The sequence below is a fragment of the Eumetopias jubatus genome, unplaced genomic scaffold (assembly GCF_037043125.1).
Source record: "Eumetopias jubatus isolate StellerSeaLion01/CBP00866 unplaced genomic scaffold, mEumJub1_p1.0 scaffold_5, whole genome shotgun sequence".
Classification (NCBI taxonomy): domain Eukaryota; kingdom Metazoa; phylum Chordata; class Mammalia; order Carnivora; family Otariidae; genus Eumetopias; species Eumetopias jubatus.
In genome coordinates this window covers 30,148,216-31,266,274 of record NW_028274811.1, presented here as the reverse complement: position 1 = coordinate 31,266,274, position 1,118,059 = coordinate 30,148,216, and the positions used below count along the sequence as shown (strand labels likewise).

Here is a 1,118,059-nt window from a genome sequence, read left to right as displayed (position 1 = left end):
TGGGTGATTCTTAGGCATGCCCAGGGGCTTCAAGATACAGGAGTGGGAAGTTTGAGTTTGCCAAGTGGTTACTTATGAAAAGAAATTCTGTGATGTTGCTCAGTGTGAAAATTTAATGGTTGTAAGATTAGCTTTTGCCCACAGGGTACAGTTTCATTAACCAGAGAGATTTAATGATTTAAATTATTAGCAGTTAAATATCTAACATGTCAGCTCCCATTCTATCTGAATTCTTCCCATTGCTAATGAAAAACAATGAATAGCTAATATACACCAGTTAATTAACGTCCTGGTGATCGGGGATGAATGATGTCTTGGTAAATCAAGGGGTACACTATGCTTTTTTATAAAGAACGTGAACATCTGCATTTACTCCTTCAACCTTCCAGAATTTCGTAAAGTAGAGGGAACATGTATAAATTGTTGTCAACTTTGAGTGTATTTTTTTTTTTTTTAAGATTCCATTTATTTATTTGACAGAGACAGCGAGAGAGGGAACACAAGCAGGGGCAGAGGGAGAGGGAGAAGCAGGCTTCCCACCGAGCAGGGAGCCCGATGCGGGGCTCGATCCCAGGACCCTAGGATCATGACCTGAGCCAAAGGCAGATGCTTAATGACTGAGCCACCCAGGCGCCCCTTGAGTGTATTTTTTTTAACCTTTCAATGCACTGTCTCTTTTTTTCCCCTTGATTCCAAATTCACCATAGTACCAAACCAGATGATAATTAAGGAGTGTATGTGTCTTTCTGTGTGTATGTATGTTACTGACTGTATTCCAGAGTGATATATAAGTTTTTTGTTATTTTTAGATTATACTATCTAGTTATTGGTGTTGATAGTCTCTTAGAGTTTTACTTTTTATTATTTTTCATATTTCATATGCATTTTGGATTAATTTGAAACTGTTTTAGCCTCTCTCTTTTTCTTTTGAAATGGCAGACAAGGATGTACAGAAGGAAGTAAGGCAGTATGAAGCTAGTTATGCCTTACCAGAAAAGATGGTTGCCATTTCTCTTAATTAGCTCTGCATTGGTTCTTCTGACTTCCTATAATAGATTCCAGTTTTCCATAGATGAATTTTTTGCCCCTAAAATCAGCCTTGAAGGGTTATATTTGCCTCTGATTCTCCCATTAGTATGGTAAATCTAAGCAGAACTATATACAGACATTACACACACAGACTAGCCCTATGAATTGTGGCATTGGTTCTGTCTTTATTCAAAATGTCAGGTAATTTAGTTCAAAATATATTTAATTTTACATAGTATAAGCCAACTCTGAGGTAATGATAAATCAAACTATTAATTGATAAAGTTACCCAAACTGTCATCATCAAAATGAAATCTTAAAATTGTTTAATTTCCTGTATTGAAGAATGTATCATTTTTAATGAAAAAATTCTAGACCAAATAACTTTATCTGAAGGCTGTGCATGTAGTTTAGAGTGAAAAGGGATGCCTGGGTGGCTCAGTTGGTTAAACGTCTGCCTTTGGCCCAGATTGTGATCCCAGGGTCGTGGAATCGAGTCCCGCATCGGGCTCTTGGCTCAGCGTAGAGCCTGCTTCTCCCTCTGCCTGCCACTCACCCCTATTTGTGCTCTCTCTCTTCCTCTGACAAAATCTTAACACACACACACACACACACACACCCCTCTAGCAGTTTTAGGAAAGAACAAATACTATTAAACAGCCAAGAGAAAGATTCTGTTGAAAAAGGACACTTAAAAGGCCATGTATTCCTTAATTTCAAGTTTATGAACACAAGCTTGTTCAACTAGAGTGCATTTTAGTAATTAACTATATTAGGCCTTTAAAATGTTGGAGGAAAACATCCAGAAGGAGCTTTAATTAGATCTTCTCAAAAAAGGACTCTATTTCAAGGCAAGTAGTTTTGTAGTTATGGGCTTATTCATTCCATTGCAGAAATGAATCCAAATTTGGTTCTTAAATTCCCTTTTAGGAAGGCAAATTATTCAGATTCATTTCATACAGCAAGGAATAAACTGTTAACAAATAGCCAGTAGATATTTTCCAAAACGTTCTGTTTTTCTTTACATATGTTTTCAAAATATCTACTATCTTGTACATTTTGGTATCAGCCTACATGGTTAACAACTACTGTTATTTTTCAAAGCTCAATTGAAAATATGTTCTTTCAAAAGTTTCATTGTTCTCATGTCTCAACAAAATTTTATACAGTTCAAACAGAACTCTGAAAAGTTTTTCTTTGTGTTTGTAGTTACTGTCCAACAGTTTAATTCTATAATAGATTCTTTTATATGACACTAATATTTTATTCCAAATAATGTTAAATAATTTACAAAGATTTTATAAGTAAAATACTATGCAGGTTCCTATTTAAAAAATCTTAACTTTTTTCTTTCTATCTCTAACATAGCACAGACTTGCACAAAAAGCTGGTTGAGGATATTTTGAAGCTCTAGGACATTACCACAATTACAATCAGACCAAGTGTGCCTTTTCAAGGAAAAATTATGATTTAAAAATATTGACACACAGCCCTCTTTCCTTGTACCCTTTCTATAATGCCTTCCAGTTTCAGTGGAACAAGTAAGTTACTTGCTCGTTGATTTTGTTATAATAACATGATGTTGTGACTTTCAAAGTTTTTATGTGAAGATCATCTTTATACACGTTCCTCTGATTTGGACAAAAAACAAAAACAAAACCCAAAGCTGTAGCAGAAATAAAGATGGGACTTACCCGTTGTTCCAGAGGGTGCCAGCTGGGTTTAACCCCCCTATTGAAGGGAAGGAAGAGGCATCCCCTTCCCTCACAGACTAATCTGGTGGCTCTGTGCTTAGTATTATAGCACCACTGACTTTTATCAGCTGCCAGACAGTGACATCTGATGTGCCTGCCTGTCCATCTACCTATGCTGGCGTGTCAAAGTAAGAGTCCACAATCTAAACAATATCTCAGATGTCTTAGTGATATTTAAGGAGTGGGATTACATGAGCTTCTCTTGCAGGCCTCTTTATTTTAGATGTGAATTTTGACTGTAAGCTTTTGTAAGCTCATGCAGGAGGAAGAGCAAAGAGTTGGGAAATAGAAAAAAGTATATAGAAAACTCAATTTCTTTATCGTGGTGGGGGCTTGGAATCTTTCCTGTTTAAGAAAGGACTAAAAGGGAAACTGTATTCTGAGACTGATGTTCTATCCAGTAAAAATTCTCTGGAAATAAGACCAGTGATTGATGGTTCCAAACTGATTTGTATTGGATAGTTGTTCATCTGAAGCCTTTTTTTTTTTTTTTCTTTCCTCCTCTTGCCAAATACAAGTAGGGGTGGAGCAGAGTTCAAGCACTTTGTTTCAGGAGACAGGGTGTGGTCTCTGCAAAGGCAGGAGAGCAGGGTGATGGTGACGTGTCACTGGGAAGGTGGGGAGGTGGAAAAACATTTGATTTCTTAGCAAGTTTTCTGAATATGTATGGCATACGCCTCTTTGATCTTGTTCTTTTATTCTTCAAGAGTTTTGGAACACTTAAGAAATTACCAGACAAATAAGCATTCTGTACATTTAGGCCTTTATACTGTCAACTCTTTCCTTCATCTCCCTTAACTCTTAGCAGTTTTACAGTTTCCTTTCTCTTCACTAAGGAGACTGTCTTGGTATTTAGGTTTCCATTTTTGTGCGGGGAACTAAATAATTACAGAGGAAGAAACCTTCAAATCAACAACAGAAGTAATAAAGAGGGGTAGGTGGCCTGACGATCAGGTCAGTTGAGTGGAATTACCACCATTTAGTGGTTTCAGTATTAGTATGTTTCTCCTGTTTAAAGCATATCTATTACCCTCCTTCATGGGTGCTCCAGTATTGATTTAATTACCATATACATGAGGGTCCATCCAGTAGATGTTTGAGCACATATGAGCCATATAAAATTCTTCACAGCTGACCATATACGTGTATCTTCCTTTGGTGTTCAGAGAAAGTTTGATAATTGTTTCCTGGGCACACAGCCATTACTTAGTGGAAAAGGCATACTAGACTGGATGAGTAGGTGTTTGCCTACCAAGTCTTACTTCAGGAATTTCCCAAAGTATTTCTCTACATCTGCTCACTGATATTTCAGTTTCCATTAATAGGGACAAAGCCTTTTAATCCAAATTAGGGACACATAAAATGTAAATGCAAGTGACAATAAAAGTAGCAAGAATAACCAACAAGTATAGCATTTACTATGAGTAGGGCTCTATTCTAAGCACTTTAAATGTGGTATATGTGACTGATACTTGGTTCTTCCAGAGAACAGGGTTTGATTAGGGCAAGAAAGAGGAGATACTAGATTTGAGGTCTCTTCATACCTAAAAGTTTAAGTTGTTATCCTACCAGGAAAGTAGGGAAGATGCCCAGGACAAACTATGAAGTCCCCCAATTTTGCCTCGGGCAGATTCTAAACATACCATAGTTGAGGAGGAATTTTAGTTCCATTTACTTTTTATCCTTTAAGCTTTATCTCTTTTCTCTCCTATGCCTTTGTAAGATGTAACATTGCTTACAGGGTAGTAGCTCCGTGGTACATCAAGGCAAAGGTTCTTGTCCCAGTAAGGGGATTAACGGCTGATTTCGGAAAGGAAAGGAAGGTCTTCCTTCATGGCCCCATTGTCAGAAGTTAATAGTCTATATTTAATAATATATTATGAATCTATTTTTCTACTTTTTTTAATGTTTGGTTTGCTTTTTTGAATGATGTTTTTTGTTTCCTCACACATACGGCTATTCAAATGGTTTAGTTGCTTATTTGAAAAAAATTTTCCTAAAACTGGAAGAATCCATAAGATGGCAGGTGAGTGAATTATATTCCAACCTGTCCGCAAAGACAGCCTTTTCCATTTATTTCTCTAAAATCAGTAAGGGCCTCTGGTGAATCATTCTAGTGCCTCACAGTATGTGGGTAACTTCCCACTATGTCACTGAACCATTTCCTGCTGCACGCTAGGGGAATTCTTTCTTGTCCTATCGTCAGTGGAAGGGCGGCTTGGCTATTTAGCTGTCACTCATTCATCCTTTCTTCATTTATAGCTCTTATTGTATTTTTTAAAAATGTAAACTACATATACTGTTGTAAAATGGTGCTGTGAGCTTTGTCTAAAACCTGATGTCAGATATATGTGATGAAGCCAATTTCTGCTGTATCAACTGAGAAGGCAAATGCCACATCGAGGATGGAAGGACTAACGAGTGAAGAACATTTCATTTATTTTCAGGTTATGCATAATTCACAATGATTACTGAAGTTTTGTCCCACTGTAGCACTTGTAATTTGAAATCTCCTTTTGAGTGCTTAATTTGGTCTTATATTCTTTTCAAGAGAGTAGTAATAATGGACATTCCACTAGGTTTGGAGTCAAACAGTAAAAATGATAACATTAATTTGGTTAATGTTCTACAGCTTTGTAGACACATTAACCTTCTTATCTGTTTTGGAGACCTGAGTGTGAGTGCCCACTCTGCCATATACTTGCTGTGTAACCTTAGACAAGTTGCTTAATCTCTCTGAGCTTTAATAATTAACTGAAAAATGAAGATAGTATCTGTTTTACTAACTTAATCAGAGGAAATCATATGATGGACTCTTACATGGTGTCATTTGTCTCCTCAACCAAGTTAAATGTTTTCTGAGGGAGGGACTGTTTATTTTTTATCTTTGGGACATTGTGGCTTATAGTTGACATTCAGTAAAAACTTGTTAACTTTTATGGAACTTTCATTGAAAATTTTTCTCAAAGATGATTTTTTAAATGAAAAAGATGGTAATCTCCTGTGAAAGATATTGTATTATAAATTCAGTGCCTTTTTAAGTCTTAAAGGCTCACTGCTAAACACAGGTACTCATGGAGAAAAGTTTTAGATATCTGTATTGGCAGTCTCCCCAGGGGAGTCTTCCACAGAAACTGACATAAACACATAGGATGTGCTTAATAAATGCTTGTTGAATAAATTGCTGTCTTTTGTCCCACGCACCCATTCTTTGACCTCATGAGAAATCTTTATAAGTGTAGCTATATCCAGGTAACTAGAGATCCCAGAAGCTAAAGGGGTTCCAGAAGACTAACTGAGAAATTATAGTTATAGACTGTTATTGAAGATACATTGATCCTAAGAAAAAACAGTGCAGGGCGCCTGGGTGGCTCAGTTGATTAAGCGACTGCCTTTGGCTCAGGTCATGATCCTGGAGTCCCGGGATCGAGTCCCGTCGGGCTCCCTGCTCAGCAGGGAGTCTGCTTCTCCCTCTGACCCAACCCCCTCTCATGCTCTCTCTCTCTCTCTCATTCTGTCTCTCAAATAAATAAATAAAATCTTAAAAAAAAAGAAAAAACAGTGCAGTGAAGTAATAGCCACTATTATGAATTCCTATTATGTACTTGACATATGTTGTTCCAGGTCTGTTAATATCCAAGTTCAAACTCTTTCCTTCACTGTCTTCATTGTAAGAAACTCTTGGAGAAGTACTTATCCCAGGGTCATAGAAGCATGAGGAAGCAGCCCTCAACAATATTGGTTAGTCATCTACAATTTCAGTCATTTGTAGAATGAGGAACTTCATGTAGGTGACCTCTGATTCCTTCCATCTCTAAGATAAATTTATTCACTTGATAGACCCAAATACTACTCAAGAAATCTCTTCTTAAAAGAGATTTCAATATCTTTTATTTTGTAATTAACAGAGGCTACATTTAGTTAAACTAGAAAATAGTCAAGAATGTTCATTTATTAAGTTTTATTAAAGGTGTTTAACCAAAATTTAACCTAAAGGTAACTTCAGATTTGTAAAATATTTAGTGGACTCTGTTAGATATTAGTAAAATAAAAAAAATTTAAATGACTCTTAGTATCAGTTTTTAGTTTCCCCCCACCCCTGTGACTATTTTGGTTTGAGGTTTGTGTTTGGGGGCTGGGGGATGATGGCAGATTTTGTTTTGAATATAGCCTGGTTGGCAAATTCACCTAATGAGCTATCTTTCCATTTATACACTTGCCTTCTAAATGCAAGGACAATTTTGTCTGTATTCTAAGACAACAAGAAGAAACCTGTATCACAATGTTTTTTGTATTTACATTGAGATAGGACCCTGAATTCTTTTGTGGAAAAGATTCTACTTCTTCAAAATCTTGTGCCATTTCAGCATTGTGGATTTTTTTTTTTCAATGTCTCTAACAAACCTTTAGATGTGGATCTAAGTGCTTGGTTTCCTGTTTCAGCTCTGGTGAAAGATATGATGGAGGGCAAGGGAGAAGTGACAGAATTAAGTGACTCACCTCAGAATGCAAGTTCCCTAAGGGCAGGAACTTTGTCATGTTCACTGTTCTGTGTGCAGGACCAAGAACATTTGTTGAATGAGCAAGTGTTAAGTCTGTCTGCCCTTACCATTGTGGTTGTAGCTCAGAGGAATTTTCATTGCAGAAATCTTCCTTTGGAACCTGGATCTCATGTTCATTGTGATGGGCTGGTTCGGGAATAGTTGAAATAACGTTCATTGGGGTGTCATCTGGATTTTTGTCCTTTGTGTGGCTATCACTGCTCCAGGGAAAGGTGGCCAGTTTTGGAGAAAGTTTACTCATGGGTAACTTTGGAGAACTCTCTGATTTCTCTGCTTCTTTTCCTCCTGAAAAATATAATTATTCACCACCTGAGATAGAAGCAGAATCTTCCCCCTCCTCTTGGCTGAATTGGAGCAGGGAGATCCTGAAAAGAATTACCTGGGGAAACAAAGAGTCTTGCTGTGGAGACTGCAGTCCCAGCCTCATTTTCTGCAATGCACTTGAATTCCCCAGAGTCTTCAGGAAATGCTTCTGTGATAATCAAGGTGCAGACTTCCTCTGGAAAAGCAAGAGATTCAACTTGACCAGAGTTTTGGGAGATCCCAAATTAATAAATAGTGTGGGAGGATGTCAGGGAAAGTAGGTATTAGGAATAAAGAGTATTTCTGAAATTTTTTAAAAAATCCATTGGATTAGACTTTTTGTCTTTGAGTGGGCTCCTGAAAAATAAAAAATGCAACCTAAAATAATCCCAACAGAGTCCCTATCACCTGTCTCTTTGACACATCTCTTTACTATACTGTGAGTTCCTTGAAAGCAGGGATTACACTTTATTCCTTGACTTCTAGATTTCTTTAGCTTTAGTGCTTAGCATCAGGTTCCTGTAGGCAGATATTCTGAGCTGACCTAAAAGTTATTATTGCCAGGATAGTTCGATAGTGCAGTGATAGCCACATTGTGATGGGCACTATACCTACTTCTTGGACAGTCAACAACTTGGTTGTTTGATGTCAGCACACCTCCTTACTGCCTCTCTGTAGAGCTCATGAGTCATAGATCAGAGGGTGGATGCATGCTCTGCGAGGGCAGGGACCTTCTCAGTGCCCACAATGGAACGTGGCCATTGTCTGTACTATGTTGTGTGAATGAATAGGTGAATAAACACACTGACAAATCCCAGTTATCTTGCTGCTTTTGTTCTGTCAGCTCGAGTTGTTACAGGGTAGCCTCAAAACTGCTCATGATGGCAAAAGTGATTTAGGAGACAGTCTTCTGAAGGTAATCTTGATTTAATCATTTATTATCAAGATGTTGAAAAATTGGGGGTGCCTGGGTGGCTTAGTCAGTTAAGCATCTGCCTTCGGCTCAGGTCATGATCTCAGGGTTGTGGGATCGAGCCCTGCTTTGGGTTCCCTGCTCATTGGGGAGTCTGCTTCTCCCTCTGTCCCCCTTCCCCTGCTTGAGCTCTCTCTCTCTCTCAAATAAATAAATAAAATCTTAAAAATAAAGATGTTGAAAAATTGTGCTTACCGGGAATGGATGATAAAGAAGCTTCTGGAAGATAAAACAAGGGAATAGAGAATTTAAAAGATGACGGTTAATTTAATTGGGAGAAGGGTCCATGTGTATATGATAATAAATAAAGCACATACAAGGTTGACTGTAATGTGGAGTTACATACTATAAACTCTGTAGAATCCTGGAAAAGATACATGATGGAATGAACACTTAGCAGGGGGCCAGAAGAATTGTATTTTTGTTCTCTTTAGCCCTGAATTGCTCTGTGATTTTGTGAAAATTCTTCTTTGGGCCTTAGTTCTTCATCTCTAACATGAAGAAAGTATCTGTTCTCTGAATGAGAACCATTACTGAACCCCTGGTCCTGTGGTGCTCTTTCTCCCAAGGAAATCTTTTTCTTTTAGTCTCTCTCATTAAAATAAAGTTGAATATTACATTATAAACATACTGTAGTATTATTGTAGAAAAACACACAAAAGGATAATAGTTTGGGTGGTATGGATATGGGTGATTTAAAATTTCTTCTTTATGCTAATGCCACATTGTGTAGTAGAGGTTTTTCTTCCTGGATGTGATGTGCAAGTGTTCATATGTGCTGCATCAATATTTAAATATATTTTCTTTGCTTGGGGCAAGAACTGTTTTGGACTTGGACCCTGGCTGCAGAATTTATTAATATTGTAACCTTGGGCAAGGCATTTAGTATTTCTGATTTTAGTTTTCTTATAAAATGGAAGTAACAATGCACACTTCAAAATGTTGATGTGAGGATTAAATGAAAGTTTGCTTATAAACTCAATGTTTAGCATGAAGTAGATCATCATACTTGTTACCCTTCCCTGAGTTTATTATTTGGTAGGAAACAAATAATAAAGTATTTAGAAAGCTGTACATCATTATTAATTTGTTTTATTCTTTAAAAAATATGTTTATTCTCACATTTTTTTTCTTATTTGTATGCCAAGAACTCATTAGCAAGATAATTTATGAAAACAAACCGGTCTTTTCACAGCTATTAAAACTATTGTTTCATCAGAGAAAAACAGCTGTCTTTTCTTTTTTGTTTGTTTCGAGGAATCATTTGAATTTGAAATCATAATTGTTTAACAATAAAAATTTCTGAGCCTGTAACAAGTCAGCTATTAAACTTTGAAACATGAATTAGATTTCAAGGTTAATTGAAATAAAAAGCAAATCGAAAAGCTTATCACAGTACTTCTCCTCAGAATCTGGAAGTCCTCAGAGTCTGCTATCTGCTCTTTCTCTCTGTACCAGTGAATTTGAACTGTGGTTGTTGCCCGGACTCGGCATTCAAATGCGACAAACTGACCGTTGGTTGTCGAAATGTCTTGAAGATGCTGAAGAACAAATACAGAATTCACAGAATGGAAGAAACTTTCACCATATGCAATGCTTTGGGATGCCATTGGTAGTAAGTATGCTTTTTGCCATAATTATTGACAACTGACTGTACTTTAATCAGAACAAGGAGTTGCTGGGATTCTTCCGTGCTTTATAGTGTGCTTTACAGTCATGTGTTAGTTATTTTTATCTTAATTTCATAGAGAAAGTTGTTGCTCACTTCACCAAGAGCCATGTTCAAAATAGGAAACAGAGTAGTTGAAAACTCTTGTCTTTGTTATGTGATTTTGTTGAGTACATGTAGAGTCATAGATTTAATCTTTATTATCAGTCAGATAGTGTGGGCAGCATTGTATTTTTTAAGGATTCTGAATCATGACTGAGAGGACTTGGACCAGAATCTCAACTCTGCCACTAACTGGTTGAAGCTGATCACAGGAACTTGGAAACTCTTAACCTCTGGGGAACTCAGGTATTTTATCTGTGAAATAGGGCTAGCAAAATGCTCAGCCTTTTTTGAGGTTTTGAGGCTCATTTCCGATAAATTGAACATTTTCTTTAAAGAGTGAAGAGTTATAATGTTATATCAAATGCATAAAAATAGGTGGTTTGGTCTCACAATGCATTGATGAATGGGTGGCATTTGTAGTAAATATCCCCCTTAAACCCTGATCTCCCTTCTCTCCTGTTTTCAGCTAGAGTCCTCTAGAATCTAGAATTACATTTCAAGTTATAACTTGGCTGAGAGGGAGTGTCTGAGGTCCTTCTATCAGGTGAGATACAGTCCAGCCCTTGCGGCCTGATGCCCAGGGCTACATGTCTCCGGGAAGGAATGCAGCAGGAAACTTGTAGAAATAATAGACCCATGTAGCTGACAGCCTGGGTTGTAAGCAAGCTTTTGGAATCTATAGTAGGGCTCCTTATTCTTAATGACATTTTTTCCTATGACTCCCATCTTGTACTTGGTACAGGTTAAATCTTTGTCCTGCTTCTCATACTTTGGGCCAGCAAGAAGCAGTGGTTCCAGTTCTCTCAGGTTTGGAAACTGGGGGACAGTGAGCCCAGAGATTTCAACCTTAGTTTGGTTTGACCTAGTTGATTGATTCCTGCTCTCTCCAGTGGATGATATGGGAGCCTTCTTAATCCTGATCACTCTCTGTTACCCAAGCAGGAAATAGATATTACTTTGCTTATTGGCTTAGTCAGAAGGGCATCTTATGACTGGTTAGGAGAATCAGATGAACCTTGAGGTCAGGTAGAGCATAGTCTACTTGGAAAGGACAGTCTGAGCATTGCCCTTGAGAGCTGGAGATTGTTGTAGAACAAAAGTCTAAAGAGTATAGGAAACTCTGAGTTGCTCTGTGACATTGAACAGTAATTCCACCCTTTCTGGGACTCACTTTTCTCATACATAAAATAATAATTTCTGAGGTTCTTTTTAGTTTCCTCTTCTCCTTCTCACCCCTATGATGACACCTACAATTTATCTATAAAATCCTAACTCTACCATGCAGTATGCATAGGTTACCTTGGTGAACGCAGGGGCTACAACACAGGTGGGTCCGGACAGGCTGCTGCAGGGACTCTGCATCTGGTTTAAGAAATAGAAGAGACAGGGGCGCCTGGGTGGCTCAGTCGGTTGAGCGTCTGCCTTCGGCTTGGGTAATGATCCCTGGGTCCTGATCCCCGGGTCCTGGGATTGAGCCCCGTGTCCGAGAAGTCTGCTTCTCTCTCTGCCCCTCCCCAACTCATGCTCTCTCTTGCGCACGTGCTCTTTGTCTCTCACTCAAATAAATAAAATCTTAAAAAAAAAAAAAAAAAGAACTAGAAGAGACACTCTCATCCATACTCCCAGGGCCCTGAAACCTAGAAGCATGGTGCCTGTGAACCAACAGAATCAGTTTTAGGTGCTACCAACCACACCCCAAGTGTCCTCTTTGAAAAGGATAATGCTTCTAATTTAAATGTCATTTTGGGTATCTGCTCCAATGCCACCCTTTTTTTCCTCTGTCCTCCAGCATTCCATCAGCTGAGATGGTGAAATACAGGACCAAGCAATTACACTTGAGAGATGAATTTTGACACTTATTTAGAGACTGTATATAAAAGGCATAAATAACTTGTAAATTTTACTGACTAGATTTTTTTTCCCCTTCTCTATACAGTTGCTCTTGTCTGTTAGGTTTTTGTAAAAGCATCCCCCCCCCCCCCGCTTTTTAATTAAAAGGCAATTCATTCCATGGATAGTTGGAATACTCTATTATGGGACTGAACTCCTAGAAACCAACTGTCTCTATGGTTTGGCACACAGACAAATGGCCAATCCACAGAACTACCATGGAGTTATTTCTGAGACCCATGGATTTCTTTTCTTGTTCTATTTGAGGTTATGTAGTTGTAGGCTCTCCTCATGTATACTTTCAAGAAAGTTGCATTGATTCCTTTTTCTCTGGGCCTGTGTCTCCACGCTGGAACCCCTAAGAAGGCTTTTAAGACTGAACATACCCTTTGGGGGTCAATACACAATGGTTGAACTAAGGTAGAGTAACTTGATCTGATGTTGGAGGTTTCGTTAACCAGGGAACCGATGGTCAAAGAAACTCTAGTGGTTTTCTTCTTTATCCTGTTGTGGAAACAAAACCAAACACAGTCCAGTGAAAGAAAGATTAGAGTCAGCTTTGATAGAAATGCCTCACTGTATTCGTTTGGCATGTATCACATTTTTACTTCTAGTCCTTATTTTTTCTTGATTTGCATAATTTCAGTTTTTTCCTTTTGATCAGTTAGTGGATTCTGGCTCCTAATAGTTTTGCTTTAAATTTCCTTTGTCTTAGTCTGATAATCAGTGAGCTGTTACTAAATAATTGCAGAAGAAATAACTTATAAAGCAAATAATCACTTTAAAATTTGGAAAATTTTAGGGGTTTTTTTTTGGTGTATTTTTTAAAGTAGAATTTCCCCTATATTCATATGGCAACAAATGCACATTCACATGCACATTCTGTACTTACTCTGACATTTCTGTAGCATATTCCAAGCACAATCACAGAGAGAAATGTTTTCTTCCCTCTTCCCTTGTAAGAAAGAGAAAAAAGAAGTTCTGTCTAGATCTCACTGGCATTTAATAAAATTTAGTTCGCCTGTATTGTATGCACAGTAGGACCAGCAAATTAGTTAGTTATGGGCAACAGGTCAATCCAAAACATCTGAATTCTTGACTAAGTGTGGAACTACTTTAATATTCTCAGTTTAAAAAATCCAGACGTTTACCTTTACAGAGCTATAGTGGTTGCACCCAGAAGAGCTACTGAGTCATTTTCCAAAAACAACATTTTATAGGACAGATATTGTTGTCTTGTGAATTTGTGTTTTGGTCGGAAGTCTTCAGCATATTTGTTATAATAATCTGTTGACACATTGCTGTGTTGAAGGTTGTTGTCAATGTTCATATTATCTCTATGAGTACTTAGTAGAGAAGTCTCTTAGTTCTTAGTATCAAGAATAATCAGGGGGTGCCTGGGTGGCTCAGTCAGTTAAGCATCTGACTCGTGGCTTCTGCTCAGGTCATGATCTCAGGGTTGTAAGATCAAGCCCACGTTGGGCTCTACGCTCAATGTGGAGTCTGCTTGAGGTTCTCTCTCTCCGCCTCCCTTCCCCTATGCACCTCTGTGCACACACACACTCTCTGTCTTGAATAAATAAGTAAATAAAACCTAAAAAAAAAAAAGAATAATTGGGCTTCTGTGTTACTACTTTAGTTTTTTCCCACAGATACTACAAATCTTAGTATTGGTTATATTTCCTCTGTGTTAGGTATTTGAAAGTCTAGTGCTCATTATATAGCCAGGAATTCAACAGAGTTTGGAGTCAGGATCTCCTAAATTTGCAACATGATATTTTTTCCGCATTGTGTCTGTGATGATTTATTTACCCAAACCAACCTTTAGATCACATGACCCCATGGAGAACTTTTATGTTATTTCCAGGTAGAAGAGAGAGATTGGAAGATATAGATTAGGCTGAATAACAAAATACTATAATTTTCAGAAAGCCATTGTCTTATGGAAATAGAGTATTTGAAATTGTAAATATTCCAGGAAACCCAGTCTCTAGGGTCACTTTATACTATATGCTTTAATGAAAAAAAATTATTTCCTGCTTAAATCTTTTACATACAGTGTTTGATACCATGCTTTTGGATTAATCTTTTAATCTTAGTATATAATCTCATAATTCTTAGTGGCTTTTTCAATCTTTAAAAACTTCCTTATCTTGAAGTTTTATAACCATTTTGTGCTTAATTTGCCTTAGGCTAAAATTTCAGCCATGTAAAAGATTTGCTAATACTATTTCATGCTTCATTTCTTAAGGTGGACAGTGGCTACAGAATGTACATTTTATTTATTTAAAATGTCCAAATACGCAGGTCATGATCTCACGAGTCGTGAGGTTGAGCCCCACATCTGGCTCCACACTGAGCGGGCGTCTGCTTGAAGATTCTCTCCCTCTGCTCCTCCCCTTGCATGTGCTTGCGTGTGTGCACACACACACACTCTCTCTCTCAAATAAATCTTTAAAAAAATAAAGTGCCCGAATACGTTATATTTACTCATGTCTATGTATATAGTATTTCATAATTTGTAAGATTAAAAAAATCTGTGAACTGGAACTGCCCCCCCCCTTTTTAAGGGTAGTTGTATTTTTTATTTTCAAAGGACAGATAGAATTATTCTTTGGTAGTTCAGAAGAAGATAGCTTCTGTCGATGTACATATGCTAAAGGAATTGCAAACATGTGTAGATTTACATTTATGTCCAAAATTGGGCAGAGAGTCTGTACCTGCAGACTCTCTAAACAAGGTAGAATCAAACTTGGAAGTGTTGGCTGTATTCATTTGACGTGAATCATTTTTCTAATGAATGAAAACTTCACTAACACCTCAGCTTTTGAACTGTTGAACACTTCCTGATGTCTCCTTTGCTAGGTCCTCAGGAGCAACACAAAGAGAATTACAGTTAGCTGACAAAATGAAACCGTATGAACAGATGAGTTGTGCAAAAGACACATAATAATTATATAGAAACTACTTCAACAGTGTTGTAAGACCTCAGAAACTTTAATGTCATAGACATTAAATAGTGCCAGGGACATCACAAGACAGCACATCATCACCCAATAGGCTGTCAGAAATAAGTGCTATGACTGAAGGAGACAGAAGCTTGACTGGTCTAGGAAAACTTCCTGCCCACAGTTGACCTTTAGCTGAACTTTGAAAAATGTTAAAATTGCAAAATCAGAGGTGTGTAGGTTTGTGAGTTGGGGATGGGAGTTATTAGTGGTGGGGTGAATAGTGGTGGGGGATGGATAGAAAAAGGAAGTAAATAACATTTAGGGAACATTAAACTGTGTGCCGGATACTATGCTGATCTCTTTATATCACACGTGGGGAAAGCATCCCATAGTCATTCAATGGTGAGGAACACCCTGGAATCAGAATGTCCAAATTTACCATTTATTAAGTATTTTAGACTTCCCTCTAAGCATCACATTTCCCATTCTGTAAAATAGGCACAATAATAGTATTTATTTGTAGGGTGGTTTTGAGGTTTATGCGAGATAGTCCACAGAAGCACTTAATGCATGCAGGTGCCATGTATCAGGCCCTCAGTAAATGTTAGCTACTATTATTATTGTGATCATGGTTGTTATACATAGATGCAGGTGAATTTCCACCTTTCCTCAGAGGTTGATTGGTTTGTTTGTTCCTTCCCTTTTTTTTTCTTAAAGGTTTTATTTATTTCAGAGAGAGAGAAGGAGAGAGAGTACAAGCAGGGGGAGGGGCAGAGGGAGAGAGAGAAGCAGACCCCCCCTGAGCAGGGAGCCTGATGCAGGGCTAGATCCCATGACCCTGAGATCATGACCTCAGCTGAAGGCAGATGCTTAACCGACTGAACCACCCAGGCACCCCACCTTAGAGATTTCTAATTTAGCTCTCTTTGACTTTCTTCTCTTTTGCACTTAAAACCTTTTTCATAGGCTTTTAATTATTTATTATTGTGTACTTTCATTAGGAAGCTCCTTAAGTTTAAGGATCTTTTCAAAAGTGTCCTATCCTCAAAGTATCTAGTCTAGTGTCCAACACATAGTAGGTGTGGAGATGATTGATTTCATAGATTAATGCATAGGGAGATGCTATTAATAGTCTTGGGAGATGTGTGTTGTTTTGTGCTGTTTCCTTCAACCCCATCCTACAAATAAAAGCAATTGAAATAGATTCCTCCTCTTTTGATGTTGGCAGGAAGTCCTCATACTACAGTCATCTTAGGTGGTGTTAACCAATCACCCATCACTGAAGACCAAGAAGAGACTTGGGAATTCTTGTCTAACATCTTCGAAGAACAAAACTATTATTTGCTCAAGTTCATGCAGTCTGTTGGTACAAGAATCAGGATTAGAATACAGATCTCCTGTCTTCTAGTGCAATCCATATGTACTTCTAGCAAATGGATTCTGTATTACCAGATAAATGTAAAACTGTGGATATTAGTCTGAGTAGTTGAGACTGTACTGATTTTTTCTTTTATCAGGATACATTGTATTTATGGTTCTGAATTCAGTGGGTAATGAAACAGTCCTTTTACTTTGTATGTAAGCTCCATGAGGTCAGAGACTTAGTCTGTTTTGTTCACTCTTGTATCCCTAGTGCCTAGTGTAGTGGAGCCGGCTGAGACTTCAGTTGAGAATGTTTGTGAGGCTTCTAGAGATTCTAACCTTGGAGTGTTAGACCCTGGAGAGAAACCCTGTATACATCAGGGACACTCTGGCTGTGGTAGGAAGAAAAAAATGAAATGCTTCCCCTCATGGGAAGAGAAGGATCAAGTGAGAGAGTGTGTATGAAACTTTTGGAACTTCTTGGAAGAAACATACCTTATAAATAAATATAAAGTCAGTTGGTTCAAGAGGCTAGAGTTTCGTCTAAGCCCCTTGGCGTGTGTCAAAGGAGAAGCGGGAAAATATCAACAGAATAGTTTTGGTGGTGGATGAGATTTAGGTTTTTGCCCACCTTGAAACTGCCTGATGTCCCGAGGCTAATGAGAACAAAAAAGAGAAGGCCAGTCCTTATAAAGGAAAGGTAATACTGGATCTTCTAAATTCCATATGCCTCCTGTTGTAAGTAGGAACAATCAAATTTCCTGGGCAAGGCGCCAGACAGCCCATATTGTCACTTAATCCATGGCGTGACGAGGCCTGGCAGGACTTCCTCTGTCCTGTCCCTGTCTTGCAGCCAATGAAAGGAGATAGTGGTAACTAATGGAACCAAGAAGTACCCTGCATCTTACTTTGGATATGCCACTGGTTAGCATGAATTAAATGATCTGTGTCTGAAGATCATAAAGGAAAGGATGAAAATATAGACAGGCCACGTAGTTTGGGAGAGAGAGTGCTAATTCAGGATTGAGAAAATCTAGATTTTGATTCTAGATCGGTCATTAATTCATTACATGACCTTGGGGAACACCCTTTAGGGTCTCAGTTATTGCATATCTAATGAGAAGTGAGAAGGGAGATGGTCCCTAAGATTTCTTCTAGGTCTGTTAGCTCTTTCTGAATATTATTAAATTCTCAGAGTCTGTGCTTTAAAATCTCTGATTTCTGTGATTACCAGAGCAGATGAAATTCAGAGGATAAGAGAAAGAAAGATGAACATTGGACCTAAAAGCAAAAGTGGTCAGTGCTTAAGCTGCTCTAGCACCCTGACGTTTGAAAGATGAACTGAGCTTTAGAAATTACTTAAACAGTTAAAATGTTACTTATTTATGAAAGCAAACCTTTCAGAGCTCACATTGGTTCAGTGGTAAAACAAAACCAAATGTGAGAACTACTACTTCTTCCCTACTTCAAGAAAGGGAAGAATTTCTTTTTTTTTTTTAAAGATTTTATTTATTCATGAGAGAGAGAGAGAGAGGCAGAGGGAGAAGCAGGCTCCCAAGGAGCAGGGAGCCCGATGCAGGACTCGATCCCAGGACCCTGGGATCATGACCTGAGCTGAAGGCAGACGCTTAACCATCTGAGCCACCCAGGCGCCTGAAAGGGAAGAATTTCTAAAAAAAAGTTCATTTTGGAATATTGACTTCTCTTGCTGAAGCTACTCTACTCTTTACATTCAATTCTCATGTATTTTTCTTTAAGGGATAGAAAAGGAGGTTTTTAAAGGAAAAAAAAAACAACAACCCTTAGCTTGACTGCTGTGAAATAATTCTACACTCCAAATTATCAGAATGAAAATGTGACCTGTCCTGAGGTGTTCCTTCTTGATTTTAGGTAGCACTCGGGATGTCCTTGAGAGAAAAAATAGCTGGGGATTTTACTTTCATGATGAGTTATGCTAGCAGGCTTCATGGCTCACGTAAATGGTAACCTTTGCTGAGTGTAACCCTAGCTCTTTGTAAAGAGAACAGAATTAGACTGCACCAAATGAAGAATCCAAGACCTTGGCAGTCTTACTCTGGAAAGATTACAAGATACATAGAGATCACACAAATGAACAATGCTGATGTCCTTATAACATTGCCTGGATAGCTAGGATGTCTGTAGCATTATACTAGCTTCATGGATATAATATAGGTTCAGTGGTCTGAAAAATAGAACATTAGAGCTATTTAAAAGTGAACAACTGAAGAATCTGGTAGTAGCTACATTAGGCAAAAATTGGGGAAAGAGAAGTGATGTAAGGCAGGTTAGCAACATAAAATGTGAGTTGTGGGGGAGGGGCAGAGGGAGAGAGAGATTCTTAAGCAGGCTCTATGCCCAGGGTAGAGCCCAAAAAGGGGCTCGATCTCACAACCCTGAGATCATGACCTGAGCCTGAATCAAGAGTTGGATGCTTAACCAACTGAGCTACCAAGGTGCCCCTCAAATGTTTTAAATGTCACATTATAGTGAGAAAACTTAAGAAAATTCACACAATAAGCTAAAGTTGGTGCATCCTTATTAAGTGTTACTTATTTGAGTTGATGGAGAAGTTTATTTTGCTGTCTTTCTTTTGTTTGCCTATTTTATGATTTAGTGTTTATTTTAAATATTTATCTTTTGCTTGATAACAAATGCCATACTAAGTAACCTATATTCACAGAAAGCTAATTAATTCGCATTGTCCACAAAACACGAGATACTGTGGAAGACACAGTTTTCACATTATACCTAACACAGCAAGAGGAAGAAGAAATAGTTGAGGAAAGAAATACATGAGTTCAGTCGGAAAAAGAATTGTGGGTTTCATGTATGTGTGACGATTTCTATCACTTTTTGAACAGGGCAAGAGCTTCTGCTCTCTATGGCCCACCAGTGTCAGTCCCTTTGAAAATGAATGGATTTGACTTGTGAACATACTTAGATTTTAAGAGAAGATGATACATGACATCTACTGAGTAATTTTTTTTTCTTTTATAGAGGGAATGAGTATGTGTGTGAGCTGGTTGGGGGACACAGAGGGCGAGGGAGAGAGAGAATCTCAAGCAGGCTCCATGCCCAGCATGGAGATCAAGCGGGGCTGGATCTCATGACCCTGAGATCATGACCCGAGCTGAAACCAAGAGTCAGACGCCTAACCACTGGAGTACCCAGGCACTCCAACTGAGTATTTTGATGATGGTTTTGAAAAGTTCTTAAGGAAGTTTTAGGATATAGGAAGTTCTACAAATGCACCATATCATTTCTTCCCCAGTTTTTCTATACCACTTTTTTTTGTTTTGTTTTAAGGATTCTATTTTTTTTTTTTCATTTATTTGTCAGAGAGAACTCGAGAGAGAGCACAAGCAGGGGGAGCAGCAGGCAGAGGGAGAAGCAGGCTCCCCGCTGAGCAAGGAGCCTGATGCAGGGATGCAGGGCTCAATCCCAGGACCTTGGGATCATGACCTGAGCCGAAGGCAGGCGCTTAACTGACTGAGCCACCCAGGCATCCCTAGACCATTTTCTAGCAACAGTGGGTTTTTATTTTTTCCAGGTATCTTTATGCTTTACCATACTACCTTCATGTTTGGCTCTCTCCTTCTTTCTCTTGCTTTTCAGAAAAAAGAAATAACCTGTTCTTATTTTCAACAAGTTAAACTATTGTGATGGGTGGGCTGTTATTTTCTATATGACTAGAAAATTTATTTGATTGTACTTGATATTTTGCTTCTTCCCCAGAGTTTGTCAAATTTCTTGATTTTACACAGTGCCAAGCAGGAGATCTGTATCAAGGGCATTATCAGTCATGTCTCTCCATGTTAGAATAAAATACTGGTCACTGTTATTTGACTATAGTTGACATATAATGTTACATTAGTTTAAAGGGTATAACATAGTGATTCATCTATATAACATTTTTATATGTTATACTCTTCTCATCACAAATGTAGCTACTATCTGTCACCATATAATGTTATTACAATATCATTGACTGTATTTTCTATGCTGTCTCTTATATTCCCATGACTTAATTAATTTATAACTGAAAGCCTGTATCTCCCACTCCCCTTCATCCATTTTGCCCATTTCCTCACCCCCCTTCCCTTTAGCAGTCAGAGGGAAGTTCTCTGTATTTGTAGGTCTGATTCTGCTTTTTGTTTGTTTTTTTATATTTTATATTTATGAGTGAAATCATATGGTATTTGTCTTTCTCAGTCTTATTTCACTTAGCATAATACCCTGCAGGTCTATGCATGTTGCCATAAATGGCAAGATCTCATCCATTTTTATGGCTGTGTAATATTCCATCATGTGTGATTTGTGTGTGTGTGTGTGTGTGTGTGTGTACCATATCTTCTTTATCCATTCATCTATCTACAAAGCTATTTTAAAAGATAACTGCTATATTCTAAGTGGCATACAGATTTCTGTTTGGGTATCTATGTGTCTCAACCTTTACTGACTGGTTTTCCTGTTGTCAGAGTCCACATTGGGCATGGCCTTTCTCAGGATGCTTCTCTGTCAAAAGATAGGATGCCTAGTCTTTAGGAACGTCACTATTTCCTCTCCCTGATGCTGAGATCCTAGTGGGCTTGGAAAAAAGCAGGACATATCTAGGAGCTCTTTTGGGGTGTATGGTCTTTCTCCTGTGACTTGCTGTTTTAGGTCAGGAATTTGAGAAGCATTAGGTGGGCGATTCATTTCTGATCAACTGGGGTAACTGAGCCTAGAAAGTGCATTTTTCCAAGATGGTTTGCTTACTAACATGCCTGACACCTTGATGCTGCTTGGTGTTCATCTGTCTCTATTTTTCTCTCTCCACATGGTATCTCATTTTCCAGGGCCTCTCCATGTGGCTTCAGTTTTTCGTACCACAGTGGCCCCAGGGTAGTTGGATTTCTCACCCTGAGGCTTAGGGCTCAAAGAGCAAGTGTTCCAATAATATTCTTTCTCTTTTAAGGGAAAACTTCTCTTTGTTCTGTTGTGATTCTTGGACCCTCAGCTATGGCAGTACAGGAACTAGCTGCCAAAGACCCAATTTATACAATTCTTTTTATAAAAAATTCAGGTCTTAGGGCTCAAATATCAAGATAAACAGCTGTTTGGTTTGAATCCTGTGGCAAGCTACTTTTTACTTTGTTTTTTTTTTTAGAGAATTTTCAAATTTAGCTCAGGATTGGCTTTAGTAGATTGTTTTTCTTACCTGAGCTTAAAATATTGAACTTGAACCAGCCCTGTGGCAAAGGAGCAGGGGTGGCAGAGGCCTAGACTCTAGGAAAATAATCTTTAATCCTTCCCGGTCTCATTCTCCAGCACTGGCAGTGACTGTGCTAATGAGAGATGTCAGGAGAAAAGTTAATGTCTTAGAAGCAATAAACCACCTTCATTCCAACTTTAGGCAGAACCGCCAAATAGATGAAAGTTTGTATTTTGTAAGCTCTCCCCACCTCTGTCACCCTCTTGTTCTCCAGAACCCTTTCCTGTAGGTACAGTGTTTTCTTTGTTTAGATTGAACCCTCGAAAGCTATCATGTCCTCAAGCCCACATCAACACTGGCTTGTTTTATATATGTTAGTCCTCTGAAAGAGCGGTTCAGACAAAGACACCAATTTGTCCATGGATGTATTCCGCCCCTTCTTTTCTCTTTAAACAGTAAGAGCCATTACTTCAACCCAGATGACACCCTCTCTGGTGGGGGCACTCTGAAGCACGTAAGCTAGTTGGCAAGCCGTCTAGGAGGTAGGGGAGATGAGATTCCTCTTAATCTCTTTCACATCCTGCTAAGTTCAGAAGAGACTGGTATTTAACCCTAAAACTTTCATTCCCTTTTGATATTTACCCTAAAATAGAGGATATTTGTCTTTTTTGATGCCACTGGCTCAAGTATGTGAGTTTTTATGTTATAAGATCAGGCTTGATTTTTAAAAGTGTTCCTTTTCTATTTGCCCTGTGCACACATGTAGAGTTATTGCCAAGAGGAATACTGTGTGCACAGGACAGCTAAGACCACACACTGTCGTTAGCTGGGCGTCAGGTTACCCACCACATGGCCAGCAGCATGTGCTAGAGCTCTGTGTAGCTAGAAGAGTCCTAGAGAGGAGAATTTGTAGCATTAAGCAGGCTTTGCAAATTGAAGAAAAAAAAAAGACCACGTACAGTCCTCTCTGAGCTTTGATTTTTAACAATCATAAAATGAGATTAATGCCCAGGCACTGTATTAACCACTTTATATGCATTTTGTCATTGATTCTTCAAAAAACCCCAAGATGTAGAGATACTGTTTTTCTCATTTTACAAATGAGGAAACATAAGCTTATAAAGGTTACCCAAATTGCCCAGAGTCAATAGCTAGAAAGTGGTGGAGCCAGGAATAAAAGCCACATAGTCCATCTCTAGAGCAGAGAGCCCTTTACCTCTGTTATAAGAAATATACTTCCTTGACCTGTGTATTTCTTGGGAAATCAGAGGAAAGGATACCCAGGTTCTAAGGGAAAGCCTGAAGTTAACTTTATAACTAGCTTTTGGGTTCAGGAGGGACCTTATAAGGATATGAACAGAAATGTTCATGAATAATCTTCTCATACACTGGACATTGGGTCAAAAACGTAACTCTGACAGTGGTTTCTGTTTATTGCTTAGATGTATAAAAAAATATATCTAGTGTTGAAATAAATTGAACTGGACAGTGTACAAAAATCGAGAGAGATGTGTGGTAACTATATTGATTGCATTTTTGAGATGTGAAATAACTTTGGGTCAAAGCCCCCAAGACCCACATCAGAGACCTTGGCAGAGGCAGAACTGAAAGTGTGTTCAGTGAGAAAATAACAGATCCAAAGGGCAGATTCTCACTAGGTCCTGCCCCTTCACTCTAGAGTATGATATAATGATACCCCACTACACTTCTTTCCAGAAAGTTCCTAAGGAATTACACACGGGAAGGAGAAGAGGATGATTAAGACAGGTTAGCGGAACATCTTTCTCTCCTTTCTTCTTTAGCTCATTGTCACTTTGGCAGTGTTGACCTGTGTGAAAGACTGAGAAGCTAAGTACAGACTAGAGGAGAGAAGTGTGACAGTGACAAGCTCATGGAGGCAAGGGGCAGTTTGAAGTGCCAGGAGGTGGGGGGGGGCAGGGGTCATGATAACAGACACATGTGCAGAGCAGGAGCTTTTCAGGGAGTTTTCAGAGAAGCTGGGGTTTAGAGAGAACGGAGAGAGGAAGTCAGGCTTTGCAGCTTCAGACTTAATCTCAGGGCTCTCCCTGGTCTGTCCAGTCACTTCTGGGACAGTGCAGAAGTGATATCCCTTCGAATCAGAGAATCCTTAAATATTAGAGTCCAAAAATTAGAGTCCAAAGTCCAAAATACTAGAGTCCAAAATATCAGAGCCCATCAAGTAAAGCTAGGCCTTCAGTTTTAGTTTAAAGGAACTTAGAGCGATTGTCTAGTTGACCCAAAAATAGTTTGGATCGTTATGTCAGGCATGAACATCACTTTCTTTTTTTTAAAGATTTTATTTATTTATTTATTTGAGAGAGTGAACATGAGCAGCGGGGAGGGGCAGCGGGAGAGGGAGAAGCAGACTCTCCGCTGAGCGGGGAGCCCAGTGCGGGACTTGATCCCAGGACCCTGGGATCACGACCTGAGCTGAAGGCAGACACTTAACCGACTGAACCACCCAGGCACCCTGAACATCACTTTCTTTTACAATTTTCTTTCCTGTTAAGAATCCTATCCGTAAAAGACTCTGTAAGCCCATGTATACTTGTGTGGATATGATGTCTGTGTTTGCTCTGATTTGTCAGACCATAGAATGAAGGCTGCTGGTTTTAGTTACCTTTTTAGCTGCAGAACTGAAACCAGTTAGTCAATCTGTAGAACTTTGTTGAGTACCCACTTAGTATATTCCTTTGTTTCTGAGGGTTCAGTAGCATATCTTAGGTACATAATTTGGATAGCCCCTTGCTTTCTAGGTGCTCATGTGTTCTGTAGGGAGATAAATAATGTTAATAGTTTCAAGCACCATGGAAAAGCATTTGATAGTTTTATGGTGGTTCTCAAAATTTAACACGCATTTGCATCACCTGAGAATCTTTTTGAAATGCAGATTCTGACTCAGCAGGTCTGGGTTGGGGCCTGTGATCCTTCATTTCTCACAAACTCCCAGATAAGACTGATGCTGCTTGTCTACAGACTACACTTTGATAAATAGCACGGGCAGAGTCTTAACATTGGCTAAAATGTGAGGCATGCGTAGGGCATAGCAAGTAAGTCAGTTTGACAGGAGAGAGAAGGTTGGAAAGATTGGTTAGGATCAGATCTCAAACAGCCTTGAGCACCAGGTTAAGGATTTAGATGATATATGTGTTAAGGAATCATTGCGGGTTTCCGTACTGGGTATAGAATGACATGACAGGACCTGTACTTAAGGGAGATTTATCTGTCATCATGTATGGGACAGGTGGGTTAGAAGTTTTGTATTAACTGTCAAGTAGCAGAGACTCTACTTCTGGCCCTTAATGCCAAATGAGAAGAAGTTGCAGAAAGGAGAGAGAGGAGGAGGCTGGCAACCAGGAAGTGACCTGTTTTACAGAGTGGCCCTTGGGTGGGGGCTGGGGGAGTTGTTTAGATCACAAATCTCTTTAGTCTGCTCAAATTCTAAGAGATCCCTTGTTATTTAAGGATGCAGTCATAAACTGTGTCCTTGGTAAATTTTTTTTGCTAGATCCAGTTCATCCAAAATGTATTGAGTGTCAGGTACAGTGCTTTGCTCTCTCAGGTATCTTGTGTTTTTCCCAGTGTCCGGTGCAGAGTCCTGCCCTTCATCAACATCATTGTAATGTTCATCCTGTTTAATTCTGGCATTTTAACATAAGATAGTTAACATAGTCTACCCTTGATAAAACTATGTAAAAAACCCCACAAAAAACAAAGATATGATAAAACACAAAATAAAGGATTGTGGTTAAAATTGAGGGAAGGCTGGTAGGGGTTAGATTTAGGGAGGAACACATAGATACTGTCAGTTATTGGTATTGTTCCAGTTCTTAGGTTGAGTGATGGGTTCACAGGATTCATTTTATTTCTTTAAAATAAATAAGGAAATGAAGCAGGAAATAAAGTAGAGGACGATCAGGTGTGTTCATTTATCATTCATAATGTAAATTATTATATGTGTCATGAAGCTGAGGTCCCTTTTAAAAAAATCTACATGTGTAAACTTAAAATACTCAAAAGTAATATCATGGAGAATCCATCCTAAGAGAAGGAAATTAAAGTCACCACCTCAGCCTACATCTGTGGAAGGCTTTTCTATGCAGTATGTCAGAATGCAGATAATTTGAGTAGTTATCTCCAGCCTGAGGTTTGGTGAGATCAGGTGAGGTCGTAGTCCTAGCAAATATACTGATACTCTACTAACCTAAATTTCTCATCCATTACAGAGTACTTTCCCACATCAGAACATGCTTGCTTGTCATTTACTCAGTCTTAGGTCCTTGGATTCTTAAACCTGAGGTCAGAGGTCTTTGTTTGTTTCTATATTCATTCATTCATTCATTCATTCATTCATTCGAGTATAGTTGACATGTTACATTAGTTTCAGGTATACAACTTAGGATTTGACAAGTTTATACATTATGTTCACCACAAGTGTAGCTACCATCTATCTCATTATTTTGCTATTACAGTATCATTACTGTATTCCTTATGCTCTGCCTTTTATTCCCATGACTTCCTTACTCTTAACTGGAGGCCTGTATCTCCCTTTTTCCTTCACCCATTTTGCCCAACCTCTTACCACCTTCCCCTCTGGCAACCATCACCTCATACCTTTTAGAACGGCTCAAATCCAAAAGACAAGAAACAACAAATGTTGGCGAGGATGTGGAGAAAAAGGAATCCTTGTGCACTGTTGGTGGAAATGTAAATTGGTATAGCCACTGTGGAAAACAGTATAGGGGTTCCTCAAAAAATTAAAAATAAAAATATCGTATGATCAAGTAATTCCACTATTGGGTATTTACCCAGAGAAAGTGAAAACACTAACACTGACTAAAAAAGATACATGTACTCCTGTGTTTATTGCAACATTATTTACAAGAGCCAAAACATGGAAGCAACCTAAGTGTCTCAATAGACGAATGGATAAGGAAAATGTGACACACACACACACGCGCGTGCGTGCACACAGAAGAATATTATACGGCCATAAAAAGGATGAGTTTGTGCCATATAAGACAACATGGATGGACCTAGAGAGTATTATGCTTAATGAAATAAGTCAGACTGAAAAAGACAAATACCATATTATTCCACTCATAAATGGAATCTAAAAAAATTATCAAAAAGCATGATCAGACCTGTAAATACAGAGAACAAATTGATGATTGCCACAGAGGTCCTTTTTATGAATGTCTTGGAGGACTTTAATGTTCTCAGAGTATTGTCATACTTAATATTCTTCCAACATTAGATCATATGGCATTAAATATTTCCAAATCATTGAAATGACACCCAGGTATGAAGAAATATATCCTGGAAAGTCAAATCCATTTTCAAAATAAAAGAGATGTGTGAAAGCAGTTTCCTTTTTGTTATCTGTCATAGTAAGTGAATGGAATTCTGGCCAATTTAACCAAACTTCAGGAATTACCAGTTTTCAGAGAAACAAAATACAGTAAAATATAGTCAATGTTATAAACTACTCTGAGTATAATTTAATTCTTTTGATTCATAAAGTACTTTTAGGGACTTGGGATGTTCCATGCAAATGAATTTTCCAGAAAATTGAAACAAACTTATGAATGCCACAGGTTTTTTTTTTTTTTGCCAGAGACTTTTAAAAATAAAAGTAGCAGATGTTTAAGGCAAAAATTCTAAAAATTCAGAGTGTAAGGAAGGTATAAAGTGAAAAGTAAAAGTTGGCCCTTTCCAGTCTCCAATTTCTACTATTAACAATTTCTTAATATCCTTCCAGATATACAGTTATATACATGTACAGCTCTGTATATAATTTTATTATTTCATAAATGCAACCATACTATATATATATTATACCTTGCTTTTGCACTTAATATATCTGGCTCATCATTTGATAATAGCACATAAAAATCTAACTTATTCTTCTAAATTTCTACATAGAATTTTTTATATGGTTTATAATAATTTATCAGTTCACTGTTGAAGAATATGGGAGTTGTTAAAAACAATACTTAAGTGAGCATCTTCATGAATACACCTTTGCATCTTCTTATAACTATATCTGTAGCAGTGGAATTACAAGGGAGAATAAAGCACATACATTTTACATTTTCATAGTTAAACAGCCGGATTGCCCTTTCGTGAAATAGTACATTCTCAATAGTTATTTGAAAATAACTTCCTTATAATCCTCATAATGTAGTATCTCATTTTATAGACTTGTATTTCTTTATTCATAAATGAGGATGTACATCTTTTGTGTGTTTATTGATCACTTTTGCTTTTTCCTCTTATAAAATGCCTGTTGAGAAATACGATCTTTTAAACTGAACATAAAATGTTAGCAATGTATTTTTACAGCTACACTGTTACAGTTAGATTTTAGTCAAGGTGAGTATTTGACAAATAATCTTTTAGAATCTTGAGATTATTCTTTCTTCTTCTTCTTATTTTTTTTACAGAATACATTGTCATCCCAAATATCTCACACTGAAATGATGACATTTGGTCTTTACTGTTTGATTTAATGAACATACCTTATCCAGACTTCAGTCTAATTTGAGTCTCATGTGTGTTTGGAAAATTGCTATGGTGGAAAACTCCAGAATAAAAGGGTGGTGGTAGAGTTGTGATAGTTGACTTCACTTACTCCCTGCTCTGTTGAAACAGTACATACTTTCCTCCCATTTGGGTGAGAAATAATCTTGGAAATAAGTTTGTACCCATGGGTATAATTCTATATGTTTAGGGTTCATGCCTTTTTTTTTTTTTTTGTGATACATGCAGTTTCTACCACACTGTGGGTGCTTAGGAATTGTTCAAGAAAAACAAGAATAATGCTGGTATTTGGTTTGTCAGTTGTGGCTCAGGGCATCAGTGGGACATAGAGCAGAATTCTTGCAGAGAAATATGATCCTGACTTGATTCTAATTTTATCTTTGTGGTGTAGCTTTTAACTATGAGGACAGCTGGTGTTGGATAAATCTGTCCTCACAAGCTGTATGAGGTTGAAATAAAATTAAATATTTGGGGTTAAATCCAAATGCAAAAATGTGGAAATGTCTGATGAATATTTTGATATTTCACTTTCTGCATCTGGGTGAAAATACTCTCTGTTCATTGTGAATTCCTTGCAACAGTCCTATCTGAAGCTTAAGATAAGCAGAATGTGTGCCTTAATTTAAGATCTAACATTTCATGAAAGGTAAAGCTGAATTCTTGCTTTTTGCCCTATCCTCCACCCTGCTGATAAAAATGGTAGACTGTAGATAGACCTATTTTTTTAGCAATCTCTCTTTGTCTTTCTCCCTTGAGTCAAAGATTGCCACCAATGATTACTACCATGCTTCTACTTGGGTTGGGAAAATAATCCTGTGTGTTCTCTGAAAGTTTGCAAATGATGGGACCCCAAGTTCCTAGTAGGTTCTCCCCCAGATGACTAAATGTCTTGCTGATTGCTAAGAGATAAATAAGGGTGGTGAGCTCAGAGAATAGTCAGGTTGCTGGCTTTTCGTCAGCTTACTGGATTACTAAGGTAAAAAAGCACTAAAAATAAATCAGGGCACAAGTTCTCCTGCCAGGGGTTGAGTATTAAGATAACTTGTCTTCTCACTTGGTGTTGACATCATCTGTTCTCCTAATGCTCTGTGCAAATGAGAGCCAGAGTGAGAAACAGGTTTGGCCATGAACTGGTGTCGGCGAAAGTTTGTAGCCTTGTCCTGATATACTTATTGTTGGTTCTTGTCAGGCTCAGGTAATTAATTCCTCCAGCTCCTCTAGGAAGTAGCTAAACACATCAAGGTGAGAACTTGAAACCAAACTTGGGACCAACCTCAGGGGAAGTCACTTGATATCTTCTAGTTTCAAATATATCTTTGCTAGGTCTTTTCACATCAGTTGGGTTTCAGTGCTTCCCCCAGGAGGTCAGATTCTACCAGAACTGGAAAGGTAGGAAGATCTCTCAGGAGCTCAGTTCTAGGACCCGAAGATTTCACAATGATAGAAGTTAATCTGATATGGAGTAAAGATTCTTACTGCTGAATTTCAGTTTCTGTTGTTGCTTCAGAATCTGTCCTGAGCAGAGTGCCTTTGCCAGTCACAATTAATCTATGGATCTCATTGGAACTTAAATGGAGGGGAAATACATTTAAATACCTTCTTTATGTCTATCCCTACCCTTCTTTAGTTTTCTAGAAAGTTGCCTTTAACTGGAATAATACTGTCTCATACTGATTAAGTGTGTGACACTCACAAAACATTTTCAGACGTTTATCTTTTGACCTTCAGAACTAGTCTGTAAGGAAGGCAGATGTTATTATCCCCTTGCTAAATAAATGCTGGACTCAGAAAAGCCAACAGATTTAGACTTTGGCAGCAGTTGGTGTTAAGCCCTGGGACCTCTGGGATTTCTTGGTCCACTCAGCAATGTCTAGCTGACCAGGGCCCTCTCTCCCAAATCTGGAGGTTTGTTTTATTTTTATAAGATAATTTATTTAAATATATCTATAAGTGTACATTCAAACTACAGAAAAGTTGGAAAATATGGCAGAGAAGTGAGAGCAAAAAATCAGCCACAGACTTAAGTACTCAAAAACAAATTCCTTGGGTTTACTTAGGTTATTAACTGTATCTGTGAGATGGAAGGAGAGATCAAATAGGTCTTCAGTAATGCTTATTTTGTCTCTGTTTCCCACATTTTAGCATAATGTGTATCATAGATATTTCAGTCTAGCCTCCTCTAGAGGGGTACTTCACAGGTAGCTTGGCATTGACTCTGGACCTTCAAGCTGAACTCTAAAAGCTGAACCAAAATCCCACTGCCATTCCTGCTAGAGGTCAACTCTTCACTGTTCTTCTGTTATTCTTCTCTTCCCCCCCCGCCCCACAAAACTTATTTCCTTTCCTTGTGGCTCTTTCAGTATAGTTTCTCTTGATTTTTTCCCTGCAACATGTCATTTCCTGTCTTAAAATCACCAGCAGCACTTCCTGCAGATCTTAATTCAAATTCTGCTCAGCTTTCCTTGTGCAGAGTCAAGGGCTCAGAGAGCACGGAGGGGAATGAAAGGCCTGCTCTTTCTCGAGTCTCCCATGTACCCAGCTTGGCACTCAGAAGGTATATCTGACCAAAGAGAAAAGTGCTAGGAAGTGCAGGCACGTTAGCTGCTCCAGATATTTGGATCCAGGAAATAGTAAATAACAGTGTATCTTTAAATCCCCTCCTGCATTTTGTTTAGTGCTTTAATAATTGACATTAGGTAAGTGTTAACTGATGAGTGTGTTTATGTGAGTGAGTGTATTTGGTCCTGAGAGTGGAGGTGGGAAGCCGCTGTACTCACTTCCTATAAATTAAAAGCACCAGGAGTGTATTCTCTGTCCTACACCGAAAGAATTTTGGTTTTCCTTATCTGTAGGGTCACTATGCTATGAGAAAACCCAGCCAACCAGCAGCTTTGGTGTCAAAGGTACTCACAGCTTCCACGTTGTCTGTCGGCTTTCCAGGTCCTGATATCCTCACAGAAAATGCCCCTTGAGGCTGGGTTTGTTTGAGGTAGATCCCTGCTCTCTGGCAAGGAGGGGCATAAACTGGAATGACAGCTGTGTGCAAAGAGGCTAGGCTATCAACTGGAAGGGATGGGGAAGGGTCTCCCTGTTCCACTCTATTTCGTGCAGCCCCAGCTTTCAGTTAACCACACTTGGGGAGTGCGCATGCTTATGTGCGTTCTCCCAGCAGAAGGACAAAAATTACATGACCCTGAGCTAACCACTAATAATTACACATTGAATCTAAATGAAAATGAGGAGAAAAAGGCAGGGCAGAAGCCAAAGTCTCATGGTAAGCAAGGCATTTTTAGCTGGAATGTAAAGAATTTTGGTATGGGCATTTCAGGGAAATTCAAGCTGCCCTTTCTTTCAATCCAGAAGACAGGAGGTAGCTCACAGTTGCTTGGGTCAGGATTACAGTTTTACTGATTTCAGAAATCTAATATTAATCTTGGCATTGGCTTTGGTAGAAGATCTGTGCAGGATTATAGATCTCTATGGAAAATTATGTGGAACAGCACATTTTTTTTTCTTGGAAGCTTAAGACTTCTGTTTTACATACCATTGGTAGATGTGCTTGCTTTGTGCTACATTGGTCAATACACTTAAATGTAATAAAAATAATTTAGTCCAATAAATAGAGAAACTTGATGTTATCATGAGTAAGCAGAATATTTCTGTGACAAGTATAGACTTCCACTCTCTGTATGATTAAACAAGTTTTGAGGACCTACTGTGTGCCCAGTACTGGGCAGCTGGATATCCATTGCTGCAGAAGAGACATGTCATACTGCGTTTACAGTAAACTAAGTGTGTCCTCAGTGTAATTCTTAGTAATCCTTAGTTTCCCTGAGTCAGTAATCCCTAAGTAAGTAATACACCATTGCTGTAATACAGTAAACTAAGTGTAAGTGATCACAGTCCCTTCTCCCCGCCAGTGACAGAAAAATTTTAAAAGCCATTCAACTCAACCAGTATTTTTTTTTTTTTTTGACATCTCATGTAGGTCAACTATTTTGTTTTGTTTAGTAGGTCCAGACTACTTCTCACTCTGGTTTCAGTCATTTGTTTAAAAATTAAATGATGCTTGTTGGTCATGGCAGAACCTGGGGGAATTCAGTATAACCGTGTTTCCAGTAATAGTGTAAAAAGGCAAATTGTCCTGGAGTGGTTCATTAGAAATATGGTCTCCTTCATCAAGGAATGGCATGTCCCATCAGAAGAGAAGTAATTTATGCGATGTGATTCTGCGTGATGATGACTTAGAGGGCTCTGTTACCTGTAGGAATCTCTGACTCAGCATCTGGCCCTTAGAAGTTGGTTATTATCAAACTGTCAAAGATCAAGACAGGCATTAGGTCATTCAAGCCAATTCTTCCTTTTTTTTTTTTTTTTTTTTAATAAGGCAAGGACCTGAAGTTCAAGAAAGAGAAGCCATTTGCTAAGGTAGTGAATTACCTTGAATGCCAGAAGAATGTCAGGAAAAACTGAAATCTAGGGGTAGAAAATCACTGGGTATCTTTTAGAATGCGAGGCATTGACTAGTGCATCCTTCCAAGTTATCTGGTTTATCTTTCATTATCTTTGAGCTATTGAAAACTCTGTAAAGTTGTAGAAAACTGAGAGTAATGCAGACTATTCTTGTCTGTAGAAAAGCTGTCAAATTTTGTTTTGTGGAGATGTGGTTGATCACCCCCCAGCCACTACCCTAAGAAGCTAGTTTTCTATCTATTAACAAATATACTTCAGTGTTTCTCCTTGCCTCTTGAACCAGTTTTTAATGTCTTACTGGTTCTGTCTTAAATTAATGAGTTAAGTAAAAATCTTTGACATGTGTTCATTTTATATCTGTATGACAGTCGTAGTTTTACCTTAAAAAATTACTCTTTAACGGGAAGAAGCCAGGATTTTAGTAAGAACAGTCTGTTCCTTCCTTTTCTGTGAATAAATAGAGGCTCTATTTACATGGGTTACTGAGACAGTTAAACAATCACTTAAAATATTTTTCTTATGCTTTTTAAAAAACATTTATTTTTTATTTTATTCTTTAGAGAGAGTGAGAGCAAGCAGGGGCAGAGGGAGAGGGAGAGAGACAGAATCTTAAGCAGGCCCCACGCAGGGCATGGGTCTCAATGTCATGACCCTGAGATCATGACCTAAGCTGAAATCAAGAGTCAGATGCCTAACTGACTGAGCCACCCAGGTCCCCAATATACTTTTATATGTTATAGGACACGTGGACAGTATCTTTTTTTTTTTTTTAAACTTACTGAGATTAATTTCATGTAACCTAAAACTAACCTTTTATTTTTTTGGAAGGTTTGTTATAAAACTGTTCTGAAGTGAACAATGCAGTGGCATTTAATACATTCACAATGTTGAACAACTACATCTCTGTCTAGTTCTAAAACATTTCTATCACTCTAAAGTAAAACCCTTTATCTGTTAAGCAGTTTCTCCTTATTCTGCCCTCCCCAAAGCCCCTGGCCTCTACCCCATCTGCTTTCTTTTTTTATGCATTTATCTATTCTACCTAGTTCATATAAATGTACTCTTACAGTACATGTGATCTTTTGTATCTGGCTTCTTAGTGTAATATATTGGAGATCTATCCATGTTGTAGCATATATCAGTAATCCATTTCTTTTTATGGCTGGGTAATACTACATTGTATGTATATACCACATCTTCTTTATCATTCACCCATTAATGGACATCGGGCCACCCATTAATAGATATTTCCACTTTTTGGCTACTGTGAATAGTGTTTCCATGAACATACATGTACATCTCGCTTGTTGAAGTACCTGTTTTCAGTTCTTTTTGGTTTATATCTAGAAGTGGAATAGCAGCCTTATATGGTAATTCTGTGTTTAACATTTGAAGAACTGCCAAATTGTTTTCCACAGAGACTAAACTATTTTATGTGCCTATCAGCAACATACGAGGGTTCCAATTTCTCCACCTCCTCTCTAACCTTGTTACTTTCCATGTAAAAAATTATTTGCCATCCCAGTAGGTGTGAAGTGGTACCTCATTTTGGTTTTGATTTGCATTTCCCTCATGACTAAGGATGTTGAGTATCTTTTCATGTGCTTGTTAATCATGTGGTACATCATTTTTTTAATATGTTAAGAAAGCTGGCCATTGAAAAGATGACTCCCATTGTAATATAAGTAATTATCTCTTAGTTTATGTTTCTTGATTTAAGATTTTGTACATTAAGGTTTATCAAATGATTCTATAGAGGAAGTTATCTTTTTCAGACATAAACTGGAGAGTATTTTCTCCACCTACTATATGATGCCCTTTACATGGGGTTTTCAAGACCATGCCTGAACCTTCCACAGCATCCAGCAAGTGTTCTTAAGGAACTCAGAAAAATATTGCCATGGTGATATCTGTCTTTGTGAAACACTGCCATGTGAGCTGTTTTATACCCTCAAATCTTGCTTGGAGCTTTCAGCTTGTAAGATTTATTTGCTGATTTGCTTTTTAAATGTGGATATACAATACATTTTTAATAATAATGATAATAACAAGTAGCATTTATTGAACAATTCTTAGGTGCCAGACTCTGTACCGGGCATTTTATTTGGATATATCCTTTAACCTAATAGAATGATAGCTCCTCGGGGTATGATCTTTTATTTCATGTCTGTTGTTGTATCCCCAGCATCTACCTGCTTAAGAGCAAGTGTTGAACCAATGTTACTGAATGAATAAACAACGCTTTGACGTGGTTTCTGTGATTACCTTCATTTTACGAGTGAGGAAGCTGAGACTAAGAAATGTAAAGCAATTTTCCCAAGGTCATAAGGATGGGCAGTGGCAGATCCCAAATCAGAACTCAGGATGCCTACTCCAGAGTCCATACCACACTGCCTTTTAAGCCATAGCATTCAGAACAGCACTTTAACCCCTTCCTTCCACATTATGCGGAGTGGCCAGGTAGTTCTGTCAAAGAAGAAGAAATTAAATTCACTTCACTTCAAGAAAATATTTGTTAATGGCCGTCTGTGTGCCCAGACATTTGTTGGGTATAATGTTGAGAACTGGGAGTTAAGAAAAGGAGATTCTTTTATGGGGTCTGACACTATCTGGGTGACCTTGAACAAGTAATACACTCTCTCTAGACTTCAGTTCTCATGGGTAAAATGGAAAAGTTGGGCTAGATGATCTAACTGAGTTCCAGCAATAAAATATTACTTTAAGAAATGGCATGGATAAGGCCACCTTGAACTTGTTTGCTGGGGATGGGGTGGTGGGTGGTGAGAGATGTCATTGGTTTATATGTCTTAATCTTTGATCTAGAAGGAATGAAGAAGAGGAAAGTGCCACAAAGTGGTAAATATACGATGACAGTGCTACAGTGTATCATCTAGAAGGGAAAATAAAGCAATTGGATAAGTAGCAAGGAAGCCTCAGCTCATCTTTAATTTTAAAGAAATGAGATTTACTTCTATCCTGGCGCTTACTTTTGAGAAGTATAGTAGCCTGAAGTTATTTAATATTTTATGGTTTCTCAACTCCTCCCTCTCCTTCGTGTCCTATAAGTCTGCTGAGAAGTAGTTTGGGGATATTTGGAAAAACCAAGGGCTTGGCCAATATTAATACAATTGTCTAGTGAGTCTTGATTTTTTTTTTTTTAATACCCCAGTCTGTCTTACCCTGAAATTTGAAGAAAATGTAAAATTACTATTTTTTTTAATATTGTGTATTTTTCTCTTGAATTCATTTCATTAAGAAAATACATATGCCTCATGACAGTTTTTCCTTAGGTTTCTAGGAGTAGGGGATATTGTCGAATAAAACAGATAATAGTAAAACTTCAAAACAATATGTTAATTTTTTAAGGAAAAATCTTACAGGTAAAACACACTTTTAAAGGCTCACTTATTTTATATTTTAAATTTGGTTGAATGATTATACTTCTTATTCTGCCACGTTTAGCCAGTAAGTGCACAAACACTCATTAGTTGCCTGGTGGATACAAAGCACTATGCTGGATGCCAAAGAAATTCAAATATGATTCTTGCCCTCAACCTTGTAAAAATTGTGAAACCTATACAACCAACCACACCGTCTGATAGATTATTATGACTACCTCAAGCTAAATGTAAAGTGTTAAAGGAAATCAGGAAGATAATCCTTTCAGCTACAGTGGTTGAGAAAAGCTTCATGGGAGAGGGGATGCTGAAACCAAGTCTTGAAGGATGTACATGTTAAGAGCGAAGGTAAGGGAGTTGGGGGAGGGATATTAATAGGTGGAGGGAATAATTTGAACACACCATCAGAAGGAAGAATATTTGGCATATATTTGGGGAACTATAAGTAGTTCATGGGAGTGGAGGAAAGTTATGAGAAGATGAGTAGTGGGAAATAAAGAGAAGAAATGAATTGGAAGTTATGAACAAGTTTGTACTCCCTGATAAAGACTGTTAGAAAGATCCATCCAACATTGGTTTTCTGCATGTCTATCCATGTTCCTTTCCTGTTTCTGCCCCACTCCAAATAAAAGAATAGACAAGTAATTTCCTCATGCAGCAAGAACTGAGTACCTGCTCTGTCCCAGATACTTAGCTAGGAGCATAAGCTCTAAAGATAAACTAGACACAGTCCTTGTCCTCAAGTAGGCCACAAACTGGGAGGGAAGACCAACTCTTAGCTAGAAAAGGGATACATATAAAGTGCCCATTTTATTTGAAATGGGGCCACCTTGAAAAAGAATGATCTTGGCTGCAATGGGCTGATCGCCTGAGCTCTGTTTTTAGCCCTTGGGAGCAACCTCAGGATGTGTGGCATACCAGAAGAGCAGCTGCATACTATATTCTGAATATGATGAAAGTGGCACCTCCGTTTTTCCAGGCCCACAGCAGTGACTCTCCCTGGGAAGGAGAGCCAAGCTCTTTCTCTCCTGGCTTGTGCCATTGGGCACATTGTTCTATAGAATTTTAGAGGGAAAGTTTCAGAAAGAAGATATGGAGAAGGAAGGGATAAGAAAGTAAAATATAGAGTAATTTAAAAAAGTGTACAGAATTCAACCATTAGTATCTTTTAGATGCAGCAAGATAATAATAATACTAATAATGATAATAGATGATAATTACTGAGTGCTTACTTTGTACCAGGCACTATGATGTGGGCTTTAACATATATTACCTAACTTAACCCACATAGTAGCCCTAAAAATTTGCTACCACTTTCATTGCCTTTTATAGGTAAGGAAACTGAAGCTTAAAAAGGTTAAGTAACTTTCCCTTATCACATAGGTCATAAGTGGATATAATGGAAAGTATATTGGGATGGGTTTTATATGTCATATTTTATAGAGAGAGCTGAAGCCTAGAGAGAAGTGAGTAGTCCATAGGCACAGAGCAGAGTGGTGTCAGAGCCAAATTTAAAATCCATACCTCAATTTTATAACTCTTGAATAATTTTTAAATTCTTTTATAATAGAAAATTTCAAATGTATGTATCAGTCAGCTTCTATGATTACCTATATGTGACCTGTCTTATTAAACATCATATTATTTCATCTATAAATATGCCAGAATGTTTCTCTAAGAGAGAAAATAATAAAAAAAATTGGAATACCATTACCACAAATTAATAATGATTCTTTAATACCATCAACTAGCTTGTCTGGTTTGAATATGAATTTCCAGTTGTTTCATAAGTATCCTAAATTTTTTCTCAGAGTTTATTTGCTTGAGTCAGTATCCACATGAGGTCCACACATTACATTGATATGTTAAGTCTCTTTTAACCTATAGCTTTCTTTCTGCCTTTTAAGTTTTCTTAGAATTTAAATTGTTGAAAAAAAACTGGTTGTTTGTTCTACAGAGTTTCCTGCAATTTTGATTTTGTTGATTGTATCATTGTGGTGTAGTTTAAGATATTCCTCTGTCTTCTGTATATCCTATAAATTGGTAGTTACATCTAGAGGCTTGATCAGATTCAAATTTGATATATACTTTTTTTGCAAAACTACTTCATAAATGATGTGTCATCAGGAGGCACATGATTATCTCTATCTCTACAAATGATTTCCGATTATCTAATTTATTGTGATGTTAGCAGTCATTGAAGCTTAATGCATTAATTTACTTAGGGTTGTAAGGCCTTCCAATTCCAGCCATGACAGAGTATCAGGAAGAGAATTTACTTCTCACCTTAAATGACCAAAAAAACCCAAGAAGATATATAAAACAGTATTTTAGACATTGGACAACAGTTATCACATGATTGTGATCTCTAAAGGAAAGGAAATGACATAATGTCTGGCTTCTAATGAAAAATTACAGGACATGCCAAGAAACAGGATCATACATTCATAACATGGATAAAATTCCATTAATAGAAATAGAATTCCAGAGATGAGAGCATAGAATGAGTAGACAAAGATATTAAAACAGCTATTATAAATATGCTTCACTTGTTAAAGAGGTGGAAGAAAAGGTGAGTATAATAAGGAGAAAAAATGGAAGCTATAAAACAAAGACCCAAATTTAGGAAATAAAAATATTTGAGATGAGAAGTATGTTGGATGGGATTAATAGACACAGTAGAAAAACAGATTAGATACTTGAAGGCATAACGATGGAAGCTATCCAAAATAAAGCACAGAAAAAAAAAGACTGAAAAAAGGCAAAGCAAAACAATGAATAGAGCATTAGTGGTAAGCTGTGGGACAATATCATGTAATTGGAGCTGGAGAAGGTCAGTGAGACCAGAAAAATATTTGAAGGAATAAAGGTACCTTAAAAGGATTTGGAGACTTTTTTTTCTGTTGTGATGAAAGATAAAATTGCTTCTCAGCAGATAAAGAATGGTTTCATCACCAGCAGGCAGAAAGCTCTAATCTAGATTGACTCTTCTAGAGTACATGATGACCTTCTACATGAGAGGTTGTATTGTCTTCCTTTTAGGACCTTGATGGAAAAATTGTGATATTTCTCTTTTATCTTCCTCTTTTTTTCCATCCTTCAATCTCTCTCACCCACTCTCTTTTTTTTTTTTTTTGGTCTGGGTGCAGTATATTTTATTGATGGTACATGACAAGTTAGGGCTCCTCAAGCCACTCCCCTTCTTCAGGGTGTCTGGGATGGAAATTGGGTAGAGGTTGGGAGGTTCTCAGTGTGTTAGGGGATAAATTGGGGCAAGAACTCTACAGCAGCTGAGGTCCTCTCTCTTCCTCTTGTTCTCGCTGAGGCTGGTGGTCTGGGGGCTCTTACTCCTTGGAGACCATGTGGACCATAAGGTCCACCGCCTAAGTGCTGTAGTCAAATTCATTGTCATACCAGGAAATGAGCTTGACATAGTAGTCATTGAGAGTAATGCCAGCTCCAGCATCAAAGGTGGAAGAGTGGGTGTCACTGTTAAAGTTGCAGGAGACAACCTGGTCATCAGTGTAGCCCAGGATGCCCTTGAGGGGACCCTTCAATCCTTGCTTCACCACCGTCTTGATATCATCATATTTGGCAGCTTCATCCAGGTGGCAGGTCAGATCCACTACTGACTGGGTGAGGGTGGGCCACTGAATGCCATGCCAGTGAGCTTCTCATTCAGTTGAGAGATGACCTTTGCCCCAGCCTTGGCAGCACCAGTAGAAGCAGGAATGATGTTCCGGGTAGCCCTTCAGACATCATACCACAGCTTCCCAGAGGGATCATCCCCGGTCTTCTGGGTGACATTGATAGCTTGGACTGTGGTCATGAGTTCCTCCATGATGCCAGAGTTGTCATAGATGGGGAGCCAGAGGGGGCCAAGAAGTAGGTGGTGCAGGAGGCATTGCTTATCATCTTGAGAGAGTTGTCAAACTTTTCATGGTTCATGCCCTTCACTGACATGGGGGCATCAGCAGAAGGGGCAGAGATGATAACGCTCTTAGCCACACCCTTCAAGTGAGCCCAGCCTTCTCCATGATGGTGAAGACCCCAGTGGACTCCACAACATACTCAGAACCAGCATCATCCCATTTGATGTTGGTGGGATCTTGATTCTGGAAGATGGAAATGGGCTTCCCATTGATGACAAGTTTCCTGTTCTCAGCCTTGACTGTGCCATTGAATTTGCTGTGGGTGGAATCATACTGGAACATGTGGACCATGTAGTTGGTGACAATGAACAGGTCATTGATGGTGACAGTACCGACTTTGCCAGAATTAAAACTAGCCCTGGTGACCAGGTGCCCAATACAGTTAAATCCCCTTACTCCAGCCTCCACCATTGTGCCTTAGAGATGTGGTTGGCTCTACACCAGAAGATGTAGCTATCTTTGAATGGGGAGGAGCGGAGGACCTCTCTTATATACTCTTTTAAAAAAATTTATTTATTTGACAGAGAGAGAGAGAAAGAACAAGCAAGGGGAGCAGCAGAAGGAGAGGGAGAAGCAGGCTCTCCACTGTGCAGGGAGCCCGATGAGGGGCGCAATCCCAGAACCCTGGGATCATGACCTGAACCGAAGGCAGACACTTAACTGACTGAGCCGTCCAGGTGCCCCGTCTCTCTTATCTACTCTTAAAGTGATTCCTTTCACTTCCCCACTGAATGCTCCCAAAATGTCCCTGGCTACCCAAGGAAGTCCTGCACCCGTTTCCTGAGCTGTCACCTGGGTTCCAGGATCCTTTCATTTATCCACACATCCACCCCAACCTCCCGTAATAAAATTTTGACCCGCTTATGTCCAGTCAGTTCATATTAGAGGTTAATCCTTGATAATCAATCCTCATGGGTTCCGGTAATTTCATGTACAACATTAATAAGTTAGTATTCACATTCAGAAAGCCATCCAAAGATATACTTTAATTGCTATTTATTGATTTAAGGTTTAGCTCATACAATTTTTTATTTAATAATAATTTCATATACTGAGTCATATACTATTGTTAGGTGCTAGGGCAGAATGAGTAAGACCTAGCTTCTGTCCTCTGGAGTCTCTCAGACCTGAAAGACAGACTTACAAACAAATACATATTGATATCACATGAATACAGTAAAGGAGATGTGAACAAAAGTTCTGAGCACTCACGGGGAGACAGCTAGCATAACCTGAGGCACTCAAGTGAAGAGACTTGTGATGGCTCTAAAGGAGAAATAGGGGTAAAACAGTTTGAGAAGGTGAAGGGAATGTCTGGCAAAGGAAACATGATCAACGGCATAGAGATAATGAAGAATATCAGTGGCTGTTTATTAAGTCTTTACCATGTGTTGGGCACAAAGCCAGGTGCTTTGCATACATTTATATCACTTGACTCTCACAACCCCCCCCTTTTTTTTTAAAAAGATTCATCTGTTAGGGAGGTGGGGGAGAGGCAGATGGAGATAATCTTTAAGCAGACTCCCCAGTGAGTGCAGAGTGGGACACCAGGCTTGATCCCAGGACCCATGAGATCATGACCTGAGCTGAAACCAAGAGTCAGACAATTAACTGACTGAGCCACCCAGGCGCCCCTCAGACACTTAATATTTACATCTCACATGCAGTTATAATGATTTTCTTTCCTTATTTCCCTCTTTTCACCACTAGGCAACAAAGTCTTAAAGGGTTTGTCACAGTGTCCTTTTCATTTAGTGAATGTGCTCTATTCACTTAGTGAATGAATAAATGAGTGAAACTAAAGGAATATCTATGGTAGTGGGAAGTTCAGGCACTGGGCTTTGCAATTCTATATCAGAGAAGTTATGGTTGCCTTGGAGAAACTGGAAAGTCTCAGATTAATTTGAGGCCATACCTATATGCCAGTTGATGAATCCTACAACCCCAACTTTGCCCTTCAGGTTTCAGTGAGCATGACACCATTATGGGACAAGCCAACTGGGCTTCCCTCTGAAACACAAGAAAATTTGAACTGAGCCACCAATATTATGAGCTCTAATGCAGGAACAGAACAGCACTCCCAGTAGTTCTTGTGGATTTCTGGGTGTTGTGACTCCCTTGACTGGGATCCACTTGGTGTTCAGCTTTTAGCTATAAATAAGTCTTGAGCCGCCATGGCTGGTCTGGGCTGGGGAGCCGAGGAAGGTGGAGCAGCTGGAGAGGCCCAGAGATGTTAGCCAAGAATGTGCTACTAGGAAGGAAGGCAGGAATCCAGGCTTATTTGGATGCCTTTTTCTATAGACATGCAGCCTAATTACGGTCTTTGGCCAATTGAGCTTTCCTCTTCATAAACCTCCCTCTCTCAAATTCCTAGTCCTAGAGAGAGCATACCTAAACCTGTTTCATCCCCACCCTGCACAATGGAGTCAACAAATCGCCTGATTCAGAGTCAGGAGGTGTGGGTGCAAATTTTACCTGTTAGTAACTGTGTGACTTTAGGCAAGTGATGTAGTTTCTTCTTTCTTAAAATGGAGCTTTAACTTCTTCCCGCTGTTCCACATAGTTTTTGGGAGAATGAAATGAGATAATAGGGTTGAAAGTGTTTCCATGAGTTATCAGACTCTGTAATTGTAAGGGAGGAGGAGGCTGTGGTCTCCTGAGGGGCATTTAGACTGGGGGACCCAGATTAAGTAAACCCTTCTTTCTAAACTGCCCAGTATGCCACAAGGTGGCAGCAGGATCCTGTCTTTGCTCCTGTCTTTAGCACGGGGGGAAAAAAATAGGAAAGGGATTTGGATGCTGCTTAGCTCTGCCCTGCAAAGGTGAACAGGTTTTATTCCTTTGCCACTGCCTGCATTTCTCACTCCACCGAATCCTTCAACTCCACATTAAATAATTTCTCAAAGGACTCACATTCTTAACTCTGAATCTCAGGGCACTGCCCCTACTGTGGGAGTTAATCCAGCCCTGGCAGGTCTTGGTTAATGGTTGCAAATCTATTCTGAGCTTTGGGCTTTCATACAACTCTTGCCCTCCTGGGATTTCACTGCTATAGACTCCAAGTTCACGTTTGTTTTCTTCCTTGAATCAGAGCTCTTAGTGGCCCTGGAAAACCAGCTAATCCAACTTCTCATCACAGGAGAGGAAACTGAGGCACAGGGAAGGGAAATAATTTGTTCATGATTAAACAATTAGTTCATTCAAGAGTTAGGACTTTAATCCAGCTTTCTTCCTGTGGGTTCAGTCCCTTTGCAAATGTGAATATTTTCAAGGTGTTTTGGGAGGCTTGAAACAGCTTTGTTTCTCCCACTGGTGAGAATTTTGAGGGCTTTCTGAGGCACTCCAAAAATCTTTTGAAGCAGCTTTGCCAGAAGAACCTCATTAGGAATCGCCAAGTATCTGAAAGGTAGGCATTAGAAACTCTGAGGGATGCATGCTAGGACTGCAGCAGATAATGTGTCAGGAGAGGGAAAGAATCCACTTAAAGACACCTTTCATTATATGGGCTTTTGCATGAGGGTTGTCTTCCCAATTATATTCTTCTCAGAGGCAGTGTTCAAATGAAGCCATTCTCAGTTTACCACAGCTGAAGGCAAAAGAAGGTGGGAATGAGGGAAGCCAACCTTAAACATTTGCTATCTTGTGCAGGGTGTTCTCTGTACAAGTGAATCCATATAAAGGTGGCAGAATAAGAGCTTGTGACTTGATGGTCTCACAGATATTGGTTCAAAGCTTGGCCTAGTTACTTACCTTTACAGGTAATTATCATAAGTCTCAGTTTTCTTATCCATAAAATGGGCATAATGATACCTACCTTATTGCTATATAATCTTGGACAGGTTATTTAACCTTTGTGTGCCTTGATTATATTGTCTGTAAAATGAGAATAATAGTAAAATGAGAAGTCCCTTTTCACAGGTTGTATAAGGATTAATGTTATTACCTAGAACCATGCATGACACATAGTAAAAGCAGTTGGAAAGTATTAGCTGTTGTTATTACCACCATATAGGGTTGTTGTGAGTCTTAAATGGGACTGTGTATGTAAAGCTTTTAAAGAGAATAAGCACTCATTAATATGGTATTTATTTTTATTTATATGTAATAACCACAGTGATGTGAATAGTATTCATAGTAAATGAAGCTGCTTACTTATAATCTAGGTAAAAGTATTATTTTGTCATTTGTTTTATGTTTATTCTTACTCTGTTATTTGAGGATAATTCTTGGCTTTTTGAATTATGATTCATATCCTTTTTAGTAATCTAAAGACAACAGTGATTAGCATTTTTGAGCACTCACTTTGTGCCAGACCCAGTGCTTTACGTACATTGTCTCAGAAGGGTTCAGTAACTTGTTTATGTCCACACAGTAAGCAAGTGATAGAACTGGGATTCCTGGAGTGTGCTTCCTTGACTATTTCTTCCTAATCTGCCTGCCTTAAAGAATGTTTACCAGGAGGGGATTCCATTTTTAGCAGTAGAATTCTAATACCCCAGAGCCAAAAGATACTGAAGAATTCATCAAGAATATCAGGCATAGTAAAAATGTTTATAACCTTTGACCTGACAGATCCACTTTTAGGAATCTGGCATAAAGAAATAATCCAAAGTACAAAGTTTTATCACAGTGCACTTATAATATGGAAAACTTTGAGGCAGTCTAAACATCTAACTACAGAAATGATTAGTAAACATATTGTATATCTACTTGATTTTTAGTTTTAGTTTTTAGTTTTAGTTTTTACTAAGTGTAAATAGTGATGCTATTTGGAATTAATTAGTCAATCAATTAATTCTTGGTGAAAAGACATTTGAGCTATTTTTCTCCAGGGCCTTCCTTTCTTTTCTTTTAAAAAAAATTTTTTTTCTGAGTTTCTGCATGTGTTCTGCTTTTTCTTTTTTTTCTTTAAATTTTTTATTGTTATGTTAATCAACATACATTACATCATTAGTTTTTGATGTAGTGTTCCATGATTCGTTGTTTGTGCATAACACCCAGTGCTCAACGCAGAACGTGCCCTCTTTAATACCCACCATCAGACTAACTCATCCCCCCACCCCCCTCCCCTCTAGAACCCTCAGTTTGTTTTTCAGAGTCCATCGTCTCTCATGGTTCGTCTCCCCCTCTGATTTACTCCCCTTCATTCTTCCCCTCCTGCTATCTTCTTCTTCTTTTTTTTTTCTTACCATATATTGCATTATTTGTTTCAGAGGTACAGATCTGTGATTCAACAGTCTTGCACAATTCACAGTGCTCACCATAGAACATACCCTGCCCAATGTCTATCACCTAGCCACCCCATCCCTTCCACCCCCCCACCACTCCAGCAACCCTCAGTTTGTTTCCTGAGATTAAGAATTCCTCATATCAGTGAGGTCATATGATACATGTCTTTCTCTGATTGACTTATTTCACTCAGCATAACACCCTCCAGTTCCATCCACGTCGTTGCAAATGGCAAGATCTCATTTCTTTCGATGGCTGCATAATACTCCATTGTGTATATATAGCACATCTTCTTTATCCATTCATCTGTCGATGGACATTTTGGCTCTTTCCACAGTTTGGCTATTGTGGACATTGCTGCTATAAACATAGGGGTGCACATACCCCTTCGGATCCCTACATTTGTATCTTGGGGGTAAATACCCAGTAGTGCAATTGCTGGATCGTATGGTAGCTCTATTTTCAACTTTTGGAGGAACCTCCATACTGTTTTCCAGAGTGATTGCACCAGCTTGCATTCCCACTAACAGTGTAGGAGGGTTCCCCTTTCTCCATATCCCCGCCAACATCTGTCATTTCCTGACTTGTTCATTTTAGCCATTCTGACTGGTGTGAGGTGGTATCTCATTGAGGTTTTGATTTGGATTTCCCTGATGCCGAGCGATGTTGAGCACTTTTTCATGTGTCTGTTGGCCATGGGATGTCTTCTTTGGAAAAATGTCTGTTCATGTCTTCTGCCCATTTCTTGATTGGGTTATTTGTTCTTTGGGTGTTGAGTTTGATAAGTTCTTTATAGATTTTGGATACTAGCCCTTTATCTGATATGTCATTTGCAACTATTTTCTCCCATTCTGTCGGTTGGTTTTTGGTTTTGGTTTTGGTGGTGGACTTTTTGGTTTTGTGGACTGTTTCATTTGCTGTGCAGAAGCTTTTTATCTTGATGAAATCCCAATAGTTCATTTTTGCCCTTGCCTTCTTTGCCTTTGGCGATGTTTCTAGGAAGAAGTTGCTGCGGCTGAGGTCGAAGAGGTTGCTGCCTGTGTTCTCCTTTAGGATTTTGATGGACTCCTGTCTCACGTTTAGGTCTTTCAACCATTTGGAGTCTATTTTTGTGTGTGGACCATTTGGAAATGGTCCAGTTTCACTCTTCTGCATGTGGCTGTCCAATTTTCCCAACACCATTTGTTGAAGAGACTGTCTTTTTTCCATTGGACATTTTTTCCTGCTTTGTCAAAGATGAGTTGACCATAGAGTTGAGGGTCCATTTCTGGGCTCTCTATTCTGTTCCATTGATCGATGTGTCTGTTTTTGTGCCAGTATCATACTGTCTTGATGATGACAGCTTTGTAATAGAGCTTGAAGTCTGGAATTGTGATGCCGCCGGCTTTGCTTTGGTTTTTCAACATTCTTCTGGCTATTCGGGGTCTCTTCTGGTTCCATACAAATTTTAGGATTCTTTGTTCCATTTCTTTGAAAAAAGTGGATGGTATTTGAATGGGGATTGCATTAAATGTGTAGATTGCTCTAGATAGCATTGACATCTTCACAATGTTCTTCCAATCCATGAGCATGGAATGTTTTTCCATTTCTTTGTGTCTTCCTCAATTTTTTTCATGAGTATTTTATAGTTTTCTAAGTACAGATTCTTTGCCTCTTTGGTTAGGTTTATTCCTAGGTATCTTATGGTTTTGGGTGCAATTGTAAATGGGATCGACTCCTTAATTTCTCTCTTCTGTCTTGTTGTTGGTGTATAGGAATGCCACTGATTTCTGTGCATTGATTTTATATCCTGCCACTTTACTGAATTCCTGTATGAGTTCTAGCAGTTTTGGGGTGGAGTCTTTTGGGTTTTCCACATAAAGTATCATATCATCTGCAAAGAGTGAGAGTTTGACTTCCTCTCTGCCGATTTGGATGCCTTTGATTTCTTTTTGTTGTCTGATTGCTGTGGCTAGGACTTCTAATACTATGTTGAATAGCAGTGGTGAGAGTGGACATCCCTGCCGCGTTCCTGACCTTAGGGGGAAAGCTCTCAGCTTTTCCCCATTGAGAATGATATTCGCTGTAGGTTTTTCGTAGATGGCTTTTATGATATTGAGGTATGTACCCTCTATCCCTATACTCTGAAGAGTTTTGATCAAGAAAGGATGCTGTACTTTGTCAAATGCTTTTTCTGCATCTATTGAGAGGATCATATGATTCTTGTTCTTTCTTTTGTTAATATATTGTATCACGTTGATTGATTTGTGAATGTTGAACCTTGCAGCCCACGGATAAATCCCACTTGGTCGTGGTGAATAATCCTTTTAATGTACTGTTGGATCTTATTGGCTAGTATTTTGGTGAGAATTTTTGCATCCATGTTCATCAAGGATATGGTCTGTAATTCTCCTTTTTGATGGGGTCTTTGTCTGGTTTGGGGATCAAGGTCATGGTGGCCTCATAAAATGAGTTTGGAAGTTTTCCTTCCATTTCTATGTTTTGGAACAGTTTCAGGAGAATAGGTATTAATTCTTCTTTAAATGTTTGGTAGAATTCCCCTGGGAAGCCATCTGGCCCTGGGCTTTTGTTTTTTGGGAGATTTTTGATGACAGCTTCAATTTCCTTAGTGGTTATGGTCTGTTCAGGTTTTCTATTTCTTCCTGGTTCAATTTTGGTAGTTGATACATCTCTAGGAATGCATCCATTTCTTCCAGGTTACCTAATTTGCTGGCATAGAGTTGCTCATAATATGTTCTTATAATTGTTTGTATGTCTTTGGTGTTGGTTGTGATCTCTCCTCTTTCATTCATGATTTTGTTGATTTGGGTCCTTTCTCTTTTCTTTTTGATATGTCTGGCCAGGGGTTTATCAATCTTGTTAATTCTTTCAAAGAACCAGCTCCTAGTTTCTTTTATCTGTTCTACTGTTCTTTTGGTTTCTAGTTCATTGATTTCTGCTCTGATCTTTATTATTTCTCTTCTCCTGCTGGGTTTAGGCTTTATTTGCTGTTTTTTCTCTAGCTCCTTTAGGTATAGGGTTAGGTTGTGTATTTGAGACCTTTCTTGTTTCTTGAGAAAGGCTTGTATTGCTATATACTTTCCTCTTAGGACTGCCTTTGCTGCATCCCAAAGATTTTGAACAGTTGTGTTTTCATTTTCATTGGTTTCCATGAATTTTTAAAATTCTTCTTTAATTTCCTGGTTGACCCACTCATTCTTTAGTAGGATGCTCTTTAGCCTCCATGTATTTGAGTTCTTTCCGACTTTCCTCTTGTGATTGAGTTCTAGTTTCAAAGCATTGTGGTCTGAAAATATGCAGGGAATAATCCCAATCTTTTGGTACCGGTTGAGACCTGATTTGTGACCTAGGATGTGATCTATTCTGGAGAATGTTCCATGGGTCCTAGAGAAGAATGTGTATTCCTTTGCTTTGGGATGGAATGTTCTGAATATGTCTGTGAAGTCCATTTGGTCCAGTGTGTCATTTAAAGTCTTTATTTCCTTGTTGATCTTTTGCTTAGATGATCTGTCCATTTCAGTCAGGGGGGTGTTAAAGTCCCCCACTATTATTGTATTGTAGTCAATGTGTTTCTTTGCTTTTGTTATTAATTGCCTTATATATTTGGCTGCTCCCATGTTAGGGGCATAGATATTTGTAACTGTTAGATCTTCTTGTTGGATAGACTCTTCAAGTAGGATATAGTGTCCTTCTTCATTTCTTATTACAGTCTTTGTCTTAAAATCTAATTTGTCTGATAGAAGGATTGCCACCCCAGCTTTCTTTTGGTGTCCATTAGCAAGGTAAATGGTTTTCCACCCCCTCACTTTCAATCTGGGGGTGTCTTTGGGTCTAAAATGAGTCTCTTGCAGACAGCATATCGATGGGTCTTGTTTTTTAATCCAATCTGATAGCCTGTGTCTTTTGATTGGGGCATTTAGCCCATTTACATTCAGGGTAACAATTGAAAGATACGCATTTAGTGCCATTGTATTGCCTGTAAGGTGACTGTTACTGTATATTGTCTGTGTTCCTTTCTGGTCTATGCTGCTTTTAGGCTCTCTCTTTGCTTAGAGGACCCCTTTCAATATTTCTTGGAGGGCTGGTTTCGTGTTTGCAAAGTCCTTTAGTTTTTGTTTGTCCTGGAAGCTTTTTATCTCTCCTTCAATTTTCAATGATAGCCTAGCTGGATATAGTATTCTTGGCTGCATATTTTTCTCGTTTAGTGCTCTGAAGATATCATGCCAGTCCTTTCTGGCCTGCCACGTCTCTGTGGATAGGTCTGTTGCCAATCTAATGTTTCTACCATTATAGGTTACATATCTCTTCTCCTGAGCTGCTTTCAAGATTTTCTCTTTGTCTCTGAGACTCGTAAGTTTTACTATTAGATGTCGGAGTGTTGACCTATTTTTATTGATTTTGAGAGGGGTTCTCTGTGCTTCCTGGATTTTGATGCCTGTTTCCTTCCCCACATTAGGGAAGTTCTGTGCTATAATTTGCTCCAATATACCTTCTGCCCCTCTCTCTCTTTTTTCTTCTTCTGGGATCCCAATTATTCTAATGTTGTTTCGTCTTATGGTATCGCTTATCTCTCGAATTCTGCCCTCGTCTCCAGTAGTTGTTTCTTTTTCTCAGCTTCTTTATTTTCCATCATTTGGTCTTCTATATCACTAATTCTCTCTTCTGCCTCATTTATCCTAGCAGTTAGTGCCCCCATTTTTTATTGCACCTCATTAATAGCCTTTTTGATTTCAATTTGGTTAGATTTTAGTTCTTTTATTTCTCCAGGAAGGGTTTCTCTGATAACTTCCATGCTTTTTTCAAGCCCAGCTAGTATCTTTAAGATCATGATTCTGAACTCTAGGTCCAACATCGTACTAATGTCCGTATTGAGTAGGTCTCTGGCAGACGGTACTACCTCTTGTTCTTTTTGTTGAGGTGATTTTTTTCGTCTTGTTATTTTGTCCAGAAGAGAATAGATGAATGAGAGAACAAAATGCTAACAGGTTAACACAACGTCCCCAGAAAATATACTCTAAACAAATCAGAAAAGACCTGAAACCAGGGGAAAAGAAAGGGAAAGAAAGAAAAAAGAAAGAGAAAAAAAAAAAAGATAAAAACAAACAAAAAACAGAACAAAACAAAAAAACAGAATATGATCAAATATGATCAGGCTGGTGCATAGATCAGTGCCACACACTAGATTTTGGGTGTATTTTGGTCTGTTAGAAGAAAGTGCCTCCTAAAATTTTAAAGAAAGATAGACTTATATGTATACAAAATAAGGGTTGATACAATGAAGGGATGGCATATGAGTATAAAGATTAAAATTATAAAAAATTTTCAAAAGAATTGAGAAGGTGCTTGAAAAAAGAATGAAGAGGATTAAAAAAAGAAAGAAAAAAAGGGAGAGAATGTGATCAGGCAGGAGACTAGAACAAAGCCATACACTAGAGATTTAGGGTATATTTTGATATGTTAGAAGAAAGTGTATCTCAAAATTTTAAGGAGAGAACAACTTATATATATATATATATATATATATATATATATATATATGCCAAAAATAAGGGTAACTACTATGAAGGGATAGAATATGACTCTAAAAATGAAAAATAAAAAAAATTTTTTTATAAAAGGGATTGATAAGACGTTGGTTGAAAAATGGAAAAAGAAAAATTAAAAAAAAGTTAAAAAAAATTAACTTTGAAAGACTAATGAATCATGGTAAAAAAGCCATGAATTCTATGGGCAGTATTCCCCTAGCGCTGGAGTTCTCCGGTTCTCCTTGATCGGTAAACTTGGTCTCAGCTGGTTGTTCGTGCTGATGTTCTGGGGGAGGGGCCTGTTGCCGTGGTTCCCAAATGACTTTGCCGGAGGCGGAATTGCTCCGCCCTTGCCCCTCCAGGCTAAGTAATCTGCTCGGGTTTGCTCTCGGGAGCTTTTGTTCCCTGCAAGCTCTTGGTGCAGGTTTGGAGGACGAGAGTGAAAATGGCGGCCTCCCAATCTCCACCTGTGAGGAGCCGAGAACTCGGGCCCCACTCCTCAGTGCACCCCCGAGAAAAGCAGTCAGTCACTTCCTCTCCCCTGTCTCCGGCCGCACTCTGTGCTCACCCGGCCTGTGACCGAGCGTTTCTATTTCTGGCACCTGACCCCGTGTGGAGTCTCCAAACCCAGCAGATCCCTGTGGTGCGCTCCCGCACTGCTCCTCCCGGGGGAGGAAGGGGAGTCTCCCCGGATCTGACGCTTGTTGGGTCCCTGCTGGAGGAGGAGTGGCCCAACTGTCACCAATCACAGTTTATGGCAACCCCGAGCTGAGAGCCCGCACCTCGGCTCCGTCTCTGCAGCTGGCTTCCCCGCTCCGATCCCTGGGAGCTCTGCCGCACTCAGGCACCCCCGGTCTTTCTGTGACCCCGAGGGTCCTGAGACCACACTGTCCCGCGAGCGTTCCACCCCCCGCTTAGCCACTGGAGCGATGTCCCTCAGCGGAGCCGACTTCTAAAAGTTCCGATTTTGTGCTCCGCGGCTCTCACTTGCCAGAAGTGGCCTATGGAGGCCCTCCCCCCCCCCCCCCCCCCCCGCCGTCTCTCCTCCCGAATATCACCTCGGATTCACTTCTCTGCCCGTCCTACCTTCCAGAAAGTGGTCGCTTTTCTGTTCAGAGAGTTGTTGCTATTTTCTTTGATCTCCTGTTGAGTTCGTAGGTGTTCAGAATGGTTTGATCCCTATTCAGCTGAATTCCTGAGACCAGACGAAATCCAGGTCTCCTACTCCTCCGCCATCCTGCTCCACCCCCCTTCTTTTTAAAATTTTTACTTTAAAGTAATCCAAAGTGGGACTTGAACTTACAAGCCCGAGATCAAGATTCACATGCTTTACTGACTGAGCTAGCCACCACCTCCAGGGCCTTCCTTTCTAACAGCATGGTTTTTCTTGGTCAACTTATATATATGACTTTCTTGTGTGAATCTTCTCGATGAACTTGCAAGGAAGTTTTCCAACACTCAAAGGCCCTCAACCTGTTTTGTTCTAGCTGCTGAAGTAGGTGACATGGGCTACCACTTTCTGTGAGATCAGTCTGGGTTCTGGTCCCAGTTGGGTTCCATGTTGTGGAGCTAGGGGCTCATTAAAGGCCCTTGACCATGGCCAATCCCTTCCTCTTGGTGTACAAAAGTAAAAGGGTCAGAGTGGGGTGCCTGATCCAGGCTGACAGGGAAAGTGGAGAGCTGGTATTCACCTTGGTGGGCAGCCTTGAGCCATAATCCTTTACCTCCCCCACAGACCACCTGCAAGCCTGGGTGGAACACAAGGACACTCCTCTTCTCCTCCTGTCCTGTTGTCAGTGACTGTGAGATGGGGTTTAGCTAAGGCTAAAACACTTGGATGTGGCTTCTCCATGTGGCTTGAGCTTCCTCACAACTGGGTGGATGGATTTCAAGGACAAATGTCATATACTCTTGGAGGAGCTGGGACCCCCTGCCTGGTGCTGTTTTGAAGGTGTCTGGTGAAGCCACTTGAGGCCCCTCAGGATAAATCTGGAAGGCTTTGGGAAGGCTGAAAATGATCTGTCTCCTTCTTTCTCTACTCTGCAAGATTTTCTGGAAGCCTTTCCCGAGTGTGAACTGCATAGGATGCTGTTGCTCTCAGCTGCCCTTATCCAGAAGACAGGGCCCTGTCTCATTTCATCAGACAGGACCTACAGAGTGTGGGAGCATAGCTGTCATTCTGCTGATCAGGAAATTGAGCCAGAAAGGGGCTGTCATACATTTCATGAAGGTCCAACCATGCACTCTGTGCCTAGGTATGGTTAGAAAAGCAGTAGGGAGCTTTCTCCTAGTGTTACGTTGATTATTTGAGATAATGTGCTTAAAACAATTCACCGTGAGTGGCTTGGTGCAGTGGTTAACAATGTCAGTTGCAGTGGGTAGGCGGGCTATCCTGTGATGAAATGAGCTGGTAAGATGCCCGTGTGATCCTGTTTGGAAATGTGTAAGAAAACAGATGCTCTATGTGAACTCACGAGAAGATAAACCAATAACACATACTTTCTTGTTTTATTCTTGGTTACTAACCTTCAATTTCTTCACTCTGGCAAGATTCATAGGACAAAGGGATTCTCAATCCTGTTTTTATATGTGTGTGTGTGTGTGTGTGTGTGTGTGTGTATTTATTTTATTAGAGCGAGAGAGAGGCAGAGGGAGAGGGAGAAACAGACTCCCCGCTGAACAGAGAGCTCAACTCGGGGCTTCATCCCAGGACCCTGAGAACATGACCTGAGCTGAAGGCAGCCGCTTAACTGACTGAGCCACCCAGGTGCCCCTCATCCTGTTATATATTATGATTTGAGGAATTTGGGTAATTTCTGAAGGTTAATTTTCTCTAGCTGATAGAAGGTCTCTCAGTAATCTTATCTTTACTCATTAAGTAGATTTGGCCCTGTGCTGGTCAGAGATGTAAAGGCCTGAGTCTGTGAGTGAGGTGCTCACAGTTTTCTTGGGGACAGGATGGTGGCCTGGAAGTACGGTACTATGTGTAGAAATGGAGAAGGGGTGGGCAGTGGGAATAGATGACTTTGTGCACGTGTGCTGAGCCGGAGACACAGTGTGAGTCAGGGCTGCCAAGAAAAGGCTCTCTAGGGAAGGTGAGTCTTGGACGAAGGAAATTATGGATCAAAACTGGTTGCTTTCCAGACCAGAGGAAGAGATGATGGGCAAAGGCCCAGAGACTGCAATGACCATATGTTGTGGACAAAATAAATGACTGTCTTAACTGGAGTGGAAGGGCCACCTTGGGAAGGGCAAGGGGTGAGGTTTGCTTTGTTTTTTATTAAAAATACAAGATCATTAAAACACACATAGGGTAGACCATTAAAAACACAGAGGCTGATCATCTTGTTCTGGCTTTCTGGCCCAGATTCAAGGATAGTGAATTTTATTTTTAGTTATCTTTTTCTCGACCATTTTTAGGAGTGTGTGATTGTGGTGGTGCTGTGCCAGGAAGGTAGGAGGACGAAAAAGAATAACAGGATAGAAAGAAGCTTTTTCATTATGTTAGGAAGAAACTGTAAGGGAGTGTTTTGGTCAGTTAATTGGTGGTCCTATGAGCACCAGAGTGGGAGTCACTTGGAACAAATATTCATGAGAAGAGTCAAGGCTTAAGGACTGAACAGCAAAACTGTCATCCCTGGAATTTTAGAAAATGAAAAATGATAGAATGATACTCAGATAATGATAAAGTCATTTTCTCTTAGAAAATGGAGAATGATAATCATGAGGTATTGTGAGGCCCTTCATGACCCCTTGTAGAGGCTGTGAGCTGACTTGTCTGAATCAAGATACTAATAACTTCAGATCTTTTGTGGTGGAGACTTCTGGTGTTCACCCATATCTGGTTCTCTTCTTCTGGGCACACTACTGGGTTGTATTTTTCCCATTTCTTGCATTTAGGTAAGCACATAGGAATATTTCTGGCCAATGAGTTGTGAGCAGAAATGGTGTGTATGTCACTTTCAGGCCAAAGCATTTATTTTTATTTATTTTTATTTTTATTATTTTTTTAAGATTTTATATATTTATTTGACAGAGAGAGACACAGCGAGAGAGGGAACACAAGCAGGGGGAGTGGGAGAGGGAAAAGCAGGCTTCCCGCGGAGCAGGGAGCCCGATGCGGGGCTTGATCCCAGGACCCTGGGATCATGACCTGAGCTGAAGGCAGACACCCAACGGCTGAGCCACCCAGGCGCCCCAGGCCAAAGCAACTGCTGCTGTGAGACTCTTCAGCTCCTTCTGTCCTTGCCTTAGTAACTGAAAGGGTTGTGTATTCCAGATGGCAGAGGCTAAATATCTTGGGTCGTTGAGTAATTATGTATAGCAGATCCCTCCCCCTTCCCCCGAATCCCAGGCCCAGTCCTAAGAGATTGGGTGTTGTTTATTACCGTACAAGTACTGGCCTATGCGGACAAAATAACCATTCCTGCTCATTTCTCTTATTCTTTTCTCCATTCTTGGGACTTAGAAGATGCATGTCTTCACTCCTAGGGAGTGGGGTGAATGAGTTGTATAGGTATGTTTGGGAGGGAGCGGAGAAGAAGAGGGTGGATTTAGCTGGAAATAGTGATTATAGAATTGCTTTTGGTATGTGTCATGAGGCCAGGAGAAGGAGGAAGAAAGGGAGAAACAGAGATCTGTTGTTTGTTCATCATCTCTGTGGGTATTATAGTCTGTCTTGGGGAGATCACGAGCCACAAATGCTGTCTGCACAGATTTGCCCCTGTTTACCCCTTGACCTACCTGCAGAGGCCTTCCCCTAAGAAGGCTTTGAGCGGTGACCGAGCTGAAAGGAAAGTGTTCTGGAAAGCTTGACAGTTAAATCCATGGTCAGCTTTAAAGGCTGAGGTTTCACATGCTCTGAGGCTGATTGTTCATAGACTTTCTTTGAAGACTCACTATGTAGGAAGAAGTCAGCTCATGCAGCTTCATTCCATTTGAGGCCTCTGTGTGAATTTGAGAATCCTCAGCCATTAATCACTGTCAGTTCAGTTAGAGAATACATATTGTCTTAATGTAACTTATTCTAAAAATACTTCTCACCAGCCTTCTCATTTAGTTCTGCTACTGACTAGCTTTGTGGTGGATAGCAAGTCCCTTTCCCCCTGAGCCTCAGTCCTCTCTGTAAACTGTTCTAGCCCTGACATTCTAAAGTTCTGAGACGGGAGAATAAGAATGTTCTCAATTTGTGGGTTGAAGATTCTAGGGTGAGAGAGGGAAGGGAGTTAACTCTGATCCATGTTTAACACTCACAGAGGCTGTTCTTGTTCCCTTCCCCATAGGATGGTGATAGTGCAGGGCGCATGGGAAATTGCTTTAAAGCTTCCTCACTCGAGGCTGTCAGTGCCTTGAGGTCAATAACCTGGTTTCATTTGTCTCTGCCTCTCATGTACCTGACGTAGCTCTTGCTGCAGGGTAGATGCTTAGTAAAGTTTGCTGACTTGAGCTGGAGTAAATACTTTGTGTTTCTTAAAAAAGTTTTTTTATAGGGGCACCTGGGTGGTGCAGTCAGTTAAGCATCTGATTCTTGGTTTCAGCTTGGGTTATGATTTTGGGGTCTCGAGATCAAGCCCTGCGTTGTGCATTGAGATCAAGTCTGCTTAAGATTCTCTCTCCTTACCCCCTCTGCCCCTGTTCCCCGTGTACTCTCTCAAATCAATCAATCTGAAAAACATTTTTTTACAGCTTTATTGTGGTATGTCGACATACAATAAACTGCATATTTTAAAGTGTATAATTTGATAAGTTTTGACATGTGTATGTGCTTGTGAAGCCATTACCGCAATCAAGATAATCAACATATCCATTACTCCCAGTTTTCTCACGTCCCTATGTAATACCTCTCTTACATCCTCCTACCCTTGTCTTCAGACAACCTCAGATTTGCTTTCTGTCCCTAAAGATTAATTTGCATTCTCTAGAATTCTATAAAAGTGACATATGCAGTTTGTACTTCATTTTCTTTGTGGGGGGGGTGTCTGGCTTCTTTTACTCAGCGTAATTATTTTGAGAGTCATCCATGTTGTATCTATAGCTCATTCAGTTTTATTCCTGAGTAGTATTGCATTATGTAAATATACCATGGTTTATTTATTCATTTGCCTGTTGATGGACCTTGGATTGCTCTGGTTTTTGGCTATTACACATAAAGCTGTTATGAACATTCATGTACAAGTCTTTGTGTGGGCATATGCTTTTGTTTTGGGCAGGTAAACGCCTAGGAGTAGAGTAACTGGATCAAATGGGAGGTGTCTTTTTAATTTGTAAGAACATGTCAAACTGTTTTGTAAAGTGGTTGTGTTATTTCTGATCCCATCAGTATCTTATGAGGATTCAATTCTTCTACATCCTCGCCAATTCTTGGTATGTGTCAATCTTTTTTAATTTTAGCCACTCTAATAAAATGTGTAGTAGTTAGTATCTTGTTGTTTTCATTTAGATTTCCCTAGTGACTAATGAGCCTGAGCATCTTTTCATGTGCTTATTTGCCATCTGCAGGTCTTTTTTGGTGAAATGTCTTTTCAATTATTTGCCCATTAAAAAATTGGGTTGTTTTCTTGTTACTGAGTTTTTAAAGTTCTTTATATATTTTGGACACAAATCCTTTTTTTTTAAAGATTTTTTTTATTTATTTGAGAGAGAGAGAGCACAAGTCGAGGTGGGGCAGAGGCAGAGGAGGAACAGACTCCTAGGTGAGCAGGGAGCCCGATTTTCAGGGCTTTGACCCCAGGACCCCGGGATCATGACCTGAGTTGAAGGCAGACACTTGACTGACTGAGCCACCCAGGAGCCCCTTGGATTACAAGTCCTGTATCAGATATATGCTTTGCAAATATTTTGTCCCTGTTTGGCTTGTCTTTTCATTCTCTTATTAGTGTCTTTCAAGAGCAGAAGTTTTAAATTTTGATGAAGTCCGTATTATCAATTTCCTCCTTAAAGGACTATACTTTTGGTGTAATATCTGAGAAATCTTTGTGTAACCCAAGGTCTCAGTGTTTTTTGCCCTGTATTTTCTTCTGTAAGTTTTATAACTTTATTTTTTTTCCTCGTTTAATTGCACTTTGCTTTATTGTGCCTCATAGTGCATTTTCAAGCAAGTCTATTGGTCTTTTTTCTTTTTTTTAGTTTTATGACTTTAAAATTTACATATAGGTTTATGATCCATTTGAGTTTTTATACTGTATGAGGTATGAATGAACCCCCCCTTTTTTTCATATGGATATCCAGTTGGTCCAGCTATTTGTTGAAGAATACTTTATATATAATTTTCAGATTAGAAAAATATCTATTAGCCTGGATCATTCCATTTTACACGTAAGAAAACAGGCTTGGAGAAGTGAAGTGGCTTTTGCAAGGCTACATAGCTCATTTGTGTTAGATCCAGGTCTCGAACTCATGTCTTCCATTTCCCAGTCCATTAATTTGTTCACTATGTCGTCTTTTTGTTTTACCCTTTTCAAGTACCTTGTTCTTGAGTATTATCTTTCTGCCTCATTTTTAGAAGGAAGAACTGAGGCCTAAGAGAGGACCATCACTTTAGAGACCATATTGTGAGGTCTCTCACCTCTAGGACCTCATCCTCTATTCTCCCCTCACTCCCACTGTGTCAGTCTCCCTGCAATTCCTTGAATCCACCAGGCTCACTCCTACGTCAGGGCGCTTGAACTTACTGTACCTTCTCCCTAGACTCTCTTCTCTCAGCTGTCCTCATGTCTTGTTTCCTTACCTCCTTAAAGTCTTGGATCAACTGTCACCTCAGGGAAACCCACCTGAACCACACATTTAAAATTGCAAGCCCTGGGGCGCCTGGGTGGCTCAGTCAGTTAAGTGTCTGCCTTTGGCTCAGGTCATGATCCCAGGGTCCTGGGATGGAGCCTTGCATCAGGCTCCCTGCTCAGCGGGGAGTCTACTTCTCTCTCTCCCTCTGCCTGCCGCTCTGCCTACTTGTGCTCTATCTCCTGTCAAACAAATAAATACAATCTTAAAAAAAAATTGCAAGCCCTTCCTCCAACCATCCACATCCCCCTTCCCCACAGTATTCTGTAGTCAGGTTGTGAAGCCAGGTCCCATGGGGGTGACAAGAGATTTCCTGTCAGAACGACACCAAGGCTTTCGCTGAGTGAAGCTGGAGCATATTTTTCTACATGACCAGGATTGAGGAAGGATGCTGAAAGCAATTTGAAATCATCTCATGTTTTTCTCCTATCATCTTTAGGAACTTAGAGTTTTCCATAGATTTTCAGCCTAACTCTGATCTGTGGGCTGGGTCTAATGCATGTAAATTTATAGAAGAGCAATCTCCTCAGGGCTTATGTTGGTGTCAGAGATTTTAATATTATTGCTATTTCTTTAGACCCTTCTGGGTCCAGCTGCTGTACGTACATTATCTTCAGTTTTCACAATGGTCCTGCAGGGTAGGGATTACTCTCTCTCTTATGGATATAACTTTAGGGCCATAGATGTTAATGAAGTTTGCCTGTGTTCACACAGCTAGTATCTGGAAGGGCCAAAACCTGAACTTTTTGCACTATGCTTGGGTAATATGTTTCCCTTTCCTGCCCATCTCTCCCCACCTACAAGCAATATCATGAGGTAACTATTGGAACATGGGGGTACAGAGGGAATGCTGTTCCAGTATCATCTCTACATCTCTTCCAGAAAGGAGGACAGAGGGAATCCCTTTTCATAGATGGCAAAACTGAGGCACAGAAGGGTTCACATGCTTAGGGCTACAAAATAAGTCCATGAAAGAATTGAGATGAAAGTCCCAAGACTCCTGGCTTCCAGGGACATTGCTTCACAATCCATGTCCCACTAACACCAGAGGCAATTTTATTGTAGGTCTGAATGTATGAGCAAGTGGATGTGTCTTGTGGCCTCTCAGAGGGATGAGTAAACACCTGAGATCTTTGAGCTCTTTCCCTCTTTTGCTCTGTGGAGGAATTGAGGTTCCTTGACACAATGCTGTAGGTCTAGGTTCTACTGAATTATCGTAAGATATATCCCAGATTAATTCTACCAAGCTACATGCCTTGCATTTTTGTTAGACTATGAAATTAGATATAATACCTGTTTCTGAGAGCTACTGGTTGAAGCTTTTCCAGGAGCAACTCTGAAATCTTGGTTTTGTACTTCTTTTCTGAATTCCCAGAAATCAGAGAGAGGGGTGTTCTTCAGATGACATTGGGGTAAGGAGGTTTTGTCTGAAAATTTTCAGGAAGTGTCCCATGGTTATAGCAGGCATTATTTAGCTTATGCATGTCTTTTTTAGGAGTCTGCGATGCTACTGCTGAAGTTCTTCATCAGTTTGGGATGCCTGAGAGCATGCTTATTCTTCATAGTAAGATGAGTGGATACCATTTGGACATGCATTCCCCTGGAAGGTTTACAACTAAACAGAGTGGCAGGGCCTAATGGTACAGCAGACAGAGCTGTGGGTCAGTGCCAGTCAGGGATGCTGGGCTTCAGCTACAGCTTTGCAAATTTCCCAATTTGTATAGTGTTTGTCAGTGATCATGTACCTCCTGGGTTTCCTAGGGGAGGTAGGGAACTTGATTCTGATGAAAAGGCATAGTCCCACTCTGCCTCTTTCTAAACACATCACGATGTTGTAATTGGCGACTTACAGTCCTCCCTCAAACAGTGCATTCCTCAAGAGCAAGGATTTAGTCTTACTGTTCTATCCATCTCCAGTGTCTAGCAGGGAACTTGGCGGTACTTAGTAAATGATAGTTGAATGATGAATGAAGGAGGATGGGATTTTAGATTAGATAGATGAGGATTTACCACCGTGTACCTTCAGGCAACTTGCTTAACTAACACCTTCCTCGCTTGTAAACTGAAGTAACGTTATCTAGCCACAAGAATGTTTTTAGGATTAAGTGAGTTAATAAGTAGAGAGACAAGATGAGTGATAGATGGTCCTTTGGACTCTGTGATTCAGTAACACAGCTTAGAACACAGAATCACAGAATCACAAGACATTTAAGGGCATAACCAGCGTCATCTCTCCCTGGCTAAATCCTAATCATCCTTTAGATCTCAGTTTAAAAATTATTTCTTCCAGGAAGATTCCTTTATCTTCTTTCTGTCCCCATTCTTCCCAGGTGACATTAGTTTCTTCTGCTAAATGCCTTCATAATATTGTATTTTTTTCTGTTACTTGCCATAATTTACTTTTTAGAAAAGTATCATCTCAGTATTACTCAGCCATCAAAAAGAAAGAAATCTTGGGGTGCCTGGGTGGCTCAGTTGTTAAGTGTCTGCCTTTGGCTCAGGTCATGGTCCCAGGGTCCTGGGATCGAGCCCCACATCAGGCTCCCTGCTCCGCGGGGAGTCTGCTTCTCCCTCTCCCACTCCCCCTGCTTGTGTTCCCTCTCTCGCTGTGTCTCTCTCTGTCAAATAAACAAATAAAATCTTTAAAAAAAAAAAGAAAGAAAGAAATCTTGCCATTTGCAATGATGTGGATGGACCTAGAGGGTATTATGCTAAGCAAAATAAGTCAGTGATTCTGTGTTCTAAGCTGTGTTACTGAATCACAGAGTCCAAAGGACCACCTATCACTCATCTATCACAATGGAGGGAGAAAGACGAATGTATGATTTCACTTATATATGGAATTTAAGAAGCAAAACAGGTGAACATAGGGCAAGGGAAGGAAAAATAAAATAAGATGAAAACAGGGAGGCAAATCACAAGAGACTCAACTATAGGAAAGTGAGGGTTGCTGGAGGGGAGGTGGGTGAGGGGATGGGGTAACTGGATGATGGGCATTAAGGAGGGCATGTGATGTAATGAGCACTGGGTGTCATATGCAACTGATGGATCACTAAATTCTACCACTGAAACTAATAATACACTCTATGTTAACTAACTTGAATTTAAATAAAAAATTTTTAAAAAAGTATCATCTCTAATAGACTGCCACAAAGGCAGGGAATTATGTCAGTCTTTCTCACTCTTGTATTTACTGACATAGTAGATACTTGTTAAATATTTTTTGAATGAGTAATGCATTTTGTAGATGAGGAACCTGAACCTTAGGAAGGATAAGTGATTTGCGCAAACCTTGAGCTAGACCCTTGTTTCTTGACTTCTTGTACAACAGCTGCCTCATGGTCAGGCACTTTGGATTTGGACTCTTAGGTTTTTTGTTTGTTTTGTGTTTTGATTTTTGCTTGTTTTAATCTTTTTATCTCCCATTTGAAAACAGTATAAAAATAATACATGTTTCTTGTAGAATATTTAGAAAATATAGATAAGCAAATAGGCAAAAAGAATGAGAGAGGAAGAGAGGTTAGAAGGCAAGATGAGACAAGGAAGAAAGAAGTAGAGATAGGTCACCCCAAAGTCCTGTCACCTGGGCATAAACACTTAACATTTTGGAATCTTTCAGACGTTTTTCTAGGTGCTATGCACAAATGTGCACACATACACACACGTTTGTCTTTGTTTTTAAACTGAGAAACTTTGCAGGAAGTAGAAAGGTGTAAAACTTGAATTACCAGGAGATAGCTGTCTTGTAACTGTGTCTGGGAGTCAAGGACTCCTGCTGTAGAAAACGAGAAGGCGTCTAGATGAGGAAGACTGCCTCCAAATCAATAACTCAGTAGCTTTTGTTTTTAGATTCTATGTTCCCTTAATGGAGAAGAAGAATTTGACTCACTGAAAAAGACAAAGTTCTGTCCTGCCTTGGCCTTTTATAGAGAGTCTGGTTTTTTCTTCTGATAGAGTCATAATGGGGCCTACTCTCCAGGAGCCTGGTTGCCCTGGAAGACTGGCCTTTGATTTCTTAAAAGTGTTTGCTCCTAGAACCTGTCAACTTAGTTAATTGGAAGTTAATAGAACATTTTCTTTCAGTCCTAGCATCTGCCTAGTTAGCTGACTCTTACTGGCATAACTGTTATTGGCAAATAACATATGAGCCACGAATAAGTACACTTTGCCCTTGAGCCTCCCCTGGAACCAAGGTGTGTTTGTATTTGTCCTCTTGCCATTGCATAGTTCTGAGCACTGGCTATTATAGTTCATATGGAAGTTTGGCATTCTGCTTCTCCAGGTACTGAGTCCAGGGAGTACAGGCCCCATATACCATTCAGATCCACATACCACTTCCAAGCAAAGATTTGTTATCCTCAGATTTATTCTGTTCCTACTGTTTGCAAATATTAATTGATTCCCCACTTGGTGCCAGATGCTCTGGTTGACACTGTAGCTACTACGGTGAATAAGACCCAGTCCCTGCCTTCAGAGAGTTCATGTCCTGTGGAGCAGGCACACATGTAAATAGGCCTTCAGGGTTCTGCGTGGTAAGGATGCATGGGGTGCCATGAGAACAGTGACTAGGGGATCCTCACAACCCTAACATTTTAAACTGAGTCCTGAAGGACTCAGGGTTTTGCAGTTTTTTGATATTACCATAATCTCTGTGTAATTAGGATTATGTCTTTCTACTCTCATTGGATAATTAATAAAACATAGGTTTGAAAATATTCAGGTATTCATTAAGTGAGTAATTACTGCCTAGCTGGTTTTTTAACAAAGAACTTTCTTTTCTTTAAATTTTTTATTATGTTAATCACCATACATTACATCATTAGTTTTGGATGTAGTGTTCCATGATTCATTGTTTGTGCACAACACCCAGTGCTCCATGCAGAACGTGCCCTCTTTAATACCCATCACCAGGCTAACCCATCCCCCCACCCCCCCTCCCCTCTAGAACCCTCAGTTTGTTTTTAAGAGTCCATCGTCTCTCATGGTTCGTCTCCCCCTCTGATTTACCCCCTTCATTCTTCCCCTACTGCTATCTTCTTCTTCTTCTTTTTTTTTAACATATAATATATTATTTACTTCAGAGGTACAGATCTTTGATTCAACAGTCTTGCACAATTCACAGCGCTCACCATAGCACATACCCTCCCCAGTGTCTATCACCCAGCCACCTCATCCCTCCCACCCCCCACCACTCCAGCAACCCTCAGTTTGTTTCCTGAGATTAAGAATTCCTCATATCAGTGAGGTCATAGGATACATGTCTTTCTCTGATTGACTTATTTCACTCAGCATAACACCCTCCAGTTCCATCCACGTCGTTGCAAATGGCAAGAGCTCATTCCTTTTGATGGTTGCATAATATTCCATTGTGTATATATACCACATCTTCTTTATCTGTTCATCTGTCGATGGACATCTTGGCTCTTTCCACAGTTTGGCTATTGTGGACATTGCTGCTATAAACATTGGGGTGCACGTACCCCCTTGGATCCCTACATTTGTATCTTGGGGGTAAATACCCAGTAGTGCAATTGCTGGATCGTATGGTAGCTCTATTTTCAACTTTTTGAGGAACCTCCATACTGTTTTCCAGAGTGGTTGCACCAGCTTGCATTCCCTCCAACAGTGTAGGAGGGTTCCCCCACAAGAAAGAACTTTTAAAAATCTATATGTATTAGGGATGCCTGGGTGGCTCAGTTGATTAACTGTCTGCCTTCAGCTCATATCATGATCCCAGGGTCCTGGGATCAAGTCCCACATCAAGCTCCTTGCTTGGCAGGAGACCTGCTTCTCTCTCTGCCTCTGCCTGCCCCTCCCCCTGCTTGCACGCTCTCCCTCTCTCTCTCTCTCTCTCTGACAAGTGGATAAATAGGATCTTTAAAAAAATAATAAAATCTATACGTATTAGGGTGCCTGGGTGGCTCAGTTGGTTGGGTGACTGCCTTCGGCTCAGGTCATGATCCTGGAGCCCCTGGATCAAGTCCCGCATCGGGCTCCCTGCTCGGCGGGAAGTCTGCTTCTCCCTCTGACCCTCCCCCCTTTCATGTGCTCTCTCTCTCATTCTCTCTCTCTCAAATGAATAAATAAAATCTTTAAAAAAATCTATATGTATTAAATGTTTTTTCCTTGCCTAGTCCTATCTTAAATACTGAGGTGGGCAGTAGACTGCTGGTACAGGAGGAATAGTGGATGTAGGTCAAGGTCTCTGAAAGTTCCCAATCCAGTTAGAAGAACAGATCTAAAATAGAGAATCCCAGCAAACAGTCCACAACCAGATGTCAGATGGATATGTTCCTGTCACCAGCACCCCCCATCCTTTCATGTCTCCAGCAGGGGAAACACCATCCCAGCTTCAAGAAGGAGTTTGATTTGGGCATAGAAACAGTGGAAAGGGACCTGCTTGCCTTCCTTGGCCCACTGGAATTATCTGTCATCTTCATTCTCCAGGTTACTGCACGAGCACATGTATTGCATAGATGACTTCAGGGAGGATTGTAGGAGTTCCTGAGCACCTCAGCCTTGACATACTCCCCCCTTCCCCTCATAGGGGATCCTTACTCTTCTCTTGCCCAGTATATTCTCACTAGGGGTATAGAGATAAATCGAGGGCTCCGTTATTGTTAAGTCTGCCTTCAGTGACTCTCTACTTTCCTTTAGGCAGCTTTCACCTTAGCCAGAAGGAAAGCCTTCAGAACCAAGACCGAATTACCCCTCTGATGTATTCTGAACTCTGACAGTTCAACTAGATTGTAAACTCTTCAAAGCTGTTTCTTACACTTTTTCTATATCTAACACAGTGCTAAGTATATAGTAAGGACTTTCTATATGTGTGTGTGTGTGTGTGTGTATAAGTATGTATGTGTGTGTGAGGGTGTGTATATATATATATATATATATATATTATACATATATATACACTCTTCAGCATGAAGTGGGAAGGGAAGCAGCCTCTTTGAGTTGAAGCCTCATGCATGTTGCTCTGTCATGTTTATACCTTTTTCAGAATATCGCATCTTCCATTGCAGAGAAGTACACATCATACACATTTAAACCACATTGGGGTATTCTTTATTTTAAGTTATTTATATTGTTGATTCTCTCTGTTAGAGATTGTTTGGGTATTATTCCTGGGGGAATCTTTAGAAATAGGCAGAGAGAAAACTTAGGGGACTTGTTGTAAGGATGTTTTAGCATTTTTCCATTCAACTCTGGTGCACTGGACAGACACATTCAGAATAGTTACTTTAGTAATTGAGGGCATAAGTATTTATTCATCTCACTGATATTCATCTTTTCTGAAAAACAATTAAAGATATGAAACATTACTCTCAGTCCAGAATGATTTGCGGTCAGGAGATGGAGGAGCAGATTTTTGGATCATCGACCACAGGACATTGTGTTTCCAAGGCTATCTGGGAAACATCATGAGGTTCCAGTCTCAGATTCCTAGAAGGGAGAATACAGGCCCATCAGGCACGTGAGAAAAGAAAGCCTTATTTCATTCACAAGTGGCTCAACAATAGACGAGACTGATGGGCCAGATCCACAAATACTACAAAGCAGGAAGTTGACTTTCTTGAAACCTTTCCTTGTTTCCTCTCAAAAACAATTTTTACCTCTGTTGGGCCCCCACAACTCTTGGTTTATACTTCCATCAAACTTTCTTTTCTTGTCTTTATTTTTTACTTATTACTATTTTTTATTCAGTAACATGTTATAACTTGGACATTTTACTTTTTTAAAATGTATTTTTTATTGAAATATAATTAATATGCAGTGTTATATTAGTTTCAGGTGTACAATATAATGATTTAACAGTTCTATAGATTACTTAGTGCTTATTATGATAGGTATACTCTTTTTTTTCATAGTGCAAAGAAGCCAGAAATACATTTATTGAAGGATGAACCATTTGCTTTCACATAATTGTCGGAATTATCTAAATTACTTATGTATATATGTATATTTTAAATTTTATAAAAAATTTTATTTATTTTTAAATTCCAGTATAATTAATATATACTATTACATTAGTTTCAAATGTATAATATAGTGATTCAAGAATTCTCTACATTACTCACTGCTTATTTTGATAAGTGTACTCTTAATCCTCTTTATTTATTTCACTCATCTCCCCACTCGCCTCCCCTCTGGCAACCAATAATTTGTTCTCTGTATGTAGGAGTCTGTTTTTCTGTTTGTTTGTTTAGCTGTTTTATTCTTTGTTCATTTGTTTTGTTTCTTAAATTCCAAGTGTGAGTGAAATCATATGGTATTTGTCTTTCTCTGGCTTATTTCACTTAGCATTATATATAACCTCTAGGTCCATCCATGTTGCAAATGGCAAGATCTCATTTTTTTTTTTTTTAAGATTTTTATTTATTTGAGGACAGCGAAAGTGAGAGAGATCACAGAGGGAGAGGGAGAAGTAGACTCACCGCTGAGTGGAGAGCCCGATGCGGGGCTCAATCCCAGGACCCGGAGATCATGACCTGAGCCCAAGGCAGACGCCTAACTGACTGAGCCACCCAGGTGCCCGAAGAGCTCATTCTTTTTTATGGTTGAGTAATATTCCATTGTACATATATACCACATCTTTATCTGTTCATCTGTAGACAGATACTTGGGTTGCTTCCATATCTTGGCTATTGTACATAATGCTGCAATAAACATAAGGGTGCATATGTCTTTTTGAATTAGCATTTTTGTTTTCCTTGGGTGAATACCCAGTAGTGGAATTACTGGATTGTATGGTAATTCTCTTTTTAATTTTTGGAGGAACTTCCATACTGTTTTCCACAATGGCTGCACCAAGTTGGATTTCCACTAACAAGAGGGTTCCTTTTTCTCTACATCCTCACCAACACTTGATATTTCTTGTCTTTTTGATTCTAGCCATTCTGATAGGTATGAGGTGATATCTCATTATGGTTTTGATATGCATTTCCCTGTCCATCATACTTTCTTAAGTAATTGCTTATAGACCTGTCCTGTCCTGCTTGCAGAATGTAAGGCCCTTAAGGGGAAAGGCATGAATTAAAAAGTACATTTAATTCACTATTTTTTTGAGGTAAAAATAACCGCAGGAAAAACTATTATTGGGGCACCTGGGTGGCTCAGTCAGTTAGACGGCTGCCTTCGGCTCAGGTCATGATCCCGGGGTCCTGGGATCGAGCCCCACATGGGGCTCCCCGCTCAGCAGGGAGTCTGCTTCTCCCTCTCCCTCTGCTGTTCCCCCTGCTTGTGCTGTCTCTCTAAACATATAAATAAATAAATCTTTAAAAAAAAAAGAAAAACTATTATTGACAGTTATATATTAGTGACTTTCGTTTCATTAAAACTCAAGGTAAATTTAGGAGAAAGACAAAACAGTTTAATAGAAGGAGATAGCTCTTAGCATGGAGCCAGAGATACCACCATAATATTTAATCATAGATTAGAGATCTCTTTTGAATGCTCAGGGTGGTGGGGGTCAAGGTTAGAGGAGCCTGAGTGCATGTGTGTGGATGAGGGGTTGGGGTGATACCAGAGTTTGATGAAAGCCTTTTTTTTGCTTTTAGTGGTTTGGTCAGAATCATTTTAGTAATGGAAACTGGAATTAGTGTGTCTTTACCAAGTAAGTAAAATAACCTATTAGATCTTAATTATAGGACTAACCACTATCTCTCAGGAGAGATAGAAGGGGTTATCTAGGTAGAGTTGACTGTTTTCTGGGCCAAGAGGTCATAGTCCTGTACCTTTAAAATTCTAAGCTGTACCATTTGAAGTTGGTTTTTATTTATTTTATTTTATTTTAATTAATTAATTTATTTTTAAAGATTTTATTTATTTGACAGAGACACAGTGAGAGAGGGAACACAAGCAGGGGGAGTGGGAGAGGGAGAAGCAGGCTTCCCACTGAACAGGGTGCCTGATGCGGGGCTTGATCTCAGGATCCTGGGATCATGACCTGAGCCGAACGCAGATGCCCAATGGCTGAGCCACCCAGGTGCCCTTGAAGTTGGTTTTTAGACAAGAGCTTTTATTTGCAGCTGATGCTGTGAAACTGTTACATTTTTTTTTTTCCATTTGGGTGTCCTACAGTGCTTTGTTGTTCATTTTTTTTTTCAAATGATAGAATAGGAATCCTAAAGGAAAGGAAAAGGTAGGGAGAGGGACGGAGGGAGAGGAAGAGGTAGAGAGAAGGAAGATATTTTTCAGGAGGGGAAAACATAAAGGCTAATGTGCAAGAAAAAAAAATACAATAGGAAAATCACAGGTATTCAGAGAAATATTACCTTTTATTCAAAAGAAGATACGGTTACATTTTTAACAGATACATAAGCTGTAGCTCAAATGTGATAGTATAAAGGAGATTTATCCAAGGAAGAGATAAAGCTGGTCATGATTTAGTAGAAATTCCTGAGCTAATGGTGATTGAACACTAGCTTAGTGTTCTTTTTGAAAACAGTCTAACTGATTCTTCTATGTGACACTGTGGGGATGAGCAGTATTTTTTAAAGTTTAAGTCATAAACTTAAAACTCATAAGATTTATGAGAGGTTTAAAAAATCTGGAGCTAATTATAAAAATGCTACTGATGAAGTCCCTCAGACCCAATAATAGATGCATCATGACCCCTATCTAATACACAGAGAGAATTCGGGATAAAAAAGCCATTTCATAATTAAAGGTCTATATACATTGGCCATTAATAAATTAGTTAATGTGGGGGCGCCTGGGTGGCTTAGTTGGTTGAGTGTCCATCTTTTGGTTTTGGCTCAGGTCATGATCTCAGGGTTGTGGGATTGAACTCTGTGTGGGCTTCATGCTCAGTGGGGAGTCTGCTTGAGATTTTCTTTCTCCCTCTCTGCCCACTCTCTCTCTCTCTCTCTCTCTCTCAAATAAATAACTAAATCTTAAAAAAAAATAATGTGATTTCTGGCATCACGTGAGTGCTAAAGAGTTTGTGGTCATTTCTAGTGGTGCTAATAGCATTGTTAGTGAAGAAAACGTACTGTTACCATAAACTACAGAATTGGATTCAAGCATGGGAGGTAATTATAATTACAATACTTTTATTTATTTATTTATTTATTTATTTATTTATTTATTTATTTATTTTAAAGTTGGATGATACTTTTATTTTTTTAATGTTATGTTAATCACCATGCATTACATCATTAGTTTTTGATGTAGTGTTCCCTGATTCATTGTTTGCATATAACACCCAGTGCTCCATGCAGAACGTGCCCTCCTTAATACCCATCACCAGGCTAACCCATCCTCCCACCCTCCTCCCCTCTAGAACCCTCAGTTTGTTTCTCAGAGTCCATCGTCTCTCATGGTTCGTCTCCCCCTCCGACTTACTCCCCTTCATTCTTCCCCTCCTGCTATCTTCTTCTTCTTTTTTTTTTAACATATAATATATTATTTACTTCAGAGGTACAGATCTGTGATTCAACAGTCTTGCACACTTCACAGCGCTCACCATAGCACATACCCTCCCCAATGTCTATCACCCAGCCACCCCATCCCTCCCACCCCCCCACCACTCCAGCAACCCTCAGTTTGTTTCCTGAGATTAAGAATTCCTCATATCAGTGAGGTCATAGGATACATGTCTTTCTCTGATTGACTTATTTCACTCAGCATAATACCCTCCAGTTCCACCCACATTGTTGCAAATGACAAGATTTCATTCTTTTTGATGGCTGCATAATGTTCCATTGTGTGTATATATATATATATATATATATATATATATATATATATATACACCACATCTTCTGTATCCATTCACCTGTTGATGGACATCTTGGCTCTTTCCACAGTTTGGCTATTGTGGACATTGCTGCCATAAACATCAGGGTGCACGTACCCCTTTGGATCCCTACATTTGTATCTTGGGGGTAAATACCCAGTAGTGCAATTGCTGGATCGTATGGTAGCTCTATTTTCAACTTTTTGAAGAACCCCCATACTGTTTTCCAGAGGGGTTGCACCAGCTTGCATTCCCACCAACAGCGTAGGAGGGTTCCCCTTTCTCTGCATCGCTGCCAACATCTGTCATTTCCTGACTTGTTAATTTTAGCCATTCTGACTGGTCTGAGGTGGTATCTCATTGAGGTTTTGATTTGGATTTCCCTGATGCCAAGTGATGTTGAGCAATTTTTCATGTGTCTGTTGGCTGTTTGGATGTCTTCTTTGGAAAAATGTCTGTTCATGTCTTCTGCCCATTTCTTGATTGGATCATTTGTTATTTGGGTTTTGAGTTTAAGAAATTCTTTATAGATTTTGGATACTAGCCCTTTATCTGATACATTTGCAAATATCTTCTCCCATTCTGTCAGTTGTCTTTTGGTTTTGTGGACCGTTTCTTTTGCTGTGCAAAAGCTTTTTATCTTGATGAGGTCCCAATAGTTCATTTTTGCCCTTGCTTCCCTTGCCTTTGGCGATGTTTCTAGGAAGAAGTTGCTGCGGCTGAGGTTGAAGAGGTTGCTGCCTGTGTTCTCCTTTAGGATTTTGATGGACTCCTGTCTCACGTTTAGGTCTTTCAACCATTTGGAGTCTATTTTTGTGTGTGGTGTAAGGAAATGGTCCAGTTTCACTCTTCTGCATGTGGCTGTCCAATTTTCCCAACACCATTTGTTGAAGAGACTTTTTTCCATTGGACATTCTTTCCTGCTTTGTCGAAGATGAGTTGACCATAGAATTGAGGGTCCATTTCTGGGCTCTCTATTCTGTTCCATTGATCTATGTGTCTGTTTTTGTGCCAGTACCATACTGTCTTGATGATGACAGCTTTGTAATAGAGCTTGAAGTCTGGAATTGTGATGCCGCCGGCTTTGCTTTGGTTTTTCAACATTCCTCTGGCTATTTGGGGTCTCTTCTGGTTCCATACAAATTTTAGGATTATTTGTTCCATTTCTTTGAAAAAAGTGGATGGTATTTTGATGGGGATTGCATTGAATGTGTAGATTGCTCTAGGTAGCATTGACATCTTCACAATATTTGTTCTTCCAATCCATGAGCATGGAATGTTTTTCCATTTCTTTGTGTCTTCCTCAGTTTCTTTCATGAGTATTTTATAGTTTTCTGAGTACAGATTCTTTGCCTCTTTGGTTAGATTTATTCCTAGGTATCTTATGGTTTTGGGTGCAATTGTAAATGGGATTGAAATCAGTGGCATTCCTATACACCAACAAGACAGAGAAGGAGAAATTAAGGAGTCGCTCCCATTTACAGTTGCACCCAAAACCATATTCATTTATTTTAAAGATTTTATTTTTATTTATTTGACAGGGAGAGAATGAGAGAGCACAAGCAGGGGGAGCAGCAGAAGGAGAGGGAGAAGCAGGCTTCCTGCTGAGCAGGGAGCCCAATGCGGGGCTCGATCCCAGGACCCTGGGATCATGACCTGAGCTAAAGGCAGATGCTTAACTGATGGAGCTACCCAGGCGCCCCTACAATACTCAGTTTTAATGTGAAGTTAAAACTATTTCTTCAACTTCCAGTCCAAACTTATTTTGTTGGGTAATTAATCAATTATGAAGGGGGCTTTCTGATTTTGCTAATTAATTGAATGGTTACTTGATTGAAAGTTACAGTTCTCAAATATGAAAAAGAAATTTTTTTAACACTAAAGTGGGATAGCAGTGCTTTTACTAGACATATGGTCAGTAATAACTTTTGTGGGTGTCCCATTGAACAGCAGCATCTGGGACCTTGTTCCCCAGCCAGCAGTGCTGCTTACCTCTGTGGCTTTCTCACTGTTATTCTTTGTCCTAAGCAGTGAGGTTGAGTTATTAAGAGTTACTCTCCTAAGAGAAAAGGGCTGGTGTGTATCTGTGTCTGTGTTTTGGTCAGATATATGGCATAGACAGGTCTGGCCTAAAGCAAAAGTCAGTAGTATAAAGTTGCTCTCTTTTTTTGGTTCTGGTTTCTTTTTTTGTGCATTTTGTCCTATTGCCAGCCATTACCTCTCAATCTTTCATTCAGGAACATTTTTACCATTGTTAACAATTTTTATATACCTGTTGATGCAAGAGCCAACCTTAATGATCCCTTGGATTCATCTGTGTGCATAGTGGAGATGGCAGCATTTTCTATATCTTTCCTGAGGTGCAAAGCACCAGCAATGGTGAATAAGCACTACCAGGTCTTTCTGGAAATTTTTGTTGAGAAGGCCATAAAATAGAGGATTTATGCATGTGGAAACTATAGCAGTCAAGTGGCAAATTACAAATATCAGGTCACGGTGACAGCTCATCAGCACCTCATGACACCAATCAAAAATAACACTGAAGATGTTCAGGGGCAACCAGCAGGCTCCAAAGGTCACTACAGTGGATATCAACGTTGTGTTGATCCTCTTGTTCTCATTGAGCGGGCTCTCAGTTTCCCTCTTTCTGTCTTCCTTCTCATTTCTCCTGTGGAGGCAGATAACAGTCTTCAAATAGCAGATGAGGATGAAGTTCAGAGGGACACAGTACTGGACCATAAACATGAAGCTGGTAAAGATGAGCTGCTTCATTTTGGAGGGCCAGTTCTCTATGCAGGCCACACCGTGGGTGTAGAGGTCACTGGGGAGAGAGAGGTTCTGAAAAGTCTCATTGGTGGGTGGTAGTACAGGAAGAAGGGCATAGACAACAGAAAACAGCCAGATCAATGTAATACCCCAGTAGGCATGAGGTACACTGGGTTTCCAGCCATAGGGGTTCACAGTCATCTGAAACTTTTTTTTTAGGATTTATTTATTATGTTGGCTAATTGAATTTAAATAAAAAAATAAATGTGAGGGGTGCCTGGTTGGCTCAGTCGTTAAGTGTCTGTCTTCAGCTCGGGTCATGATCCCAGGGTCCTGGGATCGAGCCCTGCATCGGGCTCCCTGCTCGGCGGGAAGCCTGCTTCTCCCTCTCCCACTCCCCCTGCTTGTGTTCCCTCTCTTGCTGTCTCTCCCTCTCTCTCTGTCAAAATAAATAAATAAAATCTTTAAAAAAAATAAATGCGAGAAAAAGAAAAAAATAAAGATTATTTATTTATTTGAGAGAGAGAGAGAGAGTAGGGGCAGAGGGAAAGGGAGAGTGAGAATCTCAAGTAGATTCTGCCTTTGCTGAGCGGGGTACCTGATGCGGGGCTTGATCTCAGAACCCTGAGATCATGATCTGAGCTGAAATCAAGAGTCAGATGTGTAATTGACTGAGCCACCCAGGCACGCCAGCGGATACCTTTCAACAGCAATTAATACAAGTGAGAATTATGGATAGAGATGGAGATACTCTGCTGAGTTTGCACATGGTATCCCCAAATATCCAGTGGCCCATCAGAGTGTAGATGACAGTAAAAGGTATGCACATTACATATATGAAGATGTTAGAGGAGGCAGTCAGTATAATGATGAGAGAAAGGTTTACAAAAAGGGCTCACTTTTTTTTTTTAAGATTTTATTTATTTATTTGACAGAGAGAGACACAGCGAGAGCAGGAACACAAGCAGGGGGAGTGGGATAGGGAGAAGCAGGCTTCCTGCGGAGCAGGGAGCCCAATGTGGGGCTCGATCCCAGGACCCTGGGTTCATGACCTGAGCTGAAGGCAGACGCTTAATGACTGAGCCACCCAGGTGCCCCCAAAAGGCTCACTCTTAAGACCACACTATATACTATGAGGAATAGGAGCAAGGCTAGAGAAGGGGGTCAGTAGGCCTCAACGTAGAGAAATGCAGAGTTGTTGCTTTCTGGCATTGGTTTTATTAGATGCTGGATAGTTCTGGATAGAGAAAGTTCCATTTTGTTAGTATTGTAAGAAGAGCTTTTTCTAAGCTTATTTTGGCCATCAGTTCTTGGGAAGCACTTGACTCTGAGGCTTCCAGTGAGTAATTAGTAGGGTTTAATCTTCCTTGATTTTTATCTCTGCTCAGTGGAAATGCACCAATGACTTGAGTATCAGTCTGAGATCCTAAAAAATTAAAGAGAACCCAGATATTAGTGCAAGTTCTTAACAACCTGGACAAGTCTGTAGGGGAACAGTGTCCCTGAGAGGACATAGAGAGATGGATCTCTCTGCCCTTGCCCTCTTTTCATCTCAGGGTGCTTTATTTGTCCCAGCCATTAGTCTTTAGAGCTAATAAGGAAGGGAATGTGATAGCATTCTGTTAACTATATAAGGTTGCCCAAATATGTTTCCATTCCTGTCACCTCCTGTGTTTTGTGTGGGTGTGTGTGTCTATGTGTGTGTATGCCATCTATGAAGGCCAGAGTACCATGTTTGGTTTGGAGTTGAGTTTCAATTTGGAGCATCACTATTTGGTGTCTGTGTGACTTTGACACAAGTCATTTGCCCTTCCTGCTTAGGGTTTTTTTTTTTTTTTAAAGTAGGCTCTATGCCCAGTGTGGAGCCCAACGCGGGGCTTGAATTCATGACCATGAGATCAAGACCTGAGCTGAGACCAAGGGTCAGATGCTTAACTAATCGAGCCACCCAGGTGCCTCTTCCTGCTCAGTTTTCTTATCTGTAAAATGGGGATAAACAGTGTCTGAGTTGTTGTGAGGATTAAATGAGATCATGCAACTGCATTTGTCCCTTAGCCCCAACGTAGAGCACATAGTAGTGTTCAGTATTTATGTCCTGAATAAAATTTGTCAGCTCCACTGCCCAGAGCTAGTCAATAGTCTTTAGTCTGGAGGCTAGAATCACAAATCATGCCTGCTGTGGAGTAGCACATGCTGTCTCCTCTTTGTACTAGTTATATTCTCTGGGACTGAAGCCATACTCCGCACAGGGGGTTTCTGGGTATGATGCTCAGATTCTGGAGATCCAGGTGAGGATCTCCAGATTTACCTAGTGAGCCACTCCTCAGAATTAACTTTATTTAGGAAGCATTCTCCCTTCCTCTGGGTCCCTTCCTCTGACTTCCAGAGGAAAGGGGAACACTGATCCTGTGGTTCAGCATGGCCTAGGGTGGTTATATTCAGTGGAATTATTCAGACCAGAATATACAACAGGCATGATGAACTCCCCACCATTTTAAGTCCTGAGATTTCTGACCCAAGGAGGATAAATTGAAAGAAAGCAAAGAGAAAAAAATACCCTTCATCTTGGTTTATTCTTTAGGAATTTGAGGAAAACAACATAAATAACATTGATAAAGGAAGCTGAGCAGTAGGAAAAAAAAGAGAACAGATGTTTGTTTGCTGTTTGAAATTACCCTGGCCTGCTCTCACATCCTGAGTTCAAAGCCTTAGCAGATTCTTACTGGAAAGAAATCACCTTAAGAATACTTGTTACGTCTGTCACGGTTTTAACAATAGATACTTCAATGCGGAACACCATAAAAATGTCATGGGTGGATAGCAACTGTGGACTAAGACAGTATATTTTGTAAAAGACCCAAGGAACTGAACTGTGGCTCAGATATGATGTAGTGGCAAGTAGAGAGAGCGAAATTGATCAACAGTGGTATTGTCATGTTTTAAGGCTTGCATGATTCAGGGGTTCAGCAGACCTAGAGTTCACAGATATTGGCTGAAGGGGAATGTGAAGACAGATTTAAGCTCTTTATAACAGACTAGAACTGTAAATGAGACCTAGAAAACTTTGATTAAGATACCTTCTCCTAAGCAAGCTTTACTTGGAGGAGGAAAGGCATGAAAAGGAAGTAGGCGATAACTTCATACACAGGTGCACGTCTGCTGGAGTGAGTGCTAGACTTCCTATCAGGAGACATGTTCTGCTGCTAACTAGGTCTTTGATCTTGGGCAAGTCACTCGGCTACTCTGGGCCTCAGTTTCTTCACTTGCCAAATGAAACCAAAAAACGGCCTCCCTATTTCACACACCTTGGTTTAAGGGCTAATGAAATAATGTATTTAAAGCATCCTATAAACTATTAAACACTGTGCAAATGCACATGCTTGTTATTGTTGTTGCTGTTATACTTGTTGAATGTTTCAGACAGAATTGATCTAATCCCCATCCTCTAGAGAGCTATAAGTGCTTTCCTATCCACTGTACTATTTATTTCTCCAATATCACGGTTGCTAGAAAGAGGTGGGATTGTTATATTTCCATTTCATAGATGGAAATCAAACTACAGAAAGGTCTAAGGGCTTAGCTAAAGCCAAACAAGACCAGCAAAATCTTGTGCTTGTTTTCTTCCCAGTTCTTTTTGTCCACAAGAAGGGAAAGCTTCCTATGAATCCTTCAGAGAAGGGTGTGAATAACAGTTTCCTCTTTACTTATGTGGAAATTCATACAATTTGGTAGAGTTCCTAGCAGATTGGTAACAGAGATGGGAATACACATTGGGAATCTGTTGTGTTGCCTGTTCTGTTTGATGTGGGTTGTCTGGGCTGAGTGAATGGTGGGTTACTCACCACCCTGCAACAGCTGGTCTGAAGCTTAGCAGAGGTCTGTCTACGCTCCTGTGTTGATTAGTAGCAAAGTGCAAATTAACTCCCCAGTCTATAAGTTCCTATAGAGGCTTGAAGCTCAGAAAAGCCAGAAGAAGGTCAGATGGGCCTCATCTGGGAGGAATTCAAAGGGGAGTGCTGGAGTTACATTATCCATTGCCCTCTACACGAGACAGAGAAGATTAACAGGAAAATCCCCAGTATGGATGTTAAATGGCAATGTGGGGCTTACACTTTACATAATTGGTAACTATTAAGTTAAAGTATTTAAATCCTGCATATCTGGAAGCAGGATCAAAGCTAAGCTTTGATGCATAAAAAAATTCTTGGGATACATTTCTATTTTAGGAAAGTTCATCTTTGGCTTGTTTGGTTGGAAATGACCCAGAGCTGTGAAATCTCAAATTACTGAGTCACATTTTGCCCAAAAATATGAGTAGGACGTGACAGAGGTAGGTAATCTTCAGTCTCTAACTTGACTGTATTTGGTTCGTGGAGCACATGCCTTGAACTGGTGCCATGTATGCCTTTTCATGCCTTAAACATTACACATTTTTGATAGTTTTGTGTTCAAAGGTTTTAGGATGAACAAAATAAATGCGTTATTCTGCCAAAGTATCTCTATGCACCTTCATTTCTGTATCTACTTTTTTTTTAAATTAGTGTGTCTTTCTCTTTTTCTCTCTTCATACAACTCTTATTTTTTGGTGGGGGTTTGGGAGCAGAATTCGTGTGTGACTGCCCCTTGGTCTCCGTGCTTTTTCCTTACCTTTCATTGTCTTCCTCTTGTGATACCTGTCGCATTGTCTCCTCTGTTTCCCCCTTTCCCTTAATTGTCTATAACACAGAAAAATTGAAGCATATTTTAGACTATGTGTTATATTTCATTTGGTGCTATGGTGTCTTGACCTGGAGAAGACATTACAGGTATTCTAATAGACCCCTCTCATTTGACACTGTTGGTTGCAGTTTTGCAGTTAATTACTGGGAGAACAGGGACCAGAGCCCAAGTCTTCTGGCTCTCAGATTTCCATGCTCTTTCCACTATTTTCTGCTGCCTCCTGTTTGTTTGTTTGTTTGTTTGTTTATTAAAGTAGGTTCCCCGCTCAACGTGGGGAGCTCACCGTGGGGCTTGAACTCACAACCCTGAGATCAGGACCTGAGCTGAGATCAACAGTTGGATGCTTAACTAACTGAGCCACCCAGGTGCCCCTGTTTTATATTTCCTGAATAAATTTCTGTTTTTCTTATTTTTAATTTTAAAAGTAAATGAGTAGAACATTTTCCAATTCTTTTATATTCAAACAGTTCCCTTAATGTAACTTCAGGGAGTCTGTGGCCATGGGCAAAGTGAAGTTTTGCCACACCTGCACACCCCAAATGTTTATGTGGGGATCCTAGAATAGGTCAGGGCCACACTGCATGCATCTCCCCCATCGAACTCTTTCTCCTTTTCCTTAAACCTCAAGGAATACAGATTGTGCTGCTGTGTTGATGCAGATAACATCTTGCATTTGTTTAGGGCTTGATGATTTTAAAGTACTACCACACTCATTAATTTATTCAAGAATTTAAGTGTTGACAAAGTGGGCTGTCTTATTTGAGCTCTGTAGCAGTCGTGTACTCTAGATAGGAATGATACTTTAATTCTCATTTAAAAACATGGCATCCAAGACCCAGTGACTTGCTCATGGTTGCATAGTTAGTGGCAGAGTGAGGAGGAAGACTTCTACTTTCTAAACCATACCCAAAGCAATATTTCTAGTTTACTGGTCATTTCATTTTAAAGAAAATCAATCAAATTAATCATTTGCACCCCACGAAAACAAATAAAACTAGAAGTTCTGTAAAGACACATCTTAGAGCTCTCCCTAAGAACAAAGTACTGTATTAACCAACCACAAGAAGCATCAAGAAACAAATGCCTACTCTTTCATAGCCTTATTAAAAAGTATAATTGGCGGGTGCCTGGATGGCTCAGTCGGTTAAGCATTGGCCTTCAGCTTGCGTTGTGGTCCCTGGAATACTGGGATCGAGCCCTGTTGTCAGGCTCCCTGCTCAGTGGGAAGCCGGCTTCTCCCTCTTCCTCTGCTGCTTCCCCTGCTTGTGTGCTCTTACACGCGCACTCTGTCTCAAATGAATAAATAAAATCTTAAAAAAAATAAAAAGTATAATTGGCCTGCTTATTCTAGACCATGGAAACTCCTATTCGACTATTCACCCATTCCAAAAAATAAAATTTCACATCTGTCTATTGCAGAAATGTGTGCTGTGTTTTAAGATTTGGGGATAACATTTGACTCATCCATTCTTTTATTACATGTATTTTGATTTTCTCTGCTGGAAATGGTTTATCTGTTTTTCCTGAAACTTGACAATTGCCTGAGTCCATGTAAAGTGTAATTGGAAAATATACACAATCATTTCCCAAAGCCTAACAGTTACTTTTAAAGTCAAGCCAACACAGATTGTCTGAATTGGCTTTAATTTTCTGTGAAGGTTAATGACTGGGTTGTCATTATAGGGATGTTAAGGTTTTTAATTCTTTAAAATAGCAGTATATTAAATGTATCAAGAAAGGAGAGCTATACTCTGCCAATAAAGGTATGTATACCAGGTTTTTAAGTTTATTTACAAACAGATAAACAAAAAGTAATTGAAACTGCATTGTACCAGTACTACCATTTGGTGATTTCTTTTGATAATTTTCTTTCAGTGGTGCATTCTAAAGCTGCGGGGTTGTTTGTACGATCACATAAGCAAGAAGACATCTGGTATAATTAGGCCTGAAAGCATGACAGTTCTAATTTTTAATGATCTTCACATTTTAAAACTGGATTATTTTAACATGAAATGAACATTTGAAAAACACATTTGCAAGATTTTTCTTTGGCATTTTAGAGGTTTGTTTCCCAGTTTCTTACCTGTTGGAAATTTCTAGTGCTATTGCTGTTCTTTTCATCTTGTACAGGTTTTCCTTCTTCATTTCCATGATTATTTTTCTATGTTTGTTACTCTGTCACAAGATGCCTGGTGAGCCGCCTCTCCAAGCCAAACAACCCCCTCTCCCTTCTTGGCTTATCTGTCCACCAAACAATGAGTAGCTTCATTTCACAAGCTGCTCCCAGATTGAAATCACCACACAGAAGATCCAGCTCTGGAATCTAATAGGATCTGAAGGTCGCTGAAGAGCCAGATGGGAGGAGTCAGAAATCTCCATAATGGGGCGCCTGGGTGGCTCAGTTGGTTAAGCGACTGCCTTCGGCTCAGGTCGTGGTCCTGGAGTCCCGGGATCGAGTCCCACATCGGGCTCCCTGCCCAGCAGGGAGTCTGCTTCTCCCTCTGACCCTCTTCCCTCTCGTGCTCTCTATCTCTCATTCTCTCTCTCTCAAATAAATAAATAAAATCTTTAAAAAAAAAAAAAAGAAATCTCCATAGTAGCAGTGATGTTAGATGAATCTGTTTGAAGGATGTATTAGAAATGTCACTTTCCGTCATCTTGTAGAGATGGTAATAAGACTGTGTCTTGAAAACCTGTGGCATTTTGTGGCATATATATTTTTATACTTTTAAAAAAATTAGTGGGGCTCCTGGGTGGCTCACTTGTTAAGTGTCTGCCTTCTGCTCAGGTCATGGTCCCAGGGCCCAGGGATCGAGCCCTGCATTGGGCTCCCTGCTCGGCGGTAAGCCTGCTTCTCCCTTTCCCACTTCCCCTGCTTGTGTTCCCTCTTTTGCTGTCTCTCTCTGTCAAATAAAATCTTTAAAAAAAAAAATTAGTTGTGCCCAAAGCAGACATTAGTTTTAAAAATTTCCTGGCAAATTATTAGTAAAGATGAATTTACTATCAATTAAGAGATAGGTCTTATTTCTGATTTTGCTATAATTTATGAGATTAACAAAAATGCTTTTAAGATTAAAATTAACCCCAAATTCCCCAGAAAAATATGGGTTATTATATAAGATTTTCGTGAACTACTTTGAAATTGATAGCGTGTGAGCTGCTGAACTAGAAGTAGGAGCTGAAAGCCCTCTCCTGTATTTGAGAAATTATCGCAGGAAGGAGGCTATTCCTCATTGTTACAAAAGACTGAAAAAGTGAGATTTAGGTGAAATAAATATTTCCTTATAGTGGGAGTGTTTGAAGGCTTTGAGAAACAAGATTTTAGAATATTAAGTGTGGTTGAAGATATTTTTGGCATGTCGTAGTGGATAGAATGGCAACATTTTGAAATAATTCCTAACTCAAAGATTTAGTGATGGAGCCCCAGCTTTTTTTTATTTTTTAAATTTTTTATTAACATATAATGTATTATTTGTTTCAGGGGTACAGGTCTGTGATTCATCAGTCTTACACAACTCACAGCGCTCACCATAGCACATACCCTCCCCAATGTCCATCACCCAGCCACCCCATCCCTCCCACCCCCCTCCACTCCAGCAACCCTCAGTTTGTTTCCTGAGATTAAGAGTCTCTTATGGTTTGTCTCCCTCTCTGGTTTCATCTTGTTTCATTTTTCCCTCCCTTCCCCTCTGATCCTCTGTCTTATTTCTCAAATTCCTCATATCAGTGAGATCATATGATAATTGTCTTTCTCTGATTGACTTATTTCACTTAGCATAATACCCTCTAGTTCCATCCACATTGTTGCAAATGGCAAGATTTCATTCTTTTTGATGGCTGCATAATATTCCATTGTGTATATATACACCACATCTTTTTTATTATTTATTTTTATTTATTTTTTAAATATTTTATTTGTTTCTTTGACACAGAGGGAGACAGCAAAAGAGGGAACACAAGCAGGGAGAGTGGGAGAGGGAGAAGCAGGCTTCCCGCCGAGCAGAGAGCCCGATGTGGGGCTCGATCCCAGGACCTGAGCCGAAGGCAGACGCTTAACGACTGAGCCACCCAGGTGCCCCTACCGCATCTTCTTTATCCATTCATCTGTCGATGGACGTCTAGGCTCTTTCCACAATTTGGCTATTGTGGACATTGCTGCTATAAACATCGGGGTGCACGTACCCCTTCAGATCCCTATATTTGTATCTTTGGGGTAAATACCCAGTAGTGCAATTGCTGGGTCGTAGGGTAGCTCTATTTTCAACTGTTTGAGGAACCTCCATACTGTTTTCCAGAGTGGTTGCACCAGCTTGCATTCCCACCAACACTGCAGGAGGGTTCCCCTTTCTCCGCATCCCCGCGCACATCTGTCGTTTCCTGACTTGTTCATTCTAGCCATTCTGGCGGTGTGAGGGAGCCCCAGCTTTTAAAAAAAAAAATTATTCTTTTAAGTTTTTAATTCCAGTTAGTTAACATACAGTGTTATATTAGTTTCGGGGGTACAATATATAGTGGTTTAGCACTTGCATACACCACCTGGCGCTCATCACGACAAGTGTGCTCCTTAATCCCATGACCTATTTCACTCATCCCCTCACCCCCCTCTCCTTGGTAACCATCAATGTATTCAGTATAATTAAGAGTCTCTTTCTTGATTTGTCTCTCTTTCTCTTTTCTTCCCCTTTGCTCATTTGTTTTGTTTCTTAAATTCCACATATGACTGAAGTCCTATGGTATTTGTCTTTCTCTGATGAACTTATTTCACTTAGCATCATGCTCTCTAGTTCCACCCATGTCACTGCAAATGGCAAGATTTCATTCTTTTGTAGGACTGAGTAATATTCTATTGTATATATGTACACTACACCCTCTTCATCCGTTCATCAGTTGATGGGCACTTGGGCTTCTTCTGTAAATAATGCTGCAATAAACATAGGGGTACATGTATCCCTTTGAATTCGTGGGGTTTTTTTTTGTATTCTTTGGGTAAATACCTAGTAGTATGATTGCTGGATCAAAGGGTAGTTCTGTTTTTAACTCTTTTTTTTTTTTCCCAGACCATAATATAGTCACAAGAGAAGCCAAAACCAGAGAAGACAAAGTCAAAGAGAAAGAAGGTATCTGTTTCTACAAATCTCAGAAACAACAGCAATATACATTTCTCATAGGTAAAGGACACCGTATGAGTCAGAGTTCTCCACAGAAACAGAGCCATTTGGATATTATATATATAGTACATATTTAATAAATATATCTATGTATATATGTATACACACACACACACACACACACATACATATAAAGAGATGTAATATAAAGAATTAGCTCCTGCAGTTACGGAGACTAGCAATGTTACAGGATTTCCTCCTCCTTCAGTGCCCGTGGTTCTTGGTTACGCCACTTTGAAGAATGAAGAGGTAGACCAGACAGAGTGCTGGGCAGCAAAGCAAGGTTTATTGAGCGATAGTAAAGTGATAGTACAAAGCTCCTGAAGAGGGAGGGGACCTGAAAGGGTTGTCCTGTTTTTAACTTTTTAAGGCACCTCCATACTGTTTTCCACAGTGACTATACCAGTTTGCATTCCTACCAACAGTGAGTTGATGAGTGATCAATAGCATGAGTGATCCTTTTTCTCCACATCCTCACCAACACCTGTTGTTTCTTGTGTTGTTGAGTTTAGCCATTCTGACAGGTGTGAGGTGGTAGCTCATTGTAGTTTTGATTTGCATTTCCCTGATGAGCACCTTTTCATGTGTCTGTTGGTCATCTGGATGTCTTCTTTGGAGGGATGTCTGTTCACGTCTTCTGCCCATTTTTTTTTCCTTCTGCCCTTTTTTAAATTGGATTATTTGTTTCTTGGGTGTTGAGTTTTATAAGTTCTTTATATATTTTGGATACTAACCCTTTATCAGATATGTCATTAGCAAATATCTTCTCCCAGTGGAGCCCCAAATTTTAAAACTAAGCTATGCAAATCAATTCTGTTTCCTCACCCAATTCATGAAACTCGAAATTCCCAAGTGGTTAACAGCCTTGATATTGTGTATCTGTTTTTTATAGAACCCTGCCAGGTCACTGGATGGTTGGAGTAGGTGGCAGGGAGTGGGATGTCCACGACAGAAGTGGAAGCCAGTCTCTTCCTCTGTAGAAATTTGAAAAGCAGTTGTGGTCACAGTGGTTCAAGGTGCATCCCTCTTTTTTTTTTTTTAAAGATTTTTATTTATTTGAGAGAGAGAGAATGAGAGATAGAAAGCACAAGAGGGAAGAGGGTCAGAGGGAGAAGCAGACTCCCTGCTGAGCTGGGAGCCCGATGTGGGACTCGATCCTGGGACTCCAGGATCATGACCTCAGCCGAAGGCAGTCGCTCAACCAACTGAGCCACCCAGGTGCCCAAGGCGCATCCCTCTTATTTTCCCAGTCACTTTTTAGTGTTATTCTGGTACTTACTTACCTGTTTATACTTGAAGTTGTGAGAGTAGCAAACTTTGGAAGAGTGTAAGGCTTATTGAGAAACAAATATCTTTTCCATGCATAGAATACTGGCAAAAACTAACAATGTCCACATGGTTGGTAGATACTAAGAGATCATCTTAGTTCACAATTGTCTGTGATATTGGTGAAGATAAGGCAGTTTGAGTTGGACAGACCTGGCTCTGAAACTGGATTCGCCTATATTCCCTAGCTGAGTCACCTTGAGCTTCTCTCTGAGCTTTTGAGTCCTTTGCTATAAGGTGAACATTACCATCTATCTGGCAGGATTATTTTGTCACATAGTAGATATTCAGTAAGTGGTAGTTTATATTATTGTTTTCTGTAGTATTTCTTAGTATAAGTATATGATCCAGGTTAAGAGCAGAGTTAATTGTTTTTTATTCCCACACCCCTTTTCAAAGAAAGAGTAGAATGAGTGTGAGAGATTGAGAAATGGTGAAACCGGAGTTGTTGTTATTTATTTTTTTTTAATTTTTAAGGGGATATTTGGTATAAACCTGTCCTTACTGGTGATGAAAATTTAGTGAGCATTAGAGTTTTGTTTGCCTCAGTTAAAATTCATTGTTTTAATTGCAGAAGCTAGTTTATAGACTAATAGCCTTGGACAGCAGGCATTAAAGTTGATAGAAGTATCCAAAGAAAGAACTAAGCCTCTGATTTCTCCCATCTCTCTAGAGCCCTACAGCCTTGATATTTGCATTCTTGTTATATTATATACTTTATTTTTAGTTATGAAACATGTTTTATTGTCTTTATACCTTGATAAGCATTAATTAATATAGTAGGTGATTCTCTGACCCCATACTTTCACCAGCTTAGGGGAAATCAAGATTGAGGAGTATCTTGAAAAATAAAAGGAGCATCTAAACTCAGAGTCCCAGTCATCTGTGTTACAAATATAACAAAAGCTTGGTAAAGAAAGGCTTCCTTTTTTTTCCTCACCCTGCTGCAGCTATCTTTACCTCTCTCAAGGACTCTGTTAACTGCTCTCTCATTATGATAAGTTGAAGTAATTGATTTTTCCTTTGATTTCAGTAGATCCTAGATGACTTGTTTACTCCCTGAAGCTTACAGTATTCTCTTAAGACCTGAGCAAGAGGATTCTCTCTCCTGGATCTTGTATGTAGAGGCCTCAGATATCACAAACTTTAAAAAAGTAAGTGTCATTTGGGATCCAGCACTCAGCACTGGTAGAGCAACTTGTAATCCAAACATTTACTCTAGTGACTAACACCTGTCAGGCCCCAGATACACTTCTTTTTTAAATTTTATTTATTTATTTATTTATATTTTTATTTTATTTATTTTAATTTTTTATTGTTATGTTAATCACCATACATTACATCATTAGTTTTTGATGTAGTGTTCCATGATTCATTGTTTGTGCATAACACCCAGTGCTCCACACAGAATGTGCCCTCTTTAATACCCATCACCAGGCTAACCCATCCCCCCACCCCCTCCCCTCTAGAACCCTCAGTTTGTTTTTCAGAGTCCATCGTCTCTCATGGTTCGTCTCCCCCTCCGACTTACTCCCCTTCATTCTTCCCCTCCTGCTATCTTCTTCTTTTTCTTTTTTCTTAACATATGTTGCATTATTTGTTTCCAGATACACTTCTCTTCATCACTTGCCCTGATGCCCTTGAAACAAATGTCATGAAAGTTATGGGCTTTGGTGCTGGTTATGGACACTGCTTTGGTATGTAGAGAGGAACCAAAGTGGCAGAAGTTCTTAGGTGGAAGGACAAATTAATTAACATAAATGCAGTAAATTCCTGTTTAATGAATTAATCACTTTCCAGTACTGCTAACCATCCATTTTCTTGTTTCTTTTTGTATTCCAGGTTGTGTTTCTACTTAAAAATTAGGTTGATATTTTTAACAGTGGTCCATGGCAGCTGAGGAATATTTTGCAATATTAAGCAATTCATATTACTCTTAAACTTTATATATGAAAGTCCAGATAAAACATATGTGATATACCTGTTGTTGACATTAGCAATGGATAAAACTTGATAGACTTGTGAGTTTTTGAAAAATACATAACACATAGGGGCACCTGGGTGGCTCAGTCGTTAAGCATCTGCCTTCGGCTCAGGTCATGATCCTGGGGTCCTGGGATCGAGCCCCGCACGCATCAGGCTCCCTGCTCTGTGGGAAGCCTGCTTCTCCCTCTCCCACTCCCCCTGCTTGTGTTCCCTCTCTTGCTGTCTCTCTCTCTGTCAAAAATAAATAAATAAAATCTTTAAAAAAATTTTTTTCAAGGTATATAGATTAAACACTTCTCCAACTTTATTTCATGTCTCTGTGTCTCTCCCCTTCCCCACAACCTATCAAGTTCTTCCCAACTCAAGTTTTTTAAAAAAAATTTTTATTTTATTTTTTTAAAGATTTTATTTATTTGACAGAGACACAGCGAGAGAGGGAACACAAGCAGGGGGAGTGGGAGAGGGAGAAGCAGGCTCCCCGCGGAGCAGGGAGCCCGATGCGGGGCTCGATCCCAGGACCCTGGGATCATGACCTGAGCCGAAGGCGGATGCTTAACGACTGAGCCACCCAGGCGCTACCCCTCCCCCGCCCCCCCCCGCCAACTCCAGTTTTAGAGAGAAGTTTTAGTAGGGAGCAGTGGGATCCTCTTTACTCTACAGGAACTCTGAGCTGGTGGCTCACTTTTATACCTGTCTTAGGATCGGACCTCACCTTCTCTTACGTCTCTTTCATGATGGCTGATCAGGTTTGGTGAGGGAGGGTAGAGGTAGAGGTGGGAATTGGTAATATTAGCCAGGAGATATTTCAAAGACATCACTCCTTTGATAATAATAACTTATGGATAAAACAATTTAACAAATTTCCTCTCGATGCTCTACCCCCATTACAAACAGTATCACATTATCAACAACAACCTCATTTGTGAGTCAGTATTAGCCCACATTCATTTCTAGGAATTATCCTAGGGAAGTGACAGTCTGGGACACAGTGATGTTTGGACATGTTGGGTACACCCTCATATCCAGGCCTAAACAGTGTACTATGATGGTATGGTGGATAAATGTGTCAAAGCATGAAAACCTCCGAAAGAACTTTCACTAGAGTTTTATTTGAAATGTTGAGGTCAGTTAATTCCAAATATTCCTTTCATCTCTTTCGTCCTTGGGTATTCCTCACAATGCAAGGCCTTGCAGGTACTGTTCCCCTCTTAGACCCTCTTGCCCATTTCATTCAGAACGTCACATGGTCCTTCTTACAGATGGTGTACATTCAGTTGATTCTCACAGATTCCATATTGTGAATTCACTTGTTCACTGGTGGGTATTGGATTTGGGGGTTACAAATAAATTTTAATGGCTGTTCGTGGACATATGCGGAGTGGTGAAAACTTCAGATCACCCAATGAGCACCACGTTGAACAAGGTAACTATTCTGACTCGCTGTTTCAGCTTTCATACTGTATTCAAGTGTCCTTTTTGTGGTCTATTTAGTGCCATATTTTTCGCATTTTTATGCTTTTTGTTGGTGATTTCACTGTTTAAAATAGTCCCCCATCTATAGTGCTGGAGTGCTGTCCAGTATTCCCAAGTGCAGGAAGGCTGTAATGTGCCTTACAGATTAAGTATCTGTGTTAGATAAGCTTCATTCGGGCGTGAGTTATACGGCTGTTGCATGAGTGTATTAAATAAATATCTTTAAACAGAAGTCTCTTTATTTTTTTGTTTTGTTTTATTTTTGTTTTTTACATGTTGGGTATCCGGTTTATTCAAACTGTCAGCAGAGCCCCGCCCCCAAGGAACAGGAAGTGAGCTGGGAGCTATGGGGCTGAACAGGGCAGGGCTGGGCGGGTATCAGAAGGTAAAAGGAACTCTGCTGAGCAGCCAGAGCGGCATCAGGGCCAGACTGAGCAGGAGAGGCCAAAGCCCACAGAGCCCAGCCCCACTCATGGCCTCAGCATAGAACCTCGCCACGTCCTTGTTGGGGTCGCGCTGGGCTGGGTCAAGCCACATCTGGATGCAGCAACTGCTCCCTCAGCTGTAGTTGCTGAGTTTGTAGGAGTGGCTCCAGATCTCACTGCACAGAGCGGCAGGCGCGGGGAAGTAGAGATGGAAGGGGTAGCAGGCAGCTCCCACTGGGCACCGGCTATACCCTGATGTCTGTCCCAGCCCTTGTGCCAGTTGTTCTTGTAGGTGTAGGAAGTGTGGCAGCCTTCCCACCAGTGCTGACAGTCCTCTTTGCACAGGGGCATGTTCATGTCACACTCTTTGTGCCAGCTGTGGCTCACCTGCTGGCCCCAGGGACCCCAGGTTGCGGGAGCACTCATACCAGCAGGTGTCCTGGATGAGGTGCCGTCTGTCCGCAGTGGTCCCAGTTGAATCTGTACAGGTGGGAAATATCCTTATGGATTTCCCAGCTGGTGTTGGCAAAGCAGCAGGAATTCTTCTTCCAGGGGCTGCACTGCTTGTGCAGCTCGTCCTCCGGGCTTGGCTTTTCCTTCCTGGGCTTGGCATCTATACAGACATTGAGAAGCTCAGTCCTGGGCTGGGTTGCCCATACTGCGGCTGCCCCCACCCGAAGGAGTAGAAGCTGTGCTATCACTAGCTGGGCCATGTCAGTCTCTGAATCCTGTGACAACCAGGGAGGGTTAAGCCCTCCGAAGACCTCAGCAGGTAAAGGACCACTGGACCCCTCAGAGCTCTCTTCTGGCTTTATAAGCTAAACAGAAGTATCTTTAAGCAAAAATTCAAAACAAGGTTATGTATTGATTGATATTAAAAACGTGACTAGAGGCTCACAAGAATCTAACTCTGTTTTTCCTAGTGTTCACTAATTCACTGTTCATGGCAAATTTATAGAACATAACTATTGCACTTAATGAGAATTCGCTTTATCTAGCTATGGCTGTCTGTCTGCCTGTCTATCTCAAGTTCCCCATTGCCATTTCAGATCACTTCTTTTCCAACTTTGTGGAATTTCAGTCCAATTAGGTGTACCCCTTTAACCATTTATTTTGCTGTAATTTTCTGATTCAGTTCATTATATTCTTTCTCACCTCTAAGTTCAACAAACATTAATGCAGTTGAACTGATTGATCTTTAGTGCTTTTTGCATCTTACTTAAGAAATTCTTCCCTGTCCTGAATTCATAAAGATATTCTGCTCTACAGTCTTTTAAAAGCTTTTTAGCTTTTTTTTTTTAAGATTTGTTTAGTTGATAGAGAGAGAGAGAGAACGTGCGCATGCATGGTGGAGGGAAGGGCAAAGGGAGAGAGACTCCCAAGCAGATTCTGCACTGAGCATGGAGCCTGACATGGGGCTTGATCTCACGACACTGAGATCATGACCTGAGCTGAAATCAAGAGTCGGACGCTTAAGTGACTTGAGTCACCCAGGATCCCCAAAAGGTTTTCAGTTTTGACTTTCACATTTAGGTTTACAATCTATTTGAAATCGATATTTTTATGGTGTAAGTTAGAAGTATAATTTCATTTTGTTCTCATAGATACTTGATTATCCCAGAACCTTTTATTGAAAAGACCATCTTTCTCCCACTACTTTGCAGTGGCATCTCTGTCATTTATCAAGGGCTTACATATGTATAGTTCTATTTATTTATTTATTTATTTTTTACTCCCCTGCCTCTTTTTTTTTTTTAAGATTTTATTTATTTATTTGACAGAGAGAGACACAGCGAGAGAGGGAACACAAACAGGGGGAGTGGGAGAGGGAGAAGCAGGCTTCCTGTGGAGCAGGGAGCCTGATGTGGGGCTCGATCCCAGGACCCTGGGATCATGACCTGAGCCAAAGGGAGTCACTTAACTGAGCCATCCAGGTGCCCCCATAAATAAAATCTTAAAAAAAGAGGAATTATGGGCATGGCTATTAATATAGGGAGCTGATTAAAATAAAATAAATTAAAAAATCAAGTATGTTTTTTTTTAAAGATTTATTTATTATTTATTTTGAGAGTGAGAATGAGAGAGAGAGAGAGAGAGAGCGCACACGAGAGGGGGGAGGGGCAGAGGGAGAAGCAGACTCCCCGCCGAGTGGGGAGCCCGATGCGGGACTCGATCCTGGGACTCCAGGATCATGACCTGAGCCGAAGGCAGTCGCTTAACCAACTGAGCCACCCAGGCGCCCAAATCAAATATGTTTTTGAGAAAGAATTTCTCATCAAAAGTACCACCAGCCTGCATTCAAAGAGTCTTCTGCAGTTGTTGGCCCCATAATTCTATCAGAAGGAAACATGTGGAGAAAGCTGCTAAGTCCCCAAGCAGGGCATATTTTCCAGGGCCCTCTTCAGAGTGACTAATAATAATTGAAAAGGAACACCTTGCCAGAGGGCAGAACCAAGGGCCACAGTGAGCAGTGTTTTAGGGAGTCACTCTAGGTAGAGAAAACAAGACCCATTCAAGAAATAGTCCACTTTCCTAGAGTAGGAATGCTTATAATTGTCTGCCCAGTGGGATTTTGAATTGTGTCTTCCATCTTTCTCCTTTCCAAATGAGAGAGTTTATTGTCATTAGCCTGACACTGTTCTACTATCATGTATATATTTTGGAGTGGGGTGGAACAGATAACTTGGATTACTAGTTAACAGGTATCTAGGTTAAAATGAACCTCTTCTAGATCTGATGTTGAAATGAACACATATCAGAGATCTTGGACTTTGAGCTCAAAGCAGTGACTGTGTGGGACTGGTCTTCTCCCTTGGGGAGGAGGTAAGTATTTTGTATGTGATGGGGTGGGAACTGAATATTTAATATTTAATAGTAAGAAGCATGGGCTGTGATGTTTTTTTTTATTATTATTTGTGGAATTTGGTGCCCACCTTTACAAGAGGATTGTACTCAAAATAAGCAGAGGTGATGTATATTGCTTCTTTTAGAAGATTTAAGGGTTACCTTGTGCTTGGTCATAAGTCTCTTTGCTTTCTCCCATGACAGGCATTAATGTTTCAGGTAATGGCTTATCTGTTATTCTTGGTCCCATAGCAAAGAAGATGTGGGTCAACACTGCAGCTGACCCAAAGTGAACATAGAAAGCACAAAACAAATGTCTGTAGTTTTTTTTTTAAAAGATTTTATTTATTTATTTGAGAGAGAGAATGAGAGATAGAGAGCACGAGAGGGAAGAGGGTCAGAGGGAGAAGCAGACTCCCTGCTGAGCAGGGAGCCCGATGCGGGAGTCGATCCTGGGACTCCGGGATCATGACCTGAGCCGAAGGCGGTCGCTTAACCAACTGAGCCACCCAGGCACCCAAATGTTTGTAGTTTTAAGCCATTGGGATATTTGAGTCATTTATTGTTGCCACATAACGTAGTCTTCCATGGCTAATACAGCCATGCTTACAATATTTAAAAAGATAAAATACAAGCCTAAAATTATCTTCAGGAAATAGAAAATTATAAAAAGGAGCAGAAAATATTTGAAAAAGAACCAAATAGAGCTCTAGAAATGATAAATATATAACCTAATAAAAATTCAGTTTAACGGTTTGACAGAAGATTGATCAAAGCTAAAGAGAGAATTAGTGAACTAGAGGATAGATCTGTAGATACTATCAGGAATGCTTTCAGGAGAGACAAAAAAGATGGAAAACATGGAAGTGGAATTAAGATGTGTGGTGGGTAGAGTAAGGATTTATTTGGGGTTACGTAAGAAAACTTGAGAAAGAATGGTGCAGAGGCAATATTTGAAGATGTAATGACTGAAACTCTTTTAGAATGAATTAAAGAAGCTCAATAATCCCAAATAGGGCCAATAAAAAGAAATCCACCCAAGACATATTATAGAAACTCAAAACAAAATCTCGGAAGTACCAGAGGAACAGAGTGGATGACTTTCAAAGGAGCAGTAGTTGGGTTAATAGTTAACTTCCTAACAGCAACAATATAAATCAGGTGATTGTGGAATGGTATCTTTAAAGGGCTCACGTAAAATACCTGCCAGTGTAGAACTGGGATTAAAAATATCTTTCAAGAATGAGGGTGAAAGAAAGACTTTTTTTTCAGACAAACAAAAAGAATTGATCTCTAGCAGATGCTACCTATTGGAAATTCTAAAGGATGTACTTGAGACAGAACAAAAGTAATCCTTGAGGGAGGAGCTGAGGTACAAGAAGGAAAGAAGAGCAAAGAAGGTGGCAAATGTATGTGTAAACACTGATTTTATAAGACAGCAATAATAATGTCCCAGTATGGTTAAATAAGTAAAATACACAACAGTAACAACAGCCATAATTTTTTTTTTTTTTAAAGATTTATTCATTTAATTTTGAGAGAGTGAGAGACAGAGACAGAGAGAGCACATGAGAGGGGGGAGGGTCAGAGGGAGAAGCAGGCTCCTCGCCAAGCAGGGAGCCCGATGCGGGACTCGATCCCGGGACTCCAGGATCATGACCTGAGCCGAAGGCAGTTGCTTAACCAACTGAGCCACCCAGGCGCCCCACAACAGCCATAATTTAATCCAGGAGGGGGATAATGCATTTTAAAAGATCCTCATATCACCTGGAGATAGGGTAAAGATATTGGCTTTCATAAAGTAAGTATGTACACAGTCATTTCTGGGATAACTACTGAAAAGAGTAAAACCACTGGATTATTTCCAAACCAGTAGTGAAGAAAAAGGAATGCTAAAATACTCACTGTTTGCAGGTGGAAGTTTATCAAAGCAAGAAGGATGACCTACAGGTTTCTGAATTTCGCAACCAGGTGGATGATAATGCTCTTCACTGAAGTAGGCAACAGGAGGAAGAGGAAGTGTGGAAGGAGGATGGTGAGTTCCCTGTGTGGGACAAGTTGAATGTGAGGTGTCTGAAGGATAACTGAGTGGGGACGACCAGGGGTCAGCTGTTGAGTTTCCTCAGGGAGACACAGGGCCAAGGCAGTGGGTTTTATTTTTTAACTTTAATTTTTTTTGACCTTTTTATTTGGTTTTGGGAGCTGCTTCTTAAGTATAAAGTGATTCTTAGTTTTTTTCTGAACTTACAAATTTGCTTAACTACTTTGAGCTAATCTTGGCTACGCTGTCTTGATACACATTTTTAACCGATTTTTCCAGTATCACCTGGAGGAAAATTGTGAAATTGATGTCTCTGGAAAACTTTAAAAAAAGTAAGGTGCTTTTCTAACTTAAAATGTTTGAGTTTGCCTCCCCCCGCCACCTCCAGAGGGCTGAATTTTTCCAAGTATAAGAAAAGTTTTTTGGTTTTTATTTTTTTGGTTTTTAAAAAATTATTGGATTTAAGAATTTATTTTCTACTCTTCTCTGCCATCTGGTGGCTTGTGAATGGTACATTGCATTTGGAAGGAAATCAAGGAATTTGAGCTATTTTGAGATATGTAACTTACTGAAGAGAAGCAATATATGGTTGTGTGTGTTTAACTTTGAAACCACCAAATCGCAGTGATAGTTTTGGGGCACAGAAATTTGTCTCTGGTATTTTCTGGATTCGGTACCTACTCTTCTCTTTACCTCCTGTGCTTTGCTTCACCATCTAGAATTTTTGACCTCCTGTGTAGTGCTAAGTAAACTGAGTAATCAAAGTTAAAAGTTTCCTTCTGCACTTAATTAAATCCTTGTTGGTTTCATGACCTGTATGAGTGTATGGTCTCCTTTAGTTCCCATCTGGGCATCATCTCCTATCTCTGTAGCCTTGTGCTGGGCAGAATAACAACCTCCACAAAGATGTCCATGTCTTAATCCCCAGACCTGTGAATGTGGTACCTTATGTGGCATAAAGTGCTTTTAGATAGGATTAAGGCCAAGGACCTTGAGAGAGGGAGACTATTTCGGACTATCTGGGTGGGTACATTCTAATCATAAGGGCCCCTCTTCTGGTTGCAGTCAGAGTCAGAGAAAGGGGAGTGGGGAGAGAGATTGATAGGTGGGAGTGCAAAAAGGAACAGAAATTTGAAGTGTAAAAGAAACTAGACTGGCTTTGTAGATGGAGGGAGGAGGCCATGAGCCAGGGAATGTGAGTGGCCTCTAGAAGGAAACCATCTTTCCACTATAGCCTCCAGACAAGAATGCAGCCTTGTCAATAGCTTAATTTTAGCGCAGTGAAACTGGCACCAGACTTCTTACATATAAAACTGGAAGATAATTCATTTGTTGTTTTAAGCCACGGGGTTTGAGGTAATTTGTTATGACTATGATAGAAAACCCTCCATGTTTTGTTAGAATTGGGTCTGGAAGCCTGGATTGGGAAGAGTGCAGAGCTAGCTTGAATTCTATCTAGTGGCAAACCTAGAGAACTGGTTGGTAATAAACTAGTTCTTTGGCAAGTTTAATGATGCTCTTCTCTTTCCAAGTTATGTTGTGACCTGGCAAGTTCCCATCTACTTTACTGTTTCCACCCTCCTCTGTTTCTGGGCTGTGTTGCAGCTTCCTTTTCCATCATGTGCCTCCTCTTTTCTTGACTAAAGGCAGGAGTTTGAAACAGATTTAATGATTTTACAAATATTCATTAAATGTCTGTCTTGTGAGGGTGAGTTCACAGTCCTTGACACTGAAAGTCTCATAATTTCTGGGGGGAAACTGACAAGTAAACAAATACTGCAAATCTGTCTGATAAAAGCAATAGGAGTGAGCATGGGATAGAGGCATCTAATCTGGCCAACAAATTCAGGGGGCTTGATTGATCCTTTTAATTCATTATCACAGATCGTAACTGGGAACTCCAAATTTCCTTTAAATACTCCTAAATTTTCTAGCAATCTTAAATTCATTCCACCACTCTCAGAAACAGCTGTTTCTCATCTCTCTCCACAGGCCTTCTTCATTCGTCTTTATGGTGGTTTAAAATATGTCCACAAATTCTTTAACAATCTTCCTTTCAAGAGGTGGAGATTAAGTCCCCTCTCCCTTGAATATGGGCTGGACCTGGTGATTCATTTCAAACAAACTAATATGGCAGAAGTGACCACATATATATGAAATCATCACGTTGTATGCTTCAAATATATTGTAATTTTATTTGTCAGTTATACCTTAACAAAACTGGAAAAAAAAGAAGCGACTACGTAGGACTTCTGAGACTAGGTCATAAAAAACATTGTGGCTTCCCTTGCTCTCTGTCCCTCTTGGATCACTCACCCTGAAGGAACCCAACTGCCATGTAAAAAGCATTTCTATGGAGAGGGTCTTGTGGGAAGGACGAGGTCAAACGCCAAAAGCCTTGTGGGTGAGCAGTCTTGGAAGCAGATCCTCCAGCCCTGGCTGACATCTTGATGACAACCTCTGGCAAACCCCGAACCCCAGTCACCCAGGTAAGCCTTCTGCGAATACCTGATTCACTGAAACTATGAGATAATAACTGTTTGTTGTTTCAAACTGCCGAGTTTGGGGGTGATTTGTCATAGGTAACTACTATAGATCTTGGCACTTGAAAGTGGAATTCGTCTATAACAAACCTAAAAAATTCCAAAAATTTTGGAATGAAGCAGTAGGCAGAAGCTGAAAGGACTTTGAGGAAAATGTTAGAGAAAAATTGAAGCATCCTGAAGAGTCTGTGAGAAGAAGCTTCCTGGCTTTTCAGGAGACTGTGGGTGAAGGCTTAAAGGAAAGTAACAAACATATTCCTGGAAACGGAAGGAGAAGGGATCCTTTTTGTGTAGAAGTGGAAAGTTTAGCAACACTGTCTGTCAGCTGTGTTCATGTGGAGAGTAGCAAATGTCCATAAAGAACTGGGTGGTGTAGCTAAGGAAATTGCCAGGCGGAATGGTAAAGATGCTGCCTGGCTGCTTCTTATAGTTTCTGCTTATGGTAAAATGTTGAGAGAAGAGAGAGACCTGTTAAAGAAAAGATGGTTAAACACAAAAGAACCAGGAATTATTAGTCTAAAAATTTCCCGGCATCTTCAGAAAGCAAACAAGGCTAAGTTTAAGAACTGGCTTCTGGGCAAAGATGAAAATCCAAGAAACTGTGAGGAAACAGGGTCTCATGAGCTGCTAAGGTTTGGGGGATGATTTTGTTTTATAGCAATGTGATTGATAGACTCCATCGTCCTTACTTGAAGCTGATCACCTTGCTTGAGACTCCGTGGAGAAAATAGCAGCCCTTTCTCATCTTCGTAACGCTGTATGCGGTGAGCCGGCATCGGTGCCTGGGCACTCTGCCTCCTTTGTGGTGAAATGAATATGTACCAGCCTGTCCATTAGTGCTTTTTCATCCGTCCGCATTTCGAGGACTTTAATTCAACAGCAGACCTTCTCTCTCATTGTCAGTTTCTCCCACTGTACTGATTCCTTCGCATCAACAAACATGGGCTATTATCTGTCATCTTATGAAAACAAACCCTCTTTTTATTCTATATCCCTCTCTCGCCGTCACCCCATCTCTGCAGCCCTTTACAAGAAAACTTTTTTTTTTTTTTAAAGATTTTATTTATGTATTTGACAGAGAGAGACACAGCAAGAGCAGGAACACAAGCAGGGGGAATGGGAGAGGGAGAAGCAGGCCACCCGCAGAGCAGGGAACCCGATGTGGGGCTCGATCCCATGGGATCATGACCCGAGCTGAAGGCAGACGCTTAAAAGACTGAGCCAACTAGGCGCCCCATAAGAAAATTTCTTTGATGCTACTTCATTTGTCATTCCCTTTCAGTCCACCCCTTTTGTCTTCTGTCTCCATCATTCTGCTAAATATTTGTTGGTCTGCATCACAAATCACCTTCCTCCTACCCAACCCAGTGGTCTCTTTCTAATCTTCGCTGTTGTGCAGCCATGACCACCGTCTAATGTTAGCACATTTTTGTCCCCCCTAAAAGAAACCATGTACTTGTTGGCAGTCACTCCTTATTTCCCCCTCCTTGTGTGTCCCAGCCCTACGCTACCACTAGTCTGCTTTCTGTCTCTGTAGACTGGCCTCTCCTGGACATGTCCTATACATGGAGTCCGACAATATCTAGTCTTTTGTATCTGACTTCTTTCACTTAGGAAAATGTTTTCAAAATTCATCCATGTTGTACCATGTGCCAGTATTTTATTCCTTTTTACTGCCAAATAATATCTCATTATATGCCACATTTTATTTATCCATCCATCCATCAGTTAACAGACATTTAGGTTGTTTTCACTTTGGGGTTCTTATGATAATAATGCTGTTCTGAACATTTTGTGTTTAACTTTACATGGACATATGTTTTCATTTCTCTTGAAAAAATCCCTAGGAGTGGGATTGCTGGGTCATATGGTAACTCTATGTTTAGCTTTTTAAAGAAACCCCAGACTGTTTTCCAAAGTGGTGCATCATTTCACACTTCCACCGGCAATGAACGAAGGCTCCAATTTTTTCACATCCTTGCTAACATTTGATTATCTTTTATACTGTAGCAATCTCCTATAGACTGAATGTTTATATCATCCCTCAGATTCATATATGGAAACCCTAATTCCCAGTGTGATGGCATTTGGAGGTGGGGCCTTTGGAGGTAATTAGGATTTGTATAGGTCATGAGGGTAGAGCCCGCATGATGGGCTTGGTTCTCTTATAAGAGGATGAAGAGATCAGGGCTCTCTCTCTCTCAGCCATGTGATCTCAGAATTCTAGTCTCCAGAACTCTGAGAAATAAATTTCTGTTGGTTAAGCTACCCAGTCTATGGTATTCTGTTACAGCAGCCCTCATTTTTTTTTTTTTAAAGATTTTATTTATTTGACAGAGAGAGACACAGTGAGAAAGGGAACACAAGCAGGGGGAGTGGGAGAGAGAGAAGCAGACCTCTCGCCCAGCAGAGAGCCCGATGCGGGGCTCGATCCCAGGACCCCGGGAACACGACCTGAGCCGAAGGCAGACGCTTAACGACTGAGCCAACCAGGCGCCCCACAGCAGCCCTCATTTTTGAAACACTTTCCTGTTTTGGCTTCTAAGACATTATACTTTCCTACTTTTTTTTCTATCTCACTTGTTGCTCTTTCTCAGTCTCTTGTGTGTGTTTACCTCATCTTCCCCTTCATTCTCCTTTTCTTTCATCAAGGTATTAAATGTTGGAAAGCCCCAGGGCTCTTTCTTGAGATATTTTCTCTATACACTCTTACCATGTCATCTTGTCTTCTGTCTTTAAATACTATGTGAAAATTGCTTCCAAATTTCTATCTTTAGCTCTGACACTTCACTTATGTCCATACCCCTCTATCCAACTGTTTACTTAATCACTCTTCCTAGATGTCTAATAGGGATTTTAGACTTCACATGTCCAAAACAAAACTTGTGGTTTTCACCCATGGAGACCTGCCTCCTCTCCCGGTCTTAAAATTTCAGGAAATGGAATTGCTGTCCACCTCGTTGCTCAATTCGGAAGCCTGGGAGCCATTCTTGATTCCTCCTGTTCTCCTATACTCTGTATCAAGTTCCTCAGCAAGTTTTAACCTTGCCCCCCTAGTGTATTTGAGTTTATCTACTTTCTCTCATTGCTACGAGCTTAGTTCTAGACATCATTATCTGTTCCCTGGACTACTATGGTAGACCTCTGTTCGTTTCCTTGCCTCTGTCCTGCAGTCCACGATTCATAGATCAGCCAGTCATCTTTTAAATTTTAAGATGTTACATCATGTTACTTCCTTGTTTAAAATCCTTCAGTGGTTTCTATTGCTCTTAAAATCTACATTTGTTTGCCTGGCCTATGAGGCCGTGCATGATTTGGCCCTTGCCAGATCTCTACCCCCATTACCTACCATTCTTCTCTGTCAGTATTATCCAACCCGGTGGTCTTCTTTCTTCCTTGGGGCTTTTATACTAGCTCTTTCCTCTGCCTGGAAGATTGTTCCCCTAGATCGTCACATGGCCTACTACTTGTCATTTATCTTTCAGTACCTGTCATTCCTAATTTTTTGTGTGTGTTTGTTTATTTTCTGCTCTTCCAACACCCCCTCCACCAGCTATAAAATCCTTGAGATTGGGGCTTTGTCTGTCTTGTCAGGGATGTATTTCTTGAACTTAACACGGTGTCTGGTAGACTTTACTTAAATATTTGTTTAAAAATTTATTATTATATTGAGTTATAGTTGACATTTGTTTTAGGTGTACAACATAATAATTTGACTTATGTATATATTGTGAAATGATTACCACAATAAGTTTAGTTAACATCTATCACTATACATAGTTACAATTTTTTTTTTCTGTGAGAACTTTTAAGATCCACTCTCTTAGCAACTTTAAAATATACAGTACAGTATTGTTAACTATAGTCACTATGTTATACTTTAAATCCTTAGGACTTAATTTATCCTGTAACTAGAAATTTGTACCTTTTGGCCATCTTCATCTATTTCACCCCTCCCCCTCCCACATCTTGTGTCTAGCAGCCAGCCACCAGTCTCTTCTCTGTATCCATGAGGTGCCTTTTCCTAAGATTCCTAAGATTCCACATACAAGATAATACAGTGTTCTGTGTGTGTGTGTGTGTGTGTGTGTGTGTGTGTGTGTGTGTGGCTTAATTCACTTAGCATATTGCCTCAAGGTCCATTCATGTTATCTCAACATAATATCCTTCTTTTTTATGGCTGAAAAATATTCCACTGTGCATATATACACCACATTTTAAATTGGGGCACCTGGGTGGCTCAGTTGGTTAAGGGTCTGCCTTTGGCTCAAATCATGATCCCAGGTCCTGGGATTGAGCCCCACATTGGGCTGTCTGCTCAGTGGGGAGTCTGCTTCTCCCTCTCTCTCTGCTTGTCGCTCCCCCTGCTTGTGCTCTCTTTCTCTCTGTCAAATAAATAAATAAAATCTTAAAAAAAAAATCCATTCATCCATCAGTGGATGTTTAAGTTGTTTCCATGTCTTGGGTATTATAAATAATGCTGTAAGGAACACTGGGGTGCAGATAGCTTTTGGAGAGTTCAGATAAATACCCAGAAATGGAATGGCTAGATTGTATGGTAGTTCTATTTTAAATTTTTAAAGGTACCTCCACATTGTTTTCTGTAGTGGCTGCACCAATTTACATTCTCAACAACAGGGCACAAGAGTTCCTTTTTCTGTACATCTTTAACACTTGTTATTTCTTGTCTTTTTGATATTAGCCATTCTAACAGGAATGAGATGATAGCTCCCTGTGGCTTTGATTTGCATTTTTCTCATCATTAGTAATGTTGAACACCTTTTCGTATGCTGTTCATGTGCTCAACAAACACCTGTTGGCTATTTGTATGTCATCTTTGGAAAATGTTTATTTAGATTCTTTTCCCATTTTTTAAAAGATTTTATTTATTTATTTGACAGAGAGAGACACAGCGAGAGAGGGAATACGAGAGGGGGAGTGGGAGAGGGAGAAGCAGGCTTCCTGCGGAGCAGGGAGCCCGATGTGGGGCTCGATCCTAGGACCCTGGAATCATGACCTGAGCTGAAGGCAGACACTTAATGACTGAGCCACCCAGGAGCCCCTAAAAAAAATTTTTTTTTAAATGTTTTATTTATTTATTTGACAGAGACACAGCGAGAGAGGGAACACCAGCAGGGGGAGTGGGAGAGGGAGAAGTAGGCTTCCCGCTGGGCAGGGCGCCCGCCATGGGGCTTGATCCCAGGACCCTGGGATCCTGACCTGAGCCGAAGGCAGACGCTTAATGACTGAGCCACCCAAGCACCCCTAAAATTTTTTATATGAAAAGTTTAATTGCATTTGAAATCCTTTTGCATTAGTACAAGAAATCTTTCCTAGCACTGACCTCTTCTGTCAGTAATTTCCTGCCTGCTTGATTTCTTTCTTTCTTGGGACCTTTGCACTAGATCTTCCCTCTGCCTGGGATGCTTTTGTTTGCCAATAAAAGAAAAGAGTCTTTAGCTATAATTTCAATTGAGGTTCATTTTTGGAATGTTTATAAAAAACTTTAAAATTTTCATCCACCTATCTATGAATAAAGTTTCTTGTGGATGGTGAATGTCAAAACTTCAAGAGATTATCATTAAAAATTCTCTAGCAGAAATTGCATGTAGCCTGTTTCCATCCCTCTTTCCTTTCTTCCTTTTTAAATAATTCAATAAAAAAAATTAGGGCTGAGCAAAGTAGGCATTTGCATCGAAGTTGGTAGGGGAGCAGCTATCTGTCATATCAGAGTCTGAATGGAGAGAGGAGGGAGTCTATGAGGGGGAGGATGGTAGCAGCTTGTATGGTTGTTGTGAGCTCGAGAGAGGTGAGGAGGTTTTCTGCACAGGATGATGATAACAGTAGGGATCTGGCACAAGAATCTGGACCTTGAGGGAGAAAAAGAAGGCAGTTAGGTTGGGAGGCGGAGTTGGTAGCTCATTGATAAATGTTGGCTACTACCTAAGTGGGGTGAAAAGGGTGCTTGCCGGCCTGGCACCATGTGTTAGAGCTTGATTGGGGTGGGGAGGGAATCTGTGCAGAAAGGTGGTGGTCACCTGGCATGGGGTATTGAAGCCCGGTAGGATGAGGAGGGCATCTACATGAGAGGGGCATGTGACAGCAGTGATGGGCCAGCAATGTGTCAGAGTCTGAATAGGGTAAGGAGGACTTCTTTGTGAGAGGGTGGTGGCAGGGCAGGAAGTTGATTACTCACAGGCAGGATTGAGTCAATAAGTAAATATATTGAGGATAATGGCAGCCAAGTTTTTCACTGTTAGAGGAGAGAATTCTAAATATGGAATAGGAAAAAGAACTGTAATAACTGTGATATTGGATTGGAATTGGAAGTAGTGACATGAACTCAGGGTTTGATAGCTAAATGAAGAAATGTTGGTGTATTATGCAGCCATCAAAAGGAATGAGATCTTGCCATTTGCAACGACGTGGATGGAACTGGAGGGTGTTATGCTGAGTGAAATAAGTCAATCAGAGAAAGACATGTATCACATGACCTCACTGATATGAGGAATTCTTAATCTCAGGAAAGAAACTGAGTGTTACTGGAGTGGTTGGGGGTGGGAGGGATGGGGTGGCTGGGTGATAGATATTGGGGAGGGTATGTGCTACGGTGAGCGCTGTGAATTGTGCAAGACTGTTGAATCACAGATCTGTACTTCTGAAACAAATAATGCAACATATTTTAAGAAAAAAGAAAAAGAAGATAACAGGAGAGGAAGAAAAGGGGAGTATGTCAGAGGGGGAGATGAACCATGAGAGATGATGGACTCTGAGAAACAAACTGAGGGTTCTAGAGGGGAGGGGGGTAGGGGGATGGGTTGGCCTGGTGATGGGTATTGAGGAGGGCACGTTCTGCATGGAGCACTGGGTGTTATGAACAAACAATGAATCATGGAACACTGCAGCAAAAACTGATGATGTAATATAGTGATTAACATAACAATAAAAAATTAAAAAAAAAAGAAATGTTGGTGTAAATGCATGGATAATATACATATAATATATGTGTATAAATAATATACTATGTGTATGTATACATACATATATTCCCCATCTCTGAGAACAGCAGTACCCCAAAATAGGACACATCTAGTGCCCTATTTTGATTTCAAAGTACCATTCTCCACTAAAAGGAACCAAGACTCCTTGGAGATGTAGCTCATTTCAGGACAGGGCGGAGAAAGTCCAAGATGAGCCAGAAATATCTTATTAGGCAAGAAAGTAAAAAGTGCTTAAGGAGTTATGGGAACATATTAAAAGAATGCAGATGTTAGTTTGAATGAGTTTCCGGTGGCCAAATCTGGATACTTTTGAGCATCAAAATAAATAATGATAATATCAGATTATCCCATTGAATAAATGGGATATAATAATACCCATTGGATAAAGTAGGAACCCATGAGTCCATACTGATATAAACAGTTGAATATGGGGCACATGGGTAGCTCAGTTGGTTTAGTGTCTGCCTTTGGCTAAGGTCACAATCCCAGGCTTCTGGGATCAAGCCCCATGTGTTGGGCTCTCTGCTCAGCAGAGAGTCTGCTTCTCCCTCTCCCACTGCCCCTCCCTTCTGCTGCGTGCTCTCTCTCTCTTGATAACATCATAGTAATAATTAATTCAGCCAAGAAGCATCAGTGAATATTAAAAAGTAGTGGATGAAAGTTTGGTAAAGAAGGGAATATTTTGTAGTCTCAAAATACCTCCCTATAAAATAATTAGTAGTTACAAAAGGGTAAAAAGGAACTTTATGGTGGATAAATCTGACAGATACCATCTTAACTGAGTGATCAAAGTTAATATTACCTGTAATGAGACAAATAGAAATCATGTGCCACCTGATAGGTACACATGTCACCTCAGTGACATTCCTGCCCAAAATAAATAATCTAATGATGAGGGAATATCTGACAAATCCAAATTGAGGGACATGATACAAAATAACTGGCCTTATGATCTACAGAAAAGTCAAGTGCATCAAAGTCAAGGAAAGATTGGTATACTGTTATAGACTGAAAGAGACTTTAGCAGACATGAAAACTAAACACAACGTGTGTTCCTGGCCTTGAACCCTTCACATCATTGGGACGATTGTTAAAACTTGAACTGGGCTTGTGGGTTAGTTGATAATAATGGATCACCATTAGTCCTGACTGTGATGGTTGTCTTGTGGTTATGTAGGAGAATGTTCTTATTTATAGCAATTATACACTGAAGTGTTAGCATGGGCACTGGGGCATCCATCATGTTGGAATTTTACTGTCAGCTGTTCCAGGAAAAAAGTTATTTATACTATACTATTATTGTTGCAACTATTAAGTAAATTTGGAATTATTTTAAAATAAAAAGAACAGTTATGTATAAATGAACAAGCTAAAGTTTCTCATGAAAATGTTTTGATATCTTATTCTATATCTTCTCTACTGAAATTTTTTCTACAAGGCCTATAGATTAACCAGATCATTTCCAGTTTATCACTGCATGTTGTACAACTACTATCCTTTTTTTGTGTGTGTACTATAGTATGAAAAAGCTGGTGTCACATTATTTTAGGCAGAGGGAACCACATATGCAAAAGCCTGGAGCTCAGAGAGTATGTCTTTTAGGAGAATTGTAAGCAGTTCAGCGTGTCTGGAAAGTGTGGAATTGGCGGTGGGCTAGCTGTCAAGAGAAAAGATGTGTCAACTCTTAACTATAGGAAACAAACTGAGGGTTGCTGGAGGGGACGTGGGTGGGGGGAATGGGGTGGTTGGGTGATGGGCATTAAGGAGGGCATGTGATGTGATGAGCACTGGGTGTTATATGCAACTGATGAATTACTGAACTCTACATCTGAAACTAAAGATGATTGAATTTAAATTCAATTTAAATTGAATTTAAATTAAAAAGACAGAAAAGACGTGTAGCAACCTTAGCTAGATGGTAGTCTCATTCACTGACTTAGGAGACATATGATAATTCACTTCTAGGTCCCTAAAACTGATAAGAGCACAATATTAGCAAGGATGCCCCCCAAATGTCTAGAACCTGCCTGAAACCATTTGTCTAGAAACTGTCCCAGGATGCTTCTTGACCTCAGAGTTTAGTCACAAATTGCTTTAAACTTGTGCCTGGAGGAGGCACACCTCAGAAGCGTGAAGAGGGATGGAGAAAGTGGCCTCTTCTGTATCTGCTTTCAAATAATTTAGCAAAAAGACACATGTGGTAGGATAATTTACTGAGATATTAATTTGCCTTTTGTTCTGTTTTCCTGCCCTATTCCAAGAATGCTTTTCTGTTTTCTTTCTTTGAGTTTTTGCTCAGTAGGATCAAAGTAGTACAACTGCATTCTGTTTTTCAAAGGTAAATTCTTGGAAGGGCTCATGCCAGGTGGTCTCAAGAGGGGAGAGAGGCAAGAACCCAGGAGGGAGAGTCTACCATGGAAACCTCAAAGAGAGATTATTTGGGGAGGAGAGCTCCATGGAGTAGTCGGGACCAGGATCCAGTTCCTCTGTGCTGCTCCATTGTAACCTCCTAGGGATGTGGCTTGTCTTTAGTGTGGAATGGCTTTGTGGTATAGTGGGTACCTGAACCTTTGTGTTGGGGGTCCTAGCCTTGGTAAGGAGCCCCAGCTGCCCCTGGGAGGTAAGTTTCAGGAAGCAGCAGAACCACCTTCCTGCAAGTGACCCTGTCATCTTAGACAAAGAATCTGTCAGCAGTGACCAAAGATCAGAGAGTTGTCCGTGAGTATTCTGGACTGTGTAAAACCTGAAATTGTTGTTTTGGGGACAAGGACGTGGCCCTACTGTTGACTGAGGTTAAATTTCCATCAGCTTAAGGAGTGCTGGCTTAGGATGAGATTTAATTTGTTAATAAAGAACATGGCTTTTCTTTTCTTTTCTTTTTTTAAAGATTTTATTTATCTATTAGAGAGAGAGAATGAGAGAGAAAGGGAGCACATGAGAGGGGGGAGGGATGGAGGGAGAAGCAGACTCCCTGCTGAGCAGGGAGCCCGATGTGGGACTCGATCCCGGGACTCCAGGATCATGACCTGAGCTGAAGGCAGTCGCTTAACCAACTGAGCCAGCCAGGCGCCCAAGAACATGGCTTTTCTTAACACCTACAAGTATGGAGTAAATTTCATACTTACCATACATATTTATAGCTCCCAAGATGTAGGAGAAATTACTTGCACATGAAAAAACAGGTTTGTTTTTTTTTTTGCCGAAAAAATTCAGCATAAGTCTTTAATTGTACCCTTTCTGTAAGAGAATGGGATATTCTGGTTTGATACATGCCTCCAGAAATTAATGCCAGATGAACTCAGGATGCCTCAACAGTTTTGGTTTTCTTTTACTCGTTCTAACCCAAAAGCTAAAGTGTAGTGGAAAGGAAGGAACAGGCCATTCTGACATTTGGTAGATGAAGGTGCCTTTCTGCTCTCTCCCCTTCCCCAGGGCTCCCTGAGCTGAGTGAGGGCTGGGAGCAGGTCTGGGGTGAATACTGGTTTAATTCCAGTTTTCTTGCAGCCTTATCTTCTAGATGCAAAATCTCATTCAAGTACCCAAACCTCATATTTCTTTTCATCTTATTTTGAGTCAGGAGAAATTGAGCCTCGAGACTTCCTTTGTGACAGGCGGTCTGTAGACTTCAGACAAATAATAACTGCAACTATAGAATGATGACCCAACCCCTGCTTTAGCAGTGTTTTTATTTTCTAAATAAGGAAGCCTACCCAGAAGCTGTACCAGCAAGAGTGTTGTGGGCTTAGCCATGTGTGACAAAGTTGTTGACTGCAGGTGAGGAGTTAGAACTCTGCCACCAGCTGTTTATGTGGCCCTGGACATATCATTTCAACTCTCTGGGCCACATGTGTCACACGAAAGTTTTGGAACTGGATGACCATTAATGGGTGTGTCCATGCTCTATCTCACTAAGATTCTAAATGTAGAATAAGAAGATTCTTTGAGGGCGCCTGGGTGGCTCAGTTGGTTAAGCGACTGCCTTCAGCTCAGGTCATGATCCTGGAGTCCCAGGATCGAGTCCCACATTGGGCTCCCTGCTCAGTGGGGAGTCTGCTTCTCCCTCTGACCCTCTCCCCTCTCATGCTCTCTCTCTATCTCATTCTCTCTCTCAAATAAATAAATAAAATCTTTAAAAAAAAAAAGATTCTTTGAAAATTGAAATTCAGGGTAATAAAGAACCCTGTCAACAGTAAATGCTTAGATATAATGGGACTTAACTATTTCTAGTAGAATTTTTGAATGTGCCAATAAGATCAATGCATTGTTTTTACAAAACCATGCTCAAACTTGTGACGAAACTTAGAAGATGTATTGCTGTCTGTTTTGGTTGGATGCTGTCAATAAGCATGTCAGACCCAGGTTAAAAATAAATCCCCCAAAGCCAATGGAAATTAGATGAGAATTAGCACATTACTAGAATTTGAACAGAATTATGTGCAGTTTTGATCCTTGAAAGAAACTCCTTAAAGAATACTGATGAATGAAAAGTGCTTTATATATTCACTTCAGAAGCTGGAAAATAGACCAAATTCAGAATCCTGGGCAGCAAAGTAAATTCCATGTAAATTAGGCTGTGCACATGGCCAATCCCAAACAAACAAATCACTGCTGTATATGCTGAGAGAGCTCAGCCAGTGAGTCTCATATGAAATAACTTCCTCAAGGAGCACACAATTCTTAATTTCATAGCTGCTAATCATCATTACACTGTTGCTCATATAAATCTTGCCTATTTTTCTTTTCCCACTGTTCTTCTCCTGGTTTTAGTTGAAAAAATATTTTCTCTAATATTAATCTGCTGAAATTATGATAATAAATATCATTTAACTAAAAATGTTCAGATCCTGAATGATCCAGAAAGACTTTACATATAATCTGAATTCACTGAGCAATTGCAATTAAATACTCCTCTTGCAGTTTACTGAGTAGACTAACCTCTTCTCTGCTCTGTTCAGTATGTTTTAGAAATGAGGTGGGACCAGATTCCTGAGAACTCAAAATGTGTATGGTGTGTCAGTGTTACTTCATTCACAGATCTGAGTATAGAACACTTTACCAATTAAATCTCACTCTGTATTGTCACTCTTTAGGTTGATGGAAATTTGATCTCAGTGCACAAGTTTTCTGTATAAGTGAGGAAAAGAAGCTTTATAAGTTGTCCACATTCCCAACTATACTACAGGCTGAAACCAGAAGCCAAAGATGGACTTAACAGGTAAAACTAAAAACTCGCTTTTCACATTGATCTGACACATGCCTCCTGGAGAGTAAAATATTCAGTATAAAATTTGCTGAAGGAAATAAATATTGAAAAAAAATTGAAGTTCTTACTGGACTTAGTAAAAACAGTATATTAAAAATGTAAGTTTTTGGGATAATATAAATATAACTCAAAAAATTCAAAACCAAAAGTTACATAATTTATGTAATTTTAAGGAATGTAATTCTCTGACCCCCGTATGGAATTCATTAGTAAATCACTAAATCTGATGTAATTTTACCTAGAGAAATTCAGGCAAGATATGTACAGGGAGCTTTGTTGATACAAATGAGTGAGGTCTTATACACATGGGTACTTCTAGGTGGCTGTATAACACACTGCCATACACTGGGTGACTTAAATAACAAAGTTTTATTTTCTCATAACTCTGGAGGCTGGAAGTCAGAGATCAAGGTGCCATAGGGGTTGGTTTCTGGTGAGACCTCTCTGGCTTTCAGACAGCACTTTAATCCTCTGTTCAAACATAATCTCTTTGCTGTGTACACATGGAGAGAAAGAGGTCTCTGGTGTCTCTTTCTCTTCTTGTTTTTTTTTCTTTTTTTTTTTTGAGAGAGAGAAAGGGAGAGCATGAGTGGGCTTTGGGAGGGTTGGTGGGGGAGGGGCAAAGGGAGGGAGTGAATCCCAAGCAGGCTCCACACCCAGCATGGAGCCAACAAGAGGTTTGATCTCACCACCCTGAGATCATGACCTGAGCCAAAATCAAGAGTCCGATGCTTAACCGACTGAGTCACCCGGGTGCCCCTTTTTCTCTTCTTAAGAGGACACCATTCATACTCTAGATTAGGGCCCAACTCTTATGACTTCATTTAACTTGAGATACCTCCCTGAAGATGCTCTTTCTAAATCTAGTCACATTGTGGGGTTAGGGATTCAACATATGAATTTGGGTGCCCAGTCCCTAACAAGGGTTTATATCCTTTAAATTTTTTTTTTTTACTGTCATTTAATGGATTTTTAGGAAGAAACTATAGAAAATGTGTTTAGTTTGCCACATTTTAGTTTGCATATTCATGAAACCCTTCTGACTAGTTCCTGAATCACAGGATAAAGAATAAAAGTTCTAAGGCCTTCCTCATCATTCAGGGCGGGGGGCCGCATCTCATCCCTCTTCCTTCTTTCAGTGCAGGGCTTGAACTCACAACCCTGAGGATAAGACCTGAGCTGAAACCATGAGCTGAATGCTTAACTGACTGAGCCACCCAGGCACCCTGTCATCCTCTTCCTTCTGACTCTACCTTTTGGCCTTCCATTTTTTGGTTTTCCTTTGTGGTTCTTCACACTGAAAGATTCAGATTTCAAGTAAACACTGTTCTCTGCTCAAATTGTCATTTGCAACTATGACAGTCTGTGCCCAGGTAATGTTAAGTAGACACATTAATGATGTGAAAATGGTAATATCGTCCCTGAATTTTTAAAGAATTTTTAATTTTTGAGAAATACAAGCAAAGGGATTCAGAAGGATATTAATGTGTTTCTTCTCTTCCTCCTTATTCTTATACCTTATTTTTCCTGTTTCTAGTCCATCGCATTTATATCACCTGACATGTTGGTAACAAACTTTTTGTGTGACGGAAGGCTGCGTAGTAAATAGTTGGCAGACCATGGACAGTGTAATATCCTAAAGCCTCAGTTTTTTCAGCGGTAAGATTGGTATAATAATAAAATACACCTCTGAAGATCCATGTGAGGACTCATTAAGATAATGTATGACACTTAGCATCAGGCATTGAATAACATTGGTGGTCCGGTGGATATTTGTATCTCGACGAAAGTAGAGATCATGGAATCCTCTTGTATGAGTTAGGATTAGTTTAAATAAGAGAGGCTTAAAAAGGTAGATGTTGATTTCTCTCTGGCCCACAAAGCCTAATGATAGGCAGTTGATGGCTGATACAGCAGCAGAAGCAACAACGGCTGTAAACAGAAAATCCCTCTGACCTGTCTCCTCTTCAAAATTCACTAGTTTGGTGAATGAAATCGTGATCTACCTTATCATAAAATAAGAAACTTAACCCACTAAGATGAGTTGATCACCACAGTGGGTCAGTTCCAACTCTTAATTACCTCTCTAATAATTTATCCTTCCCACCCACCCCTGCTGCCTCTGCCTTACTTCTGGCCTTGGAGATGCTAACCAGTATTCTGTACCACACTGGCATTCTACATGGGCTCTTTCTCAAGTCATACCCTAACATACCCTGCTCTAATCTCTCTTCTACACATTGTTTATGGGATAGTCTTTCTAAATGCAAATCTCTCTTATCCTTCGCTTTAAAACGTCAGTGGCACCATGTTACTTATAGAACTGAAAGCTGGGAATTTTTCTAAGGACATCCGTGATCCTTCTGATCCAGCCCCTGCTTACCATCCTAGCCTCATTTTCTTCTATTCCCATCTGAGGTGGGCAGAATAATGGTTACCTCGAAGATGACCACATCTTAATCCCTGGGACCTATGTATATGTTGTGTTTATGACAAGGGGGAATTAAGGTTGCAGATGGCATTAAGGTTGCTAATCAGTTGACTTTAAAGTAAAATGATTTTTCTGGATTATCTGGGAGATAGAAGAGTCAGTGTCATAATGATCTAATGTGAAACTCAACTGGCTATTGATGGCTTTGAAGGTGGAAGGGTGCCAAAAGCTAAGAAATAGGGGTTGCCTAAAGAAGCTGGAAAAGACAAGTAATCAGATTCTCCCCTATGACTTTGAAAAAGGAACACAGCCATACCAACACCTTGATTTTGGCCTCCTGAGAGTGTATTTGATTTGTGACCTATAGACTATAAGATAATGAATTTGTGTTTTTAAGTCACTAAATTTGTGGTAAGTTGTTAACAGCAGCAATAGGAAGCTAATACACCATCACACCCTTGATAATTTACTTCAAACACAGTAGGTATATATACGATTTCCTGTACTTGGAATGCCAATACCTTTTTGTAGGCCTTTATACCTACTTCTGAAGTTAATTTCTATCAGAAGAATTTACTGATTGGATTTCTGCTCATTTCTGTCCTCACACATTATATTTGTAATCTCTCTTGTACTACTACTTCTTTTAAGACTGTTGAGCTGCTGGAGGCCAGGGACCTAGCCACAGTACCTAGCCCATGAATGAATTAAATATGATGAATAAATGAAAATGGGTGGTCTGAATGCTTTTATTTTATTTTTTAATTGATGCAAGGCACTTTTTTGGGCTTCATTTAGAAAAAAATAGTGCTACATTGGTTATTCTACTTAGAACTGTTTTGGACAAAGAAGAAATGGGCTAAACAACTCTAAAAAGAACAAAGACAACATTTGGCTCTTAAAGAAAAAAGGAAAGTGAATCAAAAGTCTAAAACTCCTTGTTTTTTAGTATCTGGTATTACCAAGCAAAATATCTTCCTTTGTTCATTAAGCGTTTTTTTTCTTTAGAATAAACAAATTAGGAAGATAATAGGAATGGAAGCAATACTTGGATCATGTTAAAGTAAGAAGAGTTAGCTAATGTCATGATTCAAAGATTATTAATAAGGTATTAAGTTTAAAAAAATAAAAGGGTAATGAAGCTACTGAAGTACACTAAAACAGAAATGTGGCAGATTCCTGTATTTGTTAATGTTTCCATAAGAGGTTCCATCATAAAAATGAACTGTAAAATTATTTTTAAAATGTGATATATAGAACACAAAATGAATTTTTAGCAAACTTTAGGAAATTCTTGTTATAAATTACCCAGATTTTATAAACACATCCCCCCTAACTTGCATTTTGTTTAAAGTAATAACTTTATATCATACAAATAAATTTCAAGTATGAAAAGTGCATTATTGCAATAATACCTCTTTGAAAGTCCAAAATTCTTGGTTTATAATAAAATGTAAAGAGTAAAAAAAAAAAGAAAAGAAAAGAAAATGAAGAAAGGAGTAAAACCATCAGGGCCATCTATTGCAGAAGTCCAACATCTTCTTAAAATGTTGCTCAACAAGTTCCAGAGAAACATGCCTGGAAGCAACATATAATTAAAAAAACAAAACGACTTGTGTTTTTACCATTTTACATTATTATTGTCTCTAGTATTTTTCTCCTTCCCAAATAGAAATTTACATCCTCTCTAATGTTGCTCAAGTGAGCCATTCTGTGCAGTCACCACTTGCATGTTTCCAAAATCATCTTCTTCATGTTTTCTCTTCAAACTGCCTCTGGGTCCAGAATGAACAGATGACCTTTCTATCTGGAGTGGTGACATCATCTGTATTGTTAATTTTGCTAACTAGATGGCTTCATATTCCTGAAGTTGAAGGACAAATCCAGCATTAGGATTAATACAAAACCTTCTTTCTTGAACATAAGTGTCTCTGTACTTCATTCCAAATGTTTCCATAATGAATGCAATAACAAAGGCAGCACTCCTGGAGATCCCAGTATTTCCATGGACAAGAACTTTTCTTCCAGTTTGTAAGCTTCCATCAATAAATTCTTTAGTCATGGGAAAATAATGTATTATATTTTCAACTGGATTATCTGCAATATCCAAGACTAAATATCTAAATAATTGTTGAAAGTTGGTTTAACAAAGTTTTCTTCAATATTTTGTCTTATGCATATTATATGGGTTATTCCATATTTCTGTAGTATAGGTAGCTTGCTTTTCATAGCAGAAGAATATGGACCTAAAAACAATCCAGGTAAAATTTCCTGCATCTCTCGTCTCATAGGGTAGGTCCATTCTCAAAGTAAGTCCTCGATGCCAAGCCTGGGGGAGAAAAGCTAATGCTTTTATTTTAGAAGGCTCATATTCTGGTGTGAGTCTGTGCATGTGTTTTTGTACTTGGGTATGTATATTTTAGGGCAGAGATATTCTGAGAAATGTCAAATTGTTAAGTCTTCTGTCCTAGTTCATTCAGACTGCTATAAGAAAAATACAGAGACTGGCTAGCTTATAAACAACAGGAATTTCTCAGGGTGTCTGAGGGCTCAGTCAGTTAAGCGTCCGACTCTTGATACTGGCTCAGGTCATGATCTCAGGGTTGTGAGATTGAGCCCTGCATGGGCTCCACGCTGGGTGTGGAGCCTGCTTATGATTCCCTCTCCAATCTCCCTCTCTTTCTCTCTCGTAAAAAAAAAAAAGAAAGAAGGAAAGAAATTTCTTTCTCACAGTTCTAGAGGCTGATAAGTCCAAAATCAAGGTCCCTTCCAGATTTGGTGTCTGATAAGTACCTGGTTCTTGGTTTGTAGTTGGCCATCTTCTCCTTGTGTCCTCATGATGGAAGGAAGACAAGAAAGCATTTTGGGGTCTCTTTTTATAAGGGTACTAATCCTATTCACGAGACATCTACTGATTTTCATGACCTAATTACCTTCCAAAGTACCACCCCCTCAAAATACCAGAAGATTGGGGATTAGGCTTCATCGTATGAATTTTGGGGGACACAAAACTTTAAGTTCGTACCATTCTCTGCTTCTGATAATCTACCCCAATCACCCATGCATCTGGCTGTAAATTCAATATCTGTTATTCCTAGAGTTTTACTTGTAAGAATTCCAGGTTCATTTGGGGTCAGGAACATGTATCTGGTTCCAAAACCAAGGTAGCTTACCTTGCTTTCAAGATAATTAGTGTTCAGCCTCCACCGTTACCTGTGTGTGTGTGTGTTTGTGTGTAGGGTAGGGTGGAATGGTAGGGCTATACACTGGCTGGCCCATGGTTTCCTCCAATGGACAAAAATACAGAAGCTTCTGGTTACTTCTTTTTAAAATATTTTTAATTTTAAAAATTGAGATTTTACTGACCTATAACATTGTATTAGTTTTAGGCATACAACATAATGACCTGATATATGTATATATTGCAAAATGCTTACCACAAGTTGAATTAGCATTCTTCACCATACATAGTTTTTTTCTTGATGAGGACTTTTAAGATCTACTCTCTTAGCAACTTTCAAATATGCAGAACATAATTGTTAACTATAGTCACTATGTGGTTCATTACATCCCCAGGACTTACTTATCTTTAACTGGAAGCTTGTAACTTTTGTTTGGTCACTTCTTCTAAACTTGGGAAACTGTCATTTTTTTAATACCAAGCCCTTCTCCTTTCATATCTCCTCTCATGTGAAGGAAATTGATATAATTCCCTTCTGAAAGCCTACATTTTGTACCCAAGGAAAAGGAATACACAAGCAGTCAAATAAGATACAATTAGTATATCCACAGATTAAATAGGTCTGTGTATTATTTTGCCTCAGGACAGTCCCTTTTAAAGCCCATCCTCATGGTGGCTTTTTTAATATATATATTTTAATTGTTATTTTATTATTGAATATAATTATTATCATATGAACTAGCATGGACCCCTTGATTCTTCAACATGTCAGGTTCTTTTTTTTCATTATATTTTTAAAACAAAAAGCATTTTATTCAGAGTTTTAGTCTTAGATTGCCCAAGAGGGGAAGTGGAGAAAGGCAAGTGCCTTTGAGTGAAAAATGTGAGCGGAGCCCCAATAATGACATTTTTGCCGTTCTGTCAACTGTGGGGTTCAGAGTCAGACTAAATTTGGTAAAATAAGTAATGTGACCTTTCACACATCATCATGATGGTGTAAGATTCATACCAAACACAAGTCATTATTTTTCCTCTATAATATCAACTTAAGTACTTCATAATATTTTTAGCTAGAAAATGATTATTTTTTAATTAACCCATTTGAGGGAAATTAGGTAGTTTGTAAATTTTTTTTCTACTATGAACAGTATTGAAATCCTTGTAGCTAAGTCTTCACACAGATCCTTACTTATTTCCTTAGCATAAATGTCCAGAAGCATAATAACTGGTTGGAAAAATGGGTCATATTTTAAGGCTTTTGATTTGAGTTGTAATAGAGTTCACTAGAAGGACTGTAGCTCATAGTAAATGACAGAAAGTACCCTTTTGGAAGGTACCTTGAGTAAATAAAAATGGAACATATCTTAGTTTTCTAGAGCTTCCATAAGAAAATACCACAGAATGCTGGTGGCTTAAACATCAGAAATTAAAAAACAAAACAGAAATTAATTTTCTTGCAGTTCTGGGGTCTGGAGGTCCAAGATCAAAGTGCCAGCAGTGTTGTGCTCTTCTGAGAAGTCTCTCTGGCTTACAGATGGCCATCCTCTTGCTGCCTCTTCATGTGGTCATTCTTCTGTGCACATGTACCCCTGGTGTATCTTTCTGTTTGTATAAGGACATCAGTCATATTGGATTAGGGCCCCACGCTAATAGCCTTATTTTAACTTATCACTTCTTAAAAAACCTTCTCATCAATTACAGTTACATTCAGAAGTATTGGGGGCTAGGGTTTCAACATATGAATTTTGGGGTGGGGACACGATTAAGTCCATACCAGAACCCTAACTGCAAAAAGAGACTCTTGGATGTCATAAAAAGTTGGTTAAAATAATTGGAGTTGCTGCTTTCTGGAAATACAGGTTATCATAGTTTTCCCTTTCTCCCCTAGTTCATCCTTTTCTCCTTTCTCCCATTCTCTTTCTTTTTCTAGGTATGATTTAGGTACAGTAAAATATACCTAAAATATACCTTTTTTAGTGTGGAGTTGTAGGAGTTGTGTAACCACCACATTCAATTAGGTTTCTGTAATCAAGCTTGCAAGAGGGATGGATTTGGAAGGCTGAGACACACTGGTAAGCAAGGTAAAACCAGGAAACAAACTCAGGCAATGATCTGAAAGGTAAAATAGGAAAAAAAAAAAGTTTTTCTTCTTGAATGATCTGAGGGGTAGGAAATTGACTGCTTCATTTAAGTCTTTATATAATACTCCATATTCACTGTGTCCACCTTTACCAATCTAATCTCCAAAAAGAATCCAACATCCCAATGATCTTGCATTTATCCTGGCTTCATAAATGTCTCTTAAACATGCTTGTGTTGCTTCCCATCATCTCCTAAACTCTTTCTATATATAAGAGCTTTTAAAAAAAGATTTATTGATTTACTAGATAGAGCGAGTGAGCACAGGCTCGTGAGTGCTTTTTTCCCCTATACTGAGCCACCCAGGTGCCCCAGGTTATTGGCATTTTTATACAGTCCAGAGCCCCTATATGTACGGTTTTTAATCAGACATATGCCTCTGTGAAGCTTTCCTAGTCTGTAGAAATCAAACCCATAATGGATTCCCAATTAGGTGGTATGGAGGATTTTTAAAAAACAATATAGGAGAAAACTGTTACTTTGGAATTTATAATTTGGATAAGAAGATAAGTTATGGTCTTAATCACTTTCCTTCAGAAATTCATCTTTTACTGTTACAACCTTTTTCTTTTTTTTTTTTTTTGAAGGAGGGGTGGGAAGGGCAAAGGGAGAGGGAGAGAGAAAATCTTAAGCAAGCTCCATGCCCAGGGTGGAGCCCTAGCTAAGGTTCAGTCACACAACCCTGAGATCAGGACCTGGGCTTAAATGGGTTTGATGCTTGACTGACTGCGCCACCTAGGCGCCCCTAAAATACATTTCTTAAGGTCTAATCTTTCACGTGACGTGTAATCTTGGGCATCCCGGAAAACAGTGCCCTATAAATATCGCATTATCAACTATGTTCATCATCTCCCCCACTCCCTCCAAAATAGTTTCCTTTCTTAATTTTGTAGTTCTTTCAGGCTACAATTATAGTGTTCCAGATTTCAAACACTGGCATGCTTTTGTTTTCTTCATTCTTTATCATCAGTCGGTTAGCAAATTCTGACATACCTGAATTTTGTGGGTTTTTCTGTAACAAAAAGGTAATAGCTTCCTACTGTTCTCTTTTAATCAGGAGCACACTGATCACTATCATGCTGTGTATCATTCTTGTTACCTGCTTCTCCCCATTAGAATGTAAGGTCTTTGAGGGCAGAGAGTTTTGTCTGTTGTTTACTGCCATATTCCCAGCACCTGGTATATTTGTTGGATGAATTGAGCACTTAGTATGTACCAGGCACTGTGCATTTACATACAGAATTTCATTTAATTTTTACCACAGTGGGGAGGTGTTAAATTGTTTTGACTTTCAGATAATAAAACTGGCTAAGTTTTAAAAAAAGGTTAAGTGACTTGCCCACACAACTGGATGATCACACAGTTAGTAGGTGGTAGTACCAGACTCTAGTTTGTCCTCAAGCCATGAAGCTTAATTTATATGCCTTTGAACTAATTTTGACTACTGTCTAAATTTCAAGGCGTTCCATAATGTCCAAGACTCTAAACCTATCTTACCCATTACTATTTTCTATCAAAAACCTCTTGCTCCAAACTAGTCTACTTACTACTGTTCCTTGAACCTTATGTGGTTTTTTTGTTTCTTCTCTATTTTGCTCATGTAAAGTCGCTTTAGAAATTTTATCTAGCTTTTGAATCTGAGATTGAGCGCATGTTCCATCTCTTTCACCACTCAATCCTGAATACTCCAGGATGCAGTGAGGAATACCACATCTTCAGTATTTACCACGTCCCGCTCCTTGTATCTTGCTTGGCACACAAAGGTTCAATAAGTGGAAGCTGTTACAACTTGCTTGCATTTGCACCTGAGTGAGGGTCGGTAAGGCACTTACCAGGGGTGCGTGATATTGATGTATGTCTTTGTGTTTAACTCCTTTGGCCCCCGGTTTGTTATAAAATGCTTGAAAAAAGCTAACGTGTTGGGAAGGAAGCAACGCATAGTTAACGTAAACCTATAAAACGATGTGTTCCCTTTAGTAAAATGAAAATGCCAGCTGTCGGAGTGCGCGAGGGGAGGCTGAGAGGGGCGTCGGTAAGGGCTTCACAGATGGCCGCAGGGTGGCGGCGAGTCTCGCGCCACGCCTCGGTCGGAAATTGGAAGCGCTTGTGGCACACCGCCGCCCTTCACCTGGCCTCGGGCTCGCTTTTGCGCAGGGCCACGTGCCAGTGTTTTAGTTTAACCGCGCGTCGGGCCCCCAGTAAACGGTTGTAACTGCCTTTCCCGACCAGGCCTCTACCCTCCATCTTTGTGCGGACGGGGGGGGGGGGCGGAGAGGATGCCAGGTGTGGCAGCCCGGCCGAACTGCGGCGGGTAAATCCAGGCCCCCAACCCCAACAGTCAAGTTTTCAAAAAGCCCGCGCGTGGCGCCCCAGGCCGCATCCGTTGGGAACGGCCCCCTGCGCGCCCCCGCTCACCCCCCCCTACCCCCAAGCCCAGGGCGAGGGGGAAGGCGTCGGGGTGGCAGGCAGGTTCTCAGGTTCTGCACACAGGGGGCGCCGGGGCCAGCGCGCACCGGGAAGCGCGCCCGTCCAGCGGCGGCCGAAAACGGAAGTGGGCACGAGCGGATCGCAGTGATTGGCTGAACCCACATGTCTCTCAAGGGGCTGGCGCGAACGCCACTGCGGAGTTGGGCGAGGGGATACGGCAAGGGGAGGGGGCAAAACACTGGGAACAGCCGCGGGGCTGGGAGGAAATGAATTGCGGAGGTGTGCGGAGAGCAGGGAGAGTCCCTGATCAGGGAACACGGGGGAGCCAGGGTGTGAAAGCGGGGCTGTAGAGGCGGTGGCGGGAGCAACGCAGGCCGAGGGCTTGAATCGACCGCGGAGGGCGGGGAGTCTGTGACCGAGAGCGGCGCTGCGGCGCGGTAGGCGGGACTAGGGAGAGCGACGCAGGGATTGGCGGGCAGCTTTGGGTTGCCGTACGTCGGCGGTGACGCACGCCTCGGGGAGGGTGCGCGCGCGTTCAGCGGCCTCTTTGTGTGGTGCCCAGATAGGGGAGCGGAGGTGGCGGTGGCGGTGGCGGTAGCGGCGGCTTTGGTTGACTTCCAGTCTTCTCGGCTCGCCCTCTAGCCGGCACCTCTCCCCTTCCCTCCCCCTTCCTTTTTTCCTCCTTCCCTCCCCTTCCCTTCTTCCCTTCCCCGTCGGTGACCGGCGGTGGCGGCTCCAGCAACGGCTGGGCCCAAGCTGTGAAGAGGCCTTAGCCAACGATAACGGCGACGGCGAAACCTCGGAGCTCGCAGGGCGGGGGGAAGGCCCGGGCCGTGGAGATGGAGAATTCCCAGTTGTGTAAGCTGTTCATCGGCGGCCTCAATGTGCAGACGAGTGAGTCGGGCCTGCGCGGCCACTTTGAGGCCTTTGGGACTCTGACGGACTGCGTGGTGGTGGTGAACCCCCAGACCAAACGCTCCCGTTGCTTCGGCTTCGTGACCTACTCCAATGTGGAGGAGGCCGATGCCGCCATGGCCGCTTCGCCCCATGCCGTGGACGGCAACACGGTGGAGCTGAAGCGGGCGGTGTCCCGGGAGGATTCAGCGCGGCCCGGTGCCCACGCCAAGGTTAAGAAGCTCTTTGTCGGGGGCCTTAAGGGAGACGTGGCCGAGGGCGACCTGATCGAGCATTTCTCGCAGTTTGGCACAGTAGAAAAGGCCGAGATTATTGCCGACAAGCAGTCGGGCAAGAAGCGTGGCTTCGGCTTCGTGTATTTTCAGAATCACGACGCGGCCGACAAGGCCGCGGTTGTCAAGTTCCATCCGATCCAGGGCCATCGCGTGGAAGTGAAGAAGGCCGTCCCCAAGGAGGATATCCACTCCGGTGGGGGCGGAGGCGGTTCCCGGTCCTCCCGAGGCGGCCGAGGCGGCCGGGGTCGCGGCGGTGGTCGAGACCAGAACGGCCTGTCTAAGGGCGGCGGCGGCGGTTATAACAGCTACGGTGGTTACGGCGGCGGCGGTGGCGGCGGCGGCGGCGGCGGCTACAATGCCTACGGAGGCGGCGGAGGCGGTTCGTCCTACGGTGGAAGCGACTACGGTAACGGCTTCGGCGGCTTCGGCAGCTACAGCCAGCACCAGTCCTCCTATGGGCCCATGAAGGGCGGCGGCGGCGGCGGTGGCGGTGGCAGCAGCTGGGGCGGTCGTAGTAACAGTGGACCTTACAGAGGCGGCTATGGCGGTGGAGGTGGTTATGGAGGCAGCTCCTTCTAAAAAAAAAAAAAAAAAAATCTAAAAATGCCTGGGAGTGGCTATAGGGGTAGCTCTTTTCAACAACCCAGCTAGGGTCAACTCCTAAGTTCCTTCCTCTCCCACCGCCTTCCCCATTTTTCCCTTGGGGGAGCCGCTTCTAAGGCTGCTTATCCTTGGGGGTGTTGCCCTATTTGCCTGCCACCTCTCTTGTCTCTCCCTCTGAAGATGGACTCGGCCCCACATACACATTTTTGTGTTACAGTCATTGATGGACTCTATTTTTTTATTATTACTTGGACCTTGGTCGTTTTTATACTAGCAAAATGTCTTGTTTTAATTTGTGTTTTTTGGGGGGGAGGGAGTGAACTTGCTGATTCTGTAGCAAAACCTGGGCGGGGGTTGGGGTGGGGGGGTAGTTTACTTTGTTGTAAGGACTTGATATCTGGCTACAGCGTTTTCTATGAAATCTACTTGGATTCCATGCCTGAAATTTGAAAGCATATGTACAAAAATCATTTTTACGTTTTATTTTTAATAAATCATTGTGTTTGACCGTATATGTCTAACATTTTTTTTCTAGGATCCATTCCGTACCGTTTTAAGGGATATTAGTTAAAAATTTTTCGTGTTAATTCTTAATTCTTGTTGTGTACTTAGAGAAACTTAAAAGGTCCTTTGGTGGTTTTTTTTTTTTTTTTTCTGTTGCCCTTCTAGTGACGTGTTGAATTTTATCCCTTACAGGCAAAACTTCTGAAGTGGTGGATGTAGCTTTTTAAAATCTTTAAAGTTTGTGTGCATCCATCTCTTGTACTAAGCGATTTGCTTATCATCTTGACATGGTTGGTCCTTCTTTCTATGAGAATTTACTTCAAAGTATGTACTGTGTAGTCCGAAAAGAAATAGTTTGTGTTAAGCATGTGTTTTCATTCATATAAACTGTTTAAAAATTTTCAGATGGCCTAGTTTCATCCCTCTTACTGGTTTGTCTGTAATGAATGGTTACTAATAAGGGTTATATTTTACCCTTAAACTAATTGCATTTTTGTATTTTCAGAGCAGGTTTAAACGTTTTTTCCTAGAGCTGAACTGTTGTCCTCTTGGAATTCCTTCCCCCAACGTTTGTAGCACCATCTACTGGCAGAATGGCAGTAAATCTGCAAAGCAATTTGTTTAAAAAACTTGTTTAGGATAATTGCATCAGATTTAGAAATTTTGCCATCAAAACCCTGTGCAGACTTTGGTTACACATTTACTTGTAACTAAGATGGGCTTTATGGGAATGTAGTTAACAGTCCATATCACAATTGCCCTTTCTACAAGAGATTTGAAAATGTAAACTGCTATGCATAGCTTGGGCAATGGCCCCAAATTGCTATGACAACTAATGAACCAGCTACGTGTACTGGTATCTTAGGTGCAAGTTGTAAAGCAAAATATTTGTGTATTCTGCTTGGTTAACAAATGTATATTTGTAGCCCTTTCATGCAGTAGAATTCAAGTTGTTGTTTATAAAAAACAAAACAAAACAATGATATAGGAGAAAATTGCCTTCCTGGATAGAAATATAGAATAGCAACGTTTATGGATATCACAAATAAAGAATTCAATTCTTTACATGATTGAGTGAGAGTATGTATAACCTGGTGGGTGGGTTCAGAGTACCTATAAAATAGTAAACTTGACTTAAATGTTATGGTAAAATTTTTAACTTGAATATTGCATTTAAAAGCCCGTATGTATAGTAAGCTTTCTGAAGGGGAGGTTAATGGGCTTTAAAGTAAAAGACTATTTTAGCATTGATTCTCTTAGTTCTTTTTACTGTATAGTTCTTAATATCTAGTTCTTGCCAAATTTTTTTATCTTAATTGCTAAGGGTTTTCATTTCGAGAGATAAAAAAGGTCAAGATTTTGAGGCGAGATTATGGCTGCTCAGTAGTCACTTTGACAAAAAATAGCTGATGTTTGGTACAGATAACTTGAGTATACCTCTATGACAAATGGGATAGGTGCTTTTGCACGAGTAAATATAGTCAAATGTTTCGTTTTAAAATGGTTCTGCAGTTTCCTTAAATTTATTTTTCGTTTTTAGTGAAACACGATACTACATGTGGGCTTCTTCATTGGGTAGTCGTATTTTGAGTGCCTCTAAGATACAGAAAATGATATGCTTAAAGTTTTCGTTATAATTATTACTCTGCTTGCCTTTTATTCAGCCTTAGCGGGAAGATCTAATTCTTCTGGGTCAGTTGGACTAGTCCCCTTTTTGGAGGGTTTCCAAAGTCTGATAAGGTTATTGTTATTTTGTGTTCCCAACATAGTGACTTCTAAAAAGTAAATTGAATAATGTAAAAGGACTATTAGAAAAGCAACTCAAGGTGCTGTTTATGGTATATTAACACTTCATTGTTGTGTATTTACCTTTATAGATTCCTGTAATCTGGACTGCTGTTAAGTGAAGGCAAAAGCATAGTGGTATTTAGTCTTTCTGGAATTCTTGTCAATTTCTATAGAAGCATTTTTGGCATACAAGTTTTTTTTTCTTTTGGGGGGCCACCAGGTGTATTTTTTAAGTCCTTTCACCTTTGAGAACTATCTGAACCTTGTTACTTAAAATTTAAGAATTCATGAGAGGAGGTGGTACAGAATCTAGTCTGTACTGAATACAATTTTTGTGCCATGCTTGAATCTAATTTGAAAGATTATAAAAATAAAAATGAACCTATTTTTTGTCTTCCTCTTGTGAAGAACTTTTACATTTACAGGATTTTTAGGATAAATTCAGTGGTAATTATTAGTTGAACATGCTTTGAAAGATTTATGTATTAAAGATTGATGGTAGGTTTATAAATCTTAAGCTCGCAAATGCTTAATGTTTATAGGGATAACTATAGAATGCTATACTGATTGTTCCTATAATTTAGTGATTTTCAACATAATTTCTTAATGAAATCTGCTTCACGATAAATTTTTGCATTTAAGCAAGGTTTAAAGGGTTTGAGGATACTTGAAAATTTGGTGTTTATGATTACTCCCCTCAAGACCAGAAGTGACAGTGTCTTAATGGTAGGCTGCTGTACTTTTAAGTGCTTGCTTTTCTCAAATTTGAGAATTGGTGTTTTATGTTAAATTTTGTATGCCTGTATCTTTGCTGACTGAAAGTGGACTTTTGGATGTTGGATTGCTTTGAGCAAAACTGCAACTAGACAGTATATGGATTTTCCCTAGAAAGATAACATTTGGTAAGTCTCTTCTATTTTAACCACCATAATGAGTGTAAGATTTTGATTGTTGGGAAAAATTCCTTCTATTCTGTTCCAGAAGGCCCTATTTTGTTTCCATCTGAAACAGGGCAACAGAAATTGCCTCTAAACCAGAGTAGGACAGTGCTTTTTTCTTAATGTCTCTTTGCAGGTTACTTTGATGTGCCTTTGTTTCATGCTTTCTATTAAAAGTGAAAATACATTGTAAGATTTTTTTCAATAAAGAATCCCTTGAAAGAATAGGTAAAGCCTAAGAAACATACTTTCTGCAATATGTTATTTAAAAAATGTTATGTTGCATAACATTTGGATTGTCACAGAAAATAGCATTATTACTAGGAAATAGAAAATACAGAAATCTTGCTGAATCTTGGGGCTGGTGTATTTTAAAAATAAATTTACTAGTGTTAAATAACTGGTTATAAGTCAAACTAAATGAAAAGTGAGTATTCTACCAATATGACTGAATCCTCTTCTCAAGGGTAATCATTAATAAGTTTATATTCAGCTAGCTCTTTTTTGTAGGCACTTAAATTAATTTTTTAAAATAGGATTATATAGTTTTGCATTTTTTATGTATATCAATAATATACTCATATATAAAGACAAATAGACCTTCCTCTTTCTATTGTCTATACAGTTGACCCTTGAACAAAATGGGGGCTGGGGCACTGAACGCCCCCCCATGCAGTTTAAAATCTGTATAAGTTTTGACTCTCCCAAAACCTAACTACTAATATCCTGTCAGCTGGCTGTCTTAGCTATAACCTAGTCAATTAGCACATATTTTGTATATTATATGTATCATATATTGTATTATAATGTAAGCTAGAGAGAAGAAAAACTCACAAGGAAGAGAAAATGACATTTACAGTACTGTACTGCATTTAATGAAAAAGATCACCAGGTGGACCTGTATAGTTCAAAGCTGTGTTGTTCAAGGGTCAACCATAAATGTTCCATAGTTTAGTTGTCCTATGACTTAAAATACTCCTTTTGATGGAATGAGGTTTTTTCTCTTGATCTGATGAATGATGCAGTGATTATTATCCTTGCAGATAAGTTCTTGCTGATCACATGTGTATTTAGTTGATTAGGTGGTTAACTCAGAGTTAAATGTGCTAGACAGAATGCAGCAGTTTTGTGATTTCGTAAGTATTTTTCAATTCTTTGTAGTATACAGAGAAAGGTACGTACTTGCAGTTTTAAAGCCTTAGGGTAAATTCAGTGTTTAGAGAAAATTTTCAAAGCTGGATTATACATGATAGAACAGTTAATGGCCTTATCATTTCAGGAACATACTGCTCTCCTCCCCTTTTGTTTTCTCCAGTGGTTTTTATTGCAGAAGTATTTCACAGTTTTTCCATATGATGGCTACATACTATCCCTTAAGACATTTCATTACTGTCTGAAATAAAGGTACCACTGATGGTGTTTCCTGTGTGCCTTGTGCTAGGTACTCTGCATCATTTATTGTAGTCCTCAGAATATGAGGAGATCCTGTTGTCTGTGTGTTGTGTATTAGCTACAGGCTACCTAATTTAAGTAATTTGCTGAAGATCATGGAACTATTGAGAACAAGAAATAGGAATCTTTTTGCTTATTTTTAAAAAGCATTGTAAAGGTAAAAAAAAAAAAAATTGCTTCTGTTTTCTCCCAGTGTCCAGAGATAAACTTTAACAGTTTGTCTACTTCTAGATCCTTTTCTTTGCATGGCAAGATAGATACATATGCATATATATGAATTTTAACATCAAAGATATTCCTCTGTATTGATACATATATCTTATATGACTTTATGGTGTACTATAGTATAGGCGCACATAATTTATTGATTAGCATATTTCCAGTTTTTCTTCTGTTTTTAATTTAAAACTTTTTTGCAGGCTTTGTGTTGCCATTTACAACATATAAAAGAGGAAAAAAATCAAGTACAGGAGCCTGGCTGGAAGCTTATTTGTTATACTAGTGTATAGATCTCTGAGAAATCTGCTAGAGCCCTAGAAGGATTTTTTGGATATTTAGTCATTTTTTCTCCCAGCTTTGTGTTTTAGTTTATGAGAGCTGATTAAAAAATATGTAATGTATCTACATTAAAAATAAGCCTTTATATTCTAAAGGGACTATACCGTGAAGTCGGGGAATTTATTTATAGCAATAGACAATTTTTGGTTCTTTTCTAGTTTATTCTACCTAAAACTTGTACCATCGTATTTCAGGTGTGTGTGAATAGAGGTTTTTCAGTGCAGAAATTGTTTTTAGTTGAATTAAGCGATTTGCTAAGTGCTTCCTCAAGAAGCTCTTGAGAAAGCAGAGAAAATAACAGACTGGAAAGGGTATGCTGGGAGAGGTTTACTCTGGATCAGAGGTGGGCAATACCCCAAATGGAAATTTCCAATTGAAACGTGAATTCAGATCTTACTATTTAATCTCGGTAAGTCAACTTATTTTTCCTGGACTACTTTTTCCTGTGATGTGAAGACTAATTGCTTAGAACCTTTCCAATTTGATACTGTTAGTTTTTAGTCCTATTTGGTAATTCAGTAATGGCCTTCAAGAGGAACCCTGGCACTAGTTTATAACTAATTAAGCAATTTATTGAGCATGACTTAGCTAAATAATACATAGGGATGAGCCCTTGCTCGCAAGATACCCACAGTTTAGTTTGGGTGGTGGGAATTTAAGCATTTATGATAGAGTGTGGGCATTTTAGTCAGAAATATATATGAGCAGTGTGACTCTGTGTGGGTCAAGGGAAACGTTAGAGAAGAGACATTGGCACTAGTCTTGACATTTAGAATAGGTGGATGAGGTGGCCAAAGGCCATTCCACAGCTTTTTTTTTTTTTTTAAGATTTTTATTTATTTGAGATAGAGCACAAGCGGGGCAGAGAGAGAGGGAGAAGCAGGGTCCTTGCTGAGCAGGGCGCCTGCCATGGGGCTCGATCCCAGGACCCCGGGATCATGACCTGAGCTGAAGGCAAATGCTTAACTGACAGCCACCGAGGCACCCCCTGTTCCACAGCTTATACCAAAATGCAGAGCCTGATGTATTGGGCTCTTTACATTTTTTTCTTGCGTTACTAGACTGCAATGTAGACCTTAAAAGCACATCATCCATTTTTATTTTTTGCATTATTTTAAGATTCAGGATTTTTGCCAAGTATTGATAGCAAAATCAGAACTTATTCAATGATAGAAATACAAAACAGTCGAAGTGTTAAGTGGGAAATGATAATCCTATGTATTAATGAATCTGTCCATAAAGAGTGTAATTCACCTTTGGGAGATCCCTTTTATTAAGCTGCAGTAAGCAGTATGCTCACTGCATTTTCATCTTATAAATATATTTTGACTTATTAGCTGATTTTAAAATATAATTTTGTTAGAAAATAACTTCTACAGTGATTAAGTCAGTTTGTGATGCAAAATTTGCCATAATTGAAAGGTCATATGTTCTCTACATTTCATTTTAAAAATAAAGTTAACATTTGTATAATTTTGGGGGAGGCAGTATTTGAAAAATAAGTGGGCATTATTAGCCTCAAATTGAATTTGACTTTAGCACTTCATGAATGTTCTTGATGTTTAAATATAGTCTTTTGCTAATTATAATGTGTGGATTTTAGTGGGGGAATAGAATTTATTACTCATTTCAAATAGAGGCACACAACTGGTTTGAGAACATTAGTCTTTGACATTGGAACTTGCTTTTTGGGTGAACTTCACATTCTCCCTAAATGAGAATTTAAATGCTACAAGATAAAATGTTTCTCATAAAAGGGAGATATTTGAAAGCTGCTTTAAAAAAAAAAAATCCCAGAGTAGAAAGAGGGCAATTGAGTCTCATGTACTTACTTTTTCCACCTACTTTTTTGCTTGCACTTGGAGCTAGATGAGTTGAATATTCACAGAGGGAAAGGATTTGTGAAAAAACCTTCGTAGGTAGGCATTCTTTTCTTATCTGTGCGCCTCCTCTTCCCAGGCAGATTCTCTTAGGCTCCTTTGATTATTTTACCAATTTGGTTTGCTAAAAATAAACCCCCCAAAAAACCTACCTGAAATAGGTTCGTGTCATCATCTTTAAAATTCTCTGATGTGAACTAAAATTCTTTGATGTGTACCATTCATTTATTTATTTATTTAAATTTTATTATGTTAGTCACCATACAATACATCATTAGTTTTTGATGTAGTGATCCACACTTCATTGTTTTTGTATAACACCCAGTGCTCCATGCAGTACGTGCCCTCCTTAATACCCATCACCGGGCTAACCCATCCCCCCACCCCCCTCCCCTCCAACACCCTCAGTTTGTTTCTCAGAGTCCGTAGTCTCTCATGGTTCAACTCTCCTTCTGATTTCCCTTCATTTTTCTCTTCCTTCTCCTAATGTCCTCCATGCTATTCCTTTGATGTGTACCATTTAAATGACATGCTTATTTCCCAGTGTTTACCGTTTTCATCAGGTATTGATCACCTTTGTGCAAAAGACTTCTAAAATCTAGAGATAGATAGCAGTGAGACAAACATGGTTCCTGTCTTCAAATAACTTGCATTCTGATTGAAATTCATTTTCTTTTGAAATGATGGATCCTTTCCTTTTCAGCATCACAGCGCCATCTCAGATTGTTAACACCATACAAACAATTTGGAGTTCGGCTCATTGTTATTTAGTGTACATGCTCTGATTATATTAAGGCTTCACTCCTTCACTGGTTTCTTGTTTGGATACCATATGAAAGGTGCATTTTTTTGATGCTCATGTTGCAAATAAAATTTGCCTCAGAGCAAGCATCTGATTTAATATTTCATAGTCCTTAAGGACATACATTTTGGCGTCAAATAGTCCAGATTTCATTCCTGACCCTGTCACTTTCTAGTTCTGTGACATTGAACAAGTTGACCTGAACCTCAGTTTCCTTGTCTTTAAAAAGGAGAGACTATTAGTAATACCTGTCTCACAGGGTTGTTGAACAGATTGAGAGAAAAATGCTTTTAAAGGACTTAAACTATATTCTCTGGTACATAGTAATGTTAAAATTATGACCTCTGATAAAGAGGCGTGACTGCCTAGTAAAAGGTATACCTTTATTTCACCTCCAACCCCCAACCATGTGGTATTTGCACAGTTAGTGAGGTGAATGAATAACTGTCTTGAAAAGGGTAGTGACGTGTATATAGTCTGTAGAGCAATCTTAGTACTGAGTTTTTTTTTTTTTAAGATTTTACTTATTTGTCAGAGAGAGCACAAGTAGGAAGAACAGCAGAGGGAGAAGGAGAAGCAGGCTCCTCACTGAGCAGAGAGCCCCAGGACCCTGGGATCAAGACCTGAGCCGAAGACAGAGGCTTACCTGACTGAGCCACCCAGGTGTCCCCTGAGATTGGTTTTAAACTAGGCTTTGCCCTTGACTTGTTGGGTGAGCTTGGATGTGGGAACCTCCTAAACTTCTGCTGTTTCAACTGTAGTAGGAGAGGTATAAGCCATGTTTGCTATCTGTAAGGGTTTAAGTATTTGTTGCTATGAGGAAGGTATAAATAATGTGTTGAGAAATATCTTTCATGTTGGAAGAAAGATCAAGAAAAGCATTGTAGGGGATACAGCATTTGACCTAAAAAAATTGGCCACATAGAGAAGAATGGGGAAAAAAAGATAATTTCAGGTAGAGGGACAAACTGACAGAGACATGCAGCCTATGTGCTAAACATTGTCCAAGTTACTTTTACACATGTTCTGACTGGATCCATTCGCTAACCCTCTGCTTCATAGATTGATGGCTGAAGCTCGTCTCAGAACGGTTCAGTAGCTTTTCCAAGGTCCCCAGCTGCTTGAGCTGGGAGTTGAATCCAAGTCTGACCGATTCCAGTGGTCATACTCTTCCCACTAAACTTGATTTGCTTCCAAATACAGGTTGCTAATTTGTACTAAGGGTAAAGGGGATTTGTGGGAAATAAATTGGGAGAAGTTGGAACCACATTACTGAGGTCTTTGAGTAGTATGCTAAGGAGTTTGGGCCGGGCCTTATCTGGCAGGCAGTGGAAATCACTAAAGGTTATTGAGCAACAGTAGTGGTAGTGAGACTTAATTTAGGAAGATTAACTCAGCGCAGAGTAGAATAGATGACAGTACAGTGATATTTCTGGTGACAAGGTTGTTAAGACCGCTCATGTTAACCAGGTAGGAAAATGAGCATGAACAAGGAGGTAGCGCTGGAAATAGGGAATATGAGGGAAGTTGAGAAAGTCTAATTGTCAAATGACTGGGTATGTGGGAGGAATAGTTGCATCAGAATTACTGTGTGACTAGGAGGATGGTGATACACCTGGGAATGGAAAGAAGAGATTTAGATTTAGGTTTGGAACATAGTGAGTTGAAGACGCTGGTAAGCACAGTGATGTATTGTGTCTTTTGAGGCTAGCTTTACAAAGTGATTGCTGGGTATTCTCTTTTTGCCCCTCCTGGCCCACTCTCCACTTTTCTCTTTCTTGTGTTCTTGGGAGCTTGATTTTTTTTTTTTAAAGATTGTATTTATTTATTTGAGAGAGCCAGAGCCAGAGCCAGAGCGAGGTGAAGGGTAGCGGGAGAAGCAGATTCCCTGCTAAGCAGGGAGCCTGATGCAGGGCTAGATCCTAGGACCCCAGGATCATGACCCGAGCCGAAGGCAGACGCTTAACCGACTGAGCCACCCAGGTGCCCTGGGAGCTTGATTCTTAAAGAACTACATATTTCTTTGGCTTCTCTTTTGGGTTTGGGCAGTGGGAGAAACCAGCAAGAGATCTTAAGGGTGAGAGAAAGGCGAGGTGCATGTATTTGTACCTCCTGTTCCCCAAATGCACATACTCAGCAAACAGGTTTTCAGTGGCCACAACTCTGTTCCAATGGCCCTCTCTTAGAGCTCTAGGTCTTTTCTGGTTTCTGGTAACCACGCCCTCCTATAGCTACTTCAGACTTGCTGTTGCTGGCCCCAAGATGTTTGTCAGACACTATGGATTTTCCTGTGCCTAAACCCTTGTAAATAACTCCTTTTATTAACACTTCAGTAACTCTGAGTGTGCCTTCTTTTATCTCTTCAGGGAAAATTTTAAATCCCTTCCACATTTTCTAATGACTTGATATCCCAGGCACCATCACCCTTGGAGAAGACGTAGCTATTTGTAGTAAGTTACTTTCCTGTCATGAGTTTTCTCACATTATTTGAAATTTAGTGTCTCCCTATTTCTTACTATGTTAGGTTAAAATTATGACTCTTTAGCCTGATGATTCAGCTGAAAGTGGAGTAGTGAACAAGAGACAAAAATCGCTGCCCTCAGTAGAGCTTATTATTTTAGTGGAGAGAAACAATGAAACAATCAATTATATGGTGTGTTGGAAGATGATGAGTGAGTGGTATGGAAAAATTACGTTAGGGAGTAGGGAGTGCTGGGACGCCTGAGTGGCTCAGTCGGTTAAGTGTCTGCCTTTGGCTCAGGTCATGATCCCAGGGTTCTGGGATCGAGTCCCATGTTGGGCTCCCTGCTCAGCAGGGAGCCTGCTTCTCTTTCTGCCGGCCACTCCCTCTGCTTGTACTTGCTCTTTCTCTCTCTCTCTCTCTGACAAATAGATAAAAATCTTAAAAAAAAAAAGGAGTAGGGAGTGCTGTAAGTCAGGATATTTGTGAAGAGAGTGCATTTTAAAATAGGGTGGTTTAGGTGGGTCTCTCGAGAAAGTGACATTTGAGGAAAGACTTGAAGGAAATTGGTGAGTGAGCAGTGTAGATACATAGGGCAAGAGCATTCCAGGTAGAAGATTAGGAAAGCAGAAGCTCTGGGTTGGGACTGTGCCTGATACTTTTGAGGAAAAGTAAGTTGGTCATGGTGGCTGGAGATGGAAGAGGAGCAAAGGAGTGGCTGATGAGATCAGACGGGCCAGACCATGGAGGCACTTATAAGCTGTTGTAAGGATTTCGCCTTTTACTGCATGAATGGTGAACCATTTCAGAGTTTTGAAGAGAGGAATGTCATGATTTGCGTTGAATTATAAAAAAGTCTTTGCTTTCCATCTTTTAGAACAGAATTCCTATTCCTTTGTTGTAGTTGCTTTCAGTGAGGGTTAATGAGGAAAGCAATGAGAGCAACTTGCCTGAAGGTGTAAAAGACCCACAAGCTCTTTAATTCTGTGTGTGTGGGCATGTGTACACCTACATACATATATACATATGAGAGAGAGATTGATTCTTTTTGGCTGAAATGAAAATTGCTGGTGGGCTGTCTTTAGAGGGGCTGCCTGCAAGATTGGCCCTTTTTGGGACACTTGGATTTAAGTGTTCTTAACTGATAAGCGTGGTTCATTCTGTCTAGACTGTGCAAGCAATCTGATTTATGTTAAACACCTTTTTTCTTTCTGGGAGTCTGGAATTTTGATAAGTAGTCGGTAGTGGGTACCTATAAAACATTGAGTAATGAGTCCTTGGGCAGAGATATCACAGAGGAGAGAGCATGGTAGGGAGCAAGCATAAAGAAGCTTGTACATGGATTCCTCCAGACTCTGCCTGTGTCTTTTTTTCGGTATGATTGGACTGCATATCCTTAACTGCATGGCTCTTAAACTCTAGTTGTGAGTACAACACTTAGTGTTGAGTTGAGTTCTGTGATTTCTTCTAGCTAGTCTCTCAATGTTGGGTTGGTCTTGGCAACACCAGTTACAGCCAACTTTTTTTTTTTAATGTAACCAATTTAAGTGGAAAACATCAGTTTGTGGGTAGAAGGTGCAGTTTTGGAAAACCTGTCACATTGGTCAGCCAGCTCTATGTTAAGTGGAAGTTAACTCGTCTGGGAAGTTTCTACTTTGTTCATTTCTTTTCTCTAAAAGCTCTGCGTCTTTTCATTATTGCGTCTTCTAGCAGTTTTGAGCAGCTTCTGGCAGTATTGAGCCTGGGGAGACTCCCTGCCATCATGTAAATCCTTTGTAAGCAAGTTTATAAAAAGGACTGCCTTATGTTGGTCTTTAAAATGATCTAAGTGAAAGAAATTGTTGACATAGGTGCCATAAATAATTCCTTAGGGAGAAAAGAAGTATAACTATTAGAAGCAACAGCATAACATGACAGATGTAGTTATGTCAGTATGTTAGAAGGATCACATTTTGTTTGCTTGTAAAGTCTCTGCAGTGAAATGTGTAGCAAGCTGGTCTGATTTAACGACTTCATATCACTCCCTTGGGAAGGAAGTTATTCTGTCCTGATCTTGTAATAAGAAGATTTTGATACAGAGAAGATGAGACTTGGGTCACAGAAGGGAGATTGTGGCAAAAATGCCCATGTGACATCTCTCTTCTCAATCTCTACTTTCTTTCTGACTTCAGAGTCACAGCTGGTTGCCCTTAATTCTCTGGATCCATATAGCTATGAGCTTGAAAGCTTTTATTTTCAATTGGCAGAACTGTTTGCCACCTTCCAATTGATTTTAACCACAGTTTTGGACTTTCACAGTTGAAATTGCAAGACAGTAACTTATCCATAGGCTGGGAAAGATGATGAATGAGGGAGGCAAATATGGATGTATTTAGTAAGAACCATGAAATTATTCATATCCTTTGGCTCTAGTACTCTAATACTAGGAATTTAACCTAAGAAAAAATGAAAACAGTTTTTGCGTGAAGATGGTTATTATAACATTGTCTATAGCAAGAGATTAAAAACTAAAAATGTTAAACATTAGGGAAATGTTTACTAAATAGTGCTCTGTGAAAGGTGAAATGTTAAAAACCTGGTGTCCATCAACAGGTGCATGGATAAACAAAATGTGGTGTATACATATGATCGAATATTATTTAGCTATAAAAAGGAATGAAATTCTGATATATGTTACAACATGGGTGAACTTTGAAAACATTATGCTAAATGAAATAAGCCAGACACAGAAGGACAACTGTATGATTGCACTTCTATGAGGTCTCTAGAATAGGCAAATTCATAGAGACAGAAAGTAAGATGGAGATTACCAGGGGCTTGGGTGAGGAGAGAATGGAGAGTTACTGTTTAATGGAGTTTCTTTGGAAATGATGAAAAAGTTCTGGAGATGGATAGTGGTGATGGTTGCACAACTTTGTGAATGTACTTAATGCCACTGAACTGTGCACTTATAATTGGTTAAATTGGTAAGTTTTATATGTATTCCACCACAATAAAAAATTATAACAAAAATATGTTGTAACATGTATTATTTAATGTGGTATAATATGTAAGTATATTAAAGTAGCAGGATTAAACCAACCTTTTATTTTTTTAAATTTTAAATGAAGTCATGAGAAACTGAAATTATCTAGTTGCAACTATTTACATTGATGAATACCTTTTTTAAAGCTCCACAGAATTACTTACTCAACGTGCCAGTTTATTTCTGTTCCTTTTGCCCTCCTACCTCCCCGAAACTGAAAGTTGTGTTCTCCTCCACTGAGTTCCCATAGTTCCTTTTCTGCACCTCTCTTTTGTTGTTGTTGTTGTTTTTACCACTATTTATATGTGTCCGTGTGCAATTTCCCCAACCAACTTGTAAGCTCTTTGGCATTCTGTTCATGTAGGATTTGTTTTGTAGCTCCCTGGTACACCCGTTGCATAGACAAAGTAAGATGGTCAACGTGACTGAATTGTAGGAATGCAGTTGTAGAGAGTAACCGGAATGTTTGAACATACTTGCTCATGAGTTTTACATTATGTTAAGCGTGTGCCTGCCTCCGTTCTCTGTATCCGCCAGGTGTGCAGACCTGACCTCATTCACATACATGTCACTGTATTCTTGATTTTGGTGCTATGTCTTATCTGTATTTTACCTTTTCATGTACAAAAGCCCAGTTTTCTTTGTACCCAGAAAGGAAAGAACCAGAAAAGTGAGACAGGAGCAGCAGTTAGAGGGCCGTGCAGTAAATTTAAAGTTACAACCACCTATGAAAAAGACCGAATGTTCTCTGAAGGAGCATATTCCTCACCCCCGCCCCTTTTTAAGCTATTCGGGGTAGTAATTAGGTCTTGCTTTTGTTATGAAGAGAAGTACATATTTACCAGCAGAGGGCACCAGCTGCAGGTTCACGACTGGAGAGAGGAAGGAATTTTTAGAAGATCCTCAAAGATGAGTGTTTGCAATGTACTTACCTGTGTGAAGCACGCTGCTTGCTGCTATAGTTGGTCTGGTTTTTCTTTGAAAAACCAGGTTTTTTGGGTCCAGTGGTGTGCCTCTAACTTTCCCCAAGACCAGTGTTTGGTTAAGCCTGATTAGTAAGCTAAGGGACCAGAGGAGTCTAGAGTGAAGGACTTTATAATAGTAGGTGTTTGGAAGCATTGGATACCATCCTGTATTAATATCTTTAGGGGGTTCAAATGATGTTGTTCCCCATCTCCAGGTGAGGTGGAAGGCAGGCATTAGGCCGGGCATCTGAGAATCTGGTTCCACATCCCACTTAGCTTCCTACTTGCCTGGGTGATCTTGAGCCAGTTGCTTGCTTTTTCTCAGCCTCAGTTGGCTTATCTCTAAAATGGAGGTAGTTCCTGCTGTGTCCAGTAGTTAGTAGTGGGATTTGAGGTCAGGCAGACCTGGGTTCGAACCTGTGGGGCTATGGTCAAGGGTCATTTAACTCTCAGACCCTTTGTTTCCTCACTTGTATGTATGTATGTATGTATGTTTGTTCTGGTGGAGCTTATATTTATCTGATTACTTTTAAAAATAACTTTTTTTATACCTGTTGACCCCCTTCACCCATTTCTCTTTCCCCCAACTCCTGCTTCTGGCAACGACCAATCTGTTCTCTGTATTTATGAGCTTGCTTGCTTTGTTTTATTTTTAGATTCCACACGTAAGGGAGATCATATGGTATCTGTCTTTCTCCATCTGATTTATTTCACTTGTCACAGTGCCCTTGAGGTCCACCCATGTTGTCACAAATGGCAAGATCTCAAATTTTTATGGCTGAATAATATTTCATTGTATATATACACACACGAGAATTTTTTTTTAAAGATTTTATTTATTTATTTGACAGAGAGAGAGACAGCGAGAGCAGGAACACAAGCAGGGGGAGTGGGAGAGGGAGAAGCAGGTCTCCTGCTAAGCAGGGAGCCTGATGTGGGACTCGATCCCAGGACCCTGGGATCATGACCTGAGCCGAAGGCAGACGCTTAACGACTGAGCCACCCAGGCGCCCATGAGAATTTCTTTATGCATTCATCCATTGATGGACACTTAGGTTGTTTCTGTACCTTGGCTATTGTAAATAATGGTGCATTGAGCATGGGGATACAGATACGTAGATATCTTTTTGAGTTACTGTTTTTATTTTGTTCAGAAGTATAATTGGTGAACATATGGTAGTTCCATTTTTGATTTTTTGAGGAGCATCCATACTGTTTGCCATGGTGTCTATACCGATTTACATTCCCACCAACAGTGAATAAGGGTTCCTTTTTTCCACATTCTCACCAACCGTTGTTATTTCTTGTCTTTTTGATACTTGCCATCCTGACAGGTGTGAAGTGATATCTCATTGTGGTTTTGATTTGCATTTCCCTGATGATGAGTGATTTTGAGCATATTTTCATGTACCTTTTAGCCTTTTGTATGCCTTCCTTAGAAAAATCCTTTTCACATCCTCTACCCATTTTTAAATTGGATTGTTAGGGGCACCTGGGTGGCTCAGTCGTTAAACATCTGCCTTCAGCTCAGGTCATGATCCCGGGGTCTTGGGATCGAGCCCCTCATTGGGCTCCCTGCTCATTGAGGAGCCTGCTTCTCCCTCTCCCACTCCCCCTGCTTGTGTTCCCTCTCTTGCTTTGTCTCTCTCTGTCAAATAAATAAGTAAAATCTTAAAAAAAAAATAAATTGGATTGTTAGTTTATTTGCCATTGAGTTCTGTGAATTCTTCATTATTTTGGGTATTAGCCCCTTATCAGATGATCTGAAAATATTTTCTCCCATTCAGTAGGTTACCTTTTTATTTTGTTGACTATTTCCTTTGCTGTGCAGAAGCATTTTAGTATGGTATAGTCACATTTATTTTTGCTTTAGGTGTCAGGTTTTTTTTAAAGAATTAATTAATTAATTTTGGAGAGAGAGAGTGTGAGAGTGCAGGCAGGGGCAGAGAGGGAGAGAGAGTATCCCAAGCAGATTCCACGCCAAGCATGGAGCCTGAGGAGGGCTCCATCCCATGATCCCTTGATCCCTCGATCCCTCGATCATGACCTGAGCTAAAATCAAGAGTTGGATGTTCAACCAGCTGAGCTATCCAGGTGCCCCTTTGGTGTCAGATTTTAAAAAAAATCATTGCCAAGACTTGTATCAAGGAGCTTACTGCTCATTTTGTCTTCCAGGAGTTTTATGATTTCAGGTCTTACATTCAAATTTTTAATCCCTTTTGAGTTGATTTTTTGTGTATGGTGTCAGATACTGGTCTAGTTTTATTCTTTTGCATGTGGTTGTCCCGTTTTCTCAACACCGTTTATCAAGGGACTGTCCTTTTCCCACTCTATATTCTTGACTCTTTGTTATAAGTTAATTGATCATATATACATGGGCTTATTTCTAGGTCCTCTATTCTGTTCTCTTGGTTTATGTGTCTGTTTTTATGCCAGTACTATATTGTTTTAATTACTAAAGCTTTTATAATATAGTTAGAAATCAGGGAGCATGATGCTTCCAGCTTTGTTCTGTCTCAAGATTACTTTCCTTATTTGGGGTATTTTGTAGTTCCACACACAATTTAGGATCGTTTGTTCTATTTCTTTGAAAAATGCGATTGGGATTTTCATAGGTATTGCACTGAATCTGTAGATTGCTTCAGGTAGTATGGTCATTTTAATGATACTAGTTCTTCAAATCCGTGAGCATGGAATATCTTTCCATTTGGTTGTATTTTTTAAAATTGCTTTTGTTAATATCTTATGGTTTTCAGTATATAGGCCTTTCACCTCCTTGGTTAAATTTATTCCTATGTATTTCTTTTTGGATGCAGTTGTAAATGGGATAGTTGTTTTTATTTCTCTTTCTGATAGTTCATTATTAGTATATAGAAATGCAATAGATTTTTGTATATTGATTTTTCTCTTCCTGCAACTTTATTAAAATTGTTTATTATAACAGAGGGAGGAACTCTTCCAAACTTATTTTATGAGGGCAGAATTACCCTGATACTAAAACCAGACAAGGATGCCACAAGAAAATTAGAGGCCAGTATCCCTGATGAACATAGATGCAAAAATACTGAACAAAATATTAGGAAACCGAAGTCAACAATACATTAAAAGGATCATACATTGTGATCAAGTGGGATTTATTCCATGGTTACAAGCATAGTTCAACATCTGCAAATCAGTCAGTGTGATACCCCACATCATCAAAATGAAGGATAAAAATCATACGATCATTTCAATACATGCAGAAAAAACATTTGCCAAAATTCAACGTCCATTTATGATAAAAACTCCACAAATTATATATAGAGAAGAAATGTACCTAAACATGATAAAGGCCATAAATGCCAAGCCTACAACTAACATCATACTCCATGGTGAAAAGCTGAAAACTTTTCCTTTAAGATCAGGAACAAGACAAGGATGTCCACTGTCACCACTTTTATTCAACATAGTACTAGAAGTCCTAGCCACAGCACTCACACAAGAAAAAGAAATAAAAGGTATTGAAATTGGAAAGGAAGAAGTAAAACTGTCCCTATTTGCAGATGAGATGGTATTATATATAGAAAACTCTAAAGTCTCCATCAAAAAACTGAATACATTCAGTAAAGTTGCAAGGTATGAAATCCATCTACAAAAATCTGTTGTGTTTCTGTACACCTCACATTTAAAACAGGGATAATGGTTCATTCTCATAGGTTTGCTGTGATGATTAAACGAGAAGGGTACCTATAAAGCCTTGACTACAGAGTCTGGTTCAGAGTAAATTGTCCAGGGTTGGAAGCTGCTATTACTTTTCAGGGCATGTAATCTTAAGTCAGAGGTGTTGAGGGACATGAAGCACATTGTAAGCTTTAAAGTGAGACGCAAGTGCCATGTGTGATTATATTCTTGGAACTCTTCAGGACATGGGTTCTTCTACCTTCAGAGGAGTTCTGAGGGAAGCCAGGTATTCCTTGGGATAAGGTGCTGTTCTGTTTACCTTTTGACCTTTTTATTCTTCAAGTTCCTTTTCAGTGTCTGCCTGGCTTCCTGGGGCAGTGAGAGCAGCTCAAGGGGGAATGTACTCCTCAAGTGGTACAGAATCTTAGGGGGATGTTCTGGTGATACAGGTGTGGTTGGGCCTTAATTTAGCTCCGGTTTTGCTTAGCTCTTGGTGGCCTGTTGGTAGTAGGGGTCATTGGAGATGTGGACATGGCTCCAGGGGAGGCCTGGGTCCATGTTTCTGGCACAAGGTACCTTGGCAGACTTTCTTCTTGACCTCAGAGCCAAAGACTCATAGAGCTGTAGTTTGGTAACGTCAGCATAGGCCATGAAATGAACCACCACTAATGGTTCCTGGGTGCTCATTGCAGGCAGGGCCGTCTGCTGAGTGCTCTGTATACTTTCTTATTGAGACTCAGGACCCTCAGGGGTCGGTACTATTATTGTCTTCTTTTCGCACTTGAGGAAATTGAGACTTAAAAAGTAGTTTGCCAAGGGTTATGTTTCTGGTAAGTACATTTGGATCCTGGTCTTTCTCATTCTGATGGTTTGAGCTCTTTTCGTTGTTCTAAGTGCATGAGAGTCACCTGTGAAGTTCATTGAACTTCCTGGAGGTTTGAGGTTTTTTTGTTTTCTGTAGTCTGTTTCCCCTGATTTATTGAGGTATAATTGACATAAGATAAAACTCACCCATTTTAAGTGTCTGGTTTGATGAAGCAGTAGTTGTATACAGTCACCTAAGTATCACTGTGCTCAAGATGTGGAACATTTCTGTAACCCTGAGAAGTTTCACTGTCCCTTTTGACCCCATGATGTGTACAGTTTTAACCATCTAGGCAGATGGTTCTAACGCGTGGGGAGGTGTGGGACCGCTGTACTGGGTTATGGTGCATGCAAATGTGAGAAACTGAATGCCTGTAGAAGGAGGGTAAAAGTGACAAAAGAAAAAAGATACTTGAATGGATGGCTTATCAAAAAGAATGGAATCTTGCCATTAGCAGCGACGTGGATGGAACTAGAGGGTATTATGGTAAGCGAAATAAGAGAAAGACAATTATCATATGATCTCACTCGTATGTGGAATTTAAGAAAGAAGGCAGAGGATCATAGGGGAAGAGAGGAAAAAATAAAACAGGATGAAATCAGCGAGGGAGACAAACCCTAGGAGACTCTTAATCACAGGAAACAAACCGAGGGTTGCTGGAGGGGAGGTGGGTAGGGATGGGGTAACTGACTTATGGACATTAAGGAGGGCACGTGATGGAATGAGCACTGGGTGTTATAGGCAACTGATGAATCACTGACCTCTGTCTCTGGAACCAATAATAAATTATGTTAATTAATTGAATTTAAATAAAAAAACTAGTTGGGTTTACTGTCTCTAGATAAGCTATGCTGTACTGGCTCCTTGGGGAGAGATGGAGTGTGGAGAAAACTTTGTAGACCAAACCCAGTTAAAAACAAACAAAAACAAAAACCAGTTTCTTTTACTAACAGTTTCTTCCTGAGCCACATAAAGCTGAAGAATTCTGCACAGACTTGGTGTGGATGGCTGGATTGATTGCTTTGGGATGGAGAGTTGGGGCCACAAGGTACTATTGGTAAACTGTGGAAGAAGCCTTGGGTGTGGGAAGGAGGGCTGGGAAGTGGGGGTCAGACACTACTGCTGGTCAGTCCAAGGATGGGACCTCTTCCTCCAGGCAGACACCTCTCTGGTTCCGTTGATTTTCCTCTGCCACAAGAATCCAGTTAGTATTTCTTCTTCATCTGAAGTTCAGTCAGGAAAATTAGCCTAAAGCAAATGAGTTCGGGCTGTGGCCCAGAGAACATTTGGATAATAAAGTAGAAAATGGAAAATGTAGCTCTGAAATGAGAGACGATTAGGGCGGAACTTTGTATGAGGAATCCTGAGACTTCGATTCTCGACTCAGCTCTGTCCCTGGTTTTGCTCGATGAACTTCCCTGAGTGTTCTCTGTTCCCGGTACCTCCATGGATAGAGCGAGTGGTTAATAAAGTGTGTAGGTGGTAGTATGGTTTCAGCACAGACACTGTAGTGACACTGGTTAGGTTAGCACAGCTAAAGTAGGTTGTGAAGGCAATGCTATAAAATTTTTATACTGGCTGTCAAATAAAATCTGTATATCCTCAGCCTTAAGTAGTTCCTTTTCTGACCTTTTCCTTTTCTCTCTGGTTTGTTAGATGTGACATTTCCCCCCCTTTCCTGTATGGTGAAGTGGTGAATGAGGGTATAAAGTCATAAAAGAGAGACTTATCTTAGTCTCATGTCCCTTTTATGAATCAACCAGTTGTCTTCCTGGTGGATGCCTGCACTCTGGCACGGATTCTGGGATTCAGTTTCCTTATTTGTGGTGTTCGGCTTCTCCTGGTCCCTGTGAATCACCTCAAGAGGAAATATCTGGAGCAGAGCAATAAGGCTGATTAGAGGAGGAAGGGACAGAGGGAGAAAGATACGAGGGGTATTGTTGTGGAGAAGAAGTGGTGATCCGGGGCTGGCTGGAGGATGTAAATAAAATAACCCAGGCATCTTCTCATTTAAGAGAGTTGGGGTAGTGCTCCCATCTCAGAGGACCCTGAGGGTCCGTGGGAGGTAATCTTTGAGAATAACACCCTGCCAGTTTGAGTTCAGGGAGGCTGTATAAAGTTTCAGTGACTCCTACTAGTTTCTGTTACCTCAGTGTCCCCCCACACCCTGTTCCACTGTTTCAAGGCTTTGTAGCAGTGAAGAAATTTAACAGGTCCCAATGATAATAGTCATGGATTTAATGATCATCTCTCCCACTTTCATCCTCCCTGAAGCCCCCTACAAAATATTAGAGGCCAGTAAAAACTTCTTCTTAAGCATTCTTACAGATGAACAAGAAAAATGGAGCATTTCAGACATTTTCAGAATCATGTGAGTTTTAGAGCTGAAAGGACTCTGGACTGATCCTGTGTTATGGATGAAGGGCTGAGGTTCAGAGTAGGGAGAAGACTTGCTGAAGGTCACTCAGCTTGCCAGTGGTAGGTAGTATAGATCCTGAAAAGCCCAGGTATGACATGGATGGTTTGAGAATAGAGATACTAATGTATGATTTTTGAGGCATTAAAGAAGCTTCTGAACCCATTTCTGTGGCTAACCAATCACCAGTGGCTGATTGCTTCTGTTTCCTCTGAGCCTCTTGGCTGTGGCTAGGAGACACAGACTAGCCTTGTGCCTTCCCAAGATGATGCTTTAGAGTTAAGTAAGTCTAAATTGAGGCTCAGCAGCTGGAGATTACAGGGTATGAGAGATCTTTGGCTGGAGATGGGGGTTTGGTGGGAGACTTGCTAGTTGGAGCCACAGCTGAAGTTAAATTTCAGTGCTTTAGGAAGATATTTTAGGGTTGTGCTATGAAATTTGTGGACTTTCAGTACGGTGTAGGGAAATCAATGTGTGCAGTATTCATTGTCATGCCTTTGCTGCAATAGTCTTTGGCCCCTTGAGGCAAAAGAGCGTTTGTTTCAGTTTCACCTCTGTCTCCTGTTCTCTTCATAAAATTTCTCTCCGCATTCTCAGTTCTATCCGGCTCTTTTTCCCCTAACTTCTCTCCATCTGTCAGACTCTCAGAGCTACCGTAGATTTTGTGAGGCGGAATTGGAACGTGAGCTGTGACCTACAAGCCAATTTCCCCAGGTGGATAAACTCCACTACAAGCCACAGAGGGGCCTCCTCATTCCAGCGATCTGGCCGGGCTGACGGACTTGTAGCCTACGGGGGCTGGGGAGGGGGCGGGGGCCAGTATTTCTTGGGCTGGTGAGGAACTGCCTGAACCTTTGCAGAATGGGCACAGGAGGCGGGAGCCCCCGGGGTGGGCTAGTCGCCTGAGCTGGGGATGCCTGGGCAGATGTGGAGGCAGCTCGAAAGGTGGCACCGCACTTGGGTCGCTGGAGCTGCGCTGTTCCTAGGAGACCGAGGAGCAGCAAGCCTGCGGGGGAGGGGGAGCAAGTGGGTTGCTGCTTTTAGCTGCTGAAAGGGCTGCAGGGAGCTCTGGGTAAGACATTTTCTGCTGCTGCTGCTTCTGCGGTAGAAGCTGCTGGGAGTAAGTCAGAGGAAGGAGGATCGAGAGGGAGGAGGCTTCGTTTGCAGCCATGCTGAATCACTGTTGCTGATCAGGATCTCCTGTTGGTTGGCCAGGAGATCGGAGAACAGAGCTAGGATCTCCGGGTGCATGCACAGTTCAGCGGCTGCCACCCTGGCTGGGCCTCGCACAATGGAGGGTGAAAGGTATGTATGTATTAAATGTGTGTTGGGGTGTGTGTGTGTGTGTGTGTGTGTGTGTGTGTGTGTGTGAACGTGTGCTTGTGGTGCAGCTTCCAGCTTTTGTATCTGCATTGGCGAGGCAGGGTCGGAAGACCTGGCCACTGATGTATCCCAGTGGGTGGCAGAGTCAGAGCAGGGAAGCCCCCTTTTCCAGAGATCTGGCTTCTGCCAAGGCAAGTCTGGGTTTGCTGGGCATTGGAGCCCCCTGAAAGAAGGGACTTCCTGGCTGGTGTTTGGGAATAGTTTTGCTTTCTCAGGCTGTTTCAAGGAGGCGTTTCCCTTTCTTGGGTACTTTCTGGGGGTGGTTTTTCTTTGGTGGGGGGTTCCTGATGTCACAGCAGGGCTGGCCTGGCATGGACTGCTTACATTTTCACACTGGGGTGCTTAAATCTTAAGCGTGCTGTGCTCATGTCTATCCTAAAAGGATGTGTGTGTGTGTGCCTGTACACACGCACAAGTTCAAATAAGAAGGAGAGAAACCCATTCAGATGACACTTGCTCTGAACTGACTTTCATTTTCATTGAAAAGTTTATGAATGATCCTGGAATGTATATGCTTTAGAGGAACTCTTGCTCCTTCTGTCAGGGATTCCTTATGAAATAGGAAATCCAGAGAAGGGAATTTAAGTACTTCTGCTGAGCTGGATCTAACTAGCAAGAGTTTATTTTCTGGCAGGCACGTGCATGTACGTTTTAAACTATTATCTGAGGGACCTGATTCTTTTATTTTGGAGGTGCTTGATGCAGTGTGGGGGCGGGTCATTCCTCTGTGCTAAAACGTCTCCTCCTGTTGTGTCAGCCTCTTCGTTCTGTGCGTCTGTGGCTGGTGGAGAACAAGGCTTGCCATTTTCCTTGAGGTGGGGCAACAGCAGGAGGCATTAGGCAGGGAGGGGTCAGGTGAGGCAGTGCACCACTGGAGGGGGGGGCGCTGCTCTGAGTGGCCAGTTTTGATGCAGATGATAACTGGCTGGTGAAATGATGACTGTTCACCTAACTCAGCATACTTTCCTTTGCACATACTGTCCCGACGTCTGCATCTCACGGGGCAGGGTGATGCCATTAAACATCTCTAGACCCTGTTAGAATTGGCGCGGTGGTTGGGTGTCTTCCTGTCTGAAGAGGCCCCAGAGACTGCGTTTCTTGCTGTGACTCCCACAGGAAGAGTCTGGGACTTTTAGTCTGAATGTGCTGCAGATGTAGCTTTTCCCTCAGTGCTGTCTGCAACAGGAGCTTAGATGTTGGACTCCATTTGACCTGCTGGGCAGCAGAGCATCTGGAGCCCTGTCTCCTAGGCTGGGCACAGAGATGCGTAGTGTCTTCACCTCCTGTTGGTCTGATAAGCTAGCAGAAGGGCAGGGGTGATGTGAATGGCGCTTTAGAGATTCTGGATCAGGCTGATTCTGCCACACCGGTGGCATGTCGGGCCTGAAAGGTCCTTGTGAGTCGAGCAGCAGCGGATCAGAGTACTGCTTCCTGAGCATTTTGGGGCATCTACTGTGTTCCTGTTCTCTTTTCAGAAATGTAATGAGCCTTTGCCCTCTAGGAGATCTCTTGTTTTTCGACACTCTGGTGCCTCTCTGCTGGGATGGCTGATGTCCTGGCCTTTATGACCCCTGGATTTTGTTTTTCCCTTACTGGAGGCAGAGAGTAGGCAAGCAATCCAAACTGAGCAGCTTCCAGTGTTTACCCCGTCACCCATCTCGCTACCTTTTGTTCCCAGCTTGCCATGTCAGGCATTCACGTCTTCTGAAATCTGGCCCCGTCTGCATTCCCTCTGCTCACCCATACCCCCACCGAGTGATGTTCTGGTCTCTTTTGTGACCACACATCCTGTATGCTACTCTATCTGGTCCCAGATCCTTTTTTCCTGGAATTCCTTTTACCTGGAATGCCTTTCCCTTCTTCTTTTCCAAAAGTTACCCATCTAACAAGGCTGTTATTTAAAACCCTACTTTGTGTTGATAACCTCAGCTTTTCTAGTTTGAGGTGATGTTCTTCTGAATTCTAGTTTCTCCAGTTTGTAGCCGTAGTTGGATGCTGAATCATAGCCCTCCTCCCTGCCCCCGACGTTTTTCTGCTTTTGTTTCGTATCTTAGAAGTCCCCAGACTCAGAGACAGGTCCTCAAGGTTAAGGACCGTGCCCGTACCTCCGAATACTCCTTACTCATTGCTGTGTGGCTGCATGCATAGTAGGTGCCGCATAATTATTTGGCAATTAGCTGATAACTTTTGAGGGGAAAGTCTGGTAACTAAGAAGAAAGTTGGTGAGAGATGAGATTGAAACCTTTGGCCAATAGGTTCATCTCTGGCTATCGGCCTTATTATCTCAGCACGGGTCATTGACCCCGTGGAATGCTTTGTAGGCGGAGAACAGGGGAAGCGGCCTTGTTTTACAAGTTCCCTGGGAAACCCAGACTCCCCCCCACCACCCCAGAAGCTGAGGGACTGGCCTAGGATCACATGTCAAACCTCCAGCGACTGGAGGAATCCTGAATCTGTGCTTGTTCCACACTTAACCTGCTGCAGCTTAATTGGGGCTGTTTTTAAGCATTAACATTTTTCAGCCAAGAGATTTTTAACGAACAATTTTCTTTCTTTGCCACGAGGGTATGAAAATAACTTCTCCCTTCAAAGGCTCTTAATCGAAAGCATGGGATTTAGAATAACATAGACCTTGTCATGAATCTGCTTTATAAACCGTGTGACCTTGAGTGTGTCACATTGTTTTCACAAATAATTTTTCTTTTTGGTATAAAGGGAGTAATAACAGTATCTCTCACGGAGTTGTTGTCATGATCAAATGAGGTAATATGTAGAAAGCATCTAGTAAAATTTTTGTGGCACAGACTACCAGGTAAATGGTACTTGTTATCTCTGGTGTTCATCTCTTGCCCTCTTGTACCCCATGACTCGTGCTGGGATTCTAACTGAAGCTTATTTTAGGGACTTTCTATATTTATCATCTGAAGCAGACTACATGGGACTTTTCCCATGAGAAAATTGGGGAGAGCTTATCAGGCCCATTCTCTTGCTTCTACCTGAACCATCCATCTCCTCATAGTGAGATACCACATGGGGCTTGGCATTTCCTCTGCTAGGTACCCCCCCCCCCCGGCACCTACCTTAATCCTCCTTTTTATAGACATCCTGAGGCATCTGGATGCCTTAGTGGTTTGGAATCATGAACCAGATATACTTTTGTTCAGCCAAAATCTCAAGAAGAACCTATGAATTTGCTCTCACCTTTGCTATATCCTCCAAGCCGTCCGGCTCTCTAAAGAACCTGCTGATGCTAGGATTGCCATCTCCCTTTGTGAAGAATCAGTGTTTCTTCATCAGTCAGAGGAAGATGACCCTGCCTTCTGTTCTGTGAAGAAGGGTCTCTGGCTCTCAGCTACTCCAGTGATAAATTGTGTGTGTATATGGGCCTCTGTGTTTGTAGAGCAGATAGTGAAATTGGCAAGTGCTGTTGCCATTAGGATTTTATTTCTGTTCTTGAAATCAGCCTTGTGGGCTAAGCAGCCTTATTTATACTCCAGAGATGGATGGTGGTGATAGTTGCACAGCAGCATGAATGTACTTAATGCCACTGAACTATACATTTAAAAGTGGTTAAAATGGAAAATGTCATGTTATGTATATTGCCACAATTAAAAAAATTTTTTTCCAGGGGTGCCTGGCTGGCTCAGTTGGTAGAGCATGCGACTCTTGATCTTGGGGTTATGAGTTTGGGCCCCCCATGGGGTGTAGAGATTACTTAAAAATGAAATCTTAACAAATATTTTTTCCAGGCACATATCTGCAAGACTTGCAGAGAACAACAACTTTGGGAAGAAGCATCATAAAAAGGGGGAGTTAGTTGTCCATTTTTCTTAAAATTGAGGTTTTCTTCATCAGAAGCAATGGGATGCACCTGCTTGAGAGGGGCACCGTGTGCCCAGCACTATGACATGATTTGGTGGGAGCAGTTCCCAGGAGAATAGTTCATCCTTACTAAGGAGAACTTGTTCTGGACTTCAGGGAGCTTCAGAGCCAGAAGAGCTTTTTTTCCACCCTTGATCGATGAAGAGAAAGATCATATTTCTTGAGAAGACATGACTTAGCTGATATTCTCCAAATGCTGAGTTTTGCATTGCCAGGTAAAATGCTAGCAAGACCCAGGGAAGAGCCAGCACTGAGCACTCTCACCTTTTCTCTCTTCCCATGGCATGTCCTTGAGTCCTTTCCCATCCCGAGTAGTCATGGATAGAAACTTTCATAGACGTTTTTGGGCATCACTGCTGCCTGAAGCAGATGTGCATTTCAACCATGGTAATTGAAACCAAATTTTCCATTCTGAAAATATTTATTGGCAAAGTAAGGTTTTTAACTGCAAAAAACAAAGTCACTGAAGCCACTTGATTTCCCCATATCCAGATTTGGATTTTCAGGATTTTGTTTGCTAGGTTTTAGATTGTTCAGACAGAGGCAGGCAAGAACATTTTGGGGTAAGTTTTCTAAAGTGAGTACTTTATTTGATGAAGTTTGCCATTGTAGAAGTGACCTAGTTCTTTTCAGTTGCTGGATGAACCCTAAAACTAGGTTAGACTGAAAAGAGCATTAATAAACGATAATAAAAAATAACTTGAACATACCTTATTCTTAGACTTTTTCCCGTTAAACAGGTTCAGTTGTTGTTAAGCTAGACATCTGTAACTTTTGATCATTTATGAGGATTTTCAAACTCTCAGCACAACTCTCCTGGACTTTTCTTTTTAACATATGAAAATCTGTCATAGCCTCTATCAAAACCACACGCCTGGAAGAGCTCGGCTCTCCTGTTCAACCCGAGTAGAAGCTTGGCTCCCCAAATTCCACATAACAAGGGGTGTTTTTCTCTTAGTCTTCCTCTCTCTTTGTCTCATTCTGTCTGAACACAAGTGTTTCTCTTGTGTTTTACACAACCCATGTAAGAGACGCCCCCCCCACCCCGAACCGCCACCCCCGCCCTCGGTTTTGAAGGAAACTGCCTATGAATTGGGCTCTTAGGAATGTGATTAGCAACATACCTATTCTTGAGCTGGTTTAGCAAGGAGCACATCGTAGGAAAGGCAGCAGCTGCTCGCCAGCTTTGACGAATCACGATGGACTTAGGTGAATGCTCCAAGTTCACTATGATTAATAAGATCAACTCTAATACACACTGCAGTTTGCCTGCAGTCAGTGGAGTGAAGTAGTGCTATGTCACAGGTCCTGCAGGGTCCAGTCCTTTTTGTTTGGCCTGGTTGGGCTGCACAGTGAAGAACCTCAGAGAGCGGGGCATAAGGATTGAGCTCTCTTGGCCAGATAGGCTGTGGACATTGTCCCAGGTCAATGAACATTGCTGTTAGGGGCATAGGCCCTGCAGTTGGATAGATCTGGGTTTGAGTGTTAATTCTCTGCTTAGTAGTTACGTGGGACTTTGAGACAAGTTTTATCTCAGTGCTTAAGGAGATAATAAGGCTGTTTTATTTTTGTATAGATTCTATTAATTTATTTGACAGAGAGAGAGAGCGCACAAGCAGGGGGAGAGGCAGGCAGAGGGAAAGGGAGAAGCAGGCTTCCCGCTGAGCAGAGAGCCTGAAGTGGGGCTCGATCCCAGGACCCTGGGGTCATGACCTGAGGCAAAGGCAGACGCTTAACCGACCCAGCCACGCAGGAGCCCCGAGGGCTCTTCTGAAGATAAAACGAGATCATGGAGGCAAAGTGCTTTAGCATATTATCAGCTTTCAGTAAATGCTGTTATTAATTGTTAGCCAGGAGCTATAGCTTACAATGCACATCTTCCATGTGTCCATGTGGGCTGTTGCAGGGTGCTGTGAAGAGAGGCGGCACCACTGAAAGGGTATGAAGAATAATGGGGCTTTATAGTGGCCCATGTGTAGGTGGTGGTTCTTGATGCTAGGACTGCACAGTCTAGTCCTGAATCCTGCTGCCTGGACATCTTCAAGTGACAGGTCCTTTATTAGTGCAGAGGTAGAAATTTAAATTTGGTCATTTTGGCCTTGAACTTTAGGATTGGGATACCTGCTAGATCTGTAGTTGGCCCTGAGCCCTGGAGATACAGAAATGCTGTTTTGTCACTGGCCCACTGCTGCCCAGACTTGGAGAAGCAGAGTCATGCTGAACTCTTCATGAGAACTGAAAGTACAACAGCCAGAAAGGCACTTTATTAATTTGCAGTGAAGACGACTGTCAGGATGTTCCTGAGGGCCTGCTACCGCTTCCTCGCTTCCTTCCTGGAGGAGGACCAAACTGATCAAAGGCTGCATAGTGAGCTAGGGACTGAGTTATGGCATTCGAATGTTTATAGTCTTCAAGCTCTACAACATGGATCCGACCTGAGGCTGAACCAGGTCAGACCATGATGATTAAATCATCTCTTTCCTAGATAGTGTGCGATGAGCTTGACAAGGGGCTTTCTCTGTCTGATTCTTGTTTTTCAGTTTCCCTTTCTAAACGACACTTTCTTTGTTGGGGGATTTTAGTGATTTGACATAGTCTTACTCTGACTCAGAGCAATGTTTTGTCTTCTTTAGGTGACTTGACCTCTCTTTATTCTCTCTCCTCTGTAGCTTGAACATCATGTGCTCGGACTCTTTTTGTGTGCCCAGCGTCAGCCCACACTCTCTGACCTTCCTTTGCGTCTCTTGAAGGCTTTCAGAGGGGATGCAGTTCCTAATGCTCAGCTCAGCAGCATTTCTCGGTCTCCCCTTTCCTCTCCTCCCCACTCTCTCATACCCTGGATCCTCTGGAGCTCCTCATTTGGCAGATCCCCCGAACTCCCTGCACATCCGGCCAGCTCAGAGGCTTTTCCATCTCCTGCCCTGATAACATGCTTTCTGTAGAAGTGTCCTCTCTTTTCTATTCTTTGTATGAATTTTCCTCAGGAATGAAAAGAGCCTAAGAACTGACACAGTAAGTAACTACCCTTCTTGCTTTCTTCCCTCTTCTCTAGTTGATGATGCCTTTCTCTCTCCCTGCATCCTCTTTATTCCCTATCACCAAGGCAGGGGACTAGACTAGCTAAGAAAGAACCCCACCCCCTTCTATGGGGGTACAAAGAGGGGAAGCTGAGAGGGACAAAGTCATAATTATTTTAATGAGGAAAAGTGAGGAAAGATTGGAATAGCTGGTAGTTATACCTTATTCACTTACCTATCCAATCATTTACTCAGTGATTATTTACTGAGCATCTGCCATGTGCCAGAGGCTCAGAATACAGAGGGAAATAAAACACCATCCTGGTTCTCATGGACCTCAAAGTCTAAGGTTGGCAGTGGTGTGCTGGAACCAGCACTCACCCATTTGCAAGAGCCGCTTTTAAAATTGTCAGGAATTTTGTGAGTCATTCTATGAAGTATAGCCTTTATTAAAAGATAAATTCTATAACTTAAGAATAAATTATAAACGAGTATAATGAATACCCCAAACTCATCTCTTCCTAGTTATTTTACTGTGGTCTATGCCTTTCAGATTATGTCTCTTGTGTCTCTGTGGTGGAAATACTGTATAGTAGTATAATGGTGTGGTTACACATCTTTTTGTAACTCCACATGTTCAGTAAGATCATGTTGTTAGCTTGAAATCTGCCACAGTGGGAGTATTGACACCATGGAAATTGGCAAATGTTATAAATCAGGGCTCTCTTCCTCGCAAGTAACTGTTAAACACGTCCCAGCAATGCGCTGTGTGGGAGAGACAGAAAAGTAAGAGGTAATTACAATATTACATGGAGGGAAGCACCGAGTACTGTGGGAACACAGAAGGGAAATTAATCTAGTGGGTAGTGGAGAGTGATAGGGAAGACTTCCAGCAAGAGGCTTGAAGGGCTGGTAAGAATGATAAGAATTAGTAGGGTAGGGCAAAGGAGCCTGGTATACATAGGCAGGTGCAAATATTTTAGTAGAATGGTAGCAAGAAGTCTTCAGGGCAATGATAGAGTTCTGAAGGGCCAGGCTAGGTCTCTGAGATTTATTCTGAACCCAGTGAGGAACCAGTGAGAGGTTTCGCATAGAACATCCCTTGCTCACACTGACATTCTGTAAAGGTCACTCTGGAGTCAGGGAGCAGGTTATCTTAGTAAGGCAGGCAAGGGATCACGATGGCCTGGGCTATTGTTGTGGTTGCAGTTGCTGTGAGAAGGGAATGGAGTGGAGATAGATTAAAGGAGCACTTGGGGCTGTATGTGAGGGGTGTGAGAGAGAGAGGGAAGAGGTTATCAAGGATGACATCCCAGTTTCTGCCTTGGATAGGTGAGTGGGTGGTTGGTTTTAGCTCTGAGTGCAGAAAGAAGAGTAGCCTTGAGGAAGAGTAGGGATGGTTGAGAGCCTCCGTTTTGGATAGGTTGAGTATGAGTTGCTGTGCAAAATGTGAGGGAATCAAGGCAGACATTGGGTATGTGGATCTGGATGGTAGAGGACAAGGGAGGGCAGGAGAAAAGGCTGGGGGAGGTGGTATGCTGAGAGGGCCCATTATTTAGAACTTATATATTTTTATAACTTCTGTAATTAATATTTTATGTGTATTGACTGTTAGTTTAACTATGAAAACTGACCCCACTTTTGCTTTTTTAAATCGTTAGCCTTGGAGCCATTGGTTGAGGCAGATTCTTCCACTCTGCTCTGCCGTTTATCACTTGTAAGGACAAGCGAAGGGTTTTCAGGTCAGAGTTCATTGATGACAAATATGTAATGAGGGCCTGCTGTGGGCATGGCCCTATGCTGTGCAGGCTGAGCCATATAAAGAATCCTTAGCCCCATGTTCCTTGCCCACCAGGTATGTTGAGTCTAGTGTGAGAGGAGTGGGTTGTTAGATAGGTACCATGAAAACATAATCAAATACAGGGGAGTATTCTTTATGCCAGTTGAGTTATAGGACAGAAATACTTGAGGAATTTAGGGAAGACAGAGATCACTTAGGACTGAAGGATTCAGAAGACTTCATAGGAGAGGCAAAGCTTAACTGTCCTGGAGAAGAGATATTTAGACTATGACAGAAGAGAAGGGAGAGAGAATCTGCCTAGAGTGGATGATTCATCTGCAGTAGAAAATGGGTACTCAGTAAATATTTGAGTAAGAGATAGGGCTGGGTTTTAGATTCAGTCCAGGTCAAGGAGGACCTTGAATGCTAAGCAAGATATTATGACTTTATCCCGTAGGCTGATAATGTTTCAGTTTTTTAGCTATATAGTCCTTTGAAAGGAAATCCTACATGGACACCCACTAGGTAGAACAAATGGAAGCAGGGGCTCTAAGTGAACTTCTAGCTTGTGATCTTCATGGCCCCTGAAGAGACCTGTGGGCAGGGGGAATCTGAAAGATGTGATCAGAATGACCTTTTAGGGATTGATTTTGCAATGGTGTATAGGAAGCACTTGCAGGGAGGGCATCTAGACTGGGGGACAGCCACTGTAGTAGGACAGAGGGGAGAGACACTGTCATAGGCTAGACCAAGGGAAAAGAGAATTGGAGAACCAGGAAGGAAAAGCCAGCTGTGTTCATCCCTCTTTTTAATATATATTCTTAAAAGGTTTATTTATGTGTTTGAGAGAGAGAGTGTGTGTGAGCAGGCGGGTGGGGAGGGGCAAGAGGGAGAAGGAGAATCCCAAGCCGACTCCCTGTTGAGCACAGAGCCAGAGGCAGGGCTCCATCTCACGACCCTGAGATCATGACCTGAGGTGAAATCAAGAGTTGGATGCTTAACCGACTGAGACACCCAGGTGCCTCTGTGCTCATCCTTCTTAAGGCTATGAGTCTTGACTATCTCATATGTATGACTTCTTGAATGACATCAGTGAGAATGTGAATTAAGTCTCGGGCACCTTGTAATACTCTCTGTGGGTTTTTGAAGGGGTTGTTGGCCTTTTTACGTGCTGGGCTAGAGGAATTATTCATGTCCTGTGTTCACTGTGGCACCAGTGGTGGTTCATGTAAATATGTTTAATAATAACAGGACATTATATAAAATTAATTAAATTATTAAGCCAGATTTGTGGTAGTCTAACAAAGTTGACTAGTCTGTTTCTGCTGAAGCTTAAGTGGAAAATGGCTTTGATGACCATTTCTGTATAATCCTATAGGAAAGAACAAGGATTCTGCCTGGCCCATACTTTCTTGCCTCATCTATTGTTGCTGGTGCATTTGAGTCTTAGATATGGCTCAGCTTGAGTGTCACTGAAACTCTGGACATCTCAGCACAGATGAATGCTCCTTTGTTAAGCAGCCAGAGCTTCAGATCTTCTGGGAGGGGCATATATAAATTAATACTAACTATGGAGAGAATTTGGTAGGCTTTATGTCTCTTGCCAGATGATGAAACATTGAAGGCCGACTCACCTCAGTTGGACTGGGTGGGAGTTCTTAAAGCCTGGTATGGTTTTAATAGGGACTGAAACTTGGGGGCTGGTCAAAGTTGAGGCCAGTCTTTGCTCTTGAAGAAATCAACCAGTTTGTGCTTAGAGTAAGGGAATTTGCTAATAAAAGCTTTTCAGTAGAAAACATTTTGTGGCTGAATCTGCCTAGAGAAGCACGCGTGCATGCGCGTGTGTGCGTGCGTGTGTGTGTGTGTGTGTGTGTGTGTGTAATTTTGGCTAGGTCTGGCTGGAGTGAAAGATCTTATAGACCTTGAACATGGACAAGAGAGTGGGAATATGCCTCTGTGTGGTCTGTGTTTCACAGGTGGGGAGGGAGATCTATACCAGCCATGTCTAGGATCATGAACTGAGCATATTGGGGCCTTGAGAGAGTGGGAGTAGGCTATCTATGGGGGCTAACTAATGAAGATCTGGTACAGATGGAGGGAGAAAGATTTAGGGGAGGGAATGATGGTATCTAACAACTCTTACTGAGCATGTGACCCTAGACTGAGGCGTGTGTGTGTGTGTGTGTGTGTGTGTGTGTGTGTGTGTGTGTGTGTATACACACATGCTGGAGAGTGTAGGCTGTGGTGAATAGCTTGGACTGATTCAAGTCAGACACCTGAGCTCAGCTTCCATCCCTGCAACTTTCTATCTCTGTGATCTTGTACAAGATTCTTCACTTCTCTGAGCAGTCAACCCCTCTCTTTCCTTACTTTCCTGCTCCCTGGAAGGTCAGTGAGCTACCAAGAAGCTTGTACCTTCCAGAAACCAGGGATCCATAGTCTACTCCAGACTTCCCATGTTATCACAGAGGCGCATGGCAGGGTAAGAAAGAGGCCTTAGGATCTTTCTGATGTCAACCCTTGCCCCTATATCAAGGGTGGAAAGGGCTGTGGATGGAGCGGGGAGATCAGACGCCCATTCCCTAACCAGCCCAATGGTCAGGCTGGCTTTGGTATGAATTGCTTTTTGCTGAACTTTAATCCTTTGAACAGACAATCTGTGTTTGAAACCTTTTGGTAAACACAACATTGTATTAACAGGGCTACATCATTATTGGACCATTTTGGCAGGCCAGAAAGTGCAAAGAGCAACACAAGGAAGAGCAAGCCTTCCTGTTCACTAGTCACACTGGAGAATGTTTCCAGTGCTTCCAAAATGGCCCTATTCCGTCTATGTGAAACAGAACTAATAATATCTGTCCACTGGGCTTTTAGAAGCTTTAATCTTATTAGTTCCCTGTCAAAAACCTTCAGTGGTTCTCTGATCAATACCAAATTATGTATTTTTCCCCTTGGCTTTTAAGTCTCTTTACAATTTGAAGACAGCATTTATAATGAATATTTGTGAAGTCTTTTTATAGTTTCTGGATTTATCCCATGAATGCAAGTATGGTTTAGTTTTAGAAAATATATTAGTATCATTTACCACATTAAAAGATTAAAGGGGAAGGGATACCTGGATGGCTCAGTTGATTAAGTGTCTGCCTTCGGCTCAGGTCATGATCCCAGGGTCCTGGGATTGAGTCCCACATCAGGTTCCTTGCTCAGTGGGGAGCCTGCTTCTCCCTTTGCCTGCTGCTCCCCCTGCTTGAGCGTGCTCTCTCTCTCTCTCTGACAAATAAATAAAATCTTAAAAAAAAAGATTAAAGGGAAAAATCCATATGATCAGCTCATTAGATTCACAAAAATATTTGATAAAATTCAGTGTAACTTTATGATTAAAAACAATAAAATACAAGGGAATTTTCTAATTTGATTAAGGTCATCTGTAAAAATCCTACAATAAACATGAACAATGGGGAAACATTAGAAACATCATCTTTAAAATCAGGAAGATGACAAGAATATTTGTTAGCACACTTTCTGTTCAACATTGTGTGGCCATCCTAGCAGGGCAAAATTTCTTAAAAAAAAAAAAAAATTAGAGGCCTAAGCATTGGAAAGGAGAGGAAAAAAACCCTCTGGCAGTATATGCAGGTTAATACGATTGTTTACAAAGAACACCTTATTGACTCTTCAGACAAAGAAATAGGAACATTTGGTAAGGTGGCTGGATAGTAATCTGCAGAAATCAATGGCATTTTATAAACTGTAGCAATCAGAAAATACAATTCAAAGAAGACACCATTGCTATTGTAAAAAAGCAACAAAAATCTTAAAGTACTTAATAAATTTAATCGAATATGTGTAAGGTCATCATATAGAAAAATATAAAGGTTTGACATTGAAGAAGATGAAATAAATGGAGAGAAATATTCCATGTTAATGGATCAGAAGACACAATATCAGAAAGATGTCATTTCTAATCTAATTGATCTATAAATTCAATGTGGTTTCCTTCAAAATCCCATGAGTCTTGCATGGAGTTGAACAAACCGATACTAAAATTTGCATGAAAGAGTAAAGAAGCTGGAATAGTGAAGACACATTTGAAGCATAATAGTAGGATTGAAGACTTGCCCTGTCAAGTATCAAGCCTTATAATGAAGTTACAGAAATAATGTGGTACTGGTATAGAGACAGATAAACTGACCAGTGGAATAGCTTAGAGAGTCTGAAAATAGATCCCTGTATTTGGAACTTTGACATGTGACCTAAGGTGGCATGACAGATAAGTGGGAAAAATAAGTATTCAGTAAGGGGAATGTATGGGAAAAAATTAGATCCATATTTCACATCGTGACATAAAAATCAACGTCAGATAAAATAACCGCCGTTAGTCAAAAGCAAAATTTTTAAACTTTTAGTAGAAAATAGAAATTAATATCTTTCTAGCCTTGGTGTAGGGAAAGACACTTTTTAATTTAAATTTTAGGTAGTGGACGTATAGTGCAATACTGGTTTCTGGAGTAGAAATCAGTGATTCATCACTTACATACAACACCGGTGATCATCCCAAGTGTCCTCCTTAATGCCCATCCCCCATCTAGCCCATTCCCCCACCCACCTCCCTCTGTGAACCCTCAGTTTGTTCTCTGTCTTTAAGAGTCTCTTATGATTTGTTTCCCTCTCTCCTTTTTTTCTTTCCTCCCTTCCCATATGTTCCTCTTTGAAAGACACTGACTTTACTTTTATTTTTTATTTTATTTTATTTTTTTTAAATACATTGACTTTAAAAGAAATAATGCTTGTGGAATTTCTCATAGGAAAATTTTCACCTTTACTGGGTATTCCTTCACCTTGATCATATCTTCTTCTGTTTTTGAGAATTTTTTTTTACCTCCTTAAATATATCATTCTAATCATATGCTTTTGTGCATCTCTTGATATTTATCTTCCTGTGCTCAGGTAACCTCATTGCCCCCAGAATTTGAATAGTCCCAAAGTTCAGATGAGTGTGACCTTATATTTGTATGCTGAACTGAAGGTGGGGAAGGAAGCCGTCGGAGTCTGTCATGGTCAGACAAACTGTAGGTCTTGCATGCTGGTTGTATTTGTTTTTTTGTTTTTATTTTATTTTTAAAATTTTTAAAAATGTTTTATTTATTCATGAGAGTCAGAGAGAGAGAGAGAGGCAGAGGCAGAAGCAGGCTCCGCACAGAGCAGGGAGCCCAATGTGGGACTCGATCCCAGGACCCTGGGATCATGACCTGAGCCAAAGGCAGACACTTAACCGACTGAGCCACCTAGGTGTCCCTGCTGGTTGTATTTGAATGTTCCAGTAGTTCCAAATTTCACTGTAAAATCTGTAGAGATTATCAGGTCTCTGGAACATTCTCTTAACCACAGAAGCCCCTTTCTCCAGTCAGTTTGCAAGTCTAGGTGGTCGCCTGGAAGGAGGTACACCAGGCAAAGGCAAAGCAAACTATCTTTAAGCTAGAGTTTGAGTGAACTGTGAGTCCCCAAATCTACACAAGTGGAGAAGGTTCTGTTTTCCTCTTAGAACAGAGGTAACTCCAATGTTCTGGACTTGATCTTGGAGCTGAATAGTTTCATCAGTTTGGGAAAAAAAAAGTCCTTTTTTGGGTGTTCATTCTTTTGCTAATTTTTTCCACCCCCCCCCATAAAGCTGAGACATATTGCTCAGAAGTAGTTGGGCATCTAATTGGCATCTCATAGGGATTTGAGTGTTTTGTCTTCAATACAGAGGACTTTGAGGTTATGAATGACTCTTGCTAGTCCCTACCTGCTCACTTAGCCCACACAGATAGCCCTTCTTTTCATAACAGTGACAGTCCCTTGTCATTCTATGGGATTATGGTTTCCCAGAAGCTTTCACTTCTGTGCCTTTGTTCTCCATACCGAAGCACAAATGTGTTCATCTGCTTCCTGTCCCACTTCTTTCTCCTTTTGATGGCTTCTCATTGTCTCTGAAACCACTCAGAAACCCAGACTCCTTAGCTTTGCTAATATGACACTCACAGGACTGCTCCATCTTCTAGCCTTTGCTTTTTGTTTTTTGATTTGATTTTATTATGTTATGTTAGTCATCATACATTACATCATTACTTTTTGCTGTAGTGTTCCATGATTCATTGTTTGTGTATGACACCCAGTGCTCCATGCAGTACGTGCCCTCCTTACTACCCATCACCGGGCTAACCCATCCCCCCACCCCCCAAAAACCCTCAGCTTGTTTCTAACAGTCCAAAGTCTCTCATGGTTGTCTCCCCCTCCAATTTCCCCCCCTTCATTTTTCCCTTCCTACTATCTTCTTTTTTTTTTCCTAAGGAAATGTTCATTTTATTTGTAATAATGGTTTTGCAGTTTTTTTTTTTTTTGATGTAGCGTTCCATGATTCATTGTTTGCATATAACACCCAGTGCTCCATGCAGAACGTGCCCTCTTTGATACCCATCACCAGGCTAACCCACCCCCTCCCCTCTAGAACCCTTAGTTTGTTTTTCAGAGTCTATAATAGTGTCTCATGGTTCATCTCCCCCTCCGATTTCCCCCGCTTCATTTTTTCCCTTCCTACTATCTTCTTCTTCTTCTTCTTTTTTTTAACATATAATGTATTATTTGTTTCAGATGTACAGATCTGTGATTCAACAGTCTTGTACAATTCACAGTGCTCACCATAGCACATACACTCCCCAACGTCCATCACCCAGCCACCCCACCCGCCCCCCACCACTCCAGCAACCCTCAGTTTGTTTCCTGAGATTAAGAATTCCTCATATCAGTGAGGTCATATGATACTTGTCTTTCTCTGATTGACTTATTTCACTCATTTCACTTAGTTCATCCATGTCGTTGCAAATCTAGCCTTTGTTTTTGAGACTCCTGGTTCTACTGAACTCCCTTGACTCTTTTCCTTTAGGTCTCTGTATCTCCTCTTTCCTCTGCCAAGATGCTCTCCATCTTCCTTTTATCTGCCCTTTTTTGCTCTTCCTTGAGATTTCTGCTGTCCCTCAGCTTCTGGGAAGTTTCCCCTCATCCTGCCAGCACTGCAGTCGTTGCCCATCCTCTGTGCTTCTCTACCTACTGTCCAATCATCATACGTAAGATAGGATGTTTAGGTTGTATAAGATGGATGAATCACAGACCTGTACCGCTGAAACAAATAATACATGATATGTTAATTAACTGAATTTAAATAAAAAAATGAACATAAAAATGATAGGATGTTTAGGTGTTTACTTGGCTTCCTCCTATGCGGAGCTCTAAGCTTTGTGAAAGCAGCTGTCTAGACCTTTTTGTTGTTGTGTTTCCCTTAAATTTAAATACAGTGCCTGGCGCAGGGTAAGCTCCATTAAATGTTTGTTGGATGAACAAATTTCCCTGTGAAGTGAGTGGAATAGCACTTAATCTCCTCCCACATCCTCACCCCTTTAGGGCATGGTGGGTGGAGGATAAGGACTTCCCACAAAGTCACACAAGTGCTGGTAGAAGCTGACTGAGGACCTGGCTTCCACCAGAGGAATGTACGTTGCATTGGAAGATCCTGCAGAAATGGCTGACCCAGCGCATTTCTTTCCCTGCCGGGTCTGTGATGAAGAAAACAAGCTGACAAAGATGCTTCTGGTGGATGGGCAGTTATATACGCTGCGTTGTGGCAGCGGGGTGAATGGGTTTATCAACATGTGATCCTCTTTTCACCCTCCTACTCCCTTCCTGTTCACAGCATCAAGACGAGCTCCCAGCCCCCGGTTCAGGCTGGAGATGATGAGAAGAACCAGAGGACGATCACTGTCAACTCTGCCCATATGGGGAAGGCATTCAAGGTTATGAATGAACTGCGGAGGTACTTTTCCTCTTTTGCCTGTGCCCTTTTGGGAAGAACTTGTTGGGTGAGCGTCATCAGGGACTGAGAGCCGAAGTCAGAACACCACCACCTTGTGAATTCTCACTCTTCCCCACCTACTCTCAGTCACTTGGCTTCCCCTCCAGGCTAGATAGAAATGGCTTTCAGAAAGTGCTCCCTTTTCTTTGTATTTATTTAACACCTTTCATTTTACTCCTTAATCACAGGGGAATAATTTTTTTTATGGTTGTAGCAGCTCTGCTCATAAACTTGGTTTCCAACCAAACCAATAATAGGATGATTGCAACACCGTTATATAGTTGCAGATTAAAGATTGTGGATGCTACACATTTTTTTTTGGCTTCTTCTCATTCCTTTGTCTGAAATTAGCTTATTACGACAGCTGCGTAAGTGGAAGAATACCTAGCTTCTTCAATGCAATTTAACTCTCCAAAGAAAGAAATGAAATGCAAATGGGCTCATCCTCTGTGAGCTAATGTTGAGGGATGTGCAGGCTATTTATAAGGCCGATAAGTACATTTGGTGAGCTTTGTGGCAAGGCAGGTTCAGGACACTGAACATGTTTTTCTGTACAAAGGCTGTACACCCAATCTCCTCACCAGAGAACCCAGAAGCCTCCTTTGCCCACGGCATTATTTACAGCATACTTCACCCTATTGTGAGCTATAATTGTTAATCTCCCTCTTTTCTCTGTCATTTATGAGCTCCCTGAGGGCAGGGGCAACTTCTGAATCATTCTGATATCTAGCACCTGGTACTTCATGGGAGCCTCAAGGCATTTACTAAGGATGCCTAGAGGCACTGATGAGGCTCTGGGATGGATATGAGTGACAAATGTAAATAGTTCAATGAAAATAATTTTCTTGTAGTACGGAATAGTTGTTATGAATGAGAAATGCATCAGGTGCTTGTCAGGTGACAGATGTGCAATAATTATTTGTTCCTGAAAGGCTGCTATGAAAGCAAGTATGTCATACTGCAGCTTTGGAGAACATTCTCTAAAGGGGATGATGTTTGAGCTAAATCTTGAAAGATAAATGAGAGTTAAAGAAATGACAAGTGGTGGGATTAGAGGGAAGTCTTCCAGGCAGAGAAAATGGCATAAGTAAAAGGTCATATAGCTAAAGATGTGTTTGTTGAGTAGGGGGTTGAACTACTTTTAAACAAAAATTCTATCTGGTTCTGTATTTGTTTACTCATTTCCCCTTTCTGCAGGACCCAGTCTTTGGCATTAAAAACAAGTTAAATTAAATTTGTCTTATGCACTACTGCTTGGTTTTTATTAGGCCTCCTGCCAGATTTCCTGGAAGCTCTACCTGCAGTTGTCTGAGGCAGTGGGCAGTGCTGATGTTCATGCTTATGGGCACAATTCTCTGGTCACTGAAGACTTTGTGTTTTGTTCCATGGAGACCAGTGACCTTCCTCATTTAGTTCCCTTCGATATGGTTTGTGTCGTTTGTCTGATGTAAGATTCCAGGTCTCCATACAAACAATCTAAATTTACATTTCAAGGAACTAGAAAAAGAAGAACAAACTAAGCCCAAAGTTATCAGAAGGAAGGAAATATTGAAGATTAGAGCAGAGATGAATGAAATGAGACTGGAGAGACAATAGAAAAAAAAATCAATGAAAGTAATAATTGGTTTTTTGAAAAGATAAATATAACTTTAGCTAGACTAACCAAGGAAAACAGAGCAAAGACTCAAAATTAGAATGAAGGAGGATATTACAGCTGTTACCATGGAAATACAAGTGATCATAAGAGGCCTCTATGAACAATTGTATGCCAACAAATTGGATAATCTAGAGGAAATGGATAATATCCTTGGAATGTACAGCCTACCGAGACTGAATCGTTAAGAAATAGAAAATCTGAACAGACCAATAATGATTAAGGAGATTAAATCAGTAATCAAAAATCTCCCAGTAAAAAAAAGCCCATGACCAGGTGGTTTCACTGGTGAATTCTACCAAATATTTAAAGAAGAATTAATGCCAGTCCTTCTCAATTCTTCCAAAAAACTGAAGAGGAGGGAACACTCTCAAACTCATTTTAACAAGGCCAGCATTACCCTGATACCAAAGCCAGATAAGGACACTACCAGATCAGGAAATTACAAGCCAGTATTCCTGATGGATATTCATGTAAAAATTCTCAACAAAATACTAGGAAACTGAATTCAACAGTACGTTAAAAGGATCATCTACCATGGTCAAGTAGGATATATCTCTGTGGTATAAGGATGGTTCGTTCAACATATGCAAATCAATAAATGTGATACATCACATTAATAGAGTGAAGGATAAAAAATCATATGATCCTCTCAGTAGATGCAGAAAGTGTTGGACAAAATTCAGTATCCTTTTATGATGAAAACTCCCAAAAAATTGGATATAGAAGGAACATACCTTACCATAATAAAGGCCATATATGACAAAGCTACAGCTGCCTTCATACTCGATGGTAAAAGGTTGAAAACTTTTCTTCTGAGGTCAGGAACAAGACAAGAGTGCTTACTCTCACCATTCCTATTGAACAAAGGACTGGAAGCCCTACACAGAGCAGTTAGTCAAGAAAAAGAAATAAAAGGCATTCATATCAGAAAGGAAGAAGTCAGATTGTCTCTGTTTGCAGATAACATGATCCTATTTATAAAAAACCCTAAAGATGCCACCAAAAAACTCTTAGAATTGAGAAACAAATTTGGTAAAGTTGCAGGATACAAAATCAACATATAAAAATCACTTGCATTTCTATACACGAACAATGAGCTATCTGAAAAAGAAAGAAAACAATTCCATTGACAGTAGCATCAAAAACAACATATTTAGGAATTTAACCGAGGAGGTGAGTGATGTGTACACTGAAAACTATTATACATTGTTGAAAGAGATTGAAGAAGACAAAAATAAATGGACAATATCCCAGTTTTATGGATTAGAAGAATTAATATTGTTAAAATGTCCATAATACCCAAAGTCATGTATAGATTCAGTGCAACCTCTATCAAAATTTGAATGCCATTTTTTTGCAGAAATAGAAAAAAGTTCTAAAATTGTATGGAACCAGAAAGGACCCTGAATAGCCAAAGCAGTATGGTAAAGGCAGAGCAAAGTTGGAGATACCACATTTTCTGATTTCAAACTATATCACAAAGTGTAGCAATCAAAACAGTATGGTACAAACACTGATGAGGAACAGAATTGAGAGCCCAGAAATTAACCAACACCTATATGTCAACTAATATTTGACAAAGAAGCTAAAATACTTAATGGAGAAAGGTAGTCTCTTCAATCGCTTCTATTAGGAAAACTGGACAGACACATGAAAAATAATATAATTGGACTTCTTTCTTACCCCACTCACAGAAGTTAACTTGAAGTGGATTAAAGACTTAAATGTAAGACCTAAAATCCTACCTCTCCTAGAAGAAAACAGGAAAATCCCAATTTATACATGAAAGCATTAGATACCATTTTTAAAAATCACAGAATCCACAGAAGTAGTGTTTTCCCAGTGATTTGGTCATTCCTTAGCCCAGTTAATTTTCACATAAAATTAACCATTGCAATCTTGTTCTTCCTTTTTTCATTTTTTTTTTTTTTTTTCAAATGGAGCACAATCTGTGTATGTTTTGCCAGGAAATCTCTAGTACGGGTTTAGACAGATTTCCCTTTTATTTTTCTTTTAATTTTAAAAAATTTCCATTTTTCTTTTTCTCTTTTTTGGAAAAGGAATATATTATAGCACACTTAGAAAGTACGGATGAGCAAAAAGTCACCTATAATTTTTTTTTTTTTTTAATGAGAGATAGCACGAGAGGGGAGAGGGTCAGAGGGAGAAGCAGACTCCCTGCTGAGCAGGGAGCCTGATGCGGGACTCGATCCCGGGACTCCAGGATCATGACCTGAGCCGAAGGCAGTCGCTTAACCAACTGAGCCACCCAGGCGCCCCACCTATAATTTTAATATCCAGTGGTTACCATTGTTAACACTTGGGAGAATATTTTTCTTTAAAACATGTCTCAACCAGATTTTTTCTCTTAACACTGTATTGAACAAGTTTTTTTCCCCTTAAATTTCTTTTTTTATTTTAAGTAAATTCTGTGCCTTACCTGGGGCTCCAACTCAAAACCCTGTGATCAAGAGTCGCATGTGCTACCAACTGAGCCAGTAAGGCACCCCTATATTGAACAAGTTTTTCTATGTTACTCACTGTTCTACAATGTTATTTTAAGTGGATGAATGATTTTATATATTTTTGGTTAATTTTTGAAAAACAGTTCCTTGTTGTTAGATGTCTAGGTATTCCAATCCCTCATGTAAATAGCACCTGCAGTAATTATGTTGGGAGCAATACAGCATAGTGGTCATAAGCATAGACCCTGAAGGCAGGCAGCCTGGTTTCAAATTTTGGCTCCAGGAGTCCAGTTCTGTGACCCTGTACAAGTTAATTAATGTCCCTGACCTCACTTTTGTCAACCATAAAATGAAGCTAATAATAGTTCCAGGGTTGCTGGCTTGTTAAGAGGATTAGTAAGTCAAGTGCTTAGAACTGTGATAGCACATATATTACTGTTGTTAAATACTGGTGCACGTTCACAGTTATTTCTATAGAATTAAGTCCTTACAAGTAGAATTGCTGATTTCAACAGCATGTAGCCTAGTAATCATAATACCTGTTCCTTAGATATTGTCATGAAGCCCTGGCACGTAGGGAACGTTCTGTATCTGTTAGCTATAATTATGATGATGTGCTAAGCGCTGTGCTCAGTTGAAGGAATATGGCAGTAGATTAGAGAGTGAAAGTTTTGTTCTCAATGACGCTTGCATTCTATTGGTGTTTAAAGATTTTATCAAATTCTATATATCGTGGCTTTTAAATTCTTTTAATTTCTAAGGTATTAAAGGTATGGCTAATTTTTAAAACTAGAGTGGAATGGGTGGGTGAGGGAGAGAAAGGGAGCCTGAGAAGACACTTTATTGATCTGGGTGAGTTTAATGTGAACTGGAGGGAGTGAGTTTAATGTGAACTGGAGGGAGTTTAATGTGAATTGGATAAAGGCCTGGTAAAGCATCTTACCACCCAGGGACTAAGCTAATGAAATGTTACATGATATTCCAGGGACCTGGGGTTATTTCTTGCACTGTTTTCACATCTTCCTCCCTCAGTTTTAAGCTATTTTAGTTCATGTACACATGTTCTATGCAATTTATGAATCACACAATTCATGAGTTTCCTATTCTTTTTACTTCCATGGATGAGAATGGGCTGTTGGCATGGTAACCACCTCGTCTTCCTCTTCCTTTTGCATTTTATCACTCTACTCTCGTCAGACCAATAGCAGCTTCTGGGCAGCAGAGTCCTAATGGCTCTTTGGTTCCTGATTTACCAGCCAGCCAGCAAGAGTGGGGATATGGTTCTTTTTGGAATAGCACCCTGGTTCATTCCTGAAAAGGAGAGACAGTCTCTTCTAGCCCATTTTGACAGTTTTGACCATCACAAACAGTTCTCTGCCCTCATCCTTTTTTTTTTTTAAAGATGATCTGCCACTATACCTGTATTATTAGTAATGAACCATCTTAGCACATTGCTTTCTGTTTCTCTTTTTTTTGGTAATGGCTTTATTAAGATGTAATTCATATGCCATACAATATGACCCATTTAAAGTGTCAATTTAATGGCTTTTAGTATATTCACAGAGTTGTGCAACTCACAGTTGATTTTAGAACATTTTCATCATCCCCTCCAAAAAAAATCCTGTATATTTTAGCAATAATTGCACTATTCCCCCATCCCCCCTCCATTAATCTATTTTGTCTCTATGGATTTGCTTATTTTGCAATTATGTAATACATGTCTTTTGTGACTTCTTTTTTTTTCTCATTCAACTTTTGTTTTGATGGTTCTCAAAATTCTGTGACAGATTCTTGGTCAGGTTATTCCCATTAAAAAGTACTGATTTTAAAAACTAATAACTAATTTTCTTATTATGTTCAGTTAGCCAGCATATAGTACACCATAAGTTTTTGTTGTAGTGTTCAACGATTCATTAGTTGTGTATAAAACTGCCACACACACACACACACACACACACACACACACAATAGATGGTCCACAAAATATTCTCCTTTCCTTCTGAAGGTTTTATGATGCATTATTATCATTAACCAGTCTTTTACTATTAAACTTAAAAGGCCAGGTGACACAAACAGTTCTGAGACCATTCTTCCACCATTGATTAAGACTGGGGTGGCAGGTATTGGGGATAATATTCATTTAGCCTTCTGACCTTTCTGGGCAGACTTGGTGACCTTGCCAGCTCCAACTGCCTTCTTGTCCACTGCTTTGATGACACCCATAGCAACTGTTTGTCTCATGTCACGAACAGGAGGATGGTCCAGAGGAGGGCAGTCAGAGAAGCTCTCAACACATAGGCTTGCCAGCAACCGTATCAATGATGGCAGCATCACCAGATTTCAAGTACTTGAGACCATCTTCCAGGTTTTTTCCAGAATGACCATCTATTCCTTCAGCTCAGGAAACTTGGAGGCGGTGTGAGCTTTGTGACAATCCTGCAAAGATACGTATCCAGCACTGATTTGGCCTGGATGGTTCAGGATAATCCCCTGAGCTGTGAAATCAGCTGCTTCCATGGGTGGGTCATTTTTGCTGTCACCAGCCACATTGCTATGACGAACATCTTTGACAGATATGTTCTTGACGTTGAAGCCCACATTGTCCCCAGGAAGAGCCTCACTCAAAGCTTCATGGTGCTTTTCAACAGACTTTCCTTCATTTGTAACATTGACTGGAGCAAAGGTGACCACCATGCCAGGTTTAAAAGCACCAGTCTCCACTCAGCCCACAGGGACAGTACCAATACCACCAATTTTGTAGATGTCCTGGAGGGGCAAACACAAGGGCTTGTCAGTTGGATGAGTTGGTGGCAGGATGCAATCCAGAGCTTCAGGCAGTGTGGTGCCACTGGCATTCCCATCTTTACGGGTGACTTTCCATCCCTTGAACCAAGGCATGTTAGCACTTGGCTCCAGCATGTTGTCACCATTCCAACCAGAAATTGGCACAAATGCTACTGTGTCGGGGTTGTAGCCAGTTTTCTTAATGTAGGTGCTGGCTTCATTAACAATTTCCTTGTATCTCTTCTGACTGTAAGGTGGCTCAATGGAATCCATTTGTTAACACCAACAATTAGTTCTACACCTAGTATGTAAGCCTGAAGAAGGGCATGCTCATGGGTCTGCCCATTCTTGGAGAAACCTGCTTCAAATTCACAACCACCAGCAGCAACGATCAGGACGGCAGTCAGCCTGAAATATACCTCTAATCATGTTTTTCATAAAGTCTCTGTGGCCTGGGGCATCAGTGATGGTCACATAATACTGGCTGGTCTTGTATTTCCACAGGGAGATATCAGTGGTGATACCACGTTCATGTTCAGCTTTCAGTTTATCCAAGACCCAGGCATACTTGAAGGAGCCCTTTCCTATCTCAGCAACTTCCTCAAAATTTTTGATAGTTGTTTGTCAATCCCACCACATTTGTACATCAGATAACCAGTAGTGGTAGATTTGCCCGACTGTATGTCCAGTGACGATGATGTTGATAGGAGTCTTTTCCTTTTCCATTTTGATTTAGGTTTAGTGGTGGTTTTTCATGCCGCCTGTGTTCTGGCGGCAAACCCATTGTGAAAAAGCTTTGTGACTTCTTTCTCAGGATAATGTTTTCAAGGCTCATTCATGTTGTAGCATGTCTCAGTATTTCATTTCTTTTTATTGCTGCATAATATTGCATTGCATGGGTATACCACATTTGAGGCCAGCCATCTTGTTGTTATGAATAATGCTGCTATGAACATTCACATACACATTTTTGTGTGGATGCATGTTTTCATTTCTTTTGGTTGTATACCTTTTGGTGGCTGGGTCATACGATAATTACATGTTTAACTTTTGGAGGAACTGCCAGACTGTTTTCCAAAGCACTGCACCACTTTACGTTTCTACGAGCAGTGTATAAAGGTTTCAATTTCTTTATATCCTTGCCAACACTTGTCATTTTTTTGTGTTATTGATTGTAGCCATCCTAGTGTCTGAGGTAATATCTCATTGCGGTTTTGATTTGTATTTTTCTCTTGTCATTAATGATGCTGAGCATCTTTTTATATGCTCATTGGCCATTTCTATATCTTATTTGGAGGAATGCCTACTTAGATCCTTTGCCCATTTTTAAGTTGGGTTATAGGTCCATTTTTGAGTTAAAAGTGTTCAAGTTCTTCAGACATTCCAGATACAAGCCTCTTATCAGATATATGATATGAAAAGCTTTTCTTTCGTTGTTTGGGTTCTCTTTTCACTTTTTTGATATCCTCATGGTGTGTTTGGAAGGACAAAAGTTGTAAATGTTGGTGTCTAATTTGTCTGGTTTTTTCTTTTGTTGTTTGTGGTTTTGGTGTCCTGTGTAGAGAACCATTGCCTAATCAGAAGTCATGAAACTCTACCCCTATGTTTTTTTCTAAGAGTTTTATAGTTTTAGCTCTTATATTTAGGTCTTTGATCTATTCTGAGTTAATATTTTTATATCATGTGAAGTAGGGGTCCCTTACTTTTTGTATATGATATCCAGTTGTCCCAGCACCATTTGTTGAAAAGACTGTTTTTTCCCCCTGAATTGAATAGTTTTGGCACCCTTGTCAAAAATCCATTGACTGGGGGCGCCTGGGTGGCTCAGTTGGTTAAGTGTATGCCTTTGGCTCAGGTCCTGATCTCAGGGTCATGGGATCCAGTCCCGTATTGGGCTCCCTCTCAGTGGGGAGTCTTCTTCTCCCTCTCCCTCTGCCCCTCCCCCTGCTCATGCTCTCTCTCTCAAAAATAAATAAAAAATCTTAAAAAAAAATCCATTGACTGTTTTGTGCAGCAAAGGGTATCATCAACAAAATGAAAAGCCACCCTAATGAGTGGGAGAAGATACTTTCAAATGATATATCTGTTAAGAGGTTTATATCCAAAAGATATAAAGAACTTCTACAGCTCAACACTAGAAGAACAGGATGCCTGAGTGGCTCAGTCGGTTAAGTGTCTGCCTTCAGCTCAGGTCATGATCCCAGGGTCCTGGGATCAAGTCATGCACTGGGCTCCTTGCTCAGCGGGGAGCCTGCTTCTCCCTCTACCTGCTCTGCCTGCCACGCCCCCTGCCTGTGCTGTCTCTCTTTGACAAATAAATAAATAAAATCTTAAAATAAAAAAAAAGAAACCAACACCAGAAGAACAAATGATCTGATTAAAAATGGGCAGATGATCTGAATATATATTTTTCTAAGGAAGATATACACATGGCCAACAGACGCATGAAAAGATGCTCAACATCATTAATCTTCAGAAAGCACAAATCAAAACCGCAATGAGATATCACCTTATACCAGTCAGAATGGCTAGTACCAAAAAAGACAAGAATGTTGGTGAGGCTGTGGAGAAAAGGAACCCTCGTGCACTGATGGTGGGGATAGAAATTTTGCAGCCACTGTGGAAAGCAGTGTGGAAGTTCCTCAAAACATTAAAAATAGAAATACCATATAATCCGGGCGCCTGGGTGGCTCAGTCGTTAAGCGTCTGCCTTCGGCTCAGGTCATGATCCCAGGGTCCTGGGATTGAGTCCCACATCGGGCTCCCCGCTCGGCGGGAAGCCTGCTTCTCCCTCTGCCACTCCCCCGCTTGTGTTCCTGCTCTCACTCTCTCTCTCTCTCTCTGTCAAATTAATAAAATCTTTAAAAAAAAAAAAGAAATACCATATAATCCAGTAGTTCCACTACTGGCTATTTACCTATAGAAAATGAATACACTAACTTGAAAAGATATGTGCACCCCTGTGTTTATTCCAACATTATTTACAATAGCCAAGATATGGAGACAACCTAAGTGTCCGTTGATAGATGAATGGATGAAGAAGTGTGTGTGTGTGCATTCCATTATGCATATGTATATAGACTGGAATATTACTCAGCCATAAAAGAGAGATGTCATTTGTGACAACATGGGTAAAACTAGAAGGTATTATGCTGAGTGAAATAAGTCAAACAGAGAAAGCCAAATACCATATAATTTCACTTATATGTGAAATCTAAAAAAAACATGAATTGAAAAACCCCTCAAAACAGACACAGGCTTGTAAATACAGGGAACAAATTGGTGGTTGCCAGAGGAGAGGGGAGTGGGGGAATGGACGAAATAGGTAAAGGGAATTAAGAGGTACAGACTTCCATTTCTAAAGTAAATTAGTCATTGAGATGGAAGGTACAGCATAGGGAATAAAGTCAGTAATATTATAATAAGGTGTATGGTGATAGATGGTAGCTACAGTTATCATGGTGAGCATTGTGTAATGTGTAGAATTGTTGAATCACTATATTGTATTCCTGAAACTAATACAACATTGTATGTCAATTATGTCAATAATAAGCATTTAAAAAATAAATGATAAAATTTTTAAAAAAATGAATTGACTGTAAATATGAGGGTTTGTTTCTGGATTCTCTATTCTATTCTATTTATCTATATATCTGGCCTTATATTATTACTACGCTGTCTTTAGCTTTGTGGTAAGTTTTAAAATTGGGAAGCATGAGTCCTTCACCTCTGTTCTTTTTCAAGATTGTTTTGGCCATTCCAGGTCCCTTGCATTTCCACATAAATTTTAGGTTCAGCTTGTCAGTTTTTGCAAAGAACCAGCTGGGAGTTTGATAGAAATTGTGTTGAATCTGTAGAACAATTTGGGGGAGTTTTGCCATTTAACAATGTTAAGTCTTTCAATCCATGAGCATTGGAAGTCTAGGTCTTCTTTAATATCTTTCTTTCTTTCTTTCTTTTTTTGTGGTGGGCAGCAAAGGAAAGTTTATTGAGCGATAGTACAAAGCTCCCAAAGAGGGAGGGGACCTGAAAGGGTTGCCCTCTTCTTTAATTTCTTTCAGCTGTGTTTAATAATTTTAGAGAATAGGTTTTGTACTTATTTTGTTAAGTTTATTCTTAAGTATTTATTCTTTTTGATGCTATTGTAAATGGAATTTTTCTTAATATCATTTTTTGTTCATTGCATGTTATAGAAATACAGGTGATTTTGTTTATTGATATTATATTCTGCAACCTTCTTAAACTCATTTGTTTTAATTTTTTTGGTGTATTTCTTATAGGATTTTCTATATATGAGATCATGTCATCTATGAGTAGAGATAGTTTTATTTCTTCCTTTTCAATTTGCATGTTTTTCATTTTCATGTTCTATTTCATTTTCTTGCTTAATTGTCCTGGCTAGCCATCCTAATCTTCTCTTACTTATCAGTAGTATTTGGTATAGTTGGTATTCCTTGCTTTTTTGTAGTCCTCTCTTCACTTGTGCAGACAGGCTTTACTATTCCCAGGGAAAGCCGACATTGAGTTTCTGGCGAGTTTGTCTTGGTCACTTTCCTAGGTTGCAGTTTTTCTAGCCTTGAGATACACTTCCAGTCCATCAGAACCATTCTCATTCATTTGCTTAACTGGATTCTCCACCATTATTCCTCATTCCTTCTTGTCTCTTTCCCATTTGTTCATGAACAATCAGCTCCTCTGGGTTTGTGTAAGACATCCCACTCTGACATTTCCCTTTTTAGCACCTGGCTCAGCTTTTGCTCACCATTTCTGACTCACCTGTTTTACTTTTCCTTATTAAAATACTGATTATGAGAACAACAACAACAAAGTTGTACTTTTTTGGTCAGTTATTTTTTTTAAATTGAAGTATAGTTGACAAGTTACTTGTACTTTTAAATAGTAGTGATAAGAGAACTCCATTGTCTCCTTAAAATTTTTAATGAAAGTGAAGTGAAAATGTTGGGAATACATTTTTATAATAAATTTTGGCCAGATCTGTAAAGAACTTATCAAACTCAACACTCAAAGAACAAATAATCCAATCAAGAAATGGGCAGAAGACATGAACAGACATTTTTCCAAAGAAGAATCCACATGGCCAACAGACACATGAAAAAGTGCTCCACATCGCTCGGCATCAGGGAAATCCAAATCAAAACCTCAATGAGATACCACCTCACACCCGTCAGAATGGCTGAAATTAACAAGTCAGGAAACGACAGATGTTGGCGGGGATGCAGAGAAAGGGGAACCCTCCTACACTGTTGATGGGAAGGCAAGCTGGTGCAGCCACTCTGAAAAACAGTATGGAGGTTCCTCAAAAAGTTGAAAATAGAGCTACCATAATGACCCAGCAATTGCACTACTGGGTATTTACCCCAAAGATACAAATGTAGGGATCTGAAGGGGTACGTGCACCCCGATGTTTATAGCAGCAATGTCCACAATAGCCAAACTGTGGAAAGAGCCAAGATGTCCATCGACAGATGAATGGATATATATACACTTATATATACAATGGAATATTATGATCATCAAAAGGAATGAGATCTTGCCATTTGCAACGACGTGGATGGAACTGGAGGGTGTTATGCTGAGCGAAATAAGTCAATCAGAGAAAGACATGTATCATATGATCTCACTGATATGAGGAATTCTTTTTTTTTTTTAAAGATTTTATTTATTTGAGAGAGAGAGAATGAGAGATAGTGAGCACGAGAGGGAGGAGGGCCAGAGGGAGAAGCAGACTCCCCGCCGAGCAGGGAGCCCGATGTGGGACTTGATCTCGGGACTCCAGGATCATGACCTGAGCCGAAGGCAGTCGCTTAACCAACTGAGGCACCCAGGCGCCCCGAGGAATTCTTAATCTCAGGAAACAAACTGAGGGTTGCTGGAGTGGTGGGGGGGGTGGGAGGGATGGGGTGGCTGGGTGATAGACATTGGGGAGAATATGTGCTGTGGTGAGCGCTGTGAATTGTGAGGACTCTTGAATCACAGACCTGTACCTCTGAAACAAATAATACGTTATATGTTAAAAAAAGAACATAGTAGGAAGGGAAAAATGAAGGGGGGGAATTGGAGGGGGAGACGAACCATGAGAGACTATGGATTCTTAGAAACAAACTGAGGGTTCTAGAGGGGAGGGTGGTGGGGGGATGGGTTAGCCTGGTGATGGGTATTAAAGAGGGCACGTTCTGCATGGAGCAGAACACCCAGTGTTATACACAAACAATGAATCATGGAACACTACATCAAAAACTAATGATGTAATGTATGGTTAATAACATAACATAATAAAAAAAAACTAGCCTGTTCTCAGATGGCATTTGCAATCTTATTTGGTCCCCATGGCCAATGGACATCCACTAAGAAAGATGAGAATACTGTGGTGAGATTGTTTGTCCATGTTCTCATAGCCAGTTAGGGGCAGAGCCAGTTCTCTTCCCAGCTGAGCTGGTTTATTCTGATAAAATTTATATTTAGAGCCTGCTGTCCACTGTAGGGTGAGGTCTCATCCCCAGGTTTTGCCTCTTGCCACTCAGAGGTCTCACCCTTCCCAGAAGCCCCCTCATGGGGACTTTATTCTTTTTACCTTTCCCTCTTGGGGCTAACTTATCTTCTGTTGTTTTCCCTTTCAGAGTATCAGCCAATCATGAGTCATTATGGTAGTATATCCAGAGTCAGAACTAGATTCAAGACTCAGCCTTCTGTGGTTTTGGGCCACCTCTCTGAACATCATAGATCATCTGGCATTTATAGCTCCAGCCTTTTCAGGCCTTATGATTCTATTTCTCTGATAAGCAGCCTTGGACTAATGTCTGAATAGTTGGCAAAGGTTTAATATGCGACACCAGGGCTGACAAATAGGTAGCTTCTATTCCATCAGTTGATCCTGGCAGACATTATATTCATCTTATTGGTCTCACATGGAACCTAGTCATGACTCAGACTTCTCAGCCTAGTGTAGTGCACTAAGTAACCACTGCCACTGGATTGCAGTTGACATGTGTTTGTCCTGTCTTCCCTCCCACCTCCAGTGCTTCACTCTGAAGGAGGGATTAGTGGTGACCGGGTTACCTTGGATGTTAGGAACATGGGTTCTGGGATTTAGCTACCTCCATTCAAATCTTGTTTCCACTACTCCCTTTTTGTATGAACTTGAGAAAATTACTTAACTTCTCTGGGCCACAGTTTCCTTTTTTGTAATATGGAACATGATATAACGCTATCTCTTGGGGTTTTAGAGAGGAATAAATGAAATATTAGGTATAAAAAAGTGCTTAGAACAGTGCCTAGCACAAATAACTTAATAAATGTTAACTATTGGAAGGCTGGTGGAAGAAAAATTCTTGGGTTGAAATGGTCTTGGGGAACCCTTTCAATCCTTCAAAGTAGTCTAATATTCATTCTGTCTATGAGTGTGGATTGATCCCTTTTCAGAGTTTATTCATTTACTCATTTATTTAGTAAAAACTTAGGGCTTTCTATATGCTAGGCTTGCAGCCAGGTGTTTAGGATATAACAGTAAACAAGTCCTTTTCAGAGGGCACAGTGTAGTGGGGATGACAAGTAAAAAGGCACTTATAGTATCCTTAATAATTGCAAGGATTGGAGTTTGCACAGGGTCTTCAGGAGTAACCTTCTTGGTGATAATGTTAAATCTGGGTGGGAAGCTGAATACTTGAGGCCTCCAGACCTGGCTCGCCTCTTACCAGTATTTCATAGATATTGGATCCCCTGGGGGATTGTTAATACTTGTTCTCATTGGTGGCACAGCTCGGTGGCATGCTCCTTGGCATTCAGCCAGTCACCCAATGCATAGCCCCAGGCTTTCCCCCTTGCTCTCTGAGCTGCTGTCCTCCCCCGCTCACCATCTCAGTCAGAGTTGCTGGAGTTGAGGAGCAGAGATGTGAAGACAAATGAAGGAGACCTGAATTGGCAGCTACAGGGTAGTTGCATCTCTGTGTGTGCCTTAGGAAAGCATGAATGCCCGACTTATCAGGGACTTGGAAAAGTCGATGAGTTCATCCCCCTTGCCTTAACTCGGCATGGCAAATGTCTGTGACAGCCTTGTATGTATGGTGGCAGCGTGGAATCTGGGTGGAAGAAAAACATACCCTTGTGTGGCTGGGGGTGGGCATTGGTGCTGTGACCCATGCTTTCCCCTCACTGGTGTTTTACAGTAAACAGCTGTTGTGTGACGTGATGATTGTGGCGGAAGATGTCGAGATAGAAGCCCACCGTGTGGTCCTGGCAGCCTGCAGCCCTTACTTCTGTGCAATGTTCACAGGTATGGTGAGGGACAAACAATAACCCACAGTTTCGGGCCCGCAGCCCCGCTGAGGGATATTTCGGGTGGTGGCATGAGGGGAGGGCGGAAAGAGAATGCTGTGACACTATGAGGAGCTTCTGTGTGCCAGAGACTATGTTTTGCACCATGGAGGACTTGATGCAACCAGCCTGGCATGCAGCCCCTTGCCCACTCTGAGGAAAGAAGAGGTAGAATCAGAGGTTATTAGTTCTCAGACTTTGGCATGCACATCATAATTGTGTAGGGGAGCTTTTCAACGTGTAGGCTCTTGGGCTCATCCCCATGCCTCTGATCTTCCATTTTGCAGATGGGAAACACTAAGGCTGAGAAAAGGGAAGGGACTTGCCCCAGGTCACACAGTAAATGAGTGGAACTTGGTTTCTTGATGCCTGGCCCTATGCTGGACTAGCTTGTCCTTCCCTAGCCATTCCTACCAGACAAGGTCTTCGAACCTCCTTGGGCCTTTATAGGAGTATGGAAGAGATTTGGGAGAAGTGATGGTGGGGCTTGGAGGGGAGAGTAAGACAGGAGTTTTCATCATCTGGCATTCAGTTTCAGCACCTTTGCCAACTTTCTAGAGAGTCCCTGCTTCCTGTACATGCCAAATAGCCCTGTCCAACTAGTTCACATGTGAGACTGAATTCCTTGAAACCCGTGGGTGGAACTTCCTGTCTGTAGTACCTCACAGTACCTCCCCTGCGCCATAAATCACTGATGACTGAGGGCCAGCTGGGCTGGGTGAGACCCTCGGACTGGGTCAGGTGTCCCTTCCCACGATCGCCAAGTACCCAGTGCTGCTTTTGAGCATGGTCACCGTCCCTCTGTGTTCTTGTTTGTTTCCTGGGGTCTGCTGTGCCCGTGCTCGGGCGTTTGGTGTATTGGCTGCTTCTCATCCTGCAGTTTTTTAGTTTTTAATTTTTTTTAAAGATTTTATTTGTCAGAGAGAGAGAGGGAGAGAGAGTGCATGCACAAGCGGGGGGGGGGGGGCGGCAGGCAGAGGGAGAAGCCGGCTCCCCTCTGAGCAAGGAGCCCAGTGTGGGACTCGAACCCAGGACCCTGGGAGCATGACCTGAACCGAAGGCAGATAGATGCTTAACAGACTGAACCACCCAGGCATCCCTCATCCTGCAGTTTACTGCTCAGGTGTCTCCTCTGAGAGGCCTCCTCCGACGACCCTTGCCATAGTTCCCCACTATATATTTTTTCATAACATTTATCCCGGTCTGAAAATCCTGTTGTTGGTTGTTGATGTGTTTTTTTATCTTTCTCTCCTCACTAGACTGTAAGCTCCATGAAGACAGAGGTGTTGTTTACTATCACATCCTAAGCATCTGGTACACCGTAGGAGTCAGATGTTTTTTTAAATGAATGAATGAAATGTCTCCACAGTTGTTGGGTGAGCTTTGAGCATTTGAGCACCATGCCTTATCACAGTTGAATCCTCAGAGCCAACCCCAGGGCATGGTGTTTAGGAGAAGTAAATAAATAAAGTTTGAAAGAATGAATGTGGGCTTGCTAAGAATGGGTGAGTGCAAGCACCCAATTTTTGCTGAATCCTGGGTGAGAGTGGTTCTAGTTGGGGGTGACTTAGCACTTGTGTTTTGAGAGTTCCTCGCCTGGGGCTCCCTGTTGGCTTATTGTGTGAAGGAGCTGGTCTCAACTTGGAGCTAAGCCTCTACTAAGCAGACCAAGACACTCTTACCTCACTGTGAGCCTTGGGCTGGGAATTAGTAGCCTGGAAAATGTGGCTTAGAAAACCAGCTAATTTTACTACCTGGAAGGTTTGAGCTGCATTCTCTTTGGCATAGTTTCATACTCTAGTAGTAAGGTTTTTATTTCTTTGTTCCCCTTTCTCCTTCCTCCATCTCTCTGTCTTTAAAATAATTCATTTTGTTTGTAATAGTTACTTAGCTGCCCCTTCACTAAGTAGCTCTGCCAGTCCTTCTTCTCTTGCCTATGTGGCTTGGAAGGTCCAGTGTTGAGAGAGGAAATCTGTTTGGAATTGTAGTTTTGGCTCCACTTGTGGCTAATGAGCTTGCCTCTGGTGTAGTGGAAGTGCCTAACCAAAACAAGGTGATTCTGTTAACAGATAGAAAAGATACTTCTGGAGCAGATCTTGGAGTTTAGTCATTGAAGGGAGGGAAAAAATCAAAAAGAAAACAGTCTAATGTGATGCCCAGCTCAAATCTTCTGTTGAATCTGGTTACTGTCCATCCTTGTATCCTTCCATATTCTACCCAGCCAGCCAGCCAGCCATCTGCCCGTCTCTCCACCCACCCATCCATCTACCCATCTAAATACTACTCACATATGTTCATTGCAGGAAAAAAAAAAAACAGGAAAAATGTAGACAAGCCAAAAAACAAAAATAAAAAATTACATGTAATACAACATATAGATAAGATTATAGTTTATATCCTTTCAGACTTTATATTTGTAAATATATACAGATACAAAATCATTTTTAAAATATTGATTGAGAGAGCATGAGTGGGGGGGTGGGGGCGTGGAGAAGCAGGCCCCCTGGTGAACAGGGAGCCCGATGTGGGGCTCGATCCCAGGACCCTGAGATCATGACCTGAGCTGAAGGCAGATGCCTAACTAGCTGAGCCACCCAGGTGCCCCCAAAATAAATTTTTAATATAAATTCATTTTGTATATACACAGTTGATGTAATGTGTATACTTAAAAAAAAAATTGCTGTTCATCACCCTGGAATGTTCTCCCCACTGCCTCTTTGCCTGTCTAACTCCTTTTCATCTTTCATTACTCTTGAAGCAGCACTTCCTCAGGTCGGCTTTCCCATGATCCCCTTGGATTAGGTTAAATTCTTTTGCTATTTATTCTTATGATACTTTGTGCTTGTCTTTAGTATTAGTGCTTATCTCATTATTTCCTCAATATCTGATTGCCCTGGTCAGTCAGTTAAGAACTGTACCTGAATTCACTGCTGTGTCCCTACTGCCTGACATGATCTTCCATGTAGTAGATGCTCAATGAAAATTTGCTTATTTGAACCAGCAGTATATGGTCAATATATTTTCACGTCAGTGAAATCACATCTACATCATCATTTTTTTTTAAATGTTTCTTTTTCTTTTATTATTATTTTTTTTAATTTGAGAGAGAGAATGAGAGATAGAGAGACAGAGGGAAGAGGGTCAGAGGGAGAAGCAGACTCCCTGACTAGCAGGGAGCCCGATGCAGGACTCGATCCCGGGACTCCAGGATCATGACCTGAGCCGAAGGCAGCCGCTCAACCAACTGAGCCACCCAGGCACCCTCTACATCATCATTTTAATGGCTTCATAAGATTCCATCATATATATCCTAATTGAAAATCCATTTCCTCTTTGGTTAGAAAATATAATTCTTTCTAATATTTTGCTATTGTAAATGATACTATAATGGGTATCTTTGCCTCTTAATCTTATTTACCTTCTGAATATTTCCTTAGCATAGATCCCTAGAATAAGGGTGTGCACATTTTGAAGACTTGTGAGACACATGCCAGAAATCCACAGTTCTTGGAACAGTTGTACCAGCTTATACTTCTATCAGCAATATATGAGATTTGTGTATTTTTCAAGGCCACTTGATTTTGCTTAAACCTTGATAAACAGGTACAGACAAAAAGTAACATTGTAAAATTTTGTTCTGATGATCAGGTTCAGCTTCAAAATCCATAAATTTAGTCATGAAAAGGCCCAGCTGACTCTCATTAAGTCCATTTCTATCAGCATGTTTAAGGCCAAAATGAAATACTCGTGACATTCTTCTGACTGGAGTAGTGTGATTACGATCTTTTTACTCGGGCTTAACGTGTTTTTATTTTTTTGTCCTCTGAGTTCATATCGCCCAAGTGTCCCAGATATCAGCTCTGTTCCTTGACCATGTCCTGCCTAGAATAACATGGAATAAATGTGAAACAGGTCTGAGTGCACACAGGAGAGTGTGGAGAGGCAATCAGCTTGTGGGAAGATCTGGGATGGGCCGTCACTCAAACGGTCCAGCACTCCTTTAGCATAGACATTGGAGAGGCCAGAGATGCTGCATTTTGCCCATCTTTGTCCTGTGAATATGGAATACTTTAGATTCCCCTGCTTCTTCCCTATGTAGTAACTCCATTCCCAGGGAAGCTAATTTTACCCAAACAGCTGAGTCAGTTTTTGTCTTCTTTATTATCATGCCCTTAACTATGGGTTTTATTTACTAGAGTATTTGTACTCCATGTGGGTCCCTACATGTCGTCCAAGTACATTAAAAACAGCCCCCTCTTACGGTGTTAAAGGAACCAAGTTTTATTTAATTAATTAATTAATTAATTTATTTTAATTTAAAAGTCTTTTTTTTTTAAGATTTTATTTATTTGACAGAGAGAGACACAGCGAGAGAGGGAACACAAGCAGGGGGAGTGGGAGAGGGAGAAGCAGGCTTCCTGTGGAGCAGGGAGCCTGATGTGGGGCTTGATCCCAGGACCCCGGGATCATGACCTGAGCCGAAGGCAGATGCTTAACGACTGAGCCACGAAGGCGCCCCTAAAGGAACCAAGTTTTTTTTTTTTTTTAAGATTTTATTTATTTATTCATGAAAGAGAGAGAGAGAGAGAGAGGCAGAGGGAGAAGCAGGCTCCCAAGGAGCAGGGAGCCTGACGCGGGACTCGATCCCAGGACCCTGGGATCATGACCTGAGCCAAAGGCAGACGCTTAACCATCTGAGCCACCCAGGCGCCCAAGGAACCAAGTTTTAAAGAATATGTGGGCTCAGGGTATGAACCCCCATTGTCACTTGACCTGATAGAAGTATGGGATTGCTTGCTGTCCTGGGCTCTCTGTGGTTTTTGGAGCTGTCTAGGGACTAGGTCCTAGGGTACAGCCTGAGGATTTAAAGAAGTTTAAGACCTAGTCCTTAAGTCCAGGCCAACATCATCTTTCATGTAATTTCCTCCAGCAACCTTTGAACTGGTCAACCTGCCTCCTGTTTTCTTCCCTCACTCCTAGCCCATTTTCTACACTATAGCTATCACATCTAAAATATCAATCTGATGTATCTCTTAGCTTCTTACAATCTGTCAGGGGCTTTCCATCGCTCTCAGGATGGAGTCTGAACTCCTTGGCATGGCCCACAAGGCCTCCAGTGGTCCAGACCCTGTTTATACCTCCAGCCTCGCCTCCCCATCCCTTCCTTTGCATGCTATACTTCTACCACATTCAACTTCTTAGGGGCCTAGAACAGGTCATGTTCTTTCTTACTTTTCTTTGCCTGGAATATATATTCTTCCTTCATACTCACCTCTCTTCTGAATAACTATGACTCCTTCTCCAGATCTCATTTTAGATCAACGGTTCTTAACCATTATGAATTAATCTGATGAAAACAATGGACTCTGCCCCCAAAAAACGAATATGGGCTTTTATGTGATCATTTTGATTACAGTTCAGGGTGCAGGAATCCTGCTTAAGGACCCTTTAAGCTGAGCCTTTTTTCTAGTATTTAACATACTTTGTAATTGTTGGTTTACTTGTCTCTTTCTCCACTGGATCAAGCTCCATGAAGGTGAGGGCCATAACTTATTCATCATGGTGTCTTCTGGCCTAGCATAGTGCTTGGCACATAAGGACTGTTTGATACACGTTTGTTGAATGAATGAATGAGTGGGTGAATGAATGAATGAAAGAACAAACAAAAGAACGAACAAATACTTGCCCTGGCTTGGATCATGTTCTTTTTGGAAGAACAGTACATACAAGGTACAGATGACAAGTAGACATGGAGGGAGCTAAAAATATGTGCAACTAACAGACATTTTCTGAAAGTTCAGAAACTGAAATTTCTGGGCTGGGCCTCTTGGGAAAAACAGAGGAGGAGGGCTCTTGGGTTGACCTTGAAGATGGAAGGACTTACAGGGTTCGTGTTTTGTTTTCTAGAAATATTTTGTCAGAGTAGTGGAAGTGAGGAAAGGAGCAAGAATGACCAAGCCTTTGTTGGTTTCCGCCCCTCAGGAATTGCTGGAGTCCATGGAGTTATGAGATATCAAGAGAAAGCCCCTTTTCTTCCTTCTTTTTTTTTTTTTTCTCCAACAAGTATTTTTTTTTTAAAAGATTTTATTCACTTATTCATGAGAGACAGAGGGAGAAGGAGAGAGAAGCAGAGGGAGAAGCAGGCTCCCAAGGAGCAGGGAGCCCGATGTGGGACTTGATCCCAGGACCCTGGGATCATGACCCGAGCCGAAGGCAGACGCTTAACCATCTGAGCCACCCAGGCGCCCTCCAACAAGTATTTTTTAAGTGCTTGTTATACGCCAAGAACTTTGTTTGGTGTCGAGGATATTTTGGCAAGTAAGCTTGACAAGATCTCATCCCTCTTGGTTCTTACTTGCCTAGGTCTTACGTACTAAGTTGTCCTTAGAGTTTGGACCAAAGCCTTGTTTGGGAATACTTTTATCAAGGTCATTATTTAGGGTGAGGTTTCAATTACACAGGGATTTATGAGAAATGAAATGCAGTCTATAGTTAGGCCAAGATGCAAATCCCAGCCCTGTCTCTCGCTAGCTCTATGCAAATACCTTTTGAAATGCCAGTTCTTTAATTTGTAAAATGGAAATAATATCTACCTTCTGGAGTTGTTACAAGGATCAAATGAAATAATGTGTGTAAACCCTTAGCAGAGGTCCTGACACACAGTAGTAGCTATTATTGCTACCATTTTCAGAGTCTGTTTAAGCTGAAGCCTTAGTTTAGTGCAGTAATTTCTGCTGGTCTGTAAGAAATACTTAAGATTGGATTTGACAAGTCTGCGTGACTTATACAGGTTTCCAATTTCCTATAAGGGAACTTTCTTTTTTTTTTTTTTTTAAAGATTTTATGTATTTATTTGACAGACAGAGAGAGAGAAAAGCAGGGGGAACAGCAGAGGGAGAGGGAGAACAGGCTTTCCGCAGAGCAGAGAGCCCAACACGGGGCTCGATCCCAGGACCCTGAGATTGTGACCTGAGCCGAAGGCAGACGCTTAACCGACTGAGCCACCCAGGCGCCCCTATAAGGGAACTTTCTTAAAACATAGGTTTTGTTTTTGAGGCCATGGTCTTTCTTTCACATGTTTTTTTTTCTCCCTTGTTTATTGAAGTTCTAAGTATTTAATACAGAAAATTAGAAACTTCAAAGTCATGTTAAAGAAGCAGGAAAAATATCTCCCAAAGTTCCACCATCTAGAAAATTGTGTCTTAATGTTTGCTGTACATTTGACTAATAAGAAAACCCCAGAAAAATAAAACTTTTGACCATATATACTAATATTTTCATATAATTTTAGGAGTTTCCACTTGTTTACCTCAAAGTTACAAAATTGACTGACTAATATGACTAATATGACTCCCAAGTGCAGATTCCACAGAGAGAAAACAATCAAGCCGGGCTCTGTTTTCACACTCATATAAGGGCTTCTGAATCTCTTGGTTCTTGTGTTCAGGTGCTTCTTTTTTCAGTCTTTATTCTAAGGCCCAAGTTCTTAACCAAAGAATTGACTGTCTGTAATTATCTTTTGCATTACAATTACCAACTGGACTCTTACTGATGAACTTCTTAATAGCTATTTATATATTTATTTAAAGATTTTATTTATTTATTTGAGAGAGAGCAAGCGCACGAGTTTGGGGGAGGGGCAGAGGGAGAGGGAGAAGCAGACTCCCCACAGAACAGGGAGCCAGATGTGGGACTCGATCCCAGGACCAACTGAGCCACCCAGGTGCCCCCTTAATAGCTATTTAGAGAGATAAGTTGAACTTCTGACTTCCTTGGGTGTGTGTCTTTATTTATGTGTCTTGGAGTAAACTCAAGAGGGAGACTGTGAGAGCCTGTCTAGTGGGTGCTGTAGAAATCCACTGTCCTCTCCTGTTTCCTCTTAGCCTCTTTGTGCTGCCTCAGGGCCCTTTATACTTTATACAGGCCTTTTCACTGGCTTCTACCAGCAATCAGAGAGAAGACAGAACAGAGTGGAGGGTTTCTGGTCTACCTGATCTGGCAGCGGAGGGAATGGGCAGGATTTGGAGTGGTTTTCCTCCCTTTCCTCCCTGTTGCAGACTCATTCAAATCTCTGTGTCAGGATGGGAATTGTGGATTGGTGCAAGAATCATGTGCAGCTCTTGCAGCTTGGAAGTGGGCGTCTGCAGCCCACACGCTGTACTGTACTTTATTTTCTTGGCTCCATTGCACAAATTCCACAGAGAGAAAACAACTACCCAGGCTCTGTTTTTGTACTCACACAAGGGCTTCTGAATCCCTGTTTCTTGCAGTCAAGTTGCCCTTTATTTCAGTCTACAAAGACTCATGTCTAGCCTGTCTCTTCCTTCTGAAATCAGCAGCGTTTGTTGAATGAGCCTGGCTATAATAAACCCATGTGCTGTCTAGAGAGCACAGGCTGAGCTAAGGGTCCTCAGGACTGCAGATGTGGTGCCACGGCTGCCCTAGTTCACAGGCTCTGTCCTTCCTTTGTTGGATTATTATCAGGGCCTCCCAACTGTTTTCCCTGCCTCTGATCCAGCTTCCACCATGTGTCCAAAATTTCATTCAGAAATGCCCATCTGTTGATGTCATTCTCCGTTTATAACCTTTCAGTGGTGCTACACTTAGGAGAAAGTCCAGCCTCATTTGCATGGCTTACAGGGCTCTGCAAGGCTTGGCCCCTGGTTACCTCTTCAGCTTCCTCTCACTGTCACCCCGGACCAGCCTCTCACTGTTCCCCAAATTTATCCTTTTGGCACTTTCTTGCCTTTACACCTAAGGTTCTTACCTCCAGCTCATGCTCCCTCATCTTTGCTGCCTGTGGAAATACCCAGCTTCAATGTGACCTCCTACTAGGATGACTTCCCAGGGTTGGCTGCTCCATCTTCTGCATTCTTGGGATTTATTATAGAGTAGTGAGTATGAGTGTGGGCTGTAGGGTTCTACTCCCTGGGTTCAGTCCCAGCCTGGCCCCTTCCTAGATGTGTGACTGTGGACAAAATGAATACCCACCCTCCTGTGCCTCAGTTTCTTCATCTGTAAAATGGGAGATAATATTAATGAAATTCATGAGTGGTTGTGAAGATTGAAAGAGGCTCCACTTTTTTTTTTAATTTAATTTTATTATGTTATGTTACTCACCGTACATTACATCATTAGTTTTTGATGTAGTGTTCCATGATTCATTGTTTGTGTATGATACCCAGTGCTCCATGTAATACATGCCCTCTTTAATACCCATCACCAGGCTAACCCATCCTCCCACCCCCCTCCCCTCTAGAACCCTCAGTTTGTTTCTCAGAGTCCATAGTCTCTCATGGTTGTCTCCCCCTCCAATTCTCCCCTTCATTTTTCCCTTCCTACTATTTTCTTCTTTTTTTTTTAAACATATAATGTATTATTTGTTTCAGAGGTACAGATCTGTGATTCATCAGTCTTACACAATTCACAGCGCTCACTGTAGCACATACCCTCCCCAATGTCTATCACCCAGCCACCCCATCCCTCCCACTCCCTCCCACTCCAGCAACCCTCAGTTTATTTCCTGAGATTAAGAGTCTCTTATGGTTTGTCTCCCTCTCTGGTTTCATCTTGTTTCATTTTTCCCTCCCTTCCCCTATGATCCTCTGTCTTGTTTCTCAAATTCCTCATATCAGTGAGATCATATGATACTTGTCTTTCTCTGATTGACTTATTTTGCTTAGCATAATACCCTCTAGTTCCATCTACGTCGTTGCGAATGGCTAGATTTTGGTTTTTTGATGGCTGAGTAATATTCCATTGTGTATATATACCACATCTTCTTCATCCATTCATCTGTTGATGGACATCTTGGCTCTTTCCATAGTTTGGCTGTTGTGGACATTGCTACTATAAACATTGGGGTGCACATACCCCTTCAGATCACTGCATTTGTATCTTTGGGGTAAATACCCAGTGGTGCAATTGCTGGGTCCTAGGGTAGCTCTATTTTCAACTTTTTGAGGAACCTCCATACTGTTTTCCAGAGTGGCTGTACCAGCTTGCATTCCCACCAACAGGGTAGGAGGGTTCCCCTTTCTCTGCATCCTCGCCAACATCTGTCGTTTCCTGACTTGTTCATTTTAGCCATTCTGACTGGTGTGAGGTGGTATCTCATTGAGGTTTTGAATTGAATTTTGATTTTGATTTCCCTGATGCTGAGTGATGTTGAACACTTTTTCATGTGTCTGTTGGCCATTAGGATGTCTTCTTTGCAGAAATGTCTGTTCATGTCTTCTGCCCATTTCTTGATTGGATTATTTGTTCTTTGGGTGTTGAGTTTGATAAGTTCTTTATAGATTTTGGATATTAGCCCTTTATCTGATATGTCATTTGCAAATATCTTCTCCCATTCTGTCGGTTGTCTTTTGGTTTTGTGGACTGTTTCCTTTGCTGTGCAAAAGCTTTTTATCTTGATGAAGTCCCAATTGTTCATTTTTGCCCTTGCTTCCCTTGCCTTTGGCGATGTTTCTAGGAAGAAGTTGCTGCGGCTGAGGTCGAAGAGGTTGCTGCCTATGTTCTCCTCTAGGATTTTGATGTATTCCTGTCTCACATTTAGGTCTTTCATCCATTTTGAGTCCCATTTTTGTGTGTAGTGTAAGAAAATGGTCCAGTTTCATTCTTCTGCATGTGGCTGTCCAATTTTCCCAGCACCATTTGTTGAAGAGACTTTTTTCCATTGGACATTCTTTCCTGCTTTGCCGAAGATTAGTTGACCATAGAGTTGAAGGTCTATTTCTGGCTCTCTATTCTGTTCCATTGATCTATGTGTCTGTTTTTGGAGGCACCACTTTCAAGTGCTTAGTCACAGCACTCAGTAAATGTTACTTTGTATTGTTGTTATACTGGTACTTTGTATATATCTCTATTAAGCTCAAATCATCTCATATATTTTTATATATCTGCTGTGCTAGACCATGTGCTCTTTGAGGACAGGTGCATCTCTTGTTTACTTTCCCTGGCCTTGTGTATATAAGCTTACAGGAAATGTTAGTTGAATGAGTTACTGCACACAGATGTGCTTCAAAATGGAAATGGGTGACAGAGTGGGGTATGTTTCAAACTGGTTTGTGGATGATCACAGACCCAAAGTTGGTGTGAACCAGATGTCAGCTGTTTTATACTCCTCTGCACCCGAATCCTTTCTGCTGCCTGCTGGTGCTTTTATGTTGCTAAGACAGGGCAACTTTCTCTGTGAAAGTTAAGCACCAAGTTTGTGTCCGTTCTGGTTTTGTTTTGGACTGTAGGTGACATGTCTGAGAGTAAAGCGAAGAAGATAGAAATCAAGGACGTGGATGGGAGGACGCTGAATAAGCTGATTGACTACATCTATACGGCAGAAATTGAGGTGACCGAAGAGAATGTCCAGGTAAACTCAGCCCCAGCTCACAGCTCATCCCACACTCAGGGACACTGCCTCATTTCACTGAACACTCGAAACAACTCATTTGGTACCTGGAGAGGAAACGAAAGCTCCAAAGAGGTTAGGTGACTTGCCTTGCATCACATGGCATGTTGATGGGTGAACAACCCTCAAACTCATGCCTGCCTGACTGTGGCGCCCATGCCCTTAACCGCGAAGCTGTGATGCCTCTGAATGAGCTTGGGCCCCGAGCACAAAGTATCTCATGTTGGTTCAGACTCTGGGTGAAGGAAGAACTAAAAGCCTGATTGACCCCACTTATCCCCAGTCATCATCTCATCTCAGGGATTCTCAGTACGGATTGTGAGGCTGTTAAACATTTTTCCTGTTTCAACATTAGTCAACCGGGTTTCTCTGAGCGCTCATGCTCAGAGATGGAGGCGCCAAGCACCAGGTCTGAGCCTCAGCAGGGGTGTGTGGCTGCCTTTTCCTCCTTTTGCTGCCTCGCCCTCATCCTTGGCAATCTGGAGCCTTGAAAAGAGGAGCCAAAGACACTGTTTCACCCAAAGATGTGCATCTTTACTGTGGGGACACGACGCAGCATCGACATGCTTCAGTAGGGAAGATGGTTGAGGGTGTGGCCCACTCTGGAGGCCTCCAAAGCCCTGGGTTAAACCCAGACACAGGACAGACTTTCTTGTCATTAAGGGCCTTACTATTTCAGTAAAGTGCTGGAAGTTGCAGGGGATATGAAGGATTTTTCTTTTCTTCTTCTTTTAAAAGCACAGTTCTACCTATTCCCCTTATCCAGAATGACCACCTCCTTTACCAGGATTATGGTTATTTGGGAGGCTAAATTGGTCATCATTTATTCATTCAATTCAACCCGAATGTTTGAGTACCTGTTATATGCCAGGCACTTTGTTGGGCACAGTGATTGTGACAGGAGCAGAGGCTACTCCATTGCCTGCTGTCATGCAGTTTGTGGTCTAGGGGTGAAGACAGATGCTCATCAAATAAGCACACAGTAATGTCTGTGCACAAATTGTGATAAGTCCTTTGAAGGAAGGGAACATGATAAACACTATCAGGGGGACTCAGTCTGGATGGATGAGGTGATCTGGAAAGGGCTCTTTTGGGAGATAGGATTTAAGCTGTGGCCAGCCCATGAGTGGGAGTTAGCTTGGTGTGGTGCAGGGTACTGGTGAGGGTGAAGGGGACATGGTGCAGGCAGGTTGGGGGTGTGAGGTGCCCTGCATTTGGTCCTGCAGAGCCTGCCTCTCAATAGAGCCTGCCTTGTCTCTGCCTCTGGACAGACTCTTGGATTGTTCAGTGATCTAATAATCCCCTGCCCTTTTAAAAATTGAGGTATATTTTATACACAATAAAACACATAGCCATCCCCTTTTGTTTCTGGTCTTTTTCATCCAGAATGGAGTGGGCAACGGAGTGCTCACATCTTAGGTCTAGGAGCAGAATTGAAACAGCAGAATAACTTTTGGGCAGTGAGTGCAGAGTTAATTTGGTATAAAATGAGTATAGTGCATGTGCTGGAAAAACATGTTAAGTCGATGATGGTTATATCGTCATCACATTAATGTTCACTTGGATACTTTAAAAAGTTCTGTAAATATTGAGATTTACAAGATGCAAAAAATTACATCTTTTGCAACTATGAAAAATGCTAGATGTCAACCTAAAAATGTGCAGGGGGTAAATAATTTTTAAAAATCTTGCATTAGGGTCTAATCAATAACTTTAATAAAAGATTTATTTATTTTAGAGAGAAGAGGGCGAGAAGGACAGAGGGAGAGAGAGTCTCACGCAGACTCTGTGCTGAGTGCAGAGCCCGATGTGGGGCTCAATCTCATGACCCCGATATCACGACCTGAGCCAAAACCAAGAGTCAGGTGCTCAACCAACCGTACCACCCAGGCACCCCTAATCAATAACTATTAATCCTATAGTGTGGTAGGCAGAGTAATGACCCCCCCCAACAAATGTCCTAATTTCTGGAAGCTGTGAATATGTCAGGTTAACTGTCAAAGAGGAATTAACCTTGCAGATGGAATTAATGTTGCTGATCAGCAGAATGGGGAGATTACCTCGGATTATCCGGGTGGGGGGACGTGTAGTCACAGCGGCTCTCTGAAGTGGAAGGGGGAGGGGGGGTAAGGAGAACCAGAGAGATGTGACCCGACAGAGGCTCAACTTGATGTTTCCATCTCTGAAGACAGGGGAGCCATGAACCAAGGAATGTGGGTGGCCTCTAGAAGCAGGAAAGGCAAGGAAACATTCTCTCTTAGAGCCTTCAGAAGGAATGCAGCCCTGTTTTTTTTTCCTAAGATTTTATTTATTTTTATTTGAGAGAAAGAATGAGAGAGAGAGAGAGAGCACATGAGAGGGGGGAGGGTCAGAGGGAGAAGCAGACTCCCTGCTGAGCAGGGAGCCCGATGTGGGACTCCATCCCGGGACTCCAGGATCATGACCTGAGCCGAAGGCAGTCGCTTAACCAACTGAGCCACCCAGGCGCCCCGGAATGCAGCCCTGTTTACACCTTTATTTCAGTCCAGGGAGACCCATTTGGGACTTAGGACTTCCAGAAGTGTCAGAAAATGAATTTGTGTTGTTTTAAGCCACTAAGACAAAATCAACCTCCCCCTCACCCCCCAGAAAACCCACAACACTGTGAGGTTGTAGATTGTAAGATTGGAACCAGCTTTTTCTTCCCTTTTTATCATATCACGAGTAGTACCTCCCCCCACCCCGTGAAGAACACGTGAAGAACAAAGTGTTTACAAACTTGGATTATTAGAAGATGTTCCACTCTGGATCCTTATTGCCTGGCTGGGTGTTGATCTTTGCAGCGTTGGTCTAACCCAGTGGTAGTGTGTACAACACGGTGTTCTTAAGGCAGGAGCAACAGACTCACGAGAGGACTGTGTAGAACCTGCCTTCACTGTTGCTTCTGGTAAAACTACTTTATAGGGGGAGGGCAGGGGGCCAGAGTGAAGATGTGCAGGTTCAGAGGGAGAAGTAGAAGTAGTGATGAGGCAGGAGTTGAGTACGGATGGAGGCCTGGCTCCACGCCTTAGCCCCGCCACTATGGGCAGAGTGCTCTTACTGTAGCCCTGTCCCCCTGCAGGGTGTCAGTTTTCCCAGCTATACAGTGAAGGCATGGGTCTCAGCGAGCTCTGGCCAGAGGAGACACTTACTGTGTCAGCTTCTGATTTGTGTTCCCTCTTCTACCGGAACCTCTCTGATACCCCCACTAATAGCCTGCCTCAAGGATCAGTTTTCATAATAGTACCCATTCTGTTGGGTGGTCATGAGTCAGACTGTCTGCATTCAAATCCTGGCTCCACCATTTTCTAGCTGTGAGACGCTAAGCAAGTTACTTAACCTTTCTGTGCCTCAGTGTTTTCATCTGTAATATGGGCATAATACTAGCACTTAATCTCAGAGGGTTGGTGTGAGGATTAAATGGATTAATACAGGTAAAAGCCTTAGAACATTGCTCCTCTGTGCTGGCAGAGGTATGGGCACTCTGAGCACAGAGACCCTGTCACTAAGGAGCACATGGTCTGAGGCTGGAGACAGATGGCTAAGCACCTTGGTCCTCTCCGCTGTGGTAGGGCCAGGGTGGAGGTACCCAGGACGCAGGGAATGGCCAATGCTACCTTGGTGAGGATCGTCAGCAGGGCAGCCTCACTGAGGAGGTGTTGTGTGGGCCCCATCTTGAAGGAAGACCTTGAGGTCAGGCTTTCCTCCTCTGCCCACATGTCTGTGTGCCCACTGGTGTATAAGCCCCTTGAGGGGCCAGCTGTGTTCATGTGTGTGGGGGGCGTGGGGAGGGGGGCATGTGCAGGGGCTCCACTGTGGGGCACAAGGCAGAACTCAGGGAACCGTGCATTACTTGGCATCAGTGAGGTATACTAACTATTCGTTTACCTTGTTCCTCCGCACTTTAAAATGTGGTTTGGTTGGGCTGACCTGGGGGAAAACGAAACTTAAAAGGTTGAGAAGAGAAAGTTGGGATCAGATTGTGGCTGCTTCTTCATGCTGTGATGTATCTGCTGAGGCAGTTGCTCACAAGCTAGGAAGACACCCTTTGTCGAGGATTTGGTGCACTGCGGAGGAGAGCATGGAGGCACCGGGGCTCCCCTGAAAGCCTGAGAAACAATGGTCAGAGATTTGGGGCTTGGTTAAATGGCTTGCAGACCTCCACCCTTAAGTCCTTCCCAGCCACTCTTACCCTGGAGAGACGTCATTGCCCTTCCATGGTGGAGGTAACTGCCATCAGAGCTGACGCTTAGTATTACTGGTTGTAAGCCAAGCATGTGTTGGTCACTTCATGTGCATTATTTCACTTAATTTCATCACTACCAAACGAATATTCTAATATGGTCCTTCTTTTACAGTTGAAGAAGCTAATGCTCCCGAGTGGTTAAATAGGTAGAAGCTTTGGGGTTTGAATCCTGCTCTCTCCACCTCACTGTGCTCTGTTGATGTGGTGAACTTGAGTTTCTTTTTAAATCAAGGATCAGAATCTTGACTCCAGCTCATGATAATCAATAATAATAAAACCTGATTCAACTGAGCCCTCCCTGTGCACCAGGTTGCCTGCTTTAAATGTATTATCTCATTTGATTCTTGCAACAAGCCTTGAAGGCAGTACCATTATGGTCTTTATTTTATTGTCCAGGTGGCAGAGCACAGAGAGGTTAAGTAATTTGCCTTTAGTCACATGGCCCGTAAGTGGAGAAGTCAAGATTCTAAGGGACACTTTTAATCACAGCAGTGCTAGTTTGTTAGCTCTCCTGCTCATCTCCGGACCGCTTTCCCTCTCCCTCCTTTCTTCCCTCCCTCCTTCTCTCTCTCAATCTCTCCCTCTCTCTTCCCTCCCCCACTTTCTTTTTTGTTCTTTTTTTTCAACATATTTTTATTTAACAATGTTTCTGTGCCAGGCCTCATGCCTGGTGTTGGCAGAGACTGACCCACTTTGTGGCTGGAGCCTTAGGCCTGTCACCTGGCCCTCTGGTTGGTGTCTCCCTCCCTCTAGGCATGGCCCTGCCTCCCTGAAATTCCAGGAGTCGGTGCTTTCTGAGGCAGGGCATTTCCTTTTGTTTTTGTTAGAGGAAACAAACTCAGTGACGGGATATCCTCTGCTGTGTTTTCATGTTATCCGAGGGAGAGAAAAAAAACAAAATGGGGCCTGCTCGTGGAAAATGGAGGGGAGGCCATTTGCAAGCTGGAGAGAAACCTGTAAACATTCTGCTGAGGGTCATTCTAGAGCCTGTCTTCCCAGAACTGAAATGCTGGGGTGGCAAGGGGCAAGCTGAAAGCTTTTTGACCTCGAGTCTTCTTGCATCCCCGTGGTGGTTCCAACCAGCAGCTCCTCCAGTATTGGCCCCCTCCTTCCAGGCGCCAAGCGGGACTGCCCCAGTGATTCCACCAAGCTGAAGACCTGAGCTTGGCCTCTTGCTCACAGCCCATTACTGCTGCCCCTCAAGGGAGTCAAGTTGCACTCGAGATAAGAGAAGAGGAAATCCTCCGAAAGCCCTTGTTGATGTGGGAGAGGGAAGCGAGGACAGCCACCTTATGGATGTTTTGTTCTCTTTTCTTTCACAGCCTCTGGGGATTTGTGTCTGGTCGCATGGTGTGCAGCCCCCAGAACCCCAGCGGATGGGGCCCCCATTTATCCCTGAGACACAGAGTTGGAGCAGTGATAAATCTCCCAGCCTCCAGACCTTGCCCTCAGCTTTCTGACTTACTTTACTTTTCTTCACGCCTTCCTGTATGAAGCAAGTAGTGGGAAGAAAAGGCCCTTTGAGTCATAGCTAATCACAGTGTAAGATCAAAGAGAGGGAAGGAGCAATTAGAGAAACCACAAGCCCCTGTTCACTTGAGGAAGTCATCTTGGGAATGCTTTTGGGCAGGAGTGGACCTATACAGTATGGGGGGGTGTAGAAAGGTGGAAAACTTTTGTAATTTTTGCCTGCTAAGTGTGTTCTGTGAACAGTAGGGAAAAGCTATGTGGGTAGCTCTATCCAGGGACGTTTTAAAAACTGAAAGTATAACCTGAGGAATATGTTCAGGACTTATTTATTATTTAATTTCTTTGGCCGATTGTCACGAGCTTGAGAATTTAAGCACCAAACCGTGCCGCTGTCTTTGTGGGGAAAAGGAGGGGAAGGGCCGTGTTTCCCTGGCATGCTGTCATCTTGGCTTGGTTGGGAATGCAATCTGGGGGCGGACTGGACTCTCAGAAATCCGCCTCTGTGGGGCTCAAAGGGCTGCCTCTTCTCAGCCTGACCCTTTTGGGGCTTGCCCCACCCCTGAGTAGAGTGTGTGCTGGACAACATTTGATTATTCCTCTCCACCAGGGGTTCTTGGGGTAGCTAGTTAGATGTTCCTGGCCCCGAGTGTGATCAACCGCCGCAGTTTGCCAAGGACTGAGGGGTCTCCCGGGACAGAGGACTTTCAGTGCTGAAACTGGCAAAGTTTCAGCAGACTGGGATGATCGGTCAACCGGTGGCCCCAACTGTAGAGTTTGTAGCTAGTGCGGGTCCAAGGGATATCATAGAGGTCATTTGGGGATTTGAAACACAGCTTTCCATTCCTGCTATGTATTCAGCAAGAATGGTTAATGGTTGTCTACTTAACTAGCAGGCCGAGACTAATCTGGTCCTAGAATCTGTTTGGCTAGGCTGAGCAAGCTCACAGGTTAATTGAGGTTCCCACTTTATAGTTGCTTAGTGGCGATGGAGCTCAGGTGGTCAGATTTGGAGCTACCTTATGGTCTAAAACTCCCAAGAGTGCGTGCTTTTATCTTTCTCCGTCTCTGGAATGAACCAGTGGCTCAAAAAATACTAAGGACATGATGTTAATTTACTCTTGGGGACATAGAGTGGAAGAGAGAAAGGAGAGGAGCATGCTTTCTTTAACTTCCTGGAACTCAGCTGCGTGAGGGAGGAAGTTAAACTCATAGGAAGGAAAAACTCGCCTTGTGGAGAGTAGGTGCTTAGCTCGGGAGTAGGACCACGGGTGTTGGAGGCTCTTGGTGGTTTCTGCAGGTGGGCAGGGATGAGGAAGGGTGACCAGCTGCCCAGGTTTTAGCACTGAAAGTCCTGTGTCCTCAGTCCTAAGAAAACTTAGCTGCTTACTGTAGTGGAGGGACAAGGCCCAAGAATGGGCAGTGGAGCAGGGTTTTTGGCCTTATTGCATGGAGGCATTCAGATATGTTTTGGGAGAAAGTCAGGGTCTAAAATTTAAATTGCTTAAAAAAAAAAAAAGACTTTTGTAGTGCCCTGAATCAAGAAAACAAATGCATCTGTAGCCCATGTCTTCCTGGGCAAGCCCTTGTGGATGAGAACAGCCGGAGTCTAGCTGGTCCAGATGCTCTCTCTGAAAGTCAGGGGAGCAGCTGAAAGCAAAGGCCTGGGATGTGGGGGTTGTTTTGGGGTGAAATGGGTGCTGAGAGCCCTGAGCTCAGCAGCCTCTGAGAAAATATAATGCTCTGTGATTTTTTTTTTTTTTATTTCTTTTTGGAAAGTCGCTCTCAGACTGTCTGCCCCTTCCCTAGGGTGGGGGTGGTAGGGAGCAGAGCTGGGGTCTAGTAGGACTGTGCCATTTCTTCTGGATTTTTGATCCAGGGGGCAGGTTTTGGCAGCTGTGGGAAAGTCCTCGGGAAACTAGAGTGGGGTTGGCGGTCTGAGCACCCCTCTGGCCTGCTCAAGCCAGTCTTCCCTGGCTTTTAGGAAAAACACCTGAGCAGGAACTATTTCTGTTTTCCAAGATACAGTGTAAACATCCATGTGTTCTATGACCTTTTAAAAGGAAACTTCTCTCTCCTTTTTCTGAGGATGTACCCGGAGATGTTCTTTACCATTTATCTGTTGGATGGGAGAATACAGTGTGATTGTCTTGAGTCTCGAGGGATTTGAGGGTCACTCTTTTGTTCCAGTAGATTGTAAGCTCCATAAGAGCCGGGGTCTGGCTTACTGCGCTTACTACTAAACCCCAGAGCCTAGACCAGTACCTGGCATACAAATGCTTAGTGATTAAGTGGTGAAGGCAGTAGTGAACAATTTAGTAAGCACCTGAGTGAAAATGGTATGCTAAAGGCTGTAGGGAAGTGCTTTCTCAAACTTGGCTGCACATTAAAAACACCTGGGGAGCTTTGGCAATGTCTCACTGTCCAGGCCACACTTCATACCTATGAAGCTAAAATCTTTGGGGCTGAGACCCAGACATCAGTATTTTAAAAATTCTCCAGGTGATTCAATGTGTAGCCAAGTAGGAGAACCAATCTATCTTGGTCGGCTTGGGCTGCCATAACAGAAGACCACAGAATGGGTGGCTTAAACAACAGAAATTTGTTTTTCTCCTGGTTTTGAAAATTTGACGTCCAAGTTCTAGTTGATTCAGTTGCTGGTGAGACTCTTCCTGGCTCTCAGAAGGTTGCTGTCTCCCTGTGTCCTTACATTGTAGAGGGAGCAAGAGCTCTGGTGTCTCTTTCTCTTCTTGCAAGGGCCCCATCTTTATGATCTCGTTTAACCTTTATCACCTCTTCATAGGTCCTGTCTCCAGATACAGCCATATTGGGGTTAGGGTTTCAACATACACATTTAGGGGAGGAGGGCACAAACATTCAGTCCGTAAGGGGCTTGTTACTCAAAGTTTGGTTCTTGGGTCAGTAGCTGCAAGCATCACCTGGCTTTTCGTTAGAAATGTAGGCTCCCAGGCCCTACTCCAGACCTCTTGAATCAGAATTTTAATAAGATGCCCAGAGATTTCATATATACATAAGTGATTGGGTGGCACTGCTATGGAATGTAGGGATACAGAGACTCTGCTGGTGCTTAGGGCCACGAAGTGGAGAGTCGTGTGAAATAGGGCTCGGCTGCCCTGAAGGAAGTTCGGACTTAGTTGGACAGGCAGGGGAGGGCCACGCAAGGACCTTGAGCGAGGGAGTGCTCTGATTGGAACAGTGCTTTAGGGTGATGAGGGCCTGCTGGAGGGGATCTGGTGTCTCAGCATGTCACCTTCTCCTGTAGGTGCTACTCCCAGCGGCCAGCTTGCTGCAGCTCATGGACGTTCGGCAGAACTGCTGTGACTTCCTGCAGTCTCAGTTGCATCCCACCAACTGCTTGGGCATCCGCGCGTTTGCAGACGTGCACACCTGCACCGACCTTCTGCAGCAGGCCAACGCTTATGCAGGTAATGGGGAGCCGGGTGCCGCCCCTCTCCTGAGCTTGTGGATTTAATCACCTGGTCTGCGGTGGACTCCTCAGTTGTGGTGAGAAGCGCACTTTCCCGTGAAGCAATCGTAACTTAGGGACGCAAGACATGTGGAAAGATAGAAGATAGAAGAGTTGCGCTCATCGCCAAGTGGAATAGGATTAATTGCCAGACGGATGGTACCGACAGTCATTTTCACAGGAGATCTGAGAAAACTTTGTGGAGGGAGGAGTCATTTGAGCGAGGTCTTGAAATAGTCTTTGTTGTTGTTTAAGAAAATTTCATTCTTGATCCAAGTGTTCTATAGGTATGATTTTAGAAGTCAAATACTACTGCATGTCTTCTAAAGGTAAGCCAGAGGCCCTGTTCTGCCTTTCCCCAGCAGGTCTTCTTCTGCAGGGCCACTCACTCACCTCCAGTTCTGAGAGAATTAAAGTGTGGGTTCTGACGCCACGGAAAGCTGCTTCATCTACTTTTTACCTCCATTTATCTAAATAAAATGTTTGTATCACTATTTCGGACTTACTAGTTTGAGACAGATCTGTTGACTTTTCACAGAAGTACAAGATTGAGCTTTCACGGACTTTCCCTCATGGATACATGCTCTACGCTCATCCGCATTGTATTCTCCTAATACCATTTCTACAACTGAGCTGAGTAATAGATTATAATTAGTTTTTTTTTAAATCGGAATTTTTTTTTTTAATCAGAAAGGCAGTTAATAATTGTCTTTTTCAGGCCACAATTTTATTCAACTTATAATCTCGCGGACATAAGAAAACATCTAAAGAGTGCTGGTTAATAGGGAATGAAGGGTAGCAGAGTCGGTACTAGGCATAGACTGTGAGATCACATTGTGCTCCTTCGCTGGGGAGTATGTATATTCAACAGTGGCTTGGATGCCTACTGCTAGACACTTTTTAGGTGCTGGAGAAATGAAAAACTAAACAATTGAAGTCTCTGCTCTCATGAAAAAGAAATTGCCCTTTTCTTTTTTTATAGTGAGCGTCCCTACCACTAATTCTTATAAAGCAGATTTTTGTAAGAATTGAACAGTAACTGTTCATCAGATAATGTGCTGATTCCAGTTTGTTTCTCTGCTAAAGCTTGTCATTCTCTTATTTTTTTTTTATTTGAATTCAATTAGCCAACATATAGTACATCATTAATTTTTGGTGTAGTGGTCAGTGATTCATTAGTTTTCTATAACACCCAGTGCTTATAACATCTCATGCCCTTCTTAGTGCCCATCACCCATTTGCTCCCATCCCTCCCCACCTCCCTTTCCACAACCCTCAGTTTGTTTCCCAGAGTCCAGAGTCTCTCATGGTATGTCTCCCTCTCTGATTTGTTCCCATTCAGTTTTCCCTCCATTCCCCTGTGGTCCTCTGCGCTATTCCTTATGTTCCACATATGAGTGAAAACATCTGATAATTGTCTTTCTCTGACTGACTTATTTCACTTAGCATAATCTCCTCCAGACCCATCCATGTTGATGTAAAAGTTGGGTATTCATCCTTTCTGATGGCTGAGTAATATTCCATTGTATATATGAACCACATCTTCTCTCTCCATTCATCTGTTAAAGGACATCTTGGCTCCTTCCACAGTTTGGCTATTGTGGACATTGCTGCTATGAACATTGGGGTGCATATGGCCCTTCTTTTCACCACATCTGTATCTTTGGGGTAAATACCCAGTAGTGTAATTGCTGGGTCATAGGGTAGTTCTATTTTTAACTTCCTAAGGAACCTCCATACTGTTTTCCAGAGTGGCTGCACCAGCTTGCATTCCCACCAACAGTGGAGGAGGGTTCCCCTTTCTCCACATCCTCACCAACATTTGTTGTTCCCTGTCTTGTTAATTTTAGTCATTCTAACTGGTGTAAGGTGGTATTTCATTGTGGTTTTGATTTATATTTCCCTCATGTCATCCTCTTGTTTTTAATGGGGGTTTGGGAGGGAGTATAGAGATGGACATGAATGTTTGGTCCACCATGTTTAGCTGGAAAGAAATCTTCATTTTTTTTTAAAGACTTTATTTATTTATTTTAGAGAGAGAGAGAGCACAAGGAGGGGGAGGAGCAGAGTGAGAGGGGGAGGGAGAGAATCTCCAGCAGACTCCACACAGAGTGCAGAGCCCGATGCAGGTCTTGATCCCACAACCCCGAGAGTGGACCTGAGCCAAAACCAAGAGTCTGATGCTTAAACAACTGAGCCACCCAGGCCCCCCAGAAATCTTCATTGATATTTATTTCAACTTGACAACAAAGAAAGATCATGAGTGGCCCAGGTAATGGGTCTAGTTCTTTTAAACAATAGATTCAGGCAGGGCCCCCTCCTTCCCTTGCAGTAAGGCATCTCATTCTTCCCCTTGCCCATACAAATACTGTCGATCTTCTGTTCTGTGTCTCCTGTCCAGCCCATGACTGGAAATAAGCCGAGGGCCTGCTGGCTGTCCACCTGCCAGCTCCCTGTGCTGTGTTAGCCCCTTAGTCCATAAGACACTGAGCATGTGCTCTATTTCTTAGAATCCTTGTATTCCTTTATCAACCCCCAGACCCCAGGAGCCTGCATAGATTCTCATTTCTCCCTGAAGTTCTGTTTCGGACCCAAACGGAGCTAGTTGTGAAGATGACGATTTTTGTGAAGGACGTTCCCCAGTTGGCCCAATTCTGAATTCTGATGACTCTTCCTGACTCTGACTCTTGACTCTCTTGTTTCTCTGCTGTCCCTTCTCTGCCTTCTTTTTCATTCCTCTCCCTCATTTTCTTTCTACTTTTTTCTCAAGGAGCCCTTTCTCTCCCTGGACAGGGCTCCCCAGCCCAGCCTTTGAAGAGGTCACTTTCTTGAGGGACGTGTGCAGGCTCTGCTTTAGTAGGAGCCAAGAGCTTGGCCAAGGCCCAGGTCAGCTTGTGAGCATCGGCTGGTGTGGGGGCAAAGGGAAAGTACTTAGATGCCAGGAATTCTCTTTCTCTCTTCCCTGTCCCGCCCCCAGCCTTCTTCCTCTGCACAACGTGTACATGCACGTAGGGTTTTTTGTTTTGCAGTTGGCTGATGCAGTTTTCTGAGGTTTGGCCTCTGTCCTGAAACCCCAACTTTGACAAGGCTCCCTGTTTCTTCTAGCCTGGCTTTCCCATACTTTCACAATCTGTGTTTTCTTCCTTTGGCCCTTTCACTGTCTGATGGTGACAGACACCAGTGGGAGAATGGGGAGGATATAGTTAGAACACATTGTGGGTTTGGTACTCCCTGGTCCTGATGCTGTCACGGGGATTGGGTGCTGTCAGCGTTGTGGGTGTGTGTGCACACAGATGCGTATGCAGATACCCTGATAAATTATTTTTGGTTGGCATTTACTGAGCCGTCACTATGAGTCACCCCCTGCTAAGCATTTTAGACACATCATCTCATTTAATGCATGCAGCGGCTAAGGAAACTAAGGCACAGGGAAGTGTAGTAATTGGTTGGGATCACACAGCCGGTAGAGACAGAGGCAGGGTTCAAACCCAGATAGCATTGACTCCCGAGCCAGTGTTTATAACTACTACATTCTTTGGCTTCCAGGCTCCATTTGGACACACGGCAGCCCTGTGGATTGGTAACCAATGAGTGTTGGTGCCTAGAGTTGACATTTTTCATGGGAAGTGTGAGCCTGGAAGACCATACCATGTAGTCACCAAATCCCAGCAGCCAGACCATGTAGACAGATGACCAGCTTCTCTGCTAAACTTGGGGGGTTTAGTCATCTTTGGGTGGGGAAGTGAGATGTAGATGTCTTCTGCTCCCCATTGGCAGGCTGCCCTCTCATGGCACATCCTCCTACTGTCCCTGGCACGGCTAGCATGAGTTCAGATTGAGAGTCTCCTCCCTTTGGTGTAGGCCCTCTGTGGAGCCCGTGACGATCTCCTGCTCGTAGCTTTCTCTGTAGCCCTCTGTAGCCGTGCACATCGGAGAAGTCATGGTAACGCAGAGGTTGGTAAGACCTGGATGGGAAGATTTTAGGAGAAGCAGGTGAAGGTGAGATTGTGAAGTGTTTAGAAAAGGATATATAAAATGATTATCCACACTTAATCCCTCATGCCTACCCATGGATGTGAGTCTGCTTTGTTTTTCTTGGTCTTGTACCTCCTGACTTGAGATGGAACCTGGCATTCTCTGCCATCACTGCCTCTTGAGACACAGCTGATGGCTTGTCTCGTCTCATTATAAGTGTGGGGATGTGGGCACTGACGAGGGTCACATACAAGGGGCAGGCAGTCAGCCCTTGTGGTCACAGGCTTCCCTGCCCTATGTCTTGCATTAGGAGGTGTTTTAAACCAAGAAACTACAAGGAGACCTTCCACTTCAGAACTAGGGATCAGACCAGCCAACACTTGGAGCACAGCTTCCTCTCTGTGATGGGGGTAGTATATCCATCATGCTGTGTTTCCAGGACGGCTTGGGGGATGGGATGACAGGGAGGAGAGCTGCCTGCAGAAGTAAGTGTCCCCAGGGGCTATGTCCCCAGCGCTCCCTGCTGGTCTCATGATCCGCAGTGAGAGGGCCTCCCATTTGGGTCTTGATGGACAGATAAGGCTCCTCAGGTCACCACCCCTGCTGCTACTTATGGCGAGAGCCATTTCCAGAGCTTCTGATTTTGGTTTCTCTTTATCCAGTTGCTCAGGCAGGTATGTCCTGCTTCCCACGCCCTCACTGGTCTCTGACTAGCTGGCCTCTGCCTGTACTTGTCCATGACCCACAGCTCTACTTCTGAATTCTATTCTGTTTTTCTTCTCTAACAAACTTTCTTTTGCTCTCGTTATTGCTTTTGTTACTGCTGTCTTAATAGTAAACCACCCCTGATGGTTATAGAAAAAGCAGACAGGCAGAAAGAGCAGGAAAAGCACCACAGTCCTACTCAGAGAGAACCACGGGCAGCATCTTGATATAGAGTCATGCCCATCCTTACCATGGCATGTGTATGTTTTCCAGCTTAAACAAAAATCTTCACATGGGGCGCCTGGGTGGCTTAGTGGGTTAAGCATACAATTCTTGATTTTGGCTCAGGTCATGATCTCAGTGTTGTGGGATTGAGCCCTGTGTTGGGCTCAGTGCTCAGTGGGAAGTCTGCTTGAGATTCTCTCCCTCTTCCCCTCCCCCCCCCCCCGCTTGCTCTCTCTCAATAAATAAATTAAAAAAAAATTAAAAAAAATCTATCTTTAAAAAAAATCTTGCAGTATATTCTGAACACCCTTCCATGTTAGCAGATACGTTACTATACCGTTATTATTGAAACAAATTTATTCAATAAAATTCAACATATACTCATAATAAAAAAATTCAAACAGTACACAGACTTATAAAATGCAAAGTTAATCTTCTCCCAGGCCTTCTCTCTGAAGGGGACTGGGGGACAATCTTGGGTAGCCCTATGGAATATATATATAATATATATATATTGTATTTATATATAATGCTTTTTAACATACCTAAATAGAAGCATTCTGTACTCATTGTACTTTTTCTTGGCTTAATACAAAATCTTGGAGTTCTTTCCAGACCCTTGTGCATGACTGTATCTTACTCTTTTTCTCTACTGCATCAGATGGATGAACTATATAGTTTACTTAACCAGTCCTCAATTGATGGACGTTAATGTTACCAATTTTTGCCTTTATAGAAAATGCTTAAGTGAGAATTGTTATACATGCTATTTTGGAGAACACTTCCTAGTTTTTAAGTAGTAGTATGATTGTACCTGTAGAGTAGTACCAGCTTAGTAGCATAAGGCAGCTCAAAGAGAGTATGCACTAAAAAAAAAAAAAAAAAAAAAGGATTTTGCCAAATTGCTCTCCAAAAAATGAAACTATTTTTAAGGCGAGCTCTTGCCTTCTGCTAATTCATCAGCCGTCTGGTGAAGGCACTGAGAGGTAGACACAGTACAGCTCTGGGAAGACTGGAGCACCGCCTCTCTCCACCCTGCTGCCTGTTTGCTTTCCTGTTTGGAACGGCCCCATCTCTTCCTGCTGTGGCAGTCCCCTTTGCTTCCTCTGGGTCCAGTTTCCCCCTCAAGGTTATGCCCCCAGATTTTTTGCTGTGATATTTTATTTTGGGGTGGGGGAGGGCTGTCGCATGTTTAGAAGCTGACTGCTTAGACCCTTGCCCCCAGCTGGTGGGGTCGCGAGCAGCTGGGAAAGGGACCCTGGCCTTTTATGCAGCCTGTTTCTTACACCTCATTATTGTTTCCAGGACCGCTTAATCTTTAACCTCACCGGCCAGGGCCCAGGTTTATGGGGACTCTGTTGCTTGATAATTGGGCAGCCCTGTACTGGGCCATCAGCAGAGCTGGTTGGGAGGGATGTTAATGGGACCCCATTAATGAAATGGCAATTAAAATTCTTTGGCCATGTTGTTTACATCAGTCTGCCAAAGCTGAGCTGAAGCCCTTCAGCCATGGGATGGAAAAGCCATCGGATTTCATGTGTTCGTGGAGAGAAATAGCCTTCTTTTGACTGAGTCACTTGAGATCGTGGAATGAAGTGATTAAATTAAGGGCGACAAAGATTGTTGACAAATCATTTAAAAAACATGAGCCTCTGACTCAGTGAGGGTTGTCTTATGAAATTGCCTCCTCCGACTTGGCATCATGAAATGATGACAATGATGGGTAATGATGATTGTAGGAGTTTTTCACCCTTTCTGAACACTTGCTAGGTGCCAGGCATGGTGCTGCACATTCCGTAGGCATTACTTCATTTTGGCCACGTGACTGTGAGAGGTGGTTATTATTTCTCCAATTTATAGATGAATAAACAGAAATGCCAGGAAGCGATTATTGTAACTTGCCCAAGATCACGTAGTTTGTGAGTGGCAGTGTGCACATTCACAGGGAGGCTGTGATACCAGAGCCCAGAGCACAGGCTCGGACAGCTTCTCTGTCTGCGGCGCCTGCCTCACCCCTGCCTTCCCCTGATTTGCTGCTGCTAACTCGAAGGTGGCAAATGAAGCAGGAGTGCAAGACATAGCTAGTTTTTGGAGAACAAGTTTCTTTTAGGAAACTGCCCTTAGCCTTCTATTCCTGGGTAACAGGGAGCTCTGGTGTCGAAGCAATAACACTGTGAACAGCGCAGTTTTGATGTAGCTCTTTGGTGTGTGTGTGTGTGTGTGTGTGTGTGTGTGTGTGTGTTTGTGTTAGAAAGGGGGAATTAAGTCACCCGGGAAAGAGAGCTCATATGCCACCATCCCCAGGGAGGGGAGAGGTAGTAATATTTAGGGTCTGAGGGCTGGTGGTTATGACCCTTGTGGGACATGGTCAAGGTGAGAGCCCTATTATTTTCTGTGAGACTTTCCCTGCAGCAGGGAAATGGTGAACCCTGAAAGCCGAATCCTAATTCAGGAAAGCTTACTTCTGCCTTCCAAAAATAGGGCAGTAGGGGACAGAGAGATTTAAAGCAGTTCTGTTTTATTGTGTTACCTTACTAAAATGTTTTGATTCTGTTTGTGTGTCCACCTGTGTCAGCCTGTCTTTCCTTGGTGGGCGGTGGGGGTGGGGGAGGGGATGGTGACCAGTAGTTAAAGTCAGAACTACTCATTCCTATTCCCTGGGGCTGTTGGCTCTGGAATAATGGGGTTCATTTCATCTGTGCGGGTCAGAGAAGTTATAGATGGGCTTAGTTCCATTTGTTCTGGGCTTTTAGTTTAGATGAACTTGATTAAAGGCTTAGTTTATTTCATCCCATTAAGAGGGAGGAATGGGTTTGGGATTAACTTGGGAGGTTGCCCAAGCCCTAGGCATTCCTGAAGAACGGGCAGGGAAGCGCAGGACATGCAGATGTATGGACACTGAGAATTCAGCTTCGAGTAAGACATACTCACACAAGATAGACCCTGCCCTCATGGGGTTCACAGCCCCAGTGTGAAGGAAAGACCTCACATGATAAAACAGCCTGATTAGGGCGATGATAATTTTTATTTTCTGTTTTGGGTTCTTTGGAAACACAAGAATATCCCTTCCTCTAGCCTGGTGGGCAGGGGGATTAGGAAAGAATCTCAAATTAGGGGTTAGGTCTAAGATTTGAACCCTGGACTGATGCCAAAGTGTTTAGAACACTACTCTTCTAAGGTTTTGTTTTATTTTTAAAGAAAGGTTTTTAGATTCATATATATATATTTTTTGTCTCTCTACAATAATAACCCTAAGAGGGATTCTTAGGGTGCTCTGACACCTATATTGAATTTTACTACCATGGCCTGCTTAGGATGAATTATTATCATCATGGGGACCAAGAATGTTTGTTGTCATCATACAGCCTTGGTTTCAAAACCTGGCTCTACCACTTAACTGCTTTGTGATCCTAAGCACGTGGCTAAATAACTTTCTGAGCTTCCATTTCTTGATTTGTGTAATGGGGATATTGATGCTTCAGTAGGACTTTGGGGAGAAGTGAGTGCCTAGCACAATGTTAGCTGCTATTAGGAAATGCCCTCAGCTTTCTCCAGGCCTGCTTCCTTGAAAAGGTAGAGCTGTGCCTCCGGAGCTAGCCTATTCTCATCCTTTCAGCTTTGGGAAGATGTGTGTGTGTTGGTTGGTAGGGAAAGGACGTCAGGTTATCATCTGGTAGTTTCCCTGCCCCCCCAACCTCCATAATTTCTCATCCAAATGGACAGGAACAGACATACAAAACTTGGAACTTAAACAGAGCTTGTTACTTATGATAAAGGCTGGTTAATTAGGACTCTTAACCAAAAGTCTTAAATGGCTTTTCCCCCACCCCTGTTCCCATTCCTCTTACGAAAAAGAAGCCAAAAGACTAGAAGGGTTAATTATTGGAGAGCTCCCCTTCAAGGGGCTAGTCCATGGTTAGAAGATACTGTGCTCCCTGTACACCCCACCTGTCCCCTAAGATCTAGCCTACCTGCCTCTGCATTGTATCTCCTGGAGCCTGGCACAGTTTTTCAGTAAACATGTGTTAGAGGCATGAAGATATAGCCTAGGCGCCAGCTAGACTGGGCTGTTGTTGTTTTTCTAGACGTGCTCTGCATTTTCCTGCTTCCATGCTGTCATTTATACCTGGAGTGCCTCTCCCAGTTGTGGCCCTGTGGACTTGGGGTTGGAGTTACTGGTGCCTTGTCTTATGCCTCTTATAAGCTAGTAGGCTCCTTGTAGGCATCAGCTCTGCTTTCTTCATTTTTGAAGAAACACTGCATCTGGTACACTATACATTAATGGTTATTGACCATTTGCTGTGATCTCAGTAAATGTGAGTTACTTCTATTTGCTTATTTAGTGCCCATACACCTTTATGAAACAGGTACTATTATTAGCCCCATTTAACAGATGAGAAAACTGTGTAGCCTTAGGAAATTGAGTATCATATCACTAGAAAGTTTGTTGAACTTGATGGAATTAAAATGGGTCTCTAAGGCCTTTGGGGTCCACAGCCTTATCCACAGGACCTGCAGTCCCCAGGGATGTCTCTGATGAAGTGGAAAAACTTCTCTCTTGGCGAGCAGTGCTGCCCACAGAACTGGACTTTGTGAAGCAGGAACATGGGCTGATGTAATATTCATCTTTCCTTTCTAAAGAGTTTCTTAAAGAACTCAAAATGGTCTCATCAATATACATATTGTCGTCTCTGAGCTTCCAAACAAGCTTGAGACCTAGGTCAGCTATTACAGTCCCATTTTATGGACAATGAAGCCAAAGGCTGGAAAGAAGTGACTGTAAGAGGTGGAGTTAGGACTCAAACCCAGGCCTTCTCACTCTTAGCCAAGGCTCTTGACTGCATTCTCCTTTAATACACCAAAGCAAACAAAGAATCCACAAACAAACAAGTATTAAAGGTAGAGGATTCTCAGGGAGGTATCTTCTGGGAGCAGAGGTGTTCCTTTCTGGGAAGCGGCTGGGGAGAGGGCTGACTTGAATATAAAGTCTGCTGGGTAACTTGTGTTTCCCAGGAAATCAACTTGGCCAGACAGCCTGTTCCTGCTTTTCTATCTTGTTGAGTGTTGCTAATAGAAAGGGGGCTCTGGGGGCTCCACCCTGTCTCCTCAGACAGAAGGGGAAGGGAAGGAGTTTCCCTCTTTGCTCCCTTTCTCTGTGTTTCCCTGCTCAGGAATCTCCTGGGTCCCAGGGTGCTAGTCCTGGATGGGAATCTGCTGCCTCTCCCGACTAGCTGCCCCCTCCTCACCAGCTGCTGCTTCCTGGAAAGATTTCTGGAGGGATTTCAGTGGGAGGTTCTAGATGGGCAGGGCAGCAGCCCACTTCAGAAAGAAGGGACCTAGGTTCAAATTCTCTGGTGCCCCAGAGACAGAGATGGGGAAGCATGGGGGCTGTTTCCTGCCTTGATTGATCTTTGAGAATTTCTGGTTTGTTCACCAAGCCACTTAGAATACATATCGCTGCACTTCATCTTCCTTTGCAAAATCCAAGCCCATCTACTTTTGGCTTTATGAGCTTTGTGGAAGTACTTTTCACACCTCGGATTTTAACTTCTTACTTCCCCCTATTCTCTCATTCTTTTCCCTCCTCCAAATGTCAGGTTTTGGTCAGCCAAAGAAAAGGCAGGGAGGCTCTGTGTGGCTCTGAACCACGGGGATGTTGGTGCTCGTTTGCCTGACTCTCCTGCCGAGCTCAGCCTTGGCAGGTCCACAGAGTCTTGATGTCCATTGTGCATTATGTTTTGGTGTGGTGACTCCACACCAAAATTTTCTCTTCACTATTTCTTGGTGTTGCCAGCAGATGGAGGTCTCTGGTCCAAAAACTTCTTGGAACAGAAAGGGCATGTAGGGAGAATCCTGTTACTTTCCCAGGCCTCCAGGCCAAGAAGGCATTCCCATCACCCAAAGGAGATTGTTCACTTGTTTTTATTTAAAAATTTTTAGGAATAGACGCTTTAAAAAATAATATGATCTACTCTTAAATATTCCCTTCGTTAGGGAAGTCTTTTAAATGTCTAATCAAAAATCTAACCAAAGGCCTTTTCCTGTTCACATATGGAGAAGCACGACCAGCTTTTTACTTTATGGCATTTGCTTCGCATTGTAAAGGATCTGCCTTTTAAATTTGTTTTTGTTATGTCCAAACATTCCTGAGTTTCGTGGTGGACAAGGCTTAATTGTGGGCCCGGTGATCTCAGTGGGCCGCTGGGGAGCAGGTGGGGAGCCCTTTCTGTCCAGTGAAAGGCAGACCAGGTTGTTTGTAACCAGATCTCTGAGAGTAAAATACTGACATTTGGAGGCTCTGGATGAAGGGTATATGGGCATTCTTTGGGTCCAAAAGTATTTCAACATAGAGTTTAAAATAAATTTTATAAGAAATGATTTAAGTCTTCTTTGGCTTTTAAGAAGCCGATGAACGTGAGAGCGGAGCTGAGCATGCTCTGGTTTCCCTTTCCACTGTGCAGCTAGCTACGGCAGGCCCGCTCTGTCCACAGCTTCCGGGCACGGAGCACTCTGAATCTCACCCAGGGGCTGGCCAGGCCGCGTGGGGGTAGCCGTTACTGGCAACTGGGAGGTGTCACCTCTAGAATTATCCAAGAAGCTACGAGGCCAGAGAAGGGCCACCAAAGAAAGAAGAGAGGGGGCCAGGAGGCTGGAGGGCAAGGAGCACAGATGCTCCTGGGGTCCGTGGGGCAGAACCATGAGAGAGCCCCAGAAAGGGGCATATGACAAAGGACCCTGTGATCTCCAGAACCCGCTGCATCAGGAATTGTCAGCTCTTGGGCCACTGTACCGTGGCATAGCTTGTGAAAATACTTTCACACTTCCTTTCCCATCACAGCATGGGAGTGAAGCAAGATGAGCCGTTGTATCCCCATTATATAGAGGGACAGTGAGGCCTAGAGAGGTGAGGCCATTGGCTCAGGGACACGTCTTGCAAATGGCAAAGCCAGAATTTGAGTCTAGCTGCCTTCTTTCTGAAGTGTACACTCCTTCACTGACATTCCACTGTCTCTGTAATAGCAACATGGTGGCCTGGGCAAAGGTCAGGGCAGGAATTGCACTTGGCACTTCCCTTGCGTGGACATCCGGCCTGTGTGTTTTGTCTCGGTTTAGGTGTCCCCAAAGTCCCCTCCATCTTAATGGTTCCCACTGGCCTGGCTGTCATGGACTGTTGCTAGTGGCGGTGGGGGGGCAGCTGTGTTGCTTTGATGCCTGGACAGATGCTTAGTTGGGCCTCCTTGTGAATCAGAGACCGTAGTAGGCTTGACTTTGACACAAAAGGATGATGTCTTCCGCCAGCCGTGAAATGTTGACTTCGTACCAGAACCCCCGGAGACTTCCAGCCACACAGCAGTTCTGACCCACTTTTGTTTGGCCGAGCTGCAGGGGGCACTGTCTACAAATCTGCCAGCTTGCGCCTTGAGGGGAAATGAGCTCAATTAAGTAGGCAGGTCCCAGTGAGGCTTTTCTGCAACGCCATTAATAATCGCATGGAGCATGGAAAAAATATAACCTCACATCTCTCTGCCCCATTTTCATCTGTGTCGATGTTCAGGGTGGAGGATCACACAGAGGGATGCCTTTGCTGCCAAATTAAGAGGCTAGTTTCCCTTCAGCCAGGATGTGCTGTCTTTCTGTCTGCCTCTCTGTCTGTCCCTTTTCCTCATGCCCACCCCCAAAGTGCCCAAGACTCCGCTGTGAATTTCACAGATTGCCAGGGCCATGGAAGGGCAGCAGTGTGTTATAACTTTGTTTTCTGAACTTCTGCCTTTTTTTTTTTTTTTTTTTTGGAACAGAGCAGCACTTTCCAGAGGTGATGCTGGGGGAAGAATTTCTTAGCCTAAGTCTGGACCAGGTGTGCAGCCTGATATCCAGTGACAAGCTGACCGTTTCTTCAGAGGAGAAGGTACGGCATGGCCCCTCGGTGAAACAGGACCCTCACATGTGAGGCGGCCATGGGAGGGACAGTGAGACCTTGTCTCTTTTTCAGCGGAAAAAAAAGGAGCTCATTTTTTTTTTTTTGTCCCTTTAAATAATTAGAAAAGGACCTTCTGGCCCATGTTTGCTACATTTGTTGTCTGGACACTCTGAGGAAGAAATAACGCTGGTGAAGATGATGGTGACAAAGCTGCCTGCATTAACTGGACATTTACAGTTTGCCAAGCACTCTGCTAAGTGCCTTGTTCTCTTCAGTTCCCTCAGCCTTCACCACAGCCCCATGAAGCAGGCATTGCCCTTGTCCCCACATTGCAGATGAGGAAAACTAACTTGGAGGAGTTAATTAGCTTGTCTGCAGTCACTCAGCTGGTTACTGCAGAGTTGCGGTCTTCCTGTGACCTGGTCTTAGTCACTGTCCCACATGGCCTCTTGGGAACATCATTGAGCATTTAAGCCAGAGCTGACCTTTGGGAAATGTCTATTCTAACAGGGGATTGGAACTTCCACTGTTGAGAAAACTGAGGCTCAGAGAAGGGATAGGATCTGTTGAAGGTCCCACAGTGAGTGACCGTGGCAAAACTAGAACCTGGGTCTCTTGACACCTAGTGCCCTAACTCACCGACTCTACACCACTTCCTTGGTGCTGCAGGCTTGATTTCTGCCCACTGCTTTAACTGACCCGTGAGGGCTGATCTGTCCCTACCTCTAGGTCTTCCTTCTCACTGACCTTCTGCTTGGATTATTCTCCCTTTTCCAACGTCACCTGTTGGAAACCAGTTCCCGTTCCAGTTCTATCAGGAAGAGCTTCTTTACTCCAGGAGATGTAGTCTCCTATATTGAAAATAACATACACTTTGGTGTTGGCCAGTAGGGTCCAAATCTTATCTCTAGTATTTACAAATTAATTGGTGACCTTGGGTGAGATAGTTTGCTTCTTCATCTGTTTCTCATGTATAAAGTGAGAATGGTAATAGGACATACTCCAGGGGTGGTTGTGGGGATTAAATGGGATAAGGTGTTTCAAATGCCTGGTGTCATACCTGGTACTTGGTAGGTGCTCATTCGGAGGTAGCTGAGTTTATTATTGACCATGTGTCTGGAATTTATTCCTTTCTCCTCTGTGTTCCAGGATAATATTCAACTTGTTTTACTGCAGTTAGTTTTGAGCCCATCTAACCTCCTCCACTTGACCATGAGTTCCCTGATGGTAGCAACCACATCTTACTCTTCTCTGCATCCTCAGAGATGCTCAATACATGTTTCTTGGATTGTCTTAGTCCGCTCATTGTGTCCCAGCTTGAGGTCCTTTTCTGAGGAAATATTTAAGGAAAAGCCTTTAAGAGCGATCTTACATTGGAGATGAGTGTCCAAAGCCACATGTCCAGAAAATGGGATGGCATCACAAGCCCCCGCCTGTTGTCCTGCAAAAATTTGATCCAGAAGAAAAGCAGTTGTGGATTGGAATCATGGGCTGCCCCAAGACTTCAGAGGGATTTCCAGAAGGTTGACTGGCACAACTAGCTGGATTGTCTCTTAGACTCAGTGAGGCTCTACTTTCATTAACTGATGTGAGATATCACCTGCAGGGTAAAGGATGCCTCTGGCCAGGCCATGGCCTCTTCCTGCTCCAGCCCCAGCAGCAAAGACTCCCTAACTTCTTGCCAAGCCCTGTTTAGTGTCTTCTCCAGATGGTGCTACTAAATGGGCACAGTTTGAAGGAAGGAACTAGTTAGTTGATTGACCATGTGGTAGTTGGTGCAGTTGGCCAGTTTGGGGCCTGCTTGAGTGTATCCTCTGGTGTAGTCTGAGAAAATGACAACAGCCATATAAGCAGCAGGATTTGGATCGTCTTGGGGGTATTTGGGTTGAGAGGGGGGACCCTGCTACCTTTAACTCCTGCGGGCCCATCCTGCTCTGAGATCATAGTAAGCTTTCCTCAGGTGAGGGCTTGTCTGTGCTTGCTGTGTCAGGGTGGGGTGGAGGTGGGTTGTTAAGAGGGAGAGGCATTTTAGTGCCCTGGAAACCACTTGGGCTTTGGACTCAGGAAGACCTGTTTCCATGCTCCACTTGATGCTTACTGGCTCCTTGATTTTCAGAAGTCACTGGTCTCTTTGAACCTTGATTTTCTTACATGTAAAGTGGGACTGCTAAGAGTACCTCCCTTATGGAGTTAGGAGGATCACAGATACTGGGTTTAAAAAATCAAATATAGTGTTCGGTAGGTGCTAATAAATGGTGGCTGTCATTGTAATTACCATAGTCCTCTGTTTTGAGGCACCATTGACAATGGTCATGGTATCAGTGTTGCCACTGATAATGGTAAAATAAGCCATGGAGTTAATTGCATCTTTCCAGAAGCAAAGAAGCATGACATTAAATCTATGTGCTTAGAACATTGTAGTGGCTCTCATTCATTCATATGCTTACATAGGAGTTGCTTGTTCTGTGTAATTAGAGTTTAGAGTAGAGGTATTTTTTTTTTAAGATTTTATTTATTTGAGAGAGAGAGTACAAGCAGGGTGTTGGGGGGGCCCCTGGGTGGCTCAGTCGTTAAGCATCTGCCTTCCGCTCAGGTCATGATCCCAGGCACCTGGGATCGAGCCCCACGTCGGCTCCCTGCTCCGCGGGAAGCCTGCTTCTCCCTCTCTCACTCCCCCTGCTTGTATTCCCTCTCTCGCTGTCTCTCTCTCTCTGTCAAATAAATAAATAAAAATCTTTAAAAAAGAAAAAAAAAACAAGCAGGGTGTTGGGGGAAGGCAGAGGGAGAAGCAGACTCCCCACCGAGTAGGGAGCCTGATGCGGGTCTCAATCTCAGGACCCTGAGATCATGACCTGAACCGAAGGCAGATGCTTAACCGACTGAGCCACCCAGGCGCCCCAAGAGTAGAGGTATTTTTCACGTCAGCAAAGTTGTAGATTATATTTGGTTCTCAGAAGTTATTTGTAACTTCAGAGTTGCGTGATGCTTTTCATAAAGTAGATTGCTGATGATCTTGATCCCTTTGGTACCTTTAAGGTTGGCAGTATAGTTTTTTTTTAATTTTAAAGGTTTTATTTTTCAGTGACCTCTGTACCCACACTTGAACTCACAACCCCTAGATTGAGACGCATGCTCTACCGACAGAGTCAGCCAGGCGCCCCCTAAGGTTGACAGTATAATTTTGAGGCTTATCAAAGAATAGTGGGGTTTGGCCTGTGTTTTCTATTTCTAATTTTATTTCCCCTAATTGATTACATATTTCTGGAAGTTAAATAGCTGGAAGCTTTTGACAATTGGATGTTTGTTGTTTGAATGCTAGCTCTTGAGGCTTTGAAAATTCTGTGATGTGTTCCAGGAGATTTTGTGATTTCTACTTCCTTTAGTTACATTTCTTAATAAGTAACCTCTTGCATATACAATAGGCTTTGCTTTCACTATTGCATTGTAGTGAACTTAATGGAGATATATTTGAAGTAATATAAGGGATCTTAATTTAAGCTGAAATTCAACTGCATTTGATGTTAACATTTGTGGGGGCTGCGTGGCTCAGTCAAGCGTCCAACTCCTGATCTCTGCTTGGGTCTTGATCTCAGACTCTGTTCAAATCCCACATCAGGCTTCATGCTGGGGTGGAGCCTACATTCAAAACAAAACAAAACAAAGAAAAAACCCTCCAAAAACATTTGCAGAAAACTGAACTGCACTGGTAATCAAATAACCTGTATTGAGCTAACTCCATATTTGAACAGTAAATCAGCTATATTATGATTTACTTCTTTGTCTACAGCCCACAGATTTCTTTTGCAGCCAGACTTCAGATATTAAAATGTGAAAAAACTATGCATCTGAGAATAGAGGAAATGTGGTATTTTAGTAATGAGGTTTATAAGTGGCTGTGGCTAGGCCCAGGCAGTTTGCTTGCTGGGAGTTTGAAAAAGTAGAGGTTCTGTGGTTGAAGTGGCTGAGTTCCAATTCTGCCTCCACTGGTCTAACAGGCTGAGTGACTTTGAGCAAGTTATTTGTCTCCCACCAGAATGGATACACCATACACAGTCATGGATTTTCTCCGTCTTACGGTTGCTGCCAGGGTGGTGTTGGTATCAGGTTCACGGTAGACACATAAACAAACATCATTTGTTGAATGAATGAGTAAGAGAACTTCTCTACATCTCAGTCTTCTCATCTGTAAAAGGGGGGCAATGATAGTAGAGTACGTATCTGAGGATGAAATCAGATGACACCTGAAAAGTTCTTAGCCCACAGGAAGTGTTCATTACTGTAAGATATGATTACTGCTGCTATTATTATTACCACTATCTTCCTCCTCCTCCTCCTGCTCACTGTTGACTGGGGGCATTTCTCAAGGGGAAGCTCTTCCCAGAGCCCATGTTAGTCTGGGTGGTTGTGTGACCTGGGGCTTGGTGCCAAGCAGGGACAGAGAGTGGGAGTAGCCTCTTGCTCTCCAACATTCCCAGCTCCCTGGGCCCCTCTGGGCTTCTCCCAGGGCTCAGATACTGTTCTTCCTCCAGCATCACTTGCTGTTACCCATACCTCTGTCCTCCACTATTCTTAAGCTCCTGAGGGCTGTCCTTGTGCCACGGCAAGCTGACCCAGAGCCCTCGGCCAGCTCTGTGGAGCTGCTAAGCAGATATTCCCTGAGGGAGTGAAGGGGCAGCCTGGGGCTGGATGCCGCCCCGAGCCAGCTGAGGTTGTGGGAATAATTGTCACATTTTTTCGGGGAATAAGGACAAATGTGGGAACTAGAGGTCAGAGGACGCGTGGATCCCTGCCATTTTCTCTCCTGTTTTTTCCTTCATGTAGTTTTGGTTTTAAAATTCCTGGTATTTGAGGGAAGACAAAAGGACCTGGTAGGAGTTACAAAATCATGAGTTCTTTGGGTGGGACCCCTTCCCTCTGCTGCCGCTACCACTCCCCTACCCCAGGGCAGAGCAAAGGCACACTGGAGTAAGCCCTTCACAGTCACCTGTTTCTTCCACAGGGAGTTGTCTGGGCTCACAGCTCAGCCTGTGAGTAGATAGTCTGTTTATTGTATTCGCCTTTGAGACCCGGAGTTCACCCCTCACCGTGGACAGCTTCTGGGGCCCAGGGGCAGGCAGGGTAAGCAGCCCTCCAGGGCAGATGCACTCCAAGGAGAAGAGTGGTGACTCTCCAGTTCTAGTGCAGTTTTGCCACGGAATTGCTGGTTCTGAATCTGAATCTTTGCTTTCTTAGCTGGTATATATGTCTCTACTTCTCAGGAATTCTCTGCCTCCTTATGAAACACTATTGAAGTTTTCAGAATGAGTACTAACAGGGAAATGGCCCACAGTTTAGATACAGGTCAGGAAGACATTGGTTAGGTCTCTTAAAAAATTAGTGTCAGGTGTGTATTGTAATGAGAACTACCACTTAGTTTCTCTCTGCGAGATCATCTGTTTGATGTGCTGTTGTCCCCTAACCCTGTAATCAGAAGCCAAATTCTGTTATCTTCTGAAATGTCTCCCAGAATCATTGGTGTTGCATGCCCTCCTGTCTGAACTCCTAGCCTCTCCAGTCAGCGGTGGGTAGAGGATGCCGGCTGGAGCTCCGTGACCACTAGGTTAGACTTGAGTGCTTGCTGCCCAGGTCTTACCCAGTGATTTAGCGGGTACATCCTGCTGCCTCGCCAGAGCTGTTGGAAGCCCCACCTTCCTGTGAGGTCGGTAGTTAGAGTTGCCAGCTTCTCGGCTTGCAAACAACCATCTGGCCTGGTCCCTGGTCACAGCATTATTCCTTTCACTGTTCTCGTTTGGAAAGTGCAATTCAGTAAGCACCTATGAGCAGAACACCACAGCCCTATGACCAGAAATCTAACTTGACTGCCCACCGTTCCCCAGGTGCATTTCACATACCATTTTTTTTTTCAAAGTGACATTTGTACTGAAGTAAGTTCACTGGGACATGAACAAAGTGAAATAACCACTGAACTAGCTCACAGATCCAGTAACAGAACCTCAGAAGTCTCTTCGTGTCACTGCCTCCCACCCCGAAGAGCATGACTACCATTCTGACTTCTCATGGATCAGTTCTGTTCGTTTTTGAACTTTATGGAAATGGAATGCTGGTGTATGTATGCTTTGCATGTGACTTCTTTGGCCCAGCACGCTGTGCAGCACATCATTTCTACTTCTTGCACAAACTCCCAAGTCAGAGATTATTGTCCCCATTTTGCAGAGGAAGAAACTAAGGCATGTTGACAATAAGTAGCTTTGTGGTTTGAAGCTGACTGTGTCTGCCTGCCAGACCCCTGCTCTCTATGAACACATGCCCACCCTGACCGGGAGATGGGGGTGAGTGGCCCTTAGGACTGTTTCAGAGCTTACAGTCTGGATACGAAACATGTATCCTTATGTGGCCGGGAGAAGTAGTTGCCTGTAGTCAAAGTTCAAGGAAAGCACCCTGGAGTGTTTTATTCCAAATTGTTAGGTGGGGAAGACCTCCTGGAAAAGGGAATATTTGAGCTAAAATTGGGGACTAAGAGTAGGATTTTGCAAAGCCATTCAGGTCGAAGGGATTGTAGGAATCCAGACGTGGAAATTTGGGATATCTTATTCTATGTGGGGGAACGGTAACCGATGGGATGAGCGTCCAGGGTCTTTGGTGGGGGTCGTGGGAGATGGGGCTGGAAAAGGAATAGGTTAGGGGGTGAGGACTTTCTTCTCTAGGTCAGTGTGTATCCCACTGTGTGCGGTAAAATGGCAATGTTTGTGAGATGTTCTCAGGTCTGACGCGTTTAGGAGACAGTGACCAAACACAGGAACCAGGTTAAGAAACTGAAGGACTTGTCAGAGCTTTTATATGTTAAGGAGTTCTGTGAATCTCTGAAGGAGATTTGGGGGTGTGCGTGATGTGTCCTCCAGGCTCATTTGGTTCCAGAAACTCCTTTACTACAGAATGTCTCCTGCCCCTAGTATTCTGAGGACCACATTATGGAGAATAGTTTTGAGGCTGATTTTCTTTGGTTGCCCCAAATAGTCTATGATTTATTGATTTTCCTTTTTTGTAGTTCTTTTCATTAGGGATGTATAATTTTTGATTATGAGACCATCTTCAGAGGATGTTTTGTCCATGGGAGTCTGGATTGCCCTGGGCTGTGGCATTGTCCCTCAAGGGCAGGTTTACTGGCTTAGAAACTGTTTCTGTATTCTTTTTTTGTCTTGAGTATCCACTGTCCTATCCGGATAATATCACTTCAGACCCCATATCTGTATGTGGTGTGATCCTGGGGTTTTGATTTCTTGAAGATACATGGTTTTTAACTTCCCAGCCTCCAGGAGATGGTGAGCTCCCTTCCTTCTTCCCAGAGCAGATGGTTGGAGTTCATCTAGTCCCAGTACATGGGACTGTAGGTGGATAGCATTGTCCACGGAGAGCCTATGGCATAGACATTCTACCTGGTAAGATATCAGTTCTGAACCATTCAAGTCCATGTCTGAATTGTACGGGCCTGTGACCCATTTTGGCCTTAGCTTCCATTCAGCTGCCAGACTTGCATAATAAAAATAAAAATAAAAAAATAAATAAAAGAAAAATAGGAAAAAGAAAAAAAAAACACTCAGGCACTTCCCTCTTTCTTTTGACTATGGCTCAAAGCTTTATTTGTTGGTAATATGTCACTTTTATGTGTTTGGAGCTGTGGGGAAGATTCTTTCCAACTCAGCACCGTCTGCCATATTGACTGCAATGCATTCTCCATCCCTGTGTCACGCTCCATTCATTTGTAGGATTGGTGCCATGAAGTAGTCTTTCAGCTTGCAGGCATTCTTCCCAAATCACTGTGCTCCAATCCTTCTTCTTCTCCTTTGCAGAATCAGACTGCATGTCTTTATCTGGGCTACAGGCGGTAGTGGAAAGCTGAACAATTTCCAGGCAAGGCGATATCCCTCTTTTAGTTTTGTCATCATTTTTGTTGTTTATATGAAGTCACATATTTGGCAGTATGCTGTCATAGGGAGAGAACCATACACGCAATCATTCCCACTTTGACTAACTTATTCATTCTCTCAGTAAATATTTATTGAGTGCCTTTCTGCGTGGCAGATAGTATGTTACTCACACGAGAGACATTGGTGAACAGATCAACATAAGATCCCTGCCTTTGTGGAACTTAAAATCACATGAGGGAGATAGATTTTATCAAAAATGTATAGAAATAAATATATAGCTACAAACTATGAAATATGCTATGGACGAAGTGTGGATTGAAAGCCAGGGATTCTCATTGCTGCCCCGTTACCAAGTAGCTGGGTAATGTTTGGGCAGACCACTTCCCCACTGTCTGCCTCGCTTTTCTCTTACATGAGTGACTCTTGATGTTCCCGGGGCCCTTGTGGGTCGGAGATGAAGCAACTATAAGAAGGAGCTGTTAAGTGCCCTATAAAACCTTAAGATGATGGGACTGTCAGAAAGATGAGTGCAGCTGAGTAGGTTTTCTAGAGTTTGTGGAGCCTTCAGACCAGGAAATCTCCCAGCCAGTGTTAATGCTGGTAAATGTTTAACAAGGGGCTCTGCAAAAAAATTCTGAAAGCCCTGATTTGTTTACTGATTCATTTGCCAATTTCCATAGTGTAAATATTTCCACCAAGGCTGATTCAAACTGCCAGTGTAATGTCACTAAACACCAAGATGGGAAGACACATGCACGATGAGCTCCAGCTCCAGCACACCACTGCTCCTGAGGGTCCCTGGTGTGGTGTGGGACAGCAAGGCGGGGGGCTGGTTCATAGAAGTCCCGTTAAGCTTCATTGAAGAAACAACACAAATCTGACAGAATCATTCTTGTGTCTAGTAGTGCTGTCTTTTTTTTTTTTTAATTTTTAAAAAGGATTTTATTTGAGAGAGCGAGAGAGCACGAGTGGGGGGAGGGGTAGCAGGAAAGGGAGAAGCAGATTCCCCGATGGGCAGGGAGCTCAATTCAGGACTCCATCCCAGGACCCTGGGATCTTGACCTGAGCTGAAGGCAGACGCTTAACCGATGAGCAACCTAGGCACCCTAGTAGTTCTGTCTTCTTGATTGAAAATCATGGCAGTTCATTCACCAAATGCTATTGGCTCAATCCCTGGGAAAGAAAAGAATATCTGGCAGGGGGGGCGGGGAATGTCCTAAGAGCACATGGGGGGTATATTTATGATTATGGGTTTAGGAATATAGTTCCCCAACTCACTGGTCTGTGCAGGTTTTCTAACTGTGCCTCTGAGATGGAATATTGCATAATGTTAGAACTTGAGTTTTTGGAGTTAGAGGTGAGTTCACATTCCAGTTCCACTACTTCTTGGGAGCGTGACCTTGGACACTAACCTCTCTGAGGCTGTTTCCTCTTCTATAAAATGTGAACACCGATACCTACTTCACAGGATTTGGGGTGGAATAAAAGAGATCTTGCGTGTAAAATGCATAGCACCGTGTCTCTTGTCATTTAAAATTAGCCTTTCTCAAATCTTGAGTAACAAATTAAGTCCATGTGCAAAAACCTAGTTTTTTTCCCTGATCTTGTCAAAACTGGCTTCTTTTCCTCCATCTTATGCTTTGCTGTGCATCACCCTCAACTGGACCTTTTCGCTTGCCAAGTCCCCACCGCCCTGCCTATTTTTCACTTAGGTCCCCCTTCATGATTTTCACAACACATTTTGAAAGCAGTTGTAAGTGCTCCAGCACTCTGCACTCTCTTCTCCTGGTGCAGCTACAGTATGGTGCGGCTGCCTCCCTCGCTGGAGGGGTGGTAGGTATAGGGGGTCAGCTTCATCTGGTGTTCTGGCCAAGGCTTGTGCTTACATCAGAAGTGTGGGGAGCCAGGAACTGTGAAATTCGATTTTCTCCATCCTTTTTCCACCTAGCAACCTTGTGGCACTCAAGAGACTGGTTTTGGAATATAAAGCAGTGAGGAAATGATGCTCTTCTTTGTTGAAAAGTAAAATCCTAAGCATGCCTTGCGGCAGCTGGTTTCACCACAGGATGCATAAAAAGTGTTTTCATCTGAGTAGACGTCACCCTGTCCTGTGATCAGAGCCACAGGGTTTCTGCTTGGATTTCATAGACCAGGAGTTGATACCCTTTTCCTCTAAAGCACCCGATAGTAAATATTTTAAGCTTTGTGGGCCATAGAGTCTCGATTCAGTTCCGCTGTTAGAATGTGAAAGCAGCCACAGACAGTATGTAAACGAGTGAGTGTGGCTGTGTTCCAGTAAAATTTTATTTATGAAAGCAGGTGGCAGGCTGAATGTGGCCTGTGGGCCGTAGTGGGCTAGCCACTGCTGTAAGCCCGTGACAGACAGCTGAGAACAGTGGGTAAGAGCATGAGTGCTGGCGTTGGGTCTGGGTGAGTCACTTCATGCGGTTTCGGAGGATCTGCTCCCTGCACTGTCCCTGGAGTCCAGGCTACCAGCATCCACAAAGCGCATGGCTCAAAGCTTGGCGCCTGGTAAACATCGGCTCCTGCTGCCAGTCCCTTAACAGGAGGTGCTCTTGGGAATGATTTTAGGCACATTAAAGCCTAGAGCTAGCTGCAAGTTTATGGAGCCTCAGTGAAAAGAACCCATGGCCTTCTCTAGCTGCTGAGAAGGTCATCGTTGTTGCTGAGCACTGGTGGCTTTCACAGCTGAGTGGGTCATTGGTGCAGCTGAGTGGAACCAGTGAGACAAGCCAAGCCAAAAATAAAGATAAGGTTAAACAGCGACTTTATTAGACTCAGCTTGCTTTTTATCTTTTATAACGAAGGCGAAGCTGGTTGACGGGGAAGGGCACGATCAGGAAATCTCAGCTCCTCAAGGACTTGGGGTTCATTCTTCAGCAGAGATTTGTCACCTGGCCGCCGGCTCTGTGCCCGGTGTTGTGCTAGGCAGCTTGCAAGAACTTCCAGTCTAGTAAAGTGGAGCAGAAGGAAGTTGGATAACCACATTGCAAGGCAGAACAGGACTGTGGTTGCCCACCAACTCATCCGGCACGGTCTGACTTCCTTTGGTCTCCGGCTTCCTTTGGTCCCTGCTCTGATTCCAGTCCCCCTTTCCCCAGCCTGGACAGCTTCCACTGCCTCCGTACATGCTTGTTCTGAACTTATCGATCCATTCATTCATTAAAAGAATATTCGAGTATGTATTATTTGCCATTAAATAAGACAAGGTCCCTGTTCTTACGGATCTGAAAGGCTAGTTGAAGCAACACAGTGATTCACAAACTAATGCTATGAAGGTGAGGGATAAAGCTCTATGAGAGTGAGTAAGCTAAAAAAATAAACTGGACAGGGAGGATTTCCATGGTATGTGAATGTTTATATTTGTGCACATAGAGGTTATGTTTTGCAGAAGTGAGGGCATACTATCCAGAGATAGTGCTCCTTTCTTTCTGTTCCATTCCATTCTTTTCTTCTTCCCTTTCTGATCAATTCTTTGCCTATTTTGAGTATGCCCAGCCTGACTTAAGTTTATATTTAGGAAATAGGACCAAAGCATCATTAACATATCAATACACACAAACTATTCTTAGGGTTAGAAAAATTAGAGATTTTTTCCACCCCTGGGAGTTAGTTTTCATTTCAACTTTACGCCACATAAATTTTGTTGTCATATTTTCCTTTTCCCTTAGAATTTCTTTTCCTCTCCCCTCTGCTTTTCATTTTGAAAAATTTCAAACCCTTATTAAAGTTTGAAAGCATGCATGCACATTCATATACTCTTAACCTAGATTCACCAGTTAACATTTTGCTTCATTTGCCTTATTTCTCTCTCCCCATATTTAAACTTTTATTTTGCCGAACCATTTGACAGTATATTGGAGACATGATAACACTTCATCCCTGGTATTTGAGTACGCACCTCCTAAGAACAAGGAAATTATCTTTATTTAGCCATAAAACCATTATCATACCAAAGAAATTTAACACTAATACAATGATATTAGCTAATACATAGTCAGCATTCAAATTTCCTAACAGTCTCAAAACAGTCCTTTATGGCTGTTTCTTTTAAATCCATGATCCAATCAAGGATCATGCATTGCCTTTAGTTCCCATGTCTCTAAATCCCCTTAATCTAGAACTATCTCTCTGCCTTTTTTTTTCTTTTATCTTTCATAATATTAATGGTTTTGAAGAATTCAGGCCAGTGTCTTGCTGAATTGCAGAATGTTCCAAATAGGGAGTTGTTTGATTTGTTTCCTTACTATAAGATTCAAGTTAAACATTTTAGGAAGAAACTACTTTAGGGAATGCCGTGTCCTTCTCATTAAGTCACGATCAGGAAGATAAGTTTGTCCTGTTATTGGTGGTGCTAACTTAGGTCACTTGTTCAAGGTAGTATCTGTCAGATTTCCCCATTTGAGGCTGCCCCCACCCCTGCCATCATGGAATTAGTAAGTCATCTGCGAGGTGATACTTTGAAAACTATCCTGTTCCCCAACAATTTTTCATGCAGTGATTTGAGCATCCACTGATGAATTTTGCTGAATCAATTATTACATTTGTGGTTGCAAAATGATGTTTTTTTTTTCTGTCATTCCTTCTTCCTTTATTGGCTGGCATTTGTCTGTGAAGAATAGCCCTACCCACCTTTTTAAAAGTATCTTTGTGGATTCATGGATTCTTTTTTGTTCATTGTGTTATGATCCATTACTGTGTTCTTCTTTCATTCTGAGGTTTTATTTAATTAATTAATGAATTAATTAATTTATTTATTGAAGTAGGCTCCATGTCCAATGTGGGCCTTGAACTCACAACCCTGAGATCAAGAGTCACATGCTCTACCAACTGAGCCAGCCAGGCGCCCCTCTGAGAATGTTTTAAACTGAGTTGTGACTTAGGCACCATGAAACGTACAGATACTACGTGTACAGACTAATTAGTTTTCACAAACGCATATGTACATGTAACTCCCACCTTGTCAAAATACAGAACATATCCATTCCCCCCAAAAGTTTCCTTTGTCACCTTCCTAGTCATTCCTCCACCCCACTTCATCAAGAAGCACTAATCTGATTTCTTCATTATTCTCTTTGATGTTTTGTCCCAGATGTTGGCAACAAAAGCCCCGTTTGTTGGCTCTGTTCACTTGACGTGTCCATCTTAATCTTTGAGCACTTTCTTGGTTTCTGGCACAAGAAGTTTTGTTTTATTCTTTTTACCAGCTGAAAATATCCCATAGTATGTATACTAGTTAAATAATTTCTCCATTAGTGAGCTTTAGGTTGCTTCCTTTTTTATTTTGTTACAAAAATGCATCAGCAAACATCCTGGAACACATATTCTTTTGTGAGCACCACCTTTGTGAGTATTTTTGTAGGCTAGATCCTAGAAGTGGTATTTCTAGGTCAAAGAGTATGTACTTTGAAATATTTGATTGATATTGCCAATTCTTCCCTCCCTTCTTAAAAAGTTGTGTTAGGTTTCTAGAAATAGTGCTGGTTTCCCTGCAGCCTTATCAACATTGAATTTTATCCATCTGTGTGTATATGATTTTGGACTTCTTCTTGAGCATGGTGAACATCCAAACCAGAGAGACTCCTTTTTGGTTTCGAGCCCGATTTTCATCTGTAGAGAAATGAAATCTTTCCTCAAGGGAGAGGTTAAACCAAGGAGAAATTTTTGACAGAGAAATTCTCTGTCATTCGCTGACCCACTCACCATTTTACAGCCGGCTTTTGGGCAGATGATATTCTTATTGTCTTGATTCTGCATTAACCGCACTTGGGAGATGAATGAGGAGAGGGATGTATGCGAGGGGCGTGGTGGCCTTGCCCCAAAGTCTTCTGGTCTTCCTGTGCAGTCTTTGGTTCAGGGTTCCTGCTCTGTCTTTCTATCTTTAAATAACCATGAGACCTGATCTTTATTTTGCAGTGAACTTGGTGATTCTGCATTTGGGGTAGTAGGTTTATTATAACCCGTGTGTGTGATATCACTCTGAAGTCAGCTAGCAGACAAAATCTTTCCGTTTTTCTTTTATTGTAAATGTTGAACCTTAGGTTAACGACATTTGTGGATGATTTGGACATTGGACTTCTTTTTTTTCAGATTGAGGAAATTGGAAGCTCTTCTCTCTGCTACAGTTACCTGTGTTGATTTTCTTGATAGGTATTTGAAGCTGTGATTTCGTGGATCAATTATGAGAAAGAAACCCGTTTAGAGCACATGGCAAAACTGATGGAACATGTCCGTCTCCCTCTCTTACCGAGGGATTACCTGGTCCAGGTGAGTGCTGTGTGAAGAACCAAGGGCTTTCCTGCTCCCCCAGGCCTCTTGGAATAGCTGCGGGCAGCCCTGGTTGTGTGGGGTGGTTGAGGAGTGTTATGGGTCTTTTGTACAGGTTGAGAGCACCAACCCACTGGCCTAAGTGTGAATGAAGCATGGTAGTGTAAGGATCTTTTTATTAATTTTTATTATTGAAGTATAGTTGACATACAATGTGTAGTTCACATACAACACTCTATGAGGTTTAAGATTGTAGGTTTGAGAATAAGGTACTTAGGGTTTAGTTCCTGCTCTGCTACTTGTTAGCTTTGAGTTTTTATTTAACCTCTTCAAGCCTTAGTTTCTTCTTTGATAGAAGGGATATTATGTGAAAGCCCCACAGGATTGTTGTGAGGACCAAAAGAGTTGTAAATATGCAAGTCAGGTGTTTAGCATGGAGCTGGACATAGGAAATGTTCACTGGAAGTTAGCTGCTTTTACTGTAGGGAACCTAAGCAAGAAGGGTCATTTCCATGTTGCTATGTTCTCTTTACCTTCATGTTAGGCAACTTGGAGCCCAATTCAGGACTGCACAAACCAGTTCCTCATAGGTGCCTGGGATACATATTGCTTCTACTTCCTCTGAGGAAGGAAAGAAAAATTAAGAATTATGGGGTGCCCCTGTGGTGCCACATATTCAATTCTTATAATAACCCTGTGAGGCAAAGATAAATAACCTTCTTTTTACAAGTCTGGGCCTTGAGGTTTATGGAGGCTGAGAATTATTTGGCAGTAGAAGGCAGGGTCAGGATTCAAATCCAAGTCTGTTGACCCGGAAGCACCTACCTTTCACTAAGCAGGCTGTCACCTTTAATACTCTCTGTTCTGTTGATCCATTGGCTTTAGATACTCTTGTAAATGGGCGGAGGGTAAAACTTAAATATATGAACAAAACAAAACACCAAGGCAGTAGGCCAACCCTCATCTATTTCTAAGAAGTTTCTGGAAGGAATGGAAGGTGTGAAGCCAGGATAAGAGAGATCTGGTTTAGCAACCCAGTGGCCTAGCTCTGTCACTTCCCAGCCATCTAACACTGGGCAAGTGCTCAATCTTTCTCAACCTCAGTCTTCTCATCTGGTAAAAATAGCACCTGTTCTTATAGGATTGTTTGGGGATAGAATGAGATAATGCACATAAAGCCTACAACACTGTGAGTGAATGCTAGCTGATATTACTACCATCTTGATGACCATGGATGCTATTGGGAGTAGTGGGAGAATATTGTGTCCTCAAAAACACTTGTAAAATCATCAGCTTGTGACTCTGTTGACCAGAGGTCTAATGGATCAATGAGATGTTCTCTGAATCTCTGAACCTCAGTCATTCTCAGGTGCTGAGGCATGCACTTGCCCGCACTTGTATGCGCCCTGTGTTTTACACTTTGGATGGTACCACTGCCCCCTGGTGGCAGTGTATCCTTCCTGTAGGGAAGGTTCCCTAAGCAGAGGGACTGAACTGGCCTGAGCTCCCAGGGTCGGAATCAAACCTCCTTCTGTCCTATGGGAAACTGACCAAAGGTAGAGGTAGACGCCTGGCCTCCAGCCCAGCATCACTTGCATAGGAAGGTAATCTGTGGACCTGGGTTCCAGGGAAAACTAAAGAGACCTTAGAGACCCTTGGTCATGACCTCGATCTGGTGTCTACAACTGAAACTTAAAGATAGTAGAAAATAGTTCTTAGGTTAGTATGGCAAAGTAGGGCTTAGATCTGGAGAAGAAGGGGGTCAGAGGCAATGGGCATGAGCACTGTTGTGTGGGACCCCCCCCCACCTTTTCAAAGGACTCTTTGCAGAACACCCCTGGAGTGTTTCATTAACACTCATTTGACCTTGAAACTTAAAACTAGTATAACCTGCTGCGGGTGGTTGATCTTGGTGGGTGAGGACACAGGGAAAGCCCGGGGCAGACCTGCACCAACACTGATTTCTGGGGAAGGTGTTTTTGTTTGTTTGTTTTTTAACCAGTAACATTTATTAGGCTTTATTAAATATTGTGAAATGTAGATGTAATGTGCTATATCTTAAATTTTTTAAACATTGTGTTTATATATATATAATATAAAGTTCATCATTTTGACCATTTTTAAGTGTACAATTCAGTGTACTAATTGTATTCGTCATGCTGTACAACCATCACTATATCCATTCTTAAAACTTTCTTGTCACCCCAAATTGAAACTCTGTATGGTGAGGCATTAACTCTCTGGAGGAACTTTTCGTTCAAGCTGAATGCATTCTTTGGGAGAAGTAGCTGTTTAGGCATCATTTCACCTTCCGTCCAAACTTTTGAAGCTATCTTCTCTTGGGGTGCCTGGGTGGCTCAGTCAGTTGAGCATCTTGACTCTTGGTTTCTGCTCAGGTTGTGATCTCAGGGTTGTGAGATTGAGCCCTATGTCAGGCTCTGCGCGCAGCTGGGGAGTCTGCTTGTCCCTCTTCCTCCCCCTCTGCTCTTCCCCTTGTTTGTGCTCGCTCTCCCTGTCTCTCAAATAAATAAATAAAATCTTTAAAAAAGAGAGATATTCTCTCACCCCTTTTAATTTTTTTAACTGATCCTAAAAGCTTATAATTTGTACCAACCTGGATCAGTCCTTCAGTGAGGGTGGGGTGAGTGGGGAAACCATCCCCGAAAATGGGAGTGTTCGTGGGGATCACCTCTGGGGAAGGAGGTGCCCAGTGGTGACAGGGGCTCTATCGTGCTAGCCCTTCCTTTCCTGCCAGCTCTAATGCTTCCGGGCAGGTGATGGCCTGGCCACATTTCTGTTCCTAGTTGAGGCTAGTAGGCCTAGTTGAGGCACCTAGTTCCTAGGTGAGGCTCAGTGATGCCTTGTGCATGACCCGCTTGAGGGCTGACGTAATTGAGGTGGGGAGGCCCTTCTCCTTCTCTGACTGGACTTGAGTGCCTCAGAGTCACAACCCTTGTCTTGTTCATCTTTTTCTTCCCAGAGTGTAGCACCGGGCTGCCCAACAATGAGACATTCGATCTTTGTTAGTGTTGAATGAACTTGATCTCTCCTGCTAGCTCCTAAACACTCCAGCAAAGAAAATGTGAGGTGGCCTCTGAAGACCACACTTCCCCTTGTAGATACACCACACGGCAATCTGACCTACGCCACAGGACAGAGATTTGAGAGTCAGAGCACCAGCATGGTTTCACCCTTGGTCTTGATCATAAGATATTTTGGCTTATACATGCTGAGCATCTGCTTAGGTCCACATAGCTCTGCAGTATGTGAGGAAGCCATAGTTCCAGCTTAGATAGGGTCCAAGATGAAGTCAGTAGGTGGGACTTTGTGCAGGACATTCTTTCTGTTCTGGTATTACCACTCTGTTATCGAGCACCTCGTTGACCAGTTTTGCCCCTGAGGCTTTCACTGTAAGACAATGGATATGAATTCTTTTTGACTCTCATCTTGACTCCATGCCTCCAAAGGTTGGCTGATGGATCCTGCTCTCTTCCTCTTTCCCTCCCTCTCCTCTCAATTGTCTAACCATTTGCCCAAAACATTATAAGGCACTCAAACCAGGAGGAATGTGGATGAAGCCTTCAAGACAGCTAATTGTCCTTGTTTTGTGTAATTCCATTTAAGCCTACAAACTAACATACCAGTCAGAGACAGCCAGTGAGGTTATATTCCTGTCTGTTTGATGCCAGAACTTAACCACTTACTCTACCGTGCTCTTGAAATGCAGGAGGTAGGCACTCAGTTGAAAGTCTGTGATCTTCCTTTTGGGGTCTGAGATGATATGGTGCGGGTTTAAAAGAGTGTGGGAATACAGAAATGACTCAGCCTTGGAGGGGGGCAGATTGGGAAATGCGGCTGAGCTCTGCTCCTGGATCACCTGTGGGTTGTTACCTCCAGACGGTTGAAGAAGAAGCTTTGATAAAGAATAACAACACCTGTAAGGACTTCCTCATCGAGGCCATGAAATACCATCTGCTCCCTCTGGATCAGAGGCTCTTGATTAAGAACCCAAGGACCAAGCCCAGGACTCCAGTCAGCCTGCCCAAGGTAAGCCCCAGCCCAGTCAGTGCCAATGGGCGGGACTGTGTTCTGGGCAAATGGCCTTCTGCTCCTGCCTCCAAGTCTAGCCTCACCCATGGCTGCCCTGCTTCTTGGTTGCATTTACGACCTAAGAGATGGAGTCTGCTGGTTCCTTTTAAATTCTGCTGGTACCTCTCTCTTCCAGGGTCTTCCTTTCCTAAGAATTTCCAGGTAACCTCCAGAGTCACCAGGGAGTTTTGAAAATAACTCAGAGCTCTTTCCGCTCTCCTTCTTTGTCCTGGGTTCTATTTCTTTTGGAAGCAGAGGAATGGCTGGGTGGCTCTTGACTTAGTGATGGTCCTACGAGTCCTCTTTCTAGGCCATTATTTGAATCAGAATAGTTCTAGTCTGGTTCTTTCTCTCACTGCAGAACCCTACAGAACAATTAGGGCCACCAGATGCGTACTGGCTACCTTGGTTCCTTGCAAGGTCCTTCCTCTCTCTGGGTCTCCTGTCCTTCATCTGCAGAATGAAAGGTCCTGCACTAGCTGGTCTCTAAAGCCCTTCCCACTTTGGCATTCCAGTAGGCTGTCTAGGAGCCGAACATACTGACATCTCAGGAAAGGTCCTAGCCACCCGAGGAGGAAAGGTGAGCAGATTGGAGGGAGTTGTGTTGACTTATTGCACAGCAGGCAGCACCAGGGAAGTATTTAGGCCTTTGCTTTGTCCTCCTCTTCCTCCTCTTGGTGGCTGGCTGCCATACTCCTTGCCTGCTGCTTCCAGGAAGGTTTTCAAAGTGCTAGAGGAGCATGTTGTCCAAGACCAGATGTTTGGATTCTCTGCGGTCTGTGGTTCCTGTCTCCACTCTGCTCTGTGACTCTGGGTCACGGAGAATTTAGTGAGTGCCATGTGAACGAAGGTTGTCCATATCCCACATAAGAATACAGGCCGCTGACATTTCCTGAGCGCTGCTTCTGTGTCAGGCAGTAAGCTGAGGGTCTCACACGTATATCCTCGAAACAGCCCTGTACGGGGCAGGGATCCTAGCTCTACACAGAGGAAACGAGGTCAGAGAGATGAAGTGACTTGCCCAAGGTCAACACAGCCAATGTAGGAGAACCAGGGTTTGAGCTGGGTCTTTCTCCCCCTCCAAACCTGTTCTGTGAACCCATACCATCCTGTACCTGGTTTCATCTTTGTAAACCTGAGCCTACATACCTACCTGTCTGCTTCCTGTTGCCTCCTACAGGTCAGAAGGGGCAGCCACAGGGCAAGGGCCTGGGTCCGGCTGGCCATTTGCCTTGTTGCATGTTGACACTTAGGTTTTATTTTATTGAAGTATTGCATTGAAACTACTCCATATTTTTCAAAATGAAAATGACTTCAATTACAGAAATATATGCTCATTGTAGACTATTAAAAAGATACTGCATTTTTGACATATAGTAAAAATCACCGGAAACTCCTCTACCCAGGGGCAATCACTGCTGTTCCCTTGGTGAATTTTCTTCCAGACATAGCTCTGTGCGCCTATTCATAAACAGATAAAAATGTACCCTTTTAGATAAATGGAATCTTGCTCCACAAATTGAAATCATTTTTTATCTCCTACTCAACAGACTGCTTTCATCGTTATCAGTATGGGTGAAATCAGCATTGAAATTATAATAGGTACATGATATTTAATTCTATTTATGTACCATTATTTATTTAACTGCCCTCTGTGGATGGGCCTTCTAATAATCTCCTTTTTTTATATTATAAACATTTCTGTGTCAAATATCCTTTAAAAGATGGCATCTTGTTTTAGTTTGCACTTCTTTCGTTGTGAGTGACACTGATCTTGGTTTCCTATGATTATGGCCTCTGTATTTCTTGTTGGGGAAATTTTCTGTGATGTCCTTTGCCCATTTTTCTATTGGACTATACGTTTTTTATTAACGGTTTTTAAGGGCTCTTTTTATTTTAAAGAGGTTAGGCCTTTGTATGTATTTCCAATATTTTTTCTTCGTTTGCATTCTTCCTCTAAACTTACAGCATTTTTTTTTTTGAATCCCTAAAAACAATTTTGAGTAGTCAAATTGATGTTTTTCTTTAGAGCTTAGGTTTTACATCCTGCTTAGAAATGTTTTCCCTGCTCTGAGATAAAAAAAAAAAAGACCCCTGTGTTTTCTACAAGTACTTTAATGATTTCTGGTTTTACATTCAAATCTTTGATGCACTTAGAATTTATTTTAGTGTAAGGAGTGAGGGTAAGAATCCAGCTTTATTTGTATGACAAATGATGAGCCAGTTGCCCCCAAAGTCATTTTATTGAATAATCTCCCTCCCCCACCATTAATCTGAATACCACCTTTATTAGGACCTAAATTGCCACAAGCTTGAATACTGAGGTCTTGAGCATACGCATTCTGAGGTGCAGGGCTGTTCTATGTGGAGGAGGCTTCTTCCATGCCAGGTTCTCAGCCAGCACTGTTGCATGTCTTGGTGACTTTTTTCTTTGGAAAAGGAGGTTCTTTTCTTTTATCAGGTTACTGACATCTTTTCCTGGGGAGTGTGTTCTAGTGCTAAGGAAAGGGTGCACAGCTGGCCCAGTTTCTCTGTGTGGAGACCATACCCGGTGACCTTTCCCTTTCTAGATTCCACATCTAGCTTTTACCACACATACCTGCAAGAAGACAGTTTTAAAAATCAAAGCCAGATTTGTGCCTGAGTCCCCACTCAACATGCTGAGACTACTCCCCCCTTTCCAGATAATGAATCTATGGTTGAGAAACATCCACCCCTCTGTCAGGAGGCCAGACTTGTCCTGCTGTCATCTCTACTCCTTAGGAACCACTCTTTTCAGAATGAAAATCTTTAGATTCTTGGGCACATAGACTTCTGCTGGCAACCAGAACCAAGACTTCTTGCGAATGAATCTGTTGGAGGGATTTTAAAAAAAGACATCGCTGCTCTTTGCCTCACTGTCCCCCCAACTTTAATCCTTGAATGGTTTGGGGTTATGTTGTCCAACCTGCTTCTCAAACTCTACTCTGTCACCATTGTTGAGGCACTTAAATTAGTGAGGGTATCCCCACTATGGGTTTGAGGAGTGGGGTATGCTAAGGGAAACGATCACTTTGAGGATTATCAGGTGGTACATTATCTCATTAGATCATCACACTATTAGGGTGTTACTGTTCATATCCCTGCTTTACTAAGTTTACTCAGAGAGGTTAAGTAACTTGCCCAGTTACACAGCTAGTAAGTGCAGAGCTGGAGTTTAAGCCAAGGTCCGTTCCACTCCAGAGTCTGTGCTTTTTCTCTTATACCAGATTGCCTCCCAGGGACAGGTTTTCAGGTTTTGGTGGCAGATGAAAAAGATCCTTTTCTTTTCTTTATTATTTTTTTTAAATATCAAAATCTAGTTTAATTGAACCCTGTAACATCCCGTTCATCTCATGAAGAGATGCATTTCCAATACATTTACTACTTTTTATTTTTGAATTAAGACTTTATATTTTTAGAGCAGTTTTAGGATCACACCAAGATTGAGGGTAAGGTTGAGAGATTTCCCATATACCTTCTGCCCCCACACATGCATAGTTTTCCCCATTATCAGCATCCCAGATAATTTTCTTTTAAATTTAGTTTTATTGAGGTATAATTTATACACAATAAAATTCACTCTTTTTAGGGATACAATTTGATGAATTTTGAGAAACGTATACAGTTATTTAACTACTGTCCTAGTCAAAATATGGAATATTTTAAGCACTCCAAAAAGTTCCCTTGTGCTGCTCTATAGTCAAGCCCCTTATACCCCTAGGCCTTGGCAACTACTGATCTGATTTCTGTCCTTACAGCTTTGTCTTTTCTAGAATGTTATATAAATGAAATCATGCCATATGTAGCCTTTTGAGCTTGCCTTTCTTTTAGCATAATGCTTTTGAGATTCATCCATGTTGTTGCATGTATAAAGAGTTCATTCCTTTTTATTGCTGAGTAATATTCCATTGTATGGACGTACCATCATTTGTTTATCGTTCACCTGTTGATGGACATTTGGGCGTCCATTTTTGGCTATTAAAATAAAGCTGTTTGAACATTCACTTACAGATCCCTGTGTGGACTTATATTTTAATTTCTCTTGGGTAAATACCTAGGAATAGAATTGCTGGGTTGTATGGTAAGTATATGTTTAATTTTATAAGAAATTGCTAAACTGTTTTTCAAGACAGCTGTACCATTATGTATTCCCATCAGCAATGCATGAGAGTTCCAGTTACTCCACAGCCTTAACACTACTTTTATTATCTATTTTTAAAGATTTTTGCCACTGCAGTAGGCATGCGGTGGATCTCACTATGGTTTTAATTTACATTTCTCTAATGACTAATTATGTTGAGCATCTTTTCATGTGCTTATTTGCTGTCTCTATATCTTTTCTGGTGAAGCCTGTTCAAATTTTTTTCCCTTTAAAAAAATTGTGTTGTTTTATTCTTACTGACTTCTCAGAGTCCTTTGTATGTTGTGGATCGAAGTCTGTTATCAAAATTGTATTTTGCAAATATTTTTTCCCAACCTGTATCTTGTCTTTTCATTTTCTTAAAAGTATCTTTGGGAGAGCAGAAGTTTAAAATTTTGTCAATTTTTTTCCTGTTATGATTTATGTATTTTGTATTTTATAAAAAATTCTTTGCATAATCTAAGATCACAAAGATTTTCTCCTATGCTTTTTTCCTAGAAACTTTAAAGTTGTAGGTTTTGCATTTGGGTCTGTGATCCATTTTGAGATTTCTTTTTAATATGGCGTGTGAGGTAAGGGTCAAGGTTCATTTATTTTGTATTTGAATGTCCAGTTTTTTCCACAGCATTTATTAGAAACATTCTTCTTTCTCCATTGCGTGGGTTTGGTACCTTTGTTGTAAATAATTGACGACACATGTGTTGGTCTGTATCTGGAGACTATTGTGTTCGTTTTATCTATTTGCTTATCTCTACACCAATACCATGTGGCTTTGATTACTAGCTTTATAGTGTCTCGAAATCAGGTAGTATGAGTCCTTCAGTTTTTTCCTTGGAGCTGTTTTGCCTATTCTAGGTACTTTGAATGTTCATTTATCTTTCAGAATCAGCTTGCCTATTTCTACAAAAAAGCCTTTGATAGGGATTGTGTTAAATTTTTAGGATCAGTTAGGGGGAATTCACATATTAACAATACAGTAGTCCCCTCTTATCGTGGGAGGTTATATTCCAAGACCCCCCATGGATGGCTGAAACCGTGGATAGTATGGAACCCCATATATACTGTTTTCTTCCTGTACCTAAATACGTCAGATAAACTTTAATTTATAAATCGGGCACAGTAAAAGACTAATAGCAATAATTAGTGATAAAATAGAATAATTATAACAACATACTGTAATAAAGTTATGTATATATGTGGTTTCTTTCTCTCAAAACATCTTATTGTACTGACTCACCCTTTTCCTTGTGATGATGAGAGATGATAAAATGTCTGTGAGGTGAGATGAAGTGAGGTGAATGTGTAGGCTACTATTGACCTTCTGACCATACGTCTGAAGGAGGATCATCTGCTTCTGGATCAAGATTGTTCATGGGTAACTGAAACTGTACAAAGCAAAACTGTGGATAAATGGAGGGGGGGTCTGTTATACTAATCTGATCTACGATCACAGTGTATATCTCCATTTATTTTTGTCTTTAATTTCTCTTAGCAACATTTTACAGTTTTCAGCATATGGATCTTGTAGTTCTTTTGTTAGATTTATTCCTAGGTATTTCATAGTTTTTGATGCTCTTGTAAATGTTTTATGTTAAAGTCTAGTTTCTAATAGTTTATTGCTACTATGTAGAAATACAATTGATGAGAAAGACATTTAATGGAGGGGAGGTCAGGTTGGTGATGGCTTCATTGGTTTCTGAAAAGCAGGGCCAGTAGTTCCAGAATGTGACCATATGCCCTGGGCTAACACTTCAGGGAGGTATTCAGGGTTCTCTTCTAGTATATGTGCTGCCGAAGCGAGCACTTCAGGGTTCTCTTCTAGAGTGTTACCTCCTTCACTAAACTATAGGTTCCATGATGGCAGGCATTACTTATCTCTGTCCTTGGCACATAGCCTGGAGTCTGGCACAGAGTGAGCAATAGTAAAAGTTTACATGAATGAAAGATATACATATATATATGTGTGTGTGTGTGTGTGTGTGTGTGTGTGTTTGTGTGTGTAATATACATATATGCATATTAAGATTTTATTTTGAAGTAATATCCACATCCACTGTGGGGCTCAAATTTACAACCCTGAGATTAAGAGCTGCACACTCTACTGAGCCAGCCAGGTGCCCTGAAAGAGATATATTTTTATTTATTTTTTATTTTTATTTTAAGATTTTATTTATTTGAGAGAGAGAGAGAGAATGCTCTGGTGAGGGGCAGAGGGAGAGGGAAAGAATCTCAAGCAGACGCCGTGCTGAGTGCAGATCCAACATGGGGCTCGATCCCATGACCTTGAGATCATGACCCGAGCCAAAACCCAAGAGTCAGATGCTTAACCAACTGAGCCACCCAGATGCCCCAGGAGATATATACTTATTTTATTATTTATTTATTATTATTTTTACTTTATTATTTTTTTTTTTTGGAGAGAGAGAGAGAGCACGAGATGGGGGAGGGTCAGAGGGAGAAGCAGACTCCTCACTGAGCAGGGAGCCCAACACGGGGCCTCGATTCCGGGATCTGGGATCATGACCTGAGCTGAAGGAAGACGCTTAACCCACTGAGCCACCCAGGTACCCCAAGAGATATATTTTTAAAGAAGAAATAACCTCATAGAGATTTAGTACTGATCATTTCTGTCACCCCTGGTTGTTTTCTAATCCTGTCAACATTCATACATGTGTTTTGCATGGATGTAGTGAGGATTTATGCCTTACTTCCTATTCTCCTTTGATCACTAATGTAGATTGACCCTAGGACATGTGGCTCAGCCCACAGGTCCAATATCAAATGAATCTGGTTGTTGTTCCTGGGGAGTTAGGTAGATGGTGAAGCATTTAGATTAAAAAAATACCACCAGCAGTAAAGTAATAAACCACTGATCCATGCATTAGCTCATTAATTTATTAATTCACTCATTCAGCACACTTCCACTGAGAAGTCACTGCTTGCCTGGCACTGGGCTTGGTGCTAGAGCCACAAAGCCTCATGTGAACTGGTCCCTTCCCCACAGTACTCCAGACTCAGGGGAAGGAAGACAGATGTCAAAGGACAATTACAGTGGACCATGTAAGTGCCACAATGGAGGTTCAGGCAGGACACTCTGGGAGCATGGAGAGGGGTGAGGGTTTGGAGAAAGCTTTCTGCAGGAGCTGACACCTGAGCTATCTCCAAGGTCAAAAGGATGTTGTCTATGAGAGTGAACATCCAGAAACTGGTTTACAAGACTGCAAGAGAGGTAGGCTAGCTTATCACCTCGGATGGCCACTTAGAGTAAGTTGTACTTGGTGCTTTTTTCCTTCCCTGGGTTACTGTCCTTATCACCCAAGAATAGTTTTAGGATTGTTTAAATATGGTTTCCTTGTGTTTTAGACAAAGCACTTTATATACATTATTTTATCCTCCTAACAACTCTGGAAGTTCTAATGTTGGAAGAAACTCCATGTTGGAGATTCAGTGGGATGGAATGACTTGCCCATGGCTCCACAGCTAAGTGGCAGTGTGAAGACTCGATCCAGGTCTGGCCGACTCAAAGCCTGTACTTTTTGACCACTACACAATACAACTCCACAATGATGAGAACAGCAGATAATGATGATAACGCCCCCAAATGTGAGCCCTCAGAATGTGCCAATCCCTGGGCTAAGTGATGTACATTTATTATCTCATAGGATTTATATAATTTGTCCCCATTCTACACATGTGGAAATTGGATCTTGGGTTATGTCACCTACTCATTATGTATTAGTTATGTATTTCTGCTTTACAAATTACCCTAACCTTGGTGGCTTAGCACAGTACATGTTTATTATCTCAGTTTCCGTGGGCAGGAGTGCTGGAGTGGCTCCGCTGGGTCATCCTGGCTCAGGGCCTCTTGTAAAGTTGTAGCTGAGCTCTTGGTTAGGACTGTAGTCATCTCAAGGCTTGTTTGGGGTTATGGGGTGGGGGGATCTGATTCTATGCTCACTGTTGGGGTTGCTTGTAGGCTGAAGTTCCTTACCCTCTGGGCCTCTCCATAGGCCGCCTGAGTGTCCTCACGACATGGAAGCTGGTTTCCCTCAGGGTGAGAGATTCTCTGGGAGGGCAGTGAGAGAGCATGCCCAAAACAGAAGCTGTAGTATTTTTATGACCCGTTCTCCAAGTGATGGGACATTGTATCTGCTGCATTTTGTCTGCTGGGTGCAAGTCTGTAAGTCCAGCCCACACTCGAGGGAAGGGGAAGTAAGTTCCATGTCTTGAGTGGAGGAGTGTCAGATAATTCGTTATATGTCTTTAAAGCACAGCTAGTAAATAGCTGAGCTGAGATTCAAACCCAGGAAGACTGACTCCAGACCCCGTAGTTTGAGCTGTTCTATTATATTGCCTCCATATTTCACAAAAGCATTTTTGCTGGGTACTCTGTGGAAAGAAACTCGATTCCTGCCCTCTGGGGACCTTTAAGAAGTCCTCTGAGAAAGTAAGGTAGAAATACACAAGTGGATGGGGGGGCCTGGGTGGCTTTGTTGCTTTAAGCGTCAGACTTTTGATCTCAGCTCAGGTCTTGATCTCAGGGTCATGAGTTCAAGCTCCATGCTGGGTGTGGAGCCTACTTTAAAAAAAAAAAAAAAAAGAAATACATAAGTAGCCAAATAAGTAGAGGAAGAGAAGTAAGGAGATAATTAGAGCAGTTGAAGGAACAGCTACAGGAATTGCAAGGACTGGCTAGGTTGGGCTTTCATGAATTCAGTCCAGATAGGCTTTCTGACCAAGCCCACTTTGCGAAACACAGCAGTGGAGAGAGAGTTGCCTTGTCTTCAGCAATTCTCAGCGGCGAGCTCTGTTTGCCAGCCAAGCCCCCTCCTCAAAAGAAATGGGACTCTGCCTGGAGATAGCTATAGAGACTAATGAGAGTGTTTTTTCCTGAGCCACATACGCGTAGATCATACTGACACGCTCAAGACGGAACAGCTAATAGCATCATCTGGGCTCCCACACATTCACCACCCAGCACTTCCCTGAGCCTGGGTTGCCATGGACAACCAGAGGCTATCTCCCAGTCTCTCAAAACACTCCTACGTAACCCTGTTCCACAGATGGCAGCATAGAAATGAGGTCCCAGCAAGATGCAAATGAACCTTTGGAGATGTACTGAGCCTGGCACTTTTCACTGTCATTTCAGTTCAAGTGACATCTCTATTCAACTCTTTAAAAATGACACTGAAAAGCCATTTGGGCCAGAAGTAGGCGGCTTCCTCCTGAGTTGGGCTGTCCTGCTTTCAATAGACGGTGTTGAAAACAAGGGTCTTGACAGGGTGGGTAGCGTGACTTCTCAGCTGGGCCAGGCCCCTGGGTGGGCACTGCTCCTCTTCCATCATGATCCTTCAGATGGAACCAGGCCACACCTAGAAAACACCCCGGGGTCCCGAAAAAGCCCCATCATCACCCTGGAATTAGTGGGGCTCAGTCTCCTATTCACAGATCATAGGTGTCCTTTTCTACCATTTATGGGGAATCTGTTCTTTAACAACTGCTTTAAACAATACTAATGATGCTCGTGTCAATTGAATAATAGAAGCTAACATTTAGTGTGTGTGATGTACTGAGCTGTGTGCTACGTGCTTTGTGTCCTTTAAGGCTCCTGACACCCATGAGAGAAACATTCTATTTTCCTGATAATACGGGTAATGAAAGTGAGTTTGGCAAGGTTTTCTCTTGCCCATGGTCACACAGCTATTTAGTGACTGCGCTGATACCTGAGCCCAGATGTGTCTGACTCCAAAATCCATATTTCCACTCCTTCTCCCTCCCCTGGGTCTTGCTCCCACATTGCTGGTTCTCCACCTGCCACACTGTCTCTGCACTTTGGCTGTCGGTTCTTGCCTCGAGCACCTGTTGCTCAGGAACCTGCTGGGACAAGTCTTCTGCCTCGACCTCGACATGCTCCTTCGGATGAATTGGTGTTAGCCCTGCGGCCCCACGCACCAGGGTAAGAGAGACTCTCGCTTCCTGCCCTGGCCCGAGGGACCGACTGGCTGGGCCTGCCTTCTGCCCAGCTCACCTGTCATGGAAGAGAGTTTGGACACACCCTCCACTCTTGCCTGATGAAAAAAGTTTACAGAGCCCAGGTCATTCCTCTTACCATAGTGGAGAGTCTAATGACTTAGAGGTTAGGGTCATGACTGACAGGTGAGCCAGAAAGCTCTGCTCTGGTCCCCTACTGCACCTGTCCCTGGCTAGTCTCGGGTACCGGGTACCTCATGGCTCTCACACAGACTGGTCGTCATACTCATACATGCCTTCGCTTCCCCCGGCATGGTGCTGTAGTCTAAATCCTCCATGGAAGGAGACGGCCTTATGTATTTATTTAAAAACCATCTTGTTAGGTTGGGAGTGAAATTTCCTTCCTAAGGAATCAGGTAGTCTTTCCATGGTCTCACTAAGCTCCCTACAATAAATGGCCATTGGACTTTCCAAAATGAGTGTTTCCCTTGGGAGTTGTCCAATGGCCTTGCCGCCCACAGTTGAGTCTGGCTCACCTGTATTCTGTCAACCAGAATTCTCCATCCACCAGAACTTCTGGAGCCTTCAACACCGTGGCTCTTGAGACTCGGGGTTTGGACCCTGCGGTGTGCTGCCAGACTCCCAAGTACACTGCACTTCTTGAACATGAGTAAATTGTGTTTGGTCTAGCATAATTGTTAGCCTGGAACCAGTTCTTTATTGTGATGCCTGTATGACCCCTGGTAGTTCTTTCTCAGGTATTACCTTAAAGGACACATGTTAAAAATAGCAATCATTTAGCTGATCGGACTCAGTAATTTCTATTATTGGCATTACAAGTCTTTAGTAAATTGGGACTCAGGGGTGTGAGGGAAAGAAAGAAATATGCTTGTGAAACATCCTGGGCCTGAGTTTTTCTGGAAATGTAAAATGAGGGTTTGCAGGAAAGAACTGTTTAAATGTCTTCCTGCCCTGACATCTTACGGTCTTCCTAAGTAGCTAGAGGTTTATAATTTTAGAGATGTCATGCATGTAGACTCGGGGAATACTCATTTTTGTCTAATTGGTTGTTAAGTTGAGGTATCTATGGAAACAGTCTTCCGTTAGTATTCAAGATAGGAAATGTATTTCTTTTACTCTGCACGATTACACAACGAGTATAGCGTTCCTTGTGTGATGGCTTCTTGCAAGGCCTGCCATAGAAATTGGATTTCTTAGGCCTGTGAGAGAAGCAGAAAGTACACCTCCTCCTCCCCCTGCCTTGAGCTACCTCTCCATCTTCAGAAACCAATGGTCCTACCCCACAAAACCTCATAATTACTCTTCCCAGATTATTGTACAAGTTGAATATTAAAGTCGTGTCTCAACAGTGGCTTTATAAGCTCCAAGGCAAGTTTATTTTCAAAACCTTGTTCTGTATTACTTTTGTCTTTCTACTCAGGTTTTACCTTACCATTGACATTTTTTGCATTTGTATGATGTGTTTCTGTGTGACTCTGAAAATTCTCAGAGATGAGTACTGGATTTTCTCCAGTACGAATATACCTCCCCACCCCTGGCATAAGATGGTTTCTGGGGCATGGCGAGGTTCCTTGAAAGCTTTGCCTTTATTTTGTTTTACTTTTTTAAATTTTATTTACAGAGGAAGCCTGTTAACTTGAACAGGGAATCAGCAGTCTTTCTCCTGGTGGTTGAGTGAAAAGATGGGAAAAGTTCTCTTTTTCTCTTTTTATTTATTTTTTTCCTCTCAAATTCTATCTCCAGAATTGTAATCTAGTGTCCAACATATCTTAATCCCAGAAAGTGACGTTCTGGACTGTGTATTTTCTTCCATTCAACTCTGTATTTTTTGGTTTGGCTTTTTGCATATGCTACTAACCATTCGTTCGTTCCTTATTCCAAGTATCTGAGTCCTACTTTTACCTGGCACCATGAGGCCCTAGGGTTATCTTGGTGATTGAGGTAGATACATTTTCTGTCCTGGCCAGGGTCACCATCTTGCCAGGAAGACAAGGTAGCCAGGCAGTTACAGCACAATGTGGGGCAGTTTTAATGAGAGAACCCAGAGCATGTGTGATCTCAGAGAAGGGACAGTAACTCAGAGGTGAGATCAGAGAAGTCCTCTTGGAGGAGGTGACACTTGGTCAACTGAGACCTGAAAGACAAACATGTGTTAGAGCAGAGGGATACAGACAGGGGCAAGAATGTTTCATGGAGAGGGGACAGAGGGTGTTGAGTGCCTGAGGTGTTTGCAGAAAGAAAACTAAAACCTGATTTTATTCTTACTTAGTCCCCCAAACCAGATTTCATAGAAAATTATTCCAGTATTGTGCCTTTGCTTTAGTTTTGCCACCTCAAAACCAGAAGGACAGTGCACGTTCTAGGCATGTTTAAGAATGTGAGGCAAGTCACTGGGCCCCAGAAGAGTAAGGTGGGCATAGTCTGAGTTTGCCAAGAGGCTGTGTTCATTAACATCCCCCTTAAACTGTTCTTGGATGCCTGTCTAAGCAAAGAATTACAGAAGGGAAGTAATGTCAAATTCAGCTTTTCTCTGAAAAGGGCCCCTCTTGACACAGAGCAGCAGACCCCCTGAGCTGCCTAATGGAGGTTTATTTCCAGAAGTAGTTGCAGTAGCTCTAAGCTTGGACTGTGTGTCCTGGGTTCCTTTGGAATGTTCCAGAAGTCAGAACTGACTTCTGAGTTTTTGAACATTGGACACCCACATTTGACCACAGATGGCTGTGACCACACATGTGGGCACTGGGTGAGCCTGGATCTGGAATTTTGGGGTGTAAATGATGGATGAGCAGTAGTTGTCGGCCCCAGTTCTGCCTCCTGGTGTAGATGCTGTTCACCTGAGGCATGTACTCTTGGGAGCTCACATAGATTTTGATCATCACTCTTCTCCTCAAACATTTGTTGTGGAGAAGTAAAAGTACTATGGTAGTTCATAATGGCAGAAATTGTTAATGGAACATCAGCAAACCCTGGGGTCCAAGGGTGAAAACAGTAGTTATCAAAGTATGAATCTTGGAATAGCAGCATCAACCTCAACCGGGAACTTGTTAGAAATGCCCATTCTCTGTCCCACTCCAGACCTGCTGAATAAGCACCTCTGACAGGGGCCCAATAATTTGTGTCTTAACAACCCACCAGGTGATTCTGATGCACACTGAAGCTTGAGAACCATAGGAGTAAATAATACAAGCTACAGGTAATGAAAACATCCTGAGACTCCTACTGATGGGCTACCTGTGATTTCCACCTCTTTCTTGCCACAGAAGAAGGCATCTTGGAATGCCAGTGAGCGTGATGTCCTAGTAGGGATGGCCATGAATTTGCACAAGTTTATTAAAATGTGTACACTATTGTTAACTTGGCTCCTTTTTTTTTTTTTTTATTGATGAATAACGTGTGACAAAAATCTCGGCAACTGGGATACCACAGTTAAATGCTGTGGTTCTGTTACTATAGCTGGACCAGTGGCTTTCATTCTTTCTTTCTTTCTTTTCTGATGATACCGTACAATAAGAAATATGTTTCAGTTGTTATCCAGGAGACACCTACATGTGTGTATAACCCCAACAAATATTTCATGAAGTAACACCCTTATTATATTTTCTGTGCTGCTCTGTTAAAAGTATGCCGGTTGCAATGCATAAAATTCATCTCATGACCCACTCATGAAATGTGACCTACAGTTTGAAAAACATGGATATAATGAGCTGTCTTTGCGTGGACCCTGTCTCTGGAGCAGGAGAGGGGTGGGGCTGCCTTCACCTCCAAGTCAGGTAGACTTGGTTTTTGATCTCTGTTCTGCCGCTCTCAGCTGTGTGACCTTGGGTGATTTACTTATGTTCTCTGAGCTTTAACTTCCCCATCTGTCAATATGGATAATATCTCCCTCATGGGGTTTTGGTGACACATAAATAACAACACATTTCACATGGTGACTGGCACTGGTAGCCACTACCATACTTGTGGGAACAGTATTGTTAGCACTATTTTTCAGAGCATCATCAGTTACATACATTTCTGTGGTCACTACCCCAAAGCAGTCTTTCACAATTTTGCCCCAGACTACAATGAATAAGTGCTCCCTGTAGTCTGTGTATTCAGAAATATTTTTGAGGTAATTTTCTCCTTAAAATGCATCCAAGTTCTGCACTCCATTCCAAAATAGATTCAAGTTTTGATATATATTTCAGAATATTATGTTTTGATACAAAATTTCATCCCCCCGGCCCAAATGCTTGAGGGCAGCGAGATTGTAGAGCATGCCCTGAGTGGCTACACATACCACCACCATAGCCCTGAACATAGGTATTTGGGAAGTGTAGACCTTATGATGGTGTTTCTGTGGCAAGATGTCCTTGTTAGACTTTTCTTGATCGTCCTGTTGGTGATTTGGGGTAGCATCTCCACGTATTTAACTCTGTAAACTGGCATGTCAGGTCACTCATGGACCCTGGGCAATTGGTGTGTGCACGGACCAGGGATTGATCATGCACGCATCCATTAGCTGGGGAGACCCAGCTAATGTCTGTTTGTTTTTCTGGAGGTCATGATTGTGGTTGGTGGCCAGGCCCCCAAGGCGATCCGCAGCGTGGAATGCTATGATTTTGAAGAGGACCGGTGGGACCAGATTGCTGAGCTTCCCTCCAGGAGATGCAGAGCAGGTGAGCAGCACCATCTGTCATTTTGCAGCCTGCCTTTCCCCAGCTTGTCTCTGCTTACTGCCGGAAACCCTCCCCTGCTCCTTGTGTCCACAAACATCTATGCATTTACAGACTCTCCTCCTCTTCCTTCCCTACTTACCTGATTTCTGGCTGCCCCTTCTGGGGTCGGTTCTTACGTGCTTAGGGACTTCACGCTAGGACAAGTATTTGCTTGAATCAAATAACATTGGAAAAGCATATATGAATAGAAATCCAGTGAGTCCTATGATGACTTCTGGTTCTGTAAAGTTGGAGATCACTGTGGTGAATTATTCATGTGACTGCCTGGCTCCCCTCTTGTCACTTATCATCACCGCATGAGTCATCAGCCGCCTGAGATGACCTCCATGCCTTGGTTTCCTGTGCTGCAGGTGTGGTGTTCATGGCTGGTCACGTGTATGCTGTGGGCGGGTTTAATGGCTCACTGCGCGTGCGGACCGTGGATGTATATGACGGTGTGAAGGACCAGTGGACGTCCATCGCCAGCATGCAGGAGCGCCGGAGCACTCTGGGCGCGGCCGTACTCAATGACCTGCTCTATGCCGTGGGGGGCTTTGATGGCAGTACTGGTAGGTCTGGGATGTGGTCCCCACTCCTCCCAGCCTGAGATATGCCCTCAGTGCAACCGTGGTTTGCTCAGTCAGTTCTTGGGCCAACCTTCTGTCCATCCATAGCTCCTTCCTCAACAGCATACTCATCCTGCCTCATCTCCTTACCTTGCTTGCCAGAGCCAGACCTTCCTATACACAAGATACGTAACTGCCCACATGCTATCATTTCTAGGACTCTAGGGAGCGTCCTGCACTCAGAAGAGGTCCTTTTCTCCTCTCTATTATATGGGAACCCATTTTTTTGAAAGACAAGACTTAGAGAGCATGCTCAGCTGCAGGGCATCTCAGGACTGTCCGAAGCCTCTGCTGGATGGACAAGGGAGCTGGGGTTCAGCCATGGGAGGGACCTGCCTCGGGCCCTGCCATCTTTGTCCATTGCCTTTTTACTGCCCCAAGAAGCTTTGCCTGGCTGTGTCACTGCGGGAGCGTCCCCTTGCTCCTGGCTTCTGTGTCACTTCAGAGTTTAAATCAGAAACTATGAATAGATGTGGACTTGGAGAGATTATCTCATCTCTCCTATGCCTCCAGGTGAAAGTCTCTGTAGACAGTAACTCTGTTACTGAAATGCCCCCAGGGATATGGAAAACAATATTTTTTACTTCCCTGAATTTTCATTTGTGTCTTTACCACTTGGTAACCTTTTCCAGTCTTCTCTTTGCCTCTGTCATAAAATTCCAGGGTCTGCAGCCCCTCCAGGGGCTGCCTCTAGTGGGTAGGACCTGAGTAATAAAGAGAAAAAAAGGGAGTGGAGCGTTGTTTCTTTTAGAAATTGCTCTAAGCTGCAAGTAGAAAACCTCACCAAACTGTGGCTGAAACAATTGAGAGGTACTGTTTTACCCATGAAACAAGGAGTCTGGAAGTTGGCAGTTGCTCACTTCATCCCCTTGCTCGAGAATATTGGGGCCAAGCTCTTTAAACGTCCCTTCGCTATATCCTCCTGATCATAAGATGGCTGTTACAGCTCCAGCCAGCACACTGGTATTCCAGGTAGCAGCAAGCAGGTTGGTGTTGGCACCTATATCAGAAAAACAAAGACTATTTCAGAAATGCCCATGAGACTTCTACTTGGGCTTCACTGACTAGGTCACCCCTAGGGAGTCTGAGAAGGTAAGTGTTGAGCTTTCTAGCTTCTAATGTAGAGGAAGAGAAGGGAAAAGAAGGTGTTTGGTGAGGCAACCTCCTATTTTCCCTTCATCCTGTAGGTGTAACAGTTTACATTTGCAGGGCAGTTCTGTGGTACCCCCGTGTCCTCTCATGACCCGCCCTGAGTCAGGCCTCAGTGGGCCTCTCAGGTAGACTCACTGTAGATGTGCTCAGGGAGGTGCCCCAGACCACATGGCAAGGGGGAGGTGGTGCTGAGCCTCACAAGTGGGTTTCTCACCCTCTCCCAGCCTCACCTGGGCACACTGGGTGAGGCCTGGCAGCGTAGAAACCTCACGAGTCTCTTGTCTCCCAGGCCTAGCGTCCGTGGAAGCCTACAGCTACAAGACCAACGAGTGGTTCTTCGTGGCCCCAATGAACACCCGGCGGAGCAGCGTGGGTGTGGGTGTCGTGGAGGGTAAGGAATGGCGGGGGCGGCTGCCCATCCGTGCCCCAGCCCGTGGGTCCTGTCGTAGCGTCCTGGCTCTATTCCTCCCACCACGGCTCTGAGCCAGGTACTAGCATCCCGACAGAATGGGGGAGGAAGGTTGACGTACAGAGAAGTGCAGCTACCGGCTTGAGGCTAGCAGGTGGCCAGGCACAGTGGGAAGAGTAAGAGGAGCCTAAGGGGGGACACTGGCCTGTCCCTTTGGCCACTTGTCACCAGTTTCGTTGCAGGTTGAGGAATCTAGAGTTAACATATAACCTGGGAGTATAATGTGGTGGGGGTCAGAGTTCATTTTGTTTAATTTTGTCCTCCTCTTCCTCTGTTGACCATTAACACATGAACAGAGCCTTGAGTGAGGTGGGCATTTCTTCCCAGGTCTGATTACTGTCACTGCAGGACAGGTGGGTGGTAGAGTCCTGCTCTGCTCAGGAAGAGTGTGTGGGTGAGGCGGGTGGGAGGGATGAGGTCTGGGGCCCAGTTACACAGGGCTCTGTAGTTTATAAAGGGCTCCTTTATGTACAAATTTTGTTCCCTAAACCTTTTGAAGGAGATAGGCAGGGCTTAGATTTTCTCCATTCTGCAGATGGGGACGTGGAGTGCCAGAGGGGCACGTGATGTGCCCATTAGTCAATAGCACAGCCAGTCCTTAACCCCGGGTCTTCTGACTCCCAACTCAGGGCTTTTTCCATTATGCTACACTCTTGCAGACCATTAGCAAATGCTAATAGGGAGTTTTATAAATATGTGTGAATTCAGTGTATTAAAGCATAGAGTATGAGTTAGACAAAAATGTTATCCTTTGTAGGACAACACTGATTCATTAGCCTGTCCTGAAAGAGGGAATTTAGTTGGAATATCTGTGCATTTAGACTTGTATGCAGACATTCCCTTTCTCTCATGTGCGCCCCCAAGAACACACGTACTTGCTTTGGGGAGAGTGTAATGTGCAGCGATTAGACATTAACAGAAATATTCTTTTCTCTCCCTGTTCTTGGTTTGTACCAGTATTACATAAATTTCCATTAAAAAGTACATATCATTCTAACATACTAAGTAAGTCATCTTGGGGAGTGCAAGGATTTTATCCTCCTATCAAGATAAATTGTTTTTTTTTTTGCGATCTCATCCTCCTGGTGGAACAGAAATTGATTTGTCTGCCAAATGTAAGTGCTTTGTCTAGCCACCTTCCCATTTCCCCCCTTGTTCCTCAGCCAGGAATATCAAACAATAGAGTAGGGGTTAAAAATAGCAAGTCCCTGTTAATAGACTCAAGGAGAAACCTTGAGTGGGTATTTTTTCAGCTGACGCAAGGTTGAGATGGTTGATGGGGGTTCGAGAAGTTGCCTCCATGGTAGTGCTTTGAAATACTCCCCTTGACAAGGGCTCCTGGGAGCACGTTCTGTGTGTGGAAAGAATGCTGTCTTGTAGAGCGCCTGTTGACACAGAGGGCAGCCTGGCAATGTGTTGATCTTGTGCATCCTGACTTTGAAGCCCTTTGGCTGTGGGTCACCCTGGGGCAGCAGAGGGCCCTCTTCACAGCGCTTAGGAGAATGTTTCAGGAGGATCTCATGGGGCCTCTGCTTGCCTGTGGCCTTGTAGGTTTGGCTCTCCACCTTGTCACGGTACTCTCCTCCTTCTCCCTGTCTCCTTCCATGGCTGCCTGGTCTCAATGACTCTGGGGTTGCCCTCGGGAGATTCTCATCTCCTCTACACCCCAGGCCTTCCTCCTCCTGGGGTGGTGACTTAGGCTTTGGTGAGTGGTGGGCAGCTGGGTGGGTAGGTGGTTGTGTCCTGGCCAGCACACGTTGCAGGAGCAGCCTGGACCCTGGAAGAGCTTCTGGATCAGGCATTTTTCTTCTAGCTTAGATGAGGGCAGAACTGGGGAGGTGGTGTCCCTTTCTTTTAGAAGCTCTGCTGGAGAGGACTCTGGGGCAGAAAACAAAACCGGCCTCAATGACAGAGGAAGAAATAATTTTACATTTGATACGTCAATAGTCGTGATGGTGCAGCACAGTTTTGAGCCTCTTTCTAACTTAAAAGAATTGCAGACTTCCAAATAATGGTTGTACTTTTGTTATCTCCCCCTTAGTAAAGCACATAGTGACAAAAAACCTCCTTTAGTTAGTAACTCTATTAAGTGGATTTGCACTGGGCGGTGTTCATTTGGTCTACAGCTAGTGTTTAAGATCTTTGTTATAACTCACTTGTTCCCCATCGGTCTGTGGCCCACAGGTGAGGTAGGACTTCCCCTGCCACACACACACACACACACACACACACACACACACACACACACACACACACTCGGTGGAGGGGGAGGGTAGAGAGAGGGGGAGGAAGAGGGGGAGGGATGGCGGGAGGGAGCGAGAGGAGACCCTCCATATTTAAATCTCTGCTCTGGGAGCACTCTCATGCCAATTTCCTGCCCCTTGTCCAGCCTCATGCCCAGCTCCAGGCAGAAATGATGCTTTTGGGTAGCAGCTTACAGTATTTTTATTTTAAAAATGGGTAGTGGTGTTTCAGGGATCTTGTGCATGGCTCCAAGATCACAAGGGAGCAGACAGATGAATTCCAGGCACCCCAGCCCAGGGTGCACACAGAGCACTCCATCTACATGCCCCATTTGCTGGCATTGTGGACACAGCACACGACTGATGGTGAAGACAGGGATTGAGTTCTCACCGAAGAATATTTTCCCATATTTGTTTTGTCTGCTGTTGTGAGCCTTTAGCCAAAAAGTCAACCTGCCTGCCTGTAGCTGGGGCCCTCTAGCTTTTTGTGTCTTTGTCGCCTTATTCTAGAGAAGGTCTCATGTAGAGCACTGGCAAGAGTAGGCTGAGCCCCAGTGGAGCCAGGCCATAGCTTTGCATGGGGTATTTAGGGTCCTGATTTAGAAGGATGCTTAGTACTGCTTCAGGGAGCCTCATGGCTTACGAGGAGGTAGAAGGCAGAGATGTGAAGAATGCCTAGTCTGGTTTGTGGTCCCTCTGGAGGAAAGGAACTCTGAACCTCTGATGGAGTTGAAGGTGCCCCCCGCGAGTTAAAGATGGAGTTTCAGCCAGCACCACCCTCAGCCACTTCGTCTGTTCCAGGGAAGCTGTATGCTGTCGGGGGTTACGATGGGGCTTCCCGCCAGTGCCTGAGCACCGTGGAGCAGTACAACCCGGCAACCAATGAGTGGACGTATGTGGCGGACATGAGCACCCGCCGCAGTGGTGCAGGTACGGGGGGAGCCTCAGGGCGCGGGCTGTGTCTGATCTGCTCTCAGGTGGGCCTGGAGACCAGCAGGAGCACATTCTACCTTATTTTACCTTCTTTCCTTTTAACGTCTGTGATCCCACTGACACCTTCGTAGCTCAACACAAGCCCCTCCCAGGGGATATTCTCTTCGGTGTCATCCCTTCCATTTCCGTGGAGACATCTGCATCCCTGGAAGGTGAAGGCTCACTATGTGCCACGTGCTGTCCCAATAAGCACCTTCTGTACTTGAATTTATTTAATCCTCACCACCGCCGAAAGAGGTAGACAAAACATTAATTCCACTCAACAGAAAGTAAGTTGATCAGGGGGCGAGTAATTTGCCCAAGGTCATATAACTGGTAGAGTAGGATTCCCACTCAGCTTCATCTCCAAAGTTAGCATTTTTGACCTCTAAATTATTACAGCCTCATTCTTAGGCAGTAGTAGGGTGAGCATGGCTGTCCCAGTCTTGGCGGATGAAATTAAAGCCTGCCTGTCTGGGGTCTCTGTCTTGGGGTTGAAAGCCAAGCTGTCAGTGTTCCTGTTTGGAGATAAACTTCTCTCTCTCTGCCTGCCCTCCCCCCCCACCCCCGTGCCCTCTTCCCCACATGGAAAGGGAAGGCCTTCGCAAGTGTGGCTCACTTCTGAATCCTGTGGGAAGAATAGGGGCCGTGTGCTCCTTGGGGATTTTCCAGGAAGTGGAACAACAGCCCCCATCATCTTAGAGGCCCAAAGAAAGGGTCTGAGAGGACAGACAGGGGCACTGGACACTGGGCCCTGGCTCTCCATTCTCGTTCTGTTGGGGGTTGGTGAGTGTTGACCAGCCTGGGCCTCGTGGGAAGGTTGTGTGACTTCCACGAAGGGAAGCCGCCTTTGGGAGTTTTCATCCACAATGCTCTTCCTTTCTCTTTTGTGTTTTTTAAAATTGAGGTGTAACTGACATACAACACTATATTAGTTTCAGGTATACCACGTTATTACTTGGTATTTGTATATATTATGCAGTGATCACCACATACATGAACATCAGTTACCACACATCGCCACAAAATTTTTTTTCCTTGTGATGAGAACTTTTAAGATCTACTTTCTTAGCAACTTTCAAATGTGAAATGCAGTATTATTAACTGTAGTTGCCATGTGGTATAGGACATCCCCATGACTTTTTTATTTTATAACTGGAAGTTTGTACCTTTTGACCACCTTCACCCTTTTGGCCCACCGTTTAGTTCCCTGCCCTTGGCTACCATCAGTCTGTTCTCTATACTGTGAGCTCTGATTTTTTTTTTTTTTTAAGACTCCACATATACATGGAGATCATCTGATATTTTCTCTGACTTATTTTACTTAGTATAATGCCTTCAAGGTCTTTCTTTTATGTATGTATTTTTTTTCTTCTTTGTATTTTTGAAGATTGAATTGTGATCTCACTTTATAGTACCAAACACACGACTACTTCTTCAGCATTCCTTAAAAATTATGCTGTTTTAATATTATTCAAAAACCTTTGTGTGCTCACTAGTTAGAAAAGAAAAAGAAAGGTGTATGGTCCCATTTAAGAAGCATTTGTGTTTGGAATGCTATTTTTAGTGGGCTTGTTTCTGCTGATTCTGACCAGTTGGCCCTTCCTGAATAGAACATGGAGCAGATGCCTGGAAGTCAGGACACCTATGCTTCAGTGCTGGGTCTGCTTGAACCTGCCTTGTGACCGTGGGCCTGTCCCTTCCCCCGTTCTGGCTTCTGATTCCTCAGATGTGAAATGAGTGGGTGGTAGTAGGTGTTCCTTCGGGGCCAGTGCAGTTCACACATCTCGTGGCTCCTCTCCCTTCACAGAGCTCTTTCAGTAACTGTGGTTTATGGGGTCTTGGTAGAGTTGTCTTTGTACTTCCTAGGAATCCTCTGTGACTTGAGCTGTGAGAGCAAGTTCAAAGCTCAAGGATGTAGCGACAGTTCGGGAGGAGTGGGGCAGCCCCAAGATGGGGGCTGCTTCTAGGGATGTCTCCAGCAGAAAGTGTGGAGGGGCAGCCCCATGTGGAGCTACTAGGAGACCTGCCCCAGCTGCCCTAGATCAGCCTCTGGAAGCCAATCGCTCTGTCTCGGCCAGGCTTCCCAGGGGTTGTTGCTGTGTGGGGTTCACCCGAGCTGCTCTTACCTTTACCTGGGCTAGTGGCCTTCGACGATGGCATCTCTCCTGCCTGTGTCCCTGGGTGAACTCAATTTAGGGGATGCTCTCTCTCCCAGAGGCGGACTCTTTACTCACCTTACTGTCAGAGCCCTGGCGTCAGGCTCCCAGGTCAGATTTTGTTTCGTGCTTCACGTCCCTGAGATTTGGGAAAGCCACACCTCTGGAGTGGAGAACCCACAAACTTGTGATGGTGGGTGTTCTCTGGTGGCTGAAGACTCAAAGACTCTGGCCTCTGGCTGCCTCTGGCCCTTTGAAGTGCCAGGAGCCCCCGTGGCTCGGGGTCCCGGAGATGTCTGTGTGAACATTTGTGGAAGAGGCTACAGAAGGGCAAGGGGGACCCCGAGGGCCTGGAACGCTGCTTGCTTCTTCAGTAGGGCGTGAGCCTTGCTAGCAGATGGTTGGGGGGGGTAAAGAGTCCATCTCTGGGACCCAGGCTGAGCTAGATCCTGCTGAGCGCGCAAGAGGGGCCACAAGGCTGCTTTGGAACACACTGAATTGTCGTTAAGCCCAGGTCTGTTAGCTAGCCGTTGTTGATACAACACCACCATCTGCTGTTAGTTTCGGGCAACTGTGAGGAACCACTAGCACTCCAGCGTAATTGCTAGATGGCATTTTACATACTGCGTCATTCAAACAATAAACCCAGTACCGTCCGGCCCAGGAAAACAGATGAGATAAGACAGACCGGGTCCTTGTCCATGGGAAGCTTATCTCCTAGAAACCAAGCGGTCGGGTCTGACGCCTGGCTGCACATCCCCAAATCACTTGAGGTCCTTGTTCTGATTCCCAGCCAGCGTCTCTGGGAGTGAGGCCCTGGAGTCTCTCTTCAAAATCTCCCCACCTGATTGAGATGCAGCCTGTGGTGGGGTGGAGTAGTCCGTGGTCCCTTGGAGCTACCCGTGCAGTCCAGCTCCCTCGCTTTGCGGAGGGGAGAACTGAGGCCTACAAAGGGCAAGTTAGAGACACAGGTCCGGACCCCACGTGTCCTGGCCACCAGGTCAGTTGCTCTTTCAGGGGTCCCGTGCTACCCTCCTTCCCGCTGGCTTTGATTCCTGTGACTTGCACGAGAGGATTTTAAAAGGTTATTCTAAATCCTGTCGGCGATGCCATTCTAGGAGTTGGCTCAGGCCTCTCAACATCGGGAGTGATGGAAACCCTGCCTCCCCAGCAAGCTGAGAGGAGAGCACGGGGCTGAAAGAATGGGTTCTGCCTCCCGGGCAGGGCGGTCTGTGTGGTCGGCTGTGCGGCTCGTTCCCACTTTGCACTCTTTCTACGCAACCAGTATGATAGAAGGCTACGGAATACGAGTAGTACGGCATGGTAGAAAAACTCGGCCACACAGACAGCCCAAAGGGAGGCCGACTTTGACCCTCTGGAAATAACTGCTCCTGAAGTTTTGGAGGGTATCTTTCAGTCTTTTTTTTTTTTTCTTCTTTCTTTGCATATGAACGCTCTCTCCCCCATTTTATACCCACATACATACACACATATATGTTACGTGTATACATACAGTTATGTTTCTTTAAATAGCCACGGGGTGATTTTTGCTTTATCTGTAGGGGATTCTCAGGTTGACAGGCTTAGGAGGCAGGCAGGGCATCATTCTATGTGTTTTACAGCTGAGGGCCCTCAGGGCCCCGGGGGAACAAACCAGCACTCCCCAGGCCGCCCCGCTGCTGACAGCTGCCCAGGACCGGAAGCCAGGCCTCCTGGCTTCTGGTCGCGGCTGCCGGCCTGAGGCTGTGATGCTGTGCTCTGCTTTTCAGGGGTCGGGGTGCTCAGTGGCCAGCTGTATGCCACGGGTGGGCACGACGGGCCCCTGGTGAGGAAGAGCGTTGAAGTTTACGATCCCGGAACAAACACCTGGAAGCAGGTGGCAGACATGAATATGTGCCGGCGAAATGCAGGTAATGCGACCGCTCTGTCCTTCTGCCCTTGGGGGGTGTGGGTGCAAACACCAGCTGTAAGAGAAAGGGGGAGGGGAGAGACTCCCAGAATCTGGGCCTGAGCTTGTACCCCCAACGGGAGTATCCGTTTGCCAGGTAGGTGCTGGGCTGGCAGAGGGGAGAGCTGGGGAGCACGAATGGTAGCCACAAGTTCCCCCGCTTAGATGCAGGGGGCTGGTGACTTTCACGGTACATGTGTGGACACAGACCCAAATAGCCCTCTGATTGCCCCCCAAGCTCCCGGCCCATAGCTCTGTTGGGTAGCTAAGCACAGGGCTGTGTGGACCTGGCCAGTCAGTGACACTTGGTTCTGTGTTTTCTTTGCCAGTACCTGGCTCTGAGAACCTCTTGCTTCCCACCTGAAACCCATCTTATTCCTTGTGGGGGTCACCAGGGCCCTAATTCACTCTCCAGTGGGAGCGCTTCCCATATTCCTCGCTTTGTACCTCCTGTCTCTCTGTCCCCTCCCTCTTTTCCTTCCTGTGGGAATGATTTATCTTAGAGTGTTTAGATATTTATTCTGGGAGCCTGACATCCCTATTAAACTCTTTGCTTTAACAACTTTGCCCTAGGAATTGTGTCCTCTGTTGGTATATCTTGTTTTATGCCTCTTTGTTCTAGGAATGTGTTGGCTTAGCTTAGCTTCCCAGGCTGGAAAGACAAACAGGTGACTTTCAGGCAGATTTATTTCCTTTATACTCAAATTACCTGTTTGCTAAACTCATCTGTAGCTCATGTGTTGAAAGTGTAAACAGAGGGGAGTTTATTAATTTGCCCACTGCCTGAGCCTGCTGTGATATAACTTAGCATTTGGCCTTAAGCCCCCTGAGCAAGGGATTACAGAACCCCCAAGACAGCTAGTGTATCAAGAATCCAAGAATTAAGTTTAGATGTAAATGTGTGTATATGTACACATTCACAAAGAGATATTTCTATTTTTTATAGCAAAAGTGGAATCCTACTTAATGCTGTTTTATAACCTGCTTTTCTAATCCACTTTACAGTCTTTCATGACTGTCTTTTTATAACACGAAATAGATTTACGTGATATTTTAAATGGCTATATCACAATTTAAATATCTCATCTACTATTGGGACATTATTTCCATTTTTTCGATCAGTAATACTGGTTTTGTTATTATAAATGGTCCTAGGGCTAATCAGTGCACACATCTCAAATTATTTCTTTAGAATATAAGTCCAGGAGTGAAATTTTTGAGCCCGAGGGAGCATATTTGCTTCAGTACCATCCAGGAAAGTGGTACCTTTTATTCTCTCACCAGTATTTGAGATTATCTTCATCAGTACTTAGAATTACTGCTTCTTGAACATCATCAACCCCTTCATGCAATTTTAAAAGAAGACATAATGTATTAGACTATGGCCTTGCAAAATAGCATTTTCCTACCCCTGGCTTCCTGCAGTATGAGACTTTGCCCTCAAACCAGCTCTCTGTGAGATCAGTGGGAGGAATGCCTTGTAAACTGCATCCGGGTTTAGAATCTAAGTCACATGGAGGCATCACAGACACAACCATTAGCCACACAGTATGGATGTAACAGCCTTTATCAGGGCAAACTTACAAGCAGGAGTAGCATGTGTGAGATTCCCCGATCATAGCTCAGTCTGCGCATGGGAGGTCTGCAGGCTTCAGTAGACAGGGGCCCGTACCGATAATGCTCTAAGTATTTGTAGGGTCAGGGGCCAGGAATGTCCATGGGAGCATGTAGCAGTGAGAGCTCCCTGGTCAGAGAAGGGACCTTCTTAGAAAGGGGGGATCCTTGGGCCCCACGGGTTGTTGTCGGCATGCTCTCCCGTTGAGCAAAGTCAGACCTATGAGCTGGTTCATTGGGCTGCCTTGAAGGGGAGGAGGAGAGCCTCCAGGGCCATCCACGTTTGTTTCCGGTCCTTCCCGCCCCCTTTGGGGCGCCTGCTATAATGTCTCCTGTGGCCTCCGCTTCCCAGGAGTCTGTGCGGTGAATGGGCTTCTGTATGTGGTTGGAGGGGATGATGGATCCTGCAACTTGGCTTCGGTGGAGTACTACAATCCTGTCACCGACAAATGGACGCTACTACCAACCAACATGAGCACGGGGCGGAGCTACGCAGGTCAGTGCGCTGCAGCCCGACTGCACCTTGACCCCCACCCCACCTCTAAACAGGTGGAGGTAAGTTTGCTTAACTTGGGGCTAAGTGCCTCCTCCAGGGATGGTGGATAATTGTCACATGTCACCACTCTGTCATTCTGCACCCACGACAGATACCCCTAATGAGCATGGGTTTCCCCAGCGAACCTGAATGCAGGCCCAGAACTCTTTTTAACACTTGTGTTCCCGGGAGCCACTTCCAACTGCTCTGATTTGTCCTAAGAGGTCTTAGAATTTCATTGCCATTTCTGGGCTTCTACGTAGAATAAGGTACAGTTCTTGCTTTCCAGAAATTTAATGGGAAAGATAAGATCTGTCTACGTGAAGTAGGACTTACAAGGCAATACACACATAACTTCTCAATAGAATGTGTTATGCTCTCCGTATTTTAAGGCATGACAGGTGAGAACTTCCTGGAGGAAATGAGGCTTGATCAACTCTTAAGTGGGAGCTGCCCTTTGCCAGGGGCTCCCTCCCTGTGCCGGAGGGCGGTGTGTTAGGTCCAATGTACCCATTAGCTGTCATCCTTTCAAGAACCCTCTGGGTGAGTGGGACTGTGTCCTTCATTTTACAGGTGATGAAACTGAGGTTTAGAGAGTCAAAGTCACCTGCCCAAGACCACATGGCTAAGAAATGGCAAAGTCAGAATTCAGACTCAGGTCTGACTCCTGAGCCCATGCCCTTTGTACTACCCCAGCTGATGGGGAGAAAGCACTCCAGGCAAGAGGTGGAGGCAGGCGTAAGGTGCGATGCTGCTGCTGGGGAGTGTGTGTGATGGGTTCGGTGAGGTTTGGGAGGTCCGACTGAAGTTGGTACTGCTGACAACAGGGGTCTGTGGGGAGATAAGCAGACTCTTACACCCATGATGTAGCTCAGCAACCTGTACCTCGTCTTCCAGAAACTGGAGTAGTTAGAGCTAACACTTACTTACTGAGCACATAAAAATGTGCCAGGCATGACCCTAAGTATTTGCCAACCACGATCTCCTTTAGTGTACGTCACAACTCCAGTGGTATTCTGATTCCCTTTTTGCAGTAGAAGGTCAATCATTCTGTCTTGTTTGGATCCAGTGCAAAGGAAGGTTGTGCCAGCCAGGCTTGAAGGGGCTTATATCCCATGTTGTCAACGCAGGCCCTCAGTTGCAATGAACTGATTTTACTGTTTTCCCTTGTTTAGGATTTTTCTCAACTAAATATAAAAGATTTTAGAGGCATGTTGGTCTTTGAGTGATTCTTTTCTCAAGATGAATTATTAAAACAATACTTTCTTTTCAATACTCTCGTGGGAAGAGCAGGGCATTTTCGAGTATGAGGCGGCGAGGCCAGTGAGGGGTCCTCTCTTGGCTCCTAGTGGACCTTAATGAGAGGGCAAGATTTAGGTGTAAGTGGTTAGAATTTCACGTATGTGCTGAATATTTCATGTCTACCTCTTCATTGTCTGTCCACTCTAGAAGTGGGTGGGAAAGAGACAAGCAAACGTGCAGTTTGTCTTCAACTCCATTGACTGACTGAATCGGTTTTTTTTGTTTTTTTTTAGAATCTAAAGAAATTGCCTGCATGCAGAGACAGATGGATAGTTACTCATTTGGAGTATTATTTGTGATAGCAAAGAACTGAGAACTTCTTAATGTCTGACATCAGGGAAATAAACTGTGGACTATTGGTACAGTGGAAGTGTTTTTAATGCCATGAGAACATGTTCGTGGCAGGCTGTGGGTTTAAAAGGGAGGATGCACAGGGTATGTACCATGCGAGCTCAGTCACATGGTCCTGCATCACGGACATTTGAGTAGCGACTGCTCAAAGAAGGGGATGTTGGTGTCAGATCTCAGTTTGAGTTCCAGCTCTGTCACTTGGCCTGGGACTCTGGGCAAGGGGATCCGTCTGACTGAACTTCTCAGTTTCTCATTTGTAAAATGAGAATAAAATCATAGCAAGTCTCTTACTGCTGTTGTGCAGTACTGTGTGGAGGGTGCTTAGCACAGTGTCTCCTGGCATGTAGCAGCTCCGCGGTAGATGATCACGATTATTTTTAGAAGCCGGGAAATAGTCCAACAAGATAATGGTGATTCTCTTTGTATGAAGGGAGTGAAAATGTTTTTTCCTTGTGTTCCTCTGTGTTTCCCAAATTTCCCAAAATGAGAATATTTTACTCTTTTTTTTAAGAAAGATTTTATTTATTTATTTTGAGAGAGAGAGAGAGACAGAGTGTGTGGGGGGGAGGGGCAGGGGGAGGGGCAGAGGCAGGGGGAGAGAGAGAATCTCAAGCAGACTCCCTGCTGAGTATACGTGGGGCTTGATCCCAGGACCCTGAGATCATGACCTGAGCTGAAATCAAGAATCGGCTGCTTAACTGACTGAGCCACCCAGGTGCCCTAAGAATATTTTATTTTTTTTATTTTTTAGATTTTATATATTTGAGAGAGAGAGAAAGCATGCACAAGCAGGGGGAGTAGCAAACAGAGAGAGAGGGAGAAGTAGGCTCCCCTCTGAGCAGGGAGCCCAACTCAAGGCCTGATCCCAGGACTCTGAGACCATGACTTGAGCTGAAGGCAGATGCTCACCCAACTGAGCAACCCAGGCGCCCCCAAAAGAGGAGGCATTTTTATATATTGTTTTTATATAAGCAATTATATATATATAAATATTTATATATATATTTATAATATTTATATTATAATATATATTTATAATAAAATTGCTTATATAAAATATGTAAAATTGCTTATATAAAAAAGCAATACAGGACCCTGCTTTAAAAAAAAAGTGCTACCCTACGAAAGAGTCCTGAGGTTCAGGCAAGGTGTTGTCAAGGTCAGGCAGCACATCTGGGTCTGGGGGGTGTGGAGCTGCCTGCCTCTGAGCTTTTCTCTCTGCACCTTTATCCAGAACTCACATGCAGTGGGTGTCTTAGCAGAATCTCACCCCTGGGGTATCCTGGCATTTCTTTTAGCAGTGTTCTCTCAATCTCATCTGCAGCCAGAAGATTTTATAGTCGTGGGAATAAGTTAAAGTAAGGCTCCAGTCAGTTACACCGTACCAGTAGATCTTACCTGTAAATTAGGATTTTGTTCAGAGGAGCAGATAGGTACTTGCTTAAGTAAGGAGGGAGCACACCTGTCTCAGGCAGAAGGAAGTCCAGAAGCCCAGGGCTGGCCTAGGGCTCAGGCTGTCGTTGAAAAACAGGTCTGCCTTCCCTTTCCGGTTTTGCCGGCTTTGCCGCTAGCTGCCACCGCCGTGGGCCATATGCGAGCCTTCTTCCAGGCCGGGCAGCAGACAGAGCCAAAGCTGCAGCCCGGGCAGACGTGCATTTACAACGGTCTGGGCCAGGCCCGGGGCATGCGGCACACCAGCTGCAAGGCAGTCTGGGAAGCTGAGTCGATAACATGCTGGTCTCTGCCGTCACGGACAGCAAGGAGAGGGGAGGTTGCCTGAATCCACCCACAGTGTTTGCCACCTTCCAGAGACACTCTGGGTCATCTGTGGATTCACACAGTTAGCCGTGGAGTTTGGTTCGCTTTGGCTGAAATCATAACGCAGACAGACGTGTCTGGACCGTTTTTCCCAGTACAGCATTTAGCACGGGAGGGGTCTTTCCATCGGGTGACATCAAACTGTATGGGAGCTGAGCCTCAAGAGGTCAGTAGACTTGCCTGAGGCCGCACTACAACTCGACTGGTGGCAGAGCTAGGACTGGTGGGCAGTTTTTCTGACTTGCATGAAGTCAGTTCACGGTTCTTTGCGGTTCATTTCAGTGTCTTATAAAAGTAGGCATGAATCACTGTCACTTCTCTTACAGTGATGGAGAGGTAGAGCCATGGAGCTGCCCCCAGGCATCCGGTGCTGGTGCCGAGTGTCGTGAGGCTGAGTTCTGGGCTTGGAAAAGGAGTCCTTATGATAGGAACTGTATCCATGTGATGATGCGAGGGGAGCCCACTAGCTGTGGTGCTGAAGGACTGTGCGTGCGGGTTCAAGTGTCCTGCCGGGACTTCGGCGTCACAGTGGTTAAGAGCCCGCCACGGGCAGCCCGAGTTCTCAGGCCCTGCGATGCTTGGATACAGACGGGCCCCTTTCCCTTGACTGGGGCTTTAGGATGGCTTGGACTCATGAACCCCGTCACACTCTGGATACCTTTGAAGAAGCTGACTTTCTCTCCCTTTCGTCTTAGGTGTTGCTGTGATTCACAAGCCCTTGTGACCCCCACGCCCACGGCCAGGAGGTGGAGGAGGGGAGGGGTGCTGCCTGTGGCTCAGAACAGCGGCACCCTGACTGCCACTCGCTGCCAGAGTCCGCAGAGGAGCAAGAAGTGCCCTCCTCCGACGTGGCCAAGTGGCGTCCGACGTGGAGACTGGTGACCGCCCCCTGCCCCCCTGAGGTGTTCAGGCCTCCCCCCTGAGCAGTGGGTTCCTGAGAGCTCCAGGCAGCACATGGGGGCTTTTTTGTGTGTTTCTACGGGAACACCTGAGAACCTGTGTGTGTGTGTGTGTGTGTGTGTGTGTGTGTGTGTGCGTGTGTGTGTGTAGAACATGGTATTTCAGTAAGTTGGGGGATGTGTGACAATCTACTGGATTTCTTTACTACTGATCCTTCTGTGCTAAAAATCAAATCACAGAAACCTCTCTTCTGGATGTGTGCCCCATTGGAACCCTGAGATTACTAAAGCTGCTGTCTTCTGGAGCTCTGTTTGGACAGGCCAGGAATGTCCAGAAATGACTGGTGACTGGCCTTGCTTTGACCATGCCCACAGACTGGCTCTGACCCCTGGCACGGTCTGCAGAAGAGCTGGGCATTCTTAAATCTGCACTGTGTCTTCTGTGTGCTAGAACTGGGAACAGATGGTGTCCCCAGGCCCTCCACTGGGTGCTCTTCCTTGGGCTCTCCTCCAGGAAGCAGATGAGAACCACCTAGTCCTTGGGCCACTGGTCTTTGAGGTTGTGGATTCCAGGTTTGGGAGATTTTGTGTCTCTTCAGTTGGGAAAACTAGCTCTTTGGAGAAGCCCCGAGTATCACACTGGAGAAAAAAATACATACACGTGCATGAAAAACAATAACAAAACAACAACAAACCAAAGTGGTAAGGCAGTTGCTGCGTACAATGGTCTAGAGAGGATCCTACGTCTGGGTTTTCCTGGGATGGGACACTCCCCATCTATACTTACTATCCAGGCTTAATTCTTCACAGCATCCCATTTTACTCTTAGAAGTGTTCTGGTTTGGAGGATAAATAAAAGGTCACCATACCTCCAAACCCAGAGATAGTTTGGCCCCTGCCTTGGGGGTCATATGTGATCTAGATGGACGTGGATGACTTCAAAGGAGTGCACCAGCTGGGGCTGGCCCTCAGCACTAGATGGCGATGGTCAAGTCTGTCTGAGGGCCTCGTCTTCCTTTCCTTGTGCTCTCCCCCTGTTCCAGGGCTTGTACCCTCTCCAACCCTCAGAATATTCCTTTCCTCATTGTTTTTCCTGAGAGGGAGGAGATGGTGGTAAATGCCCTGGATGTGTGATCTCTCTCAGGGATACTTGCATTTTAAAAGAGGAGCTTGGTGAGAGCTTTGCAAATTCACAGTTAAAATTTAACGACAGAACTTTAAGCATTTGGAGGGGGGGTGGGTATTTGAGGGCACATGGAATCATTTTCATTAAAAAAAAAAAGAAAAAAGAAACGTGAAACCATTCCTCAACTTGCAAGTCACTTATGCTGGAATTTGTGGCATAAGGAGGGAAGGTCTTGTGTCTGAAGAGTACGCTCACATCATGGGGACTGGGCTTTAATGCTCCCTGATTTTGGGGTCCACTTACAGGAGTCGGGGCTTTATGAAACCTGATGTTGGACTTCTGATCTAACTGGGCTCCTTCCAAGCAGATACTGCAGGAGACTGGCATCCCCCCCAGCTCACCCCTGCAGCTAGAAAGCCAGTAGCCTCCCTAGCTAGTTGGCCACTTTGTGTATTTACTGTATATTTTTTTGTGCACTAAACACTCAACTCTCTTGAAGAAGAAACGTCTTCTGATGTTGAGGATATTGAGCAGATGTTATCTCAGTAAGACATTTGGAGGGCAAAAAAAAAAAAAAAAGACATTTGGAGGGCAGCACCAAGGCATCCGGAATTCTTAGTGGCTTTGGGAAGAGGCTGATATATCCAGCTTTGTTGGGTCTGGAGGTGAAGTCTCCAAAGGATTCAAGGCATGCCTTCATTTGGGTGCTGTGTTCTCACCTGGCCCTGGAGATGGCCATGGTCTCAAAGCTCTGCCTTGGCTTGGAGGCTGATGGGATAAGCTTTCTGTTGCAAATGTTCTTCCTCCTGGCCTGAGGAGAGTTTGGGACTTTATTTTGGTTTCTGATGGGGATGAGGCTGGGGGGTGAGATCCCATGTGTGCTGTTCACACAGCTCCTGATTTCAGACTAAAGGTGAACTTCCCACCCTCTTTCCCAACACTTAGGAGCTGGACTTTGATGCATATGTGGGGGAGGTTCTTGTTTTTCATCTGCCCAGAGCAGGTCCCTTCCCTGAGAGCTCGCCAGCCACGTTTTCTGCTCTTGGTTCCACCTCATGTCTCCCTTCCTTGGAAGAACCGCCCCCCCCCCCGCCTCCCCCCACCCAGTAGTACTGCTGAGGCCAGGTTCATCTCCTTCTCACCCGTCCTTTCTCATGGGGACTTCAACACTGGTACATCACCACCAAAAAGCCATTCGGTCTCTAGCTGCCCACAGAGGCCATTTAAAACCTGTCTCTCTATCACTAGGTACGATTCTCTCTCCACAGTGAACACAGCTGACTTGATTTCAAGTCTCCGCTGGTCACGTTGGTAGGCAAACCCCCTGCCCCCCCCTTTGGGTGCCCGTAGCTGCTTGTGAATGCAGCTTTGCGGGTGGTGTATCTGAAAGCTGATCACAGTGATGAAATGGAATTGCGGCCCAAGGTTAGAAGCCGCTTAGATGCCGCTTGGATACTGATTTGGACAACACAGAAGTCAGACTCTGAATTGCAAAGTTCCTTCTCCTAATGGCATCTCTCCTAAAAAGTTGCAGTATTATGCAAATGAAACTGACCTCATTTTCTGCTATGCAATAAGAATACTTAATTCTGTTTCACAACAAACCAGTTGCAGTATCCCCTGACATGCTTTTTGAGCTGTGTTACTTTGGTATCTGTTGTGTAATGTTTGTATATTCCTGAGCCAGAGCCTTTCAAAGATTGCCTTTTTATAAAGCTGAAGCTATAGCGTTCAGGCTAAACTTTTAATGTAGATATTTTTATAAGATAATTTTTTAGGATATTTGAATTGATTTTTATTATCCATGATAATGAAATGTTCTGTTCCGTAAGTCATTCACTCTCCTAGTTCATGCCTGTAGCTCTTTTCCCTTCGCTTGTCACCCTCCAAAAACTGATTTTTCAGTAGTTCCAGATAGATGAGTCCTTTTGACTTTGAGTCCTCTTTCTTATACCATATTCAAAGGAGATTGCTGGAAAACACGATCCCTGGTATTTCTGGAATTGCTTCAGGACTAACGTTTAGCCTGACTCAGCAATCACCCAACTATATTGCCTGGCCACTTTTTTTTGGAGTCCGCTCTTGGCAGGGGGGAGGCTGCTCGGCCCATCTGCTGGTGGCTCTCACTGCCTGGTGCTGAGCCTGGCACGCTGTGGCATGGAGAAGCTCCAGAGAAAGGCCTGCCCTACAGTGCATACTCCCAGGAGTTTCCTGGGTCCGGCAAACCAGTCCTCAATTCTTTTCTGCCCCTTGTTCTTCGGAAGCTTCCAGCAGCTAAAGGCCTTTGCTGCTGGGTGATGTCCCTTTTGGAAGCATCTTCTCTATGAGCTTTAAAACAGGGGTCAGTCCTCATGATCATTAAGAATGTGTTAAGCATGTGCTTTACAGATGCTCACACTACCCCTAAAACTTATTGTTTCTTGAGCTGTGTCTACACTCCAGGCTCTATTTTATGTATTTATCTGCCATTAGCCTCATTAAAACAGTCTGCCATTAGCCTCATTAAAACAGTCTTTTATTTTTATTATTATTGGGGCAGGTGCCATTTGAATCGCCTCCATGCTCCCCATTTGCACCTTGTTGGATCAGGTTGGGAGGTTTAGCAAACTCATATTCCAGTTAGCTGGAGTTTTTAAGGCTTTGTTTGCCTGGAGAAGCAAGGAGGTTGGATTTTTTTTTTTTTAAGTGTTTGCACTATTTAGAGTGCTAAGCCCCTCATGTTTGGCTCTGCTGTGTGTGCAGTGTGACCGAGCAGGTGAGCCAGCAGCACTTTCGACATTTGGGAATGGAAGAGGCTTCTATAGTGGATAATCACCACCTCATAGCCCCTGCACAGCCTTTGTCATGGGGCTGAGTGACTCGTGGGTATGACATCAGCCAAGGCAGGAATGCATGTGACTGTGGCATTTGGAGAAACAAATTGCCCTAGTACTGTGTTCTTGCCTTTGGCTATGAGATTGAAAATTATTTCCCCCCATTTTTCAGTGGCAGTAAAGGACCCGGTTGGACTTTTTGTCTAATTTGTATATGATGTATAAAACACGTTGAAAGAAGACTTAAGATGCTGAATGTGTATGTCTTTGTGTCTATCCATGTGGTTGTCCACAGGCAACCTGACTTGATCACTGATACCCTGTGAACACACTGCATCAGTAAGGTCCTTGATCTCCTATTCTCTGCTTGGATGTTAGAGCCCATCCATCTTGTAAAAGAACACTTGTCATAGGCTCCATCAGTTACAGTGATAGCTGAAGAAACTGTTCCTCAAGTGGATTATTTCAACAGGAATCAAGTTCTAGTTTCCCATACTTTGTTAATTTTAATAAAAGCTGAACTGTGAAAACCGTTCTCAGGATTTTATTTCCATAGTCCAGGCTCTCCACTATGTCTTATTCCCATGTTATCTTCAGATTAAAAATTTTTTTTCTTTAAGATCCACTGGACAGGGTCTGTGTCCCAGGGTCTCTGTTCCCTGGCCTCAGCACAGTTTCACACCCACCAAGACGTTCAGGGAGGCCCAGAGAGGCCAGTCCCTCTAGTAGGTGTTTGGTGGTGTGGGCATCTATCCAGTGATCATCGTCAGGTGGGTGTGCTGGTCTCAGGCACGGAGAAGAGGAAACAGACATCTGGCTATAAATAAACATCAATTTTTAGAAGTTTTTTTTATAAGACCGATTGGTTTTATAGATGCAATGTTTTTATTATTACATATACAAATATTAGTTGTATTTTATTAAATGTGTACAACTTTTAAATGCCTGATTCTAAAATATCAACATATATGAAATAATACTAGGTAACATTTACTGAGTATGTACCATGTGCCAGGCACTTTTCAAGTGCTTTACTTCTGTCAATGCATTTAATGCTCCTCATGGGCTGCTGAGTTAGTATTATCTTTTACAGACGAAAATATGAAATGCACAGAGGTCAAATAACTTGCGTAAGGTAGCAGAGCTGCAAAGGAATGGAGCCGGAATATTGGTTGTACTCTGGAGTCGTGTCCTTAGGCATCCGTTGCTGCATCCTCGAGGAGGTCATGAGGGGAGGAAGGGGTGCCAAAAAGCACCTAGGAGTCCCTGGGAAGTACAAACATGGCTCAAGAAAAATACTGAAACCCAACTTTCCCAGCCATTTGGACCAACCATGTCCCCACCGTCTGTCAATGGTAAATAATCCTATTTGTTGCTGTGATGATAGTAGCAGTAGCCACATCTGGTCAGGTACTTATTTTGTACCAGACACCCTGCTAAGTACTTTAGAACTTGACCTTTAATCCCAGTGACAACCCCTGAGGGAGGTGGCATTGCTTTTTGGAGGCTGGATGTTTCCAACGGCTGCTTTGCATTGCCCCTTTCCCCGCTCCTCCTCTTGAGTAACTGTGGTCACCAGGAGTCTGGTTGGAAGAGTAAAATGATCCGCTCAGCTGGGCTTTACCATACGGCAGCTGAGCCTCCTATTAAGTGGGCCTGGGCACTTGGTTCGGTGGCAATTCTCAAATCCACCTGCTCAGGGATATGGGATCCCCCCTGGTGAACACACTGGACCATCCCAGGATCCTTCAGGATGTCATTGGTCCTGCCCTGTTCCAGGTGACAGGCAGGCAGCTCAGAGGGGTCAGGCTCCTCTCTAGGCTAGAGAGACCCAAGGGACAAGTGGGAGCCTCTTAGCCAGATCCTTCCCCACATTCGGAAAAGTGGATTTTGAGCTCGCGGAGGACGCGGCCTGCTTGATTCTGAGGTTATGCCTTGTGCCCAGCACTCGGTTAGCGCTGAGGAAATATTTACAGGAGAAGAAGAAAGGCATGTGAGGAGGGGCGAAGTGGTGGTAACCAGCTGGTTCAGTCTGGGGTGTTAGTGGGGGCTGGGGTGGGGGAGGGGAGAGATATGTGCACCCAGAGACGGGGGGACAAACTCACAGAGACCTGGGGAAAGGGGTGTGAGTTTCACGCCAAGTAAGAGAGAGACCAAGAGAAAGAGAATGAGACACAGGAAGACAAGCAGAGGGAGACAGAAACATAATGGGAAAGATGCACACGCATGCACATGCACAGAAACTTCCAGACACGAGATGCCACTCCTACAGAAACACAGACGCAGAGACCCAGAGGGAGGCGGGGGTGGGGGGGGGGATCGTTTCTTAAAGTGGCAGAAGACCGGTCAGCCCAGTGGCTCAGACCAGAAGCATTCGTCAGGAGACGCGGTTTCACACGTGACCTCTGGTAAGGTGATGCCATGGCCTTGAGCCAGGCTCTAGCTCTCAGGGTCCGCTTTCGTGAGCTTGTGGGGAAGTGTCCTTGAGAAGGCCCTAAGTTATGGAAGGCAGACCCTCTCGGCCCCGGGGAGGCTGGGCCTGCAGAGCGGCTTCTTGAATAGGAGACCCAGTCTCGTGCAGTGACAGCGCTGAGAGCCTCCGGACTGCACACAGGCCCCCCGAGCCCAGAGTGTGGATACAGGGAAGGAAGACACAAGAGAGAAGAGCTCTCTGTCCCAGGGTCCTGTCTGGGCTGGGGGGACACCTGGGGTTTATTTTTTTAAAATTTTATTTATTTATTTGAGAGAGGGAGAGAGAGCACGAGCAGGGGGAGTGGCGGGCAGAGGGAGAAACAGACTCCCCGCTGAGCAGGGAGCCCGATGCGGGGCTCGATCCCAGGACCCTGGGATCCTGACCTGAGCCGAAGGCAGACGCTTAACCTTAACCGACTGAGCCACCCAGGAGCCCCTAGGGTTTAATTTCTGAAGGAGGCCCTGAAGCGCAGCAGGGCAGAAGGGCCTGCTCTTACTCCACAGGCACTTACTCGGCTTCTTTGTTTCCTCCTTCCCTCTGAGTGGGATGGGGGCATGTCTCCTGAGTTGACTTTCTGCTCCAGGAGTGCAGGATCTTCCTAGCTTTGACCCCATTGACTCCCGGGAATGGAGAATTAGTAACACATGTGTAACTGTTTATATTACTACGGAACTTCAAGGAATTTTTTGTTTCTCAAAAAAGCCAGTGAGGCAGGTGTTACTTTGTGCAGTATGCCTCTACCTGGGGTATACCACGGGCGCTTTCTCAGTGCAGGGGCAGGTGCACGTGGAACACTCTGTGGGTGAGTTATTAGTGGTAGGGGTAAGAACCACTTCTCATTATACAGATGGGGAAACAAGCTAGGTAGAGGTTAAGCTGCTTGCTCAGATTCCCAGAACCAGAGCTTGGACTCCATCACCCACGATCGTTTGGCTCCACAAGACAGCAGAATGACCGCAGTGCCTTCACCACAGAGCGGGTTAGGGTGCTCACGTAGCCGTGAGTCCAGAGGTAAGCCATCCAGGATGGGCACAGCAGATCCATCCTGTCGTTGGGATCCTAGGTCCTCCCATCTTTTTGATCTTCCATCCCTTACACGTTGCAAGAGAGATGCTCCACAGCTCTTGCCACATCCGCACAAAGGCATGAAAAAGAAGGAAGGGGACGGTACAAGGGGCAGTGCCTGTAACAGGAAAGAAAACCCTTTCCAGAAATCCCTAGCAGAATACCACTTAGATTTCCAGAAGGGCCCTCAGCTGCAGGGGAGTCAGAGGAGGTGAAGGCTTTTACCTAGGCACATTGCTCCAAACGACCTCAAGAGTTGCACCTGGGAGAAGGAAGGCAGCATGGACATTGGGTAGGCAATGAGCAATGTTGGTACAGAGCTCCTATTAGCCTCCTGTCTCTAAATGCCATGTGGTCCCTCTCCACCAGTTTGTCCATCCTTCCACTTCTGCCCCTGAAATTTCCTTGGCTGAGCACTAACCTTATGCAGGTTATTATTGAGGGCTGATGGTGCTCCCTCTGTGCTGGGCACCTGCTGAGGGGTTTGAGTGGGTCCGTGGGGCAGTGCTGGGCCTGGAAGGCTCCTCTCAGTGCCTCACTCGGCTGTCTCCCTTGCTATATTGGCATCAAGGGCGGCTGGCTCTCCTGCAGGATGAATGAGAAATCCTAAGCAATGCAGACCTTTAGGAGCCCATCACTGAGGCTTTAGAGACAGCTCATTTATCAGCTGTGGAAGTTTCCCTGAAGCGCTGATTGAGGAGGCCTGTCAGCTGCAAGATCTATGACCTTTATCTCAAGAGTGACCCATGTAGGCAGCACCATAAATCTTTCTGAGCCACAAACTGGGAGGCAGGGGCAGGTGAGATTTGGTGTGGGTCTCTTAGAGGCGATTTTCCCAATTCCCTTGTCCTCCAGGATGTCCTCACTTTTAATGGTGGCCCACTGGGTGGTGTCCAGGGCTGTGCCGAGCTGCAGGAGGTCATGAAAGTGATGTGCACGGTCTGGCTGCCAAGCGGCTGTCCTAGGTCTGTTCTTGCTGGGGCTCAAGCCCTGGTCACAGAGCAGGAGGAAGGGCTGTCCTAGCTGCAGGGGTCTGGGGCCTCCCCGCACCTGGCTAGGAGGCTATGGGTGGCGTAGAGAGGGCGGAGGGAGAGCCTGGAGACCTGGTCTCAATTGACAACATAGTGCGCTTGTTAAGAGTTTTGAATCTGAGTTAGCGTGCATTTAAACCCCTGTGCATCCATGACCGGGCCCTCTCCAGACCCTCTGAGGACAGACGGGTCAGCACAGACTCCAGCCCTGAGGGAGCCCACACTCTGGGGAGCTAACAGCCCCCTCAAGGGCCTTCCCCTGGATCTGGACCTTACCTCCACCTTTAAACAGCAACCTGGACCTGAGGTGAGGGGATCAAGGTGGGAAAGCCTGGAGCTACAGAGGGCATCCAAATGTATTTTTTCAGCCCAGATCCATCATTTTAATGTAACCTGGCCTCCTATTTCAATGATTCACTAAGGAACTGTCTGTCTCGGCGCCTGCGATTTCTGCACAGCCCTGATAAGGAAGCCCATAAAATCATCTTCAGGCACCCAGAGGAGATTTTATGTATGTCCCAGAAAGGGTGGTTTGATTTCTAGCAGCTTCTAACAGAAACTTCCTGACTGGATTTGGGAGGCTGCTAGATACCAGGATCCTGTGAAGGCAGGAGGGCCAACCCCAGGTGGATTCAAGAAGGCCCAGGTGGACACGGGTGGGAGGAGTATCAGAGCCAGGCTTTGCTGTGGTGCTGACTACAGGACCCGGAGGAGCCGAAAGTGGGCTCCAGACCCTGGGACTGCATCACTGGAGCCCTCCCCCTGTTGGCCTCTTGTGCACCCCTTCCCGAGGCAGTCACTAGTTAGTCACCGCGTTCTCTGGCTGCTTCTGTACTTTGGGTGTATTCCATATATATTAACTCATTCAATACATATTTGCCCAGCTCTTCCTGGATGTCAGGCTCTGAGCCAGCCCTACAGATATGGTACATAGTAAAGAAGGAATCACCGTACACTATGGTAAGTAAAGAAGCCTTTGGACTCGTATAGAAGGGTCGGGAAAAGTGTTCTGGTGGAAGTGGTGGTAAGCTAAGACCTTACTTTGGACGGATGATGGGTGTTGGCCTGGTGAAGGGACAGGTCGAGGTGTTGGGGAGAGAGGAAGAAGGAATAGCAAGTGCAGAGGCTCAGAGGCTAGAAAGGTGGCCTTTTGGAGAAAGCTCCAGTACTTCAGTGTGGATGGATCCTAGAGCATAAAGGGAGCATAGAGAGGGATAAGGCTGGAGCGTTGGGCGGGAGCCATGTCACAGAAGGGCTTGAAACCATGGGGTCGAGGTAATTCTTTTTCTTGAGATCATTGTGAAAACATCCCAAGGGTCTCAAGTTGGGTCCCCAAGAAACAGACTCTGGGGCTCTAAGTATGCTGAATATTACTGGTGAGCCTACTAGCAGGAATGCTTGTGAAGGAGCGCGGGGAAGCAGAATGAGGTGGGGGGATGAACTTTTGGATCTCTGCAAAAATCAGTTCTTGACCAAATAATAGGTAAATTGGACTTCATCAAAATTAAAAACTTCTACACTTCAAATGATACTGTCAAGAAAGTAAAAAGACAATCCACAGATGGAAGAGAGTGTTTGTAAACCATGAACCTCATAAGGATCTAGGATCCAGAATATATAAAGAATTCATACAACTCAACAATAAGAAGATAACCCAAAGGAGTTGAATAGAAAGTTCCTCCAAAAGATAAACAAATGGCCAGTAAGCACATGAAAAGATGCTCAACATCATTAGCCAGCAGGGAAAAGTAAATCAAAAGCCATAATGAGATACCCTTTCTTTCTCACTAGGATGGCTACAATCAAAAAGACAATAACAAGTGCTGTCGAAGATGTGGAGAAATTGGAACTTGTTGTACCTCGTGGTGGGGGGTGGGGATGGTTATGTAAAATGGTGCAGCCTCTTTGGAAACAGTCTGGCCATTTCTCAAGAAGTTAAACCAGGTTTATCATATGACCTAGCTGACTCCACTCCTTGATAAATACCGAAGAGAAATGAAAACATATGTCTACACAAAAACTTGTACATAAGTGTTCATAGTAGCATTATTCCTAATAGCCAAAAAGTGGAACATAAATAGTCACCAGATGATGCATGCTCCAACATGGATAAAACCTTGAAGGCATTATGCTAAGTGAAAGAAGCCAGAGACTAAGGTTGCTTATTATATGGTTCCATTTATATGAAATATGCAGAATAGGCAGATCAGCAGAGACAGAAGGTGGATGAGCGGTTGCAAGGGCATGAGGGGAGGGGAAAAGGGAATGACTGCCCATGGCACTGGATATCTGAGGTATTTGGGGGGTTGATGACGTTCTGATATCAGATAGTGACAGTGGTTTTATAATTTTGTGAATATACCAAACTCCATTGAATTGTACTTTGCAAGGGTGAATTTTTATGGTATGTGAATTAGAACTCCATAAAAAGGAGTCACTGTGGATGCATACCCCAAAACCCCAGGTCACGTAACCTTGAGTGAGACCGCTCCCTCAGGGAGAGCCTTGTCTGTGGAAGGGCTCAGCTGTGAGCAGTTATCAGGCCACACTCTGAGAGGCCAACGGAACTCGTACCTCCGGGTCTGAGTTACCTCCCACAGCAACCACTACAGAAGCCTTCCGGGGTAGAAGTGGCAGAGTTAGAGTTTTCCTTCAGCACGTAACCTTCATGGCAACTCTAAGAGGCAGGCATTATTCTCCCTCTTTTGAGACGAGCGAACTGAAGCTCAGATAGGTGAAGCGACTTGCACGGGGTCTCCATAGCTAGTGGAAATTTGAACAAGAGTGTGAACTTGTGTCTACCTGGGGCCGAAAGTCAGGTTCTTCACGACGATTCTATGCTATTTTGTGCTCAGTCATTCACAGATTTGTTGCCCCTGAAAAATTAATTGGCTTGAAAGCAGGGACCGTGTCTGAATGTATCTTCAGCGCCCAGCGCAGAGCATAAAAATGTGCGCTAAACTGAAGGAGTTCCCTTCCCAACTACTGCAGACACCTTGCCCCTGCTAATATTCAGCAAAGGTCATTTTCTCTAAGTCACAGGAAAAAATTAATGGAGTGAGCAGATTTTCCCCATTTTTAATCCTTTTTTTGGGGGGGATACAAATTCTTGCTTATACTTAGACAACTTCTTTGTACTAAAATCTAGTATCAGAAGGCACCTTATTTTATCAAAAAATCTGTGGACTTATCTTCATCAATATTTCAGTTTCCTGTCAGAGGCTCCCACACCTAAACACATTCCCTTGAAGACATGAGGAGAGTTATGGATTTCAATAAATTGAAGTCAGGGCTGACAGAAGTGCAATTTGACTGTTTTCCCCTGGGCTTTCCCATGAAGCTGCTTCCTTGTGGCTCATGGAGGATCAGGGACTTTATCCTCAACGTATATGCCGCCAACTCCCCCTGTCAGACTTGCTATTTCCAAGGCCCCAAGCTGCTGCCTCTTGGATACACCCTGGCTAGGGGTAGGGTGGGCGTGCATGGGTGCATCTGGGTTACCTTTGGTTGATTCTTCTCCCTGTGGGGGAGACTGGCAGGAGGTACGTGGGTGGGGGTTGCTTAGCTGGGAGACAGTACCTGCAAAGGCACTTTTCAGACTAGTGACTGTGGGATGATTCTCTAGAACCCAGGGAGGACCACACTCTGCTTGCTTTGGTCTGAAGTTTCATCCTGAGCACGCAAAGAGGACCTCGATGCTGTTAAAGTGATAACATCCCTGCCTGTCCAAGTTGACAGCCTCCACAGGTGTTTCTGTCTGAGCGTGAATGCCAAGGCAAACTTGCAAGGGGAGGAAGCCAAGGGCTCTGGGGACCTGAGTGGGGGGCCAAGAGGGCTGGGAGGGAAAAACTGGGGGCAGAATAGCATAGTGGTGAAAAGCGAGGCTCCCGGGACCTGCTGTGTCACTCGATCTCCTGCCTCTACTGTTACACACTCTTTCCAGGTTGTTACCTCATTTTTGAAGTGGGGTAATAATAGTCCTCAATGGATAGGGTTGTTGGAGGGATAAAATGAGGTAGAACATGAATGGCAGACATAAATGGAAATACATTCACAGGAACAGAGAGAATGCACTGTCGTGTTCTTGCACGGTGCTCTGATTTTCCTCACGAGTCTTCCACCTGCTGGCTGATGTGGAGGGAAAACCTTTTAATCTAATTTTAATCTAATCTGGTAAATTTAGTCTTACTCAAAAATGTGAACCATCCTTATAGGTAGTTCTCAGTGTTTCACGGGTGTCTGGTTCCCTTTTCTCTTACCCCTGCTGGTGTCCATGAACGTGAAAGGTTAGGTCCTTGTGCTGGTAGAGGAGAATTGCTTCTGGTCTAGTCAGGGTCCAGTTGCAAGCGAGGGACGTACCGTGGGATATTTAATGGCTTGTGAAATTGTTGGGAGAGGTAAAGACACAGACTCGAGGCTACTGTGGCTCTCTCCACGCTGCCCTGCAGAACAAGGCTGCTGGAGCAGTGCCGCCTCTGTCCCAGGCGGGAAGCTGCAGAATCAGAAAGAGCCGTCACAGCTCCTGGCCTGGGCCACAGTCCACACCAGGAGCATGGACACCCCACTTCTCTCCCCATGTCCTTAGAGCCTGATCCCTGTTTTGTTTCAGTGCATCTTATTAGCAGAACCTAAATCACATCCAGAAACCCTAGCTGCACATCAGTCTGGGAAATGTAGTTTTGGCTTCCTAGCCTCTGCACTGTATAAGAGGGGTTGGAATGCCTTTTGTGCTCTCAGTCATCATTAACTGCTACACTCCTTCCATTCAGCCACTTAACATCCATACATGTCCTTTCCCCCAAATGTCTAAACAACTGTGGCAACAAAGTTGCTCCCACCCCCCTTTTTTTGAAGTAGGCTCCATGCCCAATGTAGAGCTTGAACTCACAACCCTGAGATCAAGAGTCCTGTGCTCTACAGACTGAGCCAGCCAGGTACCCCACCCCCCGCAAGTTGTTCCCTTATAACCTAATGCAACTCTCCTCGGCAAAAATTAAAATGTGTTTACCCTTTTTTCCCTCAAAGGGATGACCCAATCTTTATCAGTCACTGCGTCTCTAGGTGTCATTATTCGTCTTCTAGTTGAGTGACGATTCTGTCTTTATATCATATAACCTGAAGCCTCAATATGTACTGAACAACCACAATTTATACTAGAGTCTATAAAAGTAGAGAAAAGGAGAGGAAAGGGATGACTGGGACCTGTGTGCGTACGCACATGTGTATATGTATATGGTGTGTGTACATAACATGCGTGTATAGACACATCCGTGTTTGCCGCATAACAAGGAGCTTCAACACTTAGTGGCTTCAAACCATTACCATTTATTATTTGTACCCATTCTGTGGATTGCCTGGGAAGTTCTGATCTGATATGGTTTGGCTGATCTTTGCTGGGGTTACAGGTCAGCTAGTGGCTGGATGATCTAGAATGACCCCACTCAACTAACTGGTGGTTGGTAGGTTGTTGGAGGGGGTCTCATTTTCCAGCAAGCTGGCTCAAGTTTGTTCACATGGTAGTTCCGGAGTTTTTAAGCTCCACAACAGATCAGGCTGCAAGGGGCAAAAAGTCTCCAGTCTTTGCTTATGTCACATCTATTAATGACCCATTGGCCAAAATAAGCCACATGACCAACCCTGAATCAAGGGATGGAGAAACAGACTCCACCTTTTGTTCGTAGGAGTAGAATCTTACGGCCATTTTTGCTACCTGTCACAATATATATGTACACCAAGACCATATGGAGGCCATGAAAGACATCTCAGTAAATTTAAAAGGATTGAAATCATACAGAGTCCATTTTCTGGACACAGTAGAATTAAACTGGAAATCAGTAGAAATTGGATATTGGGGGAAACCCCCCCAAATACATGGAAATTAAACCACAGTCCTTATCAGGTTTGGAGGAGGCTGACAGGAATCTGTCTTTACTTTTCTTCATCGCTTTCTAGTCCTAATTTTTTTACAAGGATGGCAAAGATTTAGGAAATTTGTCAGCTAATGATTCTTTGTTTTCTTGGGCACAACCTGTTGCCATGTTTGCTCATTTTTTACCCCCAAATGTTCTAAGGATCACTACTGGAGTCAAGTGACAATTTGTTAAAATGTGTATTAAGATTCTCCAGAGAAACAGAACCAAAAGAATATATAATATATATAATACATATATAATTTCATAGGAAATTTATGGAGGCCAAATGGTCCCACAATTTGCCATCAGCAAGCTGGAGAGCCAGGAAAAGCGATGGTTTTCAGTTTTAGTCTGAAGGTGTGAGCCCTGGGAGCCAATGGCATAAGCCCAGGTCTGAACCTGAAAGTCTGAAAACCAAGAGCACCAAAGTTCCAGGGCAGAGGACGGATGTCTCAGTTTAAGCCAAGAGAGCGAATTCTCCCTTTTTGTTCTATTCAGGTCTCCAAAGAATTGGAGGCCACCTACCCACATCTGTGAATGTAATCTTCTTTCCTCTTTCCACCAATTCAAATGCTAATCGCTTCTCACACTGCCAGAAATAATATTTCACCAGCTTTCTGGGCATCCCTTAGCCCAGTCAAGTTGGCGCATAAAATTAACCATCACAGATGCCTCTCATCATGTCCCACTTGTCCAAGTTCGGTTCTTCCATTTCCTCCAGAATGGTGCATTTCATCCAGTGCTAAGTACCGGACCATTTCCGTCCTGCCCGCAGTGTCTTTCCTCAGGCTCTCTCTCCCTGCTTTAGCAACTGCTGAACAGCATCTGGTCCTTACACTGGTCTTCCTCAGTAGCTGGAGGATTAGCAGAGAATCTGTTGATATCAAAAACCTATCATGAGAGCTTTTTCGCAACGGGTTTGCCGCCAGAACACAGGTGTCGGGAAAACCACCGCTCAACCTAAACCAAAATGGGAAAGGAAAAGACTCACATCAACATCGTCGTCATTGGACACATAGATTCGGGCAAGTCTACCACTACTGGTCATCTGATCTACAAATGTGGTGGGATCGACAAAAGAACTATCGAAAAATTTGAGAAGGAGGCTGCTGAGATGGGAAAGGGCTCCTTCAAGTATGCCTGGGTCTTGGATAAACTGAAAGCTGAACGTAAACGTGGTATCAGCATTGATAACTCCCTGTGGAAATTCGAGACCAGCAAGTATTACGTGACCATCATTGATGCCCCAGGACACAGAGACTTTATCAAAAACATGCCTATAGGCACATCGCAGGCTGACTGTGCTGTCCTGATTGTTGCTGCTGGTGTTGGTGAATTTGAAGCCGGTATCTCCAAGAATGGGCAGACCCGTGAGCATGCCCATCTGGCTTACACACTGGGTGTAAAACAACTAATTGTTGGTGTTAACAAGATGGATTCCACTGAGCCACCCTACCGCCAGAAGAGATACGAGGAAATCGTTAAGGAAGCCAGCACCTACATTAAGAAAATTGGCTACAACCCCGACACAGTAGCATTTGTGCCAATTTCTGGTTGGAACGGTGACAACATGCTGGAGCCAAGTGCTAACATGCCTTGGTTCAAGGGATGGAAAGTCACCCGTAAAGATGGGAATGCCAGTGGCACCACACTGCCTGAAGCTCTGGATTGCATTCTGTCACCAACTCGTCCAACTGACAAGCCCTTGCATCTGCCTCTCCAGGACGTCTACAAAATTGGTGGTATTGGTACTGTCCCTGGGGGCCGAGTCGAGACTGGTGTTCTTAAACCTGGCATGGTGGTCACCTTTGCTCCAGTCAATGTTACAACTGAAGTAAAGTCTGTTGAAATGCACCATGAAGCTTTGAGTGAGGCTCTTCCTCGGGACAATGTGGGCTTCAATGTCAAGAACGTATCTGTCAAAGATGTTCGTTGTGGCAATGTGGCTGGTGACAGCAAAAATGACCCACCCATGGAAGCAGCTGGCTTCACGGCTCAGGTGATTATCCTGAACCATCCAGGCCAAATCAGTGCTGGATATGCACCTGTGCTGGATTGTCACACGGCAGTTTGCTGAGCTGAAGGAGAAAATAGATTGTCGATCTGGAAAAAAGCTGGAAGATCGTCCCAAGTTCTTGAAATCTGGTGATGCTGCCATTGTTGATATGGTTCCTGGCAAGCCTACGTGTGTTGAGAGCTTCTCTGACTCTCCTCCTCTGGGCCGTTTTGCTGTTCGTGACATGAGACAGACGGTTGCTGTGGGTGTCATCAAAGCAGTGGACAAGAAGGCAGCTGGAGCTGGCCAGGTCACCAAGTCTGCCCAGAAAGCTCAGAAGGCTAAATGAATATTATCCCCAATACCTGCCACCCCAGTCTTAATCAGTGGTGGAAGAACGGTCTCAGAACTATTTGTGTCAATCGGCCATTTAAGTTTAATAGTAAAAGACTGGTTAATGATAACAATGCATCGTAAAACCTTCGGAAGGAAAGGAGAATTTTTTGTGGACCATGTTTTTTTTTTGTGTGTGTGTGTGTGTGTGTGTGTGGCAGTTTTAAGTTATTAGTTTTTAAAATCAGTACTTTTTAATGGAAACAACTTGACCAAAAATCTGTCACAGAATTTTGAGACCCATTGAAACAAAAGTTTAATGAGAAAAAAAAAAACCTATCATGAGAGCTCTAGGTACCCTACTCTGAGCCCAAGGTGGTCATCACTAATCAATTATGACATGGTCTCATGGACTTCTGGAAGGCAAGGCACAGGCAGCCCCTGCCAATCAACTTGGAGTTGGCACCAGAGATGAACCTGATTTGTCATCTCAATGTTAAATACTTGCCCTTGTCTTCCTTCGTCCACTGTAACCCTGATACGTTGCTCTGAAGTTTTGGGTATGGGCGGAAAGGGGCAGAGAAGCCCATATCTTAGAAATATGCTATAATTGTCCAAAGTGCAGGAAATGGGCCACACAAAATAGTGAAACAAGTCCTGGCATCTCCCTCACCCCCTGCAATAGTGTAAGATTTACAGTGTTTTTCAAACTATAAAAAAGTTGTAAATACCATACGCTGTGCTGTGTGGGCAAACTTAACATCAGGCTGCCCGTGCTCTTCCCCAAGCATTTTTCTCTCAAAGAGCTGTCTTCTACCCTTATTTCCAGAGATCCTAAAAGCGTTTCCCCTTGTGTATGAAGAGAGTCTATAGATTTTAAAAGTCAGTGCTGTCCTACAACTTAAGAAAATACCTTATTTGCACACCAGAGGCCCCTCTTTGATTTAGAAATACAAATAGTGTAACAGCTACCAGCGCTTGAATTTCTTCTGTGTGCTGGGCACTCCCCGAAATTTTTTATCTTCCTCAGCTCCTTTATTCCTCACCACAGTCCTGGGAGCCTCTTTCTCCTGACGATGAAATGGCCCCGAGGTGTCAAGTAATTTGTCCCAAATTGCACAGCTAGGAAGTGACTGGATTAGAATTCGAATCCAGATCTGTGGGGCATCAAAGCCTTAACTAATACTCTTCCTCGCTTCTCTCTCAGGGGTCACAGCGCTCTTGCTTTTGGGGGTCTTATAGACCTCTCTGTTTTTTTTTCCTGCTTTCCCTCTACCTTATTTAGCTTGCACTAAGTCAAACACTTTCCAATCTCTCTGTTCCCCTCCCTCCCCCCCTCCATCCTGGGGGCAGAGAAAAAGGCCTGAGACCCAAGGAAGCGGTGGCATCAGGTCTGGTTGGGAGAGCAGGATTTGAGAGAGGCGGGAGGAAGCTCAGGAGGGGAGGGGAAGAATGGGAAGGTCAGAGGTGGAGCCCCTACTTCAAGGTGTTCTTAACGTCACAGACCTCAGGCCTTGGACCTCCAGAGTCATTCCTTGTTTCTCCTCTTCCCAAACCCTCCCTTGAGCACCCCTTGTATGCTGAGCTCTGTGCTGGACTCTGGCCGTCCTCAGAGAACTAAGCCGGACTGCTCGGAAGTCAGAGTGGTGAGCAGGACAGGTGCACCCGGGTGCCCACCGCCGCTGGAGAGGTGCTTTCAGGGGAAGAAGGCAGGAGAGGGGGCGAGGAGGAAAGAGCCTCTCTTCGGAACTGGCTACTCTCGGCACTCCCCGTGGCCGGAGCTTCAGGCCACGCTCTGCAGTTTTCCTCGCTGCTCTCCAGCTGGTTGTGAAGACCAGTAAACCTCTTGAGGCCCAGGTCCGTCATTAAACCTCATGAAGTAAGTACTTGCTGGAGCTCCTCACTGCCCGGGAAGAAGCTGCTCTCTCACAAACCCGAATCTGCAGGCCGGGCATCTGTGTTGGGGAGTTCAGGTTTAGGATTCACATCAAACACTCCCCTTTGTTTTCTCTGCCTGTAGTGTCTAAATATTTTACCTGAGAGCCTGGTCCTCAGATGTGAATCATTGCACTTCATTTTCCAACTGCTTCGGAGGAGGAGGTGCCTCTTCTTTGTGCTTCCCAAATGGCTAGAGTGTGTCCCTGTGTTTTAAATTAGACTGTCTCATACATGCTCTGAAAGAGAAGGAAAAATGCCTCCGGTCTTTTAGGGGTGTCTTTTAATTTCCTTTCTGTAGATACTTGACGGCACTCTCTGCCCAGTTTCTTTCATCCTGGCCTTGGGAAGGGCCTGGCACATGGTTTCCTCGAGTCCATGGTCTGGCAGAACTTGATTCTAGAAGCACCCACTGGGTTGCCTCTCCCCTTCCCCTGCAAGCCCCATCTTCCACCTTCCTCTGCTCCCAGCCCCCCAGGGTCCAATCACACAGATTTGGCTCTGAGCCCACTCCCAGTTTAGCCCTGCAACAAAATGGGAAAGCCTCAGCCCCCCAACTGGACCCAACTAGAGAGACAAAACACACCAGAGCCACAGTCAGAAGAGGCTGCCCTTCTTCTGACGCTGGTTGTTCTGATTTCCTTGAGACCTGACAGAGCTTGCTTGGGACTTCCTTGGCACTAGCCATGCTCTCTCTGTTCTCCTGCTGTATGCTCTGTGGCTTGATACTTAGTATTAGACCTGGTTTCTGTTGTCCCTTGGAGAAAACTGACGGCACGGCCAGACCGCGTGGGCATCTGCATGCCCTTGGCCTCTGCCTCTGGTACGAGCCCGGGCTGATGATTCCAGCACCGGTTTTTTGTAGAAGTGCTGTTTCAAAATGGCAGGAGAGAGGCAACATACTCCCAAGGTTTCAGCGGAATTTGGTTTTATTACGAGGGTTTTCATTTTGATGGCAACATTATTCTTTTCACGGAAGAAATTATCTTCGAATTATTTAATCTTACTCTTCTATCTCTGGGAATACTTTGGGGTATATTGCTGCAGTCTTTACAGGCTGCTGGAAAATAGCGGGCCTCTCATTTTAATCATTTGCACAGGCCCACATTTGCGGGGGGAGAAAGGATCTTGTTATCACAGAGACATTTGGTCCCTGAAATAATCCTAAAATATCTGTGCTTTCCAGAGTAGAAGCACTCAGGTTCTTTTATCTCACTCCAAAGGAAAATATTATCAGCCTACAAAGAGCTGAAGGTTCCTGTCAAGGAAGGTTCTGGAGGAGATAGACTCAAGCATCTTTCTTGGGGTAGCATGTGTTACCATGAATTTTGCAGATCCGGGGCAGAATACTCATTTTAATTAAAAAATTTTTTTGGCCTGAAATATAGTAAGCATTAAAACAATAGTAGTTGTTGACAATAACAAAGCAGCTGAATAAGCAGGCTCAGTGAAGCCTGGGGAGGACCCTGGGGCTGGGAACAGGGTGAGGCTCTGACTCAGCCTGGCTGGCACAGGTGGCGCTGTGGTCCCCAGCTCCTGGCCCAGAAGCAGCCCCGGAGGAAGGTACAGGTGAGGGTCTCCCGTGCATCTGTGGCTGACGTTGCCTGGGGCTCGTTGGCTTCTCCAGCCAGGGTCAGGAGCCAGGTACACACCCGGACCACTGTGGCCTCCTAGAGGAGAGCACTTGGAGGATATCATGCCTAGGGGTTGCATGAGTATCAAGGGGCCTGAGGAAAGAGCTGGGGCAGCTGCTGCGGATCAATCAGGGGGAATGCTGGGAGACTGGACGAAGGCACCATGCACACGGGAAGAGACAGGAACACAAGTGTAGGTGCCCTGGCCCCCCGCCGCCACCAGGCCCTTGCATTACCTCTCAGATGCCTGGGTCCGGATCCCCTTCCCCAGCCCTGCCTGTCTACCCGGCTGACAGACTCTGCTCTCCTCTCTCCAGCTGGGGTGATGACTGCCTCTTTTGTGTCCATGAGGGAACTTGGCAGACGCTTCAGGCTCCCTCCCCTGGAACTGCAATCATCTGTTTACACGGGCATGTTCATCTTTGAGGGCAGAGCCAGCACAGTTTCTGGCCCAGAATATGGTCTCAATAAATAAATGGTAAACTATCTCCTGGCATGCTTTAGATGGGAAGGCACAAAGGGAGGGTGTGAAATAATGGAGTGTGCACTGGAGCGGGGTCTACTTCTTCCCAGGGCAGTCCTCGCTGGCTGTGTAGCCGTGGCTAAGTCACTTCGCCCTGCTGAGTCTCTGTTTCCACATCAGTGGGGCTGAGAAGGTGATTGCTGAGGTGTTTGGTGAGGCTCCCATGGGTTCCCGATTGTGAGGGCTGGTGCTTTGCCCTGTTCTCCTGCAGGTGGATGTGAGCACACCCACATCCAGAAAGTCTCAGCAGGGCTCACAGGGTCAGTGTTGTTCTTGCCAGATGCGTGGACCCTTTTCCAGGGGAAGGTGTGGTGACCGCCAATACAGCCTGTCACGTGCTACCTTGACCTGCACGGTCTCATCCAGTTCTTGCAGCAACCCCGTGCACTGAGTGTTACTATCGTGGCTCCCATTTTGCTGATGGGGAAATTCTGGTTCAGAAAGCGGAAGTGATTTTCTTAAGCTTCCCAAGGTTGGGATCCCAGCGGTCTGCTTCCAGGGCCTCGACTCTTTCTGGGTGCCTTAGAGGAAACTGCAAGCCGTGGGACAGACAGGTTAGACCTCCCCGCCCAAGGCCAGTGGGATAATGCTGTCAGCCCCGGAGACAGATGTCTGTTGGGGTGCGTCATCCTCAGCTTGGGTCTCAGGTGTCAGGCCATCCCTTTCTAAGAGCTGTACTCCAGTGGCCTCAGACTGCCCAGCGCCCAGGCCGTCCTCCTATGGCTGTGTTGTGTCCCTCCTTATTTCAGCCCAGTAGGTGACAGGGGGCTTGCTGTCAGGCAGGGCCAGAGTAAGGACTGTTACTCTCATTCTCCCTGCAGAACAGGATCCCGCCGGCCCTTCCTCCACTTCCCTGGCCACAGCTGATTTAGGCGAAGTACTTCCAGGAATGTCCAAGGGGGCCCAGCAGGAGGTTTAGCAAAGTGGTGAAGGGTGGCTCAGGTGTTAGGTCTGGGGTTTGAGCCCTGGTTAAGTTGCTTATAAGTTGCTTAACCTTTCTGAGTTTACAATTCATCGTCAGTCTAACTGGGATGACCCTACTTATCTGCATTGCTGGTCTGGCTCCCAGGAGACGCTCCGTAAATTGTAGCTGTTGTCAATATTAGTAGGGTTATGATGGAACCAGCAGCCCTTCGGTGTGTGTGTGTGTGGGGGCGGGGAGGGAACAGGGAACTGCTCTGTGGAATGTTAGTGGGGGCAGGCTTGTGGAGGGCTCCGGGCTGCCGTGAGGGGCTGGTCGGAAAGTGGAGAGCATCCTGGCCCCTGACTGTTGGCTTCGCCAGGCATGGTGCCTCCCTGGGTGGGGTCATCATCCCCTCTCCATTTTCTGGATTCAGCCATTTGATTAGAGCCAATGTGTGTACTGAAACTGCCTAGAAAAGCTGGTTTGAGAGGAGATAAAAATGGCATTTAGAAATGACGTTATATATTTCTGATGGTATCGGGATTTGTCTTTAATTAGAATTTATTTGGAGTTTGTGCTGGGTTTGAGTTGAGTTTCCTTGACTCTTTTTTTTTTAAGATTTTATTTACTTGAGAGAAAGAGAGTGAGCGGGGGGAGGAGCAGAGGGAGAGGGACAAGCAGACTCTGTAGAGCATGGAGCCTGACTCTGGGCTTAATCCCACGACCCTGAGATCTTGATCTGAGCCAAAACCAAGAGTCGGACTCAACCTGCTGAGCCACCAGGTGCCCCTCCCTGCTTTTTGATATCTTGTTTTTCCCTTTTGTGGGGAAATTGGCCACAGACCTCCTCTCTGCAAAAGAAGGAAGTTTGCTTTTCATGTGTTTTCTTCTCAGGAATCCCACCTCTCCCCCTACCCCAGGAAGCACTGGTTGGGGGTGGCCAAATAGCTTTTGGGGGGGTTCCCCACAGGAGGGAGCAGGTACCCAGAGCTGCCCTTGGCTTTCTCCAAATGGGAAGAGGGGTGTTTGGAAAGGTTGAGACCTCAGATCACCCCGTTTCTGGTGCTCATCCTGGTACTCATCTCTCCCGCAGCTTCTGCAAAGTCTGGGTGGAAGATAGTGACTGAGCTCCAGCTCTTCCCAGTCATATTTTAATGCCCCCATCCTAATCCCTGCCACAAATGTCACCTGACTCAGCAGAGCTCTCACCACTTCCATCTGCTACCCTCCCCAGGCCACCCTTTGTGCTTACCTGGGTGAAAGCATTAGCCTCGTAACTACGCTCTTTGCTTCCAGCTTCCCTAAGCCCTCACCCATTCTCTGCACAACAGCTTAGTGACTTCTCATGGTGCTTGCAACGTAATGGAACACCCCAAGCACAGCCGTAGAGCTTTCTAGGCCCATCCGTCTTTCCCACCAGCCCTCCTTCCGCACCCAGACTGCAGGACTTTGCACATGTTGTTCCCTCATCCTGTAATGCTTTTCCCACTGCCACCCCCCTTGCCTTGACAAATGCCTATGCCTCTTTTATGCTTCTGCTTAAACATCTTCACTTTGGCCTGCCATGACCTCATCAAACTAAATCAAATTGCCGTAAAAAATACTCTCATAATGGACTTTTCCTTCTTGAATCCATCACAGTGGTTAGTGCCATATCTTTTCATGTTGCTTTATTCAGGTCTCTCCCCTGTGGTCTCTGTGAGCATAGAGATTGGTGCCCAGTATGTTTGTTGAGTGAATGAATGGAAGTTTCTCCCTTGTCTCTACGTGGGGTCTCCTGCATCCCTTTCTCCATCAAGACCTCTGGAGACGATTCCACTTTCTTTTTTGAAACTTGTGAATTTTGACTGTGTAGCAAATCAACCCTCAAGAAAAAAGGACCTCACATAAGTGTAAACACCAGGCACCACCCACCCTACATCTGTATTCACTTCCGGCCTTTGGTGAGGGCCAGGGCTCATTGCCCTGGAGCTATGTGCACGGCATCCCTGCTGTTTGGAGCACTGCTTTTTTGGAAGCATTTTTGCAGGCATGTGTGAGTTTCCTCCCAGAGCTCAGACACTCTCCCCTTGAAGGGCTCCCTGTCCTTTTACCATATGGACATGCTTGCTTTTCAACACACACTTGGTGAACACCAGGCACGGTGCCAGGCCCTGGGGGGAGGCTGCTCAGAGTGCAAGCTGTCGGGTCAGAAGACCTACATTTGACTCCCGAGTCCTTCCCTTCCTAGCGGTGTGACTGTAGGCCAATTATTTCACTTCTGACCCTCAGTTTCCTCACCTGTAAAGCAGGGGTAAGCTCAGCAACCCCAGCACGGAGTTGTGGAAAGGATTGAATGCCGCATGCTGTGGAAAGAACTTGGGGCCATGCTTGGCACGTGGTAAGGGTGCACAGAGGGCAGCAGCTGCTGCTGTTATTAATACCAGGAAAGGGAAGTCAACCTCGCAGTTGGGCGGGACACTTGCATTAATCCCCTCCCCAGTGTGGCTTGGTCTCTGGGCGGTGGGTTCCTGCTCTAAGGATGGAGGGCCAAGGCAGGTGGGCTGTGGAGAAGTGCACAGAAGGCTGGTGGCTCCACGGGGGCTTTAAGGATGTTTGTTCTGGTTGTGTGTGGGGGGGCCTCCTGCTCAGCATATGAGGCTGCTTGGCCAGAAACTTCATTTCCTGGAGAATCCTCAGGCTAGTGCATCTGAGTTGTGCACTGAGAACCACAGGAATCTTTTACCTGGAGGGGGACAAAAGAAAATTCCATTGGGTTTCTTGCTTCTCAGAGAACAGCTCTTCCTCTTTGGCCTGGGATGGTTCCAGGGAGTGGGGGTTAGTCCCTGTACACCAGGGAAAGAGCTGGTGAGTGTGAAAGAAAGACCCAAGTGTTCTCCTCCACTGTGTGGTACAGAAGAGTCTTTGCTTTTCTTGGAATCACAGATTCTTAGAGATGGAAGAGACCTTAGAGATCATCAAGTTCAATCCTTCAATTTCATAGATGAGGAAACTGAATCCCCAACAAGTCATTTTACTTTCCTGTGACCGAGTTTCCTCATTGGTAAAATGAGGACAATAACGTCTCTTTTGCAGAGCTGAAATGAATGCAACTGGCCCAGCAGAGTGGCTAGCTTGTAGTAGGTATTTGGCAAATTTAAAGTCCTTGCTGTGTGTATGCTACTCCCATGTTCTGCTAGATTTCTCTTACTGCATTGAGGTGATAGGGGATTTTCTGGGGGTATTTTGAATAGTGTGTGTGTGTGTGTGTGTGTGTGTGTGTGTGTGTGTGATGAGCATTAGTACTGGAACCACTAAAACTGAATTTGAATCCTTGCCTGGTTACTATTGGTGGAAAAAAAACCCGTAACCCAAACTTTTGGCAAGGCACAGAACCTCTTAGAAACTCAACTTCCTCATCTGTAACATGGAAATGTCTGTCTGCTGACCTCACAGAGGTGGTATGAAGCTTGAGCAGAATCATGCACACAAAAGGACTTCAAAATGTACAAAATGTGCAGCAAGTGGCAGGCACCATCTCTCCCTCTTATCTGTGTAGTGGATTTTTCTGCTAGAGGAATGAGTTCTTAGGGAATGAGTGACGAGTGGAAATATCAGTTGGAGTTTGATTTGGTCCTTTGAGTGAGTCTTAAGAGTATGCAAAGGCCATGAACTGGTCTAACTGAAACCTGCAGGTTTTCTCCTCCTTTCTCTTTCCTCTCCCTGATTTGTGTGAAAGCTGGGCCTTCTTTCCTATATTTTAATTCTGGTAATGATCCGTATAACCAAGAGTGAACAACTTCTGAATTGGATAGAAGTAATTCCAGTCTTATCAGGCAAGAATGTTACAATCTGATCTTGATTCATAAGAGCCAAGGGTTGAATTCCATTAAAGAGGAGACAAGTCTCTGGTTTATTTGCAGGAAAAAGGGGCAATTTAATCTGATGCATGTGATGAAGTTCTTTCTGAAAACAGCAATGCTAATTGCATCTTTCTCATGTACACTTAATCACATCTTTTAATATTTTCCCTCTAATGGCTTTCATTCTTTTATCTTCCAGGCATTCTTGGTAAATTCCTCTCTTCTTTCTTATTAACATGTTCATTAATCCTGAAACCCTTATTGTGCTTCATTAATCAGGTTAGAGGATTAACAAAAATTGGGATTTTGAGCAATTAAAGGTACAGGGAGGTCAGAATCCAAAATAAAGAATTTCGTTCTGCTGATGGCTTCATTGACCAGCCTGGGTTTTGTGGATAAGGAAGTTGAAAGTGAAGGGCAATTTGAGTTCAGTTTTCTTCCTGGCTTTTGGGGCTCTCAGCTGAGACCCTGAGGCATTATGGGTATGGCAAGGTGCAGTCTTGCTGGTTCAAAACATGTTTGTCCTAAGAGGCATGTTCCTAAGTGTAATCATCTCAGGGTCCGTAACACATTTGGGTTTACAGTTGAAAAACAATTATTTTAAAATATTGTTCTCTTGTCAAGTCTTTTTGGGGCTCTAATACTTAGTTTCTTCATACTTAAGATGGAAATGTTAATGACACTAGTAATAATGATGAGAGTTGTCATTTATTGAATATTTACTATGAACCAGACACTATGCTAGGCACTTCACTTGAATTGTCTCATTCAGTCCTCATATGAACCCAAAGAGAAAGGTTCATGTTATGTCCCCTTTCAACAGATAAGAAATTAGAACACAGAGAAAGTGATTAGCTTACTCATGGACACATAGATAGTGAGTGGTAAAGCCAGAGTGGCCATAGCATAATAGAATAGGCACTGGATTAGAATCAGAGCCTTGGATTCCAGCCTTGGAATCCACATTAATTCTGTGACCTTGGAAGTCACCCAACCTCTCTGGGTTTCAGGGTTTTATTGTCTGCTTATAAATGAAAACGATGGAAAACATGGACTTTATTTAAGCCCTTTCTATCTCTGACATTCTGGAGTACTGAGAAATTATATGGAGTATTAAAAGGGCCACAAAAGTGGACCGAATGGAATTATCTCCCATGCAGAACACTCCAGCTGGCCCTGATTTCTAGCTGTGACCCCTCTGCTTATGCCCATGATTACTCTGCGGAGAAGTTCTTACCAGGCTTCTCAGCCATCTCTACGCTCCAAGCCCCTTGAACATTGCCCTCAATTTTGCAGTTTCTCATTTGCCCCAAAGCCCAGACGACATGTAAACACCCAGACCAAGAACAATAATTCTGCTTCTTGGTATTGAGGAGTGTATCAATTTTCTGTAATTCCTTGTAGAAGAGTGAGCATACATTATAGAGTTCAAGTGCTTTGAAAATAAGCTATGAAGAATTGCTACCTGCTGAAAGAACTGGCAATTTGTCAACTTTCAGAGGCTGAGCAGCTGAGTGTATTCTATGTGGTGTGTGCTGTCGGTGCTGGTCTCAGAGAGGTGTGGGCAAAGGAGGAAGACGATGGGGAGAGGAATGGCCCTCAACCTCTCAGGGAGAAAAATAATTGAATTGTTGGAGATGTGATAGGATTTTTACAAGAACTTGAAAGAAGCTGTGTATATTACAACACATGGGTCTCACTTTACATCAAAATATAAAGGAAAAATCATGGAAACTTTGGTATAACATAACTCAGCCCCACCATCTCTACTACCCGCTATTCTCATCCAGCCCCCAAAACTTATTTACTTGTGTCAACACCAGCAAATGTCAGCATCGCCTGGTACCCTTGAAACATTTCCTTCTTTCCCTCAGTAACTTTGTAATTCATATTTCAGTTATTGTTGGTTATGGCTTCTCAGTAACTACAATTGTTTGAAAGATAGAATAACAGTCTTCTTTTTTCCTTGGCTAATTAATCTTTCAGGGGTGTCTGCTTTTGCAATTTTTCCCCCCTCTCTATTTCTCCCCTCCCATTTTTCTTCCCTTCCCTTCTCCCTTACCACTGCCTTTCCCTATATTTTTAAAGAATTCTTGGAAGAGGTTGCTCAATGATCACCACTATCCCAGGCTGGAAAAAACTGTGTCTTAGCAAGCAAGGTCAGAACCATGGACAGCATCACCATCAAGTGCATGCATCTCCAAATTCATTATTCTTTTTAATTAAAATGATTAAACAGTATCAGCTTGGGGCACGATTGAAATTTGTAGAAAAAATTATGTATTTATTTAGAAGCTACAGAGCTGCAAGTGGACCACTATCTCTCCTATTGTTCTAGGAAAGAAAATGTTTTGATTCCTAGGATCGTGACAGCCTCAGCCAGAATTTGTGGCAGAAAGTTACCTGTGGCTAGCTTTGTGTAAGGAGGGAGGATATGACTCTTGGTAAGACTGAAAAAGAAGAAGAAGAAGCCAGAGTTGACCCACCAGAGGTGGTGGGGCTGGAGTTTGGCTGTGTATTCCTTAGTGGAGAGCAGTGAGTGGTTTGTCTAGGGATCTTGGTCCCATGGGTATTTATAGGAGTCATGGGTGAGAAACTGGTGTACATTTTATTCTCATAGGAATAGAGCATCAAATGACATGCAAATTGGCAGCTGCTATTTTGCTGCCATTAGCTCATGTAGTTTACAGACTATCACAGAGCTAGGAGAGTAATAATGTAAATATAAAAAAAAAATTGCCCAGAAGTAAGGGAGAATCTGATAGGATAGTCATGGTTTTCCAAATAGTCATGATTAGGGGAGGCCCTCTGTCGAGGAGACAAAGGCTGAGATGTCTTAATGCCCAGAGGAACTTGTCCTAGAATGGATGGTAAGGTAGAGGGAGGGAAGGGAAGTTATGAGGACCATGTGATATCAGAGATTCAAAAACATTTAAATATTAATTATATATTTTTTGAATAGGCAGTACATGCAGAAGTTGTTGTTTTCATTGTCGTATAGGATCATTTTACTTTTAGATATTTGAATTTGTCAATCTGTTCCTTTATGGCATCTGAATTTTGTGTCACATTTTAAAAAGTCTTTGACTTTAAAATGATAAAAATATATATTGCTATATATTTTGGAAACACTTTAATGGTTTTATTTTTTAAATGTTATTTTGAAAAATTTCAGGCATATCTCTGTTTTTCCTGTCTCCCAGCCATCCACTTCTACCCAGAGGCAATTTACTGTTATCAATTTCTTATGAATCTTTGATGAGATATTTTATGCATATAAAAGTATAGACAACATACATTCTCCTTCTTTCAACAGAAGTTAGCTTACTGTACACACTACAATGTATCTTGCTTTTTTTCAGTTAACAGAATGTCTTAGAGGCAGTTCCATATCAGTACACATCAAGTTGCCTCATTCTTTAGAGATTTCATGGATCTTTAGGAGATGTGATTGTATTCAAGCTTCGTATCAGCTCTGTGAGATAAGTGGGCAGGCATTCCTGTGATACAGCTGAGGACACTGAGTTTTCATGAGGTTCTGTGACTTGTACAAGTTTTATTTTCCCTAGTAGTAACACGACTTTGAATCACATTTAGGTCTTACGGTTCCAGTGTTAAAGCTCTTCTTCTATTACACACAAAAATTATACCAGATATTACCTAGAAAGTTTCCTCTCAGCTTATTCTTTAAGAGTTGAATTCTCTGTTTTTGTCTTTATTTTATGTAAATCTAGATTGACAGTAATTTTCTTTTGGTACATATTACATATAATTCCTCCATCTTCAGACTTCCATTGTTGCTATTGCTAAGTCAGCTGTCAATCTAACTCATTCCTCTGACATTTTCCTCTGAGTGCCTTTAGAGGTTTTCTCCCCTCTTTGGTGTTCTGTGGTTTCACAATACCACATATCAGGTAACTTCCCTTCCCTTCCCTTCCCTTTCCTTCTTTTTTCTTTTTACTTATCCTTTTTGGGGTTTGTTGAGTTTCTTGAATCTGTGGATTGGTATCTTTTATATATTCTGGAAAATCCTCTCCAAATTTTTGCTCTGGCCCATTTTCTCTTCTTTCCTACTTTTGGGACTCTGATTAAATTTGTTAGATCCTTTCATTCTATCCTCCTTGCCTCTTTGTTTTTATAACTCCTTTACTGAAATGTAGCTCACATTCCATATAATTTACCATTTTAAAGTATATAATTCAATGGTTTCTTAATATATTCACAGAATTGTGAAAGCATCATTAAATACATTTTAGAACTTTTAATCACTGCAAAGAGAAAGTCCATACCCTTTAGCTGTTATTTCCCAATTCCTTTCCCCCTTAGTTATGAACTGAATGTTTGTGTCTCCCCCAAATTAATATGTTGAAATCTAATGCTTGATGTGATGGTATTTGGAAGGGAGTCTTTGAGAGATAATTAGGTCACTGAGTAGAGCCCCCATGAGTGGGGTGAGTACCCTTATAATAAGAGGCCAGAAAGCTAGCTCAGTCTTTCTCAGCTATATGAGGATACAGTGAGAAGCTAACCATCTACATCCTGGAAAAGGGCCTTTACAAGAACGGGGCAGTGCTGGCACCCCAATCTCAGACTTCTAGTCTTTAGAACTGTGAAAATAAATTTCTGTTATTTATAAGCCACACAGTCTATGGTACTTTGTTATGGCAGCCTTAACTGCTGAAGATATCACCCAACCCTAAGCAACCCACTAATCTACTTTCTGTCTCTCTCTATTTGCCTGTTTTGACATTTCATATAAATAAAGTCTTATGATATGTGATATTTTGTGAGAAGCTTTTTTCACTTAGCCTAATGTCTTCAAGATCCATTCATGTTGTCACATGTATCTGTACCTCATTCTTTTTTATGGCTGAATAATATTCCATGGCATAAATATACAACGTTTTGCTTACACATTCATCATTTGATGGACATGTGGATTTTCACCTTTTGGCTATTGTAATATTGCTATAAAAATTCATATACAAGTTTTTGGGTAGACATGTATTTTCATTTCTCCTGGATATACACCTAGGAGTGGAAGTGCTGGGTCAAATGTTAAATCTATGTATAACTTTTTTGAGAAACTTCTAGATTATTTTCCAAAGTAACTGCACCATTTTATATTCCCACCAACAGTGTATGAGAATTCCAATTTCTTCACATCCTTACCAACACTTCTTACTGTCTGACTTTTTTATTAAAGCCATTCTGCTGGATGTGAAGTGGATTAATTTGCATTTTCCTGATACTTAAGATGTTAAACATCCTTTTAATGTGCTTACTGGCCATTTTTATATCTTTCCTGGAGAAATGTCTCTTCAGATTTTTGGATCATTCTAAAATTGGGTTATCTGTATTTTTATTATTGAGTGTAAATGTGTTTATATGTTTTAGATACAAGTCGTAATCAGATATGGTTTGCAGATATTTTCTACCATTCTGTGGATTGTCTTTCACTTTCTGGGTAGTGTCTTTTGAAGCAAAATAGTTTTAAATTTTGAGGAAGTTCAATTTATCTATTTTTTCTTTTTTTGCTTATGCTTTCTGTGTCATACCTAAGAATCCATCACCAAATCCAAGGTCATTAAGATTTATTCCCATATTTTCATCTAAGTGTTTTACAGTTTTGCTTTTACATTTAGGTCTTTGCTTCATTTTGTGTTCATTTTTGTATGTGGTCTGAGGTAGGAGTCCAGCTCCATTCTTTTGCTTTGGTTTAGCCAGTTGTCCCAGTAGCATTTGTTGAAAAGAATATTTTTAGATCCTTATTGAAAATCAATTGACTATAAATGTATGGATTTACTTTTGGATTCTCAGTTCAAATCCATTAATCTATATGTGTATCATATACCAGAATTACAAGGGCTTAATTACTGTAGCTTTGTAGTAGGTTTTGTTACTCTTATTCCTAAGTATTTTACTCTCTTTGATGTTGTTGTAAATGGAACTGTGTTCTTAATTTCATTTCCCGATTGTTTATTTTTAGTGTATAAAAATACAGTTGAGTTTTTTGTATATTGATCTTGTACTCTGCAGTCTTGCTTAACTTATTTATTAGTTCTAGTGGTTGTTTAGTGGATTCCTTAGGATTTTCTGTACACAAGATCATGTCATCTGTGAATGGAGATAGTTTCACTTCTAGCTTTACAAACCAGATGTCTTCTATTTATTTCATTTTCATGCCTAATTGCCATGGCTAGAACATCTGGTACAATGTTCAGTGAAAGTGGTAGAGTGGACATCCTTCCGTTGTTTCTGATCTTAGGGGGAAAACATCTAGTTTTGTATCATTTAGTATGATGTTAACTGTGGGTCTTTGCAAATGCCTTTTATCTTGTTGAAGAGATTTCCTTCTATTCCAGTTTATTGAGGTTTTTACCATGACATTGTTCAGTTGGTGTCAGATTTTACCAAATGATTTTCTGCATCTACTGAGATAATCGTGTGGTTTTTGATTTTTTCTATTGATATAGTATAACATTAATTGATTTTCAAATATTAAATGTCTTCTTTGTTTCTTTTCCATATTTTCCACCTTATGGCACTTATACTTTACTATAGTCTGTGTCTCCCCACTAGAATATGAGCCTGATGGAGACTGAGACTATATCGTATAATAGATTCTTGCCTTTATGAGGGAGATCTTTGTGGATCCTGAAATATATGAATCCCTTACCTGAAAAAAAAAGGAGAGAAAAATTAAGTTGAATTGAAATGTATATTCTGAATAGTCACTGGGGCTTGGGAAGTGCCTTTTTCTTATATACGAGTCTTCAAGCAAAAAAATTCAGTTTTCAACCTCAGCAAAACAACAAACCACGAGACTTTCAGGATCACTCTTAAATTCAAGGATCTCTCTTGAATAACGTAACCATCCAATTCCCTAGAGCCATAGACCAGTAGTGTTGATCCCTATAGTACCTGGTTTGTAGTGGGAGGAAAAAAAAGGTTTGTTCATTTTATTAGGATTGTGTACCCTGTACTAGGTGTTAGATTAGGTGCTGAAATTATAGAAATACATGAAATATGGTCCTTTACCTCAAGGAATTCAGAATCAATGGAGGTAGAAATTATTAAAATACAGGGAGAAAGTGCTATAGTGGTGTAAGTAAAGGGGAGGAGAGAGGATGAGGCTTCCTGTAGCAGGTGAGGTCTGAGCTTTCTCTCCACTGCCATTGCCATCACCTGGTCCACATTATCACCACCTATGTCCTAGAATAATGTAGGAGCCTCCACCAGCTGACCTCTCTCTTGCTACCTTGCTATACATGCAGTCCATTCTTAGTAGAGCACCCAGAGGGATCCTTTAAAAACTTAAGTGTACTTATGTCTCTCTTCTACTCAGAGACCACATTGACTGCCATGGTACACAAGTTTCTACCTGATTTGGCCCTCCACTATCTCTCTGATCTCTTCTCCTTCCCTCACTCTTGATAACACAATTGTACACACTCTGATCTCCCTGTAGGTCTTCTAACACATCAAACTCATGATGCTCCCACTTGGAGTCTTTGTATTTGTGGCTTCCTCTTCCTGGAATTCTCTTCCCAGATATCACTCCCTCACTCTCTTCAGGCCTCTGCTCAAAGCCCTTGGTAGCAAGTCTTTCTCTGACTACTGTACATAAACTGGGAGACTCCATTTTTCCCATTCCCTCTCCACCTGAACCTGCTTTGTTTTTCTCTATACCACTCATTCATTTATTTGTTTAGTGTCTGTCTTCCCCAACTAGAACATAACTTCCAGTCAGATATTGAGTCAGATATTTTTGCCCATTTATTCATTCCTGTTACCTCCGTTGCCTGACATGTTTCCTGGAATATAGCAGGTACTCATTCAATACTTGTGGACCCAATTAATGAAGGGTGACTAGGAGTGACTTGGAAGAAGAAATGATCTGGGGTATGAGGTAGATGGGGGTTTATTGAATTGAATGATTGAATTTACCCATGTGTGGGCTTTTGGTTTTGGACTAGATAGTTGCTCATGCCGATTTTTGTTCAATCATCTCTAAAATAGCATAACAAAATGGAAATTTTGAAGCCCAAAGTGGACCAATGGTCTGTGTGAATGACACTGACAGTTTTTAGCAATTTGAGGGTAGAGGGATGCCTGAAGATTGGTGGCACCAAAACACATTGCCAGGCAGTGAATATGGTTCCTGAGACCACAGCTGAATCATGGTTGCTACCCAGCATAGTTTTAGAAGACACCTGGTTCTCTCATCCAAGAACAGCCCCTGCACCAAACCTCAAAGCTCAAAGTTAATAAGATGCGTCCCCAGCATAATCTATTATTAATAACTACTGTTTATTGAGTGTTTCCCTTGTGCCATGCTTAGTGCTGGGAACTTTATAATGTTCTCTCTTATAATCCCCTGATGTAAGTACAGTTGTCATCTCCATTTTACATATAAAAAACCAGGTGCTTAAAAAAGTTGGTAACTTGCCTAGGGCCATGTGGCTGTTAAGTGGCAGAGCCAGTAAATTTTAATTCCGGTCTACTGGAGTCTAAAACTCATGTTCTTAGCCACATGGTATTTCCCGCAGATCAGCCACCTGCAACAAATATTTTACCTCTTAGAGCAAGAACACATCTCTCTAGTTTCTCTACTTTTTTGCCTTTAGAAATGAGGTTTGGGATGTTCCAAAAGCAGGTGTGTGTTTACCCACAGCTCTGATAGGGCTATGCAGGCCCTGACACTGTTCTAACTGTATTGGTTGCGACTTAACATACAATATCACCATAACTCAATTAGGGAAGTTATTAGCCGTGCAAAGGACAGGGAAGATAGAAAAGATTGCTTCTAATAATAAATACATTCTTGCCTAGGAAATGTATTTTCTTTAATAATTTTGGGACTCTAGTTTCCATACACTTTATTGAAAGGAGCCTAATACATATTGGGAAGAGAATTTGGAGTAGCCCAAGTTCTCTTGGGGAAGGAGCAGGAAGGTGTGTAATAAAGTGTTATGGTGAGTTTCCTGTAGAGAACTAGGCAGCTAGGCAGGAGGGTGTGGGCTTCATACGAAAACAATGGATCGTGGATCACTACATCAAAAACTAATGATGTATGGTGACTAACATAACATAATAAAATTAAAAAAAAAAAGAAAGAACAGAAAAGCAGGCCACAGGTAGTTGTAGGTTTTTCAGAGGGCTTTCAGACATTGTTTGTAGTTCAGATAATAATGGATTCTTCCTTCTGAGAGCTGATGTTTCATTTTCTGGGCAGTTGGGGATAAAAGCTCCAACCACAGAGACTGTTCTTGGGATTAAGAAAGCAGGCATTTTCAGAAGAAGCACTGGTGTAGCTTCTGGCTGGATCATATCACAGGGAATGTTGCAACATCCCCGGATTATGTGAAGGGACAGATTATGTCCTCTAGATTATGTCATGGGTGGCGCTTGGAGACCCCTTGGTGGGCAGCACAGTGGGAAGCATTGTGGAGAGTCGTGGCATCTGAAGTTAGAGGAACTGTTCATAGGGGACCTAGCATCTTACACCTGGTGTAAATCCCTCCACATGTGTCATCCCATGATAATGTCTGCTTCATGGGGTGGTCCTCAGGGTCTTGGATGAGACTGGAGGGGAACCCTGGGAATATTAGGAGAGTTATAACATTGTCTAGCCTTCTTGGAGTTGACTAGAAGGCTCTTTTTTTTTTAAGATTTTATTTATTTATTTGACAGAGAGAGACACAGCGAGAGAGGGAACACAAGCAGGGGGAGTGGGAGAGGGAAAAGCAGGCTTCCCACGGAGCAGGGAGCCCGATGTGGGGCTCGATTCCAGGACCCTGGGATCATGACCTGAGCCGAAGGCAGATACTTAAGGACTGAACCACCCAGGCGCCCCACCTAGAAGCCTCTTTAAGGCAAGGAAAATGCTCAGAATTGTTATGAGGCAAAAATGAGTTTAGGTAGTCTATTAAGTCAATTTTCAATAAGTTTAACAAAGTGGGGTTTGTGAAGAGAGGCATGACATTTTGGTTTCTGATTCAGGATCTCACTCTTGTATCTTGTGCTGGGGCTGTGCTCTGCTGGTCATGCAAGTTCCAAGGTGAGTCTGGCCAGCTCAGGCTTATTAATTTTATTAGGCAATGTGATACAGGATATGTGTATGCACATGCTTGTTTAGAAGGCACTTGGAGGGAATCAAGGCCCTTGAGATTCTCTGAGACTACCATACTGCCTCTACATGGTGTAGGCACCCCACAACAAGGGGAACTCTGTCTTAATTCTGAGCCACTCGCCTTTACAACCTCCCACCCCATACCCTAGACCTCGCTGTCCACTCTCTAGTTTCATCCTTACCTTTCTCTTAATTTGGACTCTAGTTTGGTTCCTCCATTCAGTGTCTTAATTGAGTTTCCCCTGTGAATGAGTTTCCCTAGTCCATTGGAATTTGTTAACTCTTTAAAAGAAAATCTGTTCATTTGCTTTTGTTTATTTAATTTATTTTAATTTTTAACCCCCCAAATCAATACACAGCTTTTATTACAACTTTAAGATATCACAGATAAGTCTGAAAAATCATCCAGCATCTTGCTATTTCTGAAGCTGGACAACTTAGATCTTATTCATCAGCCTGCTAAAGTGTTCCTTTTTCAGAAACTTCTATACCATCCCCAAATTTTCTGATATTCTTATTTTTAATTGTTGTGGCTTACTGAGTCAAAGCTGCTGAGTTTGATACAAGTTCGCTGTCATTTTCTTCAAGAATCAACTCATTTTGATGCACCTGGGTGGTGCAGTCAGTGAGTGTCCAATTCCTGGTTTCAGCTCAGGTTGTGATCTCAGGTTTGTGAGATCAAGTCAGGGTTGTGAGATCAAGTCCCGTGTCAGGCTCTGTGCTCAGTGCAGAGTCTGCTTCAGACTCTCTTTCCTTCTCCCTCTGCCCTTCCTCTCCGCTCTCTCTCTCAAATAAATAAATAAATCTTATAAAAAAAAGAATTAACTCATCTTTCTGGGCTTGAGATACTGAACAAGCGACACCTGGCCTCATCCGAGCTCTGCAGATGTTTTTCACCCAAGAAATTTCAGATTTCATCAAGAGAAACATTCTCCTGAATAACAAATGACATTGCTGAGAAAGTGAGAATACACAGATCTCATCTTGTAAGGGAAGCCCTTATAATGCTCTTGGTCATGTTCTATATGCGACTCCAGATGGCGCAAATGGTAGCCAGTTCCTTGCCATTTCCCCACCGTTTGTCCACATAGTGCCTCTTGTTTTTCTTTTCCAGGAGATTGCGTTCTACCTTGACGTGATTGAAGGCCCTCTGCAGGTTCCTCTGGGGCCTTTCACAATAACAGTGCATCCCTTCAGAGGGATGTTGACATTTTCTGGAATGTCGACAGTTTGATTGCTGAGAATGCTCTTCATTCTTGCAGTAGATGCAGCAAAGAGTATTTTTAAATGTTTAATTGAAGTATAGGTTGGCATAATATTAAATTAGCTTGAGGTGTACAATATCGTGATTCAACAATTATACATACTATAAAATGCTCACCATAATAAGTGTATTACAATATTATTTATTTTTTATTTTTTATTGTTATGTTAATCACCATACATTACATCATTAGTTCTTGATGTAGGGTTCCATGATTCATTGTTTGTGCATAACACCCAGTGCTCCACGCAGAATGTGCCCTCTTTAATACCCATCACCAGACTAACCCATCCCCCAACCCTCCTTCCCTCTAGAACCCTCAGTTTCTTTTTCAGAGTCCATCGTCTCTCATGGATCGTCTCCCCCTCCGACTTACTCCCCTTCATTCTTCCCCTCCTGCTATCTTCTTCTTTTTCCTTTTTCTTAACATATGTTGCATTATTTGTTTCAGAAGTACTGATCTGTGATTCAACAGTGTTGCACAATTCACAGCGCTCACCATAGCACATACCCTCCCCAATGTCTATCACCCAGCCACCCCATCCCTCCCACCCCCCCACCACTCCAGCAACACTCAGTTTGTTTCCTGAGATTAAGAATTCCTCATATCAGTGAGGTCATATGATACATGTCTTTCTCTGATTGACTTATTTCACTCAGCATAACACCCCTCAGTTCCATCCACGTCGTCGCAAATGGCAAGATCTCATTCCTTCTGATGGCTGCATAATATTCCATTGTGGTGTATTACAATATTATTGACTATATTCCGTGTGCTGTACTTTTCTTGAAGAAAGATGATCTGACAAACCATTAATACTGCATAGTGGCTGCTTAATGCTCATGGTGTGTTCTAATAGAAGCTTTATGGAGCCAATGTCTTGCTCCATGGAATGACTCTAAAGATGGCTGCTGTAGTCATTCGGCAGGCCAGTGGTCCAGGTCCCCCAAATGTGGACAGAAAGATCTGGCTGGAGGAGCCGTGAGAACAGGAAGGAAGAAAGAGGGCTGTGGGAAGGAGGAAAACTCCATTCTGTGGGGGAGCTGTGGAGATCATGGAGAGAATACTACTGTGCAGGAGATGTTGGACTCTGTGTATGTATCACAAGTTAATTAGGAGAACAGATTAAGCTGCTTTGGTGTCAAAATAGCTGGGGGGAAAACAACCTTAATAGCAGGTTGCAGATGAAAGAAAATGAAATGGGAAAGAAATGAGCATTTAAAAGAAGACAATCAGGCTGGAGGGAATGAATAGAGGAGGATAGAACAGTGCATTTAAAAAATTAAAGAAGTTGGCATGGGATAGCATATGCAATTCTGATGAGCAGGAGGGGAAGAGAGCCTAGCCTCATGTTTCCTCAGCCTCAGTGTTTGTCGTGTTCAAGGCCCTAAAATTGTTAGGGGACAGGAGAGAGGAGACAAGAGAAGGGGGTTGGTAAGCAACTTTTTGGGGGGAATCACCGGGAAGAATACTTTCAGGTGGCCAGGCTGCGCTCTGTCCCTGCTCAGTCTCCGCTCTGCTCCTCTCTGTGGTTCTGCCCTCTGTTCCCCTCTTCTCATTCCTTGCAGTGAGACATCTGGTCTTTCCATCGTTCTCAGGACTTTCGTTGCCACCCCTTAGCGGATGGCTCACATGCGCAAGTCTCTAGCACGCATGCATCTCCTGAATGCTCTAGCTGCTGCCTGCCCCATGCTGCACTATCTCAACAGCCACATCTAAAAGAGACTCACTCCTCTCCTCAGGGTTCCCCAACATGCTTCTCTTCTGGCCTTCCCCATCTCAGCACATGGTACCACCAGCCACCCAGTCACCCAAGCCAGAAGAGTAAGACCCTTTTTGATCCTTTCTCCGGTCAGTCATTGCATTCCTTTGACTCTGCCTTCTACATATATCTCAGATCACCTTGGCATTTCTCTTCACCTCCCTGCCACTGTCTTGGTTGCCACTTGACGTGATTGAAGGCCCTCTGCAAGTTCCTCCGGGGCCCTTTACAATAACAGTGCGTCCCTCCAGAGGGATGTTGACATTTTCTGGAATGTCAACAGTTTGATTGCTGAGAATGCTCTTCATTCTTGCAGTAGATGCAACAAAGAGTATTTTTAAATTTTTAATTTACAACTGCAGTAGCCCAGTGGTTATTCTGCTCCCTTCTCTTGACCTGCCAATCCATTTCCCACACAGCAACCTGAGTGCTCCTTCCAGAGCAAACCTAATCATGTTGCTCTCCTTCCTAAAAACTCTTAAGGCTCCTTTGCTGTTCTGGTTATCTACTGATGCATAAAAATGTCACTCCAAAACTTAGTGGTTTAAAATAACAGCCATTTTATTATATCTTATAAATTATCAGGAATTCAGGCAGGGCTTAGCTAAGGGATTCTTCTGTTCCATGGGGCATCAGGAGAGGTCACTTGGTGGAGTTCGGCTAGTAGTAGGTTGGTCTAAAGTCCAAGATGGCTTCACTCACATATGTGGCACTTTGGTTGGGAGGGCCAGAAAGCTGGGCTTTGCTGGGTTTACCTGTAGGTTCAGGTGGAGCACCTACATGTAGCCCCTCCAGCGTGGTGGTTTTAGGATAGTTGATGTTCTTACATGGTGGCTCATGGCTCCCAGAGTGAGAGTTCCAATGAACAAGGTGGAAGCTGCATATTGTTTCATGGCTTAGCCTCAGAAGTCATATAGCATCATTTCCATAGTACTACAATGGCAGTTACAAGCCTGCCATCTTTCAAGGACAGGGGACAAAGACCCTACTTTTCAGTGGGAAGACTGCAGCATGTCTTCTGAAGACAGCTTCTGTAGCATGGTAAGTGGGCTTTTAATGGGCTGGGTACTGCTGGCCTCCTCTCTGTTCATCATTTCCTAACTCACTGCATTTTATGCTCCGAGGCTTCAGCTATCCTTAGCAACTTACAACTCTTTGAGTAGGCTGGGCTTTCGTCCACTGTTAGATTCTTCCCTGTTTAGAATGGCCTTCTTACCCCTTCTTCATCTGACAAACTGTTATTTCCCTTCAAGTCTTAGCTTAAGTGCTCCTTCCTGCAAGAGGCCTTCCATGAATCTGTTAGTCCACGTGGTCAAATAATACTCATTACATAGTATTGTAACTGCTCGTCCAACAGCTGAGTCATTAAAGAACAAGACTATGTCCTGTTCATCTTTTTATCTTTGGGATCTAATATAGGTCCTATGACATTAATTGTTCAACAGATGTTTTTACCTGGCTTGCTCCTTGGAACTAGCACAGGGGCCTGAGCAGTGTGGGGCACAAGGTACAGGACATAGGTTATCTGAATTCTCAGGGCTCACCCGAAACTTTGTTAAGGAAAATATGAAGAGTCCCATTTTCCCAAACCAGAAGGCTTTGAAAGTGAACTCAGCGACAAATTGTGGCTTATGCCAGGGAAATGTCTCTAAACCACTATTGGAGCTGCGACATTTTCAATCAGGATTTCTGTAAGGGAGAAAAGGAAGCTCATCTAACAGGCCAGATGCTTTATCAGATCTAAATAGTTTTGTCTTCTGGGAAGAGAGGGAAGAAATGGTAAAAGTCGATAGAAAGCAACTGACTTCAGGTTATCTATCTATACGCACACACATATACACACATATATATATGCACACACATATATATACATATATACACACACACACATATATATGCACAGATTATATATGCTTCAGATTATATACATATGCACACACACATATATATACAAATGCACACATACACATGTATATATACATACTTCAGACTATCCATATATATACACGTGTGTATATTACATGTGTGTATATATATGGATAGTCTGAAGTATGTGTATATATGTGTGTGTATGTATGTATATATATATTTATATATATCTATACAATTTTTTAAATTAGGAACAGGGTCCTTTACGGTTTGGGAGTTTGTCCTTAAATGTTGAATGGTAATGAATTAAGGTAAGCTGATTATGAAATTTTAAAAAATAAATAATTTGGGAAAAAGTCAGTAGCAGGTGATTATTGCAGAGGCCAGCACTGTGGTGAGGACCCAGGGAGTGGCAGGAACAGTTAGGTGTTGATCTAATTTCTGGAGGGCTAATGCATGAGGCTCTCCAGGCAACAATGACAAATGCACTTCTAATCATCTCCGTATTAAATTTATTATCAAGGAGGGGGCACTTCTCTCTCTTCAATTTCATAGGAATGTGATTAACATAGATATGAAAAAAGTTAAAGGAAACAGAATTTGATTTAAACTTTAGAGTCTATTTCAGAGTGAAAATTAAGATGTTTTTGTAAGGTTTTCAGGGATAAGTTTTGAGGGATTCTAAATTGCGATTGAACCAATTCCATCTTGTACTTTGCCTGCCTCCCTTTCCCCTTTCCTGGGGGCTTATGTCTGTTGAGAATGGAGCAAAAGGAGGACAGAGATAAACCAGCAGAGTGCAAGGAGGGTGCTATGCTGGGGATGAGGAAGAAAACTCCTTTGCCAGCATCGAAGCGTGAAGGATTTCAGGCTCATGTAGATGAAAAACGAACCCCTCGGCTGGCAGTGAACCCTTTATCAGCACGAGATTGGGGCTCTTTGAATTGGGACAAGAGAATTGGACACAATCAAGGAGGAGGATCTCTAGAAAAATTACAAAGCTGGTGGTCAGCAGTTGGCTTTAGTGCTGACATGTAATAGGCTCTAATTCCCCAGACAGTTGTCCTGGCTGGGGCACCTCCGAATCTTCTGCTTCCTCCCATCCCTCTCCTTCACCTTCTGATTAAAACATTTAACAGTCAAGGACTGAGAACTTGGAGAGCCCTCTATGGGCAGCTGCCCCTGGAACAATCCCCTCTCTCCTAAGATTGGCACCCTCAATTTAAAGATTTGGGGGGATAATGAAGAAAAAGAAGGGGAGAGAAACTGGGGGTTTCCCTGACTTTGAGAGTGAAGGCACCTGTAGCTTTCAAGTTACATCTTGAAAACAGGCTGCTCTTTGTAACTCTCACCCCCATAGTGTTTTAGATTTATTTTTTATAACAGATGATTTTGTCGAGTACGCTTACAAATTTATCTCCTTTTTTAGGGAAGGGCTTTCTTTGAACATGCTTGACTGTTAGTAACTAATGTAAGAAACAGATCCTTGGTTTGGCCATAAACATCAGAAAACAGTGTAATTAAAGGGATATATTTAATTGGGAAATTGACCCAAAGCCCAATTTAGCAGCAGCATCTAGACCAGACAAGGCCAGGCTGACAACAGCAGCAGTCAGCCTGCTTCAGGAATTGGGGACAGAGCTTGCTTGATTAAGATGTTTCCCGGGAAATGGAATTAAGCCTAATGATTTCCAATGGAAGGGACTGCTAATTGGGAAGGCAATACTGCTTAATTGGGACACCTGTAGGTAATTAAAGGCTCCTTCCCGATGGCCTTCTCTGTACTTCTTACTCCAGGAGGTTGAGACAATGTAGAGAATACAGGTGTTCTCAACCCCTATACGATATCTCTCCCTTGACTGTCTGCCCAAGGTCATGCAACTAGGTCATCTTTCTACTCCTTGGCAAACAGTGCTTTGAGGGAGGTCTTCCAGGGACCTCAGGGGCTTGGGTGAGTTTAGGTATCTGGAGCTAAGCTGCTGCCTGGGAGTCTTCTGAGCTCCGTGGAAATGGGAGAAGGCTCTGAGGGAACAGGGCAGTGCCCAGAAGATGCCCAGATTCCAGAAACCCCTGTACCATGTTACTCTGGGTGAATGGGACTTAAGGTTGAAGACATCACCTTCTGTGGAGATGGGCAGGCCCAGCCCCATATGCGTGGGGAGCCCTGGTAGAAAATACTCCAGATTAGGAGTTGGGTAAACTGAAACTGATGTCTAGCTCCAAGTCTACTGCCAACTGGCATTGTGACTCTTAGCTCTTTAGACCTCAGGTTGCTCAACTATAAAATGGGAATGATTTTACCTAATTGTAGACAGTGCAAAGATCCTTTCGTTCTGCGTGTTGGAGAGCAGACTGGAGAAGGATGAAATTTTAGTCTATGTTCTTAGTAACTCATTCTCGTGGAGTAGACCAACACTTGCCATTTGGTGTTACATGTCCTCCCCCTACGGAGGAGGGGATCAGTTATCAGAGAAGATCAGAGAAGGCTGCAGAGGGAGCTAACATTTTTTAAAAAAGATTTATTTATGTGTGTGTGAGAAAGAGAGGGAGACAGAGACAGAGAGAGAGGGAGACAGAGACAGAGAGTGAGGAGAAGGGCAGAGGGAGAAGGAGAAAATCTCCAGCAGACTCCCCACTGAGGCTTGATCTCACAACCCTGAGGTCATGACCTGAGCTGAAACCAAGAGTCGGACACTCAAGTGACTGAGCTACCCAGGTGCCCCAGAGGGAGCTAACATTTAAGTGAGTATTTTGCGAGAAGTTTTATGAATGGATAAGGCAGAGGAAGAAAGCATTCCAGGCAGGGGGAATAGTATATGCAAAGGTACAGGCGTGCAAACCCTGTGGCACATCCTGGGAGTTGTTGCTGGTTGTGTATTTCTGCCAAGTGGGAAGGAGTTGCATTGTGGGAGAAGACAAGAGTAGGGCGGATGGGAAAGTGGGACAGTGGAGGTCATTGGGAGATGGATCACGAAAGGCCGTGCATGTTACTTTAGGCAGCTTGGTTGGACTTCCTTTAATAGGCAGTGGTTGGTTGTTGAAGAGTGTTCACTGTGGGAGAGAGATGGCCACAGCTAAGTTTGAGAAAAGCCACTCTAATGGATGTGTAGTCCCAATCTGGGAGCTGGATAGGAGGGGCAAGGCTTGAGGTGGGCACTGCTCTGACAGTCCAGAACACAAGGGGCCAGTCCCTACCTTCAGCGAAGGCAGTGGGAAGTGAGAAGGTGGAGCAATTTGAGTTTGTGTCATGGTTGCTTTGTTTGCTGGTGTTCAAATTTGTAAGCTTTGGAGAGCTCTGTGATCACAAGCCTCATCTAACCCTTGCTTCCCTTTCAGCTAAAGGGCCCTTGTTCACATTCTTTACCTGCTCTAACCCCTTGCTGTGCAGAAAGAGGCTCCTGGGACCCACCTTTTTACAGGAAACTTTGGCGAGGCTTGGGACTCCCCACCTAATGTCCTCAGACAAGAGGAGTGAGGGCACGAACTGGGGCCTCCAGCTTCCCCAGGAGGCTTAAGCAGGAGAGCTCTGGCAACACGCAGAAACCCAGCTCAGTGCTTGAATTGCTTGAATTCTAATACCTGATAGAAAGGCAGTCGAGATGGGGGGCACAAAGGTGAGACGGAGCGAGTGGTAATTGCAGCTTTCACTGTGACCACCCTCCCACGTTCTCTTCTTTCATACGTGGCAGTTTGGGTAATGGGCACGGTATTCATGCCTCAATGGGTAAGGTAGGGGCCCGTTTCCAATTTTTCTGAAAAGCTCTTCCCAAGGGTTGGGTCACCTTACAGGCTCATAATGGACTGTCGGTGCCAGTGCAGGCTCTCAAGACCAAAGCTACTATCTTCTCTGCCCCATCAAAAAAGCATCTTCAGTGTGCAAGTTTTTTGAAGTGTTCAGCAATGATTCTCTGAAAAGTGCTTCTGTGAATAGCCTGTGCAGAGTCTGAGTTAATGGGGATGAGGTAAGCTAGATGGGGGATTTTCTTGCTTTTCTGTCTGAAAAAGCAGAGAGATCCATCCCTCCTTTTCTTCACTCTGACGGCCCTGACTCCTGGATCACCCTTAGCAGGGAATTCCTTCGAAGGAGATCAAAATATGGGAAAAGTATTGCATGGTACATTCTCATGATTCTTATTTCAGTGTGAAGTTCATTTACTTTTATGCCATTTGTTTAAAACAGGAGTCTGATGGGGCTTTTCCTGTTTGGGGAATCACAGGTTGACCTGCCTTTTCTCTCCAGCCTCCCGAGGGCGGGGCCTGTGTTTTTTCTCCCCTGGAAAATGGAGATGGGATATGAAGATGTCCCCAGGCAGACTGAAGGCCCCAGTAGTTCTTTAGGACAAGCTTTCCTTTTGACCACGTGAGACTGATCTCATTGGTGTTGTGGGAGAGTTAGTTTTATTACTGTGGTGTATACTTGATGGATGAATGAATGAACTTATTTTATTCTAGGGAAGTGTTCCTCCAAAGCAAAAAGTAGGGACTGTGCTGTAAAGTTTATGCCCAATCTTCCTCAGACCATAGAAGGAGGTGTCTTGTGTCAGTAAGTAACTTCCCACTGTGCTCAGGAGGAAATCCAACCCTCTTTCTGTGGCCCACTTGGTCTGGCATAATCCAGCCTCTGTGGTTCTGTGGCCTCATCTTGTTCTGCTGTCGACTTTGGCTGGCTGCGTCAGCTGGACTAACCACTTCTCCCAGTCTTCTGTGTGCCTTGGCACAGAGGAGATGCTTAACAATGATCTTTTAAGGAAATGAATGACTGATATTTCCTTTTAGTCCAGTGTGCCAGCCCAGGTGGGCAGAGCTAGGAAGCATTAGCTGCAATGCAGACAGCCTAACAACGATGGTCACAATGCTTCTAGAACTTTCCTGCGTCTACTCTATAGAGGCTATCAGAGTGGGGCAAAGAGGCTCATGCTAGGGCTTTGATATTTCTGACTCAGTAGCTGTTCTGCTTTTGCTTTTCCTATCCTCTTTGGGTCCTGAAAATGTCCTTGGTATTTTCTTTTTTCTTGTAGAGTTGGGTGGTCTGATGGGCTGGGAGCCAGGGTTGGGAAGGAGAAAGGTGGAAATTGGCCAGAATGGAGGCCCACAGAGCAGTTTTCTTAGCAGGATGTCTGTTGATGAAACACCTAGAGCCAGTTGTGAGAGGTTATTAATCTCAATTAAACCTGATTAGGACATGATTGGATTTGGGTTGAGACTGGCCAAGTCAAGCTGGTCCACTTGATAGTCTACTTAGCAGCAGGCTTGTATCATACTAGCTGATGTTCACATCAGTACAGAAGGAGAGCCTCTGGCATCTCTGGGAAGGAGGGTCCAGGTGCCATGAATATTCAGATTCCCAGTCCCAGGGAGGTTCACAGATTGTTGGGGCCTTACTGCTGCTGGCTTCTTGGGGAGAGGTGACATTCACTATGGGGAGATTATTAATTGTTGTAAGTGTGAGATTATTACCTTGAAAAAAGCTACTGTTATCATCTTCCTGATGAGGATGTATTGAAGGAGAACTTGGTGCTCAGTGTTGAGCCAGGGGAGCAAGCCAGTACCAGTAGCTCCATGGCTCCTGCTGAGGAGGCAGGTGGATTCCGGAACAGACAGAAGTATCGGCCTGGCCTGATGGGATGCTTAGGGCTCCTGCTGTTGAGAATCATGGCTCAGCCCATTGTTATCATAGGGAACAATGAATGAGGTTGTTAGGGTGTGGCACAGAAAAGGTGGGCCAACCATGAAGCTGTTAGTGAAAGCCAGGACTCAGAACTGCAGATGGGGACCCATTAGCTACTAAGTGGAGAAGAATGGTAACTGCCAAAACCCTGCTTTTGCATATAATATGTATCAAAGTATGGGTGAAAATAAAAATCAGATAGGTAGAAGTAGAACGTTAGACTTACATGTTATAAGGGTGTCTCTGCTTAGAGAGCTGAAAACATAACAAAATCTTTAAAAGCTCTTACCACTTCAATATAATCTTAAACAATATGGTAATGTTTCAGGTGTATTTTTTTAAAAATAAAATGTACTTTTATCAAAGTAATATAGGCTCAGTCATTAAAAAGCTTATAATAAAAAGTAGCAGTCAGTTGTCCCCCCCACCAAACCCTTTTCATTTCTGTCTTCCAGAGTTAACTATTTGCAACAACCTTAATATTTTAATATTTCTTTGGGAATTTACTTCCATATTTATAAATAGTAAGTGAATACTGTGCCATTTCTTGCTTTATCCATTTTGGACATTACTGAATTCTTATTTCAGTATGAGTAGGTTTACAATGCTTACACACATTCTCCTGCCCACTCTCCATTCCCCACCTCATACCCATTTCCCCATTCTTCTAGTATAATTGCATGGTGTATTTTGGTTGCATTAGAAGTCTATGGTTACATTATTATAATTATGTAAATATAGTTCAGTGGTAAGCCAAGTATAGTGTTACGGTTGTTTTCTTTCTTTGGGAATTTCTACTTTATTTTTCCTAGAGTTAATGTCTTTTTTTCTCCTATTTTTCCTTGTGGAGTTTTCTTTTTTATATAACCTTAATTTCTTTTTCACTAGCAGTCTTCACATTTCTAGAAATTTTTTTTTCCTAAATATTCATAACACATAGCTATTCAATCAGTTCTGTGTTGTTTTCCTCCTAGAGTGCTCCTTCCTGGAAACTTCTTTTTTCCTGCTGACTTAGACTAATTTTTCTCTAGACCTGTGGCACAGCATCACCCAGGAATACTACTGCTTTTCTGCTTCAGATTGCCTGCTTAAGTTTTGAGTTCAAGTCTGAAAAGGATTCTGATGATTTGCATATGAATGATAGTTTAGCTGGATATAAAATCCCAGGTTAAAAACTCACTTGAAAGCATTGCTCCATTATTTTCTGCGAGCCCATATTTAATTTATCCATTCTTTGGTCTTTCTTTCTAGGAAAGTGGAAACTAGGTGAAAACTCAAATTTTAGGGTAAATTCTTTGCCTTTCGCATCTTCCATTGGCTTTTATATTTGGGCTATTTTATTTTTAATTGTAAAGTTCCTTCTTGAACTCTGTTCTCTTAAAAAAGATGGACTCCTATTTTGTTTCTTAGATGCATGATCTTACTTTTTTATTAAAAATTTGACATTCATTTCTATTTATTAGCTCAGTTTTCCTGGTTCTTTCTTTTTTCTGTTTGTTTTATTTTGTCTTCATATCAGAAATTCCTCAAATGTTAAATGATCCTTCGTTGACTGTTAATATTTAACAGTAGGGTTCTAAAAAGCTGTTTGGCATGTGTACTTGTGTGTGTGTGTTTGTGTGTGTGTGTGATTGGCCGATTGGTACACTTCACTGTATCCTGTGGTGATACTGGGCAAATGTAAGTATCTGGCCTTATTTTCTCTGTGTATGAATCCTTTAGCCTCCAGCCGAGGAGGAGAATGCCTTGTTTCCAGCTTTCTGGGAATAGAGTGGAGGAATGGGGAGCAAAGACTGTAAATTAAGCTACCTTTATCTCTAACATGCATGATGTTCCTGAGTCCAGAGCCTATCTATATTAACTTCTCCAGAAAATAAGCCTTTGATTTCCTTGGGGATAGGGTGGGAAGAGTTAGTCAACTGGTTGTTTGGGGTTGTGGAGGGAATCTTGGAGCACAATACTTCTGTATTCTGACTTTCAATAAATCCTCCCATTTTCAGCTTTGTGCCTTCATGCTCTCTATTTTCTACCTTTTGTGGTACTTAGAATCTTAAGTCCTGAAGCCGTTCTGGGGTTCTGTGTTGGGCTGAGGGAGAAAGGGATTAGTTTATGTATCATAGCTATCTCCATTTTGTGGGCACATTGGTGGTAGCTTTTTGGCCCTGTTGTGCAAGTTACCAGTCCTCCATCCATTTTCTGTCTTCCCCAAATTTTTCAAAATTTTTAATTCACTGATTATTCCTTTATCATTCTCTCTTCCTTTGGATAGTTATACTTTTAAAAAATCACTGTTATTTTAGTGAGTTTTTAGGGGGAGAAAACATAAATGCTTGTGACCATTTGGTCATACTGAACTGAAAGTCTTATATGTTTTTCTTCTTTTTCAAAATTAAACACATAGTTGTTGACTTACATCCACTGGGTACTGTTGGGAATAAAGAAGTACTGCTTTTGGTTCACCAAATAATTGTCGTCTTTTTCTAATTGTACAAAATTTATTTGTATTTTTTTCTCTAGCAATAGGCTTTTGGTTTCCCACTTATGATCTAATATTTGAGTATTTTAAAAATAAGAACCCACATATAAATGTAGGAAAACTTATAAAACATAACTCTTTGGGGAGCAAGACCATCCAGTGATAGCTTAAAGGGTTTGCCTGTCAGTTATGATCATCCAAATTGGGACTACAAGTGTAGTTTAGGGGTAACAGTGTATAAGGTACAAAAGTCACAGACATGGACATTGAGGACTCTTTTTTTTTCTTTCTTTTTTTTATTTATTGTTATGTTAATCACCATATATTACATCATTAGTTTTTGGTGCAGTGTTCCATGATTCATTGTTTGTTCATAACACCCAGTGCTCCATGCAGAACGTGCCCTCCTCAATACCCATCGCCAGGCTAACCCATCCCCCTACCCCCCTCCCCTCTAGAACCCTCAGTTTGTTTTTCAGAGTCCATCATCTCTCATGGTTCGTCTCCCCCTCTGACATACTCCCCTTTTCTTCCTCTCCTGTTATCTTCTTCTTTTTCTTTTTTCTTAAAATATGTTGCGTTATTTGTTTCAGAAGTACAGATCTGTGATTCAACAGTCTTGCACAATTCACAGCGCTCACCATAGCACATACCCTCCCCAATGTCTATCACCCAGCCACCCCATCCCTCCCACCCGCAACCACTCCAGTAACACTCAGTTTGTTTCCTGAGATTAAGAATTGACATTGAGGACTCTTGACAGATAGAGAAGTTCAAAAATGATGTTTACATTGTGCTTCTTTCTCACCACCTGCCTTTGCTTCCGGTGTGTCTTCCAGCAACCCCACTAGCTGAAACTGTTTTCATCCTTCAGCACCCACTGGGAGACCTTCCTTCTCTATCCTGGGCAGGGCCAATTGCTCCTTACATCTTTTGCCCTCACTTTCTTTTTAAACCCTCTTGTGGTGCTTTCCAAATGCTCTTCTGTGAACTGGTGCTGAGCTGTGACAAAATTTCTCCAGTCTAGAAAAATTAGAAAAGTAAAGACATGTAACTGTGTGTGTGTGTGTGTGTGTGTGTGTGTGTATTGTAAGTATACACATGATGTGAAGTTCCAACTCTTTTTTCTTGGTAAGGATAATAATATCCTTTATTCTTATTAAATAACAGTGAAATGGTTTTCTTTTATAAAATGATTATGGTAGTAGATGTTGGTCAAACAAATGTGTATTTGGCAAAATAACAGGTTGGAAACACCAGAAGCTGCGCTCTGAATTAGGGGGATGTGATATGCAGGAGCAGTTGTTCCAATAAACCATCAGTGGATTTAGCCATATCTTCTCCACTTAGCTTTTGCCTTTCTTAAAGCATATGGTTCTGTCATGGGTTTCTATTCCTGGACTGCTTGTGTAGGGTCCTTAGAAGACAGTATATCCCTGGTAATTAATGAATGCACTGGTTACATTCCATGGCCAGTGGGTCAGGCTCAGGGGCTTGCTTTCAGGAGGGTGATGTTCCTAGTCTGGGAGTCAGATCTTCACATTAATGCCTTTGTTGCATGTTCCGTGCTGAGGTCCTTCTCTGCCCTCCCACCCCACCTGTAGCTTTCACAGGGCAGCAAGGTCAAAGCTTGGCAGCCTCACAGGAATCAAAATTCTTCTAGCACTTCATCCTCCTTCCTCAGTACAGAATGCATCCTCCTCTTGCCTCTCCCACTGATCCTCTTCAGGGATCCTATTTGATTCATCACCACATCCTTCCTCTCTTCTGGCAACTAGCCCAGTACCTGGAACATAGTAGGCACTCAGTGTTTTGTAGAATGAATTGTAAATAATCATGCCTAAAAATTTCATAATGTATATAATTTGCAAGTGCCTCCCTGCATTTGCCCTGTACTAAAAACAAACAAATGAACATTGGGTATCTTGAAAAGCATCAGTCCTAAGGAATTCATGGATAACCTTATGAATGTATAAATTTCTTAAAATTGTACGCAAAATCTTGTGCATGTTTTGCGTATGTGCATTTTTCTGGGGAAGAGTTTTCTTTCCTTTTTTAAAAAGATTTATTTATTTGTTTAGAGATTGAGAGCATGAGCAGGGGGAGGGGGCAGAGAGAGAGGGAGAGAAGCAGACTCTGTGCTGAGCTCAGAACCCAATGTGGGGCTTGATCTCTAGACCCTGAGATTGTGACCTCAGCCGAAATCAAGAGACGGACGCTTAACTGACTGAGCCATGCAGGTGCCCCTCTGGGGAAGAGTTTTCAGTGCTATACCTTTAAAACGTTAAGAACCAAAAAGAAATTGAGGCTTGGAGCTATGTACAAATACATCTGAATGTACATTCTAAGATGGGAAATGCTTTATCAGTGCAATTATTATGGTTGCCATCTTTCCTGGGAAACTCCACAGGTTTTGGGTTTTTGAACCCAAAATGACTTTAGGTCTTTGGTTACTGGAAACCAATTCTGGAATCTTAGATTCAGAGTCACTGAGCTTGGTGCATGAGTCTGAAGCTCCAGGTGACTCAAAGAGATTTCTAGGTTAATAACTAACCGGATTGGATAGAGCATTTTGTTTCACAAACATGATCATAATTGGTTCTTATTTACTTTTACATTATAAATGATTATTCAGTAGTTTTTTCCCTCTTTTTTAAACAAGCTCTTGAAAGCATTGCTTTAATGAAAAATAAAACTTAAAAGCAGCTGTGGTGTTGGTATGTAATGATTGAAGTATAATTAAGAGTTATAATTATTCCCAATTAGGCATTTGGAATGCCAAAGTAGAGACCCTAATCAACTCAACCCAAGCAAGGGAGCATCGGGCCTGAGACAGGGACAGGGTGCAGGGAAGGGAGGAGTTGACTTGGGGACCCTTGATCATCCAATTGAAGAGATTTGGTCATAGGATGGGCACCTAGGGATTGATTCCTTATGTGTGGAACGTTCCAACCTTCCCTGGATTTGGGAGTAAAGGAAGCTCTGTACAGGGGAAGATATTTCTCAACAGTGTTTCCCTGAAGACTTCTGAATCTTATCTACTCTATAGCAGACCGACACCTTGGAAAAACTTCCTCCCCTTATGAAAATGTATCTCATTTGAGGGCATAGCAGGGGCTGGGATTCCCTTCCTCTTTAGCCCCATGACTTGGTGTAATTTCTAGGCTGATAGCCCTCCTCACTGCCATAATTTTGTGCTGCCTTACCTATATCCATTTTCCCCATGGCCTTGGGAGAGACCTTTACTGTCCCCACCGTTTTTCAGTTAATATTACCAGACTTCCATAACCCCATGGTCCTACTGTTTGCTCATAAATGAACCTGAGCTGTGATTGGTTGCCATGGTCCTAGCATGGAGAACAGTGAGTAGTATCTGAAACATTTGGCTTAATGGGCTGGTCCTCCTGATGGTATTATTTCCTCTTGAGCCCTCCTTCTGCAATTGGGTAATACTGATGCCTGGGTCAGTGTGGGTGTAGGAGGCATGGAGAAATGGTACGCCTAACAGATCTGTTAGTTGGGGATGCAGGCACATGTGGCCGAACCATGGTGAAACATGGCTGGAAAGGCCCCTTCCTACCAGCTGATAGCAATGGACTCTGACACTTGAGTTTTATCTCCCAATGTGGGCTGGGATGGGCTCACTGGAGGATTCTAGGTGAAGAAGAGACCTGACCAGAGTTGGGCTTTGGTCAGCCATCCTGTCTGTGGGAGTTGATAGGTGGGGAGAACATGGAAACAGAGGGATGTGTGGAGACCACTCCGACAGTCCAGGGGAAAGTGGCAATCAACTGGCAACAGGCTGGCCTTGGGCCAAGGAAGTGGTGGGGTCATGAGGTGAAGTGTGGGGGGCTGCCACACAGGAGACTGGGTGCCCAGCAGCATGGTTTGGTGGAGGGAGGGAGGGAGGGAGAGACTGGGCAGAGCTGTTGAGGTTGGGACATCTGGAACTTAGCTAATTGGAAGCATTAAGCAGGGGGTGGCGATGCTGGGGGGAGGAGAGGAAAGAGAGAATGAGTTTGGGGTGAGTCCTCTTACTTGAGAGAATGTCCCTTTGGAAGTGTCCAGCTGGCATGGGGAATGGGGGAGCTGGGTGAGAGAGCAGAGTGCCAGTAGAAGAGGACCGGGGACCAAGTCAGTTAGGGGGATGCTGTGTGAACCCAGGGCCAGAAAAGAGCCAGGAGAAAAGCGGTCCTACTGTGATACTTTCCCTAGATGGTCATCCTGAAGGCCTGGCACCAGCTGTGAGTTGCATCTCTTATCTCTTGGGCTATGAGAGGGGGCACCTGTGCTGGTTAGGAGGCTGCGACTCTGGAACTGGGCGGATCTGAGTCCTGATCTCGCCTCTTCAGCCTCTAGCTGGACACCACTGGCTAATTGACTTATCCTTCTGAACATCAGTTTCCTTATCTGTAAAAAGGGGTAATAATAGGGCCTTCCTCATAAATTCATGTAGCAAATATCTACTTCTGTGTGCTAAGCACTGTGGGTAGGGCTCTACCATGACCAAGGAAATCAGATCCTGGGGGGACCAGTCTGAGCGGGTGCCCAGGCATCGGTATATTTCTAAGGCATCCTGTGTGATTCACGTGTGCAGCCAAGGTTGAAAACAACTGAATTAGCAGAGAAAGGGGGAACAGGGAAGAGAATGGAAATCCCACCAGAAAGAAAGGCACGTAAGATATCTCAGAGGGACAGGAGGGGAAGGCGATTTGGACAGACTGCAGAAATCAGTTTAGCAGATTGTTATACAAACTGTAGTTCATGATTTGCTACTGGGTCATGAAACCAATTTAGTGTGTCATGACCGGCTTTAAAAAGAAATAGAATAAGATGGAATTGGAAACATCAGGGCTCATGGTACATAATAAGGATCACGGTTTCTTGAAACTTGTGTTTCAGAAAGCTGTGTGGGTGTGTGTGCTGGGTCTCCTGCAAAACATACTTGTTTTCATGAGCACGGGGACAGGCTTCTGAGCAACACTGGTTCAGCTGGACTAAGTGTGGGGAGTGGGCCGAGGATGGCAGGACGGGAAGGCACTTGGACTTTGTCTCTAGGGCAGTGGGGGGCTTTGAGAGGGTGTTCAGTGAGAGGGCATTTGAGTGACCCCTCCCCTGCAGTATGGGCCATGTGCCGTAGGAGCTGAGGCTGCCCATGTGGGGTCCTTGAGAGAGGTGGTCAGCAGCTCCGGGGGAGCAGAGGGGCTGAGAAGGGGATGGTGGACAGCCAGCCGCACTGCTGAGCCTTGACCTCTGACCTCACCTTTTCTACTTGCCCCTTCTGGGGCAGGTTCCTGGGTCTCTAGTCAAGGAGCAGACCGTCCCCTCAGGCCCAGGCACAAGAGCCCGATTCAGGACCTCGGTAGCGTTTTCCTCTCTTGTTTCCGTCTGGGGAGCTCAACTCAAGCAGGGGATAGAGAGGCCTTGCCATCTTCTTTAAACCGAGGCGCCGTTTGGGTTTCCAGCTCGTCTGCCGGCAAAAATACCAGGACGGCTGTAACTAATGCTTTTTTATTTTTTTTTTAAAGATTTTACTTATTTATTTGACCGAGAGCGACACAGCGAGAGAGGGAACACAAGCAGGGGCAGTGGGAGAGGGAGAAGCAGGCTTCCCGCCGAGCAGGGAGCCCGATGCGGGGCTCCATCCCAGGACCCTGGGATCATGACCTGAGCCGGAGGCAGACGCTTAACCGACTGAGCCACCCAGGCGCCCTGTAACTAATGCTTTGAGAGAAAATTTCCTTTGAGCTGGCATCAAACATAGATGTTGGGCCCAAAAGGGATGTTCAGAAAGTTGTGGTTTGGATAACACTCCATTTTATCACAGCGAAGGTTGGGTACTTCATGGGGTTCCTCTTAGGGCTGGGGTTTAACTGGGCCTTATTGGTGCTAGGGGCTCAGGTTAGGGGCGGGAGCTGCCAGAGCGAGCCCTCCTCGCACATGTCCCTCTGGGGCCAGGGTGTGGGTGGGATGGGGAGGAAGATGAGTGGCAGGTGGCTTGGCTGCCATGTGCACATGTGGATAATGAATGGCAATACAGGGGAGCCCCTCCTACCATGCTCCCCCTTTTACTTTAGCCACACTGGCCTTCCCCCTTGACCTGGCCATGCTCACTCCTGCATGAGGCCTTTCCTGCCTGTTCTTCCCCTGCTGGGGCCACTCTCCCTCCCATCTTCCCAAGTGTCTCTGCTCAAATGTCACCCTTTCTGCAGGCAACCATCTAGATCATTTTGCTTCCAGCACTTTCTCATTCTCTCTTCTTGCTTTACTTCTCTTTAGTTGCATCGATCCCTACCTGAAATGATTCATCAGTCAGTTTTTGGTGGTCTTCTCCCCCAGCTAGAGAGCAAACTCCACGAAGGCAGAGCCTATGTCTGTCCGTGGCTCCCTAGTTCCCTGATGCATCTTTTGTGCCAGAGCACTTGCAGGCCAGGTGGTACGTGACAGCTGGTGCCAAGCGAACACTTCTTCAGTGAATGAATGGTAGAGTGGCTCTCACTGATGGATAGACTTTTTTTTTTTCCTCAAAGATTTTACTTATTTATTTGACAGAGAGTAAGAGAGAAAGTGTGAGAGAGCACAAGCAGGGGGAGGGGCAGAAGGAGAGGGAGAAGCAGGCTCCCTGCTGAGCAGGGAGCCCCAACAAGATGCAGGGCTCTATCCTGGGACCCCAGGATCATGACCTGAGCCCAAAGGCAGACTCTTAACTGACTGAGCCGTCCAGGTGCCCCTCAATGGATAGACTTCTTCATTCTTCATTTAACCATATTCCACGGTTGTTTCTTGCTGATGAAGGGAGTTTGTGAAACTTGGTTCAAGTCCTGGGGCTTTTATGGAGGACAGCCCCCTGCAGTGTGACACAGCGTGGCTTTTGTTCCCCCCACCCCTGCATCTTCCCCTGGGGCCAGAACTCTGCTCAGAGGTTGCCCTGCTTCTTTGGGGGCTTCTAGGTGGCCTTTTAGTGGTTTACCCTGGGGGACTGACAGCAAGGGTCCACATATCTACTGAGACCACTGGGGAAATCACATCCAAAGAGCCCCTGTGGTTCCATTAGCAAACCTCTTTTCCCAGTCCCAGATCTGGGACACATGCACATTCCATTCTCTGCTCCTAGAGCCTGTTTTGCAACCTCCTCCCACGTGTTCTCAACGCCTCTGCACAGAGGCTGAGAGCCCACACTCTATTTCTTTTTCCCCTGTGTCATTTGAGCTAGATTTGAGGCCAATGGAAATTTCTCCACACAAACTCAGACGTGTAACATGTCTCATTTTCTGTAAACTGGAGTCTCTGTCCTCCTGGGCCGGCAGGAACTGTGTCTCCGTCACTGCCGGGAGCTGCCTCCCCTTCTGGGAGTGTCAGGGGGCCAAGACTCAGGCAGAGCCAAGGGTTTGGAAAGGCGCTGCCCATTGCCCCGTCCCCAGCTACATGGTCCCCCAGGTCCATGTTCCTGCTGTTTCTTCACTGTGCTTAGAGCTCGAGTCTGGTGTCCATCCTACTGCGTCAGGGTGGCTATTCCTGCAGAGCGCCCACTACATGTGGGCTTACAAAGAGGAAGAGGAGACTCTGTCCCACCCCGAGGGACCAGCTTGTTTAGCTTCTAGTCACAAGGGTCCCCATGTAAAAAGGATAAGCAATATAGTTTGAGGCAGCAGGTTAAGTGTGACATTGACCAAGGACTCCCGCCGTTGGGAGGAAACAGTGGGAGGGCTAGAGAGAGGGCGGAGGGCTCCCTGGAGGAGGAGATGGTGGACCAGTATCAGGAAGGTGACCTGATTTGAGAGTTCGCTTTGGGGAGAAGTTATCCCCATCCCAGTACAAAGCCCAGCTGGCCAACGCCATGGCCCATAGAGGCTGAATTTCCTGGAAGAAAGAGCCACAGTGAACTCTTGAACTCTGAAGGACTTGAAAAACTACTCTATTTCTGCAGGGGTATTCTCCCTGCTGCCACCAGCCAGGCCTGGCAAAGTTGAGTCTGGGATGTGGCAAGCCCTCGGAAGGAATTGCCTCTTTATCTAACAGTGTGTGGCTTTGAAATGTAATAGAGCAAGTTCACCTATCACAGGCCCCAGCAACTCCTCAGCTGTGGCGCCCCGCTCTGCTCCTGCTGCCAAGGGGCCACATTAGAATCCAACCCCAGAGCAAGCGGATCTGGAGTCCATGAGATGGCAGGTGCTTTTTATAGCTTTCAATGGGTTTTGAGTGGTGCACAGAAACTGACAAAAAAACCTCTCAAGGCAACAGCTTCACTGGACACAGTGTTTTGAAGGGGATTCAATTCCATTTAAATGATGGTATTTTTGAGTCTGTTGCACGTTCTGTACCCCCTGTCTTCCTTTTTATTTTCTATAGCAAAAGTGCAAATGTGAATTAAAATTGCCTGGGAAAATCCAGGCATAAATATTAAAACGTTTGGCTGCTGGCTAAAGGGAATTTATGTCCGCATTTTCTCTTTGTTGCAGAAATGTGGTTTTATTTTCGGTGGCAGTTTTTATTGCAGACTTCAGAAGATGTGTTTCTTGGTGCTTCCCCCTCCTTCTTTAGCTGTCCCTGTGTCCGTCCGCTCTGGGTCTACCTCCTTGTCGGGTGGTTTGGAAACAAGACCAGCATCTACAAAGCAGTGGGGGGGTCACACCCCAGTGCCCACCGGGCCCAGCAGGTAACTCGGTGAGGGGTGGAGGCAGGAGGCCTGGGGTGAACCGGAGGGGATGTGCCCGTTTGGAGAGAGAGAGCCCACTGTGCCAGCTCATGGTTGCCATGGAAATGCAAACCCAACGTGCCACGTTTTGTGCATTTTCAATCCACTGTCAGATTCTCCTGGCCCAGGAGAGGCTGGGCTTCCCTCCCTGCGTGAGGGAGTTCTCTCTGCTCGCAGACCTGCTTGGGCCTTCAGCCGCCTCTTCCAGCGATAGTTTTCGTGTGGAAGAGTGACCTGATCCAAAAGAGGGAAGAGCCTTGGCTGGAGATGCACAGGGCCAGAACCTCTCTTCCTACCCTGCAACTTCTGGGGCCGGGCGACCTTGAGAACCCGTGGGTCTCAGTTTCTCTATTCTTAAAACAAGGACAATTTTATCAGGATTACCCACTCGGTTTCTCGTGAGACAAAAAGGGATAGCATCAGCAGTCGTGATTTGAACGCGTAAATGCTCATGGCTTCTCTTATTTTGTGTGGCCAGTGTGGGGGGCGGGGGTAAAGAAATTGTGAACTTGAAAAGGACATTCTGTCCCTTGCCTGCCCAGGTTCCAGCCTGGTTTTTCGTTCTGGTGGAAGCCCAAGGGCAGTGAGCCTTGGGGGCTTTCTGTGCACATCTCGTCAGCATGATTTCCACAGACCACGGAGGAAGGGCAGGGGCGAGGCAGGCAGGAGGCAGAGCCTGGGTACAGCAGACCCCTTCACACTGTGGCTCAGAGCAGTTTTGAACATTTGGGGGTTCACTGGTTTGTTGAAATAGAATATTTAAAAACAGAAATATTATCCAGATCCTGTTTCCCAAACTGGTATTCCGAGGCACCCCACTCTCTCTAGGATGTTGAAAGGAATGAGGAGACGATCTCAGACTCAGTGAAATGGGAAACGTGGGATTAAAGTTAGATGAGTTTCCTTCTTGCAGGACTCCTCAGAGTTTTCAAAATAATATGCCAGTGTGTGTTTCTCAAACCTTTGTTTACTGAGCACATGTTAACAGTTCCTTAAGACACAGTTTGGGAAATGCTGACCTAGGTTGGCCAATCCTTTCTTCGCTCCACTCGAGTTTTTTGCATGTCACCTGAGTAGTGCGAGGCACAGGGGCTGGAATGGTGAAGCAAAGCAGACCTAGTCTTGGCCCTGCCCTCGTGATGTTGACAGTCTCGTGGGGGACACCAGCATTAATCAAGTAAGCACACATGTGGTATAAAATTGTCACAGGAGGAAGTGTGCACAGGAGAGAAGTGTGCTGCCATCGGGGGTGTGCCCCTCTCTGGGTTGACCTGGAGGGAAGGGGGGAAGGCTTGAGGGAGTGTGAAGTAGATAGAGGCGTGAGCCAGCCGGACGGGCCCTGAGCCAGGGCTGTGCGCGCTTCCTAGACGCGGAGAGCAATCAGTGTGGCCAGAGATCTGGGGGTGAGGGCTCGTGGGGGTCTGATGGAGGTGGTCGGGGGAGGCACAAGAGCCTCCTTCAGCCAGGGCTTGGTGTGGCCACTGCCTGACGTGACTAGGGGTGTATGCGCACCAGGCCAGCTCCCCCTGTCCCGCCCTGGGTAGCAGGAGGTCTGCACCAGTTGACCACATGGAATGATGAATATTTGCCGGCTGCCTGGAGGAGTACTTACTTTCTAGCTGCTGAGTCTGGTCCTTGACCTGTGGTCAGTCAGCTTGCCATGCAGACGTACATGTTCCTGGGAAGGAGGCTGCTGCCTGCTGGCAAGCTCGTGCTGGGACCCTCAGTGGGTGCCTCGGTTCACAGTAAGGTTCTCCTTGTTCTGTTTGCTCTGGAATCAAGAATTTGATTGTGCCTCTCTGGTGGCTAAGACTCTCCCCAGTTTCATGCTCCTTGGAGTGTATGCCCAGCCAGCACTGCGTCAATGCCTACCACGTAATTCACGATTCACGCGGTAAGTGTTTATTGGGGGTTATGCCGGGCACGAAGGCAGAGGGGCGAACAAGGCAGTCGAGACCCCCTGCTCTCATGGGGCTGTCCTTTAGGCAGGGTGGTGGGCAGGGTGCGGGGCAGGCCGCTGACCCAGACCGAGAAGCCTTATCAGGGTGGGAGTGCCTGCCCTCATCCAGGGAAATGCCTTCAGGGAAGGCTCCTGGCAGAAACACGGTCTGAGATGCTGCCCAGAGATGGAGCATGAGCGGGCTGGTAAGGCCAGGGACGAGAGGAGAGAATGGACGCTGTTCCGGGGACGGGGAAGAATGTGGCTTGGTCACGGGGCTGGAGCTCGGGTGCGGGGCTGGCAAGGACGCTTTGTACCATTTCCACTTTTCCTGGCTCCTCTGGAGAGGCCTCCCTGGAGTTTGGGGGTGGGGGGAGTCCTGAGCAGCTTTGGTCCCAGTCTTCCAAGGCAATTGTAGTTTTTTCCTCGGAGCACACCAGGTCCCAGGCACACCAGACCAAGCTGGGTGTGTCTTAGCTCCTGTTTATGGGATGGGGTGGTGACATTGTAGGACGGGGTGGTGACACCCGAAATGTTGGACGTGGCAGGCACTAATCACTGTGAACCCTCGGAGCATGCATCCTCCCAAGAAGCCTCTGCATGGATGCCCCGAGCCCTGTGCCAGTGAAATGATAGAATTGCCATGGCAAGGGACGGCTTTTCTCATTTAAGGCGAGGGATGGGGGGATTGGGAATCCGTGGGCTGCAGTGACCTTTCACGGTAGGCAGAGATATGCCAGTGTGCAGACAATTATCTCAAGTGCCCGCGGGTCCCAGCTTCCTGTTGATAACATGTGGTGCTAATTACCTTGAAGAATTTAGGACAGATGTTGGCGCCTGGAATTAATTGGCCAGCAGAGGGGCCGAGCTGGGTTCAGGGCCAGGAGCCAAGGTGGGGCCGCTCTGCCTTCTCACTTCCTCTCTCGCGCCTGCAGGTGCGGTTCCTTACCTCCTCCAGTTGCTGTGCTTACCGCCCTCTCCTAACCTTTTCAAGGGAGCCCAGAATGTGATTGGCTGACCGCTCACCTCTCTCTGTTTATAGCCTTCTAGAGCTGCGGGGGAGGAAGATGATGCCAGTTAATCAAAACACTCTGTGTGGAAAAGGTCAGTGTGGTGGGGCTCCTACGATATATTTTCCCAGAATGGGAGGTCTTAACATTCTGCCTCTGCACTTCTGCCAGTATGGCCCAACTTGAACCATGTGGTCCGGAAATTGCATCAGTGCTGTGGATCCCCGATGGCCATGATTTTAATTAAAGAGAGTCACGGTGCCAAGTCCGATCACAGTTTTCCTTCCTCCTATTAGATGTGTTATCTGGAAGGTGGACAGTGACCCTGGGGCAGGCTCAGTGCTCTCCCTGCTGCGAGCAGCATCTCTGTGCTCTACACTTTGGTCTCTCACTGCAACTCATTACAAGTGTAAATGCTTATGACAATATTAATTAACCTTCATCTGGGGCCACCGTGTGCTGGGCCCGGCACTGAGCATTCCACACGCATCATCTCATTTAACCTCCTAACAACCTAATGAGGTTTATTATGCCCTTTTCACAGAAAGGGAAGCTGAGGCCCAGAAAGGTCAACCAGCATAGCCAGGGCACCCAGCTAGTCCATGGAATGCCAGCACTTGAACTTAGGGAGTGTACCTCTGGACCCACCTTTGTTGCTGCCCCCCTTTCCACTAGAACCTGAATTGCACAAGGATGGAGACAGCGCCTGTCTTGTTCACCACATGTTAGTTGCTAATGGAAGCTAAGCAACTGGGGGGTTGGGGAGAGGCTCAGTAAATGTTTGTTAAGTGAATAAAGGAACTTAAACCCCAAGCCTTGCTTGGGTGTGAGCAGAAAAGGTGGGTCTGAGGCTGAATGCATTTGCTGTGTGTTTTGTAGACATAGTCTGGAGGGCTGGAGTGTTGGAGGGGTTTAAAAAATTCTTTTTTAAATTTAAATCAGTTTAGTTAACATATAGTGTATTATTAGTTTCAGGGGTCGAACTTAGTGATTCATCAGTTGCAAATAACACCCAGTGCTCATTACATCAAGTGCCCTCCTTCATGCCCGGCACCCAATTATCCCTTCCCCCCACCCAGCTCCCCTTCAGGAGGGTTTCCCGCTCTAGCAGGATGAGAAGAAAGTGGCTTCCCTTACTCAAGGGAAGCTCACTTTTGTAGAATGGAGAAATTGTTGCCATGGAAGGTAGTGGGTGCTGTGGGTCATTTGGTATTATTTTCTTGTTTTCCAAAATCTTTAACTTTTAACACTCTAGTCCATAATCGGTAGCTAAACAAGTTGGAAGAAAACTCTAGACATAGCCATTCACCTTTGAGGAATCCTTAGAGAATCTTGCGTTCCCTGTGAGTGAGGTGTGTGCGTGTGTGTGTGTGTGTGTGTGTGTCTGTCGGTGCGGGCAAGTATCTTCATTACCGAACTTAGCACGTTGAATTTTCTGCAGTGAGGGCCTCTCATTTTCACCAGAGAAAGCTGTTTCTTTCTGAAAAAAATTAAATTATACAAGCAAAACAGAAAATCAAGAAGACTGAAGTAAAATCACTTGAAAATGTACCACCTAGAGCTAACTGGTAGATCATTTGGTGAATATCCTTTCAACACTTGTGTGTGTGTAAAACACAACTTTACAGAGTAAAATACTATAGATACTATTTTGCGATCTATCTTCCCTCCATTTACTGTACTGTGGAGATCTTTCCATGTCCGTGAATGCGGTGCTGCATTATTCTTTTTAATGGCTATATAGCACTCTATTGTATGGCTGTTTCATGATTAATTTAACCCGTCCCTTATGATGTACATTTATCCACATTCAGACGGCACTATAATTATCCATTTAATCATCTGTCTCTCCCTGTAGGCTGTGAGCTCGTTGAAAGCGGGGACATTTCTGAATCCATATGCATCCAGTAGGTGTCCAGTAAATTTTGGATGGATGGGTGAGTGAGTGTGGAGAGGAAGAAGTTTTGTTTTGTCATTGCTGTGGCTTGTTTCTGGCTCAACCCCTGTTCTGAATGACAGCCTATTAACCTAGGGCTGGTGAGGGCATTTCAGTGATTATAGAGCTCGACGTTGACTGTTCTTTTGGTGTCATGAGTTTAAATCCTGGTGCCACAAGGAAGTATTTCTGACACCAATCATTTGAGGCCCTGTAAATTCTGATCTTTTTGAAGCAAAGTCCTTGGTTTCTTAACCCTGTGGGTTACTCTTGATGCAGTTACAGCCTCTTTTCTGCTTTTCTCTTCCAGAGCCACACTGGCTGCCCAGGGGAGACATCTCTTACACATTTAGGGAAATAGCACTTGGCTTTTTGAGGGGGAGTTGGGGGGGCGGTGTCAGGCATAAATGGTTCTCCCCCACGACTCCTGTCTTTCCTTACAGTGAGGAGCGGGATGCCTTAGCCCCATTCCAGGGGGATAAAATGTGCTAAAAAATAAGGATAAAATAAAACCCCCTTCAAGGCCATTAACTGAAAAAAAAAGTTAAATTCCAGATGCCCACTTCTGGGGAGAATGAAAGATGTTGTTAAGGTGGGGTTTCTAACCTGGGGTGCACCACTGGGGGACATGAGGATTCTTTCACTGTGTCTGCTAATCCTTTGGAATAGTATGCAGGACTGTGCATTATATGCATACATATATACCTCTGTATATATATATAATATGTATTATATGTATATCTATGCATATATGTGTATATATGCATATATATTATAATTTCATTATAATTTTTAAAAAAGTATTTATTTGAGAGAGCGAGAATGAGAGAGAGTACATGAGAGGGGGGAGGGTCAGAGGGAGAAGCAGACTCCCCGCCGAGCAGGGAGCCCGATGCGGGACTCGATCCCGGGACTCCGGGATCATGACCTGAGCCGAAGGCAGACGCTTAACCGACTGAGCCACCCAGGCGCCCTCATTATAATTTTTAAGCACGTGTATTTTTCTGGGCATGGGGTTCATAGCTCTTGTCAGATTCTCACAGAGCTTTAAGATCTCAAGTAGGTTTGGAACCTCTATTAATTTAAGTATATGAACCTTGCTTTTCCTCCTCTGTAATAGGGAGCAATAGCTTTTACCTCAGAGTTGTGTAAAGACTGGCAAAGTAAGGTATTTAAAGTACCTGGCCCAGGTGTGTGGCAAATGGCCACTATTACTGATGTTTCCAGAGTAATTTCTCTGATCATGGGTGCCTGTCCATCCCAGTATTGCTGTGTGCATAGGGAGTGGGCTGTGACCAGAGGTGTGCGTTAGCTGCCTTGCTCTTGTGAAGTGGTGGTCCCAAAGACCAGAGAGAGGGGGAGGAGGGCTCGAAGACCCATTAGAGGGGGAGGAGGGCTCGAAGACCCATTAGTCTCACTGTCTGAGTGTGAGGCAGGCAGTGCTGGGGCTGGAAGAGGAGAGAAGCAAAGCAGGAAAGACTCGTTAGGGTTTGGTGACTGGGAGTGGAGTTGAGAGACAGGAGTCAGGAGGACTCTGAGGGTCTGGTTCCCTCTGAGGAGAGAGACAGTTTTGCTAACAGACACAGAAAGGGGGACTGGTGAGGAGCAGAAGCCAGATTTGCAGGAAGGGTCAGTTTACCCACTACTGAGCCTGGGGAGACATGGGCCATATGAGTGGACATAAGATAGCAAGAAATATAGGTCTTGGAGATATAATCACTTTGGACCCTCTTAGCTCTTTAGTTGCGTGAATGGCAATTTATGGGGCTTTGGGGATTTTGGCTGAAAGAAGGGAGCTGACTTCTTGTGGACAGAGCTCCTAGAGCAGTGTGAGAAAGGGAAGACAGGGAGGTGGAGAGTCGATGCTCTAGTGTCTGATCCTAGCCCAGTCCCTAGATTTGTTGGTGACCTTAGGGATGGAAGCGGAAGTTGCTGTTTTTACAAAGGACCCCATGAGCCATGGCAGTGCTGGAGGATGCTCTGGTTCCCACGTGACAGACTGATGTAGGGTCAGGGAAAGGACATTCTCCATGTGGGTGTGGAAGGTGGTGGCTCTGAAAACACTGGAGGCATCAGGAGAGAGTGCTTTGGGTATGGATGTTGGCATGGATCCATGTGTTCGTGATGGGTGCTGTCAGAAGAAACAGGGGTGAAGCTTTCTCATTGCAGCACGAGGGGAGGACATTGATAAGGCAGAGTCCTGCACACCAGCCCCAGATGACAGTCTCAGGACTGTTAGGGGATGGCGTTTCATCTGGTCTGCTATTGAACCCCTCTGCTATATTTTTCTGTTCAGTTATTATATTCTTCAGTTCTGTGACTTATATTTGGTACTTTTTAATATTTTCCATCTCTGTTGAAGTTCTCACTGTATTCATCCTTTCTTCTTCTGAGTTCGGTGAGCATCTTTATGACTATTACTTTAAACTCTTTACCATTACTTACCTCCACTTCATTTGGGTTTATTTCTGAGGTTTAATCTTGTCCTTTCATTTGGAACATTTTCTTCTATTTCTTCATCTTACTTTCCTCTCTCTCTCACTCGGTGATACAACAATCTCAGTTTAGAAAAGGTGGCCTTTTTTGTTTGTTTGTTTGTTTGTTTTTTAGAAAAAGTGGCCTTGTATGCGCAGTGAACTTTATCTTTCAACCTTGCCCTTGTTCTTGATGGTCTCTTGAACCTCTGTAATCGTCTAAGCAGCCTGATTTATTCCTGATAGGTCCCACTTGTTGAGGTTGTACCAAGCCCTGTCTGTTCCAAAGAGAAGGATCTCAGGCAGCACCTACTTTCAGGCCGATTTGAAGCCAGACCCTCAGGTAGCAGCTTTTAAAGTAGGTAAATGTATATAGTCTTGTGGGACCACAGTTAAAGTCCCTGCTGGCCTCTAGACCAGGAGATTTGGAGGTGTCTCTTTGGTGAAAGTTGCCAAACTGGGGCTCCAGACAAGTGTATGAGTTCCCTCTGGGAGGTACTGGTGAGCTGTAGTGAGACCAAGGCAGAGCACAGAGTTGGTATTCTCCTGGCCTGCATTCCCTGAGAACTCCTGCATCGCCTCTGGATGTGTGGCAAATCTGAAGCCCGTCCCTCAGGCTGAAGCGATAGGACAAGTAAATAGGCTTTCTTCACAGGAAGACTAGGGGCGTGTTTCAGTCAGCCTTCTGTGCTGTGGCCTGGGGATGGTAGCCTGCCATGTAATGTCTCTCTGATTGTTTCAGTCCTGTGAGGTCCAGCAACACAGATGGACACCCCCCCGCCCAGCCACAGAGCCAGGCATTCAAAGGGCATTGCCTCCATGGACTCTGTATGCCTTCTGGTTTTACCAGGGCCACGTGGGAGGCGGGGGTGGGGTGGGCTTGCTGGCTGCAGGGGAGTCACAGGAGCATGTGTGGGTAGGACAAGCCTGCCTTCTTCAAGGGGCTGTGGGAAAGCATGGGGGAGAGGCAAGCCTGGAAGCTTCTAGCTAGCGGGTACCTCTAACGAGGTAGAGGGGGTGCAAAAATGGGGCCCAACTGGGCCTCCTTCCACAGAGAAAGTCCTACCAGACTCCTGCATCTCTGACAGATGCTTGAAGACTTGCAAATAAATCTCTCTCGCATACTGTGTAGGTGCTTTTCAAATTGCTGCTTTTGTGCTGGGTCCTGGGGTTAGTAAGTCCAGGTACATGCCCTTTAGGAATAGACTTGCAGTTCTCCACAGCCTTTTGGGTCTTCTGGATGTGAGTCCTGCTGTTTTCCAGATCCAGATGTTTGGAGGGCTCTTCTCTCCAGCGTAGGTCCCAAGGGTTGGGGTGCCTGGTGGGGGTATGAACCCCTCACTCCTCAAGGAGGAACTCCATGTTTGTGAGCTACCTCCTAATTCTGAGTTGCTGCTCCAGGGTTGGGATTATTGGCAAGGCTACATCTCTACCTAACTTGATGTGGTTCTTTTATCCTTTGTTGTTGTGTAGATCTTTAGCTCATTTTCATGTCTTTTTCAGAAGGAATTGTTCCATATGTAGCTTATTGATTTGGTGTGTCTGTGGGAGGAGGTGAGTTCAGGATCTTCCAACATCGCCATCTTGAACCACTCTGTAATGTTTATAGGGCATTTTTGACACACAGGAAGTTTTCCCAAAGTTCTGTGGTGAAATCAGTTCAGTGTTTGCTTTATGTTTTTCCCTTCCCAATGTGCAACTTTTAATTCTGGAAAAATTGGAAATCAAGCTTAAGATTTCTTATTAAACAAGAGTGGGTGAGCCCGTAGGGTGGGTCTGTGAGCTTTTTCTACACAGCACTGTGTGTGAGTTTGGTGACAACTGTTCCAGCCCTTTGAGATCATTGCTTCCCAAGTTTATTGTGTTGAAGAACCCTCTTTAAGGTAAAAATCACTGTGGACCTCCACATGATAGTGATTACACTTTTAAGGTCCATTGAAAGAGAACATATAATGACTAAAAACTACAAATTCAGTTACTTTTTAATATGAATTTGCGTTGTATTGATCACCGTAGCACTTATACACATTAGAGAAATAGTGCACCTATGTGGGAAACATGTATTCTGTCTACAAAGTTTGGTATGTGTGTGTGTGAATGCTCAATTCCCTGTAATGATTTTAAGGTCTCCCAGATTTGGGAATCCCCCGTGGGATCCACCTCTTAGTAGGTATTTTGCCTGTGTTGGAACCTGCATCCGTCTCTACACTTTCTTTACATGGGAATTGTGAGGATGTGGGCTTGGGGCTTTTGGGAAACCTGAATTTGGGGTACGTGGAAATATTACTAGGCTTTTAAAATATTTTGTCTTCAACCCACCTTTCTTGACTTTGAAGGAGTATCTTATTCAAGTGGGAGTGGGTGAAAAAGACATTAATGGTATTCTTCCAGCCATTTTCTTCCCACATGGAAGTATCTTTGCTCAGAATAATCAGCAAATGGCTTTTCCCGGTCCCTTTGTCATTTTCTCTCGGGGAACCCAGAGCATGCCTGCTTAAATGAGATATCGTACATGAAGCACCTAGCACAGGGCATGGCCTACAGTCCATGCTCTTCGAATCTCTATTCTTCTCCTCCTTCCTGCTGTGAGAGCAGGTTCCAAGCTCACTTGCAAATGTAGCATTGATCCCATAGCAAATATGTTTTGGCTTAGCGATGAGCCCACTCAAAAGAGGGGAGAGAATTATTTAAATTATTGAAGCATCTTAATCCATAAGCTCACATAAATATTATTTTGAACTACTAGTTTTATGCTCTTTGGCTTCTGTGCTCCATCTTATTGGTGGTTAATGTCTCTTGCTGTCGCGTACTTAAAAAAATTCAGGCTTTTGAAATTTTCTTTTGTGTTAAACTTGCAATGGAGTATTGGATTCCTTGGTTCATTTTTTAAAAAGCCTTTTATCAAAATGTTAAGCTTGGTTAATTTGCATAAAATATTTCCTCCGCAATTTACTCTCTATTACTTTTGAAACGCAAATTGCCTCTGCGGCAGTGTGGGGCTGTTGTAATGGCAAGCTAGCTATCAGAACTTTCGATTCCGGGGATGAACAAGTCTCAGGTTTGAAGCTCAAGGAAATGAATTGGAATCTTGCCTCCTCTCACTCCCTTGGGTGATCTGAGCTCATCAGAAGAAGAAAAGGAAGAAAAGAGAGCAGGGGTTGCGAAGAAAGGGTTCAAAGGCCTGGGTTAGGAATGTTAGAAAGTGTGTGGTTGGCAGCTGGCTTGTGGCTGTGTACTCCCTGTGTGCTCAGGGAGTGGAAGAGGGAGGAAGAAAGGCCTTGGGGCATCTCCAGGAAGAGGCTCAGGGACAGCAAATCTAATGGGGGTACACAGCCAGGTTCTTCTGCCTGAAACATAGCTCCCATCCTACCGTTCCTCCCCCCCAGCGTTTGTTGTCTTCTCACCAACCCAGAACTCAACATTCACATAGGAAGCTGGTGGGCATCAGTGCTGAAGGAAGGAAGCAAACTTCAGTGCACCGAGCAGGATTTTGGGAAACTAGAGGCCAAGAGACTTTGCTGGCAACGGGAACCCTAAAGGTCCTGCCTTTGCCCAGAGTCACCCCCCTGAAACCTGGGTGTTGACACCTCCCATGCAGGGCAGTGGAGTGGAGCCTTTTTGCCCTTAGTAACAACCTCCCATTAAGGTAAAAGCTGCTCAGCCTCCACAAATAGCAGATGGGCAGGCCAGGCTGATAGCAGGCAGCTGCTGGCTCCTCACACTCCCTTTTCTTAGAAAGGGAAAGACTCACAGGAAAGAGGGAGGGCTTCCTTTGGGGAGGGGTCTTCCCTCTGCACATAAGAAGCTCCTTCCCTGACTTGCCCTAGTCTTTTCTCTGAAAGCTCGGAGGGAGCTAATGTTAGTAGGAGCAAATGAATGTATTTGCAATTGAAAGGTGGGATTCGTGTGCAAGGAGATGGGGTTATATTTAGACCCGTGTAATTAAAGATCCATTTATGTCTGAGCATCCTTAAACAGACAAATATAAAACTCATGAATACCAAATTCTATTTGGGTAACTGAGTGAAGCACACTCACACATACATACTCTGAGCCCCACTCTGTCTCTGCAAGTGGAAGAGAAAGCCACTGCAGTCTCAACTTGGGTCACCACTTAGGGCTACGATAAAAAAAAAACTTTGTATTTTTGTCTCTTTCTACTCTCTCTGATTTAGAAAGTCTCTTTACCTGTTATGGCATGAAACTCTAGATGATTCTAGCTTGGTACTGACAAGAGAGAGACCAGCATTTCTTCTGAAATGCTTTTCCCCTGGGACCCAAGTAGATGTGCTGCTTGAAACTTAAAAAAAAAAAAAAAAAGCTCAATGATTTGTACCTGTGATATAATAAAAAATATATTTGATCTTTGTTCCTGGTTCTGACACAGAGCTCTGAAAACCCTTGGAATTTCCTGGGTGACAGAAGTGTCTTGTGTTATTCATAATTAGCTCCTTTCAACCACATGTGCGTTTGTGCTAGTGAGGTGACTTCTGGGACCCTAGATAGCTTCAGGATGGGGACTGGTAGACAGAGGAAGCAACCATGTGGTTAGAGGGTTGGAACTTTGAGTACTCTCCCTGACCCTTGGATAGAGAAGAGGGGCTGGAGGTTCAGTTCAATCACCCATGGCCAGTGGTTTAATCAATCATGCCTAACCTCCATAAAAACTCCTGAACAAAAGGATTCAGAGAGCTTCTGGGTTGGTGAATGCGTCAGGGTGGTGGGAGGGTGGTGTGCCCAAAGAGGGTATAGGAGGTCCATGCCCTTCCCTCCATATCTTGCCCTATGCATCTCTGCCATTTGGCTGTTCCTGAGTTGTATCCTTCATAATACACTGGTAATAATAAGTAAAGAGCTTTCCTGAGTTCTGTGAATCATTCTAGTGAATTATTGAACTGGAGGAGGGGTCGTGGGAATCTCCAGTTTATAGCTGGTTGGTTGGAAGTGTGGGTGGTCTGGGACTTGTGACTGAGCCCTTTAATTTGCAGGATCTGATGCTAACTCCTGGTAGTGAGTGTCAGAATTGAATTGAATTACAGCATACCCAGTTGGTATCTGGAGAGTTAGAGAACGGGTTGGTGTGAGAAAAACCCTCGACCACTTTGGTGTCTGAAGTATGGCGAATAAAAACAGCTCAGCACCTACTGAAAAACGGTTTGCTTTTCACTTTAAAATACTTCAAAAAGAAGAAAAAGAAAAATTCCCAATCAAAATCCCCGTTAGCATAGAAACTGGAAAAAGTTTCCATTTTCAATGACTTAGTGGTAGTGAGAGAAAAGCCACTGATAGCCGACTTTCTCTATCCAATATCACATCAGAGATAATCATGTGAAATTACTGCAGTCATGTTGTTTCCCAAAAAAGTGGGCACAAGCACATCTTTGGATTTCAAATGCGCTGGAGTTGAACTGCTGTGTCCTTTGCTATAGAATCCAGGAGAGGCCCCTCTTCCCCTTCTCCCTCCCTCCACTGAATGCTATCAGTAACATGGGACATGTTGCACACTGTTCTCTCCTATCCTGTCTGGTGTTCATACCCCCTGTGATGCAGCATCTGAAGGAGAGAGAAAGCATTCAGGGAATCATGACTCTGGCTGTCATTTTGCACCACAGAGGGGACTGTATGGGAGGGTAGACATGCCAGGGACCATGGGGCAACTGGCCAAGTCATCCTAGAGATTTCTTATCAAGGACTTCGATGAAGATAGAGAACTAGAGGTCATACCAGTGAGAAGGAAAGAAATCAGACTTTTTTGATCCAAAAAATAGAAAGGTTATTGTATTTATCTTAAAGGCTTTGTGGGACTGACCTGTGAAAGAGAGATTTGACTTGTTCTGGGTGGTCTAATGCAGGAGTTGGCAAACTAAGGTCTGTTGCCTGCTTTTATAAATAAAATTTTACTGGAAACAGCCACACCCATTCCTTTATATATTGTCTATGGCTCCTTTTGTGCTCCAATAGCAGGGTTAAATCATTCCGAAAGAAACTGTGTGGTCCACAAAGCCTATTTACTATCTGGTCCTTTAAAAAGAAAAGTTTGCTAACCTCCATATGGGAATAGGGCCTCGTTTGGAGGATTTGATGGTGAACACTGTAAGAAGGCTTTTTTTTTTTTATACAATGAAAGGAAGAAAATTTAAGGTATTAATTGAAGGTAAGAGTTGAGTTACCTTCTTGGTGGTATTGATTTACAGGTGATTAAGCATTAGTTGGTGTTTGGACTTGAGTGGCTCTTGACCCCTTTCCAGTTTTGGAAGGGTCTGATTTACTGCCTTGTGACATTACTTAAATTACTCTGGGTTTATTTTCTGACATATTTCAAATATGTCTCACCTCTACCCTTCTCTACACCACTCACTCTCCTTGTGCACGGAACCCACATCTCACTCTGCTCTCTAGCTGCTGGTATGGCTAAGGTGAGTCTGCCCTAAACTCTCTCCAAGTGTGTTTATAATGGAAGTTCCAAGAGGGCTTCCTCTTAGGAGAGTTTCATCTACAAGGATGTCCAAAGGCAGGCATTTCAAAGGCAGTATAACAAAAATCCAGGGATGTGGCATGGATTAGAAATAGTAAAGACCTTGAAGCCAGACAATTTTGGGTTTGAAAATCATTTCTACTATATTCTTAGAAAAGTTTCCTTCCTGCCTGCCTGCCTGCCTGCCTTCTTTCCTTCCTTCCTTCCTTCCTCCCTCCTTCCCTCCCTCTGAATGTGTATTGAGTACCTGATTTGGGCCAGGCACCATTTAAGACACTTTCAATATATCAGTGAACAAAGGGGTAAAAATTTCTGCCAATATGGCATTTTGGAGGAGACAGATAATAAACAGTAAACAAGATAAATTGGAAATGATACCATATGTTAGAAGGTGATAAGTGGTCCCCCGAAAGAAAAAGCAGAGAAGGGTAAGGGTATTTGGGAGCTGGGGCTTGCAGTCTTGGTCATGACAGGACTCCCTGAGAAAGTGAAATTTAATGAAAGACTGGAAGGAGGTGAAAGAACCACCACCCAGACCTCTAGAGAGGGTGAAGGTCCTATGGTGGGAGTGTCCCTGGTATGCTCAGGGAGGAGTGAGGAGGCTGGAGTGGAGGGGCAGGAGGGAGAGCAGAGGGGAGGAGATCAGAGAAGTAATGGGATGGGAAAGAAGGTAGGAGCAGATCATCCGGGACCTTTGGAGAGACTTGGCTTTACTTGGAGGGACATGGGAAGCCATTGCAGGACCTTGTCTCTTGAACAAAGGAGTGTCTGGAACTGACTTTTGATTTAAAAGGATCGTCTGGCTGCCAGTTGAGATTGGACCATAGAGGCATGTATTAGTTTTCTGTGGCTGCCCCGGCATATGGCCACACACTGGGTGCCTTAAAACAAGAACGCATTCCCTAACAGTTCTGGAGGCTGGAAGTCTGACATCAAGGTGTTGGTGGGGTTGTGTTTCCTCCTGAGTTCTAGGAGAGTATCAGTTTTTGCTGCTTTCAGCTCCTGGTGGCTCCAGGTATTCCTTGGCTTGTGGCTGCATAACTCCAGTCTCTTGGAGTTCTCTTCACATGGCCTTCTCTTCTCTGTCTCTCTCTCAAGTCTCCCTCTCCCTTAATCTTATAAAGACACCTGCCATTGGATTTAGGGCCTACCTACATAAATCCAGGATGACCTCATGTAGAAATCCTTAACTCATTTGCAAAGACACATTTTCTATGTAAGGACCCATTCACATGTCCTGGGGATTAGGACATACCTTTTGTGGGAACATCCAACGCACTGCAGGGGGCAAGGGCAGAAGCAGGGAGACTGGGTAGGAGGCTTTTGCAGCAATCCATGCAGGGGATGCTAATGGCTTGGCCAGAGTGGTACCAGGGAAAATGATGAAAAGCCAGAAAGATTTGATGATAGATGGGTTGTCGGTGTGGGAGAGAAGAGTCAGGATGATTTCAGGTTTCTCACATTTGCAAATTTGAAAGAATGGAGTCACCTTCCACTGGGTTGGGAAAGGCTGGTGGTAGAACAGGTATTTTTGTCTTGTTTTGGTTGGTGGGTTGATTAGCTGTTTTAATTTTGGTGGGGGTGCAGATCCAGAGTTGTTTTTGACACATAAGTTTTAGGTGTGTTGTACATTCATGGGGAGATATTAAGCAGGCAGTGGTATTTACAAGTCTGGAACCAAGGGGAGATATCCAGACTGGGGATATGAATTTGGGAACGGTTGGTGTATGGAAGATATCTAAAACCATGAGGGGAAGTTTCTTAACCTCAAGGAATAAGGATCCAACTATTTGGGAAATTGCGTGGAATCAAATTTGTCTGTGGAAGCTGATTTTATAGCCCATGGCATGAGACACTCAAGTCCTATTACTGCTGGACCAGTAGCATTGGTATCACCTGGGAGCGTGCTAGAAATGTGGACTCTCACACCCCACCCTGACCCACTGAATCAGAATCTGCATTTTAAAAGATTCCAGGTGATTTGAATTCACATGAAGTCTGAGACAAGATGGTCTCATCAGTGTAAGAACTGACCTCACTTGAGGTGTTTCTGGCATGGTTTAATTTAGATTTTCTGGGAACACTTTCACTTAGCATACCTACTGGAGTGAAACAAAAAATCAGGAAACGGGGGGGGGCGGGGCAAGATGGCGGAGGAGTAGGAGACCTGGATTTCGTCTGGTCTCAGGAATTCAGCTGAATAGGGATCAAACCATTCTGAACACCTACGAACTCAACAGGAGATCGAAGAGGAGAGTAGCAACAACTCTCTGAACAGGAAAGCGACCACTTACTGGAAGGTAGGATGTGTGTAGAAGTGAATCCGAGGCGATATTCGGGAGGATAGACGGCGGGGGAGGGGCCTCCGTCGGCCGCATCTGGCAAGTGCTAGAGCCGCGGAGCACAAAATCGGACCTTTTAGAAGTCGGCTCCGCTGAGGGACGTCGCTGCAGTGGCTAAGCGGGGGGTGGAATCCTCCCGGGACAGTGTGGTCTCAGGACCCTCGGGGTCACAGAAAGACCGGGAGAGCCTGAGTGCGCCAGAGCTCCCAGGTATCGGAGCGGGGAAGCCGGCTGCAGAGATGGAGCCGAGTCGCGGGCTCTCAGCTCGGGGTGGCCATAAACCGTGATCCGCGGCCCAGTCGGGCCACTGCTCCTGCAGCAGGGACCCAACAAGCGGCAGAGCCGGGGAGACTCCCCTTCCTTCCCCGGGAGGAGCGGCGCGGGAGCGCACCGCAGGGATCTGCTGGGTTTGGAGACTCCACGTGGGGTCGGGTGCCAGAGATAGCAACACTCGGTCACAGGCCGGGTGAGCACGGAGAGCGGCTGGAGACCGGGGACAAGGGAGTGACTGCTTTTCTCTGGGGGCGCACTGAGGAGCGGGGCCCCGAGTTCTCAGCTCCTCCGGGTGGAGATTGGGAGGCCACCATTTTTGCCCTGGTCCTCCAAGGCTGTACGGAGAGCTTGCAGGGAACAAAAGCTCCTGAGATCAAACCCGAGCAGTTTGCTTAGCCCGGACCGACAAGGGCGGGGCAATTCCGCCTCCGGCAAAGACATTTGGGAACCACGGCAACAGGCCCCTCCCCCAGAAGATCAGCACGAACAGCCGGCAAGCCAAGACCAAGTTTACCGATCAAGGAGAACGGGAGAACTCCAGCGCTAGGGGAATACTGCACATAGAATTCGTGGCTTTTTTTTACCATGATTCATTAGTTCATCAAAGTTAATTTTTGTTAACTGTTTTTTTTTTCTTTTTCCCTTTTTCAACCAACATCTTATCAATCTCTTTTAAAAAAAAAACATTTTTTATTTTTCATTTTTAGAGTCATATTTTATCCCTTCATAGTAGTTACCCTTATTTTTGGCATATATATATAAGTTGTTCTCTCTTTAAAATTTTGAGATACAGTTTCTTCTAACAGATCAAAATATACCCTAAATCACTAGTGTATGGCTCTGTTCTAGTCTCCTGCCTGATCACATTCTCTCCCTTTTTTCTTTTTTTTTAAATCTTCTTTCTTTTTTCAAACAACTTCTTATCAAGTCCTTTTATAAAATCTTTTATAATTTTCATCTTTACAGTCATCTTCTATCCCTTCATTGTATCAACCCTTATTTTGTACATATATGTCTTTCTTCCTTTAAAATTTTAGGAGGCACTTTTTTCTAACAGACCAAAATACGCCCAAAATCTAGTGTGTGGCACTGATCTATGCACTAGCCTGATCATATTTGATCACATTCTGCTTCTTTTGTATTGTTCTGTTTTTGTTTTTATCTTTTTTTCTTTCTTTTTTTTTTCTCTTTCTTTTTTCTTTCTTTCCCTTTCTTTTCCCCTGGTTTCAGGTCTTTTCTGATTTGTATACAGTATATTTGCTGGGGACGTTGTAAACCTGTTAGCATTTTGTTCTCTCATTCATCTATTCTCCTCTGGACAAAATGACAAGACGAAAAAAATCACCTCAGCAAAAAGAACAAGAGGTAGTACCATCAGCCAGGGACCTACTCAATACGGACATTAGTACGATGTCGGACCTAGAGTTCAGAATCATGACTTTAAAGATACTAGCTGGGCTTGAAAAAAGCGTGGAAGTTATTAGAGAAACCATTTCTGGAGAAATAAAAGAACTAAAATCTAACCAAATCGAAATCAAAAAGGCTATTGATGAGGTGCAATCAAAAATGGGGGCACTAACTGCTAGGATAAATGAGGCAGAAGAGAGAATCAGTGATATAGAAGATCAAATGATGGAAAATAAAGAGGCTGAGAAAAAGAGGGAGAAACAACTACAGGATCACGAGGACAGAATTCGAGAGATAAGTGATATGATAAGACGAAACAACATTAGAATAATTGGGATCCCAGAAGAAGAAGAAAGAGAGAGAGGGGCAGAAGGTATATTGGAGCAAATAATAGCAGAGAACTTTCCTAATGTGAGGAAGGAAACAGGCATCAAAATCCAGGAGGCACAGAGAACCCCTCTCAAAATCAATAATAATAGGTCAACACCCCGACATCTAATAGTAAAACTTACGAGTCTCAGAGACAAAGAGAAAATCCTGAAAGCAGCTTGGGAGAAGAGATATGTAACCTACAATGGTAAAAATATTAGATTGGCAACAGACCTATCCACAGAGACCTGGCAGGCCAGAAAGGACTGGCAAGATATCTTCAGAGCACTAAACGAGAAAAATATGCAGCCAAGAATACTATATCCAGCTAGGCTGTCATTGAAAATAGGAGAGATAAAAAGCTTCCAGAACAAACAAAAACTAAAGGAATTTGCAAACACGAAACCAGCCCTCCAAGAAATATTGAGAGGGGTCCTCTAAGCAAAGAGAGAGCCTAAAAGCAGCAAAGATCAGAAAGGAACACAGACAACATACAGTAACAGTCACCTTACAGGCAATACAATGGCACTAAATTCATACCTTTCAATAGTTACCCTGAATGTAAATGGGCTCAATGCCCCAATCAAAAGACACAGGCTATCAGATTGGATTAAAAAACAAGACCCATCCATATGCTGTCTGCAAGAGACTCATTTTAGACCCAAAGACACCCCCAGATTGAAAGTGAGGGGGTGGAAAACCATTTACCATGCTAATGGACACCAAAAGAAAGCTGGGGTGGCAATCCTTATATCAGACAAACTAGATTTTAAAACAAAGACTGTAATAAGAGATGAGGAAGGACACTCTATCCTACTTAAAGGGTCTATCCAACAAGAAGATCTAACAATTGTAAATATCTATGCCCCGAACATGGGAGCAGCCAATTCTATAAGGCAATTAATAACAAAAACAAAGAAACACATTGACAACAATAGAATAATAGTGGGGGAGTTTAACACCCCCCTGATTGAAATGGACAGATCATCTAAGCAAAAGATCAACAAGGAAATAAAGACTTTAAATGACACACTGGACCAAATGGACTTCACAGACATATTCAGAACATTCCATCCCAAAGCAACGGAATACACATTCTTCTCTAGTGCCCATGGAACATTCTCCAGAATTGATCACATCCTAGGTCACAAATCAGGTCTCAACCGGTACCAAAAGATTGGGATCATTCCCTGCATATTTTCAGACCACAATGCTTTGAAACTAGAACTCAATCACAAGAGGAAAGTCGGAAAGAACTCAAATACATGGAGGCTAAAGAGCATCCTACTAAAGAATGAATGGGTCAACCAGGAAATTAAAGAAGAATTAAAAAAATTCATGGAAACCAATGAAAATGAAAACACAACTGTCCAAAATCTTTGGGATACAGCAAAGGCAGTCCTGAGAGGGAAGTATATAGCAATACAAGCCTTTCTCAAGAAACACGAAAGGTCTCAAATACACAACCTAACCCTACACCTAAAGGAGCTGGAGAAAGAACAGCAAATAAAGCCTAACCCAGCAGGAGAAGAGAAATCATAAAGATCAGAGCAGAAATCAATGAAAGAGAAACCAAAAGAACAGTAGAACAGATCAACAAAACTAGGAGCTGGTTCTTTGAAAGAATTAACAAGATTGATAAACTCCTGGCCAGACTGATCAAAAAGAAAAGAGAAATGACCCAAATCAACAAAATCATGAATGAAAGAGGAGAGATCACAACCAACACCAAAGACATACAAACAATTATAAGAACATATTATGAGCAACTCTATGCCAGCAAATTAGATAACCTGGAAGAAATGGGTGCATTCCTAGAGATGTATCAACTACCAAAACTGAACCAGGAAGAAATAGAAAACCTGAACAGACCTATAACCACTAAGGAAATTGAAGCAGTCATCAAAAATCTCCCAAGAAACAAAAGCCCAGGGCCAGATGGCTTCCCAGGGGAATTCTATCAGACATTTAAAGAAGAATTAATACCTATCCCCCTGAAACTGTTCCGAAAAATAGAAATGGAAGGAAAACTTCCAAATTCATTTTATGAGGCCACCATTACCTTGATCCCCAAACCAGACAAAGATCCCATCACAAAGGAGAATTACCAATATCCTTGATGAACATGGATGCAAAAATTCTCACCAAAATACTAGCCAATAGGATCCGACAGTACATTAAAAGGATTATTCACCACGACCAAGTGGGATTTATCCCTGGGCTGCAAGGCTGGTTCAACATCCACAAATCAATCAACGTGATACAATACATTAACAAAAGAAAGAACAAGAATCATATGATCCTCTCAATAGTTGCAGAAAAAGCATTTGACAAAGTACAGCATCCTTTCTTGATCAAAACTCTTCAGAGTATAGGGATAGAGGGTACATACCTCAATATCATAAAAGCTATCTACGAAAAACCTACAGCGAATATCATTCTCAATGGGGAAAAGCTGAGAGCTTTTCCCCTAAGGTCAGGAAGGCGGCAGGGATGTCCACTCTCACCACTGCTATTCAACATAGTATTAGAAGTCCTAGCGACAGCAATCAGACAACAAAAAGAAATCAAAGGCATCCAAATCGGCAGAGAGGAAGTCAAACTCTCACTCTTTGCAGATAATATGATACTGTATGTGGAAAACCCAAAAGACTCCACCCCAAAACTGCTAGAACTCATATAGGAATTCAGTCAAGTAGCAGGTATAAAATCAATGCACAGAAATCAGTGGCATTCCTATACACCAACAACAAGACAGAAGAGAGACAAATCAAGGAGTCGATCCCATTCACAATTGCACCTAAAACCATAAGATACCTAGGAATAAATTTAACCAAAGGGGCAAAGGATCTGTACTCAGAAAACTATAAAATAGGAAAGAAATTGAAGAAGACACAAAGAAATGGAAAAACGTTCCATGCTCATGGATTGGGAGAACCAACATCGTGAAGATGTCAATGCTACCTAGAGCAATCTACACATTCAATGCAATCCCCATCAAAATACCATCCACTTTTTTCAAAGAAATGGAGCAAATAATCCTAAAATTTGTGTGGAACCAGAAGAGACACCGAATAGCCAGAGGAATTTTGAAAAAGAAAAGCAAAGCTGGCGGCATCACAATTCCGGACTTCCAGCTCTATTACAAAGCTGTCATCATCAAGACAGTATGGTACTGGAACAAAAACAGACACATAGATCAATGGAACAGAATAGAGAGCCCATAAATGGACCCTCAACTCTATGGTCAACTCATCTTTGACAAAGCAGGAAAGAATGTCCAGTGGAAAAAAGACAGTCTCTTCCACAAATGGTGTTGGGAAAATTGGACAGCCACATGCAGAAGAATGACACTGGACCATTTCCTTACACCACACACAAAAATAGACTCCAAATGGTTGAAAGACCTAAACGTGAGACAGGAGTCCATCAAACTCCTAAAGGAGAACACAGGCAGCAACCTCTTCGACCTCAGCCGCAGCAACTTCTTCCTAGAAACATCACCAAAGGCACGGGAAGCCAGGGCAAAAATGAACTATTGGGATTTCATCAAGATAAAAAGCTTTTGCACAGCAAAAGAAACAGTCCACAAAACCAAAAGACAACCGACAGAATGGGAGAAAATAGTTGCAAATGACATATCAGATAAAGGGCTAGTATCCAAAATCTATAAAGAACTTATCAAACTCAACACCCAAAGAACAAATAATCCAATCAAGAAATGGGCAGAAGACGTGAACAGACATTTTTCCAAAGAAGACATCCAAATGGCCAACAGGCACATGAAAAAGTGCTCCACATCGCTCGGCATCAGGGAAATCCAAATCAAAACCTCAATGAGATACCACCTCACACCCGTCAGAATGGCTAAAATTAACAAGTCAGGGAACGACAGATGTTGGGGATGTGGAGAAAGGGGAACCCTCCTACACTGTTGGTGGGAATGCAAGCTGGTGCAACCACTCTGGAAAACAGTATGGAGGTTCCTCAAACAGTTGAAATTAGAGCTACCATTCGATCCAGCAATTGCACTACTGGGTATTTACCCCAAAGATACAAATGTAGGGAGCCGAAGGGGTACGTGCACCCCAATGTTTATAGCAGCAATGTCCACAATAGCCAAACTGTGGAAAGAGCCAAGATGTCCATCGACAGATGAATGGATAAAGAAGAGGTGGTATATATACACAATGGAATATTATGCAGCCATGAAAAGGAATGAGATCTTGCCATTTGCAACGACGTGGATGGAACTGGAGGGTGTTATGCTGAGTGAAATAAGTCAATCAGAGAAAGACATGTATCATATGACCTCACTGATATGAGGAATTCTTAATCTCAGGAACAAACTGAGGGTTGCTGGAGTGGTGGGGGGTGGGAGGGATGGGGTGGCTGGGTGATAGACATTGGGGAGGGTATGTGCTACGGTGAGCGCTGTGAATTGTGTAAGACTGTTGTATCACAGATCTGTACTTCTGAAACAAGTAATGTAACATATTTTAAGAAAAAAGAAAAAGAAGAAGATAGCAGGAGAGGAAGAATGAAGGGGAGTAAGTCAGAGGGGGAGATGAACCAGGAGAGATGATGGACTCTGAAAAACAAACTGAGGGTTCTAGAGGGGAGGAGGGTAGGGGGATGGGTTAGCCTGGTGATGGGTATTAAAGAGGGCACGTTCTGCGTGGAGCACTGGGTGTTATGAACAAACAATGAATCATGGAACACTACACCAAAACAAATGATGTAATATATGGTGATTAACATAACAATAAAAAATTTAAAAAAATCAGGAAACATTCTAAAGCCAAGGGCCAACCTTTTGTTCTAGGGATATTCAAGCCTTTATTGTTACATTTTGAAAACAATCACCCCCCCCCCCCCCGCCAACCTCCTCACATCCTCACCATTTGTCCGGCAAGTTGTATCAGCTTCAGAGGAAAGCAGGTGTGTGGGGACAGACCTGGGAGGTGAGAAGTGATCCTGCTTGTTCACCTACCTCTTTGGGACCAGTCTATTCACAGCAAGGATTCCTTATACTAGTGCTTCCTTTCTCTGTCTCCCCACACAACAGTTATAACATCAGCCCTTAAGGATCTGGGGGTCCCTCAGGTGAGCAGAGTAATTTTCTTAATTGATAAACTGTGATTTCTCAAAAACTCTTAAAACATGTATTTTAGAAAGCAAATTTACTTCCCCTCCCCCTTTACCCCCCTTCCCCAATGAGGTGTATGCCAGAATAATGTTTAAATCCTGTGTGTGTGAATGAACTTACTTCAAATGCTCTCTTTCGAGAGGCTGGCTCACAGCCTGAGGACAGAGGTGCTGAAATAATTCATTTTAACCCATAATTTAAGAAATCCACTTATAAATATTTGATTTATGGTGATTTAAAAATAGGTATGTCTTGCCTTACGTAGTAGATGCATTTCAGAAGACTTCTCCTTAACTATAACTGGTAGAAATCAGGCTGTATTTCCCCCTTTCACCTTTGTGATCATTTCAGAGAGACTTCGCCCTCTGCTTAGTAAGGCACAAACAGAACTCATCCTAGCATGGGACTAAGGTGACCACCTGTCCCTATTTGCCTACGACTGAGGGATTTCTCAAGATGAGGGCCCTTTTTAAAAAAAAAAAAAGATTTTACTTTTTTAGAGCAGCTTTGATTTCACAGACAGCATAATTCCGCAGAAAGTAGAGAGTTCCAATATACTTCCTGCCCCCACACATCCACAGCCTCGTGCACTTTCAGCAGCCCTCCCCAGAGTGGTGCATTCATTACAATTGATGAACCTCCACCGACAAATCATTATCATTACCGGAGATGGTGGTTTATATTAGGGCTCACTCTGGTGTTGTATGTTCTATGGGTTGGGACAAGTATGACATGTATCCAAAATTATAGTATCACGCAGAATAGCTTTAGTGCCCTAAGAACGTCCTCTGTGCTCCATCTAGTCATCCCTCCTTCCCCCCAACCCTGGCAACACTGGTATTTTTACTGTCTTCCTTGATTTGCCTTTTCCAGAATGTCTTAGACTTGGAATCGCACACTGCGTAGCCTTTTCAGATTGGCTTCTTTCACTTAGTAATGTGCACTTAAGGTTCTTCCATGTCTTTTCATGGCCTGATAGCTCAGTTCTTTTTAGGGCTGAATCATATTCTGTGGTCTGGATGTACCATGGGTTATTTTTCCATTCGCCTACTGAAGGGCATCTTGGTTGCTCCCATGTTTTGGCAATTATGAATAAATCTGCCATCAACATCCCTGTGCAGACTTCATGGGGATGAAGTTTTCAGCTCATTTGAGTAAATCCCTAAGAGGGTAATTGCATGATTGTATGTGAAGAGTATGTTTATTTTGTGAGAAACTACCATCCTGTCTTCCAAAGTGACTGAACCATTTCACATTCCCACCAGCAATGAATGAGAGTTCCTGTTACTCCACATCCGCGCCAGCATTTGGTGTTGACAGTGTTCCAGATTTTGGACGTTCTAATAGGTGTGTAGTGGTATTTCATTGCATTAACTTACAATTCCCTAATGACACATGATGGGGAGCATCTTTTCATATGTAGAATTGCTATCTATATATCTTTTTTGGTGAGGTGTCCATTCAGGTCTTTGCCTGAACTTTTAAATTGTTTTTTCTCTTATTGTTGAGTTTGGAGAGTTCTTTTCATATTTTGGATGGCAGTCCTTTGTTGGATGTATCTTTCACCAATATTTTCTATTTTCCATTGATCTATAAGGTAATTATTGATATAGTTGGATTAATATCTACCATATTTGTTGCTTTTGTTCTTTATTCCTGTTTTTGCCTACTCTTCTTTCTTTTTATTTCTGCCTATGGTTTTAATCTAGCATTTTATGATTCCATTTTCTGTCCTTTTTAGCCTATCAATTATACTTCTGTTTTTTTACTGTTTTTAGTGGTTGTTCCTATTGTTTGTAATATACGTGTATAACTAATCTAAGTCCACTTTCCAATAATACTATACTGCTTTGTGAATTGTGCTAGTACTCTTACAAAATACTTCTATATCTTCTTTTCTATCCCTTGCATCACTGCTGTCACTCATTTCACTTATATATAGTTATAATCATTGAATAATATTCAACATATTCATTGAATATTATTATTTTGAATAAGCTGTTATCAGATCAATAAAGAATAAGAAAAATAAAAGTTTTTAATTTTACCTTCATTTATTGCTTATCTAATGCTCTTCCTTTCTTTAAGTAAGATCCAGGTTTCAGGGCGCCTGGGTGGCTCAGTTGGTTAAGCATCTGCCTTCGGCTAGCCCCACATTGGACTCCCTGTTTAGTGGGGAGCCTGCTTCTCCCTCTCCCTCCTCCCCCCACCCCCACCACACTCATGCTCTCTCTCTTTCATAAATAAATAAAATCTTTTTTTAAAAAAGAAGTAGATCTAAGCTTCTGGCCTGTATAGTTTTCCCTCTTTCTTAAGAGCTTCTTTTAATATTTCTTGCAAGGAAAGTCTATTAGTGGTAAATTCTCTCAGTTTTTGTTTCTCTAAGCAAGTCTTTATTTTTTCCTTCACTTTTGAAGGATAATTTTGTAGGAAATAGAATTCTAGGTTGTTGTTTTTTTCTCTCAACACTAAATATTTCACCCCATTCTCTTCTTGTTTAAATGGTTTCTGAGGAGAAGTCAGATTTAACTCTTAACTTGGTTCCTCTACAGGTTAGGTGTTTTATTTCTTCCGGCTTCTTTCAAGATTTTTTCTTTATCTTTGATATTCTTCAGTTTGAAGATGGTGTACCTAGGTATAGTTTTTTGGGCATTTTTAATGCTTGGTGGTCTCTGAGCTTTCTGAATTTGAGGCAAATTCTCAGTCATTATTGCTTCACATACTCCATCTGTTCTGTTCTCTCTTTTCCTTTTGGTATTCCCCATTACATGTATGTTCTACTTTTCGGAGTTGTCCTACAGTTCTTGGCTATTTTGTTCCTTTTTTTTCCCCCCAGTCTTTTTTTGTTTTTGCTTTTTTAGTTTTGGAAGTTTCCATTGACATATCCCCAAGCTCAGAGATTCTTTCCTTAGCCATATCCAGTCTAGTAACAAGTCCTTAAAAGGGATTCTTTATTTCTGGTACAGTGTTTTTGATCTCTAGCATTTCGTTTTGATTCTTTCTTAGAATTTCCATTTCCCTGCTTACATTACCCATCTGTTCTTGCATGTCTTTTTCCATTAGAGCCCTTAGCATATAATCATAATTTAAAAAAATTCCAGATGTGATAATTCCAACATTGCTGCCTATCTGACTCTGGCTCTAATACTTGTTCAGTCTCTTCAAACTGTGTTTTCTGCATTTTAGTATGCCTTGTAATTTTTTCCCTGATAGCCATGCATGATGCACTAGGTCAAAGGAACTGTGATAAATACCTGTTTAGTAGTTTAGTGGTAAGGTGTAGGGGGAGTGCTATAGTCCTATCTGTGATTAGGTCATAGTCTTTTAGTGAGGCTGTATCCCTGGGCTGTGAACTTTAGTGTTCCTTAGAAATCCTCCCCCTCTCCCCGCCCTTTCTGTGGGGCAGACTGGCTAGAGGTGACTGAGTTGTGTATTTCCCTTTCTCTCTGTGGAAGTCTGGAGTAGACTGTCATTAGGTATTTCCCTTCCCCAGTCCCACTGGGCTCTGATAAAACCCCAATAGTTTAGGTTCTAGTGAACTAGTTTCTCTTGTGGGCAGGCCTTGTTGAAAAGAACAGAGTGCTCTGTTGTATTTCAATTTTTTTTTTTTCCCTTAAAGTCCCTTGCTAGAAGCATGGGGGCATTTTTCTTCCATCTTCACTCTGAGAACCTGGCTGGTTTCCAGGAAATAAAACTCATGAGCATGTGAGTACTGCCCATGACTGGCGCCCCCTGGAGTTTTTAACTCTCAGATCTGTCCAAGGTGAACCCTCAGTAACCCATCAATTACAGTTCAGGTTTTCCTATCCCTGCACTGGTTCCTGCAGAGCTTTCTGCTTGTAGGCTTCTCTTTCAGTAGGTTGTGATTTTCTGCATCTGCCTGGCTGTCTTTCAAATGTTGAGGGTAGTAGTTTGCTCTGTGACCTCACCTTTCTGAGGGATCTAAGAAAAGTTGGTGATTTTTCAGTTCGTTCAGCTTTTTACTTGTTGTTAGGACAGAGGGACAACTTCCAGCTCCTTACATGGCAGACCGGTGGTGGAAGTCAGATGAGGGCCTTATAATATTAAAATGAGTACTGTTCTGGGCAAACCAGGATGGTTGGTCAGCCAACTTGGGAGTTAAGAGATCTGGGATTTTGTTCTGGCTGTGATGAATCCCCTTGGGCATGACATTCAATGTTTGGGAGCCCCAGTTTCCTCTCATGTGGAATTGGGAGTCGGTGCAGTGTGGACTTCCTTCTAGTTACTTTTTCATTTCACACAACCTGATTTCTTTGTGCTGGGTGTTCTTAAGGCAAGGCATTTCTAGACTTAAACTAATGGAGTCTCCTTGCTGGGAGATGAAACCAAAATTCTCTTGTTAACCATCTTTTTTTTTTTTTTTTTTTACTCAGGCTAATCTTGGTTTGGAAGACACAGTAACACGTCAGTTTTAAAAAAGGCCTTCCCTGCTGCTTTCACCCATTATGTTTGTCACACAGCAGGGAGTTTTCTCCCATTGACACCATCTATTTGAAAACAGAACATTCAGTCCTTGTTAAGGATGGACTTCGGATCTTCTCTCCCTTTTCGATGAATTTGCCTGAATGTGTCCAGAGTAGAAGTAGGAGTGAGGTGGAGCATGCTGTAAAGGCCTGGCCTAGTCTGTGAGCCTAGGACACCATTCTGACAGGATGGCCACTGGTTGCTTTCTTTCCAAACACTTTCAGTCCCTGTTTCTCCAGTTATTCCGGGGTCCTTGATTTGCCCAGCAACATAATCAGAAATATTAAGCACACCATCATCTTCCAAAGTCCTCAGCAGAGAAATAGCTAAGACAGTTTTAATGAAATTGTAATGTGCCCACTTGAACACAAACCCTAATTTCCTGAAGTCTAGCTCTAGTTTGAAGAATTGCCTGATTTATTTTAAAATTAAATTTTGCTGTCAGAGGAGCTATGCCAATCCTTCCTGCCAGGGTTGTTATTTTTCTTTACATATTTTAGTCTTAGCTCTTGAGTCTAAAAAGCTCTCTCCCTCCTTCCCTTCCAAGAGTTGAGTTTCAACTACGTGACCAGATTTTACAATTGTACATGGGTTTAAGGCTTCATAGGGAAGTGGAAGGTGCTGCTAACTCCTTGTTTCTTCTTGCAAATGACGGATTTTCTAGTGACAAATAGACATAGGGAGAGGTTAAACAATTCTGAAAATTTGAAAGAGCCTTAAGAGATCTCTTGCTCCAACTCTCTGTCCATTGGCAGGACTGTATTCAAGCCATTCCGACAGAAGAGGGGGTATCGCAGTGTCCTTTGGGAATCATTTCATTCTCAAGAGGGTCTTGTAGAAGGTCTTTAATTTCAAGCCAATTCAGTCAACAACCATGGAGGACAACATTTATGTAATAGGTGTGGTTTCAAGTACTTGGGGTATAGCAGTGCGAATAAAGAAGCAGGTGAATAAATAAGAAAATCAGGGATATGTACCATAAAGAAAATGAAACAGGGATACGTGTAGAGTTGCTTACGGGCTGATACAACTTGAGAGAGAATGGTCAGGGAAGGGTTGTCTAGCTAAGTGGTGATAATTTAAAATGAGATCTTGATGATGATCATTTAGATTCTATCCTGTAGACACCTGGGAACCAGCAAAGGTTTCTCAGTTGGGCGACCACAATGCAGTGTGGTCAACAATCCATTACCACACCTAGATAAGTGTACATGTTTTATTTTCTTAAAAGAAACTTTGTGAAGTAACTGTCATTTCCATTTTACACATATGAACACTGAGATTCTGAAGCCCTCCGTGTCCTTGGGCCTCAGGAGACCTATAATTTCTTACTCATTTTGATTTCAAACATTGAGATCCCCTTTCCTTTGCTCATTCCTTTCCTTTGTTCAAGGTCATACAGATAGTTGTAGGAACTGGCTTTTTTCTACATGTTGGCTGTTTTGGGTCAGCCATCTTTGGGACCAGTTTCCCATCTGTAGATGGATAAGGTGCCCTTAAGAGATCTCATAGACTTCAAATATTTTGAATTTGAAGTTTTTATTTATGTGCCCCTTTTAGGCCCACCAGAAGCAGGATGTCTAAACAGGGCCCTCTGGCTCACTTTATGAGTTGTCTTCTCCAGTGGGTGATGGTAAAATGGGAGGCCATTTCTTCTCCTGTGGGCCTGAAGGGAGAATTGCTGAATGCTCTAGGTCCTTGCTGAGGTCCTGCTAGCCTAATTTGGAGTGTTTGTCTTTTGGGTGACCACACATTCTATCTGGTCCTTGTAATAAATAGGTACCCACACTTTATGTCTCCCCTTGCTACCATCATCATTATTGTGGGTTTAACACTGACCTATTAGGTTGTTTATTAAAGGTGATGAGTAAAAAAATTCTTTGTTCATTTCTCAAAAAGTAGGTCAAACATAGAAGAATCTGCTATCGTATTATTTAATCTTCAGATATTAACTCCCATCTATTTTGCAACCTCCCCTAGGGAGTCTGCAATGAGAAGGGATGTTTTATAGCTTGCAGTATGTGTTTGATGATCTCTGCTTCATTAAATTAGAACAGAATCCATCATTTGTTCTTCTAATAGATGCTTGAACAACATACCATCTATCAGCACTTTTTGTTACAGTCTCTCTTGGAGACACCTAAGTAGTCAGAGAGAGATCAAGGCTTCCAAGCTCTGTTTGAGCCTTTCCCCACTCAAATACCCTGAAGATTTCTGGGACTGTTTACAAGAGGTGTGAGAAGACTCACCCCTCTGCCACAGAACAGTGGCTCTGCCTCAGGAGACTCATATTTCTCTGCTCCTTTCCTTTTATTTGGGGGGTGGTGGTGTGGTGATGACTTAAATTTTTTATTGAGATAAAATGCATGTGACATAATATTTAACATGTAACCATTTTTAGATGTACAGTTTACTGGTAGTAAATACATTCCTATTGTGCAGCCACCATGACATCCATCTCCAGAACCCTTTCGTCTTGTAAATCTGAAAGTCTATACCCATTACACAGTAACTCCCCATTCCCTTTCCCTCCAGCCCTTGGCAGCTATCATTCTACTTTCTGTCTCTGTTGTAACTGAACCAAACAGGAGTTTGTTCACCTGATGTGCAGCAAGCCAATAAAAAATGATACTGAGCTTTTGTATATCCAGGGCAGTGAGGAAAGATGGGCTATTTATTGGTGTGGTGTCACACAGGATAACAAAGAGCTAGTGCTCAAAAGTCCCGAACTCCCCAATGGCTTGCAAGTGAGGGTTTTGAGGGGTAAAATTTGGGGCAGGGGTCTCCTGAAAAGGTGGATACCATTGATTGGAGGCCCATGAGGTCCTGTTAGCAGATGTTACTTGATCCTTTCTGGGGCTGCTTTGTCTGGTCCCCTGGAGGTCTGTTCCATCTCAAGATAGTTGGAATCCCAAAAATATTTTTATTTTTCATGTTAGAGATTTCATTAGTTACATCTGGTGATTATATCTTTAGGGTAATGTTGATTAACTACCCGTCCTACAGGTTCCCTTGAATGATATGAATGCATTCATATCCCTTGAGTCTCTGCCTACATGGTCCTTGGCTGGTCTGGTTAAGTCTGGGGGTGATAATGACTTGTAGTGTTTATTATTCCATCGGAACTGACAAGGTGGATGCCAGCTTCACTTTAATTTTGACTGTTCCAGGTACCTCATATAAGTGGGATCATACAGTATTGGTCTTTTAATGACTGGCTCATTTCACTTAACACAGTGTCCCCAAGTTTCATCCATGATGTAGCATATATCAGAATTTCCTTCCTTTCTAAGGCTGAATAATATTCCATTTTATGTATATACCCCATTTTGTTTATCCGTTTAACTGTCAATGGACACTTGGTGTGCTTCCATCTTTTGGCTATTGTGAATAATGTCACTCTGAACATGGGTGTGCAAGTGTCTGTTTGAGTCCCTGCTTTCAATTTTTTATTTATCCAGAAGTGGATTTGCTAGGTCATATGATACTTGTATTTTTAATTTTGGGGGGAGCCACCATCCTGTTTTTCATAGTGGCTGCACCATTTTACTGAATTTATATATAATTATTTTTATCATTTCAATTTTAGTGATATGTAATTCATTATATATTCAAACATTTTCTAGAAAGGTTTCCTTTACCTTAAAATATTCTTTGTAACTTTCCTTTTTATCCTTGTCAGATCTTCCTTTGGAGTCATCCCTGACTCATATTTTGTTTCCATATCCAACATCCAAATCGTGAAGGAATGGCGTCAACTCTGTCTTCAAAATATATCCAGGGGAGTGCCTGGGTGGCTCAGTCATTAAGCGTCTGCCTTCAGCTCGGGTCATGATCCCAGGGTCCCTGGATTGAGCCCCGCATCGGGCTCCCTGCTCCACGGGAAGCCTGCTTCTCCTCTCCCGCTCCCCGCTCTTGTGTTCCCTCTCTCGCTGTCTCTCTCTCTGTCAAATAAATAAATAAAATCTTAAAAAATATATATATCCAGAATCCTAATTTACTTCTTACCACTTGTACTCACGTGCCTTGCCAGTCTGTTTTCCCCACAGCAGCCAGAACAATCCTTTCAAAACTTAATCAGATCATGTCACTCCTCACTTGAAACCCTTCTTAGGTTTTTCCCATTTCATAAAATCCATACGCCTTGCAAAGTCCTCAGGATCCTGCCCGTCCTTCTGAACTCACCTCCTCTCTGTCCCTTAGCTCCTCCCACAGCCATACTGGCTTTCCTGCTGTTCTTTGAACACACAGGTGTACCATTCCTCCGTGCTTAGCACTAACTGGATCTTCTCCTTGGAGCAACCCCACTTTCACCACCCACTTGACAGCAGCTGTAAGGCTTGTTCCTCCTTTTCTTACTCTGCTCACGTGTCACCTTCTCAAAAAGGACTTGCTGGTTGACCCTATTTAAACATTTAAAACAGTACCTTCCCATTCTCCCCCTCTTCTCTTATTTTGTTTTATTTTCTTCATAGTCTTTATTTCCACTGTCACATTTGTCTGTCTTCTACTTCTACCAGAATGGAAGTTCCATGAGTAATACAACCTCGTCTGTTTTGTTAATTCTGTATCACAGAACCCTATAAAGGGTCTAGCATATATAGGTATTCCTATATAGTTGTTCTTCAATGCATGCTTTATCTGCATTTTCACACAGTAGTGATAAATGCTTGAAAGATAAGGCTATGAAGTCAAATTTCCCTATTTCTTTTTTTAAAAGATTTTACTTATTTATTTAATTTAGTTTTTTTTTGAGAGGCAGCATGAGCAGGGGTGGGAGAGGGGCAGAGGGAGAAGCAGGCGCCCCTCTAAGCAAGGAGCCCGATAAAGGATTCAATCCCAGGACCCTGGGATCATGACCTGAAGGCAGACAGACACTTAACCAACCGAGCCACCCAGGCGCCCAAATTTCCTTATTTCTAAAATGGGTTCTATTTTAATTACTTTGGGCACTTGACTTAACCTGAGCCTCAGTTTCCTCATCTGAAAAGTAGGGATGAATAATAATACCTATTTTTTAGAATTGTAGTTGAGGATTCAATGATATAATTCATGTGCTATTCATAGTAAACGATCAAACAAAGTTATTTTGTTGTAATTGATGTTATTCTTTTGGTTTCTTCTCCCCCCCCTTTTTTTTTGCCTGATCTTATTTCATGTACAAAATAGTGAATATCACTTTTTAGGGCTACCCAATCTCCTTCCTAGTGATCTATGGTCCTTGGCTTGGCCATTCCCCAGGTAGATGGTTCTAGATTTTTTTCTTCATTATAAATAGTGTTGTGGTGAGCCCCTTTAATATATGTTGGAAATTTGTACTTTTTGTTTATCATTAACCACATGGGAGATAGTCTTTTATTTGGATTCCTGGGTGAAAGACGTGGAGGTGGTTGTTGGGTCTTTTCTATGTTGCAGACACAACACCCCCAGCCCCTCTCCAGTGATACTAGCTCAACACAGGTGTTTCCACTTGTGCCTCTTCTGGTTAAATTGGAAGGTGTTGAAGGACAAGAGTTTCTGTGGAGGAACAGACACATTGGAAAGGGAGGGGCTTTTTGCCTAGCCAGATCTGGGTTAGTTAGAATAAAGGTGCAGACATTCCTAGCTGCGGGATCTCAGGCCAGTAGTGTAACCTCTTGGTTTCCTTGTTTCACCAAGGAGACTAAAATGACGGACCTCAAAGCACTGCTGTGCAGATTGGACATACAGATAGAAGTATATCTAGTACTGGCACACAGTAGTTAACACAGATGTTTGCTGCCAATGTTGCTATTATTCCTGGTTGGCAGGCAGGTGGTCTCTATCCTATAGGAGGTTGGCTCATGGAGGAAGGTGGGTAAAATGTTAAGGTTGAATGATAACATCGTAACTTGACTTGATTAAAACATTATGGCAGAAAGATGTCCATCAACAGATGAATGGATAAAGAAGATGCGGTATATAGCTACAATGGAATATTATGCAGCCATCAAAAGGAATGAGATCTTGCCACTTGCAATGACATGGTTGGAAATAGAGGGTATTATGCTGAGTGAAATAAGTCAATCAGAGAAAGACATGTATCGTATGATCTTACTGATATGAGGAATTCTTAATCTCAGGAAACAAACTGAGGGTTGCTGGAGTGGTGGGGGGGTTGGAGGGATGGGGTGGCTGGGTGATGGACACTGGGGAGGGTATGTGCTATGGTGAGCACTGTGAATTGTGTAAGACTGATGAATCACAGACCTGTAGCTCTGAAATGAATAATACATTATATGTTAAAAAAAAAAGAAAAGAAAAAAAGAGAAGATAGTAGGAAGGGAAAAATGAAGGGGGGGGGAATCGGAGGGGGAGATGAACCATGAGAGACTATGGACTCTGAGAAACAAACTGAGGGTTCTAGAGAGGGGGTGGTAGGGGGAGGGGTTAGCCTGGTGATGGGTATTAAAGATGGCACATACTGAATGGAGCACTGGGTGTTACACACAATGAATCATGGATCACTACATCAAAAACTAATGATGTAATTATGGTGGTTAACATAACATAATAAAATAAAATTAAAAAAAAGAAAAACAACAACAACAAAAAATCCCCCAATATATTATGGCAGAAAAAGCTCCCTTTCTCTTTTAGCATAACCCTTGCTCATATGGCCCAAGAGCTGGAGCCTGTGTCTTTAGGTACCTTTCCCAAGACTGCCAAGCTCGTTGGTGGTTGGCATGAAAACACAGGTCATGGCAATCTGGCCGCCTCCTGCTGGAGTAAACTTCCAGACTGAACCCCAGAATGACCATGCAAGGCTTTGTTTTCCCGGCTTGCCACCCCCTTTTCCATTTTAGAGCTTAGAGAAAATTCAAGTTTGAGTTCTAGAGGTTTCCAACGTGTGACCCTTGGGGAAAGGGGTAGGTGGAACACTTGGTTGCTTTGGGAAGAGGTGAGATTTGTATGTGTTGTTGAGGCATGAGATGAGGGGGGGAAGCCAGGAAAGTAAGAGAGAGGGTAATTAGAAGAATTACCAAGACAGCATTATTTATATGGTATGATAGCAAGTGAATTTAGAGATAGATCTGGGTGCTAAGATTTCAAATAAAAGATTTTTTTTTGGCTTGGAAATCTTTATTTTAAATTGTTTATTACATTAGTAAATAGTAGAAGCCCAACTAAACCTAGCTTTAGGAAGGAAGGAAGGAAGGAAGGAAGGAAGGAAGGAAGGTGTTGACTAGTGTACATAGTTGCTCAGTCTCTCTCTCTTAGCTCTGCTCTTCTGCATTTTGGCCTCATTCAGGATCTCTTCCAAGATAACAGGAAAGTGGGCACCCCTGACTCTGGGCTTACCTCAAGTCATCTTTAGTGTCATCTATGAAAGAACAAGCCCTTCTCTTTCCTAGTAGTTCAAACAGAAGCCCTAGAATAGAGCCTCATTGGCCAGGTTGGGGTCATGGGCCCTTCCTGAACCTTCCTAAACTCTAGCCAGGGGAATTATATGCCATTGGGGCAAGCTGGGGTCATGTGGCCACCTAGGCTGTGGCACCTGCCCTCCTGGATCATATTGGCCAAGAATAGGGAAGAGGTGGTGTCTCAAGGAAAATTAGGGCATATTTACAGAGGAAAGAGAAAAAAATCCTGGGCAGGCAAAAAGCCACAGGCTTCTGCTCCATTTATTATGTGCTGATGTTTACTCACTTGAACATTTCCTCTGTGCAAATGAAAGGGTGCTCCATGAATGGCTTGTGTCAGGTGAAACACCCAACCTTCATAGGAATATAATTATAATGTATCACCTTTTATAATTTTCCTACAGCCTTTGTGCACACCACAAATAGTGGAATTGTACATGACTATTGAATCTGAGTTCAGTAAAGGATTTGTACCACCTGAATTACACCTCTATACACAAGATAGGATACATTAACTTAATTACTGTTGGATTCAATAACATAGGCCATTGCCCTGGGAATTTATCTTGTGTTGTACTCAGAGAAACTGGTCATCATTTCTAAAGGCAGTCAATTTCCAATTATCCATGTTAATGGAAGAACACAGCATGTGGAAACTCTAAATACAGTTTCTGTTTGGTTTAACGAGTAGACATGATTTTTTATTTTTCTACCTGAGTTACTTGTTTTGCTTGGACTTAGGTAACACTAGAAAGAGTTTGCATTATCTGGGTCTATACTTATTTTTTCTTCGTTTATAAAATGTGAACTGCATTTTATTTTTTGGATGTTTATTTTTTAACTTTTCATTTTGAACTAATTTCAGACTTATAGGGGAGTTGCAAAAATAGTACAGGGAACTCTCTTATATCCGTTACCTAGCTTACCTTAATTATGACACCATATGGGACCATAGAATAAAACCGGGAAACTAACATTGGTACAATACTACAAATCAACTATAGACTCAATTTGAATTTCACCAGTTTTCCACCATTGTTCCCTTTCTCCTCAGAATCCCACATTTGGTTGGTATTTGTCTTTAGTCTCCTATTATTTTATTTTATTTTTAAAGATTTTATTTATTTATTTGACAGAGAGAGACAGCGAGAGAGGGAGCAACAAGCAACAGGGTAGAGGGAGAGGGAGAAACAGGCTTCCCACTGAGCAGGGAGCCTGATGCGGGGCTTGATCCCAGGACCCCGGGATCACGACCTGAGCTGAAGGCAGATGCTCAACGACTGAGCCACCCAGGCGCCCCTAGTATCCTACAATTTTAAACAGTTCTCCACTTTTTCTTATTTTTCATGATCTTGCACTTCTGAATACTGATCAATTATTTTGTAGAGTATCTCTCAGTTTGGGTTTGTCTGATGTTTTCTCATGTGTGGAATGGGGTTATGCATTTTTTTTTTTTTTTTGGCAAGAATACCAAAGGAATTAGTTATGTTCTTCTTGTGCATCATATCAAGAGGTCATAAGTCATGGTGTTAACATATTGTCTCATTACTGGTGATGTTGACTTTCATCGTTTGCTTAAAGTGGTTTCTGCTGGGTTTCTTCACTGTAAAGTCACTATCTTCCTTTTGTAATAAATATCTTGAGGGAGATACTTGGAGACTAATTATGTCCTGTTTCTCTTCAAATTTCAACCCATTCATTTTACCACCCTTCGGTGGATCTTGTCTGCAACAGTGATTACTGTGGTGTTTGACTAATAGTGATTTTCTACTTCCCTCTTTCCTTCTACATTTATTAACTGGAATTCTACTGTAAGGAAAAAGTGTCCATTCTCACAATTCATTCATTCATTCATTGATCCATCCATTCATTATATCAGTATAGACTCCTGGACATTTATATTATTATTTTATGGTTTAAATCTGATAACAGCAATTATTTATTCTGTTTCCAGAATTTTTCCAGCTTTGGCCATTATTAGGAGCTGCTCCAGTTTGGATCCTGTTCTTTTGACAAGCTCACATCTTTTTGAGCACTTTCTTACTTTCTGGCACTACAAAATGTGCCAAGCTCATCTTATTTTTCCTGCTATAGCCCAGCAATCAATCACTTCTCAAAGAGCCCTGGTTACTTTTATAAGAGAATAGTATTTAGAAACCAAGATCTGGGCACTAGGTATGCTCATTGCTACTGGAATGTGGTTGTTCTAGACTCTTGCAGTAGCTGGGGCTAGGAAATGTGTGTGTGTGTACTAATATATGCACATGCATACATCTATATTTCTTGCAAACAGGCTGATGAATGTAGTGGCCTTGGCCACAGAGATGAAGGCTATTCATAGTTCCAACAACATGGGTTCCCTTTCCCTAAGGGAAATTTAGCTGCTGCTAAGTCAGCTTAGCTACTGTGATGGCTGAATGTTGACCTACCAGAAACAGAAACGATTGCTGAACCTTGTATTTCAGATCTCTTCCAACTTGGAACAGGCAACGTTTCATTCTGACTGGGACTGACAGATATTCTGCGTTCAGATTTGTCTTTCCAGCATGCCTTGGCTCAGCCAGCATCACTAACAGATATAAGGATCAAATCAGTGTTTGATGTATTGACAGAGAATTCCACATACCATCGCCTTGGATTAGGGAACTATTTTATAGCAAAGGAGGTAGGGCAGTGAGCACATAACCATGGGATCCACTGATCTTTTGTATACTGCACCATCCTGAAACTGTGGCCTGATTAAGGATTGGAACTACCTCTTATAGGTGTAGGTGAAGTATTAATTTAGAGGTGATATTCTGCAAGGATGGGGCAATTGTCTTTGAACTGAGTATACGTCTTAAACCAAATGCCATTCTATGGTGCTATGTCCCCAGCAGAGAGGATACATGGGTCTGAGAATCAGGAATGGTAAGAAGGAGCATCCCTGTTCATCATCACTCTCATTGACCCATCTGGAGAATTTGCACACTTCCTATTTGCAACTCGATATCCTATGTCCCAGATGGGGGATGCTTCCACTTTGGTACACGGTAGGTGTTCCACTAAACTTAAACTATGGCTGCTGCCTTGTCACTTTGGGCTCCCCATGTCACACCAGAAGACCAAGCACAAAATGCAGCATTTGATCCTCATCATCACGAGGAGGTGGGACTTTGGTTTGTGGTGGTGGTAAGGAGATACCCATTTTGCATCACGTGATCCCCTGAGGTCCCTTGGCACTTCCGTGGCCAATCATAGCTTTAAATGGGCAAGGATAGCAGTTACAGCCTGGTAAAGGTACGGTGATCTGGGGCTCAGACTGTTCATGGATGAGGGTCTGGGTTGCCCCACCAGGCAAGTCACCTAGGTTAGCAGAAGGGCTAGCCAAAGGGAGGAGAAGGACAATCATCAGTCATAACTTCAAGACTAAGTGCAGCAAAAACTAAGTAACCCTCCTCTTGTGTGATTTCCCAGAGAGTATAATCTATCAGAATCCTGGAGAAATTGTGGGTGGATGGTATAAATTTAGCATGAGGAGCAAGTGGATGTCAGTGGTGCTTCTTCTCAGGAGACTTACCCCTTTTTCTTCTTTTTTTCAGTCAATTTTTAAAAAAAAAATTAAATTCAAATTAGTTAACATACAGTGTAGTATTGGTCTCAGGGGTAGAAATTAGTGATTCATCACTAAAATATAATGCCCACTGCTCATCCCAACAAGTGTTCTCCTTAATGCCCATCACCCATTTTGCCCATTCCCCCACCTCCCCTCCAGCAACCCTAAGTTTGTTCTCTAAATTTAAGAGTTTCTCATGGTTTGACTCCCTCTCTGTTTTTATCTTTCTTGAGAGAGAGAGAGGAAACACTGAAGGAAGAGGGGCAGAGAGGGAGAGAGAGAATCTTAACAGTCTCCACTCCCAGTGTAGAGCCTGATGGGAGGATTGATCTCACAACGCTGAGATCATGACCTGAGCCGAAATCAAGAATTGGACGCTTAACCAACTGAGCTATACACACACACACACACACACACACACACACACACACACACACACACACATATACATATATATATATATTTTACATATATATTGTATATATACAACATCTTCTTTATCCATTCATCAGTCAATGGACATTTTGGCTCTTTCCATAATTTGGCTGTTGGTAGTGCTGCTATAAACATTGGGGTGCATGTGCCCCTTCTAATCAACATTTCATATCCTTTGGATAAATACCTAGTAGTGCAGTTGCTGGGTCATAGGGTAGTTCTATTTTAAGTTTTTGAGGAACGTCCATACTGTTTTCCAGAGTGGCTGCACCCGTTTGCATTTCTACCAAAGCATAAGAGAGTTCTCCTTTCTCCACATCCTTGCCAACATTTGTTGTTTCCTGACTTGTTAATTTTAGCCATTCTGCCCAGTGTGAGGTGGTATCTCGTTGTGGTTTTGATTTGTGTTTCCCTGATGATGAGTGATGGTGAGAATCTTTTTATGTGTCTGTTAGCCATCTGGATGTCTTCTTTGGAAAAGTATTTATTCATGTCTTCTGCCCATTTCTTAACTGGATTATTTGTTTTTTGGGTGTTGAGTTTGATAACTTCTTTGTACATTTTGGATACTAACCTTTTATCCAATATGTCATTTGCAAATATCTTCTCTCATTCTGTCAGTTGCCTTTTAGTTTTGTTGATTGTTTCCTTTGCTGTGCAGAAGCTTTTTATCTTGATGAGGTCCCAGTAGTTCATTTTTGCTTTTGTTTCCTTTGCCTCTGCACATGTGTCTAGTAAGAAGTTGCTGTGGCCGAGGTCAAAGAGGTTGTTGCCTGCTTTCTCCTCTTGGATTCTGATGGTTTCCTGTCTTACATTTAGGTCTTTCATCCATTCCAAATTTATTTTTGTGTATGGTATAAGAAAGTGTTCCAGTTTCATTCTTCTGCATGTCAGGAGACTTACCCTTGGCAGAGATGTCTGGACACCTCTGCTAGTCAGCAGTCAGTGCCTTGGGAAAACGAAAGACCAGCCCCTCATGGGACACCAACATGGGGGTACAATTCTGTTCTAAAGCTCCCATGGGTACAGGCTAAACCTGTTCTTCAGTAGGGACCACACCCATGTTTGACTTTCTTCCCTTGCACTCTCCAATTCTCTTTGCTCCCCTTCTCTCCACAGCACTCTCTCAATAAACTTTCTCAGGAATCCTTGCCTCAAACTGCTTCTGTGGAACCAACCTCAGATAATACTGACAGATTATTTTTATTCGGTTAATGTCATATGTTCCTGGCAGTTAGATACTTCCAAATAATATAACCTAATGGCCACATATTGTTCTTTTTAACAATTTTTATTTAAATTCAGTTTAGTTAACATAGTGTATTATTAGTTTCAGGGGTAGACTTTAGTGATTCATCAGTTGCATATGACACACAGTGCTCATTCCATCACATGCCCTCCTTAATGCCCATCACCCGGTTATCCCATCCCCTCCACGTCCTTCCAGCAACCCTTAGTTTGTTTCCTGTAGTTAAGAGTCTCTTTTTTTAAAATTTTTTATTGTTACATTAATCACCATATATTACATCATTCATTTTTGATGTAGTGTTCCATGGTTCATTGTTTGTGCATACCACCCTGTGCTCCACGCAGAACGTGCCCTCTTTAATACCCATCACCAGGCTAACCCATCCACCTACCCCCCCTCCCCTCTAGAACCCTCAGTTTGTTTTTCAGAGTCCATAGTCTCTCATGATTCATCTCCCCCTCTGATTTCCCCCCCTTAATTCTTGCCCTCCTGCTATCTTCTTCTTCTTCTTCTTTTTTTTTTTTTTTAACATATATTGCATTATTTCTTTCAGAGGTACAAATCTGTGATTCAACAGTCTTGCACAATTCACAGCGCTCACCATAGCACATACCCTGCCCAATGTCTATCACCCAGCCGCCCATCCCTCCCACCCCCCACCACTCCAGCAACCCTCAGTTTGTTTCCTGAGATTAAGAATTCCTCATATCAGTGAGGTCATATGATACATGTCTTTCTCTGATTGATTTATTTCACTCAGCATAACACCCTGCAGTTCCATCCATGTCGTTGCAAATGGCAAGATCTCCTTCCTTTTGATGGCTGCATAATATTCCGTTGTATATATATACCACTTCTTCTTTATCCATTCATCTGTCGATGGACATCTTGACTCTTTCCACAGTTTGGCTATTGTGGACATTGCTGCTATAAACGTTGGGGTGCACATACCCCTTCGGATCCCTACATTTGTATCATTGGGGTAAATACCCAGTAGTGCAATTGCTGGGTCGTATGGTAGCTCTATTTTCAACTTTTTGAGGAACCTCCATACTGTTTTCCAGAGTGGTTGCACCAGCTTGCATTCCCACCAACAGTGTAGGAGGGTTCCCCTTTGTCCGCATCCCTGCCAACATCGTCATTTCCTGACTTGTTAATTTTAGCCATTCTGACAGGTGTGAGGTGGTATCTTATTGAGGTTTTGATTTGGATTTCCCTGATGCCGAGCGATGTGGAGCACTTTTTCATGTGCCTGTTGGCCATTTGGATGTCTTCTTTGGAAAAATGTCTGTTCACGTCTTCTGCCCATTTCTTGATTGGATTATTTGTTCTTTGGGTGTTGAGTTTGATAAGTTCTTTATAGATTTTGGATACTAGCCCTTTATCTGATATGTCATTTGCAAATATCTTCTCCCATTCTGTTGGTTGTCTTTTGGTTTTGTGGACTGTTTCTTTTGCTGTGCAAAAGCTTTTTGTCTTGATGAAATCCTAATAGTTCATTTTTGCCCTTGCTTCCCTTGCCTTTGGCAATGTTTCTAGGAAGAAGTTGCTGCAGCTGAGGTCGAAGAGGTTGCTGCCTGTGTTCTCCTTTAGGATTTTGATGGACTCCTGTCTCACGTTTAGGTCTTTCAACCATTTGGAGTCTATTTTTGTGTGTGGTGTAAGAAAATGGTCCAGTTTCATTCTTCTGCATGTGGCTGTCCAATTTTCCCAACACCATTTGTGGAAGAGACTGTCTTTTTTCCATTGGACATTCTTTCCTGCTTTGTCAAAGATGAATTGACCATAGAGTTGAGGGTCCATTTCTAGGCTCTCTATTCTGTTCCATTGATCGATGTGTCTGTTTTTGTGCCAGTACCATACTGTCTTGATGATGACAGCTTTGTAATAGAGCTAGAAGTCCGGAATTGTGATGCCGCCAGCTTTGCTTTTCTTGTTCAACATTCCTCTGGCTATTCGGGGTCTTTTCTGGTTCCATACAAATTTTAGGATTCTTTGTTCCATTTCTTTGAAAAAAGTGGATGGTATTTAATGGGGATTGCATTGAATGTGTAGATTGCTCTAGGTAACATTGCCATCTTCACAATGTTTGTTCTTCCAATCCATGAGCATGGAACGTTTTTCCATTTCTTTGTGTCTTCCTCAATTTCTTTCCTGAGTATTTTATAGTTTTCTGAGTACAGATTCTTTGCCTCTTTGGTTAGGTTTATTCCTAGGTATCTTATGGTTTTAGGTGCAATTGTGAATGGGATCGACTCCTTAATTTCTCTCTCTTCTGTCTTGTTGTTGGGGTATAGGAATGCCACTGATTTCTGTGCATTGATTTTTATATCCTGCCACTTTACTGAATTCCTGTATGAGTTCTAGCAGTTTTGGGGTGGAGTCTTTTGGGTTTTCCACATACAGTATCCTATCATCTGCAAAGAGTGAGAGTTTGACTTCCTCTCTGCCGATTTGGATGCCTTTGATTTCTTTTTCTTGTCTGATTGCTGTGGCTAGGACTTCTAATACTATGTTGAATAGCAGTGGTGAGAGTGGACATCCCTGCCACGTTCCTGACCTTAGGGGGAAAGCTCTCAGCTTTTCCCCATTGAGAATGATATTCGCTGTAGGTTTTTCGTAGATGGCTTTTATGATATTGAGGTATGTACTCTCTATCCCTATACTCTGAGGAGTTTTGATCAAGAAAGGATGCTGTACTTTGTCAAATGCTTTTTGTGCATCTGTTGAGAGGATCATATGATTCTTGTTCTTTCTTTTGTTAATGTATTGTATCACGTTGATTGATTTGCGGATGTTGAACCAACCTTGCAGCCCAGGGATAAATCCCACTTGATCGTGGTGAAGAATCCTTTTGATGTACTGTTGGATCCTATTGGCTAGTATTTTGGTGAGAATTTTTGCATCCATGTTCATCACGGATATTGGTCTGTAAATCTCCTTTTTTATGGGGTCTTTGGTTTGGGGATCAAGGTCATGGTGGCCTCATAAAACGAGTTTGGAAGTTTTCCTTCCATTTCTATTTTTTGGAACAGTTTCAGGAGAATAGGTATTAATTCTTATTTAAATGTTTGGTAGAATTCCCCTGGGAAGCCATCTGGCCCTGGGCTTTTGTTTGGAGATTTTTGATGACTGCTTCAATTTCCTTAGTGGTTATAGATCTGTTCAGATTTTCTATTTCTTCCTGGTTCAATTTTGGTAGTTGATACATCTCTAGGAATGCATCCATTTCTTCCAGGTTATCTAATTTGCTGGCATAGAGTTGCTCATAATATGTTCTTAAAATTGTTTGTATGTCTTTGGTGTTGGTCGTGATCTCTCCTCTTTCATTCATGATTTTGTTGATTTGGGTCATTTCTCTTTTCTTTTGGATAAGTCTGGCCAGGGGTTTATCAATCTTGTGAATTCTTTCAAAGAACCAGCTCCTAGTTTCGTTGATCTGTTCTACTTCTTTTGGTTTCTATTTCATTGATTTCTGCTCTGATCTTTATGATTTCTCTTCTCCTGCTGGGTTTAGGCTTTATTTGCTGTTTTTTCTGTAGCTCCTTTAGGTGTAGCGTTAGGTTGTGTATTTGAGACCTTTCTTGTTTCTTGAGAAAGACTTGTATTGCTATATACTTTCCTCTCAGGATTGCCTTTGCTGTATCCCAAAGATTTTGAACAGTTGTGTTTTCATTTTCATGATTTTTTTTAGTTCTTCTTTAATTTCCTGGTTGATCCATTCATTCTTTAGTAGGATGCTCTTTAGCCTCCATGTATTTGAGTTCTTTCCGACGTTCGTCTTGTGATTGAGTTCTAGTTTCAAAGCACTGTGGTCTGAAAATATGCAGGGAATAATCCCAATGTTTTGGTACCGGTTGAGACCTGATTTGTGACCTAGGATGTGATCTATTGTGGAGAATGTTCCATGGGCACTAGAGAAGAATGTGTATTCCGTTGCTTTGGGATGGAATGTTCTGAATATGTCTGTGAAGTCCATTTGGTCCAGTGTGTCATTTAAAGTCTTTATTTCCTTGTTGATCTTTTTCTTAGATGACCTGTCCATTTCAGTCAGGGGGGTGTTAAAGTCCCCCACTATTATTGTATTGTTGTCAATGTGTTTCTTTGCTTTTGTTATTGATTGCCTTATATAATTGGCTGCTCCCATGTTCGGGGCATAGATATTTACAATTGTTAGATCTTCTTGTTGGATAGACCCTTTAAGTAGGATAGAGTGTCCTTCCTCATCTCTTATTACAGTCTTTGTTTTAAAATCTAATTTGTCTGATAGAAGGATTGCCACCCCAGCTTTCTTTTGGTGTCCATTAGCCTGGTAAATGGTTTTCCACACCCTCACTTTCAATCTGGGGGCGTCTTTGGGTCTAAAATGAGTCTCTTGCAGACAGCATATGGATGGGTCTTGTTTTTTAATCCAATCTGATAGCCTGTGTCTTTTGATTGGGGCATTCAGCCCATTTACATTCAGGGTAACTATTGAAAGATATGCATTTAGTGCCATTGTATTGCCTGTAAGGTGACGGTTACTGTATATTGTCTGTGTTCCTTTCTGGTCTATGCTGCTTTTAGGCTCTCTCTCTGCTTAGAGGACCCCTTTCAATATTTCTTGGAGGGCTGGTTTCGTGTTTGCAAATTCCTTTAGTTTTTGTTTGTCCTGGAAGCTTTTTATCTTTCCTTCTATTTTCAATGACAGCCTAGCTGGATATAGTACTCTTGGCTGCATATTTTTCTCGTTTAGTGCTCTGAAGATATCTTGCCAGTCCTTTCTGGCCTGCCAGGTCTCTGTGGATAGGTCTGTTGCCAATCTAATATTTTTACCATTGTAGGTTACATATCTCTTCTCCAGAGCTGCTTTCAGGATTTTCTCTTTGTCTCTGAGACTTGTAAGTTTTACTATTAGATGTCGGGGTATTGACCTATTTTTATTGATTTTGAGAGGGGTTCTCTGTGCCTCCTGGATTTTGATGCCTGTCTCCTTCCCCACATTAGGGAAGTTCTCTGCTATAATTTGCTCCAGTATACCTTCTGCCCCTCTCTCTTGTTCTTCTTCTTCTGGAATCCCAATTATTCTAATGTTGTTTCATCTTATGGTATCGCTTATCTCTCGAATTCTGCCCTCGTGATCCAGTAGTTGTTTATCTCTCTTTTTCTCAGCTTCTTTATTTTCCATCATTTGGTGTTCTATATCGCTGATTCTCTTTTCTGCCTCATTTATCCTAGCAGTTAGTGCCCCCATTTTTTATTGCACCTCATTAATAGCCTTTTTGATTTCGACTTGGTTAGATTTTAGTTCTTTTATTTCTCCAGAAAGGGTTTCTCTAATAACTTCCATGCTGTTTTCAAGCCCAGCTAGTATCTTTAAAATCATGATTCTGAACTGTAGGCCCGACATTGTACTAATGTCCGTATTGAGTAGGTCCCTGGCTGATGGTACTACCTCTTGTTCTTTTTGTTGAGGTGATTTTTTCCATCTTGTCATTTTGTCCAGAGGAGAATAGATAAATGAGAGAACAAAATGCTAACATGGTAATATCGTCCCTAGAAAATATACTCTAAACAAATCAGAAAAGACTGAAACCAGGGGAAAAGAAAGGGAAAGAAAGAAAAAAGAAAGAGAGGAAAAAAAAGAAAAAGATAAAAACAAAGAAAAACAGAACAAAACAAAAAAAACAGAATATGATCAAATATGATCAGGCTGGTGCATAGATCAGTGCCACACACTAGATTTTGGGTATATTTTGGTCTGTTAGGAGAAAGTGCCTCCCAAAATTTTAAAGAAAGAAAGACATATATGTACAAAAATAAGGGCTGATACGATTAAGGGATGGAATATGATTGTAAAGATGAAAATTATAAAAAATTTTATAAAAGGAACTGATAAGTTTTTGAAAAAAGAAAGAAGAGGATTAAAAAAAAAGAAAGAAAAAAAAAGGGGAGAGAATATGATCAGGCAGGAGACTAGAACAAAGCCATATGTATATTTTGATCTGTTAGAGGAAACTGTATCTCAAAATTTTAAAGACAGAACAACTTATATATATATATATGCCAAAAATAAGGGTAACTACTATGAAGGGTTAGAATATGACTCTAAGAATAAAAAATAAAAATTTTTTTTTAAAAAAGGGATTGATAAGATGTTCGTTGAAAAAGGGAAAAAGAGAAATTCAAAAAAAAAGAGTTAAAAAAATTAACTTTGAAAGACTAAAGAATCATGGTAAAAAAGCCATGAATTCTATGAGCAGTGTTCCCCTAGCGCTGGAGTTCTGCCGTTCTCATTGATCGGTAAACTTGGTCTTGGCTGGCTGTTCGTGCTGATCTTCTGGGGGAGGGGCCTGTTGCCGTGGTTCCCAATGTCTTTGCTGGAGGCGGAATTGCCTCGCCCTTGTCATCCCAGGCTAAGTAATCTGCTCGGGTTTGCTCTCAGGAGCTTTTGTTCCCTGCAAGTTTTCCATATAGCTTTGGAGGATGAGAGTGAAAATGGCGGCCTCCAATCTCCACCCCAGAGGAGCCGAGAACTTGGGGCCCCGCTCCTCAGTGCGCCCCCAGAGAAAAGCAGTCACTCCCGTGTCCCCGGTCTCGGGCCACACTCCGTGCTCACCCGGCCTGTGACCGAGCGTTTCTATCTCTGGCACCCGACCCCCTGTGGAGTCTCCAAACCCAGCAGATCCCTGCGGTGCGCTCCCGCGCCGCTCCTCCCTGGGGAGGAAGGGGAGTCTCCCCGGATCTGCCACTTGTTGGGTCCCTGCTGGAGGAGCGGTGGCCCGACTGGGCCGCGGATCACAGTTTATGGCAACCCCGAGCTGAGAGCCCGCGCCTCGGCTCCGTCTCTGCAGCCGGCTTCCCCGCTCCGATACCCGGGAGCTCTGCCGCACTCAGGCACCCCCGGTGTTTCTGTGACCCCGAGGGTCCTGAGACCCCACTGTCCCGCGAGGGTTCCACCCCCCGCTTAGCCACTGGAGCGACTTCCCTCAGCGGAGCCGACTTCTAAAAGGTCCGATTTTGTGCTCCGCGGCTCTAGCACTTGCCAGAAGTGACCGATGGAGGCCCCCTCCCCCGCCGTCTATCCTCCCGAATATCACCTCGGATTCACTTCTCCGCACGTCCTACCTTCCAGTAAGTGGTCGCTTCTCTGTTCAGAGAGTTGTTACTGTTCTTTTCTTCGATCTCCTGTTGAGTTTGTAGGTGTTCCGAATGGTTTGATCCCTCTCCAGCTGTCCTGTAGTTAAGAGTCTCTTACCGTTTGTCTCCCTCTCTGTTTTCATCTTATCTTTCCTTCCCTTCCCCTATGTTCATTTGTTTTGTTTCTTAAATTTCACATATGAGTGAAATCACATGGTTTTTGTCTTTCTCTGACTGACTTATTTAGCTCAGCAAAATACCCTCTAGTTCCATTCACATCATTGCAAATGGCAAGATTTCATTCTTTTTGATGGCTGAGTAATATCCCATTTTATGTATATATATATATATATATTTATATATCTGTCTCACACCTTCTTTAGCCACTTATCTGTCAGTGGACATGTGGTCTCTTTCCATAGTTTGGCTATTGTGGACATTGCTGCTATAAACATTGGGGTGCATGTGCCCTTCAAATCACTATATTTGTATCCTTTGGATAAATACCTAGTAATGCAGTTGCTGGGTCATAGGGTAATTCTGTTTTTGAGTTTTTGAGGAATGTCCATACTGTTTTCTAGAGTGGCTGCACCCATTTGCATCCCCACCTAAGTGTAAGAGGGTTCCCCTTTCTCTGCATCCTCGCCAACATCTGTTGTTTCCTGAGATGTTAATTTTAGCTATTCTGTTCAGTGTGAGGTGGTATCTCATTGTGGTTTTAATTTGTATTTCTCTGATGCTGAGTGATGGTGAGCATGAAAACCAAAGCTGGAGGCATCACAATTCCGGACTTCAAGCTCTACTGCAAAGCTGTCATCATCAAGACGGTATGGTACTGGCACAAAAACACCACACACAGATCAATGGAACACAACAGAGAACCCAGAAATGGACCCTCAACTCTCTGGTCAACTAATCTTCCATAAAACAGGAAAGAATATCCAATGGAAAAAAGATAGTCTCTTCAACAAATGATGTTGGGAAAATTGGACAACCACATGCAAAAGAATGAAACTGGACCACTTTCTTATACCATATGGAAAAATAAATTCAAAATAGATGAAAGACCTGAATGTGATACAGGAATCCATCAAACTCCTAGAGGAGAACACAGCCAGCAGCAACTTCTTGCTAGACATATATTGTTCTTTTATATAAATGTGGTTTATTTAACTAGTCCCATTTCTAGACATTTAGATTGTTTCCAAGTTTTCACTGTTCTAAATAATGCTGAGAAGAACATCCATTGTTGACAAATCTTTGTACATACCCTTAATTATCTTAGTAGGTTAAATTCCTATGGGTGAAGTTGAAAAGTCAAAGGTCACAAACATTTTATCACTCTTAAAATAAATATCATGAACTTGGCCTCCAGGAGTGTTATACTAGTTTATGAGCCCACAGACAGTGTGGAAAGGAGGAGACTTTTCCCCATATCTGCGAACCAGAAAATCATGAGTATAGACATCTTTGCAAAATTGATAGGTGGTTTGTTATTTTAATGTGCTTTATTTTGGTTACTAGGCAGTTGACTCATGTAATTTGGCCATTTGTATTTCTTTGGTGAATTGTCTGTTCAAAGCCTTTGCCCATTTTCTCATTGATTTATTCTTTGCTTCACTGATTTGTTTGAATTCTTTGTAATTGATTCAAAGTATATGGAAACTTCTCTTGTTAATGTCAAGGGTATTTCACTCCTCCTCAGAGTTGAATGCTGGGGGAGAGGTGCTATAACCCTCTTCCCTCATTTTAGGAGAGGAGAAATGGAGTCCTGGGTACATGCAGGAAAATATGGCATTAATTTGGCCTCATGGAGCACCTGGGTGGCTCAGTCAGTTAAGCATCCAACTCTTGGTTTTGGCTCATGTCATGGGTCGTGAGATGGAGCCCCATGTTAGGTCTGTGCTCAGCACCGAGTCTGCTTGAGGTTCTTTCCCCTCTTCTTCCCTCCCTTTCTGCTCCTCCCCCTCCTCGTGCTCCCTTTCTCAAATAAATAAATAAAATAAATAAAATCCTAAAAAAAATGGGCCTCAGAACTCCCAATCTAATTCTCTCTCTACTGCCTTCATTAGAAAATGAGGCCCGGTAAGAATCAACAGAATAGCAGCCACTCTTGGTCAATCCCCAGTGATAAAGAGCAGTGAGGTTCTCCTTTTTCTTGGGAATGCTCATTTAGAATTAATTGAGCAGGAGTGGTTCAAAGCACTGTGTGCCTATGATATTATCTTCCCCAAATCCTGATAGGTATGTGCTATCATTACCTACATACCACAAACAAGGAAATGGAAGCATAGAGGGAGTGAAAAACTTGTGGAAATCACAGAGGCGGTAAGTGACAGAGCTGAGATCCAAACCCAGGTCTCTCTAACTCTAGGGTATATGATCCTATTACAGGATATACTATTTATGTTACACTTCCACATTGAGATATCTTTGGAAGAAGGGAAAGAACACTGCCCACAGTTCTGCCTTAACATAGCCACTGCTAGTCTGGAGTGTTTACTTGTTTTTTTCTACCTTCTTTCCTGCTGAAATCCTTCTGGACATCCAATTCTACAACTTTATTTTTTCTTTTATTACCCTTTGTGTCTCCATATTGCTTCATGGGTTTTATAGCCATCCTTCTAATGACCTGCATAATATTCCTTTGTTGGGCACACACTAACTTTCTAAATTTAGTGTTCTCCCACTGAAAGTCTTGGGAGAGCTTCTCGGGACCCCTGATGTCTCCCCTACAGCTCTCCTTGGCCCGATAACTCCGTTTTTACTTCATGCCTTGAGTGAAACGATACAAATTTAACTTGCAAATTGCCTGAGGATGTCTTTCATAGTTGTAGGCCCCTGTAAATTATAGGCAAATCTGCATGTAGCCAGGCAAATTCTTCCCAACACTTTGACTTTTAAGAAAAATCTAGTGGAGAGGAGTGTGCAAGTGATTAAAATTTTTACTCTGAGTCTGTGTGTCTCAGTTTCTAAAGGGGTGAATGCTCCTGCTTGTGTGAGCCGCATATGTGAGACTTTAATAAGAAATCACACGGTACATTGTAAAGCATCTTATAGGAGCAGCATTGATACTGACACATCATATTTATAGTGTTTCCCATGCGTAGACATTAGGCAAGTTTTACATCCCTCTTAATCCTCCTCACAGCCATATAAAGAAGGTACACCATTATTTTCTTCATTTTACAGGGAAACAAATGGGTCCAGAGGGATTAATCAACTAGTCTGAGAGTCCACAGCCCATAGGAGGCTGAGCTGGTGTTTTAGGAGGCTGAGCTGGTGTTTGAACCAGGGTTTATCAGGGCCTCCGGGCTGTGGGTAGTTAGGACAATGATGGAGGTTTGTGTCTTACTGACACAAACTGTCTTACTGATATATCAAAAGGCCTTCTGGTACTGTCTCTCCTTGAGATGATGCCTTCATAGCATTGTTCATTCCTGGGGGCTTGAGCCGGTTCAGTTTAGTGTGTTGGTCTTTGTTGACCCATCTGTATTCCACTTGGGGAGTTTGGGTAGGAAATATTTATGGGAAGTTTGGTTTTAGATCAAAGTTAGTTACTCAATGGTCTTAGAAATCCTTTCCAGTTAGTTCATGTTCCAGTAAGACAGTTAATGCTTGGGCTCCTCTGGGTGCTCAGCAGACTAGTCTGGTTCATTTTATTGTGTTTCTAAGGCCCACTTGGATCTGTGTGGCTTCTCCAGCTCCAAATTTGCTCTCTCGTCTCCATTTCAGCTTGAAAGATTCTTGGAGAGCTTCCTCCATGAAGAATTCCATTTTTGTGCTCAGTCTTGGGATCTTTGCTGAGCTGGGGCTCTTTGCACCAGCCCTTGCTCTCTGGTGGACCACCAAGCTCTCTGTTGACTTGGTAATCCCTGGCCTCCATCTCCACAAGGTGTGAACCGGCATGATCCCCAAGCTAAAACCCTTCTAAGGGCTGAATTCTGGTGTTGACCCTGAGAGGGAAGAAGGTCCCTGCCAGCCCACTGTGAATCTTTGTACTGTGTATTAAGGTTGAGGCCAACACATGGGTGTTTTCTCATCTTTTTTTTTTCAATTTTATTATGGTAGTCACCATACAATACATCATTAGTTTTTGATGTGATCCACGATCCATTGTTTAATGAGGAAAAAAAGGAGCTTAGATGGCTTTTCTGGCAGCAGAAAAGATAATTATCTTCAAGTCTCTAAGGGCTTGTTGTTCAGTCCACAGAGATGAGGTATCTTCCTATTTCCCAACTCAGAGCATAGTGTAAGGGGAAATGAGTGAGGCTGCCCCACCTCAAGGTGTAGAGATGGACTTAGAAGCCACAATGCCTGGGATCAGATCCCTTATTATCCTGAGCAAGTTTTTTAACCTCTCCAGATCTTCTTGATAACCCTCTGAGGTAGGCACTGCATTGTTTTATTGATGCGTGCTGCTTTAACTTCTCTGAAAAGGGATGCATCTGACAGCTGACAGCGTCTCACAAACTCCAGGGATTATTTTAGCTACTGAGGAATTGGGAGAATGTTCTAGGCAGAAGGGTGTCAGAGATTTTTGGGGACCTGCAAGAGCACAGAGGAATCAAACAGAGATGAATTCTCACCAGCTGGGCCAAGCTTGCCTCCAGTGCTGCAAACCAGCATTGAGGTCTTCCCTGTTAGAATAAGCTCCATGATGGCAGGGGCTCTATCTGTCCCATTCAACAGTTGTGTCCCAAGGGTCATCTAGCTTGGCACAAAGGGTCTGCTCCATAGCTCATTGCTGAATGATGAAATGAAGATTCTGAGTTTGCTCCCTCATCCCCAGTGACTTTTCACAGATGCATCTGTCCCTGGAAGTCTCTGTTCCACAGTCTTTGGGCACCTGATTCCATTTTCCAAACAGGACCACAGAACTGGGTCAAGACAGCACCTCACCCCATTTCACCAGGCGTCCTGTAAGCAGCCATCACTCTCTGATGTAGAAAGGGCCTTAGTGTTCCTGGATGAAGACCAAACATGTGACCCCTGGTGCCCAAATTCTATTTTACACCCCATGCTGGTGAGGTTACATCCTCATCATGGATCCCGAGTCCTGTTGAGCCATTTGGTACCATGTTCAAGGAGTCCCAGTTGTCAGTGCCTTCTGAAGCATAGACAGTCACAATCATAAATAATTAGCATGATTTCCCATTTTAACATATTGCTGACTATACATTTCATGGAAACGAGCACTAAAGTTCATGAGAACAACAGATATTGTGTATAATGAATTAGGAACAGCCCATTTACATGAAAAGGTGACTTTTTACTAGTGTGAGATTTCATGTGAGAGATGAGGGAAACGCAGAGGGCAGGGTGGGAGGTGGTGGTGGTGGGGCTGAGTGCTCTGGTGGGTCGGAGGGAACCTTTGACATCAGGTAGTGCCTGGTTCAAATCCTGGCTCTTTCATTTACTCACTGAGGGATTCTGGATGAGTGGTTACACAGCCCTGGGACTCAGTGTCTCCATCTGTGAAATGGGACTTATCTTGGTGCCTACTTTATAGGAGGTTGTTGTGAACATTGTATTAGATAACACATAGGACTGTAGTATCTGTGACATGTCCAGTGCACATCAGCAAATGTTCCTAGTAATGTCACACTCTTGTGTTTTTTTTTTTCCCTCTGTGGGCAGGACTTTGGCTCCCTCTACTTTGTCCCTAGGTAGTTACTTGGCCATTAGTCTTTTCTGATGGTTATTTTCATTTATTTGTGAGGTATTCATTTGCTTAAAATCAATTTCTCCCAAGCTGGGCTGCCCATACACCGTGGCTCTGCATGGGGGGAAAGAGAGCAAGATGGTATGTGTGTGGGGTGGGAATGGCCATGGGGTATGCAGGGAGATGGAGTGAGCCTGGCTCAGCTGTATACATATAATCAATAGGAGAAATCGACACCTTCGTAAAAGTTACAGGCCCTGCTGGGTGAGCTCTTTTCAGTGGTGCCAAGAAACGTACCTATTTCATTTGTCCTCTTCTTGGGGCTGGGATATGTTCAGCCTCAAAGCAGCAGGCAGCCTGGGAATGGAGTGGTCACGTCATCCCTCATTGTTTCCAGCTTCCATCCATGGAGGGTTTGGGGGTGAAGATACGGACAGAAACCTGGGAGCTGCTTTGCTTTTGGGAAGGGAGGGAAATAAATACATTGAGCCATAAGCATTCACTGATTCACTCAATATTTATTGAGTACCTTCTAGGTACCAGATGCTTTTTTAAGCACTGTGGGGTCAACAGCAAACAAGACAGACATGCCCAGACCTCTGTGCCCTGAGGGTCTGGTGGAGGATGGACATTTTACAGCTGTGATGAGTGCAGTGAGGAGGCTGGGGTCAGGAGAGCCTCTTCTGAGGACTTAGCGTGAAGCTGTAATCTGAAGGGTAAGCAGGGGCTGGCGGGGAGAAGGGCAGGGAGTGAGGAGAAGCATCCAGGCTGTAGGGAGCCCCCACAAATAGGCCCTGGAGTGGAGTGGGCGGGGGGCAGGTGATTAGAGGGAAAGGAGGAAAGGGCTGGTAGCATCCAGGTTTAGCAGGGTATAGAGGGAGTCAGGGTTAGGTGCTTGATCTTCTTCCTGACAGCACTGGCAGGTCAGTAAGGAGAGAGAAGCGGTCACGTTTCTACTGAGAGAGGACCCGTCTGGTGCCCGTATGGAGAGTGAATCACACATGTCTAGCGGAGAGGCAGAGACCCTTGTAGGGGACTCCATGTGGTGCAGATGAACAGTGGTGGGGGAGTGGACTCTAGAGGTGTAGCAGGGGGCAGAGTGGGTGCACCGGGAAATACCGCAGAGGGAGACTTGACATGTCGGTGACTCATTGAAAGTGGGGGCTGAGGAAGGGGTCAGAATGACACTGGTGTTTGGGGTGGTGCTGGTTTTCCTGAGGTGGGGACACGGGTAGGGAGCAGGTTTAGTGAGGAGGCATGGGTCAGGCATTCCATTTTGGACACACTGAATTCAAAGTGGTGGCAAGATGGCCAAAGGGAGATGCCATGTAGGAGGGAGATAGGAGTCTGCAGCTAAACATAAATCTGGGTTGATGACAAGGTGAGTATCTCAGGCACCTATTTTATCCCATGGAGCCCAGTGGGTGGTCATTCTAGCCAGCAGAGCATTGTGGAGCGGGAGCTACACTCAGAACTTTCCACTACGAGATCCACCTTCCTCATTCTGTGACCTTCAGCAATTCATCTGACCTTTCTCTGCTCTCCTATCCTCAGCATAAAATGGTGATAGTTATGTCTGTTTCAGAATACCCAGGAGCACGTGTCTGAGGATCCATTAAACTGAAAATAAAACATATGGAGCACTTTGGAAGTAAGAACTATGTTAAAACAAGGAGTTATTATAGTTGTGCGTTAGCCAATGAAAAGCAGAAATATAGCCCCAAGGCTCAGTATTGATTTTGGTCCTGGGTACTTCCCGCAGCTGAATAAATCTGACATTTCTGCCCTCAAGTGCTGGCTGTGCTGATGGCAGGTCTCCAGCTTCCAGCCTCCTTGCCCCTGTTCCAAGGTTACGTCCTTTCTCGGCTCTGGCCAGATCCAGCATCCCCACACCTGCCCGTGGTGCTCTGGCTGCCCTTCCCACCCCGGTGGGTGGTTCCAGGGAAGGTTCCAGTTGTGAAGTTGGAGGCTTGCCAAGAGCAGATGCCCTCTGATTAAACTGGGGACAGGCCCTGCCAGAAAGGCAGAGTTTGGATCTTCAGGACAAGGGATTTAAGGGCTACCAAAGGAAACGCCTATAGACAGTTTCCAAACTTCTGAATGCATGAAGGACTATGGAATGTGCTTGCTTCATTCATTCATTCATTCATTCATCGATAAATATTTATTGAGTGCCCATTGACTGTCAGACTCTGAGATAAGCCTGGGAATACAGGAGTCAAAAAGACGCTATGTATATCCTCCTGGAACTAATATTTGGACTGGGAAAGAGAGAGACAAAGGAACCAAATACTCTTATGGGACAACCAGGTACAAGGCTAGAGAGTGGTGATGCAGCTGGGCTGGGGAGGGCCTGTTTTAGATGAAGTGGTCAGGGAAGCCTTCCCTGAGAGGTGACACCGAGCTGAGATCAGACAGCTAAGAAACAGCTGACCTAGGAAGGGCAGGGAGAGTACATTCCAGGCCAAGGACCTGGCCAGTTCCGAGTACCTGTGGTGAGAACATGCTTGGCATGTGTGCAAAACCATGACAAGGAGCATGGCAAGAATCCAGGGACTGGGAGGGAGGGAGAGAGGCCAGATGGAATGGGCTTCCTCAGTCATGGGAGGGAGTTTGGGTGGTTTTTTTTTTTTTTTTTTTGGTGTCACAGTGAACCATTGAATGGTTTTTTTTTTTTTTTCCCAAGGGAGTGGTTTCTGTTTGGAAGCGATTATCCTGAATGGATAATGGATTGGAGGGGAAAGGAAAGAATCAGGGAGATGAACCAAGAAGCCAGTGCAGTCCTCCAGGTGAGAAGCAGTGGCTGTGGGCCCCAGGGTGCCATGTGGGTGGACTGAAGTGGATGGATTGGAGGGGCGGTGCGCAGTGGAACAGGTCAGCTTGCTGATAGATACGAGGTGAGGGGCGAGGGCAAGGAAGAGACTGAAGATGCCTCCCGGGTTTCTGGCCTTTGCAGCCATGTGCATGGGATTACATTTACTGCAATAGGGAATCTCTCAGAGCACAGGTTCACGGAGGGAAATCTAGACTCTTGGTTTCACCTGGTCCAGTCTGACACACCCATGGGTCATGTGGAGGAGATGTCAAGTACGAAGTTGGACGTACAGCTGAAAGTCACCAGACCCTTCGAGGCTGGAAATGCAACTGCAGAATCTCCGCACAGGATTGGATAGGAACACCCAGGGACACGGTGTAGACAGAGCAGAGGGCCCAGGCCTGAGCCCTGAAAATGACCAGTGGGCATGATCAGTGGGGAGTGGGAGAGCCAGCAGGGCTGGTGCCACAGGAGCCTCAAGAAACCTCTCAGAGGCCAAGAAGGGGAGGTCTCCCACTCAGTGTGATGACTTGGAGGAGGTTGCTGATGGTGACAAGTCACTTCAGTCAGTGAGGATGAAAAGCACATGAGAGTGGGTGGAAGAAAGAAAGAACTGGAGCTGAGGAGGCAGAATGACATTTGGGGACAACTCTTTGGAGAAGTTTTGCTGTCAAATTGGGCAGAGAAATGGTGAAGTGGCTGCTTGATTGGGTTTCTGTGAAAACTAAGAAATGCTCTCTCCATCATTTCTAAACCTCTTTCCCACTCTGATCCAGCCAGGACACGACCCTGAAATACCGAACATATTTCCATGATAAAATAAACTATGGATGACATGTGGTCCCCAATATATTAGCTGTACCTCCACTCCTTTTTCTCCCTCTCCAGAATGCTTCTAGGAATGTAAATCAGTCAGAGCAATGTTGGGATAAGCATCTGCTACTTTTTAGGAAACATCACAGTCCAATTTCCGTACATGAAACTACATGCAACCAAGTTAGTTGTGGCACAACTCATACCTGACCACACCACACAGGTTGGGGAGTGTTGGCTAGGTGTGGTCCCAGGCCACAGCTGGGTGCCACTCATTCATTCATTCATTCATTCATCACCTATTTTTTTGAGCACTCGCTGTGTGTCAGGAGCGTGGCTCTGGGCAGTGGGGGCAGAGGTGAATGAGCCAAATGTGGCCTCCGCCCTCCCCTCGCTGCAGCCAGGTAGGGAGCACAGACGTGGAGTAAGGGATTTCAAGAGCAGGGAGCTGACAGCTGGAGAAGGGTGCTCTTAAGGAGAGCCTCACTAGGGTCTTGGCCTGGTCCACAGGTTTAGCAAGAGTTACTGTGAAGAGGTCAGGATGTATAAGCTACAGGGGTGAATTAATGAAGCTCATGTTGGGCTGGGCGTGGACCGTGGCCCAGGCAGAAGTGAGCACCCAGTTCACTTACCCCCACTGGGGTCTGTACCAAGACCAACGTGTCCTAGAAGTCCGGAAAGGAGGAAGGAGTGGCCTGAGAGGCAGCCGGAGCGGGGACGGATGTGCAGGGTCTGGGGGCTTCACTCAGAGTTTGGTTTTCATCAGGAAAGCAACGTGAAGGTTTTTAAGTGTGTGCGTTGAAGGAAGAGGGGCGAAGGTATCAGGTGTGTTTTAAAAGAGCACTCTGGTGTCTGGGGAATGGGGTGTGTTTGTACAAGAGAAAGGCGGCAGGTGAGTGTCACCCGTATGCACACAGGGCACTGCATTAATTCCTTTCCAGCCCTGTTCGACCAGGTGCTGGAAACCAGATGGTGGGGGGGCGGGGGGAGGAGGTCAAGTGCCGCGCCCTCCCCCCTCTTCCTCCCCTCCCTGTCTGTGTCCTGTGTCCTCTTCCTGAAACCTGGTTTAGTTTTCCTCTTTCTCCTTCCTGCCCTCGAGGAAAATCCAACAGGCTGGTGCCAGGGCCGGTTCTCAAAGGATGGGAACACAAGCAGACATGGGCTTCTCTGCAGAAGAACACCAAAAGATACGCACAGGTCCGCCGTGGGGGTACAAGGATGTAGAAATTATAGAAATGGAGGTCAGATGGACTGGTTTAAGGGATTGACAGCAGTGGGCATGGTAATGGGGCATGGGAGTGCAGAGACGCAGGTGGGCACACGACCAGGAATGGCCAGTGCAGAAATTCACTCACCTGGGGCCGGGGGTGGGGGGGTGGGGGTGGGGGTGGCTCCTAAGGAATGCTGATTCAGCGAGTCTGGAGCTTGAAGCAGGAATCCGCATTTTTAAGAAGCCCTCTCCTCCCCCGACCTAGGTGAGGCTGACCTGGGTGGCCCGACGACCTTCCTTTTGAGAATGTCTAAACGCTGGCCGGCTTCTTGGCCTTGTATCCTCAGTCGCTTCCGCTGGCTGTCCGCTGCTTGAGCCTGAAAGCTTGTTTCAGCCCCGCACTGAGCTGTGGATAACCACGTCCCAGGCCGCCCGCCCAGGGGCGGCGCGGCTGTCGGGCGGGCGGCACGGCAGCACACGGCCGCCAGGGGTCGCCAAAGGCCTCGGCTCGTGCGCTCGGGCTCCTCCGCCCGCGGTCGCCGCGCCCGAGCGAGCCGGAGAGCGAGCGGAGCCAGAGCGCTGCGGGCTCACAAAGCGGCCGGACGCGCGGCGGCGGGTGGCAGGAGCTTTGGAGAGCGACGCGGCGGATCAGCCTCCTCTGCAACCGCGCCACGCGAGCTCGAGCAACTCGGACGTGCGGACCCGGGCCGGCCCCCACGGTACGTGCCCCGCGGAACCCCGCGCCCCAACTTGGCGTAGTTGGGACCTCCCCGCGACCACCGGGAGGCTGGCAGGGGCAGGGCCTGGGGGTGTCTCCGCGCGCCCCTCTTGCCGAGGCGGCAGGGCGGGCCAGGGGGACCCCCCACCTCCGCACCCTGCGCCCCGTTGGGCCAGAGCCTGGGCTGGTGCTCGGAGCCCTGTTCTCCCCTTCCCTACCCCAGAGCTCTGGGCACCGTCTATGGGAGTGCGGCTTGCCGACCCGGGGCTCCCCGTTTTTGGGGAGGGTTGCTGAAAACCCTGATCTGAGAGTAGCGGTCTGTAGGGCACCCGGAGAATAGGCGACAGGGGTCCCCTATAGTTTGGGAGCAGCCCCTAATTTGTGACGCAGCCTCTTCATTTGTAACTAAGCCCCCCATTCGTGAGAGGGGTCCCCGGGTCTCTAGATCCGCGACAGGCGCCCCGGGGTGTGCGGGGATGACCGTGTCCCCGCGGTGAGAGCCCCAGTCCCTTCAGCCCGGGCGGGTCGCGGAGGCGCGGAGAGCGCGGTAGGGCGCGGGGGGCTCGCCTGGCCCTGCCCTCCCGCCTCACGCCCCTGCGTGCCCCCTGCCCGCAGATGCCGGCGATCGCGGTGCTGGCGGCGGCGGCCGCGGCGTGGTGCTTCCTCCAGGTGGAGAGCCGGCACCCGGACGCGCTCGCCGGCGGCGCGGGCCCCCACAACGACAATTTTCTAGACAATGACCGGTGGCTGAGCACCGTCTCCCAGTACGACCGGGACAAGTACTGGAACCGCTTTCGAGACGTGAGTACCGCTGCTGCTGCCAGGCCCTGCGGGGCCCGGGAGCCTCTCAGGGAGGGGGCCTCTGGGGCGGGGTGGAGCGGGGATTGGTGCACACCTGCCCCCGCAGCTTGTCGGTCGGGGTTCCTAGGCTGCCTCTTGCCAGAGAAGAACTTTAAAGACAACTTCGAAGGCTTGATGCTCTTTGCCTGCGACCTGTGGTCCAGGTGTGTGTTATCATGGGACTGGGGGAGGTGACTGACTGACATGGTATGAACAGCAAGCAGCTCAGAGGGAGGCTTCCTCAGGCCCTCCGTTCCCCTAACGTTGGTGGTTGACTTTACCGAGCGCCCTAGAGAACCTTCCTGGGGGCAGCAGTGATTTGGACCATCTCCAGGCTGTGCCAGAAGAGTCCGTGCTGCAGATGTTACGCTTGGGGCTGAGCCCGGCTGATTTATTAAGAGAGACAGGTGTTCTAGGAGCTTTGGAGGGTCATGGCAATGGGGCTCATCAAAGGTTGATGGTAGTGGTGTGGGGGAGGTGTGGTGGTTTTGACCCTTGGTGTCTGAGGGGAAAGGGAGCAGGCCACTCATGGAGTCCGTCTCCTGCCCTGAAGAGGAGCCTGGGTGGCAGAGGATTGCTCTTCTGGGGGAGTCCCGGGAGGCACATGTGCTGCCTGTTTCTGCCCCAGGGCTGCTACTGCACGGGGATGTCCCAGAGGATGCTGGACAAGAAGCACCTGGCATAGTGTTTCCAGCAGATGGCGACCGCTCGGGTGCTACGTGGTGGGGGGGGGGGGGGTTGCTGCCGACAGCTCTTTCAAAGGCTCTCCCAGGTGGCTGGGGCCGTGTGCCTGGAGGGGACCGGGAGAGAACTTGTATGATACTTCACATGAGGATTTCCTGCCCTTGAGAGAGACCCTCACCACAGAGCCTCTGCTCTTGTCACAGGGCTCTTTTAGGTGGGAGATGTGTGGGAGGCACCCTCCCTTTACTGGATTTGTCTAGCCCCATTTCTGGTAGCCCCAAACCCTTGCAGGGGAAAAGTATGAGGAAATCCAGTGAGTCCAGATATTTTCTTGTACTTTGTAAAGGGCACCTCTCCAGGTCCCATTCCTGAGGAGCAGGTATGCCCATAGCCTCGAGTGAGGGCTTTTCCCTCCTCTCTCTTCTCCTCCTCTTCCTTTCTCTAATTGACTATGGGCTGCTTCTCTTTGAAAGGTGCTTTCAGACACATTAAATGAACTTTCACAGTTATTTTGAGCTTGCCTTATGCGGCGGACTTCCTCTGTGCTTCCCCCACCTCCTCCTGTCCCTGACCTGCTCTGTTAACCGTCTTGCATCCTGCTTTCTGTTCAGTTCGGAGGAGTCCTGCACCGACTTTATTTGCCTGAGGCTGAAAAAGATGCCGAACTGCCCCAAAGGTGCCCCCAAAGAAGCATTCACTCATGGACTCAATAGGGTAGAAATAATTTTGCTTTTTAAAATTTGTTTTATCATTACATTTTGGATAGAGTTGAGGGACAAGGCAGATGCTTACCTGGGCTAGAGTTGAGGGACAAGGCAGATGCTTAAATTGGGCTAGAGTTGAGGGACAAGGCAGATGCTTACCTGGGCCAGGTGGAAAAGAGAAGGACACCTTTGCCGATGCCTTGGTTAGAGTGGCACCTCGGTCGGGTTGAAAGCAGCTGCGTTTGTTGACTTTCAGGATGTGGAAAGGTTCACTGTGCTTTTGTGTCTGCTCAAGAGTTTCTAGTCTTAGTGTATCATAAGCATGATATTATCCTTATTTCCCATTAAGCTTTAAATTTTTAGAATTTGAGTTTTTCTCCATTTCTCATCTTGCAAATGGTGACATTCTTTTATCCTTGGGTCACTGTTGTCCAGAACCTGACTGATCATGAGGCTCCCCTGGGGTGTTTGTTAAATTCTAGCACCCAGACTCCTCCCCTGGAGAGCCTGATTCCGTACTTTCAGAATGATTGCTGGAAAACTCTATTTTAAAACAAACATTCTCGGTAATTCTTACAATGTTTAGGCTGCCTTAAGTATTGTAAAAATGTCTGAAGCTTAATAAGAAGAGAAATGCTTTTATGTTCAAACACACTGCTTTTTTGTTTCTGGAGAATTTTAGGTGTTAATATTTTTACCAGCATATATTCTTTTAAAATGAATATTTAATCCAGCATACCATTAAAAACATCTCAAAATGTTAAAAAAATCCCAGACAGGTTTTCTCATCAACCATTTGATATGTTTCATGGGGTCTTGTGATACCAGCTGTGGCTAGTAACCTCTTCAAAGTTGTGAAACTCAAACTAGGTGCTCCTTTAGTCCACCTTCAAGCATCTTCATTGGGTCATTTACTTGGAGTAACCAAAAAGCCTCTGTTCCCTGGGTCCAGGCAGTAAAAGGTTGCTTGCTCTAAAAACCGGATGTTCAGTGGACAGTGGACAAAGACCCAGCTAACGGGACAGTTGCTCAGCGAGCCCGATTGTTTGCACTGAGCCAGGTCTTGCTTAGGGTTGACAAAGCTTAGCTTCTCTGTTAGTGTTCTAGTTGTTTTGTTGAAGCCACTGATAACTTACGGACACCGTGTCCTGAGATTACCGTTGTGATGCTTGTCAATATTTGAAAGTCACTGTGAAAGAAAGCTTGTTGCCTTTCCCCTGACTTGTCACTTTATTGCACTCAGGTGAGAGAGATTTATTTTTTAATTTTTTAAATTTTTATTTTTTAAAGGTTTATTTTTGAGACGGTGAGAGAGAGAGAGAGAGAAAGAGCCAGGGAGAGAGAGGAGAAGCAGAGGGAGAGAGAGGAAGAGAGAGAATCCCAAGCAGACTCCCACTGAGCACAGAGCCTGACGCGGGGCTTGATCTCACGACCCCAAGATCATGACCTGTGTTGAAACCAAGAGTTGGTTGCTCAACCAACTAAGCCACCCAGACACCTGGGGGAGAAAGATTTAGAAGTGATTTTTGACCTTGTGAAACTAAAAACTAAAGTCTCCTTTTAGAATGTTGATGATACCCTTTGGTGGTTGTTATTGGGTTCGCTTTGAAATGGAAATGATAGCAGGCTGTGTGCCATGGTCCCCTGCATTGAGTGCTCTGTGACATTGCCAGGGATGACCTGAGAGCCACTACTTGGCACTTTGAAGTGGTCCTGTTGCTCAAGGTACACACTTAATAACTGTCTCCTTTACAGAAACAAAACTTTCAGAACCACTCCATGGCTTGTTGCCTAGAGTGAGAGATCCAGGAGAAACAGAACAATGTTGAGATGTTTGCTCCCAAATGTATTGGTGGTCTGTTTGGTCCTCATTCTTTTATAAAAATGAGCAGTTGGGATGTTTTGGTCAGATGGAGACTGAGACTTTTGCACATATACAGTATTGAGAAGTAGATGAAGAAGGTAGATGTTTGTATTAGGTTGTACAATAATTTCTGGCTTTCTGCTGTCATACATTTAACTTCTCTGTGGTTTGAGATTGAGGGGTCAAGATGCTACAGTCATTCTCTGGATTTTTCCTCAGCGTGATTTCGGTCTCCATAGTCATTCCTCTAAGGAAATTTTCCTCTGTTCGTTCTTACATTTATTTGCACATTCATTCCCACATCTATCTGATTGTCTAGTATATGCTAGGCAGTGTGGGCTGTAAGCGTGCACAAGGTAAATAATGTCATCTCTTCTCTCAGTAATCTCTTGTCTACTGGAGGAAATCTTTTAAGGCTTTCAGGCATTTCTTTCTTACTTAGTTTTTTTTAATAGGTTTTTTTCTTATAACATTTGTACATTCTGGTTGTAATTAAAAAATTTAAACATTGCATAAACAGATAATACCTAACATTAACCAAGCACATTGTCTAAGGTACTTTACATATATTATCTCATTTAAAATTCATAACCATCCTAGGAGAGAAGTACTATTATTGATGGTTTACTGGGAGGTTGAGGCTGTTGCCCCAAGTTACAGAGCTGGGCTGTGGAGGAGCCTGGACTGGACCCAGGCAGTCTGATTCCAGATTCTTGCTGTGCATTGCAATCAGTCAAGAGTGGAGTGGATTTAGGATGTGAGGCTCCTTTGATATCACATTGTAAGTCTTTCCTACTTTATGTCTGAGGGCAATCAGTGAAGAATCTTAGTTTGAGACAAAGTAGAACGGAACCCAGGTAAGATATGGCTTACTGTAGGGGTCACGTCAGGGCTTACCTTCTGCTAATAATGAGCTTCTGATTTGATTAAAATAATATTGTTGCTTACACCAAACATGACATTTTTTTTTCTTTTGCACACATGAAACTAGACTTGACATTTAACTCCAGGATAATTACCTTGAGCAGGCTTGAAGAATCAGAAACTTTGCCTTGGCTGGCATTTATCTTAGTCCGGAGTGACCTGAGTTTGTAATTCTAATGAGACCACAAGGACCAGCCTGCCTTCTTTCTCCTCTTGATGCACACTCTGTGGGATTTGGTGGTCTCCGTAGCAGAACTGGGGTGGCAGTGAGCATCTGATTTGCTCACTTGATCTTAACATCTCAGCCGTCATGAGTTTCAAGGGCAAATGGGGCTTATTGATAGAATAGTGGCTGGCTCAGTCAGTAGAGTTGGTGACAAGAGAGGTGGTATGGCTTAGTGGATCAGTCATTAATCTGTCACCACAGAAACTCGGCTTGTAATAGAGAGTAGCAGAAAATCATTTTGATTAAACAAGTTCAAGGAGACTTAAATGAGTTTGTGATCCTGACTCTTTAATGAACCCACTATCTTAAATCCCCTGTACTAAATGACCACTGATAGAAATAATTATTTCCCAGGAACCATTGTAAAGAGACACTTTGGGAGTCAGTAGGCCTGAGACCATTCTTGTGTTTTTTGTCCTTACCTTCAGTTTGTCCTTGCCAGAGAAAACCTCGTTCTTGCCTGGCAAGGATGGGAGAACTTCTTGCCAGTTGACCTTCCTAGGCTGAGTTCCCCTGCCTCTCCTGGTCCTCCCCCAGTCCTGCCCTGTAGTGCTTCTGCTGAACTGGATTGCTGAGAGGATAAGTCCTCTTCTCTAGGCTGATGAGATTATTTTCAAAAGCAAGAAGTGGTCCCAAATGGATCCTGGGGCCTGTGCTACTTCCCTAGAGGAGTGGGACCTAATCATTAGCTCAACTCTTTTATCTTGCGTGGAGAGAGGCAGTAATGTTAGTAATTAAATATTTTATAATCATATCTTATTTACGTAATGTATTTCACACCAAACACACTCAGTATCTGAACTTGAACACTTTCAGGATGACTCCTTTTACCTTTCTTCTGGTGAGGTGACTATGAATGTCCCTTAGGAAATTCCTCAGACCTAGGCTCACTGCAGATCTCTTCCCAGATGAGGTAACTACAAACAAAATAAATTTCCTCTAAGGAATTAAATAATTTGCCCAAAGTTACAAGTATTTTCTTACCCTATTTCATCTAATATAAGATGCCATTACTTTTAAGATGCACCATTGTTGTGTACTTCTAAGAAAGGAGACAGTGCCCAGAATGAAGAATTTAATAGACCCTTGGGTAAAACTGGGACCCCAGAGGACTACCCGCTCACTGTAAAGGTAAATAAGAAATGAACCCACCATGCAGAAAAAGGAGCATGGTAAGGTGACTTGCATGTCTCCACCTTGGCCCTGGTGAATGGAGGGAAAAAATTTGCCCCTGGCATTTGAGCAGGCTGGCTCAATGCATACTACCGTGTGGTTAATTAAATTTAAGGGAGACAGATTATTTGTCTTCTCCAAATCCTTGACTTTTCATTTGTTAAGTGGGGATGGTAACACTCTTATTGGTGAGGACTCTAGATTTCAAGTAACTGAAATCTAGTTCAAGCTGGCTTAAATGGAAAAGAAAACTTACTTTATAACTGAAGATTCTGCTGATAAGCTATGACTTCAGGTAAGATTGGATCCAGGCACTCCCCCATCCCCCAGGCTTTGGGCTTTCTTTCCCCTATGTTGGTTTTGTTCTCAAGCTCATTAATTCCATGTGGTGGCTCATGGCAAGTACAAATTTATATCATCATGAAGTTTTTATGTCTCAGTAGTGCCAACAAAATTCCCAGAATTGAGACTTGTCAGATTTACCTGTTTTTATATACCCATCCCCAATCAATTACTCTTGACAATTGGGTAGAATATGTTAATTGTTCAGGCCTGGGACCTTGGGCTAAAGTTGTGTGGGGGCTCCAAGAATCCTATGGTGGAAGGGAGGGTTGAGGGGTAGCTCCTTAAGGGGACATGGATGTCCAGTATGTTAGCCAACCTTACAGGGCTGGCATGAAGAATAAACTGGCTACTACCTGGGAAGTTCTTAGCAAAGTATTTGGTGTAATAAATGCTGAACGGGTGGAGGCTATTTTTTAAAATATTAACAACTCCTGTAACACTTTATGTATTATTCCTCAATTTTAGTTGTATATATTTGTATTTTAGCTTTTTAAATCATTGGATGTTTCCTGAAGTCAGAGCCTGAGTCTTAGCATGCCTGGCACAGAGTAGGTGGTGAATAAGCATTGTGTTGACTTGAATTTCTTCCTAAGCACACCTCTTGATGTATTCCTGGGAAAGAAAGCCTATAGGAGAATTACAGACATGTGTACTTTTATAGTTTTTGGTGGGTGGAAATTCTACATCCTACACATGCTGCAAAACATTTTTTGTGGGGCGATTCTAATCTCTATCTGTAAGCTGGGACCTTACAACTTTGTAACCGTTTTCTGGATACACTTGTATAGAGCTCAGTGTTCCCAGACCTTTACCATTAAGCCCAGCACAGAAGGCTTCTCAGTAAGTGAATGAATGAGTGAGTGAGTGAGTGAGTGAGTGAATTATTCTGGATCAGGATTTTCCACGCCTTTAGGATGGAGACAAGTTGTTCTTTGCAGAGGTCTGGCCCCAGTAAGTCATGCTAGCTTTGGACACATGTCTCATTCTTTTAGTGATTGATAGTGATTATGGATGGACACATGTCTCATTCTTTTAGTGATTGATAGTGATTATGGATACCAACAGATGGGGGTGCTGTTGAGAGTCAGGGTGAATCTGAAAAAGAAACCCAACGCCCGCACAACCGGGACACAACTCTTTGAAGCTGAGTCCTTTCAGAGTGAAGAGCCCATTCTTTGACCTGAGTTCACCTTGCAGTCTTGCCAAGTATAAGCTTGGGTCTTTGGCTAGAGCATTACTTTCCTCATCTATAAAAGTAGAGTGATCATACCTACTTGTTGGGCTCGGGGGAGGATGAGTGACATCATGACGCAAAGCACAAAGTAAGGCGCTCATGACCTTTGAGTGGCTGATGTACCTGCTCCTCTGATTTGCTTTCCGAGGGTCACTTGTCTTCTGCCCTGTGAGTGAATTGTTGGCACACACATGTTGTTTTCTGTGTCGTGTCTTAGAGAAATGTTGGGGAGATCTGTTCCATTATCCCTGAGCCTGTCTTCATTCCTTGCCAGTCTGGAAGGCTGTGTGAGGTTCCATATGGTCTCTTTGTTAATTTCCAGTTGCAGCTTCTGGCACAGAAGACTTTCCCATTATATTTCCCATCATCACTGGACCTCCTGAAACTAGCAACTCATCATGATGTATATGAGAGCAAATTTGTGCCCAGCTGTGCCTGAAATTCAAGTTATGTGAAGGGCTCCCCGGGGAGCCCTGTTTTGCCAGCTCAGCCCTGATCAGTATCACTTTTAATGTTAAGCTCTGATCCGGTTGCATCCAGCCCATCTCAAAAGGTATAAACCTCATCTTGTCCTACAGAGAGATCTAGGCTGGCTTTGGGGCGGGTGGGGTTCTGCATTACTGTCCTTGAGGAAGTTCCTTCAGGGTCTAGCAAATGTTGCTTGTTGGAGTTCAGGAGTCCCCAAGATCCTAGTTTGGCTTTAAAACCAACAGGAAAATACTGGTAGGGTTGGCCAGGCCTTTCTTCCTTCTCTCCTCAGGTCTAGCTCTTCAGATCCAGATCATGACAGGCTATCAGAGGACCTATAATTCACTAAACGCAGAGCCGGTTGACTGTGGTTTAGGAAAACCCAAACAGTAAAACATAGCTAATGCAGGGTGTGATGGTTTGTTGGTGCAAAAATGTTCTCCAAATGCCAGGTCTGTACCAGGCCTTTGCTGGGTGCTGCGTGAAGACGGAGCGCTTTGTACCCTCCTGGGGTTTACTCTCTAGCAAACAGATAAACAATCACAAAATAAGCGTGTAGGTACAGTAGACAAAAGTGCTACAAGGTAGAGGTACAGCCGCCTTGAGACTATGTAAAGGGAAGGGGAAGGTGCTGATGAACTCTTCTGGCCAGGGAATGCTCCTGGGGAAGGCCATTGGAGCTGAGAGCTGGTGGATGACAGGAGTGAGCCACGTGAGGAGAGGAGGTGCTTGTGTTCCAGGCAGCAAGCGGGAGGAACAAGTCCCAAGGTCTTGAAGTGGGAAGGACCCTGATGTGTTTCCATTAGACGTGTTTGCCCTAGGATTCTGTTAAGCAGCAAGCTCTCTCCTAGTTTATTTAAAAAGCACACTTTGCCCATTTGCAGCTTAACACCTATTTTGGAGGCAGGAGAATGAGTCACCTATGACAAATGAGATCGGCAGATGGGCCAAGGACGTGGAAGGATGGCCTGTTCTGTTGTTCTCCCTCTCTGCCAGCCTCAGCAGCCTCCTCTGATGGGAAAGTGTCCAGCCCCCTCTTTGCCTCCGCCTTCAGAAAGTCCTTCCTCCCCTAAGGTCTGCGGCCCATGAGCTTCTCCTTCGCTCTGTGGTCCAGTGTCCTGGGCTATAGAGCTCCTGCAATTCCCACTGCTCTTTAAAAATAAAGGTGCCATGGAGTTTCTGGATGGAGTGATGGTTTATGAAGTATTTATTTCAAAAATGAGAGTGGTTTGAATGAGTTGTTCCTTGCCCTCCTCCCCATTCCCTTCTCCTGTCATCACTGCTGAGAACCAACTGGGTGCCAGGCTTAGAGGCTAAAGTTGAGAACCAAGATTACCACCCTGAAGGGTCACATTTTAGGGGGAGAGATGGACACGAATGCAATTCCTGCAGCGCCGTGTCGAGTGCTGAGTAGTGCGGGTACATTTCATAGCCCCTCTGTCTGGGTCCTCTTAGTGTCCCTCTTGACAGAGATGAGGATAACGGTTTCTTCTTGGGAAGGAGGAAAGATGCATTGACAAACCAGTGATGTGAGTTACTGGAGATTCTTCTGGAAGGGTAAACACTAAAATCCACAGTAACTTGATGGGGCTGCTTTTCTTAGGATGCTATACAAATATGTCCCTCAGGAGACTCTCTCCCTTGATCCTTTAAAATGGACTTGCTTTTAAATTTGGCATACTGGGGAGAGGAGGAAGGAAGGACGTATACAGCTATTTGTAAGAATTTGCACACTGTTCCTGTGTGATCTGCAACATGTCCCCACTACAAGGGCACCATCAACATTCCCCAGCATAATTATGTGCTGGGTAAGCAGGCATTTATGCAAAGTCTGTCGGTGTCTGTGATTGGAGCAGGGAAGCAGAACTTAGTGCAGGCGTGCCAGGCAATCTTCGCACAGAGAAAACAAATATGCAGTGAGTATAAGCCTCCACTCTTCTCTTTTCGCTCTGTCTTTTCTGTCCCACCGTTGGCATGGAATCTCTCTCAGTTCTAACAAAGGCCAGGCCAAGGCAAAAGGAGAAAATGCCCCGAGTGAGGGGCTAGGGTGGTGCTTTTCATACTCAAGCCTTCATAATCTTGTAATATCACTAATGGGCTTCTTTAAACTGTAGATCTCGGGGCGCCTGGACGGCTCAGTTGGTTAAGCTACTGCCTTTGGCTCAGATCATGATCCCAGGGTCCTGGGGTTGAGCCCTGCATCAGGCTCCATGCTCAGCGGGAAGCCTGCTTCTCCCTCTCCCACTCCCCATGCTTGTGCTCTCTCTCTCAAATGAATAAATAAAATCTTAAAACAAAATAAAACAAAACTGTAGATTTCAGCCTCTGAGTCCAGAACATAGTCTTCAGTAGGTCGAAGGTGACACCCAGGAAGCTGCATTTTAACTAAACAAGTCTGGGCAAGATGGCGGAGAAGTAGGAGACCTGGGTTTCGTCTGGTCTCAGGAATTCAGCTGAATAGGGATCAAACCATTCTGAACACCTACGAACTCAACAGGAGATCGAAGAGGAGAGTAGCAACAACTCTCTGAACAGAGAAGCGACCACTTACTGGAAGGTAGGACGTGCAGAGAAGTGAATCCGAGGCGATATTCGGGAGGATAGACGGCGCGGGAGGGGCCTCCGCCGGCCGCTTCTGGCAAGTGCTAGAGCCGCGGAGCACAAAATCGGACCTTTTAGAAGTCGGCTCCACTGAGGGACGTCGCTCCAGTGGCTAAGCGGGGGGTGGAACCCTCGCGGGACTGTGAGGTCTCAGGACCCTTGGGGTCGTAGAAAGACTGGGGGTGCCTGAGTGCGCCAGAGCTCCCAGGTATCGGAGCGGGGAAGCCGGCTGCAGAGTCGGAGCCGAGACGCGGGCTCTCAGCTCGGGGTGGCCATAAACTGTGATCCGCGGCCCAGTCGGGCCACGGCTCCTGCAGCAGGGACCCAACAGGCGGCAGATCCGGGGAGACTCCCCTTCCTCCCCCGGGAGGAGCGGCGCGGGACCGCACCACAGGATCTGCTGGGTTTGGAGACTCCACACGGGGTCGGGTGCCAGAGATACAAATGCTCGGTCACAGGCCGGGTGAACACGGAGTGCGGCCGGAGACTGGGGACAAGGGAGTGACTGCTTTTCTCTGGGGGCGCACTGAGGAGCGGGGCCCCGAGTTCTCAGCTCCTCTGGGTGGAGATTGGGAGGCCACCATTTTTGCCCTGGTCCTCCAAGGCTGTACGGAGAACTTGCAGGGAACAAAAGCTCCTGAGATCAAACCCGAGCAGCTTCCTTAGCCCGGACCGACAAGGGCGGGGCAATTCAGCCTCGGCAAAGACATTTGGAAACCACAGCAACAGGCCCCTCCCCCAGAAGATCAGCACGAACAGCCAGCAAGCCAAGACCAAGTTTACCGATCAAGGAGAACGGGAGAACTCCAGCGCTAGGGGAATACTGCACATAGAATTCATGGCTTTTTTTTTACCATGATTCATTAGTTCATCAAAGTTAATTTTTGTTAACTGTTTTTTTTTCTTTTTCTTTTTCCCTTTTTCAACCAACATCTTATCAATCTCTTTTAAAAAAAAAAAAACAAAAAACATTTTTTACCTTTCATTTTTAGAGTCATATTTTATCCCTTCACAGTAGTTACCCTTGTTTTTGGCATATATATATAAGTTGTTCTCTCTTTAAAATTTTGAGATAGAGTTTCTTCTAACAGATAAAAATATACCCTAAATCACTAGTGTATGGTTCTGTTCTAGTCTCCTGCCTGATCACATTCTCTCCCTTTTTTCTTTTTTTTTTAAATCTTCTTTCTTTTTTCAAACAACTTCTTATCTTATCAAGTCCTTTTATAAAATCTTTTATAATTTTCATCTTTACAGTCATCTTCTATCCCTTCATTGTATCAACCCTTATTTTGTACATATATGTCTTTCTTCCTTTAAAATTTTAGGAGGCACTTTTTTCTAACAGACCAAAATACGCTCAAAATCTAGTGTGTGGCACTGATCTATGCACTAGCCTGATCATATTTGATCACATTCTGCTTTTTTTGTATTCTGTTTTTGTTTTTATCTTTTTTTTTCCTCTTTCTTTTTTCTTTCTTTCCCTTTCTTTTCCCCTGGTTTCAGGACTTTTCTGATTTGTATACAGTATATTTGCTGGGGACGTTGTAAACCTGTTAGCATTTTGTTCTCTCATTCATCTGTTCTCCTCTGGACAAAATGACAAGACGAAAAAAATCACCTCAGCAAAAAGAACAAGAGGTAGTACCGTCAGCCAGGGACCTACTCAGTACGGACATTGGTACGATGTCGGACCTAGAGTTCAGAATCATGACTTTAAAGATACTAGCTGGGCTTGAAAAAAGCGTGGAAGTTATTAGAGAAATCCTTTCTGGAGAAATAAAAGAACTAAAATCTAACCAAGTCGAAATCAAAAAGGCTATTGATGAGGTGCAATCAAAAATGGGGGCACTAACTGCTAGGATAAATGAGGCAGAAGAGAGAATCAGTGATATAGAAGACCAAATGATGGAAAGTAAAGAGGCTGAGAAAAAGAGGGAGAAGCAACTACAGGATCATGAGGGCAGAATTCGAGAGATAAGTGATTCAATAAGACGAAACAACATTAGAATAATTGGGATCGCAGAAAAAGAAGAAAGAGAGAGAGGGGCAGAAGGTATATTGGAGCAAATAATAGCAGAGAACTTACCTAATGTGAGGAAGGAAACAGGCATCAAAATCCAGGAGGCACAGAGAACCCCTCTCAAAATCAATAAAAATAGGTCAACGCCCCGACATCTAATAGTAAAACTTACGAGTCTCAGAGACAAAGAGAAAATCCTGAAAGCAGCTCTGGAGAAGAGATATGTAACCTACAATGGTAAAAATATTAGATTGGCAACAGACCTATCCACAGAGACCTGGCAGGCCAGAAAGGACTGGCAAGATATCTTCAGAGCACTAAACGGGAAAAATATGCAGCCAAGAATACTATATCCAGCTAGGCTGTCATTGAAAATAGAAGGAGAGATAAAAAGCTTCCAGAACAAACAAAAACTAAAGGAATTTGCAAACACGAAACCAGCCCTCCAAGAAATATTGAAAGGGGTCCTCTAAGCAAAGAGAGAGCCTAAAAGCAGCACAGACAACATACAGTAACCGTCACCTTACAGGCAATACAATGGCACTAAATTCATACCTTTCAATAGTTACCCTGAATGTAAATGGGCTCAATGCCCCAATCAAAAGACACAGGCTATCAGATTGGATTAAAAAGCAAGACCCATCGATATGCTGTGTGCAAGAGACTCATTTTAGACCCAAAGACACCCCCAGATTGAAAGTGAGGGGGTGGAAAACCATTTACCATGCTAATGGACACCAAAAGAAAGCTGGGGTGGCAATCCTTATATCAGACAAATTAGATTTTAAAACAAAGACTATAATAAGAGATGAGGAAGGACACTCTATCCTACTTAAAGGGTCTATCCAACAAGAAGATCTAACAATTGTAAATATCTATGCCCCGAACATGGGAGCAGCTAATTATATAAGGCAATTAATAACAAAAGCAAAGAAACACATTGACAACAATACAATAATAGTGGGGGACTTTAACACCCCCTGACTGAAATGGACAGATCATCTAAGCAAAAGATCAACAAGGAAATAAAGACTTTAAATGACACACTGGACCAAATGGACTTCACAGACATATTCAGAACATTCCATCCCAAAGCAACGGAATACACATTCTTCTCTAGTGCCCATGGAACATTCTCCAGAATTGATCACATCCTAGGTCACAAATCAGGTCTCAACCGGTACCAAAAGATTGGGATCATTCCCTGCATATTTTCAGACCACAATGCTTTGAAACTAGAACTCAATCACAAGAGGAAAGTCGGAAAGAACTCAAATACATGGAGGCTAAAGAGCATCCTACTAAAGAATGAATGGGTCAACCAGGAAATTAAAGAAGAATTAAAAAATTCATGGAAACCAATGAAAATGAAAACAGAACTGTCCAACATCTTTGGGATACAGCAAAGGCAGTCCTGGGAGGAAAGTATATAGCAATACAAGCCTTTCTCAAGAAACAAGAAAGGTCTCAAATACACAATTTAACCCTACACCTAAAGGAGCTGGAGAAAGAACAGCAAATAAAGCCTAAACCCAGCAGGAGAAGAGAAATAATAAAGATCAGAGCAGAAATCAATGAACTAGAAACCAAAAGAACAGTAGAACAGATCAACGAAACTAGGAGCTGGTTCTTTGAAAGAATTAACAAGATTGATAAACCCCTGGCCAGACTGATCAAAAAGAAAAGAGAAATGACCCAAATCAACAAAATCATGAATGAAAGAGGAGAGATCACAACCAACACCAAAGACATACAAACAATTATAAGAACATATTATGAGCAACTCTATGCCAGCAAATTAGATAACCTGGAAGAAATGGGTGCATTCCTAGAGATGTATCACCTACCAAAACTGAACCAGGAAGAAATAGAAAACATGAACAGACCTATAACCACTAAGGAAATTGAAGCAGTCATCAAAAATCTCCCAAGAAACAAAAGCCCAGGGCCAGATGGCTTCCCAGAGGAATTCTATCAGACATTTAAAGAAGAATTAATACCTATTCTCCTGAAACTGTTCCAAAAAATAGAAATGGAAGGAAAACTTCCAAATTCATTTTACGAGGCCACCATTACCTTGATCCCAAAACCAGACAAAGACCCCATCAAAAAGGAGAATTACAGACCAGTATCCTTGATGAACATGGATGCAAAAATTCTCACCAAAATACTAGCCAATAGGATCCAACAGTACATTGAAAGGATTCTTCACCACGACCAAGTGGGATTTATCCCTGGGCTGCAAGGCTGGTTCAACATCCGCAAATCAATCAACGTGATACAATACATTAACAAAAGAAAGAACAAGAATCATATGATCCTCTCAATAGATGCAGAAAAAGCATTTGACAAAGTACAGCATCCTTTCTTGATCAAAACTCTTCAGAGTATAGGGATAGAGGGTACATACCTCAATATCATAAAAGCCATCTACGAAAAACCTACAGCGAATATCATTCTCAATGGGGAAAAGCTGAGAGCTTTTCCCCTAAGGTCAGGAACGCGGCAGGGATGTCCACTCTCACCACTGCTATTCAACATAGTATTAGAAGTCCTAGCCACAGCAATCAGACAACAAAAAGAAATCAAAGGCATCCAAATCGGCAAAGAGGAAGTCAAACTCTCACTCTTTGCAGATGATATGATACTGTATGTGGAACCCAAAAGACTCCACCCCAAAACTGCTAGAACTCATATAGGAATTCAGTCAAGTAGCAGGATATAAAATCAATGCACAGAAATCAGTGGCATTCCTATACACCAACAACAAGACAGAAGAGAGACAAATCAAGGAGTCGATCCCATTCACAATTGCACCCAAAACCATAAGATACCTAGGAATAAATTTAACCAAAGAGGCAAAGGATCTGTACTCAGAAAACTATGAAATACTCAGGAAAGAAATTGAAGAAGACACAAAGAAATGGAAAAACGTTCCATGCTCATGGATTGGAAGAACAAACATTGTGAAGATGTCAATGCTACCTAGAGCAATCTACACATTCAATGCAATCCCCATCCAAATACCATCCACTTTTTTCAAAGAAATGGAACAAAGAATCCTAAAATTTGTATGGAACCAGAAGAGACCCCGAATAGCCAGAGGAATATTGAAAAAGAAAAGCAAAGCTGGGGGCATCACAATTCTGGACTTCCAGCTCTACTACAAAGCTGTCATCATCAAGACAGTAGGGTACTGGCACAAAAACAGACACATAGATCAATGGAACAGAATCGAGAGCCCAGAAATGGACCCTCAACTCTATGGTCAACTTATCTTTGACAAAGCAGGAAAGAATGTCCAGTGGAAAAAAGACAGTCTCTTCAACAAATGGTGTTGGGAAAATTGGACAGCCACATGCAGAAGAATGAAACTGGACCATTTCCTTACACCACACACAAAAATAGACTCCACATGGTTGAAAGACCTAAACGTGAGACAGGAGTCCATCCAAATCCTAAAGGAGAACACAGGTAGCAACCTCTTCGACCTCAGCCGCAGCAACTTCTTCCTAGAAACATCGCCAAAGGCACAGGAAGCCAGGGCAAAAATGAACTATTGGGATTTCATCAAGATAAAAAGCTTTTGCACAGCAAAAGAAACAGTTCACAAAACCAAAAGACAACCGACAGAATGGGAGAAAATATTTGCAAATGACCTATCAGATAAAGGGCTAGCATCCAAAATCTATAAAGAACTTCTCAAACTCAACACCCAAAGAACAAAGAATCCAATCAAGAAATGGGCAGAAGACATGAACAGACATTTTTCCAAAGAAGACATCCAAATGGCCAACAGGCACATGAAAAAGTGCTCCACATCGCTCGGCATCAGGGAAATCCAAATCAAAACCTCCATGAGATACCACCTCACACCCGTCAGAATGGCTAAAATTAATAAGTCAGGGAACGACAGATGTTGGCGGGGATGTGGAGAAAGGGGAACCCCCCTACACTGTTGGTGGGAATGCAAGCTGGTGCAACCCCTCTGGAAAACAGTATGGAGGTTCCTCAAACAGTTGAAATTAGAGCTACCATTCGATCCAGGAATTGCACTACTGGGTATTTACCCCAAAGATACAAATGTAGGGACCCGAAGGGGTACGTGCACCCCAATGTTTATAGCAGCAATGTCCACAATAGCCAAACTGTGGAAAGAGCCAAGATGTCCATCGACAGATGAATGGATAAAGAAGAAGTGGTATATATATATACAATGGAATATTATGCAGCCATCAAAAGGAATGAGATCTTGCCATTTGCAACGACGTGGATGGAACTGGAGGGTGTTATGCTGAGTGAAATAAGTCAATCAGAGAAAGACATGTATCATATGACCTCACTGATACGAGGAATTCTTAATCTCAGGAACAAACTGAGGGTTGCTGGAGTGGTCGGGGGTGGGAGGGATAGGGTGGCTGGGTGATAGACATTGGGAAAGATATGTGCTACGGTGAGCACTGTGCATTGTGTAAGACTGTTGAATCACAGATCTGTACTTCTGAAACAAATAACGCAACATATTTTAAGAAAAAAGAAAAAGAAGAAGATAGCAGGAGAGGAAGAATGAAGGGGAGTAAGTCGGAGGGGGAGACGAACCAGGAGAGATGATGGACCCTGAAAAACAAACTGAGGTTTCTAGAGGGGAGGAGGGTGGGGGGATGGGTTGGCCTGGTGATGGGTATTAGAGAGGGCACATTCTGCATGGAGCACTGGGTGTTGTGAACAAACAATGAATCATGGAACACTACACCAAAACAAATTATGTAATATATGGTGATTAACATAACAATAAAAAAATTAAAAGATGGAAAAAAAATAAACAAGTCTGGATAATTCTGATGCAGGTAATTTTCAGACTGTATTTCCAGAAAAATCCTGGAGAACTATTATTCATCCTAAATAGCCGACATGATAAGATCCAATGAATAATAACATTTTAGACAAAATGAGCATTTTGTGTGGTAGAAAATTATTATGGGTGCAGTGTTTTCCCCTTTGGCCAATAGGGTTACCATTGATACCGAAAGACAGAAAGGTCTTGCTTTCCAGTGTGGGTGTCTGCATAGTCTCAGCAGTAAGCATTGTTAGGAGGTGCTCCTGGAGCAGAATAACATTTGACTAGCTTCTAGGGACACTTGTGTACATGAACCCAGTGAAACTGATGTGGGGACTTTTATAAGATACACTCCTAGGGTGTCATCTCAACGAATCTTCATGTCTCCAGAGGGGCCTGAACCCAGCCAATGCTGGGCTAACTTTGCATCTTCTCTAGCAAAATTGATATGTTTTGTGCACAGATGAACTGAAGGAAGTTGACTCTGACATTGGCTTTAGTTTACAGAGAAATGGGTACTGAAGCTTAAGTGGTGCTAAGAGTATGTAATAAAGAATTTTGAGGATCATCAAGACACGGTGGTACTCCTTGTTCTGAAGCCCACTGAACCAGCTCTCAGACTTTGCTTTACCCCATGTTGCTGAATTTCCTCTGATTAATGGTACCTGAAATTGATAAAACCATTGCCAAGGAGGGAGAAAATAGTTAACTGATAATACTTGAACAGATTTGTATGGCTGTTTGGGGTCTTTCCATAGCCCCATTGTTAAGGGATGGTTGGGTAGTATCCATGCCTTTTTATGCTCTTTGGATATGCTGATTCCTCTGTGACTTCAGTGGGTTTGGTTGGCTGGTTGGTGTCCAGAACTTTCATTAGGCTGAGGCATCACTTCCAACATCTGGGCCAGCTGATCTTACTGTGACTCTGGATCCAGTCTTCAACCTTTGACCAGCCTACTTGAATAAGACCTATGTCATTTTCAGTGAAGGAGAGTATTAACGTGTTATCCATAGTAAAGATAAAATACTGCTATGTTTACTAGTGTGAGATAAATTGTGTGATTTTTCTTTATATGACCGGGTTGATGGTTTAAAAATTTCTTCCTACCTCAGAAAGACCTTTGCATATGCTTTTATTGTTTTGTTTCTTTCCACTGTCGTCCTTGACCTAGATCTTGCCTTTCCAGTAACCAGGTCCTGGTACACAGATGAAGTAGTTCTCCTTGTTCACATATTCATACATTCCTACCACAGGTATTTATTGGCCAGGCTGCTATGTACCAGGCACTGTGCTGGCCATTTAGGATGTAGCAGGGAGCAAAAAAAGTTGATTCCTATCCTCTGAAATCTGTAGACTCCTTGTCTGAGATAAAGTAAAGAGGAAGGTGTGCTTGATAGTCGGGGACCTATTGGGGGTTATTCCACAAAGGAAGAGCCCTGGTCCACAAAGGAACCAGAGCAATCCTGGCGACCTGGACATTCAGAGGCATTGTGACCTGAGCCATGTCTCTGTGGGAAAGTAGCATCAGCCTTCATCTCTCAATCTGTCTGGGGGTCAGAGCACTTGAGCTTACCTCAACTCCTACAGACACACACGGGGTGCCTCTGATGTTCTGCATAAGTTTAGAGACCCAGGTGCTTCCAATAGAAGGGTGTTGGTCTGTACAGTCAAGGTGGAGCCTGTAGAGAGAGGACTTGATGTGTATGAATGCTGAATCCTTGCCTGTCCTCTAGGTCAAGGTCTGGATTGGTAAAGAGTATGTTTTGTTGTAGTATAACAAATATAGAGCAAAGGGTGCCAATCATAAATGTACTACCACTTGATGTACTTTCATAAAGTGAGCACACCCATACAACCATCAACCCAATCAAGAGACAGAATCTCATTAGCATCTTAGAAGTCCATTTTGTGTCCCTTGCTGTCACTGCCTGTCCCTGTCCCAAGCAAGAACTGTCCTGACTTTTTTAATTCAGAATTTAAAATTTTATTTTATTATGTAATGTTAGTCACCAAACATCATTGGTTTTTGATGTAGTGATCCACGATTCATTGTTTTCATATAACACCCGGTGCTCCATGCATCTCCAAAGGCTAGTGAAACAAAAGTAAAAATGAACTTTTGGGACTTCATCAAGATAAAAAGCTTCTGCACAGCAAAGGAAACAGTCAACAAAACAAAGAGACAACCCACGGAATTGGAGAAGATATTTGCAAATGACACTACAGGTAAAGGGCTGGTATCTAAGATCTATAAATAACTTCTCAAACTCAACACCCAAAAAACAAATAATCGAGTCAAAAAATGGGCAGAAGACATGAACAGACACTTCTCCAAAGAAGACATACAAATGGCTAACAGACACATGAAAAAATGTTCGTCATCATTAGCCATCAGGGAAATTCAAATCAAAACCACAATGAGATACCACCTTATACCAGTCAGAATGGCAAAAATTGACAGGGCAAGAAACAACAAATGTTGGGAGAGGTTGTGGAGAGAGGGGAACCCTCTTACACTGTTGGTGGGAATGCAAGTTGGTACAGCCACTTTGGAAAACAGTATGGAGGTGCCTCAAAAAATTAAAAATAGAGCTACCCTATGACCCAGAAATTGCACTACTGGGTATTTACCCCAAAGACACAGATGTAGTGAAAAGGACTGTCCTGACTTTTAACACTGTAGATTAGTTTTGTCTGTTTTTATACTTTTATAATGGAATTGTAAGGATGTCTTTTTTTGTCTGGCTTCTTTTGCTGAACATCAAACTTATGATAGACTGTTGTGCATTGCTATACTTTGTTCATTCTCACTGTTGTGTGAATATTGCACAATTTATTCACCTGTCCTATTTTTGGTCTTTATTTAATTTTAATTCCAATATAGTTAATATACAGTGTTATAGTAGTTTTAGGTATACAATATAGTGATTCAACAATTCTATGCATTTTACTTGGTGCTTATCAAGGTAAGTGTACTCTTCATCCCCTTCACCTACTTCACCCATACCCCCTCCCACCTCCCCTCTGGTAATTATCAGATTGTTCTCTATAATTAAGAGTCTGTTTGTTGCTTTGTCTGGTTTTTTCTTTGTTTTGTTTCTTATATTCCTTATATGAATGAAAATCATATTGTATTTGTCTTTCTCTGATTGATTTATTTCACTTAGGATTATACCTTACCTGTCCATCCTTGTTGTTGCAAATGACAAGATATCTTTCTTTTTCATGGCTGAGTAATATTCCATGGAGAGAGAGAGAGAGAGAGAGAGAGAGAATGTACATCTTCTCTATTCATTTATCTATTAATGGACACTTGGTTGCTTCCATAATTTGGCTATTGTCAATAATCCTGCAATAAACATAGATGTGCATATATCTTTTTGAATTAGTGTTTTTGTATTATTTGGGTAAATAGTGGAATTAGTGGATCATATGGTAATTCTATTTTTAATTTTTTAAATCTTTTTATTAAAGATTTTATTTATTTATTTATTCATGAGAGACAGGGAGAGAGAGAGGCAGAGGGAGAAGCACACTCCCTGCCGAACAGGGAGCCGGATGCAGGACTCGATTCCAGGACCCCGAGATCATGACCTGAGCTGAAGGCAGACACTTTACTGACTGAGCCACCCAGGTGCCCTATTTTTAATTTTTTGTGGAAACTCCATACTGTTTTTCACAGTGGCTGCACCAGTTTGCATTCCCACTAATTGTGCATGAAGGTTCCTTTTTTCCATATCCTCCATTTCCATATCCTCACCAACACTTGTGTTTCTGATTTTTGCCATTCTGGCAGATATGAGGTGATATCTCATTGTGGTTTTGATTTGCATTTCCCTGATGGTAAGTGATGTTGACCATCTTTTCATGTGTCCATTGACCATATATATGTCTTCTCTGGAGTGGTGTCTGTGTCTTCTGCCCATTTTTAAAAATTGGATTATTTGGGTTTGTGTTGAGTTGTATAAATTCTTTGTATATTTTAGATACTGTTTATCTGGTATGTGATTTGCAAATATCTTCTCCATTCAGTTGATTGCCTTTTGGTTTTGTTGATTGTTTCCTTTGCTGTGCAGAAGCTTTTTATTTTGATGACATCCCAATAGCTTATTTTTGCTTTTATTTCCCTTGCCTCAGAAGACACATCTAGAAAAATGTTGCTATAGCCAGTGTCAGAGAAATTACTGCCTATGCTCTTTTGAGAATTTTTATAGTTTCAGGTCTCATATTTATGTTCTTAATCCATTTTGAGTTTATTTTGTGTGTGGTGTAAGAAAGTGGTCCAGTTTCATTCTTTTGCATGTTGCTGTCCAGTTTTCCCAGCACCATTTGTTGAAGAGACTGTCTTTTCCCCATTGCATATTCTTGCCTCCTTTGTTGAAGATTAATTGGCCATGTAATCATGGGTTTATTTCTGGGCTCTCTGTTTTGTTCTGTTGACCTATGTGTTTGTTTTGTGCCAGTACCATACTGTTTTGATGAGTAAGCTTTGTAGTATAGCTTGAAAACTGGGATTATGATACCTCCAGGTTTGTTTTTCTTTCTCAAGATGGCTTTGGCTATTTGGGGTCTTTTTGTGGTTTTGTACAAATTTTAGGATTGTTTGTTCTAGTTCTGTGAAAAATGCTGTTGGTATTTTGATATGGATTGCGTTAAATCTGGAGATTGCTTTGGGTAGTATAGACATTTTAACAGTATTTGTTCTCCCAGTCCATGAGCATGGAATATCTTTGTATCTGTGTGTGTCGTCTTCAGTGTCTTTGTACCTGTGTGTGTCTTCAGTGTCCTATAGTTTTCAGAGTACAGGTCTTTTACCTCTGTGGTTAAGTTTATTTCAAGATATTTTATTATTTTTGGTACAATTGTAAATGGGATTGTATTCTTAATTTTTCTTTTTGGTACTTCATTATTAGTGTATAAAAATGCATTGATTTTGTATCCTCTGACCTTAATGAATTCATTTATCAATTCTAGAATGGACATCCTTATCTTGTTCCTGACCTTAGGGGGAAGAGTTTTCCCCTATTGACTATGACGTTAGCTATGGGTTTTTCATATATGGCCTTTATTATGTTTTGTTATGTTCCCTCTAAACTTACTCTGTTGAAGGTTTTTATCGTGAGTGGGTGTTAGTCATACTTTGTCATATGCTTTTTCTGCATCTGTTGAAATAATCATATGGTTTTTTTATCCTTTCTCTTATTGATGTGATGTATCATGTTGATTGATTTGAGAATATTGAACCATACTTCCAATCCAGGAATAAATCCCACATGATCATGGTGAATGATTTTTTTAAATGTTTTGTTGAATTCAGTTTGCTAATATTTTATTTAGGATTTCTGCATCTATATTTGCCAGGGATATTGGCCTATAGTTTTCTTCTTTTGTAGTTTATCTGGTTTTGGACTCAGGATAATGCTAGCCTCCTAGAATGAATTCAGAAGATTTCCCTCCTCTTCTATTTTTTTTTTTTTTTTTTTTTTGGATAGTTTGAGAAGAATGGGTCTTAATTCTTCTTTAAATGTTGGGTAGAATTCCCCTGTGAAGCCATCTCATCCTAGACTTTTGTTTGTTGGGGTTTTTTTGATTACTGATTCTATCATTGCTGCTATTTGGTCTGTTCATTTTTTTGTTTCTTTCTGCTTCAGTTTTGGGAGGTTTTAGGTTTCTGGGGATTTATCTATTTCTTCTAGGTTTTCCAGTTTCTTGGCATATAATTTTTCATAATACTCTCTTCTAATCCTTTATTTCTGTGGTATGAGTTGTTCTTTCTCCTGGTTGTTTTTTTTTTTTTTTTTTTTCATCTTGTTTGAGACTTCTCTCTCTCTCTCTTTTTTTTTATGAATCAGCAAAAGGTTTATCAATTTTGTTGATCTTTTCATGGTACCAGCTCCTGGTTTCATTGATATGTTCTTTGTTTTTTTAAATTTCTGTTTCATTTATTTCTGCTCTCATCTTCATTATTTCCTTCTGTCTGCTGGCTTTGGGGTTGGTTTGTTCTTTTTCCAGCTCCTTCAGGTGTAAGGTTAGGTTGTTTATTTGAGATTTTTCTTGCTTCTTAAGGTAGGCCTGTATTGCTATAAACTTCCCTCTTAGGACAGCTTTTGCCACAGCACAAGGATTTTGGATTGTTGTGTTTTCATTTTCATTTGTCTCTGTGTATTTTTTGATTTCCTCTTTGATTTCTTGGTTGTTCCCTTCATTGTTTAGTAGCATGTTATTTGTGTTCATTCCAGATTTTTTCTTGTGGTTGATTTCTAGTTTCGTAGTGTTGTGGTCATGAAAGATGCATGGTATGACTTCAGCCTTTTTGAATTTGTTGGGAGTTGTTTTGTGGCCTAATATGTGATCTGTTCTGGAGCATGTGCCACGTGCACCTGAAAAAAACGTGTGTTCTCCTGTTTTAGGATGAAATGTTCTGAATAATCTGTTAGGTCCATCTGGTCCAGTGTGTCACTGAAAGCCACTGTTTGCTTAGTGATTTTCTGTCTAGATGATCTGTCCATTGATGCAAGTGGGGTGTTAAAGTCTCCTACTGTTATTGTATTACTATTGATTACTTCCTTTATGTTTGTTATTAGCTGCTTTATGTATTTTGATGCTCTCTTGTTGGGTGCACAGATATTTACAATTATTAGATCCTGTTGGATTGTTCCCTTTATATAATGTCCTTGTTACAGTCTTTGCCTTAAAGTCTTTTTTCCCCTAATATCCGTACTGCTTACCCCAGCTTTCTTTTCACTTCCATTTGCATGATAAGTGCTTTTCCTTTCCATCTTCACTTTCCATCTGCATGTGTCTTTAGGTCTGAAATGAGTCTCTTGTAGGCAGTCTTGCTTTTTCATCCATTCTGTCACCCCATGTCTTTTGATTGGAGTAATTATTGATAGGTATTACATTCAAAGTCATTACTGATAGGTATGTACTTACTGCCATTTTGTTTTCTTGATGGTTGTCTCTGTGGTTCTTCTCTGTTCCTTTCTTCTCCTGCTTTGTTCTCTCATGGTTTGCTGCCTTTCTTTAGTGATATACTTGGATTCCTTTCTCTTTTTTTTTTAATTTTAATTTTAAATTTAATACAGTGTTAAATTAGTTTTAGGTTTACAATATAGTGATTCAGTAATTCTGTATGTTACTCAGTACTCATCAGTACTCATTCACCTATTCCACTCGTTCCCTCACCCACCTCCCCACTGGTACCTATCAGTACTCAGTAGGTAAAAGTCTATTTTTCTGTTTGTCCTTTTTTTCCTTTTGTTCCTTTCTCTTAATTTTTTTGCACATCTGTTACTGGTGTTTGGTTTGTGGTTACCATTAGGTTTGTATGCAACATCTTATGCATGTAACAGTCTACTTTAAGTTGATGTTTGCTTAAGTTTAAACCTCTTCTTTACTACTCTCCCCCGCCCACATTTTAGCTATATGGTGTCATGTTTTACGTCTTTTATTTTGTGAATCCCTTGACTGATTTTTATAGATACACTTGTGCTTTCTACTTTTGTTACTCTTACGTAAGGTCTTTCTTTTCCACTCAAAGAGTCCCCTTTAATATTTCTTGTAGGGCTAGTTTAATGGTCATGAATTCCTTTAACTTTTGTTTGTCTGAGAAACTCTTTATTTCTCCTTCTATCCTGAATGATAGCCTTGCTGGATAGAGTATTTTTTTGCTGCAGGTTGTTTTCTTTCAGTACTTTGAATATATCCTGCCCCTCCCTTTTGGCCTGCAGAGTTTTTTGCTGAAAAATCAGCTCATGGCCTTAAGGAGTTTCCCTTGTATGAAACTGTTTTCTTTTCTCTTGCTGCTTTTTAAAATTCTCTCCTTATCATTGCTTTTTGCCATTTTAATTACTTTGTGTCTTTGTGTGGACCTCCATGGGTTGATTTTATTGGGGGTTCTCTGTGCCTCCTGGACCTGGATTTCTGTTTCCTTCCTCGGATTCAGGAAGTTTTTTTTTTTTTTTTAAGATTTAATTTATTTGACAGAGAGGGAACACAAGCAGGGGGAGTGGGAGAGGGAGAAGCAGGCTTCCCGTGGAGCAGGGAGCCCAATGGGGGGCTCGATCCCAGGACCCTGGGATCATGACCTGAGCTGAAGGCAGATGCTTAACAACTGAGCCACCCAGGCGCCCCCAGACTCAGGAAGTTTTCAGCTCTTACTTCTTCAGATAAATCATCTGTCCCCTTTTGTCTTCCTTCTCCTGGGTTCCCTTTAATGCAAGTTGTTGGTTTTGCTGAGTTCGCTAAATCTCTTTTCATTTATTATTGTTTCTGTCTCCTGCTCAACTTGATTGCTGTACATTACTCCTGCCCTCCAGGTCACTGATTCAGTCTTCTGCTTCCTCTAGTCTACTATTTATTCTCTCTAGTGTATTTTTTTTAATTTCAGTTATTGAGTTCTTAATCTCTGTTTTGTTCTTTTTTATGTTTTCAGTCTCTTTGTTAAGGGTCTCACTGAGGTCCTCCACTCTTTTCTCAAGTCCAGTGAGTATCTTTATGACCACTCTGTTAAATCCCCTATCAGTCATATTACTTACCTCCATTTCCTTTAGGTCTCTTGCTGTGATTTCATCTTGCTCTTTCATTTGGGACATATTCCTCTGTCTCCTCATTTTGTCCAAATCTCTGTTTTTATGTTTTAGAAAATTCAGTTATGTCTCTTGCTCTTGAAAGTAATGACCTCATAAAGAACAGGTCCTGTAGTGTCCTGTAGTGCAATGGTCCTTGTTTACCAGAATCTGGCACTTGAGGAGTGTCTCCTGTGTGTGTTGCATATGCCCTATGTTGTGGTTGAGTCGCATTTGCCGTCCGTTGTATGCCATGACTCTCTTTGCCTGTTGTGGGCAGGGTTTGGTTCCTGTGTTGCTAGTGGGCCATTCTGAGGCCACCTTGGGTTTGAGTAGAGTCACACCAGGTACATGACAGAGATGCAGTAGCACCAAACTGCAGTGCCCTGAGATGCTTTTGTTGATGGGTGGAGCCTGCAGTCAGACCAGATGTCTGCTCCCAGTCCACTGCTGGGGCTGCAGTTGGACTGGTGTGTGTGGTTATCTTTGGATGGGTTGCGGTCATGGACATTTTGGAGGGGGCAGGTCTGCAAGAGAACATGGGGGTGGGGCACCCTGTGTTAGCAAAGTTTGCACAGGTCTGCTGAGGCCTGGCTGGCGGATCACATACAGAAAAGAATGCAGGGGCATGGTGCACTGTGCTTGTAAGTTCTCTGCCTGTTGGCTGTGGGAGGGGACCTGCAGTGGCCCGGAACAGAAGCAGATGGGTTGGAGGGGGCAGATTTGTAGAAGCTGGTAGTTTTAGATGGAGATGTTAGAGGTCACCGTGCTGGTTCTCACAGATGTCTAGGCCTCGGGGCATGGGGGGGTCAGGAAGAGAAATGGCCCCTCACTCTGAGATTAGTAAACAAATATCCCTCCTATAAGAACCATGCATTTTTTAAAGTGCTTCTTCTGTGCTTTATCTCTGTGGAGCTGTTGGTTTTCCTTCCTTCCTTTCCTTTCTTTCCTTCCCTTCCCTTCCTTCCCTTCCTCCCTTTCTCTCTCTCTCTTTCTTTTCTTTTCTTTTTCTTTTTTGATATGGGGCTGGAACTCATGACCCTGAGATTAAGAGTTGTATGCTCTACTGACTGAGCCAGCCAGGTACCCCATTGTGCTATTTCTTTATAGGGCAGGGACTCAGTGTCCTATCACCCTCCCAGCTCTCCCAGAGCAAAGCTGATTTTTAAGTTCCATGTATTAAGCACAGCTTACTATAAAAGCCTGTGGAATTCAGCCCCTCTGTTTTCAATGCCAAATGGTATGGGGATTCCCCATGCATGGAGTGGCTGGGGTGTCTGTTTTTCTCCCTACTCAACAACCTCAAAGATCCTCCATACTCAGGACCTCCAAATGGTCCTGCATGTCCATTTAGCTCCTAGCTGTGTCTCTGCTCTTCCTCCCTCTTCAATGTGGCCTCTTGTTTACATTTAGCTGTGGAGACTTTGTTCTGCCAGTCTTCGGGTTGTTTTCTGGGTTATTTACACTGATGTGTGTATTATCTAGTTATATCCATAGGATGAGGTGAGCTTAGGATCCTCCTACTCCACCATTTTCCCCAGAAGTCTCCATCTGTTCTATTATTGAAGGAACTTTCAGTAGTTTCCAAGTTTTGGTTCTTATATAATAGTACCTTCTTGGGAACGTCTTTTGGTGAATCGATGTGTGCGTTTTTTACAGGTACGTACTGGTTTAGAATCCATTGGTTATAATAAGGCAGGTAAACTTTGTACTTTCAAGTTTTCCCAAGTGGTTATTCCTATTACTCTCTTACCAATACAGCATTTTTGCTTTACTGACAGAGAAATTAAAAAACAAACAAACTCAATTTAACTTGTATGTTTAATTCAACAAAATGTATTGAGCATCTTTTATATATCAGTTACTTGTCTACCTTATGGAGCCTAGGTGGGGATAAAAATAATGCTGAGAATAAGACAAAACAATGGGTTGTAAGTGCTACAAACAAAGTAATAGGGTAACTTAATGCGGGAAAGGAGAGTCTCTTCAATATATAGTATTGGGAAAACTGGATATTCATATGAAGAAGAATGAAATTGGGCCCATATGTTATACCATTCACAAAAATTAACTTGAAATAGATTAAAGGTTTATTTTTTTAAAGATTTTATTTTTAAGTAATCTCTGCGCTCGACATGGGGCTTGAACTTACAACCCCGAGATCAAGAGTTGCATGCTCTACTGACTAAACCAGCCAGGAGTCCCTAAAGGTTTAAATGTAAGACCTGAAACCATAAAACCCCTAGAAGAAAACATGGAAAAAACTCCTTGACATTGGTCTTGGCAATGATTTTTTTGTATTTAGGCCAAAAATACAAGCAACAACAGCAAGAATAAGTGAGAGTACATCAAACTTTAAAAAGTCCCTGCACAGCAAAAGAAACAATCAACAAAATGAAAAGGGCATCTACAAAATGGGAGGAAATATTAGCAAACCATGTATCTGATAAGGGTTATAATCCAGAATATGTAAAGAGTTCGGACAACTCAGTAGCAAAAGACAAAATAGTCTGATTTCAAAATGGGCAAAGGACCTGGACATACATTTTTTCCAAAGAGGATAGACAAATGAACAACAGGTACATGGAAAGATGCTCAACATCATAATCATCAGGGAAATCCAAGTCAAAATTTCAGTGATATTTTGGGGCGTCTGGGTGGCTCAGTTGTTAAACATCTGCCTTTGGCCCAGGTCATGGTTCCAGGGTCCTGGGATAGAGCCCAACATTGGGCTCTCTGCTAGGCGGGAAGCCTGCTTCTCCCTCTCCCACTCCCCCTGCTTGTGTTTCCTCCCTCACTGTCTCTCTCTCTGTCAAATAAATAAATAAAATCTTAAAAAAAACACAAAATCTCAGTGATATTTCACCTCCCGCCTGTTAGAATGGCTACTGTAAACAAAATAAGAGATAACATGTGTTGGCAAGGATGTGGAAAAAAGGGAACCCTTGGGCACTGTTGGTGGGAATGTAAATTGGTGTAGCCACTATGGAGCTTCCTCAAAAAATTGAAAATCCAACTACCATATGTTCTAGTAGTGTTATTTCTGGGTATATATCCTAAGGAAATGATCACTATCATGAAGAGAGATCTGTGCTCCCACATTCATTGCAGTATTATTCACAGTAACCAAGACATGGAAACAGCCTAAATGTCCTTTGACAGATGAATGGGCAAAGAAAATGTATGTGTACACACACACAGACACACACGCACTGGAGTATTATTCCACCACAAAAAAGAAGGAAATCCTGCCATTTGCAACAACATGGGTGGACCTTCAGGGCATTAAGCTAAGTGAAATAAGTCAGAGAAAGATAAATACTGTATGATCTCACTTATATGTGGAATCTGAAAAAACCAAATTCATAGAAATAGAGAGTAGACTGGTGTTTGCTGGGGCTTGGGAGGTGCATTGGGAGGAAATGAGATGTTGGCCAAAGGGTACAAATTTCTAGTTGTAAGAGGAGTAAGTTCTGGGGATTTAATGAATCCATTAAATGGATTCATTAAAAAGCATGGTGACTATTGTTAACAGTATATTTGAAAGTTGCTAAGAAAGTAAATCTTAAATGTCTCACTATAACAATAACATGGTAATTATGTAAAATGAGGGATGTATTAACCTTGGTAATCATTTTGTGGTATATACATATATTAAATCATCAAATTGTATACCTTAAACTTAGGCAATATTATATGTCAGTAACATCTCAATAAAACTGGAAAAAAACTAGGGTAAAGGTAATATGGAAGGGATATATTTATGTTCTAGGTGTGGGCTTACCATTATTCTTTTGACTTTATTATTATCATTTTTAAAGATCTTATTTATTTGAGAGAGAGAGCATGAGTAGGGGGAAGGGACAGAGAGAGGGAGACACAGACTCCCTGCTGAGGAGGGAGCCCAATGCAGGACTTGATCCCAGGACCCTGAGAGCATGACCTGAGCCAAAGGCAGACACTTAACCAACTGAGCCACCCAAGCGCCCCAGTTTACCATTATTCTTTTGACTTTAAATTGTTCTTATCCTTTTGAAATAGATGATTCAAAAAGAGAATTTAGAAGATACAGAAAAAGAAATAAATAACTTCCCTCCCATAGGCAGTCACTGTTAACACTTTTTTGGGGTGGCCTGTTTGCTTTCAGAGGACTTTTTAATGCTAAAATGTTTATTTTCATGGTTGATGTCATGCTGTTGATATGGTTTGGTGTTCTCTCTCTCTGTTTTCATTTAATGACACGGCGTAAACATTTTAGTATCGTTTGATGGTATTCTTTGTAAATGACATTTTAATGGTGTATATTAGTCCAGTGAATACTACAATATAACAAACTACAATACTTGACAATAGATGATTGGTGGTTTCCATTTTTCCTTATTCTCTATGATTACATGATGAATATTTTGAGCCTGTGAGCCTTTCTACAGTTAGAATTTATTTCCTTATGATATATTCCCAGAAGTAGAAATATGTGGTATTACTGGCATGTGCATTTTAAAGGCCACTGATGTATGTTACCACATTCTACCCCCAGAACAATAGAATGTATGTTTCACTGCACCCTTGCCAGCATTTGCTAATTAGTGATTTTTTTTGGGTAGAGAAGAAGAACATGATAGAAACATGGCATGCCAAGATAGATGCGTTACTGAATCAACACAGGTACAATGATGCATGCAAGAGTCCTGACTGGGAGGAGTGTTTCTCTGATCCCTCTTGATTTTGTCAGGGAAACAGATGTGAGAGGCCAGCAGCTCGCCCATAACTGGGGAGCATAAGCTGTTGTCCTTTCTCACATTTGTACCTGGCCTTATAAATGCTGTGTAGAGCCTATTCTCTGAAGAGCCCTTCGAGCTCATTGTGGAGATATTAATGAATCCTGCCCTCGTTCATAATTAGGAGCAGGAGCAGATGCTCCAAGCCAGATTTCAAGTCAAATTGCTGCTTATGGATCCCCCGCTGCTGGTACAACGTATAGATACTTTAATGCCCTTGTGGTGGAGGTGGGTGAGAAGAGATCATTAAAAACCGAGTCCATCCCCACCACGGCGGTCAAGTGGTTTCTCCTGTTGAATACAGACAAGGCCTGAGCCCACATCCCCATCTTCATCTGTGTTCAAGACATCCCCCTGATTTTCATTAGCCAATATTTCCTCCCACTGTTCTCACCACAGGCCTGTCTGGTGTACTCAGCTCAGAGTAGGCAGGGAGAGGGTTTACCCTGGCTGTTGTTTCAGCATCATAAACAAGATAATGGCACAACAGTTCTCTGGATCTGTCAGCAGTTGGGGAGCTCTCTGCAGGCCTAGACAAGTAATTCCCAAGCAGGGAAGATTTTGCCCCCAGGGGACATTTGGCAAGGTCTAGACACATTTCTGGTTGCCACAGCTAGGGAGGGTGGGGGGAAATGCTATTGGCATCTTGTGAGTAGAGGCCAGGGATGCTCCTAAACATCCTACCACGTAGAGGACAGCCCCTCTCCCCTGAAATGTCTACAGTGTCAAGGTTTAGAAATGCTGGCCTAGAGACGTTGTTGCTCCTTTTTTATTTTTTTCAAAGATTTATTTATCTGAGAGAGAGAGAGAGGGAGAGAGAGAGAGCACAGGGGCTAGGGGGAGAAGGAGAGAGAAACTTAAGCAGACTCCACGCTGAGCACAGAGCCTGACACAGGCCTCAGTCTCACAACCCTGAGATCACGATCTGAGCTGAAATCAAGAGTTGGACGTTTAACTGACTGAACCACTCAGGTGCCCTATGGTTGCTCCTTTTATGATTATTTATTCCCAGTTTTGTCAAGAAGCAATTGGCTACCATATGTTACTGAGTAAGCTTAAGACCTACAGTGTGATGGTTTGATTTACAGATCTTGTGACGTGATGACCACAGTAAGTTCAGCTAATCTCCATCTTTTCGTACAGATAAAATGAAGAGAAGAGAAGAAAGGAAAAAGGAAAAAAAACTCTTGTTGTGATGAGAACTCTTAGGATTTACTCCCTTAACAACTTTCCTTTATCCCACACAGCCCTGTTAACTGTAGTGACCATGTCATCCATTATATCCCTAGTACTTATTTTACAGCCGGAAGTTTGTACCTTTTGACCATCTTCCATTATGCCCCTGCTCCAGCCTCCTGTAACTACAGATCTGAGTTTTCTTTTCCCGTTGGTTTTTTGTTTTGTATTGGATTGCAAAATAAGCAAGATCATACAGTATTTATTTTTCTCTGCCTGACATATTTCACTTAGCATAATGTCTTCAAAGTCCATCCGTGTTGTCTCAGGTGATAGAATTTATTGTTGTTTTTTAATGGCTGAATAATATTACATTGTATAGATAGATAGCACAACTTCTTTATCCATTTATCCATCAGTGGGCACATGGGTTGTTTTGTGTCTTGGCTATTGTAAATTATGCTGCGGTGAACATGGGAGTGCAGATAGCTTTTCAAGTTAGTGGGTTTGTTTCCTTTGTATTCCCAGAATTGGAATTACTGGATCATATGGTAGTTCTATTTTTAATTAGGGTTCACCATAGTGTTTTCCATAGTGGCTGCACCAATTTACAATCCTGTCATAGTGCAGAGGGTTCTCTTTTGTCTGCATTTCTGCCAGCATTTATCTCTTGTCTTTTTGATTAAGGCCTAGTTCTAGTGATAAATCATTGCAGTTTTAATGTGAGTTTCCCTAATGACTAGTGATGCTGAGCATCTTTTCCATGTACCTGTTGACCTTTCATATATCTTTTTTGGAGAAACGTCTAGTTAGGTCCTTTGCCCAGTGTTTAATTGGGTTGTTTGTCTTTTTTTTTTTTTTTTTTTTGCTATTGAATTGTTTGAGTTCTTTATGTATTTTAGATATTATCCCCTTATCAGATATATGATTTGTAAATATTTTTTTTTCATTCCATAGGTTGTCTTTTCAGTTTTTTGATGGTTTCTTTTACTGTGCAGAAGCTTTTTAGTGTGATGAAGTCCTACTTGTCTGTTTTTGATTTTGTTGCTTGTCCTTTAGATGTCCTATCCAAAAAAATCATTGCCAAGACTGAAGTCAGTATGTTTTTTCCTACAAGTTTTATGGTTTCTGGTCTTACATTTAAGTCTTTAATCAATTTCAAGTTAATTCTTGTGAGTGATATAAGATACGGGTTCAGTTTCATTCTTTTTCATGTGAATATCCAGTTTTCCCACATTGAAAAGACTGTCTTTTATACACCGAGCATTATAGGCTCCCTTATCAAATATTACTTGATCATATATGGTTGGGGTCATTTGTGGGCTCTCATTTCTGTTCCATTGTTCTATATGTCTGTTTTTATATCAGTACTGTACTCTTTAATGACCATAGTTTTATAATGTAGCTTGAAATCAGAGAGTGTAGTGCCTTCTGCTTTGTTCTTTCTTAGAATTTCTCTGGCTATTCAGGGTCTTTAGGAGCGTTTTTTCCATTTCTGTGAAAATTTCCATTGAAATCTTGATAGAGATTACATTAAATCTATAGATGGCTTTTGGTAGTATTGACATTTTAACAATATGAATTATTCTAATCCATGAACAGAGAATATTTTTCCATTTATTTGTGTTTTCTTTAGTTTCTTTTATTGTCTTATAGTTTTCAGAAGAGAGATCTTTCACCTCCTTAGTTAAATTTATTCCTATGTATTTTATTGTTTTTAATGCTATTGTAAATGGGATTGATGTTTAAATTTTTAAATCAAATTTTAAATTTTCCCAGAAAATTCGTATTTAGTATATAAAAGCAGTACTTATTTTTCTATGTTAATTTTGTTTTCTGCAACTATACTGAGCTCACCCATAAGCTCTAACAGTTTGTTGGTTGAGTCTTTGGGATTTGTTTATATAAAATCATGTAATCTGCAGATCGAGATAATTTTACTTTTTCTTCTCCAATTCTGATAGATTTTATTTTTATTGCCTGATTGCTGGACTTTCAGTACTACTTGGACTGTCTTGTTCCTGATCTTAGAGGAAAAGTTTTCAACCATTCACCATGGAGTATGATTTTACCTGTGGGTTTGTCATATATAACCTTTATTATGTTGAGATATGTTCTTTCTGTGCTTAATTTGTTAAGAATTTGTATCATGAATGCATGTTGAATTTTGTCAGTTACTTTTTCTTTGTCAACTGAAATGATCATATGGTTATTTTCTCTTATTCTATTGTGATAGAATATGATATGTCACATTCATTGATTTGTTTATGTTGAATCATCCTTGAAGCCCAGGGATAAATCCCATTTGATCATGGCGGATGGGTCTTTTAATATGCTGCTGAATTTAGTTTGCTAGTGTTTTACTGAGAATTTTTGCATCTGTATTCATCCGAGATATTGGCTTGTAGTTCTGTTTTCTAGTATCCTCCTTTTCTGGTTTTGGTATTAGCATAATGCTGGCCTTGTAAAATGCATTTTAGAGTGTTCCCTCTTTTTCAATTTTTTGAAGAGTTTGAGAAGGATTGGCATTAATTCTATTTAAATACTTAATAAAATTCACAGTTGAAGCATCCAGTCCTGGGCCTTTCTTTGTTGGGAGATTTTACTTACTGATTCAATATCCTTACTAGTAATTGCTCTATTCACATTTTCTCTGTTTTAAGTTGTATGTTTCCAAGAATTTTTCTTTTTTTTTTAATATTTATTTATTTATTTGAGAGAGAGAGAAAGTGAGCATGAGGGGTGAGGAGGGGCAGAGGGAGGACGAGAAGCAGACTCCTTGCTGAGCAGGGAGCCTGATGTGGGGCTCAATCCCAGAACCCCAGGATCATGACCTGAGCTGAAGGCAGACGCTTAACCGACTGAGCCACCCAGGTGCCCCTCCAAGAATTTTTCCATTTCTTCTAGGTTGTCTAGTTCGTTGGCATGTAGTTTTTCATAGTAGCCTATTGTGGTTCTTTGATTTTCTGTGTTATCAGTTGTAATGTCTTACTTTTCATTTATAATTTTGTTGATTTGGGAACTTTCTCTTTTTTCCTTGGCTATTCTAGTTAAGGGTTTGTCAATTTTGTCTATCTTTTCAGTGAATCAACTTTTCATTTCTTTAATCTTCTCTGTTGATTTTCTGTTCTCTTTTCATTTCTGCTCTGATTTTTATTATTTTCCCTCCTCTGCTAAGTTTGGGCTCAGTTTGTTCTTTTTCTACTTAAAGTAAGAGTTTTTTCTGGGGGGGGGGGTCTTGTATCTTAATGTAGGCATGTTTGCTGTGAACTTCCCTCTTAGAACTGTTTTTGTTGCATTCTATAAGTTCTGGTATGTTGTGTTTAGATTTTTGTTTTTCTCAAAATTTTATTTCTCCTTTATTTTTTTATCTATTGATAGTTCACAGGAATCTTGTTTAATTTCTATGTGTTTTTGAATTTCCCAGTTTTCCTCTTGTTGAATTCTAGAGTAATGCCATTGTGGTCAAAGAAGATACTTTGTATAACTTCAGTTTTCTTGAATTTGCTAAGATTTGTTTTGTGGCTTAACATATGGTCTGTCATAGAAGATGTTCCGTGTGCATTTGAGAAGACTGTATATTCTGCCGCCATTGGATAAGGTGTTCTGTATATGTCTGTTAGGTCCATTTCATCTATAATGTTGTTCAAATCTGCTGTTTCCTTATTGATTTTCTGTCCAGGTGGTCTATCCATTGTTGAGAGTAGGATATTAAAGTTCCCCACTATTACTGTGTTATTGTTTATTTCTCATCTTAGCTCTGTTAGTTTTTGGTTGATATATTCAGGTACTCTGATGGGCATATAAATATTTACAATTGTTATATCTTCTTGATATATTGACTCCTTTATCATATAATGACTTTTTCTCTTTTTACCATTTTTAACTTAAATTCTATTTTGTCTAATACAAGTATAGGTACCCTTGCTTTTTTTTGGTTACCATTTGCTTGAAATGTCTTTTTTCATCCCTTTGTTCTCAGTCTATATATGTCTTTAAGGCTAAAGTGAGTTTCTTGTAGACAGCATATTGTTGGGTCTTTTTTTTTTTTTAATCCATGCAGCCATTCTATCTTTTAATTGGAGAATTTTGTTTACATTTAAAGTAGTTATTGATAGGTAAAGAGTTACTATTGCCATTTTGTTCTTTGTTTTCTGATGGTTCTGTACATTTGTTATTACTTGTTTCTTATCCTTCTGTCTGGTGTTCTGATGTGTTTTGGTATCATTATGCTTTGACTTCCTTTTTTTTTTTTATTCTTTTGTGTATTTACTATAAGATTTTCCTTTGTGGTTACCATGAGGCTAACCTAAAATACCGGAAGCATATTACACCCTTTTTTATTTTTTTTAAAGATTTTATTTATTTATTTGAGAGAGAGAGAACGCGCATGTGAGAGTACAAGTGGAAGGGAGTGCAGAGGGAGAGGGAGAAGCACTCTGTGCTGAGCAGGGAGCCCAATGCAGGGCTCCATCCCAGGACCCTGGGATCATGACCTGAGCCGAAGGCAGACGCTTAATGGACTGAGCCACCCAGGCGCCCCACACCCTGTTTTAAACTAGTAACAACTTACCTTCAGTAACACTGTTATTTCTTCTCCCCCTCATCTTTTAGGTTATTGCTGTTTTAATTTCTGTGTTTTTTATATGGTGTATCTAATAACAGGTTATTCTAGTTTAGAGTTATTTTTGCTACATATAAACATTTTTTAAACTAGAATTGTAAGTGATGTATGCACCACTATTACCAAACTGCAGAGTCTAACTAAGACTATATATGTTCCATTATCAGTGAGATTTATGCTACCTTTTTATGGTTTTTTGGTTAGTGTTCTTTGACTTCCACTCAAAGAACTCCCTATATATATATTTTTAAATTTAATTTTATTATGTTAGTCACCATACAATACATCATTAGTTTTTGATGTAGTGATTAATGATTCATTGTTTTCATATAGCACCCAGTGCTCCATGCAGAATGTGCCCTCCTTAATACCCATCACCGGGCTAACCCATCCCCCACCCCCTCCCCTCTAAAACCCTCAGTTTGTTTCTCAGAGCCTCTCATGGTTAATCTCCCCCTCCGATTTCTGCCCCTTCATTTTTCCCTTCCTTCTCCTAATGTCCTCCATGCTATTCCTCATGTTCTACAAATAAGTGAAACCATATGATAATTGACTTTCTCTGCTTGACTTATTTCACTTAGCATCATCTCCTCCAGACCTATCCATGTTGATGCAAGAGTATTCATCCTTTCTGATGGCTGAGTCATATTCCATAGTATATATTGACCACATCTTCCTTATCCATTCATCTGTTGGAGGGCATCTCGGCTCTTTCCACAGTTTAGTTATTGTGGACATTGCTGCTATGAACATTGGGGTGCACGTGGCTCTTCTTTTCACTACATCTGTGTCTTTGGGGTAAATGCCCAGTAGTGCAATTTCTGGGTCATAGGGTAGCTCTATTTTTAATTTTTTTGAAGCACCTCCACACGGTTTTCCAAAGTGGCTGTACCAACTTGCATTCCCACCAACAGTGTAAGAGGGTTCCCCTCTCTCCACAACCTCTCCAACATTTGTTGTTTCTTGCCTTGTCAAGTTTTTGCCATTCTAACTGGTATAAGGTGGTATCTCAATGTGGTTTTGACTTGAATTTCCCTGACGGCTAATGATGATAAACATATTTTCATGTGTCTGTTAGCCATTTGTATGTCTTCTTTGGAGAAATGTCTGTTCATGTCTTCTGTCCATTTTTTGACTTGATTATTTGTTTTTTGGGTGTTGAGTTTGAGAAGTTCTTTATAGATCTTGGATACGAGCTCTTTATCTGTAGTGTCATTTGCAAATATCTTCTCCCATTCTGTGGGTTGCCGCTTTGTTTTGTTGACTGTTTCCTTTGCTGTGCAGAAGCTTTTTATCTTGATGAAGTCCCCAAAGTTCATTTTTGCTTTTGTTTCACTAGCCTTTGGAGATGTATCTTGAAAGAAGTTGCTGTGGCCGATGTCAAAGAGGTTACTGCCTGTGTTCTTCTCTAGGATTTTGATGGATTCCTGTCTCACATTGAGGTCTTTCATCCATTTTGAGTTTATCTTTGTGTATGATGTCAGAGAATGTTTGAGTTTCATTCTTCCGTATATAGCTGTCCAATTTTCCCAGCACCATTTATTGAAGAGACCGTTTTTTTTCCATTGCATATTTTTTCCTGCTTTGTCGAATATTATTTGACCATAGAGTTGAGGGTCCATATCTGGGCTCTCTACTCTGTTCCATTGGTCTATATGTCTGTTTTTGTGCCAGTACCATGCTGTCTTGGTGATCGCTGCTTTGTAATAGAGATTGAAATAGGGCAACGTGATGCCCCCAGCTTTGTTTTTTCTTTTTCAACATTTCCTTGGGGATTCAGGGTCTTTTCTGATTCCATACAAAGTTTAGGATTGTTTGTTCCAGCACTTTGAAAAATGTCATTGGAATTTTGATTGGGTTGGTGTTGAAGGTATATATTGCTCTGGGTAGCATAGACATCTTAACAATGTTTTTTCTTCCAACCCATGAGCATGGAATGTTTTTCCATCTTTTTGTGTCTTCAATTTCTTTCATGAGTGTTCTGTAGTTCCTAGAGTATAAATCCTTTACTTCTTTGGTTAGGTTTCTTCCGAGGTATCTTATGGTTTTTGGTGCTATTATAAATGGAATCGTTTCTCTAATTTCTCTTTCTACAGTAGCATTGTTAGTGTATAAGAAAGCAGCTGATTTCTGTGCATTGATTTTGTATCCTGCCACATTACTGAATTGCTCTATGAGTTCTAGTAATTTGGGGGTGGAGTCTTTTGGATTTTCCACATAAAGTAGCATGTCATCTGCGAAGAGAGAGAGTTTGATTTCTTCTTTGCTAATTTGAATACCATTTATTTCTTTTTGTTTTCTGACTGCTGTTACTAGGACTTCTAGTACTATATTGAACAATAGTGGTGAGAGTGGGCGTTCTTGTCATGTTCCTGATCCTAAGGCTCTCAGCTTTTCCCCATTGAGGATGATATTCGCTGTGGGTTTTTCATAGATGAATTTTTGAACTTGAGGGATGGTCCCTCTATCCCTATACTCTGAAGAGTTTTAATCAGGAAAGGAGGCTGTATATGGTCCATTGGTTTTTCTACATCAATTGAGAGGACCATATGGTTCTTCTCTCTCCTCTTATTGATGTGTTCTATCACACTGACTGATTTGTGAATGTTGAACCACCCATGCATCCTGGGGCTAAATCCCATTTGGTCGTAGTGGATGAACCTTTTAATGTATTGTTGGATCCTATTAGCTAGGATTTTGTTGAGAATTTTGGAATCCATATTCATCAGGGATATTGGTCTGAAATTCTCCTTTTTGATGGGGTTTTTGCCTGGTTTGGGGATTAAGGTAATGCTGGTCTCATAGAATGAGTCTGGAAGCTTTCCTTCTGTTTCTATTTTTTGAAACAGCTTCAGGAGGATAGGTATTATTTCTTCTTTATTCAAAGGTGTAGAGTTAGTTGGTGAATTCAGGATTTTTCTATTTTTTTGAGTAAGGCTTGGATGGCTATGTATTTCCCCTTTAGGACTGCCTTTGCAGTATCCCATAGGTTTTGGACCGATGTGTTTTCGTTCTCATTGGTTTCCATTAATTGCTTAAGTTCTTCTTTGATTTCCTGGTTGACCCAAACATTCTTGAGCAGAGTGGTCTTTAGCTTACAAGTGTTTGAATTTCTTCCAAATTTTTTCTTGTGATTGAGTTCCAGTTTCAAAGCATTATGGTCTGAGAATATGCAAGGAATAATCTCAGTCTTTTGGTATCAGTTGAGAACTGACTTGTGACCCAGTATGTGGTCTGTTCTGGAGAAAATTCCATGTGCACTCAAGAAGAATGAGTATTCTATTGTTTTAGGTGGAATGTTATGTATATATCTATGAGGTCCATCTGGTCCAGTGTGTCATTCAAAGATCTTATTTCTTTGTTGATTTTCTGCTTAGATGATCTGTCTGTTGCTGAGAGTGGAGTATTGAGGTCTCCTACAATTAATGTATTGTTATAAGTATGACTATTTTGGTTAACGGTTGGCATATGTAGATGGCTGCTCCCATGTTGGGGGCATAGATATTTACAATTTTTAGATCTTCTTGTTGGATAGACCCTTTATAAATGATATAGTGTCCTTCTGTGTCTCTAGTTACAGTCTTTAGCTTAAAATCTAATTTGTCTGATACAAGAATTGCTACCCCAGCGTTCTTTTGAGTTCTGTTGGCATGGAAGATGGAACTCCATCCCTTCACTTTCAGTCTGGATGAATCTTTAGGTTCAAAATGAGTCTGTTGTAGACAGCATATGGATGGATCCTGTCTTTTTATCCAATCTGCAACCCTTTGCTGTTTTATGGGAGCATTTAGGCCGTTCACGTTGAGAGTGATTATTGAAGGATATGAATTTATTGTCATCATGTTGCCTGTGAAGACCTTGTTTTTATAGATTGTCTCTGTAAATTTCTGTTCTATATCACTCTTGGGGTCTTTCTCCTTTAATAGAACCCCCCTTAATATTTCTTGCAGGGCTGGCTTAGTGGTCAGATATTCTTTCAGTTTCTGCTGGTCTTGGAAGCTCTGCATCTCTCCATCCATTCTAAATGACAGCCTTGCTGGATAAAGTATTCTTGGCTGCATGTTCTTCTCATTTAGTACTCTGAATATATCTTGCCAGCCCTTTCTGGCTTGCCAGGTTTCTGTGGATAGGTCTGACGTTATTCTGGTCTTCCTCCCTCTGTATGTAAGGAATCTTTTCCCCCAACTGCCCTTAAGATGGTTTCCTTCGTTCTAAGATTTGTGAGTTTTACTATTACACGCTGGGGCGTTGGCCTCTTTTCCTTGATCTTGGGTGGGGTTCTCTCTGCCTCTAGGACACGAATGTTTATTTCATTCCCCAAATTAGGGAAGTTCTCAGCTACTTTTTGCTTAATTATATCTTCTAGTCCTCTCTCTCTTTTCACCCCCTCAGGGATCCCAATAATTCTGACATTGGAATGTTTCATGGTGTCACTTATTTCTCTGATTCTATTTTCATGGATTTTGAGTTGTTTTTCCCCGGCCTCCTCTTTTTCCTTCTTGTCTATTAATTGATCTTCTAGATCACTAATTCATTCTTTCGCCTCGCTTACCCTAGCTGTTAGATTATCTAGATTAGATTGGATCTCATTGAGAGCATTTTTAAGTTCTGCCAGTTCAGTTTTCATTTCTGCCGTTAGAGACTCTATGTTGCCATTAATCAATTTCTCCATTCTAGCTATTGTCCTCACAATTGCTACCCTGAGTTCCATCTCCGACGTCTTGGTTATATCTATCCATTTGTAAATCTGTGGCAGAAGTCACAGTCTCTGAGTCTTTCCTATTTTGGGGGTTCCTCCTCGTCATTCTGTTGAGGGGTGGTTGAGGGAATGTACAGAGTCCAAATTATTGACCACAACCTAAGCAGTATGCACCTGTTTTATACGGACCTTAGGGTTGCTCTCCTCTTGTTCCCCTAGCCTGTCTTCTGGGGAAGGGGCCTGCCACGCTGTTACTCAGGCAACCCTGTTTGCGCAGAGTTGCCCTGCCCCTGTGGTGGGGGATGGGCTCAGTGAAAACTGGTTTTGGGGGGCTTTTGGTCTCTGGTGGCTTTCCCTGGTGGCTTTCTGCGTCTCTTCTGAGAGAGCAGAAGAGATCGTTTCCAACCCTCTGCCTCAGAGCAGAGAGATCAGTCTGTTCTTCATTGAGCTTCACTCTATTGCTGTTTCTCTCTGTATTGCTATAAACTACAGCATCCTGGGGCGCCTGTGTGCCTCACTTGGTTAAGCGGCTGCCTTTGGCTCAGGTCATGACCCCAGGGTCCTGGGATCGAGCCCCGCGTTGGGCTCCTTGCTCCGCAGGAAGTCTGCTTCTCCCTCTCCCACTCCCCCTGCTTGTGTTCCCTCTCTCGCTATCTCTCTCTCTGTCAAATAAAATCTTAAAAAAAAAAAAACAAACAAACCTAGAGCATCCTGGTGGTGCACCCCTCAGCAGCGCTCCCAGTCCTCAGCTCCACGTTAGGGCACATCTCTGCCCTTTGTGCTTCTAAAACCACCAGCAACCCCCAGTTCACGCAGGTGGCCTCACCGCTCTGGGTTTCAGTCCGGGAGGCTGCCCTAAAGTCCTTTCCCATTGCTACCGGTCCATGAGTCTGTGCTCTTTCCCCAGCATGGGAGGCTATCACTCACTGGCGGTGTAGAATCCTGACAGCTCGGCTCCCTCCCCCTTCCCTTTATCTTCCATTGTGTGCCCTCAGAATCACAGCTCCCTGCTTCATACCTCGAAACCAACCACCTGCGATATTCTGTTTGTAGAGATCCAGATCTATCTTCTTACATCTCAGGCTGATTTGATGGGTGTTCAGAGTAGTCTGCTAGATATCCAGCTCAATTCTGGGGATTGGTTGGAATAGGGTCCCCTACTCCTCTGCCATCTTTTTCCCTTCCAGAACTCCCTATATATTTCATGTAAGGAAGGTTTAGTAGTAGTGAATTCCCTCAGCTTTTATTTGTTCTGGAAGCCTTTTCCATCCTTCATTTCTGAAGGACAGTTTCACTGGGTATGGAATTCTTGGTTTACAGTTACCTTTTTTTTTTTTAATTCATTTACCCAATATATAGTTATCATTAATTTCAGGTGTAGTGTTCAGTGATTTATCAGTTGTGTATAACACCCAGTGTTCATCACATCACGTGCCCTCTCTAATGCCCATCACCCAGTTACCCCATCCCCTCACCCCCCTCACCTACAGAAACCCTCAGTTTATTTCCTGTAGTTAAGAGTCACAGTTTTTCTCCTTCTCTGATGACTCCCCATTCAATTTTTCCTCCCTTCCCCTATGGTCCTCTATGCGGTTTCTTACATTCCACATATGAGTGAAACCATATGATAATTGTCTTTTACAGTTACTTTATTTCAATATTTTGAATATGTCACTCCATTCTCTCTTGGCCCAAGTAGTTTCTTTTGAGAAATCCATTGAAAGTCTTATGGGGAGGGGGCGGAGCAAGATGGCGGAGGAGTAGGAGACCTGGATTTCGTCTGGTCTCAGGAATTCAGCTGAATAGGGATCAAACCATTCTGAACACCTACAAACTCAACAAGAGATCAAAGAAAAGAATAGTAACAACTCTCTGAACAGAAAAGCGACCACTTACTGGAAGGTAGGACGTGTGTAGAAGTGAATCCGAGGCGATACTCGGGAGGATAGATGGCGGGGGAGGGGACCTCCATCGGCCGCTTCTGGCAAGTGATAGAGCAGCAGAGCAAAAAATTGGAACTTTTAGAAGTCAGGTCCGCTGAGGGATGTCGCTCCAGTGGCTAAGCTGGGGGTGGAACCCTCGTGGGACAGTGTGGTCTCAGGACCCTCGGGGTCACAGAAAGACTGGAGGTGCCTGAGTGCAGCAGAGCTCCCAGGTATCGGAGCGGGGAAGCCAGCTGCAGAGACGGAGCCGAGGCGCGGGCTCTCAGCTCGGGGTTGCCATAAACTGTGATCGGTGACAGTTGGGCCACTGCTCCTCCAGCAGGGACCCAACAAGTGGCAGAGCTGGGGAGACTCCCCTTCCTCCTCCGGGAGGAGCGGCGCCGGAGTGCACTGAGGGGATCTGCTGGGTTTGGAGACTCCACACGGGGTCGGGTGCCAGAGATAGAAATGCTTGGTCACAGGCCGGGTGAGCACGGTGTGCGGCCAGAGACCGGGGAGATGGGAGTGACTGGCTGCTTCTCTCTGGGGGTGCACTGAGGAGTGGGGCCCTGAGTTCTCGGCTCCTCTGGGCGGAGATTGGGAGGCCGCCATTTTCACTCTCATCCTCCAAAGCTGTACCGAGAGCTTGCAGGGAACAAAATCTCCCGAGAGCAAACCCGAACAGATTGCTTAGCCTGGACCGACAAGGGCGGGGCAATTCCGCCTCCGGCAAAGACATTTGGGAACCATGGCAACAGGCCCCTCCCTCAGAAGATCAGCACGAACGGCCAGCCAAGACCAAGTTTACCGATCAAGGAGAACAGGAGAATTCCAGCGCTAGGGGAATACTGCACATAGAATTCATGGCTTTTTTACCATGATTCATTAGTTTTTCAAAGTTAATTTTTTTTAACTTTTTTTTTGAATTTTTCTTTTTCCCTTTTTCAACCAACATCTTATCAATCCCTTCTTGGAAAAAAAAAACATTTTTATTTTTCATTTTTAGAGTCATATTCTATCCCTTCATAGTAGATACCCTTATTTTTGGCACATATATATAAGTTGTTCTCTCTCTAAAATTTTGAGATAGTTTCTTCTAACAGATCAAAATATACCCTAAATCACTAGTGTATGGCTTTGTTTTAGTCTCCTACCTGATCACATTCTCTCCCTTTTTTTTCTTTTTTTTAAAATACTCTTCTTTTTTTTTCAAACAACTTCTTATCAATTCCTTTTATAAAATCTTTTATACTTTTCATCTTTACAGTCATCTTCCATCCCTTCATTGTATCAACCCTTATTTTGTACATATATAAGTCTCTCTTTCGTTAGAATTGTAGGAGGCACTTTCTTCTAACAGACCAAAATACACCCAAAATCTAGTATGTGGCACTGATGTATGCACTAGCCTGATCATATTTGATCATATTTTGTTTTTTTTTTGTTTTGTTCTGTTTTTGTTTGTTTTTATCTTTTTCTTTTTCTCTTTCTTTTTTCTTTCTTTCTCCTTCTTTTCCCCTGGTTTCAGGTCTTTTCTGATTTCTTTAGAGTATATTTGCTGGGGACGTTGTTAACCTGTTAGCATTTTGTTCTCTCATTCATCTATTCTCCTCTGGACAAAATGACAAGTTGAAAAAAAATCACCTCAGCAAAAAGAACAAGAGATAGTACCGTCAGCCAGGGACCTACTCAGTACACACATTAGTACAATGTCAGACCTAGAGTTCAGAATCATGACTTTAAAGATACTAGCTGGGCTTGAAAAAAGCATGGAAGTTATTAGAGACACCTTTCCTGGAGAAATAAAAGAACTAAAATCTAACCAAATCGAAATCAAAAAGGCTATTAATGAGGTGCAATTAAAAAATGGGGGTACTAACTGCTAGGATAAATGAGGCAGAAGAGAGAATCAGCGATATAGAAGACCAAATGATGGAAAATAAAGAAGCTGAGAAAAAGAGAGAGATACAACTACTGGATCACGAGGGCAGAATTCGAGAGATAAGTGATACGATAAGATGAAACAACATTAGAATAATTGGAATCCCAGAAGAAGAAAGAGAGGGGAGAAGGTATATTGGAGCTAATTATAGCAGAGAACTTCCCTAACGTGGGGAAAGAAACAGGCATCAAAATCCAGGAGGCACAGAGAACCCCTCTCAAAATCAATAAAAATAGGTCAACACCTCAACATCTAATAGTAAAACTTACGAGTCTCAGAGACAAAGAGAAAATCCTGAAAGCAGCTCAGGAGAAGAGATATGTAACCTATAATGGTAGAAACATTAGATTGGCAACAGACCTATCCACAGAGACCTGGCAGGCCAGAAAGGACTGGCATGATATCTTCAGAGCACTAAACGAGAAAAATATGCATCCAGGAATACTATATCCAGCTAGGCTGTCATTGAAAATAGAAGGAGAGATAAAAAGCTTCCAGGACAAACAAAAACTAAAGGAATTTGCAAACACAAAACCAGCCCTCCAAGAAATATTGAAAGGGGTCCTCTAAGCAGAGAGAGAGCCTAAAAGCAGCATAGACCAGAAAGGAGCACAGACAATAGTAACAGTCACCTTACAGGCAATACAATGGCACTAAATGCATATCTTTCAATAGTTACCCTGAATGTAAATGGGCTGAATGCCCCAATCAAAAGACACAGGCTATCAGATTGGATTAAAAAACAAGACCCATCGATATGCTGTGTGCAAGAGACTCATTTTAGACCCAAAGACACCCCCAGATTGAAAGTGAGGGGGTGGAAAACCATTTACCATGCTAATGGACACCAAAAGAAAGCTGGGGTGGCAATCCTTCTATTAGACAAATTAGATTTTATACCAAAGACTGTAATAAGAGATGAGGAAGGACACTCTATCCTACTTAAAGGGTCTATCCAACAAGAAGATCTAACAATTGTAAATATCTATGCCCCTAATATGGGAGCAGCCAATTATATAAGGCAATTAATAACAAAAGCAAAGAAACACATTGACAACAATACAATAATAGTGGGGGACTTTAACACCCCCTGACTGAAATGGACAGATCATCTAAGCCAAAGATCAATAAGGAAATGAAGACTTTAAATGACACACTGGAGTAAAAGGACTTCACAGACATATTCAGAACATTCCATCCCAAAGCAATGGAATACATATTCTTCTCTAGTGCCCATGAAACATTCTCCACAATAGATCACGTCCTAGGTCACAGATCAGGTCTCAGCTTGTACCAAAAGATTGGGATCATTCCCTGCATATTTTCAGACCACAATGCTTTGAAACTAGAACTCAATCACAAGAGGAAAGTCGGATAGAACTCAAATACATGGAGGCTAAAGAGCATCCTACTAAAGAATGAATGGGTCAACCAGTAAATTAAAGAACTAAAAAAATTCATGGAAACCAATGAAAATGAAAACACAGCTGTTCAAAACCTTTGGGATGCAGCAGAGGCAGTCCTAAGAGGAAAGTCTATAGCAATACAAACCTTTCTCAAGAAACAAGAAAGGTTTCAAATACACAACCTAACCCTACACCTAAAGGAGCTTGAGAAAAAACAGCAAATAAAGCCTAAACCCAGCAGGAGAAGAGAAATAATAAAGATCAGAGCAGAAATCAATGAACTAGAAACCAAAAGAACAGTAGAACAGATCAATGAAACTAGGAGCTGGTTCTTTGAAAGAATTAACAAGATTGATAAACCCCTGGCCAGACTGATCAAAAAGAAAAGAGAAAGGACCCAAATCAACAAAATCATGAATGAAAGAGGAGAAATCACAACCAACACCAAGGAAATACAATTATAAGAACATATTATGAGCAATATATGCCAGCAAATTATATAACCTGGAAGAAATGGATGCATTCCTAGAGATGTATCAACTACCAAATTTGAACCAGGAAGAAATAGAAAACCTAAACAGACCTATAACCACTAAGGAAATTGAAGCAGTCATCAAAAAATCTCCCAACAAACAAAAGCCCAAGGCCAGATGGCTTCCCAGGGGAATTATACCAAACATTTAAAGAAGAATTAACACCTATTCTCCTGAAACTGTTCCAAAAATAGAAATGGAAGGCAAACTTCCAAACTCATTTTATGAGGCCACCATTACCTTGATCCCAAAACCAGACAAAGACCCCATCCAAAAGGAGAATTACAGACCAATATCCCTGATGAGCATGGATGCAAAAATTCTCACGAAAACACTAGCCAGTAGGATCCAACAGTACATTAAAAGGATTATTCACCATGACCAAGTGGGATTTATCCCTGGGTTGCAAGGTTGGTTCAACATCCACAAATTAATCAACGTGATACAATATATTAACAAAAGAAAGAACAAGAATCATATGATCCTCTCAATAGACGCAGAAAAAGCATTTGACAAAGTGCAGGATCCTTTCTTGATCAAAACTCCTCAGAGTATAGGGATAGAGAGTACATACCTCAATATCATAAAAGCCATCTATGAAAAACCTACAGCTGAGAGCTTTCCCCCTAAGGTCAGGAAGGCGGTGGGGATGTCCACTATCACCGCTCCTATTCAACATAGTATTAGAAGTCCTACCTGCAGCAATCAGACAACAAAAAGAAATCAAAGGCATCCAGATTGGCAAAGAGGAAGTCAAACTCTCACTCTTTGCAGATGATATGATACTTTATGTGGAAAACCCAAAAGACTCCACCCCAAAACCGCTAGAACTCATACAGGAATTCAGTAAAGTGGCAGGATATAAAATCAATGCACAGAAATCAGTGCCATTCCTGTACCCCAACAACAAGACAGAAGAGAGAGAAATTAAGGAGTCGATCCCATTTACAATTGTACCCCAAACCATAAGATACCTAGGAATAAACCTAACCAAAGAGGCAAAGGATCTGTACTCAGAAAACTATAAAATACTCATGAAAGAGATTAAGACACAAAGAAATGGAAAAACGTTCCATGCTCATGGAACCTTTCTCAAGAAAGTGCAATCTGCACATTCAATCCCCATCCAAATACCATCCACTTTTTTCAAAGAAATGGAACAAAGAATCCTAAAATTTGTATGGAACCAAAACAGACCCCGAATAGCCAGAGGAATGTTGAACAAGAAAAGCAAAGCTGGCGGCATCACAATTCCGGACTTCTAGCTCTATTACAAAGCTGTCATCATCACGACAGTATGGTACTGGCACAAAAACAGACACATAGATCAATGGAACAGAATCGGGAGCCCAGAAATGTACCCTCAACTCCATGGTCAACTCATCTTTGACAAAGCAGGAAAGAATGTCCAGTGGAAAAAAGAGAGTCTCTTCCACAAATGGTGTTGGGAAAATTGGACAGCCACATGCAGAAGAATGAAACTGGACCATTTCCTTACACCACACACAAAAATAGTCTCCAAATGGTTGAAAGACCTAAACGTGAGACAGGAATCCATCAAAATTCTAAAGGAGAACACAGGCAGCAACCTCTTCGACCTCAGCCGCAGCAACTTCTTCCTAGAAACATTGCCAAAGGCAAGGGAAGCAAGGGCAAAAATGAACTATTGGGATTTCATCAAGATAAAAAGCTTTTGCACAGCAAAACAAACAGTCCACAAAACCAAAAGACAACCGACAGAATGGGAGAAAATATTTGCAAATGACCTATCAGATAAAGGGCTAGTATCCAAAATCTATAAAGAACTTTTCAAACTCAACACCCAAAGAACAAGGAATCCAATCAAGAAATGGGCAGAAGACATGAACAGACATTTTTCCAAAGAAGACATCCAAATGGCCAACAGACACATGAAAAATGCTCAACATCGCTCAGCATCAGGGAAATCCAAATCAAAACCTCAATGAGATACCACCTCACACCAGTCAGAATGGCTAAAATGAACAAGTCAGGAAACGACAGATGTTGGCGGGGATGCGGAGAAAGGGGAACCATCCTACACTCTTAGTGGGAATGCAAGCTGGTGCAACCCCTCTGGAAAACAGTATGGAGGTTCCTCAAAGAGTTGAAAATAGGGCTACCATATGATCCAGCAATTGCACTACTGGGTATTTACCCCAAAGATACAAATGTAGGGATCCGAAGGGGTACTTGCACCCCAATGTTTATAGCAGCAATGTCCACAATAGCCAAACTGTGGAAAGAGCCAAGATGTCCATCAACAGATGAATGGATAAAGAAGATGAGGTATATATACACAATGGAATATTATGCAGCCATCAAAAGGAATGAGCTCTTGCCATTTGCAACGACGTGGATGGAACTGGAGGGTGTTATGCTGAGTGAAATAAGTCCATCAGAGAAAGACATGTATCATATGACCTCACTGATATGAGGAATTCTTAATCTCAGGAAACAAACCGCGGGTTGCTGGAGTGGTGGGGGTGTTGGAGGTATGGGTGGCTGGGTGATTGACATTGGGGAGGGTATGTGCTATGGCGAGTGCTGTGAATTGTGCAAGACTGTTGAATTACAGATCTGTACCTCTGAAACAAATAATGCAATATATGTGAATAACAAAAAAAGATAGCAGGAGGGGAAGAATGAAGGGGGGGAATCGAAGGGGGAGACGAACCATGAGAGACGATGGACTCTGAAAAACAAACTGAGGGTTCTAGAGGGGAGGGATTGGGGGGATGCGTTAGCCTGGTCATGGGTATTAAAGAGGGCACGTTCTGCGTGGAGCACTGGGTGTTATGCACAAAGAATGAATCATGGAACACTATATCGAAAACTAATGTAATATATGGTGATTAACAACAATAAAAAAATTAAAATTAAAAAAAAGAAATCTTATGGGGATTCCTTTGTGTGTATCTTCTCTGACTCGTCTTAAAATTCTTTCTTTGTTTTTGACTTTTGACAATTCTGTTATAATGTACCTTGGTGTTGGCTTAATCAGAGTCATCATATTTGGGATCCTTTTGGCCTTTTGCATCTGGATGTCCATTTGTCTCCAGGTTTGGGAAGTTTTCAGTCTTTATTACTTTAAATAGACTTTCTGTCTCTTCCTCTCTTACCTTTCTGGAATTCCCATAATACGAATATTGTTTTTTTTTCATTATGTCTCACAATCCCTGCAGGCATTCTTCAGTCTTTGTCATTCATTTCAAAATTTTGCTTCTTTGACTAGGTAATTTCTAATATTTTTATTTTTCATGTCACTAATTCCCTCTTCTGCCTGTTTGAGTCTACTTTTGAAACTCTGTGTTGAATTCTTCAGTTCAGTTATTTATTTTTCAAGTCCAGGATTTCTATTTGGTCTCTTTTGAAGGTTGCTATTTCCTAGTTGAACTTCTCACTTTGTCCATGTATTGTTTTCATAATTTTGTTTAGTTGTCTGTGTGTGTTTTCCTGTAGTTGCCTAAACTTCCTTAGGAAGATTATTCTGAATTCTTTGTCTGACAGCTAACAGATCTCCATTTCTTTAGGGTCACTTATTAGAGTTTTATTAGTTTCCTTATGCAGTGTCATATTTACCTGATTTTTTTGTGATCCCTGATTCCTTACATTGGTACCTGTGCATTTGAGTGAGTTCCTCTTCTAGACTTTATAGACCCTTTTTCACCAATCAGCTCATTTTGGGTTTACACGTGTTTCTCCTGGTAGTGTCCTTTGGCAGGTGGGACTTGTTATTATGATCTAGTGTTGGGCAAGGCAACTGTTTAAACTCTGAGGACAGGGATGGAAGGGTATGCCTCTAGGAAAAATCTGATAGGACTGCTGGCTTGGTTTCCTACCCACTGTAAGGCTGTATGTTAACTGTGGTTGCATGGATTCTCTGGTCAGTCTTAGTTGATGGTTGGGTATTGGCACAAGTTAGTAGGATAGGACCCATGCCTGTATAGCTTGTAGTTTGGAGACTCAAATCAAACCAGAATGTGCATTGAATATCCTGGTTAGGTGAGGCCATTAGTTTTGCTCTGTAGATGGGAAAAGCCACCAGCTGTGGTTTCTCTTCAAGTGCTACTGTATGTAGAGCTCTTAAATGGGCTACACATCTTCCTCTGTGCTCTGGCTTAGGTTCTGTGGTGGGACAGGCTGAAAACTATATTCAGTTATGAATTAGATTCCCTACCCGGGTGCAGCAGGAGAAGCTGCTCTAAAACCAGTAAAACTCTTTCTTGTCTTAACTTAGGCTGACCCACACTCCAAGTTCGAAAGCTGAGCAGGGCCACTGCCTGTCTCCCTCTAGGTTCAAGCACTGCTCGTCCTCACAACTGGCAGGACCTGTTACCAGCCTTTATGGTCAGATGGGGCCAAAAGACACTCTCCATAGTGGTTGGAGTTATGTATCAGCATCCGTGCCTAGGAAGGGGGACAGGTCTCTCCTGGCTACTCTCAGTTTCCCCGAGGAGGCTCTCTGGTTGGGAGGGGCTGGCTTGGTGGTGAATTAATCCCCCTCCCTGTGCATAGCACAGGAATCCTCTATGCCTGGTACTGGCTTTTCTCTGGGGGCAAGCAGCTCTGCCTCCTCACCTCTTGGCTCAAATGCTCCTGGGCTACACAGTTTCCTGGAGTTGTCTCCAGTCCTTCTGATCAGATGTAGCTGGAAGATGCTGTCCACAGTGGGCAGGGCCATTCCTTGCCTGAGCATGGGAAAACTGGGCTCTAGGGCTGCAAAATTCCTCATTTGAGAATCTGAATCTGGTATAGCTGCACCCCAGCATGTTCCCTGGTCAGAATGCACCCCTAGTGTGGTTGTACAGATGAGCAAAACTTCTGGTTGGGACTACTTGGGTACTGCAGGTATGAACTTGGTCTTCCAGCATCAATTTACTGGTTTTTGCAGGTCTCTCCCTCCTTCTCCATTATAGTCAGATTCCCAGGTGTTGAGCCTTGCAGGTTCCCCTGCAATATATGCAGGGTGAGATTGGAATAGGGGCTCTCACAAAGTGATCCTAGTGCTACAAGTGGGTCCTGGTATCCCCTGTGGGCTCCCTTTTCCCACTGGAGGAACTGGAGGCTCAGAGGAGACCTCTTTGCTTGGTGGTGCACTGGCCTGGGAGAGGGGCAATGTGTTCAGTGTGTAGCCACTTCTCTTACCTTCTAATGGTCTTGGTCTCTGTGGTGTAGGGGGTGCTTCAGTTTCCTCCTCACGTTCTGGGATTCTCTTGGTGGTGTCTTGTTCTTGAGTAGTTGTTAGCTGTTTTCATGATGGGGAGCAAAGTCAGGAATGACTTGTTTTGCCATCTTGCTGACATCACTCCCTGATAATTACTTTTTAATGTAAGGTGTAGTCTAGCTGGATGAAGTTGAACACGAGGATCATATGATGAGCCTTTCTTTCCATTGTTCATTCAAGAAATAAATCTACCAGGTACTGTCCTAGGCTCGGATACAGCCATAAACAAAATATACAAAATTTTTTGTCCTCGTAGACTGTACGTTCTAAGGCATAAACTCCTCTTGTTCCAGTTATTTGACTTTTCCAGAGCCAAGAGAAGGGGAAATCAATCAAATAAATACATTATATTTTATATCCTCAGGAAATGTGATACATTATTGCAGCCAATCAGATATAATAAAGATCCTATAACTTTTATTATTTTTGCCAGGATAAACAGCCAACGGGAGTTTTTGTGTGAGACGTGTATTTACCTGTGAGTCACAGTAAATTGGCTGCAGTGTGAATCAGAGAGGCTGTTTGATTTTGTTTCCCTGAGGAGTGGGAAAATTCAGTATAAAAATATTTCTGTTCCCTAAAAGAAGTGACAGTCTCCAGATGGATGGCCTGGTTACTCTCCCTTGGATCTTGTTTCACCACACATCCTGGGGAGTAGCCATTATTTTCAACAAGATGATCTCTGTTCATAACTCACTTCTTTTTCAAATGCTCTACTGCAAATTTTAATGACCTGCTCCTCTGAATTCTGTAGCACTGACAGCCAGTGCCACATGGCTCTATCCTGGGTTATGCATTCTGCAGGTTGAGTTCTTGTTTTGTCTGTTGGAGGTGCATCTGGGTTGTGAGCACCTGCCTTCCGGGACCTAGGCTCATGGATTCTGGTCTCTCTGAGGCTGCTGGATGTATAGTACGTATTTAAGGATGTACTGGGAGCCTTTTCTCTTATGCTGTGTAATTGTTAGCACTCTTCCTTGCAAGGGGAAAGGGGACACAGTGCACAACAAAGTGGTTGAGCTGACTCAGCTTCCCCGTGGATATCCTGTGAAGCCTTTACTTTGGATCTGAGTGGGTATGAGTCCATACTGATTCATATGGTAGTGGAGATGGGGAGATTAATGTATCGTGTCTGTTTGGGTATTTCTATAGCTTCTGTTCATGGATATGAAGACTTAGCTCAGGATTATGGGGTGTACCATGTGCCCTGTCCCATGGGAATGCCCTTGGGCATTTTTACTCTGTCCCTTTCCCCCTGTAAAGACCACTCTTCTTTTTTTCCTTTACTCTGCATCTGTCCTCAAGCCTCACTGATTACTGTCCCTAACATCTAGCATGGGTTGCTATCCCAGCCCTGTTTGGTCTCATTCCTGGGAAGGTTGGATGTTAGGCATGGGTAGAAGGATGGAGAAAAGGTCTTTTTGGTAGGGTCTGAAAGACCCTTTCCCCTTGGAAGATCAGTTTCTTGCCAGCATAACTCCTGTGTGAAGTTAAGCCAAACTGCTAAGCTAAGCCAAGATCTTTCTCCTTTCTAGCCTTGAGTTAATGTCAAAAGGTCCACTGAGTTCTTGGGCATACATTAGGAGGAAGGGAGTAAAGAGAAGAAAACTTCCATTGTTACAACTCTGCTCTCCTTCCCACAACTCTGGAAGACCCCTTCCTTTGTGGAGTTTATATAGACCTGTAGCTGACTTTGCCACTCTGTTCGTAGTTGTCAATATGGAGCCTTCCTACCCAAACTTACCATCTACAGTGGCTTTTTCAGGTACTTTTCTCTCCCCTACACAGAGTTAGTATTTATGTGAGATGTTTTCATAGCACATAGAACTGACCTGCAGAGTAGCTGAGCCTCTGCAGAGATAACAGATGTTGATACATAGGCAAGAAACTCAGTTGTTCTGTGGAGAAGGGGAGCAGATTAAGAATCACTTTTCTCCTGTTATTTCGGTCAAGTTAATTTTTGGGTTTGAGAAAGTATATCATCTTAATTATTGAATACCTTTGTGCTAGGCATGGTGCCAGACTTAGGAATGTAGAAATTCATGACTAAATCTTGGCCCTAAGGAGCTGGTGCTGTACTTGGATAAACAGGTACATAGGAGTTTCTGCAGCATTATCTGTCGCTCAGATAAATCCCAGGGTCCCACACAGCCAGAGCTTTGTTTATAGTTCCATTCACAGATGCACAGCCCAGCCCAGCATGCAGAGTATTTCAAAAGGAATTCCAGTTTTCCCTTCTATCTTTCAAAACATGTTAAAGAAGACCTAATAATAATGCACAGCTACAGTTCTCAAAAGCTGTATTCTCTTCCTCATTCTTTGGGTCCCTGTGTTACTCAGGAATCTTTTATATGACAATCCCATAAACCTTCTTTTCCTCCCTCTTCTCCCAGCAGTGTGTTTTATAGTTTGACCTAGTCTTTCCTGGCTAAAACCTCTGCAGTGTCCTCTGGCTTCTTAGGTGTTTTTCTACCCCCCCATGACTCCTAGGCTGAGAAAAGACAAAATTGTTCTTTAGAGGGTAGGCGGTGGGTAAAATGGAGTGGGAAGTTGGAGAACCTTGACATGTGAACACATCGCCTCCCAGTTGCGCCATGGTCCACATTTTGGCTCTTCACTGCACACCTCTTTCATGGTAATAGTTGAGTTCTAATCTACTTCTCTTGGATACATTATTTTCAGATATCCTAATTTTTCGCTCTCCCTGTAGGGTGTACCTTCTTTGTGCAGAGAAAAACAACTTCGTCTCTACAAGAAGCAGGAAGCCCACATAATAGGATTAACGTGCTGTGGTTGGTAGGGCTGATTAGAACTGATTGTCTTGGGGCAGTATTGATTGTCTTTTGTGAATTATTTGAGAGAGAGAGAGAGAGAGAGAGAGAGAGGTGTGTGTGTGTGTGTGTGTGTGTGTGTGTGTGTGTGTGTGTGTGTGTTTTAAGGAGACCAAATGTGAACAGCTGCAGTTTTCTGAGACCAGTCATAAACACATGTCCTTGTTTATCAAACATGTATGAGCAACCAGCTTATTGAGGAATTTCAGTTTGGGAAATAAACATGAGACAATTTTGTTTATTTTTAATTTCTGCTTTCCCTTAACATCTTGGGGGAGATTCCATGGTTTCCCATCATTTTTGGCTTTATAACTAAGTCCACTGGACATGAGAACTTCCGTCTCATATCAGATTTGGAGAATCTTTTCCTTTTCACCAGCACAGTATAGACTTTGGGCTTGAGGAGCCGGTGTTGTGCTGAATATACAGTTGATGATTTAGCCCTCTTCCTTCCGGGGTGGGTGTCAAGGTGGGCCCCTCTGGAGGGCCAAGTAGGGGACCTGCCTACTACGTAATTCTCTGATGTGGTGGTTTCAACCAGATCAGCCTCTTTTTTTCTCTTCCCTTTTCTATCGGTCAGGATGAGTTACGTTATGCTGTGGTAATAAATAACTTCAAAAATCATACTTTTGTCTTAAAACAAGGAAGGCTTATTTTTCCCTCATGCTATACATCTCTCATGGGTTGGTAGGGCTCTGATCTTTGTTGTCCTGATGACAACAGGCTGATGAAGACTCCATCTCCATGCTTTCACAATCATTGTGCTGCAGAGCCTGCATTAGCAACTCACTGCATCTTCTTAGACGAACCACCATTTTTTTTTTTTTTTTTTTTTTTGAGCAAGGAAGTTACATGGCCAGACTCCACTTCCATGGGGGTGGTTAAGGGTAATCCTACCATGTACTTGGAAGGAGAAGTCATATATTTGGCCAATGGCATTAATAACATTCCAAGAGCATGTTCTCCTAGACATCTGTATCACAGCTTTATGCTAATAAGGTCCTCTTAACTTTGTAGGTGGTCTCCATGGAGAGATCCATACACCATAGTGCTAGAGCTGCCTTATGTATTCTTTTGTTCCCTAAACTCTCATCTCTTTGCTCTCCTAAACAGTGGGGACAGATGCTTCCATAATGCTGTGGCTTCTTTAGGTTTGGCCAGTCCTCTTGAATTTTCTTTTCCCTGTTAAGTTAGTCATAGGACAGACTAGCAAACTCACTGCCTGGGAAGGTTTTCATTTGGGGAAACAAATATTCCCTTCTTGTAGGTGCTCCAGTTTTTAAGCTGTGTTCCTATAATACCCCCTAAAATTTGCACCTGAAAGGGGAAGTACACATCACTGGGGGATCCTGTTGAACACTGTATTTTCCAGAAGGTTTATGCCTTTGTATACCTACATGTTTATAATTTTAAATGATGACCACCTTCTCCCCACTCTAGTCTTCTCATATGTCCTAAGAAGCAGGTGAGGGCCTGCATGAGGTATCGATAGGATCAGTTCTGCCTACTTTCTAAAGCCGTCTCTAGGTAGGAGTCATTTTTGAACAACTGGAAGCTTATTGCCAACCCCCCTTTTTTTCCAGAATATATAGGAATTTGATTCCCACATTGGGTCTTAGTTAAATTTCCTAGAGAGCACTGAAACAACACACTTTTGATACAAGGGGCCTAACTCTCTGCTTGACAACATAATGGTTCGTTGATAAATAGGAGATTTAACTAATATATACTAATTCAAAAATCCTCTAGACTTGCAACTTATCTTCTTTTGATTAACCCTGGGACCTTTGCTGAATGTAAATTCCTTTTTTGTTCAAATTAACGAGGGGCTTGAGAAAGTTTAATTTCTTAAAAAAAAATCAAGTTGTTCAGTATATGTTCCATTTAAAGTGAAACCAGTGATTATTTCAAATCTGAATGTCCTTGATATGTGTGGGACTTGGATGTGGTTTTTTTCTTAATTACAGTAACTTCTTTCCTCTTTGGGATACTGATGCCAGTCCTATCCCTAGAGACGTTGAGTGTAGCCACACGGGGTTGGGTTTCAGACCCTTCTGTTTGGTTTATCTGCTCTGTTGGTGGATGACTCTCGCTCAGTCATCTTTGCTCTCACAATAATAATAGCTAGTATCTAGTGAGACAGTATGTTCTAGGCGCTGTTCTATGACAGCCTTGTTACCATTTTGCTTTATCAGTCCTCCTTCTGTGTTTGTGTATACCCACACGTATACTAAAGCTGTTGTACCGAGCTCTCTACACAAAGCTCATTTCGTCTTTAGAGCTCTCCTACAGATCCTGGAGGATCCTGGGGCTCGGAGTGAGTAATGGACTTGCCACGTACAAGAGCTAATGGAAAGAAGGAGAGCTTCACATCTGGGTTGGACTCCAACCCTTCATTCTTGAGCGTGCTGGGTGGTTGTTAGAAGTAAACCTCATTCTGTTTGCTGGCTTGGCAGCCAGCAAGTTGACAGAAAGTGGGATTTTTAGCGTAGTTACTTGAAGTCCACGTCCTTCTTCCCGGAGTCACAAGGACATGCTGATAGGTGTGTGCTGCTTCTGTCAGCTTCTTACAGCAGTCCTTAGCTTCAGGTGCCGGCTGAGCTGACATGTGGAGCTGAGCCAGGGGTGCTCTGTTGCGATGAGGCTTTGTTTTCCCCTCAAGTGTGATCATTCCCTGGGGAGTGAGTGGGGAAGCATTGTCACGGTCCAGTGGATGTTGACCTACTCTGGTGTAGAGCTGCTCCTAGGGGTTGCTGGCAGGCTGACAGGTTTGTTTTGAAATCCTAGTCAGCAAGCCGGTTCCCCACCCTCTTCCCCCACAAGCTATACTGAGAAATGTTCCAAGAGCTCCCCAAACTTTGAGTGTCCTGCAAGTTTCTTCCCAGCCTTGAAGTTGGTGGGAGAGGTGTCTGGATTATACCTCTCTGGAAGCTTTCTGCACAGAGCTTTTCCACTCCTATTTGCAAAAATAAATTTACTACTTTAAAAAAATTATAGCTATAAAATAAACCTCATTTTTCAAGGAAGTTAAAACAAATAAATGGAAGAGAAAAATAAAGTACATGTAAATTCATAGATATGTTGGTTTATGCCTTTGTATACCTACATGTTTATAATTTTAAGTGAAATCATGTAATGGATGTGCCCTTTTCATTTTAAAATGCTGAATAAACATCTTTCTTTCTCATGGCACATACTTTGACCATATTTTCCTAATATCCCTTTTGGTGGATATTCTGTAATTTATTTAAATAAGCTTGTATTTGTTTGCTTTTACATTTGGGCTGTTTTCCATTTTTCCCTAGTGTAACGATGTTGTGATGAACATTTTTGATGATTAAATATTATCTTTACAATTATTTCCTTAGGATAAATTTTAGAAAAAGAATTGCTGAATTGCTAGGAAATGAAAATGTGCAAAATTTTAAGACTTTTGACATGTTCTGTTGGACTACACACTACTCTCCCCATTCTGCCTGAGAAGACCATGTTTTGTCATACCCAGGATGACATTGACACCTCTAAAAAGAGATGAGGACCTCTCTCAAATGGTTCCCAGGTTTCTTCATTGACCTATTCCTTCCACTTTCTAGGTCCTTAGATTTCTTTTCTAAAAACAGTATTCACTTTTTGGTGTAGATAATACATAATTAGAAGTCCAAATATTTTTAAAAATGTATATTTCAGAGTGAGAGAGAGAGTGCCTGTGTACATGCACGTGCACAAGAGTTGGGGAGGGGCAGAGGCAGAGAACCTCCAGCAGACTCCCTGCTGAGCGCAGAGCTGAGGTTGGACTCAATCCCAGGACTCATGAGATGATGACCGGACCCGAAACCAGGAGTCGAACCACTGAGCCACCGGGCACCCCCCCCAAATATTTAAAAAAATACCCATTGAATACCTTTGCTCTCAACTCTGTCCCTTATGTGCCCTGTTTTGTTCCCTGCTCCTCTTTGCTACCTGCCCCAGGTAACTACTATTAATAATTTCTTTTATATCCTTCCCCAAATTCCATGTGCACACACAAGCTAATAAAATTGTATACTTTATCCTATTTCACCTACTCTTGAAACCAAGGTAGGATTCTATATACATTGTTCTGTATATGGACTTTTTTGATGTAAAATATTCGGGAGGGTCTTTTAAAAATATTAAAACAGAGAAGTTCTTTCTTCTTTACTTTTTTTAAGAGAGGGAGCAGGGCAGGGGAGAGGGAGAGAGAGAATCTTAAGCAGGCTTCACACCCACTATGGAGCCCAATGTGAGGCTCGATCTCACAACCCTGAGATGATGACCTGAGCCGAAATCAAGAGTCGGACACTTAACCCACTGAGCCACCCAGGCACCCCCTTCCTTCTTTACTTTTAAGGCACTTTAGCTTATATGTTTCCTACATTTGAAATAATAAAATTATTTGCAGTTAATACAAAAATGTTATCTAGTATACATAAAAATTTCTTCTAGAAATATATGTAAATTTTTTTCATTCCAGAGTCTAGTCAGATATTGAATATGAATTTTGGTTGTAATGTCCCTTTTGTCTAGAAAAGAGTACCTCCACCTTTTTTTAAAGGGGGGCATCTTTCAGGACATTGATGTATTTGAAGAATTGAGGCCAATGTTCAGTTTAAGGTCCCACAATCTGTTTTTGTCTAATAGCTTCTTCATGATTCCATTCAGATTTGGAATGGAATTTTGGCCCTAAGACCTCATGGGTGATGTTCTGTATTTCCCACTGTATCATGTAAGGCACCCAATGCCAATTTGTCTCACCCTTGGGGATGGTTATTTTGATGGTTTAAGGTGGTGTCTGCCAGATCCCTTATTGCAAAAGTACCCTCTGCCCTTTGTATTTAATAATCTGTGGGATTAATTTTGAGACCATGTGAATATCCTGTTCTTAAAAACATTTTACCCAATGGTTTTAGCACGCCCCGAGGGTCCTTGCCTGTTTTGGTTACTACATTGGCGATAGCAAAGTAATCATTTTCCATAAGTATTCTTTCTACATTTTTTTAGGTAGTATTTTCCAGTAAAAAAGAGCTTCATCACTCTCCTACCTTTTTAGTACCCTGGCACTCTGGATACACAGATTTTTAACAAAATCAGTATAATACCATTCAGGGTGTTGTCATCATTTTTCCTCTTGATTCTCAAATTGTCCCAGTTTTGACTGTGTGAAACACTTAAAAGCCTGCTTTTATGTCCTTTTGGGCACTTTCGTGCTTTCTGGAAGAATGAGATGTTCCAGGGTTATCTCGTATTTCTCCTTCTCCACTCCTGGAATCAGACATTTATTCAAAGAGTTCTGGTTCCTTCTAATGAGAACTGGTATTTAGAAACCCGAATTTGGATGCTGGGTGTGCTTATCAGTACTGGGTCTTGTTGTTACTTTTATACTCTTTAGGGGCATGAAGTTCAGGAATCAGGTAAATTACGACCTAATACTGATACTTTCATTGCAATATCTCACAACATGCTGCTAGATGCCATAAATCTCTATTATTCCCAGAACAAGACCCCTGGTTCTCATCAATACAACTACTCATTTATTTTATCCTCCTGTATACACAAAAGAATCTAGGAATTACAGCACCAGTACCACTACTCACAACAAATCTACTAAACAAAGTTGAGTATTTCTTCGCAGTTTTTCTTTTGTCCTCAGACTATGTCCCACCAAGACTCCATATCCAAAGAACAGGATATTCACATGGTCTCAAAATTAATCCCACAGATTATTAAATACAAGGGCAGAGGGTACTTTTGCAATAAGGGATCTGGCAGACACCACCTTAAACCATCAAAATAACCATCCCCAAGGGTGAGACAAATTGGCATTGGGTGCCTTGCTTGCACAAATTTTTATTTTCTAAGATTTTGTTACAATTTTATTTTAATTTTTTAAAAGATTTTATTTATTTGACAGAGCAAGAGAGCACAGGTTGGGGGGGCAGAGGGAGAGGGAGAAGCAGACTCCCCGCTGAGCAGGGGTCCTCCATGCGGGTCTCAATCCCAGAACCCTGGGATCATGACCTGAGCCGAAGGCAGACGCTTGACCGACTGAGCCACCCAGGCGCCCCAATTTGTTACAATTTTAATATGCATTTAGGTTTATTACTGTTCATACTGAACTTTGGTCTTTGATCTTGTGTCATTTTAAAATTTATTTATTGAAAATATAAAATGTTTACATGTTTAAAATCAAAACTATATAAGAAGATCTATTTAGGAATCTTACTTCCTATTGCCATCCTTTCCTGTCTGTCACATGTACCTTCTATAGGTAACCTTTTTCATTAGAAAAATAAGTGTACATTTTTATTTCTTCTTTTTTCGTGTGTGTGTGTGTATGTATATCATATGCACTTTTTCACTTTGCTTTTAGCATTTAATTATGCTGGGAGGAGTCCATAGTGGTTCATAAAGATCGTTCTTATTCTTTAATAAGGGTGCAGAGTTATTCCCGTTGTATGGATTTATGGTAGTTTATTCAGCCAGATTCCTGGGGGCAGGCATTTAGATTGTTTAAACATTTTTCTGGCATATGCATGATGCAGTTGAGTAACTTGGTGTGTCCGTTGTCATGTTGGTGGAGTTACATCACTGGGGTAGATTCCTAGAAGTGGGGTTGCTGGGTCAGAGTAAAAGCATATGCATTTGTGTTAGATATAGCTAAATCCCCCTCCATGGGCTTGACACATTTTGCATTCCAACAAGTGACATGGGATAGGCAGCCTCTCTGACAGACTATGGGATGAAGCTTTTGAATTTTTGCAACCATGACAGGTAAGAAATGGTATTATGCTATTGTTTTAATTTGCATTTTTCTTATAGCAAATGAAGCTAAGCCGCTTTTCATATATTTTGTGTGTCTCTTTCTGTGGACTGTTTATGAATTTTGCCCATTTTTCTCTTGGGTCCTCATTATTTTTTAAGTTGCATAGTATTTCACTGTTTGCATATACTTTATTTACCTGGCCACCTGCTGGTGGAAATTGGAGTTGTTTTTTATGTTTTGCTGTTAACCACAGTGCTGCAATGAATGATGCTATGGACCCTTCACTCATGTGCAGCTCTGTCTGCGTGTTAAATTTCAGAAGTGGATTTTCTTGGTCAAAGGGTTTATGTGCTAGGGATGTGAATAGGTATTGCTAAAATTTGTGCCCCTCTACTGGGCTGCCCCACTTAACACCCCCACCAGCAGTGTATGTGAGTGCCTCTTTCCTCCCAGCTAGTGAGCAGACTGGGTTGTTGCCTTTCAGATTTTTATCCTGATAGTGAAACATGAAATCTCAATGAAGTGTTAATTTGCACTGAGCATTTTTTGTATACTTGAGCTATTTGTTTTTCTTTTTCTACATTATGGTCTCCTACAACATTCTTTTAAGATTTGGGTCCCCCCCTCTTTTTTTTTTCCTGGCAGATCTCCCTTCTTCCTAAACAGGTGGTAACAGGGGTGTTAAAGGGGAAGATTGCATGACAGGGCTACACTGCCTGTCTGACCAGGAATCCTGTCTCTGGGAAATTGCAGCCCCAGACTAAGCCATTCCCTAAGTGTCCCTGTTCCCAAGGGCCACTCCAAACGTGCACATGGTTTGCTGGCAGCACTTGACCTCAGCTCCCTGGTGTCATGTCTTCCCATGAATTCATGGACCTGAGTCCTTGGTCTGCTGCTCTCCAGCTGAATTCCTTAGTGGAGAGAGAGCCTGACTCCAGGACTGCTGCTGGCAGGTGGGGGGATGTTTTCCTTACTCCTCTCTGCTCATTCCCATCAGCTGCTGGCTCCCCCTCTCCTGCCCAACTTACCTAGGCTACCTACTCAGGGCCCGTGGACCTGTGATTACCTCTGTGCTGATGGCTAGGCTGCAGAGTTTCCCTGAGTCCCTTGTTCCCAGCCTGTCCTGTGTCTGCTCAGAGGTGGAGAGAGTGCTGAGCTCCCTCCCTCCCTGAGGAGGTGCCACTTTCCTTACTGCTGCCAACTCTGCCTCACCCCTTCCCCCTCAGATTTTGCCCTCTTGTCTGATCTACTGAGCTCCAGTTTTCCAGTGACTGAACCAAGTAGGTGCTTTGAACTTCTGCCTTTTTATAGATGAGGAAGCTGCCCAAGCCCTCAAAGCTATTAGGTTAAGAAGCAAGAAAGTACACACGTAATTTGACTTTGGGGAATATTCTGATTTGGGGAACACAGCAAAATCTCCAGTTGTAATTATGTGAAAAATAACTTTCATTTCCTGAGCATTTATTATGTGAATAGATTGGCATAGGATCGCCCTGTGTGGTTGTGGAGACCTCAGCCTGGGCTGGAGATTTGGGTAGAGCTGAGCCTTGCGCAAAGTCGAGTGTGGTTAGGGAATGTAGTGGTTAGTAACCATGGCCAGTGTTCACTGAGCATTTACTTTGTGTCCATTGTTGGCATGAGCCCTGTGTGTGCTTATCTCACACACACCCACAACATTCTAATGGGAAAGGAACGATTTCACTCCAATTTACATATATGAGGAGACTGAGGCTCAGAATATCAACCGAGTTGCTCAAGGACAGACAGCTAGCTGATCACTGCAGTGCCATGATTCAGACCTGGGTCGTCTGTCTCCAGACACCTATACTCTTCACAGTCATGCACCACCACCTGCCATGAGACTGGAGACATTCCACCAGGCCTTTGGGTAGCCTCCTCCAGGCAGATCCTCTCTTCAGGTATTGGAGGGAGGGAAGCCGGGATCTGTTGCTGTTCATGTTCGTGATTGACTGGACCAGCCACTTTTATAAAGCAGATTTCTCTTCTGCCTCTGGCAAGCCCGTGAACCATGGCGGTCTCCAAGTGGTGCTGACGCCATGGCTCTTGGGCAGCAGGAGTTAGTTACCAGACTCCCTGTCAGGCCTGCTGGGGCCTTGGGGGCACCACGCTTAGCAGCTGCACATCAGAAGCTTTTCCAGCTGTTGAGTTTGGCCTTCTTACTGGTGGCACCAGTCACAGCAGGGGGACAACCACGCCTCCCACACTGTGCCCACGGATGAGACAAACAGCCTAGCTCATCTCTCAGGTGGGCCATGTGGGGCTGGCTGGCCAAGCTTGGTTGACCTCTTTTGATAACAATACCTTGCATTTTTCTCTGAATTTTCCTGGTCAGTCAGCAAGAATTTGATAGCCCATGTCCTTGGTGCCCAGGGAGATACAGTGTCCCTGCCCTTGTGGAATGCATTGTTTAGTTTAGTTGAAGACAAATCCTTCCACAAAGAAATGGTCAAACAGAATAGGAGTCATCAAAGGAAACACAGGTGTAAAAGGTCATAAGGCAGTGCCCATGTGGGTGCCAAGAACATCTTGCAGGCTCTTTGTGCTCTGAGTGGGGCGGGAAAAGGTCAGTGTGGTCTGGAATCTTCTTAAAGGAAGTGGGACTTTCAAGCATGTGGCCTAAGTTGCAGTGGAACAGCATATGGGGGTGGAGCATTCTAGGGCTTCATAGCTAACCTCTGGGTTCCAGGTAGAGTGTCCAGGTTGTACTGCTGTGAACCCTCCCCCCCATCCCCCTGCCTGTGGCACCATCAGATGTGCAGTGTGATTGGGTGGCGTGCAGTGCTTCCACCATGACACAGCTCATTATGCCAAAGGTGTCCGTGGAGGGAAGGCATTTTCTGTGCAGGAGTTCTTCCTCATACACGGCCCATGGCCATGACTCAGCCTCCTGAGAAGACAATTCTGAGCCAGCGAGAGCATTTACTTAAGGAGAAAGGGAAGTGTATAGCATAGTCTTTCCAAAGTACATGGCACAGAACCTTAATCAACGAGAAGAATGATTCTGTGGAGAAGTATATCATATCCTCCTTTCAGATGCTCACAATTCACGTTAGTTTTTTAAGGCTGTGAAAAGTCCTGGGCGCCTGGGTGGCTCAGTTGGTTAAGTGACTGCCTTCGGCTCAGGTCATGATTGGAGTCCCGGGATCAAGTCCCACATCGGGCTCCCTGCTCAGTGGGGAGTCTGCTTCTCCCTCTGACCCTCTTCCCTCTCGTGCTCTCTATCTCTCATTCTCTCTCTCTCAAATAAATAAATAAAATCTTTAAAAAAAAAAAGGCTGTGAGAAGTCCTGTAGTAAAGAAGCCTATTTAATTTTTCAACCCATTATTTCCCAAACTTACTGACCTTGAGACCTTCCAACATTTTTCTTTTGGGGCATAATTCTTATTAATATCCAGCAGAACCAGTTTTGTGGGGTTTTCTTTGAAAATCTTTGGAAATGCTAAGATCATATATTTCTGAACGATTCCCATCTTAAATGCACTTAGCTGTGAAAAGCTCTCGTGCTTAAAATTTTAGCTTCCAGCTCTGTAAGGACTTGGTAACACAGAGTCATTCCTGGCAGATTCTGGAAAGTTGAAGTTTTAGTACATATTTGTTTCTAGTCTCGAGGTAAAATGTTAAGTTCCTTGAGGGCAGCATTGGAGCCTTAACCTCATTTGGGTCAACCCCACAGCTTGCTGAGCACTGACTGCATAGTAGCTATTCAATAATTACTTGCCAATTACTTGATTGAAGATGTTTGCTAAATGCCAAAGAGTTAATTAGTTGAGGCTGGAACCCAGTACTTTCAACTTCCAGCCGGAGGTTTTTTTTGCTAGCCAACAAACTCTAACATAGGGTCCCCCAGTCTCCTGCTGTCTCCTAAAGCTACCTTGAAGCTTACCCAACTCTTTCATTATGCTATTTTCTCCTGGTCCATCCTTCTTGACTCCCTTTCTCCACATTATCATGGATGAAGCTGTGATGACGTGGGTGACCAGATGAACAGCTGGAGGTTTTTTAAATTTAATTTTTAATTTTTTTAAATATATATTTTTTAAGATTTTATTTATTTATCAGAGAGAGAGACAGAGACCGGCAGAGGGAGAAGCAGGCTCCTTGCTGAGCAAGGAACCCAATGTGGGACTCGATCCCAGGACCCTGGGATCATGACCTGAGCCGAAGGCAGACGCTTAACCGACTGAACCATCCAGGTGTCCCCCTTCTTCCTCAGTTTTGTCCCACTACCCACTACACCTCATTGCTCCAGAAGAACATGCAATTTTGATCACCTCTGCTTTGTTCTGCCTATGGGCTTTACTTTAGGAATTCCATCCTGGTGTTAGGTCTGTGGGGAGTGCGGCTGGAAGCACACTGTTACCAGGGCTGGCTAACGGTTGGCATTCAACTGTTGAGCACAATAAACATGTGTCACCTACTCCCAAACCTTAATTACGTTCTTGTGTATGGACTGACTATGGCAGTGTACTACAGCTTTTCACAGTATTAATGGAAAGATGGCCTTTTGTCGATAGGATTACAAGGTAGGCTATTTATCCTAAGTATCTCAGCTCAGGTTAACATGAATATGATGAAGATCTACTAATTTCTTTTCTGGTACAAATGTGTTGGATTTCAGACTAATTGAAATGTGTCCTTTTGTGGCTGTTTGACACTTGAACTTGCAGCTTGCTCGTAAGCAAGAGAGGGCATTGAACAGAACTTGAATGCCTTGGAGGAAAGTTCTTTATTTAACCCCCCCACTGGGCTGCGTCTGTTTCTGGGTCTGTTCTCTAACCTTGGGAATCAACAGAAAAGCACCTTTATTTTGAGTGTTTCAATCTACCTCCTCCATGGATCAACATTTCTGTGTTCTCTTTAACTCCAGGAGTCATTTAGCAGCATTATTTATGGAAAAATTGATTGAATTTAATGAAATGGAATGAGAAGGAGTCTTCATTGTTCTAACTGAATGCTTTTTGGTTAGCAATACTTTGGAATGCGATCTGATTTTGGTTAGGGGTAGTGTGTCCTATTATGGAAGCCTGTCTTCATGGGCAAATCATTAAAATAACCCTAAGCCCCCAAGACACTGCACGTTTGAAGGTCTGGAATATTGAGACCAACATGGGTTTTATTCACTGTTTATGTGGTGGTTTGTAGATCTAACTCAAACCATGGAGGACCAATATATCTGAATTGTGTTTTCTAAGTTTAATGTAGCTGAGGATAGCGGTCAGTTAGAAACTTACCTGTCTAATCCTGCTTGGACACCATTCTGCCTCCACCACTCCATTTAATGAGCCCAGCATGTGCAGGATATGTCTGATCTCACAGCCTTCCCATGGTCCATTCCTTTGTGTCTGGACGTCTGTTCTCTTGCCTGGCCCTGCCTTTTGCCTGGTTAAATCTTTCTTATCCTTTATGTCTCAGCCTGGCTCTCTTCCTCAGGGAAGCCCTACATGAATCCTGAGTGGATCACATTCTTCCTGCAATTTTACACAATGTCTTCCTCCTCATGGCCCCTGTCAACTTTAATTCAATCATAGTTTATTTCTTTAATGTCTCTTTCCCCCGCTAGATTATTAGCTTCATGAGAGCAAAGGCATGTCTCTGTTCTTTATTGTATTCTCAGGGCCTTTGTGCAGTGCTTGACATGGAGTGAATACTCAAATATTTGTTGAAAGAAGGAAAAAAAGGGTTGCAAACTCATTGTAAAGATTTTGTCTTTTTCACATTGCACTAAGAATATTTTTAATAATCCCCACCTCCTGGGGGTGCCTGGGTGGCTCAGTCATTAAGTGTCTGCCTTCGGCTCAGGTCATGGTCTCAGAGTCCTGGGATCGAGCCCCACATCGGGCTCCCTGCTCGGCGGGAAGCCTGCTTCTCCCTCTCACACTCACCCTGCTCATGTTCCCTCTCTCGCTGTGTCTCTCTCTGTCAAATAAATAAATAAAATCTTAAAAAAAAAAAAATCCCCACCTCCTGGGATTCATGCCCTTGTGTAATTCCCTCCCCTTGAGTGTAGATTGGACCTGGAGACCACATTTCTGACAGAATATTGCAAAGGTATAGGATGCCACTTCTGAAATTAGGTTACAAAGAGAATATACCTTCTGTCTTGTGTGCTCTCTCTTGCCCTGTTTGCTTGCTCTGGTGGAAGCCATGTTGTAAGCTGCCCAGTGGGAGGCCTAGGCCATGTGGTGAGGTGCTGAGGGAGGCTTCTCATTGCCAGCCAGGGAGGAACTGAGTCCCTTAGTCCAGTTGCCTGTGAGGAACTGGATCCTGACAATCACCATGTGAGTGAATTGGGAAGGGGATCCTCCATCATTTGAGCCTTCAGATGAGATGCCAGCCAATAGCCTGACTGTAGCCTGTGAGAAATCTTGAGGCAGAGGCACTGAACTGAACAGCACTTGGATTCCTGACTCACAGAAGCTGTGAGATCATACACGCTTGTTTTTTAAGGCACTGAGTTTTGGGTTAATTTGTTATACAGCCATAGATAACGATTGCATGAATTTTTTCTCTATTAGTTTATAGATAATATTAATGATAATAATGGGAACTTAATATGCATCAGGTCTTGTGCTAAATAAACACCTAATACGAACACTCTTATCTGCTCCTCACATTAACTTTGTGGTGTAGGTTCTGTTATTATTTCCAGTATCCAGATGAGACTAAGAAAGGTTGAGTAACTTGTTCAAGGTCTTGGAAGAGTACAGGTGGTGTGTGTAATCCTGGAGCCTGTGCCACAGGTAGAATATAACCTGTAATGTCTTTGGGCTCCTTCCTCACCTAAAAACTAGGAGTCCTGGTGGTGTGGGTTTCCAGGACTCAGTGCAGTGGGATGTAAGACTGTTCAGTATGAGGACTTGGGCAGTGGCTCATCTGGGACCCTGTCTCTCTAAGGAACTGGAATCAAGCCCCTTTAGGAGAGATCCAGCTGTCGCTTTATTTAGGCATGCCCTCTTAATGCTCTATGAATTAGCATGCTTAGTGTGGAAGCCCACTCCTCTTGTGTCCAAGAATAAAATCCAATCAAGAACAGAAAAGATGGTGGCTTTTGGAATAAAATGAGCAGCGTCCATCGTGATTACAGCTTATTTTTCAACTTCTGCAAGATGAAATTAAATTGAGTAATTGTTTGCACATTTAACCACATGACTCTGTCTGTGGCAGATTGTGGCATTGTGAATATTTTACCAAGTAATAAAGTCTTTTCAACTTATGTTCCATTTTATTTATCTATAGATCTAAAAATGCAAAAGAACGCAAGATATCTAAGAGAAAAGGTTAATGTTGTGTAAGATCACTAGGGATTTAGATTCTGAGGTACCAGAACCTTGTGTTCAGAACTAATTTTGGGTGCAGAATGATTCTAAGCCCTGAATTCTGCAGTTTATGTTCTTCCAGAGAAATTTGAAGACCAGGAGTCCACTGTTGTCTGGGTTTTTTTTTTTTTTTTTTTTTTTTTGGTCCTCTGGTGTGCCTGTGTATCTCCTGCCTCAGGACTGATTTTTGCCAACTTCTTGAGTACAGTGGAGTTACATCATAATTGCTAATTCAAAGAGATTCGCTTTGAGTGATGGACAAATACCCAGGCATGTACAGATTGCAAATAAGTGTTGGGTATAAAACATATACTAGATGTGTTACTGTATGAAGTGTTGTTTCAGGTAAGACCTTATATTCTGGAAACATAACTGTGTGTAAACCTCTGACAGTTCAACAGAACCTTCCAGATAAACAGGAATCAAGTTTGGGCTCTTATGAAAAGATCATTTTACAATTTGTCAAAAGTATAAGCTTGTACAGAGGTCTTCATGTTATGAAAAGGAATTTGGATGAAACTTGGATTTTATATTCCAAGGCTCTGCATTGCCCATAGTGTTCAGCTGTCATGATTTGAATCTCTCTTCAGCTGTCATGAATTTGGCAGCCTTTTGATGTTGAGATTGCTTTCCATTCTCAATGAGATCACAAGTGAATTAAGTAAGTGTGTTTAATTGGGTAGTCTCTTCAACTCTAAATTTGGAGAATTATGTTTATTTATATTAGTAACTTACATTTTCCTCATGGAAGTATTTTATGAATGTAATCAAATTGATGGCCTGGGTGCTTATTAGTTACACCTTCTCATTCAGACATGAATCCGAGGTTTTGGTATTACCTGCTCTCTCCCTTTTTTCCATTGGCTTCCAGAGCACTGTTCTCTCATGGTTTCTGACATGGCCTCCCTGGTTCTGTCTGGCTCTTTTTGTCTAGGTCCTGCTCTTCCTCCCAACCTTTTCATATTGGTGATTCTTCGGAGTTCTGTCCTCAGGCCTGTTCTTCCTTTGTTAATCTCCCCTGGATAATTTCATTCACCAGGGAAGTCTTCACAACCACATATATCTCACACTCTGAATATCTGTCTCCAGCCCAGGTCGGAGGTTCAAGACACCGATGATCCAGTTGTACAATGATGTCCCTACTTGGATGTCCTCTCTCTGATGCAGTTCAGACTCAGTCTGTGTAAAATGGAGCTCCTTTTCCTCCTCCTTCTTGTCGTCGTGAGTGGTAATGCCATTCATCCAGCCACCCAGGTCTGTGGGCTGGTTGTATTATTCCTAGCTCTTTCCCACCCCACACCTGAGCCTGCCCCTCATACCTCCAATGCTCTGAAGGCATCTGTTCTTCCCTGGCTTCTTGTCACTGTCTTAATATAGCCCCCCCACTCCCTAATTTCTTTCTACACTATCTTTGAGCCACCTTCTATCTTGCTTCCAGCTCCATATTTCTGAAACCTAAATCTGGTCTTGTCACGTCCCTGCTTAAAATCCCTCAGTGGCTCCCCGTTGTCCTCAAGATGAAGCCCAGATTCTTTCTGTGGGCCACAAGGCTTCTCTGTGATTTGATTCTTGCTCACCCCTATAACGTCATCCTTTGTCATTCCCTGAATCGTACCCCACATCAGGTTACTCATAGTTTCCCAGACCTGATGTGCCATTTCTTGCCACGGTGCCTTGAGTGTGCTCTTCCTTTAACCTAGTGGTTTTCAGCTTCTTCCCTCCAGGGGACATTTGTTGGTGCCTGAAGACATTTTTGGTACTCACAACAGGAGGCAGTTGCTACTGGCATCTAGTGGGTGGAGGGCAGGGATGCCGTTAAACTTCCTACAAAACATAGGCCAGCCCCACAGTGAATTATCTGGCCCAAAATGTCAAGAGTGCTGATGTTGAGAAACATGACCAAACCACTTGGTGAACTCTGTACCTTGTCCCAGGTCAAGCATAGTCAACCTCTTAAGACTTTGACTAGCTCTGTGACCTTGAACAAGTGATCTAACTTCTCTGTGTCTTGATTTTTCATCTGTAAAATGTAAAAGTAATAATATGTCTACCTTATATGTATGTTGTGAGGATTAAATGAAGTGTATGTTAGAACAGTGTATGGGACATAGTAATTGCTCAATAAATGTTACTTGCTAATACCATCATCATCATTATGTGATCCCTTTAAATTTTTTATTTTTTGACCTACCCAAGCAAAGTTGATCATTCCTTCCTATGTCATATCTAGAGTGTGAGCACCTTTAGGAAATGATCTGTAACTTGTTCATTGCTACATCTCAGTGCCTGGCATAAATTAGGCAAGTAATGAATGTTTGCTGAATGAATGAATGATTCCATTTGCATATATTATGTTACAAATTCAGCTCTCCACTGATGCAAAAATCAACAAAATGCTAGCTCTATTAAGCAAGAGCTTCATAAATGTTAGCTATTGCTGTTAATATATAATTGTTAATGTAATGTAAAATTATATAATAAAATTATCTGCTGATAGAATTTTTAATTCTCAAACAGTTTTTTTCCATTGCAATGTTTTGATGTCACCACTTCAGTTTTCAGTGAATTTTCCCCAGGAAGGTCTTCCCATGTCACATGGCAGTTTTCCAGTGGGTGCTGGAGAGCCCCTGTCCCTTGCTTTGATGGGAGTATTGGGTAAGAGGATTGTTAGTTACCTGGCTGAACTGTTGGAATGCTAAGCTCTAGAAACATTGAGTGGAGGTTCAGAGTTTAAGTAGGGTTTTACCACACTGTGGAAGCTCATGTCATGGGAAATCATTAAAATTCAGGCCAGAACACATTTGCCCTCATGGGAAAATCCTTTCTCCACCTGGAAAATTCCACCCATTCTTCAAGGCTCAGTTCAGCGTGCAGTTATAGATTCACCTGATTTTGTGCATCTCATCTGTGTTAGGCCCCATTTTAGGCCCTAGGGAAGCAATAGTGAACACAACAGGCCGTGTTCTTGGCTACATGTAGCTAATATTTTGGTGGAGGAGTAGGCAGTAAGCAATTGGACACAGCAGATCATTTCTGTGGGTGATGACTACCGATGGGGGGAAGTCTTAATGGTTGGGAGGTCAGGGAAGGCCTTTGAGAAAAGAACACTGGAGCCCAGTCATGGGGGGATGTGGACATGGACCTAGCCAAGCCAAAGGAACAGCAAATGCAAAGGCCTTGAGGCTGGAATGGACTTGGTGTTCTTAGTTAAGTTTTCTCCTTTTTTGGTGAGTTTTTGGTTTCATATTTAGCTCTTTATCTGCTTGGTTCATCTCTCTGAAATATTATGAAGCACACTGCATTGTAACTTAGAGGTAGACATGTTTCTTCCCATCCCTCCTCCTCTGCAGACTCTCTTAAACTTTCAAGAATACTGTGTCTCAAAGAGAGCAATTAATGGCCACAGCTAACATGTATTAAGTGCCTGCTTTTAGAATGGTAGATGCTGTTTTAAGTGCTTTGCAGGTATTTGCTCATTTAATACAGTAGCCTCATGAGGTCGACACCACTGTAATGGTGGTTCCTTCCGAGGAGGGAACTGAGTCTCAGCCTAACTAAATTGCCCTGGGTCATTCCAGCTGGGAAGCTGCTGAGCTGGGGTTCTGAGCCAGGCATTCGAAACATGAATCTGCCCCTTGACCCTCCAGCTCCCCAGTGCTTGTGGCTCGCAGGAAAGCATCTGACCCAAGGAGGCCTCTGTCACCTAAGTGTGTGAGCTGCAAGCTTGTCCTCTTCCAGGCTCAGAGACCCCAACAACCTCACTGGCTGGAGGTGCCAGCCTCTGGCTGCTGCCAGAGCAAGAGGAGGCCCAGTGGACATGGCTGCCATCTTCTGGGCCTTTCTGCATCCTGGTTGTTGAGGAGAAATGAGCCATTGGAGGAAGTAACCACCGGAAGAAGGAAGGTTGTTTTTTTTTTTTTAAAGATTTTATTTATTTATTTGAGACAGAGAGAGAAGAGAGAGAACACAAACAGGGGGAGGAGCAGATGAAGAGGGAGAAGCAGACTCCCCGCGGAGCAGGGAGCCTGATGCGGGACTCGATCCCAGGACCTGAGATCATGACCTGAACCGAAGGTAGACGCTTAAGCAACTGAGCCCCCCAGGCGCCCCGGAAAAAGTTTTAAAACAACAAATTCCACTGGCAGAAAATAAGAGAAACTAAAGGTGTGTGTGAGTACTCAGGGCTAGCGTAGATGTGAGGCACAGGGGGCAGAGCGCGGGGCCCTGTGGGACCTTCCCATGCCCTCTCACGTCTGCCTCGAGTGAGAAAGAGCAGTCCCTGGTGGGGGTTCCTTGCCTCAGTGGGGCAAGGGTCTTGCCTCCCATTCTGCCCCCATCTCTCTGAGCCTCCGTTCCCTCATCTGCAAAATGTTGATGATGCCAGCCCTGGCCTCACGGGGCGTTTGAGGATCCCGGGAGACAGTGGGATGTGAAAGTGCTTTGTGTGGGATCCAATGCCATAGAAATGGTCGTAGTTGTTATTATTAGATCGCAGACAGGTTTGCTGGAAGTGGTGTCTGAATTATCTGAAGGTTTCATTTATTGTCTCTCCACCTTGTTAGTCCCAGTAAGTGAGCCTTGGCCCCATTTTATTGTGGCCAGGTTAGGACGAAATTTTCTTAAAAGGCAGTTCTGCTTTTCCTAAAGCCTCATTAGAGCCCAGACACTGGGGCAGAACAAAGACACTGCCTGAGAGCTCGCCGCTGTGACTGTGTGACCTGGGTTTTCCAGGCTCTCCTACTTCTGTGGGTGGGTAGGGTGGGATGCCCGAGATCTTACCCCTCTCTCACCTGGCTTTTGCTCCACAGTAGGGGAGTTGTTATACCAGCAAGATGGTGTTTCAAGGGACTGTCCCCTAAAAGCCACTTTGTTAATGAAGGCATTTCTGGAAGTTTCTTTTCTCACTGATGGTGTATTTACCAAGTTCCTCAGTGCTTTCCCCCATCCGATGTGAACACATACAATGCCCAGCTGCCAACATTTTAGATGCAGATGGTTTAAAAAAAAAAAAAAACCCAGAAACTCTAAGGCTCTAGTCTCTTGAAGATCTGCATCACAGTCTTAAACAGGTTTTCTACTCAGAGGGGGTGGAATTTCATGGATCTTCAAGGCATGGATTGATTCATTAACTATTTCACTTATTTGACAGATATTTGTGGACCATCAACATGTGCCAGGCACTTTTATAGACACGGGAGAGACAGAAGTGAACAAGATGTGAGAAGGTCCCTGCTCCTCTGGATTTTGCCTTGTAATAGGGATGGACCACAAAGCAAACACTTAGCTCAGTTAGATTTCTGATAGAACTAAGTGCGAATAAGAAGATGGCACAGTGGGGTGGCAGGGGAATGAAATAGGTGAAGGGAATGAAGAGGTGCAAACTCCAGTTACAGGGTAAGTAAGTTACAGGGATGAGAAGTACAACATAGGGAATGTCGTCAATAATACTGTAATAACAGTACGTGGGTGACAGATGGTGACTACACCTCCCATGGTGAGCATTTCATAATGTGTATTAATGTCGAGTCACTGTGTTGTGCACCTGAAACTAATAGAACACTGGCGACGATACTTCCGTAATAACAATTAAAAAAGACGATGTGGCGAGGTGATGAGGTAGATGTGAGGGTGATTTGCACCTCTCGTAGGGGCACAAAGCTTGGAGTGGTCAGGAAGTTCTTACAAAAAGGGAGGAAAGCCAAGTGGAGGCAGCTGTGTTAAGATGTGGGGAAAGGCGTGCTTAGGTGGAGGGAGCAGCAACTGTGGAGGCCCGGAGGGGGGGAATGAATGTGGTGCAGGTGAGGAATGAAAAGAAGGATGTCTGGAGTATATTAGGTGGGCAGAAGTGTGGTGGGATTGCCAGGCAAGGCTTTGCAGATCATGCAGAACCCCTTAGCCGTTATGAGGAATTGACTTTTATTTGAAATTAGAGATGACTTTTGCCTCAAGTTCAAGTGCGACAGGTGGAAACCCCCAGAGTGAACTTGTGATCCTGTGTTACCTGCCTCTGAATTGGACACAGTCATTGTTGTCCTTCCCTTGTCTGCAGGATCTGCCTGGACCCTTAATCAGCTGGCTGAATGGACAAACTGGCTTTGTTTGCTGTTGGGGCACATGTTGGGGCATGTGGGGAGGGGCAGGGACGAGCTGCTGAGTTCCATTCTCTCACCCCTCTCTGTCCCCTGAGTGCACTAGACAGGTTGATCCTTGACTTGTCCTTGACCTGCAAGAGTCTCTCTAGGGGCCTTGCCTCCTAGGGGCCGACTTCTCTTCCAGGAGTATGGTTAAGCAGACAGGGCAGGAGGTTAAGAAGAATCATAGTTCGTAACCTTCTCAGCCCTGTAGATGCATGAGCCAGGCATCTTGGACGTCTGGAGCCTTCGTGCATTCTCCAGTGTAGGCTTCCCCTACTCCAGACCATCTGGCAGGCTGCTCCATATTTATCTTCTGTATTGTCTTTAAATGTATCTGCTTGGGTGCTTGCAAAGACTGCCCACTCCTGATGGATTAAATCCACACTTTGTAGCCTGACCTTCAAGACCCTTTATAATTTAATCCTACTGACTCATCTTTCTCATGCTCCTGCACAGATTCTCTCCCCTACCAGATTTATTTATGTGCAGTCTCTAAATACTGCTTGTACTTTCTGCTCTCATGCATTCATGCTTGCCAAGCCCTCCTCGTGGCACACCTTTCTGTTGTCCTAACACCCCCGGCGCACCTTGAACTTCCACTTCCAAACCTACTCCTCCAGGAAGCCTTTCTTGATTGCTTTAATTCCTGAAGATATTTTGTATGCCTATGAATGGTGCAAGTGCTTACCATATTCCCCTGTAATAACTCACCAGGTGGTTATTTTTCCTTTTTGTCTCTCCTGAAGGGAGCAGGTGCCTTATTGTTGATGTTGATAGAGACCTCAGGGATGATAAGAATCTGTGAACAAGTTGGAAACCACACACATCTTGAGGTCAGGATGGAAGTGTATTCTGGATGAAGCAGTCCCGAAAGAGGGGCGGCATCATTTGAATTTCCAGGCAGTCTTGGTCAGCTCCGTAGCGAGTTTCCAAAAGGAATCCCTTGCTGACATGTCTCCTCAGAACTCCAGCTGTGAGGAATGATGCTTTATTTCACCTATTATAGCCTTGAATTAGCTTCTCTCTCTGTGTAGAGTGCAAGGACACCTTGCTCTTGGGACCACTTCTTCACCGATAGGAAAACCCACTCCCCTCCCCCAGGGCTTTGGAGTTGGAGGTGTCCTTTTTCATCTGAGAAGGGAGGTCAGGTCTAGGGATGGTTGGTCCTGGTCACAGGGACAGTCTTGTTGCTTTGGGCATTTATTTGAAAAATGTTGTCTCAGACCTCAAAGAGCTTCTCCTGCCCTTGAGTTCCGTAATGAGTCTTGTGTTAGTTCCTAGGAAACTGCATGACTTAAACATCCACACCCACTCACCCTGAGTCAGAAGACGGTCCTGCTTGTTCAACAGGTGGTCACCAGCAGGCTCATCCAACACAGGGCTTTTAACCTGGGGCTGACTGCTCAGAGCCGCTCACCCACTCCTAACTGTGTGTGTAGCTTCCCTGAGAAAACCAGGAGGGATAAATACTCTTTCCACTTTGTGTGTTTTCTCTTTCCCTGTGGGTAAACGTCATTTCAGATAAGCACAATCAAGCTGGTAGTCTACCCTTAGGGTCCCAGAAGGTGGTAAAGCCATCCAAATCAGCTTCCTCTCTTCCTCATTTTGGCATGTGTTCTGGTAGCATGGGGGCTAATCGGTGTATTTTGTTTGATGGTCAAGTGCTTCCCTTCTGTCCGCGGGTCACATGTGTTTTCTCCAAGGGACAATATGATGTGCTCAAGAATGCTGGATGCTTCCCTGTTTTTACTGGTAAAAGCTAAGAATCAAGAAAGGGAACTCTTACCCCAGGAGAAATTTAGATGGAAGAAAATGAGATATTTGAAGAACAGAAATGTTTCCTAAATTTCATAGCATAAATTCTTACCATGAAAACTTGACTGAAGGCCAGATTCACTGGCTTTTGCAAGAATGGCTTATTTTGCAAAGTTAAGGCATCCAGGGCCCAAAGATGTTGCCCCAGGCAATACTTAATGTTTTCTGTTTTTTAAAAAAATGGTTTCTCTTGTTACAAAGTAATATATATTTGTTGTGGGAAATTTAGGAAGTATAGGCAACTCTTTTTTTTTTTTTTTCCCCCCCTGAGTCTCTTCCATGCTGATCAGGACAATGTGATCTGGGAGCCATTTTTGGAAATGATGACCAAAGCTGTGGCTTCTTCAGGAATGTTTTGCTGGCCCAGTGCATATGTCTCAAACCTCCAGTAAAGTGTGTCTGTTGACATAGGCTTTGCCGGGTACAGGTCACCCATGGCTTGTTCCTTCTGAAATGTACTGCCTGAACCCATCAGTGAGGGTTGAGCCCAGTCTAGAATGAGGCATCACTGGAATGATGATGCCTAGTCCCCAAAGAAACAATCTCTCCCTAGAAGCCACGTCAGCATTTCTCTGAGTACCTGCCTCTATTTCTTGGCATGCACAGATTACCACTGTTTTCTTTATTTTCAGTAACCACTGAACAGAAGTGAGTCATTTCTGTGGATTTTCTCATCTTGTGTCCTTTGGTTTATCCCCCACATGAAGCTCCCACTTGGTTTAGAACTGAAGGAGATTTATGTTGTTTGAGGAACAAATTCCTCTTTTTGTTTCTCTGAGATAATTAGAAAAGCCAACCCATTCCTGTTGAAATAATAGGAATGTGGTAATTCTGAGTGTGTGCTTTTTAATGTTTGCATCTCCAGTGTCTTCCACGTGATTTAGCACATAGTAGGTACTCACACTTGGCTAATTAAATTGCTGAATTGAATGCTCACACAAACTTCCTTGATATAGGGCTTGCATCATTGTGTGATGACTACGGCAACTTTGTCTGGAAGGAATAATCATTCCAGGGTATGAGATTTGAGTAGCTTTTTGATTCTTGGTATGGTTTTAACAGTCTCTGAGTGGTATTGAGTTGAATGCCAGGAACTGCTCATACTCCCCCACTGTCCCATACTGACATGACTCATTTGTCTCCTGACCCTAGGAACATTGTATTCTGCTCAAGCTCATCCTGCATGGATAGACTTTATCTAAATTCCAATCCATGCCAGCACAGTTTGCACTTCGTATCATTCTGCTCCAACCCATCCATGTCTATTTTCTCTTTGATCTTCCTCTGAAAAATTCATAAGGACCTCTGCAGGTACTTGCTCATATGTGGGTTTTTGCTCAAAATCAGCCATATGTGAAACTCCTCCTTGATAGTGAAGCCTCGTCTTACCTAGTGATTTCCCCATCAATGAGTTGCTCTCCAATTTCAATTTCCTCTCTCCTGGATATCAAGCTGAACCGAGAAGCTCTAGACCATTAAGTGGGATGAGTACTGGAAGACACTGTGACCAAACTACTTGCAGACTTGTTTCATACTTATTGAATAGTCTCTTGAAACAAAGATTGATATATCCACTAGCAGATGTGCAGTAGTTGGTAGTGTGTGTTAACAATGAATTTCTTCTGTAGATCTTAAGCTATATTATATTGAAGTAACATATTTGGTATCATTATTATAGTCTCAGATAAAATTTATACAAATTTCCCATTGTATTTAAGGGGCCAGTTATCGTTTGGGTCTACCATGGTATCCATTAAAGACTTCTGTTTTAGTTTCTGTAGATCGTTACTTTACTGGTTATGGATTTTTGCCGCCATCATTCATTATTAGTTCCTTAAGGACAAGAACAGTCTCTTTTCATATCCTTGCCAGGGGTGATAATTATGCTAGAACATAATTTTTGTCCACTGAGTGTTTGTTGATTGACTAAATTAATCAAAAGTCTTAAGCTGGTCAGAACATGGGTGACTGGATATGAAGATACTATCTGGGATCAAGGGTTACTGAAATTCTTTAGCATTTCATATAGCTGGAGAATCAGAGGGAACGGGTAAGGGGCACGTTGCATCTCAAATTACCAGAAGGGGAGAAGAAATCATTCTATTAGTAAATATTAAAAGATATACAAGCAGCTACATAAATTGTGATGCATGAATTATTGGTTATGTTAGTTTTGTAGTATTATAACATATTTTTCTCTCTTGTCAAAAGGAGAGCTAAGAACATTGCTTTGGGCAGTCTTACCTGATGCCAGTCTTGTCTCCTGCTAAGTAGTAAGAGGATCTGAAGATTAGGGGAAGCATCTGAGCACCAGGGAGCAGTGATGATCAAGGACCATGCATAGCAACCAAGGTTTCTCAGGCTCAGCCTCTGGCCTGTCTGATATGTATATTGTCTATATATATGTCTGTATGTCTGACATGTGACTGATATGGTGTATTAAATTAGACTGGGAAAATAGTATCTGAATTCTAAGCTGTAAAGAAAGTTGGTGGTTGGAAGAAAGGAGTGATTCCATTTTTATTTCATTCACATTCATTCATTCATTCATTTATTTTAGAGGGGATGGGCAGAGAGGGGCTGAGAGAGGAGAGAGAGAATCCTAAGCAGATTCCACACCCAGTGTGGAGCCTGACATGGGTCATGAGCCTAAATCCAGAGTCGGGCTTAATCGACTGAGCTACCCAGGCACCACAGAAGTGATCCTATTTTAAATACAGGTCCTGAAGCTTCTCAGACTTTAGGTCTGCAGGTCTTAGAGACAAGGAGCAACCTATTGTGGACCACATCAGCACAAAAGCCATGAACAAATGGTTTCTACCACTCAGAACATCTCAGGACTATGACTTTGAAGGCCATTTCTCTAGTGTTATCTTTACTTAGACTCCATAAAGCAGCTCTTCTTCCCATATACCCTGTTAGGCCAGCATGGCCCCTGTCCCCTGGGAGACATGTTGGATATTCTGAGAGCAGCTAGCTTGGTTTGATTCAGGCAGCTTTGTATCTGTAGTGCTGCCCTGGAAATGAAACCATTTGTAAGGAAGGATCCTTCCTTCTTGATGAGTCACTGTGGGACAAGTTCCTTCACCTCTTCTAGTATTATAGCCCTCTCATTTGAAGAAAATAACTTCTTTATTGTCCTTAAAATAAAGTGATATCTGTCAGTAGACCCAGATCTTTCAAGGAAAAATGTTCTGGAAGATAATAGTGAAGTAGTGTTATGATGAGGAAAAATGGGTACATTCTCTTGTGTGAGGCACAAAGTCTGTTAATGCTTCACAAGTTGCCTTCATTTCTCCTCAGTTCCTAGTTGAATGAACTTACTGTACAAGGATTTAAGAACTGAACATGCATCCAAAGAAGCCCTTTAAGACAATGTGTGTCTGGTTTGGTGTCAAATTTAATTCGGAAAAAAGAGTCCATTTTCTCATATATTATTTTCTCTGGGTTAAAAAAGAGGAACAGATAGACTTCTGCTTTATCTTCAAGTGTTCCAAATTATGTGTGACAGCTTTTCAAAAAGCTGGTATCTAAAGGCAAAAAAATACACTCTTTGCATATATATGATTTGACAGCATCCTTGGCCTGGGATTGAGAAGATCTGTCATTTATTGCCGTAATTCAGCAATTGTGATTAATTGTTCAAGGGCCTTCATTGTACTTTGCCAAAACAAAATTAAGGGAAAACAACATTCTCATCATGCAAATCATGTAACTTTCATGTTTATTAATGCTTCCATGGAGGAATCAATATCCACTTTTCATTGAGAGTACTAATCCCTGCAAACCCCTCTCCCAAACACTGCTGGGAGAAATAATTTTGAATTTTTCTAGTGGACTCCCTTCATTACCCTAGAAAGTTAAATCTCTTCCCCTACCCCCTAACCCCCGCCCCCCGCCCCCGGCAGGCTGTTGAGATGCTTGTGTGGATTTATGGGGATGTGACATTTTCTTCAGAGTCTATTGGTCATTTAAAAGAGATTAAAAAAAATTTTTTTTAACTAGGCTCCATGCCCAATGTGGGGCTTGAACTCATGATCCTGAGATTAAGAATCATGTGCCTTACCGACTGAGCCAGCCAGACACCCCAGTCATATAAAAGAGATTTTCAGTGCTCTTTCATGTGATTGTTATTGAACCACATCGAAGCAACAGCTCGGGGGTCCTCTGAATGTTTTCCACTTTCCTGGGTATTTTGGAAGGTCTTTGTAGTTGACTCAGAATCTACCCTGCTGGTGCCAGAGTTGGATAGAAACAAGTGCCCTCTTGGACCTGGCTTTCTGTCTGTTACTAAGTTGTTATCAGCACTCATCTAGGCCAGGGTTTTGCTTGTCAGATAAGCCAGTCTCAGTTGTGCAGACTGGGCCACATTGACAGAGACGAAATGTTGCTATCTTTGTTGTGTGAAGCTTTGTCTTCACTCTTCTCACCTACTCTTTCCTTGAATACAGTGGATGGCCTCAGAGGTTTTGTGTTTCTTACATCCCCCCCCCCCACCCTGGTTAATGTCTGTCTTCTCTGCTTGCTTGTGACATCTTCATGCATCATAATATTGACCATTGGGGAGCATGGTATATGTTTGTGTTAATCCATGCACAAACAGCTAAATTTAGTTTGGAGAAGTGAAACCCACAGGGTAAGGGAATGCCACTGCAGTCACAATAGATTTCTAAGACCTTGATTTTTTTGTTAACGTTCTGTTGCCTCCCCACCCCTCACCCCATGTTGTCTCCCAACAAAACAAGGCAAAATAAAACACACAATGACATCTCCGATTCCCTCTCTACTCCCTAATTACATCATTGTGATGTCGAGGTTTCTGGTACAGTAACAACCTTACCCAGCACGGCTCCTCTGAACTGTCCATGGTGCTGATAAACTTACTATAAACTAATCTTGAGCAAGAACACAGCTTTAGATGGGATGAAACCTTTTGTTTCTTGAACTTAAAGCTTTAGATTCTCATGGCTAGGTTTTGTCATGCTGAAAGAAGTAGAGAATTGAAGATAGTCATTGTATTAGTTTGAATCAAAATAATGGTGTTAGCTTTCAGTACACCGATATTTTGGGCCCAAGTTCTCTTGGTCTTAGATACGTATTGGGAGGGTTTCTCACTTGTGTGCTGTTTTTGGTAGATATAGCTCATGTTTTCATTTTTCCTTTCTTGTAGCTACCCAAGAGGATCACAGAGAGCACGCAGGGAATTGACAATTATTTTTAATGAGAGGTGTATGTGAAGCAGCTTCTCATTCTGAATTCCCTGCACTGCTTTTTAGTGGAATCAGGGGGTTTGGGGATGTGTTTCTGGAGCTCTTTGCATTGACAGCGAATTCCATAATCACTTTCTGGCAGGACCAAATGGGCTCTGGTTTTGAGTTTTATTTCAGAAACATGCCTTATTTTCCTAAGCAAAACAACTACTTGTGACATTTGAGGCGAACAGAAGCCCTCTAATATTTGTCTTTGGTTTGAAAGAAGGTGAAGAACACAGTAAGGTGGAAAGGGATTTAAAAAGCCAAATAACTTCCATCTTCTCTTTTCCTAAAACTTCAGATTCATGGGCTTGAAGGTATCCTGGATTCATAGGCTACTAGTGCCCTAGAAGATTGTCAGGAAACAAGGGAAATCTTTTCCACCCACATCCCTATAGTATTTTGATAGCAGCACCAGGATCAAAAGTGGAATGTATAATTGAGTATATACATACACACATATAACTGAGTATATACCTATATATATATAATCATATATATAATATATATAATCATATATATATAATAATCATATATATATGATTTATAGATGTGCCTTCATAGAGCTAACAGTGCAGTAGAAGAAACAGACATAGGATAAATAATTGCCCATGTACTAAGGATGCCATGTAAGCAGAGTGAAGCTTTGTGTTTTCGTCTGAAATGCTAGTCATAACAATTCAAATGCCACTATCAGAAGTATGCCCAGGGAATTTGTTGTTGTTATTTTTCCGCAAAGAATTACTATATGAGTATTGAATGGGGCATGTTAACCATGCATATTACAGTCTCAATTATTAGGATGTCTGCTAGATACATCCAAATTAAAAAGGGGGAGTTCTTCCAAAATTACTACGTTACAAACCTCGACTCAAATCCACTTTTACTGTTTTCCAAATGCGGATACACAATAGCTAACTCAATTGGGAGAAAGGATAACTAAATCACTTGGGAGTCAACGAGTCCCACCCTTTCAAAATGACAGTTTCATAATAACTTGGCAAAGCACATGATTTTTTATTTATTTTACTCAGTGCAACAATAAGCCTTCAGGATTGATACAAGAATATATTTTCTTGGCAAAAAAGCTCTTCTAATCACAATACTATTGTTGTGATAAAAACACAGCACATGGTGGTAAGACGTACTTACAAATGTAGGTCATTAGATCCCGATTTATTTTATAAAACACATTTTTAAGGTTCTCTATTGGTTTGTGGTCTAAAATAGGCAATTAGTATTGTATTTGAAATTATCTTAATCTGTAGAAGTAGAAAACATACATGCATATTTACTGAGCTAAAACATTATAGGGCTCACTGAAGGAAACTAATACAAATGGATGAAGCAAAAAACTGGATTCTGCTGGCACCATTTCGTATAAACCAGAATTAATGTGCTGCCATAGGATTAAGACTTCGAATGGAGTCATAAAATGTATGTGCAAGACCAAACACAGTCTGAATGGGCTAAATCCATTTTTTTATTTCTACATAGATCAAGGGAAAGAGGTTTACCAAGATGATGCTTGTTAAATATTCAAATGAGAACCAGATCTCAGTGGGTGTTGGAGGGAAAGCACATTAGCTGGATTAGTAAAGATTTTTCATATTATGCTGAGGTAGATTTCAAGAGTCTGTTTATGCCTAATGAAATTCCTCTGTGTTTATTGTCACTAAAAAAGGAAGGAGAAAAGGAAGTGACAGATGTCCTACAAAATTGAGTATGTTGTAAAAAGTACCATGAGAGGATTGAGTTCACCCCTGCGAAGGCTATAACGGGAGCTTGGGGCAACACTGAAAATGCGTATTGTGAGAAGTCCCTCAAAAAAAAATTCTTCCTTGTGCTGGAGTGCTGGGGGTAAGCAGAGCTGGAATGGATCAAGCATGGATTCTGACTGCAGGGAGCCTGCAATATAATAAGGATGTTACGTAAATCAGGAAGAGGGTGGCATTCTGTTGTAGAATAAGAATCAAAGAGAGAGAGGGGACCTGGCCCCTGGCCTGTGGCTTTCCTAAAAGATTTAACAGTCCTAGGCAGGGTGAGTCTGTTCCTAGACTGGTCCAGGGTGAGGCTTATCAGCAGCTTCAGAACAACAGAGTTGCTGCATTGAGAGAGAGTGAGGGGCTTTGAGGGGCTTTGAACAGGAGGATGCTTCGATTATCCTTGCCTTGGTGGGATTAAATCTGGCATGGGCAGGCAGCGTAGATGAGTGATAGAAGGGCCTGGAGGAGGGGAGACTAACTTGCGGGGAGGGGTATTTTTTTTTAATTTTTTATTGTTATGTTAATCACCATACATTACATCATTAGTTTTTGATGTAGTGTTCCATGATTCATTGTTTGTGCATTAACACCCAGTGCTCCACGCAGAATGTGCCCTCTTTAATACCCATCACCAGGCTAACCCATCCCCCCACCCCCTCCCATCTAGAACCCTCAGTTTGTTTTTCAGAGTCCATCGTCTCTCATGGTTCGTCTCTCCCTCCGACTTACTCCCCTTCATTCTTCCCCTCCTGCTATCTTCTTCTTCTTTTTTTTTTCTTAACATATATTGCATTATTTGTTTCAGAAGTACAGATCTGTGATTCAACAGTCTTGCACAATTCACAGCGCTCACCATAGCACATACCCTCCCCAGTGTCTATCACCCAGCCCCTACCACCCATCCCTCCCACCCCCCACCACTCCAGTAACCCTCAGTTTGTTTCCTGAGATTAAGAATTCCTCATATCAGTGAGGTCATATGATACATGTCTTTCTCTGATGGACTTATTTCACTCAGCATAATACCCTCCAGTTCCATCCACGTCATTGCAAATGGCAAGATCTCATTCCTTTTGATGGCTGCATAATATTCCATTGTGTATATATACCACCTCTTCTTTATCCATTCATCTGTCGATGGACATCTTGGCTCTTTCCACAGTTTGGCTGTTGTGGACATTGCTGCTATAAACATCGGGGTGCACGTACCCCTTCAGATCCCCACATTTGTATCTTTGGGGTAAATACCCAGTAGTGCAATTGCTGGATCGTATGGTAGCTCTATTTTCAACTGTTTGAGGAACCTCCATACTGTTTTCCAGAGTGGTTGCACCAACTTGCATTCCCACCAACAGTGTAGGAGGGTTCCCCTTTCTCTGCATCCCCGCCAACATCTGTCGTTTCCTGACTTGTTCATTTTAGCCATTCTGATTTGTGTGAGGTGGTATCTCATTGAGGTTTTGATTTGGATTTCCCTGATGCTGAGCGATGTGGAGCACTTTTTCATGTGTCTGTTGGCCATTTGGATGTCTTCTTTGGAAAAATGTCTGTTCATGTCTTCTGCCCATTTCTTGATTGGATTATTTGTGGGGAGGGGTATTTTATTAGGCCAGGTGAGAGAGAGAGAGGGAGTGGCCACACTGGGGATGGAGAGGGAGATATGGTTACAAGATCTGAATAGAACTGTAAGTGCCTGGCAGGTTTCAGTGTGAGGGGCTCATGAGCAAGAGGGTCTCTGATTCCAGGCGCAGGTAATGGGGAAGATAGTGGGGCCATAATCAGAAATAGGAAGAACTGGTTTGGGAGAAAAGCTGAAAGCTGTGAAATAGGGAGCTCAGGACTGTGTACGTGATTTGCAGTGGCCGGTAAGAAATTGAAATTCACGGCCTGTTCAAAAATTAAGAATTTAAAGATGGTGACAGCAGAGTATGGTCGTTCCAAGCCTGGGGCCTTGTATGAGTGCACTGGTCACTAACCATGAGGGCAGCCTTGATTGAATCAGAGGTGCTAAATTGTGCATGCCCCCCACGCCCTTCCTGGGTATCTGCTGCAGTGCCTGGGAAAGCTTGAGCAAAGGACCAGGGTGGGCTTGCATGCAGTGATGCAGGATGCCACAGGGTCAGGACTGAGGCTGAGGAACAAGAACCACAGCAATCTCTGAGTGGAACTTGTTGGTGATAAGCTCATTATCAAATGTGATTAATTCCTCAGAATAGGTGAGGAGACTGTGGTCCTCCCATATTTGCCTCAGTTGAAATTTGAATGAAAACTATGGAAGTGGAGGCTTTTTAGAAGGTGCCCGGTGTCTTTGGTCTCTCCATGAATCTCGCACTCCCCAGGTGGATGGCTTGATGATTCCCTGGGCATTCTGGCCTCCTGGGAAGCAGATACTAACTTGTTTTTGTTTTGTTTGTTTTTTGTTTTGTTTTGTTTTTTGAATGTCTACTATGCTTGTGTTAGACCCACTCCTTCTAGAGTGTGTTCATGAATGCTACCTTATTGAATCCTTTGATATGAGCATTATTAACTCATTCTATAGGGAGGAAAACGGAGGCATAGAGAGGCAATCCACTAAAACCCCATAGCCAGGTTTGGCAGAGCCCATCTCTCCCCATGGTGCTGTCCTTTTTTGTTCGCCATGGGGGAAGAACACAGGCTGCTCAAGATCTGTTTAAAAGTTGTGGCAGGGGATGTGTGGGTGGCTCCGTCGGATAAGCATCTGCCTTTGGCACAGGTCATGATCTCAGGGTACTGGGATCAGGTCCTGCATTGGGCTCCCTGCTCAGTGGGAAGTCTGCTTGTCCCTCCCCGTCTACCCCTTCCCTCTGCTTGTGCTCTCTCTCTGACAAATAAATAGAGTCTTTAAAAGAAAAATAAAAAAATAAAAGTTGTGGCGAACTCCTGTGAAAGCTATCTTCTGAGGGAACCAACTGGTTTTTGGATGCAGGGCCGAGAGGAGAGGCTGAGAACTTTGTGGAGTTGGAAACACGGTCAGGTGGTACCCATCTCTGACAAACTGGCCCAGTGAGGGGGCCTGTGGTCTGCTGGAGGAGACCGGCTCTTTTTTGTCTGACTGGGCGCAAGTTTTGAGCCTTTGGGTTGGTTAAGGAGAAATCATTTTCCTTTGTGTGGTTTGTGATCATCCAGCAGACTGGAGGGGGGGCGGGCAACAGGTCTTCCAGATGTCCTGGGGACCAAAGCCAAGCCTCTCCTTCCTGTTCCAATGCCTTGGAGCAGGGCCTGAGGGAGGAAGATGATTGGGAGGTTGTGGAAGGGACGTGGGCCCCTGAGTGGAAAGGGCTGTCTCCTGTCCCCTGCCACCCAGCTGGTAGGTCAGAGGGAACAGTCTCAGGCCAGATTCCAGCTGCATGTCAGACCCCCGCCTCCCCCCGCCACCAGCACCCCGTTCCCGGAAGGCCATGGCTTTTCTTAAAAGGGACTCTGCTTGATCTGAAGGAGGAACGTGAGGAGGGTCTGGGAAGTCGAGCAGCTGCCGCGTGCAGGCTGTGTTTCTACAAGGGGTCTGCAAAGCCTGGGATGTCAGAACAACAGAGAACCTACTTGTATTGGAATCCGAAATCCATCACTGAATTAATTCTAGATTAGTGGTTCCAACTGGCTGACAGGAAAAACATGCCCTTAAGGATATTGCTATTTAGAAACTGAAAGTTCAAGGAACTCTCAGTTGTCAAATTTCAAAACAGGTCTGATTTTTTTTTCTCAGCTGTATTCCATCCACACTTGGTGGCTGTGCCTGGTGGGAAGGGGTCTTCTTGTCCCGGCACCCCTGGCCCAGGCACACAGTGGCTCCGCCGGTCTCAGCTCAGCTGTTTGGGATCTCACAGTTTGTACTTCACAGTGGAATTCTTCGGTCCAATTTCCCTCCCCCTGAGGGACCTGCTGAAACTGCCAGGTTTCTAATCAGATGCTGTGAGAGAGAAGGGGCTGGATGCTTCCTGCTCGCAGAGTGACCGCCTCTCTTTGGCCCTAATGTGATGTCAGGGGTGGTTCTTTTTCAGATACTTGTACTTGGGCTTATTTTTTTTTTTAATAGCCGTGCTTAAGGTTTACTTGATATTAGAGACTGAATGTGAACAGTAGGGAAAACCAGGCATTAGGCCGCTGGGCTTTTGAGCCCTAGCCAGATTATATCCTACACCTTGGAGTTGTTAATGTTGCTGGCTGGCCTTACAGAGGTGTGTGAAGTTTATTTAGGACTTTTCTTGCAGGCTTAGATTGGATTCTCATCATTTCTCCCAGTTCTTGTCACGCTACCCGGGTGCGGGCAATCAGCCTGAATGGGCGAGTAGGGTTGGTATAGGGAGACATTCCCACCTGTGGACCTTAGATCCTGCATGAGGCGGTGGCTGGGGTGGGGGTGTGTGTGTGTCCTCTGTGGGGTGATTTCTGTAACTGCATATGCTTGCCAAGCTTTGCTTATATTATCTATATATATTAGTAGATGCAACTGATGTAATGAAATACCAATTTGTTTTAAAACAACTCTGAATTACTAGTAGCTTTTTTGTCACCTTTTTTTAATTTTAATTTTATTTTTTAATTTTTTGTTCTTGTTGAAAGGAGTCTCCTTATAGAAACAGATACCAGGTAGGGGACTGCTGGTTTAGGGGAAGGCTGTTGTCTCTGCCACTAGGTCGTGGCCTGGCCCGTGGATGGCATGTTTCTGGTAGCACCATGACATCACCTGCGTGCAGACAGTCTTCTTGCTGATGGAAGGTCTTTCTCAGATGTTGCCTGCCTTTTCTCCACTGTAGATAAGAAGGAGTGATAGTTTATATGAGAAAATAGTAAATGAATTTTTCAACTGACTTTTTGGTTTGCAACAGTTGATGAGATTCTAACTTAAAAGAATCATCGCCACACTTACTCATGTTCATGGCAGCATTATTCACAGTAACCAAGAGGTGAAGTGACCCTGATGTTTATCGATAGATGAATAGATTAAAAAATGTGGTGTATCCATATAGTGGAGTATTATTCAGCCTTAAAAAGGAAGGAAATTCTGGCACAGGCAGCAACGTGGATGGACTGTGAGGACATTTAAAAAAAAAAAAAGCCGGTCACAAAAAAGACAAGTACTGTATGATTCTGCTTAAGTGAAGTACCAAGAGGAGACACATTCATAGAGACAGGAAGTAGAATGGCGATTGCCAAGAGCTGGGGGCAGGGGACATGGGGACTAGTTGTTGAATGGGTGTAGAGTTTCAGTTTTGCCACGAAAAGGTTTCAGAGATTGTTGCCAAAACAACACGAGTAGGCTTCATACCACCGAAACTTACGCTTAAAAATGGTTAAGATGGCAGATTGTATGTCCCATTCTTTTTTAAACCACAATTTAAAAAATATCATCACCTTTCTGAGTCTCTAAGCCATGTTGACTTCTGTGGGTCTTTCACCTTGGCCCTGGTGTTGGTATATTCCCAATTTCTCTTATCTGTGCATCTCACATACCTTTCTCCTGTGGGAATTCCTCAGAATCCAGGTTAGACTGACTTTGGGATCGCTAACCTGTGGCATCCTACAGAGACCGAAGGGAATGCTGCCTTCCCCTCTGGGTCCCTCCTGTGGTGGTTGCTGCTCTTCATCTCTGGGTATCCTCTGTAATCTGCTTCTTCCTGGCCCAGCTGCCCTCTGGAGATCCAAACATTGTGTTGTTTTCTCTAGCTGCATTGATGAGTTGTATCATTGTTTTGGTTTAATTGCAGTCTCTCTGCTGCTAAGAAATTTATACAAAGTATAGCAGGAAGAAAGTGTTTGGGTACTTCCATGTTCCCAACAGATAAAATGTTTTTTTTTTTTTCTGCATCATTTGAATTTTTTTACTGCTAATAAATGCCTGGCACTGCTTTTTGGTGTAATATTTAAGTCCAAAGGGATATTGTGGAGCCTGCGTCTACATAATTTAATGCAGAACATAGAATTTTAGTGCTGGCAGGAGAGTTTTTATTTCAGCTTTCTCATTTGCTAAGGGAGGAATTTGGGGGTCCTTATTAGGGAAGTGGTAATAGTAGAGCTGGAACTAGGTCTCAGTCCCAGTTTGTATTGTCAGCTCCTTCTCTTCCTTGAGGCACCCTCTTGGAATTTATAAAATTCTATTTAGTGCCAGTATCTGAAAGCCATTCATTCCGGAGCATATTTCTATTAGCTCGAAGTGATTGTGTGCTGAGTCCGTCAGTGGCGAGAAGTGGGCATTACCATGCTTCAAGTCCTCTGTGGGATGCCCTCCCTTTCCCCAAGAGAGGTGCTTCTGATGCCATGTGCACAAGTCAGCATTTGAACTTAATGCTTCCAAGGGGCTAGCTCTTAGAGGATGGCTGCATTAAATCATTTTGAAAATGGAAAACTTGCCTCACATGAAAAAATTCACCCTTGAATTAACCTTTCTCAGGAAATAATGTTAGCATTCACCTTTTTTTTTTTTTTTAAGATTTTATTTGACAGAGAGACACAGCGAGAGAGGGAACACAAGCAGGGGGAGTGGGAGAGGGAGAAGCGGGCTCCCTGATGCGGGGCTCGATCCCAGGACCCTGGGATCATGACCTGAGCTGAAGGCAGACGCTTAATGACTGAGCCACCCAGGTGCCCCTGCATTCACCTTTGACTCCCTCTTACTTTTACTTCGACATGGATAATGTTTTTCAGAGACTTTGTACGTTTCTTCTTATGAGTTGATAAGCTTCCTGAGACTCGGAGGCAGCCTCTAGCTCAGGCCCAGTGTGCAGGAGGGACCCTTTACATCTGGTTGTATGGAATTTAAGTAGATGGTTCCCAGGGTTGAAGAAAACGTATGATCACGGATAAAACACAGCTTCCTTAAGCAGTGTGAATAGTGTTTTGTAACTAGATAGAATTAACCCTGTAGGGTTTCCTAGATGAGGTGAGATTTGGTCTCAGTTCTGAAAAATGGGCAGAAAATTGATGAAGACAACTCTAGCAGAGGAAAAATAGCATACTTAGGGGGAAGGGACTGTGGAGAGAGGAGAAGGAAAAGCAAACTGGCCAGGGTGGAGGTAGGCAGCAGACTTGTCCCATCATTTATAGGAGTGGGACCCTCAGGGGCTACTCTGTCTTGAAGCCTGCTACATGGTATCTGTCGTGGACTGAGCTGGGGATGGGCCCTGAACCCAGGCTGGGCCACTCTGAGTCACTTTCCTGGGATGTGGACTGGGAACTGGGAAAGGAATTTGCCTTACTGTGTCTGTGTCATGGTAGTTGGACGGCTGGTACCTGCCCGGAGGTCAGAGAAGGCGGAGGAGGATCGTTAGCAGAGGGAGAGAAGAGCTGTGAGAATAGGTAGGGTGACTTTCTGCTCACTGGGACCCAGCCCTGTCCTCGGGCCTGGCTGCAGCCCTGTGTTCCTGTGCTTACGTTGTAGATACTCCTTTTCTCCTTAGCTTACCTCTGAGCTTGACTGAGGCTGGCTTGGTTATTTGTACCTAAAAAGATGTTAAGGAATAGAGGGAGCCTCCAGGAGAGGAGCTAGAGTTCTCGTTCCATCTCACAAGCTTGTTGGAGAGGTCTGGGTTTGATCTCCTTGGGGGCCAGCTCAGTGGTTGGTCCTAGTGTGCCTGGGTCAGCTTGTCACCTCTGCTGTGACTCAGCGCCCCTATCTCATCTGGACTCAGCACCAAGGTAGGGGCTCGTTGGTTGGATGCTTATGTATTTGTTGGGTGGATCTGCATGTGTCTGCACCAGACGTCGCTGTCACACAGAGCTGGAGTCCGGCAGGAGCACGCAGGTGGAGCCCATGTGACAGGGCTCAGACAGATGTGTGTGTTAGCCCCTGGAGGGGAGAGATGGTGGGAAGGCCTCAGTGCATTGGGGGGAGCAGGGAGCACATCACAGAGGAGATGCCATGGGAGGGGCAGTGCAGAAACTTTTGTCATGGTCACTGGGGACAGAGGTAACAGGGCATGCCAGGTCAGAGAGAGAATGACCCTTTGGAAGAGGTTGAGAACATCCATAAAGTCAGAGTAGTGCTGTTTGAGAGGGAGTGGGGGGTAAGGTTGCTAGCACAGGCAGGAGCTCGATCATGAAGGGCCTTGCAGGCCTGGCCAAGGGTGACTGGTTCTCAATTTCCTGGAACAGTCCCAGTTTATGCCTCTTAACCAGTGCAGTTATGAGCAGTGTCTCCCTTTCACCCCTACAAATGGTCAGCGTTGATAATAAATGATGTGCTACTATGTTTACCTTCCTCATAGTGTTGGGACCCACTGTAGGATTTTAAACATCAGAGTGGCAGGGCGAGATTTCAAGTCGGGTAGATGATTCAGGAGGTGGTGGAGAGGTTGGTGGGGCCGGAGCAGTGGTGAGGGCCTGCAGGAGGCAGAGGTGATGGAGTTGGTGAGGAGAGCACTCATGGCAAAAGTAGTCAGAATGTACAGACTGTGGCATTTGACGAACCTATGGCTGTCTTTTGAGGGGACTCCTAAGGGTCACTGAGTAAGAGCAGGCTTAGCGGGTGTTTTTGGTTTAAGGGCCATGGGGAAGCCAGAAAAGAAGTCAAGTAAGGAGCTGGAAATAATGGGCTGGGGTCCAGAAGAGAGGACTGGGCTGCAGACAGCCATTTGGGAGTCATTAGGCTGGGGGTGATCATTGCAGCCATCAGCATGGATGTGACTGTCCAGGAAGAGAGTGTGTTGAAGAAGAGGAGGAAGTCAAAGATGACACCTTAGGGCTGCCTCTGTTTAAGGGGAAGGGGGAAAAAACAACAACCCTGAGTCTACAAAGAGCACTAAGAAGGACTAGCAGCAGAGGTAGGAGGAAATCTAAGGGCATGGCCAGAGGAGCTGTTACCTTAATTGGGGGTCTCGTATGATTGAGGCACCATGCTGGAAGCCTCTTGTATCTCACTCTCTAAACCTGCAATAACAGACCTCTTGGCAGACTTGTCTTTTTTCAAAGCCAGTGTTCTATTCCACCCTGGAGAAGAACTGGTTGGTTGCAGCACGGATGGAGGTACCAGAGTCCAGAAAACCCTCCACCTTCAGGTGACCTCAGTGACTTGTGCAGATGTCAAGTGCAGGGAACTTGACCATTGCAGGTGCACATCAGCAGGCGGCTGGCTGCCTCCTTCCTCCCATGGCCCGACCAAGCAGGCCCCATCAAGGAGACCTGGACAAGGAGGCTGTTGAAAATGGAACAGGGAAAACAATGCCAGTGATTTAATTGCATCATGAATTGTGGCCAGAAGAGGAGCCTAGCAACAAACTCATTTTCTGTTGGGCACAAGACACAGAGGACCTACTATAATTAGTTCTGGTTTTTTTTTTTTTTTTTTTTTCTTGTTGGCAAGTGCCTCTTTATTTATTTTTTCTTCCTTGAGTGCACATGATGGATCAGCTTTTATCTAAGGTCCTGGTATTAGAATTGTCTTGCGGCCTTATGAAGTGTTTGTGTGGGTCCTCGGTTTGCGTGCATGTGGGCCCACGGCCGTGTCTGACATTCAGTGAGCGCCTACGGCCTGCAGGGTAATGGACTTGAGTGTCATGGGTATATTCTTTTATTTACCTCTTGCCACAACCCTGTGTGTTAGGTCATATTACCATCTTTGTTGTTCTAGGGGAAAAGCGGTCCTGAGGGAGATAACAGGTTGTCTAGGATCCATGGCTAGGAAGTGGCAGACTGGGGATTTGAACCCACCTCACGCTGACCTTCCCCAGTTACTCTCTACATCTTTTCTCATTTGTTGTGGGCTGGCATCTCCTTCAGTCAGAACCTCCTTGGCTTAAGTCTGTTATTTTTGACCCTAAACTATGATCCTCCTTGAGGACCCCAAAGGACTAGCAAGGCTGTGGCAGGAGTAACTGATTGAATGGCCCAAAAGAGTTACAGCAGTCTGTGCAGAGGCCTGGCTCTCTGGCGGGAGTAGCTGCAGCTGAGGAGTAGATGGTCATACTCTGCAGGAACATCATGCCTCTGTAAGCTCGCCACACCCGGTGCTGAAGGGGCTTTGTTGGTTTGCTTCTTGAGAGGTAGAGCGAGGTTATTTCTGGGACTCGGGAAATTGTGATGCCATTAAGCACCCGTGGCCTGTAGGGGCAGCTCAGGGGGGTGGGGGCTCATTCATGCAGGGAGCTTGCTTTCTGGCCCTGCTGGGAGCTCTGCACTTGCCTAGTTGTGAATAGGCAACTGCTCATCCCCGGAGACCTGGAGAGAGTGTCCTACTAAAAGCCAGTGTCTTAACCGTTGGAGACATTTTCTTTGTTTGAGGCCTCTTGCTTATGGATTTTCTGTTGTCACCGGGGTGGTTCTGTGCTCTCTTGCTAATGAATTATCCAGGAGTCAATGGCCCGTGCACAGTGGATTGGTATTTGCCATCCATGTAGCATAAGACACAGCTGCCCGTCCTGTGTGACCGGAACCCGAGGTCAGAGCCTTCGAGGTGATTACAAAGCTGTGCCATTAGCCATTTCCCCATTTCCTTCCTGTACTCGGGCAGTCTTGCAAATAGGCCTTTGCTCACTGGCCTGTGGTGAGCAATGGTTTAAGCCTGGCAGGGGGCTAAGAACGCTGATTGGATTTATCTTACTAAGTAGTGTGATTTGATCAAAGTTGCAATCACAGACTTTGGGAGCTGAAAAGAACCTTGGTCCGATCCCTTTAACTTGCAAGGAGAACAAGAAGGCTGGAGAAAGGAGGTAATTTCCTTGGCCATGTCTTCAGGAGACCAAGAGCCAAGCCAGCCTTCTCCCTTGTACCCCTGATATTTGGGGGCTAGCACTTGAAATATCTCACTGGCGTTCTAAGGCTAGTCCTGTTGCCTGATAAGATTGGAAAAGAAGATTATGAAGAGATTGGCGAAAACCTCATGAGTCTTCCAGTGGACGTTGGGTGGGCTCCTTCTCGGATGCTGATGTCGAACATTTGATTTTTCTCCCTTACTTCTTTCCAGAATCGCAGGGATAGTTTTGATGAGGGCTCAACCACTTGCAGCCCAGTGCACAAAGATCAGTTGTCATGTTAGAAAACTCCCTTGCTCTTCAGGTTATTAAAGAACTATTAGTGCCCCCTGACAGGCCTGTAATAAATGAAGTGTCCCGAGGCTTGAATAGCAGTAATAAGTGCCTCATTTGCACCCAAGGATTCGCTTGCTCGCTCAGCGGGATCTGGGTCAGTAGACATCATTTTCATAAGTCATTTATCTTTCTTTTTCTATATTAGACAAGCTTATATTTTTTTTTCTGGAATTTGGTTTTGGGGCAATAGGCTTTTGGGAAAAAGTAAAACCGGCAGATTATAAGAATAAAGCTGGAAACAAATTTAGCTATAAAAAGTAAATTGTAACTTCCAGGAAACCAAAGCACTGTACCATTTCCATTTGTATCAGCATTTCACCATGATGAGGTTTAGATTCAGAATTGAATTCTGAGTCTTGTAAGATGATTACTCATAAGGAAATGTGCAGTTAGGCCTTCTGGATGGTACTCAGGGAGGTTGGAGCAGGCATTTGAAAAAGATGGTGAACAGCCAGTGGTAGAGGTTAATGTCTGACATAATCAGAAGGGTCCATGTTTCCGAGCCCTATTACCTGACCATTCCTATTGATCTTGATTTTGCTTTTTGATGGATATTATTCCAAAGCTTGGTGTACATATTCTGCCCTGTGGTTACATCCTTGGGTCATGTCTTCTAGAGTCCACTCTTACTCCTGAGAAGTCAAGACCTTATTCCTGCTACTTTCTATGTTGCTCATTTCCTTTTCCCTCCTTCTGTATTTGTAGGACTTAATTTACACCTAAGTATTTTAAAATTTAAAATTTCCTGCTGTGCTTTAGTTTGTGCTTATTTTAATTTTTTCTGGGTACTTGAGAGCCCTTTAAATCTGGGAATTCCTATCATTCTACTCTGGGAAATGTTTTGAATTCTTTTCTGAAATTTTTTTTGGATTATTTTCATTTCCTCTTTATTATGCAACCCTTAATATTCAGACCTATATTTCTAATTATGTCACCTTTTATCTTCTATTTTCTGTCTTTTTGCTCTACTCTCCAGGAGATTTTTCTCAAGTTCATCTTCCAATTATCTGTTGACTTTTCCTTTTTGTGAATGCACACACATACATAAACTTAACTTTTTTTTTAAGATTTTATTTTATTTATTTGAGAGAGAGAGCAAGCCACGAGCAGAGGGGAGAGGCAGAGGGAGAAGGAGAAGCAGACTGCCCACTGAGCAGGGAGCCCGATGTGGAGCTCGATCCCAGGACCCTGAGATCATGACCTGAGCTGAAGGCAGACGCTTAACGACTGAGCCACCCAGGCGCCCCTAAACTTAACTTTCTAAGACCTCTTTTTTTTTTTTTTTTTTGGTTTTCCAGATAGTCTTTGGTTGTACCATATTATTTTTATTTCAGGGTGAGAGTATTCTTTCCTATCTTTCTGAAGATACTAACGGTAATTATTTTTAAGTTGTTTTCCCCTCCCTGTAGAGTCTTTTTTCTTCCAAGTTCATCACTTTCTTTTCCCCTCTCTTTTGGTCTTTGTCTCTCATATTCAAGGTTTTCCTCCAGTGTTTGATGATACTCAGTTGTTGGTTCACCTGTAAGAGGGACTACAAAGCTGGAGGCTTTGGTGTGTGGGTGTGGCTTGTTGACGCTGAGTCTTGCTGGAGGGTGATCTGCTGGCTTTCAATTAAAAGATTTAGTATTGGTATCTTCAGGTCTTTCCTCCTGGGTTCCTCATGCTGTCCAGAGAAGACTCGTAGCCTTTCCTGCCTAGAAGGTGAAGATGGGGCTGCCAGTGCTTCTAGGAGCCAGTGAGGATGAGAGGGCTGGGTGTGTGTTGGGGGGTTGTCTCAGTATCCCCCTTTGTTTGCTTACCTCCCTTATTTTATGTGAGGCACACTAGCCTTTGACCTATGCCTGGGGTGCTTTGATCAAGAGACCCTCTCTTATCCCCCGTCCTGTGACTAAATCTCCTGTGTTTTGCCCTGGTAGAGAAGGCACAGTGCTCAGCTCTGCATAGTGGCAGATAGCATCTGGGGGCCTGATCGCTTTTTGATCAGAATTTCAGTGAATCCTTCTTACTTTAGCCCCTGATCCCATGTCTCTGGAGGAACTGAATAACATGAATTTAGTGTACTTTACTAATCCATAATATGTCTTGAATCTGTCTACTGTTCTCCCCATCACTGCTCTAGGGCAGACCATCATCATCTCCTGCTGGGACCAGTGCAGGAGCCTCCTAGGTGCTGCTCTCTGTCCTTCTTGTCTGTTTCTCTCCTTACCTCTCCCTCCTCCCCTTCTCGTTCTCTTAAAAAAGCTTGCAATGTATTAAGCCTTATAAAGGCAGGAAATCCTGACACATGTTACAACGTGGATAAACCTTGAGGACATTTTGCTAAAGTGAAATAAGCCAGTCCCCAAGATTCAAATACCACGTGATTCCACTTAGATGAGGTATCTAGAGCAGTCACATTCAAAGAAACAGAAAGTAGAGTGGTTGCCAGGAGCTAAAAAGAGGAGGGGAATAGGGTGGTATTCTTTAATGGGTACAGAGTTTCAGTTTTGCCAAATGAAAAAGTTCCAGATATTGGTTGCAGAACAGTAGGAATCTAAGTAATACTATGAGCTGTACACTTAAAAATAGTTGAGTTGATAAATTTTACGTTGGGTGTATTTTACTACAACTTTTAAACAGCTTAAGATGACTACAGGTTTTTTGGGGGGAGGGGGATGGTGATGGTTGCACATCTCTTGGTTCTACAAACCATAGCATTGTACCCTTGAAATGGATCACCTGTATGGGGTATGGCCAGTATCACAGTAAAATTGTTCTCTCTCTTATTTCAAATCACCTTCTTAATATCCCTCAGGGCTGATAACATCTTGACTCTGTTCCAAAGGCCACTGTCATTTTGTTCAAAACTGAAGTTCCCAAGGAAGACCTTGGCATGGTTGTGCCCACCCCTGGGGATGGGGTATAAGAGCAGGAGTTGTGGGAGAATGTAGTCTAAGGGACAGAACTACCAGGGCTAGTTGGATAAATATTTGAAGATGATTTATTTTTCCTTGAGAATCTCAAGTGGGCATTGAGTGTGAGAGAAGCATCGAGAGTCTGCTACATGGCCTAGCTCACCCAGTTCTTCTCTACCACCAGGGCCTCTGGACCTATTTGTCATCCATCCATCCATCTATTCACTCATTCATTCATTTCTTCATTCTCTTCATTTATTCCTGAAATGTTGAGCCTCTCTGTCAGGCCCTGGAGAGACAAGCGGATCTTTCACATGGTGGTGTTGAAATTTCAGCATGTCATTTCAGACTTCCCTTGCTCAGTGTGGTTTACTTAGGAGTAAAAATATGTAAGACACACAGGAATAACATGACAAGAAATGCTGCAGAATCCATATGAAGAAAATCACAAGAATTTATTGACTGACATAAAAGAAGACTTGAATACATGGAGGTATGTGCTGCCAGTTTCTCTCAGTGTGATAAAGATGTCAGTTCTTTCCAAAATAATGTGTCATTTCATCCCATTCCAATCACCGTCTCAGCTGGGGGCTTCTTTCTTCTTTTTTTGGAATGTGTCAAATTATTCTCAAATTCTTAAAGAATAAGCTGGATGGAATTGCCAGAAAATTTAGAAAATGATGTATAATCGGAGGAGATTTGCATCTCCAGATATAAAACGTACCCAAACTATGCTAATGAAGACCATGTGGTTATTAGTGCAGGAACATACTGTTGAATGGAACAGAATAGTCTAGACACAGAGCCTATTACAAAAGAGGGTTTAGTACATGATGAAGGTAAAGGATGAATTATTTAGTAAATTCTAAATTAACCACTGGGAAAGAAAATAGAATTATAGCCTCTCCTCACACAATATACCAAAACAAATTTTTGTTCTATTAAAGGGTTAAATACAAAAGTTGCCATCATAAAAAAAAAAAAAAAAGCTAGGAAAAATTGTGACTCTCTTAATACCAGTCAATAGAAGTAGGATTTCAAAGGAGGAAAATGACTGATGACTACACATAAAATGAGCATTTCTAGAAGTCAAAAAACTTGGCCAAGAAAAAAAATGGTGATAAAATAGCTTGGAAAAACATGCAACAAAGGATTTTGTTGATCTATAAATACATAGGAACAATACTAAAGCCCTCCTAGGAAAACTGATGAAGGATAAAAACCAGCGGTTAACAGAAAAGGAAATGCAAACAGCTAGTAAACATGCCAAAGTTGTCAGCTGTTCAACACCTCTCCCTTTAAAGAAATACATTTAAGGGGCACCTCGATGGCACAGTTGGTTAGTCGTCTGCCTTCGGCTCAGGTCATGATCCCGGGGTCCTGGGATCTAGCTCCGCATTGGACTCCCTGCTCAGCGGGCTCCCTGCTCAGCAGGGAGTCTGCTTCTCCTTCTCCCTATGCCCTTCCCCCGCCTGTGTTCTCTCTCTCAAATAAAATCCTAAAAAAATAAATACATTTGATACGATGGTCTACATATGCTCATTAAGAGAATCACATTTTAAAAGAACTTGTAGGGCCCCAGGCACCTGGGTGGCTCAGTCGGCTAAGCGTCTGCCTTCACCTCAGGTCATGATCCTGGAGTTCTAGGATCGAGCCCCATGTAGGGCTCCCTGCTCATCAGGGAGCCTGCTTCTCCCTCTATCTGCCCCCCCACTTGTGCACGCTCTCTCTCTCAAATAAATAAATAAAATCTAAAAAAAAACCCAAAACCTTTAAGACCCTAATGTTAATTGTAATGTTAGTGGAAAACGGGACAAAATAGCAGAATTTGTAAAATAAAGAGAAATATATGAAAGAAAACCTGTAGGGTATGCACTGAAAGTAAAAAAATGAATTTGGAAAGAAAAAAATAAATAGTTCTCAATTTGGGCTATTCATTGACTCTGTTGGTAGAAATGTAGATTGGTATAACTTTTCGTTACAGCAATTTGGTTGGTCTTACCAGGAACTTTAAAAAGTCAGTGAACAGGGTTCTAGGTATGAATTTCTGAGGATCCCTCCTCAGGAATACAAGATGTAGATACAGGTTTACATATGTGGATGTGTCGGTTTATTGATAAAAGTTTAAAACGTGGGAAGAAGCTGGAAATCCAGAAATAGCAGATTGTTTAAAGAAATCATGTTCCAGGTGCTTGAGAGAATAACAATAAAACGAGATGTAAAGATGATAAATACGACATGGTCATATTGTGATAAAAAATAGATATGCTTAGAAAATACATTGGAAAGAAAGGGGCCGAAATGGTTATATGTGGTTGGTGGGATTGTTGGCAGTTTCAATTTTTTTTTGTACCTTTGGGTGTTCTCTCTTTTTTCTTCTTTGAGCAGTTGTTAGTTTTTATAATCAGAAGCTTCTCCGCAAGGATTACTTAGTATTTAAACGGGCAGTTCATTGATATTTCAGGAGTTGTGGAACCTCTCGATGCTGTTAATATTTGACTGTTAACATTCTTTAAAAATTGAGGAAGGACTCCTTTTTCTCAGTCACTTGATGATTTGTACCTGTTTTCTTGAGTCCTGATAGAGTTCGGATGTAAGACCTGAAAGGTAAGTAGTGGGGGAGTTTCCATTTATCCTGGAGATCTGTTGAAGATCATTGGAATGGGGGATGTGTTTTAGGAGTCAAAGTAAATTCTATTGTGAGGGACTGAAGATCAATATAGAAATGTCTCTTTTTTTTTCAAATGACAGTTGAGGGAGAAAGATAGATCATTACTCACTGCCTATTTGGAGGCTGTTCACGAACTACTTTTAAAAACCAGTACGTGGTTCAGCAACTTTGCCATTTCTTCAGCTGGCCAGTTTCGGTGGATCTATTTAATTAGATTTCAACACGGCATCTGTAGCCCCAGTAAATTCAAATAATTAAGCTTCATGATTTCTTGTGTGTTATAAACGTCACTAAAATTGGTGTTGCAGAACAGATCATTTCTTTGGTAATTACAATTTCTGTCATGAATTGTTTCATCACTTACAGCGATTAGAACTTTGAAATAATTTCTTAAAATTGGACTCAATTGAATAATTTTTTTTTGCATTGGATCTCCTTATCCATTTTTCTGCTTTTATTCCTCAATTATTTGGGCTAGTTTACTTGCCGTGCATATAGAGAAGGATGTGGGCAGATGCTCCAAAGAAGCCAGGTGCCCAGATTTGGAGTTGGGCTGGGAGGAAGGTGGGGCCAATGTTCCTTCAGGGTGGTAGCCCTGTTCTGTCTGGTGGGGTCCCATCTGGGAGCATGCATGATAAGGGATTCTGGGGGGCCAGGACTGGTCTGTGGTGTCTGTCCATCAGTAACCGAAGTCCTTTTCCAGTGTTTGTTGTGGCTCCTTATTCTCTGTAGAGGTAGTCCAGGCAATAGCCGTCTACAGGAGGAGGGTGTGGCGGCTGAGTGGGACCTCAGGAAACCATTGCTAGTCATTTGGGGGATCTCTGCAGATGCTGCTGGCCACTGAGTAAGTTAACAATTATTGAGAACTTGGGGTGTGCTTAGAATAGTCTTAAGTGCTGTGGCTACAGACACACCTCTTTATCTCCTGCCCTCCTCTGTGAAATAAAGGTACGATTTTCTTGCCTGGCGCTTGGGGCTTCATCTGGCTTTCATCTTGTCTGCTTGTCCTAATGCCCAGTTCCCTCCAACCGCATGGGATGGTCTACCATCTTGGCTCACGTTGCTGTTACTGCTAGCTGGAAGTGTCTTTAAAACCCCTTGTTTCTGCAGTAGATGTGCTCATTCCTCAAGTCCAGCTCCCGTGCCATCTCTCCTTTGAAACATTTCTCAGATTCCAAAGCCTTGAGCGGTGATCCGATCTCTGAAGATACTGCACTTTTTTTCTCTCACTCTCTGGAACAGGTGTTAGATTCTACCCTGGGATGTGGTTCTTTGTTGAAATCTTTTTGCCTTCCTCAGGGCAGGAAGCCACTGGACTCATGTTTGATTTCCTAGAGAGACAAGTGATTGTGCCTCTTGGCTCCATGGATGAAGTATTTTGTGGATATGTTGATCTGGGACAAATCCACACCGGGGCAAGGACTGCTGGACTTGACCCAGGGATGGTGGTCATCCTGATAAGCTATGGAGGTGGTATAGTCTGACAAGCTATGAATTCACTAACAATTTTTTTCATTTTATTTAATCTCTAAAATTATTAAAAATATCGTTTATTAATTATTTTTAAAAATTGTAAAATATATGTAACATAAAATTACCCTTTTAACTGTTTGTAAGTATGCGTGCGGTTCAGTGAGGTTAACTGTACTCACAGTAAGAGAAACCATCCCACCATCCATCCATAGAGCTTTTGTTTTCATCTTGTAAAATGGAAGTACTGTTTCTCTCTCCCTCTGGCCCCTGACAATTACCCTTCTACTTTCTGTCCCAGTGAATTTGACAACATACCTCATATAGAAAGAATCATATAGTGTTTGTCCTTTTGTGATGGGTTCATTGTGCTTAGTGTAAGTCTTCAGGTTTGATCCATATCATAGCAAGTGTCAGAATTTCTTTCCTTTTTAAGGCTGAATAATATTCCATTGTACACACATCACATTATGCTTATCCAGTTACCTGTTGATGGACATTTGGATTGCTTCCACATCTGGCTCTCGTGAATAATGCTGCCATCAGTGTGGATGTACAAATATCCTTTCGAGTCCCTGCTTTCGTTTCTTTTGGTTATGTACCCAGAAGTGATGTTGCATCATAAGGTAACCTTGTACTTCATTTTTTGAGGAACGACCCCATTGTTTTCCATAGTGCCGCATCCTTCTCCATTCTCTCCAGCAGTTGTAGAATTCTCATTTTATAGGAAATGGAAAAAACTGAACTCTGAGGAATTAAATAACTTATCCAGACTCAGGTAGCGAGGAAGAGACCAAACCAGTACCTAAGCCCAGGTGTGTCTAGTTCAAAGGCATGTGCTTAGTCATGCTCCAAGCTATGCATTCCAGGCCTGTGTGGCTGCAGGTAACATAAAGCCTCTCCTACAGTGGTTTAAACACCCAGGCCTTGGTTTTTCCTAGTTAATGAATGGTCTTGAAGGGATATAGCTGCTGTCATTGTGTCTGTGGTTCAGCACCAGCAGTTAAGAGTGACTCTGGTTCTTCCCCTTCAGACTTCCTCATTGCCTCCTGTTGGCAGGATGGCTCTTACAGCTCTAAACATTACATCTCTGTGATGTGTGAAGACAATGAGAAGGAATAAGGGCCAAAGCAGCTGGAAGGGTCTTTCCTTAAAATCAGAGCAAAATCTGCCCTCCAAGCCCTGGACCAGATTCCTAGAGACATTGCGTGGCCGGGACTAGGTTGTATGATGACCCCAGACTAGAAGGGAGGCTGGCATGTGTCTTTGTGAGTAGCAGTGAGGGAAAGGGGGCTTTGCAGTGGCTTTTGGGCAGCAGCTCGGCAGCCTGCCACACTGTTTGCTCGAGAAATTCAGGATTTGTTCCTCCCACGTAGAATCCTAAACCAAAATGTAGGTAATTAAGCAATTCGGCCTAATTTTAACTGGAAACAGATTTTGTTAAATTCTTCTTGGACCAAGGAAGGCCTATACAAGGATAATAAAAATGCCAGGAAAGATGGGATAAAGCTTTCATTGAAACCACTTAGTAGATTGTAAAGTGCTTTACAAGTATAGTTCACTAGACTGTGAGCTTCCTGGAGCAGAGGTTGTGTCCCATCATCGCCGAGTCCCCAGGGCCTCACCCAGGGCCTAAAGCATCATGGGCAAAAAAACAGTGATTACAGAATTGGCTGAAACATCACTGTGTTGTCATATGCCAGTGGTGAAAAGCTTCCAGGACGTGACTTTCCTGCATGAGGCCAAGGCTGTCTGGACATTGACGGAGTATGAGCTAGCCTGATGGATTGGCTCTTTCACCCACATTAGAATAGAGCCGTTGGTATATTCAATAATAATGCTTTCAGTGCATTTAAATCAAAATTTAAATTCCTCATAAACACGTGGCTGGCAGAAAACCGGTAGCCAGCAATACCATCTTTTTAAGATGGATCACCTGCCACCTGGCTCCGATGTTGAACAACCACGTCTGTGTGGTAAGATCAGTGTCACGTGTTTATCGTCTTCATTGAACCCTGTTTGTTGCTGCCTGCAGGGGAACAGTAACTGCTCATCATGAAATGCTTTCCTGCCTTCTAAGGACAGGACCATTCTGGCCCGAGGAGGCTGACGCATGGGAATTGGACAGACTTTACGAGCTGTCCTCCGAGCAGCTCCATCCCTGGAGAGACCGTATGTGTCTGGGCCTGTGCCCATCACAGCATGACATCGCCTTGCCTAATTTCTACCACAATCCCTTGAGCTTTAAGTGGCAGATACAGGAGTTGAACACAGATCTTTGGGTTTTCTGCTCTCCTTTGGATAACAGAGTGGATTGATCTCTTGGGGCTGGAGTAATTTAGGTGTCAGTGTGGGCCAGGGATTGATCTGTGGAGTAAAAGTCCAGGGATTAAACCATGGCTCGGCCATAGACGTCAAGACCTTGGGAAGACCCCTTCCCATCTCTGGGCCTCAGTCTCTTCATCTCTTACTGGGAAGGCTGAATTTATGATGCCATCTCACACTTCCCAAGTGCTGTGTGCTGGAGGCTCGTGGATGTGGCACTGAACAGTGGAGCCCATTCCTGCCTTTCTAGAGAGTTTACGGTCCAGGGGAGGAGACAGCTATTAAACAGTTACCCAAATAAGTATTTAATTATAGTCATGGGGAGTGCTGTGGAGAAAAAGTACAATATAATGGGATTAGAGATATTTCACATACATCTAGTTATTTACATTATATAATCTAGTTACAGACATTATTTTGTATTCAGGGCACAGTAGAATGTATATGGTATGTAATGAGAGATCTGATGTAATGGCATGTGGCTAGGGGTGGGCTTGAAGGGCTTCACTGAGCAAGCTGTGCCTTAAACAGAGATGAAGGGTACGTAAGAGCGAGGACAGGAAACGAGGTGACATGCTCACAAGTGGACACCCAGAGACAGAGCGCCCTGAGAGAGTTAGAATCCTGTGACATTTCAGGAAATGAAAGGAGGGGGCCAGTCTGTGGAAACAGAAGGAGAAAAGCAAAAAGACCACCGGAAAGGTAGGAAGGGACCAGAGATCATTACGGTGTTGTGAATACCCCATGGAGATTTGTATTTATCCTAAGAATAAAAGCAAACCACTCCAGGTTTTAAGTAGAGAGTGCCATGATCACATCTAAGTGGTTAAAAGATCCTTTTGGTTGCAGTATGGAAACTAGAGTGGAGGGAACCAGAATAGATGTGGCACCTGCAGGATGGGAGGGTATTTCTTTAGTCCTTCTGAGGGGGTTGCTGCTGGCTTGGATTATGTGGCATCAGTGTAGAAGGATGGGAGTTGAAGGTGTTGAGACATACTCAGGAGGTAGAATTGATAGGATTTGGTGTTTTAGCCCAAGGTGGGGGAATCGGGGAGAAAGATTGTTGACGGCTCCCACAATTCTCATTGGTCACTAATTGGGGGTGGGTGGTGGTGGGCTGGGGATCAATGAGGAGATCCAAAAGGAGAATCGGAAGGCTGGGGACGACCCTATCTAACAGGAGGGGATTATTCCTCTCTTAAAGTGCATTTAAGGGAGGGCACAAAACTCCCATTTAGTGAGTGGACAGAGCCTGCACATTTTTCGGGGAAGAATGCAGAATGAGGACAAATGATGCAGCCAGAGCAAAGTGCTGTTAGCTCGCATGCATCCCAGCAAACCCTAAGTACATGCAGGAGGAGTTGAAGCAGTTGTGAGGAAGGATAGTCTGGGGACTGGATGCCATGTGGCCATCTCTCCTGGTTGGCTTGTGACAGGCTCCCTACCTTTACATTTTCCCCACCTGACTTTGCTCCTGAATCACAGATGTGATTGTGTCTTAGAATCCTCTTGCTTAACTCCTCTGAAGGCTCTCTGTTATCTCAAGGACGAAGCCTCACATCTCAAGCTTCATTTCTATCCCTGCCTCTCCACTTTTCTCTCTCATCTGCAGATGCTAACCCATTTGTAAGGTGAATCTGGCCAAGGTAAGAGAGGGGTCAGTATGTGTGGTCGTGGTCCTAGAGGGCAGGTTGTGGCAGGTCATAGCTTGGCATGTCCATCCCATTGACAGAAATGGAAAACTTCTGGGCTCCTCAGTTTGGACACAAGTAGGCAGAGGTTGCTCGGGGCACAGCAGTGATTTAGAACATGGAACCTGGACTGTGCCCAGGGTGTTGTGACTTGCTCAATAGATCAAGTATTGCCTTTTATGATGGCTTAAGTTGTTCCTGGGTTCTGAGGTGGTTGGAGGCAGTAGTGAGACCACAGTTCAGAGACCCCTTGTTCTGGTGGGCATCTTACTTCATAGGGGAATCCATGACCACCAAACTCTAGCCAGACCTTCGTGAGAAATAAGGAAGACAAGGAGAGCTTGGCTCTCACCTTATCTTTGGCTTGTTCCTCACCTGTATCCTTTGGCTTGTTCCTAACACTGGCACTGCTTATTTCTTCTAGAGTAAGCCAAAGAAGCAGCCTGTTTTCATGGGGGCCTTGGCAAGACTTGTGAGCACAGCCCTCATTGCTTTGGGGCCCCAGCTTCACAGGGCCTTCTGTACTCCAGCAGTGAACACAGCCTGGTGGTTAAGTGATGGTGGCTGCTGTGAGAGACAAATCCCCAAATCTCTGCTTCCCAGAGTCATTCAGGGACCCAGGCTATTAGAGAGTTTACTCATTTTAACCTGTGTCTACTGGCAAATGGGGAAAGAAACAGCATGGAAAATACATACCCACTTCTTTTAGCCATTCAATCTGGAAAGGATGTATATTACTTCTACCTCATTAGTTAGGATTAGTCACATGGTCCTACCTAGATGCAAAGGGGGCCGGAGAATGAAGTCCATAGTCTTGGCAGCTGCTTAGCAACACTTGTTGTCTAGGAAAGGAGAGCGTGAATCTTTGGTGGACCACTGACTCACTCTGCCACATACACAGCAATATTGTAGTACATGTTCTGTGTCATTGGCCTTAAACCCTTGGAGACTGTGCCCTTTGCAGAGATAGCAGCACTCTCAAGGTGTTGCTCAGGTAGAACACAGCAACAAGGGGAGCCAGACTGGGAAGGATTATTTGTGAACTTATGAATTTTACTTCCAGGAATTCCAAGAAATAACTGGATGAGAAATCTGGAAGCTTGAGGTCTTACGTCATGTTGGGGTAGGCTCTGGGGAAAGACCCACTGATGAGGATTGAGGAAATTTAGGTGATACATAATAAGGATTTTCCAGTGTTTTGTTAGGGGAAATTATCCAAGTTCTTTAAGTAGAAATGTCCTTGGAATATAGGAGAATAACTCGTCAGGTTGTGATTGTTAGAAACATCCCTTGAAAACGTGCCACTGTCTTGGCTGTCATTCTGTACTTGTAAGGCAAACTTCTTATAGGTAGTGGTCTTCCGGGAGTTCCTTCTCAGGATGAAGGGGCCTCCTGGTGTGGATGGCAGACTCTTGATCATAGATATTCCTGTTGTATATGAATACATAGCCGGACACTTGGAGTTATAAATTGGTCTTATGTTTGTTCAGAAGCATCGAGCTACTTCTTAAGCTCATCTGCATGGCATAACCGAAGACCAGAGCTTGCTTTGGGTCACTTTTTGAAGCTTAGCCAGAAAAATCTGTTATTTCTTTTGTAGATGTGAGTTTATACCCAGGAGTATACCATGTCTCAGTAAGGATTCCTGAAAGGCTGTGCATGCAGACTGCGTGTCCAGAATTCTCATTACCTCCCTCTGCATTTGAGAGTGAATAGTCAATAATCTATTACTGAATGGATTGCAGTTGGTAAATAAAAAGGTTATGCTATGGTATATAGAGATTAAAAACAATAATAAAACAACAGCAATGATTATAGGCAACTAGCATTTCCTGATCACTCATATTGGCCAAGTTGTGTAAGTGCACCGTACTTTATAAATTAGGTATTATTGTCATCTCTGTTTTATGGATGTGAAAACTTTGGCAGTTCTGAAGTGGTATCAGAGATGTGGCTGAGTCAAGGTTAAAGCTATGGCTGTTGGATCTAACACATGACTTCTGCAGAACCCCTGGGTTAGAATGAGTTGGTGGGAGTCTAGGAATATGCCAGGACCTGGCTTTTCTGATCCTCTTCAGTTTAACAGTTTCGATCATATTCTCGTTCTTTTGGCAGCCTTTTTGTTGTTCTAGAATGTACCCTTAACAATATAGAAAAGAGAATATGTACCCTAAAGGGGTTTGGGGATTTGGGGACTTTAATCTGAAGCAGCTATAGCTGGGAGGAAATGTCTTGAAAGTGTCTTTTCAAAATCTTAGTCATATGAATATTGCTTTCTCTTCTATAATATCGCATGACTATTTTTACCATAAAAACATTTTATCCTTGCTAAATTTCCATGTAAAACTGATGCTCCAGAAAATATACACCATGTTATTTTGTGGCTTGCTGTTCTCCCTGGTAAGATGCAAGGACACTGCTAGGGCTGTGCAGTTCCCAGCTTGAGAAGCTTCAGCACATGGTTGGGTAAACTAGAAGTTAGAGATGTGTTATCAGCCTTCAGGAACCGGGGTGTGAACATGGCTGCCTGGGCAAGCCTCAGTACCCTGCAGGGCTGTGTTGTATTGTGATTGATCCACACTGTGAGACTTGCTGTTTGCTTCCAGAAATGCAAACCATATTTCTGTTGTTGGAGTTGAATTTGGCAGCGGAATACCAGGTCATTCTCTTTTGCAGAGCAGGTTGGAAAGGTTGTTTGCATGGTGACACAGATGGGAAGACACCCATGGGACCAGGATATTTTATGCAGTGGCATATATTTGTGTGGAATATTTCTGCCGTGTCTTCAGCATCATAGTCTTTTGCCATACCAATGGCTTTATGGGACTCTGGAAAATAAATGACCAGGGCAGATCAATAAGTACATTAGTAATTAAGGTGTCTTCACTTGGTAAGGCCATCCATTGTGCTAAGCCCAATCTTAAGTGTTGGTTTGAAATATCAGCCTTGTGAAAGCATTCTAGAAATAGTCGATAGAAGTAAGGGCCAGCCAGCATCTTTATATCTGTGTGATCTTTCATACTTAGGAATGTAAACAGACCCTTTGGTAAACTTTTAGAACAGAAAGTCCAAACTGATAACAGGGAAGACTGCCTTTTAAAATCAGTTTTATTGAGGAATAATTTTCATGCAGTACAATTCGCCAATTTTAAATGTACAGTTTCACTTTTAACAAATGTATACACCTATGTAAATACCACCACAATTAAGATTTAGAACATTTCCATTACTGTTTCCATTCCATTACGAGTTTCCCCTGGCACCTTTGCAAACAATTCCCAGCCCAAGGAGACCTACTTTCTGTTGCCGTACATGAGTTTCACCATATAAGTGAAATCATACAGTACATAATCGTTGATGTCTGGCTTCTTAGTATCATCTTTTTAAGATTTGTTCATGTTATTGTGTATATCAATAATTCATTATTTTTTATTGCTGATTAGTATTCCATTGTGTGGGTATAACATAATTTGTTCATCCATTCACCTGTTGATGGACATTTGGTTTGTTTCCAGCTTGGGACTTAGGCTCTTTGAAACAGCTCATGAGGAAAATGAAAAACCAAGTCAGAGGTTGGGAAAATATATCTATATATCTATATGTGCACATTTGTGTGTGTGTGCATGCATATATATGTATGTGACAGAAGACTTAAATATGGAATATATAAAGAAATACTATAACTTTAAATATAATAAATCTGTAATGAGAAGACAACCCAGCTAGGAAATGGACAAAAGATTTGAATGAAACTTCATAAAAGGAGGTCAGCAGATAGGCATTGAGCATATGAAAAGATCAAAACCATTAGACATGGAAATGCAAATTAAAGCCATATAATACACTGTTTCACATCCATTATACTGGATAACATTTAAAAGACTGACAGTGCCTGGTGTTGGTGAAGGTATGGAATACCAGAACACTGATGGATTGCTGTCAGTGGTGTAGAACGGTACAATGACTTTAGAAAAATGTTTGGCAGTTTCTTGTTCGTGCTATTTTTGATAGCCTTCTGATTTTTTTCAGTGAGTTATAGGTTGCTTCTTCCACTGTATATTTTATTTTATTTCCTCCAGTTTTGTAGCTCTTTAGGGACAATGATAGATTTTCTGGAATCCTGAGTTTTGTTATCTTTGAACAATGTTATACAAAGCTATTACTTTGCTCTTCTGCTTAACTCAAGACAATATCAGAGAAAGCAATACTATACGGGCAAGAGCGAAAAAGTTAAAACATATTTTCAACAAGATAATTACTGTAAAGAAAGTAATTAATGTGTATAACAATGTGGATTCTGACAGCCCATGCGGTTACCATTTCCAGAGCTTTTTTACATAGGTCCATATTTCCACTTGGTGTAGCTTTCCTTCTGCCTGAAGTATTGCTTTTAATATTTATTGTACTCCATGGCTGCTGGTGAGGAATTCTTACAGCTTTTGTTTGTCTGAAAAATTCTTTGTTTCAACTTCATTTTTGAAAGACATTTTGGGGGTGCCTGGGTGGCTCAGTCGGTTAAGTATCTGCCTTCAGCTCAGGTCATAGTCCCAGCATCCTGGGATCGAGCCCTGCATTGGGCTCCTTGCTCAGTGGGGAGCCTGCTTCTCCCTCTCCCTCTGCCTGCCTGTCTGCCTACTTGTGATCTCTCTCTCTCTCTGTCAAATAAATAAAATCTTAATTTGGGCAGGTATAGAATTCTAGATTGACAGTTTTTTTCCTTTCAGTACTTTAAAGATGTTGCTCCTTCGTCTTTTTGTGTTGTTTCCCAGAAGAAATTTATTCTTTTGCTTTTCCTGTGTTCTTCTGTATGTGACATCTTTTTTCCCTCTGGCTACTTTTGAGATTTTCTATTTACCATTGGTTTTGTGCAATTGATTATGATGTGCCCTCAGTTTTCTTCCTGTTACTTGCACTTGAGTTTCATGCATGTTCTTGGATCTGTGGGTTTATAGTTTTTTTATCTGCGTAGGTTTTTAAGAGTGAACAAAATGACCTGAGATTTTATAGTATTTAGAAGTATGTGATTTATCATGGTTGCCAAGGTAACATTGAAGTGTGCTAACTAATGAGTTTTTCACTCATGTGAATAAGCAGGAAAGTAAGTGGATGTGGTTCAACAGAAGTTTTTCTTTTTTTCTAGAAACAAGGTGAACCTGCTTCCAGACTCTGGGTTATGAAAATAAGGGCCTTTAATTTTGATTCATTTGGGCACTTAACCAGTTAGGAATTTCCCATTTGTGGCTTTCTAGCTCAGTGCTCACTGGGGTAGAACTTCTGGAAAGTGATGAATGGCTTGTCTGGACCAGAGAATTCCTCTTTCCCCCATTATGGGAATCCAGACAGGGTCCACTATTCTTTACAATGGAGGGAGAAGGTAGGACCTAGCTGCCACCTTGGTTGCATCCTAAGGGACCCTTTCTTCTACCTTTGGTGCATGTCATTCCACACTGGATCTATGGACTTAACAGTTTTTCCTTCTGCTACTAGCCTTCGGTAGCCATGTAAACACGTGGATTGGATTTCTCATGCTCTCTCAGAAATCCTATTTTAAAAGCCAGCCCAGGGAATTATCAGTAGCACTGATTCAACTTAGAACTGTCTATGTGCTTGTAATAGGAAGGGACTGCCTTTTATCATAGGAATCTCAAACATTGGGGACCTTCTTTCCTAACCCAGGAATTATTCATAAATCTCTATTTACATACTTACCCTGAAATACCTTTTTTTCTCTATCTATTTGAAATTTAACCTCCCCCGCAAATGGCTCAGATCCTCTAATTAGGACTTAAAAATGTCATCCTGTATCTCTTCTTCTGGTTTACTTATAACTGTGCTAGACTCAATCTGAATGCTTCTCTGGTCCTAATTGAATGTTCATTTGTGGATTCAGTCCAAATTCAGAATCAAGGAGGTCTGTGGTAGAACAGGCTTTGATCAGCAAAGCTACAGCACATGGGGGATAGGATGTAAAATCCTCCAGTTAGTGCAAGGGGGAGAAAGAGTAGGATCATCTGTGACTTTGTTTAGCACCAGAATATGCAGCATTTGAAGTTCTGGACCTTAGGGGGTTAAAATATGAAGTCTTGGAAAATATTTTCTAACACCTTCAGGAACACAGAGTGCTTATTTCAGGAATTACTGAAAATGTAAATCTCTGTTGTTTTCTTTTCCCAGTGATGTAATTGATAGCTAGACACATGGCCACATCCCAATTTAATAAGATTCCTCCAGCAATAAATCATGACCAGAAGGGTATTTTCAATGTTTTGCCACCAGCAAGAGAATGTCTTGCATTTAATATAGGGAACTGTAAAGAGAGCAAGCATTGCCATTTCTTCAGGTTTTAAAATCATTAATAAAGATATCTTTACTCTCGAAGGAAAGGGTGGTGAGCAGTCACATTTTTATTATTCTACTGAATAAGTGAATTTACCCAGCACATAAATTAGCAAATACGTTTTCTCCCTGCAGCACATGTTGACATTTTCCTACAGATGGCTCAGCAGAAGGGGAAATGAGAAAGGTTTGGTTAGTGACAAAGGACAGGCATGTTTGGTCACTGTCTTGTACCACTCAGAGACACTGGACTGCATGCCCCTCTCACCCAGCCAGGGGGCTTGCTGGGAGTGGGAAGGTCTGAGATTGCAGACACTGCTGGGAAGGATGGAGTGGGGACAGGAAAGAAGTCGAGTCTGCCTGGCCCCTTAGAATGGATTTTCCCCTCTTCTATATTAAATTTGTTTATATCATTATGAGTCAGAGAAAGGATTTTCTCTATTTTCTTTCCATTTGGAATCATATCTCGTACTTTGTATACAGATGATCTTTTCTTGAACCGTTAGTTGGGGACAGTCTATTTGACCTGCAAGTGCTCTCATTTTGGTTTAAGGCAAACTGGAGGCAGGATTTAGGGAGAAGAGGTGAGTGGAGCAGGGGGGATCTCTCTCGAAAAAAGATCAGTGCTGCATTGATGAAATATAGCTTCTTGTCATCCACACACCTGTTGGACCCCGGTGATTGGCAAGCTCGTTGTTGAGGGGAACAGGTCGGGGCTCATTGTGAGTTGTTTGGTATTTCAGGATTGTGAAGGGTAGAGGTTTATTCCACATATGTGGGACTAAAGTCTGTTGAGAGGCTGAAGATTTCCATATAGGACTGTAAGATCTGGGCATGGTACAGCTTCCTCCAAAGGTGGTAGTTTCAAAGAAGCCACAGGTGTAGCTCAGGTCTTGATGGGGTTGGGGGGCTGGGATGGAGCTCATTCCTGGAGCTGGGAATAAGCAGGTGTGGAAAAGAAGAACCTTTAGGAAGGCAGCTGGAACTACCCAGGTAAGTGAATTTAAATCCCCTCCATCTATCCACTCACCCATTAATTATCAACTTCTTAATATGTTCGGTATCAAAGTCACTTTTGAAATAAGAGAAGTTAATAAAATTGTGGATTATGGTGTATATTTGGTTTTTGCTTGTGGTTTTTTTTTTTTTTTCACTTGTCACAAGTGAAAGCGAATTACTGTTTGCCTCTGCATTTTGATTTTTTTTTTTGACAGTTCATATTCAGATGAAGTGGAATCCTGGGGAAAAACTCAGGATGCAGTAGGAGTGCTTACACTGGCCCCTGGGAAGCAGCGTAGTCTGTATTCAGCAGGATTGCCTGGGAAGAGTTTTGAGTTAATGTCCTCAATTATAAGATGACATAATAGTAGACACCTGTCCATCAAAGTGTTCAATGAAATGACTGTAACTTCTTTGTACAGAACCCCCCCAAAAGTGAACTCTTAAGATCTCATAAAAATAGAATCCCATACCTGTTGTATTCAAAAGTAACTTCTTACCATTTACCATTAGGTTTTGGACAGCTTTGTGTGTTAGAACATACAGACCGAGACACATGATCAGAGTACACTTGAGCTCTGTTTTCCAAATTTTCTGTTGAATGAAATCGAGTTCCCCTGCCCCGGCCCCCCCTCGCAAGATGCTGGAGGACATTCTTGCACATGTACGTTGGCATACTCGCCACACTCTTCCGTAGGGTGACCTCTCCATCTCTTGTACTTGAGGTCTGTCAGAAGGCAGCGCGGTCTCCCTGCCTTGGGTCACAGACCCCAGTGGACACTCCCCTGATGTTCCAGGCTTCCCCCGAGGACTTGGAGTCATTCCGTCCTCTTTCTGTGCTCAGGGGCTCTCGCTGAGCCAGCAGAGTTTCTTCCTGTTGGCCTGGGAATTCTCCTTTCCAGGCAGAGAACTGAGCTTCCCCCGTGTTGTTGCTTAAAACGAAGCGGACAGCCATGCAGTTGTTGGCTAATTCTTAATGTCAAAAGGGGCAAATTTTGGTTCAGAAACCTCTCCCCACAAATACCTGTCTCCCACAAGTCACCTTTTTCAGGCTTGTCGGCTACAGGCTGGAAGCCCATCTAATTTTTCACTCTGGCTCAATTTCTTCTCTGTGGCTGCTGGATGTTCGGTTTGGAGCCTCGCACCCGGCGGGCAGAGATTGGATGACTGCATCATCTCGAGCCCAGCCACCTGTCAGTGACGTCCTGAGGCACCACGGGCCTTCAGGTGCACACCTGTGCTCTGATGGTATAGCAGTTTCATCTGAGCTGAGTGGGGCTTGTGGTCCTGGAAAATTAGGTCACTGTTGCATTGGGCTCATGCACTCCATCTTCATGACATGTGGTTATTTCCCTCAACCCTTTGTCGTTGGGGTGGATTGTTTATCTTGGGGGGGTCATCTGGAGTCCGAGGACTCTGCATCAGAGTCCTAGAGTGCCTCTACTCCACATTCCTCTTTCTCCGTGGTGGCTGTGTCAGGCATTCAGCCTCTTCTTGACTGTGGGGGTGAGGACTGGAGAGAACAGGGGAAAATCATATTCAATACCTTTTTAAAAAATTCTAAATAGATTTTTTTCTTTTTCCTGGAGAGGATTAAAGCCGTGGGATGAAGTGAGACTTTGGCGTTCTGGGGAATTATCACTGTCTTTTGCATTTGTTTAATTTACTGCAGTTTGGGGTGCCCTCATTGGCATGACTAGAGCCGCTCTATGCCTGTGTGAGACCCAAAGGGCCTGGTACGTGGTAATCGCGACCCACCCTGCAGTCCCCAGCTCACAGGTCCCCGTGAGAAGTCCTGGCTAAATCCCTATCTGTGTTAACTAGCTCTTCCTGCTGCTCACACTCCACCTATTTCCATTGACTTGTGTTCCCCACTGGACTTTGAGGACACGGAACACACTGGGTCCTCAGTGGGGCCCAGAACTGTGCCTGGTCCCTAGGAACGTGCTGGGTAAAGACCTTCCTGCTGGAATCCATGCTGCCATTGGTACTGGGGAGCATGGGAATTTGTGACTTGACCCTGGGTTTTATCCAAAGCAAGATGCTAGGAAACGTCCTTTCCTGTGGTCCCCAAACATGGTGTGCTCATCGGTGAAGCTTGTTCTTCTCAAGATAGCATTTCTGCCTTGCCCGCTATGTGCACCTATCCTTCCCACCTCTAGTCCTTCAGCTCATTGCAGCCTCCCTCTCCATGTAGACCCTAAGGAGAGAGAGCCACTGTCCCGTGTGCATGGGATAGATCTGTCTGTTCCCTGGCTGGTGTCCGTCGGAGAGCTGGAGTGGAACCCTCCCCTCCTGCCTCAAGCTCTGCTTAGGCCTGTGAACACCAGAGTCAGCACCCATCCTGCTTGCCTGCTCTTTATGTTGTGCCCTGGGCTGCATGGGGCTTAGTCTCTATTTAATACTTGCTGGCTCCATTAAAATGCAGTGGTGCCTCCTTGGCCAATTACCCAATGGCACAAAATGGAACTTGTTGGGAATAATGAAACTAATAACAGATTTTGACAGCACTGATCCATGCAGACACCGAGATGGTTATCAAAAAGCAGACTTTTCCCTGCTTCCTGCAGCCAGCCTGCTTGTAACGTCTTACAAGGGCCCGGTTGTCACGATAAACGTCCCTGGCCATCAGTTTCCAGTGTCTCATTCTCCTGAACATCTTGATCGGTTCTTAAAAGTAATTATCATCATGAACAAGCGAAATAATACCTCAGGAAGATCTTTTCAAACACCCAGTGGGTGCATGGTGGAGTTGCCAGATAAGGGGAAATATATCAGCTGGAAGGTGTTGTAATAAACCAGGTGAACACCTTGATTAAGTGTCTATGAATGCGGAATATCAGGAGCATGATAATAAGGGTATAAAATGGGAAGACTTGAAAGGTAATAAGGTCTTAGTGTAGTGATGGGAGATGTGGTGAAGCTGATGGAAGAAATGAAGTTCTCAGGGCTCGGGAAGGCTGATTGTGTGATGGCCTGAGTGGGCTGCTCACAATGGTCCATTGCCATACCAGCCACATCTGCTTTGCTTTAGCATCCCTTCCTCCACCCCCTAATGCTCAACTCTGGCCTGAAATGTAGGGGGTGTCTGCCAAATGCTGAACTGAGCTAAACTGAGCTTTCCCTGGGCCACAAGCTCCCCAAGGGTCAGACATCTAGCATTTAATAGATGCTGAAGGACTGAGCCATTGGTATATTTGCATGTGTGTCCCTCCAACCTAATAGAGGAACCTCAAAAAAGCAAGAGGGAACTAACTTTGCTAACCCAGTGACTGCTAATACAACAGCTAGTCTTCCATGAGCACCTACTGTATACCTCTTACCCATGTAACATTTACTATGTGCTGAGTGTGTATGTGCATTATCTCAACCCTCACAAGAACTCGATGAGTTGAGTACTATCATTAGGCCATTTTACAGAAAGGGATGCAGAGGCTTATACACGTAGGACATGGCAGATTTGAGATTTGACCCTGGTCATGTGCCGAATCATTAGGCTACACTGCCTTTTCCTCTGGCCTGCAGCCCAGTCCCACATTGGTTTGGGAGCCTCATGCCAGTGTCTGTGGTGCAGCATCCCTCTTCACTGTACACTGCTCATGGATTTAGGATTTCCCTGAACTCATGGGTTCTGTTCAGTCCTTCTCCCTTGGATTTCAAGGCACATATGCACCTGTGAAGGGCATAACAGACAGGGCTTTAAACATACCCATTTGGTGCATCAACAGTACGGTGTCCTTCCAGGCTTTGAATGAAGAAAGGGAAAATCGTCTTGGAGGATGGGGGAAGTTAGGGACCATGTCTAGCATTTCTTGGATGGAGTTGGGAGTGGGTTGTCATGACACTTTGGAGATTGTATGATGACCTTGGGTTCCTTAGATGTTCCTGCTCAGGGGCCTGGTGGGCTGTGTTCACAGGTGTGTATCCAGGGAAGGGGTTGGGAAGAAGATGGGACTGACCTTCACAAAACGTTAAGTTGTGCCTCAGCATCCGGCACAGTGCTTGAGCCTGTCCTCCCACCCACCCAGGGAGGAAGGTGGAATTATCCTCCCATCTTACAGTTGAGGAAGCTGAGCCTCAGAGAGGCTAAGAACCGCTGTCAAGACTGCACAGCCAGTAAGTGGTAGAGCTGGGATGTCCCCCAGTCTGTCTCATACTGGAATACATGTTCTTTCCTTGACATATGGTTTCACCTTCCCAGGGAATCAGTCCTTGGGGGAGGCTTGTGTCCTCTTCCACAACATAAAACTGGAGACTGACTGCACTGCAAATGACCTTAGAAGTCATGCAGTCTTAAAAAATAAAGTTAGTGGGAGTCCAGAGAGGATGTCTTCTCTATCTGGTAGCTTGAGATGTTTCTCTTTCTTCCCCATAATTTTCCTCAAGGATGGACTGGAATTGAAGACAAGTTTTTTTATCCCTAAGGAGGAGGGCAAGGATTGATGGGCTTCAAGGTTAGGAATCCTTAGGAGGTATTGTATTCCAGAGGTGGAGCTTGTAAGATGTTAATGTCACAGCAAAGGTGTGCGGTTTTTCTTGGCTTTGACACCAGTGGGGGTGAGGATCCTAGCGGAGTCATATGAGAACAAGACCAGACAGTCATCCGTGAGTCTCGGTGTGTAACCCTGTCTCCGTTCCTCATCTCCACTCTCTTCCATCTTGTTGGTCAGACCATTCCATCATGGTGGACTTGGGGAGGCCTGGACCCTCTGTCTTCTGCAATATATGCTGAGTGCGGGGGACACAGCAGTGAATGACAGAGACAGGCTTTTGTCCTCACGGGACCAGCAGTCTAGGAGGTCAGATAAATAAAACAAATAATACGTTTTCAGATGATAGTAAGTGCTAGGAAGGAAATAAATCGGGATGCAGTGAGATAACCTTTCAGGGAGACGAAATAGCATCTGCAAAGGCTCCAGGGTGGTGAGAGTTTGGCCTGTGGAGGCGAGTGGCAAGGAGCAGAGCGAGTGAGAGGCAAGGGGTGGGAGAAAGGGCGAGCAGGCACAGACCCTACAGAGCCTTGTGGCTTGGCCGTGAGCCTTTGGATGTCATTCTCTGCATGGGGGAAACCACGAATGGGTTTTAAGTTAGGGAGTGATGTGACCTGATATATGTTCCAAATATTCTTATATTCCTTGCCCCATTTTATTCAGGGCTGGTGGGTGTACAATGGACCGCTTTTTCTCAGAGCAGAAGGACTTGTGATCCAGTTTGGTGTTGGGAGAATGAGGATCTTAGTTTTAGCCTGGGTGTTAAGAATTCTGTGTGTGGTCTAGCCAGGATCGATGTTATTTTTTAATTGGGGTTTGGATTCACAAAAGTAGTGCTCTGTGCTTTTCTGGTCATCTATTTTCCTCAAGAACCTTGAGGAGGAGAGGAAGAAGGGCCCAGGCAAGATTTAAGCACCTCTGGGGTCTAGGGTACCTGGGTGGCTCAGTGGAGTGTCTGACTTGTGGTTTTGGCTCAGGTCATGAACTCCGGGTTGTGAGATTGAGCCCCATGTCAGGCTCCACACGCAGCACACAGTCTGCTTGTCTCTCTCCCTCTGCTTCTTTCCCTGCTCTCTCTCTCTAATAATAATAATAATAATAATAATAATAATAATAAAGCACCCCTGGGCCACCATCTAATGGGCTCATTGAATACTTCCCTGACATAATCACCACTTCCCCTTTCAGGTGCACCCAGCCAGTTAGTGACTGCCAGAACCTGGGGGTCCTGGGTCCCAGGAGGGTGTAATTTTTATGGTCACATTCTGCCTTTGGGTTCAGCCCGTTAGTGCTGCCCTTTCCCTGTCTCCTGTCTCTTCCCAAGTATCTCCCCAGTTGTGAAGTATAGCTTAAAGTAAAGCATAGTGTTGTCACCGTTCCCTAGAGGAAAAAAAAAAAAAGATCAATTCCTTTAAAATTGCCCATTCTCCTTGGACATGAGTGGTTTACAATGAGAGCTATGGGCTTGAAGTATAGATCTTATATCTCTTTTTTCCAGACCATGAAATTATGTCCTGTTCCAGTACGTATTTCACTGATATAATTAAGCTGTTAATTCTCTCTGAGTTTGTTTTAACCATTTTAGGCAGGATTCCAGGATACTCTTAATGGTTCACAGTGTGGAAGGATGAGACCTTAGTTCAAGACCCAGTTCTGCTACTTAACTAGCTCTTTGTCCTTTGGCAGATTACTTTTTTTTATGAGCTTCCTTGTTCTCAATGTAAAATTGATAAGATAGCGAAGTTAATGGTACCTAACATGCACACTTAGGCTTTTGAAGCACTGACTTAAGTAATTCATTTAATCCTCTTAACAGCCTTACTTGGGAATTACTATTGGCAGTTAACTATTTTCTTTCCATTTTACAGATGGAAACATTGAGGTACGGTTCAGTCGTTGGCCCATAGTCACTCCGCTGGAAAGTAGAAGAGCTGGGATAGAGCGCCAGAGTCTGTAGCCAAAGCTCTTTGTGGATCCTCCCTTGGAGACTTCATTGGAAAATGCATGCATCGTCCTTATCACAGTGCCAGACATGTAGTCCGTGCCCTTCCCATCTGTCTGCCTGTAATTCTGAAGAGTTGTCCTCTTGGACGCCTTCTCAGTAGAAAGATAGAAGCTTTGAATCCAAATGGGCTTTGTGCTGATGGCGACAGTCCCTTGGCACCCAGTGCTCAAGATGGATTGCGTGCTGAGCGGGTAGGCGTTGACAAGGCAGAGCTGTCAGGAAACTGGTGTTCTGCCATGCCCCCCGGTCACATGGGCTGCCTTCAGGATTGTGGGCAGGCGTCCACCCCTGCCTGGCCTTCCTGCTCCTGTGGGAGTCCTTGCTCCATGACTCGTACCTCATCCTCATCTTTAGCACCCATGGGGGTCGGCATAGGCGTGGAGTGCCAGGGATTGACACCGCTTTTGTGTGTGACTGTCGAGCAAGCTTCTGCCTTTGTGGATGCCTGGCTCCTGAGCTGCAGGGTTTTGTCAGCGTCGGGTCCCCTCTGTAGGATGCTGGGCTCCTTGGGCGAGGAGACCACATCCTCTCATTATACTTCCCTGGAACTATGGCCCTCCTCTCAGTGGGACCGGGATGAGAGCCTGCAGCACAGCAGCTTGCCCGGGACGCCGAATTGAGGATGATGGAGTTATATTGCCTGGCCCCGGAGGCTTCTGTTTTTTTCTCTCTGCTCAGCTGGCTGGGCCAGATTGGTGAATAGAGCAGAGTTCAGGGCTTGGCCATTGCAGGAAGCCTGTGGGGTGACTCTGTGAGGCTGCATGGTTCATCCATGACACAGCTGTGGGTTCCTTGCTTGGTTTTCCAAGCATGAGTAAAGGCAGGTTCCTATCAAATTAGGAATTAAAATGCATTTGGCTTAACCGGGAAAGGAATTAGCCAAACTTGCCCTTTTCTTTGGGCTCTGCAGTCTGGGTCTTGTCAGCAGGCTGGTCCCTCTTGGTCCTTCTGGCTGGGTAGTAGCTGGGGGGCAGTGTGGAGCCTCAGAGACTCAGGAGCAGCCCCTGTTGGCCTGGTGGGGGATGGGGGGCGGGCAGGGCAGCCCCTAGGCTTGTTTATGAGGAGAGGGGTGTCCGGTGGCGCCTGCCCTCTGTGGCTTGGAGAGGACCTTGGTTTCTGCCTGGAGGACAGTGCATGGGGCCAACAGGTGCCGTGTTTGCTTTCGGCCTCCCGCCCCAGCCCTTCTCCCACAAAGCCACCTTCAGCTTCTCTCCCCTTTCAGACACTTGATAACTTGTGGTTCAGCTGATTTATGAGGCTAAGATAAGCTCATTATGCGAGATGTCAGTAATCACATGAATTGATGAGATTTCCTTGTTCCTTCCCTTGGATGCTTGCAAAATCATTTCAGGTGGATTTTGCATTCTTGACCTAAACAGTGATGAATTTAGACATTAGCTTCTTTCAGTTCTGGATAACTTCGGCTCTGCATCCATTGCTTTGTTTTTTTTTTTTTTTTATATGTTGAACTTTTTTATTGTTATGTTAATCACCATATATTACATCATTAGTTTTTTGGTGCAGTGTTCCATGATTGCATCCATTGCTTTGTAACAAGCTCTGTCCTATGTGGGGTTTCTGATGATGAAGTTTTCCTGCACCGTGAGTGACAAAGGCTCCCTGCATCTTTGATGAGTGTGTGTTGTCTTTGTTTTCCTAATTATTAATTATTTATTAAGGGCGTTATCTGGAAGGAGTTTAGCCTGCTGGCTCCTGTCGTAAATGCCTCCTGCATTCACAGACGGGTTCAGAGTGAGCAGTGGTTATGTTCTTGAGGATAAAAAAGCCACAAGACCCCAGAAACAAACTTTGTGGATCATCCTGATGTAGTATAACTCGTTATATGTTAGTTGGCTTGCTTTTCAAAGATTAAACTATTAGTGCAGCTGCATCAGCAGTGACAAACCCAGGGGTTAAATCCACTTTGCTGATGTGTTTTGTTTGGCCTGAACAGTCTCTTAAAAAATCTTTTTTTGAGTTAGTTGTTAACATTAAAAAATTACAAGATGTCCCCCGAGACCCCATCTATTTGGATCTCCTGTGTCTTGTGGAGAATCCTCAGACGCAGCCACCTGGCTCACAGTGCTCTGTGGAGACAGGTGGCGGTGTGGAGGCACGGCTGCCCTTTCCCTCGGGCTCCCGTGCGCTATCCCGTTTGCCTCCACGTGAGCCTGGTCGACCTTGTTTATTCAGTTCGTCAGTTTGACTCTAGCTGGCATTTGAGCGTGTGGCTGCAGGAGCAGGGGAGCGAGCATGGGTCCGCTTAGTGACTGACTCCTCACCTCCGTGGCACCCATCCTGGCTGCCGCTGACGCCTCTCTCCTGATGAGCGCACACGCCCTCCCCCTGCTCTGCCTGCATCTACCTTGGCAGCCTCCCTACTCCGCAGTCATGGCTCAGCACAGAAGGCAGACCGGTCCTTGTAAAACATGTCGGAGCGTTTCACTCCGCTGCTCAAATCCTGGCTAAGGTTCCCCATGTGTCTCGGAGGAAAACCCAGAGCACTCTGTGTCCTGCAGCCCTGTCATGATCTGGCTTCCTGCTGCCTCTCTGAGTGGTCTCCTCCTCTCTCCCTTGCTCACTCTGTTCCAGCCACACTGGCCTCCTTGCTGTTCCCTGAACACATCAGACCTCAGCGCCTTTGCCCTGTCTCCCTGGAAGCTCTTCTGGTCGACAACTGCTCGGCTCACTCCCTCACTTCCTGCAGGTCTTGGGTCAAGTCCCACTGGATCAGTGAGGCCTCCCACATCACCTGATTTATTACACTAACCCATTGCCACCCCACTTCCTGTGTTTTGCATCCCCACCCAGCTGGCTCTACATTTTCATTTTTGTGTAGTACTTATTCCCTTTTAACGCATTAAATGCTTTCTTTATCACATGTGGTGTTTGCCTCTTCTCCCTGCTGGAATGTGAATTTGACAACAACAGGGATCTTTGTTTTGTTCACCGTTTTATCCCAGGCATCTAGAACAGTGGCTGGCACTTCGTAGACATAAATAAATGTCTGTTGTTGGATGTAGTTGAAATCACGGAGTGTTCTCTTTTTCTTAAACGTCAAGGTGATTGAAATGTAGAAGGCTGGAAATGGGGAGCTGTTTTCGTATCCCCGTCTACACCGCTCAGAAGGTAAGCTCCCCAGAGGAACTGGCAGTGTGGGTGCTGTCCAGCCTGAGGCACGAGGACGGGGGTTCCGGAACTTTCCCTGGAGCTTGATCCCTGTGCAGTCCTCTTGCTCCTTCCTCTTTTCCTCTGTCTCTGAGGATGAAGGCGGCAGCCTGTTTTATGTCACACGGAGCCAAGAAGGAATGGAGAAGAAGTGAGGGGACGGAGGGACACATGTGGTGGCCGTCGTTCTGAAGGGACCCTGCTGTGTGAGCCCAGGCTCCAAGTGAGCCTGTGGTTCCCGATCCGCGGTGAGGGGGGGGGGCGCTGCTCGTCCGTGCTGTGGGGTCATGCTTCTCGGGAGGTCTCGAGACACGAGACTGTAGTTCACGTTTAGGAGAGCCTTTATGTGGACTTACTGGTGCCTCTCAGCTTGCGCTCTTAAGGTTCAGAACTGTTTCCAAAATCAGGATCGCTGCTCTTTTTTTTTTTTTAAGATTTTATTTATTTATTTGACAGCGAGAGAGAGAGAGAGAGAGAGAGGGAGGGAATACAAGCAGGGGGAGTGTGAGAGGGAGAAGCAGGCTTCCCACCGCCCGACGCGGGGCTCGATCCCAGGACCCTGGGATCATGACCTGAGCTGAAGGCAAGATGCTTAACGACTGAGCCACCCAGGTGCCCCTGGATCGCTGTTCTTAAAAATAGACTTTTTCTTATTTTTCATATTTCTGTTAGAAATTGCTTTTGGGGCTCATTTTCCCCCTTCACTCGGTGAAGAACAACAGGCTTTCAGAGCCCCTGCCTTATGCAGAGGCAGCTTTCATGTTGCTGGGGGGACCGGCTGAGATCTGACTCCCCAGGGAGTCAGATCTTTTGGGGAGCCCCCGTATTCACACTCTGGTGTCTAATGTTGTCGCTCACATTTTCACCTCCAGTCCTTCTCACTAATAGAAAATTAATTACAGTGAAATATGAAATAACACAGGCCAAACATCACCTCGGCCAAGTGGCATAAAACACACCTCATCCCCACTCCAGATGGTTGTCAATAAAAAGTGACATTTGAAAACGCTGACTAAATTCAAACCTGTGAAATGCTTCCTTCCATAATTTAAATTCATTTTAGGGGAGATGTGCAAGTCTGTTTTGTTATAATGTCTATAAGCATATCATTCTCACGAGAACTAGAATATCTGCAATGCTCATACATTTTCCTAAAAGGTTTTCAGAGAGAAACCTAACGGCTGCTACTGAGACAGATGAAAACCCCCTCTGAGTTGGGGGAGCTGAGATAAACCAGCCTGTCTTCTCCGAGACACGCAGCATTGGACTTGTAACCCCTCTTCCCTGGCTTTTGGTGTTGACTTCAAGGTGAAATCTTCACACACAGGCCAGGCTCCTCGCAGCTCCTTGGGAGGGACAGAGAAATTCCTCTAAGAGAACAGTAATAAAGGTGCCCCCTTCTTCCCAGAGAAACCTAAGGCTCAAGTCTTGAGATCCCAGATGGAATGCAAGCCTTTCCTGAGTAAAGACGCCTTTAGCTTTCTTCTGAAAGAAAGAGGTGCTGGGATCCTGGGGTTCACGGGGTGACGGGGACCGTGCATGCAGTGTGTGGGGAGAGGGGCGTGGAGAGTGTGCACACCTATATACAGAGGGACTATGGCAAGCAGGCTTTTCTTGGAATTAGCTATGTCACCTTGGGCAAGTTACGTAGCCTCTGGAAGCCCCCATTTCCCAGCCTTCAGGTGAGAATGTGAGTAGTACCTGCTGCAGAGCATCCTCGTAAGGACTCAATCCGACAATGTAGGTAAAGCCAGCACATGGCTAGCACTTAATAAATCTTAGTCTTTATTGGCTATCACTTTCTTTTATTAGCTATCATTTTGCCAAGTTTCCCCAAACTCCCTGCATGCATCTGTTCCTTATGCTTGTTGGAACAATGCAAAGATACGAACTCCCTGAGCATTATTGCTTTTCCTCCAGCTACAGTGTTTCTCTGAGTGGGACTTGGTACACGCCTCCCCTGATGTTCTAGTCCATTGGAACCATCAGGGACGGCCCCTGGTTGTATGTTGGGTTTGGTGCAAGAATGTCCGGCAGCCTTGGTTGGGAGACAGGCCCTTTCTTTGCTCTGCCCCAATACCTATCTATGGACTCTGGCTCCAGCAAAGCAGGACATTCAGGGGTGGGCTGGGGAGGGGTTTCCAGTGGGTGCTCTGCTGATAAGTGTGTGAGCAGCAGTGGAAGAACTCCCTCTGGGCAGGGGGAGCCACCCCTGGTTTATCCGCAGCTGGACTTTCTTCTCTTTGATCCACTCTTTTCTTTACTCCTTGCCAGCCGTTCTTGGCAACATCGGTGTTTGGGTATGTGCCCGTGTAGCACCCAGCTCCTTGGCTGAGAGCAGTGTTTGCCTTCTCGAGAGCCGTCTCAAGTCCCAAGGGCTGTGCTGAGGGCCTTGCAAGGAGCCCTTGGTTGGCCACTATGGTGTCACCCTGCCATGCTCTCTGCATGAGCCCAAAGACCAGTTATGTTAAAAGCTCTTCCTCTTGATCCCTCCAAGTAGGAGTAAGGTATTCTAATTCCAAGGCACCCCTTTCTAGAAAATGTAGTATATGTTGTAGATTTGCTCTTCTGGTTAGACAGGGTAGATGAGCAGAGAACGGGCATCTTTTGGGCATTGGTGAGGGGTCAGTACTCTGGGTAACTTCCTTGCAGGTCTCACTGGTCTCCTTGTCCATTTGTGAATCTTCCTGTCCTGAGCTGGCTTGGGCCTCTTCCCAGTGGAGGCTCCAGTAGTAATGAGAGTCTCTCCCAGAGTCATTCATACATATCACTGGGACCTGCAGGGTCTGCATGGGCTGGTGGGCATTATGGTAGGCTGGCTAGGTACAGCCTCTGGCTGTGGAGACAGGCAGTTAGAATTGTCCCTTGCACCTAGCACACTGTTGTCTTCTGTCCTATGACCTGGCGATTACCCTACTGGCCAGAGGCTTCAGGGTCTCTGGCCACAGCTTTGGGATGCATGGCTGCCCAGGGTGAGGGCAAGAAGGCCACAGTCATCTTAAAGTCTGTGAGTGGAACCCAGGCCTCTGAGGATGAGCTGCTTATTCAAGCTGAGTGGATGAGATTTGCTTCAGGACACTTGTGAGAGACTGAAGACTAATTATGTTATTTTCAGGGAGTGTTGACCTCCGAGATAGCGAGTTCAGCAAAGAGGTTAAACTCTCCCAGAGTGAGCAAGCCTTGTGGTTTCTTTATTCTTTTTTTTTTTTAAAGATTTTATTTATTTATTCATGAGAGACAGAGAGAGAGAGAGAGAGAGAGAAGCAGAGGGAGAAGCAGGCTCCCAAAGAGCAGGGAGCCCAATGCGGGACTCGATCCTAGGACTCTGGGATCATGACCTGAGCCGAAGGCAGACGCTCAACCATCTGAGCCACCCAGGCGCCCTGGTTTCTTTATTCTTTATGGACAAAAAATTTTGCTTTGAAAATAAACATAAAATACATTAATTTATAAAATACACTTTGCAAAGGCTGACTTTTAGTCCCTACATGAACCTTCCCTCTGTTATTGGTGAGGCCGCAGTACAGATGGTCTGTCTGGTCTGCTCTCAAGACCAGTTGTAAGCTGGTTGTAAGCTGTTGTGGGGGTGGATATCTGTAGGCAGTAGGTATTTTTCAATAATGGAAACAGTCACAGATATTTTTTTTCTTAATAATGAGGCATTATAACCCAGCACTGAAGAACCTGGACTCTGAATTCTCCCTGGTAGGTTTGCTAGAATTAATGAGTTCTTCCTTGCAAAAATTTGCTCCACACATTGCCCAGCCCTCAATAAGCTATCACAGTTACATGTTAGGGTCTTTCCTTGATGTCCTGACTCCTGGCATTATTTCAGACATTTTCTGGCATTATTGTGAGCATCCTACGTGGGCTCCTGTGACTTAGAAAAAGAGAACTTTCAGGGAAAATAAAAAGCTTACTAAAATATAAATGCTAAGTGCACATCTCAGTGGGGACATAAATATTCTTGCCTTCCATTATGCATCCTTCAGGATCATGTCATTAGTCCACAGATGGCCCTACTCTACCCAATTCCTTTGGCTAAAACCCCTGGCCCTCTTGAGGTCTTCTGACCGCCTGCATGTCAGGTTGTTGGGAAATCAAGCGGCTCGGTGCACAATATACCTCCTGGGTAGGTCTCTCTGCTCTGTCTTTGGACGCCAGGTTATGGCAGGCTGGTGCATTTGGAATCCTTTCTGAAGTCTTTTTCTTGCTGCTGATTCATTTTCAGGAATAAAGAGGTGCTATAGTGTTAGATTTTATCGATCACTTAACTAGGAAGAAATTATGGAAATATTATCCATAAAATTGCAGTAAAACCCTGTTAATCTGCCAAATTCCCAAATTAGCAAATCAATTAGATTTGTTGAGTATTTGTTTAGCTATGGTTTCCTGGTGACTCCCGCTTTATTTATTCTCATAATTTCCCCAAAGATTTCTTTCTGTCTTCCTGAGAGACGAATGTGTTCTGCATATCCTATCAGAAGCCGCTGGAAGGGCTTAGGGGCAGAGAGATAAATTAAGCAAATATTTCAGATTTGTTACTGTATTTTCGTCAGCCATGTAAGTTAATGATCCAAGGCCAGATACATTGCTTAATGCCGGGCACAGCCGTGCTAAGTTCTGCTTTTTCTGGGGGTGGAGGAGAGGCACGGAGAGATTATAGTTCAGGTTTCTCTGGCTTGGGTCCCGGGGTGATGGGGACCTGCCTCATGACACTTTATCTTGGACCGAATACAGTCTCTGGGCACCAATTATTTCAAAGGCACGAGTTACTGTCATCCTGCTACCTTGTCCTAACCCATCAGCTAACAAGGCTGCCTCGCTGAGGTATGCATGTACCTGAAAATGGCTGGCAGGCAGGCCAGCCTCATTGTAGGTCTTGTCAGCCTGCACAACAGTCCCGTGCGTGGGTGATAGAGGCACTCATCAGTACAGTGTGCACTGGTGGGGGGACTCTCTGGTGTCCTGCAGAGGTTCCCTGGGCTACTGGAGAGGGGTCCTACCATCGCCATTCCAATAATTCATCTTTCTTCTTTTGGACTCTGAGGATTCTCCTTCATTTGGGAAATTCCCCTTAAACATTCACTTGATAAATATTTATTGAACATTTGCTATGTGATGGATGTGGTACTAGCCACTGTGGGTGGGAGTGTATGTGTGTCCAGGAAGGCTTCCTGGAGTATATGGTGTCTAAAGTGACTCTTGAAAAATGGATAAGGGATCCAAGTGAAAGGATTCACACAGATTAACTCAGTTGGGCTCCTCAGGCCCTGAGTATTGGGCATTAATGTCGTTCCCCTTTGATGGAGGAGGAACTGAATCTCAGAGAGGGTAAGTAACTTGCCCAATGTCAAGAACTGGTATGTGAATTTAGGAAGTCTCTGTCCAGAGCCCACACTCTCAGTCACTGGAACTTAGTGGTAGACAGGCAGGCAACAACCACAGTTTGACCCATCATTAACAAAGAAAAGAAGAAGGCATTGGTGTTGACTGAGAAGACAATGACTACATCTAACCTCCTTCAGGGCTGGCTGTATGAAGGGAGGGGATTTGGGGGTGAAGAGAAAGAGAGACTTGATCCCCTTCCTGAAGGAGTGCATGATTCAGCTAGAAAAGGCCAAGAAAGCTCTAGTCAATAGAAATAGCAACTATGGCTACATGCACAGCCAGATGTCAATCTCCAAGGGATGACAGTGTGAGCGGTCCCTAACCACTGGCATCAACACACTCGCCATGTAAGGGCACTGTCCTCAAATAGGGAGACAGGATGGGCATTGCTCTCCTGAACTCTTGGACCAACTCTTGCTGGGGGGATGCCACTGTAATTCTAGAGGTTATAAGACATCCATGGAGCTCCCTTCATCCCACTCTCTGAAGGAGTTCTTTGGGAATACTCTGGTTCTTTGACCTGGCACCCTGGAAAGAGCAGGGAGCAGGATTTTGAGCTTCTGGATCAGTGGTCTAAGAACCTCAGTTCTGATCCTGCCTCTATTGCTCACTTACTGGGTGACCTTGGGCAACTTCCTCAACATTGCTGGGCTTGTTTTCTTTATCTGTCAAATGAAAGTAATACCTTAAGTAGATGTTGATGGGTGTGAAAGCATTTTGGAATTTTAAAGTATAAAAGTTTAATGTTCTTTGCAGAGTATGTTCTTAATGTTCTATTTTCTCCTTCTGCTGGGTGGAAGGGAGGTAGCTCACCACTGAGATGCCTTCTCTTGGGTGGCAGTGAATCTGCGCGGCCGCATTTTGAGCCACTTCATACGCATGGGATTAATTACGTGTGTTACATTGGATGAGTGCTTAACCTCTCTCTGTCTCTTCCTTGTCGATGAAGTAAGGAGACCAAGCTCTCATTATGGAGATCATTATGGAAAACGCGATGACGCATGAAAGGCTCTGGAAACAGCGTTGGTGCTTAGAGAATGTCAGAAGCCCCCCCTCCCCCAGCCCGTGACCCACCAGCCCCTCCCCCATCACAGCCTAGGTGAGCGCATGCGCACAGGTTGCTGCAGGTGCCGCGGGAGGGGATCTCCCGTCTCACGTCCAATTCCCGCATCTCCCAGACTTGTGGGTGCCTCTCTCCTGGTTTCGGCCACATTCCTGAACACCTGGATTTATTAAAAATTTTTCTTTAAATCAGTTTTCCTTTCTCTCCAATTTCATCTTAAGTAATAATAGATCTGAAACTATAGGTTTAATACATAGAACATAAATTACTTAAATAAAAAATTTTGTGTAGTTCCCCAAATCCCCACACTTTGAGAAACGCTGTGCTAATTGGATGTTTTTGAGATACCTTCATGCCTGCTGGAAGTGTTTTCTCTGATATTTCTCAAGAAATACTGGAGGCATTTTGGAGGTTGTTTGGTGACGGGAACATTTTTATATGAGGAAGTTTGAGGCATAGAACGGGCTGGATTGTAGGGCACATTTTTTATCTGAGTGCAGTTTGAGGAATAGAACTGAATGAATTGAAATGCAGTTTGGTGTTTATCGGGGTCCTGAGCTTTGAAAGCTCCATCTCTTTCTAGATAGTGAAACCCAAAAGTTCGATGCAAGGTAGTCCCTGACAAAGCCGTAAAAACTGAGGAGTATTACGGATGGCACAGAAATGTAACGTGTGTTGGAGAGAATTTCAAAGCTCTGATTGGGCGCCATTGGCATGAAATCACAGCCTTCATGCCGCCGTTGGGGGGCCTGGATCCTTCTGGAGCAAAGTAAGTGACTAACCTTAGTTTGGCATCCTGACTCAGGCTTTTCAGCGGCAGTGCACACCCAGGATAGAATTGCACCCTGGCTAGCAGCATGCTTTGGATTGGCCTCCTTGGCTTACCTCTGCACCCCTAGGGAGTGCAGCCCGAAGGCCTTGCAGGGGCTGGGCTTGTGCCCCTTCCAAGCTGTACTGCAGGAATGTGATTTCTGCTCCATCAACTACCTCACCTCGTCCCGGCCTGTTTTTACTGTGTGCACACAGTGTAGCAGCTGCCTGTAATTTGGCTGTAGATGGGTGATTATCGTAGTTATTAAATGCCGTCAGTTGGGAAGGAGTCACCAGGCATTGATCTCATGTTGGTGGGATGGAGAGAGGTGCACAGGCCTGGACAGGGTGTCCTCCTGTTTACCACTTTGCTTATGGACTGCAACCTGCTCATCCCAGACCAGTGAAAATGCATCCCGTTTGTCATGACTGCACTTTCCTGCTTTTGTGAAGAGAAATGTGGTTTTAATTCCAGAGATCAGATGGGATGACTTGTGTTCATATGGCTGATAAATCATTTCAAAGAAAATTACTTTGGCATGCCTGACATTTGTATGGATTGCTTATGAAGTAGGGGAATGAATCCCGGTCACGTCAAAAATATTTTACCATTACAAAAAATTGTGGTCTGCGGAAAACAAAATTCAATAAAGCTATAAAGTTGTCTGACCATCTCTCTGAGCTGCAGAAATGCAGCATTCTGGGACCCTGTCATGGGCATAAGCGTGCCACAAGGTGGGCTGTCTATAAGAAGAGAAGACTCAGGATAGGAATGAGGAGGTCTGGGCTCTGGCCCCAGCTCTGCCCACTGACCACCATTTGCCACTGGGCAGAAGTTATGTCATCTTGCTGGACCTCAGCTTGGTTGGGTTATTGACTTCACTGAAATATCTGATAAAAGCTTTGCCCTCTCCTTAGAAAACATGAACACAGCCAGAAAGTATTTTTCACACAATGCCCAGACGTGATGCATCTCTTGAAGCTCATCGGTGAGCCTCCGTTTAAGGACTTCCATACCCAGTGGACCCAGCACGATCTCCCTGCTCTGGAGACCATCTTAAAACTTACTTGACTTTTTAACACTCTTCCCTAGAGGAGGAGGAGACAAGGAGAACTGGCCTTCAGAGCTGAACTCATTTCCCATGGGCTCTGCCTCCTGGTTCAGTGCAGGGGACATGTATTGAGCCCGTTTTGGATGGGAGGCAGTGGGACGAGGGGATGTGAAGATGATCGAGGCACGTAGCCAGTCTCTGAAGGGCGGCTGTTCACATGGGCATGTCGCTGTTGCCGGTGATGGCTGGAGCCAGTGCTGGTACCAGCATTGGAGAAAGAATCAGAAATTGAGTCTGATTCTCACCTTGTGATGAGTTCTCATTTTGCCTTTTGTGATCCCAGACAGTCCCCTGTGCCTTAGTTTCTTCATATGTACAATAAGGTCAAGGACTCTGGAACTTGCTTTTTTTATTCTTACAAGGTGACATGCAACATTCCGTTAGTTTTAGGTGATTTGATATCTATACATACAGTGAAATGATCTTCCTTATAAGTCTGGTTACCATCTGTCTTCATTCAAAGTTAGAAAAGTTTTTTTGGAAGCTTTTAAGATTTACTTCCTTAGCACCTTTCGTATTTGCAGTACAGTGTTATTAACTGTAGGCACCGTGCCTCCCCGTGACAGACTTACTTCATAACTGGAGGTTTGTACCTCTCCCTCCTAGGACTGTCTACTTTTCAGAATCATTGTGAGGCATGGATATGCTCCTGTATTGATTTGTTTAAAGATTTTATTTATTTGTGAGAGAGAGAGGGAGAGAGCACAAGCAGGGGGAAGAACAGAGGGAGAGGGAGAAGCAGACTCCCCACTGAGCAGGGAGCCCGATGTGGGGCTCCATCCCAAGACCCTGAGATCATGACCTGAGCCGAAGTCAGAAACTTAATGGACTGAGCCACCCAGGCGCCCCTCCTATATTCATTTTTTAAGAGTTTAGCAATCTACTCATGGTAACAAGATCTCTGCCAACAAAAAAGCAAATACAAGTGTAAGAAGGGGTGAGAGCACACATTGCGAGTGTAGACAAGGAAGGTATTACTCCAGGTTCTGCTGATGGGGAGAGCCTGTGCCCTGAAACCAGGGACCTTCATCTTGAAGAATTTATTTTAAATCTTATTACTTTATTATATAACTCATCATGTTAATTGTGGAAAAATAGAAAATACTCTTTATAAAAAACCAAAAACCTAAAACACATACCATTGATCATTGAAGCAGTAGAGATAACTACTTCTGATCGTTTGGTATAAAACCTCTAGACCTTTGGATGCATGCACATCCATGGAAATCCACTTATTTATTCATTTCACAGTATTTATTCAGTGTCTACAAACATTCCTGGCTTTGAGTTAGGCACTTAAGTCTATAATGGTAAGCAAAGCAGATGTGGTTCCTTAAGGACGTATTGCTTCAGGCTGGAAGACAATTATATAAATATGTATTTGCATTTGTCACTTTCTGTGAACATAAGCATGCACACGCACACATGTATGCACACACACACACTCACTCTCAGCTGGTACTACGTATACTCTGGGTTACTGCTTTGCTTTTGGTCACTTTCCCCATTATACACTGTAAGCTTTTCTCCATGTTGTTCAATACATGCATCAGTTATCTGTTGCCTCTCAGACAACCACAGAGCATCACTGACATACAACAGTAAGTATTCATGTCTGGAGATGGGGGGATAGACTTTTCTTGGCTGGTCTTGCTGGCATGTCTGCGGGTCCTCTCGCTGTCAGCTGATCTAGAATGGCCTCGGCTAGGACAAGTCGGTATTTATTGAGTAATCCAAGTATGGGCTTAGAGGTAGAAGGAAGTGGGAGGAGCTCTACTGAGACCACAGAATTAATCAGTTCAACTTTCATTAATTGAATTCTTACTGTGTGCCCCCAGGTACTGTGCCAAACGCTTTGCGTTGTTGTCTGTAATCCTCGCAAATGTCCTGCGAACCAAGTACTCAATATCATTGCGCCTTTATAGACAGGGAGATTGAGGCACAACAACTAAGCAGCCAACCAAGGTCCCACAGCTGCTTAGTGGCAGCACCAAGATGTGAACATGTGCAGTCTGTCTCTAGAGGCTGTACCTTTCACTTTCCCTTCCAGGGTCACTCTTGGTAGTAGAGGATCCTGTTGGGAGACATTTGACAAGACTTGGTAACAGTTTATGGAAGAATAGAGGAAAAGATGTAGGTTGTGGAAATGAACTTTCTAGCTGTAGGAATGGTGCTCTTGACAGAGCAGAAAGACCACATGCAAGTCATTCTGTGCATTGGGGTTGGGGTTTTAGAGTAGCTGAGGTCGGGAGGGAGTCGCATGTCTTTGGATGGTGAATGAAAGCAGTGGTCAAGGGTGGACCTGTGGCATCGCCCAAAGGAAGGAAACTTGGAAGAGCAGGGAGCACCAAGAGTAGAGTTTTGGGGCCAGGTTTCATCCCGGAATTAGGAAGAGAAAGGCGAGCCAGTGAAGGAGTGAGCAGAAAGGAAACTGCCTAAATTTAGTTGTCCATCCAGACTGAAGGAGGGGAGCTTTACGGTGGAGGGATGGCCTACAGTCAGGGGTGGGAAATGCCACCAGGAGGAGGAAAACTGAGGAGAGGTCGAGGACTTGGCCATGGGGAGGTCGGGGGCACCACCAGGCAGAGCGGCTTTGGAGAAGCTGTGGAAACAAGGCAAGTCACATTGCTGCCTGAATGGAACAATTTAGAAGGATAGGACTGAGGGTCAGCTTTTGAGCCTGTGCTTAGGGCGCCTGGCAGCCAAGGCCAGGGCCCCTGTGGGCATGGGGACATGGGCTGTCTGAGTGTGACAGGGTGGGAGGTCAAGAGGAGACAGTCGGGCATGAGTGGGGCGGCATGAGAGAGGAGGGCTCATCAAAGGAGCCCACCGCAAGGGGGGTGCGTGACGGGTGAGGCTCAGGGACAGGCAAGGAGGAGGGAGGGAGCAATGGGTAGAACCATCGGGGAAGGCAGTGAGCGCATGTGAGGTTACGTGTGGCTGGGCGGAAAGGGTGTCCAGAGGCAGGACAGCGTTGTTATTCTTGCATCTTCACTTGGCTCCAGCTTTCTCACAGTTACCCACTTCCGACACAGCAGCCGGAGGATCTTTTGAAAAGAAAACCGTTGACATTCGCTTTTGCCCTCAGCATAAAGCCTGCTCTCCTTAAGGTGGCCTCCATGCTGGTCGCCTTTTGTGTTGGGGTTCCTGCCGGCTCTTCAACCACATCCAGCCCCACCCCCTATACTTCCAGCCCCTCTGTTCCTTTTGCCTGGAGAGCTTGACCCCCTGTTCCTGTACCTGTTCCTTTCTAACTCCGGACCTCCGTTCAGACGGTTGACCTCTGGCTGCTTCCCTGCATCTCTTCTCTGGAAAGTGCCTTGATCTCTGCTGAATCGCCAGCATCCAACACCATGGCTGGCGCACAATAGGGGCTCAGCAGAACCTTCCTGAAGGAAATTGACATGGGCGGTGTTGACACACGAGGAGTCCGTGCTGTTTCTGGTGGCTGAGAACCTCTCTGCAGGTAGGGGTTTCCCCGGTGCTCCCAAGCCCCTTTGTCATGATAACCACAACTCCTGTGTGTTTTTCAAGCCTGACCAACTGCCCTCTGCCCTGCAGTCCTCTTCTTCCCTTTTCTTTTTAAAAATGGAAATAGAACAAGCAAAGCAGACCTCACAAGGACCTCTTTCCTTTAGACAAATAGCTGGCATTCCATTAAAATGGTAATTTCCTTTGTTTAAAGAGGCAGATGTGGTCAAATTAAGCTAATCTAATTTGTAATTTTTCATTAAAAATATATACGGGTCAGGCCGGAAGGCTATTTGGGTCCCCAGGGTCATTGCATTAGCAGTCATGGGAACAAATGTCCTTTATTTGCTTGGAGATACATGTCGCTTCCATGCAAGCATCATTTCCTCACATTGACTCCTCCATGACCTTGTTTCAGACCATGGGGGATTTCTGTCTGCCAACTTTCTTGTATTTTGCCCTTTTTATTAAATAGAAAATCCCTAAGTACCCCCAGGTTGCAGAGTCCCTTGTAGAGAGAACAGGAGAAAGGTTCTCCTCTGACTAGTAGGGAACACGGGACAAAGACATGGGATTTTATACAAGAGCAAGGAAGAAAGTAAAGTCCTGCGTGGAGCTGAGGGGCCGTGGAGGTGCGCGCTGGCCCATGTGCATGCGTCTGGGGGGGCGGGATGGCAGAGAATGGAGGAGGACGAGGCAGTGGTCCCTTGACATTCTCACATCCCAGCATTTGTTGGTACCATTTATAGCTTAGGATTTCTCTCATGAAATGCATCATTCGTGCCTGGAACCTGTATGTCCCCATCTGAACCTCAGTGAGAGCTTATCTGCTCTTGGCCATGATGTGGAACCTGGGATGGTGTGGTCCACAAAGATGATGTGGCTTTTATTCTACACCCCAGTCCTGAGGGACTTGCGTCTAGTCCATGTTTTAGCAGCACCTCTGGCATCTAAGAGACCTGGATTCGAGCGCCAGCCCTGCCTCTTGTCGCTTTGGGGCTGCCCGTACGAGAAGTGGGGATGCTGCTGTATGGTGCTCCGTGCATGCTGAGCTCATAGCACTGGTCCTAAGTGGTCCTAAGCGGTGCCTCTCACCAGCACCCCCAGGTTTGGGATTGCTTGTCCAGGGTTGGGACCATGCATGTGACATCCGCAAAGCCAGGGGTTCCTCCTGCCTCTGTTTCTTCTCAGCAGTGACACCCTGAACCCCGATGATAGGTGGTTCAGTCGTTCACTCTGCCGTCAGAACCTAAAACATGGGTTGGAGCACAGGGACGTGAAAGCAGTGTTAGAGCGCAGGGACGAAAACGTGGGGGACCCGCAGAGGCAGGCAGTGCCTACCACACGAGGCTGTAAGCTTCAGAGGGGCAGACAGGACCTGGGCAAAGTGTTCTTGGCACTCTAGAAAGCTCTTGGCCCTCTGGTCCTAGGTGACTGTAGAGCATGTGAGGAGTTGGAGGTGCTTCCATACTATTTTCAAGAAGGCTGAGATCCTTGGATTATCATTTTTAAGCCTGTGATAAAACCTGTCTCCCAGGAAGTGTGTGGCAGTGCGCTTTATTTGTCCCTCTCACATCCTGTCTTGACTGGTCTTTGGAATGAGCCTTGGGTATTTTGCTGTAGTTGGCCTATTTTCTTGCCTACCTAAATTATGCCAATTTGTGCAGAGGATGGTACGTGATGACAAGTGAATGGTCTGCGGCGAATTCTGTCTTCTGCTGCCCTTTTCTTGTCACTGTCACAGCTGTGAGCTTTGGCAAGTCCTCCAGATAGATTTTCCTTTCCTCTTAAATGTTTGTCTAAAATTAATTTTGACTGTTTTGAAGAGGTAGCTGAGCGCTCAGAGGCTTTTGCAGAGCAGCATCGGTCGCCTGGGCAGAGGAACCAAAGACGTCAGATTCAGTGTGGTATGTGAGTGCCCCCGGAGATGGAAACTGGGTCCACATCCATGCGGAGCTGGAAGGGGTGAGTGGCCAACATGCTGCCCAGCAGACCTGGAGGGGAACCCTTGAGGTTGGAGCCTTAAATGCCGTTACACCATGTGGGCTCCAAGGGCATGAGATGGCCCGAGTTCTCATAGGCCTTCCAACCCTGGACAGTTGGCTACCTGTCAGGAAAAATAGTCATTTTTTAAGAATATAATTGGGTGACTGCTTTTGCTCTATAGTCTTATGAGATCACCCAGAGCTCCCTCTGTGCCCCGTACCTACAGAGATCACATCAAAGGACGTAGGTAGAACCTGGCTCAGCATTTGGAAGGGATGCCAGTGTTTCGTGGGTTTCTCTGTATTCCGTGGGTTTGGATGGTCCGTGGTCCTTTCAGTTGGCAGCTAGCACCATGCTTTCACCCAGGGGATGGAACTCTTGTCCATTCGGTGTGGGCCCTGTGAGGGTTTGGGTCTGCTGTGCTCGCTGTTACATCCCTACTGCCTAGCAGAGGCCTGGCACACAGAAGGTGCTGAATAAGTACTCACCGAGTGTGGTACAAACAGACTCTTCCTATTTGGTGACTGGACTTTATATTAGAAATACTTCCTCTATGCCATGGATGGAGAGTTTGGCTTCAGTGTTCATGTTTCTCCTTGGTTTTAAGTGCAATTTTAATTGGTCCTGGGTGGACAAGGTCGGGCCTCATTCAGCCTGAGGTGGGAACGAGAGACCTCCATTCGATTCTCAGCTTGTCCCTTCTTCTCTGTGGGAGTTTTGTCCGTCATCATGTGGCTCCCGACACTTACTCATTTGTATATCCTCAGAAGCTGGCGTCACAAACTATCTCCCAGCACCTGTTTTTGTAAATCAAGTGGTGTTGGAACACACCCACGCTCACTTGTTGACACGTTCGTGGCTGTGCTCATGCTGTAATACGGAGTTGAATGCTTGCGACAGGATCCATATGGCCCAGAAAGCCCCCCAAGCTGTTTACTGTCTGGCCCTTTACAGAAGAATGTGGGCTGCCCCCTGTTCAAGAGCACCAGGAGGTGCTATACGTGCTCGATGCATGGTAGGGCATGTATTCAGTGAATGCCTGACAAATGGATGAACGGAGTGGTTCATCATTCTGCTGGTGGGGTGTCCATTCCTAGGGGCTGTGGAGGAGGGGATGTTGTGCGCTCAATCTCAGGACTGAGGGCCAGAGGCCTCCCCAGGGGTGTCATGGCTTAGCATGACCTGGTGCCTCTATTGGAAGAGGAGTGGCTGGTGCTACCCGTTTATTGAGTTACCAGATATTTATCGAGCCAACCAGTTGCCGAGCACCAGCGAGGTGACGGCTGTTACGGGGCACATACTACTTGCTGGTCCCACTGTGTTCTATATGTGTTGTCTGAGGTGTTCACCATAACTTCCCTGCACAGCAGTAATGTTCCTGCTCCCCAGATGATAACATGAGGCCCAGACGTGGCTTCCCATGTCCAATGTCATATCATGAGAAAGTGGCAGAGCCACATGCCAAGTGTGGGTCTGTCTGACATCGGAGCCCATGATCTCACTGCTGTAACTGTTCCCCTCCCCTCATGGAGTGCTTAGCAAGTGGACACCAACAAGCCTGGGCCCTGATCTCAAGGGGTTTGTAGTCTAGAGGGGAAGTCTGAATTGTCTCAAATCCTTTTTGGAAAAGGGTACCAGACGGTCAAGAAGACTTCCTAGAAAAGATAAAGATGGCAGTGGTCAGCGTAGTAACGTGGAATGTTACTGTTGACTGTGCGAATGATACCATTCAGAGCAGGCTCCAGGCATTGTTTCTTTTAATGAAGAACCCCACATGATGGGTGAGGCAGATGTGAATCGTGTCCCCTCAAAAGATAGGTTCAAGTCCTACCCCGTGGTACCTGTGAAGGTGACCCTCGTTGGAAATAGGGTGTAGGGGCTTGCCAACGCAGAATGGGGTGGAGCAATGCAGGCCCCGGCCGCAGGGCCTTCGGGTGTCGGGTGTGGCTCCGAATCCCCCAGTCCCGTCGAGTCCTTGGCATCCCAGCTGGTGCGGACCCAGCTTCAGGACGCACACTTGTGAGAAGAGCCTGTGGCCCTCTTCGGTCTTAGGCTGTGTTCCCCAGCAAGCAGAGGGGAGGGAGTGAAGGCACCCTGACGAGATCACCCCATGGGAAAGGCTGGTGGGACCCCGGCCTGCATTCATCTGGGGGAGGCGCCGCCACTGCTCCCTGCCCCCCAATCTCCCCTTCCAGCCCCTCTTCTTGGAGGAAGGCAGGTAAAGATCAGCCAGCCAAGTAGCTGCTCGTATTGTCAGAAAAATCAGTGGGTCAGATAAGCCATGGAAACTAAGGGCTCAGTGGCCCAGAGGGTGAGAGGAAGAGACACAGTTGGAGCCTACCATGTGCTAGGTGGTGTGCTAAGACTTTTTGTTCTTGTTTTTGCTTGTTTTTGCTTGTTTTTATGTTGTTAAAAAATCACAGCAGCTCTTTGAGGTGTTCTCATATCCCCATTTTACAGATGGGAAAAGGAGGTTTGAGGCCTTATGGTGACGGAGCCAAGGAGTCATAGAAAGTGGTCACACTGGGATTTGGACCCACAGGGTCTTTCTGACTCCAAGGTCATGTTCTCAACAGCTGCTTTTGGAGCAGGAGGTGCTCTCAGGGAGGGGAATGTGAGGTGGGGCTGCCGAGTGCAGGGGTGGGGGGCTATGTGGGGGCTGTGGGAGAGGGATAGAAAACCAAGGGACCCTCTTAGGGTCGTGTTTCGCAGTTTGAACTAGTCCTGGCCCAGCAGTTAATCAAACTTCTGAGCGCCACATCACGCGCCTTCATTTGAAGGTGAGCATGGGTAGGCTACTTTGTTCCCCTGGGCAGTGCTGCCCGGTCTTCCCTTCACGTCGCAGGTTCCTCTTCCTAAGCCACAGCGTCTTTAAGGAGCTCACACTCACATACCGGACGCACACGGGCCGTTTCGTAACCTGCTTAGGAAAATGGTCCCAGAAGCTGTTGCCGTGACTTCACCAGGAAAGCAAGTACATTAGCGAATTTTCTGTTGTTACATCCATTTTTAGCTTTGGGTGTACCTAACCTGCCCCGTGACCTCCCCCCACGTTCCGTCTCCCCCAGCCCCCACCATCTCTATTCCCACCTCTCTGCCCTTACTGAGTCCTTACAGTGGAGGGTAGATATATTACAGCCTAGATGGAGCATGATTCACGCACACGACATTTGATCCGCTAAGCTGTCGGTCTGGTGAGTTTATTTGGTGTGGGTCTTAGGGAGTTGTTATATGAATATCTTAGAGGAAGCAAAGGAGAATGATGAATGCTTGGAAAGCTCTTCCCTGACATTCTAATTCTTACTCACTAAGTGTTAAAGTGGCGATATTTAGTCTGATGACTCAGTCTGTGAAGGGGAATTGGTTTTAGTGCTATCACCATTGGGGCTCATGAATTGATCCACCACTAAGGTCTGAATTACCCAAGAGATGAGTTTATTTGGACTCGAGAAAGCGAAGGCAGTCTTCAACTCCACTCACCCCACAGCTTCTGTTGTCTTGTCAAGTCCTGGCTGGTGACTCGCCTGATGCTACCACCAGACATGTCTTGGCTTATTGAAGGAAAATTTCACATTCAAATCAGATGCTGACTTAATGTATGATTTATGGCTATTAAGCCAAAGAAATGAGTGAAAACTTTAAAATCATAGGCTTATCTTGTGTGATTTTTAAGCAGCACCAATACCCTCCAGTGGGCGAGAGATGCCGCTCAGAAGTATTTGCAGCTTGCTTGGGAAGCAGAAAAAGTATTAAGAGACCTTGTCACTTGAACAGTGTCTTTTTGAACATGAAACCCTCCTTTTTTGTTATTTAAAGCCACAGGATGGCACAGAAACACATTCGCATATTACCCAGGATTTTTTTTCTTTGCAATAAAGATAAATCTGTATATATTTGATCTCTCATGTTTGAACGAAATTAAAATAAAGTCATTATGATGAAACTCTTTTCAGATGGCTAATCTGTCTTTGTTGTGATAGAAAGCCAGAATGAGTTCTTATTCTATTGGCTTCAAAACATGATCCTGACACTATCAGTCCCGGGAGGTAGGTGGTGGGCTGACGCTCCTTGCCTACCACCGTAGCACCCCCAGACCGGGAGCCTGCCGTTGAGGTTAGATGAGGATGGAAGAGTGTTCTGGTCCCCTTTAGGCTTTCCCTGGTTCCTGTGGGAAAGCAGGGTGTATTGCACGACCAGAATGGGGGTAGGGGAGGAGGCCCAGGAAACGGTCCCAGTCTTGTGAGAGCTAAGCCTGTGGAGAACTATGAGGTGTCTTGGGGTACAGTAACAATCTATGTCATTGGTCTGAGTCCTTGGACACATCAGAGTGTAACAGGTTGCCCTCCTGGTACCTTGCCACGCCCCTGCTGCTTCTCTCTTCGCAGCTGCTGACTTGCCTCAGGTCTCATGTCCTCGCTCCCCAAGAGGGAACTGAGTTAGTAGTGGTGATCATGGGGTGCTGGCTAGACTGTGGAGAACAGCCCTGAGGCTGGGCACTGAGCCCTGCTCCCGCCTCCTGCGGCGAGGAAGAAGGGCTGCCTGGTAGAAAACACGCTCACCTGTGGTCATGGAACTCCATCCAGCCCCTTGCTCGGAAAGGGGGCCATCAGCATGTAGCTGTTGGTAGCATCTTCGTCTCCTCTCTGGCTCGGGTGGGGACTCTGACCTCATTTGCACGAAGGGCCTTTGGCCACTCGTGTCTCCAGCTCAGAATCCGTAGCCATCCATGCCTGAGACGAAGGGCAGCTCTTTAGCTTAGCCTACAGCTTCGGTTTTGATGGTCAGCGGGCTTATGCTCATCTTACGGAGCTGCAGGGGCTCTGCCAGTCCCGCCTGGACTCCCATACCACCTTTCTCTCACCTCTGCTGTCCTTACTTTCTCTCGCTTCTTCCCGCATCCACAGAGCTGCGCTCACCCAGCCATTGCCCCAACTCGCCCTCAGGCAGCAATTCCTGTGCAGGGCGAAGGTGAGACACAGAAGGGGTGAGGCGATCCTCTTGCATTTCTTGCAGCTCTGTCTCCTGATTCTCATGTAGTCCTGTCTGATTTCCTTCCGGCTGGTCTGATTTCTCCTTGGGACAAAGACTTACTTTCAGGACTGATTTGACTAATTTGTTGACTAGAATCTGTCCCTTGTAGAAAACACCAAGGAGTTTCCTCTCAACCCACTGGAAAAGAATGCTGAATGCTGTGGCAGCTGGTGGTCACGCAGACGCAAGAGAAGTAGCTCTCCTTTCCTGATTTATCTGGCAGCTTATTTAATTGCTTGTGTCTTGCCTTGTGCCAAAAACTTAATTTATTATTCCACAAGTAATGCATGTTCCTTGTAGAAAATTACAAAAAAAAAAAAAAAAGAAAGAAAAAGTAACAGGAACAAATTATTCCTCGAGACTTGGAGAGCAAGCCATCACACATTACATTCCCCCCCAACCCAAGTTAAATCAAGATAGACAAGGGGCGTGGTGTCGCCATGCCTCAGGGCTCCTTCCTGTGGGAAAGACAGGGGAGCTACAGGAGGGACCAGAGGGCCTGGCACTGAATGCCCCCCTCCAGTGGGGACCCCCGTGGCCTGCCCCACACCAGCAGCCAGGCTCCCGGCATGGAGGCCTCCACATGCTCCTCCCTGCCCAGTCCCACACCCTGTGTGAGGCCATTCCCCGGTTGAGAGCTCCAAGCTCAGGCCTCCCTCGCTTGCCGTGCGGAGATGGGCCAGTAGACCGAAGAAAGTGCGCAAATAGTATTTACTCTTCCGTGGAGCCGGGAGAACACAGATCTGGAGAACGGCACGCTGGTCGTCTCCTTCATGCATTAGCGAAACTGGGCCCTTGTCGGTGAGCCGCCGCAGCAAAACAAACAGGCACAAAAAGACAGCAATAAACTTCTGAATAATGTACCGTTTTGATGTACAAGGGCGCAAAAAGAAGAAAGCGTGAGCTGCTCCTGCTTCTGCTAGCCACGCTTCACGGCTGCTAACATCTTGTTGCTGACCTTCCAGTCTTCTCTGTGCTCATATACTGAGGTGCGCCGGGAAGGCTGGGCGCGCAGAGCTGATGTAGGGCAGTATTTAAAGAAGAGGCAGGGATCTGGAAGGAAAACAAGGGCATGGAAATAAAATGAATCCAGGAGCTGCTTTTCCCAGAAGGCGTGCTCGCTTCCCTCCAGTGCGGGATGCTGGTTTCCCTGAAAAAGACTCTTTGCCAGGGAGCTTTGGAAGAGAAACCTGTGGCCCCTGATGATGGCCTGGTGGGCTTCACTTTTAATAAGGGGGGGGGGGGGAGTGTGGGAGGGAGAGGTGCCTGCTGGCTGTCAGAGGAGGCTGGTGGCTGATGGCTGGTGGCCCACAGATCCTGTGCTGCTGTCTTCCTGGGACCAGAATACCTGGGGCCTGGGTTGCTTTCTGGGGCTGTGACTGGGCTGGTCCCCGGCTTTTATTCTAAGCTCTGCTTGCTCCCAGACCTGGACATAATTAGAGGCGTGCATGCCTGGAGTGGGCTTCTTTGTGTGACTGTCTAGTGGCTCCTGCTTTCCTTTTGTCAGGTGTGCCCATTTTGCTTCATGTACTTGGCTGCTGAGATGGCCAGCAACAGTTTTATTGCATTCAGTGCTTTTGAGATTGCTTTTGAGTTCCTTATGGTGCCTTCTGAAAAGGCCTGATGCTCCTGGGCGCAAGGAAAGGAATATTCTTCTAAGTTCCTTTGAAGTGGCCCGGCTGCATGGGCTTTGTTCTCTGCAGACATGTCTTTGGAGCCACCAGCTGGGGATCTCCACAGCGGGCAGGGCTGGGGTGGGGGTAGCTGGAGGTCACTTATCACCTGAGCGGACCTGGAGCCTGGGGCTCCCACTCGCTCATTCCACTGCTCACGAGCTTGGGTGTTGGGGTGGAATTTTTGTTTTGGGGCTTTTTAAAAAAAAAAAAAAAATCCTTATTTTAGTTTTTGTTTTAACAAGCAGGAGAGGCAATTGCCTTCTTTCTTAAAGGAGTCCGGGTTCATTTTTACCTAAACTCAGGATCCTGGATAAAATTAAACAATATTTTAAATATTAAATAAATAATAAATTAAAATAATTTAAATAAAATAAAGTAAATAAATTATAAATTATAAATTAAATAAATCAAATAAGTTAATAAATTAAATAATTTAAATAAATAATTTATGGAGATATTTCTGAATTTTTAAAAATATTTTTATTGAGATATGAGAAAACACACAGATCTTAAGTGCACAGCTCAATAATGTTTACCCCTAAATATTCCTCTGTAATCTTATCTAATTACGATCTAAGAACCTTTCCAGCACCCCCACATGCTCCCTCATGCCCTTTCTAGCCGATGCTCCTTTAGCAAACATAACTGCTGTTCTAACTTTTATCACCATTGATTAGTTTTGCCTGTTTTTGAACTTGATATAAAATGAATTCATCTAGTATGTTTTTCTTTATCAGTCTTCTTTCACTCATCATGTGTGTGAGATTACCACATTGTATCTATAAGTAGTTCTCCATCACTCTGTTGTATTCCATTATATGAATGTGTTACCACAGTTTATTTATCTGTTCTGTTGATGGGCATTTGGTCATGACATTTTTAAAAGCTTGACATAGAAGCCATCTTTTGATCTTAGCCATCATTTTTGCCAGGGATTTTTTTTTTTTTTTTTAATTAGCAGTGATGCTTTCTTTTTTTTTTTTTCCAAATCAAATGCCATCCAGATTCTGGATGGAATATGAACTGCTGCACCTTCATGAGGGGTTGATGGCTTTGAGCCCCCAACCACTTTGCCTCCCCTACTCCCTGGGGAGGCCCTTGGGCGAGGCACTTTAGCTTACTGGCTTATCCGCTGGAGTTGGGCTATCTCCCCGCCTTCCCCTTGCTTGTGCATCTTTGGACACATTACTAAACCTCAGTTTCCTTATCTACAAAATGGACATTAAAAAAATGAATGCTGCTATCATAGGGTTATTGGCAACAGTAACAGTTTCCAAGGCAAGCACCACACACAGCACGGACACTTAGCTTGTGCTCCATGAGTGGTGTGGGGAGCACTGCTGTCTTTCAGGGCGCCGTCATTCCCATCTTGCAGAGCCCTGGTACTCCCTGGGGCACCATTGCAAAGACATGGATGCTTGCCAGTGGCAGGATCGCAGCCCTTACTGTCCCTCCTGCCCTGGGAAGATGTGATAAGCCACAGTGTGTTGGTCCGTGGTGTGCTGGAGCGTCTCTGAGGCACTTCTCCCTGCTAGTTTGTGAGCATTTTGGAGAAGGGCATGTCATTCTGCACTGGGGGCTGGTAGAAACCTGGCGCTCCACTGGTCGGTACGACTGTGCCCCTCAGAGCCCTCTTTCTCACACCCACCTTTTTGCTGTGTATCCGGGCTTTGTGGGATGGTTAAGTCTGTGCTCCATGAAGACCGTGTGGGGCTCCATCCTTGTGGCAGGATGTCCTTGTGGCCCAGATCCAGAAAGATGTTAGGATGGGAAGAATGGAGTGCTTTTCTGGCTTTTATCCTTCCTTGGCTTCCAGCCAAATTGGACTTTTGGAGCCAGACCCAGGCCCAGGTGGAGCTGGAAGGATTAGATATAACTGTTACTACTCTTCCTAATAACAATGGCTAACATTTATTTAGTGTGTACAGTCTGCTTTAGATGTGCTATTGAATTGAATCCGCACAACACCCCTGTGAGGTAGGTACTGTTATTACATGTGTTTATACTTGTGGGTCTGCCCACTGGGCTCCTCTAACTAGAATTAAGTTTCATGGGGAGAGATTTTTTTTTTTTTTCTTCACTGTTGTATCCCCAGAAGCTAGAATAGTACGGGCTTAAGAGATATTTGTTAAATCCATGAATGTGTCTATTACAGGCGACGAAATTGAGGCCTAGAGCCGTTAACTCAGCCAAAGTAACGCTGCTGGTAAGAGGCAGAGTCAGGTCTGTGTGATGCTGAGCTCCTGCTGGTCACCATCCTCCTGTACAGGAGTTGGAGACCCTTCCCAAAAGGACAGAGGTTCAGGTTCGGCGTGGGATGGAGATCTCACGGAGGCCTTCCAAGCCTTCTTGGTTCTTGGTTGCACTTTTAGTCACAGTACAATTGGCAGCAAGTAATTACCATTATGCCATTATACTACAAATTACAGCTGCAAAGACCTCTGTCCCGAATAATTTCTGTGTCTTTGAGGCAACAACTGGACTTTGAGATGAGACGCAGGCAGGTGAGGGGCTGCTCACCTGTAGGCCCCTTCCCCTGCTGCTTAGCCGTGCCCTGCTCTGTCTCAGGTTAAATATACATTTACCCATTTCCTATTCAAGTATGTGGTACTTCCTCTGTTACTCCATATTTTTTTTTTTCCTGTTTTTAGCATTGTCATTTTCTGGCATTTTCCTTTGGAATCCTTCCCAAATTGTAGCTAATCTCTGCAACACTCACTCTCTCTTCCCTTTCTGGGAATTTCTGACATAGGGTTGGACTTATTTTTTTTTGGACAGCTTTGAACCAACTTCCGACATCAGCTGGGTGCTGTTTTTAAAAAAGTGCTTGTCTCCTCTTTAGCTGTTTCTCAGCCTGGGGTCATTTTTAGCAGGTTTCAGTAATGGTGCCTTGTCAGGATCTTATCCTTAAACACGCATTTGCAGATGTCTTTTGCATTTTCCCACAGCATGCAGGAAGGGATTTGCTTCCGCTCCTTAGCATGAAGCTACTATTTCTTGGAGTGAGTGGTGGGCTGCAGAATGTGGGGCTTAATGGCTTCGGGAGATGAGAGGCAGGACAGTGTTGTAGCTGAGAGCTTGACTCTGGACCGAATGCTCATGTGGGACCCCATCCAAGCTTTTTCATGTCTTTTGCTCATTCTTGGGACCTCCCAGTCCAGGATGGTGACCACCAGCCATGTGTGGCTGCTGAGCACTTGAAGTAAGGCTAGTCTGAATTTGAGGTATGCTCTGAGTATAAGATACACACCAGATGTCAAAGCCTTAGTGGAAGAAAAACAAAAAAGTAAAACAGATCATTAACATTTTAAGATACTGATGACCTGTCAATGTGATAATATTTTGGATATGTTGGGTTAAATGAAATAGGAAAATTAATTTCACCTTTTTTCTTTACTTTTTAATATGTCTGCTAGAAAATGAAAGTGACATACATGCTTCACAGTTGTGCTTCGCATGACATTTCTCTGGGACAGCGCTGGGACAGTGGGGCTGAGGAGGTGTCATGAGGACAGGCAAACGGATGGGGGTGTTTAGTTTGGTACATGGCATGTGGTAAGCATTCAGTGCATGGAAGGGGCTGTCACCATCTGCGTCATGTCATCATCAAGGTTGGAAATCTAAGCTGGGAGGAGAGCATTTGGAATTGGAGACGTCTGGGTTCAAGAGAGTTCCAGGCAAACTCATCTTCCTTCCAAGAGCTTATGTATGATTTAGGGCTCGTGAGTGTTCCTGCGAGGCCCGCCCCTCTTGACTTCCCATTTGTGTTTATAATGGGAGGTTGTTTGTACAATTCATGGTAAACCTCTTACCTAAAGGGATGACTGCTCATTGCAACCCAATCGTGGAATCCCCTGAGGCTTCTTTATTTACCCAGCTACTTTGACTCTTCTATTGGAGTGAAAAATCCATTTTTTAACGAAACCTCTTATATAATAGCTAACCTTTATGCCTAGCTCTATGCTAAGTGCTTTTCACAGTATTGACCTGCCCCGTTTGCGGTGGAATAAAGCTAGGATTTGGCTTAAGGACGAGCCCCAAGTTCTATAACACATGAGGGAGCTGGGCCTTGAATCCGGGTCTGTCTGTTGCTGAAATGACTACGTTATTTATTCTGCCTCATTAGCAGTCAAAGCAAGTTTCTCTTAATCGTAAAACCCAGGGCAGGAGCGGACCAGGTATTTCCAGGTATCTGAGAAATTGGAAAGACCATATGTCTGAAGGCAGAGAAAGCCCAGAAACTGGTTGAGAATCCTCTGGCCAAGGCTGACTCTGGAAGCAGAGTCAAGTGCAGGGTAGCCAGCAACATGCTGTGGCCAGGCGGTCAGATGAGCAATGAGGGCAATATGGCCCTGGTCCCAGGCTGTCCCTTCGTCTCATATGAGCAAGATTTCATACGGTTCTTTCGTGGACCCAAAGTCCATTCACCAGAAAGGTTTTCTTTGCCGAGTCCCTGGAGAGGTAGAGAAAAATGCTGTCCCAGACACTTGACAAATGCATTAACTTTGGCAGTGCTGCTTCAAGGAGGCATTTGATAGAATGTTCCAAGGCCACAGTGTTTTCCAGGAGAAATTCCTCGACAGCTAAAACTCTAATGACTGTGTGTGTCAGGAAAGGACCTTATCTTTCACTTAGGCCTGATGTAAATTTGCTGGTGACTTTCCCACGTTACCTAAATGCCGGGAAAGATATGTGTCACGGAGCTGGGCGTTCCTGGTGCCGCAGGACACCGAGGAGCACAGTCTTCAATGAATGGGTGTCACCGATTAGAGCAGCTGCCTTGCAGGGAAGCCGTTCCTCTTGAATAAAAGATTTCTACTTAGTATCCTGATTATTTCCTCTTTGACCCCCTTTCAGTGAAGATATGCAAGGCTTATTCCTCACCTCTTGCCATCCGATGCCTGTTAGAACCTTATTAGCGTTTGTTCTCATTGACGTTCATTGCATTTTCTGTCGGGCAGGGACTTGATTAAGAGGTGGAAAATCACTGGACTGAGTCCACATGTGACTGTCAGCTTGTGGCGGGATGACCAGCTCAGCATTTAATCACATCTCCTGTGTTTTCAGTTTCCTTTCATACCCCTGGAGGGAAAAAGTTCAATTCCAAGTCACGCTCTGGCTAGGCAGGGGGAGGTAGGGGCTGGAATGGGGGGTGCAGAATCCCGAGTGCCATGAAAGGCAGGCTGGGGCCTGGATGACAGATTCCACCTGCCATTTGCACAAGGCACCCTCCCTGTGTCTGGCACCACAGGGAGAGGCAAGCTAGCAGTGACCCGCCGTCACTGGGCATTTACAAGGGCTAGGCCCTGGGCTAACTGGGCTCCCCATTGGATCTCAGTCCCCGTGCGGGTCCTCTGAGGTTGGTAGTTGCTCTGGAATGAATTGTGTGTCTCCAAAATTTCTGTGTGGAAGCCCTAACTGACATGTGATGGTATTTGTAGGTGGGACCTTTGGGAAGTAATTAGGTTTAGATGAGGTCACCAGGGTGAGGCCCTCATGGTGGGATTGGTGATCTCTAGGAAGAAACACCAGGGAGCTTGCTGCTTCTCCCTCTCTGCTGTGTGAGGATACGGTGAGAAGGTGGCCATCCAGAAGCTAGGAAGCAGGACCTCCCCAGGAAAACAAAGCTGGCACCTTGTCCTTGGGCTTGCAGCCTCCAGGACTGTCACAAATCCATTCCTGTTGCCTAAGCCTCCCCGTCTGTCGTGTTTTGTTGTGGCAGCCTGAGCTGACCAAGACCGTGGTCCTCGTGGGTCCTCATGCTGTTTTACCAATGTCAGATGCTTCTCCAAGTTCCCCAGTCAGCCGTCCGCAGGACAGTCTGGGCCAGGGATCTGCCGCCCAGTCTCCCTGGCTCCTCTCTGCTTCTGTAGGGGGGGGGGCGGTTATGCATTTCTCTTCTCCCTGGGCAGATCTCTTCTGGGCCTGTCCTTTATCTCAGGGTCACAGAGCCTGTGTAGAAGAGCCGGTGAGTAGATATCAGCGGTGTGAATGAATGCATGGTGATAAGGAACGTGGCAAAGGTCTGGGACAAGAACCGCCTAAGGAAAGAGGCAGCTGGATGGAGCAGCAAGTCACGCACCTTCTCCCTTCACTCATGACCTGCGTCCAAGTCTTCATGAACACAGGTCCCCGGAGAAGTCTCTGCTGCAGCTGGCCTCCCCAGAGACACTTTCCTATTCGGGGGGCACTGTCCTGGCCATCTGGAACAGTCCCCAGGTGCTCCACCTGCTTGTCGGCTCAGCCGAGTCCACTGTCTGCCCATACCTCTGCTTCTACCTGCACACTGGGCTGGTTGGAAAAGAAGGGGTTAAAGCCTGCAAGTGCGAGTCTGTTGTACAGAGCAGCATCTAGGTCATCCCTCTAACACAAAAGAAATGAAATACAGCTTGCCCAGCGGCCACTTGCTGCATAAACCCCGCTGCTCTGTGCAGAACACCAGGCAGGCACGAGGCCATTTTAATAAGATACAGCAAGATTAATAAGGGACCAGACCACACGCTTCATGCTTCTCTGGAACACACTGTACTGGGCACGGTTGTTGAGGGGGGGGGGGATGGTGTCCAAGAGGGGAAGCAGAAGCCGTAGGGACAGAGGGTTTTGGGGGGCAGACGAGGGAGGCATTGAGGGCATCAGCCCCAAACAAGGCCCACCCAAGGAGCTTCTTGGCGGGAAGAGTTGCATATGGCAGGGGTCCCAAACCTGGGTCCAGCCTGGGTTTGTGGCAGTGTGGGGCCACCCTGGAGCCATGTGGAGCACTCCCAGGCCTGGATCATCGTCTCTCGTCTCTGCCCAGGCAGTTTCCCCTCCTTCTTCAGGTCTCATTTCCTGGGGAGGCCTTCCCAGACCCCCCAGGCCAGCTCACGGGGGCCATGCTCCACCCGTGGGGCCCCGAGCTCCCCTCCTTATGGCATTGCCCACAATTGTAATTTTAGCTTCAAGTGTCACGTCTTCTCCCTTCCTCACCCTACTTTGGCTTGCCTGGTTTATTCTCCTACTTCACTAGGGCAGTAGTTTGCAGAAACTGAATTTGTCTGCCTGTTGATGAGTATGTTTGTGCTTGAAAACTGTTCTCCCAGCCCGAGCGCTGTAGCACCTTCTGGGGCCAAAGCCCATCATTAGCTGCCCCCAATCTCATGACTATGAGGTGCAGATAGGCGTTTGAGGGAGAATTTGGCCCGATGAGTTCGAGCTCCTGATTGCGTCTTCTAGGATCAGGTATGCACTCCAGTTCAAATGGCGTTTTGAGGAGAGGGCCATGAGGTCATGAAGCTGCCTTTCGGGGCTGGCTGTGTAGGCTAGGCAGTGCAGGGGAAACCCGGGATGGCAGGCATCTGGGCCAATACTCCCACTGCAGTTTCCTAACCTTGATCGTGGTCCATCTGCTGCAGACAGAGCAATAGCTTCTCTGCCTCCTGCCCTGGACTTGGAGGGCAGGGCTGTGCTGTCTCTCTGAACATCCTGAGATCTTGGCACAGTTACTAGCAGGGAGCTGGTACCTAACAGGTGTAAGCTTAAACCATGTATAGGAGATTTCCAGACTTTGTGTGCTGAGAAACTTTGTTGGGATGTGTGGTTTGTATAGGTCAGCATGAAAGACTGTGGGCAGAAAAAAAAGGGAGGCAGAAGGAGTTTAGCATGGGATGGTAGTGGTGCTGTTAGATCTCATGCATTGGCGCTTCCTACGTTCCCCTCGCTGTATGCCTCTTATCTCTTCTAATGCTTGTAGGCATCTGTCTACTGGAGTTACTTATATTTCTTCCATTAAGCTCTTCTTAAGCCTAAGTGTCTGCCACGTGCTCAGTCTGGGCCACGATCCCCTGGGGCTGCCCTAGACATACCCGGAGACTTGCTTACGTTTAAACTTCTGCTTTGTGGAAGATGTGGTGTATGTGTGCAGTGGAATATTACTCGGCCATAAAAAAGAACGAAGTGTTGCCATTTGCAACGACATGGGTGGAGCTAGAGAATATAATGCTAAGCAAAGTCAGAGAAAGACACCATATGATTTCACTCATATGTGGAAATAAACAAAACAAACGAATGAAGGCGAGGGGAAGAGACAGAGACAAATTAAGGAAGAGACTCTTAGCTATAAAGAACGGATGGTTACCGGAGGGCGGGTGGCTGGGGGGATGGGTGAAATGGTTGATGGGGTTTAAGGAGTGCATTTGTGATGAGCACCAGGTGATGTATGGAAGTGCTGAATCACTATATTGTACACCTGAAACTAATATTACACTGTATGTTAACTAGCTGGAATTTAAAGAAAAAATGAAAAAAAAAACCCAAATCCTCCATGTCACGGTCCTCCCCGCACAGTGCTCAGTGGCAACACTACTTCTTGCTGACAGTTGACCGCAGGGATGTTGAGGGCTTGACGGGACCCAGGAGAGGCCGGGGCTCCCCGTCCACACCGTACATTTCCCAGCAGTGGTTGCCATGTGGGATGGGCGCAGTTCCCTCTGGAACACAACGGAAGGGTGTTAGCTAGAGCAGGGGAAGCTCTAGAGGCGGCAAACCACAAGTGCAGGCCAAGCCCTCTCCCTGTAAAGCAGGGGTGATACAAAGTCAGTGGAAGCCAAGTCATTTCGCTTCATCTACTGGAAAAGATAGGAACAGATGAACAAACAAAACCACGCGAGCACTCCAAGCACAGAAGCCCGGCCGATGGACTCATTTGTCACTGTGCTTGCTTGCTCTGTCTCTGTCTCTCTGCCGTCTCTGGCTCAGCAATGGTAGCAGTCTAACGTCTGGTGTTTAAAAAACTGCACCCCTAGTCATTTGCCATTCTCATTTACTTGGTCTGATTTTTTTTTTAAGTAGGCTCCACACCCAGCGTGGGGCTTGACCTCTGAGATTAAGAGTGGCATGCTTCACGGCCTGAGCCAGCCAGGCGCCCCTACTTGGTCTGATTTCTTGTTTTGCACACAGTTGGACCACACTTAGCTGGAGCATGTCTCCCTTTATCTCCCCCCACATTTTCTTAGATCTGTGCTCTTTCCCCGTGAAAGCAGTGATGGAAAGTCTCTGGATTTTCCCTGTGGAAGCAATGATGGACTCCCCTGTTTCAGCTGCTTCTGATTAAATTCCTGCTTAATCATTGATGTCTCTGCATTACTCAGCAACCTGCCCACTCGAAAAGCTGAACTATTCTGACAGTTGACGGGTGGTAAATGGTAGTAACTGCCGCTTGCTAAGGTGGGGCTGGGAGCGGACTCTAGCCTTGACCTTCTAGGCCAGCTTGGTATAAGTATTTAGGGCATGGATGTTGGAATCCAAAAGGTCCTTGCTCCCAGTTTGGCTCTGCCACTTTTTTGGTGGAGTGGCCATGGGCAAGTCTGTTAACATCTGTGTCTTTCTTTTCTTATCTGAAAAATGAAGATGATAGTGCTTATCTTGCAGGATTGTCATGAGGATTGAAGATCTTAAATCTCTACAGCATTTAGCACAATACCTGGTAGTGAACATTCAATATATGGGAGCTTTCTGTGGCATTATTATCTAGCTTATAGATGTTGATGAGACAGTTTCAAGTTTTCTATTTTGAAAACATCATAATTGTCCTATTACCCATGTGACATCCTGAATTTTAGTAGGATTGAAAGATGCTATCTCATCCTTGGAGCACTTGGAGAGTATTCTTAGAGGATTCAGTAGAGTTCTGGATTAAAGTGCAGAGAACCCAGATCTCTGTTTGCCCACCTATTGAACTTTTGTGCAAAGAGCTCTTCTGGGGACCCGACCTTGTGTTTGCCTCCCATGGCATCAGTTGGCAGTCTGTGCCATACTCAGAGCTTTTGCTGCTCCTTCTGGGACATTTCATGAGGATTCCTTTTTCCAAGTGCTGCCAGAAGCTTTAGGACTGTACTTTTACATGTCATTATGTGTAAGTGGTATTACAGAATATTTAATAAGGTCAACTACATTACATGTTTGAAAACTGTATAAGTTGAATTGGGGAAACAGCTTTGATTGCATGAGTAATATTTAAAGTGCTTGCTAAAAATACAGTAACTTTTCTGTCAATAATAGAAAAGCTTCTGAGCTCTGGAGAAATTTTTAAAGCAAGATCCAGTGGCTCTTGCCCATCTTGGTGAAAGTTTCCATTAAACAGATGATTCATGTTATGAGAGTAGAGTGATTAACATGAATTATGGGAAAATTATTCTAAGACTTGAATGGCTGAGTTATGAATGGGTTAGGAGGCAGATTGCTTAGCAATTGGCATTTTTATTTTTATTTTTTGTTTATTTTTTATTATGTTAATCACCATACATTACATCATTAGTTTTTTTTTTAAATTTTTTATTGTTATGTTAATCACCACATATTACATCATTAGTTTTTGGTGCAGTGTTCCATGATTCATTGTTTGTTCATAACACCCAGTGCTCCATGCAGAACGTGCCCTCCTCAATACCCATCACCAGGCTAACCCATCCCCCTACCCCCCTCCCCTCTAGAACCCTCAGTTTGTTTTTCAGAGTCCATCATCTCTCATGGTTCATCTCCCCCTCCGATTTCCCCCCCTTCATTCTTCCCCTCCCATCTTCTTCTTCTTCTTTTTTTTAACATATAATGTATTATTTGTTTCAGAAGTACAGATCTGTGATACAACAGTTTTGCACAATTCACAGCGCTCACCATAGCACATACCCTCCCCAGTGTCTATCACCCAGCCACCCCATCCCTCCCACCCCCCCACCACTCCAGCAACCCTCAGTTTGTTTCCTGAGATTAAGAATTCCTCATATCAGTGAGGTCATATGATACATGTCTTTCTCTGATGGACTTATTTCACTCAGCATAACACTCTCCAGTTCCATCCACGTCATTGCAAATGGCACGATCTCATTCCTTTTGATGGCTGCATAATTTTCCATTGTGTATATCTAGCACATCTTCTTTATCCATTCCTCTGTCGATGGACATCTTGGCTCTTTCCACAGTTTGGCTATTGTGGACATTGCTGCTATAAACATTGGGGTGCACGTACCCCTCTGGATCCCTACATTTGTATCTTTGGGGTAAATACCCAGTAGTGCAGCAATTGGCGTTTTTAAAGGAAGATTTTAGTCTATGGCGGAACACCCTCAAAAGCAAGATTTGCCCAAATATTGGTATTCCTTTTTAAAGAGGGAAAACTTGCTTTCAGGGTAGAGGAGTTACTTCTGTCCATTCCTGGAGAGATTCTAGAATTCCTCCCAAATTTGACTCTACACAAGTCAGGTTTGAGAAGGTCAGAACTCTGTCTTGAGGGGTGAGCCTTTGAATCTGGGCTTTGTGCAGAGGATTGGGAGGAATCCAAAATTACTTCCAGTTGGCCAGAGACTCTTGTGTGGATGAAGAAAAAGGCTGCTCAGCAGCCCCAGCACTGTCCTCAGGAGGGTCTCAGCAGAGACCCCTGGGCTGAGAATTGCAGCCAGAGGAGAGATGGCGACTGAGCAACACAGTAGCTGTGGTGAGCTGGGTATTGTGCAGATGCTGCCTATAAGCTTGAATAAGTGTCCTCATCAAAAGCGTGACCTGAGGCCCTACTGTGTGCTGGGACCTGTGCTGGGTATTTAGACACTAAGTGGAACCTCACATGATTTCTGCCCATGAGGAGCTCCCATTCCATCGGGGGCAGAGGATGCGGTAACAGTTGTCATGCAGCAAGCTCGAACGAGCAGGTTGCCTGCATTCAAGCCACCTCAGCCCAACAGCACCTCTTGGAAGGGGGCACTGGTATTAGTCCTGTCTTACAGAGGAGGAGACGTAAGCCCACACAGACGGCGGTAAGCTACAGAGTCAGGCGTTGAACCCAGCTTTGCCTAACTCCACCTCCAAGCCTTGGCCCTCAAATCCTGACTAATCCTATAGGTATAAAAGTGATGGGCACAGCCCTAATTGTACAGGCCCCATGCAGGGAGGGTCCACGTTTTGCCCTTATTATGTATCATCCCTGAGTAAGAGGGTGAATTTACTCCCTTGTCTGTCAGGTATCGCCAGGGCTGTGGGACCTTTGTGTAAAAGCTCCTTAAATTCTGCAGCCCTGTGCATATTGGCCTCTCACCCGGTACTTTATTAAAAAACAGTCCATTTTTCCCGGTTTTGTGTGAGTTCTTTCATCAGGCCACTTGCGTGGCAATGGCAAAAAAAGCCAAAGTGGCAATAACATCTAGAAATGACACATGCAAGGTTCAGTATGGAAATTGCAGGGTAGGGCTCTGCTCTCATCTTAAGAGAGTGGTGGGTGGTTTGTAATCTTGGTTTTCCAGAACTTAGCATGGGTGGTAAATTGTGTATGTGTGTGCATGCATCACACACATACACAATGCTTACACTAAACTCGAGGAAGATGATGTTGGAGCCTCCCAAAATGTCCAGGGAATGTGTATGGGTGGTGCTTTGTTCATTTGTTACCTCATCCATCCATCCATCCATTCCTTCATCAGATAGAGTTGAACACCTATGTGTCACGCACTGTGGGAAGTGCTTGGGTTTCATAGTGTAAAGGACAGACATAGTTACTGCCTTTCCTAGAACCCACTGTCCTGGTTGGGAAACAAGCCGTAAACCAGTCTCAGCCACCTTACCATTGGATTACAGTGCTATGAGGGAAAGACCCAGGCCACAGTAAAGGAGACAGTGATGAGGGTAGAGGGTTAACCTAGGCTCTTGTCAAGGGTGGTGGCCAGGGGGATATGTTGCTGAGGAAGTCACAACTGAGCTGAGAGCCACAGGCTGGATAGTTAGGTAAAGAGAAGGGGTGAGAACATTCCAGGGAAGGGGAACATGGAACAGAAAGGAGGCCACACCGTGGCTGGTGTGTCGTGGGCAACAGGGAAGTGGGGCCAGATGGGCTTGGTGGGGGGTGGGGGCAGGGACCATCTGGTCCCTTGGCTGTTGGGTGAAAGTGACTCTTATCTAGCCCTTGGGCGGGGGTTTGTCCCCTACCAGCTATGTGAGCTTGGACTGTTGATATAACCTCTCTGAGCTGCGGCTCCCTCTTTTAAAATGTGAAGGAAAACACCCACCTCTCAGGGTTGCCATAAGGATAAAATGGCATCATTTGACTGTGTAGCTCTGTGGCCCATGGGACATTGCAGGTGCAAAAAATATTACTCCCCCCCCCCACCCCCCAGCCTTGCCTCTGATAAAGGAGCCACAGGTGAGCAGATGGTGGTTCTGCATTAGGGAAGACCCGTTTGCAAATTCACATTTAACCCTTCTCCTCCTCTAATGAGGCAGTTCCCCAGAGAGGCCTGTGGAAGGGGAGTGTTCCCTCTTGTGTGTGCTGGCGGTTGGTAAGGTCAGAGTTTATTGTAGGGTCAGCAGCAGGAGGCGGGCAGCTTGGGGAAATGCAGGAGCCACAGGGGCCATGATGGAGGTGGAGCCAGGGTCTGGGAATCTCAGGGTGCATGTGTCAAGAGGCGTCAACAGAAGCTGTGCTGTTCCCTCCCTGCTCACTTTAACTGCCATCTGCACCTGCCTCTGGCAGGGAAGGGCCTCCAGGGCTCCCTGGGAGGGTGGATTTGTGCATCTCAGGGCTGGTCTCTGGTGCCTGGCCTGCCCAGGCTTGTGCTCTAGGACAGTTGTCCGTGCTTCCAGCGCTAGAGTCTTTTTTATTGGGAAGTTGTTCACTAGGTAAGTCTTATTTTCCTGTTGACTTAAATGCAGGTTTTCAGAAATAGTTTATCTTTCTTCCCTTGATTTTGAACCTACTGTGTGTGCCTGGTACTGCAGAAATCATGTGAACAAAACACATGCATCCTTTGCTCCCCATGTTGCCTCCTAGCAGCCCCAAGACGGTGAGGGATTCCAAAGATCACACAGAGCTGGGATTTCCATCCAGGTCCATCTGACCTCGGGCCATATATTCCTTCCTCTCTCCCTCCCTTCCTTTTTTTCTCTCTCTCCTTTCTTTTCTTCTTTCTTTCTTCCTTCCTTCCAGATTTTATTTATTTATTTGAGAGAGAGAGAGAGAGAGAGAATGAGACTGAGCAGGGGGAGCGGGAGAGGGAGAAGCAGATTTCCTGCTGAGTAGGGAGCCCGACATGGGGCTCCATCCCAGGACCCTGAGATTGTGACCTGAGCCAAAGGCAGCCGCTTAACTGACTGAGCCACCCAGGGGCCCCTCAGGTCGTATAGTCTTAACCATGAAGCTGAACTGTGATCCAATACAGTGACTCTCAAGTAGGGGTTCCTCATGCTGTATCTTACCTGTTGGCTTCTGCACTCAGGACGCAGAGATGTGTAAACCAGTAATTAAAAGCCCAATTGAGCTCACTTTCTAGCAGTGTCCTTGTATGGAGGGTGAAACCCTTTTGTAAAGGAATTAGGTAAACCTGTAGTATGTCTGTGCTGTGGGTGGTAGAGTTCTTGATACCTCTTATCCTGCTGGGAGGGGTTGCTGGGTAGGTACCTTTGGAGCAGATGCCCATCTTCAGTCATAAACTTCGGAAGGCAAGGTCTGGATCTTATTCATCTGTGGGTCCCCATCCTCAGCATGATGCTGGCAACAAGGATGTTAAAGAGTGGGCTCTTTGGAACCAGCTGGACATGGGGTTAAGTCAAGTCATGCCACTTTTTGGTGGCATAGCCTGGGCAAGTGATGTAATCTCTCTGAGCATCAGTTTCCCCATCTGAGAATTGTAGGAATTAAATTAGAGATTCAACAGTGCCTGCTAGGTTAGGTCCGTTGTCAGCAAACTCTAGTGCTGTGGCCAGATCTGGCTGCTCTTTATTAGGTAGAGTTTTATTCGTACAGAGCAGTGTTCATTCTTCCCTGTGTTGTCTGTGGCTGTGTTTGTACTGCAGTGGCCGAACTGAGTGACAGAGACAACATGCCTGCAAATCTGACAGTATCTGTCACCTGGTCCTGTGTAGTCAGTTTGCCCACCCCGTCTTGGGCCCCTAACAGATGGTCGCTGCTGTTGTTGAAGTTGGTGACATTACCTATGATGTGAGCCCTTCTCCTTCTTAAACAAATACCTGTAGAACACCGACCTTCTTCTGTTCTTGGAGCAGTGAGAGAAACTCTTCAGTTGCGTGGCAAATACCTTTGGGATTCCCTTAGTTTTGGTCTTTATGGCTCTCAAGATTTGGGTCATGTTTTGTTTCTCACCTTTTTCTCCTGGTCTGATGATTCCTCATAGTTTTTGGTTTGCCCCCAGACCACCTGCACCTCTGCACAGCCCTTGCTTCAAAATGGCCGAGGCCAGGGAATGCCCACTGAGAAAGCATCTGAGCGAAAGGGGAGGTTGTATGTTAGGATCCTCTGTGCTCCTGGGAAACCCAGAGGCATGTGAACTCCTAAACTCTGCGCTATGAATCCACCCACATCTTGACCTAGCCACCCTGAGTCTCTCTGCCCTGGTTTTAGAGGAGAAAATCTCCTTTAACACAGAGGGCTTTTTTTTTTTTTCCTCTTAGTAATTTCCTTTTAAAAAACATAATCTTATTTTGGATCATAAAGGTAATACATGCAATTTATGGAAACATGGGGAATGAAAACTGCAACAATCAATCCTAATCTTACCACCCAGAGACAACCATTATTAGTATTTTTAGCTTATTTCCTTCCAGATTCCTAATCACGTGTAAATGTTTACATAATTGAAATCACATTGTTTATATAATTTTATTTCCCGCATTTTTACTTATTATGTCATAACCATTTCCTCCAGCAATGAATGTTTTTCAAAACCATGGCTTTCATCTCTGCATACATACGGGCACCCCCTCACTCACCCACCTACGCATGCAGGTGTGTTTCCATCCACCGAACACGGATATCCTATGTGCTAGGTGCCGGGGATGCAGCGGTGAGCACCAGTATGCCCGCTGCTTCTCACTGACAAGAGATCGTGGTCTAACAAGAGGAGAGAGAGAGAGAGTTAATCATCATCACATTACCTTTCTTTAGACTGCAGCAACAGTAGCCTGGGGAGCTTAAATAATAGATGTTTGTTTCTCACAGCTCTGGAGGCTGGAAGTCTTGAGATCAGGGTGTAGCGTGGTTGGGTTGTGGTAAGGGTTCTCTTCCTGGCTGGTATGTGGTCGCCTTCCCTCCATGTCCTCATGTGGTAGAGTGAGGAGGTCTTGGGTCTCTTCCTCTTCTTATATGGGTGCTCATCTCAGGCACTCTGGGTGGCTCAGTCAGTTAAGCATAGGCTCAGGTCATGATCTCAGGGTCGTGACATGGAGCCCTGCCTTAGGCTCTGTGTTCTCCCGGTCCCTCTCCCTCCCCCTCTGCTCCTACCCCCTACTTGTGCTTGCACACTCTCTCTCAAATAAATAAGTGAAATCTTAAAAAAAAAAAAAAGAAAAGAAAAGGTCACTAATCTCATCACGGCACTCCACCCTCATGACTTCATCTAAACCTGTTTACTTCCCAAAGGTCCTGCCTCTTAACACCATCACCATCACACTGCGGGTTAGGGCTTCAACCTAGGAAGTTTGAGGCAACACGCACATTCAATCCATGACAAACATCGTATGATAATGCATGTGGGGGAGGGGATGTGCAGGAACATACGTAGACAGGTCCTATCCCAGAAATGATGTTGAAAGGCTTTGCAGAGGAAGCTAATCCCGGTCTCCGTGGTCATCTTTCTGGAGGAAGTTCGAGGAATCCTAACCTACAAGTTCTCTTTGGAATGGTAGACATTCCTCTGAGAAATGCGCACTTGGACGGAAGGAAAGGAAATTAGTAGTTGTGATGAGTGGTGTAACGGCAGAGATTGCTGTACTATGGTATTATCAAGACTGTCTTTAAAAAAAAAAAAAAAAAAAGACCGTCTTCCTCGCATGGGGCACTTCAGAAATTGCCAGAGGTACTGCAGAGATAAAAGCCGGCAGACTCATTTGGAAATGTTGAACTCATTCCTGAAATCGGAGCCAGTGTTCCACATAGAGTCGCTTCCCAAGACTTAAGGACGCATCCTAGGATGAGTGGTATTGGGAGATGCTCTTGGTTTTCAAGGTTTCACAGCACTGCTGAGAAATCACGGCCCCACTCGGCTTCCTGGTGACTTGGAAGATGATCAAGACCCATGTAGGTCCCAGTGGCCGTTGGATGACTAGAGGCAAGGCTGCATGCCTTCTAAGAGGTGACATGATAATGGTCAGCAAGGGCAAAGCTCAGACCCCAGGCCTGTTCAAATGTTCTGAGCTCACAAATGCCCACCTTCTGCCTTTTGTCTTGCTTGTTGGGTGCGTGCGTTTGTTTTTACATGTTTCCCATGAGGAGTAACAGTGGGAGAGGTGGCTGTCATGACAAACTGATTGCAGTTTGAGTCTGGCACGTTTATGTTTGGCAGCTGAGCCGGCCAGAGAGCGGGGCACTTGCAACAAGGGAGGCGTGGCCCTGAGGCTGTTTTCTTCCCCCGTCTCTGAGTGAAATGGAAGTGGCCTTCTTTTTCCTTGGACGTTCAGGGACAGCCTTGTGGGTACTCAGTAGCGTGTTTGTCCCCACGAGGGTCTCTGCCGTTGTTGTAGGGTGAGTCTGTGCGTTGCGGGCGCCTCCCAGCAGGGGACAGGGCAGCCACGGAGGTGTGTGCGTGACGTGGGGAGCTACGGATGCTACAGAATGTCCATCACAGAGGGAAAAAAGTCCGACGCAGGAACTGTCTTTATGTATTTCTTTTTGGCTTTTTATCTACGTTGGGCAAGCATATAAAAATGCTGACCATATTTGCACTTTAGTGTGGAAGGCAGTGTCTTATTAAAAAAAAAAAAAAAGAGTTTTCATTAACGAAGGCCTGCAAGCAAGGCAGAAAGTAACAAAATTTGCATTTCCTCACCTTCATCCGTACGGTGTGGGAGTTGCCGGTACCCTGTAGGGTTTGTTTGCTGTTAGGATTACATTAGAGAGAACAGGTCCTTGACCTATTTATTGCCTAGTGTACAGTAGGTACTCAATAAATGGAATTTGTAATTTCTATTGATATAATAGCTAATTTTGATTCAGAGTTCACAATTCTGAATATTCACTCTCTTAATCGGTTTTGTATGCTCTGGATCATCTGTCTTGGTCTTTAATCAGAGATGGAGGTGTCTGTGAAAATGCACCCCTGTGCGTTGTTCACCTTCCTGGGGGCAGCTTTTGTCCTGATGATGAAATGTCAGAGAAGTATTTTATAATTAAATGAGAGTATTATCCAAATGTAAATTTCTAGTTCAATCCCCAGATTGCTTTCTAAGATACAGTAATATTACTGTTAAAGTAACCTGGAGTTTTATTGTTAAGAGGGCCTTGTGTCCCAGTGACAGGGAGAATTTGTATTTCCTAAGGCAGGAGAGTTAAAAGATCGCTTCTGATGTAGGTCTTACACCCCTGGCTCTTGAGTGGGCTTAGTTTACTGAAGCTTCTTGGGAGGCTAACTGGCTGTGATAAGACAATTTTTAGCCCTCACCCCAGGAATGATGCCTTAATGTGGTTGCTTCCGTTCTTCCATATTGTGGGCTTTGTGATGAGCTCATCCTTCCAGTACCATCTGAAAGCGCCTATTAAATTGGAGTCCAGGATATCTAGATTCTTGATTTGATCGTGTTAAGTCTTGAAATTTTGTCCAGGAGGCATAGAAAAACCCTTCACAGTTTTGAGTGTTTAATCTGTTTGAACACAGTTTCAGAAAGGGTTTAGCCCAAGAATATCAAACTCTTATATAAACAGTTTATCAAAAAACCAACAGAAATTTCTCTTAAATACACAACCACCTGGAGCATTCCAGTTTTGGAGGAAACAGCTGAAGAACTGCTGGACAGATTCCATTTTTTTATCATGGCTGGTGGAAAGTTAGGGCTATCTGGGGAGATATTATGGGCAGAGAAAGCAGTTTATCTCCCTACCTACCTGTCTACCTACCTGTGTATCTGTCTATCTAATTTATTATGTGAAAGTGAGCAGAGCTAAGTGTGTTTTCTAGATGAAGGGCAGAAGAGCAATGCCCTAGGTGAGCACTGTGTCCCTTCTGTCACTTGGGTGGTGGTGTTGGCTGAACTTCAGCTGGGCGCAGGTGCTTGTGCCGGCACACTGGGTAGGTGTGAAGGAAGGTAAAGAAATGTTTGCCTTGGGAACATGACTGGTCTTAGGCTTTGCCCCGTGATGTCTTTTATGGACACACAGCCACACTCCTACACCCTACCTTTTCCTGCTGAGCAGGCCTCATTTGCTCACTTGCTGCTGTCTGTGCCTAGAAAAACCTTCAGGGTTTGCAGTGACTGGTACAGTCCTCAGGAAGGGAAGAGGGCTCTAGAAGCCCTTGGTAGAAGGTGAGGTTTCTGGGTTTTTGTTTTTGTTTTTGTTTTTTGCATTAGTACCTCAGGAAGAGGTGGGTCTAGCAATAATTTCTTGGCTCCCAGGAAGAATCTTTTAAACAGAATGGTATCTTACGGTCATAATAGTTGACTCTGCCGGATGGTGAATTATTAACAGAGGATGAAGACAGGGGGCTGCAAGGGTTCTAATTATTCTGAAAGAATGAAACAAATCCCATTTCCTTCCAACTTCACAAAGATTCTGTGCGAATCCTTAGTCACAGATGAGGTGGAATAGTGCAGAGCTAGCTAGCCTGTTTGAGCAGCATACTCGGGTGTACCATGCCCCTTCAAGCGTTTATGTACGCCAGTCCATTTGCAGTCCCCCCATATGTGCAGCAGTTACTTGACTGGGAGCTTTTGTGTATGTTGGTCCTTCTTCTGAGAATGCTCTTTCTCCTTGTCTGCCTGGCAAACTCCTACTCCTTCCTCCAGACCCAGCTCAGGCGTCTCTTTCTCTGTGCAACTTCCCTTGACCCTTCTCCTCCACAAGCGGAACCGATCACAGACCCTCCTACATCCCCACCGACCTTGAACATGGAATTGTTACTTACATACAGTTCTCATCTCCGCAGCGGGTGCTTAGAACAAAGCGGGCGTCAGGGCTAATTTGTTGCGTAGTGGTTTGCTTGCATGAGTAGTATCTACCCTCTGGTCTGTGAGCTTCCTAATAGCAGAGAGTGTCTTCTTTTCATCTCTGTGTCCTCAGCAAATTGTGCAGTACTCGGATATAGCAATAGATGTTCAGTTACGATGGATCAAGTGGATGGCTTCAGCTCAGTGGCCTCAGAGAAGGATGTGTGTATCAGTGTCAGATGCCAGAGTCGATGAACGGGTTGCCATGTAAGCTCTCATTCCGTTTTTTGGGAGCACTACCATCAGGAAGACTGAGCTGTGGGTGAGCAGAAAGTCAGTTCTTTGTATCAACTTGAGGAGAGGTGAGGAAAGACTATGCTAATTACCAGGTCAGAAGTTAGGTGGTGTTTCCCTTTGTGTTCTCGGGAGACAAAACCCACTCACGTGATACACGTGCCCTGCAGCTGTCCTGAAAGCGCAGCGCGGTGCAGGGCCCCGGGGCGGAGGAGGGACTGGGCTGAGCCGCCACCCCCAACTCTGCACTGGATGCCACGCAGCTCTCCAGCGGTTTTAGCAGGAGGGGCACAGGAGTCCGTCTGCTCAGGTTCCTGGTGAATAGAATGGCAGCAACAACCACCCAGCCAGCACTCCTTGCATTCTGACGTGATGCTGGGCCAATGCCCGCTTCTCTTTTAAATGCCCCCCCCCCGCAAGTTCCCTAAATGTCCAGATGGCAATTTGTGGGTGAATAATTTATAACAAGATAACTTATGCATTATGCAGTGCTGATTTAAATTATAAATTGACCTCAGTTGGCAGCTTACCTTAATCAGTGGACTTTGTGGTGGTAGGCTTGAGAAGCTAAATGCTGGCTGAATTAGGATTAGTGAGATGGGAACAGGGTGGGTGGCCTTGTCCCCCTGCCCCGGTAAGGTAGAGCAGGTGGAAGGAGGGCCCGGAGCCTGGGGTGCTCTGACTTGGCTGAGCTGAGGCCACATGGGCCTAGGCCCCCTAGTCATGGTCTTTTCGCAGTGCACAGCTTCCCTCCCAGGAAGAGCGGCGGAAGGAGTCACGGTGGAGGAACGGATCCTCCCTCCAGGCTCACAGCTTTCCCAGGGAGTAAACGCCCTGGCAGGATGCACTCGAGGAGGGGTGGGGGCAAGGTCCCGGAGCCCGGCCTGGGGTCCTTGGAGCCCGTGGTATTCTGGACTCTCCATGAGGGAGGTGTACAGGACCCCATCTGGGGGTGGGGGTGTGACCAGAGTTGAGGGAAGGAGAGGGAACGTGGGGACCGGAGATGCTTCCAGGGAGGAGTGTAGAGGGCATGGGGGGCGGTGCACAGTCCCACGCACTGTAAGGTACACTGAACGGACTAGACTTTTTTTTTTAAAGATTTCATTTATTTATTGGGTGGAGGGGGGAGAGAGAGAGAGAGAGAGAGAGAGAGAGAGAGAGAGAGAAAGCAAGCACTAGTAGGGGAAGGGGCAGAGGGGAAGGACAAGCAGACTCCCTCCCGAGCAGGGAGCCCGATGCGGGGCTCGATCCCAGGACCCTGGGATCATGACGTGAGCCGAAGGCAGATGCTTAACCCACTGAGCCACCCAGGCACCTCCTGAAAGGACTAGATTTTTAGAGCAAACTGGAGGGTGAAAGAGGTGTGGTGGGGACATGAGCGATTCCAGCCCATCTCCCGGAAGGTCATCATGGATGTCCACTGTGTCCAGCCTCCAGGCCAAGGCCTTGTCCAGAATTGCTTTACTGACACCCTATGACAGTGTTTTGAGACCACATTGTACTGTTCTCCCATTTTACAGAGGTGAGGATGTAGAGTGAGTCATTTACTCAAAGTGACAGTTAATAAATGGCAGAGCTGAGACTTGAAAGCAGATCATTCAGTTAACAAAATATTCCCTAGGGGCCTCTTATGGGCCAGGTCCTGTCCTACAGGCTGGGGTCCAGTGGGGACCAGTCAGAGAGGCCTCTGTTCCCAGGAAGGTTTGTTGCTGCTGGTGGAGACACAAAATAAAGCTGTCAACAGACGAAGTACACGGTATCTGCGGCTGCTGCCCAGGCCCTCACTCTAAGCCTACTGCTCTATTGATTGATTAGACAGTATGTTCAGCAAATACTGATCGAAAGTCTATGGTATGTAAAAGTGCACCGTGAGAGGCACGCCTGGGGGTGAGTAAGAGTTAGCCCTCCCTCCGGCGGGAAGCGGAGCACACAGCTGGGCGGCACAAGGGAGGCCGTCCTCCAGGTAGCCCTTGTGGAGCAGGGGAAGCTCCGGTGAGGGCGGGACCTTGCAGGGGCAGGAGTCCATGCTGGGATTCTGGGGTCTTTGACTGGAGTGGAGGGGGTAGGTAGGGAAGTGTGGGACCAGACAGGTGGAGGCCAGGAGCAGGGATTGTGCTTAATGGGGTGCCAAGTGGGGAACCGACCCCTGGATTTCCTGTGGCTGTGCTTTGGAGGCCCACCTTAGCCAAAATATGCGGAGACATTGGGGAGCAGAAGATGCTGGAGTCAGGGAGATCTGATTTCAGTGCTCTTAGCCTACGTCCAAACTTGGGCCAAGATGGTGGAGTGCAAAGATGAAGGTTGAAACAGAAGCTTCTTGAAGGTAGATCACTGAGGCTTTTTAAAGAGTGTAGGTGATTTGGGGGATCCTCAGGGTGGACCCCTAAGGGCACCTGTAACAGACACTGCGAAATTAAGCTGGCCATAGAGGTTGGCAGGGAGGACGTGATGTTCAGCTTTGCCACATGGTGCCCAAGAGGCCAGCAGCTGCCTGCAGAGGGGGGCGGGCCATTAGCCACCTGGGAGGAGGTGGGCCTGCCAGGGAGAGAGCCCTGGGACAGACAGCTGAGGAGGCAACACCTCTGCTGCTCCCTGCTGGGCTTCCCCGGTGGGAAGGAGTTTTAGGGCATGAACTTGTACGTGCTGAGTGTGCTGTGTTCTGGGGATCTTTGATTTGTGCTTTGCTCCTGTCTCTATTGGTCAGATCATCAAGTGCTTCCTGGGAAGGACCTGGCCATACTCACAGAATTCTAATGCACTGAATAATTGGTGTCTGTCAAAGGGGCCACCTTATCTGGTTGGAGACATTGGTTGCTCAGGTGTTGGTTGGCAGTTGGGAGGCCAGCAGAACACCTGGTGATCGGGCTGCCTCCTGGTTTGCTGGGGGAGAAGTCAGTGCGTTCATTTCTCATCCTGTGTCACTTCTGGGAAAATGTGCTATATTTCCTGTTTGTCATCTGTCAACCTGTCTTCTCTGACTTGACCACAACTGCGGTGGTGCTTGCTAAGTCCAGAACCACAGAGCTGTTGGCTGTGCAAATGCTAGAAAACAGCTTTCCAGAGGGCTTTGTAGGGGATTCACAAATGCAGAGAGTCACAGGTTAATGTGCGGATTCAAAGAGCGGTGAGGATATGGAGATGCGGCCCCGTGATGCCCACGTGTAAAAAATCACCACTCTGCCTTTCTCTGTCTTTGTGTTGGACCAGAGAAGTTATTTTACTAGCCTTTTCAAGCACTGAGAAGTTGTTCTTGGCTCCAGCCCATCAGTGTCTCTCAGCATGTGACGTGGTTGCTTTCTCCAGGGGATTTCTGACATGCCTGTCTCCCCCCATCCCCTTCCGTTCCCTGCCCCAGGCTGCTTGCTGAGCTCCTGTGTGTGCTGTCCTGTGTCTCCTAGCTCTACAGACGTGGTCTGGTCCTTCCAGGGGCTTTCCCTTTATGGAAGCCGCAGTCATGGACACAAAAAGATGCATTACAGCTTGATGAAACATCTAGAAAATTCTTTCCATCTCATGTGTCCAAGAATGGAGCACTTGTAGCCGTCATGACATCATAGCTACCTTGAAGTGAGATGCCATACCTCTGAGGTGTCTTTCTCCGCCACAGTATTTGACTACATTAGAGGCTCATTGCAGATTTAACGAGTGATTAACAGAGATGTCTTTTTAGATGGAATTGAGTTCTGTGCCTTGAAGAAAAAGTCTAGTCTATTAAAATACTTACTGGCACCACAATAACGATAATAGTAGTTGACATTCGTTGGGGGTCTTTAGTGTGTCAGCTGTTCTTCCAGATATTTCTCCCACCTTCTCTCAAACCTTCTCAACACCCTGGCAAGGCTGGATTTGACTCATGAGGAAGAGAGAAGGCACAGGGAAGTTGAGAGCCTTACTTGAGGTCCGCAGCCAATAAGTTCTTCTGATTCCAGAGCCTGAGCCCATCATGTCTCTCTGCATGGCCTTGCTGTTAATTGGTCTCCAACTCTTCTCAAAGCCTCAAACAAGGTTCTCACTCAGGTTCTCAGCTATGCCTTCACAAGTAAGGCTGTTGAGAGGCTGAGTTAGGATTAATGTTCTCCATGGGGCTGTCATATAATTTTGGTTTAGGTGGGCCCTACTTAGACCAGAGTTGTATGGCTATTCTGTCCCACATGATAAAACTGTGTGTACTTTTAGTGTGTTCAGACGTGCTGCTTTAAAGGGTACGTGAAGGGGCGTCCGGGTGGCTCAGTCGATTAAGCATCCAACGCTTGTTTCAGCTCAGGTCTTGATCTCATGGTCTTGAGACAGCCCTGCGTTGGGCTCCACCCTCAGTGTGGAGTCTGCTTGAGATTCTGTCTTTCCCTCTCTCTCTGCCCCTCTCCCTTCTCATGTTCTTTCTCTCTCTCTCAAAATAAATCTTAAAAAAAAAAAAAGGTTACGTGAAGGGCGCTGATGTTTGGCATGCTGGGGACGTGTTTTATTTCCATAGGATCGTGGCAGTGTATGTGAACTTCCTATACCGTCCACTGGGATCTGCACTTGAAACTGGCTCTGCATTCACACCCCTGGGGTGTCATTCACAGCCCCTTTTTGCAAGAGGCTGGTGGTGGTGAGGCAGAACTGGAGGGCATGGAGGGCAAGATGCAGGAGTTTCTTCCTCCTGGGAATGGAGGATGTGATAGTTCTCAAGCTGGATTCTGGCCCAGCTTGTGTTCTCCTGTCAGGTGGACAAGGGCATTGTGGTTTTAAGGAGGACCACGGGAATCAAACACAATGCCTGTGACCATGAGAACACCTCCCATAGAGGACGGCGTCCAGAGACCAGCCTGCTGGTGCAATCTCCTCATGAGAAGGATGCGTCATGAGTGCATTTGATCAGTGAGGAGACTGAGAGGCTGAGCACCTTGCTCCAGTCCCTGGCCCACGAGTGACAGTGTCAGTTGGCCTGTCTGTTCTGCTGGGAGGCAGGAATCTATCCCGGATTTCCTCCCTTTCCTGACCAACCTGTTATGTCTCAGCGTCCTGCTTCTCTGATGCTCTCGTCTTTATCCAGATGCTTTTGACTCTGGGGTCATCTCAAGTGCTGTGGTCCTTGATGGGTCAGGATTGTGCTTAGACCTGTTTCCTGGGACACATAATGGCCACCTGCTGACCCTGCTGCTCAGTCCTGGTTGGAAAATGTGACCACCTGCGCTTAACTGGATCCTGATGGAATTGGCTTGTCCTGACTAGGATGAAACCAGTTCTTCGTGTGCAAGTCATGGGGATTGTCCATATTGACACATGTCCCAGCCAAACAGCCTGACAGCTGATCACACTGAATCTCTCATGCCCACTTGGATGACAAGGTCTATATATTTTTACTCCTGATTTTTAAAAATATTTGACATTGAACAATGTAAAATAGGGTCAACTATATTTAAACATAAAACATGCAACTGAGTTGTTTGAATAACATTTTAAACCGATATGTTTAAGTAACATGGATGCTATGAATACCAATCATGCCTAAGTAACTTCAGTGTCTTACCTCCAGTGTACCCGGTAGCTCTGCAATAAAACCTTGTAAAACCTTTTTCAGGGAGAGTGTTCCATCCTCTCGTGAACTTGGAATTGCAGATTTTCTTTAAGGGTTATCTGTGTATCTATCTAACCACTTTTAAAGCTTTTTCATTTTTTGAATTTGATCAGACTTACTCTCTTCATGCGTGACCCATCCCTGACGTAAGATAATGCTAGTTTATAAAAATAGCTGCCGACATGCCTCTGGGGAGAGGGAAATGGATGTGTATATTGCTTTTCATAACAAGCCTTATAGAACTGATTAAGTCATAGCTCCCATATAATGGATGATTAGCACTTGCCAGACTCTGGGCTGAGAGTTTTACTTGGATTATTTCATTAATTTATTATTATTATTATTATTATTATTATTATGGTAAGAACACTTTCTTTTCTACATTTGATGATACTTTTTCCAGCTTGTGTGGCTGGAGGGACACGAGAAGTCCTACATTGTCATTTTGCAGCTAAACATTGCTTCTGCTAAGACCAGGAGGGTAAAAGAGTATGGACCAGAGAGAGCCTGCCCCTGCGACCACTTGTCTGGGTGGCCCGAGTCGGCGCCCTGCCTGACGGCGGCAGCCGAGTCCAGCTATCTCCCCCGCCCCGCGCCCCGGGTGCCAGACCTGTGAAGGAAGCAGTATGGGAACCCCTCCAGACCGTCCCTCTCCGACATGAATAGCACCAAGTGGCTGTGGTTGATGCCACGTGGTGTGGAAGCATTGCTCAGCTAAGCCCTGCCTGTATTTCCGACCCACAGAACCAGGAGAGATGACTAACGGCAGGTGTTTTAAGGCGCTAAGTTTTGGGTAGTTTGTAATGGAGTGACGGATACTTGGGATCCCTTCATGGACGCAGTGACCGGTCCCCTCTGACGATTTCCCTTTTGTCAGTGATGTTGCCCTTCTGGGTCTTTTCCTCCCTCGTTGGCAGCTCTTCTCGGACTCCTCTGAGAGCCCCTCTTTCCTCGTCTGCCTCTGCAGTACTGATGTTTTGGGGTTCTCTTCTCAGCAGCCCTTCTCTATAAAGCACTAGAGCTTCCCTTGGGACACTCCGCTATCTGTGGCTTCAGCCATGCCATCCTCGCCCAGTGCCTGACCTTCCTGTTTTAGCGGATAAATGTGTTACAAACGTATAAAAGTACACCTCTCAACTCTCTGTCTCTGGTGCAAATCTGTCTTCTGATCTCAGGGTCCATGCACGCACAGCTAGCTCACCCTCATCATGCTCAGAACTGGGCTTAACATATTCCCTGACTTCCCTGTTAGAGAGGATGCATCACGTCCCTCCCAAAAGATGGGTTGAAGTCCTAACCGCTCCTGCTGAAGAATGGGAGCTTATTTGCAAATAGGATCTTTCTAGAGGTAATCAAGTTAAAATGAGATCTTTAGGTGGGGGGGGGGTGGCTAATCCAATATGACTGGCTTCCTTCAGAAAAGAGTACATTTGGCCAGAGAAATAGACATGCACAGAGAGGAGACCATATGAGGGTGCACAGGGAGAAGGTCATGTGAAGGTGAAGGTCAGGATTGGGGCCGTCCCTCTGCAAGCCGCAGAATGCCAAGATTGCTGGCAAACCATGGAGGCTAGGAGAGAGGCCTGGAACAGATTTTTGCTCGCAGCCCTGGGAAGGGACCAACCCTGCCAGTGCCTTCATCTCGGATTTCTAGCTCTGGAACTGTGAAGCGATCCGTTTCTGTTGTTTCAGCTTCCCAGGCTGTGGTAGTGTTTACAGCAGCCTGAGGATGCTAACCCACTGCCCTGCACCGGCCTCCGCCGACTTGTTCTTCCTCCTAGGGTCTTGGTCTCCGTGTATGGCTCCCCCATCTCTCCACTTGCCCTAGCCAGAAACCTGACTTCTTAGCCCCCAGAACTGGGGAGGGGGGTTGGCTAGAACCAGGCACTCAATACCATAGACTATTTAAAGACATGCCCTTAAATATTGCAGGTCTTTTGGCGATTGTAGAGATTACCCTGAGGATGTGCAGAATTGGAATTAAAAAGAGATACAAACCCCAAATATCTTTTATCTCCTTCCCGTCCCTGTGTACTGCAGGTTTCCTGAGAGAAACTACTGATGTCTTCTTTCAGCCAAGGGGCAGGCCTATATGGGGAGCCACATGTATGTAAATAAGATCTCAGCAGCATGCCTGCCTTCCTCTTCTTCAGAGAAATATCGATTTTGACTTGGAAGACTTACCTAAAATTTTTCTTTTCACTGGTCTCCTCATTGTGTACAACTTGCATTGGCGTGTTGAGTCGCACAATGTGATCTTTGTAAGGAATCTTGCAAGTTGGACCCGGCTCTTTGGAAGGCTTAGGACAAGGAGGGTTGTTTTAGAGCACCGTATTGATTTGTAGCCAGTTATTGAAGTTGTTGCAAATGCTTTGACTCCATTTTTCCCATTGAGTGATACTGAAATCACTGGTCTGCGGAATGAAGAGTCAGGCTTCCAAAGAGATGTTGTGCTCCTTTTCTCGTGATGGTGATTTAAACAAGTCCCCGTGCCCTATCCTTTCAAAGCATCCACATTACCCTTGGGAACAGAGGAGCAATAGAATTGTTGCAATTTCATTTTATATTGAAACTACTGCGACACATTTCCTATACTTGGCCTATGCAAATTGTTTCTTTCTTTTTTTTCCCCCCCGCCTTGGTAAAGAAATTATGGTTGTGTGTGGAAGCCCTAAGCAGGGCACAAAGACATCAAAGTTGGCCATAATCATAAAAAGCACATGCAAATCTTTCACATTAATAATTCACAGTTAAGCACAGGAGCTACGCCCCCTGTCCAAGATTGCGGCAAGTAGCAATTTGTTTAGCTTTGGTAAAGGGCACAAAATCACCCAAGTTCAGATGTTCTGTTTTGGTCTTCCACTTGCTCTCTGGATTGAATTCAGACAAATAGCCAGCCTTACAAATGGATATGTACACGTTTGTCAGGAAGGTCTGATCTGTAGGGGACTGTTAATTTTGTGGACCTTGTCAGTGTTACTATCTCCTGAGGCCCTAATGAAACTGTTAGCTGAACCCCAAATTCCTGAGTGTCTCCCTTCATCACCTCCACCCTCTTCATGTATTCATTCTGTGGAAGCTTATTGAATTCCCACGTGTACTAGGTTTGGGCTTGGTGCCAGGGATGGACGGTGACCACGATGAACATGGCCCTGCCTGGCCCAGTGTGGACCCATGGAGGTCCACGGCCCGGCAGCATCAGCATCAGCCTCAGTTGGGAGTCGGTTAGAGGGACGGTGGCATGGACCCCACTCCAGACTGGGTCAGTTTTTTTTTTTTTTCATTTTATTTTATTATGTTACGTTAGTCACGGTATAATACATCATTTGTTTTTGATGTAGTGATCCACGATTCAGTTTTTTTAAATTTTATTTTATGTTATGTTAATCACCATACATTACATCATTAGTTTTTGCTGTAGTGTTCCACGATTCATTGTTTGCATATAACACCCAGTGCTCCATTCAATACGTGCCCTCCTTAATACCCATCACCATGCCAACTCCTCCCCCCACCCCCTCCCCTCTAGAACCCTCAGTTTGTTTCTCAGAGTCCATCGTCTCTCATGGTTCGTCTCCCCCTCCGATTTCTCCCCCTTCATTTTTCCCTTCCTACTATCTTTTTTTTTTTTTTATTAACATATAATGTATTATTTGTTTCAGAGGTACAGGTCTGTGATTCAACAGTCTTACACAATTCACAGACCTCACCGTAGCACATACCCTCCCCAATGTCTATCACCCAGCCACCCCATGCCTCCCACCCCCCACCACTCCAGCAACTCTCAGTTTGTTTCCTGAGATTAAGAATTCCTCAAATCAGTGAGATCATATGATACATGTCTTTCTCTGATTGACTTATTTCACTTAGCATAATACCCTCTAGGTTCCATCCCCGATTCAGTTTTAACAAGATCACCAGGTGATGCCGATTTCTGTGAAAGCCCCATGCAACAAAGCATTATAATAGGGTGTGAAAAATGCTCACCTGGAGGGCATTCTCAGGGGGTGGAGCGGGTCATGCCCCTGCTAGGATCTCGGGGGAGGTGCTCTGGGGAAGGAAGAACTGGTTTCAGCTGAAATCCGAAGGATAAAGAAGCACAGCACACAGGGGCGGATAGGGGTGAGTGCCTGCATTTTCAGGCCCCAGATAGCCACCGGTGCTTAACCCCCGAGGGAAGGGATTACATGCTGCTGGAGGACCGACAAGCTTCGTGGCTGGCACTCAGAGCTCTCCAGGAGGCGGAAAAATCTACGGTGAGTCCAAGGAGGGCTCCAGGCCCACAAACAAGGACTTTGACCTTTCCCCTGGAGAGTTATGAGGAGCCCTTGAGGTATTTAAGTAGGATTGGATTTAAAAACACATAGGGTTGGTGCAAAATCACTTTCACTACAGTGAAGGGCATGGACGCTGCGGTGCTGGCGTGAGTGGAAGCCTTTGAGACTGGGTGGGAGGCGGAACGGGAAGGATGGAAATGTGGGGAGGGAAGAGTCAGGAGAGCAGCCAGCAGGAGGTGCCACGTGCTGGGGGGCCCAGCGGAAGGTCTGGGTACCGCTTCTGCCTCTCCCCTCCTGTAGACTGTCCCACGAGGCACATGCACCCAGGGTCAGGGTATTTCTCTTTGCCCCCTCTCTCCCAGATCATCAGCTTTTAGAGCACAGGGCTCTGCCTTGCACGTTTTTGTTTTCATTATAGTGCCTAGCACAGAGCCCGCGCTCAGGGCTACCTGGAGTCCTCTTGTCGAGTTGAGACCCAGTTCGTGCAAGAGCTTGCCTTTCTTCAGTTGCAGAAGGTGACTCTCGGAAGATAATTGGCTGGAAAAAGCTGTGTTTCCTTGTGTCTCTAACGTGAACAGTAACTCCTGTCTGTGTGGCACTTTACGGTGCAGGCGCCATAACCGCTGTCTCATCTGCATTCCTCCCCACAGCCCTCCATTAGAAAGGGTGGTGCGTTGGCAGCTCAGTGTTAATCAAGGGCTGATTATCTCAGTCTTTCTCTCCTCCCCGTTCTGACTTCCTGCCTTCTGACTTGGGAGTTGAAGCTGGAAGCGGGTTTGGGGTCAAACAATGCAGAGTTAAGTCAAATAAATCCTGTCCATTCGAATTAGCCATCTGGGAGCAGGGCTGTGGAGGGCGAGGCTGAGCGAGAGGAGGGGAAAGGGCTTCTGTTAGCTGTGTGGTTCAGGCTCGCGGGAAACTGGGTCCGTGGGCTGGAGGAGACTGTGGGGAAATGCAAGCTCCCAGCCTTCCTGCGCTTCTCACTCTGGGGGTCTACTTTGCTATGCTCCCCTGGGAGAAGAAGCCTAAAAGAATTTGGTGGAAGAAGGAAAGGCCAGGCCTTCATAAAATTGCCCCTTGCCTGTCTAAATGAAGAAAGGGTCTTTTCATGGAACAGACTTGAGTTTGGATCCTGGCTCTGCCACTCTCTAGCCTCATGGCCTTGGGCAGCTACTTAGCTTCTCCAGGTCTCTTTCCTAAAAAAATGTAAAATGGCGGTGACAATCCCTTTCAGACAGGTTTGTGAGAACCAGATGAGGCCGAGATGAATGCTAACAAGCAAGATGCCCCCAGTGTCTGGTGGAGTGCTTGCAACAATGCTAATACTTTTGTATTTATCCAGCGACCCCTCACCCTTGTTGGAGATGATGCTTCCATAAGACAGGGAATGGCATCCAGAGCAAGGGTTCTCAACGTTCATGTGCAAAAGAATCATTCAGGAGGTTGTTAAAGCACACATTCCCACCGCAGCGGGCATCTAGAATGATCTGACCTAGAATGGTGCCCTTTGGATTCTCCCAGGGACCACATTTTGGAAAAGGTTGGAATGCAACCACAGCTAAAGAACTGCCTAGCCTAGTGTTTGCTCAAGTAGATTCTCAGGGCTACTCCAGACTTACTGCAAGGGGTTCTTCAGGGGTAGGGCCTGTGTTTCTACCAAACCCCAGGTGAGTGATTCTCAGGACAAAGCGAAGTGTGCATAACCCTGGGCTCTGGGATCCGGGTAATGCCCACCTCTGTGAGGATATTTAGTGCAAGAGGTTCAAGCAGTTGGGGATGTGCTTTTGAGGCAGAGAAGTAGAGACCTTAAGTGGGAAGAGCTCATCAGGGATGGAGCTGTGTCCCCTGAGGTGCTGACAGCTGGAACTGCCACTAGGCACCGCCTGGCAAGGAACAGACTCGAGAAACCAGCTCTGCGTCCTTGTTAGTTAAACCGGGGCTCAAGGACTGGATGCCTTTAGACCTTACAGCCCTGAAGTCACTTGGTTCTAGAAGAATTGAGTGGACGTTAAATTAGGCAGAGGTGATTATATGTTAGCAGGGTGTCCCCAGTGTATGGTATTTGCATTTCTTTAAAATGTTGCATATATTATGTGGATTTATTCAATTTCTGTATTCAGTCCGTGTTGGCACTTAACTGTGGCTATGTTTTTGTGGGGAAATAGAGCGTATGTGGTTGCATGACACTGGGAACTTGGTAGATTTGTTACCCAAGCTAACAGCAGTGCTCGCTGGTGGCAGCTCCTGGAATTGCAGGGCTGTGGTTTTGAGGAAATAACATCGAAACCAGCTGTTGGGTAGGTGGAGAGGTCTCGGGGCCGGGGGGGCGGGGGGAGGGGAAGGAGGGGTGTTGGAAGGAAGCAAATTCCCACTTAAGCTGAAATAGTCTCTGGGACTGGGATACAGAAACCCGCATTTATAGTAAATCCTTCCTGTAAACCTTACGCCCAGTGTCATTTGGAAACAATTGGTCTGCGTCAGGGTTTCTTAACCTTGGCGTGATGGAATGTTTGGACCGTGGGGGGAGATACCTCGCGTGAGAAGCTCTCCTCACTTGAAGGGGAGGATGTTAAGCAGCATCCCTGACCTCAACCTCAACTAAGTGTTAGTAGCACCTCCCCTCCCATTTCTGACAGTCCAAATTATCCCCGGACACTGCCAGTGTCCCCCAGTGGGCAGAATTGCCCCCACTGAAGCACCACTGATCTGAAGTGTGTCGTGAGCATTCAGTCCATTTCAGTGACAGCACAGAGCACAGGGTCACTAAAAGCTAAGATATGTCAGCTGTCATGACAGGAGGTCACTAATGCAAATGTGCAGTGACTTCTGATTGGTGGTAGGATAAACAGCTGGCCCTGTGACCCGTGTTTTGATTTTTAAGTAGCCCTGGAGGAGAATTGTGAAGGATGGGCGGCATTCATGACTCCCCACACTTGAACCGGGGCATCTGATCGCCCCCACAGAGGCCCCCCACGTACCATGTCCGCTGCATCCTGCTGGTTTGTGGGAGCCCCAGAGGCGGGGATGGGGTAGACGTCATTTCTTTGAGATTCTTTAAAATAATTATGTTCTGTCGGCTTTTCCAGTCGGGTAAAAGGGCTTTTTATTGTGTGAAATATAATTCTGTATCGCAAACACATATTCCAGAAGCATAACAAACAAGACCGGGAATGGGGAAGAGAATGCATCCGTGTGGGGCACTGTTTGGTTAAATGAATGTTGCTAGGCTTGTTCTGGAGGTAGAGCTGAATTAATCTCTGGTGGGCACCTGTGAAGTCTGGAGGGGGACATTTAGACTTAACACTTCCATTGGGGATAATGAGTTGACTGGGGAGAGCACCTCACTCGTCCTGGTAGCACTGAGAGCCAAGCCTTCTGGTCTCCTCATACTGGGACAGAAGGTCTTGTTAGCAAGACACCAGAGAACCTGTCACAGGATGAATGAGTGAATATTGCAGAAGGCCTTGACTTACTCTTCTCTAAAAACAGAGGGTTGGGTTGGGTTTGGCCCCAAAAAGGGTCATTGTGAATCTGCGTACTGTGTCACCCACCGGGACTGAGAGCCTCGAGCCTCCCAGGTGTCCATGATGGGGGAGTGGCAGGCAGAGTGGGTTGGAAGCCACAAGGTATTTCTGTAGGGCTCTCCCACCAGTCCTCTGAGGGACCTCAGAGAAGCCCCTGCCCTCTAGACCTCGTTTCTTCCACCGTTGAATGGGAGCGCTGAGCTTGGACTTCTCCAAGGCACCTCTAGCTTCCCCATTGTGTGGCTCTGGTGCAGAGAAGGTCCATGCCTCTTCATCTCTTCTGCTGTGGGTGGGCTGGACAAGAGGGTCCTGAGCCGTGGGGGGAGGGGGGGGTGAAGGGAAAGGAAATGCCGTGGAATTTCTGATCTCATTCTACTTCCCCCCCTCAACTCATCCTCCGCTCCTGAAGGACTGTGGGTACGGCCAGCAGCCAGTCTCTGCATCAGCCAGTGCACTGAAGTTTGACTTGGAGGAGGTGTGGCCGGCCCTCCTGTGCCCCCACCCTTGGTGCCTGTGCTCCTGCAGTATCTTCCTCTGACCTGAGGAGGGGGGGAGTGGGGCAGCTTCATGATGGACTTGGACTTAACCAAAGGCCCTTCCGTACAAAGAGACTCACCCACCAGCTCTAAGACGGCTAAAAGCCTGTTTCAGGAGTGCAGTTCTTCTGTTTTAATGCTTGATCCAGCATCAAATCATTCATCTAGTGCTAGTCGTTAGCATTTTGGTGTGAATGCACTTCAGCTCATTTCCAGAGGTGAGATTTTGCTGGGAAAGGGGAATGTAGATACTGCGCTCCCCAGAGGGTTGGGTAAGAGCAAAGAATGGAACAAAAACCCAGGAGGAATGAAAACGGCATGTAACTTGGAGACGAGAGCTGATCAAAGAGACTTCTACTTGCCCAGTGTTGTCAAGGGGGAAGGTTCTCCGATGGCTTCCTCAGCCACACCTCCTGGTCTGTGAATGGCCGAGCAACTCCCATTTCATCCTGATCTTGCTGGTCTGAACCAGGCAGATTTGTTTATAGTAAATAATCTGTGAGGATTCTCCTACCCTCCCAGAGGCCAGCCATCTCTGTTCTCCAACACTGTGGTTCAACCCTCCTGCCGGTCCATCATCACTGGAGGTTCACTTTATCTGATCCTGGGTGGGTGGGAAGGAGGTCCTGAAAAGGCCTCTTGAGGTGACAGTTAGGACCACCCTCAGTGGACACCATAGCAATTGGCTGGATCACTCACTGAATTTTTTACTTACACTTTTATTTATTCATGGGGGTCAACTCTCTGGGGCAAGATGAAAGAGGTGCCCAAGACAAGACGCTTCTTAGTGACGTAAGGAATACAACGGCCTTCAGATTCTAAAGGCCATTTTCTTCGGTGGAAAGAAATTCTTGTTCTGAGAGAAACACGGGACATGGGATACGAGGTGAGGAGGGGACACGGTAATGCTGGATTTTCCTGCCGTGATAGATCTTTCTCGGCCTCCGTCCTTGACGGCAGTGTTTCTGCAGAGCTTTCAGTGGGACGCTGGTCCCTCAGAATCTTCTGTGGAAAAGAGTTGATCACGTACATACTTACAAACTTGTGCTCACCTCCTAGGGTTGGACCAACTCCGTGTGCCCACGCACTGCAGCCTTGACTCTCTTGGGGTGTCTTGCTAAGCACATTTGCAAGGTGAAGGATGGGAGAAGGCCTGAAACAGAGAAACCAGGGCTCCAGTTTTCTAAACAGTCATTCTCAACTCTTTGGCCACAGACGCTTTTTGTTTTCTTCCCTTGACACCTTATTAGAAGGAACACATTTTTAGAGATGTGGCTCCATGAAATGGTTTTCTCCCGGGATGAGTTGTTACCACATCACTGTGAGAATGAATTGTTGGCAAACCGTGTTGAGCCTCTGGCAGGGGATGCGGGCCCCTGAGAGGTGCTGGTACGCTCCAGCCGGAGGCCCAGGCCAGGCTCTTTGGTGGCCGTGATCTGGAGGATCTGCCACTGTGCCTGGTGCATAGCAACTGTATGAAAATTTATGGGACAAGTAAATAAAAGAAGGTTTGTTTTAACAGTTTGATAGTCCTGTAAGCCTCTTGTGGTTTACATAAATGTCCTCTCTGCTCATAGATACAACCTCAAAATCCAGACAGTGCTACATTTCATTTTTCTTTTTTGTGATGACTTCCCCCCCCCCCCCCCCCCCGCAGCTGAGACATGATGATCGCATCCCTCAGGCCTAAAGTGTCTTCCTTGGCAGCATCCTAATGTCCTTTGTATGGTGATACACCTATTTGATTACTGGGGCATCTTGACACTTAGGAAGAGAAAAGGCTCTGGGAACAGGTTTGTTTATTCTGAGCAGACCTGAAAACACAGCTACATTTATAATGTGCCTGCCAGGCACCCCAAGCAAACACACGCATTGGGAGAAGATAAGACCTGCTTCTCGTTTCTGAGATCTTGCCTCCTAGAGCACTGAGTTTCTGTGAAGTCTGTGCAGAACGTAACACTTGAGGTCGTCCCGCTCGAGGCGAGCGCCGCCTGCCAGGGCAACTGTGTGACACGGTTCGGGGGGCGTCACGGGGGGGGGGCATCACACATGTGGTCGAGCGCACTGACTGTCACGGGGCCAGCCTTGCAGGTACAAAGAAGGGTGACCAGGGCAAGGGGCTCTGATTCAAGCCCCACGTCCCACAGTTGGGAGCTCTGGGACCTTGGGCAAGTCACTCAACTGCTCTGGCCTCAGTCTTACACACAGAACTAAGTGAAGACCTCCCACCCACCCAGCAAGTTCCTCCTCCTTCCATCCTCAGGACAGCCTTGGGAGACTGTGGTATGAGATACAACAGCCGAGGCTCAGAGAGGTGGAGTGACTTGCGGTAAGTCCTTGTTAGGAAGTAGCAGTCAAGAACGCAGTGCTGGTTTGCCTCCACGGCGTGGCACTGACCATTCCCTGCATTGCCTCCGGTAAGGATCCCTCCCAGGCTTCGGTAAGGATCTGGGGTGGCTATGGGCGGCGGCCGGGAGGAATCTTCTAGAGTCCAGGTGACTGTGATGTCTGAATAAGGACCTACGACCGGTGTGTGGCGGAGGCGCACCTATCATCCCAAGCGTTCCCAGATTCCTTGCGACAGTCCAGGATCAAGATCTCCTTCAGTGAAGATGGCTGAATCGCGATCGAGATTCCCTTACCTGTCCAACTTCTCCTGTGTGTCTTAACCAAGAGTTGTTTTGTTTTGTTGCCTTAGTAAAGCAGAATTTATGAGGAGCCTCGACACTGTATGCTCCAGAGAACGTGACCCTCTTCCGTGTCATGGTTCCTGCCACTCGGAGGAATGGGGCAGACAGGAGGTCAGAGGCTCTGCTGGGCCCTGGGCCAGACCCCACGGGCAGACCTCAGGTGCTCAGGCTAGAGTGCCGTTTTCAGGCTAGGAGCACGCATCCCATGGCTTTTGGATTTGCTCTTTCCCAGTGTGCCCACTTCAGGGCATCTGTTCCACAGTCCAAAGTGAATCTGAATTTAGCAAGCATAATCTGGACCCCTGTGCTCACTCCCCACCTCTAACCAGCCCCAAACACTCTGACTCCGTGCATTAGCTAGGACTGTCCCAGTGTTGTGACATACTGTTCTGATTTCACACTGATGGAAGGGGGGGGAAAAAACCCTTTAAGACAAAACCAAGAATCCAAGAGGTAGTTCTGGCTTGAGCTTGAGCTTGATGTAGGGGCTCATAGAGGTTATCACGGCCTGGATTCCCACTTTCCATCTCTGAGCTGTGTTGTCTATGCCCTGGGTCTGTTCTCAGGCCGTATCCTCTGTGGCAGGGAGTGGGGGTGGGGTGGCAGCAGCAGAGCCCGGCTTAGAGCCTCACACATATACATTTAGTAGAAAGTGTCTTCCAACCGTCCTGGCAAATACCTCATTGCGTTGCATTGGCTCCCATGTCATCATGCGTCCGCCCTCGGACCAGTCACCATGGCCAGGAAAATGTAGAGCACGGATGTGCTTAGGTCTGGGTCACATGCTCCATCTCCTGGAGCTGGGGTGGAGTTTGGTCCAAAGCTAGGAACCAAATGTGGGGGAGAGCTCATTCCCCAAAGGAACACATAAAAGGGGAGAGGGATGCTCGTGGCCAGAATGTAAACACCGTTCGCTTCCTGCTCTGCTAGATCTCCCTGGTCCTCCTGTTGCTGGCTAGGCTCCGGCATTGTGTGTGTTGCTAGAGGAGTGGGTACATTTTTGATCGTATTCCAGAAGCAGGTATGTACTTGTGACGGCCACGTGCTTACACCGACTTAACAACATTCACTGCATGACATCAGAGGTAGGAATCACGACTCCTGTTTGTTGAGTTCTTACCATAGGGCAGCCACTGCTAGATCCTTCGATGAGTATTCTCTGACTTAATCTTTGAAATTACACTTGAAAAGAGGATTGTTAGTCCCAATTTACAGATGGAGAAACAGACTCTAGGAGATGGAATGCCTTGCAGAGTCACATAGTTACTTTAGGTACAGGTGGAGACGCTACGGCGAGAAATTTTTTTGGTCTCTTGGCCACTCCTCTTGTGGACAAATCTCATATTCTCGCCTGTAGATACACTTATTTGAAAGTTAATTGGATATTTAGGAATGTTTCTTGCTAGACAAAAGAAGCAGAAGTGTCTTCATTCAGGAGGGCCAGAATTCAATGCATTTTTCAACGGAGTTTGGGTGTGCGCGTGCATATGAGCACATAATGTACGTTTGTATCTGTGTGTGTATCGGCATGCTGTTGTAAAAATGAGAGAATTGAGTTGTTGGTCTTAGTGTGAACTGATACTCTTTGCCTTTAGTGAGCAAAGTTTGTTGAAGCTGATGTGGTATCTCTTGATCTGTAAATTGGTGCTTGTGGTCAGCATCTCCAGAGATGGAGGCGGCTAGGGAGTCTGAGAACACAGGGTTACCATATTTAGGATTTTCACGGTACTGGTACAGAAAGGGATGATGCTACAAAGTCTTATGGGTAAGTAGGAATATTTAGAAGGTTAAGTGACACAATAGAGTAGCAAGTGGAGGATTAAGGAAGTGCACGGGGAATGTGGTTTGTTCCATAGCAATGTTAGCTGTGGTGTGGGCTGACCTGCAGACAGGACTTCTGTAAGACTATTTCTTTAGCTTGATACTCAAGGGTCTCTCTGTGGTGGTTATAATCTATAGCTCTGCAAATATGCTTGGTGTTTCCACCAAATGGGGCTTTTCCCTGCTCCTTGGACAGACCCTGTACTTCCTACTTCCATGTTGGTATATGGAACTTCTTAAACCTGTTTTTGAAATGGACTTTAGCAAAAAGTTGATGATAAGTATTTAGGCATCCATTAGTTAATTCAGTGGGTACTAGTTGAGCCCCCACTAAGCACCAGACAGTGTTCTAGGTATATGGGATAGAGTGGTGAGCAAGGCAGGGGTCCCTGCCCATGGGGAGTTCTCCTTTTGTGCCATTGAGTGACTCAATCGCTCTGGAGGCTCCACTGGGCTTCCAGGCTGGACACCTGCCATGGGAGCCCTTTCCTTAGGAACTTGGACTTGAAATCTCTTGGCTTCTTTCCTGGGAAGGAAAGGATTGTATTCCTCTGGCCATGCCTTTGCTAACGCCTCTGAGTGGATAGCCCAGAGAAGTATTTCCTATTCTCAGGGTGGCAGGTATTTTGTAGCTCTTTTATCTAAGGCTCCTTTGGATGTGACTCAACAAAAACTCAGGCTCAGTTCAAGCCAAAAGAAGGAGTAATCAGGAGGTGCAAGGGGTGGTTGATACACTGGGAGTGCTGCCCTCATAGGGACTGGTGGGCACTTGGGGATCCAGAAGGCCACTGTCAGTCTCTTCCATCAGTGTTCTCTATATCACCCTGCTCTCTCCTGACCCGGCTTCAACAGCGTCACGAGGTGGAGGTGCACTGGTGAAGTGGCTGCCCCAGAGCCCCAGAACGCACAGATCCGTATTTCCAATGACCAGTAGAGAGCAATAGTATGGCTAATGGCAGTTCTCATGTCAGGGGAGAGGATGCTTGGATCAGAGGTCTGCCCACAGCCCCAGCGGCTGTGATCTGAGAGGGGGAGTGGGTTCTGTAGTGCAGATGAAGCTGCAGGGCCCATCCCTATGACAGGCAGAGGGGTGGTTCTTGGAAAAATGCTGGCGGGCTGAGGATTCCACCATCCAGATTTCCTACTGGGCCGTGTCAAGGAAACATACCGTTAGCCTCAGTTTAGGATAATTCAGACTGGCACATTGTAGGAATGGCCTCAGCTGACCTTGCCCTCAAGCTTACCACCTGTGGTGGAGAGACGTCTGTATCAGCAAAGTACCTGGAGATCCAGTGTGTGATATTAATTCTGAAGGATAGGAAATCATTAGTTGGGGCTAGTAAATCCTCTGTTCCAGTAAGACTGTGTATTCCAAGAAAATAAAGAGCTCTTCTCACGGGGGAAAAAAGGCATTTGTACAAATAGGCTCTGGGTTGGGGATGGGCACCTCGGGGCTTCTGCTTGCTAATGTTGTTCCAGCTACTCTCGTCCATATTTAATTGAATTGAACATGTTGAAATTTGTTCCAGTGTATTAACAAGGAGCTGGTGAATGCATGTGCAATGTGTGACAATTAATGTTTGCTTTCCCCCCCGCCCCCTCCCCGTGCTGACCCCCTTCTGGGAACACCCACAGAGGACCCACTGAGGAGAGGATGTTCTCACTCAAAAAGAGAGGTCTTAACTCTTTCAGGTCCATAAATTTCAGCAACAGCCTGGAATTAAGAATCTGCTCGGTCTCTGTGGCTGGGAGTGGAATCTTCTCAAACACTGCTATGAACTTGTGCAATTATGTACAATTACTTCACAGATGGATTACTGAATAACAGTTTCGCTTATTTTATGTTAGAGAGCACGTGCTCGCGAGTGCAGGGAGGGGCAGAGGGAGAGGGAGAGAATCTCAAGCAGACTCCACACTGGGTGTGGAGCCCATCGCAGGACTCCATCCCATTACTCCAAGACCATGACCCGAGCCGAAACCAAGAGTTGGTGGTCCAACTGACTGAGCCACCCAGGCGCGCCAACAGTTTTGTTTCTTAATCACGAAAGCAATGCACGTTGATCATCAAAATTTGGAACACACAGAAAGCATGAAGAGAGAATACCACCCATAATTTCATTATTTAGAAAATAATGGCTATAAATTGTCTGGTATGTTTCTTTCTTTTATTGCTCTTATGGCTGTGTGCGCTAGCAAGTATATTTAAAGTAAATTAGGAGGGGTGCCCAGGTGGCTCAGTCATTAAGCATCTGCCTTCGGCTCAGGTCATGATCCCATAGTCCTGGGATCAAGCCCCGCATCAGGCTCCTTGCTCGGCGGGAAGCCTGCTTCTCCCTCTCCCACTCCCCCTGCTTGTGTTCCTGCTCTCGCTGTGTCTCTCTCTGTCAAATAAATAAATAAAATCTTCAAAGAAAAATAAATTAGGAGCCTGTGATTTCATATCTGGTATTCTCGCTCTCTTTTAACTTGTTTCTCCTATCATTAATGAATGAATGTGCCTTTTATAGTTTTACTGAGGTATAATTTAATATCATAACACTAGCCCATTTTTTAATTTAAAGATTTTATTTATTTGACACAGAGTAAGCGAGTGAGAGAGACAGAGAGCAAGCACAAGCAGGGGGAGTGGCAGGCAGGGGAGAAGCAGGCTCCCCACTGAGCAAGGAGCCCGATGTGGGGCTCGATCCCAAGACCCTGGGATCATGACCTGAGCCGAAGGCAGCCGCTTAATTGACTAAGCCACCCAGGTGCCCCAACATTAGCCCATTTTAAGTGTGCAGTTCAGTACATTGGAGTAAAATTTTGGAGTGTGCAACCATGCCTCAGTCCAGTTTGAGATCATTGCTGTCTCCCCCTCCCAGGTCCCTGGGTCCCCACTTCCACCCCTGGGCTCTCTCTGTCTCTGTAAATGTCAATGTGCAGATATAGAATCCTACCACATGCGGTCTTCTGCGTTAGACTTCTTTGCCCCAGCGTTGTGGTGGGGGCCCCACCTCTGAGGGGGCTCCGTCAGAGGTGACACTGGAGTGCCTTCCTCCTCTCAGTGATGGGGGTGGGGTTCAAAGGGCTCCACAGTGCTGAGTATTGCAGGCACCCCACTCTCCGGAGAAAGGCAGGACTGCACCCGTATCTGTCTTCAGCATTGGGTTGGATTCTTGCCTAAGTGCCGAGAGGGCAGCGATTACAAATGTTAACGTGATTGTGAGGAGAAAATGAGGTTTCTGTGTCAGCGTCCTGTTGACCTCAACGGGGGACCTCATCTTAGGGCCAGGGCTCTTGCTTTATTCTGAACCAAGGACTGAGTTTATAACTATTGATTTTCACCATGAAGGTCATCTTTGAAACCAGAAGGACCAGGAAAGCATTGTCTGCTTTGGAGAGAATGTGGGGTGACAGGGCAAGAAGCACAGGGGCCTGGTTCTGTGACAGAATTCTCCCATGAGCTTGGAATTTAAACATTTTTTGCTCTCTTCGCAGTCAGCTAATTGGAGAGACCTTTCTCAAACCATTTCTTTTCTTACAGGGAGCTTAAAGGATGCCCCCCAAATCTTTCTGGAACGTTTACAACCTGTCTGACTCCAGACCAGGAGCGTTAATGTAGTTTCCTTTGGCTGAAGCCTTCTTTGTGCATTTCAAAGAGGGAAGCTTTTTAAAAGTCACTTACATTCTCTTTATCTCAGCAGAAAAGGAAGTTGTTTGGATGCTTATATACCTTATCATTTTGAGTCCAAGTTGTGCACCTACGTTGTTCTGAGACAAGCCTATCTCACAGAATCTTGTGTACTCTTGTGCAGGCCGTGAATTTGGCCTAACGCAGAATGGGAGAGCCACAGAGACCTGGGGACTGTGTGGAGGCAGGATGGCTCCCTTGGCAGATACCCTTGGAGGCCGGGGCTCTGCTGGGCTCCAGCGGGGGCGGGGTGGGGGGGGGCTGCTTTTAATCTCCCCAGTCAGGAGAGAAACTGTCCCCTGCGTTTTTAGTAATGATGGTTTGGATGTGATGTTTATATACCCGCCCAGTGCCAGTTTCTTTCTTTGTTTCTTGAATTATAGAGGCCATTGAAATTCATCTCGCAACAAACAGACACGACTTGTTTAGAAAATATCACACTTACATTTAGCACTCACAGAATTCTCTGTGTATTTATAGATGCCACGTGCGTGTACCAGCTTTCTCCCCAAAAGCAGGTTCTCGGCTTTGACCGGATTACAGTTACTATTTATTTGTTTCCAGGAATTTGGGCGCCTGGCACCCTGTGCATCTCTGCCAATGCCAGTGTTGGAGCACTTGAATTCTGAAGGATCTCATACTCTCTTGGCCCGCAAATAAGATTTTCTCACTCGTGCCTTGAGATCCTGTGTGTTTCCTTTTGTCAGAGCATCCTCGGGCCTGGAGTTACCAGGATGGCCAGAGCTGGTGCCTGTGAAGGAGGTGGCGATGTCTTCTCCTTGATGTCTCTGCATGGTCCACATGGCCCTAGCGCTGGCCATTGGGAGAAAGGGGAGGGCTGTGCTGGCCTGGTGTCTGCTGGAGCCTTCTGTGCCTTCCTGAGACTCCCTCTGCTCTCACTTGGCTGTTTTCTTCCTCCCTCCTGAGCTCTTTGCCTCGCTTTCTGGAATAATGCATTTACTAGGTCACTCCTTTCCTCCAAAGTGTTGTACCTATAGAATTTGGACCCAGCTCTTGAACCTGACATGCAGAGCCCTTCTCTTTCCAGCCCTAACCTGTGTTTCTGACTTTTTATTCCCTTTATTTTAGGTCCTCCCACATGACTACCCTCCAACCACAGTGGTGCCATCAGGCCCTTTTGCCGGGTGGGCTTATGTTTCGCTGGGTGATTACTGGGGATGTGATGAAATGTATAGTTTCCCAGAGCTTAAGCAAGTGTGTTGGGTGCGGCCCAGGGATCTGCGCTTTTAGCCAGCATCTGGGTGATCACTGCTGCTGGTAGGGAGGGGCTACACCTGAGCTTCTCCAGCTGTTGGCCTCTCCGAGTCTGTGCTGCCTGTAGGGCCTGGCTTTCCCGGGACAGCTCGCCTGCTGCAGCCCCTGCACTGATTCTCCCTTGTTTTGGTAGCGCTTGTTCTTTATGATACTGATTTTGCACTTAGCACATTCTGCCTTGGACCATGATTTGAATGTGTCATAGATGTATTTTCACACCGGTTATAGATGCCTCTATAAAACCACCTTATATTTGCATGGCACTTGTCCCTGAGCTCCTGCAGAGCAGAGACCTTGCTTTCTACAAGGGCCTCAATGCCACGCCACTCCCTTACCTGTCCAGCCTGCATTGGCTGAGGCAGACCCACGACGTGGGCTTATTGAGATAGGCAGTGCTGTTCTTTCAGACGTTCAGCGAGTCTTCACTGAGGACTGGTTTTGGGCTGGGCGCTCGGCTGGGTGCACATGGTGGCTGAAGCAGAGCCTCAGGTGGGGAGATGAGCCATGAACCGAAGTAGAAAAAAAACTAATGGTGGTATCTGCCCTGAGGGACCAGACGGGCTGGAATTGTGACTGTCCCGGGGGAAGCCGTCTCAGAGGGGGAGACCTGGGGTCCAGGTCTGAAGGACAGGGGGGCGGTCCTGTGAGGAGGGAGAGGATGGGGTTGCACACAGGGAAGCGCTGAGCACCAGGTGAGGTTGGAGGAGTGAGCCGGAAGGCGCAGGCCTAGGCGAGGCTGGAGAGGAAGCATAGGCCGCACTGAGGAGTTGACCAGCAACTGGGGGGCGGGGGGAGGTTACCTTTAATGCGGGGGGGGGGGTGATGTGCTCTGAGTTGTAAAAAACTTTAATTCATAAAGCACAGTGTTGTATCAGCAAAGGAGATGCGTCGGGGGGAGGAGTATGAGTGGTGAGGGGTTTGGTGGGGGGTTAGTCTGACGGTCCTCTGGCTGAGGCAGCTGGGCTGGAGCCCGCTCATCTCGGTGGAGCTGCTTGGTAAGGCCTGGCTGTGATACTACATGTCCTGGGAATGAGCTAGGACCTTTTTTTCCCCCAATCTTTTTAAAGATTTTATTTATTTATTAGAGAGAAAGAGCACCAGCAGGGTGGGGGTAGAGGGAGAGAGAGCAGCAGACTCCTGCTGAGCCCGATGTGGGACTCAATCCCAGGACCTTGGGATCATAACCTGAGCCGAAGGCAGCCGCTTAATCGACTGAGCCACCCAGGCGCCCCGAGCTAGAACCTCTTGTCCACACTTCAGTGGGTCCTCTGATTGCAGGCATTCAGAAGACCCTGAGATTCGAAGACACCCTTGGGATCACTTCATTGACTTTGAACATTTCATAGATGACAAGACAGATTCCAGAGAGGGGAAGCAGCTTGCCTGGGGACCACAGCTACAGCCCTGCCACTCACGTAGCTGGTCCTTTTCCTCTGAGGAATAAACAGTTCTTTGGCCTCAGACGCAAAGTGGGACTCAGGTTGCTGTAATAGCTGAGTAAGGAGCAGTCCTCTTTGGAAGCCCTTGGGAATCATAGTGGGTGCATCTTGGGGAGACCAGAGCTTTGCCATCACACAGATGAGGGATTTGACTCCTGGTTCTACCACCATTTGCTGGTTAGAGAACTTCGGGCCAGGCCTGTAATCTCTCTGGCTCTCAGCTGTGAAATCATAGTACTAATACCTAGCTTGCAGATATGTCAGGTGGATTAAATGATATAATGGGCACGGTACTTATCACGGTGCCTGAAGTAGCAGGTGCTCAAGAAATGAATTGATGATATTGCATGTGGCTGAGTGATGCCTGGCGCGTGGCTCCCGTAGATGAAAGCTGTAATTACCAGGGTGAATATTGGGCTGGGCGGGTCTCTGCAAAGATGAACTGCACCCTTTCTTGGCACCTGAACGGGCTTTGATGGAGTCCGTTGGTGGATAGTGAGCTCTCCTAGGCCTCATCTGTGCGTCCCCATGGCCCGTGCCTAGCACACAGTGGTTCCTTACACATGTATTTGTTGACATGTTAGGTGGATGCATATTTTTACCATCAAGAACTTACAACAAGCTCCATAACCGAGGAGTATCAGCTGACACTCATTTTTTTAATTTCAGCTTCTAGCTTTCCATGTGAATTTTCACAGTGCGTCTGATGATAGATTTGGAGCACGTTCATGTCTTGAGATCTGAGAGATACGTGGCTTTAAAATAAGTGCTGATGTGTTCAAGGAATGAGTTCAACTGGCTTTCTCCTAATCTAACTACAGATGCAGTGTCGGTTTGCATTTTGGGTGAAGCTGGTGGAGGGAGCTGGGAAACGGGAGCGTTGTAGATGCGCAGCCCTCACCTTAAAAGTCACCCATAAGCGGGAATTGTAGTTATAATTTCCATCCCTACCATGTCTGGGGATCTCGGATTCAGCCGGCCAGAGGTACCGAGTGGAGACAGTATAAGGCAGGGAAGTGGCAGGAACGTATATATTATGCATTGCGCCCCTGGGTCATCTCTCAGCTCCTGCGCTTTGAGCAGCTCGTCATGATGAAAGAGCTAATTTTCAGGAGCAGTGGCCTGCAGGGAGGCCGGGCAGGTCAGAGGTGAGGTCCCAGCTCTGCTTTCCATGCAGCATGCGATAATGGCTGATCCAGCTCCAGCTCAGTGACAGACTGATCCCCACGGAGCCCGGTGTGAGGGCCAGGGGATTCTGTCTTCTAAAGAGGAGAAGGAGGCAGGAACTGCAAAGAAGGTTCTGACCTGAAAATAATACGTGCCCTTCTACCATTGGTTCAGATATTTCCAGATTCGGCCACAGAATCCGGAAGGTTTGAAGACACGTGGGTGGTAAGCTGAGTGAGCCTCGGGGACGGATTCCCAAGCTTGTATACGTGATAGTGTTTGTGCTCAGAGGGATGTGCTGTATTAGAGGAACCAGCAGAACAACGGTGAGGTGAAAGGCATGACAGGGACAGAGGAGCCCCCCCTTCCCGTATCCTCTCTCCCTTGCCCTCTAGGTCCCCTACTTCAAATCCCTGCCCGTTGTATTTTCAAAGCTGCATTTCTTCGAGTCATTTATCTAAGGTTTAGTTGTAAAAACCGGGCAGGTGGATGCTCAATGTCCAAACAACCCATAAAAAGGCTCCATTATGTTAACGAAGTCCGACTAACTTTGGTTGGACTTGTGTAATGCTTGGCATCGGTGTTGCTCCGGGTTCTCCAGAGAAACGGGACCAAGAGGACAAAGTTAAACGTCCAGAAAATAAGGCATCGGCTCAAGCAAGTGGAGAGGCTGAGACGTCCCAGTATCTGCGTTTGGCAAGCGGGGCACCCAGGAGAGCTCATGGTGTAATTCCAGTCCGAGTCTGAAGGCCTGAGAACTAATGTTTTAAGTTCTGGTCCAAAATCCCTCAGGCTCGAGAGCCAAGAAGAGCCGATTTTTTCCATTTGAGTACAAAAGTGAAAAAAGACCAATGGCCCAGCCCAATTACTTAGGCAGAAGGAATTCCTTCTTATTTAGCTTTTTGTTTTACTTAGATTGTCAGTTGATTGGAGACCACCCACATAAGGGGAGGGGGGCAATCTGCTTTACTGAGTCTTCCTTTCAGTGTTAATTTCATCCAGAAGTACCCCCACGGACACACCCGGAACAATGTTAGGCCATATGTCTGGGCACTTCGTGGCCCAGCCCAGTTGACCCATATGGTTCCCCATCGCCGCATCCCGAAGCTGGCCTGGGGGAAATCGGCCAGCCGAGGGGCCGTTTATGTCTTCATATACTATTTCCGTTTCCCAAAAGACTTAAAAATAATTCCTGGTCTGTGGAGGTGATCTAGTTGGGAGGTAGTGTTGTGAAAGGCTCCGGTGGGTGTTACAGCTTTGCCATGGGCTAGCTGTGATCCTGGCAGATCTCCTCGTTGAAACCTCCGTTATCTCAGCTGGAAAGTGCAAATGATAATAGCACCTTAATGTTGTTATGAGGAGTAAAGAAAATAACACACGGGAGGTACTTAGCGTAGCTCCCTGGACTGTGGCACGTTGGCTGTTGTTACAGCCGTGTTCTGCCGTGAAGGGGGGTGGGAAATGCCTAGAATCACTAGGCATGATGAGAGCGTGGTGTGCCCGGTACTGAGTTAGGCGCCTTCTCTACAGGGACTCCCTGGTGGCCTGTCTGCCCCGGAAGTAGGTTCTCTCCCCTACAGACCGCATGGATTATGTTTTCTTTTCTGGAATTTTTCTTCTGTCGTTTAAATGAGAGGAGACTTATTTCTTTGGGGGAGGAGCTAGGTCATCCTGGGGATGGCCTTGGCCAGCTGTCCCCCTTTCCCAGGCCCATCCTCATCTGTCATCCCTGTCCCCAGAGTGCACAGGAGGATGGGAGGCTTTGGCAGCCAGGCCCTGATGGTGACATGGCCTCGGGATCCGGGACCCCGGGCTGGGGGCGTCAGTATATTTTGCCATCCAGCTGGGTCCAGTTTATAGATTATGTAAAACCACAAGGTTGTCTTTCAAGTGTGTTCCTGGCACATACTCGTTGGTCAGGCCAATCATGTTTCACAGGTTGTTCTCCAGTTACCAGCAAGGAGGAGTCAGCTATCAGTTGGATGTCAGGCAGCAGAAAGGACTGTGATGAGCTCCTGTTGTTTACACTTTAAATGGCATTACAGGTAGGCGTGGACAGTGGGTGGTTAGTTCCAAGGTCTTAAGCATCTGAGGGGTCTCTGCGGGAATGATATATTCATGTTCTTTTTTTCTTGCCAAGACATTTTCCTTCTGTTCATTCAGCTTGAGAATCTGGACCATTTCCCAAATTATTAAGCCTACTCTGGAAAAGGCAGGTGGATGTACATTCCCAGCAGCTCTTGTTGGCAAATGCTATGTGTGTGTGGCAAGACTTACCTGACACCCTAGGCATTTTATTCAGAGCAAGCCTGGGAGCGGTGTATTTTTCGTATTCGTTACCTTACACTTGAGAAACTTGATGCACAGACTAGTTATTTGCTTTGCCTAAGGTTTCACAGCTTATATGTAGAATTAAGGCTTGCACTTAAAGCATGGACTGGCTTTTTGGGACAGAAAGCACCCAGGCACCATTCATAGAGCTGGGGCAAGCTGAGCATGCTCCTCTGTATTCCATTCCTCTTTTCTGGGAGAACAAGTTTCCCAACCACTGGTGTCCTTGTTTGCCTGATGGCAAATGGGAATCGCTGTGCGGGCTTTTGTCAGTGTCACAGGGGTATTTAAGACTTCGTGATGTTATATTTAAGATTTATTTTCTGATTTATTCTTGCGGATTGTTAATAAGGTTATGAAAATAAACCCATAGTACTTTGACTTGAGAAAAATGAGAGGTTTTAAAATCTTTTCGTAGCATGTTTTAGCCAATATCAGTTTGCACTATTGGGATACACCAAACAAGAAGGATCACAGCTGACACCTACTCCACACTTACGATGGGGCAGGCAGGTGGCGGCATGGGTGATTAACTCACGGAATCCTTAAAACCCCCGCTGTGTGGTGAACATTCCTCTGGTTCCCATTGTACAGTTGGGAAGAAGCTGGAGCTGGGACAGGAAGTGAGTCTGACTCAGGATTTTGTGCTCGTAACCAAAGTTCTCCATCCTTCCCCACAACAGAAAGCATAACGCTTGGGCGTTTTTGAAAAGTTCCATTTAAAAATTTTTTTTTCAATTTAAAATCAGTTAGCCAACATATAGTCCATCATTAGTTTCAGATGTAGAGTTCAGTAGTTCATCAGTTGCGCATGACACCCAGTGTGATGAAAATTTCCATTTCAGTCAATGATGAATGCAAATGATTATTTTTTAGAATTTTGGTGAAGTGTATTCAGAGTGAGGCTCTTTTGGACCGTATTTCATCCAAAATAATGAGGTTTAATGCAATATGTATTAAAACGCACCCCATTTGAGAACATCTGGAGAGAAATTACCTGGTTGAGTTTTACAGTGGGCATAAACAACAGTGGAATGATAGATGAGACGAATTCAGGTAATCTTCGGATTAAAATTCTGAACAAAGAGCATCTTTTGGGAAAGGTTGGATCTCCGGATAAGCACCAAATTATATTCCCACCTTATTTAAGAATTTGTGTTGGCAGGTTTAACAAGATCTTGGCACATTCTAATTTGAGATTTATTACAAGATGTGTGCAAGTTTAATAGGGGCTTAATTATTCATATCCACATCTTCCTGACAGTAACTTACTTCAGCTGTAGATAAATTCCTGGCGCATTGGGAAATACTGGCTTCTACTGTTGAAAAAAATACAGTGAAAGGAAAATTAAATGCATATGCAAGAGATTACCCAGGACAACCAGCTCCACTCAAGCAGGAGCTTGGAGTGAGTAGGTCTCCACATAGCTTGAATGGGACTGCAGAAAGGGAGCTGTTCTGTGCCCCTGCACTGGGAGGCAGCCCATAATCATGGAGAGAGCACAGGCTCTGGAGTGAGGCCCGCTTGAAGTCAACTCCATTTATAGCTTGAGGATTGAGTGCCTATCTTAAAGTCTTTCTTAAAGTCTGTAGGCTTCAGTTTTTTTTTACAAGCAGAGGAGGGCAACTAATGTCTCTCTCAAAAGGTTGATGTAAGGATGAATGGAAACCTCTGTAAAGTAGGAAGCATTGTACATGGTATAGGAAGCACAGAATGGATGCCACCTTCTTTCATTTCCTCTACTCCCATCATCCATTCCTTAAGTCTATCCAAAGCGCTGGTGAAAATGTAGAGCAGTAGGCATTCCCAGATGCTACTGGTGAATGTGAAATGGTACAGCCCTTGTAGAGGTCCACTTGTTGATATCTATCAAGATAAAAGACCTCAGGGCCTTTGCACTAGCTGTTTCCTCTTCCTGGAATGCTTTACACACACTTGTTTGCATGGCTGGCTCACTTTGTATTTCATCCCTTGGCTCAAATGTGACTTTATCAAAGAGGTTGTACCTAACTCTTCCATGTAAACCAGCTAGCTCCACTCATCGCTCTCTATATTATTTACCCTGCTTTGTTTTTTTCCATAGCTTTTAACATTCCCTGACATTTCTACTTACAATGTGTGAGTTTGTATGTCTGTCACCCAGCAAATGTGATTTCCAAGAAGGCAGGGTCTTTGTTCCATGCTGTATGCCTAACACTGAGAGCATCACTGTGTCTTGCAGAGTGAGTACTTAACTAATGATTGTTGAATACTCTAATTACAAGTTACTGCCTTAAAGTTCTGTTTGGATAAACACTTCAAAGAGTTGGGCTCTTAGCTCCCAGGAAGCATATATGTGCTGTTAGTTTGAGCAAAGGTGTAGGTGCTCTAAAAAAAAAAAAAAAAAAAAAAATGTGAGATCTAGCTCCCTTGAAGACAAGAGTCTGGGGTCATTTGTCCTGGTCTCAAAGAACAAAGGACAGTGAACTGAGTGGCCAGAAACTGAATGGCTTGCCTAGGACAGAAGGGTAAAATATCCCTGACTTGAGGAGTACCATGCAAGGGAGGGCTTGTGTCATTTTATATATCAGTGACCTATATTGACAAAGAATACCCTAGCCGATTGGTAGATAGAGTTGACCCTTGAGCAACATGGGGGTCAGGGGCACCAAACCCTGTGCAGTCGAAAACCCATGCTTAACTTTTGTCTTCCCCAAAACTTGACTCTCTATAGCCTGCTGTTGAGGAGAAGCCTTTCTGATACCATGAACAGTGGATTAACACAATTTTGTATGTTAGATGGATTACACATTATATTTATCTTACAATAAAGTAAGCTAGAGAAGATAAAATGTTAAGAAAAATTATAAGGGACAGAAAATAAATTTATAGTAGTGTACTATGTTTATAAAAAACTCGCATATAGGTGGAGCAAGATGGCGGAGTAGTAGGAGACCTGGATTTCGTCTGGTCTCAGGAATTCAGCTGAATAGGGATCAAACCATTCTGAACACCTACGAACTCAACAGGAGATTGAAGAGGAGAGTAGCAACAACTCTCTGAACAGAGAAGTGACCACTTACTGGAAGGTAGGACATGCGGAGAAGTGAATCCGAGGTGATATTCGGGAGGATAGACGGTGGGGGAGGGGGCCTCCGTCGGCCGCTTCTGGCAAGTACTAGAGCCGCGGAGCACAAAATCGGAATTTTCAAAAGTCGGCTCCGCTGAGGGACGTCGCTCCAGTGGCTAGCGGGGGGTGGAATCCTCCCGGGACAGTGGGGTCTCAGGACCCTCGGGGTCACAGAAAGACCGGGGGTGCCTGAGTGCACCAGAGCTCCCAGGGATCGGAGCGGGGAAGCCGGCTGCAGAGACGGAGCCGAGACGCGGGCTCTCAGCTCGGGGTTGCCATAAACTGTGATCCGCGGCCCAGTCGGGCCACTGCTCCTCCAGCAGGGAACCAACAAGCGGCAGAGCCGGGGAGACTCCCCTTCCTCCCCCGGGAGGAGCAGCGCTGGAATGCACCGCAGGGATCTGCTGGGTTTGGAGACTCCACACGGGGTCGGGTGCCAGAGATAAACACAATTTTGTATGTTAGATGGATTACACATTATATTTATCTTACAATAAAGTAAGCTAGAGAAGATAAAATGTTAAGAAAAATTATAAGGGACAGAAAATAAATTTATAGTAGTGTACTATGTTTATAAAAAACTCGCATATAGGTGGAGCAAGATGGCGGAGTAGTAGGAGACCTGGATTTCGTCTGGTCTCAGGAATTCAGCTGAATAGGGATCAAACCATTCTGAACACCTACGAACTCAACAGGAGATTGAAGAGGAGAGTAGCAACAACTCTCTGAACAGAGAAGTGACCACTTACTGTGGCCACTTATCTCTGGCACCTGGAGACAAACGCTCCGTCACAGGCCGGGTGAGCACGGAGAGCGGCTGGAGACCGGGGACAAGGGAGTGACTGCTTTTCTCTGGGGGCGCACTGAGGAGCGGGGCCCCGAGTTCTCAGCTCCTCCGGGTGGAGATTGGGAGGCCACCATTTTTGCCCTGGTCCTCCAAAGCTGTACCGAGAGCTTGCAGGGAACAAAAGCTCCTGAGATCAAACCCGAGCAGCTTGCTTAGCCCGGACCGACAAGGGCGGGGCAATTCCGCCTCCGGCAAACACATTTGGGAACCATGGCAACAGGCCCCTCCCCCAGAAGATCAGCACGAACAGCCAGCAAGCCAAGACCAAGTTTACCGATCAAGGAGAACGGGAGAACTCCAGCGCTAGGGGAATACTGCACATAGAATTCATGGCTTTCTTTTACCAGATTCATTAGTTCATCAAAGTTAATTTTTGTTAACTGTCTTTTTTTTTATTTTTCTTTTTCCCTTTTTCAACCAACATCTTATCAATCTCTCTTTTTAAAAAAAAAAAAAACATTTTTTATTTTTCATTTTTAGAGTCATATTTTATCCCTTCATAGTAGTTACCCTTATTTTTGGCATATATATATAAGTTGTTCTCTCTTTAAAATTTTGAGATACAGTTTCTTCTAACAGATCAAAATATACCCTAAATCACTAGTGTATGGCTCTGTTCTAGTCTCCTGCCTGATCACATTCTCTCCCTTTTTTCTTTTTTTTTTTTCTTAAATCTTCTTTCTTTTTTCAAACAACTTCTTATCAAGTCCTTTTATAAAGTCTTTTATAATTTTCATCTTTACAGTCATCTTCCATCCCTTCATTGTATCAACCCTTATTTTGTACATACATGTCTTTCTTCCTTTAAAATTTTAGGAGGCACTTTTTTCTAACAGACCAAAATATGCCCAAAATCTAGTGTGTGGCACTGATCTATGCACTAGCCTGATCATATTTGATCATATTCTGCTTTTTTTGTATTGTTCTGTTTTTGTTTTTATCTTTTTATCTTTTTTTTTTCTCTCTCTTTTTTCTTTCTTTCCCTTTCTTTTCCCCTGGCTTCAGGTCTTTTCTGATTTTTATACAGTATATTTGCTGGGGACGTTGTAAACCTGTTAGCATTTTGTTCTCTCATTCATCTATTCTCCTCTGGACAAAATGACAAGATGAAAAAAATCACCTCAGCAAAAAGAACAAGAGGTAGTACCGTCAGCCAGGGACCTACTCAATACGGACATTAGTACGACGTCGGACCTAGAGTTAAGAATCATGACTTTAAAGATACTAGCTGGGCTTGAAAAAAGCGTGGAAGTTATTAGAGAAACCCTTTCTGGAGAAATAAAAGAACTAAAATCTAACCAAGTCGAAATCAAAAAGGCTATTGATGAGGTGCAATCAAAAATGGGGGCACTAACTGCTAGGATAAATGAGGCAGAAGAGAGAATCAGTGATATAGAAGACCAAATGATGGAAAATAAAGAGGCTGAGAAAAAGAGGGAGAAACAACTACAGGATCACGAGGGCAGAATTTGAGAGATAAGCGATACGATAAGACGAAACAACATTAGAATAATTGGGATCCCAGAAGAAGAAGAAAGAGAGAGAGGGGCAGAAGGTATATTGGAGCAAATAATAGCAGAAAACTTCCCTAATGTGAGGAAGGAAACAGGCATCAAAATCCAGGAGGCACAGAGAACCCCTCTCAAAATCAATAATAATAGGTCAACACCCCGACATCTAATAGTAAAACTTACGAGTCTCAGGGACAAAGAGAAAATCCTGAAAGCAGCTCAGGAGAAGAGATATGTAACCTACAATGGTAAAAATATTAGATTGGCAACAGACCTATCCACAGAGACCTGGCAGGCCAGAAAGGACTGGCAAGATATCTTCAGAGCACTAAACGAGAAAAATATGCAGCCAAGAATACTATATCCAGCTAGGCTGTCATGGAAAATAGAAGGAGAGATAAAAAGCTTCCAGGACAAACAAAAACTAAAGGAATTTGCAAACACGAAACCAGCCCTCCAAGAAATCTTGAAAGCGGTCCTCTAAGCAAAGAGAGAGCCTAAAAGCAGCAAAGATCAGAAAGGAACACAGACAACATACAGTAACAGTCACCTTACAGGCAATACAATGGCACTAAATTCATACCTTTCAATCGTTACCCTGAATGTAAAAGGGCTGAATGCCCCAATCAAGGACACAGGCTATCAGATTGGATTAAAAAACAAGACCCATCCATATGCTGTCTGCAAGAGACTCATTTTAGACCCAAAGACACCCCCAGATTGAAAGTGGGGTGGAAAACCATTTACCATGCTAATGGACACCAAAAGAAAGCTGGGGTGGCAATCCTTATATCAGACAAACTAGATTTTAAAACAAAGACTGTAATAAGAGATGAGGAAGGACACTCTATCCTACTTAAAGGGTCTATCCAACAAGAAGATCTAACAATTGTAAATATCTATGCCCCGAACATGGGAGCAGCCAATTATATAAGGCAATTAATAACAAAAGCAAAGAAACACATTGACAACAATACAGTAATAGTGGGGGACTTTAACAGCCCCCTGACTGAAATGGACAGATCATCTAAGCAAAAGATCAACAAGGAAATAAAGACTTTAAATGACACACTGGACCAAATGGACTTCACAGACATATTCAGAACATTCCATCCCAAAGCAACGGAATACACATTCTTCTCTAGTGCCCATGGAACATTCTCCAGAATTGACCACATCCTAGGTCACAAATCAGGTCTCAACCGGTACCAAAAGACTGGGATCATTCCCTGCATGTTTTCAGACCACAATGCTTTGAAACTAGAACTCAATCACAAGAGGAAAGTCGGAAAGAACTCAAATACATGGAGGCTAAAGAGCATCCTACTAAAGAATGAATGGGTCAACCAGGAAATTAATGAAGAATTAAAAAAATTCACGGAAACCAATGAAAATGAAAACACAACTGTTCAAAATCTTTGGGATACAGCAGAGGCAGTCCTGAGAGGAAAGTCTGTAGCAATACAAGCCTTTCTCAAGAAACAAAGGTCTCAAATACACAACCCAACCCTACACCTAAAGGAGCTGGAGAAAGAACAGCAAATAAAGCCCAAACCCAGCAGGAGAAGAGAAATCATAAAGATCAGAGCAGAAATCAATGAACTAGAAACCAAAAGAACAGTAGAACAGATCAATGAAACTAGGAGCTGCTTCTTTGAAAGAATTAACAAGATTGATAAACCCCTGGCCAGACTGATCAAAAAGAAAAGAGAAATGACCCAAATCAACAAAATCATGAATGAAAGAGGAGAGATCACAACCAACACCAAAGACATACAAACAATTATAAGAACATATTATGAGCAACTCTATGCCAGCAAATTAGATAACCTGGAAGAAATGGGTGCATTCCTAGAGATGTATCAACTACCAAAATTGAACCAGGAAGAAATAGAAAACCTGAACAGACGTATAACCACTAAGGAAATTGAAGCAGTCATCAAAAATCTCCCAGCAAACAAAAGCCCAGAACCAGATGGCTTCCCAGGGGAATTCTATCAGACATTTAAAGAAGAATTAATACCTATTCTCCTGAAACTGTTCCAAAAAATAGAAATGGAAGGAAAACTTCCAAATTCATTTTATGAGGCCACCGTTTACCTTGATCCCAAAACCAGACAAAGACCCCATCAAAAAGGAGAATTACAGACCAGTATCCTTGATGAACATGGATGCAAAAATTCTCACCAAAATCCTAGCCAATAGGATTCAACAGTACATTAAAAGGATTATTCACCACGACCAAGTGGGATTTATCCCTGGGCTGCAAGGCTGGTTCAGCATCCGCAAATCAATCAACGTGATACAATACATTAACAAAAGAAAGAACAAGAATCATATGATCCTCTCAATAGATGCACAAAAAGCATTTGACAAAGGACAGCATCCTTTCTTCATCAAAACTCTTCAGAGTATAGGGATAGAGGGTACATACCTCAATATCATAAAAACCATCTACGAAAAACCTACAGCAAATATCATTCTCAATGGGGAAAAGCTGAGAGCTTTTCCCCTAAGGTCAGGAACGCGGCAGGGATGTCCACTCTCACCAGTGCTATTCAACATAGTATTAGAAGTCCTAGCCACAGCAGTCAGACAACAAAAAGAAATCAAAGGCATCCAAATCGGCAGAGAGGAAGTCAAATTCTCACTCTTTGCAGATGATATGATACTGTATGTGGAAAACCCAAAAGACTCCACTCCAAAACTGCTAGAACTCATACAGGAATTCAGTAAAGTGGCAGGCTATAAAATCAATGCACAGAAATCAGTGGCGTTCCTATACACCAACAACAAGACAGAAGAGAGACAAATCAAGGAGTCGATCCCATTTACAATTGCACCCAAAACCATAAGATACCTAGGAATAAATCTAACCAAAGAGGCAAAGGATCTGTACTCAGAAAACTATAAAATACTCAGGAAAGAAATTGAAGAAGACACAAAGAAATGGAAAAACGTTCCATGCTCATGGATTGGGAGAACCAACATTGTGAAGATGTCAGTGCTACCTAGAGCAATCTACACATTCAATGCAATCCCCATCCAAATACCATCCACTTTTTTCCAAGAAATGGAACAAAGAATCCTAAAATTTGTGTGGAACCAGAAGAGACCCCGAATAGCCAGAGGAATCTTGAAAAAGAAAAGCAGAGCTAGTGGCATCACAATTCCGGATTTCCAGCTCTATTACAAAGCTGTCATCATGAAGAGAGTATGGTACTGGCACAAGAACAGACACATAGATCAATGGAACAGAATCGAGAGGCCAGAAATGGACCCTCAACTCTATGGTCAACTCATCTTTGAGAAAGCAGGAAAGAATGTCCAATGGAAAAAAGACAGTCTCTTCAACAAATGGTGTTGGGAAAATTGGACAGCCACATGCAGAAGAATGAAACTGGACCATTTCCTTACAGCACACACAAAAATAGACTCCAAATGGTTGAAAGACCTAAACGTGAGACAGGAGTCCATCCAAATCCTAAAGGAGAACACAGGTAGCAACCTCTCGACCTCAGCTGCAGCAACTTCTTCCTAGAAACATCGCCAAAGGCACGGGAAGCCAGGGCAAAAATGAACTCTTGGGATTTCATCAAGATAAAAAGCTTTTGCACAGCAAAAGAAACAGTCCACAAAACCAAAAGACACCCGGCAGAATGGGAGAAAATAGTTGCAAATGACATATCAGATAAAGGGCTAGTATCCAAAATCTATAAAGAACTTCTCAAACTCAACACCCAAAGAACAAAGAATCCAATCAAGAAATGGGCAGAAGACACGAACAGACATTTTTCCAAAGAAGACATCCAAACGGCCAACAGGCACATGAAAAAGTGCTCCACATCGCTCGGCATCAGGGAAATCCAAATCAAAACCTCCATGAGATACCACCTCACACCCGTCAGAATGGCTAAAATTAACAAGTTAGGGAATGACAGATGTTGGCGGGGATGCAGAGAAAGGGGAACCCTCCTACACTGTTGGTGGGAATGCAAGCTGGTGCAACCCCTCTGGAAAACAGTATGGAGGTTCCTCAAACAGTTGAAATTAGAGCTACCATTCGATCCAGGAATTGCACTACTGGGTATTTACCCCAAAGGTACAGATGTAGGGCTCCGAAGGGGTACGTGCACCCGAATGTTTATAGCAGCAATGTCCACAATAGCCAAACTGTGGAAAGAGCCAAGATGCCCATCGACAGATGAATGGATAAAGAAGAGGTGGTATATATACACAATGGAATATAATGCAGCCATCAAAAGGAATGAGATCTTGCCATTTGCAACGACGTGGATGGAACTGGAGGGTGTTATGCTGAGTGAAATAAGTCAATCAGAGAAAGACATGTATCATATGACCTCACTGATATGAGGAATTCTTAATCTCAGGAACAAACTGGGTGTTACTCGAGTGGTTGGGGGTGGGAGGGATGGGGTGGCTGGGTGATAGACATTGGGGAGGGTATGTGCTACGGTGAGCTCTGTGAATTGTGGAAGACTGTTGAATCACAGATCTGTACTTCTGAAACAAATAACGCAACATATTTTAAGAAAAAAGAAAAAGAAGAAGATAGCAGGAGAGGAAGAATGAAGGGGAGTGAGTCAGAGGGGGAGACCAACCATGAGAAATGATGGACTCTGAAAAACAAACTGAGGGTTCTAGAGGGGAGGCGGGTAGGGGGATGGGTTAGCCTGGTGATGGGTATTAAAGAGGGCACATTCTGCATGGAGCACTGGGTGTTATGAACAAACAATGAATTGTGGAACACTACATCAAAAACAAATGATGTTATATATGGTGATTAACATAACAATAAAAAATATAAAAAAAACCTCGCATATAAGTGGACCTATGCAGTTAAAACCTGTGATGTTCAAGGGTCACCTGTAATTTTTTTAACCCAGAAATTTTATTTTCGTAATTTTAAATTTCACAATTAAATCATTTTCTTTTAAAATATTCTAATATGACTCCTAAGGCTAAAGTGTCTTGACTGCCTCTTACCCACTAGGCACCACGTTCTCCCTCTCCCCGGCAAGAATATCAGTTCCGTTAACCGTTTGCCATATGTATTTACAGACACACTTGTGAGGATTCCCGCACACAGATCGCTCGCTCAAGGGCTGCAGGTGGGTTGAAGAGCATTCATCTTCCTTGACAAGCGCTGACCTCTCAAGTTGTTTTTGGGATTGAGCCGTGAAACTTGTCTATATGGTTAGTGATGGTGGTGCTTTGCTTTCTTTCTCTTTGGAAGCTAAATTTTGGGATGGGGGGAAACTGCTTTTGAAATGGTTTGCATCCAGATTCTCTGAAACTTCTAACCTAGACAAGTATATTTTGTGGTTTTTCACTGTGCTACTATATATAACATGAAACCTAACTTCTTAGATTTTTAAGTGTACAGTACATATGAACTCTATGCACATTGTTATCGCAGAAGATCTCTAAAACTTTTTCACCTTGCACGATGGACACTGTACACCCATTGAACCACAACTCCTCACTTTGCAGCGCCCCCTCTCTTGCCCCATCCCTTCCCTTGGTGATCACTGTTCTTTATGCTTCTAGGATTTGATTATTTTAAATACCTGATATAAGTGGAATTATGCTGTATTTGTCCTTCTGTGACTGACTTATTTCATTTAGCGTAATGTCCTTAAAGTTTATCCATGTTGTGGCATATGAAAGGATTTCCTTCCTTTAAAAGGCTGAATCATAATCCATTGTGTGTGTGTATATATATATATATATACACACACACACACACACACACACACACACAGACCTCATCTTCCTCATCCACAGATGGATACTTAGGTTGTTCTACCTCTGGCCTGTTGGGAATAATGCTGCAATGAACATGGGAGTGCAAATGTTTCTTATTTGTGTCTTTTAATTTATTTGAACACAGTTTGTAGTTTTTTGTGTAGGAGTCTTTAACCTTCTTAGTTTGCTCCTAAGAATTTTATTTTTTTGGATGATATTATGAATGGGATTATTTTGTCCATGTGCTTTTTTTTCTTTTTATTGTAGTGACCGGCTTTGATTCTCAATTCTAATTTTGTGAATCTTCTCTAGGTATTTCCTTTGTGATTACTATGGGACTTAAATATATCATTCTAAGCTAATAACAACTTAGCTTCAATCACATACAAACACTCTGCTCTTTCACTTCTCCCTGTAAACTTTGTGTTGATTGTTGTTGATGCTACAAACAAAATCTTTTTCTTTTACTGTGTGTCAGTTTACTTATGTTATTATTATAATTTTGGCTTCTAAGTCCTATATGAGAACTAAAAGTTATTTACCTGCTACTATTATGATATTTGTGCATGTGTTTTTACCATGTATTCTTACCATTTATACTTATAAATGCTTTCATGTTGCTGTCTAGCATCCTGTCATTTCAACTAGAAGTATTCCCTTTAGCATTTTGCAAGGCAGATCTTGTGGTTTTTTAAACTCCTTTAGCTTTTGTTTGTCTGGAAAAGTCTTTATTTTTCTTTCATTTTTGAAGGACAGTTTTGCTGGATATAGTATTCTTGGTTGGTATTTTTTTTATTTATTTGAGAGAAGGAGCACAAGCAGGGGGAGCTTCAGGGAGAGGGAGAGGGAGAAGCAGGCTCCCTACTGAGTAAGGAGCCCGACACAGGGCTCAATCCCAGGACCCTGAGATCATGACCTGAGCCGAACATGGACGCTTAACCTATTGAGCCACCCAGGCGCCCCTTGGTTGGTATTTTTTTCTTTAGAACATTTGAATGTATCATCCCACTACTTTCTAGACTGCAAGCTTTCCATTGGTAAATCCACTCATAGTTTCATGGGGATTTCTCTTATATGTGATGAATCACTTTTCTCTTGTTGCTTTCAAAAATTCTTTCGTTGTCTGACTTGTGAGAATTTGATTATAATGTGGCTTGATGTATATTTTTTTGGATTCATCTTCGCTGGAATCTCTTTGGCTTATTAAATCTGGATATCCATTTCCTGCCCCAGATGTGGGAAGTTTTCACCCATTATTTCCTTTAAAAAGCTTTGTGCCCTTTTCTCTCTCCTTTTTCTAGGTATCCTATAGTGTGTATATTGGTCTTTTTTTTTTTTTTTAAGATTATTTATTTATTTATTTGACAGAGAGAGAGAGAGAGAGAGAGAGAGAGAGACAGTGAGAGATGGAACACAAGCAGGGGAAGTGGGGGAGGGAGAAGTAGGCTTCTGGTTGAGCAGGGAGCCCAATGTGGGGCTCGATCCCAGGAACCTGGGATCATGACCTGAGCCGAAGGCAGACGCTTAACGACTGAGCCACCCAGGTGCCCCATGTGTATTGGTCTTATTAATGAACTTTCCTAAGTCCTTTAGGCTTTCTTTACTCTGTCATTCTTTTTTATTCTTGCTCTTCTGCCTGGATAATTTCAAATGATTTGTCTTTGAGTTCTTGGATTCTTTCCTCTGTTTGATCAAGCCCGCTGTTGAACCCTTCTACTGAAAATTTCAGTGCGGTGAAGGGGTTCTTTAGCTCCAGCATTTGTTTGGTTCTTCTTAAAATATTCTGTGTCTTTGTTGATGTTCTCATTTTGCTCATGCATCATTTTCCCGAGTTTGTTGAGTAGCTTTTTTTTTTTAAAGATTTAATTATTTATTTGAGAGAGTGAGAATGAGAGAGCAAGAGTACATGAGGGGGGGGAGGGTCAGAGGGAGAAGCAGGCTCCTCGCTGAGCAGGGAGCCCGATGCAGGACTCGATCCCGGGATTCCGGGATCATGACCTGAGCCGAAGGCAGTCGCTTAACCACCTGAGCCACCCAGGTGCCCCTGTTGAGTAACTTTTGATGGTTATATTGATTTCTTTGTCAGGTGATTCATATACCTCCCATTGTTGGAGGGTTGGTTTCTGGAGATTTATTTTGTGCCTTTGGGCCATGTTTCTTTGGTTTGTAATCTTCATGTGCTTTGTAACTAACTTTGTGTTGGGATATGCACATTTGAAAAAAACAGCCATTTCTCTCAGTGCGTACAGGTTTGAATCATATGGGGAAACGTCACCAATCAGCCAGGCTAAGATTCTGGGAGCCTCTCAGATCTTTCTGGGGATGTGTAATCTCCGGACATCTGTTTGTAATTTCCCAGTTAGAGAGATTGTGTTTTTTGTTTGTTTTCCAGGAGCTTGTTATCTTTTTTTTAAGATTTTATTTATTTATTTGAGAGAGAGAGAATGAGAGATAGAGAGCATGAAAGGGAAGAGGGTCAGAGGGAGAAGCAGACTCCCCGCTGAGCAGGGAGCCCGATGCGGGACTCGATCCTGGGACTCCAGGATCATGACCTGAGCCGAAGGCAGTCGCTTAACCAATTGAGCCACCCAGGCGCCCCAGCTTGTTATCTCTTAATCCCACTGGTGTCTGTGTTAGTTGAGGTTCGGAGAGAGCCACTGAGCTCTCTTTTGTTCTCTCTGCCCCCCAGGTATCTAATATATGCCAGTTCCATCAATGTTCTGAGTCATGTGAGACAGAAACCAGTCCCCCAGGCAGCCTTCTGAAAAGCTGGATTGTGTGATGTGTGTTTCACTGTTCCCTTTTCTAATAAGGGAGAAGCCGTAAGCTGGGCCCTTGTTCCCAATTGCAGTGAGCTGTGTCAGTTTCCTTTTGCAGTATTACAAGGTCTCTGGTGCTTCCAAGAGCTGCTGACCTCTGTTTTGCTCTCTGCAGCCCCCAGGCGTCCGAGGTATGGTGTTTCCTCATCAGTGCTCCCAGTCGCATGAGATAGAAACCGCTGCCTTGGGTAGCCCCTTGAAAAGCCAGAGTGTTGATGTGTATTTCGTTCTTTCCCTCCCAAGGTTGAATTCACAAGTTGGGCCTTTCTTTCTGATTGTTAGCAGTGCCAGGTTTAGGGAGGGGTGGACATGGTTGATAGGAAATGGGTTTTGTTAACCTGTTTCAGTGCAGTTATTCTTGGCCTTGAACTTGCCTGGAGTACTGCAACTTCTTAATTGATTTCTGGAGTTCTTACAAAGGGTTTTTGGAATGTGGATTGTTGGTGTTTCTGTGGGGAAATGAGATTCGGGGCTTCTTGTTTTGGCCATCTGGCCACTTGGATACAAAGTATAGTTTTATAGCACTTCCTAAAATTGTAACCCAGTATCGCGCTGGCTGTATTGTAGCTAGTTTGATACTTGATGCCTTTCAAGAAGCCATTTTATAAGTATTAAGACTTTCTCTTTAAGAGATGTTGATCTATTACTGATAATGAGCAATAAACATTGGGAAAATGTGTTGGATGAAAGAAAGGGATAATGAATTGCTTTAAATTAATAGGTGTTTCATCCAATGCTAGCCACAGAATGTTGCTCGTAAATCAATTAAAGGCCGAAGGAAAGGTCAATCGTTGAACTCACTGTGTGTTTTTACTTACAGAGAGATTTTCCTGCATCCTCTCTGGATGCACTTTGCCTACGAATCCATGAATCATCAATTCTCTGGGGAGGGGCAGTTTAAAATTCAGCTGGGTAGTTTTCATGATGTCTCAAACAGGCTCCATCATCTTTGTGATGTATGGCCTTGGAATTTGCGTGCACCTCCTCTTTTCTCTGAGGCAAAGATTGGACAAACTTGAACTGCTGAGGTGGAGAAAGTGACTTATTATGCTTTTTAGCTTACAGCAGCATTAGTCGGCAAATTTTGGGGGCTCAAATGTGAATTGTAAGCCCTGAGCAGAGTGGTGTCCACACAACCTCCTCTGTGACCATGCAAGTCTATAAATGAATGAAGTTTTATTTCCTTCAGTGAAGGAGATGAATCGGTCAGCAAATCCACAATATTGAGCCTCTCTGCCCTCAGTAGTATATCTCGGGGGTAGGAAAAATTTTCTTTCTTCCGGGTGAGATGTCCAAAATGGGGCCGACTCTGTGCTTTCTTCTGCATGCTGTGGTTTTTAGAGTCCCAGCTTTTGCCCTAAGCACCTTACTTGTAACAGAGGACAAATTCGACAAGAATTCCCTCTTTATAAGGGAGTGGTTTTCTTAGTGGCATCTTTGATCTCTTTCTGTTCCCGTTTTTTAAGATCCACTTGGCCAGCTAAACAATGATCTGGTTCAGCACTCACCAGCAACTTCGTTACAGAGAGAACCACCTTGACTACTCTTACCTCTTCTCAAGGTACTGAAAGCAGTTCTTTCATGAGGAGCAGGTGGTCCCTCACTGTTGCTGCCTGGAAATAGGAATTCTCCTTGACATTCTAGACAATAGAGCCATATTTTTTATTATTTAAAGACAGGCTTTTCTTTCCTAGGTAGTCGACAGCTAGCAATTTAAATGAGCTAGGTTTATGGATGGCTGCAGAAATCCTCCTCTCTCAAACCCGGTGTCTGTCCATCAGGCACCATGCAGCACTTTACTGTGGAGGCAAGCAGGGCAACAGCTCATCAGAATCGCCCCAGTGGAATGTTATGATAGAAAAAGAGAGGAATAGATTACATATTTATGTGGTCTTGAAAATGCAATGGGACAGGAAGATTGCTTGTACCATATGCAGTTACATTAAATGACTATTAACCTTCACTGGTGGCGAATGGTGAATACATCTGTGCCTCTGTGTGTTGTGTGGCTTGAAAAATTAATGAGAATTTTAAAATAATCAAAATAAAAGTACTTGTTACCCTAGGTCCTGGTGAGCCATCAAAACAAAACTTAGTATTAACTTACAAAGATAAAGTGCCAAGAAAAAGAAAAATATACATTGGGGGGGGTGGTGGAAATTATAGCTATATAGGTCTTGCAAGCTAGTTTCATCTGTTGAAGTGGAAAGAAAATGTGTCTATTGCAACTTGGTTTCATTTGTAGATGGTTGGTGAATGGTTGGTGAATTACCTCTTTTGTTATAAATGTATCACACTTTGGATGAACAAGGTGGACTTTGCAGTAATAAGTATTTCTGTGGGTGTCAGACTTTTCTCCAACCTGATGACTTGTAGGGATAGTTTGCTAGACATGGTGAGGAACAGTACCTGCTGAGCTGAGCTTTACACTTGCTGAAATGGGATGTTTCGAAGATGCTCTTTCGACAAAGACAGTTTGACTCTCTGTAGATTCAACCGCGCTATGAGACTTTGTCTTTAACACCCCCACCTGACTTTCACAACACCTTTCATCCATTTTTGAAATTCATCGCTTCCTGGTACACTAGCACCCACATTCCCCCCAGTACCCTGCACTGAGCCAAAGCAGCAGCAATGTAGGTAAAGGGCAAATTTTTGGAGCCCCCAAACGTTAGAGACAATGAGTTCTCTCTGCCCTCATTCCATGGCCATGAGATGGGAGGGACAAGGAGGTAAGGGGTTCCAGTAGTTTCACTATAAGGACTAGGAACAAAGGCCTTTTTTGCTTCCCACTTTAACATCCGCCCCCCCCCCCCCCCAAGCCCTTTATGTTTATGTAGCTGTAGCGGAATCTGGGGAGGAAGAGCAAAGGATGTAGATTGGTGACCAGGGACTGTCTGTAGGACATCAGCTCTCCACTCCACCAGTAGCGATGCCCCTCGGACTCAGCCAGGCAGTCCAATGAGGAAACACTTGGGTTATACCCAGAGCCTTCTGAAAAAGGTGGGCTGTTTGTTCTTCCTGGCCCAGGGACCATTCAAAGCCCTTATCAACTTGGAAAAAAGGCTAATCCTTAGAAGGATCAGAGTGTCACCCCTTTTAGATGACATGACACTGTGGGGGCTCTGGCTCTTCAGTGGATCTCCTCTAAAGGCAGATAGATGTGTTCTCTAGGTGCACACAGCAGGCTCATGCTGAACACAGAAACCATGTTATTCTAATCGTTAAATGAGTAAAACAACATGTTTTTCGTTAGGCTAATTGATCTGCAGCATTTGGGTTTCCTGCAATTTAAGACTCTGTCCTGGGCATGAATGAAATATTCAGAGGGCAGAGGAGCTAGAGATGAAATCTGTAGGGAAAAAAACGTAGTTGGAAGGAGGTTTGGCAGGTGCAGTTCTGAATTCCAGGGATTTAAAAACAGAGGCATCTGCTCATGTGCCTGTGGCATGCATGGCTGGGTTGTTAGTGAGGAACTGTGAGCCCCGGGCCTGGTTGTTGGCCTGGGAGCCGGCACACAGGGGAGTTAGACCTGTAGGGTTGTCCAGCCCTTAGCTTTTCAGGATGGAAGCTCTGCTCTGAATTTCGGGAATCAGGAGACCAAGCACTAGGAAGGAGGTCTCATGGCATAGCTCAAAGAAAGGACAACTCTGGGTGCCCAGGAATGAAAAATAGAAGTTGTTTATTTTGAAAAGAGGATTGGCTCTAGCTGGCGGAGCCTCCAACTATTTGCCTTACCTCTCAAAATGTGGTCCTCTTTCCAGCAGCCTTGATATCACCTGGGGCCTTACTAGAAATATTGACTCACTGTCGGCCCCCGCCCCACTGAATCAAAGTCTGCTTTTTGACCAGATGCCCCAGGGATTGGGAGGTGCAGTGAAGTCTGAGAGGTGCTGTGGGACAGGTGAACTGTCTACATTCTTTCCCCGAATCTTTATGGGAACCCACCTTGGCTGCCCTGTTAGTGCTGGACACGGTGAGAAGGGGGACAGACTCTGTGTCTGGCTGGAGGGACTTCACGGTCTAGAAGAAAGGGCAGCAAATAATCATAAATGAGCTAAACGGATCTCACAGATATGTTCTCAAGAGCTTCAAGTCATCCACGCAGCTAGAGGCTGCCTGATGTGCCCCGGTGGCAGGCGTCCTGGCGTGGAGGCCCCCTTTGCTCCTGGGGAAAGCAGAGGGGTCCCAGGTGGGAGTGCACAGCCTCTCCCAGCTTCCGAGGGGTGCAGAGCAGTGTCTACTTCACCGGGCTGAAATAATTCAGTAAATATCTGCCAAACGTCTTTACCCCAAACTGTGCTTGCAAAGCGGTGAAGACCGCTCATAGCTCACAGCCTCATGGGGATGACAGATAGGATGAACGGAATTCAGCCCCATGGACTCTGAATTGGGTAGTGGTCCTGGCGATGAGCATCACGTTCTGTCCAGGGTGAATCCTGGAAGGCTTCCTAGTAGAGAGGGATGGATTTACAGCAGGGACGATGCAGTTCTTCTTGGCATAGTTTGGCTTTAGCTGATGGGATTGTTTGGTCCTCTCAGAGCCACCTGCAGTCATTGATAAACTCCCATGGAGGACACGAGGGACCTGGTGGGACAGCTGAAGGCTCTGATTTTAGAGACACAGCAGAATTTCTCAAGTAGCTGGGTTTGGTGCGTCCCACAGATTTCCCATGTGTTCCTGAAGATGCCTCTTTTTGCCAGGTGTTGAGACCTGGTCAGTGCATGTGGATGGACAGACAGCTCTAAATGCTGCTGACCTCACCAAAGCGGATCGAAAACATCAAAGCATCTTGTGAACTTCATTTGTGGAGCACCTGCATGGTACTGAGCTCGGGAGGAGCTGGGCTTAGGGGAGTAAAGAGGGAAAACACGGTCCATGCACTCTAAGAACATTAAATATGGCAGGGTCATGTATGTCTTTGTTTTTTTTTTTTTTTTAAGATTTTATTTATTTGAGAGAGACAGAGAAGGAGTGGTGGGGAGGAGCAGAGGGGGAGAGAGAGAGAAGCAGTGCTCCCTGCTGAGCAGGGAGCCTGATGCAGGGCTTGATCCCAGGACCCTGGGATCATGACCTGAGCCGAAGGCAGATGCTTAACGACTGAGCCACTCAGGCGCCCCCACATACGTCTTTTAAATAGAGCCAGGCTAGAAATCACTAACCAGAGATTCTAGGTGGAGAGAAACAACAGACAGGTGACAGATGTTAATACTCCCTTTCAAGGAGAACAGGGTGTGTTCGAGGCATTGTGCTCAGTATTTCACACATGGCATCTCTAATTATTTTTTTTTTTAAATCCCCAAAGCATTTTTTAAAATAATCTCTGTTGGGGGCACCTGGGTGGCTCAGTCATTAAGCATCTGCCTTCGGCTCAGGTCATGATCCCAGGGTCCTGGGATCGAGCCCCACATCAGGCTCCCTGCTCAGCGGGAAGCCCGCTTCTCCCTCTCCCCCTCCCCCTGCTTGTGTTCCCTCTCTCGCTGTCTCTCTCTGTCAAATAAATAAATAAATAAATAGATCTTAAAAAAAATAATCTCTGTTGTTCAGGTGGGGAAAGTGGGGGTCAGAAAGTTTGTGAAGAGCAGAGCAGAGATTCAAACACAGGTTACAGGTTTCTTTCGTGGCAAGTCCTAAAGTCCTATTTTCTTTCTCTGGAACCTTGCATTCATTCTAAATCAAACCCAGAAAGGCTGGTGCAGTTAGCGTCGTGCAAAGGTGGGAGTATTGGTGAGGCCAGTTTTTGGAGTTCTCCGAACCATATCGGGGGAGTTTAGGGGATTATCCCAATATCCTACGTGGGAGTTAGAGGTTTCCTTGCTATTATTCGCCCCTAAGCCGTGACAGGACTGGGTGCCTTGTTCAGTGATTCCAGCCAAGCAGAAATGAGGTGGTCCCCACTTGTCTGCAGAGGCTGTGGGCACCAGAGAGGCCCTTACAGGCCGCCTCGTGGCAGGCTTTGTAGGAGCAAAGCAGAAACAGGATGAAAATAATCAAGCCCCAGGGCAGGGAAGCCTGAGGGGTCAGGCTCATAGCCCGAGGCCAGACTGAAGTGAGGTGCTCCAGGGGCCAGAACCCTCCCTGAGAGGGAGGATGGAGGTCTGCCATTTGCGGGGGGGGGCAGGGAAGGATCCATCTGGTAAGGCCGAAAGGTGTCTACACACCTCCTTGTGGGGAGCGTCTGTCGGTTCTGCTGCTGGTTTCTTCCCTGGGAAGCGTTTGTGAGGGGGGCTCCTCCTTCTCCCCACCCCCCCGCCCTGGATGTATGGAGTCCTGCAGCAAGTGACTGGAAGTAACCAGGAAAACTGTTCCTTTTCCTGTCTCACAGGGACACAACCCCTCGGCCCAAGCAACTGGGAGAAGGGCAGGGTGGGCTCCTGGCCAAGGGGTGGATTGTAGTGGACTTCAACGGTTTTATCCCCCACAGTATCAGTGTTTCGGCAACACGGCAGTGTGTTCTGGGAGCTAAGGGGGGGATGGATCAGGTTCGTTCTGAAGGGATAAAAGAGAAGCTGGAGCCTGTGATTCTCCTTCTGAGGTTTTGGTGCCTGTTCCATTGGATGGGTGACCCATGTTCCCAGCCTACTCTCTGATCATTCCCCGGGACCCAGTACTTGAGGCACTTTCTGTAGCAGGATGCTGGGCTGGGCTGGGCTGGGCTCTGTCCGTGCTCTCTTCTACCTCACCCTCCTGGCAAAGCCTACCTCTTTGGGGTGGCCACACCTCATCCCTGCTTCCAAGTAGACCAATGCAGTATCCTCCAGTGGGCTAATTGAAGTAGCTAGTTTAGCAGGGGTTAGTTTATGTGTTACCCCTTCAATTATGCAAAAGCATGATGTGTTGCACTTAATAAAACTCCCACATTCCCACTGAGTTCTTAAGGAGAGACTAACTATGTGGGAATTTCAGCTCCCGTTGGGAGTGGATAGTGGGCGCATGTTTAGGTGCAGGATAGTTAGGCTCCACCCCCTGTCACGTCATGGAGTTGAACAGGGTCCAGCCTTGCCGTTAATCTGGGATGCTGCCAGGGAGGACAGGAACCCATGTCCTCTGGATTGGGCTTTACATCTAGCTGACTGTGGAAAAGCAGGCCTGGCCCGGGTTCCCCGTTGTCTGCTGGCAGCTCTGTCTTCCAGATCCGCCCATAAGTGGACATTTCTTTTCCAGGGGTATTTACTCTTCAAAGAAGGCCTCCTTTTGGTGGAATAGTTACAGAAGGGGGTGATAAAAGAAAGATGGGGGTTGGATTTTGGAGAAGAAAAGAAATCATTTCTTCTCAAATCCTCAAGACTTTGGGCCGTCGTGGACTCCTTGGCTTTACCCTGTACCACATTCCCAGGCTGCCAGAAGCCTGGGACGTGTTGCTTCTGAAAGGGCACAGAATGCAGAACCATTTTAGACTCCCAGCAGCTGCGGACTCCTACCTTGGCATGTGTTGGTATAGTCTATTTTATAACATAGTTTCTGAATTTGGATTACAAAAAGAAAAACCACAATGAAACATCTTGCTCCTTCCTCACTGGTGTGGTGATACAGGGCCTTGAATGTTTAATGGCAGACTTCTCTGGAGGGGTTGAGCACTTTGCTGCTTTATTCCCAAACCCTCCTGCAGGAAGGATTCATTGAGTGACACTCTCCTTTGAGCACCTGCCAGTGGTGAAACCCAGTGGACACATGACTCTCTGAGGTCGTGAAACTGGGCCAGAGCCTGGTCTTCGAGGTCTGCATGGCACCCTTTGACCCCACCTCCCATCTCCCATCTTGTGCCGGAAGCTGCCCTGAGCGGGGCACTGGGAACTCTTTCACACGGTGCTGCTGCTGGAAATTGAAGGGAGCTGAGTCTGAATATTGAGCCATATCCTAGGGCCTTTCCAGGCATTTTTTTTTTTTTTTGAAATGAGAAGTGTCTAGGATCCCTTTGAAAAAGAAATACGCGAAAGAATTGGCATATTAATGCCAGCTACATGCCAAGCAATGAAAGGGTCTCCACATTTTCAAATACCCAAGTACCTGCTTTTTCTGGTTTGGGTATTGAAAGAGTAACTTCTGTCAGCGGCATCTAATTAATTCAGACGAGCTAAGTAAATTAGGGCACAGGCAAATGCTGCCATACTAGGCAGTCACCGAAATGATGCTGTAGAATATTTAAGGACATGGGGAAAAGTTCATGCTTTATTAAGTGTAAAAAGCAAGTTACAAAAGAGTGGGTGTGGAATTATCGTGTTTTGTGGTAATTTAAAACACGTCAAGGGAAAGATGGACGAGGCAGACGTTGAAATGTTAAGAGTGGCTCTTCCTGGAGGTCACTTTACAGAGGATTATTGTTTGTCTTTTTATATATTTTGTAATTTTTTTGTGTGTACCTGTGATGTTGCTCAGATAATGGGGAAGGGCATTTAAAGTTTGTGTGTGTAAAAATGAGACTCGGGAAAGGAGTGGATGCTTTGAACTTATTTAAAAGTATGTTGGACGAATGACTTGTGTTTGTAGATGACGAAACCAAGAGGCTGCAGAGCGGGAGTGACCTTATCTGTTCTTCCAGCTTGTTGTAACTATCAAAGGAGAACATCCTTTGAAAAGAATTTAAGGCATTAGTATTTTTAATACTCTCCAGGTGGTTTTCATATACAGTCAGGACTGAACACCAGCCGTTAGCAAGGGGCTCAGGAATAGACCTCAGTTTGGAGTCACCTGCCCCCCCCCCCCACCGCAAAAAAACAAATCGAGAATCAAGGGCCGTGCTTAACCCATAGTGCTTAAAAAAATTGTCTGCCATCTTCTGCAATCTTTTACCTCTGCTTAGGAGAAAACCATGACATTCTGAAGCTAATGGGAAAAAGAAGTGACTTTGAATTTGCCCCCCTTGGGTTAGTTATGTTTATTAAACCAACACCAGAGGCTCTATCTTGTGGCCTGAGAGATTAGTACGCACTTTGAGGTGTGTGCTTTTTAAGATGAAAACGGCATAGATTTCTAGACCATCCTGTGGGAAGTTTGCTCTTCAATAAGAGGATGGTTCCCCAAGGCCTGTCCTCTTTAGAGGAGTGTCTGTGTTTGGGAACAGAGCAATCCTGTTACCTTCTAATACATGCCAAATTGATTTTAAAGCTTGTGTCTTACCTACATCCGGGGGAGGCAGTCTCTCCTCCTGTCCAGCCTCCCAGCCTTTCATTTCCTGCATTGCTTTTGCAGTATTTCATGGACATAACTCAGTAGAAAATAGCCAGTAAACGTTTGCTAAATTTTTAATTCATTAAGCCCATTGAACTCCGGCTGCTCTGCAGTGATTAATGAGGGAGGCCCATCCTCTCAGGCACAGATGCCCACCACTGCAGAGCGAAGCAGAGCAGAGATGGGGGAAAGGCTGCTGAATTGTTGGACGACACAGCTGTAGATTTTCGTGCAAATTCTCCTTTCGTAATTGAAGGCAAGCTCTGTGGAGGCCCGCTCATCAAGTGCATGTTACAGTTTTGATGATTAATGATTCTGGTGTCTTGATCCACCCTATTTTCTTAAAAACAATTATTTCAGCTCTAATCTCCCCTGGGGAATTGCTTCATATGGTTAATAAACCAGTAGACGATATAAAATTCCTAAATGATGGTGACACTCGTGTGGTCTCATCTGGGTGCCATTATGCTGTGCTGCTTATAATTGCAGTGAGGTTTGCTTGCTTTTCTCATGAACTGAGGAAAGACTTGGTAGCATTCATATAAGTGGGAACGACAGAGGTGAGTCCTCAGAGAGTCCTCCATGCTGAGACCTGGGTTAAGTACTTCATATGCATTTTCTCACTTAATCCTTAGAACAATCCTTTTAAGGAAGGTGGTATCATCTCCATTGTACAGAATGTACAGAAATGGCTCAGAGAGGTTCAGTAACTTGCCTGAGGCACACAGCTCATGAGGGTACAACCTGATTTCAAAACACAGGACCCTGGCTCCAAAGTCGAGGCTGTTTCTAAGTTTCTGCGTGTCTGGGGTTATTGTGCAAAGAGGCAGCCATTTTCACAGGTGTGTTCTCTGAAGCCTACACGAGTGACATCTGTGTGTAAAAAAGTGACCTTGAACAACAGCTCTTCCCAGAATGCCTTTGCTGCGTGAGCGCCTCGAGGGGAAGGCTGGACCTGTGAATGGTGTGCGGGTCCCACTCCCTGAGACTCCAGTACTTGGCACATGCTACATACTTCACCTGAGTTTTCCCTTTTCACCATTGTTATAATCCTATGTGCTAAGTGTTCGTAGCCTTACCTCACAGCTCAGTGAGGAAAAGTAATCTGCTGGAGGATTCACAGATTTTAAATGGCAAAACCAGGATTTGGACTCACGTTTGAGCTTTTATAAACAAATGATGACAATCAGTGGGAATCACACCACAGCATGCTCAACCCGTGGCCGAGGATCGGTGTGCTTAGCAGATACTTAGGTTATGCTGTCTACTTGTGCTGAGAAGAGAAAGAAAAGGAACAGGCACCTTGGGAAAAAGAGCAGCTGGCTGAGAAGAGCAGGAAGGCTTCTGGAGGAGGTGGTTGACTGGGTTCCCACGAGGGAGCCGGAGGAATGGAGGAGAAGCCATGGCTGTGGGCAGAGTCCTCAGGACCAGTCTGGAGTGACCAGGAGGGCCCTGCAGAGTGGGTACCAGTGCCTGTTACCCGAGGAGGGATTCTAGCGACTCTGCTGTCCTTCCTTGTCCTCACCCATGCTGTCTTCCTGGGGGGTCCCTTCCACCCCCCGTCATCCTGCCGGGAGTGGGGTCGGAAGGCCTTCTCCATCAGGAGTCTCTGAGTTGTGCAGAGGACACAGAGGGAGGCGAATCAAATACGTGACCCTTCACTTCTTTCTGAAGATCGCTCTCCTTTATTTTTCCTGTTTTTCCCCAAAATGGAATTAGCAGTTTTAATGTTGTAATAGAATAGTAATTCCTACTGAAGACAAAAGAATCATACTTTTCAGAAAAGCACAAAGAATTAAAAAAAAAAAAAATCCATAATCTCACCACCTGGAGAGAACCCAAATCAAAATTACATGTATATTTCTACAGTCATTTTAATTATGATTAACAATAAAAAACGGCAAAAACAAAAAAATAAAGAGAAAGCAAATGTTGTCTTTTTTATTGTTATGTTAATCACCATACATTACATCATTAGTTTGTGATATAGTGTTCCATGATTCATTGTTTGTGCATAACACCCAGTGCTCCATGCAGAACGTGCCCTCCTTAATACCCATCACCGGGCTAACCCATCCCCCCACCCCCCTCCCCTCTAGAACCCTCAGTTTGTTTCTCAGAGTCCATCGTCTCTCATGGTTCGTCTCCCCCTCCGATTTACCCCCCTTCATTCTTCCCCTCCTGCTATCTTCTTCTTTTTTTCTTAACATATATTGTATTAATTGTTTCAGAGGTACAGATCTGTGACTCAACAGTCTTGCACAATTCACAGCGCTCAGCATAGCACATACCCTCCCCAATGTCTATCACCCAGCCACCCCCTCCCTCCCACCCCCCACCACTCCAGCAACCCTCACTTTGTTTCCTGAGATTAAGAATTCCTCATGTCAGTGAGATCATAGGATACATGTCTTTCTCTGATGGACTTATTTCACTCAGCATAACACCTTCCAGTTCCATCCACGTTGTTGCAAATGGCACGATCTCATTCCTTTTGATGGCTGAATAATATTCCATTTCTACAGTCATTTTTTAAGTGCATATATGAACATATCTTTTAACGCCTTTTTCTCGGGGTATAATGCTGTTCCACAGTCCTCATGTTGTGTTAACCCCAGCCCTCAGTCACCTCTCTGTGCCAGTACATTGAGATGTGTATCATCGTTCCTAATGGCTGCAGAGTGCCCCATTGAGTGGTGGTGTAAAAATTCTTTTTTACATGTGTATCAGGGTCGGGTTAGGAAAACAGAAACCACTTTAAGTGTTTTCACTGGAGAAGAGCGAAGACAGAGTTGTTTACGCAGGAGACGGAAGAGCTGAGACCAAGAGAAAACTGTTTCCCTCGAGCTGCGGGGGCGCACGGGAGGAGGGGTGGTGCAGAGGTCAGGAGCCGGGCCCCTCTGGCAGGAGCCCAGACCATGGCGAGGGCTGTGCTGCCCAGGCTGGCAAGACAGGGATGGCTGTCCACAGGGGCTGGGCCATGGGAGAGACACAGTTACTGCCAAGATGCCCCCGGAGGCATGGGGCGTGGGGTGCCACACCCTGACTTCTCCCTGTTTGCTGTTCTTCATCACTCCACCTGGGCCTCCTGTTGGACAGGATGACCTTGGTGCAGCCAGAGGTTGAAGAAGTCGAGAAATGTCTTTCCCTCTGATACAGGGCAGAGGACGAGCAAGGGATTGCTCTGACATTAAACATCCAAATGGCTGGCAAGATGGGAATTGGACATCTTTATCCCAAGTATTGCCTTTTTTTTTTTTTTAAGATTTTATTCTTTCATTTGAGAGAGTGCACAAGTGGGCGGAGAGGCAGAGGGAGAGGAAGAAGCAGACTTCCCGCTGAGCGCAGATCCTGGTGCGGGGCTCGATCCCAGGACCCTGAGATCATGACCTGAGCCGAAGGCAGACGCTTAAACGACTGAGCCACCCAGGTGCCCCCCCGAAGTATTGTTTCTGTGCGTTGGGGAAGCCTGGGTAGAATTAATCAGGTGCAGTCTCTCCAGCACGGTAGGATGCCCTGCACAGGCGCAAGTACCGCTGGGAGTCCAAAGACCCGGAGGCCATCGCCTCTGTTCTGCAGTCGAGTTGGGCCATGGAGAAAAGACGAATGCTAACAGCCACTGCTTGGTGAGCATTTACTAACCACCAGGCACTGTGCTCAGCACTTCCTGTGGATTGTCATTTGAGCCTCAGACCTCTTAAAACCGCATTCCGTTTCTTCTTAACATAACACTTGTCTCATTGTGTCATTGTATAAAGGCACCTTCCTTCAGTGCAGGGACGTGTTCCTGGAGATGAAAGGCTCTCCGGATCCGTGCCGTGTGAGCTGGGGCTACCTGCTTCCCACAGCTGTGGGCGCGTCCGGCCAGACGGCGGCCGTTGTGATGCTGTCCTCCCAGAGTCGCTCGGGGGCTCATGAATCCCGTGGGGTCTGCTCCCCTGTGTTCGCTGTGTCCTGGAAGTTTTCATTTAGAAAATGCAGATTTTCTCTTCATAGGCCAGATTCTTCTTTGGTTACACACTTTTTGGCAACCATGGCGGGTGTTAACCACATTGAGGGAAAACTGTTGACCAAGACACACGCTCTTCCAGGGGGAAAACGAGGCCCCAGAGTAAACGCATGGTGCAGGGTTGAATCAACCCAAGACCGTGTGGCAGAGCCCTCGCTGGAGGAGAGGCTCAGCTCCGTAGTGTGCGTGTCCTGCCTGGCCGGGAGCAGAAGAGCAGCTGGAGAAAGAAGATGCATATTGAAACTGTACTGTTGCAGCTTGTGGGAGTGTCTGGTTTTGGTTGTGAGGAAAAGATTTAACAGGCAGTGGTTAAATGGATGGGTTGCCCATTAACAAAGGCCTGCTTGCCCTCCGATGTCTATGCTTCATGACAATAGGGATCTTCTGTCCGTGTTTGCTCATGAGCATGTCTACCGTGCTAGGAACGAGACTTGGAAAAGCAATTTACTTGGGACTGAATGTCTCAACTGCCATATAAGCTCTCCCCAGTTTACAGCGAAGAAAGCTGAGGCTCTAAGCATTACACCGTCGCCAGGTGAGTTAGATACATATGGGATCTGTCTTGGCCTCTGAGTGGTCTTGCCTGAGGATATCGTCTGTGTGCATAGTCTATTCCAGGACTACTCAGTTTTCCAGAGAATGTCAACTCAAGAGATTGATAGTAGCACAAGCCTGGGTGGATCCTGGTCTTGTGGGGCCAGAAGCTTCTATAGTGTAGCGGCTTCTTATGACAAATACCACAAAATGACATGTGCAGAATTAGCAGTAAAATTATTTGTGGTTCAGGCTGAAAAAATAAATCATCAAAAAATTACACATTTTACAAAGCTGACGCATGTTGCAACCATGACCCAGTCCAGAAAATAACAGATTTCTATTGTAAATTAACGGCCCGACACACCTCTATAGTAAATTTTCCCTTGTATGTTTTTTGTTGCATGCTTTTTGGTTATCTCTTTCTATGACATTAATTTTGTAATATTTTCTACAGAGAGATTAGAAAGATAAGTCAGTCTTTCATCTAGCATGGCTGATGAAATTTGCTTTTTTATTATGATTGGATGCACAAAGTGTACTACTTCTCACACAGGTGTACTCAGTGTTTGTAATGTCCCGCTCGAGTGCAGGGATTCTAATTCTGCATCTTGGGACCCCCACCAAGAAATAAAGGGATGAAGCTTGTGCATTTGAAATTGTGTATGCTGCATCACCCAGTGTCCTCCTTTTGGGAGAGAACTTATGTTTCGAACAGGAAAGAAAAAGCAGTGTTTTATGTGGCTGATTGCTGGAGGATGGTTCCACAGCCCAGAGTCTGTCTCTGGAGGTTTCAGACCTTGGTTCTTGTTCACTCGGACACTTCTGGTGCTGGGCACTGTAAAACCTCTTCCTATCTTGACTTGACTTCTGGCCCTGTTCTGTGTTAGCATGATAGCGGGTGAATGGGAACATTCATGAAAGCCTTTCCCAGACCACAATAGCCAGCCATAATTTTCCTTGTACGTAGGAGTGCCCACAGACTCCATAGTTTGTCCCGCTGAATCCCGCCTCCATGTATGTCCACCTGTTTCCTCTTACCTGGCTTCCACTGCTCGCTGGAACAAGGTGGAATGTCATGGAGGGGATGTAGCATGGAAGGGACAGTGATCTTAACCGAGTATGGCCAAAAGATCTTCCTTTTGCACATTGTATGCCAGCACATATCCATGTAAATAATGTCGGCCAAGAAGAAGAGGCTGCAGAGCAACCAAAGTGTTAGGTCTTAGGGATTGTAGTCCAGGAGACACAGAGTCCACCAAAATCTCCTAAGTGTACTCCAGATTGCAAGCAGAGAATTCAGGCTTATAAAGGCAAAAACCACAAGGTCACAGACCCTGCTTTGCAGGAATGATGATTGGTGCTGACAGAGTTAAACCAACTAACACGTGATTGGCTATTTAGCTGATAGATGTTCTCTTATCTGTCTTTCAGTCCAAAGTAGAAGGATGTGTTCCAGGAGAGGGTGGAGGTTGCACTCAGGAAGTTGCAGTTGAAAAAAAGTCAGATGGCCGTGGGGTTCAGAATCGAGACAGGAGATGTGCATAGGCCCTGACTTCTCAGTATCCTCCCCACAGTATTTTGAATGATCTCTTAGCAAGGCTTACTTCACTTCAGAATCTTCTTGGGCAACATATTGCTAGGCCCATCCTAAGGCTATAGACGGAACGTGTGTGAAGAGGGGTCCTGAGGCTTACTACCTTTAATGGCATGCCTGCCTTGAGTCTGGGGGACTCTGGAGTGCCATCGATGATGGGAGTGGTCGTCCTGAAACCTGTCCATGTTACTGATAACAGTCCACGGAGCTGTTGATTGATGGAGCACTTCCTGTGGCCAGGTACCGTGCGAAGATAGGCAGCCCCTGCGTCACTGAACCTCCCCGTTAGGCGTTGAATTTTGGCCTCCAGATGCTGTGTTGAAGCCTTACCCCCTGATCGTGTGGGTGTGACCTGATTCAGAAATTGTGTTTTTGCACATGGAATCTGGATAACATGAGGTCATGAGAGAGACACAAAGACATGGGCACATGAGGGAGAATGCTGACAGAAGTGAGATGGAAAGGCCACAGCTGTGGGCCAAAGAATGCCGTGGGTTTCCGGCAGCTACCAGAAGATGCAAAGAAGGATTCTTGACAGGTTTCGGGGAGCATGGCCCTGTCAGCACTGTAAATTTGGACGTCTAGCCTCCGAATCTGTGAGACAATAAGTTCCTCGTTTGAAGCCACCTGGTTTGTGATAGTGTGTGACAGCAGTCCTGGGAAGCTAACAGACCGCCCCCCCCCGCCCTGAGAACCACATGAGGTAGATGAAATCATGGCGCCCTGCTGGCAGATGGGGAGCAGAGGCCCAGAAAGGTCAAGTCCCTTGTTGAAGTTGCACATCCAGCCACGGCAGAGCCTGGTCAGCATCACCCCCTCTCTTCTCTGGAGGGAGGCGATTCTGGTAGTATTGGTACCATGAGTGAATTGCGGGCCCACAGCAGCATGTGGACCTGCTCCTCGGTGGACCCAGACACCGTGTCCGCTCACCCATCTAAGGTGGAGCTGCTTCCCTCGTCAGCCCGCCGGTTCCTAGTGGCACACGTACATAATGTACATAATTTCCTACCACTCCAAAAAATTCTCTTTCTGCCTGTCCTGCACATTCTGCAGGTCCCATGCCCAAGCCTCGCGCGAACAGGCTTACATCTCACTGGGCGCGCTTAAGACTGCTCAACTTGGCAGAGCATGTGTCTTCCCTTTGAGAGCTTCCAGAAGTCTGTGGAAGCTGGAGTGCTGGGAAGCTTGCACCAGGCCTTCTGTACTGTTGCTAACAAGGGTTTATTGACAAATGAGCTGTGTGCCAGGGCCTGGGGGAGGTAGAGAGACCTTCAGTGTTGGGTGTGGATTAAAGCCTTTGATCACCAAAACCTAGTTTCTCATGGACAAAAATACTTCAGTAATTTTTTATTATCAGCAATGCTGTCTTTGTTGTTTTTAGTAGGTAAAGGCTTTTTAATGTTTTAAGTTTTGTTCTTCCTTTGTTTGGAATTTGTTTCCTGATATAATAACAGTATTTTCCACCACTTGTCTTTATGAAGCACTTATCTTGTACCAACCCTGTACCTGTTCAGGACTCTGAAAACAGAGTGGTGAAAGTGGCTGGAACATAGCCTTACAATTCCCCTATTGTTATGCACCAGGATGGGGTGACAGGGTGGGAAACAAGAGATGCATTATGTAGTTCCTTAACCTTGAGTCATGAACTTCTAATGGATGTGAGAGGCCCTGGACAGGGGAACAGTTAGAGGGTGGACCAGCTTCTGAAGTTATTTGTAATGCATGTACGTGGATATGTGCTTTTTTTTTTCCCCCCCCTTGGGAGAGAAGAGAGTTTAATTAGACTTCCAGTAGAAATCTAAAATGGATTTAAATGAGCCTTAAGGTTCACTCCCTTTGTAAAATGAAGGGAGACTTCTATGATGTACACACCCTCCCATAATTTACTGGTTCAGAACTACTGAAATCAAACTTGATTTTTCTTCTCTGCCTTTACATTCTGATTCTAGCAAGTCCCATTTCCATGAAGCAGGGCCAGTGTGAATTTCTGTTAGTCTGTTTATAGGTCCTGCAGTACTATGCGCTGGTAAGCTTAGGCCATTTATAAGATTCTTCTTCAAGAGCCAATTCAATTTTATAATGGTTGGAAGCATATTGTTCTAGAAATGTCATGACTCTCAGCATTATGGGTCATCTAGAGTGTGCTTGTGGATGCCAGTCAGCATGCTTTGGGCCCTTTGCGTCTTCTCAGCATTTAAATTATTCATCTCTGAGTCTGAAACTGTATTATTTGGGGAAACTTCATGAATCTGGACTCATCAAAATACAACAGACTGGAGAGAAGGATGTCTTTTATTCTCTAGATTGTCTCTTCTTACAGGAGATTGTGTAAGGCAAAGAATTATCTTGCCAAACAAAGTTCATTAAACTGTGTGATTCTCCTTCCTTTTGTGGCCCGAGTAGTCCTTGCCAAAAATGAGAACAAACAGAACGATAATGATGAAATGCCTAATGAGTGTGTTTGCTGATAGAGTTCCTAATGGCCTCAACCAGAGTTCATACCCAGGGAAAAGGACGTGAGGAGTTACTGCTTTGGTATTTACTGTTGTTCCCGAATAGACCAGGGGAACTGATAGTGGGATGTTCTCGTGGAGTTACTCCTGTTTCTGAAGCAGTTCACCACTGTTGTTGACAGAGAACATTACTCCATACACTCCTGCTCCCAATAGTGCTCCCTGTGGCTGCCCCAGGTACACATAGTAGGATTGCCATGGATGCCTCTTAGTTGAGAAATTGCTTTTAGTGACGACAGTCCCTAATGGGTCGTGGACAGCCATGAGCAGCTTTAGAGACCTGCTCTTTCATTAAGCGTCCAGTGGCAGAGCCCGAGAGCATGAGTAGAGAGGTGCCATCACTCTGTGTTGAGGAGGGAGATTAATTCCCCTTATGGAAGCTCTGGACATCCCAGAGGTGGGGTTCCAAGGCAGTTAGGGAGTCCAGAGGTGGCATGGTCCCGAGAACAAGGGGTCAGTAAGGGGACTGGAAGTTTCGTAAGGGTATGTCTCTTTCTTCCCTGTTTTGCTGAGGATGAGCATTTTCCTTTATCAAGACCACATAGTCTTAGACTATTAAAGAAGTCTCTTCTCTCTGAGGAACAAACCCATTGGTTTAGGTATATCAGAAGAAACTGCAAGGAAATTGATTCTTGAAAGAAGAGAATTGCACTTGATTAAAGTTGTATTTATATGGCTTTTTACTTGAGGTACTCTCTAGTTACTGGAGCAAAAATCTGTGCTGGTAGTGTGTTGGGAGGTTGGGGGCCAGAACACCTGGAAAATGAGGGAGGAAATTTCAGAAAGGAGAGAAACACAGAATGGGGACTCTTAAGATCATATTTAATTTTGTCCGAATCATTGGCTGACTTCTGACCTCACATGAGTGGGGGAGACCCCAAAGTTCCCAGCAAAGAGGAACTGCCTAAAGGCTAAAGGAATGGACAAGTTTTAGCTGCTAGCCTTTGTAGGGGAAGCTGAATTTGGAGTTTGAGTCCAGCCAAATTAATTGCCTGCTAAAATATAAAATATTAAAAAAATCAAAGAATTGAGTTCATCTATAATATAACTTGTACGATAGCAATACAATAAAAATTATATAAGAAACAGGAATGTGTGAGCTATGATTAAGAGACAAAGGAATTAAAAAAACTGACTCTGAGATGATTCAGATGTTGGAATTAGGACAATTATTTTAAAGCAAACTGTGTGTGTGTGTGTGTGTGTGTGTGTATTTCAAAGACTTAAAGGACAGGGCAATCTTTTTTTAAATTTTTTATTATGTTAATCACCATACATTACATCATTAGTATTTGATGTAGTGTTCCATGATTCATTGTTTGTGCATAACACCCAGTGCTCCACGCAGAACGTGCCCTCTTTAATACCCATCACCAGGCTCACCCATCTCCCCACCCCCCTCCCCTCTAGAACCCTGTTTGTTTTTCAGAGTCCATCGTCTCTCATGGTTCGTCTCCCCCTCCGATTTCCCCCCCTTCATTCTTCCCTTCCTGCTATCTTCTTCTTTTTTTTTTCCTTAACATATATTGCATTATTTGTTTCAGATGTACAGATCTGTGATTCAACAGTCTTGAACAACTCACAGCGCTCACCATAGCACATACCCTCCCCAGTGTCTATCACCCAGCCACCCCCTCCCTCCCACCCCCACCACTCCAGCAACCCTCAGTTTGTTTCCTGAGACTAAGAATTCCTCAAATCAGTGAGGTCATATGATACATGTCTTTCTCTGATTGACTTATTTCACTCAGCATAACACCTTTCAGTTCCATCCACGTCGTTGCAAATGGCAAGATCTCATTCCTTTTGATGGCTGCATAATATTCCATTGTGTATATATACCACATCTTCTTTATCCATTCATCTGTCGATGGACATCTTGGCTCTTTCCACAGTTTGGCTATTGTGGACATTGTTGCTATAAACATTGGGGTGCACGTACCCCTTCAGATCCCTATATTTGTATCTTTGGGGTAAATACCAAGTGGTGCAATTGCTGGATCATATGGTAGCTCTATTTTCAACTGTTTGAGGAACCTCCATACTGTTCCAGAGTGGTCGCACCAGCTTGCATTCCCACCGACAGTGTAGGAGGGTTCCCCTTTCTCCGCATCCCCGCCAACATCTGTCGTTTCCTGACTTGTTCATTTTAGCCATTCTTACTGGTGTGAGGTGGTATCTCATTGAGGTTTTGATTTGGATTTTCCTGATGCCGAGCGACGTGGAGCACTTTTTCATGTGTCTGTTGGCCGTTTGGATGTCTTCTTTGGAAAAATGTCTGTTCGTGTCTTCTGCCTATTTCTTGATTGGATCATTTGTTCTTTGGGTGTTGAGTTTGATAAGTTCTTTATAGATTTTGGATACTAGCCCTTTATCTGATATGAAGGACAAGGCAATCTTAATGAATAAACAGATCGAAGAATCTAAGCAGAGAAGTGAAGTTCTTTTAGAAGCGCAAATTCTAACATTGAAATATATCCAAAATGAAAAGTTTTTTTGATGTGTTAACAGCCCAGATTGGAAATGGCAGAAGAAAGGTCCAATGAATCTGAAGTTAGATCAATAAAAAAGTTACTAAAAAAAAAAAATGAACAGAGCATCAGGGACCAGTGGAATAATATAAAGTGGTCTAATATATATGTAATTAGAATCTCAGGAGGAGAGAGGAGAGAGAGAATGGTGCAAAAAAAATATTTGAGGAAATAATGGCTGGCCTAACAGTTCCTAAAATTGGTGAAAAAATCAACTTATGGGTATAGCAAACACCACAAACTCAAAGCAGGATAAATACAAAGAAAGCTGCCCTTGGGCACATTACAGTCAAAGTATTAAAAACCAAAGAGAAATCTTGAAAGCAGCCGGAGGAGAGGAAAAAAAGACCTTACATAGAGTGAGAATAATGATCCTACAAATGAAACTAAAAAACTGGAAATAACGGAGACCAGTTGACACTGGAACAATATCTAAAATACTGAAAAAACGAAAACAAAAACAAAAAACAACCCAAAACGCTTTAAAAAGATCTGTCACTTCTTAAATCTATATCCAGCAAAAATATCCCATGAAAAGTAAAATACGTGTTTTCAGTTGAGTAAAAGCAGAAAATTTGTCATCAGCAGTACTGTGCCATAGGATATGCTAAAGAAAGTTCTTTATTCTTGCGGCGCCTGGGTGGCTCAGTCGGTTGAGTGTCTGCCTTTGGGCTCAGATCATGATCCCAGAGTCCTGGGATCGAGCCCCACACTGGGCTCCCTGCTTGACAGGGGGCCTGCTTCTCCCTCTCCCTGCTCATGCTGTCTCTCTCTCTCAAGTAAATAAAATCTTAAAAAAATAAATAAAGTATATATAAAAAAAGAAAGTTCTTTATACTGAAGGCAGATGACAACACAGATCTGTAGCAGTGAATGGTATATTTTATAGGACTGCTTATGTATGTTTTTTCTCTTGATTTATTTAAAAGACATATGGTTATTTGAAACAAAAAGTAAACTGTATTTGATTTATAATGTGTGTAGACTATAGTATATATAATATATACTTATATATATACTATATTTAGTATATTGTATCTGTATTTTCACATATAACAAAAGCCCACAGGGACAGAATGGGGGAGGGGGTAAATGGAATTACTTTCTCTTTCTAAGCTTTTAAGATTTAAAAATTTTTAAAATTTATTTGATAGAGAGAGAGAATGAGCAGTGTGGAGGGGCAGAGGGAGAGAGAGAGAAGCAGACTCCCTGCTGAGCAGGAAGCCAGACATGGGGCTCAATCCCAGCACCTGGAGATCATGACCTGAGCCGAAGGCAGACGCTTAACTGACTGAGCCACCCAGGTTCTCTGGATTATTTTGTTTCTTACATTAATTACATAGTATGAAATAGACTTATAAATTAAGGGTACATATTGTAGCCATGGTATTAATCACTAAACAAAGTAAAGCAAACGATAAAAGCCAAAATAGCCAGAAGTATTAAAATGGTACTAAAAAATGGTTTAACTCCAAAGAAGGAGGGAAAGGAAAATGAGAATACTAAAGAACACAAATGGGAACGTGTCAGACCCGAGTCCCACCATATCAGTGATGACATTAAATGCAAATCAAACATTCATAGAAAAGGCCGAGACTATCAGGTAGAAAGGGAAGGCAACTGAGTCCCGTGTGCAAGAGTCCTACTTTAAGTACAGAGGGACAGATGGGTTGAAAGTGAAAGCATGGAGAAGCAGGTGCCATGCAAAAAATAAGCATAAGAAAACTGGAGTGACAATATCAGACAAAGTGGACGTCCAAAAAAGGAGTATTATGTGAGATAAAGAGGGACATCTCATAATTAAAAAAAAGGATCAGTTTGCTTGGAAGATCTAACAACCATGAATGTGTGTGTGTGTGCCTAATAACATTGCTTCAACATAGTTGAACAAAAACAGACACCTCAAGGGAGAAATTGACAGATTGTTCATTGTAGCTGGAAATCTCACCACCACTCTCTCAGTAATTGACAGAACAATCAAATAAGAAATGAGAATACAGCCATCTTGACCGAATTGGTGTTTATAGAACACTACACCCAGCAGAAGAATATTCTTATTTTTCAGGGGCACATGGAATGTTTGCCAAGAAAGACCATCATGTATCATAACATAAGACTTAAATTTCAAAGGACTGAAATCTTTGATCAGACTGGGAATTGAATTAGGAACAAAATTCCAAGTAAATGATATTGAATCATGCTATGTCTGCAGTCTCCCCAGGAGCTCTGGGGAGGCCCCATTCTGATGGCTGAAGCAAAAGGGCAGCCTGCACTCAGAACACCACGGTGAGAGGAGAAGGCAGTGACATTGACGAGGTCTTATTACACACCCAGCACTTTGTGAAAAGGGTATCTTACACACACCGAGTCTTGTAATTTTTAAACAGCTCTGTTTGCTTAAGAGCCAACACTTTAGTGACTTCCCCAAAATTTCCTAGCTAGTGAGCAGATGTGAGGTTGGGGCCAGGTCAGTCAGTCCAGCTCCAGAGGCCCTTCTGTGGACCACATTAAAGTATGGTTTCTTAATCATATACGTATTTCAGGTTTCCTTCCCCGATGACAGTTTGTTGTGTGCCCTTACAGTTTATAGCTCTACTTTCTCCAATCCATATACTTTTTCTATTTTTATTAATATGAAGTATGCACAGAAACCCTTCTTTGGTACCTCAGTTGGAGGCACCTGCTGACCTTCTTAGATATAATCTGACACAGATTTATATGTGTGAGCGCACATATGTATGTGAACATGTGTATTATATGTATATTATGCATAAACATGTATATATGTATGTACATATATATCTCATACAGATAATATACAATTATGTGTGTGTGTGTGTGTATACACACATACATACATTCTTGTCTTTTTTTTTTTTTTTTTTACCTTTTCTTGAAGTTCACTCAAGCTAAAATTCTTTAAGCACTTGTATTAAGATTCATTGGGGTTAGCTATGGCCATTCACCCTTGTGCTGGAGGCCTCGGGTGGCCTCATGTCAGGAATCTGTGCTCATCAGTCAGTGTGCTTCATCAAATCCTGGGTCCCCAGTCTCTGCTGTATGAACCTGTGTCAAGATTTTGCATGGTGCTGGGTGCACCTCTTAACCTATCTCTCTGAGATGATGAATTGTACTAGTGGAGCATCAGGACACCTCTACGAGCCCTTCCAGAGGAAAGCCCTAAACTGGGATTTATCTGTGCTTGTCACAGATGAGTGCTATTTACTTATGAGGGCTGCATTAGTTTCAGGCCAGTAGAAAAACCTTTCCATCTACCAATTCACTGGGCAGCACTTGTCAAACCATAACGTTCATAGGCAAAGCCAGGAGCACAATTTCACAGCCTGGATGCTCCTTTAGTTCATATTCAGCCAGCCATGCCCCGTTTTGTGGCCGCCCGTCACAACTTCTCTGTTGTCTGGACATCCTTGCTGCTTGACTCCCAACTTTCATAAACAGAGATTATGTCCTTTAACTAAGCACAGGCTCTGAGTTTGAATTCCGGCTTCACCTCTGTTTACCTACATGACTTGTGACATTTGAGAAGTCCTCTTGCCTTTCTGTGCTTCAGTTTCCTCAGCGTTCTTACCAGGAATCAAAATAAAACCCTCCTTACCAAGTTGTTTAGAAGATTTGCTGAGGTGATACGTGAAAGACCTTTGTAAAATGAAGTGATTACCATGTGCATTTATTGTTTTATATGTGATGTAAGTTCACTGATAGTTGATTGGTATAAAGCAGAACCCATATCCAATAATACTTTTTTTCCTCAGTAAAAAAGCACTATTTAAGCATGCCTGGTCAGTGAACTTGAGCATACCCCCAGGTTCGTGATGCCAGCATTGTAAACAGTGTTCACACTTGACCTTTATTTGGGGGAAAAATGCATAGCTACTTCAGCAAGTACTGGGGCCTTGAATTCTTAGCCCCACATGCAATGGTGGACTTGTCAGAAATGGACTTACAGTTTTTAAGTAAAAGGACTTAAGTGGGACTCATTGGCACACCTCTGTGGTTGAACTCCTTGGATCTAGCAGATTTGATGAAACACAGACTTGACCGTCTCTGATTCAAGGGGACATTAGCTCTGTGCTGTTAGTAGTGGAGCTCAGAGCAGGAAGGCTGGAGCATAGGGGCAGGTGTAAGACTTGATGGAGGTCGTGACTGTAGGGCCACACAATGCAGCCCGAGTCGGATTATGTGAAGAGCACTTAGTGATTTAATGACTGCAGGGACATGGATGTTTATTGTAGAATATTGGGGAAACCTAGAAAAGTGTGAAGAACAAATAACACCTCTCTTGCAACCATGCAGGTCAACTTTTATTGTCTATCTGTGTCCTTATTCAGAGGATTGACTGAGTGCCTTCTATGGGCCAGGTGCTGGGAGACATCAGAGAACAAGACAGAATTCCTGTCCTCATGCAGCTTAGGTCCCAGTGGGAGCAGAGGAAGACCAGTAATAAGTGGTCAGCACTACAGAGAAGAATATAGGGAGCCAGTGCTAGGAATACTGGCTTCTGGGGGTGGAAAGGGGACTTAAAAAATAGTGACAGAAGAACTCATGTATAAAGGACAATTGAGGGGTGCCTAGTGGCTCCGTCGGTTAAGCATCTGCCTCTGGCTCAGGTCATGATCCCAGGGTCCTGGGATCAAGCTCCACGGCTGAGCAGGGAGCCTGCTTCTCCCACTCCCTCTGTGTTCTCTCCCTCTCTCTTTCAAATAAATAGAATCTTAAAAAAAAAAAAAAAAGGACAATGGAGCAGAGATCTCAAGAAAGAGTGTGTCATGTGGATATCTGAAGAAGGAGCATTTCAGGTGAGAAAACAGCTGGTGCAAAGGTCCTGAGGCAGGAACGTGCCTGCTCTGTCGCTCCAGCAGAAGGCCAGTGTGACTGGAGCGGAGTGAGCAGAGGGCAGAGAGGAAGGTTGGGGGGGGCACTGAGGGCCAAGTTCTGACAGTGTGGTTGTCCCTGGGAGCTTCTCCTTTTTCTGTGTGATACTGTGTTTACTTACAGAACCCTACATAAGAATACTAATTGATATGTGGAAAATGATGAAAAATGTCAGGAGCTGAGGCTAAGAAAGGTGATAATTCCATCAAGTCTTCTTCGTGTTTTGAGTTGAGCTCACGTGTGTGGAGGTGGCATGTCATAGTGGAAGCAGCGTGGTGTTGGAACTGCAGGACTTGTGTTCACAGCTTGACTCTGTCATATCTAGCCCTGTGGCTTTGACCACATCTGTAGCCTCTCTGGGCCTCAGTTTCCTTATCTATAAAACTTACCTGATGGGGTTTTTGACAATAATAGGTCCTCAGACCATGCCATTTCGCTAATGTATTTGGATAAGACAGAGAAATTGCTGAAAATTTGTCCAAGATGGAAAAGACTATGGTCTTATCCAGTTAACGTACTTTTCTTTTTCTTAAATGCTACTCTTTGATCTAGAGCTACATAGTTCAATAAATAAGCCATGACCATTTAAGTTAAAGTGAAATGAAGTAAAATGGATCGTTCAATGCCTCAGTCCTATTAGTTCTGTTTCAAGAGCTCATCCCCGACATGGGGCTACTGGACTGGGCAGTGCAGAGGACAGAATGTCCCCATCATCACTGAAAGTTCTCTTGGACGCTGTAACTCTTGAGCTCGTGGCAACCCCTGCTCATCCTGAGCTCTTGTCCATGTGTGTGGTGAGTGATAATACGTTTCTTTGTTGTGGCATTTCATACCGCTGTTTCTGGACCTCCACGATCCCATTCACTTTAGGGAGCAGCTGGGGTAGGATTTCTAAGACCCACCATAGATTCCCTGATTGAGAATTTCTGAGGGCAAGACAGATGTCTCTTAACCATTTCCTCTGTTACTGCGATGTAGGCTGAAGTGTGCAGTCTGGGGCTCCAAAGGGCATTGTCAGAATTAATTAAGGCATGTTGCACATCCTCAGATGCTCCTATGATGCGAGCTACAGAATTGCAGAATACTGTTGCTAATTGCATTTTGCTTTGGTGAGTCTGTTTGCTTCATCCCGGTCCACTTGAGATTAGACTAATTTGTTGGGCTCTGTTAACTCCCCTGCAGATAGCATTTCATGTGCTCTCATAAAAGCTGCCTACATGTTATTTGTACTTTCAACATATTCCTGAAATGAATGGTGCTTGGTGTTGGTTTATTAGATTTATTTAAGAAAAATAAGCCCAATACCCAATGGCCTATATAGTATACAGTGAAAAACACATTCCACAAACCAACCACAGAATTGAATTAAGCAACAGTGGCCACAGTTTTCTTACAGGAATGTGCCAGATGGGCAGTGGCCACAGGGGATTACTAGACCAAGAAGATAAACAAGATGAAAATGGAATTATTTCTCATTCCAAATCAGGATTTTCCACTGTGTTTGCAGCAGGGACTCTGGGGGAAATACAGCCCATGAAAAGAGTTTACTGTCATGGTGCCAGTTCTGTGTGTGTGCAGTGATAAATCAGTGGATTTATGGATTTAATTTCCTCTTACTGCCAACCCCCTTCCTATCTGAAGTTAAGGTGTGTATCTACAGGTAGTAAAATACCATTTTGTTTTTTCTCACTGGCTGGCTCTTGTGTGGAATTAAAATTGCAGGAAAATCTTGTTAAAGGTGGGTCGATTCATTATACCACAGAGATTCCTTTGTAGGAGCCAAGCCTGGTTGTGTTCAGTTCTGCCGTGGAGGGGCTTCATTCTGACAGCTGTTTGCTCTGGAAGATGATGGGTGACTCATTGGTGTCAGATCACTTCTGCACCGTGGTAGCTGCCCCAGCATTTGGATCTGGCTCCCCTCTACCTTTTTTCCCCCCAGTTTGTTTTGCTTTGTTTTATCCGCCCCCCTCCAACCCCAACTACACCAGTGAGTGGAGACACCAGAGTTTTCTCATGAAACCTTTCCCAGAAGCTGAGCAAGGGTTTTAGGGGTTCAGTTTAAGATAGTTCCCTTGTAGAACCTTCTTGAGAGGTCAGACTGCTCCGCTTTCCCCATTCAATCTGCCATCACTGGTTTTGAAAAATGTCCCTAAATCATATCTTACTAAGAGACCCGTGCTGTGTTAGATGTCTTATGTTTGCAAGGCACTGTAAAAACCCAGTTTATGTTCCACGTAATTTGAAAGTCCAGTGTTGGACTTCAGGCATGGCTGTATCTAAGGCTTGCCCTCACTTTGTCTTTGTTTCTCTAATGCATCTTCTTTGACATACTGGCTTTATTCTTAGTCATTTTTTTTCCCATGTCACTGGAAAGATGTCCTGGAGAAGTTCCAAGCCAGCTCTTCCTAACAGAGTCATGTGGAGAGAACCCTCTCTACCTGGCATCCATATGCAAGCTCAGGGAGGACTCTCAGTGATCCTGCAGGGTCATGTACGGCTTCCAGTGTGGTATGAGCAGGAGGACAAACCTGGCCAACCCTGAGTCGTGGGGCCCTCTGTGTGGCTGGTGGGTATGGCAAGCCAGGCTGGAATTATAGGTACAGCATTTGCTTATAAGAAGAGGGAGACCTTCTGGTATAGATGTCCACTGCATCACTCCAGGTAGGGCATCTTTGGGTCTTACTCCAGCTGCTGGTTGTGTAGTGATCCTTACATGACAGGTCACCCCTCTCCCCAGAGCAGGAGGGCTCCATTCTAAAAAGCAACCCCGCAGGTGTGAACTTCCCCTCCGAAACCCCACTTCAGTGGTGGTGGCTTCCCTGGAGTCGCCATGGAAACACAGTGCCATCATGGCCTATTCTGGCTTGTAGACGTCACTGACCTTTCAGGTGGTGGGAGTTAGGGGTTCAGATCCTGCCTGTGCCCTTCCCAGCCTCACTTGCTACTTCTCTCCAGTGGGGATGCTAATAGTAGCTGCTTGATAATGCTCTTGTGAAAATCAAATTTGGCTCAGGGAGAGTCCTTGACCCATTGCCTGGCACTTGGTAGGTGCTCTATACAATGGCTTTTCCCCTCTCGGCCTGTCTTCCCTCTCCCCATTGCCAGCACGAGTGCCTCTGCTGAGGGGGGTGGTTGGATTTATTATGCTTCCTTAGATCATCAGGTAGTTTGAGGTAGTGACATAACACAGGCCTAAGCACTTGAATTCTGGAGCAAGACCACACGGACTGAACGAATCCATGCTCTGTCCCTCGCCAATTGTGTGACCTTGTGTCAACCGCTTAACTCCTCTGTGCTCATTTGAAAGGTAGGAATTGATGAGAACTGCACGAGTCAATCCGTTTTAAGTGTTTAAAGCAATGCTGGCACTTAGGGAACAGTTAATACATGGATTGGTAGTTGTGCGGGTCCTAGGTCCCCCTTGTGCTTTTCTGGTTGCCCAGACTAGGAGGGTGGCCGCCCGTCTCACTCTGGGCTGTGCCTATCTAGCACTGCACTCTGTGTCATCAAAGCACATTCCGCCACGTGAATGTTTCCCAGGAATTTCTTTTTCTGGCTCCTAAGATTTCTGGATTTCCAACCAAGGAGGGACCCGCCTAGATCACATACATATAGTGGAAAAGACTCTTTCTTTTACTCACTCATGATACTTTTTTTTTTTTTTTAAATTGGAGTCTAATACGTTTGTGTACCAGGTGCCAAAGAGAATAGACTCCCCACCAAGGGACCAGTGGAACCTGCACCTTCGTGAAGAGGACAGAATGCCCCTGGCACCCGTATGTCTGACTCGTCCTCCCTCACGTGACCTGCTCCTCACTTCTTCCCCCTCACTTCTTTCCAGAGGGTACTGCTGTTCTGACTTGCCATCATCCATTTGTTTCGCCCTTTCTAACTTGATGTGAATGACATCACGCACTTCACATTCTTTTGTGTCTGGGCTTTCCCAGGCGGTATGGTGCACGTGGGACCATCCGTGCTGTAATGCACGGTGGTAGTTCACTTGCTGGTACTGCTGCCTAGCATTCCTGTGTGCGAGCACACTACAGTGTATCCGTTGCCTATTGGTAGATCTTTGAGTTGTTTCAGTGAGGTTACTGGGAGTGTTGCTGCTGCTGAACATTCCTGTATCCACCCTTTTGTATACCTGTGCTCATTTCTGTTGGGTATCTTCCTGGGGGTGGAGTCTCTGGGTCAGAGGGGGACCTGTGACCATCTTGAGTTCGTCCCGTCCGACGGTTTTCTGACAGCACATCAGGGCCACAATCCTGCTAGCGAGCATGAGAGTTTTGGTTGTCTGACATCTGTTCTGTGTGTAGTCATAGTTAAGTGTTTTAGCCCTTCTGATAGATTTTGGCCTCAGGGTAGCAAATCTCTTGCCAGTATTTTTAATAGGGTGTCTTTCTATTTCTTGTGGATTTCTATAGAGTCTATATTCTGGATGCAAGCCATTTGTTGGTTTTGAATGATGCAAATATCTTCTCTCACTCTCGCTTGTGTCTTTCACTCTCCTGGTGTTTTTTTTCTTTTTTGTTCCTAAGGAAATGTTCATTTTATTTGTAATAATGGTTTTGCAGTTTTTTAAAAAAAATTTTTATTGTTATGTTAATCACCATACATTACATCATTAGTTTTTGATGTAGTGTTCCATGATTCATTGCTTGTGCATAACACCCAGTGCTCCACGCAGAACGTGCCCTCTCTAATACCCATCACCAGGCTAACCCATCCCCCCACCCCCCTCCCCTCTAGAACCCTCAGTTTGTCTTTCAGAGTCCATCGTCTCTCGTGGGTTGTGTCCCCCTCCGACTTACTCCACTTCATTCTTGCCCTCCTGCTATCTTCTTTTTCTTTTTTCTTAACATATGTTGCATTATTTGTTTCAGAAGTACAGATCCATGATTCAACGGTCTTGCACAATTCACAGCGCTCACCATAGCACATACCCTCCCCAATGTCTATCACCCAGCCACCCCATCCCTCCCAACCCCCACCACTCCAGCAACCCTCAGTTTGTTTCCTGAGACTAAGAATTCCTCAAATCAGTGAGGTCATATGACACATGTCTTTCTCTGATTGACTTATTTCACTCAGCATAACACCCTCCAGTTCCATCCACGTCGTTGCAAATGGCAAGATCTCATTCCTTTTGATGGCTGCATAATATTCCATTGTGTATATATACCACGTCTTCCTTATCCATTCATCTGTCGATGGACATCTTGGCTCTCTCCACAGTTTGGCTGTTGTGGACATTGCTGCTATAAACATCGGGGTGCATATACCCCTTCGGATCCCTACATTTGTATCTTTGGGGTAAATACCCAGTGGTGCAATTGCTGGATCATATGGTAGCTCTATTTTCAACTGTTTGAGGAACCTCCATACTGTTTTCCAGAGTGGTTGCACCAGCTTGCATTCCCACCAACAGTGTAGGAGGGTTCCCCTTTCTCCGCATGCCCGCCCACATCTGTCATTTCTTGACTTGTTCATTTTAGCCATTCTGACGGGTGTGAGGTGGTATCTCATGGAGGTTTTGATTTGGATTTCCCTGATGCCGAGCGATGTGGAGCACTTTTTCATGTGTCTGTTGGCCATTTGGATGTCTTCTTTGGAAAAATGTCTGTTCATGTCTTCTGCCCATTTCTTGATTGGATTCTTTGTTCTTTGGGTGTTGAGTTTGAGAAGTTCTTTATAGATTTTGGATACTAGCCCTTTATCTGATAGGTCATTTGCAACTATTTTCTCCCATTCTGTCGGTTGTCTTTTGGTTTTGTGGACTGTTTCTTTTGCTGTGCAAAAGCTTTTTATCTTGATGAAATCCCAATACTTCATTTTTGCCCTTGCTTCCCTTGCCTTTGGCAATGTTGCTAGGAAGAAGTTGCTGCGGCTGAGGTCGAAGAGGTTGCTGCCTGTGTTCTCCTTCAGGACTTTGATGGACTCCTGTCTCACGTTTAGGTCTTTCAACCATGTGGAGTCTATTTTTGTGTGTGGTGTAAGGAAATGGTCCAGTTTCATTCTTCTGCATGTGGCTGTCCAATTTTCCCAACACCATTTGTTGAAGAGACTGTCTTTTTTCCACTGGACATTCTTTCCTGCTTTGTCAAAGATGAGTTGACCATAGAGTTGAGGGTCCCTTTCTGGGCTCTCTATTCTGTTCCATTGATCCATATGTCTGTTTTGGTGCCAATACCATACTGTCTTGATGATGACAGCTTTGTCATAGAGCTGGAAGTCCGGGATTGTGATGCCACCAGCTTTGATTTTCTTTTTCAAGATTCCTCTGGCTATTCGGGGTCTCTTCTGGTTCCATACAAATTTTAGGATTCTTTGTTCCATTTCTTGGAAAAAAGTGGATGGTATTTGGATGGGGATTGCATTGAATGTGTAGATTGCTCTAGGTAGCATTGACATCTTCACAATGTTTGTTCTTCCAATCCATGAGCATGAAACGTTTTTCCATTTCTTCGTGTTGTCTTCAATTTCTTTCATGAGTATTTTATAGTTTTCTGAGTACAGATCCTTTGCCTCTTTGGTTAAATTTATTCCTAGGTATCTTATGGTTTTGGGTGCAATTGTAAATGGGATCGACTCCTTGATTTCTCTCTCTTCTGTCTTGTTGTTGGTGTATAGGAATGCCACTGATTTCTGTGCATTGATTTTATATCCTGCCACTTTACTGAATTCCTGTATGAGTTCTAGCGGTTTTGGGGTGGAGTCCTTTGGGTTTTCCACATACAGTATCATATCAGGTGCAAAGAGTTTGAGTTTGACTTCCTCTCTGCCAATTTGGATGCCTTTGATTTCTTTCTGTTGTCTGATTGCTGTGGCTAGGACTTCTAATACTATGTTGAATAGCACTGGTGAGAGTGGACATCCCTGCCGCGTTCCTGACCTTAGGGGAAAAGCTCTCAGCTTTTCCCCATTGAGAATGATATTCGCTGTATGTTTTTCATAGATGGCTTTTATGATATTGAGGTATGTACCCTCTATCCCTATACTCTGAAGAGTTTTGATCAAGAAAGGATGCTGTACTTTGTCAAATGCTTTTTCTGCATCTATTGAGAGGATCATATGATTGTTGTTCTTTCTTTTGTTAATGTATTGCATCACGTCGATTGATTTGCAGATGTTGAACCATCCTTGCAGCCCAGGGATAAATCCCACTTGGTCATGGTGAAGAATCCTTTTAATGTACTGTTGGATCCTATTGGCTAGTATTTTGGTGAGAATTTTTGCATCCATGTTCATCAAGGATATTGGTCTGTAATTCTCCTTTTTGATGGGGTCTTTGTCTGGTTTGGGGATCAAGGTAATGGTGGCGTCATAAAACGAGTTTGGAAGTTTTCCTTCCATTTGTATTTTTTGGAACAGTTTCAGGAGAATAGGTATTAATTCTTCTTGAAATGTCTGATAGAATTCCCCTGGGAAGCCATCTGGCCCTGGGCATTTGTTTTTTGGGAGATTTTTGATGACTCCCTCAGTTTCCTTAGTGGTTATAGGTCTGTTCAGGTTTTCTATTTCTTCCTGGTTCAATTTTGGTCGTTGATACATCTCTAGGAATGCACCCATTTCTTCCAGGTTATCTAATTTGCTGGCATAGAGTTGCTCATAATATGTTCTTATAATTGTTTGTATGTCTTTGGTGTTGGTTGTGATCTCTCCTCTTTCAGTCATGATTTTGTTGATTTGGGTCATTTCTCTTTTCTTTTTGATCAGTCTGGCCAGGGGTTTATCAATCTTGTTAATTCTTTCAAAGAACCAGCTCCTAGTTTCGTTGATCTGTTCTACTGGTCTTTTGGTTTCTATTTCATTGATTTCTGCTCTGATCTTTATTTCTCTTCTCCTGCTGGGTTTAGGCTTTATTTGCTGTCCTTTCTCCAGCTCCTTTAGGAGTAGGGTTAGGTTGTATATTTGAGACCTTTCTTGTTTCTTCAGAAAGGCTTGTATTGCTATATACTTTCCTCTCAGGATTGCCTTTGCTGTATCCCAAAGATTTTGGACAGTTGTGTTTTCATTTTCATTGGTTTCCATGAATTTTTTAAATTCTTCTCAAATTTCCTGGTTGACCCATTCATTCTTTAGGAGGATGCTCTTTAGCCTCCATGTATTTGAGTTCTTTCTGACTTTCCTCTTGTGATTGAGTTCTAGTTTCAAAGCATTGTGGTCTGAAAATATGCAGGGAATGATCCCAGTCTTTTGGTACCAGTTGAGACCTGATTTGTGACCTAGGATGTGATCATTTCCAGAGAATGTTCCATGCGCACTAGAGAAGATTGTATACTGTTGCTTTGGGATGGAATGTCCTGAAAATGCCTGTGAAGTCCATTTGGTCCAGTGTGTCATTTAAAGTCTTTGTTTCCTTGTTGATCTTTTGCTTAGATGATCTGTCCATTTCAGTCAGGGGGGTGTTAAAATCCCCCACTATTATTGTATTGTTGTCAATGTGTTTCTTCGCTTTTGTTATTAATTGCCTTATAGAATTGGCTGCTCCCATGTTCGGGGCATAGATATTTACAATTGTTAGATCTTCTTGTTGGATAGACCCTTTAAGTAGGATAGAGTGTCCTTCCTCATCTCTTATTACAGTCTTTGTTTTAAAATCTAGTTTGTGTGATATAAGGATTGCCACTCTAGCTTTCTTTTGGTGTCCATTAGCATGGTACATGGTTTTCCACCCTCTCACTTTCAATCTGGGGGTGTCTTTGGGTCTAATATGAGTCTCTTGCAGACAGCATAATGATGGGTCTTGTTTTTTAATCCAATCTGATAGCCTGTGTCTTTTGATTGGGGCATTGAGCCCATATACATTCAGGGGAACTATTGAAAGGTATGAATTTAGTGCCATTGTATTGCTTGTAAGATGACTGTTCCTGTGTATTGTCTGTGTTTCTTTCTGATCTTTGCTGCTTTTAGGCTCTCTCTTTGCTTAGAGGACTCCTTTCAATATTTCTTGGAGGGCTGGTTTCGTGTTTGCAAATTCCTTTAGTTTTTGTTTGTCCTGGAAGCTTTTTATCTCTTCTTCAATTTTCAGTGAGAGCCTAGCTGGATATAGTACTCTTGGCTGCATATTTTTCTTGTTTAGTGCTCTGAAGATATGCCAGTCCTTTTTGGCCTGCCAGGTCTCTGTGAATAGGTCTGTTGCCAATCTAATGTTTCTACCATTATAGGTTACAGATCTCTTCTCCTGAGCTGCTTTCAGGATTTTCTCTTTGTCACCGAGACTCGTAAGTTTTACTATTAGATGTCGGGGTGTTGACCCATTTTTTATTGATTTTGAGAGGGATTCTCTGTGCCTCCTGGATTTTGATGCCTGTTTCCTTCCTCACATTAGGGAGGTTCTCTGCTATTATTTGCTCCAATATACCTTCTGCCCCTCTCTCTCTTTCTTCTTCCTCTGGGATCCCAATTATTCTAATGTTGTTTCAGCTTATCGTATCGTTTATCGCTCGAATTCTGCCCTCGTGATCCTGTAGTTGTTTCTCCCTCTTTTTCTCAGCCTCTTTATTTTCCATCATTGGTCTTCTCTATCGCTGATTCTCTCTTCTGCCTCATTTATCCTAGCAGTTAGTGCCCCCATTTTTGATTGCACCTCATCAATATCCTTTGTGATTTCAACCTGGTTAGATTTTAGTTCTTTTATTTCTCCAGAAAGAGTTTCTCTAATAACTTCCACGCTTTTTTCAAGCCCAGGTAGTATCTTTAAAGTCATGATTCTGAACTCTAGGTCCGACATCGTACTAATGTCCGTATTGAGTAGGTCCCTGGCAGACGGTACTACCTCTTGTTCTTTTTGCTGAGGTGATATTTTTCATCTTGTCATTTTGTCCAGAGGAGAATAGATGAATGAGAGAACAAAATGCTAACAGGTTAACAATGTCCTCAGCACATATACTCGATACAAATCAGAAAAGGCCTGAAACTGGGGGAAAAGAAAGGGAAAGAAAGAAAAAAGAAAGAGGAAAAAAAAGAAAAAGATAAAAGAGAACAATACAAAAAAAACCAGAATATGATCCAATATGATCAGGCTAGTGCATAGATCAGTGCCACACACTAGATTTTGGGCCTATTTTGGTCTGTTAGAAAAACGTGCCTCCTAAAATTTTAAAGGGAGAAAGACTTATGTATGTACAGAGTATGGGTTGATACAATGAAGGGATGGAAGATGAGTGTAAGGATGAAAATTATAAAAGATTTTATAAAAGGAATTGATAAAATTTGTTTGAAAAAAGAAAGAAGAAGATTTAAAAAAAAAAAAGGGAGAGAATGTGATCAGGCAGGAGACTAGAACAAAGCCATACACTAGTGATTTAGGGTATATTTTGATCTGTTAGAAGAAACTGTATCTCAAAATTTTAAAGAGAGAAAAACATATATATATATGCCAAAAATAAGGGTAACTACTATGAAGGGATAAAATATGACTCTAAAAATGGAAAGTAAAATATGTTTTTTTTAAAAAAGGGATTGATAAGATGTTGGTTGAAAAAGGGAAAAAGAACAATTCAAAAAAAAAGAGTTAAGAAAATTAACTTTGAAAAACTAATGAATCATGGTAAAAAAAAAAAAAAAACATGAATTCTATGTGCAGTATTCCCCTAGCGCTGGAGTTCTCCCGTTCTCCTTGATCTGTAAACTTGGTCTTGGCTTGCTGGCTGTTCGTGCTGATCTTCTGGGGGAGGGGCCTGTTGCCGTGGTTCCCAAATGTCTTTGCCGGAGGCGGAATTGTCCCGCCCTTGTCGGTCCGGGCTAAGCAACCTGCTCGGGTTTGCTCTCAGGAGCTTTTGTTCCCTGCAAGCTCTGGTACAGCTTTGGAGGACCAGGGTGAAAATGGTGGCCTCCCAATCTCCACCCGGAGGAGCCGAGAACTGGGGGCGCCGCTCCTAGTGCGCCCCCAGAGAAAAGCAGTCATTCCCGTGTCCCCCATCTCCAGCCGCCCTCCGTGCTCACCCGGACACAGGCCTGTGAGCGAGCATTTCTATCTCTGGAACCCGACCCCTTGTGGAGTCTCCAAACCCAGCAGATCCCTGCGGTGCGCTCCTGCGCCGCTCCTCCCCGGGGAGGAAGGGGAGTTTCCCCAGCTCTGCCGCTTGTTGGGTCCCTGCTGCAGGAGCAGTAGCCCGACTGGGCCGCGGATCACAGTTTATGGCAACCCCGAGCTGAGAGCCCGCGCCTCGGCTCCGTCTCTGCAGCCGGCTTCCCCGCTCCGATACCTGGGAGCTCTGCCGCACTCAGGCACCCCCAGTCTTTCTGTGACCCCGAGGGTCCTGAGACCCCACTGTCCCGTGAGGGTTCCTCCCCCTGCTTAGCCACTGGAGTGACGTCCCTCAGCGGAGCCGACTTCTAAAAATTCTGATTTTGTGCTCCACGGCTCTATCACTTGCCAGAAGCGGCCGACGGAGGCCCCCTCCCCCGCTGTCTGTCCTCCCGAATATCGCCTGGGATTCACCTCTCCGCACGTCCTACCTTCCAGTAAGTGGTCGCTTCTTTGTTCAGAGAGTTGTTGCTACTGTCTTCTTCGATCTCCTTTTGAGTTTGTAGGTGTTCAGAATGGCTTGATCTGTATTCAGCTGAATTCCTGAGACCAGAGGAAATCCAGGTCTCCTACTCCTCCACCATCTTGCTCCGCCTTCCTGCAGTTTTTTTTTTTTTTGATGTAGTGTTCCATGATTCATTGTTTGTGTATAACACCCAGTGCTCCATGCAGAACCTTCCATCTGTAATACCTATCCCCAGGCTATCCCATCCCCCCACCCCGCCTCCCCTCTAGAACCTTCAGTTTGTTTTTCAGAGTCCATCGTCTCTCATGGTTCATCTCCGCCTCCCCTCCCCCTCCATCTCTCCCTTCTTCCCCTCCTGCTATCTTCTTCTTCTTCTTCTTTTTTATTTTGTTAACATATAATTCATTGTTTCAGAGGTACAGGTCTGTGATTCAACAGTCTTATACAATTCACAGCTCTCACCATAGATTATACCCTCCCCAGTGTCTATCACCCAGCCACCCCATCGCTCCCATCCCCCACCACTCCAGCAACCCTCAGTTTATTTCCTGAGATTAAGAATTCCTCATATCAGTGAGGTCATATGATACATGTCTTTCACGGATTGACTTATTTCATTCAGCATAATACCCTCCAGTTCCACCCACGTCGTTGGAAATGGCAAGATTTTGTTTTTATGGTGGCTACATAACATTCTATTGTGTATATATATCACATTCTCTATGCATTCATCTGTCGATGCATATCTTGGCTTTTTCCACAGTTTGGCTATTGTGGACATTGCTGCCATAAACATCGGGGTGCACGTACCCCTTCGGATCCCTACATCTGTATCTTTGGGGTAAATACCGAGTAGTGCAATTGCTGGGTCGTATGGTAGCTCTATTTTCAACTTTTTGAGGAACCTCCATACCGTTTTCCAGAGGGGTTGCACCAGCTTGCATTCCCACCAACAGTGTAGGAGGGTTTCCCTTTCTCCGCATCCCCGCCAACATCTGGCATTGCCTGACTTGTTAATTTTAGCCACTCTGACTGGTGTGAGGTGATATCTCATTGAGGTTTTGATTCGGGTTTCCCTGATGCCTAGCGCTGTGGAGCACTTTTTCATGTGTCTGTTGGCCATTTGGATGTCTTCTTTGGAAAAATGTCTGTTCGTGTCTTCTGCCCATTTCTTTATTGGATTCTTTGTTCTTTGGGTGTTGAGTTTGATAAGTTCTTTATAGATTTTGGATACTAGCCCTTTATCTGATAGGTCATATGCAAATATCTTCTCCCATTCTGTCGGTTGTCTTTTGGTTTTGTGGACTGTTTCTTTTGCTGTGCAAAAACTTTTTATCTTGTTGAAGACCAAATAGTTCATTTTTGTCCTTGCTTCCCTTGCCTTTGACGAGGTTTCTAGGAAGAAGTTGCTGTGGCTGAGGTCGAAGAGGTTGCTGCCTGTGTTCTCTTTTAGGATTTTGATGGATTCCTGTCTCACATTTAGGTCTTTCAACCATTCTGAGTCTATTTTTGTGTGTGGTGTAAGGAAATGGTCCAGTTTCATTCTTCTGCATGTGGCTGTCCAATTTTCCCAACACCATTTGTTGAAGAGACTGTCTTTATTCCATTGGACATTCTTTCCTGCTTTGTCGAAGATGAGTTTACCATAAAGTTGAACGTCCATTTCTGGCATCGCTATTCTGTTCCATTGATCGATGTGTCTGTTTTGGTGCCAGTACCATACTGTTTTGATAATGACAGTTTTGTAAAGAGCTGGGAGTCGGAATTGTTCTGCCGCCAGCTTTGCTTTTCTTGTTCAAGATTCCTCTGGCTATTCGGGGTCTCTTCTGGTTCCATACAAATTTTAGGATTCTTTGTTCCATTTCTTAGGAAAAAGTGGATGGTATTTGGATGGGGATTGCATTGAATGTATAGATTGCTCTAGGTAGCATTGACATCATCACAATATTTGTTCTTCCAATCCATGGGCATGGAACGTTTTTCTCTTTCTTTGTGTCTCCCTGAATTTCTTTCATGAGTATTGTATAGTTTTCTGTGTACACATCCTTTGCCTCTTTGGTTAAATTTATTCCTAGGTATCTTATGGTATTGGGTGCAATTGTAAATGGGATCGACTCCTTAATTTCTCTCTCTTCTGTCTTGGTGTATAGGAATGCCACTGATTTCTGTGCATTGATTTTATATCCTGCCACTTTACTGAATTCCTGTATGAGTTCTAGCAGTTTTCGGGTGGAGTCTTTGGGTGCTCCACATAAAGTATCATATCATCTGCAAAGAATGAGAGTTTGACTTCTTTGCCAGTTTGGATGCCTTTGATTTCCTTTTGTTGTCTGATTGCTGTGGCTAGGACTTCTAATACTATGTTGAATAGCAGTGATGATAGTGGACATGCCTGCCACGTTCCTGACCTTAGGGGGAAAGCTCTCAGTTTTTCCCCATTGAGAATGATATTCACTGTTGGTTTTTCCTAGATGGCTTCTATGATATTGAGGTATGTACCCTCTATCCCTATACCCTGAAGAGTTTTGATCAAGAAAGAATGCTGTAGTTTGTCAAATGCTTTTTCTGCGTCTATTCAGAAGATCATATGTTTCTTGTTCTTTCTTTTATTAATGAATTGTATCACATTGATTGGTTTGCGGATATTGAACCAACCTTTCAGCCCAGGGATAAATCCCACCTGGTCGTGGTGAAGAATCCTTTTAATGTACTGTTGGATCCTATTGGCTAGTATTTTGGTGAGAATTTTTGCCTCCATGTTCATCAAGGATCTTGGTCTGTAATTCTCCTTTTTGATGGGGTCTTTGTCTGGTTTTGGGATCAAGGTAATGGTGGCCTCATAAAACGAGTTTGGAAGTTTTCCTTTCATTTGTATTTTTTGGAACAGTTTCAGGAGAATAGATATTAATTCTTCTTGAAATGTCTGATATAATTCCCCTGGGAAGCCATGTGGCCCTGGGCTTTTGTTTGTTGGGAGATTTTTGATGACTGCTTCAATTTCCTTAGTGGTTATAGGTCTGTTCAGGTTTTCTATTTCTTCCTGGTTCAATTTTGGTCATTGATACATCTCTAGGAATGCATCCATTTCTTCCAGGTTACCTAATTTGCTGGCATAGAGTTGCTCATAATATGTTCTTATAATTGTTTGTATGTCTTTGGTGTTGGTTGTGATCTCTCTTCTTTCATCCATGATTTTATTTATTTGGGCCATTTCTCTTTTCTTTTGGATAAGTCTGGCCAGTGGTTTATCAGTCTTGTTAATTCTTCAAAGAACCAGCTCCTAGTTTCGTTGATCTGTTCTACTGGTCTTTTGGTTTCTATTTCATTGATTTCTGCTCTGATCTTCATTATAATTTCTCTTCTCCTGCTGGTTTTAGGCTTTATTTGCTGTCCTTTCTCCAGCTCCTTTAGGAGTAGGGTTAGGTTGTATATTTGAGACCTTTCTTGTTTCTTGAGAAAGGCTTGTATTGCTATATACTTTCCTCTTAGGACTGCCTTTGCTGCATGCCAATGATTTTCATCAGTTGTGTTTTCATTTTCATTGTTTTCCATGAATTTTTTTAGTTCTTTTTAAATTTCCTTGTTGACCCATTCATTCTTTAGGAGGATGCTCTTTAGCCTTCTTGTATTTGAGTTCTTTCCACCTTCCTCTTGTGATTGAGTTCTAGTTTGAAAGCATTGTGGTCTGAAAATATGCAGGGAATAATCCCAGTCTTTTGGTACTGGTTGAGACCTGATTTGTGACCTAGAATGTGATCAGTTTTGGATAATGTTCCATGGGCACTAGAGAAGAATGTGTATTGTGTATTCCTTTGGTTTGGGATGGAATGTTCTGAATATATCTGTGAAGTCCATTTGGTCCAGTGTGTCATTTAAAGTCTTTATTTCCTTGTTGATCTTTTGCTTAGATGATCTGTCCATTTCAGTCAGGGAGCTGTTAAACCCCCCACCATTATCATATTGTTGTCAATGTGTTTTGTTTGTTTTGTTATTAATTGCCTTATATAATTGGCCGCTCCCATGTTGGGGGCATAGATATTTATAATTATTAGAATTTCTTGTTGGATAGACCCTTTAAGTTGGATATAGTGTCCTTCCTCATCTCCTATTAGAGTCTTTAGTTTAAAATCTAATTTGTCTGATATAAGGATTGCCACCCCAGCTTTCTTTTGGTGTCCATTAGCCTGATAAATGGTTTTCCTCCCCCTCACTTTCAATATGGGGGTGTCTTTGGGTCTAAAATGAGTCTTGTAGACAGCATATTGTTGGGTCTTGTTTTTTAATCCAGTCTGATAGCCTGTGCCTTTTGATTGAGGTATTTAGCCCATTTACATTCAGGGTAACTTGAAAGGTATGAATTTAGTGCCATTGTATTGTATGTAAGGTGACTGTTACTGTGTATTGTCTGTATTCCTTTCTGGTCTATGCTGCTTTTCGGCTCTCTCTTTGCTTAGAGGACCCCTTTCAATATTTCCTGGAGGGCTGGTTTCGTGTTTGCAAATTCCTTTAGTTTTTGTTTGTCCTGGATGTTTTTTATCTGTCCTATTTTCAGTCACTGCCTAGCTGGATAAAGTATTCTTTGCTGCATAGTTTTCTCATTTAGTGCTCTGAATATATCATGCCAGTCATTTCTGGCTTGCCAGGTCTCTGTGGATAGGTCTGTTGCCAAACTAATGTTTCTACCATTGTAGGTTACATATCTCTTCTCCCGAGCTGCTTTCAGAATTTTCTCTTTGTCTCTGACTTGTATGTTTCACTATTAGATGTCGGGGTGTTGACCTGTTTTGACAGGGCTTCTCTGTGCTTCTTGGATTTTGATGCCTGTTTCCTTCCCCAAATTAGGGAAGTTCTCTGCTACAGTTTGCTCCAGTATACCTTCTGCCCGTCTCTCTCTTTCTTCTTCTTCTGGGACCCCAATTATTCTAATGTTGTTTCATTTTATGGTATCACTTATCTCTCGAATTATGCCCTCATGATCCAGTAGTTGTTTATCTCTTTTTCTCAGCTTCTTTATTTTCCATCATTTGGTCTTCTTTATCAGTAATTCTCTCTTCTGCCTCTTTTATCCTAGCAGTTAGAGCCTCCATTTTTGATGGTACCTCATTAATAGCCTTTGTGATTTCGACTTGGTTAGAGTTTAGTTCTTTTATTTCTCCAGAAGGGGTTTCTGTAATAACTTCCATGTTTTTTTTTCAAGCCCAGCTAGTATCTTTAATTAGCAATAATCACACCTCCCATAAACCTCATTGGCTACGATACTGCCACTGTGCAATGCTGCAGCTTGTATCTTTAAAATCGTCATTTCGAACTCTAGTTCTGACATTTTACTAATGTCTGTATTGAGTAGGTCCCTGGCAGTCGGTACTACCTCTTGTTATTTTTGTTGAGGTGATTTTTCCATCTTGTCATTTTGTCCAGAGGAGAATAGATGAATGAAACAACAAAATGCTAACAGGGTAAAATGACCCCAGAAAATATACACTAAACAAATCACAAAAGTCCTGAAACCAGGGGGAAAGAAAGGGAAGGAAAGAAAAAAGAAAAAAAGAAAAAAAGAAAAAGAAAGAAACAAAAACAAAACAAAAAGAAATCAGAATATGATCATATATGATAAGGCTGATGCATAGATCAGTGCCACATGCTAGATTTTGGGCATATTTTGGTCTGTTAGAAGAAATTGCCTCCCATAATTTTAAAGAAAGAAAAACTTATATATGTACAAAAATAAGGGTTAATATGATACCGGGATGGAATATGAGTATAAAGATGAAAAGTATAAAAGATTTTATAAAAGGAATTGATAAGTTAAGAAGTTGGTTGAAAAAAGAAAAAAGAGGATTAAAAAAAAAGAGAATGTGATCAGGCAGGAGACTAGAACAAAGCCATTCCCTAGAGATTTAGGGTATATTTTGATCTGTTAGATGAAACTGTATCCAAAAATGTTAAAGAGAGAATAACTTATACACACACACACACACACACACACACACACCAAAAATAAGGGTAACTACTATGAAGGGATCGAATATGACTCTAAAAATGAAAAATAAGAGAAATTTTCTTAAAAAAGGGATTGATGTTGTTTGAAAAAGGGAAACAGAAAAATTTTAAGAAGTTAAAAAAATAAAGTTTGAAAGACTAAATAGTCATGGTAAAAAAGGCATGAATTCTATGTGCAGTATTCCCCTAGCGCTGGAGTCCTGCTGTTCTCCTTGATCGGTAAACTTGGTCTTGGCTTGCTGGCTGTTCGTGCTGATCTTCTGGGGGAGGGGCCTGTTGCCGTGGTTCCCAAATGTGTTTGCCGGAGGCGGAATTGCCCCGCCCTTGTCGGTCCGGGCTAAGCAAGCTGCTCGGGTTTGCTCTCGGGAGCTTTTGTTCCCTGCAAGCTCTCGTACAGCTTTGGAGGACCAGGGTGAAAATGGCGGCCTCCTAATCTCCACCCCGGAGGAGCCCAGAACTCGGGGGCCCCACTTCTCAGTAAGCCCCCAGAGAAAAGCAGTCAGTCACTCCCGTGTCCCCGGTCTCCGGCCACACCCCGTGCTCACCTGGCCTGTGACCGAGTGTTTCTATCTCTGGCACCCGACCCCGTGTGGAGTCTCCAAACCCAGCAGATCCCTGCGATGCGCTCCCGCGCCGCTCCTCCCGGGGGAGGAAGGGGAGTCTCCCCGGCTCTGCCGCTTGTGGGGTCCCTGCTGGAGGAGCAGTGGCCCGAATGGGCCGCGGATCCCAGTTTATGGCCACCCCGAGCTGAGAGCCCGCGCCTCAGCTCCGTCTCTGCAGCCGGCTTCCCCGCTCGGATCCCTGGGAGCTCTGCCGCACTCAGGCTCCCCCGGTCTTTCTGTGACCCCGAGGGTCCTGAGACCACACTGTCCCGCGAGGGTTCCACCCCCCGTTCAGCCACTGGAGCGACGTCCCTCAGTGGAGCCGACTTCTAAAAGTTCTGATTTTGTGCTCCGTGGCTCTAACACTTGCCAGAAGCGGCCGACGGAGGCCCCCTACCCCCGCCGTCTATCCTCCCGAATATCGCCTCGGATTCACTTCTCCGCACGTCCTACCTTCCAGTAAGTGGTCGCTTCTCTGTTCAGAGAGTTGTTACTATTCTTTTCTTAGATCTCTTGTTGAGTTTGTAGGTGTTCAGAATGGTTTGTTCCCCTCCAGCTGAATTCCTGAGACCAGACCAAATCCAGGTCTCCTACTCCTCTGCCATCTTGCTCCCTCTTCTCCTGGTTTTTCTTGATGAAGAAGATGCCTTATGAGTTTTCTTCTTTGCATACTGTTTCCCTTATATAGTTAATTAATTAATTAATAAAAGATTTTATGTATTTGAGAGGACGAGCGTGGGGAGGGGCAGAAGCAGAGGGAGGGGGAGGGGCAGACTCCCCGCTGAGCAGGGAGCCGGATGTGGGGTTCGATCCCAGTACTCTGGGTTCATGACCTGAGCTGAAGGCAGACGCTTAACCGACTCAGCCACCCAGGCGCTTCTCCCTTGTATATTTTAAGGTTGCATCTACAGGAAAATGTTCTCCGCTCTTGTTGGTCACAGTGTACCATTCTCTGCAGTTGGCTTCTAGCCCCAGCTGACATATCTCCCGCTGGGAGACTTGAGGGCTTTCCTCCACAAGAATTAGTTTTTCTTTCTTATGAGAGAGAACCACCTTTCCTCACCTTTGCCTCTGGCTTACATGTTATTCAGGGTTTTTGATTTCTCCTTCTTTTTTAAAGACTCAAAATCACTCACTCTTTGGACCTGTTTTCAGACCATGAAGCCAGAGAATGTGGTGTTTTTAAAGAAAAAGCGACAGGGCAATCAAACGTTCCCTTTAAATTGTTTTCCCCTAAGAAGGTAATGATGGGAAGTCTTTGCAAAGGAGAGGAATCCAGTGTTAAAATACACGTAAACGGAGATCATCTATTAAACAATAATTCTACTTATAGTGGCTACTGTTCGTGAATATTCATCCATCCTTTGGCTAAGCATTGTACATGGACTACCTCATTTAGGCTCGGTAAAGTCCAAGAAGTTGGCCTCACTAATAACCTCACTTTATAGACTGGAAGAGTGAGGTTCAGGACCTTTCCAAAGGCATACAGTTGGTACATGCTGGAGCCAGGTTCATAGTGGGCTCTGCTGGGCTCCAGAGCTCTGTTCTCTGCCAGGCTGTTCTGCTGCCAAAGAGGCAGCGTTGCACTTTGCAATCTGGGTCAAGCCAGCAGAAGCACAATCCAGGCCTCCTGGTAGGAATCGTTCAGTCCTGATGTGAAAAATGGGCAGCTTCTCCTTCCCCAGTTCTCCCTCTAAGAAATAAGTCACTGAGGCTGATTGTCTCCTTGGGGCCTTTTCAAGTGGTTCTATTCCTCTTCATCCTGGAAGGCGTCATGTCTTGTTCCCCTCGTGCCATCAGGAGGAACTTAAAGTTTTGGATAAAATATTGTAGGACTTCAATGCTTAGCAACAACCTGGTCTAGAATTGTGTATGTAAAAATCATTGTGAGTCCAGATTTCCCTTTTAAATGTCGCCTGCTCTCCAAGAGTAGCATCTAATCACTGCCTGGTCTCAGAAACCTACAAGAGACCAGTGTTGAGAATCTCTGGCTGCTTCCAGATCCTCTCTCTAGTCACTGGTTGAAGACCCTTAGTTTCCAGCCTCCTGTTTGAGTCCTCACAACTATGAGGGTGGGAATGGGCTTTGGCTGGGGAGAGAGGACCCTCCTAGTGGAAGCCCTGGGTCGGATTGAGGATGCTGTGCTGGGCCCTCTAGGTTGTGGGCAGCTTATTGGCAAGACTTGGGACAAAGTTGGGTTTGGGTGTATCCGAGGGTTCCCAAGTCGCTAAGATTCTTGGTTTGTGGCTGGAGGGGTATAACAACTGCCTTTTAAAATGTCAGTGGCGCTGTGCCTTGAGCAGCACAATTTACTACAGTTGGTGGAGAAGCTACCTCTGTGTTGTAGAGTTGTGTGCATGGAAGGAGAAAATCATAGAGAGGCTGGGAGTCGGCCCGGCTTGCCTTGCTGGGGGAGGAACCTCAAGTGCTCTGGGGACCATAACAAGGGGTGCGTTCACTCTCTCTGGGACTGTTGTAGCTCCCTGACTTGTCATTTGGGGGTGACTTTTGTTGCTTGCCTTCTCTCCTTCACCAGAGGGTCTTGTCTTATTGTGCTCCCTCTTGAGTATTGATTACCTCTTGCAAAGGGACTTCCTTTCACATTTAAAAGAGCATTTTCTCAATTTTATGGCTTCTGCCTCACCCCTGTTCCCCGCCCCCCTCCCGTTGCTTCTCTCCCCACGTAGGAACTGCCTAAAGCATAAACAGCTGTTTTCTGGGTAATTTTCCACAGTGGCTTCCACACATTTAGCAGTAGCGGAGGGCTCTGGGAATGATTGCCCTCGCCTGAACCAGCCGTCCATAGACATGACTACAATGGCAGCATGAAGATTGGCTGTTTAGGGACTTCAGTGCTTAGTAATTGCAGAGAGCAATTTGCTTTCTCTCCTCACTAGTGTCTGTCTAGAGACAATTGCAGAAACTTTTAGGGGCATCTGAGAAATCTTGTCCTTGGATCTGGAGATGAAGAAAGAAAAGGCAATGCAGTTTCTTTCCCTGGTTAACTCATTCCTGACAATTTAACTAAGTTTTTCACCCACAGAGGCCTTAGGAAGACAATTATGAGAGAGAGAGAGAGAGAGAGAGTGTGTGTGTGTGTGTGTGTGTGTTTTCCAGTTGGGTAGGATATGAGAGGAAGGAAATCTAGTGGATCCTTTAGGACTCTCCCCCAGTGCTGCCCCTCCAGGGAAGTGTCTCCAAGTGCTCAGTCAAGAGTAGGCCTCTGTATGGCAGGACCTCAGCTTGAGACAAGTTTGGACCAGAAAGTCTGAGCCCAGAAGGTAGAGCGCGTGGCTCAACGCACACGGGTGGTCTGAGGGCTGGGACCCGGCTATCTTTTGCCAGGGAACTCTGGGCAGAAACGTTTGATGCCAAGACAGCCCTGTGGGGCCTTTGTAGGTCCCCCTTATGTGTGGGTTGGGGAGAGGTGAAGCAGTAGGCTTCCATCGCCAAGGTCAGCCACAGAGGCCAGAGCTGCCCTAAGATAAAGATCTGTTCATAATGGAAATGTGTAGCCGTTTTGTGTTTTATGTATTTTTCCCGCCTTTAAATAAAAACTCACTGAAGGGGCGCCTGGGTGGCTCAGTTGGTTAAGCGGCTGCCTTCGGCTCAGGTCATGATCCTGGAGTCCCGGGATCGAGTCCCACATCAGGCTCCCTGCTCGGTGGGGAGTCTGCTTCTCCCTCTGACCCTCCCCCCTCTCATGCTCTCTCTCTCTATCTCATTCTCTCTCTCAAATGAATAAAATCTTTAAAAAAAAAAAAAAAAAAAACTCACTGAGGACCACGTGTGCTTATGGTTACCACAGGTGTGAGTAGCTTTTACTACTGTCTAATAAATAATCATGTTTAAGCTGAATATTAGGAACATTTTTCTGACAGTTTTTAAACTGGTTATTTATTTTCTGGGAGAAATATAACCCAAGATGGCGTGGTAATGAACTGCCGCTGTTGTTACGGGACTTGTTAACATTACGGCAAGGAAGATTTATGTTCCCAGGTACCTTTAAGTTGCAAAAGATTTGAGAATGATGCAGTCCTCTAAAGAGCAGAGAGATAGTGTTAATAAGCCCAAAAGGTCTGGGTTGCTATTGTTGAGTATGTGGTCATAATTTATTAAATATTTTCTCCAATTCTGTTCAGGCATAACTGTTGTGTGGAAGAATGCAAGGTACAGCAGGAAGGCAAGCAACAACCCCTGTCAAATTTGCATCTGGTTTTTAGTAAGGTGGGCCGCCGGTTGGTTAAGGTGTGTGTGCTCACAGAGTGATTGCTTAGGAGCCACCCATGGCCTGCTGGGCTGTGGGTCAGGTCCAAGCTTACGCTGCAGTGGGGGGAAGGGGCGCAATGGTCAGGGATGATTGATGGCTCAGACTGCAAAGCCGTGCACTTAGCATTGGTCTCCCTTCGAATGTGCATGGGTCCTGCCTGCACTTTGCTCCATGCCGTGCATCTTGTTGACCAGACTCCTGTTTGACCCTCTCTCCTCCAACTCCACCCTTCCACACACTCCCCTCCAGGGTGTCTCCTGGGATTTTGGTTCTTCTCCCTTCTCTTCCCACCCTCTGGCTTCACCCAGATCTTAGCCCTAGAGGCTCAGCTTCCCTGGGCTTTGTGAAGGATAGGCCTTTGCTTTCAAAAGAATTAAGCTACTAGTGGCCAAGAGAAGTCATCATTTTTTCACGTGTCAGCTCTCATTCAACCAGTGGCTGTTTGGAGTCTCTGCTGGTTGCTCAGGTCTGAGCTGGGGTCAGCAGAGTGCACCCTTTGGGAGCTGATGGTCTAGGACTTGGTGAGATACCCTGCCGTCTTGGGGTGCTGGCTGATCATGGCATGTGGAAGGAGCCCAGGGCTCTGCAGTTGGACAGAGCTGGATTTGGATCTCTGAACAAGTTAGTGACCTCGCTGAGCCTCAGCTGTGGAAGGTAGCTGACTTCTCCATCCTTGGGAAGTCATTGTGATAGTTAAGAGGAATAATGAGCATCAAGTGCAGAACGTGGTGCTCAGCGGGCCGTCGATGTTGAATGGACATGTGCTACTTCCCATTGTAGGTTGAATATAGGCTTGAGTTGCTGTTTTCTTGAACCGCCCCCCTTAGAAAATGGCAGGACACCAGCACCTCCCCAGGCCCCAGGTCCTTATTCTACTGCCCATTGGGTCTGTTGTGGATCTGTAGCGGAAAACATTCTCACACTGCCCTTGCTCACTCTTCTAGTCACTGTAGCTTTTCCTTTCGTGTCTCTTAGTAGACTCTTTCATTCCCTTTCCCTCTCCCGGCTCATTCTCCATCTTCCTCACCTTCTGCCCTTACCTGGACCAGACTGACCAGATATGCCATAAATTCAGGGGACAGCCAAGGCCCTCTCCCCAAATATTCCTCGCTTTTCTTTTGTCAGATGCTCTGGCAGGATTTTGTCACCTCAGGTGTGGATCCTTCATTGAATGACAGCCTGCGAGCTGTCACCGTCCTCTTGACCTGCCTCTGAAGGAAGGGTCTAGGAGCAAGGTTTCATGAGTGAGCCCAGAGGAGGAGACCATGGGGCACAGAAGCCCTGCTGTGAGGTGGAGGCAGGAAGGGCAGAGGCTCTGAGGAGAAGCCTTGCCTCGATCAAAGCCGCCCATGTTTAGGGAGCTCTGTCCCTGAGGAAAGGTGGCAGGTGCAGCAGTGAACCTAGATCAGATGTTGCAGTTGGATTCTGAAATAGCTTTTCTGGAGGTTCTGCATTTATCCAGAGCATAAATGGTGTAAGGACCTAATACTCCCCAGTTAGTTCTTGGCAGTTTTCAGGGCAGTTCTAGTCAAATGGAAAACCCTGGAATTTCAGAGACCCTCCTCACAAAGGTGGTAGATTTAGTGCAGCATTGCCTGGCGCCCTCCTGCGGTGCTTGGTCCGACACTTGACCCTGCTAAGTCAAAAATAGGCTACGTCACGGCATCCGAGGAGGCTCCATCCCTACCTGACAGGGGGCAGGAGGACTGAGCTAGAAATTTCCTCTGGTCCAAACTATTTTGGGAGCCCCTGTGAGCTGAGGAAGGCACCTTTAATGGCTGACTTAGACCCTGGCAGCTCTCCCCCAAGCCATGATGTCTGTATTATCACCTTATTATGAAGGCATTGCCTCCTTCGTGCCGAGTCTGTTCCCACTGATAGCGGGAGCGTGGGTCCCATCAGGAGCTAATGTAGACGTCCCAGCCAGGATGCCTGCGGACGGTTGGACAGAGTGCAGTGGCAGCCGACAGATAATGAGAAATCCATCACACACACACACACACACACACACACACACACACACACACACACACGCTTGCTTGCAGCTGTGGATCACGTGCATTAAGCTGTGAGTAATGTGATTACTTAAGTGGCATTTTATTTACACTTTCGCACAGAGCGGTGGCTGCTGCTTTTCTAAAGCAGCCATACCTGGATTTCATTCCTTAAAAGTCTCCTCAGAGTCAGGATGGCAGCATCACAAATATACTAATCCAGAGGTGCTGGCAGTCTGAATTGAAAACTCTGTTACCAGGGGCGCCTGGGTGGCTCAGTCATTAAGCGTCTGCCTGAGGCTCAGGTCATGATCCCAGGCTCCTGGGATCGAGCCCCGCATCGGGCTCCTTGCTCTGCAGGAAGCCTGCTTCTCCCTCTCCCATTCCCCCTGCTTGTGTTCCCTTTCTCGCTGTGTCTCTCTCTGTCAAATAAATAAATAAAATCTTAAAATAAAATAAAAAAATAAAATAAAACTCTGTTACTGGCTCAGAGCACAGGACACATGGAGGTCAATTTAAAAATCTTGTTACCGTTGTTTGGTGCTTGCCACGTGCCAGACATTTTGCATACATGTCTCAAATAACCCTTCCAGTCATCCCTGTGGAGAAGGCACATTTGCCCTCCAGTCTGACAGGTGAGGAAACCAGTTCGCAGAGGTTGAATGGCCTGCCCGGAATTGCTTAGGCAGTGGCAGTGTAGACATCAAGAGAAGTTACCACTGAAGAACCTGCCATTGGCTTTTATGCTTTTGTATGTTTCTGATCGGGAAGCCGAGCCATCGATTTCAGCTCCAAGCTGGGTTAAGAGCTGAATGTTGTGAAAAGAGAGATGTGGGGAAAAAAGAGCCCTGAAGCTTTGATGGGCAACACCAGAATAACCCATGCGGTATTGTTCCCAAATAATTCCAGCAGGCAGCCCTGACAAGGTGCCTCCGATTCTAGCTGGGATTTGTGTGTCCTGCTGGTAAATCAGATGAGGTGTCTGAGCCTCGGATGCCTTATTAAGTCGAGCCACAATTTGGGTGAGTTGGCTGGAGCTGTCACTGCCTCATGAGTGAATGTGTGATTTCTGCTGTGAGCCCTGGGCCCTTCTGCATGTTTCTGCCTGGGGCCATGGGCCGTGCGCTGGTGAGTGAGCTGAGGGTCACCCCCTGTTAATCCTGGGTCTTTCATTCCCTAAGAGAGTAGCCCCAATGCCAGGACAAAGGAATAAGTGGATGGTGACCCTATGTGCCAGCCTACAAACAAGCTCATTCTAAGGGTTGTGGTTCCATTCAGCTGCCTGGAAGTGCTCCCGATCATTGTCCTTGGTCATGGCCCAGGAAGCTCTTTGCTGGTACCTCCTATGTCTGGGACATGGGTACATTTCTCACCCTAAGCTGTTGATCTACGTGGATCTTATGCTGCAGATTTCAGTGCTGTGTGAATTTGTGTCCAAATGATTTTACCAGCGTGCCCTAGAGCTTCCCCATCTGTAATGTTACAGCGATGCTGGACTCATTTTCCCTATCCCACAGAACTTTGAATGATTGAATGAGTAAACAGATCAGTGAATAGACAACGTATAAACACATGAAGTAATTCCTGTCAGTTTTTAATGGAAAAATAATAAAGAAGCATCTTCATATTCCCCCAACCATTGATAATCATTTTGATTTTTCTGTTTTTTTTTTTTTTTCCTGCTTACTCTGGGTTGTAGACACTACTCAAAGATGTTGAGATACCTAGAAAATGTGGCCATGCAGCTGACTGAGAAGGCGATTTTAATGAACAGGACCCAGCACCGCTCTCGGGCGTAGCCATCTTGTCCTGAGACGGGCATGTTGGTGCCATGGCTGCCCTTTCTTCTTGCCCAGGCCTCTGAGGAGAAGGGCTCTGGGCCCCGAGATGGTGTGGTTATGGAGTGGATGAAGTAACTACCCTTGCTTCTTTGGCCCTCTTGACTGCTTCTTGGTTTTCTGTATTCTCCCCAAGTCATCATATGTGATTTCTTCCAAGAGTCTCGTTCCCTCTCATAAGAAGGTAACTGAGCCAGAGAATTTGATCTTGGAAATTTTTTTCCTAGAGATGCCCTCTCAGTACCTCTGGGCATCATGTGGAAAAAAAAAAATCTAACTGGGCTCTTTCTTTAATGCTCATAAGTTATTTCATAGAAAGATTTTAAAGACCTAGGACATAATTACTATTTGTGTTCGTATTATGTCCTTCCATTTGGAAGCAAAAATAAAAATCACAGCAAAAGCACCTTACTGCTTTGCTCCATCTTGGATTCCTCTAGTACATTATAGTCCTTGCTACTCTGTGAAAACTGCTGCTACTTTATTTATATAGAGCTTTCAGGCATAGTTGATTATTTGACATATTTAGAATCACTGAATTTTGTGGCTGGAAGAGACTTGCATTCTTATCAACATTCCTGTTATTCCCCCAAATAATGAATGAAAAAAGGGCGTAAAAATTAAGGTGTTACGATGGTTTCTGCCAGCTAAGTGTTCCTCCACAAGAAATAAACGGTCTGTTGAATATGTGTTTTGTTATTATATAAATGATCTCACTTTTTAAAAATACTTTTTATTTATTGGAGAGAGAGAGAGTAGAGCGAGTGAGAGAAAACCCGAGTGGGGGGGGAGGGGCAGAGGGAGAGGGAGAAGCAGATTCCCCACGGAGCAGGGGGCCCGACGTGGGTCCCCATTCCAGGACCCTGGGATCATGACCTGAGCAGAAGGCAGACGCTTAACCTACCCAGGCGTCCCTACATGATCTCACTTGATAATTTCGCCCTAGAGGGTTCTGATTTAAAAAAAAAGATAGGTAAAAGAACGGATGGTTCACCTCCCTCCCTATCCCTGTCCCCTGTAACCTAGTGTGAAAACTTTTCAAGGTTGTGTGGGAGCCTGAACGCTTATCCCTGCCTGAGGGTTGTGAGGGCGCACCTAGGTCCCAGAGCATAGTCATAAGGCATGGCCTTTGTTCTCAGGAAGCTCACCTCCAAAGGGAAAGATGTTTATCTCATAAAGGGAGGGTGGAGCAAGCTGGCTGTAAGTCTCTGTAGGATGAAGAAAAGGGCAAGCCTGCAGACAAGCTGGTTTCAGTTGGGGGTCCATGATGACCGCCATGTCTTAGCAGGTGGATGGCAACTCTTGGTTGATGAGGTTGAAAGAGCCAGGGTGTGAGCTGGCTCTCGTCCCTGGGGTGGCATGCAGAGGTCAGCATGGATCCTCTAGGCATGGTGTCATTGCTCAGCCTTCCAGCTAGAGTGGACAGGTTGTAGTGGTGCCAGCAACCAGCCACGGTAGCTGTTGAGCTTCCTAGTCCCAGAGGAAGGGATGGATGGAGCAGTGCGCTGATGGTGGTTTGGGGAGACCCCGAGCAACACTGGCTGATGTCTCCAGTGTCCTGTCTCTGTGGCTTCACCTGGTGAACGTTCAGGCTTTATTGCCTTTTGGTGCTCATGGCCCGCCGCCCCTGCCGGTCGCCCTGCCTGCAGTACCCTGTTGCATCCCAGCGCATGTTCTCTGCCCGGAACACGGTTCGTCTGTCCAGACCCAGCTTGAGATCCACTGCCTCAGGAGAGTCTGTTCTGGTTTCCGGGAAGAAGGAGTGGCTTCCTCTTCTGTATTACTGTAGCTTTTATGATAATGCCTATTGAAATCACCACATTACCAGGTATTACCTGCTTCATTTGCCTACGTTTCTGGGTCTCTCTCCCCTGGTCGGACTGTGAGCGTCCTGAGGGCAAGGGCTGACTGTTGCTCATACCTGTGTTCTACCACAGGGACAGGTAGGTAGCAAACGTCGCATGAGTAATGACTGTGAACATGCGGAATGGACTTCTTCACTGGTGTCCTTGGTTTCACCTGGGCTCCCTCTAATTTGTCCCCCACACAGTGAGCCCAGCATGCTTTAGAAAACACCAATTTAATGGGGTCATCCTCTAAATGAGCCCTCTCCTGCCTCCCAGTGCCCGAAAGTTTGCTTCTCTCATCAGGCAGCGAGGTCCTCCAGCCTCTGGCCCCAACTTCTTTTGTTGCTTTCACTTGGCTCTGTCTCTATGGGCGCTCCAGGCCCTGAACGAGCATGGCCAGATTGTAGCGATTTCCCTGGGACAGACGTATGTTCTCGGAACAGACCTGCACATGGATCCCACAAAAGAGGGGGCTGGACCCCTGTTAGGGGACTCAGTGCATGTTGCTCTTGGTATGAGGACAGTTTTCTTGCAGCTTCTCTGGGCCCTCTGTCCTGTCCCCTGACATCAGTACATCATCTCTGGGACCAACAGGTCCAGTGAGCAGCTTCCCAAGTGTGGAGCCTGGCTGCAGTGCTCGGTGGTCCTCTGAGTCGCCCGAGTCTACCAGGCATCTTTTTGGCAGCACTGGGGGTGAGAGCCTGTGTTACACCCATCACAGAGCTACGTAAGTGCTTGTTGAGTGAGAAGAAAGGTAGCCTGTCCTTGTAATCAAGTGTTCATTGAACACAGCAGCTGTTGGCAGCATGGGTGCTGTGGGAGTCTTCAGTTTCAGAGGGCTGTTCTGGTGGGCCCCGGTTTTAGCAATGACTGTAACCTCAGCAAGGGGGCCCCCACCCTTCTGCATGGAAGTTTTGTTGGTGATTGTCGAGGTAAATTGTGGCCTCAGGAGTGTGGATCCAGTTTTGGCAGGCTCTCCTGCTCTGATGACCACTTACCATGGGGGAATGTCACTTCAGAAGTTGTGAATATCAGATGAGTGCTCTCAGATCCCGACGCCGACACCATTGGCTTGAAGTGGACAAAAGACATTGACCAGATATATTTCTGGGACATTTTTGCCGGGGGGTGTCTGCTATGGGCCAGAGCCTCGGGACACAGAGGAGGGTGCGCAGGGTGGCTGCTAGGACACTTGGGGACACAGTGAAGGGAGTCTTTATTGCTATGCTTCCCAGATGTTCCCTTGAAGAGAAGAGGCTGAGTGGCAAGGCTGGGAGGAGTTGTAGCAGGCCTAGCTGTGCAGCTAATGAAAATTTCACGCAAAGTCTGTAGCCGTAGCTTCGCAGAGAGCTGGCTGGTGCCACAGTCACCACGTCCTCCATGCTGTGCCTTGATGTTGCACTGGGTACTTCACTTTGAACTGGGCCCCAGGGAGTGCTGGTGGCAGACAGGTACTGGTGCTCAGTCCAGAGCACACAAAGATAGAGGACTTCTGAGGCTGCTTTGTCAGCGCTGATGGCCATGGTTCTGGGTTCTGAAACCCTGGCTGCCATCCTGGGTGTAGGGGTGGATCAGGGAGTGAAGGTGTCCTCCCTGCTTTCTTGGATCCAGGTGTGTGACAGACGGACTTGCAGTCCAATCTCACGAAGACCATGTGATGCAGGTATTTACACTCCCCATTTCACAGACGGGAGAGCTGAGGCTTCAGACACACATGGGGCATGGCAGCAGGAGAGAGGGCCTCTTGGGAGGCCTGTGGTCTATGTGTTCATCTCTCATCTGTTGGTTTCTCTTGGGGGCATCTTCCCAGGGTGGCCAGCTCCATGTCCTCTCTCTGGGGTCTCCAGCCTGCACAGCCCTCATGCCCCTCCCTTCATATGGGGCCACTGAGGTGGCATCCTCTGCTGGTTAGAGCATGATCTTCAGAGTCAGGCAGAAGTGAGTTCAAATCCCCTTCTGCTTTTTATGAGCTACATGATTTTTTTTTCTACCATTATTTTATTTTTTTATTATGTTAATCACCATACATTACATCATTCGTTTTTGATGTAGTGTTCCATGATTCATTGTTTGCATTTAACACCCAGTGCTCCACGCAGAACGTGCCCTCTTTAATACCCATCACCAGGCTAACCCATCCCCCCACCCCCCTCCCCTCTAGAACCCTCAGTTTGTTTTTCAGAGTCCATCATCTCTCATGGTTCGTCTCCCCTTCCAATTTCCCCCCCTTCATTTTTCCCCTCCTGCTATCATCTTTTTTTTTTTTTTACCGTATAATGTTTTATTTGTTTCAGAGGTACAGATCTGTGATTCAACAGTCTTGCACAATTCACAGCGCTCAGCATAGCACATACCGTCCCCAATGTCTATCACCCAGCCACCCCATCCCTCCCCCCCCACCCCTTCAGCAACCCTCAGTTTTTTTCCTGAGATTAAGAATTCCTCATATCAGTGAGGTCATATGATACATGTCTTTCTCTGATTGACTTATTTCGCTCAGCATAACACCCTCCAGTTCCATCCACGTCGTTGCAAATGGCAAGATTTCATTCTTTCTGATGGACGAGCTACATGATCTTGTGTAGTCATTTGCTCTCTCCGAGCTTCCATCTCCGCAGCTACATCACAGTGGTCCTGATGGTGACTATCTCTGGGCTGTCGTAAGGGCTCATTGGACTAAACCAAAGGGCTTAGCACAGTGCCTGGCACATTGTGGCCATTCCCCCATGGTAGCTGCTATTGTTGCTGCATGATTAATATTAATACTCTTACTTTGACTTTTGGGGTTTGCTTTCAGCCATCTTGTGTAAACTTTAATTTGCTGCAAGTCCTGACTCCCAGCACAGCTGTGGTGAGCCACGTCAGGAGGGCTACTTGTTCCTTGGGGTGGCTCAGGCATGAGTAGATGTGGGCTGAGGGTGTTGGGCAGAGCTCCACCTGCAGGTCTCCTGTACAGCTTGGTCAACCCTTCCAAGACCTTTCAGCGTCACCCCACTAGTCCCAGGTTCCCATTTCCACCCGCTTGAAATCACTGCCTGGACAGCTAAAGGAAGAACGAGGGAGGAGTCCATCCCGAGGCCTAGGTTCTTGCCTGGGCAACCGGCAGACAGAAGGGCTGTGTGTGAAGCTGGGATGCTGCGAGGGGTTAGCCTGAGAATGGAAGAGGCAACACTGGAAAGCTCTGGCAGCTTTTGGTGGGCTGCCTCTGGTTTGCTACCCTTGATGGGCCTGACCATTCCTGGGTCACCCTTCATTTCCTGCGATTGAGTTGACCTGTGGCTTCCTTTAGCCAATGAGGTCTAAACATTAGAATCATCTGGGGAACTTAAAGAAAAACCCCAAAGCACCGTGGAGGCCACAGCCCAGTGCAGCAGCCTCTCTTGGCTGAGGCATCCGTGTTTGGAAAGCCCTCCAGCAACCCCAGCAGTCAGCCGAGGATGAGAACTGCGCCTTTGCCCAGGCCCCGCTGGCAGCAGCCCCATGCAGGATGGGTGGGGAGGAAGGAGCAGATGGTAGTTAAGAGCTATATCTTACCCTCTAAAAGGTAGTGTCTGGATATTGATGGAGGAGTAGCCTTCGCAGAAGGAGGTCAGAATCTATTTAACTTGGAATTTGTGCTACTCGGACAAGGCTGGGCCTCATGGCAGCGTAAGTGGGATGTTGTGTGAAGTAAAGGCTCACATGCTGTAAGGTTACAGGGGCCTTGGTTGGTGTGTATCTGTTTTCTCCATGTAATGATGACACAGAAATTTTGCCTGTTCAGAGCAAGCCTAATTCCCTTATCAGGATCTAGTTACTCATAATTGGAACTTTAATTTAATTATATGTAATACTTAACAATGGTTCAGAACTCACTGGTGTACTTTTTCTTTTTTTTTTTTTTAAAGACAGTGTCCCTGAATCTTAAGAGTCTCATGCTCTACCGACTGAGCTAGCCGGGCGCTAGTGTCCCTGAATCTTAGAGAATCTAAGCCTGACCTTTAAACAGAGACATGCCTGGAACTCAAGTTTTCACATTTCACTGAATTTTATTTTTCTCAGCCACTCTTTATACGTGACAGTAATAAAATCGCACGCATTTAAAATATTTCATAATTATCGTTCCCGGGTATACTTTTTCTCCCTGCACTGGGGCCTAATTGGTAAGATTCAAATGCACAAGAAGACACATTATTGCAACTTTAAACATATTACAGTTAATTCTTGAACAACCTGGGTTTGAACTGTGTGAGTCCACTTGTGCGTGGATTTTTTTTTTTTTGATAAAGTACAGTCCTATAAATGTATCTTCTCCTCAAGGTTTTCTTCACATTTTCTTCTCGAGCTTACTTCATTGTAAGAACATAGTATATAATGCATGTAACATGCAAGATATGACCGACTGTTTATGAATTCAGTAAGGCTTCTGATCAATAGGTAGGCTATTAGCAATTAAGTTTTGGGGAATCGGATTTTCAACTGCCTCGGGGTTTGCCTCCCCTCACCCCCGGTGTCGTTCAAGGCTTGACTGTATTTCCACAGTACTATAAACCTTTGGCGGTGGACACCAAAGTGTACATCTTTTATTTACTGAGTAATTGTCCGTGTCTGACAATATCCCAGGTGAGTGGCCATGTTAACATGCATCACTGTGACCCATCCTGTAAGGTGAGTGTGACGTCTTTGTTTTGTAGCGAGGTAAGAGAAAGATAAGGGAAGCTGAGTGGGTTATGTGAGGCCCTGCAGCCAGTGAGTGCCAGAGGCAGCATTTAAATCTCTGTCTGCTTCAGAGCCTGTCCTGTGTAACCTGTCGCCTTGGCCTTTGCCTCCATAGTCCTGGCTGTTTCCCTCTTCCTGGCCATTCAGAAGGTGGCCCCTGGTTAGCATTGGCATTTTGCTCATATGGCTAATAAGGTCAGAGAGGTGGATGGCTTTGAGTCAGGGGAGACACCCCTTGTCTTGGTCAGAGTACACGTGGAGCCTCACATGCCCATTCCTATTCCCAGAACAGTAACCATGTGTAGAGCGTACTTTTGGGAAGGGATCTCAGACTCAGTTTTTCTCTCTGAGAAAAGAACAAGTCAGCTGGTCACTTCCCCCGACTTCAGCTTGGGTGGATGGACAGGGACACACAAAGTCTTGAAGCAGCAGGAACTCTCTGAGGTGATGGTAATCCTTTAATTGGCTGAAGGTGCCATGACAATATTACTCATTTTACTTATTTCTAAGACCCACATTCATGTCTTTCTCAGGTGTTAGACCCCTTCAAGCTATTTTGGAGCTACAAGGCAAAACAGTTTCCTTGCAGAAACATAGAGGGTCTGTTATTCCTGGTCTCTGATGTCATCTCCAGATTTTTACTGAATTTCATCCCTTGGACCGATGTCGCAGGAAATTATTCACTTAAGATTCTCATAGATAGTCATCATGACTGGGTGTTGGGATCTAATCATGATTTTGCTAGCTGTTCTACCATAATGACATGGATCACTAGTGCACACTCAGTTTGCTCCCCACTTGAGTTATTCTACCCAATAACCTTGTATTTTTTTCCCCATGAACTTAATGAATGATGGGACTTTTTCAAGGGTGTGATGGTCTGTGACTTGACAGAAAATATCTTCGTATGACCTTTCTAATGTTATGATGATATGAAAATTTGATGCAATTATCAAAAATGTTTATATTCCTTCCGATTGTTTGATGTGATTCTTTTATTTTTTTTCTCATTTATAATGCTCTCGTACTCAGGAAGTTGAGGTAGGTTTTTGACTTTTCAACTGTATGTAGACATAGCATCCCAATAGTTGCCAAATAAAATGTAAATTTCATTCTTAATCCTAAATCTCAGTGGTAAATATTTGTTTTAGTTCAGTGAACCAGCACTGCACACATTTATTTCTCATTGATATATCCAGGGGATGCAATTTATCAAACACATATAAACAGTCCATTTGCTGCTTTATCTTTTCTCATTAGTTATAGTACAAGTATGATTGTCAGTTATTATCTGTGTTTTACTGGTGTGTTATTTATTGAAAGAGCAGAGCAACTGACATGGTTATTTTCTAAATCATTTTGTCTAGGGCCTGCAGGACTTGATACCAAATGTCAGACCAATTTATCAAAGAATCGCTCTATTCGGGAAGAAAGTGATTTAGAGTGTCTCTATAAACATATACCCACCTGTATTTACATGCTTACCAGTAACAGTTTGGGGAATTTTGCAGGAATACAAAGATGTTAAAGCTGGAACGGCTTACTTCTACTTTATACAATTTGGGTAGGATTTATTGGGTGCTTTTGAGTGATGCCTTGGGGGAATATACAGGTGAGTAAGGTCTTCCTTCCCTGCTCAGAGGTAGCCTAGGCTCAGGTGTGTGGGAGTGATAGATTCACATGCACACAGCTCCCAGTCACTGGTGTACAAGGTTCTCAAGAGTGGGGTCTGTGAGGGAAGCCTGGTGGGGCCTCGAGTCACTGCCCAAGCTGGGCCTCTTGTGGGAAGCACTTCCTTCAGAAGGATTGGATTCCCACTGGGTGCAGCTCTTTGCCAGGGATGGGCAGGATGGGCCTGGTGGAGAGGAGACTGGGAGCACGTCGCTTGCCCAGAGATAGAAACGCAAACAGCTCAGTGATAAGGTTGAATGGGAAGCCAGCTCCTTTCCCAGTAAATAAACGGAATGTTTGGTACCTCCCAGTGGCTGGATTAGTAGACATTTCCGTTGCACACCAATTAAAATTCCAGTCAAATGTCAGATTATACAGCCAATGCACTTAAATAACGTCATCTGGAAATCTCACTTTTCCTGTGACTTCTGTTATATTTTAGAGACACTCTTTCCACCTGCCAACCAGCCCTTCTGCCCCCCTCCCCCCCCCCAGTCAGGTAATGTGAAAATTAACTGAACTACTTTGCACTGAATCCTTTTGAGAGAGGTTTTCTTACAGTCCCTTAGTGGATCTTTTTGTAAAGGTTTTGGGTTCTATAAACGGGAATGTACCCCATCCAGGACCTGCAAACCCGACTTGACTCTGCCTGACCATGCAGGGCAGTGCTTTTCAACCCTTGGCGTTTACCTGCTGAGGGCCCACAGATGACCCCACAGAGGCTTCGCTTCACCTTCCTTCCTTCCGTTGGTGTCCCCGTGGCTCACTCCTGCTTGAGACAAATAAGGCTCCCATTTATTTTCTAGGCTGGGAATCTGTATTATCTCAGGGAATCTCCATATGAAACTGCAGGGTTAGAACAGCGTCACTGAAATACGTATGAAGGAGAAGTGATCTGTTCCATGTGAGCTAAGTGTCTTTGATCTGTAATATTTGGAGCTGTGAGATAAATAATAAATTACATCATCATGTTCGGAGGTGTAAGTTAGGCAGTTGGGTTTCACAAACGGTTTCCATTTTGTTCTCTGCCTCCCCATCGCCTCCTCGGAGTCTGTTTTGACAGTCTGTAGAGCTGAAGTAAGCACCTCTGGAAGAGCAAATCCCTGGGGAATATTTGAGCTAAATTGCATCAGCCACTTTGGGGCTCTGGGATAGTGCAAGAAAAATTCAGGTGCCCGTTCAAAATGGGATGGAACCAGAGATTTTTCCAGTTGGTTATGATCATCCATGACGAAGAGACATAATCACTCAAATTACAGATTTTTTTTTTTTTTTTGCACCATTTCATGTTAGGGAGGCTTAAAGACTTTATTGGAAGATGAATTATAGAGCAGAATAATTATATATAATTGTATAATAATATGCAATATGTGTTCTTTATATATATTTTGAATGGATTTCCTTTCCCATGCATGTTTATCAGAACAGGGTATCACTAAAGTGGTCAAAAACCCAGAGTTAAATTCCTTAGCACTAGTCGCTGGCTGGCAGGACTTTAAAAGGATCCTTTTCTATGTTAGTAGGATATTTAGTGAAATAAATGGAGAAATATGTCATTTTCTGTATCGATCAGCTGCAGAGGATTAAAATAATTGGGGCTGTAATCTTGCCCAGGCTCTGATTCTTTCTCTAACACCAGGATCCCACCACCTTCTTTTTCAGCCTACACAGGTAATGATGTGTCACTTTCTTACTGCGATTTTTATGCTGACTTTTCATGCTTTCTTACTATGGCTTTATCCTGCCTTGAGATACTTCATGATTTCAGATGTAAGTCAACCAACGGGCTCGAGTTTGAGACTCTGTTTCAATTTCTAGGTTCTTCCAGATTTTCACAGTCCCTGAAGAGTTGGGTGATTTTCAAGTATGAAGAGGTGTAGTTAAATGGAATCAGCCTTTCCTCCTCTGGTTAGAATTTGGAGGGAGACTGTTCTCAGGCCTTTCTAGTAGAGGCCTGACATGATACTATGCAGTAGAACCCATAAAATACACATATGCAGTAACACCGCCATCTTTCATTCCTTAGCCTGTGTAATGCACTAATAGGAGTTACTGAATTTAATAAACGGCTATACTTAGATATGCATCTTTCTATTGAGGTTTATGTTTTAAAAATTAACTCTTGCTGGGGTCCTTGCATGTCCTTTTTAAAAGCCTCATCATTAGATGATAAAATAGCCAGTGGAGAGGCTGTCTCAGATGCGCACATCTCTCCCAGCACATTTGATGGGACTCGTCCGGTATGCCTTCCCCTACAGGCTGGATTCCAGCAGCTCACCACTTTCTTGGGCCAGAAGGAAGATGAGGGGCCAGCACTGTGCGAGTTATCTGGAAGGGATTCTGGGGTCCGTGCAGCAGGAGCACACTTGGGTACAGTGCAGAATTGGGGTGGTATGGGGACAGGCACAGTTCTTGGCCCCATGGGAGTTGAAACTCTGAGCAAACTGGCACAGCTGTCCGTGGCACAGGAAGTCCTGGGTCGGTTTTAGGACAACATACGTAGGATGTAGCTCTATCAATTTAGATAGAAAATAAGAGACAGGTTGGGGTGCTAGCTCTCCCCCGAGCCCCCACCTCCAGTCTTGGGCCCTGGAGAAGTGACCAGCCCTGGTATTGATGGAGTATTGGTTCAGTGCTGTGCCCCTCCACCCCCAGACAGTTGTCCTTATGTACCTCGAGCATCCTGATAAGTGGACTTCTGCTATCAGCACATGGTCAGGAGGTGTGGCTCTAGAAGAGGCAGTCTTCTGTCTGTGGCTTTTTCCACTTGAGTGTAGATGCTGCCTCCCTGGGCATTCCTGCACACGTGGAGGGGATGGATGGAGACAGTCCCTGCCTACTTGGACTTGCCCTGTGTGCAGGCCAGTCAGACCCAGCAGGTATGGTGTGGCGGGGTGCTCTTTGTGCCCGGACATCTCAGCCTCCACTTGGCTGCAGCCGTGCCCCTCCCCGGGGCTCCCTGACTATCCCCCAGGTGGGCTCTGGTTCTAGTGTGCTTCCCACGTGTTCATGACCTTGGCCTTCGATAGGGGTTTCTCTTAGCTCTAGCCAAAGAGTTGCACTCAAGGTTTCACCTGCTCCTGGCTCATTGGTTTTTGCTTAGGCCATCCACTTTGCTTAAGCTGAGCAAAAAGCAGTCAGATGCGGGGAATCATTCTCTTCCCGGGCTTTGCCTTGCTGGGCCAGGGGCTGCTGGAAGGACTCACTTTGCATAATGAGTGTTCACTCAAGGTGCACTTTCACATCTTGGCAGCAATTAGGCAGTATTATTACCTTTGCAATCAGTTTAAAATATTATAATGCAGATACCTGCTTTTATGACTGAAAGGCTTTGTATTTGAAACTGTGATTTTTTTTTTTTCCCCAAGAAATTTGTAAAAATGGCCGTTGTAGTTAACCTGGAAAAGTGACAAGGGGCCCAGAAGCATGTTTCACATGCCAGCCAGGTTACAAAGTAGGTGGAAATCATTAGGGAATATTCCCTTCTTGAGACTTGCTCAAACCTTTCTTTGACATCAAAGGAAATATGGCATGTGAAATTAAAGTAAAGGAACTTGTCTCTGGCCCCAGTCCTTCCCTGTGGGACACACATCCTAAGCCTCCAAGGATTTCCATGTATCAGAACAGCATGTTCAAGTAGAAAATATTTCACAAGATTCCCCATTGCCATTGGACAGGACGCTGGCCTCTATGGGAAGAGAGCAATGATGGACCACAGTTGGAAGGATGGATGTTGTTTTTTTCTCCATTAGTGAGGATGGGTTCTTCCTGGGTTAATTCTGCTCATGTCCTCGTGAACAGCAGAATGTGTGGGCAACATGCTTGTGTCTAGGGCTGAGAGCACACTGGCCATCCGACTGAGAAATTGGGTGCTATGTTTTTTCCACCTAGTATCCAGTCCTTAACTTACACTCATGTAATACTGGCTGTATTAAGAAGAGTCTCAGACCACGTAGTTCAAAGGATTAGGATTGTATTTAAAACCACAGGTGGACAGAGATGTGGCAGAGGGCTTGTTTTGAACTTTCTCCTTGATATTTCATGGTGTGGCCTTTGGAGACTTCCTAACCAGATGGGTGAGAAGGTCAGTGATGCCATAACATTAAAGCCAGAGCAAAGTGGGCTAATTCCATGGAGTTAAAAATAATTTAATGCTGAATCCCCAGGATCCAGAGGAACCTGTTCGTGTTTATTCATGCTCTGGAAAATGGAATCTCTGCCCAAGAAGCAATATGTTGTAATTTTACTCTAAATCCAGTTTCCTAAAATCTATTAAGGGCTTAGGTGAACTCAACAAGGATCTAATAAAGCCAGGCAATTGAACGACACAGAGGCCGATAAAATTCACGGGAGATCGTGTTGGAGATAAACTGCAGCAGGAGACAGCGTGGACAATAATTTAAACTAATTGTGCACTTTGATGTAAATTAACTTCTCAGGAAGAGAAATTGAGGCCTCCTTGTAGGCAGCTCTCTGAAACTGTCTGCAGCATGCAGAGTACCTGCCAAAAACACATGCAGCAAATAATACTCGGCTACATGGAGGAGGAAATTAACTGAAAAGGTGCACAAGCCCTAAAATGGTATGGGGATGATGAACATGGGTGAAGCCTCTTCTCCTGGCAACCTGATTGCATGGACAGAGTGGGTATGCTAGGGGACAGTGCGGGTGGCTGAGTGCTCAGCTGGGGGCGGGGGGGCGGAAGATAAAGAGCAGGCAGCAGTTAAGAAGGAAAGGTTATTAAAAGTGGAGAAGAGGGGCGCCTGGGTGGCTCAGTCGGTTAAGCGGCTGCCTTCGGCTCAGGTCATAATCCCAGGGTCCTGGGATCGAGCCCCGCATCGGGCTCCCTGCTCGGCGGGGAGCCTGCTCCTCCCTATCCCTGCCTCTCTGCCTACTTGCTCTCTCTCTCTCTCTCTCTCTCTCTCTCTGCCAAATAAATCAATAAAATCTTTAAAAAAAAAAGTGGAGAAGAGGTTAATGTAACCTTGAATAAGTGAGTGGCCTAGACCCTGGGAATTTCAAAGTAACGAAGTGTCTAGCCTTAGAGCATAAATTGATACAAGCAGCATGCAGGAAAGACATGGTTTTGAATTGACCAGATTGGCCAGCCTTTGTTACTTTATTGTTACACACCTAGAACGAATGGTAGGAAGCCCAATGCATGCCTGTGGTTGATTCTAACATCGGAAGGGCCAGTCTTTTTAACTTTTGTGAGCCTTGGAAAACTGGAACTGCACACCACGAGTTACATGTCTCCACATGAAAGGGATGTTGACAGTTGAAATTATCAGCTGTTACAAACACAGAGGCTTAATCATAAGTGAGGGCAACAAGGCATCACCTGTGGGATAATTGATAGCAAATCCAGCTTGCACTTAGAAGGTGTCTCGGTTTATCTGTCAAGCCAAGAAGAGCAGGGTTGTTTCCATATTAGGCTGAAATGTTTTTACTGTGCCTGGTGTTTAATCCATACAGTTTGCAAAGACAAGAATTTGAAAAGTAAATTGATATTTTTGATTTTACGTGAATGGGGAAAGATTTCTAAACCGTGTGTGTTTGCTTTTGTGTTTTGGGAGGTAGGGAGAAAGGCAGGTTTTATGCAGTTATGTGAGAAGCTTTCTGAAATCTGACCTTCGTTTTCTATTTTTTTTTCCTTATATAGGATGATTATTTCAGAAACTGGAATCCCAACAAGCCCTTTGACCAAGGTAAAGGATGCATTATTTCTTGTTGTATATTCCATGGGAAATGCAATGTCATTTTTCGTTCCTTGCACGCTGAGTTACTGTTCCTAAGAAGGCTGGGGAGCTGTCTTAATTGACTGACTTGGGGGCCTGAAATGACTATGGTGATAGAAATGATTTTGTCAGTTTGGTTATTTGTCTGAGATTACCTAAGACAGATTCTTAAAAATGTATTGAGTTGACTACAGTCATTGGATATTCTTGTTTGTTTGTTTGTTTGTTTTTAAACACCACCACTACAAAAGAGTAAAACGCTTATCACAGTAACCTGGTGAGTTGTTGGGTGGAATCCAGTGATTTCTTTCATGGAACAGACTGCCTGGAAAGGCTGTGCAGTTGACTTGAGCTATAAAATGCAACTTTCTTTCTAGAAACAGGTTAGTCCCAGGAGGCTTTCAAGGGCAGTAATAATTTCATTTATTAAATAACTTCTTCATGGTTTCTAAAGAGAAGCTTGTTTCTGAGCCTGCTCACTGACCACTTGGGTATAAGGTTGGTCCTCAGGGGGCTCTTCGCACTTGCACCAGTGAGCATAAAGCCCGTCTCCTGATGGCCGTTGTAAATCACCACCACGGTGCTCCTGTGAGTTATTTAAGACACACCGAGGAACTGCTGTGAATCACGTCCCCTGTTCCTGCTGTTCCATGTGTGGCTGCTCTTGGCCACAGAACTGGCTGCTGAAAATGATGCTAGATTGTACCCGAAGTACGTGTATGCAATTAATTCCAAAACCTAGAGGAAAAAGATTACCGACCACGTGTCAAAGTTTCACGCTTTTGAGGATGAGCTTCAGTTCTGTGGCTTGAGTGTTTGACGTGATCCCGATGGTTGCCCTGACAAAAAAGAAATCAAGGAAGGCATTGACACGTAACCCGGTAGAAGATGCCCCTTTCTCCTAACTCCTTTGTCACTTTATTGGGTCCCTCTGCCCCCGGACTCTGGGTTTTTGTTTTTATAAACAAAATTGGTGTTAAAATTTCTACATGTGCATTTTAGCTCATGCCTCTAAGTAGGGCAACATTGTATTCATTCATACATGCGTTCATTCATTCTCCAATGTTGAATACTCACTGTGGACACAAGCACCAAGCCAGGTTCTGGGAATAAAATGAAAAAGCTGTGGTTCCCGCCCTGGGGGAACTCAGAGTAGAGCGTAGGGAGGTAACCTGGGCAGCAGTTTTGGTGGGATGTGTTCAGGGCCGTCATGCAGGCATGTGCAGGGCACGTGTTGACTCTGTAGGTGGGGAATTTACTGTGTGTTGCGTGCATCTGGGGAGCAGATGCCAGGAAAGGCTTTCCTTTGCAGATCAGTCTGGGCTTATCCATATCTTAGGCTCCACGAGCCTCTCTCCTTTGCCACTTTACCAATGACTGAGTTGTCACAATAAGCTACATTAAAGCATACGAAGATATTTATAATTTAATTGAGAAATTTTCTGTTGAGAATGATCAAAATTTCTAAATATTTCTTTTGAAAGGGTACACCTTCCTTTCAGAGGAATGCTCAGATACAGAGCAACACATTGTCTGTCTATGCCTGACAGATGAGCCCTTCCGTAAACATTCCTACCAGGATTTTGCTTACAGAGGTCTCTCAACTGATAGTGGCAATGGACTCATTGTTTCCAGCCCTGAACCAGAAATGGGTTCTTGTCCTTTGCGGATCACATGTTGTCTGAATAACTGCCAGATTGACTCTGCCCCCAAGACTTGCAAATACTTAAACCAAACAAATACTTAAACTTCCCTGGGAGAAGACATTTTCATTTTTACTACTAAACACTGGAAAAGATAAATACTTGAAGGTGGGCATCATTTGCCACTTGGGGATGTATATGATCACTTGCCTTGATTTGGGGGTTAATACAGAAACTTTAAGCATCAAAAAGAGCATGATATTTAAATCTGCTAAACCAAGAAGCCCAAAGAAGGATTTTTCTCTTTTAGGAATGGTGGCAAGCATATCCAGCAGATTCCCACCCCGGCTCCCTCTTTTTCTAGCTCTGCAGGCATGAAAACTGGATCTGCTTAGATAAATCTTCCTTCGATGAAACCTCCTGACTTTATGGGGTATAACTGAGGACCTTAGCCGAGAAGCCCCGCTTTGTAGCTCAGGTGTAGCTGCTGTTGGCTATTTATATCCAGAGCCATGGGGAGAGCAGGCAGAGCTGAGAATAGCCTTCACTTAAAATATCAGCCCCAGCAGATGTCATCAATTCCATTGTGTGCTGCTCAATAAAAATGGGAGGTTACTATATCAGTGCTGACACCACTTGGTGAAATATAAACCATAGGCATGGAAGATACAGAGCATTTCATCTTCCAGATAATAGGAGAATTGCTGAACTCCAGTGAAAGTTGTCAGCTGCAGGGAGAAGTCATTTCCCCTCCTAAGCTGAAAAAGAATCAAACATGGTTTGAGTGGTTTTGCGGTTGGGGAAAACTTTGAGTTGGTAGAAATAGAACTTGTTGAAAAACATCACGGGGTTTCATGTGACGATTACACCCGGGCATGGGGGTGGCATGGGGGTGGACGGCACTTCCCGATGGTGGTGGGGGCGAGGTGGGCTTAAAATGCAGGGAAGAAGAGGGGAAGGAAGGCGGGCCATGAGGGATTCTGGTAGAGGATAGCCGGAACGGTGGGGCTGAGGCAGGTTTTGAAGGACACTTCATACCCATCTGTGAAGTTTGAACTTTGTTTTCTTGGCAGTGGGGAACCAGAGAAAGGTTTTCAGCAGAGGAATGACGTGATGAAGGCAGTATGTTAGAGGACTTCATTTGGTGACTCAGAAGCTGTGATGAGGAGCCCAAGTCATAGCTGCTGAATGAAATCCCTCCTATGGGACTCTTGCGTGACTTGTCCGTTGCCCCTTCCATCGCTTTGGAGCTTTGGTCTTTGGCTGTGGCAGCTGGTTAGACTTAGCATTCAGCCCTGGAGCTCGATCTCTGAAATGCCCGTGTAGCTCCGGCTTCTTTTAGGTGTTGGTGCGAGTGGTTAGGACACTCATAGTATTTAAGAAGTAGTTACTTAGCTGGAATTGTACTCTCTGCTTCGGGATATTTACCGAACTTGGAACAACAGGGCTTCATAGAGAGCACTTACCATGTAATTGACTCGAAGGCAGTTAGAAGAAAAGTACCTCACTTGGTGGTCTCCTTCCGAGAGACTGAAAATGGCTTAAACTTGTTATCTTAAAGTGAATCATTAATGTTTCTGTCAGTGGAGTATAATAGCCATCAACCTCAGGCTTTTCTAAGAATTCTTTGTGAGATTTGGGTAAAGTAGTATATCCCCCCCTTTTTTTTATGTGATAATGATTTAATGCCAGATCTCCTCACAGAAGGGACAGAGAGGAGTTCAGAATTGAAGGCAACGATTACTCACTCAGGTGAGACATTGCCTTTGTGAAGTCCACAAAGCTAGACGCCCTGCGGGGAGAGCTGGGCGGGATGCCCAGTTGGAGAGGGCACGGGCTATTGCAGATGGTTCTTGTCTTGCATGGGCAGGAGTGGAGGCCCTGAGGTGGCCCTCTGCAGAAGGCTGGTTGAGGCTGTAGGGCTTGGGCATGTTCCCAGAGTTTTGGGTGGCCTCTATCATCATTCTGCCCTTTGAGCATATTCTGTCGCCTGGCCCCTAGCAAACCTGGGTGCACATAGTAGGTGTGGAGCAGGTATGAGGTTTATGTTTTTGGAAGTGGTGTCTGGTCCAGCACAGTGCTTCTCTAAGAAAACAGTCCTTGGTCCAATAAGTTTGGGACCCACATAAGCTCCGTGCTTCTCCTGAAGATTCACAGGGCTCATTAGCTGTTGAAAAGCGCAGAAAAGTCTTTTGGTAAAGGCTTCCATTTAACTTCGCATTTTTCTCAATTTGCCTTTGACTACGTGCTTTTGTTTTTATTTTTTCACTCCACATCTGTCAGGTACCCAGAGAAAGTAGTATGTTCTGTGGGATGTGTTCCGGTCAGTGCGGTGTGGGGACTTAGGGTTTGCAGTCAGATTCACCACGTTTGGAACTTGACTTTGCCGGCTACCAGCTGAGCAGTTCTGGGCAAGTTGCTTCACTTCTGTGCTTCGAAGCCTTCCAGTCTGGCAGCGGCACCAGGAAAGGCACTGGGAGGATGAAATGAGTTAATGTTTGGCATACAGTAAGTGCTCCGTAAGTGCTGCGTCAGCAAGTAATTGGTCTTTTTCATTCCCTCTTCCTCCTGTTTACCTGTCTCTCCCTGTTGGATACATCCTTTCCCACTCAGGTTTTATTTCTCTCTTCCTTTCTTCCCTTCTGGGGGCCTTCAGAGTTGTGATGCTCTGAAGCGCTTGGGGTAAGTTGGAGCCTGCCTGTTTTACACCAGGCGGGTGGGTCATTGCAGTGGTGCACCCCAGATCCTCATTTTTTGGGGCTGAAGAGGTTCAGGCTCTTAATATGTTCCTTCCTTCCTCCCGTCTATCTATAAATGGTCATCAAATGCTCTGTGTTTCAACCTGCTGTGCTGGATAACAGGGACCACACTTATTGTGGCCTTTCTGTGGGACACTCCCCATTATCAGTCAGTCGTAAGCCATCCATCTAAGGTCTTAAGCATCAAGAGCGTGTAAGTACTGGGAACGGGGGCGCTGGGGGCTGGCAGCAAGAGCCAGGGCTGGTGGGGGTGCGTCGGGTGAGGAGTGCTGGTCTCAGAAACTGGGAAATCCATAAGATGTCAAGTGTTAATACAAGTGACATAGGTCAGTGTTAGTTGAGGTGACATTTTCTGTTACAACTTGGCCTCACTCAGTCTGTGCCTGTGGTGTGTGGATCAAGCTCCCTGTGCTGTAACCACCAACCTTTGTTAGTAACAGCCACCTTCAGTGTGATAATAAAGGTGCTGTCTCAGGGGTTCTCTTTTTCCTTAGAGTGGGGTGGCTGAGGAAGGTTATCCAAAGGGCTTGGAGCGGAAAGGAGGAGACAGTTTATCGAACCACAGTGTTGTGTTAAAAGAATAAAAGGTGTTGCTTTATGTCATAGAATAGAGGATGAACAAGAAGCAAAATGAGTTCTAAAAAGTTGTTTCAAAGCTTCTTCACCAGTCTTTTTTGAAAAAGAAATTTGAAGCTTTCATCACAAAGTTTTTGCTGAATAAATGGTTTTTTGTTGTTGTTCTTGTTGCATTGGGAGATTGGGAAGGTAATTTATGCATATAACGAATAGCTTACTTTTAGAATAGAATTCTGATTACTTGAAGAAGTCCTAAAGTGATGGAACATTAATTAATTGAGGTTCTGTCCTGTAGCCACGGTCCACCCAGAAAGAACCCACCGATTTATGTGGGTATGAAGTTCCGTTCGATGAGACAAGCCTTTTTAGGACAAAGGGCTGAAGGGAGATTTATCATGGAACTTTTTGAAACAAGCGAGTTCCTTTAATGTGGAATAAATGGATGTTTTAGATGGAGTGTATAGCTGTTGGTTTTAAGGATAATGTTTTTTCTTCTGTAGTGAATACTAATCGTTCTTCTTGAGCAGCTTTGGCTGTGACTAAATCTCCGATGATGCTGGTGATCTTCAGAGCAGAATATGAACTTGTAGAAATTGATCTCCAGATAAAAATAAAGCTCAGAAAGTCAGGGGCCCGTTTCACTCGTGCTGTTCACTTGAATCAAAGAAAAGAAGAAAACCCTTGGCCTTTGACTTCCCATCTATTATACCAAGATTCCCAACAAGCTCAAATTCTGACCAAAGCCTTGAACTGTTTTGAAGCAGAAATTCTAAGACTCAAAAGGAGAAAGTCCTTTCCATGTTCCGGCTGTGTTTCTGGAACCGGAGCCCCATGGATTATGGCGGCATCCATGTTTTGTTCCAGTTCTAAAGGGGGCTCCAGGGGAGGCAAGGTTGCTTATTTATAAAATGATTCTTCAGAAGAGGATTTTTTTTTTTTTTTACTCTAGATTAATCTAAAATTTTACATGCTAGGCTTAAAAGAAATCTTCAGTCCCCACAGCTTTCCTCTTGATGTGGAATTTAACCTCACCCCAAAAAGAGCCTCTGATTTGCATTCATACGGCCTTGAACATTTCTCAGTGTTTAAGGATCTGTTCACCTTATCTGATCGCTGGAGCTGCTGATTTTTGGAGGCAGCTGGCTTGGTTTGTGTGAGGCATCTTAATAATTTTCCCCTGGTCGTCTCATGTCTGGTCCGCTTGGTTTCTCCCTCTTTGCCTTTTGCGTGATGTCGCTGCGACACTTTCCCCTAAGTGGCAGTCGCTCTGACCTCCCGGGAGCACCTTTCCCACCCCAGACCTTCCTGCTCTGCACTGCCCCCTTTAGCTTCCTTCCTTTTGCCTTCCCTTCTTCTCTTTCCTGATTGTGACAATAAAATAGTTACTGTTTTTTTTTTTTAATTTTCAAGTATTGATTTTTAACTGTTCGAAGTCAGTTCTGCCAGGGAAGAAACAGAAAACTGTTAATTTACATCTTGGTGGGCTGCCGCTTTTTACTCAGCCTATCTGCTTTGAAGTTAGATCAAGTTAAAAGTCACAACTTTCATCTCTGGCTGCCTTGGCCTGTTTGCTTATTTTAAAGAAATAAAACATCACATAAAAGATAGAAATCCAATGGGTGCCCCTTCTTGCTGCTTTTCCCTAAGGTGCCACATCATTAATGTACTTTTCTGTCCATGTTCTTTCACTTTTAGGTCATATGGGGGCGTGTCTCCAGACAAGATGTTACATTACATGTTGGGCCCAAGAAATAAATGTTTCCTTCTCTAACCTGTTCATTTCACTGAAAATTGTTTCTGTGGGTCTTTGGTGTGGTAGTTGTAGATCTAGTTAATGCCTCTCTGTTATATTGCCTTATACTAATATGCTACCATTTATCTGCTATTCCCCCATTGGCGGACATTTATGCTGCTAGTTTTGCTATCGGGGCTGCCTTTTCTTAGCATTTCTAACACACACCGACTCATTCTGCCCTGAAGGCACTTGACCTGGAGAGCCTGGTACCCCAGGAGGAGGCCGAGATGGGTCATGACTCTGCCACTATTTAAGTGTGTTAAATTCAGGCAAATCACGCAGCCTTTCCGGACTTCACTTAGCCTATTTCTGAAAAGAAAAAGGGGTTCCCGAGGTCCTTTCCATCCACGATAGTTAAGCTCTCATGGTTTCAGGCAGCATGGAGTCTGGGTATGTTTTCCTCATAAAGGAAGGAAAAATGAAAAATCTGAAGCCTGATGCTCTAGTTTCAAAGGTTACAGTTTAGCCAATGAGGTATGAATATAACTGTAATAAAACCAGTGGAATTAAGCGGGCCTTTAAACCATCAGGGATGGGGAGGGAGGCTCAGAATAAAAAGCAGAAAAAGCCAAAGTGGGAGGTACTTGGTCTTCTCGCAGATTTGTGGGGGGCATTGCCAGGGGTGGAGGGAAGAGCAGGGTCTCAAGGGTTCCAGCTGGAGTAACTTATTAGCCTCTGTCTTCTCATCTGGGGCTAGTGACACCTGTCTCGTGGGGCATTCGTGGAGACTCAATGACATCATGCTGCAGAGGGCTGCGAGTCAGTGTATGGCTTGTGCCCACTTAACCTCACTTTGTGGCCAGCCGGGTACCATCAGCTATGACTTTGTGGACCCCGCTTCTTCGTGGGGGTGCCGATGGCTCTGTCCGTGTTCTGTGCCGGCCTCCCCCTGGCTGCACTAGGAGCTCCCACCCCCCGGTGCCTCCAGAACCAAGCCGTGGTGGGTTGTGTTCGGCCCTTTGCATGGAATGATAGAGAACCATGAAGGTAAAATTCCCCTTGCAATTACGGGGCTCTGTGGCTTTCTTTTACTGTGTTTAAGAGGTTCCTTCAGCACGGACAAATCTGTTTTAAAGACGTGTTTATTACCTTTCCCCAAACTCATAAAATGTGGTATTAGTTTTATAAAAATGGGGGAAAAAATCCTTCCTGCTATTCCACCTGCTAGAACATCGGCCCCTGAATTAATTAGATTGTCTTTGTGGAGTGCTAATGAAACAGCCCTGGTTTGGGGAGAGTCTCAGTAGGGAAAAAAATGTCAGCTGAATTTTAAAATCATCAATAATGCTGCTTAAATTGTCCTCCTTTGGGACTGTAGAGGGGATTAGAGCATTTTCACAAGCGGACATGGCTGTTGGCAGGAACCCTACCAGCATCACCTGTGTCCCCACAGGTCCCAGGCCCGAGGTGGAGGTTTTTCCTTTGTTGAGGTCTTCAGCTGTGTTCCGTGGCAGCTGATTGCTGGAGGCCTGTCTGCTGTCCACTGATGCCCAGGATGCGAGGCAATGTGTTATATCAGAGAGGTCCTCAGTTTGCGGTCTCGGTGATGGGGTTTGATTCCCAACTCTTGGCTTCGGGAGCTGTGTGTGCTTGAGGCAAGTGCTTAGCTTCTCTGAGCCTGTTTCCTCCTCCTCTAGAAAATAGAAATTGACATTTATTGTACCTATGATCTGTCAAACTCCTGATGTAGTACCCGACCCAGTCTTAATATCAGGATTACGATAAAGGCCACAAAGCTTTGGTAAAAGATGAAGGGACAGTGTTTTGTGCTGGATTCTTAGATTTGGAAGGCTCTTTGAAGTTTCTGCTATATCCGCTTACCTGATCCAGCGCATTAGCTAATTGATCAGGGAATTGTTGAGTCGAGTGCTTAACCGATGACCTAATAGGTGCTGAGGTGGTTCCACACGGGGACTGTGAGGAAGAATGTCATGGAAGCTTTCCTCAGGGCATTTAGCATCTGTATAGTCAAGAGCAGGACCTGTGGGCAATAAAAAATGCCCGAGGATGTGTTTGAGGCACCCTGGATGCTCTGGGCCAGTCAGCAGTTCCTGGGTGAGGCTCAGGAAAGGGATCCCAGGAGGTGACCTGGGGGCCTCTCAAGGATGAGTAGATATATGGAGATAAGCTGGGGGGAGGTGGGCAGCATTTGATGGGAAGAAATGTGTCCTGAGAGCTGAGCCTTCAGGTGCTACAGAAGTGGAGTTTGGTAGGATTGCTTCTTTTGAAAAAACACATTTATTAAGAGAGATGAGGAAAGCGTAAGCCATTGCTTTATCAGGCTGTTTCACTCTTTACCCATTTGTCTCTCAAGATCTCTCTGATGGGTACCTCAGAATACCCCCAGAGCAGAGATGGTGAACCAGGAGGTCACCTGTGCAGGAAAAGGGGGAGGATGGGGTTTGGGATGGGTCAGCACCAGCTCTGTCTCCAGAGAGCGACCGTGACACAGCCCTAGCTGAGGGTGGTCATGAGGGTCTGGGACCCAGTGGTGACAGAATTTCTGATTTCTGAAGGGAAGCAGGAGATGAAGAAGTTTTGACATGTGTGTGAAACCCAATTCTTCAGTGTTTGCAAATAAATTATTAAAAACAAAAAAAGCCTACGAGAGGGTAGGCGTATCTCTGGGCTTACTGTCTGTGGCTTCTCTCAGAGAGGGAAGCCAGACGCCTCGTTGTCAGACCTTGTCTTTGGCCTGTGGTGTGTGTGCTCTGGAGGCTGATGAGTCCTTGGGGTCCAACTCCCCCCCAACCCCCAGCCTGGAGGCAGTGCCTAGCTGAGCTGGGGACATGCCGCCTGAGTGGAAGTCATCTGTGCCCAGGCTGCACTCGGACACTGTGAGGCCTGAAACCCGCATGTAATGGGCAGCGGAGCCTGATGGAAACCCGAGCCCCGGGCAGAGTGCTGGGTTATTACTGCTGTTTCTCGGTGGCTTCCTATACCATCTTTCGATGGATTGTCTTAATCTTGAGAAGAGGGACACACACCCCTGCCCACATGCAAGCACACTCACGCAATTCACACGACACAGGTGCCTCGGGGTTTCTGAAACACAAACCACTCCCCCAAAGCCCTAGTGAAGCCGGTGTGAATCAGGAGGGATTTAATAGGGGCTGAGTCTCCCTGCTCTGGGGAGGGTTTGGGCCGCGCGGGGGCACCGGCAGCCTGGCCCCAAGGAGCCGTTGGCAGGAACTGAGTGTTGTGTTCAGCGCTGTTCCTGCTCTTTTTTGGCCCCAAAAGAATGATAGACAGGGATAGAGAAGGTGGACAACATGAGTGGTGCTCGCTGCTAATGGGAGAAGACCCCAGTAAGGTAGAAGCTGGTCCTTCTGAGCCCATGGGAGCCAGTGTGACATTCTAGCCCTGGTTTGGCCCAGGGTCAGTGCCATCTATGAGCCCTTGCTCACATTCTACTCCAGCCCCTTCTCCACCTGCTAACTTCAAGACTGGGAGACAAGGGCACTTGTTCTTCCCACTATGTTAGCTTCAGGTCCACGAATGCTCATTTTCCTTATAGGAATTTACTTGAAATGTCACTCAGCTGCCCTCATATCTGTAACCAAATGCATGACAGCCTGACTTTTTTTTTTTTTTTTGAATTAGTTTCTCTGTCCCATTCTCGAAATGGGAAATTCAGCAATATATAAGTATCAGTTAAAAAAAATGAATAGATGAACAATATTTGGATATAAAATGAAAATAAAGCTGCAGCAAGGGTAACTACTCAAAACACATGCGTAGTAAATTTCTGTGCACTTCTAGAGCTGGCCCTAGAGCTTCCTAACAACCAAAGTAAGGAAGGAAACACACCACCGGATGTGCCCGTAAGATGAAAGTAAGACCGCTATTCAGGAGAGATCTGAGGCTTTCCTGGTAGTGAGGCTAGAGTTGCCTTCCTCCACTTGAGTTTTCTAACAGAGAGTCGTCTGAGGGCTGTGCTCTTGACCATGGCTGACAGGAAATGCCACGGCCACTTGTTATGACTGCTTCCTCCTCGGTCTCTCCGGGTACACGGATGGCTGATGGCCAAAGTGCAGTTCTGTAAATTAATTCATTGATAAGCCAGAATAATACAGAGTACACAGTTTTCGTAAGGCCGGGCTTGATACACGGATAAAATTGACAACATCAGGAAGAATGGATGCCCTGTGTCTCCATCAGGGAATACTCTGTTTTGTTTCTGGCAACTGATTAACATTGGAACTGAGAGCTCTGGGCTTTTCCTGGCAGGAACAAGAAATTCAGACGGTCTCTGTTGCCAGTTAGCAGAAGCAAATGGATCTGTTCTTATCAGCCAAGTGGCAGGTAGAGCCAGTGTCCTTAGTCAGAAATTCAGAATCCAAGCTGGAATTTTGATGCCTCAGTGTAGAGTCACCTTCTTCTAGGCTGAGACTGTAGATCAATTCAAACCCACAGGCAAATGGGTGATGATTAACATCAGCTTTCTTCCCCGTGCCCCATTGCAAGCCCAGGCGGTTACAAAGGTATCACCCAGAAGCTCCACATGGGTGGGAAACACTTCCCATGCACATGTACGTGTACACAGTCATCCCTGCTTCTCAGATGTGTCCAGATGCCAGTATGCTTGATAAAATTCACATTTTATTTGAAGATATTGCCAAATTCATGTTACATATTGTTAGCAAATTCTGAGCCACCCACAGAACTATGGGCATGTTGGCTGTATTTTGTGGGGGTGGTGAAGGGGAGGATGCAGTTCACACATGTTTACAACTTGAGCCTGAGTTGTCTTTTCCATTGGTGATTAGGCAGAAGGAGAAATTTCCAGTTTGTGATGACAAAGTTATCCTGTCAGCTTAGGGGTGAACACTCAAACCAAGGCACAGATTTGTTCATTCAGAAATGGTTTCGGGTGCTTCATACGCGGTTGTAAAAGTAGGGGTGAGGTGGCAAAGCCCTTTGGCGGGGGCAAGCCTCTATATAAGCCAGCATAGTGGGTGGAATTTTGAATTCCTTTGGATAGAAGAGCTATACTCGGTCTTGGTTGAGTCCTTGCAGAGAGGAAGCTGAAGATTGGCACCAAAGGATAGTCCCAGAAAAAGTGAATGGGAGTTGCAAGGTGATAGATTTTGGCTCACTCTAAGTCCAGCCTTTTCACAGCTCAAGCTCTGTGGGGAAGGGGTATCTGTCGCGAGGGATGAGTCACTGTTGCTGGGATAATCACATCTAAGATGGGGCAGCCACACGGCTGGTTTGCTGTTGGAGGACGGGGTACTTACCGTTGACATTCCTTCTGACTTTTAATTCATGTCGTTCTATGATAAGGCAGTTCTGTTGAGAGTTGATAATTTATTTTATAATAGAAATTATCCCCCATAGGATTTCTTCAAACAACTTGCCTAATTGGTACATCGAGGTAAATTCAGTTTGACAAAGTACGGTCCTTGCAGCTTTACAAGAAGACCTAAGAAGTAAATGGGTTTGGTTGTATACAATTGGAGCCTCATTCTTTGCAAGTACAAGGGACTTGAGTAAGAAAAATGGCAGGATTATTTGGTGTTTCTCATGAAGGAAAGTGATCTGTCCAGTCAGTTTAGATCTTCGCTTCCATCATTTTGAAACAATCCTACTTCTGTGAATGGATTCTGTTGTTTTTGGCAAGAATGGCAGGGGAATCTCCAGCCTCGGTGCCATGTTTTATCTTGCTAGAGCGGCAGATGCAGGCATAAATTTCCAAATGCGTGGAAATTTCTCAAGGTAGGACTCCTGTGGAGAGACTGTTGTCCTCCGTGGAGAAAGAAATGTTTTTGCCCTACGTTCAGATGCTTGAGGGTAAGGGTAGTGCATGAAGGAACTGGGAAGCCGTCGTCTTTACAGAGAAGTCCCCGAGGACCAGGACGAATAGATGAGGCTGGTCTCTACCCACAAGGGAGGCCTGGTCCCTCCGTGTGTCTTATTGTCTATCTTCGAACGCTAGAGCCACGTCCACGGATCCCCTGCCACAGCCTCCAAAGGGCAAGCTTTCACAAATTCCTGTCATCTGACAGCTTGTGTTTTTGGAGAGATCTGAAGTGCATGCAGGATTCCGTGTGGTTTTGTTAGCATATCAAATAATGACTCCCATGATGTTTAGAACATCACGCTATCTCAGACACCAAAGAAGAGATCCGGGAACTCTCAGGTAAAGAGGGATTATTATGTATTTGGGAAGTTTGTGCCTGGTGTTTACATCTGGTCAAGACTGAGCAGGTCTGCCCTGGAAGAGAAGGGGGGGAGGGGCCACCTCTGTCTCCAGGGTCATTTAGGCTGAAGCATCAGATCAAGGAGGTGGGGGGGTCCTTGTCGGAAGTGATCGTGCTAGCTGTTGGGTTAATTGTGCTGCAGGAGCTTTTCTGTAGAATATTCTCACTGCCTTCATGACTGTTAGTCATAGTCACATTTTTCTTCTTTGCTCTGTATGTTTCCATTTTTCTGAGAACCGTGATTTCTGGTCTCTTTGATGATTTCAGTGTACAAAATGGAAGTCGATCTGCGTGGTATAATTTTCAGATAGTGTGGAGGGAGTTAGAATTGTAATTGAGGGTCAATACGGTTATTTCATCTATTAGTTGTGTGACCGTTTAAGAATTTACTGTAATATTGTAATAATTAGCAAATAGCTTGCACTGGGGCCTTCACACATTCCCATTCTCTGTGTTTAGCATATTCCTGCCCTCCCACCACCACGTGGTGTGTCCAGCTCTTTGTTCAGGTCCCAGTTCATATGTTACTTCCTCAAGGAAATCTTCTCTCATTGACCCTAGACTCAACTGGATCACTCTTTCCTAATAGCCTATACTTTGCATCATTACACAGTTGTGGTTTAGTAATTTTCTAGAATTATTTACTCTTTGATTCCCTCGCTGGACTGTGATCTCCTTGGGAGCTGACTTATGGGTGTCTTGTGTACTAGTATATCTCCCAGGGCCCAGTGCAGGGCTGATGCAAAGTAACTGCTGAGTTAGTAGTTGTTGGGAAGAATAATAATTACCACTTATTGAACACCTGTATGCGAGTACTGTCTATACTCTTCTTAAAGAAAAAAGTGTGTGCACATGCGCACAGTCTTGTTAATACTGATACCTGGATAAAGAAGACATGGTTGCTCCCATTTTAAAACTGGGGAACTGGCTCCAAATCCTGAGAGTAAAATACTCCGCAGCTTCTTTTAAACAGGTTCAAGAAATGTATACACAATCACCTGGAAAAGTATCCCTGATGTTGGTGATAGTCATATAAAAAAGCATAACAGTGTATCTACTAGGACTCCACTAGGTAAAACAGAGTGTTGCTGTATGTCTGTAGCTGAGGGGGGCTTGTATTTGCATGCCAGATATCTGAACACCAAATTGTAACCTTTTATCTCTGAGGAATGGGCTGGGAGAAACAAGAGGAATTTTAGTTCTTAACTTTGTAATATTTTATATACTTTCATTTTAAGAATTGACTGTGAGTCTCTCTTTATAAATAAAAAGTATAGGAAAGAAAAGGATTTGCCCAAGGTCTCCGAGGTGGTGGTATGGCTGACCGGGGATTTGAACCCCAGCCTGGCTTCTGGCTCCGAAGCCTGGGTTCTCTTCCTGACCCCTTATATGTGGCTACAGCAGTAGTTTCAACTGGGGAGTACTCCCCCCACCCAGTGCCCATCCTGGGGACATGTGGCAATTTCTTTACACAGTTTTGTTTTTTTCAACTGGGGTTGGGGAAGGGTGCTATGCAACTAGCCGGTTGAGGGCAGGGACGCTGCTCACGTCCTACACTGCGCTGGATGCCTCCCACGGTGCCCCAGCCTAACACGTCAGTAGTGCTGAGGCCCAGCAACTCTGCTCTTGAGTGGCATCGGGGCCCTGAGTAGACCCTGGTGAGTCTGGTGCCCCAGTCAGCCCCACAGGACCATCAGCCCCCATGGCTGTGGGCTGCCTGCCATTAGCCTACGCCCTGGGCACGGAGCCTGCTCTTGAGGTCACATCCTTTCAGTGCCCAGTGGAAGCAGCAAAAGGTAAATCGTTTATCGGCCTCATGCTTACCCAAAGCTTTTTAAAGAGAGACAGAGACAGGGAGGCTTTTAGTCAAAGAAAGGTCCTGAAGAGGTGCAGGGTGGGAGGGAGCATCCTTGTGTCTTAGCGCAACCTGAGGGAAAAATAAGCGTTCTTTTAGGATGGATGATGATGTCTGGATTTTCCCCATTGTCTCCTCTGATGATTTACAAGTTTATTTACTACCTGAAACCAGGTGTCATGCAGGCATCCAAAGCTGATTGGGGCATCCTTCTGGTGCCTGTGTGGTTCTGTCTCCTCAGCCTGTCGCTGGCAGATCATTCAGTACTGAGGGGACCCCTCTGGGAGCTGCATGGATTCACAGTGAGCACTCAGGGGAGGGAGGCTGCGCCTGCCAGAAGCGGGGCAAAGGCTTTGTTGCTCCCCTGGGAGGGCTCTTGAGAATCATCTCCCTTCACAGGGAGGAAACTGAGCCCAGAGAGGGGAAACCATTTGCTAAAAACTAATGACTGGCCAGTCGGGACTGGACTACAGGCCCCTGGCCCCTGGTCTTGTAGTCAACCCTAAGACAGCAATGGGAAGAAAAGAGTGATCATTTTCCTAAAGGCAGAGAGGCAAACAGACAAGAACATATTCTCCTTGTGTAGGTGAGGTTGGGTAGGACTTGGTTCAAGGAGCAGGAGGTGGGAAAGCTGATGAGGGGGTGAGGGTCTTACTGTTACAGTGACTCAGTACCACAGTGATTCTCAAAATGTGGCCCTCGGACCTGCAGGCGGCATCACTCCTGAACTTGTTAGAAATGCAAATTATCCAGCCTGGCCTCAGAATGGAGGAATGTGGAATATGGGAAGCTTTAAGTTTGGGACCCAGCAATTGGGGATTCTGTTGAGAGCCACTGTGGAAAAGGATAGAAGATAGACTGCTCTTTCTGGGGTCCCCATTCCATTAGCCAGGACCTTGGTGCTATCACGTGACTTCGGTGGGCCTCAGTTTCACCGTAGAATGCGGATGGTGCTACCTAACTTGCAGAGTTGTTGGAAGAATCAGCAGAGAGTGCAGGTGAATGGGATTGGCACAGCATTACCCGAATTAATCAAGCTTGGGGCGTGCATTTGCTCCCATTCTCCTGGACAAGTAAACGCCACTGTCGCTGTTCCTCATGATATGCCTTGGAAGCTGCTTTTGTTCTTCTTTGCCTATAGAATAATTCTGCCTATTCCTATATGTTGAGGACATTCCACGTGTCTTCCCGAGGAGCCCTCTGGAAGATTCAGCCTCCCAAAGCTCGGCGCATGCGCACAGGCAGCTCCAGGGAAAACAGGGAGGCTATGGCTAAGGGAGGGGCTGGGAATGCTGTGCTGTAATACTGACCCAGGGTCTGTGGGTGGCCCATACAAAAGACCTGGAGAGACTGGTGCTGGGAAAGAGGATCATCATCACAAGGGGCAGGTAGGACCAGAGCGTAGCACTTAGCCCTGAAGGTAATGGTCCTCACATTTATAGCCAAAACTGTTTGGTAACCAACATGTGACAGGCTCTGCCTTTTTTCATCTGATCTCTGACACCATCACTGGAAAGATACATTAGTTTAGGTACCACGAAAAAAAAAAATTAAACTGCTACGCCATTGGTTATAAAAAAAAGAAAATTCTGACTTCAGTATTGAAATGTGAAAAACAATATTTTAAAAAGTGCTGAACATTTTTCACACATTATTACATTCGGTCTTCACAACTGCCCTGTGAAATTGGGGCTAATACTGGCATTATTTTATAGTTAAGGAAACTGAGGCTCAGTTAAGTCAGTTGTATCGGGCAGAGGCCAGCAACCTTCTTCCATAAAGGGGCAGATAGTAAATACTCTAGGCTTTGGGCTCCGTATGATCTCCTTTGCTACAACTCAATTTTGCCGCTAGCGTGTAAGCATCCACAGACAGTATGCAAATGACTGGACCTCGCTGTGTTCCAATAAAACTTTATTTATGGACACTGACCGTTGACTATCATAAAAATTTCACATGTAATAAAAGAGTACTTAATTTTTCAACCATTTGAATATGTGCAAGTTATTCTTAACTTGTGGGCCACAGAAAAACTGGTGGCAGGCCAGATTTGGCCCTGGATTTGGCCCCTGGGCCATAGGTTTTTGTTCCTGGTTTAGAGTGTCCTAGAGTTCAAATCCAGTTCAAATCCAGGTCCAAATCCTGGTGTGTCTCTACAACCCATTTTAATCTCCATTATGCTATGGATAAGGAGAGGTGGCTGTCAACTTGCTTTTTTGTCAAGAAACCGAAAAACTTTACTAAAAACCTGTACTAAAAGTACTATTTGACTTAATCATGAAGTTTGTCAAGTTTTTCGAGGAAAGTCTAATTTTAATTTCCTCTGAACTTGTGTCTTTGTAGCTCAATGTTAATTATAATTTGGGGAGGCATTTTGGCTTTTGAACTGACAGTTTGAAAATGTAAAGTTTCTTTTTGAGTGAAACAAACAGGCACATGGTGTAAAAAATTCACTTCAAAAGTATATAAAATAAAAAGTAAAGTGCTTTAACTCCCTTGTTCCCTTTTATTCCATAATTATTCCTCCCATAGGTAACCACTGTGAGCAGCTTCTCGGGGTCACACTTCTCGAAGTTGTCTCTAGGACTATAGCAGTGTTTGCGCACACTGACTTTGGTCTGCATCCCTCCATTTTCATGTCCTCTCTTAGAGAGCTCTCCTTTGTCATTTCATCCGTCAATCCATTATTCTTAGTGGATGCATAGTATTCTGTGTACATACTCCTAAAGCACTGCTATGTATTTAACCATGTTCCTGTTCTTGGATTTGAGTTATTTACAGTTTTTTCTAATTATTACCAAGTAGGGTTCATTGACTATTGCTGCAAGTAAATCTGTCATGCTTTCATAAATATTTCAGTAGGGTAAGTTCCTGGAAGTAGCTACTGCATCGAAGGAGATGTACTTTTCTGATGCAATCATGTTTTCCTTACATGAAATTTCAAACAGGTTATATGCCCGAGCCAACAATGTCTACAAAAGAGCAGCATTGCTGGGGTCGGGGGTCGGGGGTCGGGGGTCGGGGTGGGGGAGGAAATTGACTCCTGTAATGCTTGCACTCATCCATTGTTTTTTGTTTGGTGAGGAAATAGGTCGTGTTTCATCTTAAAGAGTTGGTAGAGAATTAGTTGGTGGAGAATGGTGACAGAGGGGTTTCGGGCTCTGGATCTCAACATGATCTTTGACTTTGATGTGAAGAACAGTCACCTTTTCTTGAAGAACCCAAGAAATGTGCTGTGGGCCTGTCTGACCAGGGTTCTTTGATTGGGAGGCAACAGTGGTGGTGAAAACTATCGTCGATCTCTGTGCACTTTCTTCAAAGCCCAAGGAATGATTGTTAATAGCTGACAGGCATCATGTGACACCTAGTGGTTCTGAGCACTGACTCTTTTCCAGCTTCTGTACTAAAGCCCTTTATAGGAACTCTCTCCTCAAGTGTGTATGGTCACATTAGAAGGCTGGAAACGGGTTCACAGAGGCCCAGAGTCACAGAGCAAGTTAGGGGTACAGCCAGACTTTGAACCCAGCTTTGACTCCAAAACTCCCATTCTTGACCACCAAGCATACTGTTTTCTCATATTAGTTGTCTTAAACTTTTGAAAGTATCCTATATTTCATGATAGAGAAGGGTTAATCAGTAGTTCCCAGTGAGCCCATAGAAGTAGATGTTGCTTCTACTTTCTGCTTCACAGATGATTATGGAAACAGGCTTTTCTTCTAGACTATGAGTTCAAGGTCAGGATGGTATGTCACTTAGACCTGTGACCTAGCACAGACGGTGCTTGGCAGATGTTGACTGAATGAATGAATGAAGTAGACAACTACAGGGAAAATACTTAGAGAACAATTTAAGACTTCATTTTGTTATTATTAGGGGCTAAGTAGTAGGATATGCAGATGGAGATGCTGTAGGACTTAAAGGGTGACAAGGGCTCAGACAACATATATCTCTCTGTATTTTCTTCCCTAGAAATGAAACCCAAAGAATAAATTTAGTACATTTAAACTTGGCTTTGTAGCCAATTCTTGGCCTCCAAGTAATGTTAGGAAAATAGATAAAGAGTTAATACGAGGCCTTTTTTCTAAGAAAGAAGCATCCTTTCTTTTTTTTAAAGTTCCTCGTGAACTTATATGATGATGCATAATTGTGTAACTGGGGTCTAGAAGAGATGTATCTATTAGGTTTTCTGGGCTCTGGATTGTTCCTGAGAAGCAAGCAGAAGGAAGACTGCTAAGGAAATAAGATCCTTGCATTTATTCTACAACCATAGGATGATGTGGATCCTAGCCAGAGCAGAACCAAAATGTCTACGTGGCTGATGGCACCTGAACCCAGGGCAAGTCTAGCCCAGATGTGTGTGTCACTGGGCCGCACAGGAGGGCTACATGCCAGGTCGTGGGCCAGGCACTCCCTCTGCCATCTGTCTTGCCCTCACTGCTCGCTGCCCGCCCTCGTTCCCCTCTGCCACCTAGCCTCCTATCATGGCCTTGTTCTTAGCCTGGGCTGTGCTCAGCCACCACCTGCCATGGTCCCCTTTCCCCCCATGGTTTCTTCATTGACCTAGCTCATGCCTCTTCATCCTTCCGAGTGCCCTTCCTTGTTGCTCTTCTTATTTAGAATCTTTTTTTTTTCCTTATCACAAATTCCATTTTCGAACAACATCTCAGGTCCTTAAAGCTCCTTAGGAGACATTTTTTAACCAAGGTAGCTTTGCGAGAATTTCTGCTTCAGAGAATTTGTGCTTGGGCCTTGTGACCACAGTTCCCCCGAGGTGGTTCCTGTCCCCGTGATTTCGATGCCTAGCCGTCTGGGTGCCTTTGCAAAAAGCGTGAGCCCTTTGTGCCTGGCAATCTGCATGCAGAACTGGGGCTTTTTCACTCCACCCCCCCGCCAAGTTCTTGATGCTTATATTGCCCTCAATTTCGCTTTTATTTTTAAGGAGCGGTATTGAATGTGTAATTAATTCCCTCCTCTGCTTATGTCCTTAACTATTGATTAGAACCAACAACTGGTATAATAATCATTTGGAGTATAATTATTTCTTGTAAATGTTATATGAGTCCTGGGAATGGCCTTGTATAGCTCCAGAAAGTAATGGTAAGGTATACTTATGTCCATGTGTTTTTTCCATTTCTGAAACCAATTATTTTTCTAAAATTGCTTTTCAGATTGGCTATTAAGTTGAAAAGATCATTGATTTTTTTTTTTTATACTAGCATCAAGGAGAATCCTAATGAAACATGATGTGTTTACAGTTAATTATGTTAGTTCTCACCTGGCTGCTTAATGCCAGGAGTGTTTATTTTTGGGTTTGAGTGGGACAGGTGGTCATGTTCACTAATACCTCCTCAACTTTTGCTGGGGTGGGGGGAGAGAGAACAATGATCATTTTCATTGAAATTCATAGAGGATTCTTTTGTATTACTCACTTTTACCCATTTTGGGGAGCTGTTTTCTCTTATTAGATGCAGATAAACTTTATCTTGGATGTTGCGGGGTTGTAAAATTAGTCTTTAAAACATAATTTGTTAAAGATCTTGGTTTGAAAGAATCTGACTTCCCTGTCCCTTTGGGGTTTGACTTCAGTTCCCGTGTGGGAGGGCAGCGGGCCAAGGTGACAGGTGCCGGCACGGTGGAGCATCCGGTGAGGCCAGATGCCCAGGTGCCAGTGCTTGCCCGGAGCCTTGCCCAGTGGACTCGTTTGCCCTCGTCAATGTAGGTCCAGCAGTCCTAATTTCTTTCTTCACATGTGCGCACTCTCCATTGAGGCTGGAACAAACCCTGCCGACCACCGTCACGTGGAATTCTGTCTTCTGGCAGGACATTCCTAAATGGAGACCCAGAGACTTGATGTTCTTGCTGTTTTATTTTATTTTATTTTATTTTAGATTTTATTTATTTTAGATTTTATTTATTTGTCAGAGAGAGAAATACAGAGAAAGAGCACAAGCAGGGGGAGCGGCAGAGGGAGAGGGAGAAGCAGGCTTCCCGCCGAGCAGGGAGCCCGACGCAGGGCTCAGTCCCAGGACCCTGGGATCATGACCTGAGCTGAAGGCAGATGCTTAACTGACTGAGCCACCCAGGCGCCCCTGTTCTTGGGATTTTAAACTTGAGACTGCCCACTCCATTTTTTAGGTGTTAGAAATCAAATTTTCCATTTTGGTGCCACGGTGTTGGGAAGATGCCTAGAAATGAGCTCTAATTCGTGCTGATTCCTTTTCGATACCTAATATATACATATATATATTTTCCAAATTCTTCGGTGTGTCTTTCTTGCTAATGTCCTTTGTTTTGTAAATCTCATAGTGGAAACTACAGGATCGTAATTACCTGAAGGATGCGTGTTCGACAGTGTGGTCTCTCCTAGCCCCAGCCTAAATCTGAATTTTGTGCCCCTTGAACTTCGGCGGCTCCCTGTGCCACCAGCAGCCTCTCTGAGTGCCTTGCTTTGTGCTTTTGCGTACCTGTATCGAAGGCAATAGAGTGTCTTTATTGCCAACATGTTATTTTGATGTGCCTTACTTTATTACACCTGAAATGAAACCATCTCTGACACTTTTTATACTCACTGAATTTTTATTAGAGTTCTATCTTTCATCAATAATAACATAAGCTGCAACAGCCTTCCCTGGAATATTTACTGAGGTTGTTGCCACTCTTTGGAAAGAGTGCTGTTGCCACCTTATTAGAAATGGCTTCATCCTCACTGCTTTTATCTCATGAGATAATCCTTTAATCCTTGTTCCTTGCGGTGGATGCTGCCTCCCCTTGCTGGTGCTGCCAATGCAAGCCCACAGTGCAGGGTGCTGGGTGAGGCCAGCCCACTGGTTCATCAGTTTCGAGTCATTATTGTCATTAGTTCTGGTGGCTTTGGGACCAGAGGTCTCGTCCCTGAGGCCGGCCCTGTTCATTCATAATGAGGGATTTAGCAGATATTTATGCAAGCAGAAAATTGAATCAGCAGCACCATCAGTGCTTTAAGGGATGGCATTTACCTGCAGAATTCCTGTAAAATCGTAGTAGTGGATTTGGACAGAACCATTTCTTAGGCAGGTTCTTTGGAAACCTGCTGGAAACAAACAAACCAGTTTGTTTCTGGTTGGTCCCCATGTACGCATGTGGCAGTCTGTGTTTAGATACTAACCTTTTTTCCCCATCGATTCTGCAAAATCACCTTCTTAATGATGTCTTTGGTCCCAGGAAAATGAGACTGAAAACAGAAGAAAACAGAGGCTCTAGTGCTGAATTTAAAATACACAACCCTAGCCTGCCTTCGACTTTTGGGTGGGGTTCGCTATAAATTTGAGACGTCTAAAATAGCTCCTGATGGTGAGGGAGCCTGCAACCTCCACATCTCTTCCCTCCGGATGCTGGCTGTTGGGGAAAAGAGAAGACCCAGGGGAGTTTCAAGGGCTGGGCTCTAAGTGGGGTGAGGCACCTGCCAGGGCATGTCTGGAGAACAATTTCTAAAAAAAAAAAAGAAACCATCTCCCAGGAGATCCCATTTCTTCTTATTTTCTTTGTTTTTTAAATGTAGTTTTTAAGTAGGGGGATATATTTACATGGTTCGGAAATGAAAATAAATAGCAAGGAATACAGTAAAAAGTCTCTGTGTGCCCAATTTTCTCAACCAGTAACCACTGTTATTAGTCTCCTGTGTATCCTTCCAGAAATATTTTTAAGCATTTATTACTTAGCGTGTGTATGTGTATTCTTTCTCTTCTTTTGTTAAAACGTAACAGATAGCATATTATGGGCAATATCCTGTACTCTGCTTTTTGCAACTGTCAGTGTATTTTGGAGGTCTTTCCATATCTGTGTAGAGATCATTGTTTCCTTTTTTTTTCTTCTTCTAAATCTGTGCGGTACTGCAGGGTACAAATGACTTATTTAACCATCTCTATTGATGGACATTTGACTTTCCAGTGTTTTACTATTGTAAGCAGTGCTGCAACTTACAAATAACCCTATATATGTGGCATTTCACACGTCATGTGCACATTCTTCAGATGGTAAACTTCCAGAAGAGCAATTACTGGATCAGAAGATAAATGCATTTATAATTCTGACGACTACTGTCAAATTATACCTTGCCCCTCGGTAATGCTAAGTATTTGAGAAAAACTGCTTCCAAAGAGCCTCGCCAAAGATAGAACAGGTCTGTTCTAATCCTTTGCCCATTTTCTAGTAAGTCCAAAGTCTTTTACTTGTTAATTTCTAGAAGCTCTTTGTATGTTAGAAAGATTATCCCTTTGCCTGTAATTTGAAAGCAAATAAAAGATTTCCAGTAGTGGTGTTTACCTTTTGCCTTCGCTTATGTCATATTGCTAAGTAAAAGTTAGACTTTTATGTGTTTGTATTTATTGGTGTTGACTTTCATGGCTTCTTGGATTAAAAATCTGTGGATTTTTAGGCATGACTCAAAAGGCCTTTTCTGCTTCAAGGTTAATAAATAATTTTTTTCTCTCATCATATTTTACATGTTGCGAATTTATTTTGGTGTATATTGTAAGATAGAGAAGTTGTCTTTTCCTTTAGTGTTGTTCAGTTGTGTGTTCGTTAGTCGAAAATACATGTTTTCCCCCCGCTGGTAGAGATGCTCACCTTTACTGTGTACTGAATTTGAATTGATTTTTGGACTTTGTGTTTTGATCCATTTGTCTGTGTTTATAGTCAAATCCAGTGCCAGCAACACTATTTTAATATTAAACCTTTATAGTACGTTAGACTCTCTGATAGGGCCGCCCTTTTTTGTTACTTCTCTTTTTCAGAGTTTTTTGCTCTTGTCTTGATAGTCTTATATATTTTTCTAAATATACTTAAGGATAAACTTGTGTAATTCCCAAACTAAAAATGATGTTTTCATTAGGAGAGCATTACCTTTATAAATTATCTTAAGAAAAAATGGACATCTTTGTGAGTTTGTTTTACTGTCTAGGAACATTATGTCTTGTGCAAATCTTCTTTTATGTCCTTTAAAAGTGTTTTAAAGTTTTCTTCTTAAAGGTTTGCACATTTATCGTTCAGTTAATTCCTTGGTATTCTATTTTATTTATTGTGGTATTTTATATTTTATATAGTGCAGTTTTTTTTTTTTTGAAGTACATCTTCTTATTGGTGGAGGTTTGTATATAGGGAAGCTGTAGATACCTACAAGTTAATTTTGTATCTTGTTAGCTTTCTGAATTGTCCTTTGTTTTATAGTTTTAGTTGATTTTTTTTTTTTGGCTTTCCTAGAATATGATCACCTTGTCTTTAAATAGTCCTAGTTTTATGTGACTCCTTTCCAATTTTTATTCTTCTTTAGGCTTTCCCTGGTTCCGCTCATAGGATGTAAAATAACAGGCTGATAAGAAGCACCCTTGTTTTCATCCTGATTCTGTTGGCTTGTATTCTAGTGTTTCATCATTAAATATGATGCCACGTTGGGATTGAGATAAATATATTTCATCATGTCAAAAAAGTATATACATTTATTTCTGTTTGAGTGATTTTGTTGTTGCTATTAAGAATGGTTGTTGAATTTTTTTCTTTTTTTTTCTTTTTTTATTGTTATGTTAATCACCATATATTACATCATTAGTTTTTGGTGCAGTGTTCCATGATTCATTGTTTGTTCATAACACCCAGTGCTCCATGCAGAACGTGCCCTCCTCAATACCCATCACCAGGCTAACCCATCCCCCTACCCCCCTCCCCTCTAGAACCCTCAGTTTGTTTTTCAGAGTCCATCGTCTCTCATGGTTCGTCTCCCCCTCTGACATACTCCCCTTTTCTTCCTCTCCTGTTATCTTCTTCTTTTTCTTTTTTCTTAAAATATGTTGCGTTACTTGTTTCAGAAGTACAGATCTGTGATTCAACAGTCTTGCACAATTCACGGCGCTCACCGTAGCACATACCCTTCTCAATGTCTATCACCCAGCCACCCCATCCCTCCCACCCCCAACCACTCCAGTAACACTCAGTTTGTTTCCTGAGATTAAGAATTCCTCATATCAGTGAGGTCATGTGATACATGTCTTTCTCTGATTGACTTATTTCACTCAGCATAACACCCTCCAGTTCCATCCACGTCGTTGCAAATGGCAAGATCTCATTCCTTTTGATGGCTGCATAATATTCCATTGTGTATATATACCAAATCTTCTTTATCCATTCATCTGTCGATGGGCATCTTGGCTCTTTCCACAGTTTGGCTATTGTGGACATTGCTGCTATAAACATTGGGGTACACGTACCCCTTCGGGTCCCTACATTTGTATCTTTTTGGTAAATACCCAGTAGTGCAATTGCTGGATCGAACGGTAGCTCTAATTTCAACTGTTTGAGGAACCTCCATACTGTTTTCCAGAGTGGTTGCACCAGCTTGCATTCCCACCAACAGTGTAGAAGGGTTCCCCTTTCTCCACATCCCTGCCAACATCTGTCGTTCCCTGACTTCTTAATTTTAGCCATTCTGACTGGTGTGAGGTGGTCTCTCATTGAGGTTTTGATTTGGATTTCCCTGATGCCGAGCGATGTTGAGCACTTTTTCATGTGCCTGTTGGCCATTTGGATGTCTTCTTTGGAGAAATGTCTGTTCATGTCTTCTGCCCATTTCTTGATTGGATTATTTGTTCTTTGGGTGTTGACTTTGATAAGTTCTTTATAGATTTTGGATACTAGCCCTTTATCTGATATGTCATTTGCAAATATTTTCTCCCATTCTGTCGGTTGTCTTTTGGTTTTGTGGACTGTTTCTTTTGCTGTGCAAAAGCTTTTTATCTTGATGAAATCCCAATAGTTCATTTTTGCCCGGGCTTCCCGTGCCTTTGGCGATGTTTCTAGGAAGAAGTTGCTGCGGCTAAGGTCGAAAAGGTTGCTACCTGTGTTCTCCTTTAGGATTTTGATGGACTCCTGTCTCACGTTTAGGTCTTTCAACCATTTGGAGTCTATTTTTGTGTGTGCTGTAAGGAAATGGTCCAGTTTCATTCTTCTGCATGTGGCTGTCCAATTTTCCCAACACCATTTGTTGAAGAGACTGTCTTTTTGCCATTGGACATTCTTTCCTGCTTTGTCAAAAATAAGTTGACCATAGAGTTGAGGGTCCATTTCTGGGCTCTCGATTCTGTTCCATTGATCTATGTGTCTGTTTTGGTGCCAGTACCAAACTGTCTTGATGATGACAGCTTTGTAATAGAGCTGGAAGTCCGGAATTGTGATGCCACCACCTTTGCTTTTCTTTTTCAGTATTCCTCTGGCTATTCTGGGTCTCTTCTGGTTCCATACAAATTTTAGGATTCTTTGTTCCATTTCTTTGAAAAAAGTGGATGGTATTTTGATGGGGATTGCATTGAATGTGTAGATTGCTCTAGGTAGCATTGACGTCTTCACAATGTTGATTCTCCCAATCCATGAGCATGGAACGTTTTTCCATTTCTTTGTGTCTTCTTCAAATTCTTTCATGAGTATTTTATAGTTTTCTGAGTACAGATCCTTTGCCTCTTTGGTTAGATTTATTCCTAGGTATCTAATGGTTTTGGGTGCAATTGTAAATGGGATCGACTCCTTGATTTGTCTCTCTTCTGTCTTGTTGTTGGTGTATAGGAATGCCACTGATTTCTGTGCATTGATTTTATATCCTGCTACTTGACTGAATTCCTGTATGAGTTCTAGCAGTTTTGGGGTGGAGTCTTTTGGGTTTTCCACATACAGTATCTTATCATCTGCAAAGAGTGAGAGTTTGACTTCCTCTTTGCCGATTTGGATGCCTTTGATTTCTTTTTGTTGTCTGATTGCTGTGGCTAGGACTTCTAATACTCTGTTGAATAGCAGTGGTGAGAGTGGACATCCCTGCCGCGTTCCTGACCTTAGGGGAAAAGCTCTCAGCCTTTCCCCATTGAGAATGATATTCGCTGTAGGTTTTTCATAGATGGCTTTTATGATATTGAGGTATGTACCCTCTATCCCTATACTCTGAAGAGTTTTGATCAAGAAAGGATGTTGTACTTTGTCAAATGCTTTTTCTGCATCTATTGAGAGGATCATATGATTCTTGCTCTTTCTTTTGTTAATGTATTGTATCACGTTGATTGATTTGCGGATGTTGAACCAGCCTTGCAGCCCAGGGATAAATCCCCCTTGGTCATGGTGAAGAATCCTTTTAATGTACTGTTGGATCCTATTGGCTAGTATTTTGGTGAGAATTTTTGCATCCATGTTCATCAAGGATATTGGTCTGTAATTCTCCTTTTTGATGGGGTCTTTGTCTGGTTTTGGGATCAAGGTAATGCTGGCCTCATAAAATGAGTTTGGAAGCTTCCCTTCCATTTCTATTTTTTGGAACAGTTTCAGGAGAATAGGTATTAATTCTTCTTGAAATGTCTGATAGAATTCCCCTGGGAAGCCATCTGGCCCTGGGCTTTTGTTTCTTGGGAGATTTTTGATGACTGTTTCAATTTCCTTAGTGGTTATAGTTGTGTTCAGGTTTTCTATATCTTCCTGGTTCAATTTTGGTCGTTGATACATCTCTAGGAATGCACCCATTTCTTCCAGGTTATCTAATTTGCTGGCATAGAGTTGCTCATAATATGTTCTTATAATTGTTTGTATGTCTTTGGTGTTGGTTGTGATCTCTCCTCTTTCAGTCATGATTTTGTTGATTTGGGTCATTTCTCTTTTCTTTTTGATCAGTCTGGCCAGGGGTTTATCAATCTTGTTAATTCTTTCAAAGAACCAGCTCCTAGTTTCGTTCATCTGTTCTACTGTTCTTTTGGTTTCTAGTTCATTGATTTCTGCTCTGATCTTTATGATTTCTCTTCTCCTGCTGGGTTTAGGCTTTATTTGCTGTTCTTTCTCCAGCTCCTTTAGGTGTAGGGTTAGGTTGTGTATTTGAGACCTTTCTCGTTTCTTGAGAAAGGCTTGTATTGCTATATACTTTCCTCTCGGGACTGCCTTTGCTGTATCCCAAAGATTTTGAACAGTTGTGTTTTCCTTTTCATTGGTTTCCATGAATTTTTTTAATTCTTCTTTAATTTCCTGGTTGACCCATTCATTCTTTAGTAGGATGCTCTTTAGCCTCCATGTATTTGAGTTCTTTCCGACTTTCCTCTTGTGGTTGAGTTCTAGTTTCAAAGCATTGTGGTCTGAAAATATGCAGGGAATGATCCCAATCTTTTGGTACCGATTGAGACCTGATTTGTGACCTAGGATGTGATCAATTCTGGAGAATGTTCCATGGGCACTAGAGAAGAATGTGTATTCCGTTGCTTTGGGATGGAATGTTCTGAATATGTCTGTGAAGTCCATTTGGTCCAGTGTGTCATTTAAAGTCTTTATTTCCTTGTTGATCCTTTGCTTAGATGATCTGTCCCTTTCAGTCAGGGGGGTGTTAAAGTCCCCCACTATTATTGTATTGTTGTCAATGTGTTTCTTTGCTTTTGTTATTAATTGCCTTATATAATTGGCTGCTCCCATGTTAGGGGCATAGATATTTACAATTGTTAGATCTTCTTGTTGGATAGACCCTTTAAGTAGGATAGAGTGTCCTTCCTCATCTCTTATTACAGTCTTTGTTTTAAAATCTAGTTTGTCTGATATAAGGATTGCCACCCCAGCTTTCTTTTGGTGTCCATTAGCATGGTAAATGGTTTTCCACCCCCTCACTTTCAATCTGGGGGTGTCTTTGGGTCTAAAATGAGTCTCTTGCAGACAGCATATTGATGGGTCTTGTTTTTTAATCCAATCTGATAGCCTGTGTCTTTTGATTGGGGCATTGAGCCCATTTACATTCAGGGTAACTATTGAAAGGTATGAATTTAGTGCCATTGTATTACCTGTAAGGTGACTGTTAACTGTCTGTTGTCTGTGTTCTTTTCTGCTCTTTGCTGCTTTTAGGTTCTCTCTTTGCTTAGAGGACCCCTCTCAATATTTCTTGGAGGGCTGGTTTCGTGTTTGCAAATTCCTTTAGTTTTTGTTTGTCCTGGAAGCTTTTTATCTCTCCTTCTATTTTCAATGATAGCCTAGCTGGATATAGTATTCTTGGCTGCATATTTTTCTCGTTTAGTGCTCTGAAGATATCTTGCCAGTCCTTTCTGGCCTGCCAGGTCTCTGTGGATAGGTTTGTTGCCAATCTAATGTTTCTACCATTGTAGGAATGCACCCATTTCTTCTCCCGAGCTGCTTTCAGGATTTTCTCTTTGTCTCTGAGACTCGTAAGTTTGACTATTAAATGTCGGGGTGTTGACCTATTATTATTATTGATTTTGAGAGGGGTTCTCTGTGCCTCCTGGATTTTAATGCCTGTTTCCTTCCTCACATTAGGGAAGTTCTCTGCTATAATTTGCTCCAATATACCTTCTGCCCCTCTCTCTCTCTCTTCTTCTTCTGGGATCCTAATTATTCTAATGTTGTTTCGTCTTATCGTATCGCTTATCTCTCGAATTCTGCCCTCGTGATCCTGTAGTTGTTTCTCTCTCTTTTTCTCGGCCTCTTTATTTTCCATCATTTGGTCTTCTGTATCGCTGATTCTCTCTTCTGCCTCATTTATCCTAGCATTTAGTGCCCCCATTTTTGATTGCACCTCATCAATAGCCTTTTTGATTTCGATTTGGTTAGATTTTAGTTCTTTTATTTCTCCAGAAAGGGTTTCTCTAATAACTTCCATGCTTTTTTCAAGCCCAGCTAGTATCTTTAAAGTCATGATTCTGAACTCTAGGTCCGACATCGTACTAATGTCCGTAGTGAGTAGGTCCCTGGCTGACGGTACTACCTCTTGTTCTTTTTGCTGAGGTGATTTCTTTCGTCTTGTCATTTTGTCCAGAGGAGAATAGATGAATGAGAGAACAAAATGCTAACAGGTTTACAACGTCCCCAGCAAATATACTGTATACAAATCAGAAAAGACCTGAAACCAGGGGAAGAGAAAGGGAAAGAAAGAAAAAAGAAAGAGAAAAAGAGAAAAAAAAGAAAAAAAAAGATAAAAACAAAAACAAAACAATACAAAATAAGCAGAATATGATCAAATATGATCAGGCTAGTGCATAGATCAGTGCCACACACTAGATTTTGGGCGTATTTTGGTCTGTTAGAAAAAAGTGCCTCCTAAAATTTTAAAGGAAGAAAGACATATATGTACAAAATAAGGGTTGATACAATGAAGGGATGGAAGATGACTGTAAAGATGAAAATTATAAAAGATTTTATAAAAGGACTTGGTAAGAGAAGTTGTTTGAAAAAAGAAAGAAGATTTAAGAAAAAAAAAAAAGGAAAAAGGGAGAGAATGTGATCAGGCAGGAGACTAGAACAAAGCCATACACTAGTGATTTAGGGTATATTTTGATCTGTTAGAAGAAACTGTACCCCAAAATTTTAAAGAGAGAACAACTTATATATATATGCCAAAAATAAGGGTAACTACTATGAAGGGATAAAATATGACTCTAAAAATGAAAAATAAAAAATGTTTTTTTTTTTTTAAAAGGGATTGATAAGATGTTGGTTGAAAAAGGGAAAAAGAAAAATAAAAAACAGTCAACAAAAATTAACTTTGATGAAATAATGGATCATGGTAAAAAAAAAAAAAAAGCCATGAATCTATGTGCAGTATTCCCCTAGCGCTGGAGTTCTCCCATTCTCCTTGATCTGTAAACTTGGTCTTGGCTTGCTGGCTGTTTGTGCTGATCTTCTGGGGGAGGGGCCTGTTGCTGTGGTTTCCAAATGTCTTTGCCGGAGGCGGAATTGTCCCGCCCTTGTCGGTCCGGGCTAAGGAAGCTGCTTGGGTTTGCTCTCAGGAGCTTTTGTTCCCTGCAAGCTCTCGGTACAGCTTTGGAGGACCAGGGCAGAAATGGTGGCCTCCCAATCTCCACCTGGAGGTGCTGAGAACTCGGGGCCCCGCTCCTCAGTGTGTCCCCAGAGAAAAGCAGTCACTTCCGTGTCCCCGGTCTCCGGCCGCACTCCGTGCCTGTGATCGAGCGTTGCTATCTCTGGCACCCGACCCCGCACGGAGTCTCCAAACCCAGCAGATCCCTGCAGTGCGTTCCCGCACCGCTCCTCCCCGGGAAGGAAGGGGAGTCTCCCCGGATCTGCCGCTTGTTGGGTCCCTGCTGGGGGAGCCGTGCCCCGAGTGGGCCGCAGATCACAGTTTATGGCAACCCCGAGCTGAGAGCCCGCGACTCTGCTCCGTATCTGCAGCCGGCTTCCCTGCTCTGATATCTGGGAGCTCTGGCGCACTCAGGCACCCCCGGTCTCTCTGTGACCCCAAGGGTCCTGAGACCACACTGTCCTGGGAGGATTCCACCCCCCGCTTAGCCACTGCAGCGACGTCCCTCCGCCGAGCCAACTTCTAAAAGGTCCGATTTTGTGCTCCGCGGCTCTATCACTTGCCAGAAGTGGCCGACGGAGGCCCCTCCCCCGCCGTCTATCCTCCCGAATATCGCCTCGGATTCACTTCTCCGCATGCCCTACCTTCCAGTAAGTGGTCGCTTCTCTGTTCAGAGAGTTGTTGCTACTCTCCTGTTCGATCTCCTGTTGAGTTCGTAGGTGTTCAGAATGGTTTGATCCGTATTCAGCTGAATTCCTGAGACCAGACGAAATCTAGGTCTCCTACTCCTCCGCCATCTTGCTCCGCCTCAATGGTTGTTGAATTTTATCCAGTACTTTTTCAATGTCTATGGGGTGGTTACATGGTTTTTCTCTTGAGTTCTTTGATTATGATAAACTAGTATGATAGATTTACTAATACTGAGCAATCTTTGCATTATATGTATAAATTCCATTTGGTCGTAGTGTGATAACCTTTTGTGCTTCTTGATTCTTTGTGTTATTTTTTGCATGATGTTCATGAACGAAAGTGGTCTTGAGTTTTTCTTTGATGAGTAATTGGTATGAGGTTTTGCACTTTAATGACAAGATTCTGTATGTGAAGGAGGGTTTTTAAAATAATTTCATGTTGTGAACACAATTTTAGGAAGCATGTCTAGCTTAAAGGAACATGTAGTTTCAAGAACTGCTTAGGAGTGTATTCATGTATGTGGTGCAAATTTGAACTATTAAGATAAGGTCTCTGGGGAGACAGTTTGGAAAATAATTTACATATGTTTTGTTAGTATTAATAAGAACTAACAAGAATAATCACTTGTTAACTAGATTAATTAACTAGCTGAATATGTAATAGGTTGGATTTACATTTGTTAGTTCATTTTGCTCCTCCATATGGCCCTGGGTGGAGTTGCTTTTAAGTTACAGAAGGGAAAACTGACTTTGGAAGAGGTGAACTTGACCTGCCCAGGGTCATGCAGCTGGGCAGGCGTGGAATCACACTTGAAACCTAGATCTCTTTGACCCCTGCATCCATAATCTCAAACATATGCTATATTATTTTTTAAACAAGTTTGAGTTGTTATAGGTAATTAGAAGTAAGGCAAGCGTTTCCTCACGCAGTGGCCTCCCAGTGTGGTCCCCAGACCAGCAGCATGTGCATCCGTGTTAGAAATGGAGATTCTCAAGCCCTCACCAGATCTCCTGAAGCAGAAACCCCAGGGATGAGGCCCAGCTCTGTTTTAATAAGGCCTGCAGGTGATCCTGACGTATATACACTAAATTTCTAGAACCGCTGCTTTAGGAAGGACAGACTATTCTTCCCTCTGCAGTCTGCATATTAGGAGTTGTTAACTTGTCAACTATGAGTAAGGGTAAATAGTCTTTACTTTTCTCCATTTGCTCTCCAGAAATAAGGGCTAATCGATTGTTTCACACCTTACGGCCTGTTCACAAAAACGCATATTTGCTGAGCCTAGCTCCCTGTGAACTTGGGATGATTAAACACGCTGGTGAAATGCCCCTCCCAGCCCAGGCAAAGGTCTTAAGCAAACTAAATTGGACTTCGTTTGCAAGTATGGGTAGTTCACAGGTTTGCATGTTTTCTACATAGGCCCTCTGTGCGTGGTGCACCTTCCTGAGACTTAACTAGAAGTGGATGCTGGGAGAACAGGGACCCAGCAGCCTCAGCTCTGCCTCCCAGACAGGTACCCAAGGTCTTCGTTCCATTTCCTGGAATGAGTGAATGCCACGAGGAAGGTGAAAATCATGGTGGGCCGCCCACTTGTCACAGAATGCCACCAAACTGAGGAAATAATGATAATTCACTTAACCTAAAAAGGCTCAAGCCAGTTAATGATTTCCATGCAATTCCAGTTGCTTGCCCTTCCCTTCCGGGTGCAGAATTCATTTCCCTGGCATCACTGATTTACAAAAGGCAGAGTGCTTGCAAGCTAATTGGGTAAAGTCATTATCGAGGGCAGCGTGGCTGTGAGCTGGAGCAGTGCTAAAGTGGTTTTCGATAATGTGCCTCTTGTCCTTGCATTGGTTGTCACCCCCAGAGTAATTAGATCTTAGCGGCGTCAGTTTGGGGCTGTGAGGATGCTGTGGGTTTACCAGTGACCCAGCGTAGTTTGCTGAGACTAGCTCTTAATAATATTCAGGTACCTTGCCCAGGTTTGGGGTTTCCAGACTGACATATTTCTGTGGTTAGTAGCTGCTTCCCTGTGTGTGTGTGTGTGTGTGTGTGTGTGTGTGTGTGTGTGTACACTTGTACGTACGCACGTGCGCGTGGTGGGTTAGAACTGATAGGCTAAGCGCATCACTCTCCAGTGACTGCAGTATAGGTGCCTCTGTGAGCTAACTGAGTAAAGCATGTCTATCCCCAATCCAGGTCAGAAATGTTCTTACCTCCAGTGCTTCTCTCTGCGGATGAGCAGCGGGGCTGCTGGAGCCCGGGGTTGGTGGAGCCCCGGGACGCTCAGGGAGGTTGCACATACAGGCATACGTGGGTGTACAGCGGAAGCCTACAGCAGGCGTGAAAGTGAGGCTCACATACCCTAAATAATTGAGTTGCAATATAACCACATGAGCATGCTGTGAGCAGTCACATGCGCTCTGTCCCCCTGCCTTGACAGATGAGCCTCTGTCATGACCTGTGATGTGGTGGCGTGGCGGGAGCACACCTTTTCTTCCCAGTCACTTCATCCTGCTCCATGAGGGGCCTTGCATGCCTGCCTGCAGACCCCACCTTCTTATCTGAATCCTGATCCTAAAACCTGCTCGCCACTGCCAACTGCTGTCCTAGAGCCTCTCCTTGGGCACAGGGTCCCTCCCTGAAAGCTCAGGCCACCTTGAAAGGACAGATGTGGAGAAGAGGCTCAGGCAGACAGGCCTGGAAGTTGGCTCGGGGCCATTTGGGCAGGAAATTTTGGTTTTAGGGACCCAGGCTGTGGTGTAGAAAGGGGAAGCATGAGCTGTGGATAGGCATGTCTCCTCAGCCCCACAGAAGCCCCACCCCATCGAGGCCAGGGTAAGGGCCCCCTCTGGGGGGGTCTAGGATGGTACTGGCCTTGTGAGGTGTCAGTAGAGTTATATTTATCCAGGGCCTTAGTCAAAGGAGAAGCCTTCAGCATAGGCTTGTGTATTCAGGTACATAAGCCACATAGCCATCGACATTTCCTGATGATCACACACTGACTACCCGTGTCCGCTTCATAGGGTGCTTGCATGCGCCCCCCCACCCCCACCCCGGCGCACTCACATGGACCCTCCTGCGCTCATAGTGACATGTCCGCACTACTCTTAGGTAGAAACACACAGACATTGTCACCTGCCTGCCATTCTGTGGCACCCACACACCTGTCCTAAATTTTTATACACCCCAGTGTCTTCCCACAGACATGTGTATCTAGCAGCTTTGCACAGGTAGACACGCCCACCTATTTGCAGGTCTACGTGCCTCCAGCCCGAGGCATCTTTCTGTCCGTATGCCTGTACCATGCAGCCACGCTTAGTTCATCTGAGATGTTCCTCTCACCAGCCGTTATCATCGCTGCCGTTCCTAGGGCTCGGGTTGACATCAGCGGCTTAAATAAGGCTTTAGGGTTCCAGGTGCCATGACTTTATTGAAGGTCTGACTTTGGCTCGTTAGTGGATAGTGACACCTGCTCACATGGCAGTTACTGATGGTTGTGAGGTAATCTGGACCCAAACGCCCAGGTCTCTGTGGTGTTTTCATGGGTGACGCAGTCCCACTGAAGGTTGACGTGTGTCATCCAGCAGGGCACGTTGCTTGGCCACCACTCTCCTGTCTGGACGTTTCAGGATTCCATATAGCATTCCATATCCTATCTCCCTTGACACGGGGAGACCCATCCAGAGAAGACTGAGTGACCCGGGGGCTTCACTTCCCACTTAGCCAGTCATTCAACCCCATACATCCAATCTCCAGATCACTGCCCCCTTGAAGGCAGGCGCAGAAAGCTCACTCTTTATATTCACTTCAGTGCTATTTCTGCAATGGGATAATAGGTGCTTCTTGGAAGACTTGTGGGTGAGCAGTATTTGCCCTAAAGCCCTTTAATGCCAGTGTCTTGTCCTCCCTAAAGTAAAAGCTATCTAACGGTGTGATCAGAAGTTTCTGTTAGGAGATAAGTTTCATATTTGGTAGTAGGATTATTTCTCAATTAATTTTTTAAAAATGAGCTTTCGTTTTGGAACCCTCTCAGATTTATAGAAAATCTGTACAGATGCATACACAGAGGGCTCTCTGTGTCTGTCATTCAGTTTGACCCATTCATAATGTCTTACATTACTATCGTCCATTTGTCAGAACTGAACCTGGTATTGGTAAATCACTGTTAACTAAATTCCTGACTTGCATCACTTGGTAGAAGTAGTCTTTCCCACTCTTGTCCTCCGTAAAGCTAGTACTTTACCTTTTCTCCGCTCGCTTTTTTGAAAGCAAGTTGCTGCATCTAGCCCACCTTCAAGGGGGAAAGCCGGGAATTAATAAGCTCCACCTCCTGGAGGGAGCAGTAGCTCTGTAATTACTTGGAATTCTACTGAAAGAAAGAGTTCATGCACTCTCACTTTTAAACAGATGGAAAGGTGTTGGTGCAACTTCTGGTCTGGACGAGATGGCATAGAGTTGCTTTTCCCTCCCCCTCCTAGCTTCTTGTGACAGTAGACCCTGGAAATAGCACAGGAGGTAACCAAAGGATAACTCTGGAAGGTGGGAAGAGAAAGGTGATTCGGTTCGGGATCCCAGCACTGGAAGAACAGCACAGCAGCGGGGCATCGTGGCTAGGGCAGGGGGATATGCACAGTTGAGTGGTCCAATCTGGGAGGCTTCTTTGTCCCTGAGAGCCTGAGACTCCCCTCCTCCACCCAGAGATACCTGGGCAGCTGGGGGAGGCCCACCTGACGCTCAGGGACATCTCTTCATCGCCATGGGTCCGACTTCCTTCTCAACCCAACAGACACCAGTTGGCCTTGACTGGGGAAGGCCCTTGTCTCGAGGAATGTGACAAAGAAGTCTTGTCTCACCACTCGTAGTCAACAGAAGTTGTAGTCACCGCACTAAGATGAGAAAAAGAAATAAAAGGCATTGGTAAGGGATGCCACACTTCACTGTACCAATTTGTAGATAACATAGTTGTCTGTGTAGAAAACCCCTAGGAATTAACAAAAGAAGGGAAAAAAGTCCCCTGGAACCAGTAAGTAAGCTCAGTAAGGTCACAGTATACAAATGAACACAGAGAAATCAATCATACTTCTGTATACCAACAATGAATATGTGACATCTGAAATTAAAGACACCATTTATGATCATTGTGAAGAAAATGAAATATTTAGGTCTAACTTAAATCCTATATAGGATCTGTGTTTTGAATATTACAAAACTGATGAAAGAAATCAAACAAGACCTAAATGAATAGAAAGATATCTTATTCATTGATTGAAAGACTCAACATAGTAAAGATGTCCCAAATTGATACACAGCTTGAAAGCAATTCCTATCAAAATTCCAGCAAGTTTTCTTATAGGCATAAATAAGGTTATTCTAAAATTCATGTCGAAAGGCACAGGCCCTCAAATAGCTAAAGGGATCTTGACAAAGATAAAACAGCGGGAATAAGTCTACCTTGCATTAAGGCTCACTGGATGGCTGTAGTAATCAAGACAGTATGATATTGACAGAGGGACAGACACATGGATCAATGACACAGAATAGAGAGCCTAGAAATAGAACCAGAGAAATAAGCTCAGTGGATTTTTGACAAAGGTGCAAAAGCATCTCCATGGAAGAAAGCTAGCCTTTTCAAGAAACGATGCTGGAGCAGCTGGACGTCCATAGGCAAAAAAAAAAAAAGAGAGACTTCACCCAAAACCTTGTACCTTATATAAAAGTTCCCTCAAAATGGGTCATGGACTTTAATGTAGAACTATAAAACTTGTAGGAAAAAACAGAAAATCTTCGGGATCTAGGGTTAGACAAAGAATTCTTGGACTTGACAACAAAAGCATGATCCATTGAAGGAAAATGGGTAAATTGGACTTGATCAAAACGTTAAAAACCTGCAGTCTGTGAAGAACCATGTTAAGAAAATGAAAAAAGAAGCTGTAGACTGGAAATATTTACAGGCTACATTTCTGACACAGGACCAGTATCTGGAATATAAGATCTCTCAAAGCTTAAGAGTAAGAAAACAAGGCCATCATAGAATGGGCAAACGGCATGGAGAGTCATTTTACCAAGGAAGATACACAGATGGCAAATACACACATAAGATGAGCTTGGATGTCTTTAGCCATCAAGAAAATGCAAATTAAAATAACCGTGAGATATTATTACACACTTTTCCGAATGGCTGAACTGAAAAGGAGCTAGAGAGGATGTGGAGAAACCAAGTCCCCAGAGTCACTTGTGGAAATGTAAAATGGTCTAGGTGCTCTGGGATGCAGGGACCGTGCAACCCAGCAAATGCATTCTTGGGCGTTTATCCCATTTATTCATACAAAAAACCTGTACACAAACTTCTAAACACAGGGGTTGTTTTATGTGAAAGACTAAGACTGAAATGCATAGCAGATAATCAAGTTAAATGAATTTTGTAACCACTGACCTCGTGAGCATAATCAAATACACTGTGCAGCTCACATAAAGAAAAAAAATCCCTGTTTCCAAATGGCCGCGTGAGTTCTGCCAAACCTTTCTTGTATTCTTTTTTCTTTTTTTTTTTTCCTCCCAGGTTTATTGAGATGGAATCGACATACAACGCTGTGCGAGTTTAAGGTGTACATGCAAACATAGCAGCTCTATTTGTCAGAGCTAAAAATCGGGATTGGGCCAGAATTCCTTCAGTGGGTGAATTTGGTTAAACTGTGGCGTATCCATACCATGGGATAGAATAGGAATGTGCCACTGATGGATGGAACGATCAGTATAAAGTCTCCAGGGCTTTGCTGAGTGAAAAAGCCAGTCCTAAAAGATCACATGCTGTATACAGTTCCATTTATGTAACATTTAAAAAAAATGCCAAAATGTTAGAAATGAGTGAAAGATGAGTTGCTGCCAGTGGTTAGCGATGGTAGGGGACTCAGGAAGGAGCAGGGTGTGATTATAAATTGGCGATAGGAGGATCCTTGTGGTGATGGAACTGTTTTTGTATTTTGGCTGTGTATTTGGTAGAACACGAACCTACACGTGATGAAATGATATAGAACTAAACACACAGACAGACACAGAACAAGTACAATTAGTGAAATCCAAATGAGATGAGTGGATTGTGTATGTGTGAAGATCTGGTTGTGATACTGTACTGTAGTTTTGCAAGATGTTACCATTGGGTGAGATTGGATAAGGGTATATGGGATCACTTTGGACTATTAACTACTGTGTGTGAATCTACAATGATTTCCATAGAAACTTCAATGTGAAAAGGTACGTAATGTGGTGGAATCAGGTTTAATATATTTTGAAAGTATTAAAAATGATTAAACAGGCCCTACCATGAAATGTTCAGAGAAGTACACAGAAAAAGACGGTAGTATACCATCTAAAAGTCCTCTCCCATAGTGGATAGCTTACATATGTATGCATTTTGTTCTGATCTAATGATTAGATAATGATACCAGAAAAATAATTTAAAAAGTGAATCATCTTTTATTTTTCTTCTTGCAAAAGTACTGAAGGTTCATTATAGTTGGAATTTCCAAATAAGCCCAGAGAATAAAATAACCATTACCTATGTGTTTGCTTAGCCATTTAAGACTGCAGTGGCTTTTTTTTGGTTTGTTTGTTTTTGTGTGTGTGTTCCTCCTATGGTTCATTTTGCAGTTGGTGGGTGGGGCGACCTTTTCTTTCCAAGGAGAACCCCCATGTGTTCATGTGTGAAGGTCTTTTTCTGCCTGGGCATTTCTTCCAGGATGCTGTTGGTTTGAAACAAGGCCCTTGCGCAACATTTCAGAAGCTAGCTGCTCATGAGACATAACCAAACTCACTTCCTCTGTGCCTTCAGCAGCTTGGAGCTGCTATTAGGTGGTAACTGGAAGGATACCAATAGATATTTGCATATAAAGAAAGATGGGGAGAGCTCAGGGTCCAGAGTGTCCAATCCTGTCTTTGATTAGCCCTTTTCATTGCAAGTGCTTCTTCTGTGCTTTTGTATGAGTGGAGTCCTCGGTAGTCCCAGATTGCCTTTCCTTCAGAGGCCAGAGGCCGTCTTCCTTGTCTGCCACCCTACAGCAGTGAGGAGTCTGCTCCTGGCTTGCTGTGTCTCCAACTGAGCTCTCTCTGCTGGATCTCTTATTTTGTCTGCCCAAACAATAGCCATTCACCTTTCTAGGAGTTCTGCTTCTCTTCCTCTGTAACCTTGTGGTTCAGATGAGAAGGTCATCTTCCTGTGCCCTGTGTTTCTTCACTCCGGTGGCATTGGGGGCCTGGGAGCTGCCAGAGGTGTGCTTTCATGTCCTGATGGTAGACCAGCCCCTGGTACCAGTCATCCCTAACACTGGGCATCCTTTGAGCTCTTTGTTTACATGAGCTAGTAAGATATATTCCCGGGCTTGGCTGGTCCATGTTGGGTGTCCTTCACATGCATTCAGGCATCCTGATTCACACTCTTCCTAAGATCAATATCCATGATTTTCTTTGTTTATTCTCTCCTGTATCTTACTGTTCTTAAATATAAGAGGAGAGGCCAAAATAAGCGCATTCTTTTTTGTTCTTTCAGTTTCTTTCTGCGTCTTAGGCCAGATCAGTTCAAGATTCCCTTTGTGTCTAGGGAGGATCAGGTGCTTCTCCAGAAACAGCTCCAGCCTCATCAAGAATCCCCCACAATGTGAACAAACAAAGTCTGGTTTAGTGCAGCCGGGGGTGGCTCCCATTGCCTGTGTTTGTAGTGTGTGAGCTCATCATGTTGTTGGAGAGATGGATGTCATCAGCCAGGCTAAGTCTTACTGAATTCCTGTATCAAGCCCTAGGAGTGATAGCAGAGGCGTATTTAGAATGTCCCTAAATTCTGACATTGCTCTGAGGTAAATCCATTATCTGGGCAAGAACTGCTGTGTAGTAATTAAACCAAAAATAGGATATTTGTATATGCTTTCTGCCCCTTGGCAAAACATATTTAAAATGTTGCTAAAGGTGATTTTTTTAAATCTTTGCACTTTTGTACCACATTTCCACTTGAGCAACACTCGAGTGCTATCGTGAAGGTGACTGGTGTTTCTGTCATGGATTGGGTGGGGTTCTGCCCAGACGTGGTTCTGTGGGGTGTCTGCTCAGAGGTCTTGCGGGATGGTTTGGGAGCCATGTCTCCAGGGAGGACACTGCTGCAGCCGCCTGGGTCATGGATGTTCGCCAGAGCCCTGTCTGTGCTCGTACCAGCCACGTGCCATCCGTGAGTCCCCATGCTTGTTTGAGTCATTCCCAGCTTCCCAGGTCCTCCCAGGCAGTGGTGGCCATTGGCTCTCTGCTGAGAACTGAGGAGGGAGAGTGAGAAGATGAAACGAGGCCGGCTTTGCTCATCATTGCAGTTGGGTTTCATCAGCCCTGCTAAGGGAATGGGATTTATTGTTTCTCTGTTTTAGATGTGGGTGGGGAAATGCCCTGATGGCGGAGTTGTGTGGTTTCTGTGCATAGGTGTATCTACTGCCCGGCGGCCCCTGTTCATCGTGGAAGCTCGTAGGGAGGACAGCAAAGACCCAAAGGATGGCAGGGTCTGAGATGCATGATCCTTCATCACAAATCCGCTTTGGTGGTCTGTAGTCTAGAGTCACTGGTACTATGGGCTGTTGCTTTGCTCTATGAGCCGTACGATAACTTGCTCTCATGTCTGTTGGCAAAGTCCACAAGTGTGCTCTGCAGACATGGACCTCTTTTTTTCTAAGAGAGTCACTGGGTTTGGGTCATGGCCTGTGTTCCCTGACCCTTCAGATACTGCCATGCAGGTTGGTTTGTTCCTTAAACCACAGTGGCAGGCCCTCGGCCTCCTGTGCACGTCTCAACACCTGGCACTGAGTTGGCCAATAGACGAATTTCCAAAGCCTCTTATTTTATTCCGATCATACCAAAACCGGAGGGTCACTAGGCTTTCAAGACCCTGTGAAATGATCTGATGTAAAGCATAATACAGCAAGTAATTCAACTTGCTATACTTAGAAAGTTCTCCAGAGACAAGACCAGGGGGACTGAATGGGGCTGAAGCTTTAGAAAGCAACCACGACTTTCAGATTTCATTTTCTCTTTTTGGCAAGCAGCACAATCTGTTTCTCTGTCAAATGAAATTTCACCTAGAACCTAGGACATACAACTGATTAGAGCAGAATTTCTAAGGTTAGCCTAGCCCTCACCTTCTATACAAGGGATCCCGACACTCTTCCTTGGAGGCCCGAGATTGCAGGGTCCCTGCTGCTTTAAGAACCTTCTGTACTGCCTTAAAAGCTAAGTCGCTCCCAGAGCACAGAAGTGGCCTGGAACATTCTGATTCCCCACATGCTCTGTGAGATTCATTTTTGCAGCTGTCCTGGCATCCCTGATGTGTCCCTTGATTGCAGATTTTGCTAGAAGTCCTCAGTCACAGTGCTTCATTTTGCAGATGGATAAAGGGGAGCCCTGAAAGAGGCAGAGAGTTGCTCTCCGTTAGCTGTTCGTTCGTTCGTTCGTTCATTCCTGCATTCATTCATGTCTTCATTTATACATACTTGCTGAGCCCTTACACCTATTACAAAGCTTTACTACGTTGTGGAGATACCCTGGTAAGTGTCCCTTGGCCTCCCAAGAGCTTACAGTCTGGATGCATCCAACTCTCAGAGCCCCGAATGCTCTGAAGAGGAGCTGCAGGGGTGCTACACTGGTCTGCTCGGGCTGCTCTAATGCAACACTGGAGACTGAGCGACTTAAACGGCCAACACTTCTTTTTCAGTTATGGAGGCTGGATGTGTGGGCTCAGGGTGTCCACAGATTGGATTCCTGCTGAGAGCTCTCTTCCTGGCTGGCAGCTGGCCGCTTTCTTGCTGTGTCCTCACGTGGCAGAGATAGATCTCTGATGGCTCTTCTTCTTAAAGGGCCCTGATCGCTTTCAGGGGCCCCACCCTCATGGCCTCATATGACCCTAATCACTTCCCAAGGGCCCCACTTCCAAATGCCCCATATTGGTAGTAGAGCTTCAGCATAGGAGGTTTGTTTGGGGTGTGTGTGTGTGTGTGTGTGTGTGTGTGTGTGTGTGCGTGCGCGTGCGTGCGCACGCATTTGTTCCAGGATGGGAACACAGTTCAATCCATAGCAGGAGCTATTCGGACACAGAGTGTTGATACTTAACCTGAGAGTAGAAAGATGAATAGGAGTTGAACATATGGAGGAGGCAGGAGAGGACAGTCTTCCAAGCAGAGGGGACAGCCCATACCAAGACCCAGAGATGGCAGAGTCTTGAGCCCTTGGGCACAGGTGCCTAGTGCTCAGGGAATGAGAGCTGAGGACCCATGAAGCCATGGGTGTAATGAGTCTGACCATATAGGGTTCATATGCCCTGCTTGAAGGTTGGGACATAACCCCAAGGGAAGTGGGGAGCCATGCAAAGGGGAAAGCACACCTGAGCAGGAGCCAATCCTCAGTGTTGCTTCCGTCCACTGCATTAAAGACCCCCACCTGTCTATGTGGTGCTTCACGGTCCAGCATCACCTAGAATAAATGTGGATGCCTTGGCAGCATGGCACTCCAGCCCTGAGGGCAAGAAGATCAGGCCACATTTTGTGTGGTAAACAGATTAATTTGGTCAATAGTTTGATTCTGGCAGCCGCTGAATGACATTATAAAGAATGCAGTGGCATTTCTACTGGAAATGTCTGCCATCATTTTCTTCTGGACATGGGGAAAATAAAAGCTTCCCAACTCCAGAAAGAATTAGCATGAAATGTGCCCATCAATCTCCCTGTGAGCAAGCTTTAGGCTACAGGATTGTGTTAACATGGGGAGGAAGTGATAAGTGAGTAGGATGGTGTATGGCCCACTGGTAGTCTCGTTTCCAGACACCCAGCCCTCCACAGGGCCTGGCTGTGGTCTGGATACCCCTGTTGGGCTGTGGCCTTGGGTCAGCTCTGCGTGGCTGTCTCCCTGGTGGGAGGATGCCTGTCAGCCACCATTCTTGCTGCTTCCTTGGGGCCAGCCCCTGGATTCGTCAAGGCCTTGATTCCCTTTGCTTCTGAACTTCTCAAAGCTAGTTTTTGTTTTCATAATATCCCTCTTTCCATTCTCTTTTTTTTAATTTTTCTTATTTTTTTATTCTTATGTTAATCACCATACATTACATCATTAGTTCTTGATGTAGTGTTCCATGATTCATTGTTTGTGCGTAACACCCAGCGCTCCATGCAGAACGTGCCCTCTTTAATACCCATCACCAGGCTAACCCATCCCCCCACCCCCTCCCCTCTAGAAACCTCAGTTTGTTTTCATAATCCATCGTCTCTTATGGTTCGTCTCCCCCTCCGACTTACTCCCCTTCATTCTTCCCCTCCTGCTATCTTCTTTTTCTTTTTTCTTAACATATATATGTTGCATTATTTGTTTCAGAAGTACAGATCTGTGATTCAGCAGTCTTGCACAATTCACAGCGCTCACCATAGCACATACCCTCCCCAATGTCTATCACCCAGCCACCCCATCCCTCCCACCCCCCACCACTCCAGCAACCCTCAGTTTGTTTCCTGAGGTTAAAAATTCCTCATATCAGCGAGGTCATACGATACATCTCTTTCTCTGATGGACTTATTTCACTCAGCATAACACCCTCCAGTTCCATCCACGTCGTTGCAAATGACAAGATCTCATTCCTTTTGATGGCTGCATAATATTCCATGGTGTATATTTACCACATCTTCTTGATCCATTCATCTGTCGATGGACATCTTGGCTCTTTCCACAGTTTGGCTATTGTGGACATTGCTGCTCTAAACATTGGGGTGCACATACCCCTTCGCATCCGTACATTTGTATCTTTGTGGTAAATACCCAGTAGTGCAATTGCTGGATCGTATGGTAGCTCTATTTTCAACTGTTTGAGGAACCTCCATACTGTTTTCCAGAGTGGTTGCACCAGCTTGCATTCCCACCAACAGCGTAGGAGGGTTCCCCTTTCTCCGCATCCCTGCCAACATCTGTCGTTTCCTGACCTGTTCATTTTAGCCATTCTGACGGGTGTGACGTGGTATCTCATGGAGGTTTTGATTTGGATTTCCCTGATGCCGAGCGATGTGGAGCACTTTTTCAAGTGTCTGTTGGCCATTTGGATGTCTTCTTTGGAAAAATGTCTGTTCGTGTCTTCTGCCCATTTCTTGATTGGATTCTTTGTTCTTTGGGTATTGAGTTTGAGAAGTTCTTTATAGATTTTGGATACTAGCCCTTTATCTGATAGGTCATTTGCAACTATTTTCTCCCATTCTGTCGGTTGTCTTTTAGTTTTGTGGACTGTTTCTTTTGCTGTGCAAAAGCTTTTTATCTTGATGAAGTCCCAAGAGTTCATTTTTGCCCTTGCTTCCCTTGCCTTTGGCGATGTTTCTAGGAAGAAGTTGCTGCGGCTGAGGTCGGAGAGGTTGCTGCCTGTGTTCTCCTTCAGGACTTTGATGGACTCCTGTCTCACGTTTAGGTCTTTCAACCATTTGGAGTCTATTTTTGTGTGTGGTGTAAGGAAATGGTCGTTTCATTCTTCTGCATGTGGCTGTCCAATTTTCCCAACACCATTTGTTGAAGAGACTGTCTTTTTTCCATTGGACATTCTTTCCTGCTTTGTCAAAGATGAGTTGACCATAGAGTTGAGGGTCCATTTCTGGGCTCTCGATTCTGTTCCATTGATCTATGTGTCTGTTTTGGTGCCAGTACCATACTGTCTTGATGATGACAGCTTTGTAATAGAGCTGGAAGTCCGGAATTGTGATGCCGCCAGCTTTGCTTTTCTTTTTCAACATTCCTCTGGCTATTCGGGGTCTCTTCTGGTTCCATACAAATTTTAGGATTCTTTGTTCCATTTCTTGGAAAAAAGTGGATGGTATTTGGATGGGGATTGCATTGAATGTGTAGATTGCTCTAGGTAGCATTGACATCTTCACAATGTTTGTTCTTCCAATCCATGAGCATGGAACGTTTTTCCATTTATTTGTGTGTTCTTCAATTTCTTTCATGAGTATTTTATAGTTTTCTGAGTACAGATCCTTTGCCTCTTTGGTTAGATTTATTCCTCGGTATCTTATGGTTTTGGGTGCAATTGTAAATGGGATTGACTCCTTGATTTGTCTCTCTTCTGTCTTGTCGTTGGTGTATAGGAATGCCACTGATTTCTGTGCATTGATTTTATAGCCTGCTACTTGACTGAATTCCTGTATGAGTTCTAGCAGTTTTGGGGTGGAGTCTTTTGGGTTTTCCACATACAGTATCATATCATCTGCAAAGAGTGAGAGTTTGACTTCCTCTTTGCCAATCTGGTTGCCTTTGATTTCTTTTTGTCGTCTGATTGCTGTGGCTAGGACTTCTAATACTATGTTGAATAGCAGTGGTGAGAGTGGACATCCCTGCCGCATTCCTGACCTTAGGGGAAAAGCTCTCAGCTTTTCCCCATTGAGAATGATATTCGCTGTCGGTTTTTCATTGATGGCTTTTATGACATTGAGGTATGTACCCTCTATCCCTATACTCTGAAGAGTTTTGATCAAGAAAGGATGCTGTACTTTGTCAAATGCTTTTTGTGCATCTATTGAGAGGGTCATATGATTGTTGTTCTTTCTTTTGTTAATGTATTGTATCACGTTGATTGATTTGCGGATGTTGAACCAGCCTTGCAGCCCAGGGATAAATCCCACTTGGTCGTGGTGAATAATCCTTTTAATGTACTGTTGGATCCTATTGGCTAGTATTTTGGTGAGAATTTTTGCATCCATGTTCATCAAGGATATTGGTGTGTAATTCTCCTTTTTGATGGGGTCTTTGTCTCGTTTGGGGATCAAGGTAATGGTGGCCTCATAAAATGAGTTTGGAAGTTTTCCTTCCATTTCTATTTTTTGGAACAGTTTCAGGAGAATGGCTATCAATTCTTCTTTAAATGTTTGGTAGATTTCCCCTGGGAAGCCATGTGGCCCTGGGCTTTTGTTTGTTCGGAGATTTTTGATGACTGCTTCAATTTCCTTAGTGGTTATAGGTCTGTTCAGGTTTTCTATTTCTTCCTGGTTCAATTTTGGTAGATGATACCCATTTCTTCCAGGTTACCTAATTTGCTGGCATAGAGTTGCTCATAATATGTTCTTATAATTGTTTGTATTTCTTTGTTGTTGGTTGTGATCTCTCCTCTTTCAGTCATGATTTTGTTGATTTGGGTCCTTTCTCTTTTCTTTTGGATAAGTCGGGCCAGGGGTTTATCAATCTTGTTAATTCTTTCAAAGAACCAGCTCCTAGTTTCGTTGATCTGTTCTACTGTTCCTTTGGTTTCTATTTCATTGATTTCTGCTCTGATCCTTATTATTTCTCTTCTCCTGCTGGGTTTGGGCTTCATTTGTTCTTTCTCCAGCTCCTTTAGGTGTAGGGGTAGGTTGTGTATTTGAGACGTTTCTTGTTTCTTGAGAAAGGCTTGTATTGCTATATGCTTTCCTCTCAGGACTGCCTTTCCTGCATCCCAAAGATTTTGAACAGTTGTGTTTTCGTTTTCATTGGTTTCCATGAATTTTTTTAATTATTCTTTAATTTCCTGGTGGACCCATTCATTCTTTAGTAGGATGCTCTTTAGCCTCCATGTATTTGAGTTCTTTCCGACTTTCCTCTTGTGATTGAGTTCTAGTTTCAAAGCATCGTGGTCTGAAAACATGCAGGGAATAATCCCAATCTTTTGGTACCGGTTGAGACCTGATTTGTGACCTCTGATGTGATCTATTGTGGAGAATGTTCCTGGGCCCTAGAGAAGAATGTGTATTCCGTTGCTTTGGGAAGGAATGTTCTGAATATGTCTGTGAAGTCCATTTGGTCCAGTGTGTCATTTAAAGTCTTTATTTCCTTGTTGATCTTTTGCTTAGATGATCTGTCCATTTCAGTCAGGGGGGTGTTAAAGTCCCCCACTATTACTGTATTGTTGTCAATGTGTTTCTTTGCTTTTGTTATTAATTGCCTTATATAATTGGCTGCTCCCATGTTAGGGGCATAGATATTTACAACTGTTAGATCTTCTTGTTGGATAGACCCTTTAAGTAGGATATAGTGTCCTTCCTCATCTCCTGTTACAGTCTTTGTTTTAAAATCTAAGTTGTCTGATATAAGGATTGCCACTCCAGCTTTCTTTTGGTGTCCATTAGCATGGTAAATGGTTTTCCACCCCCTCACTTTCAATCTGGGGGTGTCTTTGGGTCTAAAATGAGTCTCTTGCAGACAGCATATTGGTGCGTCTTGTTTTTTAATCCAGTCTGATAGCCTGTGTCTTTTGATTGGGGCATTGAGCCCATTTACATTCAGGGTAACTATTGAAAGGTATGAATTTAGTGCCATTGTATTGCCTGTAAGGTGATTGTTACTGTCTATTGTCTGTGTTCCTTTCTGATCTATGCTGCTTTTAGGCTCTCTCCTTGCTTAGAGGACCCCTTTCAATATTTCTTGGAGGGCTGGTTTCATGTTTGCAAATTCCTTTAGTTTTTGTTTGTCCTGGAAGCTTTTTATCTCTCCTTCAATTTTCAGTGAGAGCCTAGCTGGAGATAGTACTCTTGGCTGCATATATTTCTCGTTCAGTGCTCTGAAGATATCATGCCAGTCCTTTCTGGCCTGCCAGGTCTCTGTGGATAGGTCTGTTGCCAATCTAATGTTTTTACCATTATAGCTTACATATCTCTTCTCCCGAGCTGCTTTCAGGATTTTCTCTTTGTCTCTGAGACTCGTAAGTTTTACTTTAGATGTCGGGGTGTTGACCTATTTTTATTGATTTTGAGAGGGGTTCTCTGTGCCTCCTCGATTTTGATGCCTGTTTCCTTCCTCACATTAGGGAAGTTCTCTGCTATTATTTGCTCCAATATACCTTCTGCCCCTCTCTCTCTTTCTTCTTCCTCTGGGATCCCAATTATTCTAATGTTGTTTCGTCTTATCGTATCGCTTATCTCTCGAATTCTGCCCTCGTGATCCTGTAGTTGTTTCTCTCTCTTTTTCTCAGCCTCTTTATTTTCCATCATTTGGTCTTCTATATCGCTGATTCTCTCTTCTGCCTCATTTATCCTAGCAGTTAGTGCCCCCATTTTTGATTGTTCCTCATTAATAGCCTTTTTGTTTTCGACTTGGTTAGATTTTAGTTCTTTTATTTCTCCAGAAAGGGTTTCTCTAATAACTTCCATGCTTTTTTCAAGCCCAGCTAGTATCTTTAAAGTCATGATTCTGAACTCTAGGTCCGACGTCGTACTAATGTCCGTATTGAGTAGGTCCCTGGCTGACGGTACTATCTCTTGTCCTTTTTGCTGAGGTGATTTTTTTTGTTTTGTCATTTTGTCCAGAGGAGAATAGATGAATGAGAGAACAAAATGCTAACAGGTTAACAATGTCCCAGCAAATATACTCTATACAAATCAGAAAAGACCTGAAAGCAGGGGAAAAGAAAGGGAAAGAAAGAAGAAAGAGAAAAGAAAGAAGAAAAAAACAAAAACAGAATATTACAACAAAAACAGAATATGATCAAATATGATCAGGCTAGTGCATAGATCAGTGCCACACACTAGATTTTGGGCGTATTTTGGTCTGTTAGAAAAAAGTGTCTCCTAAAATTTTAAAGGAAGAAAGATATATGTACAAAATAAGGGTTGATAGAATGAAGGGATGGAAGATGAGTGTAAAGATGAAAATTATAAAAGATTTTATAAAAGGAATTGATATGAAGTTGTTTGAAAAAAGAAAGAAGAAGATTTAAAAAAAAAAGGGGGAGAGAATGTGATCAGGCGGAGACTAGAACAAAGCCATACCCTAGTGATTTAGGGTATATTTTGATTTGTTAGAAGAAACTGTATCTCAAAATTTTAAAGAGGAAACAACTTATATATATATGCCAAAAATAAGGGTAACTACTATGAAGGGATAAATTATGACTGTAAAAATGAAAAATAAAAAACGTTTTTTTAAAAAAAGGGATTGTTAAGATGGTTGAAAAATGGAAAAAGAAAATTAAAAAAAACAGTTAAAAATTAACTTTGAAAAACTAATGAATCATGGTAGAAAAAAGCCATGAATTCTATGTGCAGTATTCCCCTAGCGCTGGAGTTCTCCCGTTCTCCTTGATCGGAAAGTTTGGTCTTGGTTTGCTGGCTGTTTGTGCTGATCTTCTGGGGGAGGGGCCTGTTGCCCTGGTTCCCAAATGTCTTTGCCGGAGGCAGAATTGCCCCGCCCTTGTCAGTCCAGACTAAGCAAGCTGCTTGGGTTTGCTCTCAGGAGCTTTTGTTCCCTGCAAGCTCTCCGTACAGCTTTGGAAGACCAGGGTGAAAATAGTGGCCTCCCAATCTCCGCCCGGAGGAGCTGAGAACTCGGGGCCCCGCTCCTCAGTGTGCCCCCAGAGAAAAGCAGTCACTCCCGTGTCCCTGTTCTCCGGCCACACTCCGTGCTCACCCGGCCTGTGACCGAGCGTTTCTATCTCTGGCACCCGACCCCTTGTGGAGTCTCCAAACCCCGCAGATCCCTGTGGTGCACTTCTGCGCCGCTCCTCCCTGGGGAGGAAGGGGAGTCTCCCCAGCTCTGCCGCTTGTTGGGTCCCTGCTGGAGGAGCAGCGCCCCGACTGGGCCGCGGATCACAGTTTATGGCAACCCCGAGCTGAGAGCCCGCGCCTCGGCTCCGTCTCTGCAGCCGGTTTCCCCACTCCGATCCCTGGGAGCTCTGCCACACTCAGGCACCCCCGGTCTTCCTGTGACCCTGAGGGTCCGGAGACCACACTGTCCCGGGAGGATTCCACCCCCCGCTTAGCCACTGGAGCGACGTCCCTCCGCGGAGCCGACTTCTAAAAGTTCCGATTTTGTGCTCTGCGGCTCTAGCACTTGCCAGAAGCCGCCGACGGAGGCCCCCTCCCCCGCCGTCTATCCTCCCAAATATCGCCTTGCATGCACTTCTTCGCCCGTCCTACCTTCCAGTAAGTGGTCGCTTCTCTGTTCAGAGAGTTGTTGCTACTCTCTTCTTTGGTTTCCTGTTGAGTTCGTAGGTGTTCAGAATGGTTTGATCCCTATTCATCTGAATTCCTGAGACCAGACGAAATCCAAGTCTCCTACTCCTCCGCCATCTTGCTCCACCCCCCCCTTTCCATTCTTGAGCTGGTCTCATTTCTCGTCCCTAGAGCACAGTGCTTCTTGAAATGTGGTCCTTGGGCAGGTGCACTAGGCCTGCACATTTTTAAGTCTCAACTCAGACATACTAAGTGTGCATCTCTGAGGATGAGCCTCAGAAACCTGTGTTTTAACAAGCCTTACAGATGGCTCTGGTGCACGCTCAAACTGGGAACCTCTGCTTCAGCTCATGTATATTTTGTACGCTTGTATATTCCATGCCTTAGCATACACGCATGTGGGAGAACTAAGTTTGTGAGCCTGGGTGCACATGTCTGAACCATTCAGAGAAGGTTCTGTTCAGGGAAGTAAGCATAGGGGGGCCCTGGGGTAGGGGCTGAGTGAATCCTGAGGGTTCTTCAATATCTGCTAGTACCTAATAGTGATGTTGATGGTGAGAGCTAACAGCTCTTGAGCAGGTGCAGTGTGCCGTCATTCTGCCCAGACTTGTGCACATGACCTTATTATCACAATTACCTCTGTGAGGTACTTTTCCTAGCCCCTTTTTATGGTGAGTCTTATAACAAGTAACTCGGTCAAGGTCATCCAGCTAGAAAGTGGCCGAGATAGAACCCCCGAGCACAGGTCTCTGCTGTGTCCGAAGCCTGTGTTCTTGACGGCTTCGGTCTTCACCTCCTCCTGCTCTGTTGGCATACCAGTGTTTCGGGGTGGGCTGGGGAGGGGAGGGTGGCCACATTTAGCAACACCTGCCTTTCCTGTGTGTGGCTCTTGGGCCGAGTTGGTTGAACTGTTTCAGTATAGAGTCCTGCAGAGGGTTTGAGCATGAAGGGCTTTCATGCTCTTGGAAGAGAATGGTACTTCATCTCTCCAAGAATACCTTTAGAAGCACAAACAGGAACCAAGAAAATGAAGTGAACTGTTTTACACTTGAAATGCTCCATGTGTGAGCGAGTGCCTATTAAATTGGGCTGGGTCTGTGCTCCTGGTCCCCTATGATTGGGGCCTTTAAAACCTGCAGGGGTGAGCTGGTTAATTGTCTTCTCAGGCTGTTGCAGCTCTGTGGGAGAGGATAGGGGTCTCATGCCGCCTGCACATTTCTCTGTGGACTTTCCTCTCGTTTTAAATAGGCAACAGTAACGATTTTATTATATTTAAGGGTAGCGGAGAAAAGAAAGCTGGGCTGAGATTTAGAAGACTCCATGAAGGGATATGTGTGCGATAACTGTTCTATTAGGCTTAGCAGAGACAATTTCCGAACCTCAGCTTGCTGCTTCCAGGGTGATTGGTGATGCCTTTTCAAGTTTCTTGCTGGCTCTCAAATCTGTAGGTAGATGGGTGCTTTGGGACTCAGATATGAACTGGCCTTGTGGTTTTTATACCAGCTGCTTTTCCTAGCTAAAATTCTTCAAGGATTTCTATTTGGCTATTTCCTCCTTACCACCAAAATTTTGCAGTCTGCACTTTGAAAGCATGTCACTTATTCCAAGGAAAAATGTAGCTAAATACACAGTAAATCACATGTAGTCCTATAGCCTGCTTATATTGTAAGCAGTCCCCTGCCCACTAAGTAGCTCACCATTTTCCAGATTTGTATTGGAGACATCCAGCAGTGGGCTGCATTTCCCTGTGATTTCTCTTCCCCAATTAGCTTGTAGCCAAGTTCCAATAATATATTAAGCCGAGAGCTTTTCTTGTTAATTTCCCCATAGAAATGATATGGCAAAGCTACAGGGAGGCTGAACTTAGCCTACAAACATTGCTGAGCTGTACTGTTCTTCCTTTCAAATCATCACTTGCTCCCTTGGAGAATAGCTTTGTTTAGCATCTGGAAAGATGTTGAGTGTTACGGAAGTTGGAAACTTTGTGGCATTATTAGTTAGGGGAAACACTTCTGGAGTTAACTTCCCAAAGTGACTCTTGCAACTTACTATCCAATAGGTGAGTAACAGGAAGGTAGTTCAGACTTCTTGAGATTCAACTTTGGCATGAACCAAAGTGACTCAGTACATTATAAATTGGTGTCCATGGATGTCCTTATCTTCATGGGTTTTAGATCACTGTTCAGATGTCCCCTAGCAGACAGGCATTCTGAGCTCTGGCAGGCAGGGCCGGCCAGCTTAGAATTCATGTTTTTAGATCATCACCTTTGCTTGTACAACTTGAATGTTAGAGCAATTTTTTGAGGTTGCAGTGCATCCTCCCCTCCCCCCCCCGCTCATTATTTCATAAACACGTGTGATAAAATGAGAATAACAGTGTTGAAGTTCAGGTCTCAGGAATGTGGAGATAACATCAGGAATCATTAAGCATGCCCCAAATGGCAAATCATTAGTCTCAAATGGACGGACATTGGAAATAAGACAGTCAACTGGGTACTTAATTGTGAGGAAAAAGGGAATTAAAGGGCATGTATGAACCTCTGCAAATATGTCATCAAAGATGGTGTTTAAAAATGATGTCATTAAGAACTTCATGTTGCTTTTCATTCTTTAGGAATAGGCCCTCCCCCAACCCCTACAACATGGAAATCTGTTGTTTAGCCATCATGCTTTTAATTTTTTCTTTCCACAGTATCGCACATTATGTACCACTTACTGGGCTGCCCTTGCTTGTAGAGGCTGCCCTTTTAATTTGTCATCAGAATGTCATTTTTCTTCTCACGCTGAAGTCATAAATCTCATTAGCAGTCATGATTGGGAGGAAAATTGAGAAATTAATCAGTGGAGATGGTTGTTTCCCCCGTTTCCATCCCCCGTCCCTTCCTGACCAGGCTTGACTTCCTCTCCCTGCTTCATTTCTCTCCATAACACTTAGGCTTAATAAACTATCCATTATACTTACCATTTGCCATCTTTCTGCTGCAAGTAGAATATTAGCTCCATGAAGCTAAGAATTTTTGTCTGTTTCTTAGTCTATACCAGTATTTCTAACCATTTTCCCCCATTATCACTCCCCTAAAGAGACTTTGTAGACTCTTTGCTCCTAATTGCCCCCCCTCCATGAAATTTCGATAACACAAATATACCATGAATCTGTGTAGTGTATGTATATCTGTGATTTATATGTAACAAGAGTAAGATGTTTCTTAATCCCTCAAAAATCAGTTTCACCTCTTGAAGAGAACAGTGGCCCTTTTGAGAATGCACATTGTAGCTCTAAGCCAACAGGAGTGCCTGGAGCAGAGCTGGTGCTTAGTAAGTTTCCAAGTATCTCTTTCTAAAATTTCACCCCTCTTTTTTTTTGTTGCGGTACAAATGTTGGCTAGGCCTTTGACAGGTATGTGAAGGAAGCCCTTCCTATAGTTGTATCAAGTCCTTATTCTTCTTTTTTTGTTTTTAAAGATTTTATTTATTTATTTGACAGAGAGACACAGCCAGAGAGGGAACACATACAGGGGGAGTGGGAGAGGGAGAAGCAGGCTCCTCAATGAGCAGGGAGCCCAATGCGGGGCTTGATCCCAGGACCCTGGGATCATGACCCGAGCTGGAGGCAGACGCCCAACGACTGAGCCACCCAGGCGCCCCTCCTCATTCTTCTTTTAAGAGGCTGTGATCATTCAAGAGAGGGAATGCTTTAATTGACAGTCTTATTTAAACCCGTAGATGATTCTCGGGGCACCTGGGTGGCTCAGTTGGTTAAGCGGCTGCCTTCGGCTCAGGTTATGATCCCAGGATCCTGGGATCAAGCCCCGCATCGGGCTCCCTGCCCTGTAGGAAGCCTGCTTCTCCCTCTCACACTCCCCCTGCTTATGTTCCTTCTCTGGCTGTGTCTCTCTGTCAAATAAATAAATAAAGTCTTTAAAAACAAAACAAAACAAAACCTGTAGATGATTCTCCTTGATAATTAGTGCATAAACTGAAAGCTAGTGCACACATTTATAAATGCTCTTACTGGCTCCTGGCATGAGCTCTGTTCCCAGTTAAGCTGTGGTACCCAAACTCACCTGTTTGGTGACAAGAGTCCCCCAGCACTATTTTGTGGGGTCCTGGTGGTGGCCTTACCCCAACAGAGGTTTTCCACGAGTACTCCTGAAGCAGAGGTGGGAACCAACCAGAAGCAATTCAGCAAATCTGCTCAGTATGCCCTGGATTTACCCAGGCACCTTGCATGTTATCAGATCACTCGATAATCTGCCACCTCTCCTACGTCTTTCCCAATAGCCTATGCATATGGCATGATAAAACCCAGCAGTTTCTCTTGCATTAAATAAAACAAGGAAACTGGAGGTGTCATGCTGTCCTGTGTGATTGGAATAGTAACAGAAGCAACACAATTAGTATGTGTCCTTTAAGATGCCAAGGAATAGGAAGACCCTCTCAGACTAGAGTCTGCGGCTTTCCCATCTGACACAGACAGACCCAGTGCCTGAAGCCTTGTGAAGGGGTGGGTGCTGCTTCCCTTGCGATGTCTCAGGAGAAATAACTGGCTGTGTGCATTCCCAGAAGGAGAGGCATTCATTCATCATTTTAGGTAGCTTTGTTTCTCCATAGAAATATTTCAGATGCTAATTTCCTTGGGAGAGGAGATTGACATTCGTGCTTACTTTTATACCAACAATTACTCAGAAATATGAATATTCATGTCAATAGAATGAATTTAATTATAGTCTAAGAAAATATAATGAATGGTTCTGATAGTCTGATCCTCGTGGCTATGGTAATAAAGTTAAGTTCCTCAATTTGGGATCTATTCTTGTCTCAGTCATTGATTGAGAATGGAAAGGCTTTGAATTTTTTTGTTTTGATTCCCTGAAATGAGACCTAAGTATGTCTTATAAGGCTGCCTTGTAACAATTCTCATTTTAGTGGGGTTAGTGATGTTACATCTTTTGGAGTTTTGTTACCGCCAGATGTACCTGTAAGTTTCTACTGTTAGCCTGGACTTTTAAAACATGAGGCCATGTACGCATCTTGGTAACTGTAACTGATGGGTCATTTTTCCTTATGATGGGTAGAAGTTAAAAAGATTTGATTTTTGGAAGGTGTTGAACTTAGACATTTAAAACCGAAATTTCCAAGGCAACAGGCTATTTGAAGGAAACGTATGGTGAATCCTTTTTATAATTGAGTGCCTCTCCGTGTATATATTTCTACACAGTTATGTGGGATTTATATTCCAGTTTTTCTTTTTATTTTTTTAAGGATTTTATTTATTTATTTGAGAGAGCGAGAGACTGAGCATGCAAGCAAGGGGAGGGGCAGAGGGAGAGAGAGAATCCCAAGTAGACTCCGCATGGAGCGCAGAGCCAGACATGGGGCTGGATCTCATGACCCTGAGACTATGACCTGAGCCAAAATCAAGAGTCAGATACTTAACCGACTGAGCCACCCTGGCGTCCCCATATCCTGGTTTTTCTTAACGGGAGGGATACCCATCTAAGCAGATGTGATTTTGCTGTCCCTGTTACTGTGGCTGTTGTTTTCATTGTAGCAGCGTGTTAATTTAAGTGAGTCATTTTAACAGAGAACAAGTGCAAAAATGCCTTAAAAGCATGGAAAATAAATCAAACATCTTGATAATATATAAAATTGGGAGACTTTTTACATGAATTTCATTTGCATGTTACTCTTTTCTACTTTGTGACACAGCTGCGGATTCCACATGGGGACTGGCAACACTGACTTACTGGCTCACTCCGTTACTTGCTCCCTTATTTTCCTAGGTACCTGCTGTGTGCTGGTCCCTCTGCAAGGTGCGGGGGGTGCTGGAGAGAACCTGACTCAGTCCTGGCTTTCAGTGTCCTCACAGTTTGAGAGTGGAGACTGTGACTAAGTCTCATAATGACAGTAGGAGGCAGTAGATTCACAGTGGGTAGGAGACTAGATTTAGGTGTCAGCCCTCCATGACCTTGGCCAAATGACTTACATATATCCTTTGTGGCTTAGTTTATTCATCTGTAAATTAGGGGTAAAAATAGTACCAACTTCATAGGGTTCCTTGAGGATTAAGTGATGCTAATCCGTGGCACCTGGTCATGACCAGAAAATGATGATCCCTCCAATAAATGCTCAGACATGTGCCACAGAGAATGACTCACAGTGCATCTGGGGACATGCCACCAGGCAGGGCAGCTCGAGGGAAAGAGTCACTTGTGTATCCAGAGGAGAAAGATGGGAAGGGCATTTTCTTTTTCTGCAGAACTTGACAGAATAGTGCTTTTGAGGAATGTGGACTTGTTGGTATGGGATATGTAGGGCGTGATTTTGAAGTCATCTGATGCTGCTCTGTGCTGCTGTCTTTGTACCCCTCTTTCTCTGTCCCCCTAAACCGTGGCATGTGAGGTTATCTGCCATGAACCAGACGGGGAGCTCATCCAGGGCTGGGACCCTTGCTTCCTAAGCACTTATCACAGGGCCCCGTGCTTGACAGACATTTGTTGAATGAATGAATGAATGAATGTGTGCTAAGATCATGATGAGGTGTAGAATGTTAAGTAAAGGCACTGTGCCAGTTACTGTTTTTCCACATCTATGTTTCTGGTAATAAGGTATATTTTTTCATGGAATTTGACCCGGGGTTTTGTTTGGCAGTATTTTGAGCTTCTATTCATTTGGAGAAGGAAAGGCATGATTCTTAATTGGTGTAATTTTACCTTCATGAATTCAGAAATGCAATTTCTAGAATAATGAGTTCTCCTTTTAGAAAGAAACGTAGATTTGCAGAAATGCCAATTCCTGGCTCATTAGGCCTGGCCTAGCTAGCTCTGGAGCTGCATGACTCTCCCTGGGGCTGGCCGAGTCAAATTTGGGGATCCTCTCACATTTTGCAGTCCCTGCTGCCCCCAATCAGCTCTACCTCTCACAAGTAAGAGTTAATATTTAATGAAAGGACCTTTGAGACTTCTACTGCCAGAATCCTGCTTGCTTACCATTCTGCAAATAATTTTGGATGAGTGGTTTTTATAATCTTACCATCATTATTCCTGTTCACACAAAGAACACAGTGTATTTATGTAAACAGGCCAGTGGACAAGTTGATGGGGTGATGATAGCATTTGCTGGGTGCAAATTTGTCAGTAGTCATCTATTTGGAGAGTTCCCAGGTGAGCTTGAAGGGGAGACAGCTTTGAATCAAGCAGGTTTCTTCTCACGTGCCTCCTTAAGATTCCTCCCACGCAGGGATTGCAAAGGGGGGGCGGTGCATTGGAGACAACCCTGAATTTTCTGACTGCCCCACCTGTGACCCCCTTGGAGGAGGCCGGGGCACTGCTTTTTTCCTTGTTGATGTGATTTTGGTCTTTCCATGCCTGCCCCTGCCCAGGCGTCTGATGGCTGGGGTCTTGTTCCTGACTTTGGGCAGTGCTGTCTGGGCTCCCCCATCCCTTCTTCTGATGTGGTATCAGATGAGGAGCACCTCCTGGGCCCGTCCGGGGCCACCTGTCCTGTGTGTGTCAGAGGTAGAGAAAGAGTCTGGCTGGCCCCTCTAGGACTTCATCCTGGGAGCTTGCTTCTGCTCTGTCCTGGGACGGAGACTCATGGCTCCTGCTTTAGATGTAGCTGAGTCACACAACTTGTCAGTTTTCCCTGCAAGGCTTGGAGAAAATTGAGTCCCTCCAGAAGGAATTAAATGAGTGGTGTTATGATTTTGTTTAATTCATGCGTTTTCTGGGATTCCCTGTTCAAATATTTGTTAGCTTGGAAAAAAAACCCCACTAATTTCTCAGCTTTACCAATTACTTGTTTAAGTGAGAACAATGCTGTTGTGCAGTGGGCCATTAGTTGGATGACTTGTAATACCAGAGAACCACGTGTTAGGGCTGGACGTAAGACCTTCTCCTTCTGGAACTTGATGGCTTGGTCATCTTCTGCATATCCCTTCTGCTGTTGATCTCTGTTCCCTTAGAAAGGGCCCCGTCCTTTGTGCAGGGGGATGTCACCATCTGCTTGCTCGACTGGCCATTGAGAGAACAAGATTTGTGTTCCTCTTCTCATTAACAAGCTGTGTTACCTTAAACAAATCACATCCCTCTGACAGGTTTCAGTTTTCCCATGCAAAGATGATGATGAAGGTAAGGGATCAGGTTTCATCTTGAACCCTGACAAGTTAGAAATGGATCTGGGGTCATAAGTCAGTGGAGAAGGAATCTGTGATCGATTAGTGATGTCTGGCACAGGTAAGGAAAGGGTGAGTGGTGGCATCCCTCAGGAGGGTACTGCCAGAGCCCCTTCTATTTGTGATGTTCCCCCTGTGTATAGTGGCATTGAAGCCATAGGATAGTACCTGTATGATGGGACAGCATAGACGGTAGGAGTGGGGGTGGACCCTTCCACCTGGTGTATCCCAGCTCCCCCGTGGATGAGCTCTGACACATCAGATGATTTACTTAACCTCTCTTAGCTGTGCTTTCCTCATCAGCAAAAGGGAAATGCTATAGTCCCTACCTCAGAGGAAGGTTATGAGGATTGGGTCAGGTGTTTTAAGGACTTTGCGTAGCAGGTGATCAATAACAATGTGGTTGAGGTGTTAGTACTGATAGAAGAATTACGGCCAGTACTTTCTCCCGTACCAGTGGCTGACCGCCAGACAGCCCTTGTTTCTGCACCACAGAGGATCTGCCCACGTCACGGTTGTGAATGAGGACTTCGGAGCAGTGCAGAGGTAGGTTATGGCCCAATCCTGGCAGGAAATCCCATTTTTACAGTCACTTGTGAGCTAGAAGCCAAGTTTTTATAGATGGGAATATCTGTAAACCTTAGGCCTGGGTGGTGGAGGGTGTTGTCCGAGGTTACTGGGTGAGATGAGGGCAAGGTGGATTCTATCCTGAAATTCTAGCATGTCCTTGACCTCTGTCTCTCTCCCATGGGCTGATAGCTGCCCAGCCTGGTGGCCCCTGCCAGGAGGGGAGATGCTGCTCAGTGGGTTGGGTGCTCAGTCAGGGCTCTCACAGTGATTGGCTCTGGGGAGCGATTTGAAGGGAAGCCAAGTGCTGCTTTGTAGTCATTGGAAGCATATTTATTTATTCATTATGTTTGAGAAGAGCCTCTAGTACCGGAAAGAAATGCTTCAGTCAACTGAGTTTTATTTTCTTTGTCGGTTTATCTTGATTCCCTGTGGCTTCCTATAGGCTTCCTGTCATTTCTCCCTTCCCAGCCTCATCTCAGCTCCATTCCTGCAGAATGAGGCCCTCAGAGTCTTGCCTCCCTCCCTCTGGACTCCCTTTCCCTAACCTCAAGCCTCCAGACTCCTGCCTGATGCCTCTTCTCAAAACATGCCTCTGACCACAGCATGACTCTGATTAAAATTTGGCCCCCACGGCCTCCTCAGTCTCCTGCAACAGGCCCTAGGACAGCCCGTCCTGAGCTCCACTCCCCAGGCCTTTGCCTGTACCCCCTCTCCCCTTGGAGCACCTTTTCCCATCCTCTCCTTTACTTGTGGTTTCCTTTTATCTGGAAAGACAGTCCACATGTCACCATTCTGAAGGCTTCCCCAAAGATGGCTTCATAACCTCCTCATCCTTGACCCTTGACCCCTCCAGGCAGAATTGGGCTGGGCTTTGGTCTCCTGGACTCCTTGCTCTTGTTCCTTACTTGTTTCTTTTACTGAAGTATTCCTTAAAGGAAATAATGCTGTATTGTGCAATTCTTTAATCCCTCTCACTAGCGTAGTGCCTTCCTGGAGCAAGTATTGAATCCATGTCTGAAGGTCCAACTATAAACATCTGATTATCTTGGGGTCCTTGTGAGATCGTGTCAATTAGGGTCTGCATCTGACAGCTGAGAATACAGAGGCCAGAGAGGCTAAGTTGTCTACAAGCCTGGCTAGTCATTGATAGGGTCGGGATTTGAATACGGGGTATGAGATTTCAGATCCCCTGCCTCTTAGGCTGTGGTGAATGAAAGTCACAAATGGTGACCGGTTTTTGTCCAAGGTGGTCTTCACTCGCCAGATGCATTGCCTGTCTGAGTCCTTGTCGTTGAGGATCTACCATCTCAGTGCCCCATCCCCCGCTATGCCCTGGATTGGGCCTCTGCTCTGCCACTTTTTGACCTTGGGCCAGATGCTGAGCTCTTTAAATGGCAATTTCTTTATCGCTAGAATAGGTAGTTTTATGTTTCGAACAACTTGTAACTAGCCTAATGTCTGGGGTTTCACTTACAAATGAACCCTCATGCACCAGATCAGAAATGTGCAGTCTCCCCAGAGATTCTCTGTGGCTTCTGTATCTGCAAAGTTTTACTAACTGGAGCCTTAGAGAACTGCCTACCATACCACCCCATGGTGGAGAAACGGGAGCCATATGGTTGGGAGGTGTGGGGGTGTGGCCTGAAGCAGCCTTCCACAAACCTTACATCCCTTTGAAGTCTTAGGTTTCATCTTTAAAAATACATACGCATTTTGAATTCTTTGTCTTAATCTGTCAGTGTTTATCTTGGTATGAAAATAGATGAAATGACCACCCACTATAATCTATCTGCATTCCACAGTGGAATGCTCTAGTTTCCACTGCACACTAGCTCTGGTGGGGCTCTAGCTTTCTCTCTTGTCCCGGAGCGCTTGGTTGATGTGAGTCCTCTCCAGGTGACTGGGGGAAGTTGGATCTTGGGGGGTCTCCAGAGCACGGTGTCCCTCCTGCTGACCAGGAGACCAGACCTTGCTGGAGGCTGAGTTCTCTCAGGGCATGAGGTTGCTTAGAGAAGACAGTTGGTGTCTTTATCCAGGGGAAAGCAGATTCTTGACATTAAGTTGGAAGAGATTTACTTGTTCTCTGTGGAGGTAAAAATAGGTTCCTCATGGGTCCTAGATGAGAAAGCCTATGAAAAGCTTGGTTCTTGGCACATAGTAAATGGTCAAAGATGTTTTGTCCCATTGAAATTGAAGACCTTGCCACCGATCCCTCCCAGCCCATATTTATCCATTACTTTCTATAGGCAAGGATTTGTCTTTCATTTGCAAGAATCATTGATTGTTGATGCTTTAGTACATGGTATTCCTTTGGTCTGCATCTAATTGAGGAGTAAATATTTATTTTTCCCTTGGATATGTTGAGTTTCCTTTCTTAAATGAGGAGTAGGACTTGCTAATTAAAATATGTATTTGCCTAGGAATGCAATATTTCTACAACAGAACGATCATGATTTAATGTGCTATAAATTTTGCTTCCTATCATCTCTTAATCAGATCCTGACTACTTTAAAAATTCAGCTCAAGTTCAGTCTCCTGATGTCCTCAGGCCCCACTAAGCTCTCCTTCCACGCTCGTTAGACCTCATCTTTGGGATCCTGAAACTGGCACTTGGCGTGTGAGGCATTGTTTTCGTTGACCTTTTTTATGCCTTTTTATTACTGTCTGTCCTAATTGGTGTGAGGGTGTAGACCACAGCTGTCAGTAAATGCTTAGTCAGTCATTGAACTTTTTGTTGTTGTTGAGTGCCCAATGTGCAGAAAGTGTGCAGGACTCTGTGGGAATCATGGTGTGATAGATAAACATGATCTTTCTGAATGAAGGGTGAAACTGATGGCTCTATGAGGGGACGCTCAGCCCTCTAGAAATGACGGAAGTTTCTGGTATTGGAGCGGTCCTGACTGTGCTTGGGTGGTGGTGGTGTGGAGGGGCCTTGGGTGACTTTCACACAGTCCTGGGTTGGAATCCTAGCTCCACCACTTACCAGCTCTGTGATCTTGGCCAACGTTTCCTCTCTGACCTTGCGTTTTTTTCACTCATAAAATAGAAATAAAACTGATCTTTCCTTCATAGTTGGAAGAGATGAGGATAACAGAGTGCCTGGTTTATAGCAGTGAATACTAGTAATTTGTTAACTGTTTACTATCATTTCAAATACATCTGTTCCTGTTCCTATTATATACGGTAGACTCTGGGCTACGTGGTTTGCTAAGTATTGGGGAGTACGTGCATATGGTGACAAAGGTTCTTGCTCTTACTAAAGAGCTTTGGTAGCAGTTTTCTTGGTCTGAGTCATCTAGTGCTGGTATAAAATAAATGCTGATGTGAATGAGTGGTTGTATATTATACATGTGGCTTCCCCCCCCCTGCCCCAGAATATTCTGTTGACATTATTACTGCTTTGAGATGAGGATGAGTTAAAATAATGGCACCAGAACAAGGTTTGGTCTGCCCTTGCTGCATCGAGAAACACCTCAGATGACAGAGGTCACCATCATTACAGTAAAAACCACTCCCCACCAGGTGTGTGTTGCACCCTCGAAATGGAGCCTTGCTCACACTCCCTGGAACAGGCACTGTTGCCCCATTTCACAGATGAGGAACTGGGGACCCGCCGAGGTTACTGATGTAGCTGAGGGTGTGTGGTCAATGAGAGGTGAAGGTAGGACTCGAACCAGGTTTCCTCCTTCCCTAATCTAGTCCTCTCCTGAGTACGGCACCTGGGAACTCAGAAGCAGGTGCTGGCCTCTCACCCACTTGTGTGACATGCCTTGCTCATCCATTTCCTCTTCTGCAAGATAAGAGCTAGGACCTATGTGATGGAGGTTTGGTGGAGATGAAATGACAGAATGTAATGGCTCTGTGCAGAGCGCAGCTCATAGATTCCGAACATGAGCCATTGGTGGTACGGGTGTCACTGTTGTACAGAGACTCTCGGGGGCCACCTGGGTGCAGAGCCTGTGTCTGCAACTTGTTGTGCATCCACAGGTTAGCTACCCATTCTGGCTAAGCCTCAGTGTCCTCCTGAGTAAAATGGGACAGTCATCATGTACACACGCAGTCTGAATAGCAGGTGCTCATGGAGGTTAGTGATCACTCTGACAGCGATGCTTGATGATTTTGGACTTCACCTCTCTTCCCTCATCCAAAACGAACCCCACGACTGTGTGCCTCAGACCAGCACCTTTTATGCTCTCTGACTCTTGAATTAACTGGCTCCTGCCTGATCCTGCAAGGACCCTCAGTGAGGTGCAGAGGCCATGGCCGGGCCTTGAAGCCAGGATTCATTGCCTGACCTCCCCCTGACCCGGCTCAGCACTCACCTCTCAAATGGTAGCAGCTAGAGTCTGGAAGGTCAAAGGCAGAGTATGGGGCTGTGGAGGTCTCCCTCGTCCCCGCACTTTCCTCCTTCAGCAGACTGTGGGCTGACCACCACCTGGAGCTGTTACCCATGTGCAAGACGCCAGGCCTCTGACCTCGTCCACTGAAGGGAAGCTCAGCTGCTGGGGAAGCAAATCTGGCAACACACATAATACGAGTTTAGGAAATGGTAGCAATGTAGTCCTAAAGGGCTAAGACTCCTTGCCCCTGGCTCAGGGCTTCTGTGTCAGTCGTGGATCAAACAGGTGACCACATGGTGCCTTTACCTGAGCACGATGAGATTGTTAATTAGGCACCAGGCAAGCCATTCAGGCCAAGGTTGATGACGGGGTCCGGCAGCCTCCTTGCTGAACCCGCACAGTGCCTGGCCCCGAGTGTATGTTCAGTATATCATTGTTGCGTTGAAGAAAATGAACCCTGAAAGATTGTTGTTCGAAGGGATGCTAGGAAATGCATCATCATCATTGCATTTGCTACAGTTAGTTTATTGCATCCCTACTCCATGCCAGGCACCATGACAAACACTTCCTGTGAACTCTCCCTGATTCTTAGCAACACCCCTACTGAGGTGAGCACATCCTCACTCTCGTCCCCACACTCACACCTGGGGGACTTGGTCTCAGGTGCGGAGAGACTTGACCAAGGTCACACAGCTCAAGGTAGCTGAGGTGGAAATCAGAGATGTATTTAACTAGGAAGACCTTGCTCTTAATGAATATGCTGAAATGTGACCCGGGGTAATGGGACCTCACGTGTAGGGGTGATAGTCCCTTACATCTCTGGGCCTCGCTTTCCTTATCTTTGAAGAAATAGTGCAGAGCTGGGGCTCAGAAGGTCCCTTCCAGAGCTGTCATGCTTGGTCTGCTTTGCCTCTGGGCTTCCGGTGTGCCCGGGACGGGGCTGAGCTCACGTCACTGCTGCGGAGGCTCTCCGGTGTGAAGGGAACTGCACTTCCACGTCGCTTTGGCTCACTGGCAAGAATCCTAGCGAGTGGGCTTGGAAACAGAGTACTCAGGGAAATAGAAGGTAAATAGAAGGTAGAATGAGCCCACTCTCCAGTCACACCACGCAGGCCAGGCTTATCGGCCGGTCTGGGTCTGGATATCTCTTAAGTGGCCTGAAATGGGACTGGGGGAGTACAAATAAGGCAATGAGGAGGTGAGAGCCGTAACATGGAGCCCCGGGCACCTCTCCCCCGCCTCCTCCCCCCGCTGCTCCTGGGCACCTCACCCAGTGGTTGACTCACGTCGAAGAGCAAAGCTCTGGGACTCTTGGTGAGGACTTAACCAGCTAAAGGCTGGCCTTACCTCCCCAAAGGCCCCCTCCTCCCAGACTGGGTGCCAGCCTGTATCATAACTGAGTCTTAGATCCGCTTTCCTCTCCTGCACCTCCCTGAGATCCTAAACAGAGCTGCTGGGAGGCTCCAAAGAAGAGAATGACACAACTCTTAAAACTGATCATTTGAAAGTGTTTCAGAAATAAGTGCAAATGGCTCAGTGTTAATTCTCCAAAAATTAAGATGGGATAATGCTGCCAGAATCCCCTGGTGAAGTCGTGTCCTCAGCCTTGAAAGTAACGGGAAAGCTGGGGACCGTGTCTTTAGATCATCCCATTTTCAGTGTTTCTTTGAGATGAAGTAAGAGAAAACTTGGCTCAGTTGCTATTGCATGTGTGTGTGTGTGTGTGTGTGTGTGTGTGTGTGTGTGTGTATGCGCGCGCGCGCGCGTGAAAGAAGAAAGGAACTGTACACAACATGGAATGAAATTGAAACTCACTTAACTGATATTATACACCTGGCATCTCGCATCACTCTGCTTAATTGTCCTATGTATAACAAGGTGGAAGTGTCACCTGAAAATGCTGTGGAGTTGGAAATGCATGGAGAAAAACCGGCTGGCTACCCTGGATCATAGATTTGGTTCCAAGCTCTTTCGGTTCCTGGCTTTGTAACAAAAAATCAATATCAACTCTCACTGGGTTGGCAAGTACACAAGTTTGAAAAGGCTACAGTGGAACATTGAAATTCGTAAAAGTGCTTGAGTCTTAATGCCCAAGAACATAAAATATGGATTTATGGCATTTAGTGTTTGGAAGAGTTCATATTTCCCTGCATTTCTTGTGGTTTCTTGTTTGTGTACAAAGTGTATCATATGCATCTTTTAAAACTTGATCCCCGTGATTGCATGCTCACTGACCACACGAATCAATTTTTCACCTTCTAATATAACTTTCCTGGACATTCTCAGGCTGGAAGGTGGGCTGCTTGTTTTGTATCTCATGACTGACACTGGGTTGAACTCTCAGGGGGCCCATCATGGAAGCAAAGTACAGTCCTGCAATATGTGGTTCCTCTGATTCAGTCAAGCCCGGTATTTTCTCATCTGTCACGCAAGCCACTCTTGTGGTTCTGGGCTCCACAGTTTATGAAAATGGTTTCACGTTTGCTGCTGATGGTAATGTTGTCTGCTTCCAACTTTGGGGAGGATATTTACAGTGTTTCTATCAGTCTGAGTCTTATCAGGGCAAAATCAAAGTACCTCCATATCTGCTTTTAGAAGCAATTCATGTAGAGTGCGCGGGTCATGCCATGCTGGCTGTGATGCGGCCTGGCTATTTAGGGCTTTGGCAGCCTTAATAGCTTTGAATTACCTAATGGAAAATATATTTTGGAAATAGGAAATAGTAAGCACTTTTTTTGAGTAATTCTTACCATGGTGTGGGATTTGATAGTCAACAGGAGAAAAAGTTGTTGATTCCACATTTGGGAGATGACAGGTTTTTGTTTTTTTTTGTTTTTTTTTGTTTTAAACTGGCTCATCGGGTTGAAGGGAGGAAATACTATGCTCTTCGGATTTTCAGGACAACCTTATGAAATCAATATTATCACCCCCGGTTTGTGAATGAGGGAGTGGAGGTGGGAGGGTCAGGGAACTCGGGAAGGGAGGCTGGACCTCACGCTTGGGCAGAACCACCTCCACCAGTGGAATTCTGTGTGGTTCTGTTTCACATAGAGAAGAGGCTTTCTGGATGGCATAGTTCTGTTGGGGAAGCCAAACGGAGTGTCTCCCACCTTTGGGTGTGTGACCTGGAAGTTGTCTCCACCCCTCTTGAGCTTCATCTCTGCATCTCATGAAAATGGGGACAGTATCCCCAAATGACATGGTTGTCCATATTAATGATACTAGGATAGGACAAAATTATTACTAGGGCCATGTCCAGGGAGCTCCATGCTCTCCTCGCTACCAAAGAGAACGCTGTAATTGCTGACCCCATTTTTTTCTCCCCACCCCCTTCTTTGTAAATAGAGGGGAAATGTTTTCCTGGTGGGAAGAGAGGCTAAGCCAGTCAAATAATTAGGGGCAAAGAAATAAGAGACATTTAGATGGAGAGTGAATGAGGGATTTTGGGGGCGTGCACTTAATGAGGCCAGCTCTACTTTGGGAAGAAGAATCAGTGGGGGAGAGGAAGGGGTTTTGATCAAAGTTGCGGGGACTGTATATTTAGATCCTTTCGAATGCCATTTGGAGACATTTGAGGATGAAATTCCTTTTTTAAAGTTAAATGAATGAGCTGTGCTCTGATTTTGAGCCATGCAGGACTTCAGATTCATCGAGTATGGTAACAGCTAAAAATAAAAATTGCAGGAGTAAATCACAGCAACCACAGTCAACATTTCTGGAGCCTATGCTGGGCAGGCCCGGGGCTGAGCCCTTCAGGTGTGTCATCACATTGGATCCCCCGACAGCCCCAGGAAGCATCTAGCACAGGGCCCAGCACTGCTCTTGTGCCCCCTTTCCTCCGCCCAGAGTCACAGCTGGGTTAGCCGCTGCCTCCCCTTCCCTGCCCCTGCCGCAGGCTGTCGGTCCCCTGGCCCGCGGGTGAGGCCTCCCCTGACCATCTCACGCTGGGCCAGTAGGAACCCAGGTGACCGGTTGGGCTGTGCACGAGCAGCCAGGGCAAACCCAGGGCCGGTCTGCAATGGAGTGGCACAGCCAAAGCCTAGACCTCTTCCCTGACAGTTAAAAACAATTTTGATCGAAAAGACCATGAAGGAAATCGATGTGCACCTGTAAATCATTTACTCACCATCCCTTATACTTGTAAATCAAGAGAATGCTGGAGCTGGTGTTGGGGTTCCAATTTAGAATAGGCCCCGTTGGAAGGGCTCTCTGCTTGTGGGCCTGCCCCTGGCCTGCAGGGGCCATTCCTGGGGAGTGTGGGACGGCAGTGGCCTGGGCAGAAGGACAGGCGTGGAACGGGCTCGCCAACAGGCCCCTCAGTGTTCTCAAGCTGGACGCCAGAGAACCTGGACGAGAGGGGACTGAATCTGAGATCAGTGTCACTTAGGACAAAGGACTATACGTGTGAAAATACATAACGTCGAGGGACAACGTGCCGTATTCTCCCGTTCCTGACAGGCTGGTAAGGTGCGGCTCAGACCGTGGCCTCTACAGTCCCCTCGCTGGGTTTCCTATCTGGTCTCTGACACTTACTAGGTGTTGTGTCCCTTAGCAAAGTTCTTTAATTCCTTGTTCTCAGTTTCCTCACTTTTGAAACGGGGTTAATTGCCCTACCTTGATGGGGGCATTTGAGAATTAAATACAACAACCCAAGTATATTACAGAAGATGTTGCCTGACATATAGTTAATGCTTAATAAATGGCAGCTCTGATGATATTTATATGACGTTTCTCTTGCTTATGTTAATTATCCTGGTTGTAACACAGTAAAAGCAATTTTAACTTGTTGGATTATATTAGCATTTCCTGATCGTGTCTGTTAACTTCCATATCATCACAGCTCAGGAAGCCATTGGGTTAGACAGGTGATGGAATAATGTCTCGCAGTTTGGCTTTTCCAGGTAGCAGGGACTCTTGCAAGCATCTTGCTGTGTTTGCCAGGCCTGTGCAGTTTTTGGAAGGCCTTGTGGGGACACACGGCAGAGCTCACTGTGGGCCTTCTGGGGGAGGGGGGGAAGGTAGGAGCCCCCGTGCGAGAAGCTTCAGGGGCTGGACCAGATTTCTCAGGGCATTCCAAGGGCTTTGTGTTTGCCTTCTCAGGAACCCCTTCCTTGAAACTCACCCTAACGATGCTCTGACTTAGGGGTTCTTAATTGGCTCCTTGGAATCTGTCGCCATCTGGCAGCCTTAACAAGGATGTTCAGTGGGTTTTTGAACACCACCAGTGGTTTCCTCTAGAGATACTGAAAAAGATGGTACATGCTGAATTTTCTCTCCCATTGCCGTGAGGCAGATCGTGGTGAGGTTGGGTGTGTGTTTTCTGTCTGCCTGCCTGGGTCCTCATCCCCGCTTCGCTTGTAGAATAGTTGACCTTGGGCGCTGTGCGTTAACCTCTCTAGGCATGTCGGTGTTCTCTTCCGTCCAGTGGTGCCTCTGACAGTGCCCGTGTCCTGGGGGCACCGGGGAGGCCCGGATGAGTGAGAACCACACCAGACACATGTGAGTGTGCTGCAGAGCTTATGCACGAGCGATCTGTTTCCTCTAATGTCACTGTGTCTCTTTCCAGAGACAAGCTGGGCCGGCCGGGCACAGAGATGGTACTCACTCCGTGTCTGGCGAGCCCGTGAGGAGTGATGTTTGGCCTTCAGCAATGGCTGTGACCGGAGGAGCATCTTCCCTAAAATGGAGGTCAGGAAGCCATGTGGGCAGGTCCAGTTGCCACCCCGTTCCTGCTCTCCCTCCCCTGCCCCGCCGCGGGGGGCTCATCATTGCCAAAGCCTGAGCTCCTTCGTGTCATGGAGTCCTAGACATGAAAGCCCCTGCCAGCTGTGCAGCTCAGTCTCTTGTTTCCTGTGCCCTGTTGACTAGTCCCTGCTTTTGAATGCATTCAGGGCTGGGGACCTCACTACTCACAAGGCAGGCAACTCTCTGAGACAAGGGTGCCTTCCTGTCCCTGAGATGTGTAGGCTCCCCCACAGCATCCCCTCATGTGGGTTTGCTCTTTTCCTTGCAACTATGCAGAATAAAACCCAGACCTCCCTCTGCCCCATCACAACCCTCAAAGAATTCAGATTGGGCCAAGTTAGTGCTTGTGCGGAGTATGGTGCTAAGTGCAGGCAGCCTGGTGGTGAAGGAAAGAGGACACCCCAATCGTTCTTGGGAAGCCTGCAGGCAGAGTGGAGAGACCCAGGTCAAAAAGCCAAAGTGGAATTAAATTCGAGAAAACTGTTGTGAAATAAAAACAAACAAAAACAAGTGGAGTACTGTGAGAGGAATAGATCATCTTCTTCCGAGTCTTGGATTCTCTCTTCTTAGGAGGGAATGTTTCAGCTCTATCTTGTTGGCCAGGAGGGAGGCAGCAAGGGAGACACTGGTCTTGTAGAGGAAGCAACCTGTGCCTGGGGCCCAGGGCTGGGAACCGGCTGAGTGTGTTTGAGGAATGGAGGCGGTGCTCTGAGAACACAGAGTGAGAGACCGTGGGGGCAGATGAGCTTGCATGGGTCGGCAGAGGCCTGTTGGGATTTGGGCTTTACTACCAAGGCAGTAGGGAGCCCTGAGAGGGTGTTAAACAGACTCTGGCTGTAGGATGGAGACTGGATTTGGGGAGACTGGGTAGTGACAGAAGGTAAGGAGTGGGAGGCAGGGTTCATTGCCGTATTGCTGGCGAGTAGACAGATGATGGCCCTGGGACGGAGCCCTGGGTGTGCGGGCTGGGGGGAGAATTGGGGATATGTTTTAAAGGCAGAGTCTATGGTACAGCCTGATGGGTTGAGAAATGAGAGAAGAGAGGTGACATCAAGGGTGGCTCCTAGATTTCTACCTTAGCTGTGACTTGGGGGATGGTGCCATTTATTGATGACTCGTGGAAGCCAATCAGTACGTTTCCCTTTTGTCAGTCTGCTGCCTTGCTTCTCTGGGAGAAAATGCAGGCTAGGGATTTCTCCCAGTCACAGTGAGGGATGCATGAAGGTCTGAAGGTCTTGTTGGATCAAGTTTACAAAAATCTCTGCCTTTTTTTTTTTTTTTTTGCAGCTCTTTTCAAAACTGTTATGCTACTGGCTGGGCATTACTAATGATTTTACAGATAAAATTAAAAATATTAGCATCTGACATTTATCAAGCCAGTGCTACAGACTTGGTAGGCATATTAATTGGTGCCTTATCAGGAGTCAAGAGAAAAGGGTAATTATTTCCATTTTACAGAGGAACAAACCAAGGCTTTGGTTGGTTCATTAACCGTCCAAGGCCACCAAAGCAAACGCATAGTCCAGGATTGAAATCCAGATCTGTCAGCATCCAGAGCCTAGGCTTTTACCCAATAGGCAGACTTATTTCCCATGTTGCCTGAGTTTGATGTTCTGGAAGAATTCAACATCCCCCCTCTCTTGGGAAGGGGGAGGCACATCTTTAATCCACATTACTTAAGGGGGATTTTCCATAATGTCCCTCCAGTTAGCCTGATTAATTTTTGAAGGAGAGACAGTTGGGCAAGAATGACATCACTCCTGATGTGAGTAGTTTCTTGTTTACACATGCAACGTTAGAAAGCACCATGTAAATCAAAAAGGTGTGAGCCAGGTAGAGTAAATAATTTTTGTTGACGACTTGGTGAGATACTTTAAATTCATTTAAGCAGCATCGTATGCAAAAGTCTTAAGGATTAGAGAAGAGAGAATGATTTTCTCATTTAGCTAAAGCATACATTACCCTTCAGGTAAACATGGTAATGCCATCCTGAGGAAAAAAGGGTAAATAGCAGTAATGATAAGGAAATCATACGCTGAACATCAGCAATTAGAAGCAGCTCCCGGGACTTCCCTAGGGAGGAAACGAGAAGATGCTCAGGCCTGGGATCCTTTTATTGCTCTTTTTTTACTTCAAGAGTAAATCTCCTGCAGTTTGCCTCGCCACCTTGATTTTGGGAAATGTTCTCCTCCGAGGCAGGGGAGCGATAGTGAGTCTGTCATTTATGGTACTAGATTAGCCACCACGTGCCCTCCATCATGGGGCCGAGCAATGACTCGGGGTCACCAGATCATTCCTGGACTGTCAGTGGTCAAGACCAGGAAAGTGTTCAAAGTTTATCAGCCGTGTCCAGGGTGTTAGTTACAAAATTTGGGGAATAAAAAACAGAATGTTATCAGTTAGTTATTTGTTAAACCAAGGTAATCATTAGCCTAAATGAAGTTTCCATTTAGGGTAATGTACTCATTAGGCATAAAATGGCTCGAAAAGCTTAACTATCATCATTTCTTAGAATAACTCAAACCTTGGCTAAGGTGGTTGACTTTCACCCTTGTGCAACAAGCAATCAGCATTTAATTAGTCGAGCACTTTGATTTGTTGATTAGGGTGCATTCAGGACGTGAATATGGATGACGTTCTTTAAGCAAGATCAGCCTTTGCTTTTCTGAAACTACTTGTCCAGTGAGTTTCAAAGCCTCACAATGAATATGGATGTTAGTGATTATTTATAGAATAACTCTTCTGTTCCCATCCTTAGCCTTTACAGAGTTATTTTTGAGTTTACTGTGACCTGATTTTTAATTCAAGGAAAAGAATGCTTTGTTATTTTTCTTTGCTGAATCTGAGCTTCTCACATGAAGGCGGTGTCTCAGCCTGTGAACGTCTAACTTATTTACAAATGGAGGAAATTATTTTTGAACTCAAATCAAGCCTCTAAGTGTTGTTCAACACAGTTGTTACTCACTGCTTCTCCTGGAGGCATTTCTGTATGCTGGGAACACCAAGAAATTGATGTGTCATGTACATTTGTGTATGTATACTCTTGTCTGCATCTGTATCAGGAGGCATAAAATCAGGTCTCAAGTGGAGCTGAATCCCAGCTCATCCTAAGCTGGAGTCTGGCTTCTCTGGTTTGTCACACTGCCTGATGCCTTCTGGTTTTCTCTCTGATTCCCAGTACAAGAACAGCAGTGAGACAGAAGTGTCTGTTAGCAGTATATTCACATGATAGGTACTTTGTCCAGACGGTGTACGAACAGACAACCGTACCTTCCCTCCCTGCTTCTTTCTTCATTTCACTTTGTTTTCTTCACAATTCTGTGACTTGCTTTTCCTGTGTTGTGATGGGAAGTCCTGCAGATTTGCCGCTGCCTCACGCGTCTGGGCCGTCATTAGAGGCTGAGTCATAAGAACGGGATCAGGATTATTTCGAAATGCTTGCATCTGGTGACACAGCCACGTTCTGCTCACATGACTGGCAGCGTATTGTGCCTGGAAGCCTTGAGCGCCCTGGGGCGTTGGGGTGTTCAGGAGATGTTGTAGAAGCTGTGGGCGGGGAGCTGGCCCCCGGGAGCCATGTCAGGGACCTCAGTTGTGTTGAGAGGTGTGTGTGGCCTCCTGTGATGCAGAGAGAGAAAAGAGAAAGAGAGAGAGGAGGGGGAGGGGCAGTGGGAGAGAGAGAGTCTCATGCCGACACCACGCCCAGCATGGAGCCCGACCTGGGGCTCCACCTCATGACCTTGAGATCATGACCTGAGCTGAAATCAGGAGTCAGATGCTTAACTACCTGAGGCACCCAGGCACCCCTCCTGGGATGCAGTTTCCATCTATATGTGAGTCACATGGGTTTTCTCTCTTTGTTTTCCCATCTGTGGAATGGACCTGGCTTTATTTATAACACAGCTTCTTTAGAGCTGAGGGAGAGTCGATGGTAGGAAAAATGAGAAAAAGGAGAGAGAGAGAGAGAGAGAGAGAGAGAGAGACAGTGTGTACCATTTACCATCATAGTCTTTATCCAAATTGGGATTAAGCAGCCTTTCTCAAGGGGGTACAGAGTTACCTTTTTTCTCCCTTTCCATTTTTCTAGGGAAAAGCTTGTATTGCCTTACTTGTCCAAATGAAGTGTGCACATGAGGTATTTTCAAATGTTAACATTGCTCTTGGCACCAGGGCCTGGATTATATCCCAAATGTGGCATCTCTGGGACTTAGTTAATAAGATTCTGTTTATATCAGCAGGAAGAATATTAAAATTCTCCCAAAACAGCTTGAAATGTTACAGTGGCTTTGTTTCTGAGGTATAACAGAAATGAAGCACATTATTAATTTAGAAACAGCTAGGTGGAGCCGCCTTCCACCCCCCTTAGAATTAAGTGATGAGAATGGGCATTTGTGAAATTGACTGAGTGCTCTTTGGGGGATGCTTATTAAAATCCTAACATCGTTCCAGAGTTTTGTAGCACAGTCATTATTGGCTGTAATCTTATTAGGACTGTTTTGTTTTGTAATCACCGTTTTGTCTGTGGGGCCCCTACAAGAGCACCTTATTTCTCTGCTGGTCCAGCCGTCCTGGTCTCTTTTGTTCTGATGAATTAATACCTCTTCTTCCTTTCAGTCAGATTGGTCACTCGCTCTCTCACTTGGTGTTGGGCATTGTCTTGCTGATGTCTTTTTCCCTTTCTGGGCCAACTCAAGAATACAGTTGCTTTGAGGTTCACATCGTTCTCCCTTTAATTTTTTTCCAGAAAAACTACATTCTAAAGATGCCAGGGGACAGAGGCCCTGCTGCATGGTAAAGCAGAACAGGGCTTGATAAATAGATCCAGTTTTGATCCATAGTGTTACCATCTTAACCCCTCATTTCCTATTCACAGTGTTGTATACAGAGACCCCCTGACATCTTCAGTTCTAGGTTGAAATTCTGAGCTGGGGAGGCTTTCTGACGACTCTGCTTCCTTGTTTGTCAAAGAGGGATTTGTTGATCCATCCATATAGTCATCCATTTGTGCATTGAGTAGCTAAGAGCCTACTATGTGCCAAACACTGTTGGGGATCTATGCGTATTGCAGTAAACAGACAGAAATGCCTGTCTTCGTGGGGCTTAGTTTCTGGTGAGGAGGGCAGTCAAGAATCAAGCTTATTAAGTAAAATGTAGAGTCTGTTCAGTGTAAGTGCCAAAGAAACAAATAAGGCAGGGAAAGAGAGTGCGAAGTGGAGAGTTGCTATTTTATTTTGGGAGAACTGACATTCCATTAGGACCAGGGAAGGCCTCCTGGAGAAGGTGACAATGAGGAAAATGCTGACAGAAGTGGAATTGTGTGCAAGGACCACTGGGGAGGAAGGGGGTGGGCAGCAGGGACGAAGCCCCAGAGGAGGGGTGTGCCCATCTTGTCTGGGGAATGGCAGGGGCATCTGGAGGAATGTGAACAGGGGGCAGAATATCAGGAAGTAAGAATAGAGAGGTGGTGTAGTAAGGACTTTGACTTAACGCTGAAGAGGGTCACAGGGCAGAGCCAGGGAGACCGTCTGGGAGACTGTTGGTGACGGCCCATTCCAGGGTGGTGGTAGCAAGGGCAGAAGAATGCATTTGGATTCTGGCTCTGTTTTGGTGGATGTGCTGACAGACTGTGATGGGGGAAGGCCATGGGAGGAGCTGGTTTGCCGGGGAAGGTCAGTTCACTTTGGGACATGTTAGAAGTCTAGCTGTTGATTTTTGGATACATTGGTCTGAATATCTGGGAGGGATCCAGACTGGAAATGTCATCAGCCTGCACTTGGTGTTTAAAATCCTGAGACTGGATGAAATCACTGTGGGAGGGTGTATAAGCAGAAGGGCAAAGAGGTTTGATGACTAGGACTAATGCCTCAAATCTCCAACATGCAGAAGCTGGGAAAATGAGCAGGAAGTACTAAAAGGCTAAGAGGGAATTTCTAGAAACAAGGTGGAGAACCAGAACAGTGTGTTGTCCTGGACCCGGGTTATGAAAGTGTGAAGGAAGAGGGAGATATCAGCAGGATTACTTGAGGCTGATGGAGCAAGTAAAGGAAGGACTGAGAGCCAATGAGGTTTAGGCAGTAGCCATAGATAGCTGAGAACTGTCCTTGACACTTCAACTTCTTGCTCAAAAAATTAGCTCTGTGGTGAGCAGGCATCCCCGCAGGCTCTTTCCTGACCAGTCTGGACTTTAGAGAATATACACAGAAAACAAACGTAAACCATGGCTTGAAAGAGAATACATGAGGTGAGGATTTGGGGCCTGAATGGTATTAATGATACCAAAGACCTGTGTCACACTGACACCATGTTCTCCTGCACTGGGGTCTTGGTGTTAATGCCCAGGCTGGTTCTGTCACAGGGGGCTGTCATCTGAGAGAAGGCAGTGGTATTGATGTCCTTGGGGTCACAGTATGACAGGATCCATTGACTCAGGCTCTGAGGAAGATGAGTTTTCCCCCTTAAGAGCTGATGTAAAATTCAGTGGACATAACAGTGGACTAGAATCCATAAGTCAAAAATAAATCCTTGTAGTCAGTGGTAGGTCTTTGGCCTATGGTTACAGCAGCAGCACCAAAAGAACTATTCTATTCACACGGTGCTGGGAAATTTTGCAAAATACTTTAGGATAGGCAGTTACCTTCTGCCAACCAATGAAACGCATTTATTGAGGAAGAGTTATGTATAAAAAAGGAGAACACAAAAAAGTTAGTAGAGATCATGGTTGAATTTTCATCCAGCCCTAAGAATAGTAGGTCTTGTAACTAAAGCCAGAAGGTTTGACGACATTAAAATTAAAATATAATTTGTGTCAAAAATGCAACACAAAGTAAATTAAGAATAATACTGTCACAAGTAAGTCAAGGAGGTGATAGCTTTAATATATAAAAAGCATTTATAAATTAATAAAAATACCAAAATTTTACTAAAGACATGAGTATAGAATGGCATAAAAGAATAATTAACATGAAAATAATTAACATAAAAATAATTAACATGGAAAAATGTTCAACTCTATTGGCATTCAAGGAAATGTAAAATAAAAGATAAAATCTTTCTTCTATTCAGTAAGCCTATATTTTTTTACTCTCTTTTCTCCCTGTGACAGCTCTTTATCCAGCCCCTCAGCATGTTAAGTACTGTGGTAGGCACCATATAAATTGAGGAAAGCACTTGGCATTATGTTAAGAATTTAAAAAAAGAAAACCCATGTGCTCTGTTATACAATTGTTTAGAAGTCTGTCCTAAAGAAATAATTAGAAATGAGGACAAAGGTCCATGCAGAAATACGTTTATTGCAGCATTATTTATAAGACCAACATCTGGTAAAAAACTATTAACATATGATGGAATATTATGGAAATTTGACATCCTGTTCTTAATAATGATGGCATGAAAAGTGAAAATATCAGCATACAACCAAGTTCACAGTGTATGACCTCAATTTTGTAAACGTATTGATTGATTATTAGAAAAATACATACTGAAATTTGCTTATGGGTGACAGCATTATAAATTTCATTTCCTACTTTTGTATGTTTCTGGCTTTAAAAAGTGTCATCAGGAGTGACAGTGAGGAGGGTAACAACTGAAATAATGTTTACTGAATCCTCACAGGGTGTCGGGTGCTGTATCAAGAAGCTCATATAAATTATCTCCTTTAATTTCCGCAGCAAGGCTAAAACTGGGAAATGTTAGCATCTTCATTTTATGGATGCAGGCTGGAAGCGGCGGGGTAAGGTAGCTCTCCCGGGCTGAGCAGCTGGTAGGAAGTGGTGCTGAATTTGAATCCGTTCAATGGGTCCTTATCGCCTACCTACTGTTGCCTCTCAGTGAAAATGTATTACTGTGATAATCAGGAAAGAAGAATCTTAATTTTTTTAAAGGAATACAGTGTGTTCCTGAATTTGATTTTTAAGCTTATCTATTTTTGTAGAGAAGTAGAATCGGGATTTTTCTCTTATAATGGAAAGTGGAATTGGCGGCCTCTGTGCCAGGGCATGGTATACATTATCATTTCATTTATCTTCGCAACCGCCTCAGAAGATAGAGATTATGATTCTTATCCTGACTTTATACGTGAGAAAACGGACCCGTGGCACAGTGACTTAGTGGCGGTCACCTCGCGAGTGCCTAGTAGAGCTGAGATCGGAAGGAAAGCTGTGCTTTCATTCTAAGCAGGTTCTCTCATACCTCTTTTCATGGAGTATCATGATCTTTCTGTGAGTTTTCTGAATGACATCTCTTCCTTAGTGGAGCAACATCAAGGAGGCATCAGCAGCTTGCCCAGGATAGTCACTCAGTTTGGATGCCCTGCGCTCCCAGAGCTCCTGCATGGGCAGGGTACCGAGTAGGGTTGGGTTGTGCGGTGGGGAGAGATTCATGCCTCAGTGCATTCTCGAGGCTTTATGGACTCAATGAGCTTCCCATGGTGGTCCACAGGGCCCAGGATCCCACCTGTGTTGTCAAGATGAAGGTGATGGGTATCTTCTAATGCGTATCCTGCTCTAAAGCTTCTCTTTAAGTCACAGGGGAGCTGGAATCCTCCTCATCACCCAGGGGTTCCTCCAGCTACTTTGGGTGGCTATTTTATTTCCATTTCTGGATGTCCATTTTCTTGAACCTAGATGTGAATCATCCTGAACTAGATTAGCTGTTGCAACCCCCTGGAGATCAAGATTCTTTGACTCAACAAATATGCACTAAGCTCATGGTGTGTGCTGGATGCCCTGTTGAGTATTGACCACACAGTGACGACAGAAACCAGCCCAGCTCTTGTCCTAGAGCTAACAGGTTTAGGGAGGAGACTTATTAGTCAAATGATTACATAAATAAACAGCTTAGAGACAGTGGTAAGTGCCGAGCAGGCACACAGTGTTCTGGATGGTTATAAAAGGAAGACTTGACACAGAGATGATTTGGGAAGGCTTTCCTGCAAGTTACATTCCAGATGAGATTGGAAGGAGCTGAATAGGTGAAGCAGAGAAGGAAAGCATTGCTGCCAGAAGGAACAACATGTTGAAATGCCCTCTTCTGGAAAGTAGTGGGGGAAATTAAGAGGGATTGAAAGAAGGCCAGAATGCAGACGACTGGGTGGGGCCAGACCACAGGGCTGAGCAGAGCACTTGAAGGAATATTATTGTCACCTTAGCAACTGGGGGGGGGGAGGGGGGGACACACTGAAAGTCTCTCAGGTGGGTGTGCAAAGCTCCGATGACAGATTTGTATTTTGGAAAAGTTCCCACTGGCGTATTGTGTGATGGATGGGCTGCATAGGGAGGGCTGGGGTTTGGGGTCTGCAGTGGAGAGACTGTTGTTCTAGATGAGTCTTGGGTGGGACTGGGAGGTGGTGGTACTGGAGATGCTAGCAGGTAGATGGACTCGGTATGGGGGAGGGAGCAGGAAGGACTGAGGTGTTGATTGATGAGATACTGAGTGTCAAAGTAGAGTTTCCAAGTCTCCTATTTCTTTTTTTTTTTTTTAAAGATTTTATTTATTTGAGAGAGAGAGAATGAGAGGCAGAGAGCACGAGAGGGAAGAGGGTCAGAGGGAGAAGCAGGCTCCCAAGGAGCAGGGAGCCCGATGTGGGACTCGATCCCGGGACTTCGGGATCATGACCTGAGCCGAAGGCAGTCGCTTAACCAACTGAGCCACCCAGGCGCCCTCAAGTCTCCTATTTCTTAGGATCCTCCAGGGCACTTAGCATTCTTTGGAGCACATGGTAAATGTTCATTTGATGGACTCAGGGGCGCTTGGGTGGCCTGGAAGAGTAACCTCTTCCCTTAGTCACTTTTCCCACCTCCCCAGGGTGAAGCATCCATTACCTTAGTCTTCTTCCCCCACCACTTTGGATGCCAGTTGACTAACTGTCTCTAGATAGGAGGTTCCTACAACCCCTACCATTGGGTTTGATGACTTTGCTATAGTGATTGACAGAACTCAGAGAAACATTGTACTGTTGAGATTATTGGTCTATTGCAAAACAGTGTAACTCAGGAACAGCAAGATCAACGAGATGCATGGGGCAAGGTGGGGGGAAAGCATGCTGCTTCCATGTCCTCTCCCAGCGTACCGCTCTTCCCGAATCTCCGTGTGTTCACTAACCTGGAAGTTCTCCAAACCCAGTCATTTAGGATTTTTATGGAGGCTCCATTACATAGGTATGATTGGCTAAATCATTGGCCATTGGTAATTGAACTCATTCTTTAGCCCCTCTCCCTTCCCTGGAGGTCTGGGTGTGGGACTGCAAGTTCCAACCGTCTAATCACATGTTGGGTGGTTCTCAGGGTGACCAGCCCCATCCTTAAATGCTTTCTCAAAGGCGCCTCATTAACGTAACAAAAGCCACCTTGATCACTCTCATCACTTAAGAAATTTCAGGGGTTTTAGGAGTTCTGTGTCAGGAATAGGGTTGAAGACCAAATCTGCCTTTCCTACTATAAATTATAGTATCTCACAGGGGTCCCCATGATTCTGCATCTTTACTGCCACCTAGCGTGCTAACATCTGCATTCCTGGCATGGAGGATGGAGTCTATACCAGCTATCTCTGGAGGGATGTCCACCCTGGTGGTTCCATGTGATGAGCATGTAGTCATAACTCTCTTTTCATTTCCAACTCTAGGGGGCAGTGAACAGTCCAGGTGAGGACTGACCTAAAGTTCACACATCTGGAACTGTGGGTCACCCACATGTCATGCCGTGCTCGCTGGGAGCTGTCCAAGCTCAAGGCTGACCTGCTGTAGCCTGTGGCCCCCTGGGGCCTCCATCCTCCTTGGCCCTATCCTTCACCCACTGTCTCAGCTCCCATATCTCCTGCCTCCTGCCTGGTAGGGGGGATAGTGATGTTCGGGCTGGATCTAGGCCAGCTAAGATGGGTCATGGCCACCCATTTGCTTTGTTAAGAGGTCTTTAACAAAAAAGTTCACATTAGGCAAAACCAGAGCACTGTATCTTGACCTTTTTAAATGTCTGTGAAATTCAGGTCAATCACTGATCACCTCTATCCAGGCAAGCCAGCAGGGTAGTACCTGTGTGATGGAGCCTTCCCTAGAATCCAAAGCACTTACGTGGGCAGAGAATCATTAAAGTTGGAAAGATTGGTAGTTACAACTTGAGGGAGGGGTGTCAGAACCCTTGCACGGGTGGTGCGTATACTCACAGTGGAGGGGAATTAAAAGGAGAGGCCGAATCACCTTATTCACTTGGGATTTTAAGAGGGTCATTTGACATTGTTGGAGTGCAAAGAAAAAGAAAGCAGTGATGGATGAGCCCTTTGCTGCATGGTGGATTTAATCACGGAGTGCTGCCAGGCCCTTCTGTCTCTCTGACTCATGTGTTGACCATGGAGGGAGACTGAATTGCATCAGGGAGAGGGTGGCTGCTCTCCGCATTTTGTTTTCTTTGTGGTGAAGCTTGTCGACCCTTGTCGACCCCTCGGACTGGGGTCCCTTGTGCTGCCGTTTGCTCTGTCGGTATGCTTCGCGAGAAGGCTCTGACCAGAAATGGGGAGTCATCTGTGAACGGAGCAGGAAGGATCTTCCTCCGGACCTGGGAGGATCATCGTTAGCACGGGCTCTCAGTGGAGGGGTCAGAGCTGCCCTCCCGGTGGGAAATCCAGCAGGGTCTGGTGGCGGGAGCAGGGCTCTCAGGGAAGTGGAGGCTGTGGAGGGTGAAGGAGGAGAACTTCGCTCTATTCTATGAGCTCCTAGAGGGCAGGTCTGTCCATATCCCTCCGTCTCCCAGGGCAGGGCGGCACAGGGCTGAGTTCTGAGAAAGAGAGACAGGTGCCCTTGCTGACCCCTCCACCCTCATCTCTGAACACTCCACCTGCCACTCTGTGCTTCAGCAGAACTGGATTGCTGTGGATCCAGTGGCAGCCCACGTGGTCTCTTACTCCTGCGCCTTTGCACATCCTGTTCCCCCTGCCTGACACACTCTTCCACTCCCTCGCCCTGGCTAATGCCCTCTCACCCTTTGGGTCTCAGCTTGCCCTGGGAAGCATCGCCAGCTGTGAAGTGGTCTCCCCTAGACATCACCTGTCTCCCCCACCCCCCCGTGCCGCAGAGCTTCTCACACAGTTCTCGTGCCTGTCCACTTGTCTGTCTGTCCTCTGTACGGTGGGCACATCGAGAGCCAGGCACGGTGCCCGTCGCAGTCGATACTTAATACCTCGTTAGTGAATGTGAATGACCAGCCTCTCTGTGGCTTCTCTCCCTTTGTTGATGAAAAGGGGTTATCAATTCGAAACCTCGAAGGAAAAGAAGTTCCGTGGCATCCATCTCTGTGCCCGTCTGTCAGTGATACCGTGTGACATGGGGAGCCCAGACTACCCCTGCCTTCTGGGAATGTTCTGTCTGGAACAGGCACATTGCTATTACTGGATACCCTGAAAACCTAGACCCCAGGAGGCCTGTGAATGAGATGAGCAGTTGCACACTTGCCTGTTGCATGTGTCTCGGCACATGTGTGGGGGAAGAAGCCTCCACACTGCCTCTGGGAGAGGAAAGAGTGCAGGCCCAGGCCGCCATGGGGCCGGCGGAGCCTGACTGGTTAGCTACACGGTGGCGCTGTTCTGTCTCACCCATCCTCATTTCCACGCTATTAAATCTCCCTTTCCTGACGTATCCTTGAAGGGGAAATAAATCAACAGCACTCTGTACCTACGGCCCGCCATTATTACCGCTGATATAAGTTCTCAGGGGCCGCCAGGCGCTGTTCACATTTCACAGTGGTCTGGGCCCCCAAAGCCATATTGAGCCATTAACTATTCATAGGCACCATCTCAGCCGTCTGTTTTTCTCTGCTCGTCGTACCCAAAGGTTTGCAGGCAGAATTAAGTGCGGGCTGCATTCCTACTCCGGGCCTTCAGCTCTGTCCTTTCCATCCCTTTCTTAATTGGGTTATTTTATCAAGGGCAGGGACCAGGCATGACCCATAAAGAGAATCCTTATGATAGTCTGTGGTGACAGCCCATGGTGGGTCTGGGGAGATGTCTGTGTCCCACTTCATTTGCTAGAGAATGGTGCCGAGGATGGTTGCTTCTGGATGTCCCTGGGTTGACCATTTGGCTCTCCTCCACTGCCTTCAGCCTACTTCGGTGCTTCCGCCCCCCAGTTACTGTGACCAGGCAATAGGCCCTCAAAGTGCCTCCTCTCCATGCATCTACTCCCACCTGCCCCGAACATCTGTCAACACCTCAGGCCTGCTGGGTCACCTCCAAGACACACGAGGACTCTGTCCAAATCTAATTATCTCCAGTGCCACCCTCTCACCTCCCGTCTCTCATCTCAACTATCGCGGTCACCTCCCAATGGGTCCACCCGCCTCCCCTCGGGCCCCCTCCCATCCACTTGCCTTTGCAGCCGCCGCAGTGACGCTTCCTTCTTCACCTCTGTAGCTGCCCACCAGTTTTAACACAGCCTTCTCGGCTACGGATCATTGACTTAAAGAAATTAAACAGCATAGATTTGTCAGTGAGGACCCCAGTGTGTCCTTCCTGGATCGCATTCCCTTCTTTCCTCCCCAGAGGTACTACAGTCCTGAGGTTTTCATTCCTGTGTGTATGTTTTCACTCTGTGTGTATCTGTAAGTAAATACATCTACTAGGTTTTACATGTTCTAAACCTCATACAGATGGGTTTTTGTTTTTTTTTTTTTTATCTCAAGTATCTTGAAGGTTTATCTGTGTTGATTCATGCAGTTCCAGCTCATTCACTTTAGTGGCTGGTAGTCTTCTGTGGGCATGATTCCTTTGTCCAGCCTTGTGTTGATGGACAGTGAGTCATCTTTTTAAAGCGTAGCTGAGATTGTGTTTCTCCCTTGCTTACAGCCCTTCAGTGCCCAAAGAGGAGGTTGTCCCGGGCCATATGGCCTTGTTTGGCTCTTTCCCGGCTGGTGATTGCCCAGCCCAACATAGGCAGACACCAGGAGAGAGGCAGCCTCCTCTGGGAGTGGGAGAAATCGTTTTAACTTAGACTAATCATAGATTTGTCTTTATTCCAATCCGAGTGGCTGCACTTGGTGGGTCACTAACAACTAACCTTGGGCTCCGTTGCTGTGGGCTTCATGTGTGTAGAGATGGGTTTATGCACCATTGCCAGGCTGTCATATATGCTGGCCTCTGCTACAGGACTCATTCCCTCTCAGTCCTGGGAAGGAGTCTCTCTGAGCTGGTTTTTTTGCATATTACTCTCTTTTTGATCACCCCTTTCCCGTATCTCTTCCATAAGGGCAGGTGGTGAGTTTGTTACAGTGCAGATACTGGGAACATTCTAGAGGTAAGCACCTCACCTTTAAGACCCATGGACTTTAGGGACCACTCCCCCCAAATTTATCCACCCTTCAGTGTCTCCATTGACCTTGTCTAAAGGCAGTGAGACCCAGTCGGTGGAGTGGCTGGGTCTTAGCAAACTCATTTTCCATAAGAAAGAAGCAGCTCAAAGCAATTCTGTCTAAGAGTCCATTGATACCGTGTGGTTACTGGAAGGGTATGAGTGACATAGTCATACTACAGGTCAGGTTCTACAGTCCTCAAAGAGGAAAATTGTGATTGATGCAAAGGTTTTGAACCACTAGATGAAACCTAGCTTATTTTAAACAAAGGTTTCTCTGTTCGAAACCCAAGTACTTTGAACTTAACAGCTGAGCCCCCGAATACATGCTATGCTATGGAGTCCACTAGCAGGTTCCCAACACAGAGCAGGCCTCCTTTGGCAGGTATGAGATGCTGTGCTTTGCTTAGTGAGACTTGCCACAAGGCGGGGTGGAGGAAAGAGAATATGACATTAACTGAGGACTTATTAGGTGCTCCTTTAAACACATGTTAAATTATTTTTCATAAAACCCACACGTGGGATGTTTTGTATTTCTCATTTAAAAAAACAGAAACACTCAGAGAAAGTCAGAGAGCTTCAATAACCAGCTCAAGTTCACATAGGCAAGAAGAGTTGGAGTTTTTCTTCTCTGTCTGTTTGGTCCTGGCCCCCTGCAGACTTGATGGAAGATAAGACAGAAGAACCAAGAGAGAGGAGGAAAAAACCCCAGCCTAGAACATTGTATCCTTAGATTAAAAGGGCAGAACATAGATAGGACGCTCTTTCAAAGCTCCTTCTCTTGTCCAGGGAAGAGCTTGTTTTTTAAGGCTCTGTAGGAGGTAGACCCTACAATGAGTTCTTGATTTACTCAGGGAATCTCTGTGGAGCTGTATGCATTGCCAGGGGCTGAAATAAGCTCTGGTAGAGAGGGCAGGATCACACAGCAGCCCTGCCCAGCCCTGTCCTAGATCCCGTGGAGGATGGTGGAAGAAGACCACAGACACATCACAACATGAAAGTTCTGAGGAGGGAAGAGGTTGGTCAGGCTTTCCTGGGCTGTAACATGTGGCCTGAAGGATGGTAGATAGTGTGGAAAAAGCATTTCAGGCCTGGGATGACAGCATGAGAAAGATCCTGAAGTCTTGGGAGTATAGTCACAAAGTGGTGGTCAGGTGTGGCTGGAGTAAGGCACAGGTTGGAGACAGGTATGAGATGCAGTAAGCTGGGGCCGTGTTATAAGAGCCTTAGCCATTATAATGAGAGTGTCTGAAAGGCCAACAGCTTCCATCTTCTGTTTTGTGGTGACTCCATGACCCAGGATGTCCTGTGGACTCGCTTGGACTGCTGCTCACCTTGTGGGTTAGTAACTCCTACTCTTCAGTCTGCAAAGAAATGAGAGGGCTCTTATTACCCCATGGCCTTGTGTCTAATGTATAGAAAGGTAATGATCTGAAAACAAATGTTCTTGGGCCATTACTCCTTTCACTAATTTATGCTTTCTAATTACTTGGGATCCCTCCTAATGGATCACACCCTCCTGTGTGTCATGACACCACCACTGGTAGTTGTGTCGAGGGCATCCACTGGGGAGGCCCTGAGGTTGTTGATAAGTGAGTCGAATGGCTTTATCCATCTCTTTCAGGCATCCACAGAACTCCATATAGATCCTTGTTTTTAACATACTGAATTTTAGCAGTTTGCTTATGTCTTGTTTAGAATTCAGAGCCCCTGGGAACATGCCCAGAGTGAGAGTCGCTTTTTGTCCGTGCCGCTCAGTCGCCTGTAGGTGCTCGGTGCATGCATGGGCTGTAGGCAGGTAAAATGCTGGGTGGGAAGGTGGAATGCAGGGAGATCTCGATCAGGAGATCTGTAGATCAGGTGGGGAATTGTGATGGGTTGGTGGGGAGGGACTGGGGGAAAAACCGGAGGGTGGAGTGAAGGGTGTGAGGCTGGTGAAGGGCAGGGGTTATAGATGACTATGTTCCCGGTCAGGATTCCTAAACAGGAGCCCAGAAGGAACAGGTGGCTTGGGAGGAGGAAGGGTCGGATAAGCGTAGGGCCCCAGGGGCTGTCCTATTGCTGTGGCTCATCCTTGGGATGAGGAACAACAGGCTCCTGGACAGATGGGCCTGCAGAAGTGTTTGGGAGCCCTCCCTGTAAAGGAGGTATCAGAAGCCAAGGGGCGGGGTGGAGGGTGGCTGTGCCCTTTCTGGGAGAGCAGGCCGAGAGAGAGTTGGAACCCCAAGGACCAGTGGCAGTGAAGGCATAAAGAGGAGGAGTGTCCGCAGGTCAGGGAGGTGCCAGAGAGGCCAGAAGTCGACCGGGGCCGGCAGAGACACATGGGGACGGAGGAAGGACGTGGTCAGGCGGGGCCGGGGAAGCCGAGAGCCAAGACAGGGACTGGGATGTGGCCTTTGGAGTGGGCTGGAGGTCATGGGCCGCTTGGTCAGAACAGTTTCTGTGGAGCGAAAGGACAGAGGACGCTGCAACCACATCGGACGCAGCCTTGTCCCTCCCCCAGCTGACACTAAGGACTCTGAGAGATGGACAGTGGTGTGGGGACACTTGGATCCCGACTGGGGATTTTGTGGGCCCCACAGGTGTCAGACGTGCCCTTGTTTAAGCCTGACACGAACCGTGAGCCTCCTCGAAGTTGCGGGAACTGGTGTGTCCCCCCTCGCCCCCACCTCGGGTTCTGTCCCTTTCCCATTGTCACCAGCGCGAAGTTTGGTGCAGGGCTTTCGGGATGTTTTCCTGGAGTGGAACTGAGTCCTTCCAGGATGGTGCCAGTGAAAATAGGTGCCATCCAAAACAGAGTTGGAACAAGAGCGGTGATGGCCATCATGTAGCTGTTGGAGTGGGAGGGGCCTGACGAAAGCATTCTGCCTGACTCCCCAGACGTCGGGACTGTCGCCAATACTGTTGCTGCCCAGACGCCTTCATGAAGGTGGGTTGCGAAAGGTGGGCAAGGGGGGAGTAGCGGAAGGGGGCACGGGGCTGAGGGTTGTTCTGCTAACAGTGGGGTGACCCGGCGCTCAGCTGCCCTGCATGCACATCTGGATTCGGCGCCTCATGCCTGCAAGCACGGGGCTTTGGGGATCCGCAGTCATCCCCTTTGTTGTGGGTACAGGTCAGTCTGATCTGAGGGAATCAGCTGTCCCGATTTGTGCCCCTTTGGAAGACTTTGTTTCTCCTGACTTGTCCGGGTGGAGCGCTGTGCTTGTTACAGCCTGTCTTGTAGCAAAGGCCCCGCTCATTTGGTTTTCAGTCACGGGCTGTGCCCTGAAAGGCCTTAAGGAGTGGAGGGCCAGCTGTGTCTTCCCTGCCCCCCCTCTTCCTCTGCGGCCCTGCGGGCGCCTCCTGAGGTGCAAGCCTGGCTTACATCTGTTGGCTGTCCCCTCCTCAGCAGGGCCTCCCCGGGGCACGCTGGCGCCACGGTCCGTCACCTCACTACACCCCAGTCCCTATTGTGGTTACCACTTTGCTCTCAGAAGATGTCATTTCTTTCTTTATTACGGCTTAGGAGCCTTGGAGGGCTCTGGATCAGAAACACGACTGCTACAGAACTGTCAGGTGTGGAAGGCATACACATGCGGCTAATCTGTCTGCTTCCGGTTCCTGACTTAACAAGAGAGAGTCAACAACTTAAAATAATTGTGAAGACTCCTCCAGTGCTGGAGCTACCTGCTTGAGCGATCCTGGGGTCCTGCCACGGCTCAGGCCCCACGCAGGCTCCTTCCTGGTGTGGGGGGCAGCCAGGCATGGGGCCAGCCGGGGGCCGACGTCAGGGAAAGGTGGCCTTGGCCCTGGAGCAAGTTCATTGACATGGAAGCCGCGGAAACTGTGTAGTGCCTTTGTGGCCTCCAAGGCACAGAGAACAAGAGATAAAAATATCCCTGGCCACCCAGGGTAGAAGTCTCTGTTCTGTTCTGTTCTGTTCCAGCCTCTCTCTGTCTCCTCTCCCTCTGCCAGTGGAACCTGTCTGCCTTGATGTCACCCCTGCCCCTTCCCTTTGTTTGTCCTTTCCGCCCTTCCCCGTGTGCCGCCCGCTCTGCCCGCGCCGGGCATCCGGTGGTCAGCACGGCAGACAAAACAACAGACAGGATCCTCACCGCAGGCTTCGGTTCTGTGAAGGGGATGCACAGGTTCCAGGGACGGAGAAGCGAAGGGAAGGGTGTTCGGGAGTGGGCTGGGCACATTTCAGAAGAGGCCTGGGGGATGAGACAGAGCAAGGCGTGGGGCGCTCTCCAGGGGCCGGACTGTAAGAGGAAGCAGCAGGGCAAGGCCTCTTAGCGGCACAGATCTTGGGATCCTCTCAGAACTCAGAGGCAGGGAGGGTGAAGGCGAGGAGGGAGGAGAGGGCGCAGGGGAGGAGGCTGGAGCCAGAGGCCGCATCAACACACCTACTTCGAGATTCTCAGGAGAGGAGTCCATTGTCCCAGTGTCGTTTGCTCTCTGTACTCCTCTCCTGAGCTGGGAGCTGGGTTTTGATGTGGCTCTGCCCTAATACTCCGTGCCCTGGGCTGTGGCCTCTTGTTTGATTTCTTCAGCTTGTGGATGGGACTGTGGATTTTGTTTGAAACCTTGCAGAGCTGCAGCCAGAAGCTTAGGCACGGAGTTCTTGACCTTCCTGACCAAACTGATGGGGGTATGAGCCATATTGGGCGGCAGATACCAGGAGCTGAGGGGACATCCTCGGGTAGGGAAGGGGGCTGAAGTCACTTGTATGGGGCGGGGAGGGGAGGGCTTTCTGTGGCTGGGTGCTAGCGCCAGTTGAGGAAATTGGCTTGAATGTTCCTGCACCAGGCTTGTGCCTGCTTCCACAGCTTTCTTTGACCCTGGATCTCTGAATTAAGTCTACTCGTGAGCTTATTTTGCTAGTCTCCTAAACACAGCTATATACCCTTGGGAGAAAGCAAAACCCCAAGTGCTCGCTGGAGGATATGTACTTTACATAGTCATTAAAGAAAGCAAAGCTGTGCTTTAAACATTGAATAAGGTTGGTTCCAATGCTGGGGAACCCTTCCGTTGGTGGTCACTGGACTCCATCCTAAGTCCACACTGCCATCCCATGGTCATGATGATGACCGTAATTGTAGATAAGCATCCAATGAGCGTCAGGTGTCAGCCACTGTGCTAAGTGTGCTGGATGGACTGTCTCCTCCAAGGTAGATGATACTCATGGCTCCGTGTTAGAAGTAAGGAAAGGTAATGCACAGAGAGGGGATGGGCAATTTGCTCAGAGTCACCCAGCTTAATAGTGGAGCTGGAATTTTCATCTGGGCATTCAGACCCTCAACCTTTGTGCCTCACAGCCTGTTGGGGAGGAAAGGGTGTGAGAAGCTAAATGACTTGCCCTTGTCCACACAGCCAGCAAGAGCTAGAGACTGGACTTAAGTGCGAGTCTTTTGGCTTAGTCTGGGGCTCTTCCAGGCTCCCCTCATCCTCCTCAGTGTTCTCTGGGTTCTCTTCCAGTCCTAGAGCAGTAACCCCCACATCCTGTCCCTAGACCGGTGCCAAACAGAATGCAGAAGAGTCAAAAGCACAGCATCTTGGGCCTTGCTACCCAGATTCTGGTTTCAGGAAGTAAGGTTGAAGAATCCATAGTTTGTTGCGCCGTCGGGTTTGAAAACATGGACCCAAATACTTACACTGTGAATAATGGTTTGCAGGCCAAGATGTCTTCTAGGGCCCTTTTCCTGACTTTGATCTTTGTAGAATTGGCTGTTCCTCCTTAGGTAACCCATATAGGTTGTTGTCTCACCCTGTGTAGACTTTGACCCTTGCTCACCCCCTCTGCCAGAGGGGCGGGTACTGGGTCTCTCTCATGTTTATCCACAGTCCCTACCCCATAGCGAGTCCTCCATACAGATTGTTGGGATTAAGGGATGTTTGAAAGGATGTACTATGAAATGTCCTGTGTTCACATAGAGAGCTACCTGTTCGTTCCCGGTAGAGACTGTGGGGGCATGCATTGGGGCTCTCATGCCATTCATACCAAGAACATACATGCAGGGCCTTGTATCTCCCAAATACATGAGTTGTTGTTGCCCAGTTGTGGGAGTTGCTCTCCACTAAGATATTCTCATTCCTTCACTACGTCTCCATGAACATTGAAGACATGGGCTGCACCCGCCTTCGGCTCTAGAGACCTTCATCTGCAACTCTCGACAGCCTTTGCGGTAGGCCAGTATTCCTCCGAGGGCCCAAGGGAAGGGTTTGGGCTGTCTCTGCCCTCAGGGACCTGACAGTCCGACGGGAAAGACAGATCCGGAGAAATGTTGACACAGAGCTTTAGTGTGAACAGGAAGGCCATTCAGACAAGGGCTCTGAAACCTGGGCTGGAGTGTGGGGTGGATCTGGGCTTTGTCTCTGTGCCCTCTAGCATCTTAACCTCTCTGGAATCCCTCCTTGCAAAGTAGGGATCATAACAGCACTGTCCTGTGCATATAGTAAACACTGCCAAATATTTGTCACGTAACTGAGGGCCGAGACAGTGTTCAAGAAAAGCTTCCTATAGAAGGAGATGTCTGAGTGGTGTTTGGAACAACAACTAAGATTTAGCCAGAGGAAGAGGGGTGCTTGGGTGGAGAAAACTGTACCAGCAAAGGTGTGGAGGGGTGTGTGGTATATGAGGGAAGGTATTGGCTATTCATTTATTACCGAGACATGAGGTTTTAGGTGGTAGGGAGCCATGGAGGGTGAAGGCAGGAGAGGGGTGCCTTCCGGAGCATTTTAAACTTAGTTTCAGAGTTGATGGTAACTATCAGATGTTAAGCCCACAAGTGGCACAATTGAGCTTGTGCTTTCCATATGGTCTTTATACAGAGAAAGGCCCTGAACTCTTCAGCTCTGTGGGTCTCTTCCCATGAACCCCGTGCTAAAAAATTCTTGGCACATGATTGTCCTCGTGTCTCTTTTATAGCCAACAGTGGAAGGTCGGCGGATGAGTCCTGTGGGGACTGGAACACTGGGAGCATGTCAGCTTCCTGACCAGGTCTGGTCTGCCATGTCTGCAGGGTCCTGGCGGATGAGAAGTCATCATCAAGCAAATCCTAATCGGATTTCCCAGGCAGTCATCTGCCCAGCCTGATTTAGATGGTCCTCCATTATCCTCAGCCCAGAGCGTGGGTGATTGTGGCAAGATTAGCTCACACTTTGCATTTGCCCTGGGAGTTTGCACAGCAGCAAGCCTGTTTGTCAGCTAATGCGCCGAAGTTTGCAGCCTCCACGGGGACCACAGTTCCAGCTCAGTTTATGTTTTATTCAAATGCAGCAAAAGAGAGGCACAAGGCTGATGGCAAGCTGGACGCTTCTAGGATTGGGAAGCCAGCAGCAGGGTCCCTCCCAGTTTTGCCTTTTGACCATATCTCTCATTCTATGAATTCTATGAATCCAGCCTGGAATTTTCATTTCTAAGGCTTGAATTTGAGAGAGTACCATTTTGTGAGCAGAACCACAGTCCCTGGTTGACTGGTACTTCTAGTCTGCCTCAGTCCCCATGGCTGATGGAATGAGGGATCCTAAAGCGGATCCCTGTGTGTCACCCCCCTCCTCAGAAGCTGACAGTGGCTCTCGCTGACTATAGAGTAACGTCCGAACCAGAACTTGTGTTCTCACACGCATCCAGGCTAGAACTTCCTGTATTGTGTCTTCAGTTTCTTCTTCCTGTGTTTGCTCTTGCTGCTTCGTCTACCCAGAATACCTCGTTTCCACCTGCTGGAAGCAGTATGTGTTCTTTCTAGCCCAACAAAATACTATTCGCTCCACAGAGCATTACCATTTCTGCTAGGCTGTGGCCCTGTCTTCCATTCAATCTTTTTGGACTTGGATTGAGTCATGGGCCCTCTAAGGTGGAAGATCCTTGAGCTTTGGATCTGGCGATGACCTGTCTTCCCTATCTCTTCCCCTGGGGCCCAGCCCAAGATCTCACATGCATATAGGCTTGGATTCTGGGTATTTTCCAAGCCATCTACTCGATCACATAGTATTTCACTTTTTTTTATTTTGAGGGCAAGGATAGTGAGTGGCTCATTCATGCCTTTGGTGTTTTTCCATTCTTGCAATGTCTGAACTCAGGGGCTTTCTGTTCTGAGTCTGTGCTTGTCATTGTCACTGTGTGGGAAGGAGGAAAGCTGGAGCCCTCACGGCACCGACCTGAATATTCTGGAGCCCCTGGCTCTCCTGGGTTTCTTTCAGCCCAAGGTTAACAGGGGAGGGGTGTCTTGGCCACAGTGGGAGGTGTCCGTTGAGTGGCCAAGGGAATGGTGCCCGGGAATCAGGCCACTCCTTGGAGCAGCGACTAATCCCTGAGAGTCTTGCAGCAGGGTCTTTGGGAAAGAAAACCCACTGGCTTCAGGCTTAGGAAGCTAGAGGTTTCTTTGAGCTTGATTTTCTTTCCTGTAAAATGGTCATAACACCTAGCCCAGAGTCTTTGAGGAATAAGATGTGATAATTTAGGTAAGACACCTGGTGCTTCAGAGAGTCAGGTCTCCCTTCTTCTTTCCCACCTCACTTCCTTATTTAAAACTGGCTCAGGGCAGGCTTACAAACATTATCATTACAAAAGGGAATATGAATTAATAGCAACAGCTTATAGTCGAGTTGTGCTTGCCTGCTTTACAAAGTAGGTGATATGTAACTCAGTCAGTGCTCATGGATGCCAGGTAGCGGGTGTTCTGGACCCGCTGTGGGGAAGGGTGGTGCAGGGTAAAGCTGGAGCTCTCCCCTCTGCGGGCTCTGGTGGATCTCAGCTCAGCCACTTGGCTGCTATGTGATCTTGGGCAAGTGATGTAACCTTCCTGTTGCTCAGTTTCTTCCCTTAAAATCATGACACAGATTTTCACTTAGTGGCATTATTCTGAGGAGGATGGTTTTGAGCTCTTGTCAAGCTCTGGTGCCTGACATCTAGTGAAGACACAGTCCATGTCGGTGAGGGGCCTTGTAGGAGGGAAGTAGGGCCTTAGGCCTCAAGGCGTGCATGGCCCAAGGGGTGGAGATGGCTTCGAGTAGGTTCAGTCCTCGTAGAAGGCCAGTGAAGTGGACGGAGCTGTCTATACATCCCTCCTTCTCAACGAAGTCAGGGGCCTGCCGTCAATCTTACAACCGGCAAGAGGCTGAGCCGGGGCTTGGGGCAGGTCTGCCGTCTCGCCCTCTTGCTCCCCAGCCTGGGGAGGGAACCCCGCTCTGTGTCTGCTGTGGAAAGAAGAGAGCAGGGCAGACAGTGTGTTAGTGCCCTGCAGTGCTTAGACTGCTGTCGGGGGGATTTCTGGCTCTAGCAGTGGTTAGAAAAATAGGTGTCCTGAGAAAGTATCCTTTTCCTAAAGATAGGAATGGTCACCAGGCCTCTAGGATCTCCCAGCAATGCACAGAGGGAACAGGATGACCCCTGTAAGTCGGCCAGCCCTGGGAGCCTGTAATCTACCCTGTGTGACAATGTAAACGTGGGAGTTAACTAATTGGTGGCATTATGCCCTATTGAGAGGAAGCAAATGGCTGTGCCTTTTCTGAGATAGAATCAGATCTTAGATCAGATGCTCTCACAGGAACTCAGAGCCGGGCCGTTATTTTTAGATCAAATGGGGAAGAAAAGGGGACAGAGAGCTCGTTTTTTCACTGGGTATGGCTAGAAAACTGGTCCCCCCCCCCCTTTTTTTTTTAACCCTATGGGTGTGGTTCTGAGCAGACTGGGGATGGACTCTTCCTTTTCTGCAAAGACCCGTTTATGGCATCAAAATCTATTTTCCATACTGGAGGAAAAAAAAATACCTGAGTTTAAATAGCCTGAATGACCTTAGAAGTGCTCCACAGGCCAGCTTGGAGTGGGAGTCACTGGTCACGACCCACCATCTGCTGAGCTTCTGGGGCACTTTATTTTTTGGGCTAGCTGCTGTGCCGGTCCCTGGGGACGCAGAGGGACATTTAGCTCTTTGTTGAGGTTAGGCTGAGCTCTTGCCGTGTTCCAGGCACTTTCCTCCGCCCGGGGGATACAGTGGTTTACACAACATAAAAGATCACCGCTCTTGGGGAAGAGCTGCAGGAAAACATGAAACCGTGCTAAATGCTACCCAGAAAAGCCAGGATGACAAGACGGAGGCAGGCAGAACGTGAGTGACTAGAGGCCTTGCAGAGATCTCAGGAGGAGTGACTAGAACCAGCGTTTTTGCAAAGGGTCAGAAGGAGGGCAGGCTTGTTGTGGCTGGACCAGAAGGTGAGAGGGGCCAGGGATGAGGGCAGGGTCCATATTGTGCAGGATTTTGTAGGCCGTGGGAGAGGCTTTCCAAGTCACTGGAGAGAGTGGTGCTGGGGTTCTCCTTTCTTCTTTTTCTTTAAAGATTTTATTTATTTGACAGAGAGAGACAATGAGAGAGGGAACAGAAGCAAGGGGAGTGGGAGAGGGAGAAGCAGGCTTCCCGAGGAGCAGGGAGCCTGACGCGAGGCTCGATCTCAGGACCCTGGGATCATGACCTGAGCTGAAGGCAGATGCTTAATAACTGAGGCACCCAGGCGCCCCAGGATTCATGTTTCTAATCGGGGACTCTTGCTGCCCGGAGCGGGGAGATGAGAGGGCACAGGGGAAGGAGCGGGTGTCCAGCTGGGAGGCTGCTAGAGGAGGCTGGGGAGGTAGGGAGGTTGGAGAGAAGTGACCATCTGAAGAGGCCAGTAAGACCAATGGGTGGTAGGTGGTGATGGGGAGAGAGTGATCAATGTGGCTTCTGCTTCAGGGCCTATGGGGTGGTGTATCCTTCACTGAGATGGAAAAGACAGGGGGAACAGGTTTTCTAGAATGAAGAGTGTTGCTTTGGAACGTTAAGTGTGAGCTCCCTGCTGGACATGTGATGTCACTTCGGCAGTCACCCAGTGGGGGACTCAGAGGTGAGGCCTGCAGATGGGGACGTGGGGTGCCACCTGCCCTGAAGGAGCCCAGGGCACTCAAGAAACTCAGGGCACCTTCTTTACCTTCTGTAACCAAGGTAGCTCTAAAATGCTACCCCTTCCACAGGCTCCTCCTGTGACACTTGCTGTCCTCCCAGAATTGATCCCTGCATCCACTGGGGCTGGGAATCCAGAGGCCGAGACGTGGGTGGGTCAGCATCAGGCCAGCCCAGAAGTGGGTCAGTGGTAGCCTGGGTCCAAACATATTATTCTACTTATTTCTGCTCCCTTGTCACCCCGAGGGCAGGGAACTGTACTGGGGTGGCCCCAGCTGTGCTTTCTCAGGAGAAAGCAAGCTGGTTGGGCTGGTATAGTACTAGACCCTGTCATTCTCTAATCTCTGTACGGAAAGGACCTTGGGCTTCGGAATTGGATGCCTGCTCTGCTCTTCAGTTATGCAGTCAAGTCCCTTGACCTCCCTGAGCCTCAGTCTCCTTAAATGTCACATGTGTGCAGTGATGCCTTCCTTGAGGATGTTCTGCAGGGATGACTTGCGATCAGGTGCCTGGTGCATCTGGACATCGCAGCCCTGAAGGATCCTCTCGGTGTCCCCCGAGAAGGCGGTGCCCAGGGCGGTACTCCTGTGACTCATGGGAAGAATTCAGAGCTTCTTTTGCTCGTTCCACTAGGTGCTGTGCTTACCAGTGTGCTAAGCACGGGGAACTGAGACGTAAACAGACAACTTCCTCTTCTAAGAAACTCTGGTTCCAGGAGGGGAATCAGTGGTAAATAATCAAACACCGATGAGCTGATTTCTGGGCAGTTCTGTGTGAGGCAGGTGGATAGTCAGAGGCTTCTTGGGCAGTGAGATGGGCTGTTTCAGGGGCTGGGGATGAGGTGGCCTCAGAGATTTGCCTCTCCAAAGCTGCCACCCTCTCTGCTTACCTGCCTGGGGTGTGGAGGTGATTTCCAGAAAGGAGCCACTGAGCAGGTGCAGTGCTCTCTCCACCTATGGTCTTTGGGGTCCTTCCATTTCCCTGGCCGCCAGGCTACCCCTTCGCTCACTACTGACTCCAGGTTGAAGAGAAGGCTGGGGGGCTCACCTGGCTTTCTTGTTTCAACCCCCATTTTGAAGGCTTTGGATTGACTCTCCCCCGGCCCCCCACACCCCGTCCCTCCTTCACACGCGAAGTCAGAGAACTCCATTCCCTCTCACTCCTCATTTCTCTAGACTGGCTGACACCCAAGACAGTTCTTAAAAACACTCCTCAAAGTGAATGCGAGGGGCTCCCCTTCCGCTTATCTTTGAGTCCGACAGCATTTTTGTGGAAGTTATTTTTTTTTACGTGTGTTAATGTGAAAGGGAGTTTTAATCTTCGTTATCTTACACGCTCTCCATTTTCATTCCCCTCCTTCCTGAACCCCTATATTTCTCCCTCCCCTCCCTGGCCTCCTTCAGCCTCTTTCCCAGAGTACCTTTGTTGGCTTTCTCCTTACCTGTTTCTTCCCTCTCTTCTTTGTCACTCCCTCTGAACTCCTGCCTCTTCTCCTTGTGCATTCCTCCCTGGTTCTCTCTTAGATTTATTTTCTCCCCACGCTCCGTGCCCTTAGCTCCATAACCCCACTGCTGCCAGGGGCTATTTCCCAACGAAGCGGCCTCTGGACTCCCTTATGTGCATTATTTATCCTGCCCTGGGACTCTTTTGAAGATGCCTTGGATAATATGGATGGCCCATGGCACACTTGTGCCACAGGACACCTGCTTTGCTTACTGGCTGAAATTGCCCTGATTTCAGAAGAAGCAAATGTTGTCTTTTTTATTGTTATGTTAATCACCATACATTACATCACTACTTTTTGATGTAGTATTCCATGATTCACTGTTTGTGCATAACACCCAGTGCTCCACGCAGAACGTGCCCTCTTTAATATCCATCACCAGGCTAAACAACCCCCCACCCCCATCCCCTCTAGAACCCTCAGTTTGTTTTTCAGAGTCCATCGTCTTTCATGGTTGGTCTCCCCCTCCGATTTCCCCCCCTTCATTCTTACCTTCCTGCTATCTTCTTTTTTTTTTCTTAACATATATTGCATTATTTGTTTCAGAGGTGCAGATCTGTGATTCAACAGTCTTGCACAATTCACAGCGCTCACCGTAGCACATACCCTCCCCAGTGTCTATCACCCAACCACCCCATCCCTCCCACCCCCCACCACTCCAGCAACCCTCAGTTTGTTTCCTGAGATTAAGAATTCCTCATATCAGTGAGGTCATATGATACATGTCTTTCTCTGATTGACTTATTTCACTCAGCATAACACCCTCCAATTCCATCCACGTCATTGCAAATGGCAAGATCTCATTCCTTTTGATGGCTACATAATTATCCATTGTGTATATATACCACATCTTCTTTATCCATTCATCTGTCGATGGACATCTTGGCTCTTTCCACAGTTTGGCTATTGTGGACATTGCTGCTATAAACATTGGGGTGCACATACCCCTTCGCATCTGTACATTTGTATCTTTGTGGTAAATACCCAGTAGTGCAATTGCTGGATCGTGTGGTAGCTCTATTTTCAACTGTTTGAGGAACCTCCATACTGTTTTCCAGAGTGGCTGCACCAGCTTGCATTCCCACCAACAGTGTAGGAGGATTTCCCTTTCTCGGCATCCCCACCAACATCTGTCGTTTCCTGACTTGTTCATTTTAGCCATTCTGACGGGTGTGACGTGGTATCTCATGGAGGTTTTGATCTGGATGTCCCTGATGCCGAGCGATGTGGAGCACTTTTTCATGTGTCTGTTGGCCATTTGGATGTCTTCTTTGGAAAAATGTCTGTTCGTGTCTTCTGCCCATTTCTCGATTGGATTCTTTGTTCTTTGGGTGTTGAGTTTGAGAAGTTCTTTATAGATTTTGGATACTAGCCCTTTATCTGATAGGTCATTTGCAAATATCTTCTCCCATGCTGTCGGTTGTCTTTTGGTTTTGTGGACTGTTTGTTTTGCTGTGCAAAAGCTTTTTATCTTGATGAAATCCCAATAGTTCATTTTTGCCCTTGCTTCCCTTGCCTTTGGCGATGTTTCTAGGAAGAAGTTGCTGCAGCTGAGGTCGAAGAGGTTGCTGCCTGTGTTCTCCTTTAGGATTTCTGATGGACTCCTGTCTCACGTGTAGGTCTTTCAACCATTTGGAGACTATTTTTGTGTGTGGTGTAAGGAAATGGTCCAGTTTCATTCTTCTGCACGTGGCTGTCCAATTTTCCCAACACCATTTGTTGAAGAGACTGTCTTTTTTCCATTGGACATTCTTTCCTGCTTTGTCAAAGCTGAGTTGACCATAGAGTTGAGGGTCCATTTCTGGGCTCTCTATTCTGTTCCATTGACCTATGTGTCTGTTTTTGTGCCAGGACCATACTGTCTTCATGATGACAGCTTTGTAATAGAGCTGGAAGGCCGGGATTGTGATGCCGCCAGCTCTGCTTTTCTTTTTCAAGATTCCTCTGGCTATTCGGCGTCTCTTCTGGTTCCATACAAATTTTAGGATTCTTTGTTCCATTTCTTGGAAAAAAGTGGATGCTATTTGGATGGGGATTGCACTGAATGTGTAGATTGCTCTAGGTAGCATTGACATCTTCACAATGTTTGTTCTTCCAATCCATGAGCATGGAATGTTTTTCCATTTCTTTGTGTCTTCCTCAATTTCTTTCATGAGTATTTTATAGTTTTCTGAGTACAGATCCTTTGCCTCTTTGGTTAGATTTATTCCTCGGTATCTTATGGTTTTGGGTGCAATTGTAAATGGGATCGACTCCTTAATTTCTCTCTCTCCTCTCTTGTTGTTGGGGTATAGGAATGCCACCGATTCCTGTGCATTGATTTTATATCCTGCCACTTTACTGAATTCCTGTATGAGTTCTAGCAGTTTTGGGGTGGAGTCTTTTGGGTTTTCCACATACAGTATCATATCATCTGCCAAGAGTGAGCGTTTGACTTCCTCTTTGCCGATTTGGAAGCCTTTGATTTCTTTTTGTTGTCTGACTGCTGTGGCTAGGACTTCTAATACTATCTTGAATAGCAGTGGTGATAGTGGACATCCCTGCCGCGTTCCTGACCTTGGGGGAAAGCTCTCAGCTTTTCCCCATTGAGAATGATAATCGCTGTAGGTTTTTCATCGATGGCTTTTATGATATTGAGGTATGTACCCTCTATCCCTATACTCTGAACAGTTTTGATCAAGAAAGGATGCTGTACTTTGTCAAATGCTTTTTGTGTATCTATTGAGAGGGTCATATGATTGTTGTTCTTTCTTTTGTTAATGTATCACGTTGATTGATTTGCGGATGCTGAACCAGCCTTGCAGCCCAGGGATAAATCCCACTTGGTCGTGGTGAATAATCCTTTTAATGTACTGTTGGATCCTATTGGCTAGTATTTTGGTGAGAATTTTTGCATCCATGTTCATCAAGGATATTGGTCTGTAATTCTCCTTTTTGATGGGGTCTTTGTCTGGTTTGGGGATCAAGGTAATGGTGGTCTCGTAAAATGAGTTTGGAAGTTTTCCTTCCGTTTCTATTTTTTGGAACAGTTTCAGGAGAATAGGTATGAATTCTTCTTCAAATGTTTGGTAGAATTCCCCTGGGAAGCCTGGTGATGGGCATTAAAGAGGGCACATTCTGCATGGAGCACTGGGTGTTATGAACAAACAATGAATCATGGAACACTACATCAAAAACAAATGATGTAATATATGGTGATTAACATAACAATAAAAAATTAAAAAAAGATACTAGGTGGGCTTGAAAGAAGCATGGAAGTTATTAGAGAAACCCTTTCTGGAGAAATAAAAGAACTAAAATCTAACCAAGTCGAAATCAAAACGGCTATTAATGAGGAGCAATCAAAAATGGGGGCACTAACTGCTAGGATAAATGAGGCAGAAGAGAGAATCAGCGATATAGAAGACCAAATGATGGAAAATAAAGAGGCTGAGAAAAAGAGAAACACTTACAGGATCACGAGGGCAGAATTCGAGAGATAAGCGATACCATAAGAAAAACAGCATTAGAATAATTGGGATCCCAGAAGAAGAAGAAAGAGAGGGGCAGAAGGTATACTGGAGCAAATAATAGCAGAGAACTTCCCTAATGTGAGGAAGGAAACAGGCATCAAAATCCAGGAGGCACAGAGAACCCCTCTCAAAATCAATAAAAATAGGTCAACACCCCGACATCTAATAGTAAAACTTACGAGTCTCAGAGACAAAGAGAAAATCCTGAAAGCAGCTCGGGAGAAGAGATATGTAACCTATAGTAGTAGAAATATTAGATTGGCAACAAACCTATCCACAGAGACATGGCAGGCCAGAAAGGACTGGCATGATATCTTCACAGCACTAAACGAGAAAAATATGCAGCCAAGAGTACTATCTCCAGCTAGGCTGTCATTTGAAAATTGAAGGAGAGATAAAAAGCTTCCAGGACAAACAAAAACTAAAGGAATTTGCAAACACGATACCAGCCCTCCAAGAAATATTGAAAGGAGTCCTCTAAGCAAAGAGAGAGACTAAAAGCAGCATAGATTAGAAAGGAGCACAAACAATATACAGTAACAGTCACCTACAGACAATACAATGGCACTAAATTCATACCTTCCAATAGTTACCCTGAATGTAAATGAGCTAAATACCCCAATCAAAAGACACAGGCTATCAGATTGGATTAAAAATCAAGACCCATCAATATGGTGTCTGCAAGAGACTCATTTTAGACTGAAAGACACCCCCAGATTGAAAGTGAGGGGATGGAAAATCATTTACCATGCTAATGGACACCAAAAGAAAGCTGGCATGGCAATCCTTCCCTCAGACAAATTAGATTTTAAAACAAAGACTGTAATAAGAGATGAAGAAGGACACTATAACCTACTTAAGGGGTCTATCCAACAAGAAGATCTAACAATTGTAAATATCGATGCCCCTAACATGGGAGCAGCCAATTATATAAGGCAATTAATAACAAAAGCAAAGAAACACATTGACAACAATACAGTAATAGTGGGGGACTTTAACACCCCCCTGACTGAAATGGACAGATCATCTAAGCAAAAGATCAACAAGGAAATAAAGACTTTAAATGACACACTGGACCAAATGGACTTCACAGACATATTCAGAACATTCCATCCCAAAGCAACAGAATACACATTCTTCTCTAGGGCCCATGGAACATTCTCCAGAATAGATCACATCTTAGGTCACAAATCAGGTCTCAACCGGTACCAAAAGATTGGGATTATTCCCTGCATGTTTTCAGACCACGATGCTTTGAAACTAGAACTCAATCACAAGAGGAAAGTCGGAAAGAACTCAAATACATGGAGGCTAAAGAGCATCCTACTAAAGAATGAATGGGTCAACCAGGAAATTAAAGAAGAACTAAAAAAATTCATGGAAACCAATGAAAACGAAAACACAACTGTTCAAAATCTTTGGCGTACAGCAAAGGCAGTCCGGAGAGGAAAGTATATAGCAATACAAGCCTTTCTCAAGAAACCAGAAAGGTCTCAAATACACAACCTAACCCTACACCTAAAGGAGCTGGAGAAAGAACAGCAAATACAGCCTAAACCCAGCAGGAGAAAAGAAATATTAAAGATCAGAGCAGAAATCAATGAAATAGAAACCAAAGGAACAGTAGAACAGATCAACGAAACTAGGAGCTGGTTCTTTGAAAGAATTAACAAGATTGATAAACCCCTGGCCCGACTTATCCAAAAGAAAAGAGAAATGACCGAAATCAACAAAATCATGACTAAAAGAGGAGAGATCACAACCAACACCACAGAAATACAAACAATTATACGAACATATTATGAGCAACTCTATGCCAGCAAATTAGGTAACCTGGAAGAAATGGGTGCATTCCTAGAGATGTATCAACGACCAAAATTGAACCAGGAAGAAATAGAAAACCTGAACAGACCTATAACCACTAAGGAAATTGAAGCAGTCATCCAAAATCTCCGAACAAACAAAAGCCCAGGGCCACATGGCTTCCCAGGGGAATTCTACCAAACATTTGAAGAAGAATTCATACCTATTCTCCTGAAACTGTTCCAAAAAATAGAAACGGAAGGAAAACTTCCAAACTCATTTTACGAGACCACCATTACCTTGATCCCCAAACCAGACAAAGACCCCATCAAAAAGGAGAATTACAGACCAATATCCTTGATGAACATGGATGCAAAAATTCTCACCAAAATACTAGCCAATAGGATCCAACAGTACATTAAAAGGATTATTCACCACGACCAAGTGGGATTTATCCCTGGGCTGCAAGGCTGGTTCAGCATCCGCAAATCAATCAACGTGATACATTAACAAAAGAAAGAACAACAATCATATGACCCTCTCAATAGATACACAAAAAGCATTTGACAAAGTACAGCATCCTTTCTTGATCAAAACTGTTCAGAGTATAGGGATAGAGGGTACATACCTCAATATCATAAAAGCCATCGATGAAAAACCTACAGCGATTATCATTCTCAATGGGGAAAAGCTGAGAGCTTTCCCCCAAGGTCAGGAACGCGGCAGGGATGTCCACTATCACCACTGCTATTCAAGATAGTATTAGAAGTCCTAGCCACAGCAGTCAGACAACAAAAAGAAATCAAAGGCTTCCAAATCGGCAAAGAGGAAGTCAAACGCTCACTCTTGGCAGATGATATGATACTGTATGTGGAAAACCCAAAAGACTCCACCCCAAAACTGCTAGAACTCATACAGGAATTCAGTAAAGTGGCAGGATATAAAATCAATGCACAGGAATCGGTGGCATTCCTATACCCCAACAACAAGAGAGGAGAGAGAGAAATTAAGGAGTCGATCCCATTTACAATTGCACCCAAAACCATAAGATACCGAGGAATAAATCTAACCAAAGAGGCAAAGGATCTGTACTCAGAAAACTATAAAATACTCATGAAAGAAATTGAGGAAGACACAAAGAAATGGAAAAACATTCCATGCTCATGGATTGGAAGAACAAACATTGTGAAGATGTCAATGCTACCTAGAGCAATCTACACATTCAGTGCAATCCCCATCCAAATAGCATCCACTTTTTTCCAAGAAATGGAACAAAGAATCCTAAAATTTGTATGGAACCAGAAGAGACGCCGAATAGCCAGAGGAATCTTGAAAAAGAAAAGCAGAGCTGGCGGCATCACAATCCCGGCCTTCCAGCTCTATTACAAAGCTGTCATCATGAAGACAGTATGGTCCTGGCACAAAAACAGATACATAGGTCAATGGAACAGAATAGAGAGCCCAGAAATGGACCCTCAACTCTATGGTCAACTCAGCTTTGACAAAGCAGGAAAGAATGTCCAATGGAAAAAAGACAGTCTCTTCAACAAATGGTGTTGGGAAAATTGGACAGCCACGTGCAGAAGAATGAAACTGGACCATTTCCTTACACCACACACAAAAATAGTCTCCAAATGGTTGACAGACCTACACGTGAGACAGGAGTCCATCAAAAATCCTAAAGGAGAACACAGGCAGCAACCTCTTCGACCTCAGCCGCAGCAACTCCTTCCTAGAAACATCGCCAAAGGCAAGGGAAGCAAGGGCAAAAATGAACTATTGGGATTTCATCAAGATAAAAAGCTTTTGCACAGCAAAACAAACAGTCCACAAAACCAAAAGACAACCGACAGCATGGGAGAAGATATTTGCAAATGACCTATCAGATAAAGGGCTAGTATCCAAAATCTATAAAGAACTTCTCAAACTCAACACCCAAAGAACAAAGAATCCAATCGAGAAATGGGCAGAAGACACGAACAGACATTTTTCCAAAGAAGACATCCAAGTGGCCAACAGACACATGAAAAAGTGCTCCACATCGCTCGGCATCAGGGACATCCAAATCAAAACCTCCATGAGATACCACGTCACACCCGTCAGAATGGCTAAAATGAACAAGTCAGGAAACGACAGATGTTGGTGGGGATGCCGAGAAAGGGAAATCCTCCTACACTGTTGGTGGGAATGCAAGCTGGTGCAGCCACTCTGGAAAACAGTATGGAGGTTCCTCAAAGAGTTGAAAATAGAGCTACCATACGATCCAGCAATTGCACTACTGGGTATTTTCCCCAAAGATACAAATGTAGGGGTCCGAAGGTGTACATGCACCCTGATGTTTATAGCAGCAATGTCCACAATAGCCAAACTGTGGAAAGAGCCAAGATGTCCATCGACAGATGAATGGATAAAAAAGAGGTGATATATATACACAATGGAATATTATGCAGCCATCAAAAGGAATGAGATCTTGCCTTTTGCAACGATGTGGATGGAATTGGAGGGTGTTATGCTGAGTGAAATAAGTCCATCAGAGAAAGACATGTATCATATGACCTCACTGATATGAGGAATTCTTAATCTCAGGAAACAAACGGAGGGTTGCTGTAGTGGTGGGGGGTGGGAGGGATGGGGTGGCTGGGTGACAGATATTGGGGAGGGTATGTGCTATGGTGAGCGCTGTGAATTTTGCTAGACTGTTGAAGCACAGACCTGTACTTCTGAAACAAATAATGCAACATATGTTAACAAAAAAGAAAAGAAGATAGCAGCCGGGGAAGAATGAAGGGGAGTACGTCGGGTGGGGGACGAACCATGAGAGTCTATGGACTCTGAAAAACAAACTGAGGGTTTTAGAGGGTAGGAGGGTGGGGGTTTGGGTTAGCCTGGTGATTGGAATTAAAGAGGGCACATTCTGCGTTGAACACTGGGTGTTATGCACAAACAATGAATAATGGAACACTACACGAAATACTAATGATGTAATATATGGTGATTAACATAACAATAAAAATTAAAAAATAAATAAAATCTAATTTGTCTGATAGAAGGATTGCCACCCCAGCTTTCTTTTGGTGTCCATTAGCATGGTACATGGTTTTCCACCCCCTCACTTTCAATCTGGGGGTGTCTTTGGGTCTAAAATGAGTCTCTTCCAGACAGCGTATTGATGGGTCTTGCTTTTTAATCTATTCTGATAGCCTGTGTCTTTTGATTGGGGCATTTATCCCATTTACATTCAGGGTGACTATTGAAAGATATGCATTTAGTGCCATTGTATTGCCTGTGAGGTGACTGTTGCTGTCTATTGTCTGTGTTCCTTTCTGGTCTATGCTGCTTTTAGGCTCCCTCTTAGCTTAGAGGACCCCTTTTAATATAGCTTTGAGGGCTGGTTTCGTGTTTTCAAATTCCTTTAGTTTTTGTTTGTCCTGGAAGCTTTTTATCTCTCCTTCAATTTTCAGTGATATCCTAGCTGGATATAGTATTCTTGGCTGCCTATTTTTCTCGTTTAGTGCTCTGAAGATGTCATGCCAGTCTTTTCTGGCCTGCCAGGTCTCTGTGGCTAGGTCTGTTGCCAGTCTAATGTTTCTGCCATTATAGGTTACATATCTCTTCTCCTGAGCTGCTTTCAGGATTTTCTCTTTGTCTCTGAGACTCGTAAGTTTTACTATTAGATGTCAGGGTGTTGACCTGTTTTGAGAGGGGTTCTCTGTGCCTCCTGGATTTTGATGCCTGTTTCCTTCCCCACATGAGGGAAATTCTCTGCTATAATTTCCTCCAATATACCTTCTGCCCCCTCTCTCTTTCTTCTTCTTCTGGGATCCCAATTATTCTAATGTTGTTTCTTCTTATGGTGTTGCTCATCTCTCAAATTCTTCCCTCGTGATCTATTTGTTGTTTATCTCTCTTTTTCTCAGCTGCTTTATTTTCCATCATTTGGTCTTCTATATCGCTGATTCTCTCTTCTGCCTCATTTATCCTAGCAGTTAGTGCCCCCATTTTTGATTGTACCTCATTAATAGCCTTTTTGATTTCGACTTGGTTAGATTTTAGTTCTTTCATTTCTCCAGGAAGGGTTTCTCTATTAACTTCCATGCTTTTTTCAAGCCCAGCTAGTATCTTTAAAATCATGATTCTGAACTCTAGGTCCGACATTGTACCAATGTCCGTATTGAGTAGGTCCCTGGCTGACGGTACTACCTCTTCTTCTTTTTGCTGACATTATTTTTTTTCGTCTTGTCATTTTGTCCAGGGGAGAATAGATGAATGAGAGAACGAAATGCTAACATGTTAACAAGGTCCCCAGCAAATATACTCTAAAGAAATCAGAAAAGACCTGAAACCAGAGGGGAAAAAAGGGAAGGAAAGAAAACAGAAAGAGGAAAAAAAAAAGAAAAAGATAAAAACATAAATAGAACAAAACAAAACAAAAACAGAATATGATCAAATATGCTCAGGCTAGTGCATAGATCAGTGCCACACGCTAGATTTTGTGTGTATTTTGGTCTGTTAGAAGAAAGTGCCTCCTAAAATTTTAAAGAAAGAAAGACATATATGTACAAAATAATGGTTGATACAATGAAGGGATGGAAGATGATTGTATAGTTGAAAATTATAAAAGATTTTATAAAAGGAATTGATAAGTTGTTTGAAAAAAGAAAGAAGAAGATTTAAGAAAAAAAGGGGGAGAATGTGATCAGGCAGGAAACTAGAACAAAGCCATACACTAGTGATTTAGGGTATATTTTGATCTGTTATAAGAAACTGTGTCTCAAGATTTTAAAGAGAGAACAGCTTTATATATATGCCATAAATAAGGATATCTACTATGAAGGGATTGAATATGACACTAAAAATGAAAAATAAAAATGTTTTTATTTCAAAAAGGGATTGATAAGATGTTGGTTGAAAAAGGGAAAAAGAAAAATTCAAAAAATTTAACTTTGAAAAAGTAATGAATCATGGTAAAAAAGCCATGAATTCTATGTGCAGTATTCCCCTAGCGCTGGAGTTCTCCCGTTCTCCTTGATTGGTAAACTTGGTCTTGGCTGGCTGTTCGTGCTCATCTTCTGGGGCAGGGGCCTGTTGTCTTGGTTTCCAAATGTCTTTGCTGGAGGCGGAATTGCCCCGCCCTTGTTGGTCCAGGCTAAGTAATCTGCTTGGGTTTGCTCTCGGGAGCTTTTGTTCCCTGCAAGCTTTCTGTACAGCTTTGGAGGACAGTAGTGAAAATGGTGGCCTCCCAATCTCCACCCAGAGGAGCCGAGATCTTGGGGCCCTGCTCGCTCCTCAGTTCGCCCCCAGAGAAAAGCAGTCAGTCACTCCCGTGTCCCCGGTCTCTGGCCGCACTCCGTGCTCAGCCGGCCTGTGACTGAGCGTTTCTATCTCTGGCACCCAACCCCGTTTGGAGTCTCCAAACCCAGCAGATCCCTGCGGTGCGCTCCCGCGCCGCTACTCCCGGGGGAGGAAGGGGAGTCTCCCCGGCTCTGCCGCTTGTTGGGTCCCTGCTGGAGGAGCGGTGGCCCGACTGGGCCGCGGATCACAGTTTATGGCCACCCCGAGCTGAGAGCCCGCGCCTCGGCTCCGTCTCTGCAGCCAGCTTCCCCGCTCCGATACCTGGGAGCTCTGTCGTACTCAGGCACCCCCGGTCTTTCTGTGACCCCGAGGGTCCTGAGACCACACTGTCCCGTGAGGGTCCCACCCCCCGCCTAGCCACTGCAGCTACGTCCCTCAGCGGAGCCAACTTCTAACAGTTCCGATTTTGTGCTCCGCGGCTCTAGCACTTGTCAGAAGCGGCCGGCGGAGGCCCCTCCCCCGCCGTCTATCCTCCCGAATATCGCCTTGGATTCACTTCTCCGCACGTCCTACCTTCCAGAACGTGGTCGCTTCTCTGTTCAGAGTTGTTGCTATCTTTCTCTTCGATCTCCTGTTGAGTTCGTAGGTGTTCAGAATGGTTTGATCCCTATTCAGCTGAATTCCTGAGACCAGACTAAATCCAGGTCTCCTACTCCTCTGCCATCTTGCTCCCACCCCCGCAAATGTTGTCTTTAACTGCATATGGTGGATTTTCTCTGGGAGGAATTTCTGCAGATACCAAGAAAAATGCACACCCCAAATTCAATTGTCAGGGGACAGATGCTGCTCTGTGAGGCCATTCATTTACCTCCTTTCTCCGAGCATACTTTATCCAGCCTTATGTTAATGTTATTTGATTAAATCCTCTTGTCTCTGGGGTTTTACTTTTTTCTGAAAGTTGTACTTCCAGGTTTTGTGTGCCACCGAATAATTTCTGGCAGAGAACACAATCTGATCTTTCAGAAATGGAAAGCAAGGGAATTGGGGTTATGCTGTTATGTTGGCACATCTGATCACCACACCTCTGTGCGCTCCTGCCCACCACTGCCTCCACCACCAGGAATGCCCGTTAGGAGAATGATATGAGAAGGGGACGCACGGTCCTTGGGATTTTGTTCACATTGCATCAACGGTCTGTACCAGCCTTTACCCTGCCCTGCTCCTGTGGTTGATTTGTATTGATGAGAACAGCATTTTGGGTTACTGCCTTTTCAGATGGAGTAATCATCTTTCTGAGGACTTAACAGGTGATGGGTTCTTAGAGTCAAGTTAAGTTACTGATGAAAAAAGTATATGTGCACGTGCACATATGTGTGCGTAAGGACACCCCCCCCCCCAACACAGTGCATTGTGTGAGGGAGATTTTTGTCATCCCTGGGAAGGATTGGGATTCTGAGCCTTTCAGTGACAACATTTGAAGTTCATTTTCCCCACATCTGAATGTCCACGGTGACATTGAAGGATCTTCCCAGCTTCTAGGGCATGTGCGAAGTCAGGTCAGCACCCGGCTCGTTGCTGTGCCCACTGTCAAGGAGAGAGCACGTTTTTTCTTGTAGAAAGTAGTGTAGGGCCTTGGGAGAGACCTCCCCCTGAGCCTGTTCAAGATGACCTCGATGGCAAATGCCGAAGAGAATCGAAGGCATGTTGGCCATTTATGTGATTAAGGGACAGGATCTTCCTCGCTTGAAGACAAGTAGAACATTGTTTTGGGATTTGCTTGGTGCTTCTCATTTTAGGAGCTTATAAAGCCAGACAGGCTGGTGATTTTAATGGTTGTTGCCTCAGATTAATTCAGTCATTAGGAAGATTGGGTAAAAATTTAGTGCCGTTGGCAATCCCCTGGGGTTGATAGCCTGGTCTAGAAGCCTCTTTCTGTAGCATTAAAGTTAGCATCAATGGATGCAGAAGATAGACCTGGGCAGTGTCAGCCTCCTGCCCTTACTTTTTTTTTTTTTTTCTTTTTAAGTAGGCTCCGTGCCCAGGATGGAGCCCAATGTGGGGCTTGAACTCTTGACCCTGAGATCAAGACCCAAGCTGAGATCAGGGAGTTGGATGCTCAACCGACTGAGGCCCCCAGGCCCCCCGTCCTGCCTTTACTTTTGTTCTAGATGCATTTTAATTTAATTGTAAGCTCCGAACAAATTATGCATTTTCTCCAAAAGAGTCATTGCTTAGTGTGTGTTTAAGTACGTCCATATACACAGATCTCAATCATGCTCATCTCAGGGGATGGTCATGGGGGAGGATCCTGGGATGGCTGGAAGGGATGGCTTAGGAGCTTTAGGGAACGCATTCTATATGCCGGCTACTCTGCAAAGCACTTTATAAGAATTGCCTGCTTTATTATTTGACAACCCTATGACATAGCTGTAGTAGTTTTTTCCTTTTCAAAAACCAGGAAATTGAGGTCAGGAAAAGTTAAGTAACTCGTCCAAGATGACACAGCTAGTAAGTGGTAAGCCTGAGATTAGAACCTGGAGCTCTAGCTTTTAACCACTGTGCTATACCTGACTGACAGTAACACTTGATGGAACAGTCCAGCCATTCCCAGGGGTGAATAGACCAAACCATAACGCTTAGCAATCTCTTACTCTGCTTTTCCCGGCACAACTGTGCTCTGCCGCCGACCACCTTCCATGGGAATTAGAGAGGTTGAACGTTTGCATTTGTAAAGGTGTTATTTTCAGTTTACTAGTAAATCATGTACAGCTCTGGTCCTATCAGGATTTTACTCAAAGGCCTCAGTTTTCCCCAACCCAGCCAAATCACTGGGGCTTTTATTGTCACCCTTGGTCATGTGGTTTCCCTACCCCCAGTTTCCCTGTGTCTCATAGTAGCAGCCACTCTTCAGTGCTTACTCCCATCGTCCCCACACCCCCTGCCCCCATTTCTGTAAGCTCCCTTCATGCCTGGTGCAGGCGGTGATTTCTCTCTCTCCATCACATTGATTCCCATAGTAATTTGTCATTTTTCCCTCCTGACGCCTGGTGCCTTTTTACAAAATCATCTTATAAGGTCTTGGAAGGACTAAACGAGTTGTAGGCCCCTGTAGAAGGAATAGGAGTTATATCTGCATGGATGTGTGTGTGTGTGTGTGTGTGCATGCGTGTGTACGCATACCCATCCAGTATGGTAAGAAGGTGGTGGCCGCCTTGTCCCTGCTGGTGCACCATTCCTTAGGTGACGCCTTCTCCTTGAGGCATGGCATATCCCTTTTCCTTCACTCCTTTCCGTGGACATGTGCTAGACCCCCCTTTTCTGGCCTTCTCCGTCATTCCTCAGAGGACAGCCAGGGCCAGTGATGGGCCAGGACTTTCCTGATGCCAAGTCGGGATGGTCTTTCTTCCCTTTCTTCTGCCAACTTCCGGGTGCTTGGACCTGCCAATGAACCAGTTTGGGAACGGAATCTCTGATCAAGGTAAAAGTTCCCTTTTAGAGTGATGGAGGTACCTGAGTCAGTCTGAAGACGATGGACAAGACCAGGCAGCAGGGCCTGGTGCCCACGTGTCAGGGCCACCAACTGCTGAGGCCAGCTAGGACATGGTTCAAAGGAGAGCAACAGATTTGATTGTGGAGCTGGAAATGAGGGCATGTATGAAAAATAATTAGGAATCGTAGCCTCAGGAAAAGGAGCCTGCAGGGAGACCTCGTAATTGTCTTGAAGCATATGAAAGCCAATTATGCCACCGAGTTAGGTCAGCTTGTCTCTTCCCTGTGGAGAGGAGAGAAGTATGTTTAAACTTGAAGAGGAAGGGTTTCTGCTAAATGTGGGATTATTACCTGCTGGCTCGAGCTGCCACAGAGTGCTCACATCAGAGGAGGAGAAGGTGTCCCCCTTTCCAGAGGGAACGCTTAGGCAGAAACCAGAGGCTGGCCTAGGTGAGCTCAAGTTTCTTTTAGCCCCCAGGACTTGGTCGTTGGATTTTACTGTGAAAGATACCAGAATGTGTGCCCGAGAGTAATCATTAAGTGGCATAACTTGATGGCTGGGTTAGATCCAGAAGCTCTTGAATCCCCTTAGAGTAGGTTCTGATCTTAGCTCCGCCTTTTACCAAGATAGGTAAATTAGAGCCAGTTACCTGTCTTCTCTGGTCTCTATGTATTTTACTATGAAATGCTCATAATAATAATATACACTTTGTGGCATGGTCGTGGGGATTAAATGGTACCAGGTATACACAGAATATAGTAACTACATAACATATAAATGGTGCTAGATACAAGGTAGCTAGATCCTTATGACCAGAAATGTCCCACCTTTACCCTATAGTAGTCAGTACCCTGGTTAAGGAGATGGGATAAATGTAGAGATAAGGGTTCGCTGAGGAGAGCCAGGCTAGAATTTTTCAGATTCCTAAGCTCTGACCCGTATAGGCAATTCGAAATGAAAACAATGCGAAACTCCAAAATACATGCAGGAAAGACTAATACAATTCTGTTTCCCATGATTCTAGTCACAGCTTGGTGGTATTTAGTTTTTGTTTTTGAAATATCACAATCTTATACAAATACTTTTAGTAGTCCTAGCATGGGCTCAGTCTGCTGGTTGGCTAATCTAGCCCTGGTGATGAGACTGAGTAGTAATTGGACCATAGCTTTTCTCTCCCTCTCCTCCTCTCCCCCTCCCCCTCCCCTTCTCCTGCTTTTTCTCTCCCCCCTCTCTCAACAGTTTTTTTTTTTTGTTTTTTTAAAGTATTTTATCTTTTTTTTTTTTTTTAAAGATTTTATTTATTTATTTGAGAGAGAAAGAGAGAGAAACAGCATGAGAGGGGAGAAGGTCAGAGGGAGAAGCAGGCTCCCCGCTGAGCCGGGAGCCTGATGTGGGACTCGATCCCAGGACTCCGGGATTGTGACCTGAGCCGAAGGCAGTTGCTTAACCAACTGAGCCACCCAGGCGCCCTCAAGAAACAGTTTTTGAACAGGAAGCTTCTTGGGTTGCAAAAAGCAGAAGCCAACTTCCTTGGTTTAAGAAAGCTTAAGAAGCAAGTGATTTATTAGAAGGATGGCAGGAGTTCAAAGAACTTCTGGGAGTGGGGGGCTTGGTCAGTGTGTAGAAACAGAGGACCCTGCTGAAGGCCAGACACTCAAAATGGTCAAGTCCGAGTGCTATCACCTGTGCCGTGGTGAGCTGGGTTTTTGAATTTTCCCTGAGTCACTCCTTAAAGACTCCGAAGGAGGTCTGGGGCTGGGCTTAGACCGCATGCCTCATGCCCCTCTACGCCAGGACTCAGGAAGAATATGTATCTGGTCTGTGCCCCCACAGGGTGAAAGGCAGGCATCAGTGGAAACTTCGTTCCCATGAACACTACACACAGAGGGGAGTCTGGTGCCAGAAGGAAGGGAGTTAAAGATCGTGTGGAAAGAAGGACGCAGACGTGCACCATGCCTTTGACATGTGGGCCCCAGTGTGATAGTCATGTACTCGGCTGGTCTGTGGGCCCCATCGTTTACCTGTCTATTTCCTATTGTCTCTAAGGAAACCCTTGAGCTTCCACGAGGACAGGGATCCTGATTCATAAGCTTTGTATTCCCCAACGTGGCGCTCACTTAAACGTCTGGTGATCTGGTGATTGATTGCATCACTGTTTATTGGATTCTGAAGTGACTTCACCTCCGTCAGCAGGAACAGACAGTGATTGGGTGTCCCTGGAGTAGGGAGTTGTGTATTAGACACCGGGAGTGTGTAGTTAAGACTAGAAACAGCCCCATGGTCTCAGAAAACCGGCAAATACATCTCTCAGATTGCCTGCTGAATTCCAGCGTTGTATCTGGAGGCCCGGGTCTCTGGTGGAGAGGTTGAAAAAGAAAATAAACTCATTCCTCAATTGCTTTATTAAATAATGCACAGATGACAGTGCATGAAATATTGATGCATAGAGGGCTCGTCCTCCTGTGGGGAGAGGGGCCTCTGGATAATTGGTTTTTCTACATGGCAACTCAGATTGCTTGGTAGTGCTGTTGCCATTCCCCTCACCGTCTCACACCCTATCTCTTAATGGAACCTTGTTTTCCAAATCCTCATTATCCTGCCATCGTGAGGCATCACAATGAACCGGAGGGCACAGCAAAGTACCGTTGTATTCACATAAATCACCTTGCGGGATCGGGCACTTCCTCTGGGCTACGTTGGAGGGCCAGTCTGACCGTCTTTTTAGAATTTGGTGGAATGTTACTTTGTTTTTCTTATCCATTTGAAAAATTTAGGAACATTGTGGGTTCATATTGAAGGCCAGGGCTGCATTCTGTGGTGGGAAGGGTTTAAGTGCCATTGCCACTGAATTCCTCGCAAAAGCTGTTTTTTTGTTTTTTGTTTTGTTTTGTTTTTTTTGTAAAGAAGTGAAGTAGGAGAACTTGCCATTCGAAGGCCAGATGCTCAGGCCACTTGCTGGCCAGGGAGACAGATTGTCCACGGTGAGACTCGCGCAGGGCATCGGAGCCCCTGCTCTGCCCCTCCTGATGAAATTTTAAGTCGCTGTAACCGTTATAATTGGAAGCACACAGATAACATATGTCTACTAGAGAGGTACGGCCCTTGTCATGTCCTCTCACATACTCACATATGAACAGCACCTCAAAGTCTAGCATGAGTTTCTCTTCATAGGAATTGTCAGTTGACAAGTTCAGCAGGTCACGGCCTTCTGTGTGCCAGCCTGGGATTTCCCTCTCTTGCCCTCATTTCCTTACTTTGTGTCATTTGTAAGTTTTTCTGATGGCCGTTTTGAGCCAAGAGTAAGTTGAAGCTGTCTTGATGTGAACACAGATCTCTGTCCGTGGCTTAAAACCGCTGAGCAGAGTGTCCTTTATTCACGCATTTACAGAGCACCCGTTAAGAGCTAGATTCTGCCCCTTCACGTCACATAGTGCTGGAGTGTTGCCCACCCTTTCGAGTGGTGGTTGCAAGAACGTTTCTTCTCAGTTCGGTTCAGCAAGCATTTATGGAGTGGCTGCCCTGGAGCGGGCCCAGAGGAAGTCAGGGGGAGCACAGAGACAAGTAAGTTTCATTCTCTGCCCTGGAGGAGCTCATAGTCAAGGAGAAAGATAAGCCAGAATGGTCAATCAATGGTCATGTGACTTGCCAGGCTTGTGGGGTTGAATGTGAGCCCCATTGAGGGGCTGCCCAGAGACAAGAATGAATTCGGAGACAGGCCAATCCAGGGAAAGAGCGGAGCACGTGTGCCCGGTTCTCTGTGCACGTGGTGGCGGTAGAGTCCGTGGGGAGGGGTAAGGGCTTTGGGGCCACCCGCAGGAGAGCCTGAATCAGGGCTGACTCCTCTGTGCACTTAGGGGACCTTCACAGGCTCTCTGAATTTTAGTTGTCATAGCTTCAAAATGTTAATGGTAGTAGCACAAGTAGTCCGCTTGGCTAACAAACTACCATGCACTGGGGGGCTTGGACAACAGAATCTGATTTTGTCACAGTTCTGGAGACCAGAACGGTTGGTTCTCTTCATGCCTTGCAGATGGCCCCTTCTCACTCTATGCTCCCATGATCTTGCCTCTGTGTACACAGAGAGTGAGCAAGTGAGCACCTTCTCTGGTGTGCCTTCTTAAAAGGGTGCTGATCTCATTGTGAGGCCCCCATCTTCATAACCTCCTGTAACTCTACCTCCCCAAGGCCCGATCTCCAAACACGATATATTGCGCGTTAGGGGTTCAGCATGTGAATGTGGAGGGGAACACAATTCAGTCCATAGCAGCATCTCCTTTACTTGGTTGCTGTTGGCTAATGTTTGCGGAGAGTCTAGTCCAGTGCCTGGCATGTGGTAAGTGTTCTGGAAATGGGAACTTCTGGAGTTGTATGGGTGCATCTCTTTCTTTGTAAAATCGTAAGCTCCTCAAGGTCAGGGTTGTGTTGTATTTATGGTTGCATCTCTTAAGTGATTAGTTGAATGGGGACACCAGCGAAAGGAGAAAAAGAACAAGAACTTGGATTTGGAACGATAGATTTGAATCTTGGCCCGACGGTGTCCTAGCTGCATGTCCCAGGGCAATGGCTGAACCTCTCTGAGCCTTAATTTTTTGTGCTTAGTGAGATGGGAGAAGTAACTCTTACTTTGCAGGCTTCCGGTGAGATTTCAGTAAGACAACCCGTGTGACAGCACCTATGTTTTTGGATACATAGTGGGTGTTCTCTAAATGTTGGCTGAATGAGGTTCTCATGCATTTATCTATGAAGTGTTCACAGCCCCAGCAGGCTTGGTCAGCTTGTGGTCTTAAGTCCTGTGTTGCCCTGACTCTGCTGCCCTGTATATGGACCTTCTGGCCACGGTGGTTACGTGGTTGGGCGGGTAGCCATTGGGTGAGATTCTTGACAGGATTAAAAAAACCCAAACTTAATCTGGTAAAGAACTAATGACTTGGATCCAATATTCACACAGAAAAATGGGTTATTTTGGATGTTCTTAGTCCCATTAACAAAATTTAATCTAGTGGTGAAAATTTATGGGGCAGCAAGCAATCTCTTTTGCCTGATGGTGTTCAGAAGTGCAGATGAAGACTTCATATAACCTCCCTGCTTTTCAGAGTTTAACAGCGTACGAACATTTACATTTCAAACAAGGTGGTCCTCATGCCAGGGTGGCCATTTATGGTCTGTGTGAGCTACATGAGTTCAAAATAGATGGTCTGCTGACAGCTTGAATTTTCTGAGACGCCACAGGAAGAAATACAATATATATTAATGAAGGTAGCTGTGTGTTTGCTACGCGACCTTATGGGTAGACTGCAGGCGTGCCATTGGGGTTGTGGAAGAGAACAGGAAGTTGAGAGTCACACGCTGGCCATGCAGACTGGCAGTTCTTAGCTCTGAGAGCTCGGGAAGTCTTGCTACCCTCCCGCCTAGTCGTTAAGAGCTGAGGTCTTGGTGGCAGGCAGACCTGTGTGTGAGTTCCTCTAGCTCTGTGACCTTGGACTGGTTATTTTGCATCATTGAACCCCAGTTTCTGCATCTATAAATCGGGGTAATGATACCTACGTCCCAGCATTGTTCAGAGGATTTAATGAGATGGTGTGTGTAAGTGCATGGCGCAGTATCCTGCGCACAGCCTGGTGTCGGAAAATATTGGCTGTGACGATTAGCACCACTGTTGCACTACCTAGGAATGCATTACTAGGAAATGAGGAGGCAATGCAATGCCTAGTGACCTATGAAAGGTTTAGAGCCTGAAGCAAAATGTTGCTTTTAAAAGGTACTTTTTAAAGGTACTTAGGGAGTTTGCCTTTTTAAAGGTACTTAGGGAGTTTGCCTTTTATAGCTTTCAAGCCCTGGAGGGGATATTAGGGTACTAGGCTTACATTTGTGTCTAGCTTTTCTCCCTTTCCCTGGTGGCTGTGCCTGCCACTCTTGCAACGTATTACCAGAGGTGAAGTCACGTGACAACAGGCACTTTGTCTCTCCCATTCACTGTTACGTTTCCGGCACCTGAACCAATGCCTGGCGTATAGTTGGTCCTCAGTGCTGAATACATCCCTTGCCTTCTAGTCTTTAGAACGTGCATTTGATTCCATCCTGGATCAGAAAAGTTTCTCTCTCTTTTTTTTAAAAGATTTTATTTGTTTGAGAGAGAGTGAGAGAGAGCCAAAGAGAGCAGGGGCAGGGGAGAGGGAGAATCAGGCTCCCCGCTGAGCAGGGAACACGATGCTGGGCTCCATCCCAGGATCATGACCTGAGCGGAAGGCAGACACTTAACCGAGTCACCCAGGTGCCCCTAGAAAGGCCTCTTCTTACTGCCCATCTCTTTTAATGAATTTAAAGGCTGATGGTGGTTTTGGAGATGTCTCCCCTTTTCTCCTTTCCTGGGGATCAGTGTGATGGAGCAGATGGAACTCTGGGCTGGGGGCATGAGACTGGGCTTCTCATTTCAGCTCTGCAGCTAGCTTGCCCAGGAACCTTGGACAAGTTGGGCTCTCCTCTCTGGACTTCATTTCCTCTTCAGTATCGTGAGAACATTGGTTTATATGGTTTCTGGAGGACCTTCCAGTGCTGACATGGGATAGATGTGCTCTAGGTTCTCTAGGGACAAAACCCCTGTTCCTACTCCCTTTTTCTTAGGCCCCCCAGTTCCATATAGGCTCACTTATGTTTCATCCCTCATGTACAAATGAACCCAGCCCCAAAGGCTGTTTTCAACAGTAGCTCTTGCCAACGCACCTTGTATACCTAAGCTAGGGTATCTGCACCTTGGAACTATTGACATTTGGGGCAAGATAATTGATGGTTTTGAGGGGCAGTCCTGTGGATTGTAAAATGTTTAGCACCATGTCTGACCTCTACCTACTAAATGCCAATAGTATCGTTGCCCCTCACCCCTGCTTACCAGTTGTAACAAGCACATTTTCTGCAGACATTGCCATGTGTCTCCTGAAAAGGTGTGTGTGTGTGTGTGTGTGTACGTGCAGATAATCCCTGATCTAAACACAAATTGTTCTGTAGCATTACTTCAGATGACATTGTAAGCAGACAGAAGGTTTTCTCGGGAGACTAAAGCAAATGGGAATAGTATATTGATCAGAGGCTTCTTTTTCGCTAGGGATGGGGTAAAGAAAAAGAAAACCACTACCTTACCAGCTTGAAAGTGAAAATACAAAGCTAGCCCAAATATTGTGCTGGGGCTCTGGATTCATGCTAAGATCAGTCCACATATCATATACCACCAAAGATGCAAATAAGGAATGACAACTCTTAGATCTTACTCAGACTGTGACAGCTATTGGATCTTATTCTTACATCATGGAAAATGGGTAGTGGTGGCTCTGAATACTTGATGACATCTTAGATGTAGGTACATCCTAGAGATTTTTGAATTCAAAAGCAGTTTGGAGAAAAAAAAATTTCAGTGGTGCCAGGATGTTATAAACAATGTGTTTGTTATAAACTTGTTGGTAATGTTTTGTCAACAGAATTAGGATGTTGGATGCTCCGAGAGAAGTAAAAAATATTTATAAGACACGGCTCATAGTTTGGTAGGTGACACAAGGAAAAATCAGTAGAAATATAAATCATAACTAAATTTGTAGATGAAAGCCTTAATGCTTTTACAGCATAACCAGTAATTGCCATTGGAGCCCAAAGAAATGTAAGTGTGAGCTTAACAGGAAAGGAGGTCAGCCTTACTTGGGGAGAGAGTTTCGAGGCTCTGGAGGAACATGGGACACTGTGATGCCCTTTGTCTGAAGCATCTGGAGGTTGCTTAGGATCCTCATTCACTGCATTTGGAAATTGGTGAGAAAGCATAGACTTAACATCAAGTGTCAACTCTACGGTATTTATTCCAGTGGCTTGGGCTCTTCAAAACAGAGGTGATCCCATTTTTGAAGACTTTTTTTTTTTTTTTTTTTGTCTCATGTAATTCCTGAGGTTGATATTCTTGGAGGTATCTTCCCGACTCAGAACTACCCATTCTCTAGGAATATTTATTTCCATCAAAAAAAAAAAGAAGAAAGTGTCATGGGTAAGGCACCTGGTGGCTACACTTGCTTTCTGAGACCAGAACCTTTACTTCAGGCCATAGTTGATTGGGTTCAGGGGGACACCTCATTCCAGTCAGATCTGATTCTGGGTGGAGAATTTCATCCTAGGACTAAGAGGCACACCAGTCTTCTCATGTGCCTGGAACTGGCCTGTTAATCTGGGAGACAGTACAGCCATCTTTCCCCCATCAAGTCTGGAGATGCCATGATGAGGCGGTGATTTGCCTCCTCTGACTGAGACCCGGGGTGTGCCAGTCACTGATACCCCTGGACCAGGTTATCCCATGGCCATCCTGAGAAGGATGAGGTTTACTTGGGAGTCTTCTCATGTCCTTTTTTCATTGGCCCTCCCTGGTCACAAGGCCCTCAAGACTCCTGCCCTGTGGCGCAGCCGGTGTCTGCTCCCCGCTGACCTTCACAGCAGTGTTCCGTGTAAATCTCAGTACCCACATTCCAGGGCTATGTCCAGTATTGTCCAGGGAATAGCTTTCTATGGGCTGTGGTGTTGAGGATGGTCTACTGACCCTAGTCTCTCTGAGCCTTCAGAGCAGTGGTGGCTCAGTGTGTTAACTGGCTTAATTCAGGACTGTTCACTGCCTTAAAAGTGCGGTTTCCAACTACAGACCCTGGTGACGTTTTCTAGATGCCATGAATTTACTTAAGAGTTCTCGGGCAACAGAGCCTGACGCACATACCGTTGGAAGGATATGCTGGGCTCACCGAAGTTTTGAGAGCTGGAGTAGAAGACTTGGCTTGGAACTGGGATGAAGGGAGTACCAGGCAGCTAGGCGGCAGGAGGTACAGGCTGATAATGCCCCCTGCCCTCTCCACCCTGGGACATCACCTTCACTGTGCAGTCTCAGGAAGGTCGGTGGGATTGAATGCACAAGGGCAGGAAGAGGAAGGATCGCTGGGCACCTGTCTCCCATGTCTTTTTAGTGGGAAGTGGGAATTCTGAACCACCGTCCCGCTTAGCCTGTGCACAATGGGGAGAGAGATTCTGTGTAGGGAAACAGGGTGCTGCTAGGAAGGGGGACTGAAGGATTCAAGGTAAACATTCACTTGGGTCTTTGACCTCACAAAAATGCACATAAAAATTTGGATGCAGGCTTTAGACCCTCCGAAGCTTGCCCACAGACCCCTGGTTAACAACCTTTCATCCAAAGGAATTTGTTCATTCCTGTCATTTCTGACATTAGTGCCCAGGGAATGGGATGTCTATGGGCTGGGTTGTTGAGAAGATGTTGGTTGCAGAGCAAGTGATTAGCAGAAACCTCTACAGATCAGGAAGCCACGTAGGAGACATCCTCCCCTGCCACTTCGGCATACATGAAGGGGAGAGCCCAGCCTGGGGGAAAATACTAGGGGGGAAGAAGTCCCCTTGTTGTCCCTCCACCTGCCCCCACCATAGAGTCACCTCTGAGATCTGACCACACTAAGACTGATGTTCAGTACAGTCAAGACTCTAAGAAAAAAAAAGCAGAGTAAAGCCTGTTAAAAGGGGGAAATTCTCCAGGGCAGAGAATTGCTAAATTAATTATGCAGATGTGAAAATTCAAAGGAAGAATAATTAGACAGGTTGTTAAAGCTAAAAAAAAAAAAAAAAAAAAGTTATCATGTTGTTTGCCAAACACTGAAATACTGTGGACTGGGAACTGCTTTTAAACTCAAGAAAACTAACCCTTCTGGAACATTCTATCCCAATTGTCTTAGGAGTCTTTGCTAAGTGAAAGAAATATAGAATGTGAACGGTGCAGTTGTTTATTTTGTAAAGAAAAGATAGGAGCTCTGTGGGTGGTACGAATACCAGTGCCTTCAGGCCCGCAGGCAGGCAGTGAACGTAGGAGAGAAGGAGATGGGGAGAGAAGAAGGCAAAACACAGCGCACAGGGGGACGCAGGGGATGGTGGGTAAAGCAGGCAGCCATGTGGGAATGCAAGCCCAAGTGTGGCCACATCTTCCCATTAAAAATAATCCAGAAATGCATATTGGGTTTTTAAACGATACTTTCTTTTACTCCTAGCAAGTTACAACTGTAAAAGCCCTGTATGGGCTGGTCAGAGCAGGTCTGTAGGGTGATCGGGTTATCTTGACCATAAGACGAGCATGATGGAAACACCTGCCTCATAGGGTTGCTTCTGGATTCCATGAGATCAGATGGGGCGGGTACCTGGTGGCTCTCAAGGGCCGGTCACTGCCACAAGCATAGGGACTGGCCTATTTGATTTAGCACCCAGAATGATGCCTGCCACCGAGTAGGACTCAGTGAGGGTCTGCGTTCAATGAATAGATGAATTATTGGATGTTCAGCTACTGTAGCATCCACCCTGTTCTCCTATTAATTCCTTTTATTATTATTATTATTATTGAAGTATAATTGACAGGCAATGTTATATTAATTTCAGGTGTACAACAGAGTGATCCGACAGTTCTTTACATTACTCAGTGCTCACCATGCAAGTGTGGTCACCCTCTGTCACCATTCAGTGTCATTGTGTTATTACTGATTATATCCCTGTGCTGGACTTTGATCTCTGTGACTTATCTCTTCTCATCTCCATGACCTATTGATTCCATTTTGAAATCCACAGGGGAGAGGATTGGTTGCTAAGGAGATGTGTCCTCTTAAGGAATTGTCCCCTAGGAGATGACTGTGTCAACTCTTGGTCGGGATGGGATGGGCTGAGATAGAATTCATGACCCTCGAAGTGCACAAGAACCCATGCGCTCTGAGCACCTCAGACCACATCCAACCTGTCACTTGATTTTTGCGCCCACACTTGGCTGCTGTTCTGCCACAGCCCCTCCCCACGTCTCAGGATGCAGACGCACTTCTACCCCGTGAATGCTCTCCTCACATCCCCTACTTTGTAGTCCTGGGAATTTCTACCCTATCTCTGAAGCTTTGTCACACTCTCTGTTCAGGCCATTGCCCGAAATGGTAGTGAACTTCGTCTGAAATGTTGGCAACTTGCAATTAGAAATGAGTTAAAAATCAGTGGGCTGCTTCATCAGTGTGTGTTCACAGTCGTGGGTTTGGGCATGGCATCCAGTGAAGGAAGTTTGCAGGAGGGAGGCAGGGAGATGCCCCACAGGTCAGCCTCTGTGCCGGTGGCTTGTGGCTTTGAGTTCGCATCAAGGGCCTCTTGCCCTTGGTGATTGGACAGGCGCACAAAGAGACCAGACAGAGTTTCTGTTTATCAGAGGAAGGAACACACCAGGGAGATTTGTTGCCCGTTTAAGAAATGATTGGGCATGAAATGGATACTGTTTGGGTTACACAGAAATGCATCCCCTCATTAGCTATTTCAGGATCACAAAAGGCCTGATGGCTGCTCCAGTCCCAGCCAGTGGGGTGATCTGGGGCCAACAGTCTCGGTTACACATTTGCATCAGGAAGGAGTATTGGCAGAAGAGGGACCCTCCTTTATTTCATTGTTTTCTTCTCCTCTCACCCTGTTGTGTACATTTACAGGGCGCTAGGTATATCAGTTTGCAGCTCAACCTCACCGAAGGGGGTGGGGGTGGGGCAGAGCATCCTGGGCCAGCAAGGGGGTGCGTGCAAGCGGACTCCCTGGAGGGCCTACAGCAGAGGGCGGGGCCAAGCTGGCCATAGAGGGAGGCTCGCTGGAGTCTCCAGGGAAATAGATATTAGGGGCAAGGTGGTTTCAAGACTGCATTTTGGCATAGAGATGACCTGGTAGAGAATTCTGGAGAAGAACAGAGGTTCAGTTTGGACTGGTGGATCTTCAAGGAATGTTTAAGCGGAATCGTGTGCGAAAGAGTTGAAACTAACATTAATTGAGGACTTGCCAAGGTCAGTGTTCAGCCTTTGACATAGTGCCTCATCCAGTGCTCCCAACCATCACGTGAGGGATATGTAGCCACTCCCTTTTATGGCTCAGAGAGGCCGCATAACTTGCCCAAAGTAACGCAGCACCCAAGCAGCTGAGCTCAGATGTGAAACTGGATCTGTCTGGAGCACAAAGTTCATGTTCCTTTAACCTTACAATATAATTCATGTCACGTATATTGGTCCTTTGCTTATATGAGCAAAGATGGTGTCCAGAAAGCCCGAGACCTCGGTTCTCTCTGGTCTATTCATCTTTTAGCTTTGGAACCGGAGTGATGACTTGTCAAGAGCCCTGTGTTGAAGCAGAGCCCTGGGCCTGTTGTGGAAAGGCTGTGGTCATGAAGGTGAGTCCAGGTCTGGAGTGAGGCCAGTGGGTGGTTGCCTCTGTACCTCTGTTAGATCTCAACATGTCTCAGATATCTCAGAACTCACTGCTCTAGGAATACACAGCTGAGACTTGGTCTTTCTAAAGTCACGTACTGGTCCTGTCCTAGCTTTGTGTCCTTGAAAAAGCCATGTGACCTCTCAAAGACCTGTCTCTCTATCCAGTACTGCAGGATCTCTTCCTGCCTTGGGGCCTTTGCATCCCTTCTTCTGCAGTGTTCCTCACCTGATCTTCTAAAAGTCTGGCTCCTTCTTGTCAGATCATGGTTGAATGTCACCTCCTCTGAGAGGTCTTGCCTGATTACTTAATCCAGTGTGGCTACTCAGGAGCTCTCTACTACATCACTCTTTTAAAATCACCTGCTTCGCTTTTGTTACTATCCATCATTTCCTCCTCACCTCCCTTCTGTCTTAATTTCCTCTTGCCCTTCCTTCTCTTTCCCTGCTCCTACCCCTCTCCCTTTCTCTCCCTTCCCTTCCCTTATTGTTATCCCTCTAACAGAATGTCAGTTCCTTTAAGAGCAAGAACTGTCTCTTACCCATCTCTGAATGCCGCGCTCGGCGCATAAAAGTAGTTTCATAAATGTTTGCTCATTTGATGGGTCGAAGTCTTCCCTTTGTTAAAAATGAACTTGTTGGTCTGGAGGCAAATGCTTCAGGGACTCTTCTAGTGCTGAATGAACCTTTGGGACGTAGAAATTCCAGCTTATAAGATTCATCCAGAGATACTCTTTGCGTAGACAGTTTATTCAGCATTAACTGAGCATGTCCTTTATAGCAGACACATGCCAGGGAACTTGGGGTTCAGAAATGATGAGCCAGACTTGATTCCTAGCCTCACAGAGCAAGAGAGAGTAGTGATTGGGTCCATGGGCTGGGGGCTGTTTCTGCATGCACTCATTCAACACCTCTTGTTGAGCCCTATGATATTCTAGATGCCGCTTAGGGTGAGGGCCCTGCAGTAGTGAGGACAGACACTCTCTGTGGTCTCCTGAAGCTTACAACAACTGGATTACAACAGACTCAGAATCACAACTCATCTGTGTCATGTACTAGTTACATGATATTTGGCTAGTTCTAAATTTTTTTCTAATCTCTCAAGTGGAGATAATATTGGTCTCATAAGGCAGTTATAAGAATGGAGTGGTTCATGGGGTGCCTGGGTGGCTCAGTCAGTTTAGTGTGTGCCTTTGACTCAGGTCATGATCTCGACTGTGATCGAGCCCAGAGTCGGGCTCCCTGCTCAGCCAGGAGTCGGCTTCTCCCTCTCCCTCTGCCCCTCCCCCTACTTGTACTTGCTCTCTCTCTCTCTCTCTCTCTCTCTCTCTCTCTCTCTCTCTCAAATAAATAAAATCTTAAAAAAATAAAAGAATGGAATGGTTCATTGATTGGACACTGCGGTCTAGGCTCTAGAGGCATGAAAGCAAATGAAGACTTGGAGAGTTTGTGAGGTGCCCCGTGTAACTGAAGGGGTGGGGTAAATCTTGGAGGATGAGGAGGGTACAAACTGAGAATATGAGCCAAATTCTGGAAGGGAAGTTTGAGGCCAGACTGTGGAAGACAGAGTCATGAAGCTCTTTTTTTATTGAGTTATAATTGACATATACAATATTATGTTAGTTCCAGCTATATAATATAATTCAATATTTTTATACATTATGAAGTACCTCATAGATCTAGTTACCACTGGTCACCACACAAAGTCATTATAGTATTATTGACTGTATTCCCTGTGCTGTACTTTTCACCCTCGTGACTTACTTAGTTTATAAATGGAGGTCTGTACTCTTAATCCCCTTCACCTGTTTGTCCTCTCCCCTCACCCTTCTCCCTCTGGCATCCACCAGTTTGTTCTCTGTATTTATGAGCCTCTTTCTGTTTTTTTTTTGTTGTTGTTGTTGTTTATTTGTTCATTTGTTTTGCTTTTTAGATTTCACGTATAAGTAAAATCATGTGGTAGTTGTCTTTCTCTGACTTAATTCACTTAGCGTATACTGTCCATGTTGTCCAATATTCATCCATGTTGATGCAAATGGCAAGATTTAATTCCTTTCTTTGGTTGAGTAATATTCCACTGTGTGTGCGTGCATGTGTTTGTGTGTGTGTGTGTACAGCATCTTTATTCATTCATCCATAGATGAGCACTTAAATTGTTTCCATATTTTGGCTCTTGGAGATAATGCTGCAATGAACATGGGTTGCATATGTCTTTTAAAATTACTTTTTTGTTTTGTTGGGATAATTACCCAGAAGTGGAATTGCTGATTCATATAATAGTTCTATTTTAATAGTTCCATACTGTTTTCCACAGTGGGTGCACCAGTTTATATTCCCACGAGCAATACATGAGAGTCTCCTTTTCTCCACATCCTTGCCAACACTTGTTTGTTTGCTTTGATAATAGCCGTTATGACAAGTGTAAGGTTATGTCTCATTGTGGTTTTGATTTGCATTTCCCTGAGCTTCTTTTCATGTACCTTTTGGCCATCTGTATGTCATCTTCAGAAAAAATGTCTTTTCAGGTCCTCTGCATATTTTTTTAATTGAGTTGTTTGGAGTTTTTTTGTTACTGAGTTGTATGAGTTCTTCATATATTTTAGTTATCAACCCCTTTTCGGATGTGTCATTTGCAAGTATCTTCTCCCATTCAGTAGGTTGCCTTTAACAGCTTCATTTCCCATTCAGGCACCCTACTGAATGGGAGATAAAACTCTTTTTTAAAAAATATATATAAAATTTAGAATCCATAAATTTCATGAAAACAAGGACATCATTCTCACTCCTTTAGTGAAAGAAATGTCACAGCCATTATAGTATCCAAAGATGATTATCTCCCTGCTCTGTTTTACCTGCTGGGTACTCATTTTCATTCTTTAATACTGAAAGATTTTACTCCTTGTGTTTATTCCGTGTTTGTCTTAGGAAACTTCGTAAGTGCTTTCTCATTTATTGTTGCATCTGTCTTTCATGTGCAGTTAAGACCTGATTTATATTTTATATTAGCAGTATAGGCTTTATCTTAGAGTAATGTAAAGGAGGTAATTGGCCACCGAGGGGCACACTGGTGAAGAGAAAGGCAGACAAGAGAGCTGGTTGTGGGCAAGGTTGGAACTGTGAATTGCTTAGCTGATTTGGATGCACATGGAAAAGTATTTTAGCAATGATTGAATAAGGTGGGACACAAAAACAAAGGAACAAGAATACACAAGACTTAAATGACACAGATTTACTGAACCCTGCATTGGGAGATACAGCCATTCTTCTCTCAGTTTGAAGTGCTTTCTAATAGCTTAGAAGGTTCCCAAAGAAATCCCTGTTCCAATCAGGACTAACTTTGTCATGACTGCTTCAATGTTATCAGTTAAGGAATGGAATTTAATCGCCTTGGGAACCATCGCAAGGAAGCAGAAATGAAACTGCCCTAATTGGAGAAAGAAAGAACTTGGAAATGCGTAGTCTCTGATTACCCATTTATAAAGCTGGAGCTAAGTGTTTCTAAAAAATTAACAGTGGGAGGGATGAAAGTAATAAAAGCTTTCATTTTGATATTCATACCTAGGGAGCCACAAATGCTTTGTAACTCATTTGTAAACCTCACCCAGTGCTTGGCACATTGACGGCTCTCAGAAAAGCTTTGGGTTGTGCAGGGTCAGTTCTCTGAAAAATCCTGGGGCCTTTCACCAGTGCGACTGAGATCCCTGGGAGCAGATGGCGTGGAGAGTCTGTTCCCGGGGGCGTGGGATGCAGTTTTGATTAACTAGCTTCAGCTGGTCCTGCAACAATGAATAATTTGCTTATGAAAGTTCTTTGTGTGTACTTTTACTATTGATTTTCCATCCTAGATATCAGTACCCTGGAGAGCTCTCCACTTCATTCTTAAGACCTTTTAAACTTGGTAAACACTTTCCACACTTCTGAAACTTTTCTACTAAAGAGCCTGTAAGGGCAAGCTAGAACGAACATCTATCATAAGATTCAGGGGACAGAACCTACTGTGAACACATACATTTTTGGAGTCTCTTTATACAAATTTATGTGAATTTTGTATTCTATAGTAGGCCAGTGGTTGCCTTAATATTAAAAAAAAAAAAAAAAAAGTTTTAACTTACTTACCCCTAGTAAAATAGATGCTGCAGGGATATTCCCTATAGATTTGCATTCTTGTTGGCCCACTATAGTCTGAGAAGCAAGAACTAGGTTAGATTTTGGAAAACAGGAAAAGGAGGCCTGGCTGTGGTAGACACATAGGGTTTGGGACTATTTTGCCTTCTTGCACTGATTTGTGGACTTGTGAGGGAGGTGCCCAGTGAATGAGCATCACGCTACCTCACTAGAGCTCTGGATTGAGGTTCTGCTTCTCAGGATGCCACATTATGGAAGTGACCGCCCCATCTCAGGTTCTTAGAGGTCATTTGAACATCCCCTTGTCTGATTTGGGGCAGTATTTCCCTGCACACTTTATTGTTCTGGTTTCAGTTAACACCTGTCCTTGCCAAGCTTTATAAGACAGGGCAGAAGCAGTCAGATGGACAGCCTCTGGCAAAGGATTGGAAAGCACGAACCTTGGGCACAAAGCCTTCCTTGCTAAACCCTGCTCTCCGTTTGTACCCAGCACACCTCACGTTACCAAGTTCCCTGGACTCGTGCCCTTGTCTGCTTGGATCAGCAGTGTTTTCCAGATTCTTTATCCTTAATGGTTGTTTTTTTCTAGCATTTTATCGGTGGTGCCTGAATGTAGGCCTTAGAATACCTTAAGACTCAAATTCCATGACTTTCCAATAGATACTTTTCAAAGCCCAAAATACATTCTCTCAAAACAAACAAACAGAACAAAGACTGTGACCATGTAGGTTTGTTGACAAGGCTTTGTTGTTTGTTCTTAGTGCATGTAATTTAGAGCAAAAAAAAAAAAAAACAGAAACAAACAAAAAAAAAAACGTTTTCATTCATCATTCCCAGACCTTATAATCTCTGAGATGAGACAAGGCAGAACACAGCTCTGCTAGAGATACATGAACTCCTTAATTGTCATATGTGGATTCAGCAGTGGTGTAGATCTGGTTACTCAGCAAAAGTTTTCTAGATAAAGGACAGACACCCTGAGCTTGATGTTCAAAGAGAAATGTTGAAGTTTCTTCTTGTACAGATGAGTCTCCTATTTAAATTGGAAGGGCTGAACAGCACTGGAGCTCCAGGATCTTTTAAAAATTAAATTAAATTTAATTAAATTTAATTTATTTTTCATCATGCTAAGTGTACTCTTGAATCGCCATCACCCATTTTACCCATCCCGCCTCCCACTTCCCCTCTGGTAAACATCAGTTTGTTCTCTATAGTTAAGAGTCTATTTCTTAGTTTCTCTCTCTTATTTTTTCTTTGTTCCTTTGTTTTGTTTCTTAAAATCCACACATGAATGAAATCATATGGAATTTGTCTTTCTCTGACCTCCACTGTCTCCTCTCTAGCTTCATCCATGTTGTTGCAAATGGCAACACTTCATTATTTCTTATGGCTGAATAATATTTCATTGTATGTGTATACCACATCTTCTTTATCCATTCATCTATCAGTGGACACTTGGGCTGCTTCCATAGTTTGGCTATTGTAAGTAATGCTGCAAAAAATACAGGGCTGCATGTATCCCTTTGAATTAGTTGTGTGTGTGTGTGTGTGTGTGTGTGTGTGTGTGTATTTTGGTGGTAAATAGTAGTGTGATTACTGGATGATAGGATAGTTCTATTTTTAATTTGTTGAGGAAGCTCCATACTGTTTTCCAGAGTGGCTACACCAGCTTGCATTCCCACCAACAGTGCAAGAAGTTTCCTTTTTCTCCACATCCTCACCAACACCTGTTTCTTGTGTTTTTTATTTTAGCCGTCTGATAGATGTGAGGTGATATCTCACTGTGGTTTTGATTTGCATTTCCTGGATGATGAGTGATGTTGAGCATCTTTTCGTGTGTCTGTTGGCCATCTGGATGTCTTCTTTGGAGAAATGTCTCTTCAGGTCTTCTGCCCATTTTTTGACTGCCCCGGTATCTTGAGTCTCTAAAATGTTTAGGGTTCCTTGCTCTTCGTGAGGATGATAACCGAACATGCACTGTGTGTCAGGCCCTGTGCTGGGCAACATTCATGCATTATGTCATCAGATCCTCAACAATACTCAAGTGAAGTAGATCTCTTCATCTGCTTGATGAACAAAGGAGTTCATTCTTTATGAAAAGCTGCATGTTTTATAGGAATTTTAATTGTATTACAATGAAGTATAGGTACCAAACATAGACTTAATGAGCTACAAGATTCTTGTAAGTATACCCTTTTCTTGGAAATACTTGATTTTTATTGTGCTTTTTATGTCTTTTTGTTTTCCCAGTTTATAGAACTGGTCTTAGGTATCTTCAGTAATTCTGTCTCCTTTGTTCATAAATGTCTTCCGAATAACATCCGCCAGTTATCATGAAGTAGTACCCAAGGACCTGTACCGTTACAACATGTTAATGAATTCTGGCCATTCTGACGGATGGGAAGGTTAAGACTTCTCTGTGGTTGGTGTCTTGACCCTCCACTAGAACTGAGGTCATGCTCAAGTCTTACTGCTTGTGCTGCTCATCCCATCCCATGTTGCCTCCAGGTGTCGTGCATCTCCTCATCAGTGATGTGGGCCATAGATAGGCTTCACCGAACACCCCACAGAAGGAACCACAAAGCTCACCTGGTCCATGTTGTTTTTCAATCAGAGAGAATATTAAGTTCCTTGGGCATGAGCAGCGCCTTAAAAAGAAACTTTGACTTTCATATTCATTTTAAAAGTAATATAAGCTTACTCAAATGTCCAACAGTCTGGCTTTGCCTTCTGATAGGATGTTTTCTTCGTAGTAAGAAGTTCTTTTTGGGGGATCCTAGAGGTGACGTGATTCTTGGGGGAGGGGGAAAGAGGGGTTCAATATGCTGCTGCTTGGTACTATAGTTGTCATTTTTATCCCCATTATAAGCTGTTTTCGTGAGTGGCCTAGTGGCTCTGAGCATCAGCTTTGGTGTGAGACTCCTCTAGTTTCAAGTCCAGACTTAACCAGCTGTGTGACCAAAGACAAGTTACTTACCATTTCTGTTGTCAGTTTCCTTGCTGGTAAAGTAATACTGAACTGATCTCTGCATCTGTGTCTTCAGTGGTTTAATTAGAATAATAGTACATTATTCTATAAGTTGGTAGATGTCAGTGTCAACATTGTTAGCACACTAATTGAATGATGCATCATGTAAAAAAATGGTCCCTCTTTCCCTTTCTTTCTGCTTAGTTCTCCCACCTGCTTCCTTTTATCCTCCTTTCCCCTATTGCACTTTCATAGGGAAGTCAGTGTTTTGGCAGATGCCTGGAGTGAGGGTCCTTATCTTTACCATCCCAGAGCAACTGGGGAACAGAGGAAGGTAGAGGATGATAGCTTTGAGAAGGGGGGATTGGCTGGCCAGGCTCATAGAATTTTTTGTGGCTTCTGATTTTCTGGAACATATTTCCACTGCTGCTCTAGTAGACTTCTCTTAATGCATTCTTTTCTAATGATCAGGATTTGTAAATCAGCCATGTTGGACTAATCAGTGGTTGCTCGTAATGTCTTGTTTTGCACATGAGCTGAGAGGCAAAGCCCTTTCTAGCCAGACACGGGGTGTCCTTAACTTTTACACCTCAGAGGCAAATTCCCAATTTTCATAGGGCTGGACACTTGCTATTGCTCCCAGCGATGGTCATGACTTCATTGTTGCCTTGCTGCAGGCACAATTCTCCAAGAAGCAGGAGACTGCTTTTTGCAGGTAATGTTTGTAAACCCATCAGTGACATGCAGCAGCCGTGGTGTTGGCCTGGGGGCATAGGGAGTCTGAATTCATTCATGGGTTATTGCAGGGATAGCCCCAGGAGGGAGAGGCCAGTGCAGAAATGGAGGGTCCTGCTGTGTTAGTGGGTGGAGGCTAGGACATTGTGGGCAGAGGGACTTCTTCTTGAGGCCAGCAGGATAGCAAAGGGGAAGAGATCTCCTTTAGAAGCAGACAGACCTAATATCATTCTCAATGGGGAAAAGCTGAGAGCTTTTCCCCTAAGGTCAGGAACGCGGCAGGGATGTCCACTATCACCACTGCTTTTCAACATAGTATTAGAAGTCCTAGCCACAGCCATCAGACAACAAAAAGAAATCAAAGGCATCCAAATCGGCAAAGAGGAAGTCAAACTCTCACTCTTTGCAGATGATAATGATACTGTATGTGGAAAACCCAAAAGACCACCCCAAAACTGCTAGAACTCATACAGGAATTCAGTCAAGTAGCAGGATATAAAATCAATGCACAGAAATCAGTGGCATTCCTATACACAAACAACAAGACAGAAGAGAGACAAATCAAGGAGTCGATCCCATTTACAATTGCACCCAAAACCATAAGATACCTAGAAATAAATCTAACCAAAGAGGCAAAGGATCTGTACTCAGAAAACTATAAAATAACTCATGAAAGAAATTGAGGAAGACACAAAGAAATGGAAAAACGTTCCATGCTCATGGATTGGAAGAACAAACATTGTGAAGATGTCAATGCTACCTAGAGCAATCTACACATTCAATGCAATCCCCATCCAAATACCATCCACTTTTTTCCAAGAAATGGAACAAAGAATCCTAAAATTTGTATGGAACCAGAAGAGACGCCGAATAGCCAGAGGAATGTTGAAAAAGAAAAGCAAAGCTGGCAGCATCACAATTCCAGACTTCCAGCCCTATTACAAAGCTGTCATCATCAAGACAGTATGGTACTGGCACAAAAACAGACACATAGATCAATGGAACAGAATCGAGAGCCCAGAAATGGACCCTCAACTCTATGGTCAACTCATCTTTGACAAAGCAGGAAAGAATGTCCAGGGGAATAAAGACAGTCTCTTCAACAAATGGTGTTGGGAGAATTGGACAGCCACATGCAGAAGAATGACACTGGACCATTTCCTTACACCACACACAAAAATACTCTCCAAATGGTTGAAAGACCTAAACGTGAGACAGGAGTCCATCAGAATCCTAAAGGAGAACACAGGCAGCAACCTCTTCGACCTCAGCCGCAGCAACTTCTTCCTAGAAACATCGCCAAAGGCAAGATAAGCAAGGGCAAAAAAAAGAACTCTTGGGATTTCATGAAGATTAAAAGCTTTTGCACAGCAAAAGAAACAGTCCACAAAACCAAAAGACAACCGACAGAATGGGAGAAAATATTTGCCAATGACATATCAGATAAAGGGCTAGTATCCAAAATCTATAAAGAACTTATCAAACTCAACACCCAAAGAACAAAAAATCCAATCAAAAACTGGGCAGAAGACATGAACAGACATTTTTCCAAAGAAGACATCCAAATGGCCAACAGACACATGAAAAAGTGCTCCACATCGCTCGGCATCAGGGAAATCCAAATCAAAACCTCAATGAGATACCACCTCACACCAGTCAGAATGGCTAGAATTAACAAGTCAGGAAACGACAGATGTTGGCGGGGATGTGGAGAAAGGGGAACCCTCCTACGCTGTTGGTGGGAATGCAAGCTGGTGCAACTACTCTGGAAAACAGTATGGAGGTTCCTCAAAGAGTTGAAAATAGAGCTACCATACGACTCAGCAATTGCACTACTGGGTATTTACCCCAAAGATACCAATGTAGGGATCCAAAGGGGTACATGCACCCCAATGTTTATAGCAGCAATGTCCACAATAGCCAAACTGTGGAAAGAGCCAAGATGTCCATCGACAGATGAATGGATAAAGAAGAAGTGGTATATATACACAATGGAATATTATGCAGCCATCAAAAGGAATGAGATCTTGCCATTTGCAACGACATGGTTGGAACTGGAGGGTGTTATGCTAAGTGAAATAAGTCCATCAGAGAAAGACATGTATCATATGACCTCACTGATATGAGGAATTTTTAACCTCGGGAAACAAACTGAGGGTTGCTGGAGTGGTGGGGGGTGGGAGGGATGGGGTGGCTGGGTGACAGACATTGGGGAGGGTATGTGCTATGGTGAGCACTGTGAATTGTGCAAGACTGTTGAATCACAGATCAGTACTTCTGAAACAAATAATGCAATATATGTTAAGAAAAAAAAAAGAAGATAGCAGGAGGGGAAGAATGAAGGGGAGTAAGTCGGAGGGGGAGACGAACCATGAGAGACGATGGATTATGAAAACAAACTGAGGTTTCTAGAGGGGAGGGGGCTGGGGGAATGGGTGAGCCTGGTGATGGGTATTAAAGAGGGCACGTTCTGCGTGGGGCACTGGGTGTTATGCACAAGCAATGAATCATGGAACACTACATCAAAAACTAATGATGTATGGTGATTAACATAACAATAAAAAATTAAAAAAAGAAGAAGCAGACAGACCTGGTTTTGAGTACTGGCTTGCACATTTTTTAGCTGTGTGGTGTTGGGAAGTTACTTTGCCATTTCAAATATTTTAACTTGCTTTTTCACGTAATTTGTTATAAACATCTACCTGTGTTAGTACCTACCGATCTCCTTCCTCTTTTATAATAGCTGGACAAGATCTCATGAAGGGATGTGTTGTAATTGAGGTAACTGTTTCCGACAGATGGTGATATGGACTGAATGTTTTGTATGTTGAAGTCTTAAGCCTCACTGTGGCTGTATTTGGAGGTGGGACCTCTAAAGATGTAATGAAGGTTAAATAAGATCATCAGGGTAGGGCCCTGATCCTATAGGACAGGTATCTTTGCAAGAAGAGACATCGCAGAGCTCCCTGGATTGCTCTCTGTGTGCACGGGGAAAAAGCCTTATAAGGACATAGTGAGAAGGTGCCTGTCCATCCGCAAGTCCGCAGGTGAGGACGAGAGCTCGCACAAGAAACTGACCGTGGTGGCAACTTGATCTCAGATTCCCCTGCCTCCAGAACTGTGAGAACCAAAAGCCTGTTGTCCAAGTCACCCAGGCTGGGGTATTTTGTTCAGGCAGCCCAAGTAGGGTAAAGTAGATGCACATTCAAGTTGTTGATGATTGTCCCTTGCCGTAGATCATTAAGATGCACATGTTTGCATAACGTGTTGACTTGCTGGCTCATAGGATATTTCTTTTTCTCTCCTTTCCTTTTAATACTAAAATTTTCATATATACCAAAAAGTTGAGGGAGTAATATAATAAACTCCTATATACCCATCCACCTCTATTTAACAATTGTTAGCGTTGAGAGACTTGGCAAATTAATTGCCCTCCAAAAAAGGCTGTTACCAGCTTGTACCACCCTAACCCCTACCACCCACCACACGCACACATACACACACACACGCACACACACACACAGTGTAAGAGAGAGGATGCTTTTAGTTTTAACACAGAAAAAGAGTTCTCAGGTTCTTGGTTTGAAGGGGAAGGAAAATCTCTCTTCTCAGGAGGGGTACCTTTGGTCAGATGCATCTTTTTATCTTCTGCGCCTTTGGCCTAATCTATCTGTGTCCCCGCCCGCTGCCATTCCCCCGTCCTTGGGCGCACACGGTCAGCCGCCTCTACACTGCCTGCCTGACTTAGCCATGTAGCCCGTGGGCCCCTTTGTTCAGCCTCTGATGAACGTGGCCGGTGCCTTGCATGGAAAACTGAAAATGGTGACAGAGGTCTTCCCAAAGACCATTCTTCTCCGGTTCCAGCAAAATTCTGTGGGCGGAATCTTTTTTGTATTCTGTGAGGCTCTGTCGTCAGCTAGTGAACAAGCCCCTCCGGAGAGGAGAGGGAAGCAAGATGCATGCACAAGTTACCATGGGGACAGACAAGCTGTAATAAATGTTTGGGATCTTAGCTTGACGAGGTTTTAGCAGTTTGGAGTAATTTCTTTGTCATCCATCCATTAAGTCACTCCTAATGAATCCCCGGGAGTGTCTGCTCTTCAGATGAACCACGCGGTTGAGCATGACTCAGGCAGAGAGCAGTCTTAAAAGCAACAAGGAGATAACAAACATTCATTAATTGGTCAACTTTTTGTAAATTGAGTGGCCTCTTGTCTGTGGAAGTTTCCTGGAGTTACCGGCTTGGACCACAAGTTCATGTGGCTGTTTTAGACAATGTCTTGGCTCGTTTGACTCAGCGGGTAGGCTTGTTGCCTCCCAGAATCCTGTGTGCCTTCATTTTCCCGGAGGTTCCTTACAGGAGGAAAGGGGGCTCTCAGAGCTGGCCACAGAGACCTCCACCCTGAGACCCCTTCTTACTTGGAGGGTGAGAGTATGCAGCTTGTTTCTTTTTACCAAAGTGCTACTTTGGCTGAAACAGGTGTACCCTCTCTCCACTGACATCAGCGTGAGAGGATGTGCCAGAGGTGACCGGGCTCTGCCCTGTGCATCTCACTGGGGACTTGGAGGGCCCTGGTCCTCTGGAGTCCTCCCTGTGCTTTCCAGGCCCTTCCTGGTGATGCCACCCTCTACCATTGTATCACATACCACCCCTGCTCCAACCTGTCAGGAGCCCAGCGAGACACTTCAGTTCCCCAGATTTGCCTCGGTTTCTCTGGGGAAGAAAGGTGCCTCCTACCTGGAATGTTCTTCATCCTATCACCTGGCTTGAACCCATTTTCCATAGATGTCTGTCTGTCAAGGAAGTCTCACTCTCCCCCGAGAGGCCAGGCGAGGTCCCGTGCCTTCTCCCCTAACACACTGAACTTCACCTCCTGTTGCCTGTCTTCCCTCAGAGCTGTGAGCCCCTGGGGGGCAGGAATGCGGTCCTGTTCCCTCTGGAGGTGCCAGCCACCAGCCCGCACAGAACAGAGGCTCTGCAGGTGTTAATGAAAAAAATCCGAGTGTGTGTCAGTGCCCCAGGTGACTCTTGGGGACTCTGTGACCAACCCACAAAATGGAACATGCCCTCGTCCCAGCGGCTCTGCGGTGGTCTCCTGCTCCGCTCTCCCAGGGGTTACTTACGGCCCTTTGCCCGTGAGCTCTCAGGATGTGCCCACGGACAGCGAAAAGGCTTGGCTCTGGATTTTAAAATCATTGTAGCTCATTACAAAGTAACTTGAACTGGAAAACAAGTTTAGAAACAATTAAGATAATTAAAATATCACAACCTTAATTGAGACCAAGCAGTGAGCTTAAAAACTGAAATGAATTTTTAAAAAAATGACACGAAGCCTATAATGAATTTGCTTTCGAGTTCAGTGTTTTCCATTTTACCACATCTCTCTGCAAATTAATTTGTTCCTCTTTTCTTCTTGGAAAAAAGTTTTTTGTAAACGTTATTAAGCGAATTAATTGGACATGTGGTCTGTGCCCGTTGACCCTTGATTGGTGTTGGGGAACGGGCAGGAGAGATGAAGTGAAGCACCCGTGGGGGAGCGCTCTGTGACAGGGACACTAGCCTCGTGTGGTCCACAGAAATCCTCAGGCATCATGAGGGGAGCGGGGCAGGTGCAGGGATCCGGGGCTCTGCCATCCCTCGGGCAGTGCTGCATCCTGTCGCCAAGCCTGTGGTGGGAGAGAGAGAAACTTGGAGCACAAGCTCCTGAAATCATTAACCCCTTGACAAGGAAGCTTCTAGGCCTGCTCTCGGTTATCACTCACACTAAGCTCGCTCTCCCTACCTCTTTCCCTGAGCAATTTCCCTGCGTCTTATTAAAGGGCCTCTCAAATGCCACTTATTATTCTGATCTGTTACCATTCCCTTTAGAAAGTGGAACCGCACAGCCCTGTCCACTGTCACCATGGGCCTGGGGGCTGCTTGGAAAAGCACATCTGGGAGGCCACATTTAAAGGGAAATCACGCACTCCCTTCACCGTCCTAACCCCCTCTCAATCTCAACGTTGCTGTTTTTCAGACTCAGAATGTACCGTGGTGATTCAATGAACACCGACAGCTTGATTTATTACTGTTGTGTTGTTCTGCAAAGTTCATTTACTCAAAATAATTCGCATACATGTTTGAAGTATTCAGACTCTGGTAATTATTTTTTAGCAGACTTTATTTCTGTATGCAAATTGTTAAGTATGTGCGTGGAGTTAAGGGACTGATTTTCATTTATTAGTATTTTTGGTTGGATTTTTTTGTGTTTGTTTTGAAGAAGTGCCGGCTTCGAGAATTAGAGGGATGGTGATTTATAGTAGTTAGCCTAATGGTAGCATGCCACATGGCAGGGCTGCAGAAGGAAAACTGACCAGAACAGTAGTCTGTGGAGTTAGCTGGACGGTTGCCGTGTTCAGAGAGGCAGCAATCAGAGGGTGCGGTTGCCCAGGGCTGGACACCTCACCTTCTCAGGAAGCCCTGGGGTCTGTGTGCGGTCCATGGGGCCCATCCTGCATGGTCCAGCCTGGGCACACCAGATTCCCTGGCTGCCCCTTACTTAGACCCCTTGCGTCTCTTTCTGCCCCGAGGACTTCCCAAGAACCTGGTGTACTTGGGCTCTCTACCTGGTATGAGGTGTGGCCCCATAGTCAACTCCTCAAAGGAGACCCTAGGTAATTCTCACGCTGCTAGCCATTGAAGGTGAGGAGTCAACTGATCGGGTGTCACATTCCCTCTGCACCTCTCATTGGTGATTCTTTAAGACCTTCATTTGCAGAATGGGTACATTAACAGAAGCCCCCTCTTTGGGTGGTTTTGAGAATTAAATATGGTAATCCAGTTAGAGGGTTTGGTCCATTGCCTCCATGTCTGAAGCTGTGGGTAAGTGTCAAGGTATCCATGTTATTATGAAGGCTTCTTATTCATTCTGGGGACAAAGTGCTCAAAAAATGAGCAGACAACTGCGAGGTGTGTTACCTATACCAAGTCTGTTTTAAGTACTCACAGATATTAACTTGTGTAGTCCTCCTGACAACCCAAGCAGTAGCAGGTGGCATTACCCCTCACTGTGTAGAAGAGGCAACTGAGGCACGAGCACATCGCAGAACTGGCATTCAAACTCGGAATCGCTGGGCCCGGAGCCCGCTCTTCCGTACTCCACATGGCTCACTCAGTTGCTCTGAGATGGCACTGTCCACGCGGGACATCTGGGCCACAGGATGGACGTGGATGTTTGTGGAGTTGCCTGCAGAGAGAAAGAGTTTGGCCCGAAAGCTGGTCATGCAGTATTTCAGATTTTGCTCTCCATCACCCTGTCGGTTTCCACTCTGCCACATGGTCCAGTGAAAATCGCTGGGGTTCTGCAATGCTGAGCACCTGTCAGGGAAATGCTGAAGCTGGTACCTTGGTGGGGGCTGCCTGTGGTCTGGTCTTCGAGTCTCTGGAGCTCCATAATGTCTGACTCGCTCCCGTGTTGAGGAGGACCCGCGAACAGTTGGCATGGTCGTCGTTAGCGGTCATCTGGTAGTCATTCTGCAAGTTGGATTAATTTTGCATGCGTCTTGGAAAGCAAGTCAGAGTTGGCTGGGCAGCCACTCTGGGGTTGGGGGTGGGAGATACTGCCCAAGGAGAAGGTCACTCACCTAGGACCGGGCAGTCCCTGCTGTGAATTTCCGGAAGGCCCAGCCTCGGGGGACTCTGTGAGCGGACACAGCACCCCCCCGCCCCCCCGCCACCACCACCACCATTTACCTCCCAGATGCAGCCCTCAGCTGAAGAGTTCAAAGTGAACGCCCTGTCCCTGGGGCTTGAATCAGTCTCTTTTTTTCGTCCTGCAGCTCATTTTCTTCTGCTAAGCTTCAGGCAGCTGGGCAGTCCCTCGGGGAGTAGGCTCTGCCGCATGACTTCCCAGGGACCAGACCCGGGTCTTGTTGCTGACTGGCCAAAAAAATGCACCCTGCCTGTGTGGACAGTGGCTGAGGCTGCTGCAGCAGAGGGGGCCTCCCCGAGCTATTCATGTAGCAGAAAGGCCTCTGGCTGTTGTGGGTTCAGATCCCCTGAGACTTGCCCTGCAGCCATCAGAAGAAGGTGATCTTGAGACTTGGGGCCTGCTCCGGCTGAGAGGAATCAGGACTTCTCTAAGCGCAGGGGTATCGTGGTGGTCGAGGGACCCAGCCATGGAGGGGATGATGGCATTTCTCACGGCAGGTTTGTTGTCCGTGCTCGGGACGCCCGTTTGTGTAACCGCATACGTGTGTGGGGAGGACATGGGGAAACCTCACCTCCTCTGGTTGGGGAGAGAAGTTATGAAAGATTTACGGCCTAAATAGGCTTTAGGCCTGGAGCTGGGAGATGGTACAATTGCTTTTGTTTTGCGGAGAATTTCCTGTGGCCTCTGTTCTGCTATGAGCAGCTGAGGAGTGCTTATGAGCTCAGCTGGCTCTGGAAAGCGTTGCAGTTTGGCAACTGCTGTTGTGGGAGACCCTCTCTCCGCTGCCTGGGTTGAATTGACATCCCCTCCCTGCCCCGCGTCATTCCCACCTGCAGGCCACACTCACTCATCCGATGGAGTGTCTTTCAATGGCCCAGATGTGCCTCCCTGCGCTGGCGTGTGCTGGTCTTCATGCCTCGATTACCCCCGCATTCTGCCCCTCCTTCAAGATCCAGTTCACGTATTTTTTATTTTAAGATTTTATTTATTTATTTGACACAGAGAGAGACACAGCGAGAGAGGGAACACAAGCAGGGGGAGTGGGAGAGGGAGAAGCAGGCTTCCCGTGGAGCAGGGAGCCCGATGTGGGGCTCAATCCCAGGACCCTGGGATCATGACCTGAGCCGAAGGCAGACGCTTAACGACTGAGCCACCCAGGCGCCCTGATCCAGTTCACATATTAATGCTTCATTAATCCATGCCCCAGAAATTGATCTCTATTTTTCACTCGAGCTCTGTTATCATTTTATATGCCCGTCAGGACCCTTATCTCCTCCCGCCTTGCACAATAAATATTTATGTGTCAGCTTGTCCCCCTCCTTATCATATCAGAACTTTGTGTGGTATAGAACGGTCTCGCGCATCCTCACGTTAGTCACAAAATTTAAAATAAGCTTATTGATGCACACAGTCCATGTTGATTGAACTGGAGCCAAAAAAGTCTATCCTCAAGGACTTCTCTACGTTGTAGGAAATAAGTAAAGGTAGGCATGGATGAAGTCATAAAAAGCAGTTGTAGCCAAATAACCAAAGAGGGAAAAGTAGCTCTTGGTCCTTGAAGCATGTAAGATTCTAAAGGATTTTTAAAGTAATTCCTGCCCGAGATGGAGATGCTGAAACTCCCCAAAGCACAAAGGAATCACTATCCTGGTGTTAAAGAAGAACATGTGCCCAGACACAGAATTCCCCCTGGTTTGGGGATTCATTGTGATCCCCATCAGCCTAAGAAAACAGCACGGAGTGCAAACACATGGTCTGCTTATTTCCCACTTGTTTGAGTAGAAAGAGAGATTAAATTTCCCTGGAGGTCCTAACCCCCCTCTTCTTGTTCTTATTGCCTCAGCCCTGGACCCATCCAAAGACCCCTGCCTGAAGGTGAAATGCAGCCCTCACAAAGTATGTGTGACCCAGGACTACCAGACTGCTGTGTGTGTCAGCCACAAGTACCTGCTCCCCAGGTAAGGCAGGAGCCCGGGAGGTGCTCTCCAGCTGTCAGATCTGGGGGTACCCAGTCTCTGGGGGATGGGGAGGGGGAGGAGAGCAGGTGTTTCTGTTGCCATTTTTTTTTTTTAAAGATTTTATTTATTTATTTGAGAGAGAGAGAGCACGAGTTGGGGGCAGAGGGAGAGGGAGAAGCAGGCTCTCCACTGAGCAGGGAGCCCAGTGAGGGACTCGATCCCAGGACTCTGGGATCGTGACCTGAGCCGAAGGCAGATGCTTAACCGTCTGAGCCACCCAGGCGCCCTTCTGTCGCCCTTTTATATGGTGTTTGGTACCTGCAGTCCTGCTGGGTATGAATCTCAATTCTCAAACACAGATTTGCAAAGAATTTCAATATCTGTATTTGCTTTAAATCAACTTATATGTCTCTGAGCCCACATCTGAGCAGATGAACAGAAAATCCCTTCTTGGTCATTGGGGCCATTCCTCCTTCCAAAATGACCCCAGAGATCCAGGAAGCATATAGCCAAGGAAACAGGGTCTGAGCCTTTCATCTCCTGGTTGCCACCGACCTCACTGTGATAATCCTTTGAGGTTCCTTGAGGTCTGCAGGCTGTCTGCTTTCATGCCCATATAGGCTGTGGGCATCTTTGTCAGACTGGGTGCCCTGGTTTGGGGTCTTCCCTCCTCAGGACCCCCACACCACCATTCCTCCTGAGAATGTGTCTTAACTATTTTCTCAGGCTGCAGCACCTGATCTCCCTTCTTCCCCAGCCCAGGGGGAGATAGGTCTCCCCACTCTCCTTTAGGATCCTTAAAGCCTTTGCCTCTATTTTTTTATTTTATTTTATTATGTTATGTTAATCACCATACATTATATCATTCGTTTTTGATGTAGTGTTCCATGGTTCATTGTTTGCGTATAACACCCAGTGCTCCATGCAGAACGTGCCCTCTTTAATACCCATCACCAGGCTAACCCATCCACCTACCCCCCTCCCCTCTAGAACCCTCAGTTCGTTTCTCAGAGTCCATAGTCTCTCATGGTTCATCTCCCCCTCCGATGCCCCCTCATTTTTCCCTTCCTACTATCTTCTTTTTTTTTTTTTTTAACATATATTGCATTATTTGTTTCAGAGGTACAGATCTGTGATTGAACAGTCCTACACAATTCACAGCACTCACCATAGCACATACCCTCCCCAATGTCCATCACCCAGCCACCCCATCCCTTCCACCCCCACCACTCCAGCAACCCTCAGTTTGTTCCCTGAGATTAAGAATTCCTCATATCAGTGAGGTCATATGATACATGTCTTTCTCTGATTGACTTATTTCACTCAGCATAACACCCTCCAGTTCCATCCACGTCATTGCAAATGGCAAGGTCTCATTCCTTTTGATGGCTGCATAATACTCGTGTGTGTGTGTGTGTGTGTGTGTGTGTGTGTGTGTGTGTGTATACATACATATACCACATCTTCTTTATCCATTCAAGCCTTTGCCTCTTACCTTCTCCCAGCTTTGTCCATCCAGTGGGCTTAGGCTTTTGTAGGGGACAGAAACAACCTTTGAATTGGGGCTATTTGTGCCTTCAATCCTACAAAAGTATTTGAAGCAAGAACCAGCACATGCATACACACACCCACACGAGGCTTTCTTTACCAGTGGGGTTGGGTTGGTGGGGGTGGGAGGTCATTTCAGTGCCTAGTCTCCCTTCTTCCTATACTGCTGTACAGTCGAGAAGTGTGGCACTAGGCATCGGAATCATCCCACTGGTTTTGGATTTGGCCATGTGCTCTGCCATGCACCTGCTCTCTGCCATGACCTCAGGCGAAGAGCAGCCTTTCTGGGACTTCGTTCCCACTGAAATGTACCTCCTGTGGCTTTAGCTTGTCAGCTCCATTTTGACCCTGGGACCATGTAGGATGTCCTGCCCCTTCCTGCACTTCTTGAAGTCTAATCAATGATGGTCCCTTTGGGTGCTCCTCTTGGGACCTGTTCTGATTTTCTTCAGTTCCCTAAGTGGTCTCCTCTGAACCTGCCTGGGAAGCTCCATCATGGTCCAGCAGAGAAACCGCCTGGAGCAGAGCCCTCACCCTCTCTGCCTCTGCAAGGCTGGTCCCTGCAGCTCCTGACCCAGCCTCCATGGTCACCTAAAAACAGTGATCCTTTGTCTCTGTAAGCCTGAGATGCAAGGTATATTGTGTTTTGCTCTTTCCCACAGACTGGAGTGTTCTCCCTGGAAGTAAAGGTAGATCTCATCCCTGAACCCCAGCATGTGCCAGGCATGGTGCTCAGCACCACATCCTTGAGTTCTTCCAGCCATTTTTGTCAAGTTGGTATTTATTTTTGTCTCCACTCTGAAAATGACAGAAGTGAGACAGAGAGAGGCAGTAGCAATAGATACCCAGAAAGTGGCAGCTATTATTCAAACCCAGGACTGTCCAGCCCCAAAGCTTATGTTTCCCATTACTACCGTATGCTGGCCTCTCTCTTCATCCTGTCTTTGTCCGTTCATTCGCTATCATTTAACAAAAAGGTATTGAGTACCTACCATGTGCCAGGCTAGTGTTACACACTGAAGCTTCCCACTTTGCTACCCTTGAGGAAAATCTTGTTCGCTGTGGAGTGGGATGTAAAAAAGTTGGTTGTTGTTATTACTAGAAAATGTTTTTAAGGCGTGAAAACTCTGAGAAAACTAGCCTAGATTCTTCTGCATATGATTTCTTCCTTCTCTGCAGGTGGTAAGACGGGGCCTCTTTTGCCACAAATACCCAAATACCCTTTTTGGGATAGTGCTCTAGGTTTCAGCTGTCTGGTTGTGTCTGCGTGTGTATGGGTGTGGGACATGGATGGTCTGTTGCCTGTCTCCTGGAATATAGCCTGTGTGAAAGTACTGCACAAGAGATTTTTAGCATTACACTCCAAGCTGTGCAAGGGGGAGGCTGGAACCGGGCATGTCCAGGTGTAAGTGGTGTGTGTCTGGGCACGCCATGTTTCCGTGTGGGAGGCGTCACCCCTTGTTTGCTTGTGTTCCAGGTGTACTCCTCATCCCCCTCCTCTCCTGGTGGCCACAAAATTACAGTCACTAAGAGCAGGGATTTGGGAATGAGCCCAATCTGGGCTCTGTTCCCGAGCTGGCTGCTTCCTTGCTCTGTGACCTTGGCGAGGTACTTTACCTTTCTGAGTTTGTGCATTTTCATGTACAAAATGGATTTAATGAAAACACTTACCCATTCCTCTTTCCCCTTCATTGGGATACATCCTCTAGTGACTCTTCAAGAGGGGGTTTCCAGGCAATAAGTGTTGCTAGTCCTTGCACGGGGATTCTGTGCACGCACGTTCTTGTGTGTGCGGGTTCAGTGAGATGTACGTGCATCAGGAATATAGTGTAGCATCATGTCGTGATGGCTTACCTTCCAGTTGCTAAAACAATTATGATCATAGTTATTGTTACTGTCTCATTCATTCTGGAAGGTCAGCCAGGAAAACCCACAGTAGCATGCTCCTGAGAAGAAGGTAGCCCCCTCCAGGTGCCCTGCCTCCTTCCCAGCGGGACTGTGCCTGCTTTTCCTTCCTTCTGGAGGAAGCTGTGAGGTTTAGCATGAGGATTACAGTGTCGTTTCTGCTGCCCTCTTTGTGATTCACAGCAGGTAAGGACTAAGAAGATGACTGCATTTCTCATGATAGGGACCTTTTGTTCATTGGAAAAACAGCCCAAAGAGGAGGCTGTGATTGAGACAGCATGCCCACTCCCTTAGGACGATTTGGGAGGTGGTCTGGGCCAGGGATGCTCGCCAGTGGTGTTGGCTCCGACTGTGCGCCCGCCCTCCCAGCTCCTTCTCGGAGGCTGAATTACTCGGCCTGCCGTATCAGCCGAGCACACACCTCTTCTTAGGGTCTTGGACACCTTCCCAGATGAAACATCTGTCCTGCCACATTCTACTTCAGGGGTCCCCTCTGACCATGGAGATGGTGTTGACAACTCTATTTATTCACCAATCAGGGAAGTAATCTTCCTCTCCGTGAAACATCTGTAGGCAATCCCATCAGCCAGTCTGGCCTGTGCGGCAGCTCAAGAGGCAAATCCCGCTTGCCAGATCATCAGCAGTACATACACATGGAGCGGCGGCTGGGCCGGCCATAGGCTGATCACGAGGCTGCAGACTTAAGCTGTCTTGTCAAGTGTATTGAGACAGAGGACAGTGAGCACATCAGCGAGAGAATTTCATTAGCTTTCCTTGCCCATGGAGAGGGAGTGAGTGGAGAAGCTGTTTGACATTCACGTCTGTGACCACGGAGTGTCTGGGAGGACAGGCCAGCATTTTGGTGGGGTCTCTAGTGGGCCAACCGGCTTCCCTCGACTGGAATTCACCTTTATTAGGGTGGTATCTGGATTTGGGTTTGCATTTGGTTTGGTCCAGAGGCTTCAGCTATTCTTACATTCTCTTTGGAGAATTCTCCTTGGAAATTCTTTGTTTCATCTCTTCCTACTGTTGAGCCACACTGAGCGGGCTGGGGAGACGGTGAATTCTTGGTAGTATGTTCACCTTTTAGGTTCTTCAAAGGGGCCATTTATGCACTGAAGAGCCCTGTGAAGGCTGCCTGGAGTTGGAAAGCCTCTGAGATGATTTTTTAAAAATATCTTAATTGATTTTTGGTATAACAGTCTTTGATGCTTATTACAGCAAACACTAAAAATATAGAAAAGTGAAAAGAAACAGGAAATAGGCAATGGTCGCACAAGCTAAAAACAGCAATTAAACATTCCTTCCATTCTTTTTTCTAGTCATGGGTTTTATCCATTGGTTTGTTCCTGTTAAAACTCGATCGTCAAGTGGTGCCTATCCTATATATAAAGATTTGTATTGGGCTCTTTTCAGTTAATTTTTATAAATGAGTATTTTCATGATACTACAACTCTTTGTAGATACAAAGTTTGTAGACTGTCATAACATAGTATACAGAAGATTAACTTGAAATGGACCTAAATATGAGTTAAGAATATAAAACTTCTGAAAGAAAGCAGGAGTAGTAACCTTGGGTCTGACAGAGATTTCTTAAATAGGGCACAACAAAAAGCGTGAACTATAAAAGCAAGAAATAATAAAAAAATTGAATTTCATCAAAATTAAAAACTTGATCTTCAGAACACATAGTAATAAAAGGATTAGCCATACTAAGAGAAAATATTTACAAAACACAGGTCTGACAAAAGGTTTGTATCTGGATTACGCAATGAAAGCTATGTCCTACAAAGACTCACTTATGAATATTCATAGCCGCTCTACTTGTACTAGCCAGGAGCTGGAAGCAACCCAAGAAGGTCCATCAACAGGTGAATGGATAAACAAATTGTGGTACATCCATGCAGTGGATTACTACTCAGCAATAAAAAGAGATAGGCTATTGATGCATGCAGTAGCATGGATAAATTTCATTATAACTATGCTGAGTGAAAGGACATAGTCCAGAAAAGAGTATAGACTCTATAATTTCTATTTACCTGAAATCCTAAAGAATGCAAGCTAAGCTGTGCTAGTAAAATGCAGATCATTGGTTGTCTGGGAGAACAGGTCAGTGGGGTGTCGGAGCATTCTTTAAAGCTAGATAATGCAGGTTGGATCTTTAGGGAAATAGTCGTAGTCTGGTCTTAGATGCCAAAAATCCCTCCGGCAAAAGAACTCATTGGGGGAGGAAGAGTTTTTTAATGCAACAATGTGTTATTCTCCCTGACTTAGATTTTGGAAATACCATCTTAGGCTTTCTTAAAGAGAATGCCCTCTCAGGAGACAGAGATGGACAGAAAGTCATACAACCCACAGATGGCTCTGCCCTTAGGGATTCGCTGCCAGTCAACACGGCTGGTTCTGATTTATTGCTCTGGGTGGGCAGGAGCTGGGGGTGGGAGTCTCCCTACAGAGCGATGAACATTGATTTTACCTCTCTGTTGCCATTGATTTTCATTTGGAGAATGGAAAATTGAAGCATTTGTTTTAAGCCTTACAGACAAGCTGCATTCTCAAATTCTGCAAGTGTATTGTGAACGGGAGGAAAAGGGTGTCAGGATGGGACTTAGAATATCTGAGCATACCCTTGGAAGCCTTCTGAGAGCAGTGGGAACTAATCTGTTTTTAAATAAGGAGCCGATGGCCAGTCTTCCCAGTGGGCTAGGCCTCTCTAATGTAATGGCCCTTTATCTCTGCTTCCTAATTATCTGGAATAACAACGAATTCTCTGCACTGGTGAAGAATTCAGATTGAGTCCAGGCTCATGGTGCTGTAGACCAATCTGAGAGCTTTCTGTCTTTTATGTGAACTTGGAAAAAAAGAATCAAAGTGTTTGAGGTCAGAGAAGTACATGACAGAATGTGCCTCAAATACCAAACTCTCAGAGGATATTTGAAAGGATGATGGTTATTTCATCTCAGTTTTGTTTTACAACAAAGCACTGCCTTCTGCTACAGGGGCTTTGAACGGCTTGATTATACATACACATATCCATCTCGGTTTGGAAGACACACAGCCATGTGGAAAGTGGGTGATTCCTCGGCGTCTGCATGGCGTTCTGGTACTTCACAACTCAAGGCCTTGCCAGTGACCAAAGTGTGGTCATGCTTGTGTTCCTTATTACGTTTTCATCTTTATAGAGCTCACACTTCTCCAGGGGGCCCTTGCATTGCCTTGTGTTCTCTTTTAACCTTAAGGGATCTTCCTTTTCCCTGCTCTGGGGCCGGGTGGAGTGCTGGTGAGGGCTTGGTGCTGTTTCTAGGGCCATTGATGGAAATTATGGAGCTGAGTTTTGGGTTTGAGCCCACTTCTAAATCAGCCACCTTATTAAATAGGAAAACCATCACTGTGATCTCTTTACTCGTGGTCACTGAGGCAAACAAAGGGAGAGTGGTTGGTTCAAGAGATGCCACTTCTTGGCCATGTTAGACATACTTGGCAGAACGGGTCTTGCTGACTTCTCACGGTATTCGGATAGGTCTGCATTATGATCCCCATTTTACAGATGGGATTATTGAGGTGCTGTCAGTAACTCCTTTCCTGGCAAAGGGCCCATAAGGGGCAGATTTGAACCAGAATGGAGGAATACCACACGGCCACCTCTGCGGTAAGAGTCATGGGTGTGAGCTCTCATTGGCTAGTTTGCCTGTTCCATCCATGCTGAAGCCCACCAGTCACCCAGTTAACCTGTCGACCTGCTCCTGGCCCTACAGGTACTATGCACAAGCTGGTGCCCTTCTGTCCTAACTCCTGCCACTAACAGAGCCATTGGTGGGGGTATGACTGACACCCATTTCCTCCTTTTCTGTGCCCAGAGCGGTCATTCTGGGTTCATTTTTCCCCTTGGTGGTTTTTCCAAAAGTTGTCAGTGAAACCACATGTCACCTAAACATAAGAGATACTTATTTAAACCACAGCCTTTTTTTTTTTTTTTTTCTTTCTTTCTTTCTTTTTCCAATGTAAGTATTGTATGCCTCTGCCTGGAAGGACCTAGCTGCTCCTGGGGACTTCAGAGAGCAAGATTTCATAACTTAAGCCAGCCAGTTACCTTCTCTGTTCCTTTATTTTCCTCTCTGAAATTGAGAGTATTGATTACCCGAGCTTGAAGACAAGAGCAGCAGAGAGTAAAAAGCAATTCGCAATGGAGATGTGAGTAACTGTGTAGAATTTTTAGTCCCTTGGAACAAAGGGGATGGAGTGAAAGGCAAATCTTAACTTTGTAAGGCAGATTCACTAGGTGAGTTTTATAAACACATTAAAATCATGACTGTTGGTAAAATTTACCAGACCCAAATTTGGCCTGCCTTGTTTCCCCCTCACCCTTTTTTTAAAACTTTATTGCCAGTGCCCCCACAGGTTATACCCAAAAACGGAGGGCCAAGGAGGGCAGTCACTGAGTGAGCTCGCCTGCGAGTCTGATGGCATCTTGCCTGGCTGGACAGTTGTTACTGAGTGTGATTCTTAGGGACCAGATCCTCTGCTCGGCCAGAGCCCCTCTCTGGCCCTCGCCACCCACGACCACATGTTCATCTCTCCCTCCCAAGTTGCACTGCTCGAGATGCCCTTTCCAGAGAGGGCAGTTTGTATTTCCCGGTGACCCCAATGCAGTGGATCGGTGTCTTTCTTTCTTTCTTTTTTTTTTTTTTTTTGAGCCATGTTCTCTTTGTAGGAGATAGGAAAGGTTTTATCTTTGAATTCCCAGAATGTGCATGGGCCCAGAAACAAAGTTGCTGGGAAGCTAGAAAGCCATGAGTGTGTGGAGCTGGAACAGGCACTGACGTTCGCCCCGCCCTCTGGACTCCTCCGCCTGCCTCTGTTGCAGAGCCTGCATGCGCTCCGCTGCTGCGTGGTCCTCCCTGGGATGACGGTTGCGTTTGCTCTGTTGATTGCTGTCCTTGCCCATTAAGAAACGGACAGAGAGGCAGATTTCATGCATCAGATTTAAATGGATTAGAAGGAGGAGGTTGAGGTGGGTGTGCAGGTTTTGAAGAGGCAATCACTAGGTGTGATTTCCACCAGGGCTCAGGGCGTGCTGGGAAGCACACAGGTGTGAAGCATGACATTAGCACGCTCATCCCTAAACACTAGGGAACAGACCAAGTCCAGCCCCCCTGCGACTCACTGACGATGTTCTGTTGCCCATGCATTCTGGGGGCCCTTTATAGCATCCAGAGAGAGGAGTATCCAGGTATCCCGGGGCAGGGGCAGGGGTGGGCAAAGCCTATGTGGCCCCTTACAAAACACATCATCATCTTTTACAAAAGGGGTCAGACTGAATTTTCCCACTAAGATTAACTTTTGCTTTAATTTTCTGAAATCTCTTTCCTTTGCCTTTGTTATTAATAAATCTGCTGTGGCCTGCTTGCTTTTCTGCTGAAACGCATCAAGATCCCAACTCGTAGGTTTTCAGTTTAGACATTTTATATCAGATTAATTCAACCCATGAACCATGAAAGGCATTCTTTATGGGTATTGGACACCTTAGTAGGGCCCATCTGGGGGCATTGACCATGCAGCTTCTGGGGCCAGAAAATGGACTCAGGATGATTTAGATGGGCATCCAAGGCTATCTTTAGAAGTACTTTTGTTTTAAATGAATGTTCTCAGGCTAATGTCCTGTCTTTAATGTTCCTCATGGAGAGGGTGGGCAGAGGGTGAGGCCTTCCATGCACAGAGGGACAGGAGAGATGAAAGTTAATTAGTTTGGGGACTTTGGTACCTTTCCAAGACACTCTCTTAAATGATGTTTTTAATGGGCACACACTGAAACGGATGCGGCTCTATTACTGGGTTGGGAAAGGCCCTCCTTCCAGCCTGCCTGGCTGTCCGTGATCTTGCCACAGCTGGATGTGCTGGTGTGTCCTGCCTTTCCATTAAACTGGGAGCAGCACTTTTCATCACCTGGTGGGAGAGAGGAAGCCCTGGCTCCAACGTCCCGTGGCTATGAGTAATTCCCAAGTGCAGGGCAAGGTGACAGGGCTCTGGTCCAGCCTGGAATTCGAATCTTCCTCTTGGGAGATGCTAGGGGAGGCCATCCGTGAATACAGCAAGGCTGATAAAGGGCTTTAGGACTCGAGTCTCTCCTGTCATAATTTTGGCAGGACTAGCCCTCAGAAAACAGCTCACATACACCAGGGATGCTGGGTTAAAGGCCCTTAATTCAGAATCCACTAAGTTGGAGTCTGTGATAATTTCTTGATTTAACAAATATTTATGGAGGCTTCCATTTGCCAGACCCTGCCGTGTGTTTGGAATTCTGTGATGAAGGGGCACGATCTTGCCTTGCGAAGAGCAAAGTCTACAGGAAAAAAAAGATAAAAAAGAAATTAAGTATCTAATAAACTGTCATAGGCACTAGGCAGGATAAGAGCTGGGTGTCCTAACAGAATCCCTTTAGTTGGTTGAACGGGGGCTAGTGCGGGGGGCACATTGGGGAGGTGAGAGGTGCCAGCTGGGCCAAGAGTAGGGAGAAGTGTTCTCAGCGGAGGGAACAGCCTTTGCAAAGGTCCTGAGTCAGGGAAGGGGACGGGACTCAGGGTCTAAAGGAAAGAAGAGGAGAGAGGCCTGTGCTGCAGGAAGGTGGTGATGGAGGGGTTCGTGGCTGCCTGTGATTGGAAGGGGTGGCCGGGCCAGGGCCTGCAGAGCCTTGAAGGCCATGGGACACATTTGGCTCTCAGGCCATTTGAGAAGGGACATCTTGTGTGGCTTTACATAGGAGAGTGGCAGAATTCTGTGCCTTAGGATGGCCTGAGTTTTCTTGCGTTATCATTTTTTTTTTTAAGATTTTATTTATGTATTTGACAGAGAGAGACAAAGCAAGAGAAGGAACACAAGCAGGGGGAGTGGGAGAGGGAGAAGCAGGCTTCCCGCCGAGCAGGGAGCCCGATGCAGGACTCAATCCCAGGACCCCGGGATCATGACCTGAGCCAAAGGCGGACGCTTAACCGACTGAGCCACCCAGGCTCCCCTGCATTCTTGTTTTTTTAAGCCACACCGTGTGCTTTGTGAAAGGAGCCAGAGGTCCTGGGTGTCTCTGTGTGTTCATGTGAAGGTCCTGCAGATCTCACGGAAGCTTGTGGCCTGGGAGAGGAGATTAGAGACAAAGATTGTATATAATCAAAGCCAGAAAATTTTAAAAAATGCAATGGAATAAAGTTAAGGTTCCAAGAAGCAGGCAACAATTTCCAGCTGCAGTGGGGTTGGGACAAGGGTGGAAGGCAGAGAAGGGGCAGCATTCACCAGTAGCATTGCTAGTGGTATAAGAGCATGTGAGCACAGTATGGCCCACACACATTGGGACTTGCCCAGTGCTGCACAGCCGGTGCACGGCAGAGATGGGGGGCCAGGGCAAGGCTGCCCCGAAGCTCATCTGCTCTGTCAGGGCCACTCTGCCCTCGAGACACTTTCCTACACTAAATCTCCATTTCCTTTCTAAATGCCAACTTTCACACTAGCCCGTGGCCTTGTGGTAAGGAAGCAGTAGACATAGTGCTGGCACATAGTAAGTGCTCAATTAAAGTTAGTCTCCTGTCTGAGTCTCTAGTTCCTCGGTGTACATCTCCTTGGAGGAATAATCCTTGCAGACCTTGCGGAGTTGCTCAGGCCTACATGAGGTCACACATGCAAGGGCCCTGCTATCTTCAACGTTCTGGATGGTAGCAGTTGTCATGATTGGTAAGTTCCCGCCTGGCAGCGTGTGCCCTTGCTCCTTGTTAGGCTAGTCCCCCTTACTTGCACTGCCCACACTCCCTCTGGGGCATAAGCTCAGGTCTTGGCACATGTTCAGGACATACTGAAGGGATGAATGAGTCACTTAATTCTAGAAAGAAGCTGGAGATTCAGGGCCAGGCTGGTGTCTTTAGTTAGGAGCTCTGGGAGGTCAGCGAGTCACAGAGCAATGCTCCAAGTCACGTCAGGGCTGTTCATATGAAGGCGGGGTATATCCCATTTCCCTTTGTAGGAACTACCATACTCTTGACCATCCAGGAAAATGCTCAGATGGTTCCTGTGAAACCCCACAGGGAAGCCGGAGGCAGTGTGTCAGTCTGGTGTGAAAGTGGTCTTGTTATTATTAGGAAGGGGCAATGTACTCTGGACTCCGCACTCTGTCCTCACCTGGTGGCCTGTTCCTGTGGCACCCTGCCTCTTTGCGCGCCTTCGCTCTCTGCTAAGTGGCGGGACACAACTAAAGGTCCACTGCCCTCTGGAACTCCAGGCTTGGTCTTGGAGGGCATAAGGTATCATCTGTCTCATTGACCCCTCGAGTCTCTCAGAGCTGGAGGTCTGTTCTTCAGAGTGCTGCAGGAGGGCCTTTGAATCTGCCTGCAGGAAGGAAGGGACACGTGCTGGGCATCCACTCTGGCAGCCGCCATGAGCAGGGCCCCTGAGATTGGCACGTCTCCCCCGCAGCTCCCCTGAGATCAGCCTCAGTTCGTCTTCCTCCTTCATCCAGGAGTCTCGCAGGCTCCAGAATCTCTTCTCTGTGAAGTCTGACTCCTCTCTCTCTCGCTCTATGGGACTGGCCCTTCCTGCCTTCCAGAACAAGAAGGGCTGCTTGCAGCCCATGTTGCCTGCTCAGCCAGGAGGAAGCCCAGCGAGGCAGCAGGCACTGTTCTTTTGGGTCCTTCTCTGAGCTGAGGAGAGGCCTGATGCACAGGGGCTGGGTGATGAGCCAGCCCTACCACTGGGAGGGCCTTGGGGCTCCAGTGTGAGCCCACAGTGCACCTGCCAACCGATTGGAACACAATGGGGTAACATTTGATTTCCTGCTAATCTACCCACTCTCCAACTTTACCAGTTCTCCCTGTGCCTTTATTTCATCTGGTGTTATGGGGCAAAGTTGGATTGTTGCTCTTAATGACTCTGTTGAGTACTTGTGGACCTTTGGTGGCATGTCCAAACACTTGGCATCAGAGTGGTACTTGGTAGATAAGGGCAGAGTGGAGGGTTGGGTAATGGTCCCGGCAGGGTGCTGTTGATGGGAGTGTAAATTGGTACACCATTTCTGGTGGGCCTTTTGGCCTCATTGACCCCATGATTCCACTTTGGAAAATCTGTCTCATAGAAATAGAGATGCCCATTAAGATTTGTATACAAGAGTGTTCAGTGCACCTGACTGCAGTATCGTAGAAATGGAAACAACCTCCTCACTGTCCGGTCATAGAAGGATACTTATGCCAATTGTGGTGTGCCTTCTGGAGAATCCCCTTCCTCTAGGTGATCCCTGCCTGAACGCTTGTGGTATTGGGAACTTCCTTCTCCAGCCTTCTCTAGACAGACTCTGTCTCTGTACGGCTCTCACTCACTGTGTGAGGTGTCTTCCTTACAGTGACTTGAATGGGTTTTCTGTTGGTAACTTCTGTGCATCGGTCCAGGTTCTGCTGTGGAATAGCACTGGGACCTGTGGATTTATCATTCCCTGTGCCAGCACGTTCTGGAGCATCGCGTCTGTACGTTGAAACGGCTGGGAACCTGAGTATAGCTAGAGTGACTGGTGATGAAGAGCTGCAGGGCACATCCAGGGGACTCGGAACACAGGGCGTAGGATGTCAGAGATGGCCTCCGGGTGAGGTGGCGTGGGAGTGGGCGCTTGCGCAAGGGTGAGAGGATCGTGGCAGCGGAAGATAGGAGCTCAAGAAGACCCAGGCCCGTGGAGTTAGCCTTAGTTCCTGGCCACGTTTCCAGAAAATTCCTCATCAGTGAAGGCCACAGAGCCGTGGCAAGGCTCCCAACTTCTTTCCTGTGACAAGGTGAAGAAAGCTTCCGATCAGGGGCAAAGTTACGGTGCTGATGGGGCTCTTTCTGCCTCCTGCAGTGCTTTGGGGGGCGTGGCCGGCTATGGACGGTGTGTGCGTGATGGTGTCCAGCTCCTCCAGTACCACGTGCCCGTCAGCTTCCTGTCTCTGGCTTGTCCTGCAAACCGCAGTGTCCCCGATGTCATACTGTCTCCCCACTTCGGCTTCATTTCACCAGCTTGTTCTTCCCAAGGTAGATCATACACGGCCGTCTCAGGACAGGGTGCATTGTTGCTGGTGACTAGAAAACAAATATGGGAAGCCTTTCTCTCAGGCACATGGCCACAGTCATGAACTGTTCCCCCAGGAATGCCAGCGCATGTTTTCTAAGATGATAGCAGCAGAGCTGATGGTGGAATTGCGTGCACACCTGAGCTTACGAACGGCACCCTCAGTTCTTCCTGCAACGAGTCAAGATTATGAATGCTCAAGGAGGGAAGCCAGATGATATTCTCGGCCTTGGGCTTGCTTATCATTCGATTTTTCCCAATTAGCGTGTCCATTGCTAACGATTTCCACTAAGATCCCAGGGCTGGAAGAGGACCTCTCTTTATCGGGCCGCACACAAAGAAGAGCAGTAAAACGAGACATCAAACAGGGATGCCCAAGGTCAGTGGGTAATAGTCACAATTTCTTTGCTGCCCCCTTTTAGGAAGAGATAGATTTTTTAAGACTGAGTATTTCACTATCCACTATCCTACGGGAATAAAGAAAGCTCAACCGTTCACTTATATTTCCCTAATAGCTTGCCATTACACAGCTGGCTTGGCGTTTTCCTTCACAAAGCAGAATCTTAGTTGGGTTGTGTGTGTGTGTGTGTGTGTCCGTCCATGCATGCGGACTGCTGATGCTTATAGGTCTCCGTGGCCACATTCGTATACCAAGCTGAACTCTGATTTCAAACCCCACTGTCTCTGCCTCCCAGGGCCCCTTGCTGCCCCTGGCCGAGCTCTGTCGCTCTCTTAATAGGAGGCGACTGCAGACAGAGTCCCCAACCCGTGGTTAGTGGAGTTTACATAATCACATCAGCCTGCTAATCTTCCTGGTCAGGAAACACCGAGAGCATGTTCTCGGCTAAAAGTAGGTTTGACGAGGATCCCTGGATGTAGATACTCAGTTTCAAGTATAAGGAAACGTTGATTGCAAGTAAGGTCTAGAAATGTCTTTGTCCTCTGGCAAGTTCCTTTTCTTCCTGCCCTTTGTGCGGTTTTGACCACACACATGGCTTCTGACACTGGTAAATGGAGAATGGCTGGGGGCGGGGGGGTGGGGGGGGTGTTTCCGAAATGGACGTCACATTGCTTGCTGCGTAGAGATGTTCTTGGACAAGGTAGCAGTCTGTGAGAATCTTCAGCTTCTCAAGATGTAAGAATAAAGGAGTTAAGGCCACACCTACCTCACATCAGTGCAGACGTTCAGAGTAATTAAATAAGATCATTACCCTTTAGTAATAGTGGTGACACGTGATGTGTGTTAGAGCAGTCTGTCAGTTACAGGGCTAGCATCGGCTTTGGATTCTTTGCCCAATTTCTGGCACATAGCAGGTATTTACTAAGTGTTTAGTGAAAAAGTAAAGATTGTGTTTAGAATCCTAGCTGCGTTTAGGATGTTTATACCTTCAGTTTTGATAGCTTTCCTTGAACAAAGGCTCAACATAATTTGGAAATTTAGTTTGGATACAGTGATCTGACCCCTTAGTCTCCCCTGAAATCTTTGAGGCCCGGTCACCTTTATTTAGGTGAACTAAGTCCCCTTTTTTCCCAGCAGAGAGAGAGACAGACAGACAGAGCAGAAGCACGGGGAGTGGGAAAGGGAGAGGCAGACTCCCCACTGAGCAGGGAGCCCGATGTGGGGCTCGAACCCAGGACCCCGGGAACATGACCTGAGCCGAAGGCAGATGCTTAACCGACTGAGCCACCCAGGCCCCCCTAAACCACCCTAGCTTCTTTAAACACAACTGGAGACACGGGAGACGCAGTCAGGTGTGCGTTTGGCAACCTGCATTGTTTAAAAATTCTGAAAATGCATTTTTGTTTTTTAGATTCGGAACAAATTAGATGAGCAGCACATGATTGTCAGTCGGGCAATAGCCGTGTAGAGTCACCAAGCAGAGGTCCTTTTCTCAGACCCTCAGGCCTCCCTCGCCTTCTTCGCCACCTTGAGTTCATTTACACAGTCGCATACAGTGTTTTTGGAAACTGTCATCTGGCTCTTGACTCTTCTCATCTATGAAGAGTAGATGCATCCCCAGCTGCCTTGGCCATGACACAGCTCAGGTGACAGGCAGGTCATGGAGACTCGGGTTGACCTTGACCTATACCTGGAAGATGATCCTGCTTTTAGAATTGCTGACATACCAGGCACATAATTTTTTGGTGGCCCTGACTCTGCTCTAAAACTGTAAAAACACACAGTTTTTCTATGGGTTTGAAGGTGCTTTAGAAACCTTGTTGATGATGGTTTGGAAGCATGCCTGTGAACCGATGGCTCTCTCTCCTTATTCCGGGGCTTGAGGTGTTTGAGCCGTGACGTGGAGTATATCATGAGCTTCACCGACCTTACCTGGGTCACCTCCGATGGGGAGAAGCCTTGGGAGGAGTAAATGAGACACATCACTGAGTAAAGGGCTTAAGACAATGCCTGGAACTTGAGAGCTTAAAACATGTTAATTACTATTGGTGGTAGTAATAATAATAGTATCAGGAGAATAGTAAGTCCTCACTAAATGTATAGCTACTGTTGTTATGCATTTGCCATTTTAAATTTCAAGCATTTGTAAGCAGCATGTCTTTGTACCACGTGGGTGCCCAGTAGCACGTAGGACACCCCTAGGCACACCCTCGTGACTGCATGCACACTGAGAGTTCTTCCTCTGTTCTCTAACGGGCATCTGTTCGTTAGGAAAACTGGACTCTCTTGGGACAGGATCTTGCATCTGTTATCTTCTTCCTTTGGAAGAGAGTGGAGACTTAGGAGTCCTCGGATACCAGGATGGAGAGTGTCTGACATGAGAGCCTGTCTCTGTCATCAAAGCAGCTTTTGCAAATGACACAGGCCATTATGCTTTTCCTGTGTAATTTTATGACTTTGTATAATGACTTGAATCACCCTAACAATGGAGAAATTATAGCATCATTTTACATGACAGATTATTTCAGAGGTTAACATGTTTTTCATTTCAATTAACATTCATTATTTTGTCTCTGGTTCAAAATAGCCACCACCGTTAGCTCTCTGAGTATCTTCCATCCTTGTTTTAGAAACAATTAGCTCGGATTTTGCAAACAAATTCAGTGTTGTTTTTGAATGGGCATTTTGATATTAACAAGAGAATACACTGCTTGTGATGCTGGCTATCAGCCGACAAACACTGGGATCGTTGGAAACGGGCCCTTCTTGGGTGGGTTCTCTCTGGCTCTGAGCTGACAGGTCTGCTTTAGAGAGCTGATGAGAGAACAGACGCAGGACAGAAGAAAGGGTCCTGGGACTGTGACCGGCTGTTCCATAAGCCTCAGTTTCTCCCTTCTGTACAATGGGTTAATGACAGTATCCACTGTCAGAGGGTCATGGGGTAGGAGGAGTCAGGGAGATCTGTTCAGGGCCCTTAGACAGGCAGGTGGTTGTCCCACAGAACTACTCGAGTCCTGCTAGCTACTGTCACTTACTATCTGGACTTGCTTTATTCTTTGACCAGCTGTTCACACAGAGTGAAGCAATTTTATCTAAAGTTAGGCGCCTGTTAGAATACCAGGGTGCTATACAATGAAGGGCCTTTTTTCAATAACCAAAAGAAAAAAGTCAACAATGCTGCATAGGCTCTTAGCAGCCCCCACCCCCAGTATATCCTTAAATATTTTTTGGACCCAGATTGTTGAATTTCATCATGCAGGATCAATGTCAAGAAACGTATACCTGCCCGTCTATCGCCCAGAAAATTATTGCAAAAGTGTCTGTCCTGCCACTGTTTTGCCTTAGGTCTTGGCTGGGGTCTTCCTCTGGTCATGGCCAAGTGGACTGATGTCATCAAAGACCTCGGTGAGTCAACTCTGGGGAATTGGCAGGAGAGGGAACTTGCCTTGATTGGTGAGGATGGGGACATCTGAGTGAGGAGTGGCAGGGTCCAGTGGGAAGCAAGAGCAAGACATTCCTGGTGTGTGGACTTGAAGGTTAAGGTTGGCATTTCCAGGAACCAGGACGGGAACATGTTGGAAAGAGTGGTCACAGTCTGGTCGGTCTTGCTTGTAGCTGCTGCCCTCTTGTAAGAGTGTGAGTTGCTCTTGTAAATAATATGAATGCTAATATGTTTATTTACATACTATACTGAAGAGAAATCCTCTGAGTGGTGTTCCAAAGAATCCTTTTGGAACAGTGTAAGTCTTGAAATTGAGACTGTCGACATAAGATCCTGTGCTGTGCTGTTCCCTTGCTAGAAGGGTCCCGTCATTTGAGTACTACCCAATAATGATTGCTGATAATTTCCGCTGTTTGAATTTTCACTTCAGGCTATATTTCTTTATAATTAATACTAAACTTAATACTTCCTGTTTGTTTAAGAAATGTGTAAATATTGTGAAGAATGTAGAAAAACTTACTATTTCAGCAATTCTTGAGGATTCCTAAGAATTCTGATTTCTCGTTCCTAAATCCTAAAAATTGGTATCTGCTAGGAATTTGGAGCCACTGCATCAGAGGTCCTTACCCAGCTTGGGAAGCAGTCTGACCTCTTGGAACAGGAGGAGCCTTCAGCCCTGATGTGCAGAGCAGAGTTCCCTCCACACACTTCTCAGTTGGCTTTAGAGAATTTTTGCTAATTGTTGTTTTTTCAAGTTTTGACTTCGGATTTCTGAGTCTGTTGAATTCTTTTTGCTTAAAACCGCACACTAGGTCTGTCTTCTAGTTAGTGCTGGTAATTTCCAGAAATAAAAGGAGGAAGTTCTAAAGGTCCAGATTAATAAATTCACCTTTTTCACTGAACAAACTCATGTGTTGAGGGTTGACCATGTTTCCCAGCCCCACGAGCGCAAAGATGGTGACAGCCAGTCTACCCTTGAGGCATGCACAGTACACTGAGGAAGACAGACTCAAAAAGAACTGCTTTCTGCTGCAGTGGATGTCACAGCTGGGTCTGAACCAGATGTAATGTTGGCACAAATAATGTCATGATTAGTCTCCTTGAGGTCAGGCTCACAGGTTCAGGAGCGATGTCTTGAAAGGCAGTTGATTGAAGCTGGAACAAGGGACAGACATTTACCATGCAGGCAGAAAGTCTTTGTGCAGTCATGTAGACTTGCATTTACGTGGCTCGTACAAGGAACATGGAGGGGGCTCATAGGGCTGGCTGGAGTTGGATCAGGAGGACTGAGTGCTGGGGGAAAGTGGTGAGGGCACGAAGGGGAGGTGTCCAGGATGGGCTCCAAGGCTTTTAGCCTGAATCTACCCCACGTCCTATTGGAATAATCGTAGCCACTTAAATTTGGTCAAGTTGAAGCAAGGTTCTCAATGGGAGACTAGGCGGGAGCCTGACCGGAAGTGATCACAGGACCACGGCGGCATGGGCGTGCAGCCAGACTGCCTGTGGAGGGGCCCCAGGAGACTTACTGGGGGAGGGAGGTAGTGAACCGGGGCTTGTAGAATTTCACCTTAGGAGGCAGAGAAGATGGAGGGGAACAATGTGGGTGGGAATGAAGATGCATCAGATGGAGGAAAAAAATCCACATGGTGGTACAGGTGCACAGAGATTTTGTTGTTGGGCTCTGGGAAGCAGCAGAGGGTGGCTGGAGTAAAAACACATGAAACACGTGGTGGTGGTGGTGGTGGGTGTGTGTGTGTGTGTGTGTGTGTGTGTGTGTGTGTGTGTGTAGCAGGCACTGACCCTGCAAAGGTAGGCCTCAGTCAATGTAATACCAAAACTAGGAGTTCAGCCTGTGCCCTGGCCCGGGGGGGGGGGGGGTGGGGGTGGGGAGAGGGAGGTTTTAAGTATGGGAGTCATGTCATCAGATTTGTACTTAAGAATCATCTCTCTGCTTCAGAAACATAAATGCTGGGAATTTTGGTAAAATTAAAAAAAAAAAAAGATTGAGAATAAGCAGTTAAGCACAAGAGAAAAAGAAGTGCCCATGACCTGCCAGGTATCTGTGTGCTGTCCTTTCTGGGCTGCTTGTGGGTTGGGATTTTCTTTATGGTGCTGTCAGTAGGGTAGGAGGTGTGGCTGCCCCTTGCACCAGCCAGCTCACGGTGGAATCAGGGCTTCATGGCCAATTGAAAGGCTGGCAGGACCTGCTTCCCAGATTAAATCACTTGTGTCACGCCAGGTGATGAATGTCTGTGGCGTTGGGTATAGCAGTTTCATCAAGACACCTTCATAGGATTTCATTCTTGGACTTAAGAAGTGAAATACCTTATAGTCCAAACAGTCCCTTGCCTTGACTGGATGGGTTAAGTTTTAGGGTTTGGGTGAATTGTGGGTATTGAAATATACACACAGTAGCCAGGGAAGTTCTGCCTCCATGGGATCACATAAACTTGTAACATAACTTTATATAATTTGTCCCCGGATGGAGACCATAGGTTTGGGTGCCATGTCCACCAGAGTCCTAGTAAGGTAAGGAACATCGGGGTTTGCTCCAGTATGACAGGTAGGCTTGTTTCACTGGAAATGTGAACATTGAGATTGGGTTGGCCTTTTATCTCTAGTCCCCAAGGCATCCTATGAGAGAGAGGTCAGACATGGTGCCTCCATGACCGCCCGATGCTGGGTATGCTCAGCTCGCTCCTTTGCAGGTGCAGAGCCAGGGACAATGTTTCAGAGGAGTCTTATTTATAAGATTGACCCCTGATGATGAAAATACAGATGCCAAAATAGGAATTAAAATGGTCCCAGAGCAGTGTCGCCATTTCCAGAATGACTTCATTTTGACAAATGCATGTGAGGTAGCTTTGCTCTATTTCTGTGTGACACTGGCCAAGTCACTTCCCGTCTGTGTCTCATTCCTCATTTATTATAAAGTAGAATTGTTGGACTAGATTCGTTTTAAGGTATTTTCTTGTTCTGACTGACAGTCTGTGATTTTGTGGTGAACTTCTGAGCGAGCACTGCGGTGGTCAGCACATAGAGACCCACCCCCTCACCCCCCGGGGATCTAGGGAGCCTCCATCATGCACCCGGCCTACTAGCAAGCAGCAGCCAGCCTCATCTCTTTGTGTCCTCATGAGGAACTTAGTTTAATAGTGAAGTTCAATGTCCAGGGGTAGGGATGGCCTGTCATTAACTGGTTTTTAATAGGTGATTCCATTTCTTCCTCAAAGCCATTGTCTCGGTGTTCACGTCTCCCTCCTCTCTCTTTGGTTCAGCTCCTTCTTTCCTCTGGGACATCATTATACGTGGTTATATCTGCTCCAGCAAAGCTGCCCACTCTTTGGGCTTTATAGCCTCTTTCTGGGAACTCATAACAAGAATTGCTTCAGCATTGGCCATGAACACTGGGGACTGACCCAGGAGAGGGGTTGCCAGATGCCAGAACTGCTCCCTGTATTTGTCGATTCATTATCAATGTCAGACAGTCTGCCGCGTGAATGATGATAAATGTGCGGCATTCTGCTGAAGGAATCAGGGACGCTCAGATTCACCCCGTGCTGACAGCCTACTTGGCCGCTGCATGGAGTCCCGTCACCCAACCTCCCTTCTTCTCTAGTCTGGAGCAGACCTTGAAGGAGTCAGGTATGTTTGGCAAAGGATCCTAGGAGACCTCATGTCCATGTGATTTAGGAATGGAGATGTTTTTATTTCAGACAGAGAGGCCAGGACAAGGTGGGCAGCTGTTACGGAAGCAGGGAAGCATTGGAGAGAGAACCACCCCTGACAAACACGTAGGTGCCCCCAAAGAAGTTTTAAGTTAGTAATCTAGGTGGGGCTGACAGGGGCTTGAAGAAGAGAGATTCATCCTTGGTCACTGTGCAGCTGCGTCAATGTCATCATAATCATAGTCCTAGCTACTGATTGTTTTCCTGACTTTGGGCAAGGCTCTTACCCAACTTGGGCTTCACTTCTCACCATTCGTAAGATGAGCAGGCTGGACTAGGTGATCTCATGGCATCCTTGTGGGACCTTCTTTTTCAGTTCAGTGGTCACACAGGCCCAGCCCTCTGGCCCTGCCAGCCTGGCACCCCCTCATGGCACTAAAGGTTGTGCCGTGGGTACATGGTCAATCTTAAAGGTAGTTTCCCAAACAGACCTTCCTCCTTGGACTGCCTCCCCCATATGGCTAGGGAAGGTTGAAGGAAGGATAAAAATCAGGTATCAGGTAGGATAAAAAAACTCTTCCTAGATCATTTTCTTTCATTTGGAAGAGGGTGGGTCACCTCCGACTCCAAATCCAAATTCATATGGAGCTGGAGATTTATTCTGTAACTAGTAGAAAAGCTTTCCTTCTGTGGCCCCATGAGTTCTTCCGGAGAGTTAAATGCCATTCCAAGTCTTGGGCCTTGGAATGAAGTCACATTGCTCAGGCAGTGGTAATTTCATCCTCTGTACCCCATTATGTTATTGGGGCAAATAAGAAATAGCGACAGCTGACATTTTTATGGCTTTCTGGTGTCTAGGCATTAGACCGAGTACATGCATCAGCTCATTTAATCCTCATGCCACTGGCTTGAATTAGATTCTGCTTCCCCCCGTCCCATTTTACAGATGAGGAAACTGAGGCTTACTTACAGTTCCAGGGTTACATATCCTGCCAAGATCACATAGTGAATAAGTGACAGAGCTGAGATTTGTACTTGATGTCTTCTGACTCCAGAGACCAGAGGTTAACCACCAGGCAGCACTGCCGAGGGAAAAACGCTGGCAGGGCCCCATGATCACCTGGTGGATCCAGATGGCCCATGCTCCTGCTGCAGCTCGCCCCATGGCCGTAGAGTCCCTCCCCGTGCTTTGTGGGGCGAAGCAGCTGGGCGACAAGAGGAAGGGTGCAGTCACTGCAGGCCTTTATTTCAGTGGCTTCTGATTCAGGGGTGGGGTGCCTTCCGTGGACATAGGCCATCCTAATAGCATCATTTGTCATTATGACACAGGTTAGGATGGGGGAAACTGGAGCCAGAATGGGAGGGTAGAATTCTGATTATTTTAGCAGTTGAAAGTGACATCACATCAGAGCCTCTGTAGAATGGCAAATTGGAAGCTGGACTGAAATTGCTTCAAAATGTATCCAAGGATCGTTTTCCACAGCTGTGATAAAGTCATTTGGTTGTGTTGGGAGATGCGTTTCTGTCTCAACTGCTCTCTGAGTTGTGTGTGTGTCAGCCCGCTGGGAAGGCTGCCCATCAACCCTGGAGGAGTGCAAACTCCGGGGTGCTGTGCCCGGGCGCCCCAGACATGCCGTACCCTGGACCAGGGGCTCGGGGACCTGGTGCAGCCACTCCCTCATTGTTTCTTTTAACGTGCTGCGAATGTCTTTCCGTGTCACTAAGTCATGTTTTCCATTATTTCTCCTGGTCGCATCTGGTGGGTGGAACCGGGGCTTTCGGAGCAGACTCTCTTGTCCCTGTCAGCACGTTGGAACAAATGGGAACAAACTCGCGAAGGCCTCCAGGATGCGCCTGGCTGTGTGACCAGCCCTGTTGTTGATTCACTGGGCTTTCATCCAGGCAACTTGCAGGTGAGACCAGTGGGGACCGGAGCTTCAGTGAACTCATCCCCTCTCTTTCCGTCCTTAGGCAAAAGAAGGGGAACGTGGCCCACAAACACTGGGTCGGACCCTCGAATCTGGTGAAGTGCAAGCCCTGCCCTGCGGTGCAGTCAGCCATGGTCTGTGGCTCCGATGGCCACACCTATACTTCCAAGGTCAGTCATCTCCGTTCTTTTTTTTTTGTCATCGAGAATATGCCACGTCTTCGTGTTCTTACTAGTCTCTGTGCCAGCACGAGGGCCCGTGACTCTCCGTGGGCTTTGGGCCTCGCCCTCAAGAGGCTGCCGCATGAATAGACTCTCTAGCCGAAGAGACAGGATACAAATGTTACCTCCCATGGAACTGGAGTGATCAAGGACTATGGGGAAAGGATGGTTCTGAGGGTGGCGTGTGATCCTCAAGTCAGTCCAGGCAGGCTTCCTGGAGAAGGTGAGGTAGCAACGGTTCCGCAGATCCGAGTCCTATAGCTGAGCCTGTGGGTGTCTCTGGAGTTTGCCGTAGGACGTGGCCGCCCATCTTCCACAGCTCGAGCTGCGGTGCTTTTCTCTCTCCTCCTGTTGTCTCTGTGAGGCTCCCTTGCGTTTAGATTCTGGGGCTGAAGACGGTTGCTATCAGCAGCACCCTGTGACCCCCCTACCAGGTGGCTCTTGGGCTGTGTCCTGTCTTGGTCCCCCCTGCCCTGCACACACAGGTGCCAGTGTCTCTTCCTGTGAGCCCCTCACTATCCTAACCTTTACACCATGGGGCTCCCACGGGGTTAGTGGGGGGCCCTCCCTGCCTGCTGTGCCCTGAGGCTTTTTGGGGTTATTTCAAGGCTGTGCCATGCTTTCCCGCTGATTCTCTGTTGCACAGATGATATATTTTTGTTCACTGAAAGCAGAGTCGTATCCTCTCAGATTTGCACATGATTCTAACCAAAGGGGATATGTTTAACAAAACAGGAAGCCAGAAGGTATATCTCGCTTGTACTTGGGCCCATGTAACCTGCTTTTTGGACCTCAACATCATAACCACTCCTTGTTTATTCTTTCAACACGTATCATCTGAGCCCTTCTAATGTGCCAAACTCTGTGCCAGGTGCTGGGGAAACTTAGAGTGGAAATTAAAAAAAGTTCACACATCTTCACAGCCAGAGTCAGGAATCCTTATGTCCCCAGCCTCAGACCTGCCCTGGGAATTAGAGCTTCTGTGCCCAGGGTCACAGTCAGTAAATCCCAGTTAAATAGTCCAGCTCAGCTTAGCATACCCACCCTTGCCCCTTGGCCTCCTATCCCTGGCCCCTGATGGAATCCGTTTGAGATAGTTTGCAGTAGGAGGGCTTGCTGCTGGCACCCTGAATATGTCTGGAACTGTGGATTTTCGGGAGCACCCATGAATTTGTTCTAGCCCCCATTCCACAAAGGCAGATGAGGTCAGCATTGTCTTCCACCTAAAGCCCAGCTTCCAGGGATGTGAACAGTCACCTGAAGATTCTGCTAAAATGCCCATTGCAACACAGCAGGTCTTGTGTGGGGCCTGAGTTTCTGCATTTCTAACAAGTTCTCCGGTGGTGTCCATGCTGCTGGTCGCTGGACCACACTAAGTAGTGAGGACTTTGGTTTTTATAGACCTCTCCTAGTAGATCTCCTTACCTCCTATCTGCCCTTCCCCTGCCCCCAAAGGCCGTTTCTGCATGACGGAAGAGATGGGGAGGACTCTGTAATAAAGGTCTGTTTGTGTGTCTCCCCCTCTTAAAATGCTTGGCTATCTTTCTTCCTGCTAAAACTAAACCCCAGACCCTTTCTCCTTACTAACAGAGCCTTCCAGAGTCGGCTGCCTTCCTACTCCATTATCACTCCCTGTAGACAACCTCCTTCCTTCACTGGTACAGCATGCAGTTTGTGAACATTTCTAGGTGTTCTAGGCCCTGTGCAGAACATGACAGTGGGGAATGGGACAGACACCATTCTAGCTCACTGGTGGTTGCAATCTGGTAGGGCAGACAGAAATAAATAAGTAACCAAACAGATAAATAGGCAGTTTCCCAAATTTTGGCAAGTGTTACAGTGGGGCTGAGAGAGAGAGAGAGGGAGAGGGAGAGAGGATGTTTTATAGGGGATGGTGAGGGAAGTCCTTTCTCAGGAGGTGTCCTTTAATGAAAAGTGGAGGGTAGAATGTTCTAGACAGAGAAAATAGCCTGGGCCAAGGCTCTAAGGCAGGATGCTGTGTGTGAAGAAGGGAGAGGATGCCTGTGTGGCTGTCGCATTGGGGGCTGGGCGGACAAGGAAGGTGAGAGAACAGTCTAAGAGGAGACCTGTAGCCAAAGCCAGAGGGTGAGCACGTCATCCAGCAGTGCCTGACTTGGGGGACACTTGTTACTGTAACTGCCGCCTTCTCTGTGTCTGCCTTAAGAATGTGAGGCCCCAGAGACAGAAATAGTGCCTGTCCCCACCTTCACAAGGCATGGGACGCAGTGCGTAGTGGGTGCTCAGTGAGTATCATGGACGAGAGGGGGGCCCCCAAGGACTCTGGCTGAGACGGAATGGTGAGAAGCCAGTCTGTGTAACCATCTGGGCCTGGGAGTGAATGGGTTGCAGAGAGCTTAGTGATTGAGAAAAATAAGCTGTCCCCACCCCTGGCGAAGTTGCTTAGCTAAACACCCAGCCCGGGGCTCTAGCAGAGAGTCAGAGTTCTCCTTGCAATTCTTCTGTCTCTGTGAAGATCCAGCTTGTGCTGTTCAAATTATTCTGTCCAGCTCTGGAGTAAACTGTCTGATCCTCAAGCCTGAGACTGGAGACAGGCCATGAAATGTCAGTGGGTGATCAGGACTGTTGGGGCAAGTGGCGTGTTGCACATCAAAACCAGCAAAAACCTGCCCGCTCGCCTCTGTCTCTCGTTTGCAAAAGGAGCTTCAAACGCCGGCTCCCCGTGAACCCCGAGCTACAAGGAGCAGTAGTAACCTGTCAGCCGTGGCTTGAGGTGCTGTCAGTTGCGCAGGGAATGTCTCTGGAAATGCTTGCTGGTCCTGGCCCCCTGCAGTCTGGACAGGAAAGTTGGCTTTTTGTTAGAGAAGGTTGCCTGCTCACCGATACTGATAAATAGCTTCTAGGGAAGGCACGATCGGGATTAGGAAGAGTCTTGCAATGACTCCTGATTCTTCAAAAGAAGTGTGACTTCCAGATACTGCTGTGCCCTCAAAGCCTTCATTGGCCTCGGTCCGCCTCTTGTGCTAGTGTCCTTGAATTCCAGCAGAGTCCTCAGTTTCCCAGACCTACTCAGCTGTCTTTTCCAGACGCAAACCAAGAGATCTAAAGCATTCTTATTAGGAGGAGTACTATCCTCCCATTCTCCATATTGGGTATACTGAGGCCCACAGAGCCATGGACGGCAGCGCAGTTTGAAACCCAAGGTTTCCTGCCTCCATGTCTGTAACCAGCTGCTGCTTTTTTTTTTTTTTACTATGTTATGTTCATCACCATACATTACATCATTAGTTTTGATGTAGTGTTCCATGATTCATTGTTTGCGCATAACACCCAGTGCTCCACGCAGAACGTGCCCTCCTCAATACCCATCACCGGGCTAACCCATCCCCCCACCCCCTCCCCTCTAGAAATCTCAGTTTGTTTCTCAGAGTCCATCGTCTCTCATGGTTCATCTCCCCTCTGATTTCCCCCCTTCATTTTTCCCTTTCTACTTTTTTTTTAAATGTATTATTTAATATATAATTAAATTAAAATATAATATATTATTTCTTTCAGAGGTACAGGTCTGTGATTCAACAGTCTTGCACAATTCACAGCGCTCACCATAGCACATACCCTCCCCAATGTCTATCACCCAGCCACCCCATCTCTCCCACCCCCCACCACTCCAGCAACCCTCAGTTTGTTTCCTGAGATTAAGAATTCCTCCTATCACTGAGCTCATATGGTACATGTCTTTCTCTGATTGAGTTATTTTGCTCAGCATAATACCCTCCAGTTCCATCCACGTCGTTGCAAATGGCAAGATCTCATTCCTTTTGATGGCTGCATAATATTCCATGGTATATATATACACCACATCTAATTCCATTTATCTGTCGATGGACATCTTGGCTCTCTCCACAGTTTGGCTATTGTGGACATTGCTGCTCTAAACATTGGGGTGCACGTACCTTCAGATCCCTACATTTGTATCTTTGTGGTAAATACCCAGTAGTGCAATTGCTGGATCATACGGTAGCTCTATTTTCAACTGTTTGAGGAACCTCCATACCGTTTTCCAGAGTGGCTGCACCAGCTTGCATTCCCACCAACAGTGTAGGAGGGTTCCCCTTTCTCCGCATCCCCGCCAACATCGGTCCTTTCCTGACTTGTTCATTTTAGCCATTCTGACTGGTGTGAGGTGGTATCTCATGGAGGTTTTGATTTGGATTTCCCTGATGCCGAGCGACGTGGAGCACTTTTTCATGTTTCTGTTGGCCATTTGGATGTCTTCTTTGGAAAAATGTCTGTTCGTGTCTTCTTCCCATTTCTCGATTGGATTCTTTGTTCTTTGGGTGTTGAGTTTGAGAAGTTCTTTATAGATTTTGGATACTAGCCCTTTATCTGATATGTCATTTACAAATAACTTCTGCCATTCTGTCAGTTGTCTTTTGGTTTTGTGGACTGTTTCTTTTGCTGTGCAAAAGCTTTTTATATTGATGAGGTCCCAATAATTCATTTTTGCCCTGTCTTCCCTTGCCTTTGGCGATGTTTCTAGGAAGAAGTTGCTGCGGCTGAGTTCTAAGAGGTTGCTGCCTGTGTTCTCCTTTAGAATTTTCACAGACTCCTGTCTCACGTTTAGGTCTTTCAACCATTTGGAGTCTATTTTTGTGTGTGGTGTAAGGAAATGGCCCAGTTTCATTCTTCTGCATGTGACTGTCCAATTTTTCCAACACCGTTTGTTGAGGAGACTTTTTTCCAATGGACATTCTTTCTGCTCTGTCAAAGATTAGTTGACCATAGAGTTGAAGGTCCATTTCTGGGCTCTCTATTCTGTTCCATTGATCTATGTGTCTGTTTTTGTGCCAGTACCATACTGTCTTGATGATGACAGCTTTGTAATAGAGCTGGAAGTCCGGAATTGTGACGCCACCAGCTTTGCTTTGCTTTTTCAACATTCCTCTGGCTATTCGGGTTCTTCTCTGGTCCCGTACAAACTTTAGAATTATTTGTTCCATTTCTTTGAAAAAAGTTAATGGTATTTTGATAGGGATCACATTAAATGTGTAGATTGCTCTAGGTAGCATTGACATCTTCACAATATTGGTTCTTCCAATCCATGAGCATGGAACATTTTTCCATTTCTTTGTGTCTTCCTCAATTTCTTTCATGAGTATTTTATAGTTTTCTGAGTACAGATTCTTTGCTTCTTTGGTTTGATTTATTCCTAGGTATCTTATGGTTTTGGGTGCAATTGTAAATGGGATCGACTCCTTAATTTCTCTTTCTTCTATCTTGTTGTTGGGGTATAGGAATGCCACTGATTTCTGTGCATTGATTTTATATCCTGCCACTTTACTGAATTCCTGTATGAGTTCTAGCAGTTTTGGGGTGGAGTCTTTTGGGTTTTCCACATAAAGTATCATATCATCTGCAAACAGTGAGAGTTTGACTTCTTTGCTGATGTGGATGCCTTTGATTTCTTTTTGTTGTCTGACTGCTGTGGCTAGGACTTCTAATACTATGTTGAATAGCAGTGGTGACAGTGGATATCCCTGCCATGTTCCTGACCTTAGGGGGAAAGCTCTCAGCTTTTCCCCATTGAGAATGATATTCACTGTAGGTTTTTCATCGATGGCTTTTATGATATTGAGGTATATACCCTCTCTCCCTATATTCTGAAGAGTTTTGATCAAGAAAGGATGCTGCTTGGGCGCCTGGGTAGCTCAGTTGGTTAAGCGACTGCCTTCGGCTCAGGTCATGATCCTGGAGTCCCGGGATCGAGTCCCACAACGGGCTCCCTGCTCAGCAGGGAGTCTGCTTCTCCCTCTGACCCTCTTCCCTCTTGTGCTCTCTATCTCTCATTCTCTCTCTCTCAAATAAATAAATAAAATCTTAAAAAAAAAAGGATGTTGTACTTTGTCAAATGCTTTTTCTGCATCTATTGAGAGGATCATATGATTCTTGTTCTTTCTTTTGTTAATGTATTGTATCACGTTGATTGATTTGTGGATGTTGAACCAACCTTGCAGCCTAGGGATAAACCCCACTTGGCCATGGTGAATAATCCTTTTAATGTACTGTTGTATCCTCTTGGCTAGTATTTTGGTGAGAATTTTTGCATCCATGTTCATCACGGATATTGGTCTGTAATTCTCCTTTTTGACGGGGTCTTTGTCTGGTTTGGGGATCAAGGCAACGGTGGCCTCATAAAATGAGTTTGGAAGTTTTCCTTCCATTTCTTTTTTTGGAACAGTTTCAGAAGAATAGATATTAATTGTTCTTTAAATGTTTGGTAGAATTCCCCTGGGAAGCCATCTGCCCCGGCCTCTTGTTTGTTGGGAGATTTTTGATGACTGCTTCAATTTCCTTAGTGGTTATAGGTCTGTTCAGGTTTTCTATTTCTTCCTGGTTCAGTTTTGGTAGTTGATACATCTCTAGGAATGCATCCATTTCTTCCAGGTTATCTAATTTGCTGGCATATAGTCGCAGTTGCTCCTAATATGTTCTTATAATTATTTGTATTTCTTTGGTGTTGGTTGTGATCTCTCCTCTTTCATTCATGATTTTGTTGATTTGGGTCATTTTTCTTTTTGATAAGTCTGGCCAGGGGTTTATCAATCTTGTTAATTCTTTCAAAGAACCAGCTCCTAGTTTCATTGATCTGTTCTACTGTTCTTTTGGTTTCTCTTTCATTGATTTCTGCTCTGATCTTTATTATTTCTCTTCCCCTGCTGGGTTTAGGCTTTATTTGCTGTTCTTTCTCCAGCTCCTTTAGGTGTAGGGTTAGGTTGTGTATTTGAGACCTTTCTTGTTTCTTGAGGAAGGCTTGTATTGCTATATACTTTCCTCTTAGGAGTGCCTTTGCTGCATCCCAAAGATTTTGAACAGTTGTGTTTTCGTTTTCATTGGTTTCCATGAATTTTTTAAATTCTTCTTTAATTTCCTGGTTGACCCATTCATTCTTTAGTAGGATGCTCCTTAGCCTCCATGTATTTGAGTTCTTTCTGACATTCCTCTTGTGATTGAGTTCTACTTTCAAAGCATTGTGGTCTGAAAATATACAGGGAATAATCCCAATCTTTTGGTACTGGTTGAGACCTGATTTGTGACCTAGGATGTGATCAATTCTGGACAATGTTCCATGGGCACTAGAGAAGAATGTGTATTCCGTTGCTTTGGGATGGAATGTTCTGAATATGTCTGTGAAGTCCATTTGGTCCAGTGTGTCATTTAAAGTCTTTATTTCCTTGTTGATCTTTTGCCAAGATGATCTGTCCATTTCAGTCAGGGGTGTGTTAAAGTCCCCCACTAGTATTGTATTGTTAATGTGTTTCTTTGCTTTTGTTATTAATTGCCTTATATAATTGGCTGCTCCCATGTTAGGGGCATAGATATTTACAATTGTTAGATCTTCTTGTTGGATAGACCCTTTGAGTAGGATATAGTTTCCTTCCTCATCTCTTATTACAGTCTTTGGTTTAAAATCTAGTTTGTCTGATAGAAGGATTGCCACCCCAGCTTTCTTTTGGTGTCCATTAGCATGGTACATGGTTTTCCACCCCCTCACTTTCAATATGGGGGAGTCTTTGGGTCTAAAATGAGTCTCTTGCAGACAGCATATTGATGGGTCTTATTTTTTGATCCAATCTGATAGCCTGTGTCTTTTGATTGGGGCATTGAGCCCATTTACATTCAGGGTAACTATTGAAAGATATGCATTTAGTGCCATTGTATTGCCTGTAAGGTGACTGTTACTGTCTGTTGTCTGTGTTCCTTTCTGGTCTGTGTTACTTTTAGGCTCTGTCTTTGCTTAGAGGACCTCTTTCAATATTTCTTGTAGGGCTGGTTTCGTGTTTGCAAATTCCTTTAGTTTTTGTTTGTCCTGGAAGCTTTTTATCTCTCCTATTTTCAATGACAGCCTAGCTGGATATAGTATTCCTGGCTGCCTATTTTTCTCATTTAGTGCTCTGAATATATCATGCCAGTTCTTTCTGGCCTGCCAGGTCTCTGTGGATAGGTCTGTTGCCAGTCTAATGTTTCTACCATTGTAGGTTCTAGATCTCTTGTCCCCAGCTGCTTTCAGGATTTTCTCTTTGTCTCTGAGACTTGTAAGTTTTACTATTAGATGTTGGGGTGTTGACCTATTTTTATTGATTTTCAGGGGCGTTCTCTGTGCCTCCTGGATTTTGATGCCTGTTTCCTTCCCCAAATTAGGGAAGTTCTCTGTTATACTTTGCTCCAATATACCTTTTGCCCCACTCTCTCTGTCTTTTTCTTCTGTGATCCCAATTATTCTAATATTGTTTCGTCTTATGGTATTGCTTATCTCTTGAAATCTGCCCTCATGATCCAGTAGTTGTTTATCTCTTTTACTCGGCTTCTTTATTTTCCATCATTTGGTCTTCTATATCACTCATTCTCTCTTCTGCCTCATTTATCCTAGAGGTTAGAGCCTCCATTTTTTATTGCACCTCATTAATAACCTTTTTGATTTCGACTTGGTTAGATTTTAATTCTTTTATTTCTCCAAAAAGGGTTTCTCTAATATCTTCCATGCTTTTCCGAAGCCCAGCTCGTATCTTTAAAATCGTCATTCTGAACTCTAGTTCCAACATCTTACTAATGTCCGTATTGATTAGGTCCCTGGCAGGTCAGTATTGCCTCTTGTTCTTTTTTTGAGGTTTTTTTTTCCATCTTGTCATTTTGTCCAGAGGAGAATAGATGAATTTGAGAACAAAAGGCTAACAGGGTAACAATGACCCCAGAAAAATATACAATAAACAAATCAGAAGAGACCCGAAACTGGGGGAAAAGAAAGGGAAAGAAAGGAAAAAGAAAAAAAAGAAAAAGATTAAAAAAAAAAGAATATGATCAATATAATCAGGCTGGTGCATAGATCAGTGCCACACACTAGATTTTGGGTGTAATTTGGTCTGTTAGAAGAAAGTGCCTCCCAAAATTTTAAAGAATGAAAAACTTATAGATGTACAAAAATAAGGGTAAATACGATGAAGGGATGGAACATGACTGTAAAGATGAAAATTATAAAAGATTTTATAAAAGCAATTGATAAGAACTTGGTTGAAAAAAGAAAGAGGAATTTAAAAAAAAGGGAGAGAGTGTGATCAGGCAGGAGACCAGAACAAAGCCATACACTAGAGATTTAGGGTATATTTTGGTCTGTTAGAAGAAACTGTATCTCAAAATTTTAAAGAGAGAACAACTTATATATATACCAAAAATAAGGTTAAGTACTATAAAGGGATAGCATATGACTCTAAAAATGAAAAATAAAAACTATTTTTAAAAAAGGTATTGATAAGATGTTGGTTGAAAAAGGGAAAAAGGAAAATTAAAGAAAAAAGAAAATTTAAAATATTAACTTTGAAAGACCAAAGAATCATGGGAAAAAAGCCATGAATTCTATGAGCAGTATTCCCCTAGCGCTGGTGTTCTGCCGTTGTCATTGATCGGTAAACTTGGTCTTGGCTTGCTGGCTGTTCTTGCTGATCTTCTGGAGGAGGGGCCTGTTGCCGTGGTTTCCAAATGTCTTTGCCGGAGGCGGAATTGCCCCGCCCTTGCCCCTCCAGGCTAAGTAATCTGCTTGGGTTTGCTCTTGGGAACTTTTGTTCCCTGCAAGCTCTCGGTACAGCTTTGGAGGACGAGAGTGAAAATGGCGGCCTCTCAATCTCCGCCCAGGAGGAGCCGAGAACTCGGGGCCCCACTCCTCAGTGCGCCCCCAGAGAACAGCAGTCACTCCCGTGTCCCTGGTCTCCGGCCGCACTCCGTGCTCACCCGGCCTGTGACCGAGCATTTATATCTCTGGCACCCGACCCCGTGTGGAGTCTCCAGACCCAGCAGATCCCTGCGGTGCGTTCCCGCGCCGCTCCTCCCGGGGGAGGAAGGGGAGTCTCCCCGGATCTGCCGCCTGTTGGGTCCCTGCTGGAGGAGCAGTGGCCCGACTGGGCCGCGGATCACGGTTTATGGCAACCCCGAGCTGAGAGCCCGCGCCTCGGCTCCGTCTCTGCAGCCGGCTTCCCCGCTCCGATACCGGGGAGCTCTGCCGCGCTCTTTCTGTGACCCCGAGGGTCCTGAGACCCCACAGTCCCGCGAGGGTTCCACCCCCGCTTAGCCACTGGAGCGACGTCCCTCAGCGGAGCCAACTTCTAAAAGTTCCGATTTTGTGCTCCGCGGCTCTCGCACTTGCCAGAAGCGGCCCACGGAGGCCCCTCCCCCGCCGTCTATCCTCGCGAATATCACCTCGGATTCACTTCTCCGCACGTCCTACCTTCCAGTAAATGGTCGCTTTTCTGCTCAGAGAGTTGTTGCTATTCTTTTCTTCGATCTCCTGTTGCTCGTAGGTGTTCAGAATAGTTTCATCCCTATTCAGCTTAATTCCTGAGACCAGGTGACATCCAGGTCTCCTCCTCCTCTGCCATCCTGCTCCTCCTTTCTGTAATCAGCTGCTTCTATTTGAAGTTAAAACAAAGGGAAGCAGTCACTGAGGGGTAGCATTGCAGTAGAAAATGTGGTATGGTCTTTAGCATTAGACCAATAGTTTTCTTTATTTTTTTTTTAAAGATTTTATTTATTTGTTTGACAGAGAGAGAGAGAGAGACAGCGAGAGAGGGAGCACAAGCAGGGGGAGTGAGAGAGGGAGAAGCAGACTCCCCGCTGAGCAGTGAGACCGATGTGGAGCTCGATCCCAGGACCCTGGGGCCATGACCTGAGCTGAAGGGAGACAGACGCTTAACGACTGAGCCACCCCGGGTGCCCTGGGACCATTAGTGTTCTACCTTATTCGAACTTCTAGAGGGTTGGCATTTTCTTTGTCCCGAAGAAACAAATCGAATAGCAGTCCATCAATAGCGGTGTGTTGGCTGCTTTAAGACCTCTGAACCCAAGGACGGTTCTAAACCCCAGTGGCATTCAGTAAGGCTTCCTTCCAAGGGGGATATTTCAGTCTGGTCTGGTTTACTACTGTAAGTGTTTGAATTATTGCCCGCAGTACATGGCCACCTTTTTATGGAGATTTAAGAGGACATTTTAGTCTTACAGACAGAGCCATTGGAGAACCATGGGCAGTTGGTCATTTAATAAAAGTGAATGTGCTCTTAATGAACTCCATCCCCTGGAGTTATGGCCTTTTTTGGGGGTCATTGGGGTCAGGAAACAAAGGACAGATGAGACCATGAAACATGTTTAACAGGAGGGATTTGATATCATAGGTCAAATTTACAGAAATTAATGTTGGCAAAATATTTTGCAGCTTTGGTCCCCCTCATCATTGGGGAAACCCACACCCCATAGTAAATGATGCCAATACTCCACGGGAAGGTTTGCTCTTTCCTGGGTGGATCTGAAGGCTATGGGGCACACAGTCAGGAGCAGGAGGAACAAGGAGCCCGCACAACAGCTCTGTTGTGGCTGCTGGGTATTTGTCTCCAGGTGATGTCACATGAGCTTTCCTTCTGCTTCTACAGCCAGAACAGTCAGACAGTCATAGAACTTAGGAGCAGCCCCTGTCTGTGGCAGAGCTTCCAGTGTCCCAGCGTCGGGGACACCACTCAAGAGATTTATGACGCCCCCGGGATCAAAGATAAAGTGAGCAAGAATGCACAAAGTTTAGATGAAGGGATATAAGATGTTTCGTGGCAATAAATGTTTATTCAGACTCTGTAACCATAAAAGAGAAGGAACAGAAAACCACCAGGGGGGATAGACACATTGAAGGCCAGCCCTGCAGCTCGTGTGAGCATATGATACAGACCTTGCCCCTGACATGGGGTCCAGAGAGCTAGTATCACCCTAGTCATTTCACCACCCTTGATGTCATGTTCTCCTTGCCAGGAAAACTGAAGTAGTCCGGAAACTCAGTCAACGTTTATTTCCTTTCTTACTGTGTGTCCTGCATTGTCCTCATTGCTGTGTTGTGGCAAAGGACAAAGCAGACAAAGTTTTCATGGAACTTAAAGGTAGGCAAATTGAAAAGCGGTCTCCTTCTGTTAGAAGAGATGTTTAGCTGAGGGACATTCTGGGCGCTGCAGGCCGTAGAGCAGGGCCACCTCCACTAGTTTGGAGGTGTGAATGGTCTTCATAGCAGAAGTGATGGTTCCATTGAGATCTTAAGGCTGGAAGGAGTCAGCCAGAGCAAGAGTGACATGGAGGGCAGCTCATCCATCAGATGGGAGTGGGGGTAGCAGAGAGAGATGAAGGACAGCATGGCCCCTGAGGGAGCGAGTGACAGTGTCAGTATGGCTGATCACATGTGGACCAGGGACAAGGGCTTAGCTACAGAAATGAGGCTAGAAAGTAATCAGGGGCCATTTCTTCACGGCCTTGAAGGCCATGTGAGGGGGCACGAGTTTGCCCTAATGGCCCTGGGGATTCTGTTGAGGGTTTCTGGTTTCAGATTCGCTTATGCTGGCTGAAGAGTGGGAATGGTTAGGGGCAGGACTGGGAGCGGAGTGGCTGTGAGGGGCCTGCTGGTGGTGTGAGGCCTGGATATGTGTCGTTGTTGCAGAAATGGGCAGAAAACAGTCCTTAGAGACATTCAGGGAGTCAGAGCTGGTCTTGGTGACGGTGTGAATTTCAAACACAGAAAGTCATTTCAGCTCTGAGCTCAGCCAAAGGCCGCCTTCGCTCTCCTAGTCCTGGTGGGACTTGCAAATGCTCCTGCCAACACCTTCATGTCGTCAGCCTGGGCCAGCTGGGAACCTCTCATCTGTGAGCCCCTGTGCTTCCTCTCTTGTCATCCACATAGAAGGATGGAAGCTAATCAGGGTCTCCTGTGTGCAGAGGGGCTGCATAGCCACGGCTGAGCCCAGTCTGACAGCCTGGGCTTCAAGTGGACAAGCTCCCCGCTGGAGGGGAGAGCTGTTTTGGAAACCTGAGTCGCTCTGGGGTCCCTGGCAGCTTGGAAGGGAGAAGGGCTCGGATGCTCCACATTCCTGTTTGCGGTGCAAAGTCCTCTTTCAGCAGGACTTCATTGAGTCCCCTCTCAGTCTGGACCCATTTGACCAAAGCTCAGATGTCAGGGCTAGGACTGCTCATTGCCCAGTGAGAAGCCCCCAGTAGTTAGCCTGACCTCGAGGAGAGACCTCCCCGAATGGAGCTGGGAGTCCCTGAGAGCCAGCTCCATTTTCCCCTATCAGCCTGGCTGTTGGTAATTGGAAAACAGCAGGCAGACCTCCTTCTGCTGTCACCCTCCCCCTCCCCAGAACGTTTCCTTCCTTAATCACTGTTAAACAATTAGCAAATGGCTCATTTATGTCTAGACACAGGAGAGAGATGCAGAGTTAAGAACTGCTGTGGAGGAAAATGTTTCTCTTCTGTTCTGAGTGTGCACACATGAAGGAGGGGGAGAGAGCGAGCTTGCTTTACAGGGTTGGCATTTCTTTCAACATATTGTCGCTGCAGATTATATTATTTTCAGAGTCATCTTAATAGTTTCCAACAATTGCTACCAAGTAAAGGTCATGTTTGAAGTTCTTGGCAAATGGAGTCTCTGTTGGCCGGCATTTCCCATGCACAGGCTGTTCTGAGGGTTAGAGCGATCCAGAGTGTGGATTGTAAGACTCTGCAAGATAGTGGTGAGCTCAGTGTCTCTTCCTGATCTCCCTCAGGCTCCTGTGGCCCTGTGACCATGACCATGACAGGCATGGCACCTTCTTATGTACAGCAAGTCTGCTTTGCAACAGAGTTGAGAATGTCAGTATTTGGGGGGATATTTGTGAATAGCCCTGCCTCCACAGGTAAGCAGCTCAGGGTTGGTCACTGACCAGGATCCTTTCAGCTTATTGTTCTTTCTCAGCAAATGGAATTACTGAGCTTCTGCATCTGGGTCCAAGGCGGCTGCTGTGCCCCATCCAGAAAGAAGGAAGAAAGAAAGGGGGCACAGTTCAGAAGTCACTGGTGTCACTTCTGCTCACATCCTTTTGGACACAACTTAATCACAAGGCTCCATGAGGGTGCAAAGAAGTCTGGGAAATGTAGTTTTTATTCCGAGCAGCTATGTGCCTAGATAAAATTTGAGAGTTAAATAATTGAAGGATAGAGTGGATATTGGGGTTACCTCTCAGTCTCTATCCTAATAATATTTTAAATAATCCTGATCATGACAACAACAACAAAATAATAGCACTTAATTACTAAACATACATTAAGTACAATGGCCTTGTACTAAGAGCCATAGTATTGTATTTCCTCTATTACTCCATCCAATTCCCACAACAAATCTATGAGGTCATACTTTTATTAGTCCCAAATTAAAGATGTGATCATTGAAGCAGTGAAACTTTTCCAAAGGCTTCAGAGCTCATAAACAGCAGGGCAGATTCTTGAACACTGGTCTAACTCTTGAATCAGTCTTTACTTCAATGAGTGGAAAGCCATCTGAAAAGTAATGTAAAATAGCAGCTGTGTCATCAGGATGCTTTTGATTTCGAGTGACAGAAACATAACTCACACACTGCCTAATCCATAAATGAAGATTCACTGCCATATAAGGCTAGAAAGTATACTGGGGTAGGCAGACCTCAGAAAAAGAAGAGGAAATTCAGTGTTGACAACACTGCGTTTCCTTCTCTCTCTGTCTCTGCTTGGCTTCATTCCGCAAAGAGGCTTTCTCCCCTTGGCAGAATATAGGGATTTTGACAGCCCCAGATTCATTTCCTCTCAGCCTAGAAACTTGAAAGACATTTACCAGTGTCTCTGCTTCAATCCCAGGGAAGGATTCCACCTGGCTCTTTCTGAGTCCTATGTCCGTCCTTTAATCAAATACCAGGCCACATGACCTTTTTCCTCCCTACTGTTTACTAGGATCAAGGGTATTATTTTTTCCAGAGGAGAGGGAGGGCAAGATTATTTCCTGGATTGAGGGAAATTTAAAAAGCAGTGTACTACATAATCACTTCCCAAAATGTCAAGTATACTAACCTCATTAAAGGCTTCAGCTAAATGACACTAACTTGAGCCCGTACGAATATATTAAGGCAGGGCACCTGGGTGGCTCAGTTGGTTAAGCGACTGCCTTTGGCTCAGGTCATGATCCTGGAGTCCTGGGATCGAGTCCCGCATCGGGCTCCCTGCTCAGCGGGGAGTCTGCTTCTCCCTCTGACCCTCTTCCCTCTCATGCTCTCTGTCTCTCACTCTCAAATAAATAAATAAAATCTTAAAAAAAAATAAGAATATATTAAGGCATTCTGTGTTTCTATGAATGAGAGGCATAGATGGGCATATAAGCCAAGTCCATACCAGACATGTTAGTTATCCAGTTAAAGAGAAAGTTCATGCAAAATAGTGTAGATTCAGCATTATCTTAATTCAGAATGCTTTTCAACTATTTGGCCCAATGTTGTAATATTTCCTTCTGATCATGTGGCACATCTGTCCTCAGTTATATTAAGTATTTATTTCTTCTTGGAACATGCCAAGGTAACAGGCTTTTTGGCTCCTGAGGATAAACTTTCAGGCAAAATGGTTATTGTGACATTTTCAGGAAGCACAGATGTTCAAACACCATCCATGGTGAAAATGCATCCACAGAATTTACACAGACTACTTCAACATGCAGATTAGTTATGAAGTTACAGCAGAAGGAAGCAATTCAGCTAATTATTTTACTACTTATTTCTGTGTTTTATATGCAAACATGCATTTAACCGAGATTGGAAGAATAGGTATTCATTTCTTCTTCTCAAATGCCCTGAATAGGGTGCCATATAATTAGTTAGCACTTTTGTTAAAAACACATTAGGAAGAATAACCTACTTGTTGTCAGTTCTCTTGAATGTACAATTAAACCATTTGATAAAGCAATTACCTGAACACAATTATATTCATCCTCACCCCATCAGGAGATGAAATTAAGGATTAGGTAAAAATTGCAAAGCTCATGAGATCTCTGCCAACCCTTCCTTTAGAAGACAGAAAGGTCCCTGGCCAGAGTGAATTTGCACAGTGCTATAAATCTAATTAAGTCATTACAAAACAACTTTAATTAAGTTCACGATCATATTGCTTTTCTTTTTCTTTAAAAGAAACAAACAAAATACTCCCTGTTGGCGTGCTGTCAGTCAGGCTTCTTCACATGTTCCAAGAGAACAGTGGAGTCCCAGATACGGGTAATGTTTCTAGAAACTGATCTCATTGTCTAAGTCTCAGGCTAGTACCAGTATGTTATGTGCGGGAATGAGGTAGGTTGGAGTTTACCATGAAGCGATGCCATCACTGTGTGTCGAGGGAAATGGCTTTAATGATGCTCTTGCTCTCACCAAAGCAAGTTGTTGGGTTTTTCCCCTTTCTGAAACAAATGGGGAAGTTTCGCGTGTTCACATATGATTGCGTGGAACAAAAATGCCTCATCCTCTGGTCAAGGGTGGCTTTCTTGAGATGCTGGCTTCTGTCCAGTAATGTGCTCAGAACACCAGACTTTGGCATCAGGGAAGACCCAGTATCCAAAAGAGCAACTTTAAGTTCTTATCCAGAGGTACCGAGGACTGCTTTGAAACCCACATCTCCCCAAAGGCTGGCTCTGCCATTGTCATGTCCAGATGAGAGAGCAGGGGCTACAGGAACCTGGGGACCCTGACCAGATTGGTCAGATGGAGCACATGATAAGGGTTTATTTGCTTTCTCCTCTCCTGGTAGAGAGATCAAAAGATGTTACTATGCATCAGCATGGATGAGATGCCCCAAAGGTGGTACTGAGAGAGGTCTCCTACCTCTCTCATGTTATGTTCCACATTTCCTGCCGGAAGCTCTCTAGACCAGCTGCCTAGCCCCTACTGCGAGCCCACCAACATCCAACCCATTTCCCTGGTACAAAACAAAGCAAGATAGAGGTGGAGTAGAGAGGATGCATCCTTTGTTTTTGTTTGTTGATTTGGTTGCTTGGTTTTTGTTTTGTTGCGTTTTTGTTTGTTTTCTTTTTGTCTCTTAATGTACACGAGAAGATAGAATGGATTGAGCCTCTCTTATCCACATCCACCCCCGCTGGAAAGGGAATAACCATATTTCTGAGAGTTCAGCTGTGAGGCTCAGCCTAAACATCTCCTCAGTGAAGCCTCTGTGAGCCCTTTTTGCTAAGTTTGGCCATTTCTTTCTCTTGAGCTCCAGCAGCACCAGGTGTATACTCCTGCTGGCACATTTGTTACACCACCTTGGACCTGTTCATAGATAAGTGCTCGTCTAGCCTCTTGATGAGCTAGAAAGCCTGAAAACTCTGACAGAGCCCCTCGATAGCATATCCTTTGAAACAGCTGAGTTTGTAACATGTGAGGGAAATCCCTGGTTGGAAGGTGGGCAGAAGGAAAACCAGCAGGGATCTTGACCACTGCCCTGGGGGCCCTGGGGCCTGGGGAGGTGGGTGGCAGCTGATCGCATAAAGAGTTTTTAGGGGCAACAGCTTACCTGCTGTAAGTTCTTACAAGGTGGGAAATTGGAGGTGAGACCCCACACATTAATCCAAAAGCTTCAGTGCGTTTACCCTGAATTAAAGGGTGGACTTGATTTAAAAAGAAAAAAAAAAAAATCTACCGGTTGTTAAAGTCAGATAGCAAGAACGCTTGTCAATTTCAGCCCGGATTCTGGTTTGGGAAAGAAAAGACCTGTAAAACTTTTAAAGAAAGAACCTGCATTCATTCTTATAGGGCAAGGCTGGTACACCAAATATTTCATGACGGATCTAAGATACAAATATACATCAGTCAGAGAGTGGCTAGTTAAGCTCTCCTGTGGCACACTGGGTGGATGCTGACCTGAGTATGTGGTTGCCATTTATATTCTTGGTATGGGATAGAAAGCCTGAAGCTGGTTAATTGACTTAAAGCAGTCTTGTGCAGGAATGCACTGAGGTTCCTGCAGATGTAAATGCTCTCTGGAGGGCTGAGCCATCAGCTCCAGCTTCACAGGATTCCCTCAAAACCCTGCCAGATAGGACTCATAATTCTTTAAAACCTAGAGTGAAGTAAGCCACCATGAACAAGAGGTAGCACAGACAATAAAGTGTAGAATTAGACCCCCAGGAACTTGAGAGGTGGATTTTCATGTAAAATCAATACAAATGTTCAGAATGTTTAAATAAAAATAGGACAGCTTAAATCTTAAGCAATGAATTCTATGCTACCAGAAAATGCCAACTTTGAAAGGGAGAAATGGAATCATTAAAAGTACATTTTAATGAAGGAAACACATGAAAACTCCTTCTCCGTGGGAAAGAAACCAAGGCTTTGGCTCCTTATTCTAAATTTTGCAATTAAAAACAAGCCATTAGACAGATACTATTCTGTACAAATCATATTTCAGGGTATCCCTGAAGCTCTGCTCAATAGGGGAACATTCTTTACCGAAGACGTATAGCTAATAAATGCAGAAGTAATTACAGAACTAGAAAAGCACCCTTTTTCGGCCTCTGATGGTACAGCTGATGTGGGCAATGACCTAGTGTGGATGACACCATTAAACAACAGGTTGAGAATGAACTTCAGGCTATTAACTCCTGAACCTTCTTCAGATGCATCACAGAATCACTGAAATGGGCAACTGGCATTGTTTGTCTTGTCCTGTGGTAAGATGTTGGCCTCATAGGTGTGTGGAGTACTTTCGCCAAAAGTAGTTGAACTTCAGTCTAGTCAAGCCTACAGTGTTACCTTCCGTGTACAGGATGTACTAAGTAAAGGAATGTGTTAAAGGAGGCCTCGCAGAGGCAGACAGATGAATTCAGAACATGAGGTGTTCGGGGAGCCAGAAAATGGATCCAGTTAGTGCCTGAAAAACGGAGGAGTAGGGCACATAACTGTCAAATGTTTTGTCAACACTGGTTGAACCCAAAGAGAAACAAGCCAGCAAAATAGTAAAAGGGAAAGATGTTTGGGGGATTTTTAGGAAAATTGATTAGGAAGGGGAAATGAGGTAGGATAGTAGCATTGTAGTTGAGTAAGAAAAACCCACAGTTTTAAGAGAGATACACTATGAGGAACATAGAGGGTTTGCCATATGATGATTTAGTGAGGAAGGGGGGAAAGGAGGAAGAAAAGATATGATCAAGCCAGTGTGGCAAAAATCTAGAAAATTGTTGAACTGTGGTTATAGAGATCCATTGCACTAATTTCTCTACTTTGGCCTATATTGAAAATTTTTCCTAAGTTAAAAAAAAATGCACTCTTTGAGGGGAGAAACTATCTCCTGTTAATCTTATCTCCAGGGTTGAACACATAAAGTGAATATTAGCAAAAGGATGGAAGCCATGAGCTCAGGACAGTTTTAGAAAAAACCGAAGGGATAAATTTGCAAAACTATAAAAATATATACCTCATAGATTTAAATACGAACCTTAAAACTATAAAGCTTCTAGTTTTTTCTGGGAAAAATAGAAGAATATTTGTGGCCTTGGATTAGGCAAATATTTCTTACATCCAACACCAGAAGAGTGTTGCATAAAATATAAAAAGGATAAGTATTTTTCATTTCTGCCTTCAAAAGACACTGTTAAGAGAATGAAAAATGCAACCACAGCCTAGTACAAAACACTTGAACTGCGTGTATCTGGTATAGGACTTGCGTCCAGCATATATGAGGAACTAAATTCAATAATTAAACAAACCACCGAATAAAAATGGGGAAAAGATCTGAGTAGGCTTTTCGTCAGCAAAATATGCCGATGGTAAATAAGCACATAAAAGATAATTCAACATTATTGTCATCAGGGGAATGCAAATGACAGCCACTGTGAGATACCACAACACTAGAATGTCTGAAATTAAAAAGACCGATCAGTTCACGTGCTGGCAAGGAAATGGAAGAACTGGTCCTCTCCTATATTGCTGGTGGGAATGTACAATGGTGTAGCTACTCGGGAAAACATGTACGAAGTTTCTTAAAGTGCCACAGGTATGATCTAGCTATTTTAATGATAGGTCTCCACCCAAGAGAGTAGAAGTATATGGGCCCAGAAGTAGTTGCTCCCACATGCTTATACCACCTTTATTTGTAACAGCCAGAAACTGCAAATAATCCATCAAATGACTGGATGAGCAAATGTAGTATATTGATACAATTGAATACTACGCAGAAATAAAAAGGAATAAACTCCTGATACATGGAACAACATGAATAAATAATAAAATAATTATGCTGAGTGAAAGCCAGTCCAAAAAATAGTACATACTTTTTGATGGCATTAATATAAAACTTCAGAAAATGCAAGCCGATCTATAATGACAGAAAGCAGATCCATGATTTTGTGTTGAGGGGGGAAGGGGTGGGAAAGCAGGATTACAGAGGGGCAGGAAGAACCTTCTGGGGATGATGGATATGTTAATGATCCTGATTCCAGTGAAGGTTTCGTGCGTGTGTATGAGTGTAAATATAAATATGTTTATCAAAGCTCATCAGATTGGACACCTTAAATATGTGCAGTTTATTATACTGGGTGGGCCTCAATACAGCTGTTGGGAAAGTTTTTAAAAAGATGACTAGACCTGTGGAGTATGTCTGGGGTGTAGCATGTTCGTCCACTTTGCCACGGTGGGTCTGCATGTTTGTCTTGATGGGTGCTGGTACCCTCCGCCGCTTTGTGGCCTCATCTAGGCTGAGTAATAATGGCAGAAAACAGAGTTGGTGCCGTCCAGAGATTTTTACCAGTGAAGCATTGAAAGGTAAAAAGATGCAAGTTACCCTGAACACTCAGTCACTTTGGATTCTTCTTTCCCAGAGAATTCTCTGTACTGGAAGTATGCCCTGATGGTCACATCCCCGGGGGTACAGAGCGGTTTTCATTTGCTGCATTACCCTTCTGCCCCTCTTTGCGAAGCACAGGTCTCGGGAAACTGAGCAGTAGGCAGAAGAGCGACTCCGGGAGCGGCAGGGATGGCAGAAGGCAGTCTCCTGGGGTGGCCCATGGCACCTGCGGACCTAGTGGCCTTTCAGGGAAAGTCTGCTTGGGCCAGAGGGATGGTTAGGGTTCACGGCGTGGCAAGAAGAAACTACACCAAGTACATAAATGCCTAAGAGATAAGAACCAGTGGTCAGTGCAGGTGAGGGGAAAGATGACAGGCGTGACATGGCTGCTGTGAGTGATACACCACCACCACCAGTCCGGGAGGTGACAGGGGAACAAGGGAGATGGCGCCTCTGAGGGCCGCGTGCTTAGGGGAGAGGCTGCTTCAGTCTTCAGACTCTGCAAAGTGTTCAGCTCCGTTCACTGATTCCTGTCTCAGACCCCCAAGTGCAGAGGTGGAGAGAGAGTTTTCTGGGGCCAGCCTTGAGAGCCTCTTCCAGGGGGGCTCCTCCACTCATCGGACACATCACTGTGTACCAGAACCCTGCCGGTCGTGGGTCCTGTCCCCGGGTTGTTTCCTGATTCGGGGGAAGATGGATGGTAAACAGTGAGGGTTTCCTGGGTTAGTCAGGGGAGGGGTGTGGTAGAGGCATGGGCAGGGTGAGGCGCTGTGTCGGAGGAGGGAGGGGGGATTCACGCATCGGTGTCTTGGTTAAGAGCTTGTCCGGTGGGGCTGGATGGCATAGGCTCAAATCCCAGGTTAGCTTGTGAGCCGCGACCTTGAACAAGTTCTGGAGCCTCTTGGTGCCCCAGTTTCCCTGGGTACAAAATGGAAACAATTACACCTACCTCAAAGAGTTTTTGCAAAGGTTAAATTAGTGATTAGTCAGTAAATTCTTAGAATGGTATCTGGCACAGAGAAAAGCCATCTATAAATATTATCTGCCCCTTCCCAAAGGAAGTCTGGGGACCTGTTCTAGAAAACCTGTCCTCCATCTGGCCCCATCGTCCAGCTTTTACATCACACTTGACGCTGTCTTCCTGACGTCTTGAGCAGGAGGGATGGCTCCACGTTCTGATGGAGGCAGTAATGGTGAGAACAGTAGCAGGCTTCTTCAGGGGAGGGTATCCTCTCTAGCAGCCACCAGCCGGCGAAAAGGATTTTCTCACTCACCGTTGATCTCCTGGTAGCGCCCAGCATGGTAGATGCTCGGCCTGTTGGCGTGAAATGGCACTCAGGTCCATTCTGACGCATTCCACTGATGCTCAGTGAACACCAGGCCACAGCACGTTCAGGTGTGGCTGAGCTCCTATTGGTGATACCAGGGCGGGCCTGAGTTGAGAACATCTTACTGAGCTGGCGGGGTGGTGAGGAGGTGGTAGCCAAGTGGGCAAAGACCCCTGTAGCCTTGCCGGTGGGAATGTTCTCTGCATACTGACAGCTGCGCTCCACTCACCCTGATATCACCTCATCCTCTCTCCACTCCTGGTTCATTCAGTGAGCCCCTCTGATACACCCAGGACGTGGTTGCCGACACAGGCCGACTGAGCTGGCTGCACTTTCTAGGGTTTGGGAGTAGCTCTGCTGGGAGGGGTAAGCCAAGGTTTGTGTATCTCCGAGGCAGGATCCTGTTGGAGGACTGAGTGACAGCAGCTTTGGCCATGGCCTGACCATTCCTGGGCTGGAGGGAGCAGACAGAAATGGGGCCCTCGCCCCGTCTGCCAGATAGGCGAGGGGAGCAGCAAACTGGGCCTCTGTCCGTTCCTTCCTGGAAAGTTTCCGCTCTAAGGAATTAAGCAAAAGCAGCTTCTCTGGTCACATGGCCAGGCACGCGTGGTCCACTCCAGAATCCCTCACCAGGGGCCACCCTGATGTCCCCTGACCTGGGCGTTATACTCCAGGCCCCCCGTTGGCCCTGCTGACCACTTATCCGTGATCCAAACCAATAGCAGTGCCCATTCCACACCAAGTGTTAACTGTGTGCCACTGGCCAGACTACACACCTGACCAGACGAAATCATGCTTCATTCTCACACCAGCCCGCTCAGATGGACGCTAGTACTCAACCCCTTCTTGGGATCATGAAGGGAGAGAGAGTCTCGGCTGTTCACACTGTTCTACGTGGAGAGGCGGGGCTTCACCATAGACTCATTGTGATGACTTGCGAAGTCCAGACAGTCCTAATGCCAACACCGCTGAAGTCAGTCAGAAGGAACTGACTGACTCGGAGTAATCTGGGAGGGGCGGGATTCATTTAGTGACAAGAAAATCAGATCTTAATTACAGAAGTTTCTTTTTCTTAACTTCGAAGAAATACTATAGCTTTAGTCTGAGGATCCGCTAATCCTGTGCTGGCAATTAAATATCAATAATGGCCTGGGTCGGCTCATGGATTTCTTAAACACAACGATGCTGCCATTGTTGATTTGTTTTTCAAGTGTCATGAGTGGCCCCCTTTCGTGAGGAGTTGAACTGTACCTTTACAGCGGCGTCTGCACTCATTCCTCCCCCTGGGCAGACCCTTTCTTTCCCAAACTGTGATTGGATGACCCAGGCCCAGCTCGCAGGCCTGACCATGTGGGTGTTGGTGGCATGTGGCGGAGAGCTCGGTCTCCGAGGATGACAACTGACCCTACTGGCACTGCCTCTGTGTGGCTTTCTCTCCCAAATACCCTGCTCAGAAGTGGTCGTCATGGAAACACGTTTTTATTTTGTCTTGGGCGGTGGGATGTTGTTTTATTACAGACGTGTGGGAAGAGTGGAGCCCCCCCTCTGCAGAAAATGAGCATAGCATGCGACTGAGCAAATTTGGGGGCTGCTGCAGAGAGGTAGAGGCTGAGAATGAGGCGGGCCGTGGGGCCCCTTGGGGTGGCCCTGCCCACACCACCCCATTATTGTATCACATAAACAAAGTGCGTCTGTCACATACCTCAGTGCTGACAGCCTCCCCGGTCCTATCTCTGAGGGGACCCCTCCTTCTCGATGAGAGTGCACCCCCTCCCTCCTGTCCACCCCTCACCCTGCCAGGTTCTTGGGTAACACCGGGAGCTGGTGCTGTGGGGGAGGGAGTAAGGGTTCCTGGGGTTACTTGGTTTTCACAGCTCACAGGTTTTCTTGATTGCATGTTTTGTAGATCCACATTTTCATCCCTGTAGCTGTCATTTTTCTTGACCTGCTGTTTCAGTCACTCAAAACAGTATTACTATATCGCATTGGAATTTCTCGGGCTCTTTTCCTTCATGAAGTTTTCATCCACCTGGGGAGAAGAACAGCTAATCATAAGAGTGGGGATCCACAGCTCCTCAGCGGTGGGCAGGCTTGGCTGTCAGTACAGGGCCAACCAGCCCGAGCCCAGTGCTGGCCCTGCACCTGCTGCTGCCCCGGGCCCTTGCCGCTCCCCATCCAGTCGGGTCCTCGCCACCCTGGGGTGAATCAGTTTTGGTCTCGTTTTCACAGAAGAAGAACTGAGCATCACAAACAGGTTGCTCCCACAGTCCGAAGTGGCAGAGTTGGATCTGAACCTAGATGGAGCAGAACCCAAACAGTTCTAGACTTTTTCAATCCTTAAAGTCCATGAAGTATTTGGATTTGCTGGTTTAATGGCCTGGTGCATTGACAGAATGCCATTTGAATGGCCTGCTAGGACTGTTCCCTCAGATGTGTCATTGGTATCTCCCATTCATTGTGGCCTGAATAGATGACTCTCTTCATTGCCCATGGTCTCCCCCAAGCTGCTATGACTCCACTCTGTACCCAGGGACTCAGAGCCCAAACCTCACAGTCCTCTTGGACTTTTCATTTTCTCACATCCTCTTCAGCCAATCCATTAGCAAGCCTTGTACTCTTCATCTCCAAACTGTAGTGTGATTTGACTACATACAGGTCATCACTGATACTCCCATGACACCGTTGCCACTGTCGTCTTGTACCTGGGCCCCTGCTCAGCCTCCTCACTGGTCTGTTTCCAGTACTGTTCCCTTGGCATTGGTTGGTTCCTCACAGAGCAGCTGAGCAAATATTTAGACACCTGTGCACTTCCCATCACCTGTAGAATGATGTCTAAAATCCTTACCCTGCTCCCCAGGTCCGCCATGATCTGGCCTCTTTTGAACCATATTTTACCATGTCTCTCTGTCCATCTCTCTGTCTGGACACCTTGATGTGCATTTCTCCCCCTGGCGTGCCGAACTTGTACCACATCACGGATTTTGTGCATGCCATTCCCTCTACCTGAATACTCTTCCCCCAGAACTTCACAAGGCTGCCATTCTCTCATCATTCAGGTCTTAGCTGGAAGGTCCCCTCCTCTGAGAAGCCCTCCCTGACCACCACACAACAGAGCCAGCTTGACCATCACTTACTTTCTAGTCCATTGCTCTGCTTTCTTCAGACGGGTTACCTGTGTCTGCAATCATCTTGTTTCACTTGTTCCTCCAGACTGTTTGCTCCATGAAGGCAGGGACCATGTCTGTCTTGTTTCCTGCTTGGTTTCCAGAATAGTGTGTAACATATGGGAGGGGCTCAGTAAATATTTGTGAATGAAAGATTTGATGATAGGGTGAAGTATAGAGTTCTCAAAACGTGCTGGAGTAGCTTCAGAGTGTAGCCCTGGGCTTTTTCCAGGCCAGAATCTTTTGGGGCTGGGAGATGATTCTGCCCTTCTGCCCACTGATGAGGATGACCACTTCTCCGGATTGACCTCTGGGAGCCTGGGGAGATAGGTAGAACACAGAATCATGATACTAAACACAGAGATGCTATTGACTGCCCAGACACTGACACATTTAGAGATGCATGTTTGAAAGAGACAGGAGAGCTGGTTGGGAGTGATCAGCACTGCATCCATCCATCTGTTCATTTTTCTCTCTTTCTGTTCATCAGGAATGAACTGGGTACTTGTTCCCCTCTGGGTACTGCAGATGTGAAGATATATTAAGTGAAGTCCCTGCCCTCATAGACTTCCCATCTCAGAAGGGGAGATGGAAAGTCCTGTGTTGTTAAGGGGCTTTATAAAGACGGGCATGTGCAGAGCACCGCGTGGTCACACAGGAGGGCATCATACCTCACTCAGGAAATTAGGGAGGGTCTCCTGAGGAGGTGATAGCTGAGCTGCACGTGAGAAGTGTGAAGGATGTTGGCAGAGGTTGGAGTGAGCCCTTCAGGGGCTCTCCCTCCCTTCGTACGACCATAGCAAGCTCCTACTCATCCTGCAGATCCTAGCTTTAGGTTACTCCCTCATGAATGCCTTCCCCGATGCCCTCTAGATGGTCAGGCCCCTTGTTAAACATCTCAACAAGACCTTTCATTCTTGGCATTCACCACAGTTAAAGCCTAATTTTGTATTTGTAAGGTTACTTCATTAATAACTCTCTCCCCCAGCAAACTGTGAGTAACTTAGATTAGGAACTACATTTATTTTTGGCTCACTGCTTCATCCCCAGCAGCTTACACAATGCCTCAAGTGACTCAATAGACACTTGCCTGTTGAATGTAGGTGGGCTGAGAAGCAGGAGATAGGAGGCCGGAGAGGTGAGCAAGGGCACATCGTTAAGGTCTCCATGTGACCTCCTGATGTACTTGACAGGAAAATAATGGAAATGTGAGTTTATTGTTCTCTAAGGACTGACGTGATTGAGTACTCTGGGGACTCTTTTTTTTTTTTTTTTTGTCATACTGGATGGAATGGCTTTGTGAGCAAATGTAATCTAATGTAAAAAATCTCTAAGGACAAATGAACTCCCGTTTTTGGAACTCTCAGTCCTGGAGAAAAGACTTCAATTCACCATTGAATATACCTGTACCTTCATGCCAGCCTTTGTGTCCAGCCCTGGGAATGACAGAGATGAACAACCAGGGCCCCTCCACGGTGGTGATCTACATTTGGAGGCAGGGGTTGATCTGTGACCCTCCAGTAGGGAGCAAACTTGGACTGCAGATACAGAGGAAGGCTCAGAGAGCCTGGAAGCCAGTGGGACCCAGAAATTAATGTAAACATGGCTGTCCAAAGAACTGATATTTTTATTTGTTACCTGGAAACCAAGACATAAATGTAGATGCTGCCAATGGGGCCCAAGTCTCAGTGGAGATGTGAACAGTCCCTTTCCAAGGAGAGCCCAGGGCATGTACTTCCTGGTATTGATGCTTTTTATGAAGGAATTGTTTCTTAGCCTCACCTACAGTGAGGGTTTTATTATTTCCGTTTAGTATAACCCTTGGGAGTGTCATCTTGTGCTGGCTGGGTGCTGTTTCTCCACACTCGTTACTTCATGTTCCTAACACCTTCTCCAGTGCCTGCAGCTAGTAGGCATTCAGTAAATGGTGATAGAAGGAAGGAGTGGAGTAGAGAAGAGACAGCCCTTGAAAAGACAGAGGAAATGACTTACAGGCTACTGAGTTTGAAGGTGGAGTTCTCACACTCCTAAAGCAAACTGTCAGGTTTGTTAGATTCATCCGTGTACCCCCTCTGGCCAACTCCACCATCACTATCCCTCTGTGTCTCTGCTACCTTTTGCCTCTTGGCCCCTGAACACGGAAAGTGGGAAGGGAACGTGTGGCCCCATTTCCGCTGTTACTGTGTTGCCTTTCCCCATGACTTGGCTCGGTTCCATGGCTGCATAAGCATGTAAGGAGCTGAAGGAGGGAGGTAGACTGGGATCTGAAACTGAGCCCGAGAGCACTGCAAGAAAGAGAAACTGCTTCATGATGACAGGTGCCTGGGAGTCTCCAGAGAATCAAGTTGCTGCCTGTCAAAGCCCCTTGCTTGAAAGCCCAGAGGAACAAAGGGATTTTCCTTTTACAAAATCTGCCTATTCTATTTGAGCCATGACCCTTTTTTCTCTTCCAACTTGGGCACTATGGTGCACTTGAGAGGTGTTCCATTCTTTCAAGATGAAACTCTGCCCAGCATCTGAACTTGACTGATTCTGCACTTTCATTAACTTTAGACAGCAAAAATGCGTGCTGTGTTCTGATCCCTGTGCTTGGCTCTGCCTTGGGGGGATGTGGAGACAGGGTGGACATGGTGCCTGCCCTCTAGGGGTTGGCACTTTTAGCTGCCACTTACTTAGACTGGCTCCACAGAAGTGGAAGTTCAGATGTCCCCAAGCAGTCTGTAACTGTATGCCAGAAGCCTGCCATGCACATAGGGAGGAAGGCCTGGGTATGGCCAGAGACAGAGACCAACGGTTACGATTCTTTCTTGTGGACCGGGACAACAGAGGGGCTCTGAGGTGGAGAACAGAGCTGGGATTCTTCTCCTTCTCCCATTGTGTTGTGACTCACGGATGTGTTTGTTGGCTAATTGCTTCTCTGTGAGAAGTTTGGAAATGACACAGCAATTTTGTTGACAAAAGGATGAACTTCAGATTGCTGTTTTGCAAGGAAAAAATGTTTTGTTCTTGAGGCAAGTTCAACCCTTTTTCATTGAAATAGAATCTTAAAACTGCAGCAGCTTGTCTCAGGTGGGATTTGCACATTTTGTTAGAGTTTCACTTCCATTTCTGTTGTTCTAAATGATGGGCCATTTCCAAGTTGACTCCATTTCTCCATGGATTCCCAACCAAGTCAGTGAGGGAAAAACAGCTAGCACCCAAGTGTTAGATCCAGTGTTTATATCCCAGCTGATTGTTTTGGGGCTAGAATGCTCCAGCCTGCTGGTGGCCTCTGTCACATTGCTCCCTCACCTCCTGGGTGTATTTCAGAAGGTGTCCTTCTTTTCCTCCTTCCAGCTCAAACCCTAGAGCCATCTTTGATGGTTACAAAGCTCTCTAGCCCAGGACTTGCCAAAATGTCTTCAAAATTGAGTTTTTTAGAGCTTATTCTCCATTTCTGGACCTATTTTTTCCCTAAAAATTAGGTCTGGATATTTTTGTCTCATTATGAGATGATGCATCTGATGGGACTTTGGAGTTGAGTGGACACCCAAGTTCAGTGGAGAAGGTCTCTTGATGAAAGCCTTGTCTGCTTTGCATGGTTTCCAGAAGTCAGCCCCTGGGGTTCCTTTTGACTGCAGTCACAAAGAGATGTGCTGACAAGGTCACTCAGGAGGCCCTGATAGGCAGTAGCCTAGCTGTCCAGGTCCTGGGTGTAAAGAAGACCTTGCTGGTGTCCCATTGCCCACAGGTCATTGGCACCAAGGCCCTCGATGTCCCATTGTGGCAGGTGTGGGAGGAGGAGGAGGAGGAGGGGGGCCACATCCTGGGAATTAACATGTTGACCACTAGGGTTAATGCATTCAATATGAGGTAGGGGCTGTCACTACAGTTTTGACTCTGGAAGCCTAAAGCCATTTCTACTTGCCTTCCCCAGCAGAGCTAACAGAATATTAGAAGAAGCTGTTGAGGTAGAGTGACTTTGAAGGTTTTTGGTTTTGTGTTCTTCCAGAGGGAGATTCAGAGGGAGTATCAAGGATTTGATGCTCATGAGCAAGGACAAGCAGGGAGGTGGGAAACCCGAAGGGGTGGTGATGGGCTGGCTTTCAGAAGCGGACCCTCTCATGCTCTCTCTGTTTTTGCATTTTTGCATTTTTGTGCCATGCTCCCTCTGTTTTTGCATTTTTGTGCTATTTCTGTACCGCATAGTTCTCCAGTGCATCCTGCTGGCCAAGGTCACGGTGTTTTTCCTGGCCTCCTTTCCGGATATGTAGCCTGGCCTTCTCCTCTGCTTGAGCAGATACAGTAGCTTCTTGTTGTTTCTCATGACAAAAATGGGCTCTAGTTTGAATTCTAAGCCTCTTTCCTAATGTCAGTCTTTGCTCCTGGTCTCCCCTATGCCTTGTTCTTTCCATATCTTCAGAACCTTGCACCAAGTTGCTTGGCCACTGGGAAGACATGTCACCACATGGGTTTGCTCTCTTCCAGTTCCCACAGTGCTGAGGGTCACTGGCCGTGGTCCACCATGTCGTTGTGGCCAATCTGGTATCATATGCTAGTGGATCCATTTGTTAATCTACTTGAAAACTCTTTGAGATCTTTGCCACTCCATTGTGAATCTATCGATGTACAGTTTCTGCCAGAACAAAGGTGATGGACATTAAAAGCTAAGGACATCTGCAGGGTGGGGGTGATGGTGGGTAAGGTGAGCGGCAGGAGGATTAGCGAACTTGCTCTACAAGGTCAATAGATTTGACATCCTGATATCACTCTTATTATCTTTCTTCCTAAATGCCTTGGAGCAAGCCAGTCAGGTGATTTGTACCCCAAAGTAGAAACAAGCCCATTCGGAAGAGAGAGACTGCTCATCTTTCAACTCTGTGAGAGATTGCTGAGCAAACGAGAGGAGTACAGCCGACTCACATAGTTTAAAACCAGTGGCAGGAGGAAGTTAAATTCACCTGAGTACGCGGGAGTTGAGCGTGTGACTTCACGTTCATGACGTCGCTGTGAGACTGCGGTCACATCCATGGGTGGCTTTGTGGGAAGAGAAGATGTCCGTTTTGAGGTGGAAAATTCTTTTGGCAAATGAAGGCACAGTGTATTTGAGTTGGTGGGAAGCCTGGAACCTCACTAGTCTAGCCTCTCCTGGTCCCTGCTCCCTGACGTCCACCAGAGTTTCCAGACGTGAAGACTGAGACCAGGAGAAGTCAGCTTATTGTCTAAACAGAGACCAGAACCTGAGCCTCCTGACTTCCACTCAAGAGCTTTTCATCAGAGGGTGACAGATGCTTGTAGGCTCTAGGAAGCTGAGAGAAAACACATAGTGTCAGCAGCCCCGTGTATAGAAATCCTGGGTGGAAAGTTCCTGTTAAATGGAGCTCCCTGTGCTTTTTCCCTGGTTCACATGCTTATTTTGGTTCTTTTTCCCCCTCTTTTTCCTGCCTGCTTTTTCTGAGGTCTTTACTGCCTCCCCTCCCCCCCCCCCCCCCCCCCGCTGCTGAGGCTGGGGAACCATCGCGGGGCCCCTGAAAGATCCAGCTGATGCTGTGCTTCTGACTCCAGCCCTGCCTGTGTGTCATGTCCCGGTGCTCCCCAGGTCCCCTGCCCTGCCAGCCATGCCATGCCATCCCTGGGACAGATGCTGCTAGTCACTGCTTCACAGAGAAATGAAAGCTTGAGCCCTCCCTGCTGTTCAGAATCCCAAGGGTGTAGGAGTTTTGAGGGGGAGAGATCTTGAGGAGATAGCTCTTTTAGGTGAACCTGAGGACGTGAACAACAATGTTGATGATGGTAATAGTAACGTAACAATAAAGATAAAAGAGCTCCTGCAGCCTGCAGATGTGGCCGTCACCTCTAGGGAAGAAGGGAGGCCACTCAGTGACTCTTTCATCTTCTGGTCCTGCTGCATTTACTCTGTTGGGAGGGGAAGAAAGCCAGGCTGTGCGTGGTTCCCGTCATCCTTCTCCTTGGGAAGCTTTGCCTGATGTAGCCTTATTGTATTGATTTAATTCATTTCCACAAATACCTACAAGGACTTCCCCAGCTGCTGGGGGAATAACAGCTTATTACATAATAGGAGCATTTGATCAGGACTCAGAAGACATTAGTCAAGTTTCAGCTTTCCTCTGTGTTATCCCAGTAACCTTGGACAAATCATATGATTTCTGAGTCTCGATTTCTTCATCCATCCCATGAAGCTAATGATGAAAGAGTCAATGTGGCTGTCCTTGCTCAGTTTTTGTACTGAGGTGGCGGCTGGTCAGGGATGTTGAGTCCTAAGATCTTGTAACCTTTGGGGTGGCTCATGGTGCCCCCGCCCGAGAAAGCTTCTGGCTAGGGCCAGGTGTGAGTCATGGCAAGAGGAGCAGAAGGAAGGAGCCAGGGTTCAGGAAACAGTTCTTTGCGTCCTTTGTGGAGCTCAGGTGTCCTCAGCTGTCAGGCAGCAGGTTAACCCAGGGAGTGGGATGGGAAGATGCGGGGCCCTTAGTAGGAAAAGGAAGGAGGACCAGATGGGGAGTCCTGGAGCTCAACACTCCAAGAGCATTTTTCATTTCACTTGCCTTAAATATAACCACGCTTGAAGGGAGTGTTGTTGTTATTTTCAGTCTCCAGATGGGTGAACCAGACTCAATTAGTATGTGGTGACACTGGGATCAAGCTGAGGTCCGTCAGCCTGGGAAGCCCATGGCCCCCAGCCCTGAATGGCACTGCTTTGTGGGAGCAGGATGGGGGAGGGGTTTTGTGCTGGTGAAATAGTGGTCTCCTGCCATTTTCCACCCATCCGATTGGCCAATACCTGAAGCACCAGGCAGGCTTAGCAAGTGAGGATCAAAGCTAATTAGGACAAAACTCTACTTTATATTGGCCCCGTCATGTCTGTCATTCTCATCCACATCAGGAGAAATGGAACCAGGAGTGGACTTGGCCATTTTCTTTGATGTGGGCATGCACTTGGCTGTCGGGTTCGTCACTCCCTTTGGAAAGCAGGGTTCTTCGTCCCTGGTGCACATAGTGAAAATGTTCTTAGCAGTGGCCAGGGCACAGGTCTCTTTCTGTAAACCATCTCCTCCCAGGCCTCTCTGTGATTGGCCCCCTCGCTCCTTCTGGTGTCAGAAAGCCAGCGGGGAGGCCGGCCAGCAGCTTTACACCCAGTACAGATGGCGAGTGGGATCATTTCCCTGGAGCTGAGCTGTTTGGGGAAATGTCACTTTCCTGCTCTTCCCTCTCAAGTGCCTCGGAGCTGTGGTTTGTCATGGCCCTAAATTTAAATCTTGGTTTTTCCTTTCTAGTCACTTACGGGTCCTTTCTGATAGCTCCCCCATTCGGTCCATGTCACACGTTGCTGTCCTTGGTTACCTGCCACATGTGTGCGTGCGTGCGTGTGTGTGTGTGTGTGTGTGTGTGTGTGTGTGTGTGTGTTTGCATGCGGTGGGGTCAGGTAGGGGCAGTTCTGGATGACCTCACTGGTGCTGCTTAGGGAATCCTCGGATCTGTGACGTCCTTTTATGGTTTGTCACATTGGATGCTGAGAGTCTCTTCTGTTAGGATTGCATATTTGACTGTCTTCTAGAAACATGGACATTTTATAATTTTTAAAAATGTTTCATTGCTTTGTTCTGGTGAAAACTGCAATAAATGCAGAATATTTGTGTGACTGTGGAACATCACGTGCTATGTATAAATCCCTTGCCTTCTGCAGATGGTGGATCCCTGAAACAGCCCTTTACTTCGCTGGAAGGATGAGCTTCTGGATCCAAAGGGAAAACATCCAGAGCCTGGGAAGTGGGGGTGGTCCCTGAGGGAGGTACTGGGTCAGTGGGCAGCTGAAGAGAAATTTTAGAAGAGATTGAAAAATCCAAGGTTTTCTTTTTGATAGAACCTCCTCTGTGGTCTTACAATGTCTTTAGCAGAATCTTCATTTTTCACTAATATTTCTTACAGGGGCCTTTTTGTTGGGGGATCAAAGTGACAAGGTCCTCTCTAATCGTGGCTTCTCTGTGTCCCCCTGGACTGGTTGCTTCAACTCACTTTCATTCCTCTGGTGTTTTCTGTGTCCCAGCAACATCCCGTGTACTGAGAGGAAGACTCAGAGGAGGAAGGTGAGCCTGTGCCCACCAGGACAGTCTGGAAGGGAGAGGACGTCTGTGACCTCACTGTGGCTCCAAGTTGACAGGAAGTTATGGGCAGTCCCTGGACCACTGTGCAGCCTCTAGGGCGCGTCCTGCTGCTCAGGGCTACCATGATCAAGCAGAAGGGGTGAAGCCACCTCGTGGGGATGGGGTTTATGGCGTCTTCATGGATGACAAGTAAAATGACCCAGGCACTCTGGGCACAGTCTCCAAAGTAGAATGGAGGCGCCACAGCAGCTGTAGCCTCCTGAGTCCGCGTAGGGGTGATGCTGGGTTTGGCAGAGGGGAATGAGCACTCCCCTGTGTTAGGCACCTGGGGGAGCCCTCACCATAATCCTGGCTGATCCTCACAGCGCAGGCAGGCAGGTACCATAATTGTCCCCATTTTATGTACTCAGAAACTGAACACCACAGAGTTAAGTGACTTGCTCCAGGTCAACGAGTGAGCAAGCAAGAGTTGATATTTGAGTCTGAGTTTGTCTGTCTCCAAACTCCTCACTCTTGACTCTTGTAGAATTCTTATTATGTCATCGTTTACTTCTGTCACGCTGGAGGGAGAGAAGCCGACAAGGTTCCCCAAGATGAAGGCTGAAGGAACGTCCATTCCTTCCATGGGCAGGCGTATCCTAAACGTATCCCGTGCTTTCCATCTCTCACTGAGCCCATGCTCTGTGTCTAGCCTCGTGCGGACCACTTTATTCACGTCATTTCATTTCGTGTTGATTTTTTTCCTAGTATCTGGCTTCCTTTTCTAGAATGTAACCCATTCGAGGACCACAGACTTTCCTGTTTTGTTCACTGCTGTGTCCCTAGCAACTAGAGCATTGCCTGGCACACCAGTAGGTGCTCAACAAAAGTGTCAGTTGAACAAATGGATTATAGCAGGCCACTGAGACTGGTGGTATGATTTCCTCCCTTTTAGAAATCAGATAAGTCAGGAACGGGAGGGTTAGCTCACTTTCCCATAGCTCAGAAGTCTAGAGCCAGGGAGGATTTGAACTCAGGGTCGCTCATTCTAGAGCCTCTTCTCTACCCCCTCTGCTCTCCTGGGAGGTCACCAGTACACTTGCAGTGGGTTTAAGTGGCTGATATCCTGGCTTTCCTGTGAACTTCACAAGTGGCATCCTCCCCAAGCAGCAGAGGGAAGGAGATAATTGAGGAGCTTAATTATCTGTGGCAGTGACATGATGGGGGTGACACGACGTGAGTGAGTGCTCGTTATTACTTGGCAGCGCAGGATGCCCCCAAACGGGAGGGACGCACACATTGCAACAGGCGCTGCGAGACAGGAACTGTTCCATTTCGCTCATGGGGGTCCCCCCCAGAGCTTGGTGTTAGAGTGTTTGAAAAATCACTCAACTGTATGAAATACAAATTATGTTCGATGAGAGCAGCTAGCTTCCTGGAGATCACAGTTGGCCTTCCTTAATGAATTTTGGCCTGATTAACACAGGTTCTGGATTGACATCAAAATATGGGAGTAGAAACTTGGTAGGGGTGGGAGGAGACTAGTTTGAACTTGCTGACTTTGAAATCACAGGAAGGAAAGGCTTGTGTGAAGCCTGCAGCTGAGGACTGTGTGTCTCGTGGGCTCCTGGGTCTTGGAAGTGATATTGCTTTGCTCAGACCTCTGTAGACTGAGGCCCGGCCCACACTCTGCTGGTTTCTTGGCTCCGTTCCCTGCCTAAGGACACACAGTCAGGGTAGAAACCTCAGGCTGATCGACCCTCAGAAGCTGCACCAGCTTCTTCTCTTGTGTCTCATTTCCTTGGTACCTGGATGAGTGTCATGCATTGTCATCTAACCCACCCTTGAAGTCCTCACGGGACTTTGAGGGGAGTTTTGTCCCCGAATGCCTGCCTCGTCATAGCTGGGTCTCTCTTTCTGACCCTCCTGTGTGGACCCTTGTCAGTTGCTCATCTAACCATCCCCACCCACCTGGTTGGGGTCATGGCATGTCATCACAAGACTCAACTTTTTCTAAGTGCTAAATTTGTCTCTGCCCCCTCTCTCCCCATGGCTGACCTCCTGGATTCAGATTTAGATCTTGTACATCCTAGCTGGTCTGGCTGGCTCACCTTTCATCACATTCTAGGAGAAATGAGATGAGATCTGTTTTGGGGGGAAAACTGTATAATCCCAAGAGGAAAAATGACTGTCCGGTCCTCACCAGTTCCACAACTCAACTCCCTCATCAGAGAATGAACTCTTGCAAGGGCGTTTTATTACTTAACTGTGTTTTTCACAGAGGTGATGCCAAGCAAAGAAAATCCGCCTTGAGTTATATCACTTTTTTGTTCAGCACTACAGCGTCTTTCATCTCTAAGCAGTAAAATCAGGCAGTAATTCAAAGTTTAAGTCACCGTTTCATTGAAAAAAAAATCACCTTCACCTTGTCGCATTTGGTCAAAAGTCTGCTTTGGCATTTTTGGTCCCCTCTGCCCATGGCTTCATTTTTGTTGACTCTTAGGAGCGTATGCAGGCTTTCTTCAGAAAGGTGTCTGGGGTTTATTCTTCTAGAGCAAGTAAAGGCGGAGAGAGGAAGAAATTGTGTAGAGCAGACCCAAAGTGAGGTTGCCTGGCTGGTGATGTTTATCTCCTGTCAGGCTGTGGTGGGACGTTAATGGCTTTTTCTGACCTTGGGGAGTGTTAGCTTTGGAAACAGTTGGTGGATTTGCTTAGCTGGCATCTGTTTTCTCATTCTGCAGAATGTCAGGGGCTGCTGGGGTGCAACATGGGCTCTTTATCACTCTAGAAATCTGCTGCCCTTTCCGTCTGCATTTCTTCTTCCTTATCGGTGAGGAGAGAGGGTTTTTATGCAGAGGCTCTAAGAGAGGTCCTCACTTGAGAAACCGTGAGTCATGAGAGCCTGCCTGGGCTCTGTGGTGGTGATGACAGACAGCAGGCAGCATCAGGAAGGCGGCCCGGGACTGCCCCTCAGAAGGCAGATCCACAGGGGTACTTTGGGACAGGAGGCCGGCAAAGCCTCCGAAGGAGGATCAGAATGGAGAGGTGCTTCACCATTGGCTCCGCTCCACCGATGAAGTGCTTACGAGCCTGCATTCTAAGGAGTTCAGAACCAGGAGAAGATTTGCTGGAAGCCACAGAAGAGGCCTTGGTTGTATTGCTTTATGGAGGTTATGGATCTGATCCAGAATTCTGTTCGCTCTGAGCTTCCTTTTCATGAGTGACACGGTTATCCCGCCCACACCTCTGGGTGGCTGTGAAGTGCTCTGTCCTGTATAGCCACTTAGAATGTCTGTGGTGGGGGCGCCTGGGTGGCTCAGTCAGTTAAGCGTCTGACTCTTGATCTCAGCTCAGGTTTTGATCTCAAGGTTGTGAGTTCAAGCCCCGCACTGGTGGGTGTGGAACCTCTCTTAAAAAAAAAAAAAAGAAAGAAAGAAAGAAAGAAAAGAACATCTGTGGATATCTTCTTTAATTTCTCCAAGAAACTCATTTCTAATTTGGCAGTAGTTCTGGTAGAGCTTCAGGTGCTTATTTCCTATCTCATTCCTTGATTCTTTCCTTGAGCACATAGGGGCACCTGCTGTGTTCTGGGCACTGTTTGAGGTGCCTGAGATGCAGCAATGAATGCAGAGACCAGGCTCCCTGCTCTTGTGAGGTCCACATTGCCGTGAGACCACGACAAGAGCCCCACAGAGACACTTGGGAGAGACACCTCCTTTCTGCCTTTCCACATGCAGAACGCTATAACTCAGTGCGCGCTACCTAAACATATAGTCCAGGGAGAATTCTCCACACGTGTGAGACTGGGCTTTCCTTGGAGGAGAGGCGTTCCTGCAGGCACCCTGAGCGGACCAGCAGGAGCGCTGTTAGTACAGCTCTGAGCTTGCTAAACATCTTGACAAGGGACCGTATAATCAATCCCTTCAGAGCACAAGCCTTAGGGTCAGATTTCCGGATTCAGGTTTGAATCTGACCTCTGCAGCTTAGAGTTGGCTTTCACTGGGCAAATGTTTCTGAGCCCCCGTTTCTTCATAGGTAAGTTGGCTGTTAGCAGAGTTCTTGTTGATTAGAGGCTGGGGTGAAAATAAAGGGAGAAAGTGTAGGAAAAGCCTTTAGCACAGTACCTTTTCCATGACTAGTTGTAGTGTACCTTAGGTATATTATGGAGACTTTGAAGCCATTTCTACCAGCACCGTGGAGGCTATAGATGGACTTCATGTTCATAGCTTGACTCTGAGGGTTATGCACGTGTGCTACACAGAAGCCGGGCAGCCCAGCAGCTCGGTCATAAATGGGAAGGAAAGGCTAGGGGCCGTGAGGAGTGGCTGTGGGCCTATGGAGGGGCAGTGGCATGGGTTGGAAATGTGCCTGGGGCCAGGGGCATCCTGGAGGAACATTGCGCAGGTGGGGAGGCTTCGGGTAGGAGCAGAGAGAGGCTGCCGTGTGAGAGGAGCATCAGAGTGGAGCAAGGCCTGGGGAGGGGAGTTGGGAGCCACTGCGGAAGGACTAGGGCAGGGTTGTTGGGGAGGCAAGATCGGGACCAGAGGGGATGGGCCTTGAATTTGAATTTGGGAACTTGAATTTAATCTGGGCATGTGAGGAAAAGGTCTGCACTTGGGGATCTTTGGCCTGATTCCCCAATAAGCGGGGAGGATCAGACTGGGGAGGAGGGACTAGGCAGGTTTTGTGTCTGGTGGACTGTGAGAACCTAGGTGCCATCCACAGGGCCGAGGAGCGTCAAAACCTTGAGTTCATGGTGAGAGATCACCAACTTCATTTGGGCAACTCGACTGCAGCTCATGGCCCCCAGGCTGTGTGTGATTGCTTGGCAGGTGGTGAGACGTCTGGTCTATTAGTCCATCAGCGCTTTTTGCTACCTGTTCTTCGGATCTTTTTCTAGGCACTAAGGTTAAACAAGTGAACTACAGCATCGTCTTTGTGGAACCCACAAGAGAGACAGGCAAGAAAGCAGTCACTGCAATGCAGGGCAGCGTGCGGTGGAGGTGGGCACCAGCGGTGGGTGCCCTCGGGGAAACCTGCCACAGGATCCCCGGGGGTGCTGCAAACAAAGCAAGGCATCGAGGTGGACGGTGTCAAGGCAGGAGCATGGAGGGTCCGTTTAGGGGGCAGCATGCTAGAGCAGAGCGAGCATGTGTTGGGAAGAGAAGCAGAGGGACAAAGTTAGAGGAATACATGGGCTGTAGACCCTCAGGGCCCCCTTCTGGGCTCACATCTTCGCGCTCATCTGAGGATGACAAGGGACGAGGAGTGGGTGTGAACTGGGGCCGAGAATCACATGCATTGGCATTTCACAGGATCCTTCAGGTGTGCAACAGCTACTGGAGGAATGGGAGCATGAACGCAGGATTGGCAGGATTGGAGGCGTGAGCTGAGATTTATTGTCCACCATGTGCCGGGGTGCTGCCTGACAGCGGGGATGCCTCAGTTACCCATTCTGTCCTGACAGCTGTCGGGGAGGGGGGTGGCTTTATCTAGCGCTAAGGAAAGGAAGTCTTGGGCAGGTTCTGTGAATGGCTTAGACTCTCCACCCTAGAAGGCAGTGGAGGCCCTGACATGCCGCATCCCCTTTGAGGCCTGCGGTGACAGAGGCAGGCAGAGCCTGGGCAGAAAGCCTCTCCCCCTCCATCATCACAGCTGGAAAGGTGAGAGTCCTGATGGAAATTAGGTGCCACCCTCACAGGGTGCCACCTCCTGTGAATCCTGTCTGTGAGGGAGTCTGTCCTGGTGGTTTGGGGGGTTGGGGCAGGTGGTCAGGAGAGATGGCTTCACATGGGCAGGGCACCTCTGAGGAAGCCAGGACAGCTGAAGAGACAGGCACCCCAAGGGCATTTCTGGCAGCAGAGACGTTTTTATTTTAAGCAGGTGCCAGCTAGGAACATTCTCTTCCTTTCTCCTAGAGCTGCCTGAGCCCACACAGCCAGGCTGGGCGAGAGACTGTGAACGAGCCCCTGCTCCCAACCCACCTCCTGCACCGCCTGGAGTCTCTCCTGGAGGGTTGCTGCTTTTCCCTCTGCTTGCAGGACCCCCTCCCTTCTCCCCTTCTGCCATGCTTCCTCCGCTGCCTGCTTTTTTTTTTCTTTCTTCTCTTTTCATTCTTTCCCCCCCCCTCCTCTGTAGAATGGGATGGCATTCCCTAACCTCCTAGAGTTGCTGGCAAGATGATGAATTTCAGCAAGCCCCTCACCCACTGGGAGCCGTATGGCTTATGTCTGGCCCTAGGGTGTGCAGGCATGAACAGCATCCAGTTGTCCAGTTCTTACTCTTGAGAATGCGCTCAGGAACCTTTCCCTGTGGTGGGAGTGAGGTTCAGAGGCCTGATCTTAGAGCCCTCTCTGACTGGGCCACTCTGGAATGCGAGCTCCTGAAAGCACTGTGCCCAGGAGAGCCCCAGTATGACATCTGATGGTTACTCTGTGAGCCCGGAATCACTGTAGGCCCTTGTGCCTCCAGGGCACGTGAGCCTGGGTGCCATCAGCTTCCCGAACACAAAGGGAAGGCGCCCACCTCATGTTACTCAGTTCTGTGGACTAATCTGCTTGAGTTCTGCAAGTAGTCTTAACCAATTGCAACCATTTAAAGTGACTTTGGATAACATCACTAGCACCAGTGCAGTTGACAAGCAGGGGTTTCATTTGGCCTAAGCTAGGGGAGAGCGGTCAGCTGCCTTCCTTCCCTTCCTATAGCTCAGCATCATGGCAGCTTGCAGCAGAGGACTCCTTCCCTCCCATTCTCTACTTCCCCAGATGTAGAGTCCTTCCCTCCCCCTCAGTATCCTCTCCCTATACGTTCAGCCATCCTGGGATGCCCGGAAAGACTTTGCCAGACCCCTCAGTGTCCAGAAGTCCGTGAGGCACTGCACACAGCAGTGGACTAGGGAGAAGGTGAATGACCTGGATTAAAAAGGAAGTCTGCCATTTACTGACCTTGTGACCTTGAGATAGTCCTTTACTTTCTCGAGGTTTCACTTTCTCTATCTGCAAAATGAACCCACCCACATCTGCTCTCACATAGTGTTATATAAAGTATATCCCATAAGTAAGTCAACATATGAAACACTTGCTGTGTGCTAGGGTCTAGACAAACATGCATGTTTTCGGGGCGCCTGGGTGGCTGATTCAGTTAAGCGTCTGCCTTCAGCTTGGGTCATGATCCTGGGGTCCTGGGATCGAGCCCCGTGTCAGGCTCCCTTCTCAAGGGGGAGCCTGCTTCTCCCTCTGCTGCTCCCCCTGCTTGTGTTCTCTCTTGCTTTTTCTTTCAAATGAATGAATGAATGAATGAATGAATGAATGAATAAAAATCTTTAAAGAAAAAAGATGCATGTTTTCTTCAGAGGAGGCTGTGTAGATAGATGAGTACGCGCAGTGCAGTAATGGCGGTGAGCGAGGTTGGCCCCGGGGCACAGAGGCTCCCCGCCGGAGGCCTGTCTGGAGGGAAAACAGGAGCCAGGCCAGGAAGAGGGGGCGGTCTGAATCTGTTCTCACATCCAAGTGTCTGCCTGCCTCTTCAAATTCTAAGGAAATCAGTCTCATTCTACTTGGAGCCCTTTTCCTGTAGGGCTGGTAGGAAACTTGAACTCATTTTGTGCGTTTTGCCTCCTTCCTGGGGTCCTGTCACTCGTCAGAATTCTTACTCAGTCTCTCACCTGTGCACATAGGCCGTGGCTTTTGTTCACTCATTCCTTTACCCCGACGTGTTTCTACTGAGCAACTACAAGCCAGGTACTGTGCTGGGCACTTGGGGTATAGCAGTGAACAGAACAAAGATCCCTGTCCTTGTGGAACTTAAATTCTAGCAAGGGAGAGCGACAGGAAACAGTAAATAAAACAAGAAATCCATACAGTGTATTAGAACATGGGGTGTGTGTGTGTGTGTGTGTGTGTGTGTGTGTACACATACGTACACACAGGAGAACCGTGTGAGAGGGCACGGAGTGCTGGTTATGATCATACCAGGGTGCTGAGAGAAGGCTTCGTTGAGAAGGTGACACCTGAGCAAAGGCCTGAATTATGTGAGGGGTCACAGGGAGGGACCTTTAACTGTCCCTGGGACCAGGGCTGCTTTGGATGTGGGGCTGTCTGCTGCTTCCGGGCCACGCGTGGCCAGGCTGTGTGGGGTCCCATCTCTCGTGGTGCAGCCCTGGCAGTTCTTGCTCCGTGGGCTCTGTCGGCTTCCCAACAGACTGATAGGAAGCATGTCCTCCTGCATCTGTGCCGTCTCTCCCAAATCCTAGATAGAGAGGAAATCCCACAGAAATGGGAAATTTCACAACATGGTCCAGCCTTCAGAGGATCCCAGACAGAGCAGACAGCAGGCAAAGTCCCAGAAGGGAGAAGCAGTGGAGGTGAGGCATGGAAGCCCCAGGCAGGTGAGGTTGGGGCACATAAAACATGGACCAGGGACAGGGGAGTAGCGGCGATCAGCCTGCGGACCCTGCGGGGCGGGGCGGGCACCCCACGGGGCGGCTCTGATCACCAAGGTGGGGTCACTGCTGGATGCTTGGCATGGAGGGTGCCACAAATCAAAGTCTGCCGGGGTCGGTCCCAAATTGCAGCATGTCCCTTGAACTGCCCCTGGGGAGCTGACATCTTTTCCTTAGGCCCCCTCACGTGGAGCCTTGCCCTTTCCTTTGGCATTTCACGAGCGGGACGTTCCACTGGTCTTGTTGCACGAGTTAGAGGAAATTGACGCAGCTTTGCCTCTAAACACAAACGTGTGACAACGTGTACTTGAACTGGACTGAAATTTGCCTCGTTTGCTGAAGAGGGGTTTGCTAAATGGTTGACAAGCTGAAGAAGGTCAGGAGAAGGTAGGGGTGTTAGTTACTTAAGAGAATGACCTCAGACAAGATGTGTGTCTTTCTCCATCCTGTTTCCTGTATGCACTACCAAAGAGTGTCTTTGCAAGATCTAAAATGCTGTCATTCACTGCGCCTGCGTTGACCCTTCACATTGCGGCCATGCTTGCTTCTCTCTCCTAAGAGAATTTGTGCTCCAGAAAAATCTCAATCGTTGGTTGAACAAATTCTTGCCAAAGGCCTGTTCTTCCTGCAGACCTTGGTCTGCAGGACCCTCACTGCCCTCCAAGAGCTCGCCCCCTGGTGGGGAAGCGGAGGAGGACAAGTCATTGCCGTAGGCGGCACGCCCACGCATTCTATGAGGAACAGTTCAGGGGAGCACATAGGCATGGTTTGCATGGTTTCCGGAAACATTTTCTCAGCACCACCGGGCAAAGCAAGTTACATTTATTTTTCTCCAGCTTTTGGTTTAATAATTTTTTAATTGGAGTATTAATTAACATACAGTGTTAGATTAGTTTCAAGTGTATAATGTGATTCAGTAATTCCATACATTACTCAGGGCTCATCATGATAAGTGTGCTTAGTCCCCTTCACCTGTTTCATCCATCCCCTAATGACCTTCCCCTGGTAACCTCCAGTTTGTTCTTTGTATTTAGAGGTTTTTTTTTTCTTTTTGTCTCTTTTTTTCATCATTTGTTTATACGAGTGAAATTATATGGTATTTCCCTTTCTCTGCTGACTTAGTTCACTTAGCATTAGACCCTCTAGGTCCACGCATGTTACAAATGGCAAGATCTCATTGTTTTTGTGGCTGAGTAATATTCCGTTGTGTGTATGCGTGTGTGTGTGTGTGTGTGTGTGTGTACATACATAGCACTGCATCTTCTTTATCCATTCATCTTTCAATGGACACTTGGGTTGCTTCCTTATTTTGGCTATTGTAAATAACACTGCAGAAAACATGGGAATGCCTGTATCTTTTCAAATTAGTGTTTTCCCTTTCTTTGGGTAACTACCCAATAGTGAATATACTGCATTGCATGGTAATTCTATCTTTAATTTTTTGAGGAACCTCCACACTGTTTTTTACAGTGGCTGTACCAGTTTGCATTCCCACCAACATTTGGATATGTCTCCTCAGGCAAGGAAAATGAAAGCAAAATTAAACTATTGGGACTACACTAAAATAGAAAGCTTTCACACAGCAAGGGAAACCATCAACAAAACAACACAGAGGTCTACTGAATGGGAGAAGATATGTGCAAATGATATATCCAGTTAGGGGTAATATCCAAAATACATAAAGAACTCATACAACTTAACACCAAAAACCAATCCAACTGGAAAATGGGCAGAGGACCTGAATAGACATTTCTCCAAAGAAGACCTCCAGATGGTCAAGGGAAACATGAAAAGATGCTCAACATCACTCATCATGATGGAAATGCAAATCAAAACCACAGTGAGCTATCACCACATACCTGTCGGAGTGGCTAGAATCAAAAAGACAAGAAATAACAAGTATTTGTGAGGATGTGGAGAAATTGGTTTAATAGTTATTAAATATATGGAAGAATTTAAAAAACAAAGCGACGAGTACTTACATACCCCTCACTGAGATTTGGCAGTTGCGAACGTTTTGTGAAATTCACGCCCTCTCTCTAACCTACATGCTTTCCCCCTTGAACCATTGAGAAATAAATTACGGATGCTAAGACACCTCACCCCTAAGGAAACAGGCATCCTCCTATATGACCACTTTCATAGGTATTATTACACCTACGGGAACAATAACCCAGTAATGTCACTTAATGTGCAGCCCTCATTAAAACCACAGCACTTTTTCCCAGAATGTCTTTTGCAGCTTTTGTATAATTGTGGTTTTTCAAGATCTGGTCAAGCCTCACCCACTGCATTTGTTCTAGCTTTTTAATTTCTTCTAATCCCTAGAAGAGTGACACACGCTCACCCCAGGGTTTTTTGGTTTTTTTTTTTTTTTTGAAAGTTCAGGCATTTATCTTATAAAATGTCTTCAACTTTAGACTTGTTCTCTAACGAATAGATGGAGGGTGAGGCATTTTTGGCCCTGATCCCTCGGAGGCACTACTGTGGAGTAGTACTTCCTTGTGCAGGAGGTACATCAGCTGATCCCACTCTGGGAATTTAGGAAAATAGGAATTTACTGTCTCACAGCCCTGCTGGTGCTACATTGGCCCCTCAGTCCCTGCATTAAGTTGTGACTGCCATGTATTTTTAATGAAAATGTACATTTTCCTCTTTTAGTAATGAGGTGTGTGTTGTGCGGGTGGCCCTTGGAGACCGTGTGATTGTTCTATTCCCCAATTCCTTTTACCCACGATTTCTAATAAACATCAAACGATCCTTTCCTGACTCAATTATTACATGGGGAGTTGCCAAATGATTTTCTATTTCTAGCATTCCTTCTCAATTTATTTAGCTGGCATTCTTCTGTAAAGACGAGCTTTTCCTTTCTCACATTTTTAGCAACTTGGTTTTAAGGTGTAAGGTTCTGCCTCCTTTGGAATCCTTAACTCAGAGCAGTGTGTGCATGTGTGTGTGTCGGGGGGGGGGTGGTAGGGGAGCCCCGAGTCACACATAGGCCTCCGTGCATTCAGCTGAGATGGTCCCTTCCGCTCTCCCCCCTCCCCCACTCCCTCCTCTGTAGGCACACGGGCTTCCTTGATGACTGTCAGGTACAGTCAGCATCTTCTACCTTGGGGGCTTTGCCTGGAATCCCCTTACCCCAGAGGGCTGCATGGCTTACTTAATTCTTTTCTCAGATGTCATCTTGCCAGATTGCCTCATCACCCCATGTAACATACCCTCCCCTCCCCGTTATTCTCTCTCATTCTCCTTTGTGCTGTTTTATGGTCCTCATCCGCGCCTGCCGTATAAACTTCATGGCAACAGTGTTTTTTCCTTGTTGGTTTGGAGCCTGGTACAGGGCCTGGCCCATAGTAGGTGCTCAGTAAATATGTGTTGGATGCAAGAAGGAACACACACATGAATGCATGTTTGGCAAAGCTCTGAATGAGCACAAAGACCCTTCTTTTGTTTTTCTTTACTCCTCCTTGCACATGACCACAGGGACAGTCAAGCCCCAGACAGACGGACAGATGTTCTCCCGTCTGTCAGGAATAACATGGGTAGCCAGCAGCTGCTCAGTTCCTGCCCACTCATTAAAGCCGGCAGAGCCATGAGATTACCCACCCCCCGCTTCTTCAACATGGTTTTGGGGGAATAAAAACAAATCAGAATTCATCAACTGTGAACAAAATTGTCAACTGTGAACTGTCAACAGTCTGGTTTAAAAATACATGATTGGTTGATGAAATAGAGTGGAGAATGCAATTTAAATAAAATGTTAAAAATAATACCCAAAGCATGCAAGGCAAAGCAAAGAGTGTGGGGTGGTGGAGAAACGTCCTCAGTGGAGACCTGTGTGAGCAGTGAACCAGAGAGAGGTTATTAGTTTTGCTTTACAAATCACAGAAGAGAAAGATTTACTGGCCATTTGCAGTAACAGTCACTCATTCCGACGTGTTGGTGTGTTATGCAAAATGGAAGGAAAGATTGGTTGGGAAATCTGCTAGCACATTTATTTTTAAGTAGGTCAACATTTTGAATATTTCTGCCCATTCGCACAGTCTTTGGCTCCCTCCATCTTCTGCGTTTCTGTGAGGACTGGGGAAGACCTTTCTCTCCCAGCAGGTCAAGGGGTATAGAAGCTTCAGGAGGTTATATCCGTGTTTCTCTTTGTGTTCCTACGAATATGGATTACAGTACAAAGTTGAAAAGTTGTTTAAAAGTTGTTAATTTCCCACTTTCCTCCTTTAAATACTTAGGGCTTATCATTTATTTCACTACTTGATCATAAAATCATTATAAAGTCTTGAATTTTTCATATTTCTGCCCATGAGTCACAGTTGATAGTATTCGGCCAAGTTCTATATGTCCACCTGCCCAACATCCTAAAGCTGCTGTTCCAGGTTTTTTACTTGCTTTCACGGAGAACTAAGTCATCTTGGCACAAAGGTCTGTGTTCTATAAACCCAAGACGAGACATTTCTTCGTTTCGTTCTTCGAGACTGTCTCTTTTTAAACATCTGGGCGGAAGGTGTATTCGTTTGCCAGGGCTGCACTGACAAAGTACCACGACCTGGGCGCCTCAAACAATAGGAATGGACTGTCTCACAGCCCTGGAGGTAGAAGTTGGAAGCCAAGGTGAGGGCGAGGTTGGTTCCTTCTGAGGCGGCGAGTGAGAATCTATCTTCTGCCTTGTCCTTAGCTTCCCACAGCCTCAGGCATTCTTTGTAGGTGGCTTTCTTCTCCCTGCGTCACTCCTCCGTCTTCCCTCTATGCGGGTCTGTCTCTGTGTCCAACTTTCCCCTTTGTATAAGCGTGGCACTCACAGTGGATTAGGACCCACGCTATTGAGCTCATTTTTTAAAAATTTTTTATTGTTATGTTAATCACCATACATTACATCATTAGTTTTTGATGTAGTGTTCCATGATTCATTGTTTGTGCATAACACCCAGTGCTCCACGCAGAACGTGCCCTCTTTAATACCCATCACCAGGCTAACCCATCCCCCACCCCCCTCCCCTCTAGAACCCTCCGTTTGTTTTTCAGAGTCCATCGTCTCTCATGGTTCATCTCGCCCTCCGACTTACTCCCCTTCATTCTTCCCCTCCTGCTGTCTTCTTCTTTTTTTTCTTAACATATATTGCATTATTTGTTTCAGAAGTACAGATCTGTGATTCAACAGTCATGAACAATTCACAACGCTCACCATAGCACATACCCTCCCCAATGTCTGTTACCCAGCCACCCCATCCCTCCCACCCCCCACCACTCCAGCAACCCTCAGTTTGTTTCCTGAGATTAAGAATTCCTCATATCAGTGAGGTCATATGATACATGTCTTCCTCTGATGGACTTATTTCACTCAGCATAACACCCTCCAGTTCCATCCACGTCATTGCAAATGGCAAGATCTCATTCCTTTTGATGGCTGCATAATATTCCATGGTGTATATATACCACCTCTTCTTTATCCATTCATCTGTCGATGGACATCTGGGCTCTTTCCACACTTTGGCTATTGTGGACATTGCTGCTATAAACATCGGGGAGCACGTACCCCTTCGGATCCCTACATTGGTATCTTTGTGGTAAATACCCACTAGTGCAATTGCTGGGTCGTATGGTAGCTCTATTTTCAGCTGTTTGAGGAACCTCCATACTGTTTTCCAGAGTGGCTGCACCAGCTTGCATTCCCACCAACAGTGTAGGAGGATTCCCCTTTCTCTGCATGCCCGCCCACATCTGTCGTTTCTTCACTTGTTAATTTTAGCCATTCTGACTGGTGTGAGGTGGTATCTCATTGAGGTTTTGATTTGAATTTCCCTGATGCTGAGCGATGTGGAGCACTTCTTCATGTGTCTGTTGGCCGTTTGGATGTCTTCTTGGGAAAAATGTCTGTTCATGTCTTCTGCCCATTTCTTGATTGGATTATTTGTTCTTTGGGTATTGAGTTTGATAAGTTCTTTATAGATTTTGGATACTAGCTCCTTATCTGATAGGTCATTTGCAACTATTTTCTCCCATTCTGTCGGATGTCTTTTGGTTTTGTGCACTGTTTCTTTTGCTGTGTAAAAGCTTTTTATCTTGATGAAATCCCAAGAGTTCATTTTTGTCCTGGCTTCCCTTGCCTTTGGCGATGTTTCTAGGAAGAAGTTGCTGCGGCTGAGGTCGAAGAGGTTGCTGCCTGTGTTCTCCTTCAGGATTTTGATGGATTCCCCTCTCACGTTTAGGTCTTTCAACCATTTGGAGTCTATTTTTGTGTGTGGTGTAAGGAAATGGTCCAGTTTCATTCTTCTGCATGTGGCTGTCCAATTTTCCCAGCACCATTTGTTGAAGAGACTGTCTTTTTTCCATTGGACATTCTTTCCTGCTTTGTCAAAGATGAGTTGACCATAGAGTTGAGGGTCCATTTCTGGGCTCTCGATTCTGTTCCATTGATCTACGTGTCTGTTTTGGTGCCAGTACCATAATGTCTTGATGATGACAGCTTTGTAATAGAGCTGGAAGTCCGGGATTGTGATGCCGCCAGCTTTGCTTTTCTTTTTCAAGATTCCTCTGGCTATTCAGGGTCTCTTCTGGTTCCATACAAATTTTAGGATTCTTTTTTCCATTTCTTTGAAAAAAGTGGATGGTATTTGGATGGGGATTGCATTGAATGTGTAGATTGCTCTAGGTAGCATTGACATCTTCACAATGTTCTTCCAATCCATGAGCATGGAACGGTTTTCCATTTGTGTGTTCTTCAATTTCTTTCCTGAGTATTTTATAGTTTTCTGAGTACAGATCCTTTGCCTCTTTGGTTAAATTTATTCCTAGGTATCTTATGGTTTTGGGTGCAATTGTAAATGGGATTGACTCCTTGATTTGTCTCTCTTCTGTCTTGTTGTTGGTGTATAGGAATGCCACTGATTTCTGTGCATTGATTTTATATCCTGCTACTTTACTGAATTCCTGTATGAGTTCTAGCAGTTTTGGGGTGGAGTCTTTTGGGTTTTCCACATACAGTATCATATCATCTGGAAAGAGTGAGAGTTTGACTTCCTCTTTGCCGATTTGGATGCCTTTGATTTCTTTTTGTTGTCTGATTGCTTGGCTAGGACTTCTAATACTATGTTGAATAGCAGTGGTGATAGTGGACATCCCTGCCGCGTTCCTGACCTTAGCTTTTCCCCATTGAGAATGATATTTGCTGTAGGTTTTTCATCGATGGCTTTTATGATATTGAGGTATGTACCCTCTATCCCTATACTCTGAAGAGTTTTGATCAAGAAAGGGTACTGTACTTTGTCAAAAGCTTTTTGTGCATCTATTGAGAGGATCATATGATTCTTGTTCTTTCTTTTGTTAATGTATTGCATCACGTTGATTGATTTGCGGATGTTGAACCAACCTTGCAGCCCAGGGATAAATCCCACTTGGTCGTGGTGAATAATCCTTTTAATGTACTGTTGGATCCCTACTGGCTAGTATTTTGGTGAGAATTTTTGCATCCATGTTCATCAGGGATATTGGTCTGTAATTCTCCTTTTTGATGGGGTCTTTGTCTGGTTTGGGGATCAAGGTAATGGTGGCCTCATAAAATGAGTTTGGAAGTTTTCCTTCCATTTCTATTTTTTGGAACAGTTTCAGGAGAATAGTTATAATTCTTCTTGAAATGTCTGATAGAATTCCCCTGGGAAGCCATCTGGCCCTGGGCTTCTGTTTCTTTGGAGATTTTGGATGACTGCTTCAATTTCCTTAGCGGTTATAGGAGGTCTGTTCAGGTTTTCTATTTCTTCCTGGTTCAATTTTGGTAGGTGATACATCTCTAGGAATGCACTCATTTCTTCCATGTTATCTAATTTGCTGGCATAAAATTGCTCATAGTATGTTCTTACAATTATTTGTATTTCTTTGGTGTTGGTTGTGATCTCTCCTCTTTCATTCATGATTTTGTTGATTTGGGTCCTTTCTCTTTTGGATAAGTCTGGCCAGGGGTTTATCAGTCTTTTAATTCTTTCAAAGAACCAGCTCCTAGTTTCGTTGATCTGTTCTACTGTTCTTTTGGTTTCTAGTTCATTGATTTCTGCTCTGATCTTTATTATTTCTCTTCTCCTGCTGGGTGTAGGCTTTATTTGCTGTTTTTTCTCTAGCTCCTTTAGGTGTAGGGTTAGGTTGTGTATTTGAGACCTTTCTTATTTCTTGAGAAAGGCTTGTATTGCTATATACTCTCCTCTCAGGACTGCCTTTGCTGTATCCCAAAGATTTTGAACAGTTGTGTTTTCCTTTTCATTGGTTTCCATGAATTTTTAAAATTTTTCTTTAATTTCCTGGTTGACCCATTCATTCTTTAGTAGGATGCTCTTTAGCCTCCATGTATTTGAGTTCTTTCCGACTTTCCTCTTGTGATTGAGTTCTAGTTTCAAAGCATTGTGTCTGAAAATATGCAGGGAATAATCCCAATCTTTTGGTACTGGCAGAGACCTGATTTGTGACCTAGGATGTGATCTCTTCTGGAGAATGTTCCATGGGCACTAGAGAAGAATGTGTATTCCGTTGCTTTGGGATGGAATGTTCTGAATATGTCTGTAAAGTCCATTTGGTCCAGTGTTTCATTTAAAGTCTTTATTTCCTTGTTGATCTTTTGCTTAGATGATCTGTCCCTTTTAGTCAGGGGGGTGTTAAAGTCCCCCACTAGTATTGTATTGTTGTCAATGTGTTTCTTTGCTTTTTTTATTAATTGCCTTATATAATTGGCTGCTCCCATGTTCGGGGCATAGATATTTACAATTGTTAGATCTTCTTGTTGGATAGACCCCTTAAGTAGGTTATAGTGTCCTTCCTCATCTCTTATTACACTCTTTGTTTTAATATCTAATTTGTCTGATATAAGGATTGCCACCCCAGCTTTCTTTTGGTGTGCATTAGCATGGTAAATGGTTTTCCACCCCCTCACTTTCAATCTGGGGTGTCTTTGGGTCTAAAATGAGTCTCTTGCAGACAGCATATCGATGGGTCTTGTTTTTTAATCCAATCTGATAGCCTGTGTCTTTTGATTGGGGCATTGAGCCCATTTACATTCAGGGGAACTATTGAAAGGTATGAATTTAGTGCCATTGTATTGCCTGTAAGGTGACTGTTACTGTCTATTGTCTGTGTTTCTTTCTGATCTATGCTGCTTTTAGGTTCTCTCTTTGCTTAGAGGACCCCTTTCAATATTTCTTGGAGGGCTGGTTTCATGTTTGCAAATTCCTTTAGTTTTTGTTTGTCCTGGAAGCCTTTTATCTCTCCTTCTATTTTCAATGACAGCCTAGCTGGATATAGTGTTGTTGGCGGCATATTTTTCTCGTTTAGTGCTCTGAAGATACCATGCCAGTCCTTTCTGGCCTGCCAGATCTCTGTGGATAGGTCTGTTGCCAATCTAATGTTTCTACCATTGTAGGTTACATATCTCTTCTCTGGAGGTGCTTTCAGGATTTTCTCTTTGTCTCTGAGACTCGTAAGTTTTACTATTAGATGAGGTGTTGACGTATTTTTATTGATTTTGAGAGGGGTTCTCTGTGCCTCCTGGATTTTGATGCCTGTTTCCTTCCCCACATTAGGGAAGTACCCTGCTATAATTTGCTCCAATATACCTTCTGTCCCCCTCTCTCTTTCTTCTTCTTCTGGGATCCCAATTATTCTAATGTTGTTTCGTCTTATGGTATCGCTTATCTCTTGAATTCTGCCCTCGTGATCCTGTATTTGTTTCTCTCTCTTTTTCTCAGCCTCTTTATTTTCCATCTTTTGGTCTTCTATATCGCTGATTCTCTCTTCTGCCTCATTTATCCTAGCAGTTAGTGCCCCCATTTTTGATTGCACCTCATTAATAGCCTTTTTGTTTTCGACTTGGTTAGATTTTAGTTCTTTTATTTCTCCAGAAAGGGTTTCTCTAATAACTTCCATGCTTTTTTCAAGCCCAGCTAGTATCTTTAAAGTCATGATTCTGAACTCTAGGTCTGACATCGTACTAATGTCCATATTGAGTAGGTCCCTGGCAGACAGTACTACCTCTTGTTCTTTTTGGTCAGGTGATTTTTTTTTGTCTTGTCATTTTGTCCAGAGGAGAATAGATGAATGAGAGAACAAAATGCTAACAAGGTAACAACGTCCCCAGCAAATATACTCTATACAAATCAGAAAAGACCTGAAACCAGGGGAAAGGGAAAGAAAGAAAAAAGAAAGAGAAAAAAAAAGGAAAAAGAAGAAGATAAAAACAGAACAAGAGAAAAAAAACAGAATATGATCAAATATGATTAGGCTTGTGCATAGATCAGTGCCACACACTAGATTTTGGGCATATTTTGGTCTGTTAGAAGAAAGTGCCTGCTAAAATTTTAAAGGAAGAAGGAGTTATATATGTACAAATCAAGGGTTGATACAATGAAGGGATGGAAGATGACTGGAAAGATGAAAATTATAAAAGATTTTATAAAAGGAATTGATAAGAAGTTGTTTGAAAAAGAAAGAAGATTTAAGAAAAAAGAAAAAAGGGAGAGAATGTGATCAGTCAGGGGACTAGAACAAAGCCATACCCTAGTGATTTAGGGTATATTTTGATCTGTTAGAAGAAACTGTATCTCAAAATTTTAAAGAGAGAACAACTTATATTTATATGCCAAAGTAACTACTATGAAGGGATAAAATATGACTCTAAAAATGAAAAATAAAAAATGTTTTTTTAAAAAAGGGACTGATAAGATGTTGGTAGAAAAAGGGAAAAGGAAAAATTAAAAAAAAAAAGTTAAAAAAATTAACTTCGAAAAACTAATGAATCATGGTAAAAAAGCCATGAATTCTATGTGCAGTATTCCCCTAGCGCTGGAGTTCTCTGGTTCTCCTTGATGGGTAAACTTGGTCTCGGCTGGCTGTTCGTGCTGATCTTCTGGGGGAGGGGCCTGTTGCCGTGGTTCCCACATGTCTTTGCCGGAGGCGGAATTGCCCCGCCCTTGTCGGTCCGGGCTAAGCAATCTGCTTGGGTTTGCTCTCGGGAGCTTTTGTTCCCTGCAAGCTCTCGGTACAGCTTTGGAGGATGAGAGTGAAACTGGTGGCCTCCCAATCTCCGCCCGGAGGAGCCGAGAAGTTGGGGCCCCGCTCCTCTGTGAGCCCGCAGAGAAAAACAGTCAGTCACTCCCGTGTCCCCGGTCTCTGGCCGCACTCCGTGCTCACCCGGCCTGTGACCGAGCGTTTCTATCTCTGGCACCGGACTTGGTGTGGAGTCTCCAAACCCAGTATGTGGTGCGCTCCCGCGCCGCTACTCCCAGGGGAGGAAGGGGAGTCTCCCCGGCTCTGCCGCTTGTTGGGTCCCTGCTGGAGGAGCAGTGGTCCGACTGGGCCGCGGATCACAGTTTATGGCAACCCCGAGCTGAGAGCCCGCGCCTCGGCTCCGTCTCTGCAGCCAGCTTCCCTGCTCCGATCCCTGGGAGCTCTGTCGCACTCAGGCACCCCCGGTCTTTCTGTGACCCCGAGGGTCCTGAGACCACACTGTCCCACGCGGATTCCACCCCCCGCTTACCACTGGAGCGACGTCCCTCCGCGGAGCCAACTTCTAAAAGTTCCGATTTTGTGCTCCGCGGCTCTAGCACTTGTCAGAAGCGGCCGATGGAGGCCCCTCCCCCGCCGTCTATCCTCCCGAATATTGCCTCGGATTCACTTCTCCGCACGTGGTACCTTCCAGTAAGTGGTCGCTTCTCTGTTCAGAGAGTTGTTGCTACTCTCTTCTTCGGTCTCCTGTTGAGTTCGTAGGTGTTCAGAATGGTTTGATCCCTATTCAGCTGAATTCCTGAGACCAGACGAAATCTAGGTCTCCTACTCCTCCGTCATCTTGCTCCGCCCCCTCTACATTAATATACTTTTAATGTTAGATGGGCTTTTCCTCTAATTTAAAGTGGGCTTTTATTAAAAATTTTTGAGGTCCTTTTAAGTTGATTGTCTCTGTAAAGACCCTCTAAGGTCCTGGGGGTTAGGACTTCCAAATATCGTTTAGGAGGGATATAATTCAATACCTAACACAAGGTGCGAAGTTGTCTCTTCTAGAGCGTAAGTGGGGGCCAGGGCAGTGGTGACTCCTCTCTGCTTAGACCCACTTCTGATACGGGTCAGGGTTGGCAGGGCTCTCCCCCACAGGCCGCTTTGACCCCCTGAGGGGTCTTTACATTTGTTCAGTGTGTCGCTTTCCCCTTTGGGTGGAGGAGTTCCTGGGCCTGCCTGCAGCCTTGGCTCTTTGGGAGCTTGGAGTAACTGACCGGCTCTCTACCCTAAATACAAAAAATTCATTTATACCTCTCTCCTCCTCTTCTCTCCCCACAGTTTTTTCCAAAAAAAAAAAAAAAAAAAAATTTATGGGTGTTCCTTTATCAGTTCCCAAGAATGCCATTTTGTAGTTGTTTTTAATTGTTGTTTTGTTTTGTTGCTTTTCCCCCTCCAAGCCACAGACTCTAAGGAGTAGGCTCCCAGTCTACCCTGTTTAAGTTGGAGCTCTGCAGACACTGTCGTGACACAGGTCACCAGAGCCTGGCAGGTGCAGGCAGACGGCCTGCGTCCCTAGTACCTCTGGGGCAGGGGTGGAGGGAGCCGGTAAGTGCCACCCGAGCACGTCCTTACTGCCAACAAATCACTCTCCGTGATTTTGCCAGCTTGCACTTGCAGCTCTCAGCACTGTGGAAGAGAAGGTGCGGCGATTCTGGAGCCTTTGTCATGGTGGAAAGGAACAAGTGCCGTCTCTGTCATGTCAGGAGCCACTTGGGTCTCCCTCCCCACATCTCTGTAGGGGAGTTTGCACTCTCACGCTCCGGTCCTGCTGCCTCTTTGCCAGGGGAGGCTGCACCTGTCCTGATAGGTGGGAGCCCAGTGTCTGCTGGGCCAGGAGCCTATTCATGGGATCGCCGCATGGGAAAAGTACCAGGAGCTGCCTCTTTTTCTCTCGGCCCCCTTCTCTTGGTAGCCCTATACCAAAGGGCCAGCACACCTGCCGAGTGTTTTCAGCATGGGTACGTACACAGCACAGGGCACACTTCTGCAGAGCCCAGCCAGCTCTGTGCGTTTTCTCCCCTTCGGATTGCAGGTGAATGGCCAGGGCTTTCCTGAGCACCTGTGGCCTGCAGGTTGGGAGAAGGTGTTGGAGGCCATCGCCCGGCGTGAAGGCCTTGGTCAATGCGGCCCAGTCTAGTTGGAAGTGCTGCACTTTGGAAGTTACCTGGCCCCTGTAAGGAAGGCTGGTGCAGTGACCACCTTTCGGCCTCTGTAACTGTTCTTCCCTAGCAAGAGTCTCGGGGAGAGAGGGTGGGACTTAGTGAAGTGCTCTGGGAAGGGGACATGCGTGAGGTGCCCTGAGGAGGCCCCTACCCAGCGACAGTCCAGAACTCAGGCTCAGAGCCTGGTGCCCTCTCCCCTTGCCTGCAGGTACCCACATGTGCTCTCATTTAGTCCTCTTAGCGACAGGTCCTGGGAGGCATGGGTAGAGCTTGGTTGTCACTTTGATAGACGCCTGTCAACTTTGTTTTATATTTTATCGTGAAATATTTGATACATAAATGTAAATGTCTTATAAGTTGCCAAGCCCAGCAACCAAAGCCTCAGAATCTACCACTAAGCTTTGGGAAATAAACCACTCTTCCATTTTCACAGTGTTTTTCTGGGCTCCTGTCTGATGCCATCCTCCTGCCTCTGCCCCAGAGGTCGCCCCTGTCTTGGTATTTGTCAACCAACCCCCATATATATGTACACATAGATATGTATTTCTAAGTAGCGTGTGTTGAGCTTTATAAAAAATGGAATTCTAGTCCTTCGAGCTTCATTTAAATGCCACATACTACATACTGTCCTGGAAGATAAAAAGGTGGACCTGTGCCCTTGAAACATGGGTTTCCACTGGTGCAGATAAATCTTGTTTTCTCTGGTGGCACCTCCACAGGGTCTGGGAGGACGCCCAGTTGCCTCCGCAGATTGCCACAGCAGCTGTCCACGAGAGGGGGTTCTGGGGCCAACCAGGGAAGCAGAGTTACTAGAGTTACAGTCCACAGGGACACTCAGGCGATGCCAGGCCCCCCAGGGGAACGAGTGTTCTGGGCATCTGGGAAGCAGATGGACAAGATCCCGACTCCAGCGATGGATGGGGGTGAGCCGGGAGGCTGGAAGGCCGAGTGCTGGACATGGAGCTCGCAGAGAGGACTCAGGCAGCAGGTGTGGGTCAAGGATGCTTCACTGGGAACATCCCGAGCTCCAGCACCTGCATTCCTTGTGTGGGTGGGTGGTCGCTGCTGGGGACCACAACAGAGGCCTGGAGGAGCCCGGGGAGCACCACCACCTTCTGCCTGTATCCTTGAGCATCTGTTTGCTGAACACCTACTGTGTGCCCGGGATAAGACAGTGACTTAGACTTTTTCCAGGTATAAGGACCTCACGGTGTAGTCGGAAGTCATGCTGTGCTCGCAGAGGATCCCCAAACATAAGTGGCTTACGGCAGCCAGCAACCATTACCTCCTTGTGCATGTTGTGTATTCCCTGCAGGTTAGCTGCAGCTCTGGTCCTTGCCCTCCGCCCTTCCCTCTGGGCCCCAGGCCAGAGGATCAGTCTTTACGTGATTTATGTCGTATTCATGGTGGGGGGAACGGCAAGAGAGGTGATAAAAGTAAGCCGTGGTTCTTAAAAGACCTGCTCAACCCTGGCCTGTCACGCCTACTCACAGTCCCCAGAGAGTGCAAGTCACGTGGCCAAGACTGATGTCCGTGGGGAGGGGAAGCCCACTCCCCCGCCCCCCAACCCCCTGCCCCGGGGCAGTGAGCGGAGCAGAGATTCCTCTTTCAGGGAGGCCAGAGAATGTCTGGGAAGAGTATTACAGTCTGTCATAGATCCGAACAGGCAATTCTAGTAACAGTAGGATAAGGCTTTAGAGTAAGTAATACTGTATTAAGTTTTGGCTTTACAAAATAAATTTTCATATATAAATATATTGTTGCCCCTAGGTTAGCTTTGGGGATTCTGTTGAGAAATAGTTTGAGAACTGAAGCAGGATTGTTCCAGAGCAGTGGGGCGGAGGAAGGAGGCAGAACTGGCCACCGTGGTCTTCTCTCTAGCCCTGGGCACATGCATACAGGCTGCAGGATTTAAGAAGAAGCTTCTTACACAGACATCCCCCCTGCCCCCTTCCAGGCTTCCTCTTGGCATGCGTTCTGTCCATCTGGCTGGCAGCAGGCCCATCCCGTTCCTGTGGGGCTTTTTGTGCCACATCCCTCCATACACATGACTCCTGCCCACTTCACAGTCCTGGCCACATGGCTTTAGAGGGATGTGCTCTTTTGTGCCTCCTCATGAAGTCTGTTGAGGTTGGAGGCCTGGGCCGTGGCTGCCTTTCCTCCAGTCCCCACCACCCCTCCAGCCACCCTGGGCACATACTAGACGCCTAATAAGTCCGTATAGAAGGCGGTTGCATCGAGGGGAAGTCATCACCTGTAGGTTTGTCTTGTCGTGCTTTCTCCGTGAGGCTGGCGACCGTGTGGGGGACAGCTGGAGTTACCCAGAGTGCCTCCAGGATGTTTAGAGCCAGGTTTGAAGCACTCTTGCCCTCGGTTTGTAATCAGGACGGGGACTGAATAGCTCAGCCTTCTCGATGAGCCGGTATTCATCTGTCCTCAGGCATGTTGCTTTGCAAATGCTAGTGGGCTTTTCAGAAGTACGCATGTGTGTTTTCCAAGGGCAAGGACTGTATCTCTATTTTTTCTTTTAAAAGATTCCCCACGGCCCCTGACAAGAACCACACACAAAGTGGGTGCTTAGTAAATTTTGCCTGTCTCCTCTTCCTTGGAACCTCCACCAGATACAAACATGGTTCTGGGCCCGTGGGCCTTAGCAGAAGGCTGATTACATGCAGGCCTGGATCCTGAGAATTGTGTAATTGGAAAAGGAATGAAGTGTCAGACAACTGAGATCCAGGCCAGTAGCAACCTGGGGTACCGTATGGGATGTCTGCTCTCTCAAGGCCGTCCACGTGGCAGGACCAGTGATGTGGGACCAGCAAGTGCCTAGCCCTGCACTCAGACATGGTTTGGAATCCACCCTGAATGATCATCATGATATTTCATGGGTTATTTAACTTGTCTGAGTCTGTTTCTTAATCCTTAGATGTCAGGATCCTAAAAATACCGTTAATTGTTGTACTCTTTTGCACCTATAAATAACATCCTTTCTGGCCCGTGTTCTGAATCCATTGAGACTTGACGATAAAAGTGGTGGAAAGAGTGAAACTGGCAGAAAGTGGCCAAAACACTACTAGTGTGGCTGATCAGGGTTGAAGAGAAGAGATGCTGGCTTTTGGACTTCACCACTGAATCTGAGAATTAAATGGGTGCTTGCACCCAGTCCCAGGCTAGACACACGTACAGGCATCCTCTGGGGGAACGACTGGGTAGCACTCAGGTTTGGGATAGTTGAAGCAAAAGCAGTCACTCCTTGCTTGTTCCAGATGGGTCGAGGCTGGGCCTCATATACACCATCTGGGGTGCTAACCAGGTGGTTACTCTGCCTCCATGCCCAGGGAGAGCATGTGAGCAGCTGAGAGGGCCTAGGATCACTGCACTGGGGCAGAAGCACCCTATGTTAGGAGTAAGGACACAGGGGGAGGTGCCCTTCTGCTGTGGGGTGGGCCTTTGTGGACCCCTGGGACTCTGAGATGTTGTTTCAGGTGAATACTTCTGTTACCAGGGTGCCTGGGTGGCTCAGATGGTTGGGCGTCTGCCTTCAGTTTGGGTCGTGATCCCTGGGTCCTGGGATCGGATCTTGCGTCGGGCTCCCTGCTCCTTGGGGAGCCGCCTTCTCCCTCTGCCTCTCTCTCTCTCTGTCTCTGTCTCTCATGAATAAATAAATAAAATCTTTAAAAAAAAATACTTCTGTTAATAGTTACAGTTGCACTTATCATTGACTAAAGTAAGCACCACAGTGCTCTGCAGTGATCCTAGATGTTACCCTATGCATTTGGAAAGACATAAAAGGCCATTTCTTATTCAGCTTTCTGCCATTCGGACCTTGACCTGAGATGCACTCCTTCCTTCTCTGTCTTTGCTCCCATGAGCCTACCTGGTTGGAGTGGAAGTGGCCACTTCCGAGGGAAGCCATGTGGGGCTCTGCTCGGCTTCATTCTTTTTTTATTCCCTCCTATTTATTTATTTATTTATTTATTTATTATTTGTTTATTTATTATTTTGATGTAGTGTTCCATGATTCATTGTTTGCGTATAACACCCAGTGCTCCATTCAATACGTGCCCTCTTTACTACCCATCACCGGGCTAACCCATCCCCCCACCCCCCCTCCCCTCTAGAACCCTCAGTTTGTTTCTCAGAGTCCATCGTCTCTCATGGTTTGTCTCCCCCTGATTTTCCCCCCTTCCTTTTTCCCTTCCTACTACTTTTATTTTTTTAAACATATAATGTATTATTTGTTTCAGAGGTACAGGTCTGTGATTCATCAGTCTTACACAATTCACAGAGCTCACTGTAGCACATACCCTCCCCAATGTCTACCACCCAGCCTCCATCCCTCCCACCCCCACCACTCCAGCAACCCTCAGTTTGTTTCCTGAGGTTAAGAATCCCTCATATCAGTGAGGTCCTATGATACATGTCTTTCTCTGATTGACTTATTTCTCTTAGCATTATATCCTCTAGTTCCATCCATGTCGTTGCAAATGACAAGATTTCATTTTTGATGGCTGCATAGTATTCCACTGTGTGTGTGTGTGTGTGTGTGTGTGTGTGTGTGTGTGTGTGTGTGTGTGTGTGTGTGTACACCACATCTTCTTTATCCATTCATCTGTTGATGGACATCTAGGCTCTTTCCACAGTTTGGCTATTGTGGACATTGCTGCTCTAAACATTGGGGTGCACGTACCCCTTCGGATCCCTACATTTGTATCTTTGGGGTAAATACCCAGTAGTGCAATTGCTGGATCATATGGTAGCTCTATTTTCAACTGTTTGAGGAACCTCCATACTGTTTTCCAGAGTGGTTGCACCAGCTTGCATTCCCACCAACAGTGCAGGAGGGTTCCCCTTTCTCCGCATCCCCGCCCACATCTGTCGTTCCCTGACTTGTTCATTTTAGCCATTCTGACTGGTGTGAGGTGTTATCTCATTGAGGTTTTGATTTGGATTTCCCTGATGCCAAGCGATGTGGAGCACTTTTTCATGTGTCTGTTGGCCATTTGGATGTCTTCTTTGGAAAAATGTCTGTTCATGTCTTCTGCCCATTTCTTGATTGGATTATTTGTTCTTTGGGTGTTGAGTTTGAGAAGTTCTTTATAGATTTTGGATACTAGCCCTTTGTCTGATATGTCATTTGCAAATATCTTCTCCCATTCTGTCGGTTGTCTTTTGGTTTCCTTGACTGTTTCCTTTTGCTCAGCTGCATTCTTAAAGCCTCTTTTGTCTCTCTTTTGCAGTGCAAGTTGGAGTTCCATGCTTGTTCCACTGGAAAAAGCCTCACCATCCTCTGTGACGGGCCCTGTCCATGTCTTCCGGAGCCTGAGCCACCAAAACACAAGACAGAAAAGAATGGTGAGTGGGGAATTGCAGGAGACCCCCTGGAGCGAGGCTGACGTGGCCAAGCTCTGCCCCCCATGCTAGGAAGCTGGCGGTTAACAAAGCTGTTTGAGCCCACATGAGGGGAAACGGAGGGACGTGGCAAGTACTCCAGCTTGTGTAGGGACTTGAAACTGAACTGCCTTCAGCTATCATTAAAAAGAAAAAGAAGAGCTAAGAGTCTTGGAAGATAATTCTATGAGACCAGGATATGCACTAGGTTCTTTCAGAGGTCATGTCAGCTGTGACACGAGAAGGGCAGGTTTGTTCGCATCTCAGACCACAGCCCACCCTGGGGTGCGTCTTGGGCCTCCCTGATCTTGAATCTCTAAGTCCTTTGAACTTCTCAAGGCTGCGTTTCAAAACAGAGACTGCAGAGAGGTCACAAGAGTGGAGAGTCTTCCACCCTCCAAAAGGCATTTCTTCATTAATATATTCTGCTCGGATTGCAGCACGGAGCCAGGGGACGCACGGAAGGAGAAAAACTCTCCAGGGCCGGCTGTTTCTCTCCCATGGCTGAGAGGGGCAGGGAAGGTTGGCCTTATTTGGATGTTTCATTGATGGAGAAAGTAAGGCTGTCCCTCTGGCCTTGGCCCACTTTTGAGCCTTCCTTAATGAGAGCCAAGATGAAAGTTTGCATCTGCCTTCTGTGGGGCTGGGCTTTCTCCGTGGTAGCTGCTGTTCCACGGAAAATGTTGCATGTTTCAGTGCGTGAATGAGTGTGTGTGCGCACGTGCACACATGTCTCTTCTCAGGTGTTTTGGTAATGGGAGAGGGTGATTAGGGTGTGTGCATTCATGCATTCCCCTCTTTGTAGGTCGTATTGCCTTTTCCAGGGCACATAGGTGAAGATGCTTGAATGTGCCTTGTTCATGGTGGCGATCACAGGAATACTGTGTTAAGATGCTCTTTGGAAGGTCTGGCTGAGAATGTGGAAGGACCTTGTAAACCAGTGCTAGGATCACAGCTAATCCCCATAAATTCCTCTTGATTAGCAAAAGGCTGATCTCCCCGTATTTGGGCCTGATTCATTTATATAATTGCAGTAAGAAATGTTCATTCATGTACATGTGCCCCCTTGGAGTATCGTCTGAAAACCTAAAGCCCTGTGGTGTGAAGACACTACAAGACCCAGAAAATTCACTTCTGTCTGGGGATTTCTTAATAATCTGAGGAAGTTTCAATAGTCTGTATTATTCTGGATATATTATTTACTGGTTTTATTTACTTTTCTATTCGGAGGTGAGGAAGCCAAACCAAGAAAGTCACCTCCACCATTTTGCCTGTGGTATCTCTACAAGGGGGTGAATTCACCTCTCCTCAGGGGCCCCAAATCTGCTCAGGCTTCCTGATTTGCCATGGTAAGGTAACAGATTGGTTTCATGGGAGGTCTCTACATGAAGTACAATGCCTGTTTCTTTCCTTCTTTCTTCTTCTTCTTCTTTTTTTTAAATAAACTGTATGCCCAACATGGGGCTTGAACCCCCGACTCAGAGATAAAGAATAGTATGCTCTCCTGACTGAGCCAGCCAGGCACCCCAGTGCTTATCTCTTAATGGTAGACTTGTCACACCTGATTAAATGAGGTTCACTCTCAAATATGACACTCCAGGTATGGCCTTGCCTATACCATGCATTTGTTTAATTATGATTCTTACTGAACCTTTGCAAATTACTGCATTGCCATTAAACAGCAAAGAGACTTAGAGAAGAGTATTGTTCGAGAATCCTGAAAGGTCAGTGAGAACAGGAATGCCATTTAAAAGTGTTTCATTTGAAAATATTTGAAAAAGGTGAACTACTAGGTTAATAGTAAGAGATAAATCAGGAAGAATGAGAAGGGGCTTCATACACTCATCAGAAATGACAACAATAAAAAAGTACTAACAACAGTATTCCAAAACAAGTAATGCAAATTATATTTCCTTCATCAGTTCTTTTAGTCGTTTGTAATTATTTTTTGTTCCACTGGCTCTTGGGTCAGTGGTTTGCTTTTATGAAGTCCTCTGCCTCTGCATGGGAAGGAGCTCTGGAACTCCACACTGTGTCTCACATCATCTGGCACTTGTCTAAGAAATATCACCTTGGAAGCTTGCAATGATGAGTCTGTTACTTGAGGTATCGATCAAACTGGGTACAGTTCTTTGCCTGAGGCTCTGTCCTCCTTGGTTTAAGACCCACTTTCTGGGCTGTGACTTACTGTGGAGTTTTTATACAGGCATGAGGGGGAAGCGGAAACTAAGTGCTGATAAGACCAGGTGGCTGTCGTTAACTTACTACATATGCAACAACATCCTCATGGAGGAGACTATACTCCCCTATCAGGGTATAACGCTTAACTCTTTAATACAGATTTGATCAATGTTCACCTGGGGGATAAGAATATATTATGGGCAGTGAAGGCAGTGATAAGTCCCCGGGGTCATGATATGAAATGCAACAGTGAACTTAATAACATTTTACCTGCACACAGCGGAGGGAGGGCTGACCTTTTCCTTTGATTTGACAGTTCTTTGCATGAGGCTCTCAGAAGCGGTGGGGGGGGTGGGGGTGAGGGGGAAGGAGAGGGTGCAAGGGGGAGGTCAGGGCCACGGAAAACTTGGGATATACTTCCATAATCTTTTAGTATCAAGAAAGACTGGTGAGGTTGCTCTCTCAAGCCCTCTGTCCTTGGATCTGCTTGGTTGGCAGCCATTTCTATTTTATGCAGAGGGTATTTCCACAAAGCTTGCCCCGAATTGAATTTCCACTTGGTAGGAGAGCACAGGTCTTCTTTGTCACTGGGGCTGTTCACCTGTCTGTGGTTTCACAAGCACCTCATCCCTGCCTGGGACCCAGAGTTGGGTTGGAGAACAGTGGTGAGCAGAAGCTTTCTTAGGGGCTCACCTGCCTCCACCTTTTCTTCTCCTTCCCGAAATGGTTCTTCTGGTAGCCTCAACTTGGATCAGCACTGGATGTGAGTGTCGAAGGTATGTGAGCGTCGAAGGTATGTGAGGGCAGGGTCTAGCACCTTGTCTTGTGAATCTCAGAGGTAGGTTCTACTTCTCCCAGCCTTTGGTCTTTGAATTACAACATCTCTACTTCTTGCAAATCAGAACTCTCTTGTCTCAGCTTTAAGTTTTAAGAGCATTTCTAGAAAGTCAAAGCCAAATGGTTATTTGTTCTCTTGATTTTTTGTTTTTTACTGGTATCTCTCCTTTGATGTGGTCCCTGAAGACATCGTAGAGGGTGGGGTCATCCTTGAATACCTAGGAATATTTCCTCTCACACCTCTCAGTGATGTCATGACCTTTTAAATCTCTCATCTCTGTCATGCCAGCCCCTAGAGTACAGAAAAGTGATTGTTTTATATATATATACACACACACACACACACACACACACACACACACACACACATATATATATATGATGAGACTGAAATCTCATCTTAAGCCTGGATTTCTGTGCTTTTTCTAAGAGTTTTTCAGAAAAGATTGGCCTCAAGTTTCTCTTCGTATTTTCCAGTCCCCAGTAACCGGCCCAGTTAGGAAGTCAGTTCTTATACCTGACATGAATGCTTTAGCTTGGGGCTTACTTCTGCTGCTTTTTCTTCAATCCTCAGTGAAGGATATGAGGCACTTGTTCCTTGATTTCTTCACAGTGGTTGAAAATCTAAGAGGAAAATAGAGTTTTCTTCCCATTAGAGTCGTCAGAATACGTGTTTTAAACTAGCCACCATTTCCCCCCTTTCTAGCCTGAGCCTCGCCCCCTCCTGCCTGTCCTCCGTTCTCTCAAACAACCCCCTCCACCCCTGACCTGGGCTTGGCAGCCTTGTTCCGTCCAAAGCAAAGCAGGGGTTTGAGGCTCCCTCATTGCTGAGGTGAGAATTTTGCAGCTGTAGGATATAACATCAGGAAAAGATGTTGCTTTCTCTTTTTCCATACCATGTTGAGGGGACCCTCGTGTTCCTGAAGATGGTTCTGGTTTCCCATAAGGGACGGGGCCTCAGACCCTGCCCAGAGTGACTCTGTTTTTATGCTTTACCACGTTACATTGCCTCTGTAGGAAAAGAGTTGGACCACCGGGGATCTTTGTGCTGGTCCCATTTGCCAGCAGAGGAGCCCAATGGCTCAGTGAGAGAGAGAGAAGTCAGACAGTGGATGGGGATGGAGCTCTCATAGCCCAAGCCTCCGGACTCCCAGGCTAGTGCCTTTGTACAGCTGGGGGCGGGGGGGGGGGGCACCTCACTTGTCCAAATCTTGGAGTGTCAGCCGTCAAGCAGAGAATGTCATGGTGGTCTCCACAAGCAACAGTATTTTGAAGGCATTCTGCAGAATCTCTCCCGCTTCCCTCCACCTCTGTCTTTTGAGGAGGAAGTAGAGAGAACATCACTCTCTCTGAGCACAGCTCCTTCTTTGCTTCTGTTGGCACAGATTAGCTTTTGGAGAAGGGGGCTATGGGTCAGCAGGCAACCTGGAATGCTGGAGAAGGCTGTGATGCTGTCATCTGTTCCCAGCCTGGCAGGGGCTGGGAGGTAGGGGCGGGGGGGCGGGGCGGTGATTGGCTCAGGCCAGGGAGGGAAGGGGATAACAGGTCTATGCGGCAGGGCCGTGCTAAAGAGGGAATAACAGCTTCCCTGCCTCTGAGCTATTTGAAACAGTGGAAAAATAGTCTACAATGATTTTCTCTTCTCAAATGGTGATTACGATCGAGGGCTAGATTCTGGGGGAAAGAAGTCCTGGCCCAGCAGACGGTTGTCTAATTCCATTAGTTATCACAAGTGGAGTTGGGGGAAAGTGTTTAACCGAGAACAGGAGGTGGTGCCAAAGAGACAGGCTAAAGACTTCTTCCTAGCTGTAATGTCTCAGTGGAAAAATCCTACAAGAATCCTGCTGCAGAAGCTTCTAGCAAAATGGAGGTTTGTCTCTGTATCCAGGAAAGAACATTTTTCTTTAATGCTTGTTGTGTAATAGGGAGAAGGCCTCGGGCTTGCAAACTTGCAGTTTAAAAGCGGTTTGTCTTCACCTTCCCATATCCATTCAGCTTCCTCCACTTCTTATTCTGTGCTTCACCACAGCCAGAAATTAAACATGTAAAAGAACATTTAATTTTTAGGGCCTTGCTATTCTAAATGTCATGACCTTAGGGGGGGGGAAAAAAAACTTAAATTGGCAACCGCAAAGAAAAACTTACTAGTCAGGGCTCTTGAAATAACTGCTGACTTTGGTTTTAAACTCAGGTTCTTCCGCTTCTGTGAGTTCAGCTCAGCCAAAGTAGAGGTTCTCCTGGTCATTTGGAAGCCTATGGGGCAGCAACTGATGGGAGAGAGCTAAAGATACAAAGGGAGAGAAGGGTAAACTGAGGCAGAGGGTGGCCACAGTAGCAACTGGAGTCCAGAGAAGGGTCTGTGCTAGAAATGAGTGGCTTTGGAAGTTCGCCTAAATGGCACTCTTCTCTTGCCCTGATTTTTTTTTTTAATTTATAAATAAATACATATTCTTTGAAATCTAAATGATTTGGCAAAAGTATCTCAGATTTCAGTTCTGTTAGCTTTTTGTTGTGTGTGTTTCCGATTATTTTCAATATAAATATACTCATGTACTTGTTAAACTTTACTCATCCTAAATCAGGATTATATTCTATGTAATATTTTGTACCTGCCACTTTTATATGTCATAGATATGTTTTCACCTAAGTACACAGATGTGTATTTGAGGGGGGTGTGTCTATCTCCCTTCCTCCTTCCCTCTAGCCAACCTGCCCACACTGCTCTCCTGAGCTCCAGACTTGACTATGTGATGACCGCTCAGCGTTTCCATTCGATGCCCGTGGGCACATCAGACTTCATATCCAAAATCAGACTCCTGATCTTCGCCCCCAAACTGCTCCTTCCTCCTGCAGTATTTACTATCTTAATAAATGCCACCTTGTATTTTGATTTGCTGAAGTGAAAAGGAACTCCTCTTTGTCTCACACACCATAATCACGTTGACTGCTTTCAACGAGATTTCCAAATATATCCGCTTCTTACCACCTCTACGGCCACTCCCCCTAGTGGCCCAAGACACCCTCCTCTTTTATTCTAATAGCTTCCTGATTGAACGCTGGGCCTCTCCATTCTCTTTTGAACGTAGTCATTAAACCAGTTCTGTACAATGTAGGTCAAATGGTGTCATCCCCTGTTCAGGACACTCCAGTGGCTTCCCATCTTGGTTAAGAGGAAGAGCGGACATCCCTTCAGTGACCCGCAAGGCCCAGTGTGATCAGACGTACTGCTGTGTGTCTACACCCATCTCCCGCTGCTGCATCCTTGGCTTGCTCGGCCCCCGGGGCAAACAGGCTTCCAGGGGTGCCCCCAGGGGAGCCCTCCGAGCTCCTGCCTCGGGGTTTACACTGCCAGCCCTCTCTGCCTGCCCCGTCTTCCCAGACACCTACACAGCATGTTCTTTCAGCCCCCTCTTCAAATCTCTACACAAAGGTCTCCTTCTTGGGAGCCCCCCCCCCAGCCGTTGCCGTCCCCCTTCCCTTCTTGTTTGCCTCTGTCCCGTGTATCCCCTTCCTCTATGTCACATTGACTTCTTTTCTGCACTGTCTCGTCTCGCCTACCTAGAATGGAAGTTACATGAGGCCGTTTTGTCTGGATTCTCAACGAGTATTTGCCAAGCGTTGAAGGACGCTATCTCGTTCTAAGAGTTGTCCTTTATATAGATGTACCATAGTCTACAGTGTTTAAAACGGCAACAGGATGATTTATTAGGACAAGAGATCATCTGGACAAGGTGCTTACCATGTGTACCAGCTAAGCACGTGACGTGTACATTTATTTCCTCTGACCAAAGAATGTTCTCTCTTTTGCTGGTGGGAACATTTGCGATCCAGAGCGTGCGGTGCTGTGCCCAAGGCCACACGGCTAATAAATGACAGAGCAGGGATTTGAAGGCTTTTCTGGAACTCGTTCTCCTACACTCACATCAAACTGTGTTCCTAACCTAAATCGAACGTCCATTTTCCTGTGGAAAAAAACCTGCAGACATACAGCCACGCATTTTCAAGTACCCCTCACCGTGTGGTGTGTGCTTTCTGCTCTCGGAGCCTGCCCTCCTTCCCTGCGAGCCCAGCGCTGACAGGCTTTGTGCAAGGTGAGAGAATTAACGTCCCTGCTCATTTTCTTCTCTTCCTCTCTGTAAGCACACTTGGCTCTCTGTGGTTTATCACAGCGCTGACATGGGCCCATCGCTTACCAGCCCCCCATCCCAGGCTCTTCTTGATAGCCCCACATTTCCGACCTGGCTCTTTAAAGATAAAAATTCATTTGTAATCTGTCCCGAAGTCGACTTTTCTTCCATTGCCCTGCTACCTCTCGAAAAGAAAAGACAGCATTCCAATAAAAAATAAATTGAAATTATGATCGGAAGAAAGCAAGGGGCTGCCACCCCGCGGGCAGCCGGGGAAGGTGGGGCACCTGAGAAAGGGTGAGCTCAGTTTCAACTGTAAACATAGAGTTCAGAACCTACAGCTGTTATGTCATTATCATCATTATTACCTTACTGGTGATGATGCTGATTCTCTGTTTAAAAACTACAAGTGGTGATTAGACATGAAGGAAGTAGGAATGTCGCCTTGATGATTTAACTTGCGGGAGATGTAAGGACGGCAGATAAAGCACAGAATCAGCAGTCGGCTGCATATATGGTCCTAGACATTCACATTGGTTGGGAGTGCAGCCAAAACAAAACAAAAACAAAACAGCCAGGCAGATCTCTTCAGTCTGAGGAGACGGAGGGAAGAGACAGATGGAAATCATGATGGTGTCATGGCAGGTAAAAGCGTGTGTTCCTCTCTGAACCCCAGAACAGTAGACCCAAGGACCCCTCCTTGACAAGAAGGAGCTTTGCTGCAAGAGAGAAGGCAGACCTGCTTACACAGCAGGGGTTCTGCTGGGGGATCTCGTTATTTCAAAGAACTCCGATGTGCTCCAGGGAGAGAGGACTTCAGAACCACGGAGGTGAAGTTCTGGGAAGCGCAGGCACTGTGATCCTGGGGCGGAAGAGGTGATGAGCATGACTAGGGGGTCGTAGGAAAGAGAACTCTGGCTTTCAGATTTCCCGGGGATGCAGTAGCAGGTGGTGCCGGGGGCACATCCTTCTGTTGTGTCGACGGATCAGGGTAAAAAGCCAGCACAGCCCTCTTCCCCAAGTGCCTGGTACCCCAGGAAGGCAGTTACACGGGCCTGTTGCCTCCTACGCCAGCCTCGAGACCCCCGGTTTATTTTGGTCTCATTGGCCTGGCAATGCTCTGTCTATGCTTGAGTCTCTTAAAAGGCTCTTTCCAGCAAGTCACATGTGGAGGTGGGGCAAGGCTAGAAATCGAGTGAGTCTTAAGGGTGCCACCACAGCAAGGGGTGTGAGCATAGCCCCGGTGTCAGAAATCACCTAGGCAGGGGACACTGGTGTTGTGAAACCCGATTTAGAAGTTGGATGTCTAAGACCAGAGAATTAGTGCAGACGGGATTTGATCATAATTCTGATCATGTACTAATGCACAGGGACAAGAAATATTCCCCCAAAATGACTTGCAAAAAATTACTCTAAGCCAAGTTAAAAAAAAAAAAAAAAGCCCTTCTTTTTATGAGGTTGTTAATCCTATGGAACTGTTCCCCTGAGAGGCATGACTGAGGCTGAAGAGGTTTGGGTTCCTGTCCCCACATCTCTTTGCATTTTAGGATTTAGGAGACTCTGTCCTAAAACAAGCTAATCCCCAGGGATTGTTCAGAGTGCTAGGACAGTTTTGGGGGGACAACATTAGGTCCCCCTGTTCTGTTGGCCTGATTGGTGTCGGGATCCCAGCCTGTGACTGAGTTCCTTCAGGGTGGGGATACCGCTGGCTGTCCCCAGGCTCCAGGACCTGGCATCTGCCCTTCTTCCAAACCTTCCTCCCCTGCGCCTATGCCCCCAGGTCTTAAAGGGTGGCTGCTGTGGGGTCTGTGATTCTGCACCTGGCAGTGTGTCCTCTCCACTTCCGCCCCAGCTTTCCCTACAAACCATTCGCTGCTCTGTGCACTGCGCCCAGCACAGAGCATCAGCCCGTGCAAGGCATAGATTAGGCCGCCTTCAGTCATTGTGGAATGAATGAATTGATGCAATGTATAGACTCTTGCAGTTTTCAAAGCACTTTCCCATACTTGAAAAGGTTGGGTATCATAGGTGAATTAGGTTCCTAGCCTGAGGAGGCCAGCTCAGTGAGCGCCAGCTGCTGGTTGGTGGCCTTCTTAGGTCAGTCATTCTGGGGCTTGGCCTCAGGCTGGAACCTAACTGCTGTGTGTGTTTCTGGCTCCTCTGGAATGGGGACAGATGGCATCATCCACACCAGCCCCAGGGCGGTCTTCTCTCTCCCCGTGTCCTGCCTCCTTGGCTTAGGTAAAGAGCCCAAGGTGACTCTGGAAGCAAATATTTTTGCCTTGACGACAGAAGTGTAGTGTCCTTTGGAATAGAACGTTCTGTTCAGAGTTGACTCAGGCTCTCATGAGAACACAGAGAACATTTCTAGGCGAAGGAGGGACTATCTGGAGCTAGCAAAAGTTGGTTCTCATTAGGATTGAGAGCTTCTAGTACAAGAATCATACAGATCTCTTATGTTGTGAAGTAGGAGGATTAAATACTAATTATCTCTGTATCTCCTAGGAAGTGCCTGTTTGGGAAAGAAGTAGTGAACTGAAATAACACTGATCTGGACTTCACATACCTTGCTTCTGGAGTCCTCTCAGGCCTATTTAAAATTAAAATTTAGGTGTGCCTGGGTGGCTCAATCAGTTAAGGGTCTGACTCTTGCTTTTGGCTCAGGTCATGATCTCAGGATCCTGGGATCGAGCCCCAGGTCGGGCTCCCTGCTTAGCGAGGAGTCTGCTTGTCTTCCTCTCCCTCTGCCCCTCGCCCTGCTCATGCTTGTCCTCTCTCTCTCTAAAATAAATACATAAATCTTTAAAGATTTTTAAAAATAAAATCTAAAGCTTAAGTGCCACTCCAATGGCTACTCTGTTTTGTTTTGTTTTCTAAAATTGAGGGCAGTGATGGAGTTTGGAGGTAGTGATCACGTGTCTTCATCCGTCATCCATCCATCTGTTCATCTGTCTTTCCATCCATCTGTCCAGCCACCTGTGTGTCCACTCAGCTGTCCATCCATCCACCAATGACCCATCCACCGTTTATTAAATGCCTATTCTGTGCCCAGGTCCTTTGCTGTCTCTCTCCTAAGTGGGATGATAAGAACTCTTAACATCAAATACATCAATAACATGTTGTTCATGTGTCTTCATGTGGAGTTCACTTATGTCCCAAGGTGACAGTTGTCTAGAGCTAGGATGTTTTCTCTCTCTTTATGGATTTGGTTTTATAAGTCTGGTACTCCAAAGGCTTTTTATTGCCTTCTGAGTACTTTGTTAGACTTTTGACCTACTGCTACCATAGTCTCGGGGGTCAGAAGAGCTAGACTTCATCTCACATAGTGAAGACAAGGAAGTTAACTTAAAAATATGGGCGTACTGTTACATTTTTGGAACCTTTGATATACTGGCGTGTGTATGCACTAATTTGTGACCTCCTTGAAAGTGGGGATTATGACTGATTTATTTATCATTATATCCCCAGTATAGGGTCTGTTCAATGAATGAACACAACTAAGTGTAAATATAAGTCTATAACATATCTATTACACTTTTAGTTAGAGCAGTATTTAAATAAATATCCAGGTTAGACCAGGGGCCTTTCTACTGCCTGTCTGTTATGAGTTCCTGTTCATTCTATGTGTGGTAAAGACAGACCTCCTTCTTGGTTTACTCTGACACTTCTGACTGAGGTTGGCATCTAAAATCTCTGGGTTGTTTTCCCTAGTCTTTTTCTGTGATAACCCTAGCTGAATACTTGGCCCTTTGGAGTCCTGGTTTGTTGCCTCTTTGTCCATGAGCAGCAGGTAAGGGAGTGGTCATAGTCATGGTCACTAGCGTACTTACTGTCTTCCGTTTTCCATAGAAGGTTGCTCTCCATCAGACCTCCCATGAGTCTTGAACTATGTATCTTCAAGTTTGGATGCAAACTCACTCATACTTACTCTGTTGCATTATTTGCCGATCAGGTATGTATGATAAAATTTGCTGAAAGGCAAGTTGCATAATTGTTGTGTGCTACAGAAAGTGTGAGCTGTGGAGTCAGGCAGTTGCGGGATTGAAGCACAGACCCAGGACTTAATAGCTGTGTGGATTTGGGCAAGCTACTTAATTTCTCTGAATCTCTGTTTCCTTATCTGCAAAAGCAGAGAGTAAGGGCTATTTGGGGAGGTTATTAGGAGAGTGAAGTGAATTCTTGGAGATAATTACGAAAGCAGCTGGTTCTAATAGGTGCTCCGTGGATATCAGTTTTCCATCTTTCATTAGGTAATGCACACACACGCACTCGCACACACACATACCCACCATGTATGTGAATAACTCGATCTGTTCTTTGTGCAGTTCGGTAACACACTGCCTTCCCAAAGACCTTGGGGTTCTCGAATCAGTCTTGCCAACATGTAGCAGATACTTTCAGCTGTCATTCCCATACCGATTCAGTTCTGGTTTTGTTTGAGGACACGTGTGTCCAGCTATGTCCTAATTTTCCAGTCTCTCTTCAGCTGAGGGTGTGGCCCTTCGACTCAGTGCTACCCAGTGAAACACAAACAAAGTCTTCTGGAGGTGTCTGAGAAAGCTTTGGCTTTCATGCACAACTGGTGCTGTCCCTCCTCCCTGCAGAGGCGTGTGTGAAGCTCGAGCAACCATCTTGTGACCGCAAGGCGAAAAGCCTGTGAATTAAAGTCCACCTATTGAGGATGACTGAGCAGAAACACGGGAAGAATGTGGATCCCTGCTGAACCGACATCATCGCCACTATCTGCCAACTTCTTATGTCACAGAGTAAAGCTCCATGAACTTACGCCACTGTTAATCAAGCTTTCTGTTACTTGTAGCTAAACACAGTTTCTAGTCAACATGGAACACGTTCCTTTTAAAGATCGTTTGCTTTAAGACAGGCAATATTGGTGTGAGGCCAGAAGCTCCCAGGGAGTCAAGGACAATGCCATCTTGGTATCTAGGGAAGGAGAGACCTGAGATGGCCTCAGGAGCATCACTCAGAGTACAGTGACATACTGCAAGTGTCTCAGAAGCATGTAGATCCCAGGACTGGGTGCAGGGGATTGGATTGGTTTAGAGTGGGAACCTCTGACCTGTAAGTGAACTGTGGTCACATGTCAGGTGTTGCTTATCCCTTGCAAAGTCTACTGTCTAAGGTGCAGACTAGTGAGGCATGTTGGACCAGAAACACACTGTCCATGGAGGTGAGCAGAAGGAACCCCCCGAGACAGAGCAGATAGCTGTGTGCTCAAAGGCAGTAGACACATGCAGATTTTTTAGTAACATTAAAAACATTTAGAGGAGTTATGCATGTTTGTGTTTGAGAAATTCTGAAAAATACAAAGAATAAAATTACCCATAGTCTCCCAAATGGAGTATAATCACATACCACTTTAAAATATTCATTATTAGCTTAATACTTAATAGTATCCCCATATCATCAATTATTCTTTTAAAACCTGATTTTTAATGACCGTGTAGTATCTGATTCTATAAATGTACTGTATTTTTTATGACTAGTCCTCTCTTATTAACATTTAGCTTCTCTCTAATTTTTCATTATTACAAACACTGCTTTTTTGAACATCATTGTGTATTAATTTTTCACATATCTTAATTTTTTTCATAGGACACATTCCAGGCAGTAGAATTTCTAGGTACAAGGATATGCAATTTGTAACTTTTTGGTTGAATACTAGCAACATTTCTCCCAGAAAACATATACCATAAGCAGTGTATGAGAATACCTATTCAGAGGGTACTTACCAACTTTAGAGACTATGAATTTTAAAAAATATTTTCACTGCATGGATAAAGAAAAAAGGTACTTTCTTTAGTTAGAATTTAGCAGTACATAATCGACATTCCCGTGGTCAAATAACAGTGGTTTAAGCAAGAGAGGGTTTATTTCATTTTCCTGCAAAGTAAATCAAGTAGTAGGATGTCCAGGGCTGGTGTGGAGCATCTAAATCATCAAGGACCCTTTTATCTTGTTCCCTTGGCTACGTTAGCATGTAACCTCATGGGCCAGCATGTCTGCTAGAGCTCCAGCCATTTCGTCTGTAATCCAGTCAACAGGAAAAAGGGAAGAACAAAGAACACGCTACTTTACTTCTAGCAGACCTCTATGAATCCGGATGTAATCCTGCTTCCGTCTCTGTGGCCAACTCAGTCTGCATTTGAGCTGACTGTAGTCACGTGACCCTACCTAGATGCTGAAGAATGTAGACTTCTCAGCTCGAAAGCAACAAGCCCTCTAAAAATCAAAGTTCTTGTTACCAAAGCAAAGCAGAAGAATGGATCTTGGGCCGCAATTACCTCACTCTGTCACAGTTTGGTATTTTTTTTTTTTTTACCTCTTCGACTACAGTGCAGATTTAACTCTTATTTTTTTATATATATATAAAAAAGTAGAGGCCATTTGTAATTCTTCTTTACGGATTGCTTGCTATATCCTATGCTTTCCTTTTTAGGGTGTGAGTCTTTTTCGCAGTAATTTGCAAGGTGATTGTTTTACATATTAAGGGTAGGAATACATCCTATATATTTCACATTTTCCCCCGATTTGTCATTTGCCTTTAATGGTGTTTTATGATAGACTTGGGTTTTGATGTTTTCACCCAGTCAGGTCTATCATGCTTTTTCTTTTGGAGTTTCTGCCTTTGATGTATGTTTAGAAATCTCTCCCCAACTCGGAGGCCAGATAAAATGTTCACCTGTGTTTTTGTTTTGTTCTTTCATGGCTTGAAGTTTTCATGTTTGATGCATTAGGCCAGTGGCATTGGAACAGGAAGGAATAGTCAGTACCGTGAGCCAGTATGGTTGAAGCTTTCAACGGGCAGTGCTCACTCTTACTCTGCATAATGGGCACTATTTCCTCTTCTCTGTCATTACGCTTCATGTCTTAGAAAGCTGTGTTCGTAACCCACTCATGGATTGTGACCGGGAGGTGAAAAAATACTGTTTTAATCCATCTAAAGCTTATTCAGAGGTGCGTGCTGAGAAATCGAACTATGGGTTCTTTTTGTTTGTTTGTTTTCTTTTCCAAATAGCTAGTTTTTGTAATGATTTTTACTCTGTCACTCATCTTTTCATGTAACAAGTTACTCTTTTTTTCAAAAATTTTATGGCTCTTCTTGCCTATTCTCCCAGATAATATTAGAAATCATTTTGAAAACTTGAAGGCGATGAGATTTAGATTGAATTTCAAAGTAATTTGAGACGAAATGATAACTTTACAGTTAAGTTGTTCCATCTGGAAACATGGCACATCTCTTGATCCAAATTTCCTTGGGAAAGGTCTGCAGTTTTCCTTTAATAGAGGCTCCTGTATTTCTCATTACATCTGTAGCTGGAAAGTTGATGTTTGTGACTGCTTTTTGTGAATGAAACCTGTTTTCTATTTTTGTTAAAATGATTATTTCTTTCAAATAGGAAGTCTCGATTCTGATAGTTTCTCATTTTATCATTTTGGATCTTCTATAGAAGACGATCTCCTCTCCTGTGTTGGGTGGTACTGTTCTATTTTTAAAAGTAAGAGAATGGACCTTTGATCATTGAAATCGCTCAAGGTCATGCATGTAGCAAATGGCAGAGGCAGAATTTGAATCTAACTCCTGAGCCTGGGATTTTAATAAAGTACTTCATTCTATTTAGTATGTGTATGTTAAACTCCTTTACTTGTGTCTTACTCCTTTGGCTGGAACGTCCAGAATGGAGTAAATAATATTTCTTTACCAAGAGTCCCATAGTATGGTGACTTCATATTTTTCTGAGGCACAAATGTGAATCAGGGGTTGTGAAGGACTTTGCCCCGTTTGTCCCTCTGGGATTGGTTTGGGGAACTGCTCATGCATCACTCGTGGAAGGGCCTCTCCTCACTTCCTTGGGTGCATTAATTTTTGGTCATTCTTCAGGTTTTGATCATTATGCACCTTTAAAAAATTTTTTTGAGTAGAGTTGACACACAATGTTGCATTTCTTTCAGATGTACAACGTAGTGATTCCCCAAGTTTATACATGATGCTCAGCTCACGACCAGTGTGGCTCTTTGTCACTATACAACGCTATTGAAATACCACTGAGAATATTCCTTTTGCTGTGCCTTATACCCATGACTTCCTCATTCCGTAACTAGTAGCCTTTATCTCCCACTCCCATTCGCCCATTTTGCCTTCCCCACTCCCACCCCACACTCCCCATCTGTTTGTTCCCTTTATTTATAGGTCTCATTCTGCTTTTTGTTTATTTATTCATTTGACCATTTTAGATTCCATGTATGAGTGAAATCACATGTATTTATCTTTCTCCGCCTCACTGATTTCACTTAGCATAATACCCTCTAAGGCTATCCATGTTGTCCTAAATGGCAAGATTTCACCCCTTTTGTGGCTCTGTAATATTCCAGTGTGTGTGTGTGTGTGTGTGTGTGCACGTGTGCACGTCATTGCTTGTGTATTTATGTTTGTATACCACATCTTCCTTACTCATTTATCAGTGGACACTTAGGCTGTAGAACCCTTGGGTACTTTGGTGGAAATGCAAACTCATGTAGCCACTATGGAAGACAATATGGAGGGTCCTCAAAAAATTAAAAATAGAACTACCGTATTATCCACAAATTCCACTCCTGGGTATTTACCCAAAGAAATTAAGACACTAATTCAAAAAGATATATGCATTCCTATGTCTGTTGTGGCATTATTCATAATAGCCAAGATAGGAAAGATCACTATGCACCTGTTATCTTCAGCATTTGGTATCCAACAAAATTCTATTTTCTGAAGTCATTATTTTAATATTCTTGTTTTGTTACATAAACTTTTTATTTTAGAAAAGTTTTAGATTTACAGAAATACTGCAGAGATAGTAGAGTTCCCATACACCCTGCACCCATTTGCTCCTTACTGACATCTTTTTTTTTTTTTTTTTGATATGGTACATTTGTCACAATTAATGGTCCAATGTTGATACAGTATCATCAGCTAAAGTCCATATTCGGATTTCCTTAGTTTTTCCTAATTTCCTTTTGCTGTTCCACACTTTCAGCCATGATACTACAGTACATTAGTCATCACATCTCCTGAGGTTCCTCCTGGCTATGACATTTTCTTAGACTTTCGTTGCTTTTGATGACCTTGACCGTTTTGCGGTGTACTGGCCAGTTGTCTAGAATGTCCCTCAGTTGGGGTTTGTTTGATGTTTTGCTCATGATTAGACTGGGGTTATGGGTTTTGGAGAGGAAGACCATAGAGGTAGATAGTGCTACCATCCCATCATATCGAGGGTGCATGTTATCAACATGACTTAATGCTCTTCACGTGAACCTTGATCACCTGACTGAGGTGCTGTTTGTCAGGTTTCTCCACTGCTACTCTTTTCTTCCCTTCTCATACTGTTCTCTTTGGGTGGAAGACGCTTGGCACAGCCCACATTTACGGAGTGGGGAGTTAATACTCCATCTGCTTGAGGATGCAGTGTCTACATAAATCATTGGGAATTCTTCTACACCAGAGATTTGTTTCTTCTTCCTGATTAATTCATTCAACCATTTATTTATGGACTCATAAGTATTTATTTTGTACTTGAGGTAATAATCCATTCAATAACTGTTGGAGTAGTCCAACCCTAAGATTTTGTTGTGCAGAGTGTTTCAGCTTTGGACATTGGAAGTATACTCTCATTGTAGTTTATTTTATTTACTTATTTTTGAGCACTTCTTTATTTTCCGGCCCTACCTGGTACCCCAGGCTCATCTCGTATATTCTTTATGCCCACCATAGAATCCCAGCCACTTCTCCAAGTTGCCCTGGTTCCTTTTACCATAGAAAGGTACGAGAAGCCAAGATTTGGGTATTTGGGTCCTAGGTGTGCTTGTTACTACTCTAATGATTTTTCTCTGCCCTTTCAGATGACAGAGCAAGGACATAGATGTGTGTATACTAATAAACTCACACATACACCTGTAAATTCTATTTCGAATCCACCCTTATCTATATTAAGCTATATAGGAGCTTATACTCTTGTCTTCAATTCTAATCCATTAGAACATGGATCTTTCTAGCCTCCTCCCTTGTTTGTCTTTAAATTTCCACTCCAACAGTGAGAAGCCTGGTTCCCAGCATCTGCCATCCCTTTACTTAATTCTTCCATTCCATTATGCTTGTAGAGCGGTATCAGAATTGTTAACCCCTACCTCTACAGGAAATGACTTTTATCATTTAGAGCACTATGCTTATGTATAGTTCTTTTGCCTTTAGTCGTATAGTCTCCACTCATTTCCAAAGCTACTCAGGTCAGCACCTCTGTCATCCAGTTAGATTGATTTCTCACATTCTGATCTCCCGACTTGGAAATGATGTTCAGACATTTGCATACATGAAGGTTCTCTGTGCTGCCGTGTTCTGTGGGTCATGACAGATTTTTAGTGTCATGTATCCGCCCTTACATATCGTGAAGAATAGGCTCACCACTCTGAACACATTTCTTGGGCTTCCCTTCTCAACCGTCCCCACTTCCCTACCTCACATCCCTGGAAACCACTGATCTCTTTACTGTCTCTATGGTTTTGCCGTTTGTAGAATGTCCAGTCAATGGAACCGTACATTATGTAGCCTTTCTTGCGAGCATTTTTCACTTAGCAGTGTTCATGTAAGATTCAAACATATTTTAGCGGCTTGATAATCATTCCTTTTTATCACCGAATAGTATTCCGTTATGTGGAAATTTCGCCATTTCTTTATCCGTGCACCTAAGAAGGACAACTTCACCGCTTCCAGTTTTTGCAATGATGAATAGAGCTGATACAAATATTCCAGTGTAGCTTTTTTGAGTGTTGCCATAAGTAGTATTTCAAATTAATTGGGTAGATACCTAGGAGTTCTATCATTGGGTCACATGGTAAGATGTTTGTTTTGTTTGTTTGTTTTTTAATTTTATTTATTTATTTATTTCAGAGAAAGCGTGAGAGCGAGCGGGGGCTGGGGGGAGGAGCAGAGGGAGAGGGACAAACCGACTCCCTGCTGAGCATGGAACCCTGCCCGGGGTTCGAGCTCAAGACTCTGAGATCATGCCTGGAGTCGAAATCAAGAGTCGGACGCTCAACGGACTGAGCCACCCAGGCACCCCAAGATGTCTAGATTTAAAAGAAATTGCCAGACTGTTTTCCTAGGTGGGAGTACTATCTTTTATTCCTGCTAGCAGTAATGCAGCCTTGCTAGCAACTGGTATTGTCGGTTGTTGTTGCTGTTTTTAACGTTTAGACATTATCTAATAGGTTTGTGGTGGTGTGCCATCGTTTTAAATTGCATTGCCCTAAAGACAGCTGAGGTTGAGAATCTTTTCATATGGTTATTTTACATCTTACTCAGTGAGGTATCTCTTAAGATCTTTTGTGTGTTTTTTTTAATTGGGCTGTTTGTTTTCCTGTTGTTGAGTTTTAAGAGTATTTCTTTTTGGATACCTGTTCTTTGTCAGATAATGTGTTTGCACATATTTTCTCCCAGGCAAATGTTTTGGTTCTTGTGACAGTGTTGTTCACAGAGCAGGAGTTTTTAATGTTAACGAAGTCCAACTCATCTTTGTTTTCATGGGTCATGCTTTTGGCATTATTTCTAAAAATTTATTACCAAACCCAAGGTCACATAGATTTTCTCCTCTCTTCTAGAAGTTTTATGGTTTTTCAATTTACTTTTTGGCATATCATCCACTTTAATTATGTGTTAAGGTATAAGGTCCCTGAATAGATTCATTCTTTGGCATTTGGACATCTCATTGTTCCAGCACCATTTACTGAAAGACTATCCTTTCTCCATTGAACCGAATCTGCTACCTTTGATCCTTTCGCAAAGTCAGCTGACTACGTTCGTATGGGTCTGCATCTCAGTCTTCTCTTCTGTTCACTGATGTGTTTGTTGACTTTCTCACCACCATTACACTATCTTAATTATTGTAGCCTTAGAGCAAATCTTGAAATGTGGTGGTTGGAGCTCTCCTGCTTTGTTTTTCCTCTTCAGTATTATAATGCTCTCTAAAATTTTTGTAATATAGAATATTTTTTAATAAAGAAATAGGTTTGGTGCCCAGCCTTTATGCATGGAACACGTGCTTTGCCTGGGTCATGCAGTACTGGCCAAGCACGTAGTGGGCCCTTGTTTGTCACTTGTTGATTTCCTGGAACCAGGCCAGTGTGGGGGGGAACACCCCCCCCCCCCTTGGCCAGAGCGGGAGGCCAGCGGATGGTCTGGCTTAGCCACCTCTGGGGGCTCTTGTGTCTCAGAATTTCTTACTTGCAGTTCCCAGAAGAAAACTCATTCTTGGTGGAGATCATTCATGTGAAGAGATAGGAAGCGGTTTGTGATATTGATGGTTCTTCACCAAAAAGTCGAGATCTGAGCTAAACTGGAGCTCAGAACTAAGTGAGAATGAGAGTACTGACTACCGCACGGAGAAACCAGAAAGGCAGCTCATGAAACTGGTTTGGCTGAAGCTCCAGCTTACGGGTCACATTTATGCTCTGGTACTGATTTGGGACTTGGGTGACTATCTCAGGAAGGGCATCCATCCCTTAGGCATTCTGTGGGTCTACATTTGCAGAATGTTCTTTCCCACCTGCCTTGCCTTGCACCCAGATATGCTTGGAGGCTGTCTCTAGTATTTGTCTCCTCTCTGCAAGGCATATACATGCTCAACGATGAATTTTCCAGCCAAAATGCAGTGCTGGGGCGAGGAGACATATGCCCAGTGTGGACTGGCAGCAGATGGAGCTCATCAGGATGCATTAGAACAGTTATCCAAGCCCTTGTGAAGTGCTAGCCTGCTGTTAACACTGTCCTTCCCACCTCTTTGGATGCCTGGGTGGGCCTGCTTCAGCAGGAAGCCAGCCGGTACTGACGGCCCTTTTGCTCCAGGCTCGGAGCCCAGTCTCTGCTGGTACCACTGCCCAGCGGGCCCTGGGCCACTGCTGGACAGAGACAGAGCAGGGAGTCCAGTGCAGGAGGAACGACAGAAACCCAGGTAAAAAATGTAGCTGTGAATGACAGCTCCAATTTAACCTTTAGGGAAGCTCTCTGAAAAGCCAGCCCTGGCAGATCCAAGCTAGCAGCTGGGTTTATTCCTTTTCAAGGCATCTAAGCAATGAGTGGGTTACATGTTGAGGCCTTTGGTCCTCCCCTAACCGGAGGAAGGCTGGCATGGGAGGGAAGCTGTTGCTCAGGGGATGCACCTGCCATGCATTGCCCTGGGTGTGTGGGAGGCAGGCGCCCAGATTCCCTTTGAGTGGGCTGCTCTTCTTCTCCTACAGGGCCTGCCCAATGTGGCGGCTCAGGAGAAGTCACCAGCAGTAGAGGGTACATAGCCTAAATCATTCCCAGGGCCCTGCTGCCAGGACCGTGCCTCCCTCTGGGCCATGGTTAACAAAGCCCTGCCTGCTGAAGGCGTGGGGCCTGTTGGTGGGGCTAAGGGCACCTGGTGCAGGCATGCTCTGAGTTTGGAGGGGAGCCAGAAGGATGGGGGACGAGGGTTTGTAATCTGAATTTGCATCTTCCAACTCGGGTCTTGTGCAAAGGCAGTGTGCGAGGTGGAATGACATCACGGAGTCGTAAGCAAAATTCAAGCACCCTACTGGTCATCATCAGCGTGGATGGGCACTGAGGCCCTCAGGGTGCAAGATTCATAATTTCTTTGTCTCTCTGCACCTCAGATGTACCCCGGTCCTGCCAGGGCTCCTGATGGGAGCACAGAGTCCCTCTTACAGAAGCCCTGGCTTGGCAGTCAGAAAAGCAGAGTGCTGAAATGTCCTGTTTCCATCTTCATACAGATCTGCGTTCGATTCCGAAACCTACTCGTTGGTTGACTTTTAACAAACACTTGAAGCACTTTGAATTCATGTCTTCACTGGAGGAATGGGATCCTAATAATGACACCTCCTCATGGATTGTTCTGGGGTTCAAATGGAATAATCACTGAAAGCACTTGGAATAGGACCTGGTATATAATGACCTCAAACTAAAAAAAATTGTTGTAAGTAAACCCTGCCCCCAACGAGGGGCTATAAACTCACGACCCCAAGATCAAGAGTCGCACGCTCTACCAACTAAACCGGCCAGGTGCCCCATAATAACCTCATAATCCATGCCATTGTTCCCTCCACTGTCCTGCTCCTCCTCCTCATCTTTATCATCATTGGCAGTAGGAAAGTTTATTGAAAAAGATCCTTCCCATTCTCTGTCATAAGAGCATTGCATTAAAGCAAAATCACAAAACCCTCCTCGATTCCAGATGCATGCAGGAATATACATTGTACACACAGCGTTTCTGCTCTCATAAAACTCATACCTTCTGGGGGTGAAAACTCATAAATTTATTAAATCTCAATAATCATTATAAAAATAAGCAACGCCATATGTGGTTATTGATTGCTGAGAAAGCCAGAATAATGGTATTCATCTGTTTACAAACAGCCCTGACCCACAAGGTCTTCTCTTGGTGCACATCACCGTCGATCTCTGTCACAAAGATACCATTTCCCTGAAAGGTGGAGGAGGGCCAGAGAGAGGGGAGAGAAGCAGATCAGAGCTTCGGCCAGTCTCCTCACTGCCCTTCTGTCTTGGCATAAAGTAGATGGTCCCTTTCCTCTCTCCGGCCTTCTTTCTTCTCTACTTCTTGAATCTCCCCTTGTCCACCCCTCCGTCCTTCACCCTCAAACCCGCCAGTCGCTCGAAACCTTGGCACCCAGCAGATTGCTGCAGGGGGCGAAGGCAAGGGGCGGATTATGGCTCCTTTGATCTTCCTCTTCTTAGGCCTGTTTCTGCAGGTCCCCCACCTGGTTCTTCCCCGCTGGATGCCTGCATTCTGTATCCACGGAGTTTCCATGGGGTCTCAGAGGTGCAGGTTGCCCGAGACAGAGTAGTTGGCCATCCAGTGACATCTTCCACGAGTCGGGGAGTTAGGTGACCCGAAGCGTGGATCTCAAGTAGCTGCTTCAGTGTCCTGCCTTCTCCTTTTCAGAAGTGGAGAGAATGAATTCAGTGGCTGTTCTTCCTTCAGCCCAGTGCTGAGGGCTTCCCCCCAGTGTTTGCTGTAATAATTATACCCCCAGGAGGGATGGCTCCACCCCCCAGGCAAGAGTACACCTCTCAGCCAGCTTGCAGGTAGGCAGAAATGTCTGCTGGTCTCTAATGCCTCCTCATTTCCCAAAGGCATTTTTCTGTTCTGTGACAAACCTGAATTGGCCTCCGCCACAAAGCCGTTCACGTGATCATTCAAATACGTAAATGGTGGGGCGCCTGGGTGGCTCAGTTCGTTAAGCGTCTGCCTTCGGCTCAGGTCATGATCCCAGGGTCCTGGGATTGAGCCCCGCATTGGGCTCCCTGCTCAGCGGGGAGCCTGCTTCTCCCTCTGCTTCTGCCCCTCCCCCGCTCGTGTTCACACTCTCTCGTTCTCTCTCAAATAAATAAATAAAATCTTTAAGAAATATATGTAAATGAAAAGAAGAAGATAGCAGGAGGGGAAGAATGAAGGGGAGTAAGTCGGAGGGCGAGACGAACCATGAGAGACGATGGACTCTGAAAAACCAACTGAGGGTTCTAGAGGGGCGGGGGGTGGGGGGATGGGTTAGCCCGGTGATGGGTATTAAAGAGGGCACGTTCTGCGTGGAGCACTGGGTGTTGTGCGCAAACAATGAATCATGGAACACCACATCAAGAACTAATGATGTAATGTATGGTGATTAACATAACAATAAAAAATTTAAAAATATATATATGTAAATGGAGGCCCTTGTGCTACTCCCCCAGCGTGAGGGAGGCTAGCCCCTCTGGGTCACCTCTGCCTGGTCAACTGTGCCGTGGCCTTCAGCTGTCGTTTCTGAAACTTCATTTGTATGTTTTATTATTTCCAATGCATATTTATACATCAGGAGAATTATTGTTTTCTTTAGGTTGGGACCTCTGAGTTTAAGGAGCAAACCCCACCTCAAAGAAATCTGCAAATGAGGTTGAAATATGTGCATGATGATCTTGCAAGCCCGTTGTCTTACTTGCAGGGAACAGTGAACGGTCACCTACTTTTGTACACTAAACCACTTAGATGCTAGGGATTATCTGTTACAGTAGCTATCATTTCGCTGTCAAGTACAGAAATTAATTCAAAGAGTGTTGATTGAGTACCTGTTAGGACACAGGCATTGTGCTAAGTGCTAGGACCCTGCCTTAGCTCAGGCTGCTGTAATAGCGTATTACAGACTGGGGGACTTAAGCAGTAGGCATCTACTTCTCACAGTTCTGGAGGCTGGGAAGTCCAAGATCAAGGGGCCAGCAGGTTCTGTTGCTGGTGCGGGCCTTCTTGCTGGCCTACAGACCGTGCCTTTTTGCTGTATCCTTACATCTCGGTGCAGAAAGACTGGACTCTGGTCCCTTCTTCTTCTCATGAGGACACTGATTCCATAATGGAAGCTCCACCTTCATGACCTCATCTCAACCTAATGACATTCCACAAGCCCCTTTTCTTAATACCATCCCACTGGGGGTTAGGATTCCAGCATGTGAATGGGGGTGGGGTGGGCACACACAGTCAGTCCCCCCACCACAGACCCCAACAGCAAAGAATTAGCAGGACTGGTTTGCTGTTGAGGAGCTGATAATCCGGGGCAGCACGCAGCCAGTCAGGGTGCTGGGCACGGATGCTGCACCCATACGCACGTTGACCACAAGAGGACAAGGGCTCTGTTTTTATGCATCTTCGTGTCCCTGCTATCCATCTGCATGCGTTCCCATGTCCAGTGTCTAGTAGCTGTTTGAAAATGTTGTCCATGATGGCTTGACGTTGACCAGAGACTCCTGGCTCTTGGAGGAGAGGTGTGGTCTCCTCCTGTCTTTCCTCCTAAATAGGAGAGAAGGATGCCTTGCAAGCAGGTACCCTGTCTGAAATCAGCTTTATTTTTTTCATTGTCTCGTAGAAAAGGGAGCTTAAGCCTCTAATTGCTGTTCTTGGAGCCAGAGCACCTGCTGGTTCTAGTGGCGGCCTCCATTAGCATGTTCCGCCTCTCCCAGGGCTGGTAATCTGAAAGGGAAATAACTTCTCTGGTTGGGGGTGGCGGGGGCTCATTGTTGCTAACTGCTCACAGTGTCTGTCACTGTCTCACCTCTCCTTTTGAGGAGAGAAATCAATAGTATTTTAAATGTCTTGCTAAGTAAGTGTTTATGAAGCAGATTCCCTAGGGCTCAGCCCAGGGCAGCACTCAGGGCAGGCGAACTGCCTGGAGCAGGAAAAGCTGCTGTGAGGCTGAAGGGCCTCGCTCCCACCCCATTCCTGCCTCTTCTCAGGAGGGGCCTGGGCTCTTGGAGCTGGCGGCTTGAATTGGCATGCTCGGAGGGTGACAAGGAAGGGCCGCGGTCAATCCATAATAGTTTCCTGGGAGCTGTGTTGAGTGCCAGGCACCACTCCTGTTCTCAAAGAACTCTCTGTGGGGCAGGAGATGGGTGCATAGTTCAGGACAGGGTGTGATGTGTCGCACGGCTGGTAGGTGACAGACAGACAGTGCTGAGGGAACACGGACACGGAGCCTGGGGGCAAGGGGAAGGGAGAAGATGGGGGAGTCCAAGAGGGCTTTCCGGATGGGAGGGAAGAGTCTTCAGATTTCTTTCCTTTGATGACTCCTTACTGTTTTTCCAGAACTACTGATGGAGGCCAAACACATCAGTCGGGGCATGGCAGAACAGAAAAGCCTGGGACTTGCTGATTAGCCCCTGCTCAGGGTTACTTACTGAGTAAGAGTTTCTAGAAAATGCAATAATGTAGGCTCTTGCTGGTGCCCAGAGGGTATTAGATCCCCTCCCTTCTAGAAAACGGGTACACAACTCCTCAGCCTCTGTTCCTCAGCCTTTCTGTGGCTAGGGGCATGTGGTATTAGCCCAGTTTTTTCTCCTGCCCCGCCTCACGCCCATGCTCCCCCACCGTAGCCCCCTTGTTGCCCTGCTCCACACTCTCCTCCTTACGGGGAACCTCCTGGGCCAAGCTGCACATCTGTCTTGATCCCTGGTTAACTCGCATGGAGCCCCAGTGTGACACATAGAGGGCTTGCAAACAGAGAGAAAATGCAAGCCTGCTCACACCCTGCTGATTGGGTTTTCTGTTCCCGTATTCCTCACCACCCCTATTGGGCTTCGCCAGGAGAGAAGGTGAGCTGGGTGGGCACCATGGCTGACAAGTCGTCAGCAGACACGTGCCCCCCTTCCCCCCAATCAGGCCCCAGCTTGGTTTAATTATGGTCCCAGCAAGACTTGGCTAAGATTCATGAATGTGACGAAGGAGGGCCAGGGCTACGGTGACCTCAGGACCCTGCTTTCCTCCCATCCAGTGAGGTGCTGGAAGGGCATGGTAAACAAGTCAGGCCAGCCATGCAGGGCAGTAGCCAGAGGCTTCCAAGGGCAGAAGCCCAGGTGAGCTTTCTCCCTGGCTGGGGCTTGCCGCGCACTTACATTCGCTCCGTTCCAGGTTTGCCCTCCTTCTCCCCATCCGCCTGTTCCTCTGGAGAAGGCGGCGGCTGCCACTGTGCCTTCTAAACAGGAGTCTGCTCGGAAGCACCTTCCTGGGTGGTGAGAAGATCCCAAGTCTTCCCGGGGGCTTCTCGGGTTCAGGCTGTTTGCACCGGCTGGTGGACTTTGGCGGGTGGGCCGGCACGCAGCCGACTCTAGTCCAGAGGCAGCCACTCTTACTCGGCTGCTCACTTCCTCCCTCTCTTCCTTGGCACAGGGGGAAAGCAAAAAAGGAGCCACAGCACAGACTCCTGCAGAAATAGTGCTCTTTTGGGCTGATTTAAATAGAGGTGCTAACTTGTGCAGTCCTCCGCATGCCAGGCCGATGGTCTGCGAGCTCCTTATGGTCTCACTCGGAGGGAAGGAGGCCTGTCTGTGGAAGAACTCAGTCGGTGGCGAGTCCCCAGCAGTGGGGTCTGTCCTTTCCCACCCCCGCCTACCCCAGCCTGTGCCACCCTGCACCTGGACCCTCCGGACCGCCTGCCCATACCCTTCTGTGCTGATTTTCCTTAAGCCTTGTCAGATGGAGAACACAGGTGCCCACCACGCACGCCCTTTGTCCATGCTTGCCCTGGATGCCAGACCTGCAGGGCCCTTTTTTGACCATCGATCCGTCATCACTGTGGGTTCCCCAAGCTGCATGTTGACTTCACTACAGCCTCCTAGTTAGCTCTGGGGTCCTTTCAACCTGGGTTTCATTCTTAGTTCTGTTACATCCAAGCTTTGTGCCTGAGCAAATCTTCTTCACCTCCCTGAGCCAACCTCACGTCTCTCAGCCGGGGTATAATGATAATGTGCAGCCCATGGGAGGCTGACAGAACCCTGAGGCGATGTTCACGTATGGCCTGGAACCTAGTAGATGCTCATCATGCCATCTGCCACCGGCATTGTTACCATCAGCTGCCTGTAAGGATTTACAACCCTCTAGCTCACTTAGCGGGATTGCAAGGAGTAATGGGAGGCCATCTTGGGGAAGCGCTTCCATCGATCTATAAGGACTCCGTAAGTGGTGGAGGTTCCCCTCTGTGCCAGACAGTCTCACCATATTCTTGACGCTGTATTGAAAAGCCTGTTTTCTGTCTGTCTGTCTCCTTGAGAGCAGAACCTGTACCCTTCTCCCCTCTCTCCCTGGCCCCACGCTGGGGCCTGGCACTCAGGAGTAGGCACTCAGCCGGCAAAGAACTCTATTCTCACAGGTCCCTCTAGTCGCGAGGATCTGAGAGCTCAAGCTCTCTAGCTGTCCTGCTAGCAGACTGGGAAGTGAGGCCCCGGGGAGGGTTCCCAGGCAGCCCATCAGCAAGCAGGCACTCAGGGAGGGCCTACTGTGCGCCAGGCCCTGAGGGACCACAGATCGCTGAGGCAGTCCTCCTGCCCCACAGAGCCTGCCGTGTCGCCATGGGAGGCCAGGCCCTGTACCGGGAGCCCGGGTATCATAGTGAAAAAGAAAAGGTCTCTGCCCTCTTGGAGCTTACGGTCCAACAGGAGTGAGGACAGTCATGACACAGCTCTAGAGCACATCACATGATTAGGAGTGACATAAGTGTGTGAGAGAAGTAGTGAGGACCAGTACAAGGTGCTGTGACAGAGAAAGGTGGTAGCACCTGGCCTTGTCGGGTGTGGCCAGGGACTGAGGACTTCCATTAGGAAGTAGCATCTGATCTGAGGTTGGAAGGATTAGTAGGTATTAATGAGGCCAATGGAAAAAGGTCCCCTGGGGAGCCACCTTAATGCGTCTGGAGAGCTCTAAGCTTGCACGGTGCGTCCCCAGGAATGAAGGAAGAATGGATTGAGTGTGTAGGAAGAGCAGTCATGGAAGGGCCTCTGTTTTCCTGCCAAGCCCAGCCTGCGCCCTGCCTCTCTGCCCGCCCCCCTCCATTTGGCAGCTTCCCTCCCTCCTGCCGTGTCTGTGCTGGCATCATAGGGCTCAGCGGTTGGACTCACTGCCCTTGGTGCCCATCCATCCCTCCTTGTCAGGAACAAGGAGAATTCCTTCATCCTGTGGTCCCTCCCTCTCTTCTTGTTCCGCTGTCCTTTGTACTCAGGGAGGTCGTAGCCCCTGTCTTGACGCCTTGTAAGCCTCAAGCTTCTTGGTTCCTTGTGTGGAAGACACTTACTGCATCCCTTCCTGTCAGCTCGCCCTCGTGAACGATGACCGTTGGTCTTCAGACCCACTGCAGCAATCCTGAGCCCCACATCCTGGGGTACGTTGAGTCTGCTTCCTCCACAACTTCTCTGTGGAATTTGGGGATGTTGACCACCTCCTTCCTTTTGAAAATGCTTCTCCCTCAGCCTCTGCGGAATGCGGGCCTTCGCCACCTGACTGTGTCGACTTCGCCTTCCTTGCTCTCCCCGCAGACCATCGCTTTCCCTACGGGACTAGTCCACGGCTTATCCATTTCTAGCCTGTCTTCCCCTTCTTCCACTGATACCATCTGAATCCTTGTCCCCCTTACCTGCTACCCTGCAGAGCCTGCTCCCAGGGTCTCCTTGTTCTTTCCTCCTTTCCACCCCCTGAACCCCACCTCCAGATGAATCTTTTAAAAACCACTACTTGGGGGCGCCTGGGTGGCTCTGTCGTTAAGCATCTGCCTTCGGCTTGGGCCGTGATCCCAGGGTCCTGGGATTGAGCCCCACATTGGGCTCTGTGCTCAGCCAGGAGTCTGCTTCTCCCTCTGTCTGCTGCTCCCCCTGCTTGTGTTCCCTCTCTCGCTGTGTCTGTCAAATAAAATGAGTAAAAAATCTTAAAAAAAAAAAAAAACAAAAACCACTACCTGGTGTATGTCCCCTTTGGTATAATCAGCTTCATAAATTCACCTTCCTCTCACCTCGTTCTGACATGTTTTGACCCTGGCTTATGTGGGTCCCAAGCCTTGGAATACTCTCTCCCTGTGTCAACGCACAAAGCCCCCTGGGGGATGAAGAGGGTCTTTCTCACTGCTGTTCACAGCTACCCAGCAAACACTTCTCAAGCTCTTCTCACAGATCAGGCCCTCCAGAAACTTCTAGTGTGTTTTAGGACGTGGACAGACACAGAGGAAGCTAGAGAAATTATTTCCTCCCTGGGGAAATGATGATACATATGGATACACTCTGAGCTTCTCTTTGAGGATTCCCCCACAAGCTAGGCCCCTATTCCGGACAGCTGTGCATTGTTCTTAACACTGTCATTTTCACAGTCCCATTAATTCCTGGGAGACACTTACTGCATCCCTTCCTGTGGTGACAAAGAGTTTTTCTGGAATGAAGCTAGCCCTTGAGAACGTGATAGTATAGTACCCAGGTAGTACCTACCCTTTCAAATTAGAATTCACTAATGTGAATGTGGATTTTGTTAACGAAACTTCCTTGTAGCTCCGCTACAAGGAGGCTGTGAGTGTTATGAGTTTATTAAAGAGAATGCTTTAAAATGGAATCACCATGAAATAAGACCCAAAGCACGGCCCATCTTCTTGTAATTATGCCATGTATAATTTACCAGGAAGAATGTGCTTTCATGATTCTGGGGAAAAACGCTTACAAAACAAAACTCTTCATTACTATACATATTATAAATTAAAAAAAAAAATTCTTGAGGAAGAATTAGAATTAAAAAACATTGTGGCGCCCAGCTTCTCCCAGTGGGGAGTATTTACAGAAATGGCATAACTGTATTTGCCACTTTCCAAGGCAGTTGGGTTAACATGAACTCTGAGAAGTTCACCGTGAGGTCTGACGAACTTTGGAAATTGGCACTCGTTAATCCACTCGGCAAATCCAGCCTTAGTGTAATACAAAGAATTCTCATAAAGTGAGGGAACTGCGCGTGAGGCCTGACTCTGGAGTTGACTTAGGAGGAAGCAGTGGACACGTCGTTTCACCTCTAGTCCCACCAGGGACCCTGCGGGTGTAAAGAGAGCAAGGCTATGGTATGAGATCCCACAGGAGCGCTGGGGGCTATTGTCAGTTATGTTTGTGAGACACTGTTTTCAAGATAGAATGATAGAATAATATATGGGGATTCCTCAACATAGAGAAAGGAAAATACACGTAAAATACAGAACGTGTGGACTGTGGTGAACAATACGGTTTTCTGGGTAGTGCTTTGAAACTTTGCTTTTTTGACTTTGTAATATATTGCAAACTTTCCCTGAAGAATTTTTTTGAGGAATTGATTTTTGACAGCTGCATAGCATTCTGGTGCATGATATATTTAGTCTCTTGGTTTAAGTTGTTACTTTGGGTTTTTTTTTTTTTTCTTCTTGCTCTTATAAATACCTCCTTCAAGAACAACTTCTACATAAATTTTTAAACACATCTTTGTTTCGATCAATGGTTATAATGAAATTAGTAAGTAAAAGATAGAGGTAATTTTAGGTCTTTTCACCCATGCTGCCAACCTACCTGCCGAAATAGGCTGTGCCAACTTACCCTCTGTCATACCAGCCGTTTGCCAACATCCTTTCCAGCACTGAGTATTGTTTCAAAAGACACCGAGAAATCTTATTTTAATGTTGCCCATTTGCTAGGCCTCTCCCCACCTCCAAGTCAGTGTTTGGTTTTCTTTGTATTATTTTGATGACTAGTGAGGTAGAGCACATTTTCTATTTGGCTATATATAGTTCTTTTGTGAATTGCTCTTTATGTCCTTTGTATTTCAAGACCATGTTAAACAACTTGGATCTTGGGTCGAATTGCTGAGGCATAGTCACTAGTGGTTCATTAAGCTGTGTTGAGTCATCTTGGCTCAGATCTATAAACTGGTCACTTGTCCAGCAATAAATGTTTGCTGAATAAATGCTAAATGAATCATAATGCCATACTTGGATGGCTTTGGGTCAAGAGCTAAAGGCTGTTGTCCCCAAGGTGGCAGAACATCACTTCCTCTATTCATCCATTCATCTATCACTGTGCCCAATATAGCTTTTAAGTGCACCGGGGTTTTTTATTAGGCTTTAGTTCCTGTTCTCAAGAACTCCACTCTAAAGGAGAATTTACAGTACAGTGTGATTTATTCACTGTAATGAATGCAGTAATTCTTTAAAGGAATTCCTTCACAACACAAGTCCATCTTTAAGAGGATGCATTTGACTCCTAGAAGGTGCACATGATTTCATGAACTAGCAGGAACTTCTTAGCTCACTTTATTTTGGTGGGCATGTGCACTTTTTTTTGTTTTTTAAATGCTTCCTCTAGGAGGCTGATTTCAGCACCAAACAGTTTAAATTCAGTTGGTAGACAACTAAATAAAACTTCCTCCAGCCCTTGAGTGGTTGGGTAGGTGACAGGTACATACCTCACTTCCCTTCCTATCCCTTGACCATCTGACCATCCCACTTCCTACCTTACCCAGCAGTATGGGATGTGAAACATGCCCCCAGGGATGACCTCCTCTCCAACAATATACATTATCTCTTAGCGTCCCCAGGGACCAGCAGGAACCCTCCAGAACCTCTTGCTGCTTAAAGGTGCCACTGAATATGTTTGTGAACACACTGCAAGCCACCAGCACCATGTTGCCTTCTGGATTTACCAACATTCTCTGCTAGGTCCTGTATTCTGTCATTTAAGAGTCAGCAAGTGATGGTGGTATGAATTATGTTTCCTCTGAGACATAGCATTTTGCCCAGTGAGAGTTTGGTTAAATATTTTCTACTCTTTTTCACAACGGCTGGAGAACGTGCATCCTCCTGCTGTAATTGGCACTCACACAGCCCCTCACCAGTGTTCCTGGGAATGTAGCTTGCCTCCTACAGAGGAGATTTACAACTCTGACATGGGGACATGTCTCCTGTGATAGCTGGAACTTCTAATGTGTCACACTCACCCTGACTTAAAGAGAGGAGCAAAGGAGGTATAGGTACCCTAAGGCAGAAAATCCTTTCCCCCTCAGCCATAGCAGTTCGGCGGGGGGCGGGGGGGGTGCACGGCGGGAAGAGAGAAAGTTAGCTTCCTACATTTTGAAGGAGGTAGGAGTTGGAAGGTGATAAGTTGATTCCAGCCATAGGGCTTCATAGACACCAACTCCGCTTGTTGTCCACCCCGTGGTCCATCCTATCATCCTCTTATGTTCCTTGGCTAGTGGGCTTTTCAGCAGGGCAGTCACATGTCTCCTTGAGGTTTAGCTCCTTGCCTGCTCATGCACAAAGGAGAATGAGGGACACAGAGGGGCAGCAGGTGCTGGGACAGGAGGGGAGACCCCAGCCAGCTAGACTGCTAATGGACCAACCTGGCTGTAATAGGGTTGATGGAAGGAGTGTCCCCATGCCAGACAGATGAGTCTGTTAAAATGCCCTTCTGCCTACACCATTCAGTTAGTCTGGAGCCGGGCTCTCCAATATGATAGCTACTAGCCACATATGGCTATTAGAATGAACTAAAATTAAATAAAACCCAAAGTTAAATTCCTTGGTCACACTAGCCACATTACCGGTGATCCATAGCCACACTTGGTTAGTGGCTACTATTTGGCTACTGTGCTATTTCTGTGGTCACAGAAAGCTCTTCTAGCACCATTCCAGGGAGTTCTCATTGGCTCTACAAAAAGAATTCATCTTGGGGTTCCTTTAACACTAAAACATTTTTATAAGCATTGATTTTTGTATATAGCGGGCCTAGAGCTTTTGATGACTACATTAGTTGTGTAAATTGGGGCCTGTTTGTCTCTGAAGGCACTCTCTCTGTGGCACACACACCTTCCCACTAATAAAAGAATCCAGTTCAAAAGATAGAGCTTAAGGAGAAAATCTCCAGCTTGCAAAGCAGGGTCCCAGAACCCCACGTCTCTCGTTAGGCATTCTTGCTGCTGGTACCCTAGTCTGCACGGGATCCTTGTCCTGCAGGTAATCTGACTTCCAGACTGAGTCACCTGACTTGGAACTCCTGAAAACGTAATGACCCTCAAAATAAGTGAGTTTAATTTTTTTAGATTGAAGATTTTATTCATTCAGTAGGTACCAGACAGAGCCCTACCAGATTCTCTAGCACCGAACACAGGGCTTGGGACATAGTAGGCATTCAGTAAATATCTATCAAATGAATGGATAAATGACTCATTCCAAAAAAAGGTTGACTAAGCCATTCAGTCTGTTGTTTGCCTTTGCTCCCCAAGAATCTTGTGGAGGTGGTAGGCCCAGCTACTCCCACCACCTGCTGGGAGCCAGCTTTGGATTCAGCCCGATCTAGGTGTCATAGGATTCTCAGGGCCATATAAGCTGGTTTCCTAGTTCCATACTTTAATGTAGTTGTATTAGATAAGTCTCCAGATAAAGAGAACCAATAGGATTTGTGTATGTGTGTGTGTATGCATATGTATATATTATATATAGAGAGAGATTGCTTGATTCATTTTAAGGAATTAGCTTATGCACATGTCCAAAATCTGTAAGACAGGCAAGTGAACCAAAGCCAAGGGAAGTTGATGCTGCATTTTGAATCCAAAGATAGTTTGCTGGCAGAATTCCTTTTTAGGGGGGCGGGCGGTGGGGGAGCGGAGGTCAATCTTTTTTTCTTGTCAAGTCTTCAACTAATAGGATGAGGCTCAGCCACCTTATGGAGCACAATCTGCTTTACTCAGAGTCTACTGATTTAAATGTTAATTTATCTAAAAAAAATACTTCACAGAAATGTCTAGAATCATATTTGACCCAATACCTGGGTGCCATGGCCTATTCAAGTTGACACATAAAATTAAGCATTATAGTAGTCTTGTTGTACGTCCATGTGGTAGAACTGGGATGCTGATGCTGTCCTACACCACGAGCATGGATGTTCTCCCCTATGTGGTTTTTTGTTGTTTGTTTGTTTGTTTGTTTGTTTTTGAGAGAGAGAGAAAGTGTGAGAGGTGGGAGGAGGGGAAAAGGGGGTGAGAGAGAGAGAGAATCTTAAGCAGCCTCCACGCTCAGCATGGATCCCAACACGGGGCTCAATCTCATGACCCTGAGATCCTGACCTGAGCCAAAATCAAGAGTTGGACACTCAACAGACTGAGCCACCCAGGTGCCCTCCCACTATGTGGTTTTTCACAGCCAGTCCTGCTCCCTCTTCTGTCCCGCAAGGAGGCTGCATGACCTGGGCATGTAGAAATGCACCTCCTGCAGAGGTGTTTTTCTGCATTTCTTCCTTCTACTTAGCAGTAGCTTAAACATTAATCAAGCCTCCTTCGTCATTGGATTTTCATAGGTTACTCCTTGAGCCCACCTGTCCTTTCTATGTTAGTCTGAGTGGGGTGGGGGGTGGTCATCTCCCCATCTTGCCTTCAGTAGTTTGTTCCTCCTGCAGAGAGAAGGAAGCTCGAGACAGATTTGGATGGCAGCCTGGGTTCCACCACCTGTCAGCTCTGACCTCTGACCCTCAGTCCCCTCATCTGTAAAATGGGATAATAGTTGTCTCATGGCCACCTCTGCAGTCCTTTTTATTCAGTTTTGGCATTTCCTCTTGATCTGTTTGTCCTTGTTGCGTTGGAGGACAGGAACTGTATTTTATTTATTTACCGTACTGTCAGTAGAACAAAGTCCTTAGGATATAGTAGATGCTCAGGAAATAAATCAGTGTGGAACGAATGAGTCGAAAGCGGGTGGTAGAGGCAGGAGCACAGGTACACAGCAAATACTGTGGGTGTGGGTCTCCTTCCCACTGCCCTCTGGCTTGCTGGTCAGGTCTTCTTTCTAGGCCTGTCTCACCTGAGCTGCCTCTCGTCTTTACTAGATCGTGGCATTAGTGACTCTTGAGTCTTTGTCTTCTCACCCCCTAGCTTTCTGGTTCTACTGTTCTCACATGCTGCGCGGCCCCCTTCCTGGGAATTGCATGGTGCTCTCGTGAGAAATTAGTTTTCATCATGAAAATGTCCAGATTGTGAGTAATGGTGGTGTAGATGGCAGGAAGCAGGACATTGTCTCCCATGATCTGCATGAATAACTTGTACATTTCTATGGGTCAGAGATTGGTGCGCCTTTTATTCCAAAGACCTCGTGAGATTTCATTAACGACTGAAGTTCCAGGATCCCAGCTTTAAATCAGTGTCGTATTGAACAAGAAATGAGCAGTCAATTGTAACTTTTTTCAGTAAACTGATGCCGTTTAGTGCTTATGGAATTTATCTGTCTGGCACATCAGCAGCTGAACATAATTTTAATTACACCTGTCACCCTCGGCCGCACTTCCTCATTCTGTGCTAACCTTATCACAGGAGAGGTACCAGAGCTGCTGGATTCTGCTTAAAAGCCAGAGTTGGCTTTCTGCGTGACCCCTGAATTTCAGAGAGAAGCTACCTTATTAATATAAAGCAACTTAATAGGAAGTGTAAACTGTTAGGTTGCGAAATCATCTGCAGACTTCTTGAAATAGCCAAGGATTCGAGTGTTAAAGTTAGTAAGGAGTGCTATATTGACACTTGCTAATTAGATCCAATTTCACCATGTAAGCCTGCTATGGTTATGTGAGTTTTACTACCTTTATTTTCATTGTGCTATGGAAGCATTGCTTGCTAACGATACTCCGTGTGTTTGGTGGTGGGGGGCGGGGGGGCATGTTTAGAGGAGTCAAGTTGGCCCTGCTCTCCTTCATTTCTCAGCAGAACGGGGGAAGGGATGGGGTATGAACATCACTTAGGATGACAGAGGATCGGCATTTTTCTTCCTGTGTGTTATCATTAGGGTATTGAACACGTCTGAGCACCACACTGCAGATGAAAGGGTGCCTTCCTGCCATCGGTAGACCCATTTGATTCTCATTTTCTGCACTGTTCTTCTAGACACTGTCTGTATGTGAGTCACACTTTTCATGTCAATTATTTCCGGGCATGAGTTTTCTCTTGCAGACTCTTAAGGTACAGCCAACTATTAGTGAATCACATCTTGCCCTCAACTCTGTCCTTAGTGGCTGTCGAGCAATGGCTCTTGGTGTTTCTCTTCAAGATGGCACCACAGAGCACATAGGCCCCTGGCCAGAGCCCAGTCCCTGCTCTCCGGTGGTGGCTGGTTGAGAGAGAAGCTAGCCCTTCTGTTTTTATTGAGTTCTACTCTTTGAGTTACCAAAATAAGTCACTGTCCTCCAAGTTAGTGACTGAGTGCTCTCAATGCTTATGAAGAACTTGCTAGGTGCCAGTCAAGGTTCTAAGCACTATACGTGTTAACTCACTTAATTGAATCCTCGTAATAATGTTATGCAGTACTTAAGATTATCAGTTCTATTCTTCAGATGAAAAAATTGGAGGCACAGAGAACACAGAAGATCACAAAGCTAGGATTTGAACTCAGGCAGCCGGGCTCCAGAGTCTGTGCCCTTAGTACTACACTGTGCTGCCTCTCCTACTTGTTGGGCTTGGCTGTTGAGGAAGCATGACCAGTTTTCAGCAGTGGGAGAAGAGAGAGAACTCTGAGATCAAAGTGGGACCAAATGGTCCCTCGTGTGAGAGTCGCAGACACAGTTGATGCCTTCCCAGCCGGTAAGCGCTGGAGCATTCTCTCCATGGCTCGTAAGGACGGCAGAGGTCTGGAAGAGAATGGGAGACAGCCAAATGCCAGACCTAACCATAATAATGTCATCAGCTGGCCTTTATTGATTCCTGTTCACAGTGTACGCTCTGGTGATACTGGATTCCTTGTTCGAAAAACTTTGGGAAGTATAAGTTGATATGAATCCCTAGTTTTTCACCTAGGAAAATTGAGGCTCACAGAAGTTAATCAGGCACTAGTTAGTGGCAAAGTTGCATTTTACATTGCGGGTTTCTGGCATCCATTTAATATTCTAGATCATCTTTCCTTCACTTGGAGGGAGCTTAACATCATAGTTTGTTCCAGTTACTCATTGCTTCGTAACAAACCACCCCAATTTGGATGACATACAATAACAATAAATCACTTATTGTTATTATCTGTTATGGTTCTTGGGGTTGACTGGGCTCAGCTGGCTAGTTAGCACTTGGAGTCTCTCCTGTGGCTGGAGTCAGATGTGACTGGCGCTGGAGTCATGTTGAACGCGTTCTTATGTGTTGGCATTGATGCTGGATATCAGCTAGTACCTCAGCTGGGGCTGTTGGCTGGAGCACCCATATGGTCTCTCTTAGGCTTCCTCAAGCTTAGCAGCTGGATTCCAAGAGCAAGTGTCCAGAAAGAGAGAAACTCAGTCACATTTTATGAGCTATATTGAGAAGTCACACAGCATCGCTCCTTCCATACTCTCTTGTTTGACAGAAAGCTCTAAGTTCAAGGAGAGGGAAGAGAGACTCCACTTTCCTTTGTGAGTTGTGTCCAGGTCATGCTAAAAAGGAGGCATATGTCGTAGACCTGTTTGGAAAATACAGTTTGCCACGTAGCTTTTTCTTAGAATATATTCTCTTCCTCTTCTAAAACTAAAACCTTTTCATCGAGCAACGATTTCTGTCAGCATAGATACTTCTCTTTAAACTCATCATGGATACCAGCTCTTTTCTCAGTGAAACATTTGGGGTATCCCAAAAAATCAGTTTACATCTCGAGCAGTACGAATCAACTGAAAATATTTTCTACTTCAAGCCCAAGCAAAGCATAAATAATTCAGACCAATTCCAATGATGGTCAATACAACCAGAATCATGTGTGGTATAACCACATTCCATTTTGGCCTTTTCTAGTTCACAGAATGCTCCCTCATGGTTACCATGTTGTTGCGACTAGGGTTAGGGAGAGACCTACATTTATGAATACATATTTTTCACTAGCATACTTACTGTTTTTTAATATTTAGAATTATTTGTATTTAACATAAACCAGTCATTTTTATCGATGAAACACATGAGAGGGATAAACAATACAAAAATAGTACCAAGTGTTGTAACAATACAAAGAACACCAGGGTATCCATCGGCAACAGTAGGAAATAGATCATTGTCTTAACTTTGAAGTCCCCTTGTGTCTTCTCCTCTCCTCCCCACTTTGAGATAACCATTATCCTGACTTCTCTGTTTACTGCTACATTAATTTTCTTTATAGTTTGGCATCTATTTGCATCCCATGATGATATTTTGTTTAGTTTTGCTCGCTTTAGAATGTCTCTTGTCGTTGGCACCGTACTCTGTTCACTCAGTGCAATGTTCTTGAGATTTATCTATGCTCCTGCATATAGCTGGATTTCAATCACATTCTCCATAATACAGTATTCAGCATTGTAAACAATAACATATTCCACTGTTTGCACATTTATTTTCTGCATTTTTCCCATCAGAAACAATGCTGATATTAACATTCTTATATATGTCTCTAGGAGTACATGTACAAACATTTTCCCAGGGCATATACCTAGGAATGAAATTGCTGACATATAACAAATGCTTGCTTTCAACTTTATTAGAAAAGCCATGTCGTGTTTCACAGTGATTATTCTATTTCTTTTGCTACCCTCAGTATACAGACATTCTGGTTACTTCACATTCCTGCCTGCCAGCACTTCTTTTCTGTATGCTTCTAAAAAAATTTTGCCAACCCAATGCATATGAAATGGTGTCTTATTGTGGTCTTCTTTGGCATTTAGGAATGCCTTTTCTTAGATTTATTGGTCATCCTGACTTTCTCATTTGTTAAGTTCCTGTTCAAGTCTTTTGTCAGTTTTATATTGAGGTGTCTTTTTCTTACTTATTTATAGGAGTAGTATTCTTCTGTTCTGGATACTAACTTTTTTCAGTGATGCGCTCCAAATATCCTTTCCAGTTTGTAGGCTGCTGCTTTTTACTCTCTTTGTGGTTATCTTTTAATCCATAGAAATTGTTCATTCAGTACTTTTTTCAAACTTTCTGTGTTGTCAGTTTTTTCAAACTTTTTTTTTTTTTCCAAACTTTCTGTGTTGTCAGCACTTTCCGGTCTTACTTAAAAATTCCTTCCATGCCTTGAGGTCATAAGTATATTCTATTACAGTTGTTTCTGGATACCTTATACTGTCTTCTTTGGTATTTAAGTCTCCAGTATGCCTGCATTGACTTTTTTAATTTAAATTCAATTAGCCAACATATAATACATCATTAGTTTTTGATGTAATGTTCAGTGATTCATTAGTTGTGTATAACACCCAGTGCTCATCACATCACGTGCCCTCCTTAATGCCCATCACCCAGGTACCCCAACCCCCCACCCACCTCCTCTTCCACAACCCTCAGTTTGTTTCCCGGAGTCCAGAGTCTCTCATAGTTTGTCTCCCTCTCTGATTTCTTCCCATTCGGTTTTCCCTCCTTTCCCAATGATCCTCTGCGCTGTTTCTTATGTTCCACATATGAGTGAAACCATATGATAATTGTCTTTCTCTGCTTGACTTATTTCACTTGGCATAATACCCTCCAGGTCCATCCATGTTGATGTAAATGGTAGGTATTCATCCTTTCTGATGGCTGAGTCATATTCCATTGTATATATGAACCACATATTCTTCATCCATTCATCTGTTGAAGGGCATCTCGTCTCCTTCCACAGTTTGGCTATTGCGGACATTGCTGCTATGAACATTGGGGTGCATGTGCCCCTTCTTTGATTGACTTCTGTCTTATTAAGTGCATACATGTTTAGGAAGACTGCTTTCCTGGTGACATGAATGAACCTCTTGTCATTGTGTTTTGACTCTTTGTTTTCAGTAGTCCTTATTCTTTAAATTTTGATAATTAAGAATCCTGATGGTAAAATTCCCATACTCTGATAACACAGCCACCTCAGCTCTCTTGGTTGGTATGAACCTAGTATACTTTTTTCTGTCCTTTTGCTTTCAACCTTTTTTTCCCCCCAATCCTTTAGTTTTTGTCATCTGTTAACAGCAAATAATGTAGTTTTATTTTTCATTCTGGGTTATAATCTTTAAAGCATTCAGCCCATATATTTATGGTAATTCCACTCTCTTACTCATACATTCTACTTTTTATTTGTTTTGCCTTACCATGTTGCTTCTCTACCTTTTTTTCTTTCTTTGGATTATTTTTTTCCTAATTTAAGGTTTTTGTGTGTATGTCTATCACTTTTGAAACTAGTCACTCTTTTTCTGTTTTATTAGCAATGAATCCAGAAATTTTGGCACATGTACTTTACTTTTCAGAGCCTACACTTGTCTGGTACCTTCACCCTCCTCTCAGACAATACAAGGACGAACCTTAGAACACTTTTGCTCTGAGCTACCTGCTGTTGTTGGTGTGTGTTTGAGTTCTACATGCTTGTAACTTCCAAGATGTTCCCATTGTCTTACACAGTTAACATTGTTTAGTGTTACCCACACAGTCGCCTCTCTCTGCCCACCATCCCTTCTGCACCTCATAAGTTCAGTCTGGGGCTTTCTTTCTTTCTTTCTTTCTTTCTTTCTTTTTTTTTTTTTAAAGATTTTTATTCACTTATTTTAAAGAGAAGAGAGCACAAGCAGGTGGAGGGGCAGAGGGAGAGGGAGAAGCAGGCTCCCCGCTGAGCAGAGAGCCCAACGCGGGACTCGATCCCAGGACCCTGGGATCATGACCTAAGCCGAAGGCAGCACTTAAACCATCTGAGCCACCCAGGCGCCCCAGTCACTTTCTTTCTTTCTAAAGTGTATCCCTGGGAAATTGCTGTCATGAGGGTCTGTGGGTGGCAAAGTTTCTCAGGTTTTCTCTGTCTCATAATGTATTTGTTTTCCTCTTATTCTAAGAATAACCTCAGCAAAAAGCAGTTATCAAAGACACAGAAAATATTGAGTCACAGCGATGTTCCCACAGCCTTGTTGATGACACAGAAACAAAAGAGCAAAAACGCTATGTGTCTGGTAGAAGGGGAGGGGCTTATCAGACAGATACATCCATCTGACATATTATATAATTGTAAATTATGTGTTTAAAGATAATGAAGTGGCACAAGATCATGTTCACACACAGTCCTAGGTGAAAAAAGCAATGTAACTAAATTCTATGTACAAGATGGTCCACCCACAAGGACACCCTCAAAAAAGACTGAGGAGGGGGGCGGAGCAAGATGGCGGAGGACTAGGAGACCTAGATTTCGTCTGGTCTCAGGAATTCAGCTGAATAGGGATCAAACCACTCTGAACACCTACGAACTCAACAGGAGATCGAAGAGGAGACTAGCAGCAACTCTCTGAACAGAAAAGCGACCACTTACCGGAAGGTAGGACGTGCGGAGAGGTGAATCCAAGGCAATGTTCCGGAGGATAGACGGCGGGGGAGGGGGCCTCCGTCGGCCGCTTCTGGCAAGTGCTAGAGCCGCGGAGCACAAAATCGGAACTTTTAGAAGTCGGCTCCGCTGAGGGATGTTGCTGCAGTGGCTAAGCGGGGGTGGAATCTTCCTGGGACAGTGTGGTCTCAGGACCCTCGGGGTCACAGAAAGACCGGGGGTGCCTGAGTGCAGCACAGCTCCCAGGGATCGGAGCGGGGAAGCCGGCTGCAGAGACGGAGCCGAGGCGCGGGCTCTCAGCTCGGGGTTGCCATAAACTGTGATCCGCGGCCCAGTCGGGCCAACGCTCCTCCAGCAGGGACCCAACAAGCGGCAGATCCGGGGAGACTCCCCTTTCTCCCCCGGGAGGAGCAGCACGGGAGCGCACCGCAGGGATCTGCTGGGTTTGGAGACTCCACATGGGGTCGGGTGCCAGAGATAGAAACGCTCGGTCACAGGCCGGGTGAGCATGGAGTGCGGCCCGAGACCGGGGACAGGGGAGTGACTGCTTTTCTCTGGGGGCGCACTGAGGAGCGGGGCCCCGAGTTCTCGGCTCCTCCGGGTGGAGATTGGGAGGCCACCATTTTCACCCTGGTCCTCCAAAGTTGTACCGAGAGCGTGCAGGGAACAAAAGCTCCTGAGAGCAAACCTGAGCAGCTTGCTTAGCCCGGACCGACAAGGGCGGGGCAGTTCCGCCTCCGGCAAAGACATGTGGGAACCACGGCAACAGGCCCCTCCCCCAGAAGATCAGCACGAACAGCCCGCCAAGACCAAGTTTACCGATCAAGGAGAACGGGAGAACTCCAGCGCTAGGGGAATACTGCACATAGAATTCATGGCTTTTTACCATGATTCATTAGTTCATCAAAGTTAATTTTTTAACTGTTTTTTTTTTTTAATTTTTCTTTTTCCCTTTTTCAACCAACATCTTATCAATCCCTTTTTAAAAGAAAAACATTTTTTATTTTTCATTTTTAGAGTCATATTTTAATCCCTTCATAGTAGTTACCCTTATTTTTGGCATATATTTATAAGTTGTTCTCTCTTTAAAGTTTTAAGATACAGTTTCTTCTAACACATCAAAATATACCCTAAATCACTAGTGTATGGCTTTGTTCTAGTCTCCTGCCTGACCGCATTCTCTCCCTTTTGTCTTTGTTTTTTAAATCTTCTTTCTTTTTTCAAACAGCTTATCTTATCAATTCCTTTTATAAAATCTTTTATACTTTTCATCTTTACAATCATCTTCCATCCCTTCATTGTATCGACCCTTATTTTGTACATATATGTCTTTCTTCCTTTAAAATTTTAGGAGGCACTTTTTTCTAACACACCAAAATACGCCCACAATCTAGTGTGTGGCACTGATCTATGCACTAGCATGATCATATTTGATCATATTCTGCTTTTTTTCTATTGTTCTGTTTTTGTTTTTATCTTTTTTTTTCTTTTTTCATTCTTTTTCTCTTTCTTTTTTCTTTCTTTCCCTTTCTTTTCCCCTGATTTCAAGTCTTTTCTGATTTGTATACAGTATATTTGCTGGGGACGTTGTTAACCTGTTAGCATTTTGTTCTCTCATTCATATGTTCTCCTCTGGACAAAATGACAAGACAAAAAAAAAATCACCTCACCAAAAAGAACAAGAGGTAGTACCATCAGCCAGGGACCTACTCAATACGGACATTAGTACGATGTTGGACCTAGAGTTCAGAATCATGACTTTAGAGATACTAGCTGGGCTTGAAAAAAGCGTGGAAGTTATTAGAGAAACCCTTTCTGGAGAAATAAAAGAACTAAAATCTAACGAAGTCGAAATCAAAAAGGCTATTGAAGAGGTGCAATCAAAAATGGGGGCACTAACTGCTAGGATAAATGAGGCAGAAGAGAGAATCAGCGATATAGAAGACCAAATGATGGAAAATAAAGAGGCTGAGAAAAAGAGAGAGAAACAACTACAGGATCAGGAGGGCAGAATTCGAGAGAGAAGTGATACGATAAGACAAAACAACATTAGAATAATTGGGATCCCAGAGGAAGAAGAAAGAGAGAGAGGGGCAGAAGGTATATTGGAGCAAATAATAGCAGAGAACTTCCCTAATGTGGGGAAGAAAACAGGCATCAAAATCCAGGAGGCACAGAGAACCCCTCTCAAAATCAGTACTAATAGGTCAACACTCCGACATCTAATAGTAAAACCTACGAGTCTCAGAGACAAAGAGAAAATCCTGAGAGCAGCTCGGGAGAAGAGATATGTAACCTACAATGGTAGAAACATTAGATTGGCAACAGACCTATCCACAGAGACCTGGCAGGCCAGAAAGGACTGGCAAGATATCTTCACAGCAGTAAATGGGAAAAATATGCAGCTAAGAATACTATATCCAGCTACGCTGTCATTGAAAATAGAAGGAGAGATCAAAACCTTCCAGGACAAACAAAAACTAAAGGAATTTGCAAACACGAAACCAGCCCTCCAAGAAATATTGAAAGGGGTCCTCTAAGCAAAGAGAGAGCCTAAAAGCAGCATAGATCAGAAAGAAACACAGACAATAGACAGTAACAGTCACCTTACAGGCAATACAATGGCACTAAATTCATACCTTTCAATAGTTCCCCTGAATGTAAATGGGCTCAATGCCCCAATCAAAAGACACAGGCTATCAGATTGGATAACAAAACAAGACCCATCGATATGCTGTCTGCAAGAGACTCATTTTAGACCCGAAGACATCCCCAGATTGAAAGTGAGGGGGTGAAAAACCATTTACCATGCTAATGGACACCAAAAGAAAGCTGGAGTGGCAATCCTTATATCAGACAAATTAGATTTTAAAACAAAGACTGTAATAAGAGATGAGGAAGGACACTCTACCCTACTTAAAGGATCTATCCACCAAGAAGATCTAACAATTGTAAATATCTATGCCTCGAACATGGGAGCAGCCAATTATATAAGGCAATTAATAATAAAAGCAAAGAAACACATTGACAACAATACAGTAACAGTGGGGGACTTTAACACCCCCCTGACTGAAATGGACAGATCATCTAAGCAAAAGATCAACAAGGAAATAAAGACTTTAAATGAAACACTGGACCAAATGGACTTCACAGACATATTCAGAACATTCCATCCCAAAGCAATGGAATACACATTCTTCTCTAGGGCCCATGGAACATTGTCCAGAATTGATCACATCCTAGGTCACAAATCAGGTCTCAACCAGTACCAAAAGATTGGGATCATTCCCTGCATGTTTTCATACCACAATGCTTTGAAACTAGAACTCAATCACAAGAGGAAAGTCGGAAAGAACTCAAATACATGGAGGCTAAAGAGCATCCTACTAAAGAATGAATGGGTCAACCAGGAAATTAAAGAAGAATTAAAAAAATTCATGGAAACCAATGAAAATGAAAACACAACTGTCCAAAATCTTTGGGATACAGCAAAGGCAGTCCTGAGAGGAAAGTATATAGCAATACAAGCCTTTCTGAAGAAACAAGAAAGGTCTCAAATACACAACCTAACCCTACACCTAAAGGAGCTGGAGAAAGAACAGCAAATAAAGTCTAAACCCAGCAGTAGAAGAGAAATAATAAAGATCAAAGCAGAAATCAATGAACTAGAAACCAAAAGAACAGTAGAACAGATCAACGAAACTAGGAGCTGGTTCTTTGAAAGAATTCACAAGATTGATAAACCCCTGGCCAGACTGATCAAAAAGAAAAGAGAAATGACCCAAATCAACAAAATCATGAATGAAAGAGGAGAGATCACAACCAACACCAAAGAAATACAAACAATTATAAGAACATATTATGAGCAACTCTATGCCAGCAAATTAGATAACCTGGAAGAAATGAGTGCATTCCTAGAGATGTATCACCTACCAAAATTGAACCAGGAAGAAATAGAAAACCTGAACAGACCTATAGGCACTAAGGAAATTGAAGCAGTCATCAAAAATCTCCCAAGAAACAAAAGCCCGGGGCCAGATGGCTTCCCAGGGGAGTTCTATCAGACATTTAAAGAAGAATTAATACCTATTCTCCTGAAACTGTTCCAAAAAATAGAAATGGAAGGAAAACTTCCAAACTCATTTTATGAGGCCACCATTACCTTGATCCCGAAACCAAAGATCCCATCAAAAAGGAGAATTACAGACCAATATCCTTGATGAACATGGATGCAAAAATTCTCACCAAAATACTAGCCAATAGGATCCAACAGTACATTAAAAGGATTATTCACCATGACCAAGTGGGATTTATCCCTGGTCTGCAAGGCTGGTTCAACATCTGCAAATCAATCAACGTGATACAATACATTAACAAAAGAAAGAACAAGAATCATATGATCCTCTCAATAGATACAGAAAAAGCATTTGACAAAGTACAGCATCCTTTCTTGATCAAAACTCTTCAGAGTATTCGGATAGAGGGCACATACCTCAATATCATAAAAGCCATCTATGAAAAACCTATAGCGAATATCATTCTCAATGGGGAAAAGCTGAGAGCTTTTCCCCTAAGGTCAGGAACGCGGCAGGGATGTCCACTATCACCACTACTATTCACCATAGTATTAGAAGTCCTAGCCACAGCCATCAGAAAACAAAAAGAAATCAAAGGCATCCAAATCGGCAAAGAGGAAGTCAAACTCTCACTCTTTGCAGATGATATGATACTGTATGTGGAAAACCCAAAAGACTCCACCCCAAAACTGCTAGAACTCATCCAGGAATTCAGTAAGGTAGCAGGATATAAAATCAATGCACAGAAATCAGTGGCCTTCCTATACACCAACAACAAGACAGAAGAGAGACAAATCAGGGAGTTGATCCCATTTACAATTGCCCCCAAAACCATAAGATACCGAGGAATAAACCTAACCAAAGAGGCAAAGGATCTGTACTCAGAAAACTATAAAATACTCATGAAAGAAATTGAAGAAGACACAAAGAAATGGAAAAACGTTCCATGCTCATGGATTGGGAGAACCAACACTGTGAAGATGTCAATGCTACCTAGAGCAATCTACACATGCAATGCAATCTCCATCCAAATACCATCCACTTTTTCAAAGAAATGGAACAAAGAATCCTCAAATTTGTATGGAACCAGAAGAGACCCCGAGTCGCCAGAGGAATCTTGAAAAAGAAAAGCAAAGCTGGTGGCATCACAATCCCGGACTTCCAGCTCTATTACAAAGATGACAAAGCTGTCATCATCAAGACAGTATGGTACTGGCACCAAAACAGACACATAGATCAATGGAACAGAATCGAGAGCCCAGAAATGGACCCTCAACTCTATGGTCAACTCATCTTTGACAAAGCAGGAAAGAATGTCCAATGGCAAAAAGACAGTCTCTTCAACAAACGGTGTTGGGAAAATTGGACAGCCACATGCAGAAGAATGAAACTGGACCATTTCCTTACACCACACACAAAAATAGACTCCAAATGGTTGAAAGACCTAAACGTGAGACAGGAGTCCATCAAAATCCTAAAGGAGAACACAGGCAGCAACCTCTTCGACCTCAGCCGCAGCAACTTCTTCCTAGGAACATTGCCAAAGGTAAGGGAAGCAAGGGCAAAAATGAACTCTTGGGATTTCATCAAGATAAAAAGCTTTTGCACAGCAAAAGAAACAGTCCACAAAACCAAAAGACAACCGACAGAATGGGAGAAAATACTTGTAAATGACATATCAGATAAGGGTAAGGGGCTAGTATCCAAAATCTATAAAGAACTTCTCAAACTCAACACCCAAAGAACAAAGAATCCAATCAAGAAATGGGCAGAAGACGTGAACAGACATTTTTCCAAAGAAGACATCCAAATGGCCAACAGACACATGAAAAAGTGCTCCACATCGCTCGGCATCAGGGAAATCCAAATCAAAACCTCGATGAGATACCACCTCACACCAGTCAGAATGGCTAAAATTAACAATTCAGGAAACGATAGATGTTGGCGGGGATGCGGAGAAAGGGGAACCCTCCTACGCTGTTGGTTGGAATGCAAGCTGGTGTAGCCACTCTGGAAAACAGTATGGAGGTTCCTCAAACAGTTGGAAATAGAGCTACCATACGATCCAGCAATTGCACTAGTGGGTATTTACCCCAAAGATACCAATGTAGGGATCCGTAGGGGTACGTGCACCCCGATGTTTATAGCAGCCATGTCCACAATAGCCAAACTGTGGAAAGAGCCAAGATGTCCATCAACAGATGAATAGATAAAGAAGAGGTGGTATATATACACAATGGAATATTATGCAGCCATCAAGAGGAATGAGATCTTGCCATTTGCAACGACGTGGATGGAACTGGAGGGTGTTATGCTGAGTGAAATAAGTCCATCAGAGAAAGACATGTATCATATGACCTCACTGATATGAGGAATTCTTAATCTCAGGAAACAAACTGAGGGTTGCTGGAGTGGTGGGGGTGGGAGGGATGGGGTGGCTGGGTGATAGACATTGGGGAGGGTATGTGCTATGGTGAGTGCTGTTAATTGTTCAAGACTGTTGAGTCGCACATCTGTACTTCTGCGACAAATAATGCAACATATGTTAAGAAAAAAGAAAAAGAAGAAAATAGCAGGAGGGGAAGAATGAGCGGGAGTAAGTCAGAGGGGGAAATGAACCATGAGAGACGATGGACTCTGAAAAACAAACTGAGGGTTCTAGAGGGGAGGGGGGTGGGGGGATGGGTTAGCCCGGTGATGCATATTAAAGAGGGCACGTTCTGCATGGAGCACTGGGTGTTATGCACAAACAATGAATCATGGAACACTTCATCAAAAAGTAATGATGTACTATATGGTGATTAACATAACAATAAAAAAATAAAAATTAAAAAAAATACTGAGGAAAATATATGCAGAAAATTAAAATTATTTGCTTCTCAGTTGCTGTAGTGCTAGCCTATTCTGATTTTTATTTTTATGCTTTTCAGTATTTTGCACTTTCTGCAGAAGAAAGCCCCGCATTTGTAATTAGAATCCAATTATTTATTTTTTAAAATTACTCGTAATCAAAATGATGTTCAAGATGATTGGATAATTTACACTCACTTTCCACCCAAGCAGCATATGAGTAGCAGTTATATTTTTAATGTTTGCCAATTTTATCAGTATACCCTAGTATTTGTTACTTCCATTTCAATTTTTTTATTGGTATTGAATTCAAATGCTTGGTGTGTGTTTATTCACCATTTGTATTTCTTCTTTCACTGAAGCATTTGTTCATACCCTTTGTCAGCTTTTCAGTTACATTCCTCATGATTTCCCTGTTGGTTTGAAAGCACTCTTTATATATTAAGAATATTGAGGCTGCCTTTATTTTATTTTATTTTTTTATTTTTTTTTTAAATTTTATTTATTTATTTAAGAGAGAAAGAGAAAGCATGTACAGAGGGAGAGGGAGAGGGAGAAGCAGACTTCCTGCCGAGCAGGGAGCCCAATGTGGGGCTTGATCTCAGGACCCTGAGATCATGACCTGTGCCGAAGGCAGACAGTTAACCAACTGAGCCACCCAGGTGCCCCGAGCCTGCCTTTTTTCACAGTGTTTTACAACTTTTTTTTTTATTATTGTTTATAGTAACTTAGGTTGTTTTTAATGTTTCATTTTAAAAATAATTCATGGGTACCTTTTGGAATAAAAAGGGCCAAACTGTGGAAAGAGCCGAGATGCCCTTCAACAGATGAATGGATAAAGAAGATGTGGTCCATATATACAATGGAATATTACTCGGCTATCAGAAAGGATGAATACCCAACTTTTACATCAACATGGATGGGACTGGAGGAGATTATGCTAAGTGAAATAAGTCAAGCAGAGAAAGTCAATTATATGGTTTCACTTATTTGTGGAACATAAGGAATGGCATGGAGGACATTAGGAGAAGGAAGGGAAAATGGAAGGGGGGAAATCGGAGGGAGAGACGACTCATGAGAGACTATGGACTCTGAGAAACAAACTGAGGGTTTTAGAGGGGAGGGGGGTGCGGGGGATGGGTTAGCCCGGTGATGGGTATTTTAGGAGGGCACGTACTGCACGGAGCACTGGGTGTTATATGAAAACAATGAATTGTGGATCATTACATCAAAAACTAATGATGCACTGTATGATGACTAACATAACACAAAATTTTTTTAAAAAAAGAAAAAGGGAGGCATAATTGCAAATAAAGGTAAAACATACATTCAAAAAATATTCAAATATACATTTGGATAACAAGGAGGAAAAAAGTAAATATACCTCTAAGAGAAGTTGCGGAGAAACGAGGAGGAGAGGGGTAAGAGTATTCCTTTAGAGTTTCTAACTGCCAGGAGCCTGGGGGTGACTTGTCTCCTCTGTCACCCCTCTCTGGGCGTACAGATGCATACATTCTGTCTGTATATTTAGTGGGCTGCCCTCCCACTTTTCTACGATCCCTGTGAGGTGTGCCGGAGGGATGGCCAAAGTGAAGGCGGTGGCCAGCTCCATCTCTACAAGATGAAGCTTTAACTGCAGCTTCATGGTAGGGATGAGCCCCCTGGTTTTTCCACTTTCCACTGGTCGTCCCAAGGTTGGGACCTGTGTCCATTTCTTCTCTTCACTGGAATGGCCATTGCTGTCAGGCATGATCTCTCATCAGAAAGCTGCCAGGTGACTGCCTTTTCGCTTCCGGGGCAGGGTTCCTCCGCCTTGGCATTGTGAACACTTGCGGTCAGGTCATTCTTTGTTCCGGGGGCTCTTCTGGCCCCTGGAGGTTGTTTGCAGCGTTCCTGCCAGTGGTACTGTTGTTGTTGTGACAGCCAAAAGTGTCTCCAGACCGTAGCACACGTCCCCTGGGGTGGGGTAGTGGGTTGGGGCAGGTGCCAAAGTGGCCTCACTTTGCAAACCCCTGTTCCAGGCAGAAGCTGACAGAGGGCAGGTGAAACTAGGGCTTCCCTTCGGGGCTTTTGGGGCCTTGAAGTGGAGTTGTAATTTATGGAGCTTTCAGGCTCATCTTGCTTTGTTGGCAATTTGATGGGATCGTGGCTGGCTGGCTGCAGGTCTCTCTTCTACAGTGCGGGCCCCTGACAAGTCTTTTAATGAACATGAACCTTTCATTTTTGTTCAGTTTTTTATTAATAGTGTGTTGTTTCTTTTGTTGCTTGGATATGTGCAGAGTCCTCCTTTATTCATCTTTGAATAATTGGTACTATTAATTGTTTTTACCTTAAGCCTTTGATCCACATGAAATTTCCATTGATGTATATTGTCAGGTGAGGCTTTAACTTTTTGCTGTTTTTCTTCTTTTAAAATAGCAAATGTAGTGATGCCATTGGTTGGATAGTGTCATTGTGATGTTCCATAGGACATTCACTAAGTTATTCTACAGGGTTACATATTGTTTGTTGGTTCCATTGAAAGATCCCTGCAATATTATCATGTATTTTTAAAAAATTATTGGAGTGCCGAAACTCTTTATATATTATTTGCTTATATACACACACATAGCTAGGTTTGGGGAATAATAATAGAATCTTGTTCCTCTTTTTATTTTGTGACTTTTTCGGTCATTGCCACATTTCCCTTGGAATCTTAGAAAAGTAGCAAGAGTGGCAGCCTCCATCTCTCTTGGTTGGTCACCAGTAGCAGCTGTGTATTAAGCTCCCGCCATGTTGAAGTATTGCACCATCAGAGGAATAGGAGTCCAGTGCTGCGTATGACTGCTAAGGTCTTGTTCGCTGGTAGCAAGACAGACTGAAAACCAAAAACTACATGTGCTGCTTCCTCTGGTCCATGGTGACTTGGTTTCACTCCCCATTCTGGGGGAGCTGAGGGCCCCACCTTGAGTCACGGGAGTCCCACGCAGCCCTGAGACTGCCTGTCACAGGCCAACTCATCACGCAAAGCCCCGGGGGGGGACACTTCTCCTCTCCTCAGTCCTCTGGTCTTCTACCACCCATGTTGGGCTCCCTGCTCAGTGGGAGTCCGCTTCGCTCTCTGCCCCTTAACCCCCCTCCCCTGCCCACTTGTGCACTCTCTCATGCTCTCTCTCTCTCAAACAAATAAAATCTTAAAAACAACAACAACAACCAAAAAACCCATGGGAGAGCCAGGAAACTCCTTCCTGTTATGCTGATAGACACTAGCTGGTGGCAAGCTGACCTGTCTGCTCTCTCCCAAGTCCTTATAACCAGGTTCTGCTTTTTGGGATGCATCTGTTTTCCACAGATTTTCAAGTCTGCTTGTTTTAGAAATAGCATTTGAACTTGAACTTGGACCTGCATTGACAGTTCAGCTCCTCACTTATGAAGAGTCCCAAGTAAGCAAGGCAGAGAGTGAGTATTCTAGAAAAACCCCACCTGTTCACCACCCACCAGGTACCATGCTTATGCTTCAGGCGCTGCATGCCCATCACTGAATCTTCGTGGCAGAATGTGAGGTGGGTCTCCACCTGAGTGCCCTCTCAGAGCTCCCAAGGAGGGCACAACAGATGATGAGTGAAACTCATGTGTGGGAAGGTCTGTCATTGGTCTGGTTTTGCAGCACGAAGTGGCCTGCCTTGTTCCAAAGAGGTGTCTCCATGATGATCCCATAATCCTATCTTCCTCCCTTTTACAGCAGCAACATTGGCCTGCCTAACTTGGGCCATTTCAGTAAGAATGTCCTTCAGGCTCCATGTCTTGGATCCAGGACGTAGAAGCTTTGTCTCCTTCTTTCCACACCCCTCACATCTGACTGGATTCCTTTCAAAGCCACGTGTTGCCAGGCTCAGTGTCATGTCCTCCAGATCCGGACCTGGTGCCATTAAGAAACCAGTCCCATTATGTGTCTCCCTTTCGCCTCACGCCTCCAGGGGTGCACAGACACAGCCCAGAGTACATCTGTCCCAGCGCAATATGAGACCCTGTCCTTCTGCAGTTGATGAGTGTCACCTGTGGTCATACATGATTCGGGCCTGTTGACCTTCCCTGTGGAGACCCAGCAAGGGAGCTACAGTGTCCGAAGCAGGACCTCTTAGAGCCCTGACTGTTCTCCCCAGCAGGGCTTCTGGCTCCGTCAGCCCTCTGTGTGGGTGAGGAGACTCTCATGTGAGAATGTGCCCTGAATGGGAATGTGAGTGTTGCCAGCACTAGTGTCTGGATCCTTGCTCGGCCCTTGAAAAGGCAGGCTGATTTCTCTTTCCCAAAACTAATGTGATAACCACGGTACAAACTCTTCTCCACAGCCACTTAAACCTTCTCTTGATAAAAGTGGGAAAACGAGTCTTTCAGAATTCACTGGTGCCCAAAGAGACTTTTTAAATCCGTCCCGGCCTAATTTCATAGGATCAGAATCAGGCATCCTGGAGAAGTCGCCTCCAAACGAATCTGGCTCGTTTCTCTTTGCTGTGGCAGGCTTTCCTGGCAAGATTGTTGCTGTATACAGAATAACACCTGTTAGAGAAATGGGTGGTTTCTGTTGGAGTCGGTGGGGGTTTTCACAGCGTTACACAGAATGAAAAAAGAAAATCAAACTAAATACAGAGGCTGTATTGTGACCCTCTTGGGAATCTGTTCCTGTCAGGATTTTTATATCCCTTGATATAGAACATTGGATTAATGAGTTTTAGCTATGTACATATTCCATTATGGGTGATAAGCTCAGGCATAGTGACACAGCAAGTCCCTTTTCCAGATAGAGCTCAGGGACCTAAGAGAGTCTCTGTCCTCTCCCTCTGTCTTGGACATTTAAAATCTGAACACTGCAGGCTTAAGTAAAGTAGCTCGTAAATGATGCCAAGGCCCTATATCCAATAACCCCCCCAAATCATGGTGCCCTGAGACCACCACCTTTGGACTAGCAAGGTTTACATATGTGTAAACCTGAATGTCTTGAGGCTACACCACCACTGGGGACCACGTAGCCCAGTGAAACTGGGTTCAACAAGGAACCCACATCACCAGAGCCATCCGTACTGGCCCACTCCCCGCTGTGCTGGTGTATCAGCCACCACCACTGTCTCAGCCACCTGCTGACCTCCTCTGAGAAGTATCCAGGCTGGCTGATAGAGTGCCAGACAAGTTCTCAAAAGAAGTATATCACTCAGTGATAACACTTGTGTTGGCAGCAGAAGCCCTGAAGAAATGTGTTGTTTCATGCATCACCCAGGATTCTGGCCTGAGATGACGTCCGCAAATCCAGGTGTCCCCCATGTAAAAGGAGGAAGAATATTTATTCTGCTTTTACTTCAATTCTGAAAATATTTACAGGAGATAGAGGAGAAACTTCCTTAGTGTCACAGGTGTTAGAAAAGCGAGTTCCTAGGAGAGAGAGGTTGGCATCTGGACTCTGCATAGACTGTAGAGATAAATAAATAATGAGCTGTAAGCCAAACACTTCCCAAGGTGGGCTCCTCAAAGCTGCAAGATATCATGTCCTGCACACACACACACACAAGTGTTCTGTGGTCATATAAATTTGGGATCCTCCAGCTTATGCCAATTTAAATCAATTCTCATTAACGTGAGGTTCTGCAGCTCAGGTCACCAAAGAAAGAATATTTGCCAAATGAGTTTCACCATGAAACTATTTTCTGGAAGTGTCCATGCACTCTGGACTCCAGGAAATGCTGCTCTGGTCTCCAGCAACCTTTTCTGAGCCTCACTGGACTCTCTCTCTCTCTCTCTTTTTAAAGATTTTATTTACTAGAGAGAGAGAGAGAGCACAGAAGGAGAATGAGAGGGAGAAGAAGACTCCCCATTGAGCAGGAAGCCCGACATGGGGCTCAGTCCCAGGACCCCAGGATCGTGACCTGAGCCGAAGGCAGACGCTTAACCGACTGAGCCACCCAGGCGCCCCTGACTCTCTTTTTGTCTTACCCTCACCTCCATTCACATTCTTAGGCCTAAAAAAACAAGTTTTTAAAAAATCATAACATAATGGATGTTTGTTTATTACAGACCATTAGTAAACAGCCACAGGTGAAAGAGCAGGTACAGAGATCACCCCACACATACTAGACCTACTGTTTACCGTTTATTGCATAATTTCACTTCTCTGCCTCATCGCTACCTCTGTTTCTCTCTCCACATGTCCGCACTCTCCGTGTCATGTTACAAAAGTAAGCTCAAACCATAGACACTTCTGTATTCTGCTCTTTTCATTTAATATGGGATAAGTATTTTTATGTCCTGTCCTTCGTCAGACCTTGTAGTGGCTTCTCCGTTGGCTGACCTGTTTGTGAACCATAATGTGATCCCTATTATTGGACATTGGCTTCCAGGTTTGCTTTGTGTTGCTTTGCGTTTTTTGTTTGTGTGTGTGTGTTTCATGGCTTTTCTTAGTGTTAGAAGTATTGTAGTTGTTTGTAATGGTACTGTATTTTTGCAGCCATCTGTGCTCACTTGACTTACGTCTCATAAAAATCGACTAAAGGGTCATCATTTTCCGTGTGTGTTCCTCATCATGAGACAGCATTTTAATTAGAACCAGCTCTCGGACTACCAATACCATGTCTCTGATTATTAGATGAACCATCACAGGGCCTCCCGCCCAAGAGTACGGGCACGGAGTCAGCCAGCCTTGGTGCAAACCCTGAGCCTGCTACTTCATAGTTGGCTGAATTCGATTAGTTGACATAATCTCTCCATAGCTATAAAATGGGAATAATAATAGTGCCCGCCTCCAGGAGTGGTAAGGATTTACAAGCCTACCACTTGGAATCGTGTGTGCGTGCATGCCTCTGTGGCTGGGAGGAAGTTTGGGAGAGAAAAGGAAGTGTTGGGTCCCAGAGACCAGCATGACTCCCACCTGCCCAAGTTGCTCCTTCCCTGGCTCGTCTTCATTTTCTGGCAATGGGGAGCTCTTTTCACATAGTTGATAATGTGGGACGCAGCAGGACAGATGTGGCTGTGGCTGTGACCTGAATGTGACTCTCAGCTCTAGAACTTCTGCCAGGTCACAGGCTGGACAGTGGATATTAATGAAAGTCTCTGCCTCTCTACCTCATGGATATAATGATTCGGTGAGATCGTCCTTGTATACATAGCACCTGTCATAGAACAAGCACTCAGTGATAGCTAGAGAAAAAGTCACTGAACCTCTCTATGCTTCAGTTTCTACCTCAGTAAGAGAAATAATAATGACTCTGACAAGTAATCCCCAGAATTAAATGAAAACAATGAGGGCAAAGCGGTTGTTAGCTCCAGCAGGGGTTTAAGACATGGCAGCTCTTGGGACAAAGGATTACTTCTGCTGTTATTGCGGATGAATGGGACCTAAGCCGAGCCGCACGGGTGCCACCTTCCCATACAGGCGACAGCTGGCCTTTGGAGCACCGCAGGTCAGTTACGGAGGCAGTGCCTGCAGACAGACAAACCACCTCTCCTTTGGTGTGCAGACTGGAAACCCTCGAGCCCAGGACAGTCTCCCATCCAGTCCAGCAGTCCTCAAGTCCATCGTGGCTTGTAAGGTTACCCTTAGTGGAGGGAGACTCGTGATCACCTCTCTGGTGCCATGTCTTGCCAGTGACACCTTGGAAGAGACTGAAGCAGAACAGGGAAGGTGTGTCACAGAAGGCAGCTTCAACGGTTGCGATGCTGTTTGAGCTCGAGGTTGACCTAGAATTCTCTCTCTAGGCCCAAGAAGAAAAACATATGCTGGGAAATTGTGTGAAGCAGAAGAGTCACAGTGGAATTGAGTTGGAAATGTGCAGCCTCATCACGCCATGAATTCAATCTCAAGGCACGCTGTGGGCCGTAACTCTTGGAAGTCCTTAGAGACGCCTTAACACCACTTAAAATGAGATCTGTTCACATTGGGCTTGTGGCCACCCCATGCTACACATTGTAAACCATTATTTCCCATTCATACCTGAGTTCAACTGTTCTTACAAACCAATAACTCTGTATTCTTTTCAGAATGACTCTATTGCGCTCCAGTTTCTTTGGAAGGTACTTTTGTTTTCTTCAATGCTCTGAAGTGTGAGGTCTACATAATTTGCTAAATGCATCATGTTTACATATGCAGAAGCTAGTTACCTCCAAATCAGCATCTCCTGCCCGCACTAGTGGCTGGATGCTTAAAGAAAATGAAGCTTGATTTTCTGTAAGCAGCGTTCCATGGTTTCCAAATAAGCTCATGGAGACACAGATAAACGAAATTACTTGGTGGTAACTATGCAGACAGGAATGAGAAGGCAGTGGTGAAGCCAGCCAGGTGTGTGGGATCATTCCAGCATCCCTCAGTCACAATATATGAAGAAACAGGAAAATGAGATGCCAGGGAATCCTGGCTGCTGCCAGGCTGGCTGGGGTCTGCCATGTTAGTAGTTGGGTTAGTGCCGATCTGTGAGCCCATGGGCCTCATTTCAGCCTATGGACCCTTGAACTCAGAGCTGCCAGACTTCCTTATAATTCCTTTGCTTGGAGCAAGGGAGTGCACGTGGTATCTGTGCTGGAAGGATCAGGTCATCCTTCCCATAAGCAAGTCAGGGTGGGTGGAGGGAAGAGGATGGCTTGAGTCATTTGGTCCTGGGTTCAAATGCCGGCCTTGGCCTTTGTGTGTGTGTTGGGGGAGTGGATGAGTAGGTGTTGGTATTCTCAAATGTGAAGCAGAAAATAGGATTCCCTTCGCAGGCATCCTGAGGCCTCACAGAGACAGCATGTGTCTCTACATACAGTCGCCATAACACACGTGTGTGTGTCTCCCTGCCTCTTCCCTCCACACAGTCCAGTCTTCTTTTGCCTGGAAGTTACTTGTCTTGGTGGTAGTTAGGACTTGCCCCTGCATCCATCCTCAGTGGCACACAACCAGCCACTTTTTTATTTGACCTGTTCATTATGTTTATTCTGGGTGTTTTTACAGTGATGGGGGCAGTGTTTTCCCAGAGCTCCAAGTGTTCATATTATTTTCTTGGTGCCTTAGCAAACATATATCCATGCCTATTTGTAACCAGACACTCTGCCAGGAACTGGAGATAATTATACTTGGGACTGTTGCAGAATCCTTGCCATGTCAGCTCTCAGGGCCCAGAAGGGACAAAACAGGCTATGGCATAGCACAGAAAAGTGGAACCGGAAGTTTGAGGCCCTGGGGACACCCCAAAAGGGGGCAGTTAGATCCTCCTGGAGGGTGGTGGGAAGATGCCGCAGATGAACACATACTTGAACTGAACCTTGGTTCTCCAGGAAAGAGTGTTCGGGGAGAGAAAGCAGCTTGGGTCTTTATCGTTAAAATTCTACCAACTCAGTAGAGGGAAAGCCTCCTTTTACAAGTTAAGGAGAGAGGAGACTGAGCACCAGGCAGGGTGTCTTAATCATCTCTGCATCCCCCAGAGTGTCGGACTCAGGGAGTGCTGGAATTGGATTTAGACCTGTCCAGGGTCACAGGACGCGATGGAGAACAGCACATAGATTGTATTGATTTAAAAAATCCAGAGTTTAGGGATTATTTTTCCCCTTGGGGCTAAAAAGAAAAAATGTTAGCACGTGGCATTGGAACTGATGGGGTGGCACCCACTGTCCTGAGTTACACGGCTCGCAGGACTCGATGCGGTCATAGCACTGGGGCTCTCACCCCGTGCTACATCTGTTCCTTGCTTTGTTCGTTTGTTCTTCCGGGCAACAAACCTCACCTGGACACCTGTGGTTTTGGGCCTTGAGCTCAGTGCCGAGGAGACAGAGGGTTTTGTGGGGGAACCAGACAAGGAACAGACTTAATTTTTCTAGGAAGTATATATTGACATCACAATGGAAGAGTATTACAAGGAATACAGGAATTCTCCCTCCCATTCCCGTCTACTGTCTGTCTAGCTCCCACTCTCCATAAAACAGAGGCCATTCTTTTTTTTTAAATTATATTAGTCACCATACAGTACATCATTAGTTTTTGATGTAGTGTTCCATGATTCATTGTTTGTGCACAACACCCGGTGCTCCATGCAGAACGTGCCCTCTTTAATACCCATCACCAGGCTAACCCATCCCCCCACCCCCCTCCCCTCTAGAACCCTCAGTTTGTTTTTCAGAGTCCATCGTCTCTCATGGTTCATCTCCCCCTCTGATTTCCCCCCTTCATTTTTCCCTTCCTACTATCTTTTTTTTTTTTTTTAACATATAATGTATTATTTGTTTCAGAGGTACAGGTCTGTGATTCATCAGTCTTACACAATTCACAGCGCTCACCATAGCACATACCCTCTCCCCAATGTCTATCACTCAGCCACCCCATCCCGCCTAGCAATCTGTTTGTTTCCTGAGATTAAGAATTCCTCATATCAGTGAGATCATGTGATACTTGTCTTTCTCTGATTGACTTATTTTGCTCAGCATAATACCTTCTAGTTCCATCCATGTCATTGCAAATGGCAAGATTTTGGTTTTTTTCATGGCTGCATAATATTCCATTGTATGTATGTATGTATATATGTGGTATATATATGTATGGGGTATATATATGTATATATGTGGTGTACACACACACACACACACACACACACACACACACACACACACACACACACCCCACATCTTCTTTATCCATTCATCTGTTGATGGACATCTTAGCTGTTTCCATAGTTTGGCTATTGTGGACATTGCTGCTATAAACATGGGGGTGCACGTTCACTACATCGTATCTTTGGGATAAATACCCAGTAGTGCAATTGCTCAGTTGTAGGGTAGCAAACAAAGGCCATTCTTATTAGTTTATTGTATATCCTTGAAGAGGTTCTTGATGTATCTTAAAGTAGCAAGTTCACACTCTTATTTTCCCCCTTTTAACACAGACAGTAGCATATGATACACTTTGCTTTTTTAACTTAAAGTATCTTGGAAATCCTTGCATATCATACATATAACTGTTAAGAGTTTTCCATCAGGCGGATGTACTATAATTGATTTAACCATACATCTCAGTTATTTCCAGCCTTTTGCTATTTCAAATCATGCTATAATGGATAGCCATATATATGTTACTTCAAATGTGCATATGTGCATAGTTATATAGTCCTAAAGGGGGATGTTGGAGTCAAAACATATCTAGCAACTGGGGTGCCTGGGTGGCTCAGTCAGTTAAGTGTCTGGCTCTTGGTTTTGGTTCAGGTCATGATCTCAGGGTTGTGAGATCAAGCCCTGTGTTGGGCTCCATGCTCAGCACGGAGTTTGCTTGTCCCTCTCTCTCTGCTTCTCCCCCTACTCACGTGTGCTCGCTCACTTGCTCTCTCAAATAAATAAATACAATCTTGTAAAAGAAAACATATCTAGCAACCTTTCTGAATCACTTTGACATTGTTACATGTCTCTTGTTATCTGTATGGAGTTGGGTTCTTCTCTGTGACCCAGTCTGAAAATAAAATCTTATCCTTTTAAGAGGAAAATTTAACCCATTTAGATTTATTGATGTAAAAAATTATGTTTGGTTCTGTCAGCTTAGTTATTTCTGGTTCTGTCTTCCTTTATTATTTTTTTCCCAGTGTGTGTTCTATTTTCTGTGTGTGGGGGGCATGTGTATAATTCCTCTGACAGTCAGGGATGTTATCACTTTAAATGGCAATATTAATAATATTCTCCCTTTCTCTTTCCTTCCCCTGTTTTCACTTCACCTCCCTTCTGTCACTTGATAATAGTTAACATAAGTTTCCTCTCAGGGTTTCCCTTTGTTCTATAGGATATATTCACTCTTTTGTTACTTGATTTGTCATTTTTTGATGCTTTTATCTAATCCCTAAACTACTGTATATGACACAATCAGCATGCTTGCCCTACAATGCATCTTCTTCCTTCCCCTCTTTTTTTCTTTTCCTCTTTGCGTTCTTATCTGTCACTCTAATCTCCAGCCTTGTTCATTCATAAATAAATGCATTTCCCACGCCCTCTCCATAGTTGACTACAGTGAGTCATCCACTAGCTCCTTTGGAGGGCTCATGGGAACTATACTCCCCAAGGTACTATATGCTTAAAACTGATTTTCTGTAGCATTTATTCTTAGTAGGTAGCTCATGTGGATATAAAAGTTTTGGTTTAACATCTTCTTGACTTTCTTCTAGATGTTGCTCTATGAGATTCTGGTTTTGAATATTGCTATTTAATGGAAATCTGAAAGCAGCCTTGATATTTTTTCTCTCCTATATTTCTTGGATATCTTTTCTGCTGCTGTGTCAGTATTTATTTTTAAAATCCAGTAACTTCATTAGAATAGATCTTAGTAATGGCCATTCCAGGTTGACTTTTCCCTAGCTAGTGCTGTGCCTTTTTAATATGTAGGTTCATCTCTTCTTTTATTTCAGGAATGGTATATATATATTTTTAAGATTTTATTTATTTTGAGAGAGAGAGAGTGAGAGAGCGTGCACACGAGCTGGGGGGGAGGGGGAGGGGCAGAGGGAAAGTGAGAAGCAGACTCTCCACTGAGCCGGGAGTCTGGTATGGGGATTGAATCCAAGACCCTGAGATCGTGACCTGAGCCAAAGGGAGATGCTTAACTGACTGAACCACCCAGGTGCCCCAAATTATATATTTAAATATTTTAAATATATTCCCTGTTCCGTTGTTTTCTTTTGTTTCTTCAGAGGCTTCCATTATATATGTGTAGGAATTCCTTTGCCTCTTCTCTGTCATTTACTTTCTAATCCTTTATAATTTCTTCCGTCTTTCCTTGTCATATTGTTCACTGCTGTAATTTCTGGCATCCTTCTCTCTTACTGAGTTTTCCAGTGTCTGCACTCGTTTGTGCTTTTTTTCACCGTGCCTTCATTTTTATGATGTTGGTTTTGGTTCCTACTTTTTTCTCCTGGTATCTAAATGCTCATATGCCATTTCCTCTAGTGTCTCTTCATCTGTGAGTTCTTGTATATTGTTTTATTTTCTTTCTTCATAAAGGTGATTGGTTCACTTTATTTTTTACTTTTTTTAAATTTTATTTTATTATGTTAGTCCCCATACGTTACATTAATAGTCTTTGATGTAGTGTTCCATGATTCATTGTTTGCATATAACACCCAGTGCTCCATGCAATATGTACCCTCCTTAATACCCATCACTGCGCTAACACATCCTGCCACCCTCCTCCCCTCCAAAACCCTCAGTTTGTTTCTCAGTGTCCATAGTCTGTCATGGTTGGGCACCCCCTCCGATTACCCCCTTCATTTTTCCCTTCCTACTGTCGTCTTTTTTTTTTTTAACATATAATGTATTATTTGTTTCATAGGTACAGGTCTGTGATTCATCAGTCTTACACAATTCATAGTGCTCACCATAACACATACCCTCCCCAGTGTCCATCACCAAGCCACCCCATGCCACCCACCCCCCACCGTATTTTATGGTTTGTCTCCCTCTCTGGTTTTATCTTGTTTCATTTTTTTCCTCCCTTCCCCTATGATCCTCTGTCTTGTTTCTCATTCCTCATATCAGTGAGATCATATGAATTTGTCTTTCTGTGACTGACTTATTTTGCTTAGCATAATACCCTCTAGTTCCACCCATGTTATTGCACATGGCAAGATTTCAGGGTTTTTTTGATAGCTGCATAATATTCCATTGTATATATTTACCACATCTTCTTATCCATTCATCTGTTGATGGACATCTTGGCTCTTTCCATAGTTTGGCTATTGTGGACACTGCTGCTGTAAACATTGGGGTGCACGTTCCCCTTCGGATCACTACATTTGTATCTTTGTGGTAAGTACCCAGTAGTGCAATTGCTGGGTCATATGTGTAGCTCTATTTTCAACTTTTTGAGGAACCTCCATACTGTTTTCCAGAGTGGCTGCACCAGCTTGCATTCCCACCAGCAGTGTGGGAGTGTTCCCCTTTCTCCGCATCCTCACCAACATCTGTTGTTTCCTGACTGGTTAATTTTAGCCATTCTGACTGGTGTGAGGTGGTATCTCATGGAGGTTTTGATTTGGATTTCCCTGATGCTGAGTGTGGTTCAACTTTTTCATGTGTCTGTTGGCCATTTGGGTGTTTTCTCTGCAGAAATGTCTGTTCATGCCTTCTGCCCATTTCTTGATTGGATTCTTTGTTCTTTGGGTGTTGAGTTTGAGAAGTTTTTTTTTTTCCTTAAGATTTTATTTATTTATCAGAGAGAGAGAGAGAGAGCACAAGCAGGGGTAGTGGCAGACAGAGGGAGAAGCAGGCTCCCCACCGAGCAAGGAGCCCAGTGAGGGACTCAATCCCAGGACCCTGGGAACATGACTCAAGCTGAAGGCAGACACCCAATTGACTGAGCCACCCAGGCATCCCATGTTTGATACGTTCTTTATAGATTTTGGATATTAGCCCTTTATCTGATACGTCATTGGCAAATACTTTCTCCCATTCTGTCGGTTGTCTTTTGGTCTTGTGGACTGTTTCTTTTGCTGTGCAAAACCTTTTTATCTTGATGAAATCGCAATAGTTCATTTTTGCCCTGGCTTCCCTTGCCTTTGGCAGTGTGTCTAGGAAGAAGTTGCTGCAGCTGAGGTCAAAGAGGTTGCTGCCTATGTTCTCCTTTAGGATTTTGATGGACTCCTGTCTCACGTTTAGGTTTTTCATCCATTTGGAGTCTATTTTTGTGTGTGGTGTAAGGAAATGGTCCAGTTTCATTTTTCTGCATGTGGCTGTCCAATTTTCCCAACACCATTTGTTGAAGAGACTGTCTTTTTGCCATTGGACCTTCTTTCCTGCTTTGTCAAAGATGAGTTGACCACAGACTTGAGGGTCCATTTCTGGGCTCTCTATTCTGTTCCACTGATCGATGTGTCTGCTTTTGTGCCAGTACCATACTGTCTTGATGATGACAGCTTTGTAATAGAGCTGAAAGCCCAGAATTGTGATGCCGCCAGCTTTGTTTTTCTTTTTCAACATTCCTCTGGCTATTCGGGGTCTTTTCTGGTTCCATACAAATTTTAGGATTCTTTGTTTCATTTCTTTGAAAAAAGTGGATGGTATTTTGATAGGGATTGCATTAAATGTGTAGATTGCTCTAGGTAGGATTGACATCTTCACAATGTTTGTTCTTCCAACCCATGAGCATGGAACGTTTTTCCATTTCTTTGTGTCTTCCTCAATTTCTTTCATGAGTATTTTATAGTTTTCTGAGTACAGATTCTTTGCCTTTTTGGTTAGATTTATTCCTAGGTATCTTACAGTTTTGGGTGCTGTTGTAAATGGGATTGACTCCTTAATTTCTCTTTCTTCTGTCTTGTTGTTGGTGTTTAGAAATGCCACTGATTTCTGTGCATTGATTTTACATCCTGCCACTTTACTGAATTCCTTTATGAGTTCTAGCAGTTTTGGGGTGGAGTCTTTTGAGGTTTTGACATAAAATATTATATCATCAGCAAAGAGTGAGAGTTTGACTTCTTCTTTGCCGATTCGGATGCCTTTTATTTCTTATTGTTGTCTGATTGCTGAGGCTAAGACTTCTAGTACTTTGTTGAATAGCAGTGGTGATAGTGGACATCCCTGCCATGTTCCTGACCTTAGGGGGAAAGCTCTCCGTTTTTCCCCATTGAGAATGATATTCACTCTTTTTCATAGATGGCTTTTATGATATTGAAGTATATACTCTCTATCCCGACACTGTGAAGAGTTTTGATCAAGAAAGGATGCTGTACTTTGTCAAATGCTTTTTCTGCATCTACTGAGGGGATCATATGTTTCCTAATCTTTCTTTTATTAATGTATTGTATCACATTGATTTGGCAGATGTTGAACCAACTGTGCAGCCCAGGGATAAATGCCACTTGGTCATATGAATGATCCTTTTAATGTACTGTTGGATCCTATTGGCTAGTATTTTGGTGAGAATTTTTGCATCTGTCTTCATCAGGGATATTGGTCTGTAATTCTTTTTGATGGGGTCTTTGGTTTTGGGATCAAGGTAATGCTGGCTTCATAAAATGAGTTTGGAAGTTTTCCTTCCATTTCTATTTTTTAGAACAGTTTCAGAAGAATAAGTATTAATTCTTCTTTAAATGTTTGGTAGAATTCCCCTGGGAAGCCATCTGGCCTTGGGCTTTTGTTTGTTGGGAGAGTTTTTGATTACTGCTTCAATTTTCTTACTGGTTTTGGGTCTGTACAGGTTTTCTGTTTCTTCCTGGTTCAGTTTTGGTAGTTTATATGTCTCTAGGAATGCATCCATTTCTTCCAGATTGTCTAATTTGCTGGCGTATAGTTGCTCATAATATGTTCTTATAATTGTTTGTATTTCTTTGGTGTTGGTTGTGATCTCTCCTCTTTCATTCATGTTTTATTTATTTGGGTCCTTTCTCTTTTCTTTTTGATCAGTCTGGCCAGGGGTTTATCAATCTTGTTAATTCTTTCAAAGAACCAGCTCCTAGTTTCGTTGATCTGTTCTACTGTTCTTTTGGTTTCTAGTTCATTGATTTCTGCTCTGATCTTTATTATTTCTCTTCTCCTGCTGGGTTTAGGCTTTATTTGCTGTACTTTCTCCAGCTCCTATAGGTGTAGCATTAGGTTGTGTATGTGAGACCTTTCTTGTTTCTTGAGAAAGGCTTGTATTGCTATAGACTTTCCTCTTAGGACTGCCTTTGCTGCATCCCAAAGATTTTGAACAGTTGTGTTTTCATTTTCATTGGTTTCCATGAATTTTTTTAATTCTTCTTTAATTTCCTGGTTGACCCATTCATTCATTCTTTAGTAGGATGCTCTTTAGCCTCCATGAATTTGAGTTCTTTCCAACTTCCCTCTTGTTCTAGTTTCAAAGCATTGTGGTCTGAAAATATGCAGGGAATGATCCCAATCTTTTGGTACCAGTTGAGACCGGATTTGTGACCTAGGATGTGATCTATTCTGGAGAATGTTCCACGGGCACTAGAGACGAATTTTGTAGTCTGTTGCTATTGGATGGAATGTTCTGAATATAGCTGTGAAGTCCATTTGGTCCAGTGTGTCATTTAAAGCCTTTATTTCCTCGTTGATCTTTTGCTTAGATGATCTGTCCATTTCAGTGAGGGGGGTGTTAAAGCCCCCTACTGTTACTGTACTGTTATCGAAGTGTTTCTTTCATTTTGTTAGTAATTGGCTTAAATAATTGGCTGCTCCCATCTTAGGGGCATAGATATTTACAATTGTTAGATCTTCTTGGTGGATAGACCTGATATAGTGTCCTTCCTCATCTCTTATTATGGTCTTTGGTTTAAAATCTAATTCGTCTGATACAAGGATTGCCACCCCAGCTTTCTTTTGGTGTCCATTAGCATGGTAAATGTTTTCTCACCCCCTCACTTTCAATCTGGGGTTGTCTTTGGGTCTAAAGTTTGTCTCTTGCAGGCAGCATATCAATGGGTCTTGTTTTTTTTTATCCAATCTGATACTCTGTGTATTCAGGGTAACTATTGAAAGATATGAATTTAGTGCCATTGTATTGCCTGTAAGGTGACTGTTACTGTATATTGTCTCTATTCCTTTCTGGTCTATGTTACTTTTAGTCTCTGTCTTTGCTTAGAGGACCCCTTTCAATATTTCCTGTAGGGCTGGTGTGGTTTCTGCAAATTCTTTTAGTTTTTGTTTGTCCTGGAAGGTTTTTATCTCTCCTATTTTCAATGACAGCCTAGCTGGATATAGTATTGTTGGCGGCATATTTTTCTCGTTTAGTGCTCTGAAGATATCATGCCAGTGCTTTCTGGCCTTTCAGGTCTCTGTAGATAGGTCTGCTGCCAGTCTAATATTTTTGCCATTGTAGGTTACAGACCTCTTGTCTCGAGCTGCTTTCAGGATTTTTCTCTTTGTCTCTGAGACTTGTAAGTTTTACTATTAGATGTTGGGGTGTTGACCTATTTTTATTGATTTTGAGGAGGGTTCTCTGTGCCTCTTGGTTTTTGATGCCTGTTTCCTTCCCCAAATTAGGGAAGTTCTCCACTATAATTTACTGCAGTATACCCTCTGCCCCTCCCTCTCTTTCCTCTTCTTCTGGGATCCCAGTTATTCTAATATTGTTTCTTCATATGGTATCACTTAATTCTTGAATTCTGCCCTTGTGATCCAGTAGAAGTTTATCTCTCTTTTTCTCAGCTTCTTTATTCTCCATCATTTGCTCTTCTATTTCACTTATTCTCTCTTCTGTCTAATTTATCCTAGCAGTTAGAGCCTCCGTTCTTGATTGCACCTCATTAATAGCCTTTTTGAGTTGGACTTGATTGGATTTTAGTTCTTTTATTTCTCCAGAAAGGGATTCTCTAGTATCTTCCATGCTTTTTTCAAGCCCAGCTACTGTCCTTATAATCGTCATTCTGACCTCTAGTTCTGACATCTTACTAATGTTCGTATTGATTAGGTCCCTGGCAGTCGGTACTGCCTCTTGTTCTTTTTTTTTTTTTTTTTTTTGAGGTGAGTTTTTCTGTCTTGTCATTTTGTCCAGAGGAGAATAGATGAATGAGAGAACAAAATGCTAAAAGGGTAACAATGACCCCAGAAAAATATACACTAAAATCAGAGGAGACACAAAACTGGGGGAAAAGAAAGGAAGAGAAAAAAAGAAAGAATATGATCAGGCTGGTGAATAGATCAGAGCCACACACTAGATTTTGGGCATATTTTGGTCTGTTAGAAGAAACTACCTCCCAAAATTTTAAAGAATGAAAAACTTATATATGTATAAAAATAAGGGTAAATACAATGAAGGGATGGAATATGACTGTCAAGATGAAAATTATAAAAGATTTTAATAAAAGGAATTTATAAGTTGATTGAAAAAAAGAAGAAAAATTAAAGGTGGGGAGACAATGTGATCAGGCAGGAGACTAGAACAAAGTCATGCACTAGGAAATTTAGGGTATATTTTGGTCTGTTAGAAAAAACTGTTTCCCAAAATTTTAAAGAGAGAAAAACTTATACAAAAATTAAGGTTAACTCAATGAAGGGATAGAATATGACTCTAAAAATGAAAATTAAAAAACATTTTTAAAAAAAGGGATTGATAAGATGTTGGTTGAAAAGGAAAAAGAAAAATTCACCAAAAATAGGAAAAGAAAAAAGTAAAGAAAATTTAAAACATTAACTTTGAAGGAGTAAAGAATCATGGGAAAAAAGCCATGAATTCTGTGTGCAGTATTCCCCTGGCGCTGGAGTTCTGCCATTCTCATTGATCGGTAAACCTGTTCTTGGCTGGCTGTTCGTGCTGATCTGGGGGAGGGGCCTGTTGCCATGGTTCCCAAATGTCTTTTCCGGAGGCGGAATTGCCCCGCCCTTCCCAGGTGGGCTAAGTAATCTGCCCGGGTTTGCTCTCGGGAGCTTTTGTTCCCTGCAAGCTTTCCCTATGGCTTTGGAGGACGAGAGTGAAAATGACGGCCTCCCAATCTCTGCCCTGGAGGAGCCGAGAACTCAGGACCCCGCTCCTCAGTGCGCCCCCAGAGAAAAGCAGTCAGTCACTCCCGTCTCCCCGGTCTCTGGCCGCACTCCATGCTCACCCGGCCTGTGACCGAGCGTTTCTATGTCTGGCACCGGAGTCGGTGTGGAGTCTCCAAACCCAGCAGATCCCTGCGGTGTGCTCCTGCGCCGCTCCTCCTGGGGGAGGAAGGGGAGTCTCCCCGGATCTGCCGCTTGTTGGGTCCCTGCTGGGGGAGCAGTGGCCCGACTGGGCCGCGGATTACAGTTTATGGCCACCCAGCCGAGAGCCCGCGCCTCAGCTCCGTCTCTGCAGCCGGCTTCCCCGCTCCGATACGTGGGAGCTCTGCCGCACTCAGGCACCCCCGCTCTTTCTGTGACCCCGAGGGTCCTAAGACCACACTGTCCTGCGAGGAGGGTTCCACCTCCCGCTTAGCCACTGGAGCGATGTCCCTCAGCAGAGCCGACTTCTAAAAGTTCCAATTTTGTGCTCCGCGGCTCTATCACGTGCCGGGAGTGGCTGATGGAGGCCCCTCCCCCACCATCTGTCCTCCCGAATATTGCCTCGGATTCACTTCTCTGCACGTCCTACCTTCCAGTAAGTGGTCGCTTTTCTGTTCAGAGATTTGTTGCTATTCTTTTCTTCCATCCTGTTGAGTGTGTAGGTGTTCAGAATGGTTTGATACCTATCTAGGTCAATTCCTGGGACTAGACAAAAATTTAAGTCTCCTACTCCTCCGCCATCTTGTTCCTCCTCTCTCAATTGTTTCATTTTAATTAAATTTAAATTTAAGATGTTATACTTGGTCCACATTTTCACCTTTTCCATTTTTTCTGCTGAGTGTTCTATGCCAAGTTTTACTGCTCTTTTCTATAGTTTCTTCATATATTATATAAATGAACATGCCAGCATCTTTAAAAATATGTATATTAGTGGAATAAGTTAGACTTGACCGGCCTCCCTATTTCAGAGGGAGTCCAATAGATGGAAGGGAGGAACCCATCTGTCTTTGTAGACTTCACAATACAAGGCTTCTGCTTCACGGAGTCACCTGTGAAAGGGCTTCCTGATAAAATGGCTGCTCTGTGTTTTCTGTCTTTCCTGTTTCTCTGAAGCAACTCTGCTCATCCTTTTTCCAGTTCTTTTGCTGTAACCAAAGCTGAACTTTGGAGTGAGCCTCTTGCTTACAGGAAGAACAATTATGTGGGCATTTTCTGAGACCAGCTGCCCTAGGCCACTTCACTCTTTTTCTGCCCTTTTTTTTTTTTTTGGCTTTTCTTCCCATGCAGCTTCTGCTTAATCTGTACTCCATCCTTTCCTTTAGATACCTTAGTCCTTGCTCGACAGGAAATACTGGTCTGTGACTTCAGGAGGAGCCCTTTGTCTGTCAGAAACATATTTTTGATTTTTTTTTTTAATTGGCCTTGGACATTTTACTTCTGTCTAGGTGGCTTCTGGTATATTGTTGAAAGCTAGGGACTCTGTCTCGTAGTTTTACTCACAATGGGATTTATGATTTTATTCTGTCTATATTGTTGATTATATGATATTTAGGAGGGGAGGAGGGAAACTGCTAGCTTTGTCATGTTGCCTTGTTAGATACTAGGGTCTCTAAACAGGCAATTTCGATCAAAGATAGTAGTGTTTCTAGCGATAGAAATAATAGTAGCTACTATTTCATCTTTGTGCCAGGCACAAAGTCCTCTCAGAACCCACAGGGGGTCCCATGGGCCTGGATACCATCTTCTTTTCTGGCTGGGTTGCTACACCCATTTATGCCCTCAGGCTTCCAGAGTGGAGGTAAATTTAGAGTGAGTTACACGATCTGAAGGGTGAGAAGAATAGTGAGTCCGACACTGAACCTGGCCAGATTTGGAATAGCTTAAGACACCCTTTATGGTTTCTAGAGGCAGTTCTTCCTCAGATTCTGCTTTATCTATCTGGATCGGCTGTCAGTTTGTCCACCATGAAAGTGAAGATGCCAGGCCATGTCTGCTCCAGGCATCCTCAGGACCATTCTGTTCTGGCCTCAGTCCCAAATGGGAGTTTTCAATCCCAGCTCCAACCTCTACCCTCTTACCTGAGACTCTGGCAGCCCTGGAGGCACTGGTGGACCTTTGTCATAAGAAGGGTGCGGTGCCACCTTCCATCCCATCAGTCCATATACCCATGTCACCATCCCTGGTCTACGAGAGGGAGCAGTGGTGAGAGGAAATAAACTTAAGAAGAGCTCATGTTTCTCTGTATTTTGGCCCAAATCTACTGGTGCCCCACCCAACTGTGAAGGAAGGTGCGCTGGCAACCTCCTCACCCCCAAACTACAGAGGCGATCCCAGGTTCCATACACATCCTAGACCATCAGGATCAGATCTCCAGTCCCAAGCTTGGCATTCATGTCCTCCAGCAATCTTTTGTGGCTTCCTAACCCATTAAATAACAAGATAAGTTTATTTCATGTTTAAGGGTAAAAAATACATGTATGTATTGATGCTGGGTGTTGAAAAACACAGAAACTTAAATTACATTTAATAATGCCCAGACTTGGATGCTGAATTTCAGTGTGTTAAAGTGGACACAAACTGCCAAGTAGGAGTGGAGGTGCATCTTATTAGCGCCCTAAAAATATGTTTTCTGGGGCAGGCCTGGGTGGCTCAGCTGGTTAAGCATCTGACTCTTGATTTCAGCTCAGGTCATGATCTCCGCATCATGAGATCAAGCCCCATGTCAGGGTCCGCACTGGACATGGAGCCTGCTTCAGATTCTCCCCCTCCCTCTGCCCCTCCCCTCTGTTCATGCTCCTGCTTTTGCTCTGTCTCTCAAAAAAAAAAAAAAAAAAATGTTTTCTGTCCCTAAAACCTCTTGCAGATTTAGGCTTATGTATTAGTCCTGGAGTTGTGAGTGCTACCTGGTTAGAAGATGGTCCTTGAAATGCATGTTAAGCATTTATATAATCTCTAATATACTGGAATATCTTTAAACAGATATACAGAGCCTTTTACATTTATATGCATTTATATACACACACGTTTATATATGTTTGTTATATATGTTTATGATTTAGAATTAGATCTAATGATGCTAAAGTTGGTGTGTTGAATCCAAGCAGAGCTAATCTTAAGCATAAATCAGCTTTAAAAATCAAACAGTCACTTCGTTCAAATTGGCTTCCTCATTATTTTGAAGACCTGTCTGGACCATCTTCTCCTTTTCTAAGTCCTCCCTGCACTTGACCTCAGCTCAAGTCCCGCCTCCTCTTGGAAGCCTTCCCAGACTGTCATCGGCCACTTGAGCTAATAGATGAACAAAATGCAAAGTGACTGTCCGTCTGCCTCTTTTCAGTGGGATGGCCCCCACAGGGACTGACCATCACCAACCGGACCCCTTTCCCAGGGCTGTGCCCACTCCTGCTACTCGAAGAAGTTTGGGTTGAGCCTGTATCCCACAGCTTGTCCCCAAGCACCTGCCGTTGCTGATTTTAGCTAAAAAGAGCAGTTGTCATTTCTCTAATTGTGTCTTTATTAGTCCAGGGCCATGAGGCCTTGCAGTGAAACTGCAGGTTATGGGGCTGTTTTCTACAGCACTGCTAATCTTTCCAGATTCCCATGTAAGGAAATGCCTACCCAGTGCCTGGGAAACAGGCAGGGTTAAAGCCAGGATTGGTATTTCCAACCAATGGTTTGCACATCGGCTTCCCCCCGCCCCCCCCGGAGTATAGAAAAGGCTATGGATTTTATCCGAAGCTTTAAAAGCTTATTTCATCTAGCTAACCTCCCTGCTCTAGATTATTCAGCGGGAAAAATAAGTGTTACTCTGCTAATGCACATTTACAAATGTTGTGTAAGTTCTAAATGTATTTCTTCTTCCAGATGAAGGATTATCATTCGAATCAAGGGAAACATTAAAGTCTCCTCAAATCAGGTTACTAAGAATAGCTGTAATGGGGTTAATGGGGAAATTTATCCATCTTTGCTTGTAGGTTCTACCATTAATTAGTTTAACTCATTTTCCTCCGAGTTTAATGTCAGTATTTTAAGCTCTTGCAAAGATTGCTTTTTAGGAAGGACCTTATTAGCAAGCTTCTGAATAATGGGGCCCTAATTCCTTTGCTCAGGCCTGTTTTTGCATAAAATGGTGCATTCTCCCAGGACAAGAGAACATGCATATAGACTGATGTTTTAGGCACTGAAAAGTAAAAACTGGATTTACATATAATGACGCAGTTTAATTTGAGCAGGTGTAACCTGGCTCGAATCTCTGTTAGATGATCACCAATTAGATATGGGGATTCAGCTCATCTAGGCTTTAGAAATCCCCTCGGGAAACCTTGGTTGTTTCCAGTCACTAAATCTGCTTAGGCTGGGAGTTTATTAAAAAAAATCTTTTCCCTCCCAGGGGTAAGCATTCCCAGCTCTGCGAGTTCCTCAGAAGGGAAGCTGGGCGTGGCTGCCTGTTGGTTTCTGAAGGCTTAATCTTCGCAGCATATCCTCACCGCAACTGGGGAGGCTCTGACTCTTAGTATCCCTGTCTTACCTATGGAAAAAAAGAGGCTTAGAGAAGAGCAGGGACTTAGGTGGAGAACAACAGCTCATGCGCTGGGAGCTGGGATTCAAACCCAGGGCTTGTCAGGCCCGCAAGCCTGGGCTCTCAGCCACAGGACCACCCACCTGTTTGTGTGCCGGGGAAGGAGGGTTGGTCTGCCTGGGCTCCCGCACTCACCTGCATGATCTTTATATGGTGGAAGAGGCTCTGGGCCTGCCAGGGGACTGGGTGCAAGAGAGGTGCAGAAAGCTGGGATTGTGGTATGAGAGCCGATCAAGTGACCTTCAGATTCCGAGACCTGGATTTGAATCTCCATTTTGCCATTTAACATCTGTAGGACCTTGGAGATGTCACCTCACCTCTGGAAAAAAAAAACAGAGGAGAATCGCATCTTACTGGCTAGCTTCAGGCGGCCATCTGATTTGAAAATGCCACCTGTGTGATCCTGATTTCCATACTTTGCCCTTTGGTGGATGTCGGTGCTGCCCGTGTCCACAAGCGCTGACACAGCATCAGCACCAAGAGTTCCGGAGTGCTAAGTGCATTCCAGTGCAGTCCTCCCACCGTCCTCTGAGCTCCTCGTGCTGCATCTGCCCATGAGGAAGCTGCAAACTGGAACAGTTACTTGGCCGGTCGCAGCTAGGATGGCGGAGCAGACCTGGCGCAGCGCTGGCTTTCTCCAGAGCCTCGTTTCACTCTCCTGCTGCCCCAGGATCCCTTTAACCAGGGTCTGCCGCCTGCTTTTGAAACTGCTAAGCAGAATCAACCCTCACCTCTGTGAGTTCCAGTTTACTAGAGCGTACGTTTCTGGGGGATTGTAGTCTTGCTCATCTCACGCTCGTTCCGCCTCCCACAAAGGGCAGCACCCCTCCTCAGCATTTCTACACACACCCCCAACCCTGTACCACTTGCTGCCTGCTCAGCATGCAACAGCACGAGGTCCCCTGGCCCACTCCGGAGGAGGAGGCTGCAGCTACCTGAGGATGACATGGCATCCTTGTGGTCGCTCCGATCCTGGCTCTGCTCATCCTCTGATCTCTGCCCTGAAGAAGGCTCGGCTGGACTTTTTATAGGAGATACTAATTGCATGCACTCTGAGTGCACTGACCCAGTGTTGCTTTGATGAAGTAATTATGCACAACAGCACCTAGGAGGGCTGAAGAAGATTACTTTCAAAGGTCTCCCTTTCTGAGAAGGCCTCCCAACCCCGCTCCGGAGAGAACTCTGGTCTGGCCCAACTCCATAATTACTTTCAGAGGCACTAAAGTTTAAACTAAATTCTAGCTGTTTTCATATTAACTTCTTCCGGAACCCTGAACTAAGCATTCTGTGAGGCCTGGGTGGCAGAAGGCAGTGGGTCCCTGTGACAGGTGGCGTGTTTTCTTGTTTGGCTCTTTAGCTGAAGGATTTCATGAGTTACAAGAGTATACCAGTAATTGGTGCCCTGGCAGAGGTTTACGGGTAGCCTGCGATGCTTGCGTGTCAGATTTGCCATTTTCAAACAGCCCCGATTGGGTGTTCAAATGGAGCTTCAGTTAGGATTTTAACATCCGCGCACGTACACACACACATGAACGCTCACTTCTATTGCTCGCTCTGTTAGATATTAACACTATAGCTGTGAATACAGAATTTCTGTCCCTACCTGTACTTTCTGTCATCCAAGTATGTTTTATCCTTCTGGTTGTCTCCTTGCCTTTGGTTTTCTGTCTAATCCTCCGAGGGGCCTCTATAGACTGTCCTTCATCCCCCAGAGTCCTCAGTAAGCCAAGACCAGCTTGAAAGACCAGTTCCCACCTTTGGGAGCACTTTTCAAAGAAGCTTGGATTTCCTACCCCCGCCCCCCCCGCCCCCGCTTTCCAGAACCATTACCTGTTTGAAACTTCCTCACCAGCTCTTCACTGGCCTTTGGCCTTGTCTGAACGAAACAGGGAAGACAGCACCATGGTGGCCAGGGGCAGGGAGAACCCATCACTGATACTTGAGAAGCAGCCCTCTCTCTCCCTCAGGACCTACTGCCCAGGCTCACTGCCCCACAAGCAGATAGTACTAGATGACAGCACCCCTTCTTCCTCCCTCAGGGCCTCACCAGGGCTGCAGGAACCGTGGGACAGCTTCTCTGCCCAGTGCTTCCTTCTCACACGCATAAGTTGGGTCACTCACGCTGTCCTCCTGCTTTGTTGGAACACTGTCTGCATTCAAATCCAGTCTAGCCCCAAGCCCCTTAAAGCTCCAGGCCCCGGGTAGAGAGGGGAGTTGGTGCCCAGGTGGAAAAAGCGATCCCGTTTCCTTTCCTGGGCTATCAACCTTCCACGGAGGCTGTATGTGTCTTATTTGCACTTGCTTATTGCATTTTGTTCATATTTTCCAAACAGACAGGAGAAGTCCACTGGGAGAGCACCAAATTACCTGGGCCCTTCTCTGCCTGAGTGCTGTGCTTTCCTGGGGGAGAAAGCTGTCTTTTTGTACATTTTGCAGTAATGTGCAGTGGCGCTGTACTTTTCTCTAATGAAGCCCCAGCGGCTGCACATGTGATCCATGCTTCTGGGAGCATAACAGGAAGGCAGCAGGCTACGCACCCCTTCCGCAGGACGCTGTTCTCACGCCAAAGCTAATGAAGGCAGAGCCTGAATTCATCCCTCTGATACTCAGCTAGCTGCCTCACCTACATCACTGGCAGAGCTCCCTTTACATGGGAGGGCCTGATGTTTTGATTTTTTCCAACCCAGAAAATGGACCAAGTCTATTAATTGCCTCAGTTAGTACTGGCTCCCGACAAGCCCAGTCAATACAAGGAGCCAATCCGGCACCCAGGGGCAGCCCAGCCAGAAAACAGCCTGGATCCAAAGCCTGTCGCTGTCACTGGTAAATGTGCGACTCTGGGAACTTGCAACCAGTGTGTTCGCGCATTCCTGTGTTCTTTTAATACCTCTGCTTTGAAAACTAGATATCCACCCTTGGTAAGTGCTGAGAATACAGGCCCAGGGAAGTCAGGCCAAACCCTCCCATCATGTAGCTTTTCTCTTTGGGAGAAGGCAAACGTACACTGCAAGTCGAATCTTGTGGACTTGTACTGACCCACCTACAAAATAAGTAAAGGAGAGAGCTTATTTTCTATATCAAAAGCATCTCCTGAGGCTTAAAAAAAAGCACATAAGGATAAAATGGTAACACATTATGCAGACAGTTGGGATATGGGAAGAGGAACATAAATTTGTGAAGTCCCTGCTATACGCCAGTAGCTGTGAGCTATGTTTTACTGATGTTATCTTATTCCATGCAATAATGCTATGAGCTGAGCTTTATTATGCCATTTTGCAGACAGATAAATTGAAGTGTGCAAAAGGCAACAAGAGGGTCATAATATGCGCAGTTAGTGTGTGTCGAGAGCATTCCTCATGCCAGGAACTGGCTCTCTAAGATGCTAGGCCCCATGAGCTGAGCCAGACTCTGCTTTCTGCTGCTACTAGAAGGGAAGAGGAACAGTGAAGAAGGTACAGGTGTGATGACTACCCTCTAAGGAGTAAGACGCTGGAAGGCTTTAAGAGGTAAACTCCCCTCCCGTGAGGGTTAGGGAAGTCCTCTTGAGAGATCTGATGGAGAAATTGGCATTAGCAAGATAAGGAGAGGAGGGTGCTCAGGGTGGAGAGTGGGGCACAGAGCCCAGGGAGGAGAGGAGGGAGACCAGAGGTGGCCCAGGGCACCATGATCCATGCACAGGCCACCTGACAGATTTGGATTTGCCGGCAGGGGGATGAGGAGTCTCTGAAATAGCTAAGCACGAAAGTGATTTGATCACTTTAGAAAGAGTGCTTTGGAGAAAGGAGAAGGGGAAAGGGGGGGAAAAGACCCGCCAATGAGAATCGCAATCCAGCCTTCTTGGTGGGAGGTAATGCTGGGAATGAGGACGGGAACGAAGGCAGTGGAAAGATAGCAAGAAGCGGGGAACTTTCTGTAGGAATCCGGACACTTCCCAGGTGTGTGCCGTGCAGATACGAGGGTCTGGTAGTGCCATTGGCTGACCGCACGAGGAGGCGGGGGTGCTGCCCACTTTCCAGCCATGCCGGAGCAGGTTGAAGTCCCGTGAGAAAGATGGGGAGTAGCCTGTGGGAAACAAGAAGGCAAGTTATGGAATCACAGAGGAACAGGATGCTGGCAGGAGCTCTCTGGACGAAGTGAGCTGAAGCCCAGGTGGAAGGCAGGAGGGAAGAGAAGGGAGAGGTGGGAAACAGAGAGGACTGGCTGGCCTCATTCACTCCGGAAGGTAACCCAGTGGCCAAGGAGGTCGGGTCCCAGCCTGTGGCAGTGAACCGAGTCCTCTCCCAGGACAGCACCATCTCTTCCTCTGAGGATGCTGATGCTCGTGGCCTGAGTACCAGCTTCTGTCACCAGGGGGAGAGGAGAGCTCAGATTCAGAGCCCCCTCTTGAGAAATCACCAGGATCGGTCCACCTCAGGGCACCGAGTGAAAATGGCAGGTGGATTTGGTTTTATAAAGGTTTTCTTTTTCCCAAAAGTTATTTTTCCCCAGGAAGGAACTGAGTGTGTGCGAGGTACCCTTTGAGTCCCCCGTTTTCTGAAAACATCAATCCTCAGTTCATCCCTTTATCAGGGGCTATGATAGGCACCTTTAAAGGCAGGCATCCTCCCCCTTCCCCCACCTCCCACCCATTGTCAGAGTGTCTTTGGTGGCTAGAATCCTCAGTCTGAACAAATAGTGCTCTGCAGGCTGTCATCTTTATTGTTTTTCTCTGGGATGTATCCAGCTCCAGGCCAACTGTGCCAGACTTTGTCCCCATAAGGACCACAGCAAGTGAATAGGGCCCATTAATTGAGGGCCTCCTTTGTCCTGGCTTTCTGATCTCTCTCCACCCAAGCCAGTGGCATTTTGCTTGTGCACTTCTCCCTGAGTGACACATTAGCTCTTTTGAGATTCCAATGCCTGATTCCATCAGCCATCCAGAGCCTGTGTACTTCGGAAAGCCGGTGGGAAATTCAGCAGTCTTCTAAAGATATAGATTACCTGCACATCTGTCAGGGTTTAGTTAAACATGACTGACTAATTTATCCTGCAGTGTGAGACGGGGATTCATTTCCTTTGCAAGTTGACTTGGCAATTTTCTCTGCTCAGAGAACATTTAGAATAGATGGTGTGCATGGCAATTGAGAAGAAATAGATGCTATTAATTTTCCATTTTCAAATGTGAGATTGACTCTAGAGCCCACATCCCACTCCCATTGGGGAAAACAGACCACATCCTCTCCCAATACGAGCTGCTTGGCATCTGAAGAGTCATGAAAGTGAGGGCTCCTTCCCGAGCTTCCGAGTTGGGGCTGTCAGCGTGTCCCTGTGGACCTGCTCCTGAGGCAAACCCGTGAGTCACAGCCCCCTCCTGGCTGTGTGCGTGGCTTAGCACGAGATGCTGGTTCCCGGCTTGAGCGGGCATGGGATCTTCTTCCTCAGCCCATCTTTATACACCAAAGGGTGGGGGAGCACCTGGGTGGTGCAGTCCGTTGAGCAGTTGAGCATCTGCCTCTTGGTTTCGGCTCAGGTCATGAGCTCAGGGTCATGAGATCTAGATCTCTCTCCCTCTCTCGAAAATAAAAAACTAAAAAACACCAAAGGGAAGCAGTAGAGATACCAGATATCAGGATATCATGGTGAACATCTAAAAAGTTGGAAATCCCAAAAGGATAGCTGATGTCATCCGATATTATCCGGCACTTGGGAGACACTCTGTACCTGTGCTGTCTGCCATGGTGTCCCCAGCCACGTGTGACTGTTCAGTGGGGTGGGTGTGACCGGAAAACTGTATTTTAACTTTTTTTTTAACTTATTTAAATTATTGTTAATATAAATAGGCACATCTGGCTAATGGCAGCTGTGCTAGATAGTACAGGTATCCATTTTCCCCAGTGTGTTATGTGGACAAAGCCAGTTTTGTTGAGGTGCATTTGTCTTACTGGTTTTCTGAATGCTGTGAGAAATTCTCTGAGCTTACCTATAAACCGTCCATTAAATCATGGCTGGCACATGCCGAGTAATTGTTACGTACCATGTGCTTTGTAAGCCCTTTACATACTTGGTCGAATTCATGGTCATGTAGTGGTATCCTGGGTTTGGAGCTGAGGACACTGAGGCGCTGAGAAGTTGGGGCTTGTTGGGGTCACCCAGCCAGGCAGTAGTAAAGCTGGGATTCATTCCAGGCACTGTGAGCCCAGAGCTCTTATGCTGTGCTGCGTCTAAAGACAGTTCTTGGTGCCATTTCCTGGCTGGTGTTTTAAGATTGAGTCATGTCCTGGTTGTTGAAAGCAAGGCTAAGTATCTTGAGGTCCTTAATAACATGAGTGCAAATAATGCATACACTCCATGCCTGGCCCAGTGTAGATCTGGATCCTGGCTGGAATGAGGACAGCGATTGGGAGAGCACGAAGACTCCACAGACCCAGGCTGGGTCTGCCCACCCCCCGCAGTGGAGAGTCAGGAAGACCTTTCTACCCGAGGTCTGGGAAGTTTGGCTCTATTCTCCATCAAGCCCCAAACTCCAGGCTAAGGAAAGATGGGCTTTTCTTGAAAGCAGACATGGCCTTTCTCAAGAAACAAGAAAGGTCTCAAATACACAATCTAACCCTACACCTAAAGGAGCTGGAGAAAGAACAGCAAATAAAGCCTAAACCCAGCAGGAGAAGAGAAATAATAAAGATCAGAGCAGAAATCAATGAACTAGAAACCAAAAGAACAGTAGAACAGATCAACGAAACTAGGAGCTGGTTCTTTGAAAGAATTAACAAGATTGATAAACCCCTGGCCAGACTTATACAAAAGAAAAGAGAAATGACCCAAATCAACAAAATCATGAATGAAAGAGGAGAGATCACAACCAACACCAAAGAAATACAAACAATTATAAGAACATATTATGAGCAACTCTGTGCCAGCAAATTAGATAACCTGGAAGAAATGGGTGCATTCCTAGAGATGTATCAACTACGAAAACTGAACCAGGAAGAAATAGAAAACCTGAACAGACCTATAACCACTAAGGAAATTGAAGCAGTCATCAAAAATCTCCCAAGAAACAAAAGCCCAGGGCCAGATGGCTTCCCAGGGGAATTCTATCACACATTTAAAGAAGAATTAATACCTATTCTCCTGAAACTGTTCCAAAAAGTAGAAATGGAAGGAAAACTTCCAAATTCATTTTATGAGGCCACCATTACCTTGATCCCAAAACCAGACAAAGATCCCATCAAAAAAGAGAATTACAGACCAATATCCTTGATGAACATGGATGCAAAAATTCTCACCGAAATAGTAGCCAATAGGATCCAACAGTACATTAAAAGGATTATTCACCACGACCAAGTGGGATTTATCCCTGGGCTGCAAGGCTGGTTCAACATCCGCAAATCAATCAACGTGATACAATACATTAACAAAAGAAAGAACAAGAATCATGATCCTCTCAATAGATGCAGAAAAAGCATTTGACAAAGTACAGCATCCTTTCTTGATCAAAACTCTTCAGAGTATAGGGATAGAGGGTACATACCTCAATATCATAAAAGCCCTCTACGAAAAACCTACAGCGAATATCATTCTCAATGGGGAAAAGCTGAGAGCTTTTCCCCTAAGGTCAGGAACGCGGCAGGGATGTCCACTATCACCACTGCTATTCAACATAGTATTAGAAGTCCTAGCCACAGCAATCAGACAACAAAAAGAAATCAAAGGCATCCAAATCGGCAAAGAGGAAGTCAAACTCTCACTCTTTGCAGATGATATGATACTTTATGTGGAAAACCCAAAAGACTCCACCCCAAAACTGCTAGAACTCATACAGGAATTCAGTCAAGTAGCAGGCTATAAAATCAATGCACAGAAATCAGTGACATTCCTATACACCAACAACAAGACAGAAGAGAGAGAAATCAAGGAGTCGATCCCATTCACAATTGCACCCAAAACCATAAGATACCTAGGAATAAATTTAACCAAAGAGGCAAAGGATCTGTACTCAGAAAACTATAAAATACTCATGAAAGAAATTGAAGAAGACACAAAGAAATGGAAAAACGTTCCATGCTCATGGATTGGAAGAACCAACATTGTGAAGATGTCAATGCTACCTAGAGCAATCTACACATTCAATGCAATCCCCATCAAAATACCATCCACTTTTTTCAAAGAAATGGAACAAATAATCCTAAAATTTGTATGGAACCAGAAGAGACCCCGAATAGCCAGAGGAATATTGAAAAAGAAAAGCAAAGCTGGCGGCATCACAATTCCAGACTTCCAGCTCTATTACAAAGCTGTCATCATCGGGACGCCTGGGTGGCTCAGTCGGTTAAGCGGCTGCCTTCGGCCTGGGTCATGATCCCAGGATCCTGGGATCGAGTCCCACATCGGGCTCCTTGCTCAGCAGGGAGCCTGCTTCTCCCTCTCTCTCCCTCTGCTTGTGCTCTCTCTGTCAAATAAAATAAAATCTTAAAAAAAAAAACAAAAAAAACCAAAAAAGCTGTCATCATCAAGACAGTATGGTACTGGCACAAAAACAGACACATAGATCAATGGAACAGAATAGAGAGCCCAGAAATGGACTCTCAACTCTATGGTCAACTTATCTTTGACAAAGCAGGAAAGAATGTCCAGTGGAAAAAAGTCTCTTCAACAAATGGTGTTGGGAAAATTGGACAGCCACATGCAGAAGAATGAAACTGGACCATTTCCTTACACCACACACAAAAATAGACTCCAAATGGTTGAAAGACCTAAACGTGAGACAGGAGTCCATCCAAATCCTAAAGGAGAACACAGGTAGCAACCTCTTCGACCTCAGCCGCAGCAACTTCTTCCTAGAAACATCGCCAAAAGCAAGGGAAGCCAGGGCAAAAATGAACTATTGGGATTTCATCAAGATAAAAAGCTTTTGCACAGCAAAAGAAACAGTCCACAAAACCAAAAGACAACCGACAGAATGGGAGAAAATATTTGCAAACGACATATCAGATAAAGGGCTAGTATCCAAAATCTATAAAGAACTTCTCAAACTCAACACCCAAAGAACAAATAATCCAATCAAGAAATGGGCAGAAGACATGAACAGACATTTTTCCAAAGAAGACATCCAAATGGCCAACAGGCACATGAAAAAGTGCTCCACATCGCTCGGCATCAGGGAAATCCAAATCAAAACCTCCATGAGATACCACCTCACACCCGTCAGAATGGCTAAAATTAACAAGTCAGGGAACAACAGATGTTGGCGGGGATGTGGAGAAAGGGGAACCCTCCTACACTGTTGGTGGGAATGCAAGCTGGTGCAGCCACTCTGGAAAACAGTATGGAGGTTCCTCAAACAGTTGAAATTAGAGCTACCATTCGATCCAGCAATTGCACTACTGGGTATTTACCCCAAAGATACAAATGTAGGGATCCGAAGGGGTACGTGCACCCCAATGTTTATAGCAGCAATGTCCACAATAGCCAAACTGTGGAAAGAGCCAAGATGTCCATCGACAGATGAATGGATAAAGAAGAGGTGGTATATATACACAATGGAATATTATGCAGCCATCAAGAGGAATGAGATCTTGCCATTTGCAACGACGTGGATGGAACTGGAGGGTGTTATGCTGAGTGAAATAAGTCAATCAGAGAAAGACATGTATCACATGACCTCACTGATATGAGGAATTCTTCATCTCAGGAAACAAACTGAGTGTTACTGGAGTGGTTGGGGGTGGGAGGGATGGGGTGGCTGGGTGATAGACATTGGGGAGGGTATGTGCTACGGTGAGCACTGTGAATTGTGCAAGACTGTTGAATCACAGATCTGTACTTCTGAAACAAATAACGCAACATATTTTAAGAAAAAAGAAAAAGAAGAAGATAGCAGGAGAGGAAGAATGAAGGGGAGTAAGTCAGAGGGGGAGACGAACCATGAGAGACGATGGACTCTGAAAAACAAACTGAGGTTTCTAGAGGGGAGGGGGGTGGGGGATGGGTTAGCCTGGTGATGGGTATTAAAGAGGGCACATTCTGCATGGAGCACTGGGTGTTATGCACAAACAATGAATCATGGAACACTACACCAAAACAAATGATGTAATATATGGTGATTAACATAACAATAAAAAAATTAAAAGAGAAAGCAGACATGGGTTGTAAAAATGAGGGGGAAGATCTGTATGATACTATTCTCTTCTTTGGGAGGAAGACGGGGGCTTATGCCTTCAGTTCAGTGAGAGTGTGCATTGATTAAAGGCTGGACTGAAGTTTTGGCAAAACTGTCTACTCATTCATCCTTGCCCCCATGCCTTTCAGTAAAGAGCCTGATGCTGGCAGTCTCTCTAGACCAGTAGAGTCCAGCCTTAATCTATATCCCATCAGCTCCATTAGATATTTAGAACTTGGCTCTGCATTATAATGGTGTTTTGCTTGACTTCTATGCTGCCTGTCTCCTGTAGCTTTAGAATTTGGGAAAAGCAACGGTTGTGGGTTTGTGTCTTTGTCCCTTCTTATTGGGATTTTGGCCCCTTGGGTTTCCAATTTCTTACCCTCCAGATGCTAAAGGCTAGTTTTTCTTCCTGTTAAAAGTGGGCCACTGCCTGGACCCTTCATCAGGATTGTCTATACCCAGAATTAGGGTGATATCTGGAAGCAAGGCTAAATCAGCTCCTTTTTCCACACCATTGTACCTCCTTTGGGGATTTTCCCCCTCAAGCCCTTCGTCAGCACCCTAGGAGACCTTCACAGAGTGTGCACCCCCCTACCCATCCACCCCATTTAGGTTTTCTTCTTGTTCTCAGAAGGAGTATTCCTTGGCCCCAGTTCCTACCATGTACCCTAAAAGATGAGCCTCATAGTTAGAGATGGGCTGCGTGCAAATAGAAAGGACTCTTGGATGAAGGTGGCATCCATCTGTCTATAGGGGAAAGTCAAGTCTCTCTGCCAAAAGGCCAACAGAATAGGTGATGTGCACAAATTCCGACATTGGGCTAAAACCAAATTGATAGTCTCTTGTTACTGGGATCTCTTGGTGTTCCAGGCAGCCTCTCACTAAGGACATTTGCTCTTCCTGAGTGTTAATCTCTTGGCATGAGTTTAGTGGAAAATGTCATCTCTGGCCAACTGCAGTAGCAAGTTCTATCGGGTTAGCAAGAGGGATCTGTTAGTCTTTGGAGGCCGGTGCACGACTCTGAGAGTTGGCATTGGTTTTAACAGCTCAGAGGCAGTCCAGATTCAGTATTGAGCAATGCTGCTTTACCCCAGGAGTCCAGGCTTTCTGTCGTGCTCCTTACCTGCGATTGCAGCATCTTTGGGCTGTTTTCCAAGTGGGGATAAGGCACTGCATCATAGTTGGAGAGGGAAGTTTGTTTTGAGCATGGGTTTGTGGATGGCATTGCATATTGAGGGCAGAGAGCTAAGAAGAAGAGAAAGTCCGTGGACTCACACTGTTTGTTTCCTTTGCTTTTCGGCAGCCTGCACAGATAAGGAGTTGAGGAACCTTGCGTCCCGGCTGAAAGACTGGTTTGGAGCCCTTCATGAGGATGCCAACAGGGTCATCAAGCCCACCAGCTCTGACGCAGCTCCAGGCAGTAAGACCACTTTATTCTCACTAATTGATTTCATTTTATGTACCACATTTCCGTAGTGACTAGACACTGCTGATTTAACAGTAGCCCTTTGGGGTAATCAAAGAAACACTATGTTAAATGCACACGCCGACTTAAAATATTTTGATTCCCACCCCCTCGTCCATATAACAACTTAATTTTTTAAAGTCTGGCCATAGAACTATCCTATGTCTAGTATAGAGACTTTGGAAAGTACAAAAACTATTTAAAAATTCACCGTTTTAACAACTGTAAGCGTGTTGTGGCATTTACTTGCATTTTTTTCCTTGCCATACAGGGGAAAAAAAAAAATCTATGTGTCTTTGTATGTACATACAACACACACTTCACAGGTTGTCTTATGACCTTTTAGCACTCAGCAACATACTTTGACCTTCTATGTTGTTGAGTAGTATTGCACTTTGTAGTAGCTACATAGGATCTCAAGTAATAGAATTTATGTAATTAGGCCTCTATTTTGGAGCGTTGAAGTCATTCCTAATGTTCAGCTTTCATAAGCAACTCTGTACCACATATCTTCAATAATGTATCCCCCCCTCCATCAGTGCATTAGCAGAGCCCGTATTCAGAGCTTCTTCATAAGCTAAAGAGAAAACTCAGAGTGGGTGAGCATTTGTGTACCTTGATGGACTCTCTCATTGAACTCAAAGGCGATTAGGGGTAGGCTTCTCCACGCTGTGGCCCAGTGGCTCAGAATGTCCTACCCAATAACACAGTTGTTGAAACATAGGGAGTTTTGCAACTGTTAAGGTTCCAGAGCTTAACCACCCTCTGGTCTTTGGCCACAGTAAGAACAGTCACCTTAATTTTGGGTTATTCTTTGTGGCTTGTAGCTATAGAGACTGGTAGAGATTATTGATCTAGGGGACAATTCTTGTACTAGTTTGGATCTTATAGTTTAAGGGAAAGATAATGTTTGCTTCTCAGGATCTAAGTATCCAAAGAGTGGTTTCAGGTGGGTGAGTCTGTGGGAAAGAAGAAGGAAGATAGTTCTTCTTCCAGTCCTGCTGGAGGCTTCCTTGGGAGTTTGTGGACAATTAATTCACAGATGGTCTAGAGGAACTTTTCCCTGGGATCCTCTAGGAGCAGCCCAGCCCTCAGGCTTTCTGAACAATCCTTCAAGGAAGAGCAGATTGATATGCAGAGAGCTTCTCCTTGCAGCCTCCAGTCCCATGAGACTCCTTCTGCAGGCAGCTGGGGAGCTAGCAAAAGACTTGCCTTTGGGCCAGAAGCAGATTGAGTCCCCAAAGAGGCTTTTAGGTTTGATGTCCCGAAGCAATTGCAGTGAAGGGAATATAAAGGAACAAGGCTTGGTTAGCCTACAAGACCACAGGAGGGAGAGTTGTTTTTATCAGTTCAGGCGTCGTGAAGAGGAAACCATGGAACCTTACAAGTCCACATGCTTGGGGCCACCTAGAAGGGCTGTTCTCTCCCCCTCCTCCACCTCTAGATACCGGATGCAGGTGCTGCCTTTTCTCTAGAACCTTCCAAATGGGTGTTGGGGAGGTGGGGCCTTGACCTTTAGACTACTGCCCAACCAGCTTGGCACTTTTCTTTGGTGGTCAGTGAGCCGGAAGCTTCTCTTGGCCATGTATTAAAATGTTAATATCCTGTAAAATTGATGCTTATTACATAAAATAGTCTATATAAAACTGTGGAGCCATTTCGTGTCAGCGTAAATGATCTTGCTTTACTCAGCAGCCCCTAAGGACATCCCCATCGTAGAGATGGTACAATCATGACCTTCAAAGAAGAGGCCCTATTATGTCTCCTAGTCTCTCTTGAGAAGGGGGATGTTTTCTAAGACATGTTATAAGGTGTCAATGGGAATACATTTAAAAGCTGATTTTTATGTTTGAAGGGCCAAACTCTGCAGCAGGTAGAGAACTTCTCTCAACACGTGCTTTTACTGAGCACTTATTACCTGCCTGCACTGGTAGAGGCTACTCAACGCATTCTGTGCCCTCAAGTTGCTTAGCATCTGATGAACATGAACTGACAGTAAGGGGAAGCAGAGGTTCAGGAAGAGCTCAGAGGTGGAGGTGCTATACTTACTTCCCTGGTTTCTGGACAGTAAAGACCCTTTGTAGAAAACCAAGGCTTTTAAAAGGGTGGGTGCCCTTTGCTGTGTCTCACATCTTCCAAGCAGGGGTTGGTGATGCACACAGCAACCCGCTGAGCAGGGAGTGGGCAGTCAACCCCATCAGGGCCTCAGATGTGGCTGCTGTATCCCCGCTTGCACTGCCTATCCTCAAGCATGGTCCCTAAGCCAACTGGATGTCCTCAAGGTAAGAGGATCACGTGAGGCACAGGCAGCCCCGGGAGAAAAGGGATTGAGAATGTAGACTCAGGGCTGGGCCACCTGCCTTAGGAGCCTGGGTCCACAATTATAGGATCTTGAACAAGTCACTTAAGCCTTGAGTTTTTTTTGTTTTTTTTTTTGTTGTTGTTCCCTTCTGTAAAGTAGAAGGCATAGAGCATTTTAGAGGACTCTTTAGAAGAATTCAGTGAGATAATTAAAAATAAGGTGCTTAGAGGACTACCTTAAATAACAGAAAAATGAACTTTTACAGTAATTTTCCTGGGAAAATAAAACCACTTCTACAAATTCAACTTATGGAACAATTTGAAATTGCATAGTGCTTTTGATTCTGAAAGAAAGACCAATTTTAGATTTGGGGCAGGCCTTCTCTGGGGGTTGTCTACAGTAGACTCAATATCCTGAGTGTTAAGCAAAGTGTTATTATTCTAGTGCGTACAGTTCCATTGTGGAAACAAATAATTCTTTAAGAAAACTACCCCTCCTCCCCCAGGGAAATAAGAAAGAAATTATTGTCTGAGTCAATTTGGATTCCATATCATGTATCTCTTGAGGGGACTGCAGAAAAGAAGAATGGGGAACAGAGGCAGGTACCTGGCTTGTTTTCCCATTAAGGTTCAGACAGCTTGGATTTAACAGTCCTTTGGGACATAATCAGTGCTTCTGGATTGTGCTATATAGTTTCATTTCACTGCCATCTTTTTTTACAATAGTTTCTTTTGGTGTTTCGGGTATTTTTCCCTAAACATAAAAGTGTAGCTTGCAGAATCACAAGTTTTTCCTTTTACTCACCATGTTTGTACTCTTCCTTTTGGGCATACCCTGTTTTAAGCAAGTCTGGTAAATGAAAACTCGTATTTACATCCCAGATAAATTAGTGTTGGGGAGTTTGTCCCTTTGGGACATACTTTTCTCAAACGCTGATTTCTGTTTAAGAGCATTTTAAATTATTTTATTTAACTCCCCTCCAACAATAGTATCTTCTAGTAGGGTGCCCCTGAGACTGACCCTTGGAGGGAACATGCCTCAGGAGGGGAGAGGGAGGGGTGTGGGCCCTGGGCCTCGTCTTGGGTGGGGCCAGACCAGGCTTGGTGGCCACTGAGATGCACCCTTTTCTCTGCAGGATTTGACACCAGCATCCTGCCCATCTGCAAGGACTCCCTGGGCTGGATGTTCAACAAGTTGGACATGAACTATGACCTCCTGCTTGACCACTCAGAGATCAATGCCATCTACCTGGATAAGTATGAGCCCTGTATCAAGCCTCTCTTCAACTCCTGTGACTCCTTCAAGGATGGCAAGCTCTCCAACAACGAATGGTGCTACTGCTTCCAGAAGCCTGGAGGTGAGGCAGGGGAAGGTGGGGGGTCCTGCAACTCAGGGCAGCCACCCTGGGTGCCAAAGGCCTGCGTATCACATACTAGAGAGGCAGGTGGAGGTCGGTAGGCCAAAGGACACAGCTAGAGAATAAAGCAGTCAGCTGACAGAAGGGCAGATGCAAAGGCTCTTTTCTTCTCATTTATTTTATTTTTATCATTGTATATTAGAAAATCCAAAAGCATATTGAAAGGGCCCATTACCTCGCTCCTCCTTGGGGAAAATCCCTTAACCATCTCGTGCCTCAGCTTTTACATCTGTAAAAGGGGTGTAGAAACCTTTGCTACATCATTGCCAACGTCCCTGTGAGATCCTTTCTGTGAGAAGTACTGTACAAATGGACAAATACCGTAATGCCCCTCGTCACATGAATTCTCCACGTTCCCCTTAGAGAGCCTCTTCTCAGCTTCTCTGGGGTAAATATGGGTTTATGCTGAATCTCCTAGGCAAGAATATTTTGGTTATAAACTCCAGCTCACTTAAGAAACAGACGACATTTGAGGAGGGGGAGTATGTGGAAAGAATACCGGAGCATCTCATGTCATGGCAAGTCAGACAAGAGAGTTGCCTGCAGCCTCTCGGGAATCCAGAGGCAGGAGCTCTGAGTCTCCAGGAGGGGCCACATGGTCTGAGTTTCCTTCTTCTGTCTTAGCTTGCAGGGCTTGTGCACCCAAGTGTGGCGATTCACAGCTAGTTGGACTAGCAGAGAGTGGCTTGTATCTGAATTCCAGTCCCACATCCCAAAGCTGGCTCAGCAGGAGTCAGGGATCATGGATAATCTCCTCCGAGCATGGCTAGGAGAACCCAGGAACAGAAGATGGCTATGAATATTATAGTTTTAAAAAATTATGTGTGTGTCTGTGCCTTCCATGCGCTCAGAGTCACCGTACACACAGCAGAAAATGTAGGCATTGCAAAAGGGCATCCAGTGTCAAGTACATGTTATCTGTTGGTAGGACTACAAGATACATTCCTAAAAGCAGAATCACTGGTTGTAGGGCATGTGCATTTTTAATGTAAGTATTATTTCCAATTTGCCTTCCAAAATGGTTGTACTAATTTTTACTCTTACCAAGAATACCTGGTTCTCTGGGGTGTCATTTTTGGTGTGTTTTTAGGAATTTTCCCTAAGTGGAGGATATTAGTACTGTTCTGGTCACGTGTATTGCAAATATTTTTTTCCCCAACTTTGACTTGGTGCATTTTTGCTAGGAAGAAATTTTTCAATTTAGTAATGTAAAGTTTCTCCATCTTTTATGGTTTTTCAGAAGCCATAGGGCTTACATTAAGCTTAGAAAGGTATTTTGTACCATGAAATACAAAGGGAATTCTCTTGTGTTTGTGTTTTCATCAGTACCTTTTGGTTGGTTGGTTGTCTGTTGAAATCTTGTATCACTTTAGATTTTTTCCGTGTGTGTGGTCAGGTGGGGTCCCAGGCCCTACCCCCACCCCTGGAGAGGGTTGTTCAGTTACGTTTCTGTCGTTTATTGACTAACCCATCCTCCTCCTCTAATTTGAATGCTTCCTCTATTGTATATAAGATTTCTTCATCTACATCTGTCTATTCCTACATCTAGGCGGGCCCTCCTCTCCTGCCACTGATCTTTCAGAATTTTCCTGGATATTCTTATGCTTTTTGTTACACGTCTTACTAATCTAGAGAGAATTGATAGCTATGTAATATTGAATCCTTTGATTCTAGAACAGCATCTATTAACCAACAGAGTTACCTTTTTAAGTTTTGTTCCCACAGATACTATACTTCCCTTGTATTTATCCTCCTTGTAAACGAAATTGATTTTTCTTCCCCATTATATTTCTTTGCTGGTGGTTGTTTCAGGATTCATTTTGTTCACAGGCACCTTACTAAATTCTCCTTTTGTTTGTAATAATTATTCTGGTTGGTTTCCTTTGATTTTGTAGGTGTGCAATTGTATCCTCTGCAAAGTAATCATGTTTTTCTTTTTCTGTTTTTATATCTCATCTCTTTTCCCATCCTCTCAGCTGGTACTTCCAAATTAGTGTTGAATAATAGCCATGTTCTTATCTTAATAGAAATACTTGGAGTGATCCAGTACTGAGGATTAAGATGGCTTTGGGCTTGAGTCCATATAATCTCCTGTGACTGTAGCCAGGGTTCAGGCTTAACCTACGTAAGCAAAGCCTCAGTGCTCACGCCTCCCTCCGAGGCGTGAACGCCAGGACCCCGAGGGTGAGGCTTACCGCCTTTACTAAAGGACAGAGGTGGTCACCGCGCCATGTGGCTTCCCTGGGTGGGCCATCCTTTGAGCAACGGCTGAGGGAGGCCAGAACCCCCTCGAATGGCACATGATGGCATCTAGGTAGGAGAAGTTGGGCCAAGTATAGAGTCATTGTGTTGTAGTTCTTTCTTATTTTGCGCGTTTCCCTCTTTTTCTTAAGTAAGCGTCTTTATATTTTGTTGGGTTCCCACCACCTCCCTCCCTGACCCAGAACCAGTTCTGGGAATTCTGCGTGCTCTCCACATTTCTTCATTATTTCCTGTTGATTAATGTGTGTATTCAAGGCTAAAATTTTTTCTGAGGCACTCGTTTAGCTATAGACCATAGGTATTCCATACGTGGTATTGTTACTAGGATAAATGTGTAGATATTCTCCAGTTAAGGCTCTGAGTGCCTCTTAGGCCCCAGAAAATTTTGAGAGCATATTTTTATAATTTTACGTGTGGTAGGATTATGTTATTTTTCTTTAGTTTTTAGAACTTTTTTTCAAAAATTCTCACTGGAATTCTATTCCTTGAAATAACACTTGAATATTTGTAAATATTGCTGTTTGCTTTTTTCAATACAGAACCAAAGATGCTAAGTATAAACGTCTTAGAGCTGGAGTTTCTTATACTGCTATCTTTAAATACGATGCTCCTAGCACTCGGTTTAACTATACAGTAATGGGAACCCATGCCAATTCTTTTCCCTTTGGAAGACATGAATTTCCTTGGACATGTCTTGGTTTGGCTCAGTCTGTATGTAACCGTTTTCCCGGGGATATGTCATGCATCTTTAAGCTGTGGAATTAAAACTCTGGTTCCATTTGATTAGTCTTCCCATGGGAGTATCAGTACCATGGATGTTACACCTGACTTCTGCTGCTTCAGAAACAAACTTCCTTTGTCCTTATCTGCATTGATCTCTGGTCTCACAGAGTGTCTTTTTCACAGGCATCCTTGACTACTTAGAGGAGTCTTCGGTAACGCTTGTCTCTGCTCAGCAGCCAACATTTTTTTCTGTTAGAATTCTTAACCTGGCGTTTGGTCTCGCTCTTGACTGTTTTTCTTGCAGCACCTTCTAGTAGGTCTCAGCCTGATTCATGTTTCCTTGCTGAAAGAGAAGTAGAATTTTTACAATTACCGTGGGACATTTTGAGGAACGTGTGAATGCAGGTGACTTGTGCTGTCTTGGAATAGTCTTCCAAATGCCTATGGTTTCACACAAAAAGGACCCTTTCCATTTGCAAAGGAGGAATGATGGTACCTACTTTGTGGGGTTGTTGTAAATTCTGGAACATTTTCTGGTACGTGTGTCCTAGTAAATGCTACCTTTAATCGTCAAAGATGGAATTAGTTTCCCCTTTTCCTTGCTTGTTTTCAGTTGGCGTCTTTCTCCTATACTCAGAAGGCACCTTAAACCCAGAAGTGAACAAAATTTGTCAGCTTCTCTCAAGGAACAAGCAGCAAGACAGGGTACAGGGTAACAGATGTAAAAAGGTACTTGGGTATTTACTACAGGCCCCAACGTTGCTTGGACAGAAGTAGTGTAAGGCCCTTGAGCACATAGCAGAGCCTCCCCCAGCCACAGGACGTGCACAGCCAACTCATGGTAACACTCAAGACGGGTGAGGCCATCGTGCTTTAAGCTCAGAATGAACTAAGTTCTCGGGCGACAGGAGAACCACAAACTCCTATCTGCCCTACTTAGCTCTGTGGCTCCCACTGTATCAGTCCTTCACCACAAAGGTGTTTTATAACTGGGGACTTGGAGGCTGAGAGAGAGACTTGCCCCAAGCATTCAGCTGTGAGGTGGCAGAGCTGAGAGTTAAGGTTTCCCTTTTCTCCATTCACTGCTTCTCTACGTATCTCAGATAGCTTCATAGTTGTCCCTTGAGGCATGTGTTGTACTTTCCTGGGGTAGTGAGCCCAAAGGTCTAATCCTCTCTGTCTCCTGCAGCAAGACCTGGGGTACATGAAGTATTTGTCACCTTCCCTCTGGTTAGCTGCTCCCGTGTGGGCATTCAGAACATTTAACCACTAGGAATCTTTGGTCCTGGTTCTCAGCTGATTAAAATGTCTATTACCAGATCACCTGGTTGGCACCTAGCATTTGCTTCCATTGAGGGTGGGCAGAAAAATTAGTATACAATGCCAGTAGCCCCCAAATACTATTTAAGTACCTCACAGTGTAAGATTTTTTTTTTTTTTAGTAACACTAATGGCCTGAATTTGTTTTGCTGTATAACAGCAGCATATGGAGTAATTGCAGTCCCAGGTGTGTCATTGTGGACATTTCACGTCACGAGTGAAGCCAATCATTAGAGATTATGCCCCGCAGCATCTGGAAACTGACTTTCATAAATTATTTTTTAGGTCTCCCTTGCCAGAATGAAATGAACAGGATTCAGAAGCTGAGCAAGGGGAAAAGCCTGTTGGGTAAGTACAATTTCTTGTCACTCATTTAAACTAATTAAACCATCCATGTCTCTTGTAATATTGAGCCACAGCAATGGTTTGTGTTTCCTGAAAGAAACGTGTCGCTTCTTCCCCAGACGGCTGGCCAGATGTAATCTGAGGCGAGGGGAGCTGGTTTAGAATCGCTGCCTCCTCCCTTAGCTTGGGACGAGTGGGCGGGGACCCGGCCCCATCGCTACCGCTAATCCCTCCCTTACTTGATCTGGGGAATAATTCAGGAATTTACAGACCAAGTTGTCCATTCGAGGAGGAAGACGGGCTGTACCCTCTTCTGTATTTATAAGATAGGGCTCAAAGACTTGAGTGTGCTTAAATGCATTTCTGGGTTTCATGTCCATAATAATCCACAGAGGAAAGCGTAAGGCTGTTTAGACAGTGTACATTTCTCTTGGTCCGAATGAGAACTGTGGTTTTTTTCCCGGCCATGCCAGTCTGTGGCTGAGGCAGAGGTAACCAATGCTGGCTTGTGGACGTGCTCCCTGGCAGCCGCGTGACCTCCAGTGCTCCGGGGACGTCATGGCAGTCCCACTAAGCCATGGCGGAGAGTGCTAACGCTCATTTGTTGGCCGAAGAAGGAGTCTGTGTTGCTTTACTTGCTTTTTAAAAAGAGCGCTGACAGCTGCAATACCGTAATTCAGAATTATTCTTGTTAAGCAGTAAGAAGCAGGTGCCTTGCCTAAGCAGCTTGCCGTTTCAGACATGTACCTATTTACTGGCAGAAAATGGGCAAGTTTGCTGTAGACTGTCAAAAGCAGGCAGTCTGTGAACTCTGGCAGGTTCTTCTCCACTGCTTTTTGGGTCACCTCAGCATACCTAGATACTCTTTCTTCTACTTTTGAAAGTTATTCATTGGCTTGCCTCAGATGTTTCACTTCTGATAATGCCCCTATTCAACTCAGAAATGACCTCTGTGGACCCAGGTTCTAAAAAGACACAGGCATCTTTCCCGTATGAAGGCAAACCGGCTGGCTCCCTCCTTCCAAAGATCTTTCCAGTGCAAGGGCTTGTGCTCACTTCTCTGATTTCCCCACGCCGCATTATTTGGGATTTGAGTGATGTACCTAGGGTGCACAGGTATAGAATTAGTATAAATCTATTTTTAAAATTTTATTTTCGTTGGCTATGGATATCTTCTCTTCTGGGTGCTTCATTATTTAATAATGAATAAGACATTTGTAAGGTGTGTAGTCTGAAATAAAATGTCTCATCTCCCATTTTCCCTACCTCACCCGAATGAAGTGCCTATCTGTGTCCTATCCTGAATCCCACCTAGTTTTAAAGCTTACCTTATCACACCTCCCCACCTATGGAGATTACTCTGGCTGACTCATAACAATATCGTTGACCTTCTTGCACATGGGGAAATCTTCTAATAACGTGTTTTCAGGGGCATTTGAATTTAAAAAATAAAGCAAGCAGAAACCACCTCCAATCAGTTATAATTACAGCCCACTTAGGAAAATTGGTAATTCTATTACATTATAGATTTAGAGCAACACCTGCTTCTTACCAACCTGAGGCTAAGCCCAGTATGCATTTTTTTTGTGGTCTATCAAGTGCTATTGTTCTCCAACTGCAGCTCAAGGGGCAGGATCAGTATTTCCTCACCTTTCTCGTAGTTCTTCTCCTTTGCAGACCTTGATTGAGAATCAGAATCTGTTCACAAATCTCTCTGCCTTTTGATCATGGGAATCATCTGGTTTTTTTTCTTTTCTGTCCTCCCACTGTGCACTGGCACAAGCAGATGTACCTGTCATTTAGGAATGATTTCCTATGGTTAGCTGAGAGAATAGCCTGGTGAGCAGGGTGACGAGGAGTTGTTGCCATAATCAGCAGGATCGGAGGTTAAATCCAGTTCAGAATAGCAAAACCATGGCCTCCCATGCTACACCCTTCCTTCTGGAGTCTATTACTTGAAATAAAATTCGGGAGTAGAAAGCGAGAGAGGCAAGCAAAGACCTTTGGTCGCAGTCAGGAGTATTCTCCCATAGAAGATGAGCACACAATTATGAGACTGAGATACAGAGCTTTCAAGTGTGAGGACAGAGGTGTTCTCAAGCCATACGTCAAGTTTACTAACCCCAGACTTACTAAAATATCACCAAAGAATTTCCTCTATAGAAGAGTTCTATAGCAAGCAAGAATTAAAATTTCAGACTTTTGGGGGCAGTGAGAATAAAAGGTGGGAAGTTTTTCAAGAAGAAAAGAAAACCTAGATTAACTTGAAACCTTATTATCGAATTTCCCCCAGAGAAAGAGGCATAACAAGAATATTGGAACTAGACCATATCGTTGTTAAAACTATAGAAAACTTGATCATTTCGACAAAAATCAGGAAAGGGGGAAAAAGAAGAGCATGTGTATCTGTAATCACAATAAATATGAGACCAATTGTTGCTTTTAGAGGTGAGGCCTTTACACCAAAAAGTTGAAATTAAAAGATACTAAAGACTCCTTTTCATAAAAAGATGACAAAAGCAAATATTTTGTCCTGAATTCTATAAACAAAGAAGGAATAGCATATTGCTGAAATGTTCCTTTTTCTTTCACCATATTAGGGTATGCCTGTAACTTTAAATCAAAAGAGAATTACAGGGAGGAATCGTCATACCTACAATTGTAATTGGACACATAATATACCTCTTGAAACTTAAGTAGACAGAAGAAATGCATAACATGAATAATTAGCATTCATATACTTGTATTCCTATACAGAAACATGGAATGTATTGTCTTTTCAAAGACAACGGAATATTTGCTTTGAATTATGCCACAAAAGAAAACTATACAATCCCCCAAAACCTATCACAGATTAAATTCACTTGCTAAAACACAATTAGAAGCCAAAAATTAGATTATTTACCTGAACCCCATACACGGAGGGGGAAGAATATCAAAAATGAAATAAAAAGTACAAAACATTTAGAAGTAAATGAAAGTTTTGTGTACCAAAATCAGAGGGAAACAAAGTGAAACAATCAAGACTAATGTAGAAAAGCATGAGGTAGGCAACTCTTTGGCAGTAGGAAAAGCTCAAATGCTGTTATGAATTGTAACTTCAGTTATAGGACACTGCTATAAACTTGCGGTTTTCAAATTTCAGCATTAGAATCACTTGGAGGGTTTATTAAAACACAGTTTGCTAGGCCCTTCTCTCAAAGTTTCTGATTCAGCAGATCTGGGGTGGGGCCCACATATTTGCTTTTCTAAGAGGTATGTTTCCAGGTATAAACCAAATTCAGGAGTACATTAAAAGGATCATTTACCATGATCAAATGGGATTTAACCCTGAGATGCAAGGATGATTCAGAATACATCACATTAATAGAATGTGGTATCTGAATAGACGCAGAAAATACATTTGACAAAAGTCAACATCCATTTATGATTTTAAAAAACTCAACACAAATTAGGTATAAAAGGAACAAACCTCAACATAAAGTAAATGCCACATACAACAACCAACATCATACTCAATGGTGAAAGTCTTGATCTTAAAGGAAAAGCTTTCAACCTAAGACAAAGGTACCCACTCTTAATACTCCTATTCAGCATAGTACTAGAAGTCCTAGCCAGTACAGTCAGGCAAGAAGAGAAACAAAAGGCATCCAAGTTGGAAAGAAAGAAGTAAGATTTTGTTTGTAGCTGGTATGTTTTCACCAAGGAAGTGAAAGATCTATACACTGAAAACTATATGACACTGATGAAATAAATCAAAGACAACACAAATAAATTGAAAGGAATCCCATGTTCATGGATCAGAAGAGTTAATATCCATAGTACCCAAAGCAATCTACAAATTAATTGCTATACCTATCAAAAGTCCAACGGAAATTGGTAGAGGTAGAAAGAACAATCCTAAAATTCATACAGAACCACCAAAGACCTCAAATAGCCAGAGCAATCCTGAGAAAGAAGAACAAAGTAGGAGACATCACACTTCCTGATTTCAAGCTATATTATCAAGGTACAGTCATCAAAATGGCATGGTGGCATAAAAACAGAAAGATCAAGGAAACAGAATCAAGAGTCCCATAATAAATTCATGTATATAAGGTCAACTAAGATTTGGTGAGGGAGCCAAGAATACTCACTGGAGAAAAGATAGTCCCCCAAATAAATGGTGCTAGGAAAACTGAATATTTATATATAAAAGATTGAAACTAGATCTCAATTTTTATGAGTGGTATAAGAAAAATTTGAAATGGATTAAAGACTTAAATGTAAGAATGGAAACCATAAAACTCTTAAAACATAGGGAAAAAGCTGGGCCTTGGCAATGATTTTTTGGATTGGTTGAACAGCAAAATTATCAAAATGAAAACCTACAGAATGAGAAAAAAATATTTGCAAACCATATATCTGATAAGGGATCAATATCCAAAATGTATAAAGAATTCACACTTGAACAGCAAAAAAAAAAAAATCGATTTAAAGATGGGTAGAATATCTGAATAGACATTACTTTTTAAAGATTTAAGAGAGAGAAGGAGGAGGGGCAGAGGGAGAGAAACTTCAAGCAGACTCTCTACTTAGCACAAAGCCTGATGCAGACTTGATCTCACCACCCTTGAGATCATGACCTGAGCAGAAATCATGAGTCAGATGCTTAACCAACTGAGCCACCCAAGCACCCTAGAATGGACATTAGTCTAAAGAAAACATACAGATGGCCAATAGGTACAGCAAAAGATGCTCTACATCATTAATCATTAGGGAAATGCAAATCAAAAACACAATGAGATACCACCCCACACCTGTTACAGTGACTATCATCAAAGCAACAATAGACAACAAATGTTGGTTATGTCACAGAGAAAAGGGAAGCCTTGTGTGCTGTTGAAGGGAATGCAAACTGGTACAGCCACTATGAAAAGAGGTATGGAGGTTCATCAGAAAATTTAAAATAGAACTACCATATAATCCAGAGGAGCAAGATGGCAGAAGAGTAGGAGACCTAAATTTCGTCTGGTCCGAGGAATTCATTCTGAACACCTACGAACTCAACAGGGGTTCGAAGAAAAACATAGCAGCAACTCTGAATAGAAAAGCGACCACTTTCTGGAAGGTAGGATGTGCAGAGAAGTGAATCCGAGGCGATATTCGGGAAGATAGACGGCGGGGGAGGGGGCCTCCGTTGGCCGCTTCTGCCAAGTGATAGAGCCGCAGAGCACAAAATCGGAACTTTTAGAAGTCGGCTCCGCTGGGGGGCATGCTCCAGTGGCTAAGCAGGGGGTGGAACCCTCGCGGGACAGTGTGGTCTCAGGACCCTCGGGGTCACAGAAAGACCGGGGATGCCTGAGTGCGGCAGAGCTCCCAGGGATCGGAGCAGGGAAGCTGGCTGCAGAGACGGAGCCAAGGCGCGGGCTCTCAGCTCGAGGTTGCCATACACCATGATCCGCAGCACAGTCGGGCCACTGCTCCTCCAGCAGGGACCGAACAAGCAGCAGATCCGGGGAGACTCCCCTTCCTCCCTGGGAGGAGTGGCACGGGAGCGCACCGCAGGGAGCTGCTGGGTTTGGGGACTCCACACCAAGTCGATTGCCAGAGACAGAAACGCACGGTTGCAGGCCGGGTGAGCACGGAGAGTGGCTGGAGACCAGAGAGACAAGAGTGATTGACTGCTTTTCCCTGGGGGCACACTGAGGAGTGGGGCCCCGAGTTCTCGGCTCCTCCGGGGCAGAGATTGGGAGGTCACCATTTCACTGTGGTCCTCCAAAGCCATAGGGAAAGCTTGCAGGGAACAAAAGCTCCGGGAAGCAAACCCGAGGAGATTATTTAGCCCGGACCAGCAAGGGCAGGGCAATTCCACCTCCAGCAAAGACATTTGAGAATAAGTACAACAGGGCCCTTGCCCAGAAGATCAGCAAGCACAACCAGCCAAGACCAAGTTTACCGATAAATGAGGACAGCAGAACTCCAGCGCTAGGGGAATACTGCACATAGAATTCATGGCTTTTTTCCCCATGATTCTTTAGTCTTTCAAAGCTAATTTTTAAAATTTTCTGTATTTTTTTCTTTTTCTATTTTTTGTGAATTTTTCTTTTCAACCAACATCTTATCAATCCCTTTTTAAAAAAATCTTTTTCAATTTTCATTTTTACAGTCATATTCTATCCCTTCACTGTAGTTACCCCTATTTTTGGTATATATGTTTTTTTCTCTTTAAAATTTTGGGAACCAGTTTCTTCTAACAGACCAAAATATACCCTGAATTTCCAGTGTCTGGCTTTGTTCTAGTCTCCTGCCTGATCACTCCCCCTCCCCCCCCTTTTTTAAATTTTTCTTCTTTCTTTTTTCAACCAACTTATCAGTTCTTTATAAAATCTTTTATAATTTTCATCTTCACAGTCATATTCCATCCCTTCATCGTATTTACCCTTATTTTTATACATATATAAGTTTTTCATTCTTTAAAACTTTGGGAGGCAGTTTCTTCTAACAGACCAAAATACGCCCAAAATCTAGTGTGTGGCTCTGATCTATTCACCAGCCTGATCATTTTTTTTTTTTCTTTCCCTTTCTTTTCCCCCTGGTTTCAGGTCTCCTCTGATTTGTTTAGTGTATATTTTTCTGGGGTCATTCTTACCCTTTAGGCATTTTGATCTCTCATTCATCTGTTCTCCTCTGGACAAAATGACAAGACAGAAAACCTCACCTAAAAAAAAAGAACAAGTGGCAGTACCGACTGCCAGGTACCTAATCAATACGGACATTAGTAAGATGTCAGAACTAGAGTTCAGAATGACGATTATAAAGATACTAGCTGGGCTTGAAAAAGGCATGGAAGATACTAGAGAATCCCTTTCTGGAGAAATAAAAAACTAAAATCTAACCAAGTCCAAATCAAAAAGGCAATTAATGAGGTGCAATCAAAAATGGAGGCTCTTAACTGCTAGGATAAATGAGGCAGAAGAGAGAGTTAGTGATATAGAAGACCAAATGATGGAGACTAAAGAAGCTGAGAAAAAGAGAGAGAAACTTCTACTGGATCACGAGGGCAGAAATCAAGAATTAAGTGACACCATAAGACGAAACAGTATTAGAATAACTGGAATCCCAGAAGAAGAAGAAAGAGAGGGAGGGGCAAAAGGTATATTGGAGCAAGTTATAGCAGAGAACTTCCCTAATATGGGGAAGGAAACAGGTATCAAAATCCAGGAGGCACAGAGAACCACCCTCAAGAATCAATAAAAACAGGTCAACACTCTGACATCTAATAGTAAAACTTATGAGTCTCAGAGACAAAGAGAAAATCCTGAAAGCATCTCAGGACAAGAGATCTGTAACCTACAATGGTAGAAGCATTAGATTGGGAACAGACCTATCCACAGAGACCTGGCAGGCCAAAAGGACTGGCATGATATATTCAGAGCACTAAACAAGAAAAATATGCAGCCAAGAATACTATGTCCAGCTAGGCTGTCACTGAAAATAGAAGGAGAGATAAAAAGCATCCAGGACAAACAAAAACTAAAAGAATTTGCAAACACAAAACCAACCCTACAAGAAATACTGAAAGGGGTCCTCTAAGCAAAGAGGGAGCCTAAAAGTAATATAGACCAGAAAGGAACACAGACAACATACAGTAGCAGTCACCTTACAGGCAATACAGTGGCACTAAATGCATATCTTTCAGTAGTTACCCTGAATGTAAATGGGCTCAATGCCCCAATCAAAAGACACAGGCTATCAGATTGGATAAAAAAAAAGACCCATCGACATGCTGTCTGCAGGAGACTCATTTTAGACCCAAAGACACCCCCAGATTGAAAATGAGGGGGTGGAAAACCATTTGCCATGCTAATGGACACCAAAAGAGAGCTGGGGTGGCAATCCTTCTATCAGACCAATTAGATTTTAAAACAAAGACGGTAATAAGAGGTGAGGAAGGACACTATATCCTACTTAAAGTGTCTGTCCAACAATATCTAACAATTATAAATATCTATGCCCCTCAGATGGGAGCAGCTAACTACATAAGCCAATTAATAACAAAAGCAAAGAAACACATTGACAACAATGCAATAATAGTAGGGGACTTTAACACCCCCCCTGACTGAAATGGACAGATCATCTAAGCAAAACATCAGCAAGGAAATAAAGACTTTAAATGAAACACTGGACCAAATAGACTTCACAGATATATTCAGAACATCCCATCCCAAAGCAACAGAATACACATTCTTCTCCAGTGCCCATGGAACATTCTCCAGACTAGATCACATCCTAGGTCACAAATCAGGTCTCAACCGGTACCAAAAGACTGGGATCATTCCCTGCTTATCTTCAGACCACAGTGCTTTGAAACTAGAACTCAATCACAAGACGAACGTCGGAAAGAACTCAAATACATGGAGGCTAAAGAGCATCCTACTAAAGAATGAATGGGACAACCAGGAAATTAAAGAAGAATTTTAAAAATTCATGGAAACCAAGGAAAAGGAAAACACAACTGTACAAAATCTTTGGGATGTAGCAAAGGCAGTCCTGAGAGGAAAGTCTATAGCAATACAAGCCTTTCTCAAGAAACAAGAAAGGTCTCAAATACACAACCTAACCCTACACCTGAAGGAGCTAGAGAAAGAACAGCAAATGAAGCTTAAACCCAGCAGGAGAAGAGAAATAATAAAGATCAGAGCAGAAATCAATGAACTAGAAACCAAAAGAACAGTAGAACAGATCAACGAAACTAGGAGCTGGTTCTTTGAAAGAATTAACAAAATTGATAAACCCCTGGCCAGACTTATCCAAAAGAAAAGAGAAATGACCCAAATCAACAAAATCATGAATGAAAGAGGAGAGATCACAACCAACACCAAAGAAATACAATTATAAGAACATATTATGAGCAACTCTATGCCAGCAAATTAGGTAACCTGAAAGAAATGGGTACATTCCTAGAGATGTATCAACTACCAAAACTGAACCAGGAAGAAATAGAAAACCTGAACAGACCCATAACCACTAAGGACACTGAAGCAGTCATCAAAAATCTCCCAACAAAGAAGAGGCCAGGACCAGATGGCTTCCCAGAGGAATTCTACCAGACATTTAAAGAAGAATTAATACCTATTCTTCTGAAACTGTTCCAAAAAAACAGAAATTGGAACCAAACTCATTTTATGAGGCCACCATTACCTTGATCCCAAAACCAGACAAAGACCGCATCAAAAAGGAGAATTACAGACCAATATCCCTGATGAACATGGATGCAAAAATTCTCACCAAAATACTAGCCAGTAGGATCCAGCAGTACATTTAAACGATCATTCACCACGACCAAGTGGCATTTATCCCTGGGCTGCAAGGTTGGTTCATCATCCGCAAATCAATCAATGTGATACAATACATTAACAAAAGAAAGACCAAGAACCATATGATCCTCTCAGTAGATGCAGAAAAAGCATTTGACAAAGTACAGCATCCTTTCTTGATCAAAACTCTTCACAGTGTAGGGATAGAGGATATATACCTCAATATCATAAAAGCCATCTATGAAAAACGACAGTGAATGTCAGTCTCAATGGGGAAAAGCTGAGAGCTTTCCTCCTAAGGTCAGGAACACGGCAGGGATGTCCACTATCACAACTGCTATTCAACATAGTACTAGAAGTCCTAGCCACAGCAATCAGACAACAGAAAGAAATCAAAGGCATCCAAATCGGTAAAGAAGAAGTCAAACTCTCACTCTCTGCAGATGATATGATACTTCATGTGGAAAACCCAAAAGACTCCACCCCAAAACTGCTAGAACTCTTACAGGAATTCAGTAAAGTGGCAGGATATAAAATCAATGCACAGAAATCAGTGGCATTCCTATACCCCAACAACAAGACAGAAGAGAGACCAATCAAGGAGTCGATCCCATTTACAACTGCACCCAAAACCATAAGACACCTAGGAATAAATGTAACCAAAGAGGCAAAGGATCTGTACTCAGAAAACTATAAAATACTCATGAGAGAAACTGAGGAAGACAAAGAAATGGAAAAATGTTCCATGCTCATGGATTGGAAGAACAAATACTGTGAAGATGTCAATGCTACCTAGAGCAATCTACACATTTAATGCAATCCCTATCAAAATACCATCCACTTTTTCAAAGAAATGGAACAAATAATCCTAAAATTTGTATGGAACCAGAAAAGACCCCAAATAGCCAGAGGAATGTTGAAAAAGAAAAGCAAAGCTGGCGGCATCACAATCCCGGACTTTAAGCTCTATTACAAAGCTGTCATCATCAAGACAGTATGGTACCGGCACAAAAACAGACACGTAGATTAATGGAAAAGAACAGAGAGCCCAGGAATGGACCCTCAACTCTATGGTCAACTAATCTTCCACAAAGCGGGAAAGAATGTCCAATGGAAAAGAGACAGTCTCTTCCACAAATGGTGGTGGGAAAATTGGATGGCCACATGCAGAAGAATGAAATTGGACCATTTTCTTACACCACACACAAAAACAGACTCCAAATGGATGAAAGACCTAATTGTGAGACTGGAGTCCATCAGACAGGCAGCAACCTCTTCGACCTCAGCCACAGCAACTTCTTCCTAGAAACATCAAAGCCAAGGGAAGCAAGGGCAAAAATGAACCATTGGGACTTCATCAAGGTAAAAAGCTTTTGCACAGCAAAGGAAACAGTCAAGAAAATCAAAAGTCAACCGACAGAATGGGAGAAGATATTTGCAAATGACATTTCAGAGAAAGGGCTAGTATCCAAAATCTATAAAGAACTTCTCAAACTCAACACCCAAAAAACAAACGATCCAATCAAGAAATGGGCAGAAGACATGAACAGACATTTTTCCAAAGAAGACATCCAAATGGCCAACAGACACATGAAAAAGTGCTCCACGTCGCTCGGCATCAGGGAAATCCAAATCAAAACCTCAATGAGATACCACCTCACACCCGTCAGAATGGCTAAAATGAACAAGTCAGGAAACAACAGATGTTGGCGGGGATGCGGAGAAAGGGGAACCCTCCTGCACTGTTGGTGGGAATGCGAGCTGGTGCATCCCCTCTGGAAAACAGTATGCAGGTTCCTCAAACACTTGAAAATAGAACTACCCTACAACTCAGCAATTGCACTACTGGGTATCTACCCCAAAGATACAAATGTAGGGACCCGAAGGGGTACGTGCACCCCAGTGTTTATAGCAGCAATGTCCACAATAGCCAAACTATGGAAAGAGCCAAGATGTCCATCCACAGATGAATGGATAAAGAAGATGTGATAGGTATATACAATGGAATATTATGAGCCATCAGTAAAACTGAAATCTTGGCATTTGCACGACGTGGATGGAACTAGAGGGTATTATGCTAAGTGAAATAAGTCAATCAGAGAAAGACATGTATCACATGATCTCACTGATATGAGGAATTCTTACTGTCGGGAAACAAACTGAGGATCGGTAGGCGGGATGGGGTGGCTGGGTGATGGACACTGGGGAGGGTATGTGCTATGGTGAGCGCTGTGAATTGTCTAAGACTGTTGAATCACAGACCTGTACCTCTGAAATGAATAATACATTATATGTTAAAAAAAAAAAAGATAGGAGGAAGGGAGGAATGAAGGGGGAAATCGGTGGGGGAGAGAAACCATGAGAGACGATGGACTCTGAGAAACAAACTGAGGGTTCTAGAGGGGAGGGGGGTTGGGGGGATGGGTTAGCCTGGTGATGGGTATTAAAGAGGGCACGTTCTGCATGGAGCACTGGGTGTTATACACAAACAATGAATCATGGAACACTACATCAAAAACTAATGATGTATGGTGATTAACATAATAAAATAAAATTTATAAAAAAAGAACTACCATATAATCCTGCAATTCCACCGGTTTGGTCTCCCCCACCGATTTCCCCCTTCATTCCTCCCTTCCTACTATCTTTTTTTTTTTTTTTTTTTAACATATAATGTATTATTCATTTCAGAGGTACAGGTCTGTGATTCAACAGTCTTACACAATTCACAGCGCTCACCATAGCACATACCCTCCCCAATGTCTATCACCCAGCCACCCCATCCTGCCTACTAATCCTCAGTTTGTTTCCTCAGAATATATCCCAAGAATATGACATTATATCAGAGAGACAGCTGCACCCACATGATCATGGCAGTGTTATTTAAAATAGTCAAGATATGAAAACAACTTAGGTGTCCAATTACACAGCAATGAATTAAGAAATTAGTGTGTGTGTATACAAAATAGACTACTGTGTACCATAAAAGAGAAGGAAGTCCTGCCAATTGTGACGACATGGAATGACCTTGAAGACAAGATGCTAAGTGAAGTCAGTCAGACAAATAGCGTATGATCTCACCTATATGTGGAACCTAAAACAACACCTCAGAGGAAAGGACATCCAACTAGTGGTTACAATAGGTAGGGGGAATTGGAGGAAGGTGGTCAAAAGGTACAAAGTTGAGTTGTAAGACAAGTAAGTACCAGGAATTTAATATCCAGCATGAGGACCGTAGTCAGCACTGCCTTATGGAACATATCAACGTTGTTAGTAGTAAATCCTAAGAGTTCTCATCACAGAGGAAAGATGGATGTTAATTACAGTCAAGGAACCATTTGACAGCATACGTAAATCAAATTGTGCTGTGCACTGGACATTCCGTGGTGCTACATCTCACTCCTAGCTCCATAAAACTGGGAAGCGGTAAAGAAATTGTTAATAAGAGTGGTACCCATTCATATTTTAAAGGGAAAAATAAGAACTCACCGCAGAAGGGATCCTGTCTCATCCTGAGCCAATCCAGGACCCTCTAGATCTCGACAAAGTAATAACCAGCGACTGCCTTCCCCTGGCTAGCTCTGCAGGAAATCCCCTGTCTGATGTGTTAAGCCCTCTTCTCTCTCTCAGGGGGGCATTAGCCGAGTACCCGTGCACGTCTGACTCAAATTGGACTGTTTCCTCCCTCAGGAGCATTCATCCCTCGGTGCAATGAGGAGGGCTATTACAAAGCCACGCAGTGCCACGGCAGCACCGGGCAGTGCTGGTGCGTGGATAAGTACGGCAACGAGCTGGCCGGCTCCAGGAAACAGGGCACCGTGAGCTGTGGTGAGTAGGGCCCTCTGCGTCAGCCCCACAATGACCTCTGTTGACCGGCAGGTCTTGACCGTATAAAGATCTGGGCGGAAGAATCTCGAGACGTATCTGTGGTCTACAGTGAACAGGTTTACAGTGGGGACGCATTAACCCTGAAATCACATGAGATTAGGCATAGCTAGCTTTATGAGTGGCAGGAACTCACCGTGACCAGGGGATTGGATGACAGTTTTTGACAGAGAGCGACTTTGATAAACCTCCCAAGGTTCCACCCAAGAAGGCAGAAGCATCTCCCAGACCTCCAGGGTTCACAAAGCTTGCAGCCTGTGCCATGTTGACTCACCCCACCCAGGCAGAGACGCTCCCATATTCAGAGAGTAAATTGCCTGCCTTCTGCCTACACTTAAGTCGCATGCAGAGGAACCACTCCGATGGTCCAGAGGTATGAGCAGCAGCTAACCTCCCGTCTTTTCTTCCTCCTTCTTCTTTCAGAAGAGGAACAGGAGACTTCAGGGGATTTTGGCAGTGGTGGCGCTGTGGTCCTGCTGGATGACCTAGACGACGAGCGGGAGCTGGGGCCAAAGGACACGCTGGGGCAGCTGAGGGTGCGCACCCGGGCAGTGACAGAAGATGATGAGGATGGGGACGACGACAAGGAGGACGAGGCGGGCTACACCTGGTAGTTAGTCCCCACGAGGAAGAGGACACGCGGTCTGCACGGAATTGCAAGTCACTTCCTACTCCTGCGTTTGTATCTAAGACTCCACGGCACCAAGGCCTGTTCTCCACTGTTGCTCTCTGTACGTGACCCGAGGTTTGGAAGACCGCTCCTTGTCCCCAGAGCATTCTGGTCTTGCATACAGTTGTGTGGGAAGAAGGGTGTGGTGTTTTGTTCTTTGAGACAGGGGAGCGGCCGACTCAATTAAAGCCTCCTTCCCTCAAGTGAGGTTTTTGCAATGAGCATGCGATGTACGTGGGATTCTGACTGTGCAGGGAGCCCCCACCTTGTAAACGTCCAAGATGCTTTTCGATTACCCACACCAGTGGTCATTCCAGCATGGTTCCCGGCCTTACGGTGTCTAAGTGCTTTTCTTGTGTCCTGTAGATGTCGTGGAAAACACACCACACTGTACTTCCTTCTGCCCTATCCCCACCACCCCTCGTGTTAATAATTAAAAATTAGTTTTTCATATCACTATCTGGCTTCCTACAAACAGCCTTAATTCAGTCAAGAGTTCCTCTGGGGAATTGATTTTCTTTATTAACAAGGGTGTCTGGATGCTTCTCTGTACATGCATAAAGATGTCTGTGTGTACAGAGTAGACTGTGTGTACAAGACCACACACATACCACTCAGAAAAAGCGCTGCAGGATCTTCTAGAAACTCATTTGAAAAACAGTTGTAAATTTGAAAAACTGTGTCCAGACCTGGATCACAATTTCTGGAATAAGAAATCTGTATCAGAAGTCCTTTCTTTGCACTAAGAGTTAGCACTTGTAGCCTGCATGCTGAGGGGGTTCCTTTCCCTATGCATTAGGAGAGTCACCGGAAGCCCTTTGATTTGGCTAAGCCTCTGTCCGCCTAAATCACTTTCCTTGCAGAAGCCATGAGACTCCCACATGGGCAACTTCACAAGCCATCTTTTTCATTTCGGCTCAAAGCATTTCCGCCCCACCCTCCCACCCCCAGGGCTGCAGCAATCCTGTCTGCCACAGGTTCTTAATTTCCCTGCCGACACAAGGGCTTTTCCTAAGGCATGGATACACATCCCCTGCTCCCTGAGATGACAATACCAGTGTTCCTTAGCAGAAGAAAATTCAGGATTCTTAATCTCATATTTTGCTTTTGCCCCATTTCTATCCACAAATCATAGCAAGGGTACACAAGCTGTACATATTTTATACCACTCATCGTTTATTAAAAAAAAAAAATCCCAAAGGGAGCCTAAAAAGAACTTCATCATAGCACCTAAAAGCTAGGGTTGGATTTCTAAGAGCTACTCCTTCCCCCATCCCCACACCTGCACCAGTGTCAGGATGCTAACCAGTGTTTCTTTTCCCTAAGTAAGCTCATGATTACAGTCTGTCTCTGAATTTGGTAGGGTCAGCCTCTCTGTTGTTTTAAGGATTTCTGTCCCTATCAATCAAGCTGGCTCAGATATAAGCACCAAAGAGTAGTCTTCAGAGTGGCCCCATTTAGTTCAGTACTTCAGACCCTTAAGCTCCTGTCCTACCTGGTTTCCAATTACCTGGTGACCCTCATCAGCCCCCCAGCAAGGCTCTGTGGCCCACATTGGTTTATCTTCCTGTCCTCCTGAGCTCCAGCCCATCCACAAGACAACCACATAAACTCAGGCAAAAAAAATACACTCAACCAAACCATGGTCGTAGCAGCAGCTGACCAGCACCTACCCTCTCAAATTGACCATATCTTTGTATTTTACCAAGCTGCCTTCAAACCAGCATTTTGCAATCCTAGCACTGGCCACGGTGGCATTATTCCTAGACTTAGTCTCAGATGGGAAATGAACATACGTGATACAATCAACTTCTTTGTCCTGACAGACACGGGTACCACCAGGACCCCAGGTAGAGAGAGAACAGAGGCAAGCTCTGTATTGGGACGTCAACTCCATCACCTCTCTTTCAATTGTTTTTCCCCACTTGAACCAAACACTGAGATGGTAATTTAGAAAACAGGTGCTTAATTGCAGCTAAATTATAACCGAGTATATAAAAGAATCAAGACATATTAAAAATTTTCAGTTTAGACCATCAAAGAAAACCATCGTTACTGTCTCCTGTGAGCTTGGAAAAATGCACAAGAGAAGAAATTAAAAGCGACAAATTGATTTCACTTAGAAAAACTTCTAGGAACAGAGAACCACTGATTTCTAATTTGCCTAATTATCTTATGACAAGTGTCAAATTAAGATGACACTTAAAGATTCTTAGCATTAACTTAATGGTGGAGAAGAGTGGGCTCAGCAGTCAGTTCCCAGTAAGGTAACGAGATGCTCATTTTCAAAGATATTCCAGGAAGATGTTTTGAATCATTAAAATAGTAAATAAAAAGCCCGCCTAAGACTGGTACCCCATATCAATGGAACAACATTAACACCACTTTTCATGCCTCACTTTGGCATGACAGCATTAGATTTTTAAAGGGCTTTACTACTTTTCACAAGTACGAAAGATTCGATTTTCTAGTTACCTTATCCTTAGAATTTGTGATTTCCTCTTTTTGGGCAGGAGTTCTTTTGCTAGCAACTAACTATACATAAAAATCTTGATTAAACAAAAATAATACCGTGATAATCCATCCCCATTTTTGAGACAGGTATTGAACTGAATCCTCACTCACTCATGTCTGGAAACTCTCTAGTAAATAGCTTTATTCTTATTCCACACATGGTTCTTTAATACTGTTTCCTCAGCATCCACCTTAAATCCCAGAATTTTCTCCCACCATGGTTAGTTGTCTGCCATATTAATGTCTTTTTGTTTCCACAGATATTCTAGGCATGGGAATACCTTACTACTCAACCCAAGATTTTGTTATCAGGTTCCCCTTTATGCCCATTCCCCCAGGCCCAGCAGTGAATGACTATGTGTCTGTCCAGGTCTGCCCCTCTACTTTTCCCAGAATGCCAGTCACACTTCTTTCCCCACCCCCCACCACCACCACCTTGACCACATTGTACAGTAACATCTAAGAGCCCTTTCTACAGTGGGTGGTTTTGGTCTTTTTATACCTTTTTCTCAAAGTCACTGATGTTTGTCCCTGTTCAATGTGTAGCATTGTAATGAGAGCCCACCAAATCCTCAGTGTCATTTTGTTGTCCCTATTGTAGATGAAGTAGTGATGTAGAAAAATCTAGTAAATTCTGAATGCTTTTCCATGTAGACTTCTCTGGAATGTGAACACGACTCTTTGGTTAATAGTAAATGCTTAACTGTAGTCCTGAGTAGGTGCATTTCTGTCTGTCTCAATAAATTTTGATTTGTCTGCAACACCTGAGTGTTGGTATTTTCTTAGCCTGCATGTCATCTCACCACGCCATGTCCACACTCAAACTCTGGAGAACAAACAGCATGGGCAGGCAGAGGGGACTGCCAGTACGCACCCCTCCTTCAAGGCTCCTGTACATGGCAAAGGAGGTAGACCAGCTGGTGGTCCACCCTGTCTTGGCCCCTCTCAACACACCCTGCGCCCACGCAGTCTAGAACCACATCACCTAGCCCTTGTGCTTGCTGCTTTCACCTCTTTGAGGCTTCCACTTTGTTACTTCGTGTTTACCTACCAGATTTCTGTGTTGTCATCCTGTTGACAACCTTAAGCTTTTCCAGTTCTTCCTATTCTTTCCCTCCCATTAGTTATTCTCCAACTCTCCTAAAAAAAAAAGAAAAAGAAAGAAAGAAAGAAGTTCTCCTTTACGGGGGATTCTGAATTTTCCAGAGGCTTGTCAAACATCAGAAAGCCCCCAAATTGGAAAAGGAAGTATTTCCTTTCCAGCTTTAGCCACATTCAGGCCAGTGTGCCTATGACTTAATTATACCCTGAGTGAGTCATTTCACCAGAAGCTGAGGCAGACACCTTCTTATGAATAATTCTGTTCCTTTACCCCGTGGAATAGATTTTACAGACAATTTGTAGGTTGACAGTTCAGGGAAAGGTGCTTCACAAGTCCACGAAATAACTGTCAGGAGAACAATGACCAATATGAAGCCTCCAGGATCCATTAAAGGAAAGTTGGCATTTGTGGATACTCTCCAAATTCATCTCAAATCAGCACCGTTGTGCAGGTCAACTATCACACTTCTCCTCCAGCTGTGACTTCACAGATGCCACGGGGGTTCGTTTCAAGGTCCAGGACCAAACAAAGGTGAACCTGAAGCCAGGGTTCCAGCTTTGGTAATACAGTGTAAGCAAAAAGGTCACTGCACCTTCTCACAATGCTCACTCATTTTAAGATGTGCTTGGGCAAACTGATTCAAGGAAAGAGGAAGATTTTAAAATGTATTCACTCCGTGAGCCTTTATAGATTTATTAGCAGATTTATAGATCAGTACGTGTTGGATTGATGAATGCCACTATGGACAGGCACCACATTAAGTTCTAGGAATATGAATGTGAATAAAACATGGTTGCTGCTCTGTAAAGTTACCTCCTTGATAACTTCGCTGGCCCACTTCTCTGACTTCACCTGCTTTCTCTGGACAGTATTATGTATGCCACTGGTTTCAACCATCTCCTCTTCTCTGAGAAGCCCCCAATCTATAGCCTGAGTGTACATTTTGACTCCCACTCCATTCGGAGGCATCACCTGCTATTTACATAATTCTACCTGAATTTCCCACTAATAACTCAATTTCGAAGCTTAAAAAATGAAAGTGATAAAACGAAACCTACCGTGAATATGCCTACGGCAGCACGAGTCAGCATGGCTGTTCTAACAAACATGAGCCATAAAGGAAAGTACTGGTAATTTTTTCCATCAAAATTAATAACATCATAAACAAACTGAGAAGATAAACAAGACACCAAAGAACATACTGGTGACATAAAACAGATGAAGGATTAGGATATAAATTTTTTTAAGCTCCTAAATCCCTAAGAGAAGTACAGCCCAACAGACTGATGGGGAAAAAGATAAAAATAAGCAATTCACAGAAGACAAATTGCAAGAAAACCAAGCCTAACCTCACTGATGATCAGACAAACACAAATTAAGACAAGGATCTATCATTTTTCACTCCAAAAAATCATGTCAAGTGTTGATGAGAATGTGGCATAAAGAACACTTGTACACTGTACAGTCGGAACACCCACATGGAGGGCAGTTTGGCAACAGCTATCAAAATAATATATACCGTAGGACCCAGTAATTCCACTTCTCAGTAACTACTAGAGGGAGGAACATCATGTAATTTACAAAGAACATGGAAATGTATATCCATTGCAACATTGACAGGACAGGCAAACTGGGACAAAACTAAACATCCATCAATGGGCATATGTGGTGACTCTCTTCTGGAATACTATGCAACAGTCAACAAGAATGATGTAATTCATATGCACTGAGTTAGCAAAACTTCTACACTTACCAGTTGTGTGAAGAAAAAAAATTGGGGGTATGTAAAATACAGAGTATGTTCGATAACTAAAAGGCAATATTGTAAGTATGGAGCAGTACAGTACAAAGCCTGAAAGAACACACACTAAGCTGGTAAAGGCGATGACTCCTAACAGCAGGATTGGGATTTTGTCTGTAGCCAACAGGGACATGAGCCCCATCTTCATGTTTCACAATTTTTTTTTAAATAACAGAACCAATATACTATAATGTCTTCGGTGATTTAGAAGTTTAATAATGTAAAAATAATTCATCTGCTTCCTCTTCACAATTCCTCCCTCTACATACCTTGACTTCAGGAATGGCATCAACATCGCTCACCTTCTCTCCCAACCTGTATTATGTCACTGGATTCTGTCTGTTCATCTTTCTAAATATCTTTTCACCTTTCTGTCACCACCGCTGTCATGATTCTGACCACCATCATCTTTTTCAATTGTACTAGGACTTGAACTAGTGATTCTGCTTTATCCTTACCCAACTCCAATCCATCCGGCATGTTGCTGCTGCCAGAGCAGTTTATTCAAAGGAAATTCTAAAGTTTATTCTAAAGTAGTTTATCATGCCACTGCCCTGCTTATTTTTTAAGGTTTCCCCTCACTTCCAGGACCTAATATAAACTACTTGACTTGGCAAACAAGCTCCTTTGTAATTGACTCTTTTCTATTTCTTGGTCCCTTGCATTCCTCACTTCTCAAATTCTAATTATTTTTCTAAGCATTTCCACCCTTCTCAAGGTTTCAGTATGTTTTCTTGATAGTTCCTTTACCTGGAATGCCTAGGGGACTCAGCTGGATTATTACTCCTCTGGGAACCTTTCTCAGTTGCTCCCAGCAGAACAAGATATTCCTCTTTTCCTCTAGCACTGTGTATCCCCAACATAGTGCCTTCTGTCATATCCAATTCTCTCATCAAGTATGAACTCTTTAAAATCAAGAGACGGAACCCTCCTACACTGTTGGTGGGCATGACATCTGGTGCAGCCACTCTGAAAAACAGTATGGAGGTTCCTCAAAAAGTTGAAAATAGAGGTACCCTATGACCCAGCAATTGCACTACTAGGTATTTATCCAAGGATACAAAAATGGTGATTTGAAAGGGTACATGCAGCCCAATGTTTAAAGCAGCAATGTCCACAATAGCCAGACTATGTAGAGCCCAGATGTCCATCGACAGATGAATGGACAAAGACGATGTGGTATACATATATGCAGTGGAATATTACTCAGCCATAAAAAAGAATGAAATCTTGCCATTTGCAAAGACATGGATGGAACTAGAGGGCATTATGCTAAGTGAAATAAGTCAAAAAAAGACAAATACCACATGATTTCCCTCATATGTGGAATTCAAGAAACAAAACAAACATGATCCTAGGAGAAGGGAAGGAAAAATTTAAAAAGATAAAAACAGGGAGGCAAACCAGAAGAGACTTAACTATCAGGAACAAACTGAGGGTTGCTGGAGGGGTGGGGGGTGGGAGGGGATGGGGTAATTGGGTGATGGGCATTAAAGAGCACACTAGATGTAATGAGCACTGGGTGTTATATGCAAATGATGAATCACTAAATTCTACCACTGAAACTAGTAATAATAATTTTTAAAAGCAAGAAATGAAGCAAAATGGCAGAATAAGAAGCTCCAAGGCTTCATTCTCCCACAGAAACATTTTAAAACACCCAAAACAGGGTGGAACAAGATGACAAAGGAGTAGGAGACCTGGATTTCGTCTGGTCTCAGGAATTCAGCTGAATGGGGATCAAACCATTCTGAACACCTATGAACTCAACAGGAGATCGAAGAAGAGAGTAGCAACAACTCTCTGAACAGAGAAGCGACCACTTACTGGAAGGTACGACGTGCGGAGAAGTGAATCCGAGGCGATATTCGGGAGGATAGACGGCGGGGGAGGGGGCCTCCGTCGGCCGCTTCTGGCAAGTGCTAGAGCCGCGGAGCACAAAATTGGAACTTTTAGAAGTCGGCTCCGCTGAGGGACGTCACTCCAGTGGCTAAGCGGGGTGTGGAACCCTCACGGGACAGTGTGGTCTCAGGACCCTCGGGGTCACAGAAAGACCCGGGGTGCCTGAGTGTGGCAGAGCTCCCAGGTATCGGAGCAGAAAAGCCGGCTGTAGAGACGGAGCCGAGGTGTGGGCTGTCAGCTCGGGGTTGCCATAAACTGTGATCCGCGGCCCAGTCAAGCCACTGCTCCTCCAGCAGGGACCAAACAAGCGGCAGAGCCGGGGAGACTCCCCTTCCTCCCCCGGGAGTAGCGGCGTGGGAGCGCACCACATACTGGGTTTGGAGACTCCGCACCAAGTCCGGTGCCAGAGATAGAAACGTTCGGTCACAGGCCGGGTGAGCACGGAGTGCGGCCGGAGACCGGGGACACGGGAGTGACTGACTGCTTTTCTCTGCGGGCTCACAGAGGAGCGGGGCCCCAACTTCTCGGCTCCTCCGGGCGGAGACTGGGAGGCCACCAGTTTCACTCTCATCCTCCAAAGCTGTACCGAGAGCTTGCAGGGAACAAAAGCTCCCGAGAGCAAACCCAAGCAGATTGCTCAGCCCGGACCAACAAGGGCAGGTCAATTCCGCCTCCGGCAAAGACATTTGGGAACCACGGCAACAGGCCCCTCCCCCAGAAGATCAGCACGAACAGCCAGCCAAGACCAAGTTTACCCATCAAGGAGAAAGGGAGGAACTCCAGCGCTAGGGGAATACTGCACATAGAATTCATGGCTTTTTTACCATAATTCATTAGTTTTTCAAAGTTAATTTTTTAACTGTTTTTTGTTTGTTTGAATTTTTCTTTTTCCCTTGTTCAACCAACATCTTACCAATCCTTTAAAAAAAAAACATTTTTATTTTTCATTTTTAGAGTCATATTCTATCCCTTCATAGTAGTTACCTTATTTTTGGCATATATATATAAGTTGTTCTCTCTTTAAAATTTTGAGATACAGTTTCTAACAACAGATCAAAATATAACCTAAATCTTTAGTGTATGGCTTTGTTTTAGTCTCCTGACCGATCACATTCTCTCCCTTTTTTTTTTTTAAATCTTCCTCTTTCTTTTCTCAAACAACTTCTTATCAATTCCTTTTATAAAATCTTTTATAATTTTCATCGTTACAGTCATATTCCATCCCTTCATTGTAGCAACCCTTATTTGGTACATATATAAGTCTTTCTTTACCATTTGAGGAGGCACTATCTTCTAACAGACCAAAATACACCGAAAATCTAGTGTGTGGCACTGATCAATGCACTAGCCGGATCATATTTGACCATACTCAGGTTTTTCTTCTTTTGTGTTGTTCTGTTTTTGTTTGTTTTTATCTCTTTTTTTTCTCTCTTTCCTTTTTCTTTCTTTCCCTTTCTTTTCCACGGCTTTCAGGTCTTTTCTGATTTGTGTAGAGTATATTTTCAAGGGATGTTGTTAACCTGTTAGCATTTCGTTCTCTCATTCATCTATTCTCCTCTGGACAAAATGACAAGACGAAAGAAATCACCTCAGCAAAAAGAACAAGAGGTAGGACCGTCTACCAGGGACCTACTCGATACGAACATTAGTACGATGTCGGACCTAGAGTTCAGAATCGTGATTTTAAAGATACTAGCTGAGCTTGAAAAAAGCATGGAAGTTATTAGAGACACCATCCTGGAGAAATAAAAGAACTAAAATCTAACCAAGTCGAAATCAAAAAGGCTATTAATGAGGTGCAATCAAAAATGGGGGCGCTAACTGCTAGGATAAATGAAGCAGAAGAGAGAATCAGTGATATAGAAGACCAAATGATGGAAAATAAAGAAGCTGAGAAAAAGAGAGATAAACAACTACTGGATCACGAGGGCAGAATTCGAGAGATAAGTGATACCATAAGACGAAACAACATTCGAATAATCAGGATCCCAGAAGAAGAAAGAGAGAGAAGGGCAGAAGGTGTATTGGAGCAAATTATAGCAGAGAACTTCCCTAATGTGGGGAAGGAAACCGGCATCAAAATCCAGGAGGCACAGAGAACCCCTCTCAAAATCAATAAAAATAGGTCAACACCCCAACATCTAATAGTAAAACTTATGGGTCTCAGAGACAAAGAGAAAATCTTGAAAGCAGCTCGGGAGAAGAGATAAGTAACCTATAAAGGTAGAAACATTATTGGCAACAGACCTATCCACAGAGACCTGGCAGGCCAGAAAGGACTGGCATGATATCTTCAGAGCACTAAATGAGAAAAATACGCAGCCAAGAATACTATATCCAGCTAGGCTGTCATTGAAAATTGAAGGAGAGATAAAAAGCTTCCAGGACAATGGAAGGAAAACTTCCAAACTCATTTTATGACGCAACCATTACCTTGATCCCAAAACCAGACAAAGACCCCATCAAAAAGGAGAATTACAGACCGATATCCCTGATGAACATGGATGCAAAAATTCTCACCAAAATACTAGCCAATAGGATCCAACAGTACATTAAAAGGATTATTCTCCATGACCAAGTGGGATTTAACCCTGGGCTGCAAGGTTGGATCAACATCCGCAAATCAATCAACGTGATACATTACATTAACAAAAGAAAGAACAACAATCATATGATCCTCTCAATAGATGCACAAAAAGCTTCTGACAAAGTACAGCACCCTTTCTTGATCAAAACTCTTCAGAGTATAGGGATAGAGGGTACATACCTCAATATCATAAAAGCCATTGATGAAAAACCTACAGCAAATATCATTCTCAATTGGGAAAAGCTGAGAGCTTTCCCCCTAAGGTCAGGAACGCGGCAGGGATGTCCACTCTCACCACTGCTATTCAACATAGTATTAGAAGTCCTAGCCACAGCAATCAGACAACAAAATAAATCAAAGGCATCCAAATCGGCAAAGAGGAAGTCAAACTCTCACTCTTTGCAGATGATATGATACTGTATGTGGAAAACCCAAAAGACTCCACCTCAAAACTGCTAGAACTCATACAGGAATTCAGTAAAGTGGCAGGATATAAAATCAATGCACGGAAATCAGTGGCATTCCTATACACCAACAACAAGACAGAAGAGAGACAAGTTAAGGAGTTGATCCCATTTACAATCGCACCCAAAACCATAAGATACCTAGGAAGAAACGTAACCAAAGAGGCAAAGGATCTGTACTCAGAAAACTATAAAATACTCATGCAAGAAATTGAGGAAGACACAAAGAAATGGAAAAACGTTCCATGCTCATGGATTGGAAGAACAAACACTTGAAGATGTCAATGCTACCTAGAACAATCTGCACATTCAATGCAATCCCCATCCAAATACCAACCACTTTTTTCAAAGAAATGGAACAAAGAATCCTAAAATTTGTATGGAACCAGAAGAGACCCCGAATAGCCAGAGGAATCTTGAAAAAGAAAAGCAAAGCAGGCGGCATCACAATTCTGGACTTCCACCTCTATTACAAAGCTGTCATCATCAAGACAGTATGGTACTGGCACAAAAACAGACACATCGATCAATGGAACAGAATCGAGAGCCCAGAAAGGGACCCTCAACTCTATGGTCAACTCATCTTTGACAAAGCAGGAAAGAATGTCCAATGGAAAAAAGACAGTCTCTTCAACAAATGGTGTTGGGAAAATTGGACAGCCACATGCAGAAGAATGAAACTGGACCATTTCCTTACAGCACACACCAAAATAGACTCCAAATGGTTGAAAGACCTAAACGTGAGACAGGAGTCCATCAAAATCATAAAGGAGAACACCGGCAACAACCTGTTCAACCTCAGCCGCAGCAACTTCTTCCTAAAAACATCGCCAAATGCAAGGGAAGCAAGGGCAAAAATGAACTCTTGGCACTTCATCCAGATAAAAAGCTTTTGCACAGCAAAAGAAACAGTCCATGAAACGAAAAGACAACCGACAGAATGGGAGAAGGTATTTGCAAATGGCATATCAGATAAAGGGCTAGTATCCAAAATCTATAAAGAACTTATCAAACTCAACACCCAAAAAACAAATAATCCAATCAAGAAATGGGCAGAGGACATGAACAGACATTTTTCCAAAGAAGACATCCAAATGGCCAACAGACACATGAAAAAATGCTCCGCATCGCCAGCATTAGGGAAATCCAAATCAAAACCTCCATGAGATACCACCTCACTCCCGTCAGAATGGCTAAAATGAACAAGTCAGGAAACGACAGATGTTGGCGGGCATGCGGAGAAAGGGGAACCCTCCTACACTCTTGGTGGGAACGCAAGCTGGTGCAGCCACTCTGGAAAACAGTATGGAGGTTCCTCAAACAGTTGAAAATAGAGCTACCATACGATCCAGCAATTGCACTACTGGGTATTTACCCCAAAGATACAAATGTAGGGACCCGAAGGGGTACGTGCATCCCAGTGTTTACAGCAGCAATGTCCACAATAGCCAAAGTGTGGAAAGAGCCAAGATGTCCATCGACAGATGAATGGATAAAGAAGAAGTGGTATATATACACAATGGAATATTATGCAGCTATCAAAAGGAATGAGATCTTGCCATTTGCAACGACGTGGATGGAACTGGAGGGTGTTATGCTGAGTGAAATAATTCAATCAGAGAAAGACATGTATCATATGACCTCAGTGATATGAGGAATTCTTAATCTCAGGAAACAAACTGAGGGTTGCTGGAGTAGGGTTGGGGTGGGAGAGATGGGGTGGCTGGGTGGTAGACATTGGGGAGGGTATGTGCTATGGTGAGTGCTGTGAATTGTGCAAGACTGTTGAATCACAGATCTGTACCTCTGAAACAATAATGCAATATATGTTAAGAAAAAAAAAAAAGAAGAAGAAGATAGCAGGAGGGGAAGAATGAAGGGGAGTAAGTCGGAGGGGGAGACGAACCATGAGAGACGATGGACTCTGAAATACAAACTGAGGGTCTAGAGGGGAGGGGGCTGGGGGGATGGGTTAGCCTGGTGATGAGTATTAAAGAGGGCACCTTCTGTGTGGAGCACGGAGTGTTATGCACAAACAATGAATCATGGAACACTATATCAAAAACTAATGATGTAATGTATGGTGATTAACATAACAATAAAAAAATAAAAAAAATACTTAGGAGTAAACTTATGCAAGGAACAAAGACTTGCCACTGAAAGCTACAAAACATTGCCAAAAGACATTAAAGAAGATATAAGAGAAAAACATTCAATGTTCATTGATTGGAAGACTTAATATAGTCAAGATATGAATATTACCCAAAGTGACCTGGAGATTCAAAGCAATCCATACAAACATCCGAAAGATGGTGGGGCTGTATTATTTTTTCAGAAACAGATAAATCTATCCCAACATTTACATGGAATCTCAGAAGATTGAATAGGCAAAACAATCTTGAGAAAGAAACAAGCTGGATTTACACTTCCTCATTCAAAAACGTATTACAATGCCATGGGAATCAAAATAATGTCACACATATATAGAAAATGAATTAGAATACAAAGCCCAGGAATAAACCGTTGCATATGTGATTAAGTGATTTTTGTCTGAGGATGCCAATATTATTCAAGGGGGAAAGAAGAGTCTTTTAAGCAAATGGTGATGGGAAAATTGGATATCCACTTGCAAAAAAATAAAGTTGGGTCTTTTCCTTATACCATATACAAATGTTATCTCAAAGTAGATCAAATCCCTAAATAGAAGAGCTAAACCCATAAAACTCTTAAGAGAAAACAGAAGAGGAAAGTTTCCTGGCACTGGATTTGGCAACGATTTCTTGAATATGACATCAAAAGGCACAGACAAGAGAAAAAAAGAGAAAAAGGACTTCATCAAAACTGAACATTTTGGGGCGCCCGGGTGGCTCAGTCGTTAAGCGTCTGCCTTCGGCTCAGGTCATGATCTCGGGGTCCTGGGATCGAGCCCCACATTGGGCTCCCTGCTCTGCGGGGAGCCTGCTTCTCCCTCTCCCGCTCCCCCTGCTTGTGTTCCTGCTCTCATGCTCTCTCTCTCTCTCTAATAAATAAAATCTTAAAAAAAAAAAAACTGAACATTTTGTGCACCACGTGATATTATCAACAGAGTGAAAAGGCAACCCATGGAATGGGCAAAATATTTTCAATCATGTATCTGATAAGGGATTAACATCCAAAAGATATGAAGAACACCTACAGTTTAACAACAAAATAACAAAAACCCAATTATAAAATGGGCAGAGGACTTGAACAGGCATTTTTCCAAAGAACATGTACAAATGACCCATAAGCATGTACACACGTGCTCAACATCACAATCATTAGGGAAATGCAAGTCAAAACCGCAATGGCATATCACTTCAAACCATTAAGGATGGCCATTATAAATAATAATAATAATAATTAATAATACATGTTGGCCAAAAGGTGAAGAAACTAGAAGGTGGGGATATAAAATGTTGCAGCCACTGTGGAAGATGGTATAGGAGTTCCCCAAAACAATGAACCACAGCATTAGTACACATTCTAGCAATTTCACTCCCAGGTATATACCCCAAAAACTGCAACCAGAGATTTGAACAGATTATTGTACAACAACACTCACAGGAGCATTCTTCACAAAATCCTCATGTCCACCAATGGATGAATGGATAAAGAAAATGTGAAAACTCTGATACATGCTACAATTTGCATGGAGCTTTAAAAGTCACGCTACATGAAATAAACCAAACACAAAAGGACAAATATTACACGATTCCACTTATATGAGGTACCTAGAATAGTCAAATTCATAGACAACGGAGACTAGAGTTTGCCAGGGACTGGGGCAGGGGATGGGAAGTGAAGGCTTAATGGATATAGAGTTTCAGTTCTGGATGATGAAAAAGTTCTGGAGATGGAGGTTGGTGATGGTTGCAAACAATGTCAATATACTTAATTTCACTGAACTGTACACTTAAAAATGGTCACAGCACTAAATTTTATGCTATATATATTTTTTTACTAAAAAAAAAATGCAGCAGGAGATGTCCTGTCCTCTCCTTCAGTGCCCAACACATCGTTACCACTTACCGTCTGTTAGATGAATGCTGAACACAGGCAAATGGTAATGGGAACCAAAAAAGACTGATGAGTTAATTCTGCCTAGAAAGGTTTTAAATAAAAAAAAAAAAAATGGAAAACAGAAAAGATCTCATAGAAAGGATGACATTTGATCAATACCTTTACAAAGGTTGAATTTTTCCATCAATTCATACAGTTTGATTTTTTAACAGCTTTATTGAGGTATAATTTACTTAGCATAAAATTTATGTGTTTTAAGTGTGTCTTTCATTAAATTTATAGAGCTGTCAACCCCATCATAGCTAATTTCAGGGCATTAACATGAAACGGCATGCCCAGCCATAGTCCCTTCTCCTTTCCCATCCTGAGCCCATGCAATCACCAAACTGCTTTCTGTCTCTAGAAATCTATTTGTCTCTTCTGAATATTTCATATAAATGGAATCCTGTAATATGTGGGCTTGTATAGGACCACTGATCACCAATCCATCATGTCATTGGGTTCTACCACTCACGGGTTTGAGAACTAGAGATTCAGATGGCAAATTGGATGCCAAATAATGATTTGCCGATTTTCTCAACCATGGGGCTGGAGACTCTCAATAGCTCTTAACCCATGGTTTCCAAAATCAGAAGACTATCTTTTCCTGACATTCCTGTTGGTTTTACTATTCTATTCACCCTTTTCTTTCTCTCTTTTTAAAAAAAGACTTAGGGACCACATGATTATATAAAAGAGTGTTTTCTTCCTGCTGTTTTTCACAAATTTGAACTCTAGTCATATAAAACTAAGCTTAATTTTCAAAACCTGTAGTACTAATCACATTCTGGCAGAAGAAACAAAGAAATTAATTAAAATCTAAGACAGTTCTTATGGAAATTCTGGTCAGTTCTTAGAATAGAGATCTGAGCAATACCGTTTCTGTGGCTTGTGGATCCCGGGCTCTCGGCAGCTTTTCCTTAGCTCCTGGCCATCTGTGCTTGTTTTCAAAACTCAACTTAATAGGCTATCAACCTAAGTCTCCTCAGTGGTTCACATTCTTTTCCCACTGAGAACACTGACTAGAATCGTCTTGGCAAGGGAGGAAGAGCCGTAATGCTCTAACACAGAGCTGGAGACATGGTATGACTGAGATGGATGCAGTTGAACCTCTGCACGTTACAGTTCCTCACAGGCTGACCGGTACGGAGCTGCTTGCCTACATCTACATTACCTCAGACAAGCCTCACAGCCTCGCAACAGTTCTCTAGGGAGATATGACTCCTCCTCCTATTTCACAGAGAGGTTAAGCAACTTGTCTAAAATGACACAGCTAGCAGATGGCAGAGTGAGGATTTGCACTCAGGATGGGCTCTCTCCAAAGCCCGAGTTCACAACTTTTATGCTGTTGGACTGTGTGCTCTGACTGCAAAAATGAAATGAAGATAGGTAAATAAAATAAAAGGTAACCACCCACCCACACACAAAACGGACACTCTGGACCTTGGAAGAAGGTCTGGCAATACATCAATTGGTAACTTTTAACAACTACCAGGTACAAAGCACTGTGTGATTACGAAATCAGACCTTGTTCTCCAAGTCATGATTTCCACGTGAGAACAGAGGACAGACAGAGGGCGACGCAGCCTGGGCTCAGTGTGGAGGGAACAGGCTAGTCTGGGGGCAGGCCATTATGAATGAAGAATTTTACTGGCTCCCCATGACTCCTCAGGTGAGTCTCTTCCTTTCTTTCACACCTGTGAAACGAATGCGCTGGGTCAGTGGGTCTCAGGCCTCACGAGTCTGTCCTCACTGGAAGCTTCCTGTGCACCACCATTTCGCACATCAAATCCTCACCCCAGGGGTTTCTGATATCCGTGGCTTTGAGGACAACAAAGCCTCACGGTTCCTTAAACACCCAGCTGTACTGTGTGGCATAGCTTTCTCTTTTAAATGGGGTAGATGAAGATGAATTTTGCTTGGGATTGCTTCACACTTTAATCACACACTGCCGCCCTCCCCGCTCTCACTTGATCTTAGCGTCCCTGTGGTCTCTTCGAGTCCAGATCTCAACTTTACAGCACGCGGGGCCTCATTCACCACAACTGCCATATTTCACTTGTGGCTGAGTGGAGAATTCATTCCATTTCACTGTTCAGTCTCAATAGCGCAAATATATATTCAGGGCTGACATATTTTCATTATGGAAAAGCCAGGCGCTCAAACAGACGCTGCCCACAGGGATTAATGAGGGGAATGGTTATTTATTCTGTCATTTGACATTTTGTGCAGAATAATTCCCAAGTCGTTTTATACTTTAACAAATAGTTCCCCAACAAAGGATCTTAGCACTCTGGATGAGCACCAAGCCAGGATTTAGGATCTGACTAATGTTAACCAACAGCAATGAAGCCAGTTTCCAGAATCACATTACATGTAATGATGATACATAACGTCACAGCCAGCTGGCCAAAGGAGACAGCCATCTACTCCTGACACAAGAGAGTCCCTCCTCACGCGAACCAACTGTACCCATCAACTCTGAGGAGAATTCTAGGGACGACCTGAAATCCCCCCTACCCCAAAATAAAATATCTGGCCTGTCTATGGGTTCAGTCAACCACCTCTGGTGGTCCATTCTGGGCCATTTTTGGTCAAAAGCCTGTGGTTCCCATTTGCTACATAAATAATACTTAGCCTCCACAACTTCCCTTCAAGGCACCAACACCATGAGCCCTGACCTGCTTTTCCATGTTCAGGCTTTTCCCTCAACCTACTGCACTTGTACCCTACGGTCGTTTTCTCTGTTTCTGGAATACTCTCACTTCTTCCTATCTTTACATTTGACTACTCCTAACATCTTTCAGGTGATAGTCTACCCATCTCTTACGGTTCCTTTAAATCACCAGAAAGAGTCATTTGTCCACTGTCCCCCAGAAGCACAGCCCTGAGCCTTTTGGCTGCGGCATGCTCAGAGAATGACCTAAATGCACTGGAAGCTCCTAACAGCAAGAACCAAGTCTATTTTTATGCAGCTTGTCCAACATATAGTACAGGAAAGATGCTCAACACAAACTCACCTTGAAAGACCTATGAAACAGAGCAATAAGATGGGGCCAATCATGGACTAGAACCTCTACTTAAGGTCCCAAGGTTCCAGGAAATCACTGTGAACTAATGTATTTGAAAAATATTTTGTACTGTATTAGCTGGGTTCTTCCCCTGCACCACCACCCCCCCAACGCTGGAATCTGTGACATTCAAAGCAGAGAGAATTTCCAAACACTAGGGTCACCTCTGTAGTCGGTACTATAATTGTTAGTTCTAGACCCAATACATTGTTGCCCCCACTCCACCATTTCTGACCTGCAGCCTATCTTGTGTGTGGTTCTGTAACACATTTGGGCCTGCCCCTTCTGAGCTGAGCTAGAAGGGACAATGGGAGGCATGGACCCCAAAAGCCCACCTCCTACAATTTGGCTACCAGGTTACCTTAGCCCAGGATCCTCTGGGAAAGCCAGGGTGAGGATTGGGTTCTTTTGGACAAAACTCCTACAGGTCACCCAAGGCATTTGAACCTGCCTCTCACCCCACCTCCTAAGCCTATGAGCAAATGAATTCCCCAAACTATCCAATGAGTGCTGAGACCAGCAGGGTCCCTAGGTACAGGATACTCAAGGAGGAACATGGATAGTGTAGGAACAGTTAGAATAAGCAATTCAAGTGATCTCAATGTTTGGAGAGGGTTGACAAGGCACCCAGAGAAAACACGCTTAGTATAATATTTCCCAAAATACTGAATAAAATAAATTTACTTTCCTGACAACTCAGCCATCAAGTCATCACTGATTAATTCCTGAATTGGCAGAAAAGGAAAAAAAAAAAGAAAAAGAAAAAATTCACAGGTTAAGCTCATACTACAGCTAGATTTTGCCAATCTTTTGATGGTCTCTAGCTGTGTTTTAACAGTCCTTTAGCAGGAGATAGAAGACAAAGAATAGGCCTCACTAAGATGAAGTTAAGTTCAGAAACTCCAGGAAAGCTCAGACCCTCAAAAGGCAATGACCTCAGCGGATGAGTTTGTTACCCACACACACGCACATGCGCACACACACACACACACACACGAAATTGGGGGTGTAGGATACACATCCACGTGGTGGCCCTGGCTCACTATGAAGCAGAATGAAAAGCAGGACAAATGCGAGTGGTGGGGAGAAAGAGGGTAGGAGAAGAAGAAAACACTCCCATGAGAATGTCTAACACAAATTGAATTCATACGGGTTTGAGGGCAGAATTCATGTTACTTATGTGATCCAAAAACCCAAGATGTCAATCACACTTCACGTGCCTCTATCAGAATCAAATACATATGTTCTTTGGGACATACCTGAAGAAATGACCCCAGATACAATAAAGGTTAACAAAGATATGTAAGATATGAGAAAATAGCTAAAAACGTGGAGTATAAAGTAGAAGATACAATAGAAGTCTAATGAAAGTTCCAGAAGAACGCAGTAGAGGGAAAATGTTATAAGCCGTATTTAAAGAGATAATGGGTTATAATTTTGCAAGACTAATGGAACCATGAATCCTTAAATTCAGGAAGCCCAGGAAATCTTAATCAAAATAAATAAAAATAAATTAATTCCTAGACTCATCATAATCTATAGAACACCAAAGACAAAGAAAAAAACCTTCAAAATAACCATAAGCATAAGATGAATTACCTTTCCCCATCAAAAGAATAACAATTAGAGCAACAATTAGATCTCAGAATTTAGTATGCATCAGAATCATGTGCAGGACTTTTCAGAACACCTATTCCTGAGATCCAGCTGCAGAGTTCAGACTCAGTAAGTCTGGAACAAGGTTGAAGAAATATATTTCTACTGATTTCCAAAGTGTTATAGATGCCGTTGATCTAGGGGCCACCCTTTGAAAACCACTGAATTAGATTGGCAGTTGCATTATAAAGAGTGAGAGTTAGAAAAGAAAAATGAATGATATCTATAAAGCATCCAGAGAAAAATAATAGTCAACCTGGAATTGAAACCCAGGAAAACTATCTTTCAAGAACAAGTGCAAAATACAGATATTGTTGGATGAACAAAAATGCGGAGTTTGTTACTCAAAGAGTTCCACTGAAATAACTTCTAAAATATGTGCTTCAGAAGAAAGAAAATTAACCCATAAGGAAGGTCTAAGATGGAAAAAGGAACGTGTAAACACAGAAAATGGTAAACGCAGGTAAATTTAAACCAATATTAATTGTGCAAAGGAAAAACATTACCCTCTTATCTGCAGGACTATAAAAGTTAATTTAGAATTGATATTCTAGAAGGCAAAAGCATACAGGTCAAGATTGGAATGATCAGATTTAAAATATTTTAAGTTCCTTGTTTTATGAGGAGAAGAACATATATATTTATTAAATTTACACTTATAAAATAAAAATGTTAAATTTCCTGCACATTCACTATATGAACAGAACCAGAATATGTAACAACCAATTAGTTGAAGGGAAAGTACAGAATGAGACTAAGAAGAAAAAATACAATTCAAAGAGATTTATAAAAAGAAAAAAAAAATAAGGTAGCAGAAAAATCCAAATCTATCAGTAATCATTGTTGGTACACATGAACTAAACTCTCTAGGTAAAATACAGCCTGTTAGACATTAAAAATTGATTCAGGCACCTGATGTACATAAGATACATTTAAAACAGAAACATTTAGAAAAAATGAAAGAAAAAATGATTAAAAAATTCTATCAAATACAAACCAAGATTTTATTATAGCTATGTGATTTTCAGACCAAATACTCTTTACACAGAAGAAATCACTGAGATTTATGGAATCACTCTATATACCGATCAAAAATTCAATTTATTCATGCAAATATTTTTTTACACTCTATGTGCTCACCCCTATTTTAGACACTACAAATATAGCAGTGAACAAAATAGAAAAAGTTATGAGGTAAATTTAAACTGTTAAATTTATGTATCCCTAATATCATACTTCAAACCCTAACGAGCAAAAAACTGAAATATAAGAAATTGATAAATCCACCATAATAATAAGAGATTTTTAAAAACACACCTCTCCAATAAACAGGGGTTAAAAAAAAAAAAAAGAGTAAGGCTAAGGTCCAAGATGGCAGTGTAGGAAGACCCTAAACTCACCACCTCCCATGGACACACTGACTCTGTACCTACATACACAGCAATTTCTCTTGAAGAAAAACTGAGGTTGTGTGCAGCAAGAGGGACCAAGATGGAAACCACACCTCCCAGTGCAGCAGCCTACAGTTGAGGAGGGATATTACTGAGGGACCTGCAGACAGACTCACCTGGAGCTCTGTCACCCTGGGGCACAGAGAAAAACGAGCAGTTTAAAAGGCAACTAGACTATATGAGAAGGAAATCCATTTACCAATCCTAGGGGGTCCACCAAATGTGCGAGGAACTGCTCAAACTCTCTCTTAAGTCAAAGATGCCTGAAAGCATCATTTCTTAGTTTGCCATCCACCTTGATAATGTAGGAAGGAGCAATCACTAGGAATTCCAGCTGGCCTGCTAGGCCTACCCCAGCAGGCCCCAGGCTCCTAGTCCACACCAGATCTAGCTGTCCTACCAAGAAAGTCCAGGTGCAGTGTGTTCCAGGAACCCCACCCACCCAGGCACCTGCCTGCACCCAACCCAGCCATCTCACCAAGGAGACCCTGGCAAACCATGCTCTGGGAACCCTCTGGCCTGCACCCAGCCAAGCCGTTTTGCCAAGGAAGCTCCAGCACATCACACCCAAGAATCCCCCCTGGCCCATACCTGCTCCAGCTCCAGCCCCAGCCATCTTGCCAAGGCAGCTCCCAGACACTTACCCTTCATCTGTGCCCACTGAAACTTCAGCTGCCGCCCTCGCCCTCCCCCCGCCCTGGAGGCCCTGGTGCATGATACCTTAGGACCTCTATGGCCTACACCCACTCGATCCCCAGCCATTCTGGTGGTGCAGCACACCCCAGGACCCCACAGCCTATACCCACTCCAATCCCAGCTGTCCCAGCAGGGTAGCCCTGGTACGGCACCCCTGGGAACTCCCAGCCCACAACTGCTCCAGCTCCAGCCAACCTGCCAAAGCCGCCAGGCACATATAATCTACACAGGGAATGCTCCTATACGAGGCCACTCAAGACCAGGGCAGAGAGCTGTTCTGCTTCATTCCCAGAAACAAACACAAAAGCAACATGAGAAGAGAGAGAAATATGTTCCTAACAAAAGAACAAGATAAAATCCCAGAGAAAAATCCCTAATGAAATGAAGATTAGTAATTTACCTGATAAACAGGCCAAAGTAATGGTCACAAAGATCATCAACAAACTCTGGAGAAGAATGGAACTCAGTGAGAACTTCGACAAAGAATATAAGAAGGAACTAATGAGAACTGAAGAATACAAGAACTAAAATGAAAAACCCTAGGGGGAATCAACAGAGACGAGATGATACAGAAGAAGTCAAGTTTGCTTCAAGCAAACTTGAAGCTAGAGTAGTAGAAATCACCTTATCAGAACAGCAAAAAGAGATGGATTCTGGGCAAGATAGTGGAGGAGTAGGAGACCTGGATTTCGTCTGGTCTCAGGAATTCAGCTGGAGAGGGATCAAACCATTCGGAACACCTACGAACTCAACAGGAGATCGAAGAGGAGAGTAGCAACAACTCTCTGAACAGAGAGGCGACCACTTACTGGAAGGTAGGACGTGCGGAGAAGTGAATCCGAGGTGATATTCGGGAGGATAGACGGCGGGGGAGGAGACCTCCGTCGGCCGCTTCTGGCAAGTGCTAGAGCCGCGGAGCACAAAATCGGAACTTTTAGAAGTTGGCTCCGCGGAGGGACGTCGCTCCAGTGGCTAAGCGGGGTGTGGAACCCTCGCGAGACAGTGTGGTCTCAGGACCCTCGGGGTCACAGAAAGACCGGGGGTGCCTGAGTGCAGCAGAGCTCCCGGGTATCGGAGCAGGGAGGCCGGCTGCAGAGACGGAGCCGAGGCGAGGGCCCTCAGCTCGGGGTTGCCATAAACTGTGATCCGCGGCCCAGTCGGGCCACCGCTCCTCCAGCAGGGACCCCACAAGCGGCAGAGCCGGGGAGACTCCCCTTCCTCCCCCGGGAGGAGCGGCGCGGGAGCGCACCGCAGGGATCTGCTGGGTTTGGAGACTCCACACGGGGTTGGGTGCCAGACATAGAAACGCTCGATCACAGGCCGGGTGAGCACAGAGTGTGGCCGGAGACCAGGGAGACGGGAGTGACTGACTGCTTTTCTCTGGGGGCTTACTGAGAAGTGGGGCCCCCGAGGTCTGGGCTCCTCCGGGGTGGAGATTGGAAGGCCACCATTTTCACTCTCCTCCTCCAAAGCTGTACAGAAAGCTTGCAGGGAACAAAAGCTCCCCAGAGCAAACCCAAGCAGATTGCTCAGCTGGGACCAACAAGGGCGGGGCAATTCCGCCTCAGCAAAGACATTTGGGAACCACGGCAACAGGCCCCTCCCCCAGAAGATCAGCACGAACAGGCAGCCAAGACCAAGTTTACCCATCAAGGAGAACGGGAGAACTCCAGCGCTAGGGGAATACTGCACATAGAATTCATGGCTTTTTTACCATGATTCATTAGTTTTTCGAAGTTAATTTTTTTAACTGTTTTCTTTGTTTGTTTATTTCTTTTTCCCTTTTTCAACGAACATCTTATCAATCCCTTCTGGAAAAAAAAAGTTTATTTTTCATTTTTAGAGTCATATTCTATCCCTTCATAGTAGATACCATTATTTTTGGCATATTGTTCTCTCTTTAAAATTTTCAGATACACTTTCTTCTAACAGATCAAAATATACCCTAAATCACTAGTGTATGGCTTTGTTCTAGTCTCCTGCATGATCACATCCTCTCCCTTTTATTTTTTTAAAATCTTTTTCCTTCTTTTTTCAACAACTTATTTATCAATTCCTTTTATAAAAACTTTTATAATTTTCATCTTTACAATCATCTTCCATCCCTTCATTGTATCAACCCTTATTTTGTAAAATGTCTTTCTTTCCTTAAAATTTTAGGAGGCACTTTCTTCTAAGGCACCAAAATATACCCAAAATCTAGTGTGTGGCACTGATCTATGCACTAGCCTGATCATATTTGATCATATTCTGTTTTTTTTTGTTTTGTTCTGTTCTTGTTTGTTTTTATATTTTTCTTTCTCTTTTTTTTTCTCTCTTTCTTTTTTCTTTCTTTCCCTTTCTTTTCCCCTGGTTTTAGGTCTTTTCTGATTTGTTTAGAGTCTATTTGCTGGGGACGTTGTTAACCTGTTAGCATTTTGTTCTCTCATTCATCTATTCTCCTCTGGACAAAATGACAAGACAAAAAAAACACCTCAGCAAAAAAACAAGAGGTAGTACCGTCTGCCAGGGACCTACTCAATATGGACATTAGTCCGATGTCGGACCTAGAGTTCAGAATCGTGATTTTAAAGATACTAGCTAGGCTTGAAAAAAGCATGGAAGTTATTAGAGAAACTCTTCCTGGAGAAATAAAAGAACTAAAATCTAAACAAATCGAAATCAAAAAGGCTATTAATGAAGTGCAATCAAAAATGGGGGCACTAACTGCTAGGATAACTGAGGCAGAAGAGGGAATGAGCCATAGAGAAGACCAAATGATGGAAAATAAAGAAGCTGAGAAAAAGAGAAATAAACAACTACTGGATCACGAGGGCAGAATTCAAGAGATAAGCGATACGATAAAATGAAACAACATTAGAATAATTGGGATCCCAGAAGAAGAAGAAAGAGAAAGAGGGGCAGAAGATATATAGGAGCAAATTATAGGAGAGAACTTCCCTCATGTGGGGAAGGAAACAGGCGTCAAAATCCAGGAGGCACAGAGAACCCCTCTGAAAATCAATAAAAATAGGTCAACACCCTGAACATCTAATAGTAAAACTTACGAGTCTCAGAGACAAATAGAAAATCTTGAAAGCAGCTCGGGAGAAGAGATATGTAACTATAATGGTAGAAACATTAGATTGGCAACAGACCTATCCACAGAGACCTGGCAGGCCAGAAAGGACTGGCATGATATCTTCAGAGCACTAAACGAGAAAAATATGCAGCCAAGAATACTATATCCAGCTAGGTTGTCATTGAAAATTGAAGGAGAGATAAAAAGCTTCCAGGACAAACAAAAACTAAAGGAATTTGCAAACATGAAACCAGCCCTCCAAGAAATATTGAAAGGGGTCCTCTAAGCAAAGAGAGAGCCTAAAAGCAGCATAGACCAGAAAGGAACACAGACAATAGACAGTAACAGTCACCTTACAGGCAAGACAATGGCACTAAATTCATATCTTTCAATAGTTACCCTGAAAGTAAATGGACTAAATGCCCCAATCAAAAGACACAGGCTATCAGATTGGATAAAAAAACAAGACCCATCAATCTGCTGTGTGCAAGAGACTCATTTTAGACCCAAAGACACCCTCAGATTGAAAGTGAGGGGGTGGAAAACCATTTACCATGCTAATGGACACCAAAAGAAAGCTGGGGTGGCAATCCTTATATCAGACAAATTAGATTTTAAACCAAAGACGGGAGTAAGAGATGGGGAAGGACACTATAACCTACTTAAAGGGTCTATCCACCAAGAAGATCTAACAATTGTAAATATCTATGCCCCTAACATGGGAGCAGCCAATTATATAAGGCAATTAATAACAAAAGCAAAGAAACACATTGACAACAATACAGTAATGGTGGAGACTTTAACACCCCTCTGACTGAAATGGACAGATCATCTAAGCAAAAGATCAACAAGGAAATAAAGACTTTAAATGACACACTGGACCAAATGGCTTCACAGACATATTCAGAACATTCCATCCCAAAGCAACGGAATACACATTCTTCTCTAGTGCCCATGGAACATTCTCCAGAATTGATAACATCCTAGGTCACAAATCAGGTCTCAACCGGTACCAAAAGATTAGAATTATTCCCTGCATGTTTTCAGACCACAATGCTTTGAAACTAGAACTCAATCACAAGAGGAAAGTCGGAAAGAACTCAAATACATGGAGGCTAAAGAGCATCCTACTAAAGAATGAATGGGTCAACCAGGAAATTAAAGAAGAATTAAAAAAATTCATGGAAACCAATGAAAAGGAAAACACAACTGTTCAAAATCTTTGGGATACAGCAAAGGCAGTCCTGAGAGGAAAGTCTATAGCAATACAAACCTTTCTCAAGAAACAAGAAAGGTCTCAAATACACAACCTAACCCTACACCTAAAGGAGCTGGAGAAAAAACAGCAAACAAAGCCTAAACCCAGCAGGAGAAGAGAAATAATAAAGATCAGAGCAGAAATCAATGAACTAGAAACCAAAAGAACAGTAGAACAGATCAACGAAACTAGGAGCTGGTTCTTTGAGAGAATTAACAAGATTGATAAACCCCTGGCCAGACTCATCCAAAAGAAAAGAGAAATGACCCAAATCAACAAAATCATGAATGAAAGAGGAGAGATCACAACCAGCAGCAAAGAAACACAAACAATTCTAAGAACATATTATGAGCAACCCTATGCCAGCAAATTAGACAACCTGGAAGAAATGGATGCATTCCTAGAGATGTATCAACTACCAAAATTGAACCAGGAAGAAACAAAACACCTAAACAGATCTATAACCACTAAGGAATTTGAAGCAGTCATCAGAAATCTCCCAGCAAACAAAAGCCCAGGGCCAGATGGCTTCGCAGGGGAATTCTACCAAACATTTAAAGAAGAATTAATACCTATTCTCCTGAAACTGTTCCAAAAAATAGGAATGGAAGGAAAACTTCCAAACTCATTTTATGAGGCCACCATTACCCTGATCCCCACACCAGACAAAGTCCCCATCAAAAAGGAGAATTACAGACCAATATCCCTGATGAAGATGGATGCAAAAATTCTCACCAAAATACTAGCCAATAGGATCCAACAGTACATTAAAAGGATTATTCACCACGACCAAGTGGGATTTAACCCTGGGCTGCAAGGTTGGTTCAACATCCGCAAATCAATCAACGTGATACAATACATTAACAAAAGAAAGAACAAGAATCATATGATCCTCTCAATAGATGCATAAAAAGCTTTTGACAAACTACAGCACCCTTTCTTGATCAAAACTCTTCAGAGTATAGGGATAGAGGGGGTACATTCCTCAATATCATAAAAGCCATCGATGAAAAACCTACAGCGAATATCATTCTCAATGGGGAAAAGCTGAGAGCTTTTCCCCTAAGGTCAGGAGCGCGGCAGGGATGTCCACTATCACCACTGCTATTCAATATAGTATTAGAAGTCCTAGCCACAGCAATCAGACAACAAAAAGAAATCAAAGGCATCCAAATCGGCAAAGAGGAAGTCAAACTCTCACTCTTTGCAGATGATATGATACTGTATGTGGAAAACCCAAAAGACTCCACCCCAAAACCGCTAGAACTCATACAGGAATTCAGTAAAGTGGCAGGATATAAAATCAATGCACAGAAATCAGTGGCATTCCTATACACCAACAACAAGACAGAAGAGAGACAAATCAAGGAGTCGATCCCATTCACAATTGCACCCAAAACCATAAGATATCTAGGAATAAACATAACCAAAGAGGCATTGGATCTGTACTCAGAAAACTCTAAAATACTCATGCAAGAAATTGAGGAAGACACAAAGAAATGGAAAAACGTTCCATGCTCATGGGTTGGAAGAACAAACATTGTGAAGATGTCAATCTACCTAGAGCAATCTACACATTCAATGCAATCCCCATCCAAATACCATCCACTTTTTTCAGAGAAATGGAACAAAGAATCCTAAAATTTGTATGGAACCAGAAGAGACCCCGAATAGCCAGAGGAATCTTGAAAAAGAAAAGCAAAGCTGGCAGCATCACAATCCCGGACTTCCAGCTCTATTACCAAGCTGTCATCATCAAGACAGTATGGTACTGGCACAAAAACAGACACACAGATCAATGGAACAGAATAGAGAGCCCAGAAAGGGACCCTCAACTCTATGGTCATCTCATCTTTGACAAAGCAGGAAAGAATGTCCAATGGCAAAAAGACAGTCTCTTCAACAAATGGTGTTGGGAAAATTGGACAGCCACATGCAGAAGAATGAAACTGGACCATTTCCTTACACCACACACCAAAATAGACTCCAAATGGTTGAAAGACCTAAATGTGAGACAGGAGTCCATCAAAATCCTAAAGGAGAACACAGGCAGCAACCTCCTCGACCTCAGCCGCAGCAACTTCTTCCTAGAAACATCGCCAAAGGCAAGGAAACAAGGGCAAAAATGAACTCTTGGGGCTTCGTTAAGATAAAAAGCTTTTGCACAGCAAAACAAACAGTCCACAAAACCAAAAGACAACCGACAGAATGGGAGAAGATATTTGCAAATGACACATCAGATAAAGGGCTAGTATCCAAAATTTATAAAGAATTTATCAAACTCAACACCCAAAGAACAAAGATTCCAATCAAGAAATGGGCAGAAGACATGAACAGACACTTTTCCAAAGAAGACATCCAAATGGCCAACAGACACATGAAAAAGTGCTCCACATCGCTCGGCATCAGGGAAATCCAAATCAAAACCTCCATGAGATACCACCTCACACCAGTCAGAATGGCTAGAATTAACAAGTCAGGAAACGACAGATGTTGGCGGGCATGCGGAGAAAGGGGAACCCTCCTACACTGTTGGTGGGAATGCAAGCTGGTGCAGCCACTGTGGAAAACAGTGTGGAGGTTCCTCAAAGAGTTGAAAATAGAGCTACCATACGATCCAGCAATTGCACTACTGGGTATTTACCACAAAGGTACAAATGTAGGGACCCGAAGGGGTACGTGCACCCCAATGTTTATAGCAGCAATGTCCACAATAGCCAAACTGTGGAAAGAGCCAAGATGTCCATCGACAGTTGAATGGATAAAGAAGATGTGGTATATATACACAATGGATTATTATGCAGCCATCAAAAGTAACGAGATCTTGCCATTTGCAACGACGTGGATGGAACTGGAGGGTGTTATGCTGAGTGAAATAAGTCAATCAGAGAAAGACATGTTTCTTATGACCTCACTGATATGTGGAAATCTTAATCTCAGGAAACAAACTGAGGGTTGCTGGAGTGGTGGGGGGTGGGAGGGATGGGGTGGCTGGGTGATAGACAGTGGGGAGGGTATGTGTTATGGCGAGTGCTGTGAATTGTGCAAGCCTGTTGAATTAGAGATCTGTGCCTCTGAAACAAATAATGCAATATATGTTAAGAAAAAAAAAAAGAAGATAGCAGGAAGGGAAGAATGAAGGCGGGGAAATCGGAGGGGGAGACGAACCTTGAGAGACAATGGACTCTGAAAAAGAAACTGAGGGTTCTGGGGGGGGGGCGATGAGGTTAGCCTGGTGATGGGTATTAAAGAGGGCACGTTCTGTGTGGAGCACTGGGTGTTATGCACAAACAATGAAACATGGAACACTACATACAAAACTAATGATGTAATGGATGGTGATTAACATAACAATAAAAAATTTTTTAAAAAAGAACAGCAAAAAGAAAAATGAATTTTAAAAAATGAGGACAGTTTAAGGCACCTTTGGGACAACAAGCATAGTAATATTCACATTATACGGGTTTCTGAAGAAGAAGAGCGACTGAAAGCTTTTTTGAAAAAATAATGGCTGCAAACTTCTCTAACCTGGGAAAGGAAACACACATCCAAGTCCAGGAAGCATAGAGAGCCCCTAACAAAATAATCTCAAAGAGAGTCACACCAATACATATTATAATAGAAATGTCAAAGTTAGGGGTATCTGGGTGGCTCAGTTAGTTTAGCATCTACCTTTGGCTCAGGTCATGATCCCAGGGTCCTGGGATCGAGCCCCGCATCGGGCTCCCTGCTCAGCAGGGAGTCTGCTTCTCTCTCTCTCCCTCTGTTGCACCCCCCTTGTGCACTCTCTTTCTGAGAAATAAATAAAATCTTTTTTAAAAAAATGACAAAGTTAAAGACAAAGAGAATCTTAAAGGCAGCAAGAGAAAAACAAATAGTCACATACATGGAAAACCACATTAATGATTTTTAGGCACAAACTTTGCAGGACAGAGGGAGTGGCAGGATATATTTTAAGTGATGAAAAGGAAAAACTTACAAGCGAAAATACTCTACCTAACAAAATTATCATTCAGAATTGAAGGAGAAATAATTATGTTCCCAGACAAGTGTAAACTAAAGGATTCATCATTACTATACCAGCCTTATTAAAGGGTCTTCTTTAAATAGAAAATACTGTATCTAGAAATAAGAAAATATATGAAAAAAAATCTCACAGGTAAAGGCAAATATATAATGAAGGTAGTTAATCAGCTACTTAAAAAGCTAGTATGAAGGTTAAAGACTAAAATAGTAATTAAGGGATACACAAAATAAAACAGTGTAAAAGATGTCAAAAACATAAGATCTGTGTCAGGCAGGAGAGTAAAAATGTAGTGCTTTTAGAATGTCTTCAAACTTAAGCAACTATCAGCTTAAAATAGAAAGTCGTATATATAGGTCAATGTATATGAACCTCATGCTAACCAAAATCCAAACAGTTACAATACATAAAAATATAAAGACAAAGGATCCCAAATATAACATGAAAGAAAACCATCAAAACACTCAGAGAAGACAGAAACAAAGAATCCCCAAAACAACCAGAAAACAATGAACAAAAATGGCATTGGGGCACCTGAGTGGCTCAGTCAGTTAAGTGTTTGACTCTTGATTTTGGCTCAGGTCATGATCTCAGGGTTGTGAGATCAAGCCCAGCACTGGGCTCCATGCCAGGCTTGGAGCCTGCTCAAGATTCTCTTTCTCCCTCTCCTTCTGCCCCTCCCCTCTTTCTCCCTCTCTAAAAAGAAAAAAGTGGCAATAATTACATACTTACCAATAATTAATTTAAATATAAATGCACTGAATTCCCCAAAAGACAAAAGGTAGCTGAGTGGGTTAAAAAAAAAAAAAAAACCCAAACTTACCTATATGTTGCCTATAAGAGATTCATTTTAGATGTAAAGACAAACACGAATGGAAAGTAAAGTGATGGAAAATGACATTCCATGTAAAAGGAAACAACAGGAAAGCTGGAATAACAATACTTATATCAAAAAAATAGACTTTAAAACAAAGATTATAACACCACTTAAGGAAGGGTATTAAATAGTGATTAAGGAGTCAATCCAAGGAGAGGATATGCCTTTCATAAGTATTTATGCATCCAACATAAGTAAAAGTACCTCAACAAATAAAAGAAATAACAACATACATAAAGGGAGAAAATGACAGTAATAATAACAGTGGGGGACTTTAACACCCCACTCACATCAATGGGTAGATCATGCAGGTAGAAAATCAATAAGGAAACACCATTCTTAAATGACTTATTAGACCAGATGAACTTAATAGACAAATACAGAACATTTCATCCCAAAGCTGAAGAAAATACTTCTTTTCAAGTGCACACAGAACATTCTCCAAAATTGATCATGTTATGCCATAAAACAAGTCTCAATAAGTTGAAGAAGAATAAAATCACATCAAGCATCTTTTATGACCACAATGTATGAAACTGGACATCAATTATAAGAAGAAAACTGAAAAAAAAAAAAAACCCCACAAACATGGGGAAAGTAAATATACTACTAAACCAATGGGGGTGGAGAGCCTGAGTGGCTCAGATGGTTAAGCATCTGCCTTCGGCTCAGGTCATGATATCCAGGTCCTGGGATCGAACCCCACGTGAGGCTCCCAGCTCAGCAGGGAGTCTGCTTCTCCCTCTCCCTCTGCCTCTCCCCCTGCTTGTGCTCTCTCTGTCTCGCTCTCAAATGAATAAATAAAAAAAATCTTTAAACAAAAAACAACCAATGGGTCACTGAAGAAATCAAAGAGGAAATTTAAAAAAAATACCTTGAAACAAATGAAAATGGAAACACAACTTTCCAGTATCTATGAGATGCAGCAAAAGCAGTTCTAAGAAGGAAATTCATAGTGATGTAGGCCTACCTCAAGAAACAAAGAAACAAAACTACCAAATAAACTAACTTTACACTTAAAAGAACAAGAAAAAAAATCAAACAAAGCCCAAAGTTGGAAGAAAGAAGTAATTACTGATCAGAACAGAAAGTAATGAACTAGAGACTAAAAAAGAAAGAAAAAAAGAAAAAGATCAATGAAACTAAAAGTTGGTTCTTTGAAAACATCAACAAAATTGATTAACTTCTTGCCAGCCTCATCAAGAAAAAAGGAGAGAATTCTAAATAAGCAATAGAAACAAAAGAGGAGAATTTACAACTGACATTAGAGAAATACAAACAATCAAAAGAGACTACTGCCAACAATTATATACTAACAAATCGGAAAATGGAGAAGAAATGGATAAATTCCTGTAAATACAACCTTCCAGGGAATCACAAAGAATTAGAAAATCTGAGTAGATTGATTTCAAGTAATGAAATTAAATCAGTAATTTAAAAAATCCCCAAAACTAAAGCCCAGGACCAGAGTACTTCACAGGTGAATTCCAAAAACCATTTAAAGAATAGTTAGTACCAGGGTGCCTGGGTGGCTCAAATGGTTAAGTGTCTGCCTTCAGCTTAGGTCATGATCTCAGGGTCCTGGGATCGAGCCCCACATCAGGCTCCCTGCTCAACGGGGAGCCTCCTTCTCCCTCTCCCTCTGCCCCTTCCCCCACTTGTATTCTCTCTTTCCTTTTTTTCCTCTCAAATAAATAAATACAATTTTTAAAAAAAACAATGACTAGTTATTGCCTATCCTTCTCAAATTATTCCAAAAAGTTGAAGAGGAAGGAATAGTTCCAAACTCATTTTATGAGGCCAGAATTATTCTGATACTTAAAGCAGACAAGAATGACAGACAAAAAAGAAAATTATAGGACAATATCCCTGATGAGCACAGATGTAAAAATCCATAACAAAAATATAAGCAAACTGAATTCAATAACACATTAAAAGGATCTTACACCACAATAAAGTGGGATTTACTCCAGGAATGCAGGAATGGTCAACATCTGCAAATCAAACAACATGATATACCATATTATCAAAAAGTGATAAAAATCATATGATATCAATAGATGCAGAAAATGCATTCAATAAAATTCAACATCCATTTATGATAAAAACTCTCAACAAAGTATGTGTAGATGAAACCTACCTCAACATAATACAGGCCATATATGACAAGTCCACAGCTAACATCATACTCAATGGTGAAAAGCGGTTTTTTCTCTGAGATCAGGAACAGGACAAAGATGCCCACTCTCACCACTTCAATATAGTACTGGAAGTCCTAGACATGTCAATCAGGCAAGAAAAAAAAAAAATAAAAGGCCTCCAAATTGAAAAGGAAGAAACTGTACTGTCACTATTTGCAGATGACATGACATTATATATAGGAAACCCTAAAGACTCCACCCAAAACCATTAGAATTAACAAATCAGTAAAGTTATAAAAGATTAACATAAAAATCAGTTGCATTTCTGTACACTAAGGAGCTATCAGAAAAAGAAATTAAGTAAGCAGTCCCATTTATAATTGCATTAAGAGGAATAAAATATGTAGGAATAAACTTAACCAAAAAAACCCCTATATTATGAAAACTATAAGACATCAGTGAAGAAAGATGACACAAATAAATGGAAACTTATACCATGTTCATGGATTAGATGAATATGGCAAAAATGTCCATACTACACAAAGCTATAGGCAGATTCAGTGAAATCCCCACCAAAATACCAATGTCATTGTTCACAGAACTGGAATAAAGAATCCTAAAGCTTCTATCAGACCACAACTGACCTCAAGGAGCCAAAGAAATCTTGAGAAAAAAGAACAAATTTGGAAGTATCATGCTCCCTGATTTCAACCTATATTACAAAGTTGCAGGAATCAAAACAGTATGGTACTGACATGAAAACAGACACATAGATCAATTGAATAAAATGGAGAACCTAGAAGTAAACCTATGCATATATGATCAATTAATTTATGATAAAGGAGACAAGAATACACAGTGGAGAAAAATAATAGTTTCTCCAATAAATAGTGTTGGGAAATCTGAATAGTCACACGCAAAGGAATGAAACTGGGTAATTTATCTTACATCATATGCAAAAACAAATTCAAAATGGATTAAACACTTGAACATAAGACCAGAAACCATAAAAATCCTAGAAGGAAAACCTAGGTAGTAAACTCTTTGACATCACTCTCAGCAGTATTTTTTTGGACCAGTCTCTTGAGGCAAGGGCAACAAAAGCTAAAATAAACAAATGGGATTACATCAAACTAAAAAGCTTTAGCACAGTGAAAGAAGCAAACAAAATGACAAGGCAATCTAATAAACTGGAAAAAGATAGTTTCAAATCATACATCTGAAAAGGGATTTATATCCAAAATATATAAAAATATGCACAGCAATATAAAAAAACATGACACTTGATTTAAAAAAAAAATGGGCAAAAGAGGGGCACCTGGGTGGCTCAGTCGGTTAAGCACCTGACTCTTGGTTTTGGAACCGATCATGATCTCAGGGTCCTGGGATGGAGCCCCAAGTTGGGCTCCACACTCAGCAGGGAGTCTGCTTGAGGACTCTCTCTCTCTCTCTCTCTCTCTCTCTCTCTTCCTATTCCTCTGCCCCTCCCACTCTGTCCTCTCTCTCTCTCAAAGAAATAAATAAATCTCTTTAAAAAAAATTGGCAAGGGGCACCTGGGTGGCTCAGATGGTTAAACATTTGATTCTTGCTTTTGGCTCACGTCATGATCTCAGGGTACTGTGATCAAACCCCATGTCGGACTTGTGCTCAGTGGGGAGTCTCCTTGTCTCCTTCTCCTTCTGCCCCTTCCCCTGCTCTCTCTCTCAAATAAATAAATCTTTAAAAAAATAAATTAAAATTTTAAAAAATGGACGAAAGACTTCAATACACATTTTGCAAAGACATACCAATAAACAATAGGCACATGAAAAGATGCTTAATATCACTCATCATCAGGCAAATGTACATCAAAACTGCAATGATATATCACCTCATACCTATAAAATTGAATATTATCAAAAAGATTTTTTAAAAAACCCACAAGTCCTGATGAGGATGTCCAGAAAAGGGACAAACACTGTTGGTGGGAATGTAAATTGGTATGCTCACTGTATAAAACAATAAAGAGAGTCCTCAAAAAATAAAAAGTATAACTACCATAAGATCCAAAAATCCTACTTCTGATATTTATCTGAAAAAAAATGAAAACAATTCAAACATATGCACTCCTATATTCATTGCACCATTATTTACATAGCCACAATATGGAAGCAACCTAAGTGTCCATCCACAGATGTATGAAGAAGATGTTGTACATATATACAATAGAATATTACTCGGGCATCAAAAAGAATGAAATCTTGTCATCTGCAACATCATGGATGGACCTAGAAGGTATTATGCTAAGTGAAATAAATCAGACAGAGAAAGACACATAGCATATGATTTCACTTGTAGGTGGAATCTAAAAAGCAAAACAACTGAACAAACAAAATGAAACAGAAGTAGAATCACAGATACAGGAGACAAACTATTGGTTACTAGAGTAAGGAAGGCTTGGGGAGTGAGGGAAATAGGGAAAAGGGATTAATAGTACAAGCTTCCAGTTATAAAATAAAGTCATGGAGATGTAGTGTATAACATAGGGAATAGAGTCAATAATATTTTAATAACTTTGTATGGTGACAGATGGCAACTACACTTATCATGGAGAGCATTTCATAACATATAAAAATATCAAATCACTGTGATATACACCTGAAAGTAATAGGATAGTGTATGTCAATTATACATCAATACAACAGACTAAGGCTATAAGAGAACATAATTAACAGCTGATTTAATAGACAGGTATAGAACTAATGCTACATGAGAAAACAAATGAATATAGCAGGCCATATAAAAGAGAGCTCAATAAACTTCAAGTGATATATATCACATAGAACTTATTTTCTGAGTTCAATGTTAGAAATCAATAACTAAAAAAGTAAATAGAAAAACATTTATATGTTTGGAATTTAGGAATAACTAATAGAGAAAAAAGATACAGTAGGAAAGGGGAAACTGAATCAAGTTCAGTTAATATTGATTCTTTTAAAAGATATAATATTCAAAATTATCCAGCAAGATCAAAGAAAGAAGAAAATATATATAATATTAGGAAAGAAAATGGAACATAACCACAGATGTAGCAGGGATTTAAGAGCAGTAAGAATAATTGTGAACTTTATCCCACTGAATTTCAGAACATAAATGGAAGACTTCTTAAAAAAAAAAAAATGAACCATGGCAGTTGACTAAAGAAAAAATTTAAAACTATTAAAAATTAAATAATTAATTAAAAAAAATAACAACTTTCATTCAAGCATGCCTGGGCTCAGATGATTTTACAGAAGCATTCTACGAAACACTGAACAAAGTGATTATAATGTTACACAAACTTTTTCAAGAACAGAAAATAAACAATTCTTTCCAAATCTTCTTATGAAGTGAGCATAATCTTCACACCAAAACCAGAGAAGGATATTACAGGAAATAAAAAATTACAGACTAAGCTTACTCATGATATGAGTAGATATGAAAATCATTTTTTAAAAAGGGCTAGTAAACCAAATAGTCCAACATAAGAGAAAAATGTAACACCAAGTATTAAAGGTCAGATTTGCCCCAAATAAACCAAGGCAGGGCCATGTCAGACTTACACCAGGAATGGAAGGTCAGTTTAATATTAAAAACCATTAATCCATCGCACCATATTAATTAATTGGATATGGAAAAACTCATATGATCTTATCAGTAGATACAGATAAAATATACCAAATAACTCAATATCCTGTAATTTTTCTTCTATTTTTTAAATTAGAAAAGAAGTAAAAAAACTTTTTTAAAATGAGAAAGAAAATCTCCCCTCATAAAAAACACATGTACATGTGTGTACACACACACACACACGTAAGAGAAATTTACAAGTTTTACTTTTAAAATCTGTAGCAAGAATACCACTATCACCAATATCACTCTATCCACTGTTACATGAAGCGAAGTAACCTGAGCAACTGGACAACAAAAAATGACAAGGACTGAAAAGAAGAAATTAAACTGTCCTTATTTACATATGGTATGATTGACCTGCATAGAATGACCCCCCCAAATCTACAATGATTAGAATTAAGAAGAATTCATCCATTCGTTCAAATAATATTTACTGAACACCTCATATAAGCATAACACTATTCTCAACACTAATGCTATAGTAAGAAAGAGACAAAATCCCTACCCTCATGTAATTGACATTCTGGTGAAGGAAAACATACAAAAAACCAAGTAAGTAACAAATTTACATAGTACGTTAGAAAGTGCTCAGTACAGAGAAGGATCAATTAAGAAAAAGGATAAGTGCCGGGGGCAATGCAGAAGGACAGTTTAGCAACCTAACTGCATTTTTATATACTAGCAAATTCTTAAAAAATATAATAAAGACATCATTTACAATAGTAACCAAATATATGTCACCTATACTAAAGCAACTATGAGATGTAAAAACCTTTTTTGGAGTACTCTGTTAGAAAACTACTGAAAAACATTTCTACAAGATCTAATAAAGGGAATGATACCATATTCATGGGCTGGAAGTCTAAAACGATGTATCTCTCTTTACATAGTTTTAATCCAATTCCAATCATTTGAAACTTTTATAAAATTTGAGAAGCCATGTCAAAATTTTTACATAGAAGGGCCAGGAATAGACAGACACTCCTGGGAAAGAAAAACCAGGCTGGGGTGAGTGTGGACTTACTCATTCAGACATCCAGATTCGTTACACAGTTAGAATAATGGAGGCCCTGTATAATTAGCATGTTGACTGATAACAGAACAAAGAGCACTGAAGCAGAGCTACACTTAAATGGACACTTGACATAGGACTAAACAGACCCTGCAAATCACTGGGAACAGAATATGGAATACAATAAAGTATGCCAGAAAAAAATGGGGATCCATCTGGAGTGAATATAGCTTCCCTCCTCACACCATGCTTTAAAATAAATTCCAAGTGGATTGAAGAAAGAAGATAAGCCAGCAAAAGTTCTAGATTATAGAATAGACTTGAGAACATTAACCACAAAAGAAAGCATTGATACATTTACTGTATTCGTATTAATAACTTTTATTCCTAAAAAGATTCCATAGAGGCCACAAAAAAAAAAACAACTACAAATATGAGATGTTTGAAATGTTTGTATCTGACAAATTTATAATAATCTGGCTGTAGAATCACAAGGCAGAGGACGAGCAACCCAAAACAAACATGGACAACAGAGCTGGACAAGACATCACTGAAAAAGAAAACTGAGTGGCAATTAATTATATGAAAAATGTTTAGGGAAGTGTGGATTAATCCCATGAGACACCCTTCTATACTTCCCCCAAATGGAGGAAATGAGAATGTCAAACATTATCAGGGAGTAAACAGAGCTCTTATGTGCTGAAAACACACTGTTGTATGCACTATGGAAACGACTTGGCATTTTGTGATAAAGGTGAAGATGTGTAGACTCTACAGCCCAGCAAATCTATTTCTGGGTGTACACACAGGAGGTACTCTTGAGAGTGTCTACACCAAGAGGACATACAAAAAATGTTCACAAATGTGAATGGAAAAATGAAAAAAAGTTTGGCAGTTTTCTACACAACTAAACGTGTGCTTACCATGCAACCCAGCCATCTCACTCTTGGGCATTTATCCCAGAGAAATAAAAACTCCTCCCTACAAAAACCTGTAAAAAAAAAAAAAAAATGTTCACAGCAGCTTCGTGAAATATGCCCAAAGTGGAAACAACCCAAATGTCCTTCACAGGGGAATAAATTGGGCACAACTATTCCATGGAATACTACTCAGCAAAAAAAGAACAAACTATTGGTGCATGCAGTAACTTGGATAGATCTCAAGGGAATTACGATGAGTGGGGGGAAAGAGCCATCTTAAAAGGCTACACAGTGTGTGATTCCATTTATAGAGCAGGTTTGAAATGACAAAATTACAGGGACGGAGAAGAGAGCACCAGGGGTCAGAGAAGGAGAAAGGGAGAAGGTGGCTGTGGTATAAAACGATCGCATAAGGGATTACTGTGAAGGAAATTTTCTGAATCTTGACTGTGTGATGAAATGTCACAGAACTAAACATACACATACACACACATACGCAAGTGCTTGAATGCTGCTGAAATCTGAATAAGGTAAATGGATTTTATCAAGTCAGTTTCCTGGCTGTGATACCACTATGGTTAGGCAAGGTGTTACCACTGGGACAAACCGGGAGAAGACTGTAGAGATCTCGGATTCGTTCTTACAACTGCATGCGAACATACAATCATCTCAAAATAAAACGTTTAACAGAGAAAAACCTGTTCTTATGTCAAATCTAGATGTCCTTTTGGTAGGAAACAAGATTAGTAAACAATGATCTATTTATGCACTTGAAGACTATACAGAAGGAAAATGAAAAGTGTACACTTCACATATCAACATAGGTTTAATCTCAAGAAGAAGAAAGAGGTAGAGGAGGAGAAGAAAATAATAGTGGGAAAAAGAAATTTGCACAGGCCATATAAGACAGTTCTATATATGGTCATATACAGGCAAGACTTAAGGAAATATTTTGGTTAAGGATGTCTACATACGTGGCAAAATTATGAAGAGAGCAAGAAAATGATTAATACTATATTCAGGAAAGTAGTTATTTCAGGATGATAGGAGTGGACATGGGGGGAGAGTACAGACTTAGAGCACTGATACTTTCTGATGTTTGTGTATCTACCATCCAGTTTGCTGTTCTATTTTATACTTATACTCTTTTGTATGCATTCAATCTTTAATTAAAAAAACAACAACAAAACAACCTATTGGGATAGAAAGGTGCTGGGGAAAAACAGAGGGCATGTGAAAGACTATGGAGTCTATGAACTCATGAGGTTAATCCAATTCCAAAACCAGTGATTGGAATTTAAGTCCCAAGTCCAAAGTCTCATATAGGAAAGGCATTAATAACATAGTAATAAACAGATCAATCAATTTCTATTCTTTCCAAGGGAGACAGAGAATTGTGTGTGTGTGCACGCAAACCCCATATACACATGCCCTATTCCAGTATAACTACTTTGAGTTTCTCTAATCAGTAATATAAAAAATACACTGGCAGATAATAGAGATGGCTACAATACAGAAAACCAGTATTCACAGTGGTTCTGTATATGGGCTCTGCAATCAAACAACATGGGTGTGGCTCTTGGTGCCCCCATTCCCTATCTCAGACCCTTGGGTGAGGAGTCTCCTATGAAAAATGGGACTAACACTGCAGTTCTCAAACATTCTGGTTTCAAGATCCCTTCAAACTCTTAAAAAATATTAAGGACCTCAAAGAGCAACAGTTTATGCGGTTCATTATACCTGTCTGTATTAAATGTTTATTAATTCAAGTAATGATAAGAAGCCTATTGCATGTTAATATAATGTTTTATGGAAAATATATATTCTGATACAAGAACAAATTAATCAGAAGAATAGCACCACTTAGTATTTATGCAAACCTCTTTAATGTCTGATTTAATAGAAGACAGATGAATTCTCACATCTGCTTCAGCATTCAATCTATTGCAGTATGTTGTTTTGGTTGAAGTATATGAAGAGAATCTGCCTTCACACAAATACAAAGTTGAAAAAGGAAAGACCCTATGAATCTCTGGGAACCCCAGGGGTTCTTGGGCCATACTTTAAGAACAACTAGACTACGGGGTCCTAAATAGGTTGCCACTGAGGGCTTTCCTGGTCAGTCTTTTACAGGAAACTTGACCATCAGACTTAAGCTTCTGGAGATCACCACTGGTAGCACCCCTGCTTACTTCTCCTTTGAAGTTTGGTAACTTTCAGTGGTCAATTTTAACTTTCACGAAAATATCTCATCTATAACATTTAAGACAAACAAGGTGGATTTGTAACTGTCATGAAAATACCTCGCCTCTAACATTTAAGACAAACAAGGTCAACAAACAGGGTGGTCTCATCTTCTAATATAAAAGACAAGCTTGAAGATTTTGTTTTAGGTAGGGCAGCAGGGGTGAGACAGATGTCAGGGGAACAAAGAAGTAGTGCCCCGTTTCCGGTGGGGATAAGGGCCCAGGAGCCCTCTCTAGTATAGGAAGTCCGCATTCTAGACAGATCCAGGTGAGCCAAGGTGCAGGACTATGGCTCCCCAAGGGGCATTGGGCAAGGCTCCCTCCATCTGTGTGATGGGCCCTTTAGCCTTTAGGTAGTGCCTGTAGACCCCCTTCTGAAAAAGCATGTGTAACTGCCTGAAGGAAAATTTATAATATTTTAAGAGAAATCAATTGTATTGAGATACACCCTCATCAGCAATACATGTTAAAAACTTTTGTAATATGAGAATACATTCCTTGAAGATATTGCAGATTTGGTTTCAGACCACCACAATAAAGCAAGTACTGCAATAAAGAGGGTCAGATAAAAAAATTGCAACTAGACTAAAAAGTTTCCACTTTCATGATTTCCAAACAAACACATAGAGCAGTCTTCTGTTTTCCACAACTATTAGAAATAAATTACGGAAAATATGTTAAAATAAAAATGTATGGCTGCGCTTAAAAAACTAGGTATGTGTGCATGGCGGGATTGGAGACTCTGTGAAGGAGCATTCTAGCATAAAAAATTGGAAATGGCATTACAACTCCCCCTGCATTGAGATGATCAAAGTCAAACCTGAGCATAACCCAGAAACAGTGAATTGGGGGCTAGCTAAGTTGAGGCACTCCAGGCAGATAAAACCTTGTGCCTCATTCCTGCTGCTCCTCAGGGACCAGGCGGCAGCAGTGAGGGGTATCTGCAGGTGAAAACTAGGATCAAAGAAGCTAGACAGTATGTCCAGCACCAGGACAAATGGGTGCTCAAGCGCAGAATGCCAGGTGTTCACCCAACCATTCATCCACCCTTGCCAATTCTCATCGTACACAGTTCATTCAAAACAGCAACACCTGCTAAGGCCCCAAAGCTAGAGACCATGGATAATTTAATAGCAAATTTCAATCGCTGAGATAAACACACAATCAAAAATCATCCAATATTGGAGGAAATTCAGGAAAATCATCCAATATTGAAAGAGCAACAAACATGACCAATGGCAAAATTTGTAGCTGAGGACAAAGAATTAATATAGCACTCAGAAGAAGCCTTTTTTAAAAAGATAACATATTCAGAGAGAACCTTTTAAACAAAACACACTGTTGTATGCAACTAATGAATCATTGAACACTGTATCAAAAACTAACAATGGCTAACAGTGGCAAACTGAACACAATAAAAAATAAACAATTTGCAGGAAAAAACAAACAAACAAAACACCTTGTTTAACCTCCTAAAGTGAAAAACACAATTAATGGGGGTGAAATTCTCATTAGATGGACTAAAAGTCAAATAAATACATAAAGAGAAAGAGTGAGCTGGAAGACAGTTAAGGAACTGTTTCAGCTGCAGCGAAGGACAATAAGAGGAAAACAAAGTCAGAAAATGTGAAAGACAGATCCAGAAACCAACAAGCTTCCAATGGAAGTTCTGGAGAGGGTGAGGATTGATAACGGAGAGGTAGCAATACGCCAAGAAATAACAGCCAGGAAGTGAAGATGGATACTAATGAGTCCTCAGTTTGAAAGAGACCACTGAGTGTCTAGCAAGAGAGTATAATATAAAGGACACGTGTCAGATTCTAAAATCTGATAGACAACTCTGAATACCTCCACATGGAATAACATCAGAGTGACATGAAAGACTGAACAAACACACAATCAGACTAGATGTAAAAATAGAACTCGTACCCACAGCCTGCAGCCACCAGCCCAGTTGGTTATTACCAACATTATTATCTACATCATTTTCTCCATTAACCATCATAGGAAGCAAGTTGGTAACGTACACTGAGAGGACATGACTGTCAGCTGACCCATGAGTTAAGACTCATGAGACTGGAGGCTCCTCACCCCCACCCCATCCTTAGAATGAGGGTTCTTCTTGCCTTTCCCCCTCTTAGAGGCTGATCCAAGGACAGAGTCTTAAGATAGGGATGTGATGCTGAGAACACCTCCATGGGACACAGGCCTGAACCCCATTAAGGCCTCTCTATGAACTTCTAAGATTTGGTGGGCAGGCGCAGGGGTCCTTGCTGCCACCCAAGACAAGTCTTGTAGACAAGTTCCCTTTGTTTACTACAACTGCCACCTCCCAAACAGGAGGGCCTGCCCCTTTCTTCAGTCTCTCCCTGCCCTCTGCATACAGGGGCCTGTTTCAAATAACACCTGGAAAGCTCTGGAGGAGGTTACTAAGCAAAAGAAACTGGGCTGCTTTCTAGAAGTTGGACTTGTAGAAAGCCAAACATCAATTTCTGTAAAATCATCCCCAAAAGGCCAGGACTTTATTAAAGATGGACAACTTCCCGAATTTTGTCCCTTATTCCAACTTAAGACCAAGTAGAGAAAGCAAAATACATACTCCCAACTGATCACATATGATGCTCCCGCTTCTATTTAGTCCCCCTACAGCTTCCTTCCAGAAGCGTTCCCATTTTCCCCCCTCCTTTGTCTGCCTCTGAGTCTCTGCCAAGGCAAGTGATGGTGGCTGATTCTCCTGCCATAGGGAGCTGTGACTAAACCACCTTTGCTTGCTCTAATATGCTAGGTCCTTATGTACTTCCACAGTTTCTACAGAGGCTCCCCGGAGCCTTGTCTGCACTTTGCATCACAGGGGACCGACCTTCAACCTGCTGTGGGACCCACATGGCCCCCTAGTGCCAGGCACAGCACTGGGTCTGAACTCTGCTCTCTTCGTGTGGAGTTCCTTGGCTATTTATCCTCAGCTTGGTACGTGGGTTTTGTTATTGGCTTCTATTGGCATCCGTGGGTGACTCAGAACATTCCTTTTCCTCTGTTTTGTCTTTCGTGTTACTATTTTTTGTTGTGCTGTCTAAAAGTGTTACAAGAAGGAGGCTCATAGGGCAGAATGCAGGCAAAGGCCTCATAAGCCCGTTGTTTGAACTGGCCTCACTGACCACTAGGGTTTTCAGGTCTCACCAGACCAGCATCCACTGGACCAAATGCTATATAGGTCACCAATAAAAGTGAGTAAGGTTTTCCTTCTATTTTGTGTCCTGAGAGCTTGGCTTTGATCAGAATGCTCTCTTTGGTTTTCCACCTGCTGGGGGCAGAGAATTTCAGGTCTTCATTAGGAAGTGACCAGCAGTCAGGATGGGGGCCCCGAGACACAAGATGCGTAAGCATTACTTTCCTCCCAACTATCACCAGCTTTCATGGGGTCAACTAAATCTAAATCCTCTCTTTCACCTGGAAAACCCCTGCCTCTTCTATGTATTGTGATTAAAATCCTAATTCTTGTGTCTATCTTTCTAAATGACAAAGCTCCAGCAGGGATAATCTGGGCCTTCCGTAGGCAATCTTGGGAACATTTGATTGGAAAAAAATTGTTCATTTGCGAGGTGTCTTAGAAAAGGAAGGGAATAAGATTTCACAAGCCCATTGAGCAGCATTTTTTGATTGCTATGCAGAGGCCTTTAAATGAAATTCTGAATAAGCAATCGCTCCACTAAAAGATTCTTTGGCGAAAGCTAAGGAGCAACGTGACAACTTAAGCAAGGACCAAGGAGACTCACTTGCCTAGTAAATCTTCCCCTCCTCGTCCCCTCGTAGTCTTTCCATGTCCAGCCTTCCCTCTTCCCCCTTGTCCTTCTGATCTCTCTACTTGCATACTTCCTCACCACCCTTCTTCTTATCCAGACTCCTGATTTTCTCCTAACAACTTCCCTAAAACCCCAAAATATCTATGAGGATCCATCCCTCCCATGAGCAAGATGTACAGGCAACTGAACTCAACAATTTGAACAAGTCAAATGACTTGAACATGAGCTGAATTAAGAGCAGAAGTAAAGATTTCTCTAAACCCAAAGAAAATAAGCAAATATTCTTAGGAGAATCTAGAATTCTTTGGGTACTTATGATCTAGGATTACCTGGCATATATCAACTAGTACACATGTTGGTCAGAACCTCAGATGCTAAATCCTGGATGGCAAAAGCTGATTGGACTGATCTGGAAAGGGACCTAGAGGGTCCTTCTTTGCACAATAAGCCTGACAGAAAGGGAAGGAAGCTAGGAAGGAAGGAAGGAAAAGAAAGAAAGAAGGAAAGGAGGAAATAAAAAGAAGAAAAGGAAAAGAGAAAATAAGTAAAGGAAAAAAGAAGGAAAAGGAAAGGAAAAGAAAGAAAAAGAAAGAAAAGAACCAGGAGGGCGCCTGGGTGGCTCAGTTGGTTAAGCGACTGCCTTCGGCTCAGGTCATGGTCCTGGAGTCCCGGGATCGAGTCCCGCATCGGGCTCCCTGCTCAGCGGGGAGTCTGCTTCTTCCTCTGACCCTCTTCCCTCTCGTGCCTTCTATCTGTCATTCTCTCTCTCTCAAATAAATAAAATCTTTAAAAAAAAAAAAGAAAAGAAAAGAACCAGGAAAGTCATCTGGTAAGAGGCTTACCTGAAACATTCCCCCCAAACTGAATGGAGCATAATTCAATCATGCAAACAAACAAACAAGATGAAACTATAGGAGATTCTAAGGATTGTCTGCAAATTAACTTTTGGCAACAGTCAAGAGTTAGGGGCACCTTGGTAGCTCAGTTGGTTGAGCCCCTAACTCTTGGTTTCCGCTCAGGTCATGATCTCAAGGTTGTGAGATCAAGCCTTGCATTGGGAGTCCGCTTAGGGATTCTTTCCCTCTGCCCCTCCCCCACCCCCGAAATAAACAAATCTTTAAAAAGGAAAAAAAAATGAGTTAAAGTTGTGAATGGAGCAGAGGCCTTTCATCCTATTTGGTCAACAGAGTCACACCTGAAACTGAAGACCTAATTCAAAAACAGAATTTACAATAGGAAAGCCCTGTGAGCTCAACTACAACATCCCGCAGAACATTTTGACAGGACTCAAGAACAAAAATAAGACAAGACCCAGAGTAAACTAACCCTACAGACCCAACACCTAGGTGGCCCACACCCCAACCAACCACCTACTGACCAGGATGCTTATGGATATTAACAGAAGAACACTGGAGAACAGACTGTCCCATCTTATAAAAGAAAAACCAATACAAAGAAAAAATCCCTTCATTAGGGGCTCCAAGGAAGGGAAGTTGCCCAGTGTCCTGCCATACTGTCCTGACTTTGTTAAATTAACACTTGTGTAGTCGAGTCCCAGCAGGTCAGATGATGTGCCTCAGTTCAAAAGGACAATGGAATTGAAAAAGAGAGGTTTATTCCTCATGGGTCCTGGAGAAGTACAAGGCACAGTTCCTGGGGCCATGCAGGGCAAGTGGGGGTGGGGTGCAGCACCGGGGCCATGCCTGTATTAAGGTGTACGGTGGACCCCTTTGATGTTCCTTGGCTAAGGTTAGGTTGGTCAGTTTGAACCAAAAAGAGGGAGGTTTTGTTAAGCTTCTCAGGGAGCTAATCTAAGGGGCCCACAGGGGAAGGTCCTGGGAGGCAGGGGAGACTGGTGATCACAAGGGTCATTGGGGGAGTCAAACTAGGAACTTAACCCTCATTTGTGACTCTGTGGGAGGGGCTTCAGTTCAAGGCCCCTTCAGGCCAACTCACAACACATTCCTTAAACAAAGAGAATTAACTATACACGGAGAGTCATCCTCATCAACTTCTGGTGCTAATCATGTTAAAAGAGATACGATGTTACTCTTTGTGCATTAAACCCTGCCACCTTTGTTCAAACTCTTCCTCCAAGTGAACATGCCAGGCAGGCAGTGCGCATTTCAGATAACTATCGAATAACAGGTTTTCCCTATCTCCAAGCTCTCAACCTAATGCTTGAGTCCTTGACTGTGAAACATTTCTTCCTGCTGTGAGATAGTATCTGTGAAAATTTAATGAAAGACTTACTTAGCAAATTGAATTGTAAAATCAAATAGACACCAGAGGGACTATTTCTTCAGGTTCTAGGGGACTTTTCTATTCATAATCAAATTGTGTCTGCTCTAGATATACCTCTGCTTCCTCCGTTGTTTTTTTTTTAAAGATTTATTTATTTGAGAGAAAGCACATGCATGCAGAGGGAGGAGCAGAGGTAAAGAATCTCAAGCAGACTCCCCACTGAACACGGAGCCCCACGTGGGACTCGATCTCACCACCCTGAGATCAGGACCTGAGCCAAAACAGAGTCAGATGTTTAAACCCACCGAGCCACCCCGGTGCTCCCTCCATTATGTTTAATGTATATCACAAATAGGGATCTTGTTACTGTACCTGACACTCTATGGGCTAAACATTTTACATATAATAGACAAAATAATTGGAAGAGAATATGTAAAAATTCAGATAGACCTTACCACACCACTATTACCTAAACTTCTGCAATATTCTTTGAATCCAGAAGCAAAGAAAAAGTATCCAATCTATTCGGAAGGCGGTCTTCTCATACCCGATCCTGGTCCTTGTAACATTTCTATCCATTTGTTCAACAACTCAGGACTCTCAACAAAATTATGATCCCTTGCTTCCCAGAAGTACCTGACCCAAATAGCATGCTGCCATCAATTCCTCCTGAAGCCACTTGCTTCACTGTAGAAATTAGCTCTGACTTTTTTTCAAGGTAACTCTAGACCAGGATGGTCAATACCCTTTTGCCTTTACCTGGGGAGGGCAACAGGGTACCTGGACGGCCACGCACTCGGGGTTCATTGACATCCCCTCCTCCATGTCCCAGGTCCTCAATCGAGACTTAAAAGACCCCAGTGCCCCCTTGTGATTCAGTTCTGATACAACATGTAGATGACCTGCTACTTTGTGCAGAGGACAAGGAAACCTATGAAAAAGGATGCACTTTACTTGCTCTCAGTCTTAGGAGAAAAGGGACATCAAGTTTTAAAAGCCGTATTTAAATTCCGTCAAATAATTTATTACTTAGGGCATGACCTACTTAAAGAAGGAAAGTACTCTTTCCTGATAGACTGAAGGCTATATTGAAACATATCTTAGACTCCTCACAAATGACAATGGAGAGGACTCTGATTTTAACTGGATATTGCAGACAATGGGTGCCATATTTTTCTGAGATTGCAACACCTCTTTACGAATTGGCTAAATCCTCAGTGAGAGCCTCTCTGCTTGGAAAGCCCAAACATGAACCTGTTGTCTATCATCTGGAGGAGGCTCTTCAACAGTCTCCTTCCCCAAGCACTCCTAACTACAAGAAGCTGTTTCATAGAGAGGTGGCTATTACAAAAGTTGCACCCATGTAAAGAGAGAATATAAAAGCTAAAGGAAAAGCTCTAACAGAGGATTAGGCCCAACAAGCTGCTTTACCAAGGTGATGATCCTATCTCAACCCTCAAAGGATCCATTTCTGGAGGGATTCAAAGAGGCCATTTATAAAATATCACCACAGCAAATACCAACGACTCAGTCACGAGCTTTTATAAGCAGCATATCTGAAATAAAATGATATAGGACGGTTGAAAATAAAGGGATAAAAATATGTGGCAAGTAATAACAAGAACGTTAATTACTAATACATGATGAAGGAGAACAAAAGGCAAAAAGACAAAATAGAAATATCTTATACCTATTAAAGGCACACCAGCTAGGAACCCACTGAACTTATTTCCTTCCTGAATCGGCCTACCTTGCTGTGGAGTGTTTTTCTTGGTGTCTGCTCCCTGCTTGACATTAGGCCTCCCCTTCACCCAGCTTCTCAGAGAAAATCTCTTTTGTGCTTCTCCCGCGTGTATTCCACTGTGATGTTTTCTTCACACTGGGTAGTGTGGTCGTGGGAGACGCGGGAACGGAGACGTCCGAGTGTCGGTTGTGGGCGTTCCCCGTGCACCTGAGCTGGGGTGTGGCCTCACCAGTGGTCTCGCCCTCCTCCAATCCCAGTGGTGGGATGGGCCCTATGCCTGTCCTCCTTGCGCGTCCCCCTTACCCAGCTGCGTTGGATTGCCTCCAACCCACTGCGGGTACAGTTTTTGTTGCTGTGCCTAAGAAAGAAGAAGGCTTTTGGGGAGATGGATCTCAGTGGAGTTTCAACAGGGTCTGACATTTGCCTCCACCAGCCAGCGCTGAGCTGAACACCTGGTGGGCAGGGTTCTTGAGAAAAACACAACGTAAGAGTTTGCAAACCTCTCCTATGCCTGGAATTCACACTCTTACTGTAGCCCACGCCCAACAATTAGGAATTCCTTAAAAGTTTCTACCTGTTATCTACGGACTTCTATGGCACCTGGTAGTCGGTTTTAGGTGAGCAGCTGCAGGTTGTTAGATACTTGCGGACACCGTCTCTCCAGGGACAACGCTGAACTCCACCTGAGTCCTGTGCTTCCTTCACACAGCAACACTTGGAAACGCCTCCTGCCATTTTGTGTCCCAGGAAGTGACTTAGCGCACAGAACCACCCTTCCCCCTCTGACTCAGATAAACGTTTCTTTCTACTCTCTGTAATGACTAACATAAAACTCAAGATGACTGGGTTTACCTGTGAGGTGGCCAAACACAGACCTTTCCCCTTGCCCCTGAACCCGCTGACAGAGCCAGACATAGACCCTTCCACTTTTACCCCCAGCCAACTGCCTGTTTTTGTACGTCCTGAGTGAATAGCGAAAGTTAGAATTGTTTATCCCCCACCCCCACCCTCAAAGCAGCTGGAGGCAGAAATAGCTATTTCTAGTACAGCTGCCGGCGACTTCTTTTTTTTTATTTTTTATTTTTTTTAAATTTTTTATTGTTATGTTAATCACCATATATTACATCATTTGTTTTGATGTAGTGTTCCATGATTCATTGTTTGTTCATAACACCCAGTGCTCCATGCAGAATGTGCCCTCTTTAATACCCATCACCAGGCTAACCCATCCCCCCACCCCCCTCCCCTCTAGAACCCTCAGTTTTTCAGAGTCCATCGTCTCTCACGGTTCGTCTCCCCCTCTGACTTACTCCCCTTCATTCTTCCTCTCCTGCTATCTTCTTCTTTTTCTTTTTTCTTAAAATATGTTGCGTTATTTACAAAACAATCCCACCTGTAAATCCCCCGCTTGTAATCTCCCTTCCACTCCCTATCAAGTCTAAGGCAAAAGCATCCTGCTGAAACAGGCTGATCTTTTGAAGCTGGGGTGACGTCCTTTATTGCAGTAGTCCGAATAAACTTACCTCCTTAATTTTGTCTGCTGCACTGTGTCTCTGACACCAGATTTCAGGTCAATGATATACCCTGTGACCTGATTCTGAAAATTCAAGCAAATGCATTTATCTCTAGTTTCTCCACCTAGCCTTTTTCCTCCATCTCTTGTTTTTCCTGCTGTGTGGGGACAATGCTGCTCTTCTTCCCACTCTCCATCTCTGAGCTGAACAGGAAGTCTTGATTCTTTTCCCTTATTTACCACTTTCAGGTGACCAATCCATATATTTTAAAAACTACCCTTATGAACGAATGGATTTTAAGACGTAAAGGCTTTCAGCCAATTGTAGTTATTCTTTTTACACTTAAATTGCCCCATCTTTGGCCAGTGGGCATCCCTTCAAGGTGGCCCCTTAAACCTTTGGATACAACTCAAGTAGTATTCGATTGCTTCATTGCTTTCTGTTCAATAAGACACTCCAGTCTCGTCCTGTGCACCTTGCACCCCAGATCTGGCATCAGCCGTTTCTCTAGGAAGTCTTTGTTTGTTTTACCAGCAAAAGGTATTTTTTTTTTTAAGATTTTATTTATTTATTTGAGAGAGCGAGAATGAGAGAGAGAGAGAGCACATGAGAGGGGGGAGGGTCAGAGGGAGAAGCAGACTCCCCGCTGAGCAGGGAGCCCGACGTGGGACTCGATCCCGGGACTCCAGGATCATGACCTGAGCCAAAGGCAGTCGCTTAACCAACTGAGCCACCCAGGCGCCCAGCAAAAGGTATTTTAAAATCATAATCTGGGCTCTACTGCTATTTAAACTCTTTATATGCAAAACGGATTCATTTATTATTTTCTGAAGTTAAAATATGGGAAGAATACATTGTATTACTTATAGTATTGTCCTAATTAAACGAGATAAAAGAAACAGTCAAGACTTACTAAAGGTTAGCTTTTTCATGTGTTCAAAAATATTTAATGAGCACATGAATTGAGCCAGACATGTTCCAGGTACTGAGGATATAGGCAGAGGGAAAAAAAGGAAAACAAACAAACAAACAAAAAGACAAAATCCTTTGCCTGTTTAAGTCTTCCATTCTAGTGGAGGAAGATAAAGAGTAAACAAGTAATAAAATAAATAGTAAATTCAATGATTAGTGCTATGGAAGAGAAGAAAACAAGGAAGGGGGCTACTGTTAGTTTTAGTAATACTATTATTGTATTTATGCGAACTATTCCAAGCAATACAATTGGGCAGGCCAATCTAATATATGGATGCATAAGTCTCTTTTCAGTGTCCTATCAGGCCTCCTTATTTAAACAGATTATACAGGAATCATTTTGTAAAGTCTTTATATCATCCTCCTCCTTAACCACATCCAGTGGGCGAAGATACAGTTCTGGACTGAGATTGCTTAAAGAAAGGGACACCTGCATACTCCTGGTGTCTGGAGAGTAGAGACACCTGCTCTCTGCGGGTACTCCCTCTCATGCTGGCAGAGACAGGAGACACAGGGATCTGATGATCCTCCTCTGGACAGGTAAGGGTACATCTTAATAAAATTCTATTATGCTCCCAACTTCCCAGTAAAGGTGAAGTGGCCAATAGACTGAGCCATCCTTTGAAGAGGTAATAACACCCTCGCCCCAACTCCACCACCTCATCCCCACTGATGGGTCTTGAGACCCTCCAGGTTCCCATGAAAATATTCTGAAGGGGGCTATAGCACCATAGTACCAGCATCTTTTTATTTTAATGTCTATTGACATACCATCAAAGAACCAAATAAAGTCATTTTGTTTGGTGATGCCTTCTTAATGCAGCAACTATCTGTGAAAAAACATTTAAGTGCCAGGGATGAATGACAGCCCCAACCACGTTTCCAATATATCCACATGAGAAATAGGGACATTGCTGCCTGAGTGCTATAAAATATTTTTATGGAACTCTAAATTCTGTTGGTGTATAGTAAACCAGGCACTAGAGACAAATTTCTGAGACTGTGTATATATCAGTATAATAGACAGTTCAATCTATTTCTAGGGTAATCGTTCTGTATATCTTAAAGATACATTTTTATTAAAAATGAGATTTATTCTATATGAACAGCATTGCAAAGTTGCTGCCCAATGGTATGGCAGCAACTTTTTTGGGGTGTTATGCATAGATGGTACTGCTGATGAGTGTCTTAAGCATGCTGTTGTTTTGGGTACTGGGTCAACCTAAAATCCCCCAAAGTCTTGGCTATTAGATTATTGACTAACTTTTTTTTCTTTAATTTTTTATTGTTATGTTAATCACCATACATTACATCATTACTTTTTGATGTAGTGTTCCATGATTCATTGTTTGTGCGTAACACCCAGTGCTCCATGCAGAATGTGCCCTCTTTAATACCCATCACCAGGCTAACCCATCCCCTACCCCCTTCCCCTCTAGAACCCTCAGTTTGTTTTTCAGAGTCCATCGTCTCTCATGGTTCATCTCCCCCTCTGATTTACTCCCCTTCATTCTTCCCCTCCTACTATCTTCTTTTTTTTTATTCTTAACATACATTGCATTATTTGTTTCAGAAGTACAGATCTGTGATTCAACAGTCTTGCACAATTCACAGCGCTCACCATAGCACATATCCTCCCCAATGTCTATCACCCAGCCACCCCATCCCTCCCACCCCCGACCACTCCAGCAACCCTCCGTTTGTTTCCTGAGATTAAGAATTCTTCATATCAGTGAGGTCATATGATATGTCTTTCTCTGATTGACTTATTTCACTCAGCATAACACCCTCCAGGTCCATCCACGTCATTGCAAATGGCAACATCTCATTCCTTTTGATGGCTGCATAATATTCCATTGTGTATATATACCACTTCTTCTTTATCCATTCTTCTGTCGATGGACATCTTGGCTCTCTCCACAGTTTGGCTATTGTGGACATTGCTGCTATAAACATTGGGGTGCATGTACCCCTTCGGATCCCTACATTTGTATCTTCGGGGTAAATACCCAGTAGTGCAATTGCTGGATCGTATGGTAGCTCTATTTTCAACTGTTTGAGGAACCTCCATACTGTTTTCCAGAGTGGCTGCACCAGCTTGCATTCCCACCAACAGTGTAGGAGGGTTCCGTTCCCCTTTCTCTGCATCCCCGCCAACATCTGTTGTTTCCTGACTTGTTCATTTTAGCCATTCTGATGGGTGTGAGGTGGTATCTCATGGAGGTTTTGATTTGGATTTCCCTGATGCCGAGCGATGTGGAGCACTTTTTCATGTGTCTGTTGGCCATTTGGATGTCTTCTTTGGAAAAATGTCTGTTCGTGTCTTCTGCCCATTTCTTGATTGGATTCTTTGTTCTCTGGGTGTTGAGTTTGATAAGTTCTTTATAGATTTTGAATACTAGCCCTTTATCTGATAGGTCATTTGCAACTATTTTCTCCCATTCTGTCGGTTGTCTTTTGGTTTTGTGGACTGTTTCTTTTGCTGTGCAAAAGCTTTTTATCTTGATGAAATCCCAATAGTTCATTTTTGCCCTTGCTTTCCTTGCCTTTGGCGATGTTTCTAGGAAGAAGTTACTGCGGCAGAGGTCGAAGAGGTTGCTACCTGTGTTCTCCTTTAGGATTTTGATGGACTCCTGTTTCATGTTTAGGCCTTTCAACCATTTGGAGTCTATTTTTATGTGTGGTGTAAGGAAATGGTCCAGTTTCATTCTTCTGCATGTGGCTGTCCAATTTTGCCAACACCATTTGTTGAAGAGACTGTCTTAGTTCCATTGACATGCTTTCCTGCTTTGTCAAAGATGAGTTGACCATAGAGTTGAGGGTCCCTTTCTGGGCTCTCTATTCTGTTCCATTGATCTATGTGTCTGTTTTGGTGCCAGTACCATACTGTCTTGATAATGTCAGCTTTGTAATAGAGCTGGAAGTCTGGGATTGTGATGCCGCCAGCTCTGCTTTTCTTTTTCAACATTCCTCTGGCTATTCGAGGTCTCTTCTGGTTCCATACAAATTTTAGGAGTCTTTGTTCCATTTCTTTGAAAAAAGTGGTTGGTATTTGGATGGGGATTGCATTGAATGTGTAGATTGTTCTAGGTAGCACTGACATCTTCACAATGTTTGTTCTCCCAATCCATGAGCATGGAACGTTTTTCCATTTCTTTGTGTCTTCCTCAATTTCTTTCACGAGTATTTTATAGTTTTCTGAGTACAGATCCTTTGCCTCTTTGGTTAAATTTATTCCTAGGTATCTATGGTTTAGGGTGCAATTGTAAATGGGATCGACTCCTTAATTTGTCTCTCTTCTGTCTTGTTGTTGGGGTATAGGAATGCCACTGATTTCTGTGCATTGACTTTATATCCTGCCACTTTACTGAATTCCTGTATGAGTTCTAGCAGTTTTGGGGTGGAGTCTTTTGGGTTTTCCACATAAAGTATTATATCATCTGCAAAGAGTGAGAGTTTGACTTCCTCTTAGCTGATTCGGATGCCTATGATTTCTTTTTGTTCTCTGATTGCTGTGGCTAGGACTTCTAATACTACGTTGAATAGCAGTGGTGAGAGTGGACATCCCTGCCGTGTTCCTGACCTTAGGGGAAAAGCTCTCAGCTTTTCCCCATTGAGAATATTTGCTGTAGGTTTCTCATAGATGGCTTTTATGATATTGAGGTATGTACCCTCTATCCCTATAATCTGAAGAGTTTTGATCAAGAAAGGATGCAGTGCTTTGTCAAATGCTTTTTGTGCATCTATTGAGAGGATCATATGATTCTTGTTCTTTCTTTTGTTAATGTATTGTATCACATTGATTGATTTGCAGATGTTGAACCAACCTTGCAGCCCAGGGATATATCCCACTTGGTCCTGGTTAATAATCCTTTTAATGTACTGTTGGATCCTATTGGCTAGTATTTTGGTGAGAATTTTTGCATCCATGTTCATCAAGGATATTGGTCTGTAATTCTCCTTTTGGATGGGGTCTTTGGTGTGGGATCAAGGTAATGGTTGCGTCATAAAATGAGTTTGGAAGTTTTTCTTCCATTTCTATTTTTTGAACAGTTTCAGGAGAATAGGTGTTAATTCTTCTTTAAATGTTTGGTAGAATTCCCCTGGAAAGCCACCTGGCCCTGGGCTTTTGTTTCTTGGGAGATTTTTGATGACTGCTTCAATTTCCTTAGTGGTTATAAGTCTGTTCAGGTTTTCTATTTCTTCCTGCTTCAATTTTGGTAGTTGATTCATCTCTAGGAATGCATCCATTTCTTCCAGGTTACCTAATTTGCTGGCATAGAGTTGCTCATAATATGTTCTTAGAATTGTTTGTATTTCTTTGGTGTTGGTTGTGATCTCTCCTCTTTCATTCATGATATTGTTGATTTGGGTCATTTCTCTTTTCTTTTGGATAAGTCTGGCCAGGGGTTTATCAATCTTAATTCTTTCAAAGAACCAGCTTCAGGTTTTGTTGATCTGTTCTGTTCTTTTGGTTTCTATTTCATTGATCTCTGCTCTGATCTTTATTATTTCTCTTCTCCTGCTGGGTTTAGGCTTTATTTGCTGTTTTTTCTCTAGCTCCTTTAGGTGTAGGGTTGGGTTGTGTATTTGAGACCTTTCTTGTTTCTTGAGAAAGACTTGTATTGCTATAGACTTTCCTCTTAGGACTGCCTTTGCTGCATCCCAAGGATTTTGAACAGTTGTGTTTTCCTTTTCATTGGTTTCCATGAATTTTTTAAATTCTTCTTTAATTTCCTGGTTGACCCATTCATTCTTTAGTAGGATGCTCTTTAGCCTCCATGTATTTGCGTTCTTTCCAACTTTCCTCTTGTGATTGAGTTCTAGTTTCAAAGCATTGTGGTCTGAAAATATGCAGGGAATGATCCCAATCTTTTGGTACCTGTTGAGACCTGATTTGTGACCTAGGATGTAATCTATTCTGGAGAATGTTCCATGGGCCCTAGAGAAGAATGTGTATTCCATTGCTTTGGGATGGAATGTTCTGAATATGTCTGTGAAGTCCATTTGGTCCTGTGTGTCATTTAAAGTCTTTATTTCCTTGTTGATCTTTTGCTTAGATGATCTGTCCATTTCAGTCAGGGGGGTGTTGAAGTCCCCCACTATTATTGTATTGTTGTCAATGTGTTTCTTTGCTTTTGTTATTAATTGCCTTATATAATTGGCTGCTCCCATGTTAGGGGCATAGATATTTACAATTGTTAGATCATCTTGGTGGATAGACCCTTTAAGTAGGGTAGAGTGTCCTTCTTCATCTCTTATTACAGTCCTTGGTTTAAAATCTCATTTGTCTGATAGAAGGATTGCCACCCCAGCTTTCTTTTGGTGTCCATTCGCATGATAAATGGTTTTCCCCCCCTCACTTTCAATCTGGGGGTGTCTTTGGGTCTAAAATGAGTCTCTTGCACACAGCATATCGATGGGTCTTGTTTTTTTTATCCAATCTGATAGCGTATGTCTTTTGATTGGGGCATTTAGCCCATTTACATTCAGGGTAACTATTGAAAGATATGAATTTAGTGCCATTATATTGACTGTAAGGTGACTGTTACTGTTTATTGTCTATGTTCCTTTCTGGTCTATGCTGCTTTTAGGCTCTCTCTTTGCTTAGAGTGCCCCTTTCAATATTTCTTGGAGGGCTGGTTTCGTGTTTGCAAATTCCTTTAGTTTTTGTTTGTCCTGGAAGCTTTTTATCTCTCTTTCTATTTTCAATGACAGCCTAGCTGGATATAGTATTCTTGGCTGCATATTTTTCTCGTTTAGTGCTCTGAAGATATCATGCCAGTCCTTACTGGCCTGCCAGGTCTCTGTGGATAGGTCTGTTGCCAATCTAATGTTTCTACCATTATAGGTTACATATCTCTTCTCCCGAGGTGCTTTCAAGATCTTCTCTTTGTCTCTGAGACTCATAAGTTTTACTATTAGATGTCGGGGTGTTGACCTATTTTTATTGATTTTGAGAGGGGTTCTCTGTGCCTCCTGGATTTTGATGCCTGTTTCCTTCCCCACATTAGGGAAGTTCTCTGCTATAATTTGCTCCTATATACCTTCTGCCCCTCTCTCTCTTTCTTCTTCATCTGGGATCCCAATTATTCTAATGTTGTTTCATCTTATCGTATCGCTTATCTCTCGAATTCTGCCCTCGTGATCCAGTAGTTGTTTATCTCTCTTTTTCTCAACTTCTTTATTTTCCAACATTTGGTCTTCTATATCACTAATTCTCTCTTCTGCCTCATTTATCCTAGCAGTTTGTGCCCCCATTTTTGATTGCACCTCATTCATAGCCTTTTTGATTTTGACTTGGTTAGATTTTAGTTCTTTTATTTCTCCAGAAAGGGTTTCTCTAATAACTTCCACGCTTTTTTCAAGCCCAGCTAGTATCTTTAAAATCACGATTCTGAACTCTAGGTCCGACATCGCACTAATGGCCGTATTGAGTAGGTCCCTGGCAGACGGTCCTACCTCTTGTTCTTTTTGCTGAGGTGATTTTTTTTGTCTTGTCATTTTGTCCAGAGGAGAATAGATGAATGAGAGAAGAAAATGCTGACAGGTTAACAACATCCCCAGCAAATATACTCTAAAGAAATCAGAAAAGACCTAAAACCAGGGGAAAAGAAAGGGAAAGAAAGAAAAAAGAAAGATAAAAAGAAAAGAAAAAGAAAAAGATAAAAACAAACAAACCAGAACAAAACAAAACAAAAAACAGAATATGATCAACTATGATCAGGCTAGTGCATAGATCAGTGCCACACACTAGATTTTGGGCGTATTTTGGTCTGTTAGAAGAAAGTGCCTCCTAAAATTTTAAGAAAAGACTTATATATGTACGAAATAAGGGTTGATACAATGAAGGGATGGAATATGACTGTTAAGATGAAAATTATAAAAGATTTTGTAAAAGGAATTGATAAGTTGTTCGAAAAAAGAAAGAAGAAGATTTTTAAAAAAAGGAAAAAATGAAGGGAGAGAATGTGATCAGTCCGGGGACTAGAACAAAGCCATACACTAGTGTTTTAGGTTATATTTTGAAGTGTTGGAAGAAACTGTATCTCAAAATTTTTAAGAGAGAACAACTTATATATATATATGCCAAAAATAAGGGTAACTACTATGAAGGGATAGAATAGGACTCTAAAAATGAAAAATAAAAATGTTTCTTAAAAAAGGGATTGATAAGATTTTGTTTGAGGAAGGGAAAAAGAAAAATTAAAAAAAAAACAGTTAAAAAATAACTTTGAAATACTAATCAATCTTGGTAAAAAAGCCATGAATTCTATGTGCAGTATTCCCCTAGCGCCGGAGTTCTCCCGTTCTCCTTGATCGGTAAACTTGGTCTTGGCTGGCTCTTCGTGCTGATCTTCTGGGGGAGGGGCCTGTTGCCATGGTTCCCAAATGTCTTTGCCGGAGGCGGAATTGCCCCGCCCTTGTCGGTCCCGGCTAAGTAATCTGTTCGGGTTTGCTCTTGGGAGCTTTTGTTCCCTGCAGGCTCTCGGTACAGCTTTGGAGGACGAGAGTGAAAACGGTTGCCTCCCAATCTCCGCCCAGAGGAGCCGAGAACTCGGGGCCCCACTCCTCCGTGAGTCCCCAGAGAAAAGCAGTCACTCCCGTCTCCCTGGTCTCCGGCCGCACTCTGTGCTCACCCGGCCTGTGACCGAGCATTTCTATCTCTGGCACCCGACCCCGTGTGGAGTCTCCAAACCCAGCAGATCCCTGCGGTGCGCTCCCGCGCCACTCTTCCCCGGGGAGGAAGGGGAGTCTCCCCGGATCTGCCTCTTGTTGGGTCCCTGCTGGAGGAGCGGTGGCCTGACTGGGCCGCGGATCACGGTTTATGGCCACCCCGAGCTGAGAGCCCGCGTCTCGGCTCCGTCTCAGCAGTCGGCTTCCCCGCTCCGATCCCTAGGAGCTCTGCCGCACTCAGGCTTCCCCGGTCTTTCTGTGACCCCGAGGGTCCTGAGACCACACTGTCCCACAAGGGTTCCACCCCAGCTTAGGCACTGGAGCGACGTCCCTCAGCGGAGGCGACTTCTAAAAGGTCCGATTTTGTGCTCCGCGGCTCTAGCACTTGCCAGAAGCGGCCGACGGAGGCCCCTCCCCCGCCGTCTATCCTCCCGAATATCGCCTCGGATTCACTTCTCCGCATGTCCTACCTTCCAGAAAGTGGTCGCTTCTCTGTTCAGAGAGTTGTTGCTACTCTCCTCTTTGATCTCCTGTTGAGTTCGTAGGTGTTCCGAATGGTTTGATCCCTATTCAGCTGAATTCCTGAGACCAGACGAAATCCAGGTCTCCTACTCCTCCGTCATCTTGCTCCGCCCTGACCTTATTGACTGACTTTTTAAAATCTCTTAAGGTGTCCTTTAAAATGATAGAGACACATTGAGACCTACAATCGTGATGTCCTGGGTTTAATCCTGTGCCCTCCCTATTTGCCATGGTTAAAACATGGCTCACACACCAAGAAACCAGAATCCACAGGAGATGTTTTAATCTCTGAAATGTGTGAAGAGTATGCCTGTTTTTTCCACCACTTGTTCCTCTGTCCACCAGACTGTGGACTCTTCACAGTCTGAGCTACACCTCGTTCATCTTTTTATGCCCAATGCCAAGCTCCAAAGCCTGGCACATCATCACAGGGATCAAGATGCAAATGGAATAAAAGAAAGGTGATGATTGTATTAGTGTGTGCTCTTATTAAACTTCTTTCCTACAAACTCTTATCTTTCCAAAGTGTTTTCTGCCTTCCATTTAGACCAATCACTTGAGTCTCCCTTGCACATGCCATGGTCTTTCCCACTGCGAAGCCTTTGTTCATACTGTTAGCGCTACTAGAATGTCCTTTCCCTCCAGAGAGTTTTCTTAGGTAGCATTTATCTTACAGGGCTGTGGAGAGCCTGGAATCAGACAGAATATGTGAACACATCTAGCTGATGCTTGCCACAGTAAAGTTCATTTTCCTTCTCACTGCCACAGACCCTAAGCACCCTCTGAACTTCTGAAGACTGCATATGGGCCCGATAATTTAGGCCTTGCATAAATACTGTTTTATATTGCGCAGAAACTGTCTCTTCTAGGTCTGTCTGGTCAACCCAGCTATCCCCTTAGAGGATCACACTTTATTCCCTGCATTCATCAGAGCATCTATAACACAGAAAGACACCTAGAAAGAACTCAACAAACGGCAACCGGTTGCCTCCCCTCTCTGTCTTTCTTCCTCTCTCTTTCCTGCGGTTTATGCTTTCTTGAGGGGAGGTCTTTTTGTTTCCAGCTCATTTCTTGCTTACTCCGGTCCTGCCTCTCTGGGTCATGGCAGCCTGCACCAAGAGTGGAAGGCTCACCCAAGCTGGGCCAATCAGGTCCTATATCCTAGGGATGGACAAATGGAACTAAAAAATAGCCCAGATGTGTCTGGACAGCTGAGACATGAACTTTGTGTGGGGCCCCCCATATTCCAGCCTGTAGACTAGACAGACAGAGCAACTAGTATATGGAAAGAGAGGAGGATGAAGCCATTAAGCCATTTTCTTCCAAACAAGAGAATGGAAGGCATCCAGTCCAGCCTCTAGTTCACAGTTCTGCTAGCTCTCTTCCCAAGGCCCAGGTACTTTTCTGCTCTTGGGTTCTGTGAGATGCCCATCTTCATTCATTAAATCCCTCCACACCCCTACCCAAGGTACATTCCGACTCGAAGATTCTTACTTGGTATCTTTTCCTTTTGCTTCCCCCCACCCCAGTACATCCAAGAGCAACCTTTGGGAGCTCTGAGGGTTTGGAGGCCCTGGAATTTCTCTATCTCTTTTATCTAATGGATCCAGTCTGGGGTGAGAGGAGCAGGGAGGTGTGGGAGAATAATATTTCATAGTAGCCTGGCTACTGGAAAATCAGCTTGGTCTCTGCATTACCATACTTGTTCTTGGCCAACAGCAGTTCCTGTGATAAGTGGCTTTTGAGAAAAGCCTGACAGAGGCAGAGAACTGTGCCAAGAATACTAGCTTCAAATCCACACACACACTGAATTCTATTATTTAAGGGAGGTATGGCATGGGGCTCCTTTGTTGTGCTTCTTATAGTGGATATGAGGATTGAAGGGGCAGATCTCAGGTTGTGGTATGGCTCAGTACCTAGCACACAGAAGTCCTCGCTGATCCTTCTGTGCATCTTCACCTGATGAGAGTGGAGGAGAAGAGGAGGGATGCAGAAAAGAGATGTTAGTTTTCCAACACCACTGATGTCCCTAGGCCCTTGGGTCCCTAGGAGCAAGTTCAAAGGGCGCAGCCTTCTTCCCTGAGTGATCCATGTATTGACAGCAGCAAAGAAAGTTTAGAAAGGAGAAAGGAGACAAAGCTGGAATATTTTTAAATTTTTTTTAATTTTTATTTTTATAGATTTTATTTATTTATTTGAGAGAGAGAATGAGAAAGAGAGAGAGCACGAGAGGGAAGAGGGTCAGAGGGAGAAGCAGACTCCCTGCTGAGCAGGGAGCCCGATGTGGGACTCGATCCCAGGACTCCAGGATCATGACCTGAGCCAAAGGCAGTCGCTTAACCAACTAACTGAGCCACCCAGGCGCCCAAAGCTGGAATATTTTTAAAAAGATTTTATAGGCAAACAATGAACCATGGAACACTACATCAAAAACTAATGATATGCTGTATGGTGATAACATAACATAATAAAAAATTGAAAAATAAAAAAACAGTTCTAAAAAGAAAAGATTTTATGTATTTATTTATTTGAGAGAGAGAGGGAGAGCACGAGTGAGCATGCAGTGGGGAGGGCTGAACTGAACATGAAGCCCAACGCTGGGCTCTATCTCATGACCCTGAGATCATGACCTGAGCTGCAACTAAGAGGTGGATGCTTAGCCAAACAAGCCACCCAGGGGCCCCTAGATTATTTTTTCTCACAACCCAAGCTATCCTTTTCTCTCCTCACTGAGTGTGGCTGCCATATCAAAATACCGCGACCTGGGTGGCTTAATCTATAGAAATGTATTTTCTCACAGTTCTGGAGACCGGCATTCAGAAGTCAGGGCACCAGCATGGCCAGATTCTGGGGAGGGTCCCCTTTCTGGCTGGCAGATGGCCACCTTCTTACTGTGACCTCACAGGGCCTTTCCTCAGGGTGTGTGCATGGAGGGATCCAGAGACAGACGGGGATCTCTTCCTCTTCTTAGAAGGCCACCAATGCTATTGGATTAGGACCCTACGCCTATGCTCTCCTTTAACCTTAATGACCTCTTAAGGGCTGTGCCTCCAAATACAGTCACACTGAGGGTTAGGGCTTAAACATATGAATTTTGTGGGGACACAATTCAAACCATAGCACGGGGGACTGGGAGACCGGGCAGCGGGTGGTGGAGAAAGATGGAAGTGAATGCATCTCTCCTCTTCTCCGCAGTCATAAATAAACATTAGAAGGGAGAGGGATTCAAATATAGGGAAGCACAAGGTATTATCACTATCCCAGGAGGGAAGAGACTGTTACATTTCAAATTATTAAAGATTCAAACACATGCATGGAATAAATGTCTCTCATTTAGGTCTGGACGTTTTCTGCTTTTATTCTTATTTAATTAGAGCATTTGCTGTGTAAAGGCCTCATATTTTTGTGAGAAGCATCATCAGCAAACTTAACTTCAGAAGAAAAGTAATTAATTTCAGAAATAGAGGCTGTCAGTCAGGTACATGCTGGCATAAAGCATGTCACTAGTGAGCAGCTCCAGCCTTTGGGGGTTTATTTCTCTTATTCCTGTCAAAGCTGCTGGGCAGAACGGACTGCAGGGCTTGGGCAGAAAGGGTGCTTATGTCGGTTTGAAGTCTTATGGAGACTGATACAGTCTAAAACTAGCCTGGTAGGAATGGCCAGTTTATATTTCCCTCCACACACACACATCCTTTCTTTTCTTTCTTTCTTTCTTTCTTTCTTTCTTTCTTTCTTTCTTTCTTTCTTTCTTTCTTTCTTTCTTTCTTTCTTTCTTTCTTTCTTTTTTTTTTTTTTTTGGCTAACCTTTAAGGTTTGCTTATTTTAATCTTCATATTTGGTTGCCAAAAGCCTTGTAACTTCAGGCAAACTAACCACAGCATTAAATAATAAAGAAAAGCCTTATTCAGAATGCTAAACACAAAGGTAGGATTTTTCTACTTATAGATGATACAGGTACAGTCTTTCTCCTTGGACCAACTGATAGAATAAATTATTTTAGCAGATTTCTTTGGGCCAATCCACCTTTGGAGTCTGGGAATAAACCCATTTGGTTGTGGTAGATTATCCTATTCAAATGCTAGTGGATTTATAGCATTTTAGCTAAGTTTTTTTTTTTTTTTAATATATATCTACTGACCCATAGGTTGGCTGCTTGTTTCACATTCACTATTCTTGGTCAGATTAGAGCATCTGAGTTCAGCTAGTTTTATAAAAATGTATCAGGAAATTTGGTACGTGCCAGAACAGATTAACAAGGTGTTTGGTCAAGCCTCTTTGGATACCATGTTGTGGCGCTGGGAACAGGAATAAGCCAATGGACTTAGCCAATCACCTCTTGTTCATTTGCCACCACTCTGCCTACTCTGTCCATGGAGACCCTCCCCATCATTTCTCGCCAGAGCATTTGGCTTATTTCCCTGTGATGCTTAGTCCATTTTATAGCTAAATATTAATCGGTTTACTCAATTGTTTTTCTGCATCCCACTGAACTTTAAGCTCCATATGGACAAAACCAAGCCTGTTTCATTCACCAAAATATTATCTCGTATCTAGCACACTGCTTGAAGCATATTAGGGGTTCTAGAAATATTTATTGAGTAAATGATAGATGTTAGGCAAGTTTCAATTTGACCCCAGGTAAGCTTTATTGGTGAGCTAGATGGTAAGGAATGTATAATACTAATAATTTTTAATAATTACCGTTTATCGAGTATTGGCTATATACTACGTATTGTGATGCTATGCAATATATGACAAACTAAAAGCACAATATGCTCATCATTTGATATGTGTTCTCCCATGTGATCTTTTCAAAAATCCTATAAAATAGACTCAGGAACAGTAAATAATTTTCTTAAAGTCACCCAGTTAGTAAAGCTAGGATTTGAACCCAGGTTTTTCCGAAGTCAAAGGGTGTATTCTCTACAACTATAAGAAAGTGCTTTCTCCCCAAAACAAGTTAAAGCAGAGAGAGAACTGGGCTCAGTAAGCTTTCGCTATCATGAGGCCACAGTTTGGTTTGTTTATTCCCAAATGTAAGGTTCTCAGGCCCACGTTACATTCGACATTTAGAAGAATTTACACTTTATATAATGAAACCCTTGTTGCATGTAGAATAAATATGATCATTTAAATGCCTAAGGAGCCCTGTTTAAAATGCAGCATTCATCAGGAGAAACTATTCCTTCTTCTCCCTTCTTTGTTTACGGTACTGTGCACAGAGAGGGAGAGAGAAAGGGGTGGAGTCTTCCTCCCTCCCAGCCTCCTACCCTAGGTGGGGAGTCTGGGAGATCGGACCCAGAGGCTGCAGAGGTGGGTTCCCAGACATGATGGGAACTCGGGGGCGACAGCATGGAGGACTTGCGGGCTTCAGCATGATAGTCCCGAGGGGCAGGGCCTACTCCGACATTTCTCCCTCCTAAGCCAAACCTCCTCGCTTCGTGTATCAGTGACAAGCTTGGGCCAGCTCAAAAGAGGAGCAAGTCTGTGGCAGATAAAATGATGATTTTCTCTACTTTGGGGCTGGAAAGGAGTAGGGTCCGGAGAAAGAGGATGGTCTGTACAGGCAGGCAGGTTGTATGGAGCTGATAGATGCCATGAATATTTACAGAGCAATTATAGATACTTGAAACCAGGGATACCATCGGAGAAGAAACCTAATCGAGTAGGAATATCCAATAATATTTTATAAGCAGACTTGTGTTATATTCTATGATGGAAAAATCAAGGGTGCTCTGGAAAGGAAACTAGGGACCTACTACACTGGGGCTGAGGACAGGTCTCCCTAAGGCAGTGACATTGAGAGTAAAATCTAAAAGAAGAGTAGCATGTGGCCAATATTACAGTCACTTATAGTCACAGCATTCTAGGCAGAAGGAACATGATGGAAAATTTTCTTAGGAAGGAAAGACTTAGTTAGGCCAGAGTATAGAGAGCAGAGATGAAGCTGGTGTTGGTACAGTGGGAAGTGAAAACAGGGTGAGCGGTAGAAGGCACAGGCAGAACCTTCTAGATATTAAAAACTGTGGCTAGCAGGAGCACTGCATAGCCAGTGAAAAGCTTTGAGCAGTGGAGTGGCATAGCCAGACACAGTATCCCCTTCAGTCAGATAGCAGGAACAGAAACCAAGTGGAAGGGGCGAGGTGGGTGTCTGAGACCAGGTGGCACCTCCCTGTAGAGAGAGACCTGGTACCTGGTGGTGACAGGATCGATGAAGAGAAAAGGGAAGGTTTGAGATTCAGCTTAGAGAAGGAAATGCCAGGTCCTCGTGTCTGCTGGGGTGTAGGGAGTGAGAAATGGGGAGATGTACCAGCTGATGAGGTTCAGCATTCTGAGCTGAGCAATCAAGTGAGTACACAGAGATGCCATTGCTCTGACAGGAGGACACTGTGGGAAGGGGAAATCTGCAGGCTTAAATCAAGACCTTGTTTTGATGGAAACACTTGAGGCATCCTGTGGGTCACCGAATATATTTATCTGGAGCTTAGAAGTAAGTTTGGGCGCTGGAAAGTTAAACTCGATTGAGTGTAACAAATACTGAACACCTACTCCCATTGTAGCAACACCAGCCGCATCTCTGCTAGGGCCTTACCTTCCAGGCAGAATCAGTCTCAAACATGAGATCTTATTCCGGAGATGCCAAGAGTGAGAGATACATGCTTACAATGGAAGGGGCCCTAAAGCTTGAAACGAATCGGAACCAGTGGTCAGAGGGAGGGGACAAAATAAATGAGGATTAGAAAGGAATCCAAGGAAGTTCTGCGGAAGACGCAGAAGTCAGTCCAAGTCTTAAAAGTTGAGGGGGACTACAATAGGCAAAAGAGTAAAGGCATATCAGGCGGGAAGAAAATCCCTAACTAGGTATTGTGTACACACAAGGTGTTACGAAGCTAAAAAGCCCCGTCTGGGCCACACAAGAAAGACAGTAAGTAAAGCTGAAAAAGCATGCGGGGGCCAGACGGCCCAAGACCTTCAGGTACGAACAAGCAGTTTGGGTTTTATGACAACCAGTGATTTCCAACTCTTACAGTTCATCGGAGTTACTTCGGAAAGCATTTAAATTCATAACCCCAGACTCTGACCATTGACATTCCGATTCTATACTTCTAGGAAGGAAACTAGAGAGCCCTGGAGGTTCTGATAGAGTTAATCTGGAGGTTGGCGGGTGGACCATGGATGTTCACGATGGAAGATAAACGTCCATGAATGTTCATAAAAGTGGCATCATACAATATCCCTCTTTTCATATCTGACTTATTTCTCATAGCATAATGTCCTCAAGGTTCACTCACGTTGTCGCATGGGTCAAAATTTCCTTCCTTTTTTAGGCTGAATACCATTCCATTGTATGGATGCACCACATCTGTTCATCCGTTCATCCACTGAGGGACCCCTGGGGTGCTTCCACCTTCTGGCTATAGCAAATAGTGCTGCTGTGACCATGGCCGCACCTCCAGGGAGTTTCGCCACAACGCAGCGCCCAGGTCATGCCTAGACTATCCAGATCCAAATCTCTGGGCATGGAACCTAGCTATCAGTATTTTTAAAACCTCTCCAGCTAATTCCAATGTGTGATCAAGGGAGAGGAACACCATTTCAAGTAAAAGGCGGTTGTTTACAGTGGCAACAGAAGGATGAAGAAAAATAGAAGGATGTATGTCTTGGTGGCTCTTCACTCTTCCTGCCAAGCCCTTGTTTCCAACAACTGAGGACAGAAAACAACAGGCTTGAGGGAGGCCCTGGGACGAGTCAGCAGCAGTACATGGGATGGCACTTCTTTAACTTCCTTCAACCCTCAACTGAACTGCACGTCAGCCATCCGAAAAGTGTCTGTTCGTGGCAATTTTCAAGTGATGTGATTTGCCTAGGTGATTTGGATTAGAAATAGCCTCAACCTCCTCCTTCGTTTCCAGGATATGGACGACCCAAGACTGAGCCTCAGTTGGTGGTGAGGCAGGTTTCGTGGGGACGGCACCTGGCTTTCACCAGCTTGTCCTCCTTCAGGGGGCAGGCTGACGCCTTAGGATAGGAAGAACTGAGAGGGCCAGACTGGGAAGGCAGAAGCACTTTCTAGAAGGGCTGCCATGGGTGGCCACAGAGGCTTCTGAATGTAGCTAGTGGGACCGGGGGCAGATGCCTAGATGCAAGAATGAAATCTGAGGAAGCAGGAAGGGTCTGTGAACAGACCTGGTGAGGAGAGAGGCCAGCACACGTTAGTTTGTTTTATAGCACAATGGAACCTTCCTAGATAGAGAGCCGCAGCTGGTAGAGCTTCCAGTCCAGGCCTAACAGGTGAGTGCCACTTTAGTAGAAGGCTAGTGGTTCACCCTGACTTTAAATTTACCAGCCCTTTCCAAGTAATAGTTCTGTCTGAGGAGAACTAGCTTTCCCGAGGTAGTCTGGGAGAAGTCCAGTTGTGGTGAGCTTAGAAGTCAACGAGTCTTATGTTATTTTTGTTCTCCCATGATTACGCTGAGTTAATCCCTCATGTAGAGTTAAGGTAATAATAAATTTTCTCCAGTTGCTTCGTTTATTATGGTTACACAGCCCAATGCCCCAACTCCCGTCTTTATATAAAGGTGAGAGAGAAAACAGATCAATATTTATAATTTGCTATGAACACGGTGGCTTTTATCAAGACACCAGCAGAAAAGGGAAAAGTGCAGAGGGAGAGACCACCCGAGAGCAAACTTGCTACATCTCAAAATCCTACAGGGAAAAGCGATGAACCGTAGCAACATTCAAGAGAAAATATGTCCTTCCAAAGCAGGCGCGTTGCTGGGGGACGGCGAGGCCAGGGAGAAGGGCATAAATCCAATGGGAGAAGAACAGCATACAAATGACCTAATTCAAACTCTGCATAAAGACAGCATCCTCAATAGCACAGGGAACTGTTGGTGGACCAGGGTCCGGGAGCGCTCCACACCTGAGTCCGAGGCCCTGGGCTGCCACTTCCCAGATCGTGGGGAGGTGACCCTCTTTCCAGTCCCCTCATCTCTATGACGGAGATCACAGTGCGCACCATTCGAGGGCTTGTGAATGTGAATGAGATCATCCGCTGAGGGATGTTGTACCCTAAATGCCCCTCGGAGGAGGCAGCGGCCTCGCTCTTGGGGGCCGGCTGGGTGCTGGTTACCGATCTTGGTAAGCAGAGGCGATCCTGTTGTAGTTTTTCCGTGTACTCCCATGGTCTTCCATTTTAAATATGTTCAACTTCATTCCTCAGACAAATGCAAATCAAAGTACCCTGACGTGGCATTTTTCACCCATAGATTGGCTAACGTGCAGAACCTTGAGAACACGCTCTGCTGTAGAAACCATGAAAAATTAGGTGTCCTCAGACGGCTGACTAGAATGTCAATTGGCACAACCGCTAAAGGTAATTGGCAATATGTCAAAATTACAAATACACAAACCCTTTGTGTATGTACAATGTTAGCCATTAAAGGATTTTTTTCCTAACATCAAAAGATTAGAAATAGCCCCGATGTCCATCAATAAGGGACCATTTAATTAAACTGTGCTGCATCCATCTGATAGAATACCTTGTAGCTAAGTAAAAGTAGCTCTTTTTGTGTTGATAGGAGAGTTCCCAAGATATACTTTGCATAACAAAGGTCGTTGATCAGTGTCTATAATATGCTACATTTTGTGTAGTAAGAAGGAGGTAAACAAGAATATTTACTCACATAGAATAACCAGAAAGAAACTCCAGGAGACACATAAGAAACTAAAAATGTACATACCTACATGGTGGGTAGTAACTGGTCTGTCGGGGTACAAGGCAGGGCAGAGACTTCTCACTACCTATATCTGTTTATACCTCTTTATTCTTTTAAGGTTTCCAATCAAGAAAATAATCAGGTAATAATTTTTGAAATTCAATATTCTAGAACCTAGCCATGTGTTCTGTGGTCAGTCTGGTGGGCTTGAACCTGGCCCTGTTAGAGTCATCATGGCCCACTCTCTGTTTATTAAAAGATATTTTTTGTGTAGTTGCTTCTTTGTGTCCCAGACTTTGTTCACTGACAGAACTTCAACAGACACTGTTCCTGGGAAGAGTCAGGAGAGTTCACCAGATGGGCATACGGCCCAAACCTAGTTTCTGACACTACCTCTGCCTCCTAACTGCTTGACCTTGGTTGGACAAGTTGCTTCCATTGCCTGGGCCTCAGTTTACCGTTCTGTAAACTCAGGCTGTTGCTCTGGAATTTGCTCCTCTTGGTTTTGAAATTTCCAGGCAAATATCAAATGACAAATGCCCGTTTCCACATAATCTCTCACTTCCCTCGATGTCCTCACCACATCCTTCCTTTTCCAAACATTTAGCAAGTACCTATGATGTGCCTGGTAACGGTGCTAGGTGCTTTGGGAAGACAAAGATGAAAGACAAAGACCCTGCCGCCAAAGAGCTCATGGTTTGGAGAAAGAGAAAAGCAAAAGGCAGTTATGATATGAAAGGCCAAGTTCTATGATCAATTAAATCCTCCCAACAAAGTTCTCAGAGATGAGGAATGTCGGTGTGACCTGAGGACCGTGCAGCCCCTTACGTGTAAGTAAGTGATAAAACAAATTCTTTTTCCCCCAAACCCAAATACTCCTGCTGCCTAACACTTGAACACCTTGGGCTCCTTTCCTCTACTCTCCAGCTCCTTTTTGGCCAACTGTTTTCCTTTCCTTTTCAAAAGTTTTACTGTCGTCACCTTTGTCAAGATCTTCCTCCCCCTTCGCCTGCACGCATCCTGGACCCTCACAGCTCACTGGTTCTCCCCCACTCCCATGTCTTCTGAATCCTGCCTACCGTACATACACTGGCAAGGCAAATATTCCTGCATTTCATTCCATGGAGACTTCTGAACCACCAGTCTCCGAATGGGAAAACAGGAGATGAGCGAAACGCACGGTGAGCTATGCTATTCAGTATTTGGAAATCAGAGCTCTCCACTGTGTTTGATTTCTACGGGTCTTCTATGTAGTAAGAAATGATGAATGGAAACCCCTCGAGGCATTCTAAGATCCTGAGGTACCTACCTCCCTAACATCAAAGAAAAATATCTGTGTGCTCTTAATTTGGTAATATACACTTTATTGTGTTCTGGTTCTGTGTGTGATGATTCTTTATTCACCAGTGTATTTGATTAACCAGAAGAGCTAGTTCTTTGACTTTGCAAGCAGAGTTTATACTAACTACCTAATACATATTTTTGTCCCCCAAATAATTTTCAAGGTTGTGGATTTGTAGCTTTTGTTAATGGAGAAGCCAAATGGATTCTGATTTTAAAAGGCAAAAGAGACTTATAATAACCTTACATGTAATTTCCCTTAAGTTGTTGCCACCCCCTCAAAAAGAAAAAAAACTGCAACAACAGATAAATAACAACTACAAATAACCACCAATAACAAATCCACACAGACTAGAATAAATATAATCACATGTTCAGGAAAGAATGCAAAACAGTTAGGCAAATTGCTTAGCAGATTATACAATGGGTGTTTGGGAATTTCAAATGCGTCTCAGTGGAAGCGTAAATATTTATCTGTTCTATTTCTCAGTGTAATATATAGTCAATAAACATCTCCCTCTGATGTGCCAGCTACCTGTAGTATCAGTCACTGGGACTTAATTCATTTGCAAATCATTTCCCACTGTCTCAGAATGATGTGCTTCCAACCTAACTACTGGGGTCCCGATGTGATCAAAGATATTTTTTCCTTTGATATTTGGACAGTGTCTGACTTACCAGTGTCCTGGTAGGCACTCAATTTTTATTCTACAGAGAGGAAAATATGGATACTTTAACCAGAAAGCTCAGGGAATCACAGAATTTAGAAAGCAAGGAGGACCATGGCTCTACCTTCATTTACCAGAACTTCCCTTGGTTGGGGGGCGGGGGGAGCAGTGGACAGAAAAATGTCCACTTAAAGCCACACTTGAGAAATTAGGCTCCTGTGAGATGCCCACATTACAAATTATTGTTTAGTTCCAGATTCCCTGTGTTAGTCCCTTCATCCGCATCTTTGAGGTCAGAATCGTGTTAAGAGGCCCTTAGCCTTTCAAAACCAGTGGCCCTGACACTGATGCATGTTCAGTGAGCTCCTCGCTCCCTAGCAGGCTCAGTCTCATCCTGTGGGGACTTAGGCTGATGCGAGTCCATTGGAGCTCTGCCCAGGAAAAGCTGTGGGGTCCAGGAAAAGCCCCTTCTCTGGGGCTTATCCTCTCCCTGCTGTAGGCGAGCTGACAGGTGAGGACTCAAAGTACCCTTGATTCCTACTTATACCTTCTCTCTCCAGCCAAATACCAAGGCCAGAGAGAAATGTCGGGGTGGCAGCCGGCCACCACCAGCCCTACAGATCACTGAATTCAGCTGAGCGCTGTCAACAGCCCATTTTAAAGAGGAAAAAACAGCCTTAGAATGGTTATGTGCCCAAGGACACACCATAGCCAAGGGGACCCGGCCAAGGTAAGGACCCTGGCTTGCCTGCCGTAGGACTGGTGCTTTTAGACTCTTGACTGCTGCCCAAGGACTCAAAGGCCGTGAGCTTAACCAGCAGAACTCTAATCACCCTGTAGTTAGACCGAGGCAGGGAGGCTAGAACCAAAGGCCCGTTTCCGGCCCTTCTCTGCCTCCTGTGGATGCACCAATCTCCTCAGCCCACTGCCGGCGCTTCCGGTGCTTGGCCTACCTCCTGGGGGCTTCCTGGGGGCGGACATGCTCCACAGATGGTTGCTGTGCTTTTGCATTCTCTTTTTTCAGGTGGGGTATTCTCTTCCTCATGCTGGCTCATATGTCCCTAGTCTTCTCTGTTGATCACTCACCAGACTCACTTTATTCCAGGCCTGAACACACCTCTGAAGCATAAGGGATCCACCTCTGGGTTACCAGTGACCTGCTGGTCTCACCCTGCTCTAGCCAGCATGGCCTGGCTGCTCCTACTTACTGGCCTTTCTGTGCCCATGAATGCTGAAAGGCTGTCGAGTGCTTCTATAACATTAATACTTGAATAATCTTCATGGGGTTTACTTTACTTGCAACCCACCTGCTCATAAGCCCAGGTAGATCTGGACAGTGGACACAAAGGCATCCGGGCCACTATTCCCATACGCATTCATTTCTCTGACGGTCCTGGTCCCACTCAATAGTCCCTTGCTCTGGAAAAAGAACCAATCCATGTTCTCTCCCTCCTTTTGAACACTACTATGGATGTCTCTGGTCATATTTGCCAATTTCCCACAAGTGTATCAAAAGAGATAGAGCAAACTTGCTCCTCCAGCGTATTTGAGTCACGCCCAGGTCTGAGCTTAACCAGGTGATTTACAGATGGAATACATTTATGCAGGGAAAACTAACTGCTGACTCAGTGTAGAGGACCACTGAGCAAAGCCAATGTAACTGCCCAAATGTTAGTGCATCATCTCTTTCTAGAACCCCAGAATATGTGCCCCAGCTAGATGGAATGTATTCATTTCCACAGACTGGCCAGGATTTCTCTCATTTCTGGGTTTCTGCACATGCTGTCCCCCCTCTCTGCCAACTCCCACTCTGCCTCCCATACCTTCTAAACTAGGTCCCATAAGATACAGCACAGGTTGCTACCACTTATGTGCTTCCCCTACTAGTCCCAAATTCCTAAGGGCCTCAGACTGTGCCTGTCTTGCTCCCCATTGTGCGCCCGGTGCTTAGCAGGACACCTGACAGCTACAAGTTGCAAATGAAGATTTTGGAGTTAAATGGATGGTGGAATGAATGAACGGTCAAATGTACCATACCACTGAGTGATTGATGACGATTTACTCCATATCAAGGGCAGGTCACACCTATTAGCATTGTTAAAGAAAGATACAAAACCTGTTGTCAAGTGAAAAAAGTTAGCTCTAAAAATGCACGGCTGCTGGGGGCGCCTGGGTAGTTCAGTCGGTTAAGCATCTGACTTCTGATTTGGGCTCAGGTCATGAGATGGAGCCCCACATTAGGCTGCGTGCTCAGCAGGGAGTGTGCTTGAGATTCTCTCTCTCCCTCTGCCCCTCCCCACTTGTCCTCTCTCTCTCTAAAATAAATTTTAAAAAATTGCATGGCTGCTATAATCCCATTTATAGAAAATTATTTTTCTCAGAGAAAGAGAGAGAAATTGCTCTGTCTGGAAGATGTTTACCAAAATGTTAATATTGGGATAGAGAAACTGGGGGAGTTGTTTTTCACTTCCTTTAAACACCTCCATACTGCTTGAATATCTCATACGAGAAGAAGTCAGATTTCTAAAAAACCTCCTAAACACTACTAATTTGAAAAGACAAACACATGCAAATATTTGTGCTTTGTTCTCCAGAAGCCTGCAGGATAGAAGTAAGGCTACTTGAGAGAGGGCAGCACTGGTCACAGCCTTCTGCAGGCACCCTGTGCCTGGGGGGTGTGCAGGAGACAGCCTGGACCTGGAATGTCTGAAAAGAAACGGGGTCTCCACATACCTAGCATGCTTTTCCTAAGTAAGAGTTTGTTTTCATCTCCACTGGAGCTTTCTGATGGTTTCTAACCAAAAACACACAAAACCAAAATGAAAACAACAATTATGTGTTTCCTATGGATCAGTTGTCCTTTTCATTTGTCGGATGAATATGTAATTGATCCCAGAGGTGACAGCTATTGGGCTATCCTTTGAGTTTTCAGCTTTTTCTCCCCCTCCTTTCCTCTCTTCCCCCACCACACTTGAAATAAAATGCAAATCACCCCGTCTGTAATCTAGTACTAGAACTGAGATTTTGAAATCTATGTACCGTGTACTCTAGGCTTGGTCTGACTACCAGCTTCCTCTTGCTGGTAACAAGGATGCTTAAAAAACACTAAATACCTGAAGACTATAGAAATTTACCCTTGTGTGTAATAGCCGGAGGAGAAAGGCGGGGGGAGCAACCCAATTCTGTTTTAACAGGGAATAGCTAAATAAAGTTTGGCGTTATCCTGTTTGGATAATGAAACAAGAACTTAAAAGAAGGGAGCCAGAACTCTCTTATCAACATGGGGATATCCAAGATGTACTTGCGAATGCGAAACACAAACTGCAGCATGAAAAATAGTGATGATTCTATTTATGAAACAAACTCCATACATATCCCTTCTACAGCAATATATGTGAGTAGGTAGAAAAGCCTGGAAGGACAAAAAAAGGTGAAAAAGCAGTTACTTTTTGTTAGGATAGCAAACTCTTGGGTGAGGACAGGGATGGAGATCAAATTGGACTCCAGTGTTACTTAACTTGTTTGAATTTCTATAAGGGGAATGTGTTTATATATGATTTTTACAGCCAAAAATTAATTTAAAAATTATATAGTATTTATAAAGTGCCTAAGTATTGCATGGCACAAAGGACACTCCCGACGGACGTAGCCGCGTTTTTCATTTTAAAAAAGTAAACAAGCATTGCTGATTTGATTAGCCTTAAAGATTCAAAATATATTGCCAAAAAATTAGTTTATGTGTGTCAAAGATGTGTGTTGGCAGAGAAATTTCATTCACCCATTTATGGACTTTGTAATCCATGTAGAAAAGTAGAAAGAGAAACAGATAAAAGACTAGGCAGTGATGCTATCGGAGAACGAAACTGCCTCAGAGCTTCTCAGAGAACACCTGTTTTTATTCCAGCCTCAGCGAAGTCCCATTTCACCTCTGCATCCCTCTTAACAGGCCATGGAGACTGGAAGAGTATTTTAAATATTCCATTCACTCCCCAAAGGAGTCAATATGACATTTCCACGGAAAAGAAACTTACACTGTATTTCCTCTTAGAAGTATATAGGCTCACGACTGTACAATTTGATAATTGAGAAATCCAATTGGCTCTCTGTGAGGCGGGGAAAATGGATTTTAGAGGAGATGGAATCCGGGCAATGACTTTCAGGCAGACCGGTCAATAGCTCTAAGAGGCCAGATTGATTGCAGGCAGGAGTGAGCCCAGGCGCTGGAGAGGGGCCGGGAGCAGCTGGGAGAAGCGGGCTTCTGGCTGGTTGTCTTTTGCTGCTACACTCCCCAGGCCCAGGAAAAGGTCTGATTCCACTTCTTCCCTGCTGAGTCCCCATGTCCAAATACAGGGCATTTCCCTTTCCCACGGGTTAACATTCCTTTTCTCCTTGAAGTGTGGGGCTACATTACGTGGTGGCCCAAGTACTTTCTTATGAATAATGATCAAGAGGCTGCAACGGGCAAATGGCTTTTTCTTTCTGTTTTGTTTTTTTTTTTAAGATTTTATTTATTTATTTGAGAAAGAGGGAGAAGCAGACTCCCTGCGGAGCAGAGAGCCCGATGTGGGACTTGATCCCAGGACCCTGGGATCATGACCTGAGCCGAAGGCAGACACTTAACCGACTGCGAGCCACCCAGGCGCCCTTCATTCTGTTCTTAAATAAATTGAGATTCATGGTTAATTTTTAACAATGGCAGTCTTGCTCATTTGCCTTTCGGTTTGCTTTCTTGAGGGAATGATAAAAGATCCACTATCTGTCTTATTTATAATTATATATATATATAATTATATATATAATTATAAGACATAATAAAGACAGAGAACCTCTGATCCAGAGAATGGTTCCACTTCTCTCCCGTGGCTTGATGTCCTACAGGTTCTGAGGCCCAGCAGGTTATGATTCATACTGTGACTCTGCCACTCCCTGGCTGTGAAATATTGGGCAGGTGATAATAATGGTCTGAGGCTCATTTTTTTTTTTTTTTCTGTCAAAGTGGGGCTGTGAGGGGGCCAGAGCAGCTCTGGAGCATGGTGGGCATTCAAGATCTAGTTATCGTCTCTCTCTGGAGTGCATGCCCCGAACAGACCCACTGAGTAGCCCTTTGCCTGCCCATAATTCGCTCCTGACTTTATTTTCCAGATGGCTTGGTAAGTCAATACTTAATAAACCCCAGTGCCTTCTATGTTTCTACTTCTCAATGTGAATGTCATGATGGGCCCTTCCTGTCTTCCTCCAACTTCCAGCCTCCCCTGATTAATTCTTCTGTCTCTGATTTCTATGAGACCATGTTCCTTGAGAATTAAGGAATATAGTACCTAAGGAAATTTATAGATAACAATTATATATGTAAAAGACCCAAATAATCCACAGAGAAATGAAAATTGGAATAATTGAGTTTAGAAAAATTGTTGCTTACAAGATCAGAATATAAACATTAATTGCATTTCTATATACCTGGGGAACATTGGCAACAAAGGTCAGGGAGGGGTCCTCTTCACAGAACATGAGATTCTAACGGCTGGACTTAACTCATGTCCTACTGAGTATGTCTGAAGCCCAAGAACTGTCCAAGTACAGTCAGTGTGGATGAGTGCTTTAGGTCCACTTTGAGACTGCCTGCTCAGGGGCCAAGGTATCTGAGCATTTTGGATAGGAGGAGAAGCAGTCTGATTCTGTTGTCCATATTCTAGCATCAGAAACAAGGAAATCTACTGCTGAAATATTTATATCAGGTGGAGCAACAGGCCAGGTTGAAGCCTGACTCACTGCCATTGAATTTCTCCTCTCCTCACTTCCCTGATGGAATTCTGAGAAAGAACTCTTTCACTTCTGGGTACGATAGGCTAAGACAGCCCCCTACCCCTGCAGAAAACAAATATGAATCCTTGAAATAGTAGAAAACCCAACTGCCTGATGGGGCTGCAAAGTGCATAGAAACAGACGGACTGGTGGGGAATGCATGTTAGCTTGCAAGAGGCAGCCAGAGAGCTATAACAATAAACGTATACATCCAAGGCTTTTAGCCTGGAGCTAAGCTGCATGCACAGAGGTAGGCGAGGTGGCATGAGAAAAACCTTGTACTCTTTCTGGCCTTGGGAACCAGAAAAGTGAAGCTGAGCAATCATGGGTACTGAAGAGAGTGAAGGACTCTCAAAAGGGAAAGAGCCAGATAGAGCATCCTCAAACTCTGCTTTACTCAGATCTCTCTAAAATCCCTGCATGACTCAGGCATGGACCAGATTTAGAGAAGCGAAGATAAAGACAAAAGATCTGTATTAAGACCAACGCTGCTCCTCAAAAATAAAATTTGCAACTGAAGCCCAGCCAAGGAAATTACCTACTAAAACAAACTAAGTAACAACAATTTGGTAAAAATAACAAATTCCAAAACTCTCCTAACTTAACATGCATAATGTTCAGGATATCATCTGAAATTAGCTGACTTTCAAAAGAACCAAGGAAATGGATCCCAAGAGAAAACAGCCAAGTGAGTCCAACCATACAATGCACTAAATGTTGAAACTAGCATAAAAGGATCTTAAAGCAGTCATAACATTCTCAATGAATTAAAACATGTTTCCATAAAAGAACGTCTCACTAGAAAAACAAAAAGAATAAAAAAGAAAGAAATGAAAAATCCTAAACTGAAATATATAATTTCTAAAATTAACCAAAAAGTCATGGGATGGGCTTAAATAGGCCAGTGGACATGACAGAGGAAAGAATAAGCGAACCTGAAGATAGGTTAGTAGATACTATACAAGATGAAGAAGAAAGGGAAGGAAGATTGAACAAGAAATAATCAGAACCTTATGAATGTGTTAGATGATATCAAAGAGTAACCATATGTCTGAAATGACATAGAAGAAGGGAGATTCAAGGTCAAAAAAATTTTGAAGTAAACAATAATGATGAAGTAACCAAGAAAATATCCAGTATTCAGAAATTAAATAACACAATTGTAAATAATCCTTGGTTCAAAAAAGAAATTACATGAGAAGTCAAAATATATTTAAACTGGGTAACAAAAATACAAATATATCAAAACTCTTAGGATGCAGTAAAGCAATGCTTACAGGGATAAGTTTAAAAGGCTGAATTAGTAAAGAACGGACTCAGATTGATGATCTAAATTTACATCTTTGGGGTGCATGGGTGGCTCACCTTTCTGAGCATCGGACTCTTGATTTCAGCTCAGGTCATGATCTTGGAGTTGAGGGATCAGGCCCCCTGGCTGGCTCCACACTCAGCGCAGAGTCTCCTTGAGATTCTCTCTCCCTCTGCCCCTCCTGCTCATTCTCAATCTCTCTCTCTCTCAAATAAATACATCTTTTAAAAAAATAAACATCTTTTTTTAATTAAAAAAATTTTTTTAATTAAAAAAATTTCTTTAACTTTTATCTTAAGAAACTAGAAAAAGGACCAATTAAACACAAAGTAAGCAGACTGAGATACACAAAGGCAGTTAATAAAATACACTCAAGAAGAAATAGAAAACTTGAACAGACCTATAGTACCTAAGGAAATTTATAGATAACAATTATATATGTAAAAGACCCAAATAATCCACAGAGAAATGAAAATTGGAATAATTGAGTTTAGAAAAATTGTTGCTTACAAGAGCAGAATATAAACATTAATTGCATTTCTATATACCAGTTAGTAAGTGGAATTTTAAAAGGCACAATTACAATTAATGTTAAAGTTACCAATTATCTAGGAACCACTTAGGTATAAGAGCCTCACACAAAAGACTATAAAATATTACTGAGAGAAATTAAAGAAGACCTAACTAGAAGGTGGAATGTGCCATGTTCATGGACTGGAAAACTTGGTATTTTATAGATGTCAGTTCCCTCAAATTTGATCTATAAATTTAATAAAATTCTTGCATGTGTAATTTGATAAATTCATTCTGAAATTTATGTAGAGATAAAAGGGGCCAAGAAAAGCCAAGACGTTCTTGAAGAACAAAAGTGAAAGGACGGGCTCTGCTTGATATCAAAATGGGCTATAAAGCTACAGTCGTACTGAATCAAAGAGACGCAAACCAGTGAAATGGAATGGAGAGCTCAAAAACAAACCCAGCCAGGGGGCGGAGCAAGATGGCGGAGGAGTAGGAGACCTGGATTTCGTCTGGTCTCAGGAATTCAGCTGAATAGGGATCAAACCATTCTGAACACCTACGAACTCAACAGGAGATCGAAGAAGAGAGTAGCAACAACTCTCTGAACAGAGAAGCGACCACTTTCTGGAAGCTAGGACATGCGGAGAGTGAATCCAAGGCGATATTCGGGAGGATAGACGGCGGGGGAGGAGACCTCCGCCGGCCGCTTCTGGCAAGTGCTAGAGCCGCGGAGCACAAAATCGGACCTTTTAGAAGTCGGCTCCGCTGAGGGACGTCGCTCCAGTGGCTAAGCGGGGGGTGGAACCCTCGCGGGACAGTGTGGTCTCAGGACCCTCTGGGGGTCACAGAAAGACAGGGGTGCCTGAGTGCGGCAGAGCTCCCAGGTATCGGAGCGGGGAAGCCGGCTGCAGAGACGGAGCCGAGGCGCGGGCTCTCAGCTCGGGTTTGCCATAAACTGTGATCCGCGGCCCAGTCGGGCCACCGCTCCTCCAGCAGGGACCCAACAAGCAGCAGAGCCGGGGAGGCTCTCCTTCCACCCCCGGGAGGAGCGGCACAGGAGCGCACCGCAGGGATCTGCTGGGTTTGGAGACTCCACACGGGGTCGGGTGCCAGAGATACAAATGCTCCATCACAGGCCGGGTGAGCACGGAGTGCGGCCGGAGACCAGGGACACGGGAGTGACTGACTGCTATTCTCTGGGGGCGCACTGAGGAGCGGGGCCCCGAGTTCTTGGCTCCTCCGGGTGGAGATTGGGAGGCCACTATTTTCACCCTGGTTCTCCAAAGCTGTACCTAGAGCTTGCAAGGAACAAAAGCTCCTGAGAGCAAAGCCGAGCAGCTTGCTTAGCCCGGACCGACAAGGGCGGGGCAATTCCGCCTCCGGCAAAGACATTTGGGAACCACGGCAACAGGCCCCTCCCCCAGAAGATCAGCACGAACAGCCAGCAAGCCAAGACCAAGTTTATTGATCAAGGAGAACGGGAGAACTCCAGCACTAGGGGAATACTGCACATAGAATTCATGGCTTTTTTACCATGATTCATTAGTTTTTCAAAGTTAATTTTTTTAACTGTTTTTTTTTATTTTTCTTTTTCCCTTTTTCAACCAACATCTTATCAATCCTTTAAAAAAAAACATTTTTTATTTTTCATTTTTAGAGTCATATTTTATCCCTTCATAGTGTTACCCTTATTTTTGGCATATATATATAAGTTGTTCTCTCTTTAAAATTTTGAGATACAGTTTCTTCTAACAGATCAAAATATACCCTAAATCACTAGTGTATGGCTTTGTTCTAGTCTCCTGCCTGATCACATTCTCTCCCTGTTTTTTCTTTTTTTTTTTAAATCTTCTTTCTTTTTTCAAACAACTGATCTTATCAATTCCTTTTATAAAATCTTTTATAATTTTCATCTTAACAGTCATCTTCCATCCCTTCATTGTATTAACCCTTATTTTGTACCTATATAAGTCCTTCTTCCTTTAAAATTTTAGGAGTCACTTTTTTCTAACAGACCAAAATACGCCCAAATCTAGTGTGTGGCACTGATCTATGCACTGGCCTGATCATATTTGATCATATTCTGTTTTTTTTCTATTGTTCTGTTTTTGTTTTTATCTTTTTTCTTTTCTTTCGTTTTTCTTTCTTTCCCTTTCTTTTCCCCTGGTTTCAGGTCTTTTCTGATTTGTATACAGTATATTTGCTGGGGACGTTGTTAACCTGTTAGCATTTTGTTGTCTCATTCAACTATTCTCCTCTGGACAAAATGACAAGACGAAAAAAATCACCTCAGCAAAAAGAACAAGAGGTAGGACCGTCAGCCAGGGACCTACTCAATACGGACATTAGTATGATGTCGGACCTAGAGTTCAGAATCATGACTTTAAAGATACTAGCTGGGCTTGAAAAAGCATGGAAGTTATTAGAGAAACCCTTTCTGGAGAAATAAAAGAACTAAAATCTAACCAAGTCAAAATCAAAAAGGCTATGAATGAGGTGCAATCAAAAATGGGGGCACTAACTGCTAGGATAAATGAGGCAGAAGAGAGAATCAGTGATATAGAAGACCAAATGATGGAAAATAAAGAGGCTGAGAAAAAGAGAGATAAACAACTACAGGATCACGAGGGCAGAATTCGAGAGATAAGCGATACGATAAGACGAAACAACATTAGAATAATTGGGATCCCAGAAGAAGAAGAGAGACAGAGGGGGGCAGAAGGTATATTGGAGCAAATAATAGCAGAGAACTTCCCTAATGTGAGGAAGAAAACAGGCAGGAGGCACAGAGAGCCCCTCTCAAAACCAATAAAAATAGGTCAACACCCCGACATCTAATAGTAAAACTTACAAGTCTCAGAGACAAAGAGAAAATCCTGAAAGCAGCTTGGGAGAAGAGATATGTAACCTACAATGGTAGAAATATTAGATTGGCAACAGACCTATCCACAGAGACCTGGCAGGCCAGAAAGAACTGGCATGATATCTTCAGAGCACTAAAAGAGAAAAATATGCAGCCAAGAATACTATATCCAGCTAGGCTGTCATTGAAAATAGAAGGAGAGATAAAAAGCTTCCAGGACAAACAAAAACTAAAGGAATTTGCAAACACGAAACTAGCCCTACAAGAAATATTGAAAGGGGCACTCTAAGCAAAGAGAGAGCCTAAAAGCAGCATAGATCAGAAAGGAACACAGACAATAAACAGTAACAGTCACCTTACAGGCAATACAATGGCACTAATTCATACCTTTCAATAGTTACCCTGAATGTAAATGGGCTAAATGCCCCAATAAAAAGACACAGGCTATCAGATTGGATTAAAAAACAAGACCCATCGATATGCTGTCTGCAAGAGACTCATTTTAGACCCAAAGACACCCCCAGATTGAAAGTTAGGGGGTGCTAATGGACACTAAAAGAAAGCTGGGGTGGCAATCCTTATATCAGACAAATTAGATTTTAAAACAAAGACTGTAATAAGAGATGAGGAAGGACACTCTACCCTACTTAAAGGATCTATCCACCAAGAAGATCTAACAATTGTAAATATCTATGCCCCTAACATGGGAGCAGCCAATTATATAAGGCAATTAATAACAAAAGCAAAGAAACACATTGACAACAATACAATAATAGTGGGGGACTTTAACAACCCCTTCACTGAAATGGACAGATCATCTAAGCAAAAGATCAGCAAGGAAATAAAGACTTTATGACACACTGGACCAAATGGCTTCACAGACATATTCAGAACATTCCATCCCAAAGCAATGGAATACACATTCTTCTCTAGTGCCCATGGAACATTCTCCAGAATTGATCACATCCTGGGTCACAAATCAGGTCTCAACCGGTACCAAAAGATTGGGATCATTCCCTGCATATTTTCAGACCACAATGCTTTGAAACTAGAACTCAATCACAAGAGGAAGTCGGAAAGAACTCAATACATGGAGGCTAAAGAGCATCCTACTAAAGAATGAATGGGTCAACCAGGAAATTAAAGAAGAATTTAAAAAATTCATGGAAACCAATGAAAAGGAAAACACAACTGTTCAAAATCTTTGGGATACAGCAAAGGCAGTCCTGAGTGGAAAGTCTATAGCAATACAAGCCTTTCTCAAGAAACAAGAAAGGTCTCAAATACACAACCCAACCCTACACCTACAGGAGCTGGAGAAAGAACAGCAAATAAAGCCTAAACCCAGCAGGAGAAGAGAAATAATAAAGATCAGAGCAGAAATCAATGAACTAGAAACCAAAAGAACAGTAGAAAAGTCAACGAAACTAGGAGCTGGTTCTTTGAAAGAATTAACAAGATTGATAAACCCCTGGCCAGACTTAATCGAAAAGAAAAGAGAAATGACCTAAATCAACAATATCATGAATGAAAGAGGAGAGATCACAACCAACACCAAAGAAATACAAACAATTATAAGATCATATTATGAGCAACTCTATGCCAGCAAATTAGATAGCCTGGAAGAAATGGGTGCATTCCTAGAGATGTATCAACTACCAAAATTGAACCAGGAAGAAATAGAAAACCTGAACAGACCTCTAACCACTAAGGAAATTGAAGCAGTCATCAAAAATCTCCCACAAAACAAAAGCCCAGGGCCAGATGGCTTCCCAGGGGAATTCTATCAGACATTTCAAGAAGAATTAATACCTATTCTCCTGAAACTCTTCCAAAAAATAGAAATGGAAGGATAACTTCCAAACTGATTTATGAGGCCACCATTACCTTGATCCCAAAACCAGACAAAGACCCCATCAAAAAGGAGAATTACAGACCAAGATCCTTGATGAACATGGATGCAAAAATTCTCACCAAAATACTAGCCAATAGGGTCCAACAGTACATTAAAAGGATTATTCACCACGACCAAGTGGGATTTATCCCTGGGTTGCAAGGTTGGTTCAACCTCCGCAAATCAATCAACGTGATACAATACATTAACAAAAGAAAGAACAAGAATCATATGATCCTCTCAATAGATGCAGAAAAAGCATTTGACAAAGCACAGCATCCTTTCTTGATCAAAACTCTTCAGAGTATAGGGATAGAGGGTATATACCTCAATATCATAAAAGCCATCTATGAAAAACCTATAGCGAATATCATTCTCCATGGGGAAAAGCTGAGAGCTTTTCCCCTAAGGTCAGGAACATGGCAGGGATGTCCACTATCACCACTGCTATTCAACATAGTATTAGAAGTCCTAGCCACAGCAATCAGACAACAAAAGGAAATCAAGGCATCCAAATCAGCAAGGAGGAAGTCAAACTCTCACTCTGCAGACGATATGATACTGTATGTGGAAAACCCAAAAGACTCTACCCCAAAGCTGCTAGAACTCATATAGGAATTCAGTAAAGTAGCAGGATATAAAATCAATGCACAGAAATCAGTGGCATTCCTATACACCAACAACAAGACAGAAGAGAGACAAATCAAGGAGTCGATCCCATTCACAATTGCACCCAAAACCATGAGATACCTAGGAATAAATTTAACCAAAGAGGCAACGGATTTGTACTCAGAAAACTATAAAGTACTCATGAAAGAAATTGAGGAAGACACAAAGAAATGGAAAAACGTTCCATGCTCATGGATTGGAAGAACAAACATTGTGAAGATGTCAATGCTACCTAGAGCAATCTACACATTCAATGCAATCCCCATCCAAATACCATCCACTTTTTTCAAAGAAATGGAACAAAGAATCCTAAAATTTGTATGGAACCAGAAGAGACCACGAATAGCCAGAGGAATCTTGAAAAAGAAAAGCAAAGATGGTGGCAGCACAATTCTGGACTTCCAGCTCTATTTCCAAGCTGTCATCATCAAGACAGTATGGTACTGGCACAAAAACAGACACATCGATCAATGGAACAGAATCAAGAGCCCAGAGATGGACCCTCAACTCTATGGTCAACTCATCTTTGACAAAGCAGGAAAGAATGTCCAATGGAAAAAAGACAGTCTCTTCAACAAATGGTGTTGGGAAAATTGGACAGCCACATGCAGAAGAATGAAACTGGACCATTTCCTTACAGCACACACCAAAATAGACTCCAAATGGTTGAAAGACCTAAACGTGAAACAGGAGTCCATCAAAATCCTGAAGGAGAACACAGGCAGCAACCTCTTCGACCTCAGCCACAGCAACTTCTTCCTAGAAACATCGCCAAAGGCAAGGGAAGCAAGGGCAAAAATGAACTCTTGGGATTTCATCAAGATAAAAAGCTTTTGCACAGTAAAAGAAACAGTCCACAAAACCAAAAGACAACAGACAGAATGGGAGAAAATAGTTGCAAATGACCTATCAGATAAAGGGCTAGTATTCAAAATCTATAAAGAACTTATCAAACTCAACACCCAGAGAACAAATAATCCAATCAAGAAATGGGCAGAAGACACGAACAGACATTTTTCCAAAGAAGACATCCAAATGGCCAACAGACACATGAAAAAGTGCTCCACATCGCTCGGCATCAGGGAAATCCAAATCAAAACCTCCATGAGATACCACCTCACACCCGTCAGAATGGCTAAAATTAACAAGTCAGGGAACGACAGATGTTGGCGGGCATGCGGAGAAAGGGGGACCCTCCTACACTGTTGGTGGGAATGCAAGCTGGTGCAACCACTCTGGAAAACAGTATGGAGGTTCCTCAAACAGTTGAAAACAGAGCTACCATACGATTCAGCAATTGCACTACTGGGTATTTACCACAATGACACAAATGTAGGGATCCGAAGGGGTACGTGCACCCCGATGTTTATAGCAGCAATGTCCACAATAGCCAAACTGTGGAGAGAGCCAAGATGTCCATCGACAGATGAATGGATAAAGAAGAGGTGGTATATATACACAATGGAATATTATGCAGCTATCCAAAGGAATGAGTTCTTGCCATTTGCAACGACACGGATGGAACTGGAGGGTGTTATGCTGAGCGAAATAAGTCAATCAGAGAAAGACATGTATCATATGACCTCACTAATATGAGGAATTCTTCATCTCAGGAAACAAACTGAGTGTTGCTGGAGTGGTGGGGGTTGGGAGGGAGGGGGTGGCTGGGTGATAGACAATGGGGAGGGTATGTGCTATGGTGAGCACTGTGAATTGTGCAAGACTGTTGAATCACAGATCTGTACTTCTGAAACAAATAATGTATCATATGTTAAGAAAAAAGAAAAAGAAGAAGATAGCAGGAGGGGAAGAATGAAGGGGAGTAAGTCAGAGGGGGAGACGAACCATGAGAGACGATGGACTCTGAAATACAAACTGAGGGTCTAGAGGGGAGGGGGGAGGGGGATGGGTTAGCCTGGTGATGGGTATTAAAGAGGGCACATTCTGCGTGGGGCACTGGGTGTTATGCACAGACAATGAATCATGGAACACTACATCAAATACTAATGATGTATGGTGATTAACATAACAATAAAAAACCCCAGCCATATATGGACAGTGGATTAATGGTGTGGGGAGCACTGCAGAGCAGTGAGAGAAATAATGGGCTTGTCAATTACAGGTACCACAGCTGCGGGATATCCAGTAGCAGGGGAGGAACACTTGAGCTTACATCACACACATAAAAATCAATCCTAAGATCAAAGGTCTAAGTAAGAAAGGCAACATAAAAAAAGGCTTCTAGAAAATAACGTAGGAGAAGTTCTTTCTGACCTCAAGGTCCAGAAAGATTTCTTAACCAGACAGCAAAAACACGAACCATAATGAAAAAGATTGGTAATTGTGACTAAATTAAAAGTAATTTTTAATTTATTTTTATTAATGGAATTATATAATATGTACCATCATAAGACACTTGGACAGGAATGAAATGGCATGCCATGGAGTATGAGGAGCTATTTGTAATACAGTAGTAACTGAAACTGTACCCAGAAGACAGAAAGTGTTCTCACAAATAAATAAAACAGATCGTACAAATTTAAAAATGAAAGGTTTGAGCAGATAATTCACAAAAGATGTTACCCAAGTAGCTAAAATCCATATGAAAAAGTGTTTATATTAGTAACTGGGGAAAACACTAAATACTAGCACAATGAGATACCACTGTTCACTCACCAGAATGCTATACAACAATGAAAACAATTTTTCTGCATGACAGAATGGGTTAATCTCAAAAACATAATGTTGAGGGAGCCTGGGTGGCTCAGTCAGTTAAGCATCTGCCTTCGGCCCCCTGGGGTCCTGGGACTGAGTTCCGCATTGGACTCCCCAATCAGCGGGGAGTCTGCTTCCCCCTCTCCCCCTGCCCCCTGTTCATGATCTCTCTCTCTCTCAAATAAATAAATAAAATCTTAAAAAAAACCCAAACATAATGTTGAGAAAAGAAATCAGATGTATAAAGATACATACTATATAATTCCATTAATAAAAAAACTTTAGGACAGACAATATTGAACTGTAGTGTATTAGGATAAACTTAATTCATAAAACTATAAGGAAAGTAATGAACCGTAATGAACAACTACAAAAGCCAGGATGGTAGTTTTTTGGGGGAAGGGGTGGTGGTGATACTAGGCGGGAATCTGAAAGAGAACTTTTGAGGTGCTGGCAATGTTCTATTTCTTGATCTGGACATTGGTTATGTGTTTGTTTGCTTCATGAAAATGTGTTGAAGGGTGTGTGTGTGTGTGTGTGTGTGTGTGTGTGTGTGTGTGTGTGTGTGTGTATCGCAGGGGGAGGGCTATGCAGCACAGATGGTGGTTAAAAAATGGGGCCCCTGATTGTCCTGGAGATGTGACGTCAGCCCTGGATTGCCCATCTCTGAACTCCTTGTAGGTTACAAAGAAACCAACCTCAATCTTGTTAAGTCACCAGTTAAGACATTTCTGCTCCTTGCAGCCAAATCTACTCCTAACTTCTACAAGGTAAGTCTGAGATTCACTTCAACTCACACAGAGCGAACAGCTATTATCTATTAGACCACGTACTCGGTTTTGAGGACAGCATGAGCAATAATGAACTTCAGGACTGTGGGGGATCAAGAAAAGGTGAGACACATACGAGGAGATCAGAGAGAAGCATTTAGCCCATTACAATCTGAACTGGGCTACAGTCAATTGTCTATTTCAGGGAAGAACGTAGATCAGCTGTTAATCTTCTAGGGCAATTACTCTTCCACAAGCTTCTCTTGTGTTATGGAAGGCTGGTCTTATGGTCACTGCAGCCAAGTAAACGTGTTTTTGTTAAAACCATCTGTAGGCCAACTCTTTGCTTAAAATGGGTTTCTTGGGCCTTTTTGACTCTCCTTGGATCCCAAGCACAATCAGATGGGGACGGTAAAACATTTACTTTTGAGAACCAAGCTTCATTTAGCTTCATGTGCAGGGTGCAGGGTCTTGAAGGGAGCACCGAGCAGAAAATGGGGATAGGTCACACTCATTGCCAGAATCAGATTGAGCCCAGGTTATTTTAAAGTGAGCTGTGAAGCAAATCAAAGTTGTTTTTAAATACATAAATCCAGTAAGCCAGTTGGACCTGGGACTAAACCTGTATCTTTTCTAAAATTATTCAACCAGAAAATCAAAATATTCCCTAAACTGAATCTGAATTGAATTGTACTGCTATTTCATTTGGTTCAAGTCCCTGGATTGTGGAAGGAGGGGAGGGCCACGTTTGTGCAGGAGGAGCTGAAGAGTGGGAGCCTACGTGGGTGGCAGAAGGTTCCATGAGCCTGTTGTGTTTGGAATGTAAAACAAAACCCATTAGGGATCTGACATGCACGAGCTCTGGGTGCAGGATAGCAATTCAGCCATCAAAGGGGAGGATGACCTATATTTGCCTGTATAGATGGTGCATTCACCATTTAATCAGTGCTTGAGAAATCAGCTGCGGTCCAGGGAAGATAGCAGAGTTTGGCCCCCCGCTTAATGCTCCCAGAGATGGGCAGCCTACCTGACAGGTATGATTTATTACGCAGAGAATACAACGTTTTCTTCTTGAAATACACTCCTCAGGCACAGCAAAGAAAGTGTTGCCCTATTCCAAACGCTCCACAGTAGCTGCGTGCGGGATCAAGGGCAGGTTTCACCAGCAGAGACACCTTGGCTGGGAACACAATGTATTGTAATGCAAATGGATTCAGTCCTTCTCCAGGAATCCAGAGCTTTTCAAAGAGGTAGAAGAGAACAGAACAAATGGCTGCTGAAAGCAAAATACAGAAATAAAACTCAGCAGTGTCACAGCATTTTGTCTCTGTGAACCTCACAGTTTCCCGACATCAGAAATAACTTTGACTCGTGCTGTGCCAGGGCTTCAGGGCAAGGAGCCCAATGGGCAAGCCCTCTGCCCCGGGCATAAAGAACAGAGTGAAAAGCGGGCTGGGGGTGGAGTGATGAGCTCCTGGGGACGTCAGCACAGTGAAGGTTCTGAACGTCCGCCACATATGAATGGGTCCATTTGTAACACACCTTACACGTTTACATACACCGTGTTAGGCACTGGGGACGTGACTAGAGAAGAAAAAGTATGTGTCATTGTTATAGTCCCGAAGTGTGTCCTGTTACTGGGGATGCCAGACAGGAATGGCTGAGGATCTGAATGTTGAGCTCCGTGAGCTTTCCCACATTTGTCCCTGGCGCTGAGACTGCTGAGACTGATTAGCTAACAGACATGTGCTGAAGGAGAGCATTTAGATGACTCGGAGCAAAAAGCCCTGTCCTAATCACCTGTTGTGGCTCCACAGATAGAACAAGGCAGGGAGAGAGTTGTCACGTGGCTCCCTGCTTAAAACCCCCTGCGTTTGATGCTCTTGGGATCAAGCCTAAAATCCTTAGCCTTGACTCCAAAGGCTGCCCACATCTCCAGCCTGGTCATGCTCCTTCTTCTCGCCCCAACACCAGCATCACTCATTTTATCCTAACTTGCCTTGTTCCTCTTTATGCCAGGGCTCTTCTTTCTACCTAGAATTCTGACTTTTGCCTGGCCAAATCTCCCCAGTCCTCAGGACTAGCCTTGACCCTCGCTTCACTGGGAGGTTTTCCACAGCCCCTTTCTCCACCCATTCCAGATGAAGTCTCTGCCCCATTGGCCCACAGCCCCTTTCACTTTGCCTTCTTCTTCTTTTTTTTTAAGATTTTATTTATTTATTTGAGGGGGGGGAGAAGAGAGGCAGAGTAAGAGAGAGAAGCAGACTCCCCACTGAGCAAAGAGCCTGTTGTGGGACTCGATCCAAGGACCCTGGGATCATGACCTGAGCCGAAGGCAGACACTTAACCAACTGAGCCACCCAGGCATCCCTCACATTGCCTTCTTAGTGCTTACTGACAGCTATAAGAACTTTTGTATAATCATTGGCAAACGCTCTCTCCTGCTGGATTGCAATCTTTGTTAGTTGAGAGATTACATCTATTTTTACTTACGGCCATATCCTACCCTCAAGCACAGTGTCTGCCTCATAATGGTAACAGCGGTTTACACTGTGTACACTGAGCTCACATTTACCAAATACTTTCCACCTTCTTAATGCATTAACTTAATTAAGGCTCACAATCACCTATGAAATAAATGCTATCGATACCTTCCTTTGCAAATGGGAGTTTGGGGAATAGAGAAGTTAAGCAACTTGCCCAGGGTGACCCAGCCAGTAAAGAATTTAAACCCAGACAGCGGAACTCCAAAGTCTGTGGTCTTAGCAACTGCACTGCAGTGGCTCAAGAAAGACTTGTCAAAGGAATGAGTTTATAAACATATGCATGAAATTGGTTTGGCATAATGTTTATGAAACTGACTACTGGAAGTAAATGCGCGAGGGGTGTTTTCTCAGCCCAATTCGTACGCTAACATTTATTGAATGTTCATCACAGGCACATTCCTTTGTTTTGCCAAAAAGGAAATTGTGGCTTAGAGAGTTAATAACAGGTCATATGGCTAACGAGTAGCAGAATTTGGATTTCAAACTCTTTGAAACACCGTGTTATGCTGCCTCCCACCTCAAGTTGAGAATGACACATGCTACTGTAAGAAGGAAGAGGAAGCGCCAAGCTTGAGGACGTCAGTCACACACACCCAGGCACAGACAAAGCCCTTCCAAGTGAAAGAGCGAAGTGGGTGGAGCTGATTCCTGTCTCTCCTTCCTTTACACATCCACCCCAAGTCAAGGTCTAGACAATGGCCATTGCAGACAGCTGGAATCTTGCACTGACAGGTACAGAATCTTGTCCTCAGTACGGGGCATCTCAGAGCAGGAGACTCCTAGTTAGCAGGCTCTCCATCTCCTCCCCTTGCTAGGTCACACCTCCTTCCCCCAATCCCTACCACACCCCTCTTCTCCCAATTGTGCATCTGGGCTGCCCTTGCTTCTGGTCCCCAAGGCCAGCCCTTGGGTGAAAACATGAAGGCGCACCACCAGTCAGCCCTCCAGCAGTTGGCAGAACTCACCGCTGTGGAATCATCCACGGGATGGATGATTCATTTAGCAGATATGAACCGAGCACCAGTGACTTGGGAGGTCTGGTGCAGGGTGTCGCGGATATAACAGTGAGCAGCACATCCTGTGCCACCATGAACATACCACCTCCCCCGGCAGATAGTAAACTGAAAATAAAGCCACTGATCACACAGCTAATTGTGGAATTCTAGGACCAGGCAATATGAATTGTCACAAAAAGATGCCTTCCTTGCTCTACACTATCTGGTTATCCACTAGGCCGGTCCTCCCTCCGGTGCCCAGTTATGGACAAGCAAGCTCACAGCTGGTAGCCAGAGAGATTAAATCCTTCATCTTCTACATGCAAGGAGATGGCACCTTCTGCGACCAGGCTCCCAATCTGCACCAAGTAGAAAATGAAGCACGACTGGTTTCCTAGGTTTTGCCACCAAGACAGATGGCAAAAAAGGGTGGGGAATAAGAGAAGAGGGCGCTTTGGGGAAAGTCAACACGGCAGGAGAACTGCATCTCCCAAATGTTTTTACCTCTCTGGGTGATCTCCAGAGAACGTTCGCAACAGTCCAGGGGGTGACTAGTGAACAGGGGGTCTGGTTCCTGATTCTCAATGGGTAATCCGTAAGCAGCAGCTCCATGGGGGAAGGAGCAAAGCAGCAGGGGTGGCCGGGCGGCACGGTGAGAAAGAAATTTGGCAGAACTTGTCCCCAACCTTCTGCAAGCTGGAACTGGTGTGGCAGACTCCTGCAGGCTTGCAGCGGGCGGGTGGGGAACCGGGACATGGGCCAGTGTGCCAGGCAGCACTAAGGACACTCAGAAGGGCAAAGGCCAAGACAGAGAGCATAACAAAGGCTACTGGTAACTTCCATGCCTGCAGTTCCAGGAGAGTGGGGAAGGAGTCCCAGAGAGACACCCATAATGAGACTCCTCCTCTGCCTTTCTGCTCTGTTTCGTGTGAGGCCTCAAGAAGCTTGGAATCGATAAGCATATGTGTGTGGGTAGAGGGGCATGTAACACCTGAAGGGAGAGCTGTGAATTGGGAATAATACCTAAATATCGGCAGAATGTAACTCTAACTCAATCCCTGGGCGAGATTTTTACAAGTGACTAAGATGCTACAGGTTGCATATAGTGCATTGGGCAAAATTTATTTTTCTTTTTGCCAAACGGAAGCATGAGAGCTTGTCTGAGCCGGTCCTTTCCCAGCCTAGAGGTGAGGCTTTGTCCCCCGCCGGGGACCAGTCCCTCCCTCTCTGCCGGCCCTGGCCTGTGCCACTATGCGTCCAGGGTTGGTCACCTGTGGGTGCCACCGTTATAGCAAGATGGGCCAAGACTTTGGGTCTCTGGCTTCAAACTCAGCTCAGTGCCTACAGGAGACAGAGGAAGAAGGTATGGGAAGAAGTGAATGAGCTAAACTCTTAAGAAGTTGACGCACCAAAGCCTTCAGATCCAAAAATGCCGCTGGTAACAGAATTTGTTGCAAATCTCTACCATGGACACTCCAGAATGCAGTAAGAGCTCTCCTCTGCCTAAGGCAATCTCCTATTTCTGATTTGCCTGAGTAGACCAATGGAACAAAAGGACCCTATCAGTGTGCCCACCGAGCAGGTAGAGCACAGCCTGGGAATTAACTTACATAAGACCTCTGGGGTTGCAAACTCCTCTCAGGAAATGACGGCAGGCTCCCTGAAGGCCAGATCCAACAAAGCGCAAGAGTGGAAACAAACCTTCCCTGTCCGCTTGTTTCGGGGTCTATCAGGGCCCAGAGGCATGAGGGTGGTTTTGCAAGAGGGAGAAGTGGTAGAGAGGGATGAAGCAGGGAGAAGGAAGAGAGGAGAAGTGAAGGCAGATAAGGGTAGTAGAGAAGACAAAACAATGCAGACTCTGAGCCATAATTACGGAATCTGCTTGTCCCATCCAAGCTGTGGCCCAGTTTTACTCCTATAATGGAACAATAACAATAATGACATTATTTACCCTGGAGAAACAAAACTATAAATAGCCTGACTCTCCATCAGTAGGAGGCTGGCCGAAACAAGTACAGTGGCATTATATTCTGCGCTGATTACGTTATGAAAAGGCTGTTTAGGATAACATGTGGCTCTTCAAAAGCATAAATTTATTAGTAATAGTGACCTAGAGAGACATTTATGAAAGCAGAAAGAGTACGCATGATCCCATTTTTGTAAAACAACATCAAAAACAACACATACACTCATATACTCAGGGAGAAATAAAGTCCCTGACATTTATGTGTTAGAGTAGAGAGGAAGGTGAGAGATCATGCACAAAACTTAGCAACGGATACTTCTGGAAATGCAGGCGCTGGAAGGGAAGGAGGGGGGAAAAGAGTAAGGTTTCCTTTGCACAGTGCTGTATTGTGTGACTTGTCACGATGAGCACACGTTACGGGAATCTGAGATGAAAAGAGCGATAAGAAGGGTGAGAAACAGTAAATTGCTTGGCGTCTGGGATAACACAGAGTCTTTGTGGTCACAGCAAGCACAGACTCCACAGCCCCTATGCATCTCAGCCACTGCTAAGTGTTTCAAACACTCGTGTGCATCTCACCACGACCCTGCGCTCCCATTCTATGGGCTCAGAAATGCTCGGTAAGTCACACTATTGCAAGGGTCAGGCAGACAGCTGCTTTTTGCATCTGGCCTATCACAGAAGCCCCGGGGCAAGGGTCAGCTCCAGGGAAGAGGTCAGGCCACAGGGGGCTGAACAGGGCTATCAGATGATGGTTGGGGAGCAATTTCTTTCTGTGCCCAGTGGTGGGGCAGGAAGGGTGGCCCCTGTGAGCCAGACCCAGGGGTAGAAGTGTGCTTCCCTAGCATATCAGCGTATCAAACCTTAATATCTCAATTCTCACGGCTGGGCTCGGCTGAGCAAGCTGCTATCACCCATCAGCTTTACACAGCATTTCCCAGGGAATGGGCTGTTTGGAACATTCTATGTCTGGAAGCCTTTTATCATTTAGAGGCCTTCACCACGACGCAGTAAAACTGCCTAGCCCACTTTCCTATTCCGGCGGGCAGGGCAATTAAGGGCATTCAGGTCCAGTCAACAAACGGCGTTAGGTAGACAGATCTTATTAATTTGGGGTTTTGCGACTTATTTATTTATTTATTTAACATAAGCCTCCCTGAAGTTTGCCTCTGCAACATCTGTAGGTAAAAGGTTTACCAGGTTTCTTGATGAATAAGGAAAACAGACAAGAGAGAATGGGAAACGTTTAACCTACTTGAGGGATTTAAGCGAGTTTTTGTTTTACTTGCAAAGAACTTAAACGAGGTGTCTGCCTAAAAATGCCAGGGCCCAAATAGTTGTTATTAATGGCAAAAGCAGATTCAGCAAGATTTCTAGGTCATCACTTTTTAGAAGTAGCCAAGTAACTATAGCTGCTTTAAAGTATAGTCTCTCTCTCCAGCAATGATATTCCCTGAAATGACTAGATGGTCTCCAATCAGAATTGATGACGTCTCAACATAGCATCTCTGACACCGAAAACCCGACCGCAGCACGTGCCCCAATCTATCTTGCCGTGTACTCATTTCTGGAGATGTGAGCCTGAAAACTTACGATTTCCATCTCCATGGGCCCCCGCAGATGCACACTGGGAAGGGGAAGTGTCTCCTCCTCTTTGCGAAGGACTTACTCGCTAAGTAAGTCTGCTTACTCTCCCCCTCCTATCCCCTTCTGTGTTTTCAAAAATGACACTTTGCTTCGCCTTGCCATTGTTCCTGGACTCCGTTTCCTTGTCTCCAAGGTTGTTCCTGTATCCTCTTAAAGTTCTCGCTCCATCTCCTCCGGAGATGTGCCCAAGGGAGAGCGCAGTCTAGCTCAGCTACCCCTGCGGTCTCAGACCTCCTCACCACCTCCCTGTCTTCTGTCCCCACTGCCAGCTGCTCTCCCAAAGGTCACCAGTGACATTCCATCAGCAAACGCAGTGACCTTTTCTGTCTTCATCCTGCTTGACCTTTCTAAGTGTCTCGCACCACGGGCCATCTCCCGTCTGCCTTGTTGGAAAATCCATTTTTACTTCGCGTCTCCTATTCTGTCCCTACTTCTGGTTGTGGTTTTTGTCCTCCGGGCTTCTTTGGTCCTATTTCTTCCCCGTATTCCTACACATAGAAAAAATTTTCAAATTCTCTTTCTTCTGGGGGTTGGGGGTTGTGTCTCACTCTCTCCCATACAAGTGCATCTTTGTCAGGCCAGGCGGCGGGGACCTGTGTGGTGCAGTCTTAAGTGCCTGAATCTTGGTTTTGGTTCAAGTCGTGATCCTCAGGGTCATGGGATCGAGCCCTGCCTCGGGCTCCCCGCTCAGCACAGAGTCTGCTTGAGATTCTCTCTCCCTTTTCCTCTGCCCCTCCCCCCCAAATAAATAAATCTTTTAAAAAATGTATTTTTGTGGGTGACTTCCAAAGCTACACCCCAGAACCTAGGCCCGCTTTTCCACCTAAACTCTTAGCCTGTTCTTCTTTCTGGCAAACCCCACCACTTTCCTGGTCGGGAAGTGGGATGCCTACCCAACCCAACAATAAGTAAAACCCTGTTGGTTGTGACTCTGAAATGTCTATGGCAAAGTAGCGTTTGTCATTTCTTCACTAAGTGATCTTCACTAAGCGATCAACTCAATTCTGAGCCTGTCTCCGAATCATTGCCACGTGGATGATGGCAAAGACACTGCAGTTACTGTACAGCCCTACACCAAAGCACAGAAACCCCACACCAAAGCACAGAAACCCTACACCAAAGCACAGAAACCCTACACCACAGCACAGAAACCCTACACCACAGCACAGAAACCCTACACCAAAGCACAGAAACCCTACACCAAAGCACAGAAACCCTACGCCACAGCACAGAAACCCTACACCACAGCACAGAAGCCCTACGCCAAAGCACAGAAACCCTACACCAAAGCACAGAAGCCCTACACCAAAGCACAGAAACCCTACACCACAGCACAGAAACCCTACACCAAAGCACAGAAGCCCTACACCACAGCACAGAAACCCTACACCACAGCACAGAAACCCTACACCACAGCACAGAAACCCTACACCAAAGCACAGAAACCCTACACCAAAGCACAGAAACCCTGGTCCACAGGAGACACCTCTGGCTGTTGCTACAGTATTCACAGTTGATTCTTGTTCTTTCTGGTGGTGACATTCTATGAAGACACCAAGTATAGTGAATTCATAGACACTGAACCACTGCTCCTCAGGAAATACAGGATTAGGTTCCTATGAGGCCTTAATCACATTTTCATCAACTGATCGATACATAACCTTGCGTTATGTCTGTTTCTACCATAAAAGACCTTATTTAGCATATATTGTTGATTCATTAACATTGAACTCCCAGCCAACATGACTCATGCCTCAATGGAGCTTATTGTAACACTTGTTTTTTTCTCCATAAGGCACGCCACAACCTTCTTGCACTTAGGAACACCAGAAAGCACTTCAGCGCTACACGTGGAGGCCATTTTAAACTGCAAAATCACCAAGACAAGGAGAAAAGTTCACAAAAATGTAGCACTACTAAGTAGACTGCAAAAAGGACCCGTGCTTACCGTCTGAGAGCTGAAAGAGTAAGACACAGCACCGCCTTCTTCCACCTCAGCTGGGAGCACGGGTGGCGGACCAAAATTTGTCACTGCTCTGCACACAGCTCTGAATATCAGCAAATTCACCTTCAGTATTGATTTGGGGCTTACAGATACACTTTAGCAAGCAGGTGAACTTGTAAACACGGAATCTGCCGATGATGAGAATTAATTACTTGCCCCTTCTCGAACCCAATACCCTTGCCCTTGCTGAGGCCCTTGCTTCCCCTTGCCTGATGACCTGCACTAACACTCCTGAGTGACGTTTCCGCCCAGACCTCCGCCATTCCATGCCCACACTACACTTTCCATCCTGTGTTCCTGAAGCTTCTGGCCGAGAGGAATTCTCTTTACATTTCCCCCTCCCTCCCAGCTCCACCTCACTGTGTAATAATATCCTAACCAGCTGCCACGGTACAAATGCATCATTGGAAACAAAACCACTTAACGTCTTCTATGTCTGGTGTCCTAAATTCTAAAATGGGAGGATGGTGTTTGACTCACCTGCTTTACAGGATTTTTGTGAAGATCATGTAAGGTAGTTGTTCTCAAATTTTCACGTGTAAAAGAATCACTGAAGAAGTAGACCAAAGAGGGAAGAGAGAGTGCTTGTTTAAAATTCAGGTTTCTGGGACCCAATCTCAAATTTTCTGACTCAGTGGACGGGGCCAGCCCCAGAGATTTACCCTTACCAATCTGTTTCTTGGATGACACTTTGAGAAACACCGGTATAAGTCAATGGATGTGAAGGCACTTCATAAAGCAGAAAGCATGCTACCTTCATCCTTCCACAAACAGCGGCTGCGCACCTGCCCTGTGCTGTTCAGTGGCAAGCGTGGGAACATAACAGTGAAAGGAGCAGAAAAACAGACTCCAGTAGGAGGAGAGAAAGGGTGGTTAGTCTGTTTTTGTTGATGTCGTTTTTTTTCCCAAGAACACTACAAAAATAAGCCAAACTTGTACAAAGAAAAAAGTAGGCAAGCACAGAGACCCAGAAAAAAGTGTGCAACCACGCCCCAAAACCAAGCTCAAATGCTCCGTCCACTGTCTTCCTTCTGTGAAAATGGTTTGCATGCACCTCATCTCTCCTGGCAGGCAGGGCTCTCCTTGATGACAGGGGTCAAAAATTTGTGCCTCCAAAGACCACACTGTGGGTCTGGTACTGGCGCATGGTTAGCGGGCGTTTGAATGGATAGTCTGGGTATACATATGTCAGTTGAAAAAAGCCTCCTTGAATACAGTTAAACAGATGGCCATTTAAAAAAAAATAGCCAATTACTACTTTAGTTTTTAACTGACTTACAGGCGGGATAGCCACTGACTTCTCAAGGAGGAGGGGAGGGAAAGGAAATCAAGAAGATAAGAGACCTCTATTAAAGCACCTACTGCATGCAGCCACTGTGCTTTCACTTGTGTAACCAGAAGCTCTGTGACCTATCTTTCAGCCTCTGGGCAAGAGGTCTCCTGGAGCATCTGAGAGGGCCAGTGGCGTCTTCTGCCCGACCAGACCTGTCTGTCTGATCCACAGATTTGGCAGCAGGAGCACTTACCCTAACCTGTGCCATGGGCTCTCTTGGCATTCTGGTGCAATCTATTGACCCCTGCTTGGAATCATGTTTTTAAACACATAAAATTAAGGTAACAACAGGATTCCCAAGGAAACCATGATATTTAAATATGGTTAGCAAATTATTTTTAAAAAACAACGGATGATATGGCAGGATATATGCTGCTTTATTATTGCATTCATTAATAAGACTAAGGAGCAAATCTAGTAACTGCCATAACTTCAAAGTGATAAAAACATGAATAATAATACAAACATCTGTAATACGACATGAAAATATATGGGCTTTCTCTGGGGGCCAAAGTTATAGGTGCTGCTGAAGTCATAGGTGATTTGTCGCCTACATTTACAATTGAAGAAATTCTAATTTGTAGCTAGACATTAATGAAAATTAAGATGCAGTGTCCTTCTGCTCAAGTTCATGGACTCCCTTAATTGCATTCAGGGACCTGCTGTGCCCTAAGTTTAGAATCTCTGTTCTAGATGGAGGCATGTGAATAAATGAGCAATTCAGCTTTGGAGAGCCTCCTTTTTTGCTCTTTATGAAGCCACGTAGCTCTACAATCTACCTCTGGTGTGTAATTCAATTTTTACTCACTGCTAGTCAAGAAAATCTTTAGAAAGTCAAACTGAAACCTATTTCTCTTGAGCCTACTTTGTTTTATTATCCCCTGAGTGCACTGCCCTTGGGTCTTCAATTTTCCACTTGAGATAAAAATTAACAACTATTAACTGACTTAGTTCTGTGTTGTTGTTTTTTTAAGACTTCAGGGTGGGGAACAACCTTATACATTAAACAAGTAAAAATGTGTTCAATGTGCAAAAAAAAAAAAGCGATCAACAAAAAGAAGAAAACAAATGCCATACACAGTTCTACCCTCTGGACATAAATTCTATTAATATTTTGAGTTAGCCTTTGAGACTTATAAAAATGTGTATATACAGGGGCACCTGGGGGGCTCAGTCATTAAACGTCTGCCTTCGGCTCAGGTCATGATCCCAGGGTCCTGGGATCGAGCCCCACATCAGGCTCCATGCTCCGCAGGAAGCCTGCTTCTCCCTCTCCCACTCCCCCTGCTTGTGTTCCCTCTCTCACTGTGTCTCTCTCTGTCAAATAAATAAATAAAATCTTTAAAAAAATGTGTATATACAGGAAAATATTCACCTATTTTTTAAACAAAAATGAGATCATATTGTATATACTCTCATAATCTATTTCTCACACTTAATACATAAGAGTCATCTCTAATGTCAGAAATATTCTACACCATCATTTTCAGTGCCAACATGGCTGACTTCATTACACGATTGTTACATAATTTAACACAATCCCTCTCTTAGAATTTTAAGCTGTTTCAATTTTTTTTTCATACTTAAAATAATACTTAATGGGAAGCAAGTATTTCATTTGCTAACCATCTACTAATTGGATGATTCTTTCTTTCCTCAAACAAAGAATTGGACATAGCTCCAGTCTTAGGATTGTTGGGAAGATTAAATGGGATAAAGCAGGTAAATTGCATGGAACAGGGTCACGAACACAGTAAATATGCAGTAGGCATTAGCTGTAACCTAATTTTTTTTATTATTCCATACAATAAATTCCTAAGTGTAGAGTTTCTAGGTCAAAAGATCCACCCAAATTCAAAATGTGCTGCTAAATTGTGATCCGGAAAGATTGTTTCCCAGCACCAGTAACTCTAAGAGTCTATTTCTCTTAGCATTGTTCCTCTTTAAATCTTTTCTGTTATGCTGTATCTCTGGCATTACCACTAGAGGAGTTGAATACTTCGTGTGCATTTATTGGCTATTCGAATTTCTTTTTAAATTTATTTCCCCCCATTTGTCTTTTGGCATATGTTACAAATGTTTTTCCAGCTTTTATAATTTTCCTTTTAGTTTTATTTACAGTATCTTTTGTATAGAGAAGATTTAGTAGTAATTTATTGTAGTCAGTCCTATCTCCTCCCTCCCCATCTCCTTGGTGAGTTCATTCTTCAGAATCACATTTGGAAAGACCAACTCTATCCTCAGTTTATAATATATTAACTATGTTTTCTTTAAGTACTTTCAGCTCATCTGGTAATTATTTTAATAAGATAATGTAAAGGAAAGAATTAACTTAGAACAATATAACAGTTATCCATTGTATCAAGGCAATTACTGAATATGTGGATACTTTTCAACAAAGAGATGGTTTAAGAATTTGTGCTAATCCAGTTTAAAGGACATTTCAAAGAAACATATTTGATTATGTTTTATTCACTTGTATTTTATTTGATTTCTTAGTTCACAGTGGTATGGAGGAGTAATTACATTAAACAGGATAACATAATTAATCTTTCCTACAAATCTAGTTGATAGTTTCCACCAAACCCCTAAATGTATTCATCATTTTCCTTCTCTTCTCTCCTAATCACCTTTACATCTCTAGCTCCATCCTAAGCTTCCACTGACTTGATCAAGAATACTAAAGAAAGAGTAACATAAAAGCTAAAACAGCAAAGCTTGCTTGGCCATTCTCGCTAATAGGGTTGATTTTTTTCCCCTAATACCTCAAAATATGGCCCTCTGTGAACTTTTGTAGAGATGATTGACTCCTCAAGAACAGAGCTGTGCCACTGAGTTATTTCACATGATGTATATATTTTATAATTTCGGGATAAGGAAAGCATGATCCCTCCCACACCCTGCCCCGGCCCCACCAAGTGTTTGATAGGAGAGATTTTACTTTTTGTCCCTGCCACCTGGGGAAATATTCTGGTGAGTTCAACCAGAATTATTTCACACTAGCCATGTATTGTGTACCAGCTCATTTGAGATCCTTCTTGAGGAAGGTTTACCCAGACAGTAGTTCCTGTTGTCCCAAATGGAGTCAGACTGCTCTTGGGCGGGAGCACGATGGAATGAATGATAGCAAGGCTGGAACAAAGCTGTCAAAGAAACCAAGAGTATCTCAAAAAGAAACTTTATTGATCAAGAAGACACCGAAGATGTCGGAAGGTCATAGCGGAAGAAGGCATAGATTCCTAACTTCCCAACAGAAATCTACTCTTCTCGCCATCCCAGGATTGAAGTGAAGGACTAGAGAAATGTCCTGCTGCCCCAAGGTCTTTTGAAAGGCACCTTGGGGGCTCTCTGTCTGCTCCTATTGCATGGATTCCTCTTCTCTACCGGCAATGTGTCCATGGTCTTTCATCTCAATAGTTCACTCCACCGACAAACAACAGGGCCATTTCAACTGAGTTACTACCATTACAGAGAGAGCTGAGCTCTTTAGAATTCTATTTATTAGTCATCTATCTGCTCATGAAATCTAAGCCATGTATCACAGTGGCAAACTTCCAGTGGAGGAGTGGAGGGCTACCGAGAGAAGCCAATTGTTCCTTCTTCCCTCTGTCCACACACCTCTGATTTGGGTAGGACATCCCTCACAGCCCTGCCTCCAACTGGCTTTCCTGTAAATAAGATGAAGAACAAGAGTAATTCCATGCCCCCTCATAAAAATAAATTGGCTCCTATTTCTAAGCTATGACTGAACTCGGTGTCCAGAATGCACCCAAAGTCTCCAAATCCCACGTTCTACATTCAACAATTGACTGTCTCTCCCTCTGCCCTAACCTTCACCGGGGGGCACCACATTCAGAGAGAAAGGAGCCCTCCAACTCTGAAAGTGTTTATTAGTATGTTCAACCAGGGACAGAAGGACACCTACAAACCAGTAGATAAATCTAAAACATAGGAGGAGACATCGACAGCCAGAGAATCAGTGATATACTCTAATATCCCCAACCCGCTTTCTCCTCACTTACCCTTCTCTACAGTGTTGGCTCTAAGAGGGGATCAGGAATGCATTCTGATTGGAAGTCAGGTGGGGCTAAAGGAAAGTTTAAAACTGCATTTGTCAAAACTAAGAAAACGTCCACTGTGCGTATCTAAAACTGGAGACGGGCAAGTGGGGTTGTGAAGGGAGCAGCTCAGCCTTTCCTTGTCTACCACTGACTGCTTCTCTAAAATACAATTACAGCCTAGATCCTCTCTGGTGTGCAGCCTTCATGGGGTATTTCTTGGTCTCCTCCCCTTGGTACAGAGAGGTCTCTGCTCAGTTATCTGAACTGGAATGGATGTCACCCTTCTGGAAAATGCAGAATTGCTTTTATTGCCTCAGCGCTCTCCCCTTCTGAGGATTCCCTTGTTCTCCCTTTTGCCCAGGTTCTACTTTCAAATGTCCAGCTGTGCCCCCACCTCTTCCAGGAAGTCTTCTTTAGCACGTTGAAATCCTGAAATCCCAGAGCCCCGTTACCTCGACCCCATTATCCTGCCACCACACCAGAAGAGACTCCATAACTCCCCACCCCAAGATTCTTGCCCTCTGTCTTGCTATTTGAAGGGTATATGTGGTTCCTTGACCTAGTAAAGTTTGCAAAATCCCGAGACCAAACTTATAATCTCTTTTTCCCCCTGAGACCTCAACTCTAGGGTAGACCAGAAATAAAACGATGTACCATGAAGTCCAACAGGTGCCAACACCAACCAAGATCCCAGGACCAGTGAACTATTAAATTTTTCTAAGTCTTAGTTCCCTCGTGTTAAAAGATGAGTAATTATGGTCCCTACCACATGAGATCTATTTTTAAGATCAAACATACAGATATAAACAGAATGCAATGCCTGGTCTATTCTTTTCCTCCTCCTTCTAATCAGTACTCCCCACCGGATCCTTTCCCACTTTTACTGAAAGCCCAGTCTCTACTGACACTACTTTCGTTTGTTTTTGCCATTTAAGGCCATGACTTGACACTTGCCCTAGATAGTAACAAGCCTACGATGGGCATGGCCCACATCCAGTTCTCCTGGTGCTTTCTCCGGCTCCCTGCCTTGTGAATGGTGTGGACTGGCATGAATGAGCAAATGAATGAATGATTACCAACGACTTTCTTTTTAAAACTGGTACCTGCTCTAATATATGTTTGGCTCACAACTGGCCCTTGTTTTGTCTCCCACATCTGTGGTCTCTGTGTCCAGAGGACAGGGACTGTCAGAGTAATTGGTTTGGCACCACAGAGCATGAAAAGAAAAGGTCTAATTGATGATGACATTTCAGTAGCCAACAACTCTTAAAGTCGGGAAGAATTTTATTTTTAGCATCATCTTTATGTTTAATGAAATGTTCAATCCTCCTCCTTCGGAGTTTTATTTTCTCATTTCCCCAAGCTGCATTTTTAGTTTCTACATGTGGCTTGTCTCATGGTGACAGTTTCAGGCATTTTCCCAAATGCTAATGATACAAAGGATGAATGATAACATGGGTAAATTGCTGTGGAGCCATGCTTTTGAAAAGATAAAAAGAACAAGAAATGGGACTTCTCTAGCTTCTGTTCAATTTCAATGACACATTTCTTATTAGCTGCTTTTGTTTTTACTCTGTGGGTATTTAAATTTTAGCAAACTGAATAGTTTCTCCCAGAGAACTACCAATTGAGCATTTTTCAGCAATGGCAAATAGCATTTTTCTCTTATGAAGCAGATTACAGTATTGCTTCAGAACAACTGAAAACAGCCTTGACTTGTTGATTTGGTTCCCAAAGTGGCTTTTACTTGCAGGGGACATGGAAAAGCAAGAGTGTTTGCAGTGGGCTCCATTTTTAGTCCTAGATCACATTTCCAGCATCCGTATGGGCCCCCCTGCCCTCCTTCGATTGTAGCCCTATCAGAGTATGTTTTCTAAGATGTGTATCTGATCACGTCACTCTCCTCCCAACACACTGTAATGGTTCTCCTCCACATTCAGTGTGAAAGTTGAACATCTATCTCTATGGGCTCAGCTACAATGCACACTATATGTTCCAGCCAGACTAAATTAATTTCCATTATTGTTCTCAAGGTATTCTGTGCTCTTCCTGGCCTTCAGAACTTATATATGTGCTCCCATTGTCTAGAACCTATAACAGGCTGTTAAAAAGAAAACCACGGTCCCCAGATGGTGTCACTTAAGCCAAGTCCACAAACCAAGACTTAGTGTCTAATCTAGCTGCAGTTTCAATCCCCCAGGAATGTAACTAACCAGCCAATATAGAATTTCCTGGTCAATACTAGGAAATTTACTAATAGACCCCTTCCACTCCCATCAGGAGGGTGACCTTGCCTAAACAAGGTACTTCTCGCTAATAGATTCCTTTCTTCGTTTTTTTTTTTTTTTTTAATGCCTCCTTGCTCACTGCCATTGCCTTTAATAACCTTTCTTTTGTTTAGCTATGCGAAGCTCCTGCTACTTGCTAGATGGGGTGCTGCCTGATTTATGCATTTTTTAATAAAGCCAATTCGATCTTCAAATTTACTCAGGTGAATTTTGTGTTTTTAACAAGACTCTGTATGTGCCTTCCCAACCCTTACCCAGCTCACCCCAAATTCTCTTAATGCCTGTTCATTGTTCCTAACTTGATTTGATGTCACTTCTTCCATGCAGTCTTCTCTCCCCGCTGCTAGGCTAGCAGCACTTCTCTGTGATTCTGTGGTGCCGTGGACCTCCGGCACCATAACCCTGTGTTGTCATTACTTTTTTTTTTTTATTTTAGTCATTATCTATTTGATATCCCTCAGAAGACTGTTCAGGGGAAACAGATGTCTTATTCAGAACTCTGTTCTGCAGGGTCTAGCATAACTAATAGCTCACATATTTGTTGAATGATGCTGTGGTGGTGGTATATTAGGACAAAAAGCAAGACTTGAGAAATATTCGGATCCTAGGCTCAATGTGCTGATGGTAGACATTTAACACATACCCAATTTGTGCTTGATGACTCCATGATGTGTTTCCTCAGCAAGTACATAACAAGAGCCTCCTACAGGCACCTGTATGCAATAGGCCATCGATACGTAGTGTTTGTTATGTGAGACTTACTTCTCTGTAAATTGTTAATTTCTCTCCATGGTCCACCAATGATTCATAGAGCTTGAGCATCTAGTTCCTAGGCATTTTTGCAACTAAGAATAAACATGTTGAAAAATAAATTTATTTTTTCCTTTATTATTATTTTTTTATTTTATTATGTTATGTTAGCCACCATACAGTACATCATTAGTTTTTGATGTAGTGATCCATGATTCATTGTTTGCGTATAACACCCAGTGCTCCATGCAGTACGTGCCCTCCTCAATACCCATCACCGGGCTAACCCATCCCCCCGCCCCCTCCCCTCTAGAACCCTCAGGTTGTTTCCCGTAGTCCATAGTCTCTCATGGTTCGTGTCCCCCTCTGACTTCCCCCCTTCAGTTTTCCCTTCCTTCTCCTAATGTCCTCCCTGCTATTCCTGATGTTCTACAAATAAGTGAAACCATATGATAATTGGCTTTCTCTGCTTGACTTATTTCATTTGGCAAAATCCCCTCCAGTTCCATCCATGTTGATGCAAATGGTGGGTATTCACCTTTCTGATGGCTGAGTAATATTCCACTGTATATATGGATCACATCTTCTTTACTCATTCGTCTGTTGAAGGGCCTCTCGGCTCCTTCCATTGCTTGGCTATTGTGGACATTGCTGCTATGAACATTGGGGTGCATGTGCTCCTTCTTTTCGCTACATCTGTATCTTTGGGGGTAAATACCCAGTAGTTCAATTGCTGGGTCATAGGATAGCTCTATTTTTAACTTTTTGGGGAACCTCCATACTGTTTTCCAAAGTGGCTTTTGGGATTTCATCAAGATAAAAAGCTTCTGCACAGCAAAGGAAACAGTCAACAAAACAAAGAGGCAACCCACGGAATGGGAGAAGATATTTGCAAGTGACACTACAGATAAAGGGCTGGTATCCAAGATCTCTAAAGAACTTCTCAAACTCAACACCCAAAAAACAAATAATCAAATCAAAAAATGGGCAGAAGACATGAATAGACACTTCTCCAAAGAAGACATATGAATGGCTAACAGACACATGAAAAAATGTTCATCATCATTAGCCATCAGGGAAATTCAAATCAAAACCACACTGAGATACCACCTTACACCAGTTCGAATGGCAAAAATTGACAAGGCCGGAAACAACAAATGTTGGAGAGGTTGTGGAAAAAGTGGAACCCTTTTACACTGTTGGTGGGATACAAGTTGAAAAATAAATTTAAATTATAAAGGAAGATCTTCTTGACCGTGAGGACTGTGAACATTAGGAGAATTTGTAGAGAGAGAGGATCAGACATTGCCTTAGGCTAACACATTTTCAGCCATGGGTCCTGTAGGCAAATAAAGTACCAATCTGTCCTTGGCTACCATGACGAATCTCTACCTTGGAACAAGTAAAGGCCATCACTGTGGTGACAAGTGGTCACTTAAGTTAAAGTTGTAATCATGTGCAGGGCAATATTCCACATTAACTTAGGGACTTATCCAGTAGGTTCCAATGTAGTCTTAACACTTGTAGGATTCAGCTTTGGTGTTCAAGATTTTTCAAGCAGCAGCTGGACCAGAAGGAGCTATTAAGGGTGAAGATCAGATCACGGCAATTATCCACTTAATGTGGCATTTATCTGAAACACTAACTCTGTGCAAGGTCATTTAGACTAACCACCATTTATTTCTCAAACATTTTCCTGAAACTAGCAATAATCATAAAGATAATAATTTATTGTAAACATAATCAATTCAAGAAAGATAATTAGCATGAACAATTATTATTGGGAAATACTAGCTGTCCATAAAACATATGCCTAAATCTGTTTCTTGCTCCCTTTAGAAGAGATTAGTTACATATGGTTTATATGGTATGCCTCTTGCAGATGTTGATACTTAAAAAAAAAAATATGAACTAGCATTATTAATCTTTTTGTGAAGAACAAGAGAATTAATTGAGAACTTCATTATCATAGATGATAGAGGTTTTAGATGATAATGGCATTTTATTTCAAAAGTTCATCAAACAGAGGATTTTAATTGTGAGGCTTGACTAGTCATGACCACTTTGACTCTGTGTAATTACGTACCAAGATGGTAGTTTTTAATGAGTCTTCTTGAAATTAAGGATACATTCTGCCATTGTGCATTTGATACAGAAAAAAATGCTCCAAATTTCAATAATTGAAAACGTCAAAAACCTACTTCTAAGCATGCTTGTTCTAAAAACACATTCTAAGAATTTAGATTAGAAGTAGATGAGCTGAGAAACAGGATTTTTAGAGTGGTTTTCAGCCTTTGGGAGCCAACAGTCATAGGGCCAACTTAAATATTTAGCTAACAAAAGAAATCAACAAATGCTTTGTGCAAGGAATGACTTCCTAACTCAAAGCAGATAGGTTAAGGAGCATGCCAAAGGATTCCAAACGCCACCTACTAGTCAGAACCACTAGAAAAACATTCCGTGGCAAGGTTTTCTATTGCTCAAGCTCTCCATGACAGATGACTTGGAAGAGCAAGTTCATCCTCATTTAGAAACATTGAACAGGTGGCATTCATGGCTCCATGACTGACATCTAACATCTGTGATGGGAGCATACAAATATTCCTGAATGGATGCTCCTCCTGGGTTTGTGTAACCTTCACAGCTGAAGCTAGATGAGGAAGACATTGATTTTCCTTCAAATTAATGATCTTTCTTTTGATACTGATCTTCACTTTGGTTCAGATATAAACATGATTAGTTGGAAAATTGATCAGCTTTCTTGTATAGGCTGAATTTCTAAAATGGGACTCAAGAACTAAGGCCATCTCTCTTTTACATATGAGTGACAAGCTCAAAAAGAGGACAAAGGAGTAGAGAGCCTGAGGCCATCTAAATCTTCTCTAGGGTTCCACAAGCTCCCTGAGTACAGTCAGCATCTTCATGGGGGGATATAATCCCCGATCAACCACATCCAGAACCAACCATTACCAATGCAGACATCAGAAGAAATTTAGGGCATCTTTAGAAGCCAACTAGATCAGGGACGTATTGCTGGAGAACACTTCTATTTTCCCATGAAACTTTTACTGGAAGTTCCCTAAACTGACAACTTTTCTGGAACCTTCGTTTCCACAACTACAGGCAGAGAGCAATTTGGTGTCACACAATAGACTACTCCCTTTAAATAGCAGACTACCCTCTGAAGCAGAACAAAGAACGGAATATACAAAGTTCCCAGGTTGATGAAAGAGGCTCTGTTAGCTAAGACTTGAAGAAAATCCACCCAAGGGCTGAAACAGGAGAGCACCAACTGATTCCACAAGAGGAAAGAAAACACGTGGAGGTTCAAACAAGCCTTGTCTGAGCTATGTTTGGCAACGGGGTGATCAGGGATCTGTTTAAAACCATCTGAAGAAGTTTCACAGCCTCTTGCTCCATTCTGTTATTAGCCATAGCTGCCAGAGGGGACAGTGGTAACTAGAATTTGGATGAAGACCGATCAATAATTTCATTAGGAAAAGGTGATAAGCTTGAATTGGACAAATAAAGTGGACACTGATTCAAGACTTCCAATAGGCTCTATGGTGGTTTTGCACAAAGACACGCACCCAGCACCAGTGAATCCAACTTTGGGAAGCTGAGCAAACATGTGATGTCACTGGTCAGAAAATATGATGTGCGGTACACTTGGAAGATGGGCTCAGGGCTGAGATCACGATGAAAATCAAAGGAAATAGACATACACTTGCTCGTCTGGGCAGTTACCTACTCTTAGTGGGAAGGACGGACAGGCCCATAGCTCTAAAGCCAACAGTTCAGTTTTGACTCAAAAATGTCATAGTTTATATTGATTCTGTGGCCTGGTTGGTCCCTATAAATCACATTACTCACTCACCCATGCACAAATATACATTTCCCCAGCCAGCCTGGAGAAATCTGTGTGCTCACTCTTCTTCCTTTCCAGCCCCACCCTCACCTACCCGCCCCTCGCACAGAGGTCCGTCTTGGCAGGATCGCTCTGGGCTCTCTGTTTCTCCCATTTCTGTTCTCCACCTCTGGCAGAGGATGACTACCTCCGGATCTTTGGGTGAACTCCCTGTGGCTTCTTGGCCTTGTCTTCTGGTCCCTTTCTCACCTTGTCTCCATCTTCTGACTTGCCTTAAAATGTCTGCTCTAGCTCTGACCCCACAGTGCTTGTCTGTCCTAATTGTAGTCTACTCAGGCTGATCATGGCTGAGTTGACATTCCTTTAATACCCAACTTGGACAAAGAACATAGTCCGAGCCCTGGCATGCATGAAGTAGATACACAATCAGTATTTGCTAAAATACTGCTAAATGAATTGGGTAACCGAATATTGCCAATGGTCCTTTCTGACCTGCTGGTTGATCTTACAGGCTTCTGGATTTATCTCATTTATTGAGCCTCAATTAGGGCTTTGTTAATCAATCTATCTTAAAAACATATTAGCTGCATGGTTAAGCCTCTGATGAGGACAATTTATCCACTGGTGAACGAGATATGATTGAATTAACTAAAGATGGTTGGACTAAATTAACTGAACAAAAAAAGGAGAGCCTTAATCACTTGGGATTCGTTTGTCATCCCCTGAACAATTCACCGAATCTTCTAGACCATGACCTTATTAGAGCCACCAATGTGACTGAACACCAAATAGCTACTAGTCGTTGAAACAGGCAATATGCTCCATGTGCCTTAACAGAGAAACCTCAGAGTTGAAAGATAAGCCTTATTTTGCCCACTTTACAGATGAGAAGTTAAGGCAAAGACACAAAGTGATTTGTCCAACGTAATTAGGTTGGTACATGCTGGGGCCTGAATTTAAACTCAGGTCCAGACAATTCCAAAGACCATATTCTCTCCATATTTCCACTAGGCTTCCTTACTGTGGTCAGGCACAGGTGAGGACCCAGGTTTCCTCATCTCAAAACTCAAAGCCCTAGGTCTCAAGGAATCCAGAGCCACATTTGGAACACATGGACACATGGGCAGAAAGAGGCTGAAAGATAGTCATAAGGTATGGGTTGGTCCACCGTGGGGGAGAAACCCAAGGATGGTCATTGCCTGCCCTCAGGTCTCATTTGGTTTTCCTCTTTCTATTTTGCCAGCCGAAGCCCTGGGATCCCTCAGGACAGCTGCCTGAAGCCACATCGTTCCCTGATGGCTGATTTCCATGTACCAATGCCTTCATTTGGCTCTCCGCACCCTGCTGCCCAGGCTCAGGTGTGCCTGAGATTCACTTCACCCCTCTGAATCCCTTGCCTTCCTGCAAGCTTCTCATAGCCTCAAATAACAGCTGTAGAATGATACAAATCAGCCCTCCGCCTGGACTTCCTGCACCACTGGAGGCAGCATGGTTCTTAAAGTTCCAGATCTCAAACCTGGTCATTTTTCTTTCTGCTCAAGTGCTACACCATTGGAGCCATTTTGTATTCCTCCATCATTAGTCTGGGAAACTTGCAATAATCCTAATTCCACCAGCACCCCTGTGCTGTGGATCTTCCAGTCAACATGAAAATTTGATTGCCATTGAGGGAACCGGGTAGGGGGAGCAATAAGTGAAAGTTCAAAAGAGTCAACCAGTTCCTTGCCCTCAGGGGTGGAAGGGAAGACGCCATAAAGTAGTTCAAGAAGGACACAGGCAGAACAGAATGAAGTGTTAGAATTGTTGGAAGTGATTGGAGAATGATAATAATAATTGTTTCTTGAATATTTACTATGTGCCAAATGGATTAATTCCAATTCTCAGAGTAACCCATTTTACAGATGAGAAAACTAAGTCTTAGAGATGAATAAGCCGCAGGAATAGAGGTTATATGTGGCAAAGCTATTTTTCAAACCTGGGTCCACTGGGACCACGTCCGCCTTGGTCCCACGGCACCATGCTACAAAAAAGAAGGGTGAGAAAAGCTGGGCCTGCACATCTAGGTGGACCTCTATAGGGGAGGTAAAGGGCAGCGTGAAGCTGGAATGTGCAGCTTTCCCCAGGAGAAGAGAGGCAGGGGCTGCAGTGGGGGATCAGACCAGCCTTCACCCTTCTCCTTTTGCACGGAACACACAGGGACACACAAGCCTGAATCCTCTGCCGCGCACAATGCCTGGCTACACAGAACTCAAGCTGAGGCACAGAAAAAAATGAATGGCCTTAGACCCAAAGGCAGAGCAATGAGTAAAATTCAGCTCTAATTTCCATCCCCTGGAGCCCAGACCTAATCAAACGCCCACAACAGTTTTAAAAGAGAATGTTAGTTACAATCCAGAGCTAATTAAAACTTTCCATAAAATGACTCTTTAAAATTTAAGTGGCCTTGAATGCTAACAGCCCAGGCTTGTCTCTAACTGCAGAATTATTATTAACACATTAGCACGGCCATGCCAGCCATTGAATTTGCCTAGCAATTTTGAAATAATGATGTTTTGAGTGTTTCCAGCTGAAATGACGTGTCCCTTTCGATTCTGACACAGCAGGTCATCAACTTCTTCCCTCTACTACTTCCCCAGAGTTGATGTCCTCCTCTTTCTGAGGCCAACATAGGCTTTCTTAGTTTCTTGCAGCTCTGCAGGCATCTTTTCATAGCTCTTACATTCATCTCTGCCAGGAGATGTTTTATGTTTATCTTCCTTTGAAAGCAGAGACTGTGCTCACATGGGGTACAGTGTAATGTATAATGAGAGTATGGACATGAGAAACGAGCAGAGCTCACTCCAGTCCTAGTGACATCCCTCGCTGGCTCTGGGAGTTTAGAACAAACTATTATGACATTATTGCTACTAACCATTACAACTGTTAACATTTGTTGAGCACTTACTATATGCCAAGCTCAATTTACACACATTATCTAAATCCACTCCACATCAACCCTTATTTTTATGTGTTCTGTTTAAGAAATAGCTATAAAATACTTATTGTTGTACCTTACGTACATTACATCCTTGTGACAATCTCAATGAGGTAGGTACTATTTTTATCCCCATTTTACAACTGAGTGAACTCAGATTAAGCAGAGATTCTATAACCAGGATCATACAGCTGAAAAGTAGAGTCTCACCAGGATTCCAACGCATCGAGGCAGAATCCATGCTCTTAACCTCTACACCACTGGGTTCTCTAACTCCAGAATGCTTCAGAAGCCCCTGGAAGGCTCATTAAACACAAATTGCTAAACCCACTCTCTGCAGTTCTAGTTCTGAGAATGCGTTTCTAAGAAGTTCCCAGATGACACACATGTTGCTGGTACAAGGCTACACTAGATTATGTTACCAATTTTCCTATTACCCTCCCCTTTTTATAGATGAGAAGACTGGGTCTCAGGCTACTTGCATTACCCAAGATTATACCACAGTACGGAGCTAAGCTAACAATCTCGAAGAATGTTGATCCGATATACGTGAAACACCCAAATCTCAGCTCCCCCGTGTATATAATGGGGATCTTAATATTACCTCACTACACACTTGTTAACACTAGCTGAAATAATGAACATTACAGTCTGTGGTATACCGCAGGTACTCACTGTTTGCTTTCACTGTATCATGCAGAACCTCGTCTACAGGGTGTGCCAAACGAATGTGAGTTGAATGGCGTTGAACCTATCCAATCACTCCCACACGGACTTTTGTTGGTGACCCTGTCTGGACGCTCCTTGTTTCTCCAAGCCTTAGTGACAGCCTTCCCTTGTCTGTCCAAACGTCAATCATCTGAACAGCTCCCCCTCTCTGGAGTCCAAGTTCCCAGGGCTGCCATATGCCTTAACTCCTGGAGGACACTATTTAAATTCTATTCCTCCCTTGAAGCTAGTTGTATGGCAACCCTGCTGGCTGGTCCCCAGCTCTTTGAGGTCTAGAGTGAGAATAAAGCTAGTTTCCTCATTACTCCCAGTTTTAGGCCTGCCTCCTGACGTAGTTCTACACCAGAGAAGTTAAACTTCTATATTATTTCATTTAAGAATTTAATTTCCCATTGCCCCAGCTTTGACAATTTTGCATGACCAAAATATTTATATATTCCTCCCCAACCCTCTACAAAACCAAAAAAAAAAAAAAAAAAAAAAGGCTGCTTTCAAAATTGAACCAAAGGGTTCATGTCAAGTGGAACACAAACAAACAAAGAAAAACCCCCACAAAACACAAAAGATACAATAAAACCTTTAGACAGCAATCTCACTTCTAGGAATTTACCATGAAGATTTATCCCCAACAACATCAAAATCAAACACCTAAGTGAGCAAGATAATTCACAGAGGCATTATTTATTACAGCAAAATACTTGAAAATAAACTAAATGCCTATCTTAGAATTCTGAATATGCATTATGTATGCATACACACAGTGAAATAATAGGCGTCTGTAAAAATAGATGAAGATACCTATGATCTGATGCAGAGTGATTGTCAGGATATGTGTCAGTAAGTGAAAAGGAGCAAAGTGCAAAAGATTATTTTTACCTTTTACGTACAAAAAAGGCACGGAATAAGAAAACGTGTGCATGTATTATTTTTGCAAAAAGAAATATGAGAAGGATAAATAAACCAGAAGTTAATGAAATTAGTTAGCTAATTAATAGCCCAGAAGTGATGGGTAACAATAGGGTGCAGGATCTAGGGCAGGAATTGGGACAGCTCTGACTTTATCTTTTTATATAGTTTTGGCTTTGATTCTATGTTAATATTTTACATGTTCAAACATGTCAAAATAAATTGGCAAAGATGGGGGAAAGATTAAATATAAATACAGACAACTGATCTTAATATCAAATAGATATAAACATCACACAAAAGAAAAAAAAGGATTTGTTCAAGTAACTTTTGAATACATTGCTCTAGATACCCTCATTGAGATTTATTCTAAAGGCAAAAGGAACAGCTAAGAAATCTTAAGCTTGTTTAGGAGATTTGTTGTCGGTATTGGTGTAGCAACTCTGAAATTCCTATTATGTGCATTATAGATTTGGGTAAATGAGTAACTATATTGATGCTGGGAACCAGAGTTCTCACCGTACCTATTCACACAGTATTGGCCCTCACTATGGGAGAAGAGAAATACAAATATGGGAGGTAGGACAAAGAGGAAGAATTCTGCGGTGTTGGACTGATAAGGACATTAGTATGAACTCATAATTCAAAAATATGTTTTAGCTTCGTCCACAGAAAAGAGCTAGGAGCAATGACACTCCAGTAGCCATGAGCACACGGAGTGCCCAGATCTCGGTTTCTGAATACCATTTCCCACTAAAAGGAACTGGGTTCTTTGAGAAAGGGCTGACACTAGGTCTTCTACACAGAAAGGACAAAGCGAGTGCAGAACATCTTGTTGTGATGGGAAACAAGAATGTGTTCAAAGACTAAAAGAAACATGACAAAAGGATTCCACAGCCAGATTTCGGGGGTACTCACTGGCCAAACCAGAGTACATTTGAGTATAAAAATGAAAAATCACAAGAATGGATTATGATAATTTATTAAAAAGAGGTCCATGAGCCCATGCTGATAATGTCTGTAGCTATAGGTGCTAGTGGCTTCAAAAATTCTCTAATGTAAAGTATGGACACACACACACACACACACACACACACACGTACACACACGCACATGTACACACACGCGCACACACACAAAGGCACGTACACACACACGTACACAAAGACACGTACACACGCACACACAGACACGTACACACACATGTACACACGTACACACACATATACACACACATATACACACAAATACACATACATACACGTACACACATATATACACACATACACATATACACACACATACCCATATATACACACATACACACATATACACACACATACACGTACACACACATACGCACACGTACACGTACACAGACATACACGTACACACATACGTACACACATACACAGACACACACATACACATATACATACATACACACGTACACACACAGACACACACATACATATGTGTACACTATATATACATATATACATACATATATTGTATATACACTATATATGTGTATTTACATATGTGTGTGTGTGTGTGTGTGTGTGTATTTACTTGTATTAAAATATCTATATGGGGAGGGCAGGCTGGGAAAATGCCCGAGCAGGACCTTAAGCTCACCTCAGCCCACACATACAACCAGATAACATTCACATCAGCATAAACAACTCAGAAAATGATCTGAAGCCTGGCAGAACAAAATCCACACCTAAAGGTACAGAAGAGGTCACATCGCAAAGAAGGTTGGAAAGGGAGAGATGGAGTTTGGGAGTGTAACAGGGATGAGATGCTGGCTGTCTGCATTCAGGAGGGAGCTGGTGGCATGGAGCAAGGCTAGAAAGAGATTATCACACCTGGGAGCCCACACAGGGAAGACAATTCCCCATAACATTTGGCTTTGAAAGCAAGAGGGGCCAAATTTTGTGAGTCTTTACAACTAGCAGGACTTAAAGCCTGGAATTTTTAAAATGAGTGGGCGCGGCTCTGGGAGAGCCTGAAAGGTGTTATGAAGGTGAGTCCTTGCCAGTAAGGAGAAAGCATGATAAACAAAAGCCCACAGAGATACAGCATGGAAGCAGCAATTTGAAAAACATCTGGGGCATATGGAGGGAGAGTTATTTATTGATCTCAGAGTATGTCCCAGAGATGCAGGATCACAGGGACAGCCCTCCAGGAACAAAGGAGCTGGCAGGCACCATTTCCCTCTCCCACCCTCCAGCATAAACTCACAGCCACCTGCAGGAACCAGCGTAGTGCCAACACTCACTACCTAACTGGATTACACCAAGCTTTGCCCCACCATGCTTCAGAGGCTCTGCCCTTCCCAGTCATATTTGCCTCAGTTCCTGTGCTGTAGGCCCCTCCCCCCCCCAGAAGATCTGAGCAAACCCTACCAACACCGCCTATGCATTTGGCGGGGCCTCAATTCCTGTGGCAGCCCCAACAGGTCTCATTTTGCAAGCAGACCAGTGCACACCTTGTTAAAACATGCCCCACCCAGCAGGGGACAAGGCACTGCCCACAAGAGATAAAGAGAGCCTCTGCAGATAATTGGACTGAAGGAAAAAGCAGCCAGAACTCAACAGCAGGGCACATGCAACACATATAAGAGTTATTCCTTGAAGTGCCAGGTCCTGGAGAATAGGGGACATTGCACTGCAGGTCATTATAGGCCTTTTCTACACGAGTCTATCCTTCAAGAGCAGAAGAAAGAGAGGTCTTTCATAACACACAGAAACAGATACAGAGAGGTCGACAAAATGAGGAGACAGAGGAGTATGTCTCAAATGAAGGAACAGGACAAAAACCAAAGCAAGAGACCTAAATGACATGGAAATAAATAATACGCCTGATAGAGAATTGAAAGTAATTATCATAAAGATACTCACTGGACTTGAGAAAAGAGTGGAGGACATCACTGAGACTCTTATCAAAGAGATAAAAAAGAATGAATCAAAGATGAAGAACACAACAAATGAAATTAAAAATACACTTGATGGAATAAATAGCAGCCTAGAGGAAGCAGAGAAACTAATTAATGACCTGGAAGACAGACTAATGGAAAGAAATCAAGCTGATAAAGTGAGAGAAAAAATATGCAAATTAGAATAGTCTTAGGGGACTCAGTGACTGCATCAAGTGTAATAACATTTGCGTTCTAGGGATCCCAGAAGAAGAAAAGAGAGAAAAAGAGGCTGAAATTTATTTGAAAAAAAAAAAAATAGCTGAAAACTTCCCTAATATGGGGAAGGAAACAGATTCAGATCCAGGAGGCACAGAGATCCCCAACAAATCAACCAAAGGAGGTTCACACCAAGCCATATAGTAATTAAAATGGCAAAAGTAGTGATAAAGGAAGGATTTTTAAAGCAGCAAGAGAAAAAAAGAGTTAAATACAAGGGAAACCCCATAAGGTTATCAGTGGATTTTTTAGCAGAAACTTCCCAGGGAAGAAGAGATTGGCATGATATATTCAAAGTACTGAAAGGGGAAAATCTGCAGCCAAGAATACTTTATCCAACAAGGCTATCACTCACAGTAGAAGGAGAGATAAAGAGTTTCTTGGACAAAAAAAATAAAAAATAAATAAAGGAATTCATGACTACTAAAGCAGTCCTACAAGAAATATTAAAGGGTATTCTTCGGGTGAAAAGGAAAGACCATAAGTGAGAATATGAAAAGTAGGAATCACAAAAGCAGTAAAAATAAGCATATCTGTAAAAATCAGTCAAGGGATTCACAAATAAAAGGATGTAAAATATGACACCACAAATCTAAAACATGGTGGGGAGAGGAGTAAAGAATGGGTTCAAACTTAAGCAACCATCAACTTAATATAGAGCACTATATGCAGAAGATGTTACATACAAGCCTTATGATAACTACAAATCAAAACCCAAAAATAGATATGCAAAGAATTAAAAAAAGGAATCCAAGTATATCAGTAAAGAAAGCCAATAAACCATGAAAAAGAGCAAGAAAAGAAAGGATCAGAGAAAAACTACAAAAACAACCACAAAACAAGTAACAGAATGGAAATAAATACATATCTATATGTACTTTGAATGTGAATAGACTAAATGCTCCAATCAAGACATAGGGTGACAGAGTGGATAAAAAAGAAGACCCATCTATATGCTGCCTACAAGAGACTCATTTTAGACCTAAAGACACTTGCAGATTGGAAATGAGGGGATGGATGTCAGAAGAAAGCCAGGATAGCAATACTTACGTTGGACAAGATAAGCTTTAAAACAAAGACTGTAAAAAGAGACAAAGAAGAACATTATATAATCGTAAAGGGGACAATTCAACAAGAAGATTTAACAATTGTAAATATTTATGTCCCCAACATGGGGCCACCCAAATACATAAAACAGTTAATAACAAACACAAAGAAATTAATCGATAGTAATACAGTAATAGTAGGGGGGGCTTTAACACTCCACTTACATTAATGGACAGATCATCCAAACGGAAAATCAACAAGGAAACAGTGATTTTGAATAACACAATGGACGAGATGGATTTAACAAACATATTCAGAACGTTCCATCCTAAAACAGCAGAATACACATTCTTTTCAAGTACACATGTAACATTCTCCAGAATGGATCACATATTAGGACACAAAACAAGTCTTAACAAATTCAAAACAATCCAGGTCGTACCATGGATCTTTCCTTATTACAACGGTATGAAACCAGAAATTAACTATGAGAAAAAAATCTGGAAAGAGTACAAATACGTGGAGGTTAAATAACATGCTACTAAACAATGAATGGGTCAACCAAGAAATCAAAGAAGGAATAAAAATTACATGGAAACAAACAAAAATGAAAATACAACAGTCCAAATTCTTTGGGATACAACAAAAGCAGTTCTAAGAGGGAAGTTTATGGCAATACAGACCTATCTCAAGAAGCAAGAAAAATCTCAAAAAACAACATAACCTTACATTTAAAGGAGCTAGAAAAAGAAGAGCAAACAAAGCCCCAAACCAGCAGAAAGAAAGAAATAATAAAGATTACAGCAGAAATAGATGATATAGAAACTTAAAAAAATAAACAAACAATAGAAGACATCAATAAAACCAGGAGCTAGTTCTTTGAAAAGATCAACAAAATTGAAAACCACTAGCCAGATTCATCAAACGGAGAGAGAACTAAAAAAAAACCAAAATCACTAATAAAAAAAAATAACAACCAGCACCACAAAAATAAAAACAATTGTAAGAGAGTATTATGAAAAATTATGTGCCAACAAATTGGGACACCTAGAAGAAATGTATAAATTCTTAGAAACATGTAACCTACCACAAGTAAAGCAGGAAGAAATAGAAAAAAAATTTTTTTAAAGATTTATTTATTTATTTGACAGAGAGAGACACACACAGCAAGAGAGGGAACACAAGCAGGGGGAGTGGGAGAGGGAGAAGCAGGCCTCCCACGGAGCAGGAAGCCCAATGCAGGGCTCAATCCCAGGACCCTGGGATCATGACCTGAGCCGAAGGCAGATGCTTAATGACTGAGCCACCCAGGCTCCCCAAGAAATAGAAAAATTTGAACAGACTGATTACCAGCAATGAAATTAAATTAGTAATCAAAAAACTCCCCCTCCAAAAAAAGTCCAGGACAAGATGGCTTCACAGGCAGATTTCCAGCAAACATTTAAAGAAGAGCTAATATCTATTCTTCTCAAACTATTCCACAAAATAGAAGAGGAAGGAAAACTTTCAGTTTCATTCTAGGGGACCACCATTACCCTGATACCAAAACCAAATAAAGATACCAAAAAAAGAGAAAACTATGGGCCAATATCTCTGATGAACATAGATGCAAAAATCCTCAACAAAATACTAGCAAACTGAATTCAATAATACATTAAAAAATCATTCACCACAATCAAGTGAGATTTATTCTTGGGATGCAAGGTCATTCAATATTTGCAAATCAATCAATGTGATACATCACATCAAAAAGAAAAAGGATAGGAACCATATGATTTGAAAAAAGCATTTGACAAAGTACAACATTCATTCACGATAAAAACCCTCAACAAAGTAGGTTTAGAGGGAACATACCTCAACATAATAAAGACCATCTATGAAAAGTCCACAGTGGACCTCACACTCAATGGGAAAAATCTGAGAGCTTTTCCTCTAAAGCCAGGAACAAGACAAAGATACTCACTCTCACCACTTCTAATACTATGAAGTCCTAGCAGAGCAATCAGACAACAAAGAGAAATAAAAGGCATCCAGATTGTTACAGAAGAAGTAAAACTTTCACTGTGCAGATGACATGATGCTATATACAGAAAACCCTAAAGACGTCACCAAAACACCACTAGAACAGAGAAATGAATTCAGTAAAGTCACAGGATACAAAATCAATGTACAGAAATCTGTTGTATTTCTCTAGACTAAAAATGAAACAGCAGAAAGAGAAATTAAGAAAACAATCCCATTTACAACTGCACCAAAGATAATAAAATACCTGGGAATAAACTTAACCAAAAGAGGTGCAGGACCTGTACTCTGAAAACTATAAAACACTGGTGAAAAAAAATGAAGATGACAAAAAGAAATAGAAAGACGTTCCATAGTTCAAGGATTGGAAGAACAAATATTGTTGAAATGTCTATACTTCCCAAAGCAATATACAGATTTAATGAAATCCCTATCAAATTAGCAACAACATTTTTCACAGGGCTAGAACAAGCAATCTTAAAATTTATATGGAACCACAAAAGACCCCGAATAACCAAAGCAATCTGGAAAAGAAAAACAAAACTGGGGAAATCACAATTCCAGACTTCAAGTTATATTACAAAGCTGTAATAATCAAAACAGTATGGTACTGGCACAAAAATAGACATATGGATAAATAGAACAGAATAGAAAACCCAGAAATAAACCCATAATTATATGATCAATTAATCTTTGACAAGGGAAGAAAGAACATGCATTGGGAAAAAGACAGTCTTAATAAATGATGTTGGGAAAACTGGTCAGCTACATGCAAAAGAATGAAACTGGGCCACTTTCTTACACCATACACAAAAGTAAACTCAGGTGGATTAAAGACCTAAATGTGAGACCTGAAGCCATAAAAACTCTAGAAGAGAACACAGGCAGTAATGTCTCTGACATTGGCCATAGCAACATTTTTTTTTAGATACGTGTCCTGAGGCAAGGGAAACAAAAACAAAAATAAAGTATCAGGACTACACAAAATAAAAAGCTACTGCACAGTGAAGGAAACAATCAAGAAAACTAAAAGGCAGCCTACAGAATGAGAGTAGATATTTGCAAGTGATATATCCAGTAAAGGGTTAGTATCCAAAATACATAAAGAACTGATACCTCTCAACACCCTAAAAAACAAATAACCCAATTAAGAAATAGGCAAAAGACATTAACAGACATTTCTCCAAAGAAGACATCAGATGGCCAACAGACACATGGAAAGATGCTCAATCTCACTCATCATCAGGGAAATGCAAATGGAAACTACAATGAGGTATCCCCTCACACCTGTCAGAATGGCTAAAATAAAAAACACAAGAAACAACAAGTGTTGGTGAGGATGTGGAGAAAAAGGAACCCTCTTGCACTGTTGGTGGGAATGCAAACTGGTACAGCCACTGTGGAAACAGTATGGAGGTTACTCAGAAAGTTAAAAATAGAACTACCCTATGATCTGTAATTGCACTACTGAATATTTACCCCCAAAATACAAAAAGACTAATTCAAAGGGATACATGCACCCCTATATTTAGTGAAGTATTATTTACAATAGTCAAATTATGGAAGCAGCCCAAATGTCCATTGGTAGATGAGTGGGTTAAGAAGATGTGATGTATACAATGGAATATTATTCAGCCATAAAAAAGAATGAAATCTTGCCATTTACAACAATATGGATGGAAATAGTATAATAGCGAGATAAATCAAGTCAGAGAAAGACCAATACCATATGATATCTCTCATATGTGTAATTTAAGAAATAAAACAAATGAGCAATGAAAAGAGAGAAAGAGAGAGATATCAAGAAATAGACTCTTGACGGTAGAGAACAAACCGATGGTTACCAGAGGCGAGGTGGGTAGGGGAACGGGTGAAATAGGTGATGGGGATAAAGAGTACACTTACCATGATGAGCACTGAGCAATGTAAAGAATCATTGAATCACCCTATTGTATACCTACAACTAATATAACACTATATGTTAACTATACTGGGATGAAAATAAAAAACTTAACAAAATATCGCTATCTATCTATCTATCATCTATCTATCTATCTACCTTTTAAATACAAAGCTCTATTTTACAGAATGCCAAGTAACAAATACAGAAGAAATGATAGAAAAATCACTGCCATTCTGCAGCCCAAGAGTAAAAACTGATTTAGGCAGGAAACATCAAAGATGCTAATACTATTGAGGGAAAGAATGTTAGGAACTGAAGATTCACATCCCAAAGTGTCTCCCCACCAATTACTTATTAATTACAAATGTGAAAAGATTTCGTTATCAAAGAAAACACTGGTATATACCACCTTAAAGAAGGTGATTTAATATCACCAATGGAGGGAAAAACTGACATTCTGTGTCCCCTGAAGTAATTTCTTAAAAGGACACAGCATAACTAATATAATATTCCTGCCTGAGATGCTTAACCTTAACTGAATAATCAGAAAACAATCACACAAACCCCAATTTAGTGACACTCTGAAAAGAAAAACATCCTGGACTCTTAAAAAATGTTAATATCATTTAAAAAAAAAAACCCTCTAAAACGTTTGGACAGCTATTCCAGATTGAAGAAAACTAAAGACAGATGCCAACTAGATGAAAGTCACTGTCTGTGATTGAATAATGGATCAAAACATTACAATAAATAACCTTTGTGGGACAAGTGGGGGGATTTGAAATGAACTGAATATTAGATAATCATATTAAATCTAAATTAAATTTTCTGAGTGCAGTTATTGTATTATAGTTATTCAGGAGAATTCCTATTTTCAGGTGATATATACAGAAGTAGTAAGATGTCTGCAATTAACACTCAAATGGTTCAGAAAAAAAAGCACCTGTTTATATATAAAGTTAAAAAAATGATAAAAACATTAACAAGTAATAAAGAAAATTATTCTGGCTCAATAAAAGAAAAAACAATGCTTGCAAATGACAACAGTCTGTTTTCCAGCTCCGTGCCATCTGCTAGAACATATACTACAGACAGATATAATCATGAGCAGTCCACTCTCTCCCTCAATGCCACATCCGAGGAAAGCCTAAGAAATCTGCCTTCTCTGGTGTTTAGGGGCCTCAGATTCGGTGACTAGATATCTAAACATTTATCTCTATGGCTGAACATCAACATTTTATGCTATATGCTCATAGCCTATTTCATTCAATAGGAGAAAAGTAGGACACAGCTGAAAATCCTTTCTGAGACTAACAATCAAAATTAAGAATCTGCATCCCCCTTGTGACTCACACTTCCTTGTCTCGTTCTCCCAAGGTCTTCCGGTTTCAGTGTCAACATGTAAATACCTTGGAAGTCATCACTCCCATCCTTACAACAACAGCAAAAGCTGAACAAACTGAAAATCAATGACTTTTCTTGGACTCGTCAGAGAACTAAGGTTGCAAGGCAAATCATCATCCTCAAATACAGGGAATTTATAGCCAGGATTCTGCAGGAATCCAGGGCATTCTACTTCCCTAGCATTGAAACCTCTGGAGCCCTAAAATGGTAGGACTATTTCAATGGTAATTTTGATGATGAGGCTGAATGTGGGCTAATTTGAGAGTACGAAGACCCTGGGGGCTGCATTCTTGGGTGGGGGCTACAGTTTTGTGGGTTTTAACTTCAGGTACCCACAAAGTTCTCATCATGAAGAGCCAAAAAAAAAAAAAATCAACTCCTGGTTCTTTTAGGATGGGGCAAGTAAACACTCTGAAATGTACTTGGAGCACTCTCTACAACAGCCTACTCTCCAGTGAAAAAGACTATCAGTAACTTATCTCACTGAGGCAGAAGGTAGAAGGGGGATTACCCAACTCCAGCCCCCATTTGCCTTTCTGACTCACTTAAAGATGTGGGGGGTGGAGCTAAGAAACAATTGTGAGGGTCTCAGCCCAGGGACACAGGCCCAATAAAAGACTGAGAGCTAATTATAAGATTATAGAACATTTTCTCTCCCCTACTCCTTACCACCACAGCAACAGTGCTCCAGTCGTAATGCATGACTCTATTTAAGGAATTCTTAGGAAAACCCAAAGACAATGGAGGGTGTGGTGGGGGGAGGCAAAGATAACTAGAGTAATTTGAAGCCCCTGGCACCCCCCGCTACACTGTATATTAAACATATTCCAATTCTAGCCAGATTAAATAAAGCCTCATATTAAAGGCCTATTTATCTCAGGTTTTATTACCCAATATATCATGTTCAGCTTTCAAAAAAAATTCTAAGTCATTCTTAGAGGCAAGTAAAAACAGTCTGAAGAGAAAAAGCAAACATCAGAATCAGATTCAAACATGACACAGATTTTGGAATTATCAGACTAGATATTTAAAATAACTAGGATTAATCTGTTAAATCCTCTAATGGCGAAGGTAGACAACATGCAAGAACAGATGGGTAATGTAAGTGGAGACAATGGGAACTTTAAGAAAGAATCAAAAGGAAATGCTAGAAATAAAAAAACAGGGTAACAGAAATAAAATGTCCTTGATTAACACTTTTGTATCCAATAGATTAGACACAGTAGAGGAAAACATCAGTGAATCTAAAGATAAGTCATTATTAACTTTCTACACTGAAATACAAAGAAAAAAAAGAACAAATCAAAAAATAATACCTGATAACTGTGGGATAATTTTTAAAGGTTTAACATATACTTAACTGGACTACCAGAAGGAGCAGAAGAATAAACAAAGCAGAATAAATACAGAAGTAATAATGGCTGAGAACTTTCCACAGTTAATGACAGACACAAAGCCACAGATCCAGAAAACTGAGAGAACATCAAACAAAATAATTATAAAAATTCTACACCAGGGCATATCATACTCAAATTTCAGAAAACCAAAAACACAGAAAAAATGTTGAAAGAAGGCAGAGCAAAAAAAACAACTTATCTTTAGAGAGAAAACAAACAAACAAACAAACAACCCCCCCCAAAAAAAATAAACCCCTTTGGATTTATCATAAGAAACCATGTAAGGAAGAGAGTAGAGTGAAATATTTTAAATGTTGCAAGAAAAAAATACACTGTCCTAGAATTCTATAGTCAGTAAAATCAACCTTTAAGAGTGAGGAAAATAAAACTCTCGAACAAACAATAACTGAGGTAATTCATCAGCAGCAAACCAGCCCTGTGAGAAATGTTAAAAGAAGTTCTTCAGGGATGAGGAAAATGCTATCGCTCAGACACTAGGACCTATGTAAAGAAGGCAAAACATCAGAAAATGCATAAATGAAGGAAAATAAAAAAATTTCTTGTTCTAAATTGATTTCATAGATAACTGTCCAAGATAATAACCACGTATTGCATGATTATATCATAAGGTTAAGTCAAATACATGAGTGATAGCATTTTTATAAGGATGAGAAGAAGGAAGAACTGGGAATGCTGTGTTCTCAGGTATTTGTGCCATCTGAGAAGCAGGATAGTTTTATTTGGAAGTGGACTACAACTCTAGGGAAACCACCAAAATTGTTTTAGAGAGAAATATAATTAATATGGTAAGAGATGAGAGGGATATGGAAGTGTATAAGTATATAAGTGGTCATTTAAAATCAGAAAAGACAAGAAAAAAGGAAGATAAGGAAAGAAACAGACAAGTGCAATGAAAATGGCTTACAACCATAGTAATTATTATCCAACTAGATCAATAGTTATCTTAAACGTGAATAGTCTAATTACGTCAATTAAGAGGCAAAAATTGTCATAGTGAATTAAAAACCAATACCCAATTGCATGTTGTCTACAAGAAATGCACTTTAAGCATAAGGATATAGATAGGTTAAAAGTAAGGGAGTGGAAGAAATCAGAGAGGGAGACAAACCATGAGAGACTCTGGACTCTGGGAAACAAACTGAGGGTTACAGAAGGGAGGGGAGTGGAGGGATGGGGTAACCGGGTGATGGGCATTAAGGAGGGCATGAGATATGATGAGCACTGGGTGTTATACGCAACTAATGAATCGTTGAACACTACATCAAAAACTAATGATGTACTACATGTTGGCTAACTGAACTTAATAAAAAAAGTAAGGGGGTGGAGAAAGATATACCACACTAATACTAATTTTAAAAAGAATGTGAATTAGCTACATTAATTTCAGACAAAGCATACTTCAGAAGAAGGAAATTTATCAGGGATAAAGAAGGTCATAATATAGTAATAAAGGGCTCAATTCTCAAAAGTCATAACCTCTAATGTACACACATCTAAGAACAGAGGATCAAAATATGTAAGGCAAAAAATAATAGAATTACAGGGAGAAATAAATAAATCTATTTTAATCAGAAATTCTACTGATCTGCTTTATCAGTAATCTACTGATCTATTAAGCAAAAATCAGCAGGAATAGAGGTGAAATAAACAGAACCATCAATCAACTGGATCGACCGACATTTATAGAATACTTCATCCAACAGGAGCAGAATACATATTCTTATCAAGTTCACATGGAACATTCACCAAGACAGCCCATATTCTGAGTAGTAAAACAACAAATTTAAAAGAACTGAAATCATACAAAGTATATTTTCAGACCACAATGAGGTTAAACTAGAAATCAATAATAAAATGATAGCTGGGTAATCATCAAATATTTGGAGATTAAACAACATGTTTCTAAATAATAAATGGATTAAAGTAGAAGTCTCAAGAGAAATTTAAAAATATTTTAAACTAAATGAAAATGAAAATTAACATCAAAATTCATGAGACACAGCAAAAACAGTATTTAGAGGAAAATATATAGTACCAAAATGTATATATTAGAAAAGCATAAAGATCCAAAGTCAATAATCTATCTGAAGCCCCACTTTAAGAAAACAGAAAAAATATAAGAAATAAAGCAAGAAGAAGAAAAGAAATAATAAAAATTAGAGTAGAAGTTAATGAAATCGTGCAAAGGAAAAAAAAATGGATTATTTGACTAACCCAGCAAAAAAAAAAACACCATAAATTACTAATATCAGACATGAAAGAGAGGTCATCACGATAGATCTCAAAGACAAAAAGAAAAATACAAGAATACTATGAACAACTCTATGCCTACAAATATGAGAACTTACATGAAATGAATTCTTTGACAGACGCAAACTATTAAACTCACTCATAGAGAAAGAGACAATCTGAAAAAGCCTATATCTATTAATAAAATTCAATCAATAACCAATAATGTTATAAAAATAAAAGCACCAGGCCCATATGATTCCACTGGTAAACTCTATCAAGCACTTAAGAGTGAGATGACACCATTTCTCTACAATCTCTCCCAGAAAATAGAACCAAAGGACCCACCAATGTGAAGGTTAATGGTATGTGTCACCTTAGCTAGGCTACAATGCCCACTTGTTTGGTTAAATACTAGTCTAGATGTTGCTATGAAGGTTATTTGTTTTAAACATGATTAACATTTACATCAGTAAGTTTCAAGTAAAGCAGATTACTCTCCATAATGTGGGTGGACTTCATGCAATCAGGTGAAGGCCAAAAGAGCACATGCTGAGATTTCCCAAGGAAGGACTTTAGCCTCGAGATTGCAACATAGACACACTGCCAGAGTTTTCAGCTTGCCTGCTTTGCTCTGAAAATGTTGACTCAATATTGCAACATTAACTCTTACATGAATTTCCAGCCTACCAGCCCTACAGACTTCTGATTTGCCAGCCCCACAGTTCTGTGAGCCAGTTCCTTAAAATCTCACTTATCTCTCCCTCTCTCTCTCTCACACACACACCCCAATGCAATCTCTCAATTTCTATAAAGAATTGGAATTTTAAAATTTAAAAGCACAATACCATTTATAATGGTACAAAAATGAAATATCCAGTTATAAATTTAATAGAATATATACAAGGTCTATATGCAGAAAACTACAAAACTCTGGAAAGAGAAATAAAATAAGATCAAAATAAATGGAGAGGCATTCTGTATTCATGGATAGAACGACTCAATACTTTTAAATGTCAATTCTTCCCCAAGATTTCTTCTGAAGATTCGGTGAAATATCAATAAAAAGCCAGGCAAACTGTTTGACAGATATTGACAAGCTTATTCTAAAGCTTACATGGAAAGGCAAAAGTCCCATGAGAGCCAATATGACGCTGAAGAACAAACTTAGAGGACTGACACCTCATAACTTCAAAAAGTACTTAAAACTACACATATTTAAAGCTACCATAATCAAGACGGTATGGCATTGGTGAAAAAAAAAGTCACATAGGTCAACAAACAGAATAGAGAACAGAAACAGATCCACTCAAAGGTAGTCAACTGATCTATGGATCAAGGGCAATTCAATGGAGAAAAGATAGTCTTTCCAATACATGATGCTGGAACACTGGATGTCCAAATGAAGACAAAGAAAAAGCTTCCTGGAACAACCTTATGCCATTCACAAAAATTAACTTAAAATGGATTGTACATATTATTGTAAAATGCAAAACTACAAAAATTCTGGAAGAATATATAGTAGAAAATCAAAGTGACTTTGGATTTGCTGATGAGTTTTTAAATGCAACACAAAAAGCATGATTCATGAAAGAAAAATTGATAACTTGAACTTCATTAAAATTAAAACAGTCTGCTCTGTGAGAAATACTATTAAAAGAATAAAAAGATAGCTGCACACTGGGAGACAACATTTGCAAAACATGTATCTGATAAAAAGCTTGTATCTAAAATGCAAATATTTTTAAAGCTCAACAACAGGAAAACAAAGAACACAATTAAAAAACAGGCAAAAGATCTGAACATACACCTCATCAAAAAAGATAAACAGATGGAAAATGACCATATGAAAAGATTCTCAACATTGTCGTTAAGGAATGCCAAATTAAAACAGTAGTGAGGTACTAACATACCCATTAAAATGGCTAAAAACAAAACAAAACATAACAACACCAAATGTTGGCGGGAAACAAAGCAGTAAGAGCTTTAATTCATTGCTGGTGGAAATGAAAAATAGTACTGTCACTTTGGAAAACAGTTTGGCAAGTTTTTAAAAAAAAACTAGACATAGTCTTTTTTAAAAAAAGATTTACTTATTTATTTATTGTGTGAGTTGGGGGAGGGGCAGAGGGAGAGAGAGACTCTCAAGCAGACTCCACACTAAGCGTGGAGCTTGACATAGGTCTTGATCCCAGGACCCTGAAATCATGACCTGAGCAGAAATCAAGAGTTGGACGCTTAACCAACTGAGCCACCCAGGCACCCCAAACTAGGCATACCCTTGGTATACAATCCAGGAATCATTCTCCTAGGTACCTACCTAATTGACTTGAAAACTCAGTCTACAGAAGAACCTGCAAGTCAATGTTTATCGAAGGTTTACTCATAATCAACACAAGTTGGAAGCCACCTAGATGTCGTTCAATAGATGAATGCATAGAGAAACTATGTTGTGTTCACAGTGGAATATTATTCACTGAGAAAAAGAGATGAACTATCAAGCCACACAGAGATATGGATGATCCTTAAATGGATACTACTAAGCAAAAGAAGCCAGCCTGAAAAAGCTACATGCTATATGATTCCAATCATATGACATTCTATAAGAGACAAACAATAGACAGGGGCGTCTGGATGGCTTAGCCAGTTGAGTGTCTGACTCTTGATTTCCACTCGGGTCATGATCTCATGGGTCTTGGGATCAAGCTCTGCATGGGACTCGCCACTCGGGGGTGGGGGGCGTCTACTGTAAGATCCCCTCCCTCTGCCCTCCCCCCACTCACACTTGCGCTCTTCTCTCTCTCTCATTTCTAAAATAAATAAATCTTAAAAAAAGAAAAAAGACGAACAATAGACATGGTGGCCTGGGTTTTGGTGGGAGGGATAGAGTGTTAAACAGGTGAAACACAGCAAACCTTCAGGGCAGGGCGAGCATTCTCTAAGATACTGTAATAGTGGATACATGACTTTAGTTTCAAAGTCCATAGAACTTTACAATACAAAGGGTCAATCTTCATGTAGGCATATTTTTGAATTAAGAAGGCAAGGGATCTCAGGGAAAAATTCAGACTGTGACAAGAGAATCCAACTGGATCAAAATTATATGAAGCTACCTCCCTGAGGGGGGAGAGAGGGAAAGGTATATAATTTTGGAGTCTGTAACCAGAATCTGTAAGACTAAAGGCAAATGAAATGCACATAAGCACTGGACTCCAGCAGACAAAGTTGGTTCTTAGAGGGTGCATATGAACAATTCAAATACTGGAATTGAAAAGTTAAGTAAACGGATGGTGGACAGTGGTAGCCAGGCTTCACACTGTTCGGTGGCAATTGCAAATAAGCAAGGGGCAGGGAGGCTGGACCAATCCTTACGGTAATGAGAGCAGAAGACATCCGGTATGAACTGAGTATTAATACACATTCAGATGGCTATATAAATATTTATAGATAAATGTGTACACATGGTTTGGTACACCCACATATATTTCCTTGCTCTGTTGGCTGATATGGACGAGAAGTGACAATGCCCAGATCTTGGTCTGCAATACCATTCTCCATGAAGAGATATCTGACTCCTTGGAGAAACGGCTGATTCTTCTGTTTGGGCAGTAAATTCACAAGGGGAGCCTGGAGCATCTTGACATGACAGAAAGTAAGAAAGTGGCCAAAAAATTAAAAAACAAAACAAAACATTACAATGATGGGGATATTGTCAGAAGGACACAGGAACCAAGTGAAAGAGTTTCTGGTAGTCAAAGACAGAACAATTTGAGCAACAAAATAAATAGACTAGTACAGGATTATAATTCAAAGTATAAAATAAATATCTGCGCATCCATGCTGAAATAAATAATTGAGGGAAAAGAGAAAATTTCCCTTGCAGAAGACTTCCAAATGAATTATGTAGACACTCTGCTTTCAAGAGGGGAGAGCATAAATTCCCACTCCCTAAGTGTGGGCTTTACATAGTGGCTTCTCCCCCAATGAGTATGGCAAGGAAAGGGGGAAGAGAGTAACTTTACAGAGGAAAACCTGACAAACAGTATTCCAGTCAAATGACTGAGATAAACATCCACAATTGATAAACTCTGTTGATTACATATACCCTTTTTTAAATTATGTTCAGTTAGCCAACATATAGTACATCATTAGTTTTTTATGTAGCGTTCAACGATAGGTTGTGTTGAAAGTTGAAATTTAGGGGCGCCTGGGTGGCTCAGATGGTTAAGCGTCTGCCTTCGGCTCAGATCATGATCCCAGGGTCCTGGGATCAAGCCCCGCATCGGGCTCCCTGCTCGGCGGGAAGCCTGCTTCTCCCTCTCCCACTCCCCCTGCTTGTGCTCTCTCTCTCTCTCAAATGAATAAATAAAACCTTAAAAAAAGAGAGTGGAACTTTATCTTTCTCAAACTGATAATCTTAGTCTTACTATAATAAAAACATCAGATAAATCTTATTTGAGGGTCATCCTACAAAATACTTGACCGCTATTCCTCAAAACTGTCAAGGTCATCTGAAACAAGGAACACCTGAGAAACTTCCACAGCCAAGAGGAGCCTAAGGAGATACAACACATAATGGAATGTGGAATGTGGTCTCCTGCATGGGATCCTGGGAAGGCATTAGGCAAAGCTAAGGAAATCTGAAAAAGTATGGACTTTTAGTTAGTTAAGAACACTGTACCAATATTAGTTCATTAATTGTAACAAAAATACCAAGGAAGCTATAATAATATATATTATATATAATTTTATATATTATATACATTATATATTATTAATAACATGTATTATTACAATAATATGTTATATACAATATTATACAGTCTAACAATAGGGGAAACTGAGTATGGGGTATATGGAAACCCTATACTACCTTTTCAATTCTTGGGTACTTTTTTTTTTAAAGATTTTATTTATTTATTTGAGAGAGAGAGAATGAGAGATAGAGAGAACGAGAGGGAAGAGGGTCAGAGGGAGAAGCGGACTCCCCGCCGAGCAGGGAGCCCGATGTGGGACTCGATCCTGGGACTCCAGGATCATGACCTGAGCCGAAGGCAGTCGCTTAACCAACTGAGCCACCCAGGCGCCCCAATTCTTGGGTACATTTAAACTTTAAATAAGTTTAAAATAAAACTTTAAAATAAAGTCATCTTATTATTATTATTATTAAAAATAAGCTCTCCAGGTTCTGATTCCTTTTATCTAGAGATTTTGAAACATGAAAAAGAACTCGGTATCTCACTCTCTCTGACCCAGTTTCCTTTTTTCTTTTTTTGTCCCAGATGGTTCTTGCTGCTGCTATATCTCATCTTGTTCTGCTTCTGCCACTCTTGATTTAAACACTGGGCAGTCCTAATAACCTGAAAATTCTACCACTGTGCTTACTTCTTCACAGCTTCTGCCCTCTTAGAACACCAGAGAACGAATTTGCTTCCACAAAGTAATTTTCAGTCCTTCAAAGACACTTTCCTGAAGTCTTACTCCCAGGGTTAAAATTAGGCTAACGACCCTCTGTTATTCCTCACATGATTCAGTTTCTCAATATTTTGCCACTCTGGCCACTTTCCCATGAATATTTACTTTCGTTAAGAAGAGGATCCTGGATCTAAATGCATTTTTTTCTATACTATTCTGATCAGAATTGAGCATAATATTACTTCATGGATTATATTTGCTTCTACCTACTGCTTAAAATATATAGCATGTCACTCTGGTTTTAGATCTCCATTTCAAGAAAGTGAGCTAAATAAAATGAAGGCTCCTTTATACATCCTCCCCCTCATTAAAAACATTGCATTGATGAATTTCAAACAATTCATTTAAATTCCATACCTCATCCAGATGTCACTGTTGGAAATTTACAAGTGCTTTGACGAACTTTCTAAATGAACTGACAGGTTATGTCCACATGACTGAACAAGACACCCTTCGCCATGTCCCCCACTCAACAACAATTTGGAATCCATCTACAGACAAAAGTGTCATTGTGAGAGGTATGGCATCAACCATATGCCAAGTGCCCCAGGAGGATGCCCTTGCCCACCCATGCATCAGGTAATATATACATGGACTTCAGTCTGAGGAGTGAATCCCAAAGTGGCTCATGAATTAGCTCCAGCCCTGCGCAGGTATGGTCCAGAAGCCCCTGGAAAACACTGTCTTAGGCAATCACCCACAGAAAAGAAGTCCTCTAAAGAAGTCTAGGTTTCCAGTGGAGAAGGTCAGCACTCCCCTGGAGCAAAAACAAAACAAAAAACAACAACAACAACAACAACAACAACAAAAAAAATATATATATATATATATATATATGGGTTTAGACACATTAGAGACTTTTCCCACATCACCCCTCCCCCAGAGCAGCACAGCTCAGGACCAAGAGAGCTTTTCTCAGACTATGATTTCCCTCATGGGGGAAAGAGATCATGTGAGTGAGCACCCCACTTCCCCAGCTGTGCGAGACACTGCCAAAGAGGCCCCTTTCTCTCTTGCCCAATCCAAACACCAAGTGGTAATTATATGAGGTGATGGACGGGTTAACTAACCCTACTGTGGTAATCACTTCACAGTACATAAGTGTATCAAATGGACACGTTGTATACCTTAAAGTCACACAGTGTTATATATCAATTATATCTCAATAAAGCTAGAAAAAATAAATGGAAAGTTACTAATTTTTTTCATTTTTTATTATTTTTTTGTTTGAGTATAGTTGACAGACAACGTTACGTTATTTTCAGGTGTACGACATTGTGAAGCGATTTCTCTAGACGTTATGCTATGCTTGCTACAAGCATAGCCCCCACCTGTCACCAAACAATGCTATTACGGTATCATCGACTATATTCCCTATGCTGGGCCTTTTATTCCTGTGACTTAATCACTCCATCACCGGAAGCCTGTAGTTCCCACTCTCCTTCACTCATTTGGCCCATTCCTCTTTCCTCTGGCAAACATGAGTCTGTTCTCTGTATTTACAGGTCTGATTCTGCTTTTTGTTTGTTTATTCCTTTGTGTTTTAGATTCCACATATGAATGAAATCATATAGTATTTGTCTTTTCAGTCTGACTTATTTCACTTAGGATAATACCCTGTAGGTCCATCTATGCTGTTACAAATGGCAAGATCTCATCCATTTCATTTGTGTGCGTGCACATGTGCACGTGTGTATCTCACATCTTATCCATTCCATCTAGCAGTGGACGCTTAGGTGGCTTCCATATCTTGGCTATTATAAACAATGCTGCAATAATCATAGGGGTGCATATATCTTTTTGAATTCATTTTCATTTTCTTTGGGTAAATACCTGATAGTGGAATTATTGGATTGTATGGGGAAAAGATATTCTGTTCAATAAATGGTGCTGGGAAAACTGGACAGTTACATGCAAAAGAATGAAACTGGACCACTTTCTCACATCATACACAAAGATAAATTCAAAATGGATTAAAGACCTACAGTTGAGACCTAAAACCATAAAAATCTTAGAAGAGAGCCCAGGCAACAATTTCTCTGATATTGGCCATAGTAACATTTTTCTAGATATGTCTCCTGAGGCAAGGGAAACAAAAGCAAAAATAAATGATTGGGACTACATCAAAATAGAAAGCTTTTGCACAGCAAAGGAAACCATCAACAAAATGAAAAGCCAACCTAGTGAATGGGAGAAGATATTTGCAAGTGATACATGTGATAAGGGGTTAATACCCAAAATATATAAATAACTTACACAACTCAACACCAAAACAACCAACAATCTGATTTAAAAATGGGCAGAGGACCTCAATAGATATTTTTACAAAGAAGACATACACATGGCTAACAGACACATGAAAAGATGTTCAACATCACTCATCATCAGGGAAATGTAAATCAAAACCATGAGATATCACCTCACATCTGGCAGAGTGGCTAGAATCAAAATGGTAAGAAATAACAAGGGTTGGCAAGGATGTGCAGAAAAAGGAACCCTCGTGCGCTGTTGGTGGGAATGCAAATTGGTGCAGCTACTATGGAAAACAGTATGAAGGTTCCTCAAAAAATTAAAAATAGAAATACCATATGGAAGTCACTATTTCAATAAACAAAGAAACAAGCGAACAAATAAATTTACACATTCCTTATTGGGCAAAGAGCCTTACACTCATGCCAAGGATGCACAATAAACATATTCAGGTACATGAATTTTGTTCAGCAGTGGGCTTTGTGTACATTAACAAAATCATAGCTCTCTCCCACAGAAATATATCTCAATAGTACTTTCCCCAGAGGAGTTAACTGATATATAAAATACATTGAATCAGCATCATGGAATTTGGTGGTTCAAAGTTAGGCTTTCATGTTATGCATAAAACTGAACAAAGTAATAAAATAACACTACAGTAGGATAACTCCCAGGGGAATGGAGAAGTTATCGTGCTCAGAAATGAAACCTGGAATAAGTTGCTACCTTTTCCTGTTCCCGAGTAAACCTTTCTGAACATGGTAGAGAAAGAAGTTACTTGCAAATTCTAGTGTTTGGAAAGAAGAAATCTTTACCTGTTTGAATGATCATTCTTTCAAGATATGCCAATCTGACCCACTTTCAACTGTCTCCTTGAAAAGACTGATTTGGTGCGGGGTGCACAGTGTCAGCTAAGACTTTCCAAACATGTTCAATGAAGCTACATAGATATCTACTGGATGGCTTGCGCAACAGTTCAACTTATTCTTTTTCTTTCTAATTCTAAGCATCCATCTCAAGCCTCCCCGCTTCCTCTGAGCCCGCAGGCTTCGTTAGCAATACCGTACTTACTGCTAAACTCTGTTATGTTCTGGATTGTTCACTATGTCTTGTTGGTTCTTCCTCACATTCCAAACCCTTTTGTTTGCTTGTTGGATGTTATTCACTATCTCTGCGTTTTAGAGTCTGCCATGGATGTGCCTTTGATGTAATACCGATAAATAAAATGTCACTTAATTATGTGGCAATGGTGTTAAGACTGGACCTGTGTCCTGAGTTTCTTGTTTGTCCTTCTCACTCAAAGGAAACTCAAATACAAAAGTGCCCGGTGGTCTTTTTGAATCTACCAACTGGGTACACCTAATGCTAACTTAGGACAAGTCTATAGAACCCTAAAATAATGAAGCTGATTCATTCAGACACATAATCAATCTCATTTGATTACAGTCATGTATCTGAGAATCCAGACAAAATGCTTGTTCTTGGAAGGAATGGCCAACTATTGGATTTGGCACAGATGGTGGTAAATACCGTTTTGTCATTCACCTCTATACATGTGTTGGAGGAGAGAAAGATTCATCTGTTCTTTTACGAACAACTGAGGGAAAAATGAAGCTGGGTACTCGTGAGGCTGGGAATCTTGCTTGGCTCAGAGAGTCAGGATTAATTCTCTGTTGTTTGACAGCTTATCCATCTCTGTCTAAGCTGGTGGGAGCTGAAGTTGTCCAGCTGCTAAATTGTCTTTCTGAACCGCTTCCAGTCATCCTTCTTTGCAGACCCCGGAGGCAGCTCTGGTGATTCAACAGAACAAATAATTTCTTGAAGTCTCTGCTGTTCCTTCCTGACCATGCGTACTTCTGTGAGAAGCAAGCTTTCAGAGCTGGTCTCTACTCTCCCTTTTTTGGTTGGGGAGCCTGCTCTGTGACCATCACCGCCTCTTGTGCGGGTGTGATTCTCCTCTCTCCTCCTGGAAAAGTGTTCTCAGCAATTAGGCTTGTAAGCCAAAAGGATCCTGGGCAAATCCATCTGAATCTTCAGAAATATTGATTGTTGGGGTACCTGGGTGGCTTAGTCAGTGAAGCATCTGCCTTCGGCTCAGGTCATGATCCCAGGGTCCTGGGATCGAGCCCCACCTCAGGTTCCCCGCTCAATGGAAACCCTGCTTCTCCCTCTCTCTCTGCCACTCCCCCTGCTTGTGTTCTCTCTGTGTGTGTCAAATAAACAAATAAAATCTTAAAAAAAAAGGAAGTATTGTTACTAAAATTTGCTTTCATGCCTTGCTCAAAGAAATGAGTTTGGCAAGTTGATTTAATGCTGTGTCTAACCAGATCAATTGGTATACACTGGAGAGCTATGTGGAGAGTCTCAGGCCATGTCTCAACTCAGAGTAGAAAGGAGCCTGACCAATCAGAGACATCCTTCAGAAGTAGGATCGGGCCCCACCCAGGCACTGTGTCTGGGTGCCTCCGACGTGCCACCATGGAGAGAGACTTCTTTAAGCCATGCACTGATGATGGAGCGGACCAAACATACTGAGCACAGTCTCAGGGGCACGGTGGAGCCCCGATATAGTAAAAAAATGCCGTGATTGCTCTCAAGGAAAAGTGTTTGCAGAACAACATGATGACATGTGCTGCCATTAACCGGATTTCTTTGATGCGATTTATTATCATCTCTCCCTGATACATGCACACGTGCACACATACTCAATAACACAAGTGTTTCAAGTTGATGTTCCACACTTGACAATTCCTACACTACCTGAAAATGTTCTAAGCCAGTGAATCTCAAACTTTAACATGCACACCAGTCACCTGGGAACCAGATTCTGTTTCAGTGGGTGCAGGGTGGACCTGAGATTCTGCCTAACATGTTCCCCAGTGATGCCCGTGCTGCTGATCCACGGACCACACTGGGTAGCAAACTTCTGAACTCACACATGGCTTCACGTTTCTGTTGGGATACACGCAAACCTACACGTGGCTGACAAGGCCCTGCACGGTCTTCTTGTTGGCCTCTAATTCAGCAGCCTCAGCCTCCCTCTGAGACTTGTCTTGCTCATTCCAAAGCACTGGCATTGGGTTCTCTTCAGGCCTTCCTACTAGCCAAGCTCTGCCCATCTCAGGGCTTCTGTACACGTGGCACACTCTATCTGGAATGTTCTTTTCTCCCCTACTCACCTGGATAAATTTTATTCACCTTTCAGACCTCCGCTGAAACTTCACTTCTTCATGACAAAAATCCCTGAACCTCCCCAACTAAAAAAAATTATCTGTATTGTTTGCTTTCATAGTACAGACCATGTTCACCCTTCCCTTTGGTGACGAACAGCTGACGTCTGTCTCTCCCATTACAGTATAACTTCCATCAGAGCAAGGATCTTGTCTGTTTTTATCCACCAGTATTCTGACCACTCAGCACACTGTTTCCTGCTTCAGTTCCCAGACTTTGATCACCTTGGAAATGGCAATCCTCACAATAGATTTTTCAGGAAAATGAAGCCCCTTATCCTTCGAACGACCCTAGTTGGGCACTGAGCTGGGGGCAGGAGGTGAGATGGCTGAAGTAGCCACTACTTGGTGAGAAATGCATCCCCCGGGCGGCAAGTGAAGGCATGGATTTGTGTTGTTTCTGAATGTTATTGATTTATCCACCATCCTTTCAACCTTCAAAGGACTGAGGACACAATCCTATTCTGCTTTACATCAGTTTCTTGTAGGCTGGTGTGAATGCCCTCCCTTCACCACCCTACAATGGACTAGAAGTTCTTTCGAGCAGAAGTGGAGCCTTTCCTTATCTCTGCTATGGTCAGCCTTATATACAGCAGAAGAAATTTAATAACATATGAGGCTAAATCAAATCTGGAAACATGTAAAGGAAAACTCTGGGCATGTGGGAGTGTACAGGCTGGCCCAATAATATCTTCCCTAAGTTTGCCAGGATAAAAGTGTGATCATTTGCCCTGTGGTTCTGTTAGGCACACAATATGTCATGTTTCCCTTTTTGCATTGGATACTGGGAAGCTTAGCATTGAGTTCTGTGCAAGGCTGTCATGCTTTATGGCAAGAATTTGTTAAGCCTTCTCAATTTCTCTTCAGATCAAGGCAGGATACAAAAATAGATAATAAATATTTAGTGAGATGCCTGTAAGAGCTTGTGATGTACTAAGGGTTCCACACATGCAAATGCTAATTCTCAATTCAAAAAAGTACGTTATATTACTCCCATTTTAATTTGAGGAAATAGAGTGACTCTATAACTTAGCAAATAGATAGGCCTAAACTCTGGCCTAGATAAAGAAACTGAGGAGTAGAGAGGATAAATAACTAGTTCGAGTTTCCTCAGCGGATGAGCAACTCTGTCAGTTAAGAGCTGCCATAACAAATTACCACCAACTTGGTGGCTTAAAACAACGGAGATTTATTCTCTCATGGTTCTTGATACAAGATCAAAAACAAAGTGTGGATAGGGCCACACTGACTCCGAAAGCTCTAAGGAAGAAGCCTTCCTTGCCTCTTGCTATCTTCTGGTGGCTCCTGGAAATCCTTGGCCTTCCTTGGTTTGAAGTGCTTCATCTCAATCTCTGCCTCTGTCTTCACATGGCCCTTCTTCCTCCTCTATGTCTCTGTGGGTCTCTCGTCTTCTTATGACACGAGTCATCACTATGGCCCACCCACATCCAGTACGACCTCATCTTGACTAATTATATCTGCAAAAATCCAATATCCAAATGAAGTCCCACTTTGAGGTTCTGTACAGACGCAAATCTGGGGGATGCACTGTTTAATCCAGCAGGGTGACTGAGCTAGTACTCCAAGTTAACTCTAACCTGAGGCAATGTTCTTTATACCACACCAAACTAGCTGCCTCTGGAATTCTCTGCCTTCATGATATTTCTCATACTGCTTCACAACTGACAGGTCCTCTTTACGGGGAAGGGGACTCTGCAGACTCTAAAGCTAATTTGGCAGCTTCTCTTAAAAGTGGTTGGTTGATTTGTTTGGCATTGCTGAATGGGAAGATGTATTAGCGGATTTAGGTCTAAAAAAGAATGAGGTTTCAAGAAGCCAGATATTCAGAGAATAGGGCTAACTAGAGAGGGCTGGGTTTAGTCAACATGGAGCTCTGATCCTCACAGTAACAGCCTCTTCATCCACAATCATTTCTCTCCACCCAGCATCCAAACCCCATTGGTAAGAAGAGTGCTTACCTTGCAAAATACCTCCTCACTTGCAAGACCAGAGCAACGCTGCCTCCCAATTGCTTGTTTGATGTTAACATTATTCTGAGAGTTACATCTCAACCAACACGATATTTTAATGAGCCTTTGTCTGTTCTAGTTAAGGCATTTGGAGGTGAGCTAATGAAGCACCGGCAGGGGGAGAAATGGTCCTCCAGTTGTGTTGGCTGTTTTTGTAATTACATGGCTTGCGATGGCAGTTCCCTGAGCTTCTCTGTTCACCCTGGGAATGAGAAGCTACCCATTCTGAGACTACCTCTGGGAGTGTCCTTTTCTAGTTGTGATTCTCCCATACACTTTCTCATGGTGAGGAAGGAGGAGGAGAGAGGCATATGTCCACAGAAGTCCTCATCTGGGGTCTGGATAAGTCAGTCATGGCAGGCTGGGCAGGACATGCAGCAGGAATCCAAATCAGCTAAAGAAAGATGGCAAGCAGGGCACAGAGAGAAGACAGCCCGGCCCTTTCCTGGGCTGGGCTGCAGCAGACAGCCTTAGGAGAAGGAAGAGTGTTGCTAGCTGGTGGTTTTAAAGTCAACTGAAGAGTTTCACGCACTCAGTCTACCAACCATTTCTTCTCCCCACATCCCCTCCCTCACTGTGATGACACCTCAGTTCTTCTCAGTGACTAGCTCCTTTCCTTGGTGGCTTAATCTCCACTTTGATCTGATTTCTTCTGTGGTCTTGGCCACTGGGTGATATATTTTTTTTAAGATTCTATTTATTCATTTGACAGAGAGAGCAAGCGAACAAGCGCACAAGCAGGGGGAGTGGCAGGCCTCCCCCAGAGCAGGGAGCCCGATGCGGGGCTCGATCCCAGGACCCTGGGACCATGACCTGAGCTGAAGGCAGACGCTTAACCAACTGAACCACCCAGCCCTTCCCCCCCCCCGGGGGGGATATTTCTTTGTGGGTGATCCTTGGCACCTCCTTTATGAGACTCATTAACCATTTACACTTTGCTGTAAATATCATACCCTCGAAAGAAAGTTCTGATAAGCAAAGAGTGTGAAATTACAAAAAGAGAGAGTATGACCTTTGTCCCCAAATAGGAAACCTCTTGACACAGGGAATCAAATACTGGTTTCAACAGTATTGCTTGGGGTCAGGGGGAGTGTCAATAGGTGTGAAGGGAAAGAAAAAAGGAATGAGAAGAAAGTGAAGAAGACAAGGGGAAGGAGGAGAGGAGAGAGGAAGGAGAGAAGAAACAGCGTGCTCCAGAGCATCATACCTGCCTGTCCAGGTGGCCAGAAAGCCTGGGCCCTCTCCATTCCTTTGGGAGCACCCAACCATGACTGCTAAGGGGGTCAGCAAGTTCTTGTAGAGCAAACACACTGCAAGAGATAATCAGCCCAATGATTTCAACTGTGGTTCTAGGGCCAGAGAGACCTTGGTTTGAATCTAGGCTTTTCTCCTTTATACCCGTGTATACTGGGAACGATTTTTAACTCTGCATTGTTCCGCTTCCTCATTTGGAAGACAGGGATAATAACCTTCCTACTAGGCTTCTGGAGAAGAACCAATGAAGGCTTAACGCATGGAAGGAGTGCCCAGTCCAACACCAGGTGAGGCAGCGAGTCCACAGTGTCTTCACCACCTGTACAGAGCAGTGTGCCGCAGAGCTGGGAGGGTTTAGGATGACCCCCCCACCACCACCCCAGGTAATACCCACTTCCCTCAGAAGGACCCAGCATAGGCTCCAAGCACAGGTTTAAAGTCTGCTCCTGGGTTTCTCACATGGCTGATTAGCTTCCGTTTCCGAAACTTTGCTTTCTTCATCCCAAAGATTTACAAGCTGAGCTCAGGGAATGTAGTTCTTTCCTCTTGGCCCTTTCAACCCACACTCTCAGAGCAGCTCACACCTGCGCCGTGGGGAGGACCATGGCAGGGAAATGGGATTTCATGATGTACTTGAACTTCTTGCCCGTGGCTCCAGCTCTCCTGGCCATTACAGAGGGTCTGTCTCTCTCCCCTGCCTTGTGGGCTTCTCCTCGGCTTGGTATTCCCGTTCTTTTGTCGTCTTGCCTTCTGCCTTCAAACAGTGTTGCTCCCAAAATATGACACATTCCTGGTCGGGGATTTGAGATGGCAAGCCAGGTGAAGCTGAGTGGAGCATGTTTGTGCGAGCTAATATTGTGCTTGTGGGGCAGAGACTCTGAGGGTGGACAAAGATTGGTTTGAAAAGTGGCAGCCTTTCTCTTTTTTCTAGAACTACTTGCATTTCTTAAGCCAGGCCTCTGAGGTCCTGCAAACATCCTTCTTTACAGACCCCATCAATGACTCATGAGGGCATTTGTCCTAGATTTACTTAGCTCTGCAGCTGAAAAACGCAGTGGGCAAAAAACTAACTTTGGGACAATCAGAGCGTTTACCCCCCGACACCAGCATACATTTCCTCTTCTAGCTGAGGACCAATTATATAAAAGACCATATGGAAAAACTTCACTGGCAACAAAAGCAAGTAGGTCCTAGTTTAGATTCAGCCAGGCAACAGGGGCCGGCCACAGCCTGGGGATGACTGAGCGCTGGCAAGATGCGGAGACTGCCTGAGGAGAGTGGGGTGTCGTGGGGCTTCATGCTTCCGGACACCTGAGGTCCAGGCTACCTTTGTCCTAGATCCCTTTGTGACCTTGGGAAAGTACGTCATTTGGCCTTCTTGGGCCTCAGTTTCTTCCTGGGCAAAGGAGAGGACTGGACCTAACAGTCTCAGCCCCTTAGAGTACAAATATGCTAACCAGGAAAAGGCTGAATACACCTGACCAGAGAAAGACAGATGAGAATATGTTCATTATGAGATTTATGTTCAAAGTGACCTTGTTTTAGACGGAACATTCCTCAAAATGTGTGGATTGACAAGCCCTACTTAACACAGCCCTGGGGAGCTTTGTTTTTAAAGAACATCAAAAATGATACAATCTGGTCAGGGGCATGTGTCTTTTCTGGAGGAGAACACACCGAAGCCTGAACAGACTGGCAGCTGAACTCTTGGGGGCAGAAGATGGGCGTGCATGTGTGTGCACGCACACACGCACACACACACACACACACACACACACACACACACACACACACACACACACCAGAACAGGGATGACTTTCATCAGACCAAAACTGTCTTAGAGATGACGGGTAGCGAGGGATAGATGTCCGTTTTTTCTCCTTGTTCTTCGCCCCCACTGACTCCTGCCCAGCTCCTCTTCCAACAGCCTCGCTGCCACTGCTCACTGGCCAGGCCTGCCCTTTTGACGGGCTCTGCATGGATGGAGGGAAGTCCCAGAGAATGGGATTGTGGGCAGAACCACAAAACTGAAGACAGCTTATTGAGGAAAAACACAGTATGCACAACAGAAAAACATGGAGTCACTTTTGTGCTTCCCTGCCTTCTGGTCTGCCCATTCCCTCCCAAAGGGAAACTAGTGATACACAATAATCCCCTATAAATAGAGTAACAATGAACCTAAGACTCACTTTCTATGGAGCCCCTAGGTCTCCAGCCTTATTTATCAAGCAGGACAAAAACTCATACACCAAATCCCAAGGAGCAATTCAGAGCTAAAAGAGATATTCACACTTCTGGTCTTTCTCCCCATCTTCCAAAGCCACTTTCCGTTTTTAAATAAAGGACCACCTTCTTGTTTCCAAGTGGGCAAAAAAAAAAAAAGGAAGCATCTAATATTATCAATTCAATACACTTTCTCTGATTGCTTACTACCCCCTGGCCCAGCCTGACACGGGAGAACCAGGCAACTTACAGATTTCCAGGGATCGGGGCAACAGGCTGCACGCGGGGAGCAATGACCATGCACAAACAGTGACCATGTGTGGCGCCCCGGCCTCATTCCTGCGGTGGGGCGGGGGGGGGGGGATTGCTCTCAGGGCTGGCGTAGTCTGCTGGAAACACATGCAAACATGACCAGATGCAGGTGTGAAGATGAAGATCAAGACCAAGACAAGGGGGCTCATTTTACCCAGTTCCTCCCTCAAGTTCCACCGGTCCCTACTTGCTCCCAGCACCCACACGTCACTTCATCCCTCTCCGAAAACTCACCCACGCTGATAAGTGATCTCCTGCCAACTTCTACATTATAACAAATGTAATTTCACCGGAATGGATAACCTCTCAGATTCATTCCACCCCTGAGATTTTGGGTTTCTCTGGTCATACTGCATTAT

General features: G+C 43.9%; 5 protein-coding genes and 4 pseudogenes across 7 annotated transcripts; 3 read left to right on the top strand and 6 right to left on the bottom strand.

Annotated features, from left to right (window-relative positions):
• Positions 1 to 7,388: 7,388 nt before the first annotated feature.
• LOC148164311 (palladin-like) lies at positions 7,389 to 13,615 on the bottom strand. The gene is made up of 7 exons (XM_088023162.1): positions 13,443 to 13,615; positions 12,672 to 12,789; positions 11,695 to 11,757; positions 10,021 to 10,162; positions 8,817 to 8,837; positions 7,725 to 7,844; positions 7,389 to 7,630 (listed from the first exon to the last, which is right to left on the bottom strand). Exons 1-7 carry the CDS (start codon positions 13,613 to 13,615, stop codon positions 7,389 to 7,391), a joined length of 879 nt encoding a protein of 292 aa, XP_087879288.1.
• Positions 13,616 to 39,592: 25,977 nt separating this feature from the next.
• LOC114209624 (glyceraldehyde-3-phosphate dehydrogenase pseudogene) lies at positions 39,593 to 40,591 on the bottom strand (annotated as a pseudogene).
• Positions 40,592 to 72,717: 32,126 nt separating this feature from the next.
• Positions 72,718 to 80,089, bottom strand: LOC148164310 (neuropeptide Y receptor type 6-like). The gene is given in 6 exon segments (XM_088023161.1): positions 72,718 to 72,798; positions 72,800 to 73,426; positions 73,910 to 73,948; positions 73,950 to 74,113; positions 77,867 to 77,934; positions 80,022 to 80,089. Coding segments are annotated over 6 exon segments (1,047 nt in total).
• Positions 80,090 to 88,269: 8,180 nt separating this feature from the next.
• Positions 88,270 to 89,029, bottom strand: LOC114209629 (folate receptor alpha pseudogene; annotated as a pseudogene).
• A 23,097-nt stretch (positions 89,030 to 112,126) lies between these two features.
• On the bottom strand, positions 112,127 to 118,350 carry LOC114209400 (serine/threonine/tyrosine-interacting protein-like; annotated as a pseudogene).
• Positions 118,351 to 118,714: 364 nt separating this feature from the next.
• Positions 118,715 to 121,548, top strand: HNRNPA0 (heterogeneous nuclear ribonucleoprotein A0). Its single transcript, XM_028103680.2, has one exon. It carries the CDS (start codon positions 119,026 to 119,028, stop codon positions 119,953 to 119,955), a length of 930 nt encoding a protein of 309 aa, XP_027959481.1. The 5' UTR covers positions 118,715 to 119,025; the 3' UTR covers positions 119,956 to 121,548.
• A 43,925-nt stretch (positions 121,549 to 165,473) lies between these two features.
• LOC114209520 (elongation factor 1-alpha 1 pseudogene) lies at positions 165,474 to 166,872 on the bottom strand (annotated as a pseudogene).
• Positions 166,873 to 185,723: 18,851 nt separating this feature from the next.
• KLHL3 (kelch like family member 3) lies at positions 185,724 to 257,139 on the top strand. The gene is made up of 12 exons (XM_028103611.2): positions 185,724 to 185,845; positions 194,899 to 195,061; positions 207,804 to 207,913; positions 222,022 to 222,138; positions 226,036 to 226,185; positions 240,921 to 241,038; positions 241,449 to 241,646; positions 243,145 to 243,246; positions 246,369 to 246,497; positions 250,468 to 250,608; positions 252,613 to 252,756; positions 256,962 to 257,139. The coding sequence occupies exons 1-12, from the start codon at positions 185,729 to 185,731 to the stop codon at positions 256,988 to 256,990; spliced, it is 1,518 nt and encodes a 505-aa protein (XP_027959412.1). The 5' UTR covers positions 185,724 to 185,728; the 3' UTR covers positions 256,991 to 257,139.
• A 116,278-nt stretch (positions 257,140 to 373,417) lies between these two features.
• SPOCK1 (SPARC (osteonectin), cwcv and kazal like domains proteoglycan 1) lies at positions 373,418 to 974,319 on the top strand. 3 transcript variants are annotated; one of them, XM_088023618.1, is made up of 12 exons: positions 373,418 to 373,483; positions 374,098 to 374,283; positions 639,390 to 639,398; positions 645,691 to 645,736; positions 785,348 to 785,462; positions 808,463 to 808,589; positions 868,733 to 868,847; positions 951,991 to 952,107; positions 955,590 to 955,811; positions 960,462 to 960,524; positions 973,511 to 973,648; positions 974,129 to 974,319. In XM_088023618.1, exons 2-12 carry the CDS (start codon positions 374,098 to 374,100, stop codon positions 974,317 to 974,319), a joined length of 1,329 nt encoding a protein of 442 aa, XP_087879744.1. In that variant the 5' UTR covers positions 373,418 to 373,483. The 3 variants fall into 3 exon arrangements, with proteins under 3 accessions (XP_087879744.1, XP_087879743.1, XP_027959475.2); XM_088023617.1 differs by lacking the exons at positions 373,418 to 373,483; positions 639,390 to 639,398 and adding exons at positions 427,879 to 427,911; positions 458,819 to 458,821; XM_028103674.2 differs by lacking the exons at positions 373,418 to 373,483; positions 639,390 to 639,398.
• The last annotated feature ends 143,740 nt before the right edge of the window (positions 974,320 to 1,118,059 follow it).

What these genes read in the sequence shown, in the direction of transcription:
- LOC148164311 (XM_088023162.1), bottom strand. Translation starts at nt 13,615, where the DNA reads ATGAACATTGACAACAACCTTCAACACAGCAATGTGTCAACAGATTAT. An exon ending in GGTGCAACCACTATAGCTCT is followed by an intron (nt 12,790 to 13,442) that starts GTAAAGGTAAAC and finishes TTTCCACAACAG; the next exon opens with GATAAAGAAGAAAACCACTA. An exon ending in AAGACTCTTTGTTTCCCCAG is followed by an intron (nt 7,631 to 7,724) that starts GTAATTCTTTTC and finishes TATATTTTTCAG; the next exon opens with GAGGAAAAGAAGCAGAGAAA.
- HNRNPA0 (XM_028103680.2), top strand. Translation starts at nt 119,026, where the DNA reads ATGGAGAATTCCCAGTTGTGTAAGCTGTTCATCGGCGGCCTCAATGTG.
- KLHL3 (XM_028103611.2), top strand. Translation starts at nt 185,729, where the DNA reads ATGTCTGAGAGTAAAGCGAAGAAGATAGAAATCAAGGACGTGGATGGG. An exon ending in TGACCGAAGAGAATGTCCAG is followed by an intron (nt 185,846 to 194,898) that starts GTAAACTCAGCC and finishes CTTCTCCTGTAG; the next exon opens with GTGCTACTCCCAGCGGCCAG. An exon ending in GGGTGTGGGTGTCGTGGAGG is followed by an intron (nt 243,247 to 246,368) that starts GTAAGGAATGGC and finishes CGTCTGTTCCAG; the next exon opens with GGAAGCTGTATGCTGTCGGG.
- SPOCK1 (XM_088023617.1), top strand. Translation starts at nt 374,098, where the DNA reads ATGCCGGCGATCGCGGTGCTGGCGGCGGCGGCCGCGGCGTGGTGCTTC. An exon ending in CACAAGTACCTGCTCCCCAG is followed by an intron (nt 785,463 to 808,462) that starts GTAAGGCAGGAG and finishes TTCCGTCCTTAG; the next exon opens with GCAAAAGAAGGGGAACGTGG. An exon ending in CTGCTTCCAGAAGCCTGGAG is followed by an intron (nt 955,812 to 960,461) that starts GTGAGGCAGGGG and finishes ATTATTTTTTAG; the next exon opens with GTCTCCCTTGCCAGAATGAA.